Here is a 1,153,433-nt window from a genome sequence, read left to right as displayed (position 1 = left end):
GATGGGGATGGGCCTAGGACGAGGACTTCCGTCTTGTCTGAGTTCAGTTTCAGGCGGCTGAGCTTCATCCATTTGGCAACGTCTCTCATTCCTTCCTGGAAGCTGATTCTGGTGGTGGCAGGGTCTTTGGTGAGGGAGAGTATCAGCTGGGTGTCGTATGCATAGGAGATGATGTTGAGGTTGTGTTTGGGTGCGATGGCGGGAGGGGGCTCATGTAGATGTTGAAGAGGGAAGGGCTGAGTGAGGAGCCTTGGGGTAAGCCGCAGATGATCTCAGTGGTCGCGGAGCGGAAGGGGGGAGGAGGACTCACTGGGTTCTGTCGGCGAGGAACGAGGTGATCCAGTCCAGGGCCCTTCCTTGGATCCCCGTGTTGTGGAGGAGAGTTATTAGGGTGTGATGGCAGACGTGTCGAAGGCGGCAGAGAGGTCTAGTAGGATGTGAGCGGCAGTTTCCCCGCTGTCGAGCAGGGTCCTGATGTCATCGGTTGCTGCGATGAGGGCTGTCTCGGTGCAGTGGTTAGCTCGGAATCCGGACTGGGATGGGTCGAAGGAACCGTTTGCCTCGAGGAATGCAATCAGTTGTTTATTGACGGTCTTTTCGATGACTTTTGCCGGGTAGGGGAGAAGAGAGATGGGGCGAAAGTTCTTGAGGTCTTTGGGGTCCGCTGTGGGTTTCTTCAGTCGGGCGTGGATTTCTGTGTGCTTCCAGCTCTCTGGGAAGTTGGCGGATGTGAAGGAGTTGTTTATGATGTTCCGGAGTTGGGGTGCGATGATGGTGTCGGCTTTGTTGAAGACGTGGTGAGGGCATGGGTAGGAGGGTGAGCCGGAGTGGATGGTGTTCATCACGTGGGTGGTGTCTTCAGTGCTGATGGGGTCCAAGCATTGAGGGTGGTGGTAGGGGCGTTGATTCGGTGGTTGTGGGCGGGGTCTGGGTGCCAAAGCTGTCGTGTATATCATCGATCTTGCGGTGGAAGGACGTGGCGAGGGAGTTGCAAAGGTCTTGCGATGGTGTGATGTCGTTGCTGGCGCTGGGGTTGGAGAGCTCTTTAATGATGCTGAAGAGTTCCTTGCTGTTGTGTGTGTTGGCGTCCAGCGGCTCTTTGAACGATGTAATTTTGGTGGTGCGGATCAACTGGTGGTGCTTGCACGTGGCGTTCGTCAGGTTAACTGTCGTCTGTTTGTGGCGCCTGGCTTTCTCGAGGGTACGGCAGGATTTCTTCGAATCTTTAAGGTCGTCGGTGAACCATGTGGCTCTCCTGTTGCCTGGCTTGTCTGGAGGGTCTTCAGTGGTGCAAGGGTGTCAGCGCAGTAGGTGATCCACTGTGTGAGGTTGTGGGCTGCGGCGTTGGTGTCGGTAGTGTCGGTTGGTGGGTTCTGGCTCAGTGCTGTGGTTAGCTGATCGGTGGTTACTTTGCTCCAGCGTCTGCGGGGGATCTGTTGCGGGTGGTGGTGGGATGTTGTCTTCTTGAAGGTGAAATGGATGCAGCTGTGGTCGGTCCAGTGTAGTTCGACGGTTTGGTTGAAGGTGACGTGGCCACTGGCGGAGAAGATGGGGTCAAGCGTGTGGCCGGTGTAGTGGGTGGGGGTGTCCACCAGTTGCTGGAGTCCAAGGTTGGCAAGGTTGTCGAGCAGGGTGGTGGAGTTGCTTTCGTTGTTGTTCTCCAGGTGGAAGTTCAGGTCCCCTAGGAGGATGTAGTCTGGCGAGGCGAGGGCATGCGGGCTGATGAAGTTGGCGATGGCTTCACTGAATTGTGTGCGTGGGCCCGGGGGTCTGTAGATGAGTGTTCCTCTGAGGGTGGGCCTACATCCATCGTTTTTTTGCTCACTATGCCATTCCAGTTTGGACCCAGCCATATGCAAATCAGTCTTGACCCTGTGCCCAATGGGAACAGTCCAGCCTGATCTGCCAAGCCAGGGCCTCCCTGGACTGGAAGCAAGCATCCTAGGACCGGTTTCGGGGTTTCACCCCTCTTCAGCCAGGATAGCTTGATTCCAGTGGCATGGAGAGCACAGGACTCACGTCTGAGCATACCCATCCCACTGGGGTGACAAATGCAAAAAGAACTACTGATGGACAGATGGGCCTAAATCCATCGTTTTTTTGCTCACCATGCCATTCCAGTTTGGAACCAGCCATATGCAAATCAGTCTTGACCATGTGCCCAATGGGAACAGTCCAGCTCGAACTGACAGTCCTCCCTGGACTGGAAACAAGCATCCTAGGAGCGGTTTCTGAGTTTGTTATCGCAATAAGTACAACAACACTGTGGGGGCACTATGGGAGCTGCAGATTCTAGCATCCATCTCTCAGTAATTCCATTCATGGTACTGCCAAGCACATCCACAGTGGGTAAAGAAACAGAATACAAAAACAGAATATAGTTATACAAGGAACCAACGTATGGGGCAGATTTATAGAAACATCCGGCACTTTGCTTCTTTGTCCACAGCCCAGAGACAGAAAATACACTTCAGAAGTATCACGTGTCCAGAGACGACCAAGCTACACTTATCCACGGTTCTGCTTAGTATTTACTTTTCATAACTGGTGAACAAACAGAATAGAGCACACATTCGTGTTGTATCTCCCTGGGAATAGGAAAAGACTGTCTGAACAGGCATTTAGTGTGTGCATTTCACAGTTTGATGCCAACCCTATCATATTACATATCCGTAGTTAACAGGAACAACACTTCCCACTGTCTCTGATGCCAGAGCATGAGACAATGTTATGTTAGTTTTGAAATTCAAACGTTTATAAAGCAACTTTAACTACATCACAATCGCAATAAAAGCACCACTGTCTCATAGACTGAAAATTGTAAACAGAGCGGATAGTGAATAAAAGAGTTCGCAAACCTATTTGAACAAACTAAAACCATTCCCTGTAGGATAATATTTGGCACAGGAACACATAAAATATACTGGTTTATTGCATAAGCACTGTAAATGTGTTTGGGTACAATGCTTCATTTTTTGTTTACTTCTTAGGTAAGACATCTCACATCTGCTTGACCGACTGCAGTGTTCAATATTTTTCTAAGGATATAAGAAAGAAAAACAGAAGATGGACTACAGCCAGAGACGTTTTAAGGCATGGGCAAAGTGGGCTCTGGCCCAGGGCCCCGGCATTATGGAGGGCCCCTATAGAGGCAGCTCTGCTTTGCAGAGAGTCTTACCCTGGTGACCTTGAATAATTCTTAAACAGATTGTTTTAAATACCATTTTCCTTAATAATAAAAAATGTAATGTGGGTGATGTTTGACAGTCTATTACAGACGTTTTTGAGAGAAATGTATTTATGTTTCAAGTTTGTTAGTTCAAAACAGGACTTCATATATCAGAAATGGAAGGGTGTCACAGAGATTATTTGCAGTAATATTAGGTAGCTGTTCCTGTGTTACAATATCACAAAAAAAGTCACCATCTCTGAATATCAGATGTAAACACATTTAGAATTTAGAATTTAGAATTTAGACCAGTGTGTCTGTGCTAAGAGGGCATGAAAGAGCTGAAACTGGATTGTTATTTCAAAGCTGTTCTGAACAGGGGGCCCCAAAATACGATTGTCCCAGGGCCCCCAAAATCCTTAAGATGTCCCTGACTACAGCGTGAGTGTAGGTAGCATACACATAAAGGATGGGCATTTTTCAGACTTTCACACACACAGAAACTGCAGATTTCTAGCTGTTTTCTTGTAATTAGGAGCACACGGTTATCTTTATGCAGTGGCGTAACAAAACTTAAGGGGACCCTCCTGCAAAGTACATGGAGGGGGCTCCCACGCGCTCCGGACTCAGTGAGGAGCTCTCGGGTCAGGGGCCCTCTACCCAGGCACAGTGCTGGAGTGGGCACCTGGAGCTCGCCCCCCCACCCCCCTGCATCTTGGAGGCTGCCAGGCGATTGTTACGCCACTTTTTTTATGGTCTGGTTTGACAGTGCAGCCATCGCCAGACAAATATGTGAGAATCACCAGGAGGGGGGCTGTGGCTCAGCCTACATTTTTGGAGCCAGGAATACATGTTTGATTGGACAGAAGTTATGTGCTTCCACTAAAAAGTGCCAGCTCCCCATGCAGCTGTGATCATTTTGTTTACTTATCCTGCTGCCTGAGCTTGAAATATCAGGGACACACATATGACTTTCTAATGCTACTGAACTATCATAGATAACTGTGGTGTTTTTTCTGCGGCAGCAGCACAGATGGCAGGAGGGCAATCATTAACCTACATGGATTTTTAGGTCTGGATTGACAGTGCAACTCTCATCTAACCTCATGTGATCAGCAGAAAAGAGCTTTTTGAATTCTACTGAGAGAGGGGCCAGGGCTCCATCCACATGATGACCCCCTGGGTTTAGAACTGGACTGGGTGGAATTGTATACTTCCACTATAAAGACTGGATGATTGCACTACTTGGCTTCTGACAAAGTTCATACTCGCTGCAGCAGGACTATGTTGGTTATTGTGGCAAGCCAATGATTATGGCTATAGGCCGGATGTGTTTATTATGAAATGTTATAATGAAGGCACTAAGGGCCAGATGTAGGTAGCCCTTTACCGGTCGGAATCGGCCGAAAATACAGATTTTCAGCCGTTTCCGACCGGTAAAGGGCTATGGAGATGTAGGGGCACAAAAAACTGACATATTCGGTAATTTTACCGAATCGGTAATTTTACCGAATCGGTAAAATTACAGAATCGGTAAATTTACCGATTCTGTAAAGTTTACCGATTCGGTAAAATTACCATTCGGTAAAATTACCAAATATGTATTTCGAGATGTAGGTAGCACTTCTAACAGTGCTACAGGGCCTTAAGAATTCGGTATTTACCATGCAATACAATTGCATGGTAAATTACGAATTCTTGTGTACATGCACATCTGTGCATGTACACCTGTGCCATGTGGCACACAGACATGCCCTAAGGGCATGTCTGTGTGCCACATGGCGCAAAAGCCAGTTACAGGGGTGCAACAGGGTGTCAAAGTGACACCCTGTCCCCCTTAGCAATTCGGTATTTTTACCGATTCGGTAAATACCGAATCAGTATTTGCTATTGAATCCTATGGGTTTCAAGGCCCATAGGATTCAATAGCAAATACCGATTCGGTATTTACCGAATCGGTAAATACCGAATCTTACCGATTCGGTAAAAAATACCGAATTTTTACCTACATCTCATTTACAGATTCATAAATACCGAATCGGTAAAATTCGGTATTTATGAATCGGTAAATGAGATTTACCTACATCTGGCCCTAGGGCTTATGTATTTATTGTGAAAAGCATATGTTAAAGTCAAAAAGGCATTTAGGTGTAGATTGTTATTACTCTATACTAATTCCTACAGATAGGTATTTTCCTACATGGAATCTCACAGATTATGGTGGTAAGCAAGAGCTTTGGCGTTGGTCTCTTACTCTGACAAACCAGGGGGAGTTTCACGCTGATGTTTCTTGTTAGGCCCTATTTAGCAGGGTTGTATATTGTTTTGCAAGTTGTATTTTCATCATATTTGAAATTTTATAACTGTATTCATGATGGTTTGCCATTTTATGTGCTCTTGAATTGGCCGGTGTTGTGTAAAGTGTACAGCAATTGTTAAATGCTAAAGCCTTCATCATTTTCATTGGGAAAATCATTCAGATTTCATAGGTTCAATCTGTTTATTAAAAAACATTATGACAAAGCCAGTAGACCTGATCTACTTATTGTGAAAAGCATGTGTTACAGAAAATAGGATTTTAAGGATGAATTGTTTTAACCCTGTGGTAAATAAAATCTGTATGCAAAAAGGACCTGGCCTGGCAGTGCAGGCTGGACTTTTCCCATAACGAGCAGGGTCAAGACTGATTTGCATATGGCTGGGTCCAAACTGGGGTGGCATTGTGAGCAAAAGAACGATGGATTCAACCCTGATCTCTTGACTGGGGGTGAGTGGTTGAAAAGTTTCAGCACTCTGTTCATCATCCTGCTGTGTTTGCTAAATAAAACCTGTAGGCAGGTACTTTGGACCATGGGATTTCACAGATTACTGTAGTAGACAAAGGTTTTTGTGTTGGTGATACACCCACACAAACTGTGGAGATATAAGATATGTTGCACAAAAATTTCTTATTAGGCTCTCATGGGAGAGCTAGTATTTTGCTTTGTCTACTGTATTTTGTATACATTTGTACTTTAATGACTGCATGCCTGATGGTTGCCTTATGGGAACCTTACACACAGTACAATGGGCTTAAATTGGTTATGGTGATGTGCCAATGATAAAGGCTACATGCCTGATTGTTTATTATGAAAAATTGCGATAAAGGCAGGAGGCCTGCCATACTGATTGTGAAAAGCATATGTTAAAATCAATAGGCATTTAAGAGAGGATTGTTATTACTCTGAACTAAAGTCTACAGGTAGGCTTTCTTTTAATTTGAATCACATAGATTACATTAGTAGGCAATGGTTTTGGTGTTCTTTACCCACTCTGACCAACCATGAGTATAGAAGATTTCTACTGTGTCAATCATCATTGCGAAGACCTGTTAGGAGAGGTAGTATTTTGCATTCCCAACTGTAATTTTGTATACATTTGCGATTTTAGAACTGTATGCCTACTGGTTGCCTTGTGGGAAAGCTTACGCCCAGTGCAGTAGCTCTGAGTTGGTTATGGTGAAAAGCCAAAAAAGACAGCTATAGCTTGATTGGTGCACAGGGAAATGTTATGCCTGAAGCCATAGGCCTGGACTGTTTATTATGAAAAATTACTACAAAGGTGGGTGGCCAGGCTTATTTATTGTGAAAGGCATATGGTAATGCCAGTAGGCCTCTAGGAGTGGATAGCTGTCACATTATGTTACATGCCATTGAGAAGTATTTGTTTACACATAATTTCACAGATTATCATCGTAGGCAAGGGTAATGGTGTTGGTCACCCACTCTGACAAACCCTGGGAATTTCAATGTCATGATTCTTGTTAGGTTCTTTTGAGAGAGGTCCTATATTGTTTTGACAACTATAATTTTGTACATATTTGTAATTTTATAATGTATGCTTAATAGTTATCGGCCTCTGTGCACTTCTGTAGGCCTGGATTGTATATAGTGTCAAGTCTTTGTCGAAGGATAGAGGCCTTATCGGTTCACTGGGAAAAGTTATGGCAGATACTGAGGTGTGATCTGTTTATAATTGACAGTTATGAGAAAGCAAGGAGGCCTTACTAACTTATTGTGAAAAGTATGTGTTAAAGGCAAACAGCTCTTGAGGATGGATTGTTATACTGTGCTAAAGTCTAGAGGCAGGCATTTTCCTACATGGAATCCTGAAGATTACTGTAGTAGGCAAGTGTTTTGGTGCTGGTGACCCATCTAAACAAACCATGAGTATGGCCGATTTGCACTATGGTAATATTTATTAGGCTCTATTAGTATTGTTTTAACAACTCTGTTCTGTAAATATGTGTACTTTTGTTATGATATAACTGATGGTTGCCTTGCAAGAAGTCTTACAAACCAACATATTAGATCTGAGTTGCTTATGGTGACAAGCCAATGATAAAGCGAATAAGCTTGATTGTTTATAATGTATTATGTATTGATTGTGACAAGCATACGTTAAAGTCATTAGGCATTTAAGGGTAGATTGTTATTACTCAATATTAAAGCCTACAGATTGTTTTTGTTACACGAATCTCACAGATTACCATAGTAGGCAAATCATTTGGTGCTGGCTACCCCCTCTGACAAACTGTGGATATAGAAGATTTGAACTGTCAGAATCCTGCTAGGCCCTTTTAGAAGTGATAGTATTTTGCTTTGCTAACTGCAATTTTGGCCACTATATAATGTTATAACTGTATGTCAAATGGTTGCTTTGTCGGAAAACGTACGCTCAGTACGGGATGCCTTACTTCATTATGTTGATAAACACAGATAACTGCTTGAACTGTCATCAAAGAAATTGTTTGTGAAGTAGAATCAGGGTAGGATGACAACCCTCCACTCACAGCCTGATTGATGTGACCACATGTACTCCTTTGTTCAGCGATGGTCATCCAAGCAGGAATGGGCTAAGTTCCTGCAAATGGAATTGGCAAGGCAAGGTTCCTTAGTGCTTTATCTGCAGTATTCAGGAATCTTATATGGATTACTATTACTTGCAGGAGCGCTCCTTTCAAAAGGAAGTCAACAGCAGCCTGAATCGACCAGAACCCCTGATGGATCAGGAGCCGACGAAGGAAAGTTCTGAGTTTGCCCTATTATCAAGCTGTCGCTAACAGCAGTTAGCGACAGCTTGAAGGTGATAGTGAGCGGTTTGGGGCCCGCTTTGCATGTCAGCAATATTTATCGCTAATGACATGCAAAGTGGGCGTACCCAACCAGTTAGAGACTGAAAGCAGTAGATAACGTCGCAATCGCCTATTCACAAGGCTGGCGTAGCGATGGAAATATTCCCGCTATCGCCAAAAACTAACGCCTGCTCTGACCAGTTCTTAGCCATGTTATCCAATGGGAGGTGGATAACATGGCTAAGAGCATTTTGTCGCTAATGCGAGAATATCGATATATTCTCAGCGATATTCTCGCATTACGCCGCTAACGCTGGATATTTTAGCACTATGGAGAAAAACATTGCTAATAGCATGTTTTCTCCGCTAAACTATCCAGCGATAGGCAGCGATAAAAAAAAGTCGCTATGCGCATTTAGCGATAAATATCGCTAGTTGTTGGTAATATGCCCCAATGTGTTTGCACTTTAAAGTACTTGATTGTCCGAATAGAATAAAGTAGATTGTTATTGTTGAAATTGTTAATTGATGATATGGTAAATGCTGTCTGTATTAGGCAGCTGGGATTTCGGCATAAGAAGAAGCTCTGACTAGATCATTGTAAAAGTCAGTCACGTTGTTCTGGGATAGCAGAGAGAGGGAAGTGTAAACAAAACTTGATCATAATATCCACTTTCCCAGAATCCTTTTTGCAATATCTGCATACCAACCTTCTTAGACACTTATTTTTTATTCTCATAGGAAATGGAGGATTGTTTCATCTTCGGTAAGTGTTCAAGGTTTGTTCGACCCTGCTGTTTTGTTGATTGTAGTACGTGACTGAATGGAAGTAATAGTCTTCGGAGATATTTGATTTGAGACTTTCAATATGTAATAACAAATGTGCCAATCTATTATGCACTTGTGCATGGGACCCAGGGCCGGACTGACTACCGGGTGTTTTGGAATGCTGCCGAGTTGTGGGCTGATTTCAATGCGGTGCGGGGTGATTTCGTTGATGGAGACCTGCGTGTACTTTGAAATAAACAAAGCAAAACGAATTTCGTTCCGCACACGCAGGTCCCCATCAACAAAATCAGCCCCCAGCTCAGTAGCATTAAAAAACGCCCAGTAGCCAGTCCGGCCCTGATGGGACCCCTAGCTGTTTTGAGTGTAGTTATTCTCATGAAGTAGAGGTGCTCAGGGAAAGGTGTTTAAAACCATAATGTACAACTCCAATGTAAGGCCAAAAGTGTTCCAAACCAAACTGCAGACATTGACATACGAGTCCATGCAGTCAGAGCGGGTTTTTAGTTATGGAGCCCTCTGGGTGGAGATTCGAATCTCTGTGAATACAGTCCTTGGGCCTTTTTGATGAGGCTTTGACCATACGACTTTAGCCCATGTGACAATAAACAGCATCAGCAAACAGTGAGTCACTGGACTGAAGCCAGGAGCTCTCTTTGATGAAGTCCTATCTCCTCCATTGTATGTCGTTTGCAAATTATTCTTATGTGCTATGCTGCACATCTCCTACCTGACTCCTCAGGGCTATAGGTAAGCACATACAGGCACCATCAAGGAGCAGAACCTTCAATGCAACTGATTGAATCAGGATTCATGATTTTAGGACCATGTAGGATATGTAATGTGATACATTAACAGTGACCATGCTTTGTATTTACTTGTACCTCTGATGGAGCAAGGACTCGTAGAAAAAAGACTTGCTCGAAGACAATCCTCTCATTTAATTTCTAATATTGTATTAACTCTGTATTGTGTAAATAAATACGCAACACATTTGACATAAAAGACAAAGAAGCTTGCCTACGTGTTTTACTAACAAGTAACTCAAGTGAAATTCTAAAATGGCCACTAACGGGGGAAACTGTATTGCGCATGCGCCAACTGGCCCTGGCAAATAGGTGCCTGTAAGGTTAGGAGGTAGACGCTGTGCCTAAGGACTGCGCGATTCTGCGCTAACGCGCTCATTTTAAAATTGCTAGCATAACGTAGCATTTTTGTCTGTCTTATTTGTGATTTTAAAACAAATACTTTCTGTGTGCCTTAGCGTTTATTCTGGCCCCTCACTTGCACTTAAAATATTACCCTGCACCGCCGTTTGGCGGGCCCGGTTCTGGGGTGGTGAGGGAGCGCCATACTGGTGTAACCAGCGAAGCCTGACGCCGCCATATTGGTGCGGGTCGTGGCGCCTGGGTTTCTGTACTTCCGCCGGCCTACTTAAGGCGGAACCTGCCGGACGATCTTCCCTGGCAAATAGGTGCCTGTAAGGTTAGGAGGTAGACGCTGTGCCTAAGGACTGCGCGATTCTGCGCTAACGCGCTCATTTTAAAATTGCTAGCATAACGTAGCATTTTTGTCTGTCTTATTTGTGATTTTAAAACAAATACTTTCTGTGTGCCTTAGCGTTTATTCTGGCCCCTCACTTGCACTTAAAATATTACCCTGCACCGCCGTTTGGCGGGCCCGGTTCTGGGGTGGTGAGGGAGCGCCATACTGGTGTAACCAGCGAAGCCTGACGCCGCCATATTGGTGCGGGTCGTGGCGCCTGGGTTTCTGTAATTCCGCCGGCCTACTTAAGGCGGAACCTGCCGGACGATCTTCCCTGGCAAATAGGTGCCTGTAAGGTTAGGAGGTAGACGCTGTGCCTAAGGACTGCGCGATTCTGCGCTAACGCGCTCATTTTAAAATTGCTAGCATAACGTAGCATTTTTGTCTGTCTTATTTGTGATTTTAAAACAAATACTTTCTGTGTGCCTTAGCGTTTATTCTGGCCCCTCACTTGCACTTAAAATATTACCCTGCACCGCCGTTTGGCGGGCCCGGTTCTGGGGTGGTGAGGGAGCGCCATACTGGTGTAACCAGCGAAGCCTGACGCCGCCATATTGGTGCGGGTCGTGGCGCCTGGGTTTCTGTACTTCCGCCGGCCTACTTAAAGCTCCACTTTTTCAACGCGCAGCGGTGACGCGCAAGGTGGCGCCTTCCCTGCGCCTGAGTCGTGCCAGAGTCCTGCCCGTCTGCGCCCGTCAGCGTTCCGGCAGCAGACGGGGCAGGACGGCTGGCAGGCTTGCTTGGTTGCCAGGTATTGTATTACTGGTTTTAATAATGTGCTATTCTTATTCTTCTGAGACCCTTTTTGATCTTCGTCCTCCGATAGGGCGCTGCCACTCGGTTTTTCCGGGCCACCGGGCTTTTAGAAAAGGATGTCAGGTATGTGGCTGGTGAGCCCCTTTATATAAGAGACCTATTCATCCTCTTCCAGAGACTACCATTACTTGTTTACTTCTCAACACGCGCTCTCTAGGTGGCCACGCCTTAGACATATGGAATTTGCTTGCGAACTCTGATATATCTTGCCTTTATCTTACCGAGACATGGCTGAGTGATTCCTCTGCTCCAGACTTAGTAAACGCCATCCCACCTAATTATACCATCATTAGGAGAGACAGAATATCTGGCCGTGGGGGCGGTGTAGCGATTATAGTCAACAACCAGCTGCACTGTACTACCTTTCCGGTAGATAATATTCAGAATACCGAGGCACTAGGTTTCACTCTGCATCTGTCTCCTCAGTATGCTTGTACTGGCATTCTGGCATATCGTGCCCCTGGTCCTTTAGGTTCTTTTGTGGATGAGTTACAGGCTGCTCTATCGGTTCCATGCCTTAAATCTAAACATTGCCTACTGTTGGGCGATTTAAATATACATATGGACGAGGTTGCTAATCCCGACACGATAAAACTTATGGAGGTTACTGGAACATTAGGATTCACTCCATTTATCCAGGATGCCACACACAATAAGGGCCATATTTTGGACCAAGTTTTCTCTACGGTTCCTATTAATGCACTTGTCCCTCAGCCTGTACTATGGTCGGACCATTTTCTAATCACTTTTAGCCTTTCTTGTATTTCTCCTGCCAGATTGAACCCTGTGACATGTGCTAAGCGAGTGTCCAGACCTTTTCATCTGTTATCTAGTGATGCGTTACTTCAGGCTTTGGCACGTTCGCCTTGCACTTTGTCCGGTACTGTAGAAGTTGACCTACCCCTTTATACGGAGTGGCTCACAACTATACTGGCGGATCTGGTGCCTGAGAAAGTTGTCAAACCTGGAAATAAACGTGCTTCTGCTCCTTGGTTTTCATCGAAGCTTAAAGAAGTCCGTCAAAGTTGCAAGAGAGCAGAAAGAATCTGGAGAAAAGACTATAACCCTCGTGAGAGAGAAAAATTTAAAGACCTGACTAGATCTTACCATAAGATGATTTGGAGCGAAAAAAAAACCTACTTTGAACGTCGGATAGATGATTCGGATAACTCCTGTAAGGAGATTTTTAATATTGTTAGAGACTTCACCTCTCCGTCTTTGGCCAATTCTGTTCAGGGTCATTCCAAATCTTGGCTGAATGAACTAGCTCAGTATTTTGTCGACAAAATAATTACCATTCAAGCCGACCTTGCAACTTATTCTAAACAGTCTCGGGTGGTTGATCCGGATGTTGTTTCTTCTGTGAACCCCACTCTCCGGGAATTTCCGCAGTTAAGCCTTGCCGCTTCATTAGACTACTTGACAGGCTTGAAATCGGGCTCCCCTCTAGATCCCTGCCCGGTCTCTTGTCTTAATAAAATAGCCTTTGTGCTAAATAGTCCTATTAACTCCATTCTAAATTCCTCACTGTCTTCTGGCATTGTTCCACAGGCTTGGAAGAGTGCTCTTATTCTTCCACTAATTAAAAAACCAACTTTGGATCCCATCATACACGCCAACTATAGGCCCATTTCTCTCCTCCCTGCTCTGGCAAAGGTGGCGGAAAGGCATGTGCACCGATCCATCTCTGACTTTATCGAGAATAACAACATGTTGCACAGTACTCAATCTGGGTTTCGTGCGAATTACAGCACAGAAACCGCTTTACTGGAAGTCACCACTGCCATTAGAGAGGTCTTAGACTCGGGAGGTAAGGCCATGTTGGTCATGTTAGACTTGTCGGCGGCGTTCGACACCGTTCCCCATGACACTCTCCTAATTCGACTCTGGGATTGTGGTCTTAGGGGGACGGTGTGGAACTGGCTTAAGTCATTTCTAGCCAACCGCCGGCAAACGATCTGGGCGCCACCTCACTCCGCAGCTATGTCAGTCCTGGAAGTGGGGGTCCCTCAGGGGTCTATTCTTAGCCCCCTGCTCTTCAACATCTTTATGGCCCCCCTTGCAGAGGTTGCGGAGTCGTTTGGCGCTCAGATCGTGTCTTACGCTGATGACACCCAGCTCTTGTTCACCCAGAACAAGAATGAGATGTTTGATGGGACACGTATCAGAGGCTGTTTAGAAGCAGTCTTTGACTGGTTCAAGAGACACGGCCTGAAATGCAACTCCGATAAATCGGAGCTGCTTTTTTTCGGGTGTGTCTCTGAACCAAATTGGAAAAGTTGGTGGCCCCAGGATCTTTTCCCTCCCACCAATGCTAGTACCAAGGTTAAAAATCTTGGCATCATTGTAGACAATGAGTTGACTTTTGGACCCCAAATAGCCAGTCTTGCAGGGAAATGTTTCGGTATCCTGAGGATGGTCAGGAAATTTCTTCCTTTGATTTCCGTGAACCATCGCAGGGTTATCGTCCAAGCACTGGTAGGGTCTCGCTTGGACTATGTAAATGCCCTTTATTTAGGTCTTCCTAAATATTTGGTAAAGAGACTTCAGGTTGTGCAAAATTCAGCTGCGCGGGCTATCTACGGTCTTCCTAGACGAGCGAGTACTTCTAACCTGCTTAAGGAATTGCACTGGCTCCCTATAGCCAAAAGGGTGCTGTTCAAGAGCCTGACTCTAACCTATAAGGCTCTTCATGACTTGGGCCCCAGGTATATTAGAAAGCGGCTTGCTCTGTACAAACCGAGCAGAGCTCTTCGCTCTGCCTCCCTGCTCAAAATGTGCGTTCCATCCATCAAACGCACTCGACAAGGGGGGCGCTCGTTTCACTACCTGGCTCCACGTGCCTGGAATGAACTGCCTTTTGATCTTAGACAGGCCCCTAGTCTGATGTCCTTTAGAAAGGCATTAAAAACCTGGCTTTTTACTTATGAATTGTGAAGTCTTTTAATCCCAGTTATGTTTTCTTTCCAATAAAGGTCCTCTTCGCCAAAGCGCCGGGACACTCCTTTGTGAGTAGCCGTTGCGCTATAGAAGAGCCCAATTAACATAACATAACATAACAACTGCATCTACGCAGTATGACGAACTGTTGCTTGGAGGGAATTTCTTGCGCCTGCGCAGACGCTATTAAAAAGGCTGCTTGAAAGCTCAAATGCTTAGCATCTCCTTTACCGAAACAAACACAAGCTATTTTACTAATGCTAATGCGGGGAAAGCATTATTAAATCAATGGGTGGGATTATTAACAATGAACTGAAAGACTAAATTGGAAAATAAGCATGTTGTGATGATCCCCCCTTTGCCTGTCCAATCAGAGTTAGTAGTTTCATGATATTGAAACATTGTTGGGAGGTACATGAATACTGTAGAGTAAAATTGAGGTAGCTCTTAGTTATAGAGACCTTGATGCTGAGTAGCATGAGACCGGGATGCTGTCGGAGTGATGAGAGATGCTGATGATGAATCAAATGCAGAACCATTTATCTTAAATTAATTTACTTATAAGAAGATCGCAGAAGAATCTAGAGGAGAAAGAGAGTGTCAGAGAGGGATGCTTTGCAAGCGTCGGTGATAGAGAGGTCATCTGTCCTGTCCTGATTCCTGCCCTGAAGCCTTTGTCACCTGATCTTTCCCAGGGGACCCTTCCCAGCTCCTTGACCAGGGGGTTCGTTTTCACACCATTCTAGGTAATGTATTTTCTGTGTATGTGCCAATGTTCTTTTCTCTCTATCCTCTCCTTTCTGAGCAGAAGTCATTGCTAGATAAAGAAGTATGTGTTTTGATGATTGATTAATTGAATCTTCCTTCCTATAAGTGACAGAGACTGTACTGAACTTTGTAAGTGGTTCACAGGAAATTAATCTAGATAAAGATTTAAAATATTTCCCAAGTCTGTGGTCATTTCATCAAATGTAAGAAGATTATTTTATGTCATTTCACCATCAACTAGTTCAACTAATTGTCCATTGACCAGAGGAAAGCACTTTTTGATCAGTGAAAGATTAGTTGAGAATAAGAAGTGACTAATCTTGAAATGGTAGAGAATCATAAACAATTGACCCCAGCGGTTTATTACCAGGTTGTGTGAATGTGTGTTTATGGGCCCAGGTGAGTATATGGTATTAGAGTACTTGTTACTGGTAAGCCGCTCGATCACCGCAACCAGCAGATCAACTGTGTAAAATGTAAAAGGCAATACAGTTTGTTTAAAAAAAAAAAAAAGGAGCAGAACCTTTATTGGAGAGCAAGCCAATTGGCTCCTCTATATATGGGAATACACATATTTGATAATCATAGTATGAGGGGCAGTGCTTAACTTGGAATCTAATGAGTGCTGGTGCCCAAAGTTTTGTTTAGAAGCCATAGACCGGCGCTATCAAAGGTTAGGGAGCTGAATACCAAGGCTGCATAGTCTGGATACCACCCCATGCCTTTTTAATCCGCAACCTGCCACTCCCTCAATCTCTCAGGTTTATGTTCACCCCTGCTTTCACCCCGTATCACTACTTTTCCATATTTCTCTTCCTCCTTTCCGCTTTGTGTGTTTTTCTCTCTCTCTTGCTCTAGATGAAAATATGATGAGTGCGCTCCAGCTGCAACCATGGGCTCAAATGAAGCACTGATGGTGTGCTTGAAATCTACTTTGAACAAAAGGCAATCTGGCATTATTTTCTAAAAGAAAAGGCTTCTTCACAAGTTTTAAAGTTTGAGTATATGCCGATGAGGATGGAAGAGTGGGTAAACACAAGAATGAATCAATGATTCAATGAATATGTGGATGCATGGATAGATGGCTGCATGAATGGACAAAATGAGTGCATGGGTTGATGACTATATCAATAGATGAATGGTTGAATGAAAGAGAATGAGTGAGTGCATGCATGAATCCATTCTCTCCATCATTCTTTCATCCACCCTGGTAATACTGCATCCATCCACTGAATTGTCCTCACACTGAGCTATTCAACCATCCATACAAGTACACACAGGCTCGCCAATCAATGAAGAAGCACTTCCACCTATAAAAAGACAGATATATTGGCTTTGGCAACGCATGCTAAAGATTATAGCTCTAAATGGACATTTATGGTATTGTTTGTAATCCCTACAAAGTCCAAACATTGATTCTACCTCCTCATGGAGTAAACTTGACTGCTAAACCTCGTTCCTCTTGGAGAGTCAGTTCATAGCTGGAATAACTTAGTTATGCAATTAGCGTAATTGGGGCCCTGGGTTACCAGTGGTAATGCACAGTATGCATTGTGGATAATGCAGGGTCACTACTGCCTACCCATGGACATGGAGAATGGTCTGGCATCGAGCTGTGCATTTGATGCAGCCTTTTTGGAATCATATTACTTCGTCTTGATGTTTCTGCCTAACTACTGTTATAGACCTTAAATAGAATTGATTGTGGGTGATCATTTTGGTTTTCATACTAATATATGTGCTAATTATTGAGTCTGTGCTTTGGGATGCAAGTTTAGGCCTGATTATGGGTCAACGAGAGAGGTATGCCTGAGCGGATACTGCCCTGGCCAATTCTGTGTGACCCTGCGTCTTTGCTCTGGAAACAATCAGGCGCAGTAACACCTTTCCTTATTTTTTCAGGTGTATTTCCACGTCCCTTAAAACCTCCCTGGGCTGCAGGGCTAGGCTGTGGGCACAAGCACAGACCTGCCACAAGCCCACCCCTCCCTTCACCATGGGGACAGCATGGGGCACTCCTCCAGCCACACAAGAGCCTGCCCTTCCAACCCACCCCTCCTCCTGGCCCCATCCAGATACCCACCCTTCAGCCTGCATTGTCCTCACCCCACTCCTTTTTACAATTCAGAGCAGGTGGTAAGTGAAAGCAGAATAGTCCCGGTAATCTTGTATGAGCATGTGGAAAAGAAGTAGTAATACCTGGCCCATAGTATTATACATGGGCATAGGAACCATGGGGGACAAGGAGGACTTATCCCACCAAGATTTTGGAGTGGGGGGACACAGCAGACAATATACCCCACAGATTTTGAAGTGGAAATTAAAGATTAAACAGTGGCAGACAGGACATGTCCCTCTGAAGCCATGCTGTGTATCTCTTGTCTCCTAAAAGCACTGTGAATGAATGAATGAATATTAGTCTTCTAAAGTTCTAAAGTGCAAACTTTGCCTAAAAGCGTCAAGGCGCTGCAGGCGGGGCTGTCAGACAGAAATACAAGTAAGGCTCAGACTCATGTACCTGTAAAGAGCCAGGTCTTCAGAGCCTTGTGGAAGAGTGAGACACTTGTCAAGCGATATCGGAAGGGAGGGAGTTCCAGAGCCTAGCAGCGGCAACGGAGAAGGCTGTGCCTCCCCATCTGGCTCTCTTAAACCTGGAGACTGCCAGCAGATTTTTACTGGCTGATCTAAGTTGTTTAGTGGGAACATAGCACCGGAAAAGCCCTTTAATACCTTCCGAAACTAGGTCATAGAAGGCCTTGTGAGTAAGACAAAGAGCCTTGTTCGGTTTAAAGGGAGCCAATGCAGCTTGCTGACAAAGGCCAAGACTGAGTGGTATTTAGGAAGATCCATCACCAGCCTGGCTGCTGCATTCTGCACCAGCTGTAAAAGACAAACAAGGCCCTTGTTAACCCCTTCGACGCTCATGACGAGCTCAGCTCGTCATGGAGTTTCCATTGATTTCAATGGAAATTACATTGAAGTGGTACCAGGGGCTCAGCATCCAAGTGGTTAATACCCAAATAGAGGGCATGACAGTAGTCCAATCTGGACAGCACTAAGGCAATAACTGCCTGCTTTCGGGAGGTGAAAGAGAGGAAATGGGAGATTTTCCTGAGAAGTCTAATAATCCCAAAGCAGGTAGACACCATTCTATTAATCTGAGGGCTCAGAGAGAGAGAGTTGTCCACTATGACCCCTGGATTTTTTCCATGGGATACAGGGCAAGGACAAGAACTAAAGCGTAGTGTCAGGATCGGTTCCAGCCGCGCCTGCATCACGCTCGAAACGCAGTAAGACTACGTTGCCCATGATCCTTTGCGGCGCACCAGGAAGTTACTTCAGGACACAGAACTTCCTTCCTGGTGCGTGTTATTCTGGTTCCAGTTCTTCTCCGGACGTGAGAGCGGCTGCTCTGCACGTCTTGTCCTGTGATTCTCGATGAGGTCGTGACTTTGCAGAATTTCTTCCCCTCGAGGTAGGAGTATCGTCGGTCACACGCTGTATTCAATTAATTATTATACTGCAGTTGCGGCACTGTCTCCCGGTAGCTGCAAGATTATTGCATTCACGGATCCTGCCTGCAGGTGGCAGCGGAAGCCTGTGGTTCTTCTTGACTAATCTGCCGATCTGAGGAATGAGACGGCTTGTCAGTTCTGTTATCGTTTTTCGTTGCTTTTTTGGTTCTTGGCAAGTGAGTGCAATTCTGCTGCTTTATGGACTTTTGGAACACTGTTAACGAGTCAGGGAAAGGAGCGGAGCGCTGTGGTATGTTTGGTACACGTTACCGTGTTTTCCATAGACTCGATCTTTGATTATAATTAACTATTAAAGCGGAGCGCAGTAGTGATTGGAACTACGCGCTGCCGTGTTTACTAGAGATTGGTGTATTTTGGGATTGAGGGAGCAGAGCGCTGTAGTGGTCGCAACTACGCGTTACTGTCTCTTCTTGTATGGTTAGAGCCCTATTCATTGTTTGATAAGGAGGATTATTATCTAGACATAGAGGAGCGGAGTGTTGTGGTTCTTGCCTCCTACACATTACCGTGTCCTGAGCTCGACATTCTAATCACTTGGATGTATTCTTTTTTTGATATTTTTCCTTCCTATATACCAGACTCCCTTATTATTCTTTTTACTCCTTGCTGCTCAGTGGTAGGTTATTATCTAGGAAGGTTACATTAGTATGCTGCACACATGTTCCATATAAATGTCCGTGTCTATAGAATTACATATGCTTCTCGTTTATATTCCCTTAGGAAATACAAGGGCGGTATTGGAGCGTGAAGATTGTTACGATATTGCATGGTCTGGTTCTTTTTCTTTAAACAGGTATACCCAGATCCTCTAGCGAGAATTTATGACTGTAGCTTGTGTACGAAGCTGGTATTTATGTAAGTGTCCTTTTGTCATTTCAGATTTCCCCTCCATGCTGACCCCTTCCTTTCCTTCCCGTTTTTGTTATTTTCGTTTATTATTTTTTCCCTCACCTAATGGCTCGAACACCTTGTAAATACTATCAGGGTGTTGGTGAAATATGGAGGTGGAACCATTGATCAACAGCTGGATCCTGTGGAGGAATTCTGACATGTAGCACCAGACATTCTGTTGTTTTCCAAAGATCAGGACCTCTGTTTTGTCCCCATTGAGTTTGAGATCATTCTCAACCATCCAAGAGGAGACTGCCTGCATACAGCTTTTGAAATTAGAGGCAGATTCCCTTAATGTGTGTCGTCAGCATAGGACAACACCTCCAATCCAAAGGATCTGACAACCCTAGCCAGTGCGGCGACATAAATATTGAAAAGGGTCTGGCTCAGGTAAGAGCCCTGAGGGACTCCACATAGCAGATGGCTAGGAGCCGGGTGAAATTGCCCCATTTTAACTATTTGTGCTAGATCACTAAGGAAGGAGGTAAGTAGCTTGAGGGTTGTGCCCCCAACCCCTATCTCCTTGAGCCGTTCCACCAGTCTCAAGTGAGATAGGGTATCAAAGGCAGCGGTAAGGTCAAGAAGAATCAACACCGTGGTGTGCCCTGTGTCAACCTGAACAAGAATATTATTGATTTCAGAGGTTAGCGATGTCTCCGTGCTTTGATCACTTCTAAAACCATGCTGAGAGCCATCAAGCAGCTGGTGCACTCCCAGATAGAGTTCAGATGTTTCTCCAGAATTTTAGCTGGAACTGGTAACAGGGAAATGGGGTGATAGTTCTTTAGTTCAGCCGGATCCTGAGAAGTTTTTTTAAAAGAGGTTTGACCACCGCAGTCTTCCAAGGGATGGGGTACTGTCCCACTAACATAGCTACATTAAGTACTGAAGTAAGGTGGGGAACAATAGCCTCCCTTCCTATGTTCAAGATCTTCAAAGGGCATGACTCCATCGGGGAGCCAGATGTAATTCCCACTAGCAAGTGGTCCGTAAGCCCTGGAGATTGGGGGGAAGGTGAGTAACTTGGGTGCCTCCTCCGGGGTTATGGAATTGTTGAGATGAGGGTGGGAGGGATTGGGAGGGACTGATAGGGGGATCTCAGTATTAAAAGTTTCCAAGGAAGATATATATCCATGATTTTTTAACGGAAAAAAATCAGCCATTCTGTCACAGAGCTCCTGGGAGAAGTCCATCAAGTCAGGGACTGAGGGGGAGGAGAGCGAATTAATAACATTAAAAAGCTCTCTGGGAGATCTAAGGAATTCTGTAACCTTTGAATAAAATTAAACTTTTTCCGCTATAATGGCAGTTTTATATTCCCTCAGGCATTGTTTCTGTAACTAAAAGAAACAATTGTTGGACGGAATGCTGGACAATGCAAACATTCACCCCAAGTCACAAGGATCTGGGTTTAATCTATCATTCTTTTGCTCACCACACCACCCCAGTTTGGATCCACCTATATGCAAATCAGTCTTGACCCTGTTCTTTGTGGGAACAGTCCAGCCCGAACTGCCAAGCCAGGTCCTCCCTGGACCGGAAACAAGCATGATGGGACCGGTTTCTGGGCATTACCCTTCATTAGCCAGGCTAGCTTGAATCCAGTGGTGTAGTGAGCAGGGGACCCACATCTGGGCATACCCTTCCCACTTAGGGTGACATATGCAAAAGAAACAATTGATGGACGGAATGCTGGACAATGCAAACATTCACCCCCAGTCACAAGGATCTGGGTTTAATCCATCATTCTTTTGCTCACCACACCACCCCAGTCTGGACCCAGCTATATGCAAATCAGTCTTGACCCTGTTCCTTGTGGGAACAGTCCTGCCCAAACTGCCAAGCCAGGTCCTCCCTGGACCAGAAACAAGCATCCTGGGACTGGTTTCTGGGCATCACCTTTCATCAGCCAGGCTAGCTTGAATCCAGTGGTGTAGTGAGCACGGGACCCACGTCTGGGCATACCCTTCCCACTTAGGGTGACATATGCAAAAGAAACAATTGATAGACGGAATGCTGGACAATGCAAACATTCACCCCCAGTCACAAGGATCTGTGTTTAATCCATTATTCTTTTGCTCACCACACCACCCTAGTTTGGACCCAGGTATATGCAAATCATTCTTGACCCTATTCCTTGTGGGAATAGTCCAGCCCGAACTGCCAAGCCAGGTCCTCCCTGGACCAGAAACAAGCATCCTGGGACCGGTTTCTGGACATCACCTTTCATCAGCCAGGCTAGGTTGAATCCAGTGGTGTAGTGAGCACGGGACCCACCTCTGGGCATACCCTTCCCACTGAGGGTGACATATGCAAAAGAAACAATTGATGGTCGGAATGCTTGATAATGCAATCATTCACCCCCAGTCACAAGGATCTGGGTTTAATGCATCATTCTTTTGCTCACCGCCCCAGTTTGGACCCAGCTATATGCAAATCAGTCGTGACCCTGTTCCTTGTGGGAACAGTACAGCCCGAACTGCCAAGCCAGGTCCTCCCTGGACCGAAAACACGCATCCTGGGACCGGTTTCTGGGCATCAACCTTCATCAGCCAAGCTAGCTTGAATCCAGTGGTGTAGTGAGCACGGGACCCACATCTGGGCACAGCCTTCCTGCTTAGACCTAATCGCAACCATCTCCATATTAATCATCAAGAAACTCCCAGCAGTATCAGTCGAGAGACGATCAACTACTGTTGACAAGTGACAAAATCTATGTGAATTTTGAATGACTCCCATTGAAGGTATCAATGCACCAAATATGTCACCTCTCATTTCTGAAAAACTAGCTCCCTTTTTTCGTGTTACTTCATTAATGTTTTCATTGCTTCAAGTGATTCTTTTTACATGATATATTCTCTTAAAGACTATCCCAAAGTAGCAGCCACCGTGCAGGTAACTTATAGTAAGCATTATTCCCACAAGGTAGTAAACCCCAGGAAATACTGGATCAGTTCCCCTTTTTAGTCCCCAGTCGCCAAGAATCAGGAAGCTTTGTTCACATTCACTGGAACCAATAAATATGTTATTATAATCTGTCTCTAACCTATGGAAGCAGGTTTTCCCTTTCTTCTCAAAGTCCAGGGACATCGCAGCATGAGCTTTGCCAGTTGCATAAATTCCCTCTTTCCCAACCCATGGAGGTACATGGGTTTTCTGTTCAGCTGCTTTCTTTTGGAAATGCTATCTCCTTTCCTCAACTAAATTCAAAAACACTTTCTCTTCTTCACGTAATATACATGTTAGATTATTCTTGTGTGCCATGACTTAATCTATTGATTTCATTGTTAGGAAAAATTCACCCATAAATTGTAAATCTTGACTACTAAGTACTGGATTCATATTCTTTCGAATAGGAAGTTCTGAAAACACTACATCTAAGCTTGAACAATAATACTGAAGTTTTCCTGTTGCATAGAACAAACTTGCTAAAACACTTTATGATATACCATATGTTAAAGGTAAGTGGTGATATGTAATTCCTTCTGATACTGAAGCTGGTAATTATATACAAACATACCAATCACTGATCTCCATTGTATCTACATATTGAAATAATAACTTGGTGAAGACATTTAAAGACGTGTCATTATCTCATTCTGTGTGATAAAATCTATCTCATCTGCTGCTTCTCATTCTACTCTATCTCCTTTTATTGTAGTTATCTTTCCATTAGTAACTGTATCATTCTTTCTATTTGTTATCATCAAATAAGGCACAGCCACTGTTAAAAATATCCATACTGAAACCACTAATAAAATACTACATATGCAAGCTCTACAGCATCTTTGGGTGCAACTTCATTTTGGTAGCTCAGTAACCCTGTTTTTAGCCATTTTAGTCTAAGAAGATTTCTCTTCTTTTCTTTTCTTTACTTGTAAGTTCAAACTTTTGGTTTTCACGGAGGCCTTACTTTCCCTTCATCAATCTGTGCAGCATTTACTTCTTCTGTCTTTTCCCTCAAATCTAATTTTTCACATTCTTCCAATATTACGTAGGTCCACTCAGGGCCCTTAAATGTATTGTTCAAATTTCCCAGTCTTGGACTTCTTCAAGTGTTTTTCACAATCAACTGTTTAGACTGAGTTTGACTAGTAACCTCATTCACTGGCTCAGGTCTTTCATTTGTTTTTCTCAGATAGTATCTAAATCTTTTGACTCCACCTGGCCAGTTGTCACCCCTTCTGACCCTTTTAATTTGAACTGCACTTTTATCCTCTCCGTCTTCTTCTAAACCTCTTTTATTTTCAGGGTGTCTAGGCACAATCCGTTTTAATTCTTCTGCTGAATTACTCTATACCTGTTCCTGTTCAGGCCTTACATTTGTTATTTCATCCGCCTGAACTTGTTCTTCTTCCTCTATCTGGTCCTGTTCAGGTCTTATTTCAAATTGATCTTCTTCTGCCCGAACTTGTTCTTCTCCTAACTAGTCCTGTTCAGGTCTTTCTACAGTTGGCTCTTCTGCTGCCTGAACGTGTTCTTTTTTTCCTATTTGTCCCTGCTCAGGCCTTTTGGTGGTTCTGTTTACCTGAGTATATCCTTCTTTGCCTATCTGGTCCTGCTCAGAGTCTTGAATAGCCTTGTTCACTTCTTCCTGAGCGTGTTCTTCTACACCTATCTGGTCCTCACTACTTTCCCATCTCTCTAATCTTGTTCTTCTTCTTGTTTGAATAACAACCTCAGGATATCAATCACTGGTATCCAACCCTCCTGACTTGTGCTCGGTTGTTCCTCGTCTATTGCTTCAGAATCTATCACTCTGGATTCTTCGACTTCACAACCTTCAGCTATTTCAACTGGTTCACTCAGTTGTTGTTCTTCTTCAGTGGGGCCTGGAACCCTTTTAGTATGACGTGCATGTATCCAATTGGGTAAACCTGCACACTTCACTGCTGTAGTAGTGACTTGTAAGACTTGACGTGGTTTAACCCATCTGGGTGCTAAGTACAACTTTCTGGCATGTTTGTTCACTACCAGCCAGTGTTCAGGATTCAAATCATGCGCCTGTGCTGGCTGCCTGGCAACTGCATCTTCTCCAACCTGGTGAGAGACAGAACACATTAGGTCAGCCAATTCTTTGAATTAATCCAACACCAGATCATCAGTTATACATATCAATTTGGGACCAGGAATAAATGCTTGTCTCATTGTCCTTCCCATGAGTATCTCATGTGGACTCAATCCTGTTTTTCTGTCAGGAATACTTCAGAGTCCCATCAACACAAGAGGCAATGCATCTGGCCATTTCAGTGATGTGGACACACGCACTTTACCTAATCTTGATTTGATTGTGCCATTTAATAGCTCAATCACTCCAGAAGCCTCTGGGTGGTATGCACAGTGCAGCTTTTGCTCAATTTTGAATGCTTCACAGATTAAACAAATTATTTCATTATTAAAATGAGGTCCTCTATCTGATTCCAAAGTGACTGAAAAACCAAAATGAGATATCAACTCCCTCAACAGTAGTTTGGCAACTGTAAGGCTGTCATTTCTTCTTGTGGGTTATGCTTCCACCCATCGTGAAAACAAGCACACTATGACAAGGACATACTTCATTCCATTGTTTGGAGGCAACTCTAAGAAGTCAAGCTGCAATCCCGTGAATGGTCCTTCTGCTTTTCCATTTTTTCCCCAACTAACCACTGTTTTCCTGCTTGGATTTTGGTGCTGACAAATTAAACATATTTGGCAAATGCTCTCTTCGACTACCCTAAACTTTGGATTGTACCACTTCTGTCTGAATAATCTGATCATGGCATCCATACCCATATGTGTCTCCCCATGATACTTTCTTGCCATTTGAGAAAGTAGGCAGTCTGGCATGACTGGTCTGCCATCAGTATACACCCATACATCATCCTCTGTTCTTCTTTCACAACCTGATTTTATCCAGTTTTCCTTTTCGCTTACCTCAACTTCATTCTGCAACTGTCTCACCTCATCCCATGTTTCTAAAGCTGAAAAAAACATAAGTTGGAAGCTGATTTTACTTGTTTCAATTTTTTGTTTAATACCCTGTTATTTCTCACGCAATATTGAGCAATTTGGTCAGCGCATCTGTTACCTGCCGCCACATAGTAATTTCCTGACACACTTGACCACTCCTAATTCTTTTGGCAATTGTATTGCGTCCAACAATTCTTTCACAGTTTTACCATTCCTGATGGGAGATCCTGAAGAAGTCAGAAATCCTCTCTGCATCCAGAGCTGGGGCCAAAGTTGTGCACTACTCCAAAACCATACTGACTGTCCGTAAATATGGTTACTCTCCAATTTTTCCCAATTTTGCATGCCTTTGTTAAGGCCACAAATTCGGCTACTTGTGCAGACTTGACTCCCAGTAAACAGGATGCTTCAACAACCCCAGATACCTTGCATACAGCGTAGGGTGTACTGAGTCCTCCTCCCTCTATTCTCATACATGAACCATCTACAAATAATTCATGATCTGGCTCTTGCAGGGGCTCTTCTTTTATGTCAGGATGGGCTTTGTACATATCTCAGTCACATCCAAGCAATAGTGATCAACTTCATCTTTCACTTCTTTACAACATCGATCTGGCAATAATGTGGCAGGATTCACCATTGTACACCTAATCATTGTCACATTTTCTGCTCCAAGAATCACTCTTTCATACTTAGTCATCCGACTAGGGGTAAGGTGCTGTGTTCGAGTTCTTGTTAAAAGAATCTAGACTGAATGTGGGACATAAACCTTGACTGGAAGTCCCATCACAATTGACTCACTTTGCTCTAGACTCATAATCAATCAATCAATCAATCATTTGTAAAGCGCACTACATACCCGGGAGGGTCTCAAGGCGCTGGGGGGGCGCTACTTCCTGAAGGTCAGCAGGTCTTGGGTCTGTCGTAGGCTCAGTGGGAGGGTTTTCCATGTCTTAGCGGCGAGGTATGAGAAGGATCTCCCACCGGTGGTTGTTCTTTGGGTGCGCGGGACATTGGCGAGTAAGAGGTCGGCGGAGCGTAGCTGGCGGTTGAGGATGTAGAAGGAGAGCCGTCTGTTGAGGTAGGCTGGGCCAGTCTTGTGAAGTGCCTTGTGTGCGTGGGTGAGGAGCTTGAAGGATATCCTCTTGTTGACGGTGAGCCAGTGCAGATTTCTCAGGTGGAGGGTGATATGGCCGTGGCGTGGTACGTCGAGGATTAGTCATGCTGAGGCGTTTTGGATGCGTTGTAGTCGTTTGAGCTCGGTCGGGGCTCCCGCGTAGAGGGCGTTTCCGTAGTCGAGTCTGCTGCTGATGAGGGCCTGGGTGACTGTCTTTCTTGTATCTGTCAGGATCCATCTGTAGATCTTGCGTAGCATGCAGAGGGTGTTGAAGCAGGAGGAGGAGACGGCATTCACTTGCTTGGTCATTGAGAGTGTTGAGTCGAGGACGATTCCCAGACGGTGTTGAAGGCGGCAGAGAGGTCTAGTGGGATGAGTGCTGCGGTCTTGCCGTTGCAGCAGGGTCCTGATGTTGTCGGTGGCGGCGATGAGGGCAGTCTCGGTGCTGTGGTTGCTGCGGAACCCTGACTGGGAAGGGTCCAGGATTCTGTTTTCTTCGAGGTATCAGGTTAGCTGTCTGTTGACGGTTTTCTCGATGACCTTGGCTGGGAAGGGGAGCAGAGAGATGGGCCGGAAGTTCTTGTGGTCTCTTGGGTCTGCCTTAGGTGTTTTGAGTAAGGCGTTGATCTCGGCGTGTTTCCAGATCTCTGGGAAGGTTGCGATCTTGAGGGAAATATTGAAGACGTTGCACAGGTGGGGTGCGATGGTGCTGCTTGCTCTGTTGAAGATGTGGTGCGGGAATGGGTCCTACGGAGAGCCGGAGTGGATTGAGCGCATGGTCTTGATGGTGTCATTGATGCTCACGCAGGCTCAGGCTAGCAGGGGGTCGTGGTCGATGGTGTACGGAGGGTCTGTTGTGTTGCTGTCTGTCGGGCTGTCTGGGTGTTGAAGCTGTCGTGGATGTCTGCTATCTTGCGGTGGAAGAAGGTGGTGAGGAAGTCGCAGAGGGCTTGCAACAGCGGGATGTCGGTGTTGGAGCTGGGGTTGGAGAGTTCCTTCACGATGTTGAAGGTACAGCCAGGTAAAGCTGATGCCACAGGAACCAAAGTAGCAGAAAAATATGTCACTGGACGTTGGCTTAATCCATGCCTTTGAGTCAGGACTGAAAGTGCACAACTCTATCTTTTACAACAGAACAGTGCAAATTCTTTCGTATAATCAGGCATGCCTAAGGCAGGGGCCTCACACAAACAATTTCGCAATTTCACAAATGCTTCCACACATTCATTGTTCCAGACAATTGGGTCATTCGCTCTTTTGCGTGTTAACTGAATCAATGGCTTTGCCAGCAGGGAAAACCCAACAATCCATAGCCGAAGTACCCACTCGATCCGAGAAACATTCTTATCTCCCTTTGCGTCTGTGGTAACTGCATTTGCTTGATTATCTTAATTCTCTCTGGGGTCACCTTTCTCACTCCTCTTTCTATTTTGTGACCTAAATATCTAACTTCTTGTTGACAAAATTGCAACTTTTCTGGAGACACTTTGTGTCCTCCATCAGCCAAATAATTCAGTAACGCAATGGAGTCAATGACGCAGTCTTCTCGTGATTTGGATGCTACAAGTAAGTTATCAAGGTATTGTACTAGGACCGAATTTCAGGGCATGACTAATTTCTCTAGACACTTTTTCAGGATTTGATTAAAAATTGAGGGACTTCTGTATACCCTTGAGGAACTCTGCACCATGCCAAGAAACGGTCTTCGAACTTAAATGCAAAAAGATTCTGGCTGTCTGGGTGCAAAGGAATAGAGAACAAGGCTTGGCATAAATCAATTACTGTAAACCAGCCTGCATTCTAGGGTAGCTGATAAAGGATCACTGCTGGATTTGGCACTACGGGACAACATAGCACTACAGTTTTATTGATCTTTCTCAGATCCTGCTCTATCCTGTATTTTCTGCTAGGCTTTTTAAGTCCCATTATAGGCGAATTACAAGGACTACTCATTATTTCCTTTAAAATTCCTTGTCTAATCATTCGGTCAATTATTGAAGCAACTCTTGCTTTCACCTCTGGACTCATTTTGTATTGTCAGGTGTTGGGATAAACTGCACTTTCTTTTACTGTCACCTTTGACATTAGCCCAATTTCTTTTCCCGTGAAATCCCACACTTCTGGATTCACTGTTGTTTTCAGTTCTTCTGGTAAATCATTTACTGTCATCACAGAATACATTTCATCTACTTCCGTGTCTTGTTTAGCAAGCATTATTTTATATACAATATCTTCATCAGGGGTGTAAATAGCAACACCATCCAGTGTGCAGTAGATTGTGCAGATCCCTTCTTAATAGATTTACTGTATTAGAATCACAAACTACGAATATATGCATATCTTTAAGATTTTCAATGTGCACTTCCATTGGTTCTGTGATAGGGGTTCTAATCTGTTGATTTGAAACTCATACAACTTGGATGGAATCTCTCGAGAGGTGTAGGTTTGGGATGTCTGCTGTTCTGACAGTAGAAAGGGTAGCACCAGTATCCAATAGAAAAGTAATATCATTACCTTCCACTTTCCCATCAATTAATGGACCTGACTGATCTACCGGTAAGGATGCGCCAGTACGCACTCCTCTTCCTCCCCCCTCAAGCACCGTCATTGCAAATAATTACATTCATCATCATTATTCTGTAAAAGATATTGTGAAACCACAGAATTTTTCTGATCACTTCCTCCTTGAAGTACGGCATCCACACTTTTTTTTTTGTGGGTTCACAAAATTTGGCATAGGAGCTGGTGGCACCTGACACTGTGGATTAACTACCTGCTGCGGCTGATTCATAAGCACTTCATTCTGCGTATGTGGATTTAAATTTTGGTTTGGCCCATTATCATTCTAAATACTCTTACACTCGTTCTTCTAATGTCCAAGCTTTCCGCACGCATGACAAGGAAACTTCTTCTTTGCTTCCTCTCTATTCATTCGTCCTCTTGATTTACAACCATTCATCGCCATTTTGTCAGGGGAGGCGGTCTAGTCTTCCACCCACTCTGTTTTGGAAAACACTAGTTAGGCTGTCAATGGCGCAGGATCGCTCTTGATGAGATAGCAGGGGCTGGGAGATAGCGGACGGCTAAAACTCGGTTTTGCGCGCTGCTCGCACTTTGTTTTTAAACTTGACTGCACTGCAAATTGTTTTAGCTGCTTTTTAAAGGTAATTCATTTGTTAAACTTTGTTATACTGCACTTAACTGAGGAGACAGTGCTCTGCGTGGTCTCTGCACCTCCCCAGTCCACCGCAGCCATTAGTGGGCTGATAGTTTTGGAGGGAGTACTGCATTGACACAGGCGGCGGAACTCCACTTCCGTTTGCCGCCTCCGGTCACCATTTTGTCAGGGGAGGCGGTCTAGTCTTTCACCGCCTCTGTTTTGGGAAACACTATTTAGGCTGCTAATTGTGCGGGAGAGCAGCGGACATGCTCAGCGGGCGCGCCGGTGGTGCGCCAAAGGCAAGCCCGTCTGTGCCCATCCGCGACAGGATGTCTCCATACACCAGAAATGCTGGCGGTTTTGAGTCAGGTGGGCCAATTTATACCAGAGAAGTCCTGATGTCTATTGGCCAGCAAGTAAGCCCATGTAGACAGTTTCTGGGGGATATTGTGGAAGGGCCTTTTTGTTGTCGCAACTGTGGCTATGATTCCGATCCCTTCCTGCCCCCCTGTCTTTAGTTGTCTCCACCTAGACCCTCTACAAAAATGTATACCTTAATGTCTGCTCTGTGGCCAAACATTACATGGAGATCTACGACTTAATAGAAGATGAATCTCCTGATGTGTTTTTCCTAACCGGATCCTGGTTGACGGATGATATGGTGGCTGAACCAGGCTTAGCACTCCCACCGGGTTTTAGCATTTTGACTGTAAACAGGGAAGTCCTGTCACCGCTGTTCATTTGTCAAGGAGGATGTGGCTGGATGTGAATGCACTCGTTTTACTATTTCTTTTAGCTCTCACACTACAATGACAGGATTGCTAGTCTAGCGCCCCCAGGGCTGGCTTCGGAATTCAAATTGGCCATTATTGAGACCACGGGCTCCCTGGCGCTGATGGCCACCTATTTTATTATTATTGGTGATTTAAATCTACAATTTGATTGCTCCGCTGATCCCGAAATCAGCAGTTTGCTTGCTGACTTCGCCACCGGCCAATGAAAACTGCTTGTGGAGGGCCTTACCCATACTGCTGGACATTTGCCTGACCCTGTTTTCTCTAACATCTCTTCTGTTCTGGTCAAGTCACCCAGCCCGGTGTGCTGGTCCGACCATTTCTTGGTCTCTATTTTTCTCCCGCTTTCTGAGTCAATGCCCACAGCCGATCTTAAGGCCTCTTTCAGGCGTTGCCCAACTGATGATCCAGACTTGGCATACAAATCACTTTGTGACTAGATCCTTCATGCCTTAGACACTCTCATCCCTGCTAAATGGTCCACGGGTTGCTGCTCAAATTCCAATCCTTGGTTCAATGATTCTCTGTCCGCTCGGCGCAGGAGCTGTAAAAAACTAGAACGGGCGTGGAGAAGGGACTACCCAATTTAGGGACTCTCTACCTGCACTCCTTACACCTCTGTGCCAGGTAATCAATTTCTCTTTCACCACTGCTGTGGTGCCTTTGTTATGGAAGCAAGCCCGGGTGGTCCCCTTGCTGAAAAAACCCTAATTGGACCCGATCAAACCGGAAAGCTTCCGTCCCATATCTTTACTGCCTTGGGTTGCTAAAGTTGTTGAGGCCCACACCAATAACGTCCTCTCGGGCTTTCTGAACAACACTGGTGCTTTGGATCGCTCCCAGAATGAGTTCCGCCCTGGCCAGAGTACTGAGACTGCGCTCTAAGCTGTGACCGAACATCTGCGGATCATTCTTGATGAGGGACAGACTACGGCCCTGATACCGCTCGATCTAAGCGCCGCTTTTGATACGGTCTCTCACCGGATCCTCCTACGTTGCCTAGAGGAGGTTGGGGTGGTGAGTCGGGCCCTGGATTGGTTTCGATCTTTTCTGTCTGACAGAACATTCCAGGTTACTGCCCCCCCTTTCTCTCCCACATCCATTCTATAAAGCAGGGGGTCCCTCAGGGCTCGGCCTTGAGTCCAGTACTGTTCAATCTGTACGTTCAACCTCTGGCTGCGGTGGCAAGAGATCATGGCCTGACCCTGGTCTCGTATGCTGATGATACGCAGCGGGTGGTGGCCCTCTCTGACGATCCTACACGGGGCACTACCAAATTTAGGAACGGTCTGGTGGCGGTCGCGCATTGGATGACCATCAACTGCCTTCAGCTCAATGCTAATAAGTCTGAAGTATTGTTGGTGGGGAGAGATAAGCGGCTTTGGAGCACGCATTGGTGGCCGGTGACCCTAGGTAGCGCCCCCACCCCGAGGTCGGTGGTGAAAAATCTTGGGGTATGGCACTATCCCACTATTGGGTTCCAAGAGTATACTAAAAAGGTGGAAGGCACCTGTTTTGGCCTGCTACGGGGACTGAGGCCCATGCTGGGTTTTTTCGACCCACGTACCCGTCAAGTAATAGTCCAGGCGACTATTGTGGCCAGGCTCGACTATTTAACTCACTCATGCTAGGCGCCAATAAGGCAGAAGTGACTCGTCTTCAGCGAGTCCCGAATGCAGCCGCCCGAGTTCTGTTGAGGCTCCCTAGAACGTGTACTTTGACGGGCGCATAGTAAAAAGGATTGAATTCAAAATGCTATTTTTGTCTTTCAAAATACTAAAGCTTTCATCCCCTGATATTCTGTCCAACCTACTGGGTCCATATGTACTCGCCCGTCAGCTACGCTCGACCGAGCAATATCTGGCATCAGTCCCTCGTGTGAAGCGCCTCAGAGCGGGGGGCGGTCCTTCCTGGATCTCGCTGCGAAACTTTGGAACTCCCTCCCTATTAAGATCCGTTGTATGGATTGCTTGCTGTCCTTTCGTAAGGCCACCAAAACTTACCTGTTCCCCTTGGCTTAGCCCCTAGCTCTCTTCTGATACTGTTACCAGCGCCGGGACGCCTCTTCGCTGAGGCAGATGCGCGTTATACAAGAACATTTAACATAACATAACATTCTGATTCTGCTCTTGCACCTGATTATCAGTCTGACTATTTAATTTACTCTCCTGTTGTTCTGCCAACTTTACTTGTGCCCACATAATTTTGTCTTTTAATTTTCTACGCCTCGCCTTAATATCATCCACACAGTATTTTGTGTATTTCAAAATATCATCGATCGGCTTGCTTTGCCAGCACAGCATGCGCTGCTGAATCATCTGAATAATCTCCGGTTTCAAACATACACAAACCGATACACAAAATGTCCCATATACTTATCTCCAATTTTCTCAAAGCCACTATACTGCTTAAACACCCGCAGAAACCGCTCATAATATGCATGTACAGGCTCATTCAGTTCTTGAGTTGTTCTAACTATCTTTACCCAATCTGTTTCTTTGGGAGGGATTTTCCCTTTCAGAAAAGTAATTACTTGATGATATTTCCTCATCACCTCTTCTGAGGGTGCGCCTGTTTTCGAGTCTCTTGGATACTCCTCGCTTGGCCAATCAACTGTTATCTTGCAATCCATCCACAAAATAAGTGGGTACCACTATGTCAAACAAACCATCCAGATCCTTTAACAGAACTTTCTAAACTTTCACAAATCTTTCAACTTGTTTCTCTCTTAATTTAGGGAAATCATTTGTAAATGACAGTATATCCTGTCTGCTCCACGGAACATGAACATATCCACCACCAGGTACTTCTCTCATGGGACACAATCTTTCTGCCTTTTCTGTTTCTTTTAACAAGAATGCAGACAACGCTTCCTTCGCCTGGGCTTCCTCCTTCTTTCTTGTCCACCTAGTTCTCCACTTGTCAATGTCTCCCCATTTTTGCAAAATGTTCATTAACTCCTTGACCTGTAGTTTCTTACCAAACACATTCATATTCTACAAATCCTTATCAGTAAATTCCACTCAACATGATTTCTGTAACAATTTTGATCTCCCTATATCTATTCCAATCTCTGAAGCAAGCTCTGTCAATTTCTCATGAAACAATTTTGCATTTCTGGTTATACTCCTACATATAAACAACAACTCTTCTTCATTGTAATGGTTCAATCTTTCTATTCCCATATTTCCAGCTATCATCTCTTTCAATTCTACTTTCAATTTGTAAATATCTCAAATCTTTGGGAGTGTGCTTTGTTTTTCTATTCCCTGTGTCCATCTTTCCAAATCTTCTGGGGTTACCGTTGTTGACCGTCTGGTTCCTGAGGGTACCATAGACTTCCTTTCTTTCGAACTACTGGGTGTAACTCTTTTTGGGGATTCATTTACAGGTTCTCTTATCAGAAGGTCCATTAATAAAATGACTGAATCGCACTCACTGGCTTGATCATCAGATATGACTACCTTCATTCTAGGATTACTCAAAGGAGTTGTTACAATTTGGGGTTTTTGGCAACTTATTTTATCCCATATAATGGCATAACAGGACCTATAGTCACTGGTACTGTCAATGCTTCAGGGTTTAAACTCAATGTGCCTATTTTCTGTATTAATTCCTCTCTATTTCTAACTAACGCTTCTTTCTCTGTCTTGAAGCACCCTATTAACTGATGTATCATGTAAAATTTGTGGAATTAAGGGTGTTCCCATTACTGTTGAACTGGGGTGATTCTGCTGGGTCCTTCTTGATACGGTGAAGGGTTTTTAGTTAAAATGCCCTCCAATAATTCATCATGCGACTCACCATTTCCTGTCACATTCATATGTTTTGTTTTCTCTTTACACTTGCTCCCTGACTGTTCCTCAGCCATCCACACTGGGTATAAACCTTCGGATACCCTTGCTCTTCTCCATTGCTTCATCTGACCTTCTCGAGATTCATGAAAATATCTGGGGAAAAATCCTTTATATCTTCCACCTCTACATTTCTCTCGTTCAAATGACTCAGTCTCCCACTCTTCCAAAGCCTCATATTGAGTTAACCTAGGTCTTGGTTCCAAATCATTAATTCTCATTCTCAAATTCTGTAGAATTCTCCCATTAAACGTACCATTTTCTGGGAAAGCTAGAACTCCATCACCTTTTGTATATTCTATCCAATTCTCCAACGACACACAAGTATGATATCCTCTTTCCATCATCATAAAGGAAGCAGTCGTTATAGGCGGCGGAATAGGAATTCCCACTCTAGTCAATGCAGGCTTATCTTTTTTTAAGAAATTCTTACTTTTCTTTATTAACAACATTGTTCTCTTTTCGCCATACATTCTAGATGCACGATATATGAAACAATAATCCGCAAAGCCTTGAAATCGCCTGTCAGTGCATCTCACACCAGAAATCAAATCAGAATCTAACATACAATTTCTTCTTAACCAATGGTAACAAAGCTTCTATCTTGTGACCAATTAAACTCAGACTTGCACTGTTTCTTTAGCCAATACTACAGCAGCATCTATCTAACAATCAACCAGACTCAGGCTAACGCTCGTGGTCTGACCAATGCCAGCGCGGCCTTTTGTGACGTCAGTTTTGCTCCTTACTACTGGCCCCTCCTCTACAATCTGCTTCTGTCTCACACCCGCTGTTTCAACCGGATATATGACGTTAAAACGCATGTTTTTACAACGCATACCGTTACAACGGGACTTTTACAACGCCAATACTATTACCACGCATGTATTTACAACGCATTTTTTTACAACGCAGGTACCTTTACAACGCATACCATTACAACGTAAGTATTGGTAAGTATATATTTTTTTTTTAATTGTATATTATTTAAAATTAATATAATGTAATGTAATTGTATTTAATTTAATTTAATTTAATTTAATTTCATTTAATTAATTTAATTTAAATTTAATTTTATTTTATTTTTACCCTGTACCCCTTTACCCAAAAACCCAAAATTGACCCTGAACCCTAAAAATACCCCTTTACCCAAAAACCCAAAACTGACCCTGAACCCTAAAAATACCCCTTTACCCAAAAACCCAAAACTGACCCTAAACCCTAAAAATACCCCTTTACCCAAAAACTGAAAACTGACCCTAAACCCTAAAAATACCCCTTTATCCAAAAACTGAAAACTGACCCTGAACCCTAAAAATACCCCTTTACCCAAAAACTGAAAACTGACCCTGAACCCTAAAAATACCCCTTTACCCAAAAACTGAAAACTGACCCTGAACCCTAAAAATAACCCTTTACCCAAAAACCCAAAACTGACCCTGAACCCTAAAAATACCCCTTTACCCAAAAACCCCAAACTGACCCTGAACCCTAAAAATACCCCTTTACCCAAAAACTGAAAACTTACCCTGAACCCTAAAAATACCCCTTTACCAAAAAACTGAAAACTGACCCTGAACCCTAAAAATACCCTTTTACCCAAAAACTGAAAACTGACCCTGAACCCTAAAAATACCCCTTTACCCAAAAACTGAAAACTGACCCTGAACCCTAAAAATACCCCTTTACCCAAAAACCCAAAACTGACCCTGAACCCTAAAAATACCCCATTACCTAAAAACCCAAAACTGACCCTGAACCCTAAAAATACCCCTTTACCCAAAAACCTATAACTGACCCTGAACCCTAAAAATACCCCTTTACCCAAAAACTGAAAACTGACCCTGAACCCTAAAAATACCCAAAAACCCAAAACTGACCCTAAACCCTAAAAATACCCCTTTAAAAAAAAACTAACATATAACATTTTAAATATAATTATATACTTACCAATACTTACGTTGTAATGGTATGCGTTGTAAAAGTACCTGCGTTGTAAAAACATGCGTTGTAAATAAATGCGTTGTAATGGTATTTGCGTTGTAAAAGTTCCGTTGTAATGGTAGTGCGTTGTAAAAAATGCGTTGTAATGTGTGTTTACCGTTTCAACCATATCCCAGCGCGGCTCCCTGTGACGTCAGTACAACTCCGGTGACTGAGCCTCCCTTCACAAGGTAATATGAAAACTTATTTCTTTATTTTTCCCCTTAAAATAAAATCCGTTAGTGACAACATAAAAACATTCGCTACTATGCCTGTTCCACTAAACTAAAGGATATATTTTCGACTTATTCTGGAGTCTCAGAATTGCACCTCTGCTACTGCGAGTAAAACCTCTATTTACCCTTAATTCAAGCTCAAGAGAATCTGTTACTCCTTCAGTGTTATTCTTACTAGGAGATATAAGACCAAAATTTCACCAGCAAACCTTTTGCTATCACTCACACTCAACTTTTATACAAAATAGTCCCTAATTGAACACTGCCAGCCCTGCGTAGCTTCTCAGTGCTATTCCAACAGACGAGTAACCTCACTGAAGTGTGGCTTCTGTCACCACCCGCTATTCATTCCCCAGGAATTTTCCAGAGAACATAAAACAAGACCTTAACTCTTTTTTTGTTAAACATAAATCAATAATTAATAATCAATACTCATTACCAAACTAGTTCAATAATAACCATAGCTCTGCTACCAGAAAACGGACCCAGCGGCGTACAACAACAGATACTCTACTACCATATACTCACCTGGGCTCAGAAACACACAACCGAGTAAACCGCTGGAGTCAAAGTTTAATGTGGGTGATCAATATATCAAGATTAGTTATTCACCATTCCTAACTAACTTCTCACTGATCAAAAAGTTCTTTCCTCTAGTCGATGGACCATTAGTTGAACTAATTGATGGTGCTAATGGACATAATTCTAACTTTTCTATACCTTGAAGTAAATAACCACAGACTCGGGTAAGTTTTAAGTCTTAATCTAAATTAATTGCATGTGAACCACTTCAAAAATACAATGCAGTCGCCATCACTCATAGGAGGGAAAATGCAATTAATCAATCATCAAACATATACTTCAAACCTTTGCAATGATTTATGCTCAGAATGGAGAGGACAGAGAGAAAAGGACATCTATAAATGCACAAAATTATATTCACCCAGGATGGTGTGAAGACCAACCCCCTGGCCAAAGCGCTGGTAAGGGTCCCCCAGGATAGTTTAGGAGACAAAGACTTCAGGACAAGATTTAGGACAGGATAAATGACCTCTCTAACACTGATGGTCGCGTCGCACCCCTCTCTGACACTCTCTTCCTCCTCGAGATTCTTCTGCGATCTTCTTTCTAACCCAATTAAATTAGGACAGAGGGCTCTGCATTCGGTTTCTTCATCAGCATCTCTCGTTACTCCGACAACACCCACGGCTCACAGCATCTCAGCATAGACATCTCTCTAACTCCAACTCTAACGAACTAACTAAAAGCTATCTCAATTATACCTTTCGTTCTGCATGTACCACCCATTAATGTTTCAATATCGTAAAAGTACTAAATCTGATTGGTCATTCAAGAGGGGAAGATCATCACACCATGCTTACATATCAATTTTTCATTAGCCCATTGTTAACAAACCCAACCCTCTTAATTTTTATTCTTGTTTTATTTTCCCACCCGCATTCACATTTCATCTGCAACAAATGTTTTAAATTGAACATGTAGACTCATTTGATTAGATCTTTCACTGTCGGTTCTCAGGCTCAGGCCCAAAGTGACCTTGTCCTCTTCCTGACCCGCAAGTCATTCTTCCGGGTTGACTTTCAGTTGTCATGCGCAATTATCACATGGTTCAGCTTACTTCAGCCATACACGAGAGGTCCAAATGCACACTAGTGATAAAGTCAGAAAAGACAAATGTTATTTTCACAAATAAATACTTTCACTGTATACCACCCGTCTCTACTCTAACCCCCTTTATTTATTTATACTTTCCCCGCATTAGCATTAGTTAAATAGCTCGATTTCGTTTCAGCTAAGCAGTTGCCATGCACGCAAGACTTCAAGACTCCATTTTAATGCCTTTTGCTCAAGCTCAAGAATTTCCCTCCAAGCCTTAGTGTTGTAATTTGGCAGCAATTGGGTTAGCATTAGCAGAAGTCATCCCGTATTTAGAGGCTATCTTGTCCGCTTTGTGGAATCCATTTTGTATTTCTGGCAGCCATTTTGTTTGCCATGTGCTACCACGTGCATGCCATATGCTCTGTCCTACCTTGCTGTTGTCTGCTCTTGAAATCTGCCTATAGACAGGTTATATTTAGCCTCCTCCACTTTGCACATGCTCAGTTAAGCTTGCAGCTGTCCATGCAGCTGCTGTTAGTCTGTAAATGTCAGGATGTGTTCACCAGAATTAGCAACTGTTTGCTCCTCTACTTGTTGACTGTGCATTTTCTGTATGACCTTTTATGTGCCTAAAACCTACTTCTTATACTTGTACCGCCTTATTTTGAGCACCTGTGTGGGTATAATGTAAATGTAAATGTAAATGTAGTATACTTGTAAAGCGCACAGCTGCCCCAGCAACGGGGCGTCCCGGCGCTGTATAACTCTGGGGAACCCGTCCTGGCTTTCCCTGTGGGATGGTCCCTTGCTGGGAGTCCCCAAGGTGGAGCCAGGCATCCCCGGAATTGGTGGGGCCATTGTGGAGATTAGGCAAGCTAATGCCCAGAGTTGCCGAGTGGAACCCCTGATTAGAGTAAGCACCGAAGCGAGAATTATCGAGTCCGCTGACCAAGGTCCACGACCCTGCCGCGTCGGGAATTGAACCCTGGTCCCGGGCTGACTTCTGCTCTCAGGCCTGCTGCCTCTAACCAGTGAGCCACACTACTCCACTAAAAGGACCAAGCTCCTTCCATTCAGTGTGCTACTTCATACATTGCCGAAGGGTGTTGTGTGAATGTAGTTCCACCTCATGAGGTTAATAAACTTTGTATTTTTTCTATTCCAGTTTCTGTGCCAACTTCTATCCTATTGGTCGGAGGACTTGTGCAGAGAAGGGCGAACCCCTTGCACTGGTAGGCCTTGCTGAGGCTCACCACCACATTAGTACGTCATATTGCTTAGATGCAGTTGATGCATGCGCAGTAAAGATTTTCCCTGTTAAAGTGGTTTTGGTAATTCGTTCGAGTTGGTTAACGTTAGCAAACACATATGCAAGCTTCACTAATTCCGGTGTTTATGTGGTGCGCATTAGTTTCACACAAGTTCAAAAGACCTTTATTCGAATTTGATAAAATTCATAAAAGTACCGAACACAGCAAAACACACATGTACTTATAATACGAAACAATTATATAAATAACATTCCATAAAAACAAGGTAGTTCATACAGTAATTAAGCAGTAAATTTCATTATCTAATAAAGTTCTTACAGTAGTGTCATTATGACTGATTCTAATTTCAGGGACTTTCCATTGTCTTGCGTGCACGTATGGCTAATCTTAAAAAAGAACTGGTACGAAAGGTCAGTTCATCAGTGTCCAGGGTAAGCAGCAACATATAGGATTCCTGAAGTGTGAGAGGTCTGAATTTTCTAAAATATGGGGTTAAAAGCCATTTAATATATCTCACATAAAATTTGCAGAAAAACAGAAAGTGCAAATCATCTTGAGTACTTATACCATCGCAAGGGCAGGGGGTAAGATCTACAATGTTGATACCCCAAAGGAAAAGACAGCAAAAATTTCACAGTTCCTGCCCTTAAACGAAATAATAAAGATCGCTCCCAGTTTGACATGGGAAGGGAGAGGTAGGGCGGCATAATTTGCATACAAAGACCATTTCCTATGTATTTCTTGACCCTTGATTTCTGAGATTCTCTTCCAAGCCGTTCATTACAATAAAGAGCATAAAGTGCCTTTTGGACCTCGAATTTATCCTTTAATTCGATAGCCGTTGGGTCAGTGAACAAAATACCTCTACCAATTTCATTAAGTGTTTTAAAAACTTCTTTAAACCAGGGGATCTGCATGCCATTTTCACAATTTAGGCAATCCTTAATAATGTTGTGTGTAAGGACAGCAGCGTCATTCCTCCAGATTCTGATCCAGAAGAGAGCTGGTCTTGCTTTGATAAAATCACTTATAAAGGGGAGGTTGAGTTCATTATGGCAAATAAAATTAGAAGAGGAAATCGGTGCACCCAGCAATTTTCTGCAGAAACGGTTTTCCTCTCTTTGAACACTGATGCTGCTGACCGATCCCCAAACTTCGGCTCCATATGTGGCAACAGGAGAACACTGTAATTTAAAAATTTTAACAATGGCCTTTGTGGCGCCGATCTTCTTTGGGCGGGGGAGACTCAGGACAGAATTGTTGGCTTTCGAGAACTTGCTCGTGGCGTGGGCCACATGCCCACTCCACGAGCTGTTCGCAGCGAAAACCAACCCCAGATAAGGAAACTTATGGACAGATTCTAATTTATCTGTTCCAATTCGAATTGTGCTGAGTTTCCTTTTGCCCGGCCCACAGGACATAATAAAAGACTTTTTAAAATTTACTTTCAAATCCAGTCCCTCCGTAAAATTTACAAAACTATGTACAAGCAGACGTAAAGCATTGGGTGTGCGTGCCATAAGGACAGCGTCGTCTGCATATAAAAGCACGGGTAGTGGGTTGCCTAGAATTGTTGGAACATCAGGGGTAGCCTCCTTTAGGCAATTGGACAAGCCGTTAATATAAATAATAAACAACAGGGGTGCTAAAACGCACCCCTGTCTCACCCCCCTCCCTATCTCAATGGCTCCTGATACCTCTCCGCCCATCCCGATACGTACCCGGGCTTTCAGGTCAGTATGGAGATAGGCTAAGAATCTGACAAGGGTGGCATCAAGACCGTTCGATAGGAGAATTAACCAAAGCTTAGATCTGTTCACAAGATCGAAAGCAGATGAAAGATCCATAAAAGCTAGGTATGCAGGGGATGAGCGGGCAATGCAGTATTTGTCGATTATCAATTTTAAATTTAAACATTGCTCGACTGTTCCTACCCCGCTCCTGAACCCCATCTGACAAGGATCTAAAAAGTCAGTATCAGACGCCCATTCCAGTACCCTGTTATAAATTATACATCCTAGTATTTTTAAAGTATTGTCCAGGAGGGAAATAGGGCGATAATTTGCTGGGTCTGATCTGTCTCCCTTTTTATAAATGGGAACGATGATACTAGTAGCCCAGGTGGCAGGCATGGTTACCTGTGGGAGACTGTTAAAGATGTTAACAAGTATTGGTGTCCAAAGCACAGCATTATATTTGATAATATCAATAGGGAAGCCGTCCGGTCCAGGCGCCTTATTACCTAGACTTTCTTTTATGGCTTTCCTGACTTCTTGGTCCGAAATCTCTAAGCCTTCTGTTTGGCCCATATTAGGGAGAAGTTGCTCATCAGAGAGGGCGGCATAAATATTAGAAAAATGGGTCTCCCAGGCTGCACTGGTTATATTGCAGCTAATTTGTGTAAGCTCTTTGCCCATTTCCCTCGTTCTCCTGACAGCCGACCAAAATGGGGCGCTGCCGCCCAGATTGGCACTGATGACCAGCTTGTCCCAGTGTTCGGAGAGCAAGTTTGCCTTCCTTTCTGATATTTTGTCTTTATAGTTTTTCCTGGCCGCTCGGACTACATCTTTACATCTGGGTTTAGCAGAAAGTGCCTTTCTTAAGTCTCTATTGGCCACGGAGCAAGATGTATCAAACCACCGTGGCTCTTTGAGTTCAGTAGGGAGTGGGACTGACAGGAGGATTTTTATATTTGAGCATAAAGCTTCAAAGTCTGTGATCAATTTTTCATTGTTTGTGCTTGGGGTAGAGAGGCATTTCAACAAGTCAGGATGTTCCTCCTGAATCATGTCTATGATGGCCCCACAATCAATTCCCCTCCATTTAAGGCGAAGGCCGTCGATTGAGGGTGTAATGTCCCTTGCCCCGTTTAAATTCATAAAAATTGGACTGGGTACGAAATTAAAAATAGCTAACAATGGGTTGTGATCACTGAAAGACGTTTGCACCACTGAAGTTTTAATTAAACAATCTGTTAACAGAGGTGATGTAAATATGTAATCGATAATTGAACCGTTATCCCTGCCCTTAAACGTAGGGGCATAAGGAAAATTCATATCATACCCTACACTCATTACATCAACAAGATCAAAATCAGAAAGTATGCTGATCAGTTCCAAACTCCTGCGGTCATTACAATAATCAAGGTTAGTAGATCCATAATTCTCTATAAGTTTCACGTTAAAATCACCCCCAATCAGAATGCTAGTCTTGGTATCTACTGACAGGGAACGATCAATCATGTTTAAAACCTTAGATAATGCAACAAAGTTTTTGTTCGGCACACCGTAAAAATCATTATTATAAAAATTTATTAAATAAATTGTGGTCTTTGTTTTCAATTTGTATTCCAGAATTTGAATATTGGAATTGGCAAGGTTATCCAGCTTCAGATCTCTAATTGTACCGCCTGCCAAAATTCTAATCCCCATAAAAAGACCGCCTACTGCTCGGCCAAAGCTAGGTTTTACTGATGTCAAGCTAAAGCAGTGGTAGCCTTCAATATACAGATTTTCAACAGCCCAAGTTTCTTGGAACATAAGTATGTCTGCATCATTAATTAGTTCAATCCAATCAGGGTCCGAGATCTTAGATTCTAAACCACACAATACGTAATTAATAACATGTTAGTGAGTTAAACGAGCGGATTGCTTTCCGAGCAAGTCTCTTTTCTATGAGTCCTTGCTCCATCACCCAGATGTGGGTCCCTTGCTCACTGTGCCACTGGATTCAAGCTAGCCTGGCTAATGAAGGGTAATACCAAGAAACCGGTCCCAGGATGCTTGTTTCCGGTCCAGGGAGGACCTGGCTTGGCAGTTCGGTCTGGACTGTTCCCATGAGGCACAGGGTCTAGACTGATTTGTATATGGCTGGGTCTAAATTGGGTTGGCATGGTGAGCAAAAGAACGATAGATTTAACCCAGATCTTTTGACTGGGGGTGAATGTATGGCTTATTAAGCATTCCGTCGATCATTTGTTTGTGTTGTTTATGTAACTCTCTTCCCGCAGGATTGAGGTCTGAAAGCCAGATCCTTCCCCTCTTGCAACAGGATTGCCTCAATCCTCTGTAACCGGAAGAACGCTCTGTCGGGGCGCAGGACCCCTTTGTTATGTTCCTTAATTAAGGTCATCAAGGTGGTGAACCTCTCCTAAAATCATTTTGATTGTTAAGCTCGGTGAGCCAGCAGTGTAAAGGAAAAGGGAGATGCTATGTTACTGCTGGCTCAAGAAAGATTTTAGGACAGGTCCAACAAAACACACAAATACTTAGCAAAACAGATAAGGGATAATCGAGCCCCAAAACAGTTTGCACCTTAGGTTACAACTTTTTAAGGAGACACTTGTGAATCGCAGCATAGTATCAGACAGGCATGGTATGTCACTGTGTTTGATCTTCAGCAACTGTGAAAACATTCCAAACAGAAACCCACAACTTTAAATCCTATGACTACAAGCATATATATATATGTGTGTGTGTGTGTATAGTGTCAGTTGATTTAAGGTGTGATAAATGTAGTTCTTGAACTCCATATACTAACTCTAATTGAATAACGATAATAGAATAGCTGAACAAAAAGAGCTGACCTTCGGTGCTAAATGTGAGAAGGATGTAACCCTACTGCTTCTGAACTTCAGAATGTGCAAACACGAAACCTGGGCTCAAATCCCGGCTTTCCCACTTGCCCAAATTTTGTGATCCATAGCCCATGTCTTTACTTCACCATGTAACTTTTTCCTTAATGACATAGTTTGAGAGCACATTGAAGTAATCCAGTACAGGATCTGCGCAATACAAAAATATCACTTACTTACGGTTATTATAAAACATTCTTGCTTCAAATTTAAAAACAATATAGGCTACATAATTAGAGAATATCACAAACTGGCATATTTCGGGTAACTTGTGGCAATATCGTCATAGAATGGGGGTTTTCTTGAATGTTTTATGTTATAAAAACAAAAATGCTTTCAATAAACTTAATTTAGGGTGGGGGCTGGTTTTGGACCCCTAGGGGGATGTTTTTGTTACCGAGGGCCGGTTTTGCAGCATAGCTGCAATATTGCCCCCCTGTATCAAAAGCAGCTGCAGTGTTTTCCACACAACACTCCCCACAACCCCCTCTGGCCTGTCCGACTCAATTGCCAGGGTCGGTTTGTGTCGCAGTCCGGCTCTGATTGTCTGTACTTAATTGTCACACTAAAAAATTTTGAAATGTGATTTTTTTTTTAATTTCAAAGTCTTTGTTATATTTGACCATGTTACGTGTTACCTGATTGACATCTTTTGATGTCTCGGCTCGTGCTTTGACTCTTGGAACCAAGCTAGACCCCTGGCTCAGCTCTTGCCAAGGCAGAGTATGGGCCAGATGAACGACCATTGCATTTTGAAAATTGCACATTGCAACATTTTGCTACAAGCAAAATGGAATGTACAACAGTGTCTCAGACACTGTTTGTGATTACATACTTGGGTCACAAATGACCTGCCTCATCAATATTCATGAAGCAGGTCGCAATTTGCGACCCATTGTGAATGGCTGGCACCCCCAGGGATGGTGGCCTGCTGGGGTCAGCAGATCACCATGTCTGTGACTGCTTTTTCAATAATGCAGGTTTTTTATTTTAAATGCAGCCCGTTTTCCTTAAAGGAAAACGGGAATGCATTAAAAACAGGAAAATGAAACTTTTTCCGAGGGACCACTGCCTGTGCTTATAAAATATTGTTGCATCCATTCACAAAGGGGAAGGGGTCCCATTCCCATTTGTGAGTGGCTTACCACCTACTTGAAGTAGGTGGTAAACTGCAAGAGTTTTGCGACGGCAAATGCAATCGCAAAACAATGGTCCAATGGTACATACTAATAGTGAATCCCAAAGACTATTTTGTGAGTCACCGACTCGCAAAATAGCGTTTGTACATACCACCACCCTTTTTTGCTGGCACAAACGGGCCGATTGCCCATTTGTGACCGCAAAAAACAGTCGTACATTTGGCCCTATGACCCTTCCCCCCCACCCTGAAATTTAGAATCTTCCAGCCCTTGGGATTATACACACTATTGCTTGGTACGGGGGAGGAAATTACAGCTGGACTTGGTAATTGTGGTCCCCTGCAGCGAGCAATTCCTTATCGACCCCTTAAGGGAATGTAGAGGACAGTCAGTATATCTTTTCAATGGGAGATACTTTCTATGCAAAATACTGTTTTGACTCATTGCCTCTTGCACAATTGTGCTGAACAATTTTGAGGTTGTTTTTATGCATATTAACATACATCTTTGCATTTCTAATCTAAATGTATCGATCACTCCTGACTCTAAACAAAGAATATATTCATAAACAGCATTAAAGCTATTAGTTAAATATTATCGAACATAAAACCAATTGCCGCACCAGATGTCAGAGCGTCGTTTGCAAATGAATAACCTCTGCAAAGCTTAAAAGGTTTCATAATTACTGCTGTGAGCCAGAATACCTTATCACTGAGATCTGTGTCCAAGCTGGTGCAGGCGCTCCCTGTCCTGTGGGCATCTCCTAATGGACTCTGCAGGACAAATAGCCCATTCCAGTCATCAATTAAAAAAAAATCTTTCTTACCTGTGTCCTCTGGGGGTTGCCTGCAAGTGGATGCTTTTTTCCAGTGATATATAGTTCCCTGCGAGTGACCCTGCATCGACATCTACACATAGACTGCATTAAGCACAATAAAATGCGAAGCAGCCTACCAGATTCATCAAGCCACCGTACACTGCAGGGTTTGTTTGCAGCCGAGAATGGTAATATTCTAGCCAGTTGTACTGCGGGTAGAAGTCAACATGTATGAGCCTGTGTGAGAATGCACATAATTGTATATTTTTCATTACGGTGATTGGGTGCCTTTCCCTTTCAGGCACTAAGAGGTCAAGTGATGGGCGTCCGTGAGCTCCATAAAAAACACATAACATATCAATGCCTAGGCAGTCACAGAACAGAACTGACTAGTGTTGTGATCTAATGCTTGATTGGGCTGTCCCCTTTCATGTAAACAAGGTGCTTTATTTGTGCAACCCCCCCCCCCCCCTCATCTAGAACTGTTTTACTAGCAGAGGGTCTGATTCCCATTTTTTGTGTGCAAATTGAAGTACCTCTTGGTGAGCAAACAATATATCACTTTTCCTACGCTTTCACTCATTTACTCCTTTTATGTGGTTCGCCAACATTCTGCCTCCTAAACACTTAAATCTACCCAGGGTATAGATTCATAGGCACATGACTAGTCTAAAAGAAAATGTTCTCCGCTTTCAAAATCGATATCTTTTCATGCTTATTTGTGAGGTGAATTGCACCACAGTTTTTTTTCTTTTTTTAACCACATGGAAAAGCATTGTCCCCTGTTCAGAAACATCTTTGTTTACATTTCTTGAAATAAGGGAGATATGGGGATTTTTTATGCATCTACCTTTATTTTATGTTTTGGGAATAGCTTTAAGTGCGAACGTTGGGGGGTGATCCTTCATAAACGAATGTGAATTCCCACAAAGTTAACAAACGTGTGTGTTTTTGTAATATTATCAATGGTCCTCTACTTACACCTTTCTTACTAATTCAAATGTTCCCACACAAAAGCAAACCTTAGGGCGGATCCAACATGGCCACAGATTTACTGCAGTCGTAAATTAAACTCACCCTGACTCTGGGATAAATATTTGTATATTTACAAACGTAAATGTATTGCACAAAAACGTTTGTAGATCGACCCTGTTGACGAATCTCAATCTGTAGCTCTGACTCCCATAAAGTATTGGACAGAGAGGAAGCAGTGGAGAAAATTGGCCCAGAGAAATACGGACAAAGGCTCAATCCTCAGGGGTTCGGTGGCCAAATTTCAGGGCCTTCAATTGCAACTGGCTGCTAGAGTGAAAGATGCAGAGGGGCAATCGAGACGTGAAAATATACACAAAACAAGTGTGCCTGAATTGATGCATGGGCAGAGCAGGGACGTTTTTGTTGAAGGGATGATCCTGAATGAATTAAAACTGAAGAGACTGTCAATTTCTCTGCCAAGCAAGCCATAGAGACCTAGGCCTGCCTCCTCAATATGGGTTTCTTCCAAGAGCGAGTATGGCATGTATCCTCAACTCCATACCTCTGAATGCACGACCCACTGAGAGTGGATTTTTGAGGATCAGGCTCTTACCGCACTTTACGCAGGTGGTCCAGCGCCAGCTTTGAATCTTCAAGGTAGAGCAGCATGAATTTAGGAAACAAAATGCAGGTGTATGATGCTATTTCCAGCACAGTTGAGAGTGATTTGCAGTTTTAAAGACCTAGAATTTCTCATCACCCAACAAAGGGGATGGAGGGGTGGCATGTTGCAGCAAGAAAGAAGACTAGTGTATGGACAATCCGGACTACAGATGAGTCGACTCAGAGAGAGACAAGATTCCTGAAGTAATACGGTAGCCAGGATTAGTATGAACAATTAGTTTAATTCCAAGAAACAGCTTACACATCCACAGTGCAATGAAGCATCTCTTCCACTGCCCAACTCCCACATACAGAATGTTGAGAGACAGAGAAAACATAACAATTCTGAAAGAGTATTCCAAGTGAGATTACTACACACCTTCCCCCCTAAAAAAATAAAAAAAAACAAAATAAAATAAAAGATAAATGAATGAACAAAATCCCGCAATTTGACAGGAGTATGTTTGATTCGAGAACGTTTCCTCAAATTAACAACATTGCTAGATTCAGCAACAACATTACCCATACTTCTATCATTGTCACAAGGTATACAAGGAATGGAATCTTGAACATTGCTTGTACTCATAAAACCAGACACCACAGTGTCAGAAGTTGGTAAATCACAATTAAAAGTGTCAGAAGTTGGTAAATCACAACCAAAAGTGTCTAACATCGCAGCATAGTTTTTATAATTGTCATAGGACTTGGATGGACCAGATTGAGAAACCGTCTTAGAATTTCCCATTCTACATAAGGAAATACGTCTAGAATTCCAAATCTTACCACCCTCTACTCTTACCGCCTTGCTAAAAACTTCCAACACTTTGCATGGATCAGACCATTTAGCCCACTTGTTGCCATAAAAACCACCAAACTTTTCACGCATCAAATCTCCCACCTTGATCTTTGAACTATTAGTAGACACTCGCAGTGAGTTACCTCTCATCTTTTCCTGATACTTCAAAACTTTATCTCTAACTTGAGAAGAATCAAATGAAGAATCACAAGGAATTTTAATTTTCATCCACCAAGGTAAAAGTTTGGATCCTGGTTTTCTACCACGAAACATCTCAAAAGGAAATAAACCAGTAACAGAATTGGGAGAGGTACGGTATGACAACAAAGTCGCACGTAGTGATTTTTTCCACTCCAAACCACTTCTAACTGCTAGTTGAATAGACTCTTTAATAACTCTGTTAAAGCGTTCTATTTGACCATTGGCCTGAGGGTTATAATTGGACACTCTTTTATGTACTATCCCACATCTTTCAAGAAACAAATCAAATTCTCTGCTGATTAACTGAGGACCATTGTCCAAAACAAATTCTGCAGGAATTCCCTCCCTACAAAAAACTTCATCTAAAAATTCAACCACTTGTGCTGAACCAATCATATCAACTACCTTCAACTCAGGCCATTTAGAGAAATAATCAATTAACACCAAAGCAAACACATCCTTGTTGGCAAACAAATTGAGTGGACCAATAATATCAATCCCAAGTTTCTTCCAAGGACTGGTACCAAATTCAGTAGGAGAAACACCAACAGCCATAGGTTTGACAGATTTATCACTCTTGGCACAAGCAGGACATAACCTAACCCATTTGTCAACCATTCCATCAACTCCTGGCCACCAATAGAACTCTCTAATACGTCTTTTAGTGCTGGACATTCCCATGTGACCCTTATGAGCCATGGAAACAATTTTCTCTCTTAATTTCAAAGGAGGAACTATTTTATCACCTCTAGTTACAAAACCATGATCAAACATAAGTTCATCTTTTATTTTACAAAAAGATGAAAGATCACCAGATAATTTATGTTCTTCAGGCCAACCCAATTGCATGAATTTTACAATATCAGACAAGTTACTGTCTTCACACATAGCTGCCTTCCACTCAGTTTCAGAAATAACATCAGACAAAATCCTGGAATTCTCTCCATTGACGTCTTCAATAGAAAACGCGACATCAAAATCAAATCCAATATTGGCAATATCAAGGGTGTCTTATAACGGTAATTGAGACATACAGTCGGCATGTACATTAAGACGACCAGGAACATATTCAACCACGCACTGAAATTCCTGTAATTCGGCAGCCAAACGTGCCAAACGAACAGTCAAGGTTCTACCACCACCAGCCGCTAGCATATTAATTAACGGCTTGTGATCAGTTCGCAAACGAAATTTGGTACCCCACAAAAATTGTCGAAAGTGTTGCACAGCCCAAGTACACGCTAACAATTCTTTTTCAATGGTGGAATAATTATATTCAGCACCCCGAAGAGTTCTCGATGCATATTAGACTACATATTCTTCACCCATGTTCCTTTGCACTAATACAGAGCCCAGACCAACATTGCTAGCATCCACCGACACAATACAATCTTTACCAACTTCAAAAGGTCTTAGAAAAGGAGCATTCATAATTTCTTTCTTAAGCAATTCAAAAGCACATTGTTGCTCTTTGTTCCATACAAACTTTAAATTTTTCTTTAGCGAAGATCTCAAAGGATGAACTTTAGAAGAATAATCTTGTACAAATTTACGATAAAATTCTGTAAGTCCTAAAAATGATACAAGTTGTTCCTTAGTTAATGGAGCTGGGGCATTAGGAATACTCTGGATATGATTGAATTTGGGCTTGATACCTTGAGAAGAAATTTCATGACCAAGATATTCCACTTTACTTTGTCTGAACTTACATTTTTGAAAATTTCAAGGTCAAACCTTTTCCTGTACACATTGTAACACTCTTTCCAAATTCTTATCATGGTCTTCGTAATCCTTTCCAAAAATTAGAATGTCATCCTGGAAAGCAATAGCACCATCACACCCCTCCAGGACTTCCTTCATAAGTCTTTGGAAGACAGATGCTGCACTGGCTAATCCAAATGGCATGCGGCAATACTGAAACATACCTTCAGGTGTGATAAAGGTTGTTAGAAATTTTGATTCCTCATGTAGAACCACTTGGTGATAGGCACTAGCTAGATCTATAGTGGGGAAAACACAAGCACCAGAAAGTGTGGAAATTAACTCATGAATATGGGGTAAAGGGTGCCTATCAATCCAAATTTCCTTATTCAAACTGCGAAGATCCACGCATAAACGAAGCTTCCCATTACTTTTAAGCGATAAAACCACTGGTGAAACCCAGGGAGAAGATTATGTGGGTTCAATTATTTTCTTAGATACTAAATCAGACAGAATTAATTTCAATTTTTCACGATATGCCAATGGTACATTTCTAACTCTGTGTCAGACAGGAATTGCACCCTCCTTGAGAGTAATTTTGTGTTTGAAATTAACAAACTCTCCTAAATTATCTGTAAATATTGAAGGAAACGTATTTCTTATTTTACTTGTGAACTCATCATCCTCAGGAGGTACAACATAGACAGGTGGGGAAGCATTAGGATCAAGCTTAATACCCATTTCTTGCTGATGAGGCCAACCAAGAATGGATACACCTTTGGCTGCAACGTAAACCTTCCCTCTAGTTGTCCTGTCTTTGAACTTAAGGTCAGCCCACATAAAACCATCGAGGTCGATTTTATGACCAGAATAGCCACCCGGCTGGACATCAGGTGGTAGTAGTTTTGTAGTACTCCAAAATTTGTCAAAAATATTTCTGCCTATGATACTGTAGCAATTGCAAAAAACACAGTTGATGGACAGAATGTAGAACAATGTCATACATTCATCCCAGTACAAGGATCTGGGCCTAAATCCATCGTTTTTTTTGCACTCCACACCACCCTGGGTTAGACACTGGCTATATGATACTGTAGCAAGCACACGAGTCAATTAGCATAGAAATTTCTTTCCCATTAATCAATATTTTATCACTGGGAAAACTTTTGCACTTAGTATCACCAATACATAATAGACTATTTATTTCTGAAACTTTTTCTGGATCCTCACTTTCTTCAAATGACACTAAATTGACCTTTTGAGAACATCTGCACATTTTGCTAAAGTGACCAGGTTTTTTTGCATTTAATACATATTTTATTCCATGCAGGACATCCTTTGTAGCTTCCAACATGGTCAGTACCACTACACCTGTAACAAACCACTTGAGCCTTTTTCCCCAAAAACTTGTTGTCTCTTCCAAAATTCTCTTTTTTAGTAGGGACAAAAGGAGGTTTTCTGGGATTGGAATGATCTCTTACTATATACTTCAGAAATTATTTCCTTACTTTTAACTACTTGTCCCCTGATTTCACTGACAAAAATTTCTGACTGTTCAATTCCTTTAGCAATGTTCAGTACAGCACTTAGAGAAGATTCCGTCCCCATCCATAAACGCTCTTGAATTTTCTTACTTTTAGTCTTCATCATAATCTGATCTCTCAACACTTGTTCAAAATTAATCGTTTCAAAAGCACACGATCCAGCTAAAGTGCGTAATGCGGCTACATAATCTTCAATAGATTCATCCTCTTTCTGAGCTCGGGAATAAAATGTAAACCTCTCCATGACAGCATTGATTTTCCTGCCAAATCTAATGCTCATCTGTTTGACAGTAACCTCAAAAACATTAATGTCACCAGAACCCTCTATAGAAGGTAGATTTGCTAATTCCTTCAAACCTACTCCTCCCAGACAATTTCTCAAAAGCGCAAGCTTTCTCTTAGGAGAACAACCATCTTCCTCTAAAACATCCACATATGCTAAAAACATTGGGTACCATAGGTCCCATTCCATTTTTGGTTCACCTGCTACTGGTAAAACGTGTGGAGGAGTAATAATATTGGACATTTTAAATGATAAAAATAGAATTGACCTTAAATAAATAAATTGTTAAACATTAGTGACGGACATTAAATAGTCTAGACTGAATCTAATGGATATACACAGTAAGATGTTAAAACAACAATTTAAAATAAAAAATGTAGTCACGGATGTCCACGATGTTACGGTCAGGGTTACTTTCCAAAATGCTGATTCAGAGTTCGAGTCACAACTCGAGTCGGGAAATAGTACTTGAAACGACTCCAAAATGATGGAAGAATAATCCTCTCACCTGATGTTAAAATCGAGAAATAAACAAATGTGAGCAAAGCAAGAAGCCTCCGACGTGTTACGGTTGAAGTACAGTTATCGTGCAAATTAAAGGTAAAAAAAAATGTCCGCTAGACGTTTTACATCACTCGTTACGCTACGTCATGACTCGACGTGCTCCTTTGACACTGTAAGATGTCATCAGCAGCGAGAGCTGGAGAAAAAACGCATTCCCTCACGCTCTGGAATACAGGTACTACTTTCAAAAAATGCATCTTGCGAAGATACAAACTCGTTGCTTGAAATTAGCACTCGATGTTAAACTCTGTATACACGTTAGATAATCGCCCAAAAAAAAAAAACTATAGCCGCATACAGTATTTTAACTAGTAGTCCAATTTCGACATCGCTTCAGTAAGGATCAAACACTTGTCAGCGCTCCAATCAAAACTAAGCACTTGAGCGGCAAAATCCAATATATTAAAAAACAAAAATAGTCACCCGCTGGTGCAATCAAGGCACAGATTCATTAAACTGCCTGCCGCAGGTGCAATCAACACACGAAATCCAAAAAAATACCTTAGAGAGAAGTGAACGCTGTCTAGAAGAAAAAAAAAATATTCTTAAGAGGTTCTTCTTCAGGAATAATTAATCCGGTAGCCAGGATTAGTATGAACAATTAGTTTAAATCCAGGAAACAGCTTATACATCCACAGTGCAATGATGCATCTCTCCCACTGCCCAACTCCCACATACAGAATGTTAAGAGACAGAGAAAACATAACAATTCTGAAAGAATATTCCAAGTGAGAATACTACAATTCCCTCCTCCAGAATGGAAATCAGGCTGACAAGCTGGTGTTGTAAGTGCGTAGATGGAGCCAGAGAGAAGCTCAGGGATGAATCTGACTTGCCAAGCAGTGCAACAATGCAGGTTTCTGAACAAAGATGCCTCTGGTGAAGAGGGAAGATGAATAAAACTTGCAGGGCAAATGAGTGAATAAGATGGAATGCTGGTTGGCAGATATGACTCTTCTAGAGTCAGGTCGGGGGTCGCTGCTGCCGGCTGTTGTGATATGTATAATTATAAATTGGTCATACACTGGCTGTTTTTCAATGTTAGTAACAGGGGGAAAGACTGACTTCTAATCTTAGGCACCTCAAGGATACTGTAGTGCTAGGTATATTCTGCTTTAAGGTATAGTTATGGCATGGGAGCAAGCAGTTTAATACTTGTCAGATGAGAATGTGGGGTGGGGAAGGGTATAGGATTGGGACTTCTTGTTTTCTACTGACCAGATGTGATATTTTGAGAGAGGGTGGGTTAGCTGAGACTAAACTTAGATAGTAGTTTTAGCTCCAAAAACCATAGAATGGCTAACATATCACACATTTTTAGATGCTACTGCATGACCTTAACATTTTGACTTGGAATGTCCATGGTCTGGGCATTCAAATAAAAAGGGGAGGGGCGTGGCTACGGCGGCGATGTAAACGGGCGCACCTCGAGTGAGCTCCGTCGCCCCGCTGCCTTATTAAGCAATTATTAGCGTTATTCGGGGGCTTTATTCAGAGATCCTGATATTCGTCAGGCCCCTGAAGGAGTGGAGAGGAGATCTGCACAGTGACCGCTCCAGTACAGGTGCTCTTACCGGGGGCGACTGGAGACTCTGCAGTCTGGCTTCCAGAGCATTGCGGCCATCTTCCATCCGCGCCTTGGCCTCGCTTCCCTGGAGGGCGGCGCGCAGAGCTGGAAGACGCTTGGGGACACAGCCGGAATATCTGAGGCGGACCCCGGCTGGGGTTGACACGTCGCGGGCCCAGCGGACAGCGACGACGGAGCTGCTGGCGGCGGGGTGACCCCTGGGCGGGGACGTGGTGCCGATCCGGCTGCTGGCCTTGCGCGAGGACCCGGCTCTGGTGAGATTGCAGGGCCGCGCTGGGGGTGGGGCGGCTCCCGGCCACACGACTGCGGACCTGCTGCCTACTGAAAGACCGCCCCGGTGAGCTGTGCACAGCGGACCCTTGTTGCCCTGCTGCCTGGTGCCGTGACAGCGCCTGGAGCCGCTGCGCTGGGACTTAGAGCGCCGGAGGAGCTGCCCACCATCTTGCGCTACCGGACGGGGTCTCGCCCGCCATCTTAGCTCCACCCACTGGCATCTCCACCCGGAGCGCCCGTCTTTGCAGCCTGTGGGGGCCTTTGGTGAGTGTCTGGCCCGGCCGACCCTGCTGGTGCACCCGCACTGGCCCTGGGTCCCTGCCCCCCGGCCTCCGAGCGGATCCTGGAACGCTCATTGCTGCCTGGGAGGCCGTGAGGGCGGATCAGGCGCCTTTCTCCTCACTCGCCGGACCAGTGTGTAGCCTGAACCTCCTTGCTGGCAGAGAATTAGCAGGTGGCGGGCTGGACGGCCCTCACCGCCCCGTTGGAGACTGTACCCCTGTGGCCTAGTGGACCAGCCTGAGACAGGGGAGAGAGGTCCCTGCAAAACGTGAGTACCCCTATATCTATTCAGGGGACCTGAGGCCCAGCTGCGCTTCGGGGGAAGCGACGGAGGTGGGGAGGCGGCTCGCACCCCAGCCACTCCCGAGAGGCGCCGTCATTGGTGGAGGGGCAAACGACGCAGCATCCCAAACTCGGGGTGCGGGGTGACCCCCGTAGTGGCCGTATTGAGTGCTGAGATCACCCTGCGGTTCCCTGAAGAAGCGGGCCTAACCACACCACTCACTGGGCGACAAGACTGCGCGGGAGGAGGCACTAGACACGGGGGAGATCGACTGATGGTGTCCTGACCCACCACCGCACTATTGCAGCTCCAGGGGGGTGCTGCGCCAACAGAGACAAGTGACGCATTGGGTGGCCGAGTGCTGCGCTTAGGACGGATCATGACCCGCGGAAGAGGAGGCAGGACGGACCAGGCGGCGACTTCCAAGGACACCTCGGTGGTTGCCATGTGGAGCAAGACAGGAGCAGCGGCGCCGACTGCAGAAGTGCCGCCACCGGTTACTGACTCCCCACCGGTGACGCAAGCCTTCATGTCCTCTTTCATGGCAGACCTGAAGTCTGAGATAGGTTCCTTGAGATCGGAGGTGCAAACGTGCGTTAAAGAACTGCGTAAGGACGAGTCGGAGCTGGGGGACAGGGTCGACGGACTCGAGAAGCTGGTGGACATGCGCACTGAAGACACGGAGCAGCTGTGGCAGAGGGTGGCAGCCCTGGAAGAGCAGAACATCGAACTACAGATCAAACAGGAAGACCTTGAAAATAGGGGGCGCCGCAACAACCTCCGCATACGGGGTGTGCCTCTCGGAGAAGAAGGGACGGACACCATGGCCTACGTGGCGCAACTCCTGCACGAGGTGTGGGGCAACAAGGACGCCCCCCCGCCGCTCTTGGACCGTGCTCACCGAACCTTCGGTGCGGGAGGCAAGCCGGGCCTCCTCCCGGACATCATCACCCGAGTGCACTATTTCACGGAGAAGGAGGCCATTTTGAAAGCGGCAAGGGACAAGCAGGACCTGCGTTATGGAGACCACAAGATCCAAATTTTCCAAGACTTGGCCCCCAACACGCTGCACAGACGGAAAGTCTTCTGCCCGGTGACGGAGAAGCTGCGGGCTCTCGAAATCCCCTACCAGTGGGGGCATTCCTTTGCTCTCATCTTTCGTTGGGAAGGCAAGCGTAAAGTCATCCGCTCCTACAACGAGGCGGCGCAGCTGCTTGGACTCTCGGAACCCCCGGAACATAGCCCCGCCCGCACCAACCGCCCGGTGAGGCTCCCGGCCCCCCCGGACTGGACCACGGTGACTCGACGCCGCCGATCTCCCCCGATGGATGCAGGATCCATGTCCCAGGCTAAGCAGGACATCATAGAACACATCCGCTCCCTTGAAGACGACCGCGAGGGGCGACCCTTGGAGCCCCATACTCCATGAACTATCTCGAACCGACCCATATCGACCCGGCCCCGGACCCTCGGCGCTCCAAGACCAACGGGGAGGACGTTGACACGCCCCATATTGATGCATTGGACATTTCTTGAGACTTTGAGCTCCTTGCAGAATAACTTGACGACCCCTGCACGTCTGTGGCCCCTCTGCAACTACGTGTCCAGGCGTACTAGGCAGCGTGCATCCTTGACACCGGAGCCCGCCGCATCACTAAGTGCGACCGACAGGACGCTGAGGGTGACTCTGACGAGACATTGATGGGAAAGGGATTGTTTTGGAAGGCAATGGCACACAGCTGCTATCCCATGGACGCCACTGAGGGCTGATATCGACGGCCAGATGGTCCGGGAATGGTGTCTTACATGTTGGGGCCTAACACTGCTGACCCGACTGCTATGACACGACTCTCCCTACACTGCCTCTATGCTACTTACCCCCGAATCAACCTTGAGCAGCGGGGCAGACGGGCCTCGGGACAACTGAGACTCATCTCTCTGACAAGGACGCCCCACTCTTTGTCCCCTAGGAAGTGACATTCCTGAGTACATCCAAACCCTCGGGTAGAGGATGCCCGGAACCTGGGACATTGTACTACGGCCACGTTGGCTTGTTGTGGTTATATACTTTCTCTGTGTTCCCCTCTTTCTTACCTGTTCTATTCTTCCTACTTCTTACTCGACCTTTCCCTTTACCTGGTTCCCTCTCCAGTTGTGTAGTGTGGCGGCCTGGGGGCTGCTGGTAGTGCCTGCGCGGTTGCGGTGGGTGAGAGAGGCGCACCCCCCTTGCTTGATGGGGTGGGGGATGCTGGGTGTTGAGGCGGCCTTAATCCCCTTAGTGTCATGGCGATGAGTATTCCCGCACCTCTCAAAGTCTTGACACTTAATGTCAAAGGACTTAACTCCCCCAACAAGCGGAACCAGGTGTGGCGCTACCTCCTACAACACTCCCCTGACATTGTCTTCCTTCAGGAGACGCACCTCCTGCGGGGAGACACTGGACGCATGGCGCATCCCAGGTACCCCACACAATTCTGGGCATCGGCTGACACTAAAACGGCGGGGGTGGCCATTTTATGCAGAGCTGGCTTTCGGCGGGGATCCACAAAGCCCTACAAGAGTGGTGACGGACGCTTCCTCCGGGCCACAGTACAGATGGGAGGAACACAGTACACTCTAGGCAATGTATATGCACCTAACCAGTCGCAAGATACGTTTCTCCAGGCACTCCTACGGGAACAGTTTCAGTCTGGCGCGCCGCGCACAATCTTAGGCGGGGACTTCAATCTAGTGTGGGACCCAGACATAGATCGTGGGGACAATGCATTTAGCGGCGCGGGCGCAATGTCGGCCACACTAAAGGAACAGATTACGGACTTAGGGCTAGTAGATGCGTGGAGATACCACAACCCAGGAGTCCGTGACTATACCTTCTACTCGCACTCCCACCGAACGTACTCGCGCATTGACTACCTCTTCACTTCTCTAGACTTGGCGCGGGACACGCTGAAGGTTACCATCTCCGATATCTCGATATCGGATCATGCGCATGTGGAACTGCTGTTGCAGGACCCAATGGCGTGCGCCCCCCGGGAGCGACGCTGGACTCTCCCACCGAGCGTCCTTTGAGACCCGGAAGACGTTGACAACATTCGGGAAGCCATAGACTCGTACTTCGCCCTCAATGATATTCCGGAGATGCCATTTCAGGTGGTGTGGGATGCCTTTAAGGCCACCATTGTTAGGCTCCAGCCCAACCCACACACTGCAGGAACGAGGCTTGTCCCAACCACTTCCCAGACTCACCGGTCACTCACTAGATGGTACAGATGAGTAAACCGATGAACCAGAAAAGGGGGTGGAAATAGAAACACCAAACCTTCCACCCCTGTAGAGCGTAGAGTCAAACAACACCCTCCTCCTCGCTTCCGCACCTGCATAAACAGGGAAACAGAAAAGGATACACCACACAATAAACCTCAATCCCCAATCCTATTTTGATAACAAAAGACCATATCCAGCAATACACCACACATACACTTACCAGGAACAGATGCAGGTTTTGCTTCGAGGAAGTTTATCTTACATAACCAAGACTAGTTAGTCGGGTGTTCAGGTTTGGGCGTGTAGGGTTTCACAGGGGAAAAAAATAAGCATGCCCAAAAGAACGTGCATGAACAAAAAAAAACCCTGGGTCTCAACAACGGGAAGTGAGGGGGATTTCCTACAATTCTGAGAAACGATAGCACTCCGTCTCTCGAGTGACTAAGTGAAAAGCATTCCCAGCCGGGATACAGCTCAAACGTCAGATCCGCCCATAATGAGGCGGACGGTTACCACAAGACTTGTATACGGGGAGAACGCCTAGCGTCCGTAAGTAATGATCGTACACCGTCTCGGGTACAAAAGAAGAAAAGACACTAATTAGTGTCTGACAAACAGGAGCCCCTGGATGTCGTTGGCAATTCTCTGACAATAAACGGGGGAAAACATAAAACGAGTAAACTAACTGACTAACTACAGGGACACGGAAAGGAAAAAACAAGGGGACAGAAGGAAGGGAACAAGCGGTTCACAACAACGGGGCTCAGGGCACGGGATACAGGAAAAGGGTAATACTCCAACGATTCTCACGAGCCCGTGAGATTCAGCAACAACCAACAGCTTCACAGGAACCAAAAATAGCAGGAACCCACAGGTTTGCAATAACAAGCAACGACACTAAGGTAGGACTCCCTTTTATACAGCTGGCGTGTCATGTGATGGTGAAAACTATGGTCGTCAAAAGAGGACTGGGGACCGAATCCTAACAGTACCCCCCCCCAATGATCCTCCCCACAGGTCTGGGCTTCCGGGGATGTTGTCTATGGAACAATCTCACCAAACGGGGCGCATGCACCCCTCCAGCTGGTTCCCATGTCCTATCTTCCGGGGCATAACCCTTCCAATCTACCAGGTAATACAACCTACCCCTCCTTCGCCTAGAATCAAGAATGGCCTGAACTTCGAACTCCTCCTCCCCATCCACCACTACCGGAGCAGGAGGGGGCAAGACCTGATCTGACGGAACAAAAGGCTTCAGCAATGAGGTGTGGAACACTGGATGGATCTTATAGTCCGATGGCAATAACAGCTTCATCGCCACAGGGTTGACTACCTGTACAACCAGAAAAGGGCCTACATACCGGGGCTGTAGTTTGCGTGACCCCTGTAATCTCAGATTACGTGAAACCAACCATACTTGATCGCCCACCTTATAATCAGGGGCCGAAACCCTATGGCGATCCGCCTGTAACTTCATAGCCGCCTTGGCTTCCTGTAACCTGCCCCTAGCCACTTCCCAGATGTCTCCCAATCGTTTACACACTTCGTCAATGGCTGGCATGTGCCCAGTGGGTTGGATAGATAGGGCTCTTGGATGATATCCCATAGAACAAAAGAATGGTGTCATTCCCAGGGCCGTGTGTATACTGTTATTATATGCGAATTCAGCTATGGGTAATGCCATCACCCAATCACACGACAGTGATGTAATCAAGCACCTCAGGTATTGTTCCATTGTCTGGTTGGTACACTCTGTCTGCCCATCTGACTGGGGATGATACGCAGATGATAACCGTATATCCATCTTGAGCACCAGACAGAGGTCCGTCCAGAAATGGGATACAAATTGCGCCCCCCTGTCTGAAATGACTGCTGTGGGTAACCCATGTAACCTTACGATCAATGTCATAAACTCCAAGGCCATTTCCTTAGCTGTGGGAATCTTCTTAAGTGGTATGAAGTGGGCCATTTTGGTGAACAAGTCCACTACCACAAGAATGGCTGTGAATCCGGACACCAAAGGTAGATCCGTGACAAAATCCATGCTGATGGTATGCCAAGGGGAAGGGGGTACCATTAATGGCTGCAATAGGCCAGAGGGCTTACTATGTGAGGGCTTATTGATGGCACAAACAGGACAAGCTGTCACATACCGCTGAATATCCTGTGCCACAGTCTCCCACCAAAACCACCTCAAGCACAACTCCTTCGTCTTGCCTATTCCGGGATGTTCGACCAAGGAGGAGGAGTGACACCACTCAACCACCTTTAGTCTCAACTCGGGTGGAACAAACAACCTATCCCCCTGATATAACAACCCATCACGGACCACCACCTGAGATAGTTGCAACCATGGACCCAAATCCATCATGCGCAACAGCTCTTTCACCTTGGAAGCAAACTCCTCCACTGAAGCCACACCCACAATCCTCCTGCTATCAAGCATTGGTCTACTTTCTTTCCCTGATTTCACCTCCTCCGGATCCATATGTATCCGAGACAGTGCATCTGATTTGATCTGCTGAGCAGCGGGTCTGTAGGTTATGATAAAATCATATTTGTTGAAAAACAAGACCCACCGCATCTGTCTCGGTGTCAACGCCCGAGCTGATCTAAAAAACTCCAGGTTCTTGTGGTCCGTATAAATCGTGATTGTATGGCGGGCCCCCCACTTTCTTCCATAGTTGCACAGTACAACGGAGGGACCTTCTCACTGGCCTCGCTATAACAATGCTTCAGACAATAATGCAAATCTAGAGTGACTAGACGCTGCACCCAATCAATCCTGGGATTATGCTCCTGGAGCCAAGGCACCCCTAACACCAAACCGAAGGAAGGCGCATCAATCAGATCAAACACCACGCACTCCGAGTGTCCGTTGTCACATACCAGCCGTAGAGGCACCGTCTGTCTGGGGATGCACCCAGATGACAACTCTGTTCCGTCAATCGCTCGTACAGGCTCCGGCTGTTTCTTATACTGGCAAGGCACATCTAACTTCTCGGCTAGGGAGATGTCAATGAAATTGCCAGTGGCACCCGAATCTAACAACACCGATACAGGCACCCGTTTACGCGCTGCCAAACAAAGTTGGGCCGAGATGACAAAATGTCTGGGCGCCAAATCCACTGCCCCCAACACCTCATACTGACCCCTTTTATGCTCAGGAAGAAGCAACCTTTCTACCTGTACGTATGCCACCTTTTTACCATACCCTGCACCTGATGGTTTAACGGGACACTCCCTTGCAAAATGACCACCCTGTCCACAATAGAGACATAAGTTCTTGTCTCTTCTTCTTTTCCTTTCTTCAGGAGTCAAAGGCCCCCTTACTCCCCCTATTTCCATTGGTTCAGGCTTCGGTTCCCCAAGGGGTTGTTTCACTTCTGGTTTTATGAAATTTCCTCGGGACACCTGAAAACGTACACGATCCCCACGTCTCTCTGACAGCCGATGGTTCAGTTTAACCACCAGGTCAATGAATGCGGCACACTCCTCCGGTGGATCCACCACCTGTGACACCACATCCTTCAGATCATCATTAAGACCCTGGTAAAACAATGAGGTCCGCTTATCGGCTGGCCAATGTGTCTCGGAGATCAACCGGTTAAAGGTCGCTATATATGTTAGGAGATCCTGTCTGCCCTGTCGCAATTTCAGCAATTCTGAGTCGCTGGCTTGCATGAATGCGTGTTTGGCGAATAACCCTCGCATCAACTCCTTGAACGCATCATAATCCCGCAACACCTGATCATTGCCTTCCACTAAGGGGATAGCCCACTGGGCAGCAGTACCAGCCAAATAAGAAAGCGTAAAGGCTACCTTTGCCGCATCGTCAGGAAAGGCCCCCGGCCTACACATAAAGTGTAACTGGCACTGATTCATGAACATCCCATATTTCCCGCTGTCTCCATAAAACCGCTCAGGTTGAGCCAGGGGAACAGGAACAGGGGAAGTTACAGTGATAGCAACAGGGGTACCGCCTCCAGGGTTACTCTGTCCCGCCCCTCCATACTGGAACGGAGCCGGCTGTATAATGGGTGTCGGACCTCTGGGTTGGACGGGTTCACGCGCCCTTACAGCCCCCAATTCTTGTCTCAACCCTACGTTCTCCTGTCGCAAGTCCTGCACCTGGGCCTGTAATGCGGCTAGGGCACCCATTATATCAAGCATGGTAGGGACTGCAGCCCCTGCCATCTCTCCTCCCTCCACGTCCATCCAAGTTCGGGCAGTGTATTAAAACGTGGGCTTGTTATTCTGTTAGGCTCCAGCCCAACCCACACACTGCAGGAACGAGGCTTGTCCCAACCACTTCCCAGACTCACCGGTCACTCACTAGATGGTACAGATGAGTAAACCGATGAACCAGAAAAGGGGGTGGAAATAGAAACACCAAACCTTCCACCCCTGTATAGCGTAGAGTCAAACAACACCCTCCTCCTCGCTTCCGCACCTGCATAAACAGGGAAACAGAAAAGGATACACCACACAATAAACCTCAATCCCCAATCCTATTTTGATAACAAAAGACCATATCCAGCAATACACCACACATACACTTACCAGGAACAGATGCAGGTTTTGCTTCGAGGAAGTTTATCTTACATAACCAAGACTAGTTAGTCGGGTGTTCAGGTTTGGGCGTGTAGGGTTTCACAGGGGAAAAAAATAAGCATGCCCAAAAGAACGTGCATGAACAAAAAAAACCCTGGGTCTCAACAACGGGAAGTGAGGGGGATTTCCTACAATTCTGAGAAACGATAGCACTCCGTCTCTCGAGTGACTAAGTGAAAAGCACTCCCAGCCGGGATACAGCTCAAACGTCAGATCCGCCCATAATGAGGCAGACGGTTACCACAAGACTTGCATACGGGGAGAACGCCTAGCGTCCGTAAGTAATGATCGTACACCGTCTCGGGTACAAAAGAAGAAAAGACACTAATTAGTGTCTGACAAACAGGAGCCCCTGGATGTCGTTGGCAATTCTCTGACAATAAACGGGGGAAAACATAAAACGAGTAAACTAACTGACTAACTACAGGGACACGGAAAGGAAAAAACAAGGGGACAGAAGGAAGGGAACAAGCGGTTCACAACAACGGGGCTCAGGGCACGGGATACAGGAAAAGGGTAATACTCCAACGATTCTCACGAGCCCGTGAGATTCAGCAACAACCAACAGCTTCACAGGAACCAAAAATAGCAGGAACCCACAGGTTTGCAATAACAAGCAACGACACTAAGGTAGGACTCCCTTTTATACAGCTGGCGTGTCATGTGATGGTGAAAACTATGGTCGTCAAAAGAGGACTGGGGACCGAATCCTAACAACCATACGGGGACACATCACTTCCCTGGCGATAGCGAGAAGAAGGGCGGCGTATAAGCTGGAGGCTGATTTGACAAGCGAGATAAAACAGGCGGAGGCACAGGACAGAGAGCGGCCCTCGCTGGCGTCCAGAAGGAAGCTGGCGAACCTCAGGGGACAACTTAGCCTCATACGCACCAACAAGGCAGAACACTCCCTTCTAGCATTGAAACAAAAATACTACGAAGGGGGGGATAAAGTGGGAAGACAGCTGGCGGGACGACTGAGGGCACGGGCAGCCAGAGCTCATATCGCTACTCTACGGCATCAGGATGGCACATGTGCTGTCACTGAGCGAGCCAAGCAGGACGCCTTTGTGGCCTACTATACTTCCCTATACGCGGAAGAACCTACATCGGCGGAGGCGCGGGCGTCCGTCCTCGCTGACTTTGAGGGGACCCCCCTATCGCCAACCCAAACAGCGGAGCTGGAAGAGCCCATACTAGAAGATAAGATTTCTTCGGCTCTCAAAGATCTCCCCATGGGGAAAACCCCTGGACCTGATGGCTTGCCGCTATCCTTCTACGGAGTCTTCCAAACCCAGCTTCGCCCTTAGCTGCTGAGATTGTACAACTCCTTCTCGGACACGGTGGGTCCGTCCCCCGACATTGGAATGGCGGAGATCGCACTAATACCGAAGCCAGGGAAGACCCTGCGCTATGTGCCTCCTATCGGCCTATTGCCCTCTTAAACACCGACTTGAAGGTCTATACCAAGATCTTGGCTAAGCGACTAGACCCATACATGCCGGGGTTGGTGAATCCGGATCAAGTGGGGTTCATCCGAGACCGGCAGGGGGCCGACAACGTGCGCAGACTGGCTCACCTGGTGGGCAAGGTGCGACATTGGGATATCCCCGCATGCCTTCTCTCGCTCGACGCAGAGAAGGCCTTCGACCGGGTGGACTGGACCTTCTTGAAGGAGGTCCTCCGGAAGCTGGGCCTTGGCCCCAAAATTATAGCGAGTATTATGGCCCCATACCTGGGACCGCAGGCCAGGATCAGGGTAAATGGCCAGTTAACATCACCACTGGCGATACACCGAGGCATGAGGCAGGGATGTCCACTCTCGCCACTCCTGTTTGCCCTGGCAGTGGAGCCCCTGGCGGCGCTGATCAGACGTGATCCCAGAATACATGGAATAGCCCATGGGGGGAGGGTCAATAAGGTGGCGCTCTTCGCGGACGATCTGATCCTCACCCTCACACACCCTCGGGCGTCTCTCCCAGCGGTCCACGACGTCCTCTGCCTATATGAACGGGCGTCGGGCCTCAAAATAAATCATACTAAATCTTGGGCACTCAACCTCACTGTGTCTACCGAGGACGTCCTCTCCCTAAAGGAGGCTGTGCCCTATCAATGGGCGGAGAGCCACATTAGATACTTGGGCCTCGCCCTTACCCCTCATTTAGACTCCTGGTCCTCGGTGAACTGGACGGAAGCAGTGCTGGAGGACCTTAAGAAATGGAAACCTCTGATGATATCCTGGCTGGGGCGCCTTAACGCAGTTAAGATGTCGATCCTCCCTCGCATCCTCTACGTATTCCAATGCCTGCCCACCCCTATTCCACTGCACTGTATTCGGAGCCTCCAGCGCGAGATCACGTCCTTTATCTGGGATGGGAAGCGCCCTCGGTTCTCGCAAAAGGTCCTCATGGAACCAAGAGACAGAGGAGGCCTGGCATGCCCCAACTTGGTGCATTATTACTGGGCGGCGCACCTCCGCTTCGTGGTGGAATGGGGCGCACGCGAAAGCGATAAGCACTGGTTCCATATGGACCAGGCGGTCACGGGACGTACCATATGGGACCTACCCTGGCTTCCGCGGGCGGCGCGCTCCAGAAGCGCATACCTTGCAATCCCCACAAAAACGGTGCTGGATATCTGGGATAGCATAGCCGTGACAAGAGGTCTGACCACGTTTCCGTCCCCACACACCCCGATAGCAGGGAATCCGCAGTTCCCCCCGGCCCACCGGACTCGGGCGTTTGATAAATGGACCCAAGGGGACTGTAGAGTAGCTGGAGACCTCTTCCTTGAGGGCATGCCCAAAACTTGGAAGGATTGCAGGGAGGAATTTCGGGTGCCACCACAGGCTAGCCTACAACATACTCAGCTACGCCACTGGACTACCAGCGACGAAATGTACCAAGCAGCTACCCGAGCATACACGCCCTTTGAGAAGCTGGCGCGCTCCCTCGGGGGACTGAAGAGGCTGATCTCCCAAATATATAGCATACTGCAGCATCCTACATTGGCGCCTGCACATCCCTATCAGAGGAAATGGCAATTAGCGTCGGGCACGGACATTGACCCCTCCCAATGGAGCAGACTGTGGCGGGATATATCCAAGGTATATCGCAGCATCCCACAGAGGGAAAACGCTTACAAGCTACTTACGCAATGGTACTACACCCCTCTCCGCCTTAGCCAGATGTTCCCCAATGCTTCCCCGATGTGCTGGAGGTGTCAATCTGCGACTGGTGACTTTGTGCATATATGGTGGACGTGTCCGACCCTTGCTGTTTTCTGGAAGGAGGTGCTTAGCCATATCAAGGGAGTGCTGGGGTTCCCTTTGCCCGAAGAAGTGAGCACGATCCTACTTGGCATACGCCCTGCTGCGCTCAAGGCACTCACTTGCGGCGACTGGATCCTCACACTCCAAATGCTAGGTGCCGCTAAACAACTCATTGCATTGTACTGGAAGTGAATGGAGGCACCACCCATAGCTTCCTGGTTTGTGCGCCTTTGGCAGGTCCTTGCGATGGAGCTTCTTACGGCGCGTCTACAGACGCAGGCTACGTGCTTCAAGGCGGTCTGGGAGCCTTTGGTGCGACACCTCTGCTCTGTAGAATATGCGCGACACATGCCCACTAGACTCCGCGCTTTGCACCTCTTCGAGGACGCGCTTGTCCCTAGAGACCTGGCCAGACTGCATCCTTGACCTCCATGCGCAACACAGCTGCGGCTGCAAACACACACGCCCCCTAAATCGGCTGTCCTCCGCCATACCGCCTGTACCCGCCATTCTACCCCCCCCCCTCTCTGTCTACACTTAGGCTTCTCTGTCTTTCCCACTCTCTTTCTTCCTACTTGCCACTCTGGCACTTGTCTCTCTTTGAGACGGTTGCGCCCCGTTGGGCAGTTAGAGACAGGTGGGCTACCCGCCCTTTACATATCCTACTTGCTAAAGCGAAATACCCTCCTGCCTGCGACAAGCATTTCGACATTGCATCTATAAGCCATGCGGCCGGCCCTCCTGAGAGGGTTGTAGGCAAGGCGCTGTGTTAAAGCTTTTTCCCCGGCCGCTCTGGCACCGCACTCAAAGAGCGATATCATACGCGGCCGGCCTCGACATGAGGTTGCAGGCTTACCGCTGTGTTCAAAATAAAATAGATTTGAACTAAAATAAAAAGGGGTGTAGTGAGTGTGTCCAGGTTGCTTCTAGGGCGGAACAAATTTATAGGGCGGAACAAATTCACTTTACTGGCACATGCAGGCTTTACCTCAGAGTTCATGGGGATGGTGGTCCATATTATAAAAAGTGCACAGTTAGCCCCTGAAATCACCTGGGTCGACACAATGATGTAGGAAATAAGGTAGGTGAATTTCTCGCATGGCTTAGCCAAAGGGAGGAGGGGTCTTAGGGGATATGGGAGTTGAAATATGGACACAGCCATATTATGTATGATAATACACAGATTGGGGATGACCTTTGCTGAGTATCTCCAATCCTTATATACATTATGCATGTATGCCCCACCTGATTCCATTGACAGTTTTGTTCAAGACCTGAAGCTCTGGAGGCGGACATTACTCTTTGGAAAATTGTAAACACTATAGCCCACCTTGAGGCCAGTAAGGCTCGGCCTTGAACAGGGTACACGTGCAATTGTTAAAGAGTATCCATTAAGCTAATAGAGCCTATGCTCCCTATATTTAATCCAGTAAGTAAAGAAGAATCTCTGTCTGAAGATCTTTGGGTTACCATTTTGGAAATTATACATAAGTCAGGGAAACACTTTGATGAATGCTCTTCATCCAGAACTATCTTGCTTTTGAAAATTGAAAAATAAACTGCTGGCCAAGAAACTAACATAAAGGTTGTACAGCGTATTTGATGTCCAAATAAGTTCTGACAAATCTGGCTTTATGTCAGCAGTATTAACTAGACAGAACCTCTGTTGCATATATTGCTACATGGAACTCACCCAAGGGGTGGCCGAGCCCACTATAGTCCTCTCCCTTAATACCAAAAAGGCTTTTTTTTTTAAAAAAAACAATTTTTATTAGAAACAAAACTGCGGCAATGATGAGATTACATAGACATCTCAGCAGGGGATACAAGCTTTTAGCATTATGACATGCAATCCACCAGGAGCACTGAATATTACACAGTGTGAAGGGCTTAACAGTACAATGAGGGTCACAATTACGCCTTCGGGTCAGGGAACATCACTTGTTCACAATGTTCTTGGTAGCCCAGAATTTATGTCATCATGTCTTCACCAGCCCCCTTCAACACTGCGAGTCTCTCCCTTCTAAGTTCCACCTTGGGAGAAATGCAAATTTCACCCCTGTATTTATTCCAGCGCCTCCACTTTTGATCCCATTTTCATGGGCATCCTCTACCTTCATATACAGTTTTCTCCGCTACCATTGCGCGGTCCATGTCTTTATCCTAATCTTGTAAATGTGGTACAGTGTCCACCCCCCACTTCTGGGCAATGTTTTGTTTCGCTCTACTCCACCCCATGGTGGCCCATGATTGTTCAACTTGTGTGAGGTCTGTTGCCTCCCAGATGTAAAGGAGACATAATTTGGGAGATGGATGTATGGGTTTGTCACAAGTTCTTGTTAGTTGTAGGGTGACGTCTATTCAGTATTGTTGTATGTGGGGGCATACCCACAGGATGTTTATGAATGTACCGGTTTGGTTACAGGGTCGAAGGCAGAGTGTATCTGGTCTCCTACCTAGTCTAAATAACAGTGTAGCATCAAAGTACACCCGATGGAGAATCTTAAGCTGGACAAGCCGGGGTCGCATCGGGACGGCCACCTCCCGGGGGGAAGTCAGAGCCTTTTTCCAGTCCTCATCAGCTATTTCCCCCAAATCCACCTCCCAACTTGCTCGTAGCTTCTGCATTGGGTCGGCCCGGTTATTGATCAATTTCTTGTACGTGAGGGAGATGGCCTTGCGGTCCATTAGATCCATCAATAGTCTGTCCTCGAGAGGAGAGGAGTCTGAGAGGGGGGTGTCTTTAGGGAGGGCACAGTCTATGCCATGGCTGATCTGAAGTTAGTGGAAGTACTCTGACGGTGCTAGTTGATATTTGAGTTGGAGATCCGCAAACAACTCTTTCTTGCCCTTAATCCACATATCCCCCACAGTGGATATTCCGATCATATCCCATTTGTCGAACCCTGCACAAGCACTCAGTCGTCCCAAGATGTCAGGTTCCCACAGGGGGGTAGCCTTCGTTAGGCGCCCCCGCCAACCCATCCGCCGCTGGACTCCGTGCCACACATCTACTGTACGGGCCGTGGGGCCAGTCAAACGTAATTTCTTGTGGTTTGTGTATAGTGCTCTGGTGTAGCCACCCTTCCCCATTAACCAAAAATCGGTGCGAAAGCTGGGGTTGGCATGTGACCCAAACACCCATTTGTTGATGGTAATTAATTGCGACACCTGGTAATAGAGGCGCATGTCCGGCAGCCCGATACCTCCATCATACCATCCCATAGTGAGTTTGTTTATGGCTATCCGAGGTGGCTTGTTATCCCACAGTAAGCATCTAACTGCTGCCTCAATCTGCGAAAAATAGGATTCAGGGACCGGAATAGGAGTTTTTTTGCAGCGTGTAAAGGAAGCGTGGTAGGGCGAGCATCTTGAATAAAGATGCCCGTCCCAGAAGAGTAAGGGGAGTGTCTTCTGGCCCCTCCTTACTTTCAGACAATTCCGATATCCCCAACTAGGCCATTACCTCAATACCGGAACTATTAGAAAAACTAAGGAAGAAGCAGGTCCGATTGCAGTTAATGGTACTGATGCTGACGGACTATCTGAAGGCGGATGTGATTCCCTTAGGCTTGCAGGTCCGAAACATACCGGGCATCTTTACGGACAATCCTAAGTACACATCAAACTTTAGCTACATAGGGACCACTTGCTCCCGCCATTGGTTGGCACTCGGTATTGATATTGCTTCTGAAACATTAAAATCACAAGAAGTAGAAATTGCCGATATTTTAAAACAAATTGAGGATTCCAATACAACAACAGAAAGCAAAAAACTAATTGAGCAGGTGGATAAGACCATCGCAGACTTTTATAGAATTGAGCAGAACAAAAAGTCAACGAAGGTTAAAAAAGACATAAAATCTTATAACATCGAGGTAACCTACCCATATCTGCACAAAGATTTTTACACTAACAGATCATATAGTAATCCCCAACATAATAGACCTTGGGGTAGATTCAACAGACGACACAACTTGGTGGGGTTCTCTGATACCTCCGCCGAGTCATCGGACAACTCAGACGCAGGCGAGGGCACTAGCGGATCAAGACGAGGGGGTGCACACCATAATTCCAATTCTTTTTTACAGAGAGGCCAACAGGAACCACCTCAACGAGGGCGGGTCAAGAAAACCCAGAGATGGTTCAATCCTCCTGGGGAACGGAGGACCAGGAACAATTACTACCAATGGTAGGACCCCGCCCTACGCAAATTGAAACTATCCCTATTTTTAACCTCACTAGTCATTTACTAGTAGAGGATGAGCTCTCTCTTCTTAAAAAGGGCTTGACTTTTGTCCCGACAATACCACCTAACTTTATGGAGGTTCAGATGGAGCTGTTGAGATTCTTCAGGCGTATTCGCCTAAAGGCATTTTTTTAAATCCACCCCTCACCTGACCTCAAGGCACACACTCCTTTTCGTCCACCTTCAACTTTTCTACCTTCTGCAGGAATGATACCTCCAGAGGTTATTACATTTGAGAAATTGGTCTTAAAAGATCTTTCATACCCTACAACATTACACTCAAAGAAAAGCAAGCTATTAGTTCCCTGAAAACCAATGAATCTATAGTCATCAAGAGTGCAGACAAGGGTGGAGGGATTGTCATACAAGATCTTGACTCCTATACTGCAGACATTCAAAGCAGTTGGATAATAAGGATCACTACCTTAGGTTAGCATCCAACCCCACCAAAGAGATTCAAGAGCTAATACTTAAAGTTACATCAGATGCAGTGGCAGAGGTATTCCTGACAAAGAAAGAATTCAACAATTTAAATGTGAAAAGCCCCAGGACCCCTGCAATATATACGCTGCCAAAAATTCATAAAAACATCACCACCCCACCTGGACGACCGATTGTGTCTGCATGTGGTTCAATTTTGTAACCATTAGGGGCATTTGTTGATTTCTTTATTAAAGAATTTGTCCCCTCGACTGAGTGCTATGTACGAGACTCCATGTCCATGATTAATATGATCGAACACCATCCCTTCAATCCCACAACTGACACCTTGTGTACCATGGACGTGGAGTCATTATATACTAATACCCCACAAACGGCAGCCCTCAATGTTATACAAAAGACTCTTGACAAACGCCCTCGCCCACATGCCATACCCACAATATTCATTTGTCAGCTACTGGAACTTTGCCTCACCCGAAACTTTTTTTCATTTAAAGGCCTCTTTTATCAACAAATAAAGGGCACATCGATGGGCGCGATTTTTATTTTTTTTTAATTTTTATTTATTCAAGATTTTAAGTAGAAAAAGAGAAGAAAGAGAAAAGAAGGTGAAGAAAAAGAGAGAGGAAGAGAAGAAAGGAACAGGCGACAATCCGCCACATATCCCCACACAGGGGGCGCTGAAAAATTGCTGTAGAAACCAAAATTATACAAAAGAAGATGGCACACACCGCTGTTAATGCCCATGGCAATGTCATTGTTCGCCAACCAGTACCAATTGGAGGGAGCGCCAATCCCTCAGCAGGTGATCTAAAGTTCACAAGGGAAGGGGGGGTCCCCAACCAGGATCACAGTTGTATAGGAAGGCCGTGCAATCCATCTCCACATGCGAATTTTGTCGCAACCAAAAGTAAACAACAACCCCACCCCAACACCCCTCCGACCTCCCTTCCCCCCACCCCCCACCCTTTCCCCGGTGGTGGCGACCAGCATTCACTCAGAACAACTTCATACAAGTAGGTGGTTAAATTTGGAAGAGGTGTAGTGCACGAAGCGCTGAGGGGAAAACCGCAGATGGCAGACCTCGAGATAGAAATCTAACCAAGGGTCCCCAGTTGAACATGAAGTTTTTAAAGTTCCCCAAAAATATATCTGACATTCTCTCCATACTCAGTAGTCGCCATAACCGTGCGTGCCATAGAGAGATGGCGGGCGCAGTCGGGTTTTTCCAGGCGGCTGCCAAGGTCAACTTAGCCGCCCCCAAGCACAGCAATATAATGCGTTTATCAGCTCTAGTCTGATGTTCCAACAACGGGTCTCTAAGCCCCAACAGCACATACTCCATCGAATTCGGAATCGGATAACCCATCACATCCTTAATGTGGGATAGGATCTCGGACCAGAAAGGTCGGATGGTGGGGCAATCCCACCAAATGTGGCGGAAGTCACCCAGCATACCGCAGCCCCGCCAGCACCTATCCGAGGTAGTCGGAAAGATCCGATGCAACTTAGATGGGTAGAGAGACCAGTCAAACAGAAGCTTCAGGTAAGCCTCTCTGAGGTCTGTTGAATGATTATGTGCCACCACATCTCGCCGGAGGCTCCTCCACTCGTTGTCAGAAATGTCCCTACCTAGGGTAGTCTCCCAGTGGTCCATGTAACGAGGGCGGGGGGACACCGCGGTGTCCAGTAACAACCCATAAAGGAAGGAGATCGTCCCCTTCATCGTGGATGTGCGGAGAATAAAAGCCTCAAACTTCGTCAGTGGTCTAGTAGCGGCGTCTACCACCTCCGTCGATGTCGCCCAGTGTAAGAGTTGAAGGTGTCGAAAGCGTTCAGTGGGCGGAACACCATAATCCCGCATACAATTTTGAAAGGTGAGAGGTGTCACACCATGAAACAGGTGAGTAAGGGCTCTGCAACCACCCTCCCTCCAGAAGCCAAAGGGTCCGTCAGTCAAGGCTGGAGGGAAAGCCGGGTTGAAATGAATAGGAGTAAACGGAGATGGGAAGGTGGTCCACCGGTCGTCGCCACTGACTGTGTCCCAGACTTTTAATACCGTGCTGGTGGGAGTGCTAATATATGCATTCCTGGGTCGGTCAGCCTTGGGCTTCCAGGCCAGATCCCAGATGGATCTTCCGGCCACACTCCGATCCATATGGAGCCAGTGCTTTTCTGAAAGCTGCTGGGACCATTCCACCAGTATCCTCAACTGTGCAGCTTTATAATACAAGTGCATGTCCGGGAACCCCACCCCCCCTCCATTCGCGGACGACGAAGTACTGCATAGGAAAGTCGCGCCTGGCCGCCTTGCCACACAAACTTCAACATCAGGGTCTTAAGCCGACGGAAATAGTCTAACTCCACCGGTATGGGCAGTGCCTGGAAGAGATACAAAATTTTTGGGAGGAGGACCATCTTGAGCGCGTGAATCCTACCCATCCACGAGATGTACTTCGGCTTCCACCTCTCTAGCTCCGCGCGTATCGCCGTCAACATCGGTGGAAAGTTGGCCGGGAATAGTGCGCCTAGGGTAGAGGTCAGCCGCACTCCCAGATACAGCAAGGATGAAGTCGACCACGACAGTGGGGTAATCGCTCGAATCCGGTGCACCTCCTCGGGAGGTAGAGTCAGATTCAGAATATACGATTTGTCGAGGTTGACCCTGAATCCCGCTGCCGTCTCAAAGTCAGAGAGCACCGTATGGACATAGGGCAACGATAGCGCCGGGTCTCTGATCAAAAGTAACACATTATCCGCGAATAGCGAAATCTTATGCTGTTCACCTGAGAAGGGAAGGCCCAAGATATGTTCATTCTCCCGAACCGCAAGAGCCAACGGCTCAATACTTAAAGCAAAGAGGAGTGGGGAGAGAGGACATCCCTGACGCGTTCCGCGCGAATGACGAAAGCACCCGGATCTATGGCCATTAACCATCACCCTAGAGGTGGGGTTGCTGTAGTTAGCCTCAATCATTCTTATGAAGTGGGGTGAAAACCCGAAGGCTTCCAGGGTGCGATGTAGAAAGCCCCAATCGACGCGGTCAAAGGCTTTCTCCGCGTCGAGCCCCACTAATACCGCCGGTATATGAAATCTATTAGCCTTCTCGATCAGATGGATCACGCGTCTCAGGTTGTCATGAGTTTGCCGGCCCCATTATAAATCCGGACTGGTCCAGGTGTACAAGGGCCGGCATCAAGTCCTGTAATCTTCCAGCGATTATAGATGAATACAACTTAGCGTCCAGGTTGAGGAGCGCTATCGGGCGATAGGACGCGCATTTGGTATGATCTTTCCCCGGTTTGGGGAGGACGGTAATCAGGGCCTCGGCCATAGTCTCAGACGTTCTTCCCTCTGACGCCATGTTGTTAAAGAGGGAGACCAGGTAATCGCAGAGGTCCGACGCAAACGTCTTGTAAAACAGGGCAGTGTAACCGTCAGGGCCCGGGGCCTTGTGGAGTTTCAGAGCCTTGATGGCGTCTAGCACCTCTTCCCTAGTGATGGGGGAAGACAGCAAATCATTCCATTCTCTGGAGACCTGAGGTATCGGGAGACTATTCAGGAACGCGGATTGGGCCTCTGGGTCAAGGGTGTCGCCTTAATAGAGATCTGCGAAAAAGCGGCCGAAAAGAGCTGCCTTGTCTGCATCTCTGTGCTGCACAGAACCCGTGTGGTCCCGTATGCCCCCAATGTAGTCCTTCTCGCGCTTATCTCGAAGTTGCCGGGCCAAGTGCCGCCCCACCTTGTTCCCCTGGGAGTAGGAGACGCGTCGGAGGCGCAAGAGGGTAAATTCAGCCCGGTTGTTGTAGTGGGCCCTCAATTTCCCTCTCACCGCCGTCAATGGTCGGAGGGTCACCCTAGAGGGGTTTGACTTGTGTGCTTGTTCCAAATTAGCGAGCTCCGCCTCCAGGACCTCCCTCTCCTTCCTCCGAAGCTTATTGAGGTTTGCATTAAGGGCGAGGCATGTGCCCCGTAATGAGGCCTTGCATGCATCCTAAGTGACATACACTGAGGTATCAGAAGGTGGGTTAAGGGCCATAAACTCTCCTATAGCCCTCCGCAGCTCCTTACAGGACACCTCATCCCGTACCAACGCTGCCGGGAAGTACCACTTTCGCCAACCGTCCCCCCCACATGCCAATGCAGTCCAAGAACCACCAGGCTATGGTCAGATACCGAGAGTGGAAAGACACTGGATATTCGGACATCACCCCTGAGGGCCTGACTAACAAAAATATGATCTATACGGGAGTAAGAGCGATGGACATGAGAAAAAAATGTGTAATCCTTAGTGTGTGGGTGTAAGAAACGCCAGCTGTCTACCAACCCCAAGGCACCTATTTGTCGTTGCGTTTCATCCGAAAAGATCCCAGAGTCTGCCCTGCGTGCCCCCGAACTGTCCATGTCTCTGTCCCACACCATGTTAAAGTCCCCCAGGAGGAACAAGTGCCCCTCCACGAAGTCCCCTACCCTGTCCAGCAAATCCTGTAAAAAACCATGCTGTCCAGCATTAGGGGCATAAACAATCACAAACAGACACTGTCGACCATATAATCACCCCTTCACCATTAGCCAACGACCCTCCTTATCACTGCTCACCCCCAGAGGCTGAAAGTGAAGAGATGCCCTGAACAGGAGGGCCACCCCCCTATGCTTGGTGGATGCTGATGCCCTATAAATGAGGGGGAATTGTCTGTGTCGGAGTCTAAGTTCATCTTTCCTAGCTAAGTGGGTTTCCTGGAGGGCCACCACATCAAGATGGTGATCCGACAGGTACTTCCAGAGCTTCTGGCGCTTCTGCGGGGAGTTGAGACCTTTCACATTCCAGGTACATACACTAACAGGCATAGTGATGTTGGGAGTCTCCGCTCTGTATGCCTATCAGTGTGATCCGTTCCCACTCCCTGCCCAGTGCCACTACCACTCCATATGCTCCCGGGCCAGGCCCATCTCCAAGCATCCCCCTCCAACCCCCAAGCCCCCCCCCCTCCATCAGATCCGCACCCTCAAGCCTCTCAGAGCCAGTCATACAGGATGACCCGCAGTGCATTTCACACTGATAACATCTGAGTAGAAACACCAATATCAATGACCAGTCCAATATCCCCCCTGAGGAGCAGCACACAGCCCACCCCATAGCTCCAAGCTCCCCACATCCAAGTAACCAACAGTGAGTATATAATCCTCAACAAGGCTCAAGGTAGTGACCGCGCCCGAAGAAGGGCACCAGCAGTAGAAGCCAAGGGATAACACCTCCAGAGCAAACAACACACACCGCACACACAGCTTTTGGATGCCACCACCCTCCCATCCCCCCTTGCCCCGGACCCCAACACCCCCCTGCGTCCCCTGCCCCTAGGACCCCCCACCCCCGCCCCCCTACCGCAAACAGAGAAACAATAGGAAATAACATAAGGCACTGAACCTGAACAATGTACTCAGCAGTTCCAGTAGCCCATAGTTCGTAAGGTCCCTTCTGGACTGGAATCGGGGAGGGGGCACCAACTTAGTGACCCCCAGGGCCACGGTCCGGGGTGTCTTCTCCAAAAGTACAATCGTACCCCGGGACCTTAGGGCCAGAGTCCCTCCGGCGCCAATCCTCCACAGAATCCGGGATCACGCTGCTCCAGAGCTTTGTTGAGAATCTGCTAACGTGTCGGAGGCCACCGACGCCACTGCTTCACCTCTTTCCTGCAAGCTAGCAGTGCGATCCGGCCGCCGCCGGTCCGGGGACGCACCAACTCTGTGCCAAGAAGATGAACGGTGTTGTCTCCTTGATGGTGAGGTACGTGCCTCCTGGGAAGGAGGAACGTCACCCAGGCCCAGCAGGTCCTTTGCCACCTGAAGAGAGCGAATCTGCGCCAGCCGATTCTGCCAGCGAAATATGATACGGAAGGGGTGCCCCCATGAGTAGGAGATGTTGCGTTCCCGCAGAAAAGAAGTCACTGGGCGGAACTCCCTTCTCTTCTGAAGTGTCGACGCCGCCAGATCCTGGTAGAGCTGTGGACGATGGTTCCTAAATTGCAAGGAAGAGATGGCTCTGGCCTTCCGCAGGATGCGGTCCTTCACCTGGAAGTCGTGCACACAAATGAGGATGTCCGGAGGGGGCCCCCCTCCTCTTCTGGGCAAACCAACTCTATGCACCCTATCCATTCTTATTTCCTGCACATCTTCCTCGTCCAAAATCTGTAAGAACAGGGCCTGTACATAGCCACGCAAATCCCCAGCTTCTCCGTCCCATGGGACCGCACGAATGTGGATGTTGTTCCTTCGAGAACAATTCTATAAGTCCTCTGAGTGGGCCTGCAGGTCCAGATTCTGTTCAGTGAGGCGGATGATGTCTTGCTGTAGCTGGTGCACGTCGTTCGCCACACTCAGGTCATGATCTTCCAGCATCGCCACACGTTCGCCAATTCCATCCACATCTCTCCGCACCTCACGGAGATCCGACGCCAATTGAGCGCGGAGTTCAGAGATGTCCTCTTAAATAGAGGCGAACAGCTCAGTCATAAAGGCCTTGGTGGCGGGCGCTTCATCATCCGACTGCTTGGACGGTCCACTGGCCCCGGGAGAGGCCGGCTGCTGCGAAGATTTAGAGGTGCCACCCTTCCCCGGTCTCCCCTTAAGTAGTGTGTTGGACATCGTGGAGCTCCGATTGCGGCGCGAGGTCAAGGCGGACCCTCACTCTCCAGGAACAAAAGGCGGAATGCCGTTATGGGGTCTCCGGGGCAGCAGATCACACAGCACCTCCTTCCAGTCAGTCCAACCAGGGGTATGGCCTCTTCCTCTCCGCCAGGGAGTCCCGCAGAATCCTCTCCGCAGGAGCCCCCCTCACTAAAGCTCTTCCGAGGTGCCCTCCACACCAGAAGGCGGGGGGGGGAGCCAAGCTCCACGGGACCCCGGTGCTAAGTCAAATAAGAGGTTTCCAGGGCGATGCAGGGCCTCTCCCGATAGCCAGCCCAGGTCACAGAGGAGTGGGGTAGGCCAGATTAGACCTGTCTGACCCAACTTATCTATGCTGCAGTCAGTGGTTGCCCAGCCAAGATGGCGTCGTTGAAGCTTTCCGCCAAGAGGCGCCTCTCTGATAGTCAATGCTGCGCCCCCTGAGTCCGGCAGCTCAAGACCGCAGAGCGCGCACAGCCCGGTCTCGGGTCCTCCGCCACTGCCGACCGGGGGCCACCAGCCTAGACCCCCCGGCTTCCGCAGCGCCCCTCTTCGCTCCCTCCGAGAGCTATGGTCCAACTTCAGCCGGAAGAATAGATCAGACCGGCCGCTCGGGCCGTGAAGCGGCGTAGGCAGAACCGCCACTGCTGGCCTCGGTGTGTCCCTGGCCTCTAGACCCACCAGCTCCTGTCTCCCGGCTCCCCCGGGGCACCCAATGACGCTGCACAGCTCCAGATGGCAGTCAACCGGACCAGAAGGCCCCGTCAGGGTCCGCCCCATGCCAGGTCGGTGCTCCTCACGCCGGGGGCTGCTACTCCGTCATCAGCCGTACCACGCGGCGCTCAGATCCGCAGGCTGCACCGAGGTGTACCCCACCGCAGTAGGGCCGACCCCCTCCTCCAGCGGCCGCACTCAGTACCCCCGGCGCACTCCACGAAAGGCCGCTCCCAGCCTCTCTCCGCTCCGCCGACAGGCCGAGGTGCACTCCCCCCGCAGTCGGCCGGACGTACCAGCCGCCTTCCTCCAGCCGCAGTAGAGCGCCCAGGGCCGCCGTTTCTCCTCCGGTGATGTGTCGCAGAACCCGCAGGCAGTAGGGGGGGGCCGGGATGACCCGCGACCTTGCGGCACCGCTCCCCGTCTAGGACGGGCGCCTCCGCACTCAAGGGCCAGCCTCCTCCCCACGCAAGGCCGGCACCGACAGAGCCGGAAGTCGCCTCTCCTCCCCCGGCCGATTCAGGCCGCTTGCAGCTCAACCAGCAGCGCCGGAACGCATCACTTGTTGTCAGCGGCCTCCGCCGGCCCCCTGAGGCTGGTCAGCACCCCGTGGACAATGCTGTACAATGCTGAGCTGGTCAGGCGCCGGAGGGACTCGAAAGTGCGTCTTACTCCGACGCCATCTTGGCCACGCCCCCGATGGGCGCGATTTTCACCCCAAACCTGGCCATATTATTCATGGACGAAATAGAAAGGCAAGTCATTCTAGTACCATCTAACCCTTTCTTCACCGGCATCATCATGTGGCGTAGATACATTGATGACATCTTCATGTTATGGAGGTTTGACATCAATGTTCTACGCCACTTCATGCATTGGATGAATAACAACTGTGCGGGTCTTAACTTCACTTCCATGTCTGATAAGTCATCTATAGACTTTTTGGACTTAACCATTTTCCACCATGAAGGTGAACTTCTGACACGCTTATTCAGGAAACCCACTGAGAGGAATACGTTACTAGAATACACAAGCAATCACCCCAGGGCCTTGAGAGATTCGCTACCCTTCTCTCGGTTCCTTAGAATTAGGAGAAATTGCTCCTGTAGGGAGGATTATTTCAAAGAAAGCACCATCCTTGCCAATAAACTCAAAAATAGGGGCTACCCGAGGAGGATTGTAAAAAACGCCTTGAAAAGGGCATGGTATCGTCCTCGAGAAACACTATTAGTCCCTAACCCGAAAAAAGATATGGACAGAATAGCATGTGTAACAACTTTCTCTCCCCTGTCTAACAAATTGAGGAAAATGATACTGCATCATTGGCCTGTGATCAATGCAGGTATTCTAGAGATCGATCGTCCTTTGTCTGCTTTTAAAAAGAGCAAGAATCTAAAGGACCACTTGGTCCGCGCAGCCCTACCCAGTCCTACTCAATCTTCCACTCTTGAAGCTGCATGGGGCCTGTCCCCCATGGTTGGACATGTCAAATGTGGGGGCTGTACTGTCTGTAACTTGACCATTGAAGGTAAAACTTTAGTGTTTAACAACATTACTTCCAGATGTAACACTCTCACAAACTGTAATACGAATAATGTTGTATACCTGATTCAATGCCCCTGCAGTAAAGTTTATGTTGGCCAAACGACACAGAAGATCAAAACACGCATCTGCCAACATAGAAGTCGCATCAGGCGTCGAACGCCGAACGCTCCACTGGTGGAACATTTAATGGATGCAAATCATTGCTAAGACGACATCCGGTGGACAGTACTTAAGGCATTGAAGATACCCCAAAGAGGAGGTAACATGGCAAGTCTCCTAAACAAAGAGGAACTAAAATACATGATAATGTTGGACTCGATCCGTAATGGATTAAATCGCACGGAGGATTGGACTTCGCTTCTCTGAGATTAGAACTTTTCCTTCCTTGTTTGACTGCCACATAGCCAGTATGTATACCACCCGGACTGGCAAGATGGCCCTAAAATGGACACTTTTTTAAGGGGTACAGCTTGCCGGACGTACTTTAGTGCAGTTTTGAGTCTTATTTCATCTGTTTTTTATAAACCAACGTTGGGTAATGTATTTTGATATAACTGTATCAATATTAGAACCTTTTAATGTATAATTCTTTGTACATAGTTGGTATGTGTATAAATGTCTGGCATAACAGGATAGTCCCTCTTTTGCACGGGCGTTGCACAATCACCTGGAATCACCAAAGCCCGGTAAGCACCGTTACACCAATCACTGGCGCACCCCTTAGAATCACGTTCACACCATTACAATAAGGCTGCTACTGTTATTGACGATACCCATGTGGTGATCAACTATCGGACCACTCCAATATGGCCGCCATAGCTGTACTGGAAACTGTTAGTCCACCCTCTATTTCGGCCTTCCTATAACAGGATAGTCCCTCTTTTGCACGGGCATTGCACAGTCACCTGGAATCACCAAAGCCCGTTAAGCACCAGTCACTGGCGCACCCCTTAGAATCACGTTCACACCATTACAATAAGGCCGCTACTGTTATTGACGATACCCATGTGGTGGTCAACTATCAGACCACTCAAATATGGCCGCCATAGTTGTACTGGAAACTGTTAGTCCATCCTCTATTTCGGCCTTCCGCAAGCTACAGCCACCCGGAAGCCTGCCTCTCACCACAATACCCGCGGAATTCGGCTGTCCGAGATGAGGAGAGAGACCATTGAGTCCCCATCATCAGTTCATTGCCGCGCACATCGCGACGGAAGGTAAGCGCGGGACTGAACTCCTGAATGCCGTAGGTGTATTGCTTTAATCGTGACCCCCAGTGTTACTCACTGGATGAACCACTCATCCCTGCCTTTATTTCCAGCACCAATACCGCCCTACTAAAGTGGCTTGACCATCTCAGGAGCAACGTACTCCGAATATTGAGCCTGACAATTGAGGAGGACTCTATCGTGGGCCCCCGGCTGGTTTAGGCACGACTCCATCTATATTAAGGTAATCATGCCCATGCACTCGTGCACTCGCTCACTCATGGTTTTGCGTGACGCTAATCCGCTCGTATTTTACTCGGCACTTCCTTTTTCAGGCACCCCAAATACGCGGGCACCTTGATCAACTACAACAGCGCCTGACCCTGACCATCAAGGAAATGGCAGGTCAGTGGCTTCCTGGGACTGTGTATCGGCTTGTACAATATACGCATGATACTAAGGTCACGTGTGTAACAGTCAGGATAAACCACCTTCGAAATTTTAGTATCCTAACACTTATTCACTCACTGCGCCATTTTTTATCTGGTTGAGCTTAAGCATCCCTGCCGGCATCACAGCTGTAATAATGCTTCGGCCGTCTCACGTTCAAGCATGCACTGCACTGAACCGACCTGATTGAACGGATTGCGCAGCCGCACAGAGGAGACACTGAGGAGGAGGAGACACTGCAAACCCGAGCAGAGCCGCCGAAGCTAAAGCTGAAGCTGCCGCTGAAGCTGCCACTGAAGCTGCCGCCGGGTTCTTTTTCGGAGCTGGGCATTCTTTCTACACAGCCGGAGTTGGAGCCGGGGCCGGTGTTGCCAGCCAGGCAGGTAGGCAGTTGTCAGCACGGCCGGAGTCGCTGGGTGCTTCTGGGCGCTGGGTGATTCTTCCTGGCGCACCTCTTTGCGGCCGGAGCCGCTGGCTGTCTTCCGGTGCAGCGTAGCTGGGGCCGGAGCCGCTGGCTCTTTGCTGATTGCTGGATTACTGGATTGCTGGGCATTTCGCATTTCACATTCCAGCAGAGCTAGCAGAGAGCAGTGAGCAGCGAGCAGTTGTTGCCTGAGTTGTTGTCTGAGAGCCAAGCGAGCAGGGCGCGAGCAGGAGCCATTGCCATCGCCTTCACCTACACCACTCGGTGTCCAGGTCCTGTCCCCGTTCTAGGACGATAACGGACCGGCCCGCTTTGGTAGCGGTACAACGAGGAGAGGCGGAAAAACGGAAAAGTGGAATAAGCGGAAAAACGGCAAGCAGCTAGCGGGAAGCTGTCCCCTCTTGAGGGAGTCTCCCGCGGTGAGTGAATTGAGTCGCGAGGGGTGCTAGGGGCCACGGGTAACTGCACGAAATCATGAACCACTAGAACAGGACTTATTGGTTATCCCACATCACTAGCTATTATTAGCCATTATTAGCTATTATTAGCCCCATCACCATACTTCTACACCGCTACTCTGCTACACTGCTACAAGTGCTCATCTTTTCCTACAAGTGCTTATCTCTTCCTTCCCGCCCTCACCCTCGCTTCTCCCTGACGGCAGTTGTCCTTTACCTATAGGGCAGACAGGCTTGGGAGGCTTGGGTGGGTGAGCGCAACAGGAGCAGAGACGTGTAGCAAAGTTGACTAGTCACCAGTGGGAGGTCACACTCTCCCCACGAAACCCCTTGACATCAGAGAGGCCAGCCCAGGACTGCTATCAAATGAGACTGAGTTAAAGAATAGATTGGGGGCTTGCTGGCTATATACTGGTGGAACGCAGGTCGTATGCAGGCGTGAGCGCGGAGGTACGCGCTGGGAAAACAACGCCACTACAAATCAAACCAAAGGCTCCAGGCATATCGCATCAGATGGGAGGTGGCAGATCGCAAGCGGGTTGAATGCTGGCGTGAGCGCAGAGACCCGCGCTGTGATAACAACGCCGCTCATCCCACTGGTCAGCTGCAATACCTGAAAGTGAATTTATTCACGGCGCCAAAGGATACCATAGCGCTTCCTAAAAAAACTATCAACGTGCTATTAAAGTATTTAATCAAGCACCATTCATCTCCTGCTAACCTGCCAGCAGCATTTAAGCATCAGGTCTAATTCCAATAGAGTTGGATTATCAACTCAAGATTGCTAACTAGACTGCCAGCCAGCCAGCCAGTCGAATAGCCAGCCAGCCTGCCAGCTAGTCTGCCAGACAGTCAGTCAGCCAACAGCCATTCAGCTACCAACCAACTCCTGGTTCCCTTTCTCGAAGACAGGACAATTCAAAACCACATCCTCCCTGGCAGTGTGCCGGCAGTGTCCCAAACTGGGAATTGTGCAGTGCTAGCCTCATTCCAGTAGCTGGAACTATGAGATCTGGGAAAGTAAGGAAGTACGCAAAGGCTCCCAAGCGGAGGAGACCCAAACAAACCGTCATGGAAGAGGAGCCCAACTCGGGCAGTCAAAATCTGCCTAGAACGTCTCAGGTGGAGACAGAAACAGTAAAAGTGGCAAAACCGTTACTGAGCCACGGCAGCGATACACACAAAGATAGCACTACGGATAGGTCACAAGCTCTAAAATCTTCGAGTTTGCTGAACTATTTTAAAAAAGCCCCATCATCGAACATCTCGTCAATCCAGCGACAGCCCCAGCCCCAGGAGTCAATGAGGCTCGGAGGTTCGGCTGAACCAGGGGATCTAAGTGCTTCCCCTTGGCAACCGCAACCGCAACCGCTACCCTTCCATTCATGGTCATCCGAACCTAAAAATGTGGCCCCACCCTCAGGAGTTTTTTCTTTGGAGTACCACCCAGCGACCAGCCCACGGTTTGCCTGGGGGATGCAATTTGTAATCAACATCCTGATGTTAACCGGCAAGTTCAGTCGCCATTGTGTCAGTTGCCCTCCTTTTCTACATTGGTTACAGAGGGATCAGGCCAAGCACAGATCCAGCTGGTGGGCCCACAGCCCGAACCAAGCCTCCCTCTTGATTTAACACAGCCGCCAGAAACCAATTTAACACTCAGCAAACAAAATTTGGCGGCGCCAATGAACCCTGTAAAAGTTTCTTCTGGGCAACTAACTTACGCACAAATCCATGGGCAAAACACTAATGTATGTATAAACAGCAGTCATTCGCCTGAGTCACTTCAAAATACAAGTACCTCAAAGGAGCAGTTAGTTGCGCAAAGCGCCGAGTATACTCTATTCCCTTCACAAGGAGCAACCATGGTATCACCCCAAAAACACCTAATATGTCCCGACCCTAGCGAGCAGCTCTTAGCGGATCTATCACTCTTTTTTAAAGACACCCAAAACTCCCCCAACCCAACATCCACTAAAAAACAGCACAAAGCGGAGCACACAGCGAATAGCGTCTGGCCATAACTTCTTCAGACAATCGAACAAATAGTCACCGCTCTAAACTACCATTCTGAAAAGCTGGAGGTCCAGGTCGATCTTTTAAATACCCTAGCACTATTTACGTCAGGGATTGACAGTAAACTTGACAAACTGAATAACCTAATTGTAGGGGCGCAAGCATCCACAAAGCTTGTACAATCGGTTTGTTGTTGCTCACCAATTATCGACTCTCTCTCTTCGCTCCCTGAACTGCTATCTAGCATTATAAAGGAAGTTAAATGTGTGAAGGGAGGTAACCCACCCACAAAACCCGTATCGCAATATCAAATCCAGTCGGCCCCGTCTCTTCACTCAGCCAATCCCTGGTTTATCACAAATGAAGAAACGGAGCTATCCGACGGAATAGCTCCCGGCTCAATCCATCATAATGGGCAGGTGAACAGCGGGCAAACACAAACCCTGTCGACAAATGCAGCTCAAATCAAACCAACGACTGAAAATGGCTGGGCCCCAAGTGATTGCCCAGTTAACGCCGATTTTCCTGCTACAGGGCTAAAGGCTAGTTCAGTGCCTTCCAATGGGCCCATTCTGGCAGAACCTCCAGTCCTCCCTCCACCGTGCAGTAAGAGAGAACGTAAACGACAGCGCAAGAACAGAAACCAAACAAGGGCAAGCGACAATACGGTTCACCGGAAGTTTTTTCCCCTTTTTGAGAAACTCGGCGAATTCTCAAGAAGAAACACCAGGGTCTGACAACCAACAGGGCATGATGAGCGCTCCTGTTTCCAGTGAACCAATTACGGAAACAGTCACAGACGAGCCCAGCATAGCAATAGAAACACAAGGGACGAAAACCACTGAAATCAACGAGGCAAACCCAATGAGGCACATGACAAAACAAGGAAAAACCAACCCAGCGTCGGGTTTCACCCCACCTGGAGTGGTCAACGACACACTTAGAATGACTCTTAAAAAAACAATTTACAACAAATATGTAAATTGAGCTAGTCTCACACAACATCCGCCGAAGGCTGCCCAACGGCAGACGCAACAGAAGCACGAATTGGACGTAGGCCAGCTTTCCAATGAAATGATCAACTCTGAGGATTGCGAATGAATACGAACCTCAGTGTCATCAGCTCCTATTGGTCCCAGAATATAAATCTAAGGGCCGTCAAGACATCCTCAATAGATCGAACATACTAAAACTGGTGAAGGGTATTCCGGGGCTTGAAGGATTGGCCTCGGAGCACATTGAATCTGTAGAGTTCCTTCCCCCTAGAGGCAGTCAACCATCTGAGGCAACCCTGGTGTCCTTTAAGCTGGCCACCTGGGTGGGAGCCTTTCTGGACCACAAGACCACCCTGCGAAACTGGGGCATCAGAGGTTATCCATACTCTATTCCCGGCTACCCCACTACCTTGCTAACTCAATCACCATCACTCCAACATGTTGCGAGCACCAGACTGGCTGTTAACGCCAGACCATATTCGATCCTAAAAAACGCATCAGGTCCACAAGAACAGTGTAAAACTTTACAAACAGAGGTTCCTGTCGCCAATCTTAGTCAAGGCTGGGAGTGGTTGCCCGCGATCTTGTCAAACAAAAGTACAGAATGAATCCCAGTGGCAGGGCGCGCGGTTAAGATAAATAAACCCCCGGATGGACCATCGCAGCCAGTAGCCTTATCAACAATAGACGAACACCAAGGCCACGCGAATTTTGTAATATGCTCCTGGAACATCAGCGGTCTTCATCACAAAATTGAGAATCAAGTAACATTCTCTTTCCTATGTGAGCATACAGTAATAGCCCTGCAGGAAACCTGGGCAGTCGATGGCCACCCTATCGTTGGGTTTATTGAACTTTGGAATCCAGCCCTCAGGGATAGCCCCCATGGCCATGCTAAAGGCGGCTTGTCAACTTATATATCAACCAACCTAAAAGGCATAATTAAACCACTTTCCATCAAAGAAGACTGGATTCTAGGGGTTAAAATCGATCGTTGGCGTAACCAGCGCTCATTGTTCCTCTTAAATGTATATATTAATCCAAGCTCTCGCACCAAAAAAGCCCATTTGGCTCGCCTTACAGAAATTATGAGTAACATAGCCGCCGAGCACCCAAACTCAGACTGTACCGCTACGGGTGACTTTAACATTAACCTTTTTCAGGGAATAACTGCGGACACTGATGAGCCCTCCTCGTTCAACATCATTGAGGCCATAACTCGGCAGTTGCGGAGATTACTGCCTGGGACCCCTTGACCCCTTCCACATTACATGACATAGTGAAAAGTATCAAATCTGGTTCCCCTCTGGATCCCTTCCCTCCTTCAATTTTGCTTACCCTAGACCCTCCTTTTCTAAAGCTCATCATGGATTTACTGAATACATCTTTAAGGGAGGCCAAGGTCCCTAACTCATGGAAACATGCAATGGTTGTACCGTTGATGAAAAAGGCCAATGCGGATCCAAATAATCCTGCCAACTTCCGGCCAATCTCGCTTCTTCCAGTCTACTCTAAGATTCTGGAAAAGCATATAAATAAACAACTTACTAGCTTCATTGAATCTCACAATATCTTACACCCTTCACAATCTGGTTTTCGTTCTGGTTTTTCTACGGAATCCACTCTTCTGGGAGTCTCTGAAACCATTCGTCATCTGGTGGACAGAGGGGAGACCGTGGCACTTATTCTATTAGATTTAAGTGCCGCATTTGATACGGTCTCCCACCCCATTCTGATTAACATTCTAAAGCTGTCTGGCATTACTCATTCTGCCCTTGAATAGCTCATCAGCTTCCTGTCCGATCGGACGTTTCAAGTCTTTTCATCTACCTCTGCGTCCAAAATTCATACATCTGCATATGGTGTGCCACAAGGTTCCATCCTTAGCCCCCTCCTTTTTAATTTATATGTCAGACCCTTGGCTGCCATTGCGGAGCAATCTGGGCTCTCCATATTTTCATATGCAGATGACACACAGATCATCTTCTCTCTCTCCACCAGTCATCATTCCACTACATCTTCCCTCTGTCATGGTCTCAACAATATTGCCTCCTTGATGCATAACAATAAGCTCAAATTTAACGGAGGGAAAACTGAACTCCTCCTGTTTGGCAACAATCCTGCCTTATGGGGACCCTCTCACTGGCCTGCTCAAATGGGCACCCTCCCATACCCTTCGAAAACAGCCCGTAACTTGGGAATAATATTTGATGACCAGCTGTGCATGAGACAACATGCCGTGAGAGTCTCCTCCGTTTGTATAACCATCCTCAAATGGTTGAGGAAAATCACCTGGATGCTTCCTCTGGAAACCCAGAAAACCGTAGTCCAGGCGTTAATAACATCTCGCCTTGACTATGGTAATGTTCTCTTTCTAGGAGCGGGCAAGGAGGTAATCCGGAAATTACAAACGGTCCAGAACATGGCAGTCCGTCTATTGTGCAAATTACCTTACAAATCTTCCACATCCCTGTACCGTCGTAGCCTTCATTGGCTATGCATTGACAGTCGCTGCAAATTTAAGGCTCTCTGTCTTATACATAAAATTAACACTGGCAAGGCCCCTCAGTATTTGAAATCTTTAATTCATCCATACCTTCCCTCCCGCACTCTTCGTTCATCCAGTCAACATAAACTTCAGATCCCTAGGATGAAGAGAGCCAGAATGGGCGGTCGATCTTTTGCTTTTCTGACACCATCTCTGTGGAACTCTCTCCCTTTGTCTATTCGGATTGAACTAAACTATCTAAAGTTCCGAAGAGACGTAAAAACTTGGCTTTTTGATCAATAAACTATGCGACTGTACACCCTATTTGTTGGTTTAGCGCCGGGAAACCTCTGGGTAGCTGTGCGCTCTATAAAATTAAATATAAATAAATAAATAAATAAAACTCAAACCAGGCCGCCGAATCAAGCACACAGCGAATTGGGACAGCTCTGCGTATCGAGGCTGTATAGTGCCGGCTATCTGGTAATGAACGGGAGGACAGCAGGGGATACTCCACCAAATTGGTCCTGGTCAAACGGCAGTAAATACTCCTACTTGGACTATTCCATCTGCAACGCTGACCTTCTACACTACCTAGACACCTTTAGTATTGTCCCACGTATTAAAAGCGATCACAGGCCCCAGGTTTTTTCCCTCAACATAAGATCAGGGACGGATAAACTTGCACCCCCAACCTGCCAGGGAATATACTCTGAAAATCTAAAGCGTTTAAAGTGGAGTGACGACACTGTCCCAAAAATTTTACAAGTGTGTAAGGACTTTACAAATGGTAGTAACAACCTAGACGCCTCACCTACTGTTATATGGACGTTGCTTTGCTCCCATCTGACCGGATGTTTTCCAGTTAGAATGCAGGGTTACAGCCGAACTCAGACTTGCAAGTTTGCACCATCTTTAAACACAAAATCACTTAAAAAGACAAGGAACAACGCGCTACGGCAACTAGTTAAATTCCCTGGCAACATCGAAATCTCAAATAGATATCACACAACTCAAAAGGCCTTCAGGTTGGCGATCACCAAGGACAAGCTTACATACGAAAACCAGTTCTGGTGCAAATTAGTGTGGGAGAGTAAGAGGAGAAACGCTAGGAAATTTTGGGCCCTAATCCACCAATCAACCTCGAGCTCCTCAAATTTTGGAACCGCAAATATCCAAGAAGCAGAATGGGCAATCTATCTTATGGATCATTTCAAGTCAGACGTCCACCAAGATCCAGCAGGACAGGTATTGCCTTGGTCCTGGTCTTGGAATTAAAGGGTGCACTTCCATCGACCCAACACCACTCTCTGGTGAGGCTTTTCAGGTGACCGAAGACAGGGTTATCACAGCCGTGACAAAGGCTAGACAAGATGGAGCACCAGGTCCGAACGGCCTCCCACAAAACTTGTTTAAATCGGACCTAACTTTTTGGTCTGGATTGTTAACTAATCTTTTTAACTATGCATTGAGAACCGCAACAATTCCAGACTCGTGGCGGGGTGCAATTATTCATCCGATTTACAAGTCAGGCTCGCGCGATGTCCCTAACAACTATAGACTTATAGCCCTGTTGGACATTTAGGAAAAACATTATGCAGGGCTCCTCCTGGAGGACCTGAGGCAATGGGCAATCGACCACAACAGGGTGCCAATGAACCAAACCGGGTTCACTGCCAACGCGGGGACCATGACCAACTTACTAGCGGTGTCATCCATTGTCGACAAAGCCCTTTCAACATCTAGGTTTGCGTATTGCTGCTTTGTTGACTTTAAAAGCCACCTTTGACAGGGGTCCCCAGGGAGGCCCTATGGGAAAAGCTGAGGAAGTGGAGAATCCCTGACAAATTACTGAATGCAATTATTCAACTACATTCACGTACCTGGGTTCGAGTGAAGTTGGGGTCCGGCACGCATCTCTCGCGAAAAATCTTCACAACGAGAGGGGTTAAGAAGGGATGCGTGCTGGCCCCCCTCCTATTCAACCTGTTCATTGCTGATCTGTCTAGTACCCTGGATGGTGTAAATAGCCACTCGCCAAAAGTAGGAGGTACGATCTTGAGCAATCTTTTATATGCCGATGATCTAGCCTTGTTTAGCCACACCAGGGTGGGGCTGCAAAGGCTGCTTGACACACTGCTGCAATATACGACCAAGAACCAACTTGAAGTCAATCTGAAGAAGACTCAGGTTGTCCCATTCGGGAAGAAGCGATATACCGGTGGCGGATGGTCCTTTAATAACAACAGCCTCGCCATCGGCCAGTCGTACAAATACCTGGGGGTCCATCTGGACTCCAGGGGCAACCTTATAAAGCAGCGCAAAGAGATTGCGGTCAAGGCAATGACGCTTGCGGTGTCATTGACTAAGCTTTCAAGAAACCTTTCAGGTCCCACGCTGTCTCCCCTCTTGGAAGTCTTGAAAGCGAAAATTGGCCCCTCCCTGTCGTATGGCATAGGGATCTTTAAGGGAAAACTGAACGGGGCTCTAAATCGGCACACAACCAAAATCTATAAAAAGGTTTTCCACTTGCCATACTCCGCATCCCCTCCACAGATCAGATTAGAGATGGGGTTATTGAATTATGACGATTCCTGCATTGGGGTATTTCTTAACCTCTGCCATAAACTACGACAATCCAACCCAGGCACTCTAGAGACCCTAGTTTGGCAAGAAATAACTGAAAACAATCCAGGAGGATCATTTGGTCGACTTTTTAAGGACTACACCCAACGAATCTCAGCAGAAGGCCTCTGGGCCCTCAATCCTAGTCAGCCTGCATTTAAGCTTGCTATCAAAAAATGTGTAAGATCGCTATCACTCATTACTGACAAAGCACTATTTTCAAAATGAAGCCACGCGTGGGCAGTTATTAATTCCTACAATCGACCGACCCCTGCCACCTACTTTTCCAGTCCTTATTCACTGTACTTAAAACGCAGCTTCATCACTATTAGAATGGGTGACTGGCGATTCTTGCAAAATTTACCCCCCTGGCGTCGCGTGGAGGAGGACACAACTTGCAGAGGGTGTGGAGAAGCAGCAGAAACGCTACTGCATGTGGTCTGCATCTGTCCCGCCTTCAACCACCAACGCAGGGTCAAGGTGAGGGGGGAATGGAATCGGCTTGGTGTTCGGGCATGTAGGCAAGTTATTATTGCAGCATTGAGTCCAGATAATACAGACTTAAACATAAGACTGACAAATCTGATACAGCATGCTTACCGCAATTTTAAACAAAATCAGCCTGCCACTGCATTACCCCCACCTGTTTTAAACTAATCAATGTATTTTTAAAAACCTCAAAGTACTGGGCAAACAATGCTAATAACGGTTTAAATAGCAGCTCATGCGCATGGGGTTGTTTTATGTATGGACTTGCAGCTTAGGGGAGCAGTTTTAACAATTGATTGCTTGTACCGTTTTTATTGTTATGAATAATGTGAACCTGAACTTCTCTTTTAAAGATATTTGTTTTATATCTAAATAAAGATTTTTAACATCGCTTCGGCCGTCTATATATTCCGGTACAACTACCAAGGGTCTCTGCAATATTTAGGCACTTGCCCACTCACTGCGCCAATTATTAGTTAGTAACCCTTTATTCTATTCACTCGTTTTACTGAATTGTTGTTCGCAGTGCCGCTGATGTGTCCATTTCTGTTACACCAGCTTGGCCGTTTCAGCTGCCTTTTACTGCACCTTTTAATCTATCACCATTTTACTGCTCTCCACACCAGCCTTTTGTCAGTATTGACACGGCACAAGGTTAGTCCACCACAATCGTTGTAATTCAGCACTCACCCACTCACAGTGACGGTAAAGGTTGGTCTTCCAAATCATGGCGTGACCTCCGATTGAACTAAGCTGTGGTTTACCAGGCGGCTCTCACTTGCATGTTTACGCCTTGAACATGTCACATAGCCACAAACTAAGGTCACCTGTTTAATCACTAGCTGCCAGCTAAATGTGTTTATGGACCTCGCTACTGAAAAGCTTTTACAATTGTAGGCGGATGCCTTATGTTGTTCCCTTATTTTTTCCCTCCTTACCCCAACAGCCTTCTGCAATTAAAACAGGCAATGATTAATACAGTCCTGATGATGATCCCGGTTTATTAGGAGCCAGGGGATCGAAACGTCGACGCTTAAACAGTTCTGCAGTTAATCCATCTGTATATTGCCCTGTAGATACTGTATGTCGAAGCTTGCTGAGATTGTGTAACATTTTGCAAGCGACAGTTGGCTCCAACATTTTTTGCCTGTTAAACCCTTTTCCTGACTTGTTTACTTTTCTCACTATATGTTTTCTGACTTTGGGATAGGTACAGGATTGTGCCCTATCTAAATGTGCGTATGTGACCTCCCCTAGGTCTATTGATTTCCCCTTGATCATACATTAAATATTTCCTCACCCGGATGGGTGGAGAAAATTTGATTATAGTACTGATTTCGGTCTATAATTTCATTGTTTATTTTATTGAACTATCCTTAGGATCTTTGTTCTCTATAATAATTGACTACCCATGGTCCAAGGTATCCATTGGGCTCCCTTGTTTACTTAAAAAGGATCAAAGGGGACACCATAATCAAAGGGCTTAAATGGCAGGAGGACTGGGAGGATTGAATTTCCTTTAGGGTGGGTGGAGCACGTGGAGTTGCACTCCTCAGAATTCTGTGGAGTTAACTAAAGAGCTCCATGAGATTCCGCTGAGTTCCGCACACCCATACTGCACTAGCTTAATGTATGTATGAATTTCCCACCTGTAATGGGAGCATGATTATGAGAGCATTGCCTGAAGGCTCATCTAGAGCACGATTTAAGAAGACAGTGACCACTAGCCTAATCATGCAGAAAAAATCCACCCCCAATTTCTTCCCCGCGACCCCCGCCCTCCTCCAGTGTGTTATTTTCTCTTTCTCATGCTCACCTTATGCCTTGTTTGCCGATAGCGTGCTTGGCAGAGGCTCGGGGCTGTCCACGGTCTTGCTGTCATCATAGGGCCCCCAGCTCATGCTGTAAATATCATTGTATTCATCAGGCCGCATGCTTGACGATATCTGTGACATGACATCCCTGTCTAATTTACGGAGGCCTGTAAGCACAAAAACAGGGAATATTAGTCCATGTTGGCTTTTATGAAAGTGTGATCATTATAATTGCAATCAAATTCTTTTGTTAAGGGCTGCTGAGAAACCGAAGGGCTGCTGCAAAGCCTGAATGGTTCAACACAATGTAACTACTATGTGCAGACCAATGAGCACTGTAGAGGTATTTTTGAAAGCCCCTTTCTTCGCTCCCTTCTTTCTGTGATTTTATGATTTAATAATTGCAAGAGATGAGAATGGGAAAGGTAGGACCAGGGCACATGTCCTTAACAAATAAGTGGGGGGACTGACCTAGTTAGGCAGTATGCAAGTGACATCACAGTACATGACATCTCAACGCATGACATTACATGTGGCATCGCTGGAATTGACATCATAGGAAGTGGCATCACATGCCACAACTTTAATATGTACGTGTGATGTAAAGCGCTCTGACACGCTGCTTTGGGATGGGCAGCGCTACACAAGATAAATAGGGGTTCTTAAACTATTTCAATTCGTACTTATACATTTATTTTGGGTAAATACTGGGAGAGACCAAACTATCTGACATTCTTACAGTGCATGCATATCTAGTAAATAGAGCCTGAACAAAGTGAAGAGCTGCCTATCTTAGGTATGTGTGAAGTGCTAACCTTTGTTTCCCCTCTGCTGCATTTGCTTTTAGGTGTGAAGCTCTTGACTGCTCCCAGCGAGGAGACTAGAACAAAAGGAGGCCTGATGACCCCTCAAGTTCGCCGTTTGTTATGGGCCAAGCAGGAGTCTAAAATAGGAAAGCCCCGTCCCCGCCCGCACATTGTTGCTTGTTGCAGATGGAAAGCAGACAATGTACAGGCGCTGCTGAAAGTTTCCCAGTGTTTGGAAATTACACCGGGACGAGTTCAGCACATTATTTAGTGGGTCCCAACTTTTTGGCAGGGTGGACGGTGTTCACCCTGTGAAAATAGTGGGTGAACGCCGTCTACCCGCGTGTACCCCCGACTTGTGTCCTGGATAGGACATATAAAGTAACACTGACATCAACAATTGAAGGGTTCCGACTCCTGCACACAGAGCCTTGCTGGTGGGACACCAGCAATGCACCATTCCAAAAACCACTCATTGCTTACTCTCACCTTCCTTGGCAGATCCCATGGCTTTGGTGTTGTGTGCTGGCTTACAGAGCCCAATGACCGAGTACACTGCAGGGAGGAGGTGGATGGAGTATCCACTTTCAAAGCATTTACGTCAATGCAACGAATAAGCCTCGCATAGCAATCGCAGCAGTTGCTATGGCTCTTGCAGAGGCCGCCGCACCCCCCCGAAGGGGGGGGGGCCTCAGGGGCCGGCGCCATAACCCACGCCGAGCCCCAGTGGGAGAACCAGTTATGGGCGCCCAAATGCGCCCAGAAGCAGCAAGCAAGGCTCACCACCTCTCGCTGGAGCACTTCGGTGGCGCCAAGAAACCCCCGGCCAATGGGGGGGTCCCGCTAGGTACAAACCCCCCAATGGGGGAGCAGCACCTGGTTGGCGGGAAGAGCAAAGGGGAGGATATAAGCAACCGCTTCCCCAGATAGCTCCTAACTTCGTGGAGCGGGGGAGGCGGCGCACCTGCATTTTCTGGACCCACCCACCCGCACCTAGGAACCAGCAGATGTCGCAGTGCTGGACAGCAACACAAGGGTAGGCGGAAATTGGTACAATGGTTGGCTACGGAGACACACCGACAGGGCGGTGTGTAGGAAGTAGGCCACTCATTTTGGGATGCCGCACGGCAGGGTGAGGTGGCCGGGCCAAGGAGGGGAGTAGCAAACGGAGACGGCGCTCGCGGCCCAGACCCGGCCGGACGGCAGGGCACAAAAAGGTAGCGAGTTGGGGGCCTAACTCCTTGGAGAAGCTACCCCTCCCTACACGCAGAGGGTGTGGGTGACCAACCGAACGGTGGTCCCAGAAGTAACACGACAAAGAGGACTACCAAGGACTAACAAAAGAACTGGTTTTTAGATGTGCCATTTACGAACTGAATGTACAGCAATATGATCTGCACAATATGATGATGACATGTATGATTTATGACCCACAATATGATCTGCACAGTATGATGATGACATGTATGATTTATGACCCAGATATGATATATGACCCAGATATGGCAGTTCGCAAATGACACAATGTGACCATGGTTCATGCTAACAGTGATTGGATAACCCGTTTGTGTATAATCCCCAAAAACTGCGGACAACAACGACCACAACTACAACTCCCTGTTGGCTAATTTTATTGGGATACCAGGGTGATGGGTTGGCGAAGATATTTCCCACGGTATGGGTGCGTGCAGGGGTTATTGGGCTTTCACCAGTCACAGTGAGGATGCGGAGACGGAGTGCTCTCCACCGCTGACATACTTCAGTTCTGCCCGACTCTAAATGTAGTGTACAGAACTTCAGTTTGGTGGAGAGGGTTCTCCTTTGCGACCGAGTATTGTCTCTACCAAACTCTAAATCAGATACTTATTTCCAAACAAGACAGGAGATTGGGTTTTACAAGTGGTACAGATTGTTTACAAATACATACCCTGACAATGCACATAATGGTGGCATGACAGCTCGCAAATGTTCAATATTTACATCTGTTTTTATGGGTCAGGCCAAAAAACATTTGCATATGTCATAACAAGACAGCATATCACCTCTAGTAGAACACAGAGTTGTATATTTACAGAACCAGTAACCAGCAATCGCTTCCCGCACGCTCCCTGCATGGGCAACACATGACTGACAACGAGCATTCCCTGTAAAAGGTCATGCCATGGGCGATCTCAGGGTAGGACTAGGGGTCTGAACCACAAGCAGATCAGCCCTCTCCACCAACCATCCCTGTGCCCAGTGCACACCCTCGTGAATAGGGTTGAGATTCACCAAATTAATGTTTTCTTGATCATACAGTTGTTTCTTCTGGCATAATTACTGCCAGAGGGTGAGGCAGTCAATGTCGAACATGCTTTCCCCCCGACAGAAGGTCTATTTTTTCAGTGATTGTTTCGGGCATTGACTGGACATATAGCGCATGCCCTTCAGAGTGATGTACTCCATCAACAGAAAAGTGTCCACCTTAGCCAGCTACCACTGCCAATGTCTGATATTAAAAGAAGATGTCGTCCCTCAGCTTAAAAGGGAGCAGTGTCCACGTGAACGAAGGGCTCCTAACCAAACTATCTATAAATCAGACAGAACTCAGGGGTGGCCACAGCTTGTCCATCCCCTCACCCGTCTCAACTGGATACTCCTGGTCCTAATGACTGGCCAAGCGGCAGCTCTGGCCTACTCCAGACCATTCATACGCCAATGACTACCAATAAAGGCCAGAAAAGTGAGCCTCTTCTGTGAGAGTCACCAGTTCCACACCAGGCCCCCAAGGGTCCAGGAAGTGAAGACAGAGAAATAATTGTCAGTGCATCATTTGACTTAAATAAAAGAGAATCCTTACTGCCACTTGACTACCAGAGCAGAGATGAGCTTTTACTATGACGCTGGCCACCTAAGTCAAAATCACAACCGGACATGCATTGGACGATTCCTTGGACTAACACTTTCAGCGAATGCACGAAAATACATGCCCTCCAGTTCAGACAAACATGGAGCCATCCGCAAGCACACAACATACAAAAGGCAGTTGCTTGGTGTAATAAACATCTGAACTCATGGTCTGATACACATGCCCCTCTTTTCACCCCACTAGAGTACTCTTAATCTTACCACTGCCAAAGCAGAAGCTCTGAGCCACACTGGGCCATTCAATGCACTATTCAATGGACATTTGTCATCAAAAGAAAAACAAGAGGAATGTGTCTCATCCTAATAACCAGGGCAAACCACAATTGCACTGATCCCCCTCCATTCCCCATCATTTATATCTGAGATAATGGTGAGACCATATGCTGATAGTCATGAATAACTGTGGGAGAACTATGGGGCATATTATCAAGGGGGTTTATCTCCGCTTTTTTGGCTTTAAAAGCCAAGAAGTCAGAGATAAAATTATCTCCCTATTACCTAGCTGTCGCTAACACTAGTTAGCGACAGCTAGTAGGAGATAGCGACCATCTCGGGCCCCACTTTACATGTCAGTGATATTTATCACTAATGACATGCAAAGTGGGCGTGCCAAGATGTTAGCGACTGGAAACAGCCGCTAACATCGCTATCTCCTATTACCAACTTTTGGAGATATTCGCGCTAAGCGCGAATATCTCCAAAAGCTAGCACCTGCCCTGAGCAGTTCTTAGCCATGTTATCCAATGGGAGGTGGATAACATGGCTAAGAGCATTAGCTCGGTAATGCATGAATATTGCTGACTTTTCAGCGATATTCATGCATTGCGGCAGTTTTTTATCGCATTTGCGATAAACCTTGGTAATACCAAGGTTTATCTGCGATAAAAATCGCCGCTGCTCAGCGGTAAATTTTTGTCTCTAACCAAGCAATAGCGATAATTATCGCTATTGCTTGGTAATATGCCCCTATGTTGCATACTTGTGTGCAGAAAGGTCAGTATTCATCCACCAACGGTGAGCTTAACAAGCGGCAGTCATAGGCGATGGCCTACCTGGACATGCATGCAGCTGAGTGTACTATGTAGCTGGGATCTAAGCATGCGGTGCCAGCTAACCAAAACTGTGAACAGGGAGGAAAAAAACCTGCAGAACCCCCACCCAAATTCTGGGCAGTGAACCTACATTCCTGCTTGTGGCTCACTTAAGAGGTTAGGTTTAACGATGACCCATTAGAAATTGCTCTCGGTATGTGGCATGCTTCTTAACCGCTGTGATGATTAAAACGTGCCTATCAGTCTTTCAAGGATAGGATCGGGCTGGCTTTCCTCTGACTTACTAGAATTAAGGCCACATATATGCTATACTGTTACATCAATTGTTGCTACTGTGATGGATTTCCACTAAGTATGCAAAGTGAGACTAACTAGGTGCCACTCTCTCTATGGCCTAATCTACAGCAACAGCACTCATTACCATGATTCCAATTTACAGCGCACAGAATCCCATCTGTGCCACTATCCAATATGACTATCTCTTCAATTAGACAATTGCTGCACCCAGTATGATGGGCTCCCAGCATGTGCAACCCTGCCCGATGCTTCAGTCTCTATAAACCAGCTGCTAGTAAGAATGCAGTGCCCTAAGCATAGAGGGGGGGGGGCTAGAGGGACCCACAGGAGACAACACTCAACCTTGTGGAGGATAGAGTTATTAGGGTGGACCCGATGAAGGGAAGAAAGGTACACTAACCTAGTTTCTGGAATGGAGACAGGATAGTCACAAGATCCTGGACAGAAAGGGGCTGGACAAGCTGGTACTATGAGTCTATGAGTCGAAGTGGGTGATGCTGTGTTTGTGTTAGCGCCCAGACTGCTAATCCACCACATACAAAAATCCTTGTTAACCTGACTGATAGTGACTTACATTGTGTGAAAAGATGCAATACCTCTTCAGGGTCAGTGTTTGAACAGAAATAACAAGCACAGAACAGAATAAACTGATTTGCTGTGTGTGATACGTTAGCGAGCATTTTATTATGTCTGCCCTAACAAAATTGATACAGTGTAATCACCGAGTGACTGTGACATTCCTCAGTCCTGCGGGTAATGTTTTTTTTTTATATTATTTTATTTTTCTGGTCAACAAAGAAGAAAAAAGCAGAAGTACACAGCATAGCATTATGTTGTACTTATAACTGCGTATCGCAAAAGGCCTTACATTCATGTACATGCATAGTCTATAGAGTGCAGCATTGGTACAGTATTCATCACTTTTGTCATGTAGCGTATTATCCGCAGCCATACCACACCAACATTTCTGTCATGTCATAATTCTACGTACAGCTTTCTCAGGGAATCTCACTGATAAGGCACGGATGTATGACATTACAACGCATGCTTTTACATCGCATGCCTTACACAACGCGGTTTTTACAACGAAAACCTTTACAACGCATAGCGCTTTGGGGTGCTGGATAGTGAATAGTTTAATTTACTATTCCAACTCCAGTCCCCGTGGACACTAGGGAAGGTGTGGGATAGTAAATTAAACGTATTCCCTATCCTAGAGCGCCCCCCAGCGCAATGCGTTGTAATGGTTTGCGTTGTAAAAGTTGCGTCGTAAAGGCACTGCGTGGTAAAAGTTGCATTGTAAAGGATGTTTCCCATAAGGCACTATTGGTGTATTGCGGCTAAATTTCAATCCTCTTCTTGTGTGGAACTAAGGTGTTGCACAAACGATTCCCAGAAATCCCTAGGTCTAGAGGCCTGTGCTATTTCTTCTGCATATATCTCCAATGTCTCTTTGCAATATGGCATATCAATGACCCAGTCATTGAATGGTGGGGTCACTTGCTACCCCATCGCACTGCAATACGACGTTTAGCTAATAATATCACCACAGCCAAAAGCTTTCTTCTCCTAGCCAACCGAAGCTTGTAAATTCCCAACAGACAGACTAGCCGGCATTTGGTATTTGTTCAGACAACATCATCGTAAGTGCAGTAAGAACTTCCTGCCAATATAAGTGAAGCTGGGGGCATGGCCATGACATGTGCAGAAAGTCAGCATTAGAAGCGCCGAATTCTGTGGTAATTGTCATCCAGCCTAAGTCCGTATTTATGTAGTTTTGCCGGAGTGTAGCATGTTTGATGCAGAAATTTAAAATAGATAATGCGCAAGTTGCAATTTGATGTTCGCAACAACAACTGTGTGCAACTATAGTCCCAATCTCCCTTGTCTATGGGAGCACCGGTTGCCTCCTCCCATCGTTGGATCGAATTATTCTGGGCCTGACTCTGTTCTCTCTGTGATGCATTATACAGGCGTGTAACCAGGTTTTGGCGCGTAGGTGCTGTTAGTAGGATTTGTTGTGCATTAAGCTGTGTTGGTTCGTCTGGGAATGACGAGAATAGCTCCCTGACTGCCATACGTATCCTCAAGTATGCAAAAATCTTCACTTGCATGCAGTGCCCCCTGAGTGACGGGTCTTCCTGCGAAATAAATCGTTGTACGGTAAGATATTACTCATGACTTTTAGGCCCATTTCCCCCATTAAAGTTAACATATTCTTTTCTTGTGTAACTATTATTCGTGGATGATGGGCTATGGGCAGCGCTGATGCATATATTGGAATTTTCTGTGCACGTTGTGCTAGTGTGTACCATGCTCGTGATGTGCAAGATACACAATGTATTGTGTCCCTTGGAGTGTATTTCTTCGGGTCGACTATGTAAGTGATCAGTGGAAACCGTAGCGCGCTATCATGTTCCACTACTTTGTGTGGTATGAGTGGGGGTAGATGTAGCCAGTAATGGGCATGTTGTGCCTGTGCACAGTAAAAATATAATTGAAGGTCTGGTGCCCCAAAGCCCCCTTGATAGTAGGGTTTGGTTACAACTTTCCATCCTACTCTCGCCTGTTTCCTGGCCAATGTTAGTCGCTGCATAGCTGACCACAGCTTAGAAAACAACGCTTATGTGAGCCAATAAATATAGAAATCTTGGCAAGACAACCATCTTTTGTATAGCAATCCTATCAGCTAGGGATAGAGGCAACTTGATCCACCTGTCTATCTGTTCCTCTAATCTCATTATTGCTCTGCAGTAGTTCTGTTTGATCACCGTCTCTGGGTTACGGTGTATCCATATGCCAAGGTATTTTACCGGTTCAGTCTACCATTGTAAGGGAAATTCCATATTGGGATGTGTTGTAGCTAGTGTGAGTGGTATGACTATTGATTTGTCCCAGTTAATGCTGAGTCCCAAGTAATGTTCAAATCGAATGTATTCCCTAATGAGTGGGCTTAAATTTGTATCCGATAACGTATGTAGAGAACCATATCATTGGCATATAGTGGTATACCGATTGGTCAAAGCTGGAATTGTAAAGCGGAGTCTGGGTGTTTTGGGCGAATTTTGCAAGCTAGTGGTTCTAGTGCTAGTGTGAAGAGTAGCGGCGAAAACGGGCATCCCTGCCTCGTTACGCGTCTTATGCCAATCGGGTCGGATGTATTCCCATTAATTCTAATACGTGCACTGGGATCAGTATACAGGAGTTCAATCAAATGCAAAAAAGGTTCCGGAAACCCATCCTGCATAATACCGTAAACATAAATACCCACTCCACTGAATCGAAAGCCTTTGCCCCGTCCAGCAGGGCTGCAGCTGCTGGCAAGTCGGGATTTAATTTGTGAAAAATTGCAAAGATGGTAGGGAAGTTTTGCGTTGTGGTTCTTGTCGGTATAAAACCCAGCCTGATCTGGCAATACCAGGTTACGTAACAAAGGGTGTATTCCCATTGCAATCATTTTGGCTAAAATCTTGGCGTCTACATTTATTAAAGACAGTGGGCGATAGGACTCGCATTGAGGTGGGTCTTTGTCGGGTTTAGGGATAGCTATTAGTAGCCCCTCTCTCAACGAGGCCGGGAGCATACCATCCTTGTATGCCTCTTCATACATTTCGGCTAAATATGGAATTATTACGTCTCTGAATTCTTTGTAGAATTCCCAAGGGAGTCCGTCCATACTGGGAGCTTTATTATTTGGGAGGGAGTTAATTGCTCTCTAATCTCGTCTTCTGTGATGTGGTGACAGAAGTATTTGCAATGTTCCTCTGATAGCTATGCTAAAGCAATGTCATCTATATAGTGGCAAATTTCAGGTGGGGACGTATTCGATTGCGTGGAGTAGAGGCGAGTGTAGTACTCTGCGAAGCAGTCTGAAATTGATGAGGTGCCGTATGTAAGTTGGCCATGCGTGTTTGTAATCTGTGTTATATATGCTGTCTTATGTGCGGGTCGAATTCTGAGTGCAAGCACCCGGCCTGGTCTTCCCCCCTCACCATAATTGCGTGTAGTGTATCTGCATGAGATATATAACCTCATCATCCGTGAATTCATGGTAGGTGTCTATCTTTTGTCTGATGTCCGCCACTGTTTCAGGTTTTTCTGTAGCCGTATATTCCTCCTCTAGTTGTTTAATATCCCGTTTTGCCATTGATAGCTGCTGTTGGATGTCTTTCAATATACCCGTGTATTTACCGATACAATGGCCCCTGATGGTTACCTTGAAGGCCTCCCATAATGTTTTTGTGCTTCTAACAGATCCAGCAGTGAGGTAAAAATACTCCACAATTGCCTGATGCAACTCAACACAGAATACCTGGTCTAGGAGTGCACCCTGTTGCAAACGTCATGTGAACTGATGTGGAGTGTGTGTGGGTACATCTACCGCAAGACGGACAGGTGCATGGTCTGACAGTGTCCTAGGCATGTGTTCCATCATTGTTGTCCAGGCATCTTGTGTGGCCAGCCAATAGTCTATTCTGGACCACGTATTATGCGCCAAAGACGTGCATGTGCCTTCTTTGCAGCCTGGGTGTCACAAACGCCACACATCAACCATTGCACACTCTTCCATACCTTCTCTAAGCGCCTTAGCCGATTGCTTCCCTCAGCGTTCATTACCTGTTGACCTATCAAAAGCTGAATCAAGACGTATTAAAATCACCCCCCATAGAATGGTTGTTGATGGTAGGTCTAGCAATTTTGCCCAGATGTGTGCATAAAAAAGCGGATCATCATTGTTCGGACCGTATGTTGTAACTATAGTTAAAGCAGTGCCTCCAAAGTTACCCTGGACTATAATGTACCGTCCTTGATCATCTTTGATAGAACTAATGAGTGTGAAGGGGGTATCGCATCTATCAAGGAGCATTTCTGTAGGAAAGTGGGTTTCTGTTGCAGTAACCCGCCCACTTTTTGCCAGACTACTGATGCACTTTTTCTTGGTGTGCCCTTGGTCCCTGCCAATTAGGTTCCTAGGGCCTGTGTTATTTCCCTAAAGCTAACCCAATTGGCATTTCTGTCTACATGTCAGCCCCTGGTCCCAGGGCACTGTGACCAGAGAAGGCCTCTAAGGGCTGCAGCACTTATTGTGCCACCCTTAGAGGCCCTGTAACCTGACAGTGGAGAAGTGTGGCTCAGGGGTTAGAGGCAGCAGACCCGGAAGCTGAGATCGGTCCTGGACAAGGGTTCAATTCCCCGCCTCGGCGGGTCTTGGGCTAAAAATTCCACGGACTCGATAATTCTCGCCCCGGTGCCTCCTCGACTCACGGGTTCACACTCTGCGACTCTGGGCAATAGCTTGCTTAATCTCCACAACGGCCCCTCGCGGCGGGATGCCTGACATTCACCTTGTGGATACCCTGCTATATCACAGGGAAATACCAGGAAGGGTTCCCTAAGCAAGCGCCGGGAAACCCACTGCGGGTAGCTGTGCGCTATATAAGCTCAATTACAATTACAATTACAATTACACTCACGCACTGCCTTTGCAGGCTGCGTGTCTTGGTGCAGAACAAAGTGAAGAATCGACATGGCACACATGCCTTGCATGCCATGCTCACAAACCACTGCCCTGGCATACATCAGTCACACTGCCTTGTGTGCCCAACCCTCAACATTCCTAGTAACCCCTTGGTCACTCCTGGAAGATCCTCGTCCCCGAGCCTGCAGTTTTTCTTTGTCCCGGAGGATCTCCATTGAAATCAACAGGGTACCGGACCTCAAAACAGCACCCTGCACCCGGCCGCCCTAGTGCCGCTGAGGGTGCCCCTTTCGTGCTAACTTGGTCCCAACTTGCCCTGAGCTTAACCCTAGGAGCTTTGCTCCCACAACCTTGTGGCCTGCTTGCCAGCAGCCACCTACCAGAGTACCCCCATCCTCCATAGGATAACATTGGGCCTCAACACTCTGCACCCGGCTGCCCGAGTGCCGCTGAGGGTGTAACAACAGTGCATCACTGACCCTGGGAGACTCCTGAGTCTAACCCCAGGACCCTAACTCCAAAGATCGATTACCTACCTCAAGTCAGATAACCTGGTTTTCCTCATAGAATAACATTGACACTTTTTCTCCCAAAAAGTGTCGACTTTTGAAAACTGAGAATATTCCTTAAAAATCACCCAATTAACCAAAACACATTTCCTCAACTGTTTTCAGGAGATGTCCCAGTGCTGAATCTATGTATCCAGCACTGAGTAAGAAAAGTATTGTTAAAGTAACTTACCTGCTAAGTGAATTTCCTCCCATAGTATAAAATTGTGATTCTATGTGAAAAAGTTTCTGTGTCAACTTTTGAAATACAATAATATTCTTTAAAAATGGTATCTCTAACTAAAACGGATTTACTCAACTGTTTTCAGGAAATGCCCCAGTGCTGAATCTAGGATCCAACACTGTGTTCGTAGAAGTAATCCGAAAAGTAATTAATTACATTTTTACTGAAAAAGCCTCTTGATTCCTATGTACTGTCTACTAAGTTTGTGCATTGCATTGCAACCCCTGTAAACTCAAATTGGTACGAAGTCCTAGTATAATTTGAAATTATCCAACAACAGCATCTTGTAGCTGAAAAGTATTTATATGCTTACCTGTACCAGGCTTGTTTGGTTCTAGGAATAAAACAAAAGTATATTTTTTATACAATACAATTGGCCTAGAGTTCAGTTCTTGAGTGTGTGAATTCATTTGCTGACATAGGGGCAGATTTACAAGCCCCTTGCGCCACGTTTACGCCGCTGTTGCGTCACGTAAGGCGGCGTAAACGTGGCGCATCCCTACGAGGCATTTACAACGTGAAGCATCTATGGAGATGCGTCACGTTGTAAGGCCCTGCGCCACATGAAACCTGCGTCAGGTTTCATGTAGGCGTTCCCGTGCAGGGGGGTGGCGTTCCGTCGCAGGAACGCCCCTGAAAAGTGACTCAGTGAAATCTACAAGATTTCACTGAGTCACTTTCCCAACGCTGATGCGTCAAAACCCTGCGCCTGCTTGAAGCAGGCGTAAGGCTTGACGCACCACGTTAAAGATAGGGCAAGTCGGAAAAGTGCTGGAGTTGCGTGCCGCACGCAACACAACTTCAGCACTGCGCCAACTCTACGCCCAAGATGCGACACACATCTGTTCATTCCTGCGCCATGGTGTGCCACATTGTAAATGCGGCGCATCATGGGTGGCGCAAGGATGAACTTGCATGCCGTATCTTTCCTGGCGCATCTCTGCCGATTTGCAGAGATGCGTCAGGCAACGTAAATCTGCCCCTAAGTGTGTACATCAAGGGGCAGATTTATGTCGGACTGGCGCCACGTTTACGCCGCCGTTGCGTCACGCAACGGTGGCGTAAACGTGGCGCATCCCTGCGAGCCATTTACAACGTGACGCATCTAGGCAGATGCGTCACGTTGTAAAGCCCTGCGCCACATGTGGGCGTTCCGGAGCAGGGTGGGCGTTCCAGGGCAGTTGCGCCTCGCAAAAGTGCCTGCGTGAAATCTACAAGATTTCAGGCAGGCACTAGTGCGACGCTGTTGCGTCAATTCCTTACGCCTGCTTGAAGCAGGCGTAAGGACTGACGCAGCACGTTAAGTATAGGGCACACCCGAGCATTGCTGGAGTCGCGTCACAAGCGCGACGCGACTCCAGCGATGCGCCGCCCTTACGTCACGAGATGTGTCACGCATCTGCCTACCCTTGCGCAACGGCGCGCCGCATTGTAAATGATGCGCCTCCGCCGCGACGCAAGGGTAGTTTTGCGTGACGCATTTGTTCTGGCGCATCCCTGCTGATTTGCAGAGATGCGTCAGAACTCATAAATATGCCCCCCAATGCTTAACACTGTCCTCTGATACTGCCTTACTTCTCGACCAAGCTACCACTTTAGAGAGTACGGTTCTATCTAACTTTAACCTCTGCCAAACCTCTGGAGACCCTTGGACTCTATACACACTGTACCTCACTTTGGTGCAGTATACATAGAGCCAGTTTCTGATAATTACTCCTCTGGCATAGGTAGAGTAGGAAGATGCCATTCAATAAGATCGCCACCTGGCGCCTATTCTCCTCTCTGTGAGGTCTGTGAGATGTGTTTCTTGTACACAAGCAACGTCTACCTTATGTCGATCTAGGTATGCTAGGACCCTGTGCATTTTCTGCGGATTATGGAGGCCTCTAACATTCCCTTGAATTGGACTTGCCAGTGTCTTGTGAGTGGTTCTCTGCCGTGAGAGATGGTATCTGCTGTTCTAGTGCTGACCAGTTTTTTCAAAATAATACCCTGTCCCCCCCACCCACTCCGCCAGTCCATTTACAGCGAAGTCATTGCCCCAAAATTTGAAACAATCCCAACAACCCAACCCCATTTCCAAATCAAAATAGTTAACTAAGTGTGGTGTACACAGGTGGGCGGGAGCTGCTATCCTGGGTGCCCTGTGAAATACTTCACATGGGTGGTCGCGGTATTAAATTAATATAGAATCTAATGCACATTTGAGACTGCTAATTAACCTCCACAAAACAGGATTGACCACTTACATCAGTGGCCATATTGCCTTTTGAACATGTAGTGCAAGTCAATACTTAATACAAACATATATCACAATAGTAGCTATCTCTCAAGCCCCTCAGTTTCACTTATCTGTGTCCATCAAGTACTTGTTCTTGGATCGATCAACTGGAGGTCGCAGGCATTGGTGATCTCATTCAGATTAATATACACACAGAATTTTTTTTTTTTTTTTAAACCTTTATTCAGATAAGCAGAGCAATACAAGCGCAGGCCTACAACCACAGGGGCCGGCCGCAAAATCAGGAGATCAAAAACAGAGCAGTTTAGACGTGTACGATAAAAAGTAAGTACAGTATAGCCATAGGATGTAGTCGTAACACAGGAAGCGCAAGGATTAAAGAGGTTTCATTTTTATGATATTAAGAGGAGGCAGCGGCTATGTCAACCAAGGCGTCATGCAACACAATCAAAGAAAAGGAGACGGGAGGGGCATATCCCCCCATGCAATCAGAAAGTAATAATAAGTAACGGGGCCAAATACACCCTACGCCCACCAAAGGTGGGCCAGAAGTAAAGGTCAAACCATAGCAAACAATTTAGCAAGACATCGTGTAGAAAGCCCACCCGCACCAGACAGTAAGATAAAGCAAATGCAGACACCGGAAAAAGAAAGGAGAGAAAAAAAGAGACATAGCCAACCCCCTTGAAAAGGGAGAGAAAGGGACCATAGAACAAAACAAATTAAAATAACAAAACCCCCCCATCACCCGCCACCCTACATCACCGTAATGGCTATGGCCTACCCCACTAACAGCGTGTCTGTCGCCCCAGAGTCACCCGAAAGAAAGGAAATAAAAGAAGAAGAAGAGAAAAATAACGAAAGAGAGAAAAAGAAAGAATGAGGAGAGGAGCCGGCGATGGAAACACCCGGTCCCCCCCATCCCCGCAACAAAAAGCTTACAGATCGAGGCCAAAAAAATTACAGAGAAAAGCCAACGCACAGGGTGCAATCAATAACAGTCCACAAGACGAGTCCCGGATACGCCAGTAACTAAGAGAAAGTCCCGCCAGGACCTAGGCAAGGTCACCCCTGGCCACTTCTGTGAATAGTAGAACTGCCAAACATCCGTGCAGTCAGGAGACAGTACGATACAAAAAGTCCATACCAGTCAGGTGAGGCCGGCGGCATCTTCGCACAACACTGTCCCCGCCACCAAGAAGTAGCCAACGATACATGGCGGCAGCCAGAATGCAACAGCACGCCAATCACCAACGCGGCCAAGTCCAAAATCAGGTCTGCCCAGCACGGATTGGAGAAAACAAGATGTGGGAAACATTGCAGCACCGGCGCCAGGTCCATTTGTTCCCTCAAAATCGTAGATTCATCCGGGGATCCCGGCTCAGCAACCGGAGGAGAATCAACGGGACCAACTCGGGGAGAAGGCACTACGCCACAAAATGGCGGATCAACAATGGCAGCGATCCGTGACTCCAAGTCCCGGGACTTCCAGAGCAGATCGGTCCGCAGAGTAACCAGCGCAAGCAGCACATGACTTCGTGTAAGCGCCGCCCCAAGTAACCGAGGTCTGGGGGTCTCAAATGCAACAGTGTCACCGTCTCCGGGAGGGATACACTCCAAGGGGTCATCCGCCATCTTGAGCACATCGTTCGCCGCCATTATCCCCTCCACCTCCAAGTCCATCATGACCGGCAGAGGCAACAGGACCCACAGCCGATCAGCGGCGGTCGGCGCCCGGCGAAGAAAGGAGAGTCACCATAAGGCCGGGTATGCTCCCAGCAGCTCTCCGGGAGCCAGGCACCGGTTCCCGGACGGGACTATTAACATGAGTGGGCGTCCCACCCAAGGGGAACCGGACAACACGGCCTCTCTCCGGTTCACCCACTGCTCGGGCATACGGGGTGACCCACTATTGGGAGTGGGTCCGCTCCATCTCTCCCGGCTCGCGGCTCTCAGGCTCCCACCAACAGGCTTCTCATCCGGACCAGGGCCACCAACACTCCGAACACCGCCGGGCAGGCGCTGCACTCGAGGCCCCGGCGTCAGGGCCGGGAAGGCCAGCAAGCAGACGAGGGCAGATCGCAGGAACCACTGCACGTTGGAGCCCCAAAATCAGACGGTAAGTGAGCGATTTTCTCTAGCAATAGAAATCAGAAAGCCTCGAACAGGATTATCGACAGGATAGGTAAGCGGGGAGGAAGGGACCTCAGAGCGAAGCGTTCATGCGACTGTTCCGATCGCCATCTTGGCTCCTCCCCCACACACAGAATTCTTGACCCTGTTACCAGGCAGGTCGCTGCCCTCGCCGCACAGCACCACCTGTGTGACGCTGCCCTGAGCCCGCTGCTGCCACTCGTTACGATACATGCCCTTGTATAGACTTCTTTATATTTCGCTTATCCCTCTGTTGTATCTTATTGTATTTCTTGTATTTTATTGTATTTCGCTCATTCCTCTGTGACTGTTATTTTCCCCGTCATTGTGCCCTTCTTGCCTTCTGTACCCCCGCCCGCTTCCCCCTTTGTCTTTCCCGCCGCTGCGCCCCCTGCAGCCTGCCCCCCTGTTCACCCATTCGCCGCCCCTCTCCCGCCTCCCATCTGCTCCTCTCACCCACCTCCCCTCATATGGCGGCCGCTGCGCGGTGAAGAGAGCGACCCTTGACCCTGTTACCAGGCAGGTCGCACAGCCACACCTGTGTGACGCTGCCCTGAGTCCGCTGCTGCCGCTCATTACAGTTCATGCCCTTGTATAGCCTTCTTTGTATTTCGCTTATCCCTCTGTTGTATCTTATTATATTTCTTGTATTTTATTGTATTTCACTCATTCCTCTGTGACTGTTATTTTCCCTGTGATTGTGCCCTTTTTTGCCTTCTGTACCCCCCGCCCGCTTCCCCCTTCGTCTTTCCCGCCGCTGCACCCCCTACGGCCCGCCCCCCCTGTTCACCCATTCGCCGCCCCGCTCCCACATCCCAGCTGCTCCTCCCTCCCACCACCCCTCTTATGGTGGCGGCTGCGCGGTGAAGAGCGCGACCCATGACCCTGTTACCTGGCAGGTCCCTCCCCTTGCCGCACAGCACCACCTGTGTGATGCTGCCCTGAGCCTGCTGCTGCCGCTCGTTACGGTTCGTGCATAGCCTTCTTTGTATTTCGTTTATCCCTCTGTTGTATCTTATTGTATTTCTTGTATTTTATTGTATTTTGCTCATTCCTCTGTTACTGTTATTTTCCCCGTGATTGTGCCCTTTTTGCCTTCTGTACCCCCGCCCGCTTCCCCCTTCGTCTTTCTTGTCGCTGCGCCCCCTGCGGCCCGACCCCTGTTCACCCATTTGCCACCCCGCTCCCGCCTCCCAGCTGCTCCTTCCTCCCACCTCATATAGCGGACGCTGCACGGCCGCGCAGCGGACACGCGCAGCGGGCGCCTAAGGCAAGCCCATCTGCACCCGTTCATGCCTGGACCGCGCCCGAACCCCTGGCCCATGCGATCGTCACGATGCCTGTTTCCGCTACGATGCCAGCACCCTCCACGCACTCAACACCGTACGATCACACACCTGCTTCCTGGCCGCCCCGAAGTGCACCCAACAACCCTTCTCCTGCCGGAACTGCAGCTACACCGGCATCCGATCCGCCAAGCCTCCCAGCGGGAAAGACCGCAACCACCTTAGATGCATCCTCCTTAACACCCGCTCTGCCCACAAGCACGCCATTGAACTCTGGGACCTACTTGACTACCACCCCAGACGTCACCTTCCTGACAGAGATCTGGATGAACCCCTCCTCGGCACCCGACATCTCCATAGCCATCCCGTACGGCAACAAGATCGCCCACAGGGACCGCACCAATGGCACAGGAGGCGGAATCGCCATCGTTTACAGGAACACTCTCAGAGTTTCGAGCAGCGCCGACGACACCCTCAGCACCGCTGAACACCTGCACTTCCAGATCCACACCGATCCCAACACCACCCTCAGAGGAGCCTTCGTATACCGACCCCTGGACCCTGACCACAGTTCAGCGACTCCATCGCCGACCATGACCGTACACACACCCTCGCCTCCACAGACTACATCCTCCTCGGGGACCTGAACTTGCACCTCGAGAACAACAACGATATCAACTCCACCACCTTCATTGAAAACCTCGCCAACCTCCGACTGCGACAGCTCGTCACCGCACCCACCCACTCTGCCGGCCACACGCTTGACCCCATTTTCTCCGCAAGCTCCCATGTCTCCTTCAGCCACTCCACCGAACTCCACTGGACCGATCACGCTGCATTCACTTTACCTTCCGGAAACCCACCCCTCACCACTGCACCCAATAGATCCCTCACCGCTGCTGGAGCAAAATCACCGAAGACCAGCTAACCACCACCCTCGCCTGGAGCCAATCCGCTGACCCCACCAACCCGACGACGTGGCCCGCAACCTCAGACTGTGGATCGACGACTGCGCCAACGATCTTACCCTGATCAAGAAACTCTCCAACAAACACACCAGCAAGAAAGCCAGCGGGTTCACCAAAGACCCCCAGGCCTCCAAGCAAACTTGCAGAAAATTAGAGAAGAAATGGCACAGTGAACCTACATCGGACAACTACGCAGCCCACAAGAACGCCACCCACAGACACCATGACCTCATCAGATCTGCCAAAAGGGCCTCCTTCAAAGACAGCCTAGACGACAATGCACAAAACAGCAACATCGTGAAGGAAGTCTCCAACCCCAGCTCCAACACCAACGACATCCCACCCTCGCAAGACCTGTGCGACTCCCTCGCCACCTTCTTCCATCGCAAGACCGCAGACATCCATCACAGCTTCATCACCCTGACCGCCCAGACATCCAACGAGACCTCAGACCCCACGGTCACCACCCTCACCGATCCCCTGCTCACCTGGCCCAACATAAACGACGACGACACAATCAAAATCATGAACACCATCCACTCCAGCTCCCCGTCAGACCCTTGCCCACACCACATCTTCCTCAAAGCCAGCGCCACCATCGCACCCCATCTCCGGAAAGCCATCAACATCTCCTTTGAGACAGCGACCTTCCCGGAAAGCTGGAAACACGCTGAGATCAACGCCTTACTCCAAACACCCAAGGCTGACCCCAAGGATCTCAAGAACTTCCAATCCATCTCCCTGCTCCCGTTCCCAGCGAAGGTCATCGAGAAGACCGTCATCAGACAACTGACCCGCTACCTCGAGGAGAACAGCATCCTGAACTGTTCCCTGTCCAGTTTCAGCAGCAACTACAGCACTGAAACTGCCCCATCGCCGCCACCGATGACATCAGGGCCTGCTGGACAACGGCGAAACCGCGGCCCTCATCCTCCTGGACCTGTCAGCCGCCGTCGGCACAGTCTGCCACCGCACCCTTCGCACACGCCTCCACGACGCTGGGATCCGAGACAAGGCTCTGGACTGGACCACCTCCTTCCTCTCCGGCACAACCCAGAGCTTCCGCCTTCCCCCCCTTTCGCTCTGAAGCCACCAACATCATCTGCAGCGTTCCCCAGGGCTCATCCCTCAGCCCGACATTGTTCAACATCTACATAGCACCGCTCTCCCAAGTCGCCCAACTGCACAACCTCAACATCATCTCCTACGCCGACGACACCCAGCTGATCCTCTCCCTCATCAAGGACCCCCTCACAGCCAAAACCAACCTCCACAAAGGAATGAAAGCCGTCGCCAAGTGGATGAAGAACAGCCGACTGAGGCTAAACTCAGACAAGACAGAAGTCCTCATCCTCGGCTCCACCCCCTCGACCTGGGACGACTCCTGGTGGCTAACCGCACTGGGAACATCACCAACACCCACCAACCACGCACGCAACCTGGGGTTCATCCTTGACTCTACTGTCTCCATGACAAAACAGGTCAACGCCGTCTCGTCCTCCTGCTTCAACACCCTCCGCATGCTCCGCAAGATCTACAGATAGATCCCCTCTTAAACAAGAAGAACGGTCACCCAGGCCCTCTTCAGCAGCAGGCTGGACTATGGTAACGCCCTCTATACAGGAGCCTCGGCCAAACTCCTGAAACAACTACAAAGGATTCAGAACGCCTCTGCACGCCTGATCCTCAACATCCCTCACCGCAGCCACATCACACCCCACCTGAGAGACCTGCACTGGCTCCCCGTCAACAAGAGGATCACCTTCAAACTCCTCATCCAAGCACACAAGGCACTCCACAACACCAGACCAGCATACCTCAACAGACTTCTCACCTTCTACACTCCCAACCGCCAGCTCCGCTCCACCGACCTCAACCTTGCCACCGTCCCCGCTTCCGAAGAGCGACCTCGCCGCCAAGACCTGGAACACCCTCCCTATCTTCCTACAACAGACCCAGGACCTGCTAACCTTCGGAAGACTACTCAAGACCTGCCTATTCGAGCAATAGCAGCATCCCCCAAAGCGCCTAGAGACCCTCTCGGGTGAGTAGCAGGCTCCACAAATGACTGATTGATTGATTGATTGATTGATTGATTGATCAGCATCAGGCCTTACGGAGAGCCGCATCTCTGTCCCTATAATTTAAGAGTTTAGCTATTATTGTCCTTGGTCTCGCTCCAGGAGGCGGTGGTGGAGTTGAGGATCGACGTGCCCTCTCAATAATGAAGACATCAGAGAACGTTTCCCGCCCCAGAAGAGTTATGAGCAGCTGTTCTGCATTGCGTTCCATAGGCCCTATGTTTGTTGTCTCCGCTACTCCCATCAGGCATATATTATTACAGCGGGATCGTGCCTCAATGTCTTCAACCTTTGCCATTTATGTCGTAATTTGCTTTTCCATTTTCCCCTGTTTGGGCGCCATTTGAGTATGAGAGTCTTCTGCTTCGGAGATGCAGCGCTCCTCCATATCTATCCTCTGCGTGCCGGTCCAAACGTTCTGACATTCGGTCCACATAATAGGTTAAAGAATCAATCTTGCCGTCAATACTGGAGAGAGCAGCTTGTACCGTTGTAATCATGGCCTGCACATCACCACTTGTGACTTTGCTCACGGTCGCGGCGGCCGCAAAAACAATAGTTGATGGACAGAACGCAGAACAATGTCATACATTCACCCCAGTACAGAGATCTGGGCCTAAATCCATAGTTTTTTGCTCACCGACACCACCCCAGTTCAGACATGGCCATATGCAAATCAGCCTTGACCCTGTGCCTCATGGGAACAGTCCATACCGATCTGCCAAGCCATGTCTTCCCTGGACCGGAATCAAGCATCCTAGGACCGGCTTCTGGCTATCAGCCGTCTTCAGCCAGGATAGCTTCACTCCAGTGGCGTGGAAAGCACAGGACTCACGTCTGAGCTAACGGTCGCGGCGGCCGGCTGCGTAGTCTGCTGGCTGTCCGAGCAGTGCTCCGTCGGTTTTTTGGATTGTTCAAAGGTGAGTTTAGGTTGGTTCCTGTCTGTTTTGCCCATGGCTTGACTATCAGTAGTGCCCGGTTCCCACCTGCTGAGTTGCACCTTATGGTATGAATACAGCGCAGGTATGAAGTAGTTGCTAACAGTCCCTCCGCACGTGTCGTTGCAAGCTCACTGTAGCTATGTAGTCTTTGGTAGCATTCTTGGGTTTTCTTTTTGGGTTGGGTCCCCTCATCCACCTCTCCTCACCTTGCTATGCGGATTAGCTGTCAGAAAGCATAGGCCGTCCGATGACTCAGTTTGCCTATCCTGTTCGCCCCGATGCCACACACACTTACTAGAGATCTCACACTAAACATTCGGGGCTTGAATAATCCCATTAAATGAAGGGTGGTTCTCCATTACCTGGAGCGCTCTAAAGCGGACATTTGCCTCCTGCAGGAGACACAGCTTATCTCAAAAGATCACCACAGGCTGAAATCACGTGCCTTCCCCATACAGCTATTCTCTCCCAACCTTACTAAGTCCGCTGGGGTCACCATCCTTGTTTCTTGCTCCTTCCAAGGTAAAGTGCTCCATAAGGAGGCAGAGATCAGAGGTCGATTACTTACGTATCGGTTCCAAATTGCTGACATCCCCCTCATAGTGGGATCCTTCTATGCTCCCAATGACGGCCAGGACACTTTTTTTCATAAAGTACTTACTGAGGCGACTGCCAACCTAGAGACAAACCTACTACTCGGGGGAGACCTGAACATGGTATTTGACAACACACACGATCGCTCATGTCGAGATCGAGTCAGGTTGGCGCTCTTTCCCAGGCCGGGTTGGAGCATCTCCAGGATCTGGGTATAGTCGATCTTTGGTGACACTTCCACACTCATAGTCGTGCCTACACTTTCTACTCGGGAGCACACAGAAGGTATGCTAGGCTAGACCATCTCCTTAACTCCACCTCACTCCAGGACCTGGCCAATGACTCCGAGATTCTGACGGCGTCCCTTTCAGACCACTCTCCGGTCATTGCCTCCTTCCAATTCCCCCCTACTCGACAAACGTTGAGACACTGGTGGCTTCGCAACACACTCTTACATCGGCCCTCCACCTTCGATCAATTTAAGTCTGCCATCGCGGACTATCTTGCGCATAATAGCTCCTTAGACACATCACTAGCAACACGATGGACGGCCCTTAAAGCGGTGCTTCGAGGAGAATTCATAGCCATATCCACAGCTGAAAATGTAGAGCGTAGCCGCAAGCGAGCTGAGCTGACCCAGCGAGTGGCTGAACTTGAACAGATGCACCAGCGGACTGCGGCGGCTAGGGCCTGGCGTCAGCTTTGCACAGAGCGGAAGCAGCTTGCGGCACTGGATGAGGACCAGGCCGAGTATGCGGCCCTCCGTCTCCGGCATTCCTTTTACACAAGGAGCGATAAATGCGGTCGCCTTTTGGCACAGAAGCTAGACAAAACTAGGCAGCGACAGGGAGTACAGGCTATTCACACGTCTGGGGGGAGCTCACCACAGATGATGCGGCGATTGCGGAAGTTTTCAGGGACTTTTACGCAAAACTATATGCCTGTGACTACTTAGATCCTCTACATTGCAGTGACTTTTTAGAGAAGGTGGCGATACCGGTGCTTAGCGAGGCTCAGGCTCAATATCTAGACAGGAACATTGGTACAGAGGAGGTCATCGCGGCGATTTCCCGCCTTAAGCTGGGCGAATCACCGGGACCGGATGGTTACACAGCGGCCTTTTATAAAACTTTCTGCAGCCAAATAGCTCCCATATTGCGTGATCTCTTCAACACATTTGCCCAAGATGGGGCCTTCCCAGGGGAGATGCTGGAAGCATCCCTAGTGGTCATCTCGAAACCCGGGAAGGACAAAACGCAATGCAGCGCTTACAGGCGATATCCCTTTTGAGCATAGATATTAAGTTACAAACCAGCATCCTCGCCACTCGTCTAGAACCCTACATGGCCCAACTAATAGAGCCTGACCAGGCCGGCTTCATCCCACAGCAGCAGACCAGTGACAACACCAAGAGGATACTCCACCTACTAGAAAAGGCGTCCCGCACAACAGGAGAGTATATGCTGCTGGCGATCGATGCTGAAAAAGCATTCGATCGGGTGCATTGGCCCTACTTAGAGCAAGTCCTGCTTCGGTTTGAGTTGGTGGCTAAGCTGCGTTCCCAGATCCTCAACTGTTATCACCTACCCAAGGCGACAGTGCGGGTGAATGGCCAGACATACTCATACTTCCTAATAGGTAGGGGCACCAGGCAGGGGTGTCCGCTTTCATCCCTTCTATTTGCACTTTACATGGAGCCACTGGCTCTGCGGATTCACACTCATCCCCTCATAAATGTAAATGTAAATGTGTGTATACTTGTAAAGCGCACTATCACCTAGAAGGTATCTTGGCGCTGTATACCGCTGTGGAAACCTTCCTGGCTTTCCCTGTGAGATGCCCCTTACTGGACACCTCCAAGGTGAGGCCAGGCATCCTAGCACTTTCGCGGCCGTTGTTGAGATTAAGCAAGCTATTGCCCAGAGTTGCAGAGTGGGACCCATGATTAGATTAGGCACCTAGGCGAGAATTATCGAGTCCGTGGACACTGAGCCCAAGACCCTGCCGCGTCGGGAATTGAACCCTGGTCCCGGGCCAGACCTCTGCCTCAGGGTCTGCCGCTCTATTCGGTGAGCCACACTTCTCTAAATCCCTTCCAAATTTGATACCTGGCATCAAATTTGGAAGGGATAATCACACCATCAGCTTATATGCGGATGATGTTTTGCTCTCGCTCTCGAACCCAATCCCCGCGATGCGAGCTCTTTTTATTGAACTGTATTGCTTTGCTCAGGCGTCCGGCTTTAAAGTTAATATTGAGAAATCCATCGCTCTAGACATCTCCCTCTCTCCCGCCACGTTAGCTCACTTGCAAGAGGAACACCCTCTCCAATGGCCCACCTCTTCGATTCCTTATCTGGGGATTCAGCTTGGCCCCAATATACCAGCTACCACCGCCGTTAATTATGCCAACCTCCGCACACACATTCGCAAGGAATCGGGGCAATGGAAGCACCACACACTATCATGGTTGGGGAGAATTGCAGCTACAAAAATGACTATCCTTCCTCAGATCCTGTATCTATTCCAGACCCTCCCCCTCCGGCCCCCTCTGGGCTGGATACGGCAAACCCAAACCGTCCTGGCGAACTTCGTTTGGCAGGGTCGCAAATCTCGGTTTAGGCACGCAATCTCCATCCTCCCGCCCGAAAACGGGGGAGTTGGAGTCCCGGACTTACAACTCTATTTTTAGGCCTCGCAAATGCGGTATCTGGTAGAGTGGCATCGCCTTGAATCGGAAAGGCATTGGCTTTTTCAAGACAAGGCGGTGGCTGGAATGCCCTTGCAGGGTGTTCCCTTTCTCCGGAAATCAGATCGGCCACCCAAACTGTATGCTTCTTATGTCACAGGCCCGCTTATGGAGGTGTGGGATCGAACTAATCTGACACACAGGCTGACGTCCTTTCCTTCCCCCCTAACACCCCTTTTTAATAATCCAGAATTTCACCCTGGTACTGAAGCTAAGGCCTTTGCGGCCTGGCGCCCCACCAAGTGCCGGTCCCTTGGCCATCTTTTTGATTTAGACGGGGTTATTTCATTTCCTCAACTGAAGACGCTCTATGGCATCCCTGAGTCGGAACGCCTTTCCTACCTCCAACTTAGGCACTGGGCGCTTTACCCCTCTATCAAACCAGGGGCCCAACGCCTACTCACGACCTACGAAAAATGGCTGGTTACCCGCACTTCAGACAAAAAGCTTATTTCCGACCTTTACAAGCAATTATTATCGACTTCCACCCTTACATACAACGCCGGCCGCGTACGATGGGAACGAGAGCTGGGTCGCACCCTCACCCATAAAGAGTGGGAGGGCACTTATCGCAGGGCATGACACTCAGCATACCATATGGGGCTAACAGAGACATTGGCTAAGGTTGTCACTTATTGGTACTACACACCAGAACGTCTCCACAGCTTCGATACACGACAGAGTGCCCTGTGCTGGAGAGGTTGTGGGGAAATAGGGACCCTCACACACTTGTTATGGGGTTGTGACCACATTCAGGCATATTGGGCTACATTCTAGATGAGGTGGACAAGCACTTCGACACACAAATCCCACCGTTCCCCACTTACGTACTCTTGGGGCTACCCAACCCTCTTAAATATCCCCTGCACTCAAGAAGGGGTCGACTAATAGTAATCGCACTGGGGGCAGCCAGCCAAAATATTCTTGCATACTTGCGCTCCACCCATCCACCAACACACTCTGGATGGCTCCAGCGGCTTTGGCACGTATTAGGTATGGAAAAGCCTACCCTCACTCTGTCTGGCAAGGGGGCCGAGTTCCCAGACTTGTGGCGCCCTTTCATAGAATTTCTCACAGCTGAATTCTGGGAATTGACTTGTCCCCGTTATCTTAGATTGCTTCGTCTTGCCGATACGCAAATCCCACAAGCATGCCCGGCGCGCAAGCTTAAGCGGAAGCACTGATTGCGCAAGCATGCAACTTTCCTTCTTCTTTTCTTTACTACCTAGTTGTGGACGGGGGGGAGGGACTAGGTAGGGAGTAGTTACTGTTTGTTCCCTATCCCTATGTATTGTTGTTCCCAGTAGACCCGCTCCTTGCATCTTACTTGTGTAATACTGCTTTCGGCGACACCACGTGTCTCCAGTGCACCGTTCTCAGGAGCTGGTTTTTTTTTGTATCTCAGGGTTGAAAATGAATAAAAGATTTAAACCATAAAACTGATGGACCCATGTCTGAGGCTATCAATGACGCTCCGGCTCATCATGAGGGGGAGGTCCTCCAAGTGCTTTGCCAGGCTGAAGAGGTCATGCCCACAGTAGCTGTGACATTCTCTGCCCGGCATAGTTCAGCTCAGGCAGCGAGGTGCCTGCACATTTAGTGCATGTATTGCACCTTGCTCCTTGACCTGAACGTAAAGTGTGTCAGACACACATTATGCCAGAAAAAAGATGAAGGGCATGGTACCTCTGCCCTTAAGAATGGGCTGATGGTGGCTTTAGATATTACAGCGATCCATTTATCACCATCTGAAATTCTTTTTTATATTTTGCAAATAACTATGTGCGTCTACTGTGGAGGAGTAAATGTAAATGTAATGTCATTTTTTTATTGTTGTAATTAATAAAAATTGTTACAAGAAGGCCATGCGTGGTGTATCGTTCCAAAGACCTTTCATCAGTCGTTAATACAACAATGGCATATTGTTTCATTTAATACATTTCAAATGATTTCAGGGAACTTAAAATAAAGATCTATAAATATATTTTATATAAGCTCACAGTTTTGGGCCTAAAGTCTTACTTTAGGCCGAGGCTCGGTCTTTGCTTAAAAGTCGTTTAAGTTGTTGTGCAAATTTCACTAATCTGGCCAGTTCCATGGAGCTCTTTAAGTTAAAAAGAAGCTTCATTGCATCTGCGCACGTACAGGTGCCATATTTTAAAAACAAGGGTTTTAATCAAGTGTAACATGCATAACTCAGCTCGGGGCAGATACAAACTAGGTGGCCAAGGACTCCTTGAACCGATGGCAGAGTCTGCAATAGGTGACCCCCTCTAGAGATTTCCAGCGAATGTTTATATATTTTATAGGCATAACTATGAGTCTGACCAATAGAATTTGCTTTAATATTGGTTGTTAAAAGCTGATTCAAGATAAGGCTGCCTCCGTTTGTCCTTGAAAGAACTGACCAGAACCCCAATCTTGGTGCTATAGTCCCCGTCATCCTGCTTGGATAATGTTCTTGCCTATTTCCGTAAAATTGTTTTAAGCGGGCCCGGTTGATAAATAAAATAACCCCAGTTAGACTGTTGATGAGTATCCAACCAATAAGCAAAAAGGGGGCCCCCTGAAAGGACGGATGAAGGGCAGACTAACAGGGGAATCAAGAGCTAAATAGAAAAACAGAACAGTCTGCCCCCTCTAATATAGATCAAGGCTCAAATTGAGTCCTCTAATAGAATTCGCAGTAATAAGCTCACTAGGACCAGAAACAAATCAGGATTTACAAGACCAACTCATTATAGAGAAAGATTCATTGTTTATTTCATTTCTTTTATATAAATATATTTTTTTAAACAAGAACAGTGCAGAATAGACAAAACATACCAATAATAATACAATCAAAATTATTCAGACAATATCCCACACATCCCTTCATACATTCAACAAACTTCCAACCAACTCCCACGTTCTTCAAACATCCAATGCATCAATTAATCCACACTTACTCACACATTCTTCAGTCATCCAATGCATATCACACTTCAGTTGCCAGATGTTTCAAATATGATGCGTCCTGGAACGTTTCTCAAAAGGACATAGGAGACTTGATGACCATATGACAGGACAGACTCGAGGCGCCAACGCGCGTTTCAGTGCTTGGCCCGGTCTAAGGCCACACCTTCATTAGGGCACACAAGAGAAGGGAAGGGGGAGGAGACAACAGTAGACAATCTATATCACTGTAGATGTTCACTGCGTTTCTTGAGTTCAGAGCACAATTCTATTTTCAGGATCTCGTGCGCCAGTCACAAATAGGGCGACCAGCCCGGGACCAGTAGATTAGTGTAAGGATCAGTGCAGGAAAAGCACGTGGCCGGACTTGGATACAATATATAAAAAGAGATGAAGATCCACTTATAGGTGGAAGCTCCAACAATCAGATCGAAAGTACTCCTAATCTCAGAAGCGTTGACCCAGTTCCGGCAATTCAGACTCTGGGGATATTTTCAGCTACTCACCTTCTCAAAAAGGGCAAAAGAAACAATTTTTCCTCAGCTTCTACACCGTCCACCAATAACCCAAACTGCTCCGATGTGCAGCGTAACATTCAAACAGGAATTCCCAAGTCCGGCCACGTGCTTTTCCTGCACTGATCCTTACACTAATCTACTGGTCCCGGGCTGGTCGCCCTATTTTTGGCTGGCACGCGAGATCCTGAAAATAGAATTGTGCTCTGAACTCAAGAAACGCAGTGAACATCTACAGTGATATAGATTGTCTACTGTTGTCCCCTCCGCCTTCCCTTCTCTTGTGTGCCCTAATGAAGGTGTGGCCTTAGAGCGGGCCAAGCACCGAAACGCGCGTTGGCGCCTCAAGTCTGTCCTGTCATATAGTCATCAAATCTCCTATGTCCTTTTGGGAGACGTTCCAGGACGCAACATATTTGTAACATCTGGCAACTGAAGTGTGATATGCATTGGATGACTGAAGAATGTGTGAGTAAGTGTGGATTCATTGATGCATTGGATGTTTGAAGAACGTGGGAGTTGGTTGGAAGTTTGTTGAATGTATGAAGGGATGTGTGGGATATTGTCTGAATAATTTTGATTGTATTATTATTGGTATGTTTTGTCTATTCTGCACTGTTCTTGTTTAAAAAAATATATTTATATAAAAGAAATGAAATAAACAATGAATCTTTCTCTATAATGAGTTGGTCTTGTAAATCCTGATTTGTTTCTGGTCCCAGTGAGCTTATTACTGCGAATTCTATTAGAGGACTCAATTTGAGCCTTGATCTATATTAGAGGGGGCAGACTGTTCTGTTTTTCTATTTAGCTGTGGATGAGTATCCTTCTTCTCCTCTAGATCCTAAGCTGTGTGCAGTGCAGTGCATGACATTACGCAGTATATGCATGCTACAAGCAACCTGAGAATGTCTTTCTCCAATTGTTGATCTCTTTTTGTAGGCCTTATTTGTCGGTTTCCTCCACTATGCTTAGGCGTTGGGTAAAATGGATTATGCTATTAACAGAGGTGGATACAAACTCAATCAATCAATCAATGAAATTTATAGAGCGCACTACATACCCGTAGGGTCTCAAGGCGCTGGGGGAGGGGGGGTGCCGCTACTGCTCGAACAGCCAGGTCTTCAGCTTCTTCCTGAAGGAGAGGTGGTCTTGGGTCAGGCGCAGGTCGGTCGGGAGGGAGTTCCAGGTCTTGGCGGCCAGGTAGGAGAAGGACCTTCCTCCTGTAGTCGCTCTTCGGATGCGGGGGACGGCGGCGAGGGCGTGGTTGGCTGATCGGAGGTGGCGTTTGGGAGCGTAGAAGTTGATTCCGCTGTTGAGGTAGCTCGGGCCTTGGTCGTGTAGGGCTTTGTGTGCGTGGGTGAGGAGGCGGAAGGTGATTCTTTTGTTGACGGGGAGCCAGTGAAGGTCTCTCAGGTGTCCGGAGATGTGGCTGGTTCGTGGGATGTCGAGGATGAGTCTGGCCGAGGCGTTCTGGATCCGCTGGAGTCTCTTCTGGAGCTTGGCGGTGGTGCCGGCGTAGAGGGCGTTGCCGTAGTCCAGTCGGCTAGTAACGAGGGCCTGGGTGACGGTCTTCCTGGTCTCGGTGGGGATCCACCAGAAGATCTTCCGTAGCATGCGTAGGATGTTGAAGCACGCCGAGGAGACGTTGTTGACTTGCCTGGTCATGGAGAGGGAGGAGTCCAGGATGAAGCCCAGGTTGCGTGCATGGTCTGTTGGTTTGGGTGCGGTGCCCAGGGCGGGAGGCCACCAGGAGTCGTCCCAGGCGGAGGGTGAAGAGCCCAGGATGAGGACCTCCGTCTTGTCGGAGTTCAGTTTCAGGCGGCTGGTCGTCATCCACTCGGCTACCTCTTTCATCCCTTCGTGCAGGTCGGCTCTGGCGGCGGCTGGGTCGTTGGTCAGGGAGAGGATCAGCTGGGTGTCGTCGGCGTAGGAGATTATGCTGAGATTGTGTTGGCGTGCGATGGCTGCGAGGGGGCTCATGTAGACGTTGAAGAGGGTGGGGCTCAGAGAGGATCCTTGAGGGACGCCACAGATGACTTCGGATGCCTCTGACTTGTACGGTGGGAGGCGGACTCTCTGTGTTCTTCCGTCGAGGAAGGAGATGATCCATTCCAGCGCCTTGTCCTGGATTCCGACGTTGCTGAGGCGCTGTACTAGGGTGCGGTGGCAGACAGTGTCGAATGCCGCGGAGAGGTCTAGGAGGATGAGGGCCGCTGTTTCTCCGTTGTCCATCAGGGCTCGGATGTCATCGGTGGCGGCGATGAGGGCGGTCTCGGTGCTGTGATTGGCTCGGAAGCCGGTCTGTGAGGGGTCGAGGGATCCATTCGTCTCGAGGAAGGCGGCCATCTGCTTGTTGACGGTCTTCTCGATGACTTTGGCTGGAAATGGGAGGAGCGAGATGGGGCGGTAATTCTTGAGTTCGGTGGGGTCCGCTGTGGGTTTCTTGAGTAGAGCGCTGAGTTCGGCGTGCTTCCAGCTCTCAGGGAAGGTGGCGGTGTCGAAGGATGTGTTGATGATGTCTCGCAGGTGGGGTGCGATGACAGCGTCGGCCTTGTTGAAGACGTAGTGAGGGCAGGGGTCAGTCGGTGATCCGGAGTGGATGGAGTTCATCGTTTGGATGGTGTCTTCGGTGCTGATCGGGGTCCAGGCGTGGAGGGTGGTGGTGGGGGGTGGTTGTTCCGTCCTGGTGTGCGTTGGTTGGTTGTTGAAGCTGTTGTGTATGTCTGCGATCTTGTTGTGGAAGTATGAAGCGAGGGAGTTGCAGAGGTCTTGCGATGGGGTGATGTCGTTGTTTCCTGCGCTGGGGTTGGATAGCTCTTTCACGATGTTGAAGAGTTCCTTGCAGTTGTGTGCGTTGTTGTCCAACCGGTCCTTGAATGCAGTTTTCTTGGCGGCGCGGATCAGCTGGTGGTGCTTCCGGGTGGCCAGCTTGAAGGTGGTCCTGTTGTCCGGTGTAGGTTCCCTTCTCCAGACTTTCTCGAGGGCTCGGCAGTTCTTCTTGGAGCTCTTGAGTTCGTCGGTGAACCACGGGGCTTTCTTGCTGCCGGGTCTGCTGGGCGGGGTCCTTAGCGGGGCGAGCTCGTCCGCGCAGATGCTGATCCACTTCGTGAGGTTGTCGGCAGCCTGGCTGGGGTTCGCTGAGCTGGCAGGAGGGTGCTGGCTCAGGGAGGTGGCGAGCTGGTCTGCTGTGATCTTGTTCCAGCTTCTGCGGGCGGTCTGTTGCTGGTGGTGGTGGGTCGTCGTTCTCTTGAAGGTGAAGAGGACGCAGCTGTGGTCCGTCCATTGAAGCTCTGTGGCGTGGCTGAAGTCGATGTCTGGGCTGGAGGAGAAGACTGCGTCGAGTGTGTGTCCGGCGAGGTGGGTGGGGGTGGACACCAGCTGCTTGAGTCCAAGATTGGCGAGGTTGTCGAGCAGGGAGCTGGTGTTGCGGTCGTTGTTGTTCTCCAGGTGGAAGTTGAGGTCCCCCAGGAGGATGTAGTCGGCGGAGGGGAGGGCGTGCGGGCTGACTAAGTCGGCGATGTCCTCGCTGAATTGTGTGCGTGGTCCCGGGGGTCGGTAGATCAGGGTGCCTCTGAGGGTGGTCTTCGGGTCGGTGTGGATCTGGAAATGCAGGTGTTCGGCGGTGGTCAGGGTGTTGTTGGTGCTGGTCGTGAGCCGGATGGTGTCTCTGTGGATGATGGCGATGCCTCCTCCCATCTCCTTTAAGCCCCATTCTGCACGGAGTGCTCTGGCCTCCAAGTCCTTCGGGGAAGGTGCTAGGCTGGAGGACATTCTCAGATCCATTGATTGGGTGTCTATGTCTAATACATTTTACTGTAAACCAATGGAGCACGCAGCATCACAAGCAGTGGATGTGCTTTCAACATGCATAAAAGTAGCCTCCTTGTAATACTATGCAGATTCTCCTAGCTGGTTGGAGGAGGACAGTCCTGATTTTTTTTAAAGATGTTAAGGTGAGTATTATCCCACTGATCCCCCGTTTCAAAGTCTAAATCCCTATGTATTTGTTATAGGTTCATGCCACCCCCTGTAACAGTGTCCTAAGAAGAAAGGGGAGAGTTTCCCAGAGGACGGTCGAGGCCGAGACTAGGAGTTTGCTTTTATGGATGGCCACAGAAAGGGTGAAGCCCTTTTGTTGATCTTTGTTATGTTGTTTCTGTTTTTTCTGTATTATCGTCTTTGATTTTAGGCACCAGAAAAATAGGCAGTTCGGATGTCAGCGGCTCTATATATACTTTGTTTCCGTTTTCTGCCCAAGAGTGCTGCATTATGGTTCATATAGTTTTCTATGAATTGTGGCTACTGAAATAAAGCAGTAAGAGAAGATTGCATAAAACGCACCTCTGTGTCTTTAATGGAATCAGGATTCTCCTTTTCTAACCAGCTAGGAAATCAGCATTTATGGAAATAATTCCTCGTAATGCTACATACTGTGCTGCTGGTTAACCGTTAGTGGAATTTAAGCATGTGGAACTGATGACAGTAAGAGATGAAAGCAATCTCCTGCTTTTAGGAAAACTGATTAAATTACACCAATGCAATCAGTTTAATAAAACATCTAACGCCCCAAGAACACTTCACCACCCTCACAATTCTCCATCCACCCGGTAATTTTGCCACATAATTTGCACCAAACTCACCGCTGCTAGAAGATTGAGGCTAGAGCTCAAGAGGAGCATGTTTTCAAGAGGACAAGCTCCCCCTAGTTACAGGGAAGACATCACTTCAAGTCAGAGGTCAGAGGAACAGGCATTTGTGTCCACTTATGTGTTGTGCACTGCCTGTGCTACTTAGCCTCCACTTATTTTTAAGGGGCTTCACCCCATTCTGTGCTTTAGAATCCCTCTGTCCTTCCTGCCTCCTATACTATGGAAAATATATCATACGTTCTCTATGTGCACCTTCTGTGAAGCAACACCACTTATATGGTCTGTTGAGCACTAAGTAAAGTGCAATCAAACAAAATATGTACATAATCTGGTATGGTAAAGTTGTGCCAGAGGCAAACCAAAGCTCAGGGTTGAATTCAGAATTTGGAAAAGAAGAGAGAATTTAGGGTAGCCCATGAGAGATGAATAATATAGAAACAGTATATCTGGTCTAGTCCAGAAGATACAAAACTGCTGTGTGCATTTTTGTGCAATTTTCTTGAACAGTTTGACTAAGTATTAGAATCAAAAATTATATTTTCTGAATCTGACGCAGAGTTTGTACATGCTGTATAAAATATGGGCCTCTGTGATATACAGCAGTTCTAAAATATATTTAACAAACTATCAAAATGACTTCTTAACGTTTATAAGCCACATAAACACTCGCCTGGTTCGTTTCTCTTCTCTGCAAACGTCAGCTGGCTTCCTGCTTGATACACTCTAGACTGAGTGTTTTATAAAATAATAAATACATAAGTAAATAAATAACAATAACTATATTTTAATTGAACGCTTACTACAAGTAATATGATCTGCAGAAATGTGCTAACAACAGATTCAGGAACACAACTAACTTGTGATGGAAATAACATTTTACTTATTTACATTTTTGTAAAGGCGCATATATAATATAACCTTGCTGTGGCTTTAAAAAACATGTTTGTGTTCTGCTTCTAAGGAACGTCCTCTCCCTGTCATCAGTCCCAGATACGATCCATCCGGCTGGCGATTAAAAACAAAGTGCCAAGTGCTGGAACACTTTACTAGAGTGACTAACGGTGACATCATCGATACAATCTATCGATGAGGCCTTCTCCTGAAACAAATTAGTCTGACAGGCTAGAGAGTGCCTGGCGCGGCTGATCGACCCAATTTAAAACGCGTTATGTCGCACGCCCCGCCCTCAGACACGTGAGGCAGCGTAACTGCGGTCCAAGGCGACAGATGTGGAAAGCAGGGCTGGCCCTGGTGCCAGCTTCGAGGTCTCTGCATATGTAGGGCTGCTTGCCACTGGTGATGTAAGTCCGTTTAATACTGACCACAAGGCAGCAGGTTGTGGCTGGAATGAAAGCTCAGCTGAAGCATGTGGCTCTTTTGAGAGGAGAGATTCGCATGGAGGGCAGAGTGGGCGATCGGTAACCCAATGAGTATATACTAAAATACAAGTTTAATAGAAGCATTGACCTTTTTATCATTAAATGTCAAAGCTATGCATGGTTATGTTACATAGATTATTGTAAACCCTAGTAGTAGACATATTGACCTTGGTCAAGTGGCTCTTAGATTGTTCATTGTGCTCAGGGCACAAGTCCTAAAAAAAGAAGTGGGGGGACTCTCCAAGTTAGGCGTGGTCACAGGAAGTGACATCACGACAGGAAGTGACATCACAACAGGAAGTGACATCACGACAGGAAGTGACATCACAACAGGAAGTGACATCACGACAGGAAGTGACATCACGACAGGTGTGAGCAGGACAAATGCAAGGCAGGGAGATCTGTTGAATAGGATGGCTCCCATCTCTCCCTCCGCCTGCACCATCTCTCCCTCCGCCTGCACCATCTCTCCCTCTGCCTGCACCATCTCTCCCTCTGCCTGCACAATCTCTCCCTCTGCCTGCACCATCTCCCCCTCCCACTCCGCCTGCACCAGCTCTCCCTCTGCATGCACCAGCTCTCCCTCTGCCTGCACCAGCTCTCCCTCTGCCTGCACCAGCTCTCCCTCTGCCTGCACCATTTCCACTCTACCTGCACCATTTCCACTCTGCCTGCACCATCTCTCCCTCTGGCTGCACCATCTCTCCCTCTGTCTGCACCATCTCTCCCTCTGCCTGCACCATCTCCCCTCTGCCTGCAACATCTGCCCTCTGCCTGCTCCGTCTCCCCTCCGCCTGCACCATCTCATCCCCTGCCGGCACCATCTCTCCCTCTGTCTGCACCATCTCTCCCTCTGTCCACACCATCTCCCCTCTGCCTGCACCATCTCCCCTCTGCCTGCACCATCTCCCCTCTGCCTGCAACATCTGCCCTCTGCCTGTTCCGTCTCCCCTCTGCCTGTTCCGTCTCACCCCCTGCCTGCACCATCTCATCCCATGCCTGCACCATCTCTCCCTCTGCCTGCACCATCTCTCCCTCTGCCTGCACCATTTACACTCTGCCTGCACCATTTCCACTCTGCCTGCACCATCTCTCCCTCTGTCTGCACCATCTCTCCCTCTGCCTGCACCATCTCCCCTCTGCCTGCACCATCTCCCCTCTGCCTGCACCATCTCCCCTCTGCCTACTCCGTCTCCCCTCTGCCTGCACCATCTCACCCCCTGCCTGCACCATCTCATCCCCTGCCTGCACCATCTCATCCCCTTGCACCATCTCTCCCTCTGGCTGCACCGTCTCCCTCTCAGCCTGCATCATCTCCTTCTCTGCTTGCACCATCCACCCCCTCCGCCTGCACCTCCCTCCCCTGCCTGCTGCTCTTTTAACCCTTTCCTCGTCGCCTTCTCCCCCCCCCATGGTTTCTCCCACAGTTTTTGGCTCTTCTCAAAGTGACTGAAATAAACTCATGAAATGCGCTTTGAATTTGTGCACGCAAATTTGCGCCTACCCCGCTCCTACCCCGCTTCGATGTGCTGAGTATCGGAGCCTTTTTTTAATACTTTTGTATGATTCAACTGAACATCCATTGTCTAGGGCAGGCGTGGCAAACAGGGTGAGGCCTTTTTTCGTTCCTCCTGCCATCCTGCACACTCTGTGACCTACCTGCGTTTGGCCCATCATAGCGCTGTCCAAAGAAATCAAATGGTCTTTTCAGTGCTTCTCATATTAACATCTGCAGTAATGCAGGACAAGCCTCGCAACATATATACACGGATGATTCAAAAGGTTCCAAAAATTAACTGCAAATGTGACTTTTTACGAAACTCTGAAAGTTCTTACCATTAGAGATTGGGCCAATCTTGACTTTGTGTTCACTGAATGTGGTGTTCCCCACACGCCCACATGCACTCGGAACATGAGCACGACCAAGATCGCATCTCCGAGCAAAAAGAATAGCGAGCAGAAGGTCAAGGGCGGAGCTCATTTTATACTCAAGCCCCTCCTGACAAAGCCGCTGCGTTCGCAGAACTGGGAAAAGGAAGATTCTGGCATCCGTCCATTTCCCTGCACTATAAACAGCATGGGACAATACGGACGGTGTTACATGAACAGTAAATAAATAGCGAGGAGTTCATTTTGGTGTCAGCCCTCTGCTGGTGACACCCGGTGCGGCCCGCACCTCCCGCACCCCCCTTGTGACGCCACTGATCACAACCATCCCCAGAAGAGCTCTCTTGTCCAATGATCTAACCATTCATCCTTCCATCAAACCCCTGATATCCACCATTCCAAATGTACATTGTCATCTATTAATTCTTTTATCCATCATGCAGTCTTTCACTATTCATTCTGTCCTTCCAACTGTGTGCCCATCCATATCCAAACCTTTTCAACTATTTGAAAACCTATCCATCGTCTATCTTTCCATCCATCCTTTCAGTCATCCATCCCTTCATCCATCCATTCACTCACTCATCCATCCAACCGTGTACCATTTCACCCAAGCATCCTTTCACTCATCCATCCACTCACTCATCCATCCACTCTTCCACCCACCCATCCATTCACTCATCCATCCAACCATTTACCCTTTCACCCATCCAGCCTGTAGGACAATAAGAAATGTACATTTGTCAGGTGTCATACCTGATATGTATTGTTAGACAAATTAATTATCATAATGTTATCGATCTAGTGAAGATGGAAGGCTGATACAGCAGCATGAGATTAGGGTACCCAACACTTTTACACTTGTTCACTGAAAAACGATTGCATCATATTATGGTGAATATTGTGTTGAATATACCGAAGTGCACAAACATGTTTAAAAAAGCAGTCGCAAAAGAAACATTTCCGGGGTGTCTGTGGATTCTTGTGCAAGGGCTATGAATCCCAAAAGTTACAGTGGAGTGGTGCATGCTTCCTCACCTTTCCAGTAATTAAGCGGGTGGTTCTTGCCTTTTATGCACAGCCAGTTGCGGGGTGTTCGCCTCTGATTTGAGCAAGCAGGCTGGAGAGAAGGGACTAACATACCTCTTGGGAACTCGACTCACCGATTAACAGCCCTGCAAGAGCCTTCACTGCTCAGATTTTTTTTTATTTTAGACAAAAATGTGTGAAAAAACAGTCTTAAAATAATCGAACTTTTATTTGAAACACATTACACCCTCCGTTCATTTTCAAATGTTGCACATCGTGTTAGCTTTCAACATATGCCAAAAGAAGAGAGAGAGAGACTCCTGACCCTGTGGCAAGCAGCATACTTCTGGTGAGATTTTTGGGAATGCCCTTGACCAGCTGTTAATGTTGCCGGCGGCGCTACCCGCAGGAAGCGGCTCACCACATGCTGTAACACCCCAAACTGGCCCATTGACATTCTGTATGTGGCAATCAGCCCCATACAAAGTGACAATGGGCGGGGTGGGGCTGCTCTTGCCTGTGATTGCAGGAATGGGGGCGGGCAGGTGGAGAGAGGGCGCTCTGTGCCAATGTTTTGAAGCATGTGCGATGCAACAGAAGGTGGCATTTCTTTCAAGCTCCCCCACATCCTGCTCGGCGCCGCGGCACCCCTGGCTTCTCATCACGGCGCACCGGGGTGCCGCGGCGCACACTTTGGGAACCACAGCATTAGGGGATGATGGGCTAATAAAGCTGGCAGTGAGGTGCAATATTGGGAGAGTCTGTTTTCGTACATATCCGGCTGAGGCGGGCAGGCAGCAGGCGAGGCCGGGGACGAAGGAAAGTCTGGATCGGGACGGCGTTTTGATTGATCAGGGTGGACGGCGTCCACCCTGGAAAACCCTGGAAAATAAGTGGGGGGATGCCGTCCACCCGCGTGGTACCCCGACTCGTGCCCTGATTGTGCTGCACCCTGTCAAGTTTCGCAGGTTCATGCATGATTGATCTGTTGCTCCAGTGCAGTACCTGATTTGAGCAGGTGGTTTTCAGTGCTCTGCACAGGCGCCGCTCTACTGACAGTCCACCACATGGGGGCGCTGCATGTTTAATTATGAGATGAGCACAAGAACCGGGTTTAACAAATCAATATACATTAATATTATCTGCAGCTCATGTCATTTTTGTAGCTTTGGATGGAATAGAATAGTAGTAGTGTCATTGGCAGAGCTAGCAGGGGCAATGGGTGGAGTAGGCTGCAGTGGCCTCCCAAGAAGGGCCCTGGCACTTACTTTCTTTTTTACAAATTAAGCACTGATGCAGGTTTTTTCTTTGCATTGTGGGAGTTGTAGTCTCCATTATTAAATAATACTACAAGCAGGGGCGTTTTGAACCCCGTCCTCCCTGCGCTTTAGCAGCTACAGCGGGGTTGGGGTTCTGTATGGGCGTCTTCTGTTTGCGACTCGGCAGACCACAGCTTATAATTAACACACTAAAGGAATGCAGCCTCAAAAGATGAGCAACCAGTAGCAAGGAAGAACAAAAGATGGGTAAATAGAAAAAGGAATTATGAAAGGAATATTGAATGGAAGGAAGGGTGAAAGTAAGGAAGGATAGATGAATGAGTAGGTAGTTGAATAAATCAGTGGTTGAATGAGTGGTCAATCAATCAATCAATCAGAGCATTTGTATAGCGCACTACTCACCCGGAGGGTCTCAAGGCGCCTGGGGGGGGGGGGGTCCGCTACTGCTCGAATAGCCAGGTCTTGAGCTGCTTCCTGAAGGCGAGGTGGTCCTTGGTCAGGCGGAGGTGGGTCGGAAGGGAGTTCCAAGTCTTGGCGGCCAGGTAGGAGAAGGACCTTCCTCCTGTGGTGGCTCTTCGGATGCGGGGGACGGCGGCGAGGGCGTGGCTGGTCGATCGAAGCTGGCGCGTGGGAGCGTAGAAGTTGAGGCGGCTGTTGAGGTATCCTGGTCCTTGGTTGTGTAGGGCTTTGTGTGCGTGGGTGAGGAGCCGGAAGGTGATTCTCTTGTTGACCGGGAGCCAGTGCAGGTCTCTCAGGTGTCCGGAGATGTGGCTTCGGCGGGGGATGTCCAGGATGAGTCGTGCTGAGGTGTTCTGGATCCGCTGGAGTCTCTTCTGGAGTTTGGCGGTGGTTCCGGCGTAGAGGGAGTTGCCGTAGTCCAGACGGCTGGTGACGAGGGCCTGGGTGACCGTCTTCCTGGTCTCGGTGGGGATCCATCGGAAGATCTTGCGTAGCATTCGCAGGATGTGGAAGCACGACGAGGAGACGGCGTTGACTTGTCTGGTCATGGAGAGGGAGGAGTCCAGGATGAAGCCCAGGTTGCGTGCGTGGTCAGTTGGTTTGGGTGCGCTGCCCAGGGCGGGGGGCCACCAGGAGTCGTCCCAGGCGGAGGGTGAGGATCCCAGGATGAGGACTTCCGTCTTGTCTGAGTTCAGTTTCAGGCGGCTGTTCGACATCCATTTGGCTACTTCTGTCATCCCTTCGTGCAGGTTGGCTCTGGCGATGGCGGGGTCGTTAGTGAGGGAGAGGATCAGCTGGGTGTCGTCGGCGTTAGATGGTGAAAGGATGATTGGATGAATAGGTGGACAGACATGGCTGGATGGATGGTTGGGTAGATGGGTGGATGGGTGGATGGATGGCAGAGTGGAAGAACGGATGGATGGGTGGATGGACATGTGAAAGGATGGCAGATTAATGGGATGGATAGCAGAATGGACAGGTGGACGCATGACAGAGTAAAGCAATGGATGAATAAGTGGGTGAAAGGATGAGTGAATAGTAGCAGAAAGAATGGATGGGTGGATGTATGTATGGATAGACAGATGGTAGAGTGGATGGATGACAGAGTGGATGGATGGAGGGAAGTGTGGATAGATGGAAGGATGAATTGCATAATCGATGGATGGTGGCAGAGTGGATGAACGAATGGATAGGTGGATTGATGGCAGAGTGGATGGCAGTATCAATAAAGGGCAGATTAAATTAATGGAATAGGGAAAGATAGAATGATAGATCAATAGTGAATACATGACAGAATGTAGAGGTGTAAGAGTGGATGGCAGCAGGGGGATGGAAGGGTGAAAGGATGAATGTATAGATGCTTCAGTGAAAGAGACAAGCAAGATTTTCTAGGGAGATTTGGGAATCACCTGCTTTGCTTGCTATTTGCCTCCAGAGCTTTAGTACAAAGTGGGGGGTATTTTATTTTTCTGGCTACTCCCTTGACCACAAGTCAAGAATTCGAAAAAATAACCTGGACTTGTGCAGCACATCACATATGGACCTGGGGAACTAGGCAGCTATGACTAGGAAAGCAGTGACTGTTACCTGGGTTACCTGTGAGAATGTTAGTGATGCAGATGTCAGAGGAGGAGCGCTTGACGGTCTTACGGAATTTAAATACTGGCAGTACTGTTGGTGAACAATGACCTTCAGGAGCTGTGGGTGAAGATGCCTCTGAAGGGCCATCCCCTCTGAAGCCATGTGACAGGTTCTCCAGTACTGGAAGCGGGTGGGCTGGCTGTTTCTAACTGCATTTATACTTCCACCGACAGGCCCACTAGGCCTGCTATCTCTAACAAACATATGGGACAGTTGGCAGGCAGTGGTAGCTGGTGACCTTTGAAAGTAGTGGGGCATAAATAGTTGTACTAAGTGATCCAAACCAACATTCTTCAAAGGTTTATAGCAAATATCTGCATAAGTCGGCTAACAATACTGAGGGCCTGAAGAGAACTAATGAAATGTTTCAATACTTTCACAATGTGCCTTCGAAGCCTTACCCTTCCTAGAGGTGTCAGTGGTTCACCCTCATCAAGGATTCTTTGATAAAGTATTGGCAAATTAGTGCACTTTTTGTGCACACTTTCCTTTTTTGGCTACACGCCTATAGACAGGTAAAGCTGCCATCGCTATTTGAGTTTGCAATACTACATGATATGTAATTTTTCAAAATGTGTATATATCACCTTTCCTAATTTCTACATTTGACTTTCATTTATTTTATATCTTACCAGTAACCACTTCCAATTAATTTTTGTTTGTAACTGAGAATCCACTTGGATGGGCCAGTGTGGAAACCCCCAGATGTATATGTTTACAGGACCACTGTACATGTATGTCTTCATAGATCCTCACACAAAGAACCTCCATTGGCATCTACAGGCTCCAGCATGTTTTCTGATTCATTCTCAAAAATACCATGCTCTGAATCACATCAGGAAAACTTGGGGTAATTAAACATTAACAATAAATTATGAAAATTCTATGAATAGGAAACAAAGGAAAAAATAAATTATAACCAATTGGAATGCATCAATTTAAGCAGATATCAAATGGTGATATATATTTGTTAGTCTCATATGCATTTTTTTTAATTTAACCGATGCTTGAGCATCACTCACCCCTTACATCTAGTCTCAATCACATTCCCTAAAATAACCCTTTTAGTCTCTTCCACCAACAATCCTGTATATAATTTCACTATTGTAATCACCTCGTTGTGAAATTTCACATTCAACAGGAAATGACCCTAGATCTTTTACCCTAAACTTTTGACCCACCTTCGACTCTACACCTTTCACATTCCTTTGTGCATTATAGCATGCTTACATTCTTCCTGATCTTCTTTCTTCGCATTCTAATCACTCTATAAACAACCTTTACTTTCCCATCTTCCACTGTATCATAATCTGCGGACTGTGTTTATTTGTATAAGACAAAGGATGCGCGTGCTTCTGAATTTTTGGGAGCATGGGTTGTTCACAGAAGTGGTCAGTGTTACCCACAGAGTCTGGACACCGCTTGGTGTAAGGCCTCTGGTTTCCATCCCACACACTTTGTTAAACATACAGGTGGAGTCAAGACAGACTATAAGACCAGGGCACGCTGACCTCTCATGAGACTTGCAATGGTGGTGGGCAGTTTATATTCATCGAGCATAATATCCCAGTGTGTCAGAGTGCTCTTTGCTAGGCAATCAGGATAATTGGTTGCTGGAGCCAGACCATACCTGGAGGAGTTTGGAATTCAAAGTCCTACTCATGGAGTTTTCGAAGACTTTCTGGATTCAGAGTAGTACTCTGGATAGCACTTGAGATCAAGGGTTAGACTTTTGCTTTTTGCACATTATTACTAGAGGCAATTTTTCAAGGATTATGAACTCTGATTGCACTTACTGGTCAACGAAAGGAATGAGAAGAATTCCAAATTTGCACAGACATGTTTTTTTTGTCCTTGCCTCGTGTATGGATTTAAAAATGGGTAGTGGTGGGGAAGTGATTCCTTGTTACCAAGAGGAAAGGTACAAAGACTATTGTGTATTCATAATGTTGCAGCTGATGAACGTGTTACATTAAGAATCAATCAGAGAACAGTCTTAATTTATGAATCCCTTAAAGTAGTTATCAATATAGAAATTAGTGTTGTATGTATTTCCTTCCTTCCATTATAGAAGTTTTATTTGTAGTTCAGCTCTAGAAGGCCTCAGTTTCTCCTACCTTTACAGCCCTAGAAATATAGACATAGTCACAAGGTATATCATACGTCATCTTAGAGATAGTGGACCTGGAATTTAAATGGTGGATTATTTTAAATGAGTTATCTATTGGTTTAAAATAGCAACACTTCTGCAGTTAGGTGGAGCTCAACTATAAGAACAGAGTGAAGGTATCTAGCGTCTCTGTTTCTCTCTCTTTTTCAATTTCCGTTTTCCTGGATCAACTGCTGACCAGCCTTGTATCCTGACATGGGTGTCAGTGGGTTCACGGAAGTGAGGAGATTACCAGATTAGTGCAAATGTGACTATAACAAACATCTTTGTCCCTACCTTTATTACCTCTTCACTTCATCCAGGATTACACTAGTTACTCCATTGCATGTAATCCTGTAGGCATACACGTCTCCTCCAAAGCATTGGTACAATAAAACATACTTCTCAAGCCAACTCTGAAATCACTATTACCACTCTAATAATCTGTTTCAACATACCATTGCCCTTGGGATTATACGAAGCTGCATACTTGCTCCACTCTAAACTCCTGCAAGGAACCTACCATTCCCTATGATGAAAACTAAAACTGTACTTCATTAACCCACATAAATAGTATTTCCTTCTCTAATTAATATCTTCTTCATAAATCACACAAATGTTCTTATCACCGCTCTCATTAATCCTTCCTCCAACCACTTACTAAAATAATTCACCATCATGATCACAAAATTTGTTCCTTCACCCAAAGCTTACTTTAATCCTATAAATTCTACTACTGCTTTCATCCAAACTGCATCAAGTGCTTCTACTACTATAATTTTCAAGACCAAATTCAAGACCTGTTGCGCGATAGTGTTTTGTTACTCTGAGTCTTACCATTCAGCAGGGGCTTTGGAGGCAGCCCCTTGACACACCCACTCTCTGTTGCTGGTCACAGAGTGCTATAAAGCATATTTTCAAGACCCACTGCACAGGAACATGCGCGGGCTGCGCCCAGGCAAAACTCAGCCCAAGAGCGGGCCCATCCTGCACCCGATAGTGCTGGTTGTTATCAAGGCACTCCAACTATACGAATTTGCATGCATGGTGCACACAGGTACATTTATCTTTTCCTGGTTTGCCTTTGTCCATACTTGCCTGGAGGACCTTACCCTGGTTGTGACTTGGTTTCCCAAGCGCCTCAAGAGCCAGATTCATGGTGTGTTGAGAGATATTTTACTCGATTGCTCGGAGTAGGACTGTGATAATACTATATTGAAGGCGTATGCTGATTCTCTAGTGGAAGACTTTTGTTTTGACTTTAAAACACCGGCTTATAGGGTGTTAGTTGGAGGTGGAGGGAGTTCCTGCATCTACTATAGTTGTTTACATTAGTGAAGATCCTCTGCGTATTGAACCCCATTTTTTGTATCTATAATTTTTTTTCTTGGCTTTTCTGAATAATGGGGCAAATAAAGCGCCCGATGTAAAGCCAGTGTCTCCCCATGTTGGTCCACAAGTTACCGCCATTGAGGGATTTTTGACACAAGCAGTTGGGGTTGTAACAAAGTAGATTGAGCTGTCTGAAAAAAGGCTGTCCCTAACTAGGGATAAGTGTTCCCCAATCTCACTCTGTCCACCTAGTTTGCCTGATATTCCTACCATGTTGTCGGAACCATATGGCAAAGTTGTTACTAGTGTGTTAGAGGGCGACCAGGACGGAACCACAGTGGACATAGCCTCAGCTATGAGAGTTGGGGTGTTAGCGGGACAAACCCAGAAGCTCACTCAATCACGCCCTATTGTAAGCATGGGAGATACGTGGTAACCCCTAAACAGAAACGTACCTCAGATAATGTGAGTGTTTAGATAGAACCATTATCACGTTGCAACTAGATCTTCCTCATCATGATTATTACAGTGGAGAAGCGTAGCTCAGTGGTTAGAGGCGGCAGACCCGGAAGCTGAGATCAGCTGTGGACCAGGGTTTGATTCCCTGCCTTGGCGGGTCTCGGGCTCAAAAAATTCCACGGACTCGACAATTCTCGCTCCGGTGCCTACTCGACTCACGGGGTCACACTCTGCGACTCTGGGCAATAGCTTGCTTAATCTCCACTACGGCCCCTCGCGGCGGGATGCCTGGCTTTCACCTTGTGAATACCCTGCCGGGATATCTCACAGGGGAATACCAGGACGGGTTCCCTAAGCAAGCGCCTTGAGACCCCTGGGTGATTCGTGCGCTATATAAATCGAAATACATTTACATTTACGTAAGCTTAATGGTGCCTTGACCACCAGATCAGACCCAATCATGTCAAGGTTAGCACTGATTGGATCTCAAGTCTTGCAGATCCTGGACCATATGAATAACGCTGTAGCTCCTCAGCTGGGTCAGAGCGCCCTGCCAGGTGTTGTAATTAACACCACTGATCTAGCCTTACTACAGATATTAACTGCACACTCTAATGAACCCCAAGTCCTCCAGATGGTCAGGAGATCAACAAGTGTTTAATCTGCCCCATAGCACTTAGGGATGGGTCTTGCCCCTCTATAGTAACTCACCCCCCCCCCCCCAAAGCAGGGGTGGTGATCAACCGGCCTCACGAAGTGAGCCCATATATGGTAATTCTAGAGATTGTTCCCCCTTGGAATAACTCAACACCTGAAGCCTTTGAGGAGCTGAAAAATAAAGTGGCACACTGGTTTAAACTGCACTCTAACATAGGCATGCAGATCTATGGTTCCATTAACATTGTCCGGAGGGTTAACTGGTTGGGTACTGACATTAAGAGATGGCCGGGGCACTGTGTTGTGGTACATTTTAATAAACCTACCATTGCTGTGTGTGTCTTAACTACTGTAGGCTCACTTAGACCCTCCATACCAACCAATATCCAGGCTCTCCCGCTAGGCTTTTTTTACAAACCTGAAACAGTCTGTCAACCCCTGTGGCACCAGGTTCGGCAGGGCAGGCTCCCCTAGGCAGATTTATATCTGCCCCAATGGTGTCCCCAGCTCTGTGCTTATCGAACAGAATTGCCCTCCTCAGTAATCTTGACTCATGTGATTGACTTACCATCCCTGATTCATCCCTCTCATTCACTTTGTCCACATCTTACCCCAGGGACATCCTGACTAGCAAATCGGGTGACCTGAAGTTATTGTCCTGGAACATTGCGGGTTTGAGCGGCTAAGTTTAATGATTGCAATTTAATGCTGTTTGCCAGGTTCTATCAGGTCATCCGCCTGCAAGAATCTTGGGAAGGGAAAAAATACCTTAATTCTAGAAGGATATAAAACATATTATCCCCTGAAGTGGCCTCAGTGGTGGGGAAGGCTAAAGGGGGACTAATTGTTTTGGTTGCAGTGGAGGGATGTGGGTATGTTAAGGATCTTGTATGAGACTCACATTTGTTGCAGGTGTTGAAGCTATCTGTCCCTGGTTTCACACCGCTAGTATTAATAAATTTTGATAATGCAAATGCAGGACCGGGCGGGGTATCCAACCTCCCTTGTCTATGCTCCGCTAATGATTGAGCATGGTCTGGGTCTTTCTCGCTCCGGTGCCTACTCGATTCACGGGTTCACACTCTGCGACTCTGGGCAATAGCTTGCTTAATCTCCACAACGGCCCCTCGTGGCGGGATGCCTGGCTTTCACCTTGCGGATACCCTGCCGGGGTTATCTCACAGGGGAATACCAGGACAGGTTCCCTAAGCAAGCGCTTAGAAACCGCTTGGTGATTTGCGCTATATAAATTCCTGTACATTTACATTTGTACATTTTTACATTTGGGAGGGAGAAGCTCATATTAGTGGGCGATTTTCACTGTCACTTGTGTGATTGCCTCTTAGATCCAGTTACGGCAAAGCCCAAATGTATGTTGGTGAAAGGGCTTCACACGGTTCACACAAAGGAGGGCGCGTAGCCCAATAACAATCTTAAGCATCTACAACCTCGTCTTTGCTATGGAGTACCTAGTAAACTCTTCTAAGCCCCACATTCTCCCAGTGTTTATTTCTAATTTTAATATAGTTCATAGCCCTTTTAGTGATCACAACCCTCTGTCTCTAGTCATCAGTAGAGTAGCTGGTATTAGCCCCCTGCCTGAGGTGCAAAGTGGGCTCTCTCAGCCTGCCCAAGGTATGAGATTCCAATGGTGTCAGGTGGTCCCTATGCAATTTAAAGTGTCCCATTTTACAGGCTGCAGGTAGGAGATACTGCATGTCTGGATCCAACTCTTTGGGTGGGGCCATGTTGTCAGTATTTACGAGTATTGCCCAGAAAGTGTTAGCACTAGTAAGGGTCCCTGTGACAAATATTAGTTCGCAGGACCCTAAGTGGCTTGATTGTGACTGCTCTAAGAGCCTTCCCTACTTGAAGGCTGTCTAAAAGGAGACTCCCAGAGATAGGGATCATGTTGTCTCCTGTCAGAGGAGATACAAAAAAACTTTAGCTAATCGTAAACTTATCTTATGCAAAAATAAGTGGAAGGAGCTTGCCCAGGCTTGTGAGACCAGAAATAGGTCCCTCTTTTGGAGTGTGATAAATAGGCCTTGTTTTGCTGATGTAACTGGACCAGCCACTTGTCACCATATCTCAGAGCAACAATGGATGGAACACTTTGGAGGGATTTATAATTTGAGGATTGGAGGAGGCGAAGTGGACAGGGTTGAACTAGCATGGGGTAGTGCCAAAGTTGTTTTTACATTAGATGAAGTATCCAGGGTTTTCAGCGTTATCTCACAAAAGGCTCCAGGACCTGATGGAATTCCCCCTGACCTGTTTTTGGACATAATTGAGACCTGGGGCCCAGGCTTGACATAGGTTTTAAACGCTGCAGCGAGGGCGGGTGAATCACCCCCGTGGTCCACTGCCATAATTGTTCCAGTTTTCAAAAAGTGGGACAAGGACAACCAGTGAAGGTTCTGGGGAGGGTACTTCTTAACAGGCTGATGGTGTCGGCTGATGCAAATGAAATATTTTGAGAGGTGTCGGCTGATGCAAATGAAATATTTTGAGAGGTTCAAAATGGTTTTATGCCAGCCAGGTCAACATCTGACAAATGTTTGAATCTATATTTAGTTATTAACAAGTATACCATTGCCAAGACTGAATCACTTCACCTGGCATTTATGGACCTCATGCACGCCTTTAATAGGGTTAACTGCAGGACATTGTGGGGCCTGCTTCTTGCGATGGGGGTGGACCCAAATATTGTGTCCCGCTTATCAGACCTGCATGCTAACACCTCGGCATCGGTGCAGTACTCCTAAGGCGCAGATTGTACCCAGTCTTTTACTACCAGCAGGGAAGTCCGTCTGGGGTATATCCTCGCCCCTTTCTTATTTACCCTCTATATCACTGGTCTGGAACAAGCTCTTCTCTCTGTAGGAGCAGATTGTCCAAGGATATTATTATATGCGTTTCTCATGGCACGGATGTCTGGGGGTCTGCAGTCACTACTGGACAAGTTATTTGCCTTCATGGACAGTTTGGACCGTAAATGATTCACACAGAAAGAGGCTGAGACTTAACTAACCGCATCTGTCACAATGTAAGAGATATTTTAAGAGAGTGGTGCCCAGATCTGGGGGATCAGCCTCCTAAAGTCCCATAAGCAGATATAATCCACCAACTATTTAGTGAAAAAATCGCCACCCACTGTTTGTTTAAAGTGAGAACACAAAAGATGAAACAAATTATTCATTAAAAACGCTTCAGTTAAAAATTGCACAGACTCCAATCAAAGTCATGTAGGCATGACATTTCTTCATAGTCCTTTATTCATGTTGTATACAATGTTCAGCAAATGTCCTTTCCAGAGACTTCTTCAGGGCTACAAAAAAGAGACAATACACACATCATTTAAAACCATAACATTTACAAACATACATCTAAAAAACTGAGCCTTTAGCTCTAAGTTAACGTCCAATAGTTCATTTGTATAACATAGAGAATATGTACACTCAAAACGATCCCTGAGACATTGTCCATAAAGAAGCTTTTAAACAAGCATTATCATCAGAAATACAATTTCCACTCAATTTATTGATATCAACCTTTTTTAAAGGAGATATGTGCAATTTTGACTTAATTAGGAAATCTATATAATTCCTTCCTGTATTGTTACAAATTAGATAAGAAAGCCATGCGTGTAGCATTCGTTATATTCAATCAGTGACATTTTGGTATTTCATTCTTTATTTATTTCTATTTATTTTATTTGCTTATATAGCGCAGGACTCGACTCCCGAAGGGGTATCTCCGCGCTTGGTTCGCCAATAATGTCAGAATCCGAGCCTTACAAAGGTGCCAACTGGACTATGCTTCTAAAAACAAGAGGGTGGGCCCTATGGTATGAAAGGGCTCGGCCACCCTGCCTAGCCTTCCTAATAGGGGTAACTTTTAGTAGAAGTTGGCTGCTGGAACGCAGAGGGCGTTCCGGTTTCTGAAACTGAAATTTCTCGGCCAGGTATTTCGGGCCTGTGCCAAAGAGGCTTTTGTGTATGATGCAACATATCTTAAACTTAATACGCTGGCGTATGGGCAGCCAGTGAAGCTCTTCCAAAAGGGGCCTAGACGGAGTTCTCGATGAGACATTAAGGACTAGCCTGGCCGCTGTGTTTTGGGCCACTTGCAGTCGGTTAAGCACGTTTTCATTGGCGAAGATGAGAAGACCGTTGCAATAATCTAACCGACTTATCACAAGGGCCTGGACAAGGGTCTTTCTATAGACGTCTGATAGAAAAGGAAATACTCGTCTTAGAAGACCAATTTTCCGAAAACATGATCCAGTCACCAAGTTCACATGTTCTTTTAGAACTAGTCCCTGATCTAATCGCACTCCCAGATTCTTCACAGATTGCTTTGGTCATCCATTTAGACACTGCTCTCATGCCTGCGGCAAAAGCATTCTTTTTTAAAAAAAATCTTTTTATTGAATTCAAGGAACAAAAAAACAGAGAAACAAAACAAAAACAAGGCAGTACAATACAAATGTGTCACCACGTTGCCCGGGGGGGGGGGGGGGGGGTACAAACGCAAATCAAACATCAGAAGCATACAATGAGATTGGGGGGGGGGGAAGGAGACCAGAAGCAAACAAAATATCTAAATTCCTGCAGAGGAAACATCAGGTTGGGAGGAAGACAGGTCGGTATTAAGTTCCGGAAAGGGGGGAGTACATATATCGCCACGGTATGTGTTCCATTGAGTCCAAATTTTCCCCCATTTGCGGGGCTTGCCACGGGAAACATAAACAGTCTTTTCTCTAAACATGCACCAGTCCATGTTTTGTTGCCACACCAGAACTGTCGGTGGCCTCTGAGCGCCCCATAGCTAGGCAATGCCCCTCTTGGCAATCATGTTACCCAAGGTCACCCATCGAAGCTGCGCCTGGTTATAGTCATTTGGCTCCCAGACATTCAACAAACATCTCCGCGCTTCAGGCATTAACTGCACACCCGTGACCTCACTCATAACATCATGCACGCAAGTCCAATAGCGTAGCACAGCAGGACATTCCCAAATAATATGGAGAAACGTGCCCACCATACCACAGCCACGCCTGCACAATCCATCCGCCGAGAACCCCATGCGTACCAGACGTGGACCAGTCACATACATCCTATGTAGAATTTTGAACTGGACAAACCGGTGGCGCGCCGGGATAGCCACCTCCTTCGGGGAAGAGATCGCAGCCCGCCAGTCTTCGTCATCGAGTTCTAGACCATCACTAGTCCATAACTCTCGAAGGTTATCCAGTAGGTCAATCCTGGTATTAATTAACTTTTTATATATGAGCGAGATCGTGCTATCAGGGACATGCCCATCCAGTATCCGATCTTCAAGCGGGGACGCATCCGGAATGTCCGAACCCAGGGAAAAAACAGACAGGACCGCATGCCGGATTTGCGCATACCGAAAGGATTCCCTATCATTCAGGTCGTACTCAACTTTCAGTTCCTCAAACGTCTTGATTCTACCCTTGATCCACACATCATCGACCCTGCTGATTCCAATCATGTCCCACCTATCAAAACCCTTCGACTGCCAGAGGGAGCCAAGCTTATCCGACGCATAAAGCGGAGTAGCACGGGTTGGCTTGTCGGCCCATCCCGTGGCCGCTGTAGCTCGATACCACACCTGTACTGCTGTTTTAGTGGGGCCCGTAAGAGATCCGCCAGCAGATTTCGCGTATAGAGCCCTGTTGTGTGGAAAATGACTAAAATTAGGTATACATAAGCGGCGTTTATTTATGTTCACCACAGCCACTGTTGAAAGTAAAGTGAATATCGCGAAACAGTGGCCACGCCATCTTGTCCCTTTTAGGCCCCATCATGCACGTAGGTGGCAGCCATTTTGTGTGTCATGACCTCTCTGCCCCCTGCCAATAGCCTGCGCGTCTCTCCCCCTCACTCCCCGGCCTCGCAAGCATTCCCCCACACTCTGATAAACCCCGATCTCTCCTGCCGGGGCCATAAACGCACCTCTAACGCGACCCTGTCTCCGAGCCACATCCTGTGCTGAACCCCCTCGCTCTTTCATCCCATTCATACAACAGGCCCTTTTGGTAACCTCTTCCTCCCTGCCCGATTGTCCGGCCTGATCCCAGGCCATCACCTAGCCCGACAGATGCAGTTTATTGCCCCCTACAGTAGGACCTCGCCTCACATCAAAGGAGCGGTGGTTAATCAATACCCTCACACCTCCAGATCCGACCGATCACCCACTTTTCCGTTCCCAGCGGAATGGCCAGCTGCGCGATAACCACCACATGCTGAGATCGGGGTGGGAACTCTACTGTAGATATGTGTGGGAACTGGCCTGGACCGGGGATTCCGAGGATGTCTTTCCTGGCCTTCAAAGAAACGTTACGGGTGCAATGTATGTAATAAAGCCATAAACCTGTGTATAAGAGGCCAGGCCTCAGAGATGCGGTTAGAGCACCTCGAGAAGATACCCTGTTGTCTGATTTGACGTGTTCTGCTCCGTCAGAATAAACTCCTGTTTCCTGCCATCCTGTCTCCAGCGCCTGCCTCTTTGTTTGGTAATATTGAATGGTATGAGAGGCGGCTAACGCCGGGCAAACACTGAAGGTTCTTGGTCGACATCGGCCCTACCTTTCCACAGTTGTAGTCTCCACCGGGTAGCAGCCATTTATCCATCTCAAAGGCCGGGTTCGGCGAGTGAGCGTAAGTGCCGTGGTTGATGGCCCCCAGCTGAGAGGCCCAATAGTAGCGACGGATGTCCGGGAGCGCGATGCCCCCATCGTACCAAGGGAGCGTCAGCTTCGAAAGGGCGATACGAGAACGGCCTCCCCATATCAATTGTCGCTGTAGACTTTCAATCTCCCGAAAGTAACCGGCTGGTACAATGTCAAGTGTGTTTTGAAGCGCATAAAGAAATCGGGGGAGCGACATCATCTTAAACAACGCCGCTCGTCCCAGAGGAGAGAGAGGGAGCCTACCCCACGCTATAACATCAGCACGGAGGCGCTGGAGAGGGGGCAGCAAATTGCGCTCATATCGAAGCACAGGGTCCAGGGTGATAAAGATTCCCAGGTACTTGAATCCCTCCAGCGCCACCGAGATAGGACAGCCACGTGGCAGGAGAGGAGCTTCGCCGGAGAGGACATAGATGCAAGACTTCGACCAGTTGATCACAAGACCGGAGTTTTTACGGAAAGAAGTCAAAACGTCGAAAAGGACGATCAACGACTTCCGAGGCGACGTAAGGTACAAGAGTATATCGTCTGCGTACAGAGATATACGATCCTCAAACTCCGGAGTCCATCTAATGCCCCTCAAAGATGGCTCCCATCTCAACCAAGCCGCCAGCGGCTCCAAAGCGAGGGCAAACAAGAGTGGGGACAAAGGGCAGCCCTGACGCGTTCCCCTACCGAGAGCAAAGGAGGTCGAGACACGCCCATCCACCACCACTTGGGCTAGAGGGTCAGTGTAGAGCAATTTCACCCAGTTAATAAAAGTGGGTCCGAAACCGAATTTAGAGAGAACCGCCCAAAGATAAGGCCACTCAAGCGTATCAAATGCCATGGTGGCGTCGAAAGACGCCAAGATGGCCGGTTCACGCAAAGTTTCCGCTCGCGCAAGGACTCCATGCAGGCACCGAAGGTTAAGTGCCCTATTGCGGTGTGGTATAAATCCGGACTGGTCCGGGTGAACCAGATCGCTTATGACAGATACCAAACGATTGGCGAGCACTTTGGCCAGGATCTTCGGTCCAGCATTAATCAGAGAAATGGGCCTGAAGGAGTCGCAACGGTCACGTGGCTTACCTTCCTTATGAATAACCACTATGGGGGCCAATCTCTGGTCAGGAGGAAGGGAGCCCGTCTCCAGTGATTCTAAAAACATCGACCGTAGATACGTTGCCATCACATCCGGACGGAGCTTGTAAAGCTCAATGGGGAGCCCATTAGGGCCCGAGGCCTTTCCCGAGCGAATCGAGCGGATGGCGATCGCGATTTCATGAACCGTAGGCGGAGCCTCCAGCAGATCCCTCTCAGGGTCGGACAAGCATGGCAGCGAGATATCACGTAGAAGCAAGTGGGAGTCCTGCTCAGGTCTATCGGACACAGGGGAGTACACTACCCGAAAATAATCAGCGAAACATGCAACAATATCAGCAGGGTCAGTGATACTCACATCATTCACATCAACAATAACAGGGACCACCCGACTCGCACATTCCCTCCTATCCAACCAAGCAAGCAATTTCCCAGCCTTATCTCCCACATCATACAAACGTCCCTGCTGTTCCCGACCCATCTCTTTCACAGCGTCAGTCACCAGCGCTCTATATTCAAGTTGTTTCAGACCCAAAAGGTGCAGCCTCTCCGGGGAGACCTCAGATTCCAACTCCCCCTCAAGAACGGAGATTTCATTTTCAAGACGGACAACCTCCTCCCGCTTACATCTCTTAACGTTACCTATCGAGGAGAGGGTCTGGCCCCGAATTACAGTTTTGTATGCTTCCCACAATGAAACAGAAGAGGACACAGAACCCACATTTTCAGCAAAGTATTGATCAATCGCTTTAATTAGTTCCGTTCTGACCTTGGGATCACGGAGGTACCATGGGTTGATCGGGGCAACCCTACCCTCCGATCCCAGGTGTGCGTCCACAACCATCCACAGTGGGGAATGATCCGAAATACCCCTGGCAAGATGTTTCACCTCCCTTATGAGGGATGCCTGGGAGGAGGGCATCAACACGTAGTCCAGTCTCGAAAGACTGCCATGGGCCCCAGAGTGGAAAGTATATTGTATTTGCCCAGGGTGATGCAGGCGCCAGCAATCGGCTAATCCCAACGCCTCCAGGAAGTCCCCCAACCAGGATTGAGACTTCGCGATGTCACGGGGAGGGTAACGATCAAACATCCCAGACACTACAGAGTTGAAATCCCCACCCACTACAAGCAGACCCTCGGGGACTCCCAAGATCACTCTTCCCAGGTCGGCATAGGTAGTAGTCTGGAGACCTGGCGGTACATAGACCGAGAGCAGAGTGACCACTCTCCCCTCCCAGCGCCCCACAATGGCGGCGTATCGTCCCTTATCATCCAGGATAATGTCGTCAACGGCAAGAGGGAGGGAGTTCCGAACAAGAATGCCCACCCCCCTGGAGCCAGAAGTGAAACCTGAGTGCGCTATGAGACGATAGCCACGCCTATTCATTGCATGGCACGTATTACCAAGCAAGTGCGTCTCCTGAAGAAAACCACATCAGGGGACAGACGTCGCAATAGCTGCAAAACTACACCCCGCTTAATTCTGTCTCCCAACCCATTAACGTTCCAACACAGTAATCGTAGTCCCCTACCCCCCATCCCAGAGGCCACGTCAAGTCCCCCCCCCACACCAGACGCGACACTGTAAAACAGAAGATCATCGATACTATGCCTTGATTAAAACAAAGAAACGCAAACCATAACCCCTCAGCCCCCCAAAACATCATACCCCCCACCCCACACCCCTGCGTAAGACTCAAAAGACACCCCAACTTGCAGTGTGCCTGTCACCCTAACATACAACTATTCTACGAAAAGAACCCCAGAGGAGGAAGACTCACCCAACCCCACCCACACCCCATTCAGACAAAATAGTAGCATAGCATCAAACCACTGCCGAAAGTCAATACGTTGGTCCGGGAGCCGATTTCGCCCCCTATTCCTGCTCCACCGGGCCGCCCTCTGCTCCACCGGAGTGTCCAGAATGATCAGATTGCTCCCGTCCCGGGGGCAGTGTGTCCAGCCAGTCACTAGCCACTCCAGGATGCTCAAAGAAAAATGTTCGGTCATTGTAGACCACACGTAGTCGGGCCGGGAAAAGCATAGCATATTTCATGTCTCTGTTCCTCAGTCTCTTTTTCACCCCCTGGAATCCAAGTCGCTGCTTCTGAACCTGCTGGGTGAATTCCGGGTAGAAGCTGACTGTGGTGTTCTCATATGCCGTAGGACCCGATATGCGTGAAGCTTGCAGGATCGCATCCCTGTCCCGAAAGTTAAAGATCCGAGCAATGATGGGACGCGGAGGAGCTCCCAGCTTAGGCGGGCCACCCGGGATCCTGTGTGCACGTTCTACTGCAAAAAACTTGCTGAGGCCCTTGGGCGCTAAATGATTCAGGACTAGGTCCTCCACCAGCAGGTCCACCAATGATGGTTCCTTCGTCTCCGGGACACCAACCAGACGGATGTTGTTCCGTCGAGCACGGCCCTCCAAATAGTCCAGGCGTCAAGAGAGGTAGTCACGGGCGGATCGCAGGTTACCGACCTCTGCCTGTAAATCGGAGACGTCGGTAACAAGACTAGATGTCTTCAGGTCGAGGGATCTGACCTTCTCATTAGTCTTCGCAAGATCAGCCCTGATCAGGGTAACATCGATTGCGACCATGTCCAACTTGTGGGTCAGGGCTTCATACTGTTGTCCCAGTGTGGCCTTCATCCCGGCAATGGCGCCCATGACGTACGTCAACGACAGATCTTCACCCATCGGGGATTCGTCTCCAAAATTGGCCGGGGGTTTATTCAATCCGCCCGGAGAGCCCTTAGTGAGGGTATATCTGTCCATAACGTTAGACTGCACGGGACCTCCTCGAGTTGCCGGTCTGGTCTTGCGTTTTTCTCCCTCGGGCTTGGTGGCCATTTTAGGTTGTGCGCCCCGGAGGGTATTCTGAGACCTAATAAGAATGGCTACACTCGATGCGCCCGCAGCAACTTGGAAAATAGGTTGAGGATCAACCACCAGGCAAGGAGCAATGAAAGTCCGGATCGCCAATCGATGATGCGTGGTTAGAAAGAAAGCAATAAACCAGGGCGACCAAGGCAAAGTCAAAGAGGTCGAAGCACGAGAATCGATACTGAAAGTAGAAGACTGGGCAAGGGAGACTCGCATGAGCCGTTGTTATTCAATTACTATCCGGCTGGCAGAGAAACCAAGCCCGGGGCAGTACCATGGAGCAGGCCAAAAATTTTCAAAAGTCCATATCTTCGGCTCCTGGGGTTCAAATCGAAATCCGAAAACGGATAAATGATCAGCAGGGTCATGATAGGGTACAGGATAATCGGTAGAGGTGGTGAAGGTCCGCGAGCTCTAAGCTCACGCGACCATCTTGGGTGCGCGCTAAGCTCCTCCTCCGGCAAAAGCATTCATAATAGCAGGGGTGAGAGTCTGGAAGGGGAACAAGAGCTGGGTGTCGTCAGCATACGACACTGGGGTAAATCCATGTGCTCTCACGATGTCAGCAAGGGGGGCCACATACACATTAAATAATGTGGGGCTTAGGCATGAGCCCTGTGGGACCCCCTTAGTGAACTCCCTAGAGGTGGAACGGTAGGAGCCCAAGCTGACGCTTTGTGAGCGGCCAGAGAGAAAACTCTCTAGCCAGGACAGTGCCAAACTTCCATTCCCCACTCTCTGCAGATGACCGAGAAGAATCTCATGTGACACAGTGTCAAAAGCTGCAGACAGGTCTAACAGCACCAGAATCATGGAGCCTCCTCTATCCTGTGCCATCTTGATGTTGTCTGCCACGGAGAGGAGCGCAGATTCGGAGCTGTAGCTGGGTCTGAACCCAGATTGAGAATAGTCCAGACCCCCTGTTGCCTCGATGAAATTGGACACATGAGTGTTCACATGTTTCTCGGTCAATTTGCTCAAGAATGGCAGTAGGGAGATGGGGCGGAGGTTGGAAAGATCTGTCCATGGCATGGCCGAGTTCTTCCGAATCGGATTTACCACTGCTTTTTTCCAGTCTTGAGGTATTTGTCCCTCTTTAAGAGAGAGATTCATGATGGTTTGTATCATTGGACAGAGTAGATTACTCAATGAGGCAGTTATTTTTAGCATGAAGGAGATCTAGAGGGGAGCCTGTTTTAATATTGCTTATCAGGGACAAAATGTCATTTTGGCTAGCTTCTGGGAAGGCCATCAGAGTACCCTTGTGTGTGTTAGAATGGGCCCGGGTACAGATAGCAGTATTTTTAGAGCTGTTGTTGGCCGTAATAATTTTTTTATAGATAGCCTCTATTTTATTTTCAAAAAATAGGGAGATGTCATTACATAAGGTTTGGGAGAATTCGTCAGGACTCTCACAGGCCGAGGGTTTCACGAAGGTCTGCAAGATCCTGTATAACTCTCTGGAGGAATTGCCTGCTTCTGCTAGCTGTGACGCCAGACAGTTTTTCCTAGCCAGTCTGATGTTTTTATAGTAGGAAGACATGGCTTCAGAGTGGGTCTTCTTACTTTCTTCGGTGTGGGTTTTTCTCCATATTTTTTCCAGCTTTCTGCAACCTTAGTCTAAGATGTCCGGTATACCATACCTCCTGCTTAGATGTAGAATGTTGTTTCATCAGTTTCAGCGGGGCTAGGAAATTGACTGCTTCCAAGAGAGCTGTGTTATATTTGGAAAGAGCTGACTCTACATTATCTGTTGCCGCGATGGTTGGCTCTCTCCATATTTCCTGAATCGCATCTACATTGACCTTATGCCATTCTCTGTGCCATATGGGGGGGGGGCAGGGGATTGTTTAGTGGGTTTAACCAGACCAGGCAGGGAGAATTCAACCACACAATGGTCTGACCAGTTTACTCGGGTCGGGGGAGGGCAGTGTATCGTGGGACAATTGGAGAAGATTAAATCTAGAGTATGACCTCCTATGTGGGTAGAGCCATTGTTCTGTATCTTGAATCCTAAAAGAGCAAGGTCGGAAAACAAGGACAAGGTTTCAGGATGATCAGGGATATCAGCATGAAAGTTGAAGTCCCCTAACAGGAGAACATTTTCTTTGGCTCTAAGGTGTTGTGCTAATAGCTCAGTTAGAGACAGAGTAAATCCTGTACTTGGTCCAGGGGGGCGATAAATCAGGGCTCCTTTCCAGTGTTCTTTAGGACCTGAATTGATCTTAAATATCATCACTTCCATCGAGGGTTGACTTGTCTGTTCAATTACAGAAACTTTTAGACCTTCTTTATATATAATGGCTATTCCGCCTCCGGTTTTAGATGGGCGATCCAGCCTTAAAATTTTATATCCAGCAGGGATTCCTAATGTTATGGCAGGGGCCGTGTGTGGTTTTAGCCAAGTTTCTGTTAAAAAACAGATTTCCGGAATGACTGTATTAATAAGGTCCCATACCTCAAGATGGTGTTTAGGCAGTGAACGGACATTAAGAAAAAAACTTTTCCAGCCCTTAGGTGCTGACGTGCTCCTTTCAATGCCTCCTGTGAGATTTACGGTGTAGGATGCCTGAAATCTGCACTGAATACATGAGAATGGGCCTTCAGGACATGGCCATTGATCATGAACACATCCCGCCGCACCCTGAGGTTGCAGGTCAAATAGGACTTGGGATGTGTACCTGTGTCGGGTAGCCGCCGTACGGTCCATGTTAGATCAAACAGAGGTAGTAGCCCCTATCCCCGTCCTCTCGCGGACGGGTGCAGACGGGCTACTCTTTGGCTACTCTTCGGCGTAGCTTCGGCACCACTGCGGGTGACCGCTGCGCGCTCAGAGGAGGGCGAGGGCTAAATAGCCCAGAAAAAAGCAGGCGCTAGAGCGCTAACCGCTCCAGCAATGTCCCAACAGGAAGTGCCTGGCTCTCCCTGACCCGCCCTCCGCACAACGTTACTAGGTACCTCGTCGGACCGGGGCGGGCAGGAGTGGAAATCGAGCACAGGCTTCCTCCGCTGACCAGAAATACCGTCCTCCCCCCCTTTTAAATCAGGACTCAGGAAAGGTGGCGCGAGGTAGCGCAAGGTATTTAGGCTGACACAGAGAAATTTCACGTTTTAAAAATATGTGCAAGTGTGTGCAATCGTTTGATTCAAATATTAAAATTCCTTTTTTTTCAGTCAACAGCAATTTTAAAAGACAACAGTTCTCTGAGCACAGCAATTAGGCACAGCGCAAGGCACAGTTCTACTACCTCTGGCGAGCAAGCAGATCGGGATGACTCTGCCACAGTCACCCTAGTGCAGCTCGGTGGTGGAAAGGCTCCGCCTAAATAGCCCAGAAAAAAGCAGGCGCTAGAGCGCTAACCGCTCCAGCAATGTCCCAACAGGAAGTGCCTGGCTCTCCCTGACCCGCTCTCCGCACAACGGTAGTAGGTACCTCGTCGGACTGGGGCGGGCAGGAGTGGAAATCGAGCACAGGCTTCCTCCGCTGACCAGAAATACCGTCCTCCCCCCTTTTAAATCAGGACTCAGGAAAGGTGGCGCGAGGTAGCGCAAGGTATTTAGGCTGACACAGAGAAATTTCACGTTTTAAAAATATGTGCAAGTGTGTGCAATCGTTTGATTCAAATATTAAAATTCCGTTTTTCAGTCAACAGCATTTTTAAAAGACAACAGTTCTCTGAGCACAGCAATTAGGCACAGCGCAAGGCACAGTTCTACTACCTCTGGCAAGCAAGCGGATCGGGATGACTCTGCCACAGTCACCCTACCGCAGCTCGCAGGTGGAAAGGCTCTCCCTAAATAGCCCAGAAAAAAGCAGGCGCTAGAGGGCTAACCGCTCCAGCAATGTCCCAATAGGAAGTGCCTGGCTCTCCCTGACCCGCCCTCCGCACAACGGTACTAGGTACCTCGTCAGACTGGGGCGGGCAGGAGTGGAAATCGAGCACAGGCTTCCTCCGCTGACCAGAAATACCGTCCTCCCCCCCTTTTAAATCAGGACTCAGGAAAGGTGGAGCGAGGTAGCGCAAGGTATTTAGGCTGACACAGAGAAATTTCACGTTTTAAAAATATGTGCAAGTGTGTGCAATCGTTTGATTCAAATATTAAAATTCCGTTTTTCAGTCAACAGCAATTTTAAAAGACAACAGTTCTCTGAGTACAGCAATTAGGCACAGCGCAAGGCACAGTTCTACTACCTCTGGCGAGCAAGCGGATCGGGATGACTCTGCCACAGTCACCCTACCGCAGCTCGGTGGTGGAAAGGCTCCGCCTAAATAGCCCAGAAAAAAGCAGGCGCTAGAGCGCTAACCGCTCCAGCAATGTCCCAACAGGAAGTGCCTGGCTCTCCCTGACCCGCCCTCCGCACAACGGTACTAGGTACCTCGTCGGACTGGGGCGGGCAGGAGTGGAAATCGAGCACAGGCTTCCTCCGCTGACCAGAAATACCGTCCTTCCCCCCTTTTAAATCAGGACTCAGGAAAGGTGGCGCGAGGTAGCGCAAGGTATTTAGGCTGACACAGAGAAATTTCACGTTTTAAAAATATGTGCAAGTGTGTGCAATCGTTTGATTCAAATATTAAAATTCAGTTTTTCAGTCAACAGCAATTTTAAAAGACAACAGTTCTCTGAGCACAGCAATTAGGCACAGCGCAAGGCACAGTTCTACTACCTCTGGCAAGCAAGCGGATCGGGATGACTCTGCCACAGTCACCCTACCGCAGCTCGCAGGTGGAAAGGCTCTCCCTAAATAGCCCAGAAAAAAGCAGGCGCTAGAGGGCTAACCGCTCCAGCAATGTCCCAATAGGAAGTGCCTGGCTCTCCCTGACCCGCCCTCCGCACAACGGTACTAGGTACCTCGTCAGACTGGGGCGGGCAGGAGTGGAAATCGAGCACAGGCTTCCTCCGCTGACCAGAAATACCGTCCTCCCCCCCTTTTAAATCAGGACTCAGGAAAGGTGGAGCGAGGTAGCGCAAGGTATTTAGGCTGACACAGAGAAATTTCACGTTTTAAAAATATGTGCAAGTGTGTGCAATCGTTTGATTCAAATATTAAAATTCCGTTTTTCAGTCAACAGCAATTTTAAAAGACAACAGTTCTCTGAGTACAGCAATTAGGCACAGCGCAAGGCACAGTTCTACTACCTCTGGCGAGCAAGCGGATCGGGATGACTCTGCCACAGTCACCCTACCGCAGCTCGGTGGTGGAAAGGCTCCGCCTAAATAGCCCAGAAAAAAGCAGGCGCTAGAGCGCTAACCGCTCCAGCAATGTCCCAACAGGAAGTGCCTGGCTCTCCCTGACCCGCCCTCCGCACAACGGTACTAGGTACCTCGTCGGACTGGGGCGGGCAGGAGTGGAAATCGAGCACAGGCTTCCTCCGCTGACCAGAAATACCGTCCTTCCCCCCCTTTTAAATCAGGACTCAGGAAAGGTGGCGCGAGGTAGCGCAAGGTATTTAGGCTGACACAGAGAAATTTCACGTTTTAAAAATATGTGCAAGTGTGTGCAATCGTTTGATTCAAATATTAAAATTCAGTTTTTCAGTCAACAGCAATTTTAAAAGACAACAGTTCTCTGAGCACAGCAATTAGGCACAGCGCAAGGCACAGTTCTACTACCTCTGGCGAGCAAGCAGATCGGGGTGACTCTGCCACAGTCACCCTACCGCAGCTCGCAGGTGGAAAGGCTCCGCCTAAATAGCCCAGAAAAAAGCAGGCGCTAGAGCGCTAACCGCTCCAGCAATGTCCCAACAGGAAGTGCCTGGCTCTCCCTGACCCGCCCTCCGCACAACGGTACTAGGTACCTCGTTGGACCGGGGCGGGCAGGAGTGGAAATCGAGCACAGGCTTCCTCCGCTGACCAGAAATACCGTCCTCCCCCCTTTTAAATCAGGACTCAGGAAAGGTGGCGCGAGTTAGCGCAAGGTATTTAGGCTGACACAGAGAAATTGCACGTTTTAAAAATATGTGCAAGTGTGTGCAATCGTTTGATTCAAATATTAAAATTCCGTTTTTCAGTCAACAGCAATTTTAAAAGACAACAGTTCTCTGAGCACAGCAATTAGGCGCAAGGCACAGTTCTTAATAGTTGCTAACTTGATTAGTTTAAAGGCGATGTAATAATTCACATAATATGCATTGCAAATATGTTAATGTGTATATGGTGGTATATTCTGGTTAAATCGATATATAATTTGCCTCACATTTTTGAAATATCAGCTGTTGTTATCAAGGTAAGGAACAGGGGATACGTTAAAATCGCATTCTCGATATGAGGCGGACAACTATATGACAGAAACATCATGATAATAGTCAAAAGTTGAAATAGAATAGTTTGAATAGTTGACTAGTTTGCAAAATAATGTTTCAGAATGGAACTAGTTCATAAAGGGCATAAGAAACCAGCTGACCTTGCTCAATGTTGTGATTGTGAAGTGTAAGGGGCAAAATGTAAAAAGGGTTTGTTTGAGTTCTTCATGTCATTTGACATGTTTGCATATGGAGGGCAAAATGTAAAAAGGCTTGGATTGAGTTCTTCATGTCATTTGACATGTTTGCATATGGAGGGCAAAATGTAAAAAGGCTTGGATTGAGTTCTTCATGTCATTTGACCTGTTTGCATATGGCGGCTTCAGTTGTGGCATTTGCCTGTATTTGGGACTGTAGATTTGAATTTACTTAGCAGTTATACAATAAAGACAGGGTGAATAAAACTAATACTTTTACATAATTTCTATGATCATACTAGATTTGACTGCCGACATAGGCTAAGACAATATCGTTTCGCAACAGCGAATATTCCTGCCTTCTCTGTCCCCGAGGGGCTTGGAATTAAATATATATGTGACATATTTGCTCTTAGTCCTTTGATATGCTGAATTAAGATCAGGACTGGGGAGGGACTCAAGCTGAACAGACAGATCATCTCTGATTGCCTGTTCCTTCAGTATGTGAACAAAATCCCTTGAATTGCCTATGTGAAGACAGCTCTTGTCAGCTGGAGCAAGGACGACATATTTAACACCCCCCCGCTCCTCCATTCCAGGCACCCATTGGAATTGCAAAGGGTGAGAGATCAGTTTTTAGAACATGTATCATTACAAAGAGAATAAACTGAGCTGGTAAAACCCATGGCCCGGGAGCATATGTTCTTAAAAACAGTCCAGGCTATGGAGCCATATTTAATTCATGTATCCAATGTGAGGGATAGGTTTGTTTTGGCAAGATTCAGGTTTAATCTGTTGCACCATCTTCTGGCATCACCCAGCGAATGGTGCCAACCTGGCACTTTGGCGCCCTGCAGCTGTGACAATATTCCCTGAAGGACACCTTACATTGTATATTGATTTGTAAATATTTTTGTGGTCCCAGGAAATTATTTACCATCCTGTTATTAAAATCCTGGGATTCAATGCAAACTCGCCCGGCGCTCAGGTTTTTGCAGCTGCTCCCTTATGAACATGTTTTATTTGTTGTCTCCTGTGTCTTACGAGCTGAGATAGAGACATTCCAGAGTTGACTGATTAATTTTGTTGCTGCTAATGTGGATTTCTTAATTTTCTGTTATAGTAATACTGTTCTCACAACTTTTATGGTTTTTGTTTGTAGCCACAATATGTGTATATGTTTTTCATTGTTTCAGTATATGTGTCATGCTATTATCCTCTTTTTATGGTTTTCTTCACAATCGCATAAAGATTTATGAAATGATGAGTATTCCTTACTTTGTATACTCTATCATTGTTACTACGAAATACATAATCCTTGGCCTTTCCGGCCACTGTTGTATTCTTTCTTGGCCTCCAATAATTCTTCCTCACTTTTTCATGGTTAAACTCCTTCCCAAAAGTCCTTCATGTGCCACTTCCATATTCAGTCACTTAACTCCTCTGGTGGTACAATTCTTTCCCCCCTCATTATACTTACTAATCGCACTTGCATTTTATCAGCCACTCTAATTCTCATCTACACGGTCCAGATCAAAGCGTCTTCCCAATCCTACAATATGTGTTCCTTTACTTTTTTCAATGCCACATCTCTTGCACTCATCTCACTTTTGTTTCATTAGATGGATTGCTACCAGGTTGTTTTCCTGAGGCGAAAAGCCGGGAAATTATATTGTGTTTGATGTGTGTGCTTACTGGTGTATTTTATAAACCTTTTTAAACTTTTGCTCAATTTGCACATTGTCACTTTGTTCCCGCTACCCTCCTCTGACCGCACAGCCGATTTGACGCTGTCGCGGATCGAGCCGGGGGTCAGCCGCCATCTTAGGGAGGTGCAGGGATCGCGGTCTAGGCTCTCAGACCCTCCCGCCCTCCCGGGTATTTAAACAGCTTCTTCAACACTGCTCGGTGATTGCTACCAGCGTGTTTTCCTGAGGCGAAAAGCCGGGAAATTATATTGTGTTTGATGTGTGTGCTTACTGGTGTATTTTAAAAACCTTTTAAAACTTTTGCTCAATTTGCACATTGTCACTTTGTTCCCGCTACCCTCCTCTGACCGCACAGCCGATTTGACGCTGTCGCGGATCGAGCCGGAGGTCAGCCGCCATCTTAGGGAGGTGCAGGGATCGCGGTCTAGGCTCTCAGACCCTCCCGCCCTCCCGGGTATTTAAACAGCTTCTTCAACACTGCTCGGTGATTGCTACCAGCGTGTTTTCCTGAGGCGAAAAGCCGGGAAATTATATTGTGTTTGATGTGTGTGCTTACTGGTGTATTTTAAAAACCTTTTTAAACTTTTGCTCAATTTGCACATTGTCACTTTGTTCCCGCTACCCTCCTCTGACCGCACAGCCGATTTGACGCTGTCGCGGATCGAGCCGGGGGTCAGCCACCATCTTAGGGAGGTGCAGGGATCGCGGTCTAGGCTCTCAGACCCTCCCACCCTCCTCCTGTATATATGTGTGTCATTTCCCGTCCGCGCCCGTCCGCGCCCAACCGGGCCTCGGGGCCAAAACCCCTGGCTCTTTTTCTACGGTGCCTCACTTTTACACTAGTAGACAATTACTCGACTTAAGACCTTCTTGTACGCATGAAATGCATACATTTAAGATATGCTTGGCTGTTTTCCTCAGCACTGCCCTGACTGCCCATTTCTGCTAAATACTCCTCTACTATGCAACAGTCAACGTCAACTAGTGACTATTCCTTCTCCTCCTGGATTTACATTTATTAGTCATAATTGTCGTTCCTTGCCTAAACATAAGCGCAACATTTTCGATTTGCTTACTGATGAAGCACCGGACGTATTATTCATCACGGAATCCTGGCTTCATGACAGCTCCGGCCCTGATATCGCCGAAGCGCTGCCCACTGACTATGCCATTGTTCGCAATGACCGTCCTAAAAGGACGGGGGGTGGTGTGGCGATCATCTTTAATAAAAAATATCAGTGTCATTCGGACCCTATTACTTTGAACGGATGTGACGCTCTGTTTTTCAAGCTTACCTTGAATCCCAATTATACTCTTACAGGGCTCCTAATGTATTGTCCTCCGGGCATGGCAAATTCCTGGTATACCCAGTTTTTGGACTTTATATCATCTGTGCTTATTTCTTCTAGTAATTTTCTGGTTATTGGTGATCTAAATTTACATTTGGATAATCCCAATGATCATTCTGCTGATAATTGCATTACTGATCTTGCCGCCATGAATTTAATTTTACTTAATAAGGGTCCTACCCATAGGGGTGGGCATCTCTTAGATCCTATTTTCTCTAACTCCTCACATATTACATGTTTTCCCGCCTTGCCTGTCTCCTGGTCCGATCACTATCTTGTCAAATTTACTATAACAAATAACACAACTCAGGCTATAGCTAATCCTGCTATGAATCTTAAAAAAAGAGTTTGGAAAAATCTGGACATAGCTGCTTTCAATAAAACTTTATATGATCTTATGTCTAAATACCCACTCATTTTAGACAAGATAAATGCATCTGCTAACTCGGTAAATTCCTGGCTCGCTGAGGCTATAAATACTTGCCTCCCTCTCACAAATAAGAAAAATACTGTCCACAATTCCCCTGCCCCATGGTACAATGAAACCCTCCGTGTTCATAAATCTCAATGTAAAAGACTTGAGCGAACCTGGAGGAAAGACTATTCCATTTCTGCTGGGCTTACGTATAAAGCTGAACTAAAACTTTACCATAAGGCCTGTGCTCTCACCAGAGCTACCTATGTCAACAACTTGATTACAGTAGCCATAAATAAGTCCAACGTTTTATTTAAGGTGGTAAAAGATCTTGCTGGCTCACAGACAGTTGCTATACCCCCCCCTCTCTCCAACACGAAGTGTGATGAACTTGCCCAATATTTTATATCTAAAATTGATACTATTTATAAAGACATAGCAGCCCAGGAGAAATCCGCCGTTAGCGTATTTCCTTCTCTCACCACTCCTTGCCCTCCTCTGGCCTTACTGCAGACTTGGCCAAAACTTGTACCCGCTACCCTTTTGGAAATTTTAAACAATATAAAGTCTGGCTCACCCATGGATCCCCTACCTATTTCGGTTTTACGTCAACTTGAGTTTTCTCAACTAGATGTAATCTGCACTTTGTTAAATGCTTCTCTTGATACAGCCACGGTCCCTCAGAGCTGGAAGCATGCAATGGTGACCCCACTTCTTAAAAAGCCCACTGCGGATCCAAATGTAGCTGCCAACTTCCGTCCCATATCGCTGTTGCCGGCCTTTTCGAAAATTTTGGAACGGCATATTCATTCACATTTATCTCGCTTTGTCGTCACTAATAAGCTCCTTCATCCCTCCCAGTCAGGCTTCCGTCAAGGCTTCTCCACTGAATCCACTCTCTTAGGAGTAACTGAGAATATTCGCCAATTACTCGATCGAGGTGAAACGGCTGCACTGATATTGCTCGATCTCAGTGCAGCCTTCGATACTGTTTCGCACAGTATCCTTCTCAGTAGCCTTGCCTCCTTTGGTATATGTGACAAAGCCTTGCATTGGCTTTCATCCTTTCTTACTGACCGGACTTTTCAAATTTTTTCCAATACTTCCACCTCCAATACTTATCTTTCTCCACATGGTGTCCCCCAAGGTTCTATCCTAAGTCCTCTTCTCTTCAATCTTTATGTTGTCCAGTTAGCACATGTTGCTTATCACTCTGGTCTTCATCTTTTTACTTACGCAGATGATTCACAGATTGTATTTTCCCTATCCCAAGCCGACCCTTCATCACCATCTTCTTTACAAACAGGTCTTAGAGACATCTCCCGCTGGATGAGCTGTAATTTTCTTAAACTCAACAGCGATAAGACGGAGGTGCTCGTCTTTGGTAATAAGCCTGACCTTTGGAGTTCGAGACATTGGCCGTCAACTATGGGCGATTTACCCATTCCATCGGAGCGAGCGAGAAATCTCGGGGTCATTATCGATAGGGAGCTATCGATGAAGGATCAGGTAAATAAAGTTGCAGCCACCTGCTTTACCATCCTTAGATGGCTGCGTAAAATCTTTTGGATCCTTCCCTCTGACACCCAGAGATCTGTTGTGACGGCGCTGGTGACCTCTAGATTGGACTATAGTAATGTGCTCTATCTGGGGGCGACCAGGGCGGTCTTGCGCCGTCTCCAACTAGTCCAGAATGCCGCTGCCCGGCTTCTGTGTGGATGTCGGAAATATGATCCAATTACCGAACGCATCAAACAACTCCATTGGCTCAACCTCGATAAACGAGTTAAATTCAAGGCACTATGCTTTATGCACAAAATAAAAATTGAAGTTGCCCCCTTCTATCTGCAATCTCTTGTCAAATCCTATGTCCCTACACGCTCCCTCCGCTCCTCCTCCCAACATCTTTTCTGTGTGCCTAAGTTTAGGCTCACCAGAGTGGGTGGCCGCTCCTTTTCTGTACTTGGACCCAGACTTTGGAACTCCCTTCCCTTGGACCTACGAGTAGAGCATTGCCATCTTCGCTTCCGCAAAGCCGTTAAGACCTGGCTTTTTGCTCAATAAATCTCTCCGATAAGCCGCAATGCCTTAAGTCCTGGTTTTTGCGAAATAACTCCCTCTGGATTACTATGCTATACTGTCAATCAGCGCCGGGAAACCCTTACGGGTAGCTGTTCGCGCTCTACAAGATTAATTAATAAATAAATAAAATAAATAAATAAGATGTATGTCATTTATTTAATGTAATACCTTTCCCTCCTCAACAGGTTTATTGTAACAGTCCTCGACCTGCACCTCCTGTCTCTCCTAAGGAGCCTCTCAACAAAAACTCACTAGATTTATCTTTCTTCCCTCGAACATCTTCCAATGGCACAGTGAGCAAATAAATAAAAGACTGCAGTGCAGCCCAAGTTAGCTGTCATTGTCCGGGATTCAACCCCTTTGACAAGGATTTGGTGGAATTACCAGAAAAATAATGTCATTTTAACATCAAATTTATTAACAACTGCCCCAACTGCAAAACGTACAATATGCAGCACATACATTGTTAAGAAGGTGAACAACATATCCACTGTTGGAAGCTAACGACTTACCCACTCTGACCTCTCCCCACAGAGAGAGAATTCAAGAAAGTAGTAATTTCAAATCATTAGAAAATAAATGATGATGACGGATAGAATCCTTTGACTAATAAAATTGAAGAACATTTGCTATAATTTTCGAATTCAACTTGATATTTTTAAACACATCACGCGCATGATTTAGTGCAGTAGGAGTGCTCCAGGACATACCTTACACGGTGTAAGGTTTTCTCTCTCTCTCCCCACAGAGACCATATCATAAGAGAAATCATTGCACCCATACTGCGTCTGAGGCGAGGATTATCCATAATAAGTACCGGTGCAGGCCACCGGAAACCATTGGCTCAAATTAAGCACTGGGGATTAACGAAGGTTGATAACATTCAGACAGCTGAAAATCTGTTGTTAAGACGCCTGATGCAGGTCCCTAAAAGTAGCCCAGCCTTCTCTGTCCATGAGGAGCTTGGAATTAAATATATAGCTGACATAGGGCCAGATGTAGGTAGCCAAATACCGGTCGGTAACGGCCGATTTCGGCCGTTACCGACCGGTATTTGGCTTTTGAGATGTAGGTGAGTCGGAATTTACAGAATCGGTATATTTACCGATTCGGTAAATTTACCACTTCAGTATTTTACCGAATCGGTAAACATACCGATTCTGTAAATCCATATGTAGCTGACACTCCTAAGAGTGCCACAGGCCCTTAAGTGTCGGTATTTTACCACCCAATACTATTGGGTGGTAAAATACCGAATTCAGGTGTGCATGCACATCTGTGCATGCACACCTGTGCAATGTGACACACAGACATGCCCTTAGGGCATGTATGTGTGCCACATGTCACAAAAGCCTGTACTTGGGGTGCTAGAGGGTGTCAAAGTGACACCCCCTGCACCCTTGCAGGATTCGGTATTTACCGATTCTGTAAATACCAAATCTGTATTTCCCATTGATTCCTATGGGCTTCAAGGCCCATAGGAATCAATGGGAAATACAGATTCGGTATTTACAGAATCGGTAAATACCGACTCTTACAGAATCGGTCATTTTTTACCTACATCTGCCCCCTTCCAATTTACCGACTCTTAAATACCGATCCGGTATGAGTCGGTATTTAAGAGTCGGTAAATCGGAATTACCTACATCTGGCCCATAGTTGCTCTTAGACCTTTACAAACCATCCTGCTATCTAGAGCGCCAATTCAATGCAGGCACTACACTAATCCAAACAGATGAAGAGAAACAGTTACTTATTTGCTGCTGGATTGATTCCTTTGGCTTTCCGTGCGGTTTAATTCTTGTTAAGTATTTCTGGTTTGCATGAGAGAATGTTCCAGATGTTTAAATCACAGGTATCGCAACTTGCGTTTCATCTGTGCTGATTAATGTTTATTCCTTCAGTCGACCTGATACTCCCAGTGCAGGTGTGTAGTGAGCCACTCAGTCAGTAAAAACGTTATTCAGCCGAAGGTGGCCACAAAAGATATACAAACGCAGTTAAAATATCCAATTAAAAAACACAAACAACCTGCAAAAGATATAAAACCAATACAATACAACAGCAGCCAACAAAGCGGCTGGAAATAAAATAAAATCTCAATCAATCAATTTAAGCTTATAAAGCGCCTGGTTACACGAACCGTGCGTCCCCGCGCTGCGACAAGGTCCCCATACCAGGGAAGAGAGACAGAGAAGAATCTGACAATGGAATTGTCCGATGAAAAGAGCCATGTCTTAAGCTTTTTCTGAAAGACCGTCTCAGACGATTCCAGTCCGAGCTCCACTGGGAGCTTGTTCCAGTAAGATGCTGCAAGGAACCTGAAAGAACGTCCGCCCATCCTGGCTCTTCTGATAGCAGGTATGCGTAATTGCCCCGTAACACTGGATCTTAAACCTCGCGTGGGAACATACGGGATAAGGAGATTGTGTAAGTAAGAAGGGCCTTTCTTCTGCAAGATCCGGTGACTAATGCACATAGCCTTAAACAGAACACGTTTCCTCATCGGAAGCCAGTGTAAGGATTCGAGAGCCTTGCTGGATGACGCTCTCTTAGGAAGCATTAAAACCAGACAAGCAGCCGCGTTCTGAATGTGCTGAAGTCTCTGAACGCACTTGGCGTTAGCCCCCAGGTACGGAACATTCCCATAGTCCAGCCGGGATGTCATAAGGGCATGGACCATTGACTTTCTTGCTGACACTGGGAGAACATCTAGTGTCTTGCGAAGAGTGCGTAAGACCCCCACACAGTTACCCATCACTCGCCTGGTGTGAGTCTCAAAGGACAGTTTAGGGTCCAACCATATCCCCAGGTTCTTCACCTGATCTTTCATGGATGGCCACCAGGCAGATGACCAAATCAAGGTGGTCTTGCCTATAATTATAACCTCCGTTTTATTACCGTTTAGCTTCAAACAATTCGAGGCCATCCAGGATGCCAACTCCTGAAGACATAGTGTGAAATTCTGTGCGGCCTCTGCCGACTCTTGAGTCAGGGTTACCACAAGTTGTGTGTCGCAGCATATGATGCCACACTTACTCCAAACTTGTCCACCATCTCTGCCAGAGGGGCGATGTACAGATTGAAGAGGGTGGGACTTAGAATTGAGCCTTGTGGGACCCCCTGATCAAGCTTGACACTTTCCGAAAGGAAAGGTTTTTGTGGCTCCTGAAAGCAGCAGTCGCTTAAAAAGGATCGCAACCATTCCATAACCCTCCCGCCGACACCGCCCTCATGCAAACGCCGCAATAGAGTGTGTTGGGCAACAGTGTCAAACGTGGCACTCAGGTCAAGAAGAACTATTGCCGCCGTCTGTCCCGCATCCACTAATTTACGGATAAGCTTGGTGGATAGGAGCAAGGCCGATTCCGTAGAGAAAGTAGCGCGAAAACCAGACTGGGTAGCATGGAGTAGGTTGTGATTATTAATATGCTCACCCAATTGCATGTTAACAACCTTTTCAGCTACCTTCGTAAAATAAGGCAAGAGGGAAATCGGGCGGAGATTCTCCATCTGATTTATACTGATGTTCAGTTTCTTTTTCAGGGGTATAACAATGGCCTCCTTCCATTTATTTGGAACTTTCCCAGAAGAAAAGGAAAGCTCCAGAAGATGTCTCATGTAGGGTTCCGAAATAGTAAGACTCACTCTCAGGATCATTGGGGAAACCGGATCTCTGGGTGAGCCAGACTTAATACTGGTTGCCACTGCTATGTGTCTATCTCCGCTAGGTACCACAAAATCACGGAGACGGTCTGCCTCTGGGATCATGGAAACCCCTTCACTACTGGCACTACCCTGTTGCGCTGAAACCGAGAAGGTGGCATAAATCCTCCTCACTTTTTCCGCAAAAAAGTCCGCTATTTTGTTACAGGACTCAACTGAGCTCACGTCAGATGCGGTAACTCTAGCTAAAGATGTAATCTCTTTAAAATCTTATGCCGCAAAAATAAAACTACTATTCAAAATCTAACAGTTATACAGCCTACAATCACTGTGATAAAAACAGCTCAGTTGTAGCAATGTAAAGGAACAATCCACATCCAGGGGATCAACCTTCCATGGATTTGTCACATTTCACAGAAACGAACTGACCCGAAAACAGATGTCAGGGCCGTTTAATAGCTGAAGATGAAATAACACCTCCCTATATTTCTAATGCCCAAGAGAATTTAATAAGGGTTTAAGAAAACACCAGAAAAAAGGGTTGAAAATGTAAAAAAAAAAAAAAAATTCAATTGCAGCAAGGTTTGATGAGTCAAGCTATTGCATGGGCAAGGTGGAGCAGGTCTCCCCCAAAGCGCTGCAGTCCTCCCAAAAACACAGAAGCCGCCAAACGGTTCCCGCCCTGAAACGGACTAGGAGAGACCTCTCCCAATGTGTAGGCTCCAATGTCAGATACAGTACAGGATCAGTCGGCGCTAGGAACCTGTAATATTCCCTCGCAGAGCTTCTGCTCAATTCATTGTGCAGCCTCTGCATGTTGAAAAGCTGCAAAAAGTGATGCCTAACTTTTACATTTTCATCCCTTTCAATACAAAAGAGAGGGTGAACAGGGAAGACAATCGCATCAAGCGCAGAGTTTTAGAGATGTAACCTAGCCAGTGAATTCAGATGACCAGGTCCAGACTAAGGCAGCCGGTGATGACATCCCTGCACAAACTAGCAGCGGAGTTAAGCCAGAGACTAACCCATAGCTGCAAAGGGTCCAAAATTACTTTGTCTGAGATGTACTGTAGGTTAAGCTCTGAATGCATATTAAAATGTAAGCTAGAGGTACAGAGATAAAGTAATCTCCGGCAAATTCGATTTTCCTCGGCTTGGAGGGAGGAAGCATTGTGGTGCCCTCAAACCCCTACACCATACAGGGTGGCGAGACACATTGAATATTATATGTATTTAAAAGATGGGAAACGGCCCCTTTCCCAAACGCTCAAGGTAGATTGAATACTGCGCCTGCTGCCCTTCTGAGCTTTCGTCGTGATCAATTGCGCTGCGGTTGCCAGGAACCCATGAATTTAAAAAGAATCCCTAGATAGCTAAAGTTGCTCACGCTGCTGAGTGATTGACCTTTTATTGTAAGCTTGGTTATGGTTTTTTTCCTTGCATACAAGCCATACTGTGCATCTTGCCATAATTAGTTGTCAGATTTAAGCTGCTCATAAATGAGACAAAGCGGTCCAGTAGGCACGAAGATCAATCGGGTTCGTCCCAGTATAACCGCGCAGGTGGTATTCAATAATGCGGGCACCTGTGTATGAGCAATCTTAGGGATATCTACAGAGGCCTCTATCATGGAGGGACACAGTCCATTATTGTAGATAAGCAAAAATAACTGGGCCAAAATACACTCTTGCCACACCTTGCGTGCAAGGGGCGAAAGGTCTGAGAATTCATCTGAGTCAATGGTGCCTGATAAAATATCGTGACCTTACAGGAGGCACAACTGATACTGTTTAACTTCCTCTTCTGAATTTAGAGAATTTTCTGAAAGATTCTTCAATACTTATTTAAAGATTTTCATGAGATTATCTTATTTATTCAAGAGTGTATACTCTGATATTTTCGTTTTATATGAACTCTTTGTCAGTCAAAACATATTCATTCACATCAAATTCATTACATTCCAATGTAATTTTCGTCATTACAATTAGATTTGATACTTTAGTTCATGCAAATTTCAATTAACATGTTTTCGGCGATAGTTGTGAGTGTTGGCCCAATGCATTTCGAGACGGGTGTCTCCTCTTCAGGGGCCTCTGTGAAAGGATAGGTGAACATATATCAATAATACATAATATTTACATTCATAATGCATAAATGCTCATTTGCCACTGTCTTACTTTTGAGTGTGCCACCATTGTTTGGCTATCCTGATTTGCCTTATATGTGCTCTTTCAGACACCTAGGGGTGTGTGCACGTAATGCTTAATGGAACACTGTGTGTATACTATTGACATTTTATGACATGCAACTTGCATCCTTGTAAATACGATCACTGATGGATGCCTAGGTGTTCCTACTGTGATACATACAACTGTTTACACTTGAATATGCCTACAGAAAAAATCAATGATCGACCCTTTCTATGATGGTTAACGCGGGTGCTTATTTTTAAAAGTTTATAGAACATGCTGCTAATGGTGTAAAAATAAACTGCTAATGATGAAGACCGAGACACTCACATGTTAAGTGTTTCCAAGTTCTTCAGGATTTCACAACTGCTTTACTGTTCAAACGCACACTAGGGAATATAAATCAAATATGCTGTCATGATGATGATCGGAGATACTAGTAAAAGCGGTGAATTAACGTATCTAACATGATGGGCGTGCAATGCATAACAAAGAAGTACCTGATAGACGTGAAGTTTCAGCTTGACCTTTCAGGCAGCATGTTCTATAAACTTTTAAAAATAAGCACCCGCGTTAACCATCATAGAAAGGGTCGATCATTGATTTTTTCTGTAGGCATATTCAAGTGTAAACAGTTGTATGTATCACAGTAGGAACACCTAGGCATCCATCAGTGATCGTATTTACAAGGATGCAAGTTGCATGTCATAAAATGTCAATAGTATACACACATTGTTCCATTAAGCATTACGTGCACACACCCCTAGGTGTCTGAAAGAGCACATATAAGGCAAATCAGGATAGCCAAACAATGGTGGCACACTCAAAAGTAAGACAGTGGCAAATGAGCATTTATGCATTATGAATGTAAATATTATGTATTATTGATATATGTTCACCTATCCTTTCACAGAGGCCCCTGAAGAGGAGACACCCGTCTCGAAATGCATTGGGCCAACACTCACAACTATCGCCGAAAACATGTTATTTGAAATTTGCATGAACTAAAGTATCAAATCTAATTGTAATGACGAAAATTACATTGGAATGTAATGAATTTGATGTGAATGAATATGTTTTGACTGACAAAGAGTTCATATAAAACGAAAATATCAGAGTATACACTCTTGAATAAATAAGATAATCTCATGAAAATCTTTAAATAAGTATTGAAGAATCTTTCAGAAAATTCTCTAAATTCAGAAGAGGAAGTTAAACAGTATCAGTTGTGCCTCCTGTAAGGTCACGATATTTTATCAGGTACCATTGACTCTAATTATTACCACACAGGGACAGGCAGTCCTATGGTACAGGAGAGCACGCTTAAGGAGACAATATAGATTACAGTTGATGAAAAGAATCAGAACTAGACTAATAAGGTGTGCCAGTGGCCGCTACTCACTACTTTCAACAATATTCTGAGAATTCATCTACCAGGCAAACACAAGGAGATAATGGACGGAGCGATGAAACTTTACACTCACCCCCAGTCACAGATCTAGGTTGAATCCATCATTGTTCTTTAGCTCACTTTGCCACCTCAGTTCAGACCCAGCCATATGCAAACCAGTCTTGACCCTGAGCCTCATGGGAACAGTCCAGCCCAAACTGTCAAGCCAAGTCTTACCTGAACCGGAAACAATCATCCTCGGACCGGTTTCGGTGTAACACCCCTCATCAGCCTGGCTAGCTTGAATCCAGTGGCAAAGTGATCAAGAGACCCATGTCTGGTCATACCCTGCCAACTTAGGGCAACCAAAGCAAACACAAGGAGATGATGGATGGAGCACTGAAACTTTTCAGACACTCACCTCCATTCACAGATATGGATTGAATCCTCACCCCCAGTCACAGATATGGGTTGTATCCGTCATCGTTCTTTAGCTCACTTTGCCACCTCAGTTCAGACCCATCCATAAGCAAATCAGTCTTGACCATGTGCCTCATGGGACCAGTCCAGCCCGAACTGCCAATCCAAGTCTTCCCTGAACCGGAAACAAGCATCCTGGGACCGGTTTCTGGGTAACACCCTTCATAAGCCAGGTTAGCTCAAATCCAGTGGTAAAGTGAGCAAGTGACCCACTTCTGGGCATACACTGCCAACTTAGGGCGAACAAAGCAAACACAAGGAGATGATGGACGGAGCGCTTAAACTTTTCAGACACTCACCCCCAGTCACATATCTGGGTTGAATCCATCAACATTCTTAAGCTCACTTCACCACCTCTGTTCAGACCCAGCTATATGCAAGTCAGTCTTGACCCTGTGCCCCATGGGAGCAGACCAGCCCGAACTGCCAAGCCAGGTCTTCCGTGAACCGGAAACAAGCATCCTGGGACCGGTTTCGGGATAACACCCCTCATCATCCAGGCTAGCTTGATACCAGTGGCAAAGTGAGTAAGAGACCCACGTCTGGGCATACGCTTGCAGCTAGATTTTCATGTAAGACCTATAAAACAGTCACTAAAACCACTTGCATCCCAAGATCCAGTAATATCCGCCATAGCTTGGTTCTGTTAACACAGTTAAAGACTGTGGAGAGGTCCATGAAGGCCACGTACAGTGGGCAGCGGTTGGCAATGGTGTACTTCCTCTCAAGTTCAGATTCAAGCACTACTTCACTGTACCCAGCCCAGAATGGAAGCAAATTGGAAGGGACAGAGGATATTATTATCTTTGCCCCAGGAGGTGAGGTGATTGAAAAGTACCTGCAAATTAATTTTACCATGCTATCAATGAGGGAAATAGGACGATAGCACTTGGGCAACATACAATCCCATTTTTTGAAGATGGGTATGATTATAGATAAAGCTCATGAACAAGGGATTTTATTGTTCAAAGAATGATTAAAAACATTGGCAAACAGAGGTCCATGTTACACTTGATAAGGCCCCTCGGTACCCCATCTGGCCCTGGGGCTTTTCCACCTGGCTCTGCCAAAAAGCAACCTCCACTTCTGATAATGATACGAGAATTGGGGCAGTGTGGGACAATGTGCCCAACAGAAGTTCCCTCTGACTCTTCTTTTCCTCCAAGTGGTAAACTGCACTAAAATACGAGACCCACTCTGGCCCCAAGATATTACAACTCAGGAGTGGGCTTTTCGGGACACCCCTTTGCCTAATGTTCTTGATCATGTCCCAGAACATCTTCCTGTTCCAGGACCTCCCAGTCCCTCCTATGCAATGCATCCTTCCTTGCCTTCAAGATGTTTTTGTAAACTTCCAGGCTTGTAAAACCTTGTCCCAAATTTTCATGCTAGCTACGAGGGCCTTACTTAGCCTGCAGTTAGCTGCCGAGCACTATCAAAGTATCGGAGCCCCCAGCCCCCCCCTGGTTAGACCAAAAAGTTTGCAACAAAAAGTGTCTGATACCCTGGCTTACATTTTCATAAGAAGCTGCTAACATGGCATCCCCACTTGGAAAAGTCTGAGCTGTGTCTTCAATAATGTGGCCAGGGTATCCCCCTGTTCCTGTAAATTCCAGATAAGCCTGTGGCCGTCGCTGGAATGTTGGGTGATAGAGATTTCCTTGGTGAGATGATTGATCTTACTCACCGCGAGATGGCCCGTAGCTAAAAGAGCATTATGGCCCCCCCATTCTGTCTCCACGACCACCCCTTTAGAGAATCAGACGAGAGGTTCCTCATCACAAACATATACCCAGATGCCCAACAGTGTCCTCTATATGAGGCTGAGTGGCCAGTACCCTCTGAACGTATCAACAAGGTCGACCTGGTCATGCGCAGCTATACATCTACCCAGCTCCTCACCTCTACTATCACATTGCCCCTAGGATGATGCCTCATGTAACTGAAATCCAACCTTTGGGTAGGCTGCCAATTTTGCATTGAAGTCCCCACACAAAAAATAATAAGCCTGAGACATTATACCACCCCCTAAGTGCTGTAAATTTGGAAGAAAAGCAGACCAATGAGTGAAATGAATACACACAGGATTTTAAAAATCATTATTATAAAAATGGATTAAATAAAATTAAAAGGAGACATTTTGTCCTGAATAAGTAAAACTAAGAAGGTGGAGCTCCCAGAGTCATGGCAGTCACTTCCACTTGCAGGCTCAAGTTAATCCAGATGGAGAGGCTGCGCTTGGCTCTGCCACGAGAAGAAGGAAGGGCTGAGCGAGAATAACAAGCAAAGCCCTTGCAAGATGAAACAGAAGAATCCAAGGTTTCCTGCATAACAACAAAATCAATCTTAGCAATATAGGTGAGCCAGGCCGGGAGAGTAATCTCGTCTTTAAAGTTTCAGCTCAGAAGAGTGAATGAACAAATTGTACTTTTTCCCAAAGGTCCCTTCTTTGTGGCCAAAGTTTCCCAGGTGCCAGATGTATGGTGCCATCTGAAAGCCAGTCTGGGATGGAAAGAACTTCACATCGGTTTGTAGTGGGGATAAAAAACGGATCCCATTGCTTTGGAATAAGAACTATGGGGCCTCGGGCCTGCTCTGACTTTAACGTAGCTGGATGCAAAGAGGGTGGAAAAGATTGCTGGTTCCTCACTTTACTAATGGACCAGTTTAACGAAGATTCCAGGTGGTAAGCATTTGTCCATAACTCAGATGCACTGGGTTTGTAAAAATAGCCCAATAGGATGAAGGAAATGTTACTCACTGCTGTGGTGCGACTTCTGGGCCCAAACAGGAGACTTTCCACAAAAATTGGGGATCTACAGTTCACTATCTCACAGTCCCCTAGTGTATCAATTGGGCCAGGCCAAATCCAACCACACCTAAGGGTCAGCAAAATGTTTTTAGGAAAACTGAAAGGCAGCCCTCTATAGCGCACAAGTCAATCTAGGGTCTTATGTGCAACTCCTCATTAGTTGCCTTCTGCCCACTATGCAAAGGTGGGACCCCGATAAGGTAATCATATAGGGATAGGCAGGTGGAGGGAGGTCAACTGTAACCTGGTTGGAGATGGAAGGTGGTTCACCGATCAAATGCCCCATCATTCGAGAATTACTCGGAACACTGACAACTTCCTCACTGCGTGGGGACCTAAGGACTTGGCCGTACTCTGGCACCATAACTGATTGATAACTGATTGAGTTCATGCCTGGAATTGGTGCTCCGTTAGTCCTCAGGGGAATAGGGGTAGAAATAGAGGGAATTACCTGTAAGGGCTGTGGAGCAGGTACCGGAGGGATCTTTCTGACGCGAGAAGTATGGTCAGCAACTATTGGGAGAAGCGAACTTGGCAGTGCGGCAAGTTGGGCTTCAATAGATTCCAGACAAGAAATTATAGGGGAAAGTTCAGCGCTCAACAGTGCCTTGAGCTTCTCATTGCAGCCCTCCATGAAACGTTCCATGCATTGAGGACTGAGGTATGAGGTTCCCACAACCCTTGTTGGGGAAGTTGCAGAGGTAGAAAGTTCACAGACCTCTGTCCCCGTAACCTGCTTAAGGTTTGTCTGAGATGCTTTGGCGGAGTTGACATTATGCTTAGTGCGGGTACCCCTCTTGACTTTCCTGATAGGTGCAGGAATGGGGCTATCAGTATTGTGGATGCTGAGTTGGTGACCTCGGTAGAAGCATTAAGAATGGAACAGGGGTATTAGAATTTTGAGGCGTAGTTACTGGGGGCCCAGAAACAATATCCACAAGAAGGCATCCCTGGGGAAGCAGTACCCAAGTATATTGAAAGCCTTCTCTCAGTGAGAGCCATTTCTGTACTAATGACCCCCATTGTTTCTTTCGAGCATACGATCAATGTAGGTACATTTTACAGGAGTAGACAAGATGACCCCCTACAACTTTTTTTTATCAATTTCAAAACAGGTGAATGGAAGGTTCCGGGCAATCAGTGGGCTACTATTTCCCCGCCCTACTATCTACCCTAAAAGGGTTTGTGTGAGCAGAATGGTGAAGTGCAGCTGACTGAGCCCTTTAGGTACGCCAGTTGATGTCAATAGGGAGACAGCTCCCTTATTTGATCTGCCCTATAGCCTGCCCTGAGAAGGACATGAGACAGGCAGAAAGTAGCCACTCTTGGAAGGAGAGCAGTTCTTTACAGGAACTTCTGCCACCCATTTCACTGCTAGCATGCCGAAAAGAAGAGTATGTGGCTGCTGACCAGGTGTCCCATTCAATGGTAAAAGTCAAGTAGTTGGTGCTCCATAGTACATTTTCACATGAGATTACTATGCAGAGCAGCTTTATGCTTCCCCAAGCCAACTTGAGGCCACCGGTATACAAAGCAGTAGGAGGGGCTCAAAGGCAGCTTAGTTAGGATTTTGATATCTCTGAGCCAACAGATATTTCAGTGTAGCATTCAGTGACAAAGAAATGTACTAGAAAACAGCTATGAAAGGATTCCCCCTCTCGGGCAGGCAGAATTGTACAATCCAAAAATACCTGTTGAGGCGAGGGGCGGATCGCCAAGGAAATCAGAAGTTACGTGAAACAAGAAGGGAACCTGCCTCAGAGGCGGATGCTTTTAAAAAGCTTCTGCAGGCATTCCTGAATTGTGTGGAAACCGGTGCCCAGGAGAGAAATCCCATCTGATATCCCACCTTTGCCACAGCCTGATCTATAGCCCCTTAAGCTGGCAGACAGTGATCAAGGTGTTGACACATCAGATAAAGATGCCTCTGATACAGAGTAGCATGAGCGTAGACAGTCCCATGAATAGGTCAAGTTGAAAGGGCACTAATCTCTGACAAGGATGGCTGGCGAGAGTAGGAGGAGGATTCTGGGTTTGACCGTGAGGACCCCAGACACTATGGGACCTCAGAGTGCACCCAGACTCCAAACGTGGCTCTGTATGTTCATTCACACCTGAGGAAGCAAGTGGACAAGAAAACCTGGAATAGATGCTGGGTGAAGGGCTGCAGTCCCTCCATTTAGGGGAGAGTCACTAGCACACCAAGATAGATTCTACGATGCTCAACTTTATATGGGAGTATTCCAAAGATCATAAAAATGTTTTTTTATAAGTTAAGCTGTCGTGCCATTTCAAGCTACTTGATATGAGGGGTCCTCTAAAACTCTAAAAAATTCTAGATACATATAATCGAACAAGAGCATCAGGCTGGATGTTTGATAGGCTGGATTCAGAGACCGCTGTGTATGCTAGACACCCTTAAGAGCATCATTGCTCGTGAGCGGCATAGATCCAGGCTCCATAATGTGAAATCAAAGTTAGGTGACTTGCCATATAAGAATGGAGCCCGCAGTGCAAGGTCGGTAATTTGGGGATCCCTTTCCCAAAGAGTTGGGGAAGTATGTCAGTACTAGGAGTGTGTGATTTTCATAATCGGACACAATTTTACAAAATATTATTGTTGGTATTGTAGATGAAAATTGAATGTGCGGGGCATACATCACAAATGTGACAAGTATTGCTGGTATAAAGAAATATTTCACCTGAGCCCAGTCAATACCTTCACAGTGTTTCACAAGATATAATCTTATTCGTGCAAAGCTTTCCTAGCAATGTTTTTCAGAGGGCCGGGCAATGTCAGGGAAAACTTGTCCGGCATAATTCAATAACAGGTTAAAAGGATAACATTTTCAATGCAGGTTAAATACATTCTTCTCTTCCCAAGTTAGAGTCAGATTTACTTCTCCCCTTCAAGTGATCCTCCCCTTTTCTTTTCCTATTAAAGTAGGTTTCTCCATGAGTTGGATAAGATCACATAAGATGCGTGGCTCTAACAGATAGTATTGTAGTTTATGATCGAGGTCCATGAAAGCCCCCTTCACTCAGTCTAATCTAGGCCTATCTTTTTCACTGAGCTTAGTAAGATTCAGTGATGCAGCTAGAAGAGTTGAAGATAAAGTGTGATAGGTTGTACAGGGATTACCCAATACGTTTTAATCAGCAATACATTTTTCATGTAGAAGAAAAAGTCATGAGACCCATGATGAACCTTAGGGAGTTCAATCCCTGGCTCATTTACAGTTATTTCAAGATGGAGACAATCCACCTCCTGAGGGATATCATACATAATGGGACATGAGGGGGACTGGACAGACCTAAAGATGCTTACCTTGCTGTTCTGATTGCTCCTCCTTATGAATATTTTTGGGGTTTCTCTGCAAAAACCATTGGATGTGGCCCTTTTTTTAAACTAGGGAGGCTAAAATCATATATGCAACTAAAGAAAAAAATAACTCCACTTTTTTACTGAACAAATTATTTTTGTAGAGATATCTTTCTGGATATTTGGCCTCACAATTGTCATAATCAATATATGGTTAGTTATACACAATTTGCCTTTCCCCCCAAAATTATGTAATTCTAACAAATTCTTTTTATGCAATAATGATTTTTTTATGCACTGAATATGTAGATTTTTAAATATGTGAGTCATTGTTACAAATCATATAACAGAGAGATCGTTGTGCACCATCACCAGTGTGGTCAACTGGCAGAGTGTTTAAAGTTTCTGTTTAAATACCTGCTTATAGTGTAGCTCTTTTTCTTGAGACGGTTTAATGTCTAATGGAGCGGGAAGAACAGGGTAAAGAGCTGAAATAATGCATTTTCTTTTACTTCCCAGGTGCATGGTCAATTATTAGTATGTTCCTCCCTACCTATCTTAATATTTCGTCACAGTTAACATTTTTGGTGAATCTTTATAAAGGGGTCTACGCGAGCTGTTTTATAGTATATTTGTACGAACATTGGTGGTGATGTGTTTTTAAATATTCTTTGTCTAATGACATTTGGAATTACTGAATTAAACCAGATTGGTCTATTTGTTTCATATGGTTTTGTGATCCGTCAGTCAATGAACAACAGTTTCTTTCTGCACTCAGGGCCTCTCTCCTGAACTTGAATGGGGATTTTCATACCACCACCTTGTCTGTTGCATGTCGCTCACCTGCTCTCTATCAGCTTTGTGTTACCTGCCATTGCCCTAGCCCATCACCCAAGCCCTTGGGCGATGAGAAGCAAGTTGCTGAAGGCAGTGGTGGGGACTCTGACGCCTCAGTGAATAGGCACTTCAACAACATGTTTTCCATCTGTCAGGGCAGACGCGTTCTGCATTACCAGGCTTCAAAGTCAATTTCACTCCAACAAACTCTGGGCTTTGCGTTCAAATGGAAGAAGTCAAACCTCCAGCCGACCAACAGGATAATGTGTCTGGGCTTTACAGTAAACATTGTGGCAGAGACAGTGATCCTTCAAAATTCTGCAAGCTCCCAAGGAAGCGAAGGCACTAGGGTGGCCAAATGGCATGGGCGCAAATTCAGGACAGTGAGAGCAAAAATTCAGGACAAAGGGTCGAAATTCAGGACAAAAATTCTGCACAGAAGGTCAGAATTCAGGACAAAAATTCCGGACAAAATGTACATTTTGCATACACATCAGAGGAATTCACGTTTTGCATACACATCAGTGGAATTCATGTTATGCATACACATCAGAGGAATTCACGCAATAGTGCATGAGTAAATAGACAGCCAACACAAGCACAAGTCAAAATAATTTTATTTCAGGTAGAGAGAACCTTGCACTCACTGCATCTGATGTGTATGCAAGTGAAACCCACGTGCGTTTGCATATTAAAAAAAAGGTGAAGGAAAAGATCACAGCTGAAGGCTTCTCAGATCTTACATTCCCCCTCACCCGACACCCCCACTGGAAAAAAACACCTGATCGAAAATGCTATCACTGGGCAGAGAGGCCCATTATCATTCTGTATGTGATAAGTAGGCCAAAATACAGAATGATAATGGGCCTGATAGCAGTCTGTGCCAGGTCGGGGAGGGGCTGCTGCAGGCCACATATCACAGCAGGAGTGTGAGCTTCCCCCTGCAGTGAGAGTTACAGGCTGCTTACAGGGGGCAGCTCACGCCAAAGTCTGAAATTACGGACGAAAAAGGCGTCCGTGGAAGAAACTACTGGCAGTCCGTGTGATTTACGGGTGGTTGGTCACCCTAGAAGGCACAAACAATTCAAGGGCAAGATCTCCCTCAGACAGTTATCAAGGGTGTTAGGTATAAGCGCTCTTCCAGTGGGTTGAGAATTCTGCATGTACGAAAGTATACCTCTTATTCGAAGGACCTGGATTTTTTTTTTTTTTTAACAACTCTTTTTATTGACAGATCGCATATAAGACACAGCACTCCGTACCCCGGAGGAGCTGCAGCAAGTACATTATAGCATAATCAGCGATTAATTTTACATCTGAATACCTAAATCCTAACCCCCGCCCCTTTTCCCCTCCTCTTTGGCCCACTCCCTTCCCCCTCCCCCCCTGCACAGTGTCTCTCCATTCCTGTAGAAAAATGTCCATACATAAAACAGTGTGTATAACATTGCCCCCACGTTCCCATCACATCTGTCCCTCTGCATCTCTTAGCTGTGCCGGGGGTTCCAGCCATAGACCTGGAACTTTTTGGTGGAGACCTGAACTGAGGTCCTCTAGTGGCTGGGGCACCAGCGGCATAGCAAGGGGCGGGTATGAGTTTTGTGGGTGGCGGCCACCATCCAGCCTCCCTCCCCCTCCCGCTCTTACCGGCAGCCACAGAGGACGCAGGGACCGCCACGGGAGGCCAAAGGTCTAGCTACGCCACTGTGGGGCATTGTTCTACTTGGAACAGCTGAACAATTTTTAAGAGGGCCACTAACGTGAAAATACAGTCAGATAAGCAAAATAGGCCTGGGAGATCATTGTGGACAATAACTCATACCAATTGTTACATGGATGAATCATCTTTTCATATAAATTATCAGAGTTTTGGGCAGGTCGTTTGCCTTAAAAGGACTTGCATGGTATTTTGCTCAGTGTTACAAACTATGAAAGATGGACAATGTTTTGGCTGTCATGTACATAAATTGTCTAGGAAACATCCGGTTGAAACACAGGCAAATGCAGCACTGCAGCGCTGGGCAACCCGTTAGGGGGGCCCATTTCTTCATGGGGCCCCATTCAGCCGAAGGCCAATGAATATCTGTGAGATATAGGTGAGTCAGGGGCTCTTCATCACATTTTGCAGCAGGCCTTGTCATATGGCCGGGATGCCCGCCACCCCCTCCCAACACATATCCCCAAGGATGGGAAGTCGGACAATAGTTGAACTTTTGGAAGGCGGGAGGGAGTCACCCTCCCGGCCGTATTTATTAAAATATGAAACAAATTTAAAACATTAAATAAAAGTTTCATCATTATGCATTATGTACAATTTGTCATTTATTACAATTAGATGCAGTCATGTACTTTTGGCTAACATCCTGAAAATGCATACACTCTAACTCAAATTGTACATCCTAGCATTAAGGGCCAACGGCAAGGTCTTAACCGGTGTCAAGTCAAGTCAAGTCAAGAGATTTATATAGCGCACTACATACCCATAGGGTCTCAAGGCGCTTGAGGAAGGGTGTGGAATTACTTGTCGAATATCCAGGTTTTAAGTTGCTTTCTGAATGCTAGGTGGTTTTGAGTAAGGCGAAGGTGAGTGGGAAGTGAGTTCCAAGTTTTAGCTGCTAGGTAGGAGAAGGATCTACCTCCCATGGTGGTTTTGTTGATGCGGGGTACAGTGGCGAGGGCTTGGTTGGAGGATCGTAGTTGACGGGAGGGGGTGTAGAAGGACAGTCGTGTGTTGAGGCATTCGGGTCCGAGTTCGTAAAGTGCTTTGTGTGCGTGGGTTAGGAGGCGGAAAGTAATCCTCTTATTTACGGGGAGCCAGTGGAGGTTTTTCAGGTGACCAGAGATGTGTTCTTTACGCGGGATGTCTAGTATGAGCCTGGCTGAAGCGTTCTGGATGCGTTGGAGTTTTTTCTGGAGTTTTGCGGTGGTACCGGCGTATAGGGTGTTTCCGTAGTCCAGGCGGCTCGTGACTAGTGCGTGGGTGACCGTTTTTCTAGTTTCGGTGGGGATCCAGCGAAATGTTTTTTTGAGCATGCGAAGAATGTTGAAGCAAGATGATGAAACGGCGTTGACTTGTCTGGTCATCGAGAGTGAGGAGTCCAGGATGACGCCCAGGTTCCGTGCGTGGTCCGTCGGGATGGGTGCTTTTCCAAGGGCCTCTGGCCACCAAGAGTCATCCCAGGCGGAGGGGGAGGTGCCTAAGATGAGCACTTCTGTTTTGTCTGAGTTCAGTTTCAGACGGCTGTGCTTCATCCACTCGGCTACTTCTTTCATTCCTTCGTGTAAGTTGGTTTTGGAGGTGTTAGGGTCTTTGGTGAGTGAGAGGATCAGTTGAGTGTCGTCCGCGTAGGAGATGATGTTGAGATTGTGTTGGCGAGCGATGGCCGCAAGGGGGCTCATGTATACGTTGAAGAGGGTGGGGCTGAGTGACGATCCTTGTGGCACGCCGCAGATGACTTCAGAGGCCTCTGACTTAAATGGTGGGAGGCGCACTCTCTGGGTTCTTCCGGTGAGGAATGAGGTGATCCATTCCAGTGCTTTTACTTGGATTCCGATGTTTCTGAGGTGCTGTAGAAGGGTGCTGTGACAGACTGTGTCGAAGGCAGCGGAGAGGTCGAGGAGGATGAGGGCGACTGTGTCTCCATTGTCCAGTAGAGTTCGAATGTCGTCTGTTGCTGCGATAAGTGCGGTCTCAGTGCTGTGTTTGGCTCTGAAGCCGGACTGTGAGGAGTCGAGGGATTTGTTGGTTTCGAGGAAGGTGGCGAGCTGGTTGTTGACAGCTTTCTCGATGACTTTGGCCGGGAATGGAAGAAGCGAGATGGGGCGGTAGTTTTTGAGTTCGGTGGGGTCAGCTGTGGGTTTTTTCAGAAGGGCGCTGAGTTCGGCGTGTTTCCAGCTATCCGGGAAGGTGGCGGAGTTGAGTGAGCAGTTGATGACGTCTCGGAGGTGTGGTGCTATGATGGAGTCTGCTTTGTTGAAGATGTGGTGAGGGCATGGGTCAGTTGGGGATCCTGAGTGGATGGAGTTCATCAGGCGGATGGTGTCCTCAGTGGAGATTGGGTTCCAGTCGTTAAGGATGTTCAAGGGGGGTGAAGGTCCTGCTGAAGGTTGGGTGGGTTGGTCTCCGGGTTGGTTGTTGCAGCTGTTGTGGATGTCTGCGATTTTGTTGTGGAAGAAGGAAGCTAGGGAGTCGCAGAGGGCTTGGGAGGGGGTGATGTCGTTAGAGTTGGCTGATGGGTTGGTAAATTCTTTGACGATGTTGAATAATTCCTTGCTGTTGTGGGCGTTGTTATCTAGTCGGTCTTTGAATGCGGCTTTCTTGGCAGACCGGATTAGTTGGTGGTGTATGCGGGTGGCGTTTTTGAAGGCGTCCCTGGTGTTGGTGTTTGGGTCTTTTTTCCAGGCCTTCTCGAGGGAGCGACAGAGTTTCTTCGATTTCTTAAGATCATCGTTGAACCAGGAGGCGTTTTTGCTGCCTGGTTTGGTTTGACGTTTTTTCAGCGGTGCTAGGATGTCGGCGCTGTTGGATAGCCATTGGGTGAGGTTAATGGCTGCTTGGTCGGGGTTTGAGGAGTGGGCGGGGGGGTTTAGAAGAAGCGATGAGGAGATCTGGTCGATGGTGATTTTGTTCCAGTTTCTTCTCAGGGTGGGTTGAGGATGGTTGTGGATTGTGGTCTTATTGTAGATAAAGTGAACGCAGCTGTGGTCCGTCCAATGAAGAGTTGTGGTGTGACTGAATGAGATATGTATGCTGGAGGTGAAGATAGGGTCGAGTGTGTGACCTGCCATGTGGGTGGGGGTAGTGACAAGTTGTTTGAGTCCGAGGTTGGCGAGATTGTCCAGAAGGGTGGTGGTGTTGCTGTTGTTGCTCTTTTCCAGGTGAAAATTGAGGTCTCCCAATAGAATGTAGTCCTCGGAGGGGAGGGCGTGTGGGGTAATAAAGTCAGTGATGTCGTCACTGAATTGTGCACGGGGTCCTGGAGGCCGGTAGAGGAGGGTGCCTCTGAGTGTGGTCTTGGGGTCGGTGTGGATCTGGAAGTGGAGGTGTTCGGCGCTGGCAAGGTTGACGTCTGAGCTGGTTGAGATGCGGATGGAGTTCTTATGGACGATAGCGATGCCTCCTCCAGTTTGGTCGGTGCGGTCCTTACGGATGATCTTGTATCCTTCCGGGATGGCAATGGTGATGTCTGGGGCTGAAGAGGCATTCATCCATGTTTCTGTTAGGAAGGCGACGTCCGGTGAGATGGTGTCTAGTAGATTCCAGAGGTCGATGGCGTGTCTGTGGACCGAGCGGGTGTTGAGCAGGATGCATTTTAGGTGGTTGGTGTCAGGTCTCTGTTTGGTGGAGGTGGATGAGGAGTTGGTTTTGGTGCCGTCGAACTTGCAGGAGTTGCAAGAGAAGGGTCCATGGGTGTGTCCAGGTGCGGCTTGGACGCAGTTGGGGAAACGGCCGGGGTTAAGGGCTAGGAGGGTGGTGGCATCGTAAGTGATGCGAGAGGGCTGGACGTTGCGGGAGCCAGGGGTTCTGGCGCTGGGCGCGGTACAGGCGCGGACGGGCGTAGACGGGCTTACCTTTGGCGCACCTTCGGCGCGGCCGTAGCGCGTGGACGCTGCGCGTGGGACCATCTGACATAAATGGATGGTGGAGGGGGCGGAGCGTGGGAGGGTCAGCTGGGAGGCGGGATCGTGGAGGCGGGCCAGGGGATATCACAACACCAAAATGGAGGGCAGAAATGAAACTGAAAACAGGCAAGCAGTCAAAGGCTCCCAGGCACAACAAAACACTTCCACCCAGAGCGCTATTCACAAGACAACCAGCCTCCAAAGCGCAACACAGCAATGATGTTCGAGCGGTAAATACAAAGCGCTAAGCAAATGACTGACAAATAAGTATCCAAAGCGCTGCACAATCAAGAGCTACAAAGCGCGATTATTCTGTTTGGCGCTACAATACCAGGCGCAGTCTGGAGGTCGCGGGTGCAAGGGGCTTCAGCTGCGGTGTAAGTGCTGCAAATGAATTGAGCAAGGGAGCGTGGGGGAGCGACCGTTCAGGATGGAATCCAGGCGGTCACAGCTAGGCTCGGGCTGAGGAGGGTCTATTCTTCGTGTGTGGGAGGGTCAGCTGGGAGGCGGGATCGTGGAGGCGGGCCAGGGGATATCACAACACCAAAATGGAGGGCAGAAATTAAACTGAAAACAGGCAAGCAGTCAAAGGCTCCCAGGCACAACAAAACACCTCCACCCAGAGCGCTATTCACAAGACAACCAGCCTCCAAAGCGCAACACAGCAATGATGTTCGAGCGGTAAATACAAAGCGCTAAGCAAATGACTGACAAATAAGTATCCAAAGCGCTGCACAATCAAGAGCTACAAAGCGCGATTATTCTGTTTGGCGCTACAATACCAGGCGCAGTCTGGAGGTCGCGGGTGCAAGGGGCTTCAGCTGCGGTGTAAGTGCTGCAAATGAATTGAGCAAGGGAGCGTGGGGGAGCGACCATTCAGGATGGAATCCAGGCGGTCACAGCTAGGCTCGGGCTGAGGAGGGTCTATTCTTCGTGTGTGGGAGGGTCAGCTGGGAGGCGGGATCGTGGAGGCGGGCCAGGGGATATCACAACACCAAAATGGAGGGCAGAAATGAAACTGAAAACAGGCAAGCAGTCAAAGGCTCCCAGGCACAACAAAACACCTCCACCCAGAGCGCTATTCACAAGACAACCAGCCTCCAAAGCGCAACACAGCAATGATGTTCGAGCGGTAAATACAAAGCGCTAAGCAAATGACTGACAAATAAGTATCCAAAGCGCTGCACAATCAAGAGCTACAAAGCGCGATTATTCTGTTTGGCGCTACAATACCAGGCGCAGTCTGGAGGTCGCGGGTGCAAGGGGCTTCAGCTGCGGTGTAAGTGCTGCAAATGAATTGAGCAAGGGAGCGTGGGGGAGCGACCGTTCAGGATGGAATCCAGGCGGTCACAGCTAGGCTCGGGCTGAGGAGGGTCTATTCTTCGTGTGTGGGAGGGTCAGCTGGGAGGCGGGATCGTGGAGGCGGGCCAGGGGATATCACAACACCAAAATGGAGGGCAGAAATGAAACTGAAAACAGGTAAGCGGTCAAAGGCTCCCAGGCACAACAAAACACCTCCACCCAGAGCGCTATTCACAAGACAACCAGCCTCCAAAGCGCAACACAGCAATGATGTTCGAGCGGTAAATACAAAGCGCTAAGCAAATGACTGACAAATAAGTATCCAAAGCGCTGCACAATCAAGAGCTACAAAGCGCGATTATTCTGTTTGGCGCTACAATACCAGGCGCAGTCTGGAGGTCGCGGGTGCAAGGGGCTTCAGCTGCGGTGTAAGTGCTGCAAATGAATTGAGCATGGGAGCGTGGGGGAGCGACCGTTCAGGATGGAATCCAGGCAGATCCCTACTACCAAACTCCCGCCCTCACTGTGTGAGCGGCGCATGCGCAGTGGGCTCTACCCTCATTGCCAACTGTAACTTCCCTTGTCGTGGTGGGGGCCCCCTTTCTACTCGACGCCATCTTAAGGGTCGTCCGAGTTCCCGTATGAGGTCTCTGTAGGAAGGACAGCGTGGACTCTCCCCCCAACCCCACACTCTCTATCCGCCGTCGCGGATATCCGGCCCCCGGGAAATTAGTAAGGAGGGGCATCTAACCGCCTCCCCCCCTGGGAGGGGCCCATGGCCATCTCCCCATAGGCGCCCCATCCTTAGTGGGTGCCGCCTCCCCGTGGAAGGGGCCAATGGCCGTCTTCCCCCGGGCGCTCCCATCCATTGTGGGTGGCACCCCACTCTAGGGACCTTGAAATTACTGCTCACCGATCATGACCTTACCGCCCGACAAATAAATACGACAGTTGTTTACCTACTAAAAAGAAAATTCCACATCATCTTACTGTGTTATCCACTGATCTTTCCTGCAAGAAGACATTTCTCCAATGCAAACCAAATCTTTAAAAAAGAAGGCCTATACTTTCATCACTCAGTAAAACTTTATTTCCTCTAGACATTTGCTATAAGGGGCTGGTGGGTGGGTCAAAATTGCTGCTTGTTCCGTCGAGGGCTCACGAGCAACGAGTGGGTGCAGCCTTCCGATCCGAGGAACAAGAGGACGATCTTCTGAGTTCCCGCTCCTTTATCCTTCTGCGGGAGGGCGTGTACCCGTCCCCGATACGCCTACGGGGTGTGGTCTTCCGTCGAGGTGTCTAGGACAACCCCTCTCGGGCGGGGGAAGGCGCGCCCCGGCTACGCCGCTTTGGGCATACCAGCCGGGCTATGCCCACCCCGCCCAAAATGGCTTCCCGGGAGGTTCGGGTCACCCATCCATACGTTCGGGGGGACCGAGCGGTCGCCCCTTTCCATATGGCCGGGATGCCCGCCACCCCCTCCCAACACATATCCCCAAGGATGGGAAGTCGGACAATAGTTGAACTTTTGGAAGGCGGGAGGGAGTCACCCTCCCAGCCGTATTTATTAAAATATGAAACAAAATTTAAAACATTAAATAAAAGTTTCATCATTATGCATTATGTACAATTTGTCATTTATTACATTTAGATGCAGTCATGTACTTTTGGCTAACATCCTGAAAATGCATACACTCTAACTCAAATTGTACATCCTAGCATTAAGGGCCAACGGCAAGGTCTTAACCGGTGTCAGATCCCTACTACCAAACTCCCGCCCTCACTGTGTGAGCGGCGCATGCGCAGAGGGCTCTACCCTCATTGCCAACTGTAACTTCCCTTGTCGTGGTGGGGGCCCCCTTTCTACTCGACGCCATCTTAAGGGTCGTCCGAGTTCCCGTATGAGGTCTCTGTAGGAAGGACAGCGTGGACTCTCCCCCCAACCCCACACTCTCTATCCGCCGTCGCGGATATCCGGCCCCCGGGTAATTAGTAAGGAGGGGCATCTAACCGCCTCCCCCCCTGGGAGAGGCCCATGGCCATCTCCCCATAGGCGCCCCATCCTTAGTGGGTGCCGCCTCCCCGTGGAAGGGGCCAATGGCCGTCTTCCCCCGGGCGCTCCCATCCATTGTGGGTGGCGCCCCACTCTAGGGACCTTGAAATTACTGCTCACCGATCATGACCTTACCGCCACAGACCGGATAGTTGACCGACGATCCGGTCCCCCCCTACTCCTCCTATAGGTCATGCTTCCTCAAACCTCTTAGCCATGCAACAAAGTCTCCTATGAGTAAATCATTCCCCTCCCTGGACAGGTGAACCCCATCGTTCAGATACATATGGTCACCCCGGATACACCCATGAGGAATGACATGCAACTGTGCAGAACGGAACAATCTACCAATCTTATTATTGACCCGTTTAACTGAATGGTTCAGAGCTGACACCGAAAGGCCCCCCTGCCACCTCCTTCTAGGAATCATGTGGGACCAGGCAATCGTGCACCCCGGGACTCTTTTAGCCAACCAGCTAACAGCAGACAAGATCCGTTCAAGTAACACTCGTCTACCCAGTGCCACCAAGTCGTTGCTTCCCAGGTGTACTATGACTACAGATGGCGGTGACCTATGCCGCCCTAGAAGTCCCTCGAAAAATGACTCGAAGTTGTCAAAAACGAGCCCACCCTTCCCATGGAAGGCCACTCTGAACCCGTATTCCCCAGGTGCGTGAATCGCGTCACCTTCCTTGAATACGTCACCGGCGCGCCTCACGTATGAGTGGCCCACGACCCATACCATCCTCTCTCCAGACGGTGACTTCTGACCGCTGGTCTCTTGATGCTGGGTCGACCTCCAATTCCGCCCTGCGTGGCAGGCTCGCGAAACTGCAAAGTAAACAAAAGACAGAAAACGTGAGTGCATGTCAATTGATCACTTACAACATGTGCAAGCGCACATACCTCTTGAAGCAATTCGAGGACCAACGGCCCAATTGTTTCACTTCCTCAGCACTCTGACCCCTGGCTGTAGCCTCAGTAGCAGCCCCTATCCTAAAGGAGTGGGTCCCAAAATCGCACGGGTCCATGCCCGCGTCAGCGATTACCAGTGCTAGCACCCTCTGAAACTGAAATCTCGTCAGTGGGGTGCCATCCTTGTGTCGGAGCAAGCTCCCCCCCCAAGCGGCCGCTCTTAGCGCCAAATAGTCTTCCACACACTTCAATGGGCAGACGGGGGACACACGGCTGCGCTGCACGACAACACTATCTCCCATAGCCCCCTGGTCAGTCTTGGACCTGGCTATCATGATTACCATCGAATCACCCCTTATCTGGATGTGATCCCTGCACAAACCTCCCTCCATATCTCTCTTGTTCTTTGCGACAAGTTCGCTCACCCTCATGGCCCCATGGAATGCCAATGTGAACGCTGCCCGGAACAGAACTGCTTCGTAATGGGAGGAACACGTCTCATCCAGCTTTGCTAAAAGCAGAGACAGTCTGTTTAAGCCAATCGGGTGCCTCGTATCTTTCTTGCAACCCTCAAGGCGCTGCCAGCCGCGGAGGGCTTTCTTCACCAAAAAAGAACCTGTAGGGTCTTTTATGCCGTGTACCTGGGCCATGAAGGAAATGGCCGCCCTATGCCTACCGGCCGTTGCCACTGATCGGCCCTCCCTGTGTAGTGCTACCAGGTACCCCAGGAAGGATTCCTCCTGACCCCAATTCTGACTCCCTGTGGGACCTAAATATGTGCAATAGGAACGAAACGCTCCTTCGTATGCTTTCCTTGTCCTGGGGGCTAGACTCGCTGCCACGAGGTCTTGTAATCCGAGGCACCGATTAGCCACATTGCTTCTGGGAATGGTGCTGCCTCTGGGTCTGCTGTGGGCAGATAACCCCTGAATGCCTGTATTTGTGAACGAGAGAGTGCATCAGCCGCATGATTCAGTACACCTGGCACATGTTTTGCCCTGAACAGTACATTCAGTCTCATGCAAAGTAGCACAATCTCTTTCAACAATCTCAAGATCATTTTGCAGCGTGCTGCCTGTTGGTTAATGCACTCGACAACAGTCATATTGTCAGACCAAAACACCACTGAGCGGTCCCTGAAGTCGTCAGCCCATGTCATCAGAGCAACCCAGATGGGGAATAACTCCAAGAACCCAATGTTACCTGTGAGACCGTTGGAGTGCCACCATGTTGGCCATGTTTGTGCCGACCATCGATCACCTAAGATGGCGCCAAAACCCACGCTCCCTGCCGAGTCGGTCCATAGACCTAATTCCTCCGAAGACTCTGGCGGGGAGTTCCAGACGACTCGACCGTTGAAGTCCGCCAGAAATGCCAACCAAATACGCATATCCTGGCGAACCTCTCCAGACAGTCTCGTACGGTGGTGACCCTCTTTGAGACCTCCCATAGCTTGCGCGATAGAGCGCGAAAACGGGCGGGCCATAGGAATCACCCTCAAGGCAAAATTAAGCTGACCCACTGTTTGTTGTAACTGGTGCAAGGTCACTTTCTCCCCACCCAGGCATTGCATCAAGGAAGCCAGGAACTTGATCACTTTTTCAACTGGTAATCGGAAACACCCCTCCACAGAATCGAGCTCAATTCCCAGAAACTCCAGTGAAGTAGATGGTCCAACCGTCTTACCTGGTGCCAATGGGACACCAAATTCATTCATGAGGATGCAGAAATCATACAGCGCCTGTGCGCAGTTCGTATCCCCGGCTGCCCCCAAAAACAGAAAGTCATCCAGATAATGCATAACATGTCTATGTCCTGTAGCCTCTGTAAATGCCCATTCCAAAAAACAGCTAAACATCTCAAAATATGCACATGAAATGGAGCAACCCATGGGCATGCATTTATCCATGTAATAACTTCCCTGGAATGCAAAACCTAGCAGGCGCTGATCCTGCGGGTGCACCGGCAGCAACCGGAATGCTGATTCGATATCACATTTCGCCATCAGCGTCCCAGGGCCTAGGTGGCTCAACATGGCCACGGCATCGTCGAACGATGCGTATCGTACTGAACAAACTTCTGGGTCAATGGCATCATTCACCGAGGAACCCCTAGGAGCAGAAAGGTTATGTATGAGCCTAAACTCCCCCGGATCTTTCTTCGGGACAACCCCTAACGGGGAACAGATGAACTCGGCCACCGGCGGGCAAGAAAAGGGGCCAGCCACTCGCCCACACTGACCTCTTTTGCTATTTTCTTTTCTGCCACGCCTGGGTTGTGTCGTACCGATAACTGGTTTCTACAAAAGGAGTTCCCCCGAAAGTCCCCCGCCGGGATGTGGAAGCCATGTAAGAATCCCTTCCTCAACACCCCAGCGGATACATGATCAGGGTATTTGTTTAACCACGGAATCATAACCATGAGATCAACGGGTGTAGGCAATCGGTCACAAAGGTCCACTTCACTCCTGCTTAGACCCACCTTTTCCTCCCGTCCCGCCATTTTTTGATCTACATGCACTTTCCGGGTGTGAGGAATTCCCACAGCCGGCACACACATGCTTAAACTTGCATGTCCCCTGCGGTCTGTTACAGTTGCCTCGATTGAAGCCCCAAAAGACCCCCCCTTTTCCGCCATTCCCGCCAACTCTAGGCTGATAACCCCCGCCTGTCCCTGCTCGAAAGGGCACCCCAGGCTTTTGGCGGACCACTCCGGACCCGCTCCCGCCTGGCGAGGACGTACCTATCGCCCCTGGCAGAAGTTGCTTGTGCCATGACACCGAGTCCAAACAATCCCAAGACAAAGAAGCATCATATTCCTTTGCTTTACGGAACTTCATGTCATAGCCTTTCCATTCTTCCCCCTCATACATTGAATAAAAATCCATAATGCGATTCTGAGAGCAAACCAACTCAGTCATAACCTCAGGTTTACGTTCCCCCATAACTGCGGTAAATATAGAGAAGGCCTTAACCCAGTTCGTCACTGTCTCGTCCACCCTGAACTCGGCCATCTTGGCGCGCCAGACACCAGGGTGCCACAAATCTTTCTGCGTTTTAGCATACTCCATCTCACGATGGTCCGTTAACAATGAAAACATGTTGACATACTTGTCTCCCCATATTAACTCTTTCGTGGCCATGGGAATGTGCTGTGCAACCTTTTCCCGCCTTGAGGGTATCGAGCCCTCCCCCACCATCGGCAATGCAAGCTTACCCGGATCGGCTGTTGTTGCCGCCGTCTTCTCTTGACCAGCTGCTGGTACTCCAGGCGCCACCTGTGGGGGAACAAGAGGAACACTCACCCTTGCGGCATCTCTCGATTGCCGTAACTGCTTTATTAGTACCCTGGCATCTTCGGCCGGATCTCCCAGGGTCACTATGCCCCCCACCTTTGTCTTGAGCCATGCCGTCAACTGTGCGGCCAATTCTGGGGGCATCTCATCGTCCCCGGCCGGGGTGATCACTCTTGGGATCGGCTGGCCTAACTCTGGGTTCTCAGCCGGTATAAGGGGGGTGATGGGAGGTACCTCTGGGACCGTGACCCCCCCCGAAACCGCCCTCTCTTTGACCCTCTTCCCGCCAACCTTGGGGGCAACTCCCGGCAAGGCCGGGCCTATTACCTTTTTCGGCTGACCTGGGTCGTTTAATGCGGCCAATTGCTTCTTCACCTCCGCTAAACCTCTACCGAGCGATTGGACTTGACCGAGCTTTCGGTCCATACAAGCCATCCGGTTCGACAACAGGCGTAACACCTTCTCCATCTCAGAACCCTTTCCTGCTTGCTTGCTAGGCATGGTTTCGAGTCCTCCGCCTTTGGTCGATCCACGAGGTCCTGAAATCTGTGTCGAAACTGAAAGATAAAAAACAGGATTACCACGTTCAAAATTGCTGCTTGTTCCGTCGAGGGCTCACGAGCAACGAGTGGGTGCAGCCTTCCGATCCGAGGAACAAGAGGACGATCTTCTGAGTTCCCGCTCCTTTATCCTTCTGCGGGAGGGCGTGTACCCGTCCCCGATACGCCTACGGGGCGTGGTCTTCCGTCGAGGTGTCTAGGACAACCCCTCTCGGGCGGGGGAAGGCGCGCCCCGGCTACGCCGCTTTGGGCATACCAGCCGGGCTACGCCCACCCCGCCCAAAATGGCTTCCCGGGAGGTTCGGGTCACCCATCCATACGTTCGGGGGGACCGAGCGGTCGCCCCTTTCCATTTTGTGGTACCTTACTTGTTGGAAGTCCTAGAAAACTGATGGCAGTTCTTGCCTGGGAGTTCTGGCAGCCACACAAGATGACCCCAAGCAGATAAGGCCCATTTCTGCAGGACCAGTTCTCATCATAGCTGAACACACAAAGTCTGTTTTACATCAGTTGAAGACTGGGTCCAGAGGTGATGATGGTGAATTAATTTCTATAGGATTGGTTGGAGGGGACCAACAACGCTTTTTCCTAGTTCTTGATAATTCCAAAACTGGTGGATGTGGTGCCTGTGATGGTGACTAGGAATTTTCACATGTGTTTCCAGTTATCAGCCCTCCTTCATGTGATTGCCATGTTTCCTTGGAGAGAGTCCAATCTGCAGTTGAAGGAGGGTCTTCAACAGGTCATTGTATAGCCAAATAACAAGGATGATAATAACATTTTGGATTTTCAGTGCGGGCGTTATCCAAATTGAACAGTCCTGGTAAAAGCTTCCAGGACCTGATGAGGTAAACTATCCCGGCTAGGGAGGTTGCAGTGGAAGGAGGAGCATGCCTTTGTTTTTCAGTGCTCAATGGCATCCCATTGCCCCTTCCCTCCATGACGTAACTTTGTGGTGATTCACAAACAATTGAAATGATTTTCGATGTTCATCACAAAGCTAAATCTAAGGCTTTGTGATCATTGGCAGTTTTTCTTTGGCATGTGCACACTACTATTTTTCCGATTAAACTAGGATGGTGTTTGGAGTGCTTTCATTTTCGGATTAGTGCTTGGGATGATATGCTTGGGGCTTGTGGTGCTATATGGTTGTTTAAGAGTAATATTTTTTTTGGCGGGAGGGTTGCCCTTGGTATTGTTTAAACTATGTTGGGTAAACGTGATGACTTTTCTGTTTCTTTCTTTCTTTGTTTATTTTTATACTTATTACTTTTCTCTCTTTTCTTCCCTTCTTGTGATCTTATTATTCCTTATTGGGATCTTCTTTATTATAGTTTTTATGAGGTACATTATGGGGTACATCATATGTTATTAAAATTGCTCTTGTGTATTATAAAAATCCCAATAAAGCATTGTAAAAAAAAGCTAAATCTATCCCCCAAAAAATTCAGCAAGTGCATTTATAGGGTGTATAAAAAATTCCCAAAAGAACCCCACATTTACTGGGGATGTACGACATTTCCTTGAGGAGAAACAGGTAATTACAAAAAGCTACTTGCAGTTATAGAACACAGCTGAGGCCAAATGAAAAAATGTTATAGATTTACAGAACATTAAAACAAATAAAATTGAGTTATAATTAGACTTCAAAGAACACACATTGAATATATATCAGAATTAAATCAGTGGATGAGAAATGTGCTATTTTCCACAGAGATAAAAAAAATCCTAACATTGTGGCTATTAACAGAAGGGTGACCTGAGCAATTGTAAACCAATAGCTCTAGCGTGAAACAAGAATGTACGTTGTTTCTAAAGATAAACAGACAGAAAGATGTATGAGAAAATAATAAAAATGCGTGTAGCTTTCGTAATCAAATCCATTGCTCCCGAAAACAAAGCGTAAGAAACAAAAAAGAACAGCAAACAAACTGCGCTGCACCATCGGCACAACTATAGTAATGTGAAATGAACACAACCAGCTGGCCTACACTGCCAAGGGATGGATATCTCGCTGACACCGACCGCCGGGGACAGAAAATGCTGGAGGGCTGCAGTCTGAGGCTGATACCATGACATGCCGTGATTGATAGTGACATTGAAGACCCGGAGCCGGCGGGCCACACACCCACACAGTCATTGTGGGCCTGGGCAAGCATACATGTCTCAGGACACTCCTCTGTGGCTGCAGCATTTGACCTATACAATGATTGATGGTATGGCTGAAGCGATGAGAAAGACTGGCTGGCCGAAGCACGCAGACACTCTCGGCCGGAACTGAACAAGCAACAATTGTGTGGGGCTATCGGCAACCATGTTGCTAACCTACACGTCATTTTAACTCGGGTGGATCACTGGCCCACTTATATTCGAGACCCTTTTTTTCGAATAGTTGCTTTTTCTTGCACTCACTTGATTTCTTCAAAACTGAAGGAGATCACATATGGCGCAGCTTGGAGTTAAAAAATAATTGTATTCTTATGTATATACGCTCAAAGTACTCATTGCAATATATCTGTTCATCAAGATGACAAAGATGGGAAACACATGCTGAAATATATTCCACATATGGACCTCAGATTCTCTTATGTTTATGTGGACAGCCTCTAACTCGGTAGATCGACTCTTCCAGTTGGCGGCATCTATCCATGCTTCTTTTTCATTCATGTATCGGTGGGGCTATCTCACAAGCCAATGTTTGGCCATATCTCTTTTAGCAAGACGATTCCCCGTTCCATCGCTGTTCTCTCCCTTCTGGTGCTTCAAAGCTCCTCCATAAGCCCCAGGACTATCACTGAAGGTGAGGGGTGAACAGGCCTACCCAACACCTTGGGTGACTCTTGCAGGATAGTGTATCAGTCTGCTTGAATCTGCTGCCTCGGCCACACCCCCTTGTAAGAATCTCCTGTTTCCGTGTCACCAAGGACATTCTGTCATAAGTTCATACCCATCCCCCAAAGTCTGTCCGGAGTATTGTAGCGACTGTAAGGAATTAAGTTCAATCTAACGCAACATCAATGCTATTTCTACCTCTTGCGGGGCCATCTTTGCATCCCGCCTCAAGTGGTTCCAGGTTTTTCTCCTATTTAAACGGCCATCGGTCTTTCCCACGATTGCTATTGCAGAAGAGAAGAAGACTGAGAGGACTATGAGAAGCAGGGACAGGACTGGTATGAATTAGTACTGTGCTGTCCAGCGTTAAGACAAACCCATGGATTCTGCAGCAGAATAATCACCCAGCTCGGTATACCTAGTGTGATATAATCTGGCTTTGTTGTTTGTTTTGCACAGCAGCTTCAGGTGTAAGTCTTCGCCACTTACTGAAGAGTTGCCAAATCAGCTCACTTCCATGATGGGCTTTCTGAACACAGACACTAACTAAAGTTGTACATGTCATCCTGTTAATAAACCGAAACTTATGAAGAGGAGCACTGAAGGTTGGAACACACTGTGCTATGTCTTTTAGTGAGACAGAGGGTCAATGGTCTTTGCACTTCTCAACCATACTAATCCCGAAAAATGTGTAGGCCAGGCTGTTTTATCAGCAAAAGACTCACAGATACTGAAGGTGCGAAGAACCTGCACATGAAGGTCATATTGGTGCAGGACAATATACTTCCTACACAAGCATTGGAAGCAGCAGCAGGCTAATTTAGTCATTAGAGTTCAAAAGCCTGAGGTTTCCTGCTTTTGCGTTGAACATCAGCATGAGTCAACAATGCATCAAACAACAAACAACGCACCCATATCTATTTAAGTTGTTTTACAGGCATTTTGGCGGATTGAAATACAATGTAGCTCTGTCCAGTGGAACAGAATGCTTGAAAATATTGGTGAGTGCACATGTGGGCATATATAAGAGACCAGATCCAAAGGAATTTTACGAGAGGATAAGTAAGAAGTACCTCACTGAATATAAAACAGGAACGTAGGTTTTCTACTAAGACCTACTCATGTTAAGGGTGCTGTATAGAAGGAGATCTCAGTGCAATTAAGGTCACACAAAGTCCTTAAGACTGATATTAGCCTGTCCTTAAGACTCAAAGGGATAGCCTGATACAGAGGCACAAAAAGTTGTTGCCCATAATATCACACAAGTTGACAGATGATGGCAAAACAATATATAGTTTGAAGTGTAAATCCAATTGTTGGGCCTGTACATTCAAAGCATAGAAATACATATTCCAAGTTAATACTCATACTATCCATGCTTGAGGTGGTTGTACATTACACAAATGGCAGCACCAAAACATAGTATACTGTATACGACAAGGATATTTGGAGAATTTCTACTGGACTTTTGTTCTTATGCTATTTTCTTAGTAATCAAGGCATTTCTTCCAAAGTTCACTGGATGAAAGAGATTGTAACTGTATTTGTGGCGCCGGAGGCAATACTTTAAAAAATGTTTTACCTGTGTATCCAATAATTGTCCTGCGTAAGATATAAAATGCTCTGGATTATATTTTCAGGAAGGCAAATAACCAATAGCCTCATGATTACTATGTACAAGAACAAGCTTCTAACTTCATTCAGAATATTTTGACTCAACAAAAGCCAAAGTACTATTTTTCTATAAATATAAACAGTGTAAAAAATATTTATGACAAAATACAATAAAATTACAGAGACACTATTTGACAATACAACCAGAAAGGCACTTCCACAGATAGTAGTCAAAATATGTCATAGGGCTAATTCATTCTCTCATAGTTTTCACACATAGTTTCAGTTAGTAGGTGTCTTTAAGTATTACAAGATTATTTTCCACTTCACCCTCATAGGAATGCAAGGCTATCATGGACAGAACGCCCCATTCCTGTCCTCATCTATTATGCACACATTCATCTACTGCTTTCGACATATCAGTTATATCCAAATAGAACTGAGAAGAAAACGTTTCAAACAAACTCTCCTCTAGGTTTTCTTAATCAATGTATTTTAAAAGGTTTTATCCCAAAAAACTAATCGAGATAGTTGTGTGTTTGTGATGATGCTGTCAGAGCCGTTCAGGGAGCACCATGCAGATAGGGGCTACTGGGCCCTAAATGTGGTGGTTGAGGTAGTTTGCTACTGGTGTCTTGGGGCCATCCTATTATTGCTCTGCAAACTGGGCCAAGTACAACCCCTACCACACTGTCAGGGTAGCAAGCGGTCATAGGCTTCTCAGGGAGGTAGAGGCGGGCAGCATTTGCTCAGAATTCAGCAATCAACCAACAGACACAATAACATCAATGTCCAACCCAGTGCTTTCCTTTTAAAAAAGAAAGTAATTTCACAGCTGCAGTCAATAACATACAATTGAATCCAGTGTACAAAGTGGTAATGTTGGTCACAACTCTTTTGTGGATGCTATACCCCTTCTCCCTCTTCATACTCTCTGTCCCCCTCTGTCTGGTGGCTTGTTGAATGTGTCCCCCAGCAATTATGGATAAGACTCAAGTGCAGATTGTGGTTCCCTAGCAGTCAAATTTCCAATCAGTTCAAGAATCTGATCAAGTTCTTACCCATGGTAGTGTAACAGTTAGGAAAGAAGTCTTTTAGCCCTTTGCGCTCTTTTATGGCAAACTTGGCGGATCACTCCCACCACAGGCAGAGGTTGCAATGATTGCATATAGTTCAAAGGCAGCCACTGTGGAGGCAAGGCCAGTGTCTCACTCATCCAAACATGGCAGCCCAAGTTGATCTGGTCTCAGTCGGCTCATCAGAGCAGTTGCAAATCCATCCTGGATCACTGAGTGCTGAGTATGGCGAGGCAGTTGCTGCTCCGACCTGGAGGATCAGTACACTGAAATAGTTGTAGCTGTTATAGGGTTGATTAGTACATAGAGGCGGTTGCAACCCCGACAAGGCCAAAGAGTTCACCGAGGCAGTTGCAGCCATGACGGGGCTGGTCAGTACACCAAGGTAGCTGCCGCCCCATCCGGGAAGATCAGTGGAAACATATATACGTTTGTGGTATTCGCTGAGAATGGCATGCAGACTGGGAGGCTCTCTGCAGCACAGAACCTCCTGGCTTCACACTCAGGCAACCCACTTTCTCTGGGTGCTCCTCAAACCAATACATGCTGGGCTTCTTGTCCTGGACAATCTATCCCTCTGCAGGGCCAGGCAGACTCCTTACCTCTTTCAGCAGGCACACAGATCTTTAGACACTAGATAGACCCTCAGCTCCTTCAGTCAAAATTGCAGACTTTACGTGATCTACCCTCACCTCTGAGTGACTTGCTGCCACACAGCAGTTCTTAAAGTACTCTGACTTCCTTGGCTATAAAGAACCTGGAAGTGGAACAAAGGTGGTGATTTGTATTCCATTTTTATACACACTTTCAGATACGGACATGGACGCACTGTCTCAAACTTCATAACCAGTTCAGGGCAGTTCTCTTTCAAGTTTCTTTTTCCTTCTGGTCTCCAGAAACAGCCTTTGTATACAGTGATGCATTTCACAGCAGGTAGAACTGGGCCTGTCCATAAAAATGAACACCACAACATGTGTCCAATGAAGTGTGAGCTTCTGCACATGGCCGTCATCAGCTTTTCTGAAATTAGAGATATACAACAGGGCGGGGCTGACCCAGAAGCTTCCTCCCCTTGAACAACAGTACCTTCCATACCACCCTTCACCATCCATACCATCCACCAAAAGGCAGTGCTGTGAAAGACCTGCTTCCAATTCCTTTAGTAACAAAGCCTTCATGGAATTTCTAAAGGTAGCTTTATATTCATCCACATCCTATTCACTTTAGTGTCGATCTCACCCCCCCTCCAGAGCTACAGGAGAAAAGGCAAAACACTTCTACTATCTTTGGAATACCAAATTCACACACTCTTATTTCTAGCGCTCGATCACTGCATCTGCAGCTTTCCCCATGGCTCATACCTAACAAGGCCCTTTGACACGGGCTCCAGTCTCAGAACATCTAACTAACTGCTTCCAGCAGTGGCGCGAATCCACCTTAGTGCACTGGCGCAGTCACCTTTCTCTATAACAGCGGATGTTGTGCCCCTCTTTTGTTTGTCTGATTATATTGTATGACCCCATTACTGTTGGGTCGCTTTCTCCTCAGGGGAAATTTATTAGTTTTTACAATTGTCACGTAGAGCTGTCAATAATTCTTTGTTTGCTCCTTATTTAATCTGTTTTTGGGTGATACAGACATTTTATAAGCTGCTGTTTTATTTTATTTTCTTGAATCTTTGGATTGCTCCCATTTTTATTTTTTAGCGAATCCCTTTCCGTCTTAAGAACAATTAGTGTTTATTGCAAATTTCTCCTTTCTCCATTTTAGGCCCTTCATGGCCACAGGGTATTCCCCCTAAAACTCCAGAGTTACTGCCTGGAGAATCTACTATATTGTGTGCTTGCGTCTGTAATATACAGGTAAGACTTGTGACTTCAGCACTGACGGTTGATGCATTTTTTACTCTCTTATTGATATTTTTTTAATGTTTACATTATGCTTCGTGTTGTGTTTTGACCTTGGCATTTTAGACTCTGATATGTCTACACCTTTGACGAGCCTTACCGGATGGCATTGATTAGAGAGCTGGACCGTGACCTCCATAGGAATTGTGCCGTATTTAGGCTAGTTACATTGTCCTAGCTTGATTATTGTCCCTGCTTTCTTGTGAGTTCCCCTCCCTACTCCCTTTTTAGGTCGAGGACCGAGAAGGCTGCGCTTGCGCAGTCTTCGGAGGAGAATTAATGTTCTTTAGTACGATGTTTGAACCCGCCTCCCTGCCCGTGTCTCCTCCATTGGCTGGCTTCCTAAACGGAGGCCAGCCATTGGAGGAGAGATGCATCACTCCGATTTAGCCCCGTCTTTTTCGGATTTGGGGGCATAAGTTTTGCTGTTCTTTAGACAGTGACGTTGTCCGTCACTCAAAACAGCAAAACCACGCCCGAATCCGAAAAATATCGGAAGCTTGAGGCCGCCATTTTGTTTCCTTCGCAGTGAAGGTGAGCCGTTCCTCGTTGTTTCTCGTTGTGCTTGTGTTCTTGTGTCCGTCCCCCCCTTGCCCCCTCCTTCTGTCCCCTCTCGTGTTGATGTTTTCTGTGCATGGGGGGGGCTCTGCAGCATTATTTATACGGCAGGGTGTCATGGCATGAAAGTGTGTGTTTGGGGAAGTAAACCAGGGGTCTGCGAGTGAGCAGTCTTACGGGCTGTAGATGTCTTTACCAAAGATTAACGGACTTTTAGCTTTTGAGCTTGTAATAAATGTAGACCGAGCGTGCATTCGGAATCTGCTGTGTATCTGAGAACCTGAAATCCAAACTTAGCGTGCGGAGAGCAGCGAGACGAGACGCGGAAACCGAGGAAGACGCCGGTCGTAGCACCCGGCTCCTGGCACGGAAGGGAAAAGCGGCACCGAAAGCGGGGAAAAGCATCCGAATTAAAAGGCAAGCAGGCCGACCACGGAGCGAGCCCACCCCGCCTTTGAGGAACGCCGAACGCCGAAAGTATCCCGCCCGCGGCAGGGCCAAGAGCCGCGAGTAGAGTCCTGGGGGCGGCCGGTCCTGGGAGCGGCTGGAACTGAGTGATTCCCCGGACGTGGCAGTAGCCGTGAAAACCCCCGGACGCGGCAGCAACTGCCAAAGGTGTCTTGACAACGCTCGCAAGGAAAGGAAAGTGAGCAGAGTCTCGGGTGCGGCTGTACCAGCGTGAGCCTCCGCGCGCAGAGCCCAGAGACTAACGCAAGTGGTGCCCCAGGGGTCCCCGGACGAAGTGGGAGCCACGGGGGGCAGTGACCCGGGTTTTCTTTTTCATTGTTACCGGTGAGCTGCTTTCCGGCTGCAGTCCTGCCACTTGCCGGTCGCCAGAGCACGGAACACGGGCGTGGGTTCTCCAGAAGCTGCTGTGTGTGAGGGTCCCTCCGCCGCAGTCACACCACCCACACCAGACGCAAGTGACTCCCAGGACCGGCGAAAACAGCAAAAACAGCTAAAAGACCCCCCGGGCGGCAGGAGCCGTGGGGAACAGCCCGGCAGCGGCAGGAGCCGCGAAGAGACCCCCCGGACGGCAGGATCCGCGGGAATAGCCCGGCTGCAGAAGACCCCCCCCCGGGTTGGAGTCGTGGGAACCACTCGGCAGCGTCAGGCAGCGTCAGGGGCCGTGAAGAGACCCCCGGGGGATCAGGAGCCTCGAAGAGTCTACCCCAGTGGCGGGAGCCGTGTGAACAGCCCGACAGTGGTAGGGTGCTACAAAAGGACTGGGTGATCATTACCCTCATTACCCTCATTACCTTGCCACTGCTCCTACCACCTCCATCATATTAAGCAGAAGGTTTGGCGCCCTGCTGAATCAGGCAAGTTAATCAACTTGGCAAATCATGAGGACCAGAAACTCGAATCTAATACAACTACAGGAGAGGCCCCGCCCCCATAGATCAGCCAGGAGACAGAAGGCGAAGCTGTTCTACCCCTCAGGAACAGGGAGCTCCTACCTAGGGTTAGGGCCAGGGCCCCTGGACGGGGAATTTACAGGCACAACCGGAGCAACCGGAGCAACGCCCACGTCCCCGGTTGCACCGGCAGAACTCTCAGCTGCGGGCCAAACAGCTTCATCATGGAGGACCCCTAAGCCATCTGCCCACAAGCCCTGTCCCAGCATGAAAGACGCGCCTAATGGGATTGTAGACAACAGAGACATAAGAAACTTTTTCAACCTCAAAGCACTAAACACAGTAGATTCCCACTGGATTCCAAATAGCCCATTTACCTATAGGGCAACAGAGGACGGACAGTCTTCAATACCCACAGTCTCCCGGGCACCTGGCATTCCTCCTTCACCAACAATAACCATGCATCGGGCGGAATACTTTTCGAATCAGCAGTCTCAAACACAGCCTTACTTAAGCCTTCGCATATGATCACGACAGCCCCGACCGATCAACAACTGGAGGGCTTTCAGCAGCACCCTATTTCAAACGGAGAACCCACGACTGACGAGCTTGACAGCCCGCACGCTGTCAGAGAAGGAACTTCTGCAAACGGTGTAACTGCGCCCGATGTGCCTGATAGCATCTACGCGGCAATCGAAGGAGGAAATCCAAATTCACCTGGCTTATCACAAAAACAGCACCCGAACTTGTCACGATGGAGCACCCCGGAACACGACAAAACGGCCCGGTCTCCAAAGTCCGCGAGCAGCCGAGAGGATAAGGGGGAAAAGACACCAGTGATTTCTAATCACCTATCAATGATCAATGACACCCTCACTTCAATGACAGGCGCAGCCATAATGCATGCAGACAAGCTCGACGCACAAATCAACATCCTGCAAATTGTGGCTAGTTTGATAGCCGGGATAGACTCCAAATTGGATAATTTGAATTCATTGATTCGAAGAGCACAGGATAGAACAAACTTATATATAGAGCCTTGTGGTTGCAGTCCGATTCTGCACAGTCTAGAAAACCTACCAAACATCATGACCACATTAGTCGAGGATCTCAAGAAGGAAGTAAACAAGCATCAAAAACCGCCCGCACAGGACACCGTCCAGGCATCGTTAAAAACAAAAGGTATAACAACACATCAAATTTGTAGCACGGAAACCAGCCAATGTAAAAAAAACGCCTGCTCGGCGCCCCCAGCGATGCTCTCGGAGAGCGGTATAAATGCTATCCCGGATCAGGGTAAAAACCAGGACTCTCAACACACCTCCAAACTGAATAGCCCAGTGTGCCAAAATCTATCCCGGAAGAACAAAAGAAAACTAAGAAAACTCAACAAGGTGCACAAAAACAAACCACTCGCTACCTGTTCCATTCGGCAATGGCTATGCCCTGACACACAGACTCCCGGTCACATCGAGACCCAGAAAACCATCCAACTGGCAGCAGAAATGGCGACAGTCGCAGAAGCTCCGTACATAACCAACTCATCAACAGATCCGATGACGCTGGTCCAACCGGCAGTATTCCGGCATACTCCTGCCCTGAAAACAGAAAACCAAGCAACCGTCCGGCAGGGACAACATAATGGGGAAGTAAATCATGCCTCCCTAAATGACCTCGATCCTAGTCTAATAAGTTTTCAGCAACCCACTGACATAAAGCCCACATCGAGCAGAGTGACCCAAGTGTCACCAGTTGCCAAAAAACCCATAGTGACCACTGCAATCACGGAAACCTCCCCGCGCCCTTCCGATTGGACACTGGCCCCCATACTTGACTATGCAGAGAACAGGCCAATTAACAACAAGCCGCTCAGCCCCTTCCCCAGTGTGGTGGTAGCCCAGCAAAACACAAGGCCTTTAGTCCAGGCAACCCTTCACTGGCCCGGCATGGCTCAGCCACTATTCTCTGGCACTCAGGCCAAGACGCAGAAGGACGTGTATTATGTACCCCACTCAACTCAAATAACAACTCAGGATCGGAATATAAGGCTGTATCCCGAATACACCTCTCAGGGCAAGTGGGATATTCTTAACCGCAGCAATCTCCTGATACTCTGCGCAAACATCCCAGGGCTGGAAGGGACAAATACCTCCGACATTGAGGCCATCTCCTTCCTTCCGCCAGACCCGGATGAGAAAAATGAAACTGCGGAGATAACTTTCATCAGCCCACATATGGTGGAGACCCTGAAGAGCCAACAAACGCTACTGGAAAACTGGGGCATAAAAATAAAGCAGCAGCCAGCACAAAAATACCCCTAATTTTAAAAGCTCATCATCCGACCGGCTACCTGGAAAATCATGACCAGCATGCCGGGGGGCATCCATGCTCGAACGCCCTCTATGCTCACGCCCAAGATGCAGCGTCAATCCTTCAAGGGTCCAAGGGTTGCACGAACACAGGCCTAATCAACAGCACCCCAATTAAGATAACTACAAATTTGAGCCAAGGAAAACGCTCATGCGTAACAAGGGGCCGCGCTAACAAGGACTGGTCCTGGCTGCCACTAGCATTAAATCCCCGCTCCTAATAGGCACCTCCCTGAAGACTCAGGTCACGCACACCAACGCACGTCCAACAAGCAGGTGATACTCTTAAACAAAGCTGGAACCACAAAGACTCTGAAAATCATGAGTTGGAACGTTGCAGGTTTCAAAAAGCTGTCATATAATCAAGCTGCGGTGACTTTTCTGGAGGAGGCGGATATTATCTGCATACAAGAATCTTGGCTGATTAAACCACTTTCAATGAGAGAATACGCAGAATACGGCAAAGCAGCAACAAAGACCAACATATTTGGAAGACCCTCAGGCGGGACATGCATCTATATAAAGCACTCACTTAAACTAGAATTTACGGAAATACACAACTTACCAAACACGCTCCAGGCAGGCATTCTGAAAGGCCTCTATCCATCACATGGAACAACTTCAATTCTAGTAATTAACATCTATCACAACCCGTATGGGCATCTTGCAACCCGCCCATGCTAACAAACCATCTAGAGTCTTTGCTCCAACAATTTCCGGCACTAGATTGCATTATCCTCGGTGACCTCAACATTCATAACATAGGGGCCTTGAACATAAATAAACACCATTCTGGTGCTTCTAAGGCAATGAACAAACTATTAAAATCGTATAAACTGGCCACAGCACACTCAGTCCATATAAAGAACAATCCAGGGGTCTTTGTCGCCCCGACATATAACAACCAGACGACGATCGATTACATCATTTTAAGCGACAAACTGCAACCCCTAATGTCAGAATATACGGTCCATCCGCGCAGTGACAGCGATCATGCCGCTTTAACAATCACTTTGAACCTGACAGCAGAAATACGCCATAGGCTGCAATAAATGGGGGCTGCTGACGGAGACGAACTGGCAAAGCTCCCCAGAAGAATTAAATGGGGGCACGCAGCGATCCTCAAATTTAATAGCTGGATAAATTCGTGGGCGGGTTGGCCACCGTGTGAACAGAAGAAGAGCGCTATAATAACATGGGATGGCATCACTGGGACATTAGCGGCGACACTTCGAGTGGACTCAAACAGGACTCCCCATTGGCACCCACCAGCTGCACTCGGATTCAACCGGGCAATCAAAAACAGTGCTAAACACTTGAATATGAAACGAAAAGCTTTTTGTAAAAATGGCACAGCCTCAGATAAAAAACAACTACAAGAGGCTGTAAAAAGCCATTCCAAGAAAGTGTGGGCTGCAAAACGCGAATACTGCGACGGACAATGGCTAAAGATCTTTGACCTGCTGAGCCCCGGGAAAACACAAGAGTTCTGGAGCTACCTAAGTAATCTTGGCCGAGGCACTAATCACAGAGAAAACTCCCTTGAGGCTTCAACCTGGGTAGCCCACGTAAAAGCTCTATACAACGAAGACATACCGGTTTCCCAGTCAAACAATGGACCGATAGTAAGAGATGAGCCATATTCCACCACCAACAAGAAGGCTTTGCCGTGTAAATTGCTAGTCTCAAAAATCCTAAAAAAAATCCGGAAAAATGGCGCACCAGGCCCAAATGGTCTTCCTGGCCAATTGTTTAAAGCAAACATCGAATTTTGGTCCGAAAATCTGTCCCACCTATATAACGAATGCTGGCTCTTGGGGGATGTGCCAGACTCCTGGAGAGCCTCGCTTCTACACCCAATACATAAGAAGGGGCCTAAATCAGACCCGTCCAATTACAGACTGATTGCCCTCTTGGACACCGAGGGCAAAGCCTACGCTAGTGCAATATTGACTGACCTCACAGATTGGGCGTGTGAAGAAGGCCTTTTGCCTTTCTGCCAAACTGGCTTTAGACCTGGATCTTCGACCGTGGATAACATCCTTTATTCGCCTGCTTCATCGATTACTCGGCCGCTTTCGATGGGGTAGACCGCGTAATTTTATGGAGAAAGCTGGCACAATGGAACATCAATCCGACCCTGCTAAGAGCAATTCAGTCACTCTACCAAAAAACGTGGGTTAGAATTAAGCTCTCGAGTGACTTTGCATCTGAGAAAATCGACACGGACCGAGGTCTAAAGCAAGGGTGCGTGTTAGCGCCACTGCTGTTCAATCTGTACACAGCAGACATGGAGACTGCCCTGTCGGGGGCAGCCCTAGCAACCCCAAGGATTGGAGGGACAAAAATCCAGTTTATGCAGTACGCTGACGATCTGGTACTGCTGGACCACACTAAAATAGGACTACAAAAGATGCTTACCGCCCTGGCGACATATAACAACGAAAACAGATTGGTGGCAAATCCTTCCAAGTCTAAAATAGTTATTTTCGGGCACTATCGACACAAAAAACGAGTAAAATGGAACCTTGGTAATCTATCATTGGAAAGCACACAGCAATACACCTACCTGGGAGTCTGCTTCCACGAGTCAGGTCTCTCCGGCGCCCAGTTAAAGAAAATCCAAGGCAAAGGGAAAACCATCACTTATGCACTCTGCAAACTACAAGCTTCCTTACACAGCCCATCCACTACGGCTATTCGAAGAGTATTAAAGGCCAAACTAATGCCGGCCCTCAATTATGCTCAGCAAGCATACCCGGGCAAACTCAACACGGAACTTGAAAAAATTCATTGCAGAGCATACAAAAGAATATTTCACCTACCGAAGTGCACTAGAAATACCCTTATTCGCCTAGAATTCATGCTCAACCAACAAAATCTGGAAGAGATGGCGGCCATAAGCAAATACTACTACCTTGCTACAGCTGCAAAAGAAAAGACACTTAAGGCAGTTCTGAAATATATCTTCACGGAATCCGGGAATCCTTGGTCAGCTATCCTTACCGCGGCAAAAGTTCGCCTCAACCTGGCCACTGAGTTTTGGGACCCCGAACTAGTCAACTACACGGCGATTAAAAACGCAATCAAGAAACAAGTTCGGGCGTGCTCCCGCGAATTGGACTTGGAGTCATTAGTGACAAGAGACCTGCACGAGACCCTATGCCTGCCGCACACTGTGTATAATCCTAAACACCATCTCACGCAGGCCGTGGGCCGCACAGCTCTCTATAAGATTCTAGCCTACAGACTACACCCTCTGCCCCTTAAAGAACTATACGCCGTTGAACGGGCAGAATTGGGTGCTGTAGAATGCAGGCTCTGTAATTACAAACGCGAGTCCCATGCTCATCTGCTATTTTGCTGCCCCGCCCTGCGGGCAGCACGCAGCCTTTACCTCAGACCCATCCTAAGACAAGCGGGGACCCGCACCGCAAAGGAGGCGGTCCATCAATTATACACATTGTCCACAGTAAAAGACATGGCCTCATTTGGCAAGTTCATTCAAGAGACACGGACTAAGTTGATGGCCACTCAGGGCCCAAATGAATAGAGACTCCGCAGATGCATACACTATTTTGCTGACACACTGCCTATTTTAACCATTTTAACTTTTGTGATCTTTTTTTATCCGTTTGTTTTAATGTAATGGTTTTGAGTAACCAAACAATAAAGTTATTCATTCATTCATTCATTCAACCTGAAATCCACCTAGTTATGAAGGACCTTCCTTAGTTGTGCTGTACAAAGTCCCTTCGATGCCTGTGTGCGATAGTGTTCATAATAGTGTGTGGTGGTACTGTAATTCTCACTACAAAGTACATGCCTGTCTGGTGGTAACTGGGAGCTGGCATCCGGTTCAAGGGGTCTTGAGAAACACCGAGTGGTGGTGAGAGGATAGTGGTCGGCGGGAATAAAACAATGCCCGTGTGGACGGTTTGGATATTAAGTAAAATGAGAATAAAGGCTGGGATGCAGTAACGTATGCGTGTAAGTGTGTGGTCCTCTACCTTTGAGCTGACGGTCATCAGAACAAGGATTTTCGTCCCGGGGTCTGCGATTTACTTACAGTGGTCCACTGATAAAGTAGACTGAGCCGAAGGTGGTTTTATGATAGGAGAGGCGTAAGCACTATCCCCGGAACAGTGCTCAATGCATGTTGTGTTAAAGGGATTCCGTTACAAGTATGGTGCTTGTGTATAGATGTCGTCAATGTTTTACGATTTTAACTTGTTCCACTATCGAGGAGCGGGAAGACGGGTGTGAGATGATCGTGCATAATTGTAGTTCCTTGTATTTTAGTATTTATTAGAAGTTCGGTACCTGTTCTTTAAGGCTGTCGACATTGAAGCAGGTAACTGGCTCGGCCATTAAGTATTTCTGGTTTTTATATTTGTCTTTATGTTACGCAATCTGTAGCTGAGTACTGTCTCGCGAGCAAGCCCCCTGACTGTTTGATTGTTTCCGGCACCCATATCTGCGCCATCTACGCAGCGTTCACTTGTAGTCATACTCTACTTAAAGCCATGTTATGTCGCAATTCTGCTGTTAAGAGTATTGTGGAAATTTCTCCTTCTCTCTAATTTTTACTCTGCTACGCATCGTAGATTTCCATCTCAGAATCAGACTGCTACAAAATAGCTTCTTTATTTTGGGGAAGTTTTATACAGCGCGAACTTGGCCCGAAGGCATGAGAGCGCTTTACACGAGCATCAGTTGCATTACCGAGGGACACATTAATTGGAAGTTTAGTACGGGGAGGATTACGCGATTTGCCCAGAATCATAGGATGATGAACGTCGCCGCCGAGACTCGAACCGCTTCCTCAGCGTCCAAGTCAACAGCTCTAGCAGTTAAGCCATATCCTCTGGTTGTGACCTCTGCGCTCCTCCTCCTTGAAATCAGCTTCATATGGGGACAGGTAGCCGAGTGTGGGCTGCAGACAACCGACCGAGAAGGTGGGTTAGCCATGGGTAAAGCCTCCAGCCTGGCGTCCCAACCACCACATCATGGGCCCAAAGTTCAATGGCTGAGGAATTACCACCAAACCGGGAGACAGAGACAAAGACAATATCTGTAACACGTCATCACCTGTAAAATCAGACCCTTACTGTCCTAACCAAGGAGGCCGTGGGACAGTTTTCCTGATTAAATATTGTTCCGTTCAGTCACTGGATAAATGTTGAGTTGGACCCTGCGCATAAAACGTCAGAACGGTTTTCTTGTAGAACTTCTTTAAGCTTAAGGGAACTGTGAGAGCTGTGTGGCTGTGAGAGCTGTGTGGGCTGTGAGAGCTGTGTGGGCTGTGAGAGCTATGAGGGCTGTGAGAGCTGTGTAGGCTGTGAGAGCTGTGTGGGCTGTGAGAGCTGTGTGGGCTGTGAGAGCTGTGTGGGCTGTGTGGGCTGTGTGGGCTGTGAGAGCTGTGTGGGCTGTGAGAGCTGTGTGGGCTGTGAGAGCTGTGTGGGCTGTGAGAGCTGTGAGAGCTGTGTGGGCTGTGAGAGCTGTGTGGGCTGTGAGAGCTGTGTGAGTTGTGAGGGCTGTGAGGGCTGTGTGGGCTGTGTGGGCTGTGAGGGCTGTGTGGGCTGTGAGAGCTGTGTGGGCTGTGAGAGCTGTGGGGGCTGTGAGAGCTGTGTGGACTGTGAGCTGTGTGGGCTGTGAGAGCTGTGTGGGCTGTGAGAGCTGTGAGAGCTGAGAGGGCTGTGAGGGCTGTGAGGGCTGTGTGGGCTGTGTGGACTGTGTGGGCTGTGTGGGCTGTGTGGGATGTGAGAGCTGTGTGGGCTGTGAGAGCTGTGTGGGCTGTGAGCTGTGTGGGCTGTGAGCTGTGTGGGCTGTGAGAGCTGTGTGGGCTGTGAGACCTGTGAGGGCTGTGAAGGCAGCGAGGGCTGTGTGGACTGTGTGGGCTGTGTGGGATGTGAGAGCTGTGTAGGCTGTGAGAGCTGTGTAGGCTGTGAGAGCTGTGTGGACTGTGAGAGCTGTGTGGGCTGTGAGCTGTGTGGGCTGTGAGAGCTGTGTGGCTGTGAGAGCTGGGAGAGCTGTGAGGGCTGTGAGGGCTGCGAGGGCTGTGTTGGCTGTGTGGACTGTGTGGGCTGTGTGGGCTGTGTGGGATGTGAGAGCTGTGTGGGCTGTGAGAGCTGTGTGGGCTGTGAGAGCTGTGTGGGCTGTGAGAGCTGTGTGGGCTGTGAGAGCTGTGTGGACTGTGAGAGCTGTAGAGCTGTGTGGGCTGTGAGAGCTGTGGGGGCTGTGAGAGCTGTGTGGGCTGTGAGAGCTGTGTGGGGCTGTGAGAGCTGTGTGGGGCTGTGAGAGCTGTGTGGGCGGTGAGAGCTGTGTGGGCTGTGAGAGTTGTGAGAGCTGTGTGGGCTGTGAGAGCTGTGTGGGCTGTGAGAGCTGTGTGGGATGTGAGAGCTGTGTGGGCTGTGAGAGCTGTGTGGGCTGTGAGAGCTGTGTGGGCTGTGAGAGCTGTGTGGGCTGAGAGCTCTGTGGGCTGTGAGAGCTGTGTGGACTGTGAGAGCTGTAGAGCTGTGTGGGCTGTGAGAGCTGTGTGGGCTGTGAGAGCTGTGTGGGCTGTGAGAGCTGTGTGGGCTGTGAGAGCTGTGTGGGCTGTGAGAGCTGTGTGGGGCTGTGAGAGCTGTGTGGGCTGTGAGAGCTGTGTGGGCTGTGAGAGCTGTGAGAGTTGTGAGAGCTGTGTGGGCTGTGAGAGCTGTGTGGGCTGTGAGGGCTGTGTGGGTTGTGAGGGCTGTGAGAGCTGTGAGGTCTGTGTGGGCTGTGAGAGATGTGTGGGCTGTGAGAGCTGTGTGGGCTGTGAGAGCTGTGTGGGATGTGAGATCTGTGTGGGCTGTGAGGGCTGCGAGGAGTGTGTGGGCTGTGTGGGATGTGAGAGCTGTGTGGGCTGTGAGAGCTGTGTGGGCTGTGAGAGCTGTGTGGACTGTGAGAGCTGTGAGAGCTGTGAGAGCTGTGAGGGCTGTGTGGGCTGTGTGGGCTGTGAGAGCTGTGAGAGCTGTGTGGGCTGTGAGGGCTGTGAGGGCTTTGAGAGCTGTGTGGGCTGTGAGAGCTGTGTGGGCTGTGAGAGCTATGTGGGCTGTGAGAGCTGTGAGAGCTGTGAGGGCTGTGTGGGCTGTGTGGGCTGTGAGAGCTGTGAGAGCTGTGTGGGCTGTGAGGGCTGTGAGGGCTTTGAGAGCTGTGTGGGCTGTGAGAGCTGTGTGGGCTGTGAGAGCTGTGTGGACTGTGAGAGCTGTGAGAGCTGTGAGGGCTGTGTGGGCTGTGAGAGCTGTGAGAGCTGTGTGGGCTGTGAGGGCTGTGAGGGGTTTGAGAGCTGTGTGGGCTGTGAGAGCTGTGTGGGCTGTGAGAGCTGTGTGGGCTGTAAGAGCTGTGTGGGCTGTAAGAGCTGTGTGGTCTGTGAGAACTGTGTGGGCTGTGAGAGCTGTGTGGGCTGTGAGAGCTGTGTGAGCTGGGTAAGAAATTTGAGATGCGAGAGCTGTGTAAGCTGTGAGAGCCGTGTGAAGAATGAGAACTGTGAGGGCTGTGAGAGCTGTGTGAGCTGTTTATTTTTAAGAACAATACCCTAGAACAAATTGATTATCTTTGCTTTTGTTTTTTTTTATTCGGCTATTTAATACACATTAGCCTCCGTCGCATCGGTTAACCGTATTGTTTATATTCACTTGGCAGTACCGCTCATAACTCTCTACTAATACTCTCTACTACTCACTCTAATACTGTACTACTTACTCTACAACTCTAATACTGCCTAATAGATTTAGTAATGAGAAAAAATGCTGTGAGGTACTGACTGTAATACTCTACAAAAAAATGTCTACTACACACTACTACTCACTCTTTACTACTCACTCTCTAATATTCTCAATACTCACTCTACTAGTTACACAACAAATATCTAATACTCTATACTCACTGTACTACTCAATATCACCTACTCACTACTACTCACTCTACTACTAAAGTACTTATTCAACAACTCTAAAACTCCCTACTCACTTTAGTACACAAATAAATACTCTACAGTACTCACTATAACGATCTATTACACACTCTACTACACACCCTTTACTACACTTTCTACTACTCACAAATACTCACTCAAACAGTCACTCTATACTACTCACTATCAAATATTATCAATACTCACTCGAATACTTACTATACAACTCCAAAACACTCTATACTCACTGTAATACTCAATATCAACTACTCGCTACTACTCACTCTACTAAATAGCATCTGATGTATAGTACTTACTGTAATACTGTACTACACACTCTTCTACACTCTCTACTACTCAACATTACTCACTCATAATTAGTCACTCTATACTACTCACTCTTTACTACTGAAACTAAAAATAAACTTTGTATATGTAAGGGTGTGGCTGTGCATGTAAATGTGTGTGGCTCTCGGACTCTTTACTACTCACTCTCTCACTATTTAATACTCACTCTTTCACTTTTTACTACTCGCTCTCTAATACTCTCTTTACTAATAACTCTCTCCTACTCACTATCAACTACTCACTCTACTACTTACTCTGTGTGTGGGTGCTAATGCAATAGGTCTCGCATATGCAAGCGATTAAGCTATTGGCAATGTAAATAACAATGCCATTTATTTATGATTTAAAAAGAAATGTCATGAGCAATGCCAATAGCTCTACCTTTAATAATGCCGAGACCATTGCATTGTGAATGCTTGTTCTTATTACCCTTATACATATAAATTACTTTCGTGTTTTACTTCCAGAATACTTAGCGGTTATCAGGCCCTTATACAGTCCAGGTTTCATGTGTCCATGCATCACTCTTGCTAAGCCATTCAATTCCCCCTTCAGAAGAGTTATTGCCCTTAGAAGGTGAGAGATATCGCTTTTGTATTCAATGTACCAAGAGAAAACCCTTTGGTCTCTATTACTACTCATTTCCATACTATATTAGTCTTCTATTTTCTTATTCTATCCTTTTGGTTTGTTATCAAACATTTCTGTAATTGGAATATTTAATTGCTGAATGTTCCTCATGCTTAAGAATTTGTTCGTTATTTCATTAGGCCATTAGTAAATAGCTTTCTATGCATTACCGTTAGTGAGTGTACTTACTTTGATGAATTTTGCATTCTTGAGGAAGCAATGGTAAAGACACTTTGAAGTGTCCTTGTTTTATGTGTACATAAAAATGTTGTTTGACTGTCTGTTTTCACCGTTTCTTTCATTTTTCACATTTGTACCAATTAGATGTTTAATGTTAGTGTCGTGATTATTGGTACACTTTACCTATGCACTTTATTCATGTGTTTACGTATTTATTTTATTGTGGTGTTTATTCATATTAATGTTTGTTTAGCTCTCCATGTTATTTTTGTCCTTTAATGTTGCATTTCTTCCATTTGTAAGTTTTTCCTTTTGAGTATATTGATTTCTGTTTTTATCACTTTCAGCCCTGATGAAGTTCTCCCTGAGAACGAAACGCGTTGGCTGAACTTTCTGTTTTGAACCTGAATACACATTTTTCAATAAAGAACTTTGAAAATCCTACTGCAGATCTTTGGACTCTTTTCACCCTACACAAGCCCTTCAATTACTTGTTAAGGATCTGGATCACAGCGGCAACATAGGATGGTTAATGTCTGGGCTGGTTGCGCGGGACTTTTATAGATGGTGAAACTGGTGTAGAGGTGCAGGAATGACAGTCATCCGTCTTTTCTGTTATGTTATCTTTGGAATCTCAAACATGGTTTGCTGCCACGAATGTTTTAAGTTCTAAATCGAGGACAGGTACAGTAGTACTCTATCCACTATGAAGATACACTTGGTGTGCCCCTCCGGGTCAAATGAGATGTTCTGGACCTCACATAGCCAATAACCTAGGCCTCTGTGAACACGCTAGTTTAGCATGACATAAGGGTCCAAAAGCAAAACTCGGGGTACCAGGTACGTTAGTAGTTGGGCACTCAGGGCAGGGCAACATGCCCCAATAGATGCACACTAAAACTTTTGTGTATGTTGGGCAGATTAATCTGCGTGTATGTGGCACTTTGGTATCTGGTTAGGAGACAGTATCCTATTGCACACTATGGCAGTCGGTGTACCCTATATAGGTTTGTGTGGACTTGAAAGATGTCAGTGCAAATACATAAGGGATCGGCACCCCCTGCTCAGGATTACAGAAAAGGGCACACCATCGTCATACCATCAAGTAAGCCTACCCTAGGAGTTATAACATTTTCTATCTTTAGGACTTTGGAACTTAAAGGTACTTACTGTACGATGCTGTCTAGTCTAGCATTTGTGGCTGCTGTATCCAAACATATTATGCAAATATTCTGTGAGGGAATAATTTCTATTCTGATATCCAGGAAGACATTTTGGATTACAGGAAGGATATGCAAGTGCACGATAGATATTTGAAATTGATGTAGCAACGTTTGAAGAGTAATGAGTTTACAATAAATAAGAGCAATTGTCACTTGAAAGTTGATGCTGCTTGATTCTCCTCTCCTTTTGTGCTCTCTTGCTTTTGCCGGACGGCCGTGTGGCCTCTGGAATTTTGTGGACAGTTTAGAGCTGAGGTCCTGCCTGGAGGCCTGGACTGAGGTGCGACATGCGCCCGGTTGGTGCCAGAGTCATAGCTCTGGCATACTGAGTTAGAAGGGTTCCGCCACTGATGACAAGGATTGTTGTGTTCGGCTTAGATGCCATGTTGTCCCAGGGGCTATATACAGTCTTCACTTTACTCTGGCATAAAGGTGCTATCTGGCAGGGATCCGACCTGGTTGCCTTGTAGCTGAACTTCCAATGCCTCCATGTGTTCAATGGGACATACATAGTGGCATTATGGCTGTTAGTATTTGTACGCCTGCCAACTAGGCCAGTTGATACCTGTGGCTCATGCACCTGTATGAGCCTGCAACGCTGGGAGGCTTGGTCTGGTGTAGTCTTGATTGGGGACGATTTCACTTCTGAGGGAACAACCAAGATGTAGTAGACAGGGTGGCCGTGGCCTCACGTCCGTGGGCTGAAATCCTAAGTTGGGCTGGGAAGGTAGCGGCGACCTGAAGAAAATTGCGTGACAAGACAGATATTTTAGTCAAAGCATCGCGCCAGATAGGATGCGGGGTACAACTTACTACACAAGGGAAATCAGGGTAAATGGTAGAGATAACTCGGAGATGGAGTCCCGACCAACTTGGAGGAAGATCCCTGCATCGGAGCCCCGATGCGAATGGATGAATTTTATCTGTGGGAGAGATAGGGATGGTCAGGCTCAGGCAGATAAACCACAGAACAGAAGTGGTGCCGCTGGGCTTACCATTGAGCATGCAATCGCGTGATCCGGTTAAAAATCCTTCGGTACCCAGGTGGGCACCGGAGAATGGAGACACTATGTGGAACACGGCTCGAGATATGACACTGGCGAGGCGTGCTACATGTGCGCATGACAGTTAGTGCGCAGACGAAGGCCTGCTCGCGTATGTGAGAACTATTGAGGGGTAAGAATGGGCGCCATGATGGGAGGCCGCTGTGAACTAGAGAGGGAGTCACAGAACCAAATATAGAGAATACAGTCAGTGAAGAGGAGAGGATATGACCTGAACCACCAGGGTTACAGAGAAGTTACACAGAGGATAGAATCATGAAAGGAAATGGAGGTGAGCCACAAAGAGGTAGTAATATGGAAGTAGGGCATAAAACCCCGGTGCAAAAGTAAACATAATGGTGCGTTACACAGAGAAAGAAATAAAACAGTTAACTGTCAACCAGTGAGTTGTGGTACATGGATTCCTAATGCATAGGAGGAAATGAAGCAGTATGAAAAGTAATAAGCAAGTAGCCTAACCTCTGAGCATTCCTAGCTGTGTTGTTCAGACATGGAAAGGCCTGTGAGGTATAATCAATATTGAAAACAGTAGCAAAATACGGTGGTCATGAGAATTAAATGATAGAATATCACCATAATCACTATAACAATAAACATGATGCAACCTGCTCCCTATGAGGAAAAATGACATTCTGAGGATCAAAAAATGTGGAACTAGTAAGATTAGTCAGGAAAACAATCTCAAGATCATCAATTGCGGTAAAAGTATTGGTAGAGGTACTGTGACTTCCTCGCTGGTACCCAATTGTGACTAGAAAATATGAAAAGAGGGTCATAGTGGCAGTGGTGCGATTCAGAGATTAAATCAAGTTAGGCCAATCCTCCTTTCTCTTGAGCCCTTAATGTAGGCTATTAGTCCGTAATATCCATTTGAGTTCCTCTTTGTTGAGGATGGTGCGATGTCTGTGCTGCGCGGTGGTGGTTTGATCACTTTGATGACTTGCCATTTTAAGTTGTCATCCATATTTCCTAGGTCTGTGAAGTGCTCCACATAAGGTACGTGGGGTGTCTTGCAGCTAAGGCGGCTCCGATGTTGACAGATCTGGGTTCTGATCTTTTGAGTGGTTTGGCCTATATAAATTTGGTTACAGAGGCAAAAGATAGCATATATAACATTGGCGGTGTTACAGTATGAAAATTGGCTCAATGTTATTTTAATGTTTCTGAAAGCAAACTCTTTGCTTTCGATGGTCAATTGCCAAATACTGCATCCCCCACATTTGAAATGGCCTAACACAGGCAGTAAACCCCACATGTCAGTGAGAGTTTGGGTCCGCTTTTTGGGGGGAAGGGCCACTTTGACCAAAGGATCTCTAATGTTTTTACTTTTGTGAAAGGCAAACAATGGGTATTCTAATGTCATGTTTCCAGCATTGAGTGTTGGCCAGTGTCTCAAAATGCATTTCTTGATCTTATTGGAGTCAGGGGAGAAGGTAGTCACACACACTAGGGGCGCGTTTTCTTTTTTAGACTTAGGTGTCAAGAGTACTTCTCGTGGTCTTTTCAATGACCTTCTGACAAGTTTGCGTGGATAACCCCTGATCATGAGCTTGTTGGGCAGATTGTTGGCTTCATGAAAATCGTCCTGTTTGAAGGGACAATTCCTTCTTATGCATAAAAATTGTGAAAATGGTAGGGAGTCTGTAGTATCTTCCTGTTGTGGTTATAATGTTCCCTGTTACCTGGTTCCTAGCTGCTCAGCCTGTGTGAGTGTTCTGTATGGAATGTTGGTGTGATGGACATGATTGGAATGCTTGGATGCCTGGTGTGAGTGTTGACAGTTGGAAGAGGGGCTGAGCAGCAGGAAGGCTGCTCTTGGTGGGGCTGCACCTCTACAACCTGTAACTGAACTTAATAAATCTACATAAAACTACACTCTGGCTATGAACTTCATCACTACAGAGTCCCTTAGTGCACATCGGTGGGGGCTGTTGTAAGAGAGTAAGGTGCTTCTCTCAGTGGGTTTGCGAAATAGTGTGGTATACAGTTTACCTTCGTGGGGTTTGATAAGTAAGTCGAGGAAAGCTATTTGAGATTTACTGTGTGCTATGGTAAATTTTAAACCATTACAGTTAGCATTCCGCCAGTCATGGAGCATGATCAAGGTAGCTTCAGACCCTTGCCAAATGATAAAAATATTGTTGATGTATGTAAGAGGGCGGGTTTGATAAACAGGTGTGGAGGCGGTAGTGGTGGTTTAAAGGAAGAAGGTTTATTGAAAACAAGTGAAGATGTGACGGGAGTTTGCAAGAGTCTTCAAACTTTTCTTCCTCTTCTGATGTCTCCGGGGAGGTGTCAGGCGGTGAAAGGGCTCGTGTGGTCTTTGCCTTGTCTTTGGGACGTGGTGGCTCTCCCCGGTGGCTCATAAGAGAAGGGAGGAATAAATGAAGGTATCGTGAGAACGATAAACAAAATACCCTAGAGAGAAGTATTTCCCTTCACCACACCTTTTTGTGTACAGGGCCAGTAGTAAGTGACGGAGTTGTGATGGGTTGAAGTTCTGATAGCACAGGATATTGGCAGAAGTTTATAGTGCCTAGGAAAGAACGTTGGAAGTGCTCACAGATAAGAGTGCTCACAGTGTATAGGGCAAAGTCGATAAGTGTGCTCACAGTGATTATAGTTTCAAAGAACCAAATACATTTCAGCATCAAAGCGCCGTGCGTTTAAACAACCTGTTTTGCTGCTCGTGGTCCGACTTTATCACCTGATGCACACTGCGCGTCAATTGCCATTAGTCTCAAATCCCTCCCCGTGTCTTTTCCCACCCGCTACCCACTACAATTCCCTAGAGCCGATGTCACTCACCGACCCCGCCGTAACTCTTCCCAGAGTCACGGCCGCTCTCCAGCATCCACCGGACACCACCAGTCCTCACACCAGCTGTCTTCGTCAACGTCCTGTTCGGGGTTGGGCTGGGTCTCCTTGGGTCCCGCGTCTTCCTGAACCGGGTCCGCGCCGTCGTCAAGGGCTCCTGCCCCTTCTACGGGTCCCGCGTCTTCTTTCTCCGTCCCTGCACTCCTTTCTCCGTCTTCGGCATGGACGCCCGCTGTCTCCGCCCTCGCCTCTTTGTAGCGGTTTCTCATTCGTCCGGCAGTACTGTATCCGGGTTGTTCTCCTCCTCTTCCGGGTTACTGCCTTCACCACTTCCGTCTTCCTGAGGAGACACAGCACAGGAGCGTGGGTGTTGCAGTCCGATTTTAGGATACCTCAAGGTACGGTTCTCATCTAATCCGGCCTCTTCCTCACATCCCCTTTCCCTTGCTGTCCTTCTTCTAGAGTCTGTACTTTGGGGATATCGGGACAAGTAGTCGGCATTGCCTTGCTCCTTTCCTTTTCTATGTTTAGTGTGAAATCTATATGGTTGTAAAGACAGAAACCATCGAAGTACCCTTTCGTTATGGCTTTTATTTCTTGCTAGCCATTCTAGAGGGGCGTGGTCAGTAAAAAGTGTAAACTCCCTCCCTTCTAGATAGTACCTCAAGGAGTCAATGGCCCACTTGATGGCCAGGGCCTCTTTTTCAATAGTCGCATAGTTTTTCTCTCGTGGAAACAGTTTGCGACTAATATATAAGATTGGTTTCTCCCCTTGTAGTGTTTCCTGTGACAGAACTGCTCCCAGGCCTTGGTCAGAAGCATCTGTCTGCAAGATGAAGGGCCTGGTATAATCAGGGCTGATCAAAACAGTATCTGACGTTAGAGAATGTTTCAAAGTGTCAAAAGATCTTACTACCTCAGTAGGAGGGGATTTCAAGATTGTTTCAGTTTAACAATTTTTTTGTAAGAGGTCAGTTAGAGGAGCCACCAACTGAGAAAAGTTAGGGATAAATCTTCTATAGTACCCTAATAACCCTAAAAAGGCTCTCAAATCTTTTTTATTTCTAGGCAGTGGAATTTGTGAAATGGCTGTCAGTTTAGATGTCTGAGGTCTCATCACTCCCTCTCCTAACAGATACCCTAGGTACTTCACTGTCTGTGCAGCCAAATGACTTTTGGCGGGGTTTATTCTTAATCCATATGACCCCAAAGTTTGTACGACTTGAGAAAGATGAGATAGATGCTGGTCCCAGCTATCGCTATATATCACTATGTCATCAATATAAGCCCCAGCGTAATTACTATGTGGTCTCAATACTATGTTCATGGCTCTCTGAAATGTGGCCTGTGCCCCATGTAAGCCGAATGGCATTACCTAGAATTGATACAATCCATCAGGGGTAGAAAAAGCAGTTTTTCCCTGTCTTCCTTTTTGAGGGGTATTTGCCAGTAGCCCTTACATAGATCTAAGGTACTAATGTACTTGGCTCTCCCTATCCTTACCACCATTTCGTCCACCAGAGGGAGGGGGTATGTATCAAAATCAGAAATCTTATTTACTTCGCGGAAGTCTATGTAAAATCTGACTGAACCATCTGGTTTGGGCACAAGCACAATGGGCGAATTCCATTCGCTCCTAGAAGGTTCAATAATATCCATTTGTAACATGTTCTGTATTTCATCTCGTATCACTTGTTGGCGTGCTTCAGGGATACGATATAGTCTTAGCTTAACTCTTTTCCCCGGTGGAGTTTTAATGATGTGTTCAATAGGAGTAACCCTCCCTGGTTGGGTAGAAAAGACATGGGACAAGGATTGCAACTTCTGAATCAACTCTTCTTTCTGAGGGACCGGTAGTTCGGTAACAATACTCTGTTGGAACAAAGGGACTGAGGTCTCTACCCCATTCACTGTTGCCGGTGCTGGTCCCTCCCACTTTTTAAGCAAATTAATGTGGTAGATTTGGGTTACATGTTTGTTAGCATCAGTTTCAATGCGGTAGGTAACTGGAGTGACCTGTGCAATGACTTTATAAGGTCCTTGCCATTGTCCCAACAATTTTTGGTCTGAGGTAGCCATCATGAGTAAAACAAGGTCTCCTATCTGGAAGGATCTATTCTTAGTCCCTTTGTCATATTGCCCCTTTTGATTACTCTGGGCGTTTTCCAGGTTGGTTCGGACAATATCCCGAATTTGGCTCAAATGTGTTTTTAAGTTTGAGACATACTCCGGGAGAGGTTTCGTATTATCAGGCTAATTTTCCCATTGTTCTTGAGCCATGTCAAGTAAAGGTCAGGGTTTGTGTCCATACAACAACTCAAAAGGAGAGTATCCAGTACTTCTCTGTTCCTTACACCTAATGGCAAAGAGTGCTAGTGGGAGAATATCTTCCCACTTCCGTGCTTCTAACGCCAGTAGTTTTTTTTTAAAGTGGTCTTAATGGTGGCATTGTATCTTTCCACTAAGCCATCTGTCTGGGGGTGATATGCTGCTGTTTTTAATTGTTTCACACCCAACTGGGTACAAATGTCTCTCATCATTTTGGAAACAAAAGGTGTCCCCTGATCCGTTAGGATCTCTTTGGGAAATCCTACCCTAGAAAAGATTCCAATCATAGCTTTTGATATGTTAGTAGTGTCTGGACGGCGAAGGGGTACTGCTTCTGGAAATCGCGTAGCATAATCAACAAGCACCAAAACATAGCGACAACCACTGCGTGAGGGCAGCAAGGGTCCTATTATGTCCATGCCCACTTGACTAAATGGCTCATCAATAATAGGGAGGGGACGCAGAGGTACTCTAGGGGGTTGATATCGGCTATGTTTCTGGCAAATTGGGCACTCCCTACAATATTGTTTCACCTGCTGGTATATTCCTGCCCAATAAAACCGCTCTAGAATGGTTTTCTCCGTTTTATCTGCCCCAAAATGACCCCCTAATAGATGACTATGTGCTAGATACATCACTTTGTCTCGGAACTGCTTGGGGATTAGCAACTGGGCTTTCTTATTAGGACCTCCTTTTCTATATAATAAACCCCTTTTAACAAAGAAGTATGGACATACGTGTTGTGGTTCCTCATTTTCATGAGCTTTACTCCATGCTTCTTGGAGTATAGGGTCCTCTCTTTGGGCAGCATGAAAATTCCTGTCTGTCTCCCAGGGATTCTCTTCGGGAATAACCGGGATAACCACAGGAACTCTCCCTTTCTCCGCCCTTCTTTGCCTTCTACTTTTCTTTGGTTTAGATGAAGGCCATTCCTTCCCAGTGTCAGTGGAGAAAGGTGCGGTAGATAGCCAGTTTTCTTCGGACACAGGAGCATTTTGTAATAGTTGGGTCAATTTGGGATAATCATTCCCTAGGATTACTTGTTCTGGTAAACGTGGTATAAGGCCTACAGTCATAGATGTGCCATCATCCTGAAAGTGTTGAATCTGCACTTGAGCAGTGGGGTAGGGTTTTGTGTCTCCGTGGACACATTTAATGGCCACCATTCCATCTATAGGTCCTAGCTTTTTTCCCAGATCCTGAGGCCTGACTACACTATGTAAACAACCCGTGTCAGCCAAAGCAGTTAAAGGTTGTCCATTTACTGAAACCGTACACCTGTAAGGGGGAGGTTTCCTTTCTGTAGGGGAGCAGTAGTAATTATGGGCCATCCCTATCTCCATAGGTTCTTCTTTCTGGGTACAGAATCTGGCTATATGTCCCATCCCTCCACACTGAAAACATTGTGGACCTGTAGAAGGTGGACGTGTAGGAAAAGGAGCACTAATAGACGGGGTGCTTGGTATGAAAGTCAGGGATTCAGGTTTCTTTATTAGAGGAGGTCGGGGATGCCTAGCTCCTGTATGGCCTCCTGTTTTCCCCGGGGACTCATCTTTTCCTTTTTGGAAGTCTAAAGCTCTATGATAGGCACTTGCTATTTCAACAGCGGTTTCCAGAGTAAGGTTTGCCTGCTGTCGCACCCATCTTTGTATTGGGGGGTGTGGAGATGTCAGATATTGTTCTAGATAGATCTTGGCCATGATTCCATCCTTATCTGTAGTAGCAGGTTTAAGCCACCGATCCGTCATATCTTTTACTCTGAAGTATAAGGCACGTGGGGTTTCTTGAGGTCCTTCTTTCATTTGCCTTAACTTCACCCTATAAGTTTCCTCATCTATTCCTAATCTCTCCAGTATACACCTCTTAATGTCAGCATAGGGCACTGCTCCTTGTAGAGTTGCTGCTTGGTATGCGGTTTGCAAGTCGCCAGATAACAAAGGTCCCAAGTATTGGCCCCATTTCTCGGCCGGCCAGGATGCTGCAGTCGCCATTCTCTCAAAATTATTAAAGAAAAAGTCAGGGTCTTCTCCTGCCACGTATCTTTGTAGCACTACAGAAGGTAAAGTGGTAGGACCTCTTTGTTGTCCTAGTACTTCGGTAAGTTTGCCCATAGCTGCTTCATGTGTTAGTCCTTGTCCAGATATGACCTTTTGGATCTTGTCCCGGTCTTCTTCAACAACGTTTAGAAACCGTTCCATAATTTTCCCCAGGTGTTCTTGATTTTCGGCCATCTTTGCCCTGGCGGCCTCCATCTTGCCTTGCAATCCCACTTCTGACACCACTTGTAAGAGGGCGGGTTTGATAAACAGGCGTGGAGGCGGTAGTGGTGGTTTAAAGGAAGAAGGTTTATTGAAAACAAGTGAAGATGTGACGGGAGTTTGCAAAGAGTCTTCAAACTTTTCTTCTTCTTCTGATGTCTCCGGGGAGGTGTCAGGCGGTGAAAGGGCTCGTGTGGTCTTTGCCTTGTCTTCGGGACGTGGTGGCTCTCCCCGATGGTGCATAAGAGAAGGGAGGAATAAATGAAGGTATCGTGAGAACGATAAACAAAATACCCTAGAGAGAAGTATTTCCCTTCACCACACCTTTTTGTGTACAGGGCCAGTAGTAAGTGACGGAGTTGTGATGAGTTGAAGTTCTGATAGCACAGGATATTGGCAGAAGTTTATAGTGCCTAGGAAAGAACGTTGGAAGTGCTCACAGATAAGAGTGCTCACGGTGTATAGGGCAAAGTCGATAAGTGTGCTCAGAGTGATTATAGTTTCAAAGAACCAAATACATTTCAGCATCAAAGCGCCGTGCGTTTAAACAACCTGTTTTGCTGCTCGTGGTCCGACTTTATCACCTGATGCACACTGCGCGTCAATTGCCATTAATCTCAAATCCCTCCCCGTGTCTTTTCCCACCCGCTACCACTACAATTCCCTAGAGCCGATGTCACTCACCGACCCCGCCGTAACTCTTCCCAGAGTCACGGCCGCTCTCCAGCATCCACCGGACACCACCAGTCCTCACACCAGCTGTCTTCGTCGACGTCCTGTTCGGGGTTGGGCTGGGTCTCCTTGGGTCCCGCGTGTTCCTGAACCGGGTCCGCACCGTCGTCAAGGGTTCCTGCCCCTTCTACGGGTCCCGCGTCTTCTTTCTCCGTCTCTGCACTCCTTTCTCCGTCTTCGGCTTGGACGCCCGCTGTCTCCGCCCTCGCCTCTTTGTAGCGGTTTCTCATTCGTACGGCAGTACTGTATCCGGGTTGTTCCTCCTCCTCTTCCGGGTTACTGCCTTCACCACTTCCGTCTTCCTGAGGAGACACAGCAAAGGAGCGTGGGTGTTGCAGTCCGATTTTAGGATACCTCAAGGTACGGTTCTCATCTAATCCGGCCTCTTCCTCACAATGTATCTCTTCCACATCATGATATTGGTCATGAAGGGGTTGGCTTGGGCGTGGCTTGCACGCTGAGGGTGATGGCGGCGTGAGCCCGGAGCTCCGCGCCTATTCCCCGAACTTATCCTGCCTGCTGCTGCGGAGAGCCCGGCGCTGTGCCTGGAACTCATCGGGCCGAGCGTGGGCGTCACTGGTGCAACAGCGGAGCGCTCGAGGGGCCGCCGCGAGGTCCGACCTCCGCCACACTGCAGAGCCGCCGGGGCCAAGCCGAAAGAACGCCCAAAATGGCGTCCGCAGTAACGGACCCGAGAAGCCCGGCTGCCTAATCTGTGGGCCGACACCTGGGGACACGGCCGGGACCCGCCGAGGACCGAAACCGGGGAGGAGGCGCCCCTTTTCCCCCCCCCCCCCCCCGGGGGCCCTGAGGAGCTCGGGAAGAGCGCTGCGCGCTGAGGACATCCTGAGGCCTGACGGCCGCGGCGGGGGCCCGGCGCACCGGAGGAAACCTGCATGCTCCCCCCCCCCCCCCTGGACTGTGAGGTGAGCCGCAAATCGGAGCGACACGGAGGGGGGGCTGAGAGAGAGGGAGCCCAAAGTCCAGGGGCGCCCTGTTTGACCGCGAGGGAGGCAAGCACGCCAGGGAGTGCTTAGGACTGCCTGCTGAAGGGCCACGAGAGCTGGTGAACCTTGGGCCCCGAACAGTAGCGGACGACGGCTGGGGGGGGACCTGCCCGTGGCGGCGCTGCGCAATTGGAGCCGCACCACTCACGGCCTGGAGCCCCACGCTTGTGCCCCCTGGAGGCTGTCCCCTGCCCGGCGACACTGGCTGCCAACGCTGGAGGCCTAATCAAGGAGGGTGGCCCGGCTTTGTGAGTGCTCGCGCCACGCTAGCGGAGCAGTGAGACGAGTGGGTGCTGCACCGAGCCCCGAGACCACGCGTGGGCCATTATGGGGAAGCCTAGAGGCAAGCAAGAGGAGGCGACGGCTTCGGGAGCGGCGGAAGGAGACGGGGGGGAGCCCACGGACCTGCAGAGGCTGCAGGATCGGATCCTGGAGGCCATCACAGCAACGAGAGAGGCGCTGCATGACGACATTGCGCAGGTGGCGTCGGGGCTCGGCCTGCTCCGAGCCGACCACGACAAATTGAAAGACAGAGTGACGGAGACTGAGGGGGCCCTGAAGATACTGGCACCGGCCCACAAGACACTTGAGGGGAAACTCACGGAGGCTCTGGACCGGATTCAGGTATTAGAGCGTCGTGCAGAGGACGCGGAGAACAGAAGCCGTCGCAGTAACGTGCGAATCGTAGGTGTGCCGGAGAGCGAAGGGGGGACGGACCTACTGGCCTACTGCGACAACTGGCTAAGGACTGTGGTGGCGCCTGAGGGCTTGTCGCCCTTCTTTACCCTGGAAAGGGCTCATCGGGTCCCGTCCGGGCCACCTAAACCAGGCCTCCCACCGAGACCTATCGTGGCTAAACTGCTACACTACAGGGACAGGGACCTGCTGCTACAGAGGGCCCGAGACGATGGCCCATTCCAAATCGCGAACAGTAGGGTTACGCTGTTCCCTGACTTCACGTTCGAAACGCAGAAGCAGCGGGCCTCCTTCCTGTCGATCAAGAAAGAGCTGCGCACAGAAGGTATCCACTACTCGTTGCTGTTCCCTGCCAGACTCCGAATTGTGGTGGACGACAAAACAATGTTCTTCAACCTGGCCGCAGACGCTTGGGACTGGTGGGAGTCCTACAAAGCGGGTACGGATGGTGCCAAGGTCCGGGAGGAGAAGGCAAAGGAACGGGAAAGAGCACCGGCGGGGCCGCGCCAATCGCAGAGACTGCGCAAGCGACGCCGCGGAGCCGGGAAACCGACCGCTTCACAAACGGAAGCCGAGCGCAAAGCTGCGCTGCAAGCAGTGATTACCATTGGCAATGGGGGTGACTCTCAATCCACACGAGGCACGGACACGGAGACGATCATATCGGCTTCGGGCTCGGAGTCGGACCTGTCGGGGCTCCATGATGCCAAGGATCCGGTGGTGACGCCGCAAACGGCAGAAGAAATCCTGAACATTTGATTTGGACCTGTTGGGTAAGGGGACTGGGCCTTATGGGAGGTCCGCCTGCTTAGCGGGGGGGTTAGTTCCAGGCGCGGGCGCTGGGTGACCGATTACGCGCTGTTCTCCGTAGTGGGGGGATGGCGGCGGGCCTGGGTCACGCAGCCCCCTCTTGGGCGAGGCCTCGCTCCGCACGCCCTTAAGGCGATTGCAGCTTCGGCTGTGAACTAAATACCTGGGGGTTCTGAGTTCAGGGTGTTTGGATGGGGTCTGGTATCTTGATATTGGGGCCTGTTCTGGGGGGAGGGGGAGCACCACAGTTGGGGTTTGGTGATGGGGGGATTCTGCAGACGCTGATTTTGATTTTCTTGAGGGCTGACCAGTTGGGAGGTTCTGTTTTGGGACGGGGAGGGACCATCATCCGCGGGAGTGTGACCAGGGAGGGGGAGGAGAACCGTGACTCATGGGACAATGGCTAACTCGAATGTTTTGAAATGCATGACCTGGAACGTGAGGGGACTCCACACAATGCAGCGCAGGCATACAGTGCACGCCTACCTACAGAGGAGAGGGATACACATAGCGCTCCTACAGGAGACACACATCACGAAGCAGGAAGGGGTGGCACTACAGAGGAGATGGCGAGGGCAGGTTTTCCACACCTCTTACTCGGCCTACGCAAGGGGCGCTCTGATCTGGGTGAGGGCGGGGACGCCTTTTCAAATGACTAGACAGCTGATGGATCCGGAGGGGAGGTTTGTGGTCGTGGAGGGCAAATTGCGGGGTAAAGCTATAGTCCTATGCAGCGTATATGCCCCGAACATAGACCAATTAGCCTTTTATGCGAGCTTGTCAGGGACACTGGCGCACTTCCTGGTGGGTCCGGTACTCATGGGAGGGGACTTTAACTCCGTGGCGGATGTACGACTGGATAGGTCCCACCCTCCCCTGAGAGATTCCCCGGTGTACCGTATAGCTAAGGGTAGACATGAATGGCAAGAGAGCTGGGGGTTGACCGATGCATGGAGGTCGCAGCACTCAGCAGACCGAGATTACTCGTTTTACTCCGGGGTACACGAACTCCACGTTAGGCTGGATGCGATATTGTGCACACGAGACGTGCTGACGCAGGTTACCTGGTCGGAATACCTGACGAGAACGGTCTCGGACCACAATCCGCTCCTGATCCATTTAGACTGGATGACGGAAAAACCTAGGGTACCAATCTGGAGGCTCCGGCCGGAGACTTTGGAGGACCCGATATTCGGAGCGGCCCTGGAAGAGGGGTTGACACAATACTTCGCCAATAACGAGGGCTCCACGGGCTCTAGAGCAGTGGAATGGGATGCCTTCAAAGTGGTGATGAGAGGGCAGTGCATCACACAGTTCGTAGGCACGAGGCGGGTGCTGCTGACCGACCTAGAGAGGGCAGACGCCAAGCTGAGGGCAGCGGAGAGGGACCGACCAGGCAGGCCGGAGCTGCAGGACACGGTGAGCTCGGCCAGGGAGGCGGTAGCGGCTGAGGTGGAGAGACTACGGGCTTACGATTACCGAGCATACATGCTGAGATCTCATGTAGAAGGCGACCGATCGGGCACTCTGCTGGCATGGCTCTCCAACCCCACGAAACGCTGCGCCCCTATCTTGCAACTTGCCGGGGAGGGGGGTAATATGTCCTACACCCAGTCGGCCATAGTGGACGGCTTTCAGCGATACTATGAGACGCTCTATAGTAGCACCCCGGGCGACCGGGAAATGGAGGCGGAGGCTTTCCTGGATGACCTTACCCTACCGCGCCTGGAAGACGAGCAAGCGACGGACTTGGGAAGGGACATCGAATTAGGGGAAATCCGAACAGCTATTAAGTCCATGGCCCGTAATAAGACGCCGGGTATAGATGGCCTGCCCATCGAGTTTTATGGCAAATATGTTGACGCCTTAGCGCCGCGGCTTCTGGCTGTGTACAAAGAGGCAAGGACCGCGGGTCGCCTCCCCCCATCGATGCGGGAAGCGATAGTCATCCCGCTACTGAAACCTGGCAGGGAAGGTAGTAGTCCGGCCTCCTATAGGCCGCTCTCGATGCTCACGGCCGACTATAAAATCTTGAGCTCTATACTGGCATCGAGACTCCTACCGCACATGACCGCCCTGGTCCACGAGGACCAGAACGGCTTTATCCCTACCCGGAACACGACGCTGAACATTAGACGGCTTATCCGGCTCATGGAAGACCTGCGGGAGGGGAATGGAACTCCACTTGCCCTCTCGGTCGATATCGAAAAAGCGTTCGATAGCCTGGAGTGGGATTATCTCTATGCAGTTATGGCGCGATTCGGGCTGGGCGCAGGGTATATCCGGTGGACGCAAGTGCTTTACACGGCGGCCGTAGCGAGAGTGCGGGTTGGATCCCTGGTGTCCCACCAATACCCAGTGGAGAGGGGCACCCGGCAGGGTTGCTCTCTGTCCCCGTTACTGTTCGCTTTAGCGATCGAACCGCTGGCTATGGAAGCCCGCAGGGGGCGATACTTCGCAGGTGTGCAAACTGATGACGGGCGACAGTTTATCTCGCTGTACGCCGATGATCTCCTGCTGTTCCTGGACAACGACGCGACTGAGCTTGTGGGGGCGGAGGAGCTGCTAGGGCGTTTTGGAGACCTCTCGGGCCTCAGAGTTAACTGGGCGAAGACGAGCCTCTTCCCACTGAGGGAGGACGTGGTCCGCCCAGAACACAGGCCGCTGCTTCGTTGGGAGCCGACTTGTCTCCACTATCTTGGAGTATACGTCTACCACACAGCGACGGCTTTATTCGAGGGCAATGTGGAGAGATGCGTCAGGGGGCTGAAGGGTAGCATGGCGTTCTGGGCCACACTTCCGCTATCCATTGCTGGTAGGATAGCGCTGCTGAAAATGGTGGCCCTTCCGAGGCTGCTATATTTCTTCCGAACGCTTCCGATCTGGATCCCCAGCTCCTTTTTCCGCCGACTTCGCTCCCAGCTCACTTCATTCCTGTGGGGGACGGGCAGATGTAGAGTGGCGCTGGCGACGCTCACCCGCCCGAAGGATGAGGGCGGCTTGGCGCTCCCAGACTATGAGCTCTATTATCTCGCTGCCCAATTGCAGATCTTCACGCAGGAGGTGGCTCGGGTTTACCGAGGCCCGGAGGATACACGACAGCGGGGCACGCCACGACACGTTCTAGCCTATATTGCGCTAGGACAGAAACTCGCCACCCGGGATCTGTCCCTTGAACAGGATACATTTCGGCGCTGCTGGAACAGGGCGCGGAGGCGGGCAGGGATTCAGCACCCCTATGCCCCGGAGATGCCACTGGGCATGCTGACAGCATTGCCCCATGGAGGCGATTGGTCCCGCCTGCAGCAGTGGGAGGAGGTAGGCATACAGGTGATAGGGGACCTCTTCGAAAACGGGGAGCTCCTCCCGTACTCGGCCCTCCAGGAACGCTTTGGCCTCCCACGCGGGGGCTATCTCCTTCATGCTGTTGTGACGGGAGCAATGCAGAAGCACTGGGGACTGGGACTGGCGGAGCCGGAGACGGCCATGGCGTGCCAATACACCATGATGGCGGCGGGAACGGTGAAAGCGGTATCTTGCTTATACAACAGAATGCTCCACGAGCGCCTGCCGCCCCTCGATGCACTGAAACTCAAATGGGAAACTGACCTAGGTAAACCCATCCCAGACACGGCGTGGGCGCAGCTGGTGCGGAGGGCACGCAATAGCACGAGGAATGCTCGTTTCCAAGTTATCCATTTTTACATACTGCACAGGGCGTACATGACCCCTGGGAGAATCCTGAGATACTTTGGTGCGACTGAAGCGAGGTGCCCCCGCTGCGCGGCTGATGGAGCCGAGCTGGTGCATATGCTCTGGTCATGCCCGGCCCTGTCGGATTATTGGCGAGCCGTGGGGGAATCCATGAACGAGGTGACGGCCCGGACTGTTGACTTTGATGCAGCGGCGTGCATCCTGCATTGGTTTCCACACACCCCCAAAAACAAGCTCTCGAGCAAGTTCATAGATATGGGTTTGATGGTAGCCAAGCGCGAGATAACCAGACACTGGAAGGCTAGGGCGAGCCCGACGTATAGGAGGTGGTACAATGAATTCCTGAAGTGGGCGGCCTGCGATAGCACGCATAGGTATCAGATGGCGCGCAGAACAGCCAATGAGAGAGCGCTGGAACAAGCAACGGCCTGGGAGGTAATGGTACAAGGCCTCAGGGATAGTGGGATAGAGGGTGACGGGGAGGGCCTAGACGCGGCAGGGGTCAGCACAGTACAATAATCTGGTGTTAATAGGACCAATGAAGGGGAAAGCCTGGTACCTGAGATTGGAGTTACGCAACGGGAGGTTCCTGAGCGGATGATGGGGGGGAGGAGGGGAGGGGGGAGGAGGGGTAAGGGGTTTGGGGACTGAGGGGCAAGTTGGGGGGGGAGTTCGGGGTTTCATTAAGGCGAGGACAGAAAAGTAGGCACACACACTAATCCGAGTCCATACTCCTGAGGAAGACCAACCAGGCATGGGGGTGCGAATTTACTGCCGCCGCCCGGCCCCCGGGATGTGGGCCTGCAGGCTGTGTACACGAGGAGTGGATGAACCTGACTATAGCACTGTGAATGATGCTGAATATGTGCGACTATTGGCCTGTGTAAAGTGTGTCTACAATAAAAATTACTTTAACAAAAAAAAATGAAGGGGTTGGCTTCAGATAAGGCCTTATTGGTTTCAAGCCAATCCATGTACAGTATCGCAAAAGTGGGAGCAAAAACTGCTGCCATAGATGTTCCCTTAATTTGTTGAAAAAATATGCCATCGAATAAAAAAAAGTTTCTAGTTAGACAAATCTTGAGCAATTGAAGGATAAATGGTGTGGGGACTGAATGTTAGCGACTTATAGAGTCAACAATATTTTGGCTACCATCAATCCCTTCCTCCTGCGGGATATTAATATAAAGAGATTTATCGTCTAAAGTGCAAAGTGTGCAGTTAGCAGAATCAAAAGGTAAACCTTCAACTAAGTTGATCATGCCCATTGTGTCCTTAATATAATAACATTGTGTATTAGGAACAAAATCGTTGATAAAGAAGTCCACATAGCATCCAAGTGGTTCCAAAATAGAGCCACAGCCAGACACTGTGAGCCGTCCTGGTGGGGCATCCATGTTTTTGTGTATCTTGGGAACGGTGTAAATCAACGGTGTCATGGGTGATCTGGTGTTAAGATAAAGAAATTCATTTTTACTGTCAAATCTTTCTGTTTGCCTGCTTCAGTAATATTGAGAATTAGTTCTTGAATCTCACTGGTGGGATCCGATCCTAGTCTCATGTAATGTATTGGACAATAGCCTGAAGATCTCTTTCTTATGGGTGTTGATGTCTTGGAGGACAATACCTCCACCCTTATCTGCTGGTTTTATAATCACATTGTGTTTCAGTTTCAGGCCCATGAGGGAATTCTTCTCCTGCAAGGGTAGGTTATATGGAGTAAATCTGTGTGCCAGTTCTAGTCCCGAAACCTCCTTTAAGACAAGTTTCTCAAAGGTGTGCATTTCAGCTGGAATGCTATTGCAAGGCGGTGAGAAGGTAGATGATGGTCGGAATGGTGTATAGGTGGTATTAGTTGTCATAGGTTTATCTTGGAAGAAGCCATGTAGGTGAATCTTTCTAAAAAACAGTAGTAGTTCAGTTTGCAATTCCAAATAGTTAGGCATGACGATAGGAACAAAAGAGAGGCCCTTACTAAGTAAAGATATTTCCTCTTCAGATAGTTGATAGAGAGGTTAAAGATGGGTATTGTCCTATGGTCAGTCATGTCTGGAGAGCAAGGAACAGGTAAGTTATTCCTGGTTACCATTGATAATATTTTTGTCTTGTCTGCCGGTCTCCAGGTGCGCTGTACCATCTGGGAGACGGCCTATTCCTCATCTGGGGAGTGGGGAGTCCCTGTTCCCTGTCTAAAAAATCGTTATTACTTGTATTTCTATTTTTGGAGGAACTGGGTCCTTCACCAGAATCAGAGTTCTCTGATGATTCTCCTGAGGTATCGGAAAAGCCAGCAATTGTGTTCTGTTTATTATATCTGCGGCAAGGGCGTAGTGAGTTAAAGTTTGTGTATGTTCTATTGGTATAGAGATCGTCCGATAAATAAGGGTAGGTTTTCTCATGTAGTTCTTAATATATCTTTTGACCGTAGTGGTCTTTTTATTCTGTTCAATCCTGTTGAACTCTGATATTGTCTTCTCCACCTTCTCAAGGAGAATTAGTGCATCTACAACAGCACTGGTTTCCTTTATCTGTTTTTCTATGCTGTCAATCTCTATCAAAAGTTTGTTAATTTCCTCTGTGGCTATATCAATACCTAGTACCATCCAATGTCTGGAACACGGGGTACCAACATAACTAAATCCATTAAGATATTTCTTATCAGTAAAGACACCTGGGATGTTCCTTACCTGGAGGCCAACTGGTATTGTGTCTCTTTTGAGATCCTCAGTGAGCATCCAAATCATTAGCTGGAGTGTAATAAATTTTTTCTTCGATTTTTCAAGTTGGTCAAATACTGAGATATCAGTTGAATGAGTGGCTTCTGTAGTCTCTGAGAAAAGAGAAGGACCTTCCAGAATCTTCTGCATGTGTTAATCTGAGTACATGGGGGCATGATATGTCATACTAATAAACAGAGATAAATAGATGAAAGAAAGGCAAGGGGAGGGGAGGGACGAAAAGAGAAAAAAGAGAGCAAGGAAAGGAAAGGGGTGTGAGAGAGAGGGAGGGGGAAAGGAAGGGGAACCCACTGAGATGAAGTAGAGGGGATGAAATAGATCCCTTGCAATCAGTTGATTGTGCTAATTTGTTTGTAAAGGAACAAGGGAATCCTATTTGTCAGAAGGGACCTAGGGTAAGCATGGCATTATAAGATACATAGGTCCCTACAAAAAGAGATAAGAAAAATGGTGCACAGAACCACAGTAGGCCTGTGTTGAAATTCTCCCAATGGAGAACCAATACATTTATTAAATACATAATAATTGGAAAACAAAAGGCAAAAGCATTTACAAAATTACATGGGTAAAAGGTTGGAATTCAACAAATTTCTAGACCTCATGCATTTACATACATGGTGACTTTGTCAGTAAATACATATTCAATCAGTCACAATAGAACAAACATCTAATGCTCCACAGAAATTCAAATGAGCCAGTATAGAGTCAAGATGCAAAAGTCGACGGCATTTCGATCCTAACTAGAGTTGGGGGGATCATAAGTTCTACCCTTCCTTAATATTGCTTCCATTCTTGCACAGTACATTTTTTCTTTGCCTGTGTGAGTCTTGTTTCCACAGGTTGTGTCTGCGCAATGTTTGCACAGGTGCTGCTCAGAGCGAGGATGTGTTCAGCACTGTCCACTGAATGGGAATAAGAGTGTATCTTCCCCAGCTCTCCAGAAATGGTCTGGTATTAATCTATTACCACTGCACCTGCACACTCTGGGTCATGTATTTGCCAGCCGTGCCAGTACCTTTGGAAGAAGGTGCAACAGCATTGTGGTGCTCATGGTCTAATATTATTGCTGTTTGGGTTCTTCTTTATTTATTTTAAAGGTTTTATTTAGCACTGGCTAGACCCGGAGGTATCAGAGTGCTTTACATGAGCATACGATCATAGTTACAGGTTAAATAGTTACAATGGTTATACAGTTATTAGAGCATGGCAACATAGTTACTTGTAAGGATGAGATAAAATAATAAGCACAGATACGAAAGGGGAAGCAGGCAAGGGGAAAGATTCAGGGGAGGGGTAATGAGGGGGGAAAGAGGAGAGGAGGGTGACGGACACAGCATGGAAAGAGGAGGGGAAGGGTGACGGGGACACACACCGGTAGACAAGTCAAAGCAAAGTCCAAAGTCCAGTAAGCTGTGATCCCAGGGGAAGTGGTATCACTTCTCTATCTCTGTTGTGGGAGGTTCCCTTTACCCAGTGGACTCTCTCAGAGGGGTCCCTGAGGGTCATTGGGCTCTAGTCACAAGACCCACTATTCAAATAAACTCCATGCCCAACCTGGTCACAGCAATGAGTATGGATGAAGTCCTCCTCAGTTGATGTTAACAGCACTTCAGATCTTTGTGTATGGGCCCACTGCTGTGGTCTGATTTTTTTAGTGATTGGAAACTTCCTGCTGCTTGATTGCTTCAGAAGAGCTCACACAGCTGTGTGTTCTATGGGAATGTCAGGTTCTTTCCAAGGTTTCAGTTGCTTAAGGCATCACTCTTAACATGGTTGTGCATGTTCCTCGCCAAATTGCATCGCGTTAGGAAATTTGGTTTTGATTGAGGGGGTGAAGACCCTTCTCAAGCAACAGCCACAATCCCTGGTAGGGAGAACCACAACACTCTCTAAATTAACCTGTGCTTAAAACTTTGATTGCTTGGCACAAAAGCAGTCAGGCTTAACTTAGAGGCATTGTGTAAAGTACATAACAGTAATAACACACAAACAGTAATAAAGTGACAACACAACACAAGGAAAATCCCACACCAACTTAGACAAATATAGTAAATTTTGACAAATAAAAAGATACCAAAATGCAATTTCAAAGTGATAGATAAGTATAGCACATAAAAGCTCAAAACCCCACTTGCAGTCCTATGGTTGTGCTAAACCAGGGGAAAGTCACAAGTTCAGGCTGACCGTGACGGAGTGTGGGTCCGATACAGGGATCAGGTTAGTCCAACTGAAAGAGTTACCTTCTCAAAGTCTGACACAAAGACTCTTCGTGGGGGAGAAGACCATGACGAGCAAGGAGAGTGTCGCCGATGGTCATCACTGTTGCGTTTAGAGCAGGCCGGCCATCCGCTGCATTGCTGTAGTATGAAGATCCCGTCGGGTGTCGCGGCAGGCTGTTGCTAGAGCTTTGCGTCAGTGGTCATCACGGAATGTCATAGCTGCAGCACAGCAAACAACAGACTCAGGTTCACCAGAGCTTTGCGTTGGAGGTCGTCATGGGTGGCATAGTCTCAGCCCAAACAGGCCCATTTGTGGTTTTGAACAGCCCAAAACCTCAGGATTTTACCTTGCTTGGCAGAAGGGTACACTTTGATGCCAGCCAAGGCTCTACAACCTGGGGAGGCACCTCTTGGGGATCAGGGACTAACTCTAGCAGTGACCAGCAGGGCTCATGCAGGTCCAGTTGCAGCAAGTCAGCTGCAGGGAGGCCTCTGGAGCTTGTTGTGTCTGTGTAGCTCAGAACAGGAGGCCATTCAGATATCCTTTGGAGTCATTCTGCTGTTCCTGGGTTCAAGAATCAGGTCTAGGTTTCCTTCCTTAGGCTACAGGGCAGTCCTTGCAGCAGCAGGTCAGCAGGACATTCTGGGTCTTCCACGGGTCCAGAAACGATCTGATGAGTGGTTCAAGAGATCAAATATTTTTACCTGGTGCCAGTCTTTGAAGTGGCGGAATCTCCTAGACCACCCTCAAATCTGGTTCTGAAAAGTTCCTTCCTCTTCCTGCCCAGGCTCCAAGTGGTCCGGGATAAAAATAGGTTAGTTTCAAGCTCCTCTGTGTGTGTGGAAGCAGCCCTATTGAAATGTAATTGGGCAGGGAATAGCTCTGCCCCCACCATCCAGGCAGGATAGCCCGTCCTTCCAATGCCTAATTCCACCTTTATCTCACTGTCTAGAAGTAATACACAAAGGCCAACTGCCAACTACACCAGTCATGTGACCCAGGACACAGGGTGCAGACACCAAATGATTAGGACAAGAAAACGCCAACTTTCTAAAAGTGCAATTTTCAGAATTGTGACTTAAATTCTGACTTTATCATTAAGGGGGGTTTTAAATTTCATATCATTTGAGTATATATATATATATTTCCATGATATTTCTACCTGCTCCGCATCAAAAGTTATCACTTATTAAATGTAATATGGTTACCCAATGTTATCCAATGGGAGAGACAGGCATTAGAGAAGTGACAAGCAAATGTAGGCGTTTGTCACTATCAGTACATGTGGAACTTAAAAACCCATATCCTACTTTTTAAATATACTGTACCCTGCCCCCGGCTGTTTAGGCCCTAACTTAGTGGTGACTTACAAGTATTAAAATAGAAGGTTTAGGCCTGGCAAAAGGTTTCTTTTGCCAGGTAGAATGGGCAGTTTAAAACTGCACTACAGGTTGCAGTGGCAAACCTGAGACATGATTTAAAAGGCTACTTTAGTGGGTGGCACAATGAGTGCTGCAGGCCCACTAGTCGTATGCAAGGAACAAGGGAAACCCTACTCACAAGAACCAGGGCAATTAAAAAGTAATAGAGAGCCAACGGTTCATGTGGACAATGTACAGGATGCTTGATACTAACTTTGCACAATCGCAGTTACAATTGGTATATGATTGTTGAAAGAGAAGACCAATTACACAGACCACAATATAGGTGCTAAATGTTGTTCGTGCAAATATTTATATTGTATACAGCTGAGAAAGTGCTCTGTGTCCCAAGTGAACTTAGAAACTATACAATCAGAGTAACAAATTGTAACATACATTGAGGTTTCATAATCAACAGAAACAACCATTATTCAGTACATAATTGTTATTCATAGCCTTCTAGAACATTAGTGAAGGCTAAGAAAAAGGTTTGTTTGAATGCGTGTCGACAGCGTTTCAACCTCACATTCAATAAGGGGTCTCACCAGGACCTAACAATGAGGGACACCTGAAAAATAATAATGAAAAAATGTCTAAGCAAGTTGATCTAAAAATAAAATAGCAACCGAGGAATGTTCCGCATATTTCAATCATATTGCCTTGAGTAAAATAGCTAATGAACTGTCAGAATGGTAATCTGCACACCAGTCTTGTGAGGAAAAAATAGGAAGGTGGTTACTCACATGGCTCCCAGCCGGGCACTGTTAGGAATGAGGGAAGACAAAGGCGGACATTAAAAACATAGCTCTTCGTGGATTGTTTAGGTAGACTGCAATGGATTGCAAAAACTGACTACTTACCCCTGTGAGGGGAAGAAGGGGCTGACAATTCCTGTAGCATGTGTAGCAGATGCACACTGCTAATATATAGATAGACTAGCAGCCCGTCCCGACGTTGTCCGGGAGCAATTAGGCTTCAGGGCCCCCGCCCAGCCCGACGTTGTCCGTGGGTCCCCCGGAGCCTTCCTCCATATATTGCAGTATTATACCTCTATGTTTACTTTGTACGCTTTTGTAACCTGTACACGTCACTTTTTCCTCCTGTAATGCAGTATTATACCTCTGTTTACTTTGTACGCTTTTGTAACCTGCACACGTCACTTTTTCTTCCTGTAATCCAGTATTATACCTCTGTTTACTTTGTACGCTTTTGTAACCTGCACACGTCACTTTTTCCTCCTGTAATGCACCATTTGGCTCACTTTTGTAATGCACCGTTTGCTTCCTCTTGTATTTTGTTTGCTCACGATTGTCATTTTTGCTTCATTTAATGTAACGTTTGCTTTTGTATTTTGCAGCCGCTCACCGCTCCTAAATAAATAAATAAATAACCTACCTCATCCTCCGCTCGCCGCTCCTCACCGCCTGTCCGCCGCTCCTCACCGCCTGTCCACTGTTCCTCACCGCCTGTCCGCCGCTCCTCACCGCCTGTCCGCCGCTCCTCACCGCCTGTCCGCCGCTCCTCACCGCTCCTCCCCGCCTATGCGCCGCTCCTCCCCACGCTCATGTCCACCGGTCCTCTTCGCGCTCCTGTACGCCGCTCCTCCCCGCGCTCCTAACGTCAGCACGCACGTCGCGGCCGGCGCTTCTTCCAAGGGACTACTTTTTGGGGGGGGGTAAATTTTTGAAATTACGTATATTTATTACGTTTATATAGCCTATGTCCATCTGCACACCCTGATGATTACAACGCTGTATCGGGTGTGTGGATTGGCGCTGTGGTTCCCGAGTTTACCCGCCTCAAAGGTTCAAAGTTCTTCCTTTATAATAGTAGTATAGATATAAGAGCACTTTTAAACGCATCTCATCGTGTCACTACAATACAAAGACAAATGTCCCACTAGTAGCATTTATTTACAAGCCCTGGATACAAGTGGTACCTCTTTACTATGGATTTATTAGTACATTAAATGTGCCAATCAGTTACATCCCAATTCTTCTATGTTTAAGGGAGAAAAGACAAGCACTTTAGAATTGGTTAGCAGTGGTAAAGTACATAGGGTCCTAAAGCCAAAAAAACGAATTCAGCAAAACAGGTTGGGTGAAGGTAAAATATTTGGGGAACTACCACCCAAGGGTGTCAGGTCTAACACAGTGGATGGCTCTAATTAATCCCACTTCAGCTCCTTGCAGCACTTCTTTTGAGCAGCATCTTCCTCATATAGAGGCACCTTCAATGCCACTGCTGAAGAGTCACTTAGCTCTCTTCCATGAAGCAATATCTATGCAGCTTCTCCTATCAGGGTTCATAGACCTTCCCAGAGCCTAGCAAAGGGAGTTGACAGACGTTTCCCCAGCCCTGGAGCACAGAGATGTTTTAGGTACTATTGTTTTGGACAAACCAGATTCAGGTTCAGACATCCTGGCAGTCCTGGCCATTCTACAGAGACTGTGATCCTGGCGGTTCTGGATACCTTGAGAGGTGGAGCCGACAAGGGTACCTCCCAGGCCTTGGTACTATTAGATCTATCGGCCGCCTTCGACACGGTGGATCATAACATCCTTCTCCATCGTGTCGAACAGGCCGGCATCCAGGGCCTGGCGCTGGCATGGGTTAAATCATTCCTCACTGGGAGATCCCAGTCTCTCAGCCTAGGCACATTTAGGGCACCTAGGGAATACCTGCCTTGTGGGGTCCCCCAGGGCTCCTCTCTATCCCCTCTTCTCTTTAATCTTTATCTTCGCCCCCTTCTTTTTTCTTTGAGGCAGTGGGACGTCACCGTCTTTAACTACGCGGACGACCTACAACTCATTTTCTCTCTAAACTCTCCCTCTGCTATTCCCACCTTCCAGGCAGTTATGTCCCATATCTTTCAGTGGATGTGTCAGAACCAGCTGAAATTGAACCCAGGAAAGACGGAGCTCCTCCTGCCGGGTAAGAGCTCCGTACACTGGGGTCCACACTTCTGGCCGGCAGAGCTTGGCTCTCCCCCCACCCCGGTAGCCTTGGTGAAAAGCCTCGGGGTCACCATTGACGCTGGGCTCTCTCTAGGGCAGCAGGTGGGGACGGTGGTTTCCTCCTGCATGTTCCAGCTACGCAGGATTAGGAAGGTGGCTTACCTCCTCACCCCCGATGCCCTGCTACAAGTCATCATGGCCCTCGTCCTCTCCCGCCTGGATTTTTCGAACTCCATCTATTATGGTTTGCCCAAGTGTTCCATCTACAGGTTGCAAATCATTCAAAACCAGGCGGCGAGATTGGCCCTCGGGATACCGAAGTGGCAGTCTGCCAAACCCCTCCTTGCCAAGCTTCACTGGCTCCCTGTCAACCTAAGGGCTGCCTTTAAGCTTGGCTGTCTCGTTTTTAAGTCTCTCTCTGGTGCTTGCCCCGCTTTCCTGAAATCTCTTATTCGTCCCTACTGCCCCTCACGTAACCTTAGATCCCTTCACCTACATCTCTTGGTGGTCCCTTCCTTTAAACTCTGCAGATCTGGTGGTCGAAGATTCGCTTTCCTCGGCCCCAAACTTTGGAATTCCCTTCCTCTCCCAGTTAGGATCTCTGGTTCTCTCATTCAATTTCGCAAATCTTTAAAAACCTGGCTTTTCCCACAACCTAGCTAAATTCCCTCTGTTCCTCTTCATGTACCTTTTCAGCGCCATGATACCCACGGTGATAGTGCGCTCAATAAATACCCCCTTAACATAACATAACATAACATAACTGTTGATGCAGCGTACGCGTTGGGGGATTTTTGTCAGCTTACCTCTATACAATAACCACTATACAATAATCAGAAGCGTAACACTAATGACAGGCCCATAAGTCATTATCACACAGTTTGCAAAATAAAAGGTCCTCTATTGAATCTTTGTTAGAGCTAAAAGGGAGCAAATAATGAAAAACCGAATGCTTTTTCTCCATGAGGACCTACAATGAAGCGTGCAATTAGTCTTAAAAGCTAACTCCACGGCCGCTAGAGTATAGCAAAAGCAGCATCACCAGCCGATGATGTGCAAGGTCTCTAGGAAAGTCTCTTAGGAACAGCAGGTTCTGCCAGCGAGAGAATCAGGCTACCACGAACGTAGGACAGGTCACCAATCTTGTGAACAAGCCGAGGAACACTTTCCCACAGGAATCTTTATAGTACACTACTTCCTTTCTTCCGATAAAAAGTTGCACTCTCTCTTATCAGCAAGCCTCTGTATTGGTTATTTTCGATGGTGTGACTATCTACTGACAGTGACTTTACTACTAGTTTCTAAACACTCTTTGTCTAACTATTGTACAACTTCCAAGAGAGGAAGAGGAAATAAACCTAGTTACAAATGTATACTAACTCTAGCAATAGGTACATTTATGTCATTTACAACCCTCGCCTAGACAGGAAAGAACTTTAATAGATTTTTAGAAACAGGCTAAATATCTATACTATAAGGAAGCATTTATAACATTTGAAGGACAGGAGCACGGAAAGCACATCCCCTAACAATTCTGATGCCGACATTATGTTTGCAAAACAGAGAATAATTTCTAAAACCTACACTACTTTAACAAAGAATAAAAGCTGTTTCTTTGTTGTTTATTTTTCTGCAGTTAGGAAGACAGAATAACATTCAGTTAGCATTATTCTCATTATAAAATCAAACTATTGCGCCTTGTGCACATTTCACATGTTGTACAGTCTCATGATATTATTAATATTCCAGTGCAAATATTAATAAAAAGCATGCAATAGAGTAGATTTCATCGAGCAGAATTTATTTACAAAATTCATGCTCCATCACTGTCTACAAGTTTCTGTTCCATCTTTATACTAACTGTGCAGACAGCAGTTGTGTATTCAATCAATCAATCAATCAATCAAAGTACTTGTAAAGCGCACTGCTTACCCGTGAGGGTCTCGAAGCGCTGGGGGGAGGGGGCGCGCTGCTACTGTTCGAAGAGCCAGGTCTTGAGGAGCCTTCTGAAGGTGAGTAGGTCATGGGTCTGCCGTAGGTGGGTCGGGAGGGTGTTCCACGTCTTGATACTCTCATGATATTGTTAATATTCCAGTGCAAATTTTAATAAAAAGCATGCAATAGAGTAGATTTCAGCGAGCAGATTGTATTTACAAAATTCATGCTCCATCACTGTCTAAAAGTTTCTGTTCCATCTTTATACTAACTGTGCAGACAGCAGTTGTGTATTCAATCAATCAATCAATCAATCAATCAAAGTACTTGTAAAGCACACTACGTACCCGTGAGGGTCTCAAGGCGCTGAGGGGTGGGGGAGCTGCTACTGTTCGAAGAGCCAGGTCTTGAGGAGCCTTCTGAATGTGAGTAGGTCATGGGTCTGCCGTAGGCGGGTCAGGAGGGTGTTCCACGTCTTGGCGGTGAGGTAGGAGAAAGATCTGCTGCCGAAGGTCTTTCGTTGGATGCGGGGGACATCAACAGTGGCGAGGCTGGCGGAGCGGAGCTGGCGGGTAGGGGAGTAGAAGCTGACTCTGCTGTTCAGGTAGGCTGGTCCGGCGTTGTGAAGTGCTTTGTGTGCGTGGGTGATGAGCTTGAAGGTGATCCTCTTGTCGACGGGGAGCCAGTGTAAGTCTCTTAGGTGGGGGGTGATGTGGCTGCGGCGGGGGACGGTGAGGATCAGTCGGGCAGAGGGGTTTTGGATGCCTTGTAGTCGACGCAGGTGTTTGGCTGGGATTCCTGCGTAGAGAGCGTTGCCGTAGTCCAGACTGCTGCTGACGAGGACCTGTGTCACTGTTCTTCTTGTTTCGGTCGGGATCCACTTGTAGATCCTGCGGAGGATGCGGAGGGTGTTGTAGAAGGAGGAGGAGACGGCGCTGACCTGCTTTGAAATGGAGGGGGAGGAGTCGAGGACGAAACCTAGGTTGCGTCCGTGGTCAGTGGGTGTCGGTGCTGTTCCCAGCGTGGTCGGCCACCAGGTGTCGTTCCAGGCCGAGGGGGTGGGTCCGAGGATGAGGACCTCCGTCTTGTCCGAGTTCAGCTTCAGACGGCTGTTCCTCATCTAGTCGGCGACGACCTTCATTCCCTCGTGGAGGTTGGTTTTGGCGGTGTGTGGGTCCTTGGTGAGGGAGAGGATGAGCTGGGTGTCGTCGGCGTAGGAGATGATGTTGAGGTCCTGTTGGGCGGCCATTTGTGCGAGGGAGGCCATGTAGACGTTGAACAGCGTCGGGCTGAGGGATGAGCCACGGTGGATGCCGCAGAGGATGTCGGTGGCTTCGGATTGGAAGAGTGGGAGGAGGGCGCTCTGGGTTCTGCCAGAGAGGAAGGACGTGGTCCAGTCCAGGGCCGTCTCTTGGATTCCGGCTTCTTGGAGGCGTGTCTTTAGAGTGCAGTGGCAGACCGGGTCGAAGGCGGCTGACAGGTCCAGGAGGATGAGGGCTGATGTTTTGCAGTTGTCTAGTTGGCGCCTGATGTCCTCTGTGGCGGCGATGAGGGCTGTCTCGGTGCTGTGGTTTCGTCTGAATCCGGACTGGGAGGGGTCTAAGATGGTGTTGTCTTCGAGGTGGTGGGCCAGTTGCATGTTGACTATTTTTTCGATGACCTTCGCCGGGAACGGGAGTAGGGAGATGGGCCGGAAGTTCTTGAGGTCCTTGGGGTCCGCTTTGGGCTTCTTGAGGAGGGCTCTGATTTCGGTGTGCTTCCAGCTTTCTGGGAATCTGTTTTGAAGGAGATGTTGATGACCTTTCGTAGTTGGGGTGCGATGGCAGCGTTTGCTTTGTTGAATACGTGGTGAGGGCACGGGTCTGACGGGGATCCTGAGTAGATGGAGTTCATGACCTTGCGTGTCTCGTCGTCATTGACGTTGGCCCAGGAGGTCAGATGGCTGGTGTGGGTGGTGTTTGCAGGGGGGTGGAGTCTGGCGTAGTCTGGGCGGTCGTGGTGTTGAAGCTGTCGTGGATGTCAGCGATCTTGCAGTGGAAGTAGGTGGCCAGTGAGTCGCACAGTTCTTGTGGGGGCGGGATGTCATTTGTGTTGGCGCTGGGGTTGGAGAGTTCCTTCACGATGCTGAAGAGCTCTTTGCTATTGTGTGTGTTGTTCTCCAGGCGGTCTTTGAAGGAGGATCTCTTGGCTAATCTGATGAGGTGGTTATGTCTGCGGGTGGCGTCCTTGTTGGGCTGGCTGGCTGTCCGGTGTGCGTTCGTGGAGCCATTTCTTCTCCAGTGCTCGGCATGCACGTTTGGAGGTCTGGAGCTCGTCGGTGAACCAGGTGGCTTTCTTGCTGGTGTGACTGTTGGAGGGTTTCTTGAGCGGTGCGAGGGTATTGGCGCAGTCGTTAATCCACTGTCTGAGGTTGCCGGCGGCGGCGTCTGGGTCGGTGGGTGGGTTCTGGGCAAGGGTGGAGGTCAGCTGGTGTTTGGTGACTTTGCTCCAGTGGCGGTGGGGCAGCAGTCGGGTGCGGTGGTGCGTGGTTTGTTTCTTGAAGGTGAAGTGGATGTATCGGTGGTCGGTCCAGTGGAGCTCGGTGGTATGGTGGTAGGTGACGTGGGTGCTAGTGGAGAAGATGGGGTCCAGTGTGTGTCCGGCGGCGTGGGTGGGTGCAGTGACGAGTTGTTTGAGGCCGAGGTTGGTGAGGTTGCCGATCATAGTGGTGGAGTTGGTGTTGTTGTTGTTCTCGAGGTGGAAGTTCAAGTCCCCGAGGAGGATGTAGTCCGTGGAGGCGAGTACGTGGGTGCTGGGGAGGTCGGCGATGGAGCCACTGAACTGTGCTCAGGGTCCGGGGGGCCTGTAGATGAGTGTTCCTCTAAGGGTGGTGTTGGGGTCGGGTTGGATCCAGAAGTGCAGGTGTTTGGCGGTGTTGAGGCTGGGTGGAGACCTTGAGGGTGGACTTGTGGACGATGGCTATTCCTCCTCAGATTCCATTGGCGCGATTCCTGCAGGTGATCTTGTGGCTGTCCGGGATGGCTATGGCGATGTCGGGCGCCGAGGAGTCGTTCCACCAGGTCTCAGTCAGGAAGGTGACGTCTGGGGTGGTGGTGTCGAGCAGGTCCCAGAGCTCGACGGCGTGTTTGCGTGCAGAGCGGGTGTTGAGGAGTATGCAGCAAAGGTGGTTGGGTCCGGTCCTAGGAGTATTGGTGGCTCTGTTGCAGGTGAAGCTGCTGTATTCTAACAGTTAGCTCTGAAACAGGCTCTGGGCAATTCTGGTCATTTTGCGTATTCCACTGAGACTGGCCCAGAAATTGCCTTTTTGTCAGGCAGGAAGGTAGAGTGGAGATGGAGAGGGATCCCACCCAAAACAAGGGTACTAAGGAAAGGAGGGCTGCACCACTTAACTGTTAACCTGTGGGGTTGGTCCTTCCAGTGAACAAAGGACCAGGAGAGGGCAGGGAAACCCCTTAAGTTTCAAAGGGGCATTCTGTCTCCTATTCTACGCACTCAAAGTCTGTCCCACTGCAAAGGATCCCTTGAATGTCCAGAGGAGCCCTGTCGTTTACATTCCTGCCCAGGGCTCTCTTCAGCTCTCCTACTTAGGTAACATTTCGTTATAAGAAACAAAAAATGGATTCCAGTGTTCATAGCCATATAGGTCCCACATATTCCACGCACATCCTCTACACAAAGCAGTAACATATACATATGCAACATCCATGTCATGTCATGAAGCAGGTAAGTAACTTTCCCTGGGAGAAACAGCTAAAAAGGCCTGCCTTGCCACTGTAATCTTATCGCTGCCATTGCTATTTGTCTACGGCCTGGCGAGCTGAAGGTGACACGCTTGTTCAAGAGAATACACATGGTGTGCCCTTTCCGGCCACAGAGCCTTCAGGCTGGTTCACAGTCCATTTCACAGAAAGGCTCTCCAGCGTCCATTAATGTGTATTTTCTATGCTGAAGCAGGAGTCAAGAATCAGCAAAGCTTGCTATGATGGACTAGAGACAGGGGTGCATGGTATTCAGAGTCATGCAGAGAACCTTTCCACATTCAAACAATATTAGTCTATGCATAGAATGAAGAGCCTTAGTATGTGGCACCTTCCCCAATTTGCCTCTTAGATGGGAGTCGAGGAGCCGAAGTATTCGGTAGTAGGAAGTTCTTCCTACTGGGCATGCTCTTACCTCAGTCACATAAATACTTATATTTTTTTATAGACTTCTAGAATATGGAAGTCAAGGTTTACCATAGGTTATTATCAAATGAGATACATTTAGGAATTGTAACAATGTCTGAAGTTCTAGTGTAGGCAAATCATCTTGCCAATATTTGTACAATTTGAAGAGCCTTGAATTCCTTATTTATGTCCTTGTTGTTGAGTAAGGAATTCTAATAGGGCATAATTTAGACAGCTGTGTAAATTGTTCTCATTTGTTGCTTAACTATTTTTATAGGTTGTGCTGTTTCTTTTTACTGATGTAATTCTTCCAAAATGATATAAGAACTTCACGCGACATGTGTTTGCCCATTTGTACATTGTGCCTGGGGCTTTTTCAAGGCTGATGTCATTCACTGTAATGCCTGGTTTGTTCATAGCCTCTTTGATGCCTCCACTATGGTCATTTATAGTATGCAATGCAGCACTGGCCCTTCATGACCTCTAGTCAGAGCCTGCATGGACAACATAAGGAAATAAGTAAAGTAAAAACAAATACAATTAGCTGCTTGTTTCGCTACAAAACGCAACACACTGCCCTAATGCTTAGCACTGCAACGTTCTCTAGTGCGTGTGCCAGCCTATCTGCACCATAGCAATTGACTGCAAAGAGCTTGAACCCACATCTTGGTGCTGCACGCATCACATAAATAATGAATGATGCTGAGCCATGCTATCTGATGATGGCTGGGAGGGGGGCCATGTAGATGTTGAATCCTCAACTTGTGAATCCTTGGGTGACTCCACACAGGGGCTGCAGGCGTAGGTGCTACTCAATCCCAACCTGCCACCTTATGCACCAGGCATGGAGCAGATAATGCTCCCCAACATTGCTCTGTCCGGTTGAGCCTTCCCCCATACCCGCAATCCCATCATAAAACCTCCAACTTTACCCCACCGGCGTTTACCAACTCTCATAGCAGGTCCCAATTCCTGAAGGTATTTACAAGTTTGTGTAAAGGTACTCCTGTATTACTACTTGACATATTTTTAAATGTACTTTTCAAAGGTTTGGATTTAGAAATACATTCACATTGGTCCTAAAATGTGTAGAGCTTCTGCGATGCGTGGCTACACTGGATGGTAAGGGGGAGCTTGACCCCCTCACTGCAGTTCTTTGGAGTCACCACACAGGACTCCTTACATAAGGAGATGCAAATAATTCTCTACCCTCTGTCTGGCTAACAGGAGATGTCTCAGCGTCCCTTTTTTCTTTGTATGTCAGAACCACCACTGGGAGGCTGAAGTATGGTTCTGGTTCTGATGGGACTGCATTGGTAGTCATGGTCTGTAAATCTGAAATACTGAACCCTACCTGTATCGACCTAGCAGTTGTAGGTTTTCTGAGGGGAAGGCGAGTGTTGTTATTCCAGGATCTGAGTCCAGAGACACTGTTCAGAAACAAAATTAGGGTATCAGGGCATTGCTGAATTTCACAGTGAAAACGAAATTAAGACAAAATGGTAAACAATACATTTTTACTTAAGAGGAGGTGGCCAGCGTCCTCTTGACTAACTCGAAGGGAGTGGATTCCTGAGAAGTGGTTCTTTGCAAAAGCATCGCTCTTACACGTGATGCAGGGTTTACCATGCCCAATAGTTACCAGCTGAAATTAATGTAGGCATTTCTTTAACTACTTTATCAGCAGGGACGGACTGGCCTTATGGAACATTCAGACCGAGCCCCTGGTATGCTGAGGACCAAGGAGATGCTTTCAAGGGTGCGTGGAAGGCGGGATCATCAGCTGTCCAGCCAGGCAAGCAGTCCTGAGGGAATGCACACAATTGTCCTGTAAACACACATCTATTTGCCCTCCTCCCTATCAAATCTTCCTGGAGACTGTCAGACTCGCCCACTACACTTTCAATATGGGGAGGGTACGAACACATTGTCCAGCTCCCCGTCCACTGCTGTCTAATGGCATTTACGTGTGTCCAAAGCATGCCTGCTGGTGCCAATAATGGACACAGACAGATTGTTCTTGCACTTCGGCTTTAGGTTACTGTCCTTCCTATTACATAGCAGAATGTAGTATTGAAGCTGACAGGACAACAGGATAGCTTGTGGAGTTGGTTTATTCAGCTTAGGAGAAGCACAGCGACAGGGAACAGGCAAAGCTATCAACTGCCAGAAGGCAACATTCTACTACAAAGCCATAGAACATACAAGCACAGAGGTTCCAACTACAGGTGCCAGGAAGGCACAATACAGTGAATACTACATTATCCTCTTTTCTGTAAAACAAAAGAAGTAGAGTTCGTACCTGAAGAGGGAGGAGAGAAAAGAAAGAAAAGAAAAGAGGAGGAAAAGGAAAAGAGAAAAGAAGTAACCAGAAAATTAGGATGGGAAGTAAGAGGAGAAGGAAAACACAACAGGTTGTGAAGGAGAAGAACAGAAGCAAAAGGTTATCTGAACCTGGCAGGAATCTTACACACTCTATGACTCCTGCGAGGTCCTGGTACAGAAACATCAACAACATTTCTGCCATTTTCGTTAATAGCAACAGTACTGAAACGTTTGTCACTTGAAACAGAGCTGGGTTTGGGCTGAGAAACACCAGTGGAAGCATCATCACTACTAACTTTAACAACTTTACAGATGTTCCACCAATCCTTATTATTCACACGTACAGCATTTCCACAGACCTTATCAACTACAAGTGGCTGAGAGAATTTGCTCCTACCCTTGGTGACATGAACAGGATTCTTAATGCGAACCACATCACCAGCACAAATGTCATGGGCAGCAGATCTCTTCCGTTCATCAAAATAGATTTTCTGCTTCTTTTGAGCTTCAGAAACATTGTCTCTGACAAAATCATCAATTCCATCCATAACATTCATTTTTACCCACTTCGACATCCAACCCGGACAAATTTTGGTAGAGGGTTTCCTACCCCTCAGGAGCTCAAAGGGGGAAACTCCAGTAGAGGAATGAGCTGTTGTACGATAAAACCATAACATGGAACGCACAGCATTCTCAACCACACACTTGCTGGCAATGGCCCACTGGATACAGCTGTTGAGAACGCGGTTCATCCTCTCAACGAGGCCATTGGCTTGGGGGTGGTAAAGGGAACTTTTCTTATGTGTCACGCCACCTTGTTTAAGGAAAGATTCAAATTCACAACTGACAAATTGGACACCATTGTCAGTCATGACAACTGAAGGAAACCCCTCTCTCAAGAAGATGTCCTTCAAAAAGGAAATTACACTGGCAGAGGAGGCTTCACTGATGAAGCGAATTTCCGGCCATTTGGAGTAGTAATCAATGGCAACAATGGCAAAACGGGAACAAGGGGGTAAAAGGTAAAAAGGACCAACCAGGTCGACCCCAATCTTTTCCCACGCCCTTTCCGGAAGTAGAACAGGCTCCATAGGGGGAGACCTAACCTTATGACTTTTGTCTGAGGACTTGCAAATGACACAGTTGTCAACCAGAGAATCAACACACACGTCCATCTGCGGCCACCAGAACACATCTCTCAACCTACGTTTGGTGAAAGTCTTCCCTAAATGCCCTTCATGTGCACCATCCACCAGACGCTTCCGCAAGCTCTCAGGGGGAATAAGTCTGCCACACCGCATGAGAATGCCATCTTCAACAGTGAGTTCATCAGCAACCTTGACAAAAGTTTGGAAAAGACCAGAAACATTCTTTTCTTTGGGCCACCCTGACTTCAGATAGTCGACAACTTGTAGGAGAACCACATCCTTCAATAACTCTTTTTTCCACTCAACCTCACTGATTGCACACATTCCTTCAAGATCCAAAGCCGCAACAAAACAATCCTCAAGATCTTCATCTTTTTCAACCTCGGAGTCATTATCAGTTAAGGGAAAACGAGAAAAATAGTCGGCTCTGACATTCTTTGAGCCCGGCAGATAAACAACCTCAAAGTCATATTGAAGAAGCTTAGTGGACAACCTTGCAATTCTAGGGGTATGCTCCTTAATCTTTTCCCCGGACAAAATAGAGACTAGGGGACTGTGATCTGTGCGAATGGTGAAATGACTACCCCAGAGATAAGGATTAAACTTCCTGACCGCCCACCAACAAGCCAAGAGCTCTTTCTCAATTACAGAGAAGTTAACTTCTGCCCCACGCAGTACCCTTGAGGCATATGCGATAGTGTTGTCAACCTGTCCATTCCTCTGAGTAAGAACGGCCCCAAGTCCAAATCCACTTGCATCCACAGTCACAACACACTCCTTGTTGGGATCGAAGGGTTTGAGAATGCTTTCCCCAACAAGCTGTGATTTGATCCACTTGAAAATTTCTTGACAATTTTCATCCCAAACAAAAGGCACACTTTTCTTTAACATGTTAGTCAAAGGTTGAACTTTTGACGCATAGTCTTTGATAAACCTTGAGTAGAATTCACTGAGTCCAATGAAAGATTTTAACCCAGATTTGTCGGCAGGTGGAGGAGCATCAACCATGGCTTTCACTAAGCCAGGACGTGGTTCCACACCTGCATGAGAAACAACATGCCCCAGAAACTCCATCTTTTCTTTCAAGAAAACACATTTCTCTTTCTTCAATACAATTCCCTTTTCCTGCATGATTTCCAGGACCTGATTCAAGGAAAAGTCATGATCCGCCTTGTTCTCGCCAAAAATTAAAACATCATCCTGGAAGACAATTACTCCAGGGGTGTCCCTAAACATCTGACTCATCAACCTTTGGAAAACTGCAGCCGCTGACGCAAGGCCAAACGGCATCCTACAGTACTGAAAACTGCCAAAAGGAGAGACAAACGAAGTCAGATGTCTAGAAGATTGACTCAACACCACCTGGTGGTAAGCGGAGGCCAAGTCCAGCTTTGTGTACCACCTTGCCCCTCTAGTAAGGGACAACAAATCTGTGATTTTTGGTAAGGGGTGTGAATCAATCCAGATGTTCTTATTGAGACTGCGCAAATCCACACAGACGCGCAAATCCCCATTCCTTTTTCTGGCGACAACAAGAGGAGACAACCACAAGGACGACTCAATGGGTTCTATGACTCCTTTTCTGCATAAACCCATCAACTCTTTTTCTAGATCATGCCTCACGCTGAAAGGAACACTCCTCACCTTATGTTTTACGGGAATGGCACCATCCTTTACTCTAATTTCGTGGTTGAAACCCTTAATGATGCCAAGGCTGTTTCCGAAGACTCTGGGGAATCTGGAAATTAAACTCTCAATATTGTCACCTGAGACAATAACTGCTAAACTCTCTACATTATCACAAGATTCCTCAATACTGATCTGTTCTTTGGACCCGGGTCTAAGGATCATCTTGAACAAACCCTGGTGGAACCAACCCAAAATGTTTAGGCCCTTCAATGAAACGTATACTTTACCAAAGATCCTCCTTCCCCTGAACTGAATAATGTCTTCAAAAAACCCAAGAAGAGCAATTCTACGCCCTTCATAAGAAACAGGAGTCCTGTCAGGTGGTAGGAGGTTCCTTTCAGGCCAAGTTACATCAAACAATTCTTGTGTAATCATAGTTACTCTAGCCCCAGAGTCTACTAAAAGGGTAATTATCTTGTCACCCACACCAAAGTCTTCAAGAGGATCAACACAATCAGAAGGATCTCCAATAATGACCCCATCGTCCCGTACTACTACGACCATGTCTCTAAGGTCATCTTGGATGCCGTTCATAGAGTCGGAGTCGTCAGCAGTATTTCTATAGGACTCTGAGACATTCCCAATAGTGTTGACGGTACTCAGACTCTGGGACTTGTTGCTGAAAGCAGGATTTCCCTGTTTAGAGACTTGGCAAATTTTCGCAAAATGCCCAAACTTTCCACAGTTCCGACATGTAGAGTTCCTGGCAGGGCAGAACTTGTTGTTTTTATTATGGGAAGGATTTCCACATCTGTAACAAATGTCATTTCTTGAAAAAGCATTTCTCTCAAAACGCTGAGAACCAGGAGTGTTGTTTCTATCGAAACGTTGACTGCCAATCACTTTACTGTCTTTGTTCTCCTTGGTTCTAACAATTGAAACTCCCTCATCACATTTCTTTTCAAGTTCCTTTACTTCTTTTTTTGACAGTTCTATACTCTTCGCCACACGAATAGTCTCTTCAAGCGTAGGATTGCCTAAAGTTAGAAGCTTCTGTTGAATAGACTTATCAGAGCACTTACAAACATATTGATCCCTAATTAATTGTTCTCGAAAACCTTCAAATTCACATTCAGCACTTAGTTGTCTTAGACAAGAAACATACGTCTCAACATCCTCCCCAGGTAGTTGTTCTCTTTTGAAGAATTTGTGTCTTATGACAACGAGACTTGGCTTGACATCAAATCGTAACTCAAGTCTCAACCTTGTCTCTGTGTATTCATCTACATCCTCTTCTGCGTTGTTTCTTACTAAGGGAGGTAAATGCTTGAAGATTTCTCTACCCTCGAAACCCAAAGAATGCAGTAGAAGACACTTCTTCCTTTCAGCGCGATATCTGGACGTGCCTATAGCCCCCAAATAAGTCTCAAAGGCATCAAACCATTTTCTCCAGATTATGGGAGGATTGCCTGGGGTCTCGAGAAAAGGAGGAGGAGGAGAAACAGATTGCATACTGGTAAAGATTAGGGATTTTACCATTTATTGACTCTGTCGCTGTGCAAATGAAGTTGAGTATGCAAAAAGAAAAGATTTTCCTTGAAAAAGGACCATGTAGTAATTTTTCCGCCACTAGATGGCACCGGCGTGTAGAGTTAATGTCAATTAAACACCAATGCAATGCCTTTTTTTTTCCTTATGTTAGGCGTTTTTTTTTTTTTTTAAACAGACGGCGCCAGCATGAGAATGGTGAAGAGCGCTTCCAAAGACTTCAGACTGGCAAGACACAAGTAAGTTCAAAAACGTGTTGTCAGTCCGCTATGAAATGGACTGAAATCGGCAAAACGCGAACAGGCTCAGAGACGCGTTGTCAAGGAGACGCGTATGGTTTGAGTAGAGCGCGTCAGGTGGTTGCGTTGGCAACGGAGCGAAGCAAAGTCTCTCGCTGGCATCAATGACGCGGCGCGCTCGCGCTGGAAAAGACGTAGCAGCTTCCTCGAGCCTCCTCGTCAAAAGCCTCGCGCAAACACCAATGACATGGCGTGCTCGCGCTGGAATGACGTTGTAGCCTCAACGTAAATAAAGTAGATTAATGAGCCATAAATTAATTAAATACGCGCAGAAAAAGCGGCGGACCACTTATCTTGCCAATGGTCTTCACCAGAGAGTTGAAACAGCTGCTCTTCATGTACACTCGATCCACAGTGTACTGTTCACAGAAATACGAGGAGAGAAGAGGTAAGGCAGGTTCTTTTACCTTCTCCAATCCCATCCTCGTCGCCAACATTTTTGTAGTATTGAAGCTGACAGGACAACAGGATAGCTTGTGGAGTTGGTTTATTCAGCTTAGGAGAAGCACAGCGACAGGGAACAGGCAAAGCTATCAACTGCCAGAAGGCAACATTCTACTACAAAGCCATAGAACATACAAGCACAGAGGTTCCAACTACAGGTGCCAGGAAGGCACAATACAGTGAATACTACACAGAACCCATCAGATATTAATGCTTTTACGAAGCTAAAGCACATGCCTTAAGAACCGTGCTGGATGTAAGTGAAACTGGTTCAGAAGAGAAATAATAAAAAATTCCATGGTGAGTTAACACAGCTGACTGTGAGCTCTGAGTCTGTAATATTTGACTCACTGGAGGCACAGCCCTATAGTAAAGTCGCCTACATTTGAAAGCCAATGGGCTTGTGTAACTTGGTGGATCACCAGACTCTGTAAGACCTGGTAAAGGAAGGGAGTGGGGGGCAGATAGGTGGGAACTGGCAGAGCCCCCTCATTGTATCTTTGCCGGGGTCCCCCTTAAGATTTCATTATGCCACTGAACTGTAACGAGGAACAGCAATGTAGCGGTTATGACTGAAAGCATTAGAACACTTCTATAGCTGAGCTCTGTCAGTGCTGTTACCTGTTTGAGTCTCTTGAAACATTTCGCTTGTGAGCAGCAAATGCTAGGAAAAAGGCCCAAAGGCAGGGGAAAACCTACAGAAATCAATGCACAAACATCAATTTCCATGACTATTCCTTATTCCTGAGGTAAAAACATATAGAGCCCAATTCAGAAACTGCTTTTTTAAATATAGATTATAGTAGTACTAAACACATAGAACAAAATGTAGTTCACAAATCTTCGTCAGCAGACCTCTGTCTCTACAAACATTTCTGTGCAGCACACATCTAAGTGCACATTTTAGTAGTAAATATGAGTGAGACCATGGGGGCGTGATGGGATAATAGGGAATAGACGACTAAATGGGTGGGTTTAAGTAAATGTAATAAAGAATTCAGGGTTGGACATGCTAATGCAAACACACACCCAGAATAGAGTAAGGCCATTGCTATTCTTAAGCTGGATGTCTAAAGTTACTACAGATTTGAAAGTGTCAAAATAGATGTAAATGGACTCCAGTCGAGCTGAGCCTTGGACTTAGTCAAGCATCAAACATGGCCAACCACTGGTACTTTAACACACTCACATAAAAACAGTGGTGGAAGGGAAATAAAATAATAACCCATAAGAACTAACGTTAAGTCAATGAAATATGCTCGACATTCAATCTATATACTTATATATGTTTGTGATAAAAATTACATATCATTATTAGTTATTTCAATATTTTTACATTCAATAATAAACTTAATTGAACAATAATAAAACTTTATTTAAAAAGTATTTCAATTGATTTAACACATTACCACAATGTCTTAAATATTAAATAAAAATGTATATTTCTTTTAATCACTGTTCCAAATAATTATTTCAAAATTAAAAACTCATTAAATTAATATTTTATTTAATACACATATATTTTGATGAGTTATTGTGCTGTAACATTGTATTGGTTCTGTATTAATACTTATAATTTTAATTTAGTTAACAATTATTTTACACATAAAAATATTTTTAACTTTTTGTTTCAACCATAAGCATTAACAGGGATGTGGAATTCCTATAGCCCGACAGCCAGGACATATTGTTTGGGGTCAAGAGCAACAAGTTTTCATGTGCCTTTTGTCCTTGGGACAAAGAGGGCCAAACCCTACAGCACAAACCCTTTGGCTGCCAGTTTAGAGTAACAGATTATGGATCAGCATTGTCAGCGGTTATGGTACTAATTGTATCCGTGTGTTAATGCTGTTCAGACTTGTATTTATGGTTCATTAATGCAAACCTTTTATTATTAGGGTGAGCGTTCTAAGTAAATGTTGTTAGTTTCGACTGCACTACTGACTGGTTTCAATATAAAAAAGTGTACACACGTTTTCAAAGTTTAGCAATATGAGGCTATGTATAATGCTCCCAGAATGCTCTCTGATAAGATGTAAATATTTGCAGAAGCGTGAAAGCAAGATTCTTTGCTTTCAAAATAAAATATTCACAAAAAATGCAAGTAGGAAAAAAAAATATTTAGCTAAAGAACAGTAAAGGTTTAGGTACCATTTCTTTGCAGCATCGTTTAGTAAAATGTTTTTATGTATGCTAATATTTCCAGACTTACTCTTAATGGAAAATAAGTGTAACCAGTTTCAATAAAATTGTTCAAAACAAAAATAAACAAGCATTGGCAAACCCAAAGGTCTCAAATGTGTGGTCCGCTTTTTGGCATTGTCAGTGTGTGACTTGTTTTCTCATGGTTTTGTAAAGCATTATTGGTGTGGGAGCTGCTAGGCCCTCGCCATTATAACAAACATTGGCAAAAGCAAAAGTTGTTTTCAGTCTCAAAAAGCAAACATTGCCACCGTAGTTCCTGGCACTGAACAAAACTAATTTGTGCGCGGATATACTCCTTGTGAAAGAGCAGAAGGCTATCAATCACAGTGAAGCCAGCCGATAGACCAAGAGAGTGATAGAATTTTAATAAACACAAAAGGTCATGGCTAACGCCAGACCAATAGGGTCATTAGGATGGCGTGGGCAGGGACCGTCCGCCATAAGGGCGGGGGTCCCGTGCCTCGAATTAGGATGCACCCGCCACAGTGGCGGGTGCATCCCGCATTTTTAACATTGCGGCGGGCGGTGCTGAAAGCACTGCACGCCGCAATGCCAAAAATGCATGTTGTGCGTTTGAAAGCAAAACTTGACAGGCACCACACATTGCCTGCCATGTTGTACTTTGAAACGCAGGGGGGTATCATAGGTACCCCCCATGTGCACCCACCACCCTCCCCCCTTCACCATGGGGGCCAGCAACGGGCCCCCAAAGCAAAGACCGCATGCCTTTCCGTGGCACCATTGCCGCCACAGAAAGGCATTCCCCAAGGCACATCCTAATATGGCTGGTGGTGTCTGATAGACACGCCACCATATTAGACCTTTTCCGCCACGGTCGCAAGGTGACCGCGGCGGAGAAGCGGCGGACGGTCTTCCCGTCCGCTGCAGACCCCCTAGCCATCCTAATGTGGCGGGAGGTCATTTCTGTGAGGATGGCGGACGGATTGCCCCGACGGGCCGGCAGTGGCTACCGCCAGCCCGGCGGGGGCAATCCGTCCTCCATCCTAATCGACCCCCAAATTAGGGGCCAAATTAAAGGAAGTCTCAAAAGTGCACTTATGGTATATGTCCTTGCGTTAAGTGCAGATATACAGCTTGTATTAATTCGCAGAATTTACAGAAGTCAGCTAAGAAATTGTACTCCTAGACAATATCTGTGTGCATTTTAGCATGAGCAAATATACACATGCAGATTTGCTCATGGAAAAGTTAAATTTGTAAGTTAACATTCTTTCCAACCACTTTTTTCCCAACCCTGGAAGAAGTTTTATGTCTGCCATTGCCCAGAGTTAATATCCAACCTTTCTCAGTATGGGAAAAGATTAGAGAAGAGTTGATAAACCCTTTAAACACGCAAGTTAGTAGGTTTGCACAGACTCAAAATGGCATTCCAACCCTCGAACTTTGCCTGCCACTACCTTCGGCCCGGTATGTAGATCTGCAGAAATACAGCAACATAAGGCAATTGCAAGTATTCAAAACCTATGATACGAGCCCTGGCATAGTCAGAGAAGCTCTGATATAATGATATGACTACCATTATTTGTCACTGCATTACATGGCACAAAAGGGACAAGTGGATTTTGTTACAGGACAAGTAGATTTATGAAGCAACTTGCCCCATGGACTAACAGATATTTTATTAAATTCCATACCCCTGATTAAGAAATGTCTCTATGGCCCACATGCATCAATATCGGCTTTTGCGAGTTCTAAATTGCGAAAAATAACGATTCGCAATTTAGAAATCGCAAAAGCCTATGCATGAATATTTTAGCTTTTTTTTTGCAATTCGGTAAAAATCGCTATTTTTACCGAATTGCATAAAAAATGCAAATTTTCAATTGCGAATTCACAATTCCCATTCATTCCTATGGGCCAAAATGCCCATAGGAATGAATGGGAATTGCGAATTCGCAATTTGAAATAGAAATTCATCAATGCATTTCAAGGGTGGAGAGGGGGGTGCAAATGACCCCCCCCTGCACCCATGAAATGTACTTTTCAGTATAAGTTACATACACACATGTCCTAAGGACATGTGTGTCTGTAACTTAACAGTTTTAAAAAAGCATTTTTGTGCATATTTGAACAATTTCGCAAATTACCACGAGGTTGAACTTCGTGGTAATTTGCACTTCCAATTTGTAAAATCGCACATTTTTAAGAAATGATGCATAGCATTTTAGAAATTGCACAATTGTGATTTCTTATGTGCTATCGCAATTTTAGAATTTGCAAAAAAATTGCAATTTCTAAAATAGCATGATGCATCCCAAACAGCACTTTTGCATTCACAAACGGCCAATTTTAAGGAATCGCACCGTTTGCGACTCCAAAAATGCTTGATGCATGTGGGCCTATATGTTCTCAAAAGGAGTCTCAGTGGTGGAACACAGCATGGTGAAAATATGTTAATAGCAACTTTATATCCGGAAATTCTGTTATAGGAGTCTGGAAGCTCTGATTTGAGGGTTGAAGACATGGAAGTCTTCACCAAGGTGAAAATTTCACTCAGAAATAGTGAACAGCAAAAATGTAGTGAATTTCGAAAAAGTGGAAAGTTGCACCTAGAAGTAGTAGTAAGGATATGGTATTTCTATAACGAGAACCTAGCCTAAAGGCAGCAAATCTGCAAGTGAGTAAATGCACACATGTATATTTATCTTTGTTAATCGGGCCCATAATGTTATGGTAATATAAAACTTGGGAATTATCACACTATGAGATTTCAGTAATATCCGGTGCAATATTACTACATAAGTTTCTGTACTTGATTTTCGTAGAGGACTTTGAGCGTAACTTTTATGAGAACTTTTACAGTGTGTAATTTGCCCTCCCCCTACTCAATAGTAAGGCTCAGATTTACAAAACTGTTGCATACCTCATTGCAGCACCCAAAGTTTCTGTGCTATGGTGCATGACAGGTTGAGAGCAGGAAAGCTCAATATGTACTAAGAAATGGCCCTATCCTGATCTCTCCCTAGTGATGGTGCAATATTTGTCTGCCAAGCAACAAACACATACACCTATGAACCATAGGGCAAATATGTCTGTGTGAGTTTAGCATGCCTTGTGTACTGGAATGGAAGGGAATACAGTTCGGGATTACCAAATAGGCAAAGTAGGCACTGGCCTGTGCGCCCCACTTCTTTTAGGGGCCCAGCGAAAACGGATCAAAATAATATTGATTTAATCATGAAAGAAAATTCCAATCAAACTTTCATAAAGTGTTATCAAAAGATTGGAAAATATGAATCAACTCAAAGAAATGAAAACTTTACATTAAAGACTCTATAGAGAAAATACTGTATGAATGTAATGTACCCATTAACAACTTAAAGTACATAAACCAGAGACACTGCATTGGATTCACATAACAGTTTGTCACTTAAAAGTTCATCTTCTGGCAGCTGGCAGTTTGTAAAAAAATCAGTGCAAACTACGTACGTGTAATGTACAGTAGTGACGGTCATCTCCAAAATTAAAAACATATTAGGAGATAATTTGTGAGGGGGGGCCTCGAAATTTCAACTACCTAGCGGTCCCCACAGGGTTTAATCCAGCACTGAGGGAATAGTACAAAATACTATGCCTAGACAAACGTTAAAATGTTTCCAACATCGATGTGTACTGTACAGTGCAACACATATGAAAAGTGGGAGACGGAAGGAGAAATAAAAGCTTTCTCCATTTCAACCCCCGCCATCAAGTGGTTATTTTTTGATGCAAAACTCTGTCTACTATTGTTGGTAGATAGAGTTGTGCGTCAAACAACGGGAACACCTACGTACCACCCATAGAACACCCACTTGACACAAAGAATGCAAAGCGTTATTCTGTTTTGCATTATTTTCAGACAACTTTCCAGCACAAAACAAGTTTTGCACTATAAGTTCAAAAAATCATTTTGCTCAGGCCAGCTCAAAATGTTTGCAAATCTGGACCTAAATGTCTAAAATGCTGCTAATCCTGCGGTCAAACCCTGCGACATGACAGTTTTCACAATTTGGGAATTTATGGGCAATTTGCATCAATCAATTCCTCATTCTGTGCTGTCAAACTTGGAGTTAGGTGGAAACTGCACACCCGCCAGTTAGCACACCGATACAAGTACCCGCCTTTTGCTGCCACTTCACATTCAGGTCCAAAGTTTCTGTTCTCTGTTTCAAGCTAGTTACTTCTAAAAAAAATTGTTCTTTTAAAAATCTGTATGTCTGCATGGGTGGCAGTGCCAAAACTCGACCAAACCTGATCAAACAAAGGCAAATTTGGGATGTGACGTGAAGTTGCCCCAAGAAGACATTAGGTACGGGCCCATATGTATCATTCAAAATTCCGATCGCAGAATTTCGGCGTTTGCGATCGCAATTAGGCTTAATGGTATGTATAAAAGTAAAACTGCTGCGCAAAATAAGGAATCGCAAAATTTGCGATTTCCTTATTTTGCGAATGCATTTATGAAATCGCAAATTGCGATTCCTTAAATGGAATGTATGAGGCACCCAAGTTGTGCGAATATGGCATAAGGAATTGCAAATTACCACCAACTACAGGTTGGTGGTAATTTGCGATTTCTTTCAAAAATGCAAATTTTTGCATTTTTCCCAGTGGCATGTGGCACACACACATGCCCTTAGGGCATGAATGTGCGCCACATGTGCACTCATGCTCATTTCAGGGGTGAAACAGGGTGTCCTTTAGACACCCTGGCACACTTGAAATTGCATTCTCAATTTTCGATTCTCTAATTGAGATTTGCAAATTGAGAATGCCTTCCCATTCATTCCTATGGGCCCCTAGGCCCATAGAAATGAATGAATGGGGAGGTATTCCTTAATTGCGAATTGCAATTTGCGATTCGCAATTAAGGAATATGTAGGATTCGCAAAATGTATTGCAAATCCAACATACATAGCGTTTTGCGATTCTCAAATAGGGATTCTCAAAAATTCGCTATTTGAGATTCGCAAACCTAACATTGATACATATGGCCCACATTGTGGCGCTTAACAAACCGGAAAATATATAACCACGGCAGATTGAGTAAAGAAATTATTTTTATTTCTGTTCGAGGAAACGTGCATTTGCAGCTCTTTGCTGTCATCTAGTGGCCAAGAACATCTAAATTATTTACTAACCTTCCCTAACGTTTACCAAAAATAGATCTGTTCTCTCTTTCTTTCGCATGACTTTTGCCAATGCAAATACTAAACGTGTTATCTCGGGGGCAATCACAGTAGTTATAACAGGTAAGAGGTCATCAGTGACACTGCCAGGACATTAACCATGTGCAAAGTGTGGGTGAGAGTTTAAGAAACCTTGAACAGCTAGAGCTTTGTAAGGCGCATATGCCTAGATGCATCAAACAGAATTGCATTGCAAACGGTGCGAATCGCATTTTTCGGCCGTTTGCGAATGCAATTGACTAATTTGGAATGCATCATGCATTTCGCAATTTTAGGAATCGCAACCACGTATCGATTTCTAAAATTGCGATTGCATTTAAGAAATCGCAATTAGAGATTTCTTAATTGCAATGCATGATTATTTTTAAATTGCGAATATGCAGTTTGGAAGGGGTAAAATAGCATGAAATTGAACTTCATGCTAATTTACCTAAAACTATCAAATATGCACAAATTGCATTTTTGGAAGTTTAAATTTACACACACACACATGCCCTTTGGGCATGTGTGTGTGTAAATTCCATTTAAAGTTACATTTCAGGGGTGCAGGGAGGGGTTCTTTGGACCCCCCCTGAACCCTTGAAATTGCATTCACATTTTGGGAATCGCAATTTGAAATTCGCCAAATGTGATTGCCTTCCCATTCATTCCTATGGGCCTATGGGAAGGGTTTTCCTTAATTGCGATTCGCAAATTGTGAATCGCAATTAAGGAAAAATACCTATTCGCAAAAAAAAAAGCGAATTGTTCATGCATTGCCGTTTGCGATTTCTAAATTGCGATTCCTTAATTTTCGCAATTTAGGAATCGCAAACGGCAACAATGATGCATCTAGGGGATAGTCTCGTTTAGAAGTTAGCTGACAATTAGCATAATCAGTGACATTACAGGAAGTGACATCAAAGGGAGTGTATGCATAGGAACTGACGTCACAGAGAGCTGTTCCAAATGTCCACAATAACTAATAACTATTAACATAGCATTAAACTACATACAAAATGAAGGAATTATTACACTTACTCCTTACTCCTATTGCCTCAAAAATCAACTTCACTATCAAAAGTGACAGATGATTCAATAAGGTGTGTGATAGATGTTTGCGTAGCATTACCCTTCGAACATTTACTAGTATAATGTCATTGATATTACACCAAGGTGGTGCCTAAGTAGCATTGTTTAAAACAAATACTGGCAGCATAAAATATAAATTGACCCAACTAGATATAAAGAGAATACATGATTGCAACTCAGTGTATATTGTATTAGGGAAACAACGTCTTGGACTGAAACATTACCTGCAGAAAGGATGTCTATGGTGGTTTCGAAGTGGAGTCGAGGTGAGCATACCAGAAAATGTAAGGACGTGAGAAAATAGACTGTTCAAACAGCACAGTAGAATGAATGCCCTACAGTATTTGGAAAATGAAAACCACTGCAAAATCCAGATATCTTCTTAAAAACGTACCGACAGTGCACACAAAAAGAAGAGAATGTCATTGTAGACTCCCCTGGTGATGCCGGAGCGGATGTGTGCATTGTGTGGGGGCCGAGCTGTGCCTCTGTCTGCAGGCCTTGCCCCTCTCCCAGCCATGGTTTCGCAGTTTTCCCACTGAACTGATAAGGCATGTAGCCTTTACCTTTGGTTTGACTCTGTTTCCAACACATGCTTACTGAGGTGCACATAAACTACCTTCATGTATACAGTTAGTAAATTACAAATATGTACAGAATTACATTTGGCACAAAATATATAAAACTCTTCTCAAAAGGATCTAACACAATTCCCATCACCGTCCCAGGGTTTGTCAGAGAGGATGTTCAATGCCAAAATCCCTGACTACTATGGTAATTTGTGAGATTGCCTGTGCAAAATACCTGCTTATAGCCCATAACACAATAGGTAACAACCTGCTGTTAACGGTTTACTGGATTTAATTAATGCTCTAAACAGTAACAATGCTAGACCAACTGCCTTTGTCATAATGTTTCAAAATAAGCAGGCCAGAAGTATTGTACTGGACATAATGTATCCCAGTGCACCAATCAGGCCTACTGGTCATAGCTTAAAGATTTCCAGAAGGTAATTACCGGACACACAGCCATAACATTAGAAACATGTACATAATTAAAGTAGGGTAAGCAAAATACTATCTCTCCTAAGAATGGCCATGCAAGGATTCTGACAAGACCACAAACTGTGCCCACTATGGTAATTTGTAATAGTATGTGTAACAAAATATTAATAATAATATTTAATATAGAGTGAAAACATTCCAATGATAAACCCCTAGTGGCTTTTATCATATGCTTTCACGACCAGTACATCAGGACTACCATCTTTATTGTAACATTTTATAATACATAGATTAGACCTATAGTCATGATCATTGGCTTGCCACAATAACCAACTCACTCGTGTTGCACCGAGTATTGATGTTACCACAAGCCAAAACATTGTGATATAAACACCCTCTTTAGTGTAAGCTCACAAATCTGCCCCAATCAAATTCAGTACTCGGGGCAACCAACAGGGTGGTGGAGCCTAAGCCCCCTCCCTCTATGTAGTAGTATAAAAGCTCTTTTTTGTAAAACCAGCCATAAAAATCCATGTAGATTAGTGTAGCTATAGGAATCCCATAGTGCTCTAATGATGGAAGGGACGGGTGCTGGGACTTGAAAATAGCAATATATTCCTCATGATAGTCCTCCTACCACCTGTGCTGCTGCCAGAGAAAAATAAAAACGGTAAATTATATACTTATCGCAGACACTTTAACAGCATTAAAATACAATGTGTCACAGCTGTGTGGAGGTAAAGCACGCAACTTCTGCTCAATCAAAACATGTACTCCTGTCCATCAACATGAGGGCAGACCCCTCTGTGCAGTATTCCTGAAAGCTCCTTTTTACTTTAATCACATAAGCTCTGACGCTAACTGCGGTGTCAAGACAGACATAGATTTATGCCTATGTTTTGGCAGAAACCATGGACACAGAAACCCTAAAACAATAGTATTTCCCTGTCAGCAAGTTGTGCTGCGCTTGCTCAAAAATTAGAGTCCTCAAATTGTCACAAGTTGCCCTTTTTTATTCTGGGACTTTTTAGTCCTGCAATTATAATGGTGAAAGCAAACTAGAAGTGTAAGAATGCAAAGTGTAAAACCAAGACTGGATAAGCTACACACGCCTGGCAGACAATAATAAGAGCTATGATACAGTACAAAAATGAGGTTCACTTAAATTAAGGGTGCTTTTAAACAAAGGGGGAGCAACCTACCAATACGTTTTTCTTGGAGTTGGAAGGCAGGGTTGTGAAGAAATTGAACATTTAGGGCCATATTCACAAGTGTAAATTTACACATTTAGATGTGCGCACCTGTATATTAATTCTTATACTTTGTAGTAACTCTACTATGTTTGTCTATTCACCATTTAGACCTGTCCGGTTACTTCTTACTCTAGTTCAATCTTAAGATTGCCCGGGTCCAACTGTACGACAGAACATAGGAAAACGAAGCGCCAAGAAATGCTCTAGGAAGACAAAAAATGTAACTGACTTATCAAATACTAGTGATTCTGTCATGATACAAAAACTGAGTGATATGGTAGAGTCTATGTTTAGCTCACGTTTAGAGCCTGTCCTGGTTGGTATTGCTAAAGATATCGTGGATACTCTTAACACATGTGTGGTAGGTCTCTTAAAGAGGTGTGATCTTATTGATTCCTTTGTTAAAGAGTATAGAGGGCAGCAGGGCCCAATTACACGAGTCCAGCAAGCTCATACAGTTAATACAGGGCGTAAGGAGAGTTATTACCTAAATACTAGGCTAACCCCAATGCAGACCCAAGCCTTTTTGACATCAAATATTAGTGGCATGAATGGTAACCTCCCTTCATATCCCGCCCACGTAACTGGTAGTAAAGCCGAACAAAAGTCTCTACCAAGGAGTATTAACCCTGAGAATAAGTCGGCAAAGCCATCGGAGATTAAGCTGCATCTTCCCCCTGTAGCAGCCCCCTTGGTGGCCGTACTCATAGGAGTACCCCCACTTAGAAAAAATTGTATAGAGACCACAGAGGAGCTTTTAGGAAAATCTAGAAATTGTTGCAGGGAGTACTCCAGTGGAGAGATAGTTATCTCAACAAGAATTATTATGGCTAGAAGGGTAGGTTGGGTCGGACACCGCCCTAAATGTATAGAAGGGGACTGTATCATTGTAAATTTCAACAAATGTGATATATCAGATAGACTGTTTTGGGATGCATCTGATCTTATGAACACCGGAATTAGACCAATGCCTTTGGGCTTCTTCTACACCCCCCAGGCACACAGATAAATGCACATCCTACATTTTCATCACGGTTAGTACAGAGGTGGGAGCCAACCCCATATACTGCCCAAAAATCTGCCCAATGACATGGAAGAGGCTCCATAAACACAGCCAAGCCCCCAAAATCCACTGATCACGGATATAGCATTGTCTAATCATTTTTCTCCTTTATCCCAACTGGAGGAGAATGACTGACTACATGACACAACTCAGCCTATAGGTATGGGAGCCACTGACCAGAGCCAAGTTACTTCCTGTCAGATTCTAAGCTGGAATGTCTCAGGAATAAGATCTAAGAAGGATGACGAGACTTGGGTGGCTTTTTTAAAATTGCATGACATAATAGCCTTACAGGAAACATGGGACATAACAAATAACTTCTTCATAGACGGGTATAGTCAATTCGGTAATCCAGCGGTACCAGGGTTAGCGGGCAGGGCAAAGGGAGGTTTAATTCTCCTTGTTTCTCATAAAATGAATGGTACTCTGAAGCAGCTGGAGACAGGTTCTCCTAACTGTCTAATAGTTGATCTCTCCCTGTCTAAAACTCCAAAAACGTTAATTAATTTTTATAATTCTGGGGAGTGTGATTTTTTAAATGAACATTTAATAGTATTGGTGGATTTCTTACTGAAATATAGATCCAGACAAAACACTATAACTGAGGTTATTCTAATGGGTGATTTTAATATACATCCCTGTGGTCTGAACTGTAATACAGATAATCAGCAAGGCCCCCTTTATTCTGTGACCCCACATTTTGATCACATGATACCAGGAGAAGCCTTGGAGAATTTCCTGGCTAGTACGAATCTTTTTGAGTCAGGTTGTGATGTTGGTGGACCGAGGGCCCCTACGTTTAAAGGGAAAGATACAGGTACCGTTATTGATTATATTTTTTTATCATCTCTTTTTTTGGATAGGGTTTTGTCCTATAAGTAGTAGTGTCAGTTTTTAGTGACCATAACCCTGTGATTTTAGAGGTAGACTCGGGGACCACTTTGGGTTTCAAGGTATGTGCGACCTTGGGAGCTAGTAATTTGACCACAAAAGAACAAGGGAGGAGGCTCAAATGGTCAAAGGTGGTCCCCGAATCCTTCCTACAAGAATTACTGCCAAAAGATGAAATTGAAGTAGCCACATGCCTGGATAATTCTGCATCAAGGCTAAAGATATTGGATGCTTTTGCTGCTATATGTAGCCAGATAACAAACGATCTGAAGGCTAAAACAAAAGCTAGTAGTTCACACGGAGAAAAATGGTTTGATAGTAGCTGTTCCCGGGCTCATTCCTCCCTGCTTCAAGCTTTGAAAGCAAGGCCAAGAAATAGGGAACGGATTGCAAGTTTAAGAAAATTGTATAAACAGGCTATCTTGCATCGTAAACAACAGATCAAAAATGAGGCAGGGAATAAACTTCTATCAGAGGAAGTATGGAAAGACAGCGAAAAATTTTGGTCTACTGTTTCTCTGGAACAGATAATACCCCTCTGGAATGTAACATTCCGGACAAACAGTGGCTAGCACATTTTAGAATTATATATGGTTATCAGGGACAGGTGCCCCCTCCAGTTGACATACTCTTCACGCAGTCAGTATCTCCCCTAGTTTTTGAAGTGTACGAAGTAGAGAGAGCAATCCTAGACATGTCAAAGAACAAAGCGCCTGGCCCGATGGGGTGCCGGCAGACCTCTATAAAAGTGCTCCTAAACTGTGGGCTAAGATTCTGACAAATGTGTTTAATGTGTCGGGTTCAAGCGGGTTTCCTGTATCATGGGCTACATCGACCATTATCCCAGTTTTTAAAAAGGGTCAGAGAGGGGACCTCGCTTGCTACAGACCAATCTCTCTGATTGACTCTGCTGTTAAAATCTTGGGCAGATACATCTTGCATAAGCTCACGGATTGTTTGGACGGCAGGGAGGTCCTCTCAAACCTTCAATATGGTTTTAGACCAAAGAGAAGTACTCTTGATCAGTGCCTGAACCTACAGCTTTTAATAAGCAAATATACAATCGCCAAGGAGGGGTCCCTTTACATGGGCTTTATGGACCTTTCCACAGCCTTTGACCTGGTCAACAGGTCAAAGCTGTGGCAAATTCTATTGGATTTATGTAGTGATCCATCTCTGGTTAATTTTTTTAGCTGACCTACATCGTGGTCTTTTGGCCAAAGTTAGGGTCACACAGGAGGGTAGATGCACCAGTCACTTTAGCTCAGAGAGGGGGGTCAGGCAAGGGTGCATTTTGGCCCCCCTTCTCTTCACATTATATATAAATGCATTGGAGACATCTCTAGGTGAGGCTTCTTTGGATGTCCCGCGTATAGGAGATACTGTAATTCCAGTTCTTTTGTACGCTGATGATGCGGTCCTACTGGCCCGTACTGAGGTAGGATTGCAACAACTTTTGGACTCTTTTGGTAGTTTCATGATGTCACTGGATCTGAAAACAAACATAAACAAGTCTCACGTCATGATCGTAGGGGAGAAAGCTAGAAAACAGAAAATGAAATCCTTCTTTTGCTGTGGGACTGAGGTCATGAGGGTCCCCATTTTTACATATCTAGGGGTTCTCTTTAACAAAAGAGGTACGTGGGGCCCCCAGCAGAAATATAAAAGTATTGCGGTAGCCAGATCCACTGCGGCTCTCATGGGTTTCACAAAACGTTTGGGAGCTAGACCAATGGAGGCAATTATAAAAGTGTATAAATCCAAATGCTTAGCTATTGCTTCATACGGCTCCGCAATCTGGGGATACACGTCGCAAGATAGGATTCAGGTGGTGGAAAACAAATTTTTAAGATCTTTGTTATCTGTGCCACAGTCTACGACGACTTTCTCGATTCACACTGAAGTAGGGCTGGGGTACGTTACAGATCTATTAAAAATTGCCCCCCTGATTTGTTAGCTGAAGACTTGGCTCAACCAGGAAATCTCGTTGAATCACCTGATCCTAGAGGATTGTTTAGCCTTGGATAGAGCCTGTAAGATTCCTTGGCTGGCCTACATTAAAACAATGTTTACAAGATTAGGGCGCCCTGAGCTTCTTTCTTCCCTGGATTGTATTAAGCGAGAGGACGTGGGCTGGACTAAAATTAATCTTTTGAATATGTTAGCATTGGAAAGGGAGGAGCAGGAATTGAGAAAACCCCTTGTAAAAATAAATGATGTATTAGTTACCTGTCCTACACTTGAGCCCTATCTAAAATTAGTAACGAGACCCTTTCATTGGCATCTTTTAATTAGATTTCGTTTTAATCTAATCCACTTAACACTGGGCTCCTTTCCATCATGGGGTAAACCAGAAATCTCAAACCCATGTAGGTGTGACAACTTTTCTGCACAAGACACTTTACATTTTATTATGTTTTGTGAGCATTACTTAGAAATCCGTAAAACATGTTTGTTCCCTATCTTGAGGGAGGCAGGGCTTACGCAAGTTAGGCCAGCCCTCATGTATTTGCAGATGCTGACAAGTGACCGTGACATATTTTATGTTACAAGTTTTTAGTGGCTGCTGTGTGGATTAAGAACAAGAGTTTATTGTGCTCCGAACATTTCTGTCTGATTGCATTTTTATAAATTGAGTTTTTATTTGTAATTTTATGATCTGATCCCTTGTACAAATGAATTTATAGGATTTTACTGTTTTTAAGTATGTTGATTACTGTAGATTTGATATGAATTGTTTGTACCTGTGTCTTTTTATGATTTTAAATAATCGAATAAAAGTATTAAGAGATATCTGTGAGGACCTGTCTTAGCTTGCAGGAAGTGAGTCTGTGTCTCAAACTCATCTTCATATATGATTTGGGACGGCTTATAGTCTGCGTATGTCTCTCTTTCCTGTCAGCTTGTCACGCAACATCCCCTGAGGTCCACCCTGCGAATGTCAACACAGATGACAGCAGCAATAGGCCCTCTACCCTTTGTGAACTTCTGATCTTAACTCTGCATCTCTGAATCTCCTCATTAGTCATTTCAATAACTTATTTTTCATATTTTCTCATTATAAAAATATTTAAAAAAATGTATTGGTGATGATTGTTTCTATTTCATATATTTATCTCTAATGTATCAAAATTGTGGTCATGATTGCTTTACAGATTGTCAATAATCATTGAACATAATTATTAGTTTTTTAGCAGCGGGATCAGCAGATACCTTGGAAACACCAACTACGAGGACCCTGGTTCAACAGCTGACCTCACGGGGGTCATCCAGTGATCTATGGTTTGAGCTGGTCATTTGATATTGTCGAGATATAATGAAAACATACACAGACCAACATTAATTTCATGTTTCTGTTTGTCCTATCTTTAATATTGATTTTTCAGAACGTCAATTAAAATACTGTATAGAGACAAAACTGCATTTGAGGGACTACAATTGTTTATATCTTCTTCTTGCAGGTGCTGGGACACTGAGCTGCACGATGATGCCGGTGGACAGTCCAAGGAGAGAATCCAATTCACCTCCTCCAAGCAACTATCTCAATGGCCAGCATGATTTGCGAATAAGAGGAGGAGGAGGAGCAGGAGTACGTAGGAAAGTAGGAGGACATTGTTGACCCCACACACAGCATCTCCAAGAAAGCGGCTTCACAGTTGGACAGCAGTCATACTACAAATTCAGTTCTGAGGATTTTCTGTCCTCAGACTCCTCCCATGAAGGTGCATCTCCAGTCTTTTCTCATTCATCCGATGGAAAGAACCCTGGAAAGGTATCCCCCATACATCATCATCCTCTTCATCATCAACCAAACGGCACCCCTCTCCGCGATGATCAACCTGCTGGTCATGTCAGATGGCCACGCATGCGGGGAGGGGGACTGGCATGGCCTGAGGCTCCTCTCTGGCCGGATCATGTTATCAAAACCAGTATAATGTCTGTGGGATATTCATACAATGGGGACTACGCTCCAGGGGACAATATTTCAGGTTAAAGGACTCCCTCAGATGATTGAGAGGAAGACCCGTGCCTTGGATAATGTTGGGAAATGTTACCAGGACAAGGTAAAGATGCACAGAGAACATCTTAGAAGTTTTAGGGAAGAGAGTGCCACACAACATGACATGTAGATGATAGTAATGATGCTGTCAAAAGATAAAGCACCTATGAAGGACTGGGGGCGGAGTTATCCTTAAGAATATATGAGGAATTATGCCCTTAAGTAGATTAGATTTTGGGCCTGCAAATCAAGTAATATAAAAAATTAAATAAGCCTTATTGAGGTATGTATAAGTAAAACATTGTGAAGGTTTATTAAATAATTAAAGTTCATTACAAAAGGTAAAATATGGTTTCCCTCAAAAATCAATAAGAATTCATAATAAATCATATATTGAGAAATAGTATAGTGCTCAATAAAAATGCACGAGAAGGTCTGGCATAAAGCCTGAAACAGAAAAGCATGGGTCTGCTCTGCTCTCTTAGCGTCTGCAAGAAACGGTGGCTTACCAAAAGGAGCTCTCTGTTATAGGAAGATGCATAGTAAAAAGCACTCAGTCAGCATGAAGTGAGAACATTTTTAAATAGGCTCAGTGAATCACAGTAAACAACAAAACACAACAATACCTAACGTCATCACAAAATGAATAATTATGATTCCCCTTTTTCCCTAATATCATCAGATGACAAACTTATGAAATTAATTGGCCCACTTTGGTCAGATAGGAAGAACCAGCAACATTTGAGGGACAAAGCTTCCTCTGTAGCTTGCAAGGAACAACATTTTCATCTATAAAGGGCAAGCAGCGTTACAAAACTAATTACATTCACTAATGCTTTCAGTGCACATTTGCAGCCTGTGGGATCACTGAGAAATCATAACATGGTCACGTTTAGAATTCAGGATAAAGTCTGAGCCTAGATTGGCCAAGCTAAGGAAAACATCGTTTTGTAAAATACAGCAACCTCATTTTTGTTGCAAATCATTCATGTCAATAAACAGTCAATATTAATTAATTGGTCATGAATCTACTCTAATAGAGGAAATAAGCAAAACATGCTAATATCATTCTTCATGACAAACACATTTTACGTAGGCCCCTCAACCAGCACACTACCTGCCTACCTCACACTTCAAACTCAAATGCCTACACCACCACCAACTAGACCACCTAAACCTCCACCCACTCAACCACCCTCAAGGCAAGCACGCTCTCAAACAATCTCACCACCAGTATTAAATGGGGGAGAAGAAGGATAGACCCCCCCCCCAATACCCTTTTTTGGGTGACATTTCTCAACTAAATCCCTAACACACTGAAAGTCTTTTGGAAAAATAAAATACTGTATACCTTTTTTCTATTAAAAAATCCCTGTGTCTGTCTTTCATCTGAGTTCTATTTCTGATGTTGATGTTGCCATATAGGAACGTGATATTTATGTTCTGTTCTTTGTTTGCCTTCAAAGTGTATTGCATTTAAAAATGTCATTATAACACTGAAAGCAAATTCTAAATAACTAAACTTTCCTTTTGCCTGACATACAAGGTATTCATTTTTAAATATTTTAGAAATCAAGAAAGGCATTAATATTTTTCTTTTTTTTATAGATAATTAAAAAAGATCTTTTCCAAAAATAATATCTTGGGCAACATTATAAACTGCGCATGGGAATGGGCAAAACTGAATAAAGTTCAGTCTTATTTAAGAGGGGAAATGCAAACTTGGAGGTGGGGTGGGCAAACAATTACAACCTGTCACGAAATATCAAGGCAATAATTAATTAATTTTAGAAAAAATGCATAAATAAATAGTCCATACAATGAATTCAAAATTTTGTTAAAAACCCCAAAGGTGAGAATCAACTCTACGGCCCTAAACTATAGTAATTCTCCAAAGTCAGTGGGAGTGTCAGAGTAAAGTTACTGACTTGGGGGCAAAGGTTCCTGGCCATCCTCAGTCTCACTTGTCATTACAACAATGGTAAATTACTTCTCCTGTGCAGATGCTACATGGCTGGCCGTGGCAGGCCAAAACACCCCACGGGAAGAAAGAAACACGGGGGGCAGGGATGAATAACAGATTAACTATGAGACAGTGGACTGGGAAGACAGATGTGCTATTAGATCTGCTATCAAGAGAGATCACTTCCTGAACCTCTCCGATTTGCTTCAGGACACCCTGGAGAGTGTCCAAGGACACATTACATGGGGGAAGGGAGTGATTTAGACAATAAGGCTATGGGGTGTCATGCACTAAAGTGTCTCTCAACTGCTGAAGTTCTGTGTAGACATGTGGAGGAAATTATGCCTGTGCAGGGAGAACATCTGGAGACCCCGATGGTATGGGGGCCTCTATAGTTAAGGAGGGGTGGTTACAGGCCCAGATGGTGGTTATGCCTGCTCTATGGGCACCACTGTTTGTTCTTGGTCAAGCTGGCAGAACCCCGATATCTGCCTCTACCTGGTCTGGTGGTGTCCACATCCCTGTCTTTCACTCAACGATCTTCTTTGATCCAGGCTCTGCTCCGATGATCTTTGGCCAGCCCATCTACTGAGAAGGAAAGTGAAATACAGAAATGTTGAATCTATATGTTCAATACTGCATATAAATTGCAATTTATTTTAAAGGAATATTATATCCCTAAATACAAGAACTGAAATCATGCAGTCTTTACCAAACTTTTACCAACCCACTGTTTCTATACTTATTTTTATGAAATTCTAACTAGGAAGACATAATTCATGCTCAAATCTTTGAGTATGTATGTTTTAAAGGATCAATGTACTATGTGAGAGCTTGTTCCTAAGTGTTGTTAATGTAAAGTGTTTGAATGTAATAGAAAATGAAGCAGTACGGTTTTTAACTACAGCATAGCATGTTTGTTGACGACATTATGTAAATTAAACAAAGTTGTCTCAAAATGCTATATATGGACGTGGGGTAGTCCACCATTCATCACTGACAAGAGACAGTACAACCACATAAAGGCAGCAACCAAACTGGCAGATCATGAAAGAAATTAGTTAACTAGTTGATCCTGAACAAGTATACCTTGACACCCTATTCTGTACCCTACCCTGGGAAATTGGATGTGGGTGTTAATCAGGGTCAAGATCTATATGCAAGCCCTGTCGCATGGCAATAGTTTGCAACACACAACAGGCTACAACCATCTCTCCCACAACTTCATGGGAGTACACCAGCACCCCCTCTCTATGGCAAAGGCATCTGCATCACAAGTTAAGGATCCCAAAAGTGTGTTCAATATTTGCTCATATATGTATGTGCACCCTATTTTATGTCAGTTGAGAAAATGTGGGTGGATGTCTATAGGGTGTGAGGAGATGGGGAGAGATAGCATACCTGCCAGGTGAACTTTCTTAACAGGGATCTTTATTAAAATGTAATACATCATGCCTACATACATGTAGTGCGTGTCAGGCTAATGTGAATCATTTGTGTTGTAGTGATTAATGTTTATCTTAGAGATGTCACTGGCCAGATGCACATGTTGCCCCAGAGTGAGATATTGGTATTTACCAATGAGGCACATGCCACTGAAATACCTAGCAGCGCACAAGAGGTGAGTGACTAAAGACGTGGCTACTGTGTGTGCTTCCAGGATCTGTAGCACACACATCAGTGAAGCAGCCATTGTCATTGAAGACAGTTTGCACACTAATGCAGTGTCAGCGTGTGGTGAGGGGGCTAAAGTGGTATATGAGTGCAGTCAATAGCACCTTTTACACAAGGGAAGTGACCAAAGGCTGTGGCATCGCGATACACTGGTGTACTCGCCTTGATGCCTCAAGACAGGCTTGCCTGTCAAATGTCTACATTGTCAAAGCTGATCCATTGGAAATATCCAATGGCCATTAAATAGAGTGCAGCAAGTATTTAGACGGGGGCCAGAATAGCCTGGGTGCTTTCTGTAGGTGGTTCAAGCTCCTGCTCCCAATATACAACCATATCAAGGACCACTTCAGGTGTGAAGGAGTATCTGGCAATGACTGCTTCCCTGGACATCCATAATATTATGATCCTTTGCGTGTAATCTCTCTTTCTCTCGTTCTCTCTCTCTTCAAATAATTATTTCTCAAAATGATGGGCAAAGCAATATACATATTCACTGACAAAGTGAAGACAGAATCATTTGTTTGGTGGGGGGGGGGCGTGGCTAGCAGGCCATGATGGCGGACGGAGTCTGTTAGAGCTCCGGTGCCGCCGGGAAGCAAACATCCCGAAACGGCCTCCACGGGGCCGAACGACACCTCGGAGGGGTGGCCCTGAATGCGCTGGCCTCCCCGGACACCCCGGACACTTTTGAAACTGCTAACGGCTGAGAGGGCTGTGAGACGGAGCCTCGTGCCACTGCGGCCTGTTCCCCTGGTTGCGACCGGGACCTGGAGTCCGGGACACGCCCGGCCCGCACCCGTCCTGGAGTAGCCCCTTCGGAGCTAACTGCCATACCGGAGGGGGCGGACCTGCTTGTGCTGAGGCCCCGACGGCTCTGAGCGCTCCGGGCGATTGTGCGGTCGAGGGTGCTGCACGGCTGGGCCCGGCGCTGATGCGGCCTACTCCCCCCGAGGACAACCGGGGCCTGGAGTCTGGAGCACGCCCGCCCTGTGGGACGCCTGCTGCTGAGGGGACCGGCGCTGCTCCTGGCTGGACTGATTGAGGCCTGATCACGACGGTGGTGGCGCGGCAGAGAGACGGTGACAACAGAGCCACCCCTGGGGACGTGCCACCCTGGACGTCGCGCCGCGGGTGACCGCTACCCGGACGGGACCTGACCCGAGTGCCTGGTGAGCGAGGCGGACTCGAGAACTTTGCGGCCCTGTCCAGCTGCAAGCCCGGAGGTAGGGGGGTGAGGCGGCCATCACCTGAGGACGCTCACCGCCACTGAGCCCTGACATATCTCTCCCCCCCCCCCTCTTCCTCCCTCCCCGCATGTCTCGGCCTTCCCGGAGTGGGTCATAGCCCAGAAGCGAGGCTGCCACCGGCCGTTGCGACTGACACTGCCGCCGCGGATTGAATAGGGACTGCCTGGACTCCCGCGGAGCGGCCCCAGGGGGGAGTGTGGGAAGATCACTGTTGATTCCGATCTCCGTGTGGGGGGACCCCTCGCCCCTCCCCGCCCCCGACTGGCTCCCGGGGCGAAGACCCGAACGACCCGCAGAGGGACCCACTGAGGGACGTCCTGAGTGACCCAACCCCCCCTGCACCAAGAGGTGGGTCCCGTCGACGGATCTCGGAGATCCGGCGAGAGAACGGCAACTGGTGGGGCTGGGTGTCGGCGCGGAGTACTGCTCAAAGTGATCCCATACCTGGTCGCCGGATACACCAGGCAGGGGCAAACATGGTCCGGAAGGGGGCTAGGACCTTGGATGGGAAAGACGGCCCGTCGGCTGTGGGACAGACCCTGGGAGCCATGCTAGAGGGACCCGCACTAAAACCATCTGACCAGACTCCTGATGGGGATCAGCAAGCCGATAAACTGGATTTGATTCTACGGGAGATCAGAGACTCAAGACTCGCCATGGAAACACAACTGGGAGCCCTTACCACCAATCTCTCTTTATTAAAGGCCGACCACCGCAAACTGGCTGACAAGGTGAAAGACCAGGATGTGGCGTTAGCGGAGATAACCCCAACAGTGGCAGGTCAGACTAAATCCATCAAGCAACTACAGGAACAGGTGACGACCCTTATGGAACGCGTGGAGGATGCTGAAGGTCGCAATCGGCGCAATAACATCCGTGTCATTGGGCTTCCGGAATGCAGTGAGGGGACCCGCGCAACGGAGTTCATGGAACAGTGGTTCCGAGATCATGTCGCCGCGGAGGGTTTGTGTTCTGTTCTTCTGTGTGGAAAGAGCACATCGGATCCCTACGGGGAGGCCTAGAGCAGGACAGCCACCGCGACCGCTGATAGTCAGGATCCTCAACTATCGAGACCGAGACATGCTACTTCAGAAAGCCCGGGAGAAATCAGTCATTGAATATGAAAATCAGCGAATCTCGCATTACCCGGACTACACAAATCAGGTGCACAGACAAAGATCCTCCTATTTTGCGGTCAAGAAGAGGCTCCAGAACGCAAACCTCCGCTATGCCCTGCTGTTCCCGGCTCGCCTCAAGATAATCTATGACAACAAGACCCACTTCTTTGAAAGTCCTACTGACGTGGAGGAGTGGTTGGAGGTGATGGGCATTGAGGCGACTCAAGGGGCAGCATCCAGCAGCTCCAAAACAGGCTCGGACCGAACAGGAAGAACCTTCCCCACGCCATCTGCGGGGTCTAGATGGCGCAAGCCCTCTACCGCACAGCAGAAAGAAGACCAGATGATGGCGGTCAACATGGTGGGCTCCTTCAGAGATGAACCCGAAACAATTAACACGGATACGGAGGACAGTACTCTGCACTCAGACTCAGAACACAGCATGGTCCTGTTTCAGACTGTGACGCCGAGAGCAGCGGACGAACTACTGGACAATGGACAGGAGTAACTGTCTAACTCGGAGCAACCTGTAACTCTGTGTCCTGGTGATATCCTTTGATGGTGACCTACAGGCGGCTGGGATGTGAGGGGAGGGGGGTGTGGGTCCTCTGAGCGATTGGGAAGCGTTTGATTCTGTGATACTTGGTGGTTAGGCCCATTCTACAGTATTAAGTAACTCTCCCATGTAGCTGCGCTCTGTTATCCTATCAAAATTGACTCTTGCTGGCTGGGATTCCCTGCTGCTGACAGAGAGGGCAGCCCCCCCTTTTCCCCCCCCGGAGGCCGACAAAGATTATAACTCATATAAAGACTTTCCCGGCGGCGCCGTTGAACCGACAGAACTGTAAGACTGTGTGGATAGGGTACATGCTAAGCCAACCCCCCAAAGGCGTATGCACCAACGTTTGGTTAGTTATGGTTTACATTTCATGGTAGGCACAGCAGTGTTTTCAAGCTGCGCCACAAGAGTTCAAGTTTGGGGTGGGCAGAAGTACGTCTCCTGGCTATTGCAAATAATACCTGTGCTACAGATGGGAGCACGTTTCTCAGGGCACTTACTGACGAGTATGGCTGACACTATAGGGAAGTACAGACTGGCTACCTGGAATGTGCGGGGGCTTGGCGCTATACAGAAGAGCAACTGAGTACATGCATTCTTACTCCGACAGCGGGCCCATATTGTCTTCCTGCAAGAGTCCCACTTGACACAGTCCGAGGCACATACACTGCGGAAGAAGTGGAGGGGGGCTGTATTCTCTACGACATACTCTGCTTTCTCCAGGGGGGCTACCATCTGGGTGAGACATGGTACTCCCTTTGTTGAACTAGAGAGAAAGGTTGACAACCGGGAAAGGTATATCCTAGTGAAAGGTACACTGGACGGCACACTAGTGGTTCTGGGCAGCGTATATGCCCCGAACTTTGAACAAGATGCGTTCCTTGCGAGGGTGGGCAGAGCGCTGGCTGACTGGGTGGACATCCCTTGGATCCTGGGAGGAGACTGGAATTTGGTCCTAGACGTAGACCTGGATAGGTCACACCCCCCCCTCCAGACGACAGGTATACATAGGTTGACAGACTCTTATAGGACCTGGCTCCAGGGATGGGGACTGACAGACATTTGGCGATCACTACATCCGACACATATGGAATATTCCTACTGCTCCCCGGTGCATGCCCTACATACCCGCTTAGATAGGTTTTTGTGTACTAACTCTCTGGTGTCCAAATGTACATCCTCAGACTACCTGGCTAAAACCTTCTCCGACCACAGACCTCTAACATTCGATCTGCAATGGGGACGGGTGCCGTCTCCAGTGCCTACCTGGAGGCATAACCCGTTATTGCTAGAGGACGGTCCCTTCCGCGCATCCTTGTCGGATGCCGTGGACAATTATTTCCGTGAGAACTGGGACTCGGCGACTTCTAACTTACTGGTGTGGGACGCTATGAAGGCTGTGATAAGGGGAGCAGCCATAGGGCAGACAGTGGGTGCTAGGCAGGAAATCCACAGAAAACTGTGCGACGTTGAGAACCGCCTGAAGACCCTAGAGGCGGCGGTAAGTGAGGATCCTGAACGCAAGGAGGAATTGCAAACGAGTAATATAGAGCACGCCGAACTTTTGGAGACGCTAAGAGTTATTGATCATAGAGACTACTTAAGGCGGCAACAGGCCGAATCGGACAGATCGGGCGCTCTACTGGCTCGGCTGGTACGAGACAGTCCCGAGACCCCAGTGATTACACAAGTTAGAGACAGCACGGGGAGACTGGTAACTACACAGTCAGCCATACATGATGCCTTTAGGGACCACCTCAGTACATTATACGCCCCCCCCCCCCCATGGAGGACCAAGAGGAGATGATAGCCTTTATGAGGGACCTACCTTTCCCAGTCCTGTCCCGAGATGCACAGGCTGCGATGGACGGACCCATCACACAGCAGGAAATCAAAGTGGCCATTCGGTCTCTCAATCGAGGTAAGACTCCCGGCCAAGATGGACTACCGGTAGAATTTTATCAGATTTATTTTACAACCCTGTTACCTGTCTTGGAGAAAATCTACAGGGAATCCTACGAGTCTGGTCACCTACCTGCCTCGACGATGCAAGCCTCAGTCATCTCAATCCCAAAACCCGGTAGGGATACCCTCAACCTCACTAATTACAGACCCCTCTCAATGCTCCCTACGGAATATAAAATACTCAGTAAAGCCATAGCTCTGCAAATTCAGGCCCATCTCCCGGCCCTAATACATCCGGATCAATGCGGCTTCCTGCCGGGGAGGAGCACGTCCCAAAACATGAGGAGGCTCCATGCCCTTATGGCTGCTGCGCCGCTGGCTCTCCCTCGGGCCGGCTGTGTCGCACTAGACCTCCGACAGGCGTTCGACTCCCTGTCATGGATATTTATGTTCGAGGTCTTGAAACGTTTTGGCCTCCCTGACTCCCTCATACGGTGGATTCGGCTACTGTACACGCACCCAACGGCCAGAGCCCGCACTAGCCGATACGTCGCCTCTAGTTATGACATCCACTGAGGTACCCGGCAGGGTTGCCCGCTGTCACCCCTGCTGTTTGTCTTCACCCTTGAACCCCTAGCGATCGCCTTCCGGACCAGGATGGAAGGGGTGGGCATATCCATCAGAGGAACGCACAACCTGATATGAACCTACGCCAACGACGTCCTCTTATATTTCAAGGACTTAGAGGAGAATCATTTGACCCTCGCTACGATTTTTGACCGGTTTGCAGCTGTGTCAGGCCTAGCAGCCAACCGGCGAAATCGGTGGGGTTTTACTTCCAGGAGGGACAGAGGCCCTCCCACATTCAATTGGGTGACTCCCAAATTCCGATAGCGCAGACCACATTCAAGTATTTGGGCATAAATGTTTATAGACGACCGGAAGTCCAGATTGAAGGTAATATCCGGCGGGCCATTAACGGCCTTCGTAGTAGTGTGCAATTCTGGACGTCCTTGCCGCTGTCCGTCATGGGAAGAGTAGCGGTTTCCAAAATGGTTCTGCTTCCCCGCATGCTATATTACTTTGTAAATCTGCCGGTTCTCCTCCCGCAACACATATTTAACACACTAAACACGATTTTGATTACCCTCATCTGGGGCTCTGGACGGCGGAGAATAAGTCTCAGAAAACTCCAACTGGGTACCAGACAGGGAGGTCTTGGTGTACCAGACCTACGTAGTTATTATTATGAGAGGCAATTACAGTGGCTGTCGCGCTGGGTGGCGGGCAGGAACCGGCACAAAATAGACTTCGCCGGAGATCAGCTGGCGCGTGGAGAGCTGCACTCCCTCCTATTGCCTAAGGCCAAGATACCCCGGGATTGCCATCCTCTGTTACATACCGCCCTGATGTGCTGGCGAAGGGCCCTGGCTTATACGTCGACGGCCTAACCTTATGCCGATAACATTCCCCTGTTGGGATTCCTGACGCCGCAAGGACGGCTGACGCATCGCAGGTTGCAGCCCTGGGCAGAAGCGGGAGTGGATAGGGTAGGTGATCTGTTGGGAGATGACACACTACTAGACCATGCCTCCTTTGTGCAAGCCACAGGGGCTCCACCACAGCTATATTTCCTACATGCCACTGTGACACACTACGTAAGACATACATGGGCCCCACAGCGCACCAAACCCATGCAACATGAACTAGTGCACCTCCTTCATTACATGGGGACAGGGGGACACTTAGTGCGGTGGTTATACACTGGAATTAGAGAACACGCTGCTATGCCTCTTGACACACTCAGAGACACCTGGACGCTTGACACAGGGGAGGCTCTGACGGATGGGGCCTGGAAGACCGTTCTGGAGCACCCTAGAAGGGTGTCCAGGAATGTGAAGTTTAAATTTATACAAGCCATGGTGCTGCATAGAGCATCGAGGATGTTCCCTGCTTCTCCCATTGTTGTCCCCGGTGTCAGACGGATGAGGCTGGCCTTCTCCACATGATGTGGTCCTGCCCACGCCTGAGCGGTTATTGGGGACAGGTCCGACATACACTCCACACTGTCACGGATATGCAGATACCGGAGGGAGCGTTGCCTAGCCTGATCGGACACAGGAAAAGACCCAAAGGGTATAGGGCCTCACTGAAGCTACTGGACTTGGCACTGTTGTTGGCAGTTAGGGCGTTAACCATGAGATGGAAATCTGCAAGACCCCCGGCTGTAGAGACTTGGCGATCTGAATTTTTTTTTTTTTTTTTTTTCCTTTTTATAAACCTTTATTTGTACAGAAAGGATATACAAATCTGGGCCTACAACCAGACCAGCCGGCCACGACACGATAGAGCAGTCAAGAAATACAGAAGAAAAATATACAGAAACAATCATAATGGAGTGCAATCAATACAGCCCAAAAAAGGAGGGGGGGGAGGATCTGGACGGCCCACAAACAGGAATAAAGAAGGTTAATTTTATAATATTACAATAAGGAGTATAACAGGCTCGGTTACAGCATAAATGAATCCGGGTTCCCAAAGCAAACCATTGGCTATAAGAGAACTAAAGGGCAGAAATGCGGAGGAGTGTCACTACAGCATACATCAGTACGAAAACAGATGCGGTTAACCCAAATCAACATTCAATTAGACTCATCTTATGCACATCTACCACCCAGTAGTACATCGGAAACAGAACGAAGGAACCGGAATATTGACATCACTAGAACTAACCCGTCATACTAACCTTTGGGAGAGAAAAAAGGAGAAGGGGAGGGGAAGGAAGAGGGGAAAAAGAAAAATACAGACTGAAAGAGAAGAGCGCCGCGCCGAAACAAGCATCCCGTAGCAAGGACACAGAAAAGAGCAGGAATATTAGCAACAAGGAGGGGATGGGAGTCGCCATTGAAATGCAGCAGAGCCACAAGAAGGAGAGCAGCGACGATACAGACCCCATCCCAATCATACCATGGGAGGCAGGGACAGACGCGGCGCTCCTATAAAGAGACACAAAAGGGCCATAGAACTAAGGAAAATAAACCAGCAAATAAGACCCATCCCACCCATCCCACCCAGCACCCCTGCAGAAGGCTACGGCCTACCCCTCCAGCAGCGTGCCTGTCGCCCTAATCCAGAACCCGAAATGTAGTAGAGACAAGAGAGAGAAGAGGAATAAAGAGACAAAAAGAAGGGCATGAAGACAAAAGAAATAGGAGGGAGGAGTAAAGGAGCAGAGACAAAACGGTCGGCCTCAGCCCTCCACCCAACCATACAATCGTAATACGTTTAAATGAAAACGACACAATCTCGAGCGTCATAAAACTTACAAGGTGGTCACCCACAGCACTATGTATACGGGAAACTTCGCCACGGATATGTACACCAGCAATCCACCGGGAGCAATGTATCTCACCCCAGGCCTTTCTTAGCTACAATTACCACCCACCACATAACAGCGGGAAGTGAGCAACTCGGTGCGGGGCAATCACACGAATTAAAAGAAGTCCGATAAAGACGTAGGCCAGGGAGGTCAATCCATAGGCAAGAGAACAAAAGTCCGGGTATGCAGTTCAAGTGTCCCAACAATGTTAACAAGGGCAGGAAAAGACAGGATTTCAGTCTCGCCGTTCGGGAAAGCAGGGGTTCCCCTGCAGTACAGAAACACGACCTCATCAAGGCAAAGATATGTAGCAGTCCACCATGCTTCTCGGGCACTCGAGTAGGATCGGACCCCAGCACGATATCCAGGCCCCCAAACTCCAAACATTGAAGCGCAGGAGGTTCCAAAGCCACTTGCTTGCATACCTGTCGACGGACAGCGGTAGTAGCCCTCATCGCGGCCGAGGGGGGCGAGGCAGTGGCATTACTGAGACGAGAGGAGACCGTGAGGAACCGGCCATCTAAGATGGCGGCGGACCGCACCGATCCCCCAGGGGCATCGGGGGCCAAGGCCGCATGCAAGGATCGTAGTGCGTCTAGAACGTCGCCAATTGTAGGCTCACGCACACATGTCCAGGCCCCCGTGCAGTCCAGCAACCCAGGTCCGCCGTCTTGAGGATATCCAAGGCCTAGTTCGACGGCCGCCATTTTGTAGATTCAGCCTCGTCACCACCCTCCGCGACCCCCGGATCAGGCTCACAGATGCGGACCCCCTCAGGTACCAAGGGGGTCCCACTAATGGCAGCCTTGGTGCAGAAAGGAGAGCCGCCAAAGTCGGGGTTCCGCCTGCAATACCGCTGGCGTGTCCGATGAACAGAGCCCGGGCGCGAGGCTCCAGGGTGGATGGACGGAGCAGCGGCGGGGGGACCCCTTCACACGATCAGCCCTCGGAGCACCGCGCCCCACACCAGCTTCACGGCCGCCAAGGCAAGCCCGGATCAGGACCACCGGGATGTTCGCACAACGGTCTCTCGCCAGTGGCTCACTCTCTCGGCCGGGGCCGACGTTTACATCAACGCCAGGCTGGGTCCAATAGGCGAGGCCCCGGTTTCATCACCGCGGAGGCCCCGGTCCCTCAGGGGGCACAACTTCGGAACCGCGGCACGCAGGAGCCTCCAGGTCAGACGGTGAGTAAGAGCAACACGTTGCGTTTCTATTTCTGCTCGAGTGTGTCGTCTCGGGGCAGGATATGCAGCAGGATATGCGAGTCAGGCTGGAAGGCTGACGGAGCCGAGCTACAGAGCGACCATAACGATCTCGAGCTTGGCTCCTCCCCCGGCGATCTGAATTATTAAAGTGGAGCAGGGCTGAGGGGGTAACTCTCCGTAGGGAAGAAGAGAGAGGGCTACGTAAACTCCCAATTGCACTAGAATGGGAGCGGATGCTGATGGAGCAAGAGGGAATAGATTTGACGCCCTCTCAGGCAGAGACCTCATAAATGAGACTGTTGGACGGGTGAAGGTGTGACTTGGAGAAGAGCCTAGCCCATGGTGCGAAACGGGTTAGCCAGACGATGACTAACACAAATATCTGGACGTATCTGTTTTCCCGAGATTCCTAGGCCAATGGTTACAGTACACGAAGGGTGGAGAAGCCAGGAGACATACGGGGGGAGGGAGGAGTTGGAGGGGGTGGGGAATGGTTATGACTTGACTATTTGGGACTAATGTTGTACAGACGCTGATGAGATGTATGTTATTACCAGTAGGAACCCATATGTGAGAACTTATTATTTTACATGGAGTACCCTATGTTGTCAGTGATGTGTGGTATGTACTCAGCTAGGAAAGACAATAAGTCAAATGCCTAAAGTTTAATGGGAGGAAATAAGAAAAGACTGTACGAAGACAATGATATATGTGTGTACAATGTAATATCTGAAAGCAGTCATGAATAAAGAGTTTTAAAAAAAAAAGAATCATTTGTTTGGTGTGTGAGTTCATTCCTTATGTGGCCTACCAGGAAGTGACTGGTCAGTGTTAAAACGTGTTACACCTGTAGATGGATGTCAGAGTTCCTAACAATCACTCATTACACTACCAGGTGTGTTGCAAGTATTGTGAGCCTTGTTATAAAATCCATCAGGATCAGCTTAACAAATATTGGGTGTTAAACAATTGCAATAATGGTACAATTTCCTTACAGGTGTACATGTTAATTCTTACAAAAATAAAGGCTCCTTTATTCTGCAATATATGTCAAAAACTATTTGTTGGTTCCATTATTTTCTATAGGAATGTGTTGCAGTACCAGTGGTTGGCAATGTATGGTGCTTGACTTACTACAAAGGCTGAGCTGGAGCACATTTACTACTGTTTTGAGTCCTTTTTAGTTGTAGTAACTTTAAGTGCAGTCTGTGAATAACAATGGGCTTACTCTTTAGTGGATGGGAGTCAGTCACTTTCAATACTCCCCCTGACCCCCTCTTAAACTCTCCTTACCTTTCCACAAACTCCTACCATTTTGTAGTACATATTCCCAAAATCATAGCCAGTACCCTCATCTCTCCAACATTTACTACAAAAATGTATGCATACATGTGTGAAGATCTCTGCAACCAGGGCAGAGACCTCTGCATAGAAAGGTAGTAGTGTTGGAGGCAAAGATCTCCTCACATAGGTTAGTAAATGACTTTTGTAGGACTTGAGTGATACTATTGGAGTACTACTAAACGTAGTACAAAGTGCAGTTTGTGAATAGGCCCCTTAGTCTGTGATGAGAGTTATTGCCATTCTCTATGTATTGATTTTAAAAGAAAACTTTCAGGGCCCCAATACATATTTAAATAAGTTCATAGAATTGTACAATCCTCTGTTAAAAACTGTAAATTTTTCCAGCATAATAATCTGTAGATAAACAAGCTACCATCCCTTTACCATATGATGATGATGCTTCAATGACTCCTGATATTTTGCATACATCATATGGAGCACTTAGCCCTCCTTTCTCCGTTCTCAAACATGACCCATCCACGAACATTCATGATCAGATTCCTTCTAAGGAGTTTCTTATATCTGACCGGGGCTTAGTACATAATTCAGTCACATCCAAAGAGTCATGATCAACCTCATCTTTCACTTTCTCACAACATGGATCCAGCAATAATGTGGTGGGATTCATTACTGTACATCTTTTCACTGTCACATTCTCTGCTTCCAAAATCACTCTTTCATACTTAGTCATCCGGCTCGGAGAGAGGTGTTGGGTTTGCGTTCTTGTCAAAAGAATCTCACCTGAATGTGGAACATATACCTTTACAGGATGCCCCGTCACAATTGATTCACTTTGCTCCAGACTCACACAGGTAGCAGCTACTGCTTTTAAGCAGCCATGCAATGGTGAAGTCACTGGATCCAAGGTGGCAGAGAAATATGCCACTGAATGTCGGCTCAATCCATGTCTCAGTGTTAAAACTGAATGTGCACAATTTTCTCTCTCACAACAAAACAGCGCAAATTCTTTTGAATAATCAGGCATGCCGAGGTAGGGGCCCCACACAGACAATTTCGCAGTTTTACAAAGTCTTCCAAACATTCATCATTCCAGTCAATTGGATCTTTCGCTCTTTTCCGTCAATCAATCAATCAGATTCAGATTCAAAATACTTTATTCGGTTAAAAAACAAATAATAACCATAAAAGTAGCATGAAAAGATACAATTTACAAAGGGGTCAAGTAATCATTATATAAGATCACACAGAAAAAAGCACCAAAATTAAGTACATATATGCAGCAACATAAAAATTAATTCATTTGAATCGATTTACGACACTTAAAAGCTGATTTAAAAAATTCAGCAAGTGAAGCTACCATAAAAACAGTTTCCATTTTCTGGCACTCTACAAATGCTAAGCGACATCTGTATACGTTTAAATGTTTAAGAATAGGGATGATAAGTTTCTTTCGGAAAAAAGTATAAAATTTACAAAAGAATAAAATATGTATATCAGATTGTGGGGACACATCATCACATGGACAAAAACATAGATCTTTTGACCAACAATTCATTACAGGAAAAGATAATAACCTAAAAACAATGTTAAGTCTAAACCGGGTTAAAAGGAAACGTTCATGATTGGACATATACAATGATAAATATGGCTGTAATTTCTCTCCACATAAAATATCCTGGTGGGCAGAAACGGTCATTTTCCTCGCCTCCTCTAAATATCTTTTGTCCCTGAGATAGGCAATACACAAATTTTTCAGGTCTCTTCTTGATATGTATGCCACTGATAACGGATCCTCGAAGTATTGGGGACAGCTTAATTCTTCGAGGAAGTTTCTGACATAGCATATCCATTTAAAGTCATTAATGTTGTCCAATACTAAAATGTCCTTTAGAATGGCCCGGTTAACCACACATTCATCATTTGTCCAAACCCTGTGCCAAAGAAGGATTGGCTGAATCTTAATCGTATCGGTAACTTAAAGCATTCCTAATTCAGCTTGGCATATCATAGTCGCAGTACTTTCAGGCACGGACAAAATGTGGCGTAAAAACTTGCTTTCCATAGTCTGAATTGAACTAATATTTGAGTAACCCCACAAACCCGATCCATAGGTGGCTACAGCTAAACAAGTCGCCTTATAAATAGTTAAAATTTCCTTTATGGGTTTTTTTCCTAATTTTTTCATAAAACATTGTAGGGCCATGATAGTTTTGGAAAATAACAGAGATCTAGCATAAATTGCTGTAGTCCATGAGCCGCTTTCATGGAACAAAATTCCCAGATATGGGAAGGTGGAGGTATTTTCTAAGGGATTGGAATTTATAAAAATTGGCTTCAGATGCTTGCTTGTTCTTGACCCACAATACATAGACAAATTTTTGGAACAATTAATTTTCAAGTCTAAGCCAAGCATGAAACTGTTAAAAGATGTAACCAGAGTTTGTAGTGCCATTGGGGTGCGTGCCATCAGAACAGCATCGTCAGCATACATCAGGGCAGGGACAGGCCTCCCACCCACCATAGGCATGTCCCTACCCTCCTGCACGAGGCAATTCTCCAGACCATTTATGTATAACAAAAATAAAAAGGGGGCTAAAACGCACCCTTGGCGTACACCCCGACCAATCCCAAATTGTCTACTGCATTCTCCATCTTTCCCATATCGGACACTTGCAGTGGCCCCGGAATATAGATCTCTCAAGAAGCATATAATAGCATTGTCTACCCCCAGTTCGGCCATAATCGCCCACAATTTACTGTGTGACACACAGTCAAAAGCTGACGATAAGTCAACAAAAGTGAGGTATAGACGTTGTTTATTAACCCTTATATACTTCTGTTGCAGGATAAACAAATGTAATCCTTGCTCTATAGTCCCTAAACCCCTTTGGAACCCAAATTGAAAATCACTTAACACCCCGTTGTCTTCTGCCCAGCTTTGCAACTTAACTAAAACCACTCTCCACAAAATTTTTATAGAAGAGTCCAATAAAGAAATTGGCCTGTAGCACGTGCAATTCTGCCTGTCACCTTTCTTGAAGATTGGGACTATAATCGAGGTAAACCAAGTGGGAATTAGACCTTTTGCCAAAGCAACATTAAAAAGCTGGACTAGCAATGGCCCCCATAATTCGGTGTTGGCCTTATAGAGATCTGCTGGTATACCATCTGGTCCAGCCGCCTTACCCCCTGTAGTTGCCTTCAAACTCGCAAGAACTTCAGGAAGGGTTACAACCAAGACTTTAGATGTATCTAAATTTAACAACATAGGGTCCTGGCCTGTGTCAAGGACTGGTTCCACAGCCCTATAAAGGGAGGAAAAGTGAGCCACCCACTCATCTTCTGGAACGGCGACCTCCATGCGTGCCTTTTTTTCATATAGGAGGGGGGTGTTAATAACCCTCCAAAAAGCAGCCGGATCCTTTGATTGTGACGCTGCACATAATTCGTCCCAAGCCTCCCTTTTTATCGAGACCTTCCTGTCCTTCAGTACTATGTTATAGTCCCTCCTCAAATTTCTAATTAGGGTAACATCCCGTGGTCTTTTGTGAATCGCCTGTCTTAGCTTTGTTAAGGCTTTAGTACACTTCTTGTCAAACCATTTCCTATTAGACTTTAGGGAGTTTTTCCTTGCAACCCACAACGCCTCCTTAATTGTGGTAGAGATAATTTTAAAATGGGTTGAGATTTCATTACTCTCGGCATGTTCATTCAAACAGATCAAAAAGCTACTCATACACTTATTCAGTATTTTAGACAAAAAATCAACCGGGACCACTCTACTCCATTTAAGGCTATAACCATTTTGGGTACCTAGCTTCACATCCTGTACCATATGCTTAGAACCTGCTATATGATCGGGTGCAGCAAATAGGTTCTCCATTTTTACTACCTGTGGGTAGTGGTCACTCAGTGGTAAGTCCATAATACTAGAGCTAAGCAATCTACCCGCAGAGCTATGTGTACACAAACTAAAATCAATAATAGACGAAGCCCCCCGCCCCACAAAGGTTGGAACAAATGGCATTGTGTGGTGGGCTAACTCATTTAAAAACCAAAAATCCAAATTAAAAATCATCTCATTTAATGAGTCCCCTAAGAGGGTATGTTCAAAATGCGTCAAGTTAATGTCCTGTTCCAACATCAGGCCGCAAATACCCTTCTGACCCTTTTTACACAGAGTACAATTAAAATCACCCCCCCATAATACCATAACTTCACCCCTTTTTTTAATATCCAATTCATACTGTATGTCTGCAGTTATAGTGACAAGTACATCCTTAATCATGCTACTTGAACAGTTATTGTAAAAATTCAAAAGAACAATCTTTGGACCCTTCCTTGTGTCAATCACTATTTTCTGATAGTAACTGGATCCAGGGGAAAAGGAGATTTTATCATAAACTAGCAGGTTAGAAATATACACAGTCAATCCTCCCTTGGGTCTTCCATGTGCACCCCCCACCGCAGGGGTAAAATAAGTTTTATAGCCATTGAGGTGTATCGGTGCGGTGGCCCAAGTTTCTTGTAGGGCTAGTATGCCCACGTCAGTAATAACACCATCCCAGGATGGATTGGAAATTTTCTGTTTTAAACCTGCCACATTCCAAAAGACCACCTTGCAATGTTCTTCTATGGGTAAAGCTTCTGCAATAACCCCCGCTTGTCTACCCTGGCTCCCTTGTGTAATCTCGTCCACCACTGGGATTTCAAGTGTCTCCTCACACCCCGAAAGGTTTATCAACCCCAAGTCTACAGGTTTAGTTGTCTTAGAAACCTCTTCTTTTGTCCTGGGGAGTCAATCCACCGCTTCCAAACAGTCAAACCGGTTATAACACGGAAAGATCAGAGGAAATTGCAGATTGCCAGACCATCATGGGTCATAACTTTGTGGATGAAGGTAAGGAGGCCCTCTATGTTTCACTACATTCCAACCATCTTCATTCCTCCCTCCCCACTGCGTGTTATAATGGTTGCTATCAAAAACCTGACCATTATTATCTCCTTGGTGTCGGTTGTCCCTAGTCCAACTCCACCTATTATCCGGGTGTTCACCCTCAGGGTAAAAATAGGATAGTGCCCTGGACACAATACACAGACCATGGTTTCTTGGGGGCCTCGTTGTGATATATTCGGCAGTGCGTGGGTTCTCAAATGTTATCACCACACAATCGCCGTGTACCCTTTTTTTATTATACCCAATCCATGGAGCCCTTTCAACCATCAGAATATTACTTCTGATAGCTGGCGGGAGAGGGTAGTTATCATTCTGCCAGTGGATAATTTTATTTACAAGTCCCCCATTATTTTCGTTTGATTTTGCATCTAGTTGAGGGACTCCAGTAAGAACCACAACATATGGTGCAGCTTTTGGGGGTAAGTGTATATTTCTACGCACCTCCCTTTTTACTGGGTTATCTTTAACCGGTTGTGGTTTAGGAGTTTGTGGGACTGACACTATTTTGTCCGTTGGAGCGGGAGTTTTAAGTGTTGGTATAGTTTTTTGGCGGTTGATTAGTAGTAGGGACACTTTTAGCAGCTACGGGTAGCTTGTTCGTTATAGTTTTTACTTGTGGAACTTTATTATTTAAGTTGAAGCTAGGGGCACTTATATCTTTATGTATATTTTTCAGTATTGTTTCCAAACAGCGTAACCTGGCCTCAATGGGTTCGAGAAGAATTTTTAGGATCTCAAAGATGTTATTATTAACCATACTCAGGCTACCACTGTCCTCACTACCTCTAACTTGGTTGTTTACTACACCACTTAGTTCCAAAATTTCCTCCAAGCTGCTATCTAAGACAGTTTAGTCTGGGAGACTTAATGGTAGGCCGACATTGGCCTGATGCCCTCCCCTAATGTCACTAGTATGTGCAACTGGGTTGCTGCTCACAATCAAGGGCGCCGGATCTAAATTAGTTGGATCTTGGTTCTTGCTAATATGGGCTTTTTTCCCTTTGCGAGTGGTAGATTTGATGGTCTTTTGTTTATTAGTCTTCTGTTTAGGAATTGCTCCCTCTTTCATACCCCTTTGGTTTAAAACACTAGCTATGGATAGATTTTCAGTCTCATTTTCAGCTGGGCCACTATCCACTAGCAAAGAGAGATTAGGGGTTGCCTCCAGGCCTTCCTGGCAACCTAGAGCGTTATAGTCCCCCTCCTTATGTACCATTACAAGAGCGTTCGGGACAGATGCACTATTAGGAGTGCAGGCTTGCGCGATAAGTCCTAAAGAAGAGCGCCTAGCCAAGGCTAGATCTTGAGACACCCTTCTGTCCATGAGTATAATCCCTTCATCAATTAAGGCATGGGTGCGAACGATAAAATTGTCGAGGGTACCAGTCAGCTTCTTTACTCCTGCAGCTGCCATGCTTCTGGTCTCTGGGCAATTCATGGCAGGCCCAATAAAATACCCAACAGTAAAGCTGAAGAAAGTATTGGCAAATGAACACAGCCAATCTCGAAATGTCAAAAACCTATTGGCTCACAGTAGAAAGTAACATGGATGGATAGCCAACTTACAGTTTTGATGTCCCACAGTCCACAAGCTAATAAAAGTCAGGCAGGGTTTATGGCCCAGGCCAGGCTCCTCGGGCCTCTAGAGGGCTACAGAGGGCCCGCCGTTTGCCCGGGCTTAGCCCCGGGCGTCCCGCGGAGCGGACCTCAGCGCCGATTTAAAGCGCCTCCGGGCGCTGGCGCGAGGTCAGAGGTGCGCGCCGCCGCTGAGGCTTCCGGGAACTCTGGTCCCGGGGCGGCGGCGCGATGGAATGCGTAGAATGACTCTCGGGCGGTGGCGGCGTTCGTGGACCCTTATGCAGCACTCCAGGTAAGTTTATTAATGTCCCCAGGCTCCGCCGACCTCAGCGCCGATTTAAAGCGCCTCCGGGCGCTGGCGCGAGGTCAGAGGTGCGCGCCGCCGCTGAGGCTTCCGGGAACTGTGGTCCCGGGGCGGCGGCGCGATGGAATGCGTAGAATGACTCTCGGGCGGTGGCGGCGTTCGTGGACCCTTATGCAGCACTCCAGGTAAGTTTATTAATGTCCCCAATCAATCAATCAATCAATCATCTGATTGATTGATTGACGGAAAAGAGTGAAAGATCCCGTTGTATCAATGATGACAGTTGTATTAATGGTTTCGATTGCAGGGAGAAGCTATGTATCCACTGCCTACAATACCCAACCACTCCCAGAAACATTCTCATCTCCTTCTGTGTTTGAGGTAGTTGCATTTGTTTGATTATTTGTATTCTTTCAGGTGTCACTTTTCTAACTCCTCTTTCTATTTTATGCTCTAAATATCTAACTTATTGTTTACAATACTGCAATTTTTCTAGAGACACCTTGTGTCCTCCTTCGGCCAAATGGTTCAGTAATGCAATTGTGTCAGTGACATAATCTTCTTGTGTCTTTGATGCCACCAATAGGTCATCAATGTACTGAACCGGAACTGAGTTCCTAGGCATAACTAATGACTCTCAACACTTTTTCAGGATTTGATTGAAAATTGAAGGACTCTCTGTGTACCCTTGAGGAAATCGGCACCATGCCAAAATACGATCTTCAAACCGGAAGGCGAAAAGATACTGGATGTCTGGGTGTAATGGAATGGAAAAAAATGCTTGACACAGAGCGGAGGAGCTTCGCGCGAATCCGAGATGGCCGCGTGAGCACAGGGCTCCCGAGGACCCTCGCTGCCTCCCGCATTTATCCTGGATAATATCCTGATTTGATGGAAGATCTTTGAAGACTCAACCCGGCTGATGTACTAGCAGGTTTTTGGGTTGAAATCGAACAAGGAGTCCCCGAGTTTTGTCGACCTGAACTTTGCGGCCTTCTCCAAGTAACAGCCTGGGCCTTGAGTTGTTGCAGTGCCCAGGTCGTAATTTAACAACAACGGCTTGAGGGGACGGGACCACAGCCTCACTTCACTTTCGGTTTCGTTTCTCCAGCGCACTGCCTCCTATCTGTGGTGTGTCTGTTGATCGGACGAGCTCTGATGCCAGCTCATTGGGCTTCGAGCTAGCGACTGTTTGGCTGTGGACTCAAATTGGCTCAACTTTGCCTCCTGTATTCTTGTGTGTGCATTTTAAGGAGCCATTTGGACCAGATCCCAAGCCTCCCTCCGGGGTACCCGGCTTGCCATGGCGGGCAAGCCTGAGGGTGAGAAACGGAAAGTCAAGACCACCACCCATGGAGGTTCAACCCAGACGAATGTTATGGACCGCTACACACTTTCCAAAGGATCCCCTGGTGGTGCATCTAAGACCCGGGAGGAGACTGTCGACGATCCTACTGTTTTGGCGGAATTAACGTTACAGGACGTGATGGGCGCCATTGCTGGTATTCAGTCTTCGATTGGCCAACAATATGAAGCCCTGGCTCTGAAGCTGGACACGGTGGCTATTGATGTTAACCTTATTCGAACTGATTTGGCCAAGACGAACGAGAAGGTGAAGTCATTGGACCTAAAGACATCCAGCCTTACCACGGATGTGTCCAACTTGCAAACAGAAGTGCGCAACCTTAGATCTGCTAATGACTTTTTTGCTCGTCGCCTGGAGGATTTTGAAGGCCGTGCACGGCGCAACAACGTGCGTATTATTGGAGTCCCGGAAGATTCTAGTTCACTTGCCACTGATCTTCGAGTGGAAGGCCTCATTCTTAATCATCTTGCACCCAAGGGCCTGAGCAAATTCTTTGCCATCGAACGTGCGCATAGAGTGCCAGGGGGACAGGCGAAGCCCGGTTTTCGCCGCGTCCGATTATTGCACGGATCTTCAACTTTAGAGATCGCGACGCCATTTTGCAGGCGGCAAGGACAAGTGGCCCTACGCAGTTCGAGAACGCTGCTGTGAACTTTTATCCGGACTTTTCTCAATCGGTCCAGAAACAACAGATGGGATTTCAAGGGCTGAAACGGCGACTAAGAGACATGGAACTAAAATATGCTATGTTATTCCCGGCCCGACTGCGTGTTGAATATGACAATCGAACATTCTTCTTTGTCAGGCCTGAGGAAGCGAGTGACTGGTTGGATACTTTGCCGGCTCGCCGTACGGGCCAGGAACATGCTGGTGGTGCTGAAGGGGGACTGATGGACCAATAATGACTGTGGTGCCTGTGTCCGGAACACTATTCAACGTGTCCAGTTGAGGCTCACTGAATTCTTTGATCATTCCATTCGTATTTCGGGAGGTAGCGGGGATGGTGGGACCCTTTCCTCCTCTGGGGTTTTCTTTGTGTAGACTAGTTTTTTGTTTGTAAGTGTTAGGGCGACAGGCACACTGCAAATTGGGGTGGCTTCTGAGTCGGTGCAGGGGTGCAGGGTGGGGGGAGTTGTGTTGGGAACCTAGGGGGGAGGAAGGGACATGTTTCGGGATTGTTTGTTTTTTTCTTTTTCAAGGCAAGGTACTTTCATGATCTTTGACATTAGTGTTGCGTTCGTTTTGCGATGGGAGTTCATTCCAGTTCTGGATGGGGGGTAGAGGGTTGCGGGTACTATGCTGGAATGTGAATGGGTTGGGTGATCGTATTAAGAGAGGGGTGGTTATGCAGCTGTTGCGGCGCCTTTCGCCTGATGTCGTATTGCTACAAGAGACACACTTAATAGGAAATACTTGTCATGCTCTTAATAGACGGGGCTATCGTCTAGCTGCCCATTCCGGATTTACATCTAGTTCTAGGGGAGTGGGTATTTTACTTAGGGTTTCCCTCCCCCTCGAGGTTGATGATGTGATCCTTGATGCTAGGGGTCGATATGTTGCACTTGTTGGGCGGTGGGAGGGAAAACCACTTTCGTTGGTGTCGGTGTATGTCCCCCCGGGCTTACAATCTACGACATTTACGGACCTGGGGCGGATGGTTCTGGGTTTACCGGAAGGTGCTTTAATATTGGGTGGTGACTTTAACTCCGTCATTTCTGGCAGAATGGACCGCTATCCGCCGCGAGATCTTCCTGCCGCGCAATCCTGGTTGGGTGAGTTCCTGGAGACATTGGGACTTGTAGATTGTTGGAGACTAATGCATCCAGAGCAAACGCAGTTCACTTTCCATTCGGGAGCTCATGGTAGTCTTTCTCGATTGGATTATATCCTGATACCGGCTGCCCTGTCCCCCTCGATTGGAGAGATTAGACACCTGGCCCGGGGTATATCAGACCATTCCCCTATTTGGTTTCAGTTCAATCTTAGCATCGGCGCTGAAGGAGGGTAGCCCCGATTAACCCCTGGTATTTTCTCAACCCTAAGACTCGTACTGAATTGATTACATCATTTGATCTGTATTTTACTGAGAATGCTGGTTCTGTATCCTCGCCCGTTACGTTATGGGAAGCTTTCAAGACTGTGATCAGGGGACAAGCACTGTCTTTGGTGGGGTGTGCTAAGAAATGTAAGAATGAGGCGATTGTCCGGCTTGAGACTGAATTCACAGACCTGGAGACTGCATTGGAGCGAGGGGTGTCTCGAGAGGCATTACATGTCCTCCACCTTAAACAATTAGAATATAAAACTTTGGTTACTGATGCGGCAAAGATGATGAGTAGGGAACAGCAGGGACGGCTGTATGATGTGGGTGATAAAGCAGGAAAATTGATTGCCTGGCTGGATAGAAGGGAGAGAGCGAGTCGACTGGTTCCGGTGATTGAGACATGTGGTGGTGTGCGTGTAACGGACCCTGTTGAAATTGTTGAATGCTTTGCCGATTACTTTCGAGAGGTCTATACCTCGGTGTCCGACAGGCCCGAGGAGGATTCGCAATTGTTGCTCCGAGATATAGCACTTCCATGTTTGTCGGACTCGGATCGTGACTGTTTGGATGCCACGCCCTCGGTGGATGAGGTGGCTCTAGTGCTGCGCTCCATTTGTTCCGGCAAGGCTCTGGGTCCCAATGGCTTGCCTGTTGAGCTGTATAAACTACGCCCTGATACTCTTGCTCCCTATCTCCGTGATATGTTTTTGGCTGCCCGAGATGGTGGCTCCCTCCCCAGGGATCAGCGTCTTGCGACCATCGTGGTGATCCATAAGGAGGGTAAACCAAGGGATCGCTGCTCGTCTTACAGACCCATTTTGCTCTTAAATGCTGAGCCCAAGGTCCTCGCCAAACTGCTTGCTAATCGTCTGATTTCGGTTATTGGAGACCTGATCCATCCGGATCAATCGGGTTTTATCCCGCACCGTAACACGGCATTAAATTTGCGACGTTTACATGGTGTTCTCGCGAGGGCCCCGACGCTGCGTGAACCGGCCATCTTGGCGTCTTTGGACGCCACGATGGCCTTTGATACAATCGAATGGTCTTATCTGTGGGCGGTACTCGCCAAGTTTGGATTCGGCGCTGGTTTTATTGGATGGGTTAAACTCCTGTATGAAACGCCACTGGCACAGGTTGTGGTTAATGGCCGTGTTTCCGTCCCTTTTACTCTTGGGAGGGGCACGCGGCAGGGTTGTCCGTTGTCCCCGCTCCTCTTTGCTCTGGCGTTGGAGCCACTTGCCACTTGGCTACGGTGGGAACCTTCGCTGAAGGGTATACGCTGGACGCCGGAATTTGAAGATCGTATTTCCTTATACGCGGATGATATTTTATTGTATCTTACATCTCCCCAAAAATCGCTCAACGTATTGTTTGACGTACTTACCTCCTTCGGAAAGAACTCAGGCCTTATCATTAATTGGTCGAAATCTTACATTTATGTACTTGCGGGTGATGTCCCTCGTTTGCCGCGGGGATGTCCCATTCAGTTGTCGCAGTCTGGTTTTAAGTACTTGGGCGTGTTTATCTCGTTGGATCCAACGGTTCGCTATGAACGTAACTTGCTCCCCCCACTCCAGAGGTTGCGCTCCCATGTAGCGCATTGGCGTAAGTTACCGTTATCTCCCCTAGGGCTTGCGGCCCTTTTTAAAATGATGTCCTTACCGCGGTTCCTATACGCACTTCAGAATAGTTTTGATGTCATCCCTTTGAAATATTTTCGGGAAGTAGAATCGTTGCAGAGGCAATTAATATGGGACGGACGTCCACGCATCGCTCTTCCAAAATTGACACTTCCCTGGTATGATGGCGGTATAGCACTCCCGGATATTCGTAAGTATTATTGGGCTTCCCACCTAGCTGCCATCAACCATGGGATGTATGGCCCGGCGTTGAATCCAGCATTTGAGATGGATAAGTGGTTGCTACCGGGTGGTGATTACTATAGGCGCTTTATTCGGGGCCCTCCCGTTCACACCTCTCGGGACCTACCGCCATAGCCGTCCGGGTATGGCATAGCGCAACGGCGCTATGGGCTGGAGTGATAAAATAACTGGTGCAACTCCACTATATGCCTCTGAGAAATTGGGTGGCCTGTGGAAGACGAAGGGTTTTGATAAATGGGACACAATCGGTATTAGTAAAGTGCGTGATCTCTGGGTTAAAGGAGGGGTGAAGTCTTTCTCGGATCTGCAAAAAGAGTATAAGCTGAGTGACAGGGAAAACTTTCGTTATGTACAGGTACGCCATGCTCTGAACTCTGTGTTGCCAGTGGGTAGTGATATTCCGGAATCCTCCCCCCTTGAAGATCATATCCTAGACGGCTATGTGCCGGACAGTACTATCACGCTGTTCTATAAGAAAATGATTAACGACCGATCGAGTCTGCTCGATCACCTTCGTGAAGCCTGGATCGCGGATGGTATTGAACTGGATGATGAGGACTGGCAGTCTGCGATCTCCTCTCCCAGGGAGGTGGCGATTCCAGCCCGCCTCCGACTGGTCCAACTCAAGATCCTTCAAAGAATCTACGTCACCGGACCCCGTCTGATCCATATGGGCTACTCCACGGATGGCATGTGTAGGCGCGGGTGTGGTCTCCTTGGCACCTATCTCCATATCATATGGGAATGCCCCGAGGTGGTGCGATTTTGGAAACGTATACATGAGGTGATGGATGAAGTAACGGGTGTTGTGATGAGGCCGGAAGCCCGACAATGTTTATTGAATGTGTGGGGTCCGAATGATTATGACGTGTCGCAGCTTCGGTGGGTGACTCTTGCCAATATGGTTGCGAAGAGGGATATTGCACAGTTGTGGGGGTCCCCGAGGCTGCCTACAGTGACTGCTTGGAAGGAGAGTCTGGACTGGTGTATGTTCAGAGAGAAGACAGTGTATATGGCAAGAGGAAGGCCTAGAAAATGGGGGAAGATTTGGAACTCGTGGAACTCATACCGTGGAGATATTTGTATGCCCCCACTCACTGCTATTCCTGGTCCTTCCCAGTCTCCCTGACCTACATTCCTTCTAGCTGTGATATATTAAGTTATTCATATGCAATTTTACCGCTGACACCCTCCCCTCATCTGTGTTCAAAGATTCTTTATTCCTGTGGTTATGTGTCTCCCGTCCTCCTTGAGCGCAAACCTAATGGCTGTACTATTACTGTATTGCCTTGATTGTATGTTTGATGTTTTGTTTCCTTCTGTTTCATATAACAAAAAGTAAAAAAAGAATGCCTGACACAAATCAATTACGGTATACTAACTTGCATTCCAAGGTATTTGATCAAGGATCACTGCTGGATTTGGCACCACTGGGCTACAAGGCCCTCAATTTTGTTCATTTTTCACAAATCCTGCACTATTCTGTACTTTCCACTAGGCTTTTTGAGTCCCAAGATTTGCGAATTACAATGACTGCTCATTATTTCTCTCAAAATTCCTTGTTTAATCATTTGATAAATTACTGGAGCAACTCCTGCTTTTCCTTCTAGACTCATTTTGTACTGTCGGTGTTTGAATAAACTGCACCTTCTTTTACCACTATTTTCACTGGGTCTACATTCGCCATTAGCCCTACATCCTTTCCTGTAAAGTCCCACACTTCTGGATTTACTGTGTCTCTCAATTATTTTGGTAATTCACTTTCAGTTACTAATGAAAACATTTCATCCACTTCTGTACCTTGCTTAGCTAACATCATCTTGTAAACAACGTCCTCATCAAGTGTTTGGAAAGCAACACCATCAGGCGTACTGTATATTGAACAATTCATTTTGCACAATAAGTTTCTCCCTAACAGAACTTGAGTCACAAACTACAAACCAAAGCATGCCTTTAAAATTTCCAATATGCACTTCCATTGGTTTTGTAACTGGGGTTCTAATCTGTTTATTTGACACTCCTACAACTTGGATACTTTCTCCCGAGAGGGGTAGGTTTGGGATGTCTACTGTCCTCACAGTAGACAGGGTAGCACCAGTGTCCAATAGAAAAGTGATGTCACTACCTTATTTATTTATTTATTTATTTGAGAATTTTGTAAAGCGCGCAGCGGCCCCAACGGGGCGTCCCGGCGCTGAGAACTCTGAAAGTAGAGGCCACAGGGTCCGAAATCCAGATTTAAGAGGAAAAAAGATGTGTTTTCAGGGATTTACGGAAAGCAGATTCTGTCTGGCAAGTGCGTAAGGCTAGAGGGAGCTTGTTCCAGCGCTGAGATGTGCAGACCTCAAAGGTTTTTCCACCTGCACGAGAACGTTTAAAACGGGGAGTTTCCAGGAAATGAAGAGTGTTGGATCGTAAAGTCCTGGAGTTGGCATAAGGTCGCAGAATATTTTTTAGGTGTGCCGACCCGCTGCCTTTTGATGCTCTGAAGGCCAGTGTCATGGCCTTAAACACACATCTTTTAGCTATGGGCAGCAAGTGCAATTTGCGGAGGTGGGGGGAGATGTGGTGCCTAGCAGGGATATTCTCCACCAGCCGAGCTGCGGCATTCTGGACCGGCTGCAGTTTATGGCAGAGGCCTGCTGTGATACCAAGGTAGAGGGCGTTGGCATAGTCCAGATGGGATATTATCAATGCCTGGATCACAGTCTTACGGCAGTCCGCCGGCAGGTAGTTGATGAGTCGTTTAATGGTCCTGATTTTTGCGAAGCAGAAGGCTGCTACTGTTTGGACCTGCTTGTTAAAGCTAAGTTGGTTGTTCCAACGAACTCCAAGGTTTCTTACCGAGTCTTTGGGGGTGGGGGCTAGGCTCAGGTCTTCCGGCCACCACATATTAAAATCTAGAGGGGATGGTGAATTAAAAAATAGGATCTCTGTTTTCCCAGCATTGAGTCGGAGGGAGTTGGCATCCATCCACTTCGAGATATCTCTGAGACAGGATTTCAATGGGTCAAAAGCCGAAGCGGAAGGGGAGTCGAAGGTGAAGAGAAGCTGAATATCGTCAGCGTAGGAGGTGGATTTGATCCCCGTCTGGGCAATCAATTCGGCCAAGGGGGTGAAATAGACATTAAAAAGGAGCGGGCTCAGTGAGGAGCCCTGTGGAACTCCCCATTTAAGTGGTTTGGCAGGGGAAGTGTACGGGGGAGTGAGGACCTGCTGTGTGCGGTCTGAGAGGTAGGAAGAGAGCCATTTCAGAACAGCGCCACCCAGCCCTATGTTCTCCAGCCTTTTCAGCAGGATGTTGTGAGAGAAGGTGTCGAATGCTGCTGAAAGGTCCAGCAGCACTAACACCGCCCTTGACCCTCGGTCAAGCGTCCATCTTACCGTGTCAGCCATTTCAACAAGGGCCGACTCGGTGCTGTGGCCTGATTTGAAACCATGCTGGGAGTCGTGGAGTAGCCCATTGGTTTCGATGTAATTGGACAGCTGAGAATGTACCAGTTTTTCCAGGATCTTGGCTGGGGCGGGCAGGAGAGAGATGGGCCTGTAGTTGCTGGGGTCATCTGGATCCAGGTTGGGTTTTTTAAGGATGGGGACTAGGGAGGCATGTTTCCATTTGGACGGGAAACAGCCTGTTCTGAGGGAGTCGTTCCAGATGAGGTTGAGGTGGGGGTTGAGGACAGGTGCAAGATTTTTGTATTGCTTGGCTGGCCAAGGGTCGTTAGGCGAGCCTGATTTCACTTGAGGAGTTCTACCATGGAATCAGCTTCTGATATAGTGGCAAATTCGAGTAGAGAAGGCTGCGGGGGCGAGGGAGTGATGAGTTCCTCTTTACGCCCTTCTATGTTAGGGGTGGGGAAGGAGGAATAGATAGCCTCAATTTTGTCCTCAAAGAATTGGGAGAGTTTGTCGCAGAGCGACTGGGAGGCGGGCTGGGTGCGAGTCAGCACATTGGGGTTTGTGAAAGATCTCACTATATTAAAAATTTCCCTGGTGCCATTGCTGGCTAGTTTGATTCTGGAGGCCAGAAAGTCCCGTTTGTGCTTCTCGATCATTCTCCGGTATTCTTTGAGGGCTAATTTATAGGTGGTTTTACTATCCAGGGAGTAATTTTGTCTCCAGAGGCGTTCGAGGGATTTACAGGAGGCCTTTTTCTGCCGGAGCTCGTCTGAGTACCAGGGTGCAGATGGTGCCGCCCTGAAGGTTTTGGTGGGTTTCAGCGGGGCTAGTGCATCTAGGGCCTGATTAATCCATGCGTCCAGGTTGTTAATCTGTGAGTCCAGGTCAGATGACAACGGGGGTAGGGTGTATTTTAGATGTTTCAGGAGCGTTTCAGGGGTAATGCGACTCCAGTTTCTACCTGATGATTTGGGGGTGATAACGGGTCTGATGTGGGAGGGAATGTCAATCTCAAAAGGAATAAGGAAGTGATCCGACCAAATGACCGGAGTGGGGGGAGAGGTTCGAATAGAAGGTAGATTGGAGCAGATCAGATATAGAGTGTGACCTGCTTTATGCGTGGGTAAGGTAATTAATTGGACTAGGTTACAAATAGCTAGCGTAGAGATGAAATTGCTGCTGTGTGAACAAGAATCGTTATTAACGTGGAGATTAAAGTCTCCTAAAGCGGTGAAATTGGCGTAGCGTGTGCTAAGCTGGATGAGATAGTCCGCCAGAGCCAGTAGATGAGAGGTGTTGGAATGCGGGGGACGATAGATAAGAATTCCGGAGCAAGAGGAGGAAGGGGAGGTTTGGACGCTGAAGGGTAGGCCTTCGATACAGTCAATTTGTTCAAATGGAGGAAGGGTAACAGTCCATTTGGAATTGTGAATTAGGGCAACACCACCTCCTATTTTACCGTTGGGTCTGTTTGCACAGATAATGTTGTAGCCCTCCGGCAGAGCAAGGGAGATGGCAGGATTCGTGGTGTCATTCAGCCAAGTTTCCGTTAGGAAAAGCAGGTCCCAGCTGTTGTCCCGAAGGGACTGCCAGATATCAATGGCATGCTTACTCAGTGATCTGCAGTTGATCAATGCAGCTCTGAGGATCAAGGAGGATTGGGCTATGTGCAAGGAGGAGTGATTCAAGGCGTGAGCCGTCCTGATAGTAGTGTCTGGGACAAGGAGGGAGAAATTGCAAACAGTGCAGACAAGGGCCTGGTGCTGAGCAACGGGGAAGGGAAAAAGGCATGTTGCGCAACTTTCCCATCAATAAATGGACCTGTCTGATCCACCGGCAAGGATGCGCCAAGCACACACAGTCCTCTTCCTCCCCCCTCAGGCACCGTCATTGCCTGTCGGAGTGAAGTTCCTGACTTGGGGGCAAAGGTTCCTGGCCATCCTCAGTCTCACTTGTCATTACAACAATGGTAAATTACTGCTCCTGTGCAGATGCTACATGGCTGGCCATGGCAGGCCAAAACACCCCAAGGGAAGAAGGAAACACGGGGGCAGGGATGAATAACAGATTAACTATGAGACAGTGGACTGGGAAGACAGATGTGCTATTAGATCTGCTATCAAGAAGTCATGAGGCCACATTGGAGCTGTTCAGTGACAGCCTTTCGGCGTATCGGGACATCTCCAACGAAGCCGTCCTGGATATCAAGAGAGATCACTTCCTGAACCTCTCCTATTTGCTTCAGGACACCCTGGAGAGTGTCCAAGGACACATAACATGGGGGAAGGGAGTGGTTTAGACAATAAGGCTATGGGGTGTCATGCACTAAAGTGTCTCTCAACTGCTGAAGTTCTGTGTAGACATGTGGAGGAAATGATGACTGTGCAGGGAGAACATCTGGAGGCCCCAATGGTATGGGGGCCTCTATAGTTAAGGAGGGATGGTTACAGGCCCAGATGGTGGTTATGCCTGCTCTATGGGCACCACTGTTTGTTCTTGGTCAAGCCCTGGCAGAACCCCAATATCTGCCTCTACCTGGTCTGGTGGTGTCCACATCCCTGTCTTTCACTCAACGATCTTCTTTGATCCAGGCTCTGCTCCGATGATCTTTGGCCAGCCCATCTACTGAGAAGGAAAGTGAAATACAGAAATGTTTAATCTATATGTTCAATACTGCATATAAATTACAATTTATTTTAAAGGAATATTATATCCCTAAATACAAGAACTGAAATCATGCAGTCTTTACCAAACTTTTACCAACCCACTGTTTCTATACTTATTTTTATGAAATTCTAACTAGGAAGACCTAATTCATGCTCAAATCTTTGAGTATGTATGTTTTAAAGGATCAATGTACTATGTGAGAGCTTGTTCCTAAGTGTTGTTAATGTAAAGTGTTTGAATGTAATAGAAAATGAAGCAGTACGTTTTTTAACTACAGCATATCAATCAATCAATCAATCAAAGCATTTATATAGCGCACTACTCACCCAGAGGGTCTCAAGGCGCTGGGGGAGGGAGGTAGCATGTTTGTTGACGACATTATGTAAATTAAACAAAGTTGTCTCAAAATGCTATATATGGACGTGGGGTAGTCCACCATTCATCACTGACAAGAGACAGTACAACCACATAAAGGCAGCAACCAAACTGGCAGATCATGAAAGAAATTAGTCACCTAGTTGATCCTGAACAAGTATACCTTGACCCCCTATTCTGTACCCTACCCTGGGAAATTGGATGTGGGTGTTAATCAGGGTCCAGATCTATATGCAAGCCCTGTTGCATGGCAATAGTTTGCAACACACAACAGGCTACAACCATCTCTCCCACAACTTCATGGGAGTACACCAGCACCCCCTCTCTATGGCATAGGCATCTGCATCACAACTTAAGGATCCCAAAACTGTGTTCAATATTTACTCATATATGTATGTGCACCCTATTTTATGTCAGTTGAGAAAATGTGGGTGGATGTCTATAGGGTGTGAGGAGATGGGGAGAGATAGCATACCTGCCAGATGAACTTTCTTAACAGGGGTCTTTATTAAAATGTAATACATCATGCCTACATACATGTAGTGCGTGTCAGGCTAATGTGAATCATTTGTGTTGTAGTGATTAATGTTTATCTTAGAGATGTCACTGGCCAGATGCACATGTTGCCCCAGAGTGAGATATTGGTATTTACCAATGAGGCACATGCCACTGAAATACCTAGCAATGCACAAGAGGTGAGTGACTAAAGACGTGGCTACTGTGTGTGCTTCCAGGATCTGTAGCACACACATCAGTGAAGCAGACCTTGTCCTTGCAGACAGTTTGCACACTAATGCAGTGTCAGCGTGTGGTGAGGGGGCTAAAGTGGTATATGAGTGCAGTCAATAGCACCTTTTACACAAGGGAAGTGACCAAAGGCATTTGACTGTGGCATCGCGATACACTGGTGTACTCGCCTTGATGACTCAAGACAGGCTTGCCTGTCAAATGTCTACATTGTCAAAGCTGATCCATTGGAAATATCCAATGGCCATTAAATAGAGTGCAGCAAGTATTTAGACGGGGGCCAGAATAGCCTGGGTGCTTTCTGTAGGTGATTCAAGCTCCTGCTCCCAATATACAACCATATCAAGGACCACTTCAGGTGTGAAGGAGTATCTGGCAATGACTGCTTCCCTGGACATCCATAATATGTTGATCCTTTGCCTGTAATCTCTCTTTCTCTCGTTCTCTCTCTCCTCAAATAATTATTTCTCAAAATGAGGGGCAAAGCAATATACATATTCACTGACAAAGTGAAGACAGAATCATTTGTTTGGTGTGCGAGTTCATTCCTTATGTGGCCTGCCAGGAAGTGACTGGTCAGTGTTGAAACGTGTTACACCTGTAGATGGTTGTCAGAGTTCCTAACAAACACTCATTACACTACCAGGTGTGTTGCAAGTATTGTAAGCCTTGTTATAAAATCCATCAGGATCAGCTTAACAAATATTGGGTGTTAAACAATTGCAATAACGGTACACAATTTCCTTACAGGTGTACATGTTAATTCTTACAGAAATAAAGGCTCCTTTATTCTGCAATATATGTCAAAAGCTATTTGTTGGTTCCATTATTTTCTATAGGAATGTGTTGCAGTACCAGTGGTTGGCAATGTATGGTGCTTGACTTACTCCAAGGCTGAGCTGGAGCACATTTACTACTGTTTTGGGTCCTTTTTGGTTGTAGTAACTTTACGTGCAGTCTGTGAATAACAATGGGCTTACTCTTTAGTGGACGGGAGTCAGTCACTTTCAATACTCCTCCTGCCCCCCTCTTAAACTCTCCTTACCTTTCCACAAACTCCTACCATTTTGTAGTACATATTCCCAAAATCATAGCCAGTACCCTCATCTCTCCAACATTTACTACAAAAATGTATGCATAGTTGTGTGAAGATCTCTGCAACCAGGGCAGAGACCTCTGCATAGAAAGGTAGTAGTGTTGGAGGCAAAGATCTCCTCACATAGGTTAGTAAATGACTTTTGTAGGACTTGAGTGATACTATTGGAGTACTACTAAACGTAGTACAAAGTGCAGTTTGTAAATAGGCCCCTTAGTCTGTGATGCGAGTTATTGCCATTACCTATGTATTGATTTTAAAAGAAAACTTTCAGGGCCCTAAATACATATTTAAATTAGTTCATAGAATTGTACAATCCTCTGTTAAAAACTGTAAATTTTTCCAGCATAATATTCTGTAAATAAACAAGCTACCATCCCTTTACCATATGATGATGATGCTTCAATGACTCCTGATATTTTGCATACATCATATGGAGCACTTAGCCCTCCTTTCTCCATTCTCAAACATGACCCATCCACGAACATTCATGATCAGATTCCTTCTAAGGAGTTTCTTATATCTGACCGGGGCTTAGTACATAATTCAGTCACATCCAAAGAGTCATGATCAACCTCATCTTTCACTTTCTCACAACATGGATCCGGCAATAATGTGGTGGGATTCATTACTGTACATCTTTTCACTGTCACATTCTCTGCTTCCAAAATCACTCTTTCATACTTAGTCATCCGGCTCGGAGAGAGGTGTTGGGTTTGCGTTCTTGTCAAAAGAATCTCAACTGAATGTGGAACATATACCTTTACAGGATGCCCCATCACAATTGATTCACTTTGCTCCAGACTCACACAGGTAGCAGCTACTGCTTTTAAGCAGCCATGCAATGGTGAAGCCACTGGATCCAAGGTGGCAGAGAAATATGCCACTGAATGTCGGCTCAATCCATGTCTCGGTGTTAAAACTGAATGTGCACAATTTTCTCTCCCACAACAAAACAGCACAAATTCTTTTGAATAATCAGGCATGCCTGAGATAGGGGCCCCACACAGACAATTTCGCAGTTTTACAAAGTCTTCCAAACATTCATCATTCCAGTCAATTGGATCTTTCGCTCTTTTCCGTCAATCAATCAATCAATCAATCATCTGATTGATTGATTGACGGAAAAGAGTGAAAGATCCAGTTGTATCAATGATGACAGTTGTATTAATGGTTTCGATTGCAGGGAGAAGCTATGTATCCACTGCCTACAATACCCAACCACTCCCAGAAACATTCTCATCTCCTGTGTTTGAGGTAGTTGCATTTGTTTGATTTTTTGTATTCTTTCAGGTGTCACTTTTCTAACTCCTCTTTCTATTTTATGCTCTAAATATCTAACTTCTTGTTTACAATACTGCAATTTTTCTAGAGACGCCTTGTGTCCTCCTTCGGCCAAATGGTTCATTAATGCAATTGTGTCAGTGACATAATCTTCTTGTGTCTTTGATGCCACCAATAGGTCATCAATGTACTGAACCGGAACTGAGTTCCTAGGCATAACTAATGACTCTCAACACTTTTTCAGGATTTGATTGAAAATTGAAGGACTCTCTGTGTACCCTTGAGGAAATCGGCACCATGCCAAAATACGATCTTCAAACCGGAAGGCAAAAAGATACTGGATGTCTGGGTGTAATGGAATGGAAAAGAATGCTTGACACAAATCAATTACGGTATACCAACTTGCATTCCAAGGTATTTGATCAAGGATCACTGCTGGATTTGGCACCACTGGGCTACAAGGCCCTCAATTTTGTTTATTTTTCACAAATCCTGCACTATTCTGTACTTTCCACTAGGCTTTTTGAGTCCCAAGATTTGCGAATTACAATGACTGCTCATTATTTCTCTCAAAATTCCTTGTTTAATCATTTGATAAATTACTGGAGCAACTCCTGCTTTTCCTTCTAGACTCATTTTGTACTGTCGGTGTTTGAATAAACTGCACCTTCTTTTACCACTATTTTCACTTGGGTCTACATTCGCCATTAGCCCTACATCCTTTCCTGTAAAGTACCACACTTCTGGATTTACTGTGTCTCTCAATTATTTTGGTAATTCACTTTCAGTTACTAATGAAAACATTTCATCCACTTCTGTACCTTGCTTAGCTAACATCATCTTGTAAACAACGTCCTCATCAAGTGTTTGGAAAGCAACACCATCAGGCATACTGTATATTGTACAATTCATTTTGCACAATAAGTCTCTCCCTAACAGAACTTGAGTCACAAACTACAAACCGATGCATGCCTTTAAAATTTCCAATATGCACTTCCATTGGTTTTGTAACTGGGGTTCTAATCTGTTTATTTGACACTCCTACAACTTGGATACTTTCTCCCGAGAGGGGTAGGTTTGGGATGTCTACTGTCCTCACAGTAGACAGGGTAGCACCAGTGTCCAATAGAAAAGTGATGTCACTACCTTCAACTTTCCCATCAATAAATGGACCTGTCTGATCTACCGGCAAGGATGCGCCAAGCACACACACTCCTCTTCCTCCCCCCTCAGGCACCGTCATTGCGTACAGTCCGATTCGTCATCATTCTGCAAAAAATACTGTGAAACCACAGGGTTATTCTTACCACTTTCTTCATGAAATACGGTGTTCACACTTTTTTTTTAATGTTCCCATGGTTTGGCATAGGAGGTTGTGACACCTGACACTGTGGAGTAACTACCTGCTGCTGCTGTTGCTGTTTCATAGCCACTTCATTCTTATTATTATTATGGATATTTTTACACTCGTTCTTCCAATGTCCAAGCTCTCCACACGCATGACAAGGAAATTTCTTCTTTGCTTCCTCTCTATTCATTCGTCCTCGTCCTCTACCACCACTCGACACTTGTTCACTTTGACCCTGATCTTTTATCTCATTATCAGTCTGGGAAATTCATTTTGCTTCCTGTTGCTCTGCCAATTTCATCTATGCCCACATCATTTTCTCTTTTAGCTCTCTATGTTTTGCCTCAATGTTGTCATCACAATACTTATGAAAAGCAAAAACTCCTTTTCCTGAACTTTACAACCAGTTTCTATTACTATGTCCCATGAAGAGACTTAGTATAACTGGGAATTGAAGTAAAATACTCCCAATAAGGTCTAGCAGGGTTACCAAATGGTAGGGGAAAGGTAATAAAAATGTAAAACATTCAATGTGCAATTGTCAGACTGAAACAGGATCTAATGGAATTTATTGTAACATGTCTTTTTTAGATATCATTGTAATGAACAAGTCCTGAAGAAGGTGCAAGATTGTCTTTGGCACCGAAACGGCGCGTCAACAGTTTGTTTGTTCTCTGTTTTGATAAAATATGTTGCAGTGAGATTTTTTGAACTAGGCTGATAAGCAAAGTTTAGAAATTCATGTTTTTATACTAAGTCAAATAATATTTGAAATTGATTTGTGTAGAGTAAGATGTATAATGTACATGAGACAATGTATTGTTGTTTTAAAAAAATATTTTTAATAAATGAAAGAAAACGTTTTTTATAAAAAAAAATGTGTGTTTGGAAATACATTCATGTTGAACCTGGTCTGACACTTAAAAAGCTTGTAAATTTGGTAACCTGCGCATAGACGAGACCCCTTCTCCCACCTGTGGAATGTCTCTTCATGGGACATAGTAATAGAAACTGGTTGTAAAGTATTTTCCTGTTGCCGGTGTGCAGTTCCTTTGAGTGGGAGTTTGCAGCGAGTGAAGGACTGAACAATTAAAGCGCCGTAGCCGCCTCAGTGCATATGATTGGAAAAGCGCACTTTGGCAGCGCTCTTTGAAAATCCCTGGCAGCGCATTTTGGCAGCGCTATCTTCAAACAACTGCTCGCGTTTCCCGCTTCGCGGGAAACACTCGCCTGGGTGTGCTTGTGAAAGGCAGGTCTGTAACAAACTACACTGACCAGAAGCCTCGACGGACAGGACCAGTCCCTGCCACGCCCCCCTCACCTGGCTTCATTAACTCCAGAAGCCGCCATAGAGGTGGAGAAGTATTTTCCTGTTGCCGGTGTGCAGTTCCTTTGAGTGGGAGTTTGCAGCGAGTGAAGGACTGAACAATTAAAGCGCCGTAGCCGCCTCAGTGCATATGATTGGAAAAGCGCACTTTGGCAGCGCTCTTTGAAAATCCCTGGCAGCGCATTTTGGCAGCGCTATCTTCAAACAACTGCTCGCGTTTCCCGCTTCGCGGGAAACACTCGCCTGGGTGTGCTTGTGAAAGGCAGGTCTGTAATAAACTACACTGACCAGAAGCCTCGACGGACAGGACCAGTCCCTGCCACGCCCCCCTCACCTGGCTTCTTTAACTCCAGAAGCCGCCATAGAGGTGGAGAAGTATTTTCCTGTTGCCGGTGTGCAGTTCCTTTGAGTGGGAGTTTGCAGCGAGTGAAGGACTGAACAATTAAAGCGCCGTAGCCGCCTCAGTGCATATGATTGGAAAAGCGCACTTTGGCAGCGCTCTTTGAAAATCCCTGGCAGCGCATTTTGGCAGCGCTATCTTCAAACAACTGCTCGCGTTTCCCGCTTCGCGGGAAACACTCGCCTGGGTGTGCTTGTGAAAGGCAGGTCTGTAACAAACTACACTGACCAGAAGCCTCGACGGACAGGACCAGTCCCTGCCACGCCCCCCTCACCTGGCTTCATTAACTCCAGAAGCCGCCATAGAGGTGGAGAAGTATTTTCCTGTTGCCGGTGTGCAGTTCCTTTGAGTGGGAGTTTGCAGCGAGTGAAGGACTGAACAATTAAAGCGCCGTAGCCGCCTCAGTGCATATGATTGGAAAAGCGCACTTTGGCAGCGCTCTTTGAAAATCCCTGCCAGCGCATTTTGGCAGCGCTATCTTCAAACAACTGCTCGCGTTTCCCGCTTCGCGGGAAACACTCGCCTGGGTGTGCTTGTGAAAGGCAGGTCTGTAACAAACTACACTGACCAGAAGCCTCGACGGACAGGACCAGTCCCTGGCACGCCCCCCTCACCTGGCTTCTTTAACTCCAGAAGCCGCCATAGAGGTGGAGAAGTATTTTCCTGTTGCCGGTGTGCAGTTCCTTTGAGTGGGAGTTTGCAGCGAGTGAAGGACTGAACAATTAAAGCGCCGTAGCCGCCTCAGTGCATATGATTGGAAAAGCGCACTTTGGCAGCGCTCTTTGAAAATCCCTGGCAGCGCATTTTGGCAGCGCTATCTTCAAACAACTGCTCGCGTTTCCCGCTTCGCGGGAAACACTCGCCTGGGTGTGCTTGTGAAAGGCAGGTCTGTAACAAACTACACTGACCAGAAGCCTCGACGGACAGGACCAGTCCCTGCCACGCCCCCCTCACCTGGCTTCATTAACTCCAGAAGATCCCGCATCGCGGGACGCGCGCGGGCGACGCCGGGCTAAGCCCGGGCAAAGGGCGGGCCCTCTGTGGCCCTCAGTGGCCGAGGTAGGCTGGGCTGGGCCCGGTTACTTACATTGACTGCGTTATTTTAATTGTGTTTTTCGAGACTTTTTGATATTGGCTGGACGGTCAGAGGAAGAGTTACCTATTGAAATTGTGCCGCCATCTTCTTGAACTGTTTATTTCGTCAGTCTCTATTGGATCTCCAGGATTATATGTTTTATTGTGGAGTACTATCTTAATATTTTATATTAACTCTTCTGGAGGTTTAGCATTTTTTGTATCACTAGTTTGTGAGTTAATCCTTTAAAAAAATGTTTAAAAAATTGCGTTCTGGGAGGGAAGTTGGAGGCATATTAGCCTCACAAACAAAACCTGTTCGCATAAGAAACAAATCTGTAAATAACCCCCCATTGAAGGGTCAATGCCAACTATTTGATCTCTGGGATTTCCCGACCCACAAGATCTCTAATCTGTCCACGAATAAAGCCACTGGTGTGACGGTCCAGGAGGTTTTTACTTCTGTTTCTACGTCTCCCCCGCCTATTTCGGTGCAGTCTTCAGTCTTACAATCTGCACTAGCGGTGTCTTCTCCTCTTGTTCATGTTGAGGGGAAGGGAGAAAGTAGGGTTGATCTTGTTGAACCTGAAGGGGATCCCAGGAACCATCGATTGCTGTCTCATACTCCGCAGAATGATAGGTCGGGCGGTGGCTCGTTATGTCTATCGAACGACCGCGCACTCTGTGGTCGGTATGTAAATATAGCTAAAGTGGAAAGTTAGGCCCCTATTAGATTGTCGGGGGGTGCGACTCCTTCTGGGCTTATGTTGTATAGTAGTACCCCCTCTTTAAATGGTCAGGACACGTCTAATTTGTTAGATGCTTCTGGGTCTTTGGGTCTTAATCTATCGGGTATATGCCATCCTCAGGAGGCGTGTGAAAAACCTATTTCTGAATCCATGATTGCCTTGGAACAATTATTATCCTCGATTTTAGCCCTATTGGGGAAATTTGTTGGCAGCTCAGATTGCATCTTGGATTCAGTTACCCAAATCTTGAAGGCTCTGTTACAAAAATCATCTGATACGAGAGGTGTTTTTTCTCCTATGACTCAACATAGTCAGCCAGTGGGAGAAATAAATGCCCCTTTAGAAGTCGCTAACACGAAGGATGTGGCGGCATCTTTGCAAATACACACTGTAGCTATCCCCTTAACTGCAGCGCCAAATTGTATTAAGAACTCAGTTTTAGAGATTGAGGTAGAAAATAAATCCATCTCTGGGTCTAAAGGGGTTCAAGATCTTTTTCCCATCTTTACGTCTGAGAATAGAAAAGACGCGAATGATACTAAACAAGAGGTAAAGGTAAAAATTGCCAAACATGGAAACAATAAAGGGAACAAAAAGAAACCAATTCGAAAGTATAGGAAGAAAAGGCAGCGTCGAATAATTTTCCAAAATTGTTCGGCCGAAGTGGAGAAGGAAGTAGTGGCCTTGGAATCCTGCTCATTATCCGCAAAGGCGGATGCTGAGTGGAACTCCATCATTTCTTCACCTTTAAAAAGTGATAGTGTACCTGGTCCATCAACATCTCTGGAAGTTTTGTCACAAATAGGGGGTCATTTTCCACGTCAGACTCTACCGCCTGCGAGTGGAGACCCAAATTATTGTCCATCTGGCCTTCTAAACCCCTTGGCTCCTCCTTTCTCTATAGTTCTAGAGACGGATGATGGCCTTATAGCGGATCGCCCCCAAATAACATTAAAAGCTCCAGTGGACACTCTTGTTTTAGACTTTCTTCCTCTATTTGATGTGGACCTTCCCCTAAACAGAGCTTGGCTGCTTAAGCGCTTCAGTGAGAGTGAAAGTCTCCACCATATCCAAACTAGGGACATTGAGTTGGTCACCCTGTTTGGGGAAGTTAAGGTCTCCAGTATAAGGGTTACATTTTATTCACCTATTATTGTAGACCTAATACTGCAGCAAGCTGAGTTCTTTCAACGCACAGGTATTGATATTCTCCCGATCTGTAACCTGGGAAATATTAATCACTCCTCTGGGGAGGTACCTGGAAGAGATAAGATTAAGGGGGTAGCCTCTTCCCTTGAGGATCTGAAGATTCGGGTCTCTAAGGGAAAACGCTCGGTCCTGCAAGTGAAGCCACTTCTGCTAACGCAGACTGCCTCTCTTACAGAGGATAATGATCGGTGGAACTGGCTGCATAGTGCCTTAACTACAAAAACTAAAGATAATCCCAGATTGTTTCAGCATCTTTAACACCTCGCTGAAAATTATTTCCTGGAACGCGTCAGGGATTCATAGCAGCCCAGAGAAATTTGGACTCCTTTTTTCGTTAGGAGCTAATGTGATTTGTTTACAGGAAACTTGGTGTGTCAATATGTTGAATGTTTCTAAGGACTATTATGTCTTGGAAGTGCCTGCTGCCCCTTCCAAGAAAGGGCACGCTAGGGGGGGAATCGCCTGTTTATTATCTAATAAATTCCAATGGAGATTCTCCCATTATATTGATTCCAGTAAACTTTTCCATGCTATAACTATTGAAAACCTGTTTAATGTTGGCATAAAAGCCCCTATCGTGATTTTAAATGTGTATATTCCACCAGAAGAGCGTTTTAATGTGTTAATGAAGCAGGTATTTCGTTATGTAGATCAAATTAAAAATGTTCCACATCCCCCGGAAGTTATGATTGTGGGCGATCTGAATTGTAAGATTTCCAACGTTAGTCTGGAGCTCTTTAGGAATAAGTCCAAGGAAGAGGCGTATTTTGTTCCTCAAGCTCTCTTTCCTGTAAAGTCAGTGACAAATAAAAGAGGGAAGATCCTGTTAAAAGAATTATTGGCTGTCGATGGGCTTATACTAAATGGGAGATTCCCGTCGGACGTCCCTGCAAAATTCACTCACAAGTCTCCCTTTGGGTCTTCCATCTTAGACTATGTCATTGCTGACTATGGCCTGTTTCCATTTATTCTTGACCTTAAGACTATACCTACCCCTCTGAGTGACCATACTATACTATTTGTAACTATTTCCTTAAATTCCTTGCCTACTGCACCGTGTTCCCTTATAGGCAGTGATCCTGCCTTTCATGTTTCATCGGGAAGGTGCTTTTGGAATTCATCAGCCATCAATGGGGTGCAGGACTTTCTATCCGATACCCTTTTAGTCTTAAATGAGTGGCGTGGAAATGAAATAGTATTCTTTGAAGAATTTTTGCGGAAGATTATTTCTTATGCTAATAAATCTTCAAGATCGAGAAGAGGGGTTGCAGTTCCCAGTACATTGTGTATTTTAAATAAAGAAATTAACAATTTAGTCCGGGAACAATATTTAGATCGAGGTACGGAACGTGGAAAAGAGATCTCCAGGCTAAAAAGAAAGAGAAGCAGACTTAAGTCAAAACTAAAAAAGGGCAAGGAAGACAAAGTCTGGATTGACTTAAGGGAATCTGTTGCTCACGGTAGGATCAGAGATTTTTGGGCAATAATTGGTAAGGGGTGTGGGTCTAGATTGAGCCCCTCCCCTATCCCTATAGCGGAAGAGGTATGGTCCATTTATATCCGGGACCTTTATGCAGGGAATTGTTCTTCTGATATTATCGCCTTTGATGATATTTTAGGTGATGATATCACTATCGGTTTGACTGCAGATGGCCTTATGAACTATCCTTCTGAAAAGGAAATTGAGATGGCCATAAAAAATATGCGTGTCTCCGGGGCAATGGGCCCAGATGAACTCCCCATGACGGTCCTCAAAAAGGATCCTGTAAGGTGGAGTAAAATTCTGTACCCCTTGTATAAAGCCTGCTTTATGTCTAGAACAGTACCTGCCTCTTGGAGGGGGAGTATCCTGGTCCCCATTTTTAAGAAGGGAACTAGGGACTGCCCAAGTAATTACCGTTTGATTGCTCTCCTCGATTCAATCGGAAAGGTTTTTGCGAAATGTCTTTTAGTATCCCTCTCCGCTTGGGTTGAGGAAAACCATATCCTGCCGCTTGAACAGACTGGCTTCCGTAGGAACCACGGAACGCTGGATAATCTTACCGCTCTTCATGTGGTTACGGATAAATATGTACAGGTGAGGCGGGGGGCAGTGTATGCAGCTTTTATAGATTTCTCCACGGCATTCGACAAAGTGGACCGTGGAATCCTGTGGAGAAAATTGGCTGCGCTTGGTCTCCCGTCTCATCTGTTGGAGTTGGTGCGGGCTCTCCATACAGAGACTTGGTGTAGGGTCCTGCTCGGGGGTGAAGGGGGGCTATCTGACCCAATTCCATCGGGTAATGGCCTTAAACAAGGATGTTTATTAGCTCCCCTCTTGTTCTCCTTATATACGGCTGACCTGCCCGCCGCTTTATCTGCCACAGAGGGCATCGCCCCATTGGTGGGGGGGACCCCAATATCTTATTTGATGTATGCCGATGATGTTCTTATTCTTGATTTAACTCCCAAAGGACTCTCAAATCGGCTGCATGCTCTCCATAGTTATGCTGTGGCTCATTGCATGAAGATTAACATAACCAAAAGTAAAGTCATGTGTATAGTAGGCAAGAAGAGGTGTCGAGCGGCAGATTTTGGTTGGTTTATCGGGGGGGCAAAAATTGGAGGTTGTAAAGTCTTATATTTTTTGGGGGAAAATCGTTACGGCTAATTTGAGTGAGAAGCTGCATATAGAGCATTGCTCTCGTAAAGCTCTAGCCCATGGCAAAGGTTTAAACTCATTATACCATGCAACGGGGAAACGGCACTTTCCGATTCTATTGGAAGTGTACAGATCAAAAATCCCCGCAACAATTCTCTATGGTATTGAGTTAATAGAGGTGAAAAAGTGGGACTTTTGCCATAAGATTGAGGGGAAACTCTTAAGATCGCTTTCTTCCTTAAATACTGCTTGCTCTCTGTCTGCCTGCAGGCTCGACTATGGTCTAAGGAGCAGTTGGGTACAGGGATTATGTGCCCTAGTAAGATGGGTGGCCTGTCTTGCGAGAGCAGAAGTCGGGACATTGAGAGCTCTCCTCAAAAGTGAATTACTGGGTAATTTTAAAGAGTTTTCTCAACTGGTTCGTAATTTTAGAAAAGCCGTAACTCTTTTAAAATTAGATGAAACCACTCTTTTTGTGTATTCCCCTTTACAGTTAAAACTTGTTTTAAAAGCAGCCTCTTGGGACCTTTGCTTTCAATCGGATAAAAAGTTAATTTGTGGAAAAAGGAATGCAGATATCCTTTTCGACACTTATCTGATGAAGCAGCCACAATTCTATGTGCGTTGGTCCCTTCCTCACGGTATTCGTAGATTTTGGTTTCTGCTACGCTACGACCTAATACCATTAAATCTTTTGTTATCTAAATGGTATGGCTCCTCCTCTGTGTGCAATCTATGTAATTTGAATACTCAGGACTGCATGCATGTTTTACTGATTTGCCCGGCGCTATGTAAATTGCGCACTAGATGGTTAAAAGTTATTTGTCTCCGTCTGGGCATTCTCACTTTGAATGATTTTGTTCATGCACTTTATTGTCCCCCCAATGAAATGTTCTGCTTCCACATTTTTAAATTTTTTAAAGGTTTTTTAGCTATTTATTAATAATCCATGGAGATGCTTTTTGGCTTGTCAATTTTCTCAGTTCTGTTGTGTATGTTAGCTTGTATTCATTTCAGGTATTTTTAGGGCAGACTTTGTTTGTATAATGTATTATATTGCTTGTATCTTTGTACATTTTATGTGGCCCTCGGCTGAGAGCCAAAACATAATAAACAATTTTTTTGGTTGTAAAGTTCAGGAAAAGGAGTTTTTGCTTTTCATTATTGTTGACCCAATCCTTTTTCCTGATAAAAAGGGTAGCTCCCTCCCTATCACAGTCATCACAATACTTTGCATTTTCAATATTTTGTCTGTTGTCTTACTTTGCCAGCACAACGTGCTGTTGAATCATCTGACTTATCTCTGGTTTCAGACCATACACAAACTGATATACAAATTGTCCCATATCCTTATCACTAATGTTCTCAAATCCACTATACTGCTTGAAGACCTGTAACAACCTTTCATAGTATACTTTGGCTCCTGAGTTGTTCTACTATTTGTACCCAATCTGTCTCTTTAGGAGGAAATTTCCCTTTCAAAAACATAATCACCTGATGATATTTCGTCATCACCTTCGCCGATGGAGCTCCTGTTTTGGAATCCCTTGGATATTCCTCATTTGGCCAATCAACTGTAATCTTACATTCTGTCCATAAATCAGCCGGTACCACAATATCAAATAAGCCATCCAAATCCTTCAGCAAAACCTTTGAAACGTTTACAAATCTTCCCACCTGTTTATACCATTCAACTGGTTTTTATCTCAACCTGGGGAAATCATACGTAAATTACAAAATATCCTGTCTACTCCAAGGAACATGAACATATCAACCACCAGGAACTTCTCTCATTAGACATAGTCTCTCAACCTTATCTGATTCTCTCACTGGAAATGCTGATGACACTTCTTACGCTTGTACTTCCTCTTTCTTTCTTGTCCACCTAATCCTCCATTTGTCCATGTCTCTCCCTTTTCGCAAAATGTTCATCAACTCTTTTATCTGTAATCTTTTACTAGAAACATTCATACTTTCCAAATCTTTTTCAGTAAACTCCACTCAATATGGTTTTTGCAACAATTTCGATTTCCCAATGTCTATTCCAATCTCTATGGCTACTTCTGTTAATTTCTCATGAAATACTTTTGCTCTTCTGGTTATGCTCTTGCATAAAAATGACTCTTCATCATTGTATATGTTCAATCTTTCTGTACTGACATTACCAGCTATCATTTCTTCCAAATCCTATTTCTATCTGCTGATATCTAGAATCTTTGATTGTAAACTTTGTTTTTCTATTCCCTGTGCCCATCTCTCTAAATCTTCCGGAGTAACCGCTGTTGAACCGCCTGTTCTTGTAGGGACCATAGAACCCTTTTCTTTCAAAATCTCGGGTGAAACTCTCTTTAGGGTTTCTGCTAAAGGCTCCATTATTGTGAGATCATTAATGAAATGGCTGAATCACTCTCACTGGCCTGATCATCAGACACCACTACTTCTTTTCTAGGGTTATTCATTGGAATTGTCACAACTTGAGGTTTCAGGCAAACCTTTTTATCACCATATAACAGAATAACAGGACCAATAGTCACTGGTACTGTCAAGGCTTCAGCATTTAAATTTAATTGGCTTATTTTCTGAACCAATTTTTCCCTAGTCTTATTTAAGGCTTCTCTCTCATTATCTTGGAACACTCTATTTACTGATGTATCATGTAAAATTTGTGGAAGTAAAGGTGTTCCTATCATCTGTGCACTTGGGGTAACCCTACTAGGTTTTTCTTGGTACGGTGGAGGGTTCCTAATTAAAATATCCTCCAATAATTCATCATCTGATTCTCCACATCCAGTCGTATTCATGTGTTTCGTCTTTTCTTTACACTTGCCTTCTGACTGCTCTTCAGCCATTAATACTGGATATAAACCCTCTGTCACTACAGCTCTTCTCCAATGCTTCATTTGATCTCCACTCGACTCATACGGATATCTAGGCAAAAATCCTCTAAATCTCCGACCACATCTGAATTTTTCACGATCAAATGCCTCAATCTCCCATTCTTCCAAAGCTTCATACTGTGTCATTCTAGGATTTGGTTTGAACATATTCATTCTATCTCTCAAATTCTGTAGTATCTTTAGGTTAAAAGTACCAGCTCTGGAAAAGCCAAAACTCCATCACCTTTTGTATACTCCACCCAATTCTCCAACCATACACACGTGTGATATCCTTTCTCCATCATCATAAATGAATCTGGTGTTTTAGGTGGTGGAATAGGAATTCCCTCTCTAGTCATTACAGGTTTGTTTTTCTTAAAGAAATGTAGTATTTTCTTCATTAACTTCAATTTCTTTCGTCCTCCAAACATTTCAGATGGATGATATAGGAACTAGTCTTCGGTATACCTTTGAACTCTATTGCCTATGCCCCGTCCTATGTCAGCACAGCTCACACCCACAGTCAAATCAGGACATACAATTCTTTTCCAACCAATCCGAGCGCAGCTTCTATCAACCAATCAGACTCAGGCTCGCGCTTGTGGTCTGACCAATGCCAGCGCAGCCTTTTGTGACATCAGTACTGCTCCTCACTACTGACCCTCCCTTTACAATCTGCTTCTTTCTCACGCCTGCTGTTCCAACCAATCCCAGTGCGGCTCTTTGTAACGCCAGTTCAACTCCTGCAACTGACCGTCCCTTTACAAGGTAATACGTTAATTTATATTTTTAACTTTTCTTAAAATAAAACTTCGTTAGTAACAACATACAAACATTCGCTACTCTGTCTGTTTCACTAAACCAGGATAGATTACAATTTATTCCAGAATTCTTTCATGTCGAGTAAGACCGCTGTTTACCCTTCATTCAAGCTTAGGAGAACCTCTTCTTCAGTGTCACCCGTATTGGGAAATGAGACCAAAGTTTCACCAGTGAACCCCTTTTGCTATCATTCGCATTGATATAGTCCCTAATACGACACTGCCAGCCCTCCGTTGCTTCCCAGTGTTATGATAACAGACAAGTAACCTCCTGCAGTATGGCTTCTATCACCACACGATATTCCATTCCCAGGATGCCCAGGCAGCCTCTGTACCTGTGCTTCTAGACAACATAAAACAAGACACTAACTCTTTTGTTAAACATAAATCAATAATAAATAACAATATTTATCACCAAACTAGTCAATATTAACCATAGCTCTGCTACCAGAAAACTGATCCAGCGGTTCACCAACAACAGATATTCCACTACCATATACTCACCTGGGCCCATAAACTCACACTGGTAAAGACCGCTGGTCAGTTAAGGGGGTTTCCGTTTAATGTTACAAACTGTTTAGGATTAGTTTATTTAATACTTACATTCATCACTTAACTAACCCTTCACAGATCAACAAGTTCTTTCATCTGGTCGATGGACCATTAGTTGAACTAGTTGATTGTGATAATTAACATGAATTTAACTTTTATTTAAAAGTAAATAACCACAGACTCAGTAAGTTTTAAATCTGTATCTAAAATAAATGTATGTGAACCATTTCAAAATACAGTGCAGTCACCATCATTCATAGGAGAGAAAATGTAATTCATTTTAACACCAAGCCTATACTTCGGACTCATACAATAATCAATGCTCAGAAAGGGAGAGGACAGAGAGAAAAGAACATTTACAAATAACAAGAAATTATATTTACCAAGGGTGGTGTGAAAGAACAACCCCCTGGCCAAAGGGCTGGTAAAAGTCCCCCAGGATAGGTCAGGCGACAAAGACTTCAGGGCGTGAAATCAGGACAGTATAGTTAACCTCTCTAGAATACCGACGGTTGCGCCGCACCACTCTCTGACACTCTCTTCCTCCTCGAGATTCTTCAGCGTTCTTCTGATCTAACCCAATTGAATTAGGGTAGAAAGTTCTGCATTCGGCTCTTTATCAGCATCTCACAGCATCTCTCCCAGCATCAGCATCTCCTGCAGCTAGACAGCATCCAGCATAGCAATCTCTTCTTTTAACTAACTAAGGCTATCTTAATTATACCTTTCGTTCTTCATGTTCCACCCACTAAAGTTTCAATGTCGTAATAATACGAATTATGATTGGTCAGGCAAGGGGTGAAGCACCATCACACCATGCTTACATGTCATTAAGATCAGTTCAACTGTTGTTTGCAAACCCATCCCCTAAATTTTTATCCATGAATTGGGTTCCCATACACAGTCACATTTCACTTTGAAGCAATATAATAACATTTTAAATAAGAGTCTTCATTGTTGAACTCTACACCATCCGTTCCCAAAGTGTAACACTCAAACTTGGCTACCTTTCAAATGCACAGTCATGGCCTTCATGGCTTCACTCAGTGGGCATGCGAGGACTTCGCGTCACTCCATTCAATCCGGTAATGCAAAAAAGGCACAAATACACACTAATGATAAAGTCAGAAACGACAAATATTAATTTTACAAATAAAGTGGTTGCACTGTATACCACCCACCTCTACTTTATTCCTCTTTACCTATTAATACTTTTCCCGCATTAGCATTAGTAAAATCGCTTGTTTTTGTTTCATGCAAGCAGATGCCATGCATGCTAGTCTTCAAGACTCCATTTTAAAGCCTTCTGCTCATGCGCCAAAATTTCCTTCCAAGCATTAATACGTCATACTATGTAGATGCAGTTGATGCATGTGCACAACAGTTCTCCGCTTAAAGCGGTATTAGTCCGACTTCATTGTTATCCGCGTTAGTACACAAGCTTCACTAACCTGCGTGTTCATGTGGTGCGCATTAGTTATTCACAAAACATAATTAATACTTTATTAGTGAGTTAACAAGTGGATTGCTTCCGAGCAAGTTTCTTTTCTACTGAACCTTGCTGCTCCCCTTGCCCAAAAGCAATACTGCTTTGCTTCACAGAATCTCGTGCTCGGGAGGGTTGGCGAATCCACCGCGGTCACAAGATATCGATATTTTTTAATTTTTTAATTTTCAGGAACTACTAAACGGATGTACACCATTTAAAAAAAGAACGCTTTCTGATCCAAGACCAACACTTTTGCCAAAATTGGTGTAATTCGGTTCAGCAGTTCGGGCTGTAGCTTTGTCTAAAGTTTCCCATGGAAATTAACATGGAGAAAATGCGTTTTGGGCCCCCACTTTTTTCTCGGCCCCCGCTTGGCAAATCACCCCGAAACTTTCCAGATAGGAGCTGACCTACAGCGCCAAAGATATTGGCAAAAAAAAAAAGCTTTTCCTACGGAGATTAGGTCCTAACTATACCTACTGGAGACTGCCAGTAGGTAATTATGAATTATATATATATATGAGCGGAGTATCGCTGTTCATCAAAGAAAAAGACGCACACTCTTGATTGTAGGATTGATGGCGGTTTTAATTAGAAGCTGCCATGCCCCAACACGGTTTCGGTCCAGTCACTTGGACCTTGTTCACGGGATAATTTTCCACAGAGACGGGGAGTCATTTATTTCAATCGACACACAGTTACTTCCTGTTTTGTTATGCAATGCATAGTGGTTAACGTCGTTTACGTGTTATAAAGTGCTCAGTGAAATTATTAAAAAAGAGAATTGTTTGTGCCCAGAGCTCTGTGTAAAGTGATTTAAAAGACACACATTAATCTTAATTTATGTGTTTATCTGGCAAGTAATGCTTAAAGTCAGACAATTAAGGTAGCAGTTCATTTCATGCTCTCTGGTGAACCGATTTTACTGTTCAGTCCATGAAGTTATGTCTTCAATGTAATTTATTTTTGATGTGAATTGGTACTGTTCATTTTCTGATAAATGTTATTTTCCAATTTTATTTTCTCAGCTCTCTGGTGAGAAACTGTTTAGTTGATCATTGTTGCACATTTAAATGACTTTTGGTCTTTTTTAGTGGGGTATTCACAAGTATACCTTCACACTCCCTGGTCTTCCAACTTTTGGCCCACCGCTCTTGGCTCCCCTCCTTGTCCAGTGAATACTGTGAAGAGCTTAGGGGTTACCATCTCCAGCGACCTCTCGATGCGGCCACATATCAACACCGTCACTTTGGCCTGTTTTCATCATCTCCGCCGAATCGGGAAGATTCGCAGGTTTCTATCTCAAGAGGCCCTTATACTTGTTATCCTGGCCCTCATTACCTCACGTCTAGACTATGCCAACTGTCTATACGTGGGGGTCCCTGCCTGTCATCTTTCCCGACTTCAACTGGTTCAAAATCAGGCAGCCAGATTAATCTTCCAGCAGCCTAAACACCAGCATGTCACTCCACTGCTGAAGACTTTACACTGGCTCCCAGTTGCGCAACGGTGTGTTTTCAAAATGGCCTGCACCATCTTTAAATCTCTGTTCATTTGCGCCCCTGCTTTTATCTCTTCTTGTTTGCACGCCTATGTCCCCTCCCGTCACCTCAGATCTTCTGCCCACAATCTTTTGATCACTCCCAGGTTCAACCGCAAGAAACACGGGGGTGCCTGTTTCTCCTTTCTTGCTCCTTCTACCTGGAATTCCCTTCCTCTTTTCATTCGACTGTCTACTGATTATCTTTGCTTTCGTAATCTCTTGAAAACTCACCTGTTCCACCTTGCTCACGGCTAGCTGTCCTAAACCTTTTGCTCTTCTCCCACCTGGTCTTGAGCGCCAAGAAACCAATTGGTGTATGTGCGCGGTACCAAATCTTTTTTAATAATAATAATTAATAATAATAATATACATAGAGTTCTTCGTCCTGGCTGAGACCTCTGGGAGTTAGAGTCCTGAATGTTACAATATGTTTTGACTCCTTTTGTTGCTGGATCTTTTCGCGATTGCCTCCTCTTTAACTTTGTGGGGTTTGTTCAATTGCCTATGTGCTTGGCTATTGCATTCGAGCGATCATTGTGTTTGACGGCTCAAATGTGTTCTAGGATTCCTGGTACACATAGAAGGGAAAGAAGGCAGATAACCACCACAAGTGATACTAAGGAAATGCTATGTTACTTGGAGAGACTATCCAAAAAAGAGATTAACAAATGGTGGGTGCTGATAACAGTGCAAAAATATGTGGAAGTGAAAAGAATACCCAGGGGCCTCCGCCTACTACTAATGCCTAGCCATTAAGACACCAGTGGCGAATTACTACAGGAGTGGAGGAGCGCTTATTGGAATCTTCGGAAGTCAAATACAAACACAAGAAAAAGTATTTTTAATGGCAAGAAAGCAACGCGTTTCAGCAATTAAGCCTTTGTCATGCTTCAGAAAGCATATAATCATCACGTTATTTAAACCTCTGTGTACATGGTAGTGAAAACAGGACTGGCATACCAGAAATACTCTGTTTGTGGAACGCTGTTTCGGCCATTTTGTAACAGCAAGGAAGATGAATAAATAGTGCATACAATGTGTAGTAAATAGGGTCCAAACAGCCTGGAGAGTAAAACCAGTTTATTTCAGAATAAACAAACGATGCCCCCGGCTTGACAGGGTTAACTCTGTAGCCTAACCCATGAACGTTCTAACCTGGCGTTCAACCTGGGTGCCAGGGAATTACCAAGTGGTCTGAAAGGGTAGGGGTGACGGAAGGTACCAATAAGCGGCTTGAGTTACAACACATCATCCTCCCTAGGGAGATAAATAAAGTGGATGAACAGAAGGTGGAAGGGTGGAGCAGAAAGAAGAGGGGGGGGAGACAAAGTGAAGGGGAAAACAAAGAAGTATAATTAAAGACACAGCAAGAACGGGTCTTACGCAGAAGATCACAAAACATTCGTAAGTATGCGTGTGAATGGATTAACTGATTCACTTCATGCAGTATTGTCTGTGCCAGAGCGGAAATTATCTTTGTCTGTAACTTTTGCTACTCTGCCCCTCAAACTTCCAGCTATCGCCATCCGCAGACCTACCTTGACCTACAGTGTGCTCCCTACCACTGACAGGAACAACCAGGTCCTGACTCCACATCTTCCCATCTTCCATGACCACCACATTACCTTTAACTTCCCTGATCTTACTTGGGGGAAATAATTTGTCTCCCTTAGTGGCAAGTCTTACTGGCTTCTTAATGTACACACTCTGTCCCTTCTCCAAGCTTCTCTCCTTTACACCCCATTTCTTGTCGTACCATTCTTTGTATTTACTTTGTTTGAGTTAAATCTTCTTGCTTGTCTCCTCCTGGTCAATCTCCACCTCCGTTTTCTTTCTCAACAAGCTGGGGGCTAATTTCGTACTTGCTTTTCTTCTTCTAAGAAGCTCAAAAGGTGAGTGTCCTGTGGTGGCATTTGGCGTGGTATGGTACTCCCACAATCTGTCTCTTAATGCATCATCCACATTTTCTCCTGACTTGCTAGCCATTTGTATGCATTCTTTCAGCATGCGATTTGCTCTTTCCACTTTTCAGTTCGCTTTAGGGCAATATAGAGGAGTGCAGACATGGGCAAAGGAGTAGTCCTTTAGAAACTCCTTCATCTCCTCCGAGACCAGTTGAACTCCATTGTCTGTTACCATCGTGGATGGAATGCCCTCTCTCGAAAACACTTCCTTTAAGAAATTGATTAGAGACTTTGTGTTAATGTTATGCACCACCTTGTGGGTAATCCAGTTGGAGTAGTAGTCAATAAGCACCAACAAATACCAATCCTGAGGACCTTTACCTTGAATGGGACCAGCAATATCAAAACCCAATTTGTCCCATGGTACCTTTGGAACTTCCACAGGGCACAGGGGTGCATGTATCGTCACTTTAGACTTGTCACTTAAACTGCATGCCAAGCAGTCTTTTACTTTGTCTTCCATGTCCCGATCCATGGCTGGAAACCAATACTCTGAGCGTAGTCTTGCTTTGCTGAGACTGCGGCCCAAATGTCCCTCGTGAGCTAGATCGATAACCTGGTTTCTCAAACCTTCAGGCGGAATCAATCTTCCTGACTTCAGATGAATTTTTCCTCCACAGAAAGATTGTCTCTAACATTCCAATATGGTTGAATTTCAATGTCAAGATCCTTGCACCTTTCAGGCCAACCTGTAGCGATGTACTTCTTTACTCTCTTTAGGATATCATCTTGCTCCATGTGTGCATCCCATTCGTCTCTGTTGAATGCTGCTAGATTTACTTGCAGAATATTCTTTCCGATATTTTCTTCCTCTACATCACCTTTGATGGGCGCTCTCGATAGGAAATCTGCCACCTTATTTTGTTGACCTGGAATATACGCCATTTTGAAATTGTAGCCTTGCAGCCCTAAAACCCATTTGGCTATGCGCGGGGTCATATTCTCCATGTCTTTGTTGGTGAACATTGAAATCAAAGGATTATGGTCTGTATGCACCTCAAATGGGACTCCCCATACGTAATACTTGAAATGCCTGATAGCCCAGTAGACAGCTAAAACTTCTTTCTCCACTGTGGAATAGTTAATTTCAGGACTTGTGAGCGTTCTGGATGCAAAAGCAACTACTTTGACTTTGTTGTCAGCCCTCTGGGCTAACGTCGCTCCAATCCCTTTATTGCTGGCATCAGTCAAAATTATGGTATCCTTTTTTTAATTGAATTTGCCAATGTATGGTGCCTGGATAATAGATTCCTTTATGTTGGTAAAAGCTGTGTCTTGCTCACTACCCAAACTGAATTTAAAACCCTTTTTGATTAGTTCTCTTAGAGGATGTGATATTGTAGCAAAGTCTTTGATGAATTTGGCCATGTATTCGGCTAACCCCAAAAACGACATGACATCCTCTCTGTTAACAGGTGTGGGGGCATATCTCACATCTTTGACCAGATCACACTTAGGCTTGATTCCCTCTTCGGAGATAGTGTGACCCAAGTATTCTACTGAGCTGACTCCCAGCTTGCACTTGCTCGCTCTCGTATTGAACCGACTTCCTTCAATCTCTCCAATACTCCTCTTGTGTTGTCAATGTGTTCATTTTCATTTGATCCATAAATCAGGATATCGTCTTGAAAGCACATGGTTTTGATGCTGTCTTTCAGAACATGTTGCATTACCCTTTGAAATGTTGAAGCGGCAGACGCCAAACCAAATGGCATCCTCTGAAATTTATAATTTTCAAATGGCGTCGTGAAAGCTGTTAGAGACTGAGACTCCGGGTGTAATTGGATCTGGTAATACGCAGAAGACAAATCCAGGACACTGAAGAACTTTGCACCCTGAATAGTACTTAGCATTTCACTTATCCTCGGCAGGGGAAATCTATCCACCTGGATGTTGGCATTCAAGTCTCTCAAATCAACACATAGTTTTATGTTACTTCCCCCATCCTTGGTCGTGATCACGATCGGGGCCAACCACTCCGAGCTTTCAATTTCCGTGATGACGCCTTGGCTGACCAGTTTTTCCAATTCTTTCTTCAATGGCTGCCTCATGCGCAGAGGAATGGATCTGGTCTTGTGTACAACAGGTTCTGCACCTTCTTTGAGGACAATTCTGTGCATGTAGTTCTTGAGCACACCCAGCTTGTCGCTAAACACCTCCTTGAATTCTGAGATTAAATTTTCTGCCATTTTGGGAGGTTCCACCAAGAGTACTTGCTCTCTGTTGTTAGGATCTAATTTAATCCCTAACTCCTTTTGATGCTTCCACCCCAAAAGACTTGAACCCCTTGTAGCTACATAAACTTTTCCTACTGTATGCCTATCCTTGAAAGAGATCCTCATTATCGCCATGCCTTCTAAGGGGATGCGTTCCCTATTGTAACCTGCTGGGCTAATGTCTACTTTATCTAACTTTACCTGGTGTCTTGCAAATTTCTCATCAAAAATACTTTTGTCAACCAGTGTAAAAGGAGAGCAGGAGTCAACATAAACTTTAAATTTTTCACCATCTAAGGTTATTTCACATGTTGGGTAAACATTATCTTCATTGACATTTTCATCATCCACCTGAAAAATGTATGTTCTCTCACCCTCTTCTTCTCTTTCAACATTTTCTATAGCATTAACTTTTTGACCAACAGTTTTACACACTTTTGAGAAATGCCCCCTCCTATTACACTTTCTACAAACCACATTTCTTGCCGGGCACTTCCAATTGTTCGCCAAATGATTAGTGCTTCCACATTTAAAACAATGAAACCCTTAATTCTTTCCACGTTGATTCCCCTTGAATTTTTCTCCTACCTTACAAACCGTTTCACCTGCCTCAATAACCTTTCCTTCATTCTTTTCACTGTATGCTCCCTCCCGTATTTTCGTCTCTTTCATGCATAACGCTTTGTGTTCCAAACCCTTCGCTATACTTAAAGCCTCCTCCAGGTCAGGATTTCTAGTGAGCAATTCTTCTTGAATTTTAGAGTCATTAGTACACCTCACTATCTGGTCTCTAATCATGGAGTCAGTGAGATCTCCAAACTCACAGGTGGCAGATAAACCCCGCAAAACAGCTACATACGATGTCACCTTTTCTTCTTTCTTTTGCACCCTCTTGTAAAACTTGTGTCTCTCTAAGACAACATTCATTTTTACTTTAAAATGCTCTTCTAATTTTCTTAGGGTATATTCATAAACATTAGTACCTTCCACTTCTTCCTGTTCATCATCCACCATTCTGCCTGTTATGTCCTCAAAAACTTTCCTACCTTGAATGCCTAAATTGTGAAGCAAAATGTGCTGTTTCCTAACATTGTTATAATTGCTTCCCCCTATCGCTATGCGGTAAGACTTAAAAATCCCTTCCCACCTCTTCCATGGGATATCTGGCTCACCCAACTCATTTAGGAAAGGAGGTGGTTGACTCATACCTGCTCACGCCATTGCCATGTGTTGAAAATTCACCAAACTAAAAACTCCTCCCTGAACAGCTGCTTGAATAAAAAAAAATATTATAATCCAGCAAAACCCAGGGAAGAGGTGACAGACCCCAAAAAAATTATGAGTGTGTCTAGGACTGCCCAAGGTCCCCCCCCTGAAATTACTATATAAAGTGTCCTTATACTCCAGAGGGATATGGAATTCTAGGTTTAGAAAGCTAAATAGTAACCTGCCTGACAATCTTAAGATGAGTTTAAATTAATACCTTGGTACACTTCCCTCAATCCACATGTATTTGATATTTTATTACTAGGCAAAATACTCCTCTTCACTTCAAAACTGATAAAAGTCCTGTTTTCATAGCAACTGTTATTTCTTAGAAGACTGTTCCTTCAACCAATTAATTCCGCCAAAGGCCACGATGCGGGAACTTCCTAGAGGAAAGAGATTTCAGTCACCATCAGGTATGCGTCGCTCTCCTCTCAGGCGTCGACGTCAAACCTTCCACATATTTCCTGTGACGAATACAGAGACCGCCTCACTGCAGACGACGGTAATTCTCACCCACGCCACAAAGCAGATGACTTACGAATCAACAAGGAAGCGTCTGCTCATGCTGGCATGAAATCCACAGCTCCCGGCAACCTCAGCACAGGCAGGTCGAACAAGGCAACAAAAATCACGTCTGCCCCGCCACGGACCGAGGGGGGGCCTAAACGCAGGGAGCTCTTCCGAAAATATGCTTCACAAGGAGAAACGCTCTCCTTAATCACCTTGAAAGGAAAGCACGGGCTCCTTGACAGATCGGGAAGGGAAACTTCTGGTAAATCACTGTCCCGATGTCGGAACAAAGCACTGGCCACAGTCTCGACTAAACCACTCACTCTCCACAAGAACTGCGCCGGAAATCCGACGGGCAGGAGGCAAGTCTTAGAGGGGTAAGTGAATTTCTGTTTCTTATCCACTTGCAATCTTTACCCTCAATATTTTTTTTTTAAACGTCAACAATCCGCTGTAATCACCTGCATAGCTCACCTCACACCTGGAAAACAGGTTCTTAACTCGATCGACTTTTCCTCCGAAAACGATCTTTACATCAACCTCCTGTCAAGCGTCATAAATAGCCAGGGAAGGGCACTCGAGGAAAACTGTCCCTGGCACAGCCTCCGGACCTCGTCGCCATCAAAATGTAGTAAATAGGGTCCAAACAGCCTGGAGAGTAAAACCAGTTTATTTCAGAATAAACAAACGATGCCCCCGGCTTGACAGGGTTAACTCTGTAGCCTAACCCATGAACGTTCTAACCTGGCCTTCAACCTGGGTGCCAGGGACTTACCAAGTGCTGTGAAAGGGTAGAGGTGACGGAAGGTACCAATAAGCGGCTTGAGTTACAACACGATGTATTCAATTTCCATGTGTACACAATGAAATATACATGTTAATTCATCTCACGAGGCAAATAATAAAATACTTCTAAAACAATACATATAAGTGAATTATGTGCATACTCCATACTCCATCACAAACGTCGTTTACGTGTTATAAAGTGCTCAGTGAAATTGTTAAAAAAGAGAATTGTTTGTGCCCAGTGCTCTGTGTAAAGTGATTTAAAAGACACACATTAATCTTAATTTATGTGTTTATCTGGCAAGTCATGCTTAATGTCAGACAATTAGGGTAGCAGTTCATTTCATGCTCTCTGGTGAGTCGATTTTACTGTTCAGTCCATGAAGTTATGTCTTCAATGTAATTCATTTTTTATGTGAATTGGTACTGTTCATATTCTGCTAAATGTTATTTTCCAATTTTATTTTTTCTCAGCTCTCTGGTGAGCAACTGTTTAGTTGATCATTGGTGCACATTTAAATGATTTGTGGTCTTTTTTAGTGGGGTATTCACAAGTATACATAGAGTTCTTCATCCTGGCTGAGACCTCTGGGAGTTAGAGTCCTGTTTGTTGCAATATGTTTGGACTCCTTTTGTTGCAGGATCTTTTCGCGAGTGCCTCCTCTTTCACTTTGTGGGATTTGTTCAATTGCCTATGTGCTTGGCTATTGCATTCGAGCGATCATTGTGTTTGACGGCTCAAATGTGTTCTAGGATTCCTGGTACACATAGAAGGGAAAGAGGGCAGATAACCACCACAAGTGATACTAAGGAAATGCTATGTTACTAGGAGAGACTATCCAAAAAAGAGATTAACAAATGGTGGGTGCTGATAACAGTGCAAAAATATGTGGAAGTGAAAAGAATACCCAGGGGCCTCCGCCTACTACTAATGCCAAGCCATCAAGACACCAGTGGCGAATTACTACAGGAGTGGAATCTTCGGAAGTCAAATACAAACACAAGAAAAAGTATTTTTAATGGCAAGAAAGCAAAGCGTTTCAGCAATTAAGCCTTTGTCATGCTTCAGAAAGCATATAATCATCACGTTATTTAAACCTCTATGTACATGGTAGTGAAAACAGGACTGGCATACCAGAACTGCTCTATATGTGGAACGCTGTTTTGGCCATTTTGTAACAGCAAGGAAGATGAATAAATAGTGCATACAATGTATTCAATTTCCATGTGTACACAACGAAATATACATGTTAATTCATCTCACGAGGCAAAAAATAAAATACCTCTAAAACAATGCATATAAGTGAATTATGCGCATATTCCATCACAATTGTGCCCTAGTGAGCAGTTAATCTTTGTTACATGATGCACTTTTATAATGAAGCAAAACAAATTATTGATTTATAAAAATAGTGCGAAAACTGTAAAACAGTAAATCCATGATTTATAGTAAAATAAACCAAACCAAAATGTGCATCTAACTCATATAGTTGTAGCTTATCGCCCCAGTGGGCACATCAAGTGTCTTATGATTATGACTGTGATACAACCAATGAAACATATATATCAATATCGATTCACTTTCAATGAAATCTTGTCATCTTTCTTAGATGTTTAGTCCACAACAAAACGTTTGTACCTTAAAACCATGTTGATAGAAGAGGTATATCCTAATAAAATATAACATTTAAAATTACTGCCAAGCAACTGCAGATCTAACAATAATAATACAAAATGATTCATATATCATGCAAATGAACTGCCAGTTCCTCACTCATATTTAGTCCATAAGGAACAACGCTCTCAAAATCAATGATATAGCGGAATTCTAATTTTCTCAAGGACAATTCTCTGTTGCCCCCCCCCTCACTCCAAGGTCGACAGTATCAATAACAACCTTCTGAACACGATTTTCATCCTGAAAATGATTGGAGTGAAAATGATGGGCCACTGGATATTGTTTATTGTTATTTCTCACTGCCCGTAGATGTTCCAACACCCACTTTTTTGCCTGATGTTTAGTACTGCTCACATACCATTTATTGCACGGACAAATGAGGATATACACACTGTAGGTAGTATTGTATGTGAGGCTTTTCCCAATAAGGAATTCCCTACCTGAGTTAGGTACAGTCAAGCTGTCACAGTCCCAGCTATTTCTGCAGGCCTTACATTTTTTGCAACATTTGAAATCAGGTTTCGCCAGTGTTTTCCCTCTAGCAAGCTTGGTCACATGATTGTGGCTCAACTCGTCTTTGAGGGATCTGCTCCTTCTAAATGTTATTTGGGGATTGTTTGCTAAATCTTTTTGAAGATGCTCATCAGTCAGTAAGACATGCCAGTGTTTGTTGAAGATCTTACGAACCTCTTTGGCCTGTCCAGAGTAAGTTGTAATGAACCTAATGGTGTTACTATATATATATTCACGGGCTATATTCACTGGTCTTTCTAGAAGAAAAGCTCCAAGAACATCTGAAATATTTTCATTATTTTCATATACTCCTTTTTTTCACTTATGACTCTTTGCTCATTCCTTAACTTTTCCTTTAGACCAAATAGTGTTATATGTATGAGTATATTTTCAAATTAATTAAAAGAAACTCTGAAATTACCGTTTTTAAATAGCAAACTAACCTTTAATAACTGCTCCCGTCTTCATAGGCCAATTACCTTTACTTAAATTTCGGTTCTAAAAACACTAGATATGAATTTTTTAAGTCAAAAGGCAAACGTTGTTTAAAAGTCAAATGAGTATCGTTACAAAGGGTCCAACCTTTACAACTTTTTAAATAACATGTGTAATGCCCTGATGTTGTTGAAGGACCGTCATGATAAATAATAGCTACAGTTCCAAACGTTCTTCCTGAAATTGATAACTGAGAAGCCTCAAAATTTTTAATAGAAGTTGTCAATTTCGTTCCATCAGGTCTACATCGTTGGAACATTAAAATGACATAGTGACCATAACTTTGCATAAATAATGTGGACAGCATTGCAGACTTACATTGGGTACACACCATATTGTGATCAGCTGCTTTAACTAGATTATTGAAAGACACTGATTTGCAGTCTGGTAAAGTCAAATATATAAATCTTTCAGTGTCTATTCTAGTAGTACTTGATAAAGTACAGTTATCACAGTCATGTTGCCATGGGGCGTGGCTTGGGCGCCGATGAGGGTGGCGGCGTGAGCACGGAGCTCCGCGCGTGATCCCTCAATTATCCTGTAAACACCGACGATCGGACCCGATGATCCAGCTAACTAGCCGTCGGAATAGTATGGGAAGGGAGGCGGTAGACCTGTGAGCGGCCGCTGACCCTCCCCGAGCTGTGCAGCAGCACATAACGCACGGCAGTATCTCCGCACTGAGGCGAGCGAAAATGGCGACCATCCCTGGCTCCCCGAAGATGCTGGGTCGCGCTTAGCGGAACGGAGGCGCCGTGGGAGCTGCGTTCCGTAGACCGCAACCGCAGCTGAAGAAAGGGGTGGTCGGCTGGTGGCGCTGAGACTGGCGGAGGGAGGGGGTGCACCTTGCCTGACCTGCACTCACTGGACAATAGCAGGAGCTGCGACATTAAAATGGCGGCGGGTCCGCCGGAAAGGCTGACGAGCAGCAAACAACGAGACAACCTGGTGCGGAGGAAGGCTATCACTCGAGTGAGTGGCACGCGTCGCATAATCCTGGAGAACGCTGCCTGAGTCGACAGAGGAGGAGCGTGACGACCCCTGGATGAGCTGTGCATGGGGGACTAGCGGAAAGAGGCAGAGACCCCGAAATCGGCACCGCGAAGCACCCGAGTCCCAGAGCGCCGCTGACGCATTGGGAGCGAAGCGGAGGAGCAGATCGTAGCTCTGCAGAGACGGTGACCCAGGTGAGTGGGGCGCGGTGAGCCTGGGACCCCGCACTGCGGAGGTGGTAGCGAGGTGCAGGCGAGTTGCGTCCTGCAAGCTGGGGACAGCGCGAGACACTTGCACTGGGACCGGGAGTAGCGCTGCGGAAGACTGTGGTGAGGGACTGCTGCCCAGCGGTTAGGAGGCCGCATATCAATTAACTAAGCCCACGGCGAAGACAGGCAGTGCTGGCAGGGGTCGGCTGGGGGCCCCGCGGTGCCAGTGACGTCATCAGTGTCAGCTGGAAGAGGGGCAAGGTCGGCGGAGGAGCTGACAGAGCGCCTCGACGGCAGAGTGTGTCTGGGGAAGGGGCTTTTGCTACTAGCCTACAACCAACAGAGTGAACCTGGGCAGGGGCTTCTGAATTGTATCACCGGAGAAATCAAAGCCCCAAGGGAGGCCGGACTGACCCGGGAGCAGAGCAGGCTGCTAGGAAGGGTATTCTGCAAGATGCTGATGCCCTGGCTATGTGACTGAACGAAGGGGGCTAGCGAGACACTGCTGTTAAACCCACACTGGTGCGTATGACTGTGGGAGCGGAGGGGACCACAGGGGAGTTGCGCTGGCCCTACCAGGGCTCTGGGTCTTTCTGGCGCATTGGCGCACTGATCAAAGAGGGCTGGAGTTCGGACTAATGAGCAGCGGTGCCGGACAGTGGCTGGAACCTTGCGCTGACCGCGATGGGGCCCCGCTGAGAGCCATCGGCGAGCAGTGTTCCTGCGTCGGGAGACCAGCATAACCTCTTTGAAGCTACCCCGGGGCGGCGCTCAAGGAAACCACGATGGCCGCTACTGGTGGCGACTCCGGTGTGACACGAGATCTTGACGCTGCGACCACCCTGATCCAAGATGGCGGGGCTCATACCCCCTTGGATACATCGACCCAGGAGCAGAGGCTGAATCAGCGACTGGACTGCATATTAGCAGCGATAACTGCGACGAAGGACTCGCTGCACCAAGACATAGCGCAGGTCGCTACAGGACTGGGTCTCCTAAAGGCGGACCATGCCAAGCTCTCAGACAAGGTAAAGGACAATGAGCAACTACTGCAGGAGCTGAAGCCGGCGGTGGTCACTGTAGAACCTAAACTGACCGATGTCCTGAGCCGTTTGGCTACACTGGAGAGACGTGCGGAAGATGCCGAAAGTCGCAATCGGAGGAATAACGTGAGAGTATTGGGCCTTCCGGAGAAAATTGAAGGGGAAGACGCTGTGGCCTACATGGAGAACTGGTTTAAAACGGTTGTAGCACCGGAGGGCCTCTCCCCCTTCTTCTCCTTAGAACGAGCGCACAGGGTTCCGGTCCGTCCACCCCAATTGAGTCGGCCGCCTAGACCAATGGTGGTTAAACTGTTGCACTATAAAGATCGTGACCTCCTAATCCAGAGGGCACGCTCTCAAGGACCATTCCAAGTGGACAATAATAAGGTTACAGTCTTCCCGGATTATACACAAGAGGTCCAGAGACATAGAGCGTCCTTCCTGGCCGTGAAAAAGGAACTGAGGGAAGAAGGAATTCAATACTCGTTGCTCTTCCCAGCCAAGCTAAGAGTGATCCTGGACGGGAAAACCCAATTCTTCCAAACTCCGGATGAAGCTTGGTCATGGCTTGAGCTTTACCGTGCTGGCACGGACCGTACTGACAAAAGCGGAAGGGGCACGCAGAAACCGCCCCAGATCAGAAAATCTCAGCGCATCCGTAAACGGAATAAACACAAGAAAGCGATGAGGGATGCACAAATGGCGGCGGACAGGAAGGGCGCACTAGCAGCAACTGCAATCATCACGGGATCGCAACAAGAGAAGACTCCAGAGGAATCGGACTCTGATGGAGAGGGATTGAAAACGGGAGGGGATGAGTCGGACGCAGAGAGCTTGAAGGGGCCAGCGGTCACCCCACAGACTTCAGATGGACTATTTAACGAATGATCTTTCAGAGACAAAGCCGCCTCTGACATTTGTAATGGGGCAGTTTCTCCAGATGCTGGACGTGCTGACAGGTATGGGGCTGCGACTGCTGTATGGGATCGAGGGCGCGGGGTGGGAGCTCTGCTGGCCCTGGGTCGGCGCTAATTCACCCTCTTGTAGCCCTTAAGGCCTTCTGTGGTAGAGACCACAGCTTAGTGTGATGTGTGTTATGTTACGAGTTTGGAACGGGGCTGAAGCTGGGTTATTAAGTCCTGTCCTGGGGAGAGGGGTTTGGGGTTTGTTATGGGGAGTTCGGGATGGGGGACATAACTGCTGCGATGTGAGGGATGATAGGTTGATGCGGATCCTATGCGGAGACGACTTCTATGGGGACGTTACCTAATTTGAAATGCATTTCATGGAATGTCCGTGGACTTCGAACGATGGTAAGACGTCACAAGGTGCATGCCCACTTGGTGAGGCTGGGCATTCAGATTGCAATGCTACAAGAAACTCATTTGACTGAGAAGGAATGCACTGCATTACAGAGGAGGTAGCGTGGGCAGGTGTTTGGTACCACATATTCAGCGTTTGCCAGAGGGGTGCTGATCTGGATAAGGGCGGGGATACCGTTTCAGGTCGTGAACCAGCGGGTAGACCCTGAGGGCAGATACGTGGTGATAGAGGGGAGGCTGTATGGTCGAGAGGTGACACTAGGTAGTGTGTACGCCCCCAATGCTGATCAGGCCCTTTTTTTTTATAAACTCACGAGCTCGCTAGCCCATTTCCTGGCGGGCCCCATCATTCTGGGAGGAGACTTTAATTCGATAACTAATGTGGAACTTGATAGATCACACCCACCATTGGCCGAATCCACAGTGCGCAGATTAGCCACTCAGAGGAAAGACTGGCAGGAGAGGTGGGGATTAATAGATGTGTGGAGAGCACAACATCCTGAAATGAGGGACAACTCCTTTTTCTCAGCACTACACGCACTGCACGTAAGGATAGACTCGATCCTCTGCAGTGGCCCCTTAGCTACCATGGTCCATCACACGGAATATTTGACTAGGACAGTATCAGATCATAATCCTTTATTGGCATCAGTGCAATGGCAACAGGTAAGATCAGCGATCCCCACATGGAGGCTACAGCCTTACACACTAGAGGATCCGGTGTTCAGTGACGCGGTCCAGCAGGGCATTGAACAGTATTTTGGGGAAAATGAGGGCTCAGTAGCCACGAGGTCGGTAGAATGGGATGCGATGAAAGTGGTGGTGAGAGGCGTATGCATGGGCAGGTTCTCGAGTGTAAGGACATCGCTCTTGAATGATCTAGTAAAGGCTGAGGATGTGCTGAGGGGATTGGAGCAGCGTAGACCTGAACGGCCAGAACTACAGGAGCAGTTGCTTGAGGCTAAGGAATTAGTGGCGAGGGAAACTGAGCGGCTGAGGTGCTATGACTATAAGCTATACACTATCAAGGTGCATGCGGAGAGCGATAGAGTGGGCACGCTCCTTGCCAAGCTCGCCAACCCAGAACCTAGGGGGTGCCCGATCATGAGTATAAGAACGGAGACAGGAGACGTAGTTTACTCGCAACTAGCGGTCCTAACGCGCTTTAAGTCTTACTACGCGGATCTCTATGAATGCCAGTTGGAGGTGGAGGCTTCTGAGATAGGTGATTATTTGGAGTCTGTCCCTTTGCCGGTACTAGATGTCGACGATGCGGAAGAAATAGGGGGTCCCATAACGCTGTCGGAGATTAAACTGGCCATTAAACAGATGGCCAGAAACAAAACGCCGGGGGTGGATGGCCTACCTATTGAATTTTATGTAAAATGTATCGATATATTAGCACCCCGGCTATTGGTTGTGTATTCGGAAGTGGGACAGAAGGGATGTTTGCCCGAAACGATGAGGGAAGCGCTGGTGGTTCCACTTCTGAAACCGGGCAGGGAGGCATTAGACGTAACATCCTATCGACCCCTGTCCATGCTGACGGTGGATTATAAGATCTTAAGCCGAATCCTGGCCACCAGACTACTACCGTATATGACCAGACTAGTCCATAGGGACCAGGCAGGGTTTATCCCAACTAGGAACACATCCATGAATATACGCCGCCTGATCCAGATACTAGACGGTGCCAGGGACTCGCCTCATGATCCGGTGGTATTATCAGTTGACATCGAAAAGGCCTTCGATAGCCTTGAGTGGCAGTACCTGGATGAGGTGCTGCTGAAATTCGGCATAGGTGACGGTTTCAGGAGGTGGACGAAGGTTCTATACTCCTCTGCTACAGCGAGGGTACGACTGGGACCGATAATATCTTCGGCTTACCCTGTGCGTAGGGGGACGAGACAGGGATGCTCGCTCTCTCCCTTGTTGTTCGCACTGTCGATGGAACCTCTGGCAGCACTGGCAAGATCGGGCGCAATGTATCAAGGGGTAATGCAGAGGGCGAAGTCGCATTACATATCGCTGTATGCGGATGACCTGTTACTGTATCTAGCCGACTCCGGTCGAGCTCTGGAGGGAGCAGTGGCCATGCTATCCAGATTTGGTAAGATGTCGGGCCTCAAGGTGAACTGGACCAAGACTTGTGTTTTTCCATTGCGTGTGGGCACAACATGCCCCCCCATCACGCTGGAAGTGGTTTGGGAGCCCTCCAGCTTTACTTACTTGGGCGTCCGCATATACCACGAGACCGCGAACCTCTTAGAAGGTAATGTGGGGCGATGCGTGCGAGCGCTAAGGGGTTGCATGACATTTTGGGCATCCCTCCCCTTATCTGTGCTGGGCCGAGTGGCGCTCTTGAAGATGGTAGCACTTCCGAGGCTACTTTATTATTTTAGGACATTGCCGGTATGGATCCCGCAGCGCGTGTTCAAAGAACTACAGATGATGGTGACCAGCTTTCTGTGGGGCCACGGACGGCGCAGGGTGGCGTTGAGGACCCTGATTAGGCCCAAGCTCGAAGGGGGGATGGCAATCCCCGATTTTGAATTATACTATCTGGCAGCTCAACTGCAGATATTGACGCAGCAGGTGGCCAGGGAATTCAGGGGCCCAGACCTCGACCGAGGGATCGGTATTCAGCGCCATGTCTTGTCCTACATAATCATGCAACAGAAACTAGATATGGGGGACCTTACGATGGAGTAAAGGACACTCAGACTCTGTTGGAACAGGAGCCTGAAGAGAGCGAAGAGTACCCGATCATATGCACCAGAGATCCCACTAGGGATGCTGACTGCGCTGCCGCATGGGGGCTATTGGTCCCCGTTATCAGAATGGGAGGAACTGGGGTTGCAGATGGTGGGAGACCTATACCTTGAGGGGACACTGGCCCCCTTCCAGACGTTGCAGGAACAGTTTGGCCTACCAGACGGGAATTTTCTGCTGCACGCAGCAGTGGTTACAGCGATGCAAAAGCACTGGAAAGGAGGGCTGGCTGAACCAGAGACGACTATGGCGTGCCAGTACGTGGTTATGGCTGCGGGCACTACCAAGGCGGTGACCTGCCTCCATACTAGAATGCTACACGGGGGACTGGAGCCGCTAGTGGCGCTGAAGGCCCGATGGGAGGATAGTATAGGCAAGCCCATACCGGACACGATCTGGGGACATATTCTGAGACGAACATGGAAGGGTACGAGGAATGCCCGATTCCAGCAAGTGCACTTCTTTGTTATACATAGAGCCTACCTGACTCCGGAGAGGATTATGCGGTACTTTCGGGCCCGGGACGCCAAGTGCCCGAGGTGCCTGGCGCCTGAGGTGGACCTGGATCACTTGTTGTGGAGATGTTCAAAGTTGGGGACGTACTGGCCTGAAGTAGGGGACCTCCTGAACATGGTTACGGACAGGGAGATAGACTTTGACATGGCAACATGTCTGCTGCTCTGGTTCCCTCACACAAAGAGGACGAAAATTACGAGCAACTTTATCGATTTGGGACTTATGTTGGCTCAGAGAGAGATTACCTGGCATTGGAAATCTAAAACGGGCCCCTCAGTGAGGAGGTGGATGAATGAGCTGTTGAAATGGGCCGGCTGTGAAAGTATTCTTAGGATGCGACAGGCTGCCAAGACTGATAATGATAAGAGCTTGGAAATGGCGAGAGCATGGGAAATGATAGTTCAGGCAGTACGTGATTACATGGTGGAGGATGAGGATGAAGCACAATAACTGACAAGGGCTCCATGAGGCATAAACGAGCAGTAGTTACCCCCGATTAGTAGCGAGATCCGGTTCTACTACATTTTACACACACCCACATCAGCAGCAGATGGGGAGGGGGGAGGGGGGAAGAGAAGGTTAAATAGGGGTAGTTAGGCACACCGACACAGTTGCGGAGGGAGCTGGGAGATGGGATCTAGAGAGAGATAGCAGTGCAAGGGCCCCGGAGGTCTAAGGCAGGAACCCGGGGGATGAGAATAGTATGTCCCCAAGTGGATCACTACTTGAAGAAATGGTGGGATCACACTGCACTAGGGACTACACACTGAAACTAACTCCGCAGGATGTTTGGCTGTGATTGGTGTTGCAAGGGAAGTTGGATTTTAGGGGGGTGAAAAGCGGAAACTGAATAGTGGTGGTGACCGACCACCCATGCTGGGTGAGCACTGTGACATCTTCTTATGAATATAACCTGACACGCCGCCCGACCTCCGGGATGTGGGCTGAATGGCTGTGTACGATTTCCCTGTCAACTGTATGTTTTGTGATATCGTAAGTGTACAGGTTAACCTGTTCTGGGATTTTGTTTTTACTTCCGCAATAAAAACATGTTATAAAAAAAAAATCACAGTCATGTTGCCATTGATAAGAAAGGTTAAAAAGATTTTTTATATCTACTCCTTCATCTTCCAATACATCAAACATATACATTAAAAATTCCTGACAATCCTGCTGAATTATCTGTGAAAATTGATTTTGACCAGAACATATGTCTAGAAGATTTCTAATTTCTGAAACACTTTCTATTTTTACTCTATCACTGCTACATTTCTCAAACACAGAATTCAATAAACAGCACAACGTTTGATCCCGATTTTCAACAATCTGTTTTTGTAAATTTTGAAGAAAAAAAACAACATTAACTACTACATTAGCATAGCAGTTGACACCAGAACTGTTTTCAAACTGAAATCCAACAACATCTTCAACAGAATTCTTTTTCTTTCTGCTTACAATTACAGTTTTATCTACTTTTTGTCTTTTTGCTAGTACCTCACTGCAATTAATCTCATTTCTTCTTTTTCGGCCTACCACATGTTTTTCAAACAGAGGATATTGAGGCGAATGTGGAGCATACTCTCTTTTTAACCTATTGGATTCTTTAACACAATCTAGATCAGCACAAATCTTTGTTTCATCACACTCAATCAAGTACAATCCTGATAAAGTTCTGACTCGTGATAATGCCACATATGCCATACCCTCTTTAAACACAGAACTTCCAATGTTCACCAAAGCACTATCTACACTTAAACCTTGAGATTTATGAATTGTCACTGCATATGCCAAACAAACAGGAAACTGTTTTCGGCGAACATTTAAGTCTTTCACAAGCAAAAATCTAGCTGAACAACGACAAATTTGTTCTATTTCGTCAATGCCCTCAAATTTAATTTTTAAAATTTCAATTCCATCTCTATTTTTGTAATTCACAAAACCAACAACATGACCCATTGCTCCATTTACCAGACCTCTTTCAACATTTAAATTCCTTCTCAAAATGATACGACAATTTAAACACAGATTCAGAGTCTTTTCAAAACCAGCAGTTTTAGATATAGTCTTCTCTAATGAATCCAATTTTGATTTCAAATTTTCTGACAAAATAATTGTTGCTCCCATATGCTCTATTTTATCTATAGCTTCCAGTTTCACTATCTCTTCATTTTCTAACTTTAACATTTTGTTGTTGAACATGGAACATTCTTTCAGAGTAGGCATCAAACATATGCCAGATTTCTTCTCGTTAATTTTCTTAAAAATATTCTCTGGAAGAATGTTTTCATTTGGGTACAAATTAGAAATTAATCATCCATGTAAAGCTTCTTTCCCATGCTGACTTATTTTTCCGATTCTTACATCTTGTAGAATATTTTTATAATCTTCATCCTTTGCCTGCCGCATATTTTGGAGTAGTTCTGCATATTTGAAATGTAACCATATATTAACGTTTCCAATGCTTCCTAGGCACTTCCTGGTATCTTCATGCGTGACCATTTTAAACACTCGTTGACCTTTCACTGGAGTCAACTGCAGTAGATCTCCAAAAACGATAATGTGTTTTCCTCCAAATAAGACATCATAGTCTGTTCTAAGAATTTCTTGCATTCTCAGATGCACAAAAGCAAGCATTAGATTTGAGACCATGCTTACTTCATCAATGATAAAAAGTTTCATTTTCTTCAGGATTCTCGAAACTTCAGAACACGCATCTCCAGATAGCTTGTGGTATTGCAATTTGTTATCATGCTCCACTGGCAGCATCAGTAAACTATGTAAAGTAATCCCTTTAATATTATGTGCTGCCAGCCCAGTTGGAGCGGTAACAACACAAGACAGCGGTGATTCAGTCCTTTTCTGCAGATAAGTTGCAATTGCTTTAATCAGAAAACTTTTTCCAGTTCCCGCTTCTCCACTCACGTACAGTCGGACAGGCTTAAATGATGTACATGAGCACTCTTTCTTGTCATGACTGAATCCATGTTCAACCTGTTCTGTGACTTCGTCATATATCTGTTTCTGCTCAAGGTTTAATTGTTTCACCAAATCTTCTAAATTAATTACATCCTCTTGTGCTTGCTCCATAGCTCTTTCCACCTCATCCATGGCAGTGGCAGCTTCATTTTGGATAATTGGTCCTCCTAGTGGATCCTGACTCAATGAAGCAGAACTCTGACTGTCTTGAGAACTGTCTCTCGCAATCTCTGCAGCAATTGTTGCTTCTTGCTCTATTTCTTCATTCAACATTTGCAGATAATTTGGAAAAACAGGACATTCTATGGTATCCTTGGTTGAATTAAAAGAGTCTTCATAACAGAGAAAATCTCCAAGTAGTTCCTCTTCTTTACGCCATGGTTTAAAGAGTTGCAAAAGAGCCAAATAGTAAAATTCTCTTTTGTCTGGATTTTCACAACTCAATTTTCGATGATTAATCAAATGACCTTTTCTCTGTTTCACTAAACATCCTTCACATCCAATGACAGCATATATTCCATTATTGATATCTTCTCTGATGTTCCTCTTATAAATATATCTTTGCAGAACTTCATAGAGACAAGTGTTCTCAAGGTGAGGACTTCTATTCGGATAGTATGTATCCAACATGTTTGTCTTCAAAATATCTGTGCTTTCTGGTTCTTTCTCTGCCAAATACTCTATCTCTTGTACAGATTTCAAAACTCGGTTTCGTGTTGCAGCAAGACCTAGACTTATCCAAATGATGGTTCTAGATTTGGCATAGAGACTTGCTGATGACAATCGATCAGAACATTCATATGCTCCAATTTCTCGATGCGACAACATCTTCAGACTGTAACTATATAATTTCTTGCTTAGACTCTTTTCATGTGAAATGTCCTCCCACATTTCCTTCAGTTCTGTCTTTACTTTTTTTGTGATGTAAGACGTCACATATCGAGCCACAGCAATAGAGTTGTCAGCAACGAATTGAATATCCATGTTAGCATTCCACATGGACAAAATCACTGGGTTGTAGTCGTTGATGTACTTGGACTCATCGTTTCTTTTTAAATTATATGTATTTTTTGGTGATTTCCTTGTCACAGTATGTCGCAGAGAAGACATAACATTTTTTACTCTTCCTTTAGAAATCACTGGTCGTGGAAAGCCGAAACGACATTTTGTGTAGAACTTGTCCTTGTTTCTGAATTTTCGACGACAGTACTTTCCACAACGATGGGATTGAAAGCGTAAAACTTGTTGCCTTAAACTGTTTTCTTCGGTAGTTTTCGGAACAGCACATGTTGAATACTCTTCAATGAAGCTCATCACTGTCTCATCCGAATCTGTTCCAAATTTGGGTGCATCTTTAATCCACAACAACATATGTATATGAGGAGCACCTCTCGCTTGATACTCCTTTCTCCAAAAGAAATCCAAAACCTCTCCAAGGGGAGGATTTTGTTTTTTGGTAATAAAAGACATCATAGCTTCAAATCTATGATTGAAATATCTGCATACATTCACTGGATCCAAAGAACACAGTTCTCCAGCAGTTTTGAATTTTATATTTTGAATATTTGCATTTGCCTCTCGTAGAAATTGAAGTAAGTCGTCCCATGCATACTCAGCACAGCTAAGAGTGAGGAACCATGTAGGAGTTCCTAAGTTTCTTAGCATACATTTCAATTCCCCATGACGACGGAACCAATACTCATTTGTACCACGCTGACATGCCATGAGATTGATTAAATGAGATTCCAAAATATTATCTTGCAGATTCACTTTCTCCATAACGTCCCTCGCCGAAACATTTTGCAAATGTGCTCCACTTTTCAGTATTTGGTTTACTGCATAAGAAAGCCCAGACAAGTCACTTTCATACAGTAGATGAAACAAATAGGGAATGCATTGACGAAACCTTGGATCTTCAGCATATAATCTTACAGTTCGGTATTCAGATGCAGGAATTTGAAGTGGTCGATCGTCATATCATCCACCTCTACCTGTTGGAAATAAATGTGGAAAACAACGAGCTTCCAAACTTTCTTCCCATACACTAATGGGACTTCCTTTTGCTGCTTTCATTTGAAACAAGTCAATTGCATTCCCCATCACTTCTTTAGAATGCAAAGGATGAACAGTATAATGTTCATATATTTCTTCACTTCTTGATACATCAACTTTTTTAATTTGGCCAGCTGAACAATCACTGTCTTCATCTGCAGCTGTTTCCTCTTCTTCAACACATACATGTTTGTAGTACTCATTGTTTTTGACCAAATACAACGTTGCCTTTTTGACTTTCCTAACATCCACTAAATCTTGCCAGATTTTCTTACTCTTTGTCGGAACCCCATTAACTAGAATAACCAGAGGTTCCTCTTCCACTTTCTCTACACCAATGGTATCAATATTTTTCTTGAAATCTAGAGGCAAATAAACAACTCTTCCCTTTAATCCTCTCTGTAAATCTGAAGGAGGCAATTTCCCTATCTTAGGCTCCATGCGAACAATAGCCTGAAAAGGATGGACACATTGAATCAAAATAGACTCATATGTATTTAAATCCATCAATTCAGAAGGAATGTCTACCAACTCCAGATTATTATGAACAGCTCTAGCAGGCCTTCTGTTTTGATTTAATTTATCATAACAATATTTACAAATACGCTGATCAGAACTCAAATCAAAACAATTCTCCACCCACAAATAAGTAGCAAAATCCTTCCACTCATAATTATTTATCTTTTCACTTTTTACGTATAAATCAACTAATCTAGTTTGATGCTTATAATGAGTTCGTCGACAACACACACAAGTAAAATTCGGCCTTTCACTTGATTTCACCTTAAACCTGGTAATTTCCTGGTCAAACTTTTCTGTACTTGAAATCTGTACATTATCTTCCACAATACCTTGAATTTCTGTGTCAATTTCTACACTATCCTCTTTTTCACCAAAATAGGAAATCTCAATTTCTTCACAAATCTTCTTCACATCTAATTCAGTTCCATGCAAAAGAGCACTGTTTAATTGTTTAAGCTTAAGTGCTGGACGACTTTTTGCATAATACAACATTCTCACTAATTTCCTCATTTTGGTATGATGCACTGCTAACATCCTAAAATGATGAAAAACAGACTTTTCTAGAAAGACAAGCCAGTGAATGCCCTTGCAAACCTGTGTTTTCTCTCAATCTGCAAGGATCTACATCTTGCAACAACTTCATTTTCTGTTTCAGACTTTTCTTACTATATGTATGTAAGAAATTACAAAACGAATCAATTGATTCCTGTCGCACACTACAAATACGACTACACTTCCAAGTGTACACTGGACCCTTAGTACGTCGCCCTAAAACTTCATCAGTTAACACCTTTTCTGGTTCTCTAGGCACAAATTTCTCTTTTTCAATCGGACAACCGTCTTTCACCTCATATGCTCGACCACTGGTGTCAACTGCATGCACTAAATCATTCTCCTGGAAGTAACTCTCCTCATTAAAAAATGGCTCACAACTTGAACTGTGCATCCATTCTCCTGAAAAAACTTTACAAAAATTAGTCCGATTAATTACTCTTTTCCATCTACTGTTTGATTTAAAAACATCAATTGTCTTGTTAAGTGTCCTAATTCTATTGATTATTAAAATAAAAAAATATTCTTAACTTCAAAAGCCTGATCAACAATCTTCTCTACATTTTTATTTTTATTATAAAAAGCAGCTCTGTTTTCCTTTCCTAATGTTTTTTAACAAATTTAAAACCACCCTATTGCGAAACATTCGTTTACGAATGTCTCTAAACTGATTCTGTCTTCTATTCCGATACATATTATTCTCTCCTGCTCCAGTAGTAAGATTTTTTGAGGGCCTCTCCTTCCGTTTCAAACTTACTCTCTCCTTCTCTTTTTCTACATGCTGTCCAACATTTTTTTTTGATCTACATATGTTCCGTAAGAAAGACTTAGTTATCTTACCAGGAGCTTCTTTCCTGTTTTTTTAAGTCTTTGTTGTGGAGGACTGCTGTAATTCCGATGCTGTTTTTGTTTGTAACCGCATATAATTTTTCCTTCTTCTTTGCCTTGAGGGCATCTTTCCTTACTCTTGAAATCTTGATTTCAATCTGTGTTAAAGAAAAAAATAGCACATTATAGACCACTATTATCAAACAACAAAGCAATGACAAAAAGCAAACGGTCTATTCAGGTTTACAGATCAAGTGAGGATTCTCCAGGGGTGCAGAAGAGGTGAGACCTGTATTGAAGAGTGTAGTGGAAGAGAGGTATGTCCACAGGTACAAAGAAAGTGAGACCTGTGTCTAAGAATGCAGTAGGAGATAAGCTTCATGAAGTCTAGTCCACTGCACTCTTACACACAGGCTTCACCACCTATGCTTCCAAGGAAAGGCCTCTCTCCCACTACAGTCTTGAACATAGACCTCATCTCCTCTGTACCTCTGGACATGCCTCACCTCATCTACACAATCTACTTCCTAATCTAAGGTAACACAGGTGACATTATTGTGAAAGCATGAAATATATGCATTTAATCATGCAGACACTATTTATTCCTTCTCAAAGAACTAAAAGTCATTGATTTTCACTAAAATCGTTTTTTAAATAACATTTTAGACACACAGTGCAGGTCCTATGTACAAGCATTCAGTGTCCATGACTACAGTGGAGAGGACTAACCTCCTCTCACCCTTGGACAAGCCTTACCTCATCTCTGTCCTCTGAACAGGCCTCAATGTATTGAGTATAATTGATAGTAAATAGGTGCAGATGAGGTGACGCATGTCCAAGGGTGTAAATAAGCTGAGGCCTGTCTAAGCATGCCAATTAGTTGAAGTCTATTCAGGGTTGCAGATGAGGTAAGGATTGTCTAGGGGTGCACAAGAGGTATGGCCTCTATTGAAGAGTGTACTAGACAGACACTCCAGGATATCGCGATTTCGCGATTTCGCGATTTCGCGGATTGCCGCGAAATCGGCACTTTTGTAAAAATGCCGCGATTTTTACAAAAGTGCCCGCGAAATTGGCCACTTGTGTAGAAATCGAGCGGCATTTTTGCAAAAGCCGCTATATCCTGGGGGGTCTGATATGAGCATTCCCTGCCGGCGCTGCAGCTAAGCGCCTGGCGCATCTGTTATCCACCGCCGGCTGTTCTTTTTCTGCTGCTCTAACCTCTCCTGCAGATTTCCATCTCTGAGCACCTGTCTGCTTCAGACTCCCGGAGTTAGGAAACTTCTTATCCCTTCTCTAGACATTTCTCGCTGCCCTCTTCTAATTCCGTTTGCATGGACGGTCTCCATCACTGCCCGGCCCGGCTCGTCCCGCCGGGGATGCGCAGTGCTTATCTCTCCGCTCCCTGCAGGTCTCGTAGCCAGGATGTTGTGGCCTCAGCTCCCTGACCCCCTCCCGCACTCACATGCGGGGCCTCGGCTCTCTCTCTGCTGTGGGTACTTTGCTCGCATGTTTGCTTGCCTTTATCCTGGGGTTCTGGGGTGGTGCAAGCAAAGCGAGCAGGGAGGCAAGTGAGGGCTAGACTGGAGCAAGGCCTGAAGGTATAATAAACTCTCTGAAGGAGATATATTGATTCAGCGGAGATGGGTGTTTAAAAATCACCGGAACAAAAGTTTCTTTTGGAAGTGAAAGGCTCAAGCCCTGGGTCTCCTGCTCAGTCCTGGCCTTTGGGTCTCCAGGGCGGATGAGCGCGGGTGTGTTTAGCAGGTGATTCGACTGGAGTCCATAAACGCATCCTCCCTGAGAACAAACAGCCTCTGTGTTCTTGGCTGGAGGCTCTGGTTTACGCACCACGTCGATACAAAACCGGCCACAAACGGCGAACCACGCAGGCAGCATCTCCAGGCATGCCGGGGCCAGCCAGCCCTGGACACGGCCCGCCAATTTTCCGAGAGGCGCAGCAGGAGGGAGCTGCCGAGCGTCATGTCATGCAAACAGCACTTGCTCTCAATCGGGTCCCATTAATTTAATAGGACCCGATTAAGGGCTGATTACAAGGTCTTTAGCAAACAGCACTTGCTCTCAAAGTGCCTCAGCGTCACTTGTAGCACCACCATTAACCCCCTCCTCTCTCCTCCCATCTTCCTCACACCTCCGGTCGTGACAACGCAACGACTCCCCTGCCCCCCTCGCCCAATATCAAACACCACATGGCAGACATCACTGCATTGCAGTGCTGGGCAACACCGGGTGCTCGCACTGCAGGAAGCCTGGAGTGATTTCTATCCAGTACTGTTGTTCTACACTGGATCATCGTGACCCAGTGGCATAATGCAAAATAATGGGTCCCCCTGCAAATGGATGGATGCACATAAAATGCAGATAAATTGCCGCTAAATTTCCATATTTGTGCTGCTAAATTTCCATTTTTGTGCCGCTAAATTTGCTAATCCATGCCGCTATATCCTGGGGGGTCTGACTAGAAGAGAGGTCTGTCCACGGGTGCAAAAAACTTGAGACCTGTGTCTAAGAGTGCAGTGGGGGATAGGCTTCATGAAGCCTAGTCCACTGCACTCTTAGAAACAGGTCTCACCACCTACGCTCTCCAAGAAAAGCCTCTCTCCCACTACAGTCTTGAACACAGGCCTCACCTCCTCTGTCCCTCTGGACATGCCTCACCTCATCTGCACAATCTACTTCCTAATCTGAGGTAACACAGGTGACATGATTGTGAAAAGGGCACATTTTTTTATGTAATCATGCACACACTGACAAGGTAGCGCACGGCTGCCAGGAGCGTTTTGCGCGCTCGCTGACTAGCGTATTTTAAAAATTTAATTTTTTCTTTCAGGTCTGCTGGGACCCTTTGTTTTTACCTCCCCCTTACCTGCACGGTAATTGTACCCTCACCGCCGCTTGGCGGGTCTGGTGCCTGGGGTGGGCCGCCATCTTGGAGTGGGGTAGAGGCGCTTACATCCGCCAGCGCTTCACTGCGCATGTGCCAGCGAGGGAACACCTACTTAAGGCGAGTCCCTGGCTCCCCTCGCTCTGACAAGGTAGCGCACGGCTGCCAGGAGCGTTTTGCGCGCTCGCTGACTAGCATATTTTAAAATTTTAATTTTTTCTTTCAGGTCTGCTGGGACCCTTTGTTTTTACCTCCCCCTTACCTGCACGGTAATTGTACCCTCACCGCCGCTTGGCGGGTCTGGTGCCTGGGGTGTGCCGCCATCTTGGAGTGGGGTAGAGGCGCTTACATCCACCAGCGCTTCACTGCGCATGTGCCAGCGAGGGAACGCCTACTTAAGGCGAGTCCCTGGCTCCCCTCGCTCTGACAAGGTAGCGCACGGCTGCCAGGAGCGTTTTGCGCGCTCGCTGACTAGCGTATTTTAAAAATGTAATTTTTTCTTTCAGGTCTGCTGGGACCCTTTGTTTTTACCTCCCTCTTACCTGCACGGTAATTGTACCCTCACCGCCGCTTGGCGGGTCTGGTGCCTGGGGTGGGCCGCCATCTTGGAGTGGGGTAGAGGCGCTTACATCCGCCAGCGCTTCACTGCGCATGTGCCAGCGAGGGTACGCCTACTTAAGGCGAGTCCCTGGCTCCCCTCGCTCTGACAAGGTAGCGCACGGCTGCCAGGAGCGTTTTGCGCGCTCGCTGACTAGCGTATTTTAAAAATTAAATTTTTTCTTTCAGGTCTGCTGGGACCCTTTGTTTTTACCTCCCCCTTACCTGCACGGTAATTGTACCCTCACCGCCGCTTGGCGGGTCTGGTGCCTGGGGTGGGCCGCCATCTTGGAGTGGGGTAGAGGCGCTTACATCCGCCAGCGCTTCACTGCGCATGTGCCAGCGAGGGAACGCCTACTTAAGGCGAGTCCCTGGCTCCCCTCGCTCTGACAAGGTAGCGCACGGCTGCCAGGAGCATTTTGCGTGCTCGCTGACTAGCGTATTTTAAAATTTTAATTTTTTCTTTCAGGTCTGCTGGGACCCTTTGTTTTTACCTCCCCCTTACCTGCACGGTAATTGTACCCTCACCGCCGCTTGGCGGGTCTGGTGCCTGGGGTGGGCCGCCATCTTGGAGTGGGGTAGAGGCGCTTACATCCGCCAGCGCTTCACTGCGCATGTGCCAGCGAGGGAACGCCTACTTAAGGCGAGTCCCTGGCTCCCCTCGCTCTGACAAGGTAGCGCACGGCTGCCAGGAGCGTTTTGCGCGCTCGCTGATTAGCGTATTTTAAAAATTTAATTTTTTCTTTCAGGTCTGCTGGGACCCTTTGTTTTTACCTCCCCCTTACCTGCACGGTAATTGTACCCTCACCGCCGCTTGGCGGGTCTGGTGCCTGGGGTGTGCCGCCATCTTGGAGTGGGGTAGAGGCGCTTACATCCACCAGCGCTTCACTGCGCATGTGCCAGCGAGGGAACGCCTACTTAAGGCGAGTCCCTGGCTCCCCTCGCTCTGACAAGGTAGCGCACGGCTGCCAGGAGCGTTTTGCGCGCTCGCTGACTAGCGTATTTTAAAAATGTAATTTTTTCTTTCAGGTCTGCTGGGACCCTTTGTTTTTACCTCCCTCTTACCTGCACGGTAATTGTACCCTCACCGCCGCTTGGCGGGTCTGGTGCCTGGGGTGGGCCGCCATCTTGGAGTGGGGTAGAGGCGCTTACATCCGCCAGCGCTTCACTGCGCATGTGCCAGCGAGGGTACGCCTACTTAAGGCGAGTCCCTGGCTCCCCTCGCTCTGACAAGGTAGCGCACGGCTGCCAGGAGCGTTTTGCGCGCTCGCTGACTAGCGTATTTTAAAAATTAAATTTTTTCTTTCAGGTCTGCTGGGACCCTTTGTTTTTACCTCCCCCTTACCTGCACGGTAATTGTACCCTCACCGCCGCTTGGCGGGTCTGGTGCCTGGGGTGGGCCGCCATCTTGGAGTGGGGTAGAGGCGCTTACATCCGCCAGCGCTTCACTGCGCATGTGCCAGCGAGGGAACGCCTACTTAAGGCGAGTCCCTGGCTCCCCTCGCTCTGACAAGGTAGCGCACGGCTGCCAGGAGCATTTTGCGTGCTCGCTGACTAGCGTATTTTAAAATTTTAATTTTTTCTTTCAGGTCTGCTGGGACCCTTTGTTTTTACCTCCCCCTTACCTGCACGGTAATTGTACCCTCACCGCCGCTTGGCGGGTCTGGTGCCTGGGGTGGGCCGCCATCTTGGAGTGGGGTAGAGGCGCTTACATCCGCCAGCGCTTCACTGCGCATGTGCCAGCGAGGGAACGCCTACTTAAGGCGAGTCCCTGGCTCCCCTCGCTCTGACAAGGTAGCGCACGGCTGCCAGGAGCGTTTTGCGCGCTCGCTGATTAGCGTATTTTAAAAATTTTATTTTTTCTTTCAGGTCTGCTGGGACCCTTTGTTTTTACCTCCCCCTTACCTGCACGGTAATTGTACCCTCACCGCCGCTTGGCGGGTCTGGTGCCTGGGGTGGGCCGCCATCTTGGAGTGGGGTAGAGGCGCTTACATCCGCCAGCGCTTCACTGCGCATGTGCCAGCGAGGGAACGCCTACTTAAGGCGAGTCCCTGGCTCCCCTCGCTCTGACAAGGTAGCGCACGGCTGCCAGGAGCGTTTTGCACGCTCGCTGACCAGCGTATTTTAAAATTTTAATTTTTTCTTTCAGGTCTGCTGGGACCCTTTGTTTTTACCTCCCCCTTACCTGCACGGTAATTGTACCCTCACCGCCGCTTGGCGGGTCTGGTGCCTGGGGTGTGCCGCCATCTTGGAGTGGGGTAGAGGCGCTTACATCCGCCAGCGCTTCACTGCGCATGTGCCAGCGAGGGAACGCCTACTTAATGCTCCTCCGATAGCGTAGCGGGATCGCGTAGCGGGCGCGCCTTTGCGTGGCCGGAGTCGTGCCAGAGTCCTGCCCGTCTGCGCTCGTCCGCGCTCGGTCGCGTTGGTCCGGTGGTAACTCTGCTTTATTGTCAACTTCTGCACAATGCTCAGCTACACTAGGGAAGCCCTTTTGTCTATCAACTACCATCTGCCACCCTGCGACGGAGCCCGCGTTTACCCCTTGTGTGGCCCGTATCGCTGCGCTTGCGGTAGGTGGCTGCTTGAAGCACCCTCCCTATCGGGGGCCATTGAAGCGAAGCCCACTACTTGTAGTAGCTCTCCCTTGCACCATATACCATCTGGAACCTAAACGTAAGGTCGTTGGTAAAACACCATCAGGACATAGCCGACCTTTTGGGCAAGGAATCTCCTGACATATTCTGCCTGACAGAGACTTGGCTTCAGGACTCTGATACATCGGTTCTCAATCTGGCTTTTCCCGCTGAGTATTCCATCTATACGCTTAACCGCTCTTCCAGGGGAGGAGGAGTCGCGCTTGCTGTTAAGTCTTGCTACCCTTGTATCTGGAGAGTTCAAAACATCGCGGGCTGTGAAAGCGCCCTGTTTAAGGTTTCTGTTACACCTCATTTTACTTTTTCAGGATTGCTTATCTACCGCCCGCCGGGCAGCGATGTGGCATTTCGGGAGGCTCTCCCTGAGGCAGTCAGTTCATTGGCAGTAGGGTGTGCCAACTTTTCCATCGTAGGAGACTTGAACCTCCATTTTGACATCTTGGCCCTACCCTCGGTGGGTGGGATGGTGGCTGATCTTGAGGCCCTTCAACTGCTTCAACTGGTCTCGGATTCCACCCATAGCGGTGGTCATATTTTGGACCCCTTCTTTTCTAATCTAGCGGGGGTAAAGGTGGCCCCTCCCCTCCCCATGACTTGGACAGATCACTCGTTAGTGACTATTCACTGTCCATTGATAGAGGCTCCATTTAAGTCCTCGCTGCGAGTTTTGACCAGGCGGCATTGGAGTAAATTAAAGTTGGAAGACCTTCACCGCCTTCTTACTGAAGACCCATTGGGCTTAGTGGAGAATGTGGAATCCGGTTATGACCATTTCTGCGAATGGGTAACCAGAGCCCTCGACTCCCTTATCCCGATGATATTGAGTAAGTGTGGCCCTCGTGACCCCAGCCCCTGGTACAATGGTACTTTGCGTGCACTGAAAAGCTCGTGCAGACGTGCAGAGAGAGACTGGCGGAGAACGTATGACAATAGCAAAAAAACCTTTTATATGGCTACTGTCAAGTCTTATCACCGAGCTGTCTGCAGAGCCCGGGCTGCATTCTATGCCCTGGAATTTTGCAACAGCTCGAATCCTGTTAAAACCATCTTCAAGGCTCTTAAGGACCTTGTGGCGAAAAAGCCCGCTATTGATACCATCAGCTCTAACACTCATTGTGAAGCGCTGGCGGCCTTTTTTTTTGGAGAAGGTTCAAACCATCTATAGAGCCTTCCCTACTGTTGCGCAAACCAGCGCCGGGCCACACACCTTGCCTGGACAGGTGGTGTTAGACTCTTTCCCCTGTCTCACACCGGAGATTTTCAAGACTTTGGCACTCCAAGTCAAATCTGGGTCTCCGGCAGACCCGCTCAAGCCAGTAATGTTTAGAGATCCGACATTCGCTCACCCAGTTTGTGATCTGATTAACATCTCACTCACATCTGGCCGGGTGCCTTTGAAGTGGAAGCAGGCAGTAGTAATGCCCATTTTGAAAAAGCCATCTCTCGACCCTAGTAAATCGGAGAACTATCGACCGATTTCGCTTCTCCCGTGGCCAGCTAAACTCGCGGAGGTGCATGTTAACACCGCCCTCACTGACCATCTGTCGCGTACCAACGCTCTGGATGATACACAGAACGGCTTTCGAGCTGGCCACAGTACGGAGACAGCACTTCTATTCATGCTCGAGCATTTGCGGGCACTGCTTGATGCAGGTCAAACGGCGGCGCTTGTTTTGTTAGATCTGAGCGCCGCCTTTGACACTGTCTCGCATGAGATCCTCCTGCAGCGCCTCGTGGAGGCAGGTGTGACTGGTACTGCTCTCCAGTGGTTCCGTTCGTTTCTTGCGGATCGTTCCTTCTGTGTGGCCGCCCCGCCCTACCAGTCCAAATCCCATCCTCTGTCTCTTGGGGTCCCGCAGGGTTCCTCGCTGAGTCCCACATTGTTCAACCTTTACGTGAGGCCGCTGGCTGAGGTCGTGAAGCTCTGCGGTATGACCATGGTGTCATACGCAGATGATACTCAGCTAGCGGTCACGATCAGCGGGGACTCCGGGGTGGAGGCCCCAAGATTCAGGGATGGACTTCGGGCGGTGGCCAGTTGGATGACGTCCAACTGTCTCCAACTGAATGCCAAAAAAAAGAGGTCATGGTCTTTGGCAAACGAACGGAACTTTGGGGAGATACTTGGTGGCCTTCTGAGCTGGGCCCCACCCCCACTCCGGTCTCGGAGATTAAAAATCTGGGGGTGTGGCTGGACCCCTCACTCAACTTTGTCAGCCACACCAAAAGGATGGCGGCCTGCTGCTTTGGCATTCTGCGTAACCTGAGACCTGCACTCAAATATTTTGATGCCGCAACCCGTCAACTTGTGGTTCAGGCGACGGTATTGACTCGGCCAGACTATGCCAGCTCCCTTTTCATAGGGTTAAATCAGGCCGAGCTAACTCGTCTCCAGAGAGTGCAAAATGCAGCAGCCAGAGCAGTCGTGGGCCTTCCTAGGTTCTGTTCGGTCTCTCACACCTTGCGTGCTCTACATTGGTTGCCTGTCAAGCAGCGGATCCACTTTAAGGTGCTTTGCATGTCTTTTAAGATCTTGAAAGGCCCTTCCGCTCCAATACTGCATCACCTTTTGTGCCCCTATATCCCTGGCCGCTCCCTCCGTTCCTCGGATCACGAATTAGCAGCAGCTCCACGCTTTAAACGTAGTCGAGCTGGGGGACGCTCCATTAGGGTGCGGGCAGCCGCTCTGTGGAACGCACTTCCTTTGAAAATTCGGACCCTTGTTGACCTGCTCTCCTTTCGCAGGGCTGTTAAGACCTTTCTGTTTCCCTAGCACTGTTAAACTTAAAGTTTTAAAATAATCTGTTCCTTAGTTATGTTGTGTGGCTACCCTGTCGGGCGCCGGGACGCTCCTTCGCTGGAGCAGCTGCGCGCATTACAAATGCCATTAACATAACATAACATAACATAACACTATTTATTCTTTCTCAAAAATTTAAAAGTCGTTAATGTGCCCCAAAAATGTTTTAGTAGTGTAATGAAAAGCTTATACATATGACCTTTTCTCTGTTTTTCAAATATTATTCTAAAAAAAGATTATGAGGCCTAAGCAGCAGTGCAGATGTGATGAAGCCTGTCCAGGGGAGCACAAAAGGTGAGGCTTGTGTCCAAGACTGCAGTGGACAGGACTAAACTGGAGTAGTGTGCAAAAAAAAGATGAGCCTCATTTATGAGGCCCTGCGTCAGTTTTGCACTGCTGATGCGTCACTTTTTGTGACACATCGGCGGCATAAAATATGTGCCTTGTTGCGCCATATTTAAAAAGTGACGCATGTAGGTAGATGCGTCACTTTTTAAACCTCTGCGCCACATTATACCTCTGTCAGGTGTAATGTACACAGAGGGGTCATTTCTCCGCAAAAAGCCTCGTAATAGTGACGCAGTGAAATCTATGAGATTTCACTGCGTCATTTTTAGGACACTGTTACGTCAAAATCTTGCGCCTGCCTCACAGCAGACATAAGACTGAGGCAAACGCTTTCACATGGAGCTTTCCCCATGTGAAAAGATGCATTGCTGGAGTACAAGCATTCCATTTCAGTACTGAAAAACTCACTATTTTACAAAATACATTTCCTCTCTCTTGCAAACAATCCTACCAAGCATTACCAAAAAAATGACACAAACCAACAGCAAAGAAGCTCAGTGTGCTTCCTAATCTGGGGTAACACAGGTGACATGATTGTGAAAAGTTCACATTTTTTTATGTAATCATGCACACACTATTTATTCTTTCTCAAAAATGTAGAACCCATTGATTCGCCCCAAAATCGATTTTTCAATAACATTTTAGAAACACAGTGCAGGTCCTACTATTTATTCTTTCTCAAAAATGTAAAAGTCATTAATTTGCCCCAAAAATGTTTTTGTAGTGTAATGAAAAGCTTATACATATGACCTTTTCTCTGTTTTTCCAATGTTATTCTAAAAAAAGATTATAAGGCCTAAGCAGGAGTGCAGATGTGATGAAGCCTGTCCAGGGAAGCACAAAAGGTGAGGCTTGTGTCCAAGAGTGCAGTGGACAGGACTAAACTGGAGTAGTGTGCATAAAAAAGATGAGCCTCATTTATAAAGCCCTGCATCAGTTTTGCACTGCTGATGCGTCACTTTTTGTGACGCATCGGCGGCATAAAACATGTGCCTTGTTGCGCCATATTTAAAAAGTGACGCATGTAGGTAGATGCATCACTTTTTAAACCTCTGCGCCACATTATACCTCTGTCAGGTGTAATGTACACAGAGGGAGCATTCCCCCGCAAAAAGCCTCGTATTAGTGCCGCAGTGAAATCTATGAGATTTCACTGCGTCACTTTTAGGACACTGTTACATCAAAATCTTGCGCGTGCCTCACAGCAGACATAAGACTGAGGCAAACGCTTCCACATGGGGCTTTCCCCATGTGAAAGGATGCATTGCTGGAGTTGCGTCATTTTTGTGACACACTCCAGCAATTCGTCACTTTTGCGCTTACAGATACATCAGAAATACTGACTTATCTGTAACTCCTAGAAACATGATGCGTCATACATTAAATATAATGCATCATTGGTGTCACAAGGAGTGCACAGTGAAAAGTGACGCATCACTGTTTTCATAAATAAGGCTCTCAGTGTGCTTCCTAATCTGAGGTAACACAGGTGACATGATTGTGAAAGCTTCAAATTATTTTATTTAATCATGCACACACTTTTTATTCTCTCTCAAAAATGTAAAAGCTATTAATTTGCCCCAAAATCGATTTTTCAATAACATTTTAGAAACACAGTGCAGGTCCTATGTACAAGCAATCCATTTCAGTACTGAGAAGTCACTATTTTACAAAATACATTTCCTATCTCTTGCAAACATTCCTACCAAGCATTACCCAAAATATGAAACAAACCAACAGCAAAGAAACTCAGTCTGCTTCCTAATCTGAGGTAACACAGGTGACATCATCGAGAAAGGTTCAAATATGTTTTTGTAATCAGGCACACACTATTTATTCCTTCTCAAAAATCTAAAACCAATTGCTTTGCCACAAAATTGATTTTTGAATAACATTTTACAAACAGAGTGCAAATCCTATGTACAAGCGTTCCATTTCAGTACTGAAAACTCACTATTTTACAAAATACATTTCCTCTCTCTTGCAAACATTCCTACCAAGCATTACACAAAAAATGACACAAACCAACAGCAAAGAAACTCAGTCTACTTCCCAATCTGAGGTAACACAGGTAACATGTTTGTAAAAGATTCAAATATTTTTATGTAATTATGCACACACTATTTATTCCTTCTTAAAAATGTAAAAGCCATGGATTTGCACTAAAATCGTTTTTCAATTACCATTTTAGGAACAGAACACAGGTCCTATGTACAAGCATTCATTTTCACTACTGAAAGCCATTAATTTGCCCTAAAATCGTTTTTTAATTAATATTTTATGAACAGAGCACAGATCCTATTTACAAGCATTCATTTTCACTACTAAAGCCCATTGTTTTGCACTAAAATCGTTTTTCAATTAACATTTTAGAAACAGAGCACAGATCCTATATACAAGCATTCATTTTCACTACTGAAACCCATTGATTTGCACTAAAATCGTTTTTCAATTACCATTTTAGGAACAGAACACAGGTCCTATATACAAGCATTCATTTTCACTACTGAAACCCATTGATTTACCCTATAATTGTTTTTTAAAATAACATTTTAGATACAGAGTGCAAGTCCTATGTACAACCATTCAACTTCACTACTGAAACATCACTATTTCACAAAATACAAATCCTCTATTTTACAAATATAGAAACCATGCATTTTCAAAAAGCATCACACAAACCAACAGCAAAGAAAATCAATGTGCTTCTTAATCTGAACTCTCTATCTAAATGAATCATAACTCACCTTTACAAATGCTTTGGGAGATTCAGAACAGTGTCAGATACACACACCAATATTTCTTTAGCAGAGCAAAAGGTATGTTCTCCAGGCACTGCAACCATTAATGGCACAGAAAACCTCTAATTCTACACACATATTGCTCATGGTAACCAATCAAAACTCTTCCCTCTCTATTTTCAAACCAACACCCTTCCCCCCCCTCAGCCCTTTCTACCTGTTACCATAGCAACTCCCTCCTCACTGAGCTCTCAGGGTTAAAAGTTTATTCTACAATATTGCAAATAAACTCAGCAAGGATGTTTGACCTCTCAATACACCAGCTTATCCGCTGCAATCTTTCTTTAAATGACTTTTTCTTAACCATTCAAATGACTTCTTTCACAGAACAGAACCATGCACCCTAACTTTCAGTTTTCAACTATCTGAATCCACCAATCTTTGCTTGTGATTCAAGAGCACTGAAACTCTACATTTTTTTTTGCAAACTCCTACTGTTCCAACTGCCATTTCATTCCTACACTTCATCTGACTGCACCAGAACCTCCTCTCACCATGTACTCTGTCTGGATTATTGGACATAGCTACATTCACTGGGCTCAAAGGTATGCAGTTATCAGAAATTTTCACAACCTTGATTTACCAAATGTGCACATAAAATGGATTGGCCAAAGAGGATTGCGATGTCATCAATTGATACCATTGGTGAAAACCTTTTACCATCTGCCACACCCTGACCTCATAATTTTGCACTGTGGTGGAAATGACCTAGGCACTTTGACTGGGGTAGGTCTGGAGATGCTTTTAAAGGACACCTTTGGGCAATTGATGGCACTTTTCCCACATACTGCCTTGGTATATTCCAATATATGCCAAAGACAGAAATGGAACTGGTCCAACCAATTTTGTCCACAATTTGAGAAAGCACGGAAACATGTGAATAAATCTGTTTCTGCTTACATGAGAGACTATGGAATGGGTTCAATATACAACAATAACTTGCGTTACAACATGCAAGATATCTACAGAGGAGATGGTGTGCACTTCTCAGATGAGGGGAATAGAACATTCCTCCTGAATTTAAGACTGTGCATTGGTACCTACTTGTAGGTACCTAAATCAGCCACATAACCCAAAAGCTCTTTTCAGGGCTACCCTACCTCTGATCACTCCAAATGATTATCTTTTTCTAACTTTTTTCACTATTTTTCACCAAAGTACGCTCCCCGGTACGCTTCCCGGTGCGCGTACCGGGCACTCACCTCGCCTATATGGGCCTCCTAAGACCCCCTCAGAAAACCTAGGGGGTCAGGGAGTGCCTACCGTGCCCCCTTATACCCATTCCCAACGGTGTTTGTCCTCCATTTTCTGTCTCAAATCTACCGAAACACAAAATGGAGGACTCCCGTAGCGCTGCCGGTACGCGTACCGGGGCGCGCACCGGGAAGCGCTCCCAAAACTTTTTAAAAGTTAATTTACATAAAAAACACTGGAGACACTTTCACCAAATATAGAATAGGCCATACTACATACCAGTCCCTACCATTTCCCCAACTTTGGTGGAATTCCATTGAGCCATTTGGCCTGTAGCCCTCTCTAAATATCCTGAGGTAAATTACTTGACAAAAACACATCTGAAGTGTTAGAATTTACAACCAATTAAAATGTTACTTTCATTTTCTACTATTATTTCATGACATTTGATTGGTTATGTACATGAATATATATAAAGAAAGAGAGGGAAACACAGCCATTTTGACTACTACTTCCTGAAGTACATTTCAAAAGGATTTTCACTGAGAACTTAAACTGCTTTTTCAAAGGTAAGATGTTATTTTGAAAACTGAAGTATGTTGTGCACTTTAAGTTAATTTGGAAAACATTTTCTGATAGTTATATACTATCCCTCTGTAATAGTTATAGATTGAGATAGGCTTCTCTGTTATAGTTATGGATGGAGTTAGGCTTGTCTTGTATAATTATGAATTTACTTAGGCTTTATGACATACACTTTTTTATATTTCTACTTCCAGCCTGATACCATACACTGCCCAAAGATAACTTCACTGTTAAAAAATCAAAACTACCTGTCTGAACTTAAACCCAACAGTGCCCTATCTCTACTGATATATTTATTTTTTATGCAAATTACAGCAAGAAAATGGAAGGAGAGCAGAATATTTCCTTCAAAATTGTTCTGGAGAACAACGCTGAAAAAGTTATTGAAGACAATGATGACTTAGATTTTATGGATGAATCACGGGACCATGAATTAGTTCAGTGTGTAGAAGCAGTAGATTCGCTGATTGAAAATGAGGACATTTCCGACAATGTGTTGTTAGAAGTTCTGTTAAATTTTGAAAAACAAATCACAAAAATAAATGTATATTTAATAATCAAAAATTGTTTGAGACATTATTCATTTTTATATGTAATTCATAAACTAGTACCAAATTGATTATAATATAAAGTCAGACTTATAGTATACTGTGCAACTTTTTTATGTTACATAGTAATTTTGCTCATAGTTACTTCCTTTCTCCCACTATATTATCTCCAATGTGTATTTGACATCTCTTTTTCATCTCCTGCCTCCATGTTGTTTCTGCTTTCCTGACAGACTATGATATGGATTCCATACACCACAATAACTTCTGTAACAACATGCAAGATATCTACAGAGGAAACGGTGTACATTAAATTTAAGACACAGCATTGGTACCTACATGTTGGTACTTAAAACACCCAAACAACACAACAACTCTATGCAGAGCTACCCTACCTCTAAGCACTTTTAATTATTATTTTCCTATTTCACTGGGTTTTCCCTGTGGTACGCTCCCCGGTACGCTTCCCGGTGCGCGTACCGGGCGCTCCCCCCGCGAAAATCGAAAAAAAAATAAAAAAATGTTTTGTCCCGCTGGACCCTTTTATGGCCCCCACATCAAACCTAGGGGGTCAGGGGGGGTGTACCCTGCCCCCTTTTGGTCATTTCCCCCTTTGTTTTTTGCCACCTCTAGTGTCTCGATCCTATTGACACACAAGATGGCGGCCGCTGCGGACTGTTTCGAATGTTTACAGACACCCGAGAGCCAATCAGCTTTCCGTGCGCAAGTCGCGTAGCGCGCCCGGTGCGCTCCCCGGTGCGCGTACCGGGGCGCGGCTATAGATATATCAATTTTTTTAAACCCAAATTACTCAAAATCCTCTGGAGCACATATCTTGAGACATAGCAAAGGCTCATCGGGCTACCAGTCCCTACAATTTTGCCAAGTTTGGTGAAAATCCATTCAGCCGTTCGAGCTAAAAGTGAGTCCGACCGCCCCATGGAAATTAACATGGGGAAAACACGTTTTGGGACCCCGCTTTTATCTTGGCCCCCGATTGACGAATCCCCCCCAAACTTTCAGGGAAGGAGCGGAGAGCCGCGAGGCAAATTTGAGGATAATTTCAGGCAGATTCCTCAACCGGCGCCAAAGTTATTCCCAATAGAATGTTGCGATTTCCCTATGGAAAACAATCCTAACTATAACTACCTACTGGCGACCGCCAGTAGGTAATATATATATATATATATATATATATATATATATAGATATTTAGTTACATATATCGTAACAGTTTCCTTAGTTGAACACACAGACACACAGAGAAAGTGTGGGTGCAGTGAATGAGAAGGGTTGTCACTCCAGCCATGCTTTCTCTGTGCATTCTATTAAAGCAACTTGTTGAGAGCCATAACTGCTGAAGGTGCCCTACATGACACGCGACCCAAGAGCAAGAACAGCTAGGCATTTCTATGCTGGCAATGATACTGCATGATTGCTATTGATATTGTTACCTACAGTTTTCAATAAAGAATTGAAAGCAATGAATAGCGACAAGTCTAGGCATCACTTCCATAAAGCTTAGTCCTCTTGAGCTTCCAGGACATGTGATAACCCAAGCTACAAGGTATAGTTAATAAAAAGTACTAGATTTAGTCTTAAACATCAAATGAACGTAATATTAAACTCTCAACTGATGGAGTTTGAGGAGGGTCATGTCAGGTGCTAGTGGGGGCCTGGCTACCCCCACTAGCCATGGAGATTTCGCTATTCAGAGGAGGATGGCACACTCCATGTGATGCTCAGCAGGGTGTTGTTGGATGGTGACCTTAGAATGTGATTGGGCACCCATGCCACCTGGACTGTTCTGGTATCTCAGCATTTGAGTCACCAAGATAGGTGTTCTATGAGCTGCTTGGAATAGTAGTTGGCGAACCACTGAAAGCTTGACCAGTCTCGAGCCAGGTGCCTGATTCTGTAAAGATAAGATATTAACCTTTGATGTAAAAAACGAGTGCGAAAAAGAAACCCATCTAGTGGCTGAGTTACACAATATTAAACAACAAAACCTGAGATCAATCCAGCTTTCCCATCTTAACCAAACTGAATACTCTGCGGCAAGTATTATATTACACCGAGCCTCCTTTTTAGGTTTCGGCTACCGTCGCACTGCGTAAGCAGTGGGCGGAGCCGAAATCTTATGTGTGTAGTATGGGGGCCTGAACACGCCCCTCTTCTCCAATGGCTGGCCTCGTAAATGCTGGCCAGCCATTGGAGGAGAGGAGCGTCACTCAGTTCAGGGCCCGCCTTGACGCGATTCGGGGGCGTTTCTGGGTCTTTTTTTAAGTCCCGCCCTCTCCTCTTCCCATTGGCTGGAATTTTACCTTCCAGCCAATGGGAAGGGGAGAGGGCGAAAAACACGCCCCGAATCTCAAATTGACCTTGTTCTGTTTGTGTCTGTTATGTAACTCATGGACTCCGAAGTCCTTATGTAATGACACCTTTGGGTAAAGTTTGCGCTATATAAAATCGCATTAAATATAATAAATAAAATTAAAATTCCCTGTCTGTATCTGAGACCCTACGCGTACGACATGCCGTCACAAACTTCCGTCATGCCGCTCCAGGCACGCCGCATGCCTGAGAGTTCCGCTGTCCGCTCAAAAGTAAAGCTGAAAGTTTCTGCAGCCCCGGGCTGGGCTGACAGCAGCGGCGCCGCCTCGGCATTCTGCGGGTAGAGGCTTCCGCATCCGCACGGGGAGAGGGGCGGCTGCAGCCGGCGACAGAGCGTGCTGAGCGGGGGCTGCAACTGGCCTCGCCGTACCCATGAGAGGCATGGACATAGAGGCGGAAGCCCTGCTGCAGGAAGCCCAGGAGAGCATCGAGGCTGCATAGAACTACGGACGGGAGCTGCAGCAGCGGCTGCACGGGCTGCAGCAGGCGCGAAGACAGGTCAGAACCGGCGGCGCGGCGCCCGGGTTACGGGGAAGTTATTAGGGTACCTTGGAGTGAGGCAGGCACATCACGTGTCACTCATTGGGATTCCGCGCTCGGCTGCTGATAGTAAAGGGGAGGGGGCGCGGGCGAGAAGAAGATGGAGGCTGCTGAGTGGTGAGTGTCTGCGCGGCGCATGTTGTTGACATGAGACCTGTTGGGGCCGCATCCCCCGGCGGCCTGGGCGCCGCTCCCTCCCCGGGCTTTCTCGCGGGGCGGTGGCTGGTGTTGGTTGGAAAAGTGTGTATGTTTTGTTAATGCTTCTTTTAGGCGTTTGTTCGTGCTGGTCGCTCTCCTAGGTCTTTTGGCGCAGGTGACGTGTTGGTTTGGCGAGGTCGCAGGGTGTGTTTACACTGTAGTGTGCTTCGCTGTGGCGCACGTGTCTATCACGGGAGCTTTTTTGTTGCTGGCGGTGTGAGATTGTGGCGTTTGCTGCCGGCGAGTGGATGGATGGGGAGCCCTGGTGCAGGTGGTGCGAGCGCGGTTGATGGTGGTGGAGGCGCGGTGCGTGTTGTCGCGCATGGCGCCTCCTCCTCACTACTGCTGTGGGTGTCAGTGAGGGAGATTTAAATAGGCACTGCGCAGTGTTGCTGCTCGCACGCGGCGGCCATGAGGGTGAGGGGGCTTTGTGCGGCGGGGCTGCCGCGGTGCGCTCCACGCGGGCGGGCGCCCGTCCTGTCCCCGCTTCCCTTGTTTGGGACGCAAGCCGCGCTGCTCCGGGTATCTCTAGTACTGCGGGGATTGTGGCCGTGCAGGGTGCGCGGCCTCCGCCATGTTGGAGGAACAGGAGGCAGGCAGTGCTTGAGGGGGGAGGGGCAGTGCCACCAGGATCGTCTCCTACGGCTTGCCGCTGAACGCACCCCCTCGAGAGCGGTGAGCCTGGGTCCCTCCTATATTACTCTCCTAGAAGTGGCTTGCCTGGTTTCGTAACTGTTCCAGGAAGTGAACAATTATAAAAGTGAGAACACGCCGGATAACTTTCGCCTCCCTGTCTTTCGGTTTAGTACCTGATTTTTAGTTTATTATGTTAAGCATTTTTATTATTTAACTTTCGGCATTATTTATTCAAACACTTCTGTTTTGAAGTAGAAAGAAATCCGACACTTACAAATTTTAGTTTGCACAGTGGCACGTTTTTAGTCATGTCAAAGAAGAGTAGATTAATACTGTTTTCCCTGCGGGCGACAGGCAGGACAATTTTCACACCTACAATTCATTTGGTCACCCGTGTCGGGTATGGTTGAGTTGAGGGTAGTGTTTATCAAGTAATGAGCATGGGCGGGAGGTTTTTAAGTTTCGCCTGTGTGTGTGTGTGTGTGTGTGACTGCTCCTGGGTGTGTGTGTGTGTGTGACTGCTCCTGGGTGTGTGTGTGTGTGTGTGTGACTGCTCCAGAGTGTGTGTGTGTGTGTGTGTATGTGACTGCTCCAGAGTGTGTGTGTGTGTATATATGTGACTGCTCCAGTGTGTGTGTGTGTGTGTGTGTGATTGCTCCAGTGTGTGTGTGTGACTGCTCCAGTGTGTGTGTGTGTGTGTGACTGCTCCAGTGTGTGTGTGTGTGTGTGTGTGTGACTGCTCCAGTGTGTGTGTGTGTGGGGGGGGGCTCTGGGTGTGGCTGGCTCTGGGTGTGTGGGTCTGTGTGTGTGTGTGTGTGTGGTAGTAATTGCTGTCTGCTGAGCTCGTCCGTAGGGTACAATAGTTCTCACATTTGCGAAATATTAAGCTATTGGCAATGTAAATGACAATGCCATTTATTTATCTGTTTTCAAAACCAACACATAAATACAAATTTTGTCATTTACAATGCCAATAGCTCTAACTTCTCCAAAGGCGAAACCGTTGCATTGTAAATGCTTGTTGTTCATTATTAGCACATATGGGAGTACCTTCAAATACATGTATTTAGGATGTGTGCTTTACAAAAAACCCTCATATTTCATTTAAGAGTATAATGTAGCTCTCTCTCTATATGATAACCTAGACCATGTGTAGGGTACTTGTGCCAACCAGCATCTTAGTTCACTAATGCCATTGTCGTCAAGCTGGGGGCAGGAATGTTTCTGTGTTCATGTTTTACATTTTAAACAGACTATTACTATTACATTTTTTATGTGATGTTTGTTGAATGATCTACATGTCAACTCATGCACAGGCTCTTAGAGCCAGAGCTGACCCTGGACTAGTCTCTGTTTTGGCCATCCCTGCTTATTTGTTGGCACCCCCACCTCTAGTTAGGAATGCAGGAAATAAAGGGCAGCAACAGAGCTGCAGAATTCAGCAGGATGCACGGGATTTCAAACTTGGGCTACCTGTCCACTACGCTTTTTACTTATATTTTGTATGAACACAAGTGTAATCGTTTTAATACCTATTTAAAGAACAACCAAAGCCTTTATATTATTGCATATTCATGTGCGTTAAACGCTGAGCCATGTTGTATTTCAGTGTTATACATTGCACATTTAACCTTACTGTTCAAGTAAGCGTAGCCTCATTTTGAAGTTGGCAACCCCAAATGAGAACTGCAGATTTAATGGTCACCTTTTCTATTGTACCCCATTGTATCTTCTTCTCAAGGCCTCCTAGCCTTCTTCCTATGAGAACTAGGCAGCTGCTTGTTATTGTCTATCCTGAATTTCACTTTAATCATCTGTTCTTTCCTCTGCTTACTGCATTAAAGAAAACACATAAAACTAGCATAAAAAAGAACTCAATTTAACATTACGTGCGCCATTGGTTCAGATGATGTAGCATGGTCTGCTAATGTCATTGTTAGGCCTGTCAGCCTTAGGGTGGTCTTCCTCCCAATCTTTTGCCTTCCTCTGTACACTTTACCACTGCTAGCCAGTGCTTTTCCTCTCTCCTGTGATCATATTGACTTATACCCAATTAGCAGAGTTGATTTACTTCTAAGTCCCTAGTAAAGTGGCACTATATGTGCCGTGGGCTGGTAGATTAACTGCTAGGAGTGGGCCTGCAGCACTGATTGTAACCACCCACTTTAGTAGCCCTTTAAATATGTCTCAGGCCTGCCATTTTACAACCTGGGTGTGTAGTTTAAACTGCCATTTTGACCTGCAACAAATAAATCTTTTGTCAGGCCTAAACCTTCCTTTTTAATAAATACAAGTCACTCCTAGGATAGGCCCTGGACAGCCCAGATGGCATGGTGCAATGTATTTAAAAGGTATGACATGTACTTTTAAGTCAGACATGTCCTAGTAGTGAAAATCTCTGCAATGCCTATCTCTCCCATAGGATAACACTGGAATTGTCTTATTACATTTTATAAGTGTAATTTTCAAATGGGAAGAGCTGACCAGTTCGAATCTGGAATCACAATTTAAAATCCTAACTTATGGTGAAGTCGGATTTTAAATTGCCATTCTGAAAATGTCACTTTTAGAAAGTTATGTAGCAAAGGGGAAGGCCAGGACCTGTTTTATTTTGGCGTCTTTTAATTAACGCTAGAACAAACTATTTATTTTCGTTTGTACTGGTACTTTAGTTATACCTTTTCTTCAACTTTTTTTTTAGATCTTTGTTGTATACTCGAAAACAGAAAGAGACAATAAAGTCTATATACAGGAAGTGCTTATGTACACATGGTTCACAAAACATTAAACATTGTGTTCTGAATACACAATCTGGACAAACATAATTGAGAAAAATCATGAATAAAACATCCTATTATCTAGATGGTCTTGTGTTACCTTTAACATCAAAATCTAAATATTGCTTCCTATCTAAATATTATTTCATAGACATTCTGGAGATGTTATGCATATCATATGTCATGATTAAGCCAACACGTTTCAAGTCTCTAATATTGAATATACTACTCTCATCAGGACTCTTGATTTTTGGCAGCACTGCTGGTTTCTGAAATCAAGATGTATATAGGAAAAATATTTTTTTTAAACTGATCGCTTAAACTCCCTTTTTAAATATTTACTTTCTCTTTAACGCTGTACACTGATACGTTTACCTGAACAGCAGTGTGATTTTTTTTATTTTTATTTTTTTTAAACATTTATTAGCAAAAATATAAGACAGGTATACACCTACAACCCACTGGGCCGGCTAGCACAATATCGCAAATCAACGTAAAATTACACAGCTCATCAGCCGACAACCAGGGGTCCGGCAGCCATGGTGCACGATATCAGTCAATTCCTGAACGACAGGATATGGAAAGGTTTAATTTTTAAAACAACCAAACAGGAAAAAACGAAGAGGAGAAAAACAAGGCTACGCCCTAGTTGCGTTGTCTGTTCCATATGATGCGGGGAGAGACAGTCCAAAGACATTATGAAAAGACAGGAGAGCCCTCAGGAGAACAAAAAAAAAGGGGGGGGGGGAGAACGGGGACTCAGAGCCAGTGATCTATCGATAACACAGTACAGGGAGGAGCCGAAACGCATAGTCAAGGGGAACAAGGCGTGTCAGGGGGATCAATGAAAGGGGGGTCGCATATATCCCCACGGAATGAGTTCCATTGGTCCCATATCCTACCCCATTTTTTGGGCCTGCCACGAGAGATATAAACAATCTTCTCCCTGAACATGCACCAGTCCATGTTGTCTTCCCACCTGGTGACCGACGGAGCCCTCTGGGAACCCCACAATTGTGCAATGTCCCTTTTCGAAACCATGTTCCCCAGCGTCACCCATTGAGTCTGAGCAACATTACAATCATTCGGTTCCCATACATTCAATAGACAGCGCCTGGCTTCAGGTAGCAGCTGAACATTCGTGACCTCACCCATCACCGCATGTACTCCATTCCAAAAAGACACAACCTCCGGGCACTCCCACACAATGTGGAGGAAGGTAGCAAGCATACCACAGCCCCGCCGACACAGTCCATCCTCAGAGAAACCCATATGCATTAATCGGGGACCCATGACATAGACCCGGTGCAGAATTTTCAGCTGAACGAGTCGCAGACGCGCCGGAATCGCAACCTCTTTAGGAGAGGATATCGCGGCCTGCCAATCCTCATCATCCAGTTCTAGCCCATCGTTAGTCCAGGTACTACGTAGGTGAACAAGCAAGTCCGATCGAGTATTAATAAATTTCTTATAAATAAGGGAGATAGTGCTGTCCGGAACATGTCCGTCCAGCACCCTGTCTTCCAGGGGGGAGCTCTCCGGGATGTCAGAACCGGCCGGAAAAACCGACCCAATGGCATGACGAACCTGAAGGTATCGAAAAAATTCCGAAGCATTCAAACCATATTCCTCCTGTAGCTCGGCAAAGGTCTTCACTCTATCCCTAACCCAGAGATCACCCAACTTACTGATCCCGATGAGGTCCCATCTATCAAACCCTTTTGAAGTCCATAGTTCACCCAGCCTCTCCGCGGCAAACAGAGGGGTCGCTCTGGTCAGCCTATCTGTCCATCCAGTAGCCGCAGTCGCGCTGCCCCATACCCGTACCGCCACTCCAGTGGGTCCCGTCAAATTCTTCCTAGCACCTCGAGAATAAAATGCCCTGTAGTAATCCCCCCCAGGCAAGAGCCACCGGTCCATTTCGAAAGCCGGATTCGGAACTGGACCATACATAGCATGGTTTACGGCACTCAATTGAGATGCCCAGTAATACCGTCGTATATCAGGTAACGCAATGCCCCCATCGTACCAGGGTAGCGTGAGCTTAGCCAACGCAATACGGGGTCGGCCAGCCCACACTAGCTTCCTCTGGAGGCACTCAATTTCACGAAAGTAGCCAGCCGGCACTAGATCGAGTGTGTTTTGCACAGCATACAGGAACCGGGGAAGAGACATCATTTTAAACAAAGCTGCCCGTCCCAAGGGGGATAAGGGCAGACCACACCAAGCCGCGACGTCCGACCGAAGCCGGGCGAGCGGAGGCAACAAGTTCCGGTCATACCGCAATGCAGGGTCAAGTGAAATAAAAATCCCCGAATACTTAAAACCATCAGTACAAACCGGGATCGGGCATACTCGGGGCAAAGAAAGAGGATCACCGGTGAGCGGGAAGATACAGGACTTGGACCAATTAATAACCAACCCGGAGTTACGTCCAAAGGAGCGCAGAACATCAAAGAGGACTCCCAGTGACTTACGGGGGGACGTCAAATACAACAAGATGTCGTCAGCATACAATGATACACGGTCCTCGAAGCCAGGGGACCACCGAATACCCTTTAGGGAAGGTTCCCATCTGAGCCAGGCGGCCAGAGGCTCAAGCGCAAGTGCAAACAACAGCGGAGACAAAGGACATCCCTGCCTCGTGCCTCGCCCAAGAGCGAAGGGCTCTGAAGCTCTACCATTAACCACCACCTGCGCCAACGGCTGTTCATACAGGAGTTTAATCCATGCAATAAATTTCGGACCAAAACCGAACTTGGCGAGAGTGGCCCACAAATATGGCCACTCGACTGTATCAAAGGCCATCGAGGCATCAAGAGAGACCAAGATGGCCGGCTCACTAAGAGATCCCGCCCTCGCGATGACGCCATGTAGACGACGAAGATTGAGGGCAGTATTGCGCTGGGGGATAAAACCGGACTGATCCGGGTGAACCAGTCCGCTAATCACCGTTGCCAGTCGATTTGCCAGTATTTTCGCCAATATCTTGGGTTCAGCATTTAGAAGTGAAATAGGGCGATAGGATGAGCAGCACTCGCGGGGTTTGCCGTCTTTATGAATGACCACAATAGAGGCCAGCCTTTGGTCTCTGGGAAGAGATCCAAGGTCTCGCGACGCCGCAAACATACGCAGCAAATACGGCGCCATTTTGTCTGGGCAGAGCTTCTACAGCTCAACCGGTATACCGTTGGGGCCCGTAGCCTTCCCCGAACGAAGAGAGCGAATAGCGAGCGCAACCTCATCGACGGAGAAATCAGTCTCCATTAACGCCCCGTCTGACTCCGAGAGACCGGGCAACTCAAGATCACGAAGTAGCAAGCGCGAGTCCTCCTCCGGCAAGCCCGAAACCGGCGCGTACACGACCCGAAAGTGCTGGGCAAACACCTCAACTATCTCAACCGGGTCCACGACCCGCGCCCCATAGACTCTCTCAACCACAGGCACAACACGATTCATTCTATCACGCCTATCCAGCCAAGCAATCAACTTCCCCGCTTTATCACCCACATCATACAGACGCCCCTGCTGCATACGATGCATCGCCTCAGCCGAGGCAGTCACCAAAGCCCTGTAATCAAATTGCTTAAGAGCCAAAACATGCAATGTCTCAGGCGTAACCCCAGCCTCCAACTGTACCTCCAACCCAGTAATCTCAGACTCCAAGCTCACCACCTCTTCTTGTTTATGCCGCTTCTCAGCAGCAACCAGGGACAGAGTATGACCGCGGATCACAGTCTTATAAGCCTCCCATAGGGAGACCGGGGAAGACACCGATCCCTCATTTTCGGCAAAATAAAAATTCATGCATTTGACCACCTCAGATCTGATGTTGGGATTCTGAAAGTGCCATGGATTGATTGGGGCAATTCGGCCCCCAGTCCCCAAACAGATATCCAAGTGGAGCCATATCGGGGAGTGGTCTGAGATCCCTCTAGCCAGGTGTTTAATTTCACGCACAGAGAATAACTGCACCATCGGCACGAGGATATAGTCAAGTCTCGAGAGACTTCCATGGGCTCCAGAGTGGAAAGTATACTGAAGCCGGCCGGAGTGCAGTTGTCACCAACAGTCGGCCATCCCGAAGGCATCCAAGAATTTCCCCAACCATAACTGTGATGTTGGGAGGAGTCTGGGGGGGCTACGATCACTCTCTCCATTCACCACAGAGTTAAAGTCACCACCCAATACCAGCAAACCATCAGGCAAACCCAGAATTACCTCACCCAAATCGGCAAATGTAGTGGATTGCATCCCAGGCGGAACATAGATCGACAGTATGGAAATCAATTTCCCCTCCCATCTTCCCGTAATGCCTGCATAGCGGCCCCTGTCATCCAGCACCGTGCCATCTATCTCCAGGGGAAGGGAAGTCCTGACCAGGATACCAGCCCCTCTCGACCCCGAAGTGAAGCCGGAATGCGCCACCAAACGATAACCTCTTCTATTCAATGCGTGACATGTATTGCCCACCAAATGGGTCTCCTGGAGCAGGACCACATCCGGGGAACAGCTCTTCAAGTATTGCAGCACAATCCCATGTTTAACCCTGTCCCCAAGACCGTTAACATTCCAGCTCAACACCCTAAGCCCCCTACCCCCCATCCCGAAAGAAGACCGACCGCCCCCCCATCTCGAAACAGTCACATGACAATAAATGTAAAGCAAAGCACAGCCTCGAAACAAACAAATAGGAAAGAACCCCCCCACCACCCCCAGTGAACCCATCAAACTCAAACCCCCCTCCCTGCACCCCTGCGGTAGACCGAAGAGCCACCCCAACTTGCAGTGTGCCTGTCGCCCCATTAAACTAACCTACAGAAAGCGAGAAAAGTCCCCAGAGGAGGAAGATCCCCGGAACCCCCCCCCCACCCCCGGGCATTAACACAATGCTTGAAACATAGTCTCTAAGCCACTGCAATGGATCCTGGTTCGCCGATGTAGACTCACTGCTCCTGGTCCTCCACGCCTCCCTCAGCGCCTCTCGTGTCCTCCGGGCCTTCATGTCGCGTCGATAAAGTGTCCAACCAGTCACTAACCACCTCAGGGCGGTCAAAGAAAAGCGCGCGATCAGCATGTTCGATTCTCAGACGGGCCGGGAAGAGCATGGCATATTTTAGTCCCAGGTCCCTGAGGCGCCGTTTCACACCCGTAAAGCCCATCCTTTGCTTCTGCACTGCCTGAGTGAAGTCCGGGTAAAAACTAATTGAAGCGTTCTCAAATTTAGTGGGCCCAGTGGTTCGGGAAGCTTGCAGGATAGCGTCTCTATCACGAAAATTGAAGAGTCTAGCAATTATGGGCCGCGGAGCGGCTCCCGTCTTTGGCTTGCCACCCGGGACACGGTGGGCCCGCTCCACAGCGAAGAATTTACTTAGGCCTTTCGGTATCAGATGCTTGAGCACAAGGTCCTCCACCAGGATATCAACAGGCATGTCGGCAGAATTCTCCGGGACACCCACAATGCGAACGTTATTGCGCCTGGCACGGCCCTCAAAATCCTCCAACCGATTGGCAAACAGGTCACAGGTAGTCCGAAGATGGCGGACCGTGGTCTGGAGTTCCGAGACATCCGTGGTCAAACTAGCGGTCTTGAGGTCGAGAGATTTGACACGCTCGTTGGTTTTCCCAAGGTCTGCTCTGATGAGGGTGACATCGATCGCCACCGTATCTATCTTAGCTGCCAGGCTTTCATATTGCTGGCCCATGGTGGATCGGACACTCGCAATAGCACCCATAACGTCTTTCAGTGTTGGCTCCTCGTCATCAGGAGTACCGTCCCCAGCCTCCTCCAGGGCACCACTCGATCCGCCCGGGGAGCCCCTCGGTCGAGTAAATCGATCAATGGTCTGAGATTGGGTGACCCCCCCTCGGGACGAACCTCTGGCGCCGCGTCTCTCAACGACTGTTCTGCCCGTCATGACGTGTAAGGAGCCCCAACTGGAATTGTAGAATCCAGTCAAAATGATCTTCGTCGTGGCAGGCTCGGAACTGCGAGTAGACAGGGACACAGCACTAGCAAAAGGCTGGCAGCGATAGCAGAATCGGAACTCCGATCGGGAATTGGGCGTTCTCAACAAGGAGCAGAAACGAAACCGAAAGTACACCAGGGGCAGAGGGCGTGGCTTATCAGCCGTTGTTGTTCAATTGCCACCTGGGTACCTCGGGGACTCAAGCCCCCGGCTGGCATACGATGTAGGCCTCAAAGTTCAGGGTGCAGTAAGTCCGGTATCCGACGGCCAAATCGATTTTTGAAAGGATCGCTGGCATCAGCAGGGCATCAATAAAAAGTACCCGTCGTCATAATCAGGATCAGTAACAGGATAGTCGCGGGAGGCGGAAGGGGTCTCGGGAGCCCTTAGCTCACGCGTCCATCTTGGAATCGCGCGAAGCTCCTCCCAGCAGTGTGATTTTTGTTTGCTCCATTGTCTCTATCTGTATAAACAAAGAGACCACATTTTAGGATTGTATTTATAAACTTGTACAGGTGGTTAATCTTGCACTTGGACTCTGCCATCCACATATCCACAGTTGGCACATTGTGCTTTTTGTAGGCTATTTTGACAAACATCTTTTTAATTGAATATCTCCAGTTCTACTAATTGGATTATTGTCGCTTTGGTATTTCTTTATTTATTAACAGTTACTCTATTTTTCTACACCTGTTGTGTGCTGCTTTTGTTTTGTGTTTTCACTGTTTTACTGTTTGAATGTTGTACAAATACTTTATAATTGCCTCTAAGTTAAGCCTGACTGCTTTGTGCCATGCTACCAGGGGGCTGAGCACAGGTGTGTAATCAATGCCAGTAAAGATAAGACACATATAATAATAAAGCATTGTGATGCAGTGCGAGGAATCAGCACAACCGCAGCACCCCACCAAACGGCAAGCATTTAACAAGCATAATAAACATTTATTCCCATTCATATACTTTGGATTCAGCTTGCCTGCCCCCCAGTGGTATGCTTTGGGACCTGGACTGCAGGCCATTAGAAAGTAAATCATGACAAAGTTCCCTCCAGAGTCTTAAGTCGTCTTCTAATTTTTCATCTGCGCGGCTGCTCTTCATATGTACCTCCTCGGCTTATGTCCATTCATGCACATCTCTTATCCAAGCCGAGACCTCTGGTGCACACATCCCGATCCACACAATAGCTAATCTATGCCTTACAAGGACTAAGAGCAACTGCTGAAGTCTGTATGGTGTCTTGTTTTGCTTTTTGGGCTTCTGAATTAAGCCCAGCAGGCAATGTGAGGGTGTCAGCTGCACTCGCCTAGTCATGCTCCCTCTAATCCGCTCAACCACCTCTGTCCAAAAGCTACTGGCCTCAGGGCATTCTCAAGCCAGGTGTAGAAAATTGGCGCCCTTCTTGAGGCACCTTGGGCAGGAGTCCAGTCTGTCAGGGGCCATGCGATGTAGTCTCTCTGGGGTCGTGTAGGTGCGGTGCATGTAGTTATAGTGAATTAATCGAAACGGGCATTGCAGGAGACTGTGCTTGTGAGTTGGCCCACCTCCCTAGAGTCCTTATCCTCCAGTCGGGCCCCCAGACCCGCATTCCAGGCGGTAACCGCACCAATGGGAGAGGCGCTGGCGTCCTCCCCCATGACCCTATATAGCAATGATACCATAAGTTTACCCGCACCACACGGCAATTGATACATTTAGAATGGATTATGGCATTAGTGTATACCTATAAAAAGTCCCAACACGACTTCAACTACTTCAAACACTTTCTTCAGACTATTTAATGTACAGAAAAAGTGGGAACATATTACCCTGACTTTCCATAAATGACACAGGCTACCTGTATGCAAAATAATTATGTTTTAATCTTTTATAAATATACATAAAGTGATCTAAGCAGCTCCCCCTTCTATTTTAGCTGTAAAATTCAAAAGGCATTCACCTTAGGAAATGCAATTGGGAGAATTCTACTTGCAATAAAGGGGATTTCAAAAGGTTTGTTAGATAATTTGAAAGGGATCAGGCGGGTTTTCTCAGCGCTATCCCTAATCACAATATATCCCTCCTACATCATTGTATGTATTGTGCATTGAATGTGTCTCTTTTTAATTCTTTTATTATATGCCTCATTTTAGGATGTGTTTATGGGAATGTTTTATAGACCATGGTCCAAATAAACAAATGTTTTGATTTGACTGGAGGTAGTTTGTAGTTGGGCTGTGTGTATTCCTCCTAGACAATGAGAGCTTAGCTGTGACTGGGTGCGCCATCACTGGCAGGATGGGAGGTAGGAGCTGGGCCCATCCTTACTTACACCTGAATAAGCTGTGCCCTGTCTCCACACAATGGGCTGCCTACCCCATGTAGTTAGTCTGGAGCCAGGGCAGAGAAGGTAGGGCATAGGTATCTGTACCATATTTCCTCCCACATTCCAGAACCAAGGCAGCGGGGTATAAAAACTACACCACCTCTTCAGTGCACTTCTGGACCAGTGGATACTTTGCCAGGAAGGGCTGCTGTGCTGTTCAAGAACTGCCACTCTGAAGAACTTGCTGCATAGCTGTGCAGACTTACTGCATGCTGACATCTTGAGTGGGTGAGAAGGACTGGACCTGCATCTCTTGAACCCAGAATGCTTCCAAGGGCTAGTTGGCTGTGCTCCTGTTCTGAAGCCTCCGGGATATAACAGGCTTCCAACAATCTTGCAACTGCACCTGGACTCTGGCATATGGGAGTCGACCCTGCCAAGTGGTTCTATCCCAGTCCTGGACCCTTGGAAGTGGGTCTAAGATGCTTGCCAGCCTCTGTGGATCCAGTGCAATTGACGCATCTTCTCTGCTGAGCAACACACCCAGAGCAGAAAAAAGTAATTGCCGATGTTGCGTGGATAGGACCCGCCGCAAAGACTTGCATCACAACCGCATTCCTTGAAACCAACACATCGCCCCCAACGCATCTACAGCCCTTGCATCTCTCATCGATGGCAGCCTTCACAATGAAACCGGACTCCGCATTGCAGCTGCTAGGTACCAACACATTGCCAGCATCCTCGACACCGGAGTTTGCATCACAAGCCCTGGTCGACAGAAACCCTCGAAAACAGCAAGTGACTTCACATTACAGCCTCACCGCACCTTCTAACAGACGCCTCGCTTAAAAGGATTCTATAGCGCTCGTGGTGGTTAACATAGTTCGTCGACCTTTATTATGTCCTGTGGCCCGGGTAAGAGACAATTAAGTGCTATTTCAGTGGGTGTTGATAAACTTTATTCTACCAACACCTTTCCCTACTTAGGAATGGTTTTTGCTGCGAGCGGCTCGTGGAGTGGACATTTAGCCCACGCCACGAGCAAGCTCTCAAAATCCATTAACTCCATTCTCAGCCTCCCACGGCCCAGGAAAGTGGACGCTATAAAGGCTATTTTAAAAAAATTTAAATCACAATGTGTACCAGTAGCTACTTACGGGGCAGAGATTTGGGGCCTGGGAAAAACCCCAAGCATCCAGACAGAGGAAAACCGCTTCTGTAGAAAAATCCTCGGAGCACCTATTTCCTCTACAGAATAAATTTGCCATTGCGAATTGAATTTGTATTATATATCAGATTTTATCGCCTCTAGACCGGCAATGTTCTGGCTTGCTATATGGAAAAATGACATGGCTGGTCTAACCCAGGACATCATAAGAGATTGTCTTAACTGTGATAAAGGGATGTTAATCCCTTGGCTCTCTGGAGTGTTTAAAAAATTAAGCAGCGTATGCAAAGGTCACCTTTTCTACGATCCTAGCTAAATCACACTCAAGGATAAAAATGATTTAAAATCTGCATTATACGCACTCTACAGAGAAGAAAGATTGGCAAGGGAGCTTACTAAACCGACAATTCAGGCTTATGTGAGTAAAGATCTGTATATACAACCAATCCCTCTGTACCTTACGCTTCCAATGTCTAAGTGGGAAAGATCTTTGCTTTTTCGCCTCAGGGTAGGTACTGTAAGATTCCTATTATGTTTCCCACTAGGCTATACTTTTTTGAAATCTGGTAATAATTTGTGCCCATGTGATGATACCAGCCCGCAAACTGATCTACATTTCTTTTTCTTTTGAAAATGTTATCAAAAATATTTTAAATGGTTTTTAGCACCCTATTTTTAAAAGCACAGACCACTTTCTTTAGTGGAATCCAATTTGATGTTATTGACTTTGAATAATGAAGAGCTGATATTCCGCACTAGCACTTTTCTAAGAGTTATTACCCATGTTCGTAAAACAATGGAGAACCCTTAGTAAATCTGAGAATCATATTCATAACTGTTTTCATATTGCTGTTTTTAACTACTGTAAATATGTTATTTTATCTGGGATTGTCTGTATTGCTTTTATGAATTTGCAAAAATTCGAATAAAGTTTTGAAATCTTCGTTGACCTATAGCAGACAGACAGGCATATCAATGGGCAGCCGTCTGGTACTTTCTAAAACAGCTCGAAAAAGTAGTGATTTATATGAAAGAACATCTCTGATTAGAAACCCAGGTAGCCACAGTTACAAATACAAGCTTTGTTCAACTGAACACTCAGCACAGTAGCTCATCACTTTTTGATCTGAAATAGCGCATTGTGGTGCCCAATGCAAGTTACAATTTTTTTTAATAAACTTTAAAGTTTTATGCAAGAACACTTAAGCTTATTCATATAACTTTTGTTAATGTTAGACTTGGCAATGTTTGTCCTCTTTCCCCTGCCTTTTTGATTTCTTGCCTCCTGTTTTTAATGGTACGTTGGACTTTGTTTTGCTGGTTTGGTGCCTCTGCGCACTTTCTCACTGCTGTTCAGTGTTAAAGTGCAAGTGCTCCTACTGTAACGTGTGTTTATGGATTTGTGTTTCCATGTTTGGCTTATTTTATTTACTACTATGTTCCTAGTACATTGCACTGTGTGTGCCCAGGACCTGTAAATCCGATGCTGCTTATAGGCCTACAGCTCTGATTGTGCAGTCCACCCAAGCAGCCTTTTAAATGTGTTTCAGACGTGCCACTGCAGTGTCTGCATGCCGTTTTTACTGCCATTTCAACCTGGCAAGTGCCCCCACTTGCCAGGCCCTAACCTTCGCTTTTCTTACATGTAAGGCACCCCTCAGGGAGACCCAAGATACCCACTAAGTAGGGTGCAGTGTATGTGAAAGGTAGGACATGTCCTGGTGTGTGTGACATGTTCTGATAGTGAAATAATGCCAATTTTGTTTTTCTCTTTTGCAAGCCTACCTGGCCCATTGGTTAACGTGGGAGTTGCTTTGTTACATCTTACAAGCCTAACTTTCCATTAGGACAAGATAGGGAAATAGAGTTTAGTATGCCTGAACGCAGGATTTAAAAATACATCTATTAGTAACGTTGATTTTTAGGTCTCGCCTGTCGATGCGCATGCGCATCGAGCAAGCGAGACTATGGGGGCTTATCCACTCTTTGTCCAACTTGCAAGGAATCGTGGCGATTCCTTGCAGTGCCCGTGACTTTTAAGCTCAATGTGCATGCGCATTGAGCTTAAAAGCGCGTGCACATGCCCCCAGCCGCCTGCCTTGCCTACTCTCCCGCCCCCTCACTGCTTGATTGCACGGCCGCTAGGCCGTGCCTCCCCTACTCCTCCTCCTACTCTCCTCCCCTCGCCGTCTGTTCCCGCACTCCTCCCACACCCCCGCTCCGTGTGTCACTTAAACCGCCAGAGTTCCCTTCGAGTTGTGGTTGGTGCAAGCAGTCTTCAAGTCCCTCCTTTTGGAGATTGTTTTTCGGAACAGATACGGTATCATTGGAGGACTTTCTTTTAGGCTTTGTTCTGTCCCCGATAGAGCATTTCCTGTGGCATGTGTTTTTTAACGCGTTTTAGGGTTTGTTTTGTCTTCGATAGCAGAGCATTTCCTGTAGCATGCGTTTTCTAACTCGTTTTAAGCTTTAGTTTGTTTCTGATACTTTTGTGTCCGATAGCAGAGCATTTCTTGTGGCATGTGTTTTCGAATGCATTTTAGGCTTTGGTTTCTCTTTCATAGCAGAGCATTTCCCGTACTAGGTTTTTTTTCTAAAGCGCTAGCCTTTTTTTCATCTCTGATGGCAAAGCATTTCTCCTGTTGTTCGTAAACATATTCTATTCCGTTTTCGTAAGCGCTCGGCTTTCTTTCATTTACGATAGCAGCGCATGTTTTTGCGTGTTTTTAACGAGCACATAATTTCACTGCACAGCAAGCGTTATTTTTTTTTGCTGGAGCGGCTCTTATTTACTGCGCTTATTAATTTACGGACCCAGTACTTGTGCTTTCTAGTTGCCGGCATGTTAGCTTTTTCCCTAACTGGCTCTTTATTGTTACTCCGTGGTAACAGATTTATTAGTGGACGCTGTGTGTGCGTCCTCTTACCGCTTTAGGGATACTTTGCTGCACCTTCTTCTGTTTACTATGGTTATTTTCCTTTTTAACTGTCTCCCCATTGCTTATTTTCACACACAAGTCAGTGCGTCACAGTTTTACCGGAGAGGGCACAGCTCTCTCCAAGACACAGCTCTTCCTCTGCTCTCAACACTTGGGCCCAGTGCGAGGAAGGGGGTAGTGTTATTCCTTAAAAAAACCCTGTCCGTTCTCATAATCAAACTCACTTACTTCACACAGCACTCCAGGCCCCTGCTGCTTTCACACCCCCTCCCCGCTCCGCCCCCTCCCCTGCCCGCCGTCTGTTCCCTCAGCCGTCTGTACCCTGCTGCTTAACACCCTCTCCCCCGCTCCGCCCCCTCCCCGCCATGTCGCATGCAATCGTTTCGTATTTTTGTACCACTTACTCCCAACCGGCTAAAGACACCAACGTCAAAAGAAAAGAAAATGTTCCACAGTGTCTCATCAATAACTTACTGAGTCTGTCATTTCTTACATACTAGATATCCGGAGCAGAAAACATTTAAAAATCAACCCTCTCCCCCGCTCCGCCCCCTCCCCGCCATGTCGCATGCAATTGTTTCGTATTTTTGTACCACTTACTCCCAACCGGCTAAAGACACCAACGTCAAAAGAAAAGAAAATGTTCCACAGTGTCTCATCAATAACTTACTCGGCGGGCGTCTGTATCGAGTAAACCCCACATCGAGAGAGGTACTTTCCCTGTTTTAACGTGTCCCTGCTGCTTTTTTGCCTCAGCCATTCATGCTCACCCCTCTCAGCACTATACAGCTGTACCCCTATCTCTAAGCCTTACCTGTGCTCCGTTTCGTTGATCTTCCGGGTCATCTCATCCTACTATTTTCATTGGCAGTTCATGTTTCATTTATTTCTAGTTCTGTTGGATTCCGCCTGCGGGGACACCTGGTATGTACCCGGTTACTGCGCTCTACTTCCCCTGTAGTTTGTAAGCTCCACCCTTTCTGCAGTTCATGAGTTTCTCTACAGTTCCTAATACTTCCATACGGCTCATTCTTTCCCTTATAGACTGTTTCCCACTCGTGCAGTTGTTACTCATTGCCCCTGCAATTATTGCATTCAGCTCTAAATGTTCTCGTTGAACATTCCTGCTATTTTACTAATTTTATTGTCTTGGGCCGCTCCTGGCCCTCTCTGCGCAACAGTCTTCCGTCACACTGCTGCCTTTCTTGTGTGTTCACAGTTCGTGGTGTCCTAAGAACGCACTCACCTTTGCCAAGTGCGCACCCTATTGCACCTGTGTCTTTGTAATGTCTCGCCCGAGGCCTGGAAACAGCCAAGCCAAGCCAAGCCTCTGTTCTACGAAGGCGGATTGTGCCACGTCATGATCACCCTCACCCTCACTCACCCTCAACCCCTCACCCTCACTCACCCTCAACCCCTCACTCACCCTCACTCTCACTCATCCTCACCCTCACTCACCCTCAACCCCTCACCCTCACTCACCCTCAACCCCTCACTCTCACCCTCACCCCCCCACCCTCACCCCCTCACCCTCCACCCCTCACCCTCCACCCTTATTCACCCTCAACCCCTCACCCTCACCCTCACACCCTCAACCCTTCACCCTCAACCTCTCACTCACCCTCACTCACCCTCAACACCTCAGCCTCACCCTCACTCAGCCTCACCCTCACTCAGCCTCACCCTCACCCTCACTCACCCTCAACCCCTCACACTCACTCACCTCACCCTCAACTCCTCACCCTCACCCTCACTCACCCTCACCCTCACTCACCCTCACTCTCACTCACCCTCACCCTCACTCACCTTCAACCCCTCACCCTCACTCACCCTCAACCCCTCACCCTCACCCTCAAACCTTCACCCTCACCCTCAAACCTTCACCCTCAACCCCTCAAACCTTCACCCTCAACCCCTCACTCACCCTCACTCTCACTCAGCCTCAACTACTCCCCCTCAACCTCACTCACCCTCAACCCCTCACCCTAACTCACCCTCACTCACCCTCAACACCTCACTCGCCCTCACCCTCACTCACCCTCAACACCTCACCCTCAACCCCTCACCCTCACTCACCCACCCTCACTCTCACTCACCCTCAACCCCTCACCCTCACTCACCCTCAACCCCTCACCCTCACTCACCCTCACCCAGTGCAATAGGTCTCAGACCATTTCAGTTAGAGCTTTTAGAAATGTTTATGGCTTTTTTTATTTGTAATTCTTTAGCATTGGCTACAGGAAACAAAAATGCTAAACATTTACAAAAAAAACCCATAAACAATTCTAAAAGCACTAACTCTAATGGTGCGAGACCTATTGCATTTCCAATGCTTGTTATAGTGTGTGTTTGAAAATAGCACTTTTAGAAAGTGGGTATTTTCTTGTCTAATCATTCTGTGTGCCACTGCTGGTTTGTGTATTGACTGTCTGTTTTGGGAGTGACAGAGGCTGGGGGTGTGCATTCACTATAGACAGCCACAAGGGAGGTTGAGGTGTGTTCTGCCTTTCCTGGGTGCCTCACAGTAGGGCTAAATAGGAATGGTCTGCATTTAGAGTGGTGGGAGGAGTTTTCACTAGCACCTGAATAGGAAGTGTCTCCTCTGTACAATGCTGTCTCCACCTCCTGTAGTGATGCTGAGCCAGAGAGGGTAGAAATGGTTTGGTCTGGGCTCAGAGACCCTTGTCACAAAGAAAACAAAGAGTAAATGTGGTATAAATATTGGGGCCTGAAACCCTGAACTTTAGAACTCTTCTAGATGAAGGAACCTGCAAAGAAGAAGAGCTGGAGAAGCTGTGAGGATGAACTACCATTTTGCTGTGTGCTTTGGTGTGTTGGCCTTCAGTGGCTGCTTCTGTCTTCGGCAGAGAAAGGACTGGACTTTCAGCAACTTCTTTGTTTAAGTTTCTGCAAGGGCTTCAGGTAGAGATTGCCCCCTATTCAAGAAGTCTCAGGAACAGAAAAGACCTCAAGTTCATCTGCTACCAGTACTGGGAACTGTGTGTTTTGCGCTGTAACAGACCAAAAAGCAATCAGACGCCGTCAACGACGCCAGTGCCGGCTTCATGTCCTGAAGGCATTGGAGAGGGCACAGTCGCACCGCAACCCTGGTCTCACCGCCACCGCTACTGAGCCGCTGTCGAGCCGCTGCTTGCACCGTGACCTGTTGCACTGCACTTCGCACCGCCACGCTTCACACCACTGCCCTGGTATCCCCAACGCCGCCGCTCCACACCAACATAGATGCAGCAGCTTGCACCGGGGTATGAGGGCACCGCTCATAAGTTAGACGACGCACCGTCCCGTCCCACACAGAAGCTTTGGCCTACCGACGCCATCGACCCCGTTTCTCAGCCGACATCGCTTCAGCAACGACTCTGCCGCTGCCTGCACCGTAACCTGAGGGCACTGCACGCCACACTGCTGCACTTCGCACCACAGCCCAGGCGCTGCCAGCGCACCTTCAACCGCACGGAGTCCAATCTGCAACGCGTGTGACTTCAAGAGCGACGACTCCTGCACCGACCTCCGGAACCGAAGCCGGCTTATCAGAGCTCACCGCGAGGTCGCCGACACCCTGCATTTCTAAAGGTGTTGTTTTGTGGGTCTTCCCGACACCGTAGCTGACCTGCGATGCCGCAGTCAGACAGAACTGTTTGGATTTGTTATTCACAAGGCTGTTATAGCCCGGATGGGGATATCAATTTCAAGGAACTGTATTTTAAGTCTATTTTTGCTTATTGGTATTTCTAAGAACTGTTTGATAGGTTTTAATTGTTTTTGGCCTATTTTTGCATAGATAAAATATTGGATATTTTTCTAAAACTGGTACAGTGTCCTTTTGTAGTGTTTTCGTGGATTACTGTTGGTTATGTACAAATTCTTGACACACTGCCTCTGAGATAAGCCTGACAGCTCATGCCAAGCTACCAAGGGGGTGAGCAGGGATTATTTTAGAAGTGATTCCCCCTTATCCTGACTAGGAAGAAAGATCCCTACTTGGACTGGGTAACAACCTGCAAACTAGAGTCCCCCATTTCTATCAGTTCCATATTCTTCAGATATCTAAAGTACGGTCAAGAAACAAGAGCTTTTTTCTGAAGCACCAACCAGACTCTCTTTCAAATAAACTATGCTATCAGCCAGTAAAGTTCACTTTTATTAAACGGCTAAAATCCGGCTTTGCTTGCGTGGGCTCCTTTAGCATCATGAAGCTTTTAGGTTGGTCTACAAATGACCAATAACAATAGCGTTTTTTAGCACTTCAGTTAATTGTACACTGGTTACAACCACAGTTAAAATATGGTTAAAAGGCAAAAGCACATGAGACCTTTTCTCTGACCCTTTTGAGCACAGAGTACAAAAGGAATGAATGTTAAGTGCTGGATACCACAGAAATGGGTGCTCACTGTGTCACTTTTCTGACAACCAATGCCAAAAACAAATGTAATCGCAACCTGGCAGCACAATCACCTCAATCTTCACCAATAGGTTTTGGACTTCCATTGAAGTTTGGACCTCCCTGAGCATACTGAATGCTTATTTGTTGATTGCTCGCAGTTGCCCTTAAGCTGCAACATAATGTGGGTCCCCACTTGGAATGGTGTAATAGGTAAAATCAGAAAAGGAGAGAAGCACTACCAACAGGGATCTGTAGACATTACTGATGAGAAATAAGGAAAGAAATTAAGAAAATACACATCAGTGGAGTTACTTGTGATGGGGCAGGAGGCCACTACCTTGCCAAAGTGTGCTGTAAAATGTAAAAATCTACAGGAGCCACGTTCATAAAAGCAAATTGATGGCAGGGAAAGAGAAGGATGTGATGGTCCATGGTGTTAAACTATTGACCATCACCAGGTGTGAAGATCCTACAGATAATGCATGAGGTCACTGGAGAGACCTACGCCTTAATGGGGGTTATTTTACACCATGAAAACAAAATATCCTAAAAGCAGTGATGTTTTCTATGAAACATAACCGGACATTAGCAGTCTTGGGTCAGCAATACTAGAAAAGTTATCTACATTAGAAGACTAAAAAAATCCAGTTTTTTACCTAAGTAAAATAATACTTGTATTAAATCTACTCTATGAAAGTTACACCATCTAGTTGCTGTAATAACCAACAAATAATTACAGAGGAGCTAAAGGATAGTTCTAGGCTAGTTGAGGTTGTGGGTTCAGTTCTATTAAAATAGTATTTTATTCATTTTGCCATAGGCATGATAGGTGTGGGCTCAGTTTTGAGATCCAGCTGGTTGATGAGGTTCTAACTTTGGCTTTCTACAAAGTCCTGGAATTCTGTGTCGTCGCAGACTCTTTTTCCCCTTCCCCGTTAGTTTGTGCTAATCAATTGTGTCTTTAACACCATCCATCAAGGCACACATGTACATCATATGTTCAGCATAGAATGACTCCGTCTACTTTATGATGTGCCACTTCACAAATTTACCAAAACTCATGGTTTATTGCCAATCAAAATTAAAAGAACCAAATCAATGTTTTCAGCTGTCAAAATATTAATGAAATACTATGACCACACCAAATGTTCAATTCTAAAATTAAATGTAATGGCAGTCAATGTAGCAGCAGTGTGAATCTAAACACTATCACATAGCAATAAAATAATTATTGTCAGCATGTGCCTTAGAGAACTGCTTACACGTTGCCAAGCGCCGGTCCGATAAAATTCTCCAGCCTTTTTTGCCTTTGGGCATCCATCTTGTCCTTTTCGGCTGTGCATAGAGAGTGAAATGGGCTGGATCCACCCTCTGCATTTAGGGGCCATCTTGGGGTGGGCAAATTAACAGTTTCCCACAGTTCTGGTTCAGGAATTCTCCTCTTAACATCATCCCTGTGCCACTAATAAAACATTACCATCTGACAATAGATCAGGGCAGCTGCGCTGCAACAGTGCGGGCAGCTGCAACATTTCTACCTATCTATTTAAAGGGCACACTTACAGCTGCGCAGCAAGTAGTGCCAGCTGCACAGTTTAGGCCTTTTACAGCTGCGCAGCAAGTAGTGCCAGCTGCACCGTTTAGGCCTTTTACAGCTGCGCAGCAAGTAGTGCCAGCTGCACCATTTAGGCATTTTACAGCTGCGCAGCAAGTAATGCCAGCTGCACCGTTTAGGCCACTTAATACTTGGGGTCATGTCTGATTGAGTTAGGAGTGAGATACACTCCTTCACCCCATTCCCTCACAGCTGCGCCACACTTAGTGCCAGCTGCAACACTTAGGTTTGCACAAGTGCGCATCCATTGACTTTTGCTGCATTGGCAGCAGCCCAGACATTCTGGATACAGGGGATTTGAGCCCCCCTCTGCGATGGCCAGTTGGCCAGGGAGACTGGGAGGTTTGTTGGGGCCAGGACCTATTACGATTATGTGCTGCTAGGTAATGTTTTTCATGTAGTATGATTTATGCACCCTGCTCTGAGTACCTCTTAAGGTGGTTTATGATGATGAGGTTGTCCTCCATATTCTGGTTATGCTAGTGAGATTTTGTTCCACGCTACGCTTTATGCCCCTAATGTTAGTATTCTCAGGAGGTTAGGGTCCATTATTAGTCTGTTGAGATTATGGGCATACAGTGCGGTTGGGGCCAAATGTGGTTTTTGTTACAGGCTGATGCTAAGCACAGTGAGCCCCAATGGTCACAGGGTGTTCGTCTACGATCTGTTTTACTTTTACTAAATTTGCTTTGTGATGGTTCTGACTGTGGTCCAACTGGCCCTGTCACACATAAACAATTCCCTTGTAAATTCTATCTAGTGCCAGGTGGCATCATGTTTACCTAGTTGTAGGGCCCAACAAATACCAGCGGAATCACAGGGACTTCCAAGCCCCCCATCTTCTTCTACTCTGAAGTAACAACTTGTTGCTAATCACATTAGCACATTAGTTTAGCTATCTTCACCTGACTTCTGGAATATGTGCCCCCTTTTTATCTTTATACTTCTCACCACCGCTATCCTAGTGACACCCTTCTCATATCCCCCCCCACCCTCCTTCTGCTCTTTCTCCCAACATGGCCACCACTCGAGTTAAGGCTGGAATTAATTGCTCCAAAATCATCTATCCTCCCGGCCAGACTAAAGCCTCAGTAAAACGATTGAAGCATAACACTATTGAATGTTTCCCTGATTCCCTTTTTACGATTTAATTTTCTTCACTTAGGGGGCGGAGCCAGGCCGGCGGCCAAGATGGTCGCCCGGGCTCCCGGCTCCGTCGGCCTTCTTCCCCTGCCGCCGGATCCCGCCATCTATTTTGCGCTGCTGCCGGGATTCCGAACATCGGAGAGGGCGCTGCCTCTCCGTGTGGGACTTCGGCTGATTTCCGAGTCCTGAGGACGGAGAAATGCCCTCCTACGCATTACGGCCTGTTCGAGCCCCGGAGCCGCGACCCTGTGTGATGCAGCTGCCGGCCGCGACTAGAACGACGGCGGCCGCACGGACCTGGAATGCGCCGGTCCACCATTATGTAGCTCCACCCACCTCTGAATAGGCGCTCGGCATCTGCTCGGTCGAGCCTGGTGTATCTCCGCGTTCTGCCTTCAATCCATGCCTGACATGCCCCCCCCTCGATTGCTGCCTTGTGGATCTGGAATACATACTGCCGCTCTTTGTTTCCCTAACATGGCTTTGTGGAACTGGCGCGCAATTGATTGTATCCGCACTCTAGGAGATTGGAACCCATTGATCCGCATCAGTTTTGACGGCACCTTTGAGAGCCGGGGGGCGAATATGTAACCTTTTATGGGGAGACGGAGATCACACCCACACAGTGTGCAAAATGGTGGAGTTGGTATCGAGACCCACCCCTTCTTTTTCTTTGTGTCTCGGACTGGCTGCTTTGGTGTGGATTTAGGCGGCACTTATGCTGAGGGTCCCGGTCTGTGCGGGTGCCGTCACAGAGCCGTTCCTTGCCCGTTGTTGTAGTGGCGCACGCTGAAGATCGGAGATTGGAGATCGGAAGCCCCCCCCCCCCCCCCTGTGTGCCGGTAGTTCACGGTTCAGATTGCATGGCCATCGTGATCGCATCTTGGTACGTCTGGGATGGAGGAAAACCCGATGCCGGTCTTATCCTTGGAGACTTCGCTTGTGTTATTTCCTCTGCAGGTATCGGTGGGGACACTGTTGTGGAAGTGGTATTATGACTCTACCTGTGGCTGAGAAGCGAGAGTTCGTATTTTGGAAGTCTCCCTGTTTGTTCCAACATGGCCGTCCCATCGAAACCTCCTCTTGCAACACAATGACTAACCTTTTTGCACTGGACTTTGTTTGTTTGATCTGAAGCTGTCGGATGGGCTATGGATAGCTTTCAAATGTGTCGCGTCCTGGTATATTGCAAGATTCTCTGCCTTCTTCCGGACTTACTTGCCTGCATTATTTTTGGTATTTTGCTTGTCTGACCCTACACTAAACGGACTGTGATGTGACTATGTTATGACTGGGTAGGTCGGGGTTGAATGATGGCCATCTGTTTCTATGGGTTGCTGCACGGGGGGCTCTCGTTTTAATTAAGTGCTTTGTGGAGTTGGAGTGGTGACTACTATCCTGTTTTTGGGTTGTCGCCTTTGAAAATTTGGGAGCAGCGCCGGGATGGTTGAATTGCTACGCGGCGGTGGGGGGGGGGGGGCGGGGGCCTGTACTGGGGACCCCTCATTTCTTTTCTTTCTATTTCTTCTCCTTTCCATATTTCTTCTTTCTTCTATATTTCGGGTTTAGGTACTGGGCGACAGGCACGCTGCTATGGGGGGTAGGCCGTAGCCATTTGCAGGGGTGCAGGGTGGGGGGTTGGGGGAGGGGTTTTATTTTTCCCCTTTTTTGTTTCTATGGCCCTTTTTCCTCGCTTTTTTGGTTTTCCTTTTACTTTTCCATTTTTCTGTATTGGGGATCGGTTTATTGTGTTGATTTCTGAACTTTCATTGATTTGTCGTACTTTGTGCCTGAGCTGTTGTTGCATTGTGGGTAGACCTGGGCGGGCGTCTAATCGGTACTCATAGTAATTGTATGCATGTATATCCTGACTTTTTGACACAGTACCCATGCCTTCTTTGTTATCGTCTTGATCCTGCAAGAATTCTTGTTTGGCCCGCCCATTCTGTAGCTATAGCTTACGGTTCGGCACCTGGTCCCCATATTACTTTATATTATATTGGAGCTTATTGCGTTCTTAGTGTCATCCTGCTTAACATAAAATTAAACCTCACTCATCCGGAAATATGATCGATGTATGCCATAATATTATGTTTTTACGTGCTGCCGTGCCCCCGGGATGTTCGGCTGAATAGCGGTGTATACTTTTACGTCAATAAAGGTTTTACAAAAAAAAAAAAAATAATAATCTTCACTTACGACACTCCCTCTTGGTCCACCAGCTTATATAATTCCCTTAGCATCACCTCTCCCTCCTCTATCCTGCATGGGAAACAACCAAAAATGTCCCCTCCGCGTGTTTCAACGGCTCCCTCACTATCCCACTCTATAATAACGGTACTGTCATGATCCAAGGCAAAGACACCTGTCTCTCTCTCTTTGACCACCTCTTCCCCTCCCTACTCCCCTCTTCTGCAACCAGGTTTTCCCCTGACTCTTCACCCAGCTCCACTCACTACTCCCTTTCTCCTCTCCTGACCCCCTACACTCCAACAGGCTGCACCCTCGAGAAGCACAGGTCGACCCTCTTCCCTCCCCCCCATGCCCTCCTCTCCCATTCCTCCCCCCTCACAGTATGCCCCCCCTTCATCACGTCAGCCTTACCTATAGCTGATATGCTCCACGTCCAATCTGCAATCTCATCTCCTCCCCCATTTTCCTACCTGCCACCCCCCTTTATAGTCCACCTCTTTTCCAACCCTCTCCCTCAGTTAACTTTCCCTATGCTCCCCTCATTCTTCCCTCTCCCCCTCTTCTCTACCCCCTTCTCCCCTAACTATTTACCCCGACTTCTCCACAAACGCATTGCATCTCTCTCTCCTTCCCCCTACTCCTCCAGCATTGCTGTGCTACCCCTTCCCTTCTTGGTAACCCTTTCTATTTCCCTCCCTCGGGCCCAGCAGAACCATTTCCTTTCTTCAACTTCCCTTTCTCCCAACCCCCCTCACTCTTCCAGATGCCTGTTCCCTCACAGCCACCTCTCCAAGCTGACAGGACCTCTCCAATCACCTCCCCTCTTGTACTCCCAAACCTCCTTCATTCCTATGACTCCACGCAGTCTTCCCCTCTCCTTCTGCATCACCGCCTCGATCCGCACCCATCTCCCACTAATTATGTCTTTAATTCCTTTCCTTCTTCCAGCACCCAAAAAAGACAACTGCCCCCTCACCTCTGATACACCAACTCCCGCTCTCAACCTCCACCTTTCCCCTCCTATGAACCCTATAACCCAACTCTCCTCCTGTCCCCCCACCTCTCCCTGTCTTCCACCACTAATTTCAACCCCTCCTGTTTCCATCGAGCCACCCAACCATCCGTGCTCTCGCCTACTCTCACTGGAAAACAAGCTAGGCTCTCTTGTCACCTCCATCTCCCAGCTTGTAGCTACCATTTCACTGTTAAGCTCCAAGATTTCCACTTTTCCGTTCACGTCAACTCCTTTGGAAAACTCTCACCTTCCCACGAGATGCACCTCGCACCCCATAATAACCAAGCATAACCTGTCGTCTGCAAACCTCGTCAACTCACACAAGCCCTTGAACGCCACCCCTCTCGAACCTGCATCTCCTAGTAACCCTACTATTTACACTATTCCGACCATCTCCTCTGTCAGAACCAAGCATCCACCTAAACCCCCCAAGCACCCCCATATAAGAACAATATCCCTATCACCCTTCAGAGCCCAAGTACCCCGTCACCAAAACAGTCTTGTCAGAGCTGTGCTGTCTGCTCCACAACTGCAGATCTGCAATCAAACACAAACTTGAAATCCCAGACACCATCACCCTTCACAACATAGACATGCTCTTCATCACAGAGACCTGGTTCAATGATACCTCTTCTCTATGTTTGATCTCCTACTACCCACAGGCTATTCTTTACATGGGAATGACAGAATTGAAAAAGTTGGGGGAGGTGTTGCAGTCATCTTTAGAAACGCCCTTCAACTTAAGGCTTTTCCTATCAACTCCTTCCGCACTTTTGAATGCCTCTCTCTTGAGCTTCAATTACAACACCTCTCCCCCCTCAGATTCCATGCCATTTACCGCCCGCCGTGCAGCGGCCCTTTGTTTATGTAGGAACTCACTGACTTCATTAGCGACCAATATTCGCAAAGTGACAATCAGACCTTCGTGGGTGACTTCAATCTCCACTGGGGCTTATCTCAAGGCTCTTCTGCAAATTTACTGGTCACCTTCCTCACTACAAACGATCTTATCCAACACTGCACAGAATCAACACACTCTAAGGGATCAATCCTGGACCTTGTGGTTTCTAAAGCAGGCATGCTTTCTATCGAAACCCCTATTCATGTAGACTGGTCTGACCACCTCCTCATCCCATTCTCTCTTCATCTATCACATTCTATAACTCTTGGCCAACCTAAGAGGGCTACCTCCTGGTTCCGTGACACTAAAAACATTGACATTGGTTCCTTCTGTGAATCAGCTCTGCTATCACTTCCAAGGCTAGACCCGAACCTAGATGTTGACAAACTCACCTCCCAATGACTCACAGTCCTTGCAGTCGAAATCAATAACGTCGCTCCTGAGGAGGAGCCAAGATGGCGGCGGAGACGGACGTGTAATCGACCGGCTCCCCGAGCCTGTTCCGCTAATAATCTATCCTGACCACTATCCTGTGGCAAAGTAGCCGCTAAAGGACGAGGGAGGCGCGCTGTTGCTGGTGGCGTTTCTCCGGTGCTCTTACCTGCCCGATTACTGGTTGTAACGGCGGATTTTCTCGACGACCGGTGCCGAGCCCTGGACCAGTGCCCCGGGTCGATGTGCCCAGCTGGAGACGGCCGGAGCTCCTTGGATCCCACCGATGGGTGGTGTGCCTGCGTCCCCCGCTACGATTCATCGCCTGTCAGGTGCCCGCACCGATCCCTCCGGAGGAAGTGTTACTCGACCGGCAGTGGGTTTTCATCGCTTTTTCCCCTCAGAGCGGTGTTGAGGTGAGCCGCGCTGTTTTGTACTTGATGAGGCGGAAATAGCCGCTGCGACTAGCCATTGCTCCACGCCGGGACGGGTTTCCATGACGGGACCTACATGATTCATTGCACGCTAATAAGGGGAGCTCAGGATTTTGTATGAGATCGCACCCCAGCTGCCTATCGTGGGACCCACCCATACGAGCGGATACCCCTTTGTTGGTGCACAATATGGCGGTCGTCTCCTCTGCAGCACGAATGGGCTCCGTCTCTGCCCCTGAAAGTGTCGCCCTCCATGGCCTCAAGCGGCGGTCGGAATACTTTGCTGAACTCCGCACTGCCGATTCACTAGATCGGCCGCCTAACATCACCCATGCCTCCATCCTCGCAGCGCTAGCCGATTTAAGGGCAGACTGGCATGATCGCTACTGTGCGCTCGGCGCGAAGTTGGAAGCAGCCGCTCTAGGGTCGGAGAGTGCCTCGCCAGCTGGCCCCCCTTGTGGTATCGACCGAGTCTCTCCTGAAATCGAAATGGGGACATTGTTGCCGCGTAACTATCAGCTGGAGCAACATTCTGAGACTGGATTCTCTGCAGGACTGCCGCCAGCCCATGTCGTGGAAGCTACATTGTTTCCTATCCTGCCTCAGCGCTCACTGTCGGCCACTGAACCCCTATCCTCGTTTGTGGCTCCGCTGGGGATGCAACTATGTTTCTACGCTGCTCAGACTGGAGATGCTGTGGGTTTAAGTCGCTGTTTTATGCTGCATTGGGTGGACTTGGGTGCCGCGCTATTCTGGATCATTGCCATGGTTGGTGACTGGGTGTGTACAATTTGTGCAGGGGGACCTTCTCCTTGTAGAGGGCGGCCATCTTACCCCTTTGTTCTATCTGGGGCGGTGTGCTATCCGGGATCATGTTTGGGTGGACGCTTGAAATCTGGCCAGGGTTAGGAGTGATCTTCTTCGTGTTAACTGTGCTTGAGGGGCGGGTGGGGGCCCGGGACGGGACGCCTCCTCGGCGCGTGCTGAAGCGATTTCTGATGTCTCTCCCTGCTTTCTTTATGTATGGACGCTCTGATTTTGTTGTTGTGGGTAGGGGAGAGATTTAATGGCCGGGGAGTTCGGGTGATTTAGACTTTGGCCCTCCTCCAGTATTAGGGGATTCTTTTTCTTTTTCTCCCTTTCTTTTCTCTATATTTCGGGTTCTTTAGTGGGCGACAGACACACTGCCGGGGGGGGGGTAGGCCGTAGCCTCTGCATTGATGTAGGGTGGGGGGGGGGGTTTAATTTCATACAGTTCATTTCTATGGGCCTTTTCTGTTTTCTGCGCTTTTCTTTACCTATTTCTGTCCTGGGTCCGAGGGGCGGGTTAGTGGGAGTGGGTGGCGCTGTGCGTGGCGTGTACTTGCCAGTTTACGCTCTTATTGTTCTGCCTTGATCCGCCATGTTGTCTTAGATGCCAGCTTATACGGTTGATTCCATACTATGCGGTTGCCTGCTCATGATGTGACATAATGATACGGACTCGGTACTCCTTGATCTCTATTCTTCACTGTTTATGTTTTACACTTGCAAAATTTTTAAAATTAACCTTTACTGCTCCTGTTTTCCTGGTGGCGCGTAATCGTTTGCAGAGTTATTCCGTGATTGTTGCTATTTCTCCTGGTGCCGCTGGGAACTGTATTGTTCGCTCTTGTGCTAAAAGTACCGTGGCCGGCCTGACGGTTGTGGGCCCGTATTTGTTATTTTTATGCACAATAAAGGTTTAAAAAAAAAATATATATATATATAACGTCGCTCCTCTCCAAGGCACAAAGAAAAGGCCCACTCCCTCAGCACCTTGGTTCAACAAATCCCTCTATGAAGAAAGGAAGCACCTTAGATTCCTGGAGAAACAATGGAGGCATGAGCCATCCATTGATAACTTGGCCAGGCTTCGCTCAGCAAGATCCAAGTACCACAAGCACATCTTCCTTGGGAAAGTGTCGCACTTCAAAACCCTCCTTGACTCAGCCAAAAATAGACCAAAAAAGCTATTCGATCTCATCAAGAATCCCAACTGCTCTCCCCAACCTCCAAGCTAGAGGATTCTACAAAGAAAGCAGTGGATTTCGCTATATTCTTTGACGAAAAAGTGAAATCACTGATGGACCAGATCGCTCATGCTACCCCTCCAGAGGAGCGCAAATCCTTAGCCATTTGGCAGAACTTTGACCCCATCTCTGAAGATGCTCTACTCAACTACATCCGCCAAACAAAGCCCTCCAACCATTTCCTGGACCCCATCCCTAGTGTCATTGCCTTTGACTTCTATACAAATTCTCTTTCTTATTGGACCACTCTGGTCAACCTCTCCCTCTGTCAAGGCTCCCTTCCTGTCTCCTTCAAAACTGGGCAGGTCACCCTTCTGCTTAAAAAACCCACTGCAGATGCGAATAACCTCAACAACTATCGCCCCATCACTAACCTACCCTTTCTTGCGAAGATCACAGAAAGATGTGTAGCGAAACAACTCTCTCGTCATATCAAGGACAATGATCTTCTTCATAATTTTCAGTCTGGCTTCACTCAAAACTGCAGCACTGAAACAGCCCTGCTGCAAGTGATTGATGACGCGCTGCGGATTCTCGACTCGGGGGGGTCTTGTCTTCTAATTCTCCTTGACCTTTCTGCAGCCTTTGACACTGTCAATCACAACACCATCCTCAACACTCTCCAACAGAGAATGGGCAAGGAGGGCACTGTGCTTAAATGGTTTACTTCCTTCCTCTCCGATAGATCCCAAATGATCAAAATAGCGAACAGTCTTTCATCTCCTTTGGCAGTAGGTCAAGGTGTTCCTCAAGGCTCTATACTTGCACCCACATTGTTCAATTTCTATTCAGAACCACTGGGAATTCTCCTTAGTAAATCCGGGATCCACTATCATCTCTATGCAGATGACACTCAAATCTACCTCAAGGTTGCCTCCACGAACTATTTCTCCATCCTAAGCTCTACTCTCGACTCCATTCAAAACTGGATGTCAACTCATCAACTGATTCTGAATCCCTCCAAAACTGAATTCCTCCTCCTCTCCTCCTCGCTTTCTCCTCCCCCGGCTCAATCATGGATGGATCAGATGAATCTACTTAACAGTAAACCCATCATTGTCGACAGCGCAAAATCCCTTGGTGTCATACTCGACAAAAAACTCAATCTAATCTCCCACATCAATTCCATTGGGAGGGAGGCAGAGAGAGAGAGAGAGAGATAGAGGGAGGGAGACAGAGGGAGGGAGGGAGGGAGGGAGGGAGAGAGAGAGAAAGAGAGGTATGTACGCCGGGTCTGGTAGCTCAGTGGACGAAGGCGTCTGCTGCAGGGACCTGTGTTCAACCTCATGGTCACAGTTTTTCTGTTGCTCTAGCCCCGCCCCCTCCCCCACTGACCCCACCCCCCCGGTGCGGCCCTCGGACACAAACCACACTGTAAATTTGGCCCCCGAGAGAAAGTTTGTGAGTACCCATGCTCTAGACCATCACGTAATGCGGAACATTTACTGTTCGAACCTCCCACTTTCAAGAAGGAAAGATCGATGGCCAAATCCTTTTCAGGCAACACAATGAGAATCTGGAACTCACTTCCGCCTCAGCTCCGGACTACCACCTCCTCCCAGGCTTTCAAAACTAACCTCAAGGTTCTCCTCCTTCAAAGTCACTTCCAAATTTAATTTACGCCCTCTCTATTACCTGAAGGAAGACCTTCCATTACAGAAAATTCTATTCTCCATGACTATGGAAGTGCCTTCCCAGTGTGTTCTTGTGGTCTGAGTGTCTGCCAAGTAGTGCAGCATTATCTTCTACCTGTGTTTGATACTCTTTTGTAGCATGCACATCACTTTTCTCTTGTAACACACTGTTTGCTACCTCTTACATTTTGTTTGCTTTAGATACTTGCACAAGTGCCACCATTGTCTACGTAACGTTTGTTCTTGTGTTTGAGTGTCTGCCATTTATTGCAGTATTATCCTTCTACCTGTGTTTGGTACTCTTTTGTAAAATGCACACGTCACTTTTTTCTTGTAACACACTGATTGTTACCTCCCACATTTTGTTTGCTTTAGATACCTGCACAAGTGCCATGTTATGAATGAATCCACAACTTATATTATATTTAAGTTGAGTTTATTCAGAAATGAAGAAGCACTCGAGCAATACATCTGGAGGCTCCAGTCGTTGGCAGTAACTGATCCCAGTAACAGTTTATACATGCATGTTATTTAATACAACTAACAGTAATCTATAGCGAGACGTGCATATTTAATTCATAACATGACTCGCGGATTATTCAAAAGGAAATACACGCGCGGGTTGCGCACAATGAGCATGTGTTAGAATGGTGTAGTGTGTGCGCGAGGTATTAGAATGTAAACACAATTGTGAGCGCGTGTATGATTGTATATATAACACACCTTCCTCTCTTATAAAACATTAAAATATTTACAAGAAATTTACAATAAAATATATAAATAATTTAACTTTTGCCAGATATGTAGGCAACAAAATCTGATAACCATTTGGGTTTTTTAGTTGTTCTTTTTGATACAGATATATCAATTTGGGTATCATCTTTTTGAGTGTTGATGTCATTTATTTGACTATTTGTTTTTGTAGTTGAATTTTGTTCAGTGTGATCATTGTTTGAACAACAAGGTGTAATGTCTTTATTTGATTCTCTATCTAAAAATGACATATCTGGATGACTAGGATTTGGTTCTTTATGATAGATATCTTTATCTGCTTTGAGAATGGCAATTCTATTGAGATTCCAAACTTTATTGTCTGATAATCTTACTGAATTCTTTAGAACTTCTGTTACTTCAAATGGACCCATGAATGAACTTTCTCCTTTCTTGACTTTCCATGTTTTTTTTTACCTTGACTAACATACCTATTTCTACTATGGGGTCTATTTTTGAGCCAAATTTTCCATCAAAGTAATTCTTATTTGTACAATGAGTGCGAATGAGATTTTCTTTAACTACACTTAGATCAACTTTTGAAGAAGTAGAATTAATCAACCATGATGGATTCGCAATAGTTCTGGGAATCCTTCCTCTCATTATTTCAAAAGGAGAATATCCAGTCATTGTATTTACACTTGTCCTGTACATCCATACTTTTTTTAATATTTCTATTTCCCATCTTTTTTCATCACCATAGTAAATTGTATGGCACTCTTGAGGACCCTATTGAATCTCTCTATTGTACCATTTCCACTGGGATTATATAAGGAAGTGGTGGAATGAATAATTCCAAGTCTGGTAAAATAATCATTGGCCTTCTTAGAACAAAATTGTACACCATTATCTGAAATAATTCTGATTGGTAATCCTTCTTCAATGAATACTCTATCCAGGAAACTTAATACAGAATCAGTGTCTATTTTCTGAACAATTTTGATGATGGGCCATTTTGAAAAAATGTCAATTGCTGCAATGACGTATTTGGATTCTTGACCTATGGGACCCATGATGTCTATAGCAATAGTCTCCCATGGATTGTTTGGAATGTTGTGTGTACTCATTTTAGGTTTAAGAGTCACTAATGATTTATCAGAATTTGCACATACACTACAATTTCTGATCAATCGTTCAATGAACATGTCCATACCTGGCCACCAAAATAAATTTTTAACTTGTTGCTTGGTTCTGATTATACCACTATGTCCTTCATGGTTTTGTAGTACTATATCTTTTCTTATACCTATGGGTGGAATAATGCGCTTTCCTCTTTTTATGATGTCTTTGCAACATGAAAGTTCTGTTCTTACTTCCCAGAAGCTTTTTAAATCAGAGTCTAAGCACTTCTTGTCTGGCCAATCAGTGTTGACATATATTGCTACATTTTTCAAAATTCTATCTTCTTCATATTTCTTTTTCCACAGAGATTGATCAATTGAAATGGGACCTTCATCGTGAATTAAAGCAATTTGGAAATCATCCCATTCATTATGTAGATCTTCTTGTATGGGTAAGGGCATTCTAGACAAGAAGTCTGCTGAAACATTTTCTTTACCAGGTACATATTGAATATCATAAATGAAGTCTTGTAAACGCATGGACATGCGTGCAATGCGAGCTGAGGCTCTTAACATACCTTCTGTAGTGAGAAGTTTTACTAAGGGTTTGTGATCGCTTCTTAGAACACATTCTTTACCCCAAACATAAACTCTGAAATGTTCTAACGCCCAGATACATGCTAATGTTTCTCTTTCTATTGTGGAATATTTTTCCTCAGCTGGTGTGAGTGCTCTGGAAGCATGTGCAATGACAACCTCTTTTCTTTCTACAGTTTTCTGAGTAAACACAGCACCCAAACCTTTTGAGCTGGCATCAGTAGTAATGATATTTTGTAGAGAAGGAACAAAGCAAGAAAGTGCATTAGCGGAACAAATAGCATTTTTTACATCACAAAACTCTTTTTCGCATTCATTTGTCCAGTCAAAAGTAACTCTGTTTTTGATTAATTGTCTAATATTATATGTTCTACATGAGAATTCAGGCACATATCTGGCGTAGAATTCGACTAAACCTAAAAAGGATCTTACATCATCTTTAGATTGAGGATGAGGAGCGGATTCTATAGCTTCTAAAAGTGAAGGCTTTGGTTTAATACCATCTTCACATAGTTCGTGGCCTAAGTCGCTGCCGCCTTGAGCGATCCCCGTTGGTTTTCTCCCGTTTTTGCCCGACATTTGTGCTTGTTTCTTTGTGTGCCGTAAGATCGTCAGCTTAACTGTTTTCACCCGTTTTGACCAGAATTGTTGCCTGTATTTTTCTGTGCCGTTGCCTCTTAGTGTTTTGACCCCCATTGTGCATTGTGCCTGTCTCCTTCCTGATTGCCCGCCTACCTCGCCGCCCTCCGCTCTCCCTCCCCGCTCCCGCTTCCCGCCACCGCCATTAGCCCCGCCCCTTTCTCTTCTGTTCCCTCCCCGCTCCCGCCTCCCAGCTGCTCCGCCCACCCGCGCACTTCGCCTTAAATGGCGACCGTGCGAACGCGCAGCGGTCACGCGCAGCGGTCACGCGCAGCGGGCGCGCCGATTGTGCGCCGAAGGCGCGCCAGAGGTAAGCCCGTCTGCGCCCGTCCGCGACCGGATCGCGCCCAGCGCCAGGACCCCTGGACCTCGAAGATCCCGACCGACCCGCAGGACGTACTCAGCCGCCACCCTCAGCGCACTCAACACCGGCCGACGCCCAGAGTGCCACCAAGCCACACCACGACGCACCCAGGGACCCTTCAGCTGCCACGCCTGCAAGTTCTCCTGCATCCGGACCTGCCTCGCACCAGCACCCGCCAAGTCGAACTCCAGCAGCACCCACCTCAAGTGCATCCTGCTCAACACCCGCTCCGTCCACAGACACGCCATCGAACTCTGGAACCTTCTAGACGCCACAGCCCCTGACGTTGCCTTCCTCACGGAGACCTGGATGAACGCCTCTTCAGCTCTCGACATCGCCATCGCTATCCCAGAGGGCTACAAGATCGTCCGGAGGGACCGAAACGCCAACCAGATGGGAGGAGGCATCGCCATCATCCACAGGAACACCATCCGTCTCACGACCAGCACCGACAACACCCTGACCAGCGCCGAACACCTGCATTTCCAGATCCACACCAACCCGAACACCACCCTCAGAGGCACCCTGATCTACCGACCCCCCGGACCACGCACCCAATTCAGCGAGGACATCGCCGACTTCGTCAGCCCGCATGCCCTCCCCTCCGCCGACTACATCCTCCTGGGAGACCTCAACTTCCATCTGGAGAACAACAACGACCACAACACCAGCACCCTGCTCGACAACCTCGCCAACCTGGGACTGAAGCAACTGGTGTCCACCCCCACCCACCTCGCCGGACACACACTCGACGCAGTCTTCGCTTCCAGCACAGACATCGACTTCAGCCACGCCACAGAGCTTCAATGGACGGACCACAGCTGCGTCCACTTCACCTTCAAGAGAACGACGACCCACCACCACCAGCAACAGGCCGCCCGCAGAAGCTGGAGCAAGATCACAGCAGACCAACTCGCCACCTCCCTGAGCCAGCACCCTCCTGCCAGCTCAGCGGACCCCAGCCAGGCCGCTGACAACCTCACAAAGTGGATCAGCAACTGCGCTGACGAACTCGCCCCACTGAGGACCCCGCCTAGCAGACCCGGCAGCAAGAAGGCTCCATGGTTCACCGACGAACTCAAGAGCTCCAAGAAGAACTGCCGAGCCCTCGAGAAAGTCTGGAGAAGGGAACCGACACCGGACAACAGGACCTCCTTCAAGCTGGCCACCCGGAAACACCACCAGCTGATCCGCGCCGCCAAGAAAACAGCATTCAAGGACAGGTTGGACAACAACGCACACAACTGCAAGGAACTCTTCAACATCGTGAAAGAGCTTTCCAACCCCAGCGCAGGAAACAACGACATCACCCCATCGCAAGACCTCTGCAACTCCCTGGCTTCATACTTCCACAACAAGATCGCGGACATACACAACAGCTTCAACAACCAACCAACGCACACCATGACCGAACAACCACCCCCCACCACCACCCTCCACGCCTGGACCCCGATCAGCACCGAAGACACCATTCGCACGATGAACTCCATCCACTCCGGATCACCGACCGACCCCTGCCCGCACCACGTCTTCAACAAGGCCGACGCTGTCATCGCACCCCACCTGCGAGACATCATCAACACATCCTTCGACACCACCATCTTCCCTGAGAGCTGGAAACACGCCGAACTCAGCGCTCTACTCAAGAAACCAACAGCGGACCCCACAGACCTCAAGAACTACCGCCCCATCTCACTCCTCCCGTTTCCAGCCAAAGTCATCGAGAAGACCGTCAACAAGCAGATGGCCGCCTTCCTCGAGACGAACGGATCCCTCAACCCCTCACAGTCCGGCTTCCGAGCCAATCACAGCACCGAGACCGCCCTCATCGCCGCCACCGATGACATCCGAGCCCTGATGGACAATGGAGAAACAGCGGCCCTCATCCTCCTAGACCTCTCCGCGGCATTCGACACGGTCTGCCACCGCACCCTAGTACGGCGCCTCAGCAACATCGGAATCCAGGACAAGGCGCTGGAATGGATCATCTCCTTCCTCGACGGAAGAACACAGAGAGTCCGCCTACCACCGTACAAGTCAGAGGCCTCCGAAGTCATCTGTGGCGTCCCTCAAGGATCATCTCTGAGCCCCACCCTCTTCAACGTCTACATGAGCCCCCTCGCGGCCATCGTACGCAAACACAACCTCAGCATAATCTCCTACGCCGACGACACCCAGCTGATCCTCTCCCTGACCAACGACCCCACCGCCGCCAGAGCCAACCTGCACGAAGGGATGAAAGAGGTAGCCGAGTGGATGACGACCAGCCGCCTGAAACTGAACTCGGACAAGACGGAGGTCCTCATCCTGGGCCCCTCACCCTCCGCCTGGGACGACTCCTGGTGGCCTCCCGCCCTGGGCACCGCACCCAAACCGACAGACCATGCACGCAACCTGGGCTTCATCCTGGACTCCTCCCTCTCCATGACCAGGCAAGTCAACAACGTCTCCTCGGCGTGCTTCAACATCCTACGCATGCTACGGAAGATCTTCTGGTGGATCCCCACCGAGACCAGGAAGATCGTCACCCAGGCCCTCGTCACCAGCCGACTGGACTACGGCAACGCCCTCTACGCCGGTACCACCGCCAAGCTCCAGAAGAGACTCCAGCGGATCCAGAACGCCTCAGCCAGACTCATCCTCGACATCCCACGAACCAATCACATCTCCGGACATCTGAGAGACCTTCACTGGCTCCCCGTCAACAAAAGAATCACCTTCCGCCTCCTCACCCACGCACACAAAGCCCTACACGACCAAGGCCCGAGCTACCTCAACAGCCGAGTCAACTTCTACGCTCCCAAACGCCACCTCCGATCAGCCAACCACGCCCTCGCCGCCGTCCCCCGCATCCGAAGAGCGACTACAGGAGGAAGGTCCTTCTCCTACCTGGCTGCCAAGACCTGGAACTCCCTGCCGACCGACCTGCGCCTGACCCAAGACCACCTCTCCTTCAGGAAGAAGCTGAAGACCTGGCTGTTCGAGCAGTAGCGGCACCCCCCCCCCCCCCCCCCCCCCCCCCAGCGCCTTGAGACCCTACGGGTATGTAGCGCGCTTTACAAGTGTCATTGATTAAGTAATTTACAGAATGAACACCGAATTTGCATTTTTCATGTTTGATGGTAAGGCCATGCGTATTGAGTGCACCCAAAACTTCTTCTAAAGCATCAATGTGTTTATCTTTGTCATCATTGAACACTAAGATGTCATCTTGAAAACAGATGGTATTTTTGCAATCCTTTAAAATGTCTTGCATAACTCTCTGAAATATTGCTGCTGCAGATGCTAAACCAAATGGCATTCTGTTGAATCTGAAGCATCCAAAAGGTGTAATAAATGCAGTCAGGTCTTTACTTTTATCGTTTAACTCAATTTGATGATACGCTGCTGATAGATCAATTGTTGAGAAAAATTTTGATCCTTTCACAACAGACAACATTTCTGAAATGCGGGGAAGTGGAAATTGATCAACAATAATATTATTGTTGAGGTGGCGAAGGTCAATGCAGAGTCTCACCTTGCCATTGGTTCGTCTGGCAACAACTATGGGCGAAACCCATTCAGATGATTCTATCTTCTCTGTTATGCCTGCTTTGACTAACATGTCTAATTCACTTTTAACTTCATTCCTAACAGCAAACGGAATATTCCTGGCTTTGTGTATTTTAGGACAAGCATTTCCTTTTAAGCGGATTTCGTGTTTAAAGTTATTTAATTTTCCAATGTCTTTTGAAAAAACTTTTGGAAACTTATTTAACATTAAAGAAGATATTCCGTTTTGTTCATCAATCAACATGACAGGGTTGGGGCTATTAGGGTCAAGTACAATGTCGAGTTTACCACAATCAAACCAGCTGAGAACTGAAGGACCCTTTTTTGAAACGTATAATTTTGCAATGCATTTCCTATTCTTAAATCTGAAAACTAAGGTCCTGAAACCTAAAATGTCTATTCTCCCTCCAGAATATCCTTCAGGATTGATGTCACTTTTCTCCAAGTGATTACTTAATCTCGGTACAAACATTTTTTTCCAAACTGATTCACATACAATAGAATAGGGTGAGCCAGAGTCAGCATACATATTGATTTTCACTCCTCCAATAATCATATCACACAATGGCTTTTTCTTAATGGTCGTGTCATTAACATTTAAGATTGTGGACTCCTTTATGTTTAGTACATAAGAATCATTTGTAAAATTCTCATCATCACTATTGTCACTCAATTCAATACATTTCACTTTTTGGTTGGTCTTATTCCTTCTGCATGCAGAGGTAAAGTGCCCTATTAAACCACAGTTTGTACATTTCTGTCTTAAACCTGGACAACTTTTGCTATTTGCTAAATGTGATTTGCTGTTGCATCTATAACATTTTAAGTTATTTTTAAAATCTTCAGAATTTCCTTTTGGGGAAATTGTTTGTTTCTTTTTGGAGAAATCCTTATTTTTGTTATCATATTTATGATTGATCTTGGAAACAATTTCTCTACTAATGGAAACTTCTTTAAGTTTAACTTGTTGTGCACTCCTACAAGAAAGTTCAGCTTTTCTAACAATAGATAATATGAAATCTAAATTTTCATCACCGTTTATCCATAATCTTTCCTGAATTGTGTCATTACTGGAATGCATAACCACTTGATCTCTGATGAGATCTTCTTGTAAGTTACCAAATTTACAATCCAATGCTAATGTTTTAAGAGAAGACACAAAATTATCAACAGATTCCTCTTTTAACTGTTTTCTTTGAAAGAACTTATATCTCGAAATCCCTATACATACTTTAGGGGAGCAGTATTTATCAAAGTCATATATAGCTTTATCAAAAATATTCATATCACCGCTTGCTAGTGAAATTGGTAATTGATTGAAGGCTTTTAATCCTTCTGGTCCCAAGCAGTGTAAGAAAATGCCTTTCTTTTCTGGGGCTTTCATTTTCCCATTGGCATCCAAAGTCTCAATATAATTTAAAAAATATGCTTTCCATTCAATCCAGGGCATACAAGGAGAGCTACCAGCTGTCCAATAGCTTTGTGGTGGTGATAGCGTGTAACCTTGAGCACACATACTGGAGAAAATTCAATTCAATTTATGTAGAGTATTTATGAAATATGCTTGTAGTAATTAATTGAATTAATGTTTGTTTTGTAACAAAGATATAATCAAATAACAAGGTTTACTTGTAAATAGGAGAGTTAATCCAACGATGTAGTAGATAAATGAGAGTTTTCTTGTTTTATATAATGTAGTTCCCCAATTGTGTCATGAATTTCAGTCTTTTTTACCTGTGACTGGAGAATCGTCGTTAAAATCCGTGTAGATGGTGAAAACGAAGTCACCTCTTTAGTGTTTTTCAAACTTACAGTGAGTAGCGTCTTGGAAGGAAGTGTAGTTCCCACTTCCGCCTGTTCCGCTGTTCAAATGCGGGGCGGATGAGAAATTTTCTTCAGCGTTGAAAGAGGTCTGCTGCTTTGACGCTCCGTTATAAGTAAGAAATTGTAAAACGGTATTCCATACTGGTTTTGAATATTTCTATTGTAGATGTCGGGAATAGTTTTCGTTGTGAAGGAGTTGTTCCGACGATCATTTAAATGAAGGTGGTTTTCAATTTCAAAATCAGTCGTGAAATGCTCCGAAATGCTTCTTCTGAAGGGTTTAAATTGCTCCGTCCATCGTCGCCAATTTGTTATGAATGAATCCACAACTTATATTATATTTAAGTTGAGTTCATTCAGAAATGAAGAAGCACTCGAGCAATACATCTGGAGGCTCCAGTCGTTGGCAGTAACTGATCCCAGTAACAGTTTATACATGCATGTTATTTAATACAACTAACAGTAATCTATAGCGAGACGTGCATATTTAATTCATAACATGACTCGCGGATTATTCAAAAGGAAATACACGCGCGGGTCGCGCACAATGAGCATGTGTTAGAATGGTGTAGTGTGTGCGCGAGGTATTAGAATGTAAACACAATTGTGAGCGCGTGTATGATTGTATATATAACATGCCACCATTGCCTATGTAACGATTGTTCTTGTTTGAGTGTCCTCCATTTATTGCAGTATTATACCGCTACTTGTACTTTGTATACCTTTGTAACCTGCACACGTCACTTTTTCCTCCTATAATGTACCGTTTGCTACCTCTTGTATATTGTTTGCTCACATTTGTCACTTTTTCCTCATGTAACTTAATGTTTGCTGTTGTACTTTGTTCACTCGTAAGTTTCTCCTCATGTACCATTACTGTTCCTTTTGTGAAGCGCTCTGACGCCTTCGGGTAAAGTCCGCGCTATATAAAAACGCATAAATAAATACATAATTAACCAAGTGTCTGCGCGGCGGTAAATAAACAGACCACCCGCTGTGGTTTTCTCTCCGTGGAGCTGTTCCCGGCCGCCTTCCTTCGCCTTTCTCTCTCATCCAAAACAGCAAGTAATCAAACCACTCCAAGCCCTAAACAGAGTAAATACAGCACACACCCATATGAGCTAACCCACTAAACTGACAGTAGCCGACACAGACGAGCACGTGCGAAACTGCACAGCCATTCAGCAAGTCAGAACCCTGTGCTGCGCGCTACGATAGGCTGAGAGGCACCTAATGCTCCAATCCTATTTCACCTTACTTGTTAGCAGTACCTCCCCTAAATCCAGACGACTCTCGGGATAAATTCTGCTTCGGGATTGGTTTTAACCCGACCCGGGATGCTAAAAGAATTATGAGCAAATGAACATCCGTTAAAAGAAACGACGGACATAATCACTAGAGTGAATTGCACGGATGGTCAATGTAAGCAATGAACAAGTGGTCTTTTTAAGTGGGTCACACAGTAGGACGTTGACCATGGACAAAAATACAGCGAAGAAGGATCTTTAAAGACAACCGGACATTTGGAAGCACAGCTTGGCACGAAGGCCAGACTTTCGATGCCGAAATACTGTGATATAGGAAGAAGCCGCTATCTCTGAGACCGACACAAACAATGTCTTAGAAGTGCTCTATTGAACGCATACCTGGAATTCTAGTGGAAGGACACTAGCTTTGATTTTGACTCGGACGGAGGAACACTGTCCACTGTGCCTGGGATGGAGTGGAAAAACAGAACTCAGTTCTAGGGTCGCACTAGAACAGTAGGATGACACACTGTGAGGAGCCCCGACGCAGACCCTCTAGGGTAGAAGTGGACGAGCAGTCGCTTTAAGAGATCCTTTGGGATCTGCCTGACGCGGCAGGAAGTATGCTTCAGTCTCTGGCTTTCCAGGGGCGCGGCTTGTCCGTCCTGTATCACCTCTACCTGCGGTGTCCAGCGATATGCAGCCACAGACCCTACCACGGTCAGTCATTCCCTCGTGAGTTTAGTAGAGTGCACTTCAATCAGCTGGCTACTGCATTTGCAGCTTTAAATAATCGTGTTGATTGTGCTCTGCATTGTAAAATTAAGGTTCTACTAAAATTGTTGTATTGGAGTATGTAAGAATTGTGCTGTGAATTATCTTCATTTCTTGAATGTCCCGCATTCACTTTTTGTTACACTGCACCCTTCTCCTTGTGTCACATTTCAGGAAAAAAAGCATGTTGCGTTCGATTCTGATTCCAAAAATGCAAGCTATGCCAATGGGCAACTGAGGAACACGTTTTGAGTGGAATATAACACTTTTATAAAACACCGAACTTGACAAATGATTCATGACTCATATCTCCATAACTCTTGTGAATTCAGTAACTCTTATGTTTGTTTGCTTGTGAACTCAATATCCTTTTGCTGTATGCTCTGTATTTCTCTTTCATGCCATCGCTATTCTATAAGATTATTGAAAATCATTACTAGACTGCAGACCCACAATACATTCAATGCTTACACTAAATATCAACAATCGTAAGAAATAATAAAAGAAGTATCATCTATGAGGTTTTCGTCCCGCTTTTCAACTAACAGTATGAGGTCTGGATTCTTCAAAACAGCATTTCAAAATTTGGCTGCTTTTTTTCAAACATACTTTATTGATTTTATATTTTGACGAACCACGTCCAAACTTTATTACAGTTGGTACATGGGTATATTGGTAAAAACAAATCCAGTTTGGATTATACAGGCGTGGGATTCTGCCCGATTACCTTTGTGCAGCATGTAGGGTCCTGTAATTAGCAGGGTATGGTATTGTACGTCTGTCTTGATGCTAGTCGGAGATGTTCCGTTTAGTATTATGTGGGGAGACATCTCTTATGTACTGTGTGTTGTAAGGTGGGGGGGGGGGAGGGGGATTCAATGGCTTTGAATACTGGGGACCCAATCCATGGAGATCGGTATTTTTCGCAACCCCGGTACTCCTCTCTACTAATGACTGCACTTTGCCAGTGGGTGTGGGGATTCCTAATAGGGGAGTGTTGTTGGCGAGTGGGGGCACTGGCGCGTGTATTGCAATGCCTTTTTCCAATTTTTTATATGTAAAAGCAATGGGGCTCCGGGATGGATCGTGCTCCAGGGTAGTAGTAAGGTATGCAGGGCACCTCGGTTGATGGTGTGCATTGTTTAACCCAGTTTGTGCAGGTTGCGCTCCGCAAGCCAGTACGAAAGCCATTGGAGTTGGCTTGCGAAACAATAGGTGCGGAAGTCCGGCACGCCAAGCCCTCCTCTGTCCAGTTCCAGCTGCAGTTTGGCTATTCCCACCCTTCTGCAACCAGTGCCCCAGATGAGGTCCGATGGCAGCGTGTCTAGTGTTTTAAAAATGGAGGCAGGTATCAGTACTGGAAGGTTTGTAAAGAAGTATAGCTGGCGTGGGAGTATTACCATCTTGCCCATAACAGAGAGCGGTAACAAGGTGCAGAAGGCTGTTTGGGAGGGTAGTGCAGGTTGCTCAGGTTGCTCTCCAGTAGATCCTGCGGGCCCCTATACATTTGACTGCCAAGCATTTGAATGTGTTTTTGGACATTGAGAGAGCTTCCCAAATGTGATAGTTTCCGGACGCTCTCCAGGCTAAAAGAAAAATGCCTGAGACTTCGCCTCGTTTATGGCGAGGCCCGACATGTGATCAAATTGCTGGAAAATGCTTGACATCGACTCTAAGTCACCTGTCAGGTCATGGGTATATGGGATGAGGTAGTCTCATATGCTAACAGCACATGCGCGGCGTTTCCCACTCTGATTCCTATTAGCTCTGCTTCCCTCCGCAATTTAATAGAAAGGGGTTCAAGCGCCAGCACATAGAGGAGTGATGACAGGGGACAGCCCTGTCGTGTGCCCCTGTCCACTGGATAATATCGCAAGATGTGGACTCTGGTTCGGACACGCACTGAGGGGGCCGTATATAGAAGTTTAACCCATTTCAGATGCCAAACTTTTCCATGGCCTTTACCATGTATTCCCATTTAAGGGTATCAAAAGCCTGTCGCAGGTCTAGGCAGGGGCATCCAGCATTTGAGCGTTCTCGTGGAGTGGCATCCCAAGACATGGGTCATACATCTAATGTTCAGGGAGGTGCTGCGGGTTGGGACAAAACTGCATTGGTCTGTGTGGATTAATTTTGGTAGGTGGGGGAGTAACCGTGGGGCCAATATCTTGCATAGTGTCTTGTATTCTGTGGTAAGGATTAAAAGTGGACGGTACCCTGAGATGTCCGTAAGTGCTCTGACCGGTTTAGGGAGTGAGGCAACCAAGGCCTGCATGGTAGAGAGAGGGAGATTTCCTGTGTCGAGGGCCATTTGATATAACCGTTCTAGGTGGGGGGTCAGTTTGTCTGAGAATATGTAAAAAAAACTCCACTGGTATGCCATCAAGGCCTGGGGTCTTATTGCGTGGGAGTTCATGGATAACCTGTTTAATTTCAGATCCGGTGATAGAGCCTGACAAGTCGTCCTGAGCCGCTCGTGTGAGTTGGGCGTAGGTTAGGTCGCACAGGAAGGCTTCCATGGGTTCCCTCGTTGTTACCAGTGGGGCTCGGTAGAGTGCTTCATAGTATTCACAGAATGCCTCATTTGTTTCCTGCTGTGTGTTCGCCGTGTTTCCTCCAGGTGTAACTATTTCATGTATTGGGGCGGGCTGGAGTGCAACTCATAGTATCTGTGCAAGGAGCGCTCCCTACCTGAAGCCTCCGCATGTTTTATCTGGGTGTGGGATCTGTAATCCATTAATTTGAGTCGCTCCAGCAGTTCAGCATGTTGAATGCGTACTTCCTGCAGCGTTTTTTTCTTAGAAGGATCTCTTGCTGCTTCCTGCTCTAACCTGTTTATGCTGTCTTCGGCAGATTTAAGATTAGTATTTCTTGTCTCACCCGTACTGTAGTTCTGATAGCGGTGCCCCTTATCACTGTTTTGAACGCGTCCCACTCTGAGGCACGATGAGGCTGAGTTAGTGTTCTCTGTAAAGTAATTGGTAATGGCCAATGCCATAGTGTCACGGAAGACAGCATCTTCCAGCGTCTGGGGCCATAGTTAGGGTGACCAGATTCTCAAAACAAAAAACGGGGACAGGTCATAGACATAGAAGTAGGACCACAGTTTGCAGTAACCATCGACGTAAAAGTAGGACTATGTGACAGCTGTCAGACATAGAAATCTGAGAGACAGTGGTTATGGAGACTTGAGGGGCACTGTTAAAGGGTACTAGTGAGGGAATCCGTGGCGGAGGTGGCCTCTCCCTCCATCTGTCTCTCTCTGAATGTCTCCCTCTCCAACTGCCTCCCTCCGACTGCCTCCTTCCGACTGCCTCCCCCCGACCGCCTCAGTCTCCCTTCCTCTGTCTTACTCTCTGTCTCCCTCCCTGTCTGTCTCCCTCTGTCTCTGTCTTCCTCCCTCTCTGTCTCACTCCCTCCCTGTCTCACTCCCTCCATCCGACTGTCTCCCTCCCTCTGTCTCCATCTCCCTCCCTCTGTCTCCATCTCCCTCCCTCTGTCTCCCTCTCCCCCGACCAACATTCTGTGGGTTCCATAAGGGTCTGTGACAAAGAAGAAAAAATTTTGCTTTCATTCTTAAATCGTTTTAATATTTTCCTGTATTGGTGGTGCCCAGGTGCGCAATGCCCCTCTCCACTCCCTCCCCCGCACTCCTCCATGCCCATGGCTCACAAGGGCATTTTCCATTGAACTGAATTGTTTAGGTTTTGTTTTTGTAGAGGTTACAAGCCACAGTGTGCAGAATGATGTAAATGTGAAAGCTCCTATAGGGCTTCTTGGCAGCTTTTCTTTCCAATGCACGGTGATCCCGGGGCTGCTGCAAACCCAAGGCCAACACACTGGACCCAATAACCTACCGTATTCACCCATTGAAGGGCCCTTTGCCAAAAGGACTATCCACAAATGCACAGGGTGCAGCAAAGCTGGGTAGTGTCTGAGTTAAATCGATCTGACCTCTACATTCTTTCTGTGTGTACATTACTGCTCATAGAATGTATGGATTTTCTGACAGACCAAACCAATTTGCGCGATGTTAAACATTTTACGTTTCTAAACCCACTGTTTCCTTTAATCGTGCATAAACCAGACCACAAGTTCTTCTGGGAAATGTTTTGTTATTTTGGTTTACCTTTGACGGCTGCCGAGCATCACAAATGTTTTTAAAGAATATCTTTAATGGTGTATAATTGTGATATTGTAGTGGTTTGGGGATGCACAACGCTGAGAATAACACTGGGTTATATTTTGTTCTCACATAGAAGACCCTCTGAATCCCGCCCCCCCTCCGTCGTCTGTGTGTGCCTGAGGGGAGACAGCTTCCAGGACACACACACACACACACACACACACAGCCGCACACGAACACTTAAGAGGTCTTTAAAATACCATTTTAGTGCTAATGAGGCTTTGTTGTTATTCACCCCTTATCAAAGCCCCTGCAGCGCCACTCTGCCTGTTGCTGGAAGGCCCGCGGCGGGGGTATGCTAAAACCGGGAACATTTGAATGTTTTACCCGGACGCTGTTGCAAAACCCGGACATTTCTCTACTTTAGAGAAAAGTGTCGGGACACCGGGACACTTTTCAAAAAACGGGGACTGTCCGGGGAAAACCCGGACGTCTGGTCACCCTAGCCATAGTTTCCAGGTGGGGACCGGGGTGGGTATTCTGCCCCATGATAGGGTGACCTTTAGAGGAGTGTGGTCAGAGAAAGTCTTCCCCAGGTAAGTGGTGTGAGTCACTTGTTTAGTTATAGAGAGGGAGCAGAGTATTCTGTCTATCCGGGTATGGATTTGGTGGGTTGGGGAATAGGAGTATTCCAGACTGCCCAGGTTCTTTAGATGCCAAACGCCCCCAATGACCAGCCCCGCTCATCTACGCAAGGCCTCTGTTTGTCTAATGGAGGATGCTCCCTGAACTGAGGGTTGAGAATGGTCCAACCGGGTATCTAGCACCGTGTTGTAGTCTCCACCCAGTACCTTTGGGTAGCCCACCCAGTCTGTTAATGTTTTGTTGAGGCTTGTAAAGAATTTGTCCTGGCTGCTTATTATTATGTGCATGCCGTCTAGTGTGTTGTGTACCAAAATGTAGCTACCCTGTAGGTCTACCCGCTGCTCAAGTGCTACAAACGGGACCTCGTTTCTGCCCTATATTGTCGTGCCTCTAGCAAAGGCGGAGTATGACGTAGTCAACACTTGGCCTCTCCACTTTTTGCGGAGCTTGGCCGCTTCAGAATCTGTGAGGTGGGACTCTTGCATCAATGCTACCTGTGCCCTACGCCACTTTAATGCGCATGGATCCTGTGGCGCTTTTATATTGATCCCAGTCACCCGACATTCCAGGTGATTATGCTGTACGTGCCCTGCATGCGCTTGTGGTTATGTGTGTGGCTCTTGGGCCTGCCCTATGTCATGAGGCTTGTGATGCGTTTTCGGTGGTGGGGGGGTAAACCAGTAATCCCAAAAAACCCTACAACGTTCAATACTAGGTCCAGCTCCGGAACTATGCTGGTCCAAACTAAACGCACAACTATGTTAACCTTTACTAAGTTATGGTATGCTTTCGCAATGAGGGGGCGCCATCTATGCCTTGCATGTGAGGTCAGGCGATATATTATTCACTGGGTGTCTGGACCGTGGTGTTTTGCTAGGGGTTTGGTGAAGCTGGGGGGAAGTAAGAGCATATGGCATCAGTTACCGCTCAAGATAAAGCACCCCGGATTTGGCTGATCATAATACATCCAGTATATTCTCTGTGTTTAAAAAATACTTCAGTGCTTCTTTACATTAAACATTTTTTATTTAAAAAGATCAGCATTAGTAATTTGTTTCTGTCTTTACCCCTGAAAAATACGTTCCTCGTAAAAAAAAATACAAAAATAATATTGATTTTTGGGGGGGATTTTGTAGTCAGTCAGTACATATCAAGATAAGCTTATTCTAAATAAGTGTACTTGACATATGATGGAATTTCTTCACATACAATTCACACAGGGGGTCTATTGGGAGTGAATAACCTGACTAAAGACTTACTACTCCCTCACAAAAGGAACTCGCATAAGAATATGTCCTGTCATATTGGAAAGGTTCTGGTCGGTGGAGAAATGCTTATTTTAACCGCTTCGCCTTGCGCGCGAATTTGACTCGTGCGCAGATCGGACACACACGCCCACCGTGATGTTGGACGGCTGGGTGCCGTCCGACGCATGGAAGCGTCTATAGGACGAGAACCCTCATACACCTAAGGGTGGCATGCTTAATAATTGGTTTACTTCCTCACACCAGGACAGCAAGGTATCTGGTGTGGGCTACAACTCTTGACCGGGGAGATGCTGAGGTATTTTGGTATTCCGGATGAGCTTTAGGTATGGGTGAGAGGCAGTGTGCTAAATATATAAAGCGTAGTGAGTATAAAACTATCTTGTGATAGGCTAAATGTAAATTTTATTCAGATGCTTCCAGTGGATATGATTAAAAAAAACATAAGGGGGGGAACCTGGAAAAATGCTTCCCTTAGATGGTCAACACATTTTCACATACATCATTGCAGTTTCAGTTTTTTTTTAACGTCTTTATTTCGAAATTACTTCATAAAAGACATGCATAATAATAATACAATTATAGGAATAACAGGAGAAAACCCATAAACCTCGTTGGGATGGGTGTATCGTGTAGGCACAAACAATTCCCAACAGGTATTATGTAGAGACAATTTCAAATATGTATGCCAAAAGCATTACGGGAGGAACAGAAACAAGGAGTCAATTGATTTCGGAAAAGGTAGTATTATTCACCAAGGAAACAGAAAGGGAAAATTCTTTCATATGCAATTACAGTTTAAACAGCACTGTAAAGACCAGATCTTGTGACAACCCAGTGACACTTGGTGCAAAGTGCTATGTACAATTGGTGAGGTGAATGTGCAAGTGCTTTAAAAACAGCATTGGCGACGCATTAAACAAAATATGTACATCAGTTAAAAGCTCCAAAAACAAGTTACAATCACTTGGAAAAACAATTATTTCTACAGGAGCATTTAAGCGTGATATGTGTCATATGATTCAGGCTAGAGTAAAAATTAAAAACCGCCGGTAGGTGGAAAAGTGACAAAAATACTAATTCAATAGACACTCACAGTGCAGCCAAGCAGGCGTTTTGGCAATGCTCTTACCTGAGTTAATCAGGGCGGGTGATTAACTCAGGTAAGAGCATTGCCAAAACGCCGAGTGTGCTCGCTTTGACGACGCTCATCATCAAACAATGACTAGTCTTTTTTGTTCGATCACGGCACCATGCTATGCTGACCCTCATTTTTCCTCTGCCCCCTCAGACGCTGTAAACCCCGCGTGCCGTCCCACCTCAAGCCGCGATCAGGTAACCCTTCGCTTTGTGGATAGTTTTCTTTCACTAGACGAACTTGTTTTCTTACTTAACTTGATTCCCTGTTCCCCTTCAGCACCCGACCATTCATTGTTGCCTCGGAGTCCCGCTAGCCACGCATCCCTGCTTGGCTGCACTGTGAGTGTCTATTGAATTAGTATTTTTGTCACTTTTCCACCTACCGGCGGTTTTTAATTTTTACTCTAGTCATCAATTTCCCCACACTAGCCACCCCCAATTCTCACTCTCTTCCCCTTCCGGCCACCACCCCAGCCACACCCTTTACACTTTATACCTTTAATGGTTAAGTCCCAATCATTACCCATTCACCATTTCACCACCCACCTTGACCCTAACCAATTCCCCCGCTCAAAATTGCCCTTCTTTGTCAACAGCACTGTATCTATCGACAACTCTGTCCTGATGATGATCCCGACTAAAGGGGATCGAAACGCCGTCGACTATACAGCCTGAATCATATGACGCATATCACGCTTAAATGCTCCTGCAGAAATAATTGTTTTTCCAAGTGATTGTAACTTGTTTTTGGAGCTTTTAACTGATGTACATATTTTGTTTAATGCGTCGCCAATGCTGTTTTTAAAGCACTTGCACATTCACCTCACCAATTGTACATAGCACTTTGCACCAAGTGTCACTGGGTTGTCACAAGATCTGGTCTTTACAGTGCTGTTTAACCCCTTCGACGCTCATGACGAGCTGGGCTCGTCATGAGGTAGCCTCCTCGCACGCTCATGACGAGCCCAGCTCGTCATGAATAATGGGTTTTTAAAAAACTCAGCGCAGCAGCAGAATATCGACCGCACGCATGCGGTTAAACTGTAATTGCATATGAAAGAATTTTCCCTTTCTGTTTCCTTGGTGAATAATACTACCTTTTCCGAAATCAATTGACTCCTTGTTTCTGTTCCTTCCGTAATGCTTTTGGCATACATATTTGAAATTGTCTCTACATAATACCTGTTAATAATAATACAAAACATAACAAAAATAAAAAGGACAAGTAATTTTTACAGATGAAAACAAGTATGGATATAAAAAACTTGATTAAATATACATGTAAAGACGTCTATAAGAATATTAATACAGATAAAATACAGAATCAATAATACAGTAATAATAATACTGCCCCAATATGATAGATAGGCTCTAACAAACTGTATACAGTTTTTCAGCTTGAAGTACTACGAACATACCTAGTTCTTATTAACCAGGCCCACCCAAGAAATTTTGCCAGCCCTATGGATAACCATTCGGCTGTATTAAATCTCAGGATGATTAGTGCTTCTCTGCTCGCCCTGGTGTTTAATCTATTACATATTGGCTTCAGCAACTTAAGTCTTGGATCATGGTAAGCAGTACATACAAATAGGAAATGACCTAAGGATTCCTTGCTGGCAGAGCAACAGGGACAAAATGTGGACTCCGTCTTCTGCCAACCTCTCTTGAAGTCCCTTAAAGGCAAAGTGCCTATGCGAAACTGATGGTATAGTTTCCTATCTAAACTTTTTGGGATAATATCCCAATAGGTCTCTGTGTGTGGAACTATTTTATGAATCAAAAATAAGCCTGTCAGGTTGGGTTTCGCCGAAAGCACAACATGTTCTTCTTTGACCATGGACCAGAAGAGAAGTTTAAAATCTTTCTTTGTAGGAAAAGTGTGGGAACCCGGCTCTGACCAAAGTAATGGAAGGCCCATACTAGTAAGAGTGTTCTTAATGAGCATGAACCACGGTATTTTCCCTGCCCCTTGTTGCACTCTTACATCCTGTACCTCCTGGGCAAACATAACAAGTTCCGGTGTAGACCATATGCGTCTCCATAACGCCACCATCCTATATTGGGCTTGGTGACTAATAGAATAAAAGCCCATATCCATCATAAGCGTTAGAGCTGGCGTTGAAGGAGGGAGGCAAACTAAATTGCGAAAAAAATTTATTCTGTATCCTGTCAAGGACAGCCAGATCCACACTTCCCCAAATGTCAGCCCCATATAGTATGGCTGAACTAATTTTAGCGCTGTAAATAATAAGAGCAGGTAACACTCTTTTGGTCATAGAACATCGTTGCTCCTTCACTAAGCAGCCAGATAAACGTGCGAATTTCAAACTTAACGCCGCTATCTGTTCTTTCCAGCGTAACCTATAGTCCATTGTAACACCAAGGTATGTCATAACCTCGACCTGTTCTAGGCTAGACCCATTCATCGTTACATGACCCCTCAGTGGTTTACTTTTTGTCAGGACCATGAACTTAGTTTTATGGTCCTGACAAAAAGTAAACCACATACATCATTGCAATATTTAAGTAATTTTACCTTGGTCACCCCATAGCCCCTCCTCCCAACTGTAAATGTAAACTCCCATTACTCCCCTCCCCATAACCTTTCCATTATACAATACCTAAGAATGAAGGGCTGGTTCATAATATCCTGTCATCTGACCCCCCTCATAACTTTCATAGGGACGATCTCACCAACTCTTTGAATAGAAAGACGTAGCGAAGATTGGGGAAACATGGTATAGAAACTGCACAGAATCTCAGTAATCAATGCAAGTTTAGTAAGTCAGAGCGATATTATGGAGGACGTGCATCATCTTTAACATACTTTTTAAATGATTCCTCCAATGAATCTCAATCTTGTGCAATGGGATGTTTCCTCCAACCAGCTCTTTCCTCTTTGTACAAGTGTATACTTTTGGATAACAAGCAGGGGAGCAATGCTTTGCTTCACATCTCCAACTTCGGCATGTCTGAGCTCTTCCAATTTATTGTGATATTTCTCTTGGCGAGTAGCAGCGCCAAATCTATAAATTTACTTGAAGCTCAGCCCATTCCGGGTCAAGTAAAGAGGACCAGTACCAGTAAAACGAAGAAATTATCTAACTGTGTGTGGGGTCAAGTATGCTTTATTAAGCATGTTAAACAGAATATAATTTAAAGTGCGAATCACAGGAGATCTTCTATGGGTATTATAATATTTGCTGCCAATCTGCATCGTGTAGTGGGCTTGCCAAGTGTCCCTCCCACTTCACAAGTAGGGAGCTCCTGGTTTGGTTCCAGTTTTGGAGATGTTTTTATAAAGTTAACTGGTTAATTTTGTATCATCCCCCATAGTGTATAATACCTGGTGTACGATTACTAATGGGTTTGTATTATTTGCACAAAAGTAAGAAATTACTAGGGGTAATATCAAACTCTATCATGAGTGTCTCACATGGTCTCAGTTCCCCATTAGTCAGTATAGCAGCTAGCGTAGAGCTATCTACATCAGACCACAACCCCTGATAAGTATCATGGATTTGGTAAGTTGAAGTTGGCATTCCAAGATGGGATAGAAAGGGCATATGAGACTTGTGGATGGAGATCACTCTTCAGTGCTTAAGACACTCCAGTGTGGCACACATTAGTGGAGGGAGACAGAGGTGTGGACTTTCTTTGTTCGTGTTAATGAATTAAGATGGCGACTGCTACAATCTCCTGAAAAGAAGTCACTTTCCGGTAAAGAGGGACCGGCTAGCCATCTGGCAACTCACTGGAGTTGCACTGCCAAGTATTGTTCGAAAACCGGTAGCCCAAGTCCTTCCTATTTGACCATGAATTTCAAAGTGGAGACAGCCCCCCTCCATCAACCCTTGTTCCAAATAAATTCTCATAATTGTTTGTCAAGATCTATAAAAAAGGAACTAGGAAGAGTAAAATGAAGTTAACAAAAAGTATTAGAGGTGTAAGAGGAACACTATTTTAATCATTGCCTCTTGCCTCCTAACTGACAAAAGTAACGTTGACCAAAATGTGAATTGTACTCTAAGCATCACTGAGCGCCCTCCCGAGATTACCATTCTGGGGGTCTGCAGTCGAATGATAAACCTAAGTATTTGAATGATACTGGTTCTCGCTGTAATCTGGGATCCAACTGGACCTACTGAGGTATAGTATACCCCGCTCAGGGAGGGAGGGTACAGGGTTTTGGGTCAGTTAATATGTTATGTTGAAATATTCACAAAATCATTTAGCGGGTGTGCTACAGGAGTGAGATACGTCTTGCTCATGGGGACAGCTCACGAAGCCAGACACCACAGCCATAATGAACTACATCCACTCTGGGGCACCCATGGATCCATGCCACCACCGCCTCTTCAACCCAGGATACGAGGTCAGCCACCAACTCGCTACCATCCTCAACGCATAATTCACCTCAGCCATCTTCCCCATAGTATGTAAACATCCAGAGGTCAGATCTCTCCTCAAGAAACCCTCTGCAGACCCCAGCAAACTCCAGAACTACTGCCCCATCCCGCCAAAGTCTTGGAGAAGGTCATCAACTGGCAGCTCACCGAACACCTAGAGAGAAACAACTTTGTAGACTCTTCCCAATCCGGTTTCCGAGCCAACCACAGCACTGAGAATGCCCTGATCAGCGCCACAGTCGACATCCACACCCCATTCTCGACAGAGGAGAATCAGCTACCCTGATCGTTCTTGACCTCTCTGCAGCCTTTGCTACAGTTTCGCACCCCACACTCGTCAAGAGACTGCACCAGATCGGAATCAAGGGAGACACGCTCTGACGAATTGCCTCTAGCTCACATCATCAGAATCCACGATATCGACATCATATCATACGCCGATGACACCCAACTCTTCCTCCTGCTTACAGCTGACCCTACCACCACCAAGACCAACTACATGAAGAATGTCTCAGCCTGGATGAAGGACAACTGTCTGAAGCTCAAAACTGACAAGACCAAGGTACTGATCTTTGGCAACCATGTCTCTCTCTGTAACAACACCTGGTGGCCCACGGAGCTCAGACCCACACAAAAAGACCACTCTTGCAACCTCGGCATCATCCTCGACCGCAAACACTCCATGAAAAGAGAGATCAACACAGTTTCCTCTTCCTACCTGCTTCCACACTCTTCGCTTGCTCCGAAGAATCTTCAAATAGCTACCCACTAACACAAGGAAGACAGTCACGCAAGCCCAGATCACTAGCTGTCTGGACTAACGCAACTTGCTGTACTAAGAAAACACCACCAAACTAATGAGAATGATCCAGTCGATACAGAAGTCAGCAGCCAGATTGATCCTCAACCTGCCCAAACAAACTCATATCAGCCAACACCTGAGGAACCTCCACTGGCTCCCTCTCTAGAGAAAATGCCAATTCAAACTACTGACACACCTACAAAGCCCTGCACAACCAGTGACCAGCACACATGTACCATCGACTGAACTTCCACCAACCATCCAGAAACCTCAGCGCCATCTCCCTTGCACAGACTCCTCTCATCCGTTGTGCCACAACGAAGGCTGTTCCTCTCCCCACCTTACCACCAAGCCCTGGAATGCCCTCCCTCCTCCCCCATCCCCCTCCACCCCCTCCACCTCCGAACATCACCCTCATTGACGGACTTCAGGAGTAGACTCAAAACCTGGCTTTTCGATTAAGACCAGCAACACAGCGCCTGGATATCCTCACGGGTGATTAGCCTCGCTATACAAGTTCTGTGTGATTGATTGTGATGGATTGATGTATAAATGTATAAGAGGATATCATAGGCATACGAGGACGCAGTGTAATGCGTGTCTTGGATCATGATTCCTCACTGAGTTCCCCTTTGACGAACCCTATTCTTTCGGGGCTCTTTTGCGATTGCAAATATTAAAGGTGACAAGGGGCAGCTTTGGCGAATACCTGTTATAACTCTAGCCATTAGTTTTGTATACAGTAGGCAAACCTATTTCTGCCCCCCCCCCCTTCATTTTTCCCACCACCATGTGCATGCATTCTCACAACAAGGAGTGAAAGGATGTCTCTAGGATAAGGGCAATGCAAATGCTGTATTTAGAAAAATTCCAATTTACCACCAATAACCTTCCCAGAAACTCCTATGGTTGTGTGCAGTATTGCAGATGGCGCCAAAACCTGACTGATTGTCATGTATGAAGAGTGGTAAATTTAGGAGTAGTCGAATACCTAATAATTTATAAAGAAACTTATAATCTGTATTCAGTATCAATAAAGACCTATAGGAGGACAGATCCTTGGAGACTTTATGCGGCTGCCTCATTTTGAAAATAATGGCCTTGTCCAACGACTGTTGATGGCAACCCAGTTCAAAAGAAGAGGAATACAGGGTTAGCAATCAGGGCGATAGCTGTGTCTGATATAAGGTGTAAAATTCAGATAGAATCCCATCTGATCCGGGGAACAACCCATGGGGTAAATCACAAAGGACTGCTCTAATCTCTTGTATTGTTAAAGGGAGTTCTAGGTCATGAGTGGCTCTGGCAGTGAAGTGGCGTAGTTGAATCGTATTGAGGAAATCATCAATAGTGTCAGCAGGTAAAGTTGCTGGTGGCTGGTAGAAATCTGTATAGTAAAAAGAAGTGTTGTTGTTTGTTTATTTATTTGAAAGGTTTTATATAGTGCTGGCTAGACCGGGAGGTATCAGAGCGCTTTACATGTGTGAAAAAACAAGATTACAAGAGTTGCTAAAAAACAAAACACATTATAAACAATAAATCAAAACAAAAACGTTCCAATGAGGTCTAATAGACAGAGACATGGCAAGAGCAGATACATTTACATACAAAGAGGCTGGGGGGAGGAAGAGATTAAGGTTGGGAGAAGGGGGGGATGGTCAGCTGAAAGGGGTTTACAGAGGGAGGTGGGAGTAGGATGGGGGAGATAGATCGGGGAGGGGAGAGGTGAAGGGAAGGGAGTGAAGTAGAGGAGGGTAGGGTCGGAGGAGGTCAAAGGTCTGATTAAGGACCGCAGTATTTGCTGAGGAGGTGAAGTTTAAGGTCTTTTTTGAAGGCAATGTAGGAGGGGTTGCAATGCAGTTCATTTGGAAGTGCATTCCAGATTATCCGCGCATTTCCAAAGAAGGAGCGAGATTGAGTGGTTTTCTTTTTGACTACGGGGGGGGATGAGTAGGAAAGTGTTTGTGCTCCTCATCGTTCTGTAGCTGCCTTGTTTTTAAAAACATTTTGTGAGGTACAGCGGGGCATTCTGGTGTAGGGCTTTATGTGTGATGCATGCTGTCTTGGAGGATCTACCTTCAGTGGGAAGCCAGTGGAGAGCTTTCAGGGCTGGGGAGATGTGGTCGAAACGTTTATAGCCAGCCATGAACCTGGCTGCTAGGTGGAGCACAGATCAGAGTGGGGCTAGGTGGACTTTGGGGGTTCCTGTGAGGATAGCGTTCCCATAGTCAATTTTTGAGAGTACCAGGGATTGGACGACCCATTTGAAGTCTTCAGGTGGGATGAAGGGTTTGATTTTCTTCAGGTGACGGAGAGTGAAGAGAGCTCCTTTAGCAGAGTTTTTTTATGTGATCATTGAGGGTTCGATTTTTGTCAACGCTAAAACCGAGAGATTTCACGGAGTTTGACAAAGAGAGCGAGCAGTTCAGTGCATTGAGGTCAGAGATCCAGGTTTGGATGGGGGGGTCCGTTGTTTTTAGGGGGGAAGAGGATGATTTCAGTTTTCTTGTGGTTGAGTTTGAGATGGTTGGAGTGCAACCAGTGTTGGATCTTGTTTATGGTGTGGTTAAGATGAAGTACATCAGCGTGAGACCTAATCTTATAGTACAGTTGTGTGACATCAGCATAGAGGTGGTAGTTGATTCCTGCTTGTTTCAGGATAAGGGTAAGAGGTTCCATAAAGAGGTTAAAGAGTGAGGGGGAGAGAATAGAGCCTTGGGGGACACCTAGGGACACCGGAGAGAGGTTGAATGGACAGTCGTTCATTTTGACTTGTTGAGTTCTGTGTTGGAGAAATGAGGTGAACCATTTAAGGACCTTACCGTTAAGGCCAACGTGGGACTTGAGTGTGTTGAGAAGGGAGTTGTGGTTAACTGTATCAAAGGCAGCCGAGAGGTCAAGGAGAATGAGAAGGCAGGATTCACCCCTTGTCAATGGAAGAGTGGATGTCATCGCTTATGTTAAGCATGGCGGTTTCTGTGCTGCAGGCTTTTCTGAAACCGGATTGCAAGGGGTCTAGAAGGTTGAAGTTGTTAATGTCTTTATCTAGTTGAAGCAGAGCACATTTTTCCAGGGCTTTGGAAAGAAGAGCTAGTTTAGAGATAGGGCGGAGGTTGTTCAGGTCATTTGGGTCAGAGGTGGGATTTTAAGGTATAGGCGTGATTTGACCGATTTGAAATGAGTCCGGGACACAACCCGTGGAGAAGGAGGTGTTGATGTTGGTCCAGTAAGGGGCAATGATGTGTTTGAGATTCTGGATAAGACTTGAAGGGATAGGGTCTTTGGTGTGTGAGGGCGGTTTAAGTTTGGTTATGATGTTAGAGACTTTAAGTTCAGTCACGGGGTGCAAATTAGTTCAAGATGCAAAGTTTTTTAGTTTCAGGGGGGGAAGGTTGGGTTCTGGAGGGGTAATAGCGAGAGGGGGAGTGGAAGGAAAGGAGAGAGAGTCAGGACAGGAGGATCGTTTAGTGTATTGTCAGCGACAACAGGTGGATTTGGTGGGATCTCCGTTAGATGGAACGAGTGATCGCTTTTGCAGTTTTTTTGGGAGAAGAAGTTGGCAATTTCCTCACATCTGATTGTTGAGGTAGTAAGTTTGAGAGGGGCTGTGGATGTTTGGTTGCGAACAATATTAAATAGTTCTCTGGGTCTGTTTTTTGCCAGATCGAGTTGTATTTGGAAAAAGGAGGCCTTTTCCTTGAAGATGTGTTTTTTTTATAGGATGATCTAGCGGCCCTGAGACAGGCAAGGTGGGCGGCGAAGGGGCGTTGTCTCCAAGATCTTTCAGCCAGTCTAAGTAAACGCAGGTTTCTGGTCAATCTTAAGGGTAGGTGACTTTTAATAGTGGGGGGCAGGGGGGTGGAGTCGATCTTGAACAGGATGAGGTGATGATCAGATCAGTCAATGGGAAGATAGATGCTGGAGATGGAAACCAGGTTAATACTGGATATGATGGCATCGAGAGTGGCACCTTTGGTGTGGGTGGGCGAGTGACAAAGTTGAACAAATGCCATTGGTTTCTAGAAGATTGAAAAGGTCAGTGACTGTGGGGTCAGCAGTGCTGTTCCAGTGGATGTTAAAGTCTCCAAGGAAGAGGTTTTTCGAGTTGGAGAGAGATGATTGAGAAAGAAGTTTGAATAGTTCCTCAGCGAAGGGAAGTGAATCACCCGGAGGGTGGTAGATGTTATGTAGGCGAATTGGTGGGGAACCCTGAATAGTGTGTTTGGCGCCAAGGTACTCAAAGGTTAAGTGTTCAGAGTTTTTTACACGTGAGAGTTGCAGTTCATTTTTGTAAACAATGGCTAGGCCACCTCCAATTCTGTCTGTTCTGTCTTTCCTAATGATGGAGTAGCCTGGGGGGATGAGCAGGTCAAGGATGGCAGTTGAGTGGTCATTAAGCCAGGTTTCTGTAAGGAAGGCAATGTCGATGGATTCGCAAAGGAAGGTTTCAGATATTTTAGTTGTGTGTTGGACAGCCAAGCGGCAGTTAGCGAGCATGCAGGATAGGGGCTTAGGGTTGACTTTGACTGTAGTGCATAAGTATATGGTGGTAAGTTGGGTTGGGGGTCTGGGCGAGATGGGTGAGAGGAGGGGGTTCTGCTCATTGCCAAGATCACTGGGATGCTGGAGAAACTGGGGGTGCATTCCGGGGTTTGGGCAGCTAGGAGTTGCATAAGTCCGTCGTGGCAGAGGCGGAGAGGCTGTTCCTAGCATGAAGCGGCCTAAAAGATCTGTTGTTGAGGGGAATAGTTTTCTAGTGGTTATGTTGGGAGGGGTGAGTGAGGCAAGGGCCGGCAGAACCAATCTGATTAAGGAGGGCCTTGTTGTTCAGAGCACTGAAGTCTTCTCCAAGTCTCATAAGTTCTGTCTGAACAGTTGAGAGCATCAGTTCAAAGTTGGAAAGTGTCAGAGCTATAAGGTTGAGTGTTCGCTCGGGTGGCGAGGAGAGGGCCGTAGATGAGAGCCTGATGGGAGGAGGGGTGGAGATGCTCTGTGGTGGGTCTTTTGTGCAGGTAGGTCATGAGGCTGGGGGAGGAGATATGTTGGAGAGAGGGGGGAGGTAAGGTCATGATGAGGAGGAGGATTGAAATCGGTGGTATAGGTGTAGTGGGGGGGACGGTGGGAAGCAGTGGGTGCAGGAGCCGGGACTTTATTCCCTCCATGTGCGTGGGGTGCGTGTAGTATGTAGTAGGTGTAGTGGGCATCGGGAGGGTGGCCGTTCAGGGGGGAGGGATCCGGAAGATGTGGAGAGGTCATCGGGAGTGAAGTGGGTTTGGGGAGGTCTGTTGTTAGAGAAGGTGGGCGTTTTGTTGTTGCGATGCACAATTAGGGAGTCTATGGGGTGTGGGTTCCGGGCTGGTTGGAGGGAGATCAGGGTGACGGGCATTTGGGGTGGAGAGGGTTTAGGGGCAGGTTTGGATAGAAGGTCTGTCTGGAAACTGTAGAGGTGGTTGAAAGTGTTGAGGTGGTGTTCGGATGCTTGAATGAGAGTGTTGCCAGTTTTGAAAATGGAGATGTCAATTTCTCAGTTGAAAGCTGGGGATGGGGAGGTAGATTATTTGAAACCATATGGGATATTGCCGGATTTAGTGATTGTGAAATAGTTCAGGAAGAAGCTTTTCCATTTGGGCGGGCGTTTGGAGTAGAAAATAAGGTTAGTTTTTATAGGCGAGGTGAGGCTCTGGTAGGAGTCAACTAAGAGAGTTTCGGGGTGTGAGTCAGTAATTTATGCTGAAAGTTTTTCTTGGCATGTTTGGATAGATTGGATGGGTATACGATGTTCCAGGAATTGGGACAATGTCTTGAGAGGGCAGGATCTGGGGTAGTGGGGATGTGCAATTGGGGGGGCATGATGGGTCGTCTGGGGGAATTTGGAGGAAAACGAGAGGGGAGGGGGTGGGACAAAAAAGGTAAGAGGCGTTTGGGAGGAGAGGTCAGAAGGGGATCAAGAGGTTAGGGGGGTCGACGGTGGAAGATTGGGAGGAGGGGAAGGGTGGGACATAAAAGGTGAGAGTTAGGAGGCGTTTGAGGTGGGAGGTCGGGGGGGAGAAACTCTAGGGGGCGAGGTGAGGAAGAGGTGGAGTGGTGGTGGGAAACCAAAGGGTAGACCAGATGTCAGAGATATAGAAGAGAAGGTGCGGGGTAGAGGGTATGACAGGGTATAAACATATTACCAAAAATATATAGTAGGGGGGCTGATGAATAAAAGAAGTGGGGAGGGTTGAGAGAAGGTGGCAGGGGAGTAAAGGAGTAGGAGAGACTAATAAATAGGGGGGGGAGAGCATATAGCAGTTGTTAATATCAGACCGCTTAATCAGCACCTCCCCAGTAGGCGAACTGAAATGGAGGGGGATATAGTGCTGGATCAGTGGGTTGTCCAAGTGGGCAAGGAGACAGCCAGCCTTATCTCCTTCATTGTGCGTCCTGGCACAATATGAAGAGTAATCAAAACAGTGCAACATTTAAAGTCTATAAAATAAAAAAAAAAGCGGGCGAGATGACCAGTAAGCACCCTCTTAACCCCTGCTATAGTTTTGATGCAGACCCCTCTAGTGACCACCTTGAATGCCTCTAATTCCGCTAAAGGTAAGGAAGAGGTCCCCTTGTTATCTCGGACAAATAAGACTACATGCTTTTGTGAGGTGTAACGAATATTGTATCTTTCAATAGTCACCTGCATATGCCAGGTCGGAATCAACACCAGGCCCCTCCCCCAAGATAGAGGGATGAAATGAAAGGGGTTTTGTAAAGCATGAATGCTGCCCTTGGGCGTCCAAGCGCTATTGTAACGGAGAGTGCTATGAGGAGGGGAGCTGGGATAGGTTAGTTGCTGAAAAGGAGGGTTTTAAGATCTTGCGAAAGGATGCTAGGTTGGGGTTTGATCTGAGGTTTAGGGGAAGGGAGTTCCACAGCCTAGCGGCGTTGAGCGTGAAGGACCTTCCTCCTGCTGTTGACCTCTTGATTCTGGGGGTTACTGCTAGGAAAGTGTTAGTGGATCGGAGTTGTTTGCCGGGGCGGTAGGGGGAGAGCAGGGAGTGGTTGATTTTGGGGCCGGTTCTCCAGAATGCTTGGTGGGATATGCACATGGCTTTGAATTTTATTCTCTCCCTAACAGGGAGCCAGTGTAGGGTCCTCAATCCCGGTGCCACTGATTCTCTGCATGGAATCTGGAGCAGCGTGCGTGCAGCGCAATTCTGGGTCCGTTGGAGTTTTGGCAGCACATATTCTGGTGCCCATAGGTAAAGCGCATTGATAAAAGTCCAATCGGGATTGAATTAGACCTTGTATGACGATTTGTCTGGCTTCAAAGGGGAGGAGTGGTTGGATTTTCTTTAGCATCCTGATAATCCCAAAACAGGTTGCCGATGTTTTTGTTGCTTGGGTGTTGAGGGTTAGAGATTTGTCTAACCAGACCCCTAAACTTTTGATGCTGTCTTTTGGGATAGGGGGTGTGCCCAGACTACTGGGCCATAGTCGGTCGATGTTGGACAAAGCTGGGGGGCCGAGCAGCATGAGCTCGGTTTTGTCACCATTGAGTTTGAGGGAGGATGCTGTCATCCAACTCCTGATCTCTTCCATACAGGTTGTTGGGTTGGCCTGCACGGGTTCACTATTCTTCTGTGCAAGAGAGACCACCAGCTGAGTGTCGTCGGCATATGTAACGATCTTAATGCCATATGGACGCACAATCTCAGCTAGCGACCTCATGTACACATTGAACAGTGTAGGGCTTAGTGATGAGCCCTGCGGTACCCCACAGTCCAGTGGTTTGCTTGCGGAGATAACGTCTCCGTCAAAAACTTGAAAGGCCCTTTCGCTCAGGAATGATCCTAGCCATGCTAGAGCGTTCCCTGACACTCCTAGGTTGAAAAGTCGATGTAGTAGGGTTTTGTGGCATACCGTATCAAACGCGGCGCTTAGATCGAGGAGGATGACTGCCACTGATCCCCCTCGATCCAGGATCCACCTGGTTTCTTCTGTTACGGCTAGCAACGCTGTTTCCGTTCCATGTCTAGGCCGGAACCCTGTCTGCGAGGTGTCGAGTAGGAGGTTGGACTCGAGGAACCTTGTGAGATGGAGATTAATGTGCTTCTCCAGGATCTTGCTCACCCACAGCAGAAGGGAGATGGGGCGGTAATTGTAATGTAATGTAATGTCATGTAAAATCTCATTTGTATAGCGCTACTACCACTCCAAGGAGCATCTTAGCGCTCAGAGCCAACCCAGCTCTAATAGGTTGGTGGACTGGAGGCAACACAAGGCAACAATACACACACTACACTAGCACCCTACATGCAGCGTCAGTAAGGGAGAAAATCCATGTCTTCAAGGATTTCCTGAAGTGGCTCTCCTTGGACATAAGTCGCAGCTGAGGTGGCAATTTGTTCCAGGCCCTAGAACCCAAAACAAAAAGAGATTTCCCACCGTTAGTAGCCAGTCTGAATCTGGGAATTACCAAAAGATTTTGATTAGCCGACCTCGAGCAACGTGCTGGCTGATAACGCTTAAAGCCCTTGGCCAAGTATCTAGGTCCTTGTGACTGAAAGGCTCTAAAGGTGATAACAAGGACCTTAAATAATACACGCTTGTGTATTGGTAGCCAATGAAGAGTCTTGAGCGCGGCCGAGGCAGATGACTTTCTTGGCCACCGAAGTACTAAACGGGCAGTGGCATGCTGGACTAACTGCAGCCTGTGAAGCACTGCTTTGTTGGTTCCTGCATACAGGCTGTTGCAGTAGTCCAGTCTGGATGTTATTAATGCCACTGCCACGGTTTTCCTTGCTGCAAGAGGAAGGAGGTCAAAAAACTTCCTAAGTGATCTAATAATGTGGAAGCACGTGCTAGCCACACCTACCGCTTGCTGCTTGAAGGACAGTTGCTCATCAAACTTAATGCCCAGATTCCGAGCAGACGAGATATTGTTAGGGGGAGCTACAGCATCATCGGACCACCATTGTTTAGGGGAAAACAGATTTTTTTTTTTTTTTTTTTTTTTTTTTTTTAAAAACCTTTATTTGAGTATGCAGTAAAATACAAGGATGGGCCTACAACCACACGGGCCAGCCGCTAAAAAGGAGAAAATACACAATATACACTTCCGTAGCGGTAACGATCAATCGTCAATGCAATACTCCATATAATATACAGAACAAAAACAGATTTTGTTTTATAAAGAACAGACACACAAAAAAGGCGAAAGTGTATTACCGAAGGTCAGCCCAAAGGACGGGAGGGGTCAGCAACAAAAATGGAATCAAAGCTATAAGCTCCAAAGAGCCCGGATGGGGGGGGGGGGGGGGGGGCACGAAGGATAAAAAGAAGGGGGGGGGGAGCCGGAAAACCAGCACAGCCCCCATATGCAAGGTTCCAAGAACGCTCGCCTAAGGAGACCAGGAAGGCTCAATGTCATCTACAAGGGGAGGAGTACAGATGGCACCACGATATTCATTCCATTGACCCCACACCCTAATCCATGCCCTGGGTCTGCCCCTAGCCACATAGACAGTCTTCTCACGGAACATAGACCAATCCATGTTGTCTTCCCATTTCGATAGTTCAGGGGGCTTGGAGGCCCCCCAAAGTTGAGCAATATCTCGCTTAGCAACCATATAACCCAGGGTGGCCCACCTAGTCTGGGCCACCGAGCAGTCAGTGGGCTCCCAAACATTCAAAAGACAACGACGAGGTTCCGGACACAAGGACACCCCCGTCACCTCAGCCATAACCTCAAGCACAGCCGTCCAGTAAGCAACCACCATCGGGCATTCCCAAAGAATATGTAGGAAAGTCGCACTCAAACCACATCCACGCTTACACAACCCATCGGAAGAAAAACCCATCACAAGCAGACGAGGTCCCGTAACATACACCCGATGAAGGATCTTCAATTGGACCAAACGGAGACGAGCCGGGATAGCCACCTCTTTAGGAGAAGAAAGGGCCGACTGCCAATCCTCGTCATCAAGCTCCAAACCATCACGAACCCACGCCTCCCGGAGTCGGACCAACAGATCAGTTCGATTATTAATCAGTTTCTTATAAATCAGGGAGATAGTGCTGTCAGGAAGATGTCCGTCAAGGACACGGTCCTCAAGGGGGGAAGAATCAGGCGGAATCTCACCAGGAGCAATCACAGCGGTCAAGGCGTGCCTAACCTGCAGGTATCGAAAGAATTCCCGACCACTCAGGCCATATTCAGCCTGGAGGGCCTGAAATGATCGCACCGAGCCCTTGGAATATACATCTCCCACCTTAGAAATTCCAATCATGTCCCAGCGATCGAAACCCTTGGTAGACCAAAGACCGCCCAGACGTTCGGAAGCGTAAAGCGGTGTGGCTAACGTCAAACGATCTTCCCAGCCCAGGCTCCGAGTCGCGGCCCGCCACACCGCCAAAGCAATCGACGTAGGACCCACAAGATGGCGCCCAGCAGGGCGAGAGTAAAGTACTCTGTTAAAGTCACCTCCCGGAAGCTGAAGTCTATCCATCTCAAACGCCGGATTACTACCCGGCGAGAACATTATGTGGTTGATAGCGGACAAGTGTGAGGCCCAGTAATACCTCTTAATATCGGGGAGTGCAATGCCACCGTCATACCAGGGAATGGAAAGCTTAGCAAGAGCAATACGCGGGCGTCCATCCCAGACAAGTTGTCTCTGAAGGGTCTCAATCTCCCGAAAAAAGGACTGAGGGACAGGATCGTAATAATTCTGGAGAGCGTAAAGAAACCTCGGTAACGACATCATCTTAAACAGGGCTGCCCGACCAAGGGGAGACAAGGGAAGCTTGCGCCAACGAGCAACGTCCAAACGCAGGCGAAGCAACGGAGGAAGGAGATTACGATCAAAGCGAAGAGACGAGTCCAGAGTAACGAAAACTCCCAAGTATTTGAAACCATCCCGGGCCACCTGAAGAGGGAGCCTGCTCGGTAACGGAGGCAAGACACCAGACAAAACGTACACACAGGACTTGGTCCAATTGATTACGAGGCCCGAGTTAGCACCAAAGGACACAAGAACGTCAAATAGAACAGATAAAGACTTACGAGGGGAGGTAAGATACAAGAGGATATCGTCCGCATAGAGCGAGACTCGGTCCTCGAAGTCCGGGGCCCAGCGGATCCCTTTAAGGGACGGTTCCCAGCGGAGCCAGGCCGCCAACGGCTCAAGGGCGAGCGCAAACAATAGCGGGGACAAGGGGCAACCCTGACGGGTGCCCCTGCCCAGGGGGAAGGGAGCAGACACCCTACCATTCACAACCACCTGCGCCAAAGGTTCCGCATACAATAACTTAATCCAGCTTATAAACTCGCACCCGAAACCGAATTTCTCAAGAGCCGCCCATAAATAAGGCCACTCCACAGTATCAAAGGCCATGGAGGCATCCAAGGACGCCAAAATGGCCGGTTCAGTCAGTAGCCCCGCCCTCGCTAACACGCCGTGAAGACGACGTAGATTCAAAGCAGTGTTGCGATGCGGGATAAAACCAGATTGATCCGGATGAACTAAGTCCCCGAGAACCGATAGGAGTCGGGTCGCCAAAAGTTTCGCCAGAACTTTGGGTTCTACATTTAACAGGGAGATGGGTCTATAAGAGGAACAAAGGTCGCGAGGTTTACCGTCTTTAGGGATGATGACTATCGTCGCCAAACGCTGATCATAGGGAAGGAGGTTACGCTCACGCGATTCCAAAAACATATCGCGGAGATATGGCGCCATTTTGTCGGGTCGCAACTTGTACAACTCAATAGGCAAACCATTTGGACCCAACGCCTTGCCCGAACGGAGCGAACGAATGGCAGTAGCTATTTCATCAACCGTAAAGGGGGAGTCCAAAGCGACACGGTCTAAATCAGAGACACAGGGCAATGCAATATCACGCAAAAGGAGGCGAGAGTCAGCCACATCCCTTACAGACACAGGAGCATATACAACACGGAAATGTTCCGCAAAACGATCCACGATGGCGATCGGATCAATCACGTTCTCACCACCCGCAGACTGAATAACAGGCACCACACGATTAGCTCTTTCTTTCTTGTCCAACCACGCCAGGAGTTTACCTGCCTTATCACCAACATCATACAATCTGCCTTGTCGCTCACGAAACATCACTTTTGCAGCGTCAGTAACTAGGGATTTATATGCAAACTGTTTTAGACCCAGGGCATGAAGTTTCTCAGGCGTGACACCAGATCCCAACTCGTCCTCCAAGGCAGAAATTTCCCCCTCGAGGTCCACTACCTCCCTCCTCCCGGCTCTCTTAGCTTCAACAATCAAAGAAAGGGCCTGTCCACGAATCACAGTTTTGAAGGCTTCCCACAGGGACACCGCCGAAGGGACCGACCCCTCGTTTTCCAGGAAATAAGCATCTATGGACTTGAGCAAAAGGGCACGAGTCTCAGGGGAGGAGAGATACCACGGGTTAATGGGAGCCACTCGGCCCACTGCCTCCATCCCAACCTCAAAACGAAGCCAGAGCGGCGAGTGGTCAGAGATGCCCCTTGGCAAATGTGTAATCTCACGGACCGCCGACGACTGGGCAGCGGGCATCAGGAAATAATCTAGCCGAGATAGGCTACCATGGGCACCAGAGTGAAAAGTGTATTGAAGCTGAGTAGGATGTAACAATCGCCAGCAGTCCACAAGGCCAAAAGTATCCAAAAACCCACCCAACCAACGCTGGGCATGCGGGGTATCCCTGGGGGGATGGCGATCGTGAAGGCCAGAAAGCACTGAATTAAAGTCACCGGCAAGAAAGAGTACACTAACAGGAAGGTCCAACAAGACACGGCCTATATCATTGAAAGTAGCAGTTTGCAAGCCTGGGGGGACATAAACATTAAAGAGGGACAGGGTGCGGCCCTCATATCTACCCACCAGAACAATATACCTCCCACGATCATCCCGAATCACCTCATCTATTGCCAGAGGGAGGGAGTTACGAACAAGGATACCCACACCCCTGGATCCTGAAGTAAACCCCGAGTGTGCCACAAGACTGTAGCCCCATCTATTCATCGCATTACATACATTCCCAATCAAATGGGTCTCTTGCAGGAAAACAATGTCCGGTGACAAACGTCTTATATATTTCAATACCACACTGCGCTTGATGCGATCCCCCAGGCCATTAACGTTCCAGGAAACAAATTTCAACCCCCTACCCCCCATCCCATCCACCCGAGCCAGGACCCCCCATCCAAGAGCCAGACATCAGAAACATCAGTAAAGACAGAAGCAATTCGCCTTGAAAACAACACACAAAAAGATAAGAACTTCCCATCCCCCCTCCCCCAAGCTGAAAGGAAACACCCCCCACCCTGCACCCCTGCAAAAAGCTAAAGAGCCACCCCAACCTGCAGTGTGCCTGTCGCCCCATAACCCCTAGTCTACACAAAGACCCCGGAGGAGGAAAGGTCTCCGTTCCACCCGCCCCCAGACTACAGTAAGAGCAAGAAACAACACACAAAAAATAAATAATCACATTGCAGAGGTACGCCGGCCACCACTCCTGGGAACATATTCAAAACGAGACATCAGAGTCAAACAATCAGATCTCCACACCACCTTCGGCACCACCAGGGTGAGCGGCAGACTCAGTATCAGGAGGGCGGTCAGGCAAGGAGTCCAGCCAGTCATTAACAGTATCCGGTCTATCAAAGAACAGAGTACGCTCATTATACTCGACACGAAGTCTGGTGGGGAAAAGCATAGCATAGCGTAGACCCCGATCTCGAAGACGTTTCTTAGCACCACGAAACTCCATCCGTTGTCTTTGAACCTGTTGGGAGAAGTCCGGGTAGAAGTTCACTGTGGCATTCTCGAAGGCCACCGGGCCCTTCACCCGTGAGGCCTGCAGGATAGCGTCCCGATCTCTATAATGAAACAGTTTAGCCACAATAGGCCTTGGCGGAGCACCCGGCTTAACTTTGCCCCCCGGGACACGATGTGCTCGTTCAACCGTGAAAAATTTGGTAAGCCCGGAGGGGGCAAGATGGTTCAAAATCAGACCCTCAACCAGGAGATCAACAGAGTGGGGTTCAGGGTTTTCCGGTACACCAACCAGGCGAACATTGCAGCGACGTGCCCTGTTTTCAAAATCCTCCAAGCGTCGAGTCATGAAGTCGTTCACCCGACGAAGATTCCCAACCTCTGTCTGGAGCTCCGAGACGTCCTTCGTGAGGCTAGATGATTTAATATCCAATGACTGGACCCTCTCATTCGTCTTGCCGAGATCAGCACGAATCAGGTTCACCTCAATGGCCACGGTGTCAAGTTTGTGGGCCAAGGCCTCGTACTGAAGGCCGGTGGATTCCCTCACTCCCGAGATGGCGCCCATGATATCCTGTAGGGAAGGCTCCGCCGACTCCTCCAAAATTCGTTCAGACGCCGTACTGTGGCCAGGTAGGGCAGCTCCGGGGGACCCCTTAGATTGAGTATAACGGTCCATGACATTCGTCTGAACCGATGCTCCGCGCAGAGGTGTTTTCGTCTTGCGCGTTTCTCTGTCCCCTCTGCCCGCCATTTTGAAGATGCGTCACGAAACAAGCCACCAGGGTCGACGGGCCAAACACCCAAAACTCAGGATCAAAAGTACACCAAAAAGAAGGGTTCAACTCGGGAGGAGGCCACCAAACCAGCAAGTAGACAAGAGGAAAGCCCCGTGTCCGAACTGTCTCCAAGTCTCAGCCCAGCACGATACGCACACTCGCGGCACAGGTCGAGACAGAATCGAAACCGAAACTCAGGAAGGGGGTCTCACAAGGCCAGAACTCCTGCCGTTGTTGTTCAATTCCAGGACGGCCACAGATCTGCACCCCGTCCCGGGCGCACCTCAAGGGCGGAGCCCAAAAGTTCAGATCACCGTAGCTCAGGAGTACGAGATCCAAAGCAAATTCCGGAAAGTGCCAGGGTAATCAGCCAAACGTCCTCTATTCGAATTCTTACAAGAAATCAGGATCTAGTCAGGATAAATCGCCGGGAGCGGCGAGGGTCCGGAGAGCGCTGTGCTCAAGCGGCCATCACGGATGCCCGCCAAGCTCCTCCCCCTCGGGAAAACAGATTTTGAGAGCCGAAAGGCAGTATTTCCGTCTTTCCGGAATTACATTTGAGGTGATTGTTATTCATCCACTCAAATGTGGCCGTAAGGCAGTTCTTAATATTTTCTTGTGCTCCAGGCAGCTCCCTATCCAATACCAGAATCAGCTGCGTGTCGTCAGCATATGATATTGTACTAATCTGGTAGGAGGCGATTAGATCCATCAGGGGTACCATGTAAAGGTTAAAAAGTACAGGGCTCCGGCTCGAGCCCTGGGGGACCCCTGAGCTGATGACTTTTTCTTCAGATTTAAATTCACCTAATACCGTGACTTGACGTCTCTGGTTGAGGAAATTCCTAAAACAGGTCAATACCATTCCTCCTATACCAGCGTTGCAGAGACGGTCAATCACGATTGTGTGTGAGACCGTGTCGAAGGCCGCCGATAGGTCGAGTAAAATCAAGACGGCCTTCTTCCCTTGGTCCATAGCCATTCTCAAGGTCTCTGCCGTAAACAGGAGGGCAGATTCGGTCGAATGTTTGGATCTAAACCCTGATTGATTGGCGTGCAGGATGTTATTCTCCTCGAGAAAATTCGTAAGTAGGATGTTAACGAATTTTTCGGTCAGCTCAAACACCACACGGAGCAGGGAAATAGGGCGCAGGTTGGAGAGAGTGGTAGGGTCCGGTAAAGCCTTTTTCTGAAGTGGTGTAACCGCTGCAAGCTTCCAATCGCATGGGATTTCTGCCGTGGCAAGAGATGAATTGATGATGCTGTTGATGATTGGATTTACCTCCTCAACCAACGCCCGTAAAACCATAGGCGGGCAGGGATCAAATGGAGATCCAGATTTACTTGCTAGAATGGCTTGGTGAGAATCCTCTAACGAGATGGGCATAAATGAATTGAAGTGGGCGGTGTTAGTTGATTCATAGCCCGACGTCACCTTTTCAGAATTCGATGGGTTAGGTGGCACAGAAGGAAAATCCTTCACAATGTCAAAGATCTTTTCCTCAAAATAGTTAGCGATGGCATTGCAGAGAGGTAGCGAGGGGAGAATTTTCTGAGACAGTGATGTGGGGTTCGTAAAACTGGTAACGATCTTAAAAATCTCCTTCTGTCCATTACCAGAAAAGGTGATAGCCTCTAAATAGTGTGCTTTTTTCGCCAACTTAATAGTCAAGTCAAGTCAAAATATATGTTTATTATGACCTTAGTCTTTAAACAATACAGTGAGTAAAACGCCGAGTGGAGTATGCGTCATAAAATCATACACTTATTATTTTTAAAAACTTGTCCATTAAAATATCATACACACCATTATCAAAAATACAAAAATATATACAAATGTTAAAACCTATACACATTCTTATCACTCCAAGAATCCCTTCCGCTAGAATAAAAATACAGTAATACAAGTTATTCTTTGGCCCTCAGCACACCCAGGGCCTCCTTTAAATATTTCCCGAGGGCTATTACAATATCCAAGTAGGGGATTTCAGATAGGAGGCTGGCCGCCTGAAACCTTGTTTTTACCTCATATTTTATAAATACTGGGCACAGCCACCTTTTCCTGTATTCTAAGAGTACCGCACAGTCTAACAGGAAATGCATCAGGTCACCCTTGGTTCCCAAGTTACACCTACAGTAACCTTCCTCATCTAGCATTCTTATATTGAGGTCTCTGTTTGTTACCCATGGGTTGATACCAATTCGAAGCCTCAGTATCTCTTGCCTGAAGCCACGATTGGGTAATCTATCGAGGTATGGGAACCAATTTTCCTGGGGCCACGCATTTAACATATGTGCCACAGATTTTTTCTTAGTTAGGTAACCTATATCAGTTGATTTCGAGACCTCTTTCCCCCTTTGCTTCAGATCGCCTTTAGAGATAAGGATTTGATATGAACTCAGATCCAAATCGATCTCAAGTGCGTTGCAGATTCCCTTCAATTTTTCCCTACTGGACTTTGCCCATTTTAACTTGCTTTTCTGAATTTCTTTGCGACACCAATATGCTACTTTTTTACTTTCGGGGTCGTCTAATCTCTTCCAGAATCTGATCACAGCCATCTGGGTTAATGTCACCCAGGACTTTGTACCTAATTCAGTTCTGATGGCTTGTATCATTGTAGATTGAGGGAGAGATAGGAGCCTTTTTATGCAGTTTCCCTCTATCATGTCCCAAGATCCCTTACCGCTCAAATAAAGGATCTCTGCGCCATATAAAGCTTGCGGGGGGATCATTGCGTCAAAGGCTCTGAGTAATGGTCGGTGTGACTTCTCGCCATAGTCCCCATTGAACCTTTTTAGGCCACATATGGAGGAGAGTGCCTTTGCTTTTTGCGTTTCCAGGTGAGTAGACCAGTTTAAAGACCTGTCAAACCAGATACCCAAATATCGGTACTCATCTACTGACTCTAGTTTGAGGTCCCCTATGAACCAACTTAATAGCGGCGTGGTACTTCCTACGGGCAGCTTTATAAGTGTCAAAAGCGACCACCTCATAGTTTCTTCGCCACCTCCGCTCGAGTGATCTCACTTCACCTAATTCCAATTTTAGGGCTGAGAACCACGGGGCGCTCTTTCTATTTTTAACACAGCTTGGGTTTTTATACTTCTTTGTTAGAGACAAAGACGAGCCAAATGTCGCCATCCATTCATTGAACTGCAAGTTATCAGTCCGAGTGTGGCCAGTTAACACAGGTTTACTGTCTTTAGTTTCTCCAAGAGGTCTGGTCGGGTGAGTGAGTTTTTCCAATCTGGTTTACGACTGGCAGCACTTATTCTCGGACATTTTGCCGGGGCCATATGTTTTAAAAAAAAATCAAACTAGATGAGTTTATGGTCTGACCAAATTTGGGCACACGGGGATCTAACTATCAGGCTGTTAGAGTTAGAACAGATACAGTCTAAAACATGACCTGCAGTGTGAGTAGGTTCCAGTGTTAGCAGGGTAAGACCAAGGATTTTAATAATGTCCATAAAGCAACTTGTCCGTAGCTCCTTTGGGGATTCTAAGTGGAGATTAAGGTCACCCAGCACCGTACAATGGGCAAACCTAAGCGTGAGATCACTCAACGCATCTCCAATGCTCTCTAAAAAGTCAGTAGGTGAACCAGGTGGGCGGTAGATCAGGGCCCCAGAAAAAGAAAATGAGTCGTGGATACCAAGGCAGAAAGCCATAGCCTCTGCCCCTTAATGCCTGGCAGCTCATACGTCGTACATTTCAATGTACTGCGATAAATTATTGCCAAACCACCTCCCCGTTGCAGGGGCCTATCTAGTCGCTGAATTAGAAAATTTGGCGGAAGAGCCACTGCTATATCCGGGTTGCACCAGGGACGAAGCCAGGTTTCTGTAACGAAAAGCCAATCCAGATTCATCTCTACAATCAGGTCGTTAATATGCTGTGCATTTTTGTACATCGACCTGGCATTAATAAGCCCCCCTCGTAGAACTGTGGGCTGAGTATCGTCTAAAACAGATGAGACTGGAATAAACCTCGCCTTGCAGTGGGTGCAACAAACTGGGCCGTCCCATGTATCTGGTGATAAAGAGTCGTGGCAGTCAGAGGAACACTTATTAAGAGAGTATAACCACTTCCTAGACTGAACCTGGCCACTTACACATGGAGCGGAGTACCTAGCCTCTACGGCTGCCTCGACGCTGACGGGCATGACTCTGGCTGGATTCCGGCGCGACTCCGGCGCCCGCTGCGCGTCATCGCTGCGCGTCCCCATGACAGGTTTAAATAGGGTACTCGCCTGCCCGCCTGAGCACTAGAGCGCTCACCAAGATGGCGGTGCTAGGCGTCCCTATCTACCCCCAAGATGGCTACAAGACGTGTGCTCCTGAAAGAGACCCGCTAAAGCAGCGGTGAAAATGCCTATTATGGTGCAAGTGAGCGCAATAAGTGCAATTAAAAACACGGGGCTGAAAAGGTACGTTATTCAAAATTTTACACAACAAATTTACACACGCGCGTACTACCGCGGTTGAGCTAGCTAGGAGCGCCTAATGTGTAGAGTGCGCAGCGTTGCACAGAAATTGCCTTATCCAAGGCCGAGCTGCAGTGAGAGACCGTCTTAAATAGGGAACTCGCCTTACATAATTGTTGTAATGTTTGGGTTCCAGATTAGGTTTTTTAAGGAGAGCCCTCACCATTGCCTGTTTCCAGGCTGGGCGCACGCTACCTTTTGTCAGGGAGTTGTTAAGCAGCTCCATGAGGGTCGGAAAAATGATGTGGCTGGCGGCGGTCATAGCGCTGGGTGGAACTGGGTCGTTTGGGGAGCCTGACTTAACCTGTAGTGTTAGAGGTTGCAGTGACTCTAAGTCTACTAGGGGGAAGTGATCCAGATATACAGGGGATTATGGTCAGGCAACAGCCTAACGTAATATGAAGTAGAGAAAACTTGCATGTGAATATCTGGAGCACCCACACATCTTCTAATCTAGAATGAGTATTGTATACTGGTAAGTTATGAGCTTTTTCAGCAGCTAAGGTATTTTATGCGTAATCAAAAATGGACTGGTCTATAAAGAATTAATATATCACTCAGAAATGTATGTATCGGGGAACAGAGTGTGTTCCTTCATGAAGCCCTCACCCACCAACCTAGTTTTGTGGCATGCTTCATCATCGGGCCCACCCTGTGACACCGAGTGTGTCCCGGGTGTGCTTCAACGGCTGTGTTACAGTGGAGCTGGTATATTGCTGAGAGTGCGGTGATGGTAGAGTGATACGTGAACAGGTTAAAAGCTAGCCAGTGATCCCAGTGCCCACGGGGGCAGTCTTTAATATCCGGGCCTCTGGTAGCGTTTAAAACAAGGCTGTGGATGTAGGTGGAGTGGTGATTATGAACTCCTGCATCCAGTGGTAGGTCTACGTGTTTCAGCCAGGCCTTTTATTAAACTGGCTTTCCTCAGGACCAAAAAACTGTGAAGGTGAATACTGCACTACTGGTGAGTATGTGGTTTTAAAATGTGTTGCACGCGCTAAGGTGCCATACGTGTGGGAGGGAGGGATTCCCTCTCCAAGCATACGCTATCGTTTTGAAGCGAATGCCCCTATAGAGATGCCCGGCAGAGGTGTGAAACGCTAATGGCGGTCAATACCCTCTCAAAACCTGTTCGGCCGCGGCAGTTCTCCGTATTTTATGCTCCATATATCGCCGAAATTCTACACATCCAACCAGTGTGGAAAATGCCATTGAGGCCTGTACTTTAGAGGATTGAGGTAGAGGGGGTGTGAAACAATCTAAAAACATATCTCAACACACAGTGAAAGTTCCCTGCCAATACCCAGGGAACAGAAGCCCAGTCCAACAAGCATGGAGACAAACCGGACCAGATGCTAGATTGAACAACATTCGGAGCATATATTCTTCAAGTGGGTCAAGGCAGAATGCATTTTGTAAAAATTATGTGGAGAATCCACCTGCCTGACATTCCATGTAACTATTTTACATTTGTCAGCAAATTATGGAAAAATATGAACCATCAAGTCAGGTTGGCTTATTTCATTTCCACCTCAAGATACTACGACCTTCCACAATACGCCTCTAAAGCTAGAGAGTCTGTCACAAAGGCAATGTGTTCAGTATGTACAGTAGGAACCCACATGGGTAACATAGAAACAAAGGAACAGGTCCAAGAAAACACATGCCCTCCAATTGAGTGCTGAAGAAAAATATATGTTGTCTCTTGATATAGAGACAATCAATCAAAAGGATCTTAAAGAAGCTTTTCTCCAGAGGAGGGACAAAAGCATAAAAAAGAAATACAAGCCATCAAATATGATGCAAGCAAATGTGATTGACAAGAAAACTAGGCAGTGGTAAGCAGTGGGCGACCCACAGCCAATTGTAAGTATTGGTGTTATCCACAATAGTTCTTCAACAACAGCCCTTAACAAGCTTTGGCAAAGCTAAATAGTCCTGGTGTTGGCTTTGGCTTTATCAATACCTTTCTTATAATGTTTTTTGCAAAAACATTTTCTAGGGAATCCCTTGAGCCTAGGCAATTAAAAAAATAAAAATTAAAAAAAAAAAAAAAAAAAAAAAAATATATATATATATATATATATATATATATATATATACATATATACATATATATAATATAAGTTAAAAGTAAAAATATTTGTTGGTCTTGAAAAGCACACATTGCTATAGTAGGAAGAGGTGTGGTGCCGCGGCCAGGGCGACTGACTCCGGAATCGGGGGATCACGGTTCGAGCACCGGCGGCAGATTAGCCCAGCACCTTGTGACTCTGGGCAATAGCTTGCTTAATCTTCCTGATGGCCCCCAGCGCCTAGAGACCCTTATGGGTGATTGTGCGCTTTACAAATGTGGATTATTATTATTATTATTATTATTATTATTATATTCAGCTGCATTTTACGGGGCTACCTTTTGAGTGAATTCCCCTTCTTGGGAATAGGAAGAATGCTGTCACTAACAGTTAGCCAGTGGCTGAAGAAGGCTGGCCCACTAGCCCCTGCTGTAATCTGTAGTGGGTGAAAGTAAAATGTGAATTGCACAATAAAAGACAAGTGGATGAAAATGGCTGGAGGAAAGTCCATATAAGTAAGAAAATTATACATATAATTTTAGTAAAATTAAAATGTCTTGGTTAACGAAAATGTTTTTTTTATAGTTGCAATGATTAAAAAGGAATTTATAGTTCAGGGTTCTACAGCAGAACTGCAAAGGAACCATAAAGAAATAATACAACAATTCAATTAAAAATGGCGACGCTAAACTGTATGATTGCAGAAAAGATCATTAAGAGTTTCTGGTGAATGGTAAGATGTTATGAGAGGTACACTGATAGTGATGACTAAATCTTGGTAAAGTACATCTTGAAACTTCATGGGGATAATAACAAGACAAGCAGCAATTTACACGAAAAGATAAAGGTTTAATTGTTTTTGTGCTGTTGCATGTGAAAATATTTTGAGTTCTCTAAAATCATGAGGATCTGTGCAAAACACTGTTGGTCTCTGATCAGTGCACTGTCTAGCAGGGTACTTTAATTAGGGCAGTCCATAACTCTTGGGGAGGGAGCCTCCTTTGGTGCTTTTATTAGATGGGGAGGAAACACACTTTGAATTGTATTTAGCAGGTGCTAAAATATGGTTAGTGAGCCTGTCGGATGAGATTGAAAAGGCAATGTATATTTTTTGTCATGGTTGGAACATGATTTCACAAGCGATGTTCGATGTTTCTTGGAGAAGAAGACTGTGGGAGAAGAATCCCCACCATGTGTTTGTGCTTTACTGAGTATCACATGCTCGTTTACCACAGTCGAATATACAGAGATGACATTTACTGTTGTGGTTTCCTACACTGTTGGCTGGCATTATTGGAGACCGTATCTTGACTTAATCATGCAAATAAGACTCGATAATCATACTTGTTAGCACCCGTGCTTGTCAATCAATATATTGCCATTTGAAACATCAAAGATATGATCATTCTTGGAAAAATTATAGTTTTAAGCACTATGGTATATCCCTTTACACAGATGAGAATGATTTTGCTTGACCCATCACAGTTTTAACTAAGACCACTACTGACTCGGATAATGTTGAGGGCAGGACCCAACACAAAAGGTATCCCCAGAAATATATTTCAAGTTTGGGACAGGGGAAAATAAGACACAAATAATCAGCAAGAATGCCCGCTTAATATGTATTGCTTATAGCATGGACTTAATCACAAAGTATTTACTGACCCACATATATTTTTGTATACGTTTATTAAATTTCTCATTATTCCCCCCCTCCCCATGATTTTCATTATAACGTGTATCAATAACACATTTTATTTAAATATAATAACTATTTTCCTTATTATTATACAATAAAAACACTTCTCAATCCTTGCAAGCCACTATCCGCTCCAAAACTTCTCATACAAACCATTCTCACTGACTCATGCACACTCAGCCATCCATCCACATGTCCCTAGAATTTCCTTAACAACACAACCAGAATCTTATTTTTTCTTCCAAGAGATATAATTGCGTCATGGCTGGGATGCCCAACAGATGATTTGCTAGTGGTTTGCAATGATCCAGCAAAATAAATAAATCTAAGTCGATCAGTAATTATTTTGTGATTAAGTCCAGCTAGAAGCTATATAGGTTACGTGTCAATACTTGTTGAATATTCGTCTGCGCTGAGTGCCGCAGCAGCTAGGGTACTGTAAAGTATTGCGACCCAGAGTGGGATTCTGGACTGCTGGGATGCACCAAGTATGCTTTCCATAGACAGTGGAACTACTCTTCCCCTAATTGGAATGTTCCTGATACCTTAAGAGGAGAGCGGCCTACCGGCCTTGCCTTGCAAATTATCTGTCCAGTTCAGTATGACCAGCTCCTACTCTACATCCCTGTGTGTGAATGTAGAGTAGGTGTATGCATGCATGCTTTCAGTGTGTGGCTTACGTATGCAAGTAGTGTGCCATGTTAGCCTATGGACATAGAAATTAATTTTGTTACTGTTGTGTTACTACAGTGTACAAAATCGAGGATGTAGGTCCCCTTCCAATCGGGCTATATGAAATGCAGAAATATGACTTAGGCCTAACCTTTTGGTACTTACTGAAATTACTCAGTGCGGAGGGAACAAGAGATAGCAGTGTATTCCCTGAACATATCATGATTTTTGTTCCTCCAGAGGTGCTACTTACAAAGGCTAGCTGTTTGAATAGTGTGAACGCTGCCCCCTTCTTTTTATCATCATCTGAGCAATAAGGACTGTGTCTGACTTGGTGGAGTCAATACTCCAAATAGTGGAACTTTTTAGAATTCGTATGTAGGCACATACCCAAAATCAACAAAGTGTATTTGGAAGGACTCTATAGGAAGTGGTTGGAGCTTCCTCTCATTGTTGCTGGATTTCACATGATTTACGGAAGGAGACACCCACTAGAATATAGGAGAAATCTGTGATCCAGGGATGGAGTCATGACTGCCAGCTTCACAAGAGGTTGATGGACCATAACCCCAGAAGACTGCAACCTGCTGCTGAGTATCTGGTTTAGAATGGGGACTGCTGAGCTGAGAGGGGGCCCTGGAGATGTCTGTAAAAAACACCTTCCCAGAGGATCAGCCCAGAGATAGCTGCCTGCTGCGAGCCCTGCCTTTGAGCTGTGCATCAGAGGGCTGGAACAGCACTGCAGTAGGAGACTGACCGCAGGAGCGAAGGTGTGCAATCGCTGTGCAAAGTCATTGGGTGATAGCAGAATAACTGTGCCAGAGGGTTTGTGCCTTTGTTTTAGTGCAACATGGAAGACTAGAGGCCTAGGACGGTGAGAACACCCGCAGTGTGATTGTGACCCTGTCAACATTGTTGTACCCACAAGCTGTGCAGTTTCATTGTGTGACTGCCATTGCTTCTAACAGTTGAGATATAGTGTGGTTGTGCACCTTTCTCGAATGAGTTCTTGGTGGTGCTATGTTGAGGCTTCAGGAAACCCAAGCTCATTGTACAATAGATGTGGGAGCCCTTGCCAAGAAGAAACTATGCAGAATCCTTTCCATATGTGCTTGTGTGTTTGCTGACCTTGTCTGCAATCTCCACCACTTGCCTGGTCTGATTGCTTGACTATCCGTTCTCACAAAGGCGCCAGGCAAGAAAGGCGTTCCCAGGTGCGAGACCCATGAAGACTAGAAGAGGTTCCGGTGGAGACAGTAGCATTTGGAGGCTGGACAAACCTGTAGCTTCCCCACTGTGGAGCCAGCTGAACAACGGAAGGGGAGAACAGAAGTTTTCGAACATTAATGCCAGAAACAGACCCAATGGTTGCTGACTAGGAGGCAAGGAGATGGCTTTAGCTGCAATTGTAACGTTTCATCAGGTTAAGCTATTTTTAGCACCTACTGGTCCCATTTGTTAAGTAAACTTAGGCTGGAATGATACAGGTGTTCTGTTCATTCAGAAAGTGAATGGGCAATAACGATGCCCTTAAATCTTGTATTTATCTTGACACATTTGCTGTCTGTTGTATTGTATTGTAATTGCATTTATATAGCGCTTACTACCCCTGACGAGGCGTCGAAGCGCTTTTCCGGCTGGTAGCACGCTACTCCGGGTCCCATAGAGGATTAGTGTTGAATTAGTATAGTGAAACATGCAAGTACATTTTAAGTGGTGGATAGTATAGTCAGTTATTTGGATTTGGAATGATAGCAGAAGGATAGAGTAGGACAAAGGTATGTATTTATTTATCGCTCGCTTGTTGACGCATGCTATTCATGGAGCCTATAAAGGATTAGTGTTGAATTAATATGGTGAAATATGAGGTAATTTCAGTGGTGGATATTAGTCTGTTACTTGGAGTGAGAAGGATAGCGGATGGATAAAAGGGGAAGAAAGATTTGCATTCATATAGCACTTGTTACCCCTGATGGGTGTTGAAGCTCTTTTCTGGCGAGTAGCACGCCACTCCGGAACCCATAAAGGATTAGTGTTGAAAATTAGTATAGTATAAATATGAAGTAATTTGAGTAGTAGATATGGTTCAAAATAAGCTTTATTCGATATTCCAAAAGAAGTATCATATAAGCATACATAACAATAATTATAAAAACCAAGAAATGTCAGTAATTTTTTAAAAATAATAAAAGAAATTTTTCACACAATCACAAAGAAAGAAAAACAGATAAAACTTCGGTGTCGCCTAGGTCATTAAAACAATTTTCTAAGTTTAAGCAACAGTTTTAAAAAATGTTCCATGATGCATATCACATCTCTGTCTTCTAGCTCTAGTAAGCGTTCAAAAGCGTCTTTACAGGCCCTTACGCCCCATCTCTTAAGTAAGGGTCTCAATAGAGATTTCCTAGGAGACTCGTAGTATCTACAGAATAAAATAATATGTATATTAGATTGTGCTGAAATTTCATTACATGGACAAGGAGACAAATTCCGGGACCAGTCATTACAATTGGGAAATGTAACTAATCGAAAGAAGGAGCCCAATCTAAGTTTGGTGAGCATCATTCTAGTATAGCAGGAGAAATCTGCTGAAAGATATAGTTGAAGGCCTTTGTGAGGTGTCACCCTTTGATATGCCTGGATTGTTTTATTTGATTTTTGTTTATTCCATCTTTTAAGTTCCAAGTGATCCATTAGGAGCTTTCTCAGATTTTTCCTCGAGATGTGTTCCAGTAGCGATGGATCTGTGAACAGCTCCGGACGACCGATGTCATCAAAGAAGTTTTTGACATAGGTCATCCATTTTGAATTTTTCAGAGGTTTTGACCCCTCCTTATTTAAAATATCTGATAATACTTCCCTGTTTAAACCAGTCTCGGGGGTGGTCCAGATTTTATGCCAGAGAAGCGGAGGCTCCACTTTGATCAGATCTGATATGAACGGTAGATCTAATTCAATATGCATCATATATACAGAGGTTGCTTTAGATGTAGCCAGTAGGTACCTTAGGAAGCTGTTTTCCACTTTTTGTATCAAGGAGATATTATTGTCGATACCCCACAGCCCGGCTCCATAGATAGCTGTTGAGGTGCATTTAGCTTTATATATTGTGATAAGCTGTTTTACCGGCCTCCCCCCTATTTTTCCAGCAAAGTCCCGAAGGCCACCAGTTGCTCTGACAAAGGCGAGTTTCCTCTTTTCAACTGCCGACTGCCAGGACATTTTCCGATGCAGACATATACCTACATAGGTAAAGTTCTCCACTGTCTCCAGTCTTTTGTCCTCAATAAATATAGGGCAGGGGGTTCTTTTGTTCTTTTTACTACATACCATTGAGTACGTTTTCCCTATGTTCACTTTGAGGCCCCTTTCATTCATGAAGGCAGTGAATGCCGTAACAGCTTTTTGAAGCCCCACTCTTGTTTGGGAGAGGATAGCCGCATCATCTGCATATAGCAGGATCGGGATGGATTTACCTCCTACTTTTGGATAATCGCATTCAATGTTTTTCAGATGCTCGCCTATAGCATTTATATAGAGCGAAAAAAGCAGAGGGGCTAAGATACACCCCTGCCTGACTCCTTTGTTGATGGTAAATCTAGGGGAGCATTCACCCTTTGGGCCAAATCTGACTCTGGCTCCAGCATCTTTGTACAGAGACTTGATGAAAAGGAGGATTGATGGATCTATCCCCAGATGTTCAAGAATGTCCCAAAGCTGATCATGGAGGACACAGTCAAATGCTGAGGTTAAGTCTATGTACGTGACGTACAGGCTACCCTTCTTCATGTCCACATATTTGGTCATAATAAGATACAGGTTCAGGGTTTGTTCTACTGTACCTCTTCCGGATCGGAAACCATATTGGAGGTTTGAGAGAATGTCCTCTTCTTCGATCCACTGAGTTAATCGTTTCAAAATGATGTGGCCGGCGATCTTCATTAAAGTGTCAAGCAGGGAGATAGGCCTATAGCATGATGGAGATTGCCTATCTCCCTTTTTGTAGATGGGTATTACTATTGCCTCGGCCCAAGATGGAATATGGCCAGAGATATTTACAGAGTTTAGGGCGGAAGTCAATAAAGGGGCCCAGAAGGCTATCTCTGCTTTGTAAACATCCGCTGGGATGGCATCCGGGCCCGGTGCCTTTCCAGTAGGACTCTCCCTAATGGCCAACTCGACCTCCTCATAGGAGAAAACGATGTTAGAATGACTATCGTCGAGAGGTCTTATACTTGGTGGAGGGATTCGCTCTGATAAGAGGTTTTTTGAAGATGTTGGTTTGCTATAAAGCTGTTGAAAGTGAGCAGCCCAGGTCTCACCATCAATCGCAAGGTCCAAACTCCTCTCAGGGATTTTTACCCAAGGAAGCGGGGTGTTAATAAATTTCCAAAACGCTGAGAGGTCCCGTTTTTCGGACGTTATCACCAAATTCTGCCAAGCATCCACTTTTAGTGCTTTTTTCCTGTTTTTGGTAGCTAAACGATATCGGAGTCTAGCCTGGCGTATCTCCGTGAGAGGTTTTGGTGTCATGTGCAACAGGTTCTTTAGTGACTTTAAAGCCCTAGAACAGTTTTTATCAAACCACCCTTTGGCGGCCTTAGGTCTTGTCTTAAACTGACGTGTTAAAAGTTTTTTCAAACTGGCCTGTATTTTCAAAAAAGCTTCACGAATGGCATGGGGCTGTTCGGTCGTGGACAAACAGATGTTTACCTCCTTCCCCCTCAGCTTCAGTAGATTTTTGAGGAGAGTGGTTGGATTGATTTTGTCCCATTTGATGGTATAACCGTTAGTAGCCCCCACTTTGATGGGTTGTTCGTACTTAACTTTAAGGTTATTTTGAAAGGTTGTTGAGGGCGGAAACATTAAAGATAAAGACAAGGGATAATGGTCTCCGTATAGATGATCAAGGGTGTCCCACGAGGATATTAGCGTGGCATGGTTCTTTGTGAAGAGTATAAAGTCTATGATGGAGTTTATTTCTCTACCATGAAAAGTTGGTTTAAAAGTTTTTAAGGTGGGGAGTAAATCATTTGCAAAGTGTAAGTTGAAAGAAGCCATGAGATTATTTAGTAACTCCCCTGTTTTCGAGTGTTGGAAGTGGTTGGGTATAGCTTCATCACAATCAAACTCCTGTGTGTGGAAAATATCACACTTATCCTTCGGTGAGTTTGGGCAGATATGACAATTGAAATCGCCCATGAATGCTAATGCGCACTCGCTCCCAGATGTTTCTTTGATAGTTATCAGAGCATGGTGTAGGTCGTCCATGATTTTTTCCAACTGCTCTAGGGGCATATTGTTGTAAAAATTTATGATTAATAATAGCAGGGAAGGGCCAATCTTCATAACAATTATTTGATATGAAACCCTAAGTACCGTTTTTATAATCCTATGCCCAACTGAAACACTGATATAAGTACAAAGCCCCCCTTGTGTCTGCCCTGCTTGCTCACTATCGCCGATGAGTGAAAGGTCTGGTAACCAAGCAGGTGAATAGGAGAAGTCACCCACGTTTCCTGGAAGCCCAGGACTGAATAGTGGTTTATCACGTCTAACCAGTCCTGTTGTGTCACTTTCGAAGAAAGGCCTGCTAAGTTCCAGGTAAGAATCTGCAAGTTGGCTGAGATGTTCATGTTTTCCACCTGGGTGGAAATTGTATTTAAGGTGGAATGTGGCTTCAAGGGGAGTGTTGTATTCCTAATATTCATTCTATCAGTTTTTTCTGCCCCATTTTCTAAGCCCTTTTTAATAGTCCTTTTGTCAGGATTGCCCTGTATTGGGGGTAACTTAGTGTTTATACTAGGTGATTTCTCGCTACCCCGATAATCTACTTTCTTTGGAGTGAGTCATTCTACGTCATCTAGACCGTAGAGTGGCTCATAATAATTGTAACAGGGATAGTTCCATTGTGGGGTTGAAGGTGGAAAAAGATGACCATAACCCACAGGGTCATATCTATAGGTCGTAGGATATCTACTTTCCTGAATATATTTACCATTTTGATAACTGTTATGAGAAGAAAAGGAAGGAAATGTATAGGGCTTTGCTACGTCCCCTAAGGGGTAATTATTTTGGGCTGGTCTTCTAGGCTGTTGGTAATGGAGCTTATCAGCATAGGGTTTTGGTTGGTGTGGCTTCAAGGGCATTAAAGCTTCAGGGTAAAAGTATGAGACTAGTTTAGGTATTATGGATCCCCTGTTTGGGTCTGAGAACCAATCAGTTATATGCGTGATAACTCTAGGGTCTTTAAATGTAACAATTATTACATCGCCCTCTATATCTTTGGGGCGAATGCCCACCCAATTTGTTCTTCTCACCGTAATTATTTCACCATTTATATGGGAAGGTAAAGGCCTGTTATTTTTAAACCAGAAAATCGCCTTATTTTTAAGACTGGAGTGGTTTTCATAGCCCCCTGTAGCCGGTAATGATGGTACCCCCGTTAGAACAATAACGTTCTGAGATGCCGCTGGGGGTAAGTCTACATTTCTTTCAAGTGGGCATTTTCCAGATGTAGAAACAGTTTTGATCATGTCTGTTTTGGTTTTTGTGGTGCCCATTCTTGCGGAGGCCATGAGGGAGTTTATTTGTGGGGAGTATACCCGTGTTATAGGCGGTGCTTTGGGTGGGGGTACTAGAGCTTTATTTGATGGCCTTAACGTAGTAGTACTAGTTTGCTGAATTGAACTACTCGGGTTCTTCCTAATGTTTGGATCCATGATTGTTTCTCCTGAGTCTGACTTTTTCTCTCCCTCTTTAGAGCTGGGTGCCTTTGCTAGGACCTTGTTGCTAGAAAGATGGGTTTGGGTCGAGCTTCCTATAAGGGTATCCAACTGACTTCCTATACTCCTCAATCTCTCAACTATTGGTGTTAGTAGAGCTTTCATTAAATGTTCCATAGCATCTACAAAGTCATTAATAGAGGGTGGGACACTGGAGGTCAGTATATCTCTAGGTAAAGAGAGTGACCCTTCTGATGTTTGTGGCAAGTCTTTGGTAAATAAATCCTTAGCAGGTTTTTGTGCTAAGGAGTTTACCTTGGCCGGGCCTCTTTTTCTGCGCTTTTTTGGAGGTGATCGGATAATGACCTGTTTCTTTTTAGGTTGGTTTTTGTTAGACACGGGTTTGTCTACTGGTTTGTCTGGTGTTTGTATAGGGGGCACTGGAAGAACCAGTGTTTGCTGGTTGGCCCCCACAGATGGTGACACTTCTGCAATTTCTGAGGTAAGATCCTCAGCAACCTTCGGTGAATTGGGAGTACGCAAGTCTATTAGGTCAATACTTGAGATATTAGTATTGATAGGGAAATTCAATTGAGGCGAGCCAGTTTAATCATTTTTTGGAGACGAATAAGATTGAAAGAGTAAGGGAATATTGTCCGTGTTTAATGTATCATTGTCTATGTTATCCTGGGTAGGGTTTAAAGAATAGTCCTCAGGCGTTACTATGAGGCAAGGGTCACATATGGTGTTCTTAAGGTGCTCAATGGATAATCGGCGAGCAATGCGACGCTCAGCCAATGCCAGATCTTTGTCTATTTCAACAGTAGCTTTAAAAAAGAATTTGTCCAGAGGGCCCAGGATGGAACCCCCATCTGATGGAGTATGAACATCTGTAGCACGCTTAGCCATGAGTAAATAAAAAATATACTGGCGTTCAGATAATCGTGGCTGAGAAAAAAAGTATGCTGCTACTCACGTTGGGGGGGTTGGCCAAGCCAAGCCTTGTCTGGCCTTGGAGGGCCGTAGAGGGCCCGCCCTTTGCCCGGGCTTAGCCCCGGGCGTCCCGCGACGCTGAGGGCTCGGTCCTTTCGTAGCCCCTCCCGGCGCGTCTAGCGCGTCAGGGAACGCGCCGCCGCAAAGGCTGCCGGGATATGAAGTCCCGGAGCGGCGGCGCGACTGGTGGCGGCGTTTCCTGTGCGGCAGCGGGTCCTCAGGCTGCAAACACTCTCCTGCCTCTCTCCTCTCTCGTGGCAAGGTACGTGACGATTATGGCTGGTCCCCCCGCTCCACCGAGGGCTCGGTCCTTTCGTAGCCCCTCCCGGCGCGTCTAGCGCGCCAGGGAACGCGCCGCCGCAAAGGCTGCCGGGATATGAAGTCCCGGAGCGGCGGCGCGACTGGTGGCGGCGTTTCCTGTGCGGCAGCGGGTCCTCAGGCTGCAAACACTCTCCTGCCTCTCTCCTCTCTCGTGGCAAGGTACGTGATGATTATGGCTGGTCCCCCCGCTCCACCGAGGGCTCGGTCCTTTCGTAGCCCCTCCCGGCGCGTCTAGCGCGCCAGGGAACGCGCCGCCGCAAAGGCTGCCGGGATATGAAGTCCCGGAGCGGCGGCGCGACTGGTGGCGGCGTTTCCTGTGCGGCAGCGGGTCCTCAGGCTGCAAACACTCTCCTGCCTCTCTCCTCTCTCGTGGCAAGGTACGTGACGATTATGGCTGGTCCCCATAGATATGTTATTCAGTTATTTGGGCAGTATATTAGTATAGTTGAATATGGAAAATGGAAATTTGAGAAGTGAACATGTTAGTCTGTTAATTTTGATTGAAAAAGGATAGTGGAGGGATAAAAGAGTGAAGGATTTTTTTTTTCTTTTAAAGTCTTAGCAGTAGGAAGAGGCTTTTGGATGAGTAAAAAGGAGTTTTGTAGGGAAGGAGCCAGAGGGGAGAGTTTGTTTTAGGGGATCGGTGTAGTAATAAGAGGTATCAGATGATGCAAGGAGGGGTAGAGCAGGAGAGAGTCTAGAAAAGGTTATTTTGGCGATCATAGTAGTGGTATGGGGTTTGGGATAAATGAGAGAGTGGATGTAGAGGATATATTGATAGATCTATAGGATGAGAGATAGGGTAGTGCATTAGAAGGAGTAGTAGAAAGAAGTTTGAGATGAGTCAGAAGGTTGGGCTAGAAGATATATTGAGCGAAGTATAGGCTGAGAAATAGGCTAGTGCATTGGAAATGCTAAATTAGAAGAAAGTGATAAATATATAGATCCATAAGTACATTGAAAGTATATAGATACATAAAGGAAGTAAGTATATTTAGATTAAATATATTGATAGAGGCACAGGATGAGAAATAGGGTAGCGCATTGGGTATGCTTTTTCAGGAGAAAAGTAACAGACACACAGATCCAAGTACATGGAAGGTACATAGATGTACAATGGAAGTATGTACATGTAGACCAAAGATTTGGTTGTGTAGTATTGTTTGTGAGAGGAGGTTGTGACGTAGAGGGGGTGGTGATGTGTTTGTGTAAAGTGTATGTTGTGTGTAGGAGGGAATGAAGTAGAGGTGAGAGTGTCTATCTTAGACTGGTTTGTTTCAAGAGTTACAAAGTGTGGTGGTGTGCGGTGTGTGTGTTGTGTGTTAGTGTTATTATGGTAGAAGGGAGAGGAGGGTGTTTGTTGGACAACTGATGGAAGGATCATTATATATTTGTTAGTGATAAAAGGTGGACTGTTATGTGTAATTGCAGCAGGGAGAGTGTGTCTGAGTGGGATGTAGTTATGTATGGTGTTGATTGGCGTTGTGTTAGTAATGAGTGTATTGGTTAGTGGTATAGGATAGAGTTGTGTACTGTTTGTGGGTGATGGTGGATATGTGTGGTAGTTGGGATAGTAGGGTTTGTAGATGTGGTTTGGTTGGGTTGGTGGTGCATGCTGGTACATTAATCTGTGCATAGTTTTGTGCGTGGTGTATATTTGGTGTGAGTGTGTTGCTCTGTTTGTGGTTGTGGATGGTGTGGGCTGGGTATTGTTAAATGAGAAAAAGGGCAGCATTTCTGGCCCTAGTACCGACCAATCTCAAACAGGCAACTACCCTTGTCCTCTCTGCCCTTAAAAGGCTCAAACAGGCAACTACCCTTGTCCACTCCGCCCTTAAAAGGCTCAAACAGGCAACTACCCTTGTCCTCTCTGCCCTTAAAAGGCTCAAACAGGCAACTACCCATGTCCCCTTTGCCTCAACGCCCGGGCTGAGACGCCCTAAGCCTGGCCTTTTTTGTAGCCCTAGTAATCAGGTGACCCCTTCAGCAAATGGGAACCCTAGCCCTAACACTATCCAATCACAAAACTAGCCCTAACATCTAGAACCAATAGGAGACCAGGACCTTGCAGCCAATCTTAACCCTAGTCCAAGCTCCCAATCAGTTAAAAAACCCTGATCTCTACGTCCAATAAGGGCCTTAGCCCTACCACTAGTCCCAACCCAAGTCCAAGCAGCCAATGGTACAGGTAGCCCTAGTCCCTACTTCCAATAGAAAGCCTAACCCTACTCTTAGTCCCACAACTGGCCCAACTACCAATCACACCAGAAGTCCTAAATAGCTGCTTCCAATTAAAGGTCTAACCCTAGCCCTAGTCCCACCCTACTACCAATAACATAGGAAGCCCTAGTCCCTACTTCCAATAAAAATCCTAACCCTAGCCCCAACCCCAACCCTGCAATGATTGAATCACAGACCGAGAAACCAGTCAGAACCCTCAAATACCCAACCAATGAGGACATTAACCCTAACCCAATAGAAACACCAGATACAACCACCAATCAGTGTACACATGTGCCAACCACTAGCACACCATATAAGGTCCCAGCAACCTCAGACAAGGTTTGCTGGCCAGGGAGTTGGAAGCTGCTTGCTCCTGTTCAGAATCTCCTAGGAGACAGACAGGCTCAACCCACAACTTTGAACTTCTGCAGGTAAAGGCTTCACTAACTTGAAAGGAGCACAACAAACCAGAATACTTTACTAGATGATGTGCAAATCACAAATATTTACAGAAACTCTATTTTCGAACTACATATAGTTTTATCAGTAAAGCCGCATGACAGTGGGAAAGTTTGTGGCCATTTCACTTTAAAATCTGCTGATAACAAATGACACTGTGCTACCACTTCATGCTTTAGTTATGTATTTATTAAAAGTGATAGTTTTTAAACATGATTTGCGAAACATTCCTGCCTCCGCCCTGATGACAATGCTGTTGATGAACTAAGAGGCTAGTCAGGGGTCCTGTGTATCTTGTATGTGGCTTGATTTGTATTATAAATGGGAACAATGTTTAATCTATTAAATCAAATAAAAGTTTTTTTGTACAGCATACATGCTGAACTTTCACATTTGAAGGTTCTCTTATGTGTGATAGTGAAGAAAATGGCAGCTCAGTGAATTAAATTATTATCCCACGATAACATCATTTGAAACCAGTTTATGAGTCAAGAGCATTACAAATCTATCGAGTAGATTATTTGAGTCACTATACCTGCAGGTCTAGTAACATTTTTATGATTTTTCGAGGTCTGTGCTATATTTGTGTGATGCTTGTCATTGGTATTAATCATTTGTGTGCTACGGATTCTAGAGAGAGTATAGTACTTTAGTGATACCGCTGTACAGTAGCTGTTTTTACACTGTCTTGCACCTGTAATCCATTAAGATCCCGCTTGGATTTGAGTTATTGTTAGAATAAAATGCTTATATTTTATTGAAATAAAATACTGGCTGGACATTGTAATTAATTATTGTTTATTACCAAAAACGTTATCCTGGTACCAGCTCTCTCTTCTAAAGAATTTCAAACTGTTTCTTCCACAAAGTGGCTTAAGAAGTGTTGTTCATGCCCCCCTCTTCATGCATCTGGATCCTTGTGATGTCCTACTCCATAACCTTAAACGATCAGGCACCCCCAAGGAATTGGGATGTGTCCCCCAGGCACCAATCCTACCCTGGCTAGAGTTGTAATAATGTTCAATAGGTTCAACAATAACCACAGTAATCTGAGAAATCTTAAATCTGCTGAATGTATCGTTATCTTCACAATAATCCATTAATTTTTCAAAATCAAGTTGAAGTGTTAATCCAAAAGACTACAGTCTCCATAATGCATTGAGTTTTGTGTTTTAAGTTCAAACGTGGATTAAATTCTCCAGGGTTTTTACACCTCCCGTTTACACAACCCAATGAACTAGTTTCTCCCAAACATTTGCGAATGTTAGTACCGATACCGACAATCTGTAAAATTGTTTTGCAGTTGGATAAGAGACAGAGGTGCACAAGTATTGTGGACCGGGAATGATTTTTACATCTTTTAATACTATTTCAGTATCTGTTATTTTCGTTGGTCAGCTGGTGGAGCTTGTAGAAAAAAGTGTGTGTACAGAGTGCCTTTCATTCATCCTCGTGATCCATATCAATATTTGGCTAATAATCGCGTGTTTTCAAAGTAGAGCTCTAGTTAACTTGATTGTTCACGTGGAAGCAAATGAAACAAGCATTTACAATGCAACGGTTTCGCCTTTGGAAAAGTTAGAGCTATTGGCAATGTAAATGACAATGCCATTTATTTATCTGTTTTCAAAACCAACACATAAATACAAATTTTGTCATTTACAATGCCAATAGCTCAAACTTTTCCAAAGGCGAAACCGTTGCATTGTAAACATCTCGAGATCTGAGTGTCACCGACCTCCCTCTCTAGAGATGTGAGTGTCACCGGATCAGCATGCTCTAAAATATTTTCTTTTAAAAACTATTTTTAAACATGTTTTAGAGTGGATTACCATTCAGTTTTTCGCTTTGGGCATACTGAATATGGATTATTAGGGAAAAATAGCACACAATATGTAGATTCCAAGGGTAATAAGATCCGCATTTTCGATGTTGTTATAGTCTGAATTACGCCTGAAGCTGAGTACACTGATGTATTGTACGCACTGTATTAGAACTGCACACTTGTCCCCACTGTATGTGGCATGTTGGTCAGGATTCGTCTCTGTCTCAAACATCCCTCCGCGCTCCTGCAGTTTCCAAGGGAAGAATCGCGATTATTGTGGCGGGGGTTTGAATCTAGACTATTACTGCTATCTGCGTTTCTTGTATCTAATCCCCCGTGAGACTCCTGTCACTGTGAGCCGTGGGGATGTGTTTCCTCCTTTCTATTAATGATTGGAGGCTTTGTTTATATTTTTTGTATTTTGTATTTTTTGTGACACTCTCTGGAGTTCCCACTCATAGTAAACAGTGGCTTGTGTTAAAGGGTCCACGCTCCAGGGCACTGTGGGGTGAGTGGGGCTTTCTTCAGATTTGAGGGAAGGGGGCGCTAAAGATTGCTTTTGAGGCAACATTTTAACAGCCGAACTGACAAAGAATGTGAGGCATTTAACGTCCAAATATCGGCTTTCTGTAACTAACACATCATGTAAATGCCCGTATCAAGGGCATGTTACATTTGTTTCATCAAAATGATATCAGGGCTTGAAACTTAAAGTCAGAGCTACGGCGAGAGGCTGGCAGGGCTGTGAGAGACTGGCAGGGCTGCGAGAGGTTGGCAGGGCTGCGAGAGGCTGGCAGGGCTGTGAGAGGCTGGCAGGGCTGGGGCAGAGTCATTATGAGTCATTATGGTCACACAGAGCAGGGTTTGTAATACACGACTCGGACAGAAGACCCGTTTAAAGGCACCGCCTAGCATGAAAGCCCCACATGTCCCCTGGCCTCTCCGGGTCTGTAGTGCTGAATTTTCAAATAAAACAATAAATAGATGAATAAGTTCCAAGGGTCAGAGTCAGGGCCCACTGCAGCTTGCGCCACACATGGCCCCTGCAGCGCTGCCAGTGACAGCACCAGTACAACACCCAACCGTGATGGCCGCTGCGAGGGGGAAAGGACGTCTTTCTAAACTGTTATCGGGATTAAACTGCGGGGTGCATCATGAACATATAGACATGCGTTTTACAAGGAAACCTCATCCTTAATCAGCCCAGTGATCGTGTTCGAATTAGGCGAAGTTGAAGCGAAAAAGCATGTGCCATCGGATAGATCGTGGTCTGTCCGTGATGGAGCAGAGTTAAATCGTCGACCGTGTAGTGCTCAAACAGAATCTCGCCGGGTATTATAGAGCGGGTTCGGGCTAGTGAAAAACCCGTTGTTGGTGTCCTGGGAATCGCAGATGTAACGGCGGACGCGACGCATGCGTGTTAAATCAAAGGGTAATAGAAACAAACGATGGGCAAATGTCCCTGGCAACCATCTTGGGCGTGTGTTGGGTGAAATGAGTTCACAAAAATGATGTGAACAAAAGGAATGGAAACCCGTGAATTAAAGCCAAATGTAACTACAAAAATCGCATGTGCATAAAATAGTAACCTAAGTGTTTTGCAGAGTAATGTGATATACATGAAATGTTGTTAAGGCAATTCAACACATTCATTAACTATGTACGATACAGTAAATGATAATATAAACCAACAAGCCTGGCCAACGACAAATCCTCCTGTTGTTGTTTTTTCCCCTCTCGGAACGCAGATAAGCTCCAGACGGCAACAAGTCAGGTCCCGGGCCGGCCAGCCAATCACAGGGCGGCCCGGGGAATGACATCACGGGGGTGTCCCGGGCCGGCAGCCAATGGCAGCGCGGCCCGGGACAAAGGGGCGGGGCTTAAAAAAAGCACCAGAAACGCCCCCGAATCGCGTTTTCGAGAGAAAACGCGATTGACAGCCTCTGCATCCCAATGGCTAGCCTCCATTTATGGAGCTAGCCAATTGGAAACAGAGGCTGTCCTAACCTCACTATTAGAAACAACAGATTTCGATCTGGGAGTGGCTTCGCCCCTCGCCAGGTTACGAAACCTAATAAACGGATACATATAACTGCGCACAGTAAAATAATTTAAGAATTTGAAACAGTAAGTGGCAACAACAGTAAAATAATTTAAAAGGAACACTAAAATAGCTACCATAGACTCCAAATGTATGTTCTGCACAGTAAAAAAAAGAATTAATGCGTAGGATTTTCCTGCATTTTTTTCATCTTGTGAAATCTTCCACCGTATTCGATTTGAAAATCCGGAATCTACAATAAGTGCCTTTTTAAACAAAGTTTTTCTGTGTAAGCTGGGCGCCATGTTATAGGTCCCTAGCTTTCATTTAATAAATATGTGCATTTTAGGAGCTGTAGTCTTCCTGTTCTTCAATTAGCCAACCAATTCCGATAACAATGATTTGTAAAGGGATCGTTCAGAATTGGCTTGCAGGTACTGACTTGCAAACCTATTTGCATGTGCATTGTGTGCCTTATTCAAGCAGACAGGCTTTCGCCCAAAACCAGTTTTGCAATTCGGGAAAGTTTATTTTGTACTCTTACAAGGATTTACTTGCACATAGGTTTCTCTAGGAGCAAATCTGCTTCTTTGGGCCGGCTGGGGGAATTCAGGGATGGGAGCGCTCACTTGCATATTTATGGGTTTCACAAACACCTTACCCTTTCTCACCCTCAAAGGTTGGGTTACTCCTGTAAAGAACAGGAGAGCATTTTAATCGAGAGTGGGGGAAGGAACACCCACCAGAATTAGTGGTTGTGTAGGATAAAAGGTTTTTCCCAAATGGAAATTGCTCCCCTCCCATGGTCAACAAATAAAGTGGCAGTGCATTTGCCTGTGCTACTATTCACTGTAAGGGTTCATCCTTTCATGCCTGTGTTTATCCACTGTATATAGCTAATGCGAGCTCTAATAGCAGGTAAGGGCATTTTTCATCTAACAATATGCACTTGCACCCAACTTTACCCACTGGGAATCTCATACTATATTACTGCCGTCTTTCTTTGATCATGAGGGCTATCTGTAGACTTGGTAAACCCTAACCATTCCATGGTGAACTTTCTTTTCCTTCACCGTGGTGAAGATCACATTCACAAAAAAATGTATCTCTAGTAACAACCTGCCCCAGCAAAAATTGGTATAAGAAGGTTGTGTGGGACATTCCCCTGTTTTATTGTTTAATATCCTGTGTTTCCCCTTTCTATTTTTGTTTCTTACATCTAATGTTTGTTTGTACGAAGTATTCGTAAAGCACAAACCTAGCCAAAATGCAGCTGACAGCTGTAAGTGGAGAGAGGCAAAAATGCAGCCAGTGAGTGATTGGCAGGGGAAGCTGCCCTCTTAGAGTTGAGGTGAACTGTTACTTTTTGTGATGTAGTGTTTTTTTAGGTCGAGCCTAGAGCAGCGCATGCGCTGCTGCTCGACTTTTAGTAAGAGGGTTTTTAAAGTGCTACCCCACAAGCTTTTCCTGGCCTAAAGCTTGCGTGCATGTGCGCGTGAACGCGCGCAGCCGCCAATTGCCTTTCTTATCTCATTAATTTACATTAACGAGCCGTCATGGCTCATTAAGCGCTTCACACACAACTCCCTCTGCGGCTCTCTCCCGCTGCAGCTCCATCTATGCATTCTCAGATAATATAAATATAGCTTGCTTTTTGCGCAGAAGTGTAGCAAGTCTGCATTCTTTGAAACAGTTGCTTGGGGCCATTTAGGGATCAGCTGCTTTCTCCCAGATACACAAGGCGGGTTTTCTCGAGATTACACCACTTGGAAGGAATCCATGTCAGATTTAGTAATGTTTATGTGAACACCACAGAGAAGGCATGTTTGTTATCTTTTACAAATTAAACAATCCTTTCCAGCAAAAATATTTACTACCGCGGTAGTTTATATTTCCCGCGTAAACTAACAGTAATCAGCTCTGTTTCTCTTATTGGTTTTAAACAATACCATAAAAGAGCACCATGTTTTCCTTTTGAAATGTTATCTCAAGGGAGCACTTCAAAACAATGTGGAAACCTCTCGCCCAGCCCTCCGTGTTGCCTCAGAGTAATCTATAATATGTTCCCTACACATATTTCGTCCCTTTATCTCAATTTTTTTTAAACACTTTTTATTGTTTTACAACGTACTCATATACAACGCCCCGTGATGGGGCTAAACAGTCAAATTCATTAGACACATTCCCCATTGATATTAGCAATTATGCAGGATCTCCTGTGTAAGTAAGTCTTTCCCTCTGTTCTGCAGACTTCCCAACCTTTGGTCATGACGCAATTTATGTGTGGGCATTATTCCTCTGATTATTCTCAACTAACCCTATCCCCAACTCCAACTATCCCCCATCCTCACCCCCCCCCCCCCTCCCCCCCACACCCTCCCAGGCGTGTCATGCAAGAGCCAACCGCTGAAATTCTGGCGAGGTAATGTCTTAGGCATATAGTGCAACAGGACAGTTATAGTCGCCACAGGGCCGGGCAACTCTCCCAAGGGCTCATTGCAGGTGTGGGCTGACATGATAGGATACATTCAAACCTGATTGTCTATTAATCTACGGCTACCACGGGGTCACCTACCGGGGCATCGTCGTCATCATCATCCTCAGGGGTCCTGAGGGCCATAACCAACCTCTCCCATGCCCTCACTCCCTCCGGCGCCCTCTCACTGCCCGTTCGATGTGCCTTTTGTAATCGAATAGTTCCCTCACATTCAGCCCACTTTTGAAATTCTGCCTTCCACCTATCTATGCTGGGGCCCTTTCTCGCTTTCCAATGGGTGGTGATAGTTCTTTTGGTCAAGAGAAGACCCAAATCATTACATTTGCTAGTGATTTTGTTCTTTGAGGTGTGGGGGAACCAATGCAGGATACAATGTGCCATGGAGAGGTTCAAGTCCCTATCAGTAAGGTCCATCAATAAAGTTGTCACCTCCTCCCAAAAGTTGTCAAGTAATGGGCAGTCCCATGTCATGTGTTTAAAATCCGTCTCATCTGCTGCACATCTTGGGCAGGACTCTGGGTGGGTCGGAAAATACCCATGCAACCGAGCTGGTGTGAGTTATGCTCTGTGGAGGATGTGAAAGTGTACTAACTGACATTGCGAGTTTCTCGTGCTTTTCCAGGCCCTCTCTACTATTTCGCTCCATGCCCTATCTGGGTTGTCACTCCCCAAGTCCGTTTCCCATTTGAGCTTCAGGGTCATCATTGTGGATAAAGATTCTAGTATCATGCGTCTATAAAGACATGCACCGCCTTTATGGTGCCCGCTGCCATCACCACATATTGGCACCTCATAGAGGTTGGCAGCTCTGTGAGGCCCATGTTCCAATGCTTCCTGATGGCTGCAGTAAGGGCAGTATATTGTAGGAAATCTACTCCTGGCAGGTCATATCGGTCCTTCAAAGCATCAAACGGGATAAAGACTGCCTCCTCATAGAGTTCTTCCAATTTTGCCAGCCCCTGCTGTTCCCAGGCCTCCAGTCTCTGCCAATTACCCCCATGTGGTAGGGGCCTGCACATCTTCAGCGGGATTTCAGGTGCATAAGAGCACTTAATAGCCGCCCTCCGCAGGTACCTATTTCAGCATTTCCGCGCCGTAGTAAACTCCAAGGTGAGGGACGTTGCCCCGAGCGGGAGCCGCAGCACTATGCGGGTCAGCACCATAAGGGGACCCCATACTTCCCTATCCTCTTCCTCAACTCTGGTGGCTCTTTCCACCCATTGTGTGAGCCACTGAAATTGGACTGCTAGACAATAAGTTTCGTAGTCCGGAACCGCAAGCCCTCCTTCCACACGGGGTCTCATGAGCGTACTGAGGGACACCCTGCGTCTACCCTTACCCCATAGAAATGACGTGACCATTGTTCTGAGCTGCTTAAAATAAGTTGCTGGTATCCAGATCGGTAAGGCCCTGAAGAAGTATAACAGGCGCTGCAAAGTCACCATTTTAAGAAGCGCCACCCTGCCCGCCACTGATAGCGGCAAGGATCCCCAGAATTCCAAGCTGGCTTTGGTCCCCCTGATTGCCTTTCCAATGTTCCCTTCGAGAATATCATCTTGTTCATGGTAGACAAGCGTCCCCAGGTAGGGAAAACAACTGTCCTCTCCTTTCACCCTTTCCGTGTTCTGTGGACCTCGTCTGCTTTGCGCGCCAGGAATAGACATGATTACGCTCAGTTTACCTTTAATCCAGCCACTTTGCTCAGGTCTTTCAGCAGCGATTTGGCTCCCCGTAAGGCTTCACATGTATTTGCCAGAAACATTAAAAGATCATCTGCGTATAGGGAAATGTAATGGATCTGACCATAGACGTCGAGACCCTGGTATGCCCGCCCCGATCTAGCATGTGCTGCCAAGGGCTCCATTGCCATAGCAAACAGCAGTGCCCCTCCCCACTCTGGATGCTTCTGAGATCATCCCCCCGTCCTGACCCTGGCAGTAGAGTCTGCATATAACAGGACTGTCCAACTCACAAAATCAGGTCCTAGGCCCAGTTTTTGCATTACATGGTACAGGTACGCCCACTCCAAGCTGTCAAAGGTTTTTTCTATATCTATTGCAAAGACCGCAGCAGAGTCCGCATTGTATGAACCTGCCTCTAATATATGTAAGAGCCGCCTGATGTTTAAAGCTGTGTTTCAAGCTGGGATGAACCCGGATTTGTCGGCGTGTTTGAGGGCGGGCATGTGAGGGTGCAGTCGGGTGGCCAGGATCCTGCTCAATATTTTATTCCCTCATTAACCTGGAAGTATTCCGTGATAGCCGTCGCAATAGTGCTACTGAAAACTTGATCATCTAATGCCTCCGGCCTCAGTCTCCAGGTGGGAATCTTGGGGCGTGTGCGTGACCATTGTAAGTGGGCTAGAACTGTGTTGTGATCAGAGAGCATCCTGATAAGGTATTCGCTGCTACTAATCTCCCCATGGAAGTCAGACGAGCACAGAATGGCATCGAGGCGGACATGTAGCTCGTGGAGGGCGGAACAGAAGGAGTAATCTAGGGCCAACGGGTGCTGGGCTCGTCAGGTATCAATTAACCCCAATTTATGCTGCCAACTATGCCGCGGTTCTGCCAGTCTGTGCGCTGGCGCATTAGGGAGGTGGAGGTGGGAGCGTTCTAAGTTGACATCCGCAGTGAAATTAAAGTGGCCCCCCAGCATCAGTGTTCCCGTGAGAGCAGTCGCTAATTTGCGTGACAGTAAGGAGAAGAAGGCTGGTTGATCTCTGTCAGGTGTGTATATGCAACCCAGGGTGTGAGGTCCCTACCATCTAGTTTCCCCTGTACTACCACATATCTGCCCTCCGGGTCAATCACTTGTGTTGTGCATTGGAATGGGACTCCAGCTCTTACCCAAATCAGTACCCCTCTCGCAAATGCAGATTATACAGTGTAGAAGACCTGACCTCTCCAGCGGCGCTGTAACGCTCTCCCCTCTTGCGCCAGGAGAAGCTTTTCCTGGAGGAATGCAATTTGGATGCCCCTACGAATCAAATAGGAGTGTATCTTGTGGTGCCTGAACATATAATGCATGCCCCGCACATTCCATGAGAGACATGCTAGATCTAGTGGGGATCCCATTGCAGATATTTATTTGGAACACATTGCAACATACCCTCGCTCATGACACGCCTGGATCCCCTTAAAACGCCCCCCCCCACACGAGTAAAACATCCCTATCACCACCCTCCTCAGGATAGGCACCCAACGAGGCATTCCCATCCAAACTATGGTGGTATCCACTAACTAAATAAGGGGCTGACTTCCGCTCTTTATCTATTAAAGGCTTCCTAGGGTGCCTCCTCCCCAACCATTTGTCCAAATTAGAAGCCCTTGTTTCGGTTGTCTATTACCTAACAGTCCATGTGAGGCTCCCACCAGTTCGAGAAGGTCACACCCTCGACGCTGGAACGCCAGACCCCAGCTGGACTGTACAGAGCACACGGAACAGCTCCTCTCAAACCAAATCATTCCGCTGATTGGGGCGTGATTTTCGGTATGTCTGCTCCCAAGCCCTCGATGTCGCTACGTTCCATGGAGGTCTCCGATCCGCTGCTCAGATGTGTGCTCCCACGAGGCGAGGAGCCTGGGCTCATCCGACTGTGCGACACCACCGCCTGCAGAGCCTTACCGCGTTCCAGGCTAAGTTCCCTGGGTGAAGGAGCTTTGGCGCCTGCTCCCCGCTCCCGCGGGCTTTGCTGCAAGGTCATTGTAGCTGAGGTTGAATGTTCCAGTGGGCCACGGGTTTCCAGCCAGTACCTTACCTCCTCTGGTGAACTGAAGAATCGAGCTCCAGCTGGATCTGCCACCCTGAGCCAAGCCGGGAACAGCATTGCGTACGACAGGTTCATTTGATGTAGTCTGGTCTTGACAGCAATGTATGAGGCCCGGCTGCGCTGAACCTCTCTTGTAAAGTCTGGGAAAATCATAACGTTGCTGTTATCAATGCGGAGAGTTCGTTTTTTTGGGGCACATTGTAAGATGTGGTCTCTATCTCGAAAATGTAACCGTCTAGCTACCACTGGCCGGGGGGGGGGGGTCCTGGCCTGGCCGGCCCTCTATGAGCACGCTCCAGGGCATAGAAGGGGGACAGACTTTCCGGGGCCACCTCGCTCTGGAGCCAATTTTCTAGGTAGTTGATCATGTCTGCCCCTTCCGATTTTTCGGGTGTCCCGATAACCCGGATGTTGTTGCGCCGTGATCTCCCTTCACTATCCTCAGCACGCATTTCAAGGGTTTTCACCTTAGCTTCCAGTGTTCTCTTGCGCCTCGGCCGGCAAGCCACATAGTTCCTTATCGGTGAATGTGACTCTGTCCTTGAGCTTTCGCTGATCAGCTGTCAGCAAGCTCAGGTCCGTACTAATAGCATCTATCTTCCCCTCCACTGCCTCTCTGCAGGCTGTTATGGCCTGCATTATATCAGTTAACATAGGTTTTCTGGTAGTATGCTCCCCCTGTGTACCAGGGGCTTCTTCGTCCTCATCGGAGTGCTGATCAGGGACATCCACGTTGAGGACCGTGAATCCCTGCTTCTTCTGTGGCCTCCCCATCCTAGGTCCACTGTCGGCAGGCTGGGCGTCCGTCTGAGCACGCCAATCCCCGGGTGGAGTGCGACCCAAGAGCTGTAGATGTGGCGGGTGATGGTGCAGGGGACGCGTCCTCACAGCGTCCAGTGCTATGCACGTCCCCATTACAGGGACTCTCTTTCCCTGGCAAACTCGTGAGCCTATGGGTCTCGCCGAGGCAATGCCACTCTTGGCTGCCCACCTCTCACTCAAGCGGACCACTACCCGCAATCTATCTGATATGGCACAGTTCCTCACTCGCCAGAGCCTAGGACCAACAGTCAGTGCAAGTGTCCCCCTCCGGTAACACAAACAGCTCCCCTCTCACCTCTGGTGCTCCTGCCGTGGGGCCGACCAGGCTTCTCCCTAGGCTAGACGCTGGTTCTACTTGGACTCCCTGTCGCCGCAAATCTCTTGTAGCGCTGGAACCAGCCGGCTTTCGTGGGGAGCCCAGAACAGGGAGCGCTTGGGTCTCTCCAGTCCCTCAGCCCTCGCGGTTTTCTAGCGCTTGGATACCCAGTGACACTCAGTCAGCCATGTAGCCGTCTCTCTCCAGCTCCGATCGGGGCCACCCCTCAGGCTCCAGCCCTGCACAGGGTAGTCCAGACCCTCTCAGCGCCAGGCCGCCATTGTCTTCCGTCGCCACAATTGCGCGGGGAACCCCAGTTCTGCTGGTATGTCAAGGACAGCTCTCCCAGCCGCTCACAATATGTGCCTCCTTCTTTGCTGTCGCACGCCTCCCTTTCTTTCTGCCTCTATTTGGCTTACCTCAGCATTCCTCTGTGGGGCAGCAGCTGACTTCTGAAATGAGTGAGCAGCCGCCTGCCGTCTCACTGCGCATGCCACTCCATCTTCCATTTTACCCCAGGGGCTGAGGCAACGCTGGGGGAAAATGCGCGCAACCCCTGACAGACAGCCCGATGTCTCCACTTCTCCACTATGCTTCCGGCTACTTAGGGGCAATCCTCCAGCACAGTTTTCACTCCTGGTGGCCAGGCTCCCTCTCTCTGGACGTCCCGGTGGAGTTTTACCGCCCAGCTGCCATTTTGTTGTTCAGGCCAGGGCCGTTCAGGGGGCTGCTCACCTCGTGGGCCAGTCAAGCCCCTCGCCAGTGCCACCTCGATCCTGTAGCCCTCCAGGGGCCTGTCACCTCCCGGCTGGGCACAGAGCACTTTTCTCCGCTCCGCCAGTGCAGCCGGTCTACTGCCGCAGTGTCGCTGCCGGCATCAGCGTATCGGCGCCATCTTGGGGTCAGGCCTGCCACGGGACCATCTCGCTGCTAACTCTGCCAATTCCACTGTTTATGCCCCGCAGAGTCGGTACCCACTTCCAGGGGGCTCAAAGCTACAATTGCAGCCCCTTACGATGCCTCAGGGGGATCAGGATACTTTGGGTTGGAGAGACGGCAACGGAGCTCCTCAGCTCGCGTCCGTCTCCATCGGCTGCTAGCCACGCCCCTGTCCCTTTATCTCTAATGTTTGCAACGCCGGTATCTGATTCCGCTGCTCGTTTCATGATGCTACATTTGTTGCATTTAGACTTCTGAAATTGAGAAACGCAGTGACACTGCACCACCAGTAACGATTTTTAAATTTTGATAAAGATTAGCTACTACAGAAAAAACACGTTTTATGGTCAATTTAAAAAGTGTGATATATACAGTTCCCGACTTTCTTATTTATTATATATCCGTCCATATACCAATGGTCTTGTTTTGAGGCCTACAAAACTGGAGAAATGAGTGTCAAACGCATAATTACTGCACAATTATTCCATTGCTGCAGAGTTTTGAGTCATGTGGTAATAATGTGATGCTGCTGGGCCTTCACGTGGGTGGGAAGCTGGGGCTATGAGTTCAATGCGCACATGGTGGGGACCACCACCTTTATCCACCAGGTTATAGCTGAGGTCACTCCTCGAAGCCACCACCCAGGCTCACTGAGCTTTCCTACAGGGGCGATTCAAGGGTGACTTGGGCCCTAAAGCATGCAAGAACAATACACCCTTCCGACTGTTCTCTCTTTAAATTACAGCTACAGTTGGAGTGTAGTGGGACTCTCATCCATGGACTATGGCGCCACTGCACCTGCTGCACTAACAATAGCTGAGCCCCTGCCTGTTTCTAGACAGTGGAGAAGTGTATTTTTCCTGTCACTTGTACTCCTTGGCTGGAATACCCGGGATGAATTGAAGCAGCACACAAGCCTGCTTTCGGTTACAGTGGAAGCAAGCAAGCTACCGGCCTGCGGCCTGTGTGATGTTTGCTTGGGCCTCAACCTTGGCCGGACTGGCTGTAGCAGGCACCAGGCATTTCCCCAGTGGGCCAGAGGGGTGTGGGCCAGTTTTGTGCCTGCAGGGTCGGTTTTGCAGCAGTGTTACAATATCGCCCCTCTGGAAAACCAGCATTGGCATAGCCAATAGGTCTCGCCTTTGGGACCTTATAAGTGTTTAGCCATGCAACAGTTGATGTTGTTGCAGCAAGGATATTGTGCTACATAACTAAATACTTATGAGGTCCCCAAAGCGAGGCCTATTGGCTATGCCAATGATTGTTTTATTTTTATATGCAAAAACAACAGTTGATGGACAGAATGCAGAACAATGTCATACATTCACCCCAGTACAGAGATCTGGGCCTAAATCCATCGTTTTTTTGCTCACCACACCACCCCTGTTCAGACATGGCCATATGCAAATCAGCCTTGACCCTGTGCCTCATGGGAACAGTCCAACCCGAACTGCCAAGCAATGTCTTCCCTGGACCGGAATCAAGCATCCTAGGACCGGTTTCTGGCTATCAGCCAGGATAGCTTGACTCCAGTGGCATGGAGAGCACGGGACTCGCATCTGAGCATACCCGTCCCACTCGGGTGACAAATGCAAAAACAACAGTTGATGGACAGAATGCAGAACAATGTCATACATTCACCCCAGTACAGAGATCTGGGCCTAAATCCATCGTTTTTTTGCTCACCACACCACTCCTGTTCAGACTTGGCCATATTCAAATAGCCCGAACTGTCAAGCCATGTCTTCCCTGGACCGGAATCAAGCATCCTAGGACCGGTTTCTGGCTGTCAGCCGTCTTCAGCCAGGATAGCTTGACTCGGTGTTTTATTTTCTTGGTTCAAATCTTTTTTTAATGCTATCATGGTAATAAGATGGATACAAACATGTATCGCTGTGCACAGTGGTCGAGCCCCTCTGTTCGAGGTGCTTTCTAGGCAAAAGTATGTGCCTTTCAAAGGAACAAACCAGTACAGAGTTCCCAACTGCCCCCACACCCTTGTACTCGCTCTTCATATATGTGATCTGATCGAACCTATCCCTGTTGCCACCCCTCTCTCCCTACCCAGGGCGCTCAAGCTGCTGCCTCGTCTCCGTGCCCTGGAAAGTCCTGTCTACGGTATGTGCGTTCCTTGTGAATATCGGTAGCAACATTTGCAAATGTTTGGGAGATGTCAGTTCATTAAACGCTGTGGAAGGCAGAGCGATGTATGAGGCCCACAGGACCCGTTACGCTCCGGGGTTTTGGGTTGCAGCCAAAGGCAGTTTATCCGTGCCCAAAATATGCCATACTATGTGCAGCCAAGCCATATGCGTGGGAACCATGTCAGTAGACAAATGGGAGTGCATCACCTCGGTCTCTACGCCCAGTGCTAAGACAGTTTGCCGACTTCTACTAGATTTTAGGGTATAGGCTTAGGAATAGAGAGGCCAAGTAGTATGTAGGATGGAAAGCGCTGAAGTTGCATTTCCATGTGGGTATGTATATCCTTCAGGATTTTGTCCCAATATCGGACCAGTTTTGGGCAGGTCCACAGGTGCAAAAGCAACCCTCCCAACACTTCTAGCTGCGAGACCGTTTTTCTCTGTGCACCCTAGCGGACGTAAGGAACCAAAATGTAGCTATCTTGGTGGCTGTTTCCACGCTTGTTGCATTGCGCATAGTGTGACATGCCTGATAGTACTGCCCCCCTCTCGTCCCCCATTCGTTATGTGTAAGAGTTTGCCCTATTTCTTTTTATCCTCGAGCCTGCTGAGGTTTTCTCTGCCTTGTGAAGCTGTGTAAGGAGGGCGTAGAGTTCTGTAATGTTACGTTGGTCTCCGTCCTTCATTGGGGGTCAATACTCAAAGGGGGTGATCGGTCTCTGCTGCGCTCCTTGCTTGATGTCGGGGTGTGCAATTCAGTGTTTGTTCTGTGAAAGCGTTCTGTTACAGGGAGCCTGTAATCAGATTTCAATTGGGCGAAAGGGATGATTCCTTCTACATTGCAGAGGTGCCCTATAAACTTATAACCGACATGCTCCCCTAAGGTAAAGGCCGTTAGATGGAGGCCCAATGTGAAATCTGGGTTGGCAATATGAGCATCATCGGTGAGGGGAGAGATGACAGGCCCCTTCGAGTGGCCACACTATCCCAGGCCGCAAGGGTGGCACTGGTAGGAGGGGAAAAGTATAGGTTCCAGGCACTCTGTTTGCGGTGAAGCCAAGGGATTTTGTACAGGTTCTCCCCTGCGATTGCACAGTCCATGAAGCACCAGTGCTTCTCTGATTCTTGGTGGTTCCACTCCACTAGGAAGGGTAGCTATGCCACCTGATAGTACTGGGAGATGTTTGGGACCTCGAAGCCCCCCTCAGTTACAGGGCAATTCCCTTCCCTAACAAAGTGGTTAAGTTCGTCCTGGAGCATCTTGAGTGTTGTCGTTGGTGTATAAGTGGGAGAACTTGGAACAGAAATAAGATCCTGGGGAGAATAGTTATTTTCAGAGCCGCTATTCACCCAAGCCAGTAAAGACGATATTTTGCCTCCACTAGGCTAGGTCCATTTTAACCTCGTGCAGTGAGTCTTGATAGTTGATTGCCACTGTATCAGTAGTGGAAGAGGCAATCTGTACCCGAGGTAAGAGAGGAAGGAGGTGGCACACGTTAATGGATAGCAGCTGCTAACTGGTCCCCAATGGGAGATGCTGTGAGAGGTATAAAGGCCTGTGACTTTTGGTGGTTGATGCTGAAGCCGGATGCGTCCCCAAAGAGCAGCAGCTCAGTGATGGGGGCCGGCAGTCAGTGTAAAGGTTTCTCTAGTGCCACTAGGACGTTGTCCGCATGCAGTGTTCTGGTATGTGGGTCTCCCCAAAGCGTACTCCGGTAATTTGTGAGTCGTTTAGAACCCTCTGAGCCATGGGCTCCATATATAGCATGAAGAACAGGGGAGACAGTGGGTGTCCTTTCCGCATTCCCCTGCATATGTGAAAGGAGTTAGGGAGTACACAAAGAGTAGCTGCTCTCAGTTCACTGTAGCTACTCAGTTTCCAATAGAGGAATCTACTCCCAAAGCCGAAGTGCCCCAGGGTAGCATCTAGTTACGGCCAGGGCACCCAGTAGAATGGGAAGGAGCATCACTTCCCTTTGTGAACGCTTGGCCTTGTCCACAAGGTGTAAGATCCTTTAGGTGTTGTCTCTGCACTGTCAGTGGGGGATGGATATCGCTTGGTTAGAATTCACGAATGTGGGCATGAGGGGATTAAGGCAGGCTGAATCCCTGTAAAAAGTGTGGGATCCACATTTATTAGTGGCAACAGGACAGTACAAGCCACAGTAGCACTTATCTGTCCCAGGCTTAGGGATAACCTTTATTAAAGCCTCTAGCATAGTGTGTGGGAGGGTCCCTGTGTATGTGTACAGGTTAAATAGTTCATAAATATTGGTGCAAGCGCCTGACAGAAGATCTTATCTAAAGAGAGATGAGAAACCGTCTGGGCCGGGTATCTTCATGATTTTCTGGACTGCAGTCTTTAAGATAACCTCCTCAATGCAGATGGGTTTGTCAAGGGACTTCGCCTGTTGTGGGGTCAGTCTAGTGGTGCATGTGTCCTGGAGGTATGTGTGACAGTTAGCGTCTTGCTGGTCTTGCGCTTCGTATATTGATTTGTAGAAGTCCCAGAGGTTAGACGCTATACGGGCGTCTCCTGAGACTTCGGGCTTCAAGGGGCACTAACCCTGTTGGCCTATTTCTTGGCACATAATTTATGGATAAGAAGCCTTGCACATTCATCTCTCAGATGAGTAATATGTGTAGTCCCTGGCATGTGGGTTGTTATGTGCCCTAGTTAGGCCCGGTAGGAATTAGTATAATACTTCAATATACATGAATCCTTCTTTCTAAAGTTGCCCCTTTTAATTACATTAACATTTGACACACATCTTCCATTTGTGATGCTTTGATTGGTTTGATAGAAACACCGACCTTGCTGACAAAGAACACTTCGTGAGAATCCTATCACACTGCTCTGGCTTCTGGTGCATGGCCTCTCGTGTGCGAAAGGCAAATGTGTTTTATTATTACATCCATATGGCAACACAGCTATCTGTAGAACACAAAGAATGACTACCTGATTGCAATCTTGACCCTAGGCTACGATACCATTTTCAATATATAGCCTTTTGTTTACTAACATAATCAGAGGAGACACTTCAGCTGGACTCGAGGGGTACCTGCATGCTGAAGCTTTCACCTAGCAGCTGACTGACTTCCCCATGAGGGGTGTCCAGTTCATCACCAAGCTTGGGTCGTACACTCTTACCCACCAGGTAAAGTGGTTAGATCATAAATATAGGGGTTTTCTTGGCAAACTATATATTCACACCCTAGACAGATAAGTTAGGGTTAGCATTGTAGGGATACGCTAGGTTGTTACAATCTCCTGTGTATACATATATAACCTGTCTCAACAAGATGGTGCAACTTTTTGTTTTATTTTCTGTTTTGACACTTGAAAAAAAAGGAATTTATTGAGCAGAGCAGAGGACCAAAATAAATAAATAAATAAATATCATAGCATTGGTCATCAGGGAGGAATAATACTCATATTTCCACAAATAGCACACATATATCATACATACAGAACACCTATACCCTATGTACAGTTAAAAGCTGGGACCCGCCAGACCAGGATATATACACCTTTAAAAGAAATGAAGCGAAGCAAAGAGTCCTCAACACCCTAAGTTCATAGGTATCAAAACAGCATTTAATTACCCCTTCACATCTAAAAACTACCCAAAGTGACTTGTGCCGGATAATCATCAAGAATACAAGTAAATCAGTAGTTCAATGGTTCCTTTTTCCATTTGACAGATCTTGGCATTATTACTACAGTACAAAATCTTTATTTGCAATTAAAAGTGCTGTGCATTAAACTGCTTAATTTTCTAAAGTGCAAACGTGCTAAAGTGCTAAAGATCTTGTGGTATAGCCAAGTTGTCAAAAAGCTTGTAAACCACTGCAAACCTTTTTGTTGCCCCAACCCGTTTAGCATATGCTTTCTCCAATCTCCTTATTCTTACCATTTTATTTACCCATTTAAGATAAGATGGAGCCTCCTCCAACCTCCAATTTTGGAGGATTAATGAGCGTGCTACTGTAGAGCAAATTGATATATACATCTCTTCAGTTCTAGTCAGTTCTGACCTAGCTTTGCTAAGTCCAAAGAGAGCCACCTCTGTTCCGGGGTTGATGTTTTTTTTAATTCGACGGGTTAATTGCTAAAAAAAATATTTTCCCAAAAGGTCTCCCTCACCTTGGGAGAGGCATCGAAAGCATTTATTATCTACTTCCGGATAACATTTATTTAATTTATCCGGAGTATAGTAAGCCAGCCATCGCAACAGTAAGGCCATCTTTTTCAAATTAGCCGCTCTTAGGGCCTTACTTCCTAATTGGGCTATTGCCTGCCATTCCTGATGAGAAAAAACGCAATTCGTTTCCCGGGTTATTTTTCCTAAAAAATCATCCACCAAGAGAAGTGCCTTATGTTTCATAAGTAAGGAATACCAATTTCCCACTCCCATCAGAGTTACTTTGAATAACGCATTAACTATGGGAGTTGAAGCCCCACTTTCCGGAAATATATATTTTTTAATATAATTTGTCATCTGCATATATTCTAAAAGCCCTGTTTTCATTCGGCTCCCTACCCTGCCTGTTACTCCTTCCCAGGGAATCATTTTATTACCGATAAGAAACTGGCCCAAATACTCAAGGCCAATATCTTTCCATATCTTAACATGGCTGGAATGAATATCCAGACCAAACCCCTTACATTCATATAATTTCAGAAAGGCAAACCCGGAAACATTTTTTGTTGTTTTATTTTCTGTTTTGACACTCGTAACTTTTACCTGCTTGTCTGTTCAACGAGAATCACTCTGGTTCAAAAAATATTAAAAACGCCCCTCTGTGTATTCTTTGTATATTTCTCTGAGCAAAAGAAAGTGACTAAGTTAAAGTTTGAAGTCTGTCAGCACGGTTCCTGAGGTAACACAGTTGTCATGTTCACTGGTTGCCATAACTGTTTGCTCCCTGTTTTGATTAGGGGGCTAACGGTGGCAGTGCGAGCTAGCTGGTCCAAGAGACAGCATATCCTAGAGGGGTGCTTGGAATCAGCCTGGCACCGTCCTAAGTTCATGTTGTCCACAACGTGCAGTACTGATTGGTGGAAACTACACAACAGGGTGTGATATCCTCCGTATGTATCCTATCCATACCTCTTGCAACTACTCCATTCCTCCTCTCAAGAGGTCCCTTGCCTGTCCAAAGCTCAGACGCGACCTGTCCATGTAATTATTTATCACTAGGTTGAGGTCACCCCTTATCAAAATTGCATGGTCAGGGGATTCAAAGATTTCCAACGCCACCCGTTTCACGAATCGCTTATGGAACTCGTTTGGGGCATAAATGGTTGTGTTGTGGTAAGTGAAAGCCCTCTCACTTGGATGTCGTATGCTAGTAGTCTGCCTTTTATTTAGGCCGTTTTATTCTCAGCCGCCCCTTGGAAGGAACGTGAAATAAGATGGCATCAACCCTCTTTCTTGGTTAGGTCGGAGGAGAAGTACTGGTGTGGGTATTGGTGGGATTTCATCCTGTGCCAGTCTTGGGTCAACAGATGCATCTGTTGAAGTAAACCAATTTCCCCACCATCCTGTTCTAATAGGGACTGTAACACTGGCCTCTTAGCTGAGCTGCTAAGGCCTCGCACATTGAAGGTAATTACCTTAATGCTAATGTGGTTGTGCACTGTCAGCCCCCAGATGTGGGCAGTGTATTTGTAGCGTGGCCAACAAGCAGGTGAGAATGGCTGCATGTGAATGTAAATAGTTTCCAGAGTCTGAGAGTGTCCGTTTGGATACAGTGAGTGTTACCGCTTATCTGCCTGAAACCTGAACAGAAACACAAGGAAACAACATAGTCAGTTAACACTGCTGGGAAAGAAATGTGCCCTGGTGGTGGATCCTGTACTGGGGGCAGTGTAGTCCACATGTGACAGTGCATCGAAAGACCTTGCACTCGTCTGTCCCCCTGCCCTTTGCCCTTTCTAAAGCAGGAAGAAGGCTGCTTAGCTATGAGGTGAGGCCCCTGCATACAATACCAGTCTAAGTCTCAGGTTTAGATTTTATCCTGACGTACAGTGTCTCCTACTAGGCTCTTTAGTATTGCTTGACGTTCAAGGGAAATATTAGTGGTGTCCGGGCATAAGCCCTTTGTCGATCTCATGACCTGGTGCCATTGGGGTGCCTGTCCCTTAGCAGTCTTGCTGGGCCTCCGTGGAGGAGAGTTCTAATCTGTATGTTCTGGAATGTTCAAGAGGCGGTGCCCCTCCACCAGGGTTTTTATTTGGTTGCGTTTATCCTCCCTGTGGATAATGATGATGAATGGGTGATCCCAGCAATAAGATTTGCCTTTATTTCTGAGCTGTTCAGTGGCGGGTCAAAATCCTCTGCATTTCATCAGTGTCGGGCCGAGATGTTTTGAAACATAGCAACTTTATGTCCTTGGAATTGAACTGAATTGAGGGTGGGCATCAGTTTCTTTTTGAAGAATAGCTGTTTTGAGTTGAAAATTGTAGAGATGACACAATGCAGGTAAGTGGAAGATTCTTTATTAAGTATAAACGCCTGACACCAAGGTACGTCTGACCGCAAGTGCCAGAGGCAAGCAACTGTCACCCAACTGTCAGCCTGCCGGTGATCAGGTAGAACACCCTGACGTCATAGTGCACCGGCAGGCAGCGCGTGCAGAGAACATGCTGCGCGTGTAATGATAACAAAGCACAGTTAAATAAACACTACACATCTCCCTTCCTAACAACAAGGGAACCCATGGATAACATGAGTGATTGCAGATGGGAAGAGAAGAACCCGCAGCTAATCACACACGTAATCTTGTAATTTAGCTGGAGGCTTAACTACTCTTCCATATCGGCTTACACTGGGTTCATCCTCACAACTGTCGTCCTGTGACGCGACATCTTCATAAATAGAATCCTCGGAATCCGACCCAATATCACTGTTGGTCAGACACCTGTACTTCTCTAATGCTAACTTGCTCTGACCACTACTCCCGTCTTCCAACCGTGACGTACCTGAGTTGTCCTCAATCTCAGAAAACACCTCGTATGTACCCAAAGATACAACGTCGGTACCCTCTGGTCGAGACCCCTCAGCTCCAACACGGTCCAGAATCCAATCGTAGTCCTGAGAACAGGAAACTTCATTGTCTTTCATAACAGAATCGTAGACACACTCTCCACCTCCCTCCTTGCATAAGGACAAAGCAGAAAAATGCCATGACTTCCCATCGCTTAAGAGGGCTGAATTACAGAACACTTTTTTTACTTCCATAGGTTGAGAGTATTGTCTTTTTCCCTTCCTGGCGATCCTTGCACTTTTTACCCTCACATAGTCGCCTTCTTTAATGCTAATTCTTTTACTAGCATGTTTACTGTCAAAGTACTTCTTGCAAATTGCTTGCGACTTTTTTACATTTTCCTGTATTTTTTCCGGAGACCACATGACTCTTTCTGTTTTGGCCCAACTTATGTTATCCTTTGTGATTGGTGTCCTTCCTCTCAAAAGTACAAAAGGACTGGTGCCAGTTGATACACACGGTGTAACTCGGAATGACCAAAGATTCTTTACTATTTGCTTTCTCCATGACATGTTATTCTGGTTTGCCAGTTGGATTATTCCTTTAATCACTCGATTAAACCTTTCTACAGCACCATTACCAGCCGGATGGTACACAGATGTAGTTTTGTGCTCAATACCATGTTTCTCCAGAAACTCCTTGAATTCTTTAGAAATGAACTGTGGGCCGTTGTCCGAAACAATGCATTTAGGCAGTCCCTCCCTCAGGAAAAGTTTGCGCAAAAACCCTACAACACTTTTTGCATCAGCTTCCTGCACCACTTCTACTTCTGGCCACTTTGAGAAATGGTCAACAAGAACAATCAGATACAACAGTTCATCTCTTTCTCTAATCGGACCACACAAATCTATACCTAGTCTGACCCATGGCATGTTTGGACAAGATAGTGGTTGAAGAGGTGGTCTCAAAGTCTGTTTTGTCTTATCTGAATTTTCGCAGGCCGCACAATTTCTTACGCTTCTTTCAATATCCAAGTCATACCCTGGCCACCAGTAAGAATTTCTGACTCTACTCTTGGTCTTACCAATCCCAAGGTGTCCTTCATGGCAAATGTCTAAGAGTTTTGGACGTAGATCCCTAGGCGGAATCATCTTTCCACTCCTTAAAATAAGTTCACCTTCCACTGACAGTTCATTCCTGAGTTCCCAAAAAGGACGTAATCGAGCTGGTATTTTCCTCTTGTCCGGCCAGCCCGCCCTTATGTATTTTTTCACTTCAAGTAAAGTTTCATCCTTTTCCATCATTCCTGACCACTCCCCAACCGAAATACACTGCACCTCCTCCAGAATGTTTGCAATACAGAAAGTGTCTATACCTGAAACCTGTTCTTCATCATACGGAAGGGGCAAACGGCTTAGACAGTCTGCCACCTTGTTTCTCACTCCAGGGAGGTATTCAACCTCATAGTTATACTCTAACAATTTCATGGAAATCCTAGATAATCTGGGGGAAGCAACCAGGAGACCCTTTGTGGACAGCACCTTTATCAAAGGTTTGTGATCGCTTCTAAGGGTGATGTTATACCCCCAAATGTATTGTCTGAAATGGTTAAGTGCCCACGCACACGCTAGTGCCTCCCTCTCAATCACGGAATACCTCACCTCCGTGGGAGTGATTGACCGAGAGGCAAAAGCAACGGTAACTTCTTTACCCTCTCCACTGACCTGTGAAAGAACTGCACCCAACCCCTTGTTGCTAGCGTCTGTGGTAACTATGCTCTTCAGGGAGGGGTTAAATCCTTGAAGGGGTGGAGCACCACAAATGTCTTCCTTTATCCTTCTAAACGCCTCCTCACAAACTGCATCCCACTCAAATTTATTTTTTTGCTTAATGAGTTCCCTTAAATGTAAGGTTTTAGAAGAAAAGTTCCTCACAAACTTAGCATAGAATTCAGACAACCCTAAGAATGCTCTCACCTCATCTTTATTCTGGGGTGCAGGCGCATCCCTAATTGCTGCCAGCAGCTCTTCTTTAGGTCTTATACCATCCCCATCAATCTCATGCCCTAAATAGGTGACCTTATTGGCAGCAAGTTTGCATTTACGTAGATCTGCCGTGAGCCCATGATGTTCCAGCAACCCTAGGACCCTGTTTAACTTGGCATCATGGTCACCTCTGCTTTTGCCTGTTATCATGATGTCGTCCTGGAAAATCAACAAATCTTTTTCACCTTTAAAGAGTTCACTCATTAATCTCTGAAACATGGCCGCAGCAGAGGCCAGACCAAAAGGTACTCTCTTGAATCTATAACACCCCATTGGGGTCACAAATGTAGTAAGACTTCTGCTATTGGGATGCAATGCCACCTGGTGGTAAGCGGAGCTAAGGTCAATTGTAGAAAACCATTTAGCACCATTTGTAAGGGACAGCATCTCACTAATCTTTGGCAAGGGAAATTGATCTACCAAAATGTTTTTATTCAAATCGCGAAGATCAATGCAAAGGCGAAGCTTGCCATTAGACCTCCTCGCGACCACCAATGGCGAAACCCACTCTGCCGATTCCACCGGTTCAATAATTCCCTCCTTCTGCAACTTTTTAAGTTCATTTTCCACTTCACCAATGATAGAAAATGGTATATTCCTAGACTTGTGTATGCAGGGTATGGCGTCCCTCTTAAGTTTTATTTCGTGGACGAAACCTCTAAGCTTCCCAATGTTCTCTGAAAATACCCCAGGAAACCTTTTCTTATAGAAATCGTTACAATCTTCTTCAGTCTGTAAAATGAGGACAGGATCTGGACTGTTGGGATCTAGAATAATACCCAATTCTCCCTGATCCATCCATCCTAACACGGATGGACCCACTTTGGAGACGTACAGTTTGCAAAATGCTTGACGGGATTTAAATATGAACTCGAGTTCCCTAAAACCTAGCATTTCAATGGGTTGATAATTGAACGATTTTGGAAAAATATCTGGTTTCAATAATTTTTTCCCTAACACCGGTACAAATTTCTCCATCCATACTTCCTCATTCACTATGGTATATGGCGAGCCCGAATCTGCCACAATGGACACATCAACCCCACCAATATTCATGTCACAGATAGGTTTCTTTTTCTTGTTTAGCCTGTCTTCTACAATTAACACAAATAAGTTCATATCATCCTCATCTGAAGATGTAACCCTTTCTTCTTCCTCTGAAATTATCGCTTTTACATTTGTATTGCCCTTCTGTTTCTTAGGACACATTAAACCAAAATGTCCTACCATACCGCAATTAGAACATTTTTGCCTCACTGCTGGACAAGACCTGTCATTGGCTAAATGGTATCTACTGCCGCATCTATAACATCTTCTCTCATCTGATAGTTTACTTTTATGGACAGTATCTTTACCCTTCTCGTATCCAGAACCTGGTTTTACATAGCTCCTCTTAGAACTTATGACTTTTGCTACAGTAGATTTATCCTCAACAGAGGACTTCTCTTCCAGTAATACTGCCCTTGCACATCTCCCTGTTAATTCTGTACATTTTACAATTTCAACTACCTCCTCCAAAGGTAATTCACCTTTGGCCCACAATTTTTCCTGTACATGTTTATTTGAGGATCTCATAACGACTTGGTCACGGATAAGTTCATCATGTAATGCCCCAAATCTACAGGTAAGTGCTAAGTTTTTCAACGCAGCAACATAATCTTCAACAGATTCTTCCTGTGTTTGCTTGCGTTGAAAAAACTTGAATCTGTTAACAGAGATAGAGATGGTAGGCTTGAAATACAAAGTCAAATCTTCTAATGCATTTTCATAAACATCACCAGTCCTAGTTTTCTTGTTTATCTTATTATATATTTTCATCGCCTTTGCTCCCAGACAGTGAAGTAGGATTCTCTTTTTCTTTTCCGGGGTCAACTCCTCTTCCCCCTCAAAAGTAGATAAATAATTCTCAAAATACTCCCTCCACTCCTCCCATTTGAGCGCATCATCCCCAGTAGATGGTATGAAAGGTTGTGGAGGTGATAGATTCCAAACATTACCTGTAGCCATCCTATACGTTACCTACTCTTCAAAATAGCGAAAGAATAATAATATTTAACAATATTATCTAACTGAATCAACCCTCAGGACACTTTATAAATTATAATAGTGTATTTTCCATTCCATTCTGTAGAAAATCCTACAAAGTCATTGACCAGAAATTTACTGTCAGTTTTTTTTTTTTTTTTTTAGTCTCTAAACAGTAAAGATGTGCGCATCATCGGTAGTAATAACACGCCACTCTTCCTTGCGAAAGCAAAGTTAATTGCTAAGAGGGCAAATCTTCCTTGAATCTGCCCCTCAACGCAAAGAAAACAGCTTTACCATTCAATCAATAGGTGTGCGTATCACCAGCAGATGACACACACGAAAAGCACTTCTAAAAATGGCCGCCGACGTAGCCTCACGCCGCGTTCCAATGACGTCACCAACCAATTTGACAGGAATTCAGGCTTTCCGTGTAGATGCGCAGGAGGGCGGGAATCACATCAATTTCCACATACGAAGGCGCTCCTCACTCAAGCGTCGTCTTCTGCCCCTCTTCCACGCCGTCTCAGACTGACACGCCGTCTCAGCAGGCGAAAGCAATAATAGACAGGCAGACCATCTCCTCACAAGTTCGGCCCTTCAGTCTCCGCAAACAGCATTCAGCGAGAGGACGAGGAGCAACCAGAACTCAAAATTGCAGGCAGTGTACAACGGGAACCCCCCGAGACACTCTTCAGTCCTACAAACTTCCTCATTCACGCACAGGATAAAACATTCAAAAGGGCAGTTGTGGCTCACCCTTTAATTCCTGCTTCATCGCCTGTGATTCGAACGAGGGTAAACAGATGTATCTTGAGAACAGTGACGCTGCTATGCGTTTCACTTCTCCTCACCAGTCTCACACGTCGGAAGGTCAGCAGATCATACTCCAAAAGATGGAATTCCAACGAAGTGATTACGGATCAAGACGTACCCAACGCCGACTTCGCGTAAATAATTTCCCGTGGGTTCCTTGTGGTGTCAAGCTCTCCGCCTCGTCGCCACTTGTAGAGATGACACAATGCAGGTAAGTGGAAGATTCTTTATTAAGTATAAACGCCTGACACCAAGGTACGTCTGACCGCAAGTGCCAGAGGCAAGCAACTGTCACCCAACTGTCAGCCTGCCGGTGATCAGGTAGAACACCCTGACGTCATAGTGCACCGGCAGGCAGCGCGTGCAGAGAACATGCTGCGCGTGTAATGATAACAAAGCACAGTTAAATAAACACTACAAAAATCATGAACGCATGTGAGGGATTCTGAAGGACACCCCCCGCCAGCACTTGCGCAGCCCACTGTGTGTGCTCGGTCTAGCTGTATGGTGATCTCCACTCCGGGTCCAGTATCTGGTGATGGAGGGCCTGTGCATAGCCCAATATATCCAAACCCTTCCGCTCCGAATGGTGCGCTCCAGGTCCTCTGTGTGGGTTTGAAGGGCAGAATGCTATTTTTGTAGTCGCAGAACTTCTTGTTGCACGTGTTTAAGTTACTCACTTTGCTTTCTTTCATTGTCCTCTAGTACAGATATTGATGCCGATTACCTCCAGCTCATGTTTGTTTTACATTTCTCAAGTCCTGCAACAGATCCCACTTCACTGTTTGGAGGTCTTTGCGTAGGAAGGTGAAAAGAGATTCCATAAATGCCCTAGTCAGGGGCAGCTCCCCCCATTCCCTGTAGTGGTGCATCGTGGATACTGCTGGCTATCCTTAGTAGGCATTCCCAAAGGGCATGTGAGCATATGTTGTAGGATGTAGTCATTCTTGCGCCATGCCACCACCATAATGAGATATCAGAAGGGCCTGCTGGCCAAGCAGTAGTAGTAGGGTCACTCAGACCACTCCCATCTCGATCGTCACCCCCGCATCCTGCTTGTTGGGTGGTCCAAGGTCTGTACTGGAGTGCATGCTCATTAGGAAGGGCGTACTATGCTGCACTGGATCTGAAGGGCTACAGAGAGTGAAGAGCCTGCAGCCCATGTACCACCTCACCCCCTTACCCCCCGCATGACCGTAGGCCAGAGGCATGTCCCTGCACTTAAGCCGCAGGGAGATCTGTGCATGTTGTGCTCACTTCACGGGAGTAATGTGCTAGAGTTCGGACACCTCGATAAAACCAGAAGCCCTCAGCAGGTGTACGAAGGGGTTAGCTCATGCCCACAGCTTGCGGGCTGTCTGCGCATCTTGGCCCTTGGCGCAATCAACATTGTGTCAGACACTAAGCTGCGAAGTCTTGTAGTGTGTCTGCACTCCCACTTATGTGTCTGGAGGGGTCTTGTCTGGGATGTGGTCACTCTAGGACTCCAGTTCCGCTGATCTGGGCAGCTTTTTGCTGCAGGCAGGTGGAGGAGCGACAGCAGCCTCTTACGTAGCCACCATCTTGTGCATGCCGCCTCCTTTTTTTTTTTTTTTCATTCAGGTATGTCTTCAGCTTTTTTCTAAATTGGATGGCGTTTGTAGTGGTTCTGATGGATACAGGGATACCTAACTGGGGAAGGAATGCTGCTTTATATTTTTTGTTTGTTTTTTAGCGTGATAGACATTGAGCCTACCATGAAGGCTTTGTAGGTGATGCAGCTGGGTTTGAAGATGGTGCTGGCTGACAAGGGGAACGAGTGTAATTCCATCATGGCGGACATGATGTGATCATAAATGTTTAGGCCCTTAATGAACCATGCTGTGTCATATAGGATGCCATTAGGTTGGGCCATTATCTAGTCCGAGATGCCTAAGCGTGGCGCATGGCCACCATTCTGCTGCAGGATTATGAAGGATTGAACAGCTGTTCTGAAGTCACTTTCTGGTAGAAATGGTTTTATTTTCTTCAATAGAGAGAGTTGGTGCCCGGCCATCTCTGTATTCTTGGCAGTGATTTGGCACGGGTGGTAGTTGGTGTTAAACTTTGTTCTAGTTCTTACGATGGAGCTAGTTTTTGACTAGTTATTGCTTGTATTTTTTAGTGAATATTAATGATGAATTTTGTTTTCGTTCCAGCATCCAGGAGGTTCGGAAATTGCAATGCGCTCATGTACTTACTACCTGTCAAGCGACTTCCAATTCAGTCATCACAAATTCGTGTGTTTTCTTCTGATGACCAGAAAGACAACTCTGGATCACAGGAATCTAAAGGACCAAATCCAGCAGGAAAATCTACTACTGGTATGATTATTTGATTGACCATGTTATAAAAACCGAAAGTTATAACTTAAAACCTAATTTCCATGAAAATAAACAATTCAACCTGTTAGTGATTGGCTGCTGCATTATCAGATATAGTTGACCATAATCTATGGGGATTTGTCTGTTTAGGATTTTGCTAGAATCACATGACAAAATAGTGAAGCCTATCATCCCCTATTGATCTTTCATTATGATCACCTGGCATTCTGTTTAAATCTGTTCTTGTGTAAAATGATTGGAACCGATCATTTTCCAGTTGACTGGATAGCTCCCATCTCGCTGTTTCACTGGGAGTTTGATTTGAGTTTCTCAGAAATGGCTCTGGTTAACATGCTGTCTCCCTTCTGTATCCTTAACATTATGTGACCTAATTGTATGTTGCCAGATTAGTAATGTGAATGTATGTTACTAATCACCTTGTTTAAGTAGTTTGTAATGTTGTTGGCAAGACTGCTGGTGATGTTTATTGACCATTAATTTATATATTTTGAAAATTATCTTTTTTCATATAGGAGACTAAGTTATTATGTCTTTAAAGTATAAGCTGAAACGTGATGAACTTGGTAATTCCTGTGGAGTGGAAGAAAGCCATAGTATTGCCAATAAGGAAAAAACAGAATGTAAGCATGGAGGTGCTGGAAAATCTCAGACCCATTTCCTTGTTGCCATACGTGGCGAAGGTGGCGGAGAAGGTGGTCAATACCCAGCTGACGGAACATCTTGAGAGGTGGAATTTACTTCATCCCTCTCAGTCAGGTTTCAGGGTAGGCTATTCCACGGAGACGGCGCTCCTGAGAGCCACTGAGACTTTAAGAGCTGGGGCAGATGTAGGCCAAACTATGGCCCTGATCATGCTCGACCTAAGTGCGGCTTTTGACACCGTAGCACATTCCATTCTGCTGCGGTGTCTGAACGAAGCCGGGGTCGTTGGTCCTGCGCTGCGCTGGTTGCAGTCGTTCCTCACGGAAAGATGTTTCCAGGTACAGCAAGGGACATGTCGGTCAGTGGAGATGCCATTAGATCAGGGAGTGCCTCAGGGCTCAGCATTGAGCCCCACTCTTTTTAATCTTTATATGGCCTCCCTGGCGAAGGTGGTACAATCATTTGGGGTGGAATTGGTATCGTACGCCGACGACACCCAGCTGCTGATCTCCCTATCGCAGAACACCTCTAACACTCCAGCCAACTTTAAATCCTGCATGCAGGCATTGGCTGAGTGGATGGACTCCCATTGTCTAAAACTCAATGGCTCTAAAACAGAGGTGTTGGTGGTGGGGGGGAAAAGTGAAAACTGGTCAGCTGAGTGGTGGCCGGCGTGCCTGGGTCCTGTTCCCACACCCTGTGAGGAGGCCAAGAATTTAGGAATCTGGATGAATCCCTCTCTCTCATACGAGGGCCACATAAGGCGGTTGGTAGGCAAATGTTTCGGAGTCCTAAAGACCCTAAATAAAACCCTAGACCTCCTACCCATAGCGGCCAGAAAGACACTAACTCAGGCACTGGTGACCTCGCGGTTGGACTATGGAAACATACTGTTCCTAGGGGCAACCGAGGGGAGCCTAGGCCGCCTTCAGGTTATACAAAACTCCGCCGCCAGGCTGGTGCTAAGAAGACCTAGGAGAGCCAACTCGCAAAAGGCACTGGATGCGCTTCATTGGTTGCCTGTGAAGAAACGTGTGCTGTTTAAGTGCCTCCTCTTCTGTCACCGAATTGTCTGGGACAGGTCGCCCGATTACCTGAAGGATTTAGTCAATCGCTATGAACCGACCAGGACTCTCCGTTCGGAGGGTGCCGGACTGCTGATAGTCCCCAGGATAAGGAAGGCCAGATTAGGCGGGCGTTCCTTTGCGCTACATGCAGCTCAACAATGGAATAAACTTCCCCTTGTACTGAGACTGGAGAACAGTGAATCACGGTTTAGATCCCTACTTAAAACTCATCTATACACGGCTTAGAGCTAAGGACCTCATGTCATGCTGCTCACTGATGGCTTTAGCGCGGGGACACGCCGTGATGGCGTTACTGAGCGCTCTACAAGCTTTTTATATTATTATTATATTATTATTAATGTTAGTGGCTGAACATTAAACTTCAAAAGAGACCATTGAAATTTGAGGGGGGCTATGACATGCCTGTGATTTATATTGAGTTGTGTCTTAGCATTTGCTGTATTTAAGCTTGAAGTAAACAAAAACGTGATGGAAGGGACACCTGAATTCATCTCAGCCATTTGGAATTACTGGTAAATACCAGTCCATTGTTCTTTTGCCCACAATGGCACTGTAAATTAAACCCAACTATATGCAAATCCGCCTTGACCTTCTCCAATAGAAACATTCCAGCCCGAACTGCCATGCCAGGTCCTCTCTGAAATGGAACAAGCAACCTGAGACTGTTTCACACTAATTAAGGTTCTTCAGTCAGGTGTAGGTTGTCCCTTTGGTAAGGTGAGAAAAGGACCTACAACTGGTCATACTCATCACACTTGGGTCATGGCCAAGGCAGAGATTACATTCAGAACATGCCTTGAGCATTCTTGGTGCCAATTGCCAGTGTGTGGTTTGAAAGCTAATGATTCTATTTTGACATTTTGTAATGAAAATACCCAGAGATATGCTTACTAAGTATATATAAAAAGGTTTTATCCACTTTGCACTGGTTTGGGTAATCTAAGCTTGGTAATGTGTGTTGGTGTGTGTTTAATTTTTTTTTTTTTAATCTTGTTTTATGCAAGCATTATTTATTAAAACGAAGGGAAGGTGGTTTTTGTACAGGCATCTTGTGATTGTTACACTTGGATCCTTCATTTTAGCATTCCGGTTCTGATGGTCATAGTCTTGTGTTCTTGTCAAAGCTGGTCATTTTAGCAGAGTTGTCCGAAGCTTCTTGATGTAGAGTGAGGGTCTGTTGCTTCCCTTTTTTATTCTCCGAATCCAGTGTTGAAAGGGGAGAAGAGGAACATAAAAGATAGCAGACTAAAGAAAACGTCAATTTCGTGAGAGGGAAAAAATCTGATGTAGCAAAAAAACTGTTAGGATTAACAGGCAGAATAATTTCATTCTCAAATGGAGATCATGAGGACAGGAGGCCGAAGAACAACGAAGACTGGGGCTTTCTTAGGCAAGCAACAAGCAGGAGAGCTGGATTCTCAATCCTATTCTTTTTCATCTTCTTTTCATCTTTAATTTCATAATATTACAGGTGGACAATTCCAAAATGTGCAACAGCCTACGCATTTCGTCCCTTTATTTTCACACAGGCTGGGCTTTCTTTGGCGTCGTAGGTGACTGCCGGTGCTCATAGCCCTGCCTTTAGCACACCCCGGCCTTCAGTGCAGACGGCTGCCTGTCCGGAGCTGGGGTCTATGCCGTTCTGGCGCCGTAGGCTCGCCTCCCCGGCTCTGCCTCTGCTTCTTTCTCTGTAGTCGGAGCCTGACGTGGTTGAGGCGGAGCCGGCGCTGGAGCGGCGTCGGAAGCTTGCCTCTCCGGCGCCTTCTCCTTCTTCGGAAGGGGATCTTGTCGTGGTTCCGGTGCAGACTCGACGCCGGATGCTGCTGAGTCTGTGACTGACTAGGCACGATCGGCTCCGGCATGCGTCGTTTTGGTGCTGTGTTGACACCAGGTTGTGGACTTCTCTGGAGGCCTCTAGAGAGAGTTCGGCGCAGGCCTGGACTGGCTGTTGCGGGCACCGGGCAATCCCCCGGTGGACGGAAGGGTGGTTTTGGGCCCTGGCAAATAGTTCGGTCACCCAGCCCCCCCCACCCCTCCCCGGGTGGGCGGCCGAGCACTTTGCCAGGGCCGGTTTTCGTTCCCAGTCCAGCCCTGGTTCGGCGTCGCGCTCACGCCTGGCGATGCCGGAGGTATTCTTGCCAGTGCCACCGTTGGAATTTGTGGAGCCTCCTCAGGAGCTTCCAGATCCGGTAGGCTCTTCGCCTCCCCAGGAACCCCATCAGGACCCTCATTCTTCAATTGGGCTCCCTTCAATGGGGCATTGGTCGCACCCTCAGTGTCCTGGGAGGGTCAGCTTACAACCCTCCCCCACTGATGAGCTGTTGTCCCCTCCTCGGAGGGCTACAGAGGCTAGTGCGGCTTTTCTGAGAGTGGCCTCATTGGCCTCTCGCATTTTAAACATGCAACCTCCTTCTGCCCCCTTGTCTGTGGACCCCTTGCTTGAGGTCCTTCACCGTGGGTCCGGGAATGTGGAGCCGCTTCTCCCCTTTGAGGCTTCGCTTTATGATGCCCTTTTGGGTACCTGGATTCGGCCTGCTTCGGGTGACCCGTGGCTCGTTCAGTTTTCTACCGCCAACGTCCAGCTCCACATGATCCTGTTTGTCTTTTTGTGCACCCTGATGCACAGGAGTTCGTTTTACAGACTGCCTTTCCTTCCATGCCCCCACTAACGCTTCCTCCCTCTCAGGAGTCCAGATGGCTTGAGTCATGGGGTAGGAACATCTTTGCATCCACTAGTGCAGCCCTACAGTCTTTAAATACAGTGTGTGTTCTGGCTCAGGCTACCTCTGCCCAGTGGGACTCTGCGAAGTCTTTGCTTTCTACCACCTCTGAAGGTGCTTGCGTTCATCTCCTTCACCTCCTCCGGGATGGTCCGCGACCTTGCCGAATTCACAATCCGCTCAGCCTTAGATACTCCGGATTCTTTAGGCCGAGCTATGGGGGGGTTCTTTTGCCTTAAGACGTCCTGCTTGGTTGCAAGATAGCATCTTCCCTGAAAATATGGGGTTTTGCTGTTTGATGCTCACGCCGAATCGGCGGTTCACCGGCTCCTTGCGGGCTTTCGTCCTCCCACTTAGGTCTTCTTAGGCCTGTCCTCTGTGGTGGTACTTTTTCATTTAGCATCCTTATAGATGCGCTTTGTGTTTAACTTGGGCAGTGAGCCTTACGTCTTCTTTTTCTGTGGTCAAGGGTAATTACCCTTTTATTGGTGTCCCTTGGATGCGTTTTGCGTTGAGCTGACTGTTGGCCTGCTGTGGCAGTGTTTCACAGTTTCCTGTGTCTGGTCCTCTGTCTGTGGTATTGAGCCGGTGGTGCAGCTCGGTAATGTCATAGGGCTCGCAACTCATGTTCACGGGTTCGGTTCGTTACTGCATTCTTTTGGCTTGGCTTTAGTGGCCTAAGAGGTTCTCCCCGTTGTTTGGGGTGTACTTACTCCATGTGGGGTACTTGTATGCTATTATATAGCTCTGCTTAACTCACCTGGGCCTGGAGATCCTGTGGGCTCCACGTGTCCCCTGGTGGTCCATTGTACAGTGTTCTCTGTTTTACCCTCATGCCATCTTCTATACACCATGGTTTATCCTGCCTGTTGCCTGTTCCACCTCCTTGGGAGGTTTCATGATCTCCTCTTCTAAGCGGCTCCTGCCTGTCCTTACTGTGCTAGGTATGATCCGGTATGGACATGGTTCATGCTCCTGGCTAGTTCTGTCTCTACCTGCGTCGCCACCTCTTTCGAGGCTGCAAGGTCTGGGCCTATGTCTCCATGTGTGGGGGAGCTTTTTTGAGTTGTTTGTAAGTTGCCCATAAGATTCCTCCTTGCTTCCGCTTACTGGGGTGATTTTCCAATTTGACAACTGCTCCCCTTTTCGGTGTTAGATACTGTACTTGTCTTTTCTGGAGTGTTTGGTCTCGGACTCCGAGACTCTTCCCACAATTCTTTCCAAATTGTCTCCTACTATTGTAAAAGCTACGCCTGTGGGACAGCTCTTCTGCTGGCAGTGGTCCTTGGCTACTACCTGCAAGTCTGTCTTGTGGGTTGTTTCTCACATTGGCTTCATACTGCCCTGTCGGGCACCCCTATGCATTTTTGTGTACCCCACTTTACGGTCTCTATGGCCGTTTGCCTGCTGCATGTTTCTACCTTCTTCAGCGGGTTTAAAAATTGCTGCTATTTGCCCCTGTTTTCCCTTTTTGGGGGCTGGGTGTGCACTTGGCGTGTTTCTTGCCCCGCCTGCTATTCCCAACACATTGCTCAGGTTCTAGCTCTTGCCTTTGGGCTCTTGGCACCGGCTCCTTCAGCCTTCCTTCTATAGGCTAGTCTGTTAGGCACTGGTTACATCTTTTCAGGTTCTTTTCGACCATGGGTCGGTGTACTCACCGTGCGCCATTTAGGGGAGAGTGGTCCTTCTTCCTCTCTCTTCTTTGTTCGGGTATATGGCTCATGCCGTTCCACCTGTCATTTTTATACGGGTATGGTGTAGCACTATTCTGGCATTATTTTGGATGTCTACCATCCCGTTATTTCTGCTCTTCCGAGCTGCTTGGGTTGCTGTCTGGCTGTTCAGCCACAGCCTCCCCCCTTTATCAGTGACACTGTTGCCGGTTCAGATGCTTGGCGCCTTTTGTTGTTCTGTCGCAGATCCACCTCTCCTTTGGAGTATGGCTGTGGTATCTATTCTAAGTTAAGGAATTTGCGGCTAGATGTCTCTATCATATGTAATAGTTACTTACCTTCGAAAACAATGTATCAGGTAGAGACGTTGTCTAGCCGCAGATTTCTTAAGGCCCAGCCAGCCTCCCTGTTCTGCGAGGACCTTGCCGAGTGGTATTCTCCACTGGCCTCTTCAGTTACCATTGGGTTATCTCTCAAGGGAGTTCAGATTGATGCACCCCCCTGAGTGTTTCCATATACAGTTAATATCTGCTGAGGGGCTTCTTTCCTGTAATATGGTGCCTTTTGATTCATGAGGAGATTTGTTTTCCTCTCCAGTTACCTTCCCTTCCTTCCGTCTTCTCTATTAACTCTGGGTCCTGGTCTCCTCTTGGTCATCCTCTTAGGGGGACGGTTGTGCTCTATTTCCAACCTCTGTTATTATAGGGAAAAAGTCAGTCTTTTCATACCTTCCTACAGTGGACTGTTGTTCTTTCTGTGCCCGTTCTTACTAGACGGCACAGTTCTACATGGCAATATCCGTCTATTTCTGTCTATTAAGATGTTCTTCCCTTGTTGCACTCGGGGAAGGGTCTTCGCTTAGCTTGCGGGGCTCTTTCTCACAGATTTCCACTTATGTGTAGGCAGTGTCTAATTCTGTCTTTTACTATAGTGTCTTCCACCATCCTCCTTCTTTATTCACAGATTTTTCATCCCTCGCACACTGTTCCCCTACTTTTACAGTTTTTTGTTGGTGGCTCCGTGTTGTGCAGCGGAAAAGTTTCTCCGAAGAAAACTGACGTCAGAGCGCCGGGAGGGACTTATATGACCTCGCTGACGTCACGTACGTGGACAACATCAGGGCAGGTTGTGTGGCGCCGCTCCCCGACGCTCAAAGGTGCTACTGCAAATAATTTCCGGATCCAGTCTGATGCCTGGGGGTATTCTAAGTTAAGGAATCTGCAGCTAGACAACGTCTCTGCCAGATACATCGTTACCGAAGGTAAGTAACTCTTACTTTAAGCTTGGGTATTTTCGGTTGGCCTAAAGAGATGCGCACATTTTCGAACAATGGATAAACTGTGTGCTTGCAAAGTGTAGGCCAAAACCGTATTGTTTGTATTTCCAAGCAGGAGAGCGACTTCGCAATGTGACCAGAGGGTTGTCCAGATACTCTCTATATGCTAAGTCTAATAGCCTGGAATGTGAAGTGAAAATGAGCATGAAGTAATTCGCCACCATAAGGAATGTGACAATACCATTCCTACTAAGGCAGTATGAAGCTTAATCCCCATAATGAATTCAGAAATTGATTAAAAAAAAGTATTACAAATTTTATTGGATTTTTAAAGGCATACACATACAAAATCAGCGGCATAGACAAAACTTAGTTAGCGCGGCAAATGTTATCATAGGTCTTCTTGGTATATTATCAGTGTGAAATTGTTTTAGACATGTTCTTCTCCATTTCATTTCCCAGTCTCCCTTCATTCTAATTAAAGCAATAGTCCCAGCTATTTCCCCCACACTCTGCCTCTTGCTTCATATATGGGTTTTTCTTGTGCTGCGCACCAATCTACCCCGCTACACCATTTAATGATTCTAGGGGAGCATGGTCCTTCCACGCTTCCGTTATATCACGTTTGGCCACCATTATAACCATTCCAAGAAAAAATGTATCTACCCAGGTCCCATCCAGGTCATCCATGACTCCCAGGAGTAGGGCTAGTGGGCTAAGTGGGACCTCACAGCCCAGGACAACGCTCAGCTCGAACACTACTTTCTCCCACTATAAGGTGAGATGGCCACAGGCTCATACCATGTGACAGAAATCTGTGGGTTGTACCTGGCATCGTGGGCATATGGGGACGCTCAGTACCCCGCACAGTGCAGACGGGTTGGGGTCAGGTAAGCATGGTATAGATAATAGAGTTGGATTTGCCGAGGCCTTGCGGAAATAGTGTTTGTGCAAGGCTCCTGCTCCTCCAGGGGGGCCAGCCAGGCCTCCCAGCGACGTCTGAGGGGGTCTAGGGAGATCAGGGAGTTATTGACTAGGGAGCAGTATATCTTGGATATCCCTCCGTTGCCAAGGTCACCCATCACGATTTGGGCTTCTAAAGGACAACATTCTGGGAAAGTGGTGTCTGCAGGTGTATAGGGAGTGAATGCATGTCTGAGTTGTAGGTATTTATAGAACTGGGTTAGATGCAGTGTATATGAGTTATGTAGGTTTAGGAAGGAGCAAATGTGATTTCCTCTCCATATGTTCCCAAGCTGCAAGATTCCAACCAAGGCCCATTTGCGAAAGCCCTCTAGCGTTCCCACTCCTCCAAGCCAAGTGCCATGCCACAAGGGTGTTTGTAGTGTTCGTTTATTGTCCCATTGTGTGTATCGCATTGCTGAGCGCCAAGCGATCAAAACTGCTCTAGTGACAGCGGGCAGTGTGCTGGGAATCTGGGCTCCGTAGAGCAAGGACTGGATCCGGGAGAATCTAAGGCTCTCTACATCAAATCGATGAGCCGGATCGGATAAGCTTCCGGTAAACCAGTCGTGTATCACCATGAGGAGAGTGGCTAGATAACGTAAATAAAGGTTGGTTATGCCCATTCCACCATCGTACGGAGTCTTTTGACAGGCAGGTAGGGCCATACATGGTCTCGAGGTATTTCATAGGAAAGCTGTGGTTATGCTATCTAGTGTTCGGATCCATCCACGAATGAGGTGTATTGGAAGATTATGGATTATGTATAGGAACTGAGGGAGTACCATCATTTGAAATAAGGCGACGCTACCCATTGGGTTGAGAGGAAGGGATTGCCACCTGCAGAGGTCCGTTTTCGTTCTCCAAAGTAAGGGACTAACGTTGAGTGACCAGGTGAGTTCTGGGAGCAATGCTACCCAAATGCCAAGCTATTTAAAGGAAAGGCATTTTATGTGGATATCCGCCTGCCAGTGTATGCACTCCCAGAAAAGTATAAGTGGACCAGAGCCGATTTGGCTGGGTTTATGCGCAAGCCTGAGGCTGCCTCAAAGGAGCGGAGGAGTTTAAGGCATCTGGAGCCCGGGCAGGCCGGGTCCGCAAGGAAAAGGAGCATTTCGTCCTGTTAAAGAGCAATGCAGTCTTCATGTGCTCCCAGCCAGTGGCAACCCTGAATCTGGGCATCAGCATGGACATGGCAGGCTAGTGGCTCAATGGCAAGGGCAAAAAGGAGGAGCAACGGAAGGACCCCCTGCCACGTCCCCCGCCGAATCTGGAAAGTTTCTGATAGGGCTGCATTTATGAGCACCTGTACCGAGGGGTTAGAGTATAATACTCGTTCTCGGCTGCGAAAGTGGTATCCCCTGCCCATCGCCTCCAGCACCTCCACCAAATATTGCCAGTCGACGGTATCGAAGGCTTTTTCGAAGTCGAGTAGTAAAAGGACGAGGCAAGGGGTGAGGAGTTGGCGGTGGGCAATGCCAAGTGAAGGTGCCATATGCAGTGCCTCGTGCTGTGGCGTGGCATACATCTGCATTGATCTGGGTGGATGAGGCTGTTGGACCGATTCAAGGTTTGTGGCTAGGATTGTCACTTAGATTTTAAATTCAGTGTTGATTAATGAGATTGGGCCGTACTCTGAGCAGGAAGCCGATGGGGGTTGCGTCTTGGATATGACCACAATTGTAGCCATTTCCGTCTCCGGTGGGAAGGCTCCTGTCTTTGCCACTTCCCCATAAACCGCATGCAGGTGAGGTATTAAGGTTTCACGGTATGCCGTATAGTATTCCGCTGGAAACCCGTTGGTTCTTTCCAGCGGGGGTCAAGGAGATAGCATCCCCTATTTCCTTCTTTGTATTAGGTTGGTCCTACAGGGTCCTCTCTGTCCCTGTTAGCTGGGGAAGGAGAGTGAGGTCCAGTGTTAGTTTTCTGGTTTCTCCTCCTGTCCTTTCTCAGCCGCGGTCCACTCCAGGCGATTCGCCTGGGCCTCCAGGAGGGAGAGCCAGCTCGCTTTGGCCAATGGTCCTGAGATGCCCCTTGGCAAGCCCGCAAATTTTGGCTTTGCCAGCTTCCCACAGCGTACCTTGTAAGGGGACTGTGTTTTAGTTGTCCTGGAAATATTATTTGATATCTTTCTCGAGTGTGTGGCGAAACTTATCGTCTTGGAGGAACCAGGCACTGAGCCGCCAGAGGGGGTGCAGGGTACCCACAGTACCTCCCACCTTGAGGAGGAGGGAAGAGTGATCCGATATGCCTCGAGGGAGGATACGGACATCTGTTACCGGGCGACAGTCGGGGCTGGCATAAATATTAGGTCAATGCGCTCTTGGGTATGGTGTGCCGCTGAGGTGCGAGTGTATGGTCACGTTCTGGGGTTCCATATGCGCCAGACGTCGCATAGCCACTTCTGATGGATACATGTGCCAGTGGATTCCTCACCTTGTGAATATTCCCTGCGCCAGCAGCATTCAGATTTTTTTTGTAGCTCTCCACACCGACGAGGACGACGTCATAGAACCATAGCTCTGCTCGCGACCCCGCTGACGTCACTGGAGCCATAAAGGAGCCTCGTCGGCGTGATGACATCAGTTCCCTTTTTTCCGCGCCGTCGACGCTAACGGTTTTTCTAGGACTCTCCGTAGTTTCGCTTGATACTTTGTGTTTCAGGCTCTATTCCTGTGCTTCTTCTTGTTTCCTTTCAAGGATGTCATCGAGGAAGTCCGGGTTCAAGCCTTGCAGGGAGTGCGGAGGACATATGCCCATTACAGATCCACATGAAGACTGCGTTTGGTGTCTATCGTCGGATCACGACGTCGAGGGATGTGCCTGTTGCAGGAAAATGAATCCGAAGGCTTTGAAAGAAAGAGAAGTGAAGCGCTTCATGGCAAAAATGAGGAAAGAACAAATAGAAAGCAGAAGGTCGAGGTCACGCTCCAAGTCGAGATCGGGCTCAAAATCGATGTCGGGGCATGCTTCAAGAGCCAAGAAGCATAATAAGAAGAAGAGGCACTCTTCGAAACGCCATTCTGATGGAGAGGCGGCTCCAAAGTCGACTTCTCCAGTCCATCGACGCCGTAAGGACTTCGTGCCTCCTCCTCCCTCAAATCCAGCTTCTCCTGTGAGATCAGCTTCGCCTGCAGCTTCTCCTGTTCGATCTCCGACGCCGGCTCCGTCACCGACTTCGGAACATTTTCCGGCTCCGGTAGAAGAGGTTCCTGTGCCGGATGAGCAGGCGACTCCATCGAATCCGCTGTCGGCGCCGGCTGGCCCGAACACGCTAGCGCCTGCATCGGAGTCTGTCCCTGGGGCGTATCCCCCTTTTCCAAGCCCGGGTCAAGATCCTTCGCATTATCTAAATGCGATGTATGGAGTATACCATGGGGCTCTGTACCCCTCTGGAGCACCTATGCGTCCCATGGGTCCATTAGCGTTTAATCTGGGGGTTCCTCAGGCCAAGCCCAGGCTCCCTTCATGCCATTTCTTCCGGCGGCTCCGTCATGGCATTTCCCGGTGCTGAGGACGTTGACGCCGTTTCCATCCTCTCTGGCGCCGTCCGCCCAAACTCGATCGGCGCAGGCTGTGCCGACGGATCCGTGTACGGCGCCGGCTCCAGGTCCTTCAGAGTCGGTCTCGGCTCCACCGGCGTGCTGCCTAGAATAAGATCTAGGAGAGAAGCCCAGAGAGTTTTGGAGGAGCAGAGATTTCGCCTTGAGGAAATGGAGGAAGGTGAGGTTGAGGACTCTGATGACTGTATTATGGAATTAAAAGAGGCAAGTGGCCTTGATGTGTCTCCTGAGTGGGAGCTTTCTCCTGTTTCTGATGCTCCATCAAAGGATGTTGTCCCCTACCATACAGTAATTAAAAAGGCAGCAGAACTTTTGGACCTTCAGCTTCCTTCTGTTGAATTTAAATCTAATATTCTGGCGGAAGTTCTCCACTCTCCTACTTCTGTTGTAGAACCTCTGCTACCATTTAATGAGTCAATTACTGATCCTGTATTGGAGTTCTGGCGCAAACCATTCTCGGCTCCAGCAGTTAATAAGGCTATTGCCAGGAGATACAGGGTGGCTCCGGGGGATCCAGAATGTTTATCATCACATCCCTCCCCTGAGAGTCTAGTGGTCCAGGCTGCCTGTTCAAAGAAGTTTTCTGGTGCCTTTCCATAGGTTCCGGCTCACAGAGAGTCAAAGAAGCTCGATCAGTGCTAAAAGGTGTTTTCTTCGGCCACCTGTCTTTTGGGTCGCTATATACATGCCCTAATGGACTCAGCGAAACAACTTGCTCCAAAATTGTCCGAAGATGACTGAAATTTTTTTAATGAGGTGTTACAGGACACTCAAGCGGCTGCTCGCCAGGTGATTGAGTGGTTTGGACACGGCGGACTCTGTTGCCAGGATCATGGGATCTTCTGTGGCTACAAGAAGAAGTGCCTGGCTTAAAACTTTAGAGTTCTCTCCAGATGTACAGGCAACACTTTTGGATCTACCTTTTGATGGCTCTGGTCTCTTTGGCAAGAAAGCAGATGCGGCTCTATAAAGGTTTAAAGAAAGTAAAGCAACGTCCAAGTCTCTAGGTCTTCAGACTCCGCCTAGAGGTTCTTCTTAATTGGATATTACGGCTGACTGTTCCGCCTCCCAAGGGCTGGGCCGCTTCCGGATCCGTGTCAGTCTTGCCGGGCAGTTTTGGAAAGCAAAAACCCTTGGTTATCGAGATAGTCTGTTCCGGGTTTTCACAGTCTACGTACGGTAAGGCACCCACGGGTCGGTTGATATGGTTGTCTCCTTCAAAGGGGGGATTATCGCGGGGGCTCCCTCACACAACGCCAGACCAAATTAGGAGCCCAATTATTAAAGAGTCTCAAAACTGCCCCATGGTATATGTCCTTGCATTAAGTGCAGCTTTACGGCTTTCGTGAATTCCCAAGAATTTACAGAAGTAGGACAATAAATGGTACTCCTAGATAATATTTGTCCACTGCATTAATTTGCATGTGTAGATTTACTCATGCGAAAATCTGAGTGTTTGCAAGTTCACTTTCCCTCCAACCACTTTTTTTCCAACTGTGGAAGAAGGTTTACGTCTGCCATTGTCAGGAGTAAATTTGAAACATTTCTCCATATGGGAAAAGATTAGAGAAGAGTTATTGAAAACTGTTAAAACATGCAAGTTAGTAGGTTTGCACAGACTCAAAAGGGCATTCTAACCCTGGATATGTTGCTTACCACTACCTTCAGCCCCAGTATGTACAGGGCAAGTAGATGTATGAAGCAACCTGCCCCATGGAAAAGTAGATATTATATTAAATTCCACGCTCCTGGGTCTGTGAGTTTTGGAAGATTCGCCAGATCATTGGAGGTTCGGGCGGCAGCCGTGGGCTATGCGGATGTGTTTCTGCGGTCGTTTCATCCTCAACGAGATCTGGTGCGTTGTCTTTGAGGCCTAAGCCCTTGGGTGCCATGGTTTCAGAATGCAGTGCAGGGGAAGAGGTGGTCTCATGGTGTAGTGTAGTTCCTATAGTTCCAATAGGCTCTGCGCATTTTAATAATATATTCAGCAGTGTAGACGTAGGACTGAGGTTAACTAGGTCTCTACTGACTATATTAGACTTAAGTTTTTGCCAGCTAGCTCAGAGGTCACTAGAAACTTTCTCGAATAAGCGAGGAGGAGTTTAACCTCCCTGGATAGACAAGAAGGGATTTAGCTTCTGACAACCATAAAACATGACAACTTTGCTCTCCCTGATTAAGAGTATATCTCTAGAGTCGTGTGAAAACAAAAGACAGCTATTTCACTCAGTCAAAGGTGCGTACTAGGTTTCACCAGATTGCAGAGAAAAGAGAGACGGGTGTTTTCAATAAAAGGTATAATTTATTGAGCAGTCTCCTTCCTCATACAAGAGAAATGAATTGCTACAATTGCAATACTTATAGTAAAGTAAAGTGCGTACAGTAAAAGCAGGATTATAAAATAATACTGTAAAAGCATTGATATGGTTTCTTAGCCATATGATACTTTAAAATAGATAAAATATATACATACATATATACATTGACTAATCGTACTCAACTGGTGCTTCTAAATACGCCTACCCCGGTGTACCTGACCTAAGCCTAATACGTGGGAAGGAGTAAGTAAGTAGCAGTTTAAGTTTGTTTTGCCAAGAATCTGACTCAAGAATTCTCTGTAAGGGTTTAGTCAGTTCAGTACCTGGGTAATAGAAAGCAGGAGGGCTGGTATCTCTCTCTCAGGACTCGATATCCCAGTCACCCGCAAGGGTAGGCTGGAAACGCCGGAGCTGGATTTTCTCGGCAGGAGAAAAGACAGCGTCTTTCTCAGCGCGTCAAAAGGGAGGGGCAGCGTCCGTGGGCTCTCGCATCAGCTGGGCTCCCGGGCAAGTAGATAGCTGCTCCAGATTCACCACCACCGTGTCGTTGCTTAAGGCAGCGTTGGTATATTTATACCTGAAAGGTGCCGGGTTTGACGTAAGGCTGGACATAAGACGTCAATAAATATGTCACTAAGAACTGGTCGTTCTTACAGTGCTTTACAGGAGTTCTCGGACGAAATCAAAACAAAGGCAATGGGGACTTCCCAGGTTGCTGAAGGCTTGGTTTATTTAGAGAACTCGGTGTGCTTTCTAGGGGGCTGGAGGAGTAGGCTTGCTTAATGTGACAGCATGTGCTACGACTGAATTATGAATAGGGTTTTTATGCCATTGTATGGATATTATTGATTTATAACCGGACAAGGGCATAAAATAGAAATATCGATTCAGGTCCCTAGATAAACACACTACAATGGGACCGGAGGAGACGCTCCTCAGTTGCCCAAGTCCATGGCTCTTCTGGAGTGTCAAAGAAGAGGGTTTTGTTTTTGAAGACCATTCTGAGATGAGCCGGGAACAACAGTCTATATTGGAGGTTCAGGGCTTGCAGTTTCTGTTTTACCTCCACAAGGATCAGCGCTTTGTACTAACCTCCTTACTATAGTCTTGGAAGATCATGACTTTGTGGCCTTGTTAGGGCAGGGTTGTCTGGGAGCAGGCAGCCAGTATGATCTCGTCCCTGTCTTTGAAGTTGAGGATTCTGGTTATTATAGGCAGGTGTGGTGCACTCGGTGGTGGCCTGGGTGCCAGAGCTCTTTGTGCGCACTCCACAGTGAACCATTTTGATAGGCCGTCTGTGGCATCCATGACGTGATCAAGGTCTCAACAAAGGTTGCCACTTGCCCAGATTTTGCTCCTTTGGGAATGCCTACTCGGTGGAGCTTGTTGCAATGCAAGCGTTTTTTTTGCATCTTATGCGCTTCTGTAAAGCTCTCTAGTGTGAGATTGGAGTTGCGTGATCTGTTCTTTTAAACAGTGTACATCGCCCTCCATTGTGGAAAAGAGGGATTCTGTTTCTGTTATGCAGGCAGTGGCATTGCGGAGGTCTTGTATTATGAGGGCCATGCCGACCCACACCACACCCATTTTGTTCTGCAGTGAGTTTTGTGAGTATCGTATGGCTTGCAGGATCGCGGCAAGATCTTCTTCGGGGAGGGTGGCCTTACCGTGGGCAGCATCACCATCACCAGTCCCGCTCGTGATGTACTGCTCCATTTGGGTTTGTGTTGAGGGAGGTTTTGCTGCTTTATCTTTTCCCATGGAGGACTGGGTCAACCGTTGGGGAGCCAGCACACTCCCTTCGATAGCTCCGCCGACGTCCGGTTAGTGGGCCGTCTCTGCCAGGATGGCGGATTGAGGGGTGGATTTATTCAGTTTAAATGATGTTGCACTTTGTTGAACTTTCTCTATTTAGCCTATGCTAGCGATATCGTTGAGTCCCCAGGGCTATTGAATCTCCTATCTCCATCAGCCCTCTCCAACCAGCTGGGAGATCTTGAGCACCTGTGTCCCGCACCTGTGTCAACTGTTACTTCAAGGAGTCAACGTCAGGGCGCGGTTCTCCAGGGCCCAATGCTGCATTTGGTGGTCATGGGGTCCTGTTGGCTGGAGTCTCGGATCCTTATATGCCCAGTGGTGCCCGTCCGTGTTTCTCCTCTACTCACCTCTTTGGGCTGACACCACACTGGGGGGGTTCAGTCTCGTCATGATAGCCCCCTCTGGGGCCACAGGATCGTACTTGCCACCTCTTGTGGCAAGGGATGGCGGCGAGTCCTCAGTAGGGGAAGATGTCTTGGTCAAGGGGCGCCAGGGGACTGTTGTGGGTTGTGCGTCTGGTCCTTCAGGCCAGGTCCAGCCCCCAGCCCCGGGGTGGGGGGGGGCGGGGGGGGGTGAGGAAAGGGTCCTTTGATTCCACTGTTGGTTCCTCTTATTCAGCTTCGCGCACAGTATGTGTGGGATTCTTCCGGTGTCTTGGCGTTCTGGAGACTTATGCAACCAGTGGGTCTTTATTTCTGTTTGGCGTGGGTGGTGTCTCCTCCCTCTCTGGTGGGTATCTCCAGTGGAGGGAGCCACCTGCGAGCCGCCTCCTTCGTCAATCGCGGCAGACTCTGGCACCACCGTGCAGCAAGGGCCGTTTGGTGTCAGTTCTCCTCGGGGGCCGTGTCGCTAGGGGACCTACGCCCCCGGGTCTCGAGTGTAGACATAGCTGGGTCCTCAGTCCGTTGGCCTGGGTCTATCCTTCTTGAGCACAGCAGCCCCTCTTCTAATTTCCGGGGTCCGCAGCACAGCTGGAGGGCCCCCCACAATCTGATTCCCCAAGCTATGGTTTCTTCACTCGCCACCATTGCTGCTGGAAGGGGTGATACTGGCCAGGGCTTCGACGCAATATCGGCACGATGCTGGGGGTGCAACTGGTTGATAATTCTTGCCGAGTACCTCAGCAATCTCGCCGCACCCAAGGTGCCAGCTTCTCGATTTCTCGTCTGGCGGCTGCCATCTTGACTTGGTGAGGGGGTCGAGCCGCAGGGGTGATCCTTCACGCAGCAGGCCGTCTGATTCATTGTGGGTGCACTGCCGCTGCTTCGGAGGGCCGGATTCTCTCCAAGTCAGTCTCTGCTGCAGCCCTCAAGTTACTGCAGCCAGGTTGTGGAGCTTAGGTAGTTCGCCGCCATGTTGCCTTCAGACGCACGCCCATCGGGTCCGTGCCATCGCTAGCGATACTGCAGGATGGTTATTTTGGGCTCTCAGCCTGCTGAAGGTACTGGCAGCGTACCATGCGGGCCAGTTCCAGTGACTCTTTGATGGCAAAAGGAGCCTCAGGATACAAGCGGATGACAGAGGGGTCCGGAATACTCTTAGAGTGTGACCGCCATCTTGAGGCTCTAAGCCACGTCCCCGCCCCCAGGAATGGGTTATAAAGCAATAAAGGAGGCTCGCAAAAAAAAAAACTCAGACTAAAAAAATAGAAGTCTTTTGAACGCTGTACTCCTAGTACTGCTGCTCGCTGTAATTCAAGAAACATATGGACTCGGATCCTAAACAAGGCAGCTTCATTTCCAGAACCAGCATGTAGAATGCACCTTCCGGAATGCACACACAAACCTCATTCTCTTGTGCGACGAGAGAAGCGATACAGCAAGACCGCCTTGGAATACTGTTAAATGCTTGTTCAGAAGAACAGTCTGTCATACAGTAGTTTTAAATGTGGAATGGACTGTAAAGAGTCAGCCTTGTTTGAAAGTTCTTCTTAGCCTTTGCAGGGGTAGGTTTCCTTCAAGAACCTGAGCTATGAAACAAAATATCAGCTTTCCCATTAAACGTCCTAAAACACTTTCTGCGTGTCACGTACATCAAATAATTTAACTGCTGGAAGAGTTAGAACTTAGGTGTGTGGGTGTCCTTTTCAGGTCTGGCTTGGCAGCACAACTGTCTGTTACCTATTTTTACCATTTCTTTAAAATATACACCTTGTTTGCTTTCTCTTCACCCAAAGAAATACTTTCCTCTCACCTCATGCTGATGGAGTATTTCATTCCACGCCGGTGGAAGGGCTTTCATTGTGCTACATGAGGGACTGTGTTAATGTCTGAAAACTACACTCGGGCATCACACTGTAACTTTAAGTTTTTAGGTATTGCCTAGCGTTGCAGCGCGGCTCGCTCTGCTAGACATATTGTGGATGAGGAGATTACAGAAAGGGACTTGAAGCCCCACCCCTCTTTTTCATTGGCTGGCTTCATCGTTTATGTAAAACAGTGGCCTCTGACTGGAACTGAGCATTTTTGGTTTCCACCCTTTCTCCTTTTCGTCCAACCTATCCGGACTGGATAGTCTGCTTTTCGGCTGTCGTTAAGGTATTTCTTATCTTTAGTAGGCGTGTTTCTTCTCACCCGCGCCCTCCCTTGTTTAACGAGTGAACAGATGGGCCAGTGCCTCCAGGGACACCTTATGTCAGCCCAGTCACGAACCAACTAGCCTGGAAATGTAGTTCAATTGAGGTGACCTAGGAGTAACACTCCCAGAATACATTTGGTTGTTACAGGAAATCCCAAGTCTTGAAAACGTGTAATCATCAAGCGCTTGGTTATTTTTACTTTCATAGTGCTAAATGTATTTTTTCAAAAGTTCGGACACTCGAGGGACATCGGATAGCACAAGATCACACACTGAGAAGTGTAAAAGACAGGTTTTGCACACCTGTCCCCTGGTCGAATGATCGACAACTTGCTATTTCTGTGTTATATTGGTGAAGCGCATCGTTCACTTGTAAGGCGTGATTGTCATTCGAGTACATTTAGTTGTCAACCCACACCTCCTAGAGACACGCCCACCTCTCTCCTCTCCTGACCTTGTCCAGCGCTGTCGAAGAGACATTATTCTGAAGGGAGACTCAGACGCTTGAAAGCGCCACTGCTCTCCGGCTGTGAGGCCTGAGAATGGGAACAACCCCCTCTTCAGGGTTTTGTGTGGCTACAAGGTGACCAGAGCTGGGGTTCAGCTCACTACTGTACGTGATATTGGAAGCAGCAGAGAAAATAAAATTAGTCTGAAATACGTTTAAATTAATGTAAAAGGTTCCCATTGTGGCAGCTAAAAACGCAAGCCGAACCCGTAGTGGGGGCGCTGTGCAGGTCTGTGCAGACACCAGGGTCAGCTGAGGACGGGCTTTGCAGATTAAAGGGCCCAGCTGAGATGTTCCAGAGCCAGCTGCCTTCTGTAGTGTTTTTATCGAAATAACGGGATATATCTTTATTCCCCCTTGCAGGGCTCTTGCTGGAAATATTTTTTCGGGGAGCCCGTCGTTGTGATCTTTTAATGCACCAGCACAGCACTAGCTTTTGATAATTGTTAAAATGTTATTAATAAGCATCGACAAAACCAATCGCCCCCACCCCCTCTCCACATTCAACGCCAGGCAGTCTCAGAGTTGCAGTGAATTTCTGCTCTGTCTCTGCACCACGTTTCTAGATGTACGTCCTCTTTTCTATGCTCGAATTTTTACTCCCTGAGCAGGCACCCTTCCCCCTGGTTTAAGAAAAACTGCTGCCATATAGTGACTTTTCAGCCTTGATAGCCGGGCATTTCCACATATGTTAAAAAGGGGAAGCGATTTGCGGTTCTATGCAGCACCTATACTGGACAGAAATTAATTCTTCACTAAGGGAAAAATAAAAAAACCAGTGACATTTACAATGCCAATAGCTCAAAATAATGTCATTGCGAGACCTGTTGCATTGTAAATGCTTGTTTCTCCAGTTTCCCTCCCATATAGAAAACAATCTGTTTTTTTGCTACTTGGCGCTACTTTTTTCCCCATCCGTGATCAAGCTTATTGATGTCGCTGTCGATTTTTGTATGCACCATATAAAAACGGCTTTTGTGAATGCTGGTGGTTGCAGGCATTAGGACATTAAAGACGATGCTTGCTGCACAAGGTGATTGTTTTACAGTTAACATTTCAAGTGAGAACAAGTAGAATTCCTGACCGTACTTCAGATGAAGGTGACCCACTCCCAAGTATTTAATGTACACAGATGCACGTTCTGCGCTGTATTTATTAAAGCACTAGCTTATGTTAACAGTTGCTGTAATTTGCCAGTAAGACATGGGGAATTAATTATTGTCTGATAGATTGGTGTCAGAAGAGTTGGGAGCAGGAATGTATGAACGCAAATTCAAATGTCCATGACTTCATTCTCATTCACTTGTGCTTAAGAATGAAAATATCCATTCTTGAGAGAGAACACAAAACCAGTGCTTTGTCAAACTTTGGCACCAAAGGGAATTGAAGCACACTGTGATTATGGGGTATATGCAGAGGCATGCAGTGCGTTTAAGCATGATCTGCACTGTAGAGAATGTAAGACAATGCTGATGTCCACATCCTCCAAAACCACTCTCCATTTTATGGTTACAAACTCAAGTCACCTGTCACATACAAGTAAACATTGCCCATGTTACTTCATTCTTCGTAGAATTATGAAGTACCTGCCTAGAATGTTTTATTCGCGGTCAATCCCTATACATGAGCCATTGACTTAAATATTTTATGACTAAAGGGAAACTTGATAAAACTTAAAAAATATATATATCTGTACTTTTTTGGGACACATTTCTTAATGATTTCTTAACCATTGTTCCTGTGTATAGCTGGAAACGTTGAACACGATTCGCAGCGTTACTCCTATGAGTAGTTATGCCTTTCTCCTATTTTAGATATTAATTGCTGCAGAGTATTCAGGCCTGATTTTCAAAGCATTTCCTATAAGTAGTTGTGTCCTACTGTAGTCACGAATTTCCATGAAAAAGATATGAATACCTTTGGGTTTCATCAAGCTTTTTCTTTGATGTGAATTTTTAATTCCAGCTAATTCATGAGCTCATGAATTAGCTCATGGACTTGCTCATGAATTAGCTGGAGTTAAAAAATCACATCAAAGAAAAAGCTTGGTAAAACCCAAAAGTTGAATCTATAAGTCTATAAATATTCATATCTTTTTCATGGAAATTCGTAACTTCAGCTTCCTTATTTGAGCAGTGGTCATAGAAATAATGTTTAGTTGCAGGTAAGAATCCTCAAGTCCATGTCTTCTCCTTTAATGTGACATAATGAGTTGCATGCCTTATTTGCGATTGAGGCTATACCTAGTTTGTGTTTTTTTTTTTTAAATCTAAATTTGGAAGTGAGCAGACTCCAAGTGCAATGAAATGATAAAAGTTCAAGTGTCAATTTAAAAGTCCTCCTTTTATTTTTTTTTAATATTCCACAAATCAAGAATTAACCACTCTGCTTTGTTCCTTTGAAACAATTAAGCTTCTTCAGGGTAGAAAAGCAAGTGCAGTCAGCAGTCCCTTATGTGATTTTACTTTAACAGTAGTATTGATGGCCTGTCACGTGGTAATGACACTGTCTTCCTGAGTGATGTTAGATAGATCTCAATTAGAGAGAGTTTTTGTTGACCTGCGACTTCTAGCAAGACCAGGGGAGTTCTTCTGTCTTGGTTCTGCTGGACTTATATGGGTCTTTCCACATGGACTCTTCTGACTGCATGCAGAGGCCGCTTCAAGAGTCCGGCATTTGTGGTTCAGACCTGGCTTGGCTAAAATCGTATCTATTAGATTGTCAAGGTTCTATTCCCAAACTCCTAGGATCGGTTCGATTCTCAAATGGGTCCACTTCTCAATCGCCTAAATTCTGATAGCTATAAGAACACAGAAGTTGAGGGGATGAAGCAAGGGAAGTAAGGAAGGGAACAGCAGGGAGGGAGACCTGTAAAGCAAAGACACACCATAAGAAATTGAAAACAAGCATCTCTAGCACTATGAATTACGCTCTCCTTATAGGTCTATAAGTACCTGTAAAGAAATATATCTGTCCTGGGCATTCACGGGAAGAGCAGAGTATATTCCTTCATGTCCTGATGCTTCTCTTTCATATTAACAATAAAACAACTTCTGAAAATTGGAAGAATGATTACTGCTCTTTTTGCATGTTATCTTTCTTTATTTATAAAGGTGTATACATTCTTACCCACCAAATAAATCATATTATATTGCATCACAGGGGGGTTGACCTAATTCCCACCACACTGAAACCCCTTTTAAAGGGAAAGGAAGGAGCCGAGCATGGCAGACGTGCTTTAGAGCGGCTCCGTTCACTGCCCAGAAAATAAGCAAATTATCCTGACTTCCCCTGCTCCCCGATCGCCACGATAATCCCCCTGACACCTGTGGGGCGGTGAGACCCCCCGACTGCCGTCGGCCGACCTCAGCAGCCGCTGGTGGGCGGAAAAGGCGAGCTGCTCCGGCGCGGCCTAGATTCTGTGGTGAAGCCGCGGACTGCGGTGGAGAGACGGGCCGACACCGAAGAGACCAGTGCCTGGAGACACACGGAGAGCTGCCACTCGGTGAGACAACGCATAGCGGGGCCAGAGGGGGACTGAAGCGGCGCAAACCTTGAGGTACGCCGGTAATTGTGAGGAATAGAACGGAGGGAGCCCCGCGGGCAAACCATGCAACCATCATAGGCCGCGCGGAGGCGGCGTCAGGAACACCGGAGCACCAAGTCCACGCGCCTGACCCTCCGAGCGCTGAGCTGGCACCCGGGCGGCGGAAAACACTGCTTATGCACTTGGCTGGGAGGCTGCAGCCCGGAGGACTGTGGACACGCGCTAGGGTGACCGAGCTGGACGGCGGGCCGCCATTGTTGTGGGGCGCGTGGCCGTCGCATTACTGCCATCATCCAGCACTTGCTCCTGGGGCCGGCGGGGGCGCAAGGAAGGAGCGGAGACAGCCGTCGCGGCTCGCCTGGGGTGCTGGGCAGTGGCGCAGTGCCGGAGCGGCCGGGGTGAGGGAGCCTACGAGTGGTATGATACCCGGATTTGCATGGGAGAGTGCACATGACCACAACCTGGGGTGATCCTGGCATTGCGATTGCTGTTTCTGTGATTACTGAATGCGCCGGAACCCTGGGTGTGGCGCATAGCAATACTTAGAGTGCATAGAGGCCGCCACTGTACTACTATACGCCAAAGGCGCTCTGGAGGTTTGTTCATCGGGGGCGCTGGTGAGACCTGCTGCTGGAGGGGGTCGCGGCGCTGGCGCATTGTACACCGTCTACTCATGCATCGGCGCCAACGCCTGTAAAACGACCGCGCCTACCGACTACCCATCATCTGCGGGACACCTTCGCATACCCTGACCCAGTGATGGAGGAGGGGCACCGCGGCTGCCACCCTGCAGACGAGGGCCATGGGCAGGAATAGGGCCAAGGTACACGAACACGGCACCAGCACCGATGTCCAATCTACAGGATCGGAGGATCCACTGGCCTCCTCCAACGTGGAGATGATACCACCAACAGGCAAGACCTCACAGGACGCAAAACGGGACCTTATATTGGCCGAAATAAAGGCGTCCAGGGAGGCACTGGAGTCCCGTATGGACAATATGGCGACGGGCTTGTCGCTCCTCAGGGCTGACCATAACAAGCTGGCGGAAAGGGTCACTGAGCACAAGATAGCGCTAGACGACCTCATCCCGCATCAAACGGACCACTCCACGAAAATTGAAAACATGGAGAGACAGATCAAAATGCTATGGGACAAAATGGATGATTACGGAAGGGCGGGCACGCCGCAACAACGTGCGCATCCTAGGTATTCCGGAACGAAGTGAAGGGAGGAACCCCACACAATTCTTGGAGGACTGGCTGAAAAAGGTCGTGGGTCCACAGGATCTCACCCAGATGTACAGTGTGGAGAGGGCGCACCGGATGCCGGCGAGACCACCAAAACCGGGGGCGCTGCCGCGCCCACTGATTGCGCGCCTATTGCATTACAAGGATAGTGATTCTGTGTTTAGAGTGGCGAGAGAAAAAGCCCCACTGCGTTATGAAGACAAAACCATCTCGGTGTACCCGGACTTCACCCCGGCAGTACAGAGAGCTAGATCATCATTCCTGGGGGTGAAACGCAAATTACGGGACAGAAGCCTGAAATACGCTCTACTGTTTCCGACTTGTCTTAAAATACTGTATGAAAACAAATCATATTTCTTCGACACACCTGAGGAAGCAGCGGAGTGGATGGAGATAACCCTGACGCCTCCAAATACACAGGACCCCTTTGAAGAAGATCAGGGAGAGGGACCTTCTCACCATGAGGAGCGAAGCCAGCATGGCGAGACTGAGGAACGTGCGAAAGGACCTACAGCAACTGGAGGGACACTACCGACCAGTTCTGAGAGGACGACGGAGATTGGTCACCTGACGGAGGCCGCGCTGGCGGAACACGACGCACGAGACCAACCAGTCACAGGTAGCCGCTCCGTCACGCATACGGAGGTGTCGGGCTCGGCCGATAGTCTACAGCTGTTCCCTAAGATCACAGCACAAGAAGCAAATGAACTCTGATTGCAACAATAGAAGACTTCGAGTGGTAAAGTATGAACTATGTGTAAGGGCGATCAGGGGTGGGGGACTCACTTGCCTAGGGCACAACGGAGTGATAACAGACTCAGGACTGGTGTAAGTGGTCTCCGCTCCCCACCACATAGACATGTCTTGGTGTTACCTATGCCCACGTTGGGCAGTAATGTTTGGACCCCGAAGGGTTTTACTCGGGGACCTTGTAGTTGTGGGGTTGAATGTTGTTTTGGCACGGGGTTCATGGCGGATTATGTGCACACACTTCATGGTGCAATGCTCACTGACTTTGCCTGCTACAGACCAGAATGGGGACCCTTAAAGACTACAAACTGTGCACCTGGAACGTTCGTGGTATGGGGTCTGTCCACAAGAGGCACAGAATATTAGCTCAACTCAACCGAAGGAATGTCAAAATTGCCTGCCTTCAAGAGACCCATTTGACAAATGGAAGGGGCAATTGTTCGCTACCTCTTATTCTGCATTCTCGAGAGGGGCGGCTGTATGGCTGAGGAACTCAGTCCCCTTCAATCTAGTGGAGCTGAGGTCAGACACGGAAGGCAGATATGTATTCATCCGAGGGTTGCTGGATGGCTCCCCTGTTGTGATTGGCCTGAATTTGGCGCATACACACTGCCTATCGGCTTTTTCAGTTAATATTAACAGAGTGCTAGCTGACTGGGCAGAATTTCAATGGCTCATAGGCGGGGACTTTAACGCAGTTCTGGATATCTCATTAGATAGGTCCCACCCACCCCTACAAGCGACTGAGAATAGAAGACAGGCCGAAGCGCTGGCGCAATGGATAGAGGGATGGAACCTAGTGGATGCCTGGCGGGGTAAACATTTACTGAGCAGGGAGTACACCTTCTACTCACCACCCCATAAGTTACATACCAGAATCGACCATGTTTTTTGCACTACAACACTGCTGGGGGCGGGAACATTAGCGGAGCACATGGGCAAGACTTTATCAGACCACAGCCGGTAGAAGTCACTTTCCAATGGGGTAGGATTCCAACACCCATACCAACATGGCGTCTCACGCCAGACCTGCTAGAGGATACGACCTTTCGCACAACACTTGCGGATGCAATAACAAATTACTTTGCTGTGAACGATAAGTCTGTGAGCTCCCGCCAAATAGAATGGGACGCTTTTAAAGTAATGATCATAGGAGAGGCGATGAGCACACGGGTGGGTATGAGACACAATGTGATGGACAGACTCCGGGACGCGGAGGGGCGATTGGCCATGCTCGAAAGTGAGGCTGCCGGCACGAACGTACCATTTACACCACTGCAGGAGGCACACATCCAACACGCAGAGCTACTAGAGGAGTTACGCGTACTGGATTACAGAGAATATACATGCCGACAACATGCACAGGCAGATAGAGCGGGTCCCTTGCTGGCCCGATTAGTACGGGATGAACCGGTACAGTTACCTATACTGGAGGTCATCGAACAGGGGGGGTCATTGGCAACAACACAGATAGGTGTTAACACAGCCTTTAGGGGCTACTGTGAAATGTTATATGGCCCACACACTCCACTACCTGATGAGGCACTTGGGGAATTCATGGAGGGATTAGAGTTGCCACGACTTGAGGACTGCCAAAGCAAAGAACTAGCACGCCCAATAACAGTAGCGGAAATACGCCAAGCCATACGAGCACTTCAGCGGAAAAAGGCCCCAGGCCACAGACGGCCTTCCCGTGGAATTCTATGGAATCTTCATAGACATCCTTGCGCCGCGGCTACTCAAGATATACCGAGAGGTGCTACAGACACGGGGCCTTCCACAATCCTCACTCCAGGCTTTAATAGTGTCACTACTGAAGCCGGGCAGGGACGGTTTACACATGGCAAACTATAGACCTCTGTCGCTCTTGAACACAGACTACAAAATATTGAGTAAAATTCTTGCGACGAGACTGGCCCTTTATATTCCGAAACTAATACACCCAGACCAGTGCGGTTTCGTGCCGGGCAGGAGCACAGCCATGAACCTAAGATGGCTCAGCCAACTCATGCTGGGCGGGACAGGACGGTTGGACACGGAGGGATGTATTTCACTAGATCTAAAACAGGCGTTCGACTCTATTAAATGGGACTACATGTTTGCAGCGCTTGAATACTTTGGAATACCGCCAGAGTATATCAACTGGGTCCGACTGCTTTATACCCGCCCATCGGCACGGGTCCGCACGAATGGATGCATCTCTGCACAATTGGACACAGAGAAGGGTACAAGGCAGGGGTGCCCATTATCCCCGCTATTATTTATATTGGCACTGGAGCCATTGTTATGCAAACTTCGCGGGTCTGCGCAACACAGGGGCATACGGAGAGTTGGGGCGAACCATGTGGTGTCGGCATACGCAGATGACTTCATCCTATACTTCGGAGACCTGGGTGGGGATTTGGACCCTGTCCCTGCAATATTTGACAGCTTCCGCACACTGTCGGGCCTTAATATTAGTGAACCCAAATCGTGCGGGTTTTTCTTCTCTGCTACTGGAGCGGGAACCCACCTGCCCTTTGCACCACACACTTTTCAAGTGGCGGAGACCACCTTCCGATACCTCAGAATACAGATATATAGAGAGGCAAGGGATCTGTTAGATGGCAACCTGGGGAGGGCACTATCGGCGCTGAAGTCACAAGTGCAATTTTGGACTGCGCTGCCGCTTTCGGTGGCGGGCAAGGTGACCATTTCCAAGATTGTGGTTCTGCCCCGCCTTATATACTACTTCACAAGCATGCCGTTGTTGGTCCCTGCATCCATGTTCAAAACACTCAACACTCTATTGACAGAACTGATTTGGGGCTCCGGGAGGCAACGTATTAGCTTAAATAAATTGCAGCTCCCCACGGACGCGGGTGGCATGGGAGTTCCAGATCTCCGGGCATATAACTTTGCTTGCCAGTTACAATGGTTGGCTTATTGGCTGGCGGGGCGCAACCCACACGAAATTGGCATGTCAGAGACTGAATGGAACAGGGGAGGTGTTCACACCCTGCTGCTCCCGAAGGCAGAAGTCCTGAGATCGTCGCCCCCCCTGCTTCGACTAGCGATTTTTATACTGGAGAAGGGCGGTGAGATATACGTCCAGAATGTCATTCTATGCCCCTACGATACCGCTCCTAGGGCTCCCTGTAGGATTGAGAACACTATCGAATCCACTACTTACGGAGTGGCACGATTCGGGTATAACACAGGTTGGGGACCTGTTTGCAGATGGCAGAATTATGACGTTTGAAGCATTCCGAGATGCACGTCGGGACGCTTATTCCTACTGCATGCAGGGGTGAGGCGCTATGTCACTCAGGTCTGGACTCCGGACGGGGTAGAGCCACCCACGAACCCACTACTCACGATGCAATACTTGATGGGATCGGGAAGCCACTTGACTAGATGGATAACACACGGTATAAGAGAGGGCAGGCTATCTCATTGCAACCTTTACGAGACAAATGGGAACATGACATTGGGAGGCCAATCAGGGAAAAGGAGTGGGACCGGATCTTCAAATACCCTAAGAAGGCAACGAGAAACCCGAAATTCCAATTCATACAGCTCATGATCCTACATAGGGCGTACCTGACACCCCACCGTCTGCACACAATGTTCCCCAACACAACTGATGCATGTCCCCGATGCGGTGAAGAGGATGCACGTATAGAAATGGAATCATCAGCTTGGAATCATTTGACCGATTTAGGTGGCTCAGCACTGCTGCTAGCGCTGCGTGGCTAGCGCGTTTCGTTTTTAAACCCCCTGTTTTGTATTTGTGTTTTTCTTTGTTTTATTTCCCCTGCTTTTAGCTGGGACCTGTCCCCTTACCTCCACAGTAATTGGTTCTCACCGCTGCTATAGCGGTTCCGGTTCTGGGGCTGGTGGGGCTCGGCATCGCGTGGACTTTCGGCGCCATTTTGGGTTGGGCATTGACGCTTTTGTAGCGCCATTTTGAGCGTCCTGGTGGGGCGGGTTGCACCTCACCTGGAGGCCCTATTTAAGGCGGTCCTCCAAGCGCAGCGGGATAGCCTTCGCTTTGCCTGAGTCTTGCCAGAGTCCTGCCCGTCTGCGCCCGTCAGCGTCCCGGAGGCGGCAGAGTGGCGGGTGGGTCTGGCTTCATTGGGCTCTCTGTTGTGGGGAGGATGGTCTGTTATTCATCACGGGAACTTCGCTCTCTGCAAAAAGCACCCTGCGCTTGCCGAATTGTTTTTCCTGGTCGTTATAGGGGGAAAAGGCACTGCCCTGGATGTGGTTGGTCACCAGGTTATGCCCCCGCTGCTTCACTGCAGAGGGGAGAGGATTGTGTGAAACATCTTTGTTTATTGCTCAACACTAGATCAGTATGCAGACATGCCCTGGAGGTCTTCGATCTCCTTGTCAGGGAAAAACCATTATGTCTAATGCTGACGGAAACTTGGCTGGGGGATCTGTCCAATCCTGACATCATGGCGGCTATTCCACCGGAATATATCATCTTTCGGCAAGACAGAGCGAAGGGAAGGGGAGGAGGGGTGGCTTTGGTGGTGAATAAGCTTGCTACGTGTTCTATTCTCCCTCTGGAAACCATTGCAGGCTCTGAATCCCTGGCCTTTTCTATTACTCTGGCCCCTCACCAAGCTCTGAAAGGGTTGCTGGTCTATAGACCTCCTGGACCGGCGGGACCCTTTTTTGATGACCTTCAGGCAGCTATTTCTGGATTAGCTTTGAGAGCTCAGCACTGTGTGCTGGCGGGAGATTTTAACTTCCACATGGATGTGGGGGAGGATCCGGATGCGAATAAATTATTCGACATTACGGCTCCCCTGGGTCTTGTTCCTTTTCTTTCGGGCCCCACACACGACAAGGGACATACCCTGGATCAGGTTTTTTCCACGGCCCCTTTAGCTGATATAGAGCTTGTTCCGGTGCTCTGGTCGACCATAGGTTGGCCAGGTTTTCCGTATTGGGCAGGGAGAAACTGCCTAGTAATGCCCCTAGACAGCATGGATCTGCCTCGAGGGCACTTCACCGGGTGACTCCTGAGATGCTAGCTCAGACTTCTCTTGACCATCCGTGTCCCCTTTCAGGCGACCTAGAGCAGGACGTAGAGTCTCTGCAGGTGTGGCTGACGAATAGGTTAAATGACTTAGCCCCTGCGATGGCTCCCCGGGTTACGGCAAAGCGGGTTTCTGCTCCGTGGTTTACTGAAGCATTGTCGGCCTCTCGTCGCCAGTGTAAGGTGGCTGAGAGGGCCTGGCGTCTTCAGTATGACTTGACGGCCAGACTTGCATATAGGACGGCGGTCAAAGCCTATCACCGTGATATCCTCCGCGAGAAAAAGGATTACCTAGCTAGGAGGATAGAGGCAGCTTCCAATTCATGTAAGGAGATCTTTGCTGTTGTGAGGGAGTTCACGCCCCCTAGATCTAATCTGCCTCAAATCGCTCCCTCTGAGTCGTGGGTGTGTGATCTTGCAAAGTTTTTTACGGATAAGATCAAACTGATTCAGGACTCCTTTCCGGAGAGGATGGCTGATGCGTATTCCAGCACTGTGGTTGGGTTAGTTCCTTCGTCTACTCTGGATTCTGCTTTGGCGAGTTCCCACCCATCCCGATCTCTACCTCATTGGAACTTTTGGCAAACCTTAAATCGGGGTCTCCGTTAGATCCCTGTCCGGCCAAATTCCTGGCGAAGATGGCGGCGGTGGTCAACCCATTGGTCAATCCACTTTTGAACCTCTCTCTCTGAGGGAGGGGGTGGTCCCGCAGACTTGGAAGCGGGCTATGGTGATCCCCCTCCTTAAAAAGCCTGGCCTAGACCCTGAGGTGTTGGCCAATTATAGGCCTATCTCTCTCCTTGCTGCGCTGGCTAAAATTACGGAGAAGCACGTGCATAGCGTGCTCTCGGGCTTCTTAGAATCCAATGACCTGCTGCACTCCACGCAATCTGGCTTCCGCCCCAATTTGAGTACGGAGACGGCACTCTTGGAGGTGTCAGAGGCCATTAAGGAGATTCTGGGTTCTGGAGGCAAGGCCATGCTTGTCATGCTTGATCTGTCGGCGGCCTTCGACACCGTCCCCCATGAGTGGCTCCTCGCCAGACTTCATAACATCGGTCTGAGGGGGACGGTGCTCAGCTGGTTTACATCTTTTCTTGCTGGTCGTCGACAAACGGTCTGGGCCTCCCTGAGCTCCGCTGAGATGCCGCCATTGGGAGTCAGAGTTCCGCAGGGCTCTGTGTTGAGCCCGACTCTTTTTAACATCTTTATGAACCCGTTGGCGGCACTGGTGGAGTCCTTTGGGGCCCAGATCGTTTCCTACGCTGATGATACCCAGCTTCTTTTCACGTGTAGGAAAGATCAGGATTTTGAAGGAGAGAGCATTCGGGATTGTCTCGGGCGGTTTTTAATTGGTTTCAGCAGAACAGCCTCAAATGTAACTCTAACAAGTCGGAGGTGCTGTTCTTTGGCTGCTCCTTAGATCCTGACTGGCAGGCATGGTGGCCGGTGGATATGTTCCCCCCTGCACAGGCGTCCCAGTTGGCCAAAAATCTGGGAGTCAAGATTGACAATGGTCTGACGTTGAGATCTCAGATCCTTGGTCTGACGGGCACATGCTTTGGCATTCTCAAGATGCTCCGGAAGTTCCTGCCTCTGCTCACAGAAGAGCACAGGAAGATTACGGTTCAAGCCTTAATTGGCTCTAGATTGGACTATGCTAACGTCCTTTATATGGGTCTTCCGGAATATCTTGTACAGCGGCTGCAGGTTGTGCAGAACTCTGCGGCACGCGCTATCTTTGGCCTTCACAGGCGAGCCAGAGTGTCCGGCCTTGTGCAGTCGCTCCATTGGCTGCCTATCCCGAAGCGGATAATCTTTAAGGCATTGACCCTGGCTCATAAGGCGCTTTTTGGTTCAGGAGCTAAATATCTGCGGCGCAGGCTTGTCTTCTACCGCCCGGCCCGATCCTTGCGATCTGAATCTTTGTTTCTGGCGACGGTTCCCCGAGTAAAGAGGGCCCGTATCGGGGGGCGTTCCTTCAGACTGAGGGCATCTCAGCTCTGGAACACTCTGCCTCTGGCCTTACGCGGTACCTCCAATCTTCTGTCTTTCAGGAGGTGCCTTAAAACCTGGCTTTTTACCCTTTAGTGTGTTTCCTTTTTTGCTGTTTTTTTCTGCTGTGTATGAATGTTTTATATGGTGTTATGTTTCTTCTCTGAGCTGCCAAAATAAAGCGCCGGGACACTCTAATCGAGTAGCCGAGCGCTATAGAAATTAAATTTAACATAACATAACATAACATAACAGAACACATGCTATGGACATGCCCCAAATTAGGGTACTTCTGGGCTACAGTACGAGATGATCTAGCCAGACTAGTCCCCGCCAAACCTTACACCACTCTGGAATACACCATACTGGGGCTGGGCGCTACAGAACGAAAAAAGAGCGTAGGCACACACTTCACTGATCTAGCCCTGATTCTTGCGAAACGCACCATAACAATGAAGGCGGAAATCGCCTAGGCCACCAGATCCAGAGACATGGAGGGCGGAGGTGGTACGCTGGGGAAAGGCTGAAAGCATTACATTGCAGCGTGAAGAAAGTAAGGGACTCAGAAAAACCCCCATATCACTGGATTGGAACACGTTATTGGGAACATTTGAGACAGGGGAGGATGTAGAGTCAGACCATACTGTGGATATAGGACAACAGGTGTGATGGTACTCATATAGAATAAAGTACCCCTTACTGGACTTGGCCCAACCAAGACACGAACATTAAAAGTACCTCTAGGTGCACGAGATGTATATAATATATGTAAAGAATTAGGTATAGTCCTTGTAAGGTTCTAGCAGGTTCACAATAAGTAATATGCATGAATAGAAGGAGCTCGGAACCATGAACGACCATAATGTGAAATATATCCGTGCCATGGGAGGGAGGGCAAGGGAGGGGGGGGTGTTATGTTGGGAATGTTTCTGAATATCATAAAATGAAAATGGTTCCATCCTAAATGACATGACGATTATACGTGCGTAACCAAAATGTAAATTACGAATATACTAAAATGTCGTGAATGCTTGGAACTCATCCTGTCAATAAAAAGATTTTAAAAAAAAAAAAGGGAAAGGAAAATACTATTCAGCATAAATCGTGGGAATTTCAGATTCTGATTATTTGCACTTGGTGTATATCTTCCATGTAGTAGAAGGATTTCTGATGTTACTCTCACATCAGATTAGTGATAAGTGGCAAGAACAATTCCTATAATCCCGCTCTCTCCTCGCACATAAAACTATGTAACGAGATAGTTAGCAATGGCCCCAATTCAGCTGAAGCCTTAATCCGATCACGGACACCTCAGTAAGCCACAGTGATATGGTTGGAATCCTCACCTCACTTCTTTTCTTTAGATTTAAACAATGTCAATCTCCAATCACGAGCGTTCATAAATATGCCCCCACCACATGAAGAATCCAAATAACCCCAACAAGTTAGTTATAATAGGCCCTTCGTTAGCAGTTCGTGTTGAGGATATGAAATAATTATAATTCTCGAGTGGTGAACTTGTTATCCTTACCTCATCGCAGTTCATCAGGATTCGTAGCACGGAGTAGACGGAGTTGTCACAAAATAAGCAACAAGTGACTGACATCGGAACCTCTTCTTATTCCTTCTGGTTCACGACGTCGTCAACTTGTGCGTCAGATGTACTAGCTTTGTTTGGTGGGAAATGTAGTCCCCATCGCAGTATCTCTCAGGAAGCAGTGTGCGACTCCAGCTATTGCCGAATATCAATACCTTGGGCCCTTGTCAAACTATTGGTAAGTGTGAGGACTGCCCTCCAAAAACAGCATTCATTAGTCTCTGATGCAGAGAATTGATCAGGGTGTAACATAGATAGGGAATGAGCTGTGCATTTGAATCTTTTCCAGTCTTTGTTTAAGCTCCTGTCCCGTGGTGTACATCAGGGCTTTTCTGTGAGCCCAAACCCCTTCAACCTTTATTCTTTCACTGGCTCATCTTACTCATTCCTTTTAATTGAAGTTAGCTTGTTATGCTGACAATTGGCAGATTCTGATATCTTTGGATGACTCATCTCATTGTGCTGCTACTATTTTTAATGGCTGCATGTCGGCTATTGTAGATTGAATGGGCACCAATTCTCTCAAGTTAAACACGGACAAGATAAAGGTTTTAGTGGCTTCTGGACACAGTTCTCCCAGAGTGCTCCCTGCTTGATTTTTGGCCACCTCAACTGGTCTCTGCCCGATTCAGCATAATCTCCATTTTCAGGTTCCAGTAGAATCTTTCGTTGGTCCATCAAGGTAGATTTTCTTCCATGTATTAGTTTTTTGTACTGAAACTGATTTGCAAGATCTAATTCAGTCTACCACTTTATATCAGGCCCGTGGTGGTGCAGACTACGATATTGAACCGTCTGGTTTCTCTTCCTCCTTCTACGTCTGTATCGACATCAGTGGAATTAAAATGAGGCTTCTCACCTTGAATAATTGAATACGCTTGTCGCCCTCTTGGTCCTGATCCCTGTGTCGAAATAGATTATTTATAGCATAGGACCGATCTACCGGCGAAACAAATTCCAGCATTACTGTCCTGCTCGCAATGTGAGCTCCACCAAAGGGTGTCATTTGCTTGTTCCTAGATTGTACTGCTTACACATGGTGTAGTCTAGTTCCTATATCCCTGATAGGCGCTGTGCATTGGAATAATATACACTATAGATTTGACATAGGACTGAGGTCAGTATGTCTCTATCGAGTACATTATACTTAATTACTTGTGTGTGCCAGTTAACTCAGAGGTCACTAGAAACTTCTTGAGTGAACAAGAAGGGATTCGTTTCTGACAACCGCATAAACATGACAACTTTGTTTCCCTTGGAGTCGGAAAAATATCTGCAGAGTTGTGGAAACAATAGATTACAGTTTCACTCAGTCAATCGTGCATGCTTTGTTTCTACAGAGTTGCACAGAAATAGAGAGGCGGGCGTTTCAATAAAAGGGTTTATTGAACAGTCTTATTTCTCATGCAAGTGATATGAACTGCTACAATCGTAAGACAGAATGCGAAGTATACGTACAGCGTTAGCAGTACTATAAAATAATACTGCAGTGTCATGGTCTGTAGCTATGACATATTTAAAAATACAGAAAAACCAAAGGTGATGATGGACGGAGCGTTGACAATACAAACACTCACCCCCAGTCAACTGATCTGGGTTTAATCCATCACCGTTCTTTAGCTCACTCCACCACCCCAGTTCAGACATGGCCATATGCAAATCAGTCTGACCCTGTGCCTCATGGGAACAGTCCAGCCCGAACTGCCAAGCCATGTCTTCCCTGGACCGGAATCAAGCTTCCCAGGACCGGTTTCTGGCATTAGAGCCGTCTTCAGCCAGGCTTGCTTGACTCCAGTGGCAAAGTGAGCAAGGGACTCACGTCTGAGCATACCCTGCCAACTTAGGGCGAACAAAGAAAAACCTAAGGTGATGATGGACGGAGCGTTGACAATACAAACACTCACCCCCAGTCAACTGATCTGGGTTTAATCCATCACCGTTCTTTAGCTCACTCCGCCACCCCAGTTCAGACATGGCCATATGCAAATCAGTCTGACCCTGTGCCTCATGGAACAGTCCAGCCCGAACTGCGGAATCGCTTTGTTTGCCCTAAGTGTGGCAGGGTATGCTCAGACGTGAGTCCCTTGTTCACTTGGCCACTGGATTCAAGATAGCCTGGCTGATGAGGATTATGAATCCGAAACCGGTCCCAGGATGCTTGTTTCCGGTCCAGGGAAGACATGGCTTGGCAGTTCGGGCTGCACTGTTCCCATGAGGCACAGGGTCAGACTGAAGGGCGAACAAAGAAAAACCTAAGGTGATGATGGACGGAGCGTTGACAATACAAACACTCACCCCCAGATCGGTTGACTGGGGGTGAGTGTTTGATTTGTTCAAACGCTCCATCCATCATCCCCTTTTGTATCGCTTTGTTTGCCCTAAGTGTGGCAGGGTATGCTCAGACGTGAGTCCCTTGTTCACTTGGCCACTGGATTCAAGATAGCCTGGCTGATGAGGATTATGAATCCGAAACAGGTCCCAGGATGCTTGTTTCCGGTCCAGGGAAGACATGGCTTTGCAGTTCGGGCTGCACTGTTCCCATGAGGCACAGGGTCAGACTGATTTGCATATAGCCATGTCGGAACTGGGGTGGCTGAGTGAACTAAAGAATGGTGATGGATTAAACCTTGATCGGTTGGCTGGGGGTGAGTGTTTGATTTGTTCAAACGCTCCGTCCATCATCCCCTTTTGTATCGCTATATTTAAAAACACATACATAAATAACACAGGCTAAAATATTCAACTGGTGCTTCTAAAATAATCCTACCCCAGTGTACCTAAAAGTGTAGTAAGAGGGAAGAAGTAGGTGCTGTTTAGCTATAGGTTAGTTTAGTTGTGCCAAGAGTTGCCAAATGTTTCTCTAGGTTGTAATCAGCTCCATACCTTATAATGAAAGAGGTTGGTATCTCTTTCCCTGGACTCGATCTCTAGCACCCCGCAAGGGGAGTCATAAACACTGGAGCTGGATTTTCGGCGAGGAGGAAGACCGCGTCTGGTCAGTGCGTCAGTTGGGGAGTTGACGTCCTTCGGGACTTGCTGTGGCGAGCTGCGTCGTGCAAGTAGGTAGCCGAACCGCACCGTGCCTTGCCATAGCAAGTGAAGGTATATTTATACCTTGAAGGTGTTTAGGAATGCCAGTATTGATGTACAAGTCGGGCATAAGAACGTCATGAATGAACCCTTAAGGAATAGATGTTCATGCATAATAAATGAGTTCTTGGAGAAATCAATATCCAGGCAAAGGGGAAGTCCTAAAGGCTTAAGAGTCTGGTTTTCCAAGAACTCGTGGTGACGAAGAGGATCGGATGTAGGTGACCATGCCTGTATTTGGTTAGCATGAGCAATACCTAAATAAGGGCTGGATTTCTATGCCTAAATAAGGGCAAATTGAATTGTACCTATATAAGGGCATGAATCGGGAAATCTATGTACAGTATCTAAATCGAGACACAACACCCACTCTTTCGTATGAACGACATTACTAAATCCTAAACATGTTAAACATATCTAAAATATATCTACACACAAAGTGCTAAAATATGTCCAAAATACACGTGATTTGGCTTGACATATCGCAGCAGTAGGAGCAAAAATAGTATCCCTGCAACGAGCCCCCAAAAGTAGGGGCAGTCCGCCAAACACAGAGTGCACGAAGTTTGGAATGATTCTGAGGACTGCTTGAAAAGGTGCTAACAGTCCGGAACACATGATCTTAAATACATGTACAATACTGCTCGTATCAGACATGTTTAAATTATGACCTAACATTTCTGAGAAATGTATAGGGCAGTTTGTATTCAAAAGGGCATGTATCTCAGCAGAAGTCCTTGCGACTTGTAGATCATAGGTCTCTTTGGCCGAGGTCAGTTGCACAGTTTTTTGCAAAAGAATGGCTTTCATTCTGCTTAGAGTATCCATTCTTATAGAAGAGATATTCATTGAAAGGCAACTCCCTGACTGTCTTGGTTTGTGGAAACAATACTTGCATACAGCAAGTGACCCTGGATGTAATAGTCACTAGACATGGGATACCTGGCAACATGCCACAGCAGCTGTGTTCGTTCAACATGAGGTAACTTTCATTTGAAAGTTGTCCAAAAATTGGATCAATCACTGCGGCTGGTGAGCCTTGCAGGTGACAGGATAAGTTGGTAGAGGAACCATCGCAGGCCCCGTGTAAATTGATACCTTGACAAAGGAGAGAACCGCTTAGTGCGTTTTCACAGTTAGTACCGCTAAGGAACACTTCACGCCCCCCACTCCAACATCTATGTGTGTATGGTAAATCCCAGGATGTCTTGCTGGATTCTTTACCCAACATTTCATATTTGCCTGCTGGTATGTGTTTTAGGCAATACTGAAAATGGAAAATTGTAACCGGCAGAGTGATTTTTCCATGTATAATCCACTCTGTAGCTGGTTTCTCTGCCACTGTGAATGATAATCTTCCCAGTTTTTCAATGCTCAGCACCGTATAGTCTGCTCCCCTTTGTGTCAGTTTGATCTGTGAGATTAAACTCTGTGAGATTGAATTCTGAAAACAGTGACGTAGTGTTGATTAAACGCCAAGGCACATAGCCTGAACGCAGGTTTTGTAGCGTCCAGCCTGATAGCATGATAGAACGTAACTGAGACTGACCATGTTGCAACATGACCACGTCTTGTTCCATGTTGTCTATGGCAGAAGACACAGTGCTGTCCACTGAATATATCCTGGACGACAGAGTCATTAACCCATTGTCTACTACAGAGCGAGATTTCTCTAAATTAATAAGATCAATTTCTCGTATTTGTTCTGCAGTCTGCTTGGGTAATCTTCCATAGTTCGTTATATGCAGCATATATACCGCCTTATAACGTTTTTGACGTGGTTTTCTTGGTCCTAGCAAGAATTCCCTAAGGTCTGCGCCATCTTTAAGTAAAGATAAGTGTTGTATTACATCCTGTAGTGTAGCTGTCTGTAGCCAGTCAAGGCTCAGTTTCCCTACACTCTATGTTGTTATTACCCCGGGATGCTGTCTTTGAAAATATCTTGGGTCTGGCCTATTGATTTTGAAACCCTGAGTCTTGTTCAGGAATCCATCTTGACAGTTGTTTGTGTCTATAGGCCAGAGCAACCATTTGTTCCAATCTGGATCTGATCTGTGTGATGCAAAATATTATGTACGTCGACCTACCCCGTGTAGTGTTATTTCTCGCAGGTATAGGTATAGTCTGTGTGTTCATGTCCTTGATCTTTGCTAACCCAAGGCAAGACGTTTGTTGGACAGTGTCATTCAAAAACATAATTTGCTCTGGGATGATACAGGCTCTAAACAAAGCTCTACCCCCTGTACTTGCCAATCTTTTGAACCCCAGACAGTTTTTGTCTCAATGTTGTCTTTCCAAAAGCCGAAACCTTGTCTAGACAGTTGGGCATTAAAGGCTGCCGAATTAATCTGTTTTGTATTGTTAACATATTTTCATTCCTGTTTTGTTCACATTTTTAAAGTAGAATGATTCTGCATTGGATACATTGAACCCTGAAAAATATGGAAACTTATTCGGAGGTGTAGGACAATGTTCCCATTGGTTATACTTATGTACATTTCTAGGCATTGCAGATCTGTGCAAGAAATGATGACCATAATGGTTATAACAATACATTTGTTCATAGTCTGATGAACCCTATAAATATTCATGATTTGTGAATACTGCCGATATCTCTAGATCAGACATCCTATTATTAACAGTCTCGAAGTCCCAATCATCAGAAAAGGTACTAGAGGTAATAAAGTCACTCAATGAAATCTTGAATAAGTGTGGAATCTTCAACAGCTCCGATGGGCCAAAAATGTCATATTCTGTTTTGTCCCAAACAATACCATCTTGTATGGATACGACTGTGATGTTTACTGCTGACAAGTCTTTGTTCACAATGGGAGGATTTGTGTGACTGGAGAAGTAAGTTCACTCTTTTACTTGCTGTGTCCATTTTTACATATCTTCCATTTATCAGCATACACAGAGTAATTACCAGGGCTAATCAATGTAGAAGAAAAATTATTCCCAACACAATCCAAAGTTCAATCCATGGGGAAACCAGATTTTTTTCCAGGTGATGAAAAAAGTCTGTTGCTTGTTCTTTGAAAGTTCTTTTTGCTGGCGTTGTTTCAGGTTCACTGGAATCCTCAGAAAACAAATCGAAGTTAATGAAGAAGCCAGAGGCAGTTCTGTCAATGGTTCGAATTGCATCCGGAATATTTTAAATGGCTGGAACCACTTGATCACTTGTTACTTCGTTGAAGACAGGTGTTTCAGGACGGAACTGTTAGTTGGATTTCAAGAGGTACAAGTTCCATAGCTTTGTTGCTTAGTCCTTCTTTGCTTACTGCAGATTCCTCAATGGTGATGAGTCTCTCAGTTTGAATCTCTTGGATTGTAGCTAGAGGTGTGCGTCTGCTACATTGGCGGAGTCCACTTGGCCTACTGCTTAGTATCGGCTACATAGTGTGGTTTGATCAGGTCAATAGACACAAATCTCTTCTTTTGACCAGCAAGGGGCGGCAGTATTACTGTTCTTGATCCATGGATTGCTAGGACAGGTACTGGTTGTCTGTAAGAAACCCAAATTCCTTCTTGTCTGCGATCTTTTCTCTGATTAGATCACCACGCTTTGGGATCCAGACAGGCCTTGCTGGGATGGTCGCTTTTTCCCCAGTGGTGGTTGGCTTCAGGACCTTGTTGCTTTGATACGTTCTTAGTTCTTTTAAGTCCTGTAAAACAGCCAAACGATCTTTGATATCAAATTTCTTATTTTCCACCACCGTTCCATGACAATCAAGGTACGGAACCAACATTCTTGTCCCAAATAGCACCTCTTATGGAGTGACACCCCACTAGAGAACTTCTTGGCAAGTTAAGTGCTTGTTGAACCCCAATAAGATGTTTGACCCACCCGTCACCTGAACCGAATACCCTAGCTGTTATAGACTGCTTTATGTCCCGTTTTTTTCTGTCCACAACAGAATTTCCTTCAGGATGGAATGGAGAAGAATACCGCAATTCAACGCCCAAACTGACCATGGCTTCTTTGTAAGCTCGAGAGCTAATTGCAGGGCCCTGGTCAGAGTGTAGTTTGCATATGTGCCGATAAAGACCCGCACATTTTTTATAACTGTTCGAGCGTCAGCCAAGCGCTGAGGCCACATCCAAAGGAACCTTGACTTAGTGTTCTTGAGACTGCATTCGTCCAGAGGGACATTGCATGTAGATAGTCTAATGCTATCTAACAATGGTGTCTGTACTGATAGTCTAATGCTATCTAACAATGGTGTCTGTACTGGGCTGGCTACGCTGTAGTCGGGTATCTGGTGGCGTTCTGTGCTGCGATCCCTATTACAGTTTATGCTGTTAATGTGAAGATGTGAATATGTGCATTCATCCCTGGCCACCAGTACATTTCTTTTAAGACTAATATTGTTTTAGAGATCCCCTGATGTATCAGACCCTTTCCCAGATATGCTTCGTAAATCAAAGCTGCTCTTCGTTCCTTGTTAGGAATTACTCTATCCCCCACTCCAGGAATTCGAGCTAATGGAACGCTGTTCGCATCAATTATATATGAGTATTTGAGTGGAAACTTTTTAGGTAACACTGCACCGCTGCCTTTGCTTGTAGCATTGACAGCTAGTATTATTTCACTGTCTATTTTCGTTTTTGAATGAGTGATCGCAGCTACGGAAGCCTTTTGCGCAGCCCCCTTCGCGGCTTCATCAGCCAATGAATTCCCTTCTACGTGAACCCCATCACGTTGATGACTCAGCATGTGTATCAGGTTAGTGTTTTGTAGTCCGTTTGGCAACTGAACTACTTGTTCCCAAAGCGTTTTATGCTTAATTGTGCCACCTTTTGTATCTTTGAAACCTTTTTGAAGCCAATTTTGTAAATATTCATTGTAAGACTGTACACAGTAGAAAGAATCGCACACTATGACTGTGGGGAATTCGCAATCTGTATTTTCAAGTGCCATGATGAATGCTTGTAGTTCAGCTCGCTGAGCTGTACAATCTCCTAAAGATTGAGATTTTATGATCATAGGTCTAAATTTGTCATCGTGCATATGACCTTTAACGATCGAGCATGCTGCACTATAAGCTTGCTTACCCCCCTTAGCGGGTTTTGCAGATCTGTCAGTATAATTTATACATTCATACTGGTCTAGAGGTAGAATTTCAGTAGGCAGAGGACATTCTTGTTCATATTGCAGGAATGCTTGTGTTTTTAAGTAAGGATCTAAAACGTATTCAACATCAGTTGCAGCAAGAGAATTAACCCATTGTATCCATCTTGGATGTAAAGCTTTCGCATTCGGAATGCTCGCTTTAGTCACTGCCTCGAAGGCTGGTACAGGTGTTACAACCTTTATGCGTTTCCCCTGTGCTAGAGCTCTCTCTTTTGCTACAGCGGTTTGAATTGCTATATGGATATTTTCTGTTGAAGTGAATTTCATTTCTGCTTGTTTGTACAAATGTGATTTGTATGCAATTGCTACTTTTTCACCTTCATCAAAAGTTAGGTAGGTGAATCCTCATTGACCCGGAATGATTAAGATCACTAAGTTGCGTACTTTTACGCTTGTTTGTAAGTGTTTTGTTGCTAACATGTCTGTTTGTAGTGAACACCAAATGTCTGTCCAAACACGCAACAATTAGTAGTAGGAATCAACAATTGCACTACCCTGATATATACACAAGAGTCAAAGCAAATTTGCCACAGTTGCCCACCTCTTAGGTCCACTGCTATAGAACCTTAGTTAAACAGACAAAAATAGAGAACAGAGAGGCAACAATATACAGTGCAGTACATATATTAAAGGATTTTCAAAAGAATGTTCATATATGTTCACAAAAAAGAGTGGTGGTCCTTCAAGTTATTCTTCAAGAGATTTTTATTTCAATCTTCAAACACAATCTTGACAGAGATGAAAGCCAACGCGTTTCGCCCAAATCGGGCTTCCTCAGGGCAAGATGATATTTTGAGTGTCAAAGGAACTTCAATATGATGCCACCATGAGGGCGAGCTTAATTCTTATATGTCGAATTAAAGCTGTCTAAAAGTGGAACCGTCCACGCGTTTTCTATTTAACGATGGATGCCAGTAAGCTTTATGCACGAACACGGTTTTGCTTACATATCGATTTTTCTCTAATACATATAGTGGTCAGGTCTGAGCGGGTGATACATGAATTTTCGGGTGGACACAGTAGTAGGTGTCACTGGATGTAACAAGTTAAGTTACGGGGCGTGAAGAAGCCATCCAACACCCGGTTCCGAATCTTCGTAGTGGTCGATCAGGTAAAGAAACCGCGCAAGACCAAATTTCTGTGTTTTCCTGTGTCCAATTTACTGTTTTTAAAATCAGGTTTGATTAATTCGTAGAGATGTTAAACTCTTTCTTCCAAAATTCAGGAAACCTAGAATCAACTGTAAGTTATTCAGCGTTTTTGAAGGTTGGAGCAGCGCACACTTTTCTAAAAAGTTGGCTGCCAGGCTTTTTCCTTCAGTTGATAGTTCATATCCTAGAAGAAGGACGTTGAGATGGGGAATTCTTGATTTTTTAACATTTAATTTATGCCCTTCAGAGGTGAAGCCCAGTATAATGGTGTTCACCCTGTTCAAGGGCCTATCCAGGTGATCGTCTGTCGGATAGATAGCATCGACATGTGACAATGCCTCGTCATCATAAGTTTGTAGTAACTCTGTAACTCTTGCGGAGAATAACCCAGGGCTATTCTTGAATCCTTGAGGGAGACGACAGAACTGATGTTGTGACCCCATTATTGAGAAAGCGGTCAAATACCTACTTTCAGGTGCAATGTTTTGAAAAAAGAAACTATTTGAAATATCTAATGTGGTTTTATATTTTTTACGCTCAATGTTATTCATTAATGCTGTAGTGTGTGCATTTTGCACTGTAAATGTTTTGCAACAAGAGTTTAAGTGTCTGTAATCCAAAATTAGACGATATGTATTGTCTGGTTTGGAAACAGGAAACAAAGGATTGTTCATTGATGAGGTGCATGTTTCAATCACCCCTTGGTATTCAAGTTGATCTAAGAGCTCCCTGACCGGATGTATGACGTTACAACGCATACTTTTACAACGCCTACCTTTACAACGCGTTTTTTACCACGCATACCATTACAACGCATAGCGCTTTGGGGTGCTGGATAGTGAATAGTTAAATTTACTATTCCAACTCCAGTCCCCGTGGATAGTAGGGAAGGTTATTGGATAGTAAATTAACCTATTCCCTATCCTAGAGCGCCCCCCAGCGCAATGCGTTGTAATGGTATGCGTTGTAAAAGTTGCGTTGCAATGGTAGGTCGTTGTAAAAGTTTCGTTGTAAAGGTTGTATACCCCCTGACCTGTTTTTAGGTCTCGCCTAAGCAATCCCGTTATTCTGCTGATTCAAAATGCTATGGTGAATGAGTTACCTTACATCATGAGCATTCAGTGCTTATTAGAGGCATTCATTTCAACGAACATCACCAGTGCCAGGTGGTGCTCATCTGGAAAACAATAATAAAAAAAAGTAGCCCAAAGTCAGCGCACGGACTTGAGGACTGATCCTTAAACACACACAATCCTACGGTCTGCGAATCAATACTTGCGCATATTCCATTTGGCATTCAAAAACATGACTTGCCCAACATGTTCGCTATCGATACAGTAATGAATGTTTTGCCTCATTAGTGCGTGAATCGAGGGTGGAGCTAGTATTTGTACCTTACATCTCCTAAAACAGGATGTTACTGACGTTAGTCAGTCGCCAGGCAGAATGGAGGACTTTATGTGCTTGTGTGTGTGTGTGTTAGGGGAGGGGTGAGGGTGGGGGAGGGACATTATTGCCCTGCGTGTGCTTTGTGTTTACTCTGGTCTGTTTTACTACAGGGGCCTTGTGCTGTGTGGACACACTCAGGGCAAGCTCGCCAGACACCTGGATTTGGGGTTGGGTCGGTGCTGCCAGGCACCCCTGGCTCCTCTTAGTTGCACATCTTTCACTTGACGCAGGATGATTGCTTGACACTCACTTCCGTGTTAATCTTTTTTTTCCTCCGCCATTTTGTCCTCTCATTTTCATTTAACCTGATCTCAGTCTGTTCTCTGGCTTCAGCCACCCATCCTCTCTCTATAATCCTTTTCGGTCCAGGTCTCATGAACTCTCCTCTCATATGTTCTCCTCTGATATCTTTCTCTCCCCATGTTCCCCTCTTCGCCTCTCCTTTGTTTAGGGATGGCTCCACTGCTCAGCAGTGAGCATTTCATTTAACACACTGAGCCATCCTGCTAGCAGAATAGTTTTGGAAGGCACGATATGGTTAGATGTCAAAGAACAGAACGCAACGTAGGTTTTTGTTTTATTGTTGAACTTGTGTACTCGAAGAAATATGTTGAAAAAAACCTTGTTTTTTTAAGATGGGGAAAAGTGGGTTTTTATGCGCTCTAGTAATTTATGAGAATCTTGTTGCAAAAAGTACATTGTAAAACACAGATCCAGGCACTCAGTTTGCAACATTCGTTGTGTGCATCTCCTATTCATTTAATTATTTACCACCACCACCACATCCACCACATCTACCACCACCACTACGACCACCACCACTACGACCACCACCAATACGACCACCACCACTACGACCACCACCACTACGTCCACCACCACTACGTCCACCACCACTACGTCCACCACCACTACGTCCACCACCACCATGTCCACCACCACCACGTCCACCACCACCACGTCCACCACCACGTCCACCACCACCACCACGTCCACCACCACCATCACGTCCACCACCACCACGTCCACCACCACCACGTCCTCAACCACCACCACCACGTCCACAACCACCACCACCACGTCCACAACCACCACCACCACGTCCACAACCACCACCACGTCCACAACCACCACCACCACGTCCACAACCACCACCACCACGTCCACAACCACCACCACCATGTCCACAACCACCACCACGTCCACAACCACCACCACCACCACGTCCACAACCACCACCACCACGTCCACAACCACCACCACGTCCACAACCACCACCACGTCCTCAACCACCACCACCACGTCCACAACCACCACCACCACGTCCACAACCACCACCACCACGTCCACAACCACCACCACGTCCACAACCACCACCACGTCCACAACCACCACCACGTCCACAACCACCACCACCACGTCCACAACCACCACCACGTCCACAACCACCACCACGTCCACAACCACCACCACCACGTCCTCAACCACCACCACCACGTCCACAACCACCACCACCACGTCCACAACCACCACCACCACGTCCACAACCACCACCACCACGTCCACAACCACCACCACCACGTCCACCACCACCACCACGTCCACAACCACCACCACCACGTCCACAACCACCACCACCACGTCCACAACCACCACCACCACGTCCACCACCACCACACCCACCTCCACCACGTCCACCACCACCACGTCCACCACGTCCACCACCACCACGTCCACCACCACCACGTCCACAACCACCACAACCACGTCCACCACCACCACGTCCACAGCCACCACCACCACGTCCACAGCCACCACCACCACGTCCACAACCACCACCACCACGTCCACAACCACCACCACCACGTCCACAACCACCACCACCACGTCCACCACCACCACACCCACCTCCACCACACCCACCTCCACCACGTCCTCCACCACCACGTCCTCCACCACCACGTCCTCCACCAAAACGTCCACCACCACCACGTCCACCACGTCCACAGCCACCACGTCCACAGCCACCACGTCCACAGCCACCACGTCCACAGCCACCACGTCCACAGCCACCACGTCCACAGCCACCACGTCCACAGCCACCACGTCCACAGCCACCACGTCCACAGCCACCACGTCCACAGCCACCACGTCCACAGCCACCACGTCCACAGCCACCACGTCCACACCCACCACGTCCACACCCACCACGTCCACACCCACCACGTCCACACCCACCACCACACCCACCACGTCCACACCCACCACCACGTCCACCACACCCACCTCCACCACCTCCACCACTACCACCACTACCAATACCACTACCACCACGTCCATCACCACTGCGTTCACCACCACCGCGTCCACCACCACTGCGTCCATCACCACTGCGTCCATCACCACTGCGTCCACCACCACCGCGTCCACCACCACCGCGTCCACCACCACCGCGTCCACCACCACCGCGTCCACCACCACCGCGTCCACCACCACCACGTCCACCACCACCATGTCCACCACGTCCACATCCACCACGTCCACCGCCACCACGTCCACCGCCACCACGTCCACAGCCACAGCCACCACGTCCACAGCCACCACGTCCACAGCCACCACGTCCACAGCCACCACGTCCACACCCACCACGTCCACACCCACCACGTCCACACCCACCACGTCCACACCCACCACGTCCACACCCACCACGTCCACACCCACCACGTCCACACCCACCACGTCCACCACACCCACCTCCACCACTACCACCACCACTACCACCACGTCCACCACCACCGCGTCCACCACCACCAGGTCCACCACCACCAGGTCCACCACCACCAGGTCCACCACCACCAGGTCCACCACGTCCACAGCCACCACCTCCACAGCCACCACCTCCACAGCCACCACCTCCACAGCCACCACCTCCACAGCCACCACGTCCACAGCCACCACGTCCACAGCCACCACGTCCACAGCCACCACGTCCACAGCCACCACGTCCACAGCCACCACGTCCACAGCCACCACGTCCACAGCCACCACGTCCACAGCCACCACGTCCACACCCACCACGTCCACACCCACCACGTCCACAGCCACCACGTCCACAGCCACCACGTCCACAGCCACCACGTCCACAGCCACCACGTCCACAGCCACCACGTCCACAGCCACCACGTCCACACCCACCACGTCCACACCCACCACATCCACACCCACCACGTCCACACCCACCACCACCACCACCACCACCAGGTCCACCACCACCAGGTCCACCACCACCAGGTCCACCACCACCAGGTCCACCACCACCAGGTCCACCACCACCAGGTCCACCACCACCAGGTCCACCACCACCACGTCCACCACCACCACGTCCACCACGTCCACCTCCACCACGTCCACCTCCACCTCCACCACGTCCACCTCCACCACACCCACCTCCACCACGTCCTCCACCACGTCCTCCACCACCACGTCCTCCACCACCACGTCCTCCACCACCACGTCCTCCACCACCACGTCCTCCACCACCACGTCCACCGCCACCACGTCCACCGCCACCACGTCCACCGCCACCACGTCCACAGCCACCACGTCCACAGCCACCACGTCCACAGCCACCACGTCCACAGCCACCACGTCCACAGCCACCACGTCCACAGCCACCACGTCCACAGCCACCACGTCCACAGCCACCACGTCCACACCCATCACGTCCACACCCATCACGTCCACACCCACCACGACCACACCCACCACACCCAACTCCACCACTACCACTACCACCACTACCACCACCACCGCGTCCACCAGCACCGCGTCCACCACCACCGCGTCCATCATCACCGCGTCCATCATCACCGCGTCCACCACCACCGTGTCCACCACCACTACGTCCACCACCACTACGTCCACCACCACCACGTCCACCACCACCACAGCCACCACGTCCACAGCCACCACGTCCACAGCCACCACGTCCACAGCCACCACGTCCACAGCCACCACGTCCACAGCCACCACGTCCACAGCCACCACGTCCACAGCCACCACGTCCACAGCCACCACGTCCACAGCCACCACGTCCACAGCCACCACGTCCACAGCCACCACGTCCACAGCCACCACGTCCACAGCCACCACGTCCACACCCACCACGTCCACCACCAACACGTCCACCACACCCACCACTACCACCACCACGTCCACCACCACGGCGTCCATCATCACCACGTCCACCACCACCACCACGTCCACCACCACCGCGTCCACCACCACTGCGTCCACCACCACCGCGTCCACCACCACCGCGTCCACCACCACCGCGTCCACCACCACCGCGTCCACCACCACCGCATCCACAGCCACCACGTCCACAGCCACCACGTCCACAGCCACCACGTCCACCACGTCCACAGCCACCACGTCCACAGCCACCACGTCCACAGCCACCACAGCCACCACGTCCACAGCCACCACGTCCACAGCCACCACGTCCACACCCACCACCACACCAACCTCCACCTCCACCACTACCACCACTACCACCACCACGTCCATCACCACCGCGTCCACCACCACCGCGTCCATCATCACCGCGTCCATCATCACCGTGTCCACCACCACCGCGTCCACCACCACTGCTTCCACCACCACCGCGTCCACCACCGCGTCCACCACCACCACGTCCACCACGTCCACCACCACCACGTCCACCACCACCACGTCCACCACCACCACGTCCACCACCACCACGTCCACCACCACCACGTCCACCACGTCCACCACCACCAGGTCCACCACCACTACGTCCACCACGTCCACCACCACCACCACCAGGTCCACCACCACCACCACCAGGTCCACCACCACCACCACCACCACGTCCACAGCCACCACGTCCACACCCACCACGTCCACCACCACCACGTCCACCACCACCACGTCCACCACACCCACCTCCACCACTACCACCACGTCCACCACCACCGCGTCCACCACCACCGCGTCCACCACCACCACATCCACCACCACCAGGTCCACCACAACCAGGTCCACCACCACCAGGTCCACCACCACCAGGTCCACCATGTTCACAGCCGCCACGTCCACAGCCGCCACGTCCACAGCCACCCCGTCCACAGCCACCCCGTCCACAGCCACCACGTCCACAGCCACCACGTCCACAGCCACCACGTCCACAGCCACCACGTCCACAGCCACCACGTCCACAGCCACCACGTCCACAGCCACCACGTCCACAGCCACCACGTCCACAGCCACCACGTCCACACCCACCACCACGTCCACCACCACCAGGTCCACCACCACCAGGTCCACCACCACCAGGTCCACCACCACCACCACCACGTCCACCATGTCCACAACCACCACCACCACGTCCACAACCACCACCACCACGTCCACAACCACCACCACCACGTCCACAACCACCACCACCACGTCCACAACCACCACCACCACGTCCACAACCACCATGTCCACAACCACCACGGCCACCACCACCACACCCACCTCCACCACGTCCTCCACCACCACGTCCTCCACCACCACGTCCTCCACCACCACGTCCACCACCACCACGTCCACGTCGTCCACCACCGCCACGTCCACCACCGCCACGTCCACCACCGCCACGTCCACCACCGCCACGTCCACCACCACCACGTCCACATCCATGTCCACCACCACCATGTCCACCACGTCCACAGCCACCACGTCCACCACGTCCACAGCCACCACGTCCACAGCCACCACGTCCACAGCCACCACGTCCACAGCCACCACGTCCACAGCCACCACGTCCACAGCCACCACGTCCACAGCCACCACGTCCACAGCCACCACGTCCACACCCACCACGTCCACACCCACCACGTCCACACCCACCACGTCCACACCCACCACCACCACACCCACCTCCACCACGTCCTCCACCACCACGTCCTCCACCACCACGTCCACCACCACCACGTCGTCCACCACCACCGCGTCCACCACCACCGCGTCCATCATCACCGTGCCCACCACCACCACGTCCACCACCACCACGTCCACCACCACCACGTCCACCACCACCACGTCCACCACCACCACCACGTCCACCACCACCACCACGTCCACCACCACCACGTCCACCACCACCACGTCCACCACCACCACGTCCACCACCACCAGGTCCACCACCACCAGGTCCACCACCACCGCATCCACCACCACCGCATCCACCACCACCTTGTCCACCACCACCGCGTCCGCCACCACCGCGTCCGCCACCACCGCGTCCGCCACCACCGCGTCCGCCACCACCGCGTCCGCCACCACCGCGTCCACCACCACCGCATCCACCACCACCACGACCACACCCACCACACCCACCTCCACCACTACCACTACCACCACTACCACCACCACCGCGTCCACCAGCACCGCGTCCACCACCACCGCGTCCATCATCACCGCGTCCACCACCACCGTGTCCACTACCACCGCGTCCACCACCACCACGTCCACCACCACCACGTCCACCACCACCACGTCCACCACCACCACGTCCACCACCACCACGTCCACCACGTCCACAGCCACCACGTCCACAGCCACCACGTCCACAGCCACCACGTCCACAGCCACCACGTCCACAGCCACCACGTCCACAGCCACCACGTCCACAGCCACCACGTCCACACCCACCACGTCCACACCCACCACGTCCACACCCACCACGTCCACACCCACCACGTCCACACCCACCACGTCCACACCCACCACCAACACGTCCACACCCACCACCAACACGTCCACCACACCCACCTCCACCACTACCACTACCACCACTACCACCACTACCACCACCACGTCCTCCACCACCACGTCCACCACCACCACGTCGTCCACCACCACCGCGTCCACCACCACCGCGTCCATCATCACCGTGCCCACCACCACCACGTCCATCATCACCGTGCCCACCACCACCACGTCCACCACCACCACGTCCACCACCACCACGTCCACCACCACCACGTCAACCACCACCACCACGTCCACCACCACCACCACGTCCACCACCACCACCACGTCCACCACCACCACCACGTCCACCACCACCGCGTCCACCACCACTGCATCCACCACCACTGCGTCCATCACCGTGTCCACCACCACCACGTCCACCACCACCACGTCCACCACCACCACGTCCACCACCACCACCACGTCCACCACCACCACGTCCACCACCACCACGTCCACAGCCACCACGTCCACACCCACCACGTCCACAGCCACCACGTCCACAGCCACCACGTCCACAGCCACAGCCACCACGTCCACACCCACCACGTCCACACCCACCACGTCCACACCCACTACGTCCACACCCACCACGTCCACACCCACCACGTCCACACCCACCACGTCCACACCCACCACCACGTCCACCACCACCACGTCCACCACCACCAGGTCCACCACCACCACGTCCACCACCACCACGTCCACCACCACCACCACGTCCACAACCACCACCACCACGTCCACAACCACCATGTCCACACCCACCACGTCCACACCCACCACGTCCACACCCACCACCACCACGTCCACCACCACCACGTCCACCACACCCACCTCCACCACCACCACCACTACCACCACCATGTCCACTACCACCGCGTCCACCACCACCACGTCCACCACCACCACGTCCACCACCACCACGTCCACCACGTCCACAGCCACCACGTCCACAGCCACCATGTCCACAGCCACCACGTCCACAGCCACCACGTCCACACCCACCACGTCCACACCCACCACGTCCACAGCCACCACGTCCTCACCCACCACGTCCACACCCACCACCAACACGTCCACACCCACCACCAACACGTCCACCACACCCACCACTACCACCACTACCACCACCACCGCGCCTACCACCACCGCGTCCACCACCACTGCATCCACCACCACTGCGTCCATCACCGTGTCCACCACCACCACGTCCACCACCACCACGTCCACCACCACCACGTCCACCACCACCACCACGTCCACCACCACCACGTCCACCACCACCACGTCCACCACCACCACGTCCACCACCACCACGTCCACCACCACCACGTCTACCACCACCAGGTCCACCACCACCACGTCCACCACCACCACCACGTCCACCATGTCCACAACCACCACCACCACGTCCACAACCACCACCACCACGTCCACAACCACCACCACCACGTCCACAACCACCACCACCACGTCCACAACCACCATGTCCACAACCACCACGGCCACCACCACCACACCCTCCACCACCACGTCCTCCACCACCACGTCCTCCACCACCACGTCCTCCACCACCACGTCCACCACCACCACCACGTCCACCACCACCACATCGTCCACCACCACCACATCGTCCACCACCGCCACGTCCACCACCGCCACGTCCACCACCACCACGTCCACATCCATGTCCACCACCATGTCCACCACGTCCACAGCCACCACGTCCACAGCCACCACGTCCACAGCCACCACGTCCACAGCCACCACGTCCACAGCCACCACGTCCACAGCCACCACGTCCACAGCCACCACGTCCACAGCCACCACGTCCACACCCACCACGTCCACAGCCACCACGTCCACACCCACCACCACCACGTCCACACCCACCACCACCACGTCCATCACCACCACCACGTCCATCCCCACCACCACGTCCATCACCACCACCACGTCCATCACCACCACCACGTCCATCACCACCACCACGTCCATCACCACCACCCCCCCCCCATCACCACTACCACTTTCACCACCACCACGTCCATCACCACCACCACGTCCATCACCACCACCACGTCCATCACCACCACCATGTCCATCACCACCACCATGTCCATCACCACCACCATGTCCATCACCACCACCACGTCCATCACCACCACCACGTCCATCACCACCACCATGTCCATCACCACCACCACGTCCATCACCACCACCACGTCCATCACCACACCCATCACCACACCCATCACCACACCCATCACCACACCCATCACCACACCCATCACCACCACCGCGTCCACAACCACCACGTCCATCACCACCACGTCCATCACCACCACCACGTCCATCATCACCACCACCACGTCCATCATCACCACCACCACGTCCATCATCACCACCACCACGTCCATCAACACCACCACCACGTCCATCAACACCACCACCACGTCCATCACCACCACCACGTCCATCACCACCACCACGTCCATCACCACCACCACGTCCATCACCACCACCACGTCCATCACCACCACCACGTCCATCACCACCACCACGTCCATCACCACCACCACGTCCATCACCACCACCACGTCCATCACCACCACCACGTCCATCACCACCACCACGTCCATCACCACCACCACGTCCATCACCACCACCACGTCCATCACCACCACCACGTCCACCTCCATCACCACCACCACGTCCATCACCACCACCACGTCCATCACCACCACCACGTCCATCACCACCACCACCACGTCCATCACCACCACCACCACGTCCATCACCACCACCACCACCACGTCCATCACCACCACCACCACCACGTCCATCACCACCACCACCACCACGTCCATCACCACCACCACCACGTCCATCACCACCACCACCACCACGTCCATCACCACCACCACCACCACGTCCATCACCACCACCACCACCACGTCCATCACCACCACCACGTCCACAACCACCACCACTTCCATCACCACCACCACTTCCATCACCACCACCACGTCCATCACCACCACCACGTCCATCACCACCACCACGTCCATCACCACCACCACGTCCATCACCACCACCACGTCCATCACCACCACCACGTCCATCACCACCACCACGTCCATCACCACCACCACGTCCATCACCACCACCACGTCCATCACCACCACCACCACCACGTCCATCACCACCACCACCACCACGTCCATCACCACCACCACCACCACGTCCATCACCACCACCACGTCCATCACCACCACGTCCATCACCACCACGTCCATCACCACACCCATCACCACCACCGCGTCCACAACCACCACGTCCATCACCACCACCACGTCCATCAACACCACCACCACGTCCATCACCACCACCACGTCCATCACCACCACCACGTCCATCACCACCACCACGTCCATCACCACCACCACGTCCATCACCACCACCACGTCCATCACCACCACCACGTCCATCACCACCACCACGTCCATCACCACCACCACGTCCATCACCACCACCACCACCACGTCCATCACCACCACCACCACCACGTCCATCACCATCACCACCACCACCACCACGTCCATCACCACCACCACGTCCATCACCACCACCACCTCCATCACCACCACCACGTCCATCACCACCACCACGTCCATCACCACCACCACGTCCATCACCACCACCACGTCCATCACCACCACCACGTCCATCACCACCACCACGTCCATCACCACACCCATCACCACCACCACGTCCATCACCACCACCACGTCCATCACCACCACCACGTCCATCACCACCACCACGTCCATCACCACCACCACTTCCATCACCACCACCACTTCCATCACCACCACCACGTCCATCACCACCACCACGTCCATCACCACCACCACGTCCATCACCACCACCACGTCCATCACCACCACCACGTCCATCACCACCACCACGTCCATCACCACCACCACGTCCATCACCACCACCACGTCCATCACCACCACCACGTCCATCACCACCACCACGTCCATCACCACCACCACGTCCATCACCACCACCACGTCCATCACCACCACCACGTCCATCACCACCACCACGTCCATCACCACCACCACGTCCATCACCACCACCACGTCCATCACCACCACCACGTCCACCACCACCACGTCCACCACGTCCACCTCCACCACGTCCACCTCCACCACACCCACCTCCACCACACCCACCTCCACCACGTCCTCCACCACCACGTCCTCCACCACCACGTCCTCCACCACCACGTCCACCACCACCACGTCCACCACCACCACGTCCACCACCACCACGTCCACCACCACCACGTCCACAGCCACCACGTCCACAGCCACCACGTCCACAGCCACCACGTCCACAGCCACCACGTCCACAGCCACCACGTCCACAGCCACCACGTCCACAGCCACCACGTCCACAGCCACCACGTCCACAGCCACCACGTCCACACCCATCACGTCCACACCCACCACGACCACACCCACCACACCCACCTCCACCACTACCACTACCACCACTACCACCACTACCACCACCACCGCGTCCACCAGCACCGCGTCCACCACCACCGCGTCCATCATCACCGCGTCCATCATCACCGCGTCCACCACCACCGTGTCCACTACCACCGCGTCCACCACCACCACGTCCACCACCACCACGTCCACCACCACCACGTCCACCACCACCACAGCCACCACGTCCACAGCCACCACGTCCACAGCCACCACGTCCACAGCCACCACGTCCACAGCCACCACGTCCACAGCCACCACGTCCACAGCCACCACGTCCACAGCCACCACGTCCACAGCCACCACGTCCACAGCCACCACGTCCACAGCCACCACGTCCACAGCCACCACGTCCACACCCACCACGTCCACACCCACCACCAACACGTCCACCACCAACACGTCCACCACACCCACCACTACCACCACCACGTCCACACCCACCACCACCACGTCCATCACCACCACCACGTCCATCCCTACCACCACGTCCATCACCACCACCACGTCCATCACCACCACCACGTCCATCACCACCACCACGTCCATCACCACCACCACGTCCATCACCACCACCACACCCATCACCACTACCACTACCACTTTCACCACCACCACGTCCATCACCACCACCACGTCCATCACCACCACCACGTCCATCACCACCACCATGTCCATCACCACCACCATGTCCATCACCACCACCACGTCCATCACCACCACCATGTCCATCACCACCACCACGTCCATCACCACCACCACGTCCATCACCACACCCATCACCACACCCATCACCACCACCGCGTCCACAACCACCACGTCCATCACCACCACGTCCATCACCACCACCACGTCCATCATCACCACCACCACGTCCATCAACACCACCACCACGTCCATCAACACCACCACCACGTCCATCACCACCACCACGTCCATCACCACCACCACGTCCATCACCACCACCACGTCCATCACCACCACCACGTCCATCACCACCACCACGTCCATCACCACCACCACGTCCATCACCACCACCACGTCCATCACCACCACCACGTCCATCACCACCACCACGTCCATCACCACCCCCACCTCCATCACCACCACCACGTCCATCACCACCACCACGTCCATCACCACCACCACCACGTCCATCACCACGTCCATCACCACCACCACCACCACGTCCATCACCACCACCACGTCCATCACCACCACCACGTCCACAACCACCACCACTTCCATCACCACCACCACTTCCATCACCACCACCACGTCCATCACCACCACCACGTCCATCACCACCACCACGTCCATCACCACCACCACCACGTCCATCACCACCACCACGTCCATCACCACCACCACGTCCATCACCACCACCACGTCCATCACCACCACCACGTCCATCACCACCACCACGTCCATCACCACCACCACGTCCATCACCACCACCACGTCCATCACCACCACCACGTCCATCACCACCACCACGTCCATCACCACCACCACGTCCATCACCACACCCATCACCACCACCGCGTCCATCACCACCACGTCCATCACCACCACGTCCATCACCACCACGTCCATCACCACCACGTCCATCACCACCACCACGTCCATCACCACCACCACGTCCATCACCACCACCACGTCCATCATCACCACCACCACGTCCATCACCACCACCACGTCCATCAACACCACCACCACGTCCATCACCACCACCACGTCCATCACCACCACCACGTCCATCACCACCACCACGTCCATCACCACCACCACGTCCATCACCACCACCACGTCCATCACCACCACCACGTCCATCACCACCACCACGTCCATCACCACCACCACGTCCATCACCACCACCACGTCCATCACCACCACCACGTCCATCACCACCACCACGTCCATCACCACCACCACGTCCATCACCACCACCACGTCCATCACCACCACCACGTCCATCACCACCACCACGTCCACCACCACCACGTCCACCACGTCCACCTCCACCACGTCCACCTCCACCACGTCCACCTCCACCACACCCACCTCCACCACGTCCTCCACCACGTCCTCCACCACCACGTCCTCCACCACCACGTCCTCCACCACCACGTCCACCACCACCACGTCCACCACCACCACGTCCACCACCACCACGTCCACCACCACCACGTCCACAGCCACCACGTCCACAGCCACCACGTCCACAGCCACCACGTCCACAGCCACCACGTCCACAGCCACCACGTCCACAGCCACCACGTCCACAGCCACCACGTCCACAGCCACCACGTCCACACCCATCACGTCCACACCCACCACGACCACACCCACCACACCCACCTCCACCACTACCACTACCACCACTACCACCACCACCGCGTCCACCAGCACCGCGTCCACCACCACCGCGTCCATCATCACCGCGTCCATCATCACCGTGTCCACCACCACCGCGTCCACCACCACTACGTCCACCACCACTACGTCCACCACCACTACGTCCACCACCACTACGTCCACCACCACCACGTCCACAGCCACCACGTCCACAGCCACCACGTCCACAGCCACCACGTCCACAGCCACCACGTCCACAGCCACCACGTCCACAGCCACCACGTCCACAGCCACCACGTCCACAGCCACCACGTCCACAGCCACCACGTCCACAGCCACCACGTCCACACCCACCACCAACACGTCCACCACCAACACGTCCACCACACCCACCACTACCACCACCACGTCCACCACCACGGCGTCCATCATCACCACGTCCACCACCACCACCACGTCCACCACCACCGCGTCCACCACCACTGCGTCCACCACCACTGCGTCCACCACCACCGCGTCCACCACCACCACGTCCACCACCACGGCGTCCATCATCACCACGTCCACCACCACCACCACGTCCACCACCACCGCGTCCACCACCACTGCGTCCACCACCACTGCGTCCACCACCACCGCGTCCACCACCACCGCGTCCACCACCACCGCGTCCACCACCACCGCGTCCACCACCACCGCGTCCACCACCACCGCGTCCACAGCCACCACGTCCACAGCCACCACGTCCACAGCCACCACGTCCACAGCCACCACGTCCACAGCCACCACGTCCACAGCCACCACAGCCACCACGTCCACAGCCACCACGTCCACAGCCACCACGTCCACACCCACCACCACACCCACCTCCACCTCCACCTCCACCACTACCACCACTACCACCACCACGTCCATCACCACCGCGTCCACCACTACCGCGTCCATCACCGCGTCCATCATCACCGTGTCCACCACCACCGCGTCCACCACCACTGCTTCCACCCCCACCGCGTCCACCACCGCGTCCACCACCACCACGTCCACCACCACCACGTCCACCACGTCCACCACCACCACGTCCACCACCACCACGTCCACCACCACCACGTCCACCACCACCACGTCCACCACCACCACCACGTCCACCACCACCACGTCCACCACCACCACGTCCACCACGTCCACCACCACCAGGTCCACCACCACTACGTCCACCACGTCCACCACCACCACCACCAGGTCCACCACCACCACCACCACCACGTCCACAGCCACCACGTCCACACCCACCACGTCCACACCCACCACGTCCACCACCACCACGTCCACCACACCCACCTCCACCACTACCACCACGTCCACCACCACCGCGTCCACCACCACCGCGTCCACCACCACCACATCCACCACCACCAGGTCCACCACAACCAGGTCCACCACCACCAGGTCCACCACCACCAGGTCCACCATGTCCACAGCCGCCCCGTCCACAGCCACCCCGTCCACAGCCACCCCGTCCACAGCCACCACGTCCACAGCCACCACGTCCACAGCCACCACGTCCACAGCCACCACGTCCACAGCCACCACGTCCACACCCACCACGTCCACAGCCACCACGTCCACACCCACCACGTCCACACCCACCACGTCCACACCCACCACGTCCACACCCACCACGTCCACAGCCACCACGTCCACAGCCACCACGTCCACAGCCACCACGTCCACAGCCACCACGTCCACACCCACCACCACGTCCACCACCACCAGGTCCACCACCACCAGGTCCACCACCACCAGGTCCACCACCACCACCACCACGTCCACCATGTCCACAACCACCACCACCACGTCCACAACCACCACCACCACGTCCACAACCACCACCACCACGTCCACAACCACCACCACCACGTCCACAACCACCATGTCCACAACCACCACACCCACCTCCACCACGTCCTCCACCACCACGTCCTCCACCACCACGTCCACCACCACCACGTCCACGTCGTCCACCACCGCCACGTCCACCACCGCCACGTCCACCACCGCCACGTCCACCACCGCCACGTCCACCACCACCACGTCCACATCCATGTCCACCACCACCATGTCCACCACGTCCACAGCCACCACGTCCACAGCCACCACGTCCACAGCCACCACGTCCACAGCCACCACGTCCACAGCCACCACGTCCACAGCCACCACGTCCACAGCCACCACGTCCACAGCCACCACGTCCACAGCCACCACGTCCACAGCCACCACGTCCACAGCCACCACGTCCACACCCACCACCACCACACCCACCACCACCACACCCACCTCCACCACTACCACCACCACTACCACCACCACGTCCATCACCACCGCGTCCATTACCACCGCGTCCACCACCACCGCGTCCACCACCACCGCGTCCATCATCACCGTGCCCACCACCACCACGTCCACCACCACCACGTCCACCACCACCACGTCCACCACCACCACGTCCACCACCACCACCACGTCCACCACCACCACGTCCACCACCACCACGTCCACCACCACCACGTCCACCACCACCAGGTCCACCACCACCAGGTCCACCACCACCGCATCCACCACCACCGCATCCACCACCACCTTGTCCACCACCACCGCGTCCGCCACCAACGCGTCCGCCACCACCGCGTCCGCCACCACCGCGTCCGCCACCACCGCGTCAGCCACCACCGCGTCCGCCACCACCGCGTCCACCACCACCGCATCCACCACCACCACGACCACACCCACCACACCCACCTCCACCACTACCACCACCACCACCACCGCGTCCACCAGCACCGCGTCCACCACCACCGCGTCCATCATCACCGCGTCCACCACCACCGTGTCCACTACCACCGCGTCCACCACCACCACGTCCACCACCACCACGTCCACCACCACCACGTCCACAGCCACCACGTCCACAGCCACCACGTCCACAGCCACCACGTCCACAGCCACCACGTCCACAGCCACCACGTCCACAGCCACCACGTCCACAGCCACCACGTCCACAGCCACCACGTCCACACCCACCACGTCCACACCCACCACGTCCACACCCACCACGTCCACACCCACCACGTCCACACCCACCACGTCCACACCCACCACCAACACGTCCACACCCACCACCAACACGTCCACCACACCCACCTCCACCACCACTACCACCACCACGTCCACCACCACTGCATCCACCACCACGGCATCCACCACCACGGCATCCACATCCACGGCGTCCATCATCACCGTGTCCACCACCACCACGTCCACCACCACCACCACCACGTCCACCACCACCACGTCCACCACCACCACGTCCACCACCACCACGTCCACCACCACCAGGTCCACCACCACCACGTCCACCACCACCACGTCCACCACCACCACCACGTCCACCATGTCCACAACCACCACCACCACGTCCACAACCACCACCACCACGACCACAACCACCACCACCACGTCCACAACCACCACGTCCACAACCACCATGTCCACAACCACCACGGCCACCACCACCACACCCACCTCCACCACGTCCTCCACCACCACGTCTTCCACCACCACGTCCACCACCACCACGTCGTCCACCACCGCCACGTCCACCACCGCCACGTCCACCACCGCCACGTCCACCACCGCCACGTCCACCACCACCACAGCCACCACGTCCACAGCCACCACGTCCACAGCCACCACGTCCACAGCCACCACGTCCACAGCCACCACGTCCACAGCCACCACGTCCACAGCCACCACGTCCACAGCCACCACGTCCACAGCCACCACGTCCACAGCCACCACGTCCACAGCCACCACGTCCACAGCCACCACGTCCACAGCCACCACGTCCACAGCCACCACGTCCACACCCACCACCACCACGTCCACCACACCCACCTCCACCACCACCGCGTCCACCACCACCGCGTCCATCATCACCGTGCCCACCACCACCACGTCCATCATCACCGTGCCCACCACCACCACGTACACCACCACCACGTCCACCACCACCACGTCCACCACCACCACGTCAACCACCTCCACCACCACCACCACGTCCACCACCACCGCGTCCACCGCGACCACGTCCACAGCCACCACGTCCACAGCCACCACGTCCACAGCCACCACGTCCACAGCCACCACGTCCACAGCCACCACGTCCACAGCCACCACGTCCACAGCCACCACGTCCACAGCCACCACGTCCACAGCCACCACGTCCACAGCCACCACGTCCACAGCCACCACGTCTACAGCCACCACGTCTACAGCCACCACGTCTACAGCCACCACGTCCACAGCCACCACGTCCACGTCCACCACACCCACCTCCACCACTACCACCACCACTACCACCACATCCACCACCACCAGGTCCACCACAACCAGTTCCACCACCACCAGGTCCACCACCACCAGGTCCACCACCACCAGGTCCACCATGTCCACAGCCACCACGTCCACAGCCACCCCGTCCACAGCCACCCCGTCCACAGCCACCCCGTCCACAGCCACCCCGTCCACAGCCACCACGTCCACAGCCACCACGTCCACAGCCACCACGTCCACAGCCACCACGTCCACACCCACCACGTCCACAGCCACCACGTCCACACCCACCACGTCCACAGCCACCACGTCCACAGCCACCACGTCCACACCCACCACGTCCACACCCACCACGTCCACACCCACCACGTCCACACCCACCACGTCCACACCCACCACGTCCACACCCACCACCACGTCCACCACCACCAGGTCCACCACCACCAGGTCCACCACCACCACGTCCACCACCACCACGTCCACCACCACCACCACCACGTCCACAACCACCACCACCACGTCCACAACCACCATGTCCACAACCACCACGGCCACCACCACCACACCCACCTCCACCACGTCCTCCACCACAACGTCCTCCACCACCATGTCCAACACCTCCACGTCGTCCACCACCGCCACGTCCACCACCGCCACGTCCACCACCGCCACGTCCACATCCATGTCCACCACCACCATGTCCACCACCACCATGTCCACCACGTCCACAGCCACCACGTCCACAGCCACCACGTCCACAGCCACCACGTCCACAGCCACCACGTCCACAGCCACCACGTCCACAGCCACCACGTCCACAGCCACCACGTCCACACCCACCACGTCCACACCCACCACGTCCACACCCACCACCACCACGTCCACCACACCCACCTCCACCACCACCACCACTACCACCACCATGTCCATCACCACCGCGTCCACCACCACCGCGTCCACCACCACCGCGTCCATCATCACCGTGCCCACCACCACCACGTCCACCACCACCACGTCCACCACCACCACGTCCACCTCCACCACCACGTCCACCTCCACCACCACGTCCACCACCACCACCACGTCCACCACCACCACGTCCACCACCACCACGTCCACCACCACCACGTCCACCACCACCACGTCCACCACCACCACGTCCACCACCACCACGTCCACCACCACCACGCCCACCACCACCAGGTCCACCACCACCGCGTCCACCACCACCGCGTCCGCCACCACCGCGTCCGCCACCACCGCGTCCGCCACCACCGCGTCCACCACCACCGCGTCCACCACCACCGCATCCACCACCACCACGACCACACCCACCTCCACCACTACCACTACCACTACCACCACTACCACCACCACCGCGTCCACCAGCACCGCGTCCACCAACACCGCGTCCATCATCGCCGTGTCCACCACCACCGTGTCCACTACCACCGCGTCCACCACCACCACGTCCACCACCACCACGTCCACCACCACCACGTCCACCACGTCCACAGCCACCACGTCCACAGCCACCACGTCCACAGCCACCACGTCCACAGCCACCATGTCCACAGCCACCACGTCCACAGCCACCACGTCCACACCCACCACGTCCACAGCCACCACGTCCTCACCCACCACGTCCACACCCACCACGTCCACACCCACCACCAACACGTCCACACCCACCACCAACACGTCCACCACACCCACCACTACCACCACTACCACCACCACCGCGCCTACCACCACCGCGTCCACCACCACTGCATCCACCACCACTGCGTCCATCATCACCGTGTCCACCACCACCACGTCCACCACCACCACGTCCACCACCACCACGTCCACCACCACCACCACGTCCACCACCACCACCACGTCCACCACCACCACCACGTCCACCACCACCACGTCCACCACCACCACGTCCACCACCACCACGTCCACCACCACCACGTCCACCACCACCACGTCTACCACCACCAGGTCCACCACCACCACGTCCACCACCACCACCACGTCCACCATGTCCACAACCACCACCACCACGTCCACAACCACCACCACCACGTCCACAACCACCACCACCACGTCCACAACCACCATGTCCACAACCACCACGGCCACCACCACCACACCCTCCACCACCACGTCCTCCACCACCACGTCCTCCACCACCACGTCCTCCACCACCACGTCCACCACCACCACCACGTCCACCACCACCACCACGTCCACCACCACCACATCGTCCACCACCACCACATCGTCCACCACCGCCACGTCCACCACCGCCACGTCCACCACCACCACGTCCACATCCATGTCCACCACCATGTCCACCACGTCCACAGCCACCACGTCCACAGCCACCACGTCCACAGCCACCACGTCCACAGCCACCACGTCCACAGCCACCACGTCCACAGCCACCACGTCCACAGCCACCACGTCCACACCCACCACGTCCACACCCACCACGTCCACAGCCACCACGTCCACACCCACCACCACGTCCATCCCCACCACCACGTCCATCACCACCACCACGTCCATCACCACCACCACGTCCATCACCACCACCACGTCCATCACCACCACCACACCCATCACCACTACCACTACCACTTTCACCACCACCACGTCCATCACCACCACCACGTCCATCACCACCACCACGTCCATCACCACCACCATGTCCATCACCACCACCATGTCCATCACCACCACCATGTCCATCACCACCACCACGTCCATCACCACCACCATGTCCATCACCACCACCACGTCCATCACCACCACCACGTCCATCACCACACCCATCACCACACCCATCACCACCACCGCGTCCACAACCACCACGTCCATCACCACCACGTCCATCACCACCACGTCCATCACCACCACCACGTCCATCATCACCACCACCACGTCCATCAACACCACCACCACGTCCATCACCACCACCACGTCCATCACCACCACCACGTCCATCACCACCACCACGTCCATCACCACCACCACGTCCATCACCACCACCACGTCCATCACCACCACCACGTCCATCACCACCACCACGTCCATCACCACCACCACGTCCATCACCACCCCCACCTCCATCACCACCACCACGTCCATCACCACCACCACGTCCATCACCACCACCACCACGTCCATCACCACCACCACCACGTCCATCACCACCACCACCACCACGTCCATCACCACCACCACCACCACCACCACGTCCATCACCACCACCACGTCCACAACCACCACCACTTCCATCACCACCACCACTTCCATCACCACCACCACGTCCATCACCACCACCACGTCCATCACCACCACCACGTCCATCACCACCACCACGTCCATCACCACCACCACGTCCATCACCACCACCACGTCCATCACCACCACCACGTCCATCACCACCACCACGTCCATCACCACCACCACGTCCATCACCACCACCACGTCCATCACCACCACCACGTCCATCACCACCACCACCACCACGTCCATCACCACCACCACCACCACGTCCATCACCACCACCACCACCACCACCACGTCCATCACCACCACCACGTCCATCACCACCACGTCCATCACCACCACGTCCATCACCACCACGTCCATCACCACCACGTCCATCACCACCACGTCCATCACCACACCCATCACCACCACCGCGTCCACAACCACCACGTCCATCACCACCACCACGTCCATCAACACCACCACCACGTCCATCACCACCACCACGTCCATCACCACCACCACGTCCATCACCACCACCACGTCCATCACCACCACCACGTCCATCACCACCACCACGTCCATCACCACCACCACGTCCATCACCACCACCACGTCCATCACCACCACCACGTCCATCACCACCACCACCACCACGTCCATCACCACCACCACCACCACGTCCATCACCACCACCACCACCACGTCCATCACCACCACCACCACCACGTCCATCACCACCACCACCACCACGTCCATCACCACCACCACCACCACGTCCATCACCACCACCACGTCCACCACCACCACCACGTCCACCACCACCACGTCCACCACCACCACGTCCACCACCACCACGTCCACCACCACCACGTCCACCACCACCAGGTCCACCACCACCGCGTCCACCACCACCGCGTCCGCCACCACCGCGTCCGCCACCACCGCGTCCGCCACCACCGCGTCCACCACCACCGCGTCCACCACCACCGCATCCACCACCACCACGACCACACCCACCTCCACCACTACCACTACCACTACCACCACTACCACCACCACCGCGTCCACCAGCACCGCGTCCACCAACACCGCGTCCATCATCGCCGTGTCCACCACCACCGTGTCCACTACCACCGCGTCCACCACCACCACGTCCACCACCACCACGTCCACCACCACCACGTCCACCACGTCCACAGCCACCACGTCCACAGCCACCACGTCCACAGCCACCATGTCCACAGCCACCACGTCCACAGCCACCACGTCCACAGCCACCACGTCCACACCCACCACGTCCACACCCACCACGTCCACAGCCACCACGTCCTCACCCACCACGTCCACACCCACCACGTCCACACCCACCACCAACACGTCCACACCCACCACCAACACGTCCACCACACCCACCACTACCACCACTACCACCACCACCGCGCCTACCACCACCGCGTCCACCACCACTGCATCCACCACCACTGCGTCCATCATCACCGTGTCCACCACCACCACGTCCACCACCACCACGTCCACCACCACCACGTCCACCACCACCACGTCCACCACCACCACCACGTCCACCACCACCACCACGTCCACCACCACCACGTCCACCACCACCACGTCCACCACCACCACGTCCACCACCACCACGTCCACCACCACCACGTCTACCACCACCAGGTCCACCACCACCACGTCCACCACCACCACCACGTCCACCATGTCCACAACCACCACCACCACGTCCACAACCACCACCACCACGTCCACAACCACCACCACCACGTCCACAACCACCATGTCCACAACCACCACGGCCACCACCACCACACCCTCCACCACCACGTCCTCCACCACCACGTCCTCCACCACCACGTCCTCCACCACCACGTCCACCACCACCACCACGTCCACCACCACCACCACGTCCACCACCACCACATCGTCCACCACCACCACATCGTCCACCACCGCCACGTCCACCACCGCCACGTCCACCACCACCACGTCCACATCCATGTCCACCACCATGTCCACCACGTCCACAGCCACCACGTCCACAGCCACCACGTCCACAGCCACCACGTCCACAGCCACCACGTCCACAGCCACCACGTCCACAGCCACCACGTCCACAGCCACCACGTCCACACCCACCACGTCCACAGCCACCACGTCCACACCCACCACCACCACGTCCACACCCACCACCACCACGTCCATCACCACCACCACGTCCATCCCCACCACCACGTCCATCACCACCACCACGTCCATCACCACCACCACGTCCATCACCACCACCACGTCCATCACCACCACCACACCCATCACCACTACCACTACCACTTTCACCACCACCACGTCCATCACCACCACCACGTCCATCACCACCACCACGTCCATCACCACCACCACGTCCATCACCACCACCATGTCCATCACCACCACCATGTCCATCACCACCACCACGTCCATCACCACCACCATGTCCATCACCACCACCACGTCCATCACCACCACCACGTCCATCACCACACCCATCACCACACCCATCACCACCACCGCGTCCACAACCACCACGTCCATCACCACCACGTCCATCACCACCACGTCCATCACCACCACCACGTCCATCATCACCACCACCACGTCCATCAACACCACCACCACGTCCATCACCACCACCACGTCCATCACCACCACCACGTCCATCACCACCACCACGTCCATCACCACCACCACGTCCATCACCACCACCACGTCCATCACCACCACCACGTCCATCACCACCACCACGTCCATCACCACCACCACGTCCATCACCACCCCCACCTCCATCACCACCACCACGTCCATCACCACCACCACGTCCATCACCACCACCACCACGTCCATCACCACCACCACCACGTCCATCACCACCACCACCACCACGTCCATCACCACCACCACCACCACGTCCATCACCACCACCACGTCCACAACCACCACCACTTCCATCACCACCACCACTTCCATCACCACCACCACGTCCATCACCACCACCACGTCCATCACCACCACCACGTCCATCACCACCACCACGTCCATCACCACCACCACGTCCATCACCACCACCACGTCCATCACCACCACCACGTCCATCACCACCACCACGTCCATCACCACCACCACGTCCATCACCACCACCACGTCCATCACCACCACCACGTCCATCACCACCACCACGTCCATCACCACCACCACCACCACGTCCATCACCACCACCACCACCACGTCCATCACCACCACCACCACCACGTCCATCACCACCACCACCACCACCACCACGTCCACCACCACCACCACGTCCATCACCACCACCACGTCCATCACCACCACGTCCATCACCACCACGTCCATCACCACCACGTCCATCACCACACCCATCACCACCACCGCGTCCACAACCACCACGTCCATCACCACCACCACGTCCATCAACACCACCACCACGTCCATCACCACCACCACGTCCATCACCACCACCACGTCCATCACCACCACCACGTCCATCACCACCACCACGTCCATCACCACCACCACGTCCATCACCACCACCACGTCCATCACCACCACCACGTCCATCACCACCACCACCACCACGTCCATCACCACCACCACCACCACGTCCATCACCACCACCACCACCACGTCCATCACCACCACCACCACCACGTCCATCACCACCACCACCACCACGTCCATCACCACCACCACGTCCATCACCACCACCACGTCCATCACCACCACCACGTCCATCACCACCACCACGTCCATCACCACCACCACGTCCATCACCACCACCACGTCCATCACCACCACCACGTCCATCACCACCACCACGTCCATCACCACCACCACGTCCATCACCACCACCACGTCCATCACCACCACGTCCATCACCACCACCGCGTCCATCACCACCACGTCCATCACCACCACGTCCATCACCACCACGTCCATCACCACCACCACCACGTCCATCATCACCACCACCACGTCCATCACCACCACCACGTCCATCATCACCACCACCACGTCCATCATCACCACCACCACGTCCATCACCACCACCACGTCCATCACCACCACCACGTCCATCACCACCACCACGTCCATCACCACCACCACGTCCATCACCACGTCCATCACCACCACCACGTCCATCACCACCACCACGTCCATCACCACCACCACGTCCATCACCACCACCACGTCCATCACCACCACCACGTCCATCACCACCACCACGTCCATCACCACCACCACGTCCATCACCACCACCACGTCCATCACCACACCCATCACCACCACCGCGTCCACAACCACCACGTCCATCACCACCACCACGTCCATCACCACCACCACGTCCATCAACACCACCACCACGTCCATCAACACCACCACCACGTCCATCACCACCACCACGTCCATCACCACGTCCATCACCACCACCACGTCCATCACCACCACCACGTCCATCACCACCACCACGTCCATCACCACCACCACGTCCACCACGTCCATCACCACCACCACGTCCATCACCACCACCACGTCCATCACCACCACCACGTCCATCACCACCACCACGTCCATCACCACCACCACCACGTCCATCACCACCACCACCACCACGTCCATCACCACCACCACGTCCATCATCACCACCACCACCACCACGTCCATCACCACCACCACCACCACCACGTCCATCACCACCACCACGTCCATCACCACCACCACGTCCATCACCACCACCACGTCCATCACCACCACCACGTCCATCACCACCACCACGTCCATCACCACCACCACGTCCATCACCACCACCACGTCCATCACCACCACCACGTCCATCACCACCACCACGTCCATCACCACCACCGCGTCCATCACCACACCCATCCATCACCACCACGTCCATCACCACCACCACGTCCATCACCACCACCACGTCCATCACCACCACCACGTCCATCACCACCACCACGTCCATCACCACCACCACGTCCATCACCACCACCACCACGTCCATCACCACCACCACGTCCATCACCACCACCACCACGTCCATCACCACCACCACGTCCATCACCACCACCACGTCCATCACCACCACCACGTCCATCACCACCACCACGTCCATCACCACCACCACGTCCATCACCACCACCACGTCCATCACCACCACCACGTCCATCACCACCACCACGTCCATCACCACCACCACGTCCATCACCACCACCACGTCCATCAACACCACCACCACGTCCATCACCACCACCACGTCCATCAACACCACCACCACGTCCATCACCACCACCACGTCCATCACCACCACCACCACCACGTCCATCACCACCACCACGTCCATCACCACCACCACGTCCATCACCACCACCACGTCCATCACCACCACCATGTCCATCACCACCACCATGTCCATCACCACCACCACGTCCATCACCACCACGTCCATCACCACGTCCATCACCACCACCACGTCCATCACCACCACCACGTCCATCACCACCACCACGTCCATCACCACCACCACGTCCATCACCACCACCACGTCCATCACCACCACCACGTCCATCACCACCACCACGTCCATCACCACCACCACGTCCATCACCACCACCACGTCCATCACCACCACCACGTCCATCACCACCACCACGTCCATCACGTCCATCACCACCACCACGTCCATCACGTCCATCACGTCCATCACCACCACCACGTCCATCACCACTACCACAGCCATCATCACTACCACCACTACCACGTCCACCACCACTACCACGTCCACCACCACTACCACCTCCACCACCACTACCACCACCACTACCACTTCCACCACCACTACCACTTCCACCACCCCTACCACTTCCACCACCCCTACCACTCCCACCACCCCTACCACTTCCACCACCCCTACCACTTCCACCACCCCTACCACTTCCACCACCACTACCACTTCCACCCCCACTACCACTTCCACCCCCACTACCACTTCCACCCCCACTACCACGTCCACCCCCACTACCACGTCCATCTCCACCACCACGTCCATCACGTCCATCACCACCATCACGTCCATCACCACCACCACGTCCATCACCACCACCACGTCCATCACCACCACCACGTCCATCACCACCACCACGTCCATCACCACCACCACGTCCATCACCACCACCACGTCCATCACCACCACCACGTCCATCACCACCACCACGTCCATCACCACCACCACGTCCATCACCACCACCACGTCCATCACCACCACCACGTCCATCACCACCACCACGTCCATCACCACCACCACACCCATCACCACCACCGCGTCCACCACCACCGCGTCCACCACCAACACCACCATATCACATGTCTGCTTATAACAAGCATTTGTTATGCAATAGGTCTCGCATTACTGAATGTTTGAGCTATTGGTGTTGCATTTTTATTAGCAATGCCAATAGCTCCAACTTTAATAATGCAAGACCTATTTCATTGCAAATGCTTGTTTAGCTTCTTGCTTAACTGGGTACCTTTCAGAGGGCTACTTGGGAGGGGACCTACCTCTGGAATGAGAACGCTGCTCTTTTGAAGGTTGCTTGCTATTTTCCCTACTTCTTTTTAGAAGATGTAGGATTGTTTTTCGTAAAGACCTTTTCAGGACTTTCAAACAGTTGTGGTTTAACTGGTATCCCTCCCAAACTGTCTCTGCCTAAATCTTCATTGCATTTTTCAATTATTCTGGCTAGTTCTTGTGGTTGTTCTATTACAGTAAAGTCCCTTAATTTCTGGCAGATCGCCACTGATGCTGCTTCTCCTTTAATATTAGATAATATTATTGATGAGACCTGGTTAAAATGTTTCAGTAATTTCATAGGTAAATTTAGAGCAGGCTCTGCGCCGTAGTCGTTTTGAATCTGTTTCAGGGCATCCGGTACCACCACCATAGACTGAACACCATGTGTTTTAGTGTAGATCGCAGCAAAGACTGTGCCCCAAGTGGTGAAGTCTTCCAGATGTGGTGTGATCCCCATTGGTAAACAGATTGTTAGAATTCTATGTTTGTCATAGGGACTGGTATTGGGAAATACCGCTTTGATATGAGTAATTTTCTGAGCTATCCAGAATGGAATTTGTTCACGTTTTGCGGGTAATTTACCCATGACTGCGTGTAAAGTCAGTGGTGTAATTTTTTGTGTATTCCCCTGGTGAGAGGTTTGTTGTGGAATAACTATTGGAGGTTGGACTGTGAGAGTCCACATGACATATTAGACCAATTGTCTGCAGATTTTGATTAACTCGGAGTTGAGCAAGTAATTCTACGTCTGTCATGTCTTCGATTTCAGGATGAGGTGTGTAACCTGCTAACACCGGCCATGTTGCTCCTGGTCTACCTAGTGGACTGAGTCTGGTAATGTGATTTAAATGTTTTAGGGTGCCTTTAAACCAGAGCTCATGCTCCTGGTCTGTGAGTGGAATTTCAATATCCTCGAAAGAAATATATTCCTCTGGTGGATCATCTTCTTTGTAGAAGTGAAACATGTGTTACTGGATTTGATTCAGGGAATACTATCCATGAGTAGAATACCTCTGTCTGGTGAGATTCATGTGCCTCTATCACGAAAACTTCTCTACCACCTCTTGATGTTAGGCCATGTTTTATAAGTTTTAGAGTGATAGCTCTCCTTAAATTAATAGGAATGACTATAGCATTCTCATCGGTTTCAGTAAAACCTGTTAAGTTAAAAACTGGTACGGCGTTTTCGCCTGTAGCTCCACCGGTTTCGGTGTTGTTGTCCTCGGACATTGTTTAATGAAAAATGCAGAGCAAGTTTCAAAGGAACAAAGATAAGGTGCACAATATTTTGGAACACTGTATCCTTCAACGTTGAACAAACCAAAAAAGCTAATACATAGGATTTTCGTCCTACTCAGCTATGGCTGATATTATCCCTACCCACTCCAGACGTCTCATGGAGTATTATGAGTAGAGGGTCACTGAGAAAAGCACAACTGAGTTACTTCATTATCAATCGTTAAATTAGTGCCTTACCTAACCGTTGGGCGCCATGTAGTATAGTTCCTATATCCCTGATAGGCTGTGCGCATTGAAAATAATATACACTATAGATTTGACATAGGACTGAGGTCAGTATGTCTCTATCGAGTACATTAAACTTAATTACTTGTGTGTGTCAGCTAACTCAGAGGTCACTAGAAACTTCTCGAATGAACAAGAAGGGATTAGTTTCTGACAACCGCATAAACATGACAACTTTGTTTCCCTTAGAGTCAGAACAATATCTTCAGAGTCTTGGAAACAATAGATTATAGTTTCACTCAGTCAATCGTGCATGCTTCGTTTCTACAGAGTTGCACAGAAATAGAGAGACAGGCGTTTCAATAAAAGGGTTTATTGAACAGTCTTTTTTTTTTTTTTTTTTTTGAAAACCTTTATTGTGCACGAAAAAGAACAAATACGGGCCCACAACCGTCAGGCCGGCCACGACACTTTGAAGCACAATCGCAAGCAATACATTTCCTCAGCGGCAGCAGATGACATAGCAACAATTAATAAACGTTACACTGAATAGAATCATGTCACCGAGGAACAGGAGCATTAAAGGTTAATTTTAAGTTCGTTCCCAATCTAAACAAAAATCAGTAAAGAATAAGAGATAAGGGGAACTGAGTCCACACATTAGAATCACAACATAGGCAGGTGGCATCATCATTGAGAACAACAACGGAAAATAAGACCACAGACAGTATGGCGGTGCAAAGTAAAACAACAAGATAATTAGCCAGCATTTACGCCCCACCTACAGCGCCACCCCCTCCCCGTCAACCCCTACCGCGGACCCAGTACAGAAACAGAGCAAGAAAGCGCAGAAACATAGAAAAATAAGGCCCATAGAAACTAAACGAAAAATAAAACCCTCCCCCCACCCTACACCAATGCGGAGGCTACGGCCTACCCCCCCCCCCGGCAAAGTGTCTGTCGCCCATTAAAGAACCCGAAATATAGAGCAAGAAAAAAGGGAAGAAAAAGAAAAGTGAAGAAAAAGGAAAGAGAACCCCTCACACTTGAAATATAGGGAGTGAGAAAAGAATAAACCAATCCACAACTCCCAGAAAAAGAGAAGGTGGGGAGGAGCCCACCCAATACCAGATCTCCCGGACTCCCAGCCATACAAAACCGTCACGCCGTGCAGAGCAGTAGATGCGGAAGAGATAGGTACAAAAGAATGGCAGAATCAGTCACACTCAGATCCCCGGCCAGCACAAAGTACGCCCCCCCATCAGCAAGAATAAAGAACATGACATAGCAATTACAAACTGAAGTGGGGAAAATCAGCACATTCAACGCAAGAAACATAATAAAATGTCGTGCAAACTGGGTCCCCCAGGGCCAAGTCTATATGCTCTCGGTCACCCCGGCCACAAGTAAATCGTCCACCCCGAACACAACAGGACAGCCCTATGCACACGAGAGAGTGGGGAAAGTCAGCACAGAGGACAGCGACACACAATGAAAAAGCGCCCCAGCCCGAATCCCACCCGCCAATCAAGCACATGGCCGTAGAAAAAATGCCCCCTAGCCCTGGCCCGTCCGCAACCGTATCCCAGAACATGACTCCCTCAGAGGGCCCGCCCCCACTGAAAACAAAGAGACCAAATGGCCGTACTCAACATAAAGGAGATGGTCCTAGACAAAATGGACGCCACCGTTCCCAAACAGCGCCATCAAGCAAAGGAGCTGCGCATTCAAAGCATCAGTGCGTTGCAAAGTACAATTAATCGATAACATCACAGAATAGGCGCAGTCGGCCAGGATAACCAGTCATTGTAGCAACGGCTCCATGAATGCTGAGGGCGAGGTTGTTGGCCGCCCAGGGCAAGAGACATAGTAGTAGGGCTGGGGTAGGAAGATCGCAGTCCACAAAACCTTCCTCCCTGAACACCCAGTACAGTAGCAAATAGCAACACTAATACAGGCGGAGAAAGTCATCACGCAGTGCGCGCTCGAGGCATGTACAAAACAGTCCCATTCCCGTTCTCGCCAGCCGGGTAGTCGATGGCAAAGAAAAGCAGCCTAGCCCTATCCCAATCGTGAATGCAACCCTGCAGACAACCCCCCAGGGAAACCCATCCCTTCGGATACAAAGAGTCAATATGGCCGGGGAGAAAAGGTGAAACAGCAATTCACAGCGGTCAAATAATCTTGATGCAAAGAAAAAACCAATCCCAGACCCCGGTCAACCAGCCAAGAAGCCGATAACAGGAAAGGCAGCCTAGCCCTGGCCCGAACGTGGATACACCCCCAGATGCGCTTCCCCAGAGAGGCCCACCCACCGCAGAACAAAGAAACAAAATGTCGAGAGACAGAACGAAAGCAATATGGGAGCGCAAAATGGCCGCAAAGAGTCACCAGGAAATCCGTCGAATGTAGCAGAAAGTTCCACAGAGACACCAGGAGTACACGAGTTTGTAGGCAGCAAAGTCAGGGGGCACAACACAGGAGCAGACGGTAGAACCAGCAATGCCACAGATAGATCCCGAGGCGCACACGATAATAAGTCCAGCCACAATGTATCACTCTTCACTGTAAGGGAAAACAAAGTATCCCGGGTGGAGCCGTCAGGCGGGCGATCTTGGGTGCCAACAAAATAGGAAGCGGGCTCAGGTGTCCAACAGGCCGGAGAAAGCGCCGTGTCCTCGTGCAGTGTAGGCGGGGGCAGGCGGCAGCTTTGCGGAACCAGATCGATATTGTCCCACCGCAGCGCAGACGCCATGTCATCTAGCTTGCCTCCCAATCTTCCGTAGCAGCAGTGCATCTTCGCCCGGAGGTCGCACAGAGCGGACAGAACGGTGCCAAGAGAGAATATAGGCTGTCCCACAGGTCCCGGGGGAATCTCTCGAACCTCGGGCTCACCGACAGGCGGGGCAGCACAGGTCACTGGCGAGGACGGGCGCATCTCCCCACAAAACATGTCAGCACACAAAGCCATTATGGCAAAACCCCCGGGACGGTCACCAGGATAAGTAAAGCACTAGTATACGCCCTTTCAATGCTGGCGGGGGGGTATGTGCCGTGCCAGGGAGACACGCAGTGCAGGTTAGGCGCCCCCTGACAATCCCGGATAGAGAGGCATGGGGTCAGGCAGTCCCGGGCAATCCAACATGGCCGGGCAATCTTCACCCCGTACCTTCAGCCTCAAACAAAGGCGCCGTTCCGATGGGGTAATCAGCTTCGTGAGCGTCGCCGTCCCTCCGCCCGCTATGAATCCCTTCAGGTGGGTGGGCTCAGGCAGCGCCTCTCAAGGGTCACGCCGGTGGTCCAGCAGCCAGCGCCGACGGAGCACTCCGGCCGACAGCAGGTCTCCGAGGGACGGCAGGACGAGCCCGTACAAGCGGGGTCCAGGGCTACGGACTGGCAAGTGGCTATCTCCGGCTGCCGGGCAGGTCGAGGGTCCGGGAAAGCACCGCCGGGATCAGCGCCGCATCGCACCCACTCTGCCGTCAATTCCGCCAGGATCAGAATCAGGATATCGGTACGGCTGAAAAGGACTGGCGGAGCCGGGAGCCTACAGGTCTGCTCCGGTCGCCATCTTGGCTCCTCCTATTGAACAGTCTTATTTGTCATGCAAGAGATATCAACTGCTACAATCGTAAGACCAAATGCGAAGTATAATACGAATAGCGTTAGCAGTACTATAAAATAATACTACAATAGCATGGTCTTTAGCTATGACATATATAAAACACATACAGAAATAGCACAGGATAAAATACTGAACTGGTGCTTCTAAAATAATCCTACCCCAGTGTACCTAACCTAGGTATAGTACGAGGGCAGAAGTAGGTGCTGCTTAGCTACAGTTTAGTTTAGTTGTACCAAGAATTGCCAAAAGTTTTTCTAGGTTCTAATCAGCTCCATACCTTAGAATGAGAGAGGTTGGTATCTCTTTCCCGGGACTCGATCTCTAACACCCTGCAAGGGGGGGGTCAAAAACACTGGAGCTGGATTCTCGGCGAGTAGGATGATGGTGTCTGGTCAGTGCGTCAGTTGGGGAGTTGACCTCCTTCGGGACTTGCTGTGACGAGCCGCGTCATGCAAGTAGGTAGCTGAACCGCTCCGTGCCTTGCCATAGCAAGTGAAGGTATATTTATACCTTTAAGGTGTTTAGGAATGCCAGTATTGGCGTACAAGTCGGGCAAAAGAACGTCATGAATGAACCCCTAAAGAATAGATGTTCATGCATAATAAATGAGTTCTTGGAGAAGATTATCGGATGTAGTTGACCATGCCTGTATTTGGTTAGCATGAGCAATGCCTAAATAAGGGCTGGATTTCTATGCCTAAATAAGGGCAAAGTGAATTGTACCTATATAAGGGCATGAATCGGGAAATCTATATACGGAATCTAAATTGACACACAACAGTCGGAGGGTAGGGCCATTTTAGTTGTGGTAGCTAGACTCTAAAACTCTCTACTGCTCTACCTTCGGTCTTTAAATCAATTGTTGCCTTTGCAAAAGCTCTGAAAAACTTGAATCCTCTCTAACTACCTGTGACAGTAGTTATTCTCTGTTCTTTAGCCCAGGTCAGGTCAGGACACCTTGTGAGTTAACAAAGTGCTTTAGAAGTATTAATACATACATACATACGTTAACCTTTTACTTTCATACAATGTTCTTTAAGAAGAGTGGTCCCATCCAGAAAGCAACTTAGCTTAGATGAACCAGAAATGTATGGTAAACATACAGCCTTCTGGTTGTATTTCTAAAGATGCATTTACTTTCTAAAATATCAAAATAATTGAGCATCAGTATTAGAAAGGTGATTGTAGGAAGGTAGGATCCTTCTGCGTGGTTATCCCCACTTTTTGCCTGGTGCTAAGCTGTTTTTTTACTAGTCTGAGTGGGATCCTGCTAATCAGGACCCCAGTCTTTCTCCTTTCTCCCTTACATTGTTGTACGTGCTTGGGTACATCCAAGATTGGATACTGGGGTACCCTTATCAGTCCCTCGTATATGGGACTAAGGTACCCAGGGCATAGGTATCCCAGCGGTTTCCCCTGGGCTGAAGGATGTATTATGCCACCCATGGGAGACCATTCAAAATTGAACTACAGACCTGCTATTGCAGCTTGTGTAAGTTGGTGCTAGCTCCACTTACTAAAGATATAGATTTCCTATGTCTAGGGTCACTGCACTTAAAACCTATAAGTCACCCCTATAGCAGGCCTTTGCATTTCTGAAGGCTGGGTGCTTGGTTCTAACTGAGAGGATGCCCCTGAATGAGCAGGACACCCCTGCTTCCTAAAGATTCTATTCTCCCGGGTTGTCAGTGAAGCAGCCATATACTATATAAAGGGGCACAGCGTAATTACACAATGGCCATCTCGAAAACGGCTGCAATGAATTCTATCATGTTTGGTATCAAACATGTTGGAATAATACCCCCACACCGTAAACCGTGTGGAGGTATGATTCCAAGCACTGGAAGAGCCCTCCGTTAGGCTCTCTGTGTTCCTGGTACCTGCCTTCCTGACCCGGAGAGCACAAAATGGTTGCTACTGACCAGAGACACATTTCTGCCCTACTGCTGCTGAGCCACGCTGGAGCAGGGGAAGGCCGAACAATAGGCATCCTGTCACAGGGAGGTGTGACAACCTCCCTGACAGGATTTAGTGTATTGGGGTGGGGTAGGTGTGCTGCCAGCGCCGCTCAATCTGCATGAAGGGCACATTTGGTGTCCCTGTGCATAGTCTAATTCAAATCAGTTCTGGGAGCCTTTGGCTCCCGCTCTGGCACGAAACTGGACAAAGGACATGGGAGTAACCTCCCCTCTGTCCATACCCTCCCATGGGAGGGTCCCCTGAATCTTCCCAACCCTTACCCAAGTGCACTTAAGGGCTTACCTGGGTGTAGAACCCTAGATTTGTTGTGGGATAAGATTCAGATCAGATACCATTGCACTTCGACACTCTGGGCTTCGTTTGGGCCTGACTTCGACTCCCTCCCAGTCTGCTGCCTCTTCTGTGCCTGTTCATCATACAGGAACCTTCCAAGGCCTGTGAAGCATCAGACACCTGAAAATATCTCCTTTGGAGTGAAGGAGTCACTCCCCTGCATTCGCAGGCACTGCAACTAAGGCAACTGGTCTGCTGATCCTGAGCTCCTCCGTACTCCGAACGGCTCTGCAACACAGGGGGTGGTTTTCCACAGCTCCCGTGGCCTGCTCTACACTCTCACCAAGTTTGAGGCCAGTATTTCTCTTGGGAGTTGCAATAACCGAACCCCTGTGTACCGCATAAACTTGCAGTTGCAAAGGTTTAATGACTTCTTTGCAAGAAGATCTTCGGGCTCCAAGTAGCCCCAACCTCGAGCATCTTCTGTGACCAGAAGCTTCAGCCGCACCGCATTGTGGCCTGCATCTTTTGGTCAGCTGCTTGAGGTCCTCTTGCGACTCCTGTGCCTCCGGCCTATGGGTCCATTTGACGATTGCCTTTGCTTCTCTTGGGCTCCCCTGTTTGCTCGGGGCCGGCCCTAACTCCCCTGAATTTGGTGTGTCCCCTGGACTTTGCTGGTCCCGACATTGCTCCTTCTTTGATTCCTGCGAGGCTTGTCTTTGCCAAGGCTTGTTGGTGCTTGCGCTGGACATCGAACCCTTAGCGCTCGATGTCCTTGAGGGGACAGCTCCTGCTCTGCTCCTGGTCTTCCTCAGCGTCGCCTGCTCCTCAGCTGCAGCGTAAAGGTCACCGTCATGCATCCTGCAACACCCGACATCAGAGGGCATTCATCTTCCAAGTCTCCTGGTCAACCCTGAGTGACATAGACTCGATCCCACCTGCTTGCAGGTACCTCTCATCAAGAATCCATCTTCGGATTCCACTGGACACTATCTCCTCTTCCAGAAGCGGCACTTTCCTGAAGTCCTCCATTGGAAACAACGGTGGTTTCTGACACCACTTCACACATATGCACCCGACTTCCCTGGTGTAGGTAACGTGGGTACTAGGGTATCCATGGGTGATATGGCTCACCGACCTTCTGTCTTCCACAGGGTTTCTTCAGGGTCCACTGGAAAGGGTCCTTAGTTTTTAAAAATCCAACCGCGACTTAAACGCAGACGCTCTCTGTGGGGGTCCCTATCTACTTACCATGGATGGTTCCTTGGGTCTCCAGCACTTCTACGTCTTTTCGACACTGTCTTGACTCCAGTCATTGTTCTTATACCACTTTCTTAGTATATAGTTTGGTTCCCCCCCCTGGGGGCCACTGTGTATTTATTTCTAATTAATGTGTTTTTTTGGCTAAAGTATTATGTGTATTGTGCATATCTCCAGGTAGGAGATATTTCTATTAGTGTTATATAATAAATAAATATTTGTGTAACTACTTTGTGTGGTTCTTTTTCACTTAATCTGTACTATAAGATTGCATTCTGGTAACACAAGGGGCTTTACACTCCTAGTGGACTAAGCCAGAAGGCTGCTCTCCACAGCTACCACTTAGAGAGCTTTCTAAGACCTCTTAAATCACCCTAAGGGTTGTCTGGACTGGTGCAAGGTACCCACTTAGATTAGTTGACATCATATACCAGGCTAGCTTTTCACAGTGATGTTTTCTGCTCAGGACTGTTCCTAATCCTTCCTATTTGGTATGTACAAAGCCTCACATCAGTTTAGGAACAACTACAGCACTTTCTCATTGGTCTCGGAAACAGTGCCCAGGTGAAGTCCTTAAATCCAAACGCTAGGAGTATGCATAACACCCGATCACTAAAGAAATGGCATCATTTCCAATACAGAACAGGATCCTTGTTCCTGCAGCTTACAACCATGGCATTTCAGCAAGAAGCGTGTAAAAAAAAAATTGACTGTGAACATTCTTCTGGGGTTGAATGGTGGGTGCCCGCCATGAAGTAGTGTTCTGGTCGGACACTGGAAACTGGCGGTTGTTCAATACATAGATTATTTGTTTTATCTCCTTCAATCAGTTTGATAAACAGTCATTTTCGACGCTGCAATTGAATTCTTAGCATCAATATAAAATATATGCTATATAAAATTGGATCATTATTGTTGCACTCAATATTTTTTATAACTTTGAATGAATAACAATTATCTGTCAGTTCAAAAAACATAGGAGTAAATGTTTCCAAACACATTTTTCGCATTCTTTATTTAACTTTGGAAAAATGTTGTAGAGATTTCCACAGTAATATAGATTTATTCTCCTTTTGACCTCTTGCACCTTTCAGTAGGTAGGAATTTAAATTTGCATAATGAAATTTCTATAAGTACGATTTCTGCGCAATACATTCTCACCTTTTCACCATTTATACTTTTGTCTTATCTGCTTAAAGCGTATGTCTTAAGTAAAAGGAACTTCATACTACCCTTTTCATGTGTTTCCACATAACTATTTTTACAGAAGCCAAAATTTCTGACGGATACATCTGCCTGTGGATTCCTCACCTTATGAATATCCCATGTGCCAGCATTCCGTGGAATATTTTTTCCTAGCTTTCCACGCTGACGAGCTCATCACAATGCCATGGCTCCCTCCGCACGCGGCTCCGCATGACGTCACTGGAGCCATAAGAGGACCACGTCGGCGTGATGACGTCAGTTCCCTTTTTTCCGCGCTGTCAATGCTAACGCTTTTTCTGGGACTCTCCATACTTTCGTCTTGATACTTTGTATTTTGGATTGTTTCTTTCTGTGGTTTTGCCATGTCTGTTCCCAGGAAGTCGGGTTTCAAGCCCTGTAAAGAGTTTGGGGGTCATATGTCATATCTCAATCACTGACTTCATGAGGACTGTCTGTGATGGTTATCAGATCACGACGTCGAGGGCTTTTCTCGCTGTAGAAAAATGAACCCGAAGGCCTTGAAGGAACGGGAAGCCAAGTTGTACATGGCCAGGGTGAGAAAAGAAAAAAGAGGTCGAAAACGTTCGAAGTTGAGGTCGTCGACTTCGCATGACTCAAAGAGGAAGCACACAAAGAAGTAGAGACATGGATATCGGTGTCGTTCGTCGAAGGCTGTGGTTTCGAGGTCTCCTTTACCAGCACCTCGACGTTGAGAAAAGGACTTAGTCTCTCCTTCACCTTCAGTGTCTCCTCAAGTGACTCTGATCCAGTCTCCATCGTACAGGGAGACTCTGGCGCAGTCACCAGCGCCGAGATTTTCTCCGACTCCGGAATGTTTGTGGAATCCGGCCGATGACGAAGCTCCTTCAGCTCCTGCGGGTCTGCCTGTGGCCCCGGCGGCTCCGACTCCGGAGGTGCCTCGATTGGATCTCGAACCTGCTCATTAACCACAATTTCCGGTGCCGGGTTCACATTTTTTTAATTCGATGTATGGCGTGTTTGCCATGCCCTCGTACCCTTCTGGTGCACCTTCAGGTCCCATGGTTCCTCTGGCATTTAATTTGGGTGTGCCTCACCAATATCCTCTGACTCCCTTCATGTCAATGACGCCGTGCTGGCAGTTTCCGGCTCCGAGGATGTCGACGCCGTATGTGCAGTCCCCGGCTCTATCCCGTGAACCTTCTTGGATTCGTTCGGCGCCAGTTGCTACTGCGGATCCTCCTCCGACGAAATTTATGATACAGACAATATGTTTGAGGGTTTGTGTGAGGCAAGTGGACTTGACACATCCCCGGAGTGGGACTTTGCTTCACAGAAAGCTTCCCCCTCGAAGGAAGTTGTACCCTACCATACAGTGATAAGGAAGGATGTGGAGCTCTTGGATCTTCAGCTCTCTATGACTGAGTATAAACCTAATTTGCTCTCAGAGGTGCTTCATTCTCCGTCCTCTGTGGTTGAGCCACTCTTGCCATTCAATGGTGCCTTGACTGAACCAATCCTTGATGTGTGGGGCAATCCTCTTTATGCTCCTGCAGTTTCAAGGTCTGTGTCCAGAAGGTACAGGCATGCTCCAGCGGATCCTGAGTTACTTTCGTCTCATCCTTCTCCTGAGAGTTTGGTGGTGCAGGCTTCATTTTCTAAGCAGTCCACGGGCGCCTTTCTGCAGGCTCCCGCTGACAGGGATTCCAAGAAGTTGGAACAGTCTGCGAAGAAGGTCTTCTCATCGGCGAGTATGGCTTTGAAGTCCACCAATGCTACCTGTTTGTTGGGTAGATACATTCATGCCCTCATGAACTCTGCCAAACAACTTCTTCCAAAATTGTCTGAGGAAAATCGGGGAAATTTCAGTGAGGCTGCAGCTTGCCAAGTCATCCAGTCTGGCCTGGACACAGCAGATTCGGTTGCCAGGGTGATGGGTTCATCCTTTGCACCGAGAAGGCATGCGAGGTTAAGGTCTTCCGGGTTTTCTACTGATATACTGGCTGCCCTTCTCGATCTACCTTTTAATGGGTCTAGACTATTTGGAGAGAAAGCTGATTCTGCTCTGCAAAGGTTCAAAGACAGTAAGGCCCCAGTGATATCCTTGGGTCTGCAGACTCAGGCAAAGGGTTATGGCTATAGAAGATACCGTGGCTTCAGAAAGTCTTTCCTTTCGTGGTTTCCGTCAGCCACAGCAGCAGCAACAGCAACAAAACCCCTTGTACAAGTCCTACAGGGGTAAAGGCATGGGTCGCCTTCGTGGAGCGGGGCATCAGCCTTCCTCCTCCTCTACCTCCCCAAACCCTCCTGGTAATGCAGGAAAGCAGCCCTAGATCTGCCATCCTGGATAATGCAGGTCCTGTGGGAGGCCGCCTTACCTATTTTCTACAGGATTCGAAGTTGGTCACTTCGGACCTTTGGGTTTTAGATCTGGTAGAAAATGGGTACTCCCTTCCCTTCAGGGAATTCCCTCCTCGTTACCCAAGGGGTTTGCACAGAGGATCATTTACTTCTCCTTTAGAAGGAGGTTCTTGTCCTGTTACAAAAAGGTGCAATAGATGTGGTTCCAGAGCGGAAAGGGGTCAGGCATGCTACTCCCAGTATTTCCTGATTCCCAAGAAGGATGGCAGGTTGCGACCTATCCTGGATCTCAGAATCTTGAATCTGTTTCTCAAGCAGGAGAGGTTCAAGATGCTCACCCTAGCGCATGTTCTTCGGGTGCTGCAACAAGAGGACTGGATGGTGTCCATCGACTTGCAGGCTGCGTATTTTCACATCCCAATCCTGAAGTCGCACAGGAAGTATTTCCTCTTTACGGTTGGTTCGCAACATTACCAGTTTGCAGTTCTTCCGTTTGGTCTTACTACTGCACCTCAAGTCTTCACCAAGGGGATGGCGGTGGTGGCTGCCCATCTCAGGAGGTCGGGGATCCCGGTTTTCCCCTACCTGGACGACTGGCTACTGAAGGCGAAGTCGCCAGAGATGGTGCGTCGTCATCTGCAGGTAACAACCCAGCTGTTGTTCACATTGAGTTTTTCGATAAATGTGCCCAAATCTCACCTGGTGCCCTCTCAGTGCAACCTGTTCATAGGGGTAGTACTGGATACCACTGTGTGTCGAGCTTTCCGCTGCCGTAGAGGATTCTCAACATTCAGGAATGATTCCCTTGTTTCACAATGGAGCAGTTGTTCCAGTTCTGAAGGTCCTTCACCTGCTTGGTCTGTTCGCTTCCTGCATTATGTTGGTCAACCAAGCATGCTGGCACATGAGGGCGCTCCAGTGGTGTCTCAGCAGGCAATGGTATCAGCACAACGGCGATCTCAGTGGCGTCAGACACGATCTCCAGAGAAGCTGCAGTGGATCAGTGCTGGTGACGCGTGGTAGGCAATCTGTCTCCAGGAAAGCCCATTCATCTTCCTCTACCGGTGGCCACAGTGAAAACGGATGCCTCCACCCTAGGGTGGGGTGCTCATCTGGGGGATCTGGAGATCAAGGGTCTTTGATCTCCAGAGGAAAGATTGCTTCATATCAATCTTTTGGAATTGTGGGCGATACGTTTGGCGCTCAAGGCCTTTCTCCCTTCCCTTCGCTTTCAGTCGGTTCAAGTCCTGACGGACAACACTGCCGCGATGTGGTACGTCAACAAGCAGGGAGGAGTAGGGTCGTACTGTCTTTGCAATGAGGCATTGCGGCTCTCGTGCTGGGCTCAGGACCATCGGATTTGCTTGATGGCAAATCATCTGGCCGGGGTTCTGAACATGCGTGCGGATAGTCTAAGTCGGCAGTTCTCCACCGATCACGAGTGGAGGCTTCATCCGGAGGTAGTTCGACACATCTTCTGGATGTGGGGAACTCCTCGGGTGGACCTGTTTGCCACTCACGCACTGCCTGTCATTCTGCAGTCTCCAGTTTCAGATGCGGGGGCGTTGGGGGATGCGTTTCAGTTGAGTTGGAGCTCACAACTCCTTTACGTGTTTCCTCCCATACTCATGATTCCTCGAGTTCTGAGGAAGATTCGCCAAGACCGGGCGGGCCCAAGTTATATTGATCGCCCCGGATTGGCCAAGAAGATTGTGGTACACCGATCTACTTCAGTTCTCATCGCACCCTCCGCTCCGTCTCCCTCTCAGGGCAGACCTCCTGTCGCAGGGGCAGGTTCTACACCCCCACCTCCAGAGTTTGCACCTTGATGCCTGGAGAATGAAATGGGTAACCTGAATTCTTTCTCTCTTCCGCCTGACGTGGTGGATGTTATTTTATCGGCCAGGCTACACTCCACCAAGTCTATCTACTCCTACAGGTGGTCAAGATTTGTTAAATGATGTGGACAAAAGTCTATTGATCCTTTAAAAGCTCATCTTTCTGATGTTCTTTGTTTTTCGCTGCATTTGGCGCAGCAGGGTTTTGCTGTGGCTACTGATAAAGGATATTTGTCTGCTTTATTGACATTTCTTTGTTTGCCTGATCAGCAGTCTCTCTTTTTAAATCTCCGATTGTTTCAAGATTTATTAGGGGCTTACTAATATGTTTCCGCCCACTCCCTTCATTATGCCCAAGTGGGATTTAAATCTAGTTTTAACTTTCTTAATGGGCTCCCCTTTTGAGCCTGCTGTCATTCAAAATGGTCTTCCTTGTGGCTATCACCTCGGCCAGGAGGGTGAGTAAATTTCAGGCTTTGAGTTCAAAGCCTCCTTTTCTGACTATTCATGCTGAAGTGTTGGTTCTCAGGACCAGGGCTGCTTTTCTACCTAAAGTGGTAACTCCCTTCCATCTAGGGCAGTCCATTACCCTCCCCACTTTCTATCCTCCCCTCACCCTTCCAAGGAGGAGGAGAGGCATCACCGCTTGAATCCTAACAGTGCGGTTAGTTTCTATCTGGATAGAATGAAGCACTTGCAACAGGAGGATCAGCTCTTTGTGGGCTACGTTGGACGCATGAAGGCCAAGGCGGTGCACAAGCGCACTTTATCGAGGTGGGTCATCTTGTGCATCAAGATTTGCTACGCTCTGGCTGGTAAGGAGCCTCCTGAAGGCATTAGAGCACATTCCACCAGGGCTAAATCATCTACTTCTGCCTTGTCCAGAGGTGTTCCTGTGTTGGACATTTGTAATGCTGGGCCTCCCTCCACACTTTTGCGAAGTATTACTGCTTAGATTCTGAGGTGAGGAGGGACAGTCATTTTGCGCGCTCTGTTTTGCAAGACTTTTTGTTATAGAAGGATGGACACCGTCATCCGGGGTTTGGACTGCTGTGGGATTCTATTCATAAAGTGAGGAATCCACAGGCAGATGTATCCATCAGAAGAACAAGTTACTTACCTTAGGTAACGCTTTTTGTGGTGAATACAGTATCTGCCTGTGGATTCCTCACTGACTCAGCCGCCTCCCCATTGTCCACCCTTTTATACCTTAAAAGAGGTATTGGTTAATTTGGTTGTTTCATATTGTCATTTTGTATTACCTCTGTTTTGCCTTTGTGTAGGCTTATAGGAAATGTTTGATTTCTTTTGCTTTCCTATTTCACTTTACTCTCTGTGTATCTATGTGAATACTGTGTACTATGTATGCATTGTCTCTATGGTCGGTCCGCCTGTTCGCCTCGGAGGCACGGAAAAAATGGGCAGAACTGACGTCATCACGCCAACGTGGTCCTCTTATGGCTCCAGTGACGTCATGCGGAGCCGCGTGCGGAGCCATGGCATTGTGACTACCTCGCCGGCATGGAAAAAAGTTTCCCTGAATGCAGGCGCAGGGGATATTCATAAGGTGAGGAATTCAAAGGTAGATACTGTATCCACCAGAAAAAGCGTTACCGAAGGTAAGTAACTTGTTCTATTCGCGTTCTCAATATTTCTGATGGTATCTTACTTGTAAGAGCAGTTCTGCCCACTCTCGAACACGTCTGTCTGTGTCTGTCTGTGTCTGTCTGTGTCTGTCTGTGTCTGTCTGTGTCTGTCTGTGTCTGTCTGTGTCTGTCTGTGTCTGTCTGTGTCTGTCTGTGTCTGTCTGTGTCTGTCTGTGTCTGTCTGTGTCTGTCTGTGTCTGTCTGTGTCTGTCTGTGTCTGTCTGTGTCTGTCTGTGTCTGTGTCTGTCTGTGTCTGTCTGTGTCTGTCTGTCTGTGTCTGTCTGTCTGTGTCTGTCTGTCTGTGTCTGTCTGTCTGTGTCTGTCTGTGTCTGTCTGTGTCTGTCTGTCTGTGTCTGTCTGTGTCTGTCTGTCTGTGTCTGTCTGTGTCTGTCTGTCTGTGTCTGTCTGTGTCTGTCTGTCTGTGTCTGTGTGTGTCTGTGTGTGTCTGTCTGTGTGTGTCTGTGTGTGTCTGTGTGTGTCTGTCTGTGTGTGTCTGTGTGTGTCTGTGTGTGTCTGTGTCTGTGTGTGTGATGTTAAATCTTTCGAGTCCATTGTACTTTGTAGCTTTACTTTAGGTAGTGATATGCACTTCTTGTACAGCCTAGAAATATTTCAGACCCAAAAATATCTCCATTTTCTTTTCAAGGACAGGACTCCAGCACTATGGGACAAAAAGCACAATTTCCAGAAAATCCCATTCAAGTGAAGGGTAAGTGATACTCTCACGATTGTACAACAGCGCTGTAATCTTAGAACAATGATGAGCAAACGAGATTGGATTAGGCACAAGATCCGGTATGCATGTGTGTCTTTGGGATTCACATTCATTTTATTTCAAATCTTTTTTATTAAATTTACGAACTGAACATGAATTAGTTAACAATATAATGAAAATGATAAGCACAATGGTGGAATGCATCGGAATGAAAGTAAGAATGTACACAAATCTTAAGAATATAAAATACAAAGAATACAAGTAAATAATAACTAATAAATAATAAAAAACGAAATAAATGGGTTCCTCAAGTACCTTTCCATGGTGAGTCCATTGACATCGCAGTGATGTACAGGCGGTTAAGTACAATACAGTACAGGAATATCATTGCAAATAACGCAAACATTAAGAATTACATACTGTATAGGAGAAGTTGGACAAGCATATTTATCACAGAAGTAGGACTGAGAGTATTCTTCAGTACAACTGTATTAAGCAAGTACAGGTTTTACAACTGTAATAGTGAAAAGTACAGTACAGGAATATAATTGTAAATAAAGCCTACATTAAGAATTACGTTATGTGGAAATAAGTCTGTTTTTCACTGGGTCATATGAGAAAGAAAAGGCATTAAGGGACTTCCACATTTTCCTGTGTGATTTACGCCATGCAGAGGCTTGAAGTGCAACGTTGTCTGCTCCTCTTAGGAAGGATAACCATTCTTTCCACATCTTAAATGAGACTTCTTTGGAGTTTTTCCACTTGCTTAAAACAATTTTACAGGCTAAAGTGAGCATAAGATCTAACAAGTAACGGTCATTTACATTCGCGATCCTAGGGTCCAGAGCACCTAGTAGAACATAGGAAAATTGCCTAGGAGGGGTTACGTTGAAAGTCTTGCCTGTACATTCATATATCTTATCCCAGTATACTTTTAGTGTAGGCCAATTGAAAAGCATATGGGGCAGGTTACAGACGTGAGAGTTGCAGTTCCAACAGGTGGGACTCACACTGAGGTTAAGTTTAAAAATCCTCTCGGGTGTCCAATATGTCCTATTTATTAACTTAATTTTGGTTTGCGATAGTGTTGGGGAGATTTTATTAGAGAAGGGGGTGATATGTATCTTTTCCCGTCAAATGGGATATTTCTAGAGTTGTCCTCTGATTCCCATTTTTCTTCACATTTCTTTTGAGATTTGCTGGGTTGAGGTGATAGGAGTTTATTTATTTAAGAGACTGTGTGTCCTGACTTTAGCAGCTGTAACAACTTTGAGAGTATTGACGGGTCGGAGGGTTTGATAGAGCGCGCTGTGAGGAGAGATTTTAGTTTAAAAAAGTTATAAAAATCTATTGGTTGTAGTCCTTGGCGAGACTGAAGTGCGGAGAAAGTCAAGGGAAAGGTTCCCTGTGAGGAGAGATTTTAGTTTAAAAAAGTTATAAAAATCTATCGGTTGTGGTCCATGGCAAGACTGAAGTGCGGAGAAAGTCAAGGGAAAGGTTCCCTCTTAGAGGTCTTTGACTAGATTTATGCCATTTTTGGACCAATGCTCCCAATGGAACATCCCTCCTTCGATCTTCAAGCTTGGGTTGCGCCAGAGAGAGGACAAGTTTGATTTATTCGTTTTTATTGCGGAGAGGTGTTCCAGTCGTAGCATGGCTCTTTTAGTATTGAGCAAAATGTACTTTGAGTGAGGAAGGGAGGATATATCCATGGTGAGGAGAGCAGGCAAGGGCATATCATTGATGGTTGATCTTTCTATGTCCAACCAGACTGGTGTGTAGTCAGTTGGCAGAAGTAGCCAGAAGTAGCCAGATCCCTGTTTACAAAGATATGCAGTTTGATAGTTCCTGAAGTTCGGAAGGCCCAGAGCACCTTTATCTTTTGGTAATTGAAGTTTCTTCATAGATATTCTGGGTCTCTTACCTTGCCACAGGAATGTGTTAAAAAGCTTATAGATTTTACATAGGAAATCATTTGAAGCGTCATAGGTAATATGCTGGCTAGATAGTTGACAAGAGGAGTAATCATCATTTTTAAGGTCTCTGCTCTTCCCACCATGTTAAGAATTTAGGTGACCAGCCATCTAACAGCGAAGAGATTTTTTTGAAGATGGCATTCTCGTTGGTCTGAAGGGTGGTGATCAGGTCTTTCGTGAAATCCAAGCCTAGGTATTTAAAGCACTTAGTTTGGCATAAGAGACCAGAGTTGCCCATAATTATTTTTCCTCCAAGGTTGTTCAGGAGTTTCACTTCCGTCTTATCTTTATTCAATATGCAGCCAGATACTCTAGCAAAGTCATTAATTGAGGACATAAGTACAGGGATAGCAGCTTCCGCATTCTCATAGACAACTAACACGTCATCGGCATAAGCAGTAATTTTAACCGTGCATTATTTGAAGCAAATTCCTGTGATCTGTTGATTGTTCCTAAGGTGGAAGAGGAAAGGTTCAATTGCAAAGAGGAATAGAGATGGCGAGAGAGGGCAGCCTTGCCTTGTCCCCTGATATAATTTGAAGGAGGATGAGAGGTATCCTCCTGCTCTCACCCTGGCTGAGGGCTTAAAATATAGTGCCACGATCATGCGTTTAAAATGTTCACCCAAATTAAATTTGTCTAGTGTTGCTTCCAAGTAGGCCCAGTCAACTTTGTCAAAAGCCTTCTCTGCATCCAATGTAATAGCGACTGTTGGTGAGTCAGTGAGTTTGGCTTTCTCTAGGACATGAGCGAGGATGCGAGTATTGTCACTGGATAGTCTATTCTTTAAAAACCCAACTTGTGACGGAAAAATGAGTTTGGGAAATCATTTTTGAAGGCGTTGGGCGAGCATCATAGCATACATTTTGCAGTCTAGGTTGATTAGTGATATCGGTCTATAGTTTTTAGGTAGCGTAGGGTCCTTCCCCCCTTTGGGAATTACAGCTATAATAGCCTCTGCTACTGTCATCTGGCCAGTGTCACTAAATTTGTTAAACAAATTTAACAGTGGAGGAGTCAATGTAGAGGAGAAGCACTTGTAAAATTTGCCAAAAAGCCCATCAGGGTCCGGAGCTTTCCCTACTTTTAGGGCCCTTATTGAGCTTTCACTTTCTGAGGTAGTAATAGGGCTGTTACTGTTAGTTGTTGGTATGGAACGAGCAAATAATCTATACATAAATATTGCCTACGTGACAAGTGTGTAGGATTTCTCTACTGAACCATCTTTGTAAGGTGTGAAAGAGAAGCTGAAGAAAAACAAGTACTTTTAATGTGCACGAAGTTGTTTTTTGAAATAGTTTTTATTGGTTTTACTGCAAAAGAGTTTACACCAGTTTTCATTAGGTTAGAATAGCTTATGGATTGTCTAACACATTATATTGAGCATGATTAAATCTTCTCTGAGGTTTCTGTGTGTTCCTTATGGCTTATTGCATCATCAATATTATGCAATGATTGAAATTTAAATAAAAGCGGTATATTTATGCAAAACCTTGATACATGTTTCTCAGTGACTTTCTATAAAATCCTAACACCCCTCACCCAAAAAAAGCTCCACAGTACCCAAATAAAGAAGCCTGTCATACGAAGAGGCAAGTTGCAACACGGAGCGAGGGTATAGACTTCAGAGGGAGTGGATTACGCAGTGAAAGTGTGGGTGGTGAGTTCTGGTAGATTGAATGTTAGGGATGGGGTCCCACATACATTGCAATTAGATCGGGAGGAGGGCAGGAGGGTCTAATGGCATCTTTTGACCTATTAGACACTTCTTGAAGTATGTCGTCCCAATTTCCTGAAATCGGTCACTTTCGGAGACCCTCCTCCCCCTTCTCACGACAAAGGGCAGTTAATGCGCATGAAGAGCACACATTTCTGGAAGACCGTCATTTATACAGCTCTGGGGAAGGGTGCTGGGGGCCCATGCAGAAATAAAACTGTACCAGAGACTATTTTGAATTGGGAGTGCATGCCATAAGCCATTTTCACGTTGATGGAGTAGTAAGAGTAAACGAATGCATTGGTGTTAGACATGCAGATAGGTAACAGAGCAGGAAGTTGGAGGAAGGTGAAAAAATGTTCCCTACTCGCAGAGTGCTTCTATTGCCGTACATCATGCTGTGCTGTACCTTTTTTGTAATCATGGTGTACTGATTCTGTTTTATGCAAATCTGCATAAACAAATAAAACTTTGCTCGGCTGTTCCTGTAGAATAATGGAATCTTTCAGAAAAATAACTGACTGGCTATGACCAATATCATCTTTTTGGATACACAAACATTGGCAAAGCCAGTCCATAAAACCTATTGGCTGTGCTTTTCCGTTTTATCCTTAGATCGGCCTTATTTAAATATAATTTGTTAAATTAGAATAAATGCATTCAATATGCCTGATGTGCACGTGTCTCCACCTTGGAATGCAAAAGACACATAATTAATGGACGGACTGCAGAACAAATCCAAACATTCACCCCAGTCAACAGATCTGTGTTATTTATTTTTCTAGAACCGTGGCCATGCAGCAGTATCTCAGATGCCATGTTATTTTGCCCAGTTTCAATGGAATAAGTCACTAGCAGCACATCAGGCATATTGAATGCATTTATTCTAATTTAACAAATTATATTTATATAAGGCCGATCTAAGGATAAAACGGAAAAGCACAGCCAATAGGGATCCCGGAGCAACGGAGCGACTGAAAATACAAGCACTCATGGAGTGCTTAAACACCAAAAAAGCGCTTGGCGCGGCCTGCAGAGGAGGCTCGTGAGGGCGAGGGGAAAAACGGCACCAAACCTTCTGGCAAAATTGAAAAGAAACCCCTGGAAGTCGCACGAGAGGCGGCGGTGGAGGTGGAGGCGGAGGTGGCGGCGGAGGCGGAGGTTGTGGCGCGGCCTGGAGAGGAGGCTCGTGAGGGCGAGGGGAAAAACGGCACCAACCCTTCTGGCAAAATTGAAAGGAAACCCCTGGAAGTCGCACGAGAGGCGGAGGCGGAGGTGGAGGCGGAGGTAGCGGCAGAGGCAGAGGCGGCGGCGGCGGAGGCAGAGGTGGCGGAGGCAGAGACAAGAGGAGGGCTCAGGCGTGACTGACTGCAGAGTGCGGCCCGCGCAGGAAGTGGCAGTGAGAAAGAGCACAAATACTTTAAGTTGTGTGCACACGAGAGGAAGAGGAAGAGGGGGGGTTGGCGCGGCCTTGAAAGTGACTTCGGAAAGCGAAAATGTTCTGCTGGGGCGGGTTGTCGCGGCCCTGAAAGTGACGGCGCGCGCACACTGGCGAGTGGCAAATGGCAGCTGTGCACCGCGTGAGGAAGGGAGGAAGTGGGGGGTGGTTTGCACGGCCCTGAAAGTGACTTCGGAAAGCAAAAGTGTTCTGCTGGGGCAGGTTGTCGCGGCGCGCGCACACTAGCGAGTGGCAAATGGCAGCTGTGAACGACATGCGCACTCTTGTGCGCACGATAGCAAGCTGGTGGCTGGCAAGGTAGCCCTTTTCAAAGCAACTACTAAATGTCTCGCCAGACCAGCACATGCGCCTGATCTAGCGAGACCTTAAAACAACCGTATACCATCAACATATTTATCAACTTATCTTCAGGCAAAGATCCCATTTATCCTAAGAATTGGTAAGAGCAATGTACTGCTGTCACTATATGCAAAATAAATACTACTGTTCATAAAAAATACCGGCAGTGAAACTATCTCCCGTTATTATATCCTTAATAAGGATTAGAGAACGATCTGCCCCACCTCAGCTATTCCCGCCTACCACTATGTGAGCAGAAGTAAGACACAGTATATATTACAATGGGAAGAAAACAGTAAAATACCTCAGAATTCAAATAAACCATGACTCAAGAGTGACTATTTGAAGTAACTATGGAGTACTGAATTACATATTAACAGTGTTAGTCAGTTACTGCATACAATGAACATTATTCGTGGTGGGAGGACGAGCACTCATGAAGATGGCAAAGACACTGTGCCTGCTTTACTGGACAATAATATACAGACCCGCCTCACGCTATGCTTTTTTAAACAAATAAAATCACTATTTCAATGCTTGGCATAGGTAGGCAAACAACCACAAATCGAATGGGAAACACACAGCATAGCAGTACCAGATGTAGAACACTGTTACTATTGTGCACAGGTGCAACATGCATACTTGAAGCTGTGCTATGGCAAAACCAACAGGGTCTACCTAGAGAACCAAATGCAATACATTGCACTAAATGGGTGTGCAAAAACTAGGCGAGCATTGGAAACTTTCTGTTTTATTCACTGGTCGTTCCCTTTCACGAGATTCTTCGAGCCCAAAGCTATAACACAACTGCCTGAATTAAAACTACACAAAATGGGAGACCTATTTTAAGAAGTCATATTTATGTATCTAAAAGATTTTAAGAGACAATCTACTAGGAGCTGCTAGGGTGAAAGTCTTGGGCAGATCTTTGACCAACAAAGTTCAATTGCTCCCACGTGGGAGAGGTTTCACTCAACAGCAGACACCACCTAACACATCTTAAATTCCTTTGCAGAATATTTTATACAGGACAAAGCCTACATCGTATGGAACTCATGGATAATCCTGAATGTGGCAGGTGCAAAACAAATACAGATTTCTTACATGCAGCAATGTTGTGTGCTACAATTCGAATATGTTGGTCAGAAGTGTTCCAAGAGCTATATAAAATAGTAGACAGCCCTCTAAAAACATCACTTTAATAGCTTTGTTGGGATATGTTAAAAAAACATCCTTCCAGCATTCTCTAATTTACAGAGCTAATGTTGTTGCCAGTAAAAAACAAGTAGGAATTGGATAGGGAAGACCTCTCCTCCCCCAACAACAGGCAGAAGGGTGAATGATCAAATTCACTGCAACTCAGAACTTTGTGCATTACTACATCTACCCAATGGAAGACCGAGATATATTGGGGGAGCATTAAGTACAGATGTATTACATAAGTAAATAGAGATATTGCTCGGTCATTCAAAATCTATTGATTAAAGACTAATATAGTGAATATACAGGTGCTGAGACAAAGCTGAGCTAAGAAATAGTAGCAGATACACAAAAGAGAACAGATTGGTGAAAACATGATAATAAATACCTAATGTAACCTGCTAAATTGCTAATATGGGCAATGGGTCAAAAGGGGGAGCGATGGCTAACTCATTAATGGTTTCATGTCAGACGGGAAGTGGGTAGGAAAAAGAGAGGCGTGGTGGGAGTACTGAAAGTACACGGTGTTGTAGAGTACTTTGGTTTCTCTTTACTTTTTAATTTATGCATAGTTTCTGATTATCCTGTAAGTTTTGTACAAAATGATAACATCAATATTTTAAAAATACATAATACATATAAGAAAAATGCTCCATGTATCCTTACTCTGATCCATTACCCTAAAGTTAAGTACAATACAGCGGAGTGAAAGGCTAGCAAATCTAAAAATGCCCCCAAATACCTCCCTTAATCTGAACGATAGAAAACAACAGAGAGTTTTGTATGTTAATCTTGGCGTGGTATGATTCTGTAGTTGCACTGAGTCCCTGGAAGGAAGCCGTGACATTATGCATGTTCATGCACAATAAGCCTTTTACCTCACGACCACTATTTCAGAAGCCTTATGATGTCGGGGTCCTTGTGTGATGTGGAAGCACAGAGCATAAACCATTTTTCACACTCTGTAGGATGTAATCATATTCTTATGTGTTGACACTGCATGTTAGTGGATGATAGGTTTTTCTGAAATGTGTCCTCAGGGTATTCTTGAGGTGTTAGGGCCAGTTGTGCGGTATTTAGGTGGTCCCTTCATTTATTAATGAACAGACTCCGTGGGCATTCCGAAAGGCTCAAATGGCGGCAACCTTCAGCACCAGGTGTTCTAAAGACTATAAAGATTATATGACCTTGAACATGGAAATTAAGTCCGGTCACTCCTTATAGGATTTATTGAGCACCAGACTTCAAGTGCATTTATTTGCTAAAAGCGGTACAGCACTATTTTACCACTGTGTGACTTAACTTCGACAGCTCGTGCGATAGAAAACACAAAATAAACATATACTGTCAATTACTGTCACGGTTGCCTTGGCTGGGAGTCTCAACTCACCCTCCCCAGTGACAGGCCCCTCCTGACGGAGCATCTTAAGTGGCATCACCGCCAGCGACCGCCGCCGTCCTTGTAAAGCATCAAAGGAGGGCAGTGAAAGGGTGAGCTGCCTGCTCCACAGGCCTCTGACGTACAGGCACTGACACACACACTGGCACGAGCTGAGATTTAATGGACTCGCGCGCTTGGCAGGAGGAGGAGGAAGCACCTGGAGACACCTGACCGACCGCATGCAGGCAGCGCACCTTGCTGCACGGTGAAGGTGAAGAGATTGAGGAGGTGGATTAATGGCTGTGATAGGAAGGCTCTGAGCAGGCGTTGGATACAGCTTAGTAATCAGCATGGCAATGCTCTGAAACTGGGACACTGAGCGTGAAAGGCAATTCAGCAATATAACCTCAAACTAATGTAATGTTTTATTTGACTTGCAGAGCTGTTTCGAGACAATAGGTAATGTACATGCCTGGTGATCGTAACTCTTTTGAGATTAGGGTGTAACTTCTGGGTCAGCAGCAGACAGATCATCTTATTGAAGAACCCTACATTCTGATCTTTATCAAAGGTAAATTTAAAAGGTATTTTGTTTCTACTATACATTGGGAAAGGCAGTGCGAAGTGAAAGCCTTATTACCTCACACAAGGGAGAGACTTCTGACTTGTACCTTACTACTTCACACTATAGATCTGTGTAATAGAAAATGAAAAAAGACCTAAGTGAAGTGGTAGGTTACCGTCATGGGGTGTTAAAGCTGACTGCAGCACAAGCCCTACAATCCAAAAGTGTGCTACTTTAACTTCTAACCCTCCTCTGGTGTGTGAAAGGTTCCTATGAAATGTGAATGAAAGACTGAGTGAACATCTTGATGAGTGTGTACGAGTTTGTATGATTCCCTCGGTAAACTAATGACGCAACAACAGAATAAAAACAGAATTGGCCACACGGCTGTGAAAGCGATCGCGATCAAGCATGGCGAGCGGCCCCAATAATCGATCTGTGGTGGGGGGTGGGAGAAGCGGGAGTTGTGTGACGGAGGAAAAACAGATGGCGGCTGCACGCGTGCACGCTCTCTGCACGCAAGCTTGAGGCCACCAAAAGCCGGTGGTGGCACTTTCAAAAGCCGCTTACTAAATGTCTCGCTGAGCCAGCATGTCTCGCCGAGCAGCGCATGCCCTGGCTCAGCGAGACCTAAACAGTGACACTTTTCTTTTCTCTGTCCTGCTTGGATGCGCAGGCCGTGAGTGTGCCTGTGCTTCATGAGTGGCTTGGCAGCTGATTGCTGTCAGCTGGTAGCTTTACACACAATGGAGAACAGACTCTCAAGTTTCCGATTGGCCTCGTTACTTTTAGTACATTTGTAAACTTGCTGTAAATATGCCACATTGTCGCTGGAAAAGCCTAACCCTTGGCCAGGTGGGAAAACTGCAGGCTCCGAGACTTGACAAAAACAAAGTGAATGTACACCCATGAGCGGGTGCAATGTCACAGCTGCCACTGAACTGTCATGGCCTGTTTTTTGTTGTTGTTTTATTTACAATATCACCAGCATCGGAATTACATGTTCCTTTTGTGAATTCCTGCCAATGTTGATCTTATTCCCCACTTTAGGATTTTTGACTCTGTCTTTAAGCAATTCCATTCATATTCCTGCAAGCAGAGTGCCAGCCCCCTACCTCTTTTTTGAGATGGGACTTCATCTATCTTTCTTGGTGTTCAGGACCGGTCCCTGCTATACCAAATACATTAGTTTAGGATGCTTCCTAGTCTTCTTCAATGTTCAATTATTATTAACGCGTCTGTCCTTCTCTTTTATCTCCGGTTTCGTAGCTGGGCAGCCATCGTTAACCGTTCTCTCCATGTATCTCAGTCGTGACCTGCTGTGGGTCCCACACTGTCAGTAACAGAGATAGCCCAACAAAAGCATCGCCTTTTTAGGTCTCGCCTAGCGTTGCAGTGCATGCGCTGCTCGCTTTGTGAAGCATGCTGTATTAGGGTATTTTTTAGATGTGGTGTGGAAGCTCCTCCCATATTTTTCATTGGCTGGCATCATCGTCCATGGTAAACGCTGGCTACTGATTGATAATGAGGCTTCTTAGTCCCTCCTTGTTACCGCCATGTCTCCTTTTGGGACTGCTCATCAGGACTGGATCTTTTACTTGTGGCATCATGGTCTTCTTCATAAGTCGGTTAGCACTCTTTTATTTTTATTTTCAGAGCGGTCCGCTTGGGCCACGCTTGTTTATTTAATTATTTACTTGCACAAGCAGATGAAATATCGGTTTGTTGCGGCTCCACATGTTTTTTTTTTATACCAGCCACACGCCTTATGTTTTACCGCTTCCAATGCTCAAAAGGAGCGGCATGACGCGAGGGATCATCGTGTACTAAAACATTCTTTTCTAAACTGCACACCATGCTTTATCTTTAACAAGGCGCTGTTTTTTTTAAATTTTATTTTTTTACCAGCGGTAAACATGTTACGCTTCACTGCATTCAATGGTCAGAAGAGTGGCATACATAAAAAAAAAATCTCAGACCGCATACCGTGCTTTATCTTTAACACGCGCCCGGGTTTACGTTCACAACACGGGCTCCCACAATTAATAGTGGCGCCTTGTCTCACAGCCCCATATCCCTGTCCTGCCCTTGGGCGTTGCACTAAATGTTTTAGCACAGCACCCGTGGACAACGTGTCTGCCTGAGCTTAGGTTCACTGCTCTCCTCGGGCCGCCCTGATGCAGCAGCGGGGAGGGAGCTATGCTCGGCTCTCAGCTCACGGCAAGTGACTGGGGGGCCGTATTTTGGAGTGAGACTCATTGCCGCTGCCGGGGCTGACACTCCAGTTTCTAATCCTGGGATATCTTTTAACGTGCAGTGCCAGCCTGAGCCAGCAGATCACTGCTCTCCTCAGGCTGCACTGGAGCGCTGCATCAGCGGGCTTGGCACTCCTACACCCCATTGCTTCCTGTCCACCCGTTCCTCCATTAAAAGCCACCTGGTTCCTTTAGTATTTATAGAACTGAAAGGCAGTTTGGCACTTGTTTTATTTGCGTCTGCTGATGTGTTCACTATGCTGGTGAGCTGATTAGTTTTCCTCTTCGTTGATCCTGCTAAGTTTGGACTAGGGTACTACTGGGCTCCTATAATTCATGTGCCTTATTAAAAAAAAAAAGATCACTATTACATTTTTTGTGTGGAAAAAAATTTAAATTCCTATCCTTGAGCAACTATTTTTCTAAACCTGTTTGGAGTAATAATGAACAATGACAACATTACTTTGTTTGAAAATGTTCAGTGGACACATTCTAAGTATTTGAACACTCATTGAATATGAAAAGTTAAGGAAATGTTCCACCATATAATAAACTGCTTAGGACGAACCCCAAAATCTTATTTTTATTGCTTGTTCCAAACTTCCTTAACATATGCTCTTTTTGGGTGAGAAATTTCACTTTTTTATCAAGCGTTGTGATAATTAATGGTCTTCTAAGTCAGCCAGTGTCCGGTTCTATTATTTCTTGCATTTTGAATTCTGCTTTTCGTTTTCAACAAGACATTTGCTAAACCAAATATTGTTAGTGTCCCACCGTGATGGTTTGACACAACTAGGGAAACTTGTTTGTGGGGAGAGGAGTTAGGGGGGAAACCTTCAGCTCGGCCTGATTCAGTCAAGCGAAAGAAAGGGTGGGGTCAGACCAGTGCTGAATCAGCTGCAACCAAAGATAGGTGAACAAATTCAAGTAAAAAGAAAGAAGCCGCCTAGTCCCTCCCACAAGCCACATGGCTTAGCAGTGCACACACACAACCTAACACGTGCTGGAAGGTCCTTGTGCCCTTAAAAGAGAGCAAAATGTCAGATATAGTCAAGCTTTGGGTTTGTGAATATTACAAAACACTTCACCTCTTTAGCTATTATCCTTCCCTATTTAAGTAAGTCTTGCGCACAATATGGGCTATGGTTTTGTGAACTGCAAACTTTAAATATACATTAATTGGAGTTACAATAGTTCCAAACGTGATGCGAATCAACCCATGCAAACTCTTTCTTCATAGTGAATGCAGGAGCAATCCAACAGCCCTGAGTCAGCAGACAAGAATTTGCTAACTTTCCTCCCTCGCTTTTTCACACTAAATACAGACAAAAAGAACAAAACCTGCATTTGCAATGCAATAGGTCTCGCATTTGCAAGAGTTTGAGCTGTTGGCATTGTACATTAAAATGACTTTTGTTTGTGTTTTGAAAACCTGCATTCAGTGCTTAAACACACACTTTGTACTTACAGTAGCTGCTTACGAAAAACAAGGCTGGCAGTACCGGCCCCTCTTTCCAGTAAGCAAGGACTAGAAGTACAAAATGAATAAGATCAACATTGGCAGGAATTCACAAAAGGAACATGTAATTCCGATGCTGGTGATATTGTAAATAAAACAACAACAAAAAACAGGCCATGACAGTTCAGTGGCAGCTGTGACATTGCATATTAGTAACCTTTCCTTAATCTGATCTAAATTAATTTGGATCGTACCTTTTAAGGTATTAGAATAAAGAATGCCTACACATTTAATGGGCTTAGAATTCCAGGCAAACTCTGTATTATGAAACATGGCAGGAAGGCAATACTTATTTAATGCAATACCTCTTACTTCTCTACATTAAGGTTAAATCCAGAGTCTAAAGAATACTCGTCCAAAAGAGAAAAGAAGGCTGGAAACGTGGTATGTGGGTAGGACACATAAAGGATAAGCATAAGAGGTGAATTTCACTTCAATTCGTGAAAGAGCTCTCCAACCCCAACGCCGGAAACAACGACATCACCCCTTCGCAAGACCTCTGCAACTCCCTCGCCTCCTACTTCCACAACAAGATCGCGGACATACACAACAGCTTCAGCACTCAACCGACGCACGCCACGACCGAGCCACCGCCCCCCACCACCACCCTCCGCGCCTGGACCCCGATCAGCACCGAAGACACCATCCGCACGATGAACTCCATCCACTCCGGATCTCCGACAGACCCCTGCCCTCACCACGTCTTCAACAAGGCCGACACTGTCATCGCACCCCACCTGCGGGACATCATCAACACCTCCTTCGGCATCGCCACCTTCCCGGAGAGCTGGAAGCACGCTGAACTCAGCGCTCTACTCAAGAAACCATCAGCAGACCCTACTGACCTCAAGAATTACCGCCCCATCTCGCTGCTCCCGTTTCCGGCCAAAGTCATCGAGAAGACCGTCAACAAGCAACTGGCCGCCTTCCTCGAGACGAACGGCTCCCTCGACCTCTCGCAGTCTGGCTTCCGGGCCAACCACAGCACCGAGACCGCCCTGATCGCAGCCACAGACGACATCCGAGCCCTGCTCGACAATGGAGAAACAGCGGCCCTCATCCTCCTGGACCTCTCCGCGGCCTTCGACACTGTCTGCCACCGCACCCTAGTACAGCGCCTCAGCAACGTCGGAATCCAGGAGAAGGCACTGGAGTGGATCACCTCCTTCCTCACCGGAAGGACACAGAGAGTCCGCCTCCCCCCGTTCAGATCGGAGGCCACCGAAGTCATCTGCGGCGTCCCTCAAGGCTCCTCGCTCAGCCCAACTCTCTTCAACGTCTACATGAGCCCCCTCGCAGCCATCGCACGCCAGCACAACCTGAACATCATCTCCTACGCCGACGACACCCAGCTGATCCTCTCCCTCACCAACGACCCCGCCACCGCCAGAGCCAACCTGCACGAAGGGATGACAGAAGTAGCCAAATGGATGTCGAAGAGCCGCCTGAAACTGAACTCAGACAAGACGGAAGTCCTCATCCTGGGATCCTCACCCTCTGCCTGGGACGACTCCTGGTGGCCCCCCGCCCTGGGCAGCGCACCCAAACCAACTGACCACGCACGCAACCTGGGCTTCATCCTGGACTCCTCCCTCTCCATGACCAGACAAGTCAACGCCGTCTCCTTGTCGTGCTTCCACATCCTGCGAATGCTATGCAAGATCTTCCGATGGATCCCCACCGAGACCAGGAAGACGGTCACCCAGGCCCTCGTCACCAGCCGTCTGGACTACGGCAACTCCCTCTACGCCGGAACCACCGCCAAGCTCCAGAAGAGACTCCAGCGGATCCAGAACACCTCAGCACGACTCATCCTGGACATCCCCCGCCGCAGCCACATCTCCGGACACCTGAGAGACCTGCACTGGCTCCCGATCAACAAGAGAAACACCTTTCGGCTCCTCACCCACGCACACAAAGCCTTACACAACCAAGGACCAGGATACCTCAACAGCCGCCTCAACTTCTACGCTCCCACGCGCCAGCTTCGATCGACCAGCCACGCCCTCGCCGCCGTCCCCCGCATCCGAAGAGCCACCACAGGAGGAAGGTCCTTCTCCTACCTGGCCGCCAAGACTTGGAACTCCCTTCCGACCCACCTCCGCCTGACCCAGGACCACCTCGCCTTCAGGAAGCAGCTCAAGACCTGGCTTTCGAGCAGTAGCGGACCCCCCCCCCCCAGCGCCTTGAGACCCTCCGGGTGAGTAGTGCGCTATACAAATGCTCTGATTGATTGATTGATTGATTGAATTTGTTTGTATTTAAATCCAGATAAAGCAGACGACCTGTCAATTTTCTCTAGAAACGATTCTAAGGCTGGTTTCTCGATAAAGCGGAAAATAAGAGGACTATTTGCCGTTAACAGAAATAGATGTAGGAGGTTGAGAGTATAAAAGATAAATGTAACTAATAATACGAGGACGAAACCCATACCATTTCAAGGTGCTAAATATGTAATCCCAATTAACTCAATCAAAGTGTTTTTTCAGCATCTAAAGTTCTAGCAGCATACGGTATATCAGAGTTGGACGCCATATGGATTATATTGAGAACATTTCTGGAATTATCAGAGAGAAAACGACCCTTCACCAATCCTGATTGGTGAATGTCAATCAAGCCTGGAATTACCTGCTTAATACGTAAGCGAGAACCTTAGCGAATATCTTGCAGTCAGTGTTTATAAGAGAAATATTCCTATAATTTCAACACTGTGATGGATTTTTACCCTTCTTGGAAAGTAAACAAAGCATAGCTTGAGAAAAAGTTCTCTGTGCCCATTGTTGTGTGATAAAGTGGGAAATTAAAAGTAAACGTTTTGGCAGCAAAAGAAGGGAGAAATGTGCATAAAAGATGACAGAATACCCATTGGGACCAGGAGCCTTATCTTTAGGAAGTAGAGAAGGAACTTAAACATGCACGATCTCAGTTATCTCAGTATCTAAGATAGAGAAGACAGATGTACAATCCGAAGATTGGAGGATAGAGTAAAAAAAAAGTGTCTAATTGATCAATTGTAGGAAAGAGTTCTGAAGAATATAATTTAGTATGATATTGTAAAAAACTATCTAATATTTTAGTGTCGCTAGTATGACTGACTGCATGAGTATCCGTAATGACTTACAGTTTAGATTTCTGCTTCTTTATTTTTAGATTATTAGCTAATGCTTTTCTAGGTATATTGCGACCGCCATACGTTTTTGTGTTAATTTTAAGTAGAGCACCACAGTCATCACTCCAAGATTGTTAATTATACTGTAATTTGGCTTGAATTAATTTAGACAGGGTATCAGAATTACTAGAGGAGAAAAACTTATGTTCTAGCTCTTTAATTTGCCTCAACTGATGGGAGGATTCTTTAAGTAGTTTTTTAGGTCTCGACCTCTGCCAATGCGCTTGCGCATTGCAGATGTCAAGACTATAGAGTTGAAACCAGGAAAGCTAAACCAGGGGGATTGCGCCGAGTGCATGTGCCCGTGCACGCGCTTGCCAATTGCTTCCCGTGCCGCCTGCCTCGCATCATTGCATCAGACAAACCACAGCAATGCAATGCCGAGAGCTTCACTTCAAAGGGATCCGTTCCCCCGCCCAATGCTTCACACTTCAAAGGAATACGCCCCCGCAATGCCGAGAGCATTTCCCGTCCGCCTTTAAGGCCTCCCATTCAAACAGTCACTTTTCATGCCATAAGGTTTCTTTACATGTACATACCAAGTCAACATGTATATATGCTTTCATCACAGTGCGTCACGTAGGGTTTCCACTTGTTACAGGTGATACAAATCCACGTGCCTTTTGATGTTTTATTTTGGTTCTCACCAGCAACAAAAGTGTTGCTTAAGTATTTATTTGGGTACTAGTTCATTTTAATTCAAAGCTATCCCTATCAAATCAATCACGCTAAAGTTCCCAGAACTCATACCCTACCTTTCGTCTTCTAACAGTCTTCTTTAAAAACTCGACCTCTGCTTTTTTTTTTATTATTCATGTTATTCCGGAAGAAAATGGGCGGACGTCCCGGAAGCCCTACCCACACGTGGACTTTATTCAAGCATGTGGGAAAAGCGTCTAAAAAAAGAACTAGAGTGCTGCCTCACGTACGCCATATTGCATGTGTAGTACCGTTGGGATGCACAGAATCACTTAAAGGGTTTATAGGACATTGGTAAATGCTGGTATTTAGTCTTCTATTACTGTTTATGACCTCGTTTTAAAACAAGATCAGTAAGTTATCACTCCCCCGAGGTACGCACAAGATGCATGTTCTATTTGTGTATTCTTTAACTCCACACCCGGGCGTGGCCACTTCAAACAGTATGGTCAGGACATGAGAACGGTAGCGTTTCCAGTATAGAAGCAGCCAGCCTTTCCAGCCCTCTCCCCGCTGCTGTGTGTTTATTAGCGACTGGGGTAGCTCTTTGTACATTGAGTACAGCGCCCTGCAAAATGCATTTCCCAGACTGCAGCAGCATACTTGTTAAACATTTTTGTGCAGTTTTATATAGCGCGTTCTTGATCCGAGGGTGTCGGAGCTCGTTTACACGACGAGCACCAGTTGCATTCCACCGACACATTCATTTTTTTTAGTCATGGGGAGATTAGGCGATTTGCCCACAATTACAGGATGTTCAAGCTTCCATGCAGGATAGAACCTGGTCCCCCAATTTCAAGATCTGTTGCTCTAGCTTGGCATGCGCCCATGCACACACACCCCCTCACCCTCACACACCGCCTCACCCACCCTCACACACCCTCACCCTCACACACCCTCACCCACCCCCTCACAGACCCTCACACACCCTCACCCTCACAAACCCACACCCTCCCTCACCCTCCCCCTCACACCTCCTCACCTTCACACCACTGTCACCCTCAGCCCCCACACCGTCACACCCCCTCACCGTCACACCCCCTCACCGTCACACCCCCTCACCTCACACACCCCCTCACCTCACACACCCCCTCACCTCACACACACCCTCACCTCACACACACCCTCACTCTCACAACCCCTCACTCTCACACCCCCTCACTCTCTCACCCCCTCACTCTCTCACCCCCTCACTCTCACACCCCCTCACTCTCACACCCCCTCACTCTCACACCCCCTCTCTCACACCCCCTCACTCTCACACCCCCTCACCCTCACACCCCCACACACCCTCCCCCTCAACCCCCTCACCCCCCTCACCCTCACCCCCTCACCCTCGCACCCCCTCACCCTCACACCCCCTCACACCCCCTCACCCTCACACCCCCTCACCCTCACACCCCTCACCCTCACACCCCTCACCCTCACACCCCTCACCCTCACACCCCTCACCCTCACACCCCTCACCCTCACACCCCTCACCCTCACACCCCTCACCCTCACCCTCACACCCCTCACCCTCACACCCCTCACCCTCACACCCCTCACCCTCACACACCCTCACCCTCACACACCCTCACACACCCTCACACACCCTCACACACCCTCACCCTCACACACCCTCACTCACCCTTACACACCCTCACTCACCCTCACACCCCCACACCCCCTCACTCTCACATCCCCTCTCTCACACCCCCTCACTCTCACACCCCCTCACTCTCACACCCCCTCACCCTCACACCCCCTCACCCTCACACCCCCTCACCCTCACACACCCTCACACACCCACACTCACCCTCACACCCTCACCCTCACACCCCTCTTACCCTCACACACCCACTCACCCTCTCCCTCCCTCACCAGCACAGTATAACAAAACATAGCATAACAAAGCATAGCATAGCATAACAAAAAAAGCATAAGATTGCAAAACATAGCATAGCATAACAAAAAGCATAGGATAGCAAAACAAAACATAACAAAACAAAACATAGCAAAACACAACAAAGCATAGCATAGCATAACAAAACACAACAAAACATAGCATAGTATAACAAAGCATAGCATAACAAAACAAAGCATAGCATAACAAAGCATAGCAAAACAAAACATAGTATAGTATAACAAAACATAGCATAGCATAACAAAACACAACAAAACATAGCATAAGATAACAAAACATAGCATAAGAGAACAAAACATAGCAAAACATAGCATAGAATACCAAAACACAATACATAGCATAGCATAACAAAGCATAGCATAACAAAACAAAACAAAGCATAGCATAGGTTAATAAAACATAGCATAGCAAAACAAAGCATAGCATAATAAAACACAACAAAAAAGCATAGTATAACAAAACACTACAAAACATAGCATAACAAAACAAAGCATAGGATAGCAAAACTAAACATAGCATAGCATAACAAAACAAAGCATAGGATAGCAAAACATAGCATAACAAAGCATAGTATAACAAAACAGCATAGCATAACAAAACACAGCATAGCATAGCATAACAAAACAAAACATAGGATAGCAAAACAAAACATAGCATACAGCATCACTCAGCACCTCCACATCATCACTCAGGGGCACCACAACATCACTATGTGCTACCACAGCATCACTGAACGCCTCAGCATCACTCGTTCGCCATCACAACATCACTCAGTGCCACCACAGCATCAATCTGTGCAACCATTCAACAACTGGTTCAAATATGTTCTCTTAATGTTTCCAACTTTATTACAAATGTAACAAAAAGATGTTAATATTTCACTTCTGTTCTTGGATTTTCGTCACAATAAAATACACTGAACATAATCTTCACAAAAGTTATTTACAAAAGTTTAAGCTATTGCCATTATAAATTACAATAACTTTTATTTAAGTATTCATTATTGAAAAAAATTAAAAGCCATTGTTATTTGTTATATCAATACATGTAAGTCACGTAAATACAACACATATTGCATTACAAATGCTATAAGTGTCACATTTGCGAAAGTTATAACTATTGGCATTGTAAATGACAAAACTATTAATTTAGCTATTTTCAAAAACAAAACATAAATAAAAAAAATTATTTATATTTTACAATACCAATAGCTCAAACTTTCCTAATGCGAGACCTATTGCATTGCAAATGCGTGTTTCTTCTTAGCAACAAAATCTATGATAAAACCTCTAGAATTAGTTTTGAAGGCATCCCATATATAATTGATTTGAGAATCTGCTGTAATGTTAATGGCAAAGAAATCATTGGTAAATCCTGTAAAAGCATCAGTGAAATGTTTATCCAGCGGTAGTGCATGTTGAATCTCCATCTATTAAAGCAAGAAATGTCATTAGGGGTATCCAAGTCTAAAATGACAGGAGCGTGGACGGAAATTAAAATGGAACCTATCAACATTGGATACGGATTGGAGAACATTTTTTGTGACAAATAAGTAATCTATTTTAGAATGTGAGGCGTGGACAGGAGAGAAATATCTGAATTCTAACACGTCAGGATGTGATATTCTCCAAGCATCAACTAGACCTCTGGAGGAGATAGCCCTTTGAAAGGATTTTTGTATTTTATTGGGGATATATCTAACCTGGGAAAGACAAGGGGTCTATTAGTTGATTAAAATCACCTCCCACTATAAAATTAGCCCAAGAACGAGCAGAGAACATAGTCAACCCCAGTTGGGCCATAAACATTACATTGTGAGATACTAAGGTCATTATTTTTTAAACTTAAACATAACCATCTACCCGCATCATCCTCAGTTTCATTGAGCAACTGAAAATGCAAAGATTTATGTAACAGAATTAGAGCACCATTCTTATTGTTCACAGCAGAGGAACTAAATACTGAACCCACCCATTGTCTGCGCATCCATTCACTATTATTGTCTTTAAGTTGCGACTCCTGTAAGAAGGCAATCTGACATTTCAATATGGACAGATGCGGGAGTACCCTCTGTCTTTTAACAAGGTTTTGGAGACCCTTTACCTTCCAGGAAACAACACGTAGATTGACCATAAAGAATATAAAAAATACTTGATAACCTTATGAAACATGAATACATTCAATTCAATATATATGTGGAAGAGCAAAAACGCTAAGTGGTGCATAAAAGAAGAAAGTAGCAGGTGATTGATTAAAGGGAAAGAGGAAAAGAAGAGAGAAAAAGTGGTGAAAGGACACAAGATAGTAGGGAGAAGAAAAAAACTCCCAAATGTGAAGAAAAATGAAAAGCTGACGGAAAGTCGAAGTACTTTAGTCATAAACATCTTGGTAAAAGAAAAACAGGCAGTTAATAGAATGGCGCGGGGGAACGAGATAGAAATGACCAGCCCATGAGGAAGCCAAGGGAGAGAATACCTACAAAACAAATAGATGCAGGGGCAGCGATAAAATAGGAAACATGTAACATAGAAGAGCTACGTCCAAATAGAAGTAGGAAAAAAATAAATAAATAAATAAATAAAAATACATACATGCATACAAAAATATATCAAAAGGACTTACCATCCATGAAAAACTTGTTACGACAATTACACGGGGTGGAGACTGGGAAAAGTTGGATATCAGTGGACACTATAACAACCTCAATGGATTCAGGAAAGCAGAACCTGAAAAGGAACTGTGAAATCATTAGGAAGCATGACATTATGACAAAACACATCAGGTTTTACTAAGTTCCATCTTTCCCTTTTCGCTCTTGGATGAACAACTTGAGTTCCTTTGGATCTTCGAAGGATGTCTTCTTGTCCTTGTAGGTGACCTTGAAAAAGCAAGGGTGAATAAGCCCATACTGAGCATTCAGGGATCTTCATGCCGGTCTCATGTCCACAAATTATTTGCGTCTCGTTGCAGTGGCCCTGGAAACATCCTTACTGAAAAGCACTTTATGGCCAGCCCAGAGCATCTGCTTGCGTTGTTTGACAGTACTGAGGACGTCCAGGACGTCAGAATAATGTAGAAACAGAGCAATAATCCCTCTAGGTCTAGTGGATGACGCAGAAGGGGTAGGACCAATCCAATGGGCCATCTGAATATTCAAGTCAACCGAAGATTTCAAATATGCAACTTCAAAAATGTGATCATATCTAGATCTTCCGACCCTTTCGGAATACCATAAATACCTAAATTATTCCTTCTGTACGATATTCTAAATCTTCACCAAGTCTTTTGTGCTGCATCACTTCCTTGGTCAAATATGAGACTTTTGCAACAACATCCTCTCCATCACTAGCCCTCTGCTCCACCTCAGTGAGTCGTGAATCAAGAACGGACCACTTTTCCTAAATAACCTGAATGGAAGCACTTGTATCCACTATGAAGGGTCTCTTATTTCTCAATTCCTCCATAATGTCCCCAAAGGTCAGTGGTAGTAGGGATTTCGTATCTGAGGAGGGGTCTTTTTTTACTCTTTTATTAGCACCGCCACCCGACTCTTTTCGTGCAACAGCATTAGAGACAGAAAGTCAAAGATTTAGAGGAGTGTGCAGCATCCATTTAAAAAAAAAAAAAAGACACTTGATGAAAACAGTCCTCCTAGAGCAGCACTTACAGAGCCTAAAAAACAAGCTAAAGACCAAAATTCAGTCTTTAAGGTGTACCTTGCCGCTCCCCACCCCTTCCGACACCTCTTCCAGCAAGCAAACATGCTAATATGCAGAAACCACCAGACCCCAGCCCATAAAAACATTTGTAATCGGAGATTGTAGCTGTACAAAGAAAGTGATGGGGAGCATGAATGGGTAATTTTTCAGAGTATAAAGGAAACAGGGCAGGTATATCCTCTTGAACACACACCCCTTGTCCCAACATGGAGAGCGGACTTAGAGTCCTGGCTCAATTTAGAGAGAGAGGGGATATATTCAATACCCAGCTTCTGCTCTGCTGTCTTGCAAACTCCCTTCCTAAATAACGGAAATGATTACCCGCCACTTTTAGTTTAGTAGTTGTTAGGCAGGATGACATACTCCCCTTAATATGGACAAACGTGGACTTTCCCCAGTTTACCCTGAGGTCTGACACTTCCCCCATAACCCCAGAAAATGTCTATGGGTTTTGGGGTGGAGCTGTCTGTCTGCTGGATATATATAGCAGCAGGATATAGCGAAATTCTATATACATGGCCATTGTCCCACCTTAGATTCGTCATTTGAGCATTCCTTTGTATCCACTCGGGGAGTAGTTCCACTACGAGGGAAAGTAGTAAGGGCGCGAGCATGCACCCCTGACTGATGCCTCGCACTATGGAGAATGGAGTGAGAGAGCACCATTGACTTTCACAAGCGCCCAGGGGTCTTTATAGACTAGAGGGCATCAGTGAACCCAAGGATTCTCGGCCCAAATTCATCTTGGACAGCACCTGAAGCATAAATTGCCAGTGTACCATATCAAAGGCCTTCTCTGTGTGCAATAATAGGGAGGTAGTATCTTCACTCCACTCATTCACACATGGTAGTATAACATGAAGGTGCAGTAAACCTAGTAGGGTGCTTCTATTTGGCATGAAGCCATTTTGATCCTCTTGTACTAAAGAGTGTACTACTTTGGCTACCCTGGTTCCTAATATTTTTGCAGGTATATTCGATGGATATATGACGGTACCACGCGTACTTTTACAACGCTACTTTTACCACGCAAGTCGTTACAACGACTTGCGTGGAGGGGCACTGGATAGTAAATTTTTTAATTTACTATTCCAACTCCAGTCCCCGTGGACTCTAGGGAAAGGAGTTGGATAGTAAATTAATCTATTTACTATCCTGGAGCGCCCCCCAGCGCAAGTCGTTGTATCGACTTGCGTGGTAAAAGTAGCGTGGTAACGGTACCGCGTTGTAAAAAATGCGTGGTTACCGTTGTATACCATATTCGATTCAGTGTTAATTAAGGATATTGAGCAATATGAAGTGCACTCGCCTGGGGGTATAATAGGTTTTGAGATAACCAAAATAATTGCCCCCATAATTTGAGAAAGCATACGAGAAACATGTCCTGCCATACAAACATTTCCTTGTGGGATGAGTGATTTAGTGAGGGGGTAGTGGGTGCTGGGTGTTTCTGGTCGTTTTGTGTGATCTCATTTGGGTTGTGTTTGAGAAGAGAAGGGGATGTGTGTGTAATATTTAGTCCTCCTTGTTTGTTTTTGTGTGTTTTGTGTTTGTAAAGGGAATGGGATGTGTTATAATGTGGTAGTTTAATGAATTTCTCTTTTACCATTAAATGTATTGCTGTGTCATTGAAGGTATAGAATACGATTATGTAAGCCTTATGACATAGTGAGGTTCTAAGGCGGTTGAGAAGAGTGAGAAGGTTTTGGTGTCTGGCTTGCGAGGCACAGGTATTCTTTGCTGGATAAAACTTCCAGTGATCGCTAACCAGAGTTTCCAGCTGTTTTATGTGGAAACTTACAACAGTATGCTAGGGCTCAACTTGGGCATTGAAGTATACATTCGCTATGTATTACTGCTTGTACTCAGCAGTGCGAAGGGATATGTAATTTGACTTGCTTGGTAGTCCAAGACTTGGAATGTCCCCTTATATAAAGGCACAATAGAGCGTATAATTAAAAAAACACATTTTTTATTTTTAACTCGCTCTTTTCTCCACTATTGAAGCCTATGTCATGTACGGATGTATAACTATTTAGTGTGAACCTAATGGCATGCCTTTAAGTTTCACAGGGCCTGGATGCCTGGCTTGTTTTAGTCCTCCAATACCCCTGGCAATGAAGAGATGTTATTTTTATTGGGAATTGAAATGGAGAAATGGGGCACGAGATGTGTGGTGGTTGGAACCCTCCACTTAAAAACAAGGCACAGGAGCCTGACAAGCTATGAATCTGAACAGCACATCAATTTGAGAGGTTGCCAGTGTGCAGTAAGGAAGCTATGGAATAGGACAGGAGACATGAGGTACACAGGTCCAGCAGAGAATTTTCGAACTCTTATTGTAAGTAAGCTATGTTACATTGGACACCAGGTCAGCTATGTTACGAGAATGTGGTTCAGAGCAGTTCAGGAAAATGAACAATGATGCATTTGGAACCTTAACAATTGACACTTTAACATGTGACTAGACCTGTAACTGATGAACTCCTTCACAACACTTCTTACACAGCACAGGTACCACGTTTGTTATTTGATAAGGCTTCTGAGATGCCATTGACTTGGTCTTTATGCAAGTAATTCCACAGCGGAGGGTTGTGTGATGGAACAACGTATGTCTCAACAACGCATGCCAGAACCATGAATGCCTTTACCAGGTATTCCTTTACTATGCATGTCTTTAAAGACATGTTTGGTAAAGGGACATGTCTGGTAAAACTCACACTCCTGCCCCTATGCTCTGAGCACACAAATTCGGCCTTCCAGCAGTCTATTCTACCCGGCCCAGGCCTTTAAACAACTCAAACCGCAGACCTCTTTCCTGATCCCTAAAACCAGCCCACCAGTTAAACCTACCCCACCCCCACACCCCAGCTGTCCTGCCCCCTTGGCCTGAAAACTGCCCCTTGCCCTGAGCCCTAAAGCTCCGAACCCCCCAGCCCTGAAAACCAACCCCAACCCCCCAGCCCTGGAAACTACCCCTAACCCATATAAGCATCACGTTTTCTCCTCAACCTTCCTCTTCCTGCTTCCCCCGCCAGCAACTAGACCGCGCTTATGCCATAACCATGATTATGTGTGCTTAAGGCTTATGCGTCGTTGAGGCAAGCGTGGTTACGCTTGGGATGTCTGAGCACGCGTGCCTTAGGCTGCAGTGTTCCGCCTGTTTCCCTCAGCTGAGACCACGTAATTTCAAGAATTGTGCCTAAAGCCCTAGGTCGGTGAAGGGTGGACAAATACAGATCAGTTTTTGAATTTGACTGGAAGTGGTAATTCATGGTTCCTTATTGCTTTTTTTCAATTTTTTTATGTTCATGGAATATTCACTAGGATGTAGACAGTATACCGTTTTTAGGTCTCGCTAGACGTAAGCAAAAGCGAAGCTTTTGCGTCTAGCGAGACAACTTATGTTGTTACTTTTCGGGGAATGAGGACAGCAAAGTGGCACGCGCATTTGCAGGCCGAGATTCGACCTCGTGAGCGCGCACGCCCAGCCCGGCGCCGTGCACGTCCCCTGCCACAGTCACACACATGCACACGCAGGCAGGAAGGCCCACACACACACAGACACGCGCGCGCGCCCCCCCCGCACCCACACACGCACGCACACACATACAGAGACACCCCCCCCCCCCCGCCGCATACATAGAAGGGCCCCCGGCCGCCGCATACATCGGGACTCACCGGGTCGGCTGGCGCTCGGCGGCGGGCCGGTCTCTCCTTCTCCAGCGGGGGCTCCATCTTCTGCACGGGCCCCCCCCGCCATGGCTGGCACGGCATCTCCGGTCACAACAGGCTGAGGCAAAGCTTCCGCGAGGCACTGGGAGTCGACACACCTCTTTCCGGCCCCGCCCACAACCAGGCGGCGGGCCGGACATCTGCTTCCGGTGTTTTCCTCTGGGCTGCGGCGGTGATTGTTCTCTCGTCTCCTCCTGTAATGCATCGTTCGCTCCTCTTGTATTTTGTTGTCTCACGATGATCACTTTTGCCTCATGTAATGTAACACTAGCTTTTGTAATTTGTTCACTTGGTCTATGTTAATTGTCCTGAGGTGAACGTCGCGCGCATAAGCTGACGTCACACGCCATCATTAAATTGACGGGCTCGAGGAAACGGCTTGGTGATTACAAGCAGAGTGGATTGAAGCAGGTCTCACTTCTTTGGATAGCGGTAAGCGTTTAAACAGGCGCTTCAATCGTAGTACAGTACTGGTGATGGAGTCGGTGGCTGACCGAGTGTTTTGTATGTCTTGTTGCAGCATACATTGGTAGCAAGACGTTGGTAATTTGTTTGGTAGACGCCACCACACGAACGAAGAGGTATGCTGCATGTGTTGAGCAGGGGTTTGAATAGTTTTTTGAGTCAGAAGTTTTGAATGGCATATTTTGAATAACGTTGAGTATCATAATGTTATGTTGTCCCCACATTAGTGTTTCCGTTTTCAGTGGCAACCACAGTGGACCTTGGCATTACATTCGTTCTCCATTACATTATACTTGCGGAGGTGTACTTGAAAGATTTGTATCTTGCATAAATGTACAAACTCAAAACATTAAGAAAATACATGTTTTGAACATGGATGGGAGATCAGTAGCTTGTACACCTAATTTCAGACTCCTATGACACATTACTACTTTGAATGAGAGGCGTACGTTTAGGAAGGGGTGAGGCATCAGCAATTTAAAAAGTAAATGTTACAAAGTGACCAGGGCACCTGTAGCTGGAAACGACCTTATGAATGGCGGAGGAGCAGCATTTTAACGGAGCAATCCGAACAGAAACTCCAGCCGAGTAAGCGTTGCTGCAGACTTTGAGGATGTTTTGTATTTTTGTGTCCCAGTCCCCATCACTAATCAGTGTGCCATATCCTCTGCCCATTTATCCCCCAGCGCACAGAGAAGGCACGCTACAGTGCTTAGACAAACAAGCAGCCCTGGTTTATAAGGGGACGTATAAACCTTTCTGTCGAGCAGCTAACGGCAGGGCTGGGGACAGGCGGTATTTATTGAAATGTAACCTCTCCTTTGCAAGAAACAAAGCAGAAACCGCGTTGGGAAAAGAAAAAAAACCACAGCAAGGTAATGGATGGTAGAGAGAGAGGGAACAATGGTGCATAGAAGAAGCGTCTGCACGGGGGTAGGGGGAAATAACTCGGAGCATATTTAAAACTTATAAAGCGACCCCCATAAAGCGGGCTCGCGCTGAGTTAGAAAAACAAGACAGAAGGGAGTGGTAAATTGCTTGCAATACCTGCGCTGCCTATATGGAAGTAAACACATTTAAAAAAAAGCATTTGCAATGCAATAGGTCTCACATTTACGCGAATTTGAGCTATTGAAATTGCTAATGACAATGCCTTTTAATTTTGTTTTCGTTTTTAAACATAACTAAAAGGCATTGTCATTTACAATGCCAATAGCTTAAACTCATGTAAATGCGAGACCTATTGCATTGCAAATGCTTGTTGAGATAGTACCTACATACATTTCACAGTGATGGCTAATACCTCCTGTTATGTAGATCAGTAAGAGAGCAGTGCACCCAAATAAGCAATGTCTCACCTACCAACCATACACACTTGATATATCATTATTTAAAACTACCCGATGGCCTTAAAAAATCTAATTGGCCTTGAAGACTGAACCTTTTCTTTTGAACCATTCATATTGTTGATATTGACAATAGTTTACCATCTAGTAAAAGTAATATTTTCTTGTTCATTACAACGCTTACAAACATGGATAGAAAGAAGTCCTTCTATATTTGAATATACAGTGCTACTTGCTCCCTTTCCTCTTGTGTATGCATTTAAATCTAATTCCCATATGGCTCTTCACTACGTTATCTGTTATGCAAAAAATACATAAGGGTCCTCCTCTGTGCAACGACATTGCAATCCCCTTCCATTTTTTATGTATACTTAATGTGTTGATGCTGTTTTCATACTGGACTCAAACTGCCTTCTTGTTTCATTCATGCGTTCCAGGCGTCGAATAGTCTGTAAAGTTAAATTGTTATAGAAATAACATTACCAACGTTTAGTGTGTTTGAATGATGACTGCTTTGTTACGTTTTACACTAACTTTACTCTGTTACTTGAACATGTTTAGTTAAAGCAGTCTTGAAGAAGAGGGACTATGGTGCGAAGTACACGAAGAACAACTTTATCACTGGAGTGAGAGCAATGAATGAGTTCTGCCTTAAAGCCAGGTAGGCATATTAACTTCAAATTGTGGGACTCACTTAATACATTTGTAGCTAGAAATAAACTAATACCAGTAACGTTTTTCGAAACGTGTTTATATTTGTTGGTTCCACCTATTACTATTGAAAGAATAAAATAACTTTTGTGTTGCGAAATAATTTGCTAACTGTTGTGCTCTTGGTGGCATGATTTACACACCCAAAAAGGAAAGATTGCAGAACATACCGTCTTACCTTTATCTGAATGTCATGGACGGTAAAAAGTGAACCACTGCGGCACATGGACGGTGCCTAGCAGTTTACATTTGCGGCTCTTTGAGAAGGCAAACCTACTGCATCATTCTTGGAGTCCGCAGTGCAGATAGTACTTTGCACAACAACGCCTGAAGGGAGAATAATGGGAGTTTTGTTGAGAGGGATCCCATCTATGTCTACTTCATTCCATACCCTTTTTCCATAACCAGATCATTCAGGTGGGAAAAAAGTTGAAGTTTCCTCAGACTTGTAAGAAGGTAACTATGATACCCTTAAGCAGCTTCATCTGTGGACAACCACATGAAGATCCCCCTTGACAACTAGATATTGTTTTTACTCAACATAAAGTAAAAACGTAACTGAGAAGCAATGGAGTGTCATTTATGGTGTCTTTGATAAGTACCATAATCAAAGAAAAATGAATGCTAAACATTTTTGGTTAATAACTACCTTCTTGACATTCTGTTTATCGGCTTGGATTCTCCCTTTAACCATCGATAAATATTAAGTATTCTTAAAGATAACCTGGATCATTCGTGTTACCAGTGCTGCATAATTGCTTTCACTTTTCACATAGTTCCATGCCGTCACAGTGAGTTTCTGCCCAAGAATTAAACATCTATGAGAAAAAGGCTGTTTTAAATGTAAAAGTTTTATATTTTGTTAACTAATCTTTTATTATGCAACTTTTTGGCACAGATGTACAAACATTATTTTGGAAGTCGGTAACTTATTACTGACTCACAAAATAGGGTTTGCTAGTCCCTATTAGGAAAGGACGTGTAAAGGGTTTCCTTTATTAATAGGGAGTCACAGGGGGATGTAAAATTGTTTTGTGACCGCAAATGCTGTTGCAAAACATTCTCAGTTTACCACCTACTTCAAGTAGATGGTAAGTCAGTTCCAAACAGGAAGAGGTCGCCAGGGAACCCCTTCCCTTTTGTGAAAGTGTGCGTAAATATGTTTCATGAGCAGGCAGTGTTCTCAGGGACCCCTGCCTACCCTTAAAAAAGAAAACTTTTCATCTTTTTTCAAAACGGGCTGCATTTAAAAAAAGAAAATGTGTTTAATTAAAAAGCAAACACCAACATGGTGGTCTGCTGTTCTCAGCAGGCAACCATCCCTGTGATTGTAGCCCATTACCAATGGGTCACATATTGCGACCTGCCTCATGAATATTGATGAGGTAGGTAATTTGCGACCCCATTGGGAATCGCTAAAAGTATCTGAGACACATTAGTATATTTCGCTGTGCGAGTCGCAAAAAAGCGTAGTTTGTGACTCGCAAACGGAATGGTCGTACATCTGGCCCTTTGTGTGTTAGTTTTCATTCGTAATTTCTCATAATTAACCAGCCAGTGACATAGTCTTTGTCCTTCTCCAGTTAAAAAAAATACTCCTTCTGGTTGATAAAATGTATTGGAAATAGCTGAAGCTTGCACATCAGATACTCTTCTAAATGAAATTAAATAAAGCAAAGCTGCTAATTTCCAAGTCTACTCCCTTAAACTACCTGTTCATTGGCCAAGACTCAGACCTCCCTAAAACCACATTGACATCCCACACATTTTCATACTGTGACCTTGGAGGTCTCTTCAAATGAATACCTTTCAAAAATTTGCAGATGAAAGGACTTTTCCCAATAGACAAACCATTCAATAATGAATAATCTGCAATAGCCAAGCAATATCTATTAACTGTCCTATAAGAAAAACTCTTTTAAATGAAGCCTGCCAAAAAATTAGCAACTTCTACTTCATCACGGAAAAAACTTCTGAGAAACCTTGCTATTCTTGTTACAGAAAGATGTGAGCCCTCTAACCACAAATTGGTAACTAGAGCCATCTCTCCAGCGCGCCTAAAATTTTGAGTTGTGTTTTTGGTAATTTTAAGTTCCAAAGAATATGGACCTGAAGAACATTCTCCACTTGACACGTTGCATGTTTCTGAGTTCATAAATATTGTGTATGTCTTGTTCTATGTTCATAGTTTTACCCTAGGGATTGGGGAACTTTGAGATTATTCAGTGTCCTGTTTTCTTAGGCCATTCACTGAAAGCGCTTTCCCTTCATCATCGACCTCCAGCTCTATTAATTCTAGATGGATCAATTTTATTAGTGTTGCATGAGTTTGAAATCAGTTGATTCCAATGAGTTCCTACTTTAATGGTCATCTCACAGCTTGTTTGATCCTATGCAACACAGAGGATGCTTTCTTCTGTACACTTTATGCTTTAGGATCAACAAAGTAAAGTTGTGATGTCCTGTGCATACCTGCCCCCACAGATTACCTGCAGAAGATTTGGAAAGAGTGGTCTACGCTAGAGAAACTGCTAGAACATATCACTCAACATAGTTGAGGAGTAAGGAAGCACTGTAGTTAAGTTATGTAATCATTGGATTTTCTGCTTATTTACCCCCATTGTATTTCATATATCTATGTATCTGAGAGCACATTTTTCATGTATATACGTATTGCATTTAGTATTGATTGCACATGTCTATAGGATTTACTTTATCAGTTTTAAAGCGCATAATTTATTCATATATGTATGTATTACATGGTTTATGATGTGTGATAGAATTTAGTGAAGGTGCAACAAGATTAATTTGCCAATTCTTGCATTTTACAGAATTCATCATGGAACACGCTCTTTTCAAAATAGCTAGAAAAGTGTATTTAGCCTGGTACAGACATGTCTTAGACAAAGAGGAGGCTTCGGCTTACTTCTGAGAGATTGTTTTCTGCTAGCTGACCTGCAAACGACTCTAGTGAAAGCCTTAGATTCTTCAGAGCCAGCACAACTTCATCAGCTCGCACAGGAACGCCACAGCTTAGACAGAGCGCATTGTTCTCAAACAGAACAACAGGCTTATTGTCTAGCTAAAGTATGCAATTTACTTTTCTTTCGCTGAATACAAAGTGAGAGGGGTTTGTATGGTATGTTAGCAGTTTGTAAAGCACATGGTTACTCCAGTACAGAGTGTCCTCGTATTGAATTTGATAGACCAAGAAGGTGACTGGTGGTTAGACTTTCTCCTAAACATTCAGGTTTTTAGGTGTTTTCGGAAGGACACTTTTGAAGGCTCTAGCCTGAGATGCAAAGGAAGTAGGTTCCACTGTTTGGGTGCTAGGATCCTAAAAGAGCTACCACCAAGGCGCTTTCTATTGAATTTGGGAACGCCGACCAATCTTGTACCAGCTGATCTTAAACAGCTTTTTGGGTGATATGTTAAGATCATAGGAATAAGATAACTCGGGCCTTTGCCCTGCAGAATTTTGTAAACATAGCATAGGACTATAAAGGATATATTTTCCTCTATCCTTACCTCTGTGGGGAACTAGTGAAGTGTGTCCAGAGCTCTCCCTGTGGGACCACGTTTGGGAATGATGAGCAGCATATGCGCTGCCGCCTTTTGCACTCTCTGAAGCATATAAATGCTCCTCTTGAAGGCCCCTAGGTAGAGGACGTTGCAATAGTCCAGTCTTAATACCACAAGGTCCTGGACTGCTGTTTTTTCGTGTAATCCAGAATAAGCCCTAAAATCTTCCTAATCATTTTCAGAACCCCAAAACGGGTACCTGTAAGAGTGGAGATTTAGTCCGAAAAGGATAAGATGGAGTCAAACCAAACTCCGACATTTTAACTTTGTGACTCGGGGAAGGTAAAGGACCCAGCTCACTGGGCCACTAATTTGAGGACCAAATTCGAGGCTGGTTTCCTACCACTGGAATGTCAGTTTTATAAGCATTTAATCTCAGACAGCTATCTTTCATCCAATTCACCAGGTCAGCTAAACAAAGTTTAAATCTTCTGCTGGTTGGCTGTTGTCTCGGGCCAGCGTTAGAATCAGTTGTGTGTCATCTTCATAGGATACCATCTGCACCCCATGACTTTCCATAAGGTCTGCCAGCGGGCGCATATACAAGTTAAAGAGGGTTGGTCTCAGAGCTGAGCCCTGGGGCACATTTGTCTCCAGGTGGTTGAGACAAATGACTGAAGGATGATTTGGAAGATACGACCCCCCAAAAAGTTAGCCAGCCAACTTAGTGCCATTCCTCCCACCCCTGCACGATGTAACCTATCTAATAGCAGGCCATGGGAGACAGAATCCAAGGGGGTACTCAAGTCTAGCATGACTACGCAGCCGTTTTACCATCATCTGCTATTTTTCGAAGGCATTCAGATGCAAGTAGCAGTGCAGATTCTGTTCTAATAGAGTGTCTAAACTCAGATAGCGTTTCATGGAGGAGAGCCTTTTTTCCCACAAAATTCAAGACTTGTTGGTTCACCCATTTCTCAGCGATTTTTATGAAGAAAGGAAGTAGGGATATTCTCCGGTTGTGAAGGGTCTAAGGTCGGTTTCTTCAAAAGCTGAATCACCATTGCATGTTTCCACTCTTTCGGGAACAAGCCCCGAGCCAATAGATAGATTTCACAACTCAGTGAGCGCTGGAATAGACACCAATACCCATGTTCATTAAAAGCAGCAATTATGGACGAGATAGATACAGAATTTAAAGGCATCCTTATTTATTGCTTGGACTTTTGCGACACACCGAAGATCGACTTGCAACCCACTGTTTGGGAAACACTGCTTTCGACGTGAATGGTTTCTTGTACTTTATTGATAGGGCTAAGGCCTTCTGCAAGTCTGACCAGCTCTTTGTAGCCTTTGCCAAACCCCACAAGGGCTATTCCATATCAAAGTTCGGCATATCTAAGTGGATAGTCCAGTGTATCTAGACCTGCTGTCATACTCCGTGGTATCGTTATTTATCGGGTACATTAAATAATACTTAAACTTGTAAAGAGGGGGGTGCAGGCCCGGTTCTAGCGATTGGGCCAGGTGGGCCAGGCCCACCCAAACATGAGCATAGCCCACCCAAACAGGAGCTCTGGCCCTCGCAGTGAGGGCTTGAAGGCAGGCGTGCAACACACACGTCGTTGTGTGTGTCAGCCCGGCCGAGACCGTTTCCCAGGCGCACACACACACAGACAGTTTTAGAGATTATCGCATCCCCATTCGAGTACTTCACAGGTCTTTAAAAGACCATTTACCTGTTAACGAGGCTTTGTTTATTTTTTCACCCCTTCATCTCCACATGGCAAAGGCGACAAATCCTTTCTTTGACAACGTTAACCTTTGCCTACTGTTCTGCTGCGTGGATATTTCTTTTTCTATGCAGCGCGTGAGAAAATACGTTTGTTTATTCATATTCACCTTTCCTGACCCCTGCAGCTGCTTATCACATCAGGCTGTGACACAAAGTTTGACTAATGGAGTAGGTAAGAGAATGTGTTACTATTTGTTTTCTGTAAAATCTGCACAGGCGTAGTAGGACACATACTTTGTGAGTGCTTCATTTAAACAGTTTTTATCATTATCATGGCCGATGCAGGAAAACAATAAGACAATACAAAATGCCCAGATAATGCTGGTGATTAATAATCCTGCTGGTGAGCAATCATTTGTCTGTTAGTGGTTTTTAAATGCAGATGAACTGTATTTTATGTGGAAGCTCTGTGGGTTACTGCCTTTGTCACAGAGATCCTTGTGTTACTTGCAGTTCAGAAGTTACAATCCTAACACAGGACAGTGACCAATGAACTGTCATCAAAGAGCTACATACAAACATGAATGGTATAGTTAGAACTTCTCTTTTTTTGTTTTGTGATATAGTTAGAACTTCCCCAGTCTTTCATTATTCTAATGTTGCTAAAATGAGTTCGTTTAAGCAGATATACATTTTTATTAGTATTAGTAAATCCAACCCCCAAGCATTGGAGTACTCTTTAAATCCTAAGTTTGTGTTTCCCCAGACCAAGCCCTCTTAAAATATACTGCCCACCAGTATGGATGACATGATTCATACACCTTGTAATCCTCATTGGCTTATGTGACATTCCCTGTAAACTGATTTACATACTTGTATTATAGATTGTCTCTGTATAATGTGTGTGTGGTGTAAAGTACTGACCAACACTACACTGATATGACTAGCGCTATACAACAAATAAAATGCATATGAGAGAGGGGCTACGTAAAGATGAGGGGCACTGTTGGGTGGCATTGAGGGAATCCGAGGTAGAGGTCATGGGGTGGAGGGGGTGCTAGGGTGAGATAAGGGGCACTGGTAGAGGGTGGTAGTGAGGGAGTCTGGGGGAGGAGGTCATGAGGGGGGTGGGCTACAGAGAGATGAGGGGCACTGGCGGAGGGTGGTAGTGTGGGAATCCGAGGAGGAGGTCATAAGGGGGAGGGGCTATGGGGAGATGAGGGACACTTGTGGCAGTGAGGGAATGCGAGGAGGAGGTCAATAGTGGGGGGGGGCTATGGACGGATGAGCGGCACTGTTGGAAGGTGGTAGTAAAGGTATTTACGGAGAAAGAGGTTATTGGTGCGGCGCCATTAAAGACTTTCGCATCATGGCCTTTCTGTTTTTGTTAATTTAATTAGCAGTCGGGTCATAAGGGCTACTGTGGAACTTACTTTAAAGTGTGTGCTAATTATATTTACTGCTATTTTCAATGTTTTGAGTTTGAAGGTGATTTTACTAATGTTTTTACCGGGAAAAATTAAAGTGGAGCCCGTTGGTGCCTGATATGGGGCTGGGGCCCAAAGTCAGCTGTGCGATAAGGTGCACTGGAGAGGAGTAGTGGATAATCAAGCCTGCAAGGGAGTGCGTTGCAGAGTCCAGGGTCAGGTGGAGGTAGTAATGAAGAGGGATTCTCCCTTAAGGCTCGCACAGAGGGAGCCAGAGAAGTGTCACTTGCCTGATACCCCCATCATAGAAACCTCCTCTTCCCATCAATGGAACATTACATGGAAAAAACACTTTTTGAGAGTGATAATATTTGGAAAGAGATTTGGAAAAGAGTGCGTTTTACTGGGCCTTGTAAGAGTAAGAAGAGATAAAGGAGGGCCATGAAACAGGTCTGCCTAGACATATATGTGACAAATCGAGCCTGCTGTGGCCCATCCAAATGGAGCCTTGGCCCACCCAAATAACAATTTCTGGAGCCGGGCCTGGGGGGGATGGTGGTGGCACAGACTGTTAAGTCATGGCTCACCTCCCTTAGGGATTCATTGTGTTTGCAGGTAGGTGGTTGTTTGAGAGTTAAAAACCCATTTACTTGTGGAGCTCCTAATCTCGGCTGCCAACCACATCCCCGTAATTCCTTTGTTCAAACTTGTTCAAGCTGTTGTGCACTCTAAGATCCACAGGGGTGTTATCTTATCGGGCCTCCCTGACCGAAATTAATCTCTGGTTAGATTGCAACTAGGAACTCGTCCTGCCAGCTGACGTAATTCCATTGATTTTATTTGATGACTAGCCAGTTTAACTTTTAGCTCTGTAAAATTCCATAAGCAATTTTAGTTGGCGGGTTAACTTGTCATCTGAGATGGGAAAGGTATTTGAGAAGACCTGACTCCTGAAGAGGGCTTGTGCTTAAGTTTAAAAGGGGGGGGGGGACCTGGCGGTAAGGTATTCGGCAATTTCAAGTTAATATGACATAAGCTTAAAAATGCTCCTCTGTTAGGGACATGTGCAAGTTTGCTTCCAATTTGCATCCAGTTTATTTATTTTATAATTCATTGCTTTTTGAAAGACGTTTTTTTCTGTTTTGGTTAAAACAGTGACCTGGAGCAATTGCGAAAAATCAGGAGAAGGAGCCCCCACGAGGATACAGAGTCATTTACTGTGTACCTGAGATCAGATGTGGAAGTGAAGTAAGACTATGTCTAAAATATATTTTATGGAATTGAGTGATGTGTAGTATGATTATTATACCATGGACATGACTGCCAGTGGCCTCAGGTATGACACTTGGGGAGCAAAGTTTTAAAACTCCCTTATTGCAAAATGTTGGTATAAAAGAAATAAATGTCCAATGTAGTCCCACATAACGTGGAGCAACTATGCAGCACATTCCTCTTTGATAGTCTACACTCTTTCATACTTTTCACCTTTTCAAACTATAAGGTTTTAAGGGTTTGTGAAGTGAAGTGACAAGGCTTCTCGAATAGAGAAAAGGTAATTCTAGGCTTTTCAGGCAAGGTAAGCAAACGAGCCGCCTCCCGTCCTAACACTGTCAGAATTTTGGGAACTGTACTCGTCTAGCTGTTAAAGAGCAGATCAGCTGGACATGTGATAGGGTGAAAAAAGGCACTGAATATACGAGGCACAAGTCAGATTGAATGCCCTGAAACAGAAGGCTCTCAAAAGACACTATTGTCTGATTTGGAGCCAGTACAATTCTAAATTAGCCTATTTTTGCTCATCATATCTAAAATCACACAACAAATTCATTGACTGTCAACTCTGTTAAACCTTAGTGATTAACTTAATTTCATATTGCATTCACGAGTTGCTCTTGGTTCAGGGAAAGCCTCAACCATGACCACCAAATAACTTTCAAACAAACTTTAGGGTATAGCTGTTGAAAGTCACAATCCATAGACTGGTTTGAAAATGTGTCAAAGTCGTGGAAATTGCAACGGTGCTCGCGAGCTCGCTGTATATCATATCCAGACAAATTGAGCTACGCAGCAAGAAGAAGGCTGAACAGAGTGACTACGAAGAGGCTAAGGACAACTTTGAATGTACTAAAGGTATTTTTATTTTTGGGCAGCTGTAATTATCGAACAAGTTGTTTATATCAATTATTCAGAATAAAAAGTGTGATGTAGATATGTGGAAATAGTTAATATTTGAAACACCTTGCTTCCTATTTCCTGGACTATTTTTTGTTTGAATCTCTAAATGTGCGGATTAAAACTTTGTGTCTCTTGGGTAAGAAGCTCCCTCAGCATAGAAGGCCAAGTTGAATGCTGTTGGAACTTGCTAAACCCATTAAAAGGTAACATTTTTGGTTGGCATTTAAACACTGCTTGGTGTACAGGAGCAGACCTACATTGCTTTTGCATTCATCTGTAGGATGCAGTAGCCATTCATAGACCAAAGAAGCCCCTTTCCTTTGCTGCCTTCGATTTGACTTGCTGCTTATGAACTGAACATTTGGGGTTTGAAGAGGCTTACCGACCTCCTCAGTAGAAATCAGTCTAATTTAGATGCGTCTAGCGCGTACATGTGAGGATGTGGTTGAACTTGAATTTGTTATGCATGGGCATTATGTACTGCCTAAGCAGTGTCTTTTTCTATGATACAACATGTGTAGAATAAGCTTGAGGTTCTCGGCTCAGGCTTGAAGCCATTCTAGGCTTCCATATTCTTGGAGTGGCCATGTGGCCCGTCCCTCGGAGACTCTGTAGTGTTTTCACTTGCATTTGGTTTCAGGACAGCAATTTGCATTAAGCTTGCTTAGATTGCAACATTACCTTTCTACACCTAGTGTGGCTGCCTAAGTAGAGAAGGCCCTTGATTTGCGCAGTAGCTAGACCATAATTAAAAGGCTTGTTCTGTGACTTTGCATGCCACACCATAGTGGCCATTGTTGTTCTCACACTGACCCCTCCTCTCCAGTGCATGAAGCCCACAAAGGTGATGTGACCTGGACCCTGTTCTTATTGACTGTGGATATACCATTTGTTTAAATGAATACTAGGTTTTGTTACTTCTGAAAGATACCTGCTGAATCAACAGATGGCGAGACACTAGGAGTTTGTATCCGCTATCTCTTTGAAGCTGTGATTAAGCCGAACACCAGAAGAGAGGGTACTGCTACTATGTCTTTGTCTGAATGATGGTTGCCAAATTGTCCAAAGTTGCGAAGAGCTGCCTCCAAATCTAGGATAGTGCTGTGCAAACAAATGATGGACGGAATGCTGAATTAATCATACATTTACCCCCAGTCAAGGGATCTGGGTTAAATCCATCGTTCTTTTGCTCACCATGCCACCCCAGTTTAGACCCAGACATATGCAAGTCAGTCTTCACCTAGTGCCTCATAGGAACAGTCCAGACCCAACTATCAAGCCAGATCCTCCCTGGACCGGAAACAAGCATCCTGGGACCGGTTTCTAGGTATTCCTCTTCATCAGCCAAGCTTGCTTGAATCCAGTGTCACAATGAGCAAAGGACCCACGTCTGGGCATACCCATCCCACTTAGGGTGAACAGTGCTACGCAAACAGATGAACGGAATGCTGAATAAATCATACATTCACCCCCCAGTCAAGAGATCTGGGTTAAATCCATCGTTCTTTTGCTCACCATGCCACACCAGTTTAGACCCAGCCATATGCAAATCAGTCTTGACCCTGTGCCTCACGGGAACAGTCCAGACCAAACTACCAAGCCAGGTCCACCCTACACTGAAAAAAAGCATCCTGGGACCGATTTGTGGGTATTCCCCTTCATCAGCCAGGCTAGCTTGAATCCAGTGGCACAGTGAGCAAGGGACCCATGTCTGGGCACACCTTATGGTGAAAAGTGCTACGCAAATAAAATGGAAGGACGTGGCCTGGCAGTTCGGGCTAGACTGTTCCCATTGAGTGCAGGGTCAAGACTGATTTGTATATGGCTGGGTCCAAACTGGAATTGTATAGGGAGCAAAAAAAACAATGGATTTAGGCCAGATCTCTGTACTGGGGTGAATGTATGACATTGTTCTGCATTCTGTCCATCAATTGTTCTTTTTGCATTTGTCACCCCGAGTGGGAAGGGTATGCCTAGACGTGGGTCCTGTGCTCTCCATGCCACTGGAGTCAAGCTATCCTGGCTGATGAGGGCTGAAAGCCAGAAACCGGTCCTAGGATGCTTGTTTCCAGTCCAGGGAGGACCTGGCCTGGCAGTTCGGGCTGGAATGTTCCTATTGGGTGCAGTGTGAAGACTGATTTGCATATGACTGGGTCCAAACTGGAATGGCATGGTGAGCAATAAAATTATGGATTTAGCCCCAGATCTCTGTACTGGGGTGAATGTATGACATTGTTCTGCATTCTGTCCATCAGTTGTTCTTTTTCCAAATCGAAGATTGGCAGAAGACCCATTTTGTTGAAAACCCTAAAGAACATAACTCAAAGAAGCGAGTTTGGTGTGAGCCACAGCATTCTACAACCTGCCTAACCTTGGTTAAATGTGAATTACAAAATTATCATGTCTTCATAAATATTTACACATATGTTCATCAGTTTGCTATAAAAATATTTATCATACTTGTAGTCCAAAAAAATGCATAAATGTATACAAATACTCATTGAAATTGGACGTGTCAATTTGTGCATGCTCTAGGTATCTAGTACAATATTAAACCATTAAACTTTCTTAGTTAAAACTGCTGAATCTTGTTCAACGTGTGTTATTCACATGGAAAAGTGCTTCCATTCGTATAGTACCTCACTATTCAACTTGCTGTAGACTAAGTCCCCTTAATATAAAGCAGTGGATGTTGGGTTAAAAAGAAATCATGAATGACCTACACTGAATAGAACTGCATAATTTACCACAGTACCACTTTTCATTGCAGAAAAGTGCTAGTATAATGTTTGTAGTCCTCACCAGACCCTTCTTGTATTTTTTTGAATATTTTGTAGTTGATGCCTTATCTTGTAATTTAAATTTATGGATGCTTGTAGGCCTAATTATAAAGCAAGTTAGATCAAAGAAATCACTAATTGTGTGGATTTCAACTAGCACTGCTCTTCAACATCAGACCCTAAATCCCCAGACAGACTTCCAAGCTGTAGTACAGGAACCGGTGATATCTCACATATAATATGGGAGTCTGCTAGCTGGACCACTAAACTCCCACCCAGATCCTCTTAAAGCTATCCTCTAGTTTTCATCCAGGTTAATTAATGTTGCATTGAGTTTTCAGGTTTTAAACTGTGGATGCCTTCATGTTTTCAAACTGTTTTTATGTACATTTTTCTTACCTGTTTTTTAGGTCTCGCGCTTAGTGTTGCAGTGCGCAGCATGAGACATTTAGTAGGTAAAAACCGGGTTTAGCAGACTGACCTAGGAATGGCAGATGCAGGAGCGTGTGCCTTTCCTTCTGTGGCACGTTATTGGCCTTTGCATGCGTGTTTTTTTGAAAGCCAGCATGCAATAGGCCAAAGGCGGACGCATGGTTCCGCCCATGGCCTATTGGTGTCTATTATGCGTTCCAAAGGCCATGTGGTTTCAATTATCGTGCCCAGACATGGAGGCGATAATTGAAACCACGTGTGTCGCTGTGGCGTGCGCACACCACTCGCAGGCTTGTTTTGTACAATAGCGATCGCTTTTGCGATCGCTTTCACTGCCGCGTGTTCATTTTTTGTTTTCAGGTGAAGTGTTGTCTCCAGTAGTTTCAGGAAAGGCCTGGACCTCTGAATAGGACGTTCTAGGTTTTCCACCGCTTTCAGCTTTTCGCTTTGCTGCTTCTCCGGTACAAAGAGAAAAGATGCAGCTTGTTTATAAGTAGGCCAGCGCTCGAGTACTGACGTCACCGAGTGTTCGATTTCACTCTCTGTAACATAGTGACACACTGGAATGTTCCACCGGGAGCCAAATAAACACGACGGACCCGTCGCTATTAAACACACCTTGGCAAGTCTGTAGGGTCAGCGAGGCGCTTCAGTTAGTCATTCTCGCAATGAGTAATTCAGACTCGAGAAGGATTTTTAATAGACATTGGCGATCGCAGTTTGTCGGGTTCATTCGGATGTTTGTTCTGTTTAAGGAGCAAGTGTGGGGTAAACTTGTGCAGTAACTTAACATGATACTCAGTTCTGAATTGAGAGCACTGATTCTCTGTTGCGGCAGTTGTCTAAATATCAGACTTGGACAGCTGTATTGATTGTTAGGAGCCAGTCAGTTGTCAAACAAGTTCTTAGAAATGTTTTACTCGAGTTTTTTCCATGATGACATGGATATATTTTCTGCCTACGTCACAGTTTTTATATGACGTGCGCCGCCCGCAGGGCTTGGCTTTCAAGGACCTTCAACAGATAAGCAAAATGCAGCATAGAATCTTTTAAAAGAAATCGGACTGTATACGAAATTTTGCAGTATTTTATAGACGTGGACACTCCAGTAAAATGTCACGTTTTAACCACAACCTTTGGAACATTTCCATAACATTTTTTTTTTTTAAAGCAGTGTGGGTGTTTGTAATCTTATTATCACTTGTACCGCAGCTTGTTGTTTCGGGTTCTGTTTCCCTGCCCAACTTTCTCTTACATCCGCTGCCCTCCCTTTTTGTTGCAAGTGCTAGTTCTTCTTAGCCATCTTCATTTCACTTGTAGCTGTGTATCACCACGGTTTCACCTGTCTTCTCATCAGTTCTATCTCCACTATTCCTTTATCATTTCTCACCCATCCAGCTCCCTCATACCTTTCATCCAATTCTCGCTTATCACCCTCTTACCCCATTGTCTTTTTCCAATTTGTTTCTTACTCTTCCCTCCATCTCACCTGCTCCATTCTCACTTCTTCTCTATTTTTCTTGCATTTCTTCTTCAATCACCTCTCACAGGACAATCCCGATTTTGCTCAGATGTGCCCTTCTTAAGCCATGCCTCCTATCTGCCTTCACCTATTTCTTTCAGCTCATTTTGTCCCAATCATCTCTCACCAATCTTGGCTGTCCTACTAATGTCTGAAACCATAACGCAATAGTTTCCTTTCACTTTTTCTCTTCTCCTTCTCACTGCCACTGTATCACCACATCACCAGTTTCCCCTCTCAAGTGTCCTTTACCTGCCTGTCATATCACTCTCTCTTCTGCCTCTCTCTGTATCTGGATGAATAGCTAAGGTGTCCCCATTAAACCAGTCTGCTCACCTGAGCCACTCTCACTTTTTTCATACATTATAACAGCTTGTTTCGTCAGCTGTGGCATGAAAAAAATCCCCTAGGCAACTGTTTGCACATTTTGGGAGCTATCCTGGTGTGTGGGAGTGTGGAAAGTGTTGCAGCGGACCTGTGGGATCTGCAAACATGCCCGTCAGGATGCAAGGAAAGCAGAGGACAAGTTTGCCCACTGGTGTTTTGCATGCTTCGTGTGTATCTCTGATTGTATGCGCGATTTGCAGCGGCTCCATAATTTCTGTGTGTAGTTGTTGTTTGGAGCTCACAACCATCCCTTTCTTGGCCTTGACAGCTGGTTGGAAGCTTCGCAGTCCTACATCAGCATCTCTCCAACCCCCCCCCCCCCCCACCCCCCAAAAAAAAGAAAGTTAAAAGCCAGAGTGTACTCGTGGCTGCTTAAGGAGGGGCAAACCCTGAGAATGAGGGATACTGCGACAATGTGTGTCCGTGCATTCCTGCAGGCTGTGGAAGCTGCTTCCGGATTGGGATCGCCTAGTTGGGATTCCTGGGCATTGATCCGCACCATGCCTCCTGCATGCTTAATCCCACCCCCACTCCCCCGTTTAATGCTTTTTTTTTTAAAGTATATTTTGATTGTTTTTCTTGACAGCGTACAAATAAAACATATAACAATTAAAGCAATTCGAACAATTCGCTGTTTCGTTTGATATACATAAATTACATAAAAGCGTTTTGTATATGGTTATTGGAAGGCTGGTTAAAATGTCCTGGTGGGCTAGCCATCTTTATGGCTTGGTTGCAGGGGACCCCTTATTTTCCGTCCTGTGCCTAGTTTTAAACCTTTAACATATACATATAACATATATTTGTTTGGCGGCTGGTTGAGGATCGACCGTCAAGCACTGTGGGTGGTTGCCGCTATCTAGTGGTCTAGGGTGGTTTGTACGGGTCTATGAAGCTATCTAATGATGACCACATCTCTCTGTTGGGTTTCCTCCAAGGTGTGGTCTTAATGCAGTGCTGTCGGCTCCTCTTTAAGTACGTTACCCAGTTTAGCCACCCCTTGAAAGTGGCCTTGGTGGTGTCTTTCCACTTGGCTAGTACTGTCTTTGTTGCACTAGTTAGGAGGAAGTCGAGAAGGTTTCTGTCTTGTTGTGAGGTAATGTCGGTGTTGAAGTGTGCTGTGGTTAGACCTGAGATGCACTGGGTACTCCAAAATCAGAAATACACTCCTACTTGGCTATCACTAGAGAGAGACATCCTTGACAACACGGACCCTCTAACCCTCCTCACCACCAACAAACAGTCACTAAAAAGGAACCCAATATTCAAGATAATAAAACAGGCCCTTCTCAAAGTAGACCAAAAGTTAGAGATAAGCATCAAAAACTCTTAAGTGGGTAGCGCTCTGGGCAAACCCCAAAATCCAATACAGAAGCAGACCCCTAGAAATATCAACTTGGAAGCAACTAGGCCTCTCTCACCCAGCTCAGCTGGAGGAGAAGGGCACACCCCACACTTTCAACACCATGAAGGAAAGGTATGCCCTCCCAGAATTAGAACTATACAACTTCCTGGCCATTAAATCGTCTATCACAAAAGCGAATCTAAACAAGCTGACTCCCTCAATATGGAAAACATAAACAAGACCGGCCACCATGTATCACACCTATACAAACTCCTCCGCCCCACATCCTCAAAGCTCAACGCTAAAAACACAACCTACTGGGAAACACAGATAGGCTCGAAACTCACAGAACAAGAATTACACACCATGTGGTCATCCCCGACACGTAACATGATATCACCGGTATTAGCTCAAACAAAATTCTGGCTGCTGCACCAAGCGTACTGGACTCCGGTTCGATTGGCGAAACTAGGTCTTAGAGAGAACAGCCACTGCTGGAACTGTAACAGCGAAATATAGGGGACCTAGCTCACCTAATCTTCTACTGCAGCAAGGTCAAAATTTTTTGGAATAAGGTGTTAATGCTTTCGATTGCACAAACCGTTCTGCTGGCTAAGCATGAGGCTATCGGGGCCTGGGCTGAGTTATATGACATGTCAATTCCCGGGACCTGTTGACGTAAATCTACTTGACTTGCAAATGTTCCGAGGGGGAAAGGCATGCTGTTGTTTCTCCTCTGCGTCTCGTCTTAACACAGCTCCTTGTTGGTTCCAGACACTTGAAGTTGTTTAAGTGACAGCACAGCTGCACGACGTGAGGGGGGCGTGTTTGGGTTCAAACGAGGGGCATGCTCAATCTAAGTCTTTCAGAAAGCTGTGGGCATCGCAGGGTTGGTGTCCGGAAAGTGGATGCATCATGGTTGCATGTGTTGGCTACCAGAGAGAGGTCTAGCAGCACCCTTACATGGAACAGGCGATGTGTTGGTGAAAAACAACTCAAAATGTTTCATTTCAAGCCATTCCTGTTGTTTTGCTCCCCATCCTGGTTCTCTTAGTTTCATTTTTCCACTACAAGTACCAGACTAACAAGCATTTGCAATGCAATAGGTCTTGCATTACTGAAACTTTAAACTATTGGTGTTGCTTTATTACTTGCAACACCAATAGCTCAAACTTTCAGTAATGGGAGACCTATTGCATTGCAAATGCTTGTTTTTTTTAGTGTATTGTCATGTTCTGTAATAGAACGGTGTGCTCATGTTCAGGCAGCAATAGGTTTTTATTTGCTGCTTGCCTTTTGAGCTTGCTAGTCGTTCCTTGTCTTGGACACAAGCTGTATGTAATAAATCTTCTTCAAGACCATTGTTTCGTGTCATCATATATTGGCGACAAGGGAGCCTACGTCGTGCCTCCGCACACCGACCTGGAGTTTGTTTCGGATACCTAATTTCACAACAGTAGCTGTGTGGCAGAGCTATATTTTGGCTGGCTCCAGCTCCATATGCGGTTTAGTGAACCTCTTTGTTTCATTATTCTCGCCACAAGCAGCCTAAAAAGCAATCCAATGATATCCTGCTGCATGAGTTTTGGTTTCACTACTCACAAGCTGCCTTTGCGTGCATCTTGTTCTTTTATCAGCGTGTGGGGCAGAAGTGATCTGTATTCTACAGCGCAATCTCTTGCTCGGCGTGTTTAACGTAGGCATCAGCATGCACTGTGTCTTATGGCTGTCGTACTCTTCCTGGTCCAGGGTCATGTCACTCTGGCAACGCATTGGCGGCCATTTTGAGCACACCGTAGTGGCAAGACAACAGTATTACATCTATACCGTCTTCGTATGTAGGGCACGTAGTTATCCATTTGTTTTACAAAAATGTGGTTGTTTTTATGCACAAGTGTTGCTCATTACGGCAGGAGATGCTTGGATGAGATTCTTGCTGATCATACAACAACTACATTTTAACCTATTTTCTACATAGTGGCATTCAGGTATTTTTATTTTGGGTGTCATTTATTATTTATTGGAGTATTCATCTGTTTGACACTTGAGAGAATTGCAATGGTATGATATCTTTCGTAGAATGTATTTTAAGTGAACTTGTGTTTTACTATGGCAACTTCACATAAGTTTGCACAACTACTTCCTTTCCTCCAACATCTGGGTGAACCACAAATATAATGGAGGCAATGGTTGAGACTGTTTGAAAATTATTTGGTTGGCATAGATTCAACAAAATATTCACCCGAGTACAAGCATGCATTATTATTTGGTTGTCTTGGTTAGGCTGTTCAAGATGTTTTTGACATTTTACCGGTTGCACCTGCACCACGAAAAGACTCTGGTGATAAATAACACTTGGGATGAATACAAGGAAACTTGAAAGATTACGCAAACAGTACTCTGATGAACCAATTTTTTTGTTGGAGAAACAGAAACGCTCTCAACATGCTGAAGAGTGTTTAAAATACTTATAAATATTAAGGAGTTTGCTGCAACCTGTGAATTTGGTGTTAATGTTGACACATTCACAGGCACCACACTGCATCACAGTTTCGGCAATGCTCTCTATAAAAGAATGTAGGCAGGCAAGATCACAACGACCAATAACCATGCTGTACGATAAAAAGTAAAGTTCTGCTGCACACATCTATACAACGAATACCACCCCCAAAGTGCTCTTTAGTAAAAAAAAAAAAAAAATTACACACACAATTACTAAGCACTTTAAAATCTCTATTTTATGGAAAGGCCCGGAGGCCAATATTATGCAGTATACCTTTATTGCTCCTCAAACACAGCAATATTAGCCTCCGTGCCTTTAATAAAACCATGATTTTCTACCCATTAAACTGTGGAAAATCTGCATTAACTGTAGAGAATGAAAACCAGACATATGCAATGGAAATTCCAGAACTATGGGAAGACGGTGTTCAGATTACGAAAGCAAGTTGGTTCAACACTAATGGTAAAAAAAAAACTACACAAACAGTGGCCAAAATACACAAAAGACAATTGGAACACGTTGGGTATGTCCCGTGGTGCGTTCTCTCTTCTTTTAAGTGCTGTTTTGACATATTATGTGAGTGGTACGCGGGCTCTACTTATTTAGCCAATGGCTGAATCAGGATCATGAAAGTTTGTATAACCTAGTAAAAAGTGATAATCATTTACATTGTTGTAATCTTTAGTAATGAATTTGAAGCTATTGGCATCTCTTCTGACATCACGATATCTGCTGCCTCTCACTGACAGCTGAGACAGACTTTCCGGTCTGAAGCACTATGGGAGAGGTGGTCCACTGTGTCATGGGAGTCACTAGATAGCTTAAGACGCGTGTTGAAACGTCTCTCACCTCTCAATGACTGAGCTAAGCAGCGGAGCCAGTTCCTTCAAATCAAACGCGGCGTACGAGGCAGAAAGTAGGGGATGCGCGGCTACCTCCCAGCCGGGCTCAACAGCTCCCTCCGCCGCCATCTCTTACACTTCTCAGACTGCTCTGCGGTGCCGGAAGTGACGTCCTTTATATAGCGTTGGACGTCAGACGCAGTGCGTGTCACCAGTTTGCTAGCGCTCACTTGCTAGAGGTTAGTGCTGTCAATGGACTTTAACCTTTAGGGTTGAGGTTACAAGACTAAATAAGTGTGCTGCAAAGGCTGCTGCGGAACATCACGCAGTTCCCAGTACTGCAGCGCTGCCATCTGGTTGATGCAAATGACGACCTGCTAAGATAATCAATGTGGCATTCGCAGACTGCGACTCTGAATCGCAAGCATGACCTGAGACGACAAACTCTGGACCTCACTGGTGGTCATCGATAGGTCAGGGTAAAGCGCTATAGATTTTTTTAAAGTACGAAAGGGGTGAGCTGCCTGTATCTACATGGTTTGTCATTCTAAACAAAAGGTCTTTCTTGAACGTGCTCTCCGTACAGCTTAGAAGCTATGCGTCTGTCTCCCAACAGTTTGAGTAATCTGCAGGGGCTGTGGAGGAAACAACGTGCAGTTCTTCGAAATCAGTCAATCCCCATCCGTTCAAAGCTGCATGTGGTCTGAGTGATTGAAACAGGGACAATCTAATTCACAGCATAACTTCCGTATTTATTTGGTTCTGATCTTTCTTAAACTCTACCATTCCAAGATGGCCTCCGCCTTACTACAGTAGGTTATTAAGCAACAACGAAGGACTAAAGGAACCATCAACTGCTGAGTCATGTTAGCTCTGGGGCTTAAAAAGCGGCACGAGAAATTTGAGACAAGCTTTTAGTTCTACAAAACAATACACAGACGTGGTGGGAGTAGAAAGTAGTTCTCAAAATTGTTGTACGCGCTCTGTACTTTGTTGGCCAACCCGGCGTTCTTCACTAAGATTTAGAGGCGGAAGAGGAAGAAACGGGTGCAAGACAATTTAGTCGTCCCTTGCTGGGATAGCGCCCTGGGCAGAAATACATTTGGTGCCCTTCCTGCAGCTGGTGAATAAAATAGGGTAGCAGGGGGTCCCTTTTGTGTATACTGGTCATTCACACATCAAAGCAGTAATTCAACCACCCCCTCAACACAAATTAATCGGTACCTCCCCCAAATATACTGATTCACTCTTGCATAGCCGGAGTATGCTAATGCTGAGTTGATGGTGTGAATGGAAGTGATGGTGTGTGTAGGGGGGGTGAGAGGGAGATGGGAGAGGAAGAATGGGGGGTGTAAAACGGCACCTGCAGCAATTAAAAAAAATAAAAGACTCAAAACAGTTTAGACTGAATAATGGGAGTCAAGTCAGAGGGGTGCTGACTAATGCAGACAGTTAAGTACGCCCTTCTGAATTGTGGCGCCCTGGGTCAGGCTCCAGCTCGCCCATCACAAAAGCTGACCCTTCTCCACGGAGTGGAAGACACAACACCTGTAAATATTTATTCTTTGTCATGGCAAAGCCCCGCACTGATCAAAACGACAACCACACACACGGTCCTCGGGTAAATGAAAAGATCGCACAATAGGTGTGCGCGCTCTCAGCTTATACGTCTTTTGGTTGTTGGAGTCCCTTGTCCAGTTTATTCTCACATTTTTTTATTCAAGTGCACAGAATTCAAATTATGAAAATCACAGTGAACACAAGTTTTTGGAAAACGTCACTTTTCTTTTGTAACGTATTGTTTGCTACCTCTTGCATTTTGTTTGCTTTTGATACTTGCACAAGTGCCACCATTGCCTACGTTTGTTCTTCCCACACAGCACCTCCTCAGCTCACCCCACACAGCACCCCCTCACCTCACACAGCACCCCCTCACTTCACACAGCACCCCCACCGCCCCGGGACTCCACTTCCTGGCGCTGGTGTGCGCTGGTCCTTGACGGCCCCAGTTCGGAGCGCTCGGCGGGGGGGGGGGAGCGCTGACCTTAATACGGCTTGGAGCAGCACAATGGGCGGGCGGCCCCCGCTCTGAAGCCAGTGTGTGCCGAGCACAGGGGGCGGGCAGGGCTCTCGGGCGGGCACACACACACAAGCCCCAATGACCCCATAAGCCCTAGTCTGACCCTACCACACCAAAGGCTCGCCCCAACACCTCTCTACTGCCCAACACGCGTTCCTGCGGCAGGAGGTGTGTGCGAGGAGTTTCACTACTAGGCGTCTGCCGAGAGAGCGCCCACATTAGCCAGTCCCTGTCAGAGGGCTCGTAGCGGGGCAGAAACAAAAACAAGACCATTCCGCTGGGTTTCCCTGGGCTAAGGCTTCGCAATAGACACCTCCAGCAGCCGCGACAGTTCCTATGAGAGGGGGGCTCTTGAAACAACCTTAAGCCTGGAATAAACGGAGAGAAAGGGGCGAGGGGGTGGGGGCGGTAAAGGCAAAAGGGGGAGGAGGACACAAAAAAAGGAGCTTTCCGCTTGATTTCACCGGCACAGAATCGCGTGGCATAAATTAAGCCAAGGAAGAATAAGTGCACTGGGCAGGACTCCGATGGATTCCACCATGCTTTTCAGCTATGCTTTGCAGCAGTAATCGGGAAATCTGTGCCATGTCATCTTAACAAATGCGGGACAAAGGAGAGGTGCGGGCGGAGGGAAGGGGTTGCCAAACAGGGAGTCAGAGGCAAGAAACAACAGCACAAACAGGGGGGACAGGAAAAACTGCACAAACGGGGGCAGGGGCACGAAGAACGGCACAAACAGGGGAGCAGAGGCTTACCTAACGTCCTGGTTGACGCTGCTCGACTAGTAAAATGGTGGCCGCAAGCTTCCGACCATTTTCGGATTCGGGGGCGTGTATTTGTTGTTTTGAGCGACGGATGACGTCACTGGCGAAAGAACAGCAAAATGTACGCCCCCGAATCCGAAAGAGACGGAGCTTCTTTCGAGGGACGCCTCTCTCCTCCAATGGCTGGCCTCAGTTTAGGAAGCCAGCCAATGGAGGAGAGACGAGGAGAGAGGCGGGTTTAAGCCCCCTCACTGAAAGACAATAATTCTCCAACTTCCGGCTGGCAAGCCAGCCGTCGGTCCGAGACCTAAAAAACGTCAGTCTGGAACAAGTAAACAAGAGGACAGGGAAGGTAGCCTGCTCAGTTTTACAAATCAGACAAAACGAGCAATTAAAGATATCGAACCGCTAAAGAAGTTGTCTTTGTGCCTACTAACCTCTTGAGTGATAAGATGAGTACGATAGGATGAGTACGAGATTGACATACTACTGGGGCAACCCCAGACCTGGTAGAAGGTCTGGGGTTTCAAAGACCGATTGACACCACAAACCCTGAATTTATGGCAGTTGTGCATGAAATTATGATGAGAGGCAAATGGTGATCACTTTCACAGCAGCTCTGATGTTCAGTGGCCGCGCGGCTCATGAGAACATAAAAGTGGCCGCGAAAGTGCTCCCAAAGGCTGCAGGCTGACAAATGGTGCGCGCGCACTAGCGGAAGCATCCTCATCATGAGAAGCTGTAGCTTACATATAGCGCAATCCTCTGGTTTAAGGGTGATACCGTGAGTGTGCGGATCAGTGCCCGGAGATTCACACATCACAGAGGAACAATCAGCAAGTGATCACTGCAGGCTAAAGAGCTCCACTTCGACAGAAGCTGCCATCCCAGACCACATGATCTGGTATTCCGTCCGAACTGGAGGGCTGCGTACTGGGGCTTAAGGAGGAGCCACAATGGTATGCTGTCAGGGAGAGTAGCACACTGTCTCCTTCTCAATCATGAACTCACCACCTACAGTTCCTTTATGTACTGGTGCAGCTTGTATTAGCTCTCTCCAGCCACAAGACGCAACTGCCCGGCAGTGTTACAGAGCAGTGAGCACCCTTCTCTCCATGTAGGCCTTACACACAGTACTTACACACCACTGACAGCCACTCAGACACTGGATGCGTGCAGGAATACTAAAGCGTAGCAGAGTGACGTTTCTGCACCGAGGGGAAGGGTCTGGGAGGGGAGGCTTTCACCCCAGTGATCCCGTAAAGAGACAGAGCAATCAGGATTCGTTTGTGAATTAGAAAGACAAATATGAGCATTTGAAGCATTACAGTGTCATTGCCAGCCAGGAAACATTTCAAACACAGTGATCAAAAGGAGACGGAATATAACCCCCTACACTCAAGAGGAAACCACCTCACTAACCACCGAGGAGAAAGCTCTAGGCCCTGCAAGAGCCACAGGGAACTAGCCCTGGTAGTCATATTCTCCCCCCCCCCCCACCCCCCCCCCCCCCGACAGGCAAAAACCACTATGAGAAAACCAACAGGCTTGGCATTTGTATAGTGCAAGTAGAGAAGCACACACAACGTACAGGCACAAAAGGAGCATGCACACAGACCAACATCAGTCACATGGAGCTTATAAAAATCAGCAGAAATATCTGAACAGCGAACCTAGACCAGGTTCAATAACACCTACAGTAGATAAGAAAAAAATTCATGCTGTGCCTACTCCCAGCAGTCCCCCTTATGCTGCAAGGAACATACAAAAATGGTGCTACTTGAGAGTACAGTAAGTCTGCAAATAAATCCCATAGTATAGACTGTGAGCCATAAAGCTCACCCTATGCATAACGGAAGGCCAGAAACCCTGCTAGGCCGAAGAAACTGGCCAGAGGACTACTCCCAAGGGGTTCGTCGTTGTCGCAATTTGACTGTTTTCAAACAGCTCACCACCAATTTTCTCTTACAGTGAATGACCACGCCATGTAACAAAATCCATACTGAGGCTAACCAATGAGATTCATAAAGGCGGGTACAAGGTAACTATAGCACACAACAAACCCGGCGCACAACAAACCCAAATTAATTCAAAGAATCCAAGCTATAGTGTGGAGCAGACTGCTTCAATTTCACTCAATCTACAAATTCTTAGGTTACTTGGCCAGAAACAAATCCATACTATAGGCCCTCCATCACTCACCAGTCAAAAAGGAATTTCAACTCAAAGATTCAACTACCTGCCAAAAGATAGTTCTTCCAGATGCACTGCTCCACACATGCAGCCACTTTCCTGGAACCACTATGTTGAAGACATCCTTGCACCTTGAGAATCCCTAAGCATCTCAAGGGTTTCAGCAGGTCACTGGCATGATCAACGGATGGCACTTGCACCGCTTGCTACTGTATAGCGCTCTGTTACTCAGCAACTTATTTGCAGGTCACTTAACCACGGAGCTGTGGGCTGACTCGCATGTCTTGAACCCTGAGGGAACATTTGCCCGAATCACCCCAAAGCGCACTATTTTCAGACTAAGACTGTCAATTATACCCCACCATGGTATTTTTCCGAACAAGGCTGGACCATCAGTGATATAAGCTGCAGGCATGAACATCACTTCCACCCTTTTCCTAACGAGTATGTTTGGTACGTTGCACTCAGAATATAACAATCTATCGCCCTATACAGCGGCTGCAACCGTAACTCGTGTTGCTATCAGAGGAAAGCTATGGAAAGCTAGTCAACGTTGCCATCCAAGAACACTGCGACCAGATAGCGTCCACATAATTTGGGTGAAAGCTGTGCGCCTGATGTGTTTAGAAAGCAGCACTATCACTAAATATTTATCAATCCTTGCTGACTGCAGTATGGTATTTGCATAAAAGATATATGCAAACCTATGATTTGTCTCCCATTTGCTGCTGGGTCAAAATGGGACTACCACCTGCAAGGCATTTTAAAAACAAAACACATACACTGTCACAGTTTAATTTAAAACATGCACGGTCAATAACATGTTCTTTTTGGTCTGATCGGATATATGATAGTTGATGTTTTTTTACTTTTGAGAATAACACATTTAATTAAGAAATGTGAAACTAAAACGACCATGCATGATAATTGCTGGTCATTGGCGCACCTTTAAAAATGCAGAACTAACCCCACATACAGTTAAGTCTAGCATCATTTGAGGAGAGGCTGTGGCCTAACGGTTGGGGCGGTCAGCTCAAATCTGCGGAACGGGGCTCGAGTCTCGGCAATGGGGCTCAACATCCTGTGATTCTGGGCAAATCACTTAATGTCCCCATGCCTAACAAAGCAAGAGAGACACCTTGGAAGCAGATGTTTCCATTCGAGAATGCCCTTGGAACACGCAGGCAGCTTGACTGAAACTTCTGCTCCAGGCATTGTCATAAACTTTTTTTGCACGCAGAATGCCGGTGCCTTATCAGAATGACCCTCCAAAAAATGTGTATTGCTGTGTGCTGCACGGGGTTTGGGAAGCTGGGATAGTCTGTGCACACAGAGCGCCAAAGCTGGGTCAGCAGTTTGCAAACAACCTTAAAACGTGTAGCCCAGTGATTTCTTTCCTGCAGAGCATGCAGTCAACCACATGATGTTAACAAGGAGCGTAACTTTGATGTGGCTGATGGGAAGATACCGCAAAGGCGAAGGCTGGGACGGGTCGCCTCCCAGATTAAAAGTATGAGAAACCAATGATAAAAGCTAGACGGTATAAAAAAACAAGCAGTTACTGATATGCGCTCCACGATTTTACAAGATTAGATTAAGTATCAGGTGGTAGCATTTATAGCTATTTCCTTGGTGAGTCTGCCATGTAACGCTGCCGAATTTGCAGCTGGAGAACAGGGTTCGAGCCTGGACGTGGGCTGTATCACTTAATTATAAATAAACAGAGATCTCGGAGGTTAATTGTAGTTGGTCCATGCTGCTTCCCCCTGAAAGGGAAGAAAAAGGAAGTGATGTATGGGCCAACAATCAGCAAGATAAGAACAGCAATGCCAGATTCCACCAATGGTGAGTGACAAAACAAAGACAAATGCAATGGATGGAGTTTCAGTAGTAATACTGATTACTTGATTCCTCGCAGAGGCAGCGCATGCGCTGCTCTATACGAGACCTAAAAAGCAGGCTGAACATATTCTTTCATAAGGGTGCATTTAACTGCTGTGGCAGCTAATATTCAAAATAGAGAACCGTCCATATTCAAGATACTTTTTTGAGCATTTATGGAGAGCCTTAGAGCTATCCCTCCAAAAACACAACCAATCCCTTCATGGGACCTCAACATTGTTTTTACCCGCTCATCAGGCTTCGATTGCCGTTACATTATTGCCCATTTGACTTGCTCTCCTGGAAGGTGATCTTCCTCAGGGTGCTGTATTGTAAATCTATAAGTTTTGGTCTGAAACACACAAGTAGTTTGGAATTCTTTAAAGGAAGGGCTGAATGGTCAATGTTTTACTTTTTATTGTATTAACAGATTTTGATTTTGTTTTTATTTAAATTTTGCTATGCAGTGTCTGGCATCTGTGTTAGGACAATCTGCAGAAATAACAAACTAATATTAGATTTTTTTAATTGCCTTTTTATAATACTTTTTAAATTAGTCTGTCTCCAAGATTATTGTACCAGTTTAGGTTAAGATTTAGACAACAGAAGTAGATAGGTGCGCAAGAGATGTGTCTGAATATTATCTCAACTATTATATTGAATGCCCCACTAACAGACTAAGAAACCCAAGGGTGTGTTTTCAAGAACCATAGGAGTATCCCTCACCCCAACAGCAGTATTTATATGCACTGCCACAATCTGGTTTTCGGTTTTACAAATGTCTTGCCTACTCCTGCTTAATTTGTTATACTTTGTACTAAACAGTGTTAGTGCAATTATACTTTCTGCTGCTTACTTTGGGTATCACATTGGTTTTATATATTGATTAATGTTGCATTGTGCACACCTCAGATCCCTCATACATTCATTCACCTACAATTTAGAAGAAAGCACAACACCTTTAACATAGTAAATGTTTTGGCAGCCATGTTGTTCCAATTACATTAATTTCATTGCCACTGTGGACAGAGGCAATTCTGTTTCCATTGTGCTATATTAAATCGTACAAGGCAAATTTAACTGTTATCTGGAAGTAGAATGTTTTCTGATTAGTTTATCCAAGCCGAGCTGTTTTTTATATTCATTATTAAATGTGCAAGTGCACATGATATTGACTATTGACACTGTTTTTGTAAACAGAGCATTGGAAGTTTGGGGCAGCCCCGAGGCAATTTTGAGGGAGAGGAGGCTACGCAAGGATGAAGAAATAGCATACAAAGAGAGTAAGTCCACCCTGTTTAAATTTGCCTCCATTGACTTCAGTCATTTACTGTTTGTAGTTTGTCATTTGCCAGTTCTAGGAATTACTAAAATCTATTTGATGATATATTGTTAAAACAACATGACCATGTGCTTTATTTGCCGTAAACGCAAATTATTGTAGAAAACTCTGGTGTTGAACGCAAATCTTTTTATTGCTAAATGTTGTATATACTGCCCTAGGTGCCTTTTAACTTCCCATTAGATAGTAAATGCCGATATGAATTAGTTGAAACTGTTATTCTCAATAAATAGTGTCATCAGAGAGAGAGAGAGAGAGAGAGAATGAGAACGAAAATCCTGGTCACGTCCTCCTAATTAGACTACTAAATCATGAAAAAGAGCATGGCTCTTTAATGACCTTAGGGAAGAATACATTCAGGTCACTAACACAATATCAAGGGATCAAAGAGATATTTGAGGGGATGTTTCACCCACAACTTAATGCTTCATCATCAATGTGTCCCCAAACCGATACAGGGGTCCAGAACTAGTAATTAAAAATACCTAAGCGCGCACCTAAGAGATCTTCTTTTATTGACAGGTGCCCTTGGTTTTATTTGAATAAAAATATACGTGGTTCAATAGATAAATCAGTGGATATTCAAGGACCCAACCAAACCACTTGTAAATTCTAACATGTTACGACTGATTTTAATGCCTATACTGGTCTGCTATCTTCTTCAGGGCTCATGAACTCTCTTCTGACAATCTACATTCAATTCGTGCAAATTTATGAGGCATATGAGAGCCTTATGTAGTTAGGTGATCCATTGATATCACCAGTGAACCATATATATTTTTTAATTTTAATCATGCGATGAGCCCATGTCAATAAAAGATCTCCTCGATGCGCTCGTAGGTATTTTTAATTACTATATTTGGACCCCTGTATTTGTCCAGCTGATGATGAAACATGCCACGAGAAGGTGACCCCCCTCAAATATCTCTTATATCACTGATAGCCGCTCTGCTGCTCCCTGTGCCCACTGCCGTGTATTGGTCCATCTTCTTCTGCAGCACTCCATTTGGTGCTTTATCCATAACCCTCTTCAGGCAAAGCAAGGACTCCGGTAATTCCAGGTCAATCAAGTACGCTTACCAAGCCCCACACCACTACGTCAAATAGGTGCAAGCTGCAATCCTTTGATGCTCCAACCTCAGTCTGGTGTTCCTCAAGCCGGAAGCAGCGGAGGTAGGTGAGGGCCAGAACAGCAACCCTATGCAGAGCTGGTCCGGGCACCCTCAAAAACCGGCAGGGGTTCCTGAAGCTAGTAGTATATCAGGAGACAGACCCCACAAGGAGAGTCAGGCAGCAGGGGCACCTCAAGCTAGTAGTATAACAGGAGACAGACCCCACAAGGAGAGTCAGGTGCTTGGCACCAGTTCAGAAGTTTCTGTGACAAGAGTCAGGGACCCTGACCAACATTTACAGTCAATGCAGCCAAATCACAAGTCAACACTGTAGTGTCTCACTGCGCATTCACAGCACTTGATCTCTCTCCCTTTTAAGTCAGCCAATGGAGAAGAGGGGCAGAGTTTACCCTCGCTACTCTGAGACTTTAAGTCTCGCTGGCGAGACTGCGCATGTGCGCAGCCTATGCCAGTCTCGACCTAAACATTATCATTGTATGTCTCTATGAACCGGGAGTGAGTTGCCCCTGGAGATGTTTTCATCGTTTTGCCTCGGAGATGCATGCACCCTTTGAATTACGGTGTTCTCTGAGGTTGCAATCTTGGTAAATGGTGGAAATAAGGCTTTTGAATAAAGGTTCACTGCTTTGTACTTTTTGCTGTGTCTTGAGTTAAAGCCTCAAGGTATAGGCTTCATAAAGTTCATTTCCAAATACATGCATGCTGGTAGTTAGTTTGCACTGTTTGTTACAATGATATATCTTTTTTTCTTTGAATGCATGGTGAAACCTTTGACAAAGACAGGAGCCCTGGTAGTGTATGAGTGCATACTATACAAAAGAGAGAGGGGGGGAACCAAGGAGCTATTATAAGGTGTGCCTCTCAGATGTTTGTTAAAGACCTATATGAGTGTGTTGTAATTTTAGAGATTAAGGTCTGCAGGAACAAATCTTTAAAGGTGCTTCCAGCCATGAGGTCTAGTTGGCATATATATTAGTTATATAATCTTTAATACCATTTCTTTTGTGCACACCTGTAGTCTGCGAGGCGCTTTATAGGGTGTCCAGAGCCCTTTTGGTGTACGTGCGCGATGGTATTTTCACCTGTTAACATTGAAAATGTCAATGTCAATATGAATAACCACGCAGTCATGTATAAAAATGAAATCGCACCTTTAGTGAGGAATTTGCTCGTTGTGAACTCCACTTCAACCCCGACTCAGAAATACGTAGGCAGGCCTGAGACCCAGGCCAGAGGTCATTGTTCAACAGATCACAGGTGGGGAGGCACATAGGCAGCAGACAAACGCACTAACAGGAAATCCCACAAATTGCCACAGCGACACCACAATGGTCCAGGGAGATTGGCCCCAATAAAGCGCACACAGCTGGAGGGATGCGCGTGTTCCCAAAACACCATCAAGTCCGATGCCACATGAAGTTAGGAACACTTAACCAATCAGGACACAGTACATGTAGTGATCACGCGCTCACCAAGCTGGACATTTAGGCATGTTACCCACTGGCCACATTTTGTCCAAGCGAGGCCGAGGCCCAACTGGATTTCTCACCCAATACCTTAATTTATGGAACCAAAGACAGAGGTACACATTCCTTACTAAAAAAAGGACCACCAGAAGCATTTTATTGCATTCAATGAACTGTTTACAAGTCTATGTTAGACCGATTGTAAATTGAGACAGTCCTCAGACCTTGTGCATGGGAATGTGCTCCCTTGCCTCATTGTTTAAATAACCCCTCCCATGCTCGTGACGGAACCGTTCCGTCACGAGCCTCGGGTGGGCTGTGCTGGTGACGGAACGGTTCCGTCACGGCCCGCTCGCCGCGCCTGCGCGGCACGAATTCCGCACCTGCGCTGACGTTCTAATGGGCGGGCGGGTCCGTGACGGAACCGTTTCGTCACAAGCACAGCTCACCTTAGGGCCGTGACGGAGCGGTTCCGTCACGAGCACGGGAAAGCCGTGCGGCCCCTCCTCCCCCTTAGCGCTGCGGCGGAATAGCTGCCGCAGCAAAGGGGTTAAACAAACTGGTCGCCTCTTGCTTTTTCAAGGTATTTTATGTTCAAACAACACACCTGTCATCTTGTGTATCTTTGTGTGTAGTGTTTAGTCTTTGTATTAAAATAAGTTTACTTTTTATTTTTTTTAAAAAACAAAGCTATTCTATAAATTAATTTGTTCGTTCATATGGTGTTGCTGAGGTATGAGTCTCCAGTCCAGTGTATCTAGTCGAGAACATCTTGGAGTCTTGTTCAGTCTTGCTGCCCTCTGAGTCAGGTGCTAAAAGGGGTACTTGTTTTCTAGTTCTAGTTTTGGGGGTCTGCAGTACAGGAGCTTTAGAACATCACAAGTGAAAGACCCTGGTTATTACAATTCATGCCCATTAACTTATGATTGCCCTGTGACCCTCGGATCCAGATTTCAGACAAGAGTCTAGTCTTTTATACAGAAAAAGGGTGTTTAATAAATTAAACCAAATATTCATGCGGTAGACCACTGTGAATTAGACGTTACTACCAGAGTACCTGAGGCTATGGAGTGAAAGGGCTAATAGAGAGATCTTGCGCTTCAGCTACAAGTGAATTTAGGATGATGAGTTTAGCAAATACTTGTACCTGTAGAATGGAATGAAGAGTACTAGAAAGAAGCTCAAGACTTGAGTAGTCTGGAGCCTAATGAACTATGATTATTAGACCGGAACTGGGTATTGCCTGCAAAAGACAAAGCTAGGGAGACGATGCATACACAGTTCAAGAACCAACAACGTTATTTATTTAATGAATACATTGAATACATAAAGGAGAAGAACATTATACTACATTCAATAAATGATATATTGTATGCTCTGTAGAAAACAGTCTGCCTGCAAGTAATATAAGTTGCAATAGGGCAAGTAATATTTAGATGATAACTGGTAGCCAGCCCTTAGTGAAGAAGAATACTAAAGCGCATCTGTGCATGAGGCATCAGGGCTCAGAAATCACTCGCATCTGAAGATATAACTCGTTTTTTTGTAACAAACAATTTTTATTGAGTTACAATCGCCATTTGTAATACAAGTGTGTATTAATGTAACATTGCATCTTGTATTATGCCACTCAAGTGAAGAACATTCTAAAATGTTTCGCGAAGTATTAAAATCTGAAACAGGAGCCGTTTGAAAAACATTCTCAACCCCTCCCTATGCCTCCCAAACCCCACTCCTCAAAGTGAAAGAGATCCTAATCATATTGCCTTATGGTTGATAATCCATATGTGCATATCCCTATGTGGTGGTTAGATCATAACCCTTGTAAATAGTTAAAATCATTAGCTTATCACCAGCTCTTTCCTGAGGATAATATAGATCAGAACTGGTGTAGGGCCTTGAATCTGGGTGGATAAGCCCTTGGGGATTCCCCCCCTAATAGATCATTTACATGGGGCTTTCAGAGAATTGTACAGTCTATGGAGGTATCAGTCACAGTACATGTCAAATTTTCCAACGCTAGGCGATGCTACAATGGAGAATGCCATTGAGTAGTATCTAGGATGGGGACCCTTCTTCCAGTAGGACACAAGGTCTGTCTTGGCGGCTCCCAAGCATTTCGGGTCCTTAGCTATATTACTTTTAGTTTGAAATTGGAAATCCAGTGCACCCATCCCAAAGAGCGCACACGGAAGGGTGTACGCCAAGGTCATGCGTATTCCCGCCAGCACCTCCCTCCAAAAAGATTCCGTCTTAATGCACTACTACCAGATATGTGGTAGGTCACCCATCACACACACACACACACACACACACGCATGCACGCTCGCTCGCTCGCTCTGTCTCTCTCTCTACATCTTTTTCTCTCTCTCTTTGTCTCTCTCTCTTTTTCTTCCTTTGCCTCTCTCCCTCCCTACAACAGAAGGCTGACTTTAGGATAGTATTTCTTCAATTTAGCAGGATGCATGTACCGATTGTATAGTAGGTTATAGTGAGCTACTTTAAACAGGACACTAAGGAAGCTTCTATTTAGGTCTCTATGTACACATATCCATAGTTGCTCTGATGTGGCCTGTTAAGGAAGGGAATTCCACGTGTCGCTGTATGAGTGTGTGTTGAGTATTGTCTCCTTAAGGAGTAGCCTAAATAGTGTGGATGTGACCTAGTGCTGGAGTTGTGCATAGTTTAGTCTCTTGATCACATTTAAGAGAAATTAAGTCTTACATTGATTAAAGGTTTTGACCACTTTCCCAGTATTCAATTCGCGTATCATCAGGCAAATAGGCGTGTAAGCTGAAGAGTTTGTTTCAAATTCAAAATCTTTTTAACCTCATCCCACACTGCCAATTCAGTATTTGTCGAGTTGCTCAAGTAGACATTGGAGATCTATCACCCTTCGACTTCCACACCAAGTCCCATAGCTCCTGGGCAGACACAGCTCTATCCATATGGACCCAAACTTTCTTTGATTTCCAAGGGCTCCAGTCTCTTTAATTGGGAGGCAAGGTCTTCCTTGTCCCTCGACCTGTACTGGACCCTGTAGGCCACCCATGGTTTTCCTTATCCCCAAATTTATTGCAAAAAGAAACTTTTAGGTGTGTGGAACAGGCCTTAGGGTGATAATATGGCAAGGCCTGGAACATTTAAGAAGTCTCTATAAAATATTAATTTGGAGTGTGTGAATTCACCACCTTCCTGGATACCAGAAGGTCGCCCTGAGGTCTTGTTGAATTTCAGAGTGAGGGTGGGAAATTAATTTTATAGCAATCGGAAATCTGGGCTGAAAGTTTAATTACCATATATGTGATGTGTTTAATCGTCCATTTAAATTGTGGTTGCTGGAAGACTTGTTCCTCCTCGAGTGAAAGTGCCAGGTTTAGAATTTCAGATTTGTTTACATGTATCTTGAACCCTGATATTTACTGGAAAGTGCCTCCGTGTAATTGTAATTTTGGGAGAGCTGTCTCTGGTTTTGTTAGGGCCAGCAAGATATCCTCCACAAATAGCATGACTGTGTGTTCCTTGCTCCCAAACCACCGTCCTGTCACCGCCTTATTTTCGTTGAGGTGTGTTGCGAAGGGTTCAGTGCTTAAAGCAAATAGCTGGGAAGATAGGTGCAGCATTGTCTAGTTCCCCGTCAAATCGAATTGGCAGAGAAATTTTCCTGTTCAATAGTTTTCTCATGGTGCAAAAAGGGTTCTCGTCTGAGCGACAGGTTCCCCTCTTCTATCTCTTCTATCTCAGAGGGTTGTGTGTGCACCCACATTGTGGGGTGGATAATAATCGATTATCTCGTCTAGGATGATGGCAAACACAATGAGGTGACATTTTGACCTGATGTTGTTCAAGGATGTGGCTAGCATAAGTGTGGTCACTGCAAGGCATGTTGTCTGTTGATACTACATTTCACCCATTAGTTCCCTGGGTGCTGGGTTTTGTCACTGTTGTGTCTCTCTTTTTGACTCTTTGAAGTTGTTGAACTCGAGGATTGAGCCACGGTTTAGTTGCTTGCAAGCGTTCCGCCCTTTTTTGTGAGGACAGCAAGTCTTTTGGGTTTGTTACAGGCACTTCTACAGTGAGTCACAAGATCTGAGTTGCAGCCATCAAATCCGAGACCTGATATTTCATCATTATATTCAAAGGCAATTTAAAGTATTTTAACAATATCCATGAGGCTTTTATAAGTTGTATTGTTAAAATAAGGATAAACAGGTATACATGTAATGAGGGCTCACAGGATCAGCACCAACTGACACTGATATGTTCTAATCCTTAGCCCATACATTCCAAACCCCACAATACACAGAATACAAGCTTTAGGGAAGTGAGAACATTCTATATAAAGTCTGTAACAAATAGAGCATATAACTTAGCCACCACATAAGTCCAACGGGGTATAGCGAGCTGCAGGTGTTCGGTGACAGGAATGGAATGGAATAAGTTTTTATAAAGCGCGATAGCTACCCGCAGGCGTCCTAGCTCTATAACTGAATACGGTGGGATGAGGCAGGTCGGGATTATTTCCTGAAGAAAAAAGTTTTTAATTTTTTACGGAATAGCAGGATGTTCGGTTCTGAGCGGATGGATAGTGGAAGGGAGTTCCAAAGCCTTGCCGCATTAGTAGAGAACTTTCTCCCTCCACTTCTTTCTCTTTTGTATCTGGGAATGATAACTTGGAAGACAAGGGACGATCTTAACTGCCTGTTAGGGTTGTATGGAGTGATCAGGGTGTGGTTAAGGACTGCCCCTTTCCTCCAGTAGGCACGGTGGGCGATGCACATGCTTTTAAAGTTGACCCTATCTTTTACTGGTAGCCAGTGAAGTGCTCTTAGTTCAGTTTTCACTGATTGCCGGCGGGGAATGCGCAGGAGGGTACGCGCCACGCAGTTTTGAATAACCTGAAGTTTTTTCAGGGTGGATTCAGGGGATCCAAGGTATAGGGCATTGCCGAAGTCAAGTCGGGAGAGGATGAGACCCTGGACCATGATCTGTCTGGCCTTGAAAGGAAGGAGAGGTAAAATCTTTCGTATGAGTCTGATAATACCCATGCAGGTGGCTGCAAGTTTTGTTGCCTGGCGCCGAAGGTGATTGCAGTATCCAGCCAGATGCCCAGGCACTTGATGGAATCCCTGGGCGGGGGGCTGGGCCAAGTGCAGGGGGCCACAGAGAGTCGCTGGATTTTTGGGGGGAGTTGTCCAACACCATTAGCTCAGTTTTATCTCCGTTGAGTTTTAGGTAGGACTGGCTCATCCAGGTGCAGACTGCTTCCATACAGCTTCTGAGTTCACTGGGGTGAGAGGAGGGATGAATTAGAGTGACGACCAGTTGCGTGTCGTCGGCGTAGGACACGACTTGAATGCCGAACGGGCGGATTATTTCTGCGAGGTGGAGCATGTAAATATTAAACAGTGTGGGGCTCAGGGACGAGCCCTGAGGAACCCCACAACTGAGAGGTTTGCTGGGTGAGATGGTATTGCCCTCGCAGACTCTGAAGGAGCGATCTGAAAGAAAGGAGTGGAGCCAGGCTGCTGCCGTGGATGTTATTCCAAGCTCTGACATTCTGTGGCGTAGGATGTCATGATTCACAGTGTCTAAGGCGGCACTGAGGTCCAATAAAATAATGGCCGCAGTGCCACCCTCATCTACAATCTTTCTAGCACCTTCTGTTACTGCTAATAGTGCAGTTTCAGTTCCGTGCATGGGGCGGAACCCAGTCTGTGAGGAGTCCAGGGAACTGTTTGCTTCCAGGAAATTAGTGAGACATTAATTGACGATTGACGAAATTGTTGTCTTCTTCGAAGCGTCCCAGAGCAGTGTCTTGGAACAAAAAACATGTATATCAATCATGTTGTAGTTGGCCTTTCAGATGGGCCACTCTTAGGATCTTTTCCTTACAACGGTAGCTATGACACTTTGGCAGTATATTGTATGGTCTAATTAAATCCTCTGTTGTACGTTGCCCCACTAAATGCATCTTGGCCAGTATGATTTGCACGGGGTAGGCTTGTGATGAATATTTTGACTCTGTGGCTTCTCCAAGGCCTCGAATACCTATGCTGACTTTGTAGAGCAATTCCAAGTTCTTCTATCTTTCTGTTGGATGTAATTTTGGGCATTATCCATTAGGATTTAGTATTTTACTTTTAGGGCATCTATGTGGCCTTCCACTTCTGCAAATCTGGATCCAGCTGAGTCCACATCTACTCCCCAGTCATAATCTTTCCTTCGAGATCCGATTTGAGGGTGAGCAGTTCTTTGGATATATCCACTTCAAGTTCCTCACAGAACTTAGATTTGAAGGTTCTACTATCTTTAGCATCGTGGCAGCAGTCCATCATCAGTGTGTTCGATTTAGTATTTGTCTTTACAGCTTGGAAGAATGCCCAAATTTCTTTAAATGTGTTTTTTGGGAGGCATACATAGAGCTTTGTGTCCAGTGAGGCCCAAAGGTGGAAGCAGGAGCAGTGTGTTCAGTGGTAGTCGTTGTCAACTAAATACGATATCTGCCTTCAAAATGGCAGTGCCCCAGTGAACAATATTTATCAAGAGTCATTCATCGGTATGCCAGCTAGTGTAAGACTTCTCCCACCTTAGTCGTTATGTATTTGACACTGTTGAAAAGTGTTGTTAGGCTGGTGCATATCAGTTATTGCTTCAAGAAAAATTGCGGTCCGCTATCTGTTTTGCAAATCCTGTTCTTAAAATGGCCCATGCAGACTTATGCACTGGACCAGAGATTCCTGAAGTATCCAGCCAGCTGTAGGGATGCTTTAGTGCTCACCGCTAGGCCGATCTCCCTCCGCCGTAAGCCATTACCCCATTATTTAAGGTCGTTTTATTGTGGATCGGAGCGGGGAATTTTCCTATGGGTGTCTGTGCTATGGGAATGTATTTGGCCCAGGATGGGGCATGAGACCTGGAATAATGTCTCCCCGAAGGTATTACATTGCCTCAGTTGTTTGTCTGGTCGCTGTGCTAACGCACATTTTGTATGTGTGGAAATGTTCCTCATCGGTTGTCTTGACTCTTTCAATGTCTCTCAGAGATGTGAATGTCGTAAAGTTGATTCTGACCGGAGATTCCACAGACGCTTCCCGATAACGTTTCTGTTGTGATTGGTAATGTGTATTTTTAATATGTACTTCGATTCAAACTATGTAACACTAGGAGCAAATTGTACCAAGGTGTTGTTCCAATGGGGAAGCGTGATGGGTGTGTTAAACAACCTCGTTTGCGTCGTATTCCCTTTAAATTTAATGACTTTATCATGGGGTAAAGTTGAAGTGTAGCTTTATTGTTAGTCGGGGTTGTTTTTGTCTTTGTTTCAATTATAATATATTTTGTTCTTTCGTTTGTAGAGTAAGGGGATATGTTGTGATTGATAATGTGTACTTTTTATATGTACTACGTGTATTTCGATTCATACTATATAACCATCGCGTCTCGTGAGCGTTGTTGTGGTATCCGTGGAATGCAGCTTGGCATTCCAGGGAAGCCGGACAATGTCGAAGATGGTTGATGGATTAAGCAGGCTAGGAGCCACTGTCTGTGTTGGAGAGCAAACTAAATTTACCATCATCATCATATGGCGCATTAACTTTTTGTATTCATCTTCAACAGTTTCCCATCGTCACTCGGGGTCTAGTCTTGGCCCTGCACACCGAGGAAGATGACCCACGGGCCACGTACAGCAAACGTCCCACAGCGTGTCCTCTGTACATCCCTTTATCGCTCCAAAGTGTCAATGAGCGCCATCAGCATGGGGGTGGCTAATGGGCTTAAGCTACCCCCCTAAGCAGAAGCCTCACCCAGTGGTTCCCTCTGGGTTTAGTCACAGCAGTGCGAGTTGTCGCTGGACCACTTGGCCTGCACCGTCGTAACAGTACTCCGCACCGAGAAGGGCGAAATGGGCCATTATGCGCAGATATTTCTGTATCTTCTCACCCAGCGCAGCACCGGGCGGAAGCTGGGTAGTTCTCTAGCTAGCATCCCCCAAGGGCCTCAAGCTTAAGCCCTGCAGGTTACGTAGAGTAGCAGCATATGCGGGTCCTGGTGGCAGAGCACACCTGAGAAGCTTGGTCTGCGCCGAAGCTTCGTCTAAGCTAGGTTTTTAACACAAACACGAGGGGACAAAGGAAACTCATTAAGAGGAACAGTTTTCAGCAAAGACTGGACTCATTTCTTATAAGCAAAAGATTCCCCAAAAATAAAACTGAAACCAGGCCCAAGAAAGGCCGGGCTGGATGATGTGAACATGGAATGGAGGGAGAGTAATAGAATACAGAAACATTGAATCCAATCGGGAAAACAGAATGGATGTAGGAAACTAGGAAAGGCAGACAAGCACATGGGGCAATGATTGGAAGCATGCTTAAAGAAATCTGGAAAGCAAGACAATGAATGTGTATACAAATGGGCACAAGAGCAAAAGATCATGAACTAGACCAATGCGCAGGAATTTAGAAGCAGGAGAAGCTCAAGCACTAAGACAAGACTCTGAAACAGAAGAAGCTGCAGAAACTGAATTGGGTTCATGAACAGTAGGAGCTGTAGCATTAGAACGTAATTCGGTGACAGAAGTGGCTGTAGCTCAAGATTACAGAAGGTAGAAGGCAAAACAATCGAAATTGTGATACCAGTAATGTAATGTGGATCGGAGCAGGGACAAAGGAAAGTCTGAAAAGCTTGTAAGTATGTGTTAATGAATCTGTTGGGTCTGAAACCGACAAGACTAATAGGACACTAGCTCTAGGATATGATTGTTTTGGGTGAGGGTATGAAAGCTAGGACTGGGATAAAATATGGAACAAGGTTTGCAAAGTGTCATGGAGTTCTCTATGGTGAACAGGGCCGAAGTCAGGAATGACAATAATTATCATTATAACTTCGTGGCAATCAACAAGACAACAACAAAATGGCGCAATCAGTTTCTAATGTGAACATAGTCTGGTATCGCCTTCAGAATTTTCATATCAACACATATGAAAGAATGTCAATACTGTCCGTGTTTGCACTATATGGGAACATGTTTGATTTGTTTATGTACAGAAATAACAGCTGTCAGGAACGGACATTCAAATTCTGTTTGAGATAATTGCATACAAAATTAATTGGGCGGTATAGTGAAAAAATTTTCTAAAGTTTGCCTTGTTCTTTCAGACACATAGCGTGTAATAAAATTCTGTGTCGTTACAGATTTATTCAAAAACCAAAAGCTGCTGAAAGAATATAAAGATTTTCTTGGAGAAACTAAGGTATGTTAGTAAGTCAATAGTCTTTTTTTCTCCATGCAATTATTCCTTGCATTTCTCCGTGTTGATATGGGTATACAGACGGCAATTTTTATAAATCAAATGCACCGAGGCAGAGAACCCTCTGCCCCACCACGTACAGTTTCTACAAAAATGTATATTGTTGTTCAAAACACACAAACTCCATCTCCACTCCATTCTATAAACTTCACCAGCCCACAAGTTAGTCCCTCGCTTAAAGAGTACTAGGAGGTTTGAGTGTGGGCGGCTTCTACTGAATTCTTTTTTTTCCTTGTTTCTTTCTATTGAAGTTTCAAACATAGTAAATAACCACAGGACAGATGTCCTCAAACATGTAGCTATGTTTTTAACTGTATGGAGACCTCCCCCAAGCCATCATACAATTACTACATCTGAGCTCTCAATATTGTCAAGAAGTACATTCTTACTAGTACCCTTCCCCTCCATCTCCTAAGCAGTTATGAACAGTCTCTCACAAACATTCCTGACCAGGATAGTTTCAGGGCTCGCAAACTAGTTTAAAGTTTATCATGAGAGATATTGTAGCACTCCATTGGTGCCGCCATAGGACCGCCAGTTGAGACGCCAGTGCAAACTGGCTACATCTCCGCCTCGCGATCCACGGGACACCCCAACCACTGGGAGGACCTCCCCATCCAACACCCGTGAGACCCGAACGGGCTGCATTTGGGAGCAGTCCCCACCACTGGTGAAGCCCAATTGGACCCAAATACTCTACAAATTGGGCGGCGGCCGCGCCCACCGCCCCAGGAATGCCAAGGCTACAGGGACCCCCACACCTCACGCGATGGGCCACCGGACAGCACCAACCATACAAGGCGCAGACTCCCAGAGGCCGCAAAATCAAACACAGTCACAAACAACACAACAGAACGTCCAGGACAAGATGGACCCCACGTCCAGAAAACTGGACCAAGTGTTGGCGGCGATAGAACACTCAAGAGTAACGATGGAACAAAAGTTCGACTCCTTGGCGACGGACCTTAATCTTCTCTGTGATGACCATAAAAAATTATCGGACAAAGTGTCTCAGGGAGAACAGGAATTACAGACGCTCCAACCGCAAGTGCAACAACACCATCGCAACATCGCCAACCTCCAATCTAGGCTCAAAACCCTGGAGTACAAGGCGGACGACTTGGAGGGGCGCTCCCGGAGGAGCAACATCCGCGTTATGAACCTGCCGGAGGGAGCGGAGGGGGCGGACCCCGTACAGTACATCAGCGACTGGATCACGTCCTTCACACCGTCCACAGATCTAACCCCCTCCACTTCAGAGACAGGGACGCAATCCTTCGAGCGGCCAGAGCACACGGGCGACTACAAGTGGAAGACAAGCAAGTCATGCTCTTCCCCGACTACTCCCGGGCGGTACAGCAGCAAAGAGCCACCTTTCAAGCGGTAAAGTGGACACTCCGACAAAAGAACATTCAATATGCCCTTTTGTTCCCAGCCAAGCTCAAGGTGATCCACGAGGGCGCCACGCACTTCTTTACTGACCTGAAAGACGCAGACACCTGGGCAGAACAACACACCCCACGCCCTCCGGCGCCAGCGGGCTCACAAAACAATCCGACTAGACTACGACCGCGTAGCCACAACCGTAAAATCACCCTGACTCAACTCAGCACCCGTTCCACCCCGCCAGAGAAGGGCTCCCCAGACCTCTCCCAGATCATAGCGGAACGTAGAAGGGCACTCTGAGCCGCTGCCGCTTTCGGTCCGCTTGAGGAAGCATCGGACCTAGACAATGGACCGCACCTGTTCAGCTCAGAAGAGGACGCTAGTGACGCTCGGGCCTCCCGAGAAGGGTCCCAAACGCCCCCGAGAGTGACCCCCCAGACATCAGATTTGCTAATGTGAGAGTGGACATTAACGCGGAGTACAACCGGCGTGAAAGTAGAGCCCATTCCACCCTGTCTCCTGGATCCCGAGAAACCCAGAACACAGGGAATGCTCTTTCGAACGCAACTGGATGGCCGTCACCCTACCCCGGGCATACCTGGTGGCCAACACGATACTCAGGGGTCACTTCCATGATCACGCAACTTTTCCTTGGGAGTGGAGCCGGCGGCGCCGAAGAGGAAACCAGGCCGCCACCCCTCAGAAACGGATTAACGAACGTATATGTTTTACAGTTTGGACGCATTGCCCTGTGCGATAGGTCCCCCTAGTTGGGAATGTTTCCCGGAGTTACAATTTCTTTTCCCTGCATGTTACTATCCTCCTAGTCACAAAGCGGGCAGTGGACACGATGGTGTGGACTCTGGGCGAGGGTTGTTGGGCCGGCGGGGGGCTCGGGGTATGGGGGAGGGGGCTGGGGCGGGTGACCAAGCCTTTTGCAACACACACGAGGAATTCATTAGGACGCACCTCCAACGCAATGCGGGCACTGCTTCCTCTAGAGGCTTAGAATGGGATGCGTACATGGTCACCGCGCGCGTACACTCCATCCAACAGATAGTGGGGGTACAACGAACACTAGAAAGGGCACTGAGTGAAGCGGAACTGACCCTGGCAGGATTGTCTCGTGATTTGGACCAGGGCAGGGCTACCCCGGACCAGATGGGGCGGCGGAGCTGACATACACGGAAATGCTTCGGGACCTGCGGAAATATAATTTTCGTAAATACGCGACCCGCATGCACAGGGAGGGTAACAGGGCGGGGGCCCTCCTAGCATGGATGATTAAACAGGATACACACCCACAACCCATCACGGAACTGCTGGATTACACAGGCAGCCTCCACTACACTCAAGGTGATATCTTTGACTTCTTTTGCACCTACTACACAGAAATATACCGCAACCCCCTGCCGGCGCCACACGACGCACTACAACACTTCCTAGGTGTCCACAGACTCCCCGCTATATCCCCAGAAGACCAAAGAGACTTAGACAGTAAAATCACAGCAGCAGAGATCAAGCGCGCCATAGGGTCCCTCGCCTGAAATAAATCGCCAGGGATGGATGGACTCCCGCTAGAGTACTATAGCAAATTCAAAGCCCAAATAGTGCCCCATCTCGCACTCATGTACAAGGAGGCCAGATCAAAAGGAATCCTACCCGCTTCGTTTCGGGAATCCGTTATGGTAACATTTCTAAAACCGCATAGGGACCCCACACATCCTTCCTCATACAGGCCCATTACCCTCCTGAACGCGGACTGTAAAATCCTGGAAAAAATATTAGCAGACCGCTACAGTCCACTCATACCCACATTAATCCACTCTGACCAATGCGGATTCGTGCCCGGGCGTAACACTTCGCACAACCTGAGGAGGCTCTTCCACATCCAAGACAGCGTACGTGAGAGGCACCCCAGAGCGGCGTGCTTAATATTTGACCTTGAAAAGGCGTTTGATACACTAATGTGGTCACACCTGTTCGAGGTCCTCCAGTCCCAAAATTACGGCCAGACTCTGCTAGCCTACACGCGACTCCTATACAAGGGACTCACCTCTAGGGTGCGACTCGGTAAAATGATCTCAGCCCCCTTCCTGATTGAAAGGGGCACAAGGCAGGGGTGCACACTCTCGCCCCTCCTGTTCGCACTATCGGTCGAACCCATGGCCATCCGACTGCGGGGCGAGGGGGCTGAATGGGGGATACCGATAGCGGGGACAACGCACTGTGTCTCCTTATACGCGGATGACCTACTCATCTACATCCGCGATGTAACGGGAGATCTCACCCCAATCTGGGACACCCTGCAAGCCTTCGGCGCCATCTCAGGACTCAGTCAATTGGGAGAAGTGGACCGTCTACCCGCTCAGCTCCCATCTAGCTCCGCATGCGGTGACGCTAGGCCCAAAACTGCTACATTGGAACGGAGCGCCCCCCCGATACCTGGGGGTGCAACTGTACCAATTCCCGGTGGACTTGTATGAAGGCAACCACCACAAGGCGCTACCTGGACTACGATCGGCGGTGGCCTTCTGGAAAACACTGCCCCTAACGCCCATCGGCCGGGTAGCACTGGCGAAGATGATTATGGTGCCCAGACTTCTTTATCACTTCGCCAACTTGCCGGTGATCCCAGCTAAATCTTTTTTCCGGGAGCTAGATACTCTGCTAACAACGCTCATATGGGGCGACGGCCGGCATAGAGTAGCGCTCAGTAAACTGCAGTTGCGCACCACGGAGTGCAGCCTAGGAGCCCCATCCTTCGAATCGTATTTTTTAGCGGCACAATTGCAATGGCTATCCCACTGGACGGCAGAGCGCCACGTGGCGGAAACTACTACAGAAGCGGGTAGGATACCTCTCCCGGTCATCAGACGCATGCTTCTGCCAGGCAACAAACCATCCTGCACACACCCACTTCAGGTGTCTATAGCACGCAAATGCATGTTGCGCGTCCATCGACTTTCCAAGGGTGCACCGCTCTACTCCCTATTATTGCCGCTAGTGGGTCTCCCCCGAGGGGAACATCATTTCACTACCAGGAGCTTACAAATCTGGACCGATCATGGAGTGACTGAGGTTGCAGAGTTGATCCAGGATGGGCAACTACGCACATACGACCAGATGATGGAGTGGTATGACCTCCCACGTGGCCAATTCCTCACGCATATACAACTCCTAGAGCACACACGACCACTCTGGGACTTACGCGGCGGGGAACCACCCACGCACACAGTGCTCCACACGATACTCAGAATGGGCTCCGGCAGACACCTCATAACGTGGCACTACAAAGCCATCAGGGAACTAACGAACGTCTCCCTAGACACCCTACGGCAGACCTGGGAGGACGACGTGGGTAGAGTATTCCACGACGCAGAATGGAAGCGCGCCATGGAATACACCAAAAAAGTATCCAGAAACGCGAGATTTAAAAACATACAATTGAACATCCTTCACCGAGAATACCTCACGCCAGATAAACTACAACGCTACTACCCGGACACCCAATTTCTATGCCCGCAGTTCGGCCTGCCGGCAGCACCTTTCAAACACATATTCTGGGATTGCCCCACCCTGGGCCAATACTGGACCAGAATACACCAGACTCTTCGCACGTTAGTCTACCACAAATAGAATCCTGGGAGGTCAGCGCGTTGGGGATCTACAACAGGAAAAAGTCTGAGAAGCTGCAATGGAGGTTCGCCTCCTTTGCACTCCTGTTGGCAAAAAGAGCAATCTCCATGCCCTGGAGGGCCCCCTCCGGCCCCCTAGAAACAGCCTGGATAGGAGAGGTATGTAAATGGGGGGTGGCGGAAGAGGAGCTCCTACGAGAAGAGGAAGTGAAAGGAATGCGGAAGAACCCCATCTCTCTAGAATGGGCCCAACTGCTCTTCCAATTTAAACACGAAACAACCCTGGAGGTCATACCAGACCCATCTCCCCCCCACACCCAGGCCTCCCCGAGGCATCCTTTGCAGCTACCAGACCCTTGGACCCTCCGCCTGAGGAGCGGCTATGTGCCTCCACCATGACTAGTTTGTTTCGACCCCGATGGCTGATGCCCCCTCCCACTGGGCGGCCCCCGTGCGCTGCGCTCGCTGACCCGGACCATTGAGTCACATGCATCCAACGCTGCACGATACACTAGGAGACGTTTCCCCCACAAATCCATGACCTCCCCATAGTTTCCAGCCTGCAGTTCTGAGACCGGCACATTTTTCTTTTTCTCTTCTCCTTACCAGGATTGATCATGAGATTACAGGCAAGAGACAACACACAAGGGAACAACACCCACCTACGCCTCTACTGACATGCATTTAAGCAAAAATGGACTCGAGGGTCATTATACTCTTCACCCTTCACATACAAGGCATATTTAATAAAGGTTCCAATAGAGGAGGCTATAGAGGACACAATAACAAGGGCAGAGGGCGTGGTGGTAATAACACCAAAGCCTCCACCGCCACCAAACAGTGACTTGTTCACGCTCCCTCCAGACCACCTAACACCAGTCGGAGGCAAAATAACACAATTCCTACCAGTCTGGAACACCATTACAACAGACAGGTGGGTGAGACAAATTATCCAGTATGGTTACTGCCTGGAACTCATTCTACTCCACCCAACATACCACCCAAATACCGTCCAATGTCCAAAGAACACATCACGCTGTTACAAGAGGTGCTATCCATGCTGGAAAAGGGTGCCATAGAGCCAGTCCCATTTCAACATCAAGGGACAGGAGTATACTCTATATACTTCCTCATTCCCAAAAAAGATGGGTCCCTCAGACCAATATTAGACCTCAGACCTCTGAACCAATACATACTCTCAGAGCATTTCCATATGATCACTCTACAACAAGTACTCCCACTACTCCAGCAAGGGGACTTCCTTGCTACATTAGACCTCAAAGATGCATACTTTCACATCCCTATACATCCAGCTCACAGGAGATACCTCAGGTTCACAATAGAAGGTCGCCACTATCAATTCAAAGTTCTCCCCTTCGGGGTAACTACAGCACCAAGGGTTTTTACAAAATGCCTCGCAGTAGTAGCAGCACACCTCAGAAGACAACACATCCATGTGTTCCCCTACCTCGACGATTGGCTCATAAAAGCCAACTCATACGCACAGTGTGCCAGCCATACCTCGCAGACAATCCAGCTACTACACAGCCTAGGATTTTCCATAAATTACCCAAAATCACATCTGCATCCCTCCCACATACAACAATATCTGGGAGCAACTATAGATACCTCAGTGGCGAAGGCATACCCAAATCCAGCCAGGATAGCCAACATACAGTCTCTCACTCAAAGATTTCTGCCACAACACTCCCTGCCAGCTCGAGTGTTCATGCAGCTTATAGGCATGATGGCCTCCTGCATATTCATCGTCCCTCATGCTCGGCTTCAAATTCGTCCCTTACAGGAATGCCTAGCACCGCAGTGGATCCAAGCTCAAGGACAACTAAAAGACCTAGTGTTGGTAAACAGTCGCACTTGCAACTCTCTGCAGTGGTGGAACCCACAAAACCTTTCCAAGGGGCGACTGTTCCAAGAGTCAGTTCCACAAGTAGTATTAACAGCGGACGCATCACTGACAGGTTGGGGAGCCCATCTCCTTCAATACACAGTCCAAGGTCTCTAGACAGTCAAACAAAAGACACTACATATAAACCACTTAGAGTCGCTAGCAGTATTTCTAGCAATTAAAGCCTTTCAGAAATACTTGTGCAACAAGGCTGTGTTAATCCGGACGGACAACATGACAGCCATGTACTACATCCAAAAACAAGGAGGGACACACTCTGTGCAGCTATCTCACCTAGCACAGAGCATATGGAAGTGGGCAATTCGGCAAAACATTTACCTCTTGGCAGAGCACCTCCCAGGAATAGACAATCAGATAGCAGATCTACTAAGTCGACACAGTCAACCAATACACGAATGGGAGATTCACCCTCAAGTTCTCCTACCATTCTTCCAAAAGTGGGGACATCCAGAGATAGATCTGTTTGCCACAAACGAAAACTCAAAATGCCCGTGCTTTGCTGCCAGGTTCCTACACAAGGGAATGCGATCTGGATGAACTGGTCAGGCAGATTTGCGTGCGCTTTTCCACCAACCCCACTGATTCCATTAGTGGCACGCAAACTAAGGCAACAGTCACTCACAATGATCCTGGTTGCTCCCACATGGGCAAGACAGCCATGGTACACGACGCTCCTAGAACTCTCAGTAGTTCCTCACCAAAGACTGCATCTTTCACCACAATTGCTAACACAGAACTATGGAGAAATCAGGCACCCAGATCCCAATCAGATGTACCTAGCGATCTGGCTCCTGAGGTCTTAGAGTTCGGATATCTTAACTTGCCTCCAGACTGCATGAACAGTAACAAGGAAGCAAGACGTCCCACTACCAGAGCATGCTACGCAGCTAAATGGAAAAGATATGTTATTTATTGTAATAATAACCAAATCAATCCATTAGATGCCTCCATCCAAAACTTAATCTGTTACCTGCTACATCTTCAAAGATGTAACCTAGCATACTCATCCATAAGGCTACACTTTGCTGCTATAGCAGCATATCTTCAAAGCAGATAACATGTGTCCCTATTCAGAATACCACCTATCAAAGCTTTTATGGAAGGACTTAAAAGAATTATCCCTCCAAGGCATCCACCTTCTCCAGTCTGGAACTTAAACGTAGTACTTACCAGACTCATGGGACCCCCATTCGAACCACTTCATTCATGTGAACTACAGTTCTTAACATGGAAGGTGGCATTTTTAATTGCCATTACCTCCCTCAGGCGGGTGAGTGAGCTACAGGCACTAACCATTCAGGAACCTTTCATGCAAATACACCACAATAAGGTAGTGCATCGTACAAACCCTAAATTAATGCCAAAAGTTATCTCCACTTTCCACATCAATCAGTCCATAGAATTACCAGTTTTCTTTCAAAACCCGCAGTCCGTGGCTGAAAGAGCTCTACACACACTAGACGTTAAAAGAGCTCTGCTATATTACATTGACAGAACAAAATCATTTAGAAAGACAAAGCAACTATTTTTTGCTTTTTCACCACAACATAAGGGCAATCCCATTTCCAAAACAGGAATAACCAGATGGATAGTTAAATGCATTCAGATATGCTATCAAAAGGCAAAGCGCACTTTAACAATTCCCCCAAGAGCCCATTCAACGCGCAAAATGGGGGCATCCATGGCTTTCCTAGGAAATATTCCCTTAGAAGACATATGTAGGGCAGCTACATGGTCTACCATACACACTTTCACTAAACACTACTGTGTTGATGTGCAAGCTAAGCAACAAGCTGCTGTAGGCCAGGCTGTCCTTAAAACTCTATTTCAAACCACTGCAGCTGATACAGGCAACCACTGCTAGAGGAGAAACTGCTATACAGTCTATGCTAAGATATGAATTCAGCAGCCCGCATGCCTCGAACGATCTATGCTAAGATATGAATGCCAGCAGCCCTACATGCCGAGAACAGATGCATACTGGTAAGTAGCATTTTCCTTTTCCAGTATGTGGCTATCAAAGTCCTCACTTCCCCCCGCATGTGCCAAAGCAGGATTTTCATTCTGAGTATATGATTCTAACAGTTCCCCTCTTAAGGCCTACGATGGTCAATCCAGGTTCGTCCAATGGCTTCCTGCACAAAACTTCTTTACAATGGCTGAAGAACTCCTTCCAAAACTAGCGATTCCTGGACAGCCCCACCAACCTTGCAACGTGGTTGGTTCACTTTTCACTTTCCCAGCTCCAGGATTTCTCTGAAATATTAAGATACAGGCATTGCAATTGGGTTGGGGTTAAGAACCCCTAGTACAGTACTTTGTATTCTCCATGCGAGGAACACTTCAGTAAGCTCTATTGTTAGTCAACCATACCTGGATTCAGTCTCCCTGTTAGAATTTCCCTATTAAGGTTTCTTGTCCCCTATAGTTTAAATTCCCACATGCCCCCATCCAACGCCTCTTGCAAAACCCTGTATAAGCCTGAGAAGAGTGTACTCGTGACCTTTTCCATCGGGGTTAGGTCCCTGGTTGCTGCCTCTCCAATGACTAGGTGCATTGCCCAATGTCCTATTTGAAAGGACTGCATTTTGTCGTTTCCTTGGATGGCATAATCCTTTTTGCGTTGTTTGAATAGTTGTATGCGAAGCCTGGATTTGTGTGTATTGGTGTTTTAAGGTATGGAATTTGTTATTCCACTCTCTGCAATGGCCCATATGTATAAAGCCATGTTAGAAATGGGGGTCTCTAGTTGGCAGCGGCTGGCGCCGAGGTCCAAATAGGGATCCTTCTTCCTAAGTCAGAGTAAGGGGGTGTTGAATTGATGAAGGACACATCAATTAAGTAGATAGTAGATTTAATAACAGATAACTGAGAATTATAAAATTACAAAGGAAAATTTTCAGAAATGTAATCTGCTAACCACACAGGAGGTTTTTTCTCTCGCCTAGGGTTTTTGAAAACGTGTATCTCACTATCACATGCAGAAGTGGAGGTAGAAGAAGCACCCAAATCAGACGAAATTTGGTTAGGAATGTCTGAAACAGGACAGCCTGGGGTGTGAGATGTCTGGAAAGCATCAGAAGACTTGGGACAAAACAAGTCTTCTAGGTCAAACAAATCAGAAGACCCCTGAGAATTAACTTGATCAGAAGGAATAACTTGAGGAGGAGGACATCTGGCAATTCTTTTAAGGTTCCAAACCCTTCTATCAGAAAGACGAACTGAATTGTTTAAAACTTCAACAATTTGCAAAGGTTCATAAAAACTACTTTCCTCCTTGGAAGGCTTGCCAGGTTTCTTGACCCTTACCCATTGGCCAACAACTAAGCTAACATCTTTCACCTTATGCTTTGTGTCATACAACTTTTTGCTTTTAAGATGTGAAGCTTGATTTCTTTCCTTAACAACATCTTCAGACCAATTGACTATATTAGACTTAAACAACCATCCTGGAGTAAACTTGGTACGTGGATTCCTGCCACGCATAAGTACAAAAGGAGGAAAACCTGTAGCTTCACAAATTGAGGTTCTGTAAGACCAAACCATCTTTGAAACTTGGACTTCCCAGTCCTTACTCTTACTAGACATTTGAATTGTATTTTTAATGACACGGTTAAAGCGCTCAACCATTCCATTACTGTTTGGATTGTATAGAGCAGTGGTTTTGTGCTTGATACCTAAAGTGTCAAAGTACTCTTTTGCCTTATTAGAGGTAAATTGGACACCATTGTCACTAAGTAAAACTGAGGGAATACCTTCCAACGTAAAGGATGTATCTAAGAATTTTAAAACAGTTGCGGTATCAGCTTTGCTCACAACTTTTACAAAAGGCCACCTGGAAAATAAGTCCATTAAGACCAAAATGTATTTTTGCTCACTACCCACTGGACCCATGATATCAATGGCTAAATGTTCCCAAGGAGAACTAGGGGCTGTCATGTTGCCCATGGGAGGCTTACAGACAACAAGTGATTTGTCAGCTGTTTGACACAACTTACAGTTCCTTACAAACTTGTCGATTTCTGTGTCCATACCTGGCCACCAAAAAGAGGTTTTAACAGTGCGTTTAGAACGAACTATGCCAAAATGCCCCTCATGGCATAAGGCCATGATGGACGACCGTAAAGTCTTTGGAGGTATGACTCTCTCACCAAACCAGATGCTGCCATCTTGAACACTTAAATCTGATCTTATTTCCCAAAAGGGCTTCAAAGGATGCTTACTTTCAACTTTCCTCGGCCAGGACCCAGCTAGATGGGATTTAACTAAAGATAACTCTTCATCTTTCATATATTCATCAAGCCACTGTTGCTTTAAAATGCCAGCACCTTCCATATCCTGTACATAAGCTATCTGAAAGGAATTCCACAATTCATCCTCACATTCGTCGAGTTGCTTAGGCATTCTAGAAAGAAAATCGGCTATACAATTTTCTTTGCCAGGTACAAATTCCACATTATAACAATAATCTTGTAATTTAATAGCAAGTCTGGCCACTCTCGCTGAAGTGTTAACGGTACCTTCAGTAGTCAGGACTCTGAGTAATGGCTTGTGATCACAGCGCAATATAAACTTAGTGCCCCAAACAAAAGCTCTAAAGTGATTAACAGCCCATACACATGCCAAGGTTTCTTTTTCGATAGTGGAGTATTTTTCCTCCGTAGGTGAGAGTGACCTGGAAGCATAAGCAACTATTTGTTCGTTACCATTCACACCTACCTGGGATAAAACCGAACCCAAACCTTTTATGCTGGCATCTGTGGTGATAATAGATTGGGCATCAGGATTAAAACTTTTTAAAGAAGCAATATTGGTTATACAACTTTTGATGTCTTCAAAATCTCGTTCACATTCAACTGACCAGGCAAACTTTGTCTTGTTCTTTAACAGCTGTCTTATATTATATGTTCTGGTCGCAAAGTTTGGAATGTATTTTGAACAAAATTCGGCTAAGCCAATAAATGATCTGACATCATCTTTTCCCTTCGGGGAAGGAGCACTTCTGATAGCATCAACTAAGTTGGGTTTTGGTTTAATCCCATCACTATCTATAACATGTCCTAGGTAAGTAACATGATCGCTGGCAAAAATGCATTTGGTGTATTCGACAGTTAAACCTTTGTCATTAAGGATGCTTAAAACTTCATTTAAAGTGTTGTCATGATCTGCCTTTTTCTTTCCAAAGATGAGAATGTCATCTTGAAAAAACTTTGTGTTCTTAACTGTGGAAAATAATCTGTGCATTAAACGCTGGAAAACAGCTGCGGCCGAAGCCAAACCAAAAGGCATCCTTTTAAATTGATAACAACCCTGTGGGGTTATGAAAGCAGTGTATTTTCTGCTGTCTCTAAACAGAGGGATCTGATGGTACGCAGATGATAAGTCGATTGTAGTGAACCATTTAGCCCCATCAAGCAAGGCTAACATCTCATTGATCTTTGGTAGAGGGAATTGGTCAACTACAATATTATCGTTTAAGTGGCGAAGGTCCACACATAATCTTAATTTACCATTGGATCGTTTAACGACCACTAAAGGGGAAATCCAAGCAGACGCTTCAATTGGTTCAATTATGTTTGATGAGACTAATCTTTCAAGTTCCGTAGCTACGTCTTTTCTCAAGGCAATTGGCACATTTCTAACCTTATGGATCTTAGGTATGGCAGAATCCTTCAAAATAATTTTGTGTTCAAAGTCTTTCAACTTGCCAATTGTCTTTGAAAAGACTGCAGGAAATCTTTTTAACAGATCTTCACCGGTTTTGGTGCCCTCATCCATAACTAAAACTTTTTCCACAGAGTTGGGGTCAAGAATAATGTGTAGATCCCCTTGGTCTTTCCACCCTAATACAGATGGACCTTTTTTTGATATATATAACTTGCCATATGATCTATGGTTCTTGAACTCAAATTTTAGCCAACGAAAACCAACAATATCAATCTTGCCACCATCATAACCTTCAGGGTCAATGTCAGGAGGAGACAATTTCGAACCAACTCTGTCGACAAATGTGTTACGCCATATATCTTCGTTTATGATTGTATAAGGCGAACCAGAATCAGCATAGACCTTAATGCGCACCCCTCCTATATGTATCCAACATTCAGGTTTGTTATCTACAAGCAAACAGCCATCTCTAATGTTGAGGAGTAATTTCTTTTTTAAGACTACTGCACAGTCTGAAGCTTGTTCCTCATCACTGGAAGTGTTTTCATCAGAAACAGGGTCCTCCTGAATACACTTGACAGTCTTTGTCCTTCTTCTACATGCTTTGGTGTAGTGACCATAGAGTCCACAAGCACCGCATTTACTCTTTTTTGCAGGACAAGATTTGGCAAACGCCAAATGTTCTAAACTACCACACCTATAACATTTGGGAGGTTCATTACTGTACTTAGGCTTTGCCCATGTTTCACTTTTTTGTTTAAAATTACCGCTTCTTTTTGAATTTGCATCTATTTTAGCCACAACATCTTTGCTGACAGTTTCAGATTTTAGAGCACTCGCACATCTACTAGATGATTCGGCTTTACGAACTAAAGCTAAGATGTCTTCTAAACAAGCATCACCATTCATCCAAAGACGTTCTTGAATTGCAGGATTATTAGCGTGCATTACAACCTGGTCGCGAATTAAGTCTTCCAGTAAACCACCAAAAGCGCAATCATCGCCCATTTTTCTCAACTCACCAACATAGTCATCTACAGATTCATTTTTAGATTGTTTTCTTTGGTAAAATTTGTAACGCGTAATGCCCATACATACCTTCGGGGAGAAATATTTGTCTAAATTCGATAAAGCTACTGTGAAAACGTTACTATCCCCTCCCCCTACTATGGGCTTGTTCATTTGATTATAACATTTCAGTCCTTTTGGACCTAATGAGTGTAAAAGAATACGTTTCTTTTGATCAGCAGACATTTTACCATCGGAATCCACAGTGTCAATATAATTGAGGAAATAGTCTTTCCACTCCAGCCATTTTAACGTTGGTTCAGAACCTTTGCACCAGAATTCCTGAGGGTTACTCAAAGAAAATGTTTGTTGACTCATGTTGAAGTGAAATAAAATGAGTTTATAAAATAATTGATGATAGTTGAAGTGAATTATTTGTAAGGTATAAGGTTGTTTATGGTGGAATTGTTCAGTGAGTGAAAACACACGTTCCTTCTTTACACTGTCCAAACTTCACCACCAATAGGAAATTCTTGAAATTCTTGAAAATGTCAAAACAGAGATAAGCAGCAGCTTGAAGCGTTAAACAAGGATTACCTGTGACCGCGATGAAAATCCGACTTGTGGGTGTCGAAATTGGCAATAAAATTTAAAAAAAAACGTCTTCCGTTTTTTTTTTTTGTAACGAGTAGGCCTGCCCAATCCAAGATGGCTGCCACGCACCGTGTGATGCGTCACGTTCTTAGCGAACGTATGACGTTACAGGCAAGCAACGCGAGTCGTAGAGAGAATCTTTAAGCTGGATGACACGCGCATTCGATGCGCGTTTTGAAGAGCAACGGTGAGTGCTCGAGCGCAGATGACAAGGCGCATAGAAATTATCCAAAGTACGAATAATTGTTGAGTCTTAGTAATAATTAAGCGTCGCTCACCAGGCTCGTTGCGCAAAAGCGATTAGTGTCTTCAGTGCGTTGAATTAATGTTGTAACGTCGTCTCTGCTCTGTTTGTCGTCTCGACCATTAAGAAAGTCTGAATTTCAAATGAAAGCGGTACACAGGCTTCAAAAATTCATCCCGATCGTCGCCAGTTGTTGAATTGATGAAGGACACATCAATTAAGTAGATAGTAGATTTAATACATTAGCAGAGCAGGTACACAGCCAGACAGGTTAGCAGTCAGGAGTAACTGAATACATTAGAATACAACCTATAGGAACACTCTAAGTAGAATGTGGAATGAACATGGTTAAAGGAACATACTTGTATTACACAACATAACAGGGGGCTACACTCTTTGATAACCCCTGCTCAACCCTGTGGTAATGTAGCACGAGCAGACAGGTCTATCTCAGAGACAGTGTGTGAAGCATTTATGACCATACACAATAAAGCAGGAGAGACGCTACAAGCAGACACCACAAGTAGTTATAGAAAAATAGTTATCTTTATATAGAATGAACACGAGGCTAAAAGCACTCAAGGAACCACAATGCACATAAAACAGATTCACTTCAAAAGCAATAAAGGCACTCGAAAAGGGGGTGGAACGGACTCACTTCGAGGACGGGGTCCACGCGACCCGTTGATGCACAATGTACCTGAGATTTAAAGGGGCGCGGCACGCAGCCTCCCAAGGAAGCCGCGGTGATGACAGGCGGACTCGCAGCGGCCACAGCTCCCGGCTGTAGTAGTCCGCTGCATGAACTCACGATAATCCTGGGACCGGGCTTAAAGGCGGGCACCCAGCGGCACACGCAGGTGATAACAAGATCCTCAAAGTGGTGACAAATGCGGGCACTCAGCGGCACAGCTTCTCAACTGCAGCGGCCCACAATAGCGATAGCGATGATTTTCATAGGATGGCAAATGCGGGCACTCAGCGACACAGCTCCTCAGCTGCAGCGGTCCACAATAGCGATAGCGATGAATCTCGTAGGATGGCAAATGCGGGCACTCAGCGGCACAGCTCCTCCGCTGCAGCGGCCCGCGATAGCGATGATTCTCGTAGGATGGCAAATTCGGGCACTCAGAGGCAAAGTTCCTCAGCTGCAGCGGCCTACAATAGCTATAACGATGACTTTGGTAACACGGGCAAATGCAGGCTCTCAGCGGCAACTGCTCCTCAGCTGCGGCGGCCCACAATAGTGATAGCAATGACTTTCAGCCCGCGTTCCTTGCAGTAGAACCAGAGGCTCTGGAATTCTCAACAGAGGCCTCACCTGCAAGTAGAATCCCCCTCAAATAGGAATCCGGGCAGCTGATGGGTGAAGTCTAATGTCCCTGAGACTTTAGCAGGAGGCCAGCTCAAATTAGGCCCTTGGGCAGTTGCTTCAGCAAGATGATAAAAGTTTCAGAGTCTTTTCCCTGTAGTTACACGAACAGAGGTTTGTCTTGACATCCAGAAGTAACATACCGTCTAGGGGTCTTAGCACAGCTCTTTATACCCCAAAAGTCTTGGTTCTCAAAAAGTCACAAATCACTGAACCCAGCCAGAACCAGTTTGGTGTCATCCTGGAGCACTGTGTTTACAAGGCTGCATCCTGCCTTTTGAGGAAGAGGGGGTCTACCATCAGACGCACAGTGGGAGGTGGAGCCATAATTCCCCTTGCCAGGCACAGCCCTGCTCAGATCAAAGGGTCACCCCTCCCCATACTCCACTGCCGATCTCTCTATTCAATCTAGGTCTAGCTCAGCCTGTCCTGACCCTCCAAAACCAGACAGCCAATACACATAACAGCGGAGCACACTGGAAGATGTAGGCAAGAAAATACCTACTTTCTAAAAGTGGTATTTTCGATCACAGAATATAAAACTAATTGTCACTAAAAGATGCGCTTTCATATTTGGAGCTCAGGCAAATACATTTAATTGACCTCTCAAGTTTGCGACATTTTCTAAGAGCTAGCTCCTGTTTAATTCTCTAGCTACTCATCTTCTGCAGGTGCCCCTTCATTGATCTTGAAATAGTGTTTTCAAATATTGATCCTGACCTGTGTTTAAGGCATATATATTTACATAGGTGATGTGGGACTGATGTTGTTTTGCATGTCGTTAAAATGGCAGTTTGTCAATGATTGTGATGCTTGTGTCAAATCACAGGTTACTGTTCCCTATCCTGTTGTATTTGTGGAACCACCATCCATGCTTTGGAGTAAATTGGTTTGGATATTTCTGAACCGTTTGCTGTTAGGCAGCACACCAAAATTTGCCTTGGTGCTTATTGATTATTTGTCCAGGTGGCCTGCAGGCAAGGAACTGCTGGGCGGTGGACGGCAAACTCCGGGAGCCTGGCTGCAGCTTAGGAGCAGCATAGAGACTGCGCCTGACGCTGACACGAAAATTAATGTCATATGTTCTGTAATCTGTTTCTGAAGGCATCTCTTCGGATTTCTATTTTCCCTTTCCTAGCACAAAAAAGTTTCTTACAGTTTGTGCGTGCACTTATGATTTTGCAGGCCTCTCCACCTCATGAATTTGATCAACCCTCTCCTAGCCTCCTCCATGCCACAGAGGGAAGCAGCAAACTTCCAAGTTTTAGAAACGGTAGAAAGGTTTTGCTGATTGTGAGACGTGCTGTATTCCGGATATGAGCATTAAGCTCTGCCCACTTTCTGCCCATCTTTTTAATTGGCTGCTGTTACTGTTCTTTGTAAATGATGGCTTTTCATTGGTCAATAGGCTTAGTAGGCCCTCCTTAGTACCGCCTTTTCTTTTGTTGTAACCTTCCATGAGGACTGCCCCGTTAAATAAGTTGTTGCTCAGTATGTTGTATTTACAGTTTCTGAGCACTATTTTAGTAATGACTTTCTCCTAGCTGCCCGTTGCAGGCAGGACACGCTCTCCCGCTTCTGCAGCCCAGCCTGCGGTTTAACTGCACAGTAATGTTGTTTACAACCCATCATCTTTAACAATAGCTGCATGCATTTCTTTTCTTGTGTTTGGCTCCCCAAACTCTATTTTTTTAATATATATATATTTTAAGAAGCGTGGCACACCCTTAAACTTAACCAATGATGGTCTCTCGCCTCTATTTTTTCAGTATTTTTTTAGCAGCGCAGCACACCTTCTGATCAGCAAAATAGTCCTAAGTTGGAACTCGCTGAGACCTTTACACCACAATAAAAGCTATAGCAAGGGGTGACGCCCCTTGGCCAGGTGGCATCCCAAGTGACCTCTTTCTAACAGATATTAATGGCTGGACAACTTACTTTAACATACTATTCAATTCTGTCCTCAAAGGGGCTTCTATTTTCTTAAGCTGGAAGGCAGCTGAAATTTTCCCAATCCATAAAAAGGGATCGCAGGACTCACCCCTTAAACTACCAGCTGATCAGTTTGACTGATGTCGCCCAGAATGTCTTCGCAAGGCAAATTCTTGGCAATCTGAAGGATGGATGAAGGATCACCTGGCCTTATCCCTTTTCAGGTGGGTTTCTGAAAAGGAATCCGCACCATAGACCAGGATTTTAGGTTCCTACTGATATATTGCAATACAGTTTTTCTCCAAAAAGAGCACCTATACCTGGTCTTTCCATTCAACCTTTTTCCACGAGGCAAGTTGTGGGAGGTCCTTAGAACTAAAGGGGTACCACATGACCTTTTGGATGTGCTGATGCTTCTACATGAAAACACATTTGCCAAAGTTAGATGGGGAAGGGGTGGGGAACTTCCCGAACGCATACCTCTTCCAAATAGAGTGCATCAGGGATGTGTCCTTGCTCCAACCCTATTTTCTTTATATTTAAATGACGTGGTGCATTTCTTAGAGGATGTCCAAAATGATCCCCCAGCCTAGCTGGCCCTAAGATTCCCCTTCTACTATTCGCCGATTATACTCTTTTAATATCTAAAACTCTGAGTGATCTTCAGTGCCTAGTGGACAAGTTTGCGGCCATTTGCCATGAGCAAGGGTAGGCTATCAATAACTCCCAAGACAGAATTTATGGTTATTAACCTGCGTAAGTCTTTTAGGGGCGCGGCAACTCCGGAAGGTAGACCACTAGAAAGAGTGTGTGAGTTTATTTACTTGGGGATCATGTTAACCAAATCAATGTTTTGGAAGGCCCAGGTTGAGAGAAGCAGTCTGAATCTCACCCAGCACTCTGCGGCTATTTTAAGATTATATTGGGCCGCCATAGCCAGGATGATATCTTGCGCTTTGAAGGTGTACAGAGCCAAGGCTGGGGGTAGTGCATTGATGTGACCACATTTTGGGGCAATTCCGATTACGCCCATTTGGGATGGCTGAGAATACATTCATTAGAGCCATAACCAATTTACTAAAACATACACCATTAATTCGACTTAGACTTGATCTGGGCCTTGAGCCCATTTATTTATTTATTTATTTATTTGCATGTTTGTAAAGCGCTGTGAATAAACTCCCGTAGGTGTATCTCCGCGCTGATGACAACCAGTAGAAACTGACAACATGAGTCACAAAGCTCAGCTCAGACCAGTCTTAAGCGGGTCAAGGGTTAAATATGCACCTGCCCTGGAGGTTTATTACAGCTCCTTCCAGATCCAATCTCTTATGACACCTTTGGAAAAATTATATGGCTATCTAATATTAAAAATCTCACATCCAGACTTGGTCTGGTCGAATTTTGGTCTTCTTGCCCGTCAATGAAACATCTATCTAGGGCCTCTCTTAAGAAAGCTTTTTGGGAGTATATGCACGCTGATGAAATCAAGAATGGGTGGTTCTCTTGTTGATAATTTTTCAGATTTCAAGATTGCTATAAGTTTTGAGCCATTATTAGATTATATTTTTCAAACACCTGCTAGGAGTATGTATGCAATTCCAAAATGGCACTTTGCTACCTCTTTTAGCAAAATGGAATCCTGGCCACTACATGAGTATCATGTGTCAGACCTGTCAGCAGGCCGAGGAATCCTTGGCTCATTTTCTTTTATTTTGTTCTTCTTACACACGTCCTACAAAATCTTGAAGTATCCCGATATGTAAGCAACTAGGGTGCAGACAGCAGCAGGATGCATTATGGCTTCTGCGTTTGGAATCCAAACAGTCCATTGTCTGTGCTGTGTCTAATTACCTTTATCGGAGCTGGTGTATTCGGCCGAAGCGATGGCCTGAGTCATCTTATTTAAAATCTGCTCAGCCTGAGCCCTAACCCCTAATGGAGCTCAAAAAGTCCTTTATCTTTACCAAGTTTGTTTTTTACAGGAGTGTCCTCTCTCCCTCCCAACTCAGGGTTAGTCTGCTCTTTGTGATACTGTATGCATGGGCTCACTTATGTCTGTAGATTTGGCCCTTTTTTTTGCTCAACCTTGAGTTTAGCTATTTTAGTATATAGTATCATATATCTGTTCTGTGGAGCTGAACTTGTAATGTAGAATGGGATGGTAGTTAAAAATGTTATGTCTTTTATACTGGATTTTTAAATTATTTCTTTTCTATGTATATGTCTATGTGTAATTTGTACTATGTGTACTTTTATGGTTGATAAAATATCTATAAATGTTTCCAGTCTCCACATTTATGAAATAATACTTGTCCAGCCACTACAATGCTCCCTTAAAGCACACCGTTGTCCAACCTTTGCAATGCCGAGTAATGACAGCTATACACCATACATTTGCTGCTTTGGAGGAGCCAAGCTTTACCTACATGTTGATAAAATCAAACAAGAACTTTAAAGCATGAAGTGGAGATGCGGTCTTGAGCGATTGATGGCATCCTTTTTTCATGCCTTTTTTTCCTATTTATGTTTTTTTTGGTATTTTTTTACAATCGCGGCACCCGCGCTTTCGTTTTAAACATCTTCAGCTAAACTTCGGGCGCTACGATAGCTTTCAAAATAAATAAGTAGAAAGAAAATGCAGCTGCAGATCTTTTTTTTCTATTTCTTTACTTTTGTTACAATCACAGCACCCAACCTTTAGCTTAAAATGTTTAAAGCTAAAGTGCAGGTGCCGCAATTGTAGCAAAAGTAAATAAATAAAAAAAAAAAATGCAGCTGCCATTTCTTTTCCATTTGTTTACTTTTGTGGCAATAGCGACACCCGCGCTTTAGCTTTAAACATCTTATGCTAAAGCGCGGGTACTTCGATTGCTTCCAAAGTCAATAAATAGAAAAATAAATGCGGCTGCACTCCTTTTTTAGGTTTCGACCTATGTAGCGCGCATGCGCTGCATAGGAAAGAGACCTCTTGGGGTGGATGCAGCTCTCCAGGCAAAAACGTGCACGTGTTGCATTGCTTTCAATGCAGCGCGTGCACGTTTTGATGATTTCCTTGCGGGAGCACGCAGGCCATTTGGTCGCACGCTCCCACAAGGGAAACGCTGCCTGCTCTCGGCCGCACCCAGCCCCCGCCCATCCTCGCTTGCGCCTGCGCACAATGCTTGTTTTTGTAAGCATTGGCCGAACGCGCACACAACTCCCGCTTCTCCCCCTCCCCACCTCGCGGGTAGCCATTGCTTGTTTGTTACTTGTTCTCACATACACTGTTGAAAGCTTTTCTGATGTTGTGTTACAGCTTGCTGAACATTCATTAAATATTCATTTAAGCTCGCCACATCTGATCTACTCTCTTACTATCAAGCCGCACACCTCCTGGTCCTCAGTGACTGGTGGTATGGAGACAGGGGGTATCCAGCATATGCTGTCGAGCGCCATCTGATGGATTCTTCGTCCATTCATGTCCTTCTATATTCGGCACCGCTTCGGCGGAATCTTCCATCCGCCACGCAGGTGGTCTTCTCCTTCTGGCGACAGGCGTTGTGCCGGATGGATGGTGGGGCGTCCTTACTCGGGAGACCCCACTATGGCACAATGGTCGCTTGCCCCAATTGCTGACCCTACAGGGTTTTGGCGGGTGGGATGCCATAGGAATCTCCACCTTGGTGGATGTGATGTCGGATGACACCTTGAAGTCGTTCCAGGATCTGCAGACTGACTTTGGGATGCCTCGCTCTCAATTCTTTCGCTTTCTCCAACTCCGACATGCACTGACACCATACCTGACGGACATAGACACCCTCCCAGACTTTAGCCCACTTGAAGCACAATTGTTTATGGGGGAGCTGCCTGATAAAAAACTGTCCCGGATATACCAGTCCCTGGTGCGGCATTGTTCCCCGGATCTGCAGAGGCTGCGGGAGGCGTGGGTGGGGGATGTTGGGGAATTAGAGGAGGAAGACTGGATGGAGGCCCTGGCGAGCCCCAGAGGGGGCGGCTATTTCCACACGTCTGAGACTTGTACAATTCAAATACCTTCACCGCACATATTTCACTAGGGAGCGCCTGTGGAAGCGGGTATGATAGGGTCCCCTGAGTGACTGCGATGTGGCTCTGAGGTAGGCACACTCTTACATACAACATGGGATTGCCCGGGGCTGCATAGGTTCTGGACCGGGGTCTTTTGATGTTTGTCAGAAGTATTGGCGTGGGAACTGTCCAGGGAACCAAAATTGGCTTTGTTGCATGTTATGGAGGGGGTTGGAGCCAATTGATGTAAACGTCACTTGTTATTGCTGGGTTTGACCTTGGCCAAACGGGATATAGCAAGAGCTTGGAAGGCACCTCTGGCCCCGCCTCTGACCGCCTGGAAGAACGGCATGGACTTCTGTATGGGGCTGGAGCAGCCTGTCTTTCTAGCCAGGGGGGGCCCCCGTAAGCACTTTCGGATTTGGAACAGATGGGCGGAATACAGGGGGCTGGACCTTGATCCCCCCCCCTGGAAAATGACACCACTCTGACATTTTAATCACTAAGGAGGGTTGGAGCACGATGGAAGTGCTCTGACGGTTTTGGCATATGATCATTGTTTCCTTTATTGATCTCAGTAGACTGGGACTTGGTAGCAGCGCAACCGGGGGGTAGGGGGTGGTAGGGGTGGGGGGGTGTTTGTGTTACTTGAAACTGTCTGACACTACCGAGATTGCTTCCTTGATGTATGCAACAGAACCCGGTGACCGGGGCTTTGCATTTATATTTGTGCAGACTAATAAAAAGTGTTGTGAAAAAAAAATATTAATTTAAGGATTACTGGAGCTGTGATAAAGCAGGATATACTACCTTAACCCACATGAAAGGCAGATATCAGCTAATCCACTAAGCAGCAACAATTGTATGCATATTAGACGGTAACTGCCTACTATATCAGCGCTCCCGAGACAATCTTAGAAAGATGCAGGCTAAGATGGAAAACGTTTATACCACTTTTAAAACACCTGAATGCTTGTGGCAGCACTTAGAATACAACCATACTCGGGTACAGCACCAAACACTCTTTTTATTACTTCACTAATATATAGTTCTTTAGAGAGTCAGAAATCCTGATTTTCTTGTTATCTCTTTGCCCACGCCTATCACGAATGTAGCTCTTCAAATGGTGTTCGTTGTGAAACTATGCCACCTTCTGAGCATTTCCGGTAATGCATATGTTTTCATTATTTTCATAGTTTATTTAGTGCGAACTAGGTCCAAAGGGCGTGAATGTGAGCGCTTTACATTGGCACCAGATTACATAAAACACGGTCAGATTATTTTTTTAACAAGTGGGGATTGAGGGCCTGATCCCATCTTTGTCCGATGAGATAGATACTCCGTCCCATAGTGACAGACGTCCTGTCTGCCCTATTACAAGTGTCAAATTATGACTCTGTAATACCATCCGTTACTGACGAAGTATCCATTCAATCCGCCAAACCCTAAATCAAGCCCCAACTGATTTGCCCAGAATCACAGGATGTTGAGATGAAGTTGGGACTCCAAACAGGCTCCCCAGTTGTAAAGTCGGCAGCTCTGGTGGCTAGGCCATATTTCCTCCCCGTCTTGACCGCTCGATTGAGATAATAAACTTATTCATATGGATACTGGATTTCTCAAATACTAAAATTACATTGCTGCACTGGCTGGGAATGTGTTACTATGTAGTCATGCGTGAATAACTGTTCACTCTTATTAACCCTTTCTGTATTGCTGTACTTCCTGTTAATGCCTCAGTTCCAGGCCACACAATTCAACTCCACACATTTCCAATACACACCGCATAATTACACACCAAACAACATATTTCAACTCCAAAACTCCACATTCCACAACGTACCTCCAATCCACACTATATAGTGTCACCACCTGAGCACCAAACATCATTCACCACCACCATTTTGCATCAGCGCACCACCTAAGCATCACGTCAGTCTGCCCTTGGAATCTGGCATCTGTTGATTCTCCCCTAGTGTCTGTCCGTGTTCTAATTAAATTACTGTTTTCAAACATCCACTTCCCCGTTATTTATGTCCTGCTCCCCCATAACAAAAAAATTATAACAAACAAGCATGAGAACAGGCAGGAAGTAGTTGCCAGCAGTGCAAGCACAAAGAAAGTAGAAGACAATTTTTATGTGAAAATCTTTTTTTAATCAGGTTTTTCAGTTGTATATAATGTTGTCTTTGTATAAAGGTAACAAAAATGCTTAACACTTTTTATTATAAGTTTTCAACATAATGCACATCAGCCACAATGCTCTACAACATAGCCAAAAGTTCTGGCTAAACACATAAGGTCCCAAAGGCGAGTCCTATTGGCTATGCCAATGCTTGTTTTCTTTTTCTTCACTTTTGTAACAATCGTGGCACCCGCGCTCTAGCTTTTAAGTGCTGGTGCCGTGCTTGCTTCAAAAGTAAAGAAATAGAAAAACAACCATTTGTAATACAACAGGCCTCGCATTACTAAAAGTTTGAGCTATTGGCGTTGCATTATTATTAGTAATGCCGATAGCTCAAACTTTTAGTAATGCGAGACTTATTGCATTGCAAATGCTTGTTTAAACAACTGTGAGTCCTCAGCAGAGTCACTGATTGCTAATAATATTAAAGAATACATTTGGTAACCCAGGCGAATCAAGTTTAATATTGGTTGAATTGTACCCATTTCAGAGATCAGTCTAAATCAGAATTTTGATTGGGGCCCCATATCCAGCTTCTGAACAAATAAATCACTCTTCACCTCTTTTTTTCCCCGTCATTTCACATGACTAAGTTGCATATCAAATGTTATTTTCTATTACAAAGCAGTTTTGAAGGCAATATTATTTATGAAAACTCAGAAGTGGGGTAAAAACTGGCGAGGTGGTATAATTAAACCATTCCAAAGCTATGCTATTAAAGTTTTTATAGTGTGATCATCCTGATCATAACAGCAACACCTAATGCAGCTTTTATCGCCTCTGAGATGCCCATAACTTACACCTTTCAGCTGTTAAAAGGTGAAAAATGCAGCACAAAGTGACAAACTTCATCCAAGAGATGTGACCGTGAAAGCGCATAAACTCTGCTGAGAGAACCATCTCTCTTACTTTGCTGCGAGAGAGCTTTACATAGACATGGAGCAAAGACAATGTAATGGGTCATTGCATGAATACAAGGCACAAAGGCTGCTTGATACTAGTGGTGAAGGTTATTTCATAGAAAATGGACGTATTTCCTTACTCGTATATACTTGTGCGTAACTTTCCTTTTTGTAAAAGGCTCTTCTTTTTTCATTCAGCCACGTTCAAGCACAGCTTCAACATTTATGAAGGGCCCAGGCAAGGTTGTGATGGTTGCTATATGCATGTAAGTATGAAACAGATGTGTGTTTGTAACATTCTATTTTTAGCTGGTTAAGTGAAATGGTACGAGGAATGAGGAGGTAAGTAGCCGAGTGAGTGAAACATCTTTTTTTAGACAAGATGAGAGTGCTACAGTGAGTTATGTTGATCATTAAATAGATTTAAAAAAATAGATCGAGCGAGGATCAAAGAGCTCGTCCTTCTCCCCTATATAATCAACTTCAACAATGATGGGCTCGAGAAATTCAAACTCTAAATCGAACCAATTGTGTTATAACCTGAGTTTGCTACGTATACCTGCTCCCGATTACTGTGATGTTGCAGCTCTCTACTAATTAGTAATCTAAACAGGTTTGATGTTGAATGTTTGGTCCTTATTTTAAATTACAGATATTCACAAAGCTTATGTTCATTGCAATAATGTATTACAGGGACAACTGCCTACAGGTCATACACTTCATTCATGTTTAACATGCTTCCGGAATGATTGTATTTATAAAACTAATGCTGCAGTAATTGTTGATTCCAGTTCATCGAACCATTTTGTTGCTCTTCTTACTGCTGCCCATTTGTATATTTTAATACTTTTTTTGAAAATTAGGTGAGCATTCACAATTGTCTTTGCAATCCATCACTGCAATGCAAAGATATATAGTAAACCACTGTAGCTCTGGGAGGAAATGTAAGTGGGTTTTATTTGGTCTCTTTCCTGCTTTTCAGCTTGGTTTGTGCTTTAAAAATACTGTATACTTCCATACAGGGAACTAGTTTTCTTTCTAACTGAAAGATTGTTTTAACTTCTTATATCTACCACCCATGAACCCCACTTCTTTGTTCTCCTTCATGCATTTCCCTACTCATTCACAAGGTTGGCATCCTTAATCACCTCCACGCTGCCAGATCCAAACTACTTCTGCTTTCTGATGGATACATCTGCCAGTGGATTAGTCATCTTGAAAATATCCCCCTGCGCCAGCAGCATTCGGAATTTTTTTGTAGCTCTCCACGCCGATGAGGACGACGTCACAGAACCATGGCTCCGCTCGCGACTCCGGTGACGTTGTCATGTATTCCTATAGGTTCTGAATCGATCCCCCTATTCCTGGCCCTATTCTGGTTAAACTAACTATCAAGTTAACTAACAGTCAGCCCATGAGGCAAGAAAAGCCCCCATGATGCAGATACCGTTATCTGACGCAGTCACACTACGGCACAGGAACGTGTTATCTGATTAGGTCATAACGCTTGAGATCTAATTAGACAAGCGACATTCCTCCAGCCCCTGATAAAGCATACGACGTTCTCATAACAAATCAAACCTATGACAACCTGGAAAATCCGTGCGGCCATTGTTTTGATTTCACAGAGAACTTCAGTAAAAGAATGTGCTAACGAGCAAGTCGTATGACATCTTTATTGACGTATCTATGTCCATCCTTACGTCAATCTCGGCACCTTTAAGGTATAAATATTGCCGATCTTGCCCTATGAAAACACACGCGTGGTGACGAGACGGAGCAGCCATACTTGCCGAAGCCAAGAGCAGAGCAGACCCCGCTGGCAGCAGCCCCGCCTTCCTGACGCGCTGAGAGACGCGCTGCTATCTCCTGCCGAGAGACCCAGCACCGGCGCTTTCGGCAGCCCTCGCAGGCGGCCTGGAATATCGAGAGCAGAGAAAGAGATAACCATTCCTCATTTCATCCTAACTTCCAGGTACAGAACTGAATAACCCCTCACAGAGAATTCTTTAGTTATTCACTTGGCAAAAACAAACTTAACTTAAACTGTAACTTTCTATTCCCGCCCACGCATTAGACTTAGGTCAGGTACACGGGGTAGGCGTATTTAGAAACACCAGTTGAGTACGTTTAGTCAAATGTATATGTGTATGTAATATATTTTAATCATTTTAAACATCATATGGCTCAGAAACCATATCAATGTTTTTACAGTATTATTTTATACTATTGCTTTTAATGTATGCACTTTACTTAACTATAAGTATTGCAATAATATCGATCCATTTCTCTTGTACGAGAAAAGAGACTGATCAATAAATAACACCTTTTATTGAACACGCCCGTCTCTTCCTTTTCTCTACAATCTGATGAGACTAAGAATGCACGTACTGACTGAGTAAAATAATTGCCTTGTGCTCACACGACTCTGGAGATACACTCTTGATTAGGGGAGAGCAAAGTTGTCATGTTCTATGGTTGTCAGAAACTAAATCCCTTCTTGTCTAATCAGGGGAGTTAATTCTTTCCTGAACATTCGAGAAAGTTTCTAGCGAACTCTGAGCTACGCTGGCAAACCCAAAACTTAAGTCTAGTATCGACAGTAGTAGACCTAGTTAACGTCTGGCCTAGGCCTTTACTGCTGTAGGTATTATTCCAATGCGCAGAGCCTATTGGGAAGATAGGAACTACACTACATGGCGCCCAACGCGTTTGGAAAGGGCGATAAAACTAACGTAAGACATTTAGAGTAACTCAGTCGTGCTTTCTCACTCAGACCCCTTTTTCCCAAATTCTCCAAAGACGTCTGGAGTGGGTGAAAGGTTATATCCGCCAGACCTCGCAGGAGGGAACTCCTATGTATGGTTCTTGGTACAGTCAACGTTGAAGGATACACTGTTCCGAAATATTGTGCATCTAATCTTTGTTCCATTAGAAACCTGATCTGCAAACAAACATAATACCATCCTGTCGGTAAAATGGGAGACAGTGATGAAGAAAGAGAGGCAGTTAGATTAGCAGCTGAAATAGCAGCAGCAGATACTGCACTAAAGGATGCAGACGCGGATATAATACTCATTCCGGTCAGCAAAAGGAAATCTATAACCTTAAAACTTATAGAAAATGGACTGACACCTCGAGGTGGCACAGTCATATTCGTAATTGAGGCACACGAATATCGGCAGACAGAGGTATACTATACATGGATACATTTTCCAGCAGCAAATGCTGTAACAAAGTACTTCCACTATTACAAAATAGAGGTACCACCTGACATTTACACTCCTTTCGAGGAGGTGGAAGTACCACTCAAATTCCAAGAGCATTTGCTCTTATTTGATGGCGCCCTAATACATAACAATCACATTACAAGGCTCGGTCCTTTAGGTAGACCAGGAGCAACGTGGCCGGTCTTAGCCGGATACACACCACACCCAGACATCGAAGGGATGTCTACTGGAGAGCTGTTAATACAGCTAAAACAATTACTAAAAATTCATAGACAATTAGTCCAGTATGTAAGGCGGACTTCAACAATTCAGCCAGCGATTAAACTTCCACAGCTGACCCCTCACCAGGGGAACACAAATAAAATTACACCACAGAACATCCAATCCTGCCTAGGTAAAGTTCTGGCTAAACGGGAACAGATACCATTCTGGTTGGCACAGAAAATCACCCAAATAGAGGCGGTGTTTCCTGACACCACCCCGCTAGAAAAACACAGGATTCTGACTATATGTCTCCCAATGGGAATCGCACCACACATAGAGGACTGTGACACTTGGGGTACAGTCTTTGCTTCAATCTACACAAAAACGCACGGTGTTCCATCCATTTCGGTAATACCAGATGTGCTAAAACAAATTCAAGATGAATACGGTCCAGAACCAGCTTTAACTCTTGGTATGAAATTACTGAAAGACTTCAAGCAGGTCTCGGCTATATTATTAGCCAATATAAAAGGTGAAGCAGCAAACGTGGCGATCCGCCAAAGGTTAAAAGAGACAGATATAGCAGACCAACCAGCTGAAATTGCTAGAATCATAGAAAAATCCTATGAGGAACTAGGTAGAGATAGTTTAGGTGGAATACCAGTAAAACCGCAACTGACTGAAAGTCCAGAAAAAATATTTTTTAATAATTCACCAAAAAAGAACTGGGATGGAAACAAACAATCCAATACAAAAGAAAAGAAATTCCAGTCCCGAGGAAGGTCTCCTAGGCGAAGGGAGAAATCTCCGAACCAGAGACACAGGTCACCCCAGAGTGACCCCTCTGGGAAAAGATATAACCTTAGAAATAGGGATAATATTAAAAAACCTGATAGATATCAAGACATTGATACACGTCCCTCTCAATCTTTTCAGAATTCCTCGCAGAAATCGGAAAGAAGAGGACGATCAGAACAAAGAGAAGAGCACGCCAAGTCCAAAGACAAGGAACCTGCTCAGCTAAAAAAGAAATTACAATTTCCAAAAAAGAAGGTAGCCAGTATCAAGGTAGTTAACAATGCCGAGAATACTGAGGACACAACTGAAAAACGGAGAGTGGGCTCAGACAATGCTAGACAGCGCAGCAGAAGTGAGCATAGCTCGCAAAGTCCTTATGAATCATCTGGAGACAGTGGACACGAATGAATATCTTCAAGTGGAAACTGCAGACACCAGAGTTAGCAAACCCCACAAGATATACGAGATAACATTACGTATAGAGGGAGATAAGACTAGGAAAATAAGGGGACTATTTTGGGATAATCTCTCTAAGGGCTATGATATCCTTCTAGCTGAAAAAGACTGGCCACCAGAGTTTGTTAGGGAGTGCCCTCATGGCGAAGAAATAATTATGCCTGCCTTCTCGAATCAAATCCCGATTCATAAAAAATATACACTTGCCAGAAAGTGGGCAGTGGCTCTAGCACCTGCTTTATATAAAAATCATGTAGGATGGGATGAGGACTCCCCTCCTCACAAAATCCAGTTAAAATCACAACCTACTGCACAAAGGCAGTACCCAATTAAGCAAGAAGCTAAAAAACAGGTAAATGAAATACTAGATCAGCTAGAATACCAGGGGGTGATTGAAACTTGCACCTCACAAATGAACAATCCTTTGTTTCCGGTCTCCAAACCAGACAATACATATCGTCTAGTTTTGGATTACCGACACCTTAACACATGTTGCAAAACCTTTGCAGTGCAAAACTCACACAGTGCTGCACTAATGAATAACATAGTGCGCAAAAAATACAAAACAACCTTGGACATCTCCAATGGATTCTTTTGTCAAAACATAGCACCAGAGAGCAGATATTTAACTGCATTCTCAGTAAATGGCACTCAAAAACAATTCTGTCGGTTAGCCCAGGGGTACAAGAACAGCCCGGGGGTATTCTCAGCGAGAGTAACAGAATTACTACAACTATATGATGATGAAGCATTATCTTATGTCGATGACATTTACTTAACAGATGATGACTTGGAGACTCACTTGAAAAGAGTGAACACCATAATACTTGGGTTCGCAGCAGAGGGTTACAAATTCAACTTTAAAAAATCCAGAATTGCCCATCTGACAGTCCTGTTCTTAGGATATGAATTATCAAGTATAGCCTGGTTGACAATTTTTTAAGAACTAGAAGAATTAAAAAATCTAGAATATGAAGACGTATCCTCTGCCAATCGACATTCTGCCTCTACGACATTACGCCTGTGTAATCTATACAGACGGACATGCTCAACCCCCCGTTTGGGGAGAACAAGCATACAACCCCACATGTGAGATTACAAAAGAAGTGTGGCGCGGAGGTAAACTAAAACCTCTATTAACAAAATCACACTCAGTAGAAACTAATTCAGAACAACAAACTGAAATAATAGCATTGAAAATGGCGCTAGATAATGCGGATCGCGAATTCCCGACACTTATAGTGTCAGATTCATATTACTGCGTCAAATCATATAATAGCGATTTGCAGGCATGGATTCAAAACGGTTACAAAGATGACACAGATGCACCAATAAAGCAGAAACTGCTCTGGGAACAAGTAGCTCTTTTACAAAAAGAACTACCAAAGACTCACGTGACTCACTCACTGAGTCATCAACGTGATGGCGTTCACGTTGTAGGGAATTCATTGGCTGAAGCAGCCGCAGCGGCAGCCACTAAATCGGCTCCCGTAGTTCGAAAAAAGCATACATTAAAATACATTGACGGTGAAACAGTGCTGGCGGTGAAAACGTCATCAAAAGGCGACTGCTCAGCATTACCGATCAACTATCCACTCAATTATACATACATAATCGATGCAAACTCCATCCCTTTTGCTCGAATCCCTGGAGTGGGGGATAGAGTGATTCCAAACATGGACAGGAGAAACTTGTTAATCGCAGACGCACATATGGGCGAGGGTCTTAGACACCTTAAATTAAAAGATTCTCTGGAAGAATTACAATCACGGTACTGGTGGCCAGGCATGAGCCTGCATCACACCATGTTTGTAAAAAACTGCCCAAACTGCAACAGAGATCGCAGTGGGGAGAGAAACAGTTTAATACCTCGTCGTATCAAGGCAGATAATATCACCAGTAAAAAGCAGGGCTTGCGATTAACATATACTGGCTAGTTTCCACTTATAATGTCGATCCTCAGCACTCGGCTGACGTCCGGACTGTTATACAAAGATTTGCAAGTCTAAATGGCATATACGCTAAGAGCATGTTACGTTTGACCATTGTCTTCACTCTAGCCCTCCGGCCGGGGGGGAAACATGGCCAAATGAGCACAGCCCAGCGGGAATCTTCTCACTTCCTTCCTGAGGGTACGGGATGGTGTAAAGAAAAAACCAAGGCAGAAAGCAATCTATAATGGAAAGGATATTAGGTTCGGGAGCTGGGTGGGTCAAACATCTAATAAGTGTCCAACGTAGTCTAAATAACTTGCCAAGAAATTCTCTGAAGGGATTCAGTCCGTACGAATTATTATTTGGAACTAGAATGATTATCTCTGACCTCGACAGTCAGACTTCAGTGGTTAAAGAAAAAAGCTTTGATGTCAAAGACCGTTTGGCTATTTTGCAGGACTTAAACAAAACAAGAAAAGACCTGAGCAACATATAGTTGAAACAACAGCCAACAACCACTGAAGAATCACCACCTGTCCCAGCAAGACCTGTCTGGATTCCAAAAGTCGGGGATCTAGTCAGGGAGAAGATCGCGGTAAAGAAGGAATTTGGGCCTTCTTACAGAAAAGCAGTTCCTGTCTTGTCTGTCAACGGGACAAGATCAGTTGTACTACCGCCACTTGCTGGTAAAAAGGAGAACCGAGTTGTATCCATCGACCTGGTAAAACCACAACATGTGGCCGATAACAAACAGTAGGCCAAGTGGACTCCCAATAAGTAGCAGAACACCAAGGTTTGCTACCAGTACAGAGGTCCTAACGAAGAGGCTCATCACATTCGAAACGCCTACAGAAGAACAACAAGGACTATGCAAGAATGCAATAGAACTAAGACCTCTGAAAACCCAAATAAAAACATTTAGCAGAGACACACCAATCTATAATGAAGTACCAAGTGAAAATGCAAGAAACAAAAATCCTGAAGCAATTGGAACAATTGACAGAACTGCATCCGGCTACTTCATAAACTTCGATGATTCCTCTGAAAGCCTCAGTGAATCAAAGACACAGCCATCATCAAAAACCTTTAAAGAAAAAGCTAATGAACTTTTGAACCAACTGAAAGAAACATATCTGATTTCTCCATGGATTGGATTTTGGGTGGGTTTTGGTGCATTTATCCTCATACTTTGGCTCATCATGGTATTAACTTTGGGACGCTTCATTGGGGGAAAATATGCTAAAATGGACACAGCAAGTCAGAACATCAACTTGATCCTCAAACCACACACATCTTCACACGTCGAGAAAAGAGAACTTTCTTCAGCCAACTTCACAGCCAATCCGATACCTGGTGGGGTAGCCTGGGACAACACTGACTATGAAATTTATGGTCCGGTCGAAATCCTGAAATATCCACACCAAATTAAGATCTCCTTGAGTGACTTTGTAAAACCAAACTCATTTGCTGATGATTGGGACTTCGAAAGCATTAATAACATGATGTCTGATTTAGTAATGTCTGCTAAATTTACCAAACATGATTATTTGCAGGGTTCTACAAATTATGACAGTATGTATTGCTATAACCACTATGGTAATCACTTTTTACATAGATCTGCACAACCTAGAAATGTGTTAAATTATAATCAATGGGAACATTGTGCAACACCTCCAAAAGGGAGCTCAAGAACCGTTTACGACAAATATTCATATTTTTCAGGTTTTAACACAAGTAATGCTGACACATTTTATTTTAAATTATCAAACAAGACAGGGATGAAAACCATGATAACCAACACAAAATTGTTATATTCAGACTCATTTTTTGAACAAATGAATACTTTTGGATTTGATTATTGGGACAAAAATGTTGATTTGAAAAGTGTTTGGGGTACAAAAGAATGGCAAGTACAGGGTTTAGAAGCTTTGTTTAGAGCTTGCATGATCCCAGAACAAATGATATTTTTAAATGACACTGTTCAACAAACCACCTGTCTTGGCCTAGCCAAAATCAAAGATTTAAATAAACCGTCTATTCCAAAGCCAACAATGTTTAGCAATAGCTCTGATACGGATGAAGAGATAGACGTAAACCATATATTAAACCAAAACAGAACACATCCTGATTGGAAACAATGGTTGATCTGGCCCACAGATACAAATAACTGTCAAGACAGATTCCTGAATAAAACACAGGGGTTCAAAATGACCAGGCCAGACCCTAGATATCCCCAAAGACATCACCCAGGGATAATAACAACCTACAGTGTGGGCAAATTATGCCTTCAATGGCTTCAAACTTCCACACTGCCTGAAATTAAGCAACACCTAACTTTACTTACTGATGGTGCTGACTTGCGTGATTTCATTTTGGGACCACGCAAACAGCGTCAGAAGCGTTTCATAGCAGCCTCTGTATATGCAGCATACAATGAGGCCTGGAAGGTTAATCAAATTGAAACAGCAGAGAGAATACTGGAAATTGACCGTATTAATTTGGAAAAATCACTTTCTGTAGTGGACAATGGGTTAATGACTCTGTCCTCCAGAATTTTTTCATTGGACAGCATTGTGTCTTCAGCAATCGATATATTATCGCAAGACTTACTGTTATTACAACATGGTCAGTCACAATTGCGTTCTATTGTACAGCTTGGCTGGACGTTACAAAATCTTCGTTCAGGCTATGTGCCTTGGCGTTTAATCAACACAACGTCACTATTCCAAATCTTTAACCTTACTGATAGACAAATCGGTATGGCGCAAAAGGGTGCTGATTATACAATCTTGAGCATTGAAAAACTAGAAAGATTACCAATGACAATGTCAGAACGACCTGTCAGTGAATGGATAATACACGGAATCATAAATATTCCAATCTCAACCTTCAGGTTTCAATACTGCCAAAAATATATACAGGCTGGCATGTACGAGAGATTGGGAAAGGGGTACCTTAAAACAACTTGGAACCTGCCCTATTCACATGCATGTGTCAGTAATAAAGGACAGAAAGGGTTTCTTAGTGGCAACAATTGTGCTATGTCACTAAGCGGCACGCTTCTGTGTAACGGAATTAGTTTGCATGGAGCCTGTGAAGGGAATTCATACAACCTTTCATGTCACCAGCAAGGCGCACCTGCAACTGAAATAGAACCATTCTTTCAAAGACTCTATAATGGGAGTTACATTCTTATTGTAGACCGCAGATGTTGTAGTCTTACGCCCGGGACTCCTTATCTAGTAACTACGACTGCGAAGGTCAAGTGCTGTGGACGTTCTTTGTTCCCCAGCTCCTTTCCAGACAGGGAGGCAAGGGCATGGCCCAATTTGAAAATTACTTCTATTCGAATAGATACTTTAAGCAGAATGAAAACAGTGCTTCTTCAGACGCCTACAAGGCTCACGTCATCAAAAGAAACGTATGATCTACAAGTCGCAAGGACGACTGCAGAGATACATACATTATTATCAACTAATTCACCCGTACATTTCACGGAAATCCTGAGCGAAATCTTAAATATTTCTGATACCACTGGGGTCTCAAAGGTATTTAAGACAGTATTTTCGATGGCATTAACACCATTCAAAGCCATACTGGGTATTTTTCCAGATTTCGTCCATTCGATTTTTGGCGGACTTCCCCTGATCCTGGGACTAATTGCAGGAATCCTGTTTTTATTCCTTATTTTTCGTTATGGCAACCCATGTCACAGATCAAACTCTCGCGACAATGGAAGATACAATCCTAGCCATTGGATACCGGGACCGGATATCAAAAATCCTGGGACTCTCCCGGCTTAGAGACCTGAACATGACTTGGTTTCTATCATTTCGACCAATGTGGCAAAGGTGTGTTTTACCTGTATTAAGGTGTCTGCTATGCGGAGAAGAATGCGTGTTAGACACCTGTCTGACGCTACAATCGGATGCGCCAGTGGATGCAGATACATTGTTGGTTCCTACCAAGGTTCACGCTTTGTGCTGCCCTCAAAGGCTGCCAATCCTGATGACGGCATTCGTGGAATCTTCACCACTACGATTGAAGAGTAGTGAAGTTCAAGATGAAAGCAGCATCGATCAGGTACGACCTTCTGTCAGCAATGCGAATCAGAATGTCAATGGAGGCAATCATGCGCACGAATGCATGGTTACACCTATTTCCGACTTAGTGGAACTTTCCCATGAAGCTGTTGACAGTTTTTTCGAAAGCCTTAATGATATGATGTTCTCTCCAGAACAGAAATAGAGACTTTTGAGCAAGCTCGCACACGGCGTTCCCTGAATTCGGCCTTCAACTTTGAAAATAAAGTCACATGAACAATTTTTCCCACCAGTTCACGGACAGCAATTTTTTTTAGCAGCCCCAAATTAATTTTTACAAAAAATTTTGGGACACTTATCTTCTGCTTAAAGTAAGAAACTATTCCTAGAGAACTAAGATTTCTATTTTTAGATACTTTATAAACTTTAGTTGCCCGCTGGTATGTTCACAAATATTTTATTATGTGATGAAATGGTCTCGAACTTTCTTTCTGTATAGCCGTATTAAGAGCCATTTCATGTGTATTTCTCATATACCATATACCATATAAGCAATAATGTATACAAATGCGTGTTTACTTTGGCATTTAATTCATAGCTTGAGTGCATACGATACATATGACTGCAATTTTTCAGTATATTTGAACGTTTCAAAATGCATTTATGTATTTTGGGTTGGTAAGGTATACACTATACTCTATAGTATGTTGTACTATGTTATACTATGCATAGATTAGTAAATATGACCATAGTTAGCGTGGAGTGGGTGTCATGTATTCCTATAGGTTCTGAATCGATCCCCCTATTCCTGGCCCTATTCTGGTTAAACTAACTATCAAGTTAACTAACAGTCAGCCCATGAGGCAAGAAAAGCCCCCATGATGCAGATACCGTTATCTGACGCAGTCACACTACGGCACAGGAACGTGTTATCTGATTAGGTCATAACGCTTGAGATCTAATTAGACAAGCGACATTCCTCCAGCCCCTGATAAGGCATACGACGTTCTCATAACAAATCAAACCTATGACAACCTGGAAAATCCGTGCGGCCATTGTTTTGATTTCACATAGAACTTCAGTAAAAGAATGTGCTAACGAGCAAGTCGTATGACATCTTTATTGACGTATCTATGTCCATCCTTACGTCAATCTCGGCACCTTTAAGGTATAAATATTGCCGATCTTGCCCTATGAAAACACACGCGTGGTGACGAGACGGAGCAGCCATACTTGCCGAAGCCAAGAGCAGAGCAGACCCCGCTGGCAGCAGCCCCGCCTTCCTGACGCGCTGAGAGACGCGCTGCTATCTCCTGCCGAGAGACCCAGCACCGGCGCTTTCGGGCAGCCCTCGCAGGCGGCCTGGAATATCGAGAGCAGAGAAAGAGATACCATTCCTCATTTCATCCTAACTTCCAGGTACAGAACTGAATAACCCCTCACAGAGAATTCTTTAGTTATTCACTTGGCAAAAACAAACTTAACTTAAACTGTAACTTTCTATTCCCGCCCACGCATTAGACTTAGGTCAGGTACACGGGGTAGGCGTATTTAGAAACACCAGTTGAGTACGTTTAGTCAAATGTATATGTGTATGTAATATATTTTAATCATTTTAAACATCATATGGCTCAGAAACCATATCAATGTTTTTACAGTATTATTTTATACTATTGCTTTTAATGTATGCACTTTACTTAACTATAAGTATTGCAATAATATCGATCCATTTCTCTTGTACGAGAAAAGAGACTGATCAATAAATAACACCTTTTATTGAACACGCCCGTCTCTTCCTTTTCTCTACAATCTGATGAGACTAAGAATGCACGTACTGACTGAGTAAAATAATTGCCTTGTGCTCACACGACTCTGGAGATACACTCTTGATTAGGGGAGAGCAAAGTTGTCATGTTCTATGGTTGTCAGAAACTAAATCCCTTCTTGTCTAATCAGGGGAGTTAATTCTTTCCTGAACATTCGAGAAAGTTTCTAGCGAACTCTGAGCTACGCTGGCAAAACCAAAACTTAAGTCTAGTATCGACAGTAGTAGACCTAGTTAACGTCTGGCCTAGGCCTTTACTGCTGTAGGTATTATTCCAATGCGCAGAGCCTATTGGGAAGATAGGAACTACACTACAACGTCACTGGATCCTTAAGAGAACATGGTCAGCGTGATGACGTCAGTTCCCTTTTTTCCGCGCCGTCGACGCTAACGATTTTTCTAGGACTCTCCGTAGTTTCACTTGCTACTTTGTGTTGCTGGTTGTATTCCTGTGCTTCTTCATGTTTCCTTTCAAGGATGTCGTCGAGGAAGTCCGGGTTCAAGCCCTGCAGGGAGTGCGGAGGACATATGTCCATTACAGATCCGCATGAAGATTGTGTCTGGTGCCTGTCGTTGGATCACGACATCGAGGGATGTGCCTGCTGTAGGAAAATGAATCCGAATGCATTGAAGGAAAGAGAAGCAAAACTCTTCATGGCGAAGATGAGAAAGGAGAAAAGAGGTAAAAGAAGGTGGAGGTCGGGCTCGAAGTTTACATCGGGACATGCCGTTTCCATCATCTCCGGCGCCGTCACCCCGACCTCGATCGGCGCAGACTATGCCGCCGGATCCGTGTACGACGCCGGCTCCAGATCCATCAGAATCGTTCTTGGCTCCACTGACGCCGGTACCTAGAATGAGGTCTAGGAGAGAAGCTCAGAGGGTTATAGAGGAGCAGAGGTTTCGTTTGGAAGAAATGGAGGAAGGTGAGGTTCAAGATTCAGATGATTATTTTGGAGAGTTAAGGGAAGCAAGTGGCCTTGATGTGTCTCCAGAGTGGGAACTTTCGCCTACATCTGATCCTCCTTCAAAGGATGTGGTTCTCTACCAAACAGTGATAAAAAAGGCAGCTGAACTTTTAGATCTTTACCTTCCCACTACTGAATTTAAATCAAACATTTTGACAGACGTTCTTCATTCGCCTTCTTCTGTTATAGAGCCTCTACTGCCATTCAATGAGGCAATCAATGAGCCTGTAATGGAGGTCTGGCGTAAGCCCTTTTTGGCTCCGCAGTTTCTAAATCTATTGCCAGGAGATACAGGGCGGCTCCAGGGGATCCGGACTTTTTAACATCCCATCCTTCTCTTGAGAGTCTGGTGGTCCTAGCTGCCTTCCACAAGTTCCGGCTGACAAGGAATCGAAGAAACTCGACCAGTCTGCTAAAAAAGTGTTTTCTTCAGCAAGCATGGCCCTAAAGTTCACTAAGTAAGGAAAGAGAGAGGAACCCCTTAAAACAGTCGAGGGAAATGAGGTTTAACTAATCTGAAGAAAGGAATTATTCCCTTGAGATCAGTATAACAAAAACTGAAACATAGCATCTAAATTAACAAAAACAGTCAAAAATTGTTGCAATCACACTAGTAAAAGATTATAACATATTTATTATACATCAAGGATTAAAAACAGAAAATTACATGTTTAAACATAAGGTAATCCCTGCGTCAATTAATAAAAAGAACAAACTAATAATAACATAGTCAATTATGACCTGCACAATTGAACGGACAGACAAAAATGGTAAAACATCAAAATTGTAAAATACAGTTAGTACATCTGGGGCTCCCGGGTCTTGTCACCTATGTATTACCACTGTAAATTTTGTATATAAACATAGGTGAAGGAGACAAAATTGTACTGTGGAAAAGGCGTCGACGCGTTTCGGTGGTTCTATATGAATGGGGTCCACCTTTATCAAGACTTGTCTTTGTAGTCTGTCGCAAATGGAGGGTCTGTACACTTTCCCTACAATAAATATACATGCAATTATACATTTGTACATGTTATTGTTTATAAATCGGAAATGTTAGTCTTGTAACGATCCTTGGATAACATCATAAGAGTTGTACATTTAAGAGTATACTCAGTAACTATACTAACAGAGTTCAAAATCTTCTGTAAACGTATGTATGAAGTCCACATCTCCTATATTAAATAGGGTAACATCTTACTAGGTTAAGACACACTAGATGTGGCTATGTATCTATCTATACAGAATATAGCAATCTCTATGTGATTGTCTACCATGCAATCCCTCAAGATCCACAGGATCCTTTCTGGGATTCCCCGAGCTTCGTGATTAACGCAACTACAAGTGCGCGTGCACAGTAACAGCGGAGAGGCGCAATCCCTCAAGACAATACCCTAAGGGTAAGAAAATTAATAGAGTGTCCTTTCAGCTGGGTACCAGAATGAAGTGGCAATATTGTTTCAAGGTTTGCCTTAGGATTAAGGATAGAATCATATTGTGTTTGTATAAGAATTAGAGAATTGCATGGTAGACAATCACATAGAGATTGCTATATTCTGTATAGATAGATACATAGCCACATCTAGTGTGTCTTAACCTAGTAAGATGTTACCCTATTTAATATAGGAGATGTGGACTTCATACATACGTTTACAGAAGATTTTGAACTCTGTTAGTATAGTTACTGAGTATACTCTTAAATGTACAACTCTTATGATGTTATCCAAGGATCGTTACAAGACTAACATTTCCGATTTATAAACAATAACATGTACAAATGTATAATTGCATGTATATTTATTGTAGGGAAAGTGTACAGACCCTCCATTTGCGACAGACTACAAAGACAAGTCTTGATAAAGGTGGACCCCATTCATATAGAACCACCGAAACGCGTCGACGCCTTTTCCACAGTACAATTTTGTCTCCTTCACCTATGTTTATATACAAAATTTACAGTGGTAATACATAGGTGACGAGACCCGGGAGCCCCAGATGTACTAACTGTATTTTACAATTTTGATGTTTTACCATTTTTGTCTGTCCGTTCAATTGTGCAGGTCATAATTGACTATGTTATTATTAGTTTGTTCTTTTTATTAATTGACGCAGGGATTACCTTATGTTTAAACATGTAATTTTCTGTTTTTAATCCTTGATGTATAATAAATATGTTATAATCTTTTACTAGTGTGATTGCAACAATTTTTGACTGTTTTTGTTAATTTAGATGCTATGTTTCAGCTTTTTGTTATACTGATCTCAAGGGAATAATTCCTTTCTTCAGCCTAAAGTTCACTAATGCTACCTGTATTTTGGGTCTCTAGATCCATGCTTTAATGGATTCGGCGAAACAGCTTGCACCTAAGTTGTCCGAAGAAGACAGACAAAATAATAATGAGGTCTTGCAAGATACTCAAGCGGCTGCACGTCAGGTCATACAAAATGGTTTAGACACTGCTGACTCTGTCGCCAGAATCATGGGATCATCTGTGGCTACTAGAAGGAGTGCATGGCTTAAATCTTCAGAGTTCTCCTCAGATGTTCAGGCTATGTTTTTGGACCTCCCTTTGATGGTTCTGGGCTTTTTCGCAAAAAAGCGGGTGCAGCTCTAGAGAGATTTAAAGACAGTAAAGCAACAGCCAAATCTCTGGGTCTTCGGGCTCAATCTAGAGGGTCATCGTTCAGGAGGTACAGAGGATTTGGGAGGTCGTCCTTTCGGACCTATAGACAACCTCAGCAGCAGCAACAGCAGCAGCAAAACACCTTATACAAATCCTACAGGGGCAAGAACAGAGGTCGCCCATGAGGCCGTCAGCCCCCCTCCTCCTCTTCCTCTACATCCCCTCCTCTTACCACAGCAAAGCAGCCCTAGATCCACCATTCTGGATCATGCTGGTCCTGTGGGGGGTCGGCTTACTCATTTTCTTCAAGATTGGGAATCGGTCACTACAGACCTTTGGGTTCTAAATCTTGTAGAGAATGGGTATGCTGTTCCCTTTCGGGAATTCCCTCCAAATTATCCTCCTTGCCAAGGGGCTTGCTCGGAGGACCACCTTCTTCTCCTGCAGGAGGAAGTCCTAACATTATTGAAAAAAGGTGCAATAGAGATGGTTCCAGAGCAGGAAAGGGGTCAGGGATGTTACTCCCGGTATTTCCTGATACCCAAGAAGGATGGCAGGTTACGTCCAATCCTGGATCTCAGGATCTTGAACCTTTTTCTGAAGCAGGAGAAGTTCAAGATGCTCACCCTTGCGCAGGTTCTTAAAGCGTTGCAACAGGAAGCTTGGATGGTGTTGATCGACTTACAGGACGCGTATTTTCATATCCCGATCCTGAAGTCGCACAGGAATTATCTCCATTTCACAGTAGGGTCGCAACATTATCAGTTTGCGGTCCTCCCGTTTGGACTTACTACTGCACCTCGAGTCTTCACCAAGGTGATGGTGGTGGTGGCAGCCCATCTCAGGAGATCGAGGATTCCGGTTTTCCCCCTATTTGGACGACTGGCTGATCAAAGCAGAGTCGCCGGAGAAGGTGCTTCACCATCTGCAGGTGTTGTACAAGTTGGGTTTCTCGATAAACGTGTCCAAGTCTCACCTGGTGCCCTCTCAGCACAACCTGTTTATAGAGGCTGTACTGGACACTACTCTGTGTCGAGCATTCCCTCCACCACAAAGGATTCTCGACATTCATGAAATTATTCCTTTGTTTCACAGCGGAGTGGTTGTTCCAGTCCTGAAGATCCTTCGCCTGCTCGGTCTGTTTGCTTCCTGCATTCTGTTGGTCGACCATGCACGCTGGCACATGAGGGCGCTCCAGTGGTGCCTCCGCAGGCAGTGGTATAAACACAACCGAGATCTCAGGGAGTCTGTGAGGATCTCCAGAGAAGCTGCGGCGGATTTGTTTTGGTGGAGCGTGGAGGGCAATCTGTCTCAAGGAAAACCCTTCCATCTACCTCCATCGGTGGCCACAGTGATTACGGATGCCTCTACTCTAGGGTGGGGTGCTCATCTGGGGAATCTGGAGATCAGGGGTCTTTGGTCTCCAGAGGAAAGGTTGCTTCACATCAACCTTCTAGAGTTGCGGGCGATACGTTTACCGCGCAAGGCCTTCCTCCCTTCCCTTCGCGGTCAGTCGGTCCAAGTCCTGACGGACAACACTACCGCAATGTGGTATGTCAACAAGCAGGGAGGAATGGGGTCGCCATGTCTATGCAGAGAGGCTCTGCATCTCTGGTCCTGGGTTCAGGACCATCAGATTTGTCTTATGGCAAATCATCTGGCCGGAGTTCTGAACGTGCGTGCAGACAGTATCAGTCGGCAGTTCTCTGCAGACCACAAGTGAGGGCTTCATCCGGAGGTGGTTCTTCACGTCTTTCGGACGTGGGGAACTCCTCGGGTAGAGCTGTTTGCCACTCATAAGAATGCTCACTGCCCGTCATTCTGCAGTCTCCTTTATCCGTTACAGGGAGCGTTGGGGGATGCGTTTTAGTTGGGCTGGGACTCACATCTCCTTTACGCGTTTCCTCCCATACCCTTGATTCCTCTGGTTCTGAGGAAGATTCGCCAAGACCGAGCCCAAGTCATATTGATCGCCCCGGATTGGCCAAGAAGGGTGTTGTATACAGATCTTCTCCACCTCTCCTCGTGCCCTCCGCTCCGTCTCCCTCTCAGGGCAGACCTCCTCTCGCAGTCGCAGGGGCAGGTTCTACACCCCCACCTCCAGAGCTTACACCGTCATGCCTGGAGATTGAACTGGGCAACCGGAATTCTTTTTCTCTTCCGTCTGACGTGGTGGACGTTATTTTGTCCGCCAGAAGTCTCTCCACCAAGTCTATATATTCATATAGGTGGTCCAAATTTGTTCATTGGTGTGGGGAAAAGTCTATTGACCCTTTGAGGGCTCGCTCAAAATCCTTCAATTTGCTCTTTCTCTAGCCCAGCAGGAATTTGCTGTGGCTACTGTGAAGAGCTATTTATCGGCTTTGTCAGCGTTCCTTTGCTTGCCGGACCAGCCGTCTTTATTTAAATCGTCCATTGTGTTACGATTCATTAAGGGCCTTACCAACAAATATCCGCCTGCTCCATTTATTGTGGCTCAATGGAACTTAAATCTTGTCTTTACCTACTTGATGGGTTCTCCCTTCGAGCCCTTACACACGTGTCCCTTGAGACTATTGTCTTTTAAAACTGTATTTCTTGTTGCCATTACCTCGGCAAGGAGGGTAAGTGAGCTTCAAGCTTTGAGTTCAAAACCCCCATTCTTGACTATTCATGCTGATAGAATGGTTCTCAGGACCAGGGCTGCTTTTCTGCCTAAGGTGGTAACTCCCTTCCATCTGGGGCAGTCCATTACCCTTCCTTCCTTCCTTCTATCCTCACCCTTCCAAGAAGGAGGAGCCTTATCTAGAGGTGTTCCTGTTGAGGACATTTGTAGAGCGGCAACTTGGGCCTCCCTCCACACTTTCGCGAAGCATTACTGCTTAGATTCCGAAGTGAGGAGGGACGGACACTTTGCGCGTTCCGGCCTTCAGGACTTTTTGGTATAAAAAGGTGGACACCCTGCTCCGGGAGTGGGGACTCCTGTGGGACTCTATTCACAAGGTGTGGAATCCACCGGCAGATGTATCCATCAGAAGAAAAAGTTACTTACCTTCGGTAAAGCTTTTTCTGGTGGATACAGTATCTGCCTGTGGATTCCTCACTGACCCACCCGCCTCCCCGTTGTCCACCCTTGTATAACGACAATGATGTTATTTTATGACTGTTATTGTCAATGGAAATGTTTAATTCTTTTTGCATTACTGCATTGTTTTCACACTTTGTGTGTTGGTTTGAATACTGTGTACTGTGTATACTGTGTATATTTGTGTCGATCCGTCCGTGGGCCTCGTAGGCATGGGAAAAAAGGGCGAAACTGACGTCATCACGCCGACGAGGTTCTCTTATGGCTCCAGTGACGTCAGCGGAGTCGCGAGCGGAGCCCTGGTTCTGTGAAGTCGTCCTCGTCTGCGTGGAGAGCTACAAAAAATTTCCGAATGCTGATGGCAAGGGGGATTTTCACAAGGTGAGGAATCCACAGGCAGATACTGTATCCACCAGAAAAAGCATTACCGAAGGTAAGTAACTTGTTCATTTGCACTAAGGAGCCTAGTGCACGTAAAATGTAACGGCATAGCGGGAAACAGCCTTAATAACGAATCTTTAAGAACGACTGTAGTACACAACGAGTCTTAAACAACGACCTTTCCATGAACAACGACTTCCTAAACCCCGATGTACACCAACAACGACCTCCTCATGTGCTCATGAAACTGGCCAACAGATGGCACTGCAATCCACGATTTAGGAAGGGCACAAGTAAGGTACCTACCAGTTTTGTATGCCGTCAAGGTATACATCTTCGTTTAGCTGAATTGTGGTTTGGAGGGAAGTGGCATGGACAGGCGAGCAGCAGCACAGGAACCAAGTGGCAAGAAGTAAAGATTCCCCACTGAGAAACTTAAAAATACAGGATATTGAGAGTTTTCTAAAGGGAGAGGAGAGGTTAAGGAGTCGAACATCATTCCAGATGCAATTACTTGTCTGCCTGTCAGTGGCAATACCAAAGTAGACAGTAAAGTAGATGGAAATCATCCTGAAATACTTATCAAGAATATTCCGTTTAAGGGAGAGCTAGTGTCAAATATCCCCTGACGGCCCTGGCCAATGAGGCAGAAGCTGAAGGTTCTCAGGAAGGCCATCCAAATGTATTTTGTAATCATAAAAAATCTAGTATGTAAAAAAATATGAAGCACTTATATTTTATTTTTTTCAAGTGTTTATTACCGTGTTTTTGTAAGTTCATCCGTATTTATAAAAAAAAGATTATTAAATTGATAATTTGTTAATTTAAACAGTCTCTACTTTAAAATTGTTTAATAAAAAAGACATGCGTTGTTTAAAGAACACAGTTGTATATTTGGGTAATGTGGCAATAAATTATTTTTTCGTGGTTAATGTTAATGTTATATGTGCTTGTATAGCGCATGGCTGCCCCAGCCAAGGGGCGTCCCGGCGCTTTCTGTATGAGAGCTAAAAAAATGACAGAGGTGGGGGAAGCGTGCTGAGGAAATACCGATTTAACCGAAGAGATGTGGTTTAATGGCTCTTCTGAAGGATAGCAGATCATTCAGACCTCGTATCTGGTCCGGGAGGCCGTTCCAGAGTTTTGCGGCCAGATATCTGAATGAACGGCCGCCCATCCTAGCTAGTTTGATGCGAGGAATGACCGCTAAGTTCTGTCCTTCAGATCGCAATGCGCGTCTGGGAACGTAAGTTGAAAGGAGTGGGCATAGCATGGGGGGAGGCAGTTTTTAAAATTTTGAATGCTAGGCAAAGCGTTTTAAAATGGATCCTTTTCTCCATTGGGAGCCAGTGGAGTTTTGTGATGACGCTTGCCACTGACGTACGGCGGGGGAAGTCCGGTCAGGGCCCTAGCGGCGGCATTCTGGACTCGCTGGAGTCTGGTTTTCTCTGCTACGTTAGCCCCTAGCAGAAGGGAGCTGGCATAGTCCAGCCGCGAGAGGATGGCAGACTGAACTATCAGCTGGCGGGTTTGATGGTCAAAGAACTTTAATACTGGCCTAAGATTTCGTAAAATGCCAAAGCAAGTGGCCGCCACTTTTTTGGTATGGTGGGCGAAGTTCAGGGCAGAGTCTATCCAGACTCCCAGATTTTTTACACAGTCTTTCGGCTCTGGGGGTTGGCCGAGGATTTCTGGCCACCAGCTGTTTCCCCAGGCAGCTGTCTTTTTTCCCACCAACAGAACTTCAGTTTTTCCTGCATTAAGCTGGAGGTAGTTCGCCGTCATCCAGCTAGTGATGTCGACGAGAGTCTGTTTGAAGTTATGAGCACCAAGACCATTTTCGTCATTCAGTGCCACCACTAGCTGGGTGTCGTCAGCATAGAACACGAGTGACATTCCATGTCTCCTGCCTACTTCTGCCAGAGGTTGAACGTACACATTGCACAGGGTGGGGCTGAGGGCCGACCCCTGGGGCACTCCCTGCTCAATGGGCCATTCTTTTGAGAGAAAAGGGGGGGTGGAAACTCGGAACGATCTGCCTGATAGGAAGTTCTTGAACCAGTCCAAGGCAGACCCTGATATTCCTGCCTCCTTGAGCCTGAACAACAGCACCTCGTGTGACACCGTATCGAAGGCAGCACTGAGATCTAAAAGAATCAGTGCTGCTGTTCCACCAGCGTCTAAGATGGTCCGAAGGCGTTCTGTCACACTGAGGAGTGCTGTCTCGGTGCTATGGCCAGCCCGGAATCCATGTTGCGACCTGTCCAAGATGGAATTGGACGTCAGAAACTTGGTCAAGATGGTATTTACATGGGATTCTGCTACTTTGGCTGGCCACGGGAGGAGAGATATCTGTCTGAAATTTTCAGGCAGGGTCGGGTCCAGACTGGGCTTTATTATTGTGGGTGAGACCCAGGCTTGCTTCCATCTAGTGGGGATGATGGCTGTCGAGGTTTATAATGTCTCTGAGGGGGCCGAGGACTGTCCAATCTGCCTCTCTAAAAGTTTCAGGTTTAAGGGGATCTGCAGGTGATCCAGATTTGATTTTATTGCAGATATTGAGGAAGTCTTCTTGACTGGGTGCCGGGATGTTGGGTAGATTGGGTCTATTTGGGTCGGTAGAGGTGGGGGGAGGCGGGGAAGGCACTATAGATTTTCTGGATTTTCTCCATGAAGAATGATGCCATGCTGTCACACAGAGTAGATGAGGTGTTACGGTTATCCACTGTTTTTTTGGCGCTGAGTTCTTTGAGAACTCTAAAGATAGTTTTGGAAGCATTCTGGCTGTTTTATATCTCAGCTGCGTAGTGTGCTGCTCTAGTTCTACATATGTTACGATGGTATTTTTTTTGTGACTGGACATAACGAATTTTGAGAGCAGGATCGTAATCTTTCCTCCTTCTTCTTTCGGCTATTCACAATCCTTTTTTTGCGCGCAGAGTTATTTATTGTACCAGGGGCTAGATTCGTGGGAACGCGCCTTGATCCATTTAGCTGGAATCAGGGTGTCAAGGGCTAGGTTGATCCAATCACAGAATTGGTCATACACTAGGTCGGGGTCATTGCTGGGGTGGGGAGGATTGGTTGTAAGGAGTGCGTGGAAATCTTCCAGGCGGAGCTTCCTCCAGGGTCTTTTCCGGACCTGCTGAACGGGTTTTGTGATAGGGACTTCCTTACAGGGTACTGCCATAACCACTAAGTAGTGATCGGTCCAGGTCATAGGGATAGGTGTTTCTACGAGTACATTGGTCAAATTCGAAAGGATGGGGTCTAAAAGATGACCACCACTGTGGGTGGGGCCGCTCACCAGTTGGCCTAGCTGAAAGGCAGCAAGGTCGGCTAACAAGGTATTGATCTTAATGTCTGCATTAAGATCAAAGTGGATGTTGAGATCACCGATGATGGTAAAGTTTGCGGTTTCGGTGATCAGCGAGCATAAGTTCTCCAAGAGCAAGGTTGTGAAGCTTGCGACTGCTCCCGGGGGTCTATAAATCAGAAGGCCCACGAGGTTGAACTGAGGGTTGATTTTAATATTGAAGCGTGTACATTCGCAGTCTTTAATTTCCAGTTTTGTTAGCTGACAGGTGAAGTAAGATTTGGCCATGATCGCAATCCCACCGCCCCTGGAGTTTCTATTCAGGGTGTAAGTGGTGAACCCTGTGGGGGTGGCCAGGTTTATCACAGCGTCCATGTCTTCCTGGAGCCATGTTTCTGTAAGAAAAAGGATATCGAGGGAGTGGTTGGACAGTAGGTCGTGGATTTCCGAATAGTGTTTTTGCATCGATCTCACATTGAGCTGGCCTACTCTGATAGTAAAAGGGTTGGTTTTGATGGGGGGTAATGGCAGGGCAAGGGTCGGTAGTGCGAAGCCGCACGAGCATGCGAGAGGGTCAGTCATGCGTGAGAGGTTATGTTTGACGCATTTACCATCAGGACACTTTAGGGTTAGTAATTCCTGTCTTGAGTAGGTTATCTTACCGGTCCTGAATCTAATAGGGTTCCTGGCCTCAAGCGCTTCCTTAGCGCTGACGGGCGCAGACAGCTGGACTCTGGCTCGACTCCGGCGCGCACCCGGCGCGTCCGCAATAGGCGTCCGCTACGCAGAGCCATGCCCCTTCCCTTTTATACTGGCCACTGGGGTGCACTGAGGCTATTCCCCACATAAGATGGCTGCCGCGTTTCTGCTGTGACGAGGTGCCCTCAGCTCCTAATCAGCTGGGACAGCCCCGGTAAGTGCGGGAGTACGGAGGGGGACCAAGTTGATGCCGCACAGGGAGGGACAGGCGGGGCAGGGAGGGAACAAGTGCGGCGTAGTATATCAAGCCGAACGTCACTGGGGGATTTTAAAAAAAAAAAAATTTTTTTTAAAACCTTTATTGACATCAAAAAGGAGAGACAAGTCAAGGCCTACAACCCATCCGGCCGGCCGCAATGTACAATACAATCAGGGGTCACCAGGCAAATATCACATAATCAATCAATACAAAGCAGAGGCCGTACAATATAAAAGGGGGGAGAAAAAATTCGGGAACCAAAGGGCTAAAACACAGGAGTAAATAAGGCTTAATATTATAATATGGGGAGAAGACGTATGACAGGCGCACTTTCAATACGGAGGCATCCGATATCCCGTAATCAACTGCAACATTAATAAGGGGGCATGGGGCCAGAAGATCGGGGGTATAATACAATGCATTCAAGAAATCAGGATATGTGAGACACAATCAGCCCCTGAGCATTCTTCTCGTAACATGCCCGCCACCCAGGACACTACCAAGCCAGAACAGAGGGATCGGAAAGACAATAAAACAAAACCAACTCGTCATAAGAACTTCTAGGACACCGAGAGGAAAAGGGGGGGGGGACGAGGTAGGGAAGGGGAGGGGGAAGGGAAGGGAAAACGGAGGGAAGACAAAATAAGACAATAAAAAGGAAAATAAAGAAATAAGAAAAACCAAAGGAAGAAGACACGCCGACCCAGGCCCCCCGTGGCAGGAAGACAGGAGACAAAAGGAGTAGCGGCCCAAGTGGGGGATGGCAATCGGGGAGAAAGACAGCCAAAACCTATCAGGAGGATTAACGACGCCACACCCCCCACCCGAAACACACCAGAGGAGGTCAGGACAGACGCGGCCTCACGAAAAAGAGATAGAAAAGGGCCATAGAACCAGAGGACAAACAAAAAAAAAAATAGTACCCGACTCACCCTGCACCCCTGTAGAAGGCTATGGCCTACCCTTCAGACAGCGTGCCTGTCGCCCTAAACCAGAACCCGAAATATAGCGAGAAGTAAGAAAGAAGAACGAGACAAAAAAGAACAACCAAAGCGAAGAAAAAAGGACAGGAGGGAGGAGCAGAGTAACTATAATCCGAACGGGCGGCCGCAGCCCTCCGCCCAACCAGAAAAATACAGTCAAAAACAGTCCAGGACGACACCCCATCACATGCTATAAAACATTAAGAGAAGGGGACCGCCCACCTTTCTACGATTAAAGACAATGATACTACTAAATCGTATACCGGGAATCCAACAGAAGTCGTACATTTCACCCCCAACCCTTTCGAGCGACATATCCCACCCACCACATGGCAATGTAAAACCACATACTAAATACGAAATCAGCATATAGTCGAGTGGAATGGTGACTAACATAGCTACGTGGGGGGTAGATAGATCCACAAGGGAGCAATAGTCCGAACCGAAAGTGTAGATGCATCAACAATCGCAGCACGATCAGTGGAAAACAGGAGTTCAGTTGCGCCACTGGATCGGGCGAGGTGGTCCCAATTATAGACACAGGCAATGTCATCGAAGTAAGCACAGGAGGCAGTCCATCAATAGTTTCAGGCAACAATGTCGAACATGGTCGCAATACAGCATCCAAGTCCCCGGGGTCCGAACCATGAAAAGCAGGGCGCCCCAAAGTCACCGGCACACTACACGATCTTCGATCAGCGGCGGAGACACTCAAGTCAATCCAGGGGGGCGAGGCAATGAAGTCATCGAAATAAGAGGGCGACAAGAAGAAATGGCCGCCCAAAATGGCGGCAGATCGTGGCGGACCCACCGAGACTCCCAGGGCCAGGGAAGCGTGTAGGGATCTCAGTGCTTCCAGGATATCTCTGACCGTCGGCTCACGTCCACCAGATCCGCTCCCCACACGATTAGGCAACACGGGCCCGCCGCCACAGGGTGATTCTCGTTCCAGAGGGTCGGCCGCCATTTCGTGAATCAGCCCAATCGCCGCCCACCAAGACCCCCGGAAATAACAGTTCGCAAATGTAGGACTTTACAAGCTCCGGGGGTCCCAGCAAGGGCGGCCTCGATGCCAAAAGGATATCCGCCCAAAACGGGTCTCCGCCAGCACCAGCTCCGGTGCCCCAAACAAGCGGAGTACGGGCCCCGAGGACCAGGGCCGCCGGACCAAGCAGCGGCGGAGGGAGACCCCTTCACAGAATCAGGTCCCGGGGCCTCTCACCCACGTCGGCCGCGCGGCCACCAGGGCAGGCCCGGGTCAGGATCGCCGGGATCTTCGCACATCGGCTCCCAACACTGGTTCTCGCTCTCGGCCGGGGCCGAGAGCCGTCGGATCCCGCCAGCCAGGTCCCGGTCCAAGTCTCGCAGAGGCCCCGATCCCTCGGAGGCCACAACTCCGGAGCCACTGCACACCGAGACCCCGGGGTCGGATGGTAAGTACAAACAAGCCGTTATGTTTCAATGCCCCAAAAGATGTGTCGTCCTCGGACAGGATAGAAGACAGGATCGTCAATCAGGACGGAGGGCTGCGGGAGCCGAGCTAATGGGCGACCATCACGGCCGCGAGCTAGGCTCCTCCCTCCACTGGGGGATTTTTAAATCAGGCTGTCATACACCAGGCGGCCCGTAGTGCGCCAGCAGCTTATCGCTTCAAGCTGAGTGGTGAATGCTCTGCCTACAAGTGCAAAGTGCTAGAAGAGTACTCTAGCTACAAAGTGCAAAGTGCAGGAAGGGTGGGGATGCGAGCGAGCGGTACAGCGGTACAGCGCTTAGAGGTTGCTAGAGGAGGAGACACAGCGTTTAGTAGATCAAACAACGTATCACAGGTAAAAGCAAGTTAAAACAAGTTAAAACGATAAAAACACAGCTACCTCCCGGCTATCCGCCTCAGGAGGGGTCCAAACATACAATGATTAAATGCCTTGCTTGGGTGCCCTTTTATACTGGCCACTGGGGTGCACTAAGGAAGTCGTTGCTAAGAATGTAGTGGTTTGTCTTTGTTCGTGGTTTTGCCTTCGTGGTTTAGGCATTCGGGCTTTGAGCAGTTGTTGTTTAATCATACATCCGGCATAGCATGACAGATTCACTTGCACTTTCCTTTTAATCTGTCAAATCGCTGGTCGACTCTCTGAGTACTGATGAGTATCGTTAATTTTAAGTCTCCTATTTGGCATGCCACATTACTCATTCTCCCTTCTGCACAAGATTGGCAACTCTTAGCAGTTTTTAAGCTTCCAAGAGGTACTCATTTGTCATGATTCCTGCTAAATTGTCTGCACATTATTTAAACTTGTTTCCCTGGGCTTTAAAACAATGTTTTTAATGGCGTACAACACAATTTTATGTGTCCGGCCACCCCACCCTGCTCTTCGCCGGTGCATACAAGCCTCCAAAAGTTCTATAGCCAGGGCAAATAACAAAGGAGACAATGCGAAGCCCTGCTTGTTGCCTCTGAAGACTGGCCATGCTGTGGAGCTTTATTGTCTCGTTATAACTCTGGCAGTCAGAACCACGTATAGGATGCATATCTACTTACACCACTGAGGTCCTATCCCACATCTTTGCAACATGTGTAAATAGTCCCAATGAAGAGAGTCAAAAGCCTTCGAGTCTAGAGCCTTACACGCTGCGTTAGTGAAGTAAGAGCCCGACTCGCCCTTAGCATGCCACAAATTACAAAGATTATGCGAGGTGTTGCAACTCTGAACAAAGCCGACCTGGTCCTCATGTACGAGAAAAGGTAATAGCGGAAGCAACCAAGGCAAGGGTCTTCGAAAGTATCTTATAATCAGTGTTGAGGATAGAAAGTGAACAAAGCGAGCCAAGTTCTGTTGAGTCCTCATGAGGTTTCAACAAGGTGATAATGAGGGTGATGTTGAGAGATGGAGGAAGAGAGCCAGCATCATAACAGGCCTGAAACTATGTTTGCAACCTGGGCACCAGTGTCTGGGCAAAGTGAATATCAAATTCAGCAGCAAGCCATCTGAGCACAGCACCTTGCCACGGGGTAAATCCTTCAAGCAAGACCCAATCTCCTGGCCTACAGATGACTCATCAAAGGCCATCCGGGGCTCGGGTGAAAGATGGACAAAGGGGATCTTCGAGAAGAAGGCCTGAAGGGTTGCAGGGGGAACCAGAGGTGGGAGTGCATACAGCAATTGGTAGTAATCATGGAAAGCAGCATTGATAGAATGTTGAGTGTGAGCAACTTCCCTGAACCTAAGACGGATAAGTAGCGGAGTAGCTTCACAGCTACGGGGCAAGATCAGCCATGCCAGTAAGCAACTGGATTTTTGTTTCCTTCTTTGTGCGTTTGCGCAACATACACGGGCATGGTCATGACAGCAAAGTAATTCGAGTTTGACACAGAAATCAGCAGGCGCCTCCTTAATGGCATCCAGCGCCCCCATGTCAGCCACCACCGCCTGTTACGTCCCCCTCCCGGGCAGTCTCCGCTTTCTGAACATCCTGCACCAGAACACTGCATACCACAATCGTAGTTTTAATACAAAACCCTCTGGTAACCACTTTGCGTGCCACTCGAACCAACAGCGAGGAGGCAGTCCTCGTATCAATAATTTAAAAAAGAGGGAGGTACCCTAATATTTGAATAGGGACGGGGTAATAAAGCACAAACCAAGAAAAGTCCCTAAGCTGAAAAGCTTCAATATGTGGATCATGTGTTGGACAACAGGCTATGCAATACAATAAGCCGAAGCATTTGCAATGACTACAAAATACAGTGAGTATCAATTAGATACAACAAAACAAGCGTCAACATGAAAACAATATTAAGCTGATATGGTAATGGACAAATTTATTCAATTTAGACAAAGTAATTACATATCGGTTTAAAAACATACATTAAAAGTACAAAAATGTTGGTGTACGTAGCAAAACAATTACATATAGGCTTAAAAACATCTCATATTCAAAGTACAATCATATTAGTGTACTTGACAAGAAAACTAACAACTGTCAATGCAGCCTTTCGGTGAGATGTAATCCTTTCACCTACTTCAGGATTGAGTTTTCTAAATATATTCTAAATAACAGAAAAACATGTTATTGACAACAACTCAAATATCTATATATTAAAAAAATTCATCATCAATTTTATACATCAAGCATCTAGTCTACTAACAGTCATTGCACTGATCAAGTACCACTGCGACAATAATAGTATAAATTACACAACAGTTGATCCAGAAATGTAAAAGAGGAAAATAGATGTTCTATCACATACCTAATGAGAATATTTCTATAAGGAGGCTATTAAGTCACTCGATAAAAACGGAAGGGAAATTCTCCTCCGTCGAGTCTTTTTGAAAGAGGTCTAAAAATAGTGTAATGTATACTATTAAAATACCGGCCTTTTTTAATAAGTGCCCGGCCTGTGGAAAAAAGATGGCTAAGTCAGACCCGTACTCGGTCTGTATTGCTTGTCTACCTTCATCTCACAAGCCTGACCAGTGCTACTACTGCAGCAAGTATTCAAAAAGAACCCTTTGAGAAAGGGAGAAGATTAAGCTGCCCTCTATGCAGGAGAGAGGAAAGGAAGCGGCAAATGGATGAGAAGAACATTCCTCAAAGAAGCCCTCCACTCAAAGGCTGGAGCGCAGAGAAAAAGGTGAGAAAAGAAAATACCAGTCTCACACTCCATCGAAGGACAGATCGACGTCCAAAATACCTTTGTGCTCCGAGTCAGCGTCGAAGTCGACGCCTCCTTCGCCTTTGAAGCAAACGACTTCAGGTGAGAAGTCCCATCACAGGCCGAAGTCGACATCTCCGCGTAGGTGACCCAGGTCTGGCTCGCCTGCGACGGCAGGCGGTAGTCGCTCAACGTCGACACATCAGCGTCGAAGCCTGCCGCCGAAAGTGTCCTTGGCGACGTCGGGAACACCACCAACGTCGAGAGTGCCACATGCATCGACGTCGAGCCGAACACCAAGGGACTCGCCGCTGGTAAGACGCAGTCGTTCTCCAACTACACGTCAGCACAGGCGATCACCATCAAGGAAGTCGCTGTCGAAACATTCGCCGTCGAGACGCATGGCATCGACGCATCCATCACCGAGAAGGTCGACGTCGAGACCTCCCATATCACCCTCTGGGCCTACAGGTTCAGCTAGATTGCGGTCCAGATTGAGGGTGAGAAGGTCGACGTCAAGGAGATCGACTTCGAGGAGATCTCAGTCCAGTTACAGGTCTCCTCCTGCCAAAAGACCTAGGGCGATGTCGAGGGACCGCTCGACCCCGAAGGACGTCCAGGTTGTGACCTCCAGGAGCGTCTCTTCCTCTCCGGAACTCCGAATAGTGCAAGTCACTTCTGAAACCTCACCAGTTCCGGCTCCCGCCCCTGCAACTAACCTCTCCCCGAGATGGGTGGGGAACATAAGGGATTGGAAAATCCGAAGGATAACAAGACCTTCGCATACTCCTATCAGATCCAGATCTCTGATAATACAGTCAGTTCACTCCTCTGAGAGACGTGAGCGACGTCCCACTCTGCAGAGGTCACCGACTCTGACAAGGCGCACATCACGTTCTCCTAGGAGTCAGGCACCCAGATCTCGCCAACGCTCTCCTAGAAGACGAAGCCACAGATATTCTTCGTGGTCCTCTGACTCCAGACCATCGAAGGCATGCCAGCATGTAGTCCAGAAAAAAAAGGACGTTGGCATTCTTGCACCGGACAGTCCTGCTTTATTCAACGTTTTGAAAAACGTACAGGTCCGCACCTTACGCAGGCTCCTGTTGACCAATAAGATGAATGTTGTTGCGGGATGAGCTGCCTTCTGCATCATGAAGTTTACTTTCAGCAATTTGCAGATTTTCCACGATGTTGTCCTGAGTCTGGTTGGCAAATACCGTGGCAGCCGGCCGTTGCTCCCCAAGGGCCTGCGTAGTCGCGGTGATCCTTTCAGACATCTTGTGTTGGTTTTCAGAAAGGATTACAAGGTCATTGTAAAACTAGTCAACTTTGGCCTCAAACGCTATTTAGTAACAACAGGCAAAGGTTTGTCCAATTCATCAGAGGCTGACGTCGACACAACCGGGACCATCCCCTAGGGGGACACTGGATCAGAACACTTCGGGGTGGGAGGTTTCTTTCCTCCACAGTGCAAGAGATGTGAGTCCTTGGCCAGGGGTCCCCTGGGAGGTCCTGCACGATGCTTATGCAGGCCTTTCTGCCCTTCCATAGGCCCCTTAAGGCCCCCAGTTCAACTCGTTACCACTCGGCACCACAGACCCATCTCACCTATAGCCTGCAGATAGCAATCTAAGTGGAGTACAAGCAGTCTTGATGCACAGCAAAGCCCAGTCCGGGGGCAACCTCTGAAGAAAGCAGAGAATTGAAAGGAACAGGATTGCAACACACCCAAAGCGAGGCCCAGCCAAACAGTGAGTCCAACTCCAGAGCAGGGCCTGCCAGGGAAAGAGCATTCATAGCAGCCAGCTGTCAGTACCCTACGGCAGGGGGCAGCCTCATGCCCCAACCATGTGCCGGCTCTTCAAGGAGCTCAGTGCTGCTCGGCCTCCAATCACGGGGTGCCTTTCAACAGCAGGAACCACATCTGCTCCACAGGGGCATCCCGACAACACCTGCAGTGGTCCCCGGGGCTGGCCAGTCGCACACACAGAGGCAGTACACACCCCAGGCCTGATAGGCTGCAAAGTCCTGTGCCTGCAGCTGGAAAATAGGGCCCAATCCCAGCTAAGGCCCGTGGTAATTGACGAGAAGCACTCTCACTCCACGGGTCCTCCGCTCCTCCGGCGAGCAGTGGAATGCAGCATGCGGGGAAGCAGCAGATGCTGAGAGCCGGTCCAGAGCTGAGCAGAGACGTAGCACTGCAAGGTCACACTGCTCCTCTCTGAGCTCATCGGGCCAGACACTGAACTGCAGTTCAGGCACCACCCTAGGGAGTTGGAGCAATCTGCCACTAAATGGATGCCTCCGGCTTCAGCAGATGGACTTGGATCGTCGCTCCTGAACTACGCATCCGCCATGTTCGGCGGTCAGGTCATGCCCCTCTTGCCCTGGGCTTTAAGGAGATGTGAGAAATTGGGTTTGTTGGTGTGTGAACTCTTCTCAAGCAACAGCTACAAGCCTTGTCAGGGTGAAACGCAAACTGTCACTTAATTAACCTGTGCTTAATCCTCAGGTAGCTTGGCACAAAAGGAGTCCGGCTTAGCTTAAAGGCTTAGCTTAAAGGGAATGTGTAAAGGATGTATACTGCACACAAACAATAAAAGTAAGCCCACAACAAAAGAAAAATGCCACAACAATTTGGAAAAATTGAGTAGTAGAACTGAATGTATGCAATTTCAAAGTTTTATTAAGCTAAGTATAGTACCTAAAAGTAGAAAGCACCAACTGTGTTTTTCTGGTCACACCGGACCGGGACAAAGTTACGTGTTCAGACCAAGCACAAGTTGGAATCAGGCACCAGCTTAGTTCCACTGAGAATTGTACCATAAGTCCTTGATGTAGGATGTTGCATCTGGCTGCGTTGATTCCAAAGAGGAGCTATCAGGCCTGCGATGGGAGGCCCTGCATCATGCTGCGTTGGTTCAGAGGGAAGCCACACTCTAATGCCAGCCAAGAGTTCAGCACCTGGGGAGCATCTCTTTGGGATCAGGACTCTCTCGAGCAGAGGTTAGCAGTGGGGTGCATGCAGATCTAGTTCAGTCTGGGCTGATGCAGGACAGGTCTCTAGAGCTTTTTATGTCCCTGTAGCTCAGATCAGGAGGCCAGTCAGCCAGTCTTGGAGTCACTTTAGTGGTTCTGGGTTTAAGGAGCTAGTCCATCCTTCCTTCCTGAAGCAGCCGGGCAATCCTTTCAGCAGCAGGGCACCAAAGCAATCATTCTTCTGAATTTTCCACATGACCAGAAGCTAAATGAAAAGTGGATCTGAGGCTACAGCTGTTTTACCTAGTGCTAGCTTTAAAATGGGAGAAGCTTCTGGAGCTTTTCCCCCACAAAGGTGATTGAATTGTCTTGCCTCCCTAGTCTGGCCCCTGTCTGTCTGTAGTCAAAATAGGCTAGTGTGAGGTTCTTTGAGTGTGAGCTGAGGCAGTGTCTTTGAAATGCAAGCGTGACAGGTGATAGCTCCGCCCCCCCTCAATAAGTCAGGATGGCCCATCCTGCCAACTCCCAGGCCTTCTTCTGTGATACTGTCTGGGAGAAATACACAAAGGCCAACAATACCTAGTCATGTGACCTAGGAAACCGGTTGCAGGCACCAAAATGGCTAGGACAAGAATATGGCAACTTTCTTTAAGTGGCATTCTCAGAATTGTGACTTAAAATCCGACATTACAATAAAAGAGGGGTTCACATTGGAAATCATTTGAGTGTAAACATGACATTTCTTCCTTTTCCCAATCAAACTTTATCATTTATTAAATGTAATAGGGTAACCCAATGCTATCCCATGTGGGTGGTAGGCCTTGTAATGGTGAAAAATGAATTTGAGAGTTTTTCACTGCCAGGACATGTAAAACTTAATAGTACATGTCCAACTTTGTGAATACAATGCACCCTGCTGTAGGGGCTGTTTAGAGCCCACCCTAGATGTGACTTGTATGCATTAAAAAGGAGGGTTTAGGCCTGGCAAAGTGTATTTTGTTCCAGGTCGAAATGGCAGTTTAAAACTGCATACAGGCTTCAGTGACAGGCCTGAGACATGTTTTAAAGGGTTACTTACATGGGTGACGCAATCATTGCTGCAGGCTCAGTAATAGTAGTTAATTCACAAGCCTTGGGTACTTATAGTACCACTTTATTAGGGACTTACAAGTAAATTAAATATGCCAATTGGGTTACCATGTTTGGAAGAGAGAGCACAAGCAATTTAGCAGTGGTTAACAGTGGTAAAGTGAACAGAGTCCTGAAAACCAACAAAAACAGGTTAAGAAAACAGGAGGGGTGAAGGCAGAAAGTTTGGCGTGACACTGCAAGGAGCACATTCATGTCACTTTATCTGCTGATATGCTCTTTACAGGAGCATTACGATCCAAAACCTCAATTATCTCTCTGCCCCCAACCACTCCATGGCTCATTGAAGGTGACGTAGTTTGAGCTACAACAAACATCTACTGGAATATCTATCCTTGCAATCTTCAGGCGTACTCTACCTTCCCTCTTGTATTGCCACGCCCAAGTCCCACTTTACTGATTCATCCTATTTTTGTACCGGACAGCTTTTGCATGGGACAGTTACTTTAATTCTTTTGACTTCTAAGCAGCATTCAACATTTTCCACCAACCCATCTTTATTCTCCACGTAGTCCAAAGTTGGGGAGCACGGTATGCTCCTCTATTTTGTGTTAATTCACCAGCATCACATTATCTGGTTCTTCCATTTGGCCTCAAGCTGGCCTCTGTAGTCATTGCAGTCAGTTTTCGAAAGACTATGTAACTTCATTGCGGAGGCATCTACGTTTCCCAATCCATGGATTAAATTTTGGTTTCAATGGCTGAAAGCATTCTAGCTGTTCAAGGGTTATCGGCCTCCTAACTCACTGACTGTGGCCCAGTGGATTACAGCAGTGTTGAATATCAACAGAAGTTGCCTTTTCTCTGTGAAAGAAAACATTTTTTTTGAGAGAATTGTCACACCAACTTACTTCCTAGGTGATATCGGTCAGAGTCCAAATCTACAAGGACAGGTGTCTAAATGTAAGATCTTGGTTCTATTTTCTAGGTTTAGGGTGAGGCTTCTTTTTTTTTTTTTTTTTTTTTAAAAACCTTTATTGAATCACAAAAGCATACAGACACGGGCCTACAACCATCGTGGCCGGCCTCAAAAGCAATATGCAGCACAAATGTAACCATAGAACGGCTCAACAGTCTCCAGAGAAAGACCAACCAGTGGTCAAAATGACACATATGAAAAGGTGACCGTCGAGCACAGGATAAATCAGGTTAAGTTTTAAGTTTATAGTTGAAAAATATATCGCCATACGATCCGCAGTCCACAAAGAGGGGGCAATGAACCCAACAAGTTATCAGCAATGCCAAAAGTTGCAACCGGAGGATTAGCTAAAAAAAATACGTTATCAGGATAAAATCACATTTAAATCAAATAAAGATCAGAAGGCCATGAAATAACCTCCAAAGGTCAAGTCATCGTGCATCACAGGATCGTGACATTAGAAACTCCAGCGATGCCAGCAACAATAAATCAGGCTAGACGATCAGAATCGGCCGCAGTTGTACAGGATGTGAGAGGCGTCCAGTTCAAATAAAATTGAGGAATCAGATTAAATGCAGCAGTACGACATCATTCGCTATACAATGCACATATATGGACAATAGCCTTCAATTCAGCGCAACAATGAGAACATAACAAGAGGATATAAGTCCGAAAGCAGTCTATCAAGGCACAGGTACCCACCCACTAAGCGAGTAATATGAACAGGATCATGTAGCAAAAAGACACAAATAACCATCCACTCGAGGAACCTAAACCCCGGACTCCAACTATAAAGTTAGAAAGGAAGAAATATTAAGACATAAAAAAGAAAGAAAAGGAAAGAAAAAGCGGGCCATAGAGACAAAGAGAAACGAAAAACACCCCCCACCCCCACCCCCCATCCAGCATGCAGCGGAAGGCCACGCCCCCCCCCCCCCATAGGCATGCCTGTCGCCCTAGAAAACCCGAAAGGGGAAAAGAAAAAGGGGAGAGAAAAAAAAAAGGGGGGAGAAAAGTTATCACGAAAGTGTGGAGGAGGGTCATATACGTAAGTCCAAACCAGTTAGCATGGACATCCTCGGCCGCCCATCCCCGGCCCCCGACACAAAGCAACGATATTCAACTCCACCGTCCATCTCCCGCTGCCCCAGCAGTACCAGCCACCACAGTCAATGATAAGGGAGCGGCCTCAACCCTGGCCCCTCCGAACGGGGGTAGCGATGTAGTCCAGCCGCACGGTCGCCATCTTGAACAGTACAATGAAACGAAGTAGCCCCAGCAAAGAAGGATACTGTCCAACAAAATCTGTCCATCTTAATGCCAAGCCTGCGACGATGATAGAAGGGGGGGCAATGCATTGCAGAGGCTTCTTAAAAAATATACTAGTATGCAATGTGTTGCTCCTTTGCTAAGAAGTTTGTCGCCATCAGATTACATTTTTTAGCCTCAAAAGAAATACCTTTACACCAACCAAATGGAACTCACAGCACTTAGGATGGTGCTGATCTCCTTCACTGGGCTATAATGAAAATCTGTCCTCATTGAGACACATTAACCATATTGTCACATCAAATAAAAAGGGAGCGATAATCTGCTCACCTATCTCACATTAGCTCATGGTTTGTGAAACTTTGAAGAATACATCTGATTCAGCTGTTAGGTTTTTCCTGCTGCTTCAAGGTGCAGGCATCATGCAGTGTTATTAAGCAGGAGTTTACAAGTATTCCTTCCAAACCATGACTGTAGGTCTTCCATGGAAAGCTGGCCTTCCAAGCCACCTTGGTTTTACTGAATAGCTTAGTTGAACAGTTCAAACTGATTTATTTTTTTTAAGTAGAATTTAACAACACCGAAACGGTATATCAATATGTACAACAAAAATACAATTAAACTAGAGAAATCTTGCATTTCCATGAAGTAACTAAATATTGTAAACAAGTTACTGCTAGCAATACAAGTCATTCACAATATACTCAAGGTAAACATATCATAATACTTGTGTTCCCAAGGATGAAAATCCCAGCTCACTGTTACTACTCTGTTTCCTGCCATTTCAGTTTAGTCTTAATCCCAGGGGACTCCACATACTACATATGTAGTGCTCCTGAGGAACGCTTCCACAAAACTGCCACCACAGTTGGCATCCTTGATGGGAGTCGTAGTGGAGAGTTCGCTGCCTGGGCTAGGATGCAGGAGTTTGTTCAAGACCCTGTGTATCACTCACAAAAGGGTACGGAGCATGGGTCCAAATTATATCTGAAGCAACATTTACAAAGGAATCCCATATACATCACTAAAACCAAACTAATGTCCTCAGAAAAAAAGCTACATTTAGTCTGAATTTGCTTTCCATGCAAATACTATCCAGAACCCTCTCCTGAATATCAGTAAGCTGGAAGGTCTTTTTTTCGATCAGGAAAACAACTAAAACCCCTCCTTGTTCAATAGACCTTATGCTCAGACTCCCATCCTCTGTGTATGCGATCATTTGTATTCATCTTGGTCAGTTTTCAGCCTTTCTAGGTTGGTTAATATTTTGAAGGATCCCAATGGTTGTAGCTTCATTTAGTTTTTATTGGTTTTTTTTTTGTATTGTTTCTTTTCATTAGAACATACAACATAAGTCAGGCATACCCACCTGAGAACAATCTAACCCACTCCCTTGTTAATCCTGCACCTAACACCCAGTCTTAAACCCCGTCCTTGTACTCATTTGTGTCCCCTCCAACTGTGTAGTATGCAAAAATATCAGACGCCCCCTGCACCTCACATCAAATACTTATATAGGTCGAGAAGGTCCAGTATCCTCTCATTAGACATGTCAGGGTATTGTATTAAAGCCTATTTTAAATCCCTAGAGTAATGCACTTTTCTCAGGCACATCATTGACATTTCCAGAAATACCTGGGAGCAATTAAACAGGGCAAGACTAGCCAGGGAGTGAGATGGCTGCTCCCTACATCGACTCTTGTTGAGTGGGAGGCTGAAGGGCATTTCTGTTATTGTCCAGAGGGGTGGAATCATAGTAGATGGGGTGCATACGCTGCATGAGACTAATTGACCTCAAACAGTGTGACAATGAAACAGCAGAAATTAGGTGGCATTTACTTAAGGGAGAAAACTTGCATGCGATCTGTAGCCATGAGGAGGCACAAGCATGGTAGGCTAACATACAGGAAGCAGGGACACCTGCAAATAAACTCCTGGCAACCTCTACCTGCAGTGGGAGGGCCTTGCAAAAGTGGTCAGCCTGTACTTCAGACCTCTTTTGGTGTACTCGACAATGGAAGTCACACTGAACATTCAGGCTGGAGTAAGGCTGCAGTGTGTAACTAGCTGACTGACTGCCTACTGCAGGAGACAAGTAGGAGAAACTGTACCAGGGGGTGGCGGTGATAAGGACGGCGTTGGAAGGTCTGCAATATTGTACATGCCCCAGCCGCTGAAGACCCTTCAACTTGTGCGCAGTGCAGTTGGCTTTACAGCAATACTTTGTAAGTCCTGCGGAATAAGCCTGTAAGTGTGCTCTGCAATAGTGTAATGCACTTACGCTGTTCAAAATTTGTGGTTGCTTCTGAATGATAGTATTTGTTGTCAGACTCCTTTTAATACATTTTTTTAATGTAAAAACAAGTATTTTATTTTTAAGTCATCATGGGAGCTGTTGTGCATCTGTCAACTCGGTAAGTTCAGCGCTTCCCAAGAGGTTAGGGGGATTCATTCTGGTGCTCCTAATATGGTCCCAGTGATGGGGCGATGCACTCTTGGCGTCCTCCTCAGTCCACATACAGGAATGGGTAGTCCTTGATGCTCTATTTGACCCTCAGGTCGCAGCTTTCAATTCTGTTAGTGGCGGCACAAACTTAACAGCTCACTCTGTACCGTCCCTTCTAGTATACAAGGTTTCCACTGTACCTGCAAACAAGGTGCTGGTCTCCACTACATGGCATTCTAAACAGCGCGGCGGCTCCTCCTGGCATGCAGAGTTGCCACAACAATGCAGTCCAGATTGCACTCTCCCTGCATTGCATACAGTTGGCATTCAGGAGTTGTTGACTTGATTCTGCACACAGGCAATGATCCGTTCGGTGCAGCAGCCATCTGCTCACACCGGGAATCCTCTCAACAGGGCTCCGCACTGAACCGTGCTCCCTCTAATGCTGTGCTGTTCCTCACAGAGCACACTGGTCTTGGCAAACAGGCAGATGCTGGTGCTCCAGGCTCCAATGGATCTTTTTTGTTTTGGTGTCTAAAAATACACAAAAATAGCCTATTTTTACAAATGGTGTTGGATTATTTGGTGTTTTGTCCATTTCCTTTTCAAATGTTTTGGTGCTATTTAAATGCTTTACATGTGTTCCTTTGTGTAAGCCTTGCTGCTCAGAGCCACAGCTACCCAGGGTAGAGCTGAAGGTTGACAGATGAAACCTACTGGTTATAAATGGGTTGGTAAGACGTATTACACTTGAGATCGCACAACCACTACATATTAAATATCCTGTTTCCTCACCGTTCTAATCTAGTAGATGATTTGAGATAAGTTCATCCTCAAGGAAAGGATTACACCATTATGCCACAAATGCCTGTGGCTGTTCCCAGGATGAGTTACTTTTTGTTAGGAGTCTCCCTTCTTTCCACTGCAAAGTAGAGCGAGTATACAAGGCACTTTATCTGACCATTCTGCAGTACAACTGAGTTTTCAGCTAGGACATGCCTCTTTGCCTCCATTCTGCAGTAGAGGCTCCCAGAAGTAAACCTCATACTGATTTCCCACATTTATGTTACTAAAGGAGAGCATGCTTCTCCACTGTCTCTGCATCTATTAAGCAACCTAGAGAACCAGCTAGGCCCTTGCTTATGGGGCTTTTAGGGAAGCAGAAATTGCTGGCTCCATGGGCCCTATATCCAATAATACAATTATAACATTGTTGCCTAAGACAGAAAAGAATGCCCTTGCTTCTGTCCAAAATACTAGTGACGTGACTGCATAATGTTATTCTATCCATAATACAGCAACCACAAGTGGGGGTTTTTCCAAGGTGTTTCTTTGGGAATGCTTTCCAATCTTTCATGTGACCGCAAGGTTTGTCCAGAAGAAGTACTCTTAATTGTTTTTAAAGACTCTTGCATGCAATAGGGAGATTCAGTTTAAAATTGGATTTATTTCAAAAGTTCAATGACTATCAATGGCCTACCACACACATAAACTGTGGAGGTTTCCTATTGTGCACAGTAGAGATGGAATGGAGTATGAGGCACAGGTGCCCTTACTGCCATTATTATTTTTGATAGGGCTTGAATCCTTTTTAATAGTGCTCTGGGCATCTGCAGCGACGAAGGGGATTACTGCATGTGCTGGCCCCAACAAAACCTTCTTATATGCGGGTGTTATCTCCTCAGGGCTGTAACTGACCCTTATGCTTCCTTTCCTGCCTTGATGTCATTAATGTTATACGTTATCCACATTTTCATGGTACAATGTGAACAGGTGGAAATGCAAGGCATTGCCAGCATGTCAGGTTACCACGAGCACAAGTGCAGATGAGTTTGATATCTAATGGGTACAAGAGACCCATTGATAATTCTGAGTACTATTGAAAAAAAGGACTAGTGGGTATGATTTGAGACAGCCTTACACTGGTGATGACTGAAGTGTCCACATATTTTAGGAGATGATCGCAATTGCAGTTATGCCTTTCAGAGAGCACAGTCGATCAAAATGTTTATTTCCCACAGATACAACCATTAACATAATAATGTTACTATGGGAGGTTGGGAATGCGTCACATGTATAGGTATACCTGTTATTGTTCTAAACCTATTAAAATTACATTAATTGGATTCTTTCATAAATTCTCAGGAAAAGGTGAGGCCTATATTTCGAGACTGTAGATAAGGAATCTAAACCATGAAATGGATGGGAATCGTTGTGGTTGCTATAGGATTGTATAGCTCAGCCTTGTATCTAAAAGAGACACGTTAGTGATAGATTCCTTACCTTAAAATATTCTCCAGGCGTCAGACTGGATCCGGACAGTTTTGCTTAGCAGTAGGTGGCGTCGTGCGGCTCCGCGTCAGTCACTGGCGTTGTAAGTACAGAGATGACGTCACGGAGACTACTTAGGCGCCACCCATGCACGCTGACAGCAGTTCTTTCTTTTTCCGCGCCGAAAGCGCAGATCCGAATTGAGCACGTACCTCAGTCATTTTTTTGACTACTCTTTTGGGACTTTTTGTCTCCTTCTCTTGTCTCCTGGTGCCGTAGGGATGCCCGGATTTAAGTCTTGTGGGTCGTGCCGCCTTAACATGTCGGTGGCAGACCCCCGCGATGAGTGCCTCTACTGCCTGGAGACCGACCATGACTCCCGGGACTATCGAGACTTTCGAGCCATGGCCCCGAAGGCCTTGTGAGAGTGGTGCCGGAAGTTGCTGGTGGACTGGCGTTCCTCTCACTGCAGCTCCGGGTCTAGGGGCCGTTCATGGGACCGGAGCCGTTGCTCTTTGGGCTCTAAGTCTTCTCCTTCAGATTCCGGTAAGCGACGCCATAAAAAGAAGTCGAAGAAGTGTGTTCGCTCTCCGACGTCCCCCCGTCTCTCTCCAGAGGCGGACAAGGGGAACAAGGGCCTGCCTGACCCTGCGGTTCTTCTGGAGATGGGGAGTCCCGCGGCCTACCCGCTATACCAGGGTCCGTTGGCGACTCCCGAACAAATGCAAGAGTTTCTTGCTGCCATGGACCGCCTTTTTAGGCCCCGGGCTCCCGCCGGCGCGCCTTGGGGCCCCGCGGTCCCGTGTCCAGATCCTGTTGGCCCGGCGGCTCCGCCACCTGCGCCGCTGGCTTCGGCGCCACAAGGTGCAGCACCGCCGGCCCCAGCGCTGCCCTTGGCTCCGCCCCAGGCGCCGCCCTTGGTACCACCCCAGGCACCGTCCCAGGCGCCGCACTGGGTGCTCTTTATCCCACCCCTGCCCCGGACCATTTTGTTCCTGCCTGCGATCCGAATTGGGCTCCGGCTCTGGTCCTTTCTCTGGCTCCTGCCCTGCCGCCGTGGCCGGCTCCCTCTACACCGGAGCCGAACGAGGACTGGGACGGATCAGAGGACCCCCTTGCCCGACAGTGTGACTCCGAGCAAGATTGGGTGGACGAACTTGAAGATGCGGGAAAACTTGATGTGTCTTCTGACCCGGGGTTTGCCTCTCCTCCACCTACTATGGAGGAGGGTGCTTCCTACACTGTGGTGCTGCGTCTGGCTGCAAAGGCTCTCAATCTCGACCTCCCTACGGTGGCCCTTAAAACCAACCTCCTTACGGAGGATCTCCAGACGGCGTCTGTTTTGTCGGAGCCACTGCTCCCTTTCAATGATGCCCTCACCGAAGTCCTCTTTGGCACTTGGTTGTGTCCGGCCACGGGGGCGCTGGTGGATAAAAACGTTGCTATGCGTCATCGCCCGGCGCCTGGTGATCCCTCCTTCTTGACCACTCACCCCGCACCTGAGAGCCTGGTCATTCAGTCCTTGACGTCGCAGAATGTCTTTCCCACGGCTCTGCCTGATAAGGATTCTGAAAGGCTACACCAATTTGGCAAGAGGTTGTTCACCTCAGCCAGCTTGGGGTTGCGGTGGGTTAACACTGCCTGCTTGTTGGGCCGTTACTCCCACGCAGTGTGGGATTCTGTAACTCATGTCTTGCCTCAGTGTTCTGAGTAGGTCCAGGCTGTCCTTTCCCAAGCAATTGTGGCGGGTAAGGATGCGGCGAAGTTTGCCATCAGGTGTGTTTTGGACACTGCTGATTCGTTGGACAGGCCGATTACTACGACTGTGGCGTTGCGGCCCCACGCCTGGGTGCGTTCCACTGGGTTCTCACCCGATGTCCAGAGCTCGCTCATGGACATGCCCTTTGATGGCTCCCATCTCTTTGGCGATAAGGCCGACTATGCCCCGGAGTGCTTTAAAGACTCTCGGGCCACAGGCAAGTCTTTCCACAAAGAACCCTGCCACTCCTGGGTTTCGTTCCTTTCGTGGCCGGGACAGGGGCACCCAGGCAAGCTCTTCCATCAAGCCTGTACACAAGCAGCCTCAGCGTGGCCGCAGCCGTGGATTCCGCAGGGGCGGGTCTGGTAACCAGCGCGCCGGACAGTCCACTTCCACCCCGCTGGTTCCGCCTCTAAGCCTTCCTAATCTGAGCTTCAGGGAGCACCCCACGCCGGTGGGTGGCAGGATCCGCCACCACCTCCACCACTGGTGCGACATTACATCAGACAAGTGGGTGCTGCAGATCATCAGCCAAGGTTAGGCACTCCCCTTTCTGTCCTCCCCTCCGGCCATGCCACCTCGGTACCACCGCATGTCGGGGGATCATTTGACTCTTCTCTGTCAGTAAGTCTCGGCCCTCATGGCCAAGGGGGCCATTGAGTGCGTTCCTGGTCAGTAGGGAGTGGTTATTCCCACTACGTTCTGGTCCCCAAGAAGGACAAGGGGTGCCTGCACCCCATCTTGGAACTCGGGGACGTCAATCGCCTCCTCCGGAAGGAGAAGTTCAAGATGCTGACTCTGGCTGCCCTGGACCCTGGAGACTAGATGGTGGCACATATTTTCACATCCCCGTCCTGCCCGCCAACCGGCGCTACCTGTGGTGCATGGTAGGCCAGGAACAATTTCACTTTGCAGTGCTCCCCTTCGGCCTTACCAGTGCCCCTCGGGTGTTCACTAAGGTGATGGCGGTGGTCGCAGGTCAGGGGTGTCAGTCTTCCCCTCCCTCGACGACTGGCTGTTGAAGGCGGGCTCGCCTCAGGCAGTCGTCACCCACGTCCAGACTACGGCCGACCTCTTGCATTTGCTGGTGTTCTCCATCAATGTCCCGAAATCGCACCTGAGTCCCTCTCAGAAGCTACCCTTCATCGGAGCGGTTCTAGATTCAACGCTGTTTTGGCTTTATCCTCCCAAGCAGCGAGTCCGGGATATTCAGTCTATGATTCCGATCTTTCCGCTTCTATCCTGGGCTTCTGTCAGCTGACCATGCGGCTTCTGGGCCTCATGGCCTCTTGTATCCTGCTGGTGACACATGCCAGATGGCATATGTGGGCTCTACAGTGGGACGTGAAGTTCCAGTGGGCACAGCATCAGGGCAACCTGTTCGATCACGTCCAGATCTCGGAGGGCGCTGCACGACAGTTGCAGTGGTGGCTCACGAATCTCGATTTGGTCAGTGGCAGATCCCTCTCCCTTCCCCAACCGGAGCACACAGTGGTGACGGATGCGTCCCTCCTGGGAATGTCGAGGCTACATGGGAGAGGCGGAGATCAGAGTCTCTGGTCTCCGGCGGAGTCCCGGCTCCATATCAACCTTCTGGAGCTGCGGGCGATCCGACTTGCACTCAAGGCATTCCTTCCCTCTGACTGGGGAACTGTAGTGCAGGTGTTCACAGACACCACCACCACCATGTGGTTTTGCAAGAAAAAGGCTGGGGTGGGGTCGTGGACCCTATGTCAAGAGGCTTGGTGCCTCTGGATATGGCTGGAACATCAAAGCATTACCTTGGTTGTTCAACACCTGGCAGGTTCTCTGAACGCCAGGGCTGACAAACTCAGCCACCGGTGCATGGTGGATCACGAATGGCGTCTGAACTCTGACGTGGCACAAGGTCTCTTTCTGCAGAGGGGAGAGCCTTGGTTAGATCTATTTGCCACCGAAGAGAACGCGCAATGTCATCAATTCTGTGCATTGGAATTTCAAAGGCAGCACTCGCTCAGAGATGCTTTTCGTTGCGAGTGGAGCTGCGGTCTGTTGTACGCCTTTCCGCCTATACCACTTCTGCCCAGAGTGCTGAAGAAGATCAGGCGCGACTGGGCCCAAGTCATTCTTGTGGCTCCGGACTGGGCTCGAAGGGTATGGTATCTCGAGCTACTCGGTATGAGCATTGATCCCCCATCCGTCTGCCTCTTCGGGAGGATCCTCTGTCGCAGCAGCAGGGGACGGTCCTCCACCCAAGCCTGTCCAGCCTCCACCTCCAGGCGAGGAGATTGAGCGGCGACAGTTGTCACCTTTCGATCGTCCTCCCGAAGTCTGTGATGTCATTCTGGCTTCTCCACCAAAACGGTATTCGCCTGCAGGTGGAACAGATTTGTGGCATGGTGCCCTTTCTGCCCCTCTTTCTGAGGTTTTTCACTTCCTTTTCTCTTTGGCCCAGCAGGGCTCTGCTCTGGGCACTATCAAAGGTTCTCTTTCGGCCATCTCCGCCTTTCTATGGCTTCCAAATCAGCCTTCTCTTTTTAAGTCCCCGGTTGTTAACTCTTTTCTTACGGGCATTACGCATACGATTCTTACTCTTCATAATGCCTCAGTGGGACTTAAATCTTGTCTAGACTTTTCTGATGTGCCCTCCCTTTGAGCCCCTTCATAACTGTCTCTTACGTCTTCTCACTCTAAAGACTTCCTTCCTGGTTGCTATCACCTCTGCCTGAAGAGTGAGTGAGCTCCAGACCCTCTCTTCCAAACCTCCTTTCCTTTCTGTTCATCCGGACAAGGTGGTTTAAAGGACCCGTCTTTCTTTTCTCCCAAAGGTTGTCACGCCCTTCCACATCGGTCAGACCATGACTTTGCCCACCTTCTTTCCGCCTCCGCATCCTTCAAGGGAAGAGGAGAGGCTCCACCGTCTGTACAACAAAACATGCGCTCGCATTCTATCTGCAACGTACACAGCAGTTCCAGGTGGATGATCAGCTTTTTGTTGGTTACCTGGGTGCCAAAAAAGGTCGGGCTGTGCACAAACTGACCATCTCCCAGTGGGCCGTTCTGTGCAACAAGCATGTTATTCCTTGGCCAAGAAGGAGCCTCCTGTGGGGCTGCGTGCCCATTCGACCAGGACAACTGCAGCCACTACTGCCTTGGGATGCGGCGTTCCCTTGCAGGACATTTGTCAGGCAGCTACGTGGGCCTCTCTGCACGCGTTTACCAAACACTACTGCCTTGACAGTCTGGTCCGCAGAGACGGCTTCTTTGGGCGGTCTGTGCTCCGTGACTTTTTGGAGTTATCTTGTTCGCAGGGTTGGTATTGCTGGGGTGTCTGTTCTAAGGTAAGGAGTCTATCACTAACGTGTCTCTTTCAGATGCACAAGTTACTACTTGTGTAACGATATCTCTGTAGGAGACATTAGTTAGTGATAGATTCCTTACCGCCCCACCGATCCTCCCCGTTCTGCGAACTGATTACTAGGGTTAAGGTCATCCCCTCTTAGGGTCCTAGTTTCATCCACCAATGATCAGTATCTTGCATGGCTCTGCATTTCGGCGCGGAAAGTCGTGTACAGAACTGACGTCAGCACGCATGGGTGGTGCCTAAGTAGTCTCCGTGACGTCATCTCGGCGCTTACGACGCCAGTGACTGATGCGGAGTCGCACGATGCCACCTACTGACGCGCAGGAGTTCTACTAAGCAAAACTTTCTGACGCCTGGGGAATATTCTAAGGTAAGGAATCTATCACTAACTAATGTCTCTTACAGATATATCGTTACACAAGTAGTAACTTGTGCTTTATTTCCCTCAATGTAAAATGCTAATAAAGAATTATTGCCAAAAAAACCTGTAAGCAGTTGGTATATTGAAGTGCCACTAAAATAATATTCACTTGCATTTGTCTATCCTTAATCACTGGCAGAGTTCTCTATTTAAGAGCATCTACCAACCTAGACAGACTACAAAATTTTGCTTGAATCCAACTTTACTCTGTATACTTTGAGATTGCATTGTCAACTAACGTGCATCTTCTCTGCTTGCCTACAAGAAATGGACTGAACTTCTTCTTTAAACTCCTTGCCTGGGTTTACACGGGGTCTGCCAGCATGTTCTCAGAAGCAATACATTCTTTGGCTGATACTTGCAACCAGGTAAGAAACTTTCTTTTTTTGAGTATTTTAAATTTGTTTTAATCTTAATGATGCATTGTTCATTCATTTCAACTGTCTAGTGGAAAATCAGAGGCTTACAGTAAACGTTTCAGCACTGCATACTGCAAGTTAAAATGAATAGCTCTCATGCAAATACCATATTAAGTTAAGTGATTTATGGAGCGCTCTAATCGCCAGCTACGGTATTCAGGTGCTGGAGCAAGGTGCGTGGGCTCCAGTGTTAATCAAAGTGCCAGGACTTGAGATCTTTGCAGGATTCGTGAAGCAAGGAGGCAGGCTCTGAGATGTTGGGGGTGATTGTTCCATATTTTGGAAATGAGCGACCTCCCTTTCTACTTTTGAGGATATGTGTACGAGTAAGAGTAAAGCTGAGCATAGGTGTCTGGTCGACTGGTGAAAGTGTATGTGGTTGTTCCATTATGCTGGTCCGATGTTGTACAATGCTCTGTGTGCGTGCATGAGGAGTTTGAATTAGCTGCCATTGTGCATGGGGAGTTAGTAGAGCTCTCTGAGGTGTGGTGAGATGTGGGTGCCTCTGGGGAGGTTGAGGATGTGTCTTGCTCAGGTGTTCTGGGTGGTCTGGTGTCTGTGAAGGAGCTGTTTAAAGATCCTGGCGAAGAGTGCTGTTTGGAGATCCCTTCCTAGAGTGCGTTGCCGAAGTCTGTTTGTGATGAGTGCTTGTCTGACGGTACATCTGAGGTACTGGGGCAGCCATTTGAAAATCTTGCGTAGCATGTGTAGTATTTGGAACCAGGAGGAACAAACTGCGTTTATTTGCGCTGTTATGTTGATTTTATCATCCAGGATCATTGCCAGGTTTCTGGCCTGGTTGGTAGATTGTGGTATGGGTACTAGCTCTGACGGCCACCTGGTAGAGTCCCATGGGGTGTTCTTGTTTCCGAAGACCCTTCCGTCTTGTCTGAGTTGAGCTTCAGGCAGTAGGTGCTTCTACCTCGATCATGGAATTGGTGAAGTTGGTTCTGGTGGTGGTTGTCTTGTCGGTGAGAGATAGAATGTGTTGGGTGTCGTCAGCGTAGGATATGATGGTTATTCTTAGGAATCAGATGATGTTAGCAAGTGGCGACATGTAGATGTTGAACAGGTTGGGACTGAGCGGTTAACCCTGAAGAACTGTGCAGATCAGATTCTTGGATTGCGATGCGTTGGGTGGTAGCCTGACACTCTGTGTTCTTCCTGTGAGGAAGGCACCTATCCAGTCGACGGCCAGTCCTTGGATGCCTATGGCGTGGAGTCTTCTGACAAGTAAGTGTGTGGTGGTGAGAGACCGTGTTGAAGGCTGCAGAGTGGTCGAGCACTATGAGGGCTGCACTCTCTCTGTGGTCTTATATGGTTCATATGTTGTTTGTGTCCACGATTAGTGCAGTTTCTGTGCTATAATTACTTCTTAATCCTGATTGGGAGTTGTCCTGAGGTGGTGTATTTCGAGGTGGTTGGTGAGTTGTTGTTGATGGCTTTCTTCATCACTTTAGCAGGGTAGAGTATCAGTGAGATAGGATGTACGTTGCTCAGCTCGTTTGGGTCGGCCAATGGTTGTTTGAGGAGGGCTTTGACCCCACAGCCCTCCTCGAAAGCCTGGACAACATCGGACTCGCCCCACTCATCACAGACCCAACTTGCATAGAAGGACACACACTGGACCAACAACCTCAACAATTTCAATGAGCCAATGACCGAATGGAAAACACATGCCAGAGAAGACACAGCAGCAACCATGTAGACGGTCCACGACCGGGTCTGAGCGCAGCCTTGTATGTGGTTCTGGTGGTGGTCTTGAGGTTGATACTCTATTTCCTTTCTAGCTGTTTGCAGTGATGTTTGGATTCTCGAAGGCTGTCTGTTTACCAGCTGGCGTGTTTGTTGGCTTTTTTTGTCTGTTGGTTTTGATTGGTGTGAGGGAGTCTGCACAGTTCTTGATCCACTTATTGAAATTGGTAACGTTGTTGATGAGGTTCTTGGTCCAGTGTGTGTCCTGCAATGCGAGTTGGGTCTGTGATGAGCTGGGTGAGTCCCGATGTCCAGGCTTTCGGAGAGGGCTGTGGAGCCGGAGTCCAATTTGTCTTCCAGATGGAAATTTAGATTGCAGAGTAATATGAAGTCCCTGGAGTTTATGGTGAAGGGATCATTGATGTTTGTGATAGGACTCCTGAAATTTGTCTGTAGTCCTCATGGTCCTTGTTCCTTTTAGGGAGAAACTGTCACAGATTTGCTGTTTGAAGTACATGTGTTCCTTGAAGGGGGGGGGGGTCTCTGTGGATGTAGAGCATTTGATGGTTTCCTTATGTAAGGTGGCTAGCCCTCCTCCTGGCTTGTGAAAGGAGTCTTGTTGTACGATCTTCTTGCCCGTTGGTATAGCCACAGCGATGATGGATATGTGTGGGTTGAGCCAGGTTTCCATGAGGAACAGGAGGTCCGGCAAGTTATCCAGGATTATGTGAAACTTTGATAGTTTCACATGCCTGAATCAATCCCCGTCGTCGTGATGGAAGTCCCACTGTAAAATATTCAAGCAGTGCTTCAAACACTTCATGGGCTATAATGGCGCGAGGCCATCTAAACAGTAGCCTTTCTATGTGCTTTTTAAAAAAGGACTAAATGTTGGCAACCTGCCAATCAGCTGTTAGCACCCTCTAGAATACTCCCAGCAGAGGCAAATTCTCCGCAGATATTCACCGCACGTTGTGTGGAAAGGAGTCTTCATGAGTGCTACTCGGTTTTCTCTTAAACATATCTTGAGATCATGTCAGATAAGAAAGGCCTTTTCTGCTTATGTAAAACCTGTGGCAAGAAAAGAGTCCATGTGGATGATCCACACAAGGAATGTATTTATTGCCTTTATCCAAGGCATGAGGTGAGAGAGTGTAAAATCTGCCGCACCTTCTCAAATAAGACCCTCAAGGACAGAGAGGGAAGGTTGTTATTGTTGCTTCAAACCACTAAACAACAGTCACATTCTTCTGAAGAGGAAGAGGACAGAGCTTCTACATCCCATAAAAGGGCCAGATCCATGGTGAGGAAAGAAAACATCACAAGCCTTCCCAGGACTCAAAGGCTTCAAGAAAAGAGAAGGTTACTAAGGACGCCGCTGAGCCGGCTTTATCTGTGCCCTCTACACCTATCTGGAAAGAAGGAGATCGTCCAAGAGTCTCCTCATCAGATCCAGTGGGTAAGAAAACCTTTAGAGAGTCATAGTCGATGACACTTCCTCTCTGATCGTCAACATTCTGTGTGACATAGACGCCATAGTCGATGGCAGCTGTGATGACGACGGTGATCCAGGCTCCTATACTATCTACTGTAGTCTCCATATCGACAATGAGAACCCCATCGTCACCGTCGAGGCCCCCTTATCGCCTAGAATGCCGTCGGGCGAAGATCCAGACGACAATGATTCGTCAACAAAACCGTTGGGGAAGTCACCGTCAACGATGATAGCAACGATGACAACACTGTTGACTGTAGAATTTCCTTCTTCTGTAATTTCTGCACCCTTGACTCCACCGTCGACAAGGATTACTCAAGTTACCAGAGTAACCAAGATATTCCTATGGGCATCCATGCTAGAGTATAGCATGGTTTCACTTTTGCTTCCGTCCCATCTGTTGGAAGGTTATGTAGAAGAGGAGGAGGAGGATGATGATGATAATGGCATTTATGCGGTGGCTTACAGCCCATCTGAGGTTCATGTGAAGTGTCAAGACAGATGAGGATGATCATGATGAGACACTATAATGCCTACAAGGGTGTATGGCTCAGCGTCACAGTTTTTTAACCAAGAAAGGGGGGGACTGAGAGCTGGGTTATGAGGTGATGCACATAAGCTCCCAAATGAGACAAGTAGTTAAAGAAGATGTGCAGTTCCTATGTGACAGGGAGGGTTTGGGAGAAGGAGGGAAGGAGTGAATGGGAAGGACAGGCCTTTCTTTATGCTACCCTCTCACATCCCGAGAGGTGTCATGCTTCATCATAGGGCGGGTGCCCCTCGTCTGGCCGGCGCTGCAATGCCTGTCGGGCTCCCGAAACCGGGGCTCTTTGTCGGGGATCTTTTGATTATGAAGCCATTAGGTGCATGAGGGTGTGGGGGCTGGGCAGTGCACAGTGAGGTAAGATAAAATGAGTCTAGGGCAGTCCCTTGCAGTACATTTTATTGGAAAAGGTAGCTCTAGCCTAGATAAAAACAATAGTGTGCCCTTGTGGGGATTAGTAAAGTTCCTAAAGGGCAGTCTAAGTATGTGAAGTCGAAATTTTTCATGCCTGAGCTTGCCACTAACGGGTCAATTTGCACTTCTTTAGGACCGTAGTAAAGTGAAGTGAATGGGTGCACTACCGCCTGGTATTTGAGAATTGGATGCAATTTACCAGGGGTGGTTGTACCCTAGTTGACGTTTAACTAGGGAGTAGGTAGACCTGTAAGTGGAACATGTTTTTCCATGGCGAGATGTCCTTTTCAAAGGCTTCTGGAACTTCTCCAGGAGCAATATTGGAAAATGTGTTGGCATATGTATAACTGCAATGTTTAGCACTTTTTCATACGTTTTTAACCCCCTTCCTCCCAACAACCCCCTCCTTTTTTTTGTTCCACTTACAGGTCTACCTATTCCCTAGTTAAACGTCAACTAGGGTACAACCACCCCTGGAAATTTGCATCCAACTCTCAAATACTAGGCGGTAGTGCACCCATTCACTTCACTTTACTACGGTCCTGAAGAAGTGGCAATTGCCCCGTTAGGGGCAAGTTTCGGCATGAAACATGTCGACCTCACACACTTAGACTACTCCTTAGGAACTTTACTAATCTCCACAGGGGCACACTATTGTTTTATCTAGGCTAGAGCTATCTTTTCCAATAACATTTACTTCAAGGGACTGCCCTAGACTTACTTTATCTTACCTCACTGTGCACTGCCCAGCCCCCACACCCTCATGCACCTACCGGCTTCATAATCAAAAGATTCCCGACAAAGAGCCCCGGTTTCAGGAGTCCGTAAGGCATTGCAGCGCTGTCCTGACGAGTGGCACCTGCCCTATGATGAAGCATGACACCTCTCGGGATGTGTGAGGGCAGCACGAAGAAAGACCGGTCTTTCCCCTTCACTCCTTCCCTCCTTCTCCCAAACCCTCCCTGTCAGCGTCACAGTTACCATTATAGCTTTTAACCAGGAACACCCCCTAGAGACATGGACCATATGCCACAATCGTTGATAGAAGATCTACAGGCCATGTTGGCGGATTATAGACCGCGATTTCCACCGCAACAAAATATACCAGACAGGCTGGTACCTCAAGTGGATCTTACAGGTACACCAGCTCCTCAACCGCCTAGCACACCTGTGAATTTGCCGAACACAGGAACAGCCGACCCTGGAGCACAAGACACTTCCTCCCCGGGAGAAGGGAGAGAGGAAGGTGAGTTGCCGGATCAAGTATCTTCTCCTGACCCTTGGGATGTCTGTTATTCCAACTCCCTCCCCTCCTTTACACCTTCTATCGGACTCTCCTCCGGAAGATATTGGGGGATTTCATAACCTAATGCAGACAGCAGCCAACGGGCTTCATCTGCTTATTGCAGTAAAACAGACTGAATGTTTCCTATACGACTTCAAGGAGGACGCAAGGAAATTGGTGCGCTCCATACCTATTGTATATCATATATGGCAGGAGGGCATCAAGATAATAAAAACACCAGTGTCCATACCACCGGCGCTGCCTCATGTCGAGAAGAAGTATAGAGCTCCGGATGAGACTCCATCTTGCCTCATTGAGCATCCAAAGCCGGATTTGGTCATTTCACAGGCTGCAAAAAGACGATCTAAAAACCCTGCTTCTCCGATTACTACTCCCCCAGGTGAGGAAGGTCATAGAATGGACATCCTAGGAAGACGATTTTTTTCAATGGCAGCTGTGACAATTGGGACAACGAATGCTCTAGCCATTATCGTCCGCTATGACCGCCAGATGTGGCCTGACATGGAGTGCTAATAGATCTCATCGTTTAAGATAAAAGGCAGGAAGCGCATATGATACTACTGGAGGGTGTTTTCGCGCAGCTTCAGAGACCATTGACTGTGCCCTTGACATGGCAAAAACTGGCTTTAGACAACTGGCAGAGCTGCTGTGCTCCGACGTCAAGGATGGCTCAAAGCAGCCACCTTTAGACCGGAGGTGCAGACAAAGGTTTTGGATATGCCTTTCGATGGTGAATCCCTCTTCGGAAAGCACATGTATGAGGCGCTATTGGCAATTAAGAACGATACGGACACCGCAAAGTCGTTGGGCGCACTACAATTCAGAAGGGTACCTTTCAGAGGTGCTAGAGGGCGAGGAATCGCCACTTAGAAGGGAGGTTACCAGAGGGCTCAAAGTATCAGCCATACTAGTCTCCGTATCAACAATCTTATAATCCTCCATCTTACCAATCATCTACAGCTGGTTTCTCTTGCCAGCCAGGCCACAAGCGAACACCTCAACAAGGCCGTGATTCAGGCAGAAAATAATGATCATGTTAGGGTACACGCCTCCTCCCCTCCCAGCCGGTGTGTGTGAAAACTTCCAGTTATGTCAATCAGTGGCTCGAAGTAACATCAGATCGCTGGGTGTTGGGCCTTGTCACCAATGGTCATATTCTAGAATTCCTTCAGCGCCCAACTACTCCACCCAGGGGTCCCCCTCCTCTTCGTCTTCACTTACCACGAAAATAAGTCTTGGACATGCTTGTCAAAGAAGCGATAGAGGAGGTGCCAAACTCACAAAAGGGAAAAGGTTTTTATTCTTGTTTTTTCCTAATAAGGAAGAAATCAGGAGAATGGTGACCGATTCTGGAACTAAGGAATCTCAACAAGTTTTTCAAGAAACAAACGTTCAGAATGGTAACGCTTTCCGACATCCTCGGTTCTTTAAACAAAGGAGATTTCATGACCTCGCTCGACATGGAAGACGCATATTTTCATATCCCAATCCATCCGAAGCATCGGAAATTCTTAAGATTCTCCGTGGCTGGTACCCACTACCAATTCAAAGTACTTTGGTTTGGCCTCAAATCGGCACCATGGATCTTCACCAAGTGCCTAGCGCCAGTCGTTGCGGCCCTACAATCTCAGGGTATTCAAGTATTCTTGTATCTCGACAACTGGCTGCTCAAAGCAGCAATAGCACAGGAGACCTGTCCAGCAAAACGAGAATCTACCTTCACATGTTCAGGACGTTGGGGCTCACTATAAAGAAGAAGAAATGTCTGTTGCATCCAACTCAAGTAATATCCTTTCCGGGAGCCTCCATAGACACTATTCAATGCAAAGCGTTCCTATCTCACGAAAGACAGATATGTCTGCAAATGCTTGCAAAAACCATATGAAAAAGAGGGCCTGTTTCTGTCCGAATGTGCAAGCCGCTCCTGGAGATGTGTTATTCAGCAATAAATCTGGTGCCTCTAGCCAGACTGAAGATGAGGCCTCTTCAAGAAGATCTGCAAAAGCAGTGGCAGCATGCTTTGGGATTCTTTGAGGACCCAATTTGAATCACAGCACAGTTGGTAAAAGCACTGCAGTGGTTGTTTCATGCAGCAAATCTTGTACACAGCTTTACTTTTCTCCAGATTACCCAAGATTTCATACTAACAATGGACGTCTCCATGGAGGGCTGGGGAGGTCACCTGCAAGACTTGCAAATCCAGGGCAGATGGTCTTCTGCGCAGAAAAATCAGAACATCAACAGCTTGGAACTCAAAGCCATATTACTATCTCTTCAAGCTTCCTTGCCAAGAATAGCAGGCTCCTCTGTTCTGGTTCATAAGGACAATACGACTAGCATGTACTACATCAACAAACAGGGAACAACTAGATCCATTACGCTATCTCAGGAAGCACAGGAATTATGGCATTGGACGACACAGCATGGGATCTCTTTAAAGGACGAGCATGTCAGAGGTCTGCACAATAGTCTGGCAGACATGTTAAGCAGATTTCAGACCAATTGTCATGAATGGAAGCTCGCACAGTCCCAACTAGACCAGGTATTTCGGAGGTGGGGCAAACCAGCGTTGGACCTCTTTACAACAGAGGAGAACGCCAAATGCCAGTATTCTGCCAGCAGATTCCCTCTACCAGGGTCAAGGGGGAATACCCTCTAAATACGATGGTCAAGGATATATGCGTTCATTTTGAGCGACCTTCGACCCTGTCACCAGGTAGGTCGCCTCCCTCAGCCGCCACACGGACCCCCTGTGCCACTGTCCCGCTGCCCGCTGTGTCCTCGCCTGGCTGCCCCTGACTGCTGCCATCCTCCTCTCCTCGGCCTCTGACTGCTTTCTCCTTCCTTTTTGTGCCATCTATTTTTCTTTCTGTGCCCTCGCCTGGCTGCCCCTGATTGCTGCCATCCGTTCTCTCCTCGGCCTCTGACTGCTTTCTCCTTCCTTTTTGTGCCAAGTATTCTTTCTTTTTGCCACTGCCACTGATTCTGCCCACTACTGCACTTCTTTCCTGTCGCCTGTGCCCTCCCCCCTTCCCTCCCCTTCCCCTCCTATCGCGCTTCCTGCCGCTGCCTCCCTGCGGCCGCCCCGCCCCCTGGTGCCCCATTCGCCACCCTGCTCCCGCCTCCCAGCTGCTCCCCCCTCCCATAACCCCGCATATGGAGGCTGGACAGCGGGCGTGCCAAAAACAAGCCCGTCTGCGCCCGTCCGTGCCCGGACCGCGCCCAGCGCCGGAACCCCTGGGCCCCGTAGCCGCCACAACACCAGACTGCATTACAACTCCAGCACCCTCCACGCACTCAACCCCAGACGAGATCACCCCTGCTACCGGGCCACCCCAAAGCGCACCCAAGGGCCCTTCACCTGCCGAAACTGCAGCTTCACCAGCATACGGCCCGCCAAACCATCAACCAGAGAACCCAACCACCTCCGCTGCATCCTCCTCAACACCCGCTCCGCTCGCAAGCACGCCATCGAACTCTGGGACCTCCTAGACTCAACCTCCCCGACATCGCCTTCCTGGCGGAAACCTGGCTGAACGCCACCTCAGCACCAGACATCGCCATAGCCATCCCAGAAGGCTACAAGATCTCCTGCAGAGACCGCACCAACGGAGTGGGAGGAGGAATTGCCATCATCCACAAGGACACCCTCAGAGTCTCGACCAACACTGACGACACCCTCACCACCGCTGAGCACATGCACATCCAGATCCACACCAACCCCAACACCACCCTCAGAGGAACACTCGTCTACAGACCACCGGGACCCCGACCGCAGTTCAGCGACGCCATCGCTGACCTCATCAGCACCCACGCCCTCGCCTCCATGGACTACATCCTCCTCGGGGACCTGAACTTCCACCTCAAGAACAACAACGACGCCAACTACACCGCCCTGATTGACAACCTCGCCAACCTCAGACTCAAACAGCTCGTGACGACACCCACCCATGCCGCCGGACAAACACTGGACCCCATTTTCTCCGCAAGTACCCACGTCTCCTTCAACCACACTACCGAACCCCACTGGACAGACCACAGATGCGTCCACTTCACCTTCAGGAAACCCACCACACACCACCGCACCCAACAGACGCCACACCGCTGCTGGGGCAAGGTCACAGAGGACCAACTGACCACCACCCTCGCCCTGGGACCACCCGCCGACCCCGACACCGCCGCCATCAACCTCAAACAGTGTATAAAAAGTAAAGTCCACATTTGTAAAGCGCACAATCACCCGTAAGGGTCTCTAGGCGCTGGGGGCCGTCGGGAAGATTAAGCGAGCTATTGCCCAGAGTCACATGGTGCTGGGCTAACCTGCCGCCGGAGCCGGGGATCGAACCGTGGTCCCCAGATTCCAGCGTCAGTCGCCCTGGCCGCGGCGCCTGTATCAACGACTGCGCCGACACCCTCGCCCCACTCAAGACCTCCGCCACCAATCACACCAACAAGAAAGCCGCATGGTTCACTGAAGACCTCCGGACCTCCAAGCGCACCTGTCGGAAGCTGGAGAAGAGCTGGCTCCGCGACTGAACACCAGACAGCTACACAGCCCACAAGATCGCCACCAATTCATCAGGACCGTCAAGAGGACCGCCTTCAAGGACCGCCTAGACAACAACGCACACAACAGCTCTTCAACATCGTGAAAGAACTCTCCAACCCCAGCTCCATCACCAACGACATTCCACCATCACAAGAACTGTGCAACTCACTGGCCACCTTCTTTCACCGCAAGATCACCGACCTCGACGACAGCTTCAATACCGCCACCACCACCCGCACCAGTTGCCTGACCGCCTGGTCCAACGTTAGCGATGAAGACACCATCAAGACCATGAACTCCATCCACTCCGGATCCCCATCTGACCCATGCCCTCACCACGTTTTCAACAAAGCCAGCCCAGCCATCGCACACCATCTCCGGAAAACAATCCACATCTCCTTCGAGACAGACACCTTCCCAGAGAGCTGGAAACACGCCGAGATCAGCGCCCTACTGAAAAAACCCAAAGCGGATCCCAACGACCTCAAGAACTTCCAGCCCATCTCCCTGCTCCCTTTCCCGGTGAATGTCACGGAGAAGATAGTCAACAGACAGCTGACCCGCTACCTCGAAGACAACATGCTAGACCCATCCCAGTCTGGCTTCCGCAGCAACCACAGCACCGAGACCGCCCTCATCGCCGCCACCGACGACATCAGGATCCTTATGGACAAAGGAGAAACAGCCGCCCTCATCCTACTGGACCTATCAGCAGCCTTCGACACGGTCTGCCACGCACCCTAACAGCACGCTTCCATGACACCGGAATCCAAGAGAAGGCCCTGGCCTGGACCACATCCTTCCTCTCCGGCAGAACCCAGAGTGTCCGCCTCCCACCCTTCCGCTACACGACCACCAAGATCATCTGCGGCGTTCCACAGGGATCATCCCTCATCCTGACGCTGTTCAATATCTACATGACACCATTCGCCCACGTCGCACGACAATACAACCTCAACATCATATCCTATGCCGACAACACCCAGCTGATCATATCCCTCACCGAAGACCCCAACATCGCCAAAGCCAACCTCCACAGAGGAATGAAGGCCGTCGCCGAATAGATGAAGGACAGCAAGCTGAAGCTGAATTCAGACAAAACGGAGGTCCTCATCCTCGGACCCACCCCCTCAGCCTGGGACGACTCCTGGTGGCCAACATCGCTAGGAACAGCCCCAGAACCCACCGACCACGCTCGCAACCTGGGGGTCATCCTCGACTCCGCCCTCTCCATGACCGAGCAGGTCAACGCCATCTCCACTTCCTGCTACAACACCCTTTGAATGCTCCGCAGGATATTCAAATGGATCCCCTCCGACACAAGAAAAACCGTCACCCAGGCCCTCGTCACCAGCAGGCTGGACTACGCGAACGCCCTCTACGCAGGAACAACAACCAAGCTCCTGAGACGGCTGCAACGCATCCAGAAGGCCTCGGCATGACTGATCCTCGACGTCCCCCGACACAGCCATATCACACCCCACCTGAGAGGCCTGCATTGGCTCCCCGTCAACAACAGGATCACCTTCAAACTCCTCATCCACGCACACAAAGCCCTACACAACGCCGGACCAGCATACCTCAACGACCGACTCTTCTACACCCCCACCCGCAGCCTCCGCTCTGCCAACCTCTCCCTCGCCACGGTTCCACGCATCCGGAAAACCACCGCCGGCGGCAGATCCTTCTCCTACTTCGCCGCCAAGACCTGGAACACTCTCCCTACCAGCCTACGACAGACCCAGGACCTGCTGGCCTTCAGAAGACTTCTCAAGACCTGGCTTTTCGAATAGTAGCAGCCCCCTTTCCCCCCAGCACCTTGAGACCCTCACAGGTATGTAGCGCGCTTTACAAATGTAATGATTGATTGATTGATTTATCCAGTTTATTCCCAGGGTAGTAACCAAGATGAAATCGGAAGTCTCTTGTCTGATCCTAATAGCGCCAAAATGGCCCAGACAGTACTGGTTCCCAGAGTTACTCATACTGTCGTAGTCTGAGTCCATTCGCCTGCAGCCACCTCCATCTCTGTTATCGAGGGACAAGGGCCAAGTGAATTATCCAGCCCCACACTCTCATTTGCACGCATGGCTCTAGAATTCAGGGATCTGGATCTCCCGCAGGAGTGTAGGGAAGTTATTGCCGAATCCCAAGTGGATAGCACTATCAAGACATATCATTTAAAATGGAAGCGATTCTGGTACGAACAAAACAACCTTCACCTGCTCCAAGCGTCTGCAAATCAGATATTGCTGTATCTCCTCTCTTTGGCTAAATCAGTTCTCACTTTCTCTTCAGTGAAGGTTCACCTGGCTGCAATTTCCCGCTATTGGAAATTTCCTCAAGTACCTTCTCTCTGTGCATCTAGTCTTATTAAGCAGTTCATGAGGTCTCTTCCTCGCATTTTCCCAGGTGAGTGCCCTCCTCCGGAATAGAAGCTTAATTTAGTTCTGGCACAGTTGATGAGACAGCCGCTTGATCCAATTCACAAAGCAGAGCTCAAGTTTCTCATCTGGAAGGTGGCCCTCCTTCTGGCTCTTACATCTTCAAGGAGAGTTAGCGAAATACAAGCTTTTACAATCAAGTAACCTTTTCTACATTTTACAGAGAACTAGGTAGCTCTGCGAACTAACCCTATGTTTATTCCAAAAGTCCATATACAGTACAACCTCAACGAGCCAGCGATATTACAATCTTTCTTTCCAATCCCATCTAGACCAGCAGAATGGGCTTTGCATACGTTGGATATTAAGAGATGTTTAAAGGTTCTACGTACACAAGACAAAGGACATAAGGAAAACAGATCAGTTACTGGTTGCTTACGGACAAGGAAAAGAAGGAACAGCAGTAACTAAGACCACGGTTGCCTGGTGAGTATCTTCTGCGATCCAGTTCTCTCAAGAAAAGGCTAACAAACCTCTGACAACAAGGGCTACAGCACACTCCACCAGAACAGTTTCTACATCAGCTTTGTTTGCTGGAGTGGCATTGCACAAGATATATCGTGCTGCGACATGGAAGAATGTCCACACTTTTATGAGACATTACTGTCTACAATCTACACCGCGTGAGGATGCAGCTGTTGGCCAAACGGTACTGCGTCATCTCTTCAATTAAGGTCAGCCTCTTTGTTTGAGATACGAGGAACTCATCTTTTATCTTACTCAAGGTATATGCATATCTAGATATATATATTTATAGACAAATAGATATGTAATTGTACTTAGATTATTACAAATGCGAATCGTTGTATAACTTTGAAGGTTTAGCACAGCTGTAGTTGTTTTACTATTTTATTCTGCAAGAGCGTCTCAATACATGCATCTTAAATAGTATAAGATGTCATTATTGAAAATGTTACTGTTATATGTCTATAACTTTGGAAGTTAAAAGTTACGTGTCTCCCACCTTCCTCTAATGACAGTACAGTTTAGGGTATGGCTTGCTATTCTGATTCAGGCATGTGAATCTATGAATGATAACCCAATACTGGATAAGAAAATAAGTTACTTACCTGTAACTTCAGTTATCCAGTATTGGTATCTTTCATAGATTCACATGCAACCCACCCTCTTCCCCGGGGAGGCAGTTCTCTTTTGTTTTGGGATCCTTACTTCCCACTTGAGCTTAGAAAATCTGAGGAGAACTTGCCTATGCTAGGAGTGTTCTAGAGGGTGCTAACAGCAGATTGGCTGGTTGCCAACTTTTAGTCTTTTTTTAAAAAAGGACATAGATGGGCTACTGTTTAGATGGCCTTGGACGATTATAGCCTATGTAGGGTTTTGAAGCACTGCTTGAATATTTTACTGTGGGACTCCCATCTCGACGACGGGGAATGATTCAGGCATATGGATCTATGAAAGATACCAATACTGGATAACCATAGTTACAGGTAAGTTACTTATTGTCTTGTTGCTGAGGAGATCCCTAATCTCAGTGGCTTGTTTGCTGAGGGATTGTGTTTTGAGCAGCAAGCGTAGGTGGGGGTGTTGGTGCTAGTGGGGTGTGTGTGGAAATGTTGCTGCAGGAGAACCTACAGTGAGTGCATGTGAAAGCTCCTACCATGGTGTGTGGCACTGTGCAGCAGCCACAGCACGAGGGGTGTCCCAGGTCAAGCAAACTATGGTGTGCAGCGGAGTATGAGTTGGGGCTGATCAGACCAGAGTTCCTGGCGATGAACGCGGTTCAACGCGGACGGGCGCGGATAGGCTTGCCTTTGGTGCACCCACTATGCAGTTGCACACTGGCTGCCATTAAGTAGGTCCTCCTCAGATGGGAGAGGAGCATGGAGGGTGGTGGACGGGGCTACCACAGCACTAGAAGAAGAGGCAGGAATGATGATGCAATAGGAGGTTCATTTAAGGAGTGGGTGAGGTAGGAAGGAGCACCAGAGACTGCAAGAAGTGCAACAGAGGGGGGCAGAAGGCCCAAATGTGAGAGAGAATGCGCAAAGCACAAACAAGCCTAAAAAAGCAGAAACTGGCACAAAGGAGCACAAAAGGGCGAAGAATATCACAAAGTGGCACAAAAAGTAGCAAAAAAGAGCAAAGAATTGCACAAATTAGCAAAGAATACCATAAAATAGCACAGAAGAGGAAAGAATAGCTCAAAGGAGCGCAAATGAGCAACCACTAGCATAGAGAGCAAAAAACAGCTTATCAGGGTACAGAGGAGCCCATAAGCGCACATAAACGAGGGGTGAGAGCAGAGGTACAGAGAGACGATGGTGAAAAGCAGAGAAAGCTGAAGTAACGAGGCGAGAGCCTCGAGTTGATGGAGCCTGGTCAGAAATGGTCTTGGCTGGTTGGAGGACTGGTCCAAGAAAGAGTGGGGCTGGGATAGGCACATGTTAAAGTTCCTTCTTATTTTAAAGAGTTTTTTTAATAAAATATTTGTTTCCAGTAACATACCTTCCATCCACATTGTGCATCTGCTCCAAAGTCTTCTCCACCCCATTCGGTAACTCAAAAGTCCCACCCAGTTTGTAATAAGCAAGCAACCCAAACTGTCGAGTTTCTGTCAAAAATTGGAATGCCTATGCCATGGTGTGCATTTTACAGTGAGTTTCTAAAGACATTAAAAAAAATATATAGATTTTCAATCATAGAATAGCTGGGCCGCACTAGTAAATATTGGCAATTATTGACTGGCCAAAGAGCTTGACTGAAAACCACACTTTGTGAGCATTATCGGGTGAGCATGGCCAAAGGTCATACCCAGCAAGTATATAGTGGTAAGACTGGTTAAAGGTATAGTCGAAGGGCAATTCCTAAACGTAGCAGTATCCTCTTGGGGTAAATGAGTAGGCAAGATGGAGTGCTAGAAGGCAGAGCCTTGTCCCAGATGAGTGTTTGGTCTGAGTAGACTGCACACAAAGTATGCTCAGAGTCTACGTACAAGCTGGGTACAGCCTAAATTCATGATGGTGTATTTCAAGACATATGTGGCTGAAAGTCTCTTCCTATGCGTAATACCTCTTGGTCCTGGCTCATGGTTATGCCCACATGGTGATAGGCTTCATAAGTAAATATCATTCCAAAAACATAATTTAAAAAATACTGTAAAAAACGTTGAGTACTAAGAAGTTTCTCAACATTGTTTACATAAAACAAAAAAAATCTAGTTTTCCATTAATGGCACGTTATGATTTTGATCCATAGTGAGTTGCTTATGACTTCAGCTATGACATCTCACATAATACAAATTACATCTTTTTTTTTTCTTTCTTTAAATCGGTTTATTGATTTTCTTCAAAAATTACAAAAAAAAGAAACATCAATTGACAACCATTAACGGAGACCATTACATCCTCACAAACATCGTCAGTTCTTACATAGTACATTTCCCTTCTTTACAGCCGGTTCCTAAAGGGCAACATGTGTCAATGTATTAGTAAACGTGTATTTTTATGCAGTGTTTAAACTTACAATCCCTCATATGTTTCTAATGTTCTTATATAATCCGTGAAGAATCTCCAGTAATCCTTCGGCCTGGATCGGGTATGTATCTCCTCCTCATATGTCAAAAGCCTATCTCTGCATCTAGTCATATCTCGTAGCCATTGGGACTTTGTAGGCGCATTTTTACTGTTCCAACATTGCGCAATTTGACGTTTAGCTAACAGCAATGATACGGCACAAAATTTGCGTTTTTCTGCTTGTACTTGTGTTAGTAGACCCAAAAAGCAGGTTTTTACCGAGCATTCTATTTCCGCCCCTACCCTAACAGTGAGTTTGGCTGTGATTTCCTTCCAAAATTCTTGCATTTTCGTACAGCCCCAAGCTAGATGTACAAAATCAGCTCCTTCCCCCCACACCTTTTGCATGTTGCCTCTTCTTGTAAGCCATATCTTTGTAGTTTGACTGGTGTGTAATATGCCTGGTGGATATATTTGTAGTGTATGATGCGCAAATTGCCATTGGGAGTGAGTATTTGTACTAAGGCACATGTTTGTTGCCATTCTTTCTCCGTTAGAGGGTCTACTAGCCATGAGTCCCATCTCGATTTAGCCTTATCAGTATTATATGGCATTTCTGCCTGTGCTGTTGAGTATAATCTTGATACCAGGTGTGATGTATCCGAGGTCGTTACTATGAGCTGGAGTGTATTTAGGATCTCCGGTTCGCAAGGGAAGGTTGGGTATAACTTCTGCATTGCTCTTTGCAGTCTGTAATATGTAAAGCGGAACAGTAGCGTCTTGTTTTGGATGTACGTCAGCTCCTCTGCCCCTCTAAACTCCCCTTCATGAAAGAGATCTCCCATTTTGTCTATGCCTACCTGGCGCAGTAGATCCATACCCACCGTTTCACCAGTGACTCATAATTCCGGATGATGGTCTAATGGCAATGCCGGCGCATATAGTGGGACCTTATGCGCCAGGTGCCCTACTTTTTGCCATGCTTTCGCCGTGGTGTCAATAGTATTTATGTCTTCTGCGTGTAAAGGCGGTCGTCTATGGGTCAGAATTGCCGTCAGTGGTATCGGCGCCGCGTCCCCCTCTTCCACAGCTGTGTGTGTAAGATATGGCACCCTATGGTGCCAGTAGGCAGCATACTGTGCTTGGGCGCATAAATAATACAATAATAAGTCCGGCACCCCAAATCCTCCCCTGTCATAGGGCAGTATTAGCGTTCTGAGGTCTATGCGTGCCTGTTTGCCCGCCCATATCAGCTGTAACTCTAGTGATTTTATGTGTTTAAAAACAGCTCCTGGGGGCGGGATGGGAATGTTATTAAAAAGGTAGAGGAATTTAGGCAGGATATTCATCTTTACAATCGCAATGCGATCTGCTAACGATAGTGGTAGGTGCAACCAACGTTTAATTTTGTCCTCAAGCTTTGAGATAGTACATCCATAATTTGAGCGTATTACCACTTCCGGGTTTCTATGGTACCACACCCCCAGGTATCTTATAGGGTCAGTCTGCCAGTCTAACGGGAATTCAGTTTCATGTGGCGTGGTCGTGTTTGTCAGGGGGATGATTGATGATTTAGACCATTTTATGGCCACACCAGAGTGCCTACCAAATTTTATGTATTCCCTTAATAGAGGGTACAACAAATTACATCATTGATTATACCACAGGTGACATCAGATATGTTGTGACAAGTAATGCCATTCACACCGGAGATATTGTATAGACTTAAAACCATGCAATCCAAAACCAATGTTGGTTCAAAGATAACTTGGATAGAAAGGCTTCAGTAACACTGGTAGTTAGAAGATGGTTCTGTACACATGAAATGGCCATGAAATGACAATGAACAGTTGTCTTTAAGCATTATATAGAGACAAAATGCTCTTTGATACGTAGTAGCTAGAATGAAATATCGAGTGGTCTGAAATTTTATAAAATATCTCATCGTTCAAAAGACGGGATTCTTCAGAAATCTCATTTTGCTGATAAAAATCCAGTTTTTCTTTTTGGTGCCATGCAATAGGGGACAGATTATGGCAATGCTCTCATTGTATGTTAGCTTTGATATTAGCCTCTATAATTATGCAAGGGATCATATTACATTAGGTTTTGGATCCTAGGAAGACAATGATTTTGCTACCTCTTCACAAATCTACATACTTGGGGTGCATATAGGCAGGAAGCAGTGTTTGCGGGTCGGAATGCCTTTAATTATGTGCACATACACAAACCTGCATGTTTAAGGGTTCTCAGCAAATCCTTTCCACTCTCTTCCCCTCACTGGAAGGGGTTGGAAATGTTGTCCTAACAGGGCTGGAGTAAAACCTTTTCCAGACTGGGGAAAAAAGGAAATGTAGGAAAAGTGATTTTGCGGTTACGTATGGTTATGTCTTTGGGAATTTCCATTTATAGTCATAAGCATTTGAATAGTCCTGCCCACTTGCGGGGACCCTGGAGCACTGCTTTAGATATCTTTTTAAGTGGATATTTTTCGCCTTTCTTCAGGAAGGCCTGCAAAGACAACTAAGAGATAGAAAGACAATAATGCAGCCTAAATACATAAGCTACATTGCCCACATCTTCATACAGAATTGAAAAAAAGGAAGCCAGTAAACTAATTTTGTGTAGAATAATCTCCTTCACAAAATCCCTTTTTTCATGGTAGAGCTGAAAGGAAAGGACAGAGTAGCCCCATAGGCTGCCGTTACATGTCTTAGAAAATAAAAGCGGTGCCTTTATTAATCCTGAGACCACCAGTATCCCATCGTGCACAGCCAGTGGCAGTTACTTCACTTCTTTTTTCTAGCTTCTGCTTTCAGGAACCTGGAGCATTGAGTTCTGAGCTCTACCAATTTCTTTTTTTTTTCTTCAGAATTCAATTTAGCTAATAACTACTTCACTCGACATCTTTGGTCTTCCTCTTTGTTTTCAGAAAGTTTGCAGTTTTTCACGTTTGTGTCCAGACTGTGGTAGGAAGAAGGCCAATACTGATCCTCACAGAGTGTGCATAATTTGTCTTCCTGCTTCTCATGTTCCTGATTCCTGTTCCATCTGTAAAACCTTCTCTAAGCGTACTCTGCCTGACTGAGAAAAGATCAGACTGCAGGGAGCAGAAGAGCGAAAAAAATAGCAAGGCAATGCTTCAGATGGGACTTCAGGGCGAGGAGAGGGTCACCCCTCCACCAGGGCCCTGTCTCCAGCCTCTGGAGGGCTCCCCAGCAGAAGAAGGCCTGAAAAACTGTGCTGGTCCTGGACGATGACGTCAAGAGGAGGTATAGCGCCGACCTGTTCGCTGTAGACTCAGGGCTCTGGATCCAAACAACGTTCACGTTCCATGTCGGAACAAGACCCCCGACGTCGATTCTGAAGCAGACGACGATACCACCTTGTTTGGTGTCAGGAAGTCCACCGCTGATGGTGACACCTCGTAGCTCGCCTTGGAGAGCATTATCACACCAACAAAGTCGCTCTACGTCGAAGCAGCACTGTCGATTGACATTGAGTCATCACCTTCGATCGGCGTTAAGTCAGCACAGTTGATCACCGACACACTCCCACCGCCGGTCGGTGTTCAACATCGAGACTAGATCCTCATTTAGGTGACGTCGAAGGTCGCCGTCAACTAGTAGATCGACGTCAAGAGGGAGCCAGGAACTTTGTCACCATCTTCAAAACTTCAGGTGGTGCGTAGGAAGAGAAGACGTGTATATATACACATCTGATTTGGATTATTCCCGAACCTATTCTCCATCTAATCAGCAGTCTCCACCCCCCTTCCAAATGTGGAACCAGGCTCTCCTCCTCCTCCACCTCCTCCACCATCTTCACCAAGAAAGCATCGTCTCGTAGTCATAGATGCTCCTCTACTCATTCATGTCATCACCATCATAGAAGAAGGTCTCATTCCATACATATCAGAGACACATCATCTTCCAGCACAGGCAGATATTCCCCTACACTGACGGATTTACCTCCCCCGCGGATCTCACCAGTTGATGACATTTCAGTGTTTCAAGAGGTTTTAGTGAGGGGTGCTTCAAAATGGAACATTCCAGTTTCCACTCCTACACCTACAACTTCTGTCACATTTGAGACTGCAACAAAAGCAAGTGTCACGTCCCTTGCTTCCTCTTATGTCGGGTCTTTTAGAACCAGCGATCGAGCTCTTTTTGACACCCTCGACTGTTAAGTCCGCTCCTTCCAGGCAGCAGAAAAAATACCGGCCTCCGGAGCAGGACCCTGCTTTCCTAAGGATGGATCCAACTCCAGATTCGATTATTGTGGTGGCTGCGAAGAAGCAACATGCTACTGCTCCGACTAAGACCGTGCCACCAGAGAAGGAGAGCCGCAAAATGGATTCGGCGGGGAGGAAAATTTGCAACAGAGCAGCGACTGTCATGAAAGCTGCTGGTGCCACAGCCTTGTTAGGAAGGTATGACAAGAGCACTGTGGGAAGTGCTCCGACAGTTTGCAGACTACCTTCCTAGAGGATTTTAATGAAATACTGGCAGAAGGTCTGATGGTCTCTAAACAAATTTTAAGTGCAGCAGCAGACACATCCTTTCTTGCTGCGCACGAGTATTGTCACGGCGTGACACTACCACAGCATTCATGGCTACGTCTTACATCACTCAAGCCTGAATCACATCAACGCATCCTGAATCTCCCTTTTTCAGGTATGACTCTTTTCGGCACTCAAACAGACAAGGAGATGGCCAGGATGAAAGCTGAAATGGAGACCTTCAAAGCTGGAAGCCTGGAGAAGCCTAAGGAGCACCATAGATCTTTCTGGCCTTTTCAACATCGTTACTCTACACAGAGGATCAGCCTGAAATGCTTTTCGATTAAAAAAAGACGGACACCGGTGTGACTGAAGGCAAGGGCATTATGCTGAAATATAGAGGTAAGACTCTACTGAGTCCCTTTCATCAACAAGACCTGAAGAAGTAGATTACAATGACATAGGAAGCCAGCCCATCAGCTAGCCCTAAAGCCACAGAGGAGAGGTGTACCTATTTTGTCTCCCTGCAAGACTCCGACTTCAGAGCTGAATCTCCTGGCCCCTCAATGAAATCCACACTCAAAACAAAGGTTTCCATTATAGACACGGGCCAGGCCACACCAACATCCTCTGGTGGAAGTTGACCCAAAACCTTCAAGGATTCTTACTCGGGGGTTCAACAGCAAGAAAAAAAACCTCAAAAGCATCTACAGTTGGGACACCCCTCAACTATTGAGACCGTTCAGCACCAAAAGGTTTCTTTTTATTTCTTTATATTTGGATTTTAATGAAAAGAACAAAAAGAACGCACCAAAAGGTATCTTTGATGCTGAAAACACCTCGGATCCAACAGTACAGACTTCGTGGCAGAGAGGGTGTTGAGACTTTTTTCAATGCCAAAAGAGGTTTCAAAGTAGAGCACCCTTTTGGCGTAAATCATACCAAATGCTCCCTCATTATAAGGTGAATAACCTAATAATATGCAATGTGCTTCTAGACAACATAGCTAGAAGACATTTACATTGACAAAGCCAATAGCTCGAGCATTGCTGGGATTTATTGGCTTCGCCAATGCTTGTTCGGTGTTGACGGGGTCTTGCCGAACAAATGTGGAAGTGATAGTGAGAAACTGTTGAGGAGCTTTGAAGTGAAGCGAGGATGCTGTGTAACAGCCTGAGCTGCCAGCAGGGGAACTGGGGAACCAGATTCGAATCTCGGGGATCAGCTGAACAATTTGTGCTTCTGGACAAGTCACTTAACCTTTGCCCTGCCTATGACAATAAATATGTCATTGTGTAATGTAACTGGTGAGCACTGAAAGCGCTCCAGTACCATTGGCTGATAGCACTATGGCAAGATTGAGGACAGAGCAAGCGCCCCAATACCATCAAATTGTGCAATAACAAAAAAAAGAAGCAGCGATGAGGGAGGTATTTTAGGAATAGGTCAAGGAGTGAAGCTGGGGGGATGGGGAGATGGGCAAGCAACGACGGGGTAAAAAACCTGAATTGAAGCAGGATCAGTGACAAAAATGAACGTCATTGTGTAATGTAACTGGTGAGCACTTAAAGCGCTCCAATAACGCTGGCTTGTGTTGCGCAATGGCAAGAGGGACTACAGAGCGAGTGCTCCAATACCATCAGATCGTGCAAAAACGAGTGCTGTTTGTGTTTTAACAACTTTTTAAGAAATGTATTTATTTATGTACACATGCATGCATTTTAATGATATGCAAGTATGTGTACAAGGGAGACCGCCTGAAAACACAAGTACTTTTATTGAGTGTTTGAAAACAAAGAAAAAATTGCTCCACAAACCGGGAGCAGTGTAAAGAGACATGTACTTGGTCCATACTCTATGGAAGGGCCCAACACAAGAAAAGGGCATGGTGACTGCATGCCATGACAAATGGCATCAAAGAAAATAGAAGTGACTCTGAAGTTCACCAATGGTGGGAGATGGGTGGCCTGTAAGCCCAGAGATAAAACACAACACATCTCTTTGAGTTAGCGCGAGTGAGAGTGTGGCGGGAAAGCATGTCTTGAGCTGCCTCATCATATTAGATGCCACGCGTTCATTCAGACGTTTTCTGGTTCACACAGTCTTCGTTTAAATAACTCAAATCTACAGATACCAGAATTTTTTTGAAAAAATAAGTATGCAAGGTGCCATTTGCACCAATCATTTTGAACTTGCGTTGTATTCTGGTACATGTAGTCTTTTTTTTTTTTTTTTTTAGTAACTGGGAACTCAATTGTAGATAAAATGATTTAGAGGAAAACATAACTATGTGACCTACTACTTACACTGGACATTTTGAGTGCATATTTGTGAAATCGGAAAATGCTACAAGTGTGATGAAATGAATTTAAAAAGTTGGAAAAGAAGTGGTTAGATTAAACTGCGTTTGGCAGTTTCTCGCATTTTCCCAAAACTATGCAGTGGAAACCAGAAATTGATACTAGTGTATGCAGTACTTCAAGCATGCTGGCAGTTTTAAGTTTCCTGGAGGGCACGAGGCTGCAAATCAGTGTCAAATTAGTGTCCTTTTTTCTGTATTCCTTGCATAGTGGAGTTCAAAGGTGGGGGGCCACAGGAAACTCGAGACCTGGAGGAAGTTTAAACAAGCATTTACAATGCAATGGTCTCGGCATTATTAAAGGTAGAGCTATTGGCATTGCTCATGACATTTTTTTTAAAAATCATAAATAAATAGCATTGTTATTTACATTGCCAATAGCTTAATCGTTAAATAAATGGCATTGTTATTTACAACGCCAATAGCTTAATCGCTCGCATATGCATGACCTATTGCATTTACACCCACACAGAGCCTCACACACACACATACAGAGCCACCCACACAGTCATTCACATAGAGCCACCCACACACACAGAGCCACCTACACAGATCCAGCCTCACACAGACAGAGCCACCCACACATAGAGCCACCTACAAAAAAAAGCTATCCACACAGAGCCACACAGACAACCACACAATCGCAGTCTTACTAGAAGACCCTCTAGAGCCGTTCTCTAGCGCTGGCTGAACCGGGGTGCAGTGTCACAGTTTGTGACTAGAGGTCCCTGTAGAGCCGTGCTCTAGCGCTGCGTTGACAAATGTGCAGTGTAGCAGTCAGTTCCATTAGGCAAAATATCGCAGACTATTGCAGTGCTTTGTAGTAGTAGTATCCCGCATAATCATTTCTAAATACGTAACATTGGGCGTAGGTTAAGTGCACTTTAGTTTGCTACTTTTAAAGCATGCGATGTTATGTTGTCGTTGCCTGATGCACCCGTAGCCTAGTTGTATGCATAGTGCTTGCACATTTGTAACGCTTTAAAACGACTTTGGCATACGGCACGTTATATCGTGGCTTAATTGCTGGCTTTAAATCGTGTGAAAGAGACTCCCTGTGTTTTCGAAGAAGCACTCGTAACAACGCTTAATCAAACCTAAGCCTCGATAGATAATAAGAGACACAATAGCCACTTGTGTGCTCAGCTGCTGATCATTCCCAGCTTTCGCATATACAGAGCCAGGCTCCTGCGCGATGTGAATAGGGTGCAGAATCGCTGTATGTTACTAGAGGTCCCTGTGTAGAACCATAATACAGCGCTGGCTGAGCCGGGGTGCAGCGACCATAGGTAATAAATATTATCTTCTAAAACTGGTGTTCATAGAAAAGTAGTTTTTCTGTGGTTTAAATGCGGCAATCCGCTTTGGAAGTTCTACAGGGTGCCGGACTGTTACAATGACGGTTTCATTTTGTGTATAGAGGAACGTGTATATAATTGTGACCAAATATATAAATTATGCCTAGCTGTATCTAGTATGTAAAGGGACATGGCATTTCAAAGTGTGTATTCTTATAACAAACCTGTATCCAAACTTTTAACTTTAGCAAACAGCCCTAACAGTAGCCCTAGTCCCGAGACTGACTTGTGACTAAGGAGCTTAAAGGATAAAAACTACCACCGATGCCAGATCCCTAGGGTTTACACTGGATCTTGTACCATGTAAATCAAGGACTTAAATTTGCATAGGATTGAGTGCTATGTAGAGCTGAAAATGCCATGCCAGATCAAGATGCTACTAAAATTGTTCGACGTTCAGTTTGGGGTTGGAAACAAACCTTGAAGGCTATGCTGCAATCATCGATTCTATGATTTTGGCCCATACAGCATTTAAATGATGCAGTATTTGTGAGAAACTAAAATAATCTTGCTGAAAGATTACACTATTTGTAGAATTAATGTCCATGAGGAGTTAACATGTCCTCAAGTTTCAGGTAATGCTTCTCAAAAAATTAAAATACTTCGAACTGGACCTACTTAACCTTACAAACATGAGCATAACACAAGCAGTGCCCACAATAACACAAGCAGTGCCCACCAATCAGAGGCCCCCACTTGGCTCAAGACTTGTGTACAGGTGAAGCAACCACGCTAAATGAAATTTTGGTGGCCCCTCACTAAATTTCGAAGATTGTGGCTCAATCATTTTGTACTACTCTGCTGTTTACACAGGAATATGCTATGATGTAGTTTACATATTATTTTGTTGGTCTCTGAATTAAATGCTCATCGCTGTTATATTCTGTGATCTGTAAATCAGGAGTTCAATTTCCGCAGGGCCAACTCCTTCCCAGTTTACTAAATTGGTACCATCATATTTGGTGATACGAACACCAATTATTTACAAAACTTGTAAAGACCAGAAGAGCAATATAAAATGAAGCAAACATCGATTTATTATGTTTTACAAGAAGTATTTTCTCTGACATAGATGGTTACCTCTGACAAGCAATTGTATTTTCCAAATAATTCCAGTCCATATATGCTTGACTTCTAGGTTGCTTGGTGCAGCTGTATAAAAGTCGAATGCGAAGGTGACCCGTCAGCACATTTTGAAAACTATTCACAAGCAAATTACAAAGTGACTAATAGCTCATTATATGCCTACTGAAGTAATAATCTGGAATCTAAGAGGCGTTTAATGTTTTGAACCCAGAATTGTAAAGTTATGTAGGCATTAGGTAATACTTTGCATAATTTTACAGTCAATAGTACATGAATTTAAAAAAAAAATCTAGCTTCGCTTAGTGAAGGGGTGATAGCCTTCTTACATCAGTAAAACAATTAGTATGAGGCAGTTAGCGCTGGTTGCACCACAGCACTTTCTTTTCCTTTACCTTCAGTCATGGTGCACAGCAGGTGCACCGCTGTACAACATGGCTAAACAAAACTTTGACAAAGTCAATAACTCTCGCTTAGTTGAGACCTATTGGCTTTACCACAGTTTTAGTGTTTTCCAATCCCCAGTCACTGCTGCCAGCTTCTGGCTTTTCAGTCATACCATTGCTGCAAAACTCGAAGGTTTAGTAGATTTTTGTGCTCGCAAAACGTTTGAGCATGACAAATCCCTAACTAACAACCAAAGAAGTAAAAACATGCATACATGAAAAAAATTAGAGTTGTAAAATTGAGTGAAAACATAATCCAGGTTCTTCTTTATCCTAGAAATTACGCTCGATTATGTGGACCCAACCTTCAATTTTGCCCAGAAATAAAATCGTTCTAACCCTTTGTAGCCAGGGGCTTGAAAAGCTGGAAATGAACCCCTTGTTTAAAATGTTGTTCAAGCCCTCGCAACGCTCGCTCTGAACGTCTCATCATTTAGGATGTCATTGGATGAAGTGGCCCTGCTTTAGTCCGTTTTCTGCCTGTAAATGTAACTGGTTGTGGTGGGAACCTCACACTATGCTGTATGGGGGCAAAACATGTATATGAAGTTTCCATGTGTGCTGTTGCCATCTGCACAACTAATCTTCCTTCAGTTGAATATGGCCCTTCTATCTCTTCTTCTTAAGGTACTTGTGAAATTTATGAGGTAGCAATGTTGTTGGTTTCTTTTAGTGCATGGAGGCAGTGCATGTGTGTTACCAGCTAGCAGGCTTTATACAGGGATGGGATTGATCTTCGTGTTATGTTTGAGATGTGCCAAAGAGAGATATCGTTTTTACTTTCCACACAGCTCTTTTAAAAATGCAGAGAATCCTAAACAGCACCTTATACTGACTTGAATAGTAAGCTAATGTCGATAACTAAGGGCAGCAGTAAAGCGATTAGTGGAAAAAACTCAAAAGTACATCTGGTTGTTCTTGTTTGAATCTTTCACGGACTGCCTTAAATAAAATCATGCTCAGTTAATCCAGCCAGGAAGGTCAAGCTTTGCTACAGTAGGGACGGGGCAATTAAAACAAGCAAGCAATTATGTGGGAGGAGGACAGGGAACGAACAACAACTGCTGAGCGACGACGTGGGGGACGGGGCAATAACAGGCGAGCAACAACACAGGAGAAGAGCGAGGGGATGGCAAAGCAAGTGGCGAAACAGCAACGATGACATTGTGAGGCAGAAATATTAAGTCCTAAACGAGAGCGGGACGAAGGAGGGCTGCGGGCAGAGGGAAGGGGGGGGCGAGGCGTGACTAAGGAGAGCTGCGGGCAGAGGAAAGGGGGGGGGGGCGCTCCCTCACAAGGCAGTCTGGTGTCTCATACTAGCGGATCTTTCCTTTGGGCGCGGTGTCTCAAATCACAGCCCCAGTCCCCTTACCTGGAATGTGTTTTCGGAACCCCAGTTAGACCGCTGCATGCAAGTGACCGGACTGTCACTGAACAGTGCTTGCTCCCCGGACTCCACTTCCAGCGGGGGGCAGGAAAAAGACACGGCTGAAGAGCCGGTTCACGGAGCCACTGCACAAGTAGCGCCTTGACCCACACGGGTCACGGGCTGTGCTAAAGGGTCTCTCGTGCCTGGAGAGGCGCAGAGCTGCGGGACTGGTCTGGGTGGGCATAAGCGGAGGAAGGGATCTGGGTCCGGCGGAGGAAAGAGCGCAGGGAGAGGGGGAGGCTGAGAGAGGAAAGGCGGAAGGAAGGAAACCGAGGCAGGATGACATACTAATGGTCGGAAAATACAGCATCGGGACAACGGAGGGTCTGTCGCGTCTGGCGGTCGGGCAGAAATGGCGGCCTCAAGCTTCTGAAATTTTTCGGATTCGGGGGTGTGTTTTGCTGTCCTGAGTGGCGGACAACGTCACTGTCTAAAGAACAGCAAAACTTACGCCCCCAAATCCGAAAAAGACAGAGCTTCTTTGGAGGGACGGCTCTCTCCTCCAATGGCTGGCCTCTGTTTAGGAAGCCAGCCAATGGAGGAGAGACAGTGCAGGGAGGCGGGTTCTGAAGCCCTACTAATAAACATTAATTCTCCGGACCGGAAGCTGCGCTTTGCGCAGCTTATAGGTCCCTCGACCTAAAAACCCTCATGTTATCCCTGCTCCCAAGGTCCACTCAACAGGAAAGCGGTAGCCTTTCGCGACTCCCACAACAGCACGACAAAGTGCAGGCGGTAGCTGCTTGATTAGGAGCTCAACCTTGGTCAGGGTGAGTCTCTCAGAGGAGAACGTGTCTAGGTGGGGCGACAGGGCTGCCAGGATTTAGGTCAACAAGTCTAAAATGTCTCTCAGATGGTTCCTTGTGAGGAAACAAAATGGCCTGGAATGCAGAGAAATTAAAAGTGAACGTTTGTAGGCAGGCTGCGGTTACACACCACGCAGGGCCGGACTGGGAACCCAAAGCAGCCCTGGCAGTTTTGTCAAACTGGCCACCCTATCCACCGGTGAGCATGAAGCACTGCTGCTTAACAAACCGGCCCTTAAGCACTGATGCTCTTATTACTGAGCATTGCTGCAAAACCGGCCCCCAGTACGAAAACTGTCTCTCACCCTTCCAGATTCCCTGGCAAACGCCGGATGCTCGCCTTCACTGCAAGCACAGCAACACTTTAAGTTAGATGTGATGCTTTATAAAAAGCATTCTAAAATATGTGCCATTGGAGCCGCTGTTTTGTGGCGCTTGAAATATAACTTAAATATATTGCACGACCTGCACTTAACTTAAAAATAAACACTTTTTCGTCACGGACGGTTATGTGGGCATAATTTTCTTATTTACCTTCATATGATTGGTCATCTCACTGTGATATCTTATTCGGAAACATCATGGTGACTGAAAACAATGCTATCTACTGGGCCAAGTCAAACTTTACCAAGGTAACCATGAAAGTACAATACAAACATAAAAACACAATGATAAAACATTCCAGATCATTAAAGTACAGTAAATAAAAGCATTGACGACACATGTCCCAAATAAACCCCCCCAAATCAAGGCGTCAATCACCAGCATATCACCTGGCAAGTATATTAGTCCGCACTGTGGGGAACCTTTACCCCACTGTGCTTCTAGTCAAGTGTGAGTGCCAGATTATGAGAAGAAATAAGCATTTGTGGAATACGAGTGATCCAAACACAAAGAAAATACAGCATTACCGTCCTTCTGTTGCCAGCACATTTTTTTAAAGATGAAGAGTCCAGCAGTTGCAGAAATTCCAGTGCCTCCTCCGACCTTCTATTGCCCCTTTTCCTTATAATTGGGAGCAGAAATAATTTAATAAAAATCACAATTGAAGTTGCAAATAAAAGGTGCAATGCAGCAGACTCTGTGGTGAGCTTTCATTGCAAGGACACAGCATCATTTTAGTGGGGTCGAATTGGCCTAGAGGAAACCCCAAGTGCCACCTCATTAGCCCAATCTGAAACGGGTGATTCAGCATTCTGTCCAAGGAGCAGTCAGTCCACTCCAGATACGGTTCCAGACCAGTGTACAGCATAGAGAGGCATATTTCATGACAGAAGATTTGTTACGTTCAAGAGCATCTCTGCGCTGATGTCTGTGATAAAAGGTTTTACCCGTACCAGGTCTTGTTTGGTCATGGACTTGTATTCAAAGAAAAAATGCAACGAACCCAAGTCTGCCAAGACAACCTTAATGTGATGAAACCAGGGAATGTTTAAACCTCTTTCACAAGACAGACAATCTTTGAGGATTTCCTTATTAAGGGAAGCATGCAGGTTAGACCATATCGAGCAACACAGGAGTAGGGGGGCAAGCTAATAGTGTTCCACATATTCAACCCCAAACTCCTGGTGCACAATAAAGGTTGAACGCTCTGGTGGAACACCCAATATTCTCCTCAGCACTCTTATTTTGTTCTCCCTGCAAAGGGTATGGGTTAATATGAGCCCAAATACCTGACCTGTACATTAAAATGTGGAGGCACTTTTTTCTATAAATCTGCAGCAGAGGGGGAACTGAAGTTTTGCCAATGCAACTGGCAAGATATATCCAACCAAATTAACATATTTCTGGTGAACTTTAGCAGTACAAGGGCGCTAGTTATCCTTTGCATCAAAGATAACACCCACATAAGGGAAATTCTGTTTAAGGGTCATGGGGTGACCTTGAAGCAAAACAACCTGCAACTCGGTTTGTGGTTGCATGCCAATATAAAGGTTTTAGTACGATTAGGCACCTCGCAGGGCCGGACTAGGAACCCAATGACTACGTCTTCCGCATATTGTAGGACAGGATCTTTTGTCTACCAATGCAGGAGACGTCAGAAACTTTAGCAGTTAGGGCAGAACAAAGGCGATTGATGTACAAATGAAATAGCAATGGAGCTAGGATGCACCCCTAGTGTACCCTCTCCCTATCTTGAAACACTGTCCACTCTCCTGCGGGATCAAAGCTAACAGACAGAGAGTTCATAATGCACTGCTATAAAGAACTAGACCAAATCCTTCTCGACCCCCATATTAGACAGAAGCTCCGATAGTTGACATCACCACTCTTTCAAAGGTGCAGGAGAGGTCCATGAAGGCCAGGTACATGTAGCCCTGCTTAGCAATGTTGTATTTACTAATCAGCAGGTCCAAATTAAGGCATTGCTCCAGCTTGCCTAGACCCACACGAAAACTGTACTGCGCCTCTGACAGAATATCGACCTCCCTGACCTAATTTAAAAGGCGATCCAGCACCTCTCTCTCCACCAGCTTAATCACAGAGTCCAACAAGGATATCGGCTGGTAGCACTCTGGAGTTTGGGGGTTGCCCCTTTTTAATATTGGGATAATAACTGCTGTGCGCCATGAATGAATGAATATAAAAAAATTTAAAGTGCGGACTAAGCCCAGGGGCATCAAGGCGCTGCGGACAGAGATCAATGTGTTGTAGTGTAGTTCCTATATTCCCAATAGGCTCTGCGCATTGGAATAACATATCCTATAGATGTGACGTAGGACTTATGTCTACTATGTCTCTTTCGAATATATTGGACTTAATTGTGAGTACCAGCTAGCTCAGAGGTCACTTGAAACTTTCTCGAATAAACAAGAAGGGATTCGTTTCTGACAACCGTATAAACATGACAACTTTGTTTCCCCAAGAATAAAACTGATATTCAGAGTCGTGGAAACAATAGATAGATATTTTACTCAGTCAATCGTGCTTGCTTCGTTTTCATCAGAGGTGCAGAGAAAAATAGAGAGACGGGCGTTTTCAATAAAAGGGTTTATTGAACAGTCTTCTTTCTCATGCAAGTAAAGTGAACTGCTACAATTGTAAGACTGGTTGAAAAGTATAATGCATACAGTAAGAAGAGTATTATAAAATAATACTCTTAAAGCATTGTACGGTTCCTAGACCATAGATAAATACATACATAAATAACAAAGCTAAAAAGTACTCAACTGGTGCTTCTAAAATACGCCTACCCCGATGTACCTAACCTAAGTCTAGTACGAGGGAAGAAGTAAATGAGGTGTAGCATAGGTTTCGTTTTTCTTTGCCAAGAATCTAACCAAGATTTCTCTTAGGGTCTAATCAGCTGCCTAGTTTGACGTAAAGTCGGACACAATAACGTCATCAAAGAACCCCAAGGGAATGGTAGTTCTTTGAAAACGCCATGATTTCTAGGACTAATCAATATTCAAGTAAGGGGATGTCCCTGACTGCTGGAGCAGAGTTTTCCAAGAAATTGTTGTGGCTTTTTGGAACTAGTGGAAGTAGCCATGCCTGTATTTGGACTGGTTTGGTTATGTCTAAATATGGGTATGATTTCTATGTCTATATAAGGGCAATGTGAATTATACCTATATAAGGGCATGAATCGGTAAATTTCACTCAGATCCTAAAACGCCATACAGCAGTGTCAAAGAATTATAAGCTGCAGGGCTAGAAGAGTGTGGAAGGCCTGTCTTATTGATGGTGTTAGAACAGTTAAACAGGAGGGAGGCAATAAATCTGGCTCAGATTTATATAGTTCCTTAGGAACAACACCCGTACTAGGGACCTTCTTAGAGAGAGGAGAGGTGGAATTTGCGTAGGCCAGTCAGAAGAGAATTGCAATAATCCAGTCTAGAGAGAACCAGCGCTTGGACCAAGGTTTTGGGGTCTTTCTCCGGGAAAAACCGACAAATCCCCCACAGAAGGCGCAGCTGGTAACGTGCGTTCTTAGCAATGAAGTTGATGTTGGAGATTAGGTTGAGTCTTTTGTCAAGTAAGACACCTAGGGATTTAGCGCGGTCAACAATGATGGGTTTATTGTTGAGTAAATTCAGCTGATCCTTCCAGGATTGAACGGGAGGAGGGGAGAGGGAGGTAGACTTGACAGTTCCTCCACTTGGTTCTGTTAGGCAGGGAAAGAAACTACAGGAAATTGAGGATAGGGCAAGGAGGGCCACAGTCAATAAAAGGCTGAGCCACACGCGTGCTTCCCCATGACCCCGACAAGCCTTCCTCACATGAGCAGCGGGCATGCCAAGAAAGGTGCAGGTGGCCAAAGTAGGAAAAGCCTGAATGGATTTGAGATTTTACTGCGATGACAAAAACAGCCAGGAACAAATGCGCTATATAGCGCCAGGCAGTCACCGGTGTAGAGAATCAGACGGTCCACCTCCTGGCCCAAGGAAACCCGGGACATGCAGTCTCCAAGATGTGCTCCTAAAGACCCGGTCTGAGGGAGGAACAAATGCACCAAATGGCGCCTGGGCAGTCACAGAGGATCAGATGGGGCCACCTCCTGATCCACGGAAACCTGGGACATGTGGTACCCAAGACGTGCTGACAATTAACCTGTTTAGAGCGGCGCGTGTGCTTGGAAGCGGCTAGACGCCGGGTGTCTAGACGCCTTACAGGCATCCTCCCTGAAGGCAAACTTGAGACGGACAGGCTGGAGATGGTCCTGGGCTGTTATCTCCTAGCTGTATACGCCCCAGCGTGTCCAGTCTGATATGGCTGGCTCCAGGGCCCCACCCCTATCGCCTTTATCTCTGGGAGCCGAGCTGTCCATATGGAAAATCTATTGGGTCGATATTTTGAGTAAAATCGAAACTAGGAAATTGTTCCAGGATAAACCTGGCCCTTAACTCCAGCAGCTGAATTTTACAATCTCAGCTTGCACATATAACATCAATGTTTGTGTGGGCTTCCCTTGATCCCTAATCTTCCTTTATACTCATTTACCGCTGATGGCCCCCCAGCTACACATTGAAACTTCCTCTGCGTCTCATTAACTATGGCGGCAGCCAAGTACATCGGGAAAAGTAAAGCCTCGAGTGTGAACTTTTCCATCGATTTATTTTAAAGGCTGTTATTATGATGTACACCTTTGCTCCAAAATCCTGTATTTTAAATGACATTCTGTAGCCTGGTTAAAAATTAGGGGGTGGGCGAGGTTGGGAAGCGCTATGACGCGGCTAGTGCTTGTCTTGTCATGGTGCTTTTTTTTGGGCAAGTGGCAAACTATAAGGATGGGAGGACAATCAAAAACTATGGTAAGGGGGAGGCGTGTGGAAGCAGTGAGCAAAAATGACAGGAAGAAACTGATAAAAAAGTATCCCAATCCGAGAGTAAGGACACCTATAAAGAAGTGAATAAGTGCTTGATCCATGCTCCACATGGAAGGGACAGCACACGTAGAGAAAGGGCACCCAGGACCACTGACAAATGAGAATAAAAGGCAATGAGAATGATGTTGAAGCCAGCCAATGGTATGTAACCGGCTGGCTCTAAGCCCTTTTGAGATTTTTATTTAATTTTTTTTAGAATAATTGTCTTGCAGTAACCGCGCATGCGCTGTCTTAAAAACCGACCTAAAAAAAAGAAAACCTGAAAATTTGCAGTTGCATGGAGCATACTTATACATTCACATTCAAAAAGGTCCCACACAGTCATTAATCAGTGCTCCCCATTTCTTCATAAAGGCTCTTTTCTGGTTTACCTTCCACAGATTGCAAGGCAGCTGACATTTTGTATGTATGGTGAATTAACATCCACCATTTATCAATATTTGGGGCAGTGGGGCTGTTTCATTTATGGGCCATACATAGTCTTGCCACAGCAACTGCATTAAAAATAGAAACTTCAAAGAATTCATTATCGAAGCCAGATATAATCATTTTAGCAGTTCAATTTAAGTCTTAACTCAGTAAATCAGAAATAGCTCCTGCTATTTTAGTGCAACATTCTGATAGGCACCTACATTGTATAAACATATGCAGTCATTAGCTTTTCAATATTACATCGAGGGCATCTAGAATCTTTGTGACACTTCCATTGGACCAATTTCAGTGGTGTATATTATGTCCTATTTATCATCTTGAACTGTTGTAGTCAAACACTTGGATTTGAATGTATAATCCCATTGCAAATATCCTGACCAAGCATATGTCACACTTTTTGTGAGGTACCATCTATGTCTTCTTTAGTCTGTTCTATCAGGATAGTATATAACTTCCGAATTTTACATTTAGCATGTTTTGTATAATAAATGTACTGGATCTTTTTTGTCAGAACCGATATCTGTAATATTGTAAAGAAAATTGTGCACCTGCAGAGAGAGTGTTTTGGAGAGAATTATTTCAGGTTCGCGACCTCACTTGAGCCACCGTTCAAAGTGGCAGAGAGACTCGTGATTTATTTGGTGATATATATTCACTGGAAAAAACATATGTTTCAGGGATGTTCTAATTAGCTGGACATTTCACTCTTACAAAACCATAGAAATTTGGCCGTTGTAGTTAGTTCAGGTAACTATAACTCACGCGCCCGCAATGCACTGCTGATGACGTCACATATTACATCACGCCTGACATGGTCACTGACATCACTGATGACATCTCAGATGACATCACTGATGACATCATCCTTGTGATAGTGGCAGACCTCCTCTCACCCTAATATAACCTTTGATATACACACACTCAAAAATACAAACTAACATTTTCAAAACAATGGACATACCAATACCAGTTAACAACACACCTATTCAGTAATTCCAAGATCAACACACATCCACTCATTCACCAACAGTCCCTATACAGTCACTCATACATGTACTTACTCATCATATGTACTCATACACCTATACATCCTGTTACACACCACCACTCATCCATAGTTACTCACAAACATAGTCACACATGCAAACAAAGTATCAAACATCCATTTACTTACATATACAGTTATGCACACATTACCTCGCTTACTTCTACAGAAACGTACACATACTTTCATAAACAATCACTTATAGAAACACCTACGTATTTGTACAGGAACTCTTCCAATCTCTCACTCTCACATATACTCACTTATATACACCCTTATATACACCAATACTCAGATATACAAGTTTAAAACATATATAGTTACTCATAAAGACACTATTGAGACAGTCATTCACTCACTAACACACCCATACATACTCATCCACCTATACAGTCCCGCACACAGGCTGTCTTCAACACATGCAAACAGTGAGTCACCCATTCATGCACTAAGTAATACCCCCCACCGAACCATACAGACACTCAGACAGATACTCAAAAAAACAACTAATAACCCATATAGACACATGTAGCTACTCACCAATCCATGCAGCCACTTATACACAGTGAGAGACTGATACAGATAATTACATATTTAAACATTACTCACTAACCCATGTTTTCACTAAGATACACTTAATCAGTCAGTTATAAAATCAATTTTACAAAAAAAAAATCGTCCATTTAGACACTTATATACCCATTTATTCTTCCATCAACCTTGAGATATACATATATAAAACATATAAAATGTTCAGAAAAACACACATTCACTGTCTAAAGAGGTTTTAAGAGAATGAAATAAAGGAATTTTGGAATACAAGTTGGAGCTTCCAAGAACCCCATGTATTTATACACATTCACTGTATGATGTCATGAGTGATGTCATTTGAGATGTCATCAGTGATGTCACTGAACATGTCATGAGTGATGTAATATGTGATGTCATCAGCAGTGCATTGCAGGCGCGCAAGTTATAGTTAGCTGAACTAACTATAACTGGGGAATTTCTATGGTTTTGTATGAGTGAAATATATATATTTATTATACTATGTATACATGTGAAATTGTCTCGGTCTGCCTGTTTGCCTCGTAGGCACTGAAAAAATGGGTGGAACTGACGAACGACAGCACGCGGACGAGGTCCTCTTATGAATTTGATGACGTCATACAGTGTTGCGAGCGGATCCGTGCTATTATGACGTCCTCGTCGACGTGGGAGAGCTAGGAAAGAATTTCCGTGGAATGCTGGTGCAGAGGATATTCACCTAGGTGTTCAGGCTAGTCCTTTGGAAGCAACTGTTTATGTTGCCACTCCAGAAACCGAAACCAGTGATCGGAGGGCAGAGGCCCTGCCGATGGCACACGAGGTGGGGTGCCTAGTCGTGTGCACCGGCATGGCAGCGAAGTGACAAGCACCACAACCCACAAAAAAGGTAACGAGGGCACTGAATAACACAGTATCTTCTCTCTGTATCTGGCAAGAGCAACGGAGTTAAAATACCCTAGTACCAAAATGTAGAATTAGTGCTATAACGGTCTTCAAGAGGACCTGTGATGCCGCTTCTGTCTCCGGTACCCTGGAGGCGGCACAGGGGTCACGCGGTACGGTCATACTGCGGTGAGACGCACACTCGTTCACCTCTCATGGCACTGCTCCACACTTCAGGGAGGACGCTTTCCTTTAGCTATGTTTTCTGATGACGTGTCCCTCCGGCCCCGTCCAACAACAGAACTCCTTTAGCTCCAAATAGACTCTTCCACTTTCTCACCGGAAGTGAAACCAGGCCACGCGGACACTTTCACAATACAACAGCTGGGAATGCACTTTTCGGTAAACAAACCACATTCCTACCTCCTAATTAATCAAGTAAACGTCTCACTGAAGAACAGGGGCCAGCTTCAATCAGTAGACGCCGTTACAATTTTTTTTTTCCGCGATACCATTACAACGCATGCATTACCACGCATTGCGAAGTCATTACTACGCATTTTTTTAGAACGCATGGTCATTTACCACGCATACCTTTACAGCTAATTTTGTTTTAAAGGTAAGTATGGTAAATGACCATGCGTTCTAAAAAACATGTAGGCGATCCATGTCGTAAGGAAACAGAGGCTGTTCCATTTCCTCACAACGACGTGCACCGCACCTCAGAGATGACGTGAAGCAGGAACAACGAGGAGAGAGGAACCACGAGGAGTGAGAGGTAAGGGGGATTGGGCATGGGGTGGAGGTTTCTTTTCTAGGGTTTAGGGTAGTGCAGTGGTGTTTGGGTAGTGTAGGGGGTCGTGCTGGGGGTAGTGTTTAGGGTTTAGGGTAGTGCAGTTGTCTTTGGGTTGTGTAGGGGGTCATGCTGGGGGTAGTATTTTAGGGTTTAGGGTAGTGCAGTGGTGTATGCGTAGTGCAGGGGGTCGTGCTGGGGTAGTGTTTTAGGGTTTAGGGTAGTGCAGTGATGTTTGAGTAGTGTAGGGGGTCATACTGGTGGTAGTGTTTTGGGGTAGTGCAGTGGCATTTATGTAGCGTACGGGGTCGTGCTAGGGGTAGTGTTTTATGGTTTAGGGTAGTGCAGTGGTGTTTGGGTAGTGTAGGGGGTAGTGCTTGGGTAGATTTAGGGTTTAGGGTACTGCAGTGGTGTTTGGGTAGTGTAGGGAGTCGTGCTGGGGGTAGTGTTTTAGGGTTTAGGGTAGTGTAGTGGTGTTTGTGTAGAGTAGGGGGTTGTGCTGGGGGTAGTGTTTTAGGGTTTAGGGTAGTGCAGTGGTGTTTGGGTAGTGAAGGGGTCATGCTGGGGGTATTGTATTAGGGTTTAGGGTAGTGCAGCGGTGTTTGTGTAGTGTAGGGGGTCAAGCTGGAGGTAGATTTAGGGTTTAGGGTAGTGCAGTGGTGTTTGTAGTGTAGGAGGTTGTGCTGGGGGTAGATTTAGGGTTTAGGGTAGTGCAGTGGTGTTTGAGTAGTGTAGAGAGTCGTGCTGGTGGTAGTGTTTTAGGGTAGTGCAGTGGTGTTTGGGTAGTAGAGGTTGTAGTGTTTTAGGGTTTAGGGTAGTGCGCCCAACCATCCACAATATCCTTGAACAAAGGGGATCCTGACTCTTTTGAATTTTCCGCCAATTGAATAATTTGGGTCAAGGGCCCTACCACGTCCAAGACCTATCAATTCCTTTCTTGTGATCCCTCATATACTTGGAGAAAAAGGCACCTAGTTTCTCATCAATTTCAGGCGTGTGTGCCACCTTCCCCTTCAGTGAGGGCCTGGGGCATTCTCCTCTCATCCTATTCCTGACCTCCCTTTCAAGGGGTTGATGGATTTTCCCCACCACATACTCTTCCACTCTGGCGTCCGGGTCCACTCCACCGACCTAGCATGGTAAATTTGGGTAGTCTCGAACATGTCCGAGTGTACCCCGTCCCCAACCGGGGACTGAGAGGAGCGGGGCTCTGGACGCCCCGAGTCCTTATCCTCATCAGAGGAGAAATCGTCCTCCGATACACCCTCTAAAGGAAACCCTCTATTGGGATCTACAATAGTGGTGACAGCGTTCGCACACTATTGAGGAAGGTCTCCGTAAGTTTATCAACTCCTTCCAAGTGCCCCGCGTTATGCTTAACGGCCCTTTTATTCCCCATCTGGGAGCTACTGTGACCCGCCACCACCAGATCTGAGTCACTGAACACCAGGGATGCTTTTCGCCAGCTTATCAAACTGATCCTTAAGAGGAGCCAGCACCCTAGAAATAGCCAGAGAGAGGGCTTGGTCCACTGCTGGAGGGAGGAGTTGGGGGGCCATTCCTCCTCCACTTCCTGATAGGAGGAGTAAAAATGGTCTTCTGGAGAAGACATGATAGCAGAGGGTGTGAGCACAGAACAAATCCCCTTAATGCAACCCCCTCGCCGGTACTCCAACAGCTGGGCTTTCCCCGAAGCTGTTATAAGAATAGACTGAGGCGCAATAGCAATTACCACCACCAGGTGGCCCTGGTCACTAACGTGGCCCTGTGAGGCAATCACCGCGTAGCGGTGTCAAAATCAGGCGAGGGTTGGTCAGGAATAAAGCAGACACTAAAGGAGTGACCGGATTCCCAAACATGCTCGACGGAGCTGCCTCACTCGGACCAGTGGGACAAACTGCGAGGGGGAGAACACGCTCGAGCAAGAGCCTGCTGCGCAGGGAATACAAAACAATACTAAGGCAATAATGCTAATAATAACATACATAAGAAACCGCTATACAAACAGCAACAATGTCAGATTAAGCCAAGGATGTAAGGAATGCACTTAACTGATGAGTAGTGAAGAAAGAGGAAGTGGAAGGGACGTCACAATATTATATACGATGGACTGTGATATGATTGGACTATAGTTGCCTTGGAGACTACCCCCCCTAATGGTTTATGGGTTGTGTAGTTTTTTGTTTAATGATTGTTGTGTTACGTTTTCTTTGAACTGCTATGCAAATAAGGTGAGGAAAGATATCCATAATCGTCGCCTCTGTCCTGCCATAGAATTCATTAAACTTTATTTGATATAATTTAGAAACATAGATCATAAAAGTGTACATAAAAACAGTAGATACTCTTTCCTAATACAATACAATGAGAGTTATATAAAACCAGTAGGTAAAAACGGGTGTTACAAAGCCCGGTTCAGAGCAACTTCAGGTTAACAAAATCATAAAGTTCAATGTTTCGCAAGATCAATCTCATGTAGTTCGTGCAAATTACGCAATAAGGGGTCCAAGTAAGATGTAACACTCCAGTACCTGACCAGTCTGCACTATATAAAACTGTAGAAAAACTAAAAATAAAAAGTGTTTTGCACACTTCTGTCATTGGGCTATTTGTGGGCTACATGTAGGTGATATTTGTGCTACATTTGTGCTCTTTTTTTCTCTGGTGGTCATCTTGGGAGACTTATTTGTTATGGAGTTTCCTAATTCCCTCATTTACTGCAGTCTACTCAGTATGAAACACTTTCATTTTTTTTTTTTTTGAAGACCTTTATTTATAACGGTGGTACACAAAGCCCAACATAAAGCCCGAAGGCTTAGTAGTACAGTACACAGCAATACGTCAGTGTATAGAGGATTAGTTACAGATTTACAGAAGTCAAATTTCAAATTTCAGTTCGTAAGGAGAAGTAGTATCAGGACAATTTAAATCAGAACATTGATTTCAGCCGCTAAGATCAGGAGAAATAAGTACACGTTTCGTTTGTTATACAAATACTGCAACTTTCCTCATAGGAGGAAGCATATGAATGATCAGTAGTACACACCAATTAAACTTCAATAATCAGGACGGCAGTCCACTATATAGCTCAGAAGAAAAAAGAAAAAGGAATAGAAGGCCCATAGAACAAAAAGAAATAAACGAAAAACCCTCCGTCCCACCCCCCACCCCGCACCCCTGCAGTTGGCTACGGCCTACCCCCCCTAGCAGTGTGCCTGTCGCCCCAAAAAAGGAGTCCCGAAGTATAGAAAGTAAGAAAAAGGTCCTAACCTATAACTACAATAAGAGTAGTGGGAAGCGGGGAGGAGCCTTCCACCAGTCCCTCGGCATCTCCCTCCCGTAAGTCAATAACAGCACAGAGTGTAAAGTCCGGTAACAAGAACCATCCCTAGCAAACAAGTTTCATAGCACAAGTTCGGCATATGGCGCAATCAGGGAAATCAGCACGTCGCACAGCTATCACGGTCAGCAACGAAGAAACTGTAGGATTGTAGTGGGCAGTGTTCATCCCTGTCCCGTCTTATCTTTTCTGCCACTGCTTACCAAAGTGTCCCAAGCGAGCGTGAACAGCAGCCCAAAAGCGTCAATTTGATTCAACCACACCACGGCCATACCCTTCTCACGCTGATCCAGTGATCCCGGCCAGGGCCAAAAGTACACCTTCCACATGATACGCAGCGGAGCTGGGCCAGGGAGGAAAGTCTCAGTGTCAAACAAAAGCTGGAGTGGCCCCCGGGTGACCGGGAAAACGACTTGGGGCGAGCACTCACGTCGCGGTTCCAATCCGAAGACCACATGTCGTCCTGGGCAAGCAATATTTTCAGCAAGGGACGTTTCGGGGCTAGGGGTCTCAAATCTGTCAGTGCCGCATAGTGCCGCCATCTTGTTGTAGACGGGCATAGAGGGAGGCATGTCGCTATGTACCCGTTGAGCAGCCATTCTCGATCGCCCCAGTGCACACACGATATCATCCACCTTGCTGGTCAGGGTTCGGACATAATGCATCAGGTCGTGGCGAAGGGCAACAATAGCTGCCATAAGACCGCCATAGTACCCGTCTCTTCCGTGCCCCCTCTCCATCATGTCTCTCTGCTCCATACGTCCACATCCCCCTCGTGACTCAGTCTCCTCGAGGCTGCACTCCATAGTGCACGTTGCGTTCATTGGCAGAGACCCACTGATTCGGGTCAGGCAACACACAAAGGGGCACCAGATATCTGCGTAGCGCAATAGTGACCGACAAAACCAATATGGTGCGATAAGCCACTATCTATAAAAGGGGGGGGCAGCCCCGCTCGATGCTAAGTAAGCAGAAATTCGGGAGCCTCCCGCCGATAGCGGGACAATGCACCAGCAGTTTTCTCGGCAGCAGATGATCAAAGTACCTGCGATCGTGCGAATCACCCCAAACAAATCGTCAGGCACGCCTAGGAGTCGTGCCTGCAGTCCAGCAGGATATGCGTTTCGAAAGTCGCCGTTTCTCGCCAGAAATGATCCGACCGGCACCTCTCAGTCGCAGACGCCCGTTGTTGTTCACTTGGTGGCCAGCCCCGATATCTACTCGAGGCCCCGGTCACAGGGCTGCTACGGGCCGCAAACTCTAGCTGAGTGTTTCTCCCGTTTGCGAGTGGGCTCGAGCCTCAGGATTTCTCCGCGGGTCGTCGGAAGTTGGCATTTTCCTCAATATGCCGTTTCTGTGCAGGATCGCCGGCAGGATATGCGCACAGGAGGAGACGGTCTTCGGAGCCGAGGTACTAGGCGCCCGTCCCGGACGCCATCTTGGCTCCTCCCCCCACTTTCAGTTTTTTACTTTGATTCCATCAAGAAGGCATTCAGATGTGTCACACATTTGCCATAAATTCAGAATGTTAGCACTCTAGTTGTTCATTAGATCACTGTAGTAAAGCTACTGCTCACCAGGGAGTTAACTGGAAGTCTACTGCTGGTATTGAAAGTGATTGTTTTAGTCTGCATGTCAGAATTTTCTAATGAAGTAGAAGAGGATTTGAGATCTCACTTAAAACTTTCTGCAGCACTAACCATAATTTCTATGGCAAAATGGACCACCTCATGTTGTTCCTTTTTAAATTAAATGTTTTAAGTGTTGCCAGTTTATTCCAATCAAAATGGCTTCAGGTGTGCCATACTTTTGTCATAAGTAAGACTGTTAGCCCTCTAGTTGTTCTTTAGAACATTCTGGGAAGCTGCAGTAGAATACAAAGGCATCAACTGACAGGCTGCTCCTGTTGAAATATAACAGGAAGATATTTGAGATCTCATTTAAAACATGTCCTAATTTTTCTTTCTACAGCACTAACCATAATTTCTATGACAAAATGAACCCCCTCATTTTGTTCCTTTTTAAATTAAATGTTTTAAGAGTTACCAGTTTATTCCAATCAAGATGGCTTCAGGTGTGCCATAATGTCATAAGTAAGACTGTTAGCACTCTAGTTGTTCTTTAGAACACTCTGGGAAGCTGCAGTAGAACACAAAGGAATCAACTGACCGTCTCTGCCCTTGTCGGATGTACATGTTTTACTGAGAATGTCAGACTTCATTCTCACATGACTGAGAAAGATAATGTGAATTTACAGAAAATATGCTCTCATTTTAGCTTCTGGAGCACCTTCCAAAACTCTATGGAACAAGCATGTGAAAATAGTTTTCTTTCAAACATGATACATTATATCCCAGCAGAAGGTTTTTCACAGGATAAAATCACCTTAGAACACACCAGAATTCCTGAAATTAGTATGGTACCGTCAACAAATGAATTCTAATGTAATTAAAGTCTGTTATCACCCTTTATAGTTCTCCTTTTGGTAAACCTCAAAATCTTCGATTCACTACAATGCATTTCAATGGGGTACTATCATGTATATTGGTCCCAAGATGGATGCCAGCAATTCCAGGATGAAGTGCTGACAGCCAATCAGCTCTCACGTGCGGTTAGGCTCTGCCCAGATATCGATATTTTTTTATTTTTTCAAATTTCTCAGGAACTACTGAACGGATTTACACCATTTAACAAAGAGTTCTTTCTGGACCAAGGGCTACCTTTTTTGCCAAATTTGGTGTAATTCCGTTCAGCAGTTTGGGCTATAGTTGTGTCTAATGTTTCCTATGGGAATTAACATGGAGAAAACACATTTTGGGACCCCCCCTTTTTTTCTCGGCTCCCGCTTGCCGAATCACCCCAAAACTTTTAAGATAGGAGCTGACTGGAGCGCCCTACGAGTTTTGTTAATTTTGTGAATATTCATCAACCGGCGCCAAAGTTATTGGGAAAAGAATGTTACGATTTTCCTATGGATAATAGATCCTAACTATAACTACCTGCTGGCAACCGCCAGTAGGTAATATATATAATTTCTTTTGTAGAATGGAGAAAGATAATAAAACGCCATATGCCAGGATGCAAATGTGCCCACTACACTGGTCAGAACTGGCTGGAGAATAGGAGGATATCTCGTTGTTGTAGCCCAGTGTTCAGCACAGACTGCAGTGGTGGAATGCAAAGACCTTGTTACTGAATAGATTGATTCTTGGCCTACATAAAACAACATCAACAGGGGATGTCTGCATTTAGGGTTGGGGAGCTCACATGTTATGCTTCTATGTCCATGGTTGGTAGCCCAAGTGTCAAGGTCTCCTTTACATCTGTATCCTGGAACTTTTAGAGACCCAGTTATCTCTCATGGCTTTCTTGATGCGCATTTGTCACAAAACAATGCTAATTCACACAGACAGTATGACTGCATTGAATTGCATTCAGGAATGGAGGAAACTCACTCACTGCAGGTATCACAACTTGCACAACAGATTTGGCATTAGGCATTCGCCATCAAGTTAACAAACAGCTTTGTATATCTTCTAAACAGGAGTCATTAGCAAACAAACAAATGGATATAAGGCCACAAGAGCTGCGGCACTACTCCCGCCATTTGGGTACGCAATCAATCTACCTATTCACCACATACGAGAAAACAAAGTGCTAAAACTTTGTCTGGGTATCCCCTCCTGCAGTCCCTAGGCAAGGACGTATGGGTGAACTGGTCATGTAAATTTGCATATTCCTTTACCCTCACTAAAGTTGATTCCTTATGTGATTAAAAAAAATGCATCAACCAGCTATGATGGCCATTTTAATTGCCCCCACACTAAATCTATCCATTTGGCACCCAAAGGTGTACAATTTGGACAGTTAAAGCTTCCTAAGCAATGCTTGCAAATACTATAAGAAAGCAGAAAATCAATAACTCGAGCATTTTATGCTGCCTAATGAAATTTCTTTGTTCAGTACTGCCCTAGCACTGAATGACCCTGTTTGCTACCGGTTTACCCATGCAAAAGTCGGAGCTTGTCTAAACGTAAGATAGAGAACATGTAGACTAAGTTGCCATTTACCCCTAAACTGTAGATCCTAGTCTATTTTCAATATTCTAATCATTAAAACCTTCATGGAAGAGATTAAAAAGGGTTATTAGCCCTAGGTAATACATATTCCTTCAAGGAACCTTAACAGATCAATTGGACTTCCTTTTGAGTCGCTGCAGTTCCTATCATGTAAAGTGTCTTTTCTTGTGGCAGTCACCTCCCTTCGAAGGATCAGTGAATTACAAGCTTTATCAGTTGAGGAACCATGTATTCAAGTACACTACAATAGGATTGTCCTGAGAATTAAACCTCATTTTTTGCCTAAAGTTATCTTGCCTTTCCATGTTTGCTATGTTAACTATTGCCTTACCTTCTTTTTTCTCACACCTGCAATATGTAGTGGAAATATATTATGTTGACTGGACCAAATACACTTGTAAACCCAAACAGCTGTTTGTTGCTTTTACACAGCCACATCCAATCAACAATATTTCAAAGGTAGGTATTGCCTGATGGAGTATTAAAGGAATACAGAGAGAGTATGCCAGGACTAAACACATTTTGCCTCAGATGTCTACGGCACTTAACGCAGATTTCCTGAATCCAGGTGCCTAAACCCCTAATACGCCAGACCAATGCATGCAAAGAAATACCACAATAAGATAACTAAGATTACATCCGTTTTGTTTCAGAAAATTATTGCAGGTTTATTAGGTAAACTAATCTGTTAACTCAAGGGCAATACAAGATCAGCCAGCAATGATATGACCTTAGGTGACTGCCCGCCTGGTTAGTCATCAGGCACCAGGTATACACAACATCTGGTGCTGGATCTTTGGTATTCGCTCACATCTGAACCCCTGATCCAGTAATATTAAGTCACATGCAGATGTGGAGCATTACTAGGCAAGTCCCCAGTTGCTCAGGCTTACAACTACCCGTGGGAATAACGTGGTGCCGTTGCTTTCACCCCAAGACCCTGTCATAAGGACTCTGGGGGTATTGACATGAAGGCACCCTTTGGGCTCTTTCTTGTGGCTGGTTCCACACCAAAATGTAGAACACCCAATAATTATGCCAACACTAAGGTGGCAGCAGCTGGCCCTGGGCCCCCATCATTACCTATGTTATTATCATGTATTTCTTTTCCTGCTGTTAATTTTCTGAGTCGCCCTTGTTGTCACCACCAGTTTCATAGACTGTTATTGCTGCTGACATTAGTGCGTGATTCACGGTGCACAATCTTTTGGCATTTCTATATCATGAAATGTAGATGAATGAAGTGCGAGTGTGTAATATGCTGGCAGAAAAAGTACCCGCCATTCAATGTCCACTGGAAGATGACGCATATAAAATTATCATCATTTAATAATAATTTGTTATATCTTCTGAGCTCTCGTATTTATTTTTGTTTATAAAAGATGTTAAGGAGCACAATGATGTAGTTTCACTTTTACATATATTTAACGATTATTTTCTTCAATCTTTTTATAAATTGTTTATTGCACTCTGTTTGACACACTTGCAGAAATGTAGAGATGCACGACATGCACACTTCAAAAAGATGGAACAAAGAAAACAAATTTGTGGGGCTTCACATTAAAACAACAGAAAATGACATTGCAAGTCTGTAAACAAAAATAAAAAGGTTCATTGATTTTGGAAAGGTATTTTCACTGTTTACTTATTTCGGTTGTTTTTTTTTTTAATTGGGGACAAGCGTTTAAGGACTATATGAGAAGCATTTTCCAGAGCAATAGTCAATATTAAAGTTTCACTTTGCTCTAATACTTTTCTACTGGTTTAGCCATAAGTGGAGAGAATCACTGATGTTTAGCTTGGAAGCAAGCACAACACCAGCCTCGAGATTAGAGCACATACAATTGCTCATGTGGTGTTTACTTTAGGAGAACCACGTGTTGATCTCTGCATTCCGGTGTGCGCCAGTCTCACTTTTCATTACAGAGGCTTGATTGCGCCAAGCTAGGAACAGCGTGAAGAGCATTTGTGTGAACAGAGGCAGCTCACGGGTGAGGAGCTGCAGTAACCCGCAGACGTCTTCCATAGCAAACACATTGTGCCTTGTTACAGATATCTGAGCGCTACATACCCTTTTTGGAGAATAATTGTAAGCATTTTATCGAGGTAGCATTGTTAGAACAAGAGGAAATAGTGATGATTGAATAAATCATAAGCAAATTGTAATCCTGATCAGGAGGAAGGTGGGATGGGGGTTTGGATGAAACAACGGCGGCCATTCCGCCATGCTCCGGGCTCACTTTGCACTACAGAGGCTTGATTACACCGAGCTAGGAACAGCGTGACGAGTGTCTGCGTGAACAGAGGCAACACACAGGTGAGGGGCTGTAATTACTCGCAGATGTCTTCGATAGCATGCACACAGTGCCTTGTTACAGATGTATGAACATTACATAACCTTTTCGGAGAATTGTATGCATATATCAAGACAACATAGGTAGAGCTGGCGGAAATAGTGCTGATTGGATAAATCACAAGCAAATTGTATTTCTGATCGGGAGGAAGGCAGTGCAGGTGTTTGGGTGAAACGGCGAGGTGGGAGGGTGACTCTGTAGTGTGGAGAAAGGGTGATAACACCACGGAGAGGGGGGGGGAGGGCAGGGGTGAAGGAGAGGAAATGCATGCCGAAAAGTAAGCAAGCAGGGGTACTGACACACATGCTCACAAATAAGAAAGAAGCTCGACCAATGCAGATGAAAAGGACGGAGTATTTGGTTGTTGTGAAGCTGATAAGAAGAACACACAAAGAACAGGAAATGGTATGCCACAACCGATATAAACAGAGGAAAAGTAAGCAGCAAGCACAGGAACGAATGAAAAGAAAGGGCGGCATGTAAGCCCATTTTAAGTATATTAAATACAATAGATTTCACAAGCACAGCGCAAGCACTGTGCAGACGAAACCTAAAAAGGAGCCACCATTGCCTTCCAATGCAACACCTCATTAATTGTTACATGTAAAGCTGCTACTTAGTAAAGCATTCACACATTTAGAAAACAATATTGTGTGGATATTCTTGTGTGACAAGAGGCTCAAGTTTGACAAACTATCTTTAAAATAAGTATTTCATAAGTCTCCGTTCCTGCTAACTGGCCACTGCTTCAGGAGGAAGGCAGTGCCTCATAGTCAATGCGCAACCCTTGCGATCTAGTATTGGACACGATGCAAACCAAAAACTTTACTTACCTGTAACTATGGGTTTGTAGCCTGGAGTGCTGTAGATTCACATTCACCCTTCTGCCTCCCTGGATATGAGCTCAAGTAATGCGAATGATCAAAATCATATTGTCTGTAACAACATCTAGCCACAGTTCACAGACCTTTCACTGTTTCACATCTTCACTCGTACATTTACACATAGGGAGAAACACAAGATAAGGTGGAATTTGTGTCCGTGTGCATTGTGGGTTTCTGGAAGAGGTATTGTGAATACCTCGAAACCGAAACTACTCCTTTGAACAAAAACTATTTATAACATTCCGAGTACAGATGGAACGTGGCTAGAAATTCAGGCTTTATAATGCTCCGATGCCCACTTTGGGCCTGGGACTCACTAAAGGAAACTCTAAAAATCGGAATTAACGATTAGTTTTGTTTAAAACATAATATTTCGGGTTTTTTTATGCAACGGTTTAATACAGCTTGTTGTGGCTATTTCTTAGTTTGAGAAAAAGTGCTGCACCATGTGAATGTCTGTTAATTATGTCATTTCGGTGCTTTCTAATACTTTTCTTCTCAAAAACACTCTGTTGTGAGTAAGAATATTTCAGGTATGTAGATACTGGGACGATACCGCACGATAACTACAGACAATTTTAAATAAACTGGTGTAACATTAACAGATGTGTATTAAGGTATTTTCACAACCATGTTTTACAGAAAGCCCTCTTCATTGAATCAGTGGGGGTGGGAGGGCCCTTAATACAAAAAATATGTTGTTCATTGATTGTGCATTCAAACTCAGTTCTGCAAGACGTTTTCCATTAGTAGATTAGTGCATTTATTGATATCTGAATCTGACTGATGTACTTTACCTTTTGTTCTCTCTAGGCTTTGCTAGCATTAGGAATCAGTCAATCCATAAGGACTCCGGACCCTGGCCACCCGTAAGTGGTTTCTTTTTCGCGGCATAAATATGGACCAAAGGAAGATCATTATTTGAATTTAATAACATCTCCTATATCTTATATGCATGTCCCTCTGTCTTGATGTCAGTAACTCAGTTCTATGATTGCATCTTTAGAATGTAAGCTTGCTGTGTGTTTGCAGTGTCTTATGGAAGTATTGAGTCTTTTGGCCTTATTGAACATGAGCTCCTATGAGTTAATAAAAAAGAATCTTCTTCCTTGCAACTTCTAGAGACTGACCTTGTACAAACACTACCTCCCTGTGACTTTTCACAGGACCACAAGGGTAACACCCGCAAATAAATTACACAGTAAGCTGAGCAAGGTGAGGGCACTAGCTGCATATGGAGTCTTATTTGTGCTGTAAGACTAGGTTAAACTGCATGGGTTGTGACATATGTGACCCTGATTAAAAGGCGTGCGTGTTATTGTATTTTTAAAGTTAGGCTGCAGTTTGTTATTGTATTGCCTGGGAAAAACATGCCCTGGAGCTCTATAAACCGAATCATCAAAATCAGATCCTTCCTAGACAGTACTATGGGCAGAACAGCGAATGCGAGCAGGAATCAATGAAAATTTCAGCGGCACAAATATTAGCTTTTATATCCTCAGCCAGAGCATCAGCAGCGATGGGCCCGGATAGACTTCCAATTAAAGTCATACAAAAAAACACAGATGATTGGAGTACATTTTTATCCCCACTGTCTGCAAAGTGGGTAAATACGAGGATCATGGCAAGGACCTGTAATGGTTCCTCTCCTGAAAAAAGACTCAAGAATGAATCCAGCCAACTATCGACAAATAGCCCTTCTTGATAACACTGGCAAAATTTTCGCAGCGTGTGTCTTGGAACATTTTAAAGACTGGGCTTTTTCGAATAAAGTGATTCCTATTTTCCAGGCTGGGTTTCGATCAAAGCACTCTACACTGGATAACACTGCTGTGTTTCAAACAGTCCTTGACAAATATGTTACGCCAAATGCTCACATTTTATCTTGTGCTTTTATCGATTTTTCAACTACTTTTGACAGTGTAGATAGACTGATTTTATGGAGAAAATTGGAGAATTTGGGGATTCCTGCAGATCTTTTAACAATTATAATCTCCCTTCAAATGGCAACATGGTGTAGAGTCCAAATGGGGAGTGAAAAGGGCCTAACTGAATCCTTCCCCACGAAGAATGGGTTGAAACGGGGATGCTTACTAGCTCTCTTATTATTCTCTATCTACATTAGTGATCTACCAGGGCGTTTCTCCCGAATCAAAAACTACCCTCCGAAATTGGCATAAGTTGACTTACATTGTTTAATGTATGCCGATGATATAGGTATATTTGATCGTACCCCAATAGGACTGCAAAGAAACCTGAACAAACTAAACCAATATGCCACTGAAAATTTTCTACTGCCAAATATTACGAAAACAAAAGCTCTTCCTTTCAGTGGTAGAAGGAAACCTTTATCTTTTATATGGTCACTAGGAGGTAAACCAATTGAGACAGTAAAAGAGTATGTGTATCTGAGCCGTATTTTCACGAATAATCTACAAGATACAGCCCACCTTCAACATTTAAGTCATAAGGCAGAATCTCATGTAGGGGCTTTACAGAGACTGTATCGCACTACGGGTAATAGATACTTGAAAGCTGTGCTGGAGATTTATAGTATGAAAATCCCACCGATTCTATCATATGCTATGGAATTCTCACAAATTAAAACATTACAATCTATAAAGGCAAAGGAGGGAATCATACTTCGAAAATTAGTAAAGGTATCTCAGTCGGTACCAGTTCAAGCTTTGTCTAGAATTATCTCTAACGGGAATCTTTGCTCGAATAATTTCTAACATCATAAGATGGGCATATAATCTAATACACGCAGCACCAGATACTTTAAGGTATCCCTTAAAATTGGAGACTTTCAGAGAGAAAGCATCTTGGTATACTTTTAATAGGAATTTGTCAAAGGCTGTTGAGGTTTCTCAATGCACTGTAGCACTTTCACAGGAGTGGTCCCCAGCACATTTGAAGCTCTTTTTAAAACATCTAACTCCTAGAATCAGTTACGAAAATGAGAATATTGCATTCAGCTAAAGCAGTATAAAGCGTTCGCTGAAGGTGTAGATTTTAAAATCCATGATCCCTATTTACAATTTCAATTAGAACATGGGGTAAGAAGTTGTAGTCTTCTTTTACGTATGGGAGTACTCCCATTAGCAACATATCTAGCCAGTTGGGACGGTATGAATAACAATAAAGGTATATGTCAATTGTGTAAAGGAGGACGGCAAGATTTATTTCATGTTTTACTAATTTATCCTAACCCAAGAATGGTAGAGGCTCTGACGATTTATAAAAACCTATCCAATTAAAGCATAAAGCGACTCTAGCTCATGACCTAATTATGCTGTGTAACTCTCCAGTCAATGAGTTAGTTTGTCATAACTTGTTTAAATTCTTTAAACGTTTTTGGAAAATTGTTCTAAAATAGAGCACATAATGGTAACATTTTTATTCAATAGAATGTTCCACAGGTGGATTTTAAAGCATTTTTATTGTTCTATTTTTATAATGCATTTTAAAAGTTTTATGATTGTATTTTAGCAAGGATGAGTTCATGTGTATGTATTTGTTGTTCTCAGTAGAGGTCTGAATAAAATAAAATATTGTATTGTATTGTACAGTATTGTTAGTGTATTGCGAGTGTGTGACTTTATTTATTAGATGTTTTATATAATGCTGACATGGTCAGTTAGTGTCAGGGCCTTTCAAATAAGAACAGTTTTGCTCATAAGAACAATGTTGCTTGGTTTTAGGACTGTTTCATGTTTATCGTAACATAGAACATGCCTGATTTTGACAAGCAGTATGCAAAATGTGCTTAATATGCTTGTTTACTTAAGTAAGTAAACTTTATTGTTTAGTTACCTAAAACGTACTATATAACACAATATAGTAATCAAATAGAGCATCTTCAATACATATTATCATAAAAGCCATCTTCAGTCCAATTAAAACCCCCAAGGTTAATGTCAGATTAAGAAATTGTTAACCTAAATCAAATGTTCTGTAATAATGATCCACAGCTATAAAGCACCAACTATGAATATAATTTAAATACTTTCCCTAATTCGAAGCTAATGAGGAAGGCTCAGATCTACATCTTACAATTCATGGACATTCTAACACTAACAATATAATTACATCTAAAATGTGCCTACTAGCAATGTTGTGACACTGAATGGCGATTTGTGCAGAATAGAATAAGTGCTACGTGCCTTTGATAAAATACAATTTTCATATTAAAACTATTCTTATAACCACAGTGAAAAACAACCTAGTTTAACATATTAATTCGTGCCTATTTATTAAATTCATTGTTCAGGACAAAACCATTAATACTCATACTATTTAAGACAATTCCTATAATCATTTTCCCTATTTTCTCTCTCTTTCTATCTTTTTATTTTTTTAAAACACTATAGGGCCGATTCACAAAGTTAATCTGTACCAAAAGTCTAACTTTACGACTTTTGGTATTCACAGAGGACATTTAACTAGTTGTATCTTTACATCTGCAGTCAGGCCGTACTCTGCGCACCTGGGCTGTACTCTCCACACAGGAGCCGTACTCTCCGGCTCCGGTGCGAAGAGTACGGCCCGGGTGTGGAGATTCCGGCCCGACTGGGGAGATTCTGGCCCGTCTGCAAACGTACAGATATGACTCGTAAATGACCTCTCTGAATACCAACGGTCGTAAAAGTAGACTTTTGGCTAAGATTAACTTTGTGAATGTTTTACACAGCCGAACCTTTCATTTGAAGAACAAGCTTGAAGCAAAGGAGGCAGAACTTCAAAGGTTGTTTAAAGGATGGCTACTGAAGGGAATCCCAGTCGCTTACCGTGCACAGCTCATGATGGGCATCTTTTGGATTGGCTCCAAAATATGAAAACATATTTTGTTAATGGTGTTTACCTAATTGCCTAACTAGAAAATGAGAGCTGAGTTCGGTTAATTTGTTAATCAAGTTTAGCTTATCTACAGTGTTCGGAAATGTCTTTGTACTCCTCAATTCTAAAAGAATGCTGAAAAATTAAATGCAACGCTTGAGGTTAGGTGCAACAGAAGGAGATAGAGAAGATCCAGATTAAGTTTGAATACATCTAAATGATGTATTCTGTCTAGAGCATAACCCACAAAGTACATTTCTTATATTATAATTAAGTTAACAAACCAGGATAGCAGCATTAAAAGTGATTTTCATCTATGTTTAATAAGACTACCAATACCGCTGAAGAAACTGCTCTTTCGAGACTGCTATTTCGTTACTCTTTAGAGAGGAGAGGTCTCATAGCATTCCTTGCTGTGTCGCTCTGTAGGATATTCTTCTGTACTTAGCTAAGCACCAAGAAACAGGAACAGCTTTGCCTCTAATCGGTATGTTCAAAGCAAATGTTCTGTTTATCAGGGAGCTTTGTAAAGTGTTGTTTATAGCACTGAGGTTGCTTCGAAGCACTAATGTTTGTCCAGGTGAAGTACAAAAATAGTATTGCGGTGTTAGTCTAGTGAGCAAATTCACAGATCAGATATTCTTTGCTGCAACGCCAAAGAGTGACGGTCATTTCCGTGCTCGCCAGTAAAATTCTGATTTCACATTTGTCATCAAATCCAAAATGAGTGGTTCTGATATGGACTCTTCTTTCCACAACTTGGGAAACTGGACCCTGAGGCCCGGTTATACTGCAGCTGAGTTATCAAATGGCAAAACATTTTAAAAATGTTTTATTCTACAACAGAGCTTTTTGAGTATCTTTCCCCCACTCTAGAATTTAGTCCTTGAATATTGAGAAGAAATCTTGTCCTTCAGAACGGTGTTTTGTTAGTTAATAGCACATTATCCGACAAGTCCCTTTGTATGTCTCCCATAAAACAGCACAGGCTCTGTTTAATTGCAAGACAGATTGTCATTTTACAGTGGGCTTAGAGCTCCTGTCCATTGCTTAACTTTGGCTTGCCTCATTGTCACACTCATTTTCTTGTTTCTTAATTGTTAGCTTCCGTAGGCTTTCTTTCTTTTTGTGTTTGTTCCTTCCCGGAACATGGACACATTACTTGAGTTCATCCATTGGTCATTTCGCAGGTGCTATGGTGCTATTTTTTTTTTATACAATAGTGCATTTGTTTTCCATATTCCACCTCCTTCCATGTTACTCTTTCTTCCTCTGTCCCAGGTGCCATTCTTGCTTCCTTCTCTCCTTCCCTCCCACCTTCCCTTGCCATTCTTGTTTTTCCAACACCCCCTTTGTCCTCAACCCTGCCCACTAACCCTCCATTGTCCGTTTGCTTCCCTAGCCCCACCCGCCTGACCTCTAAAGTCTGTTTGATTCCCAAGCCCCTCCTGCCCTTTTTTGTCCGTGTTTCCATATCCACTTCCACCCGACCTTCATTGTCCATGTGCATCTCCTCCTGCCTGCACTGTCCGCTTGCTTCCCGAGATCTGCTCGCCCAACTTCCGTTTTTAGCTTGCTTCTCCAGCCTACCTTCCATTCTCAGCTTGCTGCCCCAGGACTGTCCAGTTGCGCCCACCCTCCATTGTCTTCTTTCTTCCCCTAAAGCCTTATGCCCACCGCCCGCTGTCTGGTTACCTTCCCAACCCGTCTCACCCACCCTCTACTGTCCATTTATGTCCCCTGCAACTCCCTCCCAACTTCCATTGTCAGTGTTGTCCTTGGCATAGCCAATAGGTCTCGCCTTTAGGACCTTATAAGTGTTTAGCCATGCAACGGTTGATGTTGTTGCACCAAGGATATTGTGCTGCATAACTAAATATTTATAAGGTCCCAAAAGCGAGACCTATTGGCCATGCCAATGCTTGTTAAAACATCTTGGAGTAAAAGTTAAATATGATTAAGTCTCTTTAAAAAAGTGTATTTAATTAATATGCAGAACTGTTTCACCTTAGTACATCAGATATCAGTGCATTGAGAAGTATTTTTTTAGGTCTCGCGACCTATCGATGCGCGCAAGCGCATCGAGCGGAGCGAGAATTCAAGTAGCCAAAATCCTCGTGAAACCATGGGCTTTGTTCCTGCAGTTTCCTTGAAGTTCATGTGAATCACGTGAGCAAACAAGCACGCGCATTCACGGCCGCACAGCACATCAAAGGGCTTCGCCCAGCGTGCGCTCTGCGGCTTCTCCTCCTCTAAGGCTTCTCCTCCCCTAATTAATCATGGCTATCAGCCAGTTCTCCTCCCCTTATTCTATTCACGGCCGCAGGCCGTGACTCTACCTCTTCAAAGGCTCTGCTCCGCCCCCCCCCCCCACCCGCCGTCAGTTATTCACGGCCGCAGGCCGTGCCTCGCAGAGTTTCCCCCAGCATTCTCTGGCGTCTTGATTTACTTATTTCTACTTTGATTGGAAGCACGGTGTCCGCTTGTGCCTAAACGTTGTGGCACGAGGAATTAAGTGATTTTCCGACACTGCCCGGGCTCTCTCTGCACCATTCCGCTTTCACTTGGGCTCTTGTTAAGCGGAGCTGCCACTGTTTTTTTTTGCGCAGGCATGCCCAACAGTATCTTCACCTATGGCGATCTCCAACCCACCCCTCTTACAATAGTGATTGTGTGGGCCCCCACCGCTCCTCCAATATCGATGAATGGTTTCTATTTTACAGTGTATATTAGAGCGAACATTTCCCACAATCATTCCCAAGACGTTCAACCCACGCTGAGGCTCGAGTGCCGAAGGCTGCAGATGCCGCTGTTAAGCCACTTCCTCTCCGCTGCAGGCTGTGCTCGCATTAGCATGAGCTCACTACTTATTTCTACTGTGATTGGAAGCACGGCCGCAGGCCGTGCCTCGCAGAGTTTCCCCCCAGCATTCTCTGGCATCTTGATTTACTTATTTCTACTTTGATTGGAAGCACGGTGTCCGCTTGTGCCTAAACGTTGTGTTTAGGCACGAGAAATTGGGGCTCGAGTGCCGAAGGCTGCAGATCCCGCTGTTAAGCCACTTCCTCTCCGCTGCAGGCTGTGCTCGCATTAGCATGAGCTCACTCTCAGGCTTTTTGTTTCACAATAGAAGCACTTTCTACGAGCACCAGTAACATTATACAATTTGCAGTTTGATATTTTTTGTAGACACAGGAAGATTAATCGGCAGCTCACAGCATTACTTAATGTGTTTAACAGAGATGCCAATTAATTTCCCTGTGTCTACAAAAAATACGAACATGTTACTGTGTAATGTTACTAGTGCTTGTTTCGGGTGAGCCATCGCCCTCCTCGCTCCATCCCCAGCACTGACCCTCTGCTCCACCTCTGTTAATCCGTTCTGTAATCTCTGGCTGATTTCACTTCTTCACAGGGGGCGTGCGCCCTCCCCGGCGGGGTGACACCGCCTGGTACTCCCCTGTCAAATGGCCCAGCGGAGCAGATCACTTAGTCACCTCTGGCTCATGTCCCCTCTCCCACTACCCGCCCCACCTCAAAACGAATCTGTGCTTTTAAGGGGCTGTGAGACTTGAGTCTGTTGAGCAGGACTTTGAAAGTTTTCTCTTCTTTACGAAGCACTCGACTCTTTGAATGCAACGCAGAGACCTGCAGAGCTCCTGACTGCACTGGGATTCCACCCATGCTGTTCATGACGCTTCCCTGCACTATTTATGGAGGTGTATACATGCCATTTACCGGTTACTTTGCAGTGTAATCATTCAAAGAAACATTCCAACTCACTTTAAAGAGTTTACTCTACTGTAAGGAAAAAATACCTCATTCAACAATAGTTTGAGAATTAATTCTATGACATCGGTTTAAAAAAAACGCTGTTGACTTCTGTGCTCCTCACTTAACCATAACTGGAATCTGGGGACCCCCAAAGAAAAATGATTGGAATCCGGTGACCCACACTGGGGGTTAAGACTGGTTCCTTGTTAATGGCAGGAACTCATCCCGAAGGTACTGTAGCGCTTTACATAAGCGCCACTTACATTATGCAAGGACACATTCATTTTGGTAGATAAGGGGAGATTAAGTGATTTACCCAGAATCACAGGATGTTGGACCCCATGCCGAGACTCGGATCTGTTTCCACCGTTCAAAAATCAACTGCTCTGGCCGTTACGCCACACCTTCACTCACATTTTTCCCTTCTGAAGTAATATCTGCAGAAGGTGAAAGATCTTTGCTTCTGCAGTGCGCTGGTGTAACACTACAGGCTGCATTCAGCGTGAAGCCTCCATGCATGTGAATCACTGGGCTGATCACATCCCCCCAGTTTGCGTCGCTTCCCCCCAGTGCTTGTTTAGTACTTGTTTTCATCCCTGTTTGCCCCGCAGTCTTTGCCCATCTCTTCCTTTGGCCCCCACCTCTGTTTTATCTTGCACTTTTACTTGTTTTAGCTCCATTTAAATACCTAGCAGCGCCAAGAAGCCAGGTCTTCAGGAATGCCGCATAACATAACGCCACGTAGCAATCTAGTATAGCATAACATGCCATTAACCGCCACTGAAGTGTTAATAAGCAAGTAGCTCTTTCTTTTTTGGCAAGAGGGAAACGATAAATTGTTTCTTTGTCCTTCATTGTCTCTTCTTTCCTACCTTTCTCCCACGGTGTCTGAGTGAGTCTGTTTTTACTGAACCACACTCTCAGGAATGCGACCCCCGCCCACGCAATGCCGAGAGCCAGCTTTGCTACCGAGCACTCAATTTAACTGCATCTGCAGACAGTCATCTCTCCTCCCCGGCGCTTTCCCTACATCTTCTTGCTATATCCCTCCCCTGTTACTATTCCTTCCCTGCCCGCATGCCTTCTGTTGTTTGTTTCAGTCTCCTAGCTCTTGTCTGGTATTGTTTTAACTATTACAAATACCACACACGCATTATTTGTGTTAACCCACCACCCATCGCCTGCCGCTGTTTTTAACAAAATCCCCCACTGCTTTTAACCCACCTCATCCTCCTCCCTGCTGTTTTACCCACACCTACACAAGAAAGAAACATCGAAATGCACTGTTCAGCTCAATGACTTGCCCTACAGCATCACCTATGACATCACAGAAGCCCCAAAAAATTTCTCTTGTACAAATATGTACGATAAGGAAGGAATGTAGCCTTTTTTTCCTACATATAATGACTGCAAGGAAATGACTGCACCCTTTATTTACAAAGCTTTACCTCGATAACTTTGTTTCCGCCATGTGTACGCTTGTTGTGTTTACCAATTTATTCAAAAGTATATATATTTTTTTCTGGGAGGGTCGTTTGAGAACTGCTCCCATGGCTTCTTCATACCAGGTTTCTAATGCAATTCGCAACTGTAGTCGGGCGTTTTGGCTATAGAATTAACACCTTTACAGACAGACTCTGGGCTAGAAAACGTCATTTTTTTCTGCCACCCGGCTTTCTTTCTATTTCGAATTGCGGAGACATGTAAAATGTACAGGAATTGCATTTTAATGAGTGGCTGATTTGTTAGCTTAGAAAAAGAACTGTCCATTTTAGAATGATTACACCGTTCCATGGTATTATAGATGGATGATTTTCCCAACCGATCTATTAAAAAATATTAAGGCTCAAAATTATCTTAACACTAGTGCGATGGACCTACTTATCAACCATGTCTTCTGAGGCAATAGAAAATGCTACCTTCTCTGCCTGCAAAGCGTCTCTTATTATAAATTGTATCTGAAATTATCCAGTTTCTATAAATCCACCCATTCACACTTTCATCCATCTCCGTGTGCTGCCACTTCTACCCATCCACCCTCGCATGGAGGCACGCCCATCCAACCATATATTCATCCAAGTATACACCTATCAACTATAAACGTATCCATGCATCCATTCACCCACCCATTCACATTTGCATCCATCCATGTGTGCATCCATCCACCATCACCTACAAATCCACCTCCACATGCACCACCACATCCAACACCACATCCAACACCACATCCACCACCACATCCACCACATCCACCACCACATCCACCACCACCACATCCACCACCACCACATCCACCACCACCACATCCACCACCTCCACAACTACCACATCCACCACCATCACCACCACATCCACCACCACCACATCCACCACCACATCCACCACCACCATATCCCCCACCACCATATCCCCCACCACCATATCCCCCAGATCCACCGCCACCACATCTATATGTGTGTGTGTGTGTGTGTGTGTGTGTGTGTGGCTCTGTGTGTGTGTAGGTGCAAATGCAATGTTCTTGGATTTTCGTCACAATAAATACACTGAACATAATCTTCACAAAAGTTATTTACAAACGTTTAAGCTATTGCCATTATAATAACTTTTTATTTAAGTATTAATTATTTACAAAATTAAAAGCCATTGTTATTTGTAATATCAATACATCTAAGTCACGTAAATACAACACACATTGCATTACAAATGCTATAGGTGTCACATTTGCGAAAGTGAAAACTATTGACATTGTAACTGACAAAGCTATTAATTTTGCTATTTTCAAAACCAACACATAAATAAAACAAGCACTGGCGTTGCCAATAGGTCTCGCAGTAGGAAAGTTGGAGCTATTGGTTTTGTAAATGACAAAGCCCTTTATGTTTTTAAAATGAAAACAAAAATAAAAGGCATTGTTATTTGCAATTGTAATAGCTCCAACTTTCCTACTGCGAGACCTATTGGCAACGCCAGTGCTTGTTTGTAAAGTGATTGTTTTCAAATGTGAATTTAGAAGCATTTATTCTCTGCCCCAGCCTGACAACAATGCCAATAGTGGACCAAGAGGCAAGTCAGTTGTTATCTGCACCCTTTGGATAGCCTGGGTTCCTATTGTACTTGGATAACAATATAGTTTATTAAATCAAATATGGTAGAAGGTTTTGTACAGCGCACATCCAGAAGTCTTGTATTTCGAGGTCCTCTTATTTTTTTTGTTTGAATCTCTTTATTACATTTTTTATTACATTTAGACACTAATACACTCCGTCAACATAATTTATAAAGACCATGTAGAAGATTCAGGCTCATATGCTGTCCATACAGTACATGCAAATGGTATTGCACAGTCTACAATTAATGCTTTCAACAAGTAACTGGTATCAGGAGAGCAATGTTGCTACATTCAGCAGATTTAGTCAGGCCTCCTTATAGGAGTCTGCAAAAGTTTCCACAATAGGGTTCACCATTGCATAGTAATGAAAAGAGTCCATCATATAAAAAACTAAAACTAATGTAACAACTGAAGACCGTGTTTACAGCCCTTACTCCCCCCACCCACCCACGCACGCCCGGCCTGCGATCAGTCACAGCTGTGAATCTGGAGACTGAGATACAGCCCAATGGGGTCTCAGTTAATTGAGAGGTGGTGCAGTACAAGAAAGTATCATCTCAGGGAGATGACAATCATCTATTTCGCCGACTCCAGCCCGCTTACTGGTTAGACCTCCCTCTCCTCATTATCCCGCATAGATACCCGGAAGTCTGTTAGTATTGCATCCCAAATAGTGGCCTCTGGATATATTTGCACAGTCCCAGGGTATCTTCTTTGTGCAAAATTGCACTATGGGCCTGTGCCCACACAAGAAATGACCGTAACCAAGCCTAGATTGGGGGCGTTCTGGTGACTTTAGTGGTTAGGTATCCCAGATAGAGAAATCTAGAGGTTATCTTCTGTTTCTTGACCCTAGGAAATACACCCAGCACACAAACCTCCCTTGTGTTGAGGACAGTGTGCTCCTTTGAGTCCTGTTATATGTGGTAATGAAGAAAATGGAGAAAGTGGAAAATAACAGTTGCCTATAATCATTTGGTTCAGGTTTCAAGCAAGGTTTAATCCCAGGTTTTTTGGTTTCATATTGTGCATTTAAGCCACTAGATGTATATGCTTTGCTACCCCCTACTACCACCTTACTGCCAACCTTCCCCTCCCAAGCCCCTGACCGCCACCCTGCTGCCATAAATGTGGCCCTAGTTCACACCACAGACCACTCACTATTTGTGACCCCTTGGTAAATATTCTTGAGTACCCATGGCATGAACATTCATCTTTTTGTGGAGTTCTCAGTGGCGAAGTAAGAGAAGGCTGTGTAGAAGAGCATTCTCTCAAGATTGATAGCCCTCTGCATTAAGATCTGCTACGCACTTTGTAAAAGTAGCCCCCAGAAGGACTGCAAGCCCATTCCACCAGAGCTATGGCTGCTATTATTGCCTTTGCGTTTTCACTGCCTGTTCTTGACCGTTGTCAGACTGTGACATGGACATTGGTGCACGTGTTCAAGAAGCATTACTGCCTTGACAGCCAGATCCAACAAGAATGATATTTTGCCTATTTTGGTCCTGAAGAACATTTTGGTTTTAGTCCACTCCACAGACCTTCCACCTTTGGGAGATACTGCTTTTGGTGTGTATTCTGAGAGTGACGAATCTGTAGTTAGAAGTATTCATCAGAAGAACAAGTTATTTACCATTGGTAATGATCTTTCTATCTAAACGTAGGTGCTCTCTAGGGAATCTCCATTATTAGTCATAAGCACTGAATACTCCCGCCCTCGTGCAGTGATCCCGAAGCACTCCTTATAATATATCTACTTAAGTGTTGATGTTTGCCTTTATTTCAGAAGGACTGGAAAAACAGATAAGACATGAATATTTTGCAGCCTATGAGAAAGGCTGCAATGGCCAATTTTTTCAGATTGCATTAAAAAAAATTTCAATATATATGTATATATAAATGTAAGGCAAATTAACTAGAAAATAATTATTTAGCAGTTTAAATCTCGTTCACAAACATTTAAAAAAAATACAAAGATGAAGGTAGCAAGGACAGTTGTAGTCCTATAGGCTGCCATTATATAAATGTGAAAAGAGCATCTGCGCCTTTAAGAGCCTACCAGTATCCCCTCATGCCCAGCAGGTGGCAGTTCTTTTTTCCCGCTCTTGATGACAGGATCTTGGAGCGCTGAGCTCTGACATTTTTGGCTTTTGTTCCTCAAAACTTTCACTAGGACATTTTTTACAACTGTTTCACTCAACAGATTTAATCAGTTCAAGTGATTTTCTGCCTTTTTCTGACTGCTTTTTATTTGACCAAGGTAAAGAAAATTCTATCTTAATTTGACAAGTGTCCTGCCTGTGGAAGAAAGAAGGCCAAGTGAGACCCTCATGATGTCTGTATCGTCTGCCATCCTGAGAGTCACATTCCTGACAGGTGTCCACACTGCAGGAAGTTTTTTAGGTGAGATCTGAGGGAAAAGGAAAATAATTGTCCCCATGGTACAGAGGAGCAATGCAGGCAGCTTGCACAATCAAAAGGTGAGACATCAAGGAAGAGAGGAGAGGGTCAGTTCTCTACCAGGACTCCTCTACCCACCTCTGAGGACTCCAGGCGTTTGAGCTCCAAAGAGACATGCCTTCATCAAAAAAAACGTTGTTCCAGGTCTGTGTCGAGGGCATCGACAAGGTACAATCCCTACATGTTTGCCATTGACGACTGGGTTAAGAGAAGTTTGACGTTGAGGAGTCTTTCGATACATAGGAGAAAATCGACGTCGAGCAGTCTATTGACATCAAGACAATCCAGGCCTGTGGAAAAAGTTAGAAAATCAAGACCAAGACGTCTACCATCCACTTCGGACTGAATATTCCAGGGCATATTCTCCATTGTCTCCTATACTACTTCCAAACTCTCCTAGACCTCCTCCGACTCCTCTTCCACCTACTCTGCCAGTGCTGCTTCCACAACATGTGGAAACCCCACTGCTGAGGCCTTTACCTTCTCCTCAAAGATCATGTTCCAGATCTTGTCCTTGTTCAAGACATTCCAGACATTGCCATAGGTCCCGACGTTCCTCGTCACAACCTTCTTCTTGATAAACACATCGCCATCATGCATCCAGGTCTAGCACATGTTTAGGACGCCCTTCTACCTATTCTTAGTCTTCTTCCTCCCGTGCTCGGAGATATTCACCATCATTGTCTGATTCTCTCCTACCAAGGGTCTCTCCAGTAGATGACATCAACACCTTTCAAGAGGTGCTGATGTGAGGCGCATTAAAATTGAACATTCCAATGCCGGCTCCCACTCCAACATCTGTGATTTGTTTAATGCTTCACCAACTGGCAGCGTCCAGAACCCTCCTACCAGTGGTTTGGGGTCTATTGGAACTAGCAATGGGGCTGTTCCTTACACTGGCTTCAACTAAATCAGCTCTGTCGAGGCTACAGAAAAAGTATTGACCTCCAGAGTAGGACCCGATGTGTCCCCTCAGACTCTTTCCCTGATTCATCCTTATTTATTTATTTAGAGTTTTATATTGCGCGAACATGACACAAGAGAGTATCAGAGTGCTTTATAAATGATCATGGTGAGAGAAACAGGTCAGGCTGACAATAATAAACAATAATCACTAACCGTACAGGAAGTAGCCGTTCCCAGGCACGGGTCAAGAACTTCCACTAGTCCAACGTGGCATTTTATAAGTTATCAGGGTGAGAGAAACGGGTAAGGCAGGCAATAATAAACTAAAATAACTATCACAGTAATGGGGGCGTGGCTTACGCACCGATGTAGGCAGTAGCGGACTCCGGAGCTCCTCCGCGGCTGCCTTCCAAAATAGACGATCCTGGCATGTAATTTGGGGCCCCGGCACCGCATTCAGTGGCGGAATAACCGGTGCCTGCCTTGAGCTCAGATTCTGACGTCGCGAGCCCGCTGGGGGAAGAGGGAGAGCTAATTCCCCCCATGCTGCAGACCACCGACTCGGGACTCAAAATGTCGGCCCCGTTCAGTGAATTTGGCGCCTAACTCCGACGGCGCCTGGCGGGATCGGAGGAGACCCGGGGGGGGTTTGCGACCTTCCTGACGCCACCGGAGGGGAGATTGGGGCTTCTCTGGACCTGAGCGGTGAGGGGGCATCACGGTTCGGCAGGGGTGAGAGATCTTATCCCGGCTGACCAGCGGCAGCTGCCTGATCCTAAGATGGCGGCGCCCGGCACATGATAGGCGCCATTTGGGGCTCGGCCTGGACTCTGCAGCTGCCACCTGCCCTAAAAACAGTCGCCTGGGATTGCGAGAAACCCTGGGACCGGCCCAACGATCGGCGGTTGGCACCTGATGACTACTGGGCTGGGGCGACCTGGAGTGGTCTAAGGAACAGCCCAGAATTAAGGAAGGGGGGCGGAGCTCAGGGCCCCGACCTGCATCTTTGCCGCCTGTGCTGTCGCGGCTGCCTGGGCCCTCACTGTAGATCTCCCCGGAGCGGTGAGGTGGGGTGTGCCCTTGGCCTTCGTCTTGCTCCGGCCCCACGCTGTCCTTGCTGCCAGATGGACACTGAGTGACTTTGGGGGTGCTGCTTCTTGCCCCTGTACCTGCTTGCGGTGGAGGGGGATCAAAAGAGCGACCAAGAGAGGAGGCGGAGACAGCTGCCATTGCAGTGGGTGAGCTCCCACGGACTATCTGACCTGATCTGCGGAGGGGGAGAGCGAGGTGGGACTGCCCTGCGAACTACCCGGCGGGCAGATCATGGTGGTGAAGGAGAGGGTGGCGCGCCAGACCGGGGGGCACACTGGTAGGTGGCCCTACAGGACGACTTCGGGTGATGACTGTGGCCTGTGACACAGTGGGACTGTCACCGTGCGGGTGGTGCATCTCGGTATCGCTGCGCCGGTGGCGGATTTGGGGTGAGAAAGGACGGGGGGGCGAACTGACCCACTCCCTGGCAGGTGGTGCACCAGAGGCTCTGCTTAGAGAATTCCTGCTTGCCGCCTGGCTGCCCGGCACCGTGAACCTCCTCTGAGGGGCGCTACCACAAGGACGACGGAGGGTGGATAGACGTCGATCACCGTCTTGCGGGGTCCTGTTGGTTGCACCGGCGGTGGGGATCGACGCTGGCTGGAGAGCTACTGCAGGGGCGACACTCTTGCTCTGGGAGCCTTGCATTGGTGGAAGGGGGCGAGGCGCAACTCTGTGAAGGACAAAGTGACCTGGTTGCGGCGGACTGGCGGCGGACGGGTTGGTCCTGACAAGTTCGGAGTGGAGTCGGGGGCTGAGCATTCCGGAGCAAGAGTCGGGGGTCGGCAGTGCCTTGCTAGTGCGGGGTGAGTTCTCGGGTTTCCTCGGCCCTACTGGTGTCAGCTGTGCGTGGTGAACACGATGGGCAGGGGGTAAAAGAAAAGGGGGTTTGAGGTGCTACTCTTAGACGAAGTGGAGCAGCATACAGAGGATGAGGATGGCGAAGTTGGGAGACGGAGGCCGGGAAGGAATGGAGACCCTACATTAGCGGAAATAATGCAAGCCATTGTGGCTACACGGGAGGCACTCAAAAAGAGAATGGACGCCATTGGATCGGATATCACCCTCCTGAAGGATGACCATCGGAAACTTAAGGAGAGAGTGGCGACCCACTTCTTTCTTACTCGGATACAGTGGTTGCCCTGCGCCAATTGTTGAATGAGCTGACACGCAGAGTCAAAGTGCTGGAGGTACGACAAGAGGACAGTGAGGGGCACTCACGGCGCAACAATCTCCGCATAGTGGGTATCCCGGAGCGCGAGGAGGGAGCGGACGCGGTCCAGTTCTTGGAAAACTGGCTGAGAAAAGAGGTAGCACCAGAGGGCCTATCCCATTCTACGCGCTGGAACGGGTGCATAGGGTTCCGGCTCGCCCGCCTAAACCTGGAGCTCCACCGCCGCCAATGGTGGCGAGACTGTTACATTACCGCGACGGGGACATTTTGTCCTGAGGGTGGCTCAAGAACAACAGAATTTGCAAATAGGAAACAGTAAGGTGCTGATATTTCTGGACTACACCTGAGAGGTCCAACGTCAACGATCATTTTTCCTGGCTGTTAGGAGAAAGCTGCGTCAGCTCAGTCACCCCTATGCCATGCTGTTTCCGGAACGCCTGCGGGTGACCGCAGATGAGGAGACCCACTTCTTTCTTACACCGCTGGCAACGTGGGACTGGCTGGAGGGTCGCGGCGGCCTCGCCCGAGAACAGCAGGTGAGGACCCCGCCGAGGGGAGGCCTACTTCTCCGATGGTTCAGCGTCAGGAGCGAGACAGTGCGGTGCAGGCGGTGGCGCCCATCAGTCGAGGAGTGGTTAGTCCGGGGGGCAATGATACCGACATTGAGAAGAGCGGAACAGAGAGCCCAAGATCTGGTAGCATCCAAGGACTTTCAGACATGGAGATGCCGTATGTCACCCCGCAGACAGCTGATGGGATCTTTGGGTGATGGGACTGCAAAGGGTATGCGGGACACATGTTGCAAGGTCAGTTGCGCTTGCTGGTTTCAGGGGCCAGCCCTGATGCAGGACAGCACGGCAGAAGATGACTTCCCAGGACTGCTGGGGACCCAACTGGCTATGCAGGTTTCTAAAATGGAGGGGGGTTGCGGGGGGGGGGGGGGGTTCTGGGGACAATGTTCCGAGCCACACATTACCTCCTAGTTACGGTTCTTGCTATGAACAGTTTGGTTTGGATGGAAACCTGTTCTTGTGTGCCTGTCCTGGGGTGTGGGAGTTGGGTGAAGTTTGCTTCGCTAGGGTTTTTTTAGAAGAGCGAGCGCATGTGTTGGATCGATGGGCACCTCCATAGGACTTAAAGTTATGTCTTGGAATGTACGGGGGATGCACACTATGTGTCGGCTACACAAAATACACGCCTACCTGGTGCGGCGGGGAGTGCAAATCTCACTGCTTCAAGAAACCCACTTGACAAAGGCAGAGGGGACGGGACGGCTTTAAAGCGCCGCTGGAGAGGGCAGGTGTTCCACACTACTTACTCGGCCTATGCCAGGGGGACATTGATTTGGGTGTGGGCAGGGGTGCCATTCTAATGTGTGAGACAGGTGATTGATCCAGAGGGCAGGTTTTCAGTGGTCACGGGACGCCACGATGGGCGAGACATTACTTTAGGAAGCATATATGCCCCCAATATCGACCAGTCCTCCTTTTTTGCACAACTTTCACAGAAAATGGCGGGGGAACTAACGGGCCCTGTTCTTCTGGGGGGACTTCAATTGTGTGACCGACGTAGATCTGGACCGATCCCACCCACCACTCCAGGATGTCCCTGCACGCAGGCTCGCAGACATCAGCCGCAACTGGCAGCAACGCTGGGGGCTTACGGACACTTGGAGGGCCCATCACTCTAGGGACCGAGACTACTCTTACTTTTCAGCGGTCCATCAGTTGCACGTCAGGCTGGACGCTGTGTTGTGTTCCCCTGATGTCCACACGATAATCACGATCAGTGAGTATCTAGCTAGGACAACCTCAGATCATAACCCCCTCTTGGTGGCCCTGAACTGGGTACGACTTAGGATGGCGATCCCTAATTGGCGTCTCCGAACAGAGGTCCTGGAGGACCAGGTCTTCCGAACCACCATAGAGGACTATTTCCAGCGCAACGTGGGCACTTCTTCCAGTCTGCATAATGAGTGGGACGCATTCAAGGTAGTAATAGGCGGGCAGTGCATTGGGGAAGCTGTGGGAGTTCGTAGAACTCTATTGAGTGAGGTGCAACAGGCAGAGCGATGGCTCAGGGAGAGAGAAAGGGAGAGAACAGAACGGGAGGACATACAAGAAGGGCTACTGAAGGCGAAGGGAGAGTTGGCAACACAAGTGGAAAGGCTGAGGGGCTTTGACTACAAGGCATACATGGTACGGGCGCATGCGTAACGGGATAAGTCTGGGGCGCTCCTAGCTTGGTTGGCAAATCCAGCGCGCAGGGCTACACCAATTCTTGAATTACGGGAAGGGGCGGGGGGGGGGGCAGTCCACTACGGACAGCAAGCCATTAACTCGCAGTTCCTGGAATACTATTCCACCCTTTATTGCAGCAAGCTGGACCCTAGAGAGTTAGAGGAAGGGGATTTTCTTGACATAGTTACCTCAGATTGATGCGGAAGAGGCGGAGAGCATGGGCCGTCCAGTAGAATTGGGCAAGGTCCGGGAAGCTATCCAGCGTATGGCCAGGAACAAAACGCAAGGCACTGATGGGCTACCTTCAGAGTTCTACGTCACATATATCAACGTGCTGGTCCGCAGCTGATGACCCTTTATAATCGGTCAAAACAGACTGGCTACTTGCCTAGCTCGACAAGGGAGGCAGTGATAGTACCACTCCTTAAACCGGGTAAGCCAGAGTGGAACCGTACAGCGTATCGCCCTCTGGCGATGTTAAATATTGATTATAAGATCCTGAGCGGTATTTTGGCCAATCGCCTGATGGGGCACATGACAACTCTGGTGCACCAGAGTTGGACCAGGCTGGGTTCATTCCTACTCGGAGCACGGCCATGAATACTCTGAGGTTGTGTCAATTGCTGCACGAGGCGGCGGTGAGGGGCGATGAGGCTTGTGTACTATCAATAGACATTGAAAAGGCCTTCGATAGTTTAGAGTGGCCATATCTGGTTCGGGTTTTGAGGGCCTTTGACTTAGGTGAGGGATTTGTGGCCTGGAAAAAGATTCTCTACACTCGCTCAACGGCCAGGGTACGGACGGGAGGGGCAATTTCTGCAGCTTGTGAAGTCGGCAGGGAGACGAGACGGGGTTGCCCACTGTCTCCCCTACTGTTTGCCCTGGCAATGTAGCTGCTGGCGGCTCGCGCACGGACAGGAAGACACTACAGGGGCCTCGAGGGGATAGGTCAGATGCACTATATTGCCCTGTATGCTGATGATTTGTTAATGTTCCTTGCCAACGCAGCTGCTGAGTTACGGGGAGCCCGGGAATTGCTTGAGAGGCTGGGGCGAGTGGTAGGACTCAAAGTTAATTGGGCCAAGACCTGTGTTTTTCCGGTGCGTGGGGGCGAGGCGACCCACCTGAGGGGCTTGATGTCAGATGGGCGGGCAGTTGCTTGCCCTATTTGGGGGTCCAAATTTATCATGAGGCTCCTGACTTATTTGAGGGTAATATATGGCGGGCCCTGCGAACCACCAAGAGTAATCTTGAATTCTGGGTGTCCTTGCCTCTATCGGTCGCGGGACGAGTGGCATTGCTAAAAATGATCACCCTGCCCCGTTTGCTTTACTATTTTGTTATGCTACCGCTCTGGGTGCCTGGGAAGTGCTTGGCCCACTAAACTCAATGGTTTCGAGCTTTCTCTGGTGATCAGGGAGGCGTAGAGTGGCGTTTACTACTATGATGCGTCCCAGACAAGAAGGGGGCTTCGAGGTCCTGGACTTCGAGGCTAACTACCACGCGGCTCAGTTCCAGTAGTTCACACAGCAGATGGTGGAGAAACTGGGAGTTGAGATAGGTCAGAGGGGTAGGGACCTGTGGCTTCGCCACCTGATTCGGATTCTGTTACAGCTTCCGGTGCGCGAAAGAGAACTGCCCAGAGATTTATGGGTAGTACGGCAATGCTGGAACAGGGCTCTACGACGCACTGAAGTGAGTCCTGTGTATGCACCTGAGATTCCGGTGTGATTGTGCGGGGAACTGTCCCATGGAGGGAATTGGCAGCAGCTGCAGGAATGGGAGGAGCTGGGGATTTCCTCCGTTGGGGATCTATATGAGGATGGTACCCTCTTACCATTTCAAGGCCTCATGGAAAGGCACGAGCTGCCTGCTTAGGACTTTCTTCTACATGCGGCAGTGACGGCTGCTGTGTGCAAACATTAGAAAAAAGAGATGGAGGAACCACAGGTCTTCCTCCCTTGCCAAAACGTGGTCACATCCAAGGGTAAAATTAAGGCGCTTACGTGTTTGTACCGGAAACTGACTCGGGGTTAAAGGGCTCTTATAGAGGCAAAAACCTAGGAAATGCTACTGGAACGAGCGTGGAAATGCTCCCAGAATGCGAGATTCCAACTCATACAATTCTATGTGTTTCATCGGGCATATCTCACTCCTTGCAAAATCAATGAATTTTTTGGCTCCCTCACTGCCTTGCCACGATGCAGACTGGAAGACGCATTGTTCTGGGATTGTCCATTGCTTTAGGGGTATTGGGGAGAGGTCATGGCCAAACTGACAGAGGTAACGGAAAGGAAACTGCAACTTACTCCAGGGGTGTGCCTGTTACACTGGTTTCCCCACACTCCCCGCAACACAACCACTAGTAAATTCCTGGATCTGGGGTTAGTCCTAGCCAAACGAGAAATTACTAGCCATTGGAAAGCGGTCACAGGCCCCAATGCGGTGCGCTGGCTGAGGGAACTCACAAAATGGGCGGACTGCGTGGGGACCCTCCGGCCCCAGCTGGCTCAGAGAACTGACAATGACAAGCTATGGGACACAGCTAGAGCCTGGGTGGCGATGGTGGATTTTCTTAAACACCCGATTGATGAGGATGACTGACCTTGTCGGATATTAGGGTCACCCTTTGCTACATGAGAACACAAACATAGGCCGCAGGGTGAGAGGGTAGATGAGGAGATGGCTAATGTAGGTGCATCCTCCTAAGTGAGACATGGATCACTGCCATAGGGAATCCAACGGAACATGCGGAATAACTATTGTGCAGCAAGTGCGCTGTTAGGGAGAGCGACATGTCTGAGGGGAGGAGGGTGGCGGGGCTAATGGGAAGGGACCGGGGTGGGAGGAGTGAGTTGGGGGGGTGTTACGTTCTTGGTTAACTGGTATGGTGAATGGGTGTAGACAGTGCTTGCATCATCTTGGAGTGCCGCGATTCAGGGCTATGACAACCGCCGGGTGGGATATGACCCCGACATTTGATGGACTGCTCTCCTCGTGAAGAAGGAAAGGCCGGCCTAGATGATCCATTGGGATGCGAGGATGTGTAATGATGTGGCCACAACTGTATGCGGAGTTGTGCATTTATAATGTACTCCATGAGATTATCTGAGTGTTGCACTTCTGTTTAAAAAAAAAAAAAAATTATCGCAGTAACAGTACAGGACGTAGTAGTACTCAGGCAGGCTGAAGAACGTCCTCTAGTCCAACAGAGAGATCAACAGAGCAGGTCAAAGTGTTGGGAGATAGACCACAAGTGCGGACAGTGTGCATAATCGGTGCCAGAGAGTAGAGCTCATGGGCGCTAGAGCAAGAATTTGTTCATCAATACCACTTTCACTTGTTTTTTTAAAGATGCAGGTGAAGGGTTAACTCTGATTTCAGATGGCAAGGAACTCCAGATGCTCGGGCAATGCCAGAGAAGGCTCGATGTTTTTGTTTTTCTTATTGCATTTTTGCGGTTTCAACAGTAAATATGTGGTGCTTTTTGATGTCTAGAGCCACCAGACCGCTCCAGTTTTTGTGCCATGTACCTCAGGTGTTTGAGTGTATGTAACCTTGTGGCAAAGAGACTGGATTCTTCTACTCCTTATGCTACAGTCTCATCAGACAAAGAGAGTAAGAAGTTAGATTCAGTTGGGCACAAGTTTTGTGGTACAGCTGCCACCACCATGAAAGCAGCAAGTGCGTGTGCCCTGCTGTGCAGATATGACGAGTCTTTTGGGACTCCTTGAAAACGTTTGCCGAAGACCTCCTGAGAGAACGACGAGAAGACTTTGTTAAGGTGGTAAATAAAGGCATGATGGTCTTCAGCTAAGTTATTAGCCCTGCTGCAGACTCTTGTTTATTGGCAGACCAAGGGTACTGTTATTGCTTAGCCCTAAGAAGGCCCTCTTGGCCTTGTCTTACAGCCCTACACCAACAATCCCAACAATGTATTCTCAATCTTCCCTTCTCTCGTGTCACCTTATTCAGCAGTCATACCAATGATGAAGTCCATGATGGAAACCTTGAAAGCTGTAGATCGAGAGAAATTAAAGGAACAACTTAAACACACCAACAGCCTTATGAACGATGTTTCTACATGCAGAGCAGTCAAACCCCTCAATGCTATCAAGGTCACCACCAGCAGCATCAACAAAGACCTTTTCAGCAGCATCAATGTTGTGAACCCAGGGGAAGAGTTAGCCACCAGGCTGCTCAAGCAGGAAAGATCCAGCAGGCTCCAAGCAATGAATCTCTGCTTCCCCCTCTTTCTTTACTCACTCCGGTAGGGAGAAGTATATCCCTTTTCCTGACAAAGACACCTGAGTTCTGAATATTATACATAATGGGTATTGTCTCAGGTTTACCAGCCCACAGATGTATTTGCCACCGCAGAAAACAAAAAACGCCTAGGCTTTGCCTCGTACTACCAACCAGGGGCAATGGAGAATGCCCTATGGATTGACTGGTCCAGCAAATTTCTCCATACTTTTCCTCCGATCCCCCTGATTCCATCAGTTCTTTCAAAGTGTCTTTCTCGAGGGCCGAAATGATCTTGATAGCTCCAGATGTGAAGCTGGCTTGCAGATCGGATCTTCTCACAATGTACGGAGGTCAGATGGTACATCCCACCCTCTCCTCTTTGAGTTTGGCAGCATTGTTACTGAGCTACTGCAATATGGGCATTTGAATCTTCTACAAGATGGTATGAACATTCTCAAGGAGGCTGAACGATGGTCAGCACGTTTGGCTTATGCATTTAAATGGAAGAGATTCTGTGTTTGATGTTCTGACAAGAACTTTGATCCAATGAGCTGTCAAGATGAAGCGATTCTTCCTTATTTGCTTCATCTGGTCAAATCAGGCTTACAGTTCTCTTGTGTATAAGGTCATTTGGCTGCAATTACGACCTACAGAAAATGTCCTTCACAAACCTCTTTTTTCAAAATTCCTGTTGTCAAGAACTTCGTAGAGTGTTTCAAAAGGGTTTTCCCCTCCCATTTGGCCTCCATCCCCTCCCTGGAAGTTGAACATTGTCCTTGCACACCTCATGCAGGTCCCTTTGAGCCATTTCATAAATTCTTGTTGCAACATCTCTCTTGGAAAGCTGATTTCCTAGTAGCTATTACGGCAGCATAAGGAGTTAGTGAAATTCAGGCGTTATGTTCTCCCAAATCGTACACGGTGTTCCATGCTATTAAGGTGGTCACAAGGACTCATCCAAAATTCCTACTAAGAGTTATGTCTGATTTTCACATTAATAAAATAATTTCTTTTGGTATTTTTTCATCACCCTTCTAAACCAGCTGAAAAGACCCTCCAGTCTCTAGATGTCAGGTGAGTCTTAAAAATGTTTTACTGGACAAAACAAACGATATCCTCAGATCGGACCAATTGTTTGTAAACGATGGGCCGGTCCGTAGCCACGTCCAAACAGTCTATATCCCAGTTGATAGTTCATTGCATTCTCTTAAGCTCTCAGAAGGCAAATACGTTTCTGTCTGGTAGACCTGAAGCTCTTTCCACTAGAGGGAAAACAACTACTACTGCTGCTTTAATGAGAAACATATCAATAGCTGAGATATGTAAAGCGGCTACATGGAGCTGTTTTCACACATTTACCAAACACTATTGTTTGGTCTCAGATGCTAGAACAAATACTCAAGTAGAACTGGCCTCCATGAGAAATGTATTTGCTTAATTTTGTCTGTTGATTGTCTCCGTTTCCCTTCCCCTGCAATTATGTGGGGATAGGCTTGCTACTCTATTCAATGCTTATGACTACCAATGGAGATCCCCTGAGAGAGACTGAATAGTTTCTTACCTTTAATCCCAGTTCTTTGTCAGGGGAATCTTCTTTGAAGTCACAACAAGCCCTCCCCCATCCCCGGTGGAAGTGACGGAGACAATTATTGGACAGTTTTCCTTTGTACTACTGCCACTTCTCTGCAAAAAGAACTGAGGCAACTGCCATCTGGTAGGCATCATGGGATAATGGTAGTCTCTTGGCTCTTAAAGGGACAGATGCTCATTTCACATTTACATATTGGCAGCCTATAGGACTGCACTGTCCTCTCTGCCTTCATCTTTCTCTTTTTAATAAAGGTTTTGTGAAAAGATTTAAACAGCCAAATCATTCTTTTCCAGTTAATTTGCCTGAAATCTATATATACATATATTACCTTTTTTAAGGGCAATCTGAAAACATGTGGCCATTTTAGCCTTTTTATAGGTAGCAAAATATTCAAGTCTTAAGGGTTTCTCCAAGCCTTTCTGAAGTAAGGAGAACATCTAAATTTAAGAAGATATATTATAATAATTGCTCAGGGATCCCGGCACGTGGGCGGGGCTATTCTGTGCTCATGACTTCAGTGGAGATTCCCCTGAGAGATAATTGGGATGACAGGTAAGAAACCATTCCTTCTTCTCCGCCTTCCTACCTCTCGGTTTACTGAAGTAGCCCTTTCTTAATTTTGAAAAGGTCCCAAGTTAGGAATTTGCACACTGGTACTGATCATTATGTCACACGCCATGTCTCAGGCCACAAAAAGAGTTAAGCAAGCAACTGACGTCAGCGAGCAAGGTTGGCACTTATATATGGCTTGCGCGACCATTGTTGAAAAGTTTCTGGATCCGGTCTAATGCCATGGCAACATTCTAAAGGTAAGGAATCTGCTGTTCCATAAAGCAGTGGTCCTTACCCTGTAGTCTGCAGGCCCCTGAATGTCCACAGCGCATATTCAGGGGATCTGTGAATGCTTAGAAAATGTAATAATCTTAAGAGATTAGATTAAAACTGTGAATATAAGTAGACACAAAAGGTGCAAATTGAAAATTTTGAAATGTTATGTAAAATGTGAAGGAATTTGAAATTGGAAACTAAAAATTAAGTTGGTATCCTCACATTGATTCATCGTAGTAGTGGAAGTGCAGTAAACTAAATATCGTATGGATGATGGGGGGCTTCAATTGAACTTAGAAAAGCTCCAACATTCCCATTAAAATTTAGATTTTTTAAAAACATATTTGTGAGTTAAATAAAAGACTTAGTTACTTAATACTTATTTCCATATTTGTGTGTATTGTTTGCAGTTTGCAGTTTAGATCATTGAAATTGCTTAGGCCAAGGTTCCCACATTCTAATAATGATTTAGTGGTTGTCTCCCGATTTTAACAATTTATTCAGTGGAGCGTACCTTGGATAACATTAATCATTAAGTGGATGTACACAGAAGTCAAAAGGTTCAGGGCCACCGAGCCACTGAAATAGAATATCCACCAGGAAGAGCATCTCCAAAGGTACGTAACTTGTTCATTATTCACTAGAGGTGGGTGATCCTCTGACAGCTCAAGCCTGAACCTGGCTCTAGCTCAACTCGAGGTCCGATTGAAGCCTCGAGCCCAAAACAAACCGATCTTTCATGTGGCATCTGCCTGCCACCCACCCGCTACCCAAATGCACAAAGAAGTCAAAATAAAACATTTGCGCCTGAGGTACAAGGACATACAAATAGATGTCCATTTAGTGGCTGATTAGTACTACGTGTAACCAAAAAAACTGCATTATTCAGCTTCCCAGCTTAACCAATTTTTGTGATCTCCGACAACTATATTACCAGTCCTCTTTTTTTCTTCACTATTGCATAGAAAGCACTTTCAAATAAGTTCAGAATACAAGCTGCACAACCCCCTTCTCTTTAATTTATTAGACTATAATGTTGCTATATGGTTAAGAATCTGGGTCACCTACAGGGTTCAAGTAACAGCTGTTTTGACTGGTGGTCTACTAATGTTCCTGTCATCAGGATGAGTGCCGGGCCACAATGGTTCTAACCATGTTTAAAGACGATCACTTTTAATAATTACTTCTCAGTGCTCTGCTGTAATGTGACTTATCATATTTTACGTGATTTTTGTTGTAAGATTTACAAGTTGTCTTGCTTCTGTGACCTTGGTTTTCAGTTGGGTTCCTGTTCATCTGCTCAGACTGCGGGTTTAAAACTGGTGTTGTTGCTGCCTTTGTTTGACACCTCGCGCAATGTATCCTTAAATAAAGAAGATTCATAGCTCTGTGTCTAGTAGAATGGCGTTTTATACCAGCTTTGAGTCACATGACCTCGTATATTGTCAGACGGTAGAGCACAATTAGTAGCATTCTGCCCAAAGGCCCTGGAACATTGTTGAAATTGGGGCAAGTCATTTCATGTTTTGCTCATATCATTGTGTCTAATTTAAGTCTCTTGTACCTTTCCCAATCATGAGAAGATTGGGAACACCTAAGTATTTGAAACAAATGCATCATTTGCCTTTCTCTTCACTTTTGTAGATATGGTTTCACCAACATGCGGTACATCGCTTCACTCATTAGTGGGGTTGGCATCTTCATGATGGGAGCTGGACTTTCATGGTATCATGGAATCATAGGGTTGATGCACCCTCAGCCTATTGAATCCTTCCTTTGGGTAGGTTCTGCTTCTCGATTTCCACAACAATAAGTTAAGCATCTTAATAATACATTACTCATAATGCTAATATTTTTGTTTTTGTTTTTAGGCTTACTGTATATTGGCAGGTTCCTTGGTGTCTGAAGGAGGTATGGAAGGTTATATGTTTTTATGACTATATGTTGATGGTAGATCGTTTCACAAAAGAAAAACCAAGGCACTCCCAAGCTTGCATGTTCCTCTTTTAAGATAGAGCGGTACTGGTGCAAGTTGTTCAGTAGTTATTAAGATCTTAATAAATGTAAGCCTTTAAACAGCAACAGCTTGTGCAGCCTAAGATATTTTTAGGTTTCACAAACTCTTCTCAAAGGGGCCTGTTCATGAGGGGCAAGTTTCACCCAAGTTAATCTTTTCTAGGATATACAAAAGTCCTTTGGCCTACACACAGAAATCCATCAAGATCATGAATGGGCATGCAGATAAAAGCCCTACACTTCTTGACGGAGAAAGGGGTGGGGACGGTTTTGGAAAATATTTCTTCATGCCGAGAAATCCTTTCATCTTTAACGCTCTGAAAACACACTTAACTCTTTTATTTACAGGTATTCCCCAAAAGAAAATAGCTGAGCAAAGTGTTTGTGAACACCAGCAAATTTCTGAGTTTGTGGAAATTTCAAACCTTTTCCATGGAAACTTACTCACCACTTCCCTTATCTCTGCCTTCTCCCATGTTCACCTTTACCCGTAGGAATGTTGAAAAGCTTTCATGCGGGTGGGGTTTACCCATAAGTTTAATATGGCAGGCCAAGATCTGGAACTTCTGGCTGAAAATGCAATATTTTGTGCTGCTAACAAATCAGACTCAAAGTCGTTAGAAACGATTACCGTGTTTAAGAATTCAGCACCCTATTTTGTCTTTCTTTTGCAGATGAAGTTGTAATAATTTGTTTATAATGTACCACATTTGCCTCACATTGGGGTATTTTTTTGCAGGTGTGGTATTAACATGTAAACCTAAAACTGTAGATTTGCGGTATTCTGTTTAACGTGGTAGGATGTTTCATAGTTGCTTCGGGGTCATCTATACCATTTCTCAAAGTCCGGAATTTGCTCATTGTAGCTTTCTTTTATGTTTTTAGAAGGTTTCTGACTTATTTGGAGTTTGCGAGTGCACATATACACAAGTCATACATTAACAGTTCCCCTCATTCTTTTCGCATACTCTAGACAATCTGCAAAACAAGAGTAGAGGAGCACAGTTTCTATACTGGATATCAAGATATCAATACCTATCACAAGAAAAATACATTTTTCAAACAAACAAGAGTAGAAGTATCTTTACATATGCTATGGTCGTGCCCCTTTCTCCATGACTATTGGCGGGCAGTGTCGACCAACTTGGCGGCGAGAACGGGGGGCAGCCTGCCGCACACATGGGAGGCCTGCTTACTGGGCCTCTACAAGCGCACGAAGCAAACGAAAGTCCTGGCTAGGTTTCGGGATCTAGGTCTCATAACGGCGAAACGGCTCATCACCAAGCGCTGGAAAAACAGCGGACCTCCCCAAGCCCCACACTGGCGCGCTTCCTTTGACAACCGGGCGCGTGCGGAAAGTGTAGCCTTACACAGGGAGGAAACTGCGGAGCTCCGCGTGTATCCCATTGCCCAGGAGTGGGACAATACTCTGAATGCTTTTCACCAGGTGTAGGGTACAGACAGTGAGAAACCCGATATACCCTTGGGGGCTTGGGTAAAAGTAAACAAGGGGTAAAGGATACCTCCAAAGGAGTTTATTTCAAACGTATTTTAGTATTTAAGTATAGTTTATGATTCGGACAATTCAATAGTCCTAGTGAAAATTAATTTAAATAATCATATGTATTTTGATAATCAATAAATGTTTGATACATAAACACATTTAGCAATAAACAGTAAACAAAGACAACAATGACAATAGGTGCATATGCAAATGTTGAATTTTATCAAAATGTAAATCAAAAGGCATTACAAATACAAATATACAGGATGGGATACAGGAAGGGCAATATGTTCACAATTTCCTCCACTGCAAAACCTGGACACACCTATCCTATTTAAAACTATTATTGATTCTCGTAGTATAAGGGTGAGGGTCGACGTTTCGGTCTCCTATGGATGTTTCATTGAGACCATCTTCAGGACTGATCAATAAATATTTGTAAAGCCCTTAATATATTTGCCACAAAGTTTGCGAGGATTATCACTAGTTTGGAGAAGTTATTTGTCCAATATGGGTTTTCTTTAGTAGCACTCGTCTGTTTTATCAACGAAGAGAACGATGACCATAGGTAGATCACAGCACCGATTCTTGTTTAGAAACGGATTGGTATATAAAATACGATTTAGCTGCTCCTTATGAATTAACAACACTCGCGTCATTTGGGAATTTTGCCCCCTCCTCCCCCACTGTGCCTCTCCCGGCCACGAACCACTGCTGTGCTGCCGCCCCTCCCCCCCCCACCCTCACGTCGCCCCGTACCGTACCAGATGATTTCCGACACCAACACCGCATCACACATGCACGCCCCCCCCTTATCTGCGCTCCTTTCTACCCGTTTGGGTTTTGTTTATTCGATTCCGATCCCCAGTTTATCAAGTTTTCTCCTTTTTTTTTTCCGCTCAATTCGGTGTACACAAGGTATTGAATAGTGGCTGCCCTGCAGACCTCTTAGTGTTTTTAGAGTTTTCTCCTTTTATCCGTCTATACATGTACATATCTAAATTGTCTGTCGCCAAGGCCATGGCGACCACCAACCTGAATGTTTGTTATCTTGCACGTAATTATAAGTTCTTATAACAATAAAAAAATAAAAATGTTAGGCCTATTACTTCTCCTGAAACATGAACCGATCGCTAACTAACACGCTTCATATTGTTGCGCCGCCGGGCCCCAGGGTTGTCGGCTAAAGGGCTGTTTTTAATATACAAGTCTTGACAAGCAACTACAGATGTCGCGGCCGGCCCCCTGGGGTTGTAGACCTTTTGCTGTGTTTTCTACAAGTGTGTAATAAAGGTCTTTTAAAAAAAAAAAAAAAGAGTAGAAGTATCTTTTTCATACCAAGGACAACACGACAACCTTCTTCTTTTGAAAACCTTTTTCTTATTATTTTCTTTTGTTCATAATTTTTCTTTACAATGCATATGAATAACAAGATACAGCCACAGCTTACGCGTTTCGTCCCAACCTCACGGGGCTTCTTCAGGGCTGTCAAAAGAATGTGCACATAAAACATAACTATAGTGAAACAAACCCAAATAATATATTAAGCATTCCTAAAAGCTTAAAAACTTTTATGGCAAAAAATACTATCAAAACGTTAATATTTTTATTTTTTTAAAGATAGATAATACACACTTCTTTTTTCATAAACAGGACATAAACAAACATACACATTTGAATCAATATTGTTCATAAAAATCTAATCAAACAAATGTAATTTCTAAACACTTAGTTTATTGTGCTAATTTACCAAAAAACTCATAATCCCAAAGTTGTAATGTTGTATCCAATTCATTGAGAGTTCTCAAAACTAACAAATCAACAGAAAGAGACACATGGGTACAGGCTCTAGTCTTGATTATAGAGTAGGCAGAGACTTACCAAGGTCTAAAAATACAATACTTCTATTCTGCAGGATTGCAAGATAGACTTTGAGAGTGAACCGATGCAGGTAAAGGAGCCAAGAGAGATGCAATTTCAGGAGAAAGTCAGACAACGGGTGAATGGATGGAATGGTTTGTCAAATTATCTTTAAAGGAACAATAATGAAAAGGAAACAGCAGTGCAGAGTTTGTATGAGTGCTGCTTCTGGTAAACAGGACAAAGGTTGGCAACCAGTTATAACTTTTAAGGAACTGAAGAATTCTGTAGGTTATGGATGGTTCATGATGAACAGTGTTCACTTTCTGAGAGATCTGTTAAAGGAAGTAGACTGGTTATTGATTTCAAGGATATCTATTCTACTATTCCTATAGAACATAAAAGGCTCATATTTTTCCAGTTTAGGTGCAAAGGCCAGTTATATCATTTTTTGTGCCTTCCTTTTGAACTGACTTTTGCTCCTTGTTGTTTTACCGAGGTATTAAGGCCTTTGGAAGTGGTATCTGAGGTTTCGGGAAATGTGACTCAATATTTATTTGAGCGATAATCACATTATACATGCGAGTAGGTTGGTTGGGACTGGAGACACATTTGCATTTGACATGGGTGATTTTGGAAAACCTGGGTTTTATAATAAATTTGAACAAGTCTGTTTTGGTCCCTTTTCACAAATTTGATTATCAGGGGTTCTAGATAGATACACTAAAGGCACAGTTGCTATTACCAGAAAGTAAGATGAACATGATAAAACAGGAGTTCCAATGTTTATTGAATTTGGAGAAAGTGAATCTTTCGGATCTGGCAAGGGTGATAGAATTTCTATCATCTTCGATCCCAGCAGTTCTACCAAATCCTCTTCATTGCATTCCTATGCAACATTTGAAAATAAAAAGCTTGATAAAGTGTTTGTTATGGAGACAGGATGCTTTTATCAGAGAAAGAAAAAGCGGAAATTAGATGGTGGTTAAAGAATTAAGAAGCTTAGAATGAAAGCACCATTTTCAGCTCTTCCCATCTTTTGTGTTATATTACGATGCGAGCAAGGAAGGATGGTGAACAAGCTTCATTCAATAGGAAACATGAAGGAAATTGTCTCAGATGGGCAGGGTAGAACACATAAATGTATTCGAGATGACAACAGGATATTGTGCAATTCAGAATTTCATGAACTAGATTTATATTTGTTCAGTTCTATTGATTATGGACAATATGACAGCAGTCACATATATCATAAAGTTAGGGACAGCAAATCAAATAAACTTTCCAATGGTGGCAATGTAAATATAGCATTTTTGTCTGGAACACAACGTGGATCTAAAGCCTCACCATCTACCAGGTATAGAAAATGGGATAGCTGATTGAAGCTCACTGCACTTAGTAGAGTACAGTAATGAGAAGAGAACTTTTTCTAAAGATCAAGAGGAAGTAGGGCTTTGTAAAGGTGGACCTTTTTGCTTCTTGGTTAACTTTCCAGTTGGAGAAATATTTCAGTTAGCATCCAGATCAAGGTGCTATTATGGTAGACGCATTCAATCAGGTTTGGAAGTATGTAAGAGGTTATGCATTTGCATACTTTTCAGTGATTCAGCGGGCATTACTTTTGGTGAGGAGACCGTATTGTCAAGTGATCAATCTTACTGACTCCTTTTTGGACAAGTCAGGCTTGGTACCTGTTACTTTTGGAGTTAACAGTAGAATGACGATTCCTCTTCCAAGTATAGAAAGGTTTATTATTAAAGGTGGAATTAGAGAAACATACTTTGGTCGAATCAGGTATGCTCATCCTTGTTGGTTGATAGATTTCCAGAAATATGAGAGATTCAAAACACTTTCAGGAGAGGCTGCTGAACTCGATGAGTCCTGGGAATTTGGGACAAAGACAAGAATGCTTGGAAAATCTGGATTTATTGGTGCATGGAAAGGGATTGGATCCCATTGAAATGGATGAGATTATGGTAGACAATTTCTTATGTTACTTGTTTAAGAAAGGCCTGAGTTATAGGGCTATTAATTGCTTTAGGACAGAGATTGCTGCAAGGCATTTTCTTGTAGAAGGTAGGCCTATTAGAAAGAATCAGGTAATCAGCAAGTCTATGAAAGGGATTCATTTGAAGAGACCACCACAACCTACGTATGATTCTTTGTGAGATGTAGTTTTTGAGATATTTAAAATTTGGCCCAACAATAGATGTTTGTCTATTCTTGTTCTGTCCTGTAAATTAGCATGTTTGCTTTGTTTCATTTCTTTTGAAAGGGTTTCTGATGTTAAGGCTTTGGATTTAATAGATGGCTATTTCCACCCTAATGGAGTATATTTTGAGAAATGGAACAGAACGAGGAGTATGACTCAATCTGTTTTTATACAAGCTTAGATGAGTGACCACAATTGTATGTGGTTAGATATTTGAAGGAATATGAGCTGAGTGCACGAGAAGCCAGTTGTTGATTTCTTATGCTAAACTATTTTAAGGCAGTTATTAATGGTAGATCGGTCAAAGCTGTAATGTAAGCAGTTGGTGTGAATATGAACATATTCAGACCTCATTCTGTGAGAGGTGCAATGTCAAATAATCTGGCTTTTGCAGGTTGAATGTTGGAAGATATTCTTAAGGTGGCAGATTGTCAAATGCAGGAATGTTTAGCAGGTTTTAGTTAAAACCTGTTGAAGTTGCGGCAAGTCTTGCTTTTAAGGGCTTTCAACATGAATAGTGCTAGCCTCCTGACTTGACATAAAATCACGATTCCCCAAGCTATTGTAATTAGGAAATCCAGGTTTTATTAAAGATAAGGAGATTAGCATTATCCCTCTTTGCCACCCCCTTTGGGATGTTTGTTGAATTTGAGAAATAGGTTAGAGCTATTTGTTATAAGAATTAGTATATAATATACATATGTGTCATAATGGGGCAATATTTGCTGAATGTTCAAATATGTTTTTCTTTATCGTAGCAAGTTAGAAATTGGAGCTAGAAGTGGACAGAGGAGTTTGTTTAATGAAAGGTTATTATGGAAATATGAAATGAAGATTTCAACTGAAAGAGGAAGCGTGAGAACAAGAGGATCCTTTCGTAGGATTTCAGTATTCTATTTGTGATTGTGTTTCTGCAGTGTTCTTAAGCAGATGGTTCTTTAAAGTGCTGCAGAGTGTTGAATAAAGGAAAACATGCATAATGCTAGCATCGTTGTCTTTAGCATTGTATGAATTTTTATTTTTAAAGGGAAGTATACAAAATTATTTGCTTACATCCAATGGCCGGCGAAGAGGGGGGGGGGGAGCAGTGTGGGGATGGAACGGTTATGAGTTACTAACAAGGGCCATTCAAAAAGACTCAATGAACAAAACATGCCATGCTCGTACCTAGTAATGGGGTGTCAGTTTCTGTCCCAACCCCCATCATACAACAATTTAGTTGTCAGTCTTCATAACAGATGTGAGGCACAGGACCCGCAAGTATATTGGACAAGAGAGTTCACGAAAGGTGTTGGATAAATATTTTTACATACTTCACAAGTCCCCGAGTTTGTGTGTCCATTCTGTGTGTGTGGGTATGGTGTCTGTTCTCCATCTTGGTAACAAAACTTGCTTTGCTGCGCACAGCGCCATGGTGATGGCCCTCCCCCTAGGGGAACGTAGTGGCTATGTTAAGGCGTTAGGCAGCCTCAATAAAATATAGCTGGGGAAATGGGGTAGTTTGATTTTGAACATTTGGTCGACATCTGTGGGTACTTCTAACCAATAACGATGCAGCTTAGGGCAGTGCCACAGCAAATGTACCAGAGTGACAGCAATGACGTCAGCACCCACCGTTGTTTCCCCTCTACCACCTAGCTAAACGGGCAGGTGTGTAGTACCAGTAACGTACGATTTTAAGGTATGTTTTGCTCCCCAAAGTGCTGCAAGCTGACGTGCGAGCCTGATGCAGAATGTCTGTCCGTTCCTTGTCTGTGAATCTGCATTCACACTCTTGTCTCCCACCGTGTTCTGGCTGGTGAGAGCAGGGGATTAGCAGAGGTATTCAGAAAGGTGTAGATGTCCGAAAGCAAGCGTTGGTCATCCTGCCTAGACAAGAGCCAGCGTTCAAACGGGCAAGTGGCCTGCTTGTGTGGGGTCGTGTTGATGGGTGGGTCCCCTAATGGCGAACTGCTGCATAATGTCAACGTTCAGAGTATGGGAGCCCAAAGTCCTGCTGGACCCTTGGGAAATCTAAGAGGGCCGGTAAGTCAAAGAGATCTCCAATGTGTTTGCAATTGGCCTTCTGCCACCAGGAGTATGTTGTTTCATGTAGTGCTTACAGGAAGTCTTCATTCTCCATAATTGGGGTAAGGAGGGAGACTGGAGTGGAGAGGTGCTTAGAAATGCAAAGTGTGTCCCAGACCCCGACTGGAAAAATGTACACACCTGGTGGGCGACTCCTACCCGGAGCCATGGTATCTTCCATAGATTCCGGCTACTGCCTGATCCAGAAAACACCAGTGCTTTTCCGTGAGTGGATGTTGCCATTCCACTAGAAATCGCAGTTGGGCAGACTGGTAGTGCCCAAGCCCCCCTTAGCCACCGGAAGATATGTGCGCTCCCTGACCATTCTACCTCGCCTAACGCCCCAGATAAAAAATTCTAATGAAGGTTGAAGTCTCTTCATCATGGAAGGGCGGTTGTAGCGGCATCACCTGCATGAAGAATAGGATCTTGGGTAAGAGGGACATTTTAACGGCTGCTATTCGTCCCAAACACCAGATGGGGCCCCCATTGTAGGATGGAATAAGAGAACGCACAGTGGCAGCAGTGTGGAATAATTGTGTGTTAGGGATTTGTCAATAGTGGAAAATAGTTGAACGCCCATGTAAGAGATTCCCTGTGTGGCCCATGTGAAGAGGAATGTCTTTGCTTGTCCCGTGGGATGGTAAGATTAAGGGCTTGGGATTTGGTGGCATTCACTTTGAACCCTGATGCTTCCCTGAATGATGCGAGTCCCTCCAATATGGGAGGCAGTGACTGGTGAGGTTTGGTGATAGCTAGCAGCACGTTCTCCACGTATAACGCAATGGGATTGACCACCCATCCAGATCCCTTCGATGAGAGGACGCCCCCGAATGCTTTCCTATAGTGACTCCATTTATAAAGCGAACAGGAGTGGGGAAAGGGGGCACCCATGCCTTGTTCCCCTTCAAATAGGGAATGCGGGAGATAGTGAGCTATTAATGAGCACTAGTGCCTCTGGTTCTGCGTAGCTGGCCCAGATCCATTGACGAAAGCGGTGGCCCAGGCCAATAGCCTCAGGCACCAACCGCAGGAAGGGCCAGTTCACCTGGTCAGACGCTTTATCGGCATCTATTGATGAGAACAGTGTGGGTATCTGTGAGCAGTTAGTTTTATCTATTAGATGGAAGAGATGCTTTTTGTTGTCCCCACAAGTGCGTCCAGGAATGAAGCCAGAGTGTCCCAATCCGTTGGCGAGAATCCCCATGAATATCTTTGCATCCACATCAAGCAATGATATGGGGCGGTAGGAAGCGCATTACTTAGGATCCTTCCCTGATTTTGGTAGGACCATTATGATGGCCTTCTTCATGGTCTCTGGAAGTGCACCTGAGGAACTAAAGGAATTATATTACCGGCCCAGCACGGGGGACAACTGCTCTGCAAATATTTTATATAAGGTGACTGAACCTGTCTTGTAAAGGGGCCTTTTCCACTTTAAGCCTCTCTATTGTCTCAAGGACCTCCTGCATGGTTATGTCTGCCTCTAGGGGCACTGCTGTGGGCTCTGATAGTTTCGTTAGGAGGGGTCTGTTCCATGTTGGTGGTGCAGTGTGTGGAAAGCAGGGGTTCCACGCTGTATAGTTGGGCGTAGAACCGGCCGTATTCCCCCGCAGTTTCCTTATCTCGTGTCAAGAGATGCTGGCCTTGGTCTACTAAAGCATGTATGCGCATACGTTTGTTTGTGTAGTCTGTAGGCTGTGGGCTAGAGGCCTTCCTGAATTGTTACCCCTGGCATAGTATTTCTGCTTCGTACGGAGAAGGGCATATTCTGCTGCGTCCATGTCAAGGGCCCGGAGCAGTTTTCTAGCAATGGTCAGTTGTCGGCATGCCTTGTGTGAGCCTGTCTGTGTATGTGACAAATCCATGTTCCTCACTTGTGCCTCTACCTTCGTGCGTTTAGCCCTGCATTCTCAGTTGAGCCTCGCCGCTATAGCTATGTAGCTTCCCCTCACTACAGCTTCATGAGCATCCCACAATGTTGTTATTGATGTATGTGGTGTGTCGTTGATTGCGAGATAGTTCATGGTTACTCCCTTAACTTCTTTAATGGCTAGGTTATAGGATAGCAACTTATTTAATGGCAGGGTTATAGGATAGTAACTGAAGATTAAGGCGCCACATCCTGGAACCCTTACTGCTATTGGGAAGGAAAGCACAGTGTAGGCTGGATAGGAGAATGGTCAGAGATGGAAGCTACCTCAATGTCTGCCTGTGTCATTGCCGGGAGTAGGGAGGCAGAGACTACAAAATAGTCGATTCTGGCATAGGACTGATGCGCGGCTGAAGAAACGGAGTCGGATCTATTGGGAGGGTGTAGTGACCTCCAAGCTTCAACCAAACCTGCATCCTCAAGCCAACGGAGTGTTTGCGGGGAGAGAGCTCCCGTTGGGCCGACCCTCTGTAGGAGTCTGATCTAGGGAGGCATTGGATCCTATGTTAAAATCCCCCCACCCAGCCCCCTATCAAAACTTTTATATCTGGTGTGGTGAGAATAGTTCCAACCACCGGATAAAGGGTTCCTGGTGGTCATTGGGTGCATAGAGGCATGCAACAGTGGAAGTGTATAGATAAAGTTAGTTTTGCGCAGCCTGTGATTTTAGAGTGTGTTTGAAAGGCCTGACCCTGGAAGTGTGTGGATACTAGGATTGCTAAACCCGCTTTCTTGCCCGGCCCAGTGGACTAGAAGTGATTGTCAAACCACTTCGACCGCATGCAGTTCCAGTCCTTTGTCAACAGGTGAGTCTCTTGTAGGAGGCATATGTTGCACTGGGTTGCCTTCAGCTGGGACAGCAGTGCTATTCTCTTTGCTGGGGAGTTCAGGCCTCTAACATGGAGGCTAACTATCCGCACTCTAGGGTGTTATAGGCCCTGGTAGCTGTGTTGGGTCTAGGACCGTAAGGTGTCCTCCTGCTCTGTGGAGGTGGTGGGGTGCAACAGTGTTGCATATGGATGGCACATGCAGCATATGTTAAATGAAGAAAACATTAAAGTGTGGATAGCGAAGTCACCGATCTGTGAGGAACCATTAATTACGTATTAGAGGTCCATGTAATCGGTCATCTGTGTAGTTCTTCCGGGATGTGGGAGGGTGTTGGAGTCCTCCGCCTCTACCTTCGAATACTAAACAGAAAGCGATTCAGACCCAGGGAAACCGTGCGCAGCCCCAGCGCAGTGAGGCTGACCGAGGACCCAGCACTGCTGCGCAGGGGATATTCGACGACGGGGAGTGCAGGACCCCGCGTTCAGGCACCCATCCCCGAAGGGGTCACTCACCTGCTCATTCTGGGGATTGGTCCCGTCCAGTGAGATGCTACAGAAGGGCCGGTCTCTCCCTGAGGCTCTCTGTCATGGTCCGCTTCCTCAACTTCTTGCGGGATCGTGCTTTGTAGCACCTCTGGCGGTCAGATCCCCAGGAGGATGTCTTAGAACTATGGGGCCATGCCAAAACACATTGATGTAGGCCCAATCCCAGAATCGCTGCTGCCTCTGTGGGTGTGCGGACTGAGAGTGTTTCTCCATTCCAGGCAAATACGAGGCATAAGGGATGTCCTCACCTGTATGTCACCCTTTTGTCCCTCAAGAAGTCGGTTATTGATTTCATTTTGCGGCAGGATTGCAGGGTTATGGAGGGGAGTTCTTAAACAAGCAGACTTTAATCCCCTCAAAGGAGACGTGGAGTTGGTCTCACATTGTGTTCATTATGAGTTCCTTCTGGCGGTAGTTGTGGAGGCATGTGAGAATGGCCTGTGGGGTACCCTGTGTCTAGGATGGGCATCCTGCTCTGTATTTGTGGTTGAGGGGCAGCTCCTTCCCCTCCAACTCCAGGACAATGTGGCGAAAGAGTCCCAGGAAGGAGGAGGACGCCGTGCAGTTCAGCTATCTTTTAAAGAGTGGACCGCTAATGTGCTAAAAAAGCCCCACTAAGATGAATCTATAAGGAGAAGAAAATAAACTCAAGCTATTTTCGTTTTGACCATACAGAATAAATTGGTTGGCGAAATCAACAGAAGGTAGCTCCCAGAGGCGTCCTCCTTAACTCTCAAAAGATCAAGAGTGAATTGGACCGGACTGAAGCGTGTCCCGAATCTTTCCTAAAACAAGTGACGCCCCACCAAAGGTGCTTGTACAAGAGTATTATAACTGAATCGTGAACGAGTCCTTGAAGAAGGTGCAGAATAAAGAGGCACCGAAACGCTGCGTCGACACTTTTTCGTTCCCATGACAAATCTCTTTTTATAAAATTTATTGTAAAAATTATGGTATAATGATGTAATAGCAATCTTTTAAACATGATGTATGTTTTTGTTTGTGTTTGAAAATCTTATGATAAATTGGGCATCCACCCTGTACATGTCGCTATTTATTTTTAATTTGTTTTTATTCTGTTTTATAATAAATGATTGATCAATATTTTTATATACAACACCACTGTTTCATGTCATTGTTGATACTTTTAGGCACCATTTGCACCAAAGTGTAAATTTGGTAACTGACGTAACACTGCAACCCCTTGCGCCGTTATTTAATGCCTCTATGAATAGTAAGAGATCTGATTCATATTGAACCCAGGAGAAGGTACTCTGTTTTTTTTATATTGTTGACCCAATCCTTTTCCTGATAGAAAGGGTAGCTCCCAGATAACTTTTTTTCTGCGAAAGAGTCGTAGAACATAGTCCTCCAAGCGACCTGTATCCGCCTGCAGTGGAATTCCCTTAATTCTGATATTAGATCTCTGGGACCTGTTCCAGAGATCCTTCAGATAGTAGTTGAGGTCAGTATTGCGCACCTTCATTTCCAGAATTTAGCTGCGGCACGCCTCAAATTATTCTTCTCTGGCGTCGCCAGACTTTTCTACGAACTCCACACGCTACTACAGTTCGCCCATTTCGTGACATAGGTACTTAACGTCTTTGGTCATCTCCATTTTCAAGGTCGCAATGTCGTCCCTCAGGGTGCCGAAGAGGAACTCCATAAAGCCTCCCCTGTTTCCTGACCCTGCACATGCCATGACGATGATCGGTCTGGCGAGGCTGGATCTGGGGCCGGCCTCACCTGTTTGGAGGAGCTTTTTGCAAGCAGGTCTTTCATGTAGTTGTCATTGTATCCACCCTCAACGGTGCCAGCCGGGTGTGTTCCGGGTTGTGAGTCCTATGCCCACTCGGCCAGCGGACTATCTAACCTCCCCACAGAGGCTGCGGAAGATCAGGTCAAAAGGGAAGCTGTTCCGCCACTGGCTGCATGGAGGTCTGGGATGGACTTTTGTATGGGGCTCGAGCTACCGATCTTTTTTGCCAGGGGATGCCCCTGTAAACATTTTAAGATTTGGAAAAGATGGGCGGACTACTGGGTGCTGGAGCTTGACCCGCCGCCAGTGGAGGTCGCTCTCATGCCTGTCTGATTGGGGGATGGAGTCTGGGATCTGCAGGGTGTTGGATGGACTCAGTGTGCTGCTTCGGAAATGTAATCCTTTGGCTGTGGTGGCATACACGCAATCGGGGGTGGGCTGGTGGGGTTTGCTTTTGTTATAAAAAGTCAACGGCATTATTGTTGATCCATGGATGTGTGCAGTAGTCTCCGGGTTGCGGAGCTATGCAGTATATGTGACCTGTAACAAATAAAATCTGTTTAAAAAAAAAAAAGGGAAGCTGTTGGGGCTTCAGGAGATCATTCAGGGAGTCCCAGTCGATAGGAACCCCCCCAATCTCCAGGCACCCAGCATGGGGCCTTCAGCAGCTAGGATGAAGGGTGGGGAGGGGGTGTAGTGGCCTTTGCGAGGACCAGGAGTTCAGTGGTTCCTCGGTGGCCTGTGTGCTCAGGGGAAGGGCCTCCTCTAATATGGGCTGCCAAGGGTCTCATAGTGTCTCCCGCAGGTCGCCTCCTCCTTGAGCGTAGTGAGGAGCCGCGCCACACTCCCCAATAAATTCCAGGTGCTAGTGGTCTGGGGCAACACTAGCTCTCATCACCACCACCGGGGTCTCTTACTGTGATGGCACCTTCTCTTCTGCTCCACGCTCCACTCGGCCTGCTCTGCCGGAGAAGCTTCATGTTCCCACTGCTCTGGGCGGACGTCACCAGCCTGCCGCATTCGCCCCCACCAACGTATCGCACTCTGCTCGAGGGTCTCGGCCACTCTGCTGCTATGAATTCTCGTCCATCTACCGGATCCCCCGCTTCGCTAACTCGGCCTGCTGGGGGTGAAGAGAGCAGGTTAATTTCCTCTCTGGCAGGCTGCCAACTGCTTCATGATGAGGGGGCGTCAATCTGCAGGCTGCCCTGCTGCTCTTGATTTCACCGTCCACGAAGATGCCGCTCCTAGACTGCCATTCTGCTGCACACCCACTTGGCTCACTGGTATGCGGGCACTTCTCTGTTGTGTCTTGGACACCTCAGTAGCCGAATTGCACTTCTCCTGCACCTTTGTTCGCCATCTTGGAACCGGAGCTGCATGCCTGGCAGGCCATGCACATGTGCCCACGTGTCTCCTCCAGGCTGCAAGAGTGCTCCCGGCATCCACCCCGCTGCACGGGTTCCCAGAGGGAGCCACACCCACTGGATCCACTAGTTAAAAACTCGGCATGACAGAGCTCCATAGGGCTGCTCCTACCTGGGCGCCATCTTGGCCATGCCCCCGCCTCCATGTCTTCAATAAAAAACAGATGCTCGTATTACAACAGATTGAAGAATCACAATTTCCTCAGCTGTTAGAGAAGGGGTTGACGTTTGGAAAGCAGTGAACTCCTAGAAGATCTTTTTTTGTGTATTCATAAACCTTTCAAATTGTATTTCACACCCCGTTTTCTCACTTAGGACAGCTTTATTTTGTACCTTAGTGTAAGTGCACTAATTGGGTGTGAAATGTAAAGCTATTGGGCAGGGTTAATCATGAATATTAACTCAGTTATGACTGTTGGTGCTCACTGCCTTCCCTAAATATAAATGTAATCCAAGTTTCACATTTGTAAATATTTCTATTAAAATTGGCACCCTGCTTCCAAATTGCAATAAGGTTGTTGCGGTTTTTAAACTTAACTATGCAAAAGGAGCAAGATCCATGTAACAAATATTAAAACCTCTCCTGTAGCCTGTTCCTTACACATATTACAGCATGGTAAGTTCGTTGTGTCCGATCTTTTATCTGAATGCACTTAGTGTTTTTTTCTTCCTCTGTGGGTCTGATCTGTAGACCGGTTTAGCTTTAGATATAGCTGGGATTTTGGCGGCCCCTCTTCATCTTCTGTTTAACTGTCATTCATAATATGCTTCCTTTCTTACAGCATACAGCATGGGATAAGTGCATTCAACTTCAGCCATTGGCTCTATTGCACTGTGAGTGATGGCATTTTGCCTGATCACACTTGCACTTTCCACATAAATTGAAGTGCACTTCAGTGAAAGGGCTGGTTGCCACTGCTTACCTCTTTACCTATCTTTTTATAATTGTTGTCATCTTTCTATGTTGGAACTATACCTTAAGCCTATAGTACCCTCTGTCAATAAGAATAATATATTCGAGGCATATGAGCTGTAGATCATATGCTTTAGCATAGATCGCCATGTGGTGTTGGGGCCGGATGTTTGCACTTTGTTTTTGTTCGAAGAAGTCTTTTAGTCAGGAGGTTGGTGACTCCTCCTTTCGGTGATAGTGCGCATGGGCATCGACTCCATCCTTAGATTGGTGTTTTCCGCCATCGGGTTTGGATATGTATTGCTGCTCTCCGGTTCGGTACCGTTTTCGGACCTCTTCGACGGGCAATCCACCACCCTCTACTATATTGTTATTGATCGTAGTTCCTTATTTGACGCGCATCGTCTTACTTCGAAAAACTTTTTATCGGAAAAATCATTGCTGGCCATTGGGCCTACCCATGTCGACTCCGCTAGCAGTCGATTGAACGGACTCCATTCAAGCTATGTCCCGGTGCCGTGCTAAATTTCCACGTACTGACTTGCATAAAGTGTGTAACCTCTGCGTGTCCCCAGAACACGACGAGAAAGACTGCAACGCAAGTCGATCATTCCGATCGAAAAAGACACTTTGTGATCGTCGGGCTTCACGCCACGAGATGCAATATCAGAGCAACTCTGTTCCATGACATCTTCGGAGAAGATTCCGATATCCGACAACCACTCAAGAGCAGATCTCGGTGTCCGAGGTCAACTCCGACATGGAAGAAGAAGATGACATCACTGCGGGTCAGCATACCCTGAGTACAGATCCCCCTGTGCCCATTCAACATGAGACAAAGGCTCCGGTCCCTCCTTCACCCTCAGGATCAGGTCGGCACTGACAAAAACTTTCCGATGCCCCGCCCTTCGGCCTGGTTCTGAAACAAAAAGAGAAGCCCTCGGGCTCGAACCAGCCCAACTCTGATGCCACACCGACACCTTCGGCACCAAGACATAAGACCAACTATGTGTCGGTCAACATACCGCCAAGGCCAAATACTTGGAGCTGAAACCCACCAAGCCCAAACACTCGGAGCCTAAACCGCCCGGTGTACGTGCGCTATATGAATTATTATTAACATTAACATTAACCTTTGACTCCCAAGGGCTCAGAGCCGAAATCTTTGGCGTCGAAATCATCTCGTAAAGAGAAAGATACTCTACCCAAAGAGCCTCCGTCCAATGAGCCAACTTTGGACCTGAAACAGAAAAACCTGGTAATAAACCCTAAAACAAGAACATATTCAGGCAATCCTTCTAAAAAAGTTGACCTACCAGAGGACTATCATATCCCTCTTTAAGAAGATTGTGGGTACTAACCCTTCTCCTTATATTCCACCTCCTTCTCCTCCTAATTAAAGGAGATGACAACAGCAAGCTTTGGCGCTTTATTAACAGTCTGACCCCCAGAGGAGCGCAAAAGGAAAACAGTGTTGCAGGGACAGTGTGGGAACAGTATGCCAAGGGGCTGTACACCAGTGAGTCAAATCGGCCCACTGCAGGAAGCCTTGCGTGGTCCAAGGTGGCGGCGGAAATTATCGAACCCGAAAGTTCCACGACAGAAGGCCTAAATTCGACCTGCCCCGGAACGTTCACAGAGGTGGAGGTACTAAAGTCCATCAAGGCCATTAGAACTGATGGCGCTCCAGGCCCAAATGGGATTCCGGCCCAGGTTTTGAAAACTGCCTCAGCCTTTTTTTGCATCTAGACTCACCCCTTTATTCAACCATTCTTTTGCCACTGCAATTTTGCCATCCTCTTGGAAAGGTTCTATTCTATTCGCTATCCATAAAAAGGGGGACCACATGAACCTGGCCAATTACAGACTTATAGCTCTCCTCGACATAGAAGCAAAGATATATGCCCGCCTTCTTCTCAGGGATTTGGAGGACTGGGTGGACATGAACGCATTCTTCCGCCCACACAGACCGGCTTTAGGGCTCATAGCTCCACCCTCGACAACATCTTAGCCCTTTCCTACCTTGCGAAGAAGGTCAATACGAGGAACAAGCCGCCCTTGTTCTGCTGTTTCATAGACTACTCCACAGCCTTTGACCGAGTGAACAGAGGCCGGCTCTGGGCAAAACTTGATTCCTGGGGGCTACCACAGGCGCTGCTAAAACCCATAAAAGCGCTCTATGAGGGTACCTGGGTCAAGGTGAAGCTAAGTCCTACAATAACAACTTCTAGAATTGACACCAACTCTGGCCTTAAGCAGGGTTGCGTCTTGGCCCCCATGCTTTTTAATTTGTATACTGCGGACATGGGGACAGCTCTGAAAGATGCCAACTTAGTACCCCCAAAATTGGGGAAGCTCGTCTTGGGAACGCTCCAGTATGCAGACGACACGGTGATCATGGACCACACTAGGGTGGGGCTCCAAAGAGCCTTAAGTAGCTTGGCCTCATATAATAAGGCAAATGACTTACGGATCAACGTGTGCAAAACTAAAATCGTGATTTTTGGCAAATACCCCCATAAAAAAGAAGCTTCATGGAATCTGGGGGAGCACCGTATCGTCACTGCCCCATCCTACAACTATCTGGGCACCTGGGTCTCTGAGAGTGCCACTGCAGTTAAACACCTGAAGGAGCTTAAACCAAAAACTGATAAAACCATTCTGTCGCTAAGACGCCTAAGTCATCGCTTGGACAGTCCCTCAGCAGAACCAATACTGACAGTGCTCAGAGCAAAACTGATCCCTGCCATCTCGTATGGGCATATAGCCTACCCAGGTGCTTTTGATAAAGTGGTCAACGCGGCCCAGGCGAAAGCCTATAAAATGGTGTTACAGGCCCCCAGATACGCAAGGAACAACAGATTAAGGCTAGAAATAGGCCTTAAGCGACCAGAGCTGGCATTACTGGGGGACCTGTTAAAATTTTATATTAGAGTGTTGAAGGCGCCAGAACATACCCTAAAGCGCTCCCTAAAATCAATCTTTGATGAGGTGGGCTCTCCCTGGCACTTAAAGGTAGAACACGCAATTGAAGCATTGAAAATCGAGAGAAGGAGTTTGCCCCTGCACGAAATTCCATTCTCAGCCTGGGCCCAAGCTGTTAAGCGCCAAGTCCAGATCATTTCCTTTGGGCTTGACCTTGCATCTCTTCGGCAAAACCCACTAACTCTGGCCCTGGACAAATCATATATTCCAGGTAAACCCCAACCTTACCTGCAAGACCCAGTATCCAGTTACGCGAGAAAGAAAATGTTGTACTTTCGCCTTCTGGCCCGCAGGATCGCGGACTTTAACCCCAAATGGGCCCGTACGGATGGCACCATAGCCTCTCGTCTCTGCAACGACCGCAGAGAATCCTGACTACACTTGTTGTGTTGCTGCACAAAGTTGGTCAATGACCGCCATTGTTTGTTGCTTCCGATTTTACGGAACACGGACTATAGAACTTGCAGAGAGGCTTCGGACTGGTGCCTCTCTGCCTCCACGACCTGTTTGATAGCCAGAGTTGGGAAATTCATACACCAGGTAAAAATGGCACTCGACTCACACCTAACGGCTGTGCCTGCAAAGTAACTGGAATCCTTCGGCCCCAGTCATCTAACCTGGGCTGGTTTAAAGCTCCACGAGGAATCCAACTATCGCCAACCGCCCTTGGTGCACGAATTGACTTTACCGAACTTTCATGTGCCTCCCCTTATCAGTTGGGAAACATTGGTGCAACCTATACTCTACTACTTTTAAAAGAACTCTGTTTTGGACAACTAAACAGTACTAATATGTTAGTATTTTAACTTAAAGTGATATTTACTTTTATGAGTGTATGGGACACGTGGGTGGGGACGGGACGTTCATCAAGTTATTTATCTTATACTGTAAAGATTTTAAGTAATCATGCAGTTCATTAATAAATTGTCAAAATTGCAAAAATTGGCTGCCTGCCAGGGAGGAAGGCACGATTCAGCAGGACCTGAATAAAACACAACGGCTGCAGAGCATCAGTCCACGGTGTCCAGGGATGCAGGAAGAACTGCCGGGTGCAGATGCTCAAAGGCAGCGAGGTAAAGAAGGTATTCCATCACAGAGACTGAGCATCTGTGCCACCTCCACAGTCACTCTAGTGTTATCAGTGAGTTGGCAAAACCAGGGGGGCCCGGGTAACCAATATTTTAATTAAAGATATTGTTCCTTCTCCTCCTAATCCTAACTTGCTTACTACACCATTAAATTCACCACCAACACCTATCACACCTGACCCACAATATGAAGGGGATGGGGATGAGGATCAGGATCCACCACAAGACACTGACCCCTGGGAGGATTACCATACCAGATCCAAATACAGATAATGACCCAGATTTATATCCTTCCAGACCCTCCCCACCTGATGACAACATTGGCTATATCAAGCTCCTTAACAGGGCTGCTCATTATCATGGAATAAAACTTCATATAGAGCCTTTAGAGGAGCATTTCCTATTTGAGACACTTGCTTCCTCACAAAGAACTACTCATACCTTGCCAATGTAAAAGGCATGTTGAAACACACAGATGGGGTATTTAATTATCCTGTAAGGGCAAGAATAATCACACCTAGAGTGGATAAAAAATACAAATCAGCTCCTACCGATTCTATTTAATTTAAAGGTCAGCTGCCTTTAGACTCTCTTGTAGTCTCCAACGCACGCAAGAGGGATGACTTAGAAGCCACGGGAGAGCCCCTCCTTCTGACAAGGAGTCCAAGCTTATAGATGCCTCAGGCAAAAGAGTGGCTTCACAGGCAGCAAAAAACTGGCGCATTGCCAAAGCCCAGGCGTTGCTTGCTCGTTATGATCGTGCTCATTACGATGAGCTAGAAAAACTCATGCAACATTTGCCTGACGGATATAAATCTAACGCTAATGTCCTTTTTCAGGCAGGTAAACTCATTACCAATATCTCCATTAGATGTTCACTAGACGCAGCAGACACAGCAGCTTGTGCAATTAACACCAGTGTACTATTACGCAGGCACGCTTGGCTCAGAATTTCTGGATTTAAGCCGGAGGTGCAAACCTCCATACTTAACCAGCCATTTAACAAAGAACATCTTTTTGGCCCAGCTGTTGATACCTTGCTGGAAAAGATGAAAAAAGACACTAAGGTCGCAAAGTCCTTGGGGGCTTTGCAGTTACCTGCCAGTAGGGATTCTTTTCGCCGCTCCTTTTACAGGGGTAGTTCAAAAATAGTGTCCAATGAGAATCCCTACTCCTCTTACAACGGCAACAACCAATCTCGCTTGTCCAGAGGTTATTCTAGAGGAGGTTTTAGAGGAAACAATGGCAGGGAAAGTGGTAGAGGTAATTCCACACGCACTTCCCCCGCAAACAAACAGTGACTTCCTTCTGCTGCCCCGATCCTTCCACTCCTGTCGGGGGACGTCTCTCCCAATTACTACCTGTCTATTTCCAAATTCCCATTCACCCTGCTAACAGAAAATATCTCAGGTTTGTGGTAGACAGACACCGTTATTAGTTCAAAGTTCTCCCATTCGGAGTAACTACAGCACTCATGTTTTTCACCAAGTGCCTGGCAGTAGTCGCAGATCATCTAAGAAGGCTGCACATTATATCTCCCCTTACCTAGACGACTTGCTGATGAAGCCAGATCACAACAAAGCTGCCTACACCGCACTCAAAAGACAGCCCAGCTGCTTCACCACTTGGGGTTCACTGTAAACCTCACCAAGTCTCACCTCCAACCATCCAATACATAAGTGTATCTAGGAGCCACAATAGACACTCGCAAAGCTCTAACGCACCCCAACCCAGTCAGGATTCGTAACATGCAAGCTCTAATATCACAGTTTCAGCCTCAACACATTACAAACCCAAGTATTCATAGAATTGATGGGAATGATGGCTTCTTACATTTTAATTGTTCCCTATGCAAGACACCGAATGTATCCTCTATAGGAATGCTTAGCACGTCAGTGGAACCAGGCTCAAGGTTAGTTATCAGATCTGGTGTTGAACGATGGCCGTACTCATCGCTCTCTGCAGTGGTGGCACATACCAAACCTTTCCAACGCACTGCCATTTGTCGATCTGGTTCCACAGATAGTGCTAACAGCAGACGCATCCCTCACTGGTTGGGGAGCTCATCTGGAAAAGCATACCATTCAGGGCATGTGGACTCTGCAACAAAAACAACTCCATATAAACCATCTAGAATTGCGAGCAATTTTCTTTAACATTGAAAGCCTTTCAACTTCATCTAGTAGGCAAAGCTGTCCTGGTTTGCACAGACAACATGACAGCAATGTCCTACATACAAAAGCAAGGGGGAACGCACCCTCTCCAGCTCCCTCAGCTAGCACAGAGCATCTGGAGATGGGCCATGCCTCGAAAGATATATCTCCTTGCAGAACATCTTCCAGGAGTAAACGACCTAATTGCAGATCTGCTCAGTCGTCCACAACAGCATATCCACAAATGAAAACTCCACCCTCAATTTCTCCTCCCATTCTTCCAAATGTGGAGCTTCCCAAAGATCGATCTGTTCGCCACCCACCTAAACGCAAAGTGCCCAAACTTTGCTTCCAGGCATCCACACCCATTGTCCAAAGGTAATGCATAATGGATGGATTGGTCTGGGATATTTGCTTACGCTTTTCCACCTCTCCCACTCATTTCTTTAGTGGTTCGGAAACTCAAACAGCACTCCTTGACGCTTATCCTAGTTGCTCCCACATCGGCCCGACAACCCTGGTTCACAACTCTCTTGGAGCTACCAGCAGTTCCCCACCAAAAACGACACCTTTCCCCAGGTTTCTTACTCAGAGCCATGGAGAGATAAGTCATCCAGATCCCAATCAACTCAGCCTTGCGATCTGGCACCTGAAATACTAGAGTTTGGCTACCTTAATCTCCCACCAGACTATATGAATGTTATCAAAGAGGCTAGACAACCTACCACAAGAACGTGCTACGCAGCAAAGTGGAAGAGGTTTGTCATTTACTGTAACGTTCCAATTTAGCGTACACATCCATACGCTTACATCTCGCTGCAATAGCTGCATATCTGCAAAATAGACAGCACTTGTCTTTTTAGAGTGCTCGCTATTAAAGTTTTTGTGGAAGGATTTAAACGACTCCTTCCCCCCAGACTTCCACCTTCTCCAGTGTAGGATCTCAACATAGTATTTATTTATTTATATTTATTTATTTAGAGTTTTGTATAGCGCGAACAAGACCCTTGGGTATCAGAGCACTTCACATTACATGAGGTAGTTATAGTCTGTATAGTTGTAGCAACTTTCACAACATTTAGAGGTAGGTACATATATGGCACATAAAATGAAAATATAAGAACAAATTTCTACAAGAATATTAAGTATATCAACATAGTAAGAGCCACGGCTTAATATATGGCACAATATAAAGTGTAACTGAATCCAGCGATCCTGAATGTTTATTTTCTGATTCTGTTTCAATTCCTGCCAATGAGCATGCCTTCTGTCTTCCCATGTTATGACTATGGAAGGAATTTACTCATTAGGAAGATCTTAGTTTCCCTCTTAAAGGATATAGTGCTTTCAATCTTTCTAAAGTTAGAAAGAAGTGAATTCCAGATTCTAGGAGCTGCTCCTGAGAAAGCTCTGTAGTAAGTTTTCTTCTTCCGGACGATGGCTGTTCTCAACATTAGCTCCTTTGTGCTCCTGGCTGGTCTGTTCCCTCCAGATAGTTTAATTTTCTGAGCAAGGTAGTTGGGTGTATTGTGGTGGAGTGCCTTATGTGTTATGCATGCCATTTTTAGCTGGATTCTGGCTTCGTATGGTAACCAATTTAATGCCTTCAAGTGTGGCGAAATGTGGTCAAATTTCCTTTATCCAGTGATTAGTCTTGCCGCTGCATTGAGACATGCCTTCAGGGGTGCTATTGACATTTTTGGTAGCCCCGCTAGCGTCGTACATCCATATTCAATCCTCGCGATAACTAGAGACTGAACTGCCAGTTTGAGGTCTGCTTTGGATATGAATGGTTTCACTTTTCTGATGTAGTTCAGATGGTAGCGGGCGCTTTTTGCCATTGTGTTGATATGGGATTTCATGTTTAATTTCTCATCTAGTGTGATTCCTAGTGATTTCGCTGAGGCCATTAGGGTAGGGGTGCAATTTAATGCTGTGATCATATTGGTCCATTCCTTCACTTCTGTGTGTATCTTCGGTGGGGATATTAGTAAGAATTCAGTTTTTTGTGTGTTTAGTTTTAGATGGTTGTCAACTAGCCATCGTAATGCCAATTTTAATGTCTCATTCATTCTCATGATGTCTTCCCTGGATGTGATCTTGATGTATATCTGGGTATCATCCGCGTACATGTGGTAGGAGATTTTCGACTTTCGGAGGATTTCAGTGAGTGGTTCGATGTAAAGGTTGAACAGTGATGGCGATAATGTAGAGCCTTGCGGAACTCCAATTGAATTAGGGCATGCAGGTGATAGTGATTGGTTGACCAGGCATCTTTGCGTTCTATTCTGCAGGAATGCTTCAAACCATTTAAGCACATTTCCAGCCATTCCCATCCTGTCTTGGAGTCGTTTCAGTAGTTTTTCATGATTTACCGTGTCGAATGCTGATGATAGGTCCAGAAGGATAAGTTGACATGTTTGATTACTGTCCAGTGCCTGTAGTGCATCATCGACAATATGCAGGATCGCTGTTTCTGTGCTATGTCCTGTCCTGAATCCTGATTGGCAGTCGTCTAGTAGCGAGAAATTAGCTATGTGTTGACTTAGTTGCTTTTGTACGCATTTCTCTATGAGTTTGGCAAGTATAGGGATGTTGGTCACTGGGCGAAAGTTATTTGGATCTGCTGGGTCCGCTGTCGGTTTCTTGATGATGGGGACGACTTGACCTGTTTTTAGGCAGTCTGGGAGGATCCCTTGTGATAGAGATGCGTTTATTATTTTCGTCCAGATGGGAATCACTATGTGGTTTATTTCTCCGACGCATTTTGATGGTAGTGGATCATTATAGTGGTTGTTAGGTTTGATGTCAGATAGTGTTCTGGCTATGGTATTTTGATCCAGTAGTTTGAAGTTAACCCATTGTGCCTTGTTTTTAGTCCTATCAAGGGTATTTTCTACGGTGTTATTGGGATTCTGTCTGTCCGTATTGCCAATGTTGTCCGCCTCTTTCCTGAGCTCTCTTTCCAATTTGTTTGCCTTCTCTGTGAAGAATGTTGAGAATTCTTCACAGCTTATTTGCGTTTTTGTGGTTTCTTGACTGGTTTTAGCTAATTTATTGGATTGTTGTTTTAGAATCTCGAATAATTTCCGAGGTCTGTTTTTGGCGTTATCTACTTCAGATCTGATCAATTCTTTTTTGGAGTTTAGTATCTTTTTGTTGTATTCGCTTCTTATTCTTCTGAGTGCTCTCAGCTCGGGCGATGATGGGCGTTGTCTCCATTTTCTTTCCGCTAGTCTTAGTTTCCTCCTTTCTTCATTCAGTGTTTCATTGAACCATGGGTTTTTTGTCTTCTCTGTGACTCTTTTCATTTTTAGTGGCATCGTAGTGTTGACTATATTCGTTACTGTTTTAGTGTAATGATCAGTAAGTTCCTCTACGCTCTGCAGGTTGTTTGGTGGGATCAATTTCTTCTCACAGCTTTCCACTAGTAATGCAATATTCGGATCGTTCATGTCTTGCATCCATTTCTTATGTCTGGTGGGTTGGAAGGTCTTGTTCCGTTTCAGATTGTTTATCAGGAAGGTTATGACGTGGTGATCTGACCAGTCGCACGGCTCAATTGATATAATTGAGGTATTGTTAGTTTTTGATATTATCCAGTCTATCGTGCCTCCTTTTTCGTGTGTTGGCTCTGTGCATGCTTGGTTAAGATTTAACTCTGTTAGAAGTTCTTTCAGAGCGTTGACCTGTTTGTCGTCTTTGTCATTCCAGTGTAAGTTAAAGTCCCCCAGGACAATTTTATTAGTTTCTGAGTTGGCTTCGGTGGTGATGATTTCCATTAACTTGTCTATGAAGGTAGTGTTATTACCTGGAGGGTGGTAGAGTGCATGTAGATTGCATTTTTGATTATCTTCTGATCTTATCTTGAGATTTAGGTGTTCACAGGATTCAAGCGGTTCTGATGGAATTAGTTTGACTTCTATTTCAGATAGGTAAATGCAGGCGACCCCCCCCCTCCTGACTTTTTTGGCCTTTCGAGTCTCGCAATACTATACTGTGGGGGAACTAGTAGGTCCATATATGGAGACGAGGATTCTGATAGCCACGTTTCCGTCAGAATTGTCACATCAATTTCTTTGTTCATGAAGAGATCAGCTATATCTGATGCGTGTTTTGCTGCCGACCTACAGTTAAGGAGTAGGCATTTTAGAGGTTTCCCCGTGCTCTGTGTGATCCCGTTCTGTGAGTTCTCGATTAGTTGTATTTGTTGTAGGTTGTTAAGATTGGTTTTCCTTTCATTGAGTCTTGCGGTTCTGTTCGCATCGATCCGGACTGTTTTGATTTTTTCCCCTTTAGCTGTGTCGGTGTCTTCGTATTCCCGAAGTAAGGATAGCGTTTCGTCTTCCGTTAGCTGATTGAGGTTCCTGTCAGGTCGATTTTGCCTGTTTGATAGAGCCAATGCCATCTTATTTCCCTCTTTTTGGAAATTAAGTAATGCTTCTTGGATGTGTTCGACTTTTTAGTGGGTGCTAACTGTGATTTCAAGCATCTCTTTCATCTCTTGGACCGTGCATAGAATACTGCCCATTTGTGATTGAAGCTCTTTGATTATTCTCCGAGTTTGTAATGAGGTATTAAGTTTGTTCATTTTCCTATTTCTCTGCCCTTGTTTTGGGTTTCCTGTTTTCAGTTTTGATCTTTTCCACGGATCTCTTCCCTTCTTACCGATAATACATAGTCCTTACAAGACTCATGGGTCCACCCTTTGAGCCATTGTAAAAATGTGATATACAATTTCTCACCTGGAAGGTAGCCTTCCTTATAGCCATCACTTCTCTAAGAAGAGTCCGTGAGCTTCATGTACTAACCATTGAGGAACCATTTTTGCAAATACACCAAAACCAGGTGGTTCTTAGGACTAGCCCAATTTTTTTACCTAAAGTCACCTCTGCTTTTCATATAAACTAATCTGTTGAGCTGCCTGTGTTCTTCCCTCAACCAGAATCAGTGGCAGAATGTGCCTTTCACACATTAGATGTTAAGTTAGCATTACTATACTACATAGAAAGAACAAAAACTTTTAGGAAAACCAAACTTTTTTTGTTGCTTTTGCTCCACCACATAAAGGCAAACCCATATCAAAATCAGGCATTGCTAGGTGGATAGTTAAGTGCATTCAAATATGCTACATTAAAGCGAAACGTACATTAACAATTCCCCCTAGAGCGCACTCTACACGCAAACTAGGGGCTTCTATGGCATTCTTAGGAAACATACCCATAGATGACATCTGCAAAGCTGCAGCATGGTCTACACCACACACTTTCACAAAACATTATTGTGTGGATGTGTTAGTGAAACAACAAGCTAGTGTGGGCCAGGCAGTTTTACAAACACTATTTAAAACCACTGCAACAGCTACAGGTTAGCCACAGCTTCAGAAATAACCGCTTTATAGTCTATGCTAAAGTATATGATCTACAGCTCATATGGCTCTAACGGAAAATGCTACTTACCCAGTATGCATCTGTTCTTGGCACATGGAGCTGCAGTCATTTGCTCCTACCCACCTCCCCGGGAACCCCTTTATCTGTTGCAGTGATATCTTTTTTTTTTACTTCAAATCTTTTTTATTTTATAAGACAAAAATAAAACACCGGGTCTGAAATACACAGCGTGATGCCCACAACCCTATTCAGGGCCGGCCGCGCAATATATGATAAAAGAATGGCAATGGTGCAGGATGTTAAACACAGCATGTCGCCTACAACCCGTAACGGGCCGGCCGCGTGGCAAATCTTGAAAAGAAAGACTGACTTGTTGTGATGCTTCAGAAGGCCCTTCAATAACTATTAACCCCTTTGCTGCGGGGGTAATTCCCCCGCTGTGCTGGGGGGAAGGGGGCGCGCACAGCGCCCGCATGCTCATGACGAGCTCAGCTCGTCATGAGGCACGGCGCTCCTGTGCTCATGCCGAGCTGAGCTCGTCACAGGTGCACCGGCTCCCGTGGAACGCTCAACACAGCAGGGGAATTCTCCCCGCACCTGAGCGTTCCACGGCTAATGACGAGCTGAGCTCGTCATGAGCACCGGAGCACCGTGCCTCATGATGAGCTCAGCTTGTCATGAGCATGGAAAAGGTTAACACTGTGACAGGGGCACAAGGCCCAAGAGAGAGAAAACAAGAAAAGAAGAAGAAGAAGAAAGGAGGTAAGTAGGAGACAGTGGTAAAGTAAGATATTCCGTGGGCGAGCGGGGGGGGGGGTGGGGGGAGCGAAAAGAGGGATGCGTGGCCAGCTAGCCAAGCCCGCTGTAGGGCATTAAGAGTCATATAGAGGGGGGCTACGCACTGGGCTAAATCAGTTGTGGGAGCAACCTGTCTGGGTCAGGCGAAAGGACAGCATCCTCGAAGAGGTGCAGCGCTCTAAGCTTGGTCGGCAGATAGCAAGTATGTTCCACCTGACAGAGATACTTGACTAAGGGTTGCCATACTGCGGTGAAGCGAGTGTCACAGGCTTGCATTCACACTGTAAAAAGCTCCATGATGATGACATGCCATAGGCGCACATACCTAGCGGCGATAGGGGGCGGCTCCGATTTCTTCCAAAACTGCGCAATGAGTTGGTTGGCTGCCCCAAACATGTGCATTGCGAGAGTCCAATCCTTCAACGTGACAGCCTTTAAAATGATCAGTTTGATGCCCAGCAGGATCGTGTTTATAGATTCAGGCAGAGGGAATCCAAGAACTCGTCTGATGTGACTTAGGACCTCTTTCCAGATTATAGTCCGGAGCGGGCAGGACCACCAAATGTAAATGAAATCGCCTTTCGCAGACAAACACCTCCAACACTTGGGGGAGGTAGTATGGAACATCTTATGCAAGCGGTCCCGTGTATAGTACCATTGTGTCATGATTTTATATGCATTTTCCCTTTGCGGGATACTACGAAAAACCCTAGGTATGTCGCGCCATAAGCGGCCCCACTGTGCGGGTGAAATTCCCTCGTCAGATGCCTGTTGCCACTTGCGCTGATACGGGTGGACAGGGGTCAAGGGGGGATGCTGAAGTATCTGATCGGTACGAGAGATGAGGCCCTTGGAGTCATCAAATAAGTGGACCAGTCGCTCGAAGGGGGTAAATGGGTGGGTTGCTGCCTCCTGCATCTCCACCGAGGTGACCCAATGCCGTAATTGCGCATACTGCAACTCCGTTCCCTGCGGAAGACTGAAGTCCTTTCTACACTGCTCAAAGGATTTGAGTACGCCCCCCACAAAGAGGTCGCAGACCACTGTACATCCTCCCTGAGTCCATCTCTCAAAAGTCTGAGAGCGGTATGCCGGGGGGAATAGGGAATTACTCGCTATGGGCGTGTGGGGAGAGGGGAAAGTCGTGAGGCCCTTGCGCACTGCTATTTTATCCCAGATGTCTAACACCATTTTGATGGGTACCGCCAGATAGGCACTCCTGGAGCGCGCTGACCCGGTGAAGCCATGTGAGGTCCCAGATGGTACTCCCAGTGACCATCCTGTCCATGTGGAGCCAGATTTTTTCGCTTTCTGTAGTCATCCACTCTGACGCAAAGCGGAGGTGAGAGGCCTAGTAGTAATCTAAGAGGTTAGGACAGGCCAATCCCCCTCTATCCCACGGCATCATAAGGATCTTATGAGAGAATCTCGGCATGCGCCCTCGCCATATGAAGGCGGTAAGATCACGCTGTAAGCCCTGAATCTGATGGTGCGGGCAGGCACTGGAATAAGTATAATATATTGGGGAGGATTGAACTTTTGATGGAGTTGAGCCTACCTAGCCAGGACATCATCAGAGGTTTCCATTAACGTAAGTCCTCCAAACCTGCCCTTCTACTGTCACACCAGTTGATTTGGGTCCATGTGTCTAGGGAAGGAGTCAACTTAAGACCTAAATATTGGATGTGGTCAGGGGCCCACCGGTATGGCGCGAGTCTCTCCAAGGCGGGGATCTCCTCTTTAGGAATGGTAAGGTTGAGTGCCCAAGATTTGGCATGGTTAATCCTGAGCCCTGACGCCCTTTCAAAGGTTTGCAAGAGGGAGTGTAGGGCCGGTAGATATACGTGCGGACGTGAAAGCGTGAGGATGAGGTCGTCCTCAAATAGCGCCACCTTGTTCTGCTGACCCCCCATGATGACGCCATGTATGTCCGTCCGCTGCCTAATCATCTCTGCCAGGGGTTCCACCACGAGGGCATAAAGCAGAGGGGACAGAGGACATCCCTGCTGGGTGCCCCTATGGATTTGGAATGGCTCGGTGAGTTGTCCATTAACTCTGACTCTGGCCTGTACAGACCTATATGGCGCCATGATCCGGGAAATCATATTCTGGCCTAAACCGATCTCCTGCAGTACTTCCCGCGTGAAGGCCCAATCCACCTGGTCGAACGCCTTTTCTGCATCCAGCGATAAAAGGCAAGCCGGCACGTCCCAGGCGTGTGCCTTCCCCACCAAGTGGGCAATCCTGCGCACATTGTCAGCTCCTTGGTGATTGCGTATGAAGCCAACCTGGTCTGGTTCCACCCAACCAGGCATAAACGGGTCCAGCCGCTTAGCGAGGGTCTTGGTGTATATTTTGAGATCGGTATTCAAGAGCTCTATAGGGCAGTACGAGGCGCATTAGCCGGCGGGGTCCTTCCCAGGTTGGGTATGAGCGCTATTTTCGTCATGACCATAGATGACGACGGGCCGTCCGAGTCCGAGAAGGAATTATACAACCACAGAAGGAGGGGTACAAGCTGCGCCTGAAACATGCCGTAGAAAGACAATGGCAAGCCATCTGGACCTGGAGTCCTTCCGAGGGGAAGGTCTTTTAGGGTCGCCGACCGCTGCTCCGCAGTTATAAGCTCCTCGAGAGTCTGCGCGTGGTGAGGATGTAGTGGGGTCCAAGTGCACTGGCTCAATGCATCGTCGATAAGAGCTGGGAGCGGTGGTTCCTAGTAGGCCCTGAAAGCTTCACATTTGGCCCGTTCCGAAGTGACTCGCGAGCCGTCCGAGAGTTTAAGATTGGCTATGTGAGCCTTCGCTGCCCATGCTCGCAAGCGCCTTGCCAATATCGTGCCTACTTTGTCCCCTCCTTCGTAATAACGCTGTTTCAAGACGATAAGCGACCTCTCCGCCTTATTAGTCCGCAAAGCGCGCAGTTGCCTCCTAAGGTTCCGAGCTGCCGCCGAGATGCGATCGAAGTACGTGTCTGAACCTGCTTTTCTGCCCCCTTGATATCAGCAGACAGTCTATCTTCCAAACGCCGGGCCTCACGCGCTCGCGCAATTGAGAGTGAGGTGATGTGACCTCTAATTGTGGCCTTGAAGGCGTCCCACACCACTGGGAAGGGCGTCTCAGGGATATCATTGCTTGCAAAATAAGAGTCAATGGCAGCGCGTATGCTTTCGACATCAGCCGGGTCCCGCAGGATACTCGGCGGTAGGCACCATCTAGAAGCATGGGGGGCGGGGGGGTGGGGGGGCAGTGGCCGGGTCCTATAGGAGTAGCTCGACATGTGCATGGTCGGAGAGAGATATATCCGACATAGTCACCGCCAGTACGTCTCGCACCATAGCGTGAGAGACGAAGAGGTAATCAATGCGCGAGTACGAGCAATGCGCGTGTGAATAGAACGAAAAATCCTGTGCCTTGGGCGAGCCAGGCATCTATCAAGCCCAAGTCCGATATTTGCGTACGGAGGGCAGAGAACATGGCCCCATCCCTGTCAAAGACGTTCCACTACGATCTGCCCCAGAGTGCCATACCAGATTAAAATCCCTGCCCAGAATCAAGGATGCATCTCCCTGAGGAATGTGATCCCTCAGCAGCGTACGGAGATAGAAGTCCTGCATCTGATTCAGCACATATACGTTACACAGCGTAAATTTGCGCCTCCCAACGTCAACACCCACCTTAATAAAGCGCCCGTCCGGACTACATAGAGCCTTGGCCTCCCTCTGCCTGATGCCACTCCTGCATAAGATGGCCACCCCAGCCGTTTTGGTGGCCGCCACAGCCCAGATATGAAGCGGGTATTTGGGATGCGCCATGCGCTGACATCTCCTTTCAAAAGATGAGTTTCTTGGAGGAGTATGATGTCCGGGTCATGTTGTAGGAGGTATCGCCATACCTGGTGCCGCTTGTTCGGAGAGTTAAATCCCTTGACGTTAAGGGAAAGCACCTTTAGAGGGCGAGGGGAGTTCATTGACAGGTCCTTTCCCTAGCTAGTCCTTTGAGCCACCGCAGGGAGCCGCGCATGCCTAGGGAAGGGACGCGCAGGAGCGCTTCTGACTTGCGGGAGGATAAATACCAGCACCACTGTGTTACCCGCCCGCCACACGCAAGAGAGTAGATAAAGAGGAAAGAGAGGGAAAGAAAAGAAGAAAGGTACAGGAGAGAAAGGCAGTAAACCAACAATGGCCAACCGGGCCAAATCAATCTGTTCCCGTCACCGAGCATCCTACACCCTAGGGTTCGGATAGGCCCAGGGATGTCACTCCCTCAGGAACCAGTGGGGGTAGGGTTGCAGTCGACCTCAAGTCCGTCGCGCAGCGGAACCTCGTCGCCCCCCACCCTAAAAGGAGGGAGCCTGGGTGTAGATCGGGTGGTATATCGATCAGCAATCCTGAGAGTAAGGATGCATTTCAATGGGGGTATTCTTCTTAGTCCAGTGCAGGCGTGCACTCAGTCTGTCATGGGGTTGAGGGATGTGAGCTGAGATCTTCCTTGTCCCCCTCGAGGGATCGTATGTGCGCGATGATATCCTGTTAGGCCTGGGAGGCAGATTGCTCATCTATGCGTGGCGAACGTCGATGGCAAGGCACAGTAGTCCAAGATGGTTTGGCAGGCACGTGCTCCTGATGGCAAGGGCGAGAAGGGCTGTTCGGCGGAGATGTCTGGATACGAAGCAATTGGTCCGCCTCCGTGTAGGTTCGCACCATCCGACTATTAGATTCTCCGTCACAGTCTTGAAGGCACGGCGTCGCTTCAGGGTGTTGGGCGCCAAGTCCTTGAAGATTTGAATCTTGTGTCCATCGTGACAGAGATCCGGCTTAGCGTGGGCCCCCTTGAGGATAGCCTCATTTTCAGTGAAAAAATGGACTCTAGTTAAGATGTCCGGGAGGAGACCCGGCCTCCCCGCGGGCCCAGAGACCCTGTGGGCTTGATCCAAAGTCAGCAGAGAGACATCCTCGTCCCCCCATACCTCATGAAGGAGTCGTGCCATGTAGGTCATGATGTCTTTCCCCTCCGCACCAAGAGGAACCCCCGGGATACGAAGGTTGTTCCGTCGACTCCGGTTTTCCAAATCCTCCTGCTTTACTTGAAGCTCTATGTGTTGTTCCTCTAGAGTTGCAAGACGTTGCCACAATTGCTCCTGATCCTCCGTGCGGGCATCCACTGTTTTTTCCAGCCCGTCCACTCGGTCTCCCAAGTAAGTCACGTCCCTTCGAAGCTCTCGCACACACGAGTGTACCTCTGTGCGCAAAGCGCCAATCTCCGACTTGAGATCAAACAAAAAGGATGTCATAAATGCCTGGGTCACTGGTGTCGAACCTCCTTCAGCCTGTGGCGCCACCGATGTTCCCGCCTTGTCCCACATTGCCACCACGGTGTTGTCTCTGGAGGCCGCAGCCGGATCCGTCTTGCCCCCTTTGGAACGTGTCATCGCCAGACTGGGAATGTCCCGTTGGCCACCAGGCCGCGTGATCCATGCATGGTTGCTCCGATGTAGGCGGAGAGAATTACCACCCAGCCAATTCCACTCGCGGCTTCAGTGTGCGGCTTCCGAAACTGTAGCAGGTGAGGCCTCCGCTCATGTTTTCGACCTCTAAGACGTAGGACACTGCTAGTGTTGTCCCATCCCCTTCCTGCTTTCTCCACAACAGTGCCTAACAGCGCGACCTTGTGAGCACAGAGAGGCTCTCCAGCCCAGACGAAGGCGACCGATTGTTCTTTCCAAATGCCCTACGCCAGTCCATACACCTCGTTCCGTAGCTAGGTCACTCCCTACCCGACAGAGCCCGTGTCGCTCCAACGCCTGCCAGCAGACCGTGCCTCGCAGTTGTGCCCTCAGGCGTTCACTCACCAAGGTGTGAGTAGTCCGATCTTCTGCTCCAGTTCACCAGCTAACGCGGCGCACGCTGCAGGCCTCTGCCATGCCAGTGCGAGCCGACCAGTGCCTCCGTGCTGCCCCGCTCAGTGGCCGTGGAATGATAGCCCTTGCTACCTGTGCCAGGTGTCTGCTGTTTCTTAGGCCCCTCAATATCCCCCCAGGAAAAGGCACGGGGCGCAGTGGTTGAAACAGGGGTCAGGCTCCCCATGCGTCAGTGCCCGCTGGTGTCAGTGTCTCTAGGCCGCCTGGTGCAGGGGCACAAGACGGCGGGCAGGAGGCCGCCCCTCCGCTGCGATCCGCTGCGGCCCTCAGCCCTCCCCTGCGCAGTACCTGTGAGGAGTCACCCTGTGATGCTGCAGTCGTAGTTCGCTTCGCCTGGACCTGCACCTCAAGGATCCACTCGGCGAAAATCTCCAGATGAGGACTGTCAGGCCACTGCTCTACTAGGCCGCTTCACCATACCTTTAGACAGCCCCGGCGCAGACCCCTTCCGTGCTTTACCTATCAGCCCACTCAAGCTGCCTCCGGGTAGCTGCAAGGCGTCCGCGTCACCGCGCCTACCTCTGGTGTTCAGTGCAGGCCCCTATTTGTCGGGGCCCCGGGGATTCTCCGGTTGGCAAGGAGGACCTCCACCCGGGGGGGCCCACACCGCAGCAGTGCCGGAGAGTCAGTGTTCTAGGGCCACACGGGGGGGGGACGAGAGCCGAAATGTAGGGGGTGCACCTGCCTCACTGCGCTCCTCCGTGGCGGCTGTATCACACCCTGCAAACAAGTCCCCGAGGGCAAAGTCCGCCTACACTCCGAGCAGCAATGCAGGAGCAGGGTGCGGTCCTTCGCTGCGCTGGTAAAGCGTGACCAGTAACTCCAGGCCGCTCTGGACTGCAGCCGCAAAATGGCGGCTGAGGGCACCGCCGCGCAGCACTCCCCCCGTCGCTACACAGCAGCCTGTCCGCATCAGCCCCAAGAAGACACTCAAGTCCCCCAGGCAGCAGCACACAGGAGGGCGGGGGTCTCAGGTCGGACGAAGCTTCAAGGGGCGGAAACGCACAAAGGCCGGAATCACCAGGCAGCCCAGTGCGAGAAGTCAAGATGGCAGGGGAGTGCGCGCCTAGACGCGCCGCTCATCTTCAGGTTCCGCACGTTCCGCCTCGGGTCTCAGCAGTCTCAGGGGGCAGAGTCCGCCTGCTCCGCAATCAGGAGCCCCACCGCCGGGATCTCCCCTGAAAGCTCCGCAGGGTCGGTTCTGTCCAACCGCCTCACCGTCTCCACCAGCGGCCCAGATTCGGGTCACCGGAGCCTCCCACAGGTCACCAGCCGGTGCGCCAACCACAGGCTCCTCCAGTTGCCGATGGACGAGGTCCCCGCCGCCACTGCTCCGCTCCGTCCTGGACTCGTCTGGGCGGGAAGGGAGTCTACCAACTCCGCCCGGGGCCTCCGCCACCCAGGCGGGTCACCACTCCTCCGTAGGTCCCAAGAGCTCTGCCACAACCGGAGGGTCGATGGCGGCGGCTCAGTCACTTGCCCCCGGTGAGCACCAGCCCGATCCCTGCTGTATCCACCGCCTCAGAGGTGAAATCGCACCCCGTCTCAGGGACCCGGGGACTCCCAGGGGCCGGCAAGCTGCAGGACGGGCTTCAGCACAGTGTCTGCAAGATGGCGGCTCCCGCCTCGGGGCCTCCGTTCACCCTCCGCCGTCTATCCGTGGTGTCGCTGCAGGCCGTGAGTCCGCTTCACCGCAGGCGCCCCTGACCGCTGTGGTCAGCATCCACTCCCAGGGCAGCAGTTTTAGCCCCCCAGCTCCGCTCTAATGGCTTATAATGGTGGCGGATGACCGGAGCTCCCCAGAGACACGTCTCACCGCATCGCTGGTAAGACCACGCCCCCGCAGTGATATCTTACTTAGATACAATTTACATGGACATCTATCTTTACTACTTTACTAACTCCCCCATCACCTTTTATGGCAAAACAATCTAAGGATGGAGTTGATGCCCATGCGCACTATCACCAAATGGAGGAGTCACCTACCTCGTGACTACAAGACTTCTTCGAACAAAAACAAAGTGCAAACATCCATACACAATACCAGATGGAGATCTATGCTAAAGCATATGACTCTACAGCTCTATATGCAAAGAACAGATGCATACTGGGTAAGTAGCATTTTCCTTTCCTTTGACGTTCTAACTAAAAAGGGTTTCTGTACTTGCTCTAAGTAAGCCCCCCTTCTAAGAAGTTACATTTTTTTATTTACAATTCCACTGCGTGCATATGTCCATCACGTTCAGGTGGCATGTTTTTTTCCTTAATTTTCATGGCATATATACATGTAATATAAAATTGGCAATTTTAATGTATCCCATGTAATGCTCAGTTAATCCAGTGCGACGTATCTACCTGATATGTTTTTTATTTAAATTTTCTCTTTGTTTTTTCTTTATGATTAAAGTATTGAGTTTCTGACTCTGCAGTCACTAAGATTTAGGCAATACTTTTATTCCTTTCCATTCCATTAAAAGTAATAGCTGGTGTTTGGAATATTTCAATTTCACAAATTTCCAAACTATTGTTTGTTTTTCAGCTACGCTGCTGGTTGCAATAAATGAAATTCGCAAGAGTGCCCGGGTTAAAGGGCTGTCATTTTATCAATATGGTATGTATGATTTTTAGATAGACAAGCACAGACATTGAATATAATAAATTGATACAATTAATTCAATATATGTTTCGGTTGACCCCTAAGTGTGAACCTAAAGTATTGAGTATTTTGCACCTGTTCCCTGAAGTTCACATTCTTGAGATGGCTGTTCTGGAAAGGTCTTCTCACTGTGCTTTTGGTGAAGATGATAATTATTTGGCATTACCTCAGTTTTGTTCTGTATTAGGAAACGGGGGGTACTCACTCTCCCTCTGTGTGCTTGTTTGCAGGGGAATTTGGAGATAGGGCCATTTTACAGAGCAAATATCTGGTTTCAGTTCCTTTTGTTGAGTGCTCAATGTTAATGTATGTACTAAATAAACATATTGACTTACAATAGTGTACCTTGATATATTTGTTCACATCCTGATGAAGTTAGAGTTTCTAGTGAAGCATGTTGGATTGACTTGATCCTTATATGTGTTCAACATCTTCCCATATCCCCCCCCATACGCTGCACTCCCGTCCCGTCCTTCACACCAATCTCCTCAGAACACCCCTCCCCCCCCAACTGCACCCCACACAACATGACTCTCTGTCCGCCTATCTCCCCCCCACACTTAGCACTCCCGTCACGCCTAGCCTGCGCCCCCCCTTCAACCTCTCACCCCCCACTCTCACTCCCCACTATCCCACCTCCACCCCCGCAACAGCCAGCCTCCACACCGCCCCCATTTACCCTTCCCCTCCTAGCTCTGATGCCCTTCCCAATAACGCCAACACCAACCCTAACACCAATCCTCTCTCTAACACTTCCAACACCTTCGCCAGCTCCACCTCTCCACCCCGATTCCCATCCCTCTCCAGCAACCTACACGCCTGTTCACCGCCAGCACCCCTCCCCAACTCCGCGCCCAACACCACGCTGGACATGATTATGTCCACCCTCCTCCAAGTGAAAGAAGAACTACACTCCATCAAAGAGTTGCTCATCACACACCCCAGACGCCCCCTTCCCACCACCACCTTTACACCTAATAACACTTCCCGCTCACCTCCTACTCGCCTTACAACATAACACCCCCCACACTGGACCCCTATCCCCTCTCGCAATACCACCAATCGCAATACCAATCGCAATCGCATTACCACCAATAGTAATACTCCCTTTACACCTAACAATACACCTAACACCTCCTCCCCACCTCCTACCCCCCTTAGCACACAACACTCCCCACACTGGACTTCTATCCCCTCTCGCAATACCTCCAATCGCCCCAGACGCACTACCAATACGTTCTCAGACCATGACATACACACTCTTCTCCACTCCTACGTCCTGGCTCCCCATAATCGCCTAGCTACCAACCATCTGCCCATCCCAACGATTATCTCTAACCCCATCAGACACCAAAAGGATAACAACAGAGGCGCCGTCCCCAACAACCTCACAAATGTACCCCTTACTATAGAACCTTCCTCCACCCTCTGCACCCCTAGCCTCAAATGCATACTACTCAATTGCAGATCGGCCCAAAGACATTCCGCGGAGGTCGCCGATCTCATCACTTCTCTGGAACCGGATCTAACCATTCTGACTGAAACATGGTTATCTGATTCGTCTACACCTAACATGGATATCCTAGTCCCACCCAACTACTGTATCATTAGACTTGACAGGATCAAAAAGACAGGCGGTGGAATTGCCTGTATCTACAGAAGCAACCTCTCAGTTATTAAAGCATCCGCCCCCTCTCTTACTTCCTGTGAATACCTCTGCCTTGATATCATCAGCGAAAGCAAACCGGTATGTTCACTACACATCATATACCACCCACCTGGGGACAAGCTTTCCTTCTTCCAACAACTCATGGACATAATTTCAACCAACTCAGGACGGCAAAACACCCACATTTTCCTTGGCGACTACAATCTCCATTGGAATGACAGCAGCGACACAGTGGTAAATAGTCTCAAAAGCTTCCTCAACGCCCTTGATCTCACCCAAATATGCAATAGCCCGACCCATGAGAAAGGTTCTATCCTTGACCTTATCATCTCCAAAGAGGACGCTATTCAACTTGAGGCAATCCAACCTTGCGACTGGTCAGATCATCATATTGTCTCCTTCCTTATCAATGAAAAAAATTAAACTTAACCCAATTCAAGCCTCCAAGCCCAAAGTTTGGAAAAGAGACATGAAGAAACTCAACCCAAACTCCTTACCACCTAACAGCTGCAATCTCCTACTTCCCCCTTCCGGCGCCACGGACGTTCATCTCCTGACTGACCACTATCTCAATGCTATGTCCACAATAATCAATGAGGCTGCACCCTTGCAACTGAAAAGAGTTTCGTCCAAGATCTCCAACCCATGGTATGACGGGAGCCTCAATGATGATAGACGGGCCATGCGAATGGCAGAGCGCACCTGGAGGTCTGCCCCCTCTGCACTGCACCTAAAAACCCTGAAGAAACAGAGAAATGCCTACTTCAGGAAAATAAAACGCTCAAAAAGAGATTTCTTCAGCCTCCAGTTCGCCCAAGCAAAAAACCGCCCAAGAAAATTGTTTGAGCTAATCAGAACACAATCCAAAGAACAACCCCAGACACTCAGCACCTTGGGCGTTACACCTTCATGTGAAGACTTCTCTGCTTTCTTTAACCAAAAAACCGACAACATAAGAAGCGATCTCCTCAATGACGCAATCCTTTACTCCAACCCCCAACACACAGCAGCACCTGAACCAAAGAACAATGCTACATGGTCTTCCTTTGGCACCTATTCCGAAGAAGAAATTGGCAGATTGCTCAGCACTCTGAAACCATCCAATCACCTCACTGACCCCCTTCCTGCTAACGCTATTAAGGACTTTACCCCTTTTCTCCTCCCACTAAGATTATCAATAGCTCTCTTCAACAAGGATCCATCCCTAACGCCCTCAAAGTCGGACAAGTCACACCGCTACTGAAAAAACCAACAGCAGACGCCTCTGATCTAAACAATTACCGCCCTATTACAAATATTCCCACTCTTGCTAAACTGTTGGAAAAATGCGTACAGCTACAACTGACTAAACACATAGATAAGTTTGATCTCCTCAATACGCATCAATCAGGCTTCCGAGCAGGGCACAGTACCGAAACGGCCATGACTCACATAGTTGACGACGCCCTCCAAATCCTAGACCAAAACAATACCTGCCTCCTCATCCTTCTTGATCTTTCCTCAGCATTCGACACAGTTAAACATGAGAACCTACTCGATCTATTAAACACAAGAATGGGCATATCTGGGACTGTTCTCAAGTGGTTCACCTCCTTTCTACACAACCGCTCACAAAGATTCAAAAGCAACAACCTGATGTCCTCTCCGGTACCTGTATCGCTAGGCGTCCCTCAAGGATCCTCCCTCTCCCCAACACTGTTCAACCTAGTCATGGAACCTCTCACTACTTTGCTACAAACATCCAATGTTCACTTTCACATGTATGCCGACGACACCCAACTTTATCTCAAAATACAATCTCCCATGGACATCATGCTTCTGAACACCACGATCAGAAACACCCAATCCTGGCTTGCCGAGAATCACCTCAAACTCAATGCGCTGAAAACTGAGTTCCTCCTGATCTCACCTCCCGGAAAAATCTCTACGGCTCAAACATGGCTTAAGCACTTAACAGCTCTAAATGTACAACCGACCATAGTAGACTCAGCAAAATCTTTAGGCATAACACTTGACGCCAATCTCAACATGCAGCAGCACATCAGCAAGGCAACCAAAGGAGCAAACTTCCAAATCAATACCGTGAGAAAACTTAAACCCTTCCTTCCTGCCAAAGACTTTCAAACTGCAGTACAATCTATAGTCATCCCGCACATAGAATACGGTAGCACCGCCCTCTGCGGGCTCCCCCTAACTACAACGGCACCCCTAAGAGCGACTCTTAACGCTGCAGCGAGACTCATCACTGGCTCAAAAAAACACTCGCATATTTCCCCTGACTTTAAATCCCTGAACTGGCTACCTTTTGAAGCCAGAATACATCTGAACATCGCCTGCTTGACGCACAAGGCTGTACACATGAAATCACCCGCCTACCTCACTCAAAAGCTGACAATGTCTGGTGGCTCTAGAACTACTAGAAGCACAAACAATCTTCTGCTGAAGCCTCAAAGATTTCGGAAGGAAAAAACCTATAAACGCTCCTTTTCAGGAATGGCACCCAGGATCTGGAACTCACTCCCTAGTGAAACCAGGCTCATCTCCTCCAACAAACTTTTTAAGAAAGAAGTAAAAGCGATCCTCATGGCTAAATACACATGATCTATTATTCTGTATTTCGCATGAATCCGCTCTGTACCACCTGCCTAACCCCTCGGTCTATTTGTATTACTTGCATTATCGACTTATTTGATTGTATACGTTCCCACTTTGTATATTTTATATTGTTGACGCACCTGTTTGACTTTGCACACTCTACCTACACCACCTTAACCCTACTCTCGTACTACTGATGCACCTGTGTGACTATACACCCTGCACACACCTACCTCAACTATGCCTTTATGCTATCTCCAAAAGCATTTTAAGCACGCTTAAACAAGTATATGCTCCTTATTTTTGTACTGTTATACTATTGGCGCAACTGTTTGACTATGCTCCTTGGACCGACACTACCTCACCTGTGACCTACCTCTTGTATTTTGACCTACCTATGTAACCATGCACCTTGTACCTAATTACCTCAATTACTACTCTATCACCTCCTTGTACTTGTAAAGCGCTCTGATATCTGCAAAGATCTTGTTCGCGCTATATAAAACTTTCAAAATAAAATAAATAAAAAATAAAATAAACAGAAAATAAATCAATACTGAGAAAAAAATTCAATTGAGTAACTCTCCCGAACATCTGTGGAGATTAAACATGCTTTAAAGTATTAAGGCTACACACATGTGAAACCTTATTAACAATAAATGGGTGACATTTCAAATGGAATATAACTGCTGTCTCACGTTGTAACTCCAAGAGTTTAGATGTTATTACAAAACTATGTTTTTAAAAGAATGCACTTGCATATAAAATGTTACTGATTAAAGCCAGTGGTGTGCAGAACAATTTTTTTTCAGCATCTGTTAATGTTAATGTTATGGGTGTCTTATATAGCGCTCGGCTACTCTGAGGAGTGTCCCGGCGCTTTCAAACCCACAGCAGACTAACAGAAGGCAGAAAGAAGAAAGAAAAGAAACAGCAGATCATTGTCCATAGAGCCAAGTCTTCAGACCTTTTCTAAAGGCCAGCAGGTTCGAGGTACCGCGGAGCGACAAAGGGAGGGTATTCCACAGCTTGGGAGCCAGGTGTTTAAAAGAACGCCCCCCCACCCTCGCTTTCCTAACAGAAGGAACAGTGGCCAGACCAAGAGATTCCGATCTTAGGGATCTAGCCGGCTTATAGAAAGCAAGGCGTTTCTGAATATATTCAGCTCCCACAGCATGGAGTGCCTTATGCGCCAGCGTAAGTGTTTTAAAAACATTCCGCTTACGAATAGGGAGCCAGTGTAGGGAATGTAAAAGGTCCGAGGCTCTCGCGCGACGAGGCAGACCAAAGACTGCCCGAGCCGCCGAGTTCTGGACCACCTGAAGTTTCTGTAATAGATAGTCTGGAAGACCCAAATACAAAACATTTGAGTAGTCCAGCCTAGAACAGATGAGAGCCTGGACAGTAGTCTTCCTATGTGCAAGCGGGAGCAGGGGAAGAACCTTGCGCAACATTTTAAGGAGACCATAGCAAGTGCCCGTCAGACCAAGGATCTGGGACTTAAGTGACAGGTAGTTATCAATTTTGACCCCCAGATTCTTAGCAGCCAGAGAGGTGGACGTGGGCGGGGACATGTTCACAGGCCACCAATCCTGCCACTTTTGGTCAGCCTGACACCCGAAGAAAAGCACCTCAGATTTTCCAGGGTTACATTTGAGGCTGTTTCGCTGAAACCATTCGAAAACAGCCTCAAGACACCCACGGATGCTCTCTCCGTTGACCTCAGCCCCCTTCCCGCAAGTGAAAAGGAGCTGAGTATCATCGGCGTATGATACGATCTGAGCCCCAAATGACTCAGCCAGCACCGCCAAAGGGGTCATAAAGATGTTAAAAAGAGTTGGGCTAAGCCCCGACCCCTGAGGAACTCCGACCTCCAAAGGCGGCACTTCGGCTGAGTATGGGGGGGCCCAGACCACCTGTCGGCGACCAGCTAAATAAGATCTAAACCAGTTCAACACCGTCCCTCTGAGACTGATCTCATGGAGTCTGTTGAGGAGACCCTCATGAGGGACGGTGTCGAACGCCGCCGACAGGTCTAACATTACCAACATGGCTCTTCCTCCCTCATCCAACACTTCCTTGATGGCCTCATTAATCTCCAAAAGTGCTGTCTCGGTGCTTAGATTGGAGCGAAAGCCCGACTGGGTGGAGTGCAGCAGGCTATGGGTCTCAAGATAAGTGGAGAGCACAGTATGGACATGGTTTTCCACTGTCTTTGCGAGAGCAGGCAGGAGGGAAATCGGCCTATAGTTGGCAAGGCTCTCGGGGTCAAGACCCGACTTTTTAAGGAGTGGAACCACCATCGCCTGTTTCCAAACCAAAGGAACCACACCACTTGACAAAGACAGGTTAAGAATGGGGTTAATTACCGGATTCAGAGCCTCACCAGCCCTAGCTAGAAAACTAGCAGGGCAGGGGTCAGAGGGTGAGCCTGATTTAAGTTTAGAAAGCAGGTCCCGGGAGACAGACATAGAAATAGATGGAAACTCAGAAAGAAAGGGTCCAGTTATCAAATTCAACTGGTCCCTCGGGATGGTAACAACGCTGGGGTCCAGGGAGGAGAAGGACTCTTGAATCTGCTTAATTTTAGTAGAGAAAAAACTAGCTATCGAGATCACCCAAGGCTCAGAAAACTCATGATGTGAAGCACTGGCCTTCGGAGATACAAACTCCTTGACAATAGTAAAAATTTCCCTACAGGAACTAGAGGCAGTCTCGATTCTTGCTGCATAATAGTTCTTTTTTTTGGCCAAAATATCCGCATGATAGATCTTAATAGTAGCCCTATAAGCGGCCTTGGCCCCGGGATCATACTGCTGGCGCCAGAGCCTCTCTGCTACCTTGCAATTACGCCTGGACAATGCAAGAGATTCAGTAAACCAAGGCGCAGAGGTCCGCCTAGCAGTCGTCCGGGGCGCAATAGGAGGAGCGAGATCATCTAGCCGCTCCACTAGCCACTTCTGTAGTAGGTCGAGATCCCTCTCAAGATCACCCGAAAGATGGCAAGGATGCTCCAAACAGACCTGTGCCAGACTCTCAGGGGTCACCCGATGGTAAGCCCTACTAGTTTGCCTACAATGATAAGGAATGGCACCTAGGAGTTTGCTAAAACCCTGAATCTGGAAGCTAATCAGGAAATGGTCCGACCAGAGAACAGGGATGGGGCTGGCCATAACCAGAGGGATGGTAGAAAACACCTGGTCTAGCGTGTGGCCCCTATTATGGGTCGGAACTGACAAGTAGGGAATGAGGCCCGGGGGGGCGGTGATATCTTTGATTTTGATCGTTTCACCATCCGACTCATCCTCCATGTGTATGTTAAAATCCCCGAGAACAATACAATGTTCTGTCTTTAAGCAAAGTGCCGTAATTAATGCCTGCAACTCCTCATAGAAGGGCCCTTGCTGACCTGGAGGTCTATAGACCAGGAGCCCAGAGAAAGATTGATGAGAAGATAGGGCAATAGAAAAAGCCAAGGACTCACAACCGGAGATGGGCGCCATGGGAGTGACCACACATGTGGCAGATCTCTGGACAACAATCGCCACCCCTCCCGATGTGTCTATCATGTCTGAAAATAACATAATCAGGAGGGATAGCAGTCGCAATATCAGGGTTGGAGGACTCTCCCAACAATGTTTCAGTGAGCATTAAACAGACAGGTTTTTCATTAGTTAACAGCTCAAAAATATCAGGAGCATGTCTGCCCAAGGAGCGTGTATTGAGCAAAAGACACTTATAATTAGCAATGGACTTGGGGCTAAAAGCCCCGCTCGCCGAGGAATTGCCAGGGAGCCATCCACACCCAGGACATCTACGTTTACCTCTGCACCGCCCCGGGAAGACCACCTGACACGAGGTCATACCTTTTCTAAGTGTCAGAAGATCAGACGCCGAATAGGAGAGCCTAGATCCAACAGCCCCCGTCCCGCCCTCCGCCTCCGTGACGCGGACGGGCGCAGACGGGCAGGACTCTGGCACGACTCCGGCGCAGGTCCGGCGCGTCCGCTGTACGCGTCCGCTGCGCGGAGTCATAGCCGTCCTTTTTGAGCGCTGCTAGAGCGCGTCACCCACCAGCCCACACCCAATATGGCCGCCAAAACCGGAAAACCCGCCCTTGGCGTCTGTACTCGGCCAAGAGCGGTCCGGGGGCAGAGGGAGGGGGGAAAAGGTGCGCAGGGGAGCACAGAGGGAGTCTCTGCACGCTTATTAAATCAAGCGTCAAAAAACGAAGTTTAAAAGAGCATAAAAACGCTAAATAGCGCAAAGTACAGAGGAGAGACCTCCCGGCTTCCGCCTCAGGAGGGGAAAGTAGCTGCTGTCAGTAATCCTGTATCCAAAGAGGCACTTTGCCAATCTTAATTTGCAGCTGTTATTGTTTTCTTGTGAGCTGTCTCTCTTGCTTCTTTTGGCCTGCGGTTTGATAACAAGAATTCTCACCGCTTTTCTTCTCTTGGTCAAGGAAACCTTTTCACCACTGTCGGTGAATATTCGTTTAAAATGTAACCGCTATTTTCGAGGCGCCATTTGTTCTTGCGTGCTTTTCAGGTGTCGCCCCTTGTTTAGGATTAGAGGTTAGACCTTGAATAAGAATTGACGTTTTGTACTTGCTGTATAATGGCATCATAGCTGCCAAGATTTGAGATTGCAGTGTGTGACATTTTCCTAATTTCAGTGTAATAATGAGTGACATTTCAACAACTGAGTGACAGTCTGAGCACATTGAGACTCTCCTCTTCCTGGTGTAGCTACCACATTTGTCCTTGGACTACTTGTACTGACTGTGCTTCAGCGATTGAAATGGAAAAACAGAAGTGCAAGTACTCTGTACCAGAGTACCTACTTGTTTATGAAAAGTGCTGGTCCTCACCAATTAAAAGTATTATGCCACTTTTGAAAAGGGCAGGTACTCTCAAAATAACAGTGCCAGTACTCAGTACCGGGCAGTACCGGCCCATTTAAAGCACTGCTGCGCTCTTCCTGAGTGAGAAAGCCACCAGAGCCTTCAGCTACAGACACTCAAAACTGAGATAAAAACAGAATTTGCAGCATGAGTGGGTGTTGCTCAGATGGATTCCATATATTTGCCATCTCGTGTTGGGCTTGGAATGGTATTCCGCACATTTGCAGAGCGAGTGGTGCAGCCAGGCAGGACACTGAGGAGGCTGCCGGATGGGCCGTAACTGAGTTGCCTTAGCTCTGCTGAGTGGCAAGTAAGTCACATGTCAGTGAGACAGTGAGAGGCAGCCGATAGTTAATTGAAATGGGCTTTTAAGCGCTTAGCGCGATCAGCTGCCTGACAGTCGGTGTTATTAGCCAGTTCTACCTTGGCTCACTGAGACTGCAAACGATAGAACTTCAGTGTGCAGCAGAATGGAGACAAAACAGGAAAACGAACATTTAAGAGAGAGTCGGTGTTGTTTGTTGTGCATTGTTGTTTTCAGGGAGAGGTATTAGAATTCACACACCCAAACCGAAATAGGTTCTTCAAAAAAGAAATAATGGTTGTACCATTTCATGCCCAACACAAGATGGCATATGCATGGAATCCATCTGAGCAACACCCACAGATGCTGCAAACTCTGTTGGGGCCACTGGGGTTGGGTGCATGGTATTTAATAAGTAGAACTTATATATTTAATGTTCTTCGTGTCCAGACAATGAACATTCCCCACCAAAAAAAGTTGTTTGTTCACTGTGGCAAGTCTGGCTCTCCCATAGGTTAACACTGGTTTAGACTATTACATTTAATAAGTGCTATATTCAGTTTCGGAGTAGCTAGAAAAATGTTTCAAGGACTCATTTTAAACGTTTTTTAAACTCTAACTTAAAGGTCTAGTGACGTTATATTCGTATTTAGGAAATTACAGTTTTAGAAAGTTGTCCTTTTCCTGCCTAAACCAAACGGCTTTCCTCCCTGCGTCCAACTGTCACTTAATCCCTGGTGCCTCCCTTGTGTTGAGATGTGTATTGTTCTCATGCAGTGGACAAAGGCTGTGGGTGTGGTGAAGGGCGTCTCCTTCCTTGACAGGATGGCCTTCCTGAGCTGCAGAGGATGTTGTCTAATGTTATATGTTGATACGTAGAGCCCACTAGCACCCAGAAGGGTGTCATGGCACTGAGCAGGTGTGAATCTTGCCAAACATTGAGCTGAGTGCAATAACTCAAAACGCCAGGTATTCAGCTTCTTCTAAAATTCCAAAAGTAAGACGGAAACTCTTATGTGTAGTGGTAGGTCATTCCGTGCTTCAGGAGTGATGTAGGAGAAGGCTTGACTGCTAGATCTGGTTTTCCGTATGCGTGGGTTGTGTCCAAGTTGGAGTCTGGACAAACAGAGTTGTCTGGAAGGTTTTTAAAAGCAGATGTGATTGTTGAAGTATACTGGGCCACTGTTATATAGTGCCATAAAAATGTGAGAGAGCAATTTTAATTGTGCTGGTTGAGCGGACGCACGCTTAGCAGAACAGCTACTCTGCCCATCCGGTAATTGCTTTAAACTCACTCTGTTACTATTTTTAAAATCGCCGCTTTTCCCAGCTGCGCTACAGGGAACCCTTTAGTAATCAGACTTACCTGCTCTCTTGCACCCTCCGACACCCGGCACCCGTTCACTCCCCGGTCCATCACAGGAATTTTGCCAATAGATGCGGAGGGAGAAGCGGCTCATTAGAAACACTTCCGGACTAGAGGGGAGGATGGCGCAACGTCATTGGCTGCTCACTTCCCTAACCTGCCGCATAAAAACCTGATGCCATGCGGACGCTCGCTTAGCAGAACAGCTACTCTGCCCATTCGGTAATTGTTTTAAACTCACTCTGTTACTATTTTTAAAACCGCCGCTTTTCCCAGGGAACCCTTTAGTAATCACACTTACCTGCTCTCTTGCACCCTCTGACACCACAGGAATTTTCCCGATTGATGTGGAGGGAGGCGCGGCTCATTAGAAACACTTCCGAGCTAGAGGGGATGAGGGCGCAACGTCATTGGCTGCTCACTTCCCTAACCTGCAACATAAAAACCAGATACCCTACACCTCGCGCAGAGGACGCGCGCAGCGGGCACGCCAAAGGCAAGCCCGTCTGTGGCCGGCCGAGGCCAGGGGCCACAACCCCTGCTTGTCTCATCACCCATGTCCGGAGCTACAGCCCCAACTCACTACACAAACTAAGAGGAAAAACCCCTGCTTCTTGCCGCTTCTCGTGCAACTTATTAGATCAACAACCCACATGCTCGCACTGTGGATTTGAGCTCCTTTCTGCCCCACCAACCAAAAAGAATCAGCGAAGCATGTACTTCTTGAAGTGCAGGTCACTCCCTAAACACACCATGGAAATCTCCATGCTTTTAGAGGAGCTCAACCCAGATGTTTTGTTTCAGGCAGAGACTTGGCTCAACACGGAGTCAGAACCTGATCTCATCCAGTCCCTCCCCCAAGGATATCAAATAATACGTGAGACTGCATAGTGGGAAGAGGAGGTGGTCTAGCAGTCATCCATAAAGATTGTTATGGGTGTCGCAGCTCCCCTAACCTGATACCAGACTGCGAAAGTCTCTCTTTCGCCATAGACTTCTCCCCCACTAGCACTTTTTCTGGGATACTTGTATATTGGCCACCCGTAACCTTTGGACAATTCCTTGAAACCCTTTCCTCCATTACAGTCAACCTAGCATGCAGCCCATCTAATTTTACACTACTAGGGGATTTTAACATCCATTTTTATTTTTTTTTAAACAGATTTTATTGATTGCATAGTAAGCACATATTACGCAATGCTCTGACATCCAGAGACAATCACCATTATCAATGTACCAATCACAAATGCAGTCAGTTCCTATAAAGAAGCAAAAGGTGTAACTATGAAACCTCCCTTCCAACCCCTTCCACTCACCCGCAAGTCGCACCCCCCCGCGCGCCGCTGCCTGCTCCACCTGTATCATGTACATCAAATATAACGCGTGCCATGTGCACCAATGTGCCAGCAGTATAATCATGAATGTCGAACTGTCAGGGAGGCTGGATGGCATTGTCCTCAGGTGGCGGATCCAGCTCCAGACCACGATAGTCCGCCCACCTCTTCCAGATTTTGAAGTGCTTTCGAGGGCAGCCCCTAGCCACATATATGGGTGGCTCCAGCCCCATACAAAAGTCTATCCCATTTTTCCAGGCCACGAGCGACGGAGCCCGGGGCGCCCCCCATGATCGTGCAATGTCTCTCTTTGCTAGTGTTAGTCCCAGTAAAAGTAAATGGCGCTTATACCTATTGCCCCCTACCCCAGCCATGACGTGTAGCAGAGCCAGCTTAGGATCCCTCTGAAGCACCCAGGCCAGAACCTCATCGAGGCACTGGAACACCCCATTCCAGAATCTCCGTAACACCCTGCAGTCCCAGACTGTATGCATCAACGCTCCCACCTCCGATCCACACCTAAGACAATCGGGAGATGCAACCAAGCCCGCCGTCCACAAGCGCTGTCTGGTATAGTATGTACGATGTAGGTACCTGAATTGGACGAGTCGCAGGCGCGTTGAAATCGCAGCTCCCCTGGGACCCTCCAGAGCCTCCACCCAATCCTCCTCATCCAATTCCCCAATATCCTGTTCCCATGTAGTTTTAAGTCGTTGCAGGTCGGTGGTGTCGTACAAGGGTTTGGTAGATACGGGACAGTTTCTTGTCGGGCAGCTCCCCCATGAAAACTTTAGCTTCCAGCGGGCTGAACTCAGGGAGACTCTCCAACCCCGCAATATATGGTGTTAGGGCATGACGAAATTGGAGATATTTATAAAATTGGGTACGTGGCATCCCGAATTCATCCCGTAGATCATCCAAGGACTTGAGCACGCACCCGGACATAACGTCCCCTAGGGCAGAGATGCCAATCGCATCCCATCCCCGGAAGCCTATCGGGGTATCCATCTAGGGCAACCGACCATTGCGCCACAGCGGGGTTTCTTGAGTAAGAACATTCCACCAGCCCATCCTATGAAAAGCCTGCCTCCATATCTGAAAGACCACCTGCGTGATGGACGGCAGTGACTTCCTGAGAGGTGCTGAGTATAGCAGTGTGTGGACGGACGCAGTGCCCATCAAGGCCCTCTCAACTGCATATGCGGGGTCGCTCCTGTCTGCATACCACCAGTCATTTAATACCAAAAGGTGGGACGCCTGGTAATACGATAGGACATCTGATGTGGCCAAGCCCCCAGTGTACGTCGACCGGAAGCAAGTTCGCAGGGCAACACGTACGGCGCCCCCTCCCACAAGAACCCACTCAGTGCCGAGTTGAGGCGCCGGAACCAGCCGAGTGAAACCAACACTGGATGATTTTGCAGTTGGTATATCAGGCGCGGGAGCGCCACCATCTTAAAGATGGCCGATCTACCAAGTATAGAGAGCGGCATCCTAGACCACACCTTCAGGTCTTCACGAGTGCGCTCCCAGACCGGGGTAATGTTACGCTCTCGGGCTATGGTCGCGTCCTCAGATAAAAATACTCCCAGGCACTTCACGCCAGCTGGAGCCCCCGCGCCCAATCCCCCACCGGCTGCGGGCCTCCCAGTATCCAGAGTGTAGATTTCCCTGGATTCATATATAGACCTAAGGTTTTGCCAAAGATTTGTAGGATTTGCAAGAGACGGGGCCCGATCGCCCCAGGTCAGTGAGGAAAAACAACACATCGTCGGCGTATAGGGCTATTCTATCAGTTAGGTCAGCCGACCACCGAAATCCCTCAAGCTGAGCGTCAATTAGCACCCACGCCGCGAGGGGTACCATAGCGAGTGCAAAAAGATATGGAGAGAGGGGGCAGCCCTGCCTCGTCCCACGCCTGATCTGGAAGGAGCGGGATACCCCCCCTCCCCCACCCGCACCGCGGCAGTGAGATCCGTGTATAGGAGCCGTACATATGCCAGGAAGCGAGGGCCCAGGTTCAGGCGTCCCAGTAGAGCAAACAAGTACGTCCAGCTAAGGGAGTCAAACGCCCTATCCATTTCCGCCAAAAACAGCGCCGCCTGCTCACCCAATCTTCGCCACACTGATATGGGCCCGTCTAATATTATGGCGAGTGAAACACTGTGGCATAAAGCCCGCCTGGTCCCGATGAACTAGTTCCGTAATGTGTGGTTTAAGTCTATTGGCGAGGGCCTTAGCCATTATCTTGGCCTCAGTGTTTAGCAAAGAGATTGGGCGGTAGGACGCGTGACTCTCCGGAAGCCACCCCGGCTTCAGGAACACCACCACATCCGCATGCCGCCAGTCCGGGGGCAGCGTACCACTCGCGCGCGCTTCTTCTATGACTGGGCGAAAATGAGGACTCAGCTGCGTCGCGATGCGCCGAAAGAACTCGCCAGGGAACCAGTTAGGTCCCGGCGCCTTACCCGGGTTCAATTCGCCCAGTGCCGTGGCCAACTCATCATCCGTCAGGGGGCGGTCTAATTCCTCGCGGGCCTCGTCTGAGACAGCCCTCGGTGGGAGGTCATCAATAAACCGTTGTACGACCTCTGCCTCTAAGCACTCCCGGGGCGCGTACAATGACTCATAGTAGGTAGCAAAGCTTCCGGCAATCGCAGCAGGTTCTAAGATTGGCTCCCCATCTGGGCTCACTATCCGGGGCAATGGCTGGGCATGCATAATGCCCTGACACAGGCGATGTAGCATCTTGCAGGGCTTGTCACCCCATTGGTATATACGACTGCATGTAGCCAGGCAAGCCTGTCGGGCTTGGTCTAGCAGCACCGCAGTATATTGTTGTTGCGCCAATACCAGCGGCCGCCTGGCTGGTCTACCATCCTCCTCTCGCCCCCTGCGCTCCAAATCCTCCAGGTCCACCTCGCGCCGCACTAGGTCTCTACGCTTCTCCCTACGCACCGCTGCGCACCATGAGATATCTACACCTCGTAATGTGGCTTCATCGCTTCCCAAAGTGTCGCCGGGGAGTCTACCGTACCTACGACCAGTGTCAAGTATAACATAAACCGGCGAGTGGTCGGACAGCACCTGTGGCAGGATCTCCGCGGACAATACTCTATTAGCCATCACTCTCGGAGCAAACACGTAGTCCAATCTAGAGAAGGAGTCCCGCGCTGTGGAGAAATATGTAAAGTCCCTACGTGACCCATGCTTGTACCTCCAAGTGTCCACCCAATCTAGACCCGTAACCAAGGCCCGCAATCTAGTAGCCGAACCTTCCTTCCCCACCGCTTCCTGAACGCCAGCAGCACTTCGCCATCGATCACACGAGACGTCCATGACATCATTCCAATCTCCTCCCACAATGGACAGGGCAGTGGGCATGTCCACCCAAAGGTACAGCAGCCTCTCTACCAGGGGCCACTGCAAAGGTGGTGGGGCGTATACGCTGCCAAAGAGTACAGTGTCTCCCCCAATCTCTCCCTGCACAAATATAAATCTACCCTGCGCATCAGTCCACGTGCGTTTATGAGCAAAAGGAACCCTACGATGTATGAGGACTGCCACCCCTCATGATCCCCTTGTGAACCCCGAGTGGTATGCATGTGTGAATCCATTTAGCTGGAGGCATAGCACTTTAGTACCAAGCAAGTGCGTTTCTTGCAACAAGAGTATGTCTGTTCCCCTTTTTGGGAATGCCCTACCTAGGGGCCCCCAAACCACCCTGCGTTAGCTCCAGATTATCCAAAATTGTGCAGCCCGAACACTCCTCCATATCCCCCGCCGACTCCCAGTTAAAACCGGACTAAGGAGCCTCCACTGACTCTCAGTCCGAAAAAGAATTGAATTTAAGGCCCTGTGCATCACCCACCGAGCCTTTTGGAAAACAGGCGCAGTCATCAATCACTCATTGGTCATCCTCTACAACCCGAACAGACAGCTTAGGTCAGCATTCTCTCACCTCGCCACTGTGCCCAGGATTAGAAGAGCCAGATGTGGGGGACGTTCGTTTTCTTACAACTCTGCCAAAGTCTGGAACTCCCTTCCCTTACATCTGCGCTCAAAGCCCAATTTACTCTCCTTCCGTAAACAGTTAAAAACCCTGCTTTTTAATAAACCCTGAATAAAAATCCTACTGTTCGCTTGGACGCATTGTCTGTAGCGCTACGACGCCTGAGGGTAGCTATTGCGCTTAACATATGGTCTTTTCATTTCATTCATTCATTTTGTGTGAGTAGCCAGTGTAGCTCCTTCAGGTGTGGTGTGGGAAGTTGAGAGTGAGACTGGCTGCCGGATACTAAATGGTTTGCAGCCTTCTGGTGAGTTTTTTGTTGGTCCAGTGCTAGGGGGGGTTCTGTAGTCCAGCTTGCCTGTAACCTAAATTGTCTTCTTTGTCAATGGCAGATAAAACTCACACCCAGGACTTGCCTCCCTTGTATCTCTAGTCACGCTGGCTCCAAATCCAGTAAGAGGGGAAACATCCTTTACTGTATAGTCAAAACCACAACGTGCCTTCTCAACACAGTTACTACCCAGACTGTGATGTTACAACACGTTCCTTTACCCCACAAGTCATTACGACAAGTAGTTTATGGCACAAGCTGTTGGACTGGTGTTGGATTTTAAGTCCAAACCCTTACCTACTTTTGCGTAGACTGTAGTTGAAATAGTAAATTATACTGCTCCAAAGTCCAGTGCCCCCTGAAGCAAGTCATTGTAATGACTTGCAGCGTAAAGGAGCACATGGTAACATCACATTTGGAGTAGCGACTGCACTGTAAAGGCATTGGTGGTAAATGCATGCAGGGTTCGGTCATACATCCAGCAGGAGGCGAGGGTCTGACCAAAACTGGTTAAGGGGATGAATAAAGGATTGCCCTCCACCCATAAAAGTTGCTTCCACAGGCATCTGTTTAGAACACTCCTGGGCATGTGAAGAATCAGAAATCTGCTGTCTGAAGAAAGTGAAGGAAGGCTGGACCTGCTTGCCTTGAACCCCGGACATCTGAAGTGATTCCAAGGGTCATTTGACTCATATCTTAAGCTACTGGGACCTAAGCTTTCAGAGGCCTCTCTCCCTACAACTGCCCAGTTAACCAGTTCCATCTGGACCTGCCTTGGATCTACCTGATGCCCTCTGTTAAAGTCCGTCCTAACCCCCAAGTAGTGTCCCTTTGGGCTTGTGTTAGTTTTCTCATGTCTCCAGGCTGCAATAAGTGAGACATAGAACATTTTTGCCAACTTTCTGCCTGGAGACTGGGATCACTACCAATGCTGAAGCCGTTAAACTGCTGGTTACCCTCAACTTTGTGGTTTGCCCTGATGAAGAAAATCCAACTTCCCGAAAAGTTTCTAAATGCGAACGTAGAGGGCTTGAAAGAGACCGAAGCAGGCAGATGTCAAGGCCTCCCTGGGCACAGACGTTGCCCGCTTGAAACTTTCCAGTTTGTCAACTTCACCCGGAAACCTGCTCTTCATCAATCCGCCGTCTTTAGGCCCCACTTCGGATCCAGCTTGCAGCGTGTCCTTCCAACAACTTATCCACAACCACTTAACTTCCATAAATATTTCTAAGCCAGAAGGTAAACTTTCCACCAAAACTAACCTGGTCCCTGTATCCTGCCCGCACTTCATTGCAGCTGGCCTGAACATTTAACTTTGGCCCGGTCTAGCATGACCAGATTCTCCTGGTTGGCACTTTGCGTTTTTTTGGATCTATTTGTAATTTAGACTTTAAAAATGTATATCTCCGTTTCTACCTTTTAGATTTTTGTCATCTTGGTTTCACTTTATTGATTATAATAATCTCGATTTTTCTAAATTGGTTTTGGATTTTTTTTTGCTGTGTATTCACTTTATTACTGTATGATTGCTACATAAATACTTTACACATTGCCATTAAGTTAAGCCCGGGTGCCAAGCTACCAGAGAGATAAGCACAGGTTTAATTTAGTGACTTTAGTAGTTCACCCTAAAAAAGGATTGTGACTATTATTTGAGGTAGGCTTTTATCCTCCTCCCCCAAACTAATATTGCAGTTTCTTACAGTTTCGTTTTTGGTCGCAGCCTGCCAGACAGCACAGCTGTCTGGTTTGATATAGACATCTTGGGAACCTTCAGAAAGTTTACTTACAAATGCATTCCACCCGTTGGTGGTTTTGGAGTTTTTGGTTTGGAATGAACGTTTTCTAGCTTTCTAGTTCTGGCTTTAGTTGCTTTAGGCTGTCCGGGTTCAGTTCGTCCCTCCCGTTGCCTTTATTGTGTTTACTGTCTTCTTCCATGAACTCATTTTCTGTAAACAGGGCAGTAAATCTTTCGCCTCTCGTCACATTTGCTGAGCATTCAAAGACCGAGGCGCTGTTTCCAAAGGCTCTTGTTTACTTTTTTTTCTGACTTTAAAGCGAGAGTATTTAGGAGACAATTTTGCAGGACTCTGGGGGTAAGAAAGATATTTTTTTATATCACATGAGTACATTTAAATGAACTCTTAAGTATATCAGAATATATCAAAATTACACTAGGTGATTCCATTTCCACATATTTTCATCTGTGCACCGTGTAGTTTTATTAGAAAAACTGTATGTCTGTGCAAATGTAATGGTAATTTCAATTGGAAATGTGTTGCCTGTAATGGCAGTATGCTACCAAACCATGAATAATCCACTGTATGCCACTTCACTCTACTCTGCAATACTCCACACCTCTGCACTCTACTCTGCACCACTCCACTTTACACCACTCTGCATCACTTCGCTCTACGCCTCTCTATGCTAGCCTGTACCACTGTGCTCTATGCCAATGCACTCTTTGTCACTCTACTCTAAACCTCTGCACTCTTCTCCTATGCTCTCTACACCACTACAGTCTAGGCCACACCAATCTACTCTGCACAATTTAACTATACCTATTTGTACTCTGCGCCACTCTGCAACATTGCACTCTTTGCCACTGCACTCTATGCCAATACACTCCACGTCAATGCACTGTACTCTGTAACACTCAATTCTGTGCCCCTGCACAAGATGCCAATTCCCTGTATGGCACTGTGATCTACTCAGCGCCATGGCACTCTATGCCACTGCACTCTAGGCTACTTTACTCTACGCCTTTATACTCTATGCAACTCTACGCAACTACACTCTACCCTGCATCACTCCACTCTACACCACTTCAATCTACTCTGAAACAACCTACTCAACGCCACTGCACTCTATGCCACTCTGCGCCACTCCATTCTATGTCACTGCACTCTATGCTATTCTACTCTTAACCTTTGCACTCTGTATCAGTGCACACTACATAACTGCCCTCTGCTCTGCATCACTGTACCCTGCGCCACTGCTCTCTACTCCACTCTACACCACTCTACTCTGACACTGTTCTCTGGAACACTGCACTCTCCGCTGCTCTGCACTACTCCACTCGACAGCACTATACTCTACACCAATCTATGCTACACGGCTATGCACCACTCCATCCCACTGCACTCTATGCTATTCGACTCTACTCTGCATTTTACGCCACTGCACACTATACCACTCGACTGTATTCTGTGCCACTGCTCTCTGCATCACTCAGCTCTACGCCACTCCACAGTGCACCACTACACTCTATGCCACTCTGCTCTGTGCGCCACTCTACTCCACCCTGCTCCACTATGCACCACTCCACTCCACTATGCACCACTCTAATCAACGCCACTGCATTCTAGGATGCTGCATTGTATGCCACTAAATTCAGTTCCACTGTACTCACTGCCACTGCAATCTATGCCACTATACTCTGCAACACTCTACACCAATGCACTCTACACCAGTCCACTGTACTCCACTTCAATTTATGCCATTCTTAGGAACTCCAGAATCCAACACTCTCTGCCATTCCACTCTTCGCCATTCCACTCTTCACCATTCCACTCTTCACCATTTCACTCTTCACCATTTCACTCTACGAAAATCCCCACCACTCTCCTCTCTGTCACTAACTTTTCGCCATTTTGAACAGCAGCCACACTGGTGTGCAGCCTGGCTAAAGCACATTGCATAGGCGAGACCGTTTAGCTTTGCCAATGCTTGTTTACTTTGAGATGTGTTGCCAAAAGAAAACTTCTGAGTGCAAGAAAACAGCACATATTAAGACGGAGGCTGATTTACCTGTGATCAAGAAGTAATTACCTTACATGTCACCACGCTCCTATTTAAAGTTTGTTCTTTTATTTATGGCATTTAATGTAGTTATTTCTTTTTACTAGCTCTGTCAATTATAGATAGTGAAATGATACACTATTGCCACATTTCACAAAAAATACTCTGAACGAATTAATCATTGTTAAATGGCTTGTCAGGTAAGTGCCTAAAACTGATTAGGTTTTAAATGAAAACTTAGTATCAATTCACCAATAGTGAATTCCTGGTTGGCTTCTTTTTGTTAAGACAACTATTGAAAAAACTGCGACTTTGCCGCTCAGTCATCTTTTATAGGACTATAAATGTGGCTTTTAGCCTTGGTGTAGTACTGACACAGCCATACACAGGTGTTGCTCTTTGTGGTAACTGTCTTGAATGGATGGTGCAGCCATATGTCTCTTTGTGATTTCAGACCTCATCCTGGCTTTTGATAGAGTAGAACGTATGGGACATTTCCCATTTTTGAAGTAGGCAAAGACATTGTGGCATTTCCTGGTTTGTCTATTTTCGTGACTGATGATTTCCAACTTTATCTTGATGTGCCTTCCCTGATCACCTCCCTCCACCTGTGGGATTACTTTCTGTCAATGAGTCTTGATTGTTGAATAGTATGTTTGAATTACTACCTAAGCACTACCGAAATATATTTTTTTCAGCAAATATTGACAAACCAGTGGGTTCAGTCGTGGTTTACACCTTTGAATTTTGAGGAGGTTACTATCATTGCCTCACCTATGTCGCTAGGCTCTGTATTCAAGCAGTCTTCTTTGACTTTGAGAAATATGAAATGACAGTTGTAAGCGCATTAACTTCATCCTGTGAGATTTATCTAACTATTCACACCACCTCACGTTTTTCCCATATGTGGTCTTCTATTGTTTAGACAGTAACTCCATTATGGTAGGTTGCCTATTAGTCCTCTTTGAACCAGGCCTACTTGGGAGCGCAACTGTCTTAAGAATGGTTAACCTCTGACTTAGCATCATGCTCCAATACTCATAGAATCCCAGATTTATGGCATTCCTCCCATAAATGGACAGTCGAACTGATAAAATGCTTTGTCTTATGAATCTCTTGGGGTTTGATGTTTCACTGATTGTATTAGTGTTGCCCTGTTTTACTGTGAATCGCGTTGCACTATTGAATTTTATTTACAGTACACTATTCATGTCTCAGTACTCAGTTTATGCTTTATAATAAAAACTTGAACAAATAAAATAAATAGCCATCACTTTTGGGACTGGATTTAACTGCTTTAATCTTTCTTCAGTGATGCTATCCTGTGATCCCAGTACAAATGTTGTATTGCTAGAGGATGCCGCAGCTGTTATTGGAGTGATCATAGCTGCATCTTGCATGGGATTGACATCACTCACAGGTAAACCTGCACAAAATACCTTTAAAAGCCTGTACCATTATCCTTACATTTCGGTTTCATTCAGCTGCTTTCCTATTATTAGCTTGTTGGAGACTATCTGCTAGTCGGAGACCCAAACCTTGCATTGTAGATGTGCGCATGGCTGTTTCATAAACAGTGGTCCCTATTTTATTACTCCACTTCAATTCTTCTCTTTGGTAATAATTATTTCTGGTATCATTATTGTATTTGTAATGTTTTGTCGCGCACTATAGCCCCATGGCGTTTTTACAGTGTAAAAGTGAATCGTAATGCGGACTATTGAGGGCGTAACCAGTTTTTCATCACTCAACATAATGTATGATGGTTTTAAATTACTGTGAAGATGTTTTTAAAGAGCATCCCAAAACGTAATCACTTCTTTTGGTCTTAGGGACCATAAGACTCATACCTATTACTGAGTATAAGTTCCAACTGAATTTAGTACATGAATGTGCATTCCAGGACGGCTGGCTGGGGTTAGTATATTGCCATATGCGCCAAGCGTAAGCCTTAGAATTTGATTCGCTCTACATTCACTTTTAGCAAGGTGCTTTGTTGCATTTTGGATCAACTAAGGTCTGCCTGTCAGAATTTTTGGCAAGTCCAGATGGATTTGATTGAAATAATTACTCAAGAGGAGACTAAAGAATTCATTGTGGTTCAAGACAGTGTACTTAGTGGCCATTATTTCACCTCATCGTGTGCACAAGCTTTAAACCCTTTCTGTTAATCCCCCCATTCATGTGTTTCTTCCTAGGCCAGCTGGTGCTGAGAACTAAGACTGCTTTCCTGCCAATAGTGGTGTCCTCATTCTATCTTGAGCAATCCATCAACATGCAATGCACCTACACATCTTTCTAAGAAAGAACAACTGCACTGGCTGGACCCTAGAGGAGTCACCAGTTTCTACATCAAACGCATGAAAGACATTAGATAGGAGGACCAGCTCTTCATTGGGTATACTGGCTGTAAAATGGGTAAAGTGTTTACGAAACAGACAATCTCTAGATGGATTATCCTTTGTAATATAATTAGTTAGGCATTGGCTAATAAAGAATCACATAAGGTAATCAACCCTTATCACCCCAGAACCAAATCTTCCACTGCAGCCTTAGCTGAAGGTGTGCCTGTGGCAGACAAATGCAGGCAGATACGTGATCATCTGTCAATACCTTTACAAGAAGGTCTCTTTACCTGTTTTGTGCTCCAAGATTTCAAAGATTTCTTAGTCTTATCGTTCTTCCTTCCGGTTATTGCTTGGGAATGTATTCACCAGTGAGGAATCTCCAGATAGAAAAAGTTACTTACCTCAGTAACTATCTTTCTGGTGGAAACTCTTTCTGCCTGCAGATTCCTCACTGACCCTGTCACCATCCCTTCTTCTGGAAAAAGTGCTAATATCCTTTATAATAAAATGTCAATTTAGTTACGCCCTGCACTATTTTTTTAAAAACTTTATTTACCATGTTCAGTATATAATACACAGTAATCTACAGATTCCGATATAATGACATGATAAAGAATGCACTTATCGAGAAAAGGAACAAATAAAAAAAAGATAATTGACTATCAATATACCCAAACCTTCCCCCACAGTGTGCAAATCGCGACAAAGGGTGCAGTCAAACATTCCTAAGGCATACAACACCATGGTTCCCAATAAACCGCATTGTAACATGTGTTTTGATTGCTCCTGGTGGGTATAGTTGTTAAAGTGCCATGTGGTGGATTCATTGATCCAAGAAGCTTCACGGAACAGGTCATCAGCCTTTTCCAGACGGGACCAAGCTGCCACTCAAGTGTGCAGAACGTTGTGAGTGTGCTGTCATGTTATACTGTTTAAGGGGGCCCCAAATGTCACGTGGACGAGACGTCCAGGGAGGGTGGAGGCAAATAAGTCATAGTTGAGGTTACAGAAGGCGAGGCTCGTGAGCCAATCCCTGTGTCGTGGTGCAGCTTTGCTCCCCCATTTTAAAGCAATTTCCTGTTTAGCCAATAAGAGACTTATTGCTGTGAACTTCCGGACTGGTTTTGGGATATTTGTGACAGAGCCCATCAGAGCCACCTCTGAGGTTGGGATCAGTTCAAGACCCACCATTTCCCCTAGTGTGCGGTGTATGGCAGTCCAGTAATTGCTGACCGCACTGCATGTCCAGGTGAGGTGTACGGAATCAGCATGCGGGGACTTGCATTTCAGGCAGTGGTGTGGCCTGCCTGGGTCTATTCTATGTGATTTTTCAGCTGTAATGTATATTCTCCTAAGGAATTTATAGTGAAGGAGTTTATGGCGGCTGTTTAAGGGGATTGTCCTAATCTGTTGGCAACAGGCTTCCCACTGGTCGTCTGTGATGGGATGCCCTAAGTCCGTCTCCCAAGCATTGCGGATTGCGGAGTTCTTGATTGGGATCTCTGCTGCGCATGACCTGTACAATTTAGAGATTAGGCGCGTGCCCGTGTCATTGTCGAGAACTATCAATAATGGCAGAAACGGACTGGGTTCCACGGGGAATCCAGGGATCTTGGCGAGCACAGCGGAGTGGATGCGGGCGAGTACGAACTTGTCCATGAACGATGCGCCAGGGAATGCAGTTGTATCGGAGGTAGACAAGGCCTGACCTTTTGATGTAAAGAGCGCCCACGGTGTAAATGCCAAATATGGTCAGGGTACGCTGAACCATTCTTTCCCCGGTAAGAGGGAACCAGCGTTGGTTGGGAAGCGGCAGGCTCGGAGACTGAAAAGTCGGGGATCCCATCCGCCGAACCAATTTAAGCCATTCCCAGCTGGTGGTGAAGACTGTCTGGATATCCCATGGGTCCCGGGGCAAACACAGGGGCAGGACTGTGTTCATGGTATCCGGTAAGAGTAGGTCAGCCTCAGGTCGCAGATACGGGATCCTGGCATCACAGTGAAACCAAGCGTATGCAGAACTGCACTGGGCTACCAAATAGTACAGCTGGAGATTAGGTACCCCCATGCCGCCTCTATGATAAGGCAGCGTCATAACCTCCCATCTAACTCTGGGGCATTTGCCCCCCCCCCCCCCCAGGCGAGCCGGATGAGGAGTATGTTAATGGTGCGTGAAAAATCATTAGGGAGTGGAATTGGTATATTATTGAGAAATTTTGGGAGCACCATCATTTTAATCAGTGCGACTCATCCAGCTAGCACAAGTGGGAGTCTGAGCCAGCGTTCTACCTGCTGTTCCACCAAGTGTATCGCCGTTCCATAATTGGAGAGAATGATCTCAGCGGTGTCTAAGTGGATGTTGATGCCCAGATACTTGACTGACTCTATGCCCCCAGTCAAGGGGAACTCCGTTTCCCACTGGGCCGTACCCGGTGTGAGAGGAAAAATTACAGACTTGTGCCATTTTATACCAAGGCCCGTGGACCCCCCAAATCGAATGACTTCACAGATAAGCGGGTCTAAGTTATGTCGAGGGTCTTGGACATATAAAATAATATAATCCGCCTAAAGAGATACCAATAGTGGTCCTGTATTAAATTGGATTCCCCTGTGTAGGTGGGGTTCTTGAAAATGCCAGACTAGGGGGTCCATGGGCAGGATAAAAACGGAGACAGAGGGCTGCCCTGTCTTGTGCCTTGGGACAATGTGAAGGAGCGAGAAAGAGTACTGGTTAAGCACAGCCTGGCGGTGTGGCCAGAATATAGCAGCGCCGTAAGCTTGATAAACCCAAAGGGCATACCCAACCTTCTCATTACCGTCCAGAAGAAAGGCCACTCCAAGGAGTCAAATGCTTTCTCTGCGTCCAGCAGGACCGCTGCAGCGGGGACATCAGGGTTGAGTCTATGGAGGACAGCAAAAAGAGTGCATAGATTGAGAGACGTGGAACGGTGGGGCACAAAACCCGATTGAGCAGGGGGAGATAATTTTGTCCAACAATAATGCAAGACGGATCGCGATCGATTTCGCCAATATCTTATAATCGAAATTCAACAGCGATATTGGTCTATACGATCCACATTGCCAAGGGTCTTTGCCGGGATTTGGTAATAATATGATAGCCGCTTCCCTCAGGGTGGGAGGCAATTGGTTCCATTCCAAAGCTTCATGCTAGACCTCAATGATTCTAGGAGCTAAGATGTCCTTATATCGTTTGTAGAAGTCGTCTGTAAACCGGTCCAGACCAAGGGCAGTAGAGCCATTAAGTGTGTCTATTGCGTCAAGTATTTCATCCTTGGACAAAGGTTCAGCAAGGAACTCCTGCATATATTTGTCTAAATACACTAATGCGATTTCCTCAAAGTACCCCTCGCGCTCTGCGGGTGAGCCATCATGTTTGGAAGTGTATAATTGCTCATAATAGGACAGGAATTCGTCCCATATATCAGCGGTGTCTGTCAACTTGGCCCCTGTGGCTGTGCAGAGCTCAGTGATGTGTGCTGCAGAGTACTGAAGAACCGGGTCAATCAGAACCGGCGGCGCCAGGGACAAGCCCAATGTCTTCGGATTCCCCTGTTCTGGCCAACAGAGACACGGAATACTTCTAGGTGGTTCTAATTCATTACGAATGCACACCCATTGCGGCAAATTCTGACCAATAGAAACACATTACTATACATTATCACATTCCAAAAAGCTCACTTTACATTGCACCAACCCCACAAGTTAATTATTAGGACTGTCCCAAATGCGATTACCAAAAGCCGGACAAACCCATAATTGAAAGCACTACCCATGTAATGAAAAGACATAAAGAAAAGAGCAATTCAGATGTAGTGTAGGATAAGATATATGCAAAAAAGTAAAGGGCTAACTATATCCTGAACAATGATCGCAATTATAGACAAGCTAAGCTAAAGAAACTGGTTTCGTAGAAAGGGTCAGTTTCAGGTGAAGGGGTCAGTATCTTACAGTTCACTCGTAAGTCGAAAAGGCCCACGTTAAACTTTACATGGACAACGAGGCCCATGCAACTTCGTTCGTTCGTTTATCCCTATGGCCTACGTGAGGGCAACACAAAATGGCGTCGCAAACAACGTAAAACAAAATGGAGTCCGGTTCCAAAAACCACGGAACCTCAGACCCTCCTTTTGCCATTACGTAGGCAATGACCTAAACTCACGTCAATCTGAATCCAGGTCTATATCTATTCTCATCAGATCATCAAGGTGTTGCTGTAACATCATCTTATTATCCTTCGCTTCTCTCGAGACGGGTCGTCTCACACAGATCGTAGCACAAAGGCCACAAATGGCGGGACCACACTGGATGCATAAGCAACACGAGAAAAGGATCGCTAAAACCATACCAAGAAACATCAGAATCTTCCATCCCCATTTGGACAGCAATTCCCAAAACCATCCCATTAACGACCAGTTACCTTCGTCTACATGTATAGATTCAGCAGACTTATGCAACTTCTGGATAGCTTGGTACACCGTCTGGGCATTATCTGGTATGAAAACACAGCAACTAGATCCGATCAATTTACATACCCCACCTCTATCTGCTAGTATAATATCCAAAACAAAGCGGTTCTGTAATGTCATAAGGCGATCCGCTTGAAGCTCAGCCGTAATATTGCTAAGTGCACCTGCAGTCTCATTTATAGTGGCCTCAACCACTCTCGTAAGCTGACGAATATTCCTACTATTAGCCATAGGACCCCAAAAGGGCAGGAAACCCTTAAAGAAGTCTCCAACTTCTTGTGCGACAGTATCTTTTGCATCGATAATACCTCTACCAAATCTTGTCTTATGGTAGTTGAAAGCAGCAGTGTACGTAGGGGGAAGCAAAAACGCTACATAACATGTGCCCGAAAAATCAGACGGCAACCATGTATATGCTCTGTCGTAACAAACAAAATACGTGCCTTTGGCTGGCACGAACGGAGGAGATTTGTGGGACGTATAAACGTATGTGTGAACGCACACACTCTTACCAAGCTGAGCTCTCGGATTCTGACCATTACCTTGCAGACAAAGATGACCTTTGTGGGGTACAATCCAAATGGGAGGAGATCTTCGCTGTCTCTCATTCTCCGTCAGACTAACACTATATGTTGTCTTAGTCCAACCGACATATGCTCGTACCTCATCTTTGGGGATAGCGTTATACGCGTCAATATCTCTAATCATATCAACTATTCCCCGTATCAAGGCATTATTACTCGCATTGTCTTTAACAGAACGTACTGGAGAGGCTTCATTTGCATAGATAAACATTGATTGGAGTGCCCACACTGACCCATTAGGCGAAAAAGGCAAAACCAAATATGGCATTCCCTTATCTGTCGTATGTGGCATAAGACCACACACCCAACAATTTGTGGTATTTATGAGTAGCTGATGCTGATGCAACATCTGTATAAACGAGTTGTTCACAAATTCTGATCTTCGTGTCTGTTCATGTTCAGGCAAAGTATGAAACTCATGTGGAGAAACAGTAGAAAAAGAAAGAGTAGGTTGGGAGGTGGATGTAAGCGGCAATTGTGTGGCATAGAAAACCCAACCCACACAAGCTAACGTGATATTCAAAAGCATTAGAAAACACATTATTAAAAAACATTTGCTACGGACCAAAATACACATTCTTATTTAAAATCGACTTTCCTAACATTCTTATCCGGATCAGAAAACTCCATCCTCTAACGTGCTGCTCACTGCAATTTTCCCTCTTCACTTAAGTGTGCACCAAGATCGCACTAACGACCCTGAACCACAGACCTTGTGTCACAACGTGGCTCACCCCTTAAGAACTTATACCGTGACCCTGCATCGGAGTCCGGATGGTGACTCAAAAAAGGAAAAAGCAAAAAAGTTTTCTGATCTGACAAGGTGTAAATTCACTCTATAAAAAAAATATTTCAGCTTCACGTTTATTTGTCCATATGTACAGTCTTTCTCGGTCTCAAATCGTAGCCTTCTTTATCAGGCACAGTCTGATCCTTGAACAGAAGATCCGGATTGGTGGTGTCAATCTTCAGATGAGGTGGCACAGCAGCTTGCAGAACATCATCATCCTCGCGTTCTGACCATGTCCATGTCAAATGAGCATCACTAAAGGGCACGAATCTAGGGACTTTTTCAGATTCAAAGTCGGCTATACCATCCCTTACCCACTGATCATATGGTAAAGGCAAAGGAACTTTTTTACAGTGGGTGGCATGCACCCAGTTCTTTTTGCCTGCTACTCTAACAATGGTTCTAGTAACCAGCAAAATCAAATAAGGACCGGTCCATCTCGGTTCCAAGTTCTTAGTACGCTGGAAGTTCTTGATGAGAATATACTGTCCAGGTTCAAGTACGAGGCCTGGATCTGTAGTAGCTATTGGCAAACTGTCATAGACCTGTTGGTGGAGAACACGTAATTTAGCAGTCAAGTCATGTAAGTAATCCACCAACATAGGGTACTCAATACTGCTGTATTCTCTCGGACGAGGCACACTCCAAACATTCGCTGAACGACCAAAAACTATTTCATACGGACTAAGTCCCACTCAAGAATGCACTGTCGTCCTAGTTGACAAAAGAGCCAACGGCAAGGCATCCGGCCATGTAAGACCAGTGCTCGCTTGTACCTTAGCTAATTTCAGCTTAAGGGTACCATTGTAGCATTCAACAAGTCCAGCAGACTGGGGGTGATTCGCTGCGTGAAACTTCTGATTTATTCCCAAACCAGCACACACTTTCTTCATAATCTGACCCACAAATTCACTCCCATTGTCCAACCACACAATTCTCGGCAAACCATACCTAGGGAAATACTCTTTCAGCAAAACCTTGGCTGTAGACATGGCAGTATTATCCTTTAGGGGGTAAGCCTCTATCCATCTGGAAAAGGCGCAAACAACCACAAGAACATACTTCAAATTGTTGCATCTCTCCATGTGAATGTAATCTAGCTGTATCACCTCAAACGGATAGGTCGGAGGAGCAAAATGACCAGCTGGAGTTGGAGTTCCCTTACCAGGATTATATTGCAAACAAATCATACAATGCTTCACCACGTTCTCTGCACATTTCGGAATTCCAGCATTCTGCCAAACTGGGGCCAACAACTTGCATATTCCCTTCGAACTAATATGAGCCAATCCATGAGCCATTGTAACCACTGGGAGCACATACACATCTGGCAATAACCATCGCTGATGCTCTGACAACTCAACCCAACAACCTGTAGAATCCAACATACCCGTACTCTCTCTCCACGTTCTCACTTCCTTCTCTGTAGCTTCAGCCTGAATCATTTTCACACTTTCTATTGTGTCTTCACACATTCCACCAGCCATAACCCATCTTGCTGGGCCTGCAACATACATACGGCTCATCATGTCTTTCGCCGTTTCCTTCGCGACTTCATTCGCAAACGCATTCCCTCGACCAACATCGTCCACAACTTTCTTATGCGCACTACACTTCACAATTGCAATCTGCTTTGGGAGAGTGAGAGATTCCAAAAGTTCATTCACCAACTGTCCATGCTGGATTTTCGTGCAATGCGAGGTAAGGAACCCATGCTCTTTCCACAAACGCCCAAAACTATGGGCAACACCAAACGCATACTGACTATCAGTGTAAACATTCACTCGCTTTCCTTCCGACAATACACCCGCTCTAGTCAGTGCACTCAATTCTGCTGCATGCGTAGAATTCTGTGGTATACGTGCTGTCTCAACAACTGTATGTAAAGTTGTGATAGCATACGCTGCAGTCGTCTCACCATTCGGAAGCTTAAAACACGAACCATCAACCCACAGCGTACCATCAGCATCCGTAAAGGGAGTATCCCTCAGATCCACTCTAGCTTTCGTTTCTTCCTCTGTACGAAGAAAACAATCATGCTGTTCTTGAGCATACGTCTCTGTAGAGATCGGCAACAACGTAGCTGGATTCAACACATTACATCTTTTAATGTGAACATGGCTAGCCAACAGTGTCAACTCGTAACCTGAAAGACGTGCACTAGTAAGGTGCTGAGTCTTGGTCCTGTTTAATAAGGTATCCACTGCATGTGGGACCATCACAATCAGCGTATTATCCAATACCAAACCAGCAGACTGTCGAATAGAAACAGCAGCTGCCGCTGTAGCTCTCAAACAACTCGGCAATGCTTTAGCAACTGGGTCTAACGTAGCAGAAAAATACGCACATGGACGCTGCTTGTCCCCAAAAGGTTGTGTCAACACTGACAACGCACATCCTTCTCTCTCGTGCACGTACAACATGAAAGGCTTACTATAGTCTGGAGTACCCAACACCGGAGCTGAACATAATGCATTGCGTAATTCAGAAAAACTTTTCTGGCATTCATCAGACCAAGGAAGAGGATGCGGAGTATCTTTCAGAGTCAATGCTAACAAAGGTTTCGCCAACAGTGAAAAGTTAGGGATCCACTGTCTACAATACGATGTAATACCCAAAAAAGCACGCACTTCTCTTTGTGTCGATGGCACACTCATTTGCGCAATCAATTGAATTCTTTCTGGGGTCAATCTCCGTCCCTCCTTCGACAAGAGATGACCTAAGTAGGTTACCTCTTGGCGACAATATTGTAACTACGAAGGTGACACTTTATGATGAAGGTCAGACAAATATCGCAACAAAGAAAGAGTAGCCTCCTTACAAATCTTTTCATCATCAGCAGTAATCAACAAATCATCGACATACTGAATAAGAGTAGAACCAACAGGTAACACAAAACCATCAAGCTGAGTTTTCAACGCTTGGCTATAGATGGAGGGACTTTCACAATAACCTTGGGGAGCTCTCTTAAACCGGAAGCTTCGGCCTCCTAACGAGAAGCCAAAAATATCCCTACTCTCCTCAGCAATAGGAATACTGAAGAAAGCATTCTTCAAGTCGATAACAGAAAACCAAGCTGCCGCAGCAGGAATCAGAGTCAACAAAGCAGTGATATCAGGGACCACAGGAAACTGTGGCAAGACAATTTTGTTGACCTCCCAAAGGTCGATCACAAACCGATACACAGGTGGCTGAGAAGCATCTGTACGTTTAAGAACAGGCAAAACCGGGCTATTACACACGTTACCTCTCGTTTCCTCAACTACACCCTTCTCAACCAGACCATAGACAATCGCTAGAAGAGCTCTCTCACCATCACTCGAGATCTTGTATCGTGGTGTTCGAGGCATGTGGGCTGCTAAATTCATATCTATTGCATAGATCGCCGCCTAGTGTTGGGTCCGGATGATTGCACATTGTTGTCCTGGAAGAGTCTTCGAAGTATCACGAGATAGGTGGCTCCTCCCCTGGACTACAGTGCGCATGGGCATCGACTCCATCCCCAGATTGTTTTTTCCGCCATTGGGTTCGGATGTGATTTCGACGTCTCTTGTCGGAATCGGTAAAAACAGTTCTCTAAAGGCCAAAAGGCTTTCTAACCTCGTCGGTATTGTTGGCGTTCGGTTCTCGTGTATACTCCAACTCTTCGAGTCGGTTTTCTGGGGAGTCGCGTGACTCTTCGGCATCGAGGCCCTTCGACGCAGCAAGACCCCGACGAAACTACAATGGAACGAAGTCCGTTCAAAAAGTGTCCCGTGTGCGGTTCGAAGTACCCACACATCGACGTGCATCCTGTATGCAACAAGTGCCTGTCGCCGGACCACAACGAGGCCAACTGTATGGCCTGTTCGAAGTTCAGGTCGAAAAAGACGCTCAAGATTCGGCGCGTGGCGCGCCTCGAGGCCCAGCGATCGGCACCAGAACCTGTAGACATCTTCAACGACCCCGAAGCTGATGAGCTAGAGCTGCAACTTCAGATCTCGCCTCCATCGGCGGAGGTCGAGGCCGACTACGGAGAAGCCGTTGAGGGCCTGCACCTACAAGAATACGTCGAGGAGGTAGGGGACGACGAGGAAGTTTATGGGGCCGTGGAAGATAGCTCGGAGGAAGAGCTATGCCCCGTCCGTACACTAACTAAGGCTCAGGTCACGGGATCGCCACTCGGCCTTACCCACGACCCTCACCCTAAGTCCTCGGCCCCGCCTTCTGGCCCGGCTACAGACATTTCAGCGGAGCCTCCGTTACAGAAGCCGAAACCGAAACCATCGGCTTCGACGTCCTCTAAGATGGCCGACACACCATCGAAACCGAAGACGGCAGAGACACCTTCGAAACCGTCGTCTTCGGTGGCTTCGAAGCCGAAAAAGGCTGTCGAACACGACAAGGCACCCAAAGGGGCCAAAGAGGCCAGCTCGAAGAAGGTCGTCGACACTGTATCGAGTAAGGTGGTGGGGTCGACGTCGAAGAAGTCTGTCGAGACCCCTTCACCCAAGGCTACCGCGCCAACGGGCACACGGCCGGTCGAAAGGCCGTCGGAGACGGTCCCCGAGCCAAAGTCTGGTACACCAACGGATCCAAAGCCGGCTGCGTCGACGCCTAAGGCCAAGACTGTCGAGGGTGCGTCCGCGCACGCCCAGAAGTCGTCGACGCTCGGATCATCCCCTGGTGGCGGATCGAAGCCCAAGGTCGGATCGACGAAGCCGTCCGCTTCTTTTACTAAGCAGGTCGCGGACTCCCTGAAGAGGATACGGGACAAAGCGTCGGAGCCGCCAACGCCCTCGGTCCCGAAGGCAACTGTTCCACAGAAGAAGACTTCGATGCCGATCCTCTATACTCTGCTGCCGAAGGTGGCGCCGAAGGCTTTCGCACCTCGTACGGTGCCCGATGACTCAGAGGGGCTGCGGCAGAATCAGCGTAGTGGAAGCTCTGCTCGACCACTTTGGCAGGAGGATGAATCGGAGCATTTTATCGACTCCGACACTGGCACATTAATGCTCTACAAAAGGAAAATTACATCCCAGCCAGTGGACTCCTATGTAATCCCTCTAAAGAAGAAGAGGCCTGCACCTGATACTCCAGACCTTGTGGAACCCATTCCTCAACAGCCTAGGAGGAGTCCAACACCTTCACCCACTTACTCAGATGGGGATGGAAATAACCAAAATGAGGAGTATAACTTCCCTGCCAATAATGACCCTGATGAGCAGCAGGACTCCTGGGTGGACACTGGTGACCAGGGTGACCAACAGGTGATTGGTGACCCACAGCTTTATGGGATAAAGACTTCTCCTACTGAAGACTCGGCGGCATTTAATGCCTTGATTGAACGGGCAGCTGCAAATCACAAGGTGGAGATGCATGCCGACCCTGTGGAGGTTGACTTTTTGTTCGATACGTTCTCTGCATCGGAGAAAACTGTTAAAACACTGCCAATGCTTAAAGGGGTTCTCAAACATGCCACTGACATTTTCAAAGAACCCACCAGGGCGAGGGTGGTCAACCCACGTATAGAAAAAAAATACAGACCGGCACCTGGGGACCCTGCTTATATTTGTGGCCAGTTGCCTCTAGACTCTTTGGTCGTCTCCAATGCCCGCAAGAGGGCGAATTCACAGACAACGGGTGAAGCTCCTCCCCCGGATAAAGAGTCAAAAGTGCTGGAGGCAGGGGGCAAAAGGGTGGCAGCGCAGGCCGCAAACATATGGCGCATATCCAATACACAAGCTCTGCTGGCTAGATATGATAGGGCGCAATATGACACCTTGGAAACATTTTTGCAGCACCTTCCAGACCAGTTCAAAGAAGGAGCTGAAATGTTGGTCCAGGAGGGCAAGCTCATTTCTAATGCTGCGATTAAATGTGCGCTTGATGTTGCAGATACAGCGGCAAGAGCAGTGAACACTAGTGTTATGCTAAGGCGTCGGGCGTGGCTCCGCATCTCAGGCTTCAAGCCCGAGATCCAAACAACTATCCTCAACCAACCCGTCAATCCAGACAGACTGTTTGGCCCAGAAGTTGACACCACCCTTGAGAAGATTAAAAAAGACACTGAGACAGCTAAGTCCATGGGTGCTCTTCAGTCTCAGCAATACAGGGGAAACACTTTTCGTCGCTCAAGCGCAAGAGGTGTTCCCAGAGGTCACTTGGCACAGCAGACAGGTTTCAATAGAGGAGGCGCCCAGGCCTCTTACCCCAAACAGAATAGAGGTGGCTACAGAGGAAACAGCGCCAAGGGCAGAGGCAGAGGCAACAATAGTTCCCGTTCCTCTGCTGCTAACAAACAGTGACTCCCTGTCACTGCCCCCGACCATCCAACACCTGTCGGGGGGAGACTCCAACAGTTCCTGCCAGTCTGGACGTCCATCACCACAGACAGGTGGTTATTGTTTGGAGTTAACGTCCACTCCACCCAACATACCCCCAAGACAATGTATGTCGATATGGGAAGCCCAAGGTAAAAAATTGGATTGCTTACTTTGTTCGTGATTTAAATATGAGAAGGAGTTGTTTCCGTCAAGAGTCCTGTGAAAGGAACAAACGGAAACCCATTGTTGGCATCTGCTTGAAAATGCTCACAGTCAAGAAAAAATTAAGAACAAAAGGGCCGCTGCCATTGGGTGTCTTACCATTGTTTTGGACCCTCGGTGCATTGTATTAAACGTCTAATTTGAGGGCAGAACTATTGCAGTATGCCGGAATGAATCCTGAAAAAAACCGACGGGTACAGAATTACTAGAAAATCCCTCGTGCAGGGCAGCGCGTGTGTGTGCGCAAACGAGGAAGCGAGTCTCACCGTGAGTGCTCAATTTGCCGCGGTGTCTTCCAACAATGAAGCAGGAAAGGCGGTACATAAATAATTTTTGGCTAAGAATATACATTAATTTCTGTTTGTAGATCATTGAAAGGGACAGAACATTTGGATCGAAATCATTCTCCTTTCACCTCGAGTTCTGAGCGGACGCATCAGATTCGAAGGTAATTTCCTCCGCTCAAATACAAACCACTATCTTATAGTTGTGCAAGCCCACAGCTACAGTACAACTACTGATTATAGCAACGTTGCTCCCTTGCAGGTTGACATCCACGGTGCATGATGACTATTCTATAAAATGACTTAGTGACCAAAAACCATTGGTCGCATGAGGTATGTTGCACCCTCGGGTGCATTCATTGGGACAAAGCTATTTGCACTATTTATGTAAGGTTTACCCTTCTAAATTCAATCCCCTTTCTTTTCTCTAAACAGTATCTGCGGATATATTTCCACGCCCTGATGAGAATCCGATGATTTTTACATTGGGATTCGAAACGCGTCGGCAATAAGTCATTGTGTTTGTCCAAATTGAGTTTTGGGTTCCCATTCCTGTGCTCACATAAAATGTTCTCTTGTAATGACATAGTGACAGGAAGTTGGGCTGTTAATGAATAAGACTTAACCTCTTCATTTATATTGTTTCACATGACTTGATGATACTGTTTTTCCCTCACTGTTTTGGTAATAACTGTTTATCATTGATATAATTTGTTTGCACATTTTCACTTGTTTCAATTCATTGATTGTACACATTGTTTCCTTGCTTTTCCCTGGCAAAAATTATGTTTGCTCAATGTGAAGTTGACTATGTATCTTTCCTTGTTTTAAAAATAACCAAAATAGACAAAGCTTAAAAGCAAATGACATAAATTAAATGTCTGAGTTAACTAATTGATGTGGTTTTCTCTTTGCTGTACATTAACCCCTTCCACGCTCATGACGAGCTGGGCTCGTCATGAAGTAGCCTCCTCGCACGCTCATGACGAGCCCAGCTCGTCATGTTGTGTGGGATTTCCGATTTCTCAGCACAGCAGGGGAATATGCTGAGCATCCATGTGGTTAACGTTGGCACAATTGTGCTCACAAGAGGCATAGGTAAATCCCCTTTTTTGTTTGGTGGAGGAAGAAGGCACAGGGGTTTATTCCCTGTACTTCTTAATCCCAAAGAAGGACGGCTCGCTCAGACCCATTCTGGACCTACGCCCCCTCAACCTGTACATACTCTCAGAACACTTCCACATGTTAACACTGCAGCAGGTTCTTCCATTGTTAAGCCAGGGAGACTTCCTCGCAACCTTGGACCTCAAGGATGCTTACTTTCACATACCACTCCACCCATCCCACAGAAAGTGCCTCAGGTTCACCATACAAAACAAGCATTACCAGTTCAAGGTCCTACCCTTCGGAGTGACCACTGCCCCCAGGGTGTTCACAAAGTGTCTGGCGACTGTGGCGGCGCACCTCAGGAGACAGAACATACATGTCTACCCTTACCTAGACGACTGGCTCGTTCAAGCAAAGTCGGAACAGCAGTGCGCCGCAGACATGTCCCACACAATTCACCTCCTTCACAGTCTGGGGTTCTCACTGAACTATCCCAAGTCGCACCTTCAGCCAGCCCATGTGCGGCAGTATCTAGGCGCGACAATAAATACGTTGACTGCTACGGCTCAGCCGAACCAGGTGAGGATCGACAACATCCAGTCGCTCATCCAAAGGTTCAGACCGCAACAATCACTCCCAGCGAGAGTGTTTATGCAGTTGATAGGCATGATGGCCTCCTGCATCTTCATAGTCCCGCACGCGAGGTTGCATATGCGTCCGCTCCAAGAATGCTTGGCGTATCAGTGGACACAGGCTCAAGGACAATTGAAAGACCTAGTGTTGGTGACTGGTCGGGCATACAGCTCTCTGCATTGGTGGAATCCACACAACCTTTGCAAGGGCCGACCGTTCCAGGAGCCTGTGCCGCAGATCATCATGACGACGGACGCTTCTCTCCAGGGATGGGGAGCTCATGTGCTCCACTACACGGTGCAGGGACTATGGACGACACAGCAAAAGAAGATGCACATCAACTATCTAGAGTTGATGGCAATCTTCATGGCACTCAAGTCCTTCAAGGTACATCTGTGCAACAAAGTCGTGTTGATCCGGACGGACAACATGACTGCCATGTACTATATCCAGAAGCAGGGGGGTACGCACTCTCCACAGCTGTCTCATCTGGCTCAGAGCATGTGGAAGTGGGCCATTCAGAGGAACATTTTCCTCATGGCGGAACACCTCCCGGGCAAGGACAATCAGATGGCAGATCTGCTCAGCAGGTACAGCCATCAAATGCATGAGTGGGAGATACATCCATCAGTACTCCGCCCGTACTTCCAGCAGTGGGGTCATCCAGAGATAGACCTGTTTGCCACAAGGGAAAACGCAAAATGCCAAAGCTTTGCCGCCAGGTTCCCTCACCCACAATCGCAAGGCAATGCGATATGGATGAACTGGTGAGGCAAATTTGCGTACGCTTTTCCCCCAGCACCTCTCATCCCGCTGGTGGCAAGAAAGCTAAAGCAACACTCGATGACGCTCATCCTGGTTGCTCCAACGTGGGCACGCCAACCATGGTACACCACGTTTCTAGAACTTTCCGTGGTACCGCATCAAAGGCTGCGCCTCTCGCCCAGGCTCTTGACGCAGAACCATGGCGACATTCAGCATCCAGACCCGCAACAGCTCAATCTGGCGATCTGGCTCCTGAAGTCCTAGAGTTTGGCTACCTTAATCTGCCTCCTGAATGCATGGACATCATCAGAGAGGCACGAAAGCCCACTACCAGAGCTTGCTATGCAGCAAAATGGAAGCGTTTTGTCATCTACTGTACAGAGCATAACATTAATCCGCAAGATGCATCCATTCCAAACATCATTTGATACTTGTTACATCTTTACAAATGCAATCTAGCGTACGCTTCCATTCGGATACACTTGTCAGCCATAGCAGCTTATCTTCAGAACAGGCAGCACCTCTCTGTTTTCAGGGTGCCTGCAATTAAAGCTTTTCTAGAAGGACTAAAGCGGGTCATTCCTCCCAGAACACCGCCCGCTCCAGTATGGAATCTCAATGTGGTCCTCACTAGGTTGATGGGTCCACCCTTTGAGCCTCTACATTCGTGTGAGATTCAATTCTTGACATGGAAGGTGGCTTTCCTCATTGCCATCACGTCTCTCAGGCGTGTTAGTGAGCTACAGGCGCTCACAATACAAGAGCCATTTATTCAGGTTCATTCCAACAGGGTGGTGCTCCGCACTAACCCCAAGTTCCTTCCAAAGGTGGTGTCACAATTTCACGTCAATCAGACAATTGAACTGCCCGCATTCTTTCCTAACCCTGAAACTGTGGCGGAAAGAATGCTCCATACCTTGGACGTTAAGAGGGCATTCGTGTACTATATTGACAGAACACAACCATTTAGGAAAACACAACAACTATTCGTTGCCTTTTCAGCTCAGCACAAGGGCAACCCCATTTCCAAAGCAGGAATAGCCAGGTGGATCGTTAAATGTATTCAGATTTGCTATCAAAAAGCTAAACGCACTTTAACAATCCCACCCAGAGCACACTCCACGCGCAAGTTAGGAGCCTCCATGGCATTCCTGGGAAACATTCCTTTGGAAGACATTTGCAGAGCAGCTACGTGGGCCACACCACACACGTTTACCAAGCATTACTGCGTAGACGTACATTCCAAACAGCAGGCAGCTGTAGGACAAGCTGTTCTCAAAACACTATTTCAGACTTCTGCAGCTGGCACGGGCGGCCGCCGTTAATGGAGGGACTGCTATATATTCTATGCAATAGATATGAATTTAGCAGCCCACATGCCTCGAACTGAATATGCTACTTACCAGTATGCATCTGTTCTTGGCATGTAGGGCTGCTAACATTCATATCGCCCACCCTCCTCCCCGGCGCCTGTAGCAGCTGCAGATTACTTCATGCATTTCATCACTAGCATGGACATCATTTACTCTATCGCACTCCATCTTTGCCACAATGGCTAAAAACAATCTGGGGATGGAGTCGATGCCCATGCGCACTGTAGTCCAGGGGAGGAGCCACCTATCTCGTGATACTTCGAAGACTCTTCCAGGACAACAATGTTCAATCATCCGGACCCAACACTAGGCGGCGATCTATGCAATAGATATGAATGTTAGCAGCCCTACATGCCAAGAACAGATGCATACTGGTAAGTAGCATATTCAATACGAGGCAATTTAGCATTCGATTTGAGCGTGACAACATACGGTGGAATCTGCAAAAGACCAACATCATTTGGACCTGTAGCCCAAAGCGTTTCAGGAAGCGAACGCAATTCCAGTGGCAAACAATCTTTAGACAAATACATTGGAGAAATCACTTTCTTACCAAGAATAATTTGTACTCCCGAAGGAGAGCAATGCAATGTCGCATACAATCTTTTCAGCAAGTCCAAACCCAACAGATTCTCACCACAACCAGTCGTTAGAATAAGTGGAGCTTCCAATTCACAAGGGCCAATGGAAAGGGACAAAGGACTAGAAACCGGATTACGAACTGGGGCACCTGAAAATCCTACGGAAACATTGGTCAAGCCAGACAAAGGTGCGCCAGGGAGTTTAGAGTGCATAATAGAACTCTTTGTCGCACCAGTATCCAAAAGAAAAGGTTCTACCACACCTGATGTAACCACTTCAACATAAGGTCCACTCTGATCTACTGGAACTGACACTACTCCCTTACTTTGTCCTTGGCTGTCCTAGTTATCATTATAACCAGAACTTTCACCTTTGACATAGTAATCCTCAACATAATACTGAGCAGACTGACCACTCGGAACATTCTGTCTGTCAAAATAATTTGCAGAATTCTGTAGGGAAGAGGAACGCTCATTCTGGGGGATCACACCACGTCCCCTACCCCTAGGAGATTGCTGAAAACAACCACGACCTCTTTGACCAGATGCACCATTCGCGCGCTGTAGCAAAGTCGGACAACTATTCTTGAAATGACCTTCCTCTCTACAATAAGCACACTGATTAGGGCCAGGAAAGAATCGCTGAACATAAGGCTCAGGCTTCTGTTACAATCTCTGAAATTGTGGAGGTTGCTGAAACTGAGGCTGATTCTGACGAGGCGGATAAGCTTGCTGCAAAAGAACTTTCGTCTTTAAATCTTTTGTTTTCTTTTCTGCTTTATCCTTCTCATCTTTATCCCTATTCTCGTAATATTGGGCAGTAGCCAATATCTGGGCTGACGAAGAAACGGCCCATGAACTCTCAGAATCCTTCAACTTATTAGAAAGTTCGGGAAGCAAATTAAAGACAAATTTATCCACGAACAACCTTTGGCCACCTTCCGTACTCATATCCTGACCACTGTGATCGATAAACGTCTCTTCAAACCTAGTGAAGAAATCAGACACATTCTCGTCTTTCTTCTGCTTGCATGCTGCTTACTTATCCCAATTCACTCGTAAAGCAGGCATCATTGTTTTCATCAGATTAATAATTCTACCTGGCAGTTCTGTAACTAAAGGTTCAGGTTTAGAACCTCCCTCTTGTCTACCATCTGCAGCAACAATATTCGCCCAAGTATCACCTAATTCTGCTGCATGATTCTCATGACGAATCTTCGCCCACAAAGGTTGCGGAACTACATTACCCATTAACATATCGATATCAGCTAAATTCATAACACACGCTTCAACTGTCTGGGACAACTCTTTGTAATAACCGGCAGGATTCTTACGAGGGTCAGGTAAGGTCTGCTTAAGAGCCAAGACCTCTGCTCTCTTCCAAGGGACATGTACCCATACTCGCTGTAAATGAGCCGGTACGGCAGCAATATTAAGACCAGCATCGGCCGGAACTGCTTCCTTCCATACAGGAGGAACTTCTCTCATAGGAAACTGTTTAACTTTCCTCCTAACAAAGGAATCAGGTTCGTACAATGTCTGAGGCGAAAGTCTAGACCTAAAAACAAGTATCGTTTCTACTGCATCTATAATATCAGCTTCCACTATTGTCCCTTTAGCGAATTCGGACTGAATATCAAGTACGTCCTGCGGAATCAAACCCAAGTCATTATTTTCCCATTCTTGATGCAGAAACATACACATTACATCAAAAACATACCTTTGCTTAGGCGGTTCCCATTGAAAGAAAACATCCATAATCGATTGCAAATTATACCTAGAGGCATTTGAAATCCATCTACGAGCCAATAAATCCAACACAGCCTGTTCCTCGGGACTGGGAAGCTGACTACGACTCTGCTTACGTTCCGAAACAGGGGTCATATTTAACGACCCAAGCAATGGAGTCAATAAATGAGAAACAGTTTCTGCCATTCGTTTTCGAACAGAAGGAGAAGAAGAAGACATAAGAACAGGAGAATAAGTATTTTGAGGCAAAGAAGGTGTAGGCATAAAAACAGTCAGAGTCGAAGATGCAGAAGTAGAAGGCAAAGGAGTTTGAGGCAAAGCTGGTAGCAAAGATGGCGACCATAGAACGGGTTGCGCAGGAGGAGGCAAAACCATCTGCGGAGCACCGGGTGGCTGAACAACAGCAGGAGGTTGAACAACAAAGGGTGGAACAACCAGTGGTAACGGAGGCGCAGTAGCATCCTGCACATAAGGAGGTGGCAATCTCAACAGATGAGAGATCAAAGGATCTTTTTCAAGATCTTCAATCGCTTTCGGAGGAGAAGACGGCAAGGCCGGATAACATTTATCTATGGCCATGCAACGCTGCCTATCTAAAACTTCATTCGCTCGCTCCTCTCCATCATCCCTATACTGCCTAGCAGCTTGTAGTACTGACATATTCTTATCTTTCTTATCTTTTTTAGCTTGTTTAATTTCTCTCTGTTTGGCTTCCTTTCGCCAAAGGCGGAAAGAGTCAAACATTGCCGGCCGGGCTATCTTCTTGAACAGTGCTACTTCCAGATTATCTAAAATATTTGATTCGAAACTACCATATTGGGGCCATCATAAAACACCATCCTTCCTAGTATAGCGGATCCATACTTCGTTATAAGTAATAGGACCCACTCCGTGTTTAGAATAGAGCTCATAAGTTGGAGTTCCAACCGGAGGTATCGGACACGAGTCCTCCAATCGGGAATCCCTGTTGCAACCACAACTAAACCATTTCCTAATTTTGCTAAGACCAGGCATCTTATAGCTCACTAATCTAGCTTCAAACTTCAAGGGGTTATCGACTATCGATACACTCGCAAATATACGAGCCCCTCGGCTTCGATTGCTGCAGCAGCCGAATCAAACCAAGCCAAGAACCAAACCAAGAACCAAACAAATTCGTGGGAGCGACCCACTTATACTTAACCAAAATATCTGTCACGCCACCAGAAGACCGTCTATCGTCTCGCTCTACAAATCATCTATCGAGGGTCCAAGACAGGGCGACAGTCAGGGCAGCAGTCCTTTGTAGCCGTCGGGAAAACGGAAAGCCTCGCAGAAAACACCTTCGGTCCACGTTGACATGCAGGGGTCGATGCAGTGGCGGCCTTCCTCCAGAATTTCCTCACGTGGCTCCTTACGATCCTCGGGCTTGGACCGGTACCGCTGAAATCGCCCCACGTGGGCGCCAACTGAAGAACCGCGTCAATCAGAACCGGTGGCGTCAGGTACACGCCCGATGTCTTCGGATCCCCCTGTCCTGGCCAACAGAGACACGGAATACTTCTGGGTGGCGTCAGAGATCAAATTTATTAGCTGCAGCTAGTAACAGTGAACCAAGCAATACAACACGGTGTACAACTCAGGAAACTGCTCAACTTTCGTAGAGCAAGACACTACTTTTATGCCCAGTTTCTAATTCATTACGAATGCACACCCATTGCGGCAAATTCTGACCAATAGAAACACATTACTATACATTATCACATTCCAAAAAGATCACTTTACATTGCACCAACCCCACAAGTTAATTATTAGGACTGTCCCAAATGCGATTACCAAAAGCCGGACAAACCCATAATTGAAAGCACTACCCATGTAATGAAAAGACATAAAGAAAAGAGTAATTCAGATGTAGTATAGGATAAGATATATGCAAAAAAAGTAAAGGGCTAACTATATCCTGAACAATGATCGCAATTATAGACAAGCTAAGCTAAAGAAACTGGTTTCGTAGAAAGGGTCAGTTTCAGGTGAAGGGGTCAGTATCTTACAGTTCACTCGTAAGTCGAAAAGGCCCACGTTAAACTTTACATGGACAACGAGGCCCATGCAACTTCGTTCGTTCGTTTATCCCTATGGCCTACGTGAGGGCAACACAAAATGGCGTTGCAAACAACGTAAAACAAAATGGAGTCCGGTTCCAAAAACCAGGGAACCTCAGTACTGGGGTCTAAGCAGCTGCGCCAGCGTGTGCCCAGACCGCTCGCCCTCACCATAGTGGTGTGCTGTAATGTATTTTCTAAGATAATGTGTTTCCCTATCGGACACATCGCGCAATTCAAGCAGTAACGATAGTCGCCACCGTTCCTCTTCAGATATGTCCCAACAGCTTTGCATAGATGCGTCTAGGGCCGTCAACTGCTGTTCAGTGTTGGCGGGAGTTTTCTGTAAATCTCTCAAGACTCCCCCATGTTTGGAGATCACAACACCTCTTATGTATGCTTTAAAAGCCTCCCACAGTGTCGCCCAAGTGTCTACCGAGCCCGTATTGAGCTCAAAGTAGTCTTCAGTGGCTTCCCTAAGTTCTGAATCAAACAATTCGTCGTTTAGGGCCATGCTATGGAATCTCCACCTGAGCTCCTGTCCCTCAGGCCTGGGGACAAGAAGCTTGGGTAAAACAGGTGAGTGATCTGTGTAAGACCTGGGCAGAGTCTTGGTTCTAGTGTGCCAAGGAACGAGGCCAGGGGAGAGCAGCCAAAAGTCTAATCTGGTCCATGTATTGTACGGGGCTGAGTAGTGAGTATATCCCGGGTTTTTCGGGGATCGCAGTCTCCATATATCAGTGAGTTGAAATGTGTCACAGGATTTCAACAATACCCATCTGGCCCTAGGCTTAGAGTCAGCAGTTCCAGAGGAGCCGTCAACTGTGCAGTCCATAAGTAGGTTGAAATCCCACCCAATAGCAAATGGCCTGTGCCCCATCATGTGAGATTAGCGTCTATCTTGGAAAAAGTCCGGTCTATCAACATTCGGGGCGTAGATGCATATTAGCATAACCAGATGGCCCATCAGATTGCCCACTTCTATAATGTGCCGTCCTTCCTGATCTATCTGGGAGTGAGTCAGTGAGAATTGGAGACGTTTATGAATTAGAATTGCAGTACCCCTTGCATATGTGCTATAGTTGGAGAAATAACGGTGTGACCCCCAACTGGAGGCGTAGTGAGTGGTGTCAGATTTCGGTAAATGCGTTTCCTGTAAGAAGGCAATGTCGACTTTGTGTTGTTTCATATAGTGTAGGACATGTTATCGTTTCTTAGGGTTATTTAAACCCTGAACGTTCCAGGACATGAGGACGGGGTTTGCGTGATCAACTAAGTCAGGAGCCGTGTTCTGTTGTGCCATTTTGTAGATTAACCAAAAACGAGGACAAATTGCCATGAAAGCCATATAGGGAGCTGGTAATACAATGAGAACAAATGAAGTGAACCCCTTCCCATCCCACCATCCAACCTCGCAAACCCACATGCAAGGTGAAGAACCTGTTAACCAAGATTCAAATGCATCATGTGAACTTCTTTCTCGAAAGGATGTGATAATTTCCTGATGCATTAATGTCATCAATACCAAATAGTGTGCTACACACCTGGGGGGGAGGCAACGCTCCGTCGAATCCCAGCATTATCAAAATTGTATAGAAGAATGATATACATACTATCTTAGAGATTACTTATACAAGCATCAACAACTATAGCCTGTGAAATGAGCAGGTGGATGGAAGAAGGCAATACAAACATAGGGTTAGCCATTTGAGAATATGTCTATGCTAGCCGCAGAGCCGCTATGGATCGGGGAGGTGCACCACGGTCCTCGCTCTGCTGGGAATTAGTGGTCTTCTATAAGGCGCAGAAAGCTTGCGCCTCACTTGAAGTCTCAAAAAAGAGAGGGCTCCCATTGATGTCCATTCTAAGGCAGGCCAGATACAGCATCCCGTAGCGGAGGCCCAGGTTTCGAGGCGTTGCCTTCACACCCCTGAGTTTGCGACGGGCCTCCTGGACCATTAAAGTGAAATCCGGATAGAGTGACACGGTGTTGCCCTGCCATGCCAATTTGCCACACTCCCTGGCAAGTCTTAGTGCAGTGCCTCTATCCCTGAAGTTCATGATGCGTGCTATGATTGGCCTAGGAGGGCAGATAGGATTTGGACGTGGGCCCAGCGACCAATGCGCTCTTTCCACTACAAATCCGGTGGTAAATGCATCCTTGCCAAAAATGTCAGTCAGTAAGGCCTCAACAAAGGTGTCCATTCTGCCAGTGTTGGTGCATTCCGGAATCCCAATAATGCGGAGATTGTTGAGGCAGCTGCGGGCTTCCATGTCCTCGTTTTTTATTGCGACGTCCTTCAGAATCTTCTGTACGCGCTCCAGCCTCTTAGTTGATTGCGCAGCCCCGTCCTCCAAGTCGGATATGTGGCCCTCCGCTTTGTCCAGTCGACGATCGTGAACATCCAGTCTGGTCCCATATGCGTCCAGGCTTTTCTCCAGTGCGTCGAACCTGTGGTCGAGCGATTTGAAATGAACCCTGAGTTTGGTGAGAGTCAGGATTTGAATGGCCCATGTCTGGAGCAACTGAGGATGCCTGCCCCCTCTTAGCCATGTTGGGGCGCTGCTTGTGTGTCCCGTCTGCAGCAGCTGTGAAGGCGAGTAGCCGCTGCTTAGGGTCTTTCTTGCCCATTTCGGTACACTCAGTTCCTAGTGACGCAATGACCCTAGGTGTAGATGCGGGTATTGAGGACGGAGTGAGTCACCAGCACAGTTTTTGCAGGGTCTGTGTGCCGCAGTTAGGGCCAGAGGGCAGGGGGCATTTGGGTTAGTCAAAGCGGCCCGATGCACGCAGGAGTGGGAGGACTGTATGGCAGTTGTAACGACCAGTGCCGTTGGAGGCCAAAACGAGGGAGGCCCACCGAGGACCCCGTAGGGATCCGGAGCCTGGAATGTAGAGGGCTGATGATTTATTTAGAGCAGAGACGGCCCGCTAGGTCGTGTTGCCATATGGAGACGCTGCAGGAGGCTGAGTTCAAAGAGTAGCGTACAAGGGAAACCACACGGTTCACAGGCCTCCCAGATGTCCATGCACGAAGGCTGCCCAAACTTCACTCCCACACCCCGCCGCCACGCACAGCCGAGCGGCTGCCCCCCTACCCAGCCCCCGGACCCCTGTCGCCCCGGGGGGCTGTGGGAGCGCCGAAGCGTGCAGTACCCCAGATGCGCTCTGTGCAGGGGTGGACACACCACGGCGGGATAGGCGGCGGAGACGTGCGGGGGAGCAGTGAAAATTCACTCACTGCAATTCCGTAACAATGCGGGGCGGGCAGAGCGACGATTATGGATTGCAGAGCGACCCCCGTTTCAGCTGAGCGCTAGGCCGCAGGTGGCTTCTCCCCCTCTGGTCTCAGGGAACAGAATCCTTGCATTTTGGTAGGGCAACGGGAGCTTTTTGGCAAGATAGACGTATAGTGGCTGGGCCGTTGGGCAGAGCTTCAGTGCCGCGCGGCCATCTTGGTCCGCGGCTTGGCCACGCCCCAATGCCCTGCACTATTATTCAAGTATCAGTCTTTTTAAATATACTGGGAAAGAGGCAGCAAAAACAGAGGAGAACTAACATCAGTGAGCCAGGCCTGTGTCTATATGGTTCTCACTGACATCATCACGACTGACGTTAAAGCTGTGTCAGAGCTGCGTGCCAGAAAGCCATTTCAGAAGCTTTCTGGATCCAGTCTTGTGCCTGAGATATTCAAAGATGAGGTATTTGGAAATACATCGAGTATCCACCAGAAAGGTCATTACTGAAGGTAACTAATCTTTTCTATTGCCTCGCTTAGTTAAGAAATCAAATGCTGAACGCGCTTTCAAACTATCAGCCCCTCTTTCGTCTCCTCTTGACTTCCAAACCATAAAATCTGCAGTTAATTTGCCAACTAATTTCAAATGGAGTTATTGACTGCAAAAATCTAGTTCTTGTTTTACCAGGATTAGCCGTATTGGTCCTTTTTGACCATTCAGCTGCATATGACACTTTCTTTCAACCCATTTTCGTAACTCATCTTTCAGAGGCTGAGGTCAGAGGTAATGGTTTGCTATGGATACCCTCATTTCTTACAGATCGAGGTCAAGCTGTAGTGCATGTATCTTGTTGCCCTGTCTTCTGTCAAGTTCATTGTGGGTTCCTCAGTGTTCTGCAATCAACTTTGGTCTTTTCACTTACATACAACATAGTTCTCACATATCATAAGAAAATGTTTGCGTGCCATGCAGACCCACCCCTTTTGTCTTACGAATTCAAAACACTTTTACGATCACTGAGCTTTACTGATCTTTCAGAACAGTTTGAAAGGCTTTGCCAGTTGAATGTTAAAAATTCTAACTCCAATAAAACTTAGACCATTATTTTGTCTGTTCTGACCCAAATCTTGGAGGCCATCATTAACTGGAGATCTGACATGTAATTTAGAAATTATCTTTGACCGTCACTTGTGCTGATGGGCTGTGATAACACCATTTTGTGTTTATGTTTTAAGGGTTTGAAAGATCTTTATTAATTGTGGTGCAAAACAATCACGTAGGCATGTATATCTTCAAGACTGGATTACGTTAATTGGATGTATCTTGGCGGTTTAAAAATATTTTTACATAGGTTTTGCTGTAATAATTGAGGCATGACTGGTTGTTAATTACCCCCTGAAATTGTTTAACTTGTCGCTTTACTTTGGTACTGTAATGAGTTCTTGGTCTTTCACAATATCTCATGCAAGTTTGCTGGAAAATGTCAGTTTATTGAGTTCTTAGTCTGCTGCACAGATAACCCATTTCCAGCATCTCTACTCTTGTCCTTGACTCCACTATGCAAACCTATCCTTCACTAAGCACTCTATATCTGCCAAAGACTTTTGGCAAATACAGACCGTGGCTTCCCAATTTTGTACTACTGTATGCCTATCGGAGTTAGGAGGAGGGTGGGAGACTGAGAACTTATTCCTCTAGCCTCCTAGTTGTCTTCTGCATTGACACAGTTTTCCTTTTTTGTTACAGACGAGAGTTATTACTGTTACGGATATCTCAAACTACCACTCTTTTGGCTAGGATCTTAAAATTAAGATGTTCATAATTTCTGAACTCCACTGAATAAGCATGCTTGTTATAAATTAGCGTAACGAATGACACAAAGTCCCTAGTTGGCCTATGGATCAGGCTGAGAGGGAGATTCCTCAATGCAAATGGCAAGGGGTGGAGGGGAGGGAGGGAGAGGCTAATTAGCCAGCAGAAGCCATAACCACATGAAAAATAAATCACAGATATTGAGGGAAAATTATCTAAACAAAATTCAAATCACAAAATATATGTACTTGTACAAATTTTTAATTTACAATAAACAAAAGTTAATATACAATACCAGTTTAAAAAACATAAAAATGTACTTGTAGGTGTACATGGGTGCAAAGAAATAATTTAAAAACACAAGAACACAAGTTGTCGACGCAGCGTTTCGGTTTCTATGATTTTGACCTTCATCAGGACAGGGTTTCTAGAAGAAGAAACATCTTATTTAGAAAGAGATCTGTTACATTTTAATCATCAGTTTGTTCATACATTGTTAACATTAAAAAACCCATATTCTCTGGTATGTTTGCTTGACAAGTACAGTGTCATAATATTCCTTTTATATAGGTGGGCGCATTTCCGCCTCTTTTATTAAACATGTGGTATGGTCTTGGGGGGGGAAAAAAGGGGGGGGAAACACCCTTCGAAGAGTAGGGTTTGTAAAATATTGCACAGACCCAGTGATTAGGGTAGGGGTAGCACATGACTAGTAAGGTCTTGTATTGTGGCCAGTTTTTTTAAAAATTACTGGGGCAAGTAGTGGTTTACAGGTTTACTGGTGTTCTAAAAACCCTTAATGCTGGAGTTGTACCCGTACCTTTGGAAAGAGAAGACAGGATCCTCTCTATTGGGTTCTGTATGCGTGTTGTTACAACCAAACGTTTGAAGGCACGTTCCCTTGAGTGATGTGGTAGTTCTAAAAAAGATATTTTTTATTTATCATCTCAAGTCATCATAGGGTTTACTGCTACGTTATTAAGACAACCTGAAATAATTACCTTAGCTGTTAGTCTTATTGGTGTATTCTTTAGTTCTATACACCAATGGGATGGTTCATGTGCGAACTCTGTAGTGGCTATCTTCTTCAATTAGATAGTCTCTGTCGGGGCCCTGTGTTGTGGCAAAGGACAGATAAATACACTGTGTGTTCTTTCAAGTAGTATCTCGAGACTTTCTGATAGGAACGGTATGTAAGGTTACCTTAAAAGAATTCAGTATTCCTGGTATATGTGTTGATATATATCGTTACTCTGGTTGATTAAAAGGATCTCTTTAGAGGTTACTTTCTTCAATTAGCAATGCTCTGTCGGAGTCCAAAAGGGTCCACTCTATTGGGAGAAGCCATATATACACTGTTTCACTATTGTGATTTAGATTAATTTAACATGTCTGTAGTCCTGAACTTTTATAATCATTACCTTGTATCTTTATGGAATGAAGTGGGAGAGAGCAGGTAGCCACCGATAATTCATTAATCTCTGGTCATTTCTGGAGGGAAGGTGACGAACACTCAGTTAATGATTTGAACTTTGTTTGTATTCGCTAATAGGTAGGGTCAGAGTTGTTCAAAACTTACCCAAGTATGTATCACTTTGAAAGATATTTTGGTAAATAAATATATAGTGGTCCAGGAACTGATGTTGCGTCGCAGGAAGTAACTTGCTGCGAGGAAATGATATGTCTCTCTGCGCTGGGTAAATAATATCACCAGGCTGGAGAAAGACGTGCATGGTATTAATATATGCTGTTTTTTTAAATACAAAAGTTTACAGTATACTACTTGACTCAGTAGTACTGAAAATACTACTTCAGCATGTTAAACCACCCTATTTAATATTGCAGTTACTTGAAAAGGTGATTATTAGATGGAAAAAATTAGTTAGGGCAGACATATTTATTTACTTCGTGTCTGCACTTTAGCCAGAGCCTATTACTCCGCCTCGTGCTTCGTTGGGTTATTTACTTGAGATTAACTGCTCCGCATTGTCTATATTAAGAGCTTGCTGCTAAACGCTGCGCTCAGTATTATTATCCATTCTGGTTAGCTGCCCCAAATTACCTTGATGTTGTTAAAACAACTATGGTAAAAGCAGGTCGTTACTGCTTTGTGTATCTATCATAGTTTCACCCTGCCCTCTGATAAGCCTTACCTTGAGGATGCGTTTCGGTCTCCCTGCTACCTCGCGTCTCTCCGTTTCCGAATGCAGGAGGACGGCGGTAACCCTCTTTTTATGTAGCGGATCGGCACTTAAAACAGCCGGTGTTAATTAAGGGTAATTGATTCACGCGCCTTTTTTGACGTACATTGGACTACTCGTGTAGTTCAAATGAAAGAACTACTCGTGTAGTTTTCCTCTCTGACTTGTAGCATCACTTCCTGTCAGGCAGGCGTGCCTTGGGACGTGTATGCTGTCGGAGTACCGCGAGTTTTCTACTGCGCCTCTGATCACTCCTGTGGTTCTGATGGAACTACTGGAGTAGTTTGTTATTGAGATTTCAAATGGAGGCTCCTCGCTGCGACCTGTTAGAAGTCGGGAGTTGGTCCGCAAGCGATGATGTATGTTTGTAAACATCACATTGACTACCGATTGGTTGGCCTAAGTGGCAGTACATTGTTAGCGCTTCCTGGCAATATCAATTCTTCTTTATCTTTAGTCTATGGGATTTTTGTGCATCTATGTCGTTATCACTACATATTAGATGACAACTGTTCCTATTTATCAGGGTGCACACAGGTAATTTCTATTAGATTTATGCCACTGATGTACAATTTTGTGCCTTCGGTGCATATATTGTCAGGTTCTATAGATATATATACAACCACTGTTTCAAGCTTTGCAGGTCTACGGGGGTACCTATATTTGTTGCGGGGCCATATTAAATTAAAATACGCTCCCAATCTTCTTTATTATTAAGTCCCTTCTTTACTGTTTTGAATTTTGACATGAAAAATTGCTCTCTTTTCCTTCGCTTTGTTTCAGTGTCGCCTCCTCGGGCACTCATGTGAATTTGTTCCAACACGCACCAGGATAGGTCTTCCAGTGTGTGTTTGGCCTCTTGCCAATGTTCAGTGAGAGGTGCTCCTTTCTTTTTAGTTCTTATGGCAGACCTGTGTTCATTTAGTCTTAGACGGACCTCTCTAGATGTTTCGCCTATATATGGCAAATTACAGGGGCACTTAATTAGGTATATTAGATTTTTTGACCTACAGTTCATCATTGATTGAATTTTGTGAGTGTTATTGTTTACATTTATACAGTCGCCTTTAATTATTGACTTGCAGTTGCCACAATTACCACACGGAAAAGTGCCTGTGGGCAATGGAGCATTGTTCATGCTTTGTTGTAGATCAGGTTTTATTTCCCTATACGTATGAACTAAACTATTTCTTATAGTTTTGTTGCGTCTGAACGCAAACATGGGTTTAGGTAATTTTTCTTTGTTCTTATTGGTAACAAGGTGCCAATTGCGGTTAATGATATTCTTTATTTTGTTACTAACGGAACTGTAGTTGGTCACAAAAATAAGAGGTTTGTTTGCTTCAGTTTTCTTTTGTTTGTTCTGTAGGAGGTTGTCCCTATTATAATATTTTGCTCTTTTATAAGCGTGTCTGATCATACGTTTTGGATAGCCACGGTTGATAAATTTCTCGGTGAGGATTTTAGCATGTTTGTCGAAATCTGGCATCTTGGTGCAGTTTCGTCTCAGCCTGAGAAATTGGCCGAATGGTATATTATCTTTCTGGCACGGTGGGTGGAAGCTATCATAATGCAACATGGTGTTGCGATCAGTTTTTTTAGTGAACAACTCAACTGATAGTTTATTCTCGTCAGTCTTGATCAAAATGTCTAAGAATTCACATTGCTGGCTGTCATAATTAGAAGTGAATTTTAAATTACTATCACCTAAATTTAGCCATATGATGAATTCTTCCAATGTTTCTAATGGGCCTGTCCATATAAAGAAGACATCGTCTATATACCTAGACCAGTTGGAAATGTTCTCATAGAATGGTGCCATGGTATTAAAAATGTGGTTATCTTCGAACCTGGCCACGTAAAGACATGCCAGGCTCGGCGCACATGTGGCTCCCATACTGGTCCCTTTGGTTTGTTTAAAAAAATCATTTTGGAACATAAAAATATTATTTTTCAAGACTAATGTCACACAGTCGACTATGAAGGTTTCTTGGGCATTGAGGTCCCTCTCTTGGCTTGCAAAAAGGCTTTCTATCATTTCGATGGTATTGTCTTGGGGTATGTTTGTATACAAAGCCTCTATGTCGAGGGTTACTAAAAATTGGGTGTCAGTGTTAAAAGGAATTCCCTCAAGTTTCTGGATAATGTCTCCTGTGTCTTTCACGTAAGCTTTTTGGTTAATGACATACGGTTGGAGAAAAATGTCTGCATATTGGCTTAGAGGCTCTGTAAGGGAACCGATGCTGGACACGATAGGTCTCATTGGTGGATTCAAGATGTCTTTATGTACTTTAGGTAACCCGTAAAGGGCCGGGATCACTGGATTTTCGTTGAAGAGGTATTTATATTCTTCGTTACAAATCACCTCATCTTCTAATGCTAGGTCTAATGTTCTTTTGACTGTGGTTTTTAATTGTAACCAGTCTTCTCTTTTGACCTGTTTATAGTGATCCTGATTGTCTAATAACAAACGCATTTTATCAGTGTATTGTTGCGTGGACATAATCACTATGCTACCGCCTTTATCCGCGGGTTTAATCGTCAGTGTATGGCAATTCTGCAGTTTTTGTAGCGCCTGTTTTTCTTCTTTTTGTAAATTTAAATTGGTCCAATTCTTTTGATCTAGGAGATCAGAAATACCCTTCTCCACTACTATCTCAAAGGCTTCTATGTTTTTGTTTATTTGGCCTATATTAGGGGTCCATGAAGATTTGGGTTTTAGCCCGGATTTATTGGAAGAGGGTATTTTTTCTTTGTCTTCAAAAAAAGTTAGCAATCTAACTTTCCTGAAGAAAGCCTGAAGATCTCTCTCCAAGTTGAACCTATCTACTGGGGATGCAATAGCAAAGCCTAAGCCCTTTTCTAAAAGTTTTATTTCTGTCTCTGTTAGATTCATTTCTGATAGATTAATAACAGGTGCTTTTTTTACGTTTCCCAGGTTTTCTGGCTCCTTGTCTGATATCGGTGGTTGTATTGAGGTCGAGGGGTATAGTTGTTCTTGCCCCTCGCTCTCCCTCGGTTGTGGGAAAAGTTTTGTCGTTGCTCTAAAAAAGAGAGGGTATCTCTCGATTGAGCTCCACTCATATCTTTGTCTTTTAGGGAGGAATGTTGTCCGTTCTCAGTAACCTCGGTTTCTGAGTCAGAACTCGTATATGAGGTGTCGAAGAACCTCACCTTTTTACGTTGGAAGTTTTGTCTTTGATTTTGTGGTCCTGGTCTGCGAGACTGGGGATATTCACGTGGTCGCTCATAATAATCTTTCTGCAGATAGGGATAAACGTGTTCCGGATTATATTTTTCTATATCTTTCTTCAGTTTATTACTCTTTTTGTTTATCAAGTAATCCCTATACCCATTAACATCATTTTGGATGTCTTCTAGTTTTTTCCGGGCTTCTTCCAGACCAGTACATTCTTCTAGTTTTTTCTCTAGGTCTTTTAGTTCCTCTCTTTCTATAATCAAGATATCGGTTGCCGTTTCTATTATTAATAGCATCCAGTCTCTGCTGCACCTGTTTGCTATAAGGGTCCAATTTTTGATAAATTTTTGATTATTTATGAAGATACCGGGCTCGTTAGTCACCTGGAGGCCTTTAGGGATAGTCCCATGTCTGCAGTAGTCTATTAGGAAATCTGAATGCAGTTCTGTTCTTATTATTCTCTTTTTGTTGTTCCACAGAATGCGCCATTCTTCCTCATCGCTGTTACTAGTGTTGATAGTTGTAACATTTTTGATAGTGCTGTTTATGATCTTATTAAATTGATCCTCACTATAGCTGAGTGTTTTTAGGCCTTCCATAATGGCCTAGGGAGCTGAATTTGCTCTGAGGTATGTAAAGAACCACCTCCCCGGTTAACGAACCGTATAAAGTCAAAAAATGAAAAGGGAGGTCTCCTCACAATCCGTAGGGGACGAGGAGAAAGACAAACGTAACGAATGACACAAAGTCCCTAGTTGGCCTATGGATCAGGCTGAGAGGGAGATTCCTCAATGCAAATGGCAAGGGGTGGAGGGGAGGGAGGGAGAGGCTAATTAGCCAGCAGAAGCCATAACCACATGAAAAATAAATCACAGATATTGAGGGAAAATTATCTAAACAAAATTCAAATCACAAAATATATGTACTTGTACAAATTTTTAATTTACAATAAACAAAAGTTAATATACAATACCAGTTTAAAAAACATAAAAATGTACTTGTAGGTGTACATGGGTGCAAAGAAATAATTTAAAAACACAAGAACACAAGTTGTCGACGCAGCGTTTCGGTTTCTATGATTTTGACCTTCATCAGGACAGGGTTTCTAGAAGAAGAAACATCTTATTTAGAAAGAGATCTGTTACATTTTAATCATCAGTTTGTTCATACATTGTTAACATTAAAAAACCCATATTCTCTGGTATGTTTGCTTGACAAGTACAGTGTCATAATATTCCTTTTATATAGGTGGGCGCATTTCCGCCTCTTTTATTAAACATGTGGTATGGTCTTGGGGGGGGAAAAAAGGGGGGGGAAACACCCTTCGAAGAGTAGGGTTTGTAAAATATTGCACAGACCCAGTGATTAGGGTAGGGGTAGCACATGACTAGTAAGGTCTTGTATTGTGGCCAGTTTTTTTAAAAATTACTGGGGCAAGTAGTGGTTTACAGGTTTACTGGTGTTCTAAAAACCCTTAATGCTGGAGTTGTACCCGTACCTTTGGAAAGAGAAGACAGGATCCTCTCTATTGGGTTCTGTATGCGTGTTGTTACAACCAAACGTTTGAAGGCACGTTCCCTTGAGTGATGTGGTAGTTCTAAAAAAGATATTTTTTATTTATCATCTCAAGTCATCATAGGGTTTACTGCTACGTTATTAAGACAACCTGAAATAATTACCTTAGCTGTTAGTCTTATTGGTGTATTCTTTAGTTCTATACACCAATGGGATGGTTCATGTGCGAACTCTGTAGTGGCTATCTTCTTCAATTAGATAGTCTCTGTCGGGGCCCTGTGTTGTGGCAAAGGACAGATAAATACACTGTGTGTTCTTTCAAGTAGTATCTCGAGACTTTCTGATAGGAACGGTATGTAAGGTTACCTTAAAAGAATTCAGTATTCCTGGTATATGTGTTGATATATATCGTTACTCTGGTTGATTAAAAGGATCTCTTTAGAGGTTACTTTCTTCAATTAGCAATGCTCTGTCGGAGTCCAAAAGGGTCCACTCTATTGGGAGAAGCCATATATACACTGTTTCACTATTGTGATTTAGATTAATTTAACATGTCTGTAGTCCTGAACTTTTATAATCATTACCTTGTATCTTTATGGAATGAAGTGGGAGAGAGCAGGTAGCCACCGATAATTCATTAATCTCTGGTCATTTCTGGAGGGAAGGTGACGAACACTCAGTTAATGATTTGAACTTTGTTTGTATTCGCTAATAGGTAGGGTCAGAGTTGTTCAAAACTTACCCAAGTATGTATCACTTTGAAAGATATTTTGGTAAATAAATATATAGTGGTCCAGGAACTGATGTTGCGTCGCAGGAAGTAACTTGCTGCGAGGAAATGATATGTCTCTCTGCGCTGGGTAAATAATATCACCAGGCTGGAGAAAGACGTGCATGGTATTAATATATGCTGTTTTTTTAAATACAAAAGTTTACAGTATACTACTTGACTCAGTAGTACTGAAAATACTACTTCAGCATGTTAAACCACCCTATTTAATATTGCAGTTACTTGAAAAGGTGATTATTAGATGGAAAAAATTAGTTAGGGCAGACATATTTATTTACTTCGTGTCTGCACTTTAGCCAGAGCCTATTACTCCGCCTCGTGCTTCGTTGGGTTATTTACTTGAGATTAACTGCTCCGCATTGTCTATATTAAGAGCTTGCTGCTAAACGCTGCGCTCAGTATTATTATCCATTCTGGTTAGCTGCCCCAAATTACCTTGATGTTGTTAAAACAACTATGGTAAAAGCAGGTCGTTACTGCTTTGTGTATCTATCATAGTTTCACCCTGCCCTCTGATAAGCCTTACCTTGAGGATGCGTTTCGGTCTCCCTGCTACCTCGCGTCTCTCCGTTTCCGAATGCAGGAGGACGGCGGTAACCCTCTTTTTATGTAGCGGATCGGCACTTAAAACAGCCGGTGTTAATTAAGGGTAATTGATTCACGCGCCTTTTTTGACGTACATTGGACTACTCGTGTAGTTCAAATGAAAGAACTACTCGTGTAGTTTTCCTCTCTGACTTGTAGCATCACTTCCTGTCAGGCAGGCGTGCCTTGGGACGTGTATGCTGTCGGAGTACCGCGAGTTTTCTACTGCGCCTCTGATCACTCCTGTGGTTCTGATGGAACTACTGGAGTAGTTTGTTATTGAGATTTCAAATGGAGGCTCCTCGCTGCGACCTGTTAGAAGTCGGGAGTTGGTCCGCAAGCGATGATGTATGTTTGTAAACATCACATTGACTACCGATTGGTTGGCCTAAGTGGCAGTACATTGTTAGCGCTTCCTGGCAATATCAATTCTTCTTTATCTTTAGTCTATGGGATTTTTGTGCATCTATGTCGTTATCACTACATATTAGATGACAACTGTTCCTATTTATCAGGGTGCACACAGGTAATTTCTATTAGATTTATGCCACTGATGTACAATTTTGTGCCTTCGGTGCATATATTGTCAGGTTCTATAGATATATATACAACCACTGTTTCAAGCTTTGCAGGTCTACGGGGGTACCTATATTTGTTGCGGGGCCATATTAAATTAAAATACGCTCCCAATCTTCTTTATTATTAAGTCCCTTCTTTACTGTTTTGAATTTTGACATGAAAAATTGCTCTCTTTTCCTTCGCTTTGTTTCAGTGTCGCCTCCTCGGGCACTCATGTGAATTTGTTCCAACACGCACCAGGATAGGTCTTCCAGTGTGTGTTTGGCCTCTTGCCAATGTTCAGTGAGAGGTGCTCCTTTCTTTTTAGTTCTTATGGCAGACCTGTGTTCATTTAGTCTTAGACGGACCTCTCTAGATGTTTCGCCTATATATGGCAAATTACAGGGGCACTTAATTAGGTATATTAGATTTTTTGACCTACAGTTCATCATTGATTGAATTTTGTGAGTGTTATTGTTTACATTTATACAGTCGCCTTTAATTATTGACTTGCAGTTGCCACAATTACCACACGGAAAAGTGCCTGTGGGCAATGGAGCATTGTTCATGCTTTGTTGTAGATCAGGTTTTATTTCCCTATACGTATGAACTAAACTATTTCTTATAGTTTTGTTGCGTCTGAACGCAAACATGGGTTTAGGTAATTTTTCTTTGTTCTTATTGGTAACAAGGTGCCAATTGCGGTTAATGATATTCTTTATTTTGTTACTAACGGAACTGTAGTTGGTCACAAAAATAAGAGGTTTGTTTGCTTCAGTTTTCTTTTGTTTGTTCTGTAGGAGGTTGTCCCTATTATAATATTTTGCTCTTTTATAAGCGTGTCTGATCATACGTTTTGGATAGCCACGGTTGATAAATTTCTCGGTGAGGATTTTAGCATGTTTGTCGAAATCTGGCATCTTGGTGCAGTTTCGTCTCAGCCTGAGAAATTGGCCGAATGGTATATTATCTTTCTGGCACGGTGGGTGGAAGCTATCATAATGCAACATGGTGTTGCGATCAGTTTTTTTAGTGAACAACTCAACTGATAGTTTATTCTCGTCAGTCTTGATCAAAATGTCTAAGAATTCACATTGCTGGCTGTCATAATTAGAAGTGAATTTTAAATTACTATCACCTAAATTTAGCCATATGATGAATTCTTCCAATGTTTCTAATGGGCCTGTCCATATAAAGAAGACATCGTCTATATACCTAGACCAGTTGGAAATGTTCTCATAGAATGGTGCCATGGTATTAAAAATGTGGTTATCTTCGAACCTGGCCACGTAAAGACATGCCAGGCTCGGCGCACATGTGGCTCCCATACTGGTCCCTTTGGTTTGTTTAAAAAAATCATTTTGGAACATAAAAATATTATTTTTCAAGACTAATGTCACACAGTCGACTATGAAGGTTTCTTGGGCATTGAGGTCCCTCTCTTGGCTTGCAAAAAGGCTTTCTATCATTTCGATGGTATTGTCTTGGGGTATGTTTGTATACAAAGCCTCTATGTCGAGGGTTACTAAAAATTGGGTGTCAGTGTTAAAAGGAATTCCCTCAAGTTTCTGGATAATGTCTCCTGTGTCTTTCACGTAAGCTTTTTGGTTAATGACATACGGTTGGAGAAAAATGTCTGCATATTGGCTTAGAGGCTCTGTAAGGGAACCGATGCTGGACACGATAGGTCTCATTGGTGGATTCAAGATGTCTTTATGTACTTTAGGTAACCCGTAAAGGGCCGGGATCACTGGATTTTCGTTGAAGAGGTATTTATATTCTTCGTTACAAATCACCTCATCTTCTAATGCTAGGTCTAATGTTCTTTTGACTGTGGTTTTTAATTGTAACCAGTCTTCTCTTTTGACCTGTTTATAGTGATCCTGATTGTCTAATAACAAACGCATTTTATCAGTGTATTGTTGCGTGGACATAATCACTATGCTACCGCCTTTATCCGCGGGTTTAATCGTCAGTGTATGGCAATTCTGCAGTTTTTGTAGCGCCTGTTTTTCTTCTTTTTGTAAATTTAAATTGGTCCAATTCTTTTGATCTAGGAGATCAGAAATACCCTTCTCCACTACTATCTCAAAGGCTTCTATGTTTTTGTTTATTTGGCCTATATTAGGGGTCCATGAAGATTTGGGTTTGTTATAAATTAGCTCCCATCAGGTGTACTCCTGCAGACAGGTTTGTCAGGTTGAACTGTCAACGTGTTTTTGTAAAACAATTTTGTTTTGCTTGTACTACTGGCAGATAATTTCAAAACCATGTGCAACACAATATTCCTTTCCCTTAACGCACTCATTTCTTTGGCGTTCTGTTTTTTTTCTTTTTAAATCTTTCTTATAATACATTCTGTGAGTCCTTATTACCAAGAAAATACTAGATAACTTCTGTAATGCATTCTCTCAATCAGCTTTTATGTACCAAATGTCATACCACCAGTTTAGATTTCCCTAAAATAACATAAAATCTTGTATTTTTGGCAGCTGTCTGTTAGACGTAGTGTCAAAAGGAGTGATGATTCGTAGGGCACAGTGCAATGCAGTAGAGATTTGACATAATCTCCTAGAGATTTTCTGGCTGTTTGAATCTGCAGAGAGAGAAGTTACAGATCACATGTTCGAAATATCAATTTGAGTGGGGGTAGCCGATGTATTTATTATAAAAAATCGGAAAGCCAGAATTATATATTCTCCAGCAAGTCAAATGTGAAAATTGAGGTTATGAGTTGATATTGATAAGATCTACGTTTTGTTGTAGGTTATAGTGATATAACCCAGGAAATTAAAGTTTTCTTGAAGTTGAAATTACATGTAATTATCTCAGTGAATCAATTTGCATGGACAAAATGTACTGTATAAAATTGTTTAGACAAAAAGGCTCACAGATCATGTTCAACAGGCATTGGTAACCCACTCTGTGATTGCATTCTACAGGTAATCCATATTATGACTGCTTGGGTTCATTAGGCGTTGGAACACTGTTAGGAGCAGTATCAGCATTCCTCATTTACACTAACACTGAAGCACTGATAGGAAGGTCCATCCAACCTGAACAACTACAGAGATTGACTGAGCTACTGGAAAGTGATCCTGCAGTCAGGTAAATAGAGGGAACATAATATATATTTTAAATGCTCTAAAACGTTTTGTCTGATATGAAGAATTTTTTAAGGCTTCCATCTCTATAATGATAGTTTTTAATGTTGTTGTGCTAAGACATATGGTTGTCTATAATTCTGCACACTTAAGTTAACCCGAACCATTAAGGAAGTATCAAACTCTAAGTGAAGTTAAAGCTAATAAGTACCTCAAAATTAACTTGGTATAAATTAGCAATTTAGAACAAATTACTGTTGCACGATGTAGCCCTGGAGTAGTAGCTTTTTTTCATAAAAGTGTTTGAGCATATAACACTGGGCCTTTGTTCTGCTTAAATGTGTTAGACTTGACCCTCTCTGCATGGTCACCCCTAAACATTTTTGCCTTCACCCCTCCTGCTTTGCTGATTTCGTTTGTTTGGTTTTAGGGCTCTGTGCACGTTACCACTGTTAGCCAATGCTAAAGTGCTTGTGTTCTCTATCCGTAAAACATGGTCAAATTTGCCTACATGTGATTGACACATTCAATATACTCATAAGTCTCCAGTATATGGTACTATGTGATATCCAGGCCCTGTAAATTAAATGCTGCTAGTAAGCCTGCACAACTCATTGTGACACCCACTAAAGATGCACTTTAAAACGTGTCTCTGGCCTGCCACTGCAGACTATACTGCATTTTTAAACTGCAAATTTGACCTAAGATAAAAAAAAACTTTTTCCAGGCCTAAACCTTCTTCTTTTTATACATATGTCACCCCTAAAGTAGGGTGGTAGTAAAAAACTCCTAAACTCGTTTTTCGCTACTCTGACATTGGATAACATTGGGTTCCCTTATTACACTTAACAAATGCTATCTTTTGATTGAAAGCAGGTAGAAATATCATGTTTAGACTCAAATGAATTGTAATTTAAAATGCCCCTTTTAGAAAGTTGACATTTTCTTGTCCTATTTGTGCCTTCTGCCAGTGCCCTGGATCACATGACTGTGACTTGCTCTGCTATAGGATTTTGTATTCTCCCAGTGACATAAAAGGGATTAAGTGTGGACAGGGTGTGACACTCTGCCAGGATGGCTGGGAGTGGAACTGTTCAGTTCCCCACTTACACTTCAAAGAGGATTGCCTCCCTGACTAGTTTTACTCCAGACTTCTTGGAGCGTTGACAAGGGAAGACCTTTCCAGAACCAGGTGTGGGAGTAGTATCGGGAAGCTCCTCACTTCAAAAGCTTGCACAAGGTAGACCCTCTTCACTACACCCCTTGATGTGTCCTTGCTCCCCGGAGGACTGCCCTGTTGCTAGAGACCTACCTAGCTGCCTGCACCGAGGGCAACTAGAGTGACTGCAAGGGCTAGTTGGCTGGCTTCCTTTGTTAGCTATTGGGACATAACAAGCTTTAGAGACTTTGAAGACTCCACCTAGCTTCTGCTGGAGTGAGTCTTAAACCCAACCTCTCCCCCCCACTTCGTTTTCACTTAATTGCTGTTTCTGTGCTGCATAAATACTTTTACAGATTGCCTCTATGTTACGCCTGACTGTTTTTGTGCCAAACTAGCAGAGGGTTAAGCACAGGTTAATTTAGTGACTTTTTGTGGCTCACCCTGATCAGGATTGTGGTCGTTGTCTGAGTGGGGTTGAATCCTCCTCAACCCAATTTTGTACGACATGCATGTATGTAATTACGTTTAAGGGGGTTTAAAAGTGGCTACTGTACAAAACCTTAAACATACCATAATGTATATTGTTAAAGATTTTTATCAAGCAGCTTTTCTAACCTGCAATTCCACATTATATAAATGGAGGTTAATGGAAGTCTGCCCTTTACTTACCATGAGTTACAATTGGTTGTCTTCAACGTTACTCACATTTAGTTGCTTCTCATTGGTCAGCGCGCCTCCTGCTTCTACTTTCTCTTTGTGTCTTTGTCTTCAATGGATCATGGACCAAGTACAGTTTTCTTTCTGAGACCAGTATACTTCCACTGGCTGCCCAATTGCAGAGGAACATTTTCTTTTACTTCTAACTAGCACTCCAAAAGAGTGCATGTGTTTGCAGGCCCTCTCAACCCTTCTTCGCCCCTCCCACCCTCTCGCCCGTCCTTGTTGCTTCCTCCTGTCCCTTCCATCCCTTCCCGCGTCTTTGTTGCTTGTTCCGATCCCTCCAACCACCTCTGGCGACTGAAAAAGGGCACCAGCTTCAAGTTGGAAATGTATGTTTATCGGGCTCATAGTTCTGTGTCACCATCTTTGTTGTATTTTATGACCAGAAATAATTTTTCACTTGGTTACTAACAGGATAGATAATCACTGAAGATTTGTTTCCTGCTGTTTGTCGCTCGCAGATCAAGAGGGTAATTCTTACAGTCAACTTTTTTGCCTTTTCCCCTCCTGCTTTGCTGAATCCTTGCCAGTGACGACGGTGGCATAACTAATGCCGACGTAGTCACCTTCCTTGCCAGTGACGACAGTGGTATCACTAATGATGATGACAAAGACTACGGCAATGATGTCTTCGTCGATGAAGTCCGCAAGGACCCCCACCTCGTTGTTGACGGTGATCCCATAGACTGGAACTTTTAAATATCCAGTGGCAAGGCAGTCTTCACTCTCAAGCCCAGCTCGTGGCAAACAGACACTTTCGTCATCCTCGATGTGCCTATCGACGGCCCAAAAACAGCCTATTTTATTTCCATGGAGGGAATTCCTGTTGTTCTGCGCCTGGATCAAACTTCTCCGTGCCGGGTTTTGTCTCTGCTTCCTGTGCATCTACTTGATATAGAGGAGTCTGGGGATGAAAGTCTTTGTGGCCCAGCTAACAGTCCCACACAGCTCAATCCGAAGTGTCAGGACATGGACGAAGAGGAATCGGGTGGTTAGACTTCCACACATATGGAAGGTGAATACTCATTCAAAGATGGGCATTAGCCAGCACCTGAACGCTATGATTCCTTTCAGGAGCCTTATCCTTATAAAGACCCCTATTCTGACCAGCATGCTCCAAGGGACAACACTATCCTAGTCCTGTCTCGTTGGTGACAGACCTACATTGTATGCTTGACAACTGCTACAAAATATTTCCGGAGGTGAACCTTCTACTCCGGGGTGTGTGGAGGCATCTAGTGTGACATTGCTGCGTGAAGCCCAGTGGTTTTTCAATCTCAGTAGGAAAGACCAGTTTTAGCCTCAATCACTATCCCCTGCGCTACATTGATAGTGCAGGGGAACTTCCTCAAGATACAGATGAATCAGGGCAAGACTGGGACGACTACATCACTCCTTCATCCCCATTCTGTCACCACCACCGGCTAGCTCGCCTCTGGAGGATATGAAGGGGATTCCATGAACTACTGGAAAAGGATTCTAAGCTTTTTGAGTTATCACTGCCAGTAAAGTAAATGGAGGTTCCCCTTACGATTTGAAGGATGCAGCAAGAAAGTCTGAGATCCATTCCCATTGTGGATGATATCTGAGAAGAGGGCTTAAAGTTGATGAAGACCCCAGCTTCAGTAGCAGCAGTTATCCGCCACAGGGCAATAAATACAGGGTGTCTGAGAATTCACCTGCCTGCTTAATAGGACAACCTCGCCCTGATTGGATAGTCATGCAAGCTGCCCAAAGACTTGCAGGAACTCGTCTGTACCATGTTCAGCACCACTGGACAAGGAGGGCAGAAGACTGGATAATATTGGGAAGTGTTTTTCAGCTATGGCAGCCACGTCCTTTAGGACATCTAATGCTCTGGCGATTTTAGGGCACTATAATAGACAGATGTGGTCTGATTTACCGCCATTTCTTGAATATTTGCCTGAAGACGAAAAAAAAAGGATCCAGATTAAAAACAATGTTCAGCTGGTACTCCCCCAGTAGACCCCTTTGATCTTCACTTCAAATGCGACTGGTGGTACCAAGAACCAAAAACAGGAAATGGGGGGACAGGGCATTCTCTGTGGCAGCTAGCAAACTTTGAAACTCCCTTCCTCTCGCTTTTAGGTCTATTCCACTTCTATTACCATTTAGAAAGGCTCTTAAGACCTGGCTTTTCTCGGCCTAGCATCTGTCTGGGCTACTTTCCTCTTGAACCCACTTCTAGACAGTCGGTCTCTAGCGCCATGATGCCTTAGGGTGATTGTCACGCTCTACAAATCAAATCAAAATACTTCGGGAAGGGGCACAAACGTCTAATGAGATTATCGTTATGGCCATGGACATATCATCCACAGCCTTTAGACAAATGGTGGGTGTGGCTATGCTGCGCTGACCTGGCTGGTTAAAGTTGACATTTTTCGGCCCAGAGGTTCAAGCCAAAATTCTTGACATGCCCTACGACGGGGGAATTTATTCAGCAAGCATGTCGATGATGTTCTGCAGTCTGTCAAAGCAAATGCCTATACTGCAGGCTCGCTGGGGATGTTGCAGCAAAGACTTTTCAGCCCTTTCGTAGAGGGAGAGTCCAGTTTTTAGCAAGAGCATCTTACCGGACTTATAGATATCAAGCATACTCCCAACAGGGATATATGTCTTAGCACCCTCCTCAACATCAAAAGAGAGCCTCTTCAAGTTTCACGTACTCACGCCAGCCAACTCACAGACTCCTCTCTGCAGGTGGAAAGGGATAGGACGCTGCAAGGCGTCAGTTCAAGGCACCAGTCACCTCAAATTCTGCCCATCATTTTGGGATCTCGCACCTTTCAAACTTTTATGAACATTGGAAAATAATTTCTTCAGAGAAGTGAGTGATATACGTAATTCATCATAGTCACACCTTAGATTTTACTCAAATGCCTCTAAATCTCCCTCCTTCGCAGGAGGAATTATCAACATCTCGCACTGCTGAAGCAGAAAATTCACTCACTTATTTCCAAGGGGTCTATCTAAGAGGTTCCTTTTCAGCCTGAAAACAAGGGATTTTTGTCCAGCTTCTTCCTAATCAAGAAGAAGTCCGGGAAATGGCTGCAAGTAATGGATCTAAGGTTGCTGAACAAATACATGGAGACAACCTTTCCAAATGCTGTCTCTGCAAGAGATCTTACCCCTGATAAAGAGGGATTACATGACATCTCTAGACCTCTTGGACTGCTATTTCCACATCCCCATACAAGCAAAACATCACAGGTTTCTCTGATTCAAGGTGGCAGGGTGCCATTACCAATTCACAGTCCTCCCCTTTGGATTACGCTTGGCTCCCAGGGTGTATACAAGATTCCAGTTGCGGCTTTCATAAAAAGAAATTGACAACTGGCTCATACATACTGCTCAGCAAGACAATCCACCTTGGCTTGTTTACGGCTGTTCAACACTTTAAGTCTAAAATAAAACGGGTAAGTCTGCCCTGATACCGTCTCAATCGTCAGTGTTCCTGGGAGGAGTTCTGGATACAGAAGTTTCCAAAGGGTTTCCTACTGTGGAAATAATCCAACGGATAATGGACATAACAAGTTCTCTTCCAAGCAGAGTCCACTTCTGTTTGGACGTACAAGTCAATGTTGGGGATGATGTCTTCTTGCTTTCCATTGATTTGAAATGGTCTTCTACACATGAGACCTCTACAAGAGCAGTTAGATGCTCAATGGCTGCAAACTCTGGGTTTGGTCAAGAACACCATCAACAGCACCCCAACTATGAAAGCAACAATTGCAGTGTAGAAAGAAGGAAAACATTACTCTGGATCTCTCTTTCGTACCATCCCACCCTCCGTTTATGATGACAATGAATGCTTCTCTGATGGGCTGGATAGAGCTCACCTGCAGGACCTAGGAATATAGGGAAAATGGTCACTTCAAGTATAAAAAATGCACATCAATCTTCTAGAGTTGAAGGCGGTTTTCTTAGGCCTGCAAGCCTTTCTTCCCAGCATTTGCTATTCATCTATCCTAGTTAGGACGGACAACACCACAACCATGTTCTATCTCTATGGTGGGTCAATAGGTAGGTGTGTGAGTAGCTGTATGGGTGAGTGTGTGAGCGGCTTTGAATGAGTGGGAGTGGCTCTATGGATGTGTGAGTGGTGGTGTGAGTACTTGTATGGGTCTGCATATGGGTATATGAGTGGTTGTGTGAATGGGTGTATGATAGGTTGTGTCTGTGTGTGAGTGGTTCTGTGTATGATGTCATCAGACCTGTTATTTGAGATGTCTTGATGCCACTGACCATGTCATGAGTGGTGTAATATGTGAGGTCATAAGCAGTGCATTGCAGGGGTGTGAGTTATAGTTAGCTTAGGTAACTATAACTGCTGAATTTCACTGTGTTTTTTATAAGTGAAATCTGAGCCTAACTGTACCATCCCTGAAACCTTTGTTTTTATTCTGTGAATTTATAGTTTATTGAATTCTATTTCGTAAATATAACATCACTGTCACCTTTGTTTTTAGTGAATTTCTAAGGCTTTTATATTTTATTTCCTAACTGTAACCTGTAACCTTTGATACTAAGTGTGTGAGTAAGTGCATGAATGTCTGAATGGGTCTGAGAGAGGGTGTGTGAGTGAGTACACGAGTGTCTGACTGGGTCTGTGAGTGGGTATGAGAGTGTCTGCGTGGGTTTGTGAGTGCCTCTATGAGTGTGTCAGTCAGTCTGTGAGTGAGTGGGTCAGTGAGGTGGTGCGTGAGTCACTGAGTAGGTCTATGAGTGGGTGAGAGAGTATGCTTGATGCTGTAAGTGGGTGCATGAGTGTCTGACTGGGTCTGTGAGTGGGTGTTCGTATCTGAGTTTGTCTGTAAGTGGGTGCATGAGTGTCTGAATGGCGCTGTGAGTGTGTCTGAGTTGTTCTGTGACTGGGTGCATGAGTGCCTAAGTGGGTTCTGCTCTCTTTCCTACTTTTCTCCCCACTTCTGACCTTTTATTTGGCCTCTTTCTGCTCATTTTGTACCTCTATTTTGGCTCTTGCTGCTCGTTGCTGGCCTTTATTTTACCTAGTTATGCTCGTTTTTTACCTTTATTTTGCCTTCTTCTGTTTCAGACCTCTATTTCACCTCTTTCTGCTAGTTTCTGACCTCTACTTTACCTCTTTCAGCTTATTTCTGATTTATTTGACCCATTTCTGCTTGGTTCTGACATTTATTTAGTTTTTCTGCTCGTTTCTGACCTCTATTTAGCCTCTTTCTTATCGTTTCTGACTAGTATTTTACCTCTTTCAGTTTGTTGCTGGTCTCTATTTTTGCTTATTTCTGACCTTTATTTTCCGTCTTTCTGCTCGTTTCTGTCCTTTATTTTCCCTCTTTCTGCTTGTTTCTATCCTTTTGCTTCCCTCTTTCTGCTTGTTTTTTCAGCCTCTTGCTGCTTGTTTCTGACCTCTATTTAGCCTCTTATGATCGTTTCTTAATAGTATTTTACCTCTTTCTGCTGGCCTCTATTTTGCTTCATGCTGCTCATTTCTCACCTTTATCTTACCTCTTTCTGCTAGTTTCTCACCTTTATTTTGCCTTTTTCTCCTGGTTCCCCCCTGACCGCTGGGGAAGCCTTAAGGCCCCCTGTGGTCCCACCGGCTCCCTGCCTCCTGCGGGAGCTGGCATTGCTCTCACACTAAGGGATCTGCTTGAAATGCAGCTCCCTGCGTGCAAGAGCAATCTTTTGTCTCTTTCCCTACTTGCAACTCGGCAGGCAGGGTAAGAGGATGAAACCTCCACTTCCAACAAGCGGGAGCACTTTGACAGCACTCACCAACTGGAAGCGGAGTGTTTGCTTTTGCTTGGCTGGAGCTGTCAATATCATGAATGTATTTTGTAGCTCAGTGTTGGAAAGAGATGGAGAAAGGGAGTAAAATCAGGTGGGGGATTGTTGGAGGGAAGGGTAGTGTAGGCCAATGCTGGCCGAAGGAAAGATTCAGTGCTGGTTCATTATGGAATGCTCGAGCCTTAGTTCCCTATAAGGGGAGACTTGCCCAGATCTAGAAAACTACAGACCTCAGTCGCCTCATATATTGCTAAAGGCCCAAATGCTCCTGCTATGTGTTTAGGTTTTGAGAATACAGAAGGCTGTTTTCTGGCATGCTTATGCCCTGGGGGTGGTTGTCCCACAGCTAATTGCTGCTGACTAAGCAAATTTAGAAGCACCAGTAACTAAAAATGAGATTTTGAGGGCCATTCAGGGTCTCATATTAGTGAAAATCTCAGGCCCGGAATGCTTCTCTGCTGGGTTTTACAGTGTGTTTGTCCCATGATTGTTTCAAATTATAGTGAAAGCCTTCAATGAGATAACACAGATTAGATGACCACTCTTGCAGTGACAACGGTACCTATGCTCTTATTTTATTTATTTTGAAAGTTTTATATAGCGCGAACAAGATCTTTGCAGATATCAGAGCGCTTTACAAGTACAAGGGGGTGATAGAGTAGTAATTGAGGTAATTAGGTACAAGGTGCATGGTTACATAGGTAGGTCAAAATACAAGAGGTAGGTCACAGGTGAGGTAGTGTTGGTCCAAGGAGCATAGTCAAACAGTTGCGCCAATAGTATAACAGTACAAAAATAAGGAGCATATACTTGTTTAAGCGTGCTTAAAATGCTTTTGGAGATAGCATAAAGGCATAGTTGAGGTAGGTGTGTGCAGGGTGTATAGTCACACAGGTGCATCAGTAGTACGAGAGTAGGGTTAAGGTGGTGTAGGTAGAGTGTGCAAAGTCAAACAGGTGCGTCAACAATATAAAATATACAAAGTGGGAACGTATACAATCAAATAAGTCGATAATACAAGTAATACAAATAGACCGAGGGGTTAGGCAGGTGGTACAGAGCGGATTCATGCGAAATACAGAATAATAGATCATGTTGATTTAGCCATGAGGATCGCTTTTACTTCTTTCTTAAAAAGTTTGTTGGAGGAGATGAGCCTGGTTTCACTAGGGAGTGAGTTCCAGATCCTGGGTGCCATTCCTGAAAAGGAGCGTTTATAGGTTTTTTCCTTCCGAAATCTTCGAGGCTTCAGCAGAAGATTGTTTGTGCTTCTAGTAGTTCTAGAGCCACCAGACATTGTCAGCTTTTGAGTGAGGTAGGCTTATAATCAAACCTGGTAAACTTTCCACTGAGTCTGTCAATTCTAAGCCTATTTTTCTGTTAAATGTTGAACATCAATGTTAACCTCCCCTTCAGGTGGGTTTCATTGCTGCTAAGCAGGTGGGGACAATACTCTGCGCCTTACAGATGTAGGATGCATGGATGGACATAGGATGGTACTCTACCCTTTGATACTGAAAAGACATTTGACACAGTGAACTTGGACTACATGTGGAATGTTCTGTTTGAGAAAGGGCTAGAAACTCTTTCTGGGCTGATGCATGGCCACTTATGACAAGCCTAGAGATCGTGTAATAATAACTGCTGGCTTGTTCAAGTGTTTTAACATTTGTAGAGGGACCAGGCAGGGCTGCGCCCTCTCACCACAGTTGTTTGCCTTTGCTCTTGGGCCACTTTTGGTCTACATTTGAGCCAACAAAAGGGTGACGGTGTATGATTTGAAGAGGGGAGAGCATGGCAACTTCAGGTTGGCTATTTTGACAAAAAAGATAAGATAAAATTACAGATGGCAGTCATGAACAAACTACAGAGGGCATCGGGAGACAGTGGCTGGAAGTGCTGGAGAGATCTAATAATTTCACTTCACATGCCAGTAAGAAAGAAAAATATATAAGCTTCTCTATATATGGTAGTCCACATCAAATCGCATCCATGCTGATCACGTACTTGTGCATGCTTGAAAGGTACAGAGAGGGTACTCTTTCTTGTAAAATGCTATTTTGCCATCATTTTTTAGCCTTCTCGAGGGAATTGATAGAACACTTGGACAGAGTAGACCGCATAATTCTCGGGTTTGCTCACCTGAGCTACAAATTTAATTTAAAACAAATCAAAAATTGCCCATCTCAATGTCCTCTTTTAAGGGTACGAGCTGTCAAGTGAAGGCAAAAGCCTGGCGGCACATTTTTGGGGAAAAATGTGCACCGCTCCAACCTCCTACGACTCTGAAAAGACTGCAATCCATTTAAGGAATTTTTATATTTTCCCAGAGCATATATTTTGGATTACACAAAATGGGTAAAACCTTTCTACGATTTGATCAGACCTGATTTTTCAATATCACATTGGACACAGGAGCATAAAAACGTTTTAAATTCCGTAGTAGCTGAACTGCTAGCTTCTAAACTATTACACATACGTTTAAACATGACAAACCTGATGATCCACTTATTTGCTGGACCTACCGGGTGTACATACATCACGTTCAACAAAGGTGATGTAGTACCTATTGCATACAAATCACATTTATACAGAAACGCTGAAATGTGTTTTGCACCACCTAGAAAATTCTCCCAGATGTGCAGACTGCTGTAGTGAGAGAAAGAGAGAGCACTAGCTTGGGGTAAGCGCATATTTGTCGTAACCCCGATGCCGACCTTGGAGGCCATCACCAAATCAAGCGTTCCAAATGCCTAAGCTTTACATCTACGATGGATACAATGGGCTAACTCTCTCACTGCAACAGATGTAGACTACAGATGTGATTCTACACAACAAACACAAGCGTTTTTGCACTATGAACAGGAATATCCTCTGCCGATTGAAATAATTCCTGTAGATTGATATGATTGTCATCTATACGTATAGGTCTGCCAAGCTTGCCATAGGGACAAAACACCAAGATTCTGCTGCGTGCGCAATCGTAAAGGGGAGCATACATGATGGCAAGTCCCATTCAGAAAAAACACACTCCGTACCTAGCGAACTGTACAGCGCAGCTTGCAGAACTCAACCCCCTAGTATTGGCTCTGCAAAATACAGACCATGTGCGATTCGTATCACTGTGTCCAGTCATACAATGAATATCGTCATTTCTGGGGCCAGAATGGATTTCGAGATTCCAAGGGTTGCACAATAAAGCATAAGATGCTTAGGGGACAGGTGGCAAAACGTAACGAGTGCTTGCCACTTGCACATGTAATATGCACATTGGGTCATCAACGTGTTGCCGTTCATGTTGCAGGAAATTCAATGGCTGCTGAAGCTGCTAAGGCAAAAGTTTGCACTACTGTTGTTGCTGCAATCACTCTTTCTAATACAGCACAGAGCTCATCCCTTTAAGGGAGACTGCCTGACTCCATGATGGCCGTGCATGGCAATCACATGAATCTCTCCCGTACGAGCACTAGGGACTGCTGAAAATTGGACCGCTCATCACCAGCCTTTGCAGCGTGGCTCAGCTTCCTCCCCCCAACCATGTTCCAAGACGGAGCTGCCACCGGACTCATGCAGAGCGCAAGTTGAGACTGCCTGACCCCAAGATGGATGCACCCTTAGCTCCCACTTTGATGATTACTAGGTCGTGATAGCCAGCAGATTACGGCTCTCACACCTCACCCACAGATATCGGCACTGCACAAAGTTTCCAAGCATCTTTCCCTCTACTGACTGCCTCGGCTGCCCCAGCATCAAGCAACAACAGCCTGAACTAGAAGTCATCAATGGAAATGGAAGGTGAGGAAATGCTTAGTAGGGCAGAAGTCCCCTACCTCCCGCCCCAATGAGATTGGCCTAACTAGACCACCCCCGGCCGAGGCTCCCCAAAGCCGCTTCAGCCATTGAAGCACTGCTCATACTTGACCAAGCTGATCCTCATTTAAGCTCTGACCAAGCTGATCCTCATTCAAGCTCTGACCTCTAAAGAGCTGTCCTTAACATACTACAATCAATCTGGAAGCAGACTAATGCTCTAATTGATTCAGCTTGACCTGCTAACTAGAGCTGATCCCTTCAGAGTGGTCCGCATCCCCCCATCGACTAATCCACTAGCTGATCTAGGTCCCCCTCACCTCTTATCAACTCAAGAAACAGAGAGACAATGGCTCCAATGAGATTGGCCTAACTAGACCTCCCCCGGCCGAGGCTCCCCAAAGCTGCATCAGCCATTGAAGCACTGCCCATAATAGACCAAGCTGATCCACCTTCAAGCTCTGACCTCTAAAGAGCTGCCTTATCCCACTACAATCAATCTGGAAGCAGACAAATGCACTAATTGATCTAGCCTGACCGGCTAACTAGAGCTGATCCCGATTGGTCCGCATCCCCCCATCTATTAGTCCACTAGCTGATCTAGGTCCCCCTCACCTCTCATCAACCCAAGAAACAGAGAGACAATGGCACCCAACACGTCAACTCTCGCGAGCCCTCCCGTACCTACCCACTTGATACCTCACAGGCCGAAACTCCTTCGCGATCAGCTTCCCCCCCAACCTCTCACTCAAAGCGAAAAGAAGCCTTAAACACAGACTGATCAGACAGTATCCTGAAACACTTTTCGCAGACATCTATCATTGCTCCTCCAGAGGGAAAATAAAAATGGATCTAATCTTCCACACTAATAGACCTGATGACTGGATCAGATCACAGCTACCCATCTCCAAAACCACGACCACCTCACATAGCTGCAAACTGACGACCTCACTCACTAACCATTCGTCAAGGAACGGCAACACTTCTGTGACCATTTACAGGAATGCCACAGTTCTGATTCAATCCAACAATGAGAATCTAGAGGCCTTTGATTCTCTTCCCCGCAATGCGAATCACCCCTTGCACAAGCCCCTTCCCTCCTTGCCCTATTCTGTACCCCTGGCCCGTCCTCCCTGCCAGGAGAGACGATCAACCACCCCCACGCCCGATACCAGAACAACCATCCTGCCTACACAACTCACCTCCTGCATCCTTGCCCCTACGAACCAAGAGCTACAACCTCCAGCCCATTGCCACCCTCATCCTCCTCCCGCTGATCAATCCAACCCTCAAGCTAGGATCGATCCACTCCTGCAATCTCAATCTCAGTCTCCTAGACACCTCACCCCTGCCGCGGACATCGGGTCGGCGATAGCGCATCACGACCAACTGTGCTCCCTACCCACGGTCCCGAATACGGGCAGCTCCTACACCAACAGGCCCTCCACCACTGACATCCTCACCTCCTCCGGAGTCGCCCCTGCCCAAGCTGCCCGACCCCTGCCTTGGGAAACATGGAACAGCGTCAAGCCCTCCTAGAAAGGCAGCTAGAACTGATAACCCTGGGCCTGAGCGAAATCTTAAACAAACTCGATCTGGCCCGAAAGACTAGGCTCACTCCGCAACGGACTCCCACTCTGACCAGCTCCACCCATCTAAATCCGGACAACGTGCCTCACTTGAATGAGCTCCCAACCACCCCCGTGGAGGAGTGTGGCTCAATGGTTAGAGCGGCAGACCCTGATGCAGAGTTCTGGCCCGGGACCAGGGTTCAATTCCCGCCTCGGCGGGTCTTGGGCTCAATTTCCTCGGACCTGACAATTCTCGCCTCGGTGCCTATTCTAATCATGGGCCCGCGCTGCAACTCTTGGCAATAGCTTGCTTAACCTCCACACCGGCCCCAACAGCGCTAGGATGCCTGGCTTCACCCTGGGGGTGCCCCGGAGTGGACACTTCACAGGGAAAGCCAGGAAACCGCTTGGTGGCAGTGCGCTCTACAAATACCTTGACATTTACATTTACATTTACATCCTAACACATGGACCCAGGGAAACCAATACAAAGTACCGAACCCAGAGACCTAGAAGAACCATAACAGCAATATCCTCAAAGGAGGCGGCGGAGCTATCGTTATCCTACGACTCTGGTGGTTGGCCTCTCCCAGTCGGCGCATCATCCCGACCAGCTGCACTCGCGTCTGCAGAAGATCTACACGTGGATGTGCAGCTCAGCGCTAAAGTTAAATGGCTCCAAGACGGAACTTATGCTGCTGGGGAACTCCTCTCCATCTCTGTCCCCCAGCAGCTGGCCTGACTGTCTGGGCCCGGTACCCACCCCCAAGCAGGAGATCAAGAGCTTGGGTGTGTGGCTGGAGCAGGGCCTCTCGTTTAAAACTCATGCTAAAAAGACTGCTGGCGTGTGTTTTGGCCTGCTCCGCTCAGCCCGGAAGATCCTACCTCTGCTCCCTGCGTCCACTAGGAGGCTCCTCATCCAGGGATTGATCATCTCGCGGCTGGATTTCAGCAACGCGTTATTCCTGGGTGCACCTGAATCTACCCTGAACAAACTGCAGCAAGTGCAGAATGCGGCCGCCAGGCTCTTGACGGGTCTCCCCAGGCGCCAGTCTGCTCGCCCGGCGCTGAGGGCTTTGCATTGGCTCCCTGTTAGGGACAGGGTGAAATTCAAATCACTCTGTATAGCCCATAAAGTTCTGCATGGGGTAGGCCCACCTATTCTGGGGGAGATGGTTCAGCCTTACAAGGCTTCTCGCTCCCTTCGCTCCGACCATCAACATCTCCTTCAGGTCGGGAGGGTGAAGAGGGCTAGAACCGGTGGCAGAAGGTTTTCGATAAATGTGGCCACTTTGTGGAATCCACTGCCCCTACAACTTCGCTCGGAAGCTAGTCTTCTCCGGTTCCGCAAACTTTTAAAGACGTTTTTGTTTTCTGTTTAACCCTGCATTATTCTTAGGTAGCGTTATTATCTGGCGAGCGCTGGGATGCCTATTTGGTAACCAGGCGCTATACAAAACTCAGAATAATAATAATAATAATACTCTCCCCATAAAGCCTCCCCCAAAGCAAAGATCCAAGTGATCACCGGTTTTGGAAGGGACCACCGCATCCCGAATTCACAAAGACCCCCTGACCCCCTGCCCTCCTCACTGCCATACCCAGAGCCTCCCCCATAGAGACACTCACCAATGAGGTGTACACTACCAACTGCATACTAAACTGCAGATCAGCCTCCAAACATGCAACAGAATAAGCAGAAACCACCCTCTCCCATGACATAGACATCGCGTTCATCACCGAGACATGGCTAAACGAGTTCTCGGCATCAAGCCTAGATATGTTGATGCCCCCAGGATTCTCCATCATTAACAAGGACTACTGCTGCACCTTCCTGGAGTTGGAATAGTAAATTACATCCTTACACTATCCATCACTTTCCATAAGGCTGCACCTTCCTGGAATTGAAAAAGTAAATTATACCCTTACACTATCCATCATTTTCCCTACTGCTGCACCTTCCTGGAGTTGGAATATCTTTCACTTACACTGCTGTTGTATTTGACTGCATTTTTATTACTTTCATTTTCACATATTACTTTACATGTTACATTTTTACCTTCGTTTTTTCTTTCGGTTTGTTCTGTTGTACAAGATGTTTTTCGTTTGATGTTCTTTGCTGTCTTTGGCTTTTCAAATGTTGGTCTGTATGGGATGAAAAGAAAAAAATCCATTCTTCTGCTTTTTTTAAAAACATTTTTTAATTGGTGTCTTTATAAAACTTTTTCTGAAATTTACTCGATGTTCTTCATTATTTGACTTTTCGGTTTGCTTAACATACTTTCATTGTTTTCTTTTTAAGTTTATTTTGCATTTCTTAGGAATATTTGCATTTGTTTTGTTACAGATGTGTAAGGTTTTCTTGCTTTTTACAAATACTTCTTGTGATTTACCTTTGGAAATGATTTTCTTCATTTCTTTTTGTAGGTTTTGATATTTTTTGTGGGTTTAAAAGCGGTTCCTTGACATAAGGTTAATTCTCCATTTAAAATTTTAATGACCTTTTCTGTATCACTTGTTTGGTCTTCGCTTTCTTCAGTTATTTGACGCTTGATTTCTGATGGTCTTGTTGCTTGGTTCTTTATTTGTGATACAATTTTTATCTGTAGAGTGTTCGAAAGATAATTTACATGTTATTTACTATTTCAGAAAACCCTATTAGTTATTTAAGGAATAAAATTGCTGTTAATTTCAAAACTTTCTCGTATTTTACCCTGTGTTTCTAAAAAAGAAAAAAATGTATTCCAATGTTATTGAATTATAAAGATGGCTTTGCACTTTTGAAAGTTAAGCAAGAGTATCACTTTTTAAAAAAAATCAAAGTTATTGTACTTTGTTTTATTCACCTTATTTTATTTGGTTATTTACTCTGCTGGTCGTTCTTTCGAAATGTTTCAATGCTATGATGTTTGGATTTTTTCAAATATTTAGTTAGCTGTAAAAATGATATTGAAAATATGTTTACCTTACTGCTTTCATTTATTTTATCATTATTCATTACACCCTCTTTTTTAAAGATAGACTTTCAATTTTCATTTTAAAACTTTGAGAAAACACGTTATTAAAATTACATGTTAAACATGATTTTTTTTTTTTAATGTGGGTCTTAAAATCTTACTTACATATTTTTCCCACTCTTAAAATACTTGAAACGTTTTTCATAAGTGATGGAAATTTATGTTCAAATCTGAAATATAATAATGTTTGTCAAAACTTACTAAATGAATTATTTGTTCATTTAAAAGCTATATTAACATTTCCTTTAACTTAAACTTACTTGTTTGTATGTTAGGACTTGTCTCTGTTTGGCATCAGTACTCAAGAAACACAAGAGGTCAGAGGGTTAATCGGTAGCGACTGCTCTCTCTCGTAGTAGAATAACTACTGAGTTCAAAATGGTGTCTTACTGGTATTTATAGTATTTTATGAATGTCACCTTAATTTTTTGTAAAACTATCGTTTGAATGTGGTTTTATAAGGATTTATTTGCTGTGAAAACGTCTAATTTAAATTACGTCTTTAAATGTGTGTGTTTTTCGGGACTTTGCGTTTCGCCCTCCATTTTGTTTTGTGTTCCTTGGTGTTTGTTTCATTGAAAGAGTTGTAGGACTCAGTTTTGCCTTTGTTTCTAAAATGGCGTCTCTGTGCTTGTTTCGCAGTTTCATGTATAATACTTACGTTACCGCGTTTATTATCATTTCATTTTTCATCATTTTGTTTAAAATCCTTTGAATTGCATTTTCTGTTACTTTTTTGCACATGTATTTATTATGCGAGTACCTATTCTAATACCCGAGTACTTATTTTAATACTCGAGTATTAATTTAGATAAATAACATGCTAAATCTTTAAATTTACGTTTAGTTTCTTTCTACATTTTTAATACACTTCCCCACCCAAAACCCCTATTTTCCCTGCATCCCGTGCCCGGAGTTATTTTACTTATTTTTTATAATATATAGGGAATTCGTAATATATGCGTTGTAATGGTATGCGTTGTATTTGTTTTCGTTGTAATAGCACTTTTCCATTACTATTATTATATTGCGTTGTAATGGTATTCGTTGTAAAAACATGCGTTGTAATGGTACTTTCGTTGTAAATGTAAATGTGGGTGTACTTGTAAAGCGCACTACGACTCCAAGGAGTATCTAGGCGCTGAAGACCGCTGGGGAACCCGTCCTGATTTTCCCTGTGAGATGGTCCCTTTCTGGAGGTCTCCAAGGTGAAACCAGGCATCCCCGGCGTATGTGGGGGGCCGTTGTAGAGATGAGGCAAGCTTAATGCCCAGAGTTGCCGAGTGTGTTCCCTGGTTAGAGTAGGCACCGAGGCGAGAATTATCGAGTCCGTTTTGACACTGGTCCACGACCCTGCCGCGTCGGGAATTGAACCCTGGTCCCGGGACGTTTTCTGCTTACGGGTCTGCCGCTTACGGGTCTGCCGCCTCTAACCAGTGAGCCACACCACTCCTTGTAAAAGCATGCGTTGTGAAAGTATGCGTTGTAACGTCATACATCCCCTGAAGAGCATCAACCTCCTAGACGCTCACCAATCTGGTTTCAGGAAGGGCTGCAGCACGGAAACCGCGACCCTCAACATCATTGACGACATCCTGCCTGCTCATTCTCCTAGACCTATCCGCAGCCTTCGATATGGTCGACCACAAACTCCTCATTAAGGCACGTCAAGAAAGGGCAGGCCTAGAAGAGGTGGCCCTTCAATGGTTCTCCTCCTTCCTCCACAATTGCACCCAAAGAATTTTTTTAAAAAATGTTGCGTCCGACATACACCCTGTCAGCAGAGGAGTTCCCTAAGGTTCTGTGCTCTCCCCGCAACTTTCCAACATTTACATGGAACCACTCACAACCCTACTCAGAAAAGCCAATATCCCCTTCCACTTGTATGCGGACAACACACAGATCTACCTGGAAACCACCTCCAGTGATGACATTCAGAGACTTAATGATACGCTTTGAGAAATCCAACATTGGCTGTCGAGTAACCACCTAAAACTTAATTAAGACAAGACTGAAAAACTCCTGATCTCAAACAAAGATGAGAATTGCCAAATTGTGGAATGGCTAAATGTAATCAATGCACTCAACGGAAACATAACCTTGGCAGACTCTGTAAAATCACTTGGCTTTACTCTAGACCCGAAACTGAACATGACCAAACAAATTAAGAACTCCACCAAGAGCGCCTTCCTCAACCTGTAGCTACTAAACAAAATAAAACTTTTCATCCCCCCCAAGGATCTTAAACTAGCGACCCAATCACTGGTTTTATCTAGACTAGACTACGGGATCGCAGCCCTCTCAGTCACGTCAAAGGCACACCTTGCTCCCCTCAAAACAACGCTAAATGCAGCAGCTAGAATGGTCACAGGAGTGAAGAAATTCGACCATATCTCACCTGCACTTAGAGAACTAAAATGGCTCCCATTTGAACTGCGGTTCAGTTTCGGAACAGCTTGCCTTACCCACAAAGCCCTTCACACAGGCAAACCTGAATATCTGGCCTCCAAACTCAAAAAAGCTGGTCAGACCACAACCATCCTGAGCTTGAACACTCTTCTACTCATACCGCTGAAAGCACGCAAAACAAAAAACCGCGGCCCTGTCCGCCGGCAGCAGCACGCCCAAAATCTGGAACGCTATCCCCCCCACATCAGAACTATCCCCACCTTCGCAAAATTCAAAGGACAGCTCAAAAAACTTTTTCCTAGAACGTTCCCTAGCGAAGAGACTAGAGCCGCAGAGGTGCTGATGGCTACTCCCTGGAGGGAGCGCAACCCAAGACTGTCACTCAGCGAAGGCACCTCATGTCGTCACTGCCCCTTAGTTATTTAACCTGCTGAAACTCATTGTTCATGTTTGATACTTTCATTGTGTTTTGTTATTTGTATTTTTGGTCTTTGCAATGCGACTGTTGTAAAGCGCTCCGATACCCTCGGGTCTGGCCAGCGCTATGAAATGATGATGAAATGATTACGCTCTTGTATAGCGCACGACTACCCGTAGGCATCTCGGCGCTTGCTTAGGGAACCCGTCCTGGTATTCCCCTGTGAGATACCCCGGCAGGGTGTCCACAAGGTGAAAGCCAGGCATCCCGCCGCGAAGGGCCCTAGTGGAGATTAAGCAAGCTATTGCCCAGAGTCGCAGAGTGTGACCCCGTGAGTTGAGTAGGCACCGGAACGAGAATTATCGAGTCCGTGGAATTTTTTTTGAGCCAGAGACCCGCCGAGGCGGGGAACCGAACCCTGGTCCACAGCTGATCTCAGCTTCCGGGTCTGCCGCCTCTAACCACTGAGCCACACTTCTCCACTATATACAACTTCTTAAGAAATAAATACATTCCTGTGGGTATGGCCACAGGGGTCGACTGATGCCCGAACTGTTATCAAGGATTTGCGAGTCTTTATCGAAACATACGCAGTTGGCACACTACCTTCCAATCATGGTCCGACATTTAGCTTTCATGCTCACAAAGAAGCCATGGGAAGTTTGAGTTTGATCTTGCAGTACTCCTCCCTCTGTCATCCTGAGGGAAATTCGGTAGTTGAGAGGAAAACCGGGACTTAAAGCAGTCGAAACTAGATTCAGGTTGCAGTTGGGACCATCACCTGTATGGAGTCCAGAGGGCACTCAATAACATCCTAAGAAAATCCCTAGGTGGTCGTACTCCATATAAAATACTGTTTGGGGTGAGAATGTGGGTCCCAGACCTTGACAGTGTCAGCACAGTGGCGGCAAAAGCACCATATGACATCAATGAACGTTTGCCTATTTTACAAGAACTGAATGAATTCCGGGAGACACAAAGCAACGTCCAAGTAAAACGAACCACCACTGGTGAAGTTAAGTTAGTACCGACAAGACCTGGCTAGGTCCCGGAGATTGGGGATCTTGTCAGGGAAAAAATGGTGGACATGAAAGAAATTGCTTTCGCCGGCTTGTCCAGATCGGTCTCGTCAGAGCGTCCGTCCCCTACCTCGGAAGGGTCCAGAGGCCGCCGATTCCGGCTGTGGCATCCTCCTTCACCGAGGCCTCAAGGGCGTCGCTTCCCCACCGGTAAGTCCTGCAGCTTGTCACCGAGGCCCTGTCCTCGTTCTGCAGAGGGCGCGGGTTCCTCTCGGGACGTGCGCCCTCGCCCGTCGCCACCCTATGCGCCGTTTCCTGGCCTTGTGGCGACGAGGGCCCAAATGCAGGCCTATGCTACGAATCTGCAGGCTTCTTTGGGCCCCCCTCCTCTTCCTGAGACATCCGCGGATCCCTAGCCATGCGCGGCCCTTCCGCGGACTCGAGTTTGGCTTCAGGTTTTGGAGGGGTGGTGTCCACGAGGTGCGGAGACCCACCGCGCCCCTGCCTCGCCGTAAAACCCCGCAGGGTTCCCTGTGGTGTTGCAGGAGGTCCCCGGGACTCACAGCTCGTTCTCGAGTCCCCCCTCGGTCCTCTGGACAGACGGCTGTCTTACCGGAGGTGGAGCCGACGCGTTTCCGGAGCCGACGGCTTTCCTCCCCGTCCCTGGCGGCTCCGCGGGTAGAGGCCTGGGGCACCTCCCCAGGTCCCTCTCGGTCCTCTGCGCAGACGGCTGCCTCGGCGTCAGCGCCTTTTCGGCACCGTTCAATTGGCCGCTTCGGAGCCGATTCCGCCCCTTTCTCCTATGAGGCACTTGGTGGTGGGGGCCGACTCAGCACCCCTGGTAAACACTTAGGCGCCGATCGAGGAAACACACGTGCCCATGGCGGACTCCCGGCACCGTCCCGATGTCGGATCGTTGACTCTTCTCCGGATGTTCCTTCCTCTCCGGAGGATTGTCGTCTCCTTGTCTCCTCTTCACCGGAGACTGGACTCCACGTCGTTGCCTTTTCCCCGGCGGCTTCCAGGGCCGTTGTTTGAACAAACCTTCTCCGAACATCGGAGATCGTCGTGTTGTGCGGCAGCATCTCAAGTGCTTATCATAGTTTCCCTTGTACCATTCTAGGACGTAAATACGGATAACTGCCTCTTACCGTTTCACTGCCATGGGCTATTTACGAGTCTTATTGAACTTCTATCAACAGTGACACTGCACGGTATAGCAAGCTGCTGCACTTGGAGGAAGCAAGTGGTTACATGCAATCACGCAGCAAAATACATGGGACCCATTAGAAGTACCATACGTGAAAGGAATTGTTACCCACACCGTCGTTCTTTCAGGATTACCACATGAGCTTCTCTACTATTCGCAACTAATTCCTGAATAAACAAAATCCTACATAGACAAGTAAAATTTCAGAAGAGAATTATATTCATCTGAAGTTTGGGGCTATCACCAGTCATTTTAGAGGATCAGGAGTTCTTATTTACATAAGAATCTATATATTTTTTTGACCACGTGAAGAATTCACAACCAGTTCTTGACGTCTCCCAGCCACGACACATATAAGCCCTGAGGAAGTTACTTTTAGTAACGAAACACGTGTCGGCTGCCTGCATCTTTTCACCGTGATCAACAGTACAGATAAACTCAGAACAATAATTTTGGATTATGTACTGTTTCTAAGTATCGAATTGAAAAAATACTTTACCAAACAAGATATTAAAGTACTCAAGGAATGTTACATTTTTGATGTTCTCTTCTTACACATATGCATTAGTATTGTCCGTGCGTAAGATTAATAGTCAGGACACTTTAAACTGGTCATGACTGGGAATAAACATCCTTACAAGCATATACCCTTATGACAGTAAATACTGGAGTGCCGAGGTATAACCTTTTTTGTTGAAGCCGACATCTGAGGTAGTGGGATGTCAGTTACCTTGAGGAGCACCAATTCCATACCTATAGAAATCTGTTCAGAAATAAACAGCATAAACTTGGATACACCATATAATTAGATGCGCATCTGTCTAGACCACCACTACCTGTATTTCAATATTGTAACGGGTTCTACGCCGTCTCCGCGTCCACAGCCCCCGGACCCGCTCTTCCGCACCTCGCAGTTTGTTGCCCCGCAGGCCTCTCACTCATCCATGGGTCTTCCATCCTACAGGGGCTGGCTGTTTCTTCCTCCAGCAGGGGACGGGTGGCTTAGTTTGCAGCCTTCGGCCACGGAAGAGTTGCTCTCTCCCCCACGACGCCTTAGGGAGGCAAGTGTAGCCTTTGTCCGGGCCATTTCCACAGGCACCGGCATTTTGCAAATGGGCAACCCAGTCGCTCCACTCCCAATGGACCACTTGTTGGAGATTCTCCACCAGGGCTCTGGTGGAGGGGAGCCGCTTCTTCCATTTGAAGCTTCGCTCCACAACTCTCTTCTGGGGGCGTACTGCTACGGGGCATCCGGTGCCTCAGCCGCTCCTCCACCGCCCTGCCCCGCACGATCCAGTTTGTCTTTTTTCCCACCCATCTGCCTAGGGCCCTGTCCTGCAGACTGCTTTTCCTTCCTTGCCTTCGGTGTTGCTCCCTCCGTCACGGGGGGGGCCCCGTGGTTGGACTCCTGGGGGTGTAACATTTTCACATCCACTAGTGCTGCCCTGTGCGCTCTCAACACACTTTGTGTGTTGGCCAGGGCTACCTCCGGCCTATAGGATTCCGCGGAGTCCCTTCTGTCTCGCCCCTCCCACGAAGGTGTCCGCGCTGATCTGTGCTCGATGGTCGGCAGTTAGATGCCTTTATTCTCCGTTCGGCCTTGGACGTCTCTGACTTTCTCGGCCGCACTATGGCGAGTTCTGTGGCTGTGGGTATAGCGTTTTTCTGGAGAATACTTGGGAGCGTCTTGTTGACCTGCCTTTTGATGGGGTTCTTTTATTTAACACCCATGCGGACTCCGCTATTCAGCAACTCCTTGGGGGCTCTGTCCTCCTCACCTTCTGTAAGCTTCGGCTTGTCGGTCCTCAGGTGTATTATGGGAGACATTATCCCACCCTTCTCTCTGGGCCTAGTGTTTCGGTTGGACCGTCTGTGGGCTGTGTGTGTGGCTCGAAAAGCCTTCAGTTGGCCCTTTTGTACTTTTGGCTGCTGGTACAGCCTTTAAGCTTTTGTTGTGGGTGTTTTTTGGCTGTTAGTGACGCCGTATAGGTCCTCAGGTTGGACCATCTGTGTATTTTTTTACTGATTGGTAATCCGCCTGCGGATGATACCCATATTTCTTTTATGTTCCTTTTATGTATGTTGACATCTGCTGTGGGTTTCCTTAAAAGGTGTTCCCCTGTTTTGTTTTGGGACGTGTCATATCCTAGGTGGGGTACTAGTTAGCTATTGTGTAGCTCTGTCCTCAGCTGGGCGGGGATGGATACCTTCTTGGGTTCCTCGCGTTTCCTGGCGTCACTGTATACCGCTTGGTGCGGTCCTTTTTCTTCCGCCTTAGTGCAGCTTGCGCTGATCCAGGTTCTGTCCTTCTCAGTATCCAATGGTGTTTCTATCTTTCTTCTACAGGGCTTGCCTGTCGTACATTTTCCCCTTTGTTCCTGCGGGATATCTGCTTCTGTGCGTTTTGCCTTCCCTCTTCAGCCTTTGGATCGCCAGACCGACTTTTGTCATGCTGTCTCGGGCGTCGTGTCGTGGTGTTTCCACCTTATTATCCGATGTTTCGGCCTGGTCCTCTGCCTTGTGTTCCAGAGGGACTAGGATCTTTCTGGTGTTCTCCTGTGCTCCGGTTGAAGGATTTAGATCTGTACTACATATTCTCGCTGCCCCGGGGTTGCTGTTCTGGGCACACTAACTTGTAGTATTTACCAGCTGCCTCCTAAGCACGCCTGGTCGTTATGGTCCACCTCCGTGGGCCTTGGCGTTTACCCGTGTGCTCCTGTCCCTTGCTCTGCTGGAGCTTTGCGCGACTGTGTTTTCCTCCTCACGTATGTGCTTCTCGGCGTGGGGCCGTTCCTTCCTTGTCCCCTGCCTAGGGGCTGATGCCCCTTCAGCTGTCCCCTTCGCTGGGTGTGTTCTCCTGAGGCGGGCTCTGCCTCCGGTTCCTCCTCTTCTCCTTGGATTTTGCGGGTGGTTATTTTCTTCCTTTGGTACTCTCTTGCTGCCGTCTGACCATTCTGGTTTTGTGGCGGATGCCCTTTGCCCCTCGTGTAGGCTTGTGGTATCCTGGCCTTCCCTTCTCCTTGTTCTTGCTTACTTCTGCTTGGTGAGGGCTGGACCGCCCTTCCTGTCCCGATGACACCTCCCCTGTTGGGGCCCTGTGTTCTTCCAAGTTGGTGAGGTTCTCTCGCAGACCCTCCTCCCCTCCGGGTATGGCTAGGGTATCTATTCTACGTTAAGGAATCTGCGGCTAGTAGTCTCTATCAGATGTACAAGTTACTTACCTTCAGTAACGATGTATCTGGTAGAGACGATTCTAGCCGCAGATTCCTTCTCGGCCAGCCCTTCCTCCTCGTTCTGCGAGGACCTTCAGCTTGGTCTTCTGCACTCGCCTCCCTCCGGTTGGCTTTGTCTTCTGCGAGCGCCCTCTTTCGCTTCCTCTCTGGCAGGATGCTTCATTCTTTTTATTTGTTCAACTCCTTCCTTTCTGGTAATTGAACAGTAGGTTCATGTGTACTTCTGCATCCCTTAACCCTGGTTATTCCAGTGTGGGGCCTACTCATAATCTTCCCTTTTTCATTGCTTGGGGTTTCTGACTGCTCGGCAGTCCTCTGGGTTGGTGTCTCTTGGCTGTGCCTCGGCCCTTAGGTCTTTACAGGGGATACGACCCTCCTTGAGGGTGTTGTCTTGGGGTGACTTGTCGTTACTCATCGGTTCCGGACTTGTTGCCCTTCACTGTTATAGATTGTGGTTGCAGACTTTGTCGTCTGTTATGACATTTTTCACATGTTTTTCTGCCTCCAGGGAGAATATCACCTTCGCTTTGTAAGGTTGCTTCTCGGAGCGGTGTTCTGCTCTTTCCCTTTAATGACTTTCAGTACCACAGTTCCTGGCACTTTCCCAAATGGAGCTGTTCCTCACCATTTGCTTTTTCCCTTTCTGTTTACCTGCTTTTTTCACACACTGTTCCCATATTCTCACAGTTTTGTTTGTGATGGTTCCGCGTTGTGGCGTGGAAAAGTTCTCCGAAGAAAACTGGCGTTGGCGTGCCGGGGTGAGACTTATGTGGCCTCGCTGACGTCATGTCCGCGGACAACGTCAGGGCAGAGTCACGTGGTGTTGCCTCCAGGCGTGCAGAGATGCTTTGGCAAAAAAATATATATATTCCGGATCCAGTCTCACACCTCGGGATAATTCTACTCTAAAGAGTCTGCGGCTAGAATGGTCTCTACCAGATACATCGTTACCGAAGGTAAGTAACTCGTACACCACCACCTATCCCTTTCAAGCTATGAATGCGTGCTCTCCATCTTTGGCTGAAAAAGACATACCTTGTTACTCTGGTTACACCTTTGGATTACAATAGGGTTACTTTTCTGGGTCCTCTGGATCGGTTTGGTGACTATCTTTTTCCTGTTTTCGAAAGGACATTCTCTCCTAGAACGCTCTGCTGTACAGCTTATGAACTTTGTATTGAAACCACATTTATCATCGCACTGTGAACAAAGGGACCTGAAGGAGTAGTAGGGACAGGGTATCATATGATGTGTATGGTCCAACTGAACTTTTACAAATCCTATATTTAAGATTTCTTTAAATTATATAATCACTGTTTTTACTTTCTCAGATGATTGGGACATTGATACAATACATAACATGCTAGAAAGAAGTAAACTGTTTTCTTCTGATGAATTGTATGATGGTACATGTAATGACGGTGATATGTTCTGTTATCAACATTAGGATCACCATTTTCTGCATAAAGCATGTATCCCACCTGCTGTTTATAATTACACTCAAACACTGTCATTTGATATGCGTTACAACGTTTTTGAAATACGTTTTATGAATTAACCAATGAATTAACCAATGTCTAACTTATTTAAAAGGTGTCCAGTAACGCTGTTACTTTAAAGCAATTGGGTTCTCCCCGACAGAACCATTGTAGCCTATTATACACAGGCACAGGTTCTGAGGGACACATGGTCGCCCCATTGTTGCCATACTGGGGAATTGGAACCAGGCATCATTTACCTTTTAACGATTAATTCCATAGTTACTTGTTTCACACAAGTATTGTTTCCACCGCCCCGCAAAGTTAGGGCGACAACGCTGTGGCCTTTGATAAATGTTTCCAACATGTGCTTTCATTCTCTAAGAAAACTAAAAGTCATGCTTTTTCAAAAAGATGTGGCCTTAACATCCGCCAGAGAGACATTTGGCCTCCAGGTTGCGAGGTCCTCATCTGAGATACAGACGCTAATTCATGCTAACTTCCCACTGCATTTTGGGGGGCTGGTCCACTGTATCTTTAACATGGATGTTGGGCCCTTATATGTGGGTGGCAAGAGAACAACTGCTAGGCCACCAACAGATATCTCACCAGAGGACCCCCATATGTAATCAAACCCTTTTTAAGATTCTATGAGTTTGTTGATCAAACGTTCCATATTGAGATATTGCCAGAGGCGAGCGCGCCATTGGGATAGCGATGTGGCTGGCGGCTTCTTCCATGCAGCAGCCAGTGTGATCTTGGCTGCCCCCAAACAGAGTCACGTAATGTATCTATCTCCCAAAGTTTTGGTGTTTTAGAGAGGGGTCCCGTAGTCCCACCAGAACAAAATCATGTGCCTGGCCCAGGATAACCCAAATGTCTAATCGTGGGGCAGTCCCACCATATATTTAGACATATAGACCCAGGAAGCCAAAGCCTCTCCAACATTGATTGCTTGTATTCGGAAATATCTTGTGAAGTTTTGAGAAATAGAGATACCAATCATATAAAACCTTCGTAATGAGCCTCACGTAGACCCATTGAGCTATTTTATCTAGGGAAGTCACTCAGCAGTCTGCTCTGTTGTTTTGTAGTGCTTGCACTCCCCAAAATGTGATCCCTTAGGCCCCTATGTCTCGGGATATGCATAGCGGAAACTTCGTTAAGGAGATTGTATAAAAAAAGAAATATTCTCCTACAGGGTCCCCCCAAATGATGGACATATTTCTTGACAGGGAACAAGTCTCTGGTGCCTGCTTGTCTGTTTTCATGTGCATCACCCAGTATACCAGTTGTGTGTAATGAAACCTCTCTGTGATGGGAAGATTAAAATCTCAACAATAGTTGTCAAATATACCTATATTCCAATTGTGATACAAGTCAGAGATAGTGAACACCCCCCCAAAGGATCAATGCCCCCCCCCCGTGTGAGGGCAGGTGGGAAAGCCTTATTGCCATGAATGGGGGTGTATGGTCGTCAGTTCATTCCTGCGAATCACCTCATCCCACACCTTTAATATTGTTGTGTTAGGTGGACTCAGATAGGCATTAGGGGGCCTAGCATTCCTGGGTTTCCCTTTAACATCCCAAATTATCCTTCCAGTGATTGCCCTATCCATATGGAGCCAGTGTTTATCTGGCTCACTCATGGATCATTCCATGACCACTCTTAAGTTGTGATGCTTTATAATATGACAAGAAGTTCGGAAGCGCAAGCCCTCCCTCACTCCTCGGCAGAGTTAAGATTTTATTAGAAAGGCAGGGAGTCTGCTTCTCTGCTAAATGAAAGACGTGAGGTGGGAACACAGAGAGAGACAATTGTTTGTTCACTTCTACAGGAAGGCCCTGAAAGAGATAAAGCACTTGTGGCAGCACTGACATCTTAATATCATTAATTCTTTCCAACCAGGTCAGATACAGTGGGGTCCATCTCTTCAGATCTTGTTGTAATTGGTGCAGTAGGAGTGGGTAGTTGGACTTGTAAAGGTCTGTGACCCAAGGCGTGATCTTTATGCCTAGTTATGTAATCCCCTTATGTGCTATTCGTAAGGGTATATTGGAAGGTGTAATACCCATTTCCTCTACTGGGATTGTCAAATTGAGAAGAAATAATTTGTCTAAATTCACCTTGAACCCTGCCAGTGGTTCAAACTCCTGCAGTTCATTTTGTAAAGCTAGTAGTCAAGTCTGTGGGGAGGTGAGCATCAGAGGCACGTCATCTGCAAATAATGAGATCTTATGATCGACTGATCCAAAGCGAATACCTTGTCTAAGCAGGGAGGCTTGTATTCTTGCTGCCAAGTGTTCTATACTTAGCGCAAAAAGAAGAGGGGAAAGGGACACTACTGTTGTGTCCCCCTCTCCAATGAGAATACATCTGAGGCTGTTCGATATTCCATAACTCTTGAGTATGGATTGGCATAATTAGCTTGTATCATTGTAATAAATTTGTCGCCGAAGTATCATAGAGTGCAGAAGAGAAAAGATAAATCTACCCTGTCAAATTCCTTTTCGGCATCTAGCGCCATCAGCACTGCACGTTTTCTCTTCTCCACTTTCTCAATCAGGTCGACCACCCATCATAGATTATCATGGGTCTTCCTCCCTTAATAAATCCTGATTGATCAGGGTGTATCAAATATGGCATCACCTCTTCTATTCTATTTGCTGAACCCTTGGTGTATAACTTTGCATCTAAATTTAGCTAAGCAATCGGACGATACAAGGAGCATAAGCAAGGATCTTTCCGAAGGTTTAGAATTACTGTGATGAGTACTTCACCCATGGAGGGAGTGACAGTATGAGTATCTGCAAAGGAATTAAAAGGAGTGGTCATGTGAGGAGTCCAGTCTGAACTAAATGTTTTATATAACTGAGCTGTGAGCCTGTCTAGGCCTGTGGTCATCAGTGATATGCATTTCCCTCGCACTACTGCCTTAAAGACGTCCTAATGTGTAGCATAGTTGGTATCCTGGGTGTGGTTTGTATGAAAATACTCTCTAATTATTGGCCTTAGTTTGTCTTGAAATGTACGATCGTGGGTCAGAGGACCTGGGAAAAACCATCTACGAAAAGGTGACTTTGGGCCTGGCATACCCAGCGCAGTTTCCAGCATGGCATGGTCCGAATGGATCTTGGCTGTATTTTAGTGTTAACAGTGGTTGGCTGTAGTGCTTGGCTCAGAAACATGTGGTCTATTCAGGAGTATGTTTTATGTGTGTGGGAAAAGAAGGTATAATCTTTAGTAGTGGGATTGAACGAACCCCATGCATCCACCAGCCGTGTTATTGCTTGTTTCACCTACTTGGAAAATACCTTGGTATTTATTTGCTGCAGGTGCGTGCTATCCAGAGCTGGAAACCAAATGAGATTAAAGTCTCTCAAGATGACTATCTCTCCTTCTGTAAATCCCAACAGATGGTTAAGAAAGGAGAGGAGAAACACCTTCTGATTCGAGTTCAGGCATAGATGTGGCAAAAGTGGATTGCCGTCCATGGAGATGACCGTTCGCATCCTACCCTCCTTGGCAGATTTAACCTCCACTGTTTGAAATCTAAGAGAAGAATGAAAGAGTAATGCTACCCCATTGTATTTAGAGGTTGTAGATGACTTGTAAAGCAATCGATAGGACCTATGCCGTAGTCTATACTCATCAGTGCATTTAAAATGAGTTTCCCATAAGGCAACTATCCCAACCCAATGATCCCAGATGTACTTCTAAAATGTACCTCTTTTGTGGGGCAAGTCGAGGCCTTTAAGATTCCAAGTACCTAGAGTAACTGCCAGGAAAATATGTGACTATCACTGATGGTAAACATCGGGCTCCTATCTCTCTGGAGTCCCCACATCCCAGGTCCCCCCCTCCACTGCCACATCTTCCTGCCACTCCCCACATCTCTTACATCAGCTCCAGTTCTGCATTGCAAGTAAAACATTAACCATAGATTAAAAACTTTTAAACTTAGGAGCCCAAGACCCCTAAGTTCAAAAACACTTATCTGTAGCAATAATCAAATCAAAAGAGACTTTATTTCGGTTATATTTCAAACCATAAAAGTGTACATATATACAACAATTTAAAAACATTACACACATTATTGCCATATATACAGTCATTAAATATTACAAAATCTGTAGCAATAGAAGTCTGGGTAATGTGGCCCAATGCGCTGTTTCACTGCGTTACATATTTTGAAAAACTATTGAGCGCAGGAACAGCGTTCAAGGGGGCACCCATTCACCCCTTCCCGGCGAAAGCGGCACACCTCTCTCCTTAAACCACTGTGGGCCCTTATTTCACATTAGATGATCAGATCAAGTTATCAAAGACTTTCAAACCAGGTCTGGTAGTATCTGTTGTTTGTCCGTTCTTCAGAGAGCTCCTCACTGTCAAAGGGTTATAACATTATTGCAAGTTGTACCTCATTTCCCAGTTTGGCGACCCTTGCGTTGATGCTGCCATTGCTCCCCTGACCCAGTGCATGTAGAATCCGCTGTTGTTTCTTTCCGTTTACATATCTCATCTTGCGAGGTAGAAATATCTATCCCAACCATTTCAGCTGCTAATTGCAGCTCTGAAGTGATGTGGTTTATTTTTATACTCAAAAGATATTCCAAAAAGGTATGTCCATTTTTATTTATTTATTTTATGCGTTTTTATATAGCGCAGACTTTACCCGAAGGTGTCAGAGCGCTTCACAACAGGAACGTTAAGGATACATGAGGAGAAAATTACAAGTGAACAAATTACAAAAGAAAATGTTAAGTTACATGAGGTAAAAGTGACAATTGTGAGCAAACAAAATAAAAGCGGTAGCAAGCGGTGCATTACAGGAGGAAAAAAGTGACATGTGTGCAAGTTATAAAGGCGTACAAAGTACAAGTAGAGGTATAATACTGAAATAAATGGCAGACACTCGAACACAAGAACAAACGTTACGTAGGCAACGGTGGCACCTGTGCAAGTATCTAAAGCAAACAAAATGTAAGAGGTAGCAAACAGTGTGTTACAAGAGAAAAGTGACGTGTGCATGTTACAAAAGAGTACCAGACACAGGTAGAAGGAAAAAACGTCAATAAATGCCAGACCACTCAAACCCCAGGAACACACTGGGAAGGCACTTCCATAGTCCTGGAGAATAGAATTTCCTATAATGGAAGGTCTTCCTTCAGATAATATAGAGGGCGAGAATTATATTTGGAAGTGTCTTTGAAGGAGGAGAACTTTGAGGTCAGTTTTGAAGGCCTTGAAGGTGGTGGTCCGGAGCTGAGGCGGAAGTGAGTATCAGATTCTCACTGCGTTGCCTGAAAAGCATTGGGCCATCGATCTTTCCTTCTTGAAAATGGGAGGTTCAAGCAGTACATTTTCCGCATTACGTGATGGTCTAGAGCCTCCAGAGAGTTCGTTTATTCACCAGGTAGCTAGGAGAGGAGGAGTGTAAGGCTTTGTGGGTGATGCAGGCAGTCTTGTAGATAGAACTTGCCTCGATGGGAAGCCTGCGGAGGGTGGATAACATGGGTGCAATGTGGTCGCTTCTTTTGGCCCCATAAATGAAACGAGCTGCTGAATGGAGAACAGATTTATGGGGGGACAGGTGGGATTTGGGGAGGCCAGTAAGAAGGGAATTACAGTAGTCCTGTCTGGAGAGGACCAGCGATTGGACCAGGGTTTTAAGGTCTTTCTCCGGGAAGAAGCAACAAATTCCCCAAAGAAGGCGCCGTTGGTATTGAGCAGACTTTGCAACGGAATTGATGTGGGAGCTTAGATTGAGTTTTTTGTCAAGTATGACACCAAGGGATTTTGCGCTGTTGACAATGATGGGCTTATTGTTAAGTAGATTCATCTGATCCATCCATGAGGAGGAGAGGAGGAAAAATTCAGTTCAGTACCTTGAGGTAGATTTGAGTGTCGTCTGCATGGAGATGATAGTGGATCCCGGATTTACTTAGATTTCCCAGTGGTTCTAAGTAGAGATTGAACAGTGTGGGTGCAAGTCTGGAGCCTTGAGGAACACCTTGACCTACCGCCAAAGGAGATAAAAGACTGTTCGCTCTTTTGATCATTTGGGATCTATCAGAGAGGAAGGAAGCAAACCATTTAAGCACAGTGCCCTCCATACCCATTCTCTGTTGAAGAGTGTTGAGGAGAATGTTGTGATTGAAAGTGTCAAAGGCTGCAGAAAGGTCAAGGAGGATTAGAAGACAAGACCCCCCCGAATCGAGTATCCACAGCGCGTCATCAATCACTTGCAACAAGGCTGTTTCAGTGGTGCAGTTTTGGATGAAACCGGACTGAAAATTGTCAAGAAGATCATTGTCCTTGATATGACGAGAGAGTTGTTTCGCTGCATATCTTTCTGTGATCTTCGCATCAGCAGTGGGTTTTTTAAGCAGAGGGGTGACCTGCCCAGTTTTGAAGGAGACCGGCAGGGAGCCTTGACAGAGGGAGAGGTTGGCCAGAGTGGTCCAATAGGAAAGAGAATGGGTATAGAAGTCCATGGCAATGGCACTAGGGATGGGGTCAAGAGAATGGTTGGAGGGCTTTGTTTCGAGGATGCAATTGAGGAGGGCATCTTCAGCGATGGGGTCGAAGTTCTGCCAAATGACTAAGGATTTGCGCTCCTCTGGAGGGGTAGGATGAACGACCTGATCCACGAGTGATTTCACTTTTCGTCAAAGAATATAGCGAAATCCGCTGCTTTCTTTGTAGAATCCTTCAACTTGGAGGTTGGGGTAGAGCAGTTGGGATTCTTGATCAGATCAAATCGTTTTTTGGGTCTATTTTTGGCTGAGTCAAGGAGGGTTCTGAAGTGCTATGCTTTCCCAAGGAAGATGTGCTTGTGGTACTTGGATCTTGCTCAACGAAGTTGTCAGAATACGCTCAGTGGGATCCGGTTGTTGAGATAAGGGTCCACCTCCTGACGTTACCAACACCCTGAATGCAAGAACACAGGGTGTTCGCACTGTCAAGCGAGGGACAAAGGGAAGGGACAGGGTCAGCAGGGAAAAAGGATCTGAAATGACAAAACAACACAATGTATAAATTAAACAAGCACAAGGTGACTACTCTCATACACTCTCACTAAACCCTTAATACCTGATAGAGCCTTGTGATAATCCCCACTGAGTACACAAAGCTTCTGTATGTATACGGGGGTTCCTAAGAACAAATCACATTTAAGAAAACAGAGATTATACTTATGACTGGCCAGGGCATGTGTCATATACTGTGAAAGCACCATTCAGGAATAAATCAGACCCCTCTTTACCCTGTTGAACTGTGGTTTAGAGCATCCCTTCCCTTTGATGAATATGAAGAAAAAACATATGGAGAACATAAGGAGAGACTTCTCCAATCAACGGCTTCCTATAGTTCCATCCGATGTGTGGAAGGCACGTAAAGAACCAACAAAAGCTTGAAAACTGAAACGGGTAGTTGCGACCACCACTACCGTTCCGCCAGAAGAATAAAGGAACAGTTTTATATAGATGCAGACAGAAACGGCAACACGTGGTTGCTATCACCACCGTGTTCCGCTCTGAGCAATCCTTAGAACAAAATGTCACTGTTAGCCCTTGCCAGAAACGAGTAGTTGAGACCACCACTACCGTTCCGGGCTTCTACAGAGCAAACTTAAATAGAGTACCTACGGCAGCGTACGGCTGCCTACCACCACGCTCCGCAGTTAAATGGAAGAATCCAATTGATAGTTACAGCACGGTAACTCGAGGCAGGTACCTCTGAGTTCCGCCCAACCACCAAGAAGCACACGCGAAGTTCAAGACACTCCGCTTCCATAAAGTATCACTCGAGATACAAAACATCCGGCGAGCGTCTCTCGCTAAAGACTTCCCCGGTATCTCTCTTACCGGCAATCAGGGGACACTTGGAGTTCCGCGCCAGGAATCCCAAAAACGGAGCAACAGAAGACAAAGGCGTTCCTCACTCGGCATCGGCGCGTGAACACCAAACAGGAAGTAGAATTAAGCGCAATGACCAATTGCGCATGTCAGCATTATACTCCTCCTAGCCAGGAGGATCATGGGAGTTGTAGTTTTACCCTGTAGGCAGGCGCAAGGTAGTCCGATCCTGACAGAAGTGTGGCCAAATTATCGGTGGAGGGCGCATGCCTCCATTGTTTCTCCAGGTATTTTAGCTGCTTCCTTTCTTCATAGAGGGATTTGTTGAACTAAGGTGCTGAGGGAGTGGACCTTTTCTTTTTGCTTTGGAGAGGAGCGATGTTAGTGATTTTGACTGCAAAGAGTGTGAGGCATTCGGAGGTGAGCTCGTCAACATCTAGGTTCGGGTCTAGCCTTGGAAGTGATAGCAGAGCTGATTCACAGAGGGAACCGACGTCAATATTTTTAGTGTCACAGAACCAGGAGGTAGCCCTCTTAGGTTGGCCAAGAGTTATAGAATGTGATAGGTGAAGAGAGAATGGGATGAGGAGGTGGTCAGACCAGTCTACATGAATAGGGGTAGCGATAGAAAGCATGCCTGCTTTAGAGATAACAAGGTCCAGGATTGAGTCCTTGGAGTGTGTTGATTCTGTGCAGTGTTGGATAAGATCGTTTGCAGAGAGGAAGGTGGCCAGCGAATTCGCAGAAGCGTCTTGCGGTAAGTCCCAGTGGAGATTGAAGTCACCCACGAAGGTCTGATTGTCACTTTGCGAGTATTGGTCGCTGATGAAGTCAGTGAGCTCTTCCAGAAACTGAGGGCCGCTGAAAGGCGGGCGGTAAATGGCATGGAATCTGAGGGGTGAGCGGTGGTGTAATTGAAGCTCAAGAGGCATTCAAAAGTGCGGAAGGAGCTGATAGGAAAAGCCTTAAGTTGAAGGGAGTTTCTAAAGATGACTACAACACCTCCCCCAATTCTGTCATTCCTAAATATAGAATAACCTGTGGGTAATAGGAGATCAAACATAGTGAGAGGTGTCGTTGAACCAGGTCTCTGTGAGGAAGAGCATGTCAATATTGTGAAGGGTGATGAAATCTGAGATTTCAAGTTTGTGTTTTATTGCAGATCTGCAGTTGTGGAGTAGACAGCGCAGCTCTGTCAAAACTGTTTTGGTGACGGGGCACTTGGGCTATGAAGGGTGATAGGGATATTGTTCTTATACGGGGGTGCTAGGGAAGGTTTGGGTGGATGCTTGGTTCTGACAGGGGAGATGGTTGGAATAGTGTAGATAGTAGGGTTACTAGGAGGATGCCGTTCAAGGACTTGTGTGAGTTGATGATGTTTGCAGACGACAGGTTATGCTTGGCTATAATGGGGTGAGGGGGCAAGGTGCATCTCATGGGAAGGTGAGAGTTATCCAAAGGAGTTGAGGTGTATGGAAAAGTGGAAATCTTGGAGCTTAAAAGTGAAATGGTACCTACAAGCTGGGAGATGGAGGTGATAAGTGAGCCTAGCTTATTTTCCAGAGAGAGTAGGGCAGAGCACGGACGGTTGGGTGGTTTGATGGAAGCAGGAGGGGGTGAAATTGGTGGTGGAAGGGAGGGCGAGGTGGGCGACAGGAGGAGAGTTGGGGTATAGGGTTCATAGGTGGGTAAAGGTGGAGGTTGAGAGCGGGAGTTGGTGTATCAGAGGTGAAGGGAGAGTTGTCTTTGTTGGCGTTGCAAGAAGGAACGGAATTAAGGACATATTTAGGGGAGATGGGTGCGGGTCAAGGCTGTGGGGTAGAAGGAGAGGGGAGGACTGTGGGGAGTCATATGAATGTAGGTGGGTTGGGAGGAAAAGAGGGGAGGTGGTTGGAGAGGTCCTGACCGCTAGGAGAGGTGGCTGTGAGGGAACGGGCATCCGGCAGCGTGAGGGGGGTAGGGAGATAGGGAAGTTGAAGAAAGGAAATGGCTCTGCTGGGCCCGAGGGAGAGAAATGGGCAGGGTTACCAATGGGCGAAAGGGGGTAGCACAGCATTGCTGGAGGAGTGGGGAGAAGGAGAGAGATGTAATGGGTATGTGAAGAAATCGGGGTAAATAGCGAGGGGAGGAGGGGGTAGAGAAGAGGGGGAGAGGGAGGAATAAGGGGATCGTAAGGAAGGTTAACTGGGGGAGAAGGTTGGAGGAGAGGTGGACTAAAAAGGGGGGTTGTAGGTAGGAATAGGGGGGAGGAGATGAAATTGGAGTGCTGGGACGGTGCAGATTGGACGAGGAGCGTATTAGGTAGAGGTACGGCTGAAGTGATGAAGGGGGGCATACTGTGAGGGGGAAGAATGAGGGAGGAGGGCACGGGGGAGGGAAGAGGGCAGACCTGTGCAGCCTATTGGAGTGTAGGGGGGTCAGGGGAGGAGAAAGGGATTAAAGGGTGGAGCTAGATGAAGAATCAGGGGATAACCCGGCCGCAGAGGAGAGGCGTAGGGAGGGGAAGAGGTGGTCAAAGAGAGAGAGACAGGTGTCTTTGCCTTGGATCATGACAGTACCGTTGTTATAGAGTGAGATAGTGAGAGAGCCATTGAAATACGCAGAGGGGGAACGTTTTAGTTGTTTCCTGTGAGGGATAGAGGAGGAGGAGGTGACATTAAGGGAATTATATAAACTGGTGGACCAAGAGGGGGTGTCGTGAGTGAAAAAGATGAAATCGTTTTTAAGCCTCCCAAAACGTCCATTGTAAATTGATCAACAAAAAGGGAATCGGGGAAACATTCAATAGTGTTATGCTTCAGTCGTTTTTTTGAAGCTTTTGTCTGGTTGGGAGTATAAATGATTTTGGAGCAATTGATTCCAGCCTTCACTCGAGAGGTGGCCATGTTGGCAATGAGCAGGAGGAGGAGGAGGGGATATGAGAAGGGTGTTACTAGGAAAGCGGTGGTGAGGAGAAGTATAAGGACATAAAGGGGGCACATATTCCAGATGTCGGGTGAAGATATCTGAACTAATGTGCCATCCGGGAAGTGAGGTGATTTGGAACAGGTTTTTACTTCAGAGCAGAAGAAGATGGGGGGGCTTGGGAGTCTCAAAGATTCCGCTGGTATTTGTTGGGCCCTTCATCTAGGTATACATGATGCCACGTGGCACTGGATAATGTTTGCAAGGGAATCATTTACATATGACAGGGCCAACTGGACCACTGTCAGAGCCATCACAAAGCAAATTTAGTAAAAGTAAAATAATCATAAACGAGCACCTAATAACCACTGGTGATCACTGTACTTAGCATCAGCCTAAAACAATTGAAAGCCCATAATCTCAACAGACTATTATTGGACCCAAACCTCCTGAGAATCATTAACATTAGGGGCATAAGGCACAGGATAAAACAAAATCTCACTAGCATAACCAAAACATGCAAGACAACCTCATCATCAAAAGACCACCTTTAGAGGTACTCAGAACAGGGTGCTTAAATCATAATACATGCAAGACATTTCCTAGCACCACATAATCGTAATAGGGCCTGGCGCCCAACAAACCTCCCAGTATCCCTGGCCAACTGGCTGTGTAAGAGGGGGGCTCAAATGTCCTGTATCCAGAATGTCAGGGCTGCTGCCAAAGCAGTGAAGGTCAAAGGAGGCGCACTTGCGCCAACCTAAGCGTTGCAGCTGGCACTAAGTGCTACGCAGCTGTGAGGGAATGGGGTGAAGGAATGCATCTCACTCCTATCTATATCTGACCTGGTTTTTCCACAGGTATTTAGTAATTGGTCTAAGATACATTCTCCTCGCCAAAGTAGCAGGGGCCATATCCTGATAAAGGGCACAGGTAGCCCCCTGAAATTATATAGGCTCTTGTTTACGGGCTTCAGGAAGGATCCTCTCCTTTACCTTGAATGAGTGCACCTTAGGCAAAACATCCCTAGCTCTGTCGTTGTCTCCGGGTCTCTGTGATACCACTTTATGGACCCTTTCCAGCTGTAGCTTTGGGTGGTTATCTCCCTGGGTGTTCAAGAACATGTCAACCATGAATGCCTCCTGGTCGGGCCTTTTTGCCCCCTCTGCCAAGCCTCTTATGCGGATATTATCCCATCTGGAGAGGTTTTCTAAATTTTTGCACTGGAGTATTGCGTTGTGTAGCTGGGAACAAAGATTAACCACTTCTGTCTCCAGTGTGATCATCCTGATCTCCATTTCGAGGTTTTTTTGTCTCCAGGTGTAATGTTCTTGCTCCTATTGAGTCCCCGTCAGCTTGAAGAGAGGACAGGCAAGCATTTATGTCACTTCTCAATGATGTGTTGAGGTCAGCCTTAAACTCTTCTAAAAGTTATTTTTTTCAATCCCTTAGAGATGTCAAGAGGTCCTCGTTTGTGAGTGCCATGTCACCTCCTGTGTTTGACTGCGAGGCCCGGACTAGTTCAGAAAAATAGCTAGTGACTCTATTCGACTGGGCTTTCTTTGGTGGCATAGAAACTGGGTGTTCTAATCGCCGAGTCCCCCTCCCCCATCAGGGGTGCAAAGTGTCCACCTGTTTAGCAAGCTGGACCAGGGAGCTGGTTACGACTTCCCCAAAGCGCAAAATCCATAGGTTCAGATTGCCTAGGGGCCCAAAGGAGCAGGAGTCACCAATGTCCAATCCACAGAGACTTCGTCAGGGTGGTCCCTCAGCGCCTCCCGAAAATCCACTGGGAGGAGCGAAAGCACCCCCACTGTAGGACAACTAATCTGCTCCCTCAGCGCCTCCCGAAAATCCACTGGGAGGAGCTAAAGCACCCCCACTGTAGGACAACTAATCTGCCCCCGGACCTCCAGCTACCGAGTTGGAGTCACTGCAGATGAGAAGCTATGCACATCACCAGGCCCCCGGGGGAGCAGGCCTCTATCTCTCTTACGGCAGCCTGAAAGACTTTGGACTCCACCGATGGCCCCCTCCTTGTTGCTCAAAAACAATAGGAAAGCTCTCCAAGTGACACTGGCGCCAGGGGAACGAACACCTGGCCACTCAAGGAGGGCGATACCAAAGGGGATGATGGACGGAGCGGTTGAGCAAATCAAACACTCACCCCCAGTCAACTGATCTGGGTTTAATCCATCATCATTCTTTAGCTCACTCCACCACCCCAGTTCAGACGTGGCCATATGCAAATCAGTCTGAACCTGTGCCTCATGGGAACAGTCCAGCCTGAACTGCCAAGTCATGTCTTCCCTGGACTGGAAACAAGCATCTGGAACCGGCTTCGGGTTCATAACCCTCATCAGCCAGGCTATCTTGAATCCAGTGGCAAAGTGAGCAAGGGACCCACGTCTGGGCATACCCTGCCAACTTAGGGCAAACAAAGCGATACCAGAGGGGATTATGGACAGAGCGTTTGAGCAAATCAAACACTCCCCTCCAGTCAACTGATCTGGGTTTAATCCATCATCATTCTTTAGCTCACTCCACCTCAGTTGCTGTGTTACTGCTCTCACAAAGGCTTGGAGTTGGAGCAGACACCTCTATACCCTGAGCCGCTCTCACCTCATGCTACTTCTACATGCGCCGTTCCTCAGGCACCTTCAAAACCGCCTCCAGTACAGCGCGGTGTTTAAGTCCGGCACAAAGGTAATTGCAGTCTCTTTGCTGTCTTTACTGAGTTCTGCATACGCATCGGCCAGTTGCAATTTGTTGTTTGGCCACCTCTACTAGAGGAGAAACAGTTGGTCAGGGGCCTCCGTTCGACCTCCCTATCAGTGCCGCCGTGGTCGCTGCGGCGTCTTGGACGCCATGACGCATTTGTGACGCCAGGCCCGGACTTAACAACTCGATGCCCCAAAGGGTTTCACAGGCGCCATGGGCGTTCCCAGTTGCCCTTCAGGGTCGCGGTAGTGGATCCTCTCGACTCCACGCCGTCCGGAATAATCTAAATGCCTGCATGTGGTAAAAACGCAACCGCGTGGAGCCTCAGTGGATTGCATCCACCCAGCCGTTATGGTTTGTCACCTCCCCTGCTGTGACCTTTCGCACATATTCGCATGTACGACAATGTGGGATTAGTTTCTCTGAAACTGCTTTTGCTTATACATCTAACTTCGGGCAACATTATCACGATGCCTCGAACGTTGAGTTGAAGGCATGTATGTATGATGTACAAATGTAGTTCTATCTTCATCCCGGGGCGACAGGGCTTTCCACAGTTCTACAACAATGCCAATCTGTGTGTACATCGCAATGGTGCTTTTATTATAAATAAAGAAGCATTTCCAGGGGTTAGCAGAGGAGACACCAGCTGACACTGAGGATCCCTGTATGCTGTGGCTTCACAGAACGCTGCCCGATATCTCCGTGAGTTGTGTCCAATGTGTGACCAAGACGGGGTCCTACATTCTCTCCTGCCAGGTAATGGGGTTGAATCATCGCATATGGGGATTTTTGGCTCTACACCTACACACACTCTAGACATGCACAGCATATGGATTGCATAGTAGGAGTACGCCTGATTACTACCTTGAGTTATATGAATGCATATATACACTGTCTTAGCACCATGGTGGAACTGTATCTGCTACAGCGCTTCGTTTTTAGAAAAACTTCGTTTTTAAAAATTGTACTTTTAATCTTGCTGGAATTATATTGTGTGCTTCTTAAATTGTGCTTTACTTAAAATACACTTCCCCCTGCACCACACGCCATAACTGATTGATTGCTTGAGCCGTCTCCCGGCATTTCTTCGTTGGGACACTTCCGGTTGGCCTGCTTGCAGAGCGGTTAGCGCTCTAGTGTCCAACTTCCTGTGGCTTCTTAGGCGGAGCAGGGGCTGCAGCGCATTGCGGGAAGGAGACAGTGGCAGTGTCCCCGACCCGCTGTGCGAGCTGATCTGGGTAGTGTAAGCAAGTTAGCGCTTCGTTTTTAGAAAAACTTCGTTTTTAAAAATTGTACTTTTAATCTTGCTGGAATTATATTGTGTGCTTCTTAAATTGTGCTTTACTTAAAATACACTTCCCCCTGCACCACACGCCATAACTGATTGATTGCTTGAGCCGTCTCCCGGCATTTCTTCGTTGGGACACTTCCGGTTGGCCTGCTTGCAGAGCGGTTAGCGCTCTAGTGTCCAACTTCCTGTGGCTTCTTAGGCGGAGCAGGGGCTGCAGCGCATTGCGGGAAGGAGACAGTGGCAGTGTCCCCGACCCGCTGTGCGAGCTGATCTGGGTAGTGTAAGCAAGTTAGCGCTTCGTTTTAGAAAAACTTCGTTTTTAAAAATTGTACTTTTAATCTTGCTGGAATTATATTGTGTGCTTCTTAAATTGTGCTTTACTTAAAATACACTTCCCCCTGCACCACACGCCATAACTGATTGATTGCTTGAGCCGTCTCCCTGGCATTTCTTCGTTGGGACACTTCCGGTTGGCCTGCTTGCAGAGCGGTTAGCGCTCTAGTGTCCAACTTCCTGTGGCTTCTTAGGCGGAGCAGGGGCTGCAGCGCATTGCGGGAAGGAGACAGTGGCAGTGTCCCCGACCCGCTGTGCGAGCTGATCTGGGTAGTGTAAGCAAGTTAGCGCTTCGTTTTTAGAAAAACTTCGTTTTTAAAAATTGTACTTTTAATCTTGCTGGAATTATATTGTGTGCTTCTTAAATTGTGCTTTACTTAAAATACACTTCCCCCTGCACCACACGCCATAACTGATTGATTGCTTGAGCCGTCTCCCGGCATTTCTTCGTTGGGACACTTCCGGTTGGCCTGCTTGCAGAGCGGTTAGCGCTCTAGTGTCCAACTTCCTGTGGCTTCTTAGCCCTCGCACTATCTCGGGCGCGCAGCGGTCGCGCGCAGCCCCACCGAAGACCCACCAAAGAGCTGCCCGTCTGCGCCCGTCCGCGCCAAGGCAGCGCCGGGCGCCGGGCACTCTGCTTGTCATTCTGGCATTAAGGCGGCAGGATGTGTTACTCCAAATCCGAACTACTGAGTCTTCAGCATTCCTCCTGTTCTTGCACCAGACGCAATCCTGCTCATATACACCATCCGCTCGTTACTCCCTCCCAACTGTGTTCCACTTCCAAACGTAAACCCAAACCCCTCCCTGTCCACACCTTCAGGCTAGGACACCTCAATGTTAGATCCATGTATAAACATCATTCAGAAATACATGACCTTTTAACTGACCATTCTCTAGATGCCCTGTTCATAACTGAAACTTGGCTCCTTGATGAGATGGACTCGGTCTGCAACCTGGCAACACCTACAGGCTACTCTATTTATACGGTGAACAGGGGCACGAGAGGGGGCGGCCTAGCGCTCATACTCAAATCCCATTTTCAGTGTCAACTTGACAAAGTAGACATCAAAGGCAGTGAAAGTGCTCGCTTCTCGATTAAAGTCAACCCCCAGTTCTGCGCTACTGGCCTTCTGGTCTATAGACCTCCTGGCGCTGACGTTCCCTTCACTAACTCCCTTCTACAATATCTAAATACCAATGTCATTAAATCCGCCAACTTCACGATTATTGGCGACCTTAATCTGCATCTTGACAAGAATACCGAGTCTAAAGCGGCAACTTTTTTAGCGGATCTTGCGGCTTTCGAACTCGAGCAACTTGTCCACGGCCCTACCCACAGAGCAGGACACCTTCTTGACCCCATTTTCACCAACATCACTGGCGGGTCCTCTGAATTACCTATTCCCATGACCTGGACTGACCACTACTTAGTGATGTTAACCATCCCCTGCAACTCAAGTTCGGTTGTAGCATCCACCCCTTCAGTTCAGAAACGGCCATGGAGAAAACTCCATCTTGAAGAACTCCATGATATCCTGGCATTACATCCCCTACCTCCGAGTGATGATCTGGATGCAGGATACGATCAGTTCTGCCTTTGGATTACCCAGGCTCTCGACACCCTTATCCCTGTTAGATGGACCAAGACCCGCACTCACACGGCGAGTCCTTGGTACAACTCAGAACTTGCCACCTTGAAAAAGGAATGTAAGAAGGCAGAGAGACGTTGGAGGAAAAGTTATGATACCGGTCTTAAACAAGAATATGTCCTGCTCCAAAAATCCTACCACCGTAAAGTCTGCAGAATAAGAGCGGCATACTATGCCAGTGAAATCAACAGCAGCTCTAATACCTCAAAATCGGTTTTTAAAATTCTGAAAGACCTCACGGCAAAAAAAACTGTCAACGTCATTACTACCTCGCCCGACCTTTGTAACAACATGGCCAACTTCTTCACTGAGAAAATCAGGAAGATATACGACACCTTCCCCAAAGACCCATTGTCACCGGTCACCTTTGATTCTACCAGGCCTTCCCTCACTTCCCTTCCCACACTTGACCGTGAGACTTTCTCTAAACTTTGTAGAAAGATCAAATCTGGGTCTCCGGCAGATCCCTTAAAGCCCGACCTTTTCTGTGATGCTCATATACTCATCACAGATCACGTTCGTGACATCATCAATCGGTCACTCTCCACTGCCAGTGTCCCTATCAAATGGAAACAGGCATGGGTGTCCCCCATTCTAAAAAAACCCACTTTGGATCCCTCACTTCCGGAGAATTTTAGGCCGATCTCCTTGCTCCCTTGGCCTGCTAAAGTGGCCGAGGCACACGTCAATAACATCTTGTCCAACTTCCTCCTTACCAATAACATCCTGGACGACTCCCAACACGGGTTTAGAGCTGGTCATAGCACCGAGACAGCCTTGCTCAGTGTTTCTGAGGACCTCCGTACCATTCTTGACGCCGGCGGTACTGCAGCACTGGTCCTATTGGACCTCAGTGCTGCCTTCGATACGGTGTCACATGAGGTCCTCTTGATGAGACTGGAGGAAATTGGAGTCACAGGGGCAGCCCTGGGGTGGTTTAGAGACTTCCTTTCTAACAGGTCTTTTAGAGTCTCCACCCCCCCTTACATCTCGAAGGAGCATAGCATTGGGCAGGGAGTGCCGCAGGGCTCGTCCCTTAGCCCTACCTTGTTCAATGTCTATGTCCGCCCGTTAGCGGAGGTGGCTAGAAGGAATGGTATGGCTTTGGTATCATATGCCGATGATACCCAGTTGGTGGTGGCACTGAATAACAACAGTGGTCTGGAAGCCCTTCACTTTAAACAGACACTCATCGACATCACCAACTGGATGACGGCGAACTTTCTCCAACTAAACGCCGGTAAAACCGAGATTCTCCTCTTGGGAAAAAATACAGCTTCCTGGGGAGATAATTGGTGGCCTGACATTCTGGGCCCACCCCCCAAGCCAAAAGACTGTGTAAAAAATCTAGGTGTCTGGGTCGATTCGGCTCTAAAATTCACCATCCACACCAAGAAAGTGGCCGCCACGTGCTTCGGCATTCTACGCAACATCAGGCCCATCCTGAAGTTCTTTGACTGCCGCACTCGCCAACTTATCGTCCAGGCGACGATCCTTTCTAGACTGGACTATGCCAGCTCTCTCCTTTTGGGAGCAAACTTGGCTGAAACCACCAGACTGCAGAGAGTCCAGAATGCGGCTGCCAGGGCTCTGGTCGGCCTCCCTCGCCACTCTTCTGTCTCTGGAACGTTAAGAAAACTGCATTGGCTCCCGGTGGGAAGAAGGATCCAGTTCAAGGCTCTATGTCTAGCCTTCAAGATCCTCAAAACCGCCTCTCCCCCACTGCTAAGTCCCCTCCTGTCTGAGTATACTCCCAGTAGATCCCTCCGCTCAGAGGGACAACATCTAGTGACCATCCCCCGCACTAGACTTGCTAGAGTGGGGGGACGCTCTTTCAGCCTCCTCGCTGCCAAGTTATGGAACAGCCTGCCTGTAACCATACGGGGGATGCATGATCTTTTAGCCTTTAGAAAAGCCATCAAAACCCATCTTTTCTAATAATCCGTTTTCTTTGTGCACCTTCATTCTGCACTCTGGTCAGCTTGCAGCGCCGGGACGCCCCTTGGCTGGGGCAGCCGCGCGCTATACAAATCCTCATAACATAACATAACATAACATATACTCTTTTGGTACTTGTAATCACTTTGATCTGTTCCGGTCTATTGATTACTGCAGCACATATTACATACAAGAATAACTTTGGTTTAATACATTTACTGAAAACTTCCCAGTGTGTATTCTCTGTATATTTCTCATAGAATAAAGAGCACAAGTGTCTGTGCGAATGGGTTGTAGATCTGTTACCTTGATCCATGAGGGGGTCAGGGTTGTCATGCTCAGTGGCTGCCAGAAACCATTCGCTCTCTGGTTGGGTTAGGGGGGCTTATGGTGGCACTGTAAGCTAGCTGGTCTCTAGGCAAACTTATACTGTGGGATGCTTCCGGGGCAGCTTGTTTCCTTTCCAGTAAATAATTGGCTTGGTAGTTTGGTCTGCCCTGTTCCCATGATGCACTGGGCCAGGGTCAGACTAATTTGCATGTAGCCAGGTTCTGAACTGGGATGGTGCAGTGAGCTAAAAAACAGTGATGGATCAAGCCCTGATCTTTTGACTGGGTAGGAGTGTTCTGCTTAATTCAGATACTCTGTCCATCACCACCCCCCTTTTTGAATGGAATCAGTCTAGGCACCTCACCCAACAGTTATGTCATCCACAAACGTGCAGATCCTATGGATTAGTGGGAACTAAACGACACAGGATTATAGCTACTTAATGAATCGAATATCTGCTGCAGGCAATAGACACAGCCATGTTGATAGCATTTGCAGCACAGGTATCTGTCCCAATTGCAAATACTGCTTGTGCTGTTAGTTGTATTAAGTTTCACCGGGGTGACCACATAAAAACGCCCGGCCTGGGTCAATAGTGCAGTACGTTTAAGGTATGGTTGTGGCAGTTTCTTACTACTATAAATTAGAGACACATAATTCATCACACACACCATATGGTTCTATTCAAAAGGAAATGTTCGAGGCATATGAGCTGCAGATTACACACTATGCATAGATGGCCACCTAGTGTTGGGCCCGGATGTTTGCAGTTTGTTTTGTTGTAGAAAAGTCTTTCAGAGTCACGGGATAGGTGACTCCTCCTGTGGAAAAGTAAATTTTGCCATGTTCTGTGTCCCTACGCGTCATCCATCATATGTTATATGTGCATGATTAATATGCATATGTTATTCCCCATGTTCGATTAAAGACGCAATTATAGTTGTGTCCACCTTTAGTATGTCAGTTTCCAGTTCTCGTGAATACTACGAATATCAGGCCTATGTAAAGCTACGTTGCCACGTTTCTCAGTGTGCACGTTAATGCATTGTAAAGTCCCCGTTTCTAGGCCTCAAAAGGGCCCGGACACCAGATTTCAGCTCCTGTCTCCTGAAGCCTCGCTGAGGAGCGATACAGCCCCCACCTGTATCCTCGACCCTTCACTTACTTCCTGCCTCGCAGTGCCCGGTTCAGCCTGGCTCTGCCTCTGAGTCTGCCAAGAGTATGTTATGATTCGAGTTATCAGTACAGCCCTCCTTCTCTGCATTCCTAAGCTACTGAATCGCATCAATAGTTTCCGTCATAGTCTAGCTTTTACGTCTCCATGTAAGAGAAATACTGCATTTAATGGTCATTTAATATTCTTCATCACGCACTACATGTAGAATAATGCATGCTCCAGTCTAGAGTCTGTTCGCCTTTACCCCGATAACTTTTGGATTCCATCAACATGTTCTCTAAACATCAGATACTAGATACTGCTTAGGTACATGTCGCCCTGACTCTCCAGACTTCAGTCTCTGCTCCTAGCACAGAGTTCATAGCCCCCAGCTTCTCCTAGTAACACGTCATTGCCAGTTTGCGCGCACCATCAGGTTAGAGGTCCCGGCTCCTTAGGTAGCCCCCTCCATGGTTTCCACCCCATTCATGACATATTCTGTTACGTTTGCATCACATGTCTATGTATACGCCCTGTTACACCTACTTTCACCCTTATCTTTCGCGACTGCTACGCGTCACGCCTATTGCTCCACCCACTGCTACGCCTATTGCAATGTAATGCTATGTGTTTGCGCTATGTATATATGCTCATGTACTGTTATTAAAAAGTCATCCGCTCCCTTGTCCTGATCCTGCCCCCGGCAGCTGCCATCCTATTCCCGTGCAGGTTGTCCCGTCCCTGTCTTTATGCTGTATTAAACCTGCATAACTCCTACTACCTCGAATCTTGACTCTTATTTATTGAGCTATCTGTTATTCATTTATGCATTCAAAAATAGGGTATTATTTATTTATTTACCACATAATGGCGCCCGAACAGGGACTTGCCCTTTCCCCACGCGTCGGTGAAGCCACGCCGACCCCCTGACCCTCTGCAGTCGTGACGGAACTCTTCTGCGCACCGGCAGATATTTCTGCTTCAAGTATCCCTCAGGCCCACGGAGGAGACGGAGGAGGCGGTCCAGCATCCAGACGAGACGGTAGAGGAACGCGGCGAGTCCCGACCAGAGCCCAAGCCGAGAGTCCAAGGTCCGAGGTATCCGGAGGCCCACCCGTAACAGAAGTCCGAAGTTCGTCCGTCCGGCGTCCAAGCAGTCCCGTCCAGTCTGAGGCCTTCCGTTCTTGCTGCCCGGTGAGTACCATTACTGGGGTAGTATCTAGACAGGGTCAATTTAATTGACTCTGGTCCGTGGGTTGGTGGTACACAAGCCCACAAACGAAGTGTCCACTCCGGTGGATACGGGTCCTGACGTGTCTCTGTATGAGACCGGTAAGTTTCGTACTGTTTCAGCAGTGCATCTAGTTTCTGTTCTAGTCAGTTCTGTTCTCGAGAAAATTCATGTATTCTGTTTTCCGTATTCCAGGTAGTATTCTGTTCGAACTGTTATTCTGAATGTTCTTCATGTATCTTGATGTCGTGGTATGAATGGGGAATAAGTATCGTGTTCATTGTGTATTGTATTGTGTCTAGATTACAGTTCAGTCATGCCCTTGTTTTCTAAGTTACGTCAGTTAAAAACTAGAAAGGGTCTGCTGGAAGCAGCAGTTCCAGTTCCGCCTAGGGACAGTCCAGGTCATTTTATGTATCAGAAGCATGGCATAAGCGCCATATTGTATCTAGATTTATGGGTCGAGTATACCAAACAGTTAGAGGAAAAGTATAGATGGCCTGTGACAGGCACATGGGATGCCGAGTGCATCATGAGAGTAGAAGAAGCATTATGGAAAAAGAAAGCCAGACAGTCACAGAAAGATGCCATCGAGTTATGGCGCAAAGAATCTCATAAAAGAACCGAAAAAGAAATCAGAAAGTCAGAATTAAGTAGAGAATCCTTGGAACGAGCCCAAGAAAGGGAATTAATCGAGATTGGTGAACGAGTTAAAACCGAACAGTCAGACAGACAGAGGCATGCTCTTATTAAGGGTATGTATCCTCTTCTTGCCGAGGGCCTGCCAAAAGCGACCCCGGAGGCATCCAGTAACTTTCCGCCACCATTAGTTCCGACCAAGCTACGTCACAAACAGACCGCAGCTGATATTTTCATTTCGTCCTATTTGGACGACACAGTCCCAGAATATGCAAATCCTGTTCGCGCTCCGCCAGTCCCTGTAAATCAGGCACTTCCCGTTCCTCCAGACACCGGGGTACCCCTTGCAGTACCTGCTATGGCCCCCCCGGTCCAGCCCGCCATACCAGTTCAGCCCGCATTTCAATTTCCTGCCACACTAGTACGAAGAGGATCAGTTGACGATTCTAGTTTAGGGGCCGCAGGAGGAGGTCCTCCTCAGACCCCGCCGCCACATAAGCGTTTAACATCAGCCGAATTACATGCACAAGCGTCACAGCGTACGCCCAGACATCAGACTGTAGCAGAAATAAGAAAAGCCCTTAATGAATGCGGCTATGATCCAGTTCCAGGCGAGGATAATATGGTTTTATATTCATTCCGCGTAAGAAAGGTGGCCGAGTATCTAGTCACCCTACCGAATATGAAAGAAGACCTAGACAGAATATATCATTTCATCCGTACAGGGGATGATCCAGAAAGCATTAGCGAGGCCATGTCTCAAAGGAAAGCCGAGATCCAGCTCATGATATTAAAGTTTCTGATTAACTGTCTAATAAGAGAACAAGATTACCCGTCTAAAGATCCGGCCGAAATGAAAATCCTGACAAGGTGGAGTGATAATATAGCCGAGGGTAAGCACAAGACCGTCGGTGCTATGGAGAGTATGTACAAGAAAATCCGTAAAGAAATAATAAAGTTACACGAACAGCGTAAAGCAGCACAAGTAAGCGAGAAAGAAAGTAACTCTGATACTGAAGAGTTAGACGACGAGAATTCCGCCAGAATAGCGTATGTAGGAAAATCTAGATTTCCAGATCGCCATTTACGCCTAGAACACAAGTCAACCTTCCATCATCCAGCACCAGAACAAGGTTCTCTAGAACAAGTGTTTCAAGCTACCGATCACATTCTGAAATCACGAATCGGTTACAGTGAGTTAGGTACTATGCATGAACAAGAACTAGCCCGATCAGCAGTCCGATGGACTACTGATTCTACCACTTTTCCAGACGAAATAGTGGCACAAATGTTTCTGAAAATGCCCCCAGCCGAGCAACGACTGGCGGGTATGTATATGATTCAGCACCTCATTACATTGTATGAGGGTCAGCACTCTGATCCAGGCCCGTTACATGATATCCTGAACGAGTTACTCCAGTATAGATGGAAAGGTTTAGGTACCGATTTAATTAGTGTCATTCTAGAACAGCGTCACAAATATAGAACGTTTTTGAACCCGCATTTTGTTCATGTCTCACCCCCAGAAAGTAAACCATTTTACATGGAGAGACAGAATCCGTTACGAGAAGTCCACCCAGTTAGAGGAACGGGTGGCGAACTAGAACGAGTGTTTGTTTACACCCCGATCACAAAGATGGAACTCTTAGAGATGAAAAAATTAATCCCCTGTCACGATAAAGATCCAGCAGGGTTCCATCGAGAATTAAAAGACATGCTCCGTATGGGAGAATACACGTATCCAGATATAATTAAAATGTTAAAGGTTCTGTTACCCGCAGGGGTGTATGAAAAGCTCAAGGAAAAAGAATGGGAGGTGGGAGAGAAAAAGATCGATTGGGCAGTTCTAGAAGCTGAAGATAAGGCACGAGTACCAGGTACCGGTCTTGGAGCGAAATGTAAAGAATTACCTGAATTATTGATTCAAGTTTTACCCAGATTGTTAACAACGAAAAAGGAAGACTGGGATGCAATCTCAGCCTGTAAACAGAAACAAGACGAAGACATTAGTGATTTTTATTCTAGATTTGAGAAATGTTTTAGCATCAACAGTGGCCTCAAGACAAGTAGTGAGTCATACCCTCACCTTTTTGTTACTAAATTAGTCGAGAATTCAAGTCCACAAATTAAGAATCGAGTTTTGAAAGTCGAAAGTACCTGGCAAGCTAATACCCCGTCCCAGATGTTACAGATGCTCCAATACCACCAGAATAGAATCAGGGAAGAGCAAGAACACGAGAGAAAACGTATGAAAGACACGAAAATGAAAGTACTAGTTGCACAATCTGTTCCTCAAGACAGTCAGAAGAGGGGTCCGAATCAAGCCAGTCATCCTGCAGCTCCCGTTAAAGGGAACTGCAATTATTGTAAACAGCCAGGTCATTTTATAAACGAGTGTGCAGTTCTGAAACACAACATAGCTACTGGTAAGACTAAAGAAAGACCACGTCCGCCTAGACAAGAACAAGTTTTACAGATTCCTCAGCCACAGAATGCACCACAGACAGTTACAGCACCGCAGCCCATCGCTGCAACACAGCACGTTACACAGCAGATGTACCAGTATGCACAGTCTGAGTATCCAGAGTATCAGCCATATTCATGAAACAGCCTAGAGAGGGAGGTAGGCTTGCCTCTCATCGAGATACCTGTAGATCAAGAAGGTCCCTATGTTCACAGTCAAGTATTAGGGAAAGACAGAAAGTTTTTGATTGATACAGGGGCAAGTAGGACCACAATTAGCCACGCCGAAGTTCCAGGGGCTCCGCTCTCAGGCTCAAGAAATGTTTCCCTTGGATTTTCAGGAAAACCCATTGTAAATGAAATATCAAAGCCAGTTACTCTAGAAGTAGGTCCATTGTCCCGTACTACTGATCTGTTACTTACTAAGTCATGTCCAGAGAATCTATTAGGCATTAAAACACTGAAAGAGTTAGGTGCAGTTATATGCTGTTCCCCAGAGGGAATACGATTGTTCCTGCGTGACTTTAAGGGTCACTATGTATTACGAGATTTTGATCCCAGATTGTCCAATGTTCCGCAGCATCTATGGGCGCAAGGTCCAACTGATGTTGGTTATATGCAAATCACACCCTATCGTGTGACTCTCAAGCCAGGTGTAGTGTTACCACGAATCAGACAGTATAGATTGCCACCGGAGGCTGTAGCAGCCTTATCCAAAATTATTGACGAGCTCATCGCTCAAGGAGTGGTTGTAGAAACTGACTCCAATGTATGCAATTCTCCGATCATTCCAGTCATGAAACGTACTGATCCAAATGCACCCCCAGTATATCGATTAGTGATTGACCTACGAGAGCTTAATAAATGTATTATTCCCCAATACCCAGTTGTCCCAGATATCTCTTCCCTATTGACAGCCATTGATTCAGAAGCCTCATTTTTTACAGTCATAGACCTCAAGAATGCATTTTTTAGTGTTCCCATTCATCCAGACAGCCAGTTCCTTTTCGGATTTTGTTTAAATGGAAGGAGCTATATGTTCACACGAGCTCCTCAAGGTTTCACAGAAAGTCCTAGTATTTACAGTCAAGCACTTAAGAGACAACTAGACAACATTCACATGCCAACTGACACTGCCCTGCTCCAGTATGTCGATGATCTACTGGTCACAGCCCGTTCTGAACGTGCTTGCGAGCGAGCATCCCTCACAGTTCTGTATTTCCTAGCCGAGATGGGGCACAAGGTGTCCCCTTCGAAGCTTCAATTCTGTGTCCAGCAAGTGGTATACTTAGGACACTTACTGTCCAAGAGGGGTAGGCAGTTGACACCTGACCGTATCCAGTTAATAGCGAGTCTTCCTCAGCCCAAGACCCAGAAGGAGGTACGTGCTTTTATCGGCCTCACTTCTTACTGCCGACAATGGATTCCTCAGTATGCATTTCTAGCCAAGCCACTGATACAGTTAACGACACAGGAGGCAGCCGTATCGACTGTCCTCCCTTGGACATCTGAACATACACTTAGTTTCAATGAGTTAAAGAAAGCCCTATGTCAAGCTCCAGTTCTAGCCACCCCAAGCTACAGTAAGCCTTTTACACTTTTCGTCACAGAACGTGAAGGTACAGCATTATCTGTTCTCACACAAGATCAAGCAGGACAATACAAGCCTTGTGCTTATTTTTCGAGCACATTAGATCCTGTAGCCCAGGCTCTCCCTGCGTGCCTCAAGTCAGTTGCAGCCACAGCACTAGCTATCAGACAAAGTGATACCATAGTATTAGGACACTCCCTGACAGTACAAGTTCCACACTCCGTGGAAGTTCTTTTAAACCGAACACAGACTCAGCACTTGACAATTGCACGTTTAACAGGTTATGAATTGACACTGTTTCAGCCACACATAGAAATCAGACGCTGCAACATCCTGAACCCTGCTACACTGTTACCATCAGTTACTTTAAGTCCGGACACACACGACTGTGTGGAAGTAGTCAACATCATGACAAAGCCAAGACAAGATCTGACAGATATTCCATTACCAGATCCCGACCTGACACTCTATGTGGATGGTTCATGTATGAGAACAAGTACAGGAGAACTAGTCGCCGCGTATGCAGTGACTACCGACACCGAAGTTATTGAAACACACCGTATTGACACCCTGTCCGCTCAAGCAGCAGAGCTAGTTGCTCTGACACAAGCCTGCATACACGCTAAGAACCGGAAAGTTAATGTTTACACAGATTCACGCTACGCATTTGGAGTCGTACACGACTTCGGAGTGCTCTGGCAGGAGAGAGGTTTCATGACTTCTCATGGAACCAAGATTCAGCATGGTCTCCTTATTCAAGCTCTGTTAGATGCAATACATTTACCGACATCCATTGCTATCATGAAATGCAAAGCACACACGAAAGTTACTGACATTATTTCCCAGGGTAACGATCTAGCAGATCGCACAGCCAAGCTTACAGCACAGACTCCAGACATTCCAGTTAACATGACACACACTCCAGATCCGACTACATGTATGACAGTTAAGGACCCTACTCAAGATGTCATAGATATCCAGTTACATGCTACTCCCGAAGAAATCAAGAAATGGTCCGAACAAGGAGGGGTCCAGACAGATCAAGGATGGTTAACGAAAGGAAAAACCACATGGTTTCTCCCCGACTCTATGGTTCAAGTCATTATCAATACCGCACATAGTCCAGCACATTTAGGAGAAAAAGCTATGTTAGACAGTATCCAGAACATTTGGTTCAACAAGCATTTACGAGCTGCAGCCAAGCAGAAAGTCCGTACCTGTATGATATGTTGTCAGTTTAATCCAGGTAAAAGTGTCCCGGTGGAACAAGGTGGATTCCAACCTCCTGACCACCCTTTTGAAGTCCTCCAGATGGATTATATTCAGATGGAGCGATGTCGAGGTTTCAAGTATGTCCTTGTAGTTGTATGCGCTTTGTCCAGGTGGACAGAAGCATATCCAGTCCCAGATTACACAGCCGCGACCACTGCCAAGCAGTTGGTTCGTGAGTTCTTCCCCCGTTATGGACTCCCTAGGGTCGTATATTCTGATAACGGCCAGCCATTCTCCTCAGAGTTAATGAAGCATGTTTCCCTTTTGTTAGGGTACCAGTGGAAGTTCCATTGTGTACGCCATCCTGAAGCAGCAGGTCTCGTAGAGAGACATAACCAGACTTTGAAAATTCGCATCGCCAAAGTATGTAAAGAGAAAGGTGTGGACTGGCTAGTAGCTCTGCCAGTCGCTTTGTTCTATATGCGCATGGTCGCACATTCCAGATCAGGTCTGTCCCCGTATGAGGTCGTTTTCGGCCGCCCCCCTAACATGTGGGGTACACCCAGACCCCGAAGTATTACCGATGTTTCAAGTAATATGCTGACAGATTACCTAGCTTCCTTGATGTCTGCCCTCAACTCTTGTCGTTCACAGGTTGCCGCCGCATTTCCAGACAATACCGAGGTGGCACCGCATGAAATCGTTCCAGGATCCATGGTCTTGGTTCGTAATTTTGACCGCTCAAGTCCGCTGGAGCCTCGCTGGAAGGAGCCCCGACAGGTCCTCCTCGCCACCCGTACAGCCGTGAAGTTGGAGGGACGCAAAGGCTGGGTGCACCTTTCGCACGTAAAGAGGTTTTATGGACTGAAACCGGTCTCAAAGAACATTTCCCAGGATTCGAAGGATTACCAAAGTACTATTCTCAAGGACTGTCCCGCAAAGAACAATGATACTGCACCCTCCCCGTTAGAGAAAACTCCGCAGCAGGACTCCGGTCTAGTAAAATAAGTCAGCCAGTTTGATTGTCTAAGTCCTCCCCTAGGTGAAACGGTTAGACTGTTTCTGACATGTATAAAATAGACCCCCATAGTGAGAGAGTTAGTCAAAACTCAATCCGATGTATCGTTTTTCTAAGTTTCGTTTTATTTCTCAGCATTATGATTTCCTGCACCAGTTATGCATTTTACCTGTATCTTCCAGTTCCTCATGTAAATACGTCTTCTAATGTTACAGTAGAGCACACGTTTAGTGATCTGCCTCCTCATGAACTCTCTTACCGCCTCGCTATGCGAAATAATTCTTTCATCCGCATGTTACATTATTCACACCAGACCAGCAATGCCACTAATTGTTGGGTGTGTGGTCGACTCCCCCCTTTCCAGACACCGAAGGGAGTTCTGCCACTTTTTCCTTATCCGTTTTCACATAATGGTTCGTGTGGGGCATGGTCCACGTTAACGTCATCCTCAACAGATATGTCTTTTCTTAACAGTACATGTTTTCCAGACAAGCAAGGTCTCCCCCACAGAACCGGGTTAGATCTAGAAAATGAAGTGTATAATTTAGGTAATTATTCTTCCAATTTCATGGTCCTGAATGTTCAGTCTGATACTACTCCAGACTTACCTGCAATTTCAGTACTACCAGTCAAAGGCGAATTATGTGTCCGAAATAATGGTTCCGTACATGTAGGACATAGTGATTGTACTACTATTGTCAAGTATAGTGACAGTGGGAAATCTATTTTCAAAGCTTCACGTCATTCTTATTTTATTTGTGGTCAAACCGCATATGTTCGTCTGCCCCTCGATTGGGAGGGAACCTGTTACATTGCCTTCCTACTGCCACCTGTTTTTCTAGCCCCACCCGACTACCATAGGAATTCCCACCTAGTACATACTAGACACAAGAGAAACCTCCCGATTGTCGATTATACTGAAACTGCTCTAGAACAATATATAGATATCAATAAAGGTGTCTTCCCTTATTTAGGTACAGTTGTGAATAGTAAACTGATACGTAGGTTAACCAGAACCCTTGAAGCAGTAGTAATTGAGACTACTTCTGCTCTAAGTAATTTAACCGAAGAACAATCCTTTATGAGAATTGTCGTGCTCCAGAATCGTCTCGTCCTTGACGTCATATTGGCTGATAGGGGCGGGGCCTGTAGAGTCATCGGATCTAGTTGCTGCATTTTCATTCCAAATAACGCGCCGTCTGTTTATTCAGCTATAACCCGACTCCATAAAATTGCCCATCTGTTACACCAAAATCCAGGCACCTGGACATGGTCCGGTTGGTTCTGGAATATAATTTCCGCCTGGGGATGGAAAGTCTTGTCCTTTCTAGGTATTGCAGTAGCGATCATATTTAGCTGCTGCCTCTGTATACAATGTGGCCCTGCGATTTGCGGCATTTGTGCTACCTCTTGTATTCCTAGTCCCAAGCCCCGTTCTAAATCCCGTTCCAAGAAAATTCGAGACGAGCAAATGATACTGTATGAAATGATAGATGGTATCATGAATATTGATGTTTCCTGATGGAAACGTAGTGACAAGGAGGGAATGTGGAAAAGTAAATTTTGCCATGTTCTGTGTCCCTACGCGTCATCCATCATATGTTATATGTGCATGATTAATATGCATATGTTATTCCCCATGTTCGATTAAAGACGCAATTATAGTTGTGTCCACCTTTAGTATGTCAGTTTCCAGTTCTCGTGAATACTACGAATATCAGGCCTATGTAAAGCTACGTTGCCACGTTTCTCAGTGTGCACGTTAATGCATTGTAAAGTCCCCGTTTCTAGGCCTCAAAAGGGCCGGGACACCAGATTTCAGCTCCTGTCTCCTGAAGCCTCGCTGAGGAGCGATACAGCCCCCACCTGTATCCTCGACCCTTCACTTACTTCCTGCCTCGCAGTGCCCGGTTCAGCCTGGCTCTGCCTCTGAGTCTGCCAAGAGTATGTTATGATTCGAGTTATCAGTACAGCCCTCCTTCTCTGCATTCCTAAGCTACTGAATCGCATCAATAGTTTCCGTCATAGTCTAGCTTTTACGTCTCCATGTAAGAGAAATACTGCATTTAATGGTCATTTAATATTCTTCATCACGCACTACATGTAGAATAATGCATGCTCCAGTCTAGAGTCTGTTCGCCTTTACCCCGATAACTTTTGGATTCCATCAACATGTTCTCTAAACATCAGATACTAGATACTGCTTAGGTACATGTCGCCCTGACTCTCCAGACTTCAGTCTCTGCTCCTAGCACAGAGTTCATAGCCCCCAGCTTCTCCTAGTAACACGTCATTGCCAGTTTGCGCGCACCATCAGGTTAGAGGTCCCGGCTCCTTAGGTAGCCCCCTCCATGGTTTCCACCCCATTCATGACATATTCTGTTACGTTTGCATCACATGTCTATGTATACGCCCTGTTACACCTACTTTCACCCTTATCTTTCGCGACTGCTACGCGTCACGCCTATTGCTCCACCCACTGCTACGCCTATTGCAATGTAATGCTATGTGTTTGCGCTATGTATATATGCTCATGTACTGTTATTAAAAAGTCATCCGCTCCCTTGTCCTGATCCTGCCCCCGGCAGCTGCCATCCTATTCCCGTGCAGGTTGTCCCGTCCCTGTCTTTATGCTGTATTAAACCTGCATAACTCCTACTACCTCGAATCTTGACTCTTATTTATTGAGCTATCTGTTATTCATTTATGCATTCAAAAATAGGGTATTATTTATTTATTTACCACACTCCTTAGGATGATACTGCGCATGGACATCAGCTCCATCCCCAGATTGTTTTTTTCCGCCACCGGGCTCGGATGAGTTTCCAGCACTCCGTGTTGGAACTGATTTCCTTCGGCGCGCAATCCTCACCAAACTACAAAACTTAGTTTCGAACGCTTTCCAGTCGACGCTAATCTTCAAACATCGAGGATCTCGATTCCAGTCGTCGTCGATGGCCTTCGGCCTGCCTAGGCCTCAACTCCAGCTCATGGAAAGGACGCCATTTAAGAAGTGTCCTCAATGTGGGTCGAAGTTTCCCCACACTGACCTGCATGAGGTGTGTAACTTCTGTCTCTCTCCGGAGCACGAGGCGAAAGACTGTTCAGCTTGTGCCTCTTTCCGCTCCAAAAAGACTATCCGGGACAGAAGAGCGAGGAGAACAATGGCTCAAAGATCTTCAGCTCCGATTCCGGACGACATCTTTGAGGAGGGCGTCAACGTCCCTGAACAGCACGGCGTCGACAGCAACTCCGAAGCAGACGATTCCAAAGTCGAGGACATCACTCCAGCGCAGCGGGTCGTAAGTAAGACCCCCCCGACCCCTCCTCGACACAGAAGGCCCCGTTCACACCCTCAACCTCCAGCTCGGGTGCACACCGTCAAACTGCTTCTACTGCCCCACCTTCGGGCCCGGCTAAGAAGCTAACCAAGCCTTCAGGCGACTCGAGCTCGAGTCGACCTTCACACGGTGCCGGCGCACACATACCGGCACCGAAAAAGACATCGTCCCCGCCATTCAAGCCATCGGCACCGAAGCACAACACTACTCCTTCGGCACCGAAACCCAGGCCGGAACCAAGTAAGCCCGCTTCGGATTCCAAGACACCACCGGAACCGAAAGAATCATCTGATCCAAAAAGGTCATCGGATCCAAAAACCATACCGGAACCGAAAAAACACTCGGAACCGAAAAAAGCTTTGGAGGCGAAAAAAACGGCTGCCTCCCCAGTGAAAGATATTGCCAAGAAACCAAAACAAGCCATCTCGGTGCACAAGACTTCCTCCGCACCAAAAGATCAATCCCCTGCAGTGGATTTATCCTACCCAGACCCTGCTCAAAAGACTCTGGCAAAGGACCCAATCACTGGACACCTAGTTTTGGCTCCAAAAAAGCGACCACTGGACACTCCAGCTCCGCATTCAAAGAAGAAGGACATGGCTACCTCTCCCTTAAGACTGCCTTCACCTTCTCTCTCACCTGTACCATCACCACCACAGCATTCTCCAGCATCCCCTATCACACCACACAGGGATGATAGCTCTGACGATATGCGGGGGTAACACACCTGATCCAACCACGCCCATGGGATCCCCAGACCCGTGGGACAATTATACCACCCCAGATGTCCCAAATGCCCCTCAGGATGACATATACCCCTCAAGGCCTTCCCCACCAGAAGACACTATAGGGGTTAATGAATTAATTCACAGGGCTGCACATTCTCATGGTGTAGACATTTATACTGACCCTGTTGAGAAAGACTTCCTTATGGATACATTCGATAATGCACAAAGGACTTCATCCGTCTTGCCCATGCTTAAAGGAGTGATCACAGCGATACAAAAGGGGATGATGGACGGAGCGTTTGAGCAAATCAAACACTCACCCCCAGTCAACTGATCTGGGTTTAATCCATCACCATTCTTTAGCCCACTCAGCCACCGCATTTCAGACATGGCTATATGCAAATCAGTCTGACCCTGTGTAGTGTAGTTCCTATATTCCCAATAGGCTCTGCGCATTGGAATAATATAAACAGCAGTGTAGACGTAGGACTGAGGTCATCTAGGTCTCTACTGACTATATTAGACTTAAGGTTTGCCAGCTAGCTCTGAGGTCACTAGAAACTTTCTCGAATAAACGAGGAGGAGTTTAACCTCCCTGGATAAACAAGAAGGGATTAGCTTCTGACAACCATAAAACATGACAACTTTGCTCCCTCAGAATAAGAGTGTATCTCTAAAGTCGTGTGTAAACAATAGACAGCTTTTTCACTCAGTCAAGTGTGCATACTTAGTTTCACCAGATTGCAGAGAATAGAGACGGGCGTTTTCAATAAAAGGTGTAATTTATTGAGCAGTCTTCTTTCTCATGCAAGAGAAATGAATTGCCACAATTGCAATACTCATAGTAAAGTAAAGTGCGTACAGTAAAAGGAGGATTATAAAATAATACTGTAAAAGCATTGATATGGTTTCTTAGCCATATGATACTTTAAAATAGATAAAATATATATATACAAATATACATTGACTAACGTACTCAACTGGTGCTTCTAAATACGCCTACCCCGGTGTACCTGACCTAAGCCTAATACGTGGGAAGGAGTAAGTAAGTAGCAGTTTAAGTTAAGTTGGTTTTGCCAAGAATCTGACTCAAGAATTCTCTTTAAGGGTTTAGTCGTCTCATTACCTGGGTAATAGAAAGCAGGAGGTCTTGTATCTCTCTCTCAGGACTTGATATCCCAGTAACCCGCGAAGGTATCTGGAAACACCGGAGCTGGATTTCTCGGCAGGAGAAAAGACAGCGTCTCTCTCAGTGCGTCAAAAGGGAGGGGCAGCGTCCGTGGGCTCTCGCATCAGCTGGGCTCTCGGGCAAGTAGGTAGCTGCTCTGCTCCAAAACCACCACCGTGTGTTTGCTTAAGGCAACGTTGGTATATTTATACCTGAAAGGTGCCGGGTTTGACGTAAGGTTGGACATAAGACGTCAATAAAGATGTCACTAAGAACTGGCCGTTCTTATAGTGCTTCACAGGAGTTCTAGGACGAAATCAAAACAAAAGCAATGGGGATTTCCCAGGTTGCTGGAGGTTTGGTTTGTTTAGAGAACTCGTTGTGCTTTCTAGGGGTCCGGGGAAGTAGCCTTGCTTAATGTGACTGCATGGGCTATGACTGAATATGGATATGATTACTATGCCTTTATAGGGATATTATTGATAGTAACCGAACAAGGGCATAAAATAGAAATATCGATATAGGTTCCTAGATAAAAACACAATACCCACTCCACGATCTAATGTCCGTCATTACTAAACTAAGCAATAGTAAACATTTAAAGGTGCATGTGTATTCCAACCCACCCCAAAATACATTCTTTGCATTTGAAATGGTGTATGCGAAATACACGAAAATTATTATTGGTACTGTACGCTATTCAAGCAGTGTAATAATTTAGTTAAAAGGATGCATATATATATATATCAGCTGAATGATTTGCGAAATTTACACATGAAATGGCTCTTAATACAGAAAAGAAGGTCGAGACCATTCCATCACATATAAATATAGTTATTGTAAATGTGCTAGAGGCTGAGGTAATATATTGTCTCTAGCGTTTCCTAAAAATAGAAGCTCTGTTCTCTAAGAATAGTTCTACTTTAAGCAGAGTACAAGTGCCAGAAAAAGGTAAATATTTTGAAATTGGAAAAAAAAACAATTTTTCTTTCAGGGGAAAAAATAGTTCCAAATATTTTCAGTAGCTTTTGTTTATCAAAGCTGAAGGCCGAATTCAGAGTTCAGGGAACGCTGTGTGCTTGTTGCTTAAAAGTTATTCTTTTTGTTCAGGGGAGAACATCATTTCAGACAGACCCTCAAAAAATTGGTCTACGGCTTCAGGTGAAAGTTCGACCAAGTTCGAAAATGCCGCAACTGAGCAGTCTCGAGCATGATTGCTATCGTCGATGTCAGGATCAGCAATGCTCACAGAAGGTCGTACCTGGGTGATGTTGCTCTCATCTCGTACTTCACTACCACCTAATCGTAGTGGCGAAGTTTCAACGAATGCCGTCATCATAATGGGTAACCGCTGGGGACAACACCATGCATGAGCCGTTACAGGACTTAGCAAAGTATCTGTATCCATTGGTACTGCTGATGGTAGTGTAAGACAGACGTCCAACACGCATTCTTCTCCGCATAGCATACATCGAAGCACAGGTAAGATGCAATTCTGCCAGATGGGTCTGAATGAAAGAAACCAGGTCATATTCAGATCTCTTAGCCGGGCTAATCCAAGGACTTTAGTTATGCGGTCCCGATAGCGTATAGCTAGGATCGTTTCTTCCATCGTTGCTGGAGTCTTGTCTGCGACTTGCCTTGCCATATCGGAGCAGAACGATCAAAAATAAAATTCCTGCTACGAGTCCCAAAAGGAGTTTTAGGCCGCCAAAGACAGAATGGACAAAATTAGGAAAAATGCCCAGAACTGTTTTGAAGGGTGTTAACAGTCCCGAAAAAATTGTCTTAAATACATGTGGGATACCACTGGTATCAGACATATTTAGGATTTGGCTTAGCATTTCTGCGAAATGCACCGGGCAATTTGTTGATAAAAGGCTATGTATCTCTGCCGTTGTCCTTGCAACTTGCAGTTCATATGTTTCTTTTCAAGGGCACAGTTGTCTGTAAAAGAACAGATTTCATTCTGCTTAAAGTATCAATTCGAATAGAAGAGATATTCAAAGAAGGCCAAATTTTTGCCTCCGTATAAGGAGTGCTGTTTGGATACAATACTTGCATACAGCAAGTGACCATGGAACTAACGCTCACGAGATAGGCTTTCCCTGGCACCATGCCACAACAGCTGTGGTCCACTATTCGAATGTAACTCCCGTTAGAAAGCCGTCTAAAGAATGGCTCTATTTGTGTTGCAGGTGTGCCGTGCGGGTGACATGAAAGGTTATTTGAAGTCCCCTCACAGGCCCCATGCAGGTTAATACCTTGACACAGAAGTATACCGCTTAGTGATGGTTTACAATTGTTACCAGTAAGAAATACATTCTGTTTCTTTTCACTGTAACATGTGTGTGTGTAAGGCAATTTCCATGATGACTTAATGTACCCTTTACCCAACCTTTCATACTGGCCCGCTGGTATATACTCTTGACAGTATTTAAATTGGAAAGATGTTATCGGAATTGTAATTATCCCGTGTATTATCCATTCAAAGACAGGTCTTTCTGACATTGTCAATGGTAATCTCTCAAGTTTTTCAATGCTCAGAATCGTATAGTCTTCTCCTTTTTGTGCCAAACTGATTTGTTTATCAGTAAGGTTAAAGATACAGAATAATGAAGTTGTGTTGATTAAACGCCATGGTACGTAGCCTGAACGCAGATTTTGCAACGTCCAGCCAAGCTGTACAATAGAACGTAATTGGGACTGACCGTGTTGTAACATTAGTAAGTCCTGCTCTATTATATCTATAGCAGATGATACAATACTGTCCAGTGAATATATTCTGGAGGACAGAGTCATTAACCCATTGTCCACAACAGAAAGTGATTTTTCCAAATTAATACGATCAATTTCTCGTATTTTTTCTGCTGTTTCAATTTGTGTTTCTTTCCAAGCTTCGTTGTACGCAGCGTATATACCGGCCGCTATGAAACGTTTTTGACGCTGTTTGCGTGGTCCCATTATGAAATCACGCAAGTCAGCACCGTCTTCAAGTAAAGTCAAGTGTTGCTTAATTTCAGCCAGTGTGGATTTCTGTAGCCATTCAAGGCAGAGTTTCCCTACACCACACCCAAGCCAACCGACCACGCACGCAACCTGGGCTTCATCCTGGACTCCTCCCTCTCGATGACCAGACAAGTCAACGCCGTCTCCTCATCGTGCTTCAACACCCTGCGCATGCTTCGCAAGATCTTCCGCTGGATCCCGACTGAGACCAGGAAGACCGTCACCCATGCACTCGTCACCAGCCGACTGGACTACGGAAACGCCCTCTACGCCGGAACCACAGCCAAGCTACAGAAAAGACTCCAGCGCATCCAGAACGCCTCCGCCCGACTCATCCTGGATGTCCCCCGACGCAGCCACATCTCCAGCCACCTGAGGAACCTGCACTGGCTCCCCGTCGACAAGAGGATCACGTTCCGGCTGCTCACCCACTCACACAAGTCTCTCCACGACCTGGGCCCCAAATACCTCAACGACCGCCTGACCTTCTACACGCCCACCCGCCAGCTACGGTCCACCAGCCTCGCCCTCGCAGCCGTACCACGCATCCGAAGAGCCACCGCCGGAGGAAGATCCTTCTCTTACCTGGCTGCCAAGACTTGGAACTCCCTCCCCATCCACCTTCGGCTGACCCAGGACCATCTCGCCTTCAGGAAACAACTCAAGACCTGGCTGTTCGAGCAGTAGCATACCCCCTCACCCCAAGCGCCTTGAGATCCTCCCGGGTGAGTAGTGCGCTATACAAATGGCCTGATTGATTGATTGATTGATTGAACTATCCCTCGATGTTGTCTCTGGGAGTATCTAGGGTCTGGCCTGGTCAATTTGAACCCCTGTATTTTGTTCAGGAATCTATCTTGACAGTTATTTGTGTCTGTGGGCCAGATCAACCATTTTTTCCAATCAGGATGTGTTCTGTTTTGGTTAAAAATATGGGATACGTCTATCTCAACATCTGTAGTGCTATTACTGTCAGGCGTTGGCTTTGGAATAGACGGTTTGTTCAAGTCTTTAATTTTGGCTAGGCCAAGACAGGTTGTCTGTTGAATGGTGTCATTCAAGAATATAATTTGTTCTGGGATCATGCAGGCTCTAAATAATGCTTCTAAACCTTGGACCTGCCAATCTTTGGTACCCCAGATGGTTTTTGTTTCAATGTTGTTTTTCCAAAAATCAAAACCAAATGTAGTCATTTTTTCATAAAATGTTTCCGAATAGATCAATTTAGGATTTGTCAGCATTGTTTTCATCCCGGTCTTATTTAACAGTTTGAAATAAAACGTTTCTGCTTCACTTGTGTTAAACCCTGAGAAATATGGGAATTTCTAGGTTGAGCAGATTTATGCAAATAATGGTGTGCAAAGTGATTGTAGCAGTACATTTCTTCATAATTAGATGAACCCTATAAGTAATCATGTTCTGTAAATTTTGCTGACATAACTAAATCTGACATCATATCATTAATACTTTCAAAGTCCCAATCATCAGAAAATGTGCTCGGTTTTACAAAGTCACTTAATGAAACCTTAAACTGGTGTGGATATTTCAAGAGCTCGACCGGGCCATAGATTTCGTAATCCGTTTTGTCCCAAGCTACCCCACCGGGTATTGGATTGGCTGTGACATTTACTGATGATAGTTCTCTTTTCTCGATGTGAGATGGCTTGTGTGGCTTTAAGACCAAGTTGATGTTCTGACTTGCTGTGTCCATTGTACTGTATTTTCCCTCAATGAATTTTCCCAAACAAAGAACCATGATGAGCCAAAGCAGGAGGAAAAGTACACCTAACACAATCCAAAATTCAATCCATGGAGAAATCCGATAGGTTGCTTTGAGTTGATGAAAGAGTTCAGTTACTTTGTCTTTAAAACTTATTGTTGTTGGCGTTGCTTCAGGCTCGCTTGGATCCTCAGAAAAGTCATCGAAATTGATGAAGTAGCCAGATGCAGTTCTGTCAATTGTTGGAATCACTTCCGGATTTTCATTTGCTTTTGGAATTTTCTTTGTTTCATTAGCATAGTCTGAGGTTACATCGTTGTAGACCGGTGTTTCTTGACGAACTGTTGCAATGTGGGTTTTAAGAGGCATAACTTCCATGGCTTTGTTGCATAGTCCTTTTTGATTCACTGTAGGTTTATCAAATGTGATTAGTCTTTCAGTTTGAACCTCTTGTATTGTAGCAAATTTTGGTATTCTGCTATTTCTTGGGAGTCCACTAGGCCTACTACTTATTATTGGCCACATGATTGTGGTTTTACCAGGTCGATGGATACAACTCTGTTCTCCTTTTTACCAGCAAGGGGCGGTAGTACAACTGATCTTGTTCCGCTGACAGCTAAGACAGGTACTGCTTTTCTGTAAGAAGGCCCAAAATCCTTCTTCACCGCGATCTTCTCTCTGACCAGATCCCCAATCTTTGGAATCCAGACAGGACTTGCTGGGACAGGTGGTTTATCTTCAGTGGCTGTTGGCTGCTGTTTTAACTTTACGTTGCTCAGGCCTTTTCTTGTTTCATTTAAGTCCTGTAAAATAGCCAAACGATCTTTGATATCAAAGCATTTTTCTTCTACCACTGAAGTCTGACTATCTAAGTCCTGAATATGCATTCTAGTACCGAACAATAGTTCGTACGGACTGAAACCTTTTAGAGAATTTCTTGGCAGATTATTAAGACTACGTTGGACACTTGTTAAATGTTGGACCCACCCATCACCCAAACCTAATACCCTCGCCGTTATAGATTGCTTTATGTTCCGTTTTTTTCTTTCCACAATCCCATTTCCCTCAGGATGGAAGGGATAAGAGTACCGCAATGCAATGCCCATGCTGGTCATGGCCTCCTTATAAGCTCGAGAGCTAAAAGCAGGACCCTGGTCAGAATGTAGCATGCCAATTGCGTATGTGCCGATATAGACTCGCAAATCTTTTATAACAGTTCTGGCGTCAGCCGAGCGCTGGTGTCTGCATTTTAAAGTGATTCTAGTCTTTAAATGTTAATGTGACGCATTTTTCTGCTGGGTTTTGCGTATAGATAGCCTTATCCTATCTAAACGAAGAGCCATGGCAATACTCCGGCCGGTTCGCCACTGCGATCTCTGTTGCAGTCTGGACAGCTTATTGCAAATTTGTGATGTCGCAGGCTCATTCCCGGCCACCAGTATTCTGATTGCAATTCTTTCAGAGATTCCTTGATCTTCTGGTGTCTTAGACCCTCACCCATGTGTGCGTCTGCTATTAACAAGACTCTCCTGTTCGTGTTTGGAATTACTCTATCCCCCACTCCAGGGATTCGAGCAAAAGGAACGGAGTTTGCATCAATTATGTATGTATAATTGAGTGGATAGTTCACGGGTAGTGCTGCACAGTCGCCTTTTGAAGACGTTTTTACCGCCAGCATGGTTTCCCCGTCTATGTATTTTTCTGAACGCTTTTTTGTGGCTACGGAAGCCTGTTTAGTTGCTTCCGCTGTGGCTGTGTCAGCCAATGAATTCCCTGCAACGTGAACGCCATCACGCTGATGACTCAGTGTATGTATCACGTGAGTCTTTTGTAGTTCTTTTTGTAAAAGAACTATTTGTTCCCAAAGCGTTTTATGCTTGATTGTGGCACCTGTGTCATCTTTGTAACCGTTTTGAACCCAGTTCTGCAAGTCATTATTGTAGGATTTGACGCAGTAATGCGAATCGCACACTATTAGTGTCGGGAATTCACGATCGGCAATATCGAGCGCCATTTTTGAAGCCAATAATTCAGTTCGTTGATCTGAACTGTCTTTTATAGATTGAGACATAGTTACCAGTGGTCTCAATTTACCTCCTTGCCACCGGCATTTAACAACCGCGCACGTAGCACTGTAAGCTTGCTTACCCCAAATTGAGGGTTGTGCTGATCCGTCTGTATATATTACACAGGCGTAAAGTTGTAGGGGCAGAATTTCGATTGGCAGAGGATATTCTGTTTCATATGTTAGATCTTTCAGTTTTTTCATGTTCGGGTCAAAATAGTATTTCACTTTTTCTGTAGCAAGAGAATTTTCCCATTGTATCCATTTTGGATCTAATACCAGGGTAGTCAGATTGCGTGGACTTGTTAATGCCTCAAAGGCTGATTCTGCTGTTAAAACAGTTATCCTTTTGCCTTGGGCTCTTTCTTTTGCTACAGCTGTTTGAACCGCATTTACAATGTTTTCCGCAAGACTGAATGATTTTTCAGCTTGTGTGTACAAATGTGATTTGTAAGCTATTGGTACCGTTTCTCCCTCATTAGAGGTCAGGTACGTGAATCCGCATCTTCCTGGGATGACTCGGATTACAAGGTTGCGTGTGTTATCGCGAGTTTGCAATTTTGTTTTAGCTAACAAGTCAAGTCAAGTTTGCAATGATCTCAAAATTTCTGTGTGTTTTTGAGTCCAATTGATTGGTTTAAAATCAGGTTTTATTAGTTCATAGAGAGGTTTAACCCTCTCTGCATAATTTAGAATGTAAGTTCTTCAGAAATTCAGGAAACCTAGTATTGATTGTAAGTTTTTCAGCGTTTTTGGTGCTTGGAGTACAGCGCATTTCTCTAAGAAATTGTCTGCTAGGCTTTTGCCTTCACTTGATAATTCATATCCTAAAAACAGGACTGTTAGATGGGCAATTCGTGACTTTTTAAAGTTGAATTTGTAACCCTCTGCAGCAAACCCAAGTATTATGGTGTTCACTCTTTTCAAGTGAGTATCCAAGTCATCATCTGTAAGATAGATGTCATCGACATATGATAAAGCTTCATCATCATATATTTGAAGTAACTCTGTTACCCTTGCTGAGAATAATCCTGGGCTATTCTTGAATCCCTGTGGGAGTCGACAGAAATTTTTTCTGCGACCCCATTATTGAGAAAGCGGTCAAATACCTGCTTTCAGGTGCAATAGAATCCATTAGAGATATCTAATGTCGTTTTGTATTTTTTGTGCACGATATTATTCATTAGTGCTGCACTGTGTGAGTTTTGTACTGCAAAAGTCTTGCAACATGAGTTAAGGTGTCTGTAGTCCAAAACTAGACGATATGAATTGTCTGGCTTGGAGACAGGAAACAAAGGATTGTTCATTTGTGAGGTGCATGTTTCAATCACCCCATGGTATTCAAGTTGATCTGAGATCTCCCTGACTTGTTTTTTAGCTTCTTGCTTAATTGGGTACTGCCTTTGTGCAGTAGGTTGACATTCTAACTGGATTTTGTGAGGAGGAGAGTCCTCATCCCATTCTACATGATATTTATATAATGCAGGAGCTTGAGCTACTGCCCATTTTCTTGCATATGTATATTTTTTATGAATTTGAATATGATTTAAGAAGGCAGGCATAATCATTTCTTCGCCATGAGTGCACTCCCTGACAAACTCTGGTGGCCAGTCTTTCTCAGCTAAAAGGATGTCATAGCCTTTGGAAAGGTTATCCCAAAATAGACCCCTTACTTTCCTAGTCTTATCTCCCTCTATACGTAATGTTATTTCGTATATTTTATGAGGTTTGCTAACTCTGGTATCTGCAGTTTCCACCTGAATGTATTCATTCGTGTCCACTGTCTCCAGATGATTCATCAGGATCTTGCGAGCTATGGTCACTTCTGCTGCGCTGTCTAGCATTGTCTGGGCCCACTCTCCGTTTTTCAGTTGTGTCCTCAGTATCCTCGGCATGTTTGATTATCTTAATACTGGCTACCTTCTTTTTTGGAAATTGTAAATTTTTTACTTTGATGAGCAGGTTCCTTGTCTTTGGACTTGACGTGCTCTTCCCTGTGTTCTGACCGTCCTCTTCTTTCCGATTTCTGCGAGGAAGTCTGAAAAGATCGAGAGGGACGTGTATCAATATCTTGATATCTTGATATCTATCAGGTTTCTTTAGATTTAGATTATCCCTATTTCTAAGGTTGTATCTTTTCTCAGAGGGCTCCCTCTGGGGAGACTTGTGTCCTTGGTCCGGAAATCTTTCTCTCCGCCGAGGAGACCTTCCTCTGGACTGGAATCTTTTTTCTTTGGGAGTGGATTGTTTATTTCCATCCCAGCTCTTTTTTGGAGTGTTTAGATTATTTTTAATTAATATCTTTTCAGGATTTTCAGTTAGTTGGGGTTTTACTGGTTTCCCACACAAACTATCTCTTCCTAGTTATTCATAGGATTTTTCTATGATTCTGGCTAGTTCAAATGGTTGTTCTGCTATATCTGTTTCTTTCAATTTCTGGCGGATCGCCACAGATGCTGCTTCTCCTTTTATGTTGGCTAATAATATAGCCGAGACCTGCTTGAAGTCTTTCAGTAATTTCATACCCAGAGTTAAAGCAGGTTCTGGACCGTATTCATTTTGAATCTGTCTTAGCACATCGGGTATTACCGCCATGGACGGAACACCATGTGTTTTTGTGTAAATGGAAGCAAAGACTGTGCCCCAAGTGTCACAGTCCTCCACATGTGGTGCGATCCCCATTGGAAGACAGATAGTCAGAATTCTGTGTTTCTCAGTAGGGGTAGTATCCGGAAATACTGCCTCTATTTAAGTGATTTTTTGTGCTAACCAGAATGGAATTTGTTCCCATTTTGCGGGTACTTTACCCAGACATGATTGTATGTTCTGTGGTGTAATTTTGTTTGTGTTCCCCTGATGAGGGGTCAGCTGTGGAATGTTAATAGCTGGTTGGACTGTTGAAGTCCGCATTACATATTGGACTAATTGTCTATGTATTTTAATCAGTTGTTTTAGCTGTGCTAATAGTTCCCGGTCTGACATTTTTTCTATGTCTGGATGTGGTGTGTAGCTGGCTAGAACCGGCCACGTCGCTCCTGGTCTACCTAGTGGACCGAGCCTGGTGATGTGATTATTATGTTTTAGGGCGCCTTTAAACCAGAGCAGGTGCTCTTGGTAATTTAATGGGATTTCCACCTCCTCGAAAGGGGTGTATTCCTCCGGTGGTTCCTCTATTTTGTAATAGTGGAAGTCGTGTGTGACAGCGTTTGCTGCTGGAAAGTTTATCCATGAATAGAATACCTCTGTCTGCCGATATTCATGGGCCTCTACCACGAATATGACTGTACCACCTCGTGATGTCAGTCCGTTTTCTATAAGTTTAATAGTTATAGTTCTTCTTATGTTGACCGGAATGAGTATAGCATTCGGGTCATTCTGTTGGAGGGTTGTGTCTTCCAACAACAGTTGAGACGCTGTAGCATCTCTTTCTTCGTCTCCGTCAGGCATTTTACTGACAGAAAGTCTTTTTTAGTATGCAGATCAAGTTTCAAGGAAACAAAGATTAGGTGCACAATATTTTGGAACACTGTATCCTTCAAAGTTGACTAAACCAAAAACTATACATAGGCATCTCTTCCTACTAAGTTCCGGCGGATTTTAACCTTTTACCCACTCCAAACGTCTTTTGGAGTATTTACGGGAAAAAGGGTCTGTGTGAAAAAGCACGACTGAGTTACTCTAACGTCTTGCGTTAGATTTATCGCCTTACCAAACGTTGGGCGCCATGTAGTGTAGTTCCTATATTCCCAATAGGCTCTGCGCATTGGAATAATATAAACAGCAGTGTAGACGTAGGACTGAGGTCATCTAGGTCTCTACTGACTATATTAGACTTAAGGTTTGCCAGCTAGCTCAGAGGTCACTAGAAACTTTCTCGAATAAACGAGGAGGAGTTTTACCTCCCTGGATAGACAAGAAGGGATTAGCTTCTGACAACCATAAAACATGACAACTTTGCTCCCTCAGAATAAGAGTGTATCTCTAGAGTCGTGTGAAAACAATAGACAGCTATTTCACTCCGTCAAGTGTGCACACTTAGTTACACCAGATTGCAGAGAATAGAGAGACGGGCGTTTTCAATAAAAGGTGTAATTTATTGAGCAGTCTTCTTTCTCATGCAAGAGAAATGAATTGCCACAATTGCAATACTCATAGTACAGTAAAGTGCGTACAGTATAAGGAGGATTATAAAATAATACTGTAAAAGCATTGATATGTTTTCTTAGCCATATGATACTTTAAAATAGATAAAATATAAACATACAAATATACATTGACTAACGTACTCAACTGGTGCTTCTAAATACGCCTACCCCGGTGTACCTGACCTAAGCCTAATACGTGGGAAGGAGTAAGTAAGTAGCAGTTTAAGTTAAGTTGGTTTTGCCAAGAATCAGACTCAAGAATTCTCTTTAAGGGTTTAGTCAGCTCCGTACCTGGGTAATAGAAAGCAGGAGGTCTTGTATCTCTCTCTCAGGACTCGATATCCCAGTAACCCGCGAAGGTATCTGGAAACACCGGAGCTGGATTTCTCAGCAGGAGGAAAGACAGCGTCTCTCTCAGTGCGTCAAAAGGGAGGGGCAGTGTCCGTGGGCTCTCGCATCAGCTGGGCTCTCGGGCAAGTAGGTAGCTGCTCTGCTCCAAAACCACCACCGTGTGTTTGCTTAAGGCAACGTTGGTATATTTATACCTGAAAGGTGCCGGGTTTGACGTAAGGTTGGACATAAGACGTCAATAAAGATGTCACTAAGAACTGGCCGTTCTTACAGTGCTTCACAGGAGTTCTAGGACGAAATCAAAACAAAAGCAATAGGGATTTCCCAGGTTGCTGGAGGTTTGGTTTGTTTAGAGAACTCGTTTTGCTTTCTAGGGGTCCGGGGAAGTAGCCCTGCTTAATGTGACTGCATGGGCTACGACTGAATATGGATATGATGGTGGTTTAATGACGACTTGAAGCTGCAAAAACGTAATCTTCGCCGTGCAGAGCGCGTTTGGCGGAGGGACTATTGCCCAAATTCGAGATCTCACTATATCACTCTTGCAGCCCGATATAAGAATTCCATTCTGGAAACTAAGAAGGCCTATTTCTCTTCTAAAATTCAGTCTGCTGAAAATCAGCCTAGGGAAATTTTTTCCATCGTTCAGGAGCTTGCATACTCGGACAGGTCCACGCTCAAACCCTCTCCCTCACAGCCCCTCTGTGATGCCCTTAATTCTTTTTTTCTAGACAAAATTAATATTATTAGAACCAATATTCCTAGCCCGTCTCCCTCTTTCATCAATCCTCACTGCCCCCCAGCCACATCGCATTTGGATAGTATTCCGCCTCTTACTAGGGACACTTTTCTCTCCCTTCTCTCTTTGGTTAAATCCGGTTCCCCTTTGGATCCCTGTCCTGCTCACATCCTCAAACAGATCTACTCCTCTTGTCCCTCACCTCCCCTCACGTTTCTAAATAGCTCATTGTCTCAGGGTATTGTGACCCCCTCACTTAAAACAGCGGTGATTTTACCCATCTTAAAAAAAAACGGCGCTGACCCCTCGGTCTCAGCAAATTATCGTCCCATCTCACTCCTCCCTTTGCTGGCCAAGATACTGGAACGTCACGTTGTAAGAACCTTGACCTCCTTTGTGGAAGCGAACTGTGTCTTGGCCCCCAGGCAGGCCGGTTTCCGACCCGCCCATTCCACGGAGTCCGTGGTTCTGTCAGTCTTGGACAACCTCAGAGAGGGAATGGACACTAGTCAGCCCCAGGCCCTGGTCCTCTTGGATCTATCCACCGCCTTCGACACGGTGGATCATACCATCTTACTTTCCCGTGTCGGAGCGGCGGGCATCGGAGGTGCGGCCTTGGTCTGGCTGTCCTCCTTCCTGAGCGGCCGCTCACAAGCAGTTCGCTTGGGTGACTATTCTGCCGATTTTCGGCCAGTACAGCATGGGGTCCCTCAGGGATCCTCCCTTTCGCCTTTGTTATTTAATTTATACATTGCCCCTCTTATTTTTGCCTTACAGCAGCGGGAGGTCTCTGTGTTTAATTATGCGGACGACCTCCAACTCATTTTTTCATTATCCTCTTCCCCTGCTTCCATATCTAATTTTCATTCAGTAATGACCTTCATTCAGGACTGGATGAACCACAACCACCTGAAATTAAATCCCGATAAAACGGAACTGGTGTTGACAGGTGGTTCCTCCAGTCCATGGTCTTCGCTCTTTTGGCCGCCCTCTCTAGGTTCCCCGCCCACTCCCTCTTCCTCCGTTAAAACTCTTGGTTTCAAAATCAACGACCAACTTTCCCTTCATTCCCAAGTCAGCGCGGTGGTCTCTTCAGCCTTTCTTTCCCTCCGCACCATTCGGAAAGTTTCCCGGTTCTTTTCCCCTTCCGCCCTTAAACTTATCCTCCTGGCGATGGTGACGTCCCGCTTGGACTACGGGAATGCCATCTATTGTGGCATGCCGCACTACCTCGTGAGGCGCCTACAGATGGTTCAGAACCAGGCGGCCCGACTTGTCTTCAATCTACCCAAATTCCTCCACGTCACTCCCCTTCTTAAATCTTTACACTGGCTACCTGTACAACAACGCGCATTGTTTAAGCTGGGCTGTATCATGTTTAAGGTTCGTTCAGGGCTGGCCCCGGCCTTTATTAGCTCAGCCATTCAAGAATACACTCCATCCCGAGAACTGCGCTCCTCCACTCACCAACTTCTTGTGATCCCCCGTTTTAAACGTAAAAAATGGGGTGGTTCCAAGTTCTCGACCTTGGGTCCCACCTTCTGGAACTCTCTTCCGATCCACTTGCGATCCTGCCCCCAGTATTCCCATTTTCGCAAAGCCCTTAAAACCCTCTTATTCACTCAGGCCTTCCCAGCTTAACCCTCCCATTTCCCCCGCGTCTTTTTGCCCTCTGGATCTGTAGCATTGTTTAGCGCCATGAAACCGCTTGGTGTACGCGCGCTGTATAAATACTTTTAAATTCAAATTCAAATTACTATGCCTTTATAGGGATATTATTGATTATAACCGAACAAGGGCATAAAATAGAAATATCGATATAGGTTCCTAGATAAAAACACAATACCTGTGCCTCATGGGAACAGTCCAGCCCGAACTGCCAAGCCATGTCTTCCATGGACCGGAAACAAGCATCCTGGGACCGGTTTCGGATTCATAATCCTCATCAGCCAGGCTATCTTGAATCCAGTGGCCAAGTGAGCAAGGGACTCACGTCTGAGCATACCCTACCACACTTAGGACGAACACAGCGATACAAAAGGGGATGATGGACGGAGCGTTTGAGCAAATCAAACACTCACCGCCAGTCAACTGATCTGGGTTTAATACATCACCATTCTTTAACCCACTCATCCACCCCATTTCAGACATGCCTATATGCAAATCAGTCTGACCCTGTGCCTCATGGGAACAGTCCAGCCCGAACTGCCAAGCCATGTCTTCCATGGACCGGAAACAAGCATCCTGGGACCGGTTTCGGATTCATAATCCTCATCAGCCAGGCTGTCTTGAATCCAGTGGCCAAATGAGCAAGGGACTCACGTCTGAGCATACCCTGCCACACTTAGGGCGAACACAACGATACAAAAGGGGAAGATGGACGGAGCGTTTGAGCAAATCAAACACTCACCCCAAGTCAACTGATCTGGGTTTAATCCATCACCATTCTTTAACCCACTCAGCCACCCCATTTCAGACATGGCTATATGCAAATCAGTCTGACCCTGTGCCACATGGGAACAGTCAAGCCCGAACTGCCAAGCCATGTCTTCCATGGACCGGAAACAAGCATCCAGGGACCCGTTTGGGATTCATAATCCTCATCAGCCAGGCTATCTTGAATCCAATGGCCAAGTGAGCAAGGGACTCACGTCTGAGCATACCCTGCCACACTTAGGGCGAACACAGCGATACAAAAGGGGATGATGGACGGAGCGTTTGAGTGATCAAGCATGCTCCTGAAGACTTCAAAGACCCAGTCAGAACTCGGGTCATTAACCCTCGGATAGAGAAAAAATATAAGGCTGCCCCATCAGACCCAGCATATTTTAAAAGCCCAGTACCACTAGACTCACTTGTAGTTTCCAACGCACGCAAGAGAGCAAGCTCACAAACATCGGGTGAGGCTGCACCACCAGATAAAGAGTCTAAACTACTTGACGCATCAGGCAAAAGAACAGCGTCTCAAGCAGCAAACATGTGGCGTATCGCCAATACACAGGTATTGCTAGCCAGATATGACCGGGCACATTACGATGAGCTAGAGTGACTAATGAGGAACCTCCCTGACAAGTACAAGGATAGAGCAAATGAGCTCATCCAGGAGGGGAAAAACATCACAAACACCTCTAATAGGTGTGCCCTAGATGCAGCAGACACGGCCTCTAGGGCAGTTAACACCAGCGTCTTGTTACGCAGACACGCCTGGCTGCGCATATCAGGGTTCAAACCCGAGGTACAAAGCTCCATTCTTAACCAACCCTCTGACGAACAACACCTATTTGGACCCGAGGTACATGTATCATTAGAGAAAATGAAAAAAGGTACCGACACCGCCAAATCTATGAGAGCCCTGCAGTCGCAGGCTCCCAGACGTTCATTTAGTCGCTCAAACTATCGAGGTGCCACCAGGGGAATTACTTCAGACACAACTTCTACCTCGTACAAAGCCCCTACACAGTCTACCTACAGTAAAGGCTACCAAAGGGGTGGGTACAGGGGTAACAATAACAAAGGCAGAGGCAAAAATAACAACTCACGCTCTGCCTCTACCCCTGCCCAATGACTCCATTCCCCTTCCCCAGGCTCATTCCACTCCTGTCGGGGGAAGACTTCAACAGTACCTGCCAGCCTGGGAAAACATCACATCAGACAGGTGAGTGCTCCAAATAATTCAATCAGGTTATTGTCTTGAACTAACATCTACCCCCCAAACATACCACCCAAGCAACCACCAATGTCACAGGAATATTTAACATTTCTCAGACAGGAGGTAATATCCCTCATGCAGAAAAATGCAATAGAAATAGTTCCAGAGCATCAGAAAAACAAACGAGTATAGTCCCTATATTTCCTAATACCAAAGAAGGACGGATCTCTAAGACCCATCCTAGACCTCAGACCTCTAAACATTTACATACAGTTGGATAATTTTCATATGGTCACACTACAACAGGTCCTCCCATTACTGGTATTAAACGACTTCCTTGTCACGTCACTCTAGATCTCAAGGACGCCTACTTCCATATTCCCATCCACGCAGCACACAGAAAATATCTCATATTTGTGCTAGACGGACAACACAACCAGTTCAATGTGCTCCCATTTGGAGTCACAACAGCACCAAGGGTGTTTACCAAATGCCTAGCAGTAGTAGCAGCACACCTAAGAAGACAGCACATTCACGTCTTCCCATATCTGGACGACTGGCTCATAAAAGCCAGCTCATACAAACAGTGTGTGCAAAACACTCAAGCTACTATTCAACTGCTTCACAACTTGGGATTCACGGTAAATCACGTCAAATCGCACCTGCACCCCTCGCACATACAACAATCAATCAATCAATCAAGACATTTATAGAGCGCACTACTCACCCGTAGGGTCTCAAGGCGCTAGGAGGGGGGGGGGGTGCCGTTACTGCTCGAACAGCCAGGTCTTGAGCTTCTTCCTGAAGGAGAGGTGGTCTTGGGTCAGGCGCAGGTCGGTCGGGAGGGAGTTCCAGGTCTTGGCGGCCAGGTAGGAGAAGGACCTTCCTCCTGTTGTCGCTCTTCGGATGCGGGGGACGGCGGCGAGGGCGTGGCTGGTTGATCTGAGGTTGCGCTTGGGAGCGTAGAAGTTGATTCGGTTGTTGAGGTAGATCGGGCCTTGGTCGTGTAGGGCTTTGTGTGCGTGGGTGAGGAGACGGAAGGTGATTCTTTTGTTGACGGGGAGCCAGTGCAGGTCTCTCAGATGTCCGGAGATGTGGCTGTTTCGTGGGATGTCGAGGATGAGTCTGGCTGAGGCGTTCTGGATCCGCTGGAGTCTCTTCTGGAGCTTGGCGGTGGTCCCGGCGTAGAGGGCGTTGCCGTAGTCCAGTCGGCTGGTGACGAGGGCCTGGGTGACAGTCTTCCTGGTCTCGGTGGGGATCCACCAGAAGATCTTCCGTAGCATGCGCAGGATGTTGAAGCACGACGAGGAGACGGCGTTGACTTGTCTGGTCATGGAGAGGGAGGAGTCCAGGATGAAGCCCAGGTTGCGTGCGTGGTCCGTCGGTTTGGGTGCGGTGCCCAGGGCGGGGGGCCACCAGGAGTCGTCCCAGGCGGAGGGCGAGGAGCCCAGGATGAGGACCTCCGTCTTGTCTGAGTTCAGTTTCAGGCGGCTGGTCGTCATCCACTCGGCTACATCTCTCATGCCTTCGTGCAGGTTGGCTCTGGCGGCGGCGGGGTCGTTGGTCAGGGAGAGGATCAGCTGGGTGTCGTTGGCGTAGGAGATTATGTTGAGGTTGTGTTGGCGTGCGATGGCCGCGAGGGGGCTCATGTAGACGTTGAAGAGGGTGGGACTCAACGAGGATCCTTGAGGGACGCCGCAGATGACTTCGGTGGCCTCTGACTTGTACGGTGGTAGGCGGACTCTCTGTGTTCTTCCGTTGAGGAAGGAGGTGATCCATTCCAGTGCCTTCTACTGGATTCCGATGTTGCCGAGGCGTTGCACTAGGGTGCGGTGGCAGACAGTGTCGAATGCCGCAGAGAGGTCGAGGAGGATGAGGGCCGCTGTTTCTCCGTTGTCCATCAGGGTTCGGATGTCATCGGTGGCGGCGATGAGGGCGGTCTCGGTGCTGTGGTTGGCTCGGAAGCCAGACTGTGAGGGGTCGAGGGATCCATTCGTCTCGAGGAAGGCGGCCAGCTGTTTGTTGACGGTCTTTTCGATGACTTTGGCCGGGAACGGGAGGAGTGAGATGGGACGGTAATTCTTGAGTTCGGTGGGGTCCGCTGTGGGTTTCTTGAGTAGAGTGCTGAGTTCGGCGTGCTTCCAGCTCTCAGGGAAGGTGGCGGTGTCGAAGGAGGTGTTGATAATGTCCCGCAGGTGGGGTGCGATGACAATGTCGGCCTTGTTGAAGACGTGGTGAGGGCAGGGGTCGGTCGGCGATCCGGAGTGTACGGAGTTCATTGTGCGGACGGTGTCTTCGGTGCTGATTGGAGTCCAGGCGCGGAGGGTGGCGGTGGGTGGCGTTGCTGCGGCTGTGGCGTGCGTCGGTTGGATGCTGAAGCTGTTGTGTATGTCCGCGATCTTGTTGTGGAAGTAGGAGGCGAGGGAGTTGCAGAGGTCTTGTGATGGGGTGATGTCGTTGTTTCCAGCGTTGGGGTTGGAGAGCTCTTTCACGATGTTGAAGAGTTCCTTGCAGTTGTGTGCGTTGTTGTCCAGCCGGTCCTTGTAGGCATTTTTCTTGGTGGCGCGGATCAGTTGGTGGTGTTCCCGGGTGGCGAGCTTGAGGGTGGTCATGTTGTCCAGAGTTGGTTCCCTTCTCCATACTTTCTCGAGGGCTCGGCAGTTCTTCTTGGAGCTCTTGAGTTCGTCGGTGAACCATGGGGCTTTTCTGCTGCCGGGTCTGCTGGGCGGGGTCCTCAGAGGGGCGAGTTCGTCCGCGCAGTTGCTGATCCACTTCGTGAGGTTGTCGGCGGCCTGGCTTGGGTTCGCTGAGCCGGCCGGAGGGTGCTGGCTCAGGGAGGCGGTGAGCTGGTCAGCTGTGATCTTGTTCCAGCTTCTTCGGACAACCTGTTGCTGGTGGTGGTGGGTCGTCGTTCTTTTGAAGGTGAAGTGGACGCAGCTGTGGTCCGTACAACAATATCTCGGCGCTACAATAAACACCGAATTAACACTAGCTTATACCTCTCCAGCCAGGATAACAAGTGTACAAACTCTCCTAACAAAATTCAAACCACAACACTCGCTACCAGCTCGAGTGTTCATGCAACTCATAGGAATGATGGCATCTTGCATATCTGTAGTACCTCATGCAAGATTGCAAATGCGTCCACTTCAAGAGTGCCTAGCACGCCAATGGAACCAGGCTCAAGGTCACTTAACAGACCTAGTGTTGGTAGACGGTCGGACTAATCGTTCTCTGCAATGGTGGAACACCAAAAACCTTTCCAAGGGACGACTGTTTCTAGAGCCAGTTCCCCAAATAGTCATGACAGCGGACGCATGGCTCTCCGGCTGGGGAGCCCATCTACTGCATCACACCATGCAGGGCAGGTGGACGCCGCAACAAAAGTTACTCCATATGAATCATTTGAAGTTGCTAGCCGTGTTTATAGCTCTGAAAGCATTTCAAACTAAGTGTCAGGCAAGGCTGTCTTAGTCCGCACACACAATATGACAGCTATGTACTACATAAACAAACATGGGGGGACACACTCTCTGCAGCTCTCTCGGTTAGCACAGCAGATATGGAGATGGGCTATACCGCTAAAAACATTCCTCTCAGCCCAACACGTCCCTGGAGTACAAAACACTATCACAGATCTGCTAAGTCTACAAACACAGCAGATCCACGAGTGGGAACTTCACCCACAAGTTCTTCGTCCGTTCTTCCAAATGTGGGGACAACCTCAGATAGACTTCTTTGCCACCCACGAAAGCGCAAAATGCCCAAACTTTGCCGCCAGATACCCACACCCATTGTCCAAGGGCAATGCGATATGGATGAACTGATCAAGACTATTTGCGTACGCTTTTCCTCCTATCCCACTACTTCCGTTAGTGGTGCGCAAACTACAACATTCGCTGACACTTATCTAGTCGCTCCAACTTGGGCCAGACAACCGTGGTACACCACGCTGCTGCAAATGTCTGTGGTGCCACATCAAAAACTAAATCTATCTCCACGCCTATTAACGCAGAACCATGGAGAGATCAGACACCCGGACCCAGCTCCGCTCAACCTAGCGATCTGGCTCCTGAGGTAATAGAGTTTGGTTACCTCCTCCTTCCTCCAGAATGCATGAACATCATTAAAGAAGCTAGACGTCCCACTACCAGAGCATGTTATGCTGCTAAGTGGAAACGCTTTGTCATATACTGCCAAAACAACCAAATAGATCCCTTAGACGTGGCTATCCAACACATCATACGATATCTATTACACCTTCAAAAGTGTAACTTAGCCTATACGTCTATCAGACTACACCTTGCTGCCATTGCAGCATACTTACAAAACAGACAACATCTTTCTCTTTTTAGAGTACCAGCTATTAAAGCTTTAACGGAAGGACTCAGAATAATTCCGCCGAGAACGCCACCAGCACCAGTGTGGTACCTGAACATTGTTCTTACAAGGTTAATGGGTCCTCCCTTTGAACCATTACATAAATGTGAATTGCAATTCCTAGCTTGGAAAGTAGCTTTCCTGGTAGCAATTACTTCTTTTAGAAGGGTTAGTGAACTACAAGCATTTACCATTCAAGAACCCTTTTTGCAAATGCATCATAACAAAGTGGTTCTTCGTACTAATCTTAAATTCCTGCATAAAGTCATTTCACCATTCCATCTAAATCAATCGGTTGAGCAGGCCGTATTCTTCTCGCAGCCTCAAACAGGCGCAGAAAGGGCTCTACACACCTTAGACTTTAAAAGAGCACTGCTGTACATATCAAAAGAACACAATCGTTTCGTAAAACTAAACAACTTTTTGTGTCTTTTTCGCCGCCACATAAAGGCAACCCTATATCAAAATCAGGGATCGCCAGATGGATAGTTGAATGCATACAAATGTGTTACCAAAAAGCAAAACGCACTTTAACAATTCCTCCAAAAGCCCACTCAACAAGAAAGATAGGGGCATCAATGGCATTCTTAGGGAACATCCCCTTAGTTGACATATGCACAGCAGTTATATGGCTTACACCGCACACATTCACAAAGCATTATTGTGTAGATGTGAAACTAAACAACAAGCCACTGTGGGCCAGGCTGTATTAAAAACACTGTTTCAAACAACTGCAACAGATAAGGGTGGTCGCCGCTAGGTGTGGGTACTGCTATACAATCTATGCATACTGTGTAATCTGCAACTCATATGCCTAGAACGGAAAATGCTACTTACCAGTATGCATCTGTTCTTGGAATGTAGAGCTGCAGAGTTACACACGCCCACCTGCCTCACCGGCTACCTTTATCAGTTCCAGTATTATCTTAATTAGATACAAATCACATGGACATCACTACTTCTTGTACAGCTCCATCGCTTAAAACAATCTGGGGATGAAGCCGATGCCCATGCACAGTATCATCCTAAGGAGGAGTCACCTATCCCGTGACTCCAAAAGACTTTTCTACAACAAAACAAACTGCAAACATCCGGGACCAACACTAGGTGGCCATCTATGCATAGTGTGTAACTCTGCAGCTCTACATGCCAAGAACAGATGCATACTGGTAAGTAGCATTTTCCTTACTCTACATGAGTAATACATTCATTATATGCAATTGTAACTCAAAGCATTAATGGTTTGGCATGTATCAGCTTCAATATATAGTACATGTAGTATTTACAGTGTTCTCAGTGTGATAGCAAGAAAGGAAGGTATTCAGGTAATGGGGGTGAATTGGTGAGTGAGGGACAGGGTAAAGGTATAGTGACATAGACACAGTAACTATTATGTACAATAAAAACCTTTCCTGACTGGTAAAGGACTACAGTTCCCATTTATCCATAACTCATAGGCATATATTGATTTAGCTTAATTCGTTACTATGAGTTCGTTGGTATGAGGTAGAAAGTCTACGTTTTGACCCCTGTTAGACGGAGGGTGATTGGTTCCTCAATATGGGGTCTTCATCAGGACAAGGTAGTATAGCGAGCACTTGGGATAGGAGGAACGGTCAATGGACGGTCCTAGTGGGGCATTCCATGGCTCCTTAAAACTTGGTTGACAAACTTGCATCCGGGGTAGTGAATCTCCCGATGCCGGTACGGATGAATCATAGGCAGGGTCTCCTCTATTTAATTGAGTCATCAATTAAATAGAGAGAGACCCTGCCTATGACTCTGGGAACAGTCCAGCCCGAACTGCCAAGCCAGGTCCTCCCTGGACCGGAAACCAGCATCCTAGGACCGGTTTTGGGGTTTCACCCCTCTTCAGCCAGGATAGCTTGAATCCAGTGGCACAGTGAGCCCGGGACCTACGTCTGGGCATACCCAGCGCACTTAGGGCGAGAAAGCAAAAGACACACAATTGATAGACGGAATGCAGAACAAATCAAAATATTCTCCCCCAGTCAAAAGATCTGGGTTAAATCCATCATTCTTTTGCTCACCATGCCACCCCAGTTTAGACCTAGCCATATACAAATCAGTCTTGACCCTGTACCTCATGGGAACAGTCCAGCCTGAACTGCCAAGCCAGGTCCTCCCTGGACCGGAAACAAGCATCCTAGGACCGATTTCTGGCTAATCAGCTGTCATCACCCAGGCTAGCTTAAATCCAGTGGCAAAGTGAGCAAGGGACCCACGTCTGGGCTTACCCTGCCAACTTAGAGCGAACAAAGCAACACCAAAGGGGATGATGGACGGAGTGTTGAACAATGCAGGCATATGGCCATGTCTGAACTAGGGTGGCGGAGTGAGCTAAAGAACGATGGTGGATTAAACCCAGATCAGTTGGCTGGGGATGAGTGCTTGCATTGTTCAACAATCAGTCCATCATCCCCTTTGGTATTGCTCTGGACTGGGAGGGGGCAGAGTTGTGGTCTGGTCCTCTATGCAGGGGCCTCGGGCTGAGACCCCGCGCCACCCCTGGCCTGACGTGTCTGCCTCTGCAGCGCAGGGCCTGACGTGGGCCGCCTATTCCATTATGCTAGGCACCAGTGCAAACGCAAACCATATCATAGTAAAAGTTAGCACAGTTGTGTTTTTTTTTTGTTTGGACCAGCACCGTTCCAGAGCTGGACCTAGTATTGAATGTTACAGGTTTTTTAGGGGGGGTTCTGGTTACTCTGGCTCACCCCCGCTACTCAACATGAGATGCCAACCTTGCTGACTAAGTCAGGTCTAAGATACACGAGAACACAATCACAAGATGGGCACGTATAATATACTTGCTTGGAATGTAAGGGGACTGGGCACAATACACAAGCGCCACATGATACATGCGCCACTAAACAGGCGTAGGGCACATTAAACAATCAGAGGCGCTACAAGATGGTCTGTCGGATGGGCACTGGGAGATATGACGTCTAAAGAACCTGACAAATAGAGAATATCCCTTTTACACCCCGAACTACCAACTCCACACACGAATAGACAAAATATTTTGTTCCCTCTCCCTAACTACACAAGTGACTCATACCACATACTTAGGGAAGACTCCATCATATCCTAACCCTTTAGAGATCACTCTAACATGGGGCAGGACCCCTACACCCGTCTCAACATGGAAATTATGGCCCCCAACACTAGACAACACTGTTTTTCGGGGCACTTTGGCAACAGCCATCACCAATTATTTCACAGAGAACACTGATCCGGCTTCCTCGCGTCTCATAGAGTGAGACGTGTTTAAAACAATTATACGAGGCACTGATATCAGCGCCACAGTAGGGGCGAAACAGGAAATGCACGCAAATTTGAAATCTGTGGAAAACAACATGAATAACCTAGAGCAGGAAGCAGCAAGTGACCCATTTAAAGCGGATCCATTACAGGAGGGCGGCATAAAGTATGCTGATCTAGAAGACAAGAGGGTCATGGAATACAGATCCTGTACCTAGATGAAACATGCAGAGGCAGATAAATCGGGCTGCGCTCCTAGCAAGGTTACTGCAAAGCGCACCCCCCCTTCCACCCCAATACTTGAAATAATCACAACAGGGAGAGACACAGTGAAAACACTGCAAGAGATAAACAAGGCATTCAGGGTATATTACGAGACTCTATATCAAGCCCCAACGGAAACAGTGTGTGAGCCCACAGACGCCTTCCTAGACGACCTAATCTATCCCTAACTTACACGAACAGCCCAGTACCACCTGTTGGGCCTGATCACCAGAGCAGAAATTAAAGAGACCATACAGGAGATAACACGAAACAAGGCCCCAGGGCTAGATGGCCTGCCAATAGAATTTTTCGATACATTTTCAGATCAGTTGGTTCCCTATCTGGAACGACTATCAAACTGCCCTGGACGTGGGACACATCCCACTCTCCACCATGCAAGCACTAGTGGTGTCCATTCCGAAGCCGGGACGACCCCCCAAGAATATAGCAGGATACCGCCCGCTGTCGCTCCTCACCACAGAATATAAAATATTAAGCAAAATATTGGCACGTAGATTACTCCCCTACCTATCAACTCTTACATATACGGACCAATGCAGGTTTGTCCCAGCACGCAGTACATCCCTAAATATCAGACTCCTGTACTGCGTAATAAAGGCCACACCAATAGAACGCCCAAGTGCAGAATGCATCTCCTTGGACCCCAGACAAGCTTTTGATACCCTTAAATAGGAATACATAGCAAACATTCCGTCCATCAATTGTTGTTTTTGCAATGCATAGCAAAGGCCATGGGAAAGTTCGGCATACCAGCTGCATACCTGCAATGGGTAAAGCTCCTGTACTCGTCCCCTACAGTGCAAGTACGCACCGGAAACCACATTTTACACCCTTATCCGGTAGGCAGGGGTACCCGCCAAGGATGCTCCTTGTCACTAAGCTACGAGGGATGTAGGACACGTAGGAATTAGAATGGACAACAATGTACATGTGCGGTCAGCATATGCAGATGACCTGATAGTATACTCTCATTACCTGACTGGCGACTTGTAGCCGATCTCAAGTACCTTTCAGCACTTTGAACATATCTCAGGCCTCGCCATAAACGAAGCAAAATCCCAAGAGTTCTTCTTTCATCCAGGTGAGAGCCCAGATGCAATCCGGTTTGAGCATCTCTCGCTGTCATTTGCCAAGCATACGTTTAAATATCTAGGCATCCAAATTTACAGGACCCCACAGGACCTACTGGAGGGCAACCTGAGCAGTGAGGGCGTTACGATACCAGACAACCTTTTGGACCTCACTATCGCTCTCTGTTATGGGCCAAATAGCCATCTCCATGATGGTGGTTCTCCCACATCTGCTTTATTTCCTTACAGTGATCCCTGCCTCCCTGTTTAAAACACTTGATGCATTACTATCGGATCTAATAGGTGAGAATTGCCGTAGAAGGGTGGGACTCACCAAACTACAACTAGAGACAGACAAAGGTGGGTTGGGGATGCTGGATTACCGAGCCTACTGCTACGTAAGCCAACTTCAATAGCTATCATACTGGCTCACTGGGCGCAACTTACAGGAACTGAGTTATACTATGCAGGAAATCCACTGGGGAGCCCTACATACCCTGCCTCAGAGCACGATCCCCAAAAGAGTCTTGATGCTTCTATGCATAGCGCTAACGTACTGGAAAAATGCGCTACAATATACGCATCAGCTGTCCTCTACACGCTAATAACATTCCCTTAATAGGAATCCCCACACCCACTGGCTTGATTATTAAACGACGCATACTTAGCTGGACTGAAGAGCGGGTCACCACTGTAGGGGCTCTGTTTAATACTGGAGTCTTAATGGATCATGAGAACTTTACCCGTGAAAACGGGGTTCCAAATAACCTGTTCATCATACATGCCGCCATACTCCTATATGTAAGGAAGCACTGGGCCCCAGACAGGGAGGAACCCCAGCCACATGAACTGGTACATGCTGTGTACCTCATGGGCGAATGACGCCATTTAATAAAATTACTATACAAGGGAACCCGGGCGCATACCGGAATGTCACTCAATGTAAATCCGGTACAAATAGTCTAGAGACCTGGAAAAGGAATTGACGGATAAGGAGTGGGCTACCCTCTTAGAATACCCAAAAAAGGTATCACACAATGCAAAATTAAAACTGATCCAGAACATGATCCTCCATAGGGCCTACCTTACCCCGCACTGCTTGCAGCGCATGTATCCAAATACACAGCATTGTTGTCCTAGATACCAGACAAAAGATGCAGATATTTTGCACATGCTATGGTCCTGCCCGCGTCTCAGTAGGTCCAGGTCGAAGGTCATCCACACCGTAGGTACAGGCATGGGCCTAGCTGTAGGAGGGACAGCCAAAGGCTGTGAACTAGGACTGCATGGGCGCCCAAAAACACAGAAAGTTCAGCTCTGCTTCACCGACCTAGCCTTTCCTATAGCTAAGTGTTCCATACCAATGAGATGGAAGTCGGCCTGCCCTCCAGCAGTGCACATTTGGCATGGGGAGGTGATCAGATGGGGTGGGGAGCAGAGAGTGCATTCATAAGGCGAGAAGAGAGACGCGGGCTACGGAAGAACCTGATCTCGATGGACTGGTACCTCTTGCTCAAGGCATTTAAAGCTGTTGAACCTACTCCCTTCTCAACAGTACACAACATATAAGGGAAGTCTATATGCCCTAAGGAGCGTACCTACCAGGGTCTAGACCAAATGCACAGCAAGCTGCCATACAAAGCACGGGCCATTACATGAGTCAGCGAGGTAGTAACGGCAGGAACGCACAGCAATATAAACAGCGGGGTCGAGCCAGCTCAGAGAGTGGGGAGAGGTAGGGGTTGGTTTATTAAGTTATCACTTTGCAATTACATTCAGATATAATAAGCCGGCACTAGCAGAATGACAAAGAAGCTTGTTTAATTGGCAACCGTATACTAGCTGTAACCTGATGACAGGCAACGTAAATGACAAACTACATCTATACTTTAACTATGTAATAACTGTATACTGGAATGTACTAGGCTAAAGAAAATAAAATCAATAAAGTGTGTTTTAAAGATTTTTGTTTAGAGTAAATCCGGTTGTGCAGCAGTGAGAAGGTCATAGATTTGATGCTTGTTTTTTGAGAGATATGCAACATTTATTAGGAAGCAGGGTAGAGAATGTGCTTTGGTGATGGTGTGACTTTGTTTTGTACAAGAGCTAGCAGTGTTTTTTGGGTTTGTAGACTGTTTGTCATCAGTGCTGGTATTAGCTGTAGGAGGATAGCAATAGTGTAGCTGTTCTGTATCGTGTTCCTCGTCCAACAAGCTCAGAAACATTTTTGTGGTGGTGTAGGTGGTGGAGATGGTTGTTGAGAATGAGTTGGTGAGCTGTGTTGTGTTTATAGAGTAACCTTGTTATCCAGTAGACATGGAGATGCAAAGTTGTGAAGAGTGGCATGTTGGTTATTTTGTTTGTGTCTGTTTAGGTTGGAAGGTGTATGAGTTAGGGGTGGTGGTGCAGCATGTGGCTCATGTTGTAAGGTTTTAAATTGTCCAGTGGATGAGAGGCGGTGAAAAGAGTTGCAGTGTTGCTGTATATGTGTTAGATGTGGTGGAAGAAAGAAAGCTTGGCAGTGGAATTGGTTTTGGGTGTGTATTATTTGTGTACTCGGGAAGGTGGGAGTGGGTGTATGTTTCTAGTTTGTGACTAAAGGTATTATGAGGTGTTGTAGGTGTGAGATTTTGTTGTGCTGGTGTGTGGTATGATTTGTTTTTGAGTAGTGAGACGAGGTGAAGTATTTATTTTCTGAGAGGTATTTGTATATAAAGCATTGTTGTTGAGTAGAAGCTGCAAGGTAAAGGGGGTGGTGATAGGTTTTGGAAAAAGTGTATGTGGTGCGTGAGAGGATTAAAAAGAGTTGTGTAGTAGATTTGATTGCTATAAGAGGTAATATGAGGGGTAGAATGTAAGGGTTGTCTGACTGTATTTTGGCAAGAAGAGGAGGGAGTTGTTCGATGAAAAGATGGAAGACTGAGTATAGGTTTGTGGTTGATATGAAAGGCTCTTAAGGTATAATTAGAGCAGGGAGTGTGTCTCTGGATGGGAAATAATTAAGTATGGCGTGGATTGAGGTTGTGTGTATGGTGAGTGGATCGGTTAGTGGTATAGGAAAGAATGGTGTTTTCCCTCAACTTTTTTTAAAAACTTGTTTATTGAAATTTGCAGGGGAAATAGACAGCAGCCTTCATGTTATTCAGTACATGTTGACAACAAGATAATCATAGTACGATCAACTGCATTACATTTCGAAAGGATATGATATTTTGTTAACTAACATCAAACAAGGCGATGGTCAGTACAATTGATAAACATATCTGTTCTTTCCTATATGGATAAGCAATAATGAAATTCAGCCTTAAATACAAAAAGATGTGTTAGGTCAGGTCGGCATAGGGCAGACATATTGCATATATACAAGCGTAGATACACGCAAAGGCATACATCATACATTTAGCGAGGTGCGTCAAGATCGGGCCCAACCCGCATCCAATCACATCACCAATAGATAGGGTCATAAACAGTGCTTGAGGCGGTACATATTGTCTATCAAAGGCAGGAAAGCTCACTTCCATATATTTTTTGTGGTCTACTGCCCAGGCTCATCTGACTCATGAGCCGGGGACTCTCTAGCACGCATCCACTGCAGGAACGGCTTCCAGATATCATGCGGCCGGTAGGCGGACGGCATTAGGTCCCAGTATGTGCCAAGTTGTGTATGACCATAAGTTGCATCCGATAGCCAGTCCGTAAATTTAAGCAGAGTTCTGCGACCCCATTTCATAGCCACTTGACGTTTAGCATATAATAATAATATGGCATGCAATTTGCGACTTTTAGGTTCCGTGCCGGCAACCCACCCAAGGATACCCAGTAATGGGGAGGGATCATCTGTTCTTCTAAGAATTTGATTTAGTGCAGTGAATGTGTCAGCCCAGTAGCCAGTAAGAGACGGGCAGCTCAAGGCAACATGTAAAAGCAAGCATTTGCAATGCAATAGGTCTCGCATTAGGAAAGTTTGAGCTATTGGTATTGTAAATGACAAATTTTTTACTTATGTGTTGGTTTTGAAATTAGCGAAATTAATAGCTTTGTCATTTACAATGCCAATAGTTTTAACGTTCGCAAAAGTGACACCTATAGCATTTGTAATGCAATATGTGTTGTATTTAAGTGACTTAGATGTATTGATATTGCAAATAACAATGGCTTTTAATTTTTTTAAAAATAATTAATACTTAAATAAAAGGTATTGTAATTTATAATGGCAATAGCTTAATAGCTTAAACTTTTGTAAATAACTTTTGTGAAGATTATGTTCAGTGTATTTTATTGTGACAAAATCCAAGAACAGAAGTGAAATATCAACATCATTTTGTGACATTTGTAATAAAGCTTGAAACATTGAGAGAACATATTCGAATCAGTTGTTGTAGAATGGTTGCACAGATTGATGCTGTGGTGGCTCTGAATGATGTTGTGGCGGCGACGAGTGATGCTGTGGCATTCAGTGATGCTGTGGTAGCGCATAGTGATGTTGTGGTGCCCCTGAGTGATGCTGTGGTGGAACCGAGTGATGCTATGTTGATGCGATAGATAGTGAGGGCGATAGATAGATTGAGGGAGGGCAAAAGAGAGATAGAGGGAGGGTGAAAGATATATAGAGGGAGGGTGAAATATATATAGAGGGAGGTCGAGAGATAGATAGAGGGGGGCGAGAGATAGAGGGATGGCGAGAGATAGAGGGATGGCGAGAGATAGAGGGATGGCGCGAGATAGAGGGAGGTCGAGAAGGAGTGTGGGGCGAGGGATGGAGTGTGGGGCGAGGGATGGAGTGTGGGGCGAGGGATGGAGTGTGGGGCGAGGGAGGGATGTTCAGAAAGTCACCAAGAAGTACTTAAGCAACCAGACAGCAGCGGTCTGATAGGTTTTGAACTACAAAGTAGTTCCCTAAAAGTGAACAGTGAAAGGGTAGCAGCCAGCGAAAGAGATGACAACGAGACTATGTTGCAGGGAGGAAAAAACATCTGATGGGACAATAAGAAGCAAGCAAATGAGAGTGCCAAATTCAATACATGGGCGGGTATAATAAGCTCCTGGAAGCTCTAGGTAAGTCCATAATAATCGCATTTAGAGCCTCCACTGTCTAGCATGCTCGGCCTAAAAACAGCACTGGCAAAAACATAATGATTCATAGAGAAGCTGAACCCCAAAACCGTATCCCCAAAAACAGAAAAAGAGGAAGAACATGATCACCAGAACTCACGTTCAGCAGTGTAGCTCATGTGTAACTTACCCTGAGATTGGCACATTATAGAGGGGTGGTCAATCTGTAACATATCAACATTTGCATCCTGAATGAATAGGACTAGAAAATAAACATACAAAATATATTTGCTCATCTCTCTGTGCCCAGGTTCTGGTCTGCTTTTTTTCCATTTTCCCATTGATTTTACTGCTTATGGCAGTGGTGGGTTTTCCTGACTGACGTTTTATTTATTTTATTGAAATTGCATTTATATAGCGCTCAATACCCCTGACTATGCGTTAAACCCTCTGGTCCCACTGTATACCCCGGTTATCCACGCAAACTAAAGAGGGAATGTAATGTGCATGTGTACCAATAAGCCTTATTAATGTCCTTCAGCTGTACTCGAGATAGTACTGCTTACCAGCTCTGTTTTAGCAGTACAGTTGTGAAAAAATACAAATAAACCTAAGGAAACCACCTGCCGGCTACTTACACTAACCGTCCATAAAAGCAGTCTTAAGTTCGGACAAATTGAGACCATTCGTCCGTCATTTCAGTACGTCCGGGTAGCATACCAACCAATTCCAGTGCTGAATATATGATTGTATTCGAACGCGACTAGGTTGAATTCGGAATATGTAAAGTAAGCTACGATAGGCGGGTTGAGGGGCAGCTCAGCTAATAGTAGAGCGCTGCACGGAATTCTTCCGTTTTCATTGGCTGGAGAGGCTGCATGCCCAGATTTCCGACATTCTCATTTGCTGGGGATCTATCCTTCGGCGACATCGTGACAGTTTAGAGTAAGGCTCCGGATAGGGGCAGGGTGATGATCGGAGAACGGTCATGGGATACATTTGTATTTATTTTATTTTATTCTGTGAATTTTTATATAGCGCGGACATTAGCCTACCAACCCGTGCAGCCACCGCCACCACCGCGGGACGAGAGGAGCCCAAGAGACCCGGTGAGTGGGGTGGGGGGGGCTGTGTGTGTACGTGTGAGCCGTGAGGGGGGGTGCGCGTGTGTGTGTATGCAGTGTGTTTGCCTGCGTGCGTGTGTGTGTATGTAAGTGTGTGTGTGCACATACATGAGTGTGGCTGCGTGTGTGTGCGCGTGCGCTGACTTACTGTAAATGTAAGACAGGAGATGTGCACAGCGCCGGGCATGGGCGTGCGCGCCCACGAGGTGAAATCTCCGAGGGCTTGCGCGTGCACATCCCCTGTCTCAGATTCCCGGCAAGCCAACAACAATAGGTCTTTTGATGGACGCAGCGCTTCGCGCTAACACCAGCGAGACCTAATGAGGCGCCCACCACACCACACCTCCAACACCTATCATCTTCCCTTATGCCCATGCGGTGGAGAGCGACGGGTGCGATAGAATCGATGCAGAAATTTTAAGTGTATCAGTCGAAGTTTATAATTGGGGGAGAGTTCCAATAATTGTCTACAACAGAAAGACCACTGTTCGCCAGTTAAAGGTGTGTCTAGCTCTGCGTTCCATAATTGCATAGAGTTGGGTACTATGATGGGAGCTTGTTCTTGCATAGTGTTGTATAAGCGAGACACTAATTTTTTCGGTGAGGCACGTGCTAGAACGTTTTGGAGTGAGTGTAATTGCGGAGGTTCATCAGGAAACTTGTCCCAGAATGCTCTACAGGATGCTTTTAATTTATGGTATGTGAACTGTTCATTGAAAGAGGGGCCTGGTTCAACGTCCTCGAATTGTGGATCTCGGAACCTACCATCTGGATATAAATCAGCAAATGTGCACAGGTGTGCCCCAGCCAGCGTTATGTCACCTCTACTTTCCTCCAAACGGGGGAGCATAGGGTTTTGTTTTAGAGGAATCGCTGGCGCGTATAAAAGGGGAAGCTTAGCTCTTTTTTGTAATTCGCGCCATGTCCAGCGTAGCATATTAGCTGAGTCAATATCTTGCTTGGCCTCTGGGCCTTTTGATATAGGGCAACCCCAAGCGGTAGCGGAGCCACCAAGTCAAGTTCCACTGCCACATGTGGCTGATAAGGTGTGGGGTAGGCCCAAAAATGCACGAATTGAGCTTGCGCGCATAACGCATATAGGTGCATATCCGGAGCCCCAAGCCCTCCCTGTCTCAGCGGTAGTGTCAGTAGTGCCCAAGATAGTCTAGCCTGACTACCAGCCCAGACCAGTGATAGTAGATGAGAGCGCACATATGTGAAGAAGTGCTTCGTTAGTGGGATTGGGATATTTACAAACAGGTACAGGAACTTTGGTAGTACTATCATTTTAGCAATTGCAATTCTGCCAGCCATGGACAAAGGTAGTTTCGCCAATATGGCCACCTTGCTTTCGAGCCAATTTACTGCCCTCCCAAAATTCAAAGCCCTGACATCTTGAAGATTGCGACTTATCCAGACACACAGATACTTCACTTTGTTTGCCTCCCAGCGCAGAGGAAACTCAGAATGTACTTCAGGAGTGTTGTCAGTTAAGGGAAATATCACTGACTTGGCCCAGTTAATTGAAATACCCGACAATCCTCCAAACTTTACAAATTCGCGTAGCAATGGGTTCAAGTTTTCGGCTGGTTTTAAAACATACAGAGTGACATCATCGGCATATAATGAAATTAATAAACTACGGGTGCTGAAACCTATACCTCTTGCTGTGTGGTGTTGCCTAACTCTTGCCGCCAGCGGCTCCATTGCAATCGTGAATAACAGCGGGGACAATGGGCAGCCCTGCCTAGTACCCCGGGATATCACAAAGGGTTCAGATAATTGGCAATTCACTCTTACTCTAGCTTTGGGCGCGGTGTAGAGTAAGCGTATCTGTCCGATGAATAATGGGCTAAATCCCATACGTTCCAATATTTGAAATAGATAAGGCCATTCAAGTGAATCAAATGCCTTTGTGGCATCCAAAAACACCACTGCAGCCTGGACATCTGGGTGGAGGTAATGTAGCACTGAGAATATGGTTCTTAGGTTATGCGAAGTGGCACGCCCTGGTATGAACCCTGATTGATCCGGAAGGGCCACCATTGGGAGTAGTGGCTGTAGGCGATTGGCTATCATTTTAGCGTATATTTTTACGTATACAGCGTGTAGCTTCAGTGCAAGTTCTTCTACGTATGCTTTATAGAATGCCGCAGTTAGCCCATCAGGTCCTGGAGCCTTATTAGATGGCAGACCTTTAATAACCTTAGCGATATGTTGGACCGTGACTGGAAGGTCCATGTACCTGCGATGCATGTTATTAAACCACACCAGGGCGATGGAATCTAAATACGCTTTAAGAGAGTCTTGTGTTTGTACATTTGTGGACTTATGTAGGTTAGAGTAGAATACTGCAAATGTCTTTAGGACCTCATCTTGACCTATAATCGCGTCCCCTGCAGGATTGACTATAGTGTGGATGTGCGTGGTAGGTGCTGTAGCATTAATAAGTCTAGCTAAAGTCCGACTGGGCCTATCCCCTTCTCCGTATCTCCGAGCCTCTGCCTGTTTACCCAGGAATTTTAGTTCGCGTTGTGCTTCCTCTGTAAAATCTAACAATTTTGCTTTAATGTGTGTTGCCAGATCGGGTGTGGGGTTATCATAAAATAACTTCTCCAGGTCTTTGAGCTCCCTCTCCATCCTGTCCATGGTACCCCTAAGCGCCTTAAGAACTCCTGCCTGGCGTGATATACACTGTCCTCTGATAACTACTTTAAATGCATCCCATAGGACCGAGTCTGTAGACACAGATCCTGTATTTTTTTCAAAATAGTCTGTTATATCTCTCCTAATGTCTTCAGTAAACGCTGCATCTAGCAGTGCGTTCGGCGGTAGTCGCCAGGTGAAGGCGCGAGTGGGGGCGCCTGGAATCACCAGTTCCAGAAGGCAGGGGGCGTGATCGGACAGCGAGCGGGCCAGTGCAACCACATTAACTGTCCATGCAGCCACAGCTGGGGACACCAGCCAAAAGTCTAACCTAGACCAGGCTGCATGGTGACTGGATATGCATGTGCCTTCTCTGCTATTGGGTTCCTTGTTCTCCATATATCTAACAGCGAGCCCTCCTTGATGATATCTTGTAAGGCCTGGTCTGCGTGTGCGTGTAGTGGTCTAGACGCGCCCTTACGATCTAAAGAATCGTTTAGCACCACATTGAAGTCTCCCCCCCAAATAATCGTTGGAGTTTATCATCATTATCTGTGCCCAGACTCCCCTGAAAAATTCCGGATCATCTACATTGGGGCCATATACAGCCGCAAGCACAAGTGGTTTCCCCATAAGGGTCCCATGCAACACAACATATCTTCCGTCTGCATCACTAGTGACCCTATGTTTTCTCTAGTTTAGTTCCTTCCGTATAAGAATCGCCACCCCTCGGGCATAGTTCGAGTATATAGCTGAATATATGGAACCCCACCTGGAATGCTTAAGTTTAGGCGATGGTGTGGAGTTTATATGCGTTTCCTGTAAAAAGCATACGTCAATGTTCTGCCTCTGCAAGTAGCCATGCATTAGTCTCGCCTTCCTGTGATCATTCAGTCCCCGAATGTTCCATGTTAATACCTTTGTCACACCCATCGACCGTCGTATAGTGGTTGGCAGTGGTAATCCAAGTGGCCCACAATATGTCTATGTGCAATTAAAAGACAGACCTCGTTCCTGTAGTACTGACAGTTCGCCAAACATCCAAGTTTCCCAGACCACCCCCCACCCGCAGCAACCCCCCAACTAGGTTGTGTCAAATCCCCTCCCGAAATACGCATAGCGCAAAAACAACTAGAACATGTTGACATTGGGAGATACCCCTCGGAGGCGTTGTATCTCGAGCGTACACCCCTGCTTACACAGGGTGGCTGTGTTGTCACAATCTAAGTCGCTTGGCACATGAAAACGCAGGTTAAACAAAGTAGTAAGAGCATAGGCAAGGGTACGGTGCAGTACATATCTGGCCAATGAGAAGTGTACATTAGTCATTACAGTGTTGGCTAGATACCGATCACATGGTAGCGCCTCAAGAGACCTGCAACAGAGACATTTCAGCATTATTAAGTAGGGAATAGAACACAAGAAACACAACATAGAAGAACCTTCAGGTATCAGTCATTGTCACTCTTTCGATCCTCCGAATACCCCCCAGGCACGGTCTTCTTCTTTGACTTGGAGGCACAAATATGCTTCGCAAACTTGAGTGCTGATTTGGCGTCAGCAAAATACTGTGTGTTGCCATCATGTGTGACTTTCAATTTTTCTGGGTACAAGAGGGAGTATGGAACTTCCGCCTGAAGCAGTAGGCGTTTGGCTGGTAAGAATTCTTTCCGTGCCACCTGCACCAATGGCGTGAAGTCTGGGTAGAATGATATAGTGTTCCCTTTGTGCGTTATCCTCCCTTTTTCCCTCGCAAGTCTTAGTATTAAGTCGCTGTCCTGGTAATTGAGTAGCTTCGCAAGGATAGGTCTCGGTGTTGCACCCACCGGCGGCTTTTTACCCAGCGCCCTGTGGGCACGTTCGACAGTGAATACTGGTGACAGGTTCGGGTCAAACAGTACATGCAGCAGGTCAGTAACGAAGGCTTCCATTTTCCCAATGGCCGTAGTTTCTGGAATTCCTTTAATGCGAACATTGCATCTTCGAGATCGCGCTTCCAAATCATCTGCTTTAGCGCACAGCATTTCGAGTTTTTGATCCACGTTGGTTATGTGCTCCTTCGCCTCGTGCCGAAACTCGCAGCATTCCGTGTGACGATTTTCCAGACAATCCAGCCTTGTTTCATGCGTTATTACCTGTGATCTGACTGACTCTAGTTGGGTTGACATGGCATCTAGTTTCGTGTCTATGCTTCTCAGACCCGAGCGTACCTCCAACATCAGCGCCTTGACATCTATATCTTGATTGTCACTTTGCAGTACCGTGCCCGCGGTGTCCAGATCTGGATCAGTTTGCTTAGCTTGGCGTCTCTGGTCGAATGCGATCTTCGGTTGGCGAGGGTCTCCCTTACCCATCGTTGCCAAATCAGTGGGGGCGCTACCTCTGCGTTCCCCATGGCCCCCGGATATGATTTGATTGTTGCCTCCTGACTGCCAATGGCTTGGAGTTAGTGGCAGTTCTAGCCTGGCGGGTCGGACAGCAGTATGCAACCCCTCGCCTTGTCAGCAGAATGATATGATGCAGAGTCGGATAGTAGAATAGGATACGGCTTTAGCTATAGACCCTGCAGCGCTCCCACCTGTGAGGTTGTGGTGCCTGAGAGAGGTTGGGTGAAAATAGGTAGGTGTGAGTCACCACTCGGGACAACAAAGACAGTCCGGTACTTTGGCGCCAGCGGTGATCCATGATGTCTATGAGGCTTCAGGCCAGACCGGGCGCGCACGCAGAGAAAAAGATGAGCTCTCCCCTCAAGAGCAAAGTCTTCGTGTCCCCTTATGCTCCGAGGAGAGCACACACATCAGAGTAAGGCAGAGAGTTCTTCCCCTCCGGATTTACTTATGGGACGCCATTTTATTTCACTCAATCCGGGGCATCACGTGGCGCGAAACAGCTGCGTAGCGAATACTTATGAAAACAGTCAAGGAGTCCACAACTCCAGTTATGCGTGTAAATTTGGCATCTGTGATAGGGAATAATAACTGGTCAATGGCAACACTAGCGCAGGGTCGAGTATTTCAACTGCAGCTATGTGCTCAGCTCCAGGATCCGCGCTGCAACCCAATCCAAAATGGCGGTTCGCCGAAATTGCCTATTTCCAAGCTTTGCACTATTGCACGTGTAAATGTCTCCACTCGGAACGCATATGGTGTGATGTGATAGCGGTCGGGATCCGACACGACCTCCGCGCCTCACCTCGCCTTCCTCGGGGCTGCTGGTCTCAATATGGGGCTCCGTATCACACCCGGGCTCGGCCCTCCGATCACCGGTCTCAAGTAGGACGAGTCGCCCGGGCGGGCCTCCGCAGTCAGCAGGTTTCTTAGCGGCCGCCCCTCGGTGATCTAAGTTGTGCGCATATCTCCCTCTCCACACACGCAGAGGCTTCAAGATTTGAGCCGCTAGTGCCTCCGATCGTCCACTACCCTTTCGCTCAGGATGCAGCTATTTGCCTTGCAAATTAGATAGGATTAATTCAGGATAACGGGTACAGCCGGCGGAGCTCGCCTTTCAAGCGGCCATTTCGCTTCTCAGTCGGCCACGCACCCCCCCCCCCCCCCCCCCCGAAAGAATGGTGTTCTGTGTGCGAGTGAAGGTGCCACTGTGTGGTAGGTGGAGCAGAAGGGTGTAAAGGGGTGGTTTGTGGGGTTCTGTTGTGGGTGCTGAGACATTGAAGTATGTGTTTCTAGTAAATGAGCAGAGTACATTTGCTGTGTTTGTGTGTGTTTTGATCTGGTTGTGGATGGGGTAGCGTGGGTGCTGGTGAATGGAAAAATGGGAAGCATCTCTGGCCCTAGGCCTGACAATTCCGAGCTATTGACTTTCCCTGTGGTTGGCTGACAAAACCCATTCCAAGATGGCAGCAGTTGCTCAAACCTAGTTGTGCAGGTCCTGCGCGGCATGACACTTACACACATGATGGATGTGTTTCATTAAGCAGATGGACTTTTTTCATTTACCTATCTAACATGTTGACAGGCCATGTTGGGCAATGATTTAAAATTTAAAAAGAAGAGAGAAAATAAAAATGGAAATGCAGGTAGGCGTCTCGGCAGAGATTTCCAGCTGCTGGACCATGGTTAAAAATAAATCCATAAATCCACACAGAATAGGAAAGGGGGATGAGCCCGCATTTGGGTGAGGGAGTTTATTTTTTTCTTATTTAAAAAAAATATATATTTTTATTGTCATTTCCCAGCAATGAATGCATAATACAGAAACAAACAAGCAGGATAAGACCACCATTTTCACCCCCAGTAAAAACACCCACCCAGCCATCCCCTACCCCCGCTACACAGGGAGATACCAGGAAATGTAATCACAGTTGCCATACCTTAAATATGCTAAAAGACCCACAGGAGAAAAGAAAGAGAAAAGACAAGCAAATATAACAAACTCTGTAAGCTGCCAGTAAAGTGCCAAAGTGCTTATGTAAACACAAGCTTATAGTGCGTCAGCAACTCCTAATATCCACCCATTCTAATAACTTACCCCACCTCCTCAATCCCTTTCTTTTATTGTGAATCCCCTTCCTTAGGAAAATTGCCCTTTCCAAATTACAGACAGCTAGCACCCTTGCTAGCCACTGTGGAAACGAAGGTGGGTTGCTATCTAGCCAGGCAGAAGCAATACATAGTCGCAAAAAAGGCATAACAATCAACATCGTCTCTCTGCCTCTTGATGGTCTCTCGAATTCAGAAAGTCCTAAGAGAATCACAGTAGGTGATACATTTACCTGAATATTTAGTTTTTTTTTTACAGGAAATCAGTAATCTGAGAGTTGATAGGGTCGGACAGGTAGCAAAAATATGCACAGTATCAGCACCCCTAAGATGACATCTAGGGCAGCGGGTGCCTTTGCCATCCCCAAATTTAATAATCTTACTAGGAGTGTAATATAAATTGAAACATGTTTTGTAATTTTGAACATGTAGCTTAGCTGAAATAAATGATGTCTGAGCAAGAGCAAAGGATTCCCGGAAAGAGGTGTCTGACATGTTCAGTTGTTCTTGCCGTCTCTGTGAGTGGTTATCTAAATCATCCCTCATGTAGTTATTAAGAAAGGAGTATATAAATCCTATTGATGGCTTCTGCTCCGCTACCAAAGCATCAACCAATTTACACTGTTGAACCCTAAAGCCCCACCAGTTTTACGGACGAGGAAATCCCTTACTTGTAAAAGTGTTTAAAAAATCCTTATGTGTAAGCCAAAATTCTTCTCTGATTTCTTGAAATTATTTTATCCCTCTATTAGAGAAAAATAGACCCACCTTGTTTAAACCATTATTAAACCACCTTGTTGTATATATGTCTTAAAAAAATTCTTGGAAGATTTAGATTATCCCTCAGAGGGGTGTAGAAGTTAAGTCGACCTAAACCCAGCAGTTTGCGGACTGAAAACCTAATGCGTTCCGCAAGGTCTTAAAACAAACGCGTTTGAAATAGCTCACATCGATTTGCCTCCATAAATTCCCCCACGCCCCTTCACCTATCAGCAATTCAAATGGGGAAGGGAAATAAACAGTACCTGCATGCAATGGACTTTTCTCTTGTAATAAAGGGCCACGATTTTGTAGCAGTATACAGTATACAGTTTTAAGTTAGGGAGCGTCAGGAATTTCATGCCTCGCCAGGGTTCAGAAGAGGCCCATTCGAATCGTGAAATTATGTAATTTAGCTTCTTAAACCATAAATTATTTATTCCTAGTGGGATCGCTCAAAAAAATAAATAATCTTAGCGGAAAAAAATAATTTTAATGACATTACATCATCCTGCTAGGGAAAGGTGTAGGTATTGAGTCTCTGCAGATATTTCTTGGATTTTTCGATTCAAGGCTCAAAGTTATCCCGATAATAGAATCCACGTTTGGTGTGATAGTGACTGCCAGATAGATCTTCTTTACTGCCACTCGTGGGTCCTACAAGACAGCATACTATTAACCAAGATTACAGTTTTGTCCTTATTTAACAAATAACCTGAAATATGTCCAAATTCCCCAGCTTCTTTCTCCATTTCGAACATTGCAGTCTCGGGCTCAGGTGTAACCACTGCGATGTCCCTGCCTTCAGGTTTATAATAAAGCACCTTGAGTGCTTGCCTAAATTCAGGCCTTGTGTTGGTTCGTTCAAGCATTTTCTAGAAGTAGCTCAAGGAGACCCCATCAAAAGCCTTCTTGCCGTCTAATAAAATTAAGGCAATAGGGGCTCCTGCTATCTGAGCAGCATAGAATAACCGTATTATTATTATTATTATTTATTATTGACATTTGTTGAGCGCACGGCTACCCGCCTGATGTGACATTTGGTACTTTTCCCGGGTATGAATCCATGTTGCCGTCCACTCACTACTTTGCTGATGACAGGGGACAAATGAGAAGCTCGAATTTTACAATAAATGTTAGTGTCCCCATTAATAAGCGTAATCGGACTATATGAACCAAGCTCTCTAAAAGATTTGTTTTTTTCAGGGAACACTACAATCTTTGCTTTCGCTCAAGAAGGGGAAGGTTCATTGCCTTCAAATTTATGTTTGAGCAGACCCACAAGGCAATCCCTAAGCTATGATGCAAATGTCTTCTAGAATTCCGTTGGAATCCCATCTTCCCCAGCGGGCTTCCCAATCGCCAATGAGAGGATAGCTGTCAGGATCTCTTCCCACGGGGGAATCCCCTCCAACCCTGCCTCATCATCATCATCAAGTTTAATGATTGTTCTTGAATCTAAATAATTAGAAATATCCTTCAGATCCCCCACCAAAGCCTCCAAGTACAAACTCTGGTAGAGTCTTTTAAATGCAGTTCTGTAGTAGGGGATCTCTGTATATAGTCATAATCTAGTGAATAGTCCAGCGCATGTGCGTGGACCCCGGAGCAATCAAAAATATTCTCTTAAGTCGTCAAAAAATGCAGACCTGCACAGACACTTAAGAGAGGATTTAAAGACAGATAATGCAGCCTATATCCACAGGCTACACTGTCCAGTACTTCAACTAGATATTCCACCAAAACCCACAAACAGCACAGCCTGTCCAGTTTTCTCCACAGAGAAAAACTTTCCTTTACCAGCAAAAGCCTCTGGAATGATAGAGAGGAAGGAGCGGACAGACAAGCCCCATAGGCTTCCATTATGTGGCTCAGAACAGGATACTGTGCCTTTAAGAGAACTTTCCAGAACTCTCTCAGTATCCCAGAATGCACAGCAGGTCCCTTTTACTTTCAGTTGTTTTTTCCGGCTCCTGCAAGCAGGACCCTGGAGCATTGAGCTCTCCCTTTCAAGGTTTTTTTCAGAGATTTTTCACTTTTCAAGTGTTTGAGTGCTTACATTTGAAGTACTTTGGTGTTTTCTTCCTTGTGTGTGTCTTTGAGCACTCTTTTATTTGTCAAAATGCCTGCTTTGTTTGACAAATGCCCAGAGTGTTCGAGGAAGAAGGCCAAGTCGGACCCACACGAGGTGTGCATCGTCTGCCTTCCCTCATCTCATGTCCCGGAGGAGTGTGACATTTGCCAGACCTTTTCCACCAGGACCCTGAGAGAGAGGATGAAGATCAGGCTCCAAGGCCTGGAAGATAGAAGACTGAAGGCACAAGGTGGGTCTGGGCATACTCCATCTGCCCATGCTGAGGCCTCTGGGTGGCTCCCCAGGGGCAGGAAGACCAGCAAACGTCCCCATCCTCCGCCGGTGTCGATAGCATCGACAACGCCGACGAGATGGATAACAGCAGTCTGTTCCCCGTCTCCCCAGGGCTCTGGGTCGAAGCGGCGTCGACGTTCGACGTCGAGGGGATTGACTAGGCCGCCGCCGAGATCGCCGTCGACGGAGTCATCGCCGTCATCGGCGGCGCGAGTCATCGACTTCGAGAGGGTTCGACCTGGCATCGGCGCTCGCCGGCAAGGCGCCGTCTAGGGGATCCTCGACGTCGAGGAGGACGTCGAAGACTCGCATGCATTCGACGTCGAGGAGACGTTCGGCATCCAGACGTTCGCAGTCAAGGATAAGGCGTTCGACGTCAAGGAGGAGACGTTCGACGTCGAGAGGACGACGGTCGCAGTCGAGGAGGAGACGTTCGGCGTCAAGGCCAGGCTCAACGACGAGACGATGGCGTCGATGACGTCGAGACGACGTTCTTCGACGCCAAAGAAGCGCAGAAGGGGTTCTGGCGCCAGGAGTTCCTCTGGGTCGGCTGGGGCGCGCCAGCGACGTTCGCCGATAGGAGACACTGCCTCTCTATCGCCTCCGCCTAGGAAGAAGAGGGAGTCACAGGGCTCGGTGTACTCCAAGGTATATACACCTCCTAAGCCGAGGTCGCCTTCACTTGCCCAATGAACCCCCGCCGCGGACTCCCACTCCGCCTCCACCACCGCCTCCTCCTCATTCTCATCCTCTGCGTCCCCCTTCTGGACCGCCTGCGGTTCCGCCGAGGACGGCTTCACTACCACGGTACCCGACGCCGCCTAAGGGGACTCCTCAGCCGAGGCGCCCGGTCAGGCCGCAGTCACCTGCTCCTTTGAGACCTGTGGAGCATCCGAAGCCGAGGAGATCACGCTCTTGCTCCGGCCGGAGGGAGAGATCGCGGAGTTGTCACCAGTCGTCGACGAGATCAAGACGACGCCACAGTAGGCGCAGATCCAGATCCCACACGGACTCTTCTAGGACCACGGAATACTCGCCGACTGTCGGAATCCCCTGGGACGAGGGTGTCGCCAGTGGACGACATAGTCTCATTCCAGGGTGTTCTGCTGAGGGGTGCGGCTAAGTTGGGCATCACGGTGACGGTGCCTACGCCCACGACGTCCGTGATTTTCGAGACGTTACATAAAAAGCACCTGTCTCGACCGTTGCTGCCTCTAGTACCAGGATTGGTAGAGCCCGCCATGGAGTTTTTTCTCACTCCGGCGGTGACGAAGGCGGCTCCCTCCAGTCTCCTCAAGAAGTACCAGGCGCCGGATTCTGACCCGGCGTTTCTCAGGATGGATCAGACACCGGACTCGGTCATAGTGACGGTGGCTAGGAAGCAGCATGCCAATACCCCGTCGTCTACAGTACCTCCTGATAAGGAGAGCCGCTGGTTAGACTCGGCAGGCAGGAAGGTCTGTGGGACGGCGTCTACTGCAATGAAGGCTGCAAGTGCCGCGGCTTTGCTAGGGCGATACGGTCGAGCCCTATGGGAGTCCCTCCAGCAATTCGCTGAGCTCCTTCCTCGAGAGAACAAAGAGGACTTTCAGGAGATTGTGAATGAGGGGATGTTGGTGTCTAACCAACTCGTCAGCGTGGCTGCTGATGTGTCTCTTCTGGCGGCGCATGGGTACTGCCATGGTGTCAACCAACGGCGCCACGCTTGGCTTCACCTTACATCCCTCAAGCCAGAGGCTCAACAACGGGTGGCCAACCCTGTTTGGCAAGCACGCGGACGTCGAGATGGCCCGCATGAAAGCGGAGGCCGAGACCCTGACAGCTGTCTGGTTGGAGAAGCCCAAGGAGAAGAAGACCTACCGCCCGTTCCAGAGACGGTTCGGGGCGTAAGGCAGGGGGCGAGGGCATGCTTCGGGACAGCAGCAACAACAGCAGCAGCAGTTCCGAAGGCCCTTCCAGAAGGGCAGAGGCGGCCAGCAGTCCGCAGCGGCGAACAAAGGCCCGGCTGGGTCTAGGCCCTGAGCGGTTACTTCCCCTGCATCCGTTACCCACTCCGGTGGGGGGAAGCGTTCAATTTTTTCTGGCAGAGTGGAGAAAAATTACTCAGGACAAGTGGGTGCTGAATGTTGTTTGCAATGGATACAGTCTTCGGTTCACCAGCCCGCCTCCAGAAATTCCACCGGTCAGCTCGCAATTTCAGCTGCGCGAGCTCCAGGCGGAGGCCGATATCCTGTTAAGGAAAAGGGCGATAGAAGACGTAACTCTGTCTCAAAGGGGAAGAGGTCTGTACTCGCGGTTCTTTCTGGTTCGCAAGAAGGACAAGAAAGAGTTCAGGCCCATTCTGGATTTGCGACAAGCAAGTGGATTTGCTGAGAGAAATTTTGCATGCTGTTGTTGCATCAGATTTATCCTCAGCTGCAACAGGGAGACTGGCTGTGTGCTATAGACCTACAGGATGCGTACTTCCATGTGCCCATGCACACAAACACAGGAAGTTCCTGTGATTCCAAGTCGGCGCCAATCATTATCAGTACACAGTACTGCCATTCGGGCTGAAGTCTGCACCCAGAACATTCTCGAAGTGCATGGCAGTGGTAGCTGCACACCTGAGGAAGAACAAGGTGTTTGTCTACCCGTACCTGGACGATTGGTTGATCAAGGCCTCCTCCTTCTCGGAAGCTCAAGCGCACTTCCAGAAGGCATGCGTTCTCTTGAACAAGCTGGGGTTGCACATCAACATGTCCAAGTCTGTCCCGAGTGCATACTGTTATGTCGAACGTCCTCTGGATCGGTTTGAAGATTATGTTCCACCTCTCAATCTATCCAATGTCTGAACTGCCGTAATGGCACAGCACATTGAACGGATTAAGTGAGGGATGTTTGGGGGGTTTGGGAAAAAGGGAAGGAAAGGAAGGGGACAGCAGGGAGGGAGATCTGGAAGACACAAGAGAACAAAACTCATGAATACCTTTCCTTTTCAGGCATTCGACATACAGTAATTCCAAGTAATACCTTAGCCTTTCTAAATACCTGTAAAGAAAAATAATCGTTCATTGGATAGGTAGGTGATGGTATAGGATGGGATAAAGGTGTTGCTGCAGTAATACAAAATCAACAGGGACATGTAACCTCCTGACATCAATGCATACACAACAGTATAGCGACAAGTATCTGAGGAAGTAATAACATACCCCTATCTTACTCCTTGAATGCCTCACAAGGATCGAGAGTAGAGACTACCACTCCTAATCAATCCCTGTTAATAAAGGATGTCAAAGACAGTTGGGTTAAACACCATGCATATCATACTACATCCATCTAATGGAAAGATAAATCAAAAGACGTTGTCCCGGTGTTCACATCACACTGGGACTCTAAGAGTTATAGGGAAGCTCCTTGATCAAATGCTTGTATGGGAGTCAAGAGCTCTTCGCTCCCGCCTCATGAAGATCACAGTGAAATAAAAGACAAAGTAAAGGTATGCAAAGGGATCCGTGGATTGACAATCATCCACCTCTCCGTCAGTCGACAATACCGACCGGGTCAAATCCTTTCAACTCTGAAGGTTTAGTCCCCAGAGGAAATCTATAACAAGCGTGTCTAGCTAGGCAGCTAACACGAACCAAAATCAATTCCAAAATACAGCGGTAACTGTATCTAGATGCAAGCACCCTTACCGCACCCAACAACGAACAGCAACAGCAAACGCCAGCTCGGACCGGAGGAATTTCCGACACTGAGCTCTGGAAGTCTTCCTCCTTATGCTTCCGCGAACAAGTCTCGCGAGAACCGCAAAGGAGCATGGGAGCGGTAGTTCTCCCACCGCGTCTTGCAGGGAAACGTAGTCCTTTCCGCAGCGCGATCGTGACACATACAGTACTTGGGAGCCTCCATCAATACGCTGTCAGCAAGCGTGTCTTCTACGGAGGAGAGACGATTATCACTCCTTCGGAAGGCTCAGGCTCTTATGACCGCTCCATCTACAACAGTGAGGACGGTGTCTTCTCTACTGGGGTCGATGGCCTCTTGTATCTTCCTCATGCCACACGCACGGCTGCACATGAGATCATTGCAGGAGTGCTTGGAGGATCAGTGGGATCAGAGGAAAGGGTCTTGGGACGACAAGTTACGACTGTCTCTGCATGCTCTTCAGTCTCTGAAGTGGTGGTGTTCAGCGGAGAATCTCCTCAGAGGGGTTCCCTTCCACAAGGACATTCCCACACAGACTATCATGACGGATGCGTCTCTCCACGGTTGGGGGGCGCACTCCGGAGACTTACAGATACAAGGAACATGGTCCCCGATGGAGTCCACGTATCACATCAATTTCCTGGAACTCAGAGATGTTCACTTGGCACTGAAGGCCTTTCATCTGTCCTTCCAGACCAGCTCTCTGCTTGTACAGACGGACAATACGACCACGATGTATTACCTCAACAAGCAGGGGGGCTCGAGATCACGCACTCTGTCGCAGGAGGCGCAGGCGATCTGGCGTTGGCTTCTAACCAGAGGACTGACGATAACGGCTACCCATCTACCAGGTGTGCAGAATGTTCAGGCGGACGCAATGAGCAGACTGATTCAGGAAAACCACGAATGGGTCATAAACGACGAAGTACTAGGAGAAGTCTTCGCAAGGTGGGGGACTCCAGACGTAGATCTGTTCGCCACCGCCGAAAACAGCAAATGCAGAGACTTTGCCTCCAGGTACTACCGTCAGGGGACGCTGAGGAATGCGCTATGGATCGACTGGTCGAACAGCTTTCTGTACGCTTTTCCACCCATTCCTCTGATTCCCGCGGTGCTCATCAAGCTGTCCCACTCCAGGGCGCGGATGATCCTAATTGCCCCGGAATGGCCCAGGCAGTGGTGGTTCACGGACCTGCTTCACCGGTCTCTCCTTCCTCACGTACGGCTGCCGTGCCAGCCGGACCTTCTCACGAAGTTCGGGGGGCAGATGGTGCACCCCAACCTCTCGTCTTTGAGTTTGGCGGCATGGCTCCTGAGATAATGCAATATCGCCATTTGAATCTACCAGAAGATTGTATGGACATACTGAAGGAGGCTAAGTGACCTTCCACTAGGACTTCCTATGCTTACAAGTGGAACAGATTCTGCATCTGGTGCAAGTCCAAGAACTATGATTCAACGACATGTAAGGAAGATGTCATCCTTCCGTATCTTCTACATTTGGCGCAGTCTGGCCTTAATTTCCATTCCATTAAGGTTTATCTGCTGCGCTGACTGCCTACAGGAAATGCCCTTCACAGACTTCCTTCTTCCAGATCCCTGTGATCAAGGATTTTTTGGAAGGCTTGAAGAAAGTGTTCCCTCCTGTCCGGCTTCCTTCGCCTTCATGGGAAGTGAATGTGGTGCTGTCCAGATTGATGAAGGAGCCTTTTGAACCTATTCATAAGGCTTCGTTGCAGCGCCTGTCCTGGAAGGCGGCGTTCCTCGTGGCCATTACATCGGCCCGCAGGGTGAGTGAAATTCAGGCGTTGTGTTGCCAAGAACCTTATACTGTATTTCATGCTGCTAAGGTTGTTATGCGTACTTGTAGGAAGGTGGATATCTGACTATGGTTACCCCCAACTTTTTGCCTAGTGTTTTGCTGGTTTTCGACTTAGTTGGCCTGGGATCCTGCTATTCAGGACCCCAGGCTTCCTGCTCTCTCTGTTAAAATGGACTCGATGTACCTTAGGCACATATCTAATTGGATACTGGCCCCCCTTATCAGTCCCTGTACAGAGTACCTTAGGTATCCAGGGCACAGGTGTACCCAGGGCCTACCAGGGGCTGCAGCATGTATTATGCCACCCCTGGCTGGCCGTTTAAACAGACACAACTGGCTGCACGACAGCTGGGGCAAGGTGGTGTAAACACCCTTTGCTGTAGATATAGTATACCTATATCTAACCCTAAAATGGACACATATATTCCTATCAGTCACTCCTATGGAAGGCCTTCTCAATCCTGAAGGCAGAGTTCTTGGAATTATGTGAGATGGTGCTCTGGCATGAGCTGAGCCCGTTTGCAGCTTGCGGAACCAAGTCCTAATAGCTGTTCCATGATAACGCTATACCATATACTCTTAAGTGCATTCTAATCCTCGTGGTTAAATGCTAACTTTGGTATAGCATTATCAAAACATGTCGAGTAAGGTGTCATACGAATTGAAATACTACCCCCTCGCCAATTCTGGCGACGGGGGTAGCATTCCACCCTTCTAGAGGGACCCGACATGTATGTAACTGTGAACCCCGGTTAAAGTTAACTCGAGCCTTGGCATCACAAAATGGATGCCACCACCACAGACACAAGTCTGACCTCCTGCTGCTGGGAGTCCTTCCAGCGAGGGAGGCTTGGACAAAGGGTTTCCTGTCTTGGGAGGTGCTAGCACCACCCCAGACAGGATTTTGTGTATTGGGTAGGATAGGCCTGAAAGGAATGAGACATGCCCGGGGCACACAAGGTGTCCTGTGCATACACCGGTTCAAACCAGTTGCTGGGGCATCCCTGCCCCAGCTCTGGCGGGAAACCGGACAAAGGAGAGGGGGTGTAGCCACCCCCCTTCCTGGTCCCACCCAGGGGAGGGACCTAGTCAGTAGTGCAGCCCCCTTTAGCAGAATAAAGGTAGGAGCTGGTCCCATTCCAAATTAGATTAATCCTGAACTACTCTACAAGAAGAAACTCTGGACTTTGACGTTCTGCTCCACAGAAGACTGAAGAAATCTCCCTTGTGGGCAAGGAGTGTCCACCCTGCACAAGCAGGCACCATCAAGCGTCCAGCGGCTTCCCTTTGTCGTCTTCCCTCGAGGATCCAGACTTCAGAGACCCGGTTTCCCAGACCTCTCCGACCTCAACTCACATCTGCAGCAAAGCTGAGACCCGTGGGTGCGACGAGACACGTAGGACCGGCCATCTTGAAAGAAACTGCACTTCGCTTCCAGCACGACTCCCGAGGTAAACTCGACCAAGTGCTTTGGGGACTGAGAAGCCCCAGCCCCGGGCAGCCCCTGCACCGAAGAACAGCCCTCCAGCATCCACGAGATCTGCGTGGGGCCCTTCTGCTTGTTTGCTGCTCGACGCGTTGTCTGGTCACTTCCCGGCTGGCTAGTGGCCTCCTAGACGACGAACCTTTGAATCTTTGCTGCTGGTCTGGTTGCTCCAGACTGGCCCTTGCTCCCTTCCAAAAGAGGGGCACCCCGGACTCTCCTAGTCCGCACCAGACGCTTTCTCCACTCACCGCGTGGGTTGCCTTTGCCAAGGCCTGTTGACGCCGATTCCGGATCCAACACTGCCGACAGCGAGAGCCTGCGTGGGACAGCTCGTGCCTCCATCCTGGTCGTCGAAAACACCTCCTGGTCCACGTGGCTGCAGAGTCAAGCTTCCACTCTTCACCTGATCGCGACGACGACATCTGGTTCCTTCCTGGTTCCACTCCAGTCACTGGCTAGTGACTTTGAACATTGTCCCCTCTGCTTTCAGGTCCTCTTCTTCACCGATCCACCCTTGGATCGCACAGGACATCTTCCTCCTGGTCGCCTGCAGCATCTTTTCTTTCAGGTTCCATTGACTTCAACGCGAGAACCCGACACACTTTGGCACTTATGCACCCGCGGCCCGTGGGTGAGGTAACGAGAGCATTTTGGTGCTCAAGGGTAGTTTAACTGTCCTAGTGTCCAGTTCCACAGTCGTTTTTGTCCTACCTAGTCAGGATTGTCCGTACTCACCTTTAACTTGACCTGTACTGTCCATAGACGTTGTTGCGCATCTCGCGTGTGAGTTCACACTCTGCACACGCGTTCCGTGGGCCTCCTATTACTTACCTAGAGTTAGTGTAGCGTGGTCCCATCGATCCTACAGCCTCTGGACAGCTCCATTCTTTCTATCGACTTTCACATTCCACTTACTTAGTATATGGTTTGTCGTGCCCCTAGGGCACCATTGTAATTTTGTGCAACTTATCGTATTTTTCCTAAGAGATTGTCATGTGCTTAGCCCTCTGACCTCATAAAGAGTTCAGAGGTGTTTGTTATTATTGAATATACTGTTTATTTTCATAACAACCTGTGTGGTGTCCTTTCATCTGGTATTCAAGGGTTTATATTGTGGTAAAACAGCTGGCTTCACATGCCAAAAGAGTTTAGCCTAAGACTGCTTTGTCCATGCTACCATTAGGATAGCTGGTCTATAAGGTTGACATACAACCAATCACCATAAGGGTTGTTTGGACTGATACAAGGTGATCAGTAGAACTAGTGAGCATCATATATCAGGCCAACTTCTCACAGTACTCACCCTAAATTTCTTCCAAAGGTTATCTCTGATTTCCATGTTAACCAGACCATAATATTACCTACGTTTTTTCAGAATCCTTCATCTCCAGCGGAAAGGTCTCTGCATTCCCTGGATGTTAGGAGGGTGTTGAAATTTTATCTGGATAAAACCAAAGATATTCGTAGGTCAGACCAATTGTTTATCAATTATGGATCAGTCAGGACCGGTCTTGCTACCTCAAAACAGTCCATCTCGAGGTGGATTGTGTCCTGCATACAATTGTGTTACCAGAAGGCTAATAAGACCTTAGGGGGTAAACCTAAGGCTCATTCCACCAGGGGCAAAGCTGCCACGACTGCTTTGCTACGTAATGTTCCAATTGCAGAAACCTGCAAGGCGGCCACTTGGAAGTCGGTCCATACCTTTGCTAAGCATTACTGTCTTGACACTGATGCCAGGACAGACGCTCAGGTTGGGCAGGCGCTGCGAAATCTGTTCGCACAGTAGTGGTGTTATTTCTCTTCTCTCCACCGCCGCTTTGGTGTGGGGATGGGCTTGCCATTCTATTCACTAGATTATGACTCTACACAGAGATCCCCTACTACAGAAGGAGTAGTTTCTGTCCTGTAACTCCAGTTCTGTAGTAGGGGTATCTCTGTTATAGTCATAAGCGCCCGCCCTCCTCCCCGATGGAGAAAGATATTCATGTAAGGAATGCTACAGGTCTGGCGTGTTACGCCTTCAAAAAGAACTGAAAGTAAAAGGGACCTGCTGTGCATTCTGGGATACTGAGAGAGTTCTGGAAAGTTCTCTTAAAGGCACAGTATCCTGTTCTGAGCCACATAATAGCAGCTATGGGGCTTGTCTGTGCACTCCTTCCTCTCTATCATTCCAGAGGCTTTTGCTGGTAAAGGAAAGTTTTTTCTCTGTGGAGAAAACTGGACAGGCTGTGCTGTTTGTGGGTTTTTGGTGGAATTTCTAGTTGAAGTACTGGACAGTGTAGCCTGTGGATATAGGCTGCATTATCTGTCTTTAAATTCTCTCTTAAGTGCCTGTGCAGGTCTTCATTTTTTGACGTCTCGACGTCGATGAGTCGACGACGCCGATGACGGCCATGACTCCGTCGACGGCGATCTCGACGGCGGCCTAGTCAGTCCCCTCGACGTCGACGCCGCTTCGACCCAGAGCCCTGGCGAGACGGGGAACAGACTGCTGTCATCCCTCTCGACGCCGTCGTCGATGCTATCAACACCGGCGGAGGATGGGGATGTTTGCTGTTCTTCCTGCCCCTGGGGAGCCCCCCCCAGAGGCCTCAACATGGGCAGATGGAGTATGCCCAGACCCACCTTGTGCCTTCAGTCTTCTATCTTCCAGGCCTTGGAGCCTGATCTTCATCCTCTCTCTCAGGGTCCTGGTGGAAAAGGTCTGGCAAATGTCACACTCCTCCGGGACATGAGATGAGGGATGGCAGACGATGCACACCTCGTGTGGGTCCGACTTGGCCTTCTTCCTCGAACACTCTGGGCATTTGTCAAACAAAGCAGGCATTTTGACAAATAAAAGAGTGCTCAAAGACACACACTAGGAAGAGAGCACCAAAGTACTTCAAATGAAAGCACTCAAACACTTGAAAAGTGAAAAATCTCTAAATAAACCCTTGAAAGGGAGGGCTCAATGCTTCAGGGTCCTGCTTGCAGGAGCCGGAAAAAAGAACTGAAAGTAAAAGGGACCCGCTGTGCATTCTGGGATACTGAGAGAGTTCTGGAAAGTTCTCTTAAAGGCACAGTATCCTGTTCTGAGCCACATAATGGCAGCCTATGGGGCTTGTCTGTCCACTCCTTCCTCTCTATCATTCCAGAGGCTTTTGCTGGTAAAGGAAAGTTTTTTCTCTGTGGAGAAAACTGGACAGGCTGTGCTGTTTGTGGGTTTTTGGTGGAATTTCTAGTTGAAGTACTGGACAGTGTAGCCTGTGGATATAGGCTGCACTATCTGTCTTTAAATTCTCTCTTAAGTGTCTGTGCAGGTCTGCATTTTTTGACGACTTAAGAGATTATTTTTGATTGCTCCGGGGTCCACGCACATGGGCGGGACTATTCACTAGATTATGACTATTACAGAGATACCCCTACTACAGAACTGGAGTTACAGGACATCCATCTTATCCTGGCAGGATCAAAAACAATGCCCTGATCAGGGTCCCTCATTTCCCTAACTTCATTCTGGCCATTCTTTTGCTGAGTCCTTATAGCTAGCGTGCATCCCATTTGTTAACCTTATTTGTACGCTTGCTCACAGCAAACTAAAGATTTTGCTGCTCTTTTTTTTATTGCAATATCATTTAAGGTTGCTTTGGCCAACATGAATTAAATCTATGCTTTCTGACAATTCCCCATCCCCCACCCCGTATGGTATCCATTATTCTTTTTCTTTCTTCCAGGGCTAGTAGGGCATATGATTCTCGCAGCTTTTGTTTCTCTTTCCGTACCCTAGTTCGCGAGAATTGCAGAGTTTTCCCCCCTGATCCTCGCTTTTAATGTATCCCGCACTATTTCCAGGAAAGTGCTACCCAGATTTTCACTAAGAAACCTCGGTATTCAGCTTTTCATAAGAGTCACATATTTATCATTTACCAGTAGTGCCCGCTCAAAACTCCATTGACTACCACTTTTGAGGGACACCCCTCCTCAACTATCAAGGCTAACGGATTGTGGTCAGACATGACCCAGGGGAAGAGTTCTATATCGCAATCTTAAACTATAGCATGTGAAACAAAAAATAAATTGAGACGTGCATATGATTGATGGGGTGATGAAGAAAAGGTAAAGCCATGTTCAGTTGGCTTCCTACATTGCCAAACATTCATCAGGGTATAGACTTTACACATATTTTTAAGCGCACGATATACCCTAGGTTTCCTACCATAATATTTATAGTGTTCCTCGCTTGATCAATTGATGGCCAGATTGATGTGAAGATCTCCCCAAAAAATTATGGGAGCTGGCCAAGACACCAGTTCATTGTTTAACCAGTCGTAAAGCCCAGCATCATCAAGAATTGGCCCATATAAAGAACACTGGGTAAAGGTGCACTTTAGACTGAAATTCCAAAATCACCCATCTCCCCCGGCTATCCATACTAATATTGGGCCTGGTCTGTAAATTCCGTTCTGCTCGCGGAATTTGGGTAATTTTGCATTCTGCGGAGAACACGGAATTGACAAATACCGCTGCTTCGCTAAATTTTTTGCTTGTTTGCGCTTTCAAAATGTGTGTTCGCAAGATATTTTTCCCCAAGCATGCAAACCGCGTTCACGAACAGGAAAAAAGCATAGCGAATGGGCAGAACAAGCAATTCCGCATGTTCGCTGAACTTTTGCATGCTCGCGGAGATTTTTTACCGTTTCGCAAAGCTTTGCGCAGCGCGACTACGCGAAATCCGCCCACCCCTAACTAATATGTGAAAAAAGAAGAGCCAAATCTCTTTTGGCGAGAACTGCCACCCCACAAGTTTGTGTGCTTTGCTGTGTGCCCGCAATTAGTTTAAAACCTAGCATATCCAATAAAGACAGCTGCGCTCCCTCAATGTGGGTCTCTTGGAGACAAAGTATATCCGCATCAAAACTTGCAATTCCAAGGTTACCCTGGTTCTTTTCTTTTTATCATTAAGGCCGCAGATGTTCACTGTAACGATTCTTAGTTTATTTATGAATCCAGTTTCCTATGGCCCTTCTTGCATATCTCATACTATGTATTTTGCCCCTAGCCAACAAAAAATAGTAATCTTCCCATTCCCATCTTTCTGTGCTTTTCTTATTATTTCTTATATACCCAAATGTTCTCCCGTGTAGCACCCCTCACTTCCTCCACCTAACCTCCTCCTCCCACAGCCCCCCCCACCACCAAAGCTATCAGGCCAAGAGCCTGAAGGATGGCGCCTACGCAAGAATGCATCTCAAGTTGCTCCTAACCTGTGCCCTCCTAACCATGCCCCCCTTAGGAAAACGAAGAGAAAATCAGAAAATAAGCATGAAGAAAAAGCTCTTAAATTAACTATCTAGCTAAATTATCCCTAGACAAAAAAAAATAATTATGCCATCCGTATCCGGGAGATAAGGAGCAGGAATCCCAAACTGATCTTACTAAGCTATATTTTATCAGTACTTCCTCCCCCTATCTCTTTCAGATACTCCTGGGCACGAACATCCGAAGTAAAGCTTTGTGTTTGTCCTTTGTAAGTCACTTTTAGATGGGCAGTATGTAGCAGAAAGACTTCCGCTTCCTGTTGCTGGAAAGGATTGAACAATTGTCTCATCCGCCATCACCTCTCTACTCTGGCATGGGCGAAGTCAGGTCTTACAAAGAATGACACATCCCTGAAAATCTTCCTTGAGTTGGGACAGGCTTGTAAATTTCTTGCTGCAACAGAGAGTTTCCAAAATATTCCAGGATCGCCCTGGGTATTTCAGCATCATTGGATCGAGACTTTTTCATCATTAAGGGGAACCTGTGGGCACGTTGAATCCAATCCAAATTAGTTTTCTCCAGGAAGGTGCCTTTGAAGAGGGTGGTGATATAAGCACGTATATCAGAGCCCTCCACCCCCGCAGGTATCCCTAGGACTGTCAAATTATTGCATCTGTGCCTGTTCTCATACTCTTCCAATTTCCATAAGACATCAACCATCGTTGCAGCCTGGGAAGCTTCTTGTGCTTTTAATGTCTTGACATCGGACTCCAAAAGCTTGGTGCATTCCTCCACCATGGTCAATCTGCCGCCAATGTCAGAGCAGGTTTTATTAATTTTCTACACAGTCCCGTGCAGCATCTTGGTAGCAAGCCACGCTCGACTACTTGAGCTCCTGGTTTCATCTTGAACTTGCCTTATGGGTTGCAGAATTGTTGCTAGAGATCCCTCACACGAGGTGGTTTGCGGTTGAGTATCAGATGTTCCCTACGTGGTTTCTTTGGCAGATCTTACAAGCTCCCCCCGGAGAACACCAGCTGTGAAGCGGAATAGTCCTAGTGAAGATTGCCCGAGGGTCTGTCCTCACTACTGCCTTTAAATGTTTCTCCACTTGCTCCCCCTTTCTTGTCCTTCTTTTTTTTCCGAGATCTTCTCTCCGACCATTTACGCTGTGTTGCAAAGGTAGATTCTTCCGGTATGTCACTAAAGGACATATCTGAGACTGAATTATCGGTTAGGGAGGATGACGACTCTCCAATATTCGACATGTCTGACTTATTTGTTAATTTAAAAAAAGTATCCCCAGCATCAGGAGACTTAGCTATGCATGGTGATAGCTCTTTTGCCACCTTTCCCCGCTTTTGCACTCTCTCCAGAGGAAGTCCTGCCACATTTCCGTTAGAGGCCCTTTGTTGACCTATAACTGCAGTTTGGATCGGGCATCGCCCTTCTTTATGCCCCTTGGGTACTTGCACCTGTTCTCGGTCATCTCGATCCTGATCTTCATTATAGAGCGCTGTTAGACCTGGCACCATTGGTGTGGGTCTCCCTTCCATTTTTCGCTTTTCTCATCTGTGTTTGCTGGTGTTAGATGCTCTGGGCGCTGTGACACTGCCATTCAGTGCCACAGCGCGAATGCTCCCTATTGTAAATTGACTGTATTACATTCTATAATCCTAAGTGACCCAAGGAACATGATAGGAAAGTCAAATTTAGTATCCCTGAGCTCACAATATTAAACTGCATCTGGTAGTCAAGCTTATTTTTATATTCTGTGGCTGAAAATACCACTTTTAGGAAGTGGGTATTTTCTTGCCTAAGCCTTCCAGTGTGCTCTGCTGTTATGTGTATTGGCTGTCTGGTTTTGGAGGGACAGGGCAGGCTGAGCCCGACCTGGATTGAATAGAGAGATCTGCAGTTGGAGTATGGGGAGGAGTGACCCTTTGATCTGAGCAGGGCTGTGCCTGGCAAGGTGAATGATGGCTCCACCTCCCACTGAGCGTCTGATTGCAGACCCCCTCTTCCTGAAAGGCAGAATGCAGCCTTGTAAACAAAGTGCTCCAGGAGGACACAAAACTGGTTCTGGCTGGGTTCAGTGATTTGTGACTTTTTGAGAACAAAGACTTTTGGGGTATAAAGTTCTGTGCTAAAACCCCTACACGGTGTGTTACTTCTGGATGTCAAGACGAACCTCTGTCCGTGTAACGAGAGGGAAAGGACTTTGAAACTTTCATCCATCTTGCTGAAGCAACTACCCAAGGACCTGATTTGAGCTTGCCTCCTGCTGAAGTCTCAGGGAGATTAGACTTCAACCATCAGCCGTCCGGATTCCAGGTGAGGCCTCTGTTGAGATTTCCAGAGCCTCTAGTTCTTCTGCGGGGAACGCGGGCTGAAAGTCATCGCTATCGCTATTGTGGGCCGCCACAGCTGAGGAGCTGTTGCCGCTGAGAGACCGCATTTGCTGTCCTACAAGAATCCTCGCTATCGCTATTGTGGGCCGCTGCAGCTGACGAGCTGTGCCGCTGAGTGCCCGCATTTGTCACCACTTCGAGGATCTTGTTATCACCAGCGTGTGCCGCTGGGTGCCACCTTTAAGCCCCATCCCAGGATTATCGTGAGTGCACGTCGCGGACCACTACAGCTGGAAGCTGTGGCCGCTGTGAGTCCGCCTGTCATCACTGCAGCTTCCTTGTGAGGGTGCATGCCATGCCCCTTTCAATCTCGGGTACATTGTGCATCACCGGGTCGTGTGGACCCCGGCCTCGAACTAAGTTTGTTCCCCACCCTTTTTTAGTGCCTTTATTGCTTTTGAAGTGAATCTGTAATTACATGCATTGTGGCTCCTTTTCTATACCTACCTGTGGTGTCAGTTTGTAGCGTCTTTTCTGCGTCAGTGTGTATGGTCATAAATGCTTCACACACTGCCTCTGAGATAGGCCTGTCTGCTCGTGCTACGTTACCACAAGGTTGAGCAGGGGTTATCAAAGGGTGTAGCACCCTTACTCTGACTTAGGAAGAAGGATCCCCATTTGGACTTGGGTGCCAGCCGCTGCCAACTAGAGATCCCCATTTCTAACTAGGGCCTTGTTGGAGCCATCTCCACTAGTGGTTTCACCTAAAGCCATGGTAGGGGCTATTTTATTTTGTATTTATTTGAAGAGTTTTAAATAGCGCTGGCTAGACCCAGAGGTATCAGAGCGCTTTACATGAGAACAAATTGTATACAGTTATGTCAGTTACAATAGCATACAATAGAAACAGATATGAGTCAACAGGAGCATGAGGATGGGTGGGGGGAGGAATGAAACAAGGGTGTAGGGGAAACAAGGCAAAACAGATAGTCAGGCAGGGCTGGAACGGGGAGGAGACAGCCATAGAATCACGGAGGGAGGAGGTAGGGGAGGGAAAGGAGACACAGCAGAGAGACGAGGAAAAACAATGTCCAATGTCCGGCTGGGTAGGTGACGGCCAAGGGGGTAAAACCAAAGTCCATCTCCCTTATAGCTGACTAAACAGCTCCACCGGGCATCAGCCATGTTGCTCGGGCACAGCGGTCAGCACAACATAAAAGGTTTTCACCTAGAGGGCATCGTCCTAGATCCATCGGCCGCACCAGTCCTGGTGTTACTGGGAGGCACCGTCTGCCTCAAACCTCCATCTCTCTGGCACTCGTCTCTCTTCAGCTGGTCAAAGCTCACTCGGCACTAAGAGCATGCGGACTCCGGTCTTTCGAATTTCTCCCCGTAGGCACCAACATGTCCCAGAGATAACCAAGTCTCCTCAGGATAGGCCGCCATCGTACAGTCAGGCAACTCGGGAGTGATCCCTCGCGTCAGCCTACACCGCCTTGCGGGAGGCTTCACTTAATAGCCCCCAGTATCATCCAGGTCATTTGAAGCTGATGGGGCGGTCAGTCGTGCTTCTTTCCCCACGGCAGACCTCCCCTACCCCACATACAGTTTTATGCAACTAAAACGTTTCAGAATGAGATTCTCAGGCAATTGCTGGCCGCCTGGTGCTTAGTTACTGTTGCTGAAGGCTGGAGAATGACTTGGGTGCCTTTAGAGTGTAGTGGGTGCCAGAGCAATGCAAAAAGCTCTAAAGTTCTAATTTGACTTGGGCCCCATCTTGGGGTCAGGCCACATGTAGTGAAAGGATGCATGGGGAAATTAACAGTTGTGCATAAGGATGCTCCGTGCCCCCAGAGGTCGCTAAAATAATAACAAGTGATCAAATGTCAAAGTATTACAGCACGGTTCCGTAGGCAAAGGATGAGACGCTTGCCAAAAGTCCCTCAAACGGCCGCCATCTTAGGGTTGAGCCGCAACGTTTAATATGTCCCCGCATCAATTTGGGCCCCTCCAAGTCTATCAAGTATTACCCCGGGGGTTGGGGGGGGGGGGTCATAACAGTCCAATCTGGCTTCCGCTAGGACCAGTGTACCTTTTTTTGGGCTAATTTGCGGCCCATGGTCTGCCCCACTGCATCAGTACAACTTTCAGCCAGGCGAACGGTCTTACCGCATTTATTTAGCGGCCGCATCCAGGCGAGTCAGTCCCATTTACAGGATACCAGCATGTGCCTCGGGGGTGCGGTGGTGGCGAGGCACGATTCCCTCGCAGGTCGTATGTCCCCTCGGGGGGGCCGTCGAGAATCTCCCAGTCATCTGGTCGTCAGGGCCGCAGAGTCTGTGCAGACCCGATCCGGGTTAGTCTTTAGGTGTGTCACCCTCTTTGCTGCTCTGCTTGGCCCAACGAGGCTGCTCCAAGGCGTTACCGGTTTGGTGGTTATGTGGCAGCAGGGAAGGCTCACACGAGCGTCGCCTCGCCGGCTCCTTCTTGGCCGCGTCCGCCGCGGCCCCACAGCTCCGCAACTCAAATGTCACTAGGGATCCTGAGGTGGCTCCTCAATTGCCTATCTCTATCGAACCCTCAACGCCATTAATAGAGTTAATTTTAGAGCCATCATTGGGGTTCGCTGCCTCCATCTGCGAAGGGCAAGAACAATCTGTAATCCCCATATCCAATAAGTCTCCTGAGGAGGGAGCATCTGCTTCCCCTCCACTCTTACCTTGATCTGTCCGCTGGTTATGGCACCCCCTTGCCCCTTACTCAGCTTGGGAATCGCTGCTGTTGTCCTGCTACTCCCCGAAAACAGAGTAGATCAAAGATTGACCAGGTATCCCAGTCTTTCCTGATGGAGTCTTTGTGCCACTCTCAGTGCTAACAGCCTTACACCCTGCTTCGTCCACAGCCCCTCTTAATTTTGTTCCTCCACCCCCCTAACCCCCTTACCGGTATCCTGGGAGGAGGAGGAAAGAAGCCCCCCTGATGATCCCGCGTTCGGGCCGGGTTTCTTCACTCCTTGGCCCTGCATCCTGACTGTTTTGGGTTTACCGGCGCCTCCCCTGCAACACTGTAGCAGGGAGCGGCGGAGCCGTGCGAGTAGCATCTGGAGGCACACACTGTAGACAGAGCAATCAGCCGACGTCCTCAATCCTAGCTTCGAGCGAAGAACAGTTCCTGGTACAATATGTCCAATCCGCGAGAGCAGGTAAGGTCTGGATATCATTGCAGGACAAAAGATTCCTTTTCTTTCCCTAATTGACCTCCACGGGGCCTTTTCTGGAAGGAGCCACCCGGTCCGGGTCCTACACTGACGCCATCTTGCTCTGGGTGAGGGAGTTTAAAAAGCTGCCCATAAACACAGGCGAGTGACAGGGGTGATAAAGGTAGCATGCGGGGTGGCCGAATAGGGGCATGAGAATGGGTGGAGTGGGAATTTAAAAAGAGCTGCAAATGTGAAGGAGAAGGATGGTGGAAAGAGATAAAGGATACAGATGCAATTCAATAGAGTGATCCATACAGACCAAAGAGTTAAGCCGTGTAGGTCATCCTGTCAAAATAATGTGAGACCGATATTCTTCTAGGTTGGGTGAGGCACCCGTGCTGTTGCTGAGGGTCGAGACGCAGCAAAGTTCACCATTCGGTGTGGGCTGGGTACCGCCGACTCGCTGGGTAGAACAGTATCCACGTTGGTAGCCCTGAGACGCTACACCTGGCTGAGAATGTTTGGCTTCTCTGGGGATGTTCAATCTACCCTTTTGGACATGCCCTTTGATGGCCGTCGCCTGTTTGGTGACAAGGCTCACAAAGCGCTCGAGCGTTTCAAGGACTCTAGGGCTACGGCCACATCCTTGGGCTTTGCAGCAATTTCGCGCCCACTGAGTCTGCCTTTCGCGGCTACGGAAGGGGTGCCCCAACACGTTCCACCCAGAGCCACAGGGCCGCACAAGCTACTCAGCCTATCCGTGGCCGTGGAACCTAGCGGCGCGGATCTGGGGGCCAGCAGTCGAGCCAGTCCACCAATGCCCCCTTTGCAGCCAGGCCGCCAGTTGCCAGTGGGCAGTAGGTTCCTCCATCACCTCCCCCACTGGCACAACATCACGTCTGACATGTGGGTTTTGCAGGTAGTCTGAAGGGGCTACTCCCTCCCCTTCGAGACTACCCCACCCTACATGCCACCAACACTCCATCACATGTAGGACGATCATTGACCCTTCTCCGCGAGGAAGTTGCTTCTCTCTTGGCCAAGGGAGCTATCGAACGAGTTCCTGTGCCAGAAGTAGGTCATGATTGCTGCTCCCACTACTTCCTGGTACCCAAGAAGGATAGAGGCCTGCGTCCTATCTTAGACCTCAGGGACTTCAACCGCTTCCTCTGGAAGGAGAAGTTCAAAATGTTAACCTTGGCACCGGTCTTGTCTGCCCTCAAACCTGGAGACTGGATGGTAGCTTTGGACTTGCAGGATGCTTATTTTCATATCCCTGTCTTGCCTGCCCACCTGCGTAACCTACAGTTCATGGTAGACCACAAGCATTTTTAGTTTACCCTGCTCCCCTTTGGCCTTACCAGCGCCCCTTGGTTGATCACGAAGTGATGGCGGTGGTCGCAGCTCATCTGCACAGATCACGGGTTCCAATCTTCCCCTATCTTGACAACTGGCTGTTGAAGGCGGGCTCGCTCTAGGCTCTTGTCTCCCACCTCCAGACTATGGCGGACCTCCTGCACTCGCTAGGTTTCACTATCAACTTGCCAAAGTCGCACCTGATTCCCTCTCAGAAGCTCCTTTTCATCGGAGCAATTCTGGATACAGCGTAGTTTCTGGCTTATCCTCCCGAGCAGCGAGTCTGGAATATTTGGGCTATGATATCGATGTTTCAGCCTCTATCCCGGATTTTGGTGAGAATAACCCTGAGGCTGCTGGGCCTCATGGCCTCCTCCATCCTGCTGGTTGATCATGCCAGATGGCATATGCGGGCTCTGCAGTGGAGCCTGAAGTTCCAGTCGGCCCAGCATCAGGGGAATCTTTCCGATGTCACCAGATTTTGCAGGAAACTGCAAGTCAGTTGCAGTGGTGGCTCACAAACCAGGATTGAGTTGACGGCAGATACCTCTCCCGCCTCCAACCAGAATTCACAGTAGTGATGGATGTGTCGCTCCTGAGTTGGGGCGGCCACATGGGGCGTGTTGGAAATGGCCCTTTTTGCAGGGTAATCCCTAAACCTTTTGCCTTCCTCCTGGATTTTTCCTGACCTATTTTTGTTGGCTTTATGACACTAGGCACTTTACCACTGCTAATCAGTGCTAAAGTGCATATGCTCTCCCTGTGTAAATATGACTGTGAATTGGTACATCTCTGATTGGCTTATTTAGTTTACCTGTTAGTCCCTAGTAGTGTGGCCCGTGTGTGCCCAGGGCTAGTAACCCAAATGCTGCTGGTGGGCCTGTAGCGCTGGTTTGCGCCACCCACAGAAGCAGCTTGTAATGTTTTGCTGAGACCTGCCACTGCAGTGTCTGCGTGCAGTCTAGAACTGCCATCTTGGCTGTGAAGTGCCCACACTTCCCCGCCCCTGAACCTTTCTTAGCATCACGTCAGTCACCCCTATGGTAGGTGCATTGTTTGTGTAAGGTAGGACATGGCTTGATATGTCTAGCATGTCCTGGTAGTGAATCACTCTCCATTTTGTTTTTCACTGCTGCAAGGCTACCTGTTCTCCATAGGCTAGAATGGGCAGACTGGCTATTACATCTTATAGTCCTATCTGACTCAGGGAACATGGTAGAAATTCGAGTTTAGTATGCCTGAACTCAGAATGATAAAATACATCTTTCAGTAAAGTTGGGTTTAACATTCTGTGTTTGAAAATACCACTTTTAGAAAGTAGGTATTTTCTTGCCTAAGCCTTCCAGTGTGCTCTGCTGTTATGTGTATTGACTGTCTGGGTTTAGAGAAGCAAGGCAGGCTGAGTCAGACCTGGGTTGAATAGAGAGCTCTGCATTGAGTACTGGGGAGGGGTAGCTCCTTGACCTGAATAGGGCTGTGCCTGGCAAGTTGAATGCTGGCTCCACCTCCTACTGTGCGTCTGGCAGACTCCATCTTTTTTAAAGGAAGGATGCAGCCTGGTAAACAAAGTGCTCCAGGCCTGAGCAGAACTGGTTTTGGCTGGGTTCAGTGACTAGTGACTTTTGAGAACAAAGACTTTTGGTGTATAAATATCTGTGCCCAAACCCCTATAATTTGTATTGCTCCTATATGTCAAGAGAAACCTCTGTCCGTGTAACTGAAGGAATCTGCAGGAGAAGACTGTCCTTGTGCTTGTGTGCTGTTTCTTGGATTGGCCTGCAGTAATTCCCCTTGGACTTGGAAGAAAAGGACTTTTGAGAGACTTTTATTTTGCTCAGCAATCACCCAAGGGCTAGAGGAGAGCTAGCCTCCTGCTGGAGTCACAGGCACATCTGACTCCCCCACCAGCCTCCTGATACCTCCCGGCGAGGATTTTTATCTGCAGGTGAGGCCCCTAGTTCTACTACAGAGAAGAAAGTGCAGAAATTGTCGCTAACGCCCGTTTGCGAGCCGCAGCAGCTGTAGAGCGTAAGAAAAATCATTGCGCTGCTGCCGCAGAGCGCTCGCAAACCAAAGATCATCGCATCGCATGCTTGCGGGCCACAAAGTGCTCGCTAACCCCCGAGATCATTACATCGCACGTTTGCGGGCTTGTCGAAGGCTCGCTAACCGCGGATCATCGCATCACGACATCGCAGAGCGGGCGCCCTGCGTCCGCCATTTTCCTTGCATTGCACCCGGATCGTCGCTCCTTCGCGGGGCGCCGTTTTCTTGCATCAGAACAGGATCTCACAACGGGATCAGCGCATCATCCACCCTTGCGGCAAGGATTCAACGCATCACTGGCCTAGCGTGAAGAAGTCTGTCGATTTGTCCCGCACGCACCCGCAGACCGGCACATCATCCTCCCTTGCGGCAACGATTCAACGCATCGCCGGCCTAGCGTGGGGAAAATCATCGTTACAGCTCGTTTGTGACATTTTGCTTGTTTTGCTTTGAACTGAACCCCTATTTGAACACCTTGAACTCTTTTTCCAGCTTTTCAAGGGTACCCCCTTTTCAGTATTGTGGCTTTTTACAGTTATTGGTCTTGTGTTAAGTCTATATATAAAGATACTTGTTTTTTATAACTACTTGTGTGGTGTCCCTTTGTAGTGTCCTTCACTGTGTATGATCATAAATGCTTTACACACTGCCTCTGAGATTAGCCTAGCTGCTTGTGCTACGTTACCACAGGGTTGAGCAGGGGTAATCAAAGGGTGTAGCCCCCTTATCTGACTTAGGAAGAAGGGTCCCTACTTGGACTGTGGCCAGCCACTGCCAATTAGAGACCCCCATTTCTAATAAGGGGGGCAGAGATCAGAGGCCTCTGGTCTCCAGCGGAGTCCGGGCTCCACATCAACCTTCTCGAGCTCCGAGCAATTCGTCTTGCACTGAAGGCATTCCTTCCTTCTGTCAAAGGAAGAGCAGTGCATGTGTTCACGGACAACACCACCACCATGTGGTACTTCAACAAACCTGACGGGGTGGGGTCGTGGGCCCTATGTCAAGAGACTCTTCGCATTTGGACATGGCTGGAACATCAGGGCATTTCCCTGGTGGGTCAACACCCGGTACGTTTCCTGAACACCAGGGCAAACAAACTCAGCCTCTGGTGCATGATGGATCACGAATGGCATCTTCACTCGGAGGTGGCGCAAAGTCTCTTTCAGCAATGGGGAGCGCCTTGGTTAGATCTATTCGCCACCGAAGAGAACGCGCAATGTCAGCAGTTCTGTGCGTTGGAGTTTCCAAGGCGGCACTCACTCGGCGACACTTTTCGTTGCGATTGAAACTGCTGCCTCCTGTACGCATTTCCGCCTGTACCACTTCTACCCGGAGTGATGAAAAGATCAAGCGTGACAGGACCCAAGCAATTCTTGTGGCCCCGGACTGGGCACAAAGAATATGGTACCCCGAGCTTTTGAGCATGGCCATCGATATTCCGATCAGACTGTCCAGCAGCAGGGGACGGTCCTCCACCCAAACCTATCCAGCCTCCACCTCCTTGTGTTGAGATTGAGCAGCTACAGTCGACAGCTTTTGACCTTCCCCCTGAAGTCTGTAATGTCATCTTGCCAGCCAGGCATCCCTCCACTAAAACGTTATTCGCCTGTAGATGGAACAAACTTGTGACATGGTGCACAGCAAAGGCTGTTGATCCCCTTTCTGCCCCTCTTTCAGAGGTTTTCCTCTTTATTCTTTCTTTGGCCCAGCAGGTCTCTGCTCTAGGCACTCTGAAAGGCTATCTTTCGCCCATTTCGGCCATACTTCGCCTTCCTGATCAGCCTTCTCTTTTCCAAGTCCCCTATTGTTAACAGATATCTGAAGGGCATTACTCCTCTTTTTCCTCCTTTCCCTTTCGTAATGCCCCAGTGGGTCATGAATCTTGTCCTCACTTATTTTATGTGTGCTCACTATGAGCCACTACATAATGGTCCTCTACATCTCCTTACTTTGAAGACTGCTTTCTTGCTTGCCCTCACCTCTGCTCGCAGGGTGAGTGAGCTTCAGACCTTATCATCCAAACCTGTTCTTGCTGTTCAACAGGACAAAGTAGTCCTCCATACTTAGCCCTCTTTTCTGCTCAAAGTCGTTACCTCTTTCCACATAGGTCAGACCATCACATTGCCTACCCTCTTCCCGCCTCCACACCCTTTCAAAGACAGATGAGGAGAAACACCACGGTCTAGACCCAAAAGGTGCGCTGTCTTTCTGCCTTGGCCGCACTAAAGATTTCCTGGTAGACGATCAACTCTTTGTGGGTTATGTGGGCGTCAAGAAAGGTTGGGCAGTTCCCAAAGTGCTATCTCTCGATGGGTTGTCCTATGCATTAAGATCTACTATTCTTTGGCTGAAAAGAAACCTCCAGTAGGACTACGTGCCCACTCTACCAGGGCAACGGCTGTCACTACTGCTCTGGGTCGTTGAGTTCCCTTACTTGACATTTGCCAGGCAGCCACGTGAGCATCCTTGCAAACGTTTACTCGGCATTACTGCCTGGACAGCCAAGTCCGGAGAGACAGCTTTTTCGGCCTTTCCGTTCTCCAGGACTTCCTGGTGTGAACTTAGTTCGCAGACCCACCTCTGGGGTTTGTATTGCTGGGGTATCTATTCTAAGGTAAGGAATCTATAACTAATCTCTTTCAGATAAACAAGTTACTTACCTTCGATAACGATGTATATGTAAGAGACTTATTTTAGTTATAGATTCCTTACCTCCCCATCCATCCTCCCCGTTGTGCGAACTGACTTCTATGGATAGGGACTCCCCTGCAGGGCCCTAGTTTTGTGCACCAGTGGTCAGTGTCTTGCATGGCTCTGCGCTTCTGGCATTGAAAGTCGCGTCAGAACTGACGTCAGCGCGCAGGGGCGGCATCTAAGTAGACACCGCAACACCATACCAGCGACCACGACGACGGACGCAGAGTCGAAAGACAACACCTACCGACGCGCCAGGGTACTGCTAAGAAATAATGTCTCTGTATACAGTCTGATGCCTATGGGTAATTCTAAGGTAAGGAATCTATAACTAATACATGTTTCTTACAGATACATTGTTACCGAAGGTAAGTAACTTTGAAACAATACAGTTATTAATACCACAGATATTGTACACCTAATTCTTATTGTCCGCCTGTCACTTTTAGGGCTATTCATGATGTGAAAGCTACGGACATAGGACTGAACAAAGTACGATTCAAGGCAGAAGTGGATTTTGATGGACGAGTTGTTACACGTTCCTATTTGGAAAAGCAAGACATTGAACAGATGTTAAATGTAAGTCACTAATCACAAACTATTTGAAAACTCAAACCTTCTGCCTGGCAACCTTTTATGACGTTTGGAAATAATGTGCAATACATGGTATAAGAAACTGCTAGTCTGCTTGAGATGCAGTAAGGTGTGCATAAGCTCTCAAAGTCTCGGTCTCTGCCATGATGCTCCTACACCTTTCATTGTTTAATTGCTATTTTCATTGCTAGGTAATAAAAATTGCTACAACCATTATGTTTAGATTTGAAATGTACCAAAGCTTATACCATTCCTTGCAAGTATATTGTGTTGTGATTACACAGAGAGATAGAGGGTAAAACTACTAGCACGTCCTTCAAATGTAATCACAAATTCACAACGAACTGCTTGAATGTTCAAAAGGCTTAAAGAGGAAATTGTTTCCTAGGTGACATCCGGACCTACAGGATCAAAAATAGATTTTTGAGAGGACACCTCACCCACACCTTCTCATGGCATGCTTCATCTTCTGCAACCTCCAGCGTGTAAGATAGTACTACTCCAAAAGACTCAACAAACCTTAGGAGTTCTTCAATATTTTTTCTTACTGGGCAGTCGCAGAAGTCCAGATAATAGATAAGAATTATCTAAGGGTATACTACAATACATTTTCTTTATTATCAGTCACCCAGTGTATGTGATAAAACCAAAATGCGTGGTCTGAGGGTAAAAATTGGTGGTTTGCCTATCCACTTCTGATTACCAATATGTCCGAATTTTATATATCTTATTCTATTTTACTGTCTTCTTCAGGGCTGAAGAATTCGCTACCAAAATCTTTCATACTTGACATGCAAAAAGTGTGTATATGAGGAATAGGAGACTCATACTGGTTTACTGGGCTTCGATAATAAACCTGTAGGTTGGAACAATATATAAGAAATCAATTTTCTAAGGAATTCATATTGACCATATCGATTATCCATTCAATGCAACGTGTATCCCGATGTACCAATTCTCAGTATGCTCATGTGCACTGCAAAACTCTAAAAAGGGAGTGTGGTTCTTGTGTGTGCACATGAACTGTTAGACAAAAACTGTGTATTCACATGCAAGTGTACCTAATACTATCAAGTAAGCAAGTGGGAGACTTAACTATTTTGGGGACATACTAGATCTTTATGGTTGAACCAGAGGGACATCTTTTCTATAGTTGCACAGTAGATATATAACAAGACACTCACAGTAATAATAATCATGCCCAAACACATGGGTGTCCAAGTGGGCCTCCAAATTTAAAAGGTCCACAGAATTGAGTCTTCAATCCAATGAAAACGACAATGATCTGACCCATAAAGAAATATCAGTTGAGATCTATTATCCCGAAGAACTCAGTTGCTGCCGTTTTAGGTTGATTAAATGAAAAATAAAATGGCATCTTATTAAAAAACGGATCTACAACTAACAAATAGTAGAGGGTATACTTGTGACACCAACTAACATACGAAAATCATGGAAACAGACTAGGACAACAAAGATTTATTTCTGCTTAATGTCATAGGATATTGTCTGAGCTCATCTTGGCCGGTCACAAAGTATTATACAGAAGTGCAAGTTGAGCGATTGAAGGAGGATCGCTCGTTTAAGCCATTACCATTAGTGAAGAAGATAGAAAAGGCTTACTTCGTCAAGGGGTAAACTTTACTATTTGCACCATTTAAGCCCCCGTCTGCTGTAATGTGACTAGCCGGAGCTACTGAATGCTGACTTTTCAGAGGTTTCCCATGGGGAATGGTATCTGAGCCTGCCTTGGCTAGGACTGTTTGGTAATGGAGTTCTATTTACCCAGCTTATCCCCTGCAACGCAGGAAGGAAATGTGTGCATGCGTGTTCTCTACCCACGTCCAAACGGCGCAGTGATCCTTATGCTGGGAAATATAGTCCTTGTAAAAAATAAAAGCAAACTTCTTCAAAAAATAAAGCAACTTGCATCCACAGCATATAGAGTTATAGGGCTGGAAATGCATGCATGCAACATTGCAATATACAAGATACTGGAAAATGTGATTTGTTTCAATAATTCAAGCGACCAAGCCTGAAATATGGGGATGGGAATTGATCATTAATAAGAGCGAACTACTTCCAAAAAATATATAAATTCACGTTTATTCTGTATAAAGGAGCTTTCTCAATATTTCCAGTATTCGATTCAACTTGTTCCATGACCATCCACTCGAAATTACTCTCTGAATGGTCCTTCTACAAAAAATGTTGCATCAGTTTGGCAGTGGTCTTCTTGCATCTGATGGTGCTCCTGTGCTCATTAATTCTGATCTTCACCTTTTGTGTTGTCATCCCTATGTATCTAAGTCCACACGAGCATTTGATCATATAGACCATTGGCGGTATTGAAGTTTATAAAGTGCTTCTGGACACATGAAGTGTGCATCACTAGGGCGAGTTACTTCGTCCTTTTGTGTATCTACAAACATTGCAGTTCACACAAAGTGAATGTTCCAGGTTCCTCGACTTCTGAATTTCTCCAGGTGCCAGACTGGATCCGGAAACTTTTCAGCAATTCCCTTGCACATCGACAGGTGGTATTGTGCGGCTCCATGTTGGATCTGTCCGCTCCAGATGTGATGTCAGGGCTCCCATATATACTCGATCTCTGCGCGATGACGACCGTTCCTTTCTTTCTGCGCCTTCTGATGTGGATCTGGAGCTAAGTGGTGCTGCCTTCTGACAGACCCCTTCACCTTGTACAATGGGCCTGATAGGGATGGACACCCACAAAGTTTGCTTCTGCTGCCTTGGCACTTCTCAGGACTCAGAGTAGTGTCCTTGCTGTGGCGAGATAAATCACAAAGCCATCTGCAACAACAAAGCCAAATTAACCATTGCTGAACTCTGAAAAAGAAGCGATCCCGGTCGAGGGTGAGAACACGCTTTCGTTCCCAAGGCTTCTTGCATGTGCATTCCAAATCAGAGTCGCAGAGCTCAGTTAATTCGAACAGATACCATAAGAAGCCGAAACACGGGTCTCCGTCGCCCTGCCACTCATACCATTCAAAGTCACGCCATGGCCCGGGTACCTCCTGGCCATGGAGCCTTTCCATTGAACAGACTCCAGCAGTGTTCTTGCTTCCACTTCTTCTTGAGCAATCTGCAACAGCGGTTAAATGCTGCCAGCACAGAGAGGCTGTGAAGATAGTATCTTGTACACCGCCAGGTCCTGCAGGAGCACCTCCGGACCCGAAGAATCCGAGGTGGCTGCTGGTCGATCACGTCAGCAGATAAGTCCCTGACACTGACTATGCCACTCAACCTCTGTCCGAGGTCAGCCCCTTCCTTGAGGATGGCACCAGTGGCTCCAGCCATGGCGCACCATCTGCTGTCGCACTCTGCACAGTAACCAACTTCACCCACCCTAGCTTAAATGTCGGTACCGAAGTCGGACACAGATCCGATTATGTCGTCGGATACCAAAGCTTAGTCCCTACCCTCTGGACCACGAGCGTATGCCATTTCAAACTCTAGCTTATCTCCCAAATATGATGACGATGATGGTGACTATGGAGATAGCACATATGAGGAGAGAACCCTATACAAGGACCTTCTGAATGCTAATAGTTTGGACACCTCACCAGATATTGGATTATCTTCCCATACCGGGCCTTGTCTACAGAAGACTCCTCCTTCTCCATGGTGAACGGGAGGACGACAAAGTTTCCTAGACACCAATCTCCCTCTGCAGGTACAAAATACAAATGCCCTAACTGAAGTTCTGAACCTGGCCCGGACCAACCAAGCTGTTGCCTTTTAACAAGGCCCTTATTGATGTCCTGTTGGGCTTCTTGGCAAAACTAGGATCTGTCCCTCTTGATGAGGCAAGTGGCAAGACAGCAAAGGCTTGCTCTTTGGTAACTGAATTTTCGCCTCCAGCACCTCACCCCAGACTGCTTAGTGGTACAGGTGTCCCCCAGCTGCCAAGACCCCAATTCCCTCCCTACGACCAAGCATGAATGAGAATCCAAATAAATTGAAACACTTGTTAAATGCATGTTTTCAAGTGCCTGTCTTGTAATTAGGTCTGTCAGCACCTCATGCCTCCTGGGTCGGTACTAACGCACATTGTGACGAGGTGTGGGACATGTTGCCAGCTGTCTCAGAAGACATCAGACCTACAGTGTCTTATCTCTGATGGACAAGACTCAGTAGAGTTCACAGTAGCTTCAGGTCTGGACACTACGTCTACCTGGGTAGGCTAGTTGGAACTAGCATTGTGCTATGGCACTACACATGGATTTGTTCCAACAGGATTCCCTGTGACGTCGCGTAGTCCTTAATACACTTACACTTTGATAGCAATAGGCTGTTTGCAGTGAAGGGTGACTCGATCATGGAGAGATTTAAAGAGAGCAAGGCCACCACCCTCTCCTTAGGCCTAGCTCAGCCTGCTCAATGGTTTCCCCCCGCCTCAGTGCCCCTTTAAAGGCTTCAGTAGGAGTTTCCTTCAGAGACAATGGTGTATGGCCTCAGCAGCAACAAGCCTCCTAGTATCTTCGAGGTTGAGGCCGGGGCAGGCTCATAGTGTCCAGGCCCCCAGGGGAAACACACTACCCAACCGCATCCCTGTAGCTACCTCAAAACCACTTTAATTTTACCTTTGCCTCAGACAGGGTTCCGCCCTCAGCACGGAACTGAAACTGCCCTTTTGGCAGTGACAGAAGAAGCTAGAGCTGTGCTGGACCGAGGAGGAAAGGTCGCCATCATATTACTCGATCTCAGTGCCGCGTTCGACACGGTTAACCATGCCACATTATTACAACGATTGAGTGGTTTGGGCGTGTCGGGCGCGGCCCTGGAATGGCTAGCCTCCTTCCTCGATGAACGATTCTTCCAGGTATTTGAGGGTGAGTCAGTTCCCCCAAGCATCCACTTAGCTGTGGGGTGCCCCAGGGCTCCTCCCTTAGCCCCACTCTTTTTAACGCCTACATGGAACCTCTAGAAGGGATAGTCCAGCCCTTTGGTGTGCGTATTGTTACCTACGCCGACGACACCCAACTGGTGGTCTCTCTTGACCACTCTGAGGGATAGTCTTTCACCTTAGGCCCCTGTCTAGAGGCTGTGGCCAAGTGGATGCAATCCTCCCATCTTAAACTTAACGGGGAGAAAACTGACATCATGTTGTTGGGTAACCCTCCTCCGTCCGCCCTAGTATCCATCTGGCCCTCTTGTCTTGGCATGCCTCCCCCTCCCAAATCCCAGATAAAGAGCCTCGGAATTTGGTTGGACAAAGCGCTTGACTTTTCAGTCCAAGCTACCAAAACTGCCTCTACATGCATCGGGCAGATGAAAATGCTTCGCAAGGTGCTCCCTTTGCTCCCATTCCAGGCTAGGAGGATCATGGTACAGGCCCTGATACTCTCCCGCCTGGACTACGGGAACGCCCTATATATAGGAGCCCGGCAGCAGTGACCCACAGGCTTCAAGTTACACAAAACTGTGCCGCCCGACTATTGTATAACATTCCTCGATGGCAGTCAGCCAAGAAAGCTTTGAAAGAACTTCACTGGCTTCCAGTAGCGGCCAGAGTGCAGTTCAAGGCCATGTGCATTGTGTTCAAGTCTTTTCATCGCACTGGCCCGGCAATTCTGCACCCTATATCTATGCCTTATGCCCCGGCTAGAGCTCTGCGCTCTAGTTCTTTACAGCTTGCGACTACTACTAAAGTGAACAAAGCCCGCTGGGGCGGTCGCTCCTTTTCCCATACTGCGGCCAAGCTGTGGAACTCTCTCCCCCTCTCCCTTCGAGAGAACAATAACCTTATGTCTTTCAGAAAGGCTTTAAAAACGCACCTGTTCGCAAAAGCGTGTTAATTCACCCTGAGCCCGCCACAAGCAATCAGTCTAAAGCGATGCGAGGCCTCCGGGTAGTTATGCGCTATACAAGTGCAATTTTTCATTTCTTTGCGACCACGATCTGCCAGTGTGAGGTTGGGTCACCTTTTCCTCCCCGGATGGCGGAGCATCACGTCACACCAATGGGGGCTCCAGATCGTATACTCCCTGCCTTTTCTATCCTATCCCAGTACATGCCACCCACACCACAATACCTCCTGGAGGGCCACTTGCCCATACTCCATGGAGAAGCTTGGACTCTCTTGACCAAGGGAGCCATAGAGAGGGTGAGGTGTCAGATCTGGGGAGGTTGCTACTCCTATTATTTTCTGCTGCTGAAAAAGTATGTTGGCCTTCGTCCTATCCTGGTCAATCGCCCTCCGAATATTCCTTTAGCAGATTTAAAATAGCCGCCCTGGCTTAAGTCTTGCCAGCCCTGGGTCTAGGAGACTGGATGGTAGCCCTGAACTTGCAGCACACATCCCCGTTCTACAGGCATTGCCTATTGTTTCGGGTAGGCCTCAAGCACTTTCAGTTCTCTGTGCTCACCTTTGACCGTACCAGTCCACCTTGGTGTTCACCAAGGTGATGGTGGTGGTCGCAGCCCATCTGTGGAGGTTGAGAACACCAGTCTTCGCATACCTGGACAACTGGCTACTAAAGGCAGGCTCGCCTCAAGAAGTAGTAGGACACATCTAGATGATGGCCAGCTTATTGGCATCGTTTGACTCCCCATCAACATTCCAAAGTCCCACTTGACTCCTTCACAATGGCTTCCTTTAATCAGAGCCCTCATGGATGTGGAGCTTTTTCAAGCCATCCCTCCGCCTCATCAAGTCCAGGACATTGGAGCTATGATCCTGATGTTTCAAGCTTTGACCTGGGTCTCAGTGAGAGTGGCTTGAGGCTTCTGGGACTCCTACATCCTGCTTGCGGACCACAAAAGGTGGCATAAGCTGGCTCTGCTGTGGGGTTGGAAGTCTCAATGAGCTCAGAACAAAGGCAAAATATCACTTCATCTTGGTGTTGGAGTCAGCTGCGAAAGACCTGCATTGGTGGAAGCTTGACCGTGATTGGACCAGAAACAGACCCCTCACCCTAAGAGCTCATGGTTTTGACAGATGCATGGTTGCTAGGTTGGTGAGGTCATCTGGGAGAGGTAGAGTTCAGAGCACTCTGGTCCATGGCGGAAAGTTGCCTCCATATCAACTTGTTGGAGTTGCAAGTGATTCACTGGTCACCTAAAGGCATTCCTCCCAACAATCAATGGGGTGCGGGTGCAGATTCTCACCGACAATATGACTGGGATGTGGTATTGCAGAAAGCAGGGCAGCATGGATTTTGAACCAGGAAGCTCTGCGTCTCTGGAAATGACTGACTGCTCTGGGCATCAACCTGACTGCACGACACCTGTCAGGATCTTTAAACACCAGGACTGACAAACTTAGACAATGTTCACAAATAGTAGTGTGCACAAACGGCAGTAACACTCGGAGATGGCACATTGGATCTTTCAGCAATAGGGAAAACCCTGGCTCAATCTATTCACTTCCGCAGAGAATGTGCAGTGTCCAAACTTTTGTACGCCTGAGTTCTGATAGATACATCTGCCGTGTGGATTCCTCACCTTGTGAATATCCCCTGCGTCAGCAACATTCGGAAATTCTTTTTGTAGCTTCGCGCCGACGTGGACCCGGACGTCACAGAGGCACGGCATCGCTCGCGACTCCGCTGACGTTACCGACGCCTATAATAGGCCCACGCCGGCGTGATGACATCAGTTCCCTTTTTTCCGCATCGTCGACGCTAACGGTTTTCTGGGATCGTCTGTAGCCTTTACTGTAACTTTGTTTCTTGCTATATTTTCTAGTCTCTTTGTCTTCTCTCTTTCAATATGACCTCGAAGAAGACCGGATTTAAAGCCTGCGGAGAATGTAACAAAATAATGTCCATTACAGATCCACATGAATGCTGTTTGTGGTGTCTGAGCTCCGACCACGATGTCGAGGACTGCCAATCCTGCAGGAAGATGACACCAAAGGCCCTCCGGGAAAGAGAAGCAAAACTTCTTGTTGCCAAGTTTAAAGAAGGAAAAGAGAAGAAGAAATCAAGATCGCGAACTCAACGCTCGAAGTCAAGGTCTCGATCGAGGTCGCGATCGGATTCGTCCTCAGCCCATGCTTCGAGATCTTCTAGAAAGAAGCATAAAAAGAGAACCCATGAATCCCGACATCGATCGAGGAAGGAGTCGGGTTCCAAGCCGAAGTCGCAGGTGAAACTGGTCTAGAAGGTTGTTTCTTCGGCTTCGGAGGAACATGATGCCGAGGTTGAGGTGTCGCATGCGAACTCGCCGAGTTCGTCGAAGCAGAAGGCTGTTCCATCTCCGGTCCCATCCCATCCTTCAGGTCGGGAGGATGAAGGTGAGGAGGAAGAGGTTGGTGAGGGAGGTGCTCAGCTGCCCGAAGGTCGTACGACTCCGGTGCACCGGCCCGAAGAAGAGGTCGACGTCGTTTCGACTCCACGCCCTCATGAGCAACCTGGGGGTTCGTATCCAGCCTTCCCGGCTCCAGGTCAGGACCCTACGCATTTCCTGAATGCGATGTTCGGAATCTATTCAAGGGCTATGTATCCCTCTGGGGCTCCTACTGGTCCCATGGGCCCGTTGGCATATGGTCTGGGTGTTCCTCAATCCTATGCACCTGCGCCCTTTATGCTCCAACGCCGCATTGGCATTATCCGACTCCGGCGAGGCCTTCGACTCCGAAGCCATCGACGCCGAGATCGATGACTCCGATTCCATCGACACCAGTTCCATCAACTTTGATGCCGAACCCTGAGCGACGTCGTGAATCTCTCCCTCGTCCGACATCGAGTTCGACGCCGTGGCGTGAAGCCCAAAGGTTGATGGAGGAAGACAGATATAGAGGGGAAAATCTGGAGGAGGGCGAACAGGACCCTTTTGAGGACCCGTCTGTAGCTAGTGGCCTAGAACTGTCACCTGAATGGGACCTTGTTTCAGTTTCTAATGAACCCTCAAAGGATGTGACACCTTATCATGTGGTGATAAAGAAGGCTGCAAATTTATTGAACATTGCTCTACCAACTGCAGAATTTAAATCTAATCTGCTCACAGAGGTCCTTCACTCTCCTTCTTCAGTGACTGAACCTTTGCTACCTTTTAATGATGCCTTAAAGGATCCGATTTTAGAGATTTGGTGAAATCCTGTATCAGCTCCTGCTGTATCTAGGGCTGTAGCTAGGAGGTATAGAGCAGCTCCTGAAGACCCGGAATTTTTAACCTCTCATCCTCTGCCGGAGAGTTTGGTGGTGCAGGCTGCCTGTTCCAAAAGATCTACGGGCGCATTTCCACAGGTCCCAGCAGAAAAGGAGTCGATAAAGCAGGATCAGGCTGCTAAAAAGGTCTTTTCCTCTGCCAGTATGGCTTTGAAGTCTACAAACGCAACCTGCTTGATGGGGCGTTATATCCACGCTCTTATGGACACTGTGAAACAGTTGGTGCCCAAAATACCTGAGGAGGATAGAAAAGACTTCCAGGAGGTAATCTCTGATACTCAAGCTGCAGCAAGGCAGGTTATTCAAAGTGGGTTGGACACGGCTGACTCTGTGGCGAGGGTCATGGGTTCTTCAGTAGCGACAAGAAGAGCTGCATGGCTGAAGTCTAGTGAGTTTTCCACAGATGTCCAGGCTGCATTGATGGATCTTCCATTTGACGGGTCTGGATTGTTTGGAAAAAAAGCAGACACTGCTTTGGAACGATTTAAAGATAGCAGAGCAACAGCAAAGTCGTTGGGCCTTCAGACCAGGGGCACTTTTGGAAGACGTTCAAGAGGATTTGGCAGATCTTCTTTTCGAACCTATAAGTCAACCCAGCAGCAGCCACAGCAGCAGCAAAACACATTATATAGAGCTTATAGAGGCAAACAAAGGGCCCGAGCTCGGGCCGTAACGTTTCCTCCTCTTCCTCCTCTTCCCCATCCCAGCACCCAGCCACCGCAGCAAAGCAGCCCTAGATCCACCATTCCGGATCATGTGGGCCCAGTGGGGGGCCGGCTTACCCATTTTCTACAAGATTGGGAATTGATAACATCGGATCTTTTGGTTCTCAATCTTGTAGAGAATGGGTATGCTCTTCCCTTTCGGGAGTTTCCCCCAAATTATCCTCCTTGCCAGGGTTATTGTTCGGAGGACCACCTGCGTCTCCTGCAGGAAGAAGTCCTGGCACTGTTTCGAAAAGGTGCGATAGATGTGGTTCCAGAGCAGGAGAGGGGTCAGGGATGCTACTCCCGGTATTTCCTGATCCCCAAAAAGGATGGCAGGCTTCGGCCAATTCTGGATCTCAGCATCTTGAACCTTTACCTGAAACAGGAAAAGTTCAAGATGCTCACTCTTGCACAGGTTCTTCAAGCGCTGCTGGAAGAAGACTGGATGGTGTCGATCGACTTGCAGGATGCGTATTTTCATATTCCCATCTTGAAGTCGCACAGAAAGTATCTCCGTTTTACGGTTGGGTCGCAACACTACCAGTTTGCGGTCCTTCCGTTTGGTCTTACTACTGCGCCTCGAGTCTTCACCAAGGTGATGGCAGTGGTGGCAGCACATCTCAAGAGGTCGGGGATACATGTATTCCCGTATCTGGACGACTGGTTGATTAAAGCGGAGTCGCCGGAGAAGGTGCTCCATCATCTGCAAGAGACAACTCAGTTGTTACACAAGTTGGGTTTTTCGATAAATGTACCCAAATCTCACCTAGTGCCCTCCCAGCGCAACCTGTTCATAGGTGCGGTACTGGACACTACTGTTTGTCGTGCATTCCCTCCACCTCAAAGGATTCGCGACATTCAGGAAATGATTCCTTTGTTCTACAATGGAGCGGTCTGATGGCTTCTTGCATTCTATTGGTCAACCATGCACGCTGGCACATGAGGGCACTCCAGTGGTGCCTCCGCAGGCAGTGGTATCAGCACAACGGAGATCTCAAGGAGTCAGTGAAGATCTCCAGAGAAGCTGCAGCGGATCAGTCTTGGTGGAGCGTGGAAGGCAATCTGTCGCAAGGAAAACCTTTTCAACTTCCTCCATCAGTGGCCACGGTGATAACGGATGCATCCACTCTCGGGTGGGGTGCTCATCTGGGGGACCTGGAGATCAAGGGTCTTTGGTCTCCAGAGGAAAGGTTGCTTCACATCAACCTTCTGGAATTGCGGGCAATATGTCTGGCGCTCAAGGCCTTCCTCCCTTCCCTTCGCGGTCAGTCGGTTCAGGTCCTGACGGACAACACGACCGCGATGTGGTACATCAACAAGCAGGGAGGAGTGGGGTCGCAGTGTCTCTGCAGAGAGGCTCTGCGTCTCTGGTCCTGGGTTCAGGACCATCAGATTTGTCTGATGGCAAATCATCTGGCCGGAGTTCAGAACGTTCGTGCAGACAGTCTCAGTCGGCAGTTCTCTGCCGACCACGAGTGGAGGCTTCACCCGGAGGTTGTTCACGACATCTTTCAGATGTGGGGGACTCCTCGGGTGGACCTGTTCGCCACTCGCGAGAATGCTCACTGCCTGTCATTCTGCAGTCTCCAGTATCCGATGCAAGGAGCCTTGGGGGACGCGTTTCAGTTGAGTTGGAACTCGCAACTCCTTTACGCGTTTCCTCCCATACCTTTGATTCCTCGGGTTCTGAGGAAAATTCGCCAAGACCGGGCCCAAGCTATATTGATCGCCCCGGATTGGCCAAGAAGGGTGTGGTACTCAGACCTTCTCCACCTCTCCTCTCACCCGCCGCTCCGTCTCCCTCACAGGGCAGATCTCCTCTCCCAGATGGAGGGGCAGGTTCTACACCCCCACCTCCAGACCTTACACCTTCATGCCTGGAGATTGAACGGGGCAACCTGAGTTCTTTTTATCTCCCGCCTGACGTGGTGGATGTCATCTTGTCAGCCAGGCGTGACTCCACTAAGTCCATCTATTCTTATAGGTGGTCAAAATTTGTCACTTGGTGTGGGGAGAAATCTATAGACCCTCTCAGAGCCCATTTGTCTGATGTTCTCCAGTTTGCCCTTTCTCTGGCGCAACAGGGCCTTGCCGTTGCCACAGTGAAGGGCTATCTTTCAGCGCTGTCGGCATTTCTCTGTTTGCCTGACCAGCCATCTCTTTTTAAATCTCCTGTGGTTTTAAGGTTTTTGAAGGGCCTCGCGAATAGGTTCCCTCCTTCTCCTTTTATTGTGCCTCAGTGGGACTTAAATCTTGTTTTGACTTTTCTGATGGGTGCTCCTTTTGAGCCTCTTCACAAATGTCCTATGAGGCTTTTGACTCTTAAGACAGTTTTCCTCGTTGCAATAACCTCGGCAAGGAGGGTAAGTGAGCTTCAAGCTCTTAGTTCCAAGTCCCCTTTCTTGTCCATTCATGCTGATCGAATGGTTCTTAGGACCAGGGCTGCTTTTCTGCCTAAGGTGGTGACTCCTTTCCACCTTGGTCAATCCATTACCCTTCCTACCTTTTATCCTCCCCCACACCCTTCCAAGGAGGAGGAGAGGTTACACCGTCTGGACCCCAAGAGGGCGGTGTCTTTTTATCTTGACAGATCTAAAGACTGTCGGTTGGATGACCAGCTCTTCATTGGCTTTGCTGGCTGCAAGAGAGGAAGAGCGGTTCATAAAAGACCTTTATCAAGATGGATCGTCCTCTGTATAAAGATCTGTTACTCTTTGGCCGGTAAGGAACCACCAGAGGGTATAAGGGCTCATTCTACAAGAGCTAAGTCCTCAACCTCAGCTTTGGCTAGAGGTGTTCCTGTAGAGGATATTTGTAGGGCGGCAACTTGGTCTTCCCTCCACACTTTCGCAAAGCATTACTGCTTGGATTCCGAGGTGAGGAGGGACGGCCATTTTGCGCGCTCTGTCCTCCAGGATTTCCTGGTTTAGAAGAGTGGACACCCTCCTCCGGGAGTGGGTACTGCTGTGGGACTCTATTCACAAGGTGAGGAATCCACACGGCAGATGTATCTATCAGAAGAACAAGTTACTTACCTTCGGTAACGCTTTTTATGGTAGATACAATATCTGCCTGTGGATTCCTCACTGACCCACCCGCCTCCCCGTTGTCCACTCTTCTATATCAGAGTTTCTGTAATGTATTTATTGTCAAGGAGTTGTTTATTTCAAATGTTTTATTGCATTTGCTTCACACTGTGTGTGTTACCTTGATATTTGCACTGTGTATACTATGTATATGTCTACTGTCATTGGTCCGTCCGTGTGCCTCGAAGGCACGGAAAAAAGGGCGGAACTGATGTCATCACGCTGGCGTGGGCCTATTATAGGCGTCGGTGACGTCAGCGGAGTCGCGAGCGATGCCGTGCCTCTGTGACGTCCGGGTCCACGTCGGCGCGAAGCTACAAAAAGAATTTCCTAATGTTGCTGACGCAGGGGATATTCACAAGGAGGAATCCACAGGCAGATATTGTATCTACCAGAAAAAGCGTTACCCAAGGTAAGTAACTTGTTCTTTCCAAGGCAGTCCTTCCTCGAGATGCATTACACCTTCACACCTCCACATCCTCCAATCTGCCTGCCCCTTTGGAAGGATCTCCTTTTGCAGCAGCAGGGGTGACTTTTGCATCTAAGCCTGTGCAACCTGTATGCAATGCGACTGAGCAGTAGCATCTGATGGCTTTCAGTCTTTCTCCTGGGGTGGCTGGTGTCATCTTGGTATCCATCTATACAGGACACTGGGAGATGTTTGTTGCTTGGCGTTCCTTCCGACATGTCCAACCTCTAAATGCACAGTTACCAGATATTCTCCTGCTTTGTTTATCCCTAGCCCAGCAATGCCTTGTTGTGACAACGGTTAAGAGTTACCTTTCGACTTTCCTATGTTTCCTGGATTAGCCATCCTTTATCCAATCACCTGTTATGATTTATTTTTAGAAGAGGCTGACCCATATGTTCTCTCCAACAATTTTTGTGATGCTGCAGTGGGACCTTAATTTGGTTCTCACCGCAATGAGTTGGCAAAGAAACAGCTCCTAGAAGGCTTGCATGCTCACTCCACCAGAGTGAAGGCTGCTACAACTGCGCTGACATGCCATGTGCCAGTTCTGGACATTTGCCTGGCTGCAACATGGATGTCCCTTCAAACTTTCACAAACCATTACTGCCTGGATAGCCAGGTCTGGCGGGATGGGTACTTTTCACGATCTGACCTGCAGGGTTTCCTGGTCTGCGCCATTCTACAGACCCACCACCAGAAGGTATACTGCTTTGGTATTTATTCACAAGGTGAGGAACCTGCGTTTTGAAGCGTATCAGAAAAAAAGCTTCTGTCATCCGGTAAGACTTTTTTGGTGGAGACTCAACTGCAGGTTGCTCACCAACTCCGCGTACAGCAGTGGTGGCAGAGATCCAGAAAGAAACTTATTTCAGTGCACCGAAAAGGTGTATATACGGTGGTCCCAACTTAATTTCTGTAATGGACAGCTCCAACCTGTAGCCACATAACAGCACCTGTTGACACATGAGGGAATTGCTGAAAAGTTTCCGGATCCAAACTAACACCTGGGAAATTCACAAAGTAGGGAACCTGCAGCAAATTGTGGTGTAGCCCTCGTGGACCCACTTTGGTTCCCCTCTTAGTTTGATATTTTACACATTATAGCAGACTTCATTTTAGCTCTGTTAACTTTTACATATTTTATTTTCCACGATATGATTCTAAATAACGCTGCACACGCTACTTTTTTTTAGACAGCCTTTCCTGCGACATAAGAAGTACACTTAGTTCAAGGCTGGGAACATAGAACGAGACATCCTAGTACATATGTTGCTACTTGGAGACAGCTTCTAACATCTAGACACATCATTGCATCAGAGCTGTACCTCTAACACATTGGTTTTATTATGTAAACAGTACACTGTCCCTTACTGGGTTTAAGGGGACACTCCAGCCACCCTGCCCTGGGACAACTATTATGTTTGACATGTAACTCAGCCAGTGCGTATTCAGCAGAGAGGGATTGCCAATTCAACTTGAGACTGAGTCATCCAGATATGGGGTCTCAGGCTATCCTAAGATATCGGGCAGAGGGTACACCCATTATGCTCTCAGAATAGGGGTAGAGCTAGGTAGGGATATAGAAATCTAACTGCCATGGTTGGACTACTCATTCTTTTCACCATATTCATAATTCTAATTACCTTGCTTTGTTTTATCGGCCTAATAATCACAGCTCATTCTTTCTATGCAAGACTATGATTGTTGCAATAAATGTATTGAAAACGTACCTTGTATCTTTCCTGTATTTTACCAAGAGCATGCATGAGTAAACAACTAAAGGGATCAGATCTGTTTCCACGATTCCCAGGGGGATCAGAGGGCCATGTTCGAGGTTGCCGAAATCATCTGTTACCCTGGTTGGTTTAGGGGTTCAGGTGAGGCACTGTGAGCTAGGTAGGAATTGGGCCAACAGTTTCTGGTGATGTAGCTGGACACCGTATCTGCATGCTGATGTCCTGTTGTCCTATAACACATTCCTACATTTTCTAGTGGAAACCATATAACAAGATTGTCTTTATCAGAAAATGCGTTACCAAAGGAAAATAACTTTCTCTTTAATGACAAGGGTGTGGGTTTAATGGCAATGGAGTGGGTTGGAGCCTCTGACAAGAAATCTTTTCCTGATTGGAAGTTCAAGAGGTCAGTCTGAGATCATGTTCATCATTGTGGTGAACAAATGCATCGGTGCATAAATATAGTAACACAATTAATTATGTGATTTATAAATATATTTGTCAGAAAGCAATCTGCCCAAAACTAGTTTTACACATTAGTTGCTTAGTTTACACAAAAGATGTCCAGGAAAGTAGAATTTCAGTTTGGGATGCTGAAGGCAAAAAATAACTGCAAACGCATTTAAGGAGAAACATTCAAAAACAATTACATACATGTATATATGCAGACGGTACAACATACCTTCCACCATCCTCATATACAAAAGCCAATATTCTTAGTTGACATTTAGCTGTGATTTCTGTCATGCCTTAATTTGTTCCATACTGTTTTGATTCAAATTGTGATATATTCTCCACTGTAAAGTACTGTTTCAGCACCTTCAGCATTCAGTGCTATATGAAATTCTGCATCACATTACATTCAACTTAATAAGAACCCCTTGAAATTATACTATTGATTCACTCACCACCAAACATACCTATCAATACTTCAACGATTAACCCCTAGGAACTCGCTGCATTCTTCTGCTCATGGCATACACACCCTGTCTCTAATACAATATCCTTTCTCACACATTATTTGTATTCTCAGAGCCTGCATTTAGACTTAACTGATATCACTGAGACCTGGATCTACCATCTCTAAGTATGCCACTTTCTGGTAGAGACTTATAACGGCAGATTCCTCACCTTTTGAATATTCCCCCAGTAGTCAAACTGGATCCACAAACTTTTTAACAGTACCTCTGCATGCCGGTAGGTGGCACTGTGCGGCTCCACTTTAATGATGTTCTATTGTGGAAATAGCGTGTGGGGCCCACATAGGTACCACTCCTGCTCCCTGACATCATTTTCTTTCTTTCCGCACCACCAGACACGGGTCTAGAGCTACCTCTCATCTCTGTGAGATAGTTCTGATAGATACATCTGCCGTGTGGATTCCTCACCTTGTGAATATCCCCCTTGCGTCAGCAACGTTCGGAAATTTTCTTCGTAGTACGCCGACGTGGGCGACGTCACAGGAGCACGGCATCGCGCGCGACTCCGTCTGACGTCACCGACCCCATATCAGGCCCACGCCGGCGTGATGACGTCAGTTCCCTTTTTTCCGCGTCTTCGCCGCTAACGGTTTTCGGGATCTTCGGCGATACTTAGTATCTAGCTGTTAATTATTTGTCACTGTTTCTCTTCTACGACTTGATTCTTCACCGAAGATGTCGTCGAGGAAAACAGGCTTTAAACAATGTAGGTCTTGTGCCCGCATGATGTCTATCACTGACCCACATAAGGATTGTTTGTGGTGTCTTGGTTCGAGTCACGACGTCAAAAACTGCAGTTCCTGTTTTAAAATGAATCCAAAGGCGCTTCGGGAGCGTGAAGCTAAACTACTTTTGGCGAAAGTAAAACAGGATACTGGAAGATATTCGAGATCGACGTCACGAAGATCGAAGTCGAAGCAAAGGTCTCGATCGAAGTCGAGATCGGCGTCGAGATCCAGAGCGGGTTCGAGATCTGAAGAGGAGTCGAGATCTAAAGCGAAGTCAAGATCCAGAGAAAGATCTAGGTCTAGATCTAAGTCGGCTTCCGGTCACGCTTCGAGCTCCTCGAGGAGAAAGCATAAGAGGAGGAAGCACAGTTCAAAACATCATTCGGAGAAGGAATCCTCTGACTCGAAGAAAAAGTCTCACAAACATCGTAAAGACTTTGTCTCTCCTTCGCCTGCCTTGTCAAAAGAAGGTTCTCCGACTCCAGAGCCGGAGCAGGATCCGGATCCGATATCCTCGCATCCTTCGGAGCATGAGGAGGAAGAAGAGGTGATTCCTCAAGATCCGACTCCAATGGAGACTCCTGTGGACCCAGAAGGTCAGAGTGAGAATGTGTCGGAACGGCCTCCATTGGAACATCCGGTAGGTCCATACCCTCCCTTTCCTGGTCCCGGTCAGGACCCCTCGCATTTTCTCAATGCGATGTTTGGAGTGTATTCCAGGGCGATGTACCCCGCTGGAGCGCCTGTTGGTCCCATGGGTCCATTATCGTACAATCTGGGTATTCCTCAGTCGTACGCCCCAGCTCCATTTATGCCTTTCATGCCGACGCCTCTTCCACCTTGGCTCGGTACGGCTCCACCGAGGTCTTCGACTCCGCATGCGGCTTCGCCGACTCCGGATCGACCTCGTAGTCGAGATCGAGGTACCACACCTGTTCATGTTTCTCGTCCTACTGCTCCGGTTCCTCGATCGACGTCGGAACCGGCTCCGTCGGAGTCGTTACCGGATCCGTCGACTTCGGTTCGATTGGAGTGGTCGAGGCGAAGAGCTCAGCGTCTTCTCGAGCAAAGAGATGATGAAAGTTCTGATGTGGAAGAAGGCGAGCTTCCTGATCATGATGATGATTTCGATGAACTTCGGGAGGCTAGTGGTCTGGAACTCTCTCCTGAGTGGGGTCTACCTTCGACTTCTGATGCTCCGTCTAGGGATGTGGCACCCTATCACGTGGTTATTAGGAAGGCTGCTGATCTTCTTAACTTAAAGCTGCCCACAGTGGAGTACAAGCCCAACATCCTCACTGAAGTCTTGCATTCTCCCTCTTCAATTGTTGAGCCTACACTGCCATTTACTGATGCCTTGGCGGATCCAATAAAGGAGATTTGGAAGAGGCCATTATCTGCTCCTGCTGTTTCAAGAGTTATTGCGAGGCGATATAGGGTGGCTCCTGATGACCCTGCTTTTCTTTCTACGCATCCATCACCAGAAAGTCTTGTGGTACAGGCAGCTTGCTCTAATAGAGCTGCAGGCTCTTTCCCTCAAGTGCCAGCTGACAAAGAGTCTAAGAAATTAGATCAGTCGGCGAAGAAGACTTTCTCTTCTGGGAGCATGGCTCTTAAATCATCAAATGCTACTTGCCTTTTAGGTAGATATGTGCATGCATTAATGGACTCAGTGAAGCAATTGTCATCAAAACTTCCTGAGGAGGATAGGAAGAACTTTAATGAAGTGGTCTCTGACACTCAGGCTGCTGCCCGCATGGTCATTCAGAGCGGCATGGACACTGTGGATTCTGTTGCTAGAATTATGGGTTCATCCATTGCGACCAGGAGAGCTGCATGGTTAAAGTCTTCGGATTTCTCTGCGGATGTGCAGTCTACATTGCTGGACTTACCTTTTGAAGGAACTGGCCTTTTTGGTAAAAAGGCTGATGTGGCCTTGGAAAGGTTTAAAGACAGTCGTGCCACCGCAAGATCTTTGGGTCTTCAGATGAGAGGGTCTACGACTAGAAAATTCAGAGGATTCGGTAGATCTTCTTTTCGTCCCTTCAAGCAGGGCCAACAGCAACAGCAGCAGAACCCTCTGTATAGGTCCTATAGAGGTAGACAGAAGGGTCGTGGACGTGGACGTCAAGTCTCCTCTTCCTCCACTTCCTCCAATAATACCCAACCCCCACCCGCATCAGCAAAGCAGCCCTAGATCCACCATTCTGGATCATGTAAGGCCAGTAGGGGGTCGGCTTACTCATTTTCTACGAGATTGGGAATCGGTTACATCAGATCTTTGGGTTCTCAATCTCGTAGAGAATGGGTATGCACTTCCTTTTCAGGAGTTCCCTCCCAATTACCCTCCTTGCCAAGGTTATTGTTCGGACGACCACATGCTTCTCCTGCAGGAGGAAGTCCTGGCTCTGTTTCGAAAGGGTGCGATAGAGGTGGTTCCAGAGCAGGAGAGGGGTCAAGGGTGCTACTCCCGGTATTTCTTGATTCCCAAGAAGGATGGCAGGCTTCGGCCGATCCTGGATCTCAGGATTTTGAACTTCTATCTCAAACAGGAGAAGTTCAAAATGCTCACCCTTGCTCAGGTTCTTCTGGCGCTGATAGAAGAAGACTGGATGGTGTCGATCGACTTGCAGGATGCGTATTTTCACATCCCAATTCTGAAGTCGCACAGGAAGTATCTCCGTTTTACGGTGGGATCGCAGCACTACCAGTTTGCGGTCCTTCCCTTTGGACTTACTACTGCGCCTCGAGTCTTCACCAAGGTGATGGCAGTGGTGGCAGCACATCTCAGAAGGTCAGGTATTCCTGTATTCCCTTATCTAGACGACTGGCTGATCAAAGCAGAGTCGCCGGAGAAGGTGCTCCATCATCTACAAGAGACAACTCAGTTGTTACACAGGTTGGGTTTTTCGATAAATGTACCCAAATCTCACCTGGTGCCCTCCCAGCGCAACCTGTTCATAGGTGCGGTACTGGACACTACTGTATGTCGTGCATTCCCTCCACCTCAGAGGATTCACATCAACCTTCTGGAATTGAGGGCGATACGTTTGGCGCTCAAGGCCTTCCTCCCTTCCCTTCGCGGTCGGTCAGTCCAAGTCCTGACGGACAACACGACTGCGATGTGGTACATCAACAAGCAGGGAGGAGTAGGGTCGCAGCGTCTCTGCAGAGAGGCTCTGCGTCTCTGGTCCTGGGTTCAGGACCATCAGATTTGTCTGGTGGCAAATCATCTGGCCGGAGTTCTGAACGTTCGTGCAGACAGTCTCAGTCGGCAGTTCTCTGCCGACCACGAGTGGAGGCTTCACCCGGAGGTTGTTCACGACATCTTTCAGATGTGGGGGACTCCTCGGGTGGATCTATTCGCAACTCGCGAGAATGCGCACTGCCTGTCATTCTGCAGTCTCCAGTATCCGATGCAAGGAGCATTGGGGGACGCGTTTCAGTTGAGTTGGGAAGATCAACTCCTTTACGCGTTTCCTCCCATACCTTTGATTCCTCGGTTTCTGAGGAAGATTCGTCAAGACCGGGCCCAAGTCATATTGGTTGCTCCGGATTGGCCAAGAAAGGTGTGGTATTCGGACCTACTCCACCTCTCCTCTCACCCGCCGCTCCGTCTCCCTCTCAGGGCAGACCTCCTCTCTCAGATGGAGGGGCAGGTTTTACACCCCCACCTCCAGACATTACACCTTCATGCCTGGAGATTGAACGGGGCAACTTGAGTTCTTTTTCTCTCCCTCACGAGGTAGTGGATGTCATTCTCTCTGCCAGGCGTGACACCACTAAGTCCATTTATTCCTATAGATGGTCAAAATTTGTTTCTTGGTGCAGGGAGAGAGATGTTGACCCTTTGAAGGCTCATTTGTCTAATATTTTACAATTTGCCCTTTATCTGGCGCAGCAAGGTTTGGCTGTGGCCACGGTCAAGGGGTATCTTTCAGCCTTATCGGCGTTTCTATGTTTGCCGGATCAGCCATCTCTCTTTAAATCTCCGGTGGTTTTGAGATTCTTGAGGGGTCTCATAAATATGTTCCCTCCTACTCCTTTTGTTGTTCCTCATTGGGATTTGAATCTTGTGCTGACCTTCTTAATGGGTTCTCCCTTCGAACCCTTGCACAAGTGTCCATTGAGGCTTCTCTCTTTTAAAACTATCTTCCTCGTTGCAATCACCTCGGCAAGGAGGGTAAGTGAGCTTCAAGCTCTAAGTTCCAAACCCCCATTCCTGACCATTCATGCTGAAAGGATGGTTCTTAGGACCAGGGCTGCTTTTCTGCCTAAGGTGGTGACTCCTTTCCATCTTGGGCAGTCCATTACCCTTCCTACCTTCTATCCTCCCCCTCACCCGTCTAAGGAGCATCGCCTGGACCCTAAGAGGGCGGTGTCTTTCTATCTGGACAGGACTAAGGACTTCCGGATGGACGACCAGTTGTTTGTTGGCTTTGCTGGCTGCAAGAAGGGCAGAGCGGTGCACAAGCGCACTCTTTCCAGGTGGATAATCCTGTGCATCAAAATCTGCAAACTCACTTGCGGGTAAGGACCCTCCTGAGGGTATTAGAGCTCATTCAACTAGGGCAAAGTCTGCAACATCTGCTTTGTCTAGGGGTGTACCTGTTGAGGATATTTGCAGGGCCGCGACTTGGGCCTCCCTCCACACTTTCGCGAAGCATTACTGCTTGGATACCGAGGTGAGGAGGGATGGCCACTTCGCGCGCTCTGTCCTCCAAGATTTCCTGGTGTAGCAGGGTGGACACCCTCCTCCGGGAGTGGGGACTGCTGTGGGAATCTATTCACAAGGTGAGGAATCCACACGGCAGATGTATCTATCAGAAGAACAAGTTACTTACCTTCGGTAACGCTTTTTCTGGTAGATACTATATCTGCCTGTGGATTCCTCACTGACCCACCCGCCTCCCCGTTGTCCACTCTGCTATACCTGGTCTTTTTGTATATATGGTTTATACTATTGCATTGATTTTGTTCCATATGTACTGTGTACATTGTATATTTGCATATTTGCTATCGTTGGTCCGTCCGTGTGCCTCGAAGGCACGGAAAAAAGGGCGGAACTGACGTCATCACGCCGGCGTGGGCCTGATATGGGGTCGGTGACGTCAGACGGAGTCGCGCGCGATGCCGTGCTCCTGTGACGTCGCCCACGTCGGCGTACTACGAAGAAAATTTCCGAACGTTGCTGACGCAAGGGGGATATTCACAAGGTGAGGAATCCACAGGCAGATATAGTATCTACCAGAAAAAGCTTTACCGAAGGTAAGTAACTTGTTCTTTTGCAACCGAAAAGATTTACAATGTGCCAGGGAAATGTCACCTCCCAAGACGACAAGATTCAAACCTGTAAGGACTGTCGCAAACAAATGACTGTTACAGATCCTCATCAGGGTTGCTTGTGGTGCCTGGGGTCGAGCCATGACTCTAAGGCCTCCTTGTAGATGAACCTGAAGACCATACAGACTTTGAGCAGCGACAGTCCATGCAGGTAAACGCAGTGGGGCGGCGAGGTGGCAGGGGGTGAAGTCGACAAATAAATAAATCCTATTCCGTCGTCTGTTGACATACCGCCCCACCGCGCTTACTTGCACGAACCGCTGCTGACTTTGAGACAAAAACTCTGTCACCAAGCACTGGAAGAATCAGTGACGATACCCATCCAAGTCAAAAGGTTGGTTCTTGTCCAGACGTCACAGAAGTAGTTTCCGAAGTTGGTCATAGTTTTCACGCTCCATGTTTTTTGGTAAGTCGAAGAAGAAACATGGGTCTTGGGCCCTTACCGTCACTCACATTCTCCTGAGAGGTCGCAAAGGCATCACCATGCCTTCCGATCTCTCTCCTGACGTCGATTACCATCTGAGCCTATCTTGCAGCTTGTACCGTCACACACAGTTTTTTTGGGCTGTGTCCAACATTGAGGCAGAAGGCCTCCACTAGGCCATGCTCTGACTCTTCATACCCATACCAACTTCCTCTGGAATACCTTTAGTCCCTAATTAGCTGAGAGAACCTCCATCTGGGGTACCGCCAGTGGTAAACCCTCGGCGCCAGTTGGACTCTCCGATTCCATCACTGGACCTCCTCCAGCTCTAGTGACGATAACTCCTCTGGCACCACACTCCATGCCAGTCCCTTTACTCCCTTGATTTTCTGATCCCAAAGAAGGATGGCACTCTGAGGCCCATTTTAGACCTCAAACCATTAAACCTATACATACAATGTATAGGTTTAATGGTTTGAGGTCTAAAATGTCCTTCCCCTACTCAAACAAGGCGATTTCCTTGCCACTTTAGATATCAAGGACGCCTACTTCCACATTCCCATTCACCCTGCTCACAGGAAATGTCTTTGATTTGTAGTGGATGGTCAGCATTACCAATTCAAGGTTCTCCCATTCGGAGTTACCACAGCACCCAGAGCATTCACAAAATGTCTAGCAGTGGTAGCAGCAAATTCACGTCTTCCCATACTTGGACGGCTGGCTCATAAAAGCCAAGTCACATACCCAGTGTGTAAATCTCCCACACACACACCACAATTCCAGCTACTTCAGAACTTGGGGTTTACAATAAATCTCCCAAAGTCCCACCTCCAACTATCCCGCATCCAACAATATCTAGTATGCAGACCCTTATAACAAAATTCCAACTGCAACACTCATTGCCAGCTCGAGTTTTTATGCAACTAATAGGGATGATGGCCTCTTGCATATTCATAGTACCTCACGCAAGACTCCAGATGTGCCCCTTACAGGAATGCTTAGCATGTCAGTGGAATCAAGCTCAAGGTCAGTTAACGGATCTGGTGTTGGTGGATGGCTGCACACATCGCTCTCTGCAGTGGTGGAACACCCAAAACCTTTCCAAAGGGCGACCGTTCCTAGAGCCGGTTCCACAAATCGTGTTAACAGCAAATGCATCGCTCACCGGCTGGGGAGCTTATCTACTAAATCACACCATACTGGGCAGATGGACATCGCAGGAGAAGCTACTCCACATCAATCATTTGGAGCTACTAGCAATATTTCTGGCATTAAAAGCATTCTAGAAACACATATCAAACAAAGCTGTTTTAATCCGGACAGACAATATAACAGCAATGTATTATCTACAAAAACAAGGGGACACACACTCTACAGCTCTCTCAACTAGCTCAGAGCATATGGAGACGGGCAATTCCTCAAAACATATTCCTTTTAGCCCAACATCTTCCAGGAATACACAATTTGATGGCAAATCTGTTAAGTCGTCACACACAACAGATTCACGAATGGGAACTTCATCCACAAGTCCTTCAACCGTTTTTCCAAACGTGGGGGCATCCAGAGATGGATCTCTTCGCCACTCATTCAAACACAAAATGCCCAAGCTTCACCGCCAGATATCCACACCCATTGTCCAAAGGCAATGCGATATGGATGAATTGGTTAGGCAGATTTGCCTACGCTTTTCCGCCTCTCCCACTCATTCCACTAGTGTTACACCGGCTGCAACAACAGTTACTAACACTATTCCGAGTTGCTCCAACTTGGGCCAGACAGCCATGGTACACAACTTTGCTGGAACTATCAGTAGTCCCGCACCAAAAACTACATCTCTCCCCACAACTCTTAACACAGAACCATGGAGAGATCAGACACCCAGATCCAGCACAGCTCAACCTAGCGATCTGGCTCCTGAAGTCCTAGAATTTGGTTACCTCAATCTTCCACCTGATTGTATGAATGTCATCCAAGAAGCTAGGCGTCCCACCACTAGAGCCTGCTATGCAGCCAAGTGGAAAATATAATGTACCAATAACACAATCAATCCTCTAGATGCGTCTAATCAACATATCATATGTTATCTAATGCAACTAGTATACACATCAATCAGATTACATCTCGCTGCCGTAGCAGCCTACCAGCAAAATAGACAACATTGATCATTATTCAGGGTACCTGCCATGAAGCATTTATGGAAGGCCTCAAAAGAATAAATCCTCCCAGAGTACCACCCTCTCCAGTGTGGAATCTAAACATCATCCTCACTAGGTTAATGGGTCCTCCATTTGAACCTCTGCATAAATGTGAGCTACAATTTCTTACATGGAAAGTCACTTTCCTTGTAGCTTTCACATCTCTCAGAAGAGTCAGTGAGCTACAGTCACAAACTATTCAAGAACCATTTTTACAACTCCATCATAACAAAGTGGTTCTCAGAACAAATCCCAAATTTCTTCCAAAAGTTATTACTCCCTTGAATCTCATACAATCTGTAGAGTTGCCAGTATTCTTCTCGCAACCACAAACAGTTGCAGAAAGAGCTCTTCATACCCTAGTCGTAAAAAGAACACTTCTTTACTACATTGATCGAACAAAACCTTTTTGCATAACAAAACAGCTTTTTGTTTCCTTCTCACCACCACATAAAGGCAATCCTATATCAAATTCTGGAATTGCAAGGTGGATCGTCAAATGTATACAAATTTACTATCACAAAGTGAAATGTACACTTTCTATTCCCCCTAAAGCCCATTCCACTTGCAAAATAGAGGCTTCCATAGTCTACACCGCACACATTCATAAAACACTACTGTGTAGATGTGCAAGCAAAACAACAAGCTAGTATGGGCCAGACTGTACTCAAACAATATTTCAAACTACTGCAATAGATACTGGTGGTCGCCGCTAAAGGGACAGTACTGCTATTCAATCTATGCATAGTGTGTGATCCGCAGCTCATATGCCTCGAACGGAAAATGCTACTTACAAGTATACATCTGTTCTTGGCATGTAGAGCTGCAGATTCACACACGCCCACCCACCTTCCCGGCTACCTTTATCTGTTCCAGTATTATCTTAATTAGATACAACGTACATGGACATTCCTTTCTGTTTCTCACAAAACTCAATAATTTCCCTTCTTGGCGAAAAAACAATCTGAAGATGGAGTCGATGCCCATGCACACTATTGTCTAAAGACTTGTTCTAAGACAATAACAAACTGCAAACATCCGGTTACTGGTAAGTAGCATTTTCCATCTGTAAGAGACATATATTAGTTATAGGTTCCTTACCCCCTGACCCATCCTCCCCATTCTGTGAACTGACTTCTAGAGTAAGGGACTCCCATTCAGGGCCCTAGTTTTGTGCACCAGTGGTCAGTGTCTTGCATGGCTCTGCGCGTCTGCCATGGAATGTCTCGTAAAGAACTGACATCAGCGCGCAGGGGCAGCATCTAAGTAGATATTGCAACGTCGGCCCGTCGATCACGACGCCGACGACTAACTCTGAGTCGAATAAAGCCACCTACCGACGCGCAGGCGGTAATTCCAAGGTTAGAAATGTATGACTAATATATGTCTCCTACAGATATATTGTTACTGAAGGTAAGTTACTTGTTCTTTATGAATTGTAAAATGTGTTCTATTTCTGTAAGAATGTATTTCTTAAAAATAAAAATGTTTGACTGACAGACACCACGCACACAGATACATAAATACACAAACCCATCTACACAGACCAATAGACAAACTATTGCAAACAGTATGCAGACCGGGATCCATGTACACAAACAGTAGGAATATGTGACTTGGAGGCACTCGTATGGTTACGGACTATAGGCATATGTGCACACACAGATGCAAAACATTTTTCCCTATTATTCAACCTCTCCTTTATCTCGTTCCGTCCTCTCTTTTCCTTCTTTCCCCTCTTATCATTTCTTTCTCTTTTCTATTATTTCCCTTTTATCCCTCTTTACTTTGAAATTTCTCTTCTTCTTCATTCCTTTTTTCCTTTCCATCATCGTAGAAACATGACTCCAACATGTTTTGTAAATGGTTTTTTTTTATGTTGGTGCCTACACTTTGTTTTTCTCCATTTTACGTTTTTAAGAGGTTTCTGGTTTGCTGCTCATATACCTCTTGCTACACTGCTCTGGAATTGTATGATCTGTGCAAACAATGTTCCCGGATGTCCGTAGAAAATGTTGCTTGCTTGCTCGCTTCTACTGCCTGGGGCACTGGAATTTGGTCAGCTTGTAGACTGCCATCCTGTTTTTTAAGAAATCCCCTCTAGCTGTTTAAGAAGTGTGCTTATAGAGAGCTTACTCTTTCTTAGAATTTTAGAGATTAGTCTTTGGAAATGGTCAATCTTAGTTCAGCAATTTTGAGCAATCTAGTGGCTTTTCTCCAGTCTTCTTCCTTCAAATAAAGCTTTCCTTCATATCAATGAATATACTTATCCAGTCTGAGGTACAGAATGCATCTCATTCGTTTACCTTCACTTTTACTGTAAGTATCTAACTTTCTTTAAACTATTTTACTCTTTAGTTCAGTGCATACCTCCCTTCTGACTTAGTTAAATACTTTTGCATTCATCATAGGATTTTGTTAGTAGGTCCTATCAGGTGTTGAGAGTCTGAAGAGGAACTGATTCACTAAGTGTTGCTTGGTGTTTGTTTTTTATGAAGCACAACAAAAACAATCTCCCAATCCTGATTTTTCATTCACCATTTTATTCATGTTCAATGTGTCCCCTCAGCTGCTCTTCGTATCACGGTTTCCATATCTGACCAAACCTCACCACAAGAGTAGCGTGAATCGATTGTTTTGCTTTTCTTCGTTTTCGTAATACGTTTATCCAATAGTGCTATTATTTTTAAATTCTCAGAATGTTTTTCCTTTCCTTTTTTCCTATTTTTTAGTTCAGTTATTTGGGGTTAGTCTGGTTACAGGTCGAAGATTGGCATATTATATTTTATTTTGTTATATATATATAATCTCCATCCATCCATCCATCCACCCACCCTTTCACCCAGCCACACCCTCCTTCCTTCCTTCCCTCCCTCCCTCCCTCCCCAGTAGGTAGTTATAGTTAGGACCTATTTTCCATAGGAAATCCGCAACATTCTATTTGGAATAACTTTGGCGCTGGTTGACGAATCTTCGTGAAACTTTCAAAACTAGTGGGGTGCTCCGGTCCGCTCCTATCCTGAAAGTCTCGGTGTGATTCATCAAGCGGGGGCCGAGAAAAAATGGGGGTCCCAAAACGTGTTTTCCCCATGCAGTTTTCCTTAGGGAATCGCAGCTACAGCCCGAACTGCTGAACGGAATTACTCCAAATTTGACAGAAAGGTAGACCTTGGTTCAGAGTCGTGACTTTTGGTTAAATTGTGTAAATCCGTTCAGTAGTTCCTGAGAAAATGAAAATCACATATATATCTATGGCTCAATCTTGAGGGTCCCTGGGGGCCAACTAGCCCACCAGGTACCTCCGGTAAGCACAACGGAGCTGCGTTGCAGAGTGTTGTAAAAAGGGGCGTGGCCTCAACACCTCTCTGCAACGCAGCCCCCTGGCGCATACTGGAGGTACCTGGTGGGCTAGTTGGCCCCCAGGGACCCACAGGATTGAGGAGGAATTAATTCTCTAACTTAAAACGCGCCACTGGGCGTGTTTGTAGACATGTCACCTCAGGCCATTCCCCCTTCCTTCACCACTGTGCAAACGAACCCCGTGGTGACTTTTAAGTTGGGGAACTAATTCTCTTTCAATACTGAGGGTCAAATAGCCCAACAGGTATCTAAAGTATGCACCAGGGAGCTGCGTTGCAGTTTTTTAAATGCTAAATCCTAACTTTCCTTGGTGATTGGGGTAGTGAAGAGCACTCCGGAAATACTCAGTTTTTTTAAAAAGAAATCCTCAAATGGTGCTATGATTAATCAGGATAGTCATTCCTGGATACTAAACAACTGGTTATGGTGGGTATTAGCTCACCTAATCATGCACTGTTCACTTGGTGCTCCGCACCTTAGGAAATAAAGAATTTACCACAATCTTGTGAACTCGTGTTTACTCTTGTGTATGCATTTATTTTTCACTTTCCCTTAGCAAATTCACAACTTTTGTTATTAATAGTATTCATAACAATGTCCATACACATTTCTAAGTACATTTATCATGACATTTTCATTTGCATCACAGTCATTATATACATTGTTTTTATACAAGCATTATTAAACAGGCCCAATGCATTTCGGCACTCGTAGTGGTGCCTTCATCAGGGGCAATTCTGAAAAAAATAAAAAATTCCAAGTGTAAGTGAAAGCAATGTTAAGTGCATGGATTCGCGGGGGTAGATGGAGGTATGTATTAAGTGGCATACCTGCTCTCAATTGAATTACAGGAATCAATATGGTGACCTGTGTATCTTAGATTCTGCGAGAAGTAAACAAATGTGACAATTAGAACTAGGTGTAACATATGGTTCTGTATAACCATACCTATATCGGTATTGTCCACATACCTGCTTGTCTGTATCCAAAGCAACTGTAATGACAAGCATACATAACGTAATTATTAAAAATCCTGGACAAACCTCGGAGCATACGTTTTTAACGCGTGGACTGACCCTACCTTATCTTCGTGACTGTGGTGATGTATCTGAAAGATTAGAGGCACATCACGATATTATTATCATCAGACTATCTATGTCTGGTTTATCCCGCGCTTAATTCACGGTCAGTAAATACCTGTAAAGTATAAATCGCGTTCTTCAATAATAAAGCCGCATCGATAGAAGTCAATTTCAACCGCGTCCCGGCCGCTGCCACCATTAAGTCTCGGGTTGCGCGTCGCGTCTGAGTGATGTGAAGTCATAGAAAGCGGACTATGAATGTTTCAAGTCTAGCTGTTTAGTTCTTGCTATTTACGCCATCTTAGACTGGTGTTGAAACCCGTATTAATGTCCGTTGTCCTCAATACTAAAAAATTATTACATGGCTGATCGGTTCTAAAGTAACGCAAGTTTTTACCTGTCGTGATCGTCATCGGTGTGCCAGCTGGTTTGGCTATTCAGTTTTGAACTTATGGTGCGAGGTGATGTTCGGGGAGCACGATGTGCATGTTAACAACTAATCACCGGGTGTTAATGCGTCCGATCATTTGTCCCCATGCTATACCGAAGTAGATTGTAAATCATATTAAATATGACATATGTAGATTCAGTGCATACTCTACAAGGAACCTAAATGATGACTTTCGCCTGTTCACAATAATTACTGTTCTATGTTGGGTTTGTTACATGATTAGAAACCATATACAGGGAGTCGTGTTCCAACATATTTTTGATCAATTTACAAAGTGACTAAATGCTCTCAGAATCAAATATTCACATTAGCCTCCACGTATATACATGAAAACCAAAAGTGACATTCCGACCATAATCAAAATAAAATGCAAACTGGATATACAAAACATGATCATTGGAATGTTATTTTCACCATAATACATTTTGAATCACTAGTGTTTGTCTGTATCAACCTTGTTCTGAACTCAATGCGTTGAGTGCGTCTGTGGTGATAACTCTCATGCCTGAACTAGTTTCTCACTGTATGTAAGTTGTGAAAACCTTTCGTATGTTTTGTGTAGTCTGGAGAAATTGTGGTGTCACTTAATAAACATTATAAGTAACATGACAGATCATATTTATCATTCAGACCAATAGGGGACTGAGTCTTGAGGTATTTAATCCAGAATAGTTCCCGTTGTAACAACCTTTGGTTGTTGTCTATGCCTTGTTTAGTCTTGACTTGTTCGATAATGAAGTATCGCAATTGGGAGATGGTATGACGTGCTTCTTTCCAATGTGCCACCAATGGTGAAGTCATATTTTCATTCCGAATACGACTTTTATGTTCCGTGATCCGTATTTTGATCTTGCGTTCCGTCTTTCCTATGTACAACCTTCCGCATGGACATTTAATGGCGTACACTACGTTCATGGTGTTACAATTACTCGAGTGCCTAAGGTTAATGATTTTGCCTGTCGTTGGGTGTGTGCAAGTGTTGCCGACTACTACGTTATTGCAGTTCGTGCAGTTCAAACATCTGGTAGTTCCACTGTAGTTGATCATTTCTGTGGATTGTTGTTTACGCTTGAGTCTTTCCCTCAAATTAGATCCACGCGTATATGCATGTATCGGTAGTTCTCTGAAGAGTCCTTGAAAGTCAGGTTCCGTAGACAAAAGTTCCCATCTCTTATTTACTATTTTTTTAATTTTTGTGGACAAAGTTGTGTATTTGGTAACAAATACCATCCTGTTGGTTGAGATTTTTGTACGTGGTTTCAACAAGTCCAATCTATCCATTTGTTTTACCCGGTTTATTTGTTCAGATAGTATTTCAGGTACATATCCTCGATCCTGGTATTTTTCTGCCTGTTGTTCCAATGTATTGGAACAAGTCTGTTCATTTGAGCATATGCGTCTGATCCTAATGAATTGTGATACTGGTAAGTTCCTAACTATAACATGTCTGAAAACAATGTTTTTTTCAGTGAATATATATATATACATATATATATATATATACATATATATATATATATATATATATATCTATATCCACACACAGACATATATATACACAGACATATATATTTTATCCTTTCATCACTCTCCATTCTAAATTTGAATAGTCGCATGATATGGTCGCATATTGGAAAATAAATTAAAAGAAGCACCAAACAGGGTCTACCTCGTCTCATTGCAAGTCTTTTGGAGAAGTTGTGGAGTAGACGAGTCTTGCAGCATATTTTCGTTGGATAACTTTCCCCAGCGACGTAGACCCCCTCCTTGCAAGTGGCTCATGTGGAAAGAAGGAAAGTTACGGGTGCTGATTCTCTGCGAACAATTTCGCGGAGTAAGGCGCCATTTTCAAAACGCCCCGGAGACGGAAACCCACACAGCCCCCTTCCGCAGTGGAAGTATTGCTACGGTCCGGCGAAGAGACATTCACTTACGGCAGCCGAGCGCAGCTTGAAGAAGCGAGTGTAAGGCGGCAGGAGTGAACGGCAAATTCGAACAGGTACCGAGCAAGTCCGAGATAGGTCGGAAGGTGGGAGGTGTGCACAAAAGTAACCCTAAAGTGCCGATAAAGTTTGGCTAAACAAGTCGAAGGCAGTGGGTGAAAACAGCAATAATATAAATCAAATATCCAAGCGACCATGTCAGCGGCAACAGTGAGGAACCGAGAGAGCGCAGCTGAAGAAATGTTCTCTAATGAGGCAACGCAACCAAAGGCGAAGGAAGTGAATACCGGCAATAACAGCGCAGCCGGAGGGACAGGACTAAAGGATAAATTCAAGACTCTTGAAAAACTCATGCATATGGAAATGGTAAAATGGTGGGAGGCGAAATCACTTTGTCGGTATCTAGAAGTCAACCGCATACCCAGGGGCTTAAGAATAATGATCGCTCCGTCTTATGATACACCGAATTCCATATTAATGGCAGAATGGGCGGAATTGAACCTTGATTCGTCCAGGAAGATGGTGGAGTTACTAGTGAAACACGCTGAAAAAGACCGGGAAGAGATCCTCCCTACCATTGATGTCCTACGTAAGGAGATACAGGCATTGAGTGACCCGCAAACATCGAAACATAAATTCAATGAGGAAATGGAACAAAGGCTGCAAAAGGAGGAAGACAAGATAAAAATCCGCAAAACATACAAATTTAGGAGAGATAAGGAGGACTATGAAAACGGTAGAATATTCACGTTTTCCAGAAAATATGACACCATGCGAAAAAAAAATGGCAAACCAAGTAATCAAAATACCCGCCAAGTCTGGCAACCCCCACAGGAACCAGAGCCTGAGACATCATCTTTATCGGAATCCAGTGTATACAAGGAAAGTGGGTCAGATGGAGGAGAAGATGCCGCCAATTCGGTGAAACCAACTATGGGAGAAGAGTTGGAATACATACGCCGTAGTCGGCGGGAAACCCTACGCTCAGCGGGAACTAAGCAGCTGGCAAAAAACAACGTACAAGGAGCAGGCGGGAGAGGAGGGCCGCCCAGAGGAAATGCAACGAAACGAGGAGGATGGGGCCGGGGGGCTTGGAAAAACAAACAACAACAGTAAATGAAAGAAGCCTAAATGAAAATTTAAACGCCAATACCATCATTAATCTGGCAGATGTAGCTTTCACGATGGCAGAGAAACAGCTATTGTCTTTAGGGCTATCATATTGCCCCGAGAGTAACTTTCAGTATACAAGAACAAGGGCTGACGTCTTCCAATTTATAAGGAAACTTAAGTTGCAGAAATTCCACAAACAGCAGTCAACAAATAAATCAAAAACGAAATCAAACGTGGAAGAAACAGGACAAACAATGAATTTGGTAGCCAGTGATTTTGAACTGATAACAGCAGTACAAAGTATAATAAATGTATCAACCGATTCACAGAGTAACGTGGAGTCACAGCAGGGAGATGTACCTTCATCAGCATTTCCAATTCTAAATACTCAACAAGTGAGGAGTCTTGCAAACAGAAAACCAGAAAACCCTTTTAAGAAAAAATCCAAATTTGTGCCGATAATGACAAAAGAGACTATTGATGTATTTAATGATGTGGTGGTGGCCCAAGTAAAGAAATTAAATACAAAAATCCAAATGACTAAGAGAAAAAGATCAAAAGAAAAAATTCAATATGGTCTACTGCTAGACAAACTGAAGAAAGAGAACATTGTGGTAATAAGAAATTTCGACAAGGGAGGAAATATAGTATTATGGCCCTTTTCGCAATATTTAACTGAAGCCAACAATCAGCTCAGCGACACACAATGCTACCACCACAGCTCTCCCATCAACTACAAACATATGCAGGATGATCTATGTAGTAAGTTGCTGGCATGGAAAAGTCTTGGACTTTTAAACATGGAAGAATTTAAATATTTAAAGAAAGAACATCCGAGAAAGCCGGTAATTTATTTCATACCAAAGATTCATAAAGACAAAGAAAGACCACCAGGTCGGCCGATCATTGCAGCATGTGACGGCCCATTTGAAAATCTATCTAGGTACATTGACTTCTTCCTGCAAGAACACGTGCGTAAGTTGGAATCCTATGTAAAAGATACTGGAGATTTTTTATCAAAAATTGGCAAAGTAAGATGGCAAAATGGTTATTATCTAATTACTTTAGATGTGTCATCTTTGTACACGTGTATTAGAAATGTTGATGGATTGCGAGCAGTGGAATACTTTCTTGCAAAAAGACCAATCGAATTTACAATGCACAACAAAATGCTCATGGACATGTTAAAATTCTGTTTGGAGCATAACCTTTTTCTCTTGAACAAGCAAATGTACCGTCAGGTTCAGGGGGTTGCCATGGGGGCCAGCTTTTCTCCCACCTGGTGGGAGGAGCTGGTCCTCAAAGGGCAATATAGTGATATATACAAGGATAAGATTGTATCCTGGTTAAGGTACGTTGATGACCTGATAATAGTTTGGAAGGGCACCTCAGAGGAAGCGGAGTTATTCATTGATGGTATCAACAACAATCGGGTAAATTTAAAATTTACATCTCACATCAGCGATTGTCAGGTCTCCTTTTTGGATGTACTAGTAAACATAGAGAACAACCAAATTAACACCACACTATTCAGAAAGGAAACAGCAGGGAATACCCTGCTGCATGCAACAAGTGCACACCCCACACATCTTATCCACAGCATCCCCTATGGGGAGATGCTGAGGCTGCGTAGAATATGCAGCAATGAGGAAGAACTACAGAGACACCAACAGGAGAGTAAGATCAGATTCTTGGATAGAGGCTATGGTGCAAAAACAATAGACACAGCAATTAACAAGTCGAGATTAAAGCTTAGGGAAGACCTTCTGGGTACAGTAGATACCATGGTAGATGAGAATAAGGGAATGGTACAAACATCGGATGATGTACCTAGACTTATCATGACATACAGTCGTCAACACAGGGAATTGCGCAAGATAGTACAGCGTAATTGGCACATAGTCAAAGATGATCCTGTTATTGGTGAATGTCTCCCAGAATATCCTGCAATCACCTACAGAAAGGCGACTTCTATGGCAGACATCCTGGTAAAAAGTAGCCCTGAATACAAGGAGAATGCAGGATGGTCTCTGGCTCGTAAGGGATTTTTTAAATGCCCCAGCTGTAAGGCATATTCATATGGTATCAATAAAACATCTTATATGACTGCCTTCAGTGCAAAACCCCAAAATATTAAATATCACAACATGTAAAAGTGAATATGTGGTCTACGTATTAGAATGTAGTTGCAATCTGAAATACGTAGGTAGCACAAAGCTACCAGGCCACAAAAGGATTTTGCAGCAGATTAGGTCGATTAACAACAAAGACCCTAACTATCCCGTAGCGAGGCATTTTCAAGAAACTCATGGAGGAAACCTTAAGGACTTAAAATATTACCTAATTGATACTGTCCCAATACAGAGAAGAGGTGGGGACAGGGAGGGAATGTTACGCCGATTAGAGACTCACTACATATTAACACTAAATACTAAACAGACTAAAGGTTTAAATATGAGTGAGGATTTATACACATATTTGGAATAACAGCCTTCAGTAAAATCTTATTAGTTCTTGGGTGGACTGCACACAGTAATTTGCAAAATAGTGTGGTTAAAGGTGGATGCATGTGCAGGTGTACATGCTTTGGCATGTGCAGATGTATATGTATGCACACACATACTTGGCAAAATATAACTATTGAATTACATCAATTTGTTCCCCAAGAATGTTCTTATTGTCCCAGGCAAATGATCAATTGTTTATGAAATGCGTTTATGTAAATATCTTAAATACCTTTGTACATATTATAGGAATTATTTGTAGAGATGTATTATATATATTGTTTTATACAAATGGGCTTTTTATACAACAACTATTTATCGAATTTTAACAATCAAATGTATGAATTGACTAGCATTTCAATAGAATATTGGCTTTTTAGATTGTGGGAATCAGCCTATAGATGTTGAAAAGAAGCTATCAAACGTTTAAGCCGTTTGAAATGCTGTCTCTATGAAAAATATTCCGCAGTGTATATTGGGCTATTGGTTGCAGTAATGCCTTAGATTTATGTTATAGTATCAAACAATCACTAAAGGTGTCACTTGTCGGGCACTAGATATTTAAATTTAGGTTAAGATGTTATTATTATTTATTAACACAGTGAGATATTAGTTTGTTTAGGGTTCAGGGGATGCACAATTGTATTTTGTTTATTAGACATTTAGGAGAATAATATTTATAATTGATTTACTTCAGGGTCAGGATATTGATAAAATGTTCCTATGGAATTATATGGTATCTAGTATTTACTATTAGAATAATGTATTTTACATTCATAACTAGACCCTTTCATCAATGCATTCAAAGCATGGTATTGACATTTCATGTATTTTAAACACATTTTCTTGAAATTGAAATGTTTATGAATGTGAATAGAAAAAGAAATACTTATAATAGTCAAATATTTCTTCTATGTCTATTTAAGCACTGTCACTTTACAAGGAGGTGTGTCTCACAACACTGTTGTCATGTGATCAAGGCAGGGATCTGCCGAAACGCGTCAAAAGTGATGATATGGTCGCTTATTGGAAAATAAATTAAAAGAAGCACCAAACAGGGTCTACCTCGTCTCATTGCAAGTCTTTTGGAGAAGTTGTGGAGTAGACGAGTCTTGCAGCATATATATATATATATATCTATATACACACACAGACATATATATATACACAGACATATATATATACAGACATATATATTTTATCCTTTCATCACTCTCCATTCTAAATTTGAATAGTAACATTAACAATGCCAGTCTTCTTTGTAGAATTAGTATTTTAAATGCGTAAACTTAAATAACACACAACTAAATTGTTACAGTTTTAGTCAGTATGGTAAAATGTCACCTCTATGTTATGAAAAGGCATTTTCAATGTATTGTGCAACACTGCTAACTTACATATGTTCATAATTGTTTGATAAAGTGGCCGAAATATTGATATAGTAGTAATAGGTGACATTTGGATTACCTTTATGTGAAACCTCCAAAGAGTTACTCCTGCTTTAACCCACTGCCTGCACTATCCCACTTCTAGAGAAATCTTGGTAGATTGTCAAGAGTTTTTTGTTGTTCTCTCTATACCCCCACATTAAAACACTATATAACTTTATCCAGGTGGAAACTGAGATAAGTAAAAGCACGCAGTTGTAATTCTCTGGGCATCACAACAACACTTTTTTCTTTTACGTCGATGGCTGAACCTTTCTCCTTGCTGACAAATTCTCTTAAATCAGATATGCTTCCCATCAACTTCTAAAACAAAACATCCATATTCTGGTTGAGCAGTTAAAAAAAATATCTAGTAAAACATATTAAAAACGGAATCAATCATTCGACCGTTCTTTGAATTTGTTTCAATCTATCCCTGTTCTAAAAAAGTGTTACAGGTTATGAATACCTGATATAGTGCAACACTTTGAGAAACATTTCTATAATATACTCCAGGTTCACCCAACTGACTCATCTTACTAAAGTTTTCTGAAAGAAATAAAAATGGTCCTTTGCAATGCTCTCTGTTCTTCCTCTTGGATGCCTCATGCTGTTGAAGAATACAAACCATGCAAGGCTTTCGGTGATCTAAGCAGACTAGGAAAAAAAATTGGTTAATATCCATCTTGGCTCTTCTAGAAATCTGATTGAATGACCTCCCCTTCCCCCCCCCCTCCCCCCCCCCCCCCACATTTTGAGCGCTGATATCAACACCTGTTTGCAAGGAAATCAGACATAATTAGATTTGCTTGCAAGGCCTTTTTAGAAAAAATTCTATTATTAGGCCAACTTATGAACAACTTCAGAATGAACTTTAAAATGCTCAATCCGAGAATATTTCCCCTTGGACTGCCTGATTTGCAGAATATTTTTCAAAGTCATACCACAATGGGGGCTTCCCCTGCTGACTTGTCTTCCAACAGTTCATGTCCAGATAAAATCACCAACTTAAAAGCATTCACAGACATATAGGCTATGTTGCTGCAAGCTATTTAGAATTTGAGAATCAAAAATTTCTTTGACTGAACTGGGATCAAGATACCTTTCAAAACGTTGGTGCAAGAAGTCACCATGGCAAATCGTACCGCTTCATTAAAGCCAGAGTTTAAAACGTCAGGTCGCCAAGCTTACAGCTGATCCTGCCACATGGGACCATTTGCCACCTGGACTTCTCCTTGTTACACTCCCCCATCTGAATCTGTGGGATCTGTCTGATTCAATAACCAGATCTGGAGCACTCTCACAAACTGTTGTGCCATTATTTAACACCAATATTCTCAATCTCAAAATCTATACAGAACTTGATTGCCTCAAATCTAAGTCTACTGTCCTCTCTCAAATGGATTGGCCAGCTGACCCAGGTCTACAAAAGACCTCAACCACTACGGAAAACCCTAGTGCTCTTTTATTTTGCTTCACTCCCTCTGCACAAGAACTGACGGATCTCTATTTACACAGTTTTAAATCAGGGTTCCCATTGGAACCCTGCTCATCCAATGTCTTGCAACTGGGAGCTAATATCATTGTTCCCCATCTCACTGGAATTTTGAATAAAGCGATCACGTCTGGAAAAATGCTGTTAATCCTCTTCTCAAAAAGCCTATCTGCAGATCTAAAAAAAACTATCAGCCTATTTCCTTGCAGCCTGTACCCACAAACATTGTGGAGAACCACCTGAAGGCCCAGCTGTTTTCTACCTGGAACAACATTAACTGCTGGATGTCTCCAAGTTTGGTTTCAGGAGTAACCATGGGATGGAGACTGCAGTAGTATCAGCAGTCATCAACATCTGTTGCATTGTGTAGACTGGGCAGGCCGCTGCTTTAATCCTTATGGACTTATCCACAGCCGTTGACACCATCTCCCCGACCTTGCTTGTTGAGCGGCTGCAAGAACTTGGGGACACAGACCTAGCACTGAAGGTCCTGGCATCATTTTTGACTGATATGTCTCAGATAGTTATGGTGGACCAGTTTAGTTTGGAGTCCATAACTTTGCCATGTGGGGTTCCTCAGAGCTCCTCTCTGTACCTGACATTACTCAACTTATTTGTGTCCCCGCTGGTAAAACTCATAAGATTCTTTGGGCTCCAAGCGCTGTCTTAGGCTGATGACACAGAAGTTATCTCTAAGGACACAGAGGCAATCGCTACCAATTAAAACAATTGCTTGCATATGGTTGCCACATTGATGGAAAAAAACGACCTAAGACTTGATGGAGACAAGTAAGAGGTCTTGATCTTTGGCAGCCAACTATCCATATGGACCCATTTGTAGTGGCCAGACAGGGTGGGTGCTCTACCAACTCCAACTGCCTCTGCTAAGAACCTCGGAGTATTGGGCGATAAAAATGTATTGTTTGACCTGCAGGACAGCAGCACATAAACAAGTGGAATTAGCACTTATTATTTCCAGGTTAGACTATTACAATGTTTTGTACCTGGATATTTCCCAAATTCTAGTCCGTATCGGCGGGGATTCAGAAGCTTTACTGGCTGCCTGTTAACAAAGGAATCATTTTCTAGGCTTTGTGTATCGTTCACAAGGCTCTCCATAATTTCAGGCCTAGAGGGCTTAAAAGCATGTTCCAATGATATGCTTCCCCCAGACAGCTGCCATCCTCAGGCAGAAATGTTTTAACTCTTCCTAAATACAGAAAATCGAGACGGGAGGCTGAGCCTTTTCGGTGGCCGCATCGAAGCTTTGGAATTATCTTCCTTATTCCATTACCAGTCTTCAAGATCAAGTTCCTTTTTGCTTTTTGTAAGGCTTTAAAAGCTTGGCTTTTTACTCTTTAACGGAGAGCTCAGGCCTGTATCTTTTTTCTCTTCCTACCAAAGACTAATTGCCTCCAGCGCCTTGACGCCTTTGGACAATTGTTTGCGCTTTATACGTTTATTTAATTTCATTTTATTACACTCCAAGCTTCCATGCGAGCCATTCTCCACTAAAGTATTTCTCTCGCCCCATAAGGAATTTGGGCACTCACTGAATACTACAGCTCTTTGCAAACGCATGAAATTTTCCTGACTTGCAGTGCCTTGTCATGAAGAGGACTCGTAATATTGCCTCAACTGATGAAACTAGCAGGCTTATACTGCTGATTAGTCACCTGAGAGATACTTTCCCTCAGTATTCCTTCTCTTATTTCTTTGTGGATGCCTTGACCCCAGAAAAAATAACGTTGCCTCCATTGTATCTATCAAGAGTATTAAAACTGCATTTTTGCTGGACTCTAGGGGAGGTAGCACAGAATTTATAATAACCGCTAATCCCTCAGGGTGGACTTGTCCTGAGATATAAAGATCATGTTGTGTAGATAAATGATCATCATTGTGTAGATCATGCTGTGTAGATGAATGATCATTCTGATCCCTTTAATTTTAAACACAGTTTCCACTGGTCCCAGAATTATGATGAAACACTAGGAGGCGAATGAAAGGAACAAGGCAATTTGCACAACTTCTCTTCCCAATCGAACTGCAGGAAACAGCAATAAGACCAATAAGGCTCTAAAATGGGAACCATCAAGTACACATCCTTGAGCTTTATCGTTACAAGCTATTCTCCTCCTTGCAGCACTTTTTGCAGATAAAGTCCCTCCATCCTGATATGCTAACGAAAGGCCTTATTGTAGTCAAGTGGAAGTGTCAGTAATTGAGCCCATTGTTGATCTCGTTCAGATTTAAGTAGTAGTAACCCTTTGTTCTTTTCTTGGATGTTAAATATATTGCTCATAAAGCCTTTCTGATGGAAGGGAGGGCTCCTTTACACTCGGATTGTCTTACTTCCTATATCACTAGGTCCTTTACCGCCTCTGAAACCAATGAGCTACTTGGAAGATTTGTATTGCTCCAAGGTCAGGATTTTTTTAACCAACTTTTACAAATGGAATCTTTCACCACACTACAAATGTTTGCATTTCCATCACCAGACCATCACACAGTCCACGCTTCAAACAAAACACTTGAAGTCAAAAGGCAGTTCATAAATACATCCAGGTATAGTACAGCTATTAAGCCATTTCTAAATTTACAACATATAGTACTTTTTTTCTTTTTTTTTTTTTTAAACCTTTATTAACATCAAAAGAAGAGACAAGTCGAGGCCTACAACCAAGCCGGCCGGCCGCAATGTGCAAAGCAAGCAAAGGTCTCAAGACAAACATTACAGAATCAGTCAGCACAGAGCAGAGGCCGTACAATCGTAGAAGGGGAGAAGAAACGTAAGAATCAAAGGGCTAGGACACAGGAGTAAATAGGCTTAATTTTATAATATGGGGAAAAAGGCGCATGACAGGCTCACTTTCAATGTGGAGACATCCGATATCTCGTAACCAACCTCAACAGTTATAAGGGGGCATGGAGACGCAGTAAAGGGGGTACAAAACAATGCATTCGAGAAAATCAGGATATGTGAGACATACTCGGCCCCAGAGCATTATCCTCGTAACATGCCCGCCACCCAAAACACAACCAAGCCAAAACAGAGGGATCGGAAAAACAGTGCATCAAAACCAGCCCGTCATGATAACCTCTAGGAAACAGGGAGGAAAAGGGAAGGGGACGAAAAGGGGAGGGGGAAAAGGAAGGGAAAGGAAAGGGGAGGGAGGACAAGAAAAACGATGAAAAAAGGGGGAGGGAAGGAAATAGAAAAACTAAAGGAAGATGACACGCCGACACAGGCCCCCCGTGGCGGGAAAATAGGAGACAACAGGAGTAGTAGCACAAGTGAGGGTATGGCGATCGAGGAGAAAGGCAGCCTAGACACAGCAGGAGAATTAACGACGCCACACACCCCACCCAAAACACCCCACAGGAGGTCAGGACAGACGTGGCCTCACGAAAAAGAGATACAAAAGGGCCATAGAACTAGAAAACAAACAAAAAGTAGCACCCAACCCACCCGTCCCACCCTGCACCCCTGTAGAAGGCTATGGCCTACCCTTCAAACAGCGTGCCTGTCGCCCTAAACCAGAACCCGAAATATAGCAAGAAGAAAGAAAGAAGGAAGAACCAGAAAAAAAGAAAAAGGGAACAGAAGCGGAAAGAAGAATACAGGAGGGAGGAGCAGGATAACAATAATCAGAGTGGTCAGCCGCCGCCCTCCGCCCAACCAGACAAGCACAGCCAATAACAGACCAGGACGACACCCCATCCTGCATCACAAAACATAACGAGAAGGGGACCTTCCACCTTTACATGGTTAGAAACAATCGTGCTACCAAGTCATATACCAGAAATCCAACAGGAGTCGTACATATTACCCCCAACCCTTTCGAGCGACAAACCCCACCCACCACATGTCAATGTAAAACCAAGTACTAAATACGAGATCAGCATGTAATCGAGTAGACTGGTAACTAGCATAACTACATGGGGGGTAGATAGGTCCGAAAGGGAGCAGAAGTCCAAACAGAAAGTGTAGATGCATCAACAATCGCAGTACGAGTAATGAAAAACAGGAGTTCAATTTCACCACTGGAGCGGGCGGGGTGGTTTCTAGTAACGACACAGGCAAAGTCATCGGAGCAGGCACAGGATGCAGTCCACCAGTAGTTCCAGGCAGTAATGTCGAACAGGGCCGCGGCACAGCGTCCAAGTCCCCGGGGCCCGAACCCCGAAAAACAGGGCGCCCCAAAGTCACCGGCACACTACACGATCTTCGATCAGTGGTGGAAACACTCAAGGCAATCGAGGGGGGTGAGGCAATGGAGTCAGTGAAACAGGAGGGCGATAAGAAGAAACGGCCTCCCAAGATGGCGGCAGATCGTGGCGGACCCACCGAGACGCCCGGGGCCAAGGATGCGTGCAGGGATCTCAGGGCTACCAGGGTATCTCTGACCGTAGGCTCACGCCCACCGGATCCAATCCCCGCACAATTCGGCAACACGAGCCCGCTGCCACCGGGTGATTCTTGTTCAAGAGGGCCGGCCGCCATTTCGTGAATCAGCCCAGTCGCCGCCCACCAAGACCCCCGGAAAAACAGTTCGAAAATGTAGGACTTTACAAGCTCCGGGGGTCCCAGCAAGGGCGGCCAGATGCCAAAAGGATGTTTTCGCCCAATACGGGTCTCCGCCAGCACCGGCACCGGCGCCCCAAATAAGCGGAGTCCGGGCACCGAGGACCAGGGCCGCCGGACAAAGCAGCGGCGGGGGGAGACCCCTTCACAGAATCAGGTCCTGGGACTTCTCACCCACATCGGCCGCGCGGCCACCAGGTCAGGCCCAGATCAGGATCGCCGGGATCTTCGCACAACAGCTCCCATCACTGGTTCTCGCTCTCGGCCGGGGCCGAGAGCCGACGGATCCCACCGGCTAGGTCCCGGTCTAAGTCTCGCGGAGGCCCCGATCTCGCAGAGGCCACAACTCCGGAGCCGCTGCACATCGAGATCCCTGGGTCAGATGGTAAGTACAAACAAGTCGTTCTGTTTCCAATTCCATAAAAATGTGTCGTCCCCGGACAGGATAGAAGACAGGATAGGCAATCAGGACGGAGGGCTGCGGAGCCGAGCTAAAGGGTGACCATTACGCTCGCGAGCTAGGCTCCTCCCCCAACATATAGTACTTTAATGGTAAAGATGCAATAAAAGACACCAAAATAATTCTGATAGCTACGTGATCAGCAAGTGGCCAAACGCTAGAAATGAAGGAGAGGGAGGGGATGAGATGAGAAGATACCTACCTCAACTAACAGTTGCCACAACATAAATTAACCCCCACAGCACATACAGATGTTCAGTAACCACAAGAAATGAAACAATAAAGAAAACTGGCTCCATTGCTCAAACATGAAGCTTGAATACACCTATATCTAAACATTTATTTGCCTTGGAGGTTTTGGGAACCTCAATATCCAAGATGATGTGGTGTGAGGGATGTGGAATTCATGTTGCCTAATACCCAGAACATATTAATTGGGGCAAGGACAACAAGTGGGATAAGTAGACACAACCCGGTACAGCACAAGCTCTTTGGGTGGCAATTTTCACTACCAGAGAATGGTTATGGAGCTGAGGATTTTCCACTAGGAAGGGAAGGTGCGCTTCAATATGGATAAGATGTTAAAAATTCAATATGTTAGGGTGAGCACTTCAAAGAGTTACAGTGACCTGCACTATGTACTATGAATCCCTATGTACTTTACTTACACAAGACACAACAATGCCCATTCTCTTTCCCTGAGCATAACCACTTCTAGAGGCAATCAGTAGTGATTGCTGTCTTCTCCAAGTTCAAATCCGAAGAGAGGACACATTTAATCTGAATTGTATATAACCTGCAAATAATACTGTGTTCCCAAGTTATGTGTTGCTTTCAGGGAAACAGAAAAACAGTCTTTCGATATCGCCTGTCCAAAAGTCCAACCCTTCATGAACTACCTGAGGACTATAGCCCATGTTTTAAGGCAAACACAGGAACACTCAGAAGATGCACTGGCATCTTCCCGAGACACTTAGATGGCTTCCCACACAACTTCATTTCAACAGTCAAGTGGCCATACCCGGTCACACTGGCCCAGGAGAACTGCTGAGGATTCTTATTCCTGTTCCCTATCCAGAGGGGATTGCATCAGAGATTCCTGCTCCGTAAGTCTGAAGACCTAGTAGGCATGATTACTTACAAATGATCTGTTGTTTGACTCTTCTTAGGGACCCTTCTTGAAAGACACAGATGTACTAGACAATCCCCAGGAATCATCCAAATTCTCCAGAAGCTCGGCCCTCTCCAACACACACCCCGAAAGGCAAAAGGGACATACCATGGCTCCATGCTTACTCCCTGGTGGCATAGCAAGCTTAATACCTTCCTCACTGGAGGTCTCACCTTCCCCGAATACCCGGACGCATGAGGGTTTTACCTTTATATCCCAACTACTCCTTCCATCTTGCTGCATTGAAATACAATACTGTCTCTCCTTTCACCTACTCCCCTCCCTTAACTTTCCTGGTTCTGGCTCTTTTTGAATTCTTACAAATGCACTACCCCAAGTCATTCTCTGTTTTGTCTTGTAAGTATGCATTAGATATTAGAAGTCGGATACTTTTTGCACCTTCATTCTCTTAGGCCAAACAACTTTTTAATTAATGTTTTGTGTTGAGTAGTGCTTATGTAAATGCCTATAATGGGGCCAATGCCTCCTCTTTTGTCTTTTACTGTTACCATGACATGTTTTGTTATCTTGAAAATCATCATTAAGTAAGTGTTGCAATAAAATGAACATGTAAACTTTGATGGTGTTTTCAAGCATTTAAAAGCCTATTTTTTCCAGGAAATTCTGCAAGTTAAGAATCCTGAGGATTTAGAAGCGTTTATGCTAAAACATGGAGAAAATATTATTGACACTTTAGGAGCTGAAGTGGATCGTCTTGAAAAGGAATTGAAGGTAAGACATAACAAGAGAGAAGTATGTCAATAAAAATGTTATGTCCCACACCATTAGTAAAAGCTGGTATTTCCCCTGCATATACTTCCTTTCTGAAACATTCCCCTAACTTAATTTTAGATCATGTGACACTTTGTATATGCTAGCTATATTGCAAAGCAACAATAGATTTAGAATCACCTTTCTATGTCACATTTGGGGCACCAAGAATAAAACTGACAAAACCTGCACACTTACGGTCTTTCCGTCAGCTGCGGACCCCCCCGCCATCATAATGTGGCTGGGGATCTTTGCAGTGACGATGGCGGGCGGATAGCCCCCGCCGGGCCGTTGGTGACCACGACCGCTGGCCCGGCGTGGGCGATCCGCCCGCCATCGTAATCAGCCCCTTAGTTCTTCCTTTGAGAGAGCAAAGGACTATGATAAACATGAATTTTCACAAAATAGAAGTTCATATTAACATATTTACAGCTGGTTTTATAGTCCTAGATGTCCCCTGAAAAAGTAAAACTGGTATTTTTACTTTTAAATTGGATAGCCTGATTCCCGGAATTTAGATTGTCAAGCAAAGTCTGACTTAGGTAGAACGGTCTGCTTAGAGGACGAACATTTCAGTTTAAATAAGCCTGGGCAGGGGTCCGAGGTTTAAGACAGTATGTCCATGCTAATGTTTTATGCACACCCACAAAGGTCGAACTTTGTTGGTAATGTTCCTTGCTTTCCTTATGATGAATTCTGGCCACCTTTATCTGTGTAAGTTGACTGAGTCAAATCATGTCCTGGCAAGTTTTTTTATGTATGCCACTGAAGAGGAGTTTTATTGAAATGAAATATTGCTGCTTCAATAAAAACTGATCTGAAAGAAACAGGTTAGTATTAGATTCCTTACCTTAGAATATCCCCAGGCGTCAGTCTGGATCCGGAAACTTTTGTGTAGCAGTACCCCTGCGCGTCGGTAGGCGTCGTCTGCAGGCGTCCCCTGCGGCTCCGCGTCGTCGGCGTCGTGCGCCGTGATGACGTCGCTGGAGTATATAGACGCCGCCTCCGCGCGCTGACGTCAGTTCTTCTTTTTTCCGCGCCAGTTAGCGCAGATCCGAAGAGCAGTACTCCGGTCTTTTGACCAAGTGTTTGTAAAAATTTAATCTTTCTACGGTGCCGGTAGGATGCCTGGGTTTAAGAGCTGCGACGAGTGCGACCGCATGATGTCGGTCACCGACCACCATCGACTCTGCCTCCGGTGTCTGGGCGCGGACCACGACGTGGAGTCCTGCGTCGACTGTCGGGCCTTGACTGGAAAAGCTAGGCGGGAGCGGTCCCGCAAGCTTCTCGAGCTCCGGGTGTCGGCCCCGCGTCGAGAGCGGTCCCGGTCCGGTCGGAGGTCGAGGGAGCGGTCGAGGGAACGATCGCGGAGCCGCCATGGGCGCTCCGGGAGTCGCCACCATTCCTCCGGCTCGTCAGGTAAGCACAAGAAGTCGGGGCGTCGCCATCGCACCCCCGACTCCCCCCGACGCCCGCGTAATGCGGCCGGGGGCTCGGGTGACCCCACCCCCGCGGCCCCGCGTGGGTCGCCGACGCCGTCTACCCCATACCCGTCGGTCCCTGGGGAAGGCGCGTCGCGTGAGGAGATCGAGGCCTTCCTCATTGCTATGAGGGCGAGGTCTTCTCCGGCGGGGCCTTCGGCGCCTGCGGGCCCGTCGGTCCCGTCTGGGGGCCCAAGCGGTTCGGGTGCTCCTGCCCCGGCGCCGCCGGCGGCTCCGGCCCCGGCGCCGCTGGTTCCCTCTGGTTCGTCGCCGGCTGGTCTCCCGGCCTCTCCGGCGTCGGTTCCTGTGGGCCAACCCGTGGTACCGCCCCCGCGTGGTGCAGCGACTCCGCCGTCGGCTCCGGCCGGCGTCGGGTCCCCGGCACCGACGCCGCGCGGCGCCACCCCCCTTTCCTCCCCGACTCCGGACGCGGAGTCGGACCGGCGTCGGCCGACGCCGGATCTGACGCCGATGGGGCCCGTTGACCCCGACGTCTATATCGTCGACCCGGAATATGGGTATGATGACGATGAGTATGGAGAGGGTTGGGAGGGGTCTGAGGACCCTCTATCCCGTGCCTGCCAGTATGATGTGGACTGGGTAGGTGATCTGGGTGATGCCAGTGGCCTGGACGAGTCGCCCAACCCTGGGTTTGTCTCTCCGTCCCCTGTGGCGTCTGAGGCAGGTGCTGCCTATTCGGTGGTCCTGATGAGGGCTGCCAAGGCCTTGCACCTTGAGCTCCCCGTCGCGAAGGTCAAGCCGAACATTCTGACCGAAGTGTTTAAACCGCAGTCATGCCCCCAGGAGCCTCTGCTGCCGTTTAATGAGGCCCTGTCGGATGTCCTTTTGGGCACCTGGTCCAGGCCCGCTTCTGGTGCGCCGGTTGACCGGAATGTCGCGAGGCGTCACCGTCCATGCTCGGACGACCCTGCCTTTTTATCCACCCATCCCTCCCCGGAGAGTCTGGTGATCCAGGCCTCCACTTCGCAGTCCGCATTTCCGTCGGCTCCGCCCGATAGGGAATCAAAGCGGTATGACCAATTTGGTAAAAAGGTCTTTTCCTCTTTGAGCGCTGGACTGCGGTCTTGTAATACCGCGTGCCTCTTGGGCCGCTACACCCACTCCCTGTGGGATACGGTCGAGGAGTGTCTGCCGCAATGTCCCCAGGAGGTGCGGGACAAGCTCACACGGGCCTTAGTTGAAGGCCGGGATGCGGCGCGGTACTCGATCCGTTGTGGTCTCGACACGACCGACTCGTTGGGACGGGCGATGTCCACAACGGTGGCGATTCGTCGCCATGCTTGGCTGAGATCTGCCAACTTCTCGCCAGACGTCCAAAATTCACTCATGGACATGCCATTTGATGGCAGTCGCCTGTTTGGTGACAAAGCGGACCACGCGCTGGAGCGCTTCAAGGACTCCAGGGTCACGGCCAAGTCCTTGGGTCTTTCGACCCAGCGCCAGCAGACGGGTTCGTTTCGGCCCTTTCGTGGCCAAGGGAGGGGAGGTCCCACACGTGCTGCCAGCCACGCGACGCAGAACGCTCCCCAGCGCGGTGGCGGCCGTGGTTTCCGCCGTGGTGGCGGTAGAGGCCAGCGGCGTGGTCAGTCCACGCCTCCCTCCGCTGCTGCATCCAAGCCTTCCTAGTCCGAGCTTTCGGGCTCACGTGACGCCAGTGGGTGGCAGGGTTCGCCATCACCACTCCCGCTGGCGCGCGATAACATCGGACAGGTGGGTGCTGCAGCTTGTCCGAAGGGGCTATGCCCTCCCCTTCGAGTCCACTCCTCCAGCCATGCCACCGCAGAACCACCGTGTGTCGGGGGACCACTTGACACTTCTGCAGGAGGAAGTTACGGCCCTCTTGGCCAAGGGGGCCATCGAGCGCGTTCCTGGGCCAGAAGTAGGGTGTGGTTGCTACTCCCACTACTTTCTGGTACCCAAGAAGGACAAGGGAGGCCTGCGTCCTATCTTGGATCTACGGAACGTCAACGGCTTCCTCCGGAAGGAGAAGTTCAAGATGTTGACTTTGGCTCAGGTCTTGGCTGCTCTAGACCCACAAGACTGGATGGTAGCGTTGGACTTGCAGGATGCGTATTTTCACATCCCCGTCCTGCCGGCCCACCGGCGTTACCTGCGGTTCACGGTAGGCCACGAGCACTTTCAGTTTATCGTGCTCCCATTCGGCCTTACCAGCGCCCCACGGGTGTTCACGAAAGTGATGGCGGTGGTCGCAGCTCATCTGCGCCGGTTAGGGGTTTCAGTCTTCCCCTACCTCGACGACTGGCTGTTGAAGGCGGGCTCGCCCCAGACAGTCGTCCACCACCTTCAGATGACGGCAGACCTCCTGCACGAGCTGGGGTTTTCCATCAATGTGCCGAAATCACACCTGTGTCCCTCTCAAAAGCTCCTTTTCATCGGAGCGGTTCTCGACTCGGCGCAGTTTCGGGTTTATCCTCCGGAACGGCGAGTCCGGGATATTCAGGCTCTGATTCCCATCTTTCAGCCGTTATCCCGGGTTTCGGTCAGGTTGACGCTGCGGCTTCTGGGGCTGATGGCCTCCTGCATCCTTCTGGTGCATCACGCCAGGTGGCGGATGCGGGCTCTGCAGTGGGACCTGAAGTTTCAGTGGGCCCAGCATCAGGGCAACCTATCCGACCATGTCCTGATCTCGGAGGGCACTGCGAGACAGTTGCAGTGGTGGCTTACGGACCGCGATTGGGTCAGGGGCAGATCCCTCTCCCTTCCCCAACCGGAGCACGTGGTTGTGACGGACGCGTCCCTCCAAGGCTGGGGTGGCCACTTGGGAGAGGCGGAGATCAGAGGCCTCTGGTCTCCGGCGGAATCCCGGCTCCATATCAACATGTTGGAGCTGCGGGCGATTCGCCTAGCACTGAAGGCATTCCTCCCCTTTGTCAACGGGAGTGTGGTGCAGGTGTTCACGGACAACACCACCGCCATGTGGTACTGCAACAAACAGGGCGGTGTGGGGTCGTGGACCCTTTGCCAGGAGGCTCTGCGCCTCTGGCAATGGCTGGAACGTCAGGGCGTGACTCTGACGGTTCAACACCTGGCAGGTTCTCTGAACGCCAGGGCGGACGAACTCAGCCGTCGGTGCTCGGTGGATCACGAATGGCGTCTGAACTCGGATGTGGCGAGAGGCCTCTTTCAGCAATGGGGAGAGCCTTGGTTAGATCTATTCGCCACAGAAGAGAACGCGCAATGTCATCAGTTCTGCGCGTTGGAGTTTCCAAGACGGCACTCGCTCGGCGACGCCTTTCGGCGCGAGTGGAGTTGCGGTCTGTTGTACGCCTTTCCGCCTATACCACTTCTGCCCAGAGTGCTGAAGAAGATCAGGCGCGACCGGGCCCAAGTTATCCTTGTGGCTCCGGACTGGGCTCGAAGGTACTGGTATCCCGAGCTACTCAGCATGACAGTCGGTCCCTCGATCCGCCTGCCCCTTCAGGAGGACCTTCTGTCGCAGCAGCAGGGGACGGTCCTCCACCCGAACCTGTCCAGTCTCCACCTCCATGCGTGGAGATTGAGCGGCGACAGTTGAGGCCATTTGACTTGCCTCCTGAAGTCTGTGATGTCATTCTGGCAGCCAGGCGTCCCTCCACAAAGTCGGTATACGCCTGCCGGTGGAACAGATTTGTGGCATGGTGCACAGCAAAGGCTGTGGATCCCCTTTCTGCCCCTCTGTCTGAGGTTCTCCTCTTCCTCCTTTCCCTTGCCCAGCAGGGCTCTGCTCTGGGCACTATCAAGGGCTATCTTTCTGCCCTTTCCGCCTTCTTGAGGCTACCTGATCAGCCATCTTTGTTCAAGTCCCCTATTGTGTTAAGATTCTTGAAGGGCATCACGCACATGTATCCTCCAACTCCGTTCGTGATGCCTCAGTGGGACTTGAACTTGGTTTTGACTTTCCTGATGTGCGCTCCCTTTGAGCCCCTTCATTCCTGTCCTCTCCGTCTTCTCACCTTAAAGACGGCCTTCCTGGTAGCCATCACCTCTGCCAGGAGAGTGAGTGAGCTCCAGGCTCTTTCTATTCAACCTCCTTTCTTGTCTGTTCATCCTGATAAGGTGGTTCTTCGGACTAGACCTTCTTTCCTGCCCAAGGTAGTCTCTGCTTTTCACATTGGGCAGTCCATCACCTTGCCCTCCTTCTTCCCGCCTCCGCATCCTTCAAAGGATGAAGAGCGGCTCCATCGTCTGGACCCAAAACGTGCGCTTTCATTCTATATGGATCGCACACGCCAGTTCCGGGTGGATGACCAACTGTTTGTTGGCTACGTGGGTGAGAAGAAGGGAAGGGCGGTACAGAAACGGACCATCTCTCGGTGGGTCGTCCTGTGCATCAAAGCATGCTACTCTTTGGCTCGGAAGGAGCCTCCTGTTGGGCTGAGGGCCCATTCCACTCGGGCCACGGCGGCTACTACTGCCCTGGGCCGGGGAGTCCCTTTGCAGGACATTTGCCAGGCGGCCACGTGGGCCTCGCTGCACACCTTTGCGAGGCACTACTGCCTGGACAGTCAAGTCCGGAGGGATGGCTTCTTTGGCCGTTCGGTCCTCCAGGACTTTCTGGTGTAGGTTGTATTGGTTCGCAGACCCACCACCGGGGTTGGTATTGCTGGGGTATCTATTCTAAGGTAAGGAATCTAATACTAACCTGTTTCTTTCAGATGAACAAGTTACTTACCTTCGGTAACGGTATATCTGTAAGAAACAGTAGTTAGTATTAGATTCCTTACCGCCCCTCCCATCCTCCCCGTTCTGCGAACTGATACCTAGGGTTAAGGACATCCCTTTCAGGGCCCTAGTTTTCAATGGCACCAGTGTTGGTTCTCACATGGCTCTGCGTGTTCTGGCGCGGAAAAGCTGTGTGCAAAGAACTGACGTCAGCGCGCGGAGGCGGCGTCTATATACTCCAGCGACGTCATCACGGCGCACGACGCCGACGACGCGGAGCCGCAGGGTACGCCTGCAGACGACGCCTACCGACGCGCAGGGGTACTGCTACGCAAAAGTTTCCGGATCCAGACTGACGCCTGGGGATATTCTAAGGTAAGGAATCTAATACTAACTACTGTTTCTTACAGATATACCGTTACCGAAGGTAAGTAACTTGTTCGTTAGTGCCATGGCTAGTGTCATCTATTGGAATAACTGTGGCCAATTGGTAAGATCATGCTAAAGGAAGGCATTTCTGTTTCTTCTGTTGACTTGAATCGGCTGTGGCCTCTGAAGCTTTTTAGCATTTGAAAAATCATGGCCAACTCTGCAGTATCTTGGCACCTGGTTCAGCACTAAAACACAATTAAGCCCCTTGATGTTTCATCGCAGCAGACAGACTGGCTTGGAGAGGACCACGGCCAACATTGGTAGTCTATAGATGTACACTGCTGCAGACATGTGGGTGAAGGGTCCATTGCCACCACAGGAAATGGTGACCATAGCTAGCAGAAATATGCAAGCACGAAAGTAACTTATCCGAAATACTTGAGTAGCTCACTTGGTGTTTGTTGCCGCACCCAGAACAATGGCCAACAAGCACCCCGTAGAGCACATGAAGTTCAGAAGAACTTCTCTGCTCACAACTTTTAAATCTTATAGATTAGACTCAGGATAAAGACCAATCATAGTTAATGACAAACCATTGTGTTTCATCAATACCACCTGATTAGATTATCAGGCAAGCACAGCCTTACTGTGCAATGTCAGCAGCGCAGTGGCAAGAGACATGTTAGTGTAAAGTGCACCACGCAGGTGTCCTCAACTCAGTCCTGTCTAGCGACCCTGCATCATCTGACACCACTCTGCTACACTAGGTGAGCAGGTTTCTTCAATCCTTTAGCAGAACGATTAACGAAATAGCAATCACCACTAATAAGACAGATTATGTTATATTATACTATGTGATGTTATGTTACGTTATCTTATGTTAGTGATTTTGTAAGGCACAGAAAATACTCCAGGGAGTCCTGGTGCAATGAGCGGAGAGGGAATAGAAAGGAGCAGCAGGAGCCTGCAATAAATATTTACAGACAGAGGTTAACTTCTAAGATCAGTATTAAGGTTTTCCCTGAGCTTGGAGGGACAAATTACAGATTTCAGTGGGAGGAGAAAATCGTTCTGTAGTTTAGCAGCCAAGTAAGAAACAGACCGGCCCTCCATCTGAGACTTCGCAATGGGAGGAACAGCCAGTCTCTTGGAATAGGCAAAGTGAAGGGAATGAGAAGAATGGTTAAGATTGAGCTTCTGCCACTCGTAAGTTGGCTGTGAGAGGAAGGAACCACTTCAGTGCAAGGTTGCGGTTGGTAATTTCAGTTAGTCTCTGAAGAATGGAATAAGAGATTGTGTCAAAGGCCAGTAAGAGGTTTAAGACTGTAAGGGCTGCAGAGTGCTCTTGAGCTAGCATACATCTGAGGTTATCTACTACAACGGTGACCACAGTTTCAGTACTGTGGAAGCCAGATTGTGAAAAATCAAGTTATTTGTTCTCCTTTAAATAGAGAACTGAATATTGATTTTCTGTTGCTTGGATTTGGAGAAAGGGGAATGGAGTGATAATTTTCTAGAACTTCGTGGTCAGCTCAGGATTTCTCCAAGTAAGGGCGTGATGTGGGCGTGTTTCTGAGCTGTAGCCTCACCCATAGAGAGATTACAGTTGTGATGCTGGAAAAACATAATCTCTGGGGCTGAGGCTTGAATGGGGGTGGATGGTAGGGTTAGAAGGGTTAAATTGTGAACCTGACCTAATGGATTTAAGAATGGTGTGAACCTCTGTATGGTATAATGCTTTTGAATTGGGGAAGGACTGCCTGGGGGCTCTGCATCAGCAGTTGCAAGAACCAAATCTGATTGCGAAGGGAAGTTAGCATGGATCATTTTGATTTTAGAGCGGAAGAACTGAGACTGGTCTTGACAGAGATTTCAGGAGGGCGAAATGGAGGAGTTGCATACCTGATAAGAGAGTAGTTATTTTATCCAGTATTGGGGTATCTTTCATAGATTCACATGCCTGAATCATTCCCCGTCGCCGAGGCGGGAGTCCCACCGTAATAAAATATACAATAGCAGTGCCTTAGAAAATTATTTGTAGTAGGCTGAAAGACTATAGGCCCAACAAGGCCCAAAACTTAGCAGCCTATCTACCTCATTATATAAAAAGAACTGAAAAAGAAGTTCCAACCAATCAGCTGTCAGCACCCTCTAGAACCTTCCCAGCAGAGGCAGTTCTCCTCAGATTTTCACTGCACGTCGTGTGGAAGGGAGTCTCCCAGAGTGCCTACTCAGTTTTCTACCTGTTCCTTCATAATGTCTGAAAAGAAAGCCCTTTTTAAGGCCTGCAGGACCTGTAATAAAAAGAGGGTCCATGTGGATGATCAGCACTCTGACTGCATCTACTGTCTACATCCCTCTCACATTGTGAAGGATTGCAGGATTTGCCGCACCTTCCCTGCCAAAACTATCAGGGACAGGGAGGCAAGGGTTCTTTTATGGCTAAAATCATCTTCTACAGATGATGACAGAGCTTCTACTTCAAGCAAAAGAGCCAGATCCAAAGATAGCTCTTGTCCTGAGTGGAAAAAACATCACAAATCCTCTCATAGAGCTACAGAACCCGCAAGGAGGTCATCGTCTCTTCCCCTTAGATCTCCATCAACTCCAACCTCAGGATCTTCAACAAAAACTGTGAGTACAGCCCAGACAAAAACTGTTGCTCTGGTGTCTTCTCACACGGTATCTGGGACTTCTACCACCTCAAGCTCTTCTGCTACGGTGTCTACTTCTTCTATCACCTCACCTATTGTGTCAGCGAAGGTTTCCTCAAAGAAATCTTCTGGGGCTAAGGACATTTCTTCTATTTCCTCTAAAACATCGTCGACGACTGTTCCAACGACGACGACGCCATCGTCGACGAAAGCCCCATTGACGTCGATGTCATCGTTGACAAAAGCCCCATCGACGTCTAAGTCATCGATGACGAAGAGTCCGTCGACGACGAAGAGCCCGTCAACAATGAAGATCTCGTCGACGAAGAGCCCGTCAACGACAGTCCCTTCGACGACAGTCACGTCGACGAAGATTCCATCGATGCCAGCCCCATCGACGACGTCACAGTCGAAGGCGGACCCGTCAACTATGAAACCGTCGACGACGTCACCCTCGATGACGAGTCCGTCGACGACGAGCTCGTCTACGGCAATCCCATCAATGAGCCAGCCGCTTTCAGCGCATCTTCTCAACAAGACGCCACCTGCAAGAGTGTAATACACTCATTTTCAGTGGAAGACCTATCAGAGGCAGGACTACTCTAATATTTCCCCGCTTCTGCCTTCGCACATTTTGGAAACGTATGTAGAGGAGGATTCGGATGAGATTGATGAAGATGAAGAAGGTCCCTTTGGGATTGCACGTTATCCGTCAGAATTGCGGATCAAATGTCAGGAAGAAGATGAAGAAGAAGATATGCAAGAGCATTTCTATCAGGAAGATTTGTCTACACCTTGCTATAGACAATCATACAGACCTTCACGTTCGGAGGAGACAAGTCATCTCCCTCCTTCTTTGATCCAGGACTTACAGGCCATGTTGGCAGACTATCGCCAAAGGTTCCCGCCTACACCGTCCACGCCAGTTGTGCCTCTGGTACCAGTAGAAGTACCCAGGCCTCCATCACCACAGGCTCCAGTGTCACCAAGACACACTGTGGACCCTACACCACAAGACGATCAGGAAGGATACTTCCTCTTCGGATGAAGATGGAAGAGAGGAAGGCGAGTTGCCTAATGACAACACACCTGCAGATCCTTGGGATGAATACATAATCCCCATGCCTTTACCTCCTTTGCCGCAACCCTCGGATTCCCCACCAGAGGACATTGGCGGCTTTCATATTATTATGCAAAGGGCTGCTACAAGATTTCAACTGCCAGTTACTATTGAGCAGTCCGACTGTTTTTTACATGACTTCAAAGAGGGGTATAGGAAGATCACCAGGGCTATTCCCATTATAGATTTTATTTGGAAGGAAGGTCTTAACATTATGAAGACCTCCGCTTCTATTCTTGCAGTTCTTCCTCGTATTGAGAAAAAATATAGAGCACCGCCAGACACTCCATCTTGTCTGCTGGGCCATCCACGTCCAGACTCTGTTATATCTCAAGCTGCTCAACAGAGGTCCAAAAATCCATCCACTCCAATCTCAACACTACCGGACAAGGAGGACAGGAGATTGGATCTTATAGGAAAAAAGTTCTCCACCAATGCTGCAGCTTCCGTTAAAGCAGCGAATTCCTTGGCAATCCTTGCCCGCTATGACCGACAGATGTGGTCGGATCTATCGGAATTCATAGATTTAATACCAGAAGATCGTCAACAGGAAGCACGTAAAATAGTGCTGGAAGGAGAGAGGGCGGCATCAGAAATAATAGACTGCGCCCTAGACATCGCAAACACTAACTTTAGACAGTTAGCAGGCGCGGCAGTCCTCAGACGACAGGGCTGGCTCAGAGCTACCTCCTTTAGACCGGAAGTGCAAACTAAGATCCTGGATATGGCTTACGGCGGGGATTCACTCTTCTGTAAGCACATAGACGACGCCTACTTGCAATCAAGACGGATACCGACACCGCCAAATCACTTGGTACCCTGCAATATAAGAGAGGCTATTTTAGAGGGGCAAGGGGTCGTGGTTTTTCTTCCAGGGGAAATTACCACAATCAACAGAACAGGCAGTAACAATCTCAGTACAAACAGCCATATTACCAATCTTCATAAAGACAATCTACCTCCAGTAATTTCTCTCGTCAGGGAGGAAAACGAAGAACAAATAATCAGGGACGAGATTCCAACAAACGTCAATGAGCACTGCCGGACGCCAGTCCAACATCCTCCCCTTCCTGTGGGCACGAAGATCTCAGCCTTTTACCAGCAATGGCGGAACATTACTTCGGATCAGTGGGTCCTCGACCTAGTCAAAAAAGGACACACTCTAGAGTTCTTAAAGAAATCACCTACAACCCCGCCCAGTGGTCCTCTCCCCTCGTCTTCACTTACTGTTCAAAGAAGCCTTAAACATGTTTCGCAAGAATGCGATAGAGAAGGTTCCCATCTCGCAAAAAGGAAAAGAATTCTACTCTTGCTTATTCCTCATAAAAAAGAAGTCGGGAGAGTGGCGCCCGATTTTGGATCTGCGCAAACTTAACAAATTCCTGAAGAAACAGGGTTTTCGCATGGTGACGTTGGCAGATGTGCTCAATTGTCTCAACAAAGGAGATTTTATGGCTTCTCTGGACTTGGAAGATGCTTACTTCCACATCCCTATACACCCCAAACACCGCAAATACCTGCGATTCACAGTGGCTGGCGTCCACTTTCAATTCAAGGTGCTCACATTTGGTCTGAAATCGGCACCAAGAATATTTACAAAATGTTCAGCCCCAGTTTCTGCAGCACTGAGGTCGCAGGGAATACTAGTCTTCCCATACCTCGATGACTGGCTGCTCAAGAGACCATCAAGACAGGCTGCAAAGCAAGCGGTCAACAGTTCCTTCCGTCTATTCTCAAACCTAGGGCTCACTCTCAATGCAAAGAAATCTCAACTGCAGCCCCGTCAAGTGTTAACCTTTCTGGGAGTGTCACTGGACACCGAACAGTGCAAGGCGTTCTTGTCTCAGGAACGGCAGAACAAACTTCAAAAGCTGGCAAAACTAATCTCAACAAAAAAGTCACTTTCTGTCCGAATATATGCTTCTCTTCTGGGGATGTGCTCGTCAGCGATCAGTCTAGTCCCATTGGCAAGATCTGGGATGAGGCCGCTGCAAGAAGAATTGCACCGACAATGGCAACAAATAGGAGGTTCTTTCGACGATCGCATAAAGGTGACATCCAGAATGAGACAAGCTCTTCTGTGGTGGTCAAAAGAAAACAATCGGTCACCGGGCCTCACGTTTCTCCAAACCATTCTGGAGTTTATCCTGACCACGGACGCTTCTATGGAAGGTTGAGGAGGTCATCTCCAGGACCTTCAGATTCAAGGGCGATGGTCTCACCAATATCGGCAGAAGCACATCAACAGTCTGGAGTTAAGAGCCATTTTCCTGTCTCTGCAGGAGTTCCTACCAAGAATTGCAAATTCCTCAGTGCTGGTGCGTATGGACAATACCACCGACATGTTTTACATCAACAAACAAGGGGGAACGAGATCTCTCTCCCTCTCACAGGAAGCTCAAGAGATGTGGGAGTGGGTTATACAACACGGCATAACCCTCAGAACGGAGCATGTGAGGGGTGTTCAAACTCTCTAGCCGACAACCTCAGCAGATCTCTCACAGGTTGCCCGAATGGGAACTAGAGCAGGATCAGGTGACCAGGATCTTTCGGACATGGGGCACGCCAACTCTGGATCTGTTTGCGACACGACAGAACAGCAAATGCCTGTACTATGCCAGCAGGTTTCCTCAAAGGAGGTCAAGAGGAAATGCCCTGTCGATGAGATGGTCCGGAATCTATGCATACGCCTTTCCCCCGATTCCTTTAATACCGAGGATACTGCAAAAGATGAAGAGGGAACATTGCACTCTTCTCCTCATTGCTCCTCGCTGGCCGAGACAGTACTGGTTCCAATAACTGCTCCTGCTATCTCAACAGCCTCCAATTTGTCTCAAACCGACAATTTCAATGTTGACAAGGGAATGAGGTCAGATTCTACACCCGGATCCTCAATCGCTTCACTTGCACGCCTGGCTCCTGACTTCTTAGAGTTTAAGGATCTCAATATTTCTGCAGACTGCAGAGAGATTCTATCTCAAGCCTGTGCTCAGAGTACCATCAGAACGTACCGTTTTAAATGGAGACGATTCTGTAGTTGGTGTGAAGCAAATAATATTTATCCGCTCCAGGCACCACTTGAGGATATACTTCCTTACTTGCTGTCGTTAGCCAAAGCAGGTCTGATGTTCTCTTCTATAAAAGTACATCTGGCCGCTATCTCCAGATTCAGAAAAAGTTCAAACAAGCCATCACTATGCTCTTCCTCATTGATAAAGCAATTTCTCAAAGGATTATTTTGAGCTTTTCCTCCAATTCGACCTCCACCTCCTGAATGGGATCTCAATATCGTCTTGTCCCAATTAATCAGGAGGCCCTTCGAACCTATTCACAGAGCGGAACTAAAGTTTCTAACTTGAAAAGTCGCTATTTTACTAGCTCTCACTTCAGCCCGGAGAGTTAGCGAGATACAAGCTTTCACGATTGCAGAGCCTTTCCTACATTTCTCTAAGGGCTATGTAACCCGGAGAACCAATTCAAAGTTCATTCCTAAGGTACCATCTCAATTTCATATAAAGCAGCCGGTAAAATTAAAGACTTTTTTCCCGGACCCTGTCACACTGGCAGAAAAGGCCCTGCACTCTCTTGATGTGAAACGATGTCTAAATTTCTATCTTCAAAAACTAATGACATAAGAAAATCTAACCAGCTATTTATTGCTTATGGACAGGTCACGCTAGGACAAGCCTTGACGAAAGCAACTATAGGTAGATGGTTATCCTCAGTAATACAATTCTGTCACGAAAAGGCTAGCAGACCTTTAGTCAGAAAGGTAAAAGCAGATTGCACCAGAATGATGTCGATGTCAACAGCCTTATTTGCTGGGGTCACGCTGGACAACATTTGCCGAGCTGCTACATGGAAGAGTGTCCATACTTTTACAAAGCATTACTGCTTGCAGTCTGCATCACAGGATATTACAGCAGTTGGAGAAGCGGTGCCGCAGCATCTTCTTCATTAAGGTTGGACTTTTAAAAGGTCTCTCACTTTATATTGCTGTCATAAGACTATGTATGATATACTGTAATGTTTTGCTTGTCAAATGCTGTCTTTACTATGAACTATATTATCTGAATATAACTATTCCTCTCAGAAGGTTTTCTGCAAATATGTATATTTACATTTTAGTGCTCTATAACCTTCTGGTTGTGCGGGGGATATGTAGAATTACGCTTTGTCTCCCACCTTCCGCAAACAACAGATATGGTTTTACTGCTTGCTATTCTAGAGTGGTGGTTTCTGGTTGGTTGGCTGAGGCTTGCGCCAAAGCCAGGCAGAAACCACCACTCTAGTCAGGGCAAGGGAGTTACACGCCAAGATAAACTCTGCTCACCCCCTTGGTAGCGTGACACGAGCAGTAAGGCTTACCCCGGAGGCAATGTAAGTTAAGTATTGGGCACCCACCAACAACAACATCCCAGGCCCCCCACAGAAGGAACTCCACACAAGGTTATATATAAAAAAAAATTGTATTACCATAAACACATTAGATAATAATCACTCAGGTACACTGTGCCAACTGGCACTGGGCAGAATTTACAAGGGATTATATACAAGGGACAGGGCCACGTGGACCACTGTCAGGAATAAGCACTTTTAGAACATATAATAATTGTAGCACCAAATAGCAAATGTAGCACACAACCAGTAACCACTGGTAAAAGATAAGTACCTCCTACGCAACCCTAACCACCTTAGGAAAATTTCACGCAGGGAACGATAAACTCACTAGCATAACTATACTAGGAAAAACAACCACCTAAGCATAAAAATACATTTATGGGTAAAGGCCAGAAGCTTTACACATGATGCGTAAAAACACATTCAGAGGTGTCAGAACACAGGGTGCGCAAAAGATACTACACACAGTACATTTCCTAACACCCAAAACATTAGCGCATAAATCACATTTAGCACAAAAATCACATTAGGGTCCAGGTTGCGCCACTGCGTCAAAACCTAAACATAGCAGGTGCCCACTACTTGCTGGGCAGCTGGGGACAAGACTAGGGCCTAAACGCTGCAGCTGGCACTAAGTGCTGTGCAGCTGGGGAAGGCCAAGGTAGGGATGAAGGAGTGCGACTCACTCCTGAGTCCAAAGGAACAAGTCCCTAGAAAGGAAAGAATCTAAACGGTGCAGCTGCCCACTACTTGCTGGGTAGCTGTGAATGACAAACTGTGGCATGGGCTCTCACTAGCCCTCCGAGGTAAACTGCGCCCACTGGAGCCATCTGGCTCTGAAAGCAACTGTGCACATGGGAGCAAGCTGGCTCCTTAGAAATAAATGCCCCCAACGGTGGAGCCCTCTGGCTCTAGGACAACTTGGGGCATATTTGGAGCCCTCTGGGTTCAGGGAAGAAAACACGTGCCTATTGTTGGAGCCACACGGGGCTCCGAGACAAAAACATCTGTGGGGCATGTGAGCCATCCGGCTTGGTAAAAATGGTGGGGCGGCCCACTGCCATCTGGGGCTGCCCTAAAGGTACAATCACACGGGGCCTAAGTCAGGCACCAACCCTCGGCCACAGAGAGCCCCCCATCCCCAGCACTTGCTCACTCACCGGGCGGCCCACCTCGGGCGGGGGCTCTTCTCAGGCGCTGGATGCCGGCCGGCGGGGCTTCCCTCCTCTTCAAGGGAACCCTGGGCAGCCAGGCGGCACACCCAACTTCACCCGGGCCCCCTCCTGGGACCCGGGGCTTCTCTCCTCCGGCCGCTACCGCGGGGCTCTCCCTCCAGGACACGGGAGCCCCCCGAACTTGGTCTCCTTTCTGTTGGCGGCCCTGGGGCTCTCCCTACTTCACGGGAGCCCCGGGAGGACGTTCCTCTCTTCCGGGGGCTCGAGGAGGCGGGGTGGGCTCCCGACCTCCTCTCTCTTCTTCCGGGCACACTCTGGACTTCCGTCTGGCGGCCCCGCCCACAACCAGGCGGGCCGCGGAAGCGGCCGGCAATGTTTTTTAACGCGGCTCGGGCCGCGACTGCGATTCTCTCGGGGTCAGAACACGAGGGATGGGCACCCTCGAAGTGCAAAATAAAAGGAGAAACGGGGTGGGCGCCTGTGAAAGGGGCCTATAAAAAAGGGCATTAAAATCAGCAGGGTGGCACCAGTTCTGCGAACAACCAGGCAGGAGCACTCCCTTTGAGGGAAAACAACAGTGCTCTGCCCACAATTAACAATAAAGCGCCCACGAGGCGCTGGGGAGGGGCACAGCAACCACCAAGCCCCCAAGGAAGGACCCCCAAAGAAAAGGTGCCAGCAATAAGCAGGAAAAGGTCTCCAGGGCAAGCAAAAGGTCCCTAAAGTTAAAGAAAGGATCCTGGGGCAAGGAAAAATCTCCTAGTCATTCCAGACCAGGCAGAGGGGTCCCCAAGAAGTCCTCCAGCATCCAGGCCATCCAGGGGCTGGGCAGGGCCCAGGGAGGCAGGCCTTCCCCTGGGCCCTAGCAGCAGCACGCCCCTGGTAGATTCAAGTCAGCAAACCAGAATATTTAGCATGAGGTCACAACCTCTTTTTATACACAAAATCCCTTTGTCTCTAGGTGCACTCCTCCCCAGCCATCAACATGCAGATCTCCCATTCACCACCGTGGCAGACCCATCCTGACTCCTGGAGCCTGGCACACCAGCCAGCTCCAGCCAATCACAAGCCAGCCAGTCATTTCAACTTTATTACACAGACAGGCCAACTTCTAGAAGTGGCTCTTCCACACTAGTCACATTCACGCCGCACACATCATCGCGCAGCATTTAATCACACGAGTCCGCACATACCAAACTCGAGCCTGCACTCCCCACACATCAGGAACTAACATGGACACATACATTCCCCATGCATTCCTATGGGAGGGCAGGCCAATCTCACACACGCACTCAGAGAGCGTACGCACCAAACACTGGAACACAGTGGTAAAGTGCGCAGAAACCAAAAATCACTAACACCAGGTTACAATTAAAAAAGCAAAAAGTTCAGGGGTGAATCTTCCAGAAGGGCCAAGTCCAACAATGCTCGAACTGCATTCCTCACCTTTAGGCTAAACCAAGCCTCAAGACTGAATTTGGAGGTTTTCTCCAGCAGAGCTTCTGCATGCCGATAGGTAACATTGTGAAGCTTTAAGGTGCCGCTGCAACAAAAGTGATGGATCGGAGCCACATATAATAAACACCACCCCTGTGCACTGACATTAGTTCCATTCCAGTTTGAATCCGGAGCACCACTCTCAACTTTGTTGGCCTTCGAACGGTTTAAAAATGTTGACAACAGTGTGCTAGGAAACTATGTCCCCACTGAAAAGAACAGGTTTCAAGTCATGCCGAGGCTGACGGAAGCAGACTTCAGTCTCGGACCTGCATGAGGTGCTTTGCACTGGAAGAGGTTGAGGGGAAATACTATGAGTACAAAGAAGAGGAAGGCCTAGTTAAGGAGAAACCCTCTGGGGAAAGGGAAGGTACAGAAGACTGGTAGGATCTCTATGTCAACTCTTCCAAAGAGAGCTTTGACTCCTACCCATCCAGACCCTTACTTCTGACAGTATTGCAGTCTACTATGCCCCAATAAAGAGGCCAGCAGGCACATTCGGTGTTCAAAAACAGTAAGAGCAGACACAGTCATGTTTCCTGCTGAAAATCCTCTCCCCAGCCCAAAAGAGGAATCAATTCCGACCTGGGCTGTTTAGCTTCTTGGGCCAGGGTCAGGAGGCCTTCAGGGAACCAGCTGCAGCAAAGGCTGTCACTCCATGGGTGCCTCGTTCCCCGACGACTGGAAACACGCCGAGGTGAACCCCCTCCTAAAGAAACCCTCAGCGAACCCCACCGACCTCAAAAACTACAGACCCATCTCCCTGCTCCCGTTCCCAGCGAAAGTCATCGAGAAAGCCATCAACAGCCAACTCGCCACATTCATTGAAGAACACAACATCCTCGACTCCTCCCAATCCGGCTTCAGAAAAAAACACAGTACGGAAACCGCCCTCCTCGCCGCAACAGACGACATCCGCACCCTACTGGACAAAGGAGAAACAGTAGCCCTCATCCTCCTCGACCTATCAGCGGCGTTCGACACAGTCTCCCACCGCACCCTAATACGCAGACTCTATGACGCAGGAATCCAGGACAAGGCCCTCGACTGGATCTGCTCCTTCCTCTCCGGCAGGACGCAGCGGGTCAGACTCCCCCCATTCCTCTCGGACCCCACCCCTACCACCTGCGGAGTCCCCCAGGGCTCCTCCCTCAGCCCGACGCTCTTCAACGTCTACATGGCTCCACTTGCCCCCATCGACAGAACCTACGGACTCAACATCGTGTCATACGCAGACGGCACCCAGCTCATCCTCTCCCTATCCAACGAGCCCAACACCGCCAGACGCAACTTTCGAGAAGGCATGGAAGCCGTCGCCAAATGGATGAAAAACAGCTGCCTACAAATAAACACCAACAAAACAGAAGTATTCATCATGGGCCCAAACCCCGACGCCTGGAGCGACACCTGGTGGCCCACCGCCCTCGGAAACCCGCCAACCCCCACAGACCACGCACGCAACCTGGGAATCATCCTGGACTCCGAGCTAAAATGGACCGCCAGATCAACTCTGTCTCATCTTCCTGCTTCCACACCCTCCGCCTCCTTCGTAAGACCTTCAAATGGATCCCCCTCGAACACCGAAAGACAGTCACTCACACCCTGGTCACCAGCAGACTCGACTACGGCAACGCACTCTACGCCGGAATAAACAAAAAGCTACAGAACATCCAGAACGCCGCCGCAAGACTGGTCCTCAACCTGCCAAAACACTGCCACATCTCCCAGCACCTGCGCACACTCCACTGGCTCCCCGTCGAGGCGAGAATCACCTTTAAGATGCTCACCCACGCACACAAGGCCCTCCACGGCACCGGACCAGCATACCTGAACAGTAGACTCAAATTCCACGCACCCCAAAGGACCCTACGATCAGCCCAGCTCTCCTACGCCGTGGTACCCCGCACCAGAAAGACCAGATCGGGAGGCCGCTCCTTCTCCTTCCTCGCTGCCAAAGCATGGAACGCCCTTCCGCTCCACCTCAGACAGACAACATCGCTCCCCATCTTCGCAAGAAACCTCAAAACCTGGCTCTTCGACAGACCCCCTCCTTGATGGAATGGAACCTGCACCCCCCCCCCACCCCTAGCGCCTTGAGACCCTCACGGGTGAGTAGTCGCGCTTTAACAAACCCCTGATTGATTAATTGATGGGTAGATAACAAGTATAAGCCCTTTAACCGAGACCCACCTTACATCAAGGCACTGTGATTGCAGACTCCTTCATCGTCCCAGCTGCATGCAAGAAGGCAACCATACTGATCACCACCGGTCCCACACCTGACAAGGAAAGCAAGTGAGTGGGCATGCTGTGACCGAAGATGGAGAGGACAGTGGTGGCATATTGCAAACTCCACCACACTGCTAAAACAATATACCCGCTTCCAATGGGACGACATTGAAGACTTCATGCAACATCTGCCAGAGGAATATAAGAAGAGGTCAAGAACAGTAATTCAAGAGGGCAAGTATATTGCCAACCCCTGTTTGCATTGATCACTTGATGTGGCTGACACCACCAGCGGACAACTATGTGCAGCCACAGTGCTGTTGAGATACACCTGGCTAGCGGTGTCAAGTTTTAAGCAGGAGGTAGAAGCCTCTGTGATCAGCATGCCCTTCACCAGGGAAAGCCTCTTTGTCAGCAAGGTGGACAGTGTGTTGCAGCGCAGGGGAAAAGGTAATGAGATTGCCAAAGCAATAGGATTTTGCAATACAAAGGGCCATTTCTGGAAGGATTTGCTCTTAGAAAAAGAACACCCACAAGGGGAGGTTTGCAGCCCACAACCTTGCAGTCCACCTTCACGCCACCAAGTGCATCATTGCAGGGCAGTATGGGTCACCATTGCAGCATACTTTTCACAGAAGGGCTGAAGTAAAAGAAACTGTTCCGAGCGTGTTGGGACTCTCCACTAAGTGATTTAACAACAAAACTCCTTCTACACAAAACACTCGTAGGAGGAAGAATCAGCAGGGTTCATCAACACATCATGGCCTCCTCCTCACTTACTGAATTCCATAAGAGACCTGGCTATTCAATTAGTCTTCTTGTGGGACCATTGAGACAGCCTGTATTCAGGCAAGCCTCTCCACATACCTACACTCACCTACTCCGCTCCTGGATACCCTCAGGGGTGACAAGCAGCGCTCTACAAATCCACCTTACATTATAAGCACTTCACTGGAGTCGGAACCGAAGCAAAAGCTGGTGGAAAGCATCTTTTGGAAATGGGGCACACCACACATAGTTCTGTTTGCAACTGAAGAAAATACAAAAGTCTGCTTTACATCCAGGTATCCACACTGCTAGTCAATAGAGAATACCTTCTGTCAATAGAATGGTCAGGGAAATTTGCCTACACTTTTCTACCAGTTCTGTTGATACCACTAGTGATACAGAAAAGCAAGCAACCGAGAATGGCACTAGTTCTAATAGCAATGCAGCAGGTCAGGCAAATGTTTTCAGACCTAGTGGAAATGGTACAGGACACGTTCTTGAGGTTTCCACCCCACCAGAATTTTTTGACATTGCTAGGGGGGCAGGTCTACTATCTGGAACCAGCAAATGAGCCTAGCAGCATGGTTCCAGATGACCTAGAGCTCACTCATTTAGATATGGAGAAGTTTTTTCACCACACCAGTTATCAAAAGATTCCTGGAGAAAGCAAATAGAATAACACCCCAATGTCAGCGGCAGCGTCTAAGTAGTATCTCATTCTGGTGCAGAAGCTGTTCATGAAGGCACCTTTTGAACCCATACATAATCTGGAAGTCCACACCTAACTGTAATAACATCCTTTCTGATTGCTATTACATATTAAAGTACATTTGTTGAGCACCAGGCCCCTACAATATATGAGCCTCACCTGCAAATACAGAGAGTAGTGATGAGAACAAATTGCAGTTTTTCCCACAGTTAGGTTTCCCAAGTCATACATTTATCTTTGTTCTTCCAGTAGCTTCAAACACAAACAGAGAAAGCAATTGTGTACTTCTTGCAAAAACAAAAAACGGTCAGGGGTGGGATAATTTTTTTTCCTCCTTTCCATAAGCATGCAAAGGATCCCTCAGTCACCAGACCGTAAGTTGGATAGTTCAGGCAATCCATACATATTACAAAATAGCAGGCGTGCCTTTTGGGAGGAGAGCCAAGGCACACTCGATAAAGAAGGGAGCAACTCTAGCCTACCTAGCTAACGTATCATTATACGACTTCTGAAGGGAAGCCATGTGGTCTTCTGTGCAAACCATCACAAAACATTACTGTGTAGACATTCAAGCCAATAAGGAAAGTCAGGTGAAGCAAAGGGCTCTGAAACACTTGTCTGCAAATATACACGCTGGCAATCCAAACTGTCCAAGGGACAAGAATTCATCTACAAAAATCAATGCACAGCATATGAATTGAGAAAAAGATTTGCGTCACGAATTCACATGCTATGCATTATTACGTCATCCCGCGGTTGGCTCCAAAATTGCTTCTTTTAGTCCTTTTTAAAGATGTTTAGTGGGTATTGTCAAGTCATCGACTATTTGGTCACTTGTCCCTCCTTGAATGGCATAGATATATTCCCCAGAAATCCCTCAAAGTAGGCGCCATGTTCAGATTTTACAGACCTCCTTGTATGGTTTCCTCTTTTTATGCTTTACTTAGTTTCCCTCTTTGCAAATTCGCCTCCGCTGGGAAGGTGCAAGGGTCGGCATGTGAATCCAGAAAATTCCTCAAGCTACAAAATTACTCCTACATGTAAATAACCATTTCGTTTTCATCAGCTAACCTTCCCTCAGATCCACCAATGCAACTTAACTGCACGCATTAGGTGACCTGGCCAGTGAGATCTTGCTGGCAGTCCCTGTAAACCTTTGGCCTTGACTGGCCCAGACGATTCATGACTGCAGGGATAGGCCCAGTGTTCTGGTGAGATGCAAGCATCCCTAATGGGTAAGTCTTTAATGTTATGTTGTGTATTTGTAAAGCACACTATCACCTATGACGGTATTCTGGCACTAATGGATCCAATTTCTTTGGAGATAAGGCTGAATCAGTGCTAGAACTGTCCAGAGACATTAACTCTACTGTAAGATCGTTAGGACAGCAAAGACTGAAGTCTTCCAATTCCTCCCCTCCTGCTTCAGCGTCTATTATTCTGCTTTAATTAGCTCTTAGCAGCCCATGCCAGATCACTAGGAGGCAGGATCCCAGATTTCCTTCAGGCTGAAGATCTGCCACATGACTCGTGTCCGATAGATAGGTTTTACAGATTGTTCAAAAGCTTTATGCCCGCCCTTTCATTTCCTCTCCACCAATCTTCCGCCCATACCAGAGTGTCTTTCAGAGTGGAACTCTGTAATCCTGAGGTTTAATGTCAGTATTTTGCTCTCCAAGGGTACCATCTATGCGGTATCAGACTCGGAGAGAGGAAGTGGGTGCTATACACATCATTTCCATATTTCAACGAAGGATAGGGGAACCTATTCTGGATAAGATGTGGTGGAGTTCTTTGACTTACAGAACCTGTTTTACCATATTCCTGTCTTGTAGTCCAACAGGAGGGCCAAGACCATTTTTAGTTAGTGGTGCTCCCCTTCAGCGTTCCTTCGGCTCCTCATTTGTTCACAAAATTGATAGCGGTCATCTCTTTCAATGTGTGGAGTACAGGTGTTGCTATACTTCGATCACTGGCTGCTGAAGGCTGGCTTGCCACAGTCGTAGCCCACCTCTGAACAACATCCAAACTCCTAACAACATTGTGGTTGACCAGAGACAAGCCTAAATCCTCTCTGAGCTTCCTTTTACTGAAGCGTCCAAAGCCTTTCCTCTGCTGAAGCGAGTCCAGGACATCCAGGAAATGATCTCGATGTTTTGGAATGCTTCTAGTCCTGAACTCCAGGTAGCACATGCTAGCCCTGAAAATGGACCCTCGGGTCTAAGTGGGCCAGCAACGAAACTGCCTCCCAGACTCCATTCAGATTTCAAAGGGGATTGCTCAGGATCTGCAGTGGTGGCTGTCAGACCACAACCTGACCTGTGACATGCCTTTTTCCATACACCACCCAGCGTTAATGTTGGGAACAAACGCAACGCTGCTGCCATTTAGGCAGGGCACCCTGGGGAAGTGGAAATCAGAGGCCTCTGTTCTCCAGCAGTGAGCCAGCTCCATTTCAATCCATTGAAGCTTCAGACTGGTGAATTTCATTTTTTTATTTCTTTTTAATGATACGTATAAACTGATATTTTCACCTAATTTTAACATCACATTAATGTTTCGTTTTTCCCCCCAGTGGAAATGTATATATTTCTAAACAGTGGGTGGGAACCACAATGACAGTGGTGCACAGTGACTACCGCTGCTGCCATAATGTTCAAACCTCTCTCAACTCTCGTACTCCGTCCAGTCAGAGCACAGCACTCCAAAGCTTGCTATATTTTTTTAAAATGTATTTTGCAATAGCCCAGAGATGCATAACCGCATCAATGCATCTCGGCTTCGCAGCCTTAATCACAACGCCGGCCGCCGTATTGTGTTTGCCTCAAATACATAAAATGAAGCAACAGGAGCATAGAAAATGCTTTGCCCCAGGATACAAATGCGAGTGCCATTTTATAATATAGTTTAAACTCTTCATAGCATTACTATCAATCCAAATTATAATACAGCTACAGAATTCATTATGGCATTGAAAATGTTACCATGATGATGGCTGCGAAAGTCCTTAATTGTGGCTTTCAAGGAATTTGGCAATTCATACTGCACTAAGAGCTATTGCTAACAGCAAGTATTGCTCATATTCTACAGTACTGTAGCTGTATTATAATTTGGAGTGATAGTAATGCAATTCTCCAAGACACCCGAGCTTCAACATCAGTAAATCAGTGTTGGTTATGGATCTACTGTTCCCTGATAATGTATTTCACGTGCGATTCATTTAGGTTCTTTCTGGTGATCAAATTGCTTTTGCTATACCTTCCGCTCCTAATAGTGACTCAATTATAATCCTCTTCCGCTATTATTATGTAGTAGAAGTTAATTAAATTAGTCCAAAAAATCATTAAAATTTTTCTTTCAATACCCTTTTAATTTCAAATCAAATCAAAATCAACTTTATTCGGTTTTGCGTACAGAAAACCATAAAAGTTTCACAACATCCAAATTTCATTTAAAACATGCTACAATAAAATTACTTGCAAAACACAGTTCATATCGATAAAAAGGGGGGGGGAAAGGCCCCATTAGTATGACTCCTATATTGAACATTAAAATAGAGAGTGCCTTCTACCAAGAGGGTTGCTAGTTGTCCACACAGGCCCTGGTTCTCACCGAAGATTGTAAGTAACCTACAATAAAAAAGATAGTCAGCCTTCAACAGTGCAAATACAGAAGCGCTGGGCGAACCTGGTTAAAATTCAACTTCTTTAAAAAGGGGAATAAAAAATATCTCCGGGATACTTCATAAAATTTACAAAAGAACATAAAGTGTAGCAGATCCAGTGGAGATGGATTTGTATTTAGCATTATGAATTTGCGAACACTAGGTTTTCGTACTTCTAGCTTGTCTCTTTCTAGTTTCCTTAGACTGCTAAATGCTTTCTTGACAAACTCCACATCCTTTTGTACAATAGAATCAGGCTTTGAGAAAAGTTCAGGACACCCCAACTCTTCAAAGCAACTATTAATATATTTCAGCCATGGTAAACGGGACATGTGGCCAAGGCTCATACATTCAGATATAATCTGCTGGCGGAGGGCTGAATCCTTATTCAGCCAACACTTGAGCCAGAACACTAGGGTGCACCGAGCCAAGATGTCACATAAAAAAGGCACCCCCAATTCCTCATGAGCCACCATGTTCGATAAACCCCTTAGCATGCCCAACAAGAGCTTTAAAAAAGTGTTCTCAACCACCTGCAACGCGTCTGTAGCAGTGTGCCCCCAAATTTCACTACCATAGCAAGCTGTAGCTACACTTTTGGCCTGATAGACTTTTAACATGGCTGCAGTTGGGTGCTTGCCCAACTTTGCAGCAAAGTAAAAAATAGCTGCATTTACACTTATAAGCTCCCCCTTTTTCTTTTGGATAAGAGGCCCCACTTCAAACAATCGTCCAATAAAACCCCCAAATATAAAAAGACAGTCGTCGGAGGAATCTTCTCGGGACCTACTGTAAAGAGGAACTTTTTCTTAGGCCACATCCCTACCTGCAGTATATAGGATTTAGCATTGTTTATTGCTAAGTCTCGGGCCCTCATGAAATATAGAAAGATATCAAGCAAGGATTGGAGGCCCCTAGCAGTTCTGGTCATAAGGACTGCATTGTCCGCGTATAGTAGGACAGGGAGACCCCGTCGCCCTTCATATGAAAAATCTGCCCCTGTATCAGCCAACACTCTATCCAGATCGTTTATATAGAGGTTAAACAAAAAAGGGGCCAAAATACAGCCCTGCCGTACCCCTCTCCCGATGTTAAAACGAAGATCCTGGGCGTATCTAACATTGGCCTTGGTGGCCCTGTGCAGATCCTCTCGGAAGTTAACGATATTATCCTCCACTCCCATGGCCCTCATGGACTGCCACAGTTTGACCCGGTTGACACAATCAAACGCAGATGAAAGGTCCATGAAGGCCATGTAGATCGTACCTGGGCGAGCGATCGTGTACTTACCAGGGATCATGTAAAGATTGAGGCATTGGGCCACAGTTTACCGCCTTGGGCGAAACCCGTATTGGATATCAGAGATTATCTTGTGCTCCCCCTGCCCATGAAGATAATCTTTCTAATAACACCCCGCCCACCACCTTTACCACTAAGTCAAGAAGGGAGATCGGCCTATGGCAAAATGTGCTATTGCGATCCCCCTTTTTAAACACTGGCACAATAGTTGACATAGCCCAAGAGTCAGGGCAGCCGTCCCTAGCTGCAGCGATAAGCACAGCCACCGGTGCCCAAAAGAGTGGATCCGATTTGAAGGGATCCGGTGGGATGCCATCTGGGCCTGGTGCCTTGTTACTTGACAGGCCGGCAATCCCAACCTCAACCTCTTTTTGCTCGAAAACCACAGCAGCGATATTAATAACCCTGTCTGCCTGAAGACATTGATCTGTGGGACCTTTAAACATAGATTGAAAATGAGACACCCATTCTTCCTCAGTGATGTGGGAGCCTAAGACACCCCCTATATCTTTCTCAAAAAGCAGTCTGTTGATAATACCCCAGAACCTTGAGCTGTTCCCAACGGTGTTCGCCTAACAACTCCCTTCATGCCTCCTCTTTCAAGACACCCTTGCGTTTTGCCAGTGCTTGTTTATATTCCTTACGACAGGCATGTGTCAGGAGATGGTTTCTAGGGGTAACATTCAAAGCCTCCCTCAGCTTCCTTGCTGCCTGGGAACAAGATGAGTCAAACCATCTGGGAGTTGGAGTGGCTACCTTACGAGCAGGTGCACTTAAAAGTTCCCCTACTTTTTTTTTTTTTAAACTTTATTTGTCATTTTCAGAAGCATCATACACAAACCATTAGCAATGGAAACAATACACCCCATCTTGCAGTACAAAAACACCCTGAATGACAGCTTTCGGCGTAGGAACAAGTGCAAAGTCCAAAGGGATTGGGGATATCCACAACAGTTTATCACAGCCAGTAAATAGCCCCGGATGCAATAACAAGCCCAACCGGCCCCCACAGATAGTGTTCAGCAGCAGCGCATAAGTTGTACCAACAGCACAGGCTAACCCACTCCCTCCGGGTACAGTTGGTTGTCTAGCTGCGCCTGGTGGTCAGCTGCGAGTTTAGCAATGTATGCGCGGTACGGCCCCCATATGTCTAAGGGTCTAGACGATGTAGGGATGGTGGAGGAGTACTCTACGCAGTTGACATTGCAGGAGGCCAAGCTCTTCAACCAATATTTCACCGTCGGGCTTCTTGCGGAGCACCAAAGTAAGGCCACCTCGCGCTTAGCTAGCAAGAAGCCCAGCGTCGCAAGCCTGCGAACCGCTGGTGGGAAGTTCGTCACGAAGCCTAACAAAGCAATTTCAGGGGTCGGAGTTAGGGGGACGCCTAGTATTTTACCAAATGTGCTGTGTACCTGTAGCCAGTAGTCTTGCAGTCGGGGGCAGGTCCATGATAGGTGAGCAAAATCAGCCTCTGTAGTTTTACATTTCGGGCACATAGGGGATCGGGAGGGGTCTATTCTGTGGGCCAGAGCAGGGGTGTGGTACATACGCCTCAGGAATTTGAAATGAATGAGCTTGTGCCGGGTGTTCGACGATACTGTTTTTGTTACAGCACAGCACCGAGCCCATTCCTCATCCGTGATCTGTTTCCCCAAATCTCTTTCCCAAGCCAGGCGGACCTTCTCGTCTGCTGCAGGAGCAGCCGCTAAGCTAAGTCTGTATATCTTAGTAACCATGTGTGTCCCCGATGGATGTTGAATAACTGCGGTCAGGGGTTGCGCCTCCTCTGGAGCCAGTGGGAAGGTGGGAAATGTGGCTCGCAGTAAGGAACGCAGTCGGGACAGTACAAAGGAGTCCATAAAAGTACGGTCCTGGAACCGGGGGTCCTCCGTCAAACTAAAGGCATGTCCGTCTGGGAATAGGTCCCCCACCGTGTGTAGGCCGAACTTAGAGAGTGTAGTACGCACCACCGCCTCACCAGTGATCGGAAGCCAGTGTGCATTAGGGAGGGGGAGGAGTGGGGAGTATAGTATATCAAGTTTAAGTAACCTCCGGATTTTCTCCCAGGCCCAGCATGTGGACGATACCGTTTGGATATCCTGGGGGTCGCGGGGGAACCCTCTCGGGTAAAGTTCCCCTACCTTAATGGTGATGACATTAAAAGCGCAGAGGACGTCCCTCGACGAAGTACCCGGCGAGATACAAAGTGCTAGTTCCACGGCACAAGAATCTCTTACCACACCATAAAAGGTATCAGTAGAAACCTGTGACCATTTAAGACTGCGCCTACCATCCGTTGGTCTTAGCGCGCGCGGTAACACCACCCTAGATTGTTTTGCTAAAAGTGGGCCATTCAATTGCACACAGAGTGGATTGTGGTCGCTATAAACACTTTCCATAATAGTAACCCTCAAAATAAAGTCTGTAGGGTAGACGAAATTAAAATGTAATCCATAAAAGATCACCTGCCTCTCCCTTTAAAAGAGGGAACAAGGGCTTTTACTGTGTGGGGCCAAAAGAGACATTAGTGACATTAAATAAAATTCATTGGATAAGATATTCAGTAATTCCCCCTGAGTGGAGTGCTCGAAGTGAAACCCCGCATTCGTGGGCAGCCCAGATCAGCCATACTAATGTATCTTGGGTCTCCACAAGGATGGAGGTTACAATTACCCAGCACCATTATATTGTGTGATATAAAACCGCAGGACTGCCTTATGTAACAACACAGCTGGGTGATGTTACATTCCCCCTGGGTACGTGTCGTCGCATTATAAAAGGCCCAGACTGGTTTTCCCCATCTTCAATACTATAGCTTGAAGACCTAAACTTGAAGATGGAAGGATCTGAATCCGACAGTCCACTGCCAAAGATTTGTAAATAACCATACCACCCTTAGCTCTACCACATGCAGACGGGGAAGCTGGGACAAAGATGGCCTTAAATCCCTCCATAAATAAATTGCAGTTCACCAACCAGGTGTCCTGGAAACAAATCACGGAGAATTGTTTGACAAACTGCTGCCAAGTGGGATGCTGAAACTTGTCTGCCAGACAATGTTCCACGACAAAACATTGTTGTTAAATACGCAGAGGGCCACCGTACTTTGCAAGATTGGAACCTTTTGCTGGGGCTTTGGCGCTACAGCAGACTCTACAGGGTTATACAGTCAGTCGCACTCCTCCAGCCTTGATAATGTATAATATCTATTAGATAGCTCTAGAGAAGGGGCAGGGTAGTGCCCAACTGACTGGTTTAGAGTACATGCTGCTTATGGAAACCATTGATTTTTTTTACCACAGAAGATTTTTGAATCTGCCTATCCTGGGGAGCATCCATATTGCTAGTCCCTAAAATGTACCTTTGTGTATCCGTGATTCAGGGGCCAGAATGAAAGTACCTGGACAGAATTCTTTCAGCTAGATATGATCTATTAAAATTCACAATAACAGAGTTGCCACCTCCGGGTTTCCGCAAGCTGCCTATCCAGCTAACTCAGCACACCATAATGATATTTCGTTCCGCCCTTAAGCCCACACTGGTATTATTAGATAACCAGTGAAGTACTTTGTTTTTAAGATGGCTAAAATCCTCATTAATACCCGCTGGGAGCGGCGGCACGTTCCCCAGGATCACTACGTAGGGCGTTGATTCGGGTGGAAGATGGATAACTGGTATGCGCTGTGGTTCCTCACCTGGGTGCCCCTGGTTCGCTTGCTGACCACCAGTAAATTGTGGGTCTAGCCCGTGCTGATGTACAGGCAGAGCTCTACTGGTCACCAGACTTTCACTTGGTATAGCTGCCTCCCCCTGAACTGCATGATTCAATGGACATTGGGTACGTGGCTGTTCCCTGGTGGTAATCTGTGGGTGTGTAGATAAACCTCAATCAGATACAGTACTGGGACCTAAGTTATCACTAAGTATGCCTGAGGTTGCAAGTTGATCAGACTGATTACGCATTGCTAAGCATTTCTCGATCATAGTTAGCCTCTCAAGGATGGGGCCCAGCTTGGTGTTCAACATACTAGTCATAGTTTTGAAGGCTTCTGTTACTAACAAAGGATCTACATTCGTATTTACCTGCACAGATGCCGTGGAATTGGTGACGGGGTTAGATTAAGATTTCTGGCTTTGCCCCCAATAGTGTGAAGTGTCCTTTTGGTGCCCACACTCTGCCTAGGAGTCCCCTTTGCAGGCAGTTGAGAGCTCTCACTACAAGGAGCTATATGTGTGTCCACATGTTTTATAAGGTTACCATCTTTCCCTTGTAAAGAGTGAGGAACACTGCTCTCCCTGATTTCTATTATGATATTGGGAGAAAGAGGCCTATGCGTAGCCTTAAGAGGGGCTTTCGGGAGAGTAAGTAACCCATCATTGGCCTGAGAGCCGTCACACGACCCAGAACAGATGGATGAACTCAGAGGTTCAGTGATAGCCTCCACCAGGGGTACACTTTGGGCCGACAGGTGTTGGGTACAAGCTGTTGGATGGGGACCTAGAAAGGCGTCTGTTCACTAACTCGATCTCCTTATCGATTAAAGCTGCAGCCCTCAGCAGGAAAGAGTCCATCGTTGTAACGGTAGCATTGGAGTTAACCTTTGCCCCTGCAGAGGCCATTTGTAACTTCCGTCTCCCCATAACCTTTTTTTCCTTTGTTTTTTGAGAATGTGGTGCAGATACAGTATCATAAATAAATATGAGGAAAATAAACAGATGTGTAACGCTAAGTGTAAGAGTACTAATAGATACTCGTGGTATTAGTCTGGCATTTCCACCACAGTCCCCACCAAGAGTCTATATGTGGGTTATGAGGATTGTTCTGGCCAAAGTAGTAAGCTGAACAACAAAAGAAAAGCAAGAGTCAATCCTACCTCCCTCAATGACCACAGGTGGTCCTGATTGACTGGGTGGCCATAGGCAGTAGACACTGGAAACCAGCAGAGGGATACAACCAAGAGGGATAGCCCAGCCCAGCCTCTTCCAGTTGCGGACGGGCGCAGATGAGAGCCCTGACCTCCTTTTGAGCTACCCCGGCACACCTGATGATGATGCAAGAGGCGTGCACGCCGCAAGGGCTGCTGGGGGATGTTGTGCCCTCCCCTTGCGGCACCGAGATGACAGCTGAGGCAAACTGCGGCTATGCGATGAAGTGGTGAAAAGCAGTGAAATCAGGGCTCCCTTCCTGGTGTGGAGGTCCTGCTCTCCAGTGGCACATGCACAAAGTGGCAGGCAAGTGTGTTTGAACTCCTCTTTAATTTGTTTTTTAACTTTGTGGATTAAATCTCATTCATTTGGATGTCTGCTACGTGTTTTCTATTTGTACATAATCACTAGTCTCCTCCTCAGTTAGGTTGGGTTTGAGTTTCTGATGAGCTGTATATTTCCATCACAATATCTAGTATAGCCACCACGTTCCACACACAATAAAACTGTCTTTCTATGAGGTGTCTTGTTTCTTTGCTAATCTTTTCTTCTGATATGGTGTTGTCGATGGTCCTGATCCTCATCCATCTCCACTTCCCTGCTGATAAGTTGTTTTTTTGTCAGATCTTGGGGGAGAAATGACATCGTTGTTTATTTGGTACCATTCCCACTAGTAAGCAGATGTTTAGAATATTTATACTGTAAAGAAGAATCAGGAAACACTGCTTGTAACTTGTGGGTCCTTCTAACCAAAGCAGCATTTCTTTCTCTTTGGTTGGGCACTGCCCCATTATATCATTTATTGTCTGTGTGTTATAGCCATACCTTGTTTTGTTGTCGTTTTTTTTACAGCATCTACCATATTTGAACCTCTGTTTTGTAGTTCATAATGGTCTAGACATATTTCTAAATTTAGTGAGCATTACTCTGGTGTCTGCGATAGAGAGGTGATTTCTTTCTCTGTATGATGTGTATGTTGCTAGCAGTGACAGAGTTTATCCTAAAATTGTATGTCACCCTAATCATCCCTTTGCAATGCAGTGGGAGTTTTTCCTGCAACAGTGTTACGTTTTTGGCAAAGGCACTACAATATACTTAATTAGATCATAGTGAGATAAGTCAGTCTTGACACATTTTGTGGATAACCCTGCTGTATCTGTAGCTTCTAGTTCAGTGGACGAGTAAAATACCTCTGTAATATATACTGGGCCCACTCTGACCACTAGTACTACTGCACCCTTGTGAGAAAGTGGCTCTATATATACTGGACCAGAATAAGGTACCATGCGTATAGAGTCCACAAACCCTAGAGGTATAACAGAGGTTAAATCCAGGTGTGACCTTACTCTCTAAAGTGGTAGCTTGGTCGAATAGTAAGACAGTACCAGAGGACAGTGTAAAGCATTTGTTGTACACACTCAGTCAGCAACGGGTTTCACACACTCAAAGACTGAACTCCAGGCCAAGTGATTTTATATCAAAGATATAGTTACTTTATTTCTAGAACCAACAGGTATCCAAATATACTGTTCTCAATATGAGAGGTCTCAGATGAGTACTTTGCAGAAATGCCACAAACAATACTGTATTAATAAAATCACAAGCGAAAATAATCAGACTGCAATGTTATACAAATAAAACTACAAGAGTAAAGTGAATATGACTTATCTGGCTGCAAGCAGCAGAGAAAGAGGAAAAATGGGAAGTGGAAGAGGACTATATTCACTTCGGAGCCCTGTGATTGGTGCAGAGGACAAGGGACACTCTAGCCATGGACACTCTTATGGTTTTCTTGTTATTCCCGGTGTTTCATGGGAATAGTTGTTTGTTTTGGTGACTTTAAAATGGCTGCTGTCATAAAAGTAAAGAAAGATAAGCGTAATCCTTGCCCCCGGTCCTGACATAGAAATAGAGTCTGTATCAGATAAGGGGTTATCAAACGTAAGTAACTTGTTCTTCACTTTAATATCATTTAGTTTTTTTAGCCAATACTTAATATTATAATTGTTAGTGAGCAAGTAAACCTGAATTTCAGCAGCCCTAACACAACATTTTAAATTTTACGCATTTGTTTTCATGGGAAAGTAGTTTACTAGCTCTGTGGCAATGAAATGAACAGCAATAGATAGTAATCCGCAACCAAATTCTCATGGTAATTGGAACCATACACGTTTACTCTCATGAATGCAGTTTTTCTTAACTGTTGTAAAAGTCCAACATGATTTGTTTCCAGATACGGTGGCATCTATGAACTGATTTTAAGGTTTTCGCTGGACTGTCATCATATTTTACCTATATATGCATGACTTGTTCTCTACCCCTTCGTTTCTGGGGCACCTTCAGAAAACACATGTGAACCATATGGCTTTCTCAAGTCCTTATGGTATGGCCAGGTACTCCTGATCGATTATTTTGCATTAATAGTTATATAACATGAGAAGCAATAGGAGTGTTGTGAAATAACGGCGAGTTTGAGATGGCATACATCAAATGGGTCTGTGTACAATATATTTCCATCGCACACTTTTTGTTTTCTAAATTCACACATGTGCTGCCTGCAAAGTGGCCAATAAGTTATAATTACTTTTGTTATGTGTCTCTTCTCTTGAGGTTAATAGTGGCTGCGAGGGTTTTTACTCCACGTTGTTAATATCACTGAAGAGTACAGGTTGCATGCTATTATTAAGTAATGATAAATGACTGGTAGGTAAACATAGCGTGTTAAAAGTTTACGTAAACCTTTTTTATCCAAATAGTATGAGAAAAAAAACATTTCTCTTGAAGCACGTTTGAGTACACACATAGCAAATATTTAGTGTATAGTTTGATGGTATGCTAACCCTCCTAGGAAACTATATTTCATTGTAATACTTTGATCACTGTTTGGTAATGGTGAAGCCTGTTTCTGGTAGAGCTTTTGTTTAGTTTGGTGGAAGTGTTGACAGAAGACAATATAAATTATAAAGATGGTCGTTCAAATTATTGATCTGATCTGGGAGATTGATGTCTCTAATTATGTTATCCATTTGTTTATTCGTAGTATACACTCTGCATGTGTAAGTGCTTGCCTTCTTCCGCTAACATCAAATCTGTAGCCCTATTTCAAGTTCTGTCATTAAAAATATTTTCACATCTGTTTCAGCAACGAAATCCCGATGTGCGGCATGTAGACTTGGAAATTTTGTAGCCCTTGAAGAAACTAGTTGGATTGACTAACATCAGTGCGTGCTCACCCATGCAAAGAAAAGCTAAAGAAACAATGGAAGCCATTGGCCTACTTCTACCAATTTTTTTCATTTGCGTTGTGGATAACTGCGCACAAAATGACAACCCAACTTGAAACCATTAAATAATATTTTTGCTGAGAAACTGATCATATTTATTTACAAGTGTCCATCATAGAACTTAACTAACAGGGCAAAAAAGAACTATAGTTGGCTTTTTCTGAGGTATTGTGCTTTTTGGTGAAGAAGTCCAGTCAACGAGGATAAACCACTTCAACAGTCACTCCATTGCAACCTGCTGTATGTAGTCTTTTTCCAGTTGACCATTGAAAATGCATTGACTGGGGCAAAGCTTTTCTGAATAGTCGTTTATTAAGTGTCCTGGCACTCCTGCTCAATTTTCTAATCTCCATAGTTGAGTTGTGCTTTCAAAAGTACTGTATATTGAGTTAATGAGAAATCAGTACATTTCCATTGTTTTCTAAATGCATTCTTTAAAGTTTCCCACCATTTGGCCCATGGTTGGCTCAGTATTTGCAGCTCTGCCACACTTGCCAGAATCTTACCAGTTCAGAGGTCCACATAACCATACAAGGAGAAATACGCCAGAATGGCTAGAATTGCACAACTGTATTTTGACCTTAAATTTCAGGTCATATCTACCCAAGCTAAATATTATTTAAAACTTTTGCTGCTTTATCGGGTGTTTATTTAATTGTTCTTAGTTTGATTAAATCTGATTGCCATGTTGAGTTCCTGTTCATTGTTCTAACCTTACATTTCAAAGGCCACCATACAGCATTTGACTTTTAAGAGGACGGGAAATTTGCTGAATGTTTTTTAACAAATATTAAATCCTTCTGTTTTAATTTATTTAGTAAATGTATAGAAGCAACTTGTAGAAGATATCTCAAGTTAGAATGTAACCAAATTGGAAAGTAAAAAATTTGAATACAAAAACGTCTTGAATTATTTTTGTTCCTGTGATCTATGATTCTTTACTATAACTTTTCCCAAGGCATGTACGACTAAGCATACACCTTTGTTTTGAATTAACTGGGGACAGGAATAAGCTTATGAGCTGCTGCTTTTCAACAGGAAGAAAGAATCTGAACCCTTTATAGATTGCCTTTTATAAGTAGGCAAAAGAGGTGTGTTAGGTTGTTGGAAACCACATCAAACCTCATCATGACGTTTATACTTTTTCTTCTTGTCATAATCCTTGCTGCATCATTCATGTTCCTGTGTCTCATACTTCATATCTTGCTCCAATATTCTAGTGTTATTTTAGCAATATTACTCTTTTCATCGTTGAAATATATGCCCTTTGAGCTACATAATAACCTTGCAGCATTTCTAAACATCGTATAAACCGTAACATCTACATTTCCTCTGCATAGTTAAGGAATCCATACTTATTTCCTGCAGCTCTTTTTCTGGTGTATACTCTTTCTAACCAGACATTTATCTTGTGATGCTCTCCAGGAATCAGGCTGGATCCAGAAACATACAACAACTCCTGTGCACTGGCTGGTGGTGCCATTGGCCTCCACCTCAACTCTCACATCTGAGTAGGACGACACAGAGCCACATATAGGGGCCACCCCAACGTCAGTTATTTATTACCCTTTTCTGTGCCCTCAGATGAGAACCTTGTTAAACCTATAAAGTCCACTCCACAGACCAGGCAGAAGGGCTGGTGAGAAGAATCTGCGGTTAGAACATCCGGTTGCATGTAAAATAATGTTTAAAAAAATTCTCAATACTAAAATCTTGTTTCAGATACATAGTTTTGTTCAGATTTCGACTACACAAGCATGAGGCATTCAATATACGTACAAAATATAGTAGAAAATTGAAGTTTCCATTTCATTGATTTAGAAATTGAAAACAATGTCTCAGAAAATTGAGCTTTGAATACTTATTTAATTCATGTTCAGTAGATACATTTAAATAGTGCGCGTTTAGTATGTTTTCGATTGGATAGTGATTTCTAGCCTCAGATTCATTACCTTACAATATCCCCCAGGAATCAGACTGGATTCGAAAAATCTTGAAAAGGACCCATGCTTGTCGCTAGGTGGCATTGTACACCTTAATGTCTCCACCAGATGTGATGTATGCGGTACATATATAGGCGCCCCCCCAGCGTGCTTCAAACAGTTCCTTTCTTTCTGTGCCAACAGCGCAGACCCAAAGAGCTACTTTGGTCACTTTTTTGACCTGTTTTTCAACATTTTTGCTGGTACTTTTTGAACGCTTTTCTCCAAGTGTGCTATGGATATCCTCTAAGAAGCCAGTGGATTTTACCTTGTGGGGCCAGTCGCAGGCAAATGTGTGTGACGATTCCCACCTGATTTGTCTTTGGTGCCTGGAGCCAGATCACGACTCCAGGAACTGTCCTGACTGCTGCACAATGAAACGAAAGCCGATTTGAGAGCGGGAAATGACACTCCTGGCGGCCTGACATCGGAAACCCTCCACACCACTCTAGGTCCTGGTCCCCTAGAAGGTTCCAGGCCCGCTCGGAAATGTTCCCACCAGTCATCGTCACGCTCGAAGTAATTGTCATGTAAATCTCACAAGCACAAACAAATCTAAGAAGAAGTTCAAGGGCTCTTTGACCACTCCAGACCGGTCAATGTCATCAGGTGAGGTATGGGGACAACTCCACAAGTCAAGGCCCTGCTCCTGCACTCCTTCATCCGTGCCTGAGCCTTTGTCAACTCTGCACCTCCCTGAATTTCCTGGCACCAGAGCAATGCCCGCCCAACTCTGAGTTTTATGAGGCTATGCACAGGGCCGGACTGGGAACCAAAACCCGCCCTGGCAAAGTGCTCTGCCACCCCCCCAGGAGGTCGGGGCAGCTAAGCTGTTTGCGGGGACTGGCCCCCACCCTGGCAGCCCTCCAGGGAAATGCCTGGTGCCCGCTATGGCCAGTCCAGCCCTGGCTATGCACCTCATATTTGGATGTGCAGTCCCCTGTGGAGCAACTTTGGGCCTCGCAAGTCTGTTAGGTGCCCCGACTGGACTTCTGCTGGCAGACTGCATTCACAAACCCACATCTTTTGCCAGGGTTCAGTTCCGTGAGACCATTCCTAGCGCCGAACCCATAGTCCTTCCTGACTTGACACAGAGCATTGTTCGATGTCAAAGCCAGTGGCGCCAGAACTTCAACGATTGCCCAAGTCAGAGACAGGGCCTCCTTACTTTGACAGGCCCTGTGGTCCAGAAGGCTGGGGTGGATCTGAGGATCCTTAAGATTACCTTGATCCCCATGGATAACCTTTTGTCCAATTGGATAACTGCTATGAGGAGCTAGCGAATGTCAGCGACCTAGACTCTTCAACAGATACTGGCCTGGTCTCTCCTAGTGTGGCTACGTAGGAAAGGGCTTCCTTTGTTGTGGTGGTTAGGAGGGTGACTGAGGTCCTCTACCTCCAGTTGCCCTCCATGGAAGTTAAGATCAATGTATTTATTTATTTATTCAAAGTTTTATATAGCGCGAACAGGATCCTTACAGATATCAGAGCGCTTCACAAAGACAGGGAAGGGGCAGTAGGAGTCAACAGAGATAATGGGAACAGTATAATAGTCAATAACATGGTAATAACATGGATAATAAAAACATACATAAAACCAATCCATATACAATCAGGTAAGGAAGTAAGATGGGACAGCACAAGTCATTGATCCCACTACAGAGTTGTACAGGTGGATCAGTAAACCAACGTGTATCATATCTTGGTCGGTAGTAAGAGAGTAGCGTAGTAGTGCCCCCAACAAGTAGAGTATAGTGCCAGGGGATAGGGTGAGCAGTGATACAAAGCAATGCAGAGTCTCTGAACCAACATCTATAACGATCAGGAGATCTTGGCCAGAAGGATGGTTTTCACCTCTTTCTTGAAGAGTGCAGTGGAGAAGATCAGCCTGGTTTCAGGAGGGAGCGCATTCCAGATCCTGGGTGCCATTCCTGAGAAGGAGCGCTTGTAAGTTTTCACTTTCCGGACTCTACGAGGTTTCAGGAGTAGATTTTTTGTGCTCCTATTGGATCTCGAACCTCCTGATATAGACAGCTTTTGAGCGAGGTAGCTGGGTGCCTTGTGGTGCACGGCCGTGTGTGTCATAATTGCAATTTTTAGCTGTATTCTGGCTTCAAGAGGCAGCCATTTTAGAGACTTTAAGTCTGGGGATATGTGCGAATGCTTTCTAGAGCCAGTAATGAGTCTCGCGGCAGCGTTCAGGGAGGCTCTTAAGGGTGCTGTTGTGGATAGCGGGAGACCGCTGAGGGTCGCAATTCCGTAGTCTATTCGAGGGATGACTAAAGCTTGTACAGCAGTTTGGAAGTCTTTGGCCGGGAGGAAAGGTTTAATTTTCCTCAGCGTGTTAATTTGGAAATTAGCTGCTTTTGTGGCTTTGCTGACGTGCTGCTGCATGTTGAGCTTGGCGTCGAGTGTGATGCCTAGGGATTTCGCCGAGTCCACGATGGTAGGTTGGACATTGAGTGCTGTTAGGTTGTTGAGCCAGGTTTGGGTGGTGGAGATTTTCGCCGGGGGTGAGATGAGTAGGAACTCAGTTTTCAGAGCATTTAGTTTGAGGTGATTATCGGCCAGCCAAGATTGGGTGTTGATAAGCGTGGAATTCAGATGTTTGATATCTTCCGGGGATTGTAGCTTTAGGTAGAGTTGTGTGTCATCGGCGTACATATGGAATTGAACATTGGATGCATGAAGCAAGGTGGCGAGCGGTTCCATAACGAGGTTGAACAGAGTAGGGGAGAGGGTGGATCCTTGTGGAACCCCTAGATCTGCAGGCACAGGTGTAGATAGCACATTGTCGATCTTGAACCTCTGAGACCGGTTGTGAAGGAAGGACGAAAACCACTTGAGAACAGTTCCCGATAGCCCCATTCTAGAACTTAGCAGCTCCAGCAAGTTCTCATGTTTGACCGTGTCAAATGCTGACGAGAGGTCAAGAAGGATGAGGAGGCAGGACTCATTGCGATCCAGAATTTGGAGGGCGTCATCAATTATGTGTGTCATAGCTGTTTCCGTGCTATGTTTCGCTCTGAAGCCTGATTGATGAGGGTTGAGGAGGTCAAATTGATCAATGTGTTTTGTTAGTTGGAGTTGGACACATTTCTCCAGCAGTTTGGCCAGGGTGGGGATATTGGTGATGGGCCGATAGTTGTTTAGGTCAGACGGATCAGCTGTAGGTTTCTTGAGTATAGGCGTGACTTGCCCCACCTTAAGGGAGTCTGGAATGTGTCCTTGTTGCAAAGAGCTGTTGATGATCTTGGTCCAGAGAGGGAGGAGCAAGGGGATAAAGTCTTTTACAGCATTAGCAGGTAGAGGGTCTGTGTGGTGATTAGAGGGCTTCAAGGTGCAGAGCAGTTTGTGTATAGCTTCTTCCGAATAGGTATCGAAGTACTGCCAGGATGCCTTGTTTTTAGGTTGAGTGTCTGCCATTCTGGTGTGGTTGGGGTATCGGCTTACATCCATGATGAGGTCATTTCTTATGTTGTCAGTCTTTAGTTTAAAGAAAGCAGAGAAGGCTTCACAGTGTGGGGTGTCATTTGTTGTGCTGTTTGATTGTGTGGGTTGTGCCTTTGTTTGGGTCTTGATTAGCTCGAACAGCTTTCTTGGCCTGTTCTTCGCTTGGTCCAACTTACGGCTGAAGAAGTCCGACTTTGTGCGTTTTATTTTCCTAAAGTAGGCATTTCTCTTGTTCTTAAGCTTTTTGAGATGCAGTGCTGAGGGGTCCGATCTCCAGGTGCACTCTGCCATTCGCATATTACGCCTTTCGTCATTGAGTCTGTCATCATACCAGGGGTTAGAAATTTTGGTGGAGACTCTCTTCAGTTGCAGAGGGGCGACTTCATTGACTATTGTATTCATAGAGTCAAGGTAGTGGTCAGTCAGTGATTGAACATCTGAGGCACCTGAAGGGGGAAGGAGGAGGCTGCCGATGTGGGGAGGTAGGGTGGAGGGGTTAAGATTCTTCAGATCCCTTTTCCATGTTTTGGATTTGATTGGTTGAGTAGGGTTAGGTTTAACTTTTTCGTTGATAAAGAAGGTGATAATGTGGTGATCTGACCAATCACAGGGTAGAATCGCCTCCAGTTGAATAGCGTTCTCTTTGGCAATGATGAGATCGAGTATCGCGCCTTTGTCGTGTGTTGGTTTATCGCATAATTGGGTGAGGTCAAGCGCATTGAGGAAAGTTTTGAGACTATTCACCACGGTGTCTTTCTGATCGTTCCAGTGGAGATTGAAGTCACCCAGGTAGATTTGAGTGGTCTGCCGACCGGCATTGGAAGTGATCAGGTCCATGAATTGTTGGGTGAATATGAGATTGTCACCAGGCGGGTGATAGATGATATGTAAAGCACAGACTTGTTTGCCCTCACTGGTGATGTCGAGGCAGAGGAGTTCACAGGAGGAAAGGGAGGGGGAGGTGACTTGAGTAACGGAGAGGTTGCTCCTAAAAATGCATGCAATTCCCCCGCCCGTCTTGCCAGGAGACCTGTCCAGCCTAATGATAATTGGGGGGGACTAGTATATCCATAATCGGGGTAGAGGCTTCAGTGAGCCACGTTTCCGTTAGAATGGCTAGGTCCAGCTCCCTATTTGAGACGAGATCCGCGATGTCGGAGGAATGTCTCTGGGCCGATCTGCAGTTTAGTAGGATGCATTTGAGTTTGGGAGAGAGAAGGGTGGTCGAGCTTTCTAGTGTGAGGGGAACTTTTCTGAGGTTGTTAGGGACGGAGCCTCTGTTGTTGAGTGTTGGGAGCCTCAGAGGGTTTGTAGGAATTGTGGGTATGGGGATGTGTGAGTTGGAAAAGTCTTTTACCGGACCTGGGCCATAAGAGCGTAGGAGAGAGCATAGGTCGCGGTCCGATAAGGGGCTGGGAACACGCCGGGGGCGGTGGGAATTATTGCGAACGGGGATAGTAGGCCATTGCTGGTGTCGTCGAGGGCGAGGGTATGTAGGGAGGGTGCGTCGTTTGTGGGGTAGTGGGATGGTGGGAGGTAGACTGGGCTGTGAGGAGAGCAGGTCTTTGATTGCGTGGACGTCTTTTTTGATTTGTAAGATTTCCTCTTTGACTTGTTGGAGGGTGGATAAAGTCAGGTCAGGAGGGTCATTGGGGGAGGTGTTGGTGAAGAGAGCCGTTGGTGAGTGGTGGAGTAGTGAGCTGGTGAGCAGGCAGGGTATCGGGGGGGGTATACTAGCGTTGTTGAGGGGTTCCGCGGTGCTAATGAGTGGGACGGTATTCACAGTGTGGACGTCTTTGTGGGCGAGGGGTGAGGGTGATGAAGGTGAGGCAGGCGGTGGGTGGGAAGCATAGGTAGTGACTTCAGAGGGAGATGGTGCTGGTGAGTAGAAGAGTGAGTGAAGGCTGAAGACAGTGGGGGAGACAGGAGGGTAGTGAGGGCTGAGAATAGGAGGTGGGAGAGAGGGGGATGCTAGGGTAAGGGAGGAGGTATGTTCTGTATCTTTTGTTGGGAGGGAGATAGAGTTGTGAGTGGAAGTGGGAAGGGAGCAGGGAAGGGAGAGGTGTCTGCCGTGGGGGGGATGGGTGGATAAACTCCGAGTGAAGGTGTGTGCTGATGTAGGCGTGTTGTGGGTGGGAGTTGTTGTGTCAGGTGTGAGAGACTCGTGGGTGGGAGTGGAGAGGGAGATGGGGAGGGAGAGGTGTCTGTCGAGGGGGGGATGGGAGGGGGGGTGGATAAAATTTGGGCGGTGGCTTGTTCAGATGGTGGTGTGTTGTGGGTGGGGGATGTTCTGTCCGGGGGAGAGGGATGGAGGGGGTATGGGTGGGGATAAGAAGGGTCATGTTGGAGGGGCTGCTAGTATGTGCGGTGGAGATATTTGTGACTGTCCTTGGGGAGTGGGGGGCGTTAACAGCAGGTGGGCCATTTACTGGGGTTCTGGGGGTAGAGGTGTAGTAGGTGGTGGCTGTGAGGTCAAGGGTGATAGTGCTGGCGGAGTTCTGGGTGGGGGTCCGCAGCTTGGAGAGGTGCTCTTTGAACTTGGGGAACAGGTTGTCTAGTAATTCCAGGTTCTTGTCCGTGGATTGGATTAGGACAATCCCGTTATTGTAGATAGTAATGGTAGACCTGCCAGGGAAGAGGTGGGAAGGTGAGATGGTGAGAATTAGGCCATGGGTTGTTTTCCTGGTGGTGGAGACTGTGAGTAGGGATAGGAAAGTTTTTCTCCATTGGGCTCTGCGTGAGGTGTGGAAGATGATATCAGTATTCAGGGCTCCATTGCCCGATGAGAAGTAAGTGTCGGCAAAGGGTGTTTCAGGGTGCGACCTCAAGAAGTTGTGTTTAAAACGTTTAGTGGCATTTTTGGAGAGAGGAGTGGAGGGGTAGTTAATTCTAAAAGTGTGCTTGCCGTTGAGCTCCATTTTAGAGAGGCTGTGGTGTTAGGTGTAGGGAATAGGGCGATAGTACAAACTGTCAGCCGCTAGTTACAGGGCCAAGGAAGACACTAGTGGGTGATCAAAGATATAAGAGGTAGAAGTCAGTGTGATCCCCGAGCAGCCAGTGCGTAGGTGCATCTAACCAAATGTATCCTATATACGAGGTAGCAGTCAGCTTACACCGTGTAACCAACTATGCGAGGTAGGACCGGTTAGGTGGAAGCCAAGTTACATATTAGAATGTACGAGGTAACAGCAGTGCAGTCTAGGCTTAGAAAGTGGCTGGGTGCAGCTTACATGACAGAGCGAATTGAATGAGGTAGTAATAATCAGTGCAATATCGTGACGTAGCTTACATCGAAAAACCAACAAATAAATAAATGCAGTAGCGGACAGTGAGTGATGGGGATAGAGGTGAGATATGTGCAGCTTGCCGCATATAAAATACAGGCTAAAATAGGGCTAGACTACTAATGAGTTACTGAAACCCATAAATGTGCATACAAATTGCAGCAATAACAAATATAACACTAGAGTATACGATAGCAATGTGATAGCAATGCATACAATGTAGGAGGCCAGTAATAATAAAATAAGATAAAATAAAATTAGAAACTGCAGTAAAAGGCAATGACTAGTCCATGATGGCCACTGAGTAAAGATAACAGATAAAGATAAATATAACACTAGAATATACGATAGCAATGTGATAGCAATGCATACAATGTAGGAAGCCAGTAATAATAAAATAAGATGAAATAAAATTGAAACTGCAGTAAAAGGCAATGACTAGTCCATGATGGCCGCTGAGTAAAGAGAGAGGTCAGTCTAAAATGGCCGCCAGATAGGGGGTCTGGAGACGCTAGTCCTTTTATGTTGTTATTGCTTGAGAGCAAGGAGGAGAGGTTCCAGGTTCCGTTTGAGCAAGCCCAGCTCCTAGCTAGATATGAGGTAGCGATCGTTGTATCACAGGCGAAGGAAAGGTGACATGTGTACCAGTTACGGAGAAAGTGCCAAATACGATTAGAGATAGTCTAAGGAGTCCAGTTCTTAGTACATATGGTGCAAAAGAATGACTAGCCAAGAAGGTGATCCGAGAGAGAGACTGTATCAAAATGGCCACCACGTAGGGGGAGAAGAGACATTAGTCCTCTATTTATTTTCATGCTTTGTGAGCAGTGAGATCAGACATTAGTCCTCTTTTTATTTTCATGCTTGTGAGCAGTGAGATCAGTTTCGTTTCTCACACTGTGAGGGAGACTCATCCCGATGGTACCTCGTGGGCACAGTAGGTGATTTATGGCCTTAGATTCTTGTTTTTCCGACCCCCGCCATTTTGTACAAGTACAATACAGTTGAGAACCAGGAAAATGCACATAAATACCTTCTTTTGTAATCGCAGACTGTGTCCACTGCACGCTAATGTGCCTCCCCAGTGTCTGCAACTGATTTCCAAGCCGGCGTCCTCTGCTCCTCTCAGCCCTCCAGACCGCTGGGGTTCCTATACTGCGGGGCGGGCGGGAGAGAGGGGGGGGGTGATGTCGTGGCCTCGTCCCGGTTTTTCAGCTTGAGGTATCCAACACAGAACCTCTTTTGTCCTTCAATTAATCCCTCTCGGATATCCTGCCCGGGGTCTGGGCTGAGCCATGCGCAGGACAATTACATGCCACCACCGCCCTGTTCCTAGGGAACCAGCTTTCCTTACCCAGTATCCCACACCTGAGAGCCTGGTGGTGCAGGCCTCAACATCCAGAGTCAACCCTGGAGCGTTCCCTACCACTCCACTGGATTGGAAATCCAAGAGTCTGGATACATACGGAAGGAGGATTTTCCCCTCCACCAAACTTGCACTGCAGTCGGTGAACACTGCATGTCTCTTGGGCCAATATAGCCCCACTGTATGGAACTCCATTGCACAAGAGCTGCCTATGGTCTTGGAGGAAGCCCGAGCCATCCTTAACCAGGCTATCGCTAATGGCAGAGATGCTGCAAAGTTTGCCATTAGATGTCAGCTGGACACAATAGACTTGGTGGCCATTGCTTCATTGGTCGAACTCCGCCACCACGAAGACTTTTGGTCATCTGGCTTTTCAGGGAACGTCCAGGCATCCCTCATGGAACATGCTCTTTGATGGCACTTGCCTACTCAGTGACAAAGCTGATTCAGCTCTTCAGCATTCCAAGGAGAATATGGTCACCGCCTGACTGTTGGGGCACACCATTGCCACACGCCAACCTCACTCTTGCTATCGCTTCTTCCGTAGCTATAGTAGGGGCTACCAGCAGCGTCCTTTCCAGTTGGCCCCTCACGATCAATAGACTTCCCAGCCCTTTCATGGACGCAGCTCCCACAAGTCCTGTGAGAGCCAAGGGCAGAGATCTGCCCAGTCTGCCACCCCCGACAGCCTTCAAACGCCTTTATTATGCCTGTGCAATATGAAGTTTATAAACAAAAGATTAGCCTAACCTTCATGTATTTGATTATTGCAACTACTCAGAGCAAAATGGATAAACACGTTCCTTCTGTTTACCATAGAAATGTAATTTTCAATCCATTCATTATTTCCTTTCTTTTTTTTTAAATATTCATATGTGGGAAAAGTTACACATTGTTACTTCAATTTTAACCAACATAGCATAATTCTGTGATCAATTGAAATAAATGATATCAACAAAGACCATAAATCATAATAAACAATTCATATAAATCATAATAAACAATTCATATACAAAAGTGAAGTGATATTTGTCAAAAAACACATAATCGCTAATCAGAAATTAATCCAAAGACATTGGGTGAAAAAATAATCTACAACATAATTTGTGATATCAATACATTTTGAACAATAAAGTTTTTCCAAACAAAAGACCAGTTTGTCGGTTTTCACGTGAATATCAATCACTGCGCCTCGATATACTGCGAGGCTTGTGCCGACGCGTTTCGAGTCCAGGTATTAAATCACCGAACTCTCTTCAGGGCTTTGCTATTCTGATCTACAAATAAATGTTTTGACAAAAAAGCGTAATTTATTAAAAGGGAACCCTCTTTCTAATAAAATAATGTAACTGCACTTTATTTTGTTCCTTCCTTGTACCTGAATGACCATGTTGTCATGACTTGTCTTTTTAAATGTTCTGCTGTATTTTCAAGTGCAGGATCCAGCCACCCGTCGCCTGCAGAGGAATATACACCGTCATTTTTTTCTAACAATGAAGTGTCATCTAAACAGATGCGAGAAGCACAGTGGAGGTGGCAACGTACCTTGGGAGAGCGAAGTTAGTCTAGCCAGACTTCACTTCAAATTATGTGAACCGGCGCTGGGGATCGCTGAATTTCAGGGAACTTTTCTCTAAAATCAAACAATTATTTTTAGCTTGGGAAACGACATGCAATGCATTAAAGATACAGTCAACCGCTGGGAGATAATCACCTTAATGGACTGTTTGTCACTCGTTGAATTCTACCAGCTTTCTGATACAGTGCGATTTAAACGCACAATATATCCGTCATTCGGTTCTGTAAAAATGAAACAGTGGAACCGTTAGTTTCCACTCCCTAAGATCGTCGCTTGCGATTGAACTGATGGCAGGCGCTTTAAACTCACCAAAACTCGATAAATGGGTCTCCCACACTTTCTCTCATCTAGCAGACGCCATGTCTCCCTCACTCGGTGCTTTCTGCTCTCTAATGTCATGTGACGTTTCAATGACCAATCACCTCAGCAAGATGCGCCACAATGCATTATAGGAATTGTAGTTACTCATTAAGCCAGACCAACTATTTGGTAACTCGCACAACTCTGTTTACCTACACGTAGTGTCTGCTAGTTAATAGGATGTTTAGAACTAGCTGGAAAAGGGACTATTTGATGAAACTTTTTAGCCTAAAGACAAGGATAGTGTTCTGTGATCAAGTGAACAGTAAACATGATTTTTTGTAAACTGTGCCTCATATGCATCATGTTTATGTTCAAATTCTGTTTATTTCACTCATTGTGTTTAACCCATTAGTTGTGCTGTTAAATTTCATTATCAGATAAGCCTCTCTGCGCAACAAAGCGGTTTCTATATCCGTTGTGCAATTAGAGGCATTCATAACTGATAAGATAGTCCATTGGAAATAATTCTCTCCATGCTTTTCTTCCAAAAAATGTTCCACCATAGGTGCTGTAGTGACCCTGTTCTTTATACGCGATCTATGCTGCGTTATTCTTACATTGATTTGTTGACTTGTTTTGCCAATATATATTCTACCACAGGGGCATCGGATGGCGTACACCACATTCTTGGTTCTACAATTGGTAAAATGCTCATGTTTCCACTTAACTCCATTGTGGCTAAATTCTGAACCTTCAATGGTGTTGCTGCATGCCACACAGTTGCCACATTTACGGTGGCCCTGTATGGGTTTCAAGTTCCAATGGGAAATCAAATCACTTTTTGGTTTGGGAATAGAGACATCTGCTCTAATGATCTGTTGTCCAATACTTGTGTTTTTTTTTCATTGCAAATATTGGTTTCTGTAGGGGAACTTCAAGGTTCTCAAACAAATGCCAGTTCCTGAGCACAATATGAAGGGCACCCTGTTGGAGGCAGGATCAGGCGCCATCTTCCCCAATGGCTAGCTATAACTTCGGACAAGTGAGTGCTCCAATCTGTGTGGCTGGGTTATGCCCTTCCAATCCTAGAAACCCCACCACCCCTGCCTACGTTCTCAGATCGGCTGTCAGTGGACCACCTCTCCTTGTTGCACCAGGCAGTGCAGGCTGTTTTGGCCAAAGTAGCCATTGAGAGGTTGCCGGAATCAGAAATAGGTTGTGGTGCTATTTCCCGGTGCCAAAGAAGAATGGAGACCTCTGTCCTATTTTAAATCTGTGCCCTCTCGATGCCTTCCTGAGGAAGGAGAGATTCAAGGTGCTAACACCTGCTCAGGTTGTGTATGTGTTAGACCTTAGAGACTGGATGGTAGCTTTGGCCCTGCAGGACATCTATTGTCATATTCCCGTCTTGCAAGCCTGTCTGCTTTACCAGTGGTTCATGGTGGAACAGGAGTATTTTCCGTTAGCAGTGTTCCCTTCTGGTCACACCAACGCCTCTCTGGTGTTCACGAAAGAGACGGCAGTGGTTGTAACACATCTGCTGCTGTCAGGGGTCCCAGTTTTCCCCTACCTCGATGACCAGATGCTCCCTTTTATTGGAGCCATTCTGGACATTGTGCAATTCTGCGCCTATCCTCCAAGCAAAGAGTTCAAAACATTCAGGCTATCATCCTGATGTCTCATCCTCTTTCCTCGATTTCGGTAAGACTGGTGCCGCAGTAGAATCTGATGTCCCAGTGCACGCGCAACACAGGGAATCCCTCCGACCAGGTCTAGATTTCAAAGGAGACCATGAAAGACCTAGAGTGGTGGCTAACATCGATTGGGTCAGCAGAATACCCCTCCCACAGCTGACAGTGGTGACCAATGCTTTGCTTCTGGGATAGGGAGGCCATCTGGGAGAGTTTAAGATCAGAGAGTCTCTGGCTCAGAGAGACTCTGCTCAGTATCAATCTTCTTGAGCTGAGGGCAATGTGCTTGTTATTGAATGTTTTCCTGCCGTCCATCAAAGTGAAGCTGGATAAGGTATTCACGGGCAAGACCACTGCCTTGTGGTACTGCAACAAGCAGGGGGAGTTGTGTTGTGGACCCTCATATTGGCTGGAATATCAGGACATTTTCCTGGTTGTGCAGCAACTGGAGGGATCTCTAGACGTCAGGACAGACAAACTCAGCTTTCTATACCTAGAGGACCACAAATGGTGTCTGCACCCGAAGGTGGTTCAAGCTCTCTTTCATGACTAGGGAGTACCATGGCTAGATCAATTACCACTACTGAGAATGTGCAATATCAACATTTCTGATGGATACATCTGCCAGTTGATTCCTCACCTTGTGAATATCCCCTGCGCCAGCAGCGTTTGGAAATTTTTCGTAGCTCTCCGCGTCGACAAAGACGACGTCACAGAAGCTTGGCTCCCCTTGCGGCTCCGCAGACGTCACCTGAGCCATAAGAGAGCCTCGTCGGCGTGATGATGTCAGTTCCCTTTTTTCCACACAATCGACGCTAACGGTTTTTGGGGACTCTCCGTGGTTTTCTTGTTACATTGTGTTTCTGGATTGTGTTTCTGGCCTTCTCTTGTTTCTTTCTTGAAGATGTTGTCGAGGAAATCAGGGTTCAATCCCTGTAGGGAGTGCGGAGGACATATGTCCATCACGGATCACAACGAAGATTGTGTCTGGTGCCTATCGTCGGATCACAACGTCGAGGGTTGCGCTTGCTGTCGCAAGATGAACCCGAAGGCTTTAAAGGAGAGAGAGGCCAAGCTGTTCATGGCGAAGATGAGGAAGGAGAAGAGAGGTAGAAGAAGATCAAGGTCGAGATCGAGGTTGGGTTCGAAGTCGACGTCCGGTCATGCTTCAAAATCAAAGAAGAAGAGGCACGGCTCTCGACGCCGTTCAGATAAGGACACGGCTCCGAAATAGACTTCTCTAGCTCCTCGGCATAATAAGGACTATATCTCTCCTTCTCTTTCTGGCTCGAATCAGGGTTCTCCTGTTCGTTCGGCTTCGCCTGCAGCTTCTCCGGTGCATTTTCCGACGCTGGCTCATTCTCCGACTCCGGTGAAAGAGGCTCCAGTATCTGATGAGTCGTTGACTCCATTGGCACCACCGTCGGTGCCGATTGGCCCGAGTCCGGTAATGCCTCAGCAGGAGCCTATATCGGGCGCTTACCCACCTTTCCCTGGCCCGGGTCAAGATCCATCACATTACTTAAATGCAATGTATGGAGTCTTTGCAAGAGCTATGTACCCCTCTGGAGCACCTTCGGGTCCCATGGGTCCTATGGCCTTTAATCTGGGGGTTCCTCAGGCTTATGCTTAGGCTCCCTTTATGCCATTATTTCCAGCGGCGCCTTCCTGGCGTTTCTCGGCGCCGAGGACATCAACGCCATTCCCTTCATCTCCGGCACCGTCAGCTCGGCCTCGTTCGACTCAGGCTGTACCTCCGGATCCATGTTCGACGCCGGCTCCGGATCAGTCGGAGTCGTGTCTGGCTCCACCGACGCCGGTTCTGAGGATAAGAGCCAGGCGGGAAGCACAGAGGATATTGGAGGAGCAGCGTTATCGTGCAGAGGAAGAAATGGAGGATGGTGAACTTCAGGAGTCAGAGGTCTTATTTGAATATTTGAGGGTGGCAAGTGGCCTTGATATGTCCCCAGAATGGGAGCTTTCTCCTCCTTCAGATGCTCCTTCTAAGGATGTGGCTCCTTACCACACAGTTATAAGGAAGGCAGCGGAGCTTTTAGACCTGCAGCTTCCAACAGCTGAATTCAAGTCCAATATTTTAATGGAGGTTCTTCATTCTCCCGCCACTGTAATAGAGCCTTTACTGCCTTTTAACAATGCCATCACTGAGCCAGTTATGGAGGTTTGGCGTAAGCCCTTTTTGGCTCCAGCAGTATCAAAATCTGCTGCTAGGAGGTACAGGGCAGCTCCAGGAGATCCGGACTTCCTAACATCTCATCCTTCTCATGAGAGCCTGGTGGTTCAAGCTACATGTTCAAAGAAATCTTCTGGGTCCTTTTCTCAAGTCCCTGGTGATAGAGACTCGAAAAAGCGTAACCAGTCAGCTATAAAGGTGTTCTCCTCAGCAAGTATGGCCTTGAAGTCCACAAATGCCACCTGTCTTTTGGGCCGTTACATTCACGCTCTAATGGACTCTGCAAAACAGCTTGCTCCTAAATTGTCTGAGGAGGACAGACAGAATTTCAATGAGGTTTTGTCGGACACTCATGCAGCTGCACGTCAAGTTATTCAGAGTGGCTTGGACACTGAGGACTCTGTTGCCAGGATTATGGGTTCTTCAGTTGCCACAAGGAGAAGTGCTTGGCTCAAGTCGTCTGAGTTCTCTCCGGATGTGCAGGCAACAATTTTTGACCTCCCTTTCGATGGTTCTGGGCTGTTTGGGAAAAAAGCAGACGCAGCCTTAGAAAGATTCAAGGACAGCAAAGCTACAGCTAAGTCTCTGGGCCTACAGGCACAGTCTAGAGGTTCCTCTTCTAGAATGTACAGAGTTTTTGGAAGGTCGTCCTTTCGGACCTACAGGCAGCCTCAGCAGCAGCAAAATACCCTGTATAAGACCTACAGGGGCAAGAACAGAAGTCGTCCACGAGGTAGTCAGCCCTCCTCCTCCTCTACCTCCACCCCTCTTTCCGCAGCAAAGCAGCCCTAGATCCAACATTCTGGATCATGTAGGTCCTGTGGGGGGTCGGCTTACCCATTTTCTACAAGATTGGGAATCGGTCACTGCGGACCTTTTGGGTTCTAAATCTTGTGGAAAATGGGTATGCTCTTCCCTTTCGGGAATTACCTCCAAATTACCCTCCTTGCCAAGGGGCATGTTCTCAGGACCACCTTCTTCTTCTGCAGGAGGAAGTCCTTACATTACTAAAAAAAAGTGCGATAGAGGTGGTTCCGGCGCAGGAAAGGGGTCAGGGAAGCTACTCCCGGTATTTCCTGATTCCCAAAAAGGATGGCAGGTTACGTCCAATCCTGGATCTCAGGATATTGAATCTTTTTCTCAAGCAGGAGAAGTTCAAGATGCTCACCCTAGCACAGGTTCGCGCTGCAACAGGAAGACTGGATGGTGTCATTCGACTTGCAGGATGCGTATTTTTATATCACAATCCTGAAGTCGCACAGGAAGTATCTCCATTTTACGGTAGGGTCACAGCATTATCAGTTTGCGGTTCTCCCGTTTGGACTTACTACTGCACCAAGGTGATGGCAGTGGTGGCACCCCATCTCAAGAGGTCGGGATTCCAGTTTTCCCCTATCTGGATGACTGGCTGATCAAAGCAGAGTCGCCAGAGAAGGTGCTTCATCATCTGCAGGTTACAACTCAGTTGTTGTACAAATTGGGTATCTCGATAAACGTGCCCAAGTCTCACCTGGTGCCCTCTCAGCGCCACCTGTTCATAGGGGCGGTACTGGACAATACTGTGTGTCGAGCATTCCCAACTCCACAAAAGATTCTCGACATTCAGGAAACTATTCCCTTGTTTTACAATGGAGCCGTCTTTCCAGTCCTGAAGGTCCTTCGCCTGCTTGGTCTGTTTGCTTCCTGCATTCTGTTGGTCAACCATGCATGCTGGCACATGAGGGTGCTCCAGTGGTGCCTCCGCAGGCAGTGGTATCGGCACAACGGAGATCTCAGGGAGTCTGTGAGGAACTCCAGAGAAGCTGCAGCGGATCTGTCTTGGTGGAGAGTGGAGGGCAATTTGTCTCAAGGGAAGCCCTTCCATCTACCTCCATCGGTGGCCAGTGATAACGGATGCATCCACTTTAGGGTGGGATGCTCATCTGGGGGACCTGGAGATCAAGGGTCTTTGGTCTCCAGAGGAAAGGTTGCTTCACATCAACCTTCTGGAGTTACGGGCGATTCATTTGGCACTTAAGGCCTTCCTCCCTTCCCTTCGCGGTCAGTCGGTTCAAGTCCTGACGGACAACACTACCGCGATGTGGTATGTCAACAAGCAGGTAGGAGTGGGGTCGCAGTGTCTCTGCAGGGAGGCTCTGAGTCTCTGGTCCTGGGTTCAGGACCATCTTATTTGTCTGATGGCAAATCATCTGGCCGGAGTTCTGAACGTGGGTGCAGACAGTCTGTCGGCAGTTCTCTGCCAAGCACGAGTGGAAGCTTCATCCGGAGGTGGTTCCTCACGTTTGTCTGGCGTGGGGAACTCCTCGGTGGACCTGTTTGCCACTCAAGAGAATGCTCACTGCCCGTCATTCTGCAGTCTCCAGTATTCGATGGAGGTAGCTTTGAGGGACGCGTTTTAATTCAGATGGGACTCACAACTCCTTTACGCGTTTCCTCCCATACCCTTGATTCCTCGGGTTCTGAGGAAGATTCGCCAAGACCGGGCCCAAGTCATTTTGACCGCCACGAATTGGCCAAGAAGGGTGTGGTATACAGATCCTCTCCACCTCTCCTTGTGCCCTCCGCTCTGTCTCCCTCTCAGGGCAGACCTCCTCTCGCAGTTGCAGGGGCAGGTTCTACACCCCCAACTCCAGAGCTTCCATCTTCCTGCCTGGAGATTGAACAGGGCAACCTGAATTCTTTTTCTCTCCCGCCCTACATGGTGGACGTTATTTTGTCTGCCAGGCGTCACTCCACCAAATCTATCTATTCCTATAGGTGGTCTAAATTCATCATTTGGTGTGGCGAGAATTCTATTGACCGTTTGAGGGCTCGTTATCCAACATCCTTCAGTTTGCTCTCTCTCTAGCCCAGCAGGGCTTTGCTGTGGCTACTGGGAAGGGCTATTTATCGGCTTTGTCGACGTTCAGTTGCTTCGCGGATCAGCCATCTTTGTTCAAGTCACCCATTGTGTTAAGGTTCATTAAGGGCCTTACTAACAAGTTTTCGCCCACTCCTTTTATTGTTCCTCAATGGAACTTAAATCTTGTCTTAACCTACTTGATGGGTTCTCCCTTTGAACCCTTGCACAAGTGTCCCTTGAGACTATTGTCTTTTAAAACAGTATTTCTTATTGCCATTACCTCGGCAAGGAGGATAAGTGAGCTTCAAGCTCTGAGTTAGAAACCCCCGTTCTTGACCATTCATGCTGATAGAATGGTACTCAGGACCAGGGCTGCTTTTCTGCCTAAGGTGGTAACTCCCTTCCATCTGGGGCAGTCCATTACCCTTCCTACCTTCTTTCCTCTCCCTCACCCTTCCAAGGAGGAGGAGCGGCTTCACTGTTTGGACCCTAAAAGGGCGGTGAGTTTTTACCTCGATAGGACTGAAGACTTTCGAGTGGATGACCAGCTCTTCGTGGGCTTCATTGGCTACAGGAAAGGCAGAGCGGTGCACAAGCGCACCCTTTCCAGATGAATTACCTTGTGCATCAAGATCTGTTACTCTTTGGCTGGTGAGGAATCTCCAGAGGGTATAAGAGCTCACGCTACCAAGGCAAAGTCTTCCACATCTGCCTTATCTAGAGGTGTTCCTGTGGAGGACATTTGTATAGCGGCAACTTGGGCCTCCACATTGCTGCTTAGATTCCGAAGTGAGGAGGGACAGTAACTTTGCGCGTTCCGTCCTACAGGACTTTTTGGTATAGAAGGGTGGACACCCTCCTCCGGGAGTGGGGACTGCTGTGGGACTCTATTCACAAGATGAGGAATCCACTGGCAGATGTATCCATCAGAAGAACAAGTTTCTTACCTTCGGTAACGCTTTTTCTGGTGGATACAGTATCTGCCTGTGGATTCCTCACTGACCCACCCGCCTCCCCGTTGTCCATCCTTGTATACCTGCAATGGTGATAGTTTCTATCTGTTTCTTTTAATGGAATTGTATAATTCTTTTTGCTTTAATGCATTGATTTCACACTGTGTGTGTTGGTTTGAATACTGTGTACTATGTATGCTGTATATATTTGTGTCGGTCCGTCCGTGTGTCTCACAGGCCTGGGAAAAAAAGGACGGAACTGACGTCATCACGCCGACGAGGCTCTCTTATGGCTCCGGTGACGTCGTCCTCGGCGTGGAGAGCTACGAACATTTTCCGAATGCTGCTGGCGCAGGGGATATTCACAAGGTGAGGAATCCACAGGCAGATACTGTATCCACCAGAAAAAGCGTTACCGAAGGTAAGTAACTTGTTCATCTGCACACTGGAGTTCCAAAAGCAGCTCTCGCTTGGATACGCAGTCCGACTGGACTGGAATATGGGACTCTTATATGCCCTTCCACCAATATCTCTTCTCCCCTGAGTTCTGAAACTGGCCAGGCATAAGTCATTCTGGTTGCTCCGGTGAGGATGGTTTTGAGGATCATGCTGCCCCTTCTGGAGGATCTCCTGTTGCAACAACAGGGCAGGGTTCTGCACCCAAACCTGTGCACTCTCCACTGTCATTCTTGGAGATTGAGATGCGACAGTTGAGGGTATTCGATCTTCCTCCAAAGTCTGTAAGGTCATCTTGGCAGCCAGGCGTCCTATCAACAATTACTGTATATTCCTGCCATTGGTACTCATTTGTGCCTTGGTGTGCTGAGAAAAACATTGACTCACTTTCTGCACCCTTGTCCAAAATATTTTTTTTACCTTTAGCTCGGCAAAGCCTTGCTCTGGATACAGTTAAGGGGTATCTTTGGGCCATCTCAGCCTTTCTGCGGTTGCCAGTCCAACCCTTCCGGTTTAAGCCACCCATTGTGACACGCTGTCTGAAAGGCCTTCTGTACATGTTTTCTCCCGAACTTATTTGATGTGTTAACCTTTGAACCGATGCACAGTTGCCCTCTATGACTTCTGATGATCAAGACAGTCGTCTTAGTGGTCATCACATCAGCCAAGAGGGTCAGTGAACTACGGGCTTTTTCTGTTAACCCTCCACACCCGTTTCTTCCTAGACAAAGTGGTTCTCCAAACCCATGCCTCTTTTTTGCCAAAGGTGGTGACACCATCTACGTCAGACAAAACATCATGCTTCTGACTTTTTGTTCCACATCACCGCTCCAAGGAGGAAGAGAGAATCCATCACCGGGACCCTAAAATGGCACTGTCATTCTATATCGATCGCACCAGAAAACACAGAGTGGATGACCAGCTGTTTGTAGGGTTCACTAGAACAAATAAGGGAAAGCAGTGCAGAAACAGCCCATCTCCAGATGGATTGTGATATGCATCAATATCTGCTACGTATTGGCCAAGAAGCAAACCCCTAAGAGCTTGCAGGCTCGTTCCACCAGAGCCAAAGCTATGTTAGCTTGTGAAGTTCCTGTCCTGGGAATCTGGACATCCTTGCATATGTTTACCAAACACTACTGCTTCGACCGTCGGGTCCGTTGTGTCAGGCACTTTGCCTGTTTGGTCCTCCAGGACTTTTTGTTTGGTCTGATACAGTTTGCTGGCCCCCCTCCGGTAAGATATTGCTTTAGTATCTATTCTAAGGTAAGGAATCTACAGCTAGAAGAGTCTATCTGATAAACAAGTTCCTTACCTTCGGTAATGCCTTAGCTAGTATGAACTCTCCGCGAACTGAACTGTTCCACATAAAAAGGTAGTTGCAGGTCCTTAGAATGTGTACACTGGTCGATCAGCCTTCTGATGTGCCTCCGTGCTTCTGGCTTGGATGGTCCCAGAAAGAAACTGATGTCAGCATGCTGGGGTGGCGCCTATATAAGCACTGCACATGTAATATAATGAATATGACCACAATGCGGAGCCGTTCAACCCCACCTCCCAGCATGAGGGATACTGCTCAAGGTTTTCCGGATCCATTTTGGTGCCTGGGGAATTTTCTAAAGGTAAGCAATATGTAGCTATATAGAATTACTACCATATAAAGCATTACCGAAGGTCAGTAACTTTGTTTTTGTCAGGTGGGGCAACAGTTTGAATCCTATGAGGACCATATTAAATCAATCAGACAAAATTTAAACAACTTCTCTTTAAATGTCCATGGAAATCAGTGAAAAGCCATAACATTTTGAACATAACAGAACGGTATCATAAATTGAAAATAAAGTATTATGATATTTATCATTTACTGCTAAGCATCTTTGATGTCTGCACGTTGCAAAGTATCAGTTGCGCTAGATCTAAATGTGGTACTCCAAAGTTTCCTTAACTAAAGCAAACCAGTTTATTCTGTTAAAGGGTTTCATTTTTTTGTTTCCTTTTATCAGCTTGAGGAGTGATCAGCAGGAAAGCAACATGAATGATAGCAAATCACAGGCCTTGGATGATATAGTGGCAACATGAATGTTCATTGCTTTCAATAGTGTATTGAAAAGTGTTTTTTTTAACTGTCTTCCTCAACTTTTTAAATGGGTAGAAGAGGAGCAAGGTGTTGTCAGGCTTGCAATGGGTTTATTATTTTTTAAATTAGGGGTAATTAGGGATAATGATATGGTTTCATAAGCTTTGTTTTCGACTGGGACTGTCATAATTGCTTCTGCATTCTATACTCTCAAGGGCTCGGTTTGTGTACTCCAGCACAGGGCAGTTTAACCTGAGTAGAACAGTGTTTAACAACTGTCGTAAAAAGACTGAAGTTGACATTAATTAAAAAGATGTTATTGGGTAGTCGCAATTTAAAAAACGATGTTCATATAAAAACTGTGTAATTTATATTAAACCGTGATTTAGGAAACAGTGTTTCAGAAGCTGTTTTTGCAGATGTTGAATGGAAACAGAGAATCTAGCAGAAAGAGTATTGCCGAAAGTATCTAGCTTATTCTGCGGATGGATACGTCTCACTGCAGATTCCTTACCTCGTGGATAGATGCCAAAGAAGTGCTCCCTCCATGGAGGTTGATTTGAGGAATGTACTTTACACTGAATTCCTACAGGACAAAATGATTCTTGCTGCAGACCTGAACATTAATACAGAGGTATCTGGTGAAAGTATGAATGGATACCCACGTGGCTCCCTAGCACATTTTAAAAACATGTTCACTAAGACCCTCGCATGAATCCTTCTTCATCAATACCTGCAAGTTTGTTGTAAAAGACAATCCATCTTGGTAAGGCCTGCTTTTTAATAGTTTTTGCTTTATTTGTTGAATTAGTTGGTTTGAAGAGCTTATCGTTGACCCAGTACTTCTTAGTGGTATCAGTTTAGAAGCTGAGGCACTTTCGTGAATCCAGGGGGTGTAGCTCAATAAAGGGAGCATGATGAACTTTTGAAAGAAATGATGCTCAAGTGTCAAGTATCAGCTTGTCAGGGAAGGTGTGCAGCGGCTGGACTGACAATGTCCATAGCCTGCTGATGCGACATACAGAAGTGTCTGCAATGAAAAACATGGCCTTCTGAGTTAGGAGCCTCATGGTGGAATTCTGTCAAGGCTAAAAGTGAACACATCTGGAAAGTGAGGACCAAGTCTCACCATGGCATAATGAAGGCTGGATGTCATTCTCTGTGTGAAAACCCTTTAAACAAATGCATCACAATGGAGATTATAATAAAGAGGGCTGATCAAGTCAACGAAAGACCAAAAGGGACAATATGTAACATTTAATAGGACTCATAGGAAGGCCTTGCCAGTCCCAGGCAATTACAAACAAAAGGTCATCAGGCAGCCTAGCCTGCAGAGGATCAACAAGCTTTTCCTCACATTAGGTAACAAACTTGGACCAACAGCACAAGTAGATCGACTTAGTGGAAAGGTAGCAAGCAGCCAGAAGGAACTCCTCTACCTTCAAATGAAGATCACAGCCCATGGAGGTGTAAATTATAGATGTTCAGATGCAATACTCATCCCCAGCATATTCTCTCAAAGAGGAAGCTGAAGATGAGGGCAGATGCCTACGGCCAGCAGATCAGAGTACTAGATCCTCCCTCCATGACCTATCTATGGCAATAGAGTTAGCCGCTCTTCGTCCCTCCTGACTTTCTTCAGGACACACGGGAGTGTAAGATGCGGAAATGCATATAAAATGTCGGAATCCCATCAAAGGCAGAAAGCATCTCCTCGAATCTCTAGACAGCAAAAGGAGTTTGTTAGCCTAATGAGACAACGGTGGGGTTCATGGTGGATTTGCAGATGATGCAGTTTCACTGACCCTTCCATTTCTGCCATTCTTTCTTTACAGCTCATCTCCCAATCTCCTCAGCACTCGATCCTTCCCTTATTCACCTGTCAAGACCTATGTTCTCTCATACATTTTCTGTATTTGTTCCATATTATTATGCTTACTCCTAACAAAGTTCTGTCTCTTGGCTATAATTCGCACACCACTAGCCATTGCCAGTATATTTTCATACAACACACTATCTTTCCTTCCACCTCTTAAACTAACTTTCACAAAACTCCCCAATCTGGATTAAAACTTTCTCTCATACTCTTTTGCAGCTCTATCCACAAGACTGACACGTGCTGGTTAAAAACATGTTATCCCACTGAACACTCTGCTTTATTTGTAGTTCTACCTTCTGTCTCAGTCTGAGCAGCTTTACTAGCATGACATTATGATTCCTTCACACAGGTCATTTATTCACTATTCTTAAGTAGCTGCTCCTCCAATATTTGAGCTTTACTCTTCTCTTGTGTGCCACAAATCTTGCATATTTCTCCGATCTAAAATAGATATTGCTGCTAACTTTCCCTCATACAATTCTGCTATTGCTTCATCAATGCAGCCCAACTTGCCACTTTTCATCTATATCCAGAACAGACCTATATACTGGTCTTCACTGGACCATCGATACCACTGCCCAAACAGACCTACCTTTCTGTTTCTGTCTTCACTTCAAACCCTTCTCACATATCCATCTCAAAGCCTTTGTTAAAAAAACATTCTTTACATCGAATATTTTCTTTATACAAGCAATGCACCATTCCTTCTGCTAGCTTTCTTCCCATTATTGTCGACCATTATTCCTGTTAGGAAATTGATTCGGACCTGCTTAATCCCCAGGACTTTTTGATTTTGGGCTTCTGGTTTTTGGATTTCGGCAGTGAGTGAGACACCAACGTAGATTCTCTCCTATTGTAAGCTTCTGCTAAAAAGAAAACAAGGCCCTCTGCTGACCAGCTCATATTATAGGTTCCTGTTGCTTATACAGTATCCTGTGTAGGCAGAGTGAGGAATACTTTCTCTTGTACCTTGTATCTGTGTACAGGTAGCCTGTCAAAGATGTGACCCTGAATAAATTTGTTGCTGCCTGAGCAGATCTTATAATTTGTTTGGGTATCGAAAAAAAGTATTTATTTCTCTAAATTATGTCTTGGGATTCACTGTATTTAAATTTTGGGTGAAAACTGGGTAAAATACTAATTTTGGATTGTCTCAATAGAGCGAAATAATTTACATGGCGTTTTCCTAAATTGACAAAATGCACTGAGCACAAATGAAATGTTCCTTTGGCAATAATTGTGCTCCTTCAACTTTTTGGTAGTTTTACAATATTTACCATAAACATCCTAATGAGATTAGGATTTTGAACTAACATGCTAGGCTAAGTTAGCTACTTTGTTGAAAAGCTGTCTGTTAAAAGCCACTCCTAAGCAATAAACCCATTTGAAAGAGATTATCTTTCTCCTGGTAGAGGCAGAGGTGGGAGAAAAATCTGCATAGGGCCATTAACTGTCAACCCTAGACATACCCTTCTCACTGGGAGAGAGGCGGGCCATCACACCAGGGTTCCTTCTAAAGTCTTGGGAAGAAAGAACCCTTTTGCTGAATCCGTTCTGTAGTCCCTAGCTGAGTAAGCATTAGACTGTTTTGCCTAGCCACCCTGAGAGTCAAGTGCTAAAAGTGATACTTGTTTCCCAGTTTAGGGGTCTGCAGTATGGAGACCCAGGACACCAGAGGAATTAGACCCCAGTTGTTTCTGTTGGAAGGCCAGTATATTCTGGCTGTTCTAGGACCCGCTAACCTAATTTCTCACAATTTCAAACTACTTGAATGGCTTCTCGCCTATATAAGCTCTATTTCTCTTTGCTTTACTCTCAGTGCTTTCTTTTCACTACACAAAAATATAGTATCTGAAAGAAGCAGTTAGTCATAGATTCCTTACCTTAGAATTACCCCCAGGCGCCAGACTGCATCTGGAAAGTTTTTTGTCGGCAGTACCCCTGTGCGTTGAAAGGTGGCGTCGGTCGACTCTGCGTTGACGTTGTGGTCACCGGGATGATGTCGCGGTAGCTACATAGATGCCACCCTTGCGCGCTGACGTCAGTTCTTTCTTTTTCCACTCCAGCCAGTGCATATCCGAAGAGAGCGGTACCTCCAGTCACTTTTTGACTGACTTTTTGGTGACTTCTGTCGACATCGTTCTTGAATCTACAACTTCTGGTGCACGTCAGGGATTCCCGGCTTCAAGGCTTGCGGTTCCTGAAGCCAACTGATGTCAGTGACGGAGCCGCACCGCGTGTGCCTCTTCTGCCTGGAGCACAACCATGACACTAAGTCGTGCTCTGACTGCCGGACCCTGAATCCGAAGTCTTTGATGGAATGCTTTGCATTACTTAGCGCCATAGGGGCATACCATGGGTGGAGCATGGGCATTCCTATTCAATCACCCAAGATTTCTCAGGCCAAACCCAATTCACGAAATAAACTAAATTAGGTCTAGCGTGAGAAAACTGCACCCTTTTCAAGTAGGCGCTCAGAAGGAGAAATGCTTTCATTTCTCCTTTTTCCGACTTCGCATACAAACTAGGTAAACTTTGCATTGTGTCTGGCCATCGTATTTTGTAAAGGAAGGGTATCCTTCCTGTACAAAACCTATGCTAGACTAATGCACACACGCTAGCGCTATGGCGCACGGCAGCTGTAATCAGCGCAAGGGTAAGGGGAGGAGAGAGCCATATCTCTGAAGATATGGCACTCCACTGCTCCCTACCTGTCACGCAACGATGCGCAGCCTCGCAGGGGGCTGTGCTTCACTGTGTTGCTGGACTTTATGGTAAATCTTCCACTAACTGTCAAACATCTGGCCCTTGTGTGACTCCTAAGTAGCAGAAACCATGGAAATGGGAAATACAAGCAATCTAAAAAATTGGCAGCTATGAGAGAATGTGCACTTTTCAATGGTTTTTGGTTTTAGCTTCTGCTGAGGGTGAGATTTAAAAGCTCTTGCAGCCCATACCTGCACCCCTTTGGATTCCACTTTGTGTCTTTGCTGTCATCTTACAGATCCTCTTTTCCTTCACTCACACATCCCAACTATCAGAACGCCATGCAATTTCATGTGCTTTATTGCGGCTTTAAGACCTTCTAATACATGGGTGTGATTTCTGATATTGTTATGTTTCCCTTGTCTTCACTGCTTGATTTTAATCCTGAGAAAACGTCGCTCATAGTCGTTGAATGTCAGTCACAATTACATTCATAAATAAACCATGGCAGCTATGGAAAAGACATGCATTCAGTCCAATAGCATGACGTGTGTTTTACACGTCATGCTATTGCACTTGCTGCATTTCTTTTCTTCATAGAGCGTGGCTGCAGGTTGACTGTGGGCATTTGTGAAAGTATTTCTATTCCTGTCATGCACTGCAATTTACATAAATATTTTCACAAATCAGCTCCCAGCAGTGCTTAATTGAGAGAAGAAATTCAGCAAGTCCAAAAGAATGATGTGTAAAGCACACGTCGTGTTTCTGAACTAGCTGCATTTATTCTCTTAATAGACTGTGGGCTGATTGTGACCCATTGTGGAAATATTTATGTTAATTGCAGCGTATGATGGTGCTGCAATTAACTAATATTTTCACAAATGCCCACAAAAAGCCCACTCAATCCCAATGAGTGTCACGTGTGATTGTTGAGAATTAATCAGTGAATCCTCATCTGTATTGTCAGTGTTTTGGGTTGAGTTGATTATAGATTGGCCTAGCCTTACTGATTAAGGGCCAGAACCCTTTATTGATTAAACACAAAAAGCCCACAGCAGTGCTCCATTAAGAAAGAAATGCAGCAAGTGCAGGAGACACTTGCTATGGATCACGTGCACAGGCTTCCTGCAACCAGGAAATTACTGTTTTACGCACCGCTCGAGTTTTAAAAGCGGCGGCACAAAAACTCTCCCAGGATGTGCTTTGTGTGCGCGCTTCACACAGGACACAACACGCTCGATGTCACAGAGGCGCACAAGCACCTTAGAGTGAACGCTGCTTGCAGCCCTAAGGCAGGGTGCACTATACCTCTTGAGAGGGCATAACTGCATGAGCGGGTATGCCCCTATAGTGTCGAAGTCCATTCTTAGAATTATAAGTGCATAATGAAGCCATTCCGAGTACATGGGCTGGAAGCTTATCAATAAAAATTCCACAGCTCCATGAAGGCTTCACCAAATGACAAGATGTATGGTACCAAACATATCATATTAATGAGCCCACACTGATGCCAGTGTTGGATTTATTAATAAATGCACACAGAGGACGCCTCAGAGGTGCCCCTGAAAACTTACCAAACCACTAGTGTGTGGCCGACTGGACTGTACCAGCCGGCCACTTCCAAACATGTTTCTGACCCCCGAGATGGGAGCCTTTTGCTTTTGGGGGTCAAAAACAAAGCTTGCTCTGGGTGGAGGTGCTCCACACCGACCCCCAAACAGGAACCGCATTCAAGGGTGGTGAGCCTGAAAGGCCTACAGCCTTTTGTTGTGCTACCCAGGGTCTCTCCAGCTAGTGAAAATGCCCAGTCCACTGACCAAACCCCACTTTTGGTTGCAAGGTCAGCTGGAAAATTAGTAAGCTGGAGAGGTGTGTCCCCTGTCAGCCGGGACCACCTCTAAAGTGTCCTGAGTTGAAGAGACCTTCACCTTTGAAAAACCTCCATATTGTTTTTGAGAATTTCAGCCAATAGGATTAGGGGTATGCCCCCTCCCCAAAGGGAGTGGACATACAAAGGGTGTAGTCACCCTAAAGGTAAGTAGTCCATTGGCTACTACCTTCCAGCACCTGTTATGTCCCTAAATTGAGTATTTAGTGGCAACCCTGAACCTTAATCCTCAGTTCCTGACAACATATGAAGGAAGAGGACAGAGAAGGGTCATGCAGCGGAAGAAGACTGAAGACACCCACTGACTTATCCCCAGCCCTACTGGCTGTCTGCAGCCATTGAGATCTTCCAAAACCGATAACTCGTCCCGTAGCCCATCAGCCTCCAAAACCCTCTGGAAGGACTGCTGCTTCAACAAAGAGCAGAGCTCCTGAGAACAGCGGCCCGGTTCAAAGAATAAACTCAAAAAAAGGCCTCTGTGACCTGTGGAACTGTGAAACCCCCCTTTCCGATCCTCCACTGCACCTGACGCTTCGGGCCGGGGTCCAAGTGGCCCACTGATCCCAGCGAGGGTCCCCAGCGATCAAGAGCCCGAGTCCATCATGAGTTGACCCCTCCTGAACGCCACGAGGACGCCTACAGTCTCAACATGAAGAACCACTGACTGCGACCGGCTTTGGTAAGGATTTTTTTTTCAACATCCAAGTTCACCCTTTCATCAGCAAGCCCTTAAGCCTTGGGGAAACTGACCAACAGTGTGCAGGGGACCTTCAACATCCAACCGTACCTGCCCAGCCACTGGTCTACTTTGTCCAGCTTCTTGGTCCAAGCCTTCCAGCCTTTGTTTGAGGCCGTCGTCCTCCATTGATTTGCATTGGCCGCCAGACGCTGTGTTGGCACTCTGCAACTGGCTGCCTCTCTGCCGCTGAGGGTGTGTGTTTAGTGCTACCTTGTGGCCCCCGCTGTGCTTGTCCTAACCCCCGGAGGTTGCCCTCCAAATCTGTTTTACTTACCTATAACTGGCACAATTTAGAGCACCCCCGGCTCCATTGGTTAACATTGAGCACCCGACTCCGAATCTGACCTCTGCACTCAGCTGCTCTACTGCTGCTGCTGGTGCAGTCTTGGTGCTCACTTGAAACCTTGCCATGTGTTGACCTTAACCTCTGAAGACCGGATTTGTGAGTGAAGTAATTATCTGTGAAATTGCATTTCTGCTTTCCTCCCATAGGATAACATTTCTCATTTGAAATATTGCACTGTGTGTATTTTCTTGAACTACAAAGTATTGCTATTTCTACATACTGCAACTAACTGCTCAACTGAAGTCTTTCACTAAGTATTCATTTTTTTGGGGGGGGTGGGGGGTTTATATAGCGCAAACTTGACCCGAATGTATCACAGTGAGCACCAGTTGCGTTACAGATGGACACATTATTTTTTTTGCTAGACAAAGGGAGATCAAGTGATTTGCCCAGAATCACAGGATGTTGAGCGTCCCTGCTGTGACTCGAACCTGGTTCCCCAGCTTCGACGTCGCCAGCTCGAAAACTGTACTTACCTGCAACTACATTTCTTTGGTTCTAGTAAGAAAAGTAACAAAGTTTAGTTCTACAATCCATTGGTCTGTATTTAGTCATTGAGTGTGTGTAATTATTTCTTACAAAAACAATGGAGGAGTATCCACTCAGAAACAGAGAGAAAAAAGGTTTCTCTGGACATGGGCTTATGTGCTTGATTCAGCACAATGTGCCCCCACCTGTTTAGGGATAATGCATATCCTTGTAGAAGACCCTTCACTCACCAACCTGGTTGGTGACATGCTTCATCATCGGGGTCCCACCCCATAGGCCGAGTGCCTATAGGGTGTGCTGCGACACCTGACTACAGTGGAGCTGGTTATTTTTTCTTTTATGTGTTCAGGGCGATCAAACAAGTGAGTTAAAAAGGGCCAACACTACTCACTGCAAGTATTTATTCTTGAGTGCTTGAACCCTAGTTAAAAAATGTGTAACACCTATGCCTAATTAGGTAGACTTTGGTGTTAAGAATAGTGTTTGATAAAAATAGCTAAGTGTGCTATGTGAGATGTGATAAATGCTATTAATTAAAAAGGTCTACATGTTTCAACCATTGTATTTATTCATTGGTTTCCGTCAGGACCGTGATATTGAACTGGGTGGTCCACACACGCTAAGGTGCGTCCTGCCCTAGTTCAAGTTGGAGTGCACAAATTGTGAACTCGTGTAAAAATAAGTGCGTTTTCTTTATTCAAAGAAAAACCTGTAAAGGAACAGGAAAACAAAAAACAGGGAGGGGTCACACACAGGGGTTGACAATACATATGTACTACATTTAACGTATATAGACATTCGTTCCCCTTTTGAGTCAATAGATGGGGTCTTACCCCAGTTGTAAAACAGAGGAATCCATCTAGTTATGCAACAGTGCTACAGTGCTTAAACCGGACTGTGACTGGTAGCTACTCGAACGGTGCCAAAGAAGTGGTGTCGACCTAGTTTTGGCATCTGAGAATAGCTAGAGAAAAGTAAGGGCGGCGTACTATGAGTGAGTGATCATACTGGTGTTCGCGAAGTGGACGGCTGCCGAGAATCGTGAGCAGTCGTGACGTCGCTATTGTGAATTGCGACTGATATAATGCTTTTTGCTTACGCTTCCTTGCGGTGTTGCCGCTTCATGGGCACCAGCGCTTCCAAGACGGCAAGAGTCCGTCTCCTGAAAGTCGATAAATAACAAAAAAGAGAGAGAGAGAGATATATGCCCGGTTTTAGTTTTCTGGCTGTATTTCGCATTAAGTATCGCCAGCGGGCTTCTGTTCCGAAATGGGAGGCAAAGATTGTTTCCTCAATCATATCAGCCACACATTACTTACTTGTAGCTTCTGATCATCAGGCGGTAAACCTACTTGGTTCCGGCTGGCGGTGCCCCGAGGAGTGACCGGCGATGTCTATGGCTGCCGGTAAAGTAACGTTTGGAGTGCTTCCTGGTTGGGCGTGGCCTCGTCACGTGGTGTGATCACGTGGGTCGCTATTGCCCAATCGGATTTTCACAGGAGGTGGAGCCACCGGGTGATGTCACAGTTTTTAGGAAACGAATGAGAATGTTTTGTTTACGTTCCTATGGCGACCAATTGCCTTCACACGAAATGTGAACTGTGATGCATTATAAAGAAAACTGGGAATTTAAAAAGGAATATAAAAAGGAATGGGACTTTATTTACAACAGAACAGTGGGCAGAATCAGGGTTCATAATCAGCCGTGTTGGTTGTGCAGGTCCTAGCTGATTTTTACGATGCTCAGGGATACATCTTGGTTTTACTTGTGATTTGAGGACAGGTTTTTATGTCATTACACTGTTCCATGGGATATTATCGTTCAAGCCTGACTTATGGGAGGGCAGTCTGTAGACCCATCTTTGCTCTTTTTCAAAAAGCCGTTGGGTCAAGTTCGCTCCTGGCTTAACTTGTTCGATAATCGTCCATTCCAGATCATCTGGTGTATGACCTTTTGAGAGAAAGTGTTCAGTGAGTCTGGTATTGGTCTTTTTGCACCTGATAGTGCTTCTATTCTCCCCTATCCGTAGTTTGATCTTTCGGCTCGTCATCCCTATGTACCGTAGGTCACACAGGCATGTGAGCATGTAGACAACATTCTCACTGTTGCAGTTAGTCTGACCTTGAATCGTCCAGGTTTTGTTAGGTTCTAACTGTAATGTTTTGGTGTTCTTTGTGTAAGGGCAGACACTGCAAGTCCCACATTTATAGTGGCCTGTCACTCTTGGTAAGTCCCATAGAGTTGTTTGTGTTTCTCTTTCCGGGGTTGTCTTTTTTGGTCTTGTATTGACTACTCTGTCTTTTATGCTCTGTGCTCTTTTGAAGGAGAACAAGGGTTTTTCCCACCTCAAATTGCCAGTGTTCAAAATACACCAATGTTTTTTTATTATTCGGGAGACGTCATTGGAAATAGTGTTGTAAGTGGTAACACATGTCAGGGGTATTTCTCCCACTGTTTTATTCGTCTGTTCCAGTAGACCTGAGCGTGGTTGATTCCGCGCACGCTTTTGGCTCTTTTGGAGAATTTTATTCGGATATCCCCGATTACGCAATTTTTTGGTGAGGTCCTGTGCTTGGTTTTTGTAATCTGCCAGTTCACTGCAGTTCCTGCGGATCCTTAGATATTGACCATAAGGTAAGTTCTCACGTAAAGGTCTTGGGTGTAAGCTTTCGAATCGTAGCAGATTATTTTTGGCAATTGGCTTGTGGTGGGTGACAGTTGTTAGTTTTCCTTCCTTTTTCGTGATTGTTACATCGAGGAAAACCAGTGTCTCAGGGTTTTTTTCATAGGTAAAGCGTAGATGTTCATCACAGGTGTTGATCCAGTTAAAGAAGGAGATTAGAGATTCCTCAGTGCCTTTCCATATGGTCAGCACATCGTCAATGTATCTGCGCCATATTAGAATATTAGACCAAAAAAGACAACCCCGGAAAGAGAAACACAAACAACTCTATGGGACTTACCAAGAGTGACAGGCCACTATAAATGTGGGACTTGCAGTGTCTGCCCTTACACAAAGAACACCAAAACATTACAGTTAGAACCTAACAAAACCTGGACGATTCAAGGTCAGACTAACTGCAACAGTGAGAATGTTGTCTACATGCTCACATGCCCGTGTGACCTACGGTACATAGGGATGACGAGCCGAAAGATCAAACTACGGATAAGGGAGCATAGAAGCACTATCAGGTGCAAAAAGACCAATACCAGACTCACTGAACACTTTCTCTCAAAAGGTCATACACCAGATGATCTGGAATGGACGATTATCGAACAAGTTAAGCCAGGAGCGAACTTGACCCAACGGCTTTTTGAAAAAGAGCAAAGATGGGTCTACAGACTGTCCTCCCATAAGTCAGGCTTGAACGATAATATCCCATGGAACAGTGTAATGACATAAAAACCTGTCCTCAAATCACAAGTAAAACCAAGATGTATCCCTGAGCATCGTAAAAATCAGCTAGGACCTGCACAACCAACACGGCTGATTATGAACCCTGATTCTGCCCACTGTTCTGTTGTAAATAAAGTCCCATTCCTTTTTATATTCCTTTTTAAATTCCCAGTTTTCTTTATAATGCATCACAGTTCACATTTCGTGTGAAGGCAATTGGTCGCCATAGGAACGTAAACAAAACATTCTCATTCGTTTCCTAAAAACTGTGACATCACCCGGTGGCTCCACCTCCTGTGAAAATCCGATTGGGCAATAGCGACCCACGTCATCACACCACGTGACGAGGCCACGCCCAACCAGGAAGCACTCCAAACGTTACTTTACCGGCAGCCATAGACATCGCCGGTCACTCCTCGGGGCACCGCCAGCCGGAACCAAGTAGGTTTACCGCCTGATGATCAGAAGCTGCAAGTAAGTAATGTGTGGCCGATATGATTGAGGAAACAATCTTTGCCTCCCATTTCGGAACAGAAGCCCGCTGGCGATACTTAATGCGAAATACAGCCAGAAAACTAAAACCGGGCATATATCTCTCTCTCTCTCTTTTTTGTTATTTATCGACTTTCAGGAGACAGACTCTTGCCGTCTTGGAAGCGCTGGTGCCCATGAAGCGGCAACACCGCAAGGAAGCGTAAGCAAAAAGCATTATATCAGTCGCAATTCACAATAGCGACGTCACGACTGCTCACGATTCTCGGCAGCCGTCCACTTCGCGAACACCAGTATGATCACTCACTCATAGTACGCCGCCCTTACTTTTCTCTAGCTATTTTCAGATGCCAAAACTAGGTCGACACCACATCTTTGGCACCGTTCGAGTAGCTACCAGTCACAGTCTGGTTTAAGCACTGTAGCACTGTTGCATAACTAGATGGATTCCTCTGTTTTACAACTGGGGTACGACCCCATCTATTGACTCAAAAGGGGAACGAATGTCTATATACGTTAAATGTAGTACATATGTATTGTCAACCCTTGTGTGTGACCCCTCCCTGTTTTTTGTTTTCCTGTTCCTTTACAGGTTTTTCTTTGAATAAAGAAAACGTACTTATTTTTACACGAGTTCACAATTTGTGCACTCCAACTTGAACTAGGGCAGGACGCACCTTAGCGTGTGTGGACCACCCAGTTCAATATCACGGTCCTGACGAAAACCAATGAATAAATTCAATGGTTGAAACATGTAGACCTTTTTAATTAATAGCATTTATCACATCTCACATAGCACACTTAGCTATTTTTATCAAACACTATTCTTAACACCAAAGTCTACCTAATTAGGCATAGGTGTTACACATTTTTTAACTAGGGTTCAAGCACTCAAGAATAAATACTTGCAGTGAGTAGTGTTGGCCCTTTTTAACTCACTTGTTTGATCGCCCTGAACACATAAAAGAAAAAATAACCAGCTCCACTGTAGTCCGGTGTCGCAGCACACCCTATAGGCACTCGGCCTATGGGGTGGGACCCCGATGATGAAGCATGTCACCAACCAGGTTGGTGAGTGAGGGGTCTTCTACAAGGATATGCATTATCCCTAAACAGGTGGGGGCACATTGTGCTGAATCAAGCACATAAGCCCATGTCCAGAGAAACCTTTTTTCTCTCTGTTTCTGAGTGGATACTCCTCCATTGTTTTTGTAATTAACTCCGGGGACCAGGAGTTCCCAACTCACATAGATAAGTGTAAATTTTCCCTCACTCTCTCTTTTGTTATTGAAGATGTAATTATTTCTTGCCTGAGTGTATAACAAATGCTGGACACAGCCCTCTGTTAAGCCTAATTTCTTGCCCACACTACCACAAAAGAGAACATTAGTATTATCTACTTTATCCTCTGTGCCTTTGGGGACCCAGTGGACTCTATGCACGCTATACCTTACTTTGGTGTACTATATACAGAGCCAGCTTCCTGCAATCTCCTTAAGATCTGTGGCTCATTCTACCATGGCCAAGGCTGCTATAAGGCATTGGCAATGGGGGTGCCAGTTTTAGACATCTGCCATGCTGGGTAAACTACCTTTACTTCGCGGTGATTTCTAAGAACTACCGTTACAACGCATTTTTTACTTCGTAGTAACCTTTACTTAGTTAGCATGCTTTTAGAACATATGCTATTACTGCGCACTACCGTTACTACGCATTTAAAAAAAAGTAGAAACCATTAAATAGCATGCCTTAACAATCCATTTATGTAAAAATGGAGGGGGGGGGGGGTTCGTAGAAATCACCGCGAAGTAAAGGTAGTTTACCCCTTTGTAAGGTACAAGAGATGTGCTCTCTTTCGCACCGGCCCGTAACCAGCTTCAAAGCACCTTCGACTAATGACTAATGATTCTAGAGGTTGCTGCTGAGATACCTTTTCCACAATCTAAGCAAGCCCGAGGAAATGCGCTTACCACAGTGATATTTGGCATATAAAGTATTTCGGCTGTTCGCAATGATCAGAGAGAGACCAGACAAAAGTCATCTTGTGACTTTACAAACCTGATTATCTTCCCAACTAGCCGAACCCTGTCTTTCATTGCCCCTTAATGGAAGTGTAAACAATGGCAGCTCTGCTGCTGTCCTCCGCGGCAGCTCCCGTTACACACTGTGCGGCTCATGTCTGAAGTGCAACCATGTGGGTCAAGTGCGCTGTGAACGTGCTCAAAACGGCAAGGCATAAATATGTCACCTGTGTCAGCTTCTCCTTAAAGACGTTGGCACGCGATGTAAGATTTAGGACACTTGGATACGTCTTGGGTCGGTCTTGGGCTCTTTAAAAGAGTCACTTTGTTTTCTCATATTGTTCTATTTGAAGCAGGCATTTATGTTCAACAAGATAGCACCACCACGAACTTAACCACCACCATAGCTTGTAAGACGCATAGATTAGAAAAAATTAATTAATTAATAAAATCGCAAAGAAGAGATACTCGCGCAAGAAATCACTGTCCACACTTCTTCTAGGAGCAAGAAAGGCCACTTTATTTTAAGACAGGTGCATAATACATTTCTTAAACACATTAATTATTTATTTATTTCATAAAATTCCAATCTGCACAGTATGCCTAAACATCCCTACCTAACTGAACCCGAAACTAACTCTTGCCGAATACCCCCTGGATTCCCCAATGAGCTACCCTTCAGGATGGCCAACCCGCTCCAGGCTGCCCACCCCACTAGCAAAAACCGCCACCCAGGAAAACCTTTAGCGTTTTCCTGCCCCACTCACAGACAAGGAGGAAGGGAAGGAGCACACCACAACTGCACCTGAAGAACTTTAGCTATCAAGTCCCGGAGCTCTAAAAGGTAAAATGAAATGCCCAATTTGGACAGGTGGACACCGTCCTCACAGAATAAATGCGTCTCTGAAACTTGCAAATGATGATGAGCCAAACTGTATATACATAAATGTTTACAAAAAAGTCTCATGGTTCGATTCACTTTGCGTCTGGCTTTCTCCATGGCTGAATAACTCCGCGCCCCATTCGATTTCAGTCGAGGCACCAACTCTGTCCATATCACCATGGTGCTCACCCATGTGGTCTTGATGACTTCGAGGTCTTGTTTCATTAACTTTAGCAAAGTCAAACCCGATAGAGAAACTAAGTCGTTCTCCCCAAGGTGCAACACCAGGAGATCCGGTGGACCCCCCCAACCCCCCGAGACCAGAGAAGCCAAGGCGGGAAAGAGTCCGCCCCAACGCATACCCCCTGTGCCATGCCAGGAGACTTCATGTGTCAGACTGCTTAAACCAAGGGATCTACCACAAAGCTGACGTGCCGCGGCTACAGCAGCCCGTTTAACAAAAGAGTGGCCAAGAATCCACACCCTCCTTTTTGCTCCAGCGACCAATGCCAAGGACCTAGGAGAAAAAGAAATGTTAGGCAAAGCAAAGGCGATCTATTTTCTCACATACTTCTCACAACGTCTCGATCGCCAACGCCCAATACGCCGAATTTGAGACCAATCCCACCCCAACCTGGCGGCCTCTGTCGCTGCCCCAATCCTGAAGGAATGTGTACCAAATTGAGAAGGATCCCGCCCCAGACCCAACAAAACCTTGCGAAGGACAGCCAACAACTGAGAAACAATAATGGGGCTGCCATCAGCATGACAAAAAATTGCCCCCGGAGCAAAGTGAGGGGATGACACAAAAACCTCCCATTCCCCAACAGGGCAGCAAGAAGACACACCGCTCCGTCCCAAAAACACCCACTTACCCCTCCCCATCTGATCAGTCTTGGACATACGCAACCACATACGCACCCTGTCATGCTCCACCACTACCTCACCGCTGGTCATTCCCACTCTATCCCTCAAACTCAGCAGTTCAGAGGCCCGAAACGCTTCAACGAACAACCACACAAAACACAAACTAAATTTCTGGCACTCAAATGCATCATAACAGCACACCTCCAATTGTGATAAAAGCAGCTGAAGGAAATCAAAGGTCACCGGCTGCCGTAGCTTCTGCGCACCAGCCTGAGGCCTACCCAAACCCTTTAAAACTTTCCGAACCAACACCCCCCCAACAGGATCCCTCCCCCACCAAAGCAGCCCGTAAAAAGACACCCCAGCCAACTTGCCGGAAATGGTCGTGTGGGAGAGGCCTTTGTCCGCCAAATGCAAAATAAACTGCAATAAGAATTGTTCATCAGATAACACAGCCCGTGCTGGACCCGCCATCTCCTCACCAAACTGCAAAAACTCATGCCAGGCCTTCAAATAACTCCGACGGGTGGAGGCAGCCACTGAATGCTCGACCAAGTGGTGTACCCTCAATCCCCCAATGCCCATACGTACTGTGGGATCGCCGTCGGTTCTAGGTCCGCCCCGGGAGCCAATTTGCGGAATTCTGACCACTGAAATCGAGATAAAGAATCGGCGATGCAATTAGTGGCTCCTGGAACATGCCGTGCTTTAAAGACAATATTCAGTTGTAGACACCGCAACATGAAAGCGCGCAAGAGCTTCAATACACGCAAATCACGGGCCCTCTGCTTATTAACGAGGTCAACTACAGCCATATTGTCCACGTGGAACAAGACAGAACGATTCTGAAACTCCGCCCCCCAGATGTACAGAGCGACCAACAACGGGAAGAGCTCCAAAAACGCAATGCTGCGACCCTGGTCCCACCAATGCACTGGCCAGCCAGCCGCGCACCAACGGCCTTCCCAAAAGATGCCGAAGCCATTAGCACCTGATGCATCCGTGAAAAGCTGCACCTGCCACACAATGTCCTCGTCCGCAAAAAACAAGGACACGCCGTTGAAATCTTGCAGGAAACGCAACCAGATACTCAAATCGGCACGAACAGCTGTTGTAATGCGCACCCGATGATGAGGAAGGCTGGCGCCGGACATCGAGAGGCCAAGACGTCTACAAAACGTCCTACCCGCCCGAACAACCCGACACGCAAAATTCAGATACCCCAAAAGCTTCTGAACCTTCCGCAGTTCCAATTTGCGTTCACCCAATACCAACCTGATGAAATCAGACATCTCCTGCACTTTATCAGCAGGCAGACGTGCCATCATAGCCAGGGTAACGATTTCAATCCCCAGAAACGTCAGAGATGTACACGGACCCTCGGTCTTACCCGGCGCCAAAGGAACGCCCAGCTCCTTGGACATAGCCTGAAAGATTTCCAAAGCTAACTGACACTGCCCAGACTGACCCTCACCAATGAAAAGAAAGTCATCAAGGTAATGACAGACCAGGGCGTGGCCGCTGACGAAAGTGAAGCGCCACTGCAGAAATGTACTGAAGGTTTCGAAGAGGGAACATGACACCGAGCAGCCCATTGGCAACACCTTATCCACATAAAAATAGCCACCAAAGTGCATACCCAAGAGACCAAAATCCCAAGGATGAATGGGCAGAAGCCGGAAAGCCGACTGAATGTCACTCTTCGCCAGCAAGGCACCAATACCTGCTGCCCGAACGAGCCGCAAGGCGTCGTCCACGGAAGCATATGTCACTGTAGAATCAGCCGGGTCAATGAAATCGTTGATGGAGGCACCCTCAGGCCAAGACAGATGATGAATGAGGCGAAACTCCCCAGCCGCCTTTTTTGGTACCACACCGAGCCGAGAGACTATCAAATCAGGGAGAGGACAGCGAAGAAAAGGACCAGCAATCCTGCCCGCTGCAAGCTCAGCATCCAACTTCATCTGCACAACCTGGGGGAACTCCTTCGCAGACTTTAGATTGTCAGACCACCTGCCCATTCGGGGGCCCTGATACCCAATCCTGAAACCAACTCTGAAACCCCAGGACAAAGACTTGGCAGCCTCAAAATCCGGATAGTCCACCAACCACGAATCAAGGACGGCCAGTTTAATAGGAGTAGGAGCCCTTATATACAAAGTGCGAAGGTTGTCCCCTGCCCCCGGAACCCCTCCCTTGGTCTCCAAAACGCTGGCCGGGAAAACACTTGGTGAGAGCATGTCGCCCCCCGCACTGCGCACACTCATGTTTATATCTGCATGCCGGCCGGTTACACGAACCCCTGTTAAAATGCCAGCACGCGCCAGAGGAGGAGGACTGCCCTCTGCCCCAAACCCCCGCCCCAGAAAGAGCGGGGCGAAATGGAAAGGGCCGATAATGCACCGGTTGTCCGCTAGCCGTGTGGGTCGTAGCGGGCGGGTGAGCAGATGCCATCCACTGGAGCCACAATTCCGCATCAACCTCACCCCAGGAACGCTCTGGAAAAACACTCATACGGGCCCGGAACTCCTCGTCGTATGACAACTAGGCAAAGCCTCCAAAATAACTATGAGCCTTACGGATGACATCAGCATATTTAAACATGTCAACCGCCTTACTCGGATGACGCTGGCAATAAACGCTGGCATAAATTAAAAAGGCCGAAGTCCAGTTCTCGATAGACTTCGGGACTCGAGGCCTCCGAGCCAATTCCAATTCCTCCTCCTTGGACCCTTCCTTGGCTTGGACATCTCTATGGAGAAGCCGAAACACATCCACAAATTCACCAGTCCAGGTGCAAGTTTTAGTTTTCTCAGACAAATGGGACCCCAAAGGCATCCCCACCCCAGAATAAGGCAATTTTTTAGGCAGGATACTATCCTCCGTAGCAGGTTGGGCAGCAGCCACCCCAGCCCCAATGGTAGAAACTTCCCCTGCATTTTGCACATTAGAAACATTCAAACTCACCGGCCGCTCAAGCCTCGGTGCGAGAGCGACTCGCTCACCAATAACCCCATCACCCGTACCGATTGATCTGGTACACTTAGCCGGGAGACTCTCCCCTGGGTTCCACACAGCCCACCATCCATCCTTACCTCTTGGCAACTGTGCCGACTTCTGCTGAAAATCCACATGATCCCCTTGAGGTGGTCTACTCCGCGCTGCCTCACGTACCGCTGCGTGGCCCGCACATGACTCCTGCAAGATACTAGAAACAGGGAGTTGCCCCATCCCACCCCTCTGGGCCCGTGCTGCCAAAAGCCCAACAGCCTTCTCCCTCAATTCCCCTTCTTCCAAATCATCATCTTGTATATCCAAATGTAAAGCATCTCCAGAAAATGAAACTTGTGCACTGCCACTTGGCAGAGCCCCATCGCCAATTCCCCATCATAAAACTGCCAATCAATGTCATTAAAGCGCCGCGCGCAAAGCTGCAGAAGAGAGATCCGCTCCAGACAACTCTCCCGTGATACCACCACTGGAAACAGCCGTAGGGACAGTTCCCAATCCCGTAGAACCAGGCAACAGCCGCCCAGCTGGAGGAACAACACGAAAACTGCGGCCGCTCAAGCCAGGCTGTGAAGAACTAACAAGAATGCCCCCCCCACAGAGCCAAGGGAAACACCCACCGAAGATCCAACAGCAGGCGCAAACCCAGAGTCACCACCTGACCCTTCCGCCAAGCCACCCTGGGAAACACCAGGCATCCCACGAGGAACCGGGAACAGCGCCTGGCCGGAAGCAGGGGGCGCCCCCCTGAGGTCCAAACCCAACCCACCAGAACCTGGGGCTGCTGCGAAGCAGAAGGAAGGCCAACGTTCCCAGGAGCCGTGGACCCGGGTGCCAGGGGGGGGTGGAGCAGAGGACACATCACCTGAACGGTCAAAATCAGCGGCCGAGGGGGCCCCCGCGGGGGAAAAAACAGGCAACGCAACAGGGGGGGGCCCACCATCTGGGCAGCCTTGAACCCCATCACTGGGAAAAGGGGGCTGGGCGTGTCCCAACACAGGGGTGGCAGGAGACAGCAGGTAACACTGCCCATTAACCCATAAATAGGGCGAAGCCCCATCAGGCAATACTGGCACAGGAGGGGGGTGTCCCCCATCCATAGGGGCAGGAAAAGGGGCCCGGGGGAGGCACGGAGGATCGAGGCTCCGCCCCCGCTTAGCCCCAGGACACACAGAAGACTTCCTGGCCTTGCCCGGAGGGGGCCCGCCCAAGCGCTGGGCCTGCCGGCCCTCAGAGCGCCCCCGCCTCCCCCCGGGCGCCCCACGCAAGCCAGCATTCCCCAATGGCAATAAACATACCTGCTGGTGGGCGCCCGGGTCAGCCGGCGGGGGCCCCAAGGCTGAGGGAACCGGGGACGGCAGCGACAAAACCGCCGGCATTGCAGCCTCCCCGTCCTCGTCTTCTTCCGGGTCGGGTGACAAGCAGGCAGTCCCCACCCGCGACACGCCCTCGGCAGCCTTGCGAGGGGGGCGGGCCAACCCAACCCACGCCTCCCCCGGCACGCCGGACCTCAGAAGGTCCTCGCGCCTGGCAGCGCAAAGCAACTGGACAGCCTGTCGCACCTCCGACGCCTCCTCCATGTCCCACCGAGTAAGTAAACAAGAGTAAGGCAGCAAAAAGAACCTCCCTTCCCTTGCCTCCCGCTACGCACTTCCCAACCGCCTGCCTAACCGCCCCTTATGAACTCCCCTAATCAACGTCACCTGCTCTTCCCAGATTGCTCGCGCGAACGCACCCAGGGAAAGACCAGCTCGCGCCTGGCTCTCCCTGGGTCCCCCCACGATGTAAGTTATTGCGCAGTATTAGCATTTTAAAGAACATAATACCAGATGCTATTTTAAAGAATACGAAGTAGAAAAATGCGTAGTAACGTCAGCTGCGATGTAAAAATCGTGCACTAATGGTAACAAGTTATTGCGCAGTATTAGCATTTTAAAGAACATAATACCAGATGCTATTTTAAAGAATACGAAGTAGAAAAATGCGTAGTAACGTCAGCTGCGATGTAAAAATCGTGCACTAATGGTAACAGCCCATATTCGCCATGCTGCAAGGCGAGCATTGGTGCATACATTCCCAAAGGTGTACTGCTTTGATTGCCAGGTCCAACATGAGGGCCATTTTTCCCGCTTGGTAATGCAAGGCTTTGTGGTCTGAGTCCACTCCCACCTCCCCCCACCTCTTGGAGGACCAGTTATCGTTTCTATACATAAGCAGAGGAATGTGCTTTTAGAAGTATCCATCAGAAGAACAAGTTACTTACCTTCAGTAACACTCTCTCTGTTGGATACTCTATCTAATTGCCTCACTGACCTCCCACCTGGTCGTCCTGTGCAGTGGACTCCTAAGCACCTAATAGTTTTCCAAGTTAGATTTTGTTAAATAAAAGTGGAGGGATGATTGAATTAACTTGATCCACTGGTGATTACATATTTTTTGCCACCTGCCTGAGACTGGAACCTGCATAATGCAGATCAGCCCTGGTCCTGCTCCAGTAGGAAACGTTTAGCCTGAACTGCCAGTTGCATTTTGTTACACTGTTACCTGCAATTTGTTGAGAATGCTCTACATCTGGGGGAGCAGAAAGATTGAGAAAAATACACCAGCATGCAGGGTTGGTGCTTATATGAAGTCCACTCTGTCACCTCATCTGCAGAACAGTGGCACTGCACAGTCACATGACGCCACCTATTGGCATGTGGGAACATTGATGAGAAAAATCTGTAGATCCAGTCTGACCCCTGTGGATAGTGTGTGCTTGGATAGACCTGGTAAATAACTTATTCTTCTGCCCTCGTGGTGCAAAGTGTTCCAATAGCCTTTGTAGCAAACTGTACAGGCCATTAAAGTCTCGCCTACTTTTTATAGGCCCGAGCCCAACACTGAAGCAGGCCTTTGAAGGCTGGTATAACCTGCTTCAGTAGTAAATATTGTGGCAATAAAAAAAATATGAAGAAGGGGCAGTATTTTTGGTATTGCCCTTCCCGAGCGAGTATCTACTATTAATATGTAGCAGCTAACTGTTCTTGCATTGTGAGAGGTGCAGTACAGCTCAACCCATGCACTTCTGTCCATGCCAGACTGGCTGTATCACCAAGACAGGCTGGCTTTGAGCTGTTCCTTCCAGACTGTTCTTGACATCCTATTGATATTATTTCTGCGTGCGTTCGGAAAGTAGATGAAACTGATGATGTTGTATGGCGTTTTAGGATCCGAGCGAAATTTACAAATTCATGCCCTTATATATGTACAATTCACATTGCCTTTATATAGGCATAGAAATCATAAACATATTTAGACATAACCCATGCAGTCCAAATACAGGCATGGCTACTTCCACTCGTTCCATAAAGCCACAACGATTTCTTGGAAAACTCGGCTTCAGCAGTCAGGGACATCCCCTTGCTTGAATATTGATTTGTCAAAGAACTCATGAAGTTTTCAAAGAACTACCATTCCCTTGGGATTCTTTGATGGGGTGGCGGAGTGAGCTAAAGAATGATGATGGATTAATCCCAGATTAGTTGACTGGGGGTGAGTGTTTGATTTGCTCAAACGCTCCGTCCATCATCCCCTTTGGTATCGCTTTGTTCGCCCTGAGTTGGCAGGGTATGCCCAGACGTGGTTCCCTTGCTCACTCTGCCACTGGATTCAAGATATCCTGGCTGATGAGGGTTATGATCCCGAAACCGGTCCCAGGATGCTTGTTTCTGGTCCAGGGAGGATATGGCTTGGCAGTTCGGGCTGGACTGTTCCCATGAGGCACAGGGTCAGACTGATTTGCATATGGCCATGTCTGAACTGGGGTGGCGGAGTGAGCTAAAGAATGATGATGGATTAAACCCAGAACAGTTGACTGGGGGTGAATGTTTGCTTTGCTCAAACTCTCCGTCCATCATCTCCTGTGGTAACGCTTTGTTCGCTCTGAGTTGGCCGGGTATGCCTAGACGTGGGTCCCTTGTTCACTCTGCCACTGGATTCAAGATAGCCTGGCTGATGAGGGTTATGAACCCGAAACCGGTCCCAGGATGCTTCTTTCCGGTTCAGGGAAGACATGACTTGACAGTTCGGGCTGGACTGTTGCTATGAGGCACAGGGTCAGACTGATTTGTATATAGCCATGTCTGATCTGAGGTGGCGGAGTGAGCTAAAGAATGATGATGGATTAAACCCAGATCAGTTGACTGGTGGTGAGTGTTTGATTTGCTCAAACGCTCCATCCATCATCCTCTTTGGTATCGCTTTATTCCTAAAGTAGGCCTGGACTGGCAGACGAATGGGAGCGGTCTGCAGACTCTTATGGATACAAGTTAGAGGAGTGCAAAAACAACTGGTATGAGGATCTGGATACCTCCCCAAACACTGGCAAGGTCTCTTCCCCTACCATGCACTTTGAATCTGTGCTCGAGTGATTTAAGGATAGCAGAGCTACTGCCAGGTCTATTGCCTTTCAATGGACCCACACCCACCCCAGTCCACCTTCCACCCCTTTTGTGGCCACAGGAGGGACTTTCAATCGCGTGTTTACTGCCAGCAATCCTCACAATCTTTTGGTGGCGAGAATTCAGTTCCCACATGCCAAGTAGGATAGGCAGCCAGGGATGGAGCCAGTCCACCACCCCCACCTGGCAGCAGCAGCACCCATACCCCTTTAGTATGCCCTCCGACCATTGTCGGCATCCAGTTGAGGTCAGGTTATGCCATACCTGCACCACTAGAGGTCAATAACATCCAATTGTTGGTTTTAGCAGCTGGTCCAAAGAGTCTACTCCCCCCCCCCCCCATGCTACCTATGTACGACAAACTGATCAAGAACCACCTCTTCTTGCTTCATCAGGCGATGCTAGCTCTTTTGTCCAAGGGAGCTATAGAGAAGGTGTAAGAAAGTAGGATCTGCTTTCATGGTTACCCTTACTTTTTTGCTGGTGTCAGTATGTTTTTTTGACTAGTTTGATTGAGATCTTACTAATCAGAACCCTAGTCACTGTGCTTCCTCCCTAAATTTGACTTGGTAAGTACTTCCATATCTATCCAATTGGCTACTGGTGTACATCTGTAAGTCCCTAGTATATAGTAATAACGTACCCAGGGAATAGGTACACCAGGGATCTCCCATGGACTGCATCATGTATTATGTCACCCATTAGAGACTACAGGCCTGCCATTGCAGCCTGTGTAAGCTGGTGCTAGCACCACTTACTACAGATATAAGTTTTTTTATATCTGAGGTAACTACACTTAAAACACGTCACCCCTAAGGCAGGCCTTTCAATTCTGAAGGCCGAGTGCTGGGTTGTATATGTGAGGGCTTCCCTGCATGAGCAGGACATAGTCTACAAACCCCAAAGTTGATTCTCCAGGCTTTGTAAGTGTGGTCAGCCATTTTGATAAATAAAGTGGCCATGCACCATTACGCGATGCCTAACTATATAGTAGCTGTGCTGTACCTGGGCATGTTTGGTCTCAAACATGTTGGAATCATACCCCAACACCATTAACAGTGTTGGAGGTATGATTCCATGCACTGGGCGGCTCCTGCAGGAAGCCCCCCGTACTCCCGGTAACAGTCATCCAGGGTCTGCCAGCTAGTGCTGCTGCCGACCCCAGACACGATTCTGCCCTCCTGCTGCCGAGCTGAGATCAAGAAGTGGAAGGCAGAACAATAGGTTTCCTGTCACAGGGAGGTGTAACCACCTCCCAGACATGACTTAGTGTATTGAGCTGGGGTGGGGGCGCTTGCTAGCACCACCAGACTACATTGAAGGGCACATTTGGAGCGCTCCTTAGATACTCCAGTTGGAACCAGTTCTAGGAGCCTTGGCTCCGGCTCTGGTGTGAAACTGGACAGATTCGCTGTGGGACAAGACTCAAGCCTAAACCATGTCACTCTGTCACTCTTCGACCGTCTGGTCACATAGACACCTGCTGATCCTGGTCTCGCTGTTATGCAAGTCTTTTTGGTCATCTGTGCTTCTTCCAGGATCTTCAGCAGACCTGTGGGCATCAATGACACCTGAAGTAATCTCCCTTGGAGTGAAAGAGTCACTCCCCTGCATCTACAGGCACTGCCTAAATCTGACCAGTCTGCTTTTCCCAACGTCCCACACACTTCAAAAGGCTCAGCAACACAGGTGGTGGTTCCCCAACTCCCTTGACGCCTGGCCTGTCCTCTTTGCAATTTTGAGGCCAGTATCCCTCGTTGGAACAGCTGGGACTAGACCCCTGTGCACAGCATCGACTTGCTGTTGCCAAGGCTTGTCGGCTCTGAATTCTAGCGATCTTTGGGCTACAAGAAGCTTCAGCCTTCAGCATCTCTTTCTGCCAAGATTAGCATCCTAGCCGCACCCTCTGCACCGTGGGCCTTCTTTGGTGAACTGCTTGAGGTCCTCTTGCGACTCTTGTTCCTTAGGCCTATGGGTCCCCTTGAGGGTCTTCTCCTACTTCAGTGGGATGCCCTACCTGGTCGGGGCCTGCTCAAACTCTCCTGAACTTGGTGAGTCCCTTGGACCTTGCTGGTCCCAACGTTGCTACTTTATTGTTTTCCAAGTCTGTTGCTGCTGCCAAGGCTTGTTGGTGCTCCCGCCGGACACCGACCCCCTGGTTCTCAACTTCCAATGTGGGACAGCTCATGAAAGGCTCCTCGGCGTCACCTGGTCCTCAGTGTTTGCCGCAACAAAGTTACCGTCATCACTCTTGCATTTTCCGTCATCGGTGGGCATTGTTCTTCCAAGCCTCCTGGTCACCACCAAGTGGCATAGACTTTGTCCCCTCTGTTTGCAGGTTCTCCTCTGCAAGAATCCACCCTTGGATTCCACTGGACTCTTGCACAGTCTTCGCCAGCGGCATCTTGTCTGAAGTCCTTCATTGTGTTCTATGGAGGTTTCCAATGTCATTTCTCACGTATGCACCCAGCTTCCCTGGTGTAGGTATCCTGGTTCCTGGGGTATCCGCAGGTGGGGTAACTCTCCAGCCTTCTATCTTCCACTGGGTTTCTTCAGAGTTAACTGGAAAGGGTCCATCTTCTTCAAAACTGCAACCATGACTTTCCCATTGACTTATATTGTGTACACAGCTGTGTTTCCACTGTGCACACTTCATGGGATTCCTGGGTACTTACCTTGTGTGGTCACTTGTGTCCCCAGCTCTACTGTGTCTCCTGGTCTAAGTCCCGACTCGGCTGAAGTTCTCATTCCACTTTCTTAGTATATGGTTTGGTCTCCCCCTAGAGACTTCAGTTTATTGTGCTTACTTACCTCTTGCAATATAAGTATTCTTGTGTATTTGTGTTGATATTTCTGGTTAGGAGATATATCAATGTGTTAGAGAGTGTTGTGTGATAAGGAGACATATTTTTATATATACACTCTGTGGTTCTTTTTCATTTAACCTACACGACATGATTTAGACCTGGTAAAACAAGCTGCTTAACACTCCTTCTGGACTGAGCCTAAAAGCTGCTCTCCACAGCTACCACTTAGAGAGCTTTCTAAGGTTGTCGAAGATCATTAAAATCAGCATAAGGGTTGTCTGGATTACTGCAATGTGCTTCACTTAAATAATGGTGCACCATATACTAAGCTAGTCTCCAACAGAAAGTGTCTGTATCAGAAGTAGGTCATGGTTCCTTTTCCCACTACTTTCTGGTACCCAAGAACAACTTTGTCCTATTGTAGACCTGCGTCTTCTCAATCATTCCTGAAAAAGGAGAAATTTAAAATGGTCACGCTCACACAAGTCCTGTCTGCCCTGGACCCAGGAGACTGGATGGTATTGCTGGACTTGCAGGACGCTTAGTCAAGAGCACTTTCAGTTTGCTGGCTGTTAAAGGCGGGCTCGCCCCAGGCAGTCATCTCCCACCTCCAAACTACCATGACATTTCTGCACACACTGGGGTTCAATTTCAATGTGCCAGATGCTCACTTTCATTGGAGCTGTTCTGGGCAATTTCGGGCCTATCCTCCCGAGCGGTGAGTACAGGATATTCAGGCTATGGTACTGATGTTTTAGCCTCCATCCTGGATTTTGGTGAGACTGACTCAGGCTCTTAGGCCTCATGGCCTCCTGCATCCTTCTTGTGACAAATGCCCGATAGCATATGAGGGCTATGCAATGTGACCTGAAGTTCCAGTGGGCATAGCATGAGGGGAACCTCTCCGACATGGTCCAGTTCTTGAAGGGAACTGCAAAAGACCTGCAGTGGTGGCTAATGAACCACAATTGGGTCAGTGCCATACCACTCTCCCTGCCCCATCCAGAAATGGCTGTGGTGACACATGCCTTATTTCTGGCCTGGGGCGGCCATTTGGGAGAGGTTCGGATCACAGGAATCTGGTCTCCACATCAACGTGCTGGAGCTCCAAACGATCTGGCTAGCATTGAAGGCCTTTCTTCCTTCAATCAAAGGAAGGCTGGTTCAGGTGTTCACCGACAACACCACCGTATTGCAACAAACAGGGCAGGGTGAGGTAAAGTGTCCTTTGTCAAGAGGCTCTGCATCTCTGGACATGGCTGGAATATCAGGGCATATGTGAGGGCGTCCCTGCATGAGCAGGACATAGCCTACAAACCCCAAAGTGGATTCTCCAGGCTTTGTAAGTGCGGTCAGCCATTTTGATAAATAAAGTGGCCATGCATCATTACGCGATGGCTAACTAAATAGTGGCTGTTCTGTACCTGGGCATGTTTGCTCTCAAACATGTTGGAATCATTCCCCAACACCATTAACAGGGTTGGCGGTATGATTCCATGCACTGGGCGGCTCCTGCAGGAGCCAAAGGTGTTGAATCCTGGAGTATTCAAGGCAGCTCTTGCTTGGAGAGGCTATTCATCTCAGTGGAGCACAGGTCCAGTATCCAGAGCTGTTGAGCATGAGCACCGGTCCCCTCTGATTAGGTTGTCTCTTTAGGAGGATCTTCTGTCACACCAGCAGGCCAGGGTTCTGCAAACGAACCTGAAAATGCTTCACCTTCATGCATGAAGATTGAGTGGCGACAGTTAACAGCTTTCGACCTTCCGCCCAAAGCCTTCAATGTTATTATGGCAGCCAAGAGTCCCTCCACCAAGACGGTATACACCTGCGGTTGGAGCGACTCTGTGGCATGGTATACAGATAAACAAGTTGACCCCCCCATCTCCTCCCTTTTCCCAGGTTCCTCTGTTTATACTTACTCTAGGGTTCTGCCTTGGGTATCTTTAAAGGCTATTTTTCTGCCATCTCAGATTTCTGCTGTTGCCAAATCAGCTGTCCCTGTTTATGTCCCCTATTGTACATAGGTTTTTGAAAGAGGCCCAACACGTTCCCACCTTCACTCATCATTATACCTGAGTGGGGCCACAATTTAGTTATAACATTTCTGATATATCTGATGCGCTCCTTTCGAGTCATTACACAACTGCCCAATCAGGCTCCTTAACATAAAAACGGCCTTCCTTTGGGTGATAATATCTGCCTGGAGAGACAGTGAGATACAGGCTTTGTCATCTCAGCCTTTGTACTTGAACATCTACTCAATAAAGCTGGTTCTTCAGACTAGAGCATCCTTCCTACCACAGGTGGTAACTCCCTTCCAAATAGGCCAGTCCATGACCCTGCCTACCTTTTATGCTCAGCCATCGCCTGGACCCAAAAAGAGCATTGTCATTCTACCATGACCACACAAAAGAGTCCTGGGTAAATGATCAATTCTTTGGGGGGTACGCCAAAAAAGGAAAGGCGGTGCAGAAATGGACCATCTCACTTTAGATAGTGCTCTGCATCAAAATCTGCAATGCATTGGCCAAAAAGCAACCTTCTGAAGGCTTACAAGCTCATTGTACCAGAGCGAAGGCTACAACCAATGCATTAGCTCACGGAGTGCCCACCCTAGATATCTGCCAGGTAGCAACGTGGGCTTCCCTGCGCATGTTTAAGAAGCACTATTGCCATGACAGTCAGGTGCTTCGAAACAGGTTATTTGCCTGTTGAGACTGCAAGACTTTCAAGTATAATCAATGTCACTCACCAACTCTGGGGAGTTATTTGAGTTATTTCTTGGGTATCTATTCAAATATAAAGAATATGCAGCTAGAAGTCTCTATCAGATGAACAAGTTACTTACCTTCAGTAATGCCTTATTTGATAGAGACTCTATCTAGTAGCAGATTACTTACCAGCCCACCCATCCTCCCTGTTCTGCGAACAGATTGAGAGTGAAGTTCTTCTCCCCTTTCAAGTGCCTTAGTTTGACACACCAGTGGTCAGTGCTCTCCGTGGCTCTGTGCTTCTGGCATGGAAAGTCACAAAAAGAAGTTGACAGTGCAGTCTGGTGGTGCCTTTATAGGCACAGTGCGTCACAAGTTCAGGCCGACTGCGATGGAGCAAGGGCCGGATTCAGGGACCAAGTTAGACCCGCTGCACAAAGCACCTTAAATTCGTGTTTCAGAGCGTTGTGATGTCCCGTGCCTAAGATGTGTCGTGCAGTTGTGGCTGCAGGGCCCTGTGTCAAGGATGCATCACAAAGCTGTGGTTCCGAGGAGCTGTGGGCCGCGATATGAAGTCCTGCATCAAGGATGCATTGCACACAGTGCTGGTTCTGACAAGCTGTGAGACTGCAATTTAAAGTCCTGCTTTGAGGATGCGTCGAGCAGCAGCGGTTCCAAGAAGCTGTGGGGTCGTGTGTCGGGATGCGTCTCGCTGCAGAGGTATTGATGCAAGGCTGTGAAATGATGCATTGGTTCTGCCTAGCTGGGCTGGCAGAGCACCTTCAGGCCTACTTCAAAGAGTCTAGGACTTGGGAGGCTCCACGGGGGGAGGGGCAACACGACTCACAGCAGACAGAGTCCAGGTCTGGGTTCAAGTTAGTTGGAGCCTTTTCTGTCCCTCCGGATCTGATAAGGAGCCCAGCCATCTAGCCCGTGGAGTTGCTCTGGTGGTGCTGGGTTCCAGATGCAGATCTAGTCCTTCTCACTCAGGCAGCAGAGTAGCATTCCTTCTTGAAGAGCAGCAGCGCAGCAGTCCTTCTGAGTCTTCCACTGGTCCAGAGGTGCACTGAAGATTTGGTTCTGATGGTCCATTTGTTATACCTGGTGCCCACTTTGAAGTAGAAGCTTCTAGATGATTACACCCCCAGAGGTTCTTGGAATTTCCCGCCTCCATACCCTGGCCCCAGCCTGTCTGGGGACACTAAAGACTAGTGTCAAATCCTTTGCCAGTGGGCTCAGGCAGAACCTTTGTGAAGTGCAAGTGTGGTGGGGACATCTCCTCCCCCTCATCAAGACAGAGATGGCCCATCCTGCCAACACCTATTCCCGCTTTGTGTTACTGTCTGAGAGCAATACACAAAGAACAACTGCCACCTACACCTAGTAATGTGACCCAGGATACAAACACCAAATGGTTGGGACAAGAAAATGCCAACTTTCTAAAAGTGAAAAAAGTCAATTATCTGAACCTTCAAATTACTTTCAACATATGCTTTTTTTGGCTGAACTGATAAACAACCTAAACTGTTGTTTGATCAGGTTTTTATTAACTGTGGTATTTTATGAAAAATTAATTTGTTTTCTGAAAATTCATAGAGAAAGACATGTGGTCATATCAAGAAAATTACATACAAAATTAAAAAAACAGTCAACAACTTAATTCACATAGTTAACAATACACATTAAACATTACATAAAATGAAAAAACGAAAACCAACTAATCTCAACACTAATCACATTAAGCAACTTTTCTTCTACAAGATTTCACAATTGATCTTTACAGTGTATAACTCATCAGAACATCAGAGTCGTCTTTTATAATCAAAGGGAACAATATTTTGTGCAGGTGGCGGAAACAGTTCAACTCCCTCCCTATCTGCGAATACTCGATTTAAGTTCCTCTGTGAAAAAATTGCCAACACGTTTCGAGTCCTGATACGCACAGTAAAAGGACTCTCATCAGGGCTTCTGACTTTCTAGATTTGCACTATGCTTCATTCCTACGTGCAATGATAATTTATCTTCCTGCCAGCGACTGCTGAGCCTTCTCCAAGGCGAGGTCGCCCCCACTCCGCTGCTCCTGCCTGCCACCTGCCAGAGCCTTGCTGCTGACTGCTGCCTGCCTGCCTGAGCCTCGCTCCGCCGCCTCGCTGCTGCCTTCGGCACTTTCCCCCCTCCTGCTGCTCCGCTGCTGCCTACCTCGCTCTTCCCCTCTGCTGACACCCCGTTTTTCCTTTCTCCCTTCCTGCTTGCCTGAACCCCCTGAAGCTCCGCTGCTGCCCACCTCGCTCTTCCCCTCTGCTGACACCCCACTTTTTCTTTCTCCCTTCCTGCTTGCCTGAACCCCCCTCTGCTGCCCTCCCCCTTCCTTGGGTCTCCCCCGCCGGACGAACCAGCCGCCGCAGAGTCGCCCTGTGAGCCCCTTCCCGCCACAGACCTCCGCAGACCCCGCCCCCCCCTGCCCATTGGACGCCCCGCTCCCACCACCCAGCTGACCCGCCCTCCAGGCTCCTCTCTTAAGGGGTCCGTGTGCAGGGTCAGGGAGCGACCGCTGAGCCTTCTCCAAGGCGAGGTCGCCCCCACTCCACTGCTCCTGCCTGCCACCTGCCAGAGCCTTGCTGCTGACTGCTGCCTGCCTGCCTGAGCCTCGCTCCGCCGCCTCGCTGCTGCCTTCGGCACTTTCCCCCCTCCTGCTGCTCCGCTGCTGCCTACCTCGCTCTTCCCCTCTGCTGACACCCCGTTTTTCCTTTCTCCCTTCCTGCTTGCCTGAACCCCCTGAAGCTCCGCTGCTGCCCACCTCGCTCTTCCCCTCTGCTGACACCCCACTTTTTCTTTCTCCCTTCCTGCTTGCCTGAACCCCCCTCTGCTGCCATCCCCCTTCCTTGGGTCTCCCCCGCCGGACGAACCAGCCGCCGCAGAGTCGCCCTGTGAGCCCCTTCCCGCCACAGACCTCCGCAGACCCCGCCCCCCCCTGCCCATTGGACGCCCCGCTCCCACCACCCAGCTGACCCGCCCTCCAGGCTCCTCTCTTAAGGGGTCCGTGTGCAGGGTCAGGGAGCGACCGCTGAGCCTTCTCCAAGGCGAGGTCGCCCCCACTCCACTGCTCCTGCCTGCCACCTGCCAGAGCCTTGCTGCTGACTGCTGCCTGCCTGCGCCTCGCTCCGCCGCCTCGCTGCTGCCTTCGGCACTTTCCCCCCTCCTGCTGCTCCGCTGCTGCCTACCTCGCTCTTCCCCTCTGCTGACACCCGTTTTTCCTTTCTCCCTTCCTGCTTGCCTGAACCCCCTGAAGCTCCGCTGCTGCCCACCTCGCTCTTCCCCTCTGCTGACACCCCGCTTTTTCTTTCTCCCTTCCTGCTTGCCTGAACCCCCCTCTGCTGCCCTCCCCCTTCCTTAGGTCTCCCCCGCCGGACGAACCAGCCGCCGCAGAGCCGCCCTGTGAGCCCCTTCCCGCCACAGACCTCTGCCGACCCCGCACCCCCTGCCCATTGGACGCCCCGCTCCCACCACCCAGCTGACCCGCCCTCCAGGCTCCTCTCTTAAGGGGTCCATGTGCAGGGTCAGGGAGGGACCGCTGAGCCTTCTCCAAGGCGAGGTCGCCCCCACTCCGCTGCTCCTGCCTGCCACCTGCCAGAGCCTTGCTGCTGACTGCTGCCTGCCTGCCTGAGCCTCGCTCCGCCGCCTCGCTGCTGCCTTCGGCACTTTCCCCCCTCCTGCTGCTCCGCTGCTGCCTACCTCGCTCTTGCCCTCTGCTGACACCCTGTATTTCCTTTCTCCCTTCCTGCTTGCCTGAACCCCCTGAAGCTCCGCTGCTGCCCACCTCGCTCTTCCCCTCTGCTGACACCCCGCTTTTTCTTTCTCCCTTCCTGCTTGCCTGAACCCCCCTCTGCTGCCCTCCCCCTTCCTTGGGTCTCCCCCGCCGGACGAACCAGCCGCCGCAGAGCCGCCCTGTGAGCCCCTTCCCGCCACAGACCTCCGCCGACCCCGCCCCCCCCCTGCCCATTGTACGCCCCGCTCCCACCACCCAGCTGACCCGCCCTCCAGGCTCCTCTCTTAAGGGGTCCGTGTGCAGGGTCAGGGAGCGACCGCTGAGCCTTCTCCAAGGCGAGGTCGCCCCCACTCCGCTGCTCCTGCCTGCCACCTGCCAGAGCCTTGCTGCTGACTGCTGCCTGCCTGCCCGAGCCTCGCTCCGCCGCCTCGCTGCTGCCTTCGGCACTTTCCCCCCTCCTGCTGCTCCGCTGCTGCCTACCTCGCTCTTCCCCTCTGCTGACACCCCGTTTTTCCTTTCTCCCTTCCTGCTTGCCTGAACCCCCTGAAGCTCCGCTGCTGCCCACCTCGCTCTTCCCCTCTGCTGACACCCCGCTTTTTCTTTCTCCCTTCCTGCTTGCCTGAACCCCCCTCTGCTGCCCTCCCCCTTCCTTGGGTCTCCCCCGCCGGACGAACCAGCCGCCGCAGAGCCGCCCTGTGAGCCCCTTCCCGCCACAGACCTCCGCCGACCCCGCCCCCCCCTGCCCATTGGACGCCCCGCTCCCACCACCCAGCTGACCCGCCCTCCAGGCTCCTCTCTTAAGGGGTCCGTGTGCAGGGTCAGGGAGCGACAGCTGAGCCTTCTCCAAGGCGAGGTCGCCCCCACTCCGCTGCTCCTGCCTGCCACCTGCCAGAGCCTTGCTGCTGACTGCTGCCTGCCTGCCTGCCTGAGCCTCGCTCCGCCGCCTCGCTGCTGCCTTCGGCACTTTCGCCCCTCCTGCTGCTCCGCTGCTGCCTACCTCGCTCTTCCCCTCTGCTGACACCCCGTTTTTCCTTTCTCCCTTCCTGCTTGCCTGAACCCCCTGAAGCTCCGCTGCTGCCCTCCTCGCTCTTCCCCTCTGCTGACACCCCGCTTTTTCTTTCTCCCTTCCTGCTTGCCTGAACCCCCCTCTGCTGCCATCCCCCTTCCTTGGGTCTCCCCCGCCGGATGAACCAGCCGCCGCAGAGCCGCCCTGTGAGCCCCTTCCCGCCACAGACCTCCGCCGACCCCGCCCCCCCTGCCCATTGGACGCCCCGCTCCCACCACCCAGCTGACCCGCCCTCCAGGCTCCTCTCTTATGACGCCCCCAGAGCGACTGCGCAGCGGAAGCGCGCAGCGGAAGCACCGACTGAGCGCCGAAGGTGCGCCAAAGGTAAGCCCGTCTGCGCCCGTCCGCGCCTGGACCGCGCCCAGTGCCAGGACCCCTGGACCCCGCAGACACCAGCCCACCCGCCGAACCTACCTCGCCACCGAACTCATCGCACTCAACGTCGGCCGAAGCCCGGGTTGCTACCGAGCCACCCCAAGACGCACCCACGGACCCTTCTGCTGCCACTCCTGCAAGTTCACCAGCATCCGGACCTGCACCACACCGGCACCGACCAAGACGGACAACAGCAGCAGCCACCTGAAGTGCATCCTGCTCAACACCCGCTCCGTCCACAGACACGCCGTCGAGCTCTGGAACCTGCTCGACACCACAGCCCCAGACGTCGCCTTCATCACGGAAACCTGGATGAACGCCTCCTCAGCGCCCGACATCGCCATCGCCATCCCAGACGGATACAAGATCATCCGGAGGGACCGCATCAACCAGACTGGAGGAGGCATCGCCATCATCCACAGGAACACCATCCGCATCACGACCAACACCGACGACACCCTCAAACCCGCCGAGCACCTGCACTTCCAGATCCACATCAACCCCAAGACCACCCTCAGAGGCACCCTCATCTACAGACCCCCGGGACCACGCACACAATTCAGCGAGGACATCGCCGACTTCGTCAGCCCGCACGCCCTCCCCTCCGCTGACTACATCCTCCTCGGGGACCTCAACTTCCACCTGGAGAACAACAACGACCGCAACACCACCACCCTGCTGGACAACCTCGCAAACCTCGGACTCAAGCAACTGGTGACCACCCCCACCCACTACGCCGGACACACACTCGACCCCGTCTTCTCATCCAGCAAGGACATCGCCTTCAGCCACGCCACCGGACTCCACTGGACGGACCACAGCTGCGTCCTCTTCAGCTTCACAAGGACCACAACCCACCACCACCAGCAACAGGTTGCACGCAGAAGCTGGAACAAGATCACAGCCGACCAGCTCGTGACTTCCCTGAGCAAGAACCCACCCACCAGCGCAACGAACCCCAGCCGAGCGGCCACCAACCTCACGAAGTGGATCAGCGACTGCGCAGACGGCCTCGCCCCTCTGAAGACCCCGCCCAGCAGACCCGGCAGCAAGAAAGCCCCATGGTTTACCGACGAACTCAAGAGCTCCAAGAAGAACTGCAGAACCCTCGAGAAAGACTGGCGCAGAAACCCAACACCGGACAACATGACGGCCCTCAAGCTCGCCACCCGAAAACACCACCAACTGATCCACGCCACCAAGAAAACTGCATTCAAGGAACGACTGGACAACAACGCACACAACAGCAAGGAGCTTTTCAACATCGTCAAAGAGCTCTCCAACCCCAACGCCGGAAACAACGACATCACCCCTTCGCAAGACCTCTGCAACTCCCTCGCCGCCTACTTCCACAACAAGATCGCGGACATACACAACAGCTTCAGCACTCAACCAACGCACGCCACGACCGAACCACCGCCCCCCACCACCACCCTCCACGCCTGGACGCTGATCAGCACCGAAGACACCGTCCGCACGATGAACTCCATCCACTCCGGATCTCCGACCGACCCCTGCCCTCACCACGTCTTCAACAAGGCCGACGCTGTCATCACACCCCACCTGCGGGACATCATCAACACCTCCTTCGACACCGCTACCTTCCCGGAGAGCTGGAAGCACGCCAAACTCAGCGCTCTACTAAAGAAGCCATCAGCCGACCCCACCGACCTCAAGAACTACCGCCCCATCTCGCTGCTCCCATTCCCTGCAAAAGTCATCGAGAAGACCGTCAACAAACAGCTGGCCGCCTTCCTCGAGACGAACGGATCCCTAGACCTCTCGCAGTCTGGCTTCCGGGCCAACCACAGCACCGAGACCGCCCTGATCGCAGCAACCGATGACATCCGAGCCCTGGTCGACAACGGAGAAACAGCGGCCCTCATCCTCCTGGAACTCTCCGCGGCCTTCGACACTGTCTGCCACCGCACCCTAGTACAGCGCCTCAGCAACGTCGGAATCCAGGAGAAGGCACTGGAGTGGATCATCTCCTTCCTCGCCGGAAGGACACAGAGAGCCCGCCTCCCTCCGTTCAGATCAGAAGCCACCGAAGTCATCTGCGGAGTTCCTCAAGGCTCCTCGCTCAGCCCTACCCTCTTCAACGTCTACATGAGCCCCCTCGCAGCCATCGCACGCCAGCACAGCCTCAACATCATCTCCTACGCCGACGACACCCAGCTGATCCTCTCCCTCACCAACGACACCGCCAGAGCCAACCTACACGAAGGGATGAAAGAGGTAGCCGAATGGATGAAGAACAGCCGCCTGAAACTGAACTCGTACAAGACGGAAGTCCTCATCCTGGGATCTTCACCCTCCGCCTGGGACGACTCCTGGTGGCCCCCAGCCTTAGGCAGCGCACCCAACCTGGGCTTCATCCTGGACTCCTCCCTCTCCATGACCAGACAAGTCAACGCCGTCTCCTCGTTGTGCTTCAACATCCTGCGCATGCTACGGAAGATCTTCCGGTGGATCCCCACCGAGACCAGGAAGACGGTCACCCAGGCCCTCGTCATCAGCCGTCTGGACTACGGCAACTCCCTCTACGCCGGAACCACCACCAAAGTCCAGAAGAGACTCCAGCGGATCCAGAACGCCTCAGCACGACTCATCCTGGACATCCCCCGCCGCAACCACATCTCCGGACACCTGAGAGACCTGCACTGGCTCCCGGTCAACAAGAGAATCACCTTCCACCTCCTCACCCACGCACACAAAGCCCTACACAACCAAGGTCCAGGATACCTCAACAGCCGCCTCAACTTCTACGCTCCCAAACGCCAGCTTCGATCGACCGGCCACGCCCTCGCGGCCGTCCCCCGCATCCGAAGAGCCACCACAGGGGGAAGGTCCTTCTCCTACCTCGCCGCCAAAACTTGGAACTCCCTCCCGACACACCTCCGCCTGATCCAGGACCACCTCGCCTTCAGGAAGCAGCTCAAGACCTGGCTGTTCGAGCAGTAACGGACCCCCCCCCCCCACCTTTCCCCCAGCGCCTTGAGACCCTCCGGGTGAGTAGCGCGCTTTATAAATGCTTTGATTGATTGATTGATTGATTGATCTAGAACAATATTAAACACAATATTGCTGTTATTCATGCTCCATATTTACTCCTTCAAACGTAAGCGCAAAGCTTGACTGCCTAGAATCTACAAAAATACCTGGCGTGGAAAAGTCCAAAAGTGATCTACGCACATAGTGGCAATTAAAACCTATCGAGGGCTACAAGAAATGTGGCAATTGTGCTGCTTGCAATACATCTTTAGAAGGCACTGAATTTGTTCATAATTCCATAAAATGGAAACATACGGTGTTTACAACTAGCAAAACCAAGAACGTGGTTTATGCTATTGTATGCCCATGTAACAAGGGATACATAGGTAAGACAAATCAACAAGTCAACCAGAGGATTACTCAACATCGCTCCCGTATTAAAAAAAAGATGGAGCTTATGCTGAAAGTAATTTGAAGGTTCAGGTAATTACTTTTTTCTCTTCAAATTTACGGCCCTACCTGATCCTTGTCCCATTGGGCCCAACTCCCTTGTTTTTTCATAACTTTCTAAAAGTGGCATTTTCAGAATTGTGACTTAAAATCCAACTTTACCATTAAAGAATGTTTGAAATTACAATTCTTTAGATGCCAAACTTAATATTCTGCTCTCAATTGAAAGCTATCACTTATTAAAAGTAGTAAGGTAACCCAATGCTATCCCAAGGGAGAGGCAGGCCTTGCTGTAATGAAAAATGAATTTAAGCAGTTTTCACTACCAGGACATGTGAAACTTGAGAGTACATGTTCAACTTTTTAAATACAATGGACCCTTCCCTATGGCTGTATATGGCCTAACCTAGGGGTGGCTTATATGTATTAAAAAGGAAAGTTTGGGGCTGGTAAAAGGTTTATTTTGCCAGGTCTAAATGGCAGTTTAAACTGTGTACACAGGCTGCAATGGCAGGCCTGAGACATGTTTACAAGGCTGCTTAAGTGAGTTGCATTATAAGTGCTGCAGTCTCACTAGTAGCATTTAATTAACAGGCCTAGGTATATGTAGTACCACTTCATGAGGGACTTATAAGTAAATTTAATGTGCCAATTGTGTGTTAGCTAATGTTACCATGTTTAAAGGAGAGAGCGCAAACACTTTAGCACTGGTTAGCAGTAGTAAAATGCACAGTCCTAAAACAAGCAAAAACGAAGTCAGCAAAAACAGGAGGATGGAATGCAAAAAGTTGGGGGAATACCTCAGCAAGGATATCCGGTCCAACAGGAGCCTACATGTTTCTTTGCATTTAATTGCCACTGTGGCTTGTGAGCATTCATCAGGTTATGAATATTAGTTATTTATTGATCATCATTAATCATGTTCGAAAAATAGTATGAACAGAAAAATATACTATTGAATAAAGGATACTACCCATATTCAGTCCTTGATGTTCAGAGTTGAGTGCTCATTTGAAAATATCTGGAAATACAAAAGCCGTACCACCTGGGGCACATTAACATATCAATGATTACTTGGTAATCTCAAATGGTTACCACAAATGTTAAAAGCATCATCGACAGGTTGTGTGAGTAAATATCTTTACAAAGAATTGATGCTTAAAATATCCTTATCGGGGTTGTGGCCAGGCTGCCCAGGGGTGTGGCCAGGCTATCAATGGAGTAAGACGTTCCTTGTGATGTCTCTGATCCTTGGCAGCTGGCTATTGCCAATCCTATGGAAGATGCCTATTGTGACCACCCTAACCTCCCTGTTGCCGCCTGCTGCAGTCTGATGGTGCCGAGGAGCATTGAGACAGAATGACGGACTGGCTAGTCATCACCTGAGGAACGACGTGGCCGGGACCTCCATCTTGAGGCTGAGTGGTGACCGCCTACCGCCTCCCGCCTCCCGGGAGCTCAGGGCTGACTTGTGCCCCACTCCCTAGCCTCTGTGGGACAACCGGAACCTGGTCGCGATTAAAGGGTTGAGAGTCATTCTCCTCGTGGCCGCCTCCCCGGTGCCTAGGGAGACAGCCTATCTGAAGAATCCCACGCCACCATCTTCCTGTGCCCGGCATAGTGACAGGCCTCGTAGGAGGTGTGACTGAGTGCCTGGACCTGCACCCCTACTGTGGGCTTCGTGCAGGGGTGGTTGGACTGCAACATGATTCTCCTTGTGCGTGGAGGAGTGGAGATGAGATGGCCACGTCGCGGTGAGGTGTGACCCATGGGGGAACGCCCGGGGGACCTGCACTGCATACCCTCTGGCCCCGGAGACTGCTGCGGCGGAGCACCACTTCAATCATGGGACCTGCCAAGGCGGAGATGAGGGGTCAGACCTGCATACCTTTCTGACCCGGACTTGCTGTGGCAGCTCCTGCTGCGCTTAGATGCCTGCTCCCTGCTGCAGCCCATGGTGTACACAGGGACCTTCCCGATGGGACCTGTGGTGGCCCCCACCCCTCTGTGGGGCGAATAGAAGTGCAGCGTCCATGGTCTTCTGATGAGCTGGCTGCCCGATCTGGAACACTACTGTCAGCTGGCGGACACTGATTGGAGCTGGAGCCTTGCCGATAAGGTAGGGGTGATTGTCTGCATTGCACCTGAGATGGAAAATAGCATGGCGCTTTCACCTTCGCGGCAGCCTCTGCCTCCTTGGGCCTTTTTCCTGCCTGTCGTGGGGCCCCTCCAGGATCTCCTGCTTGCTCCTGCACCCCGCTTGACTTCACCCTAGACACATCCTGCAACACACCGACCCAGTGGGCTACCCTGGCCTGAATCCCTCTCTGGGGCCTTCACCTGCCCTGCCTCGGTCCACTGGTCGGTGTTGAGGGCCCCTTGCCAGTCGCTCCCTGGGTTTTCGCCTCATCAGCGCTCCTTGGCTCTCTGCAAGTGTTGAGGGAGTTGGGGGAGCTGCACTCAGGAGGGGATGAATCCATGTGCAGACCAGCAAGATGGGGCCACCCCCTGCCTACTTTAGGGGCCTCATAACCCTATGTCCAGCTGGGCCCAGATAAAACGATCTCAGATCTAGGTGGGACCCCATCCTCTGCTAGGCCTCAGCCACGAGTGGAACAGCCCACTTCTAAGTAATAACTGCCCTGACTCCCACCCTCTGTTACGTGACCTTTGCTAAAGGACTTTACTTGGCAGAGCCCCTTGCAGACCATGCCCGCACCAAAGCTGGCAAGGAGGAGTCAGTTGCTATGTCTAGAGACACGACGGTTCCCTTCATGCAGCTTAAATCAAGCTCTTCAACCTCGGTCCCCTTGGACCCTCCACAGGCATCAACCCCTGGGGATTCTGAGACGAGCCCACTCACGCATACCTTTATGAATAATTATCTACTAGAAATAAAAACAGAGATCGGCTTCCTCAAATTCGAATTCAAAGCCTGACTCCATGATCTCAGGGGAGATGTTGCCGAAATCGGGGGCATGGTCGACAACCTGGAACGTCCACTACATAAACGTACAGAGAACCAGGAGAACTAATGGCGTAGGATGGCTACCTTAGAGGAGTAGTTAGCAAGAAAGGTATGAAGTTCCTCCAAGTCAAAGAGAATAAACAGCAAGATACAATTGGTGGGATCAAACAGGGGATCACCCCACGGTATTAAAGAGTGAGGGGAGCGGTTTCAGCTGCAGGGTAGGTCACGAGAGGAGCATTTATTGAATGCTGGACACAAATTGGTGTCCTTTACGACCGCCGGACACTGTTGAAGTCTACCGTAGACAACAGTTGTGGTTATTTACCTGAATACGTGGGAGGTAGTTTTTCCCTAACCACGGTGTGTAGATAGCGTTTTCCTGGTCCTGAAGAAGTGCCTTGATCCTCCCGACACCCAGGGCATGAAACATGTTGACTGACTGAGAGTAGGGCATACATAGCTAGATACATAGCCCCTAGTTCACTGCCACTCTCCCATTTTTTAATCAGGCAGTTTACCTTCTTGAATAAATAACTGTTAGGACTAACTGATCTGTTTTAATTCACTCCCTCCACATCTACACACATTAGGGCCCTTTGCCCCCACTGCACCCAACGGCAGGAACAAAAGATCCCCGCTAAAGAACCCTGCACTGGGTGCCCGTCGGGTTTTGCAGCGCCGACCTGACAAGGGGCAGGCTCATATGATGAAGCATGACACCTAGCTTGCTAGGTGTGTGAGAGCCCTAGTTCCGAAAGGGGAAACCCCTCCCCTCACTCTTTAATACCGTGGGATGATCCCCTGTTTGATCCCACCAATTGTATCTCGCTGTTTATTCTCTTTGACTTAGAGGAACTTCATACCTTTCTTGCTTACTGTACCCGTTGAGCATGTATGCTGTACCTCTCTAAACTTGCCCCTTCGTCCCTCCTCTTGGAAACATACCTTAGAGGAGCACCACACTGACCTCCAACTTAGACAAGAAGACCTGGAAAACAGGAGCAGCAGGAACAAGCTTTGCATCAGGGGGATCGCCGGGGGCGCAGAGGGGGCAGACATCATGACATTCATGGCGGACCTTCTCCAGACAATCACAGACGAAGATGACGCCTCCCTGCCGGCCCTGGATAGAGCCCACCGAGTAGATGCTCCGCGGGGCTGCCTGGAATTTGTACCTGACATCCTCACATGGCTACACTTCTTCATGGAAAAGGAGTCAATCTTGCAGGCCACCGGGGCAAGATAGAGCTGATCTACAATAGGCACCACATCCAAATCTTTCAAGACCTCTCCCCTGTGATGCTCCTGCACCGCAGAGACTTTAAGCCTGTGACTGATAAGCTGTGCTATCTCAACATCATGTGCCAATGGGGCCATCTGTGTTCTCAGTTCTTCTCCTGGGAGGGAAAGTGCAGCTTACTACGCTCGCTGCGGGACCGTGCAACAGCTTCTCCATATCCCGGCAGCCTCCTGAGAGGCCAGTCCAGCGCTGTCACGTGCCTCACCCAGAGACTCTCTAAGCTTAGAAAGGTCTACGGTGCCGCCCCCCAGGCACCTGCCACACACCGTCGTCCCTCCAAACCAAACAAGACATTATCCAACACCTCCATGGACGAGGCCCAGTCTCTCCCCCCCCCCCCCGGCCTCTGAATAAACACTAACACGCTCATCCAGCGGCAGGCAGTTACTTAACAAAGCTACCCACTCACCCTGGACCATTGGCGCGGCAAACTCTCCGTCCTGATACGTACAGACTAGAGATGAACAGAAGAAGCTTCTGCCTGGACGTTGTAGACTTTAAGGTGGACTTTGTAAACCCTTGGCCCGCTCCTGTGGCCCTTATCCCTCAACCATGGGGTGACTTGCTTGCAAGACTGCCACAATTCTGAACGGGTCCCGGGAGGGACTCCCTCTCATTTTGCTGCACACTGAATGCCAGGTCGGGAGACCATGACACACACTAGGCCTTCTCCTGTGCCCCCCCCCCCATTCAGCCTGTCCCTATGGGGAGTGACTATTCAGAATGGCCCTGGTCCTGACCAATGGGCCATTCCAGGACTTGAATGGAGCTCTGTGGCCCTGTTGGTCTTGATGTTGGATCCTTGTTTTCTTCCCACCCCTTCTCTTCCCTGGGGACCCCAGGGGTGGGGTCACTGAGGCTCACTTTTACTCCCTCTCTTTCACTCCAAGGGGGAAACACTATCTAACACGCAGCTGGGTACACCATTCTGTTTTCTTTGCTATTCCCGATCCAGTCCCTCGCTTTCTCGCAGTAAGGCTATTCCCTGGATGCACAACTCACGACCAGCTGGTCGATGGGGTTGGCTCCCTCCCCCCTGTTGTGGTAAGCCACTCCTACATATTAAGCACATTATGGTGATTGCTTGCATTGTTCCCTACACTGACAAACATACCATACATTAGATTTCTCTGACTTAATGTGAAGGGCCTTAACACCCTCAATAAGCGAGGCCAAATTTGGCGATACCTTCTGCTACAAGACCCAGATGTCATTTTCTTACAAAAAACTCACCTCTTGCGCTCAGACACACATCGCATGGCCCAACCCAAATACCCAACCCAGTATTGGGTGTCCTCTACATTCCAAACAGCTGGTGAGTCTTCGGGAGGAGCCGCGCCAGCGACCAAGATGGCCGCTTGAGCATCGGCTCCGCCGGCCGCCACATCCTGACTTGCCATTCGGCACATTATCCTGAGCCCTGTCCCCACCATCGGGTGGGGGACCAGTGCCTTATCCACCAGGTGAAATCTCGAACGAATTCGGAGCTCCGGGGCTCCTATACCATCGTCGGAACTTTTTGGGCCTCCTGGGAACGTCACTGGGACCTAACGTGTGGCACCACCCGCTCTGGAGTTCAACAACAACGGCGTGTGAGACAGGAAGTGTTCGGTGGCACTGATTACGCGGAAGTAGAGTTGTGCCAGCGGGGCCCCTGAGTCCCTTTCCCGAACTGGTTAGCGCTGAGCTCTCCGGCTGGGACGGACCCGCCCGCGTTGGAAGGATCAGATTGTCTTTGTGATGCTTCTATCCGGTCTTGCTTGAACGGCGGAGGAGTTGCGCAGCCTGGAGCGACAATGGCGGCAAAAGGCGACACTGAAAAGCTGCCGCCGAAAACGACGAGGAACTCCAGAGTGATCCAGTCTAACAGACTGGAAAAATATAGCTTCTCCAAGGGCTCCCCGGTGGAGAAGAGGCGCATTCAATCGGGTAGCCAGGAGGGTGTCCCCTCTGGTGAGGACCCAACGATGAAGGATTTAATGGTGGCGATCACCGGGGTTCAATCCTCCCTTGGCAAGGTGGACTCTAAATTGGACACTGTGACCATCGATGGTGGGCCTCATCCGTGCTGACCTGACCAAAACATCAGAGAAGGTCAAGTCGCTTGAAAATAAAACAACAAGCCTCACGGACGATGTGTCGGAACTTCAGCGGGAGGTAAAAGCCCTGACGGCATCTCGGATTCAATTTGATAGGAAGCTGGACGAATATGAAGGGCGTGCGAGGCGCAACAACGTCCGTATCCTTGGGGTACCAGAAAACTCGGAGGGACAGGCCCCGGACCTCTTTGTGGAAGAGCTTATCCTGCAACACTTGAAACCCAAAGGCCACAGTAACTTTTTCGCTGTTGAGAGGGCCCACAGAATTCCTGGTGGGCACCCTAAGACTGGGGTTCCCCCACGTCCTCTGATCGCACGAATACTGAACTTTCGAGACCGGGACGCCATTCTGCAGACGGCAAGATCCTCCGGTCCCCTGGCCTTTGAGAATGCTACGCTGCTTTTTTTCCCTGACTTTACCCAGACAGTCCAGAAACAGCGACAAAGTTTTATGGCAATTAAAAGAAGACGGAGAGCCTCAGAAATTAAGTACTCTATGCTGTTTCCGGCTTGCCTTCGGGTCGAGCGTGAAGACAAAGCTTGGTTCTTTGACCACCCTGAAGCTGTGGCGGACTGGCTGGATCGTGTACAAGGGCCGTATGCGGAGAGAGATGCCAGGACGGACAATGAGTAACAGTGACTATCCTTCCGTTGGTGTCATCTGAACTGGGAGGTGGGGGTGCTGGTTTGATTGGGGCGTTTTCTTTTACCATCGATACACCGAATATTTTTGGATTTATCCTTTTTTTCTTTTTCCGCATTTTTTCGATCGGACTGTTTACGGGTTGGGATTGTGGAGGTTGGTGGCCTGTTGTAAGGTCCTCCTCCGTTTTCTACTTTTAGATTACCTAGTTAGTTTCGGGGAGACAGGCACACTGCTGGTTGGGGATGTGCATATGTTGCATGCAGGGGTGCAGGGTGGGGGGTTGGGACGTTCGCTTTAGTGGTTTGATTGTTAGTTTGTGTTTTGTTTATGACCATTGCCTACCATGGGTGTCACGAAATGTATGTAGACTTTTTGAGGATGAGTATGGCTTCCACTAGGCTGGGTTTGGGTGTGTCCGTCCTCAGCTGGAATGTGAATGGTCTGGGAGATAAGATCAAACGCGCTATGGTGGGGCAGCTGAACAGGCGTCGGTCACCAGATGTGGTTTTGTTACAAGAAAACCATCTCCTGGGCAAGCGATGTATGGCTTTGCACCAGGGAGGATACAAACTGGTGGCTCATGCTGGTTTTACTTCGGGCTCTAGAGGGGTCGGAATTTTAGTTAAAAACTCCTTTCCGCTCACTATACAAGCGACCTGGTCTGATAATCGAGGCAGATATGTAGGTATCTCAGGGCTCTGGGCGGGACGGGTGGTTACGTTCCTCTCCATATATGTTCCCCCGCGTTGCAGTCGGACACCTTTCGCGATTTGAGCAGGGTGTTTCTGTCGTTGCCAGTTGGTATTATTGTTCTCGGGGGAGATTTCAATGCGGTGCTCGATGGTGAGCTTGACAGGTGCCCCTCCCGTGTGTTGTTGCCCTCTCGTAGGTGGCTATCAGACTTTCTCTCTGTGACTGGCATGGTTGATCGATGGAGACTGCGGCACCCTGGTGCATCGGAGTATACACACGTATCTGCGGCACATCACTCTTTCTCTAGAATAGCCTATGTATTGGTGCCTGCGTCACAGGCGATGTTTGTTCAGGAGGTTCGTCACCTGGCTAGAGGAATATCGGATCACTCGTCGATTTGGCTTCAACTTAAAATGGGACAGGGCAATGTGGCCAGGATAGCTCCAATTAGTGCTTGGAGAGACCCTACTACAAAGAAGGAGTTAATACGTGTGATGGACAGATACTTCAGTGAGAATTCGGGGACAGTCGAATCTAGCTGCTCCCTCTGGGAGGCTTACAAGACGGTTGTCAGGGGGGAGGCGCTCTCTCTTATCTCTGGGCAGAAGAAGAAGAGTAGGGCGGAACTCAATAGGATTGAGGCGGAGCTTGCGGTATTGGAGAGAGAGGTCGCCACTAGCAGAGATTTGGGGGCGGTCCACCGCCTTGGTCTCCTTAAAGAAGAGTACAAGCATTTGGCGCGTGCTAAGGCGAAGGAACAACAGGCCGCCACACAAAGTAGAATTTACGAACATGGTGATAAGGCGGGGAAATTTATTGCGTGGCTGGAAAAGGGAGATTGGGGATCGCGTCTGGTGCCGGAGCTGCAAACAGCGGGCTTGGTTGTCACGACTGACCCGCAGATTATTGTGGATGAGTTTGCTCGATATTATGAGGAGGTCTATACTTCGACGGGCCTTTATACTGTGGAGGAGAATGCAGAGGTTGTCCGAGATATCCCGATGCCTGCACTGTCCGTTGAGCATAGAGAGTTTCTGGATTCCGCGATCACCAATGACGAGGTTGCGATGGCTATCCTGGGGGGTTCACTCCGCGAAAGCCTCGGGCCCGAATGGTATCCCGGTAGAATTGTATAAACTGCATGCGGACCGTCTGGCTCCGTTGCTAAAAGATCTGTATATTGAGAGTAGAGAGAGTGGCGTGCTACCCTATGACCAACGCATAGCTAATATTATTGTGATTTAAAAAGATGGCAAACCCAGATTGGAGTGTTCCTCCTACCGACGGATTTCTCTCCTGAACGCGGAGCCTAAGATCTTAGCCAAGCTTCTCGCCAAACGATTGGTAAAGGTAGTTTCAGAACTGGTACATCCGGATCAATCCGTAACACTGCTCTTCACCTCCGTAGACTCCATGGAGTGGTGGCGTCTGCTTCTCACATTCACGAGCCGGCAGTGCTATTGTCACTGGACACCACCATGGCGTTCGACAGGGTGGAATGGTTTTACCTGTTTGCAGTGTTGGAGCAGCTTGGGTTTGGGCCGGAATTTATACGCTGGATCCGCCTTTTATACTCAGCTCCGCTGGCCCGTGTGGTAGTGAACAACCATAAGTCCCGCGATTTTCAATTGGGGAGGGGTACCCGTCAGGGGTGTCCCCTTTCGCCACTTTTGTTTGCCCTGGCCCTTGAGCCACTTGCGGCTTGGCTACACTGGGACCGATCAATTAAAGGTCTGCGATGGACTCTGGAGTGGGAAGATAAAATCTCGCTTTATGCAGATGATATACTTCTGTATTTGACTTCCCCCCGGCAGTCCCTTATAGTTTTTATGGATATTTTGGCAATCTACGGTAGGTATTCGGGTGTCGCTATTAATTGGGTGAAATCGGTTCTCTTCGTGTTAGGCGGGGATCCCCCTAGAGTCCCAGTTAATTGCCCGGTGAATATCGAACTGGTTAGCTTTCGTTACCTTGGTATATACATCTCAAAAGATCCTACGGTGCGTTTTGATGCCAATCTGGGTCCCCCGTTGTCTAGACTCCGTCGTGATATTTCAAAATGGAGGGAGTTGCCGCTTTCCTTGCTTGGTCGGGCGGTTTTATTCAAAATGATGGCGCTTCCACGTTTTTTATATGCCCTGCAGAACTCTTTTGACCCCGTCCCTCAGTCCTATTTTAATGAGATAGTCGTTGCAGCGCCAGCTTCTCTGGACCGGGAAGCCGCGGATCGCACTATCTAAACTGATGTTACCCTGGTATGACGGTGGGATCAGACTTCCTGATATTAGGAAATATTATTGGGCCTCCCAGTTAACCCCTATTAATCACGCGGTCTATGGCTCGCCGGCTGACCCCGGGTTTGCCATGGATCGTGGACAACTGCCGGGGGGGGGGACTTTCTAAGAGTCTTGTATGCTAGACGTGGCAGGTACCCTCTGCTGGGTCCGACGTCGGTCTCGACGCGGGTTTGGCACGAGGCTAACCCAGTCCTTAAATGGGACGGTAAGATAACGATGGCCACGCCATTGTGGAGTTCGGAGGCTTTGGGTAGTTTATGGAAGTCGAAGGGCTTCGATCGCTGGGACTTGATCGACATCTCGCAGGTCCGAGATATGTGGGGTAAGGAGGGGATTTTGACTTTCGCGGAATAGCAAGACAGGCACCAACTGAATGACAGTGAGAGGTATCGCTATTTACAGATTAAGCACGCGCTGGCGGCGGCTGTCCCATGTGGTGAGAAGCCGCCAGTGGCCTCCCCGCTGGAGGATCGAATTTTGGGTGGGTTCCTCCCCACCAAGGCGATTTCTCTGGTTTACAAGAAACTGGTTAACCACACTGAGGATCCCCTAGTCAGGGTCCGGGAACAATGGATTAATGATGGATTGGTATTGGAAGACGAGGACTGGGCGGAGGCGGTTTCCTCCCCCCGGGAGGTGGCGATCTCTATGAGACTTCGTCTGGTACAGTTTAGGATTCTCCACCGGTCCTACACCACGGGCCCGGTCTGTGTCGTATGGAGCTTGCCTCAAGCGCAGATTGTTGTTGGGGATGTGGTTTGACTGGAACATTTTTGCATATCTTGTGGGAATGCCCGATGATTCATAACTATTGGAGTAAGATTCATGAAAAAATGAGTGAGGTGTGGAGAGTATCGATTGCACTTGAGGCACGTCGTTGCCTGCTCAATGTATGGGAACCTACCGACCTATCAACTCATGGTAGGATTTGGGTCACCCTCGCTTGTATGATTGCCAAGAGGAACATAGCTCAGTTGTGGGGCGCTGGTCGAGCTCCTCAGTTACGGAAATGGATGGAGGACCTTGACTGGTGTATGTTTCGGGAGAAAGCTGTGTATGTCGCTAGGGGGCGACCCCGAAGTGGGGGAAAATTTGGGAGGCTTGGAATGCTTATTGTGGGGATATCTGCACACCCCCAGTTATTGATCTAATTCGAGAGGATCTGGATGTGACCCGAGCCCTTTTTCTTAAATCCTACATAATTCTGTAATGTTGGACTCTATGCTCTCCGATTATGCTCAGCTGATGCCTTGGATCGATGGTCATGTTTTTATTGTTTGTTGTTCATTTTAAATAAAAAGATTTTTTTTAAAACCAGCTGGTGTAGCCTTACTTTGCAAAGCAGGCCTCTGCCTGCAGGGGGCTCGGGTAGTGCAAGACCGGGAGGGACACTATCTTAAATTTAGAACCCATCTGGACACACAATTCTTTACCTTGATTAACGTCTACGCTCCCAACCAGTCACAGGACACCTACCTAAGGAACCTTTTAAAAGAGCTAGTTACACAGGAGAAAGTGCATCTACTCATTTTTCTTTATATAGCGCGAACTAGACCCGAAGATATCTGGTATCAGAGCTTTACATCGCACCAGTTTCGCTACATGTGGACACATTCATTTTTGTTAGGCACAGGGAGATTGAGTTGCTCAGAATCACAGGATGTTGAGCATCGTTGCCGAGACTCTAACCTGGTTCCCCAGCATCGACGTCGACCGCTCTAGCCGTAAGGCTACGTCCTCCCTCCACCTTTAAGAGGCACATCCTCACTCTGGATATGGTTGGAGATTTCCTCCTGTCAAAAGTAGAAGTCCTGGGGGGCGTGGCTTAGGAGCCGAACATGGCGGACGCGTCTCTGTAGAGCTCCGCTGTTCGCTTCCTTTCAGGGCTAAAATCCTCCATGATGGAGGACCCCAGCAGCACCTTTGGTGGGTTGCTTGCCGGGGCACACACGGCAGCCCTGCTGAAGCGATCAGGCGACGATACGAGGCCGAATAGCCTTCCTCCACGCTCATCCGACAGAGGATGTTCCGGAGGCAAAGGGCGGCGAAGGCTGTGCCACGGCTGCTGATTGCCCATTGCCGCAAACATCAAGGAGGCGGTGGTGGCGGCCGTGATCCTGACCTGAGCGGCCCTGGGTGAGCGCTGACGGCGGCCTGTCCCCTTGGGGCTGACGAGAACGTGACAGGAGCGGACACGTCACGGCCGTTGAGCCGCAATAGAGGTTCCCTTTCCCCACTCCTCATACAACAGGCCTGGTCGTCTCATTGGCAGGGACTTCAACTTGGTCTGAAATCCTAAGCTAGATCGCAGCGCAGCGCCCTTCGGTGTGCGGACGATGTCCACTGCATTGAAAAGGGATATCACAAATTTGGGCCTAGTGGACGCTTGGCGATATAAATTGCCAGATGCACAAGTACCTTTTTCTTCCATGTCCACCACTCGTACTCATGCATTGTTTATTTCTTTCTCTCACAGTTGCTCATCCGGGCCCTCGATTTGGTGCATAGTCCAGACATCTCTATCTCGGACCATACCCACCTCGAGATTACCTTGTGTAGCACCAATGCAGGGATCCGCTCTCTGCCCCGCTGTTGGCTCCCTCCCCAAATCTTATGTGATAAGGTCAATGTCGAAGAGATCTGGTGAGAGATCCTAGTCTAGTTTGAGCCATATACCTTGCCTGACTAAAGACATCTAGGCCTTGGAATGATTGGACCACACCGCATCCTCGTGGCGGCACAAGAAGCAGCTGGCCCTGCTCAGGAGCCAACTGAGGGTTCTTTGCGAGAACAAGGTGGAACGTTCGCTCCTTATGCTGAAGCAAAAATACTATGAAGTGGGGATAAAGTGGGTTCGCTCTTGGCCCACCTGCTCCACATCTCTAAGATAAAAAACGAGGATGGTACTTGGGCCACCTCAGAAAATGACAAACAACAGGCCTTCTGCTCATTCTACTCTAACCTATATAGTCTGGGCGATATTACGCAGGAGGAAGTTGACCCATCCTTCGCATCCTGCCTGTGGTCACCTCTCGACCCCACCCATACGCAAAATCCGGAGGCCCCTATTACGCTGGATGAAGTCTAACAGGTGCTAAGAGACTTACCAGTGGGCAAGTCCCCAGGCCCAGATAGAATCACGGTCTCCTTCTATTGCATGTTTCTACCTCAATTACAGGACCACATACTTGCTCTTTTTAACTCCTTCTCTGTTACCCACATGATGTCCGTGGTCGAGATAGCCCTTACACCGAAGCCAGGGAAAGCTACTTCCCTCTATGCGTCTTTTCGCCCTACTTAATACGGATGTCAAGATCTACACCAAGTTTCTGGTAAACCTTCTTGAGCCATACCTACCTCGATTGATAGATTCGTACCAAGTCGGATTTGTACGCCAGCGTCAAGGGGCAGATAATATCTGTCAAATAGCACACTTGGTAGAGAAAGTCCAGTGGCGAGAAATACCGGAATGCCTCCTCTCCCTTGATGCGGAGAAAGACTTTGACAGAGTGGAATGGACTGGGCTTTCTGTGAGCGGTCTTACAGATGATCGGCCTGGGCCCAAATATGACTTCCCGGATAATGGCACCCTACGTAGAACCCACTGCGTAGATGTGTGTTAATGGGCTCCTCTC

The 1,153,433-nt window shown here is 46.9% G+C and overlaps 1 protein-coding gene across 2 annotated transcripts; it reads left to right on the top strand.

Annotated features, from left to right (window-relative positions):
• Window positions 1-400,460: 400,460 nt before the first annotated feature.
• SLC30A9 (solute carrier family 30 member 9) lies at window positions 400,461-1,081,187 on the top strand. Of its 2 annotated transcripts, none has more exons than XM_078678253.1 (18): window positions 400,461-401,115; window positions 476,180-476,344; window positions 564,853-564,915; window positions 592,933-593,032; window positions 600,922-601,014; window positions 619,871-619,953; window positions 631,807-631,865; window positions 657,065-657,132; window positions 703,126-703,228; window positions 751,683-751,738; window positions 778,775-778,910; window positions 779,002-779,041; window positions 815,070-815,141; window positions 836,814-836,921; window positions 875,653-875,818; window positions 1,000,711-1,000,840; window positions 1,045,873-1,045,986; window positions 1,080,146-1,081,187. In XM_078678253.1, exons 1-18 carry the CDS (start codon window positions 401,019-401,021, stop codon window positions 1,080,188-1,080,190), a joined length of 1,698 nt encoding a protein of 565 aa, XP_078534379.1. In that variant the 5' UTR covers window positions 400,461-401,018; the 3' UTR covers window positions 1,080,191-1,081,187. The 2 variants fall into 2 exon arrangements, with proteins under 2 accessions (XP_078534379.1, XP_078534378.1); XM_078678252.1 differs by having other exon boundaries at window positions 400,819-401,130.
• Window positions 1,081,188-1,153,433: the final 72,246 nt, after the last annotated feature.

The sequence above is a fragment of the Lissotriton helveticus genome, chromosome 2_2 (assembly GCF_964261635.1).
Source record: "Lissotriton helveticus chromosome 2_2, aLisHel1.1, whole genome shotgun sequence".
Taxonomy (NCBI): Eukaryota; Metazoa; Chordata; class Amphibia; order Caudata; family Salamandridae; genus Lissotriton; species Lissotriton helveticus.
Note: the sequence above shows the minus strand (reverse complement) of the source record. Positions and strands in the feature narration are given on the sequence as shown.

Bases quoted from the DNA above. Each gene is read 5' to 3' on its own strand.
- SLC30A9 (XM_078678252.1), top strand. From the start codon at position 401,019: ATGCTTCAGTCTCTGGCTTTCCAGGGGCGCGGCTTGTCCGTCCTGTAT. The intron at 703,229-751,682 runs GTAAGAAACTTT...TGTTCTCTCTAG, and splicing joins TGGCTGATACTTGCAACCAG to GCTTTGCTAGCATTAGGAAT. The intron at 1,045,987-1,080,145 runs GTAAGACATAAC...CATCTGTTTCAG, and splicing joins GTCTTGAAAAGGAATTGAAG to CAACGAAATCCCGATGTGCG.